We start from the raw sequence: 958,908 nt of genomic DNA, 5'->3' as shown, positions 1-958,908 counted from the left end.
CTCAGTAGCAAGCAATACGTTCTCAGCCAAGGATCTACCAGGGAGGAACGCAGATTGAGCCGGCGATATGACAACAGAGAGCAGCTTCTGTAGTCTGTTTGTTAGGAGTTTGGCTATGACTTTGTATAGAGTGTTTAGGCGGGAGATAGGTCTAAAGTCAGCAGTGGTCGAGGCATTCAGTGTCTTGGGGATAAGGACTAAAGTAGTGGCGTTCCATTGCTTTAGTAGCTTGCCTGATGTAAAAAATTTCACAACTGCCTAAGTAACTTCAGCTCCTAAGGCACTCCAAGATTCTCGAAAAAATTCTTTAGAGAAGCCGTCCGGACCACAAGTTTTGTTTCTCGGAAGCGAGAAGAATCTTTAATTTCTTCATTTGTAAACAAGCGTTCCAGCTCCCTGATTTGTTCTTGAGAACATCGATAAGTTAAGAGAAGGTTCATGTCATCCTGCTCGAGCATAGACGGCCCAATCTCTGCACCAAGAAGGGATTTGAAATACTCTGCACAGTGTTCCACAATGTCGTCTTGCGAGTCGATCTCTACCCCATTTACGTCATAGAGGGAGCATATCGTATTGATGGATTTCCTGGTGTCAGCCATGCGGTGGAAGTAGCTGGTATTACTGTCCCCTTCTGCAAACCATAAAACTCTGGATCTCTGGAGGAAGAAGCTTTCCTCTGCAGCTTATAAGATCTGCCATTTGCGCTGAGCTTCAAGCTCCTGAACCGCATTTGAGATGGAAGGGTCAGCAAGTGTAAGGGATTGGTAGCTCAACAACAAGTCATGAGCCTCCTTGGTTCGCTTTTCCAGGTCAGAGTAGTTGCTCCTGCTAAATTCTTTTATTGGCTTTTTAACGGACTTCAGCTTTTTAGAAATTCTAAACATAGCCGAGCCCAATACATTGAGAGATTACCACTTATCTCTGACTATGTTCAGAAACTCCAGGTTTTTAAGAAGAAAGTTGAAGAACTTGAATGGCTTTTTACCTCGATTAGGGACCTCCTCCAAAACGACCGCACAAGAAGCATGATCAGAGAGATCTGGTTCACCAAATATGCCAAACGATGAAGGGAACTGGAGTCTCCAGCTGTCATTTACCATGATACGATCAAGCTTTTTTGCCACTGACCTAGATGAACACTTGTTCCACCAGGTGAAGACGTTCCCCTTATATACCAGATCAGACCGTTCTGCATCTATGAGGCAGCTTCGAAAATTTCTGGTTCTTCTGTCAATGTTTAGTGAAGCCAGCTGCGAATGCTCTTGAGGATGAAGGGTTTGATTAAAGTCGCCAAGAACCAACCATGGACGATCACCCACAAACTGAGAAGTACCCAACACAACTAAGTCAGACCATAACTCATTACATTTATCCTCCTCGTAGCTGCATGGATCACTGAGACAACTATCCAACACTGTGAACCAGGCAATAACACCTCGCACGTAATCATTTGTTACGTTTTAGCAACAACCACCACCTAAACAGTAGGATCCCACACCACCCAAATTTTTCCAAGTTCCGAGAAAGCATAAATCGAATCAAAAGACCAACCAGGAAGAAGCGCATATATAAACTTCTGATCCTTGGGTTGTTTAACATGAGTCTCTATAAGACCTCCAAAAAATGGGCTTATTAGCCTTATACCATTTATTAAATCCACTCCGATGGATAGATATATTAAATCTCCGCACATTCCAACAAAAATTTCCCTTTGTACACATATTAGAGAGAATGGTTGAGGCCTTTGCCTCTTAGTAGTTTATGTTTGTGCTTCACTTTGATATTAATTTTAAAATACCACGCTTTAAGTTTTGTTTCGAAAAACCATAAATTTTTTATTTTCTAAAAATAACACAAACACAAGAAAATGATTTTTAAGGTCGTAGAATTTTATTTATTTATACTAGATAGTACACAAAACCAAGATAGTACATTAAACTTAGTTGGTACACCAAACTCAAAAGGTACACCAAACTTAAATGGTACAAAAAATAGCATTATTTGACACATTACAATATTTTAAATTAACTTTTAAATTTACTTTTTAGGTTTGAATTCCATATTTAACATTTAGAATATAGTTTTGAAGCGAAAGAATTTAGTATTTAGAGTGTAGGGTTTAATTTTGAAAATTTAAATTGATGGTACACTAAACCCAAATGTAAACTAAAACTCAATCGTACACCCAATAACACACCAATCCTCTTCGATCAAGGATTTCGAAACCCTAGCAGATATCGAGATCCAACAGCTCTGCTCATCTCTTAGGTAAAAATTCTCGCCCCGATCTAACTTATTCTTAGAGAGTTTACACTTTTAGAGTTGGAGAACATTATCGCATAGCCCATACAACTATCTCGAAACGGTGAAGATGTGTAATTTTAGAGTCTTCTTCTTCTCTCTCTCTCTCTCTACTTTATCTGATTTTGATTTCCCAATTTTAAAGATTTTCCCAAATTTTTAATATTTGGGTATCTTCGTTAGGTTTATAAGAAAGTCGTCTGGAATGATGAAGAAGGCGACGCAGGAGGAAGCTGTGGCGGAAACAGCGGTGTTTTGGGACGTCTTGACGTGTCCGGTGCCCCCTGAATATGATGCTCGTCTGGTCGCTCCCTGCATTAAACGGTATTTGAAGAATTTAGGCTACTCTGGTCCTCTCACCATCATTGCCATTGGCCTACTAGCAGAGGTCTCTGAAGAAGTCCTGCAAGCGGTCTATTCCACTGGAATCGTTCTTAACAACGTCCCCTTGGGTTAGTTATCTTCTCTTCCTCTTTCCTTGACGATGAATAGAGAGAGTCTTAATCTTTTAAGTTTTTTTTTTTTCTGGTTGAAACAGGAGGTTCCGAAGGCATTTTGGGAACTATGTATGAGTGGACCAGAAGTTTTCCACCTCCAGCTAATATGATGCTCATATCCTCCCATGCGTCTATCTTCCCTCATGTCCTTAGAAAGCCTCTTTATTCTGGATACAATATTTTTGAGCTGTGTCCATATGATTCTCCTAATCCTGAATCCCTCTGGAAAGACTTCCTTCTGAAAGGTGCAGTACTGTGTGTGTGTTTGTCCTTTCTCTCACTCTGTGCTTGTATTATTTACAAGCAAATCTCTTGGTTCAACCTATATCTACTTTATTTTTATTCCCCCACAGATTCAAGCGCACTGAAGGAGGATATGTGCCATGGAACGTATGAAACACCCTCCTGGCTTTGCTCACTATGCTATGATTATTTCTGCGAAGGATTTGAAGATTTCACCACCCATATCTCTAGTGAAGAACATGAACTGATGGTAATTAAGCATATCCTAGTCATACCAAACAGATTTCTCGTATCAAAACGTTTTCTAGCACTTTCTTTAGTTTTGTTTGCCCAATTTTTTAACCAATGTTAGTTATCTTGAACTATGAAGGCTACCTGGGTCGACAACCACGCTGTGGCTGCAACAACGGTCTTTTGGGACATCACGAGTTGTCCTGTTCCCGCTGGCTGTGATCCTCATCGGGTCGGTCCGACTATCAGACAGCATTTGGCGGACTTAGGCTACTCTGGTCCTATCACCATCAATGCCTTTGGCCTACTAACTGACATCCCTTATGATGTCCTGCGAGCGGTCTCTTCCTCTGGAATCGTTCTTAATCACGTCTCCTACGGTTAGTATCTCCTCATCCTTTTGCCTTCCTACCTACAGTAATGTCTTGATGAATAGACAGTCGACATACTCAAGTCTTTTGTTTCTCAAACAGATTCCGATGACACAATGCACGTTATGTTTCTGTGGACCTTTGGCAATAAACCTCCATCTAATATGATGGTCATATGCCCCTATTCACCATTCTTAGGCGATATTATTGACTTTCTACAAAAGTTTGGATACAACATTATTCAGCCGTTTCCATGCCATGCTCCTTATTCAGAGTCCCTCTGGCAAAGATTTATTCTAGAAGGTGTGTGTTTCTCTCCTCTCACTGTGTTATTGTAATATCCAGCATATATCTCTGTTGCTGAATTAGCTACTCTTTTTTTTTCCCCCACAGATTCAGGGGAATTTGAGGAAACGGGCGAACATGCCTCTTGGGTTTGCTCAGTATGCGATGATATTTCTGGCCAAGGCTTTGAAAATTTCATTAAGCATCTTAAAAGTCGAGAACATAAACTGGAGGTACTTAAGAATTCCATCCTAACCAGATGACTTACTTGTTGTATTAATTTATTTTGTCATTGTCAAACTGTTTTTGAGTCTAACAAGCTCTTGCCACAAGTAGTTTCTTTTCTCAGTTGTAGTATACAAACCTAAATTTGACCCCATGTTATTTTTTCGACTGGATGCATGTGCATATGATTTTCAAGCAGATGAACGAGGATGCAGTTGAATCCGCAGATGAGGCTCCCCTTGATTCTCTTTCGGGTTATGCTTCCACCATGGTGAGTGAGGAATCAATCACACTGCTTGAAAACATCTTACCGCAAGTAGTTTCCTTTTTTTTTTTTTTTGCCTAAATGTGACCCTGTGTGGATTTGGTTTTTAGGACAAGACATCTTCGCATGCTGGGCATAATATCAACCATGTTGGGAAAAACATGGTTGTAGCCGGAGCTGTGGTCCCTTGCTTATCTGTACAAGAAGCAACGGAAGGCAAGTTTTGATATCTGAAAACGTTAAGATTTCTTCTTTCGAATTTTTGGGTTTAATTGTTGATAACTAATAATGACATTGACACATTGTAGGAAAAATATTACAAGCAAACTGAGGACAAACGGAAGACGTGAAGAAGAATAAAACATGATTTGTTCTACTCCTAGCGGCAAATTAGCTAACTACTGTAATAATAATTATGCTTACTTAAAATTCTCGTTTTATTGATTAATATATATGGAGATCCGATATTGTTAACCAGAGTATTTTTCAAATTATCAATAATTTGACATCGATAAGTAGAACAGTAAAGTTTTGAATGTTTGATTGTATTGCCGGCAATACTAGAGCTCCTCCCACAATAACAGGAAAATAAAATTAAACAACAGAGATTTGGTTTGCTGATCACTTTTGTCTTGTTGAAGCTGTGTAAAATAAAATGTAAATCAAATTTCATATCTGTGCATAAACACAAGATGACTTGTCTCGTTCTGTACAAGCGGTGTCATGGATAGATAACTCATTGTATCTCTCGATTGTTTCGATCTCATTGTCCCAACACGTAGCTCGGTTTACAGGCCCCGATTTTCTCTAACCAAAGATTTCTTCTAAGAAAAAAGTACTCGCTGTTTAACATATTCCTTGTCAAATCTTGCCAATTTTTACGCCAATGTTGAGTTGATTCCGTAACTGATGCTTCTTCTTTCTTTGAAACTATACCAATGATTTCAGACATTACCTTTAAGTCAGTCTCGGATTTGTGTTGTACGGAATGTGCAAGAGACGATATCAGTAAGGCACTGCCTAGAAGAGGAAAGGTAGCAAGGAACTCACTTGGAGCCGCCATTCTTGGATTTGATACTGCAGATGATGATAGATTGGATCTCAAAAAAGTATCTGGAAAAGGATCAGAGGTTAATGAACACGATATTCCCGAAATTAAAGTGGTTTCTAATCACAGTATGATTCCTTATGATCAGTTCTCTAGAGACAGGAAGTTTTTGAATCTTGAAGCTGAGGCAAAGGATGTTCTTGGTGCATTGTTGGCTAAGTTACATGTACAGGTCAAATTGATTACCTCCAAACGCGGTGTTCTGCAGCCGACGGAAGAGATTTATGTGAAATTAGCAAAGGCATTTCTGGAAAGTGGAAAGATGAAAGAGTTAGCAGAGTTTCTGTTAAAGGCAGAACATGAAGACTCCCCTGTTTCTAGTGATAACTCGATGCTGGTGAATGTTATCAACGCTTGTATTTCCCTAGGAATGTTGGATCAGGCGCATGATCTACTAGATGAGATGCGTATGGCTGGGATAAGAACCGGTTCTTCGAACTAGGGAAGTGACATCACTCCTTAGAGATGCTCAAAAGGCAGGGATTCAATTAGACTCAAGCTGTTATGAAGCTTTAATCCAGTCTCAAGTGATTCAGAACGATACTCATGGAGCTCTCAATGTGTTCAAGGAAATGAAAGAGGCGAAGATACCGAGAGGCGGCAATCAGCAGTTCGAGAAGCTCTTAAAGGGATGTGAAGCAAAACGCAGAGGCGGGACTTATGTCCAAACTCTTGAGAGAAATCAGAGAAGGGCAGAGTTTGGATGCTGGTGTTCATGATTGGAACAATGTGATCCATTTCTTTAGCAAGAAAGGTTTGATGCAAGATGCAGAGAAGGCGTTAACGAGGATGAGAAGTCTTGGGCATTCGCCAAATGCTCAAACTTTTCATTCTATGGTCACAGGGTATGCAGCCATAGGGAGTAAATACACAGAGGTCACTGAGCTATGGGGAGAAATGAAGTCCATAGCCGCAGCTACTTCATTGATGAGGTTTGATCAAGAGTTGCTCGATGCGGTGCTCTACACGTTTGTTAGAGGCGGATTTTTCTCGCGGGCTAATGAAGTTGTGGAGATGATGGAGAAAAGGAATATGTTTGTTGATAAGTACAATTATCGGATGCTCTTCTTGAAGTATCACAAGACTGCTTATAAAGGCAAAGCTCCAAATGTTCAGAGCGAGTCTCAGCTCAAGAAGAGAGAAGCTGGTTTAGTATTCAAGAAATGGCTCGGGCTATCTTGATTATGAATGTAAACACCATTTTGTATATTTATAACTTACCATCATCTAGAGCTGCAAAGATCTATACAGAGGCAGCTTAAACATTGATAAAGCTTTGGATTTATTTATCTTTTGTAAGATTTTGGTTTACATACACACCCAAACGCTTATTAGTTCAGGTTTCCAGTAAGCCAGTAGAAGAGTTTTCATCAATCGCAAATCATGTTATTTATCCTGCAAAGATTGTGAAACTGGTGGAGTTGGTTGTAATTCTCAAAGGATGATATGAATGTGTAAAGGAGAAAAAAGTTAGTACTAAGTTACAGCTAACCTTTGATCCTGAATAGAGCACTGCCATCTGAAACCTGTTGGCCTGCTTTAACTTTGAGGCCCTGTATGCTTCCAGAGGATGGGGCTTTCACAACGTGCTGAACCACCAAGTAGGAAAAGAATAAAACGATAATTACTTTACTGTTTCTTATATTTATGGTATATACATGGTTGCGGGGTATATGAAGAGGTTTGTATACTAACCTCCATCTTCATTGCCTCCAGGACTAATACAGGTTGACCTTGATCTACTTTAGCTTCGTTTTCGACAAGGACCTTGACTACTAATCCGGCCATGGGGGCCACAATGGTTCCTGGAGGGTGTGATGATGTTTCGGAGCTGGTTCTGTGTTGAACACCTTCTTCATCTTCAGAGAATTTGATTCCTACCTTCTGCTTGAATTGATGGTGTTCTGCACCATGCCATATATGGATGTGTTTATAACCCTCCTGTTACCAAAACACATCATAAGCAGCAATTACGAGAGAGACAGAAAGGGCATGAGATAAAGTTGTGACTCTATGAGGAGTTGGTTGAACATGATGCTAATGATTTACCTTCAAGTATGTGGCTAGACTAACGTTCATGCTCAATCCGGCAGCTTCAACTCTAAAATCGCACTTTCCTGCTCGAGTTACCCGGACTTCTAAACTTGGAGAATCATTGTCTTCCTGTTTCGTGGAATATTGTCAAACCATCAGAATCCCAACTATAGATTATGACTCATAAATTTAATGTATATAAGACAGCAATGGGGTTCAGCACGTTTTCTTTTCCAAAAAGAATTTAAAGTGAGTTAAAAACCTGAATGAGATAGCTTCCATCTTTTTGATATATTACACCGAGTGATACTAGGTTAGAACCAGCTCCCTCGTATTCATTATTCCACTCGAGCTCAATGGTTTGTTTGGCTTCATGATGGACCCTAAAAGGAGGATGAGAATACCATATCGATGGAAGTTTCCCTGGATGAGTTTACACATAATAAATTAAAGCATGCTCAGGAGTCACGTAACTGGTGAAGAAGAAACTAGACTCATGTGAACTGACCATGATTACTTTCATTCCAAGCAGAATGCTCGATTGCGGGGACACAAGCAGCCACCAATGCTGCACTATGCTTAACTGCTTTGTATGCCACTTCTGCTGCAGCTTGATTGCTTTCATCAGCAAACAGATCACTTCTATGGTGCTCAATAAAATGAGTTTCGACATTTCCCACTGCAAACTCCTTATGACTAGCAAGTTTTTGAAGGAAATTAATGTTTGTAGGTACACCTGCTACCTGCCAACAAAGATACCATGTAATTACTGAACTATTGTGGTAGCTAAGAAGCGATGTGCAAGATAAATAATCTCTTAAGAAAAATGGAACCATAAGGCGTTGACAAATTATAGTTGTGCTGAAGTATAACTAGCCACTGCAGAGAGCACCAAAATATTTTTACGGGGTCTAAGGGAATGTACCTGAAAGTTAGACAAGCAATCCTTCAGTTTCACTAGAGCTTCGCCACGATTACCTCCCCAGACAACAAGCTTTGCAATCATAGGATCATAGTGCATGCTAACAGTGTCTCCTTGCTCAACTCCAGTTTCAACCCGAACTGTTAGAGGCAAATTCCAAGATGAAAGAGTTTAACAAGAGGACAGAAACATTTGTATACACAATTTTGTACTTCACCTGATGGTGAGACTGCAACAGGGCGATAATGATTGAGGACCCCAGTTGCAGGAAGAAATCCTTTTGGAACATTTTCAGCATATATCCTGGCCTCAAAGGCATGACCTGCCAAGAGAATACATATGCGAATCAAAATAAAGAATTAATAGATATACTTTCACGAAACTGTTGTGCAGATTTTTTTACGCCACAAGTAGTATCTTGAACAATCATTGATTCAATACAGAATAACAGGTGAGAGTAAACCAAAAAAAACATGTTCCATTTATTTCTAGAAGGAAGAGCGATACCTGACAGTGGCATCTCGGATTGGCTTATGGGGAGAGGTTCCCCATTGGCAACCCGAATTTGCCATTCCACAAGATCTTGACCAACAATCATCTCAGTTACAGGATGTTCAACCTAAGAAGGATTTATCAGTGTTCCTTTGGATAGCCAAATGTTTATTGAGTTAAATTTAATGAACATACAGATTAAAGAAGCACCTGTAGACGGGTGTTCATTTCCATAAAATAAAATTGATCAGACTCTGTGTCAACAATAAACTCCACCGTCCCAGCGTTGTAATATCCAACTGCCTTTAAATATCAGAAGGTAACAGAATATAAGCGCTTCTTGTGGAAGTTGAAGTGAAAGATAGATTAGCAAGAAGAGGTTTCAAAAGACTACACATCAAGGAGAGGTTTCAAAAGACTACACATCAAAAAGACTCATGATCAAATATTAGTAATGCACAACATAAAATAAATAAAAGAGAGACACATGGGCCATACAGTCTACTACTATGAATGAATGCGATATACAGAACAGAGTAATGAAACGTTTTTTACTAAGATTTCTTGCTAAAAACCATTAAATCTGTAAAGATGAAAGCAGAATTTGAAGGAATACCCGTGCAGCAGAGACAGCAGCTTGGCCTAAGTTTGCGCGGAAGTTTTCAGATATATTAGGCTGCACCAGCAGAGTGACAATCAGAACCACATCAATTTATGCTGGAAAAGATATAAATATAATAGGAAAGAAATACAGTCATTACCGCAGGAGCTTCTTCGATAATCTTTTGGTGTCTTCTTTGCACACTGCAATCCCTTTCGTATAGATGAAGAACATTTCCATGTTTGTCACCAAATATCTAAAAGCAGTGGAACACCGAATGAAACTTAATTAAGATGCTATGAATAGTGAAAGAGCCAGAAACAGTTACTGTAAGCCAACAAAATACAACTTGATCCATATATAACTTAAACAGGACAAGGCAGTAGTAATAGAAGTTGATGTTTTAAACCAAAGTTATACACAATAACAATAAATTGGTTTCAATGCGCCATAAAAGAAGATATAATAACAATTATCGATATTTTTCCTGGATATCATGGCAATGAGCAATATATTCATGGCTATTATATAAGATAAGAAACAGAATATGGAATTTCACGACGAACTACCTGGACTTCTATATGCCTTGGTCGAGTGATGTATTTCTCAAGAAGAATAGTGTTAACGCCAAAAGAAGCAGCAGCTTCACGTTGTGCCCCTAAAAACGAGTCAGCAAAATCCTTCCCACTTTGCACTATCCTCATTCCCTAAAAACAAAAGCTTTACTTAACTTCAAAACCAATATGTTAAAAAGGGTATCAAACTTATTGGCCAATATTACTGTATTTCCGCCACTTACAAAAAACAATAAACCATTCTTCCAGAGTACTTTGACTATTATAACAAGCCTTGTATTGGACAAAATCGATGTCGTAATTCATAACATACCTTGCCCCCACCTCCATGTGTTGGCTTGATTATAATAGGGTATCCAATCTTTTCAGCTTCTGACTTCATATGATCAATATCTTGCTCATGGCCATGATATCCAGGCACGAGAGGAACTCCGGCAGCTCCCATTATCCTCTTGGATGCACTGAATTAAATACCCCATGAGGGACACGTCGTCACAAATTATTCAAAGACAAAAAAAAAAAAAACAGCTGGCGCAAAGAAAGAAGCATGTAGTAATAATAGGAAGGCTGTAACGATTGGTACCTCTTATCACCCATGTCTCTAATTGCAGATGCTGGAGGTCCAATGAATGTTAAACCTGAATCTTCACAGAGTTGAGCAAAGTCCGAACTTTCTGATAAGAACCCATATCCAGGGTGTATCGCCTAGTCATAATTCAAAAGACGACATCAGAACTATACAAGACAACGATTTTTTTATCACGCATAAAAAAAAAGTAACACTTTCAACTTCAAGTTCCAATTTTTAGAAATTTGGTTCTCCTATTCAACTAACTTTGGAACTAAAATAATAGACTAACCAAAAAATCACACCTGCGCACCAGTCCGAGCCGCTGCCTCCATGATAGTCGCACCACTGAGGTAGCTGAGCCGAGCCGAGGGCGGGCCAATCCGTACCGCTTCGTCGGCAGACTTCACATGGAGTGAATCTCTATCAGCGTCACTGTAAACAGCAACGGTCTGAATCCCTAAACGCTTCGCCGTTCTCATGATCCGGCAAGCAATCTCGCCTCTGTTCGCCACCAGAATCTTCTCGATACACCGCTCGTTAGGCTTAATCAAAGCTCCTCCTCCAAAAGATGCGGAGCCGGATATATATCTAACGAGAATCGAGTAACTTTTCCGGCGAACATTACGGCGAAGTGCCCACACCGTCATCATCGACATTGATCTCGATTTCGAAACTCTTCCGAGTGGAGAAGAAAAAAAAAACACAAGTGTGACTCAGCAACTACACGTTGGTTGTGTCGCGTGTGTTTTGTAGTGCGAAGATAAAAAACGATATAGCGAGGGGCTTTTTGGTCATTTTGGTAAAAACTAATCAAGATGAATAGTGACGTGGCACACTTTATCATGGTTGGTCGTCTAAATGGATATGCGTCTGATGTGCCGCTTGCGTTGCGTCTTTACCCTATCGCTACAATCATGGGCTTACTTATAGGCTTCCATATTTTCTAATGAGCCTATTGTTCTCGAAGCATAGGCATAAGGCTTTGTTTCAATTATGGGCTTACAGGCTTCGATTTTTTTATTGTTTTTGGGCATTTTGAAATATTATTAATTTTGAATTATCGATATAAATAGCATTGATGTTGTGTGTTTTTTAATTTCACTTCAGAGTTTAATATAGGATCAACTTTGATAATGTGAAACGCATATGGAGGGATAATTATAAATGATTCCTGAACAAATAAATATAATGTACTTACTGCTACTAATATTTGGGGGAGCTGGAACAATTAAAGTGTGTTGTAGTTAGGTAGGTGGCTGTTGAGTGTTGACTCATCTAATTCATTTATTTTTGTTTTGCAGACTTCCTCTAGAACCGACAATAACAATAACATTAAGAGCAAGTGCAATGGCGTATACACGGGCCGTCCCCCGTTATTTTTGGATTTAAATTTAAATCAAAAAGGCCCATAATCGAAGGAACGCTTCTTATTTTAGGACGTTTTTCATCCGTCAACTTCGCCACGTGTTCAACTGTGATTGGTTGTAGATTATCTCTAGGTTTTCCGAAAAACATTTCTTTGGACAAAAATTTCTTTCACTTCTTTATTTTCTCTCGACGGCGACGAGAGAGGCGATAGACATCCTCGTCGAATTCACGAAGCGATTCCGTTTCTTCTCACCAGAATTTCTTACCGAAGCCGATCTGCTGTTTCTCCCGAGGCCGGTCCGATCTTATCAACGTCTCGAAGCTTTCCTGGCGGTCCGATTTTCACTTATCTCCCGACGCGATCTTCTCTTCTCTCCCGAACCGATCTTCTCTTCTCTCCCGAAGCGATCTTCTCTTTTCTCCCGACGCTAATTAAGGTATGTCTTCTTATCTCTGATTATCGAATTAGGGTATTCCAATTAGGGTTTTCGAATTAGGGATTTCGAATTAGGGTTTTCGAATTAGGGTTTTCTAATTAGGGATTTCGAATTAGGGATTTCGAATTAGGGATTTCGAATTAGGGATTTCGAATTAGGGATTTCGAATTAGGGTTTTCGAATTAGGGTTTTCGAATTAGGGTTTTCGAATTAGGGGTTTCGAATTAGGGGTATCTATTGGTGTCTAGTTTCAATTGTTCTGTTTTTTCATGTGTAAAGATCGATTTATCTATTTATAAAGATCGATTTGTGCTTGTCTAAAGGTCAATTCGTTTCTTGATAACATGAGTATAATTAATGTTTTATTTTCTGTGTCGTTTGCTGTTGATAGTATACGAAATCGTATATTTGCAAAAATTGGTTTTAACATTGATTTGGTTAAAACATTGGTTTTTAAATTGACAAACTCTATTTTGTTTTGTTTTTTTGTCTTAATTGATAAAGAATTTTAGGATAAAGGACATTTGGTAGTTGTAATATTTTAGGTAAAACATTAATGTGTACTTCTAATAAATTGTGATTGTTGTGTAGTTGATTGTCTTTAATTTTGGTTTGGTATGTTCATAGTTTGTTGTTTTATTTGGTAGTTGTATCAAGTACTTGTCTTAAATTTTGATTAGACATTGGTTGTTAGGTCTTTATGTTTAGTTACTTATTGCAAGTTAACTTTTAAGCTATTAAACCCCAACCATCTTCTTCCTATTTCCATCAGAAATCTATTTCACTTAGTAACCCCTTCTCACTTTTACTCGCTTAACTTCTCTTCTATACTCGCTTAACTTCTCTTCTATACTTGCTTAACTTCTCATTCCTTCTCTTCTCTACTCGCTTCTTCATATGGATTCAACGAATCCCTTCTTTCAGTCTTCTTCTTACTTAAACTTGCTTAACAGTCAAGAAGAAGGTGGTTTAAATGATAACTTTCATTGGGAAAGTTATCCACCTTCTGGACAGAGCTCCCAACCTTCTCCTCGCAGCTCCCAACCTTCATCTCAAAGCTCCCAACCTTCTGAGGCGCCAACTCTTTCGCAAGAAACACCATTGGAGCGCAAGGAGAGAAAGACATGGACACCTGCTGATGATGAAGTCTTGATCTCCGCATGGCTCAACACTTCCAAAGATCCCATCGTTGCAAATCAACAAAAGGGAGGAAGCTTCTGGCAAAGGATTCAAAAATACTATGCTGACACTCCTCATGCTAGAAATGGTGGTGAACAGATGTTGACGACACATTGCAAGCAGCGTTGGCACAAGATAAATGACCAAACTAACAAGTTCTGTGCGGCATTCGCAGCTGCGGAGAGACTGAACAGCTCTGGTCATTCTGAAAATGATATCTTAAAGCATGCGCATGATATCTACTTCGATGCCCATAAGAAGAGATTTAACCTTGAACATGCTTGGTTTCGGTTAAGGTTTGAGCAGAAATGGCTCACACTAAACACCATTAACACGCCCCCATCCCAGCCTGCAACAAAGAGGAAACAAGCTGCCGAAGGTTCACAATCATCAAGCTGCAATGTTGAGGAGTATGAGAAAAGGCCAGAAGGGATTAAGGCTGCGAAGGCGAAGAGGAACAATGCTCAGTCCACAAACGTGAAGACTCTTGCTGAGTATAAGAGCATGTGGGATGTCAAGAAAGAGGAATTGGCTGAAAAGGAGAAACTGCAGAAGCTGGCCATCCTAGATACTCTCTTAGCCAAAAAAGAACCTTTAAATGCTAGTGAAGAAGTTATTATGAAGAAGATAGTGTCCCAGTATTTCTGATATTAGAGCATGTGTTTGTTGTTTGTTTTCTATGGTCATTCTAGTTACTCGGCTTATGTATTTCCTGTTTGTTTGATTTGTATTTCATGTTTTAATATTTCGTGTTGGATTTGTATTTCATGTTTTAGTATTTTCTGTTTGATTTGTATTTGCTGTTTGAAACTAAATCAATATAAGTATATTTCAATTGCTAGTAACTCGCCTATTTTAACTAAATCAGTAACTTAATCAGATTGTTAGTTCTTTAAAACAATTGTTGTACTAAATCTAATGTGCTTCTTCTTGTCTATGTTCAGGTTAAGTAAGAAATGGGACACGACTATAGCTACTTTCAGCCTGACTCATCCGATCTGGCTGATAAGCACTCAGAGGACACTGCGGAGAGAGAGCTAGATGCTTTCATTCGTATGGATGAAGCAGAGTCGAGGGTATACCCCCCTCAGCCTGAGGTGGAGCATGGATTCCCGAAGGAATGCTACTGTGGTGCGCAGCCTATTCTGTCGAACTGCTACAATAGAAGGTATGTGATATTAATGTAGTTTTGCTATTCTATCAGTCAATTTAGTTTCGCTATATATGCTAACTCTTTTACATATTGTAGGTTCTTTACATGTCCAAATGTCGATGATGGAGAGATGCATATTCACAAGTGGTGGGATGTGGCTGTAGTGGAGGAGTTGAGGGACAATGATAGAAGATATGAAGTGATGGTTGAGAAGGTAGATTACTTAACTTTGTTCAATGAATATGAATCAGAGATCAATGAGAAGATGGTTATGTTAGAGAATGTAGTTAACGAGATACGTAATGAAAATAGGTTTAGATATATAACTGATTTGCTGGTTGTTTGTGTCATGGTTATTTTCGCATGTATTTTGTTCATGTCTACTTATTAAATGAGACTTTGTAATAACTCACGGGTACTTGTTGTTTTCCTATGTATGTTGTTTTGTTTTCCTATCTCACGGGTACTTGTTGTTTTTTTAGCTATGTACTTTGTTTTGTTTTGTTATCCCACGGGAAACTTGTTGTTTTGTTTTGTTCAGACTCACGGGTTACAAAATAATGCAACTCACGGACACTAGTCTTTTCTTCCTATATATGATAACTCGTAACTCTCACCAAACAAGACCAAATCAAGAAAACATTCTCAAGAACCACCTTCTTCTATACAAAACATTCTCAACAAAACATTCTCAACAAAACATTCTCAAGCAAAATACTCATACCAAACACGATCAAACCAACAACATATTGGCAGTTATTTCTTCCTCTATATTCCTTTCTCTTCCTTTCTCTTCCTTTCTCTTTAATATAATTTACATCTTCCTTTCTTTTCCTTTCTCTTCAAATGGGATCATCTTCAAATCATTATCACTATCAAGCCGATGATAATCATTATCACTACCAAGCAGATGACAGTGATAATTTTGAGGGCTATTTAGAAAACATTTATGATGTTTCGCACATTATTCCAGAACCAAACCAGCCACACGATAGGATTTATATCGAGCGAAACCGGGAAGAAGGCCACAATAATCTTTGGAATGATTATTTTAGTGACACTCCAACATATCCAGAATATTTATTCCGGCGACGGTTTCGCATGCACAAGCCATTGTTCATGCGAATTGTGCAACGTCTCTCTACCGAAATCGAATATTTCCGCCAAACCCAAGATGCAACTGGACGGGCTGGTCTTTCACCTATACAAAAATGTACTGCAGCAATTCGTCAATTGGCATATGGTACTTCTTCTGACAGTATTGACGAGTATGTACGAATTGGTGCTTCGACAGCTCGGAAATGTTTGCACGAGTTTACCGCCGGCATCATCCAAGTGTTTGGAGATGAATATCTAAGACGTCCTACACAGGAGGATCTACATAGACTACTCTATCAGAATGAACAGCGTGGATTTCCCGGGATGATTGGTAGCATTGATTGTATGCATTGGGGGTGGAAGAATTGTCCCACGGCTTGGAAAGGCATGTATTCACGATCAACCGGAAAACCTACAATTGTGTTGGAAGCGGTAGCTTCGTATGACCTATGGATATGGCATGCCTTTTTTGGAGCTCCAGGTACTATGAACGATCTTAATATTCTTGATCGTTCTAATGTTTTTGATGACATAATAACCGGTAAAGCTCCCGAAGTCCACTACGTTGTCAACGGAAGGGAGTACAATTTGCCGTACTATCTCACCGATGGTATTTATCCAAATTGGGCCACTTTTATTCAATCTATCCGACTTCCACAAGGTATGAAAAATTCTCTCTTTTCTAAAAAACAAGAAGCTGTTCGGAAAGATGTTGAGCGTGCCTTTGGAGTCTTGCAAGCTAGATTCGCCGTTATTAAAAATCCGTCTCGCTTATGGAATAAATACAAAATGGCAAATGTTATAAGATCATGCATAATACTCCATAATATGATTGTCGAAGATGAACGACATACATACAGTTACAGAAACATTGTTTCTGAATTTCAACACGGAGAACATGTCGATCAAACATATACTGTTGGTGCTCCCGGTGTCGGTTCAAATATCAGCACTACGATTACTCGTCAAACAAGACTTCGGGATAAACAAGCCCATGACCAACTAAAACATGATTTGATTGAGCATATTTGGACTAACTTCGGACATCTTCCAAATAATGAAGATTAATTTTCAAATTTCTATGAGTTGAATAAAATGTTTGTTTTTCTTTTGATGTTTTATGTTTTATGTTTTCTATTTTTAATATCTTAATAGTATGTTTTTGTTTTAGAAATTTAAATAATTAATGTTTTCAATTTTAAAAATATTATTATTTTATTTGGGGGACTTAAAAGAAGTAGACACCAATGCTCATATTAATAATAAGAACCTTCCTAAATATTACTATTATAATTGAGGGACCAATATTGAAGGACTACCGATGCCCATGGTCTAAGAAAATAAACACACACACACACACCTTTTTTTATTAAATTCAATATTGGCAACCGAACATGTATATTATTCTAATAAACTCGAGGGACACAATTGATTTGAAGTCACGCTGTTGATTTATTAGTTATACAAGTAATGAATCGTAACTCACTCGAAACGTTATGTAAACATATATAATAAAACCGTTTTGTGATGCTTAAAAGTCAGACTCAGACACCCTAATTGTGTTCCAATAGGTAGATCATATATTTGTCCGTTTCTTCAAATCTTCGGTTGCGTCTGGTTTGGTAACAAAAAGAAAAAGGATGACATAAGTTGTATCAAAGAAGTAATGCAATACCAAACACCAAAAAGCATGCATATGTCAAGTCATGATTTACATAATTCTTGTAAATTTAAATTAGTGTTGACCTTCTCTCATATTTCAATCTTGTGATAATTTATCAGAAAGCTGAATGATGATTCGATGGGGTAACTCAAACAATACAGTACACATTAATTAACGGTAAGCCAACATATGTTGTACTACTTTGTATATATACTGATTTTTTTTACATAAAAAAAAAAAAAAAAAAGAAGTCATGATGAACAACGTAACTCCGACTCAACAAACTGTAATAGCAACTTTAGATGATTGAAAAAGTTGGACACGCAAGATCGCAATAGGTCGAATCTAAAAAATCCAACGTGGACAAAGAACAAAGGATGACGAAAGTGGACCGAGACCTCACCGTCCAAGACATCCTGTCTTTGTCACTTATCTCTTGTCAGCGTCCCCTACCATTATTTCGTATTGGAATACTGTATGAAATACTCCTGTAATTTGTTGGATAAATCGATTTAAATAAATTATTATGAGTAAAATTATATTGAAATTTAAGATTTATTTGTGTAAAATAAAATATATAAATAAAGCTTATTTTTTTATTCAAATTTTCTTTTATTTTATGTAAAATATGTTTAATCTGTGAAATATTTGAATTTGAAAAAAAAATTAAAGTGGTGTAGAAAGTTTTGATGTTTTTGGTGTTTCTAAAAATTAAATTCACATATTTTGTGTTTCACATTATTGTTTTCATCACTATACTATTAAATAGATAAAGCAATATTTTTTAGACTAATTAATTTAATTTAAACAAATGATAAGTTTAAAAATGCAATGAAAACAATGTATAAAAGTGGTAATAAATAAATTAGTTTTATTATTATTTGTGAAATGTAATTTACTTCTAATAATTAAATATGTTATGAAATTAATAATTAATTATATTTCTAGATTTTAATTGTTGTTTAAATCTTTCATTTTTATAAACTAACATAAAAGAATCTTGTCTTATATATATATATATATAAATAATAATAAGATGTAAGAGCATTTATTAATAAGGCACATGAACTATATAAACATGATAGATTAATTTTTTTTAGACTGCTTATCTATTAATATATATAGAGGATTATTTTCAATAAAAAATCTTAAAATCGTTTTAGTTTTTGAACATACTGACAATACAATTATGATCGATATTTCAAATAAATGAAATAAAAGAAAAAGGTTCAGCAAAATAAATCCATCTTACTTTTTTTTTTCTTTGTTGTTAAAAAGTCCATCTTACTTTGAACCTTCTTGAAGAAAAAATTAATACATTGACAAACAAATAATAATAATTTAAATATAGAAAAAATAACTGCAGAATTGATATAAAATATTACTATTCATAATATTATTTTAAATGGGGGAAATGGGAAGTATCAGATTCAGATCGAATCTCTTATTTTTCTCATGGGCATAAGACATGAATAAAGAAATCAAATACACTACTAAAAATCTAAAAAATCACACGAGATGGTCAAGATTTTAATAATATACATTGGGATAAAAATCATTTATATTTGGAGTTTTGGACATGAAAGTCGCATTAGTTTTAATTTTTAAATATTTAATAGCCGATCCATGGTGGCAGGGAAGGCGATCCCAAGGAGGCAAAGTCACGCAACAGTGCACTAAAATAATGTACCAAAAACATTTTTGAGAACTGTACTTGAGGGTAACTTCGTCATTACATAGCTTTTCTCTCTCTCTCTCTCTCTCTCTCAAAGTCCACCTTACCTAAACCAAAATTCCTTCTTCACAACGTAAAAAGTAGAAACCAGAGCTCTTCTGAAACGCCTGAAAGAGAGAGAAAAAGAGATCTAGAGGAAGAAGATGATGAGATGAGAAGGCGAAGAAGAAGAAGAAGAAGAAGAAGAAGAAGTGAAAGCGGAAAAGCTGATCCGAAGATCTCTCTTGTATAAGTATTATTTTTTTGGTTTGGTCCGGTAAGGCTCACAATCTCTTTGCTTTTACAGTACTGTTAGATTCGCTTGGGTAGCTAGATTGCTTTACTTCTCATAGCTAATTTCAGTTTCAGCTAATTAAGTGCGTTACTGTAATCGCTGATTTGTGTAAGATCATGTGGTTTCACTTGCCCTTATGATTCTGGGTGTGTGTGTGTGATCGTCTTAATTCATTTCCTCGTTTCTCGAGAGCATACAAAACCGTCTTTTTTATGCTGATTCAAAACAAATTTCATCTGTAACGAATTGTTTGATGTGTATCTGAAAACTACCGATTTGATTTGGCCAGTGAATTTAATTTTTTTTTTTTTTTTTTTTTGTCTCGATTGTGGTCTTCATTGACTTGGTAATTCGTTTCTATTGTTTTCTTCTGTATTTGTCTTTTTTTTTTTTTTTATATGATTGATTGATCAATACACTTGTTTCATTATTGTGGAAGCTTAACTAACCCTTGTTGCCATTTTTACATTTTTCTTCTTCTCTAGTTTTAGGAAATTTTACAGAGGACGAAGTATCCTGGTCTACTTGGGCATTGAGAGTGACTTCATATCCTGGTTCTAGAGTGATTTAATTATCCACTTGTTCTTTGGTAACTTTGCTGGGGAAAATGACTGCTGTTGTGAATGGTAACTCTAAACGCTATTCTTGGTGGTGGGATAGTCACATTAGCCCCAAGAACTCCAAATGGCTTCAGGAGAATCTCACAGGTATATTTGACTTTCTTGTTTTAACGTGCCCCAGGGGAAGAGGATCGTTTCTTTCTTTTTATTATATGATGTACCAAACCACAAATTTCTTTTGTCTGCGATTTACTGATCACATGTTTCTATTGTAGATATGGATAGTAAAGTCAAGCAAATGATTAAGGTTATTGAAGAAGATGCAGACTCCTTTGCTAGGCGAGCAGAAATGTATTACAAAAAGCGGCCTGAACTTATGAAATTGGTTGAGGAGTTTTATAGAGCATATCGTGCATTAGCTGAAAGATACGATCACGCAACCGGTGTTATTCGTCATGCTCAGCAGACTATGGCAGAAGCTTTCCCGAACCAAGATCCCATGATGTTTGGTGAGGAGTCACCTCTTGGCTCTTCCATCGATGAGTTTGATCCACAAACCCCTGAGAATTATCCACCTATCCGAGCTCCTGTTTACCCCGATGATTTGCGGAAAGGTGCTTTCGGGAACTCTTTCTCTCATATGAGTACAGTAAAGCGCAATATAGCCTTCATGGAAGACCCTCAGTCTGTGAGTAACGGGAAAGGTTTTAAAACTGGAAAGGCAAGGAAAGGATTGAATTTCAATGATGTTGATGGAAAAGAAATAAATGCTAAGGTTCTTTCAGAATCTGAACGCGCCAGCAAAGCTGAGGCTGAAATTGTTGCTTTAAAAGATGCTCTTTCTAAAGTGCAGGCTGAAAAGGAAGCTAGCTTAGCCCAGTTTGATCAGAATTTGGAGAGACTGTCTAATTTGGAGTCTGAGGTATCTCGTGCACAAGAGGACTCTAAGGGGCTTATCGAACGAGCCACAAGAGCCGAAGCTGAGGTTGAAACGCTCAGAGAATCCCTCAGCAAAGTAGAGGTTGAAAAGGGGACCACCCTTCTTCAGTATCAGAAATGTCTGCAAAACATAGCTGATTTGGAGCATCGCATTTCTCTAGCGCAGAAGGAGGCTGGAGAAGTAGATGAGCGAGCCACCAGAGCCGAATCTGAAACTCTAGCATTGAAGCATAGCCTTGTTAGATCCGAAACTGAAAAGGAAGCTGCTCTTGTTCAATATCAACAATGCTTGGAGACCATATCTAACCTGGAGGAGAGGTTGCACAAGGCTGAGGAAGATGCAAGTTCAACCAATCAGCGGGTTGAAAATGCTGAGGGTGAAGTTGACAGCTTGAAGCGTAAGATTTCCAAATTAATTGAAGAAAACGAAGCTTATGAACTCCAGTACCAACAGTGCCTGGACACAATTGCAGATTTAAAGCTTAAGCTGTTTCATGCTCAAGAAGAAACTCAAAGGCTTAGCCGTGAAATAGAGGATGGAGTTGCTAAGTTGAAATTTGCAGAGGAAAAATGTGTTGTGCTTGAGAGATCAAATCAAAATCTGCATTCTGAGCTGGATGGTTTATTGGAGAAACTGGGGAGTCAAAGTAATGAGCTCACGGAGAAGCAGAAAGAGATGGGAAGATTGTGGACTTCTGTACAAGAAGAACACTTGCGTTTCATGGAAGCTGAGACCGCCTTTCAAACCCTGCAACAATTGCACTCTCAGTCTCAGGAGGAGCTAAGCACTTTGGCATTGGAACTGCAAAGCAGGTCTCAAATCCTGAAAGATATGGAGGCCCGTAACCATGGTTTACAGGAGGAAGTCCAGGAAGCCAAAGACGAGAACAAAAGTCTCAGTGAGCTCAATCTTTCCTCGGCTGCATCAATTAAAAGTTTGCAGGAAGAGGTCTCAAGGCTAAGGGAGACAATACAGAAACTTGAAGCAGAAGTTGAACTGAGAGTGGACCAGAGAAATGCTTTACAGCAAGAAATATACTGTCTTAAAGAGGAATTAAGTCAGATTGGGACGAAACACCAGTCCATTGTAGAACAGGTGGAGCTGGTTGGTTTACATCCAGAAGGCTTTGGGTCTTCTGTCAAGGAGTTGCAGGACGAGAACTCAAAGTTAAAAGAAATTAATGAAAAAGAAAGTATCGAAAAGACGGCCTTGCTTGAGAAGTTAGAAATGATGGATAAACTTGTTCAGAAAAACTTTCTTCTGGAGAACTCCATTTCTGATTTGAATTCTGAGCTGGAAACAATTAGAGGAAAGCTAAAGACATTGGAGGAAGTTTGTATGTCACTCGCAGAAGAGAAGTCAGGCCTTCATTCTGAGAAGGACATGTTGATTACCCGTCTGCAGAGTGCTACAGAAAACAGCAAGAAACTCTCCGAGGAAAACAGGTTACTGGATAATTCTCTCACTAAGGCCAATGAAGAACTTGAAGAACTCAAGTCAAAATTGAAAAGCCTGGAAGACTCATGCCACCTGCTGAATGACGACAAGTCCAGTTTAACTAGTGAACGAGAAAGCTTACTCTCTGAAATGGATATTATGAGAAAAAGAATTGAAGATCTGGAGAAAGTACAGGCAGATTTAAAAGTGAAAGTTCTGGAATTAGTGACCGAGAGAGAGTTATCCCTTCAGAAAATTGAAGAGTTAGGGGTGTCTTTAGATGGCAAAGACCGTGAGTATACTAGTTTTGTGGAGTTCTCCGAGAGTCGGATGAATGGCATGGAATCAAAGATCCGTCACCTTCAAGATGAAAATCAATGCCGGGAGAGAGAATATCAAATGGAGCTGGATCGAGCTCATGATGCTCACATTGAGATTATCGTTCTGCATAAATGTTTGCAGGAGTGGCTTGAGAAGAGTTCCTCTCTGATTGCTGAGAATCAGAATCTTAAAGAGGCTTCTAAACTGTTAGAGAAGCTAGTCTCCGAACTAGAGGAGGAAAATATTGGGAAACAAGTGCAGATTGACTCCTCGATTAACTGCATTAAAATACTGAGAACGGGGATCTACCAGGTATTGATGAAGCTTGAAATAATTCCAGGTATAGATTCCGGTGACGAGAACTCGCGAGACGAGAAACATATGCGTGACATTTTGGAAAGACTTGATGACATGCAAACTATGCTTTTGAAGATTCGGGATGAAAACCAGCACTCTGCCATTGAGAACCTCGTCCTTGTTGAGTTTCTTCGGCAACTTAAATCAGAAGCTGTAGGTATTGAAACAAAGAAGAAAATCCTTGAGGAAGAACTAAAATCTCAGTGTCAGCAGCTCTCATTTTCGCGGGATGAGACGCAGAAACTGATCTTTACCAACAGAGAATTGAGCACAAAAGTTAATCAAGGAGTCAACAGAGAAGAAGTCTTGAAGGTGGAAATTGAGAGTTTGCACAAGCAATTGTTGCAATTTCGAGATGACTACACAATTTTGCAGGGAGAGAATTACAAGACTCTAGACGAGAAAAGATACTTGAAAAATTCAACATTGCGGTTGGAGGAGGAGAAACATAAACTAGAAGAGGATATCTCTTTACTTCTTTCTGAAACTATCTATCAAAGCAATCTCATTCTTGTTTTGGAGGATGTCGTTTTGGAAAAACTTGCAGGAGCGGTGAAACTAAACGAGGATCTGGACAGACTCAGTTTTGTTAAGCATAAGCTCGAGGAAGAGGTAATGGACGTTGGTGATAAGTTAAAATCTGCAGAAATTGAAAACTTGCAGCTTGAAGGTTTGCTAGAGAAATCGGATGCCGAACTTCTCTCTGCCAGATCAGCCAATGATCAGTTGGAACATGAAATTGCTAGTGTGAAGGATCAGTTGGGTCAAAAGGAGAAAGAGCTTTTAGAAGCAATGGTGATGATATCTATTGTGCAAAACGAAAAATCTGAGTTATCCAAGGCAGTGGAGGGTCTAGAATGTAGATACAAGGATGCTAAAGCGATAGAAGAAGAAAAAGATATACAGGTCTTGAAACTTCGTGGAGATTACGATGAGCAGGTGAAGAAGAATAGTCTTTCCAATGAAGCTAATCTGAAATTGGAAGCTGATTTGATGAATAAACTCATGGAGCTCGAAGAAATCAAAGTGGAGAAGGAAAAGCTAAACCAGGAGCTTTCTTCAGAAAGGAATGAGATTGAAAAATGGGAGTCTCAATCTGCAACATTGTTTGGAGATTTGCAGATTTCAGCTGTTCATGAAACATTGCTTAAAGGGTTGAACCATGAGCTGGCTGAAGCCTGTATGAACCTTGAAAGCAGAAGCACGTTAAAAGACATGGAGATTGACCAGCTTAAAGGAAGAGTGAAAAACTTAGAGGATGCGAACAAAGAACAGAACGATTTTATGTGCAAATACGCCCAAGCTATCTTCCTGTTGAAGGAAAGCATAGAATCCCTGGAAAAACATGCCATGCCTCACGAATTCGAGAATGAACTAGCCACCGTAAGTTTTCTTAGCACGAATTTGCTTCTAATAATCATATACTTGTTAGGTGACCTTTATGAAGTTTTAGATAGCTTTACCCTTGGTCTAAGTAATCTTGCTCAGTTAATTTCAACTTTTTCTTGCCGGAAAGTAACCAATCTTTTGTGGGTATCTCTTACCAGGACACTGCTTCAACATTGGATAACAACGATAAATTCTTAGAGTTGCAAGAAATGCGTTTGAGAATCAAAGCTATTGAGGAGTCAGTAACCAAAAAGCTTGCAATGGAAGAATTGAAGTCTTCTTCTGCCCGAAGAAGCAGAAGGAGAAGTGGAAACCTACGGAAGCAGAACCGCGACATCTATTTCGAGGAAAGCGAGATGATCACAAAAGATATCGTTCTTGATCAGGTTTCTGATTGCTCATCATATGGGATAAGTAAGAGAGACATTTTGAAGGTAGAAGATGAGCACAGTTTAGAGGTAAAGCCACATAATCCTCAGAAAGGTAAATCGTTGTCTGAGGAGTCATTGGTTGTGGACAAACTAGAGGTCTCTGATAGATTCACAGATCCAAACAAAGAAGCAAACAAGAGGAAAGTTCTCGAGAGACTTGGTTCAGATTTACAGAAGCTCGCAAATCTTCATGTTGCTGTTGAAGATTTAAAAAGCAAAGTGGAGACAGAGGAGAAAGGCGAGAAAGGAAAAGAAAACGAGTATGACACGATCAAGGGACATATCAATGATGCTGAAGAAGCATTAGAGAAACTTTTAAGCATCAACAGGAAGCTGGTGACGAAAGTCCAAAACGGATTTGAGAGATCAGATGGAAGTAAATCATCAATGGATCTTGATGAGAATGAGAGTAGTAGAAGGAAGAGGATATCAGAACAGGCGAGAAGAGGATCAGAGAAGATTGGTAGGTTACAGTTGGAGATACAGAGATTACAGTTTCTATTACTGAAATTGGAAGGAGATAGAGAGAATCGAGCAAAAGCAAAGATATCGGATAGCAAAACGAGGATTCTTCTTCGGGACTATATCTACAGTGGAGTGAGAGGTGAGCGACGAAAAAGAATGAAAAACAGGATACTTTGTGGGTGCGTGCAGCCGCCTCCATCTCCGTGATTGTTAGAACTGTTGTTTCAAGTAATCTAAATAATATAATATTCATGTGAATGGAATCGAATTGAAGTTTGATGTGGAAAGAGAAACACTTCTGCTAATATCTCTTTTTGCGTTTTTGTAGAGTTTGAAAGAAATTTGTTTGTTGGAAATGATTAAGAAGTTTGTTCTGCGTCTGCGTTTCAGATGCAGACATAGCTGTGTTGTGTTAAAACAACAGAATATGGTCTTTACGCGCAAGTTCCAATACTAATCCATTACTAAAACAGGTTACCTTGCCGTGAGAATACTGAAAAAAGAGGAGTCGTGTTAACAAATAATATCAAAGATTTACATATTCTAAGGACATGATAATAACACTGATCGAGACTTAAAAAGAAGAGTATAGACGCTTCATTCGGCAGCTCTGAAAATGGTAAGGAGAGCCAAGAAGAGGTTGATAATATCCAAGTAGAGCGAAACCGCAGCCCAGATGTACTCATCGTAACTGTAAAGTTTGATGAGATTGTCTGTGTCGTAAACTATGTACCCACAGAATATTATCGCAGCCAAACAACCATAGATCATCACTGAGAGCCGACCCAGCGGAAAGAATATCTGCACAAAATAAAAAAACATAACCAAAAAAACCCAAGATCAGGCTGAGTTTTCAGTTCTTGCAGCATTCCAATGTTAAAACTTAAAGAAGCCAACGTAAGAGAAAAGAAGTGTTTTTGCTTTACCTGAATAAGGGCAAAGACCATGAGAACGATGAGAGCACCAAATAAGAATGGACCGAGGAAATTGAAGTCATATCCTTTCTTCGCCGCCCAAAAGGTGTACAAGGTTAAGGAAAGCAGCACTACTGTCGTTAAAATCGCTGCTTCAAGAATCACTTTTCCTGTTCCAGCAACAAAGTTCCAAAATTTAATGAATAAATTGAATTTTGAAACTATATACACTGTTTTACTACTAAGGGGTTTATCCAATGTAGTATAAAGACAAATCAATGGTTTCTATGGAAACATTAAGCTATCAGTGAACCAATTATTGAGTATGAGGAAAGTCAAAACCAGCCCATATGTGTTGGAGATACAGGCTATTATAGAAGCGTGTGGTGTGGTTTAAAGCAACTAATATAAGTCGCTTGAAAGACAAGAAAGGAATACGGAGGAGAAGTAGAGTGTGTCACAAGGAAAGTCTTACCACTGGTGAAAGCACACGTTAATCCCACGGCGAAAGCCAAAGTCACCGTGAAGATCCCTAGAAGCAAGTAATTCACCGGATGTTTCTGGTGGTAATAGTACAGAGGACACATTACTGCAACCAAACAGAACAATAACAAATTAAACCAAAACCCTAAAATAAAATATAAAAAAACATCGAATTGAATTTAGATTTTTTTTGATTCTTTGGTTACCTAAAAGAGGTGTGATGATTAGGACAATCCAGAGAGCAAGACCGGCACTAGTGGTGGCGAAGAACACGGCAATCGGACGGACGAAAACCACCGTGGCGGCGACGGCGATGGTTGCTAAAAGCTGGAAAACGATTATGGAATATACCTTACGGATGAAACCCCATCGGAGTTCAGGGCTCTCGAGCATCGTCGGATAAAGAGTTCTCTCACCGCCACTAGCGCCGGTCTCCACGTCATCTTTCCGGTAAGGAAGATTCCACTTATGCATTCTGTAAAAGTGTAATCGAAACAATGGATTCTTGATCAAACGAACGCGGGAATATTCGAATCCTGGAAGGAACCGGGAAGAACACGATGATCTAGGAATTAACACGTTTCGGAATTTGTTTTTCCTTTTTGGTTCGATCGTAACGTTTTTTTTCCCGAGAAATTTTGAGATTTCGAGGCTGAGAAAAAATTAGGATTTTAGAAGTTATAAAAGCAGTTAAAGAGAAGAAAAGAGTAAAGGCGAACGTTCTTGAAGGCACCAGGTTTTGACACGTGGCGTACGATGATGAGACGTTAAAGTTTTCTTAACCGTGTGAAAGAGGCTCTAAAAGTCTCTAGATGGCTCTTTAAGTTAAGATGAGAGTTTTTAGGGTTGCAACTTGCAATATATCAGTAGTAATACACATATGGTTTATATAGTTAACCTAATTCCCTTAATTAGATAGATAGATATATATAGAGAGATACATATTTACATATATCTCCTCTTGATTTTCTATAGGCTCCAAAGGGTCCTTAAGTTAGTGATTCGTATTATTATCTCTGATTTACACTGCAAGAACAAAATTCTGAGTTCTCCATATATATAGTCCAAAAAGAAGTTTCGTACGTGATACAGTTTTTTTCTTCTGTATTATTTCACAATTATGATTGACGCGTTTCTGATGAGTTTTTGTTTGATCATCATCCATCTGTTGAATCAAACTCTCCTCAACAACGAGGAAGCATCCTCGATAACACTTTATTCCTCTTATGGAGTCATTCGGTGATCTAGTTAACCATTCCACCGTATATGCATTTCTCCACCAGAGCGATTACGTCTAACTTTTAATAATCAATTGACAACGTAACTTTTATTTATTTTCATGAATACTCAAGAAACTGCAAATTTTTAATGGATATGGAAGAGGTAGGTAGAGTAAGTATGTAATATATTTTGTAGCGTTTTCAATAACCAATAATAGTAATAATCCCAGTCGAGCAAATCGAAATTTATATTTTTCTTTAACGAGGTTTAGCCGATGGTACTATTAACAAAATTACGAAGGGCCTAACAACTAAAGCAGAAGAATCGTTAACCTCCGCATCCTCCGCCATGTCCACCACAACCACCGCCGTGATTACCGGAGGAGACATGACGACATTGACCGCAGTGATCCCCGGAGGAGATAGCCGCTACTAAATCATGAAGCCACCGTCTTTACTTCTTCTCGCGTCATCGCTAGTAGTGGTGACAGTGACTGTTCGCTTCTTCTCATCCTCCTGCAGACAGATGCAACAAGATATCGTACCACTAATAACAGCCAAACTGAAGAGGGCTATCCTATCAAGACAATAACAAGATCCTCCATTATTGCTTCGACGTTGTGTTGGAATTTGGCAAATTCAATTTGCTCTGAGAGCTTGTTAACAAAATGTATATTTTAATTACCATTAAAATTTACTTTCTGTCTATATATGAGGTGTGTGATATTATATATCTTACTTAGCATATGCAATTTGTGATGTATTTTGTTATATATTTGGACGCGTTTCACATCAATTAGTGTGACACCTTATCTTTTATAATTGTGAAATTGATCATGACATGTGTTTAAATATATATGCCCAATATTAACACTATTGTATATTTGTGATACACCAAACAGCTTTTAGAATAGTAAATGATCAGTTAAAATTTTACAATTTTGACATCATGCTATTAACCTACCAAATCATGAAAAATTGATTATTTAACCTGCTAGTTCATCAAACACTTGTGTTACCGTCCCATTACATTTAGAGCTTTTGTGGGCCTAATTTGATAAACTAGGTTTTAACAAAATAAAGGAAGTGATCATTTGGGCTTTTAACCTCACATGTCCGATGCTGTTACTTGTATTTGAATTTTAGTCGTAACTCGAGAGAGTTTACACCAGCGAGGTAATTATATATTAATTTTCCGACCAATATTTTGTCTGCTTTTTGTCGGCCGTTGTTATTTTTTTTCCTGCTAGTATCGCCACACACAATTTTCCTTGTATATTGCTGGAATCAGAAACATGAAAATCTATTAATCATTGTTGGAAAAATTGTTTTCGACGCAACATGAAAAATAGAGAGATCAGATAATTTTCACAAATGTTTGACCAAGTTCTATATATCTTTGTTTTCTGCAAATATATGGTTTCTTTGTCACCAAATTTTCTACTTTTGTTTGATGACTACTGTATTTACCACACCACTGCTAGTATTTATTGTTCGTTTAATAATATACATAGGTGACTTCTACACTAATGTATGTTTTTAAATACCTAAACCCACAATTTTCTCTCGATCGATGTCATACGTTATATATCTACGTTTCGTTTATATTTGAACTAGTATAATATAATAGCTGCAAATACACACTTATATAGAGCAAATTAAACTAGATCAAATTAAATACTCTTTTTAATTTTGAAAATTTCCAAGTTAGATAGTTGTCTATTCAAAACATTGCTCTCCACGACCTAACCAACAACAGTGATATATTTTCCCTTAGTTTTCTTGTAATATTGACATGAAATATGAAGCATGTTTAAATGTCTTAGATATGTTGCTTTAGTATTGGCTACATGTTCTAACATTGATTTTTCAGGTCTGTATTGATTTTTCTTTTGAAATTTAACAATTAGTGTATTATTATTTTTTGGTCCCAGAGCGTTTGTTTAATCTTACAAAGAGGGGATCACGTCTCGCAATCGCTCAGAAAGGCCTATACGAGCACGTAGCATCCTCGTAGGCTCTACTTCCGATTGAGTTAGTAGACTATATTGGTCTTTGACCACTCATTAGTCCTTCTCTTTCTCATTATTTATGATTCAGGTCTCATTATTTTTTTTTTAATCCACACCCATTTTTGAGGTTCATTTTCTGATACTACCAAAATAAAAATATAATGTCTGATCAATAAGTTAATCCATGGTCCAGATTTTCAAATCTTAGACATATATAAAAAGGTATTTGAAAGAAAATTGATTAACACTTTTGGGATAAAGTAAAAGGATAAAAGTTAACTTTAAAAGATGAGTTAAGACTTATTGTAGTCCATAAAGAGTTGTTTAACTCTGTTTTGAAAAATATCCTAATGTATATATCTAAACATCTTTATTTTGACAATTTGTAATTTTGTATATATATATAGACATATAGTCATACAATTATATTATATATATAAAAAGATAGAAAAGAACGAGTCAACCTTTGTTACTTTCACGAATGAAATGTCAAACGTGTTCAAGTGTGCGTAGTTTATAATTCTTGTATCACATTTGTCTGCGCCATTTCTTTGGTCTACAGAATTTAGTTGGTAGTTGCAACGCAAGACTATTTTTGGGGGGGGTCAAAATAGTGAACGAAATATTAAAAGTGGGTGCAAAATAATAAAAAATCAAAAATACGAGGGCTTATAAAGTAACAAAACTGGACAATATCGTGTTTTTTAGAGAGAGAAAGTGAGACGACGACTTGAGCGAGAAACAAGGCGCGGACGGAGAGAGACGCCGTCAACTCAAAAGAACACAAAAGGAAACAAAAAACAAAAAAGAGAAAGGAGATTTTTGATTAAATCTGTTAATTTAAATTTTAATTAAGAGAACCAAAAAAACAAAATCGCGTTTTTTTTTTTTTTTTTTTTTTTTGTGTTGTCGTCTAAATTGGTTTTTGTTCATTCTCGTGGAGGAAAAAAAAAAGGATTTTTGAAGTGTTTGTGGAGGGCTCTAGGGGTTAAAAAAAAAAGTTCACGATTTGAAAATTTTGGATCTTAGATCTTTCTTCTTGCTACGAAACCCTAATTTGATGCATTGTATCAGCTCAATTTGATCTTTTAAAAAAAAGAGTTTTTTTTTTTGGTTTGTTTGTTTGTTTGGGTTCTTCTTTGTTTCTTTAATTCGAACTCTCCTCATTTTAAGGATTGTTTTTGCTTTTTGTTTTCTTCTGGTGAGAACGGTGATGAGAGTTTTGGTTTGATCGCATTTTTTTTTGGGGTTGTTGTTGTAATTCTGATCGACGACTCGGATCTGGGTGGGTCGTGTTTTCGTGACCGAGTCAGGGTCTGGTCTGGTGAGGTCGTCGGATGAAAGTTTCTGGGATTCGAAAAGGACAACGATGAAATGGGCAACATTGCTTAAGGACATCAAGGAGAAGGTTGGATTAGCTCAATCCTCTGACGCCGACCCCTTCGCCGTTAACCTAACTACTCCGCCGTCTTCTTCCTCTCCTCCTTCTTCCACTTACAACCCCTCCTCCTCTTCTCAATATGTCTTCAACTCTTCTCCTTCGAGGTACACTCTTCTCTTCTCGTTTTGCTTGAATCTAGGTTGTGGTTTTTTAATCCGATTGTTGCTAGTTATAGTTTCCTGACTTTGCTTTTCTGTGTGTTTGGGGACCAGAGTTTCCATTGTTTGTTTCTCTTTTAGGTTGCTTTATAAGTGATCAATTTCAACTAAGTCTCTTTTAGATTGCTTTATTGCAACATCTGTGGTTCTAGTTATTTGTGATAGGATGTTTTGGAAGACTGATTGATAAAGGCTGCTGCTTCTTTCATGTAAACTCATTTTGTTTTACATGTTTAATTGAAACGCAAATATATAGTCTGAGAAGCTGTCAGCTGCTACACTTTGGTATTGGATTCTGTAATTCTGTTGACTGATCTCTGTTGGTGTAAAACAATTGTTGATCCTCTCTCTACTCCTCTCAAAAAGCAGGGATAACCATGAGTTGGAACTGGACTTCAAGAGATTATGGGAAGAGTTCCGTTCATCAAGCTCTGAAAAGGTTCTTACTTTGATAATCCATACTCTTGTATACGCTTTAGTCATTTTCGCGGAATCTCTTCTTGTATTTTCTATATTGGATGGGCATACAAAAGACCTGCAATTTATCAGTGCTAATCGTCCATATGTCATGCAGGAGAAGGAGGCCTCCTTGAATCTGACCGTGGATACATTTTGTAGATTAGTGAAGCGGCACGCAAATGTAGATCAGTTAGTTACTATGTAAGCTGTTTCTAGTCTTTTCCCCTTTTTGGTTGGATATACTTTGAAGTAGGGTTTGTTGTTTCCGAGTGTCTCCCAGTCTTCTCATGATGTGAATTTTTATATGTTTCTCAACCTGTATGTTCTTTCCCTGTCTAGCGAGTCTTCTTCCGTACCTCATATTCTATTTTTGTAGGTCAGATATGGTATAATCACCAATATTGAGAGATTAATTTTAATTGCAGGTTAGTAGAAACACATATATTCTCTTTTGTCATTGGGAGAGCATTTGTGACAGATATTGAAAAGTTGAAGATCGGTAGCAAGACAAGGTCACTGGATGTAGAGAAAGTATTAAAGTTCTTTTCAGATGTCACCAAGGTTCGCCCTTTCTTTCTGAATATTGTGCATCTTGACATGTCACCCTCTCTTCTCTATTTTTTAATCCATGATTTCTTCCTACAGGAGGGATTTAGTCCTGGTGCAAACCTCTTAACAGCTGTTGAAGTACTTGTATCTGGGGTACTTTTTTGACTTTAACATGTCTTCCAGTTTACACACTCCATCGAAGATTGCAAAGCTCTATTTCTCGTCGTCCATGATGCTTACTCTTTTATGGTTTTATGCCTTATGTATTGTGTTGCCTCCTTAACGCAACCTCTTATGTTTTCTTTTCAGCCTATCGACAAACAATCACTACTGGATTCTGGGATATTCTCTTGTCTAATACACGTTCTCAGTGCACTTCTAGCATATGATGAATTAGGTAAAAGTAAAATAACTGCTGATTTGGAAGAGGTATCAGCGGAAAAAGATGCTGGATACAGAGTTCTACATACTAGACGACTTGAGGTTCTGTTTCAATAGTTACATTCCAAATCTTAATAATACTATATATGTTTTTCGACATTGTTTTGAGCTGGATATTGACAACCAAATTTATACTACACAATTCCTTGATCAGTTTAATAAATACTTTGTGTCCCTTCATTCTTATAGGTGGAGGGTAGTGTTGTCCATATCATGAAAGCATTAGCAAGCAATCCTTCTGCTGCTCAAAGTTTGATCGAAGATGACTCTCTTGAGTCGCTTTTCAATATGGTTGCCAATGGCTCCGTTACAGTTTTCTCTCAATATAAAGAAGGTCTAGTTCCCCTTCACAACATACAGCTTCACAGACATGCAATGCAGGTATTTTTCGCACATCTGTTTTAGAGTATCATGCTAGACCGAAATTATTTGTGAACGGCTTTCTAGATACACGATTGAAACTGGATTTAATAATCTGAAATTTATAGTTTCATTTGACACCCTTTCGTGTCTCTTCCAGATCCTTGGACTTCTACTTGTCAATGACAATGGGAGCACAGCAAGATACATACGCAAGCACCATCTGGTATGCCAGTGAACTATGCAGACTGCTTGTGTGTAGTATATTGATTATCATGCATGCTTATAAGCTGACCTTGGGGTTGTTCTTTCTTTCTAATGTTGAAACTATGTGAGATTTTTTTTGGTGGTAAAGAACTTGGTTAGCAGGAACTTATGTTGATTTCAGGATAAAAGCAGATGATAATTACATGTTGTATGCATAATTTTTGTTTCTTCAGAAGCTTAGTGTTGCAAAGTGATAAGTGCAACAAACCATTGAGGTTTTTTGAGTTCTCGTGCAGATTAAGGTGCTCTTGATGGCTGTCAAAGATTTTGATCCAAATTGTGGTGACTCTGCCTACACTATGGGCATTGTGGATTTGTTACTTGAATGTGTGGAACTATCGTACAGACCTGGTAAATATGATCTACAGAGCTCTATATATGTTATGTACGTATGAAGAAAATGCAACGTGATTGTAGAACATTCAGCAGTCACATGTTTATATATGGGCATGTAAGCGGAAGCTGTTCTGATTATGGCTACTAATCTTTTTCAAATTTGACTTTGTAGAGGCTGGTGGTGTTAGGCTGAGGGAGGACATACGTAATGCACACGGTTACCACTTTCTTGTTCAGTTTGCCCTGATTCTATCTTCCTTGCCAAAAAATCCGATTTTGGTGTCTAGTCGTTCATCTATGAATCAAGATAGTGGTTCAGATGGCTCTGAAGTGGTTCCTGATGGAGAAAATACGAGCAGTAGGGAAAATGCTGATATTTCTTCACAAAACTTTGCTCCATCGTTGTCAAGATTGCTTGATGTTCTAGTCACCCTGGCTCAGACTGGTCCAGCTGAGCCATCTGTAGGGAGGGCCTCACGGTCATCCCAAACAAAGCCAACTGGGCATAACAGAAGTCGAACTTCATCTGTTGACAGCATATATGACGAGACATGGGAACAGGGAAGTGGTAAAGTTAAAGACCTGGAAGCTGTCCAAATGCTGCAAGATATCTTCCTGAAGGCTGAGAATAAGGATCTTCAGGCAGAAGTATTGAATAGAATGTTTAAGATATTCTCGAGCCACGTGGAAAACTACAGATTGTGTCAGGAATTAAGAACCGTTCCGTTACTTGTCCTCAACATGGCTGGTTTTCCTTCCTCGCTGCAAGATATAATACTCAAAATTCTGGAATATGCTGTCACAGTTGTGAATTCTGTTCCAGAGCAAGAATTGTTGTCACTTTGTTGCTTATTGCAACAGCCAATTACATCTCAGTTGAAGCACACCATACTTTCTTTCTTTGTGAAGCTCATATCTTTTGATCAACAATATAAGAAAGTCCTACGTGAAGTTGGTGTTTTGGAAGTCTTACAGGATGATTTAAAGCAGCACAAGCTTCTTATGGGTCCAGAACAGTATAGTGGAGTGCCTAATCATTCTGATTGGAAGCCTAGCTCAGGTAGCTTCAAAATGCACTTAGATACTAAAGATGCCATTATTTCATCACCAAAGTTGATGGAATCTGGGTCAGGAAAGTTACCTGTATTTGAAGTTGACAACACTATTACTGTTGGTTGGGATTGTATGATCGCTTTGTTAAAGAAAGCTGAGGCTAATCAGGCATCTTTTCGTGCGGCCAATGGTGTGGCGATTATTCTTCCTTTCTTGATATCTGATGCCCATCGAACAGGCGTTTTGAGGATCTTATCATGTCTAATCACAGAAGACTCTAAACAGGTAACCTCTTTTTCTTGAATCAACTATGCAACAGTCAGTTTTATTGCAAAGTAGATGTGTTAGGTTACATTAATGCCAGTACGGGTATTTCCTTTGCGTAATTGGGGAACATAATTAATTTTCTTGCTTACTCTCCAACCAGGTCCATCATGACGAATTAGGAGCTGTTGTCGATTTGTTGAAAAGTGGAATGGTCACTGGTATTTCTGGCCATCAATACAAGCTTCACGATGATGCCAAATGTGATACAATGGGTGCTCTATGGCGTATTGTTGGTGTCAATGGCTCTGCCCAAAGAGTCTTCGGCGAAGCCACTGGTTTCTCTCTTTTATTGACGACCCTTCATACTTTTCAAGGAAAAAGAGAGCACATGGATGAGTCTGATTTAATGGTTTACATCAAATTGTTCAAATATCTATTTCGCCTTATGACAGCTGCAGTCTGTGAGAACGCTGTTAATAGGATGAAACTGCACGCTGTTATAACGTCTCAGACATTTTATGAACTTTTGGTGGAGTCTGGATTGCTGTGTGTTGAGTTGGAAAGGCAGGTTATACAGCTATTGTTAGAACTTGCACTTGAAGTGGTTCTTCCACCATTTTTAACATCAGAGTCAACAGCCCTTGCTACTATACCGGAGAGCGAAAAAGCAACGTTTATTGTATCAACCCCATCGGGCCAGTTCAATCCTGACAAGGAGAGAATTTACAATCCAGGTGCTGTCAGAGTTCTAATCCGTTCATTGTTGCTTTTTAGTCCAAAAATGCAGCTAGAACTTTTGAAACTTCTGGAAAGTCTTGCACGTGCCAGTCCATTCAATCAGGAAAACCTCACATCAATTGGTAAGAACCATGCCTCACTGCTCCTCTGGGGTTTATTCTTTAATCAATTTTATGATCCCTATCGCTGTTAGTTTTTCCCTTTTATTCTCTCTTAACCCATCTCTATCTTGTCATGACTTATAATTTAATAGGTTGCGTTGAACTTTTGTTGGAGATCATTTACCCCTTTCTTGCCGGTTCATCTCCATTTCTTTCTTATGCTTTGAAGATTGTGGAAATTCTTGGAGCGTACAGGTAAAGAACGTCCTGCATTATTTCTAAATTTAATATATATTTCCAACGTTACTGTTTTTGTTTTTCTAAAAAAGTTTTTGTGTGTGTAGATTGTCCCCATCCGAGCTCCGAATGCTGTTTAGATATGTTTTGCAAATGAGGATAATGAATTCAGGTCATGCAATAGTTGGCATGATGGAAAAGCTAATTCTCATGGAAGACACAGCCTTGGAACATCTATCTCTGGCTCCTTTTGTAGAAATGGATATGAGCAAAACTGGGCATGCTTCTGTCCAGGTGTCACTGGGAGAAAGATCTTGGCCTCCTGCCGCTGGTTATTCATTTGTTTGTTGGTTCCAGTTTCGTAATTTTTTAACAACCCAAGGAAAAGAATCAGAAGCCTCCAAAGTTGGCGGTTCATCAAAGACGTATCTTTCAAGTGCACAGCAACACGAACAAAACATCTTCCGGATGTTTTCTGTTGGTGCTGTAAGCAATGAAAGTCCATTCTATGCAGAACTTTACTTTCAGGAGGATGGTGTTCTGACCCTTGCCACTAGCAATTCACATTATTTGTCGTTTTCTGGATTGGAAATTGAGGAGGGCAGGTGGCATCACCTTGCTGTTGTTCATAGTAAACCAAATGCTCTTGCTGGACTCTTCCAGGCTAGTGTTGCATATGTCTATCTTGATGGAAAACTAAGGCACACGGGTAAATTGGGGTACTCTCCTTCGCCTGTTGGAAAATCTTTGCAAGTAACAGTTGGAACTCCAGCTACTTGTGCTAGAGTTTGTGATCTGACATGGAAAACACGCTCATGTTATCTTTTTGAGGAGGTGCTCACATCAGGTTGCATTGGTTTCATGTACATTCTTGGTAGAGGGTACAAAGGTCTTTACCAGGATGCAGACCTCTTACGCTTTGTGCCTAATCAGGCTTGTGGTGGGGGCAGCATGGCTATCCTGGACTCATTAGACACTGACATGACCTCATCATCGAATGGACAAAAGTTTGATGGAAACAATAGACAAGGAGACTCTAAGGCAGATGGCAGTGGAATTGTCTGGGATCTTGAGAGATTAGGAAATCTTGCCTTTCAGTTACCTGGCAAAAAACTGATTTTTGCATTTGATGGAACATGCTCGGAGTTCATCCGTGCGTCTGGAAATTTTTCTCTCCTCAATCTGGTTGACCCATTATCGGCAGCTGCTTCTCCAATTGGAGGTATATAGTGGTTTTAACATTCTTGTTCCTATTTTACATTTTCATCTGAATGTATTTCATAATTTGATTCATTCTTGTTTTTCAAATGGTTCAGGAATACCACGTTTTGGGCGTCTGATGGGAAATGTATCTATCTGCAGACAAAGTGTGATCGGTGATACTATCCGCCCTGTGGGAGGAATGGCTGTTGTTCTAGCGCTTGTTGAGGCTGCCGAATCTAGAGATATGCTACATATGGCTCTTTCAATGCTTTCCTGTGCGCTTCATCAAAACCCTCAGAATGTGAAAGATATGCAAATCATCAGGGGATATCATTTACTAGCTCTGTTTTTGCGTCCCAAAATGACTCTGTTTGATATGCAGTCTTTGGAGATCTTTTTCCAAATTGCTGCATGCGAAGCTTTGTTTTCAGAGCCAAAAAAGTTGGAGGCTGGACAGAGTAATATTAGTATGCCACCTACAGAGACTATATTCGAGAACAGCTACGAGGATCTTGGTCTTTCGAGATTCCGGTACGATAGTTCCTCAGTTGGGTCTCATGGGGATATGGATGACTTTTCTGTTCCCAAGGATTCATTTAGCCATCTCTCTGAGCTAGAAACAGACATGCCTGTTGAAACTTCAAACTGCATTGTCTTATCCAACGCCGATATGGTTGAACATGTCCTCCTGGACTGGACCCTTTGGGTAACATCCCCTGTTTCCATCCAGATTGCTTTACTTGGTTTCCTGGAAAATTTGGTTTCAATGCATTGGTACAGGAATCACAATCTTACGATTCTGCGCAGAATCAATCTGGTAGAACATTTGTTAGTGACACTTCAGAGAGGTGATGTGGAAGTTCCGGTCCTAGAGAAGTTAGTTGTTCTGCTTGGATGCATCTTAGAAGATGGATTTCTGACTTCTGAACTTGAAAATGTGGTTAGGTTTGTGATTATGACATTTAATCCCCCTGAAGTGAAGTCACGAAGCTCAGTATTGCGCGAATCAATGGGAAAGCATGTAATTGTGAGAAACATGCTTTTGGAAATGCTCATTGATCTTCAGGTAACCATTAAAGCAGAGGAACTTCTAGAGCTGTGGCATAAGATAGTCTCGTCAAAATTAATAACATACTTCCTCGATGAAGCTGTGCACCCTACTAGTATGAGGTGGATCATGACCCTTCTCGGTGTCTGTCTTGCTTCTTCTCCGAACTTTTCCCTTAAATTTCGAACAAGTGGAGGTTATCAGGGGCTGATGCGGGTACTTCAAAACTTTTATGATTCCCCAGACATATATTACATATTGTTCTGCTTGATCTTTGGGAAACCTGTTTATCCAAGACTACCGGAGGTTCGAATGTTAGACTTTCATGCTCTAGTGCCAAATGATGGAAGCCATGTGGAGTTAAAGTTTATAGATCTGTTGGATTCGGTGGTGGCAATGGCTAAATCTACTTATGATAGGTTGATCATGCAATCAATGCTCGCCCACCAGTCTGGAAATCTTTCTCAGGTGAGTGCTAGTCTTGTGGCAGAGCTTATAGAGGGGGCAGAGATGACTGGGGAGCTTCAAGGGGAAGCTTTAATGCACAAAACGTACGCAGCACGTTTGATGGGCGGCGAAGCATCAGCTCCTGCTGCTGCGACGTCTGTTCTCCGTTTCATGGTTGACCTTGCAAAGATGTGCCCTCAATTTTCTGCTGTTTGCAGACGTGCAGAATTTGTTGAAAATTGTGCCGATCTTTACTTTTCCTGTGTCAGGTTGGTATTACAGACATACTGAAATTTTTTTTAACCTCCTACCAAATATTGATGATATTCTTAGGTTTTGGGATTTTTCTGCATAGATTTTATCTTCGTTGAATAGACTATATGTGAACAGTATTTTGTTTTATTTATCATGACGTGCTCAATGTCGGAGGGTATTTTCATTTTGGATTTATTGTGACCATCAAGATGTTTCTTTTCATAACCTGTGCCTAAAGGCTATTTTGTGATGTAGGGCTGGTTATGCTGTGAAGATGGCGAAACAGCTCTCTGTGAAGGCAGAAGAGAAGCATATAAATGATGGCGACGACAGCGGCTCACAAGGAACTCTTTCTAGCTTGCCACATGACCAGGATCAGTCTACTAAAACCTCAATCAGTGCTGGAAGCTTCCCTCAAGGGCAGGTCAGTCTTAGTTCAGAAGACATGTCTTTACCTGCAAATTATGTGGTTAATGATAAGATGGAGAACATTTTTACACCACCACCACAGGACTCAAGTAGATTATTTCAAGGTGTTGAAGATGTTAAAAAACAAGATGATAGTCATGTCGGCCCTGTATCAGCTTCCAGTGAAAGGGACTTTCAAGATTTTAAAGGTAATCCAAGTCAAGTTCAGGCAACAGATTCTCAGAGCTCTGCATCTTTCCCTATGATCGAGTCTCCCCTTTTATCTGAAAAATCAAGTCTTAAAGTCTCATTCACTCCATCACCATCACCGGTTGTTGCACTTGCATCCTGGCTAGGCTCTAACTATAACGAATCTAAAAGTTCTACCTTTGGTTCGCCTTCTCTTGAATCGTATGTCTCTGTTAATGAAGTTGATGCATCTTCAGAGCGAAAGCCAGGCACCCAAGGATCTTCAGCTGCCAATGCATTCTTCACAGTTAGTCCAAAACTTCTCCTTGAAACAGATGAAACAGGGTATGGTGGCGGGCCTTGTTCTGCTGGAGCGAGTGCCGTGTTAGATTTTATGGCAGAGGCACTGGCTGACTTAGTGACTGAACAGATTAAAGCAGTCCCTATTCTGGAAAGCGTATTGGAAATGGTTCCTTTCTATGTTGATCCTGAAAGTGTGCTGGTCTTTCAAGGCTTATGCCTTAGCAGGGTCATGAACTATCTTGAAAGGCGTCTCTTGCGTGATGATGAAGAGGACGAGAAAAAACTGGACAAGGCCAAATGGTCTGCGAATTTGGATGCATTTTGCTGGATGATAGTGGATCGTGTTTATATGGGTGCATTTTCTCAACCCACTGGTGTTCTTAGGGCTCTAGAGTTCTTGCTATCGATGCTCCAATTAGCTAACAAAGATGGTAGGGTTGAAGAAGTCACTCCTTCAGGGAAAGGTCTGTTATCCCTTGGAAGAGCAACGAGGCAACTTGATGCTTATGTGCACTCAATCTTGAAAAACACAAATAGAATGGTATTATATTGTTTTCTGCCATCGTTCTTGATAACTATCGGAGAGGAGGGCCTACTATCCCAACTGGGTTTGCTTGTTGAATCTAAGAAGAGGCCATCTCCAAATCCAGCTACTGATGAATCTGGGATTGACATCTCAACAGTTTTGCAGTTGTTGGTGGCAAACAGGAGAATCATATTCTGCCCAAGCAACCTTGACACTGATTTGAATTGCTGTTTGTGTGTGAATTTAATCTCCCTGCTCATTGACCAGAGAAAGAGTGTGCAAAATATGTCACTTGATATTGTCAAATATTTGCTAGTACACCGAAGATCTGCGCTTGAGGATTTGCTTGTCACTAAACCAAACCAAGGACAAAATTTTGATGTTCTACATGGAGGTTTTGATAAGTTGTTGACTGGAAATCTACCTGAATTCTTTAAGTGGCTTGAAAGCTCCGATAAGATTATTAACAAAGTACTGGAGCAGTGTGCTGCAATTATGTGGGTACAGTACATAGCTGGCTCGGCAAAATTTCCCGGTGTCAGGATAAAGGGCATGGAAGGTCGTCGGAAGAGAGAGATGGGAAGAAAATCACGAGATATGTCGAAGTTAGACCTAAAACATTGGGATCAGTTGAATGAACGGAGATATGCGCTAGAAGTATTGCGTGATGCCATGTCTACTGAGCTTAGAGTAGTTCGGCAAAACAAATATGGTTGGATACTTCATGCTGAGAGTGAGTGGCAAACTCATCTCCAGCAGCTTGTACATGAGCGTGGGATATTCCCAATGCGCAAATCCAAAGGGGCTGAAGATCCCGAATGGCAGCTCTGTCCTATTGAAGGTCCATACAGAATGCGCAAAAAGCTTGAACGATGTAAGCTAAAGATTGATAGCATCCAGAATGTTCTTGACGGAAAGTTGGAACTTGGGGAAATTGAGCTTCCCAAAGCCAAAAATGAAGATGGACCAGTTATTTCTGACACAGATTCCGAACCAGCTTTCCTGCTCAGTGAACTTTATGATGAGTCATTTTTGAAAGAGTCTGATGATTTTAAAGATGTCTCTTCCGCCAGAAATGGATGGAATGATGATAGAGCTAGCAGTACAAACGAAGCAAGTCTTCATTCTGCTCATGATTTTGGTGGAAAATCTAGTACAGCTTCTGTGCCCGTAACAGACAACACACATGTGAAATCTGAGAATGGCTCTCCAAGACATTCATCTTCTGCTAAAATGGATGAAACTAATGGCCCAGAGGAAAAATCTGAGAAGGAACTGAACGATGATGGTGAGTATTTGATTAGACCATATCTGGAGCATCTTGAAAAGATTAGGTTCAGATACAATTGTGAGAGAGTTGTTGATCTCGACAAGCATGACGGAATCTTCTTAATAGGGGAATTCTGTCTCTATGTGATAGAAAACTTTTATATTGACGAAGATGGGTGTATTTGTGAGAAGGAATGCGAAGATGAGTTATCCGTTATTGATCAAGCATTGGGTGTGAAAAAAGACGTCTCTGGAAGCTCGGATTTCCATTCCAAGTCTAGCACATCATGGACTACAACAGTGAAAACAGGGGCAGTTGGTGGAAGAGCATGGGCATATGGTGGTGGTGCTTGGGGAAAAGAAAAAATGTGCATGACTGGTAACTTGCCGCATCCTTGGCGTATGTGGAAGCTTAATAATGTTCATGAAATTTTGAAACGTGATTACCAGCTCCGTCCGGTTGCTATCGAGATATTTAGCATGGATGGATGTAATGATCTCCTCGTGTTCCACAAGAAAGAGAGGGAAGAAGTTTTCAAAAATCTGGTTGCCATGAATCTTCCAAGGAACAGCATGTACGGTATCATCGTTCTTTTCATCTTGTTTCTTTTTTCCTCTCCACTGGATTGAACATAATGCTTTTGTTTCTTTTTTACATGTTATAGCTGTTTATATTTGTCTAGTAAAATGAATAAAATTGTCAATTTACTTGCATGAGTTAGCATGGGTGGGTCTCTTTTTCAAAGCTTAGTTTGACTATTAAGACTTCTATTCTTTGTTAGTTAGTTTGCTAGAATCCTTGGATTGTCTTCAGTTTCTTGACCGTAGTACTCATGTGGCTAGTTATTATAGATGAGATTTTCTGTCTTCATTGATCTGCAGAAGTGTAATTTTTTATTTTTTATTTTTTCCTAGGCTCGACACAACCATTTCAGGATCAGCTAAACAGGAAAGTAACGAGGGAAGCCGCCTTTTCAAATTAATGGCGAAGTCTTTCTCGAAAAGATGGCAAAATGGAGAAATCAGCAATTTCCAATACCTAATGCATCTCAATACCTTAGCAGGACGTGGATACAGTGATCTAACACAGTATCCTGTATTTCCATGGGTTCTAGCAGATTATGATAGCGAGAGCCTTGATTTGTCAGATCCCAAAACATTCCGCAAGCTTCACAAACCAATGGGTTGCCAGACACCTGAAGGAGAAGAAGAATTTAGAAAACGGTTCGTGATGTGCATTTAACCTTTGTATAGTGCATGTTTCCCTTGTTTTCTTTGCCATACGTCAATAATTTCTTGTTAACTAGCTACGGTTTTATGATAGCATAGTTGTATTTAATCTTTGCTTATTATGCATTCTTTTTCTTCTGCTTGATTGCAGATATGAGAGCTGGGATGATCCCGAGGTTCCAAAATTTCATTATGGTTCTCACTATTCAAGTGCGGGAATTGTTCTGTTTTACCTTATTCGCCTCCCGCCATTCAGTGCTGAAAATCAGAAGCTGCAGGGCGGTCAGTTTGATCATGCTGATAGACTCTTTAATAGTATTAAAGATACTTGGCTAAGTGCAGCAGGAAAGGGAAATACTTCAGACGTTAAAGAACTAATTCCTGAATTCTTCTACATGCCTGAGTTTTTGGAAAATAGATTCAGCCTTGATTTGGGTGAAAAACAATCAGGAGAGAAGGTTTGTGTCAGTTCAAGGTCTTTCCATTGTGTTTGATTGCTCCTTTCATGTTGAGTTTATATACTTATATTTCCTGCATAATTTCAGGTTGGTGATGTCTTTTTACCTCCATGGGCTAGAGGTAGTGTACGTGAGTTCATCCTCAAACACAGAGAAGCGTTGGAGTCAGATTATGTCTCAGAGAATTTGCATCATTGGATAGATCTCATCTTTGGGTACAAACAGAGAGGAAAGGTACATTACACTATATTTTCCTTTTGCTGCTAGTCAAGTAGAATGCAGAAATCAAATTATTGTTATGTTATTCACTTTCTTGTACCTGTTCTGAAATATTTATTCTCAGGCTGCAGAAGAAGCTGTGAATGTTTTCTATCATTACACATACGAGGGAAATGTTGATATTGATGCAGTTACCGACCCTGCAATGAAAGCTTCCATACTAGCGCAGATTAATCATTTTGGGCAAACTCCGAAGCAACTATTCCCGAAAGCTCATGTCAAAAGAAGGACAGACAGGAAAATTCCTCTTCACCCTCTGAAACACTCGATGCATCTAGTTCCTCACGAAACACGTAAATGCTCATCTTCTATAAGCCAGATAATTACTTTCCACGACAAGGTTCTCGTTGCCGGAGCCAACTGTTTCTTGAAACCTAGGGGATATACAAAATACATAACATGGGGCTTCCCAGACAGGAGTTTGAGATTTATGAGCTATGATCAGGACAAACTGCTATCAACCCATGAAAATCTCCATGAAAGCAACCAGATCCAGTGTGCTGGTGTTAGTCACGATGGGCGCATTGTGGTCACTGGAGCAGAGGATGGTTTAGTGTGCGTGTGGAGAGTAAGCAAGGATGGTCCCCGTGGTTCCCGGCGTTTACGATTAGAGAAAGCCCTATGTGCCCACACAGCTAAAGTTACATGTCTACGTGTAAGCCAACCGTACATGATGATTGCAAGCGGGTCAGATGACTGTACAGTCATCATATGGGATCTCAGTTCATTGAGTTTTGTGAGGCAGCTTCCTGACTTCCCAGTTCCCATTTCAGCAATCTACATAAACGACCTTACTGGGGAAATTGCAACCGCGGCTGGAACTGTCCTTGCGGTTTGGAGCATCAACGGTGATTGCCTTGCTGTGGCTAACACCTCACAGTTACCATCTGATTCGGTATTATCAGTAACAGGCTCAACATCTTCCGACTGGCTTGAAACAAGCTGGTATGTAACTGGTCATCAGAGTGGAGCAGTTAAAGTATGGCGGATGATACATTGTACTGATCCGGTGAGTGCCGAGAGCAAAACAAGTAGTAGCAACAGAACAGGAGGTCTGAATTTGGGTGATCAAGTGCCAGAGTACAAGTTGATTCTACACAAGGTGTTGAAATTCCATAAGCAACCGGTCACCGCTCTCTATCTCACGAGCGACCTAAAGCAGTTACTAAGCGGTGATTCAGCAGGACAGTTGCTTTCATGGACATTACCAGATGAGACATTAAGAGCTTCATTGAAACAGGCTTCATTGAAACAAGCTTCATTGAAACAGGCTTCATTGAAACAAGCTTCATTGAAACAGGCTTCATAGTTTTAGAATCTAAAGCAGAGACCAGTCATTCCCCTTTTGGTTTCTTTGGCTAGAACCGAAAGAGCTGGCCAGAGAACTTAAACCACATAGGAGAAAGCAAGACCAAAGTCTGAACAAAGGGTTGGCTCTGGTGGTGCGTCACTTATACATCACTGGCTTGCAGGTTAGGAGAAAGAGAGCATAGCGAGCCACTCTCAACTCTGTTTTGCTGGTGAGTTTTCAAGTTTGAGAAGGAGAAGGAGAGAAGGTTTTGTTTGAGAATTTGTGTAAATAGATGGGAAGATTACAAGCTTTACAGGGGAGTGTGTGTACTGTGTACAGTATGGTATTTTTTTGCGGCCGTTTTTTTTTTGTTTCTTTTTGAAAACTCATTGAAAATAGCAGAAGCTGGGCATATTAGTATTTACAGCCCCATCTGTATCTGTATCTGTATCTGTATTTTCTCAGATGCAATCCTTGCATTGTTTTAATATTTTGTAACCTTTTGTATTCTTCATGTCTTGCATCAATGTCAATGGAAAGTTTTCTTATTTGGTTCTAAGTGTGGGAGAGAGATGGTCTCTTAGATTTAATATTTTGTATGTTATCTAAGTAGATCAACAAGAAATAAAAGACAATAAAAGAAAAAAAAAGACTTTTTTTGTTTTTCTCTGTTTTTATTTGCTTGTCAGCTGCTTTGAATAAGATATTTTATTCAAATAAATTGCAAAACATGAAATATATTTCTTAAAAATTAAAATATAACAACTCATCACTAAAATTCTTCATTATTCACAATTTTTTTTTTTTATATCAATACGATATTCATGTTTTTGTAAATAATAATGATTACTATATAACTAATTCAAATTAATATATAAATGATGATATATTTTCACGAAAAAGGAAGATAATATACCATTTTAAACACTTTTACCATTCAGCCTTTGAAAAGATCTATACGTCATAAATTGAAAAGAAACAAAATAACAAAAAAAAAAAAAGACAAAAGGCCAAAGAAAGCTTTAGAAAAAAAGTACAAAATTTATGTTACCATTCGAGGTTTAATTTCAAAAAAAGAAGAAGAGTATTTTCTAAATATTTGTTTCATTGTTTTCTCTTTTTACCCTTTCTTTGAAAGGACTGTCTTTTCTCTTTTGAATTAAAAGAGAAAGAAATTTTTGTATTAAAGGTAAAGATAAAGACAAAAAAAAAACAAAACAAAGATACAGAGTCATTCAAGGCCATATATATACTTTGGAGACGTCAATTCTTGGCCTTAGAAAAAAAAAAAGAACCTGCAACAAGTTTCTCTGCCCATAACTCTTCTTTTACAACAAGACCAAATGATGAACACTAAGCTATCACTTTCTCATACCAAGATTCTCACCTTCACGGGTCGGTTCAACGATACCCGCACTCGAAGTGGCTTAGACAGACGCTCAATCGTTTCCCCAACTCTCAGTTCAAAGCCCATCTACTCCGGCGAACTCAAGGCTACAAAAGAGACAGCAGTAACCGAGCCGTCGAATACGAAGAATGCGAGTAATATTGAGGACAGCTTCTTCTCGAAAATTGCAATTAATTATCTCTCAAAGAATCTTCAAGACGCAGCAGGTTTGTATCCCACATCTATTTCTTTGAACCTATGCTAATTCACTTCATATATACTTGTTGAGGAAGAAATCTGAAAAAAAAATCTTCAGGGATGAGTAGTAGTAGTACCAAGAGTACCGATTATGATAGGTTAGTAGATACGGCCACTAGGGTTGCGCGTAACTTTGACACCAAGCAACAACATGAGCTTGTTCTTAGCTCTTTGGACAGAGCATTACCAGCAGAGATAAGCTCCTTGGTAAGTTTTCTTAAGGATTTAATTAGATCAAGCTGCAGCAAACTATGAACATATTACAATCACACCAACTTATCTGGTTAAAATTTACAGATCAAAGTGCTTTTCCCACCTTCAAAACTCTCGAGGGAGCTCTTTGCGCTGTTCACCACAATATCTTTCGCTTGGCTTGTTGGACCTTCAGAGGTAAGATACTTGTTTTTGAGTTGAAATTAATAGAAAATTATCATGAGTTTTTAATTCGAGAACTTCATTGCCAAGGTGAGGGAGACTGAGGTTAATGGAAGAAAAGAGAAGAGTGTTGTGTTCATAAAGAAGTGCAGGTTAACTATAAGCTCTCTCTATCTGGTCCCCCATCTGATCATTAAACTTCAGACAAATATCAAAATCATTCTTTCATAAACAATCATTACATTACAGAAACTACAAATTAAACAATAATTTCACTTGTTGAGATCAATCACTCATATCATGCATGTCACTGAATGTTGTTTATTTTGTAGGTTTCTTGAGCAGTCAAATTGTGTTGGTATGTGCACTCATATTTGTAAAATTCCATCCCAAATATTCATGAAAAATTCACTTGGAATGCCTATCTACATGGAGCCAGGTACTACGCTGAATCTATTTCTCTTCTAGTTTATAATCACTGAAACAGGCGTAAATAAAACAGTTGAATCTCAAACTTAATTATATATTGTGAAAATATTAGCCTGCACTTCTCAACTTGTGGAGGCTTAATGTGATCTTTCGGGGTCCCATTGATTCACCACTAAGGACACCATTAACTACAAGTAGACCCTTAATGATGTGTGATCATTCTTTCTAAGAAGTCAACCATTTGACTTAACACACAAGCAATCATTTTTATTTTTTTCAAACAGAGACAAATGTGACATCACTAATTAACATTTGTATTGAGTTTTGCAGATTTTAATGATCTTAGCTGTAAGATGATGTTTGGCCGGGAGCCTCCGGAGATCCAAGATGATCCTGTTATGAAACAACCATGCTTTGAATTCTGTAAGCATTGAAACCTTTTGTGATTGACAAGATAACTTCTTAAACAAGATATTTGAGAATCTTTATTAATAATGATTATCTGTTTTTGCAGGCAAATCAAACAAAAGCTATGGTGTGAAGCATTAGAGCTTGTTCCAGAGAGATTAGATTTAATTGTGATGTCAAAAAATATTGAAGGTTTTTCTTTTAAAGTTAAACCAGATATTACAATTACAGAAGCCATTAGTAAATAAATGTATTTGCAAAAAGATCAAAGCCATTTGTAGATCTATGAGACCAAACTGATTGGTAGACAAAACAAAAAGCTGACACAACTTAAGAAGAGCTCCATCTACGGCTCACAATCAGTATTGAGGTGTGTAAGAGTAAGGTTGGTTTTGGTTTTGGTTTTGGTTTTGCCTTAGATTCATGTGTCCTTGTCTTCCATCTCTAGAGTATTGGTCCCACATCATCTGTTCTTCCATCAACATCCTCTGTTTCTTCTCCATATCATTCATTTGCACGTATGGTGGCGGCGCAACCTCCAATGACGCTGCAAATGGATCCATGGGAACCGGACTGCTATTGTTTGCGCTGTTTCCATTTGCCGTTGCGGGTGCTGGAAGTGCCAGCATAGTCGCTGTAACCGATAGAAAATTCATGTCAAATCATCAATAAGGCAAACGAAAACAGAGCAAAGTTCTAAGAAACTTCAAAAAACTGAGAAAAGTTCTAAGAAACTGAGAAAACAGAGAAAAGTAATGTTTCTTTAAAACCTGCTGGTCTTCCTGCAGAACCGAACGCCATACTGCTTGCGCTTCCGCTGGCTCCATAAGCCGTCGATGTTTTCACGGCTGTGTTTACAGCGCCATGCTGATACATTCCGTTAAGCAACAACATATCAAAGCCTCCTCCGAGTTCCGACTTTTGTGCGGACAAGTTTGTTGCTGTTTGCACCAAAGCTGTTTCCCAATCGGCCGAATCATCCTTAAACGCTTCCCATCCTGGACCAGAATCTGAACCTGAACCACTCGCGTATGGCCCGTCAAATAAAGCCAATGCCAAGCTATCTCCAGCTTCTGCTCCTTCACCGCCGTTTGTATTCCCAAGATCTAGCAAATCACCCATCGTCTCTTCTTGTTTCTTCTCTATTACCACTTCTTCCTTTGCTTCTTCCTCGGGTTTTTCCTCTTCTTCTTCTTTTGGTGGAGGTTCGGGCAAGGCCTTGATTGCATTCATATCTTCTTGCTCTTCATTAACTTCATCTGTTCTCGCATCACCTTCTTCTTCATCAGCCTCAGATTTAGTAGATTTTGTGTTCTTGGTCTGTTCTAAAGCAGATTTGTCTCTTATAAACTCATCCATGAGGTCAAGCTTCTTCTGTGTGATCTTCTCTACCTCTGGATACTCAGAAGACCGTGCGATCCCCATGTTCTTGCACCAAGAGTAGAACTGATCAAGCTCTTCGAACTGTTTAGAAACCCGGCAGAAAATGTCATAGACCTTGATGGAATCAGAAATATCTAACTCCATAAATCGGTCGATTAAAATCCCCATTATCTCTGTTACATCGTAATATATCTGAAAACTCTCCTTCACTATTGGATAGAGAGCCACAATTACAACTCTGTTGTTCCTCGCGTTACCTATCCAAAAATGTTTTTTTTGTTCACACATAACTTTTTACCCAAGAAAATAAACACAGAGAGAGAGAGAGGAACCGTGAGACGCAAGTAGTATATGTACCTGTTGGACGACAAGCCAAGAAACGGTCAAGAAGTTGCTGCAAATGTTGAATTCTGATGAAAATCTGCTCTGTTTTCATCTCGGCGATAGGTTGTGACCTGACCACGATAGCCGTGGAGAGATCAGGCGCGGCTTGATCTTTCTCATCTCCATCGGTTTCTCCTCCAATGCAGTAAACTCCACGCTTCCCGTGTCTCGCTTGCATCCTCAAAAATCGAAAATTAAAAAAAAAATCTTAATCTGGTTAAACCAAAACGGCGTCACAAATACCTGTTTAAAATACATATTCAACTTGAAACCCGGATCTCGAGCACTCGTACCTGAAATCAAGCCTTTCGTCGAGGTACAAGGCGTAAGTCCTTACGAAAGCAGAGTAATCCCAAGAATTAGACCTAGAAACATCCCTGAAATCAGACATGTTGAGAAGCCTGGTACCACGGCGAGTGGCGAAGAAGATCTCTTGCTCGTAGGCTTGATCTCCTTCTCCTAAAAGGCGTTGGATCAAAATCAAGGTTTTGAGAGCAACGGTCCAGCATTTGGTTTTGTTAAGGCGTCTCGAAAGCGTGTTAACGCAAGCGTTGATGTAATTGCGTGAGTAAGAAGTTAGGCTAAGGATCTCTCTTATGTATTTCTCTTCGGCAGGGAACTCTTCGTGACGAGTCGCTTTGACGATGGCAACGTCTAGTTCCGATAAAGAAGCGCTTCGACCGTTGACTTTGGCAAGACCGACGCTGGTTTGGTCCTTAACGGCTCCTATGGCTCGTTTAAGTTTACTCGAACCCATTTTATTACTACGATTAATGTATTTAAAGGAAATTAAAGAAAAGAAAAGAAAAGACAAAGACTTGAAGAGAGAAAAGGGAAGAACGAGGGTTGTTTTATTTGTTTACGTTTCCTCGTCGTTTCCTTTTTTCTCCTCTGTTTTTTTTTTTTTTTTTTTTATGTTTTGTTTTTGTGTTCTTCTTCTGCTTCTTGTGTTTTGTTTTGTTTCGTCAATGTAGTTTCTTTGGTGTTCGTCGATTTTGCACCATTTAAGTCGCCGAAGTTGTCGGAGACATTTGCCGGTCAGAAATACCGCCACGTGGCTGGCTTTCTCTTCTAAATTTTTTTTTATTTGTGGGGTCAACTGAAATGTAGTTTCGTATTTACCATTAATGGGAAACGGAAGAGGAGAGATTTGATTAACAATAGTACTAATGTTGAGTTTAGCCAACAACAAACAATATTTTTAATGAAAAATACAAACTCCTAATTCTGATAGACAACAGACAGAAGAAGATGGATAAAACTGAGTATGGGAGATTGGGAGTGTTTCAGCAGCACTTAAAAGGAGAAGCAGCAAGTGGGTAATATTATATCATATGTCAATAACTCAGACGTGTCATTCTCATAGTGGATAAAGAGATAACTTTACACCATGGGTGCTAAATTTTTGGAAAAACGACAAATGGTGTATTATTATTTTTTCTACCACTAACGAGAAGATGATGACGAACCCGACAATTACGTGAAATTTTCCCATTACCAAATTTATAATATAACAAAACATTTTATTGTATTTTTTTAATTTCCAACTTTTCTACTTAAAAAGAGTTTGGTATTTTCTATTAGGAGCTTTTTCTTAAACTGATGTGAATAAGTTAAACAAAGTCAAAACCAAAAAGCCCACTTAAAAAAAAAAAAAAAAAAGCCCACTTCAAGTTTCTGGAAGGTTTAAACAAAGAATAAGGGCAAAAACGAAAATAGCTATAAAGTAAGGTCCTTTTTCTCAAACAAATAATTTAAAAAAAAAAAATGAAAAAAAGGAAAGAGAGAGAGAGCATAAAGTGAGAGTCTTTTTTTGTCATATCCTTTCTCGTCTGTGTCTCTTCGTCCTCATTAGCTTAAGCATCATTCATCAATATCATTCATTCTCCTTCTTCACCTAACACAAACTCCTCTCAAAAAGATTCCCCCATGGAAACTTGTTCTTCCACCTCTCTCTAATTATTATATTAACTCGCTATCTTCTTTTTTTTTTTTTTTTTTTTTAACTCACCCTCTCCCTACCACTGAGTCGTTTCCATGGCTAACAACAACAACCCACATGATAACATCTCCGATCCATCTCCCACCGACGATTTCTTCGAGCAGATCCTCGGTCTTTCCAACTTCTCCGCTTCTTCTGGTTCTGGTCTTTCTGGAATTGGCGGAGGATTAAGCGCACCTCCGATGATGCTTCAGCTCGGTGGTTCAGCAGGGGACGAAGGGAATCATCATAATCACAACATGGGTGCCATTGGAGGAGGACCTGGACCTGTTGGGTTTCATAATCATATGTTTCCCTTGGGATTAAGCCTCGATCAAGGGAAAGGACATGGCTTTCTTAAACCTGAAGGTCTTCTTCCTTCTGGGAAACGTTTCCAAGACGATGTTATTGATAACCGATGTTCCTCTATCAAACCTGTAAGCTTCTCTCTTCTTGAACTCTTCACCCTTTTTTATTTTTATTTGTTCTGTGTCTGTTTGTGCTTGTGGTTTTCGATGAAAAATCTTTAGGGTTTCAAAAAAGTTACGTTTTTGAGGAAACCCAGATGAGAAAGGTTGAATTTTGCCAAAGGATTAGGTCTAAATTTGATAGTTTTTGGCTCAGATTGGTGAGATTTTTCTGATTTTCGTTTGTTTGTGAAGAAAACCCAAGTTGAAGATTTTGAGAGGTTTCTTAACTAAAATTAACTTTTTTGTAAGCAACTTTAGCATAAAAGAGTCTTCTTTTATGTCAAAATTAGATTGTCCGAAATTATTTTCTCTTGTGGATACTTTTGACAAAGCTGAAGTGATATTTTCACCTGCTCTTATCTTGTGAAAAGTGATTTTAAGCTTCTTTTTTAATGTTATTGCTTCCTTTTTTTTTGTCTGTTTTGTTGAAAGGTTTACCATGGGCAGCCAATGTCACAGCCAGCTCCACCAATGCCGCATCAGCAATCTACAATTCGACCGAGAGTTAGAGCTAGGCGAGGTCAGGCCACTGATCCACATAGCATTGCTGAGAGGGTAATATTTTTGATACACTTTATAATCTTCTGTTCTGTTCTGTTCTGTTCTTCCGTTTATGTCTAATGTTTGATCAAAGCCTCAGCTATTGCTATTAGTTGAGATAGTTTGGCTTTATCTTTGCTTACGGAAACTTTACCTGAATGAATAATATTTGCTTTGCAACAGCTGCGTAGGGAAAGAATAGCAGAACGGATCAGGGCGTTGCAGGAACTTGTACCTACTGTTAACAAGGTTGGTATCCTTTGCCTAAAGCTTCAGCTGTATGAATTTTTCAAGGGTTTTGTTCTCATATCGCAAAGATAGCTTGAAAAAGAGCTCAAAGCTAATCAGAATACTGGCGTTCTCAATGAGTGAGAAGCTTTGTAAATGGCAAATAGAGAAACTGGGCTAGTCACAAACTTTGGAATTGTGAATAATAAAGATTTCTGTTGCGTTTGCTTTCTTTATGCAGACAGATAGGGCTGCTATGATCGATGAGATTGTCGATTATGTTAAGTTTCTCAGGCTCCAAGTTAAGGTAAAACCCCAGTCGTTTTTCAGTTTCAGTAAAATGCTATCATTGAAAGAGAGATTATTTAAAACATCTAGAAGGATTTGGTGGTATAAATACTTGGTCCCCACCACCACCTACTCTATTCAACCAAAATTCTAATCTGAATTAAAGATTAATAATTGTTTAATTCAATAGTAATAAAGAGTAATCAAAGAGCACATGATTGGGTGTTTTTTTGGCATTAGTCTCTTTCACTTAATGCTTGCTTCTCTCCCATGGAGAATCATTACAATTGAGGACTACGATAATAAAGCTAATGAGAACATTGAAGAATATTATGCAATGATGGGCTTTGATAATACTTTTCCTTGATAAGCTTTATCTCTGGTCAACTGTGGCAGGTATTGAGCATGAGTCGTCTTGGTGGAGCCGGTGCTGTCGCACCACTAGTCACTGAAATGCCATTGTCGTCATCAATTGAGGTTAGACTAAAGAGAGAGAGAGAGAGATAGACTTAAAAGAGAGAGAATAAAACAAGAGAACTTTTGGTAATGGGTTTGATTCACTGACTTCTGGTTTAAAAACTTTTCTTCAGGACGAGACGCAGGCCGTGTGGGAAAAATGGTCAAACGATGGGACAGAGCGGCAAGTGGCTAAGCTGATGGAAGAAAACGTTGGAGCAGCGATGCAGCTATTGCAATCAAAGGCTCTTTGCATTATGCCAATCTCGTTGGCAATGGCGATTTACCATTCTCAGCCACCAGACACATCTTCTTCAATCGTCAAACCAGAGATGAATCCTCCACCATAGATTTTGTTTATGGGACAGCATCCAACGTTCCTCAGCTGAAGATTGACATTTTGCTCCTTTTCCCACTATCTAGACTTTTGTGACTGATGAAAGGTAAGTAAAAAGACATTGGAGGTGGAATCTAAGTAGGATTTGTGCAGTAAAGAAGAATGGGAAGTGTCAAAAGAAGAAAAAGGCTCTCTCGCTTGCTTGGCCTAATATTCTATCAATTTGATGAAAGTAACTCTTTTTGTTTTAAAGACTTTAGTGGGAGTTTGAGGAGGAAAACGCTTTGAGGGTAAGGGTAGTAAAGTAGCTCTGTAGTAGTAGTAATGAAAGGTGTGGGATCGCTTTGAATTATTATGTAAAAAAAGGAAAGAAAAAAGTGTTCGTTGTATTTTGATTTTTCCCTTCTTCTTCTTGCACTAATTTGGACAAGATCATTTAATTTGTTCAAAATGATATGGTTAATATAGTTGACTGGACTGGCCAGTTAATTATTAAAAACATGATTTGCCTATTAGGAGTGTAAAAGAAAACACAATGTACGAACAAAATCCGGGTACATTGCAAGAACATTGGAAATAAATAGTAATACACACACAGTTTAATGCAAAGAAAATTGCTTATTAAAAAGATTTCCAATGCAGGAAAATGACTGTCTTTACCCAAACCATCTTCATGCAAGAAAGCAGATTCAAAAGTTAATAGATCTGATCAGTAAATCAGCATTCGACTTCGACTTTATTATCAGCTCTGCATTGGGTCGGTCGTTATAATCAACCTGCCATCAAAATGTTAAAAAAAAAAAAAAAAAATGTAGCTACTACTACATTGAACAACCATTGAGAAACCATATAACTGAATATTTGCAGAGTAGAGTCAGAGAGCTTTTACCCTCCATTTAGCAACATCTGGTGGTTTACCTGTAGTACGCAACGGAGAAACATATTAAACAAATCAAGGATTCTCTAAGGTCATTGCGAGTCTTTTAGAAATGAAAAGGACTTCTTACTACATACCAGTTGAGATATGCCGGTTTTCAACTCGTTGCATTGCTGTATCCAGATTGACATCGATGAACCTTTCAAATGAAGATGGAAGATATTATAATTGGTAATATTGAGATCTAAAACTTAAGTAAACACACTTTTCATACCACTTATCATCAAACATATCCGAGATGTCTTTCCAAGATCCTTCTTCTAACAAGATGTAGTTTCCTTCTACAATAACCACTTTATGCCTGTAAAAAGAGGACACGAAGAAAAACTGATCGTCTCGGCAAGAGGTATACAAAACCATTATATGATACTATTGAATAAGGATTCAACCGGTTTAGGAAGCTACTTACTGGAGGCTAACAAAGATATCTTCTTCAACTGGATCTCCAACTCCATGATCAAATGATGGTACATAAACTGAGCCCTAGAGAGCTTGAAAACTAATCAGAGTCTAATGCAAGTGTTGTAACTCCAAGATTCTAAGGTCAACAAGAAATCTTGTAACAATCTCTTTACCTCGTTTCTCAGCTTCTTTAAACAGTTAAGCAATAGTGCAGGATCAAAAGTCCATGGAGCTGGTTAATGGATAAAGGGGTCAGACCAATTTTGAACACTTTGAAACCTTACGTAGAAGGTAACTCTAACAGATCTCACCTCCTCTTCTCGCATGGGCTTCTTTGGGATCCTAGAGAGACATTAAAAAAGTCTGGTTAAAAACAAAGAGAAGGAGGGAGAGAGAACTATTTAAAATAAAATCAAATAAAGCTCAACCTCCATAGCATCAAGTTGCGAACGATACAAATGGAACCCATCCATGGGAAGTACAATAGCAACATCGGGAGGATTAACCTCAGCATCAAAAGAAGAAGCTTTCTGAGGCCATAGCCTATTTACACGACGTACTACTTCATTTGCTAATGTGCTTTTTCCAGCACCAGGAGGACCAGCCAAACCGACCAAACGTCTACACGAGCCAACACACACATCACATAGTGGATAAGAGAGTTATCTACATACTAACTAGGGTGCAGCGAAAAGAACAGTTTGGAATAAGAGAGTTTCCAACAGTAGCAACAAAAAAACCTTACTTAACATTTGGGCTGAACATTGATGCTGATGTAGGGACAAGTCGTTCTGCCAACTTATCATATATCTCATCCATACAACTTCAAAGGAGAAGAAAAGTGTCTCAATACTTTTGTAGAAGCAATGAGCAGAGAGACTAGTAGATTGATAAATTATACACAATATACAGGTAGTCTAGAAATCAGCTGATCAATGAGGGATTTACCTTCCATCGACAACAGTAACATCTCTCTTTTGACTGCAAGTAAGGATCTGCAAGAGTCGATTTTTAATTCACAGAAGATGATTAATTAAGCAAATCGCAAGAGACTCAAATATTTAAAAATCAAAACTTGTTTAATTTAGAGAAAACCAAACACACCAGATTACGAGGGTTTTTTCTTGTCCGTAAGCTCAATTGAACATGAAAAAGAGATTGGTCCCATGAGTGAGCTTTGAATCCTCTGAAACGAGACGATCCTGCAAATATGAATCGAGAACAATGGAAGCGGGGGGTAGTAAGCTCTTAATCGAAATCCTCCTGATACGGAAACAAACAAAATAGAATCAAGAAACGAAGAACAAAACCTGGAACAGAGGAGGAGTTTGAACTACAGTGGAGTCTGCTGGGTACAGTGGAGAAAGAAGAAACCTCCATATTGATTTGATGAAACAGATTAATAATTATCACTCTAATAGCCCTAAAGAGTTCTTTTTCTTTTTTTTGTTGAGATGCAAAATTTCTATGAATTACACAAAGCTGATTCGAATCAAAAAGTTTGGATTTTTGTTTTTGTGTAATCCGAGCGAAGCGGTGAGTCGGTGACTGCCTTCTTCTTCGAGGACGAATACGAAAGAGTGTGTTTTTGCAGTTGCAGAGGATAATAATAATAATAACAAAATTAATATTTTACTTATGTAATAGCCACGTCATCCTCCAAAACGCCGTTGACCACCTGACTCAAAAATAAGCTTGCTAGCGGCCCACTGGGCCAGGATCTGGACAGCTAGAAACTATAGACACTTACCATCATACACCCGTCACAACTCACAAGTCACATAAACTACAGACGCAACAAAAGAACTAACTCGTAGAATCTATATATTACATGATCAAAACTTCTTTTTTATGTGCTTGAGATGTCTACCTCATTTGGCTAAACCGCATTCTACACTGGCTCTGGTCTAGTAGTAATATCATTGTTTAATAGTAATAATGAAATATATGTATACTAAATGCAATTAAATATGTGTGAGAAAAAATTATATGAAACTGCACTGTTTGTTGTAATGTGTCTTGTAATTGTAATAGTACTCATTTCACTAATAGAGGGTTTTCATCATGGTACATAATTTAGTGACTTCTTTTTTGTAAGAATCCGGTTACAAAAAATACGAGTGATGTGTTGATTAATTAGATTTATGGATTAAGACCGATCTAATAAAGCCAACATTCATGTGTGACCTCATGTAAAATAAGCGGCCCTTCGAGTTTCCATATAGCCAATTTACTTTATATACCACAAGGGATCTTGAAATATATATACGAATGAACTAGGGAATTGAAGAAAGAAAAAAAGAAAAGAGATTTTATATTATTCATCCATGCAAAAGCATCGAATTCAAATATGAATAAATGTGCAAACTCATATATGTGAGAGAGATACGTGGCCTATCATGTTCTTGCCTTCTTGGAATCTAAAATAGCTTACCGGTGGTGCTTTACATTTTCCCCGCATATACGCATAATTTCTCTGGATATTATTTGATACATTATTTTAAAAAAAAAAACTGAGATAAATAAAATTAGGAATTAATTAATTTTCGGAAATTAAAAGCAAGTTGGGTCCATTTGTAATCTATCTTCTTCATGTCGAATATGTTCTCGGTAGTAGTATTTGATCGAACGAGACCTTCTCTACCGACGACACGTTCCTCACCATCTGGTTTGGACTTTTTCACGTTTCCATATTATTTTAAAATTTCATCCATTTCTGCTGCTACTCTAAAATAATATTTTGTTCTCTTGTCTCATGAAAACAAAGGGAAAGGTGCATATATATATATATATATATATATATTAGCTCACTTTATTAGGGTTCAAATAGTTTTTGGTTTCTAATATCGTCTCTAGCTATTGCCAAAAAAAAAAAAAAAAGTTGTCTATCAAGAAAATTGATGAGTACGTAACTACCACACTTAGCCTAGTAAGTTATTTAATTATTTCGTAACTCTCCCAATAAGTATAATTTCTTGATGATTCAAAGTCCTAAGTTCTTATACGTTTAATTTGGATGATCGTGCGAAATAAAGTCTAAAATCTTCAAGTACATGTATATGAAAGTTATGAACCAAACCATTTTTAAGGCAAAGTACAGTATGAAGTTATGAATCAAACCATTTTCAAGGCAAAGTTCATACGGGAGATACATGTGAACGATAGAATCATTAAAATACATCAACCAGTTGTAGCAAGTACATATGAATCATTTTCCTTTTGTATTAATACTCAACAGAATATATGTTGTGATTGATAACAGTATAACATAGTGGAACGATGAGGTTGTAAATTAGTTGATCATGCATAACTATAAAAAAACACGTGAAATGAACTTCTTTATAAATCGCATTATAGATCACTTAAATATGTGATACAAGTTTCTCCATCATTATTTCTAACGTTGTAGTTTAATTAGTTGGGCGTATTAGAGCACATTTTAAGGGAAATATCAATATTCATGATCATCACGGTTTTGAGTAAACTACATTAATCAAATTCAAGTTTTCAATATCGAAATAATTACACGTTAATGGGCATATATTAACGTATATATATATAAGATTAACCATATCATTATGGATTGTGATTGTTCGGAGAGTATATAGATTGGTTCTCTTTTCTTGTCGGTCGAATGATCCGAACGTACAGAGGGGGCATCTTCCTCGTGATCTCCTCCAGCTTGTACGACCTAAACGACAATGGCTCTTTCATGGTATATAATTGCTATTATTATTCCATTTAACACACATATATATATATATATATATAGATATATATGAATTTGAAAATCGAAAACGAGATAGAATCTTTGTTGATTGTGGTTCTCTTTCTGATAGGCTCTCCAATGTTCTTCTACTTTTCTCTTGTTCTGTCATTTCAATAATTTATTTTGCAAAATTGCCCCCACAAAAAAATGAAAGAGAACTATTGAACTTTATTTCTATAAACCCCCAATGTTTCTTCAATATGCGTATCACCCCCGCGGAAACTTCTATTGAATTTAGGGTTTTGATAAACAGACTTCTAACTGAAAATAAGTTTATAAAATTATATTAATTCTAACTTTTCAATTTACCCTAAATGAAATATTAGATAATTAGGTACCAATCTGAACAACATCAAAAGTATAAAGCAGTAATTAACAAAAAAATATAGGGTTTGATAAACAAATCATGTAAAATTTGAGGGGCTGTTATTTTTATTTTTCCAAAACTAAGTTCATCTATAAATACCAAAGACTTTGCTTGATCCAGACTCAAACCAAATTTCCCCATTACTTACACCAATACACAGAGAGTTACTTACACTACTAATACACAAGCACACATTCAGACAATTTCAATGGAGAAGATATCAAATTTGTTAGAAGACAAGCCAGTGGTGATATTCAGCAAGACATCGTGCTGTATGAGTCACACGATCAAGTCGCTTATATCTGGATACGGTGCGAATCCAACGGTGTACGAGCTAGATGAGATGTCTAATGGAGCAGAAGTCGAAAGAGCACTAGCCGAGCTTGGATGCAAACCGACCGTGCCAGCTGTGTTTATAGGACAACAGCTCGTCGGTGGTGCAAATCAGCTTATGTCTCTTCAAGTCAGGAACCAACTAGGCTCGTTGCTCCGAAGAGCTGGAGCCATATGGATTTAAGACTTTTAATGTCTTAATTTCGAGATGCATATATAGCTATATATATATCTTCTAGTATAGATCAGTGACTGAAACGTATATGTGTTTATGCTTCAAACACTACGAGATGATCAATGTTTGAAGCATATATATTAATATATATAGGTGTAAGTTCAGGAAGAAAAAGAATAAAAAAGCAGTTTGATACAGTTTCGCTTTTGTGTTTTGAATGCAATCGCAATTGTTTAGTTAGGAATAAAATCGTATTTGCATCATATGTATTTACCTAATTACCTGAGGACGTTATATATATAAAAGTGTTATATCAGTTTTTATTGCCTTGTGTTATGGTGCATTTCTTATAAAATTATAACATTCAAGAAAAAATAACAAAATAACATTTCTTAGGTATCTACAATTTCAAGTCATACAAAGTCAGTAGGAAATGTGATGTAGAGTAGCGGTTGATCATGTATGATAGCAAATCTGTTAAGTCTGTTAGCAAAGCTTGAAAATATTGAAATTTAAAAAACAAAACTCTACCTCCTCTCCAACACGATCAAACTATGGACACAAGCAGTCTTGCCAACAACTTCAATAATATGATCAAAATCAGCTAAACAGAACCCAAACGAAAAGCCGCCTCCTTCAACAAAATGGATACCATCATCATCTCCCTCATAATCTCCTCCCTCAGCATGGGTAAATGAGCATCAAATTCTTGGTACATGCATGCCACACTAATAGTTCCAGTCCATGGTAACTTTCTTAAATCTCTACTGGTTTTCTCCGAGTCACGATAAACCAATACAGTGACAAAACCTTTCTTCCGTTGAGATTCGATGAAATGTCTTCCCACACATGATGGGACATCGTAAATAGACTATCCCAAAAAGAAAAAAAAAAGAATTGAACAACATTAGAACAGATGAAATACAGAGGCGTATTATACTTTTAATACATATGGGATCTATTGAGCTCATGATTCGTCCCAAGGATGTTACCATCAACATTGGAAAAGTTGCTCCTATTCCAGTATGTTCATTCCCTGGTGAAAGTTGGAAAGCAATTGTATATGAGTACAAACTTGCATGCTTGACTTGGTGGATGGATCCCATAAGGCCAAGGAAGATCAGGTTTGCAACTTGGAAAGCATCTAGTGGTGAAGGACACAAGAATGAGCATATAAGCAGATGAGCAGATGGAATCTAGCTATTTACCTTTGTATGAGTTTTTATCTAAAACAATATCTGATCTCTTTCAGTTTTTTTGGTTCTCTTTTTAGATTCCTATGGATACCTATAATGAAATTATTCTATGAGAGAATGCAGTCTTTTGCTTCTGTTTTGAGAGATACCGAAAAACTATGCTTTGTTCTGTTTTGAGACAATCATATTTCAGAATTTTGATATATGAGATTAAATGTGGCATGCTTTGTTTTCTTTTGCGTAAAAGAACAACATTAGAACAAAGCTAAGCTGTTATTAAACTTCAAAAATATTGGAATTTAACTAACATTAGCCAATATTAAAGACAAATTTGGTGCAAAAATATCATTTAGAATATTAAATCTAGATATATCTTCTTTTAGAAAGTAATGAAAGCCATTTTCCATAATAAAAATTTAATAATAATAACAGCAAAAAGTATAGATTAAGATGCAAGGCTTGGTATTATCATAGATAATCAACATTATCATAAATAATCAATGTTATCAACATTATGTTAGCTACAACATTATTGGCTAACATAATACAAAAATGGGATGTAAATTAGAGGAACCTTTAATTAGTTCAATGCTCACCTAAACATTAATTAGGTAAAGTGTGTATTTATATATTTACGGAAGATGTGAATGAACTTTGACTTCTCTATTATATTTTGATTTTATTCCCCTAACCTTTTTTATTATGTTTATGGACTGGTGTTTTCCAGATCAAACGACGGCGTCGTATTTTGCCAGAGTAGCGTCGTATTATTTCAGTAGTAACGGCATCATATTATTGCCAGAATACAACGGCCTATTGCAAGAGTCTGCGTCGTTTATCGCAAGAGTACACCACATCGTATTTAATACCTGAAGCACAACGGCGTCGTATAGTGCATACTCTTGCAGCATGCACAATTTTTTACATAGCAAAGACCAGAAGAAAACACCAATCGGTCCATCTCTCACATTTCACAAAAACAACTATAAAAACACTCATTCTTTAATTATAAAGTATTAAAGCTATACAAAAACACATGCAGTCACAAATCAAACTCCCCAACATAAAAAGAAACACTCATTCTTTAAAAATCAAGAAACAGAGTGTCGTCTTTTTCTCTGAAACAAGAAACGACTCTCAGAACTTGCCTTGCCACTGAAGGAAGGTTTAAGACTACTGAAACTGAAGAGAGAATTGAGTTTACTTATCTTCTTAGCAAATGACTTGAAAAGCTTAGTCCCTGGGTTAGATTTCACGAGTTCTTGCTTAATCGAGATGTGATCTTTCTCTAGATCCGTTAATCTCATCCTCATCCTCGCAACCTCAAGCTTTAGCTCTCTGTTTTCTCTCCTCACCGACGCATAATTATCTCTTGGAGATATCGCTCCACTTCCTTGCGTTTCAAGCAAAACATACAAACAAACAAAAAACGTTTTAGACTTGCATTAGATGGGTGTTTACTAGAAGAGGTCTGACAATAGGGGTAAAAAGGTAATTTACCTGCTCCACTTCCTGACCGTTGAGGAAACTGATGACAGTTACTGCTGAATAGAAACTGAGTAGGACCAATGCTACTGCTCATTGCGTTTCTAAGTCTGATCTGCTCAAAGTACAACACTTGTACGGCCATTTGCACAGGTAATCTCTCGTTCTGAGCCGCGTGGCTACAAGCTTCTTGTGATAGTTTCTGTGAATCTATCGTCTTACAGAGACGATAACGCTCCGAATCCTTTATATTTGGATGAACCTGTCACACCAAAAAAAACAACAACCTTATATGAGTACTTCTGGCAATTTCAAAGAACGAAACAAAGATTGATGATTTTCTTACTTTGAGGTAAATGTCAACGGCTCGATAGAGTCCATCACTGATGATACGAGCATGATCTGGTAAGAGTTCTGCTAAAGCTATAAACTTTGAAGTTGTGAGATTTGGATCCATTGCTATCTCTGCTAGATAGTTATCCATTAGCTTCGATACTTTTAGGATTGAACTCTGTTTTGGAGACCCGGGACTGTCGAAATCGTAGATCATCTCTGTTTCGTCTCTAAATTGACGATGATGATGTTGTTCTTCTTCGTCATCGTCTTCATCGAGGTTCAAGAATATAGAAAAGATTCTCAAGATAGAATCAATGTCGTACATGGTGCTGTTGATTCCGTTGGGATTTATCGGAATCAAGACATCTTCGAGGATGGCTTGGTCCAACTGCAGACCGATCCTTCGTTCTAAATCTGATCTACACGATCCTGAGGAAGCGGATGATGATGTTGCGATGACCATTTTGAGAAGACTTGAAAGGAACGCCATTGGAACAGAGCTTCTTCTTCCTTGTGTTGGAAGCAACCTCACTATTGTTTCCACAATCAATCGCTGTTTCTTCTTACATTCCACATCAAGAACCCTGTCTTTCTCCAGTTTCGGATCGCGAACCATTAGCCCTTGAAGAGACTTATTCGTGTAACTTATTAGAATCTTGCTGATCACGTCTTGTCTTAACCCTTTGGACTTAACCGCAGAGACAACTGTCTGGAAGAAATCAAGATTCAGAATAGCTAGTGATTTCCCCCACCAGTCTAACGGAGTTTCTGGTTCGATATTTGTACCTGAAAACGTATAATCGAGCTTTAAAAGACCAGAGGTTAGCTGTTCCTTGCAGGCATTGTTGGCAATAGCTATGATTAACCGATTCACCAAGTTGAGATCTTCAGAGACTGGGATTAGGGTTTCGCAATGATGTAGAACGATGATGGAATTAGAAATACTCGGGAAGATTGTCTCTTTCAAGAAATGTTCTGTTTTAGTAGCGAGATTATCCTCTGAGAAATCCTCTGTCATCTCAAGATAATGAGATGCACAACGAAGCTTAGCTATGTTAAGAAGGTTGATTTCAATGTTGATTCCATAACAAAACTTAGCTGCGAGCTCAAAAGCCTCAGATCCTCCCGGAGCATTCGAGAGACAAATATTACAGATTTTTGGATCCGCTAGAAGCTTTCGGATTTTTCCACTCCGAGACACAAGAGGAAACTGAGAAAATGAAAACAACAAGTAACAGTTGAAAAAAAACTTCAACACAACTCAAGAACAGAGGATGCTCTGTTTTTAAGGTTCTTGTGTTTGCTTTTTTACCTTATGAAGACAGAAACTGGAAGATCCAACTTGAACTGTAAGATCACTAGAGACATCGGAGATCGGCCTGCAAAAACAGATAAAAATCCATTAAGGTTCCGAGATTTTTATATAACCAAAAGGATTTCTGAAACATATGAATGAAGGGATCTGTGTGGACTTGAATTTGACGATCATATAAGAAGTGCTTCTATATTCCATGACTCCAACGCTAAGATTCTAGGATAACGAAACAGTGAAATTTATCGCCAAAAATAGTGTATTCTTTTCCTGGTTTTGAAAACATTTTTCAGATTCACAAAGGGACCTTTAAGGTTTTGTCTACATCAAACTTTTTCAAGTGAAGACAGAACCAGATGACTTGTTAATGTACGGATATGTTCCACATAGATACAAAAGAAGATGAAGAAATTATTGGTTTTGATGAACAGTAGTATAAATAAAAATAACTTGTGGCTACAGATTCACATCACACATAAGATTGAATCTTTAGCTGAAATTTCATCAGAAAGAACAAATGTTTAATTCTTTTTCTCTGACAGTTTTAATCATCGAATCTGCGTCGAGAAAACAAATACTATATGAATGCAGACGACACAAGAAGAACCATTTTCAGTAACATACTTTGTTTTTTTTTTGGTAACAATAATTACAAAAGTGTTTTTTTTGGAACAGAGACTATAAGTGTTACCATTCAGAGGCATGCCTGATACTTGAATTGAGACGAAACCCTCTCTTTCCTGTGAAAGCTGGCTTCAATTCTCCGACTGTAACAAGTCCCATTTTCTCTCCTCTCTCTCTCTTTCTTTCTCTTCGTCACAAGGAACAACAACAAGGAGAAGAGCTCTTGCAGTTGTAATACTGCAGTGAATGTACGTAGTTAATGATGCAAACAAAAAGAAAAGGTAGAGAAAAGGGTTTTTGATTTAATCGGGTTAATTAATTCTACTAATTGCGTGTAAAGCTGGGGAAGATCATTATTAAGCGAGTGAAAATCAAATGCATGTAATGTATAAAAACATATTAGTTTCTGCTAGGGATCCTTTGAGGCATTCCCATCCATTATTATGGGCTAAGGTTTCTTCTATCTTTCTGATGTTGATCCTATGGTAATCGTAATGATTATGTCCACTCTTGTTTGCTCAGAATTCTATTATAACAAAAAAATTAAGATGATCATTAATCTGATTTTGCTATATACACTCTATTACTCTGTCTGTCTTTTAATTATATAAGGGTTTTATAATGTAAAGTTTCATAAATATAAGAAATAAAAGGAAATATCTGTGTCATGTGAATAATTTGATGAGACCAAGCTTTAAGATCACTCCATGCTTTTAATTTTGGAAAATGTATTGTTTGTGTGTGTGGTCCAAACAAATTAGGGACTAACCTTTGCTTTGGTTAGAAAAAAATAAAAAATAAAGGAGAATGAACGCTGTAGTAGTGATTACACCGATTGAGATAGTATAATTTAGCTTTAAAGGCTGTTAATGTAATGATGTTAGGCTGATCAAAATTCTCGAGCCCCTCGAAAACCTATAATTTTATATACTCCATATTTTATGGTAATTATTATGATAAACTCTAACACTTCATGATGGATCAGGTTATCACTATCTATTTTTTAGTTGTTCCTTTGATTGTGTAAGGTTGACCAATAACTAAATTACTGCTATCATACACCAAACGAACATCAGGGTAAGTACATAAATTAAGGCATTGTTAATTTTGTTTCGGGGAGTTTCGAGTTTTGTTCATTCTTAATCAAAGATTAGGATAATCAGGTTATTGTAATACGAAAGAAATAAAGAAAACGTTGGTTTTTCATCAGAATTAATATTTTTCCTTTTGGTATATATATATATATATTTTTTCTCTGGAATTTCAGATTAAATAATATACAATTATTTGCTGAACCGAGAAGTTTAACACTCCATCAATGAAATTTTTATATTTTCTCCTTTCTATATATAAAATTAATATTTTTGTCATAAAAATTAGGAACAAAAAAAAAAAAAAAAAATCGTTATCATCATCTGATCCTCTTCCTCGGTTAGCGTACTGTGAATACAATACAGTCTTTGTAAATTGAATCACTTCCAGTGCAAACTTGAAGCTAATCTAATGAAAAATTAGGGTTTTTTTTTTGGTCCTATTCTATCTTTGCGTCTTATTTGGGAATTCGATTAGATTCCGCTGGAATAATGGTGGAGAGACGGAGTCCTCTGGTTCTATCATCCACCAGAACTACACTCTGTTCAGTGCTCAATTCGTTGCAACCCGTCTCTTCCGATGGCGAACGAGTTCTGCTGAGTCACGACGGGGTTGTTTCGGGTGGATCCGTTAGGTTGTCTGCGGGGATTCTCCGGTGCCACGATGATTCGAAATTGGATACTTTGGATGACTCTTCATTGGTGGGACTCTCCACTCAACTGCTCAAGAGACTATCTATCAACTCTGGTTCTTTGGTAAGTCCCTTTTTTTTTGAAAATAAAAAATCTTGTTCTCCTTTTTTTTTGTAGGATTGTGGTTAACATTGAGTGATTATAAATGTTAGGTTGTTGTCAAGAACATTGAGATAGGCATTCACCGGGTTGCACAAGTTGTTGTGCTTGATCCTCCCAACAAGCTTGAAGATGCATCTCTCACTAGAATACCTGTTTCGGGCTCTCTTCATACGATGCTTGTCTTTCCCACTTATGATTTGATGGGACACCAGTTATTATTAGATCAAGAGGTTGCTTACTTGTCCCCAATGTTAGCTTTTAATCTTAGTTTGCACATATCTTGCTTGAAATCCTTTGTTCATCGAGGAAACGAGGTCTTAGAGAAGTATTTTGAAGCTAAGTTTGACGAGGAGTTAATTGAAAAATCTGCGTCCGAAGATGAGTCAAAGATTGGTTTGGATTTGGAACCTGTGTCCGAAGTTCCAGGCTATGCATCACATCTGAGAGTTTCTTTTGTTAAAATCCCAGAGTGTGGTTCCATTCAATCCCTGAAAGTCAATTCGTCGTTTGAAGCTGAAGAGCGACAAGGGTTAATAGATTCCGCATTGCATAAGTATTTTGGAACTGATAGACATCTGTCGAGAGGCGATATATTTCGCGTTTACATTGACTGGAACTGTGGTTCAAGTATATGTATTCCATGTAGTCAAAGGTTGTGCTCAGAAGGCGATGACTTTATATATTTCAAGGTAATATATTATGTTTTTTGTTTGGCTAGAAAAAGGCTCATTTTTGCCAGACCTTATTGAAACTTTAGTTACTCTGCGCAGGTCGTTGCGATGGAACCTTCTAATGAGAGGTTTCTTCGAGTCAATCATTCCCATACCGCCCTTGTCCTTGGAGGAACTGTCTCTTCTGGTCTTCCACCAGACTTGCTGGTTTCTAGATCAAAGGTTCCTATGCCCTTACAAGACGACATAGTAAATATTTTGGCATCGGTGCTTTCGCCACCTCTCTGTCCATCAGCACTCGCCTCAAAACTCAGGGTTGCTGTTTTATTGCATGGTCTTCCAGGTACATATGCTTCTATTTCATTAACAATATTCTTCACCTTCATATCTCTAGTTAAGTTTTAAACTTTATCTGGAGAACAATGTTAAGGAAAGACTAGGAAGAGACTTGTTTTTGTGTTCCCATTTACGGTGATTTGAGAGATCCAAAAATTTGTACATAAATGAATCAGGTGCTAATAGCTTTTTTTATCTAATGCTTGTTTAAGGATGCGGGAAGAAAACTGTTGTTAACTATGTTGCTAGGAGGCTGGGGCTGCATGTAGTCGAATATAGTTGTCACAGTTTATTAGCATCTTCTGAGAGGAAAACATCTGCTGCGTTGGCCCAGACTTTTAATATGGCAAGAAGGTAAAAGGGCTTGTATTTTTTTTGTCTTCTTTCAGATATTCCTTATTTGTACTACGCACATGGACATGCTACTTTATATGCTCTGCATTCAGTGAAAATTACTATAACTTCATAATATTGTAAACATATTTATCAACAGCTTGGTGAATGCCTTGTTTTCATTGTCACAGATATTCACCAACGATACTTCTGCTCCGGCATTTTGATGTGTTTAAAAATCTGGGCTCTCAGGATGGCTCAATGGGTGATCGAGTTGGCGTGTCCTCTGAGATTGCATCAGTTATTAGGGAACTCACTGAGCCAGTTTCTAATAGTGAATACAGTTCCATGGAAGAACATTCAGATATCAATATTGTAAGATTTGCATTTCTTTCCTTGGTTCTCCACTGCATGGTGAATATTTTATTCACCAGCAATATTGATTTCAAAAATCCATCCTCTCTTGATGCCTTATCTGTATATCTGCTAATGCAGTCTGTAGAAGTTGGGAAGTTTAGGGGACATCAAGTGCTTTTGATCGCATCTGCTGAAAGTACTGAGGGTCTCTCTCCAACAATCAGGCGTTGTTTCAGTCATGAAATACGTATGGGTTCTTTGAATGACGAACAGAGATCAGAGATGCTGTCTCAGTCACTCCAAGGTGTTTCTCAACTCCTTAATGTATGTGAGTACATTGTTCCATAATTCAAGTATTTGTGTTTTGATATAGATACCAAACAAATCCAATTATTTCGTCTATTTTCAAACTATAATTAACAACTCCAGGCTTGATGCTTAGATATTTTCACATTGTAGACCAGCTCAGACGATTTTTTGAAAGGAATGGTGGGACAGACTTCTGGCTTCGTTCCTCGGGACTTGCGTGCTCTTGTAGCTGATGCTGGTGCCAACTTATTCATCAGTCAAGAGTCCGAGACCAAGAAAATTAATTACCTGTCAGATAATCTTAGTGGAGTTGATGTAATAGACAAGGCAAGCCAATTAGGTAACAGCAGTGAGAGATTAACAGGTGAGGAAGACTTTACTAAAGCTTTGGACAGATCAAAGAAGAGAAATGCATCAGCCCTTGGTGCTCCTAAGGTAACATAAGCATCGGGTTTTTTTGCTGTGGTGTTTCTCGTTTCCTTTCCTATTTATGAGACAGCTTTGCATAATCAGTACTGGAGATGCATATAACTTTTATTTCTATTCTTAGGTTCCAAATGTGAAATGGGATGATGTTGGTGGGCTTGAGGATGTGAAGACATCGATATTGGACACAGTTCAATTACCTCTCCTGCATAAAGATTTATTTTCTTCTGGATTGCGTAAACGTTCTGGTGTGCTTCTCTATGGCCCTCCAGGAACAGGGAAAGTAAGTAATCCGTTTTTGTTTTGTGACTTTTAACGTCTGTTAATAGTCTGTTTCTGGCAGTTATATCTGTGGTTTTTTTAATTGAAATTTATAGACTTTACTGGCAAAAGCTGTGGCGACAGAGTGCTCCTTAAATTTCCTCAGTGTAAAAGGTCCAGAATTGATCAACATGTATATTGGAGAGTCGGAGAAAAATGTTCGAGATATATTCGAAAAGGTAATTTATTTTTCTTCTTCCCTACTAGAAACCTATTAAATCTATGGGCCTGATTTCTAAAGTAATGTGTTTTCTTCAATTGCAGGCGAGGTCAGCCCGGCCTTGTGTGATCTTCTTTGATGAGCTTGATTCTCTTGCTCCAGCTCGAGGTGCTTCTGGTGATTCTGGAGGAGTCATGGATCGAGTGGTCTCTCAGATGCTTGCAGAGATCGACGGACTCAGCGATTCATCCCAGGATCTGTTTATCATAGGGGCAAGCAACAGACCTGACTTGATTGATCCAGCTCTTTTACGACCTGGCAGATTCGACAAACTTCTATATGTTGGAGTCAATGCTGATGCATCTTACAGGGAAAGGTTACGCATCTAAACAATCAAAAGCATGATTTTATTTTTCCAGTGACAAAAAAACAAGAAGCTCCCTGATTCTTGTTTTGACAGGGTCCTTAAAGCACTTACTCGGAAATTTAAGTTAAGCGAAGATGTATCTCTTTATTCAGTAGCAAAGAAGTGTCCCGCTACATTCACTGGTGCTGATATGTATGCATTGTGTGCTGATGCTTGGTTTCAGGCAGCTAAGCGAAAGGTGAGAGAGAGAGAGAGAGAGAGAGAGAGAGAGAGAGAGAGAGAGAGAGAGAGGGTTACCACTTTTAAGACTATATATGTCTCTAATATTCTGTGTAAAAGTTTATTTAAATCACGTTCTATCTGCATACTTGGCAAATGCAGGTCTCAAAATCAGATTCAGGGGATTTTCCTCCAGAAGATGAGCCAGATTCAGTTGTTGTAGAGTATGTAGATTTTATAAAGGTAAAAACCTCCATCTACTTCAAAGAGTTGCCATTTTCATGGTTGGGTAGAAATGTTATTTTGGTTTGATTCGGTTTAGTCAGTGGAAAGTTCTATACCGAAATAGAATCAAAAGTTTTTGTTTGGTTTGGTTCGAAGCAAAACACAGGAGTCGGATTAAAAATGCAAAGTATATCAAAGCTGTGGTATTTACTTTCCTGAGAGATCTCAGGTTTCATGTGTTATAATGATTCGCACTCTTGTTTTTTCTGTAGGCAATGGATCAGCTCTCGCCATCGCTCTCCGTAGCTGAGCTTAAGAAGTATGAGATGCTTCGAGATCAATTTGAAGGCCGTTCGAGTTAAACCCCTCTCAGTAAGAACAGAATCAAATGACATTACGACCCAAACTAGCATACAAATTACCGAGCTGCTGAAATCTATTTGCCTTTGAATATAACAGTCAGCTTTGTTATTACACATGTCTATTGAGTTTGATATCTATGTCGACATGAAAAAAGAGATTAAGTGCAAAACTAATAATAAGACAAATCTACAAAACGTGTTGTCACCAACAAAACAAAAAAAAAAAAAGACAAGCAAACCGTGACATCATCACGTGGAGAGCTGGTCCGAAATCAATTTGAGTTTTTTTTTTTCTTTTAGGAAATTAATTTTGTTGGGTAAAAAAAAAATGTTTGTTGTTAATTTGCTGTTTGGTTCGAGAAAATAGAGACAAGAAGAAGAGAATGAGGAGGAGGAGGAATCAAAAAAACGGAATTTTGAATTTTACAACGTGAGGTATAATAAATCTCCGCTTCGATCTCCTTCTCTCAGAGCTCCTCTTCTCTTAGCTCTATTCCAAATTTGCTCCAATCTTGCGTCTTAGCTTTTTGGTAATCTGAATCCGTTCTGGAGCATTTCCATAGGCTGCTTTGTTCAAGTCTCTATGCTGTAATTTGGGTATTATTTAAGAGTTTGCTTTGATCTCGATCTGGGTTTTGTCTGAGAAATCTCGGAAGAGATTATTATTATTAGCTTCTTCGATTGATAGATAGGATATGAGATAGGTGGGGGGGGGGTGGGAGGGTTTTAGATGATTTCGGTGAGCAGCAGCGATGCTAGAAGCGAATTAGGGTTAGGGTTTGCTGGATTAGGTGAAGATATAATGGAAGATAGCGACTTTGAGGAAGAAAGCACACATTCTTATGTTTCTTGCGTTGACCCAGATGTTGCTCTCTCTTATATTGTAAGCCCTCCTTCTTCCAACCATGTTGTTTTCTTCTCACTACTACTTAGAATCCTCTTTTTATTTATAAAAAAAAGTTTCCGTTTTTTTTAGGATGAGAAACTCGAAAACGTGTTGGGACATTTTCAGAAAGATTTTGAAGGTGGAGTCTCTGCTGAAAATTTGGGTAAGTTTCTTTCTTGTTTGTTTGTATAATAAACATGTGTGTTGTTTTCTTAAGTTTTTACCTTTGAGGCGTCTCTCTCATATTTATGAATTGAAATGTTTTGTAGGTGCAAAGTTTGGTGGCTATGGTTCGTTTTTGTCTATGTACCAGAGATCTCCTGTTTGTTCACGTCCTAAGACTCTACCAGAAGTTCAACAAAACCAAGTGGTAAGATCACTGAACAACTCAGAACTCCCATAAAGCTTTTTATGTCAATTTTTCTGCTGCTTAAAGTGCAATTTATTTTATAGGTGGGTCGATCTAATTGCTCAGCTTCATCGGTTGTACCTCAAGTATCAGTATCCGGATCCGCTTCAAAGGCTCCTGCTTCCGATGTTTTGGTCAAATTTAAAAAGTTCGTCAATTCAAGTAATATAGGGACACCTGATAGTAAACATATATCTGACACAAAAACGTCTTGTTCTGCTTCATCAAATCATAAGACTCTCAGACTTCGTATCAAAGTGGGTTCAAGTGACCTCTCATCACTGAAGAACGTTTCAACCTTTAGTAAAGAAGGCCTCAATATGCCACCATCAGGAGGATCAAGGGTGAATTACCTCTCAGAAGTTGAAGAAGACTTACTGAATGGGATTTGCCATTCGCCCACTAAAATTCTTATGGTGATTTTTTTTCTTCTATTTCTGTTTCTGCTTAGAAAGTTGAGCAATGATGAAATATTACTTTGACATATTACTTTGTTTGTAGGCAATGGTGTCATTCCCTTTGCATAAAGATCAGCTGTTATCACCTCTCTCTGATGATCTTCTTCTGTTGGGAAAGAGAGAAAAGATTACGAAAGATGCTAGATATAGTTCTGTCAACAAGTCAGACTCAAAAAGTACACAGGATGTTATGGGTGTTTCGGATTCACAAAAGCGTGCTGGTAAGTTTTCTATTGGGAAGAAGCAGAAAAAGGAGAGGGTAAAGTATATGCCACCGTCAAACAAGCTTGATAGAAATCATATTGTATCCAATACTGAAAAAGAGGCTGACAAAGATTTCTGTGAGGAGCTTGTTTCCAAGACTATGAAGCTTCCGCTTTTGTCCTGTCTGTCACCGTCATATATCCACCCGGTAAAAGAGATTGACAAAGTATCAGATTATAATGTGGAGGGTACATCAAGAGGAACGAACAACATTGACCAAGATGCATCGTTGATGGATTCAAAGCCTGATCTAGAAGATAATATAGTGGCATTTTCAGATCGAAGTGTTAAGGGAACTGAAAGTATTAACGCAAGAAAAGACGCGTACCTGAAAAACGGCGAACCCCTAAACTCATTGGAAAGTAAATCCAAGCGGGAGAAAGCTCCAAGTATTGAACATGCAGATTATTCTTCGGTGGTTAAGGGTAGTCAGAGCGAGACAAGGAATGAATTAAAGTCAAAACTGCCTAAAGCACAGAAGTCACAAAAAAGTTCAAGCTCCATCGTTGCCATGAGTAGTTTGAGAGGCGAGGATGCTGCTGTTAATATAATTAAGAAGAATGTACCAGATATATTGCAGGAAGATATTGGAGGATGCAAACACGTGAATAAGGGACTCTCTGGTTTTTCTAAAGAATCAAAAGAAGAAAAACAAAGTAGCCCAGTACCTAAAGCTGAGAAAGAAAAGCTTTCAGCAGAAAATGCATCGGAGGAGAATTTCAACAGCGTTAAAAATGATGAAGAGGGATGTGACCATCTAAATTTGCTATGTGAACCAGATTTGAAACGCCCTATTAAGTTGCGTGATTTGAATGAAGACAGGCACAACACTAAGCAGAGTGTTAGACAGGAAGTGAAAAATAAGCATTCTGTTGAAGGTATTATTCGTGAAAGATATTGATTTTCCTTTTAATATATACTTTGTGTACTATCTGATGTGCTTGATGAATACACATGTAGGAGGAATGGAAAATATGGGAATGGAATCTGAAAAGGAACTTTCTGGGACTTCCAAGAAACCGAAGACTAGAAGATCACGATTTTCCGCTGTTGATCAACCTGAATCCAAGAATTCCAACAAAATTCTGGACGTTTTAGCTAATAACAATACTACGATTGCTCAAGCCTCAGCTGAAAGTATCAAGGATAATGCTAAGGCTTCCTCGCATGGCGAACGTGATGACAGAAAGAGGAAACTGAAGGAAACTAAAGAAAGTGGAGAATGTATGAGAATTAGAGAAGCTACAGTAATGGTGTCAAGTGGTGAGAACGTTAGAAAGAAAAAGAGGCTAAAGGGTTCAAGTTGTGATGAAAAGGAGTTGCCTTTTAGTAGTGAAAGTTGTGATAAGGACAGAAGAGTTAGTCAGGAAAATGGGAGAGATAGTGCTTCTCATCTACCTTTTACAACGTCCTCTCCGAGTTTATGTAAGGATTTGGGCTCCGAAATTATCAAAAATAGTGTCCACGAAGCCAAAGGTTCACTAGTTGAATCAGTTGCCCCTTCAGCCTTGAGGGTGTTAGACTCACGTGAGCTTAAATCAGGAAGAATTTCAGAAAGTGATAAATACCATGATACTGACTGTAATGCTGGTGATACGTTAAAAAGATGCCGAGATGGTGAAGCTTATAGCACTATCGATAAACAAGGGACAACAAAGAAGCCTGCAGAAAATTCCAAGGATAGAGAGAGAGCATACGGTGGGAATTGTTCTATTGAAAACTTTAAACCAAAGAAGTCAGGGAGAATTTCTGGTGAAAATTGCATACAGGGTGACTCTCAGCAAAAGAGTAGGGAAGGGGGCTCATCTACACCTTCGAAAGATAATAAATGGGGTACGGTGAATGAAGTGCAAGATCTTGGCACTGCTGTTAAAATAAAAACAAAAGAAAGCAGGAGCAAGAAAAGACCTGCTAAAGGGGTTTCTATGGAAAGTAACATAGAAGACTCTAGGGAATATCAAGATCCTAATACTAAGCTAGATAGAAGTGGTAGTCTATTTCCTTCTCCACAGAAACCTGATACAGCAAAAACTTCTCGTGGGAGAAGCAACCACTTGGAAGTGACCACTGAGAAATTAGAGAATAAATCAGCTTCACCAGCTGGCACAGATCAAGTTGAAGTCTTGGGTCACGGTAGTGAGACATCAAATACAAAGAAACAGATACTGCGAAATGAGAATCACAGTGTGACCCACAATGAAGGTTCGCGAAACCAAAAGCAAAATGGAAGTAGGCATAAGGATCATGTTGGCTTAAGCCCTTTGAAAAAGGAATCCACAAGTCAAGCTGTGTCCAACTCAATCAAAGAGGCTACAGACTTGAAACACATGGCTGATCGTCTTAAGGTTTGCATATTTATGGGAAATGTTGCAGTGGTTATGTATGTTGTTGCACCCCGGGCTTAACATTGACAGTAACCTTTTGCAGAATGCTGGGTCCAATCACGAGAGCACAGGTGTTTACTTTCAGGCAGCGCTTAAGTTTCTTCATGGTGCCTCCCTTTTGGAGTCTTCTGGCACTGCCAGATCCAGGGATATCTATGGCAGCACAGCAAAACTATGCGCGTAAGTTTGGCATTCAACAAGATCTTAATTTGTACTTTCTTCCACTCGATTTGTTGTGCACCACTTGGAAGTGAGATAGCTGCATCCTTCTGTTAGTCAACGCAATTAAGTCCCCCAATTTACTATTTAGAGGGAGCCTTTCACTGTTATGGTACTTCTTCATGTTGCCCTCTAATTTTCGCACAGCTGCTGCATAGCCTATAGATATTTCTAGCATGTCAAGACGTTTTAGTGAAGCCTGTCCTGATGTAAGAATTTTATAATGTTTATGCAACAGGTTCTGTGCTCATGAATACGAGAAAAATAAAGATATGGGGGCAGCTGCTCTGGCTTATAAATGTATGGAAGTAGCTTATTTAAGGATAACTTATACTTCCCATGGTAACATAGGCAGATGCAGATATGAGTTGCAAGCAGCTTTGCAAGTGATTCCTTCAGGTATTTATTATAAGATTCTTGGATGGCCTTTTTTCTGTGAATTCATCTAAAAACATCCTAGTATTTTTGTACTTGCCGTATTTACAACGAATGGGCTATATACTGTATGTAAACTATATGCGGAAAAGCCACTAACCACTTGGGCTGCATTTAGTGGTTGAAAAACAAGTTTCGCAGAACAAATCTTCAAGTAGATGGGTGGCTCGTTTGTTGTTTTGTGAAAAAAAAAAATTAAAACTTCTATTAGTAGATTAAGACCGATACAAGATTGTATTGACGAATAAAGATGGTGTTCCTATTTGTTGTAGCTTGTAAGCATGATCATGATGAATGATTTTTTCATCTTGTTTGGGTTTCAAACAGGCGAGTCTCCGTCCTTTGCTTCTGATGGTGAAAATTCAAACCATACATTGGCAGCAGAAAAGGTTGCTTTGTCGAACACTGTGAGATCATCTCCTAGCGTAACTGGAAATCATGTTATCTCTTCAGGAAACAATTCCTCATTGTCACAGCTTTTGGCATTTGTAAGTGCAGCTATGTTACTCTTGTGATTTGATGAGGTGCCGTAAAATAGTTTGTACTTAAAGTTTATGTTTACAAAAGCTGTTCTAGTGCTGGATTTAAACGACTAAATAATTCCAGTCTAAGTAGTCTATGAAAATATCAACAGGTTTTTTAGCAACGTATTGAGATAATTGCTTGCTTGAGCAACATGAATAGAAATCATCTTCAAACCTAGCATCATTTTATCACCATGACATTGGTCACCAAAAACAGTGGTTGGAGTGTAGATGATCCATCATTTACTCGTTTTTTCCTCTTGTGAAAGTTGTGCCATTGATCTGAATCGTGCGGTTGAATTGAATTGTTTTGGTCTTGCAGTCGCAACATGTAAACGCTGCTATGGATGCCTCGAGAAAAGCGCAGATCGCATTTGCAGCTGCAAAGGGAAAATCCAAAAACAGTAATGATGATGGAATAACATCCATCAAAAGAGCTCTTGACTTCAATTTTCAGGACATGGAGAAACTGTTGCATGTGGTGAGGCTTGCGATGGAATCCATAAACCGGTGATTATGGAATTATACAATCTCAGTTTTTCAATACTCCCACACATGCCATTCTCAGGGAGAAAGAAAGGAAAGCGACCTTGGAAGATACAAAGGCCTATAGATAAACATGTTTGTTCTCGCTCAAGTGTATAGTGGTTAGGACCTCGATTTGTGAGACTTGCTCAAGATTAAAAGACTAAAGTTACCATCTCGTGTTTTGTGTGTATAATTAATTGTACATAAAAAATATAAGAGAGCATTAGGAAGAGGTTCCAAGGACAGTGAAACTAACTAAAATGACTCAATCAAAGCTTTGTGGCAGTTGTGTTTTGAAAGAGGGGGAATTTGTTTTTTTAGCTTCTCCATTTTAGATCTGCCAATTATTATGAAAATATATTAAAATAATCAAAGCTTCCAACCCTATAAAATCACCCACAAAGTAAATATGGCGACACAATATTGTCAGGAAAACGAAGGTGAAGAGAAATTTGTTCTTTTTCCAATGATCCGACAAAAAGAATGGAAGGTCATTTACAAAACCGAAAACCAAAAAAAGAAGAAAAGAATAACACCCCTTTGTTTTTTTTTTAAAACTCATTGTGACTAAGCTAGATACTTAAAAGTGTTGGGGTTTTCGCTATCCCTTTCCAAATAATCTCTGGTGATCAAGTCTTCAATTCGTTTCTTTATCATCTTAATATCAGGCTGCACGGGAAAAAAAAAAACACCATTATGTGAGTATCCTTAAAATCTGTGTTGTATAATAATAATAAATCCATCAAGAGTTGTTTTTCGTTTGTTTGTTTTTTACCTTGAACATTTTGCTAAGATGCTCGACACATTCCGACACCAACTGTTGATGCCCCAACACTTTTCTGCTCTTCATTATCCTAACCAGAGCCGCATCAATTGCATAGCGTCTATCTTTATCAACATCCTCAACAACTTTCTTACGCTCATCCATTGGTGGAAGGGGAACCTGTTTGAGAAAAAAAGAAGAAGATCATTAGTCTTTTCCATGCCGAAAACATATGAAAATAAACACACGTACTCTCCATAGAATAATAATAATATTTACCCTAATTCTCCGCATCTTATCAGTGAAGTTGGAATTGAATTGAAAGGTATCGGTTTTCGAGATGCTCCTAGACATTGGTTCCTTAATAAGAATCTTGTACTTTAGGCATGAAAGTGAATGAAGCAGCCTGGCAAGATCTTCATGGCTGAGGTTAACCTGCTCCAAGATCTCAGTGTAGCTTAATCTATCTGCGTCGTTAAAGAGCAATAGCACAGCAGCCTAAACGGAAAAAGAAAAATATATGAGTAAGCAATGTACAAACAAACAAAAAACATATATCATCATGTAGAAAACAAACCAGAAACAAATAGAAGATACCTGGTAGGTGGTAACGATCAACTCGTGTGGTCTTTTATCGAATCTTCCGAGGATATGACAAGTTCCCAGAGAGAAAATCCATGAAAGTCTCCTGTTTTTGGTGTCTGTTGCATAATAGGCCTTAAAAGCTTCAATACAGTTGACCTGGAACCACACAAAAAAAAAAAAAAAAAAAAAAAAAAAGAGAAAATCATCAGAGCTGAGATTATCTTTCCTAACTTTCTTGTTTCAAAACACCCTGGAAATAAATAAAAAAGACTTAATTAGTTACCATTTCACTGGGTAGATTTAGGTCGGATGTTTGTAACTTGGCCAAAAACCAGTAGTAAGAACAGTAACAGTAAAATCAATCCCCAGATTTGGCTTGTCGGATTGATATTCCACAAATCCGATTTGATTATCTCTTGCCAATGTCATATCCGTCACCTATATGACACAGAAAAAAAAAAAAAAAAAAAAAAAAAACACTTTATTAGTAACCTTCGTTACTGCTAGACAACCCTTTAAAAAAAAAAAAGGAAATATAAACTCATCTAACTGACCATGCCCTCCATCTTAGAAGTAAACTGCCCACCGAGTTGTTCTTTCAACTTCGTAAGTATACTTCTTTCGTGATCCTCATTAGCACTGCGATCAAATAAGAGCCGTTTGGCTTGTTTCTTCCTGCAAAAGCATAAAAGCTCATTAATCCCATTCCAATTTATTTATACTATCCTAAATGCCATCTCATCAACATATATATATATATATATATATATAATCGGTGTAAATTCAGAGAAAGACAAAATTATGTACCTGTAAAACTCGGCGAAAAGATCCTTGTCGCTTATATAAAAGAGCAAGTTAACCACCTGTAATAATAAAATTATAACTTGAGCACCAAAAAGGATAAGTGACATTGAAGGCATTAGCAATATGAAGGAAAACGAAATTACTTTCTCAAGCGTTTCTTCAACTGCTTCATCACTAAGCTTCTCAGTTCCTCCTCCTTTCTTCAGGACATTATCGCAATACGTTGCAAGTATTTCGGCACTGGACACTCCAGCCACTGTTTTGTTACAGAAGACTTCAAATGCCTCTTTCAATGCCTACAAGTGAAAATTTGGACATTATTAAATAAAAATGTTGTCGACTAAGATAGACATATTAAATAAAATATTGTGAACGCACTCAGACCTTATGGAAGAGGGTGTGTTTCTGAAAACACTCATCGACATAGACCATGTATTTATCATGTAGCTCAATTAATTTTATGATAAGCACCTGAAGCCATTAAAAAAAAAAAAAAAGTGAATCTCTAAACTCTAAACTGAAAAGATTGTTGCTCCTATATAATCAGGTTAGCATAACTACCTGGTCCTGCACCTGCACGCCACTAGCACTTTCAGCCTGGGGAATAAAAATTATCAGCAATCACAAAGGGAGTTGAGTAACATCACAGAGTTGCCAGGGTAAAAATGAGCAAAGAAAATAAACCTGATCAGCAACTGCGTCGGAAGCTTGTTTGATTAGGGCATTTCCCTCTGCAGTAACATGCTGTATACACACATTTTCAGTTAAAACTATGCTTAGCAATTAGAAGGAATGATTTGGAAACAAACAGCGAAATGAGGTAACTTGTAATGCCAAAATAAAGGGAATAAAATGAAAACCTGCTTAAATAAGTCTGCAACAGGGTCCAACCCTTGCGGGATTAAATGATAAAGCCTGTACATCCTGGCGAGATCATCCATCTGCAAGTATACCGCAATGCTCCGTCAAACAGAGAATTTTTTTGATGAGAACTGCTAAAGAATTGAAGAACCCACAAAAGCTGCTTACCTTGTTATCTCTTAGCAAGGCACGGCACCCTGAGTGCTCGTTTTCTATAAGCCTTTTAGAAACCACAACCAACAATTCATTTTGTACTTTCTGCATCCAAAAACGAAAACAAACATAATTGTAACAACCAGCTCAAAAATGCTGTCAGGAATATCAGCTATGAGCCTACAGAAGAATATATCATCACCAACCTCAATTAGTTTGGGCTCTGTGGATGAATGAAGGTAGTGACTGACTCTCTCCTTCTCCTTTTTTAGACACTCTTCAGACTGAAAATATAGAATTGCTGACGTTAGTAAACATAATCCCCTGAAACTGAAAGAAAGCACAGACCCAAAAATGATATCCGGAGACATGCCTTTAGCATGTAATCAGGACAAGAATCCTCCTCGATCCAGCTTGAGGCCTTGCAAGAATAGTAAGATGCGGTATCTTGAAGCATGAAACTTTCAAAGTCGTCTTCGTATTTATCCATCTCTCCCAGTCCATTCCCAACATAGACCTGTACTACGTTTTTCAGCAGTGCTCTATCAATCTGTTCGCCGTCACGTTCTTTACGAATCTGGAAATATATACAAATTGGTGTTAGATAGAGAAACCAGTATATACTTATAATAAACCAGAGTTATACAATTTAGTTTCACTACAGATGCTATGCTATACTTACAAGTGCTAGTACAGCGTCTTTGGCAATGGAGTGGCCCTCTTGATAAACCAGGTCGCGGAAGGATGTCAAGCCAACAAGATTCAGTGATGGAAGATTTCTCCTAGCAGTGAAGTAACGGTCAAGGTAGAAGAAGAAGCGGGATAACCATCTAACCAGAACTTTATGATTATCCCATCTGAGAACAAACTCTCTAAGCATATATTCGTCATGCTTCGTCCTTATACAAGGCAACACCTAGCCACAACATAACATAAAAAGAAGATTACAGTTTGCTCAAGTTAAAACGAAAAAACATTAAAGAATTGGTGTATTCCACAATTAAAACACTCACTGTTTCCGTATTATAAACGTTAATAACATCAGCATATTTATCATAAAGCTGCTGAGAGAACTCGTTAGGAACCTTCTGGATGCACATATCGTAGATAGTCCTGTGAATTAATCGCATTCACATACTGTGGTAAAGTATCCGCAACTCTTGTAAAAAGATATAAACAATTCATTATAATAATTAAAACAAGACATACGTGTATATACCGATGTATTCTTCCCCCGAAAAGTTCTCAGGACATCCTTCGAGAATCCTTTTTACCTTTGAAACACCAGTTTCCATTAAGGACCATCCATGCTCCAGCTCAATTACAGGCATCATTATGAGACAAACTCTTTGCAAAGCTCCCTTGATCAACAAAGATTCTAGCTACTACAACAGAGTAAGACAGGAATACACATCAACAACATATATCAATACTCTTATAAGGGAAAACCACACAAACTAAAATATCCATGTCCGGAAAGAATCAGAACATTGAGAATTTGACAAACGAAAATCAAAGATAAACAAAAGTAGAAGAGAAGAAGACGTAACCCTAACTCAATCAGAATCGATAGACAAAAAGTACAAGAGAAGACAAGCGTAACCCTAACCCGATCAGAATCGACAGACAAAAATTACAAGAGAAGACGGCGTAACCCTAACTCGATCAAGCATAAACGCGTAACAGAAACAGAAGAAATCGAACGAAAGAGTAAAGAGACGAGTTACGAAATCGAGATCGGAGATATATAGAGTAATTGTGCGATTCGTAAACCCTAAGATCGTCACGTACCAGAAGATTCCGAAGAGTATCGAATCCGAATTCACCGGGATTTGATAGAGCTGTGAGAATCGAGTAGTTCGCGTCTTTATGAGAGAAAGCCTAGCTAGAAGGAGAGCATCTCATGATTTTATTTATATAGAGTTTGCCAAGGGCGGTGAACTTACAATTTTATTTTCTTTTTTATTTTCTTTAAAAAAATAGTATTTTTTTCCTTTTTTTTTTTTTTTTTTTGTTAAAGTAATAAAAGAAAAGTCAAGAAAACACTTACTAAGTAAACATTTTTAAGGAAATAAAAATCTGGAAATAAATATACAGAAAAGGTTAAATACATGTATCTTTTAACAGATGTCTTTACATTTTACTTATTTGGAATTATATAGTACAGTATATGAGTTTTTCTTTCCTTGTGATAAAGACAAGAAAGAAAGTTCTAGATTTTTAAATGATTCAATTCTTTATTATTAAATTATTAATATGAGATTATGAAATTTATGAGAGTTTAGGAAAAGTAAATTATGATATATTTTTTTACTATTTTGTAATTCATTATTGATTTGGAATTATATATCAGTTTAGTTTTTTTTTTTTTTTGACAAATATCAGTTTAGTTTGTGTTGAGTTTTTTGTTTTTTGTTTTCTCTTGTGATAATGATAAGAAGGATATTTTAAGAGTTTAAAATAATTATTTTTTTATTATAAAATTCTGAATACTTATAATTTATTTTGTCAACGAAATTTTTCTGAGATTATGGGATTTAGAGAAGATTAATACGCCTAACAAAACCTTCTTACTATAAATTCTAGGACAATTTTATCCCTATCAAACGAGCTTATATATGAACTGAAGAAACTGAACCCTTAAATTGACGACCAAAAAACAGGAAAATAAAATGAAACTTGTGTAAAATTATTAGACTTTGATGAACAACAACAACTAGAAGAAAAAGTTTTAAAACTAATCGCTGTAATGATTTCAACGTTTTATACTTTTATTCCCCCATTATGTGACGTATTATTAACTCCACTAGCCTCTCTACAAAGTACAAACAGATTCAACTCAGAATGGCATTTGAGACGAATAATAAAATATGGAAAATTACAATTCCCAGTTCCAGAAATATACAGAGAAACCATAAAATTACACCAACATTTTCAATTCAGTCTTTTTTTGGTTAGCCGGATATTTTGTACCGAATCCAAGATTATGGTACACCTTTTTACGCCAATAATTTCCCAAACAAAAAATCTGGTGCATGGCCATGGACCAATATCCCCTCCGATCGAGATCATTGGTACCATAATTTACAAAATTTAGTTCTCGACATCTGAGAGTGTCTATGAATCAATCAACCTCGAATCCTATCGAACATGGGATGGTCCAGCAATTCTCTAGCGGAAGGGCGACGAATAGGATCACGATCCATCATTGTCTGTTTCAAAAACATGTTAAATTTTTTCACTTAACTGCTGCGTTATAATGCTCGGGACTGCCATGGAAACACAGAAGTAGGAAAGCAACTTACGTACCTTAAGCAGTGTCTGTAACTGTAACGAATGGCCAGGAAGGAGAGGAAGTTTGCCTTCTTTGATATTAAGGGACTGGTTTCTTGATTCTGTAAGAGGAGATCCTCTAATCAGCTCATATACCGTGACACCTAAAGAGAAGATATCGACCTTGTCAAGGTGCTCATAGTCTTCGTTTAGTATTTCTTGAGGCATGTAACGTGCATCTCCTTCTTCTACTGGTAAGGTTTTGTCCAATCGCGTGGCACAACCAAAGTCACCGAGCTTGCAAACACCGTTCTTGATGTATATGTTGTCTGGTTTTACATCTAAATGAGCTATTCCTTTCTCATGAATAAACTGTAATGCTTTAGCTATCTGTAAGAGACATAGTACAATGATATGTGGATAAGAATTCTCAGTTATTAAGCTTCTCTCTATATACTTGATTTTACATGAAAGTTAAGTAAGTGTTTACCTGATGCATTATCACCAAGATTTCTCTTTCTGAGACCTTAAGAGAAGATTTCTTGGACAAGCTGTGATCACAGAGTTCCAGCTGAATGTACAATTGTTCATTTTCAAACCACGAGTTGTAGTATCCTACTACATTTTCATGAAACCCTACAAACAAAATATGATAGAAACGGCTTAAGGCTACACTGATCTTAGCTTGCAATCAGGGACGAAACGAGAGACTGTACTGATTACTGACCTAGAGCAGCAAGAGCTTGGACTTCCATCATAGCTTTACGTCTGCAAAAACTCGATAATGGTTACTTGAACAAAATGGTCCAAACAAGATGAACTATTTTTTTAAGCAGATATGTGTCTTTCTCTTACTAAGAAAACTACAGAAAATATATACCTCTCTGAATCTAGATGCAACTTTCTTGTGCTGTGTTTCACAGCATATAGGCAACCATCAATTCTCTTCAAAACCTTAAATACACGACTGAAATTTCCAACACCAATTTGCTGGAGAAACCAAATCAAATTACGTAAGAAGAAGCAACATAATTCCAAGTTAAAAGACCACCTTTCGCTTACCTGAATTTCATGAAAGTCCGTGAGATATCTTGACAAGCCATCCCCAGTTATACTTGCAGGGAGAAAACCTGCATAACAGCAGTATATTTTACTGAAGAAGCGTTTCAGGAAATTCTTGAGTAAGAAATCTAGGGACAAGAAACTTACTTGCACATTTTGATCTCTGATATCCGAAAGGATCAGTAGCAGACTCAGACTGATTCATCACATACGGATTCTTGAGGCAAGGGGGAGGCATAGCCCGACACCGCAGAGCAACTGCGGTCTTTGAAACATATCCAGTCCTCTCTGTTTGATTAGCTTGGAGTTTATCCATCATGACCTCATCTGTGTCAGTATCATCATTCTCTTGTTCATCTACTCTATTTTTAGAAGAACAGGTAGAATTCGAAGGATTCAATGTGAAACTTTCTGCAATTAACACAGATTTTATTATCTGAGTTATAGAAAAAGAACACCTCACCAAAACATCAAATTACTAGATAACAACACTGTGAATCTCAAAGCAAAAAAGACTTGAATGTTGGATAGTTGTTTAAAACAGGAGGTCAAACATAACTCAAGTAAGAATTGTATCACAAAACACTCTTCTGAAACCTATATACCTTCGTCCCATGTAAAGGCCTTATTTATATTCATGCTAAAAAACACAATTAAGGATTAACTTCAAACTCTCTGAATCGACAGTGGCTACTCATTCTAGATAAAGATATCTTTGGAACAAACAGTAAAAGAAAAGCTTACCCTGGCGACATCTTTTGCTTTTAACTGTATTTAGTTTAACAGGAGACCTAGGACAAGGAGAATGATCCTACAAACAAAAATGAAAAAAAGAGAGAGAAACTTTAAATTTGAGACATTGGTGAAACAAAAATCAAAGAAAAAAGTCAAGAGCTTTCTCTCAATTTCACCTGGCTGATCTCTAAACCACTCATCAAGTTCTGATTGTCCGGTGTTATATAATCAGGTGTGCTGCAAAATAAATCACAAAACGAATCATTAGTAGCTGAGATTTCACAAATCAAAAGGCAATCATCTTCTAAACCAAACATAAATCTATCGAAACTGCTAAATAGATTTTTTTTTTTTTTTTTCAGATCTTGAAAAATTGTAATACTAACCAATCCCAAAGATGCTACTCTACCCAGAAGATAACGCGATAGATCTCAACTTATTAGATATATAAATATAAAGCTAAGATTTTACCAGAAGAAGTCTTGGCTAAGAATAAAGTCCTTCTCTGGGCAATTGGTATCAGCATCAGCCGAACCCAACTGATTCCGAAGCTCCGACGAGTCCGCCGATGACGGAACATTCGACGGCGGAAGATTTTCGAAAGAAATCTTCGACAACTGACCAAAGTGAAGAAGAGAGTGTCGCTCCAATGTCCCTTCCATCTTACGAACCTTCTTCGTTCTTCTCGTTCCTAGGGTTTTACTCTTCGCCAACAGTGTTCTTCCTCCTTTCTTCTCGAACATGACGATGAAATTAATTTTATTTTTGGGTAAAAGAAAAAAATAAGTGAAATAAATAATTAGATTCAAAATTTGCGCGCTCGAGTCTTTTAGTGTTTCGAGCTAAAATTTGGAAGTAGTCATCTGCATCGACGACTACGGTACACTTCGTATGTAATTGATTTAGGACCGTTCGATCTTATGGATACTAGTGTTTTGTTACAGATAAAGTAGAGAGGTGCAGTGGATCTTCTGTAGAGCGTGTCATGTAAGCTTTGGTGTGTCTTTAATAATAATATTTTTTTCTATAATAGCACTAGCACTTTGGCCTTTGGGTATGATGCAGTGTATGTAAATAAATATTCAACTTTTTAAAGAAATAATCAATGTTTTAAATGTATTTCCAAATAGTAGTATTTTTATGTTAATTAATTTTAAAAAGTTGTATTTATTTATTGGTCAACCAATTAAAAAATTATCATATACTTCAAAGACAACAAAAAAAAGATATTAACTCTCCTTGTGATTAAAGAAGACCAATAATTTATATATTAATATTTACATTATGTCAATGAAAAGTAAATATATTTTCATATTCTAGCCATGGGGCTAGAATGTGAAACTGATGAATTATTAGGTTAATTTCTGATTAACTACAAACTGTGGGGGTATCAAAAACAAATTCTAAAAAGTTTATTGCATTGGGTCCATCAAAGCCCAATTCAGTAAAACAAACTGATAAAGTGATAAAGTAAACACATACTTCTCTCGGCAACGCCACCAGCGAGATTTTGAATGCTGACGGCGAATGTGGCGGCGAAGTAACTTACCGGTGACTATCTCGTATCCCATGTGAATTGTTTGCTTTCTTATTTCTTCTTCTAGGAATTTTTTTTTATTTGTTTATCCATGTTGGATTTTCAGGGGAATTTAGATTCCGATCAAAGCATATCAGGTAAGGATTGCTTTCTGTTCATATGAAAAATTTCGCTTTCGAATCTTATGTGTTTTTTTTTTTTTTTTTTTTTTTGTGTCTAAAGAGTGATTCTCAAGTTGTTGTTTGGTCTTTTAGAGGAAGAAGACGAAGAAGAGCACATCAATGTTAGTTCGAAAGAAATTGACATGTGGCCAAGTGAGAATGCCAAGGAAGAGGTATAATGTTCAATCTCTAACTGTTGATTCGTTAACCTCTTGTGTTAAGCTGTCTATGAACTCTCGAGAATTTGTCTTTTGAAGATGGCATGATGAGAGGTTATCTTCATCATAATCTCCTTAATGAGTTTCTTAGGTTGTATTGAGTATTGACACACTGTTTTGCTCTTACTTGAGAAATAACATGGGAACTTTTGATTTTGGTGATTTTTTATCAATAGAATGGTTGTGGGATTGAGTAGTTTTTGAGTAGGAGCTATAGGGAATTTTATTGTAGTTTTTGACCATAGCTTGGCTTCAATATTTTAGGGGGGATTACTACTTCAAACAAAGCTCGAAAAACTCATAGGTAATATGTATATCCAGTTTGTGGTCAGCATCTTATAAATTACATTTAGGGAAGTGTTTTCACAAAGAACTTCTGTGGTGTTTCCAGGTTGTGGTGAACAAAACAATTATGCTAGGAAAACCGGTGTTGTATCTCTGGAAGCAACTGTGAGTCCGTTTTAAAATTCTTTTGTGCAGCTTCTTGCTCCTAAGAAAAATGGATTCAAATTGTGATGGGAGATTTTTATTCTTTAGATACGGAAGATATCATCCTCTCTTGAGGATGACGACGTTGATGTTCCTGATTCCCCTGAGGAGAGTTATCTTGCTTCTTCCATAAGAGCATGCGTACCTGCTCAGAAAAATGGTTCAGATGATGAGGTTACCATCTAATCTTCAACTTCTTTGGGTTCTTTTCATGACTTCCGAATCTGAAGTCTATTTGTGCATCTTGAAAAGTTCTTTATTTTTCGTAATGATGATTATTGTTGCCTTCAGATTCAACATGACGACGAACAAGTGGCAACGTGGTCCACTATAAGTAAAGAAACCAAGTCACTAATCCATTTGAATGGTAACGCTCCAGTCTCATCATCCCATCTATCTGGATTCAGAGCCAAGAGAAGTAGTAAAGGTACTGTTTCATTCAAAACTCTGGTATCTTTACCGTAGAAGTTAAAGAATGGGCACCACGAATTAAAACTTTAAGAAACAGATCGTGTGTGCATAAACTTCTGAAATTTCTGAGTTAGGTTTCTAATGTCTCCACAGTTATCAAAGATCATCTGAGGCCAAAATTTTCGTTTCACTCACATACTCCTGGAGAAACGTCATCCAAGATAAGTGATATGGCTGAAAATTTTGAGCCTACTGCTTATCAGGCCATAGAAGAGGATCCAATTGCTGAATGTCCCAACGGTTTTGATGAAGCATCAGAAAGCAGACAAGGTATTTCTGTTGCTGCGTCAAGAGAGGTTCTGCATGGGTTCACTGAGGTTGCTATACCAAAGCTTTTAGACATTCCTCCACATAAGATTAGACTGATCAAAAGAACCTCTAAACTGGTAGTTTTGCTTATTCAGTGGATTAGCAATTGATTTGCTACTTTGCTCAGTTCTTTGTTTCATTTGTTGGCCTTCTTTCTGTTCCAGTACAGCAGACATGAAAGAAAATCTCATAAGGAAAGCTCATCGAACATTCAAGATAGTGATACTGATGACGAGCTACCTGGACCCATGGATTGTGGATCATCAAGCGATGATGAGGTTTTGCTTTCTTCCTTTCTCGTGATTTGGGTAATTTTCATCTCCTCAGCCCACAATCAAATCCAAATAATAGTGTTTTGTTGCATAGCCTAGTTATCAAACCCCAGTGCCAAACATTTCCAACCAGAAGAAACAATTTGTTGGAGACCGGTTTGATGAAGCAATAAAAGCTTCCTCTTTTAGCAAGGAAGGTCTCTTGTTCGGTTCACCTAAATTATCAGGGTAATAACTCTCAACACCTTCTAGGCACCACGCTTAAAACCACACAAATGACTTAACATCAAAACCTGTTTCTTGCATCAATTTACAGTGGCTCTAGTCTATATGGGAAGCTACAACAGATAATGAAACAAGAAAAAGAGACGGAAATGGAAATCACGAAGAAATTGCAGGGGGGAATTGGACAACCAGGTAAACCTGCTTTGTAACCCCCATATAAACAAATCTAGTTCGTACTTGCGTATATCTCATTTCCCATTTCCCTACTCAGATGCGTCAAGTTATGTTGATGTAAAAATCATGTCAAGACACTTGGAGGGAAAGCTTGTTATTGACCTTTCTGGGGTTTCTCCCTCCATCTCTTTTTCACACATCAAATTAAACAGCTTCTTTGAATATCTATCAATCAGATTATAGGCACTAATTGAGTCATTTGTGTTTGTAGGACTCCCTATTGCTCAAGAACACACAAGCCCTTGCGGCCAAGGAGACAGAAACAAGAGTTCTCTTTAGTACAAAAGTTTGTGCGGATGTTGATATCGAAATAGGGAATTGTATCCGACATCTATTAACATCTGTTAGATTAACCTGTTTGAATAAAACGACGTTTGAACTCGAAATCCCAAATTACTTCGATCTCTAATCCCTAATTTCACAAACCCAAAAAAATATCCAAACCACTTCAGTCTCTAATCCCTAATTCTCTAAATAAACATGAAACTCTGTTTTCGATTTGATGCCGAAAATAAAAAACAAGGGTGTGATTACGTTTGTAGGAGAAAGAGTTGAAGATCCACCGCGAGACAAATCCACAGTGGGAAGATCTCGAAAACAGGGTTTTGTGTTTATTTAGAGAATTAGGGATTAGAGAGTGAAGTGATTTGGGGATTTTTTTTGGTTTGTGAAATTAGGGATTAGAGATCGAAGTAATTTGGGGATTTAGAGTTCAAGCATCGTTTTATTCTAATGGTTTTATCTAACAGATGTTAACGGTGTTAACGGAGCTTAGTTGCTCTGTTACCCAATTTTGCGAGATGTGTATTTTGGCGTTTTTAGAAAAGTTTGATGTTTAATTAGAATTGGCAACACAAATAGATGATTTAAATGACCTTAGGGAATGTTCAAGATTTAATTGGCGTTTTTGGGTAAGTTTATGATTTAATTGACATTTTTCCCAATGAAAAAATGTAGAAAATTATAATTTTTTAAAATCAGAGGTTGATTTTTGGAGTGAGATATCATGTTTTCTTTTGTGGTTTTTAAAGGCGTAATTAAATTTTTGTATATATATACACATCTTAGAGAGTCTCTAGTTTGACGAAAACAAAAATCACACATCTTCATGACCTTTTCTTCTTGTTCCAAGCCAGCAAGTTAGGCTAGGCATGATGCTCTCGACCCGACGGGAAAATAGATACAGCATCGTAATACTGTGTTTGTTACCCTTGCGAGTAGAATGAATACACTGTACCCTATGTATATATAGTTAGAAAAGGAAACAAATTAAGAGATATATATAAACAAATTATATATATATTAGCCGACGTTATTGAAAAAGAAACCTTGGCCTCTGGCATCCAATTTTGGGAAAAGATTAAGGGTATATATTTATAATATCTATTAAGTTTATTCCTAATAAAAATTATATACTTTTATAAATTAAATAAGAAGATGGGCTTATACTTTATATGTTACAAGTTTAAAACTTAAATATATAGGCTAATCTACAATCTGGTTTTAAACATGAGCTTATACCATGTTAATTAATTAATTAATTAAAAAGAAATCAGACAAACTAGTCAAACAGTAAGAATTACAATAGATTTTTGCCAGCTTTCTTTTCGTCGTTAATCCTAATTTTTTGATTCTAATGTAAATTGTAAAATAATACAGTGGCTAACTTTTCTGTCAACGTTTTTTTTCATCAAATTGTTTTTGTCAAAGTGTCAAAGTAAAATCAATTAATGGTTTAATTTCTATTTCTATTTACTTTGTTTTGGTTAGATGTTTTTCACCCCAATATTTTTTAGAATCGCAAGTAAATCGTAATTGGTAATCTTATTATTAATAGAAAGTTTGGTTAAGAACTATTTGTTTCAATTTGTTTGTTTGTTTTATTTACTTTTATTATAATGATAATGGGGTTTATTTTTGTAGACATTTTTGTTTTGGTTAAACCCAACCATTTTATTTTTCATCGCTTGTGGTATTCGTTAACCTTCGCACGACAATATATATATATCTTAATAATAAATTTCCTTATTAATGTGACCGTTGTGAATATAGATTTCCATTTTTTCCTTTTAAACCTCTAAATTTTAATTAGCTCTAAACAGAGCTGTTTAACGAATTAATGGTTCAGCATTCTTCCTTGCTTGAGAGAGAAAGAAGACATCAAAACTCTCTCTTTTCTTTTTTCTCGCTGCCTCTTCATTCTTCAAAACCCTAAACCAAAAAATAAAATCTAACTTTCATTATCATATATAATAACCATTAACCAAAGCAAAAAAAAAAAAAAAAAACAACATCTGTTTTCTCTCTTCTCAACCTAAAAAAGAGGCTATGCCAATTTCATACGAAGAGACTCGCTGATGATCCATGCAGACGTTGAAATAAGCCGATCATCGAAGCGGGGAGGATTAGAGTCACCTGAGAGATCCGGAACATTCGGAAACGTTGCCTCCACCGACTCCTGCTTCGAAGGATGCTGTGGTTGATGACGCCTAAGAGACCAGCCACTCTAATTTCTAAGTAAGTTAGCGTACGTGGAAGCTTCTACGAGTCTTTCTCTCCCCTTTCTTTAATTAAACCCTAGATTCGATTCCCTGCTTCTGCTTTGATTGCTTTTGTTTATTATCAACTTACAGTAATTAGGGTTTTGTTATAGGTATACGGAAGGAAGATATAGCCGCGCAAGATCCAGATCATCTGCTCTCCTCCGATCCATCCATTGATGTAAGCCTATTCCTCAATTGCTTCTTTTTTTTTTGCTTTGTTTTGTTGTTGATATGGTTTTCCGTTTTGATTGTCTTTTGTTGATTCGATTGCTCAATTGCTTCTGCTTTTTTTTTTTTTTTTGGTTCATATTGAAGGTTTGCATGAAAGGATTTTTTACAGTTTTGGGAAACAGAGAGAATTACACAGTCTCTCGCTGATGATTTGCTTTCACCAAATTAGTAGAAGAGCCTTCGATAATGTAAGTTTCTAATTTTGATGTATGATCTAATAATCTATCTCTAACTACCCTAATTAATCAATGTTGATATCTTTCAATTCGATTGAGTTTTTTTTTTTTTTTGTGTGTGTGTTTAACGTACGTGATTAATCATCTTCTTTTCTTTTTATCAGCTTACAAGTTAAGATGATCTTTCTGAAAGCATTCTCGGAGCCCAACAATAATGAAGAGTATATATATTTCTCTACCTGAATCATGAGGATTTAGTTTATGTTGAACTGAGTGAACGTTTCCATCTGTCTGCAGTTTGGAAATCTTCCATATGGTTTTATTAGTGCTAGCTAACACAAAATATCATCTCTTAGGATTCTTCACTCAACGACGTGGAAAGCGAAAGCGGCAAGGAATAAAGTCACCCCGTGTTTCTTCAATCACGCACGACTAATGATTCTGTTAATCAGATGAAAATATCAATGTCTCGTATATATCACAAAGCAGAGGAAGGTATTGCTTTCTTTAATTTCCCTTTTCTCTATTTTTTTTAACCTTTTTAATTATTGATTTTTTTCCAAACAAAAAAAGAAAGTTTTTTTCTCGTCTCGTTCTCAGATTTTTAAATTAAATTTAAAGAATACTATATTTAAGTAATTGTTTTTAAAATATTTTTTTTTTTAAAAGTTTTCAAACTTGAGTGTTACATTTAAATGGGTTGAAAACAAACTGGATTCTGCATCCCGTCCCATCCTACGGGTCTGTAAGTTTGGTGTTGTGAGTTCAACATATTTATACGTATTTTATTATAAATCGTTTTAAAAAAATTGTTTTTAAACTTAAGTAAGTTATGGTAGGCAAAAAAAGAATATTTAGAACCTAAATACTTAGAATGATAAAATAAAATAAAAATCTTGTTGCAATAAAATTGTTTTTTCCCAATAATAAATTTGAATATGAAATTGTTGTTTAGTGTAATAACAACTATAACTGTAATGATAATACAAAAATAACAACTATTACTGTAATGATAATACAATAATTGTTGAATACAAGGAGATTTTTGTTTAATAAACAAAAAAATTAGATACTTAGTTTATGTTGTACCACAGGAACAAATTATCTCTTGATTCCCAAGGAAGGTGGACTCTTTACGTGCGTCCCAGGGAAAAAAATATATCAAAATGTTCCTCTTTTGTATTGCAAAAGAAAAGGCATATAACTTTGGTGTATATATTTGGGTTTATCGAGGAGCTTTACATGCAAAAACAAGTCTATCATCTATATATACATGGATTGCTTACACATAGTGTTCAAGTTATTGCCAAACTGGAAGCGTGAGGCAGAAGTAAAAAAGCTCGGTAAGATTAATAGTATTATAGGTTTTGATTTTCAGTAATATCTTCCTAGATTGACTTCAAGTAAGAATAGAACAGGATGCGTGGTTTCACATTATTCTGATTTTTGTTTTCCAAATTCTTCATTGCAGGTTACAAGGTTCATGGCGATCCTTTCTCAACCAACACAAGGCGTGTCCTCGCTGTTCTCCATGAGAAAGGACTCTCTTACGAACCCATTACCGTCAAATTGCAAACCGGTGAACACAAAAGTGAACATTTCCTCGCTCTCAACGTAAGTACTTATATCACATAATTGAAATATCGTTATTTCAAGGTGAGACTACACAACTGTAGAGTGTAGATAGATTACTTGTCACTCAAATCTAGGTTATATGCTCCAGTTCCACTATGCCTATATATATCGATCATGTTCTGAAGTTTTAATCCTTGTATAGATCGAATGATCAACACATAAATGAATTTGTTATATAGCAAGGTTTTGATTCTCGCCTAGGGCTTAACTTTTACCACTGGTGTTATTGATGCAGCCATTTGGTCAAGTCCCCGTTTTTGAAGATAGAAATGTTAAGCTGTCCGGTGAATTTAGTCTTACACACTAATCAACAACAACCTGACCAAATTTTTTTGTATTTAGCTAATAGATTTTGAGTTTTTCCTTCTAGAGTCTCGGGCCATCACACAATACATCGCATATGTTCATAGCCCAAGAGGCACACAGCTTTTGAATCTTCAAAGCCACGAGACAATGGCAATACTGACAATGTGTATGGAAATCGAAGCTCATCAGTTTGATCCACCCGCATCGAAACTCACTTGGGAACAAGTCATTAAGCCTCTCTACGGTCTAGAGACTGACCATACGGTTGTCAAAGAGAACGAGGCTAATCTAGAGAAGGTTCTAAATGTCTACGAGAAACGACTCCAAGAATCTAGATTCTTGGCTTGTAATAGCTTTACTTTGGTTGATCTCCATCACCTACCAAATATACAATACCTTTTGGGAACTCCAACGAAAAGATTGTTCGAAAATCGACCTAAAGTCCATAAGTGGGTGGATGAGATTACGAGTAGAGAGGCTTGGAAGATGGCTTGCGATCAAGAGAAATCTTGGTTTAATAAGCAGAGGAGGAACTAAATAAAAGCAGAAGTGAAATTTGTGTGTCAGTGTGTTTGGGTCCTTTGTAAGCTTGTGCTACGCAGTTGAATCTTTGTTAAGATGCTTCATTGCTTTGTGTTTGGTTTGTAAATATGTTTGATGTAGTATATAAATAAAGAACAAAAAAGCATCGTTTATGAGAGAATATGGATTTGAAATTAAAATACACACAACAAACCAAAAGATAAACATGCACTTTTTCATAATTAAACTTTTGCAAATTTCGGTGAACAAATTCTCAAATTCATGTTTAAATGGTAATATCTCTTTTGGTCTCCTATTAGAGAAATCGATCGTACTTAGTAGAATAATTAGTAACCATTGGTTAGTTACTTTATATAATTTAGCCACCAATTTGATTCAACATGATTGATATTTTATTGACCCCTAGTTTGGATACTGTCGAAAGTGTGAAAGGGAGATTATTAGCTTCATTTAATGTTTTTTTTTTTTTTTTGCATAATCTTTCATCCTTCTAGAGAGTGAAATATTTCGTGAGACATCGACGACAAATCTTCCACCCAACGATCCAAATAATCTGAACATCCAACGATCAACGTGAACTCAAACTTTGACTAGTAGATGAATGAATGACTACTCTTGTGGTCGTTATCATGTGGTGGTTGTTTTTTTCTCTCATTATAATGTTTTTATAATTCATATGAACGTCATACTAAACTTGAACCAATAGAAACGGCGAATCATACACTACTCAGCTTGACTTTTTAAATAATCCTCTTTAACAAATTCAGAGTATTCAAGCTTGGTGGCGCCGAGGATTTCGTTTTGTTTTTGTTTATTCACTAAGTTACTCTGTTTCGGTTGTATAAATAAACTCCCCCGTTCGTTGATTTATTTTCATCAAACATAAAGATCTCTCTACTACTACTCTAATACATCTCTAACAACACCAAAAACAGCATTTAACATGTCAGGAATCAAAGTTTTCGGCCACCCTGCTTCCACAGCCACGAGAAGAGTTCTCATCGCCTTGCACGAGAAGAATCTCGACTTTGAGTTCGTTCATATCGAGCTCAAAGATGGTGAACACAAGAAAGAGCCTTTCATCCTCCGCAACGTGAGTACATATTATACTGTCAGGAATTTAGATGCTGTACTACTGAGTCTTGGTCTGAACTTCTTGAATATTGTTTTTGCAGCCTTTTGGCAAAGTTCCAGCCTTTGAAGATGGAGACTTCAAGCTTTTTGGTAAATCAGCAAAACATTTAAACTTTAGTAGACCTAATCTATTTTAGGAACTTGGTTCGGTTATGGTTATTCAATTTTGGTTAAGTCTCTCAAATTATGTTTTTGATTATTGCAATTAAAGAAACCGTCTGAAACATCTCTTACCTTCTTTTTTTTGGTTGGGCAGAATCAAGAGCAATTACTCAATACATAGCACATAATTTCGCAGACAAAGGAAACAACCTTCTCTCAGCCGGCAAGGACATGGCGATCGTAGCCATGGGAATAGAAATCGAATCGCATGAGTTTGACCCAGTTGGCTCAAAGCTTGTGTGGGAGCAAGTCCTCAAGCCGTTGTACGGTATGACCACAGACAAAGCCGTCGTTGAAGAAGAGGAGGCTAAGTTAGCCAAAGTCCTCGATGTTTACGAATACAGGCTTGGTGGGTCTAAGTATTTGGCTGCTGATCACTTTACTTTGGTCGATCTTCACACCATCCCTGTGATTCAATACTTGCTTGGTACTCCAAGTAAGAAATTCTTCGACGAGCGTACACATGTCAGTGCTTGGGTTGCTGACATCACTTCTAGGCCTTCCGCTCAGAAGGTTCTCTAAGTGAAATCCAACTGTTAATCAGCAGGGATTAATAAAAGTGGCGATGACCTGATTGCCCAATTCTCATAAACTCTGTGTTTCTTTTTGTGTGTGTTTTCCCTTTTCGTGTGTACTCTGTTTTTCTTTGCTACCGAGTGATTGGTTTGAATGTAACCTTCAATATTCAATAAAAGAGTCTTTAATGAATAAAAAAAAATATCTTCGTTATCTTAAAATTAAGCTACTAATTTAGTAGTGTTGATCTCATTCTTGAATATTGACTTTTTTATTCTTCCAATTCTTGAAAGTTGACTTGAGACTTCCTTTTTTTTGCATTGTAAAGGTAGAAATAGACCGTTGACTTTTAAATATGAAGGTGTATTTTAAAGCTTCATATTCAGACAAAGACACTTCTGCTACTCATCAAGTTACTAATCCCATTCGTTAATCGATTCCAAACCTTCTGTGATGATGGCAAGCTTCAGTCAAATGACAAAGAAAGGAAAGCAGACCTCCGAACGCGCTGCACAGTCCACGATGTTAATTATCTTTTTGGCGTAACTGGCACCAGTAAAAAAGTTCATAGATAATAATATTGAAAGAGGTTGGAAGTTGAATATACTTTTCCGGAATAAAACAGAGCAACATATACAAAACTAAGCGTTTGTACAAAGTTAGGGTTTTTTTTTCTTTTTTTAGAAGCGTATAATAAGAAAATTGAATGGCTGTGGTTACAGCTCCGTCGCTAAACCGCCACTTACTCCCTTACTCCGCCGCGTCTCGAACCCTAATTCGATGGCTACCCTTTTCAATTCTCGCCGGAATTGGGATTTCCATCTCCTTGTTTTCGCTTCCTCTGCTTCTCCGTCTCCGTCGTAAAACTGCTGGGTACAAGATTTATCGGTACCCTTACTCCACATACATACAAGGCGTGTCCTCGCCGTTCTCCACGAGCGAACGAGAAAGGTCTCTCTTACGATCCCATCACCGTCGAGTCCAAAGCCGCTGACTATTAGAAGCCACGTTTAACGTTTTCGCCTCTCTACTTGGATTACTTGTTCTTTACAAATTTAGGTCTTAACTAGAGTTTCTGTCTAAACTCTTTATTAATTTAGAGATGAATTATCACCTACTAATTAGTTAGTTACTTGTATATCAAGTTTGTTACATCTTAGGTCTTTTAGTTTAACAGTGTGTTTATTGAATTATTGATGTAACCATTTGGTCAATCCCAGTATTCATACACTTACGACTAATTAATCTGATTGAGTTTGATCCACTCGCATCAATATTCAATACTGATCTGGGAGCAATCCATTAAGCGAATGAAACCAAATAAGGCGAAGCTAAAAGAAAGTTCTAGATAAACGACTCAAAAAAGTATAGCTTATTGGCTAGTAATAGCTTCACATTGGCTGATCTTCTCGACTCAACGATCCAATTTGATCTAACGAGCCACATGAACCCAACAACGTCAGTCAAACTTTGCTTAGTAGATACAAGACTTTTCTTGTGGTCTTTATCACGCAATGGATAATATTTTTCCTCATATTGTATTTTATTATTATTTATACTATGGCTCTGTCAAAGTTTTAAACCAATAGAAACAGCGAATCATACATTACTCAGCTTGACTTTGAATAATCCTCTTCTTTACAAATTAAGAGTATTCAAGCTTGGTGGCGCCGAGCTATGTTTTTTGTTTTTGTTTATTCACTAAGTTACTCTATTCTAGCTGTATAAATACACTGCCCCATCTGTCTATTTCTTTCATCAACCACAAAGATCTCTCTACTCTTACTTTAAATACATCTCTAAGAACACAAAAAACAGCGCATACACTAATGGCAGGAATCAAAGTTTTCGGTCACCCAGCTTCCACAGCCACGAGAAGAGTTCTCATCGCCCTACACGAGAAGAATCTCGACTTTGAGTTCGTTCATATCGAGCTTAAAGATGGTGAACACAAGAAAGAGCCTTTCATCCATCGCAACGTGAGTAACATACTGTATACTATTGTCATAACAAAAAGATTGTTTCTTTTATAAGATGCTGAAAATCTTGAATATTGTTTTTGCAGCCTTTTGGCAAAGTTCCAGCCTTTGAAGATGGAGACTTCAAGCTTTTTGGTAAATCAGCAAAACACTTTAACTTTAGGCCTTATCTAAATATCTATTACGAACTTGGTTCGGTTATGGTTATCCATGTTGAAATCAGTGTTTTAGAGGTTTTAACCAAATTAATTTCGGTTCGGTTATGGTTATTCAATCTTGGTTAAATCTTTCAAATTATGTTTTTTGATTCTTGCGTTTAAAGAAACCGTCTGAAACACTCAAAATGTTTTTTTCTTGCGCAGAATCAAGAGCAATTACTCAATACATAGCACATAATTTCGCAGACAAAGGAACCGACCTTCTCACAGCTGGCAAGGGCATGGCGTTCATAGCCATGGGAATAGAAATCGAAAAAAATGAGTTTGACCCAGTTGGTTCAAAGCTTGTTTGGGAGCAAGTCCTCAAGCCGTTGTACGGTATGACCACAGACAAAGCCGTTGTTGAAGAAGAAGAGGCTAAGTTAGCCAAAGTCCTCGATGTTTACGAACACAGGCTTGGTGAGTCTAAGTATTTGGCTGCTGACCACTTCACTTTGGTCGATCTTCACATCATCCCTGTGATTCAGTACTTGCTTGGTACTCCAACTAAGAAACTCTTCGACGAGCGTACACATGTCAGTGCTTGGGTTGCTGACATCACTTCTAGGCCTTCTGCTCAGAAGGTTCTCTAAATGAGTCAAACTTTTAACCACAAGGTCGAATAAACATGGCGATAAGCTCATTGCCCAAATTCTCATAAACTCTCTTTTTTACTTTTGTGTGTGTTTCCTCTGTTTTTATTTTCGTGTGTACTCTGTTTTGCTCTGCTACGGAGTGATTGGTTTGAATGTAACCTTCAATAAAAGAGTCTTTGATGAATAATAAAAAAGTAATTTGTTATCTTAAAGTTAAGCTACTATATTTAGTGTTGGTCTCATTCGTAGTGTTGACTTTTATACTTCCAATTCTTGAAAGTTGACTTGAGACTGCAATTTTGTCAAGTAAGAATTTTACTGTTGACTTTAAATGCTTCTTAATCTATTGAAGGGCTTAGTTTTCAAATTAGTTAGAGTTTTAAGTTCCATATTGAGACAATAACACATTTTATAAGAATATTACTACACCAACTCCAAACTAGTTCTGCTTCTCATCAATCACTAATCTTAAGACAAACTCCAAATAGTTCTGCTACTTATTAATCACTAATATTCTTCGCTTTCTTAAATCGATTCCAAACCTTATGTGACAATGTCAAGCTTCAAAGTCAACAATCTTTTTTTTTTTTTTTTGATTTTGGGGTGTAATTTGCACCCAAAAAAAAAAGTTGATGGATAATATTCGAAGAAGCTGGAATTAGTTATTATTTCCCGAAATAAAACATAGAGAAAACAAAATAAAGGAAGCGTTTTTAGGATAAAAGTTTGGGGTTTTTTTTCTTTTCTGGGAAGCGCAGAAGAAAATTGAATGGCTGTGGCTACAGCTCCGTCGCTAAACCGCCATTTCCTACGCCGCGTCTCGAACCCTTACTCGAGAGTGAAGAAACGAAGACCATGGCTAACTCCAGGAGACTCTACCCTTTTTTATTCTCGCCGGAATTGGGATTCCCATCTCCTTGTTTTCGCCTCCTCTTCTTCTCCGTCTCCGTCGTCTTCGCCTTCATCTCCAAATTCTCCGACGGATGATCTCACTGCTGAGTCGTGCGTCAACACTGGTCTTGATCTCTTTAAGAGAGGACGGGTAAGTTCTAAATTCGAATTGTGTGTTCTTAGGGTGCATATGTTTCAGTCGCTTTCGTGTGTTCTATGGCTTGACCTTGTATGATTTTGTGATATGGGTATACCTTAATTTAATGAAAGTTAGTTACTTTATGTTGAGGAATAACCTAAGTTTAGACAATACTGTATGTTGGATACTTTCTTTCAGGTCAAAGATGGTCTTGTTAAGTTTGAGACGGCACTGAGTTTGAATCCAAATTCTATCGAGTCACAAGCTGCTTACTATAACAAAGCGTGTTGTCATGCTTACCTGTAAGAACCTCTAACCATGTACCGATGGAAACTACCTTATAATCAATGATTTGGAAGATCCTGATGAGATTCTTTTCTCTTTTGTTTCATCCCTATTGTTTATCTTCTTGAGGTAGGGGTGAAGGAAAAAAAGCTGCTGATTGTTTGAGAATTGCGTTGAGAGATTATAACCTAAAGTTTGCCACGATTCTTAACGATCCTGACTTAGCATCCTTTCGTGCATTACCCGAGTTTAAGGAGCTGCAAGAAGAGGTCTTGTACTCTCTCTCTTTTTGTATATCTTGTTCTTATCCCAAGAAGAATTTTCTCATTGGCAAAAAAGCTTCTTCCGATTGTTTCAGACTAGGTTAGGCGGGGAAGATATTGGCAATAGTTTCCGGAGAGATCTAAAACTTATAAGTGAAGTACGAGCACCGTTTCGTGGTGTTAGAAAGTTCTTTTATTTTGCATTTGCAGCAGCAGCAGGTATCTCAACGTTCTTTACCGTACCAAGACTGATTCAGGCATTTAAAGGCGGTGATGGTGCTCCAGATCTTCTGGAAACTACGGGAAATGCTGCAATTAACATTGGCGGTGAGTCATAAACACAACTTGAATCTTAAAATCCATTTTTTTTGCTCTGTTATGTGAGTAAGCTTTCGGAACAGCAATGTACAGGTATTGTTGTTCTGGTTTCATTATTCCTTTGGGAAAACAAGAAAGAGGAAGAACAAATGGTTCAAATAAATCGAGACGAAACTCTTTCCCGGCTGCCTCTACGTCTGTCAACCAACCGAGTTGTTGAACTTGTGCAGCTAAGGGATACAGTTCGACCGGTGAGTCTTTTATCTCTCTTTGCTGCCTTTAAGTGTTAATCAGCCTTCGAGTTTCTGAATCGGTTAGGTGATTGACACTGTTGTTAGGTTATTCTGGCGGGGAAAAAAGAGACTGTTACACTCGCGATGCAAAAAGCAGATAGGTTCAGAACTGAGCTCCTAAGAAGAGGTGTTCTCTTGGTTCCTGTGGTATTCGGTGAACGTAAAACACCGGTAACCGGAAAAAAAGGCTTTGGGGCTTCTTCAAAGGCAGCTACATCTCTTCCTTCAATTGGGGTAACGAAAAGATTTTGTGTTGGAACAAAAACAAACAAATATTCAACTTCATTCTCATTGTGGTATAGCAATGAATTTTCTTTACTTAATAGGAAGATTTTGATTCACGGGCTCAATCAGTAGTAGCACAATCGAAGCTGAAAGGTGAAATCAGGTTCAAGGCCGAGACTGTTTCGCCTGGTGAATGGGAAAGGTCGAAACTTTCCTCATCGCCTATTTGCTGATCAAAGTTTGATAGAAAAGAGTGGAAAACTTTGTTTTTGAGTATTAAAGGTCGTCTCTGGTTTTGTTTGGTTCAGGTGGATAAGAGATCAACAGACATCTGAAGGAGTTGACCCAGGTGATGATGTGTACATTATACTGCGGTTAGATGGTCGAGTCCGCAGATCGGGTAGAGTAAGTTTTATCTAAAACCCTAACCTCTCTTGGTTTCTCATGTTCAAAAATGGTTCCTTCAGGGTTCTTGAATGATGAATACTTTTGGTTATTGGTCGATATATATATGCATTGGTTTTGATGCGGTTTTGTGGATCTTAGATGTAAGAAAGAAAAAAAAAACTCTTCTTTTTCAGGGGATGCCGGACTGGGCAGAGATATCGCAGGAGTTGCCGCCGATGGATGACATGCTCAGTAAGTTAGAAAGATGAAGCTTTCTTACGTATCGTATCTTCCTAAAAGTAAAAAACCTAGAAGAGACTAGCGAGAGCTCGTAGGAGAAGAAAAGGCCTGTACTTTTTGTTGGTGTTCACAAGTCCACATGAGATTGATACTTGTATTTATATATGTGAACAACAGTTTCTACATATTTTAAAAAGAAACTATTTTGTATCATTTCGGTAACTTCTCTCTTAATTGAGTCACTGATGAACGAATTACATGTAGGTTTAAGCTTAAACCTATTGATTTTCTTTTTGTTTTAATGATCTTTTTATGCACGAGCGGGTCCATTTGAACTAAAGATGTCATATGATACGTATGAAACGCGTTGATTCGGTGAGACAGAAAAATTGGGATATATGAATTGCAATTATAATTTTTTTACTTCTATCAACAATTTATATTATTAAAGGTTCGGTAAACCAAACCGGAGGAAATTACACTAATAATTTTCTAATGCATGATTTATTTAGAAAGTGCCAGTCTAATTCTCGATTATTTTAGTTAAAAATGGGGGTTAGGTTTTTTCTTTGTTTTTGTTGGGATAACGATGTCCCAACTCGTTTTTATGGTTGTTGAGAAGGGAAAACGAATCAAGGTTTTCGTCGGTTCAATATTCGTATTTTATTTCTTTACAAAGCGAACCATGATGACTTTGAATACATATACGTATTTAGAATTCAGTTGTTAAATAGTTGGTGCTTAATACTAAGTAGACTCTTCGTTATAGTAGACATAGTATAAAAAAAAACTAAATGATCTTGTTTGACTTATGATCGATGTTTAGTGAATGATAATAACAAAAATCAGATAGTGAATACTCAATTATCTAAAAGAGAAGTAAGAGTAATTGTGCATCCAAATATGAATGAAGAAAACAATTATGCCCCTTTATGTCATCTAGATTCAGTGCTTTCAGATCATTAAAAAAAAAATGTTGATTATGAAAGATTATGAAAAGTCAAATGGATAATGAGAAAAGATTTGAACTCTCAAATATATCAAATCGTTTTGGCTCAATTGGTGTCGGACTGTCGGTTTTAACAAATATTCAACCACTCCCAACAATTCTCCATTACTTAATCATAATCTGCACAATCTTTTCTAATTTCATTGTCAAGTGGCATTTCTGCTAATATCGCCAAATACCTAAATAATAATATTATTTTCAAATACTTATATTTCATCTACACAAAGTTATTTCTCCAAATCGAACCTCGTTGAAAAAAGAAAAAAAAACGTTACTAGCATTTCGATTAAAAAACATTTTCCTCATTCTATGCTTTCTTTCTTAAAAAAAACCTTATATAATAAGAAGACAAAAAGAAAAAAGAAAGCTTCAACCACTAACAAAAACCAAAAACTGAGTCCACGCCACCATGTATATATAAGCATTAACTTAAGCAAGAATGAGATAACACAATAGAAGAATCCCAAAAAACGAAGAAAGACCAAAAAAATGGCCAAATCTTTTACCCTTATGATACTCATCTTCTTCATCGTGATGATAATCTCTTCACCTCCGATCCAAGCCGGCTTCACCAATGACCTCGACGGTCTAGAGTGGGCAACGAGCGGAGTCCATGGCTCAGGCTGTCACGGTTCAATAGCAGAGTGTATCGGGGCAGAGGAAGAAGAAATGGATTCAGAGATCAATAGAAGAATATTAGCGACCACAAAATACATAAGCTATCAGTCGTTGAGACGGAACAGCGTGCCTTGTTCTAGAAGAGGTGCGTCTTATTACAATTGTCAGAACGGAGCTCAAGCTAATCCTTACAGTCGTGGTTGCAGCGCAATTGCTCGTTGCAGGAGTTAAAACTCTACAAAACAATGATACAAAAACTATATATCTTCTTGATTTATATGTTTTCTTTAATTTATCCTCATAGGTTGTATTTTGGATTTGAATGTGAATAATGCTGGGTTTTATAGGATCCATGAAGTGTTTTTAATATTTAATATAATCTTTAAAAATATTCATGTCTTCGCAAAATATTATATCAAAGATTTGTATACTAGTAAAGACCTATGCTTTAATCAAACCGGGTTGATTTGTATATGCCTTGAAGTGTTTGATTCGAATTAAATCTTCCAATATTCATTCGTGCATGTCTCTCTTTCTGTATAATAGTTTAGACCTATGTTTTTATCAAACCGGTTTCGTTTGTACGTATAACCTCACCAGTAAAGTCAAACCGGTTTAACATGATTAAGCACACAAGTGACCAACTCTCAACCTAACCCCTTAACAACAACTCTCAACTCTCGGCGCGTTTGCTGGAATTATATACGTTGGCGAATTTGTTTTTTAAAATCAGTATTTACATATACTGTATATTGGTTTTGAACCAAATCAAAATTAACCATTATTGAGTTGAACCGAACCTATCGTAAGAAATTGGTTTCATCCATGATAGCAATGTTTTTTTGTTTTCTTCAAAGGTTTCAGAAATTGAAAAATGGTTAAATGTGAATCCATTATTATTTATGGACTTGGGAACCTGAAAGAAACAAGAAAACCAACATAAGAGTGTTTAAGTTAAACAAAGGAACGCGTGATACGTTTCTGAAACTGGTTCACCAAATTCCCCAACATTTCTAAATATTAATCCATGCCAGACATTATTTATTAAAACAACCCAAGAATTTGGTTCTTCTTGTCTACGTAATAGTTTGTTTGTTTTGTCAATCATTTGCTATCTACAAAGAGATACATTTTTTTTTTTTTGGAAATCCAGCTTTTATAACGAGGAGAAAATTATCTTAATAATAAAATATAGTTGAACTGTCCGTAAGGACCATAACCAACATCAGTTAAATAAATATTTATTTTCTAGCAAATTGAATTGCATAGACTGATAGACGCTATAAAACTAGTGTTTTCGGAATCATCAGAACAATCGCTTTCGTCAGTTAACATTGTTACATGTATTCATCGCAGCAACATTCTATTTCCACATTTTCAGTCACCATTATAATTCCTTTTCTTATGACTTGTTGGATTTGAATGGGCCGAGTCTTAAAGGGAAACCACACTAATTATGAGCAACTCATTACTCTAGTGGAGATGGTCTTAGACTCTATCTATCTATCAAATCATAGAAATAAATCGCGGAAAACACGTTTAAAAGGGGTTATTGGTTCTATGATTTTAGTGGATTTGTAAATCCAAACAAAAATCATGTGTTATTCAATCATAAATTTTAAAATACTTATCAAATTTATGTGTTATTGGTTCTATGATTTACAAATACTTGTTAAAATCCCATGTTATTCATTTAATGATTTGTTTTTAGATTTCAAAATCCACATTATGTTTTTAATGTATTTTAATGGATTTGAAAGTGTAAAATAGAAGAATTCAAATCCAAGGATAAAACATGTTATTTCAAAATCTATGTGTTTTGATTTTTAGAATTTACAATTCCATATGGATTTAGAAATCACCTAAATAATGGAAATAAGAACATATGAATTTTGAAATAATATGTTTTATCCTTGGATTTGAATTCTTCTATTTTACACTTTCAAATTCATTCAAATCTATTCAAATCCATTTAAAACATAATTTGGATTTAGAAATCCAAAAACAAATCAATAAATAAATAACATGAGATTTTAACAAGTATTTGTAAATCATATAACCAATAACACATAATTTTGATAAGTATTTTAAAATCAATGATTGAATAACACATGATTTTTGTTTAGATTTCCAAATCCATTAAAATCATAGAACCAATAACCCTACCTAAGTTTTATTCCACTAGAAAAGACCCCACTTAGAATTTCAATAAGTATGTCCGAAAATTTGCCAAAGGCAGTGACGGAGGACCAAAGTAGCCTTTCTTCCCCAAGAACATTGCAATACAAGGACGAACCAGGCGATGATCAAAGCCATCAGAAACAAGGCACACAAAAGATTCATGTTACAGCCCGAGTCTCCTCCGGCGTATCCTTTTTCATCATTATTCAAGACGATTCTTGTAAAATAATCTAACGAAGAAAGCACAATTCAAAGTGAGAGAGAGATATTACTCTTGAGACCTACTTCGCTCAATCAAGGGATTAGAATAATCTCTTGTTTTGATGAATTTAATTGAATCAACACAATGAAGGATTGAGAAAAATCTCTTTTTGTTAATGAACAAAAGCTGCACCAAAATCTTAAAACCCCAAATGTTGGAACACGTCACATGGGTTTTGTCCACCTACATTTACATATCCATTCTTGCTAAGCATCTGACGTGGCACATTTTCAGTCACCATTTATAATTCCTTTTCTTATGACTTGTTGGATTAGAATGGGCCGGGTCTGATACGTTTTGCTTATAGAAATGGATATGATAGATTATAGAACTGGAATTACAAAAGAAACTGAGGATTTTGTTAATGGAGCTCCTCCCACTCCCCCTAAAAGACCTCACCAAATACTCGATAACCCTCTCTCACTCTCTCAGACCTTATATATAGACATAGACTTAAGAAAATAACCTAAACCAACCATGGTTAACTCTCATAACAAACCATGGTTAAGTTAAACTTAAGTAAATATTATTATTCATTTTCACTGCTTCTATCAATACTCCTACCTTTGAAAACAACCTTGTCCTCAAGGTTGAGATGAGAAAACTACTTAGCCAATCCCTTTTTTTGAGCTTCCATGAACATTCAAAATCTGGCAGCACTTCCCACTTTACCAACAACTCTTCATGCTCTGTTCTCAGATTGTCTCTGATTCTTGATTCACTTGATCTCAAGAAATCAATTCCCACCCTTTGAATATCAAGTGGCACCAGAAGTTTCGTCACAGAATGTCCCTTACTTTGAAGCTTGCATCCCATAACCACTCCAAATTCAGTTATTGATACATCCATGTTCAGCAGTAGAAGTCTCTCTTGATATTCTTCCTTGTGATTGTTCTTAAAACTCTCCAAGTTAAGAAACCTTTCTTTCTTATTATGTTTCTCTCTGAAGATCCAGAACAAATGACCAAATATAGTCTTCAAGTCCTTTATAGTCCTGTCCAGCTTCTTGGTTACTTGCTCTTCGTCTCTCCTAGACACATAATTCTTTACTTTTCCCACATACGACATAATCATCTTCATCATCCAGTTCTTAGCCTTTCCAGACATTCCCACGCTCCAAACAATATGTCGTATAAGTACAAATGCGTGTAGATGACGGGAACTATTCAGCAAAGCATCCTCTTTTTGAAGCCTACTGCACATTAGGTATACATCTCCAGCAAAATCATATCTGCTTGTAACTCTTAACAGAAACATCATCTCACACACATAGTTTCTGTTCTTCACCTCCTTTGTTTTCTTCGTCCTCCTGTGATTGATCTCTGTTGATTTAGGAGGTTTCCTCCTTCACTTCAATCTGAAGATCTGGTCAACAATCACTCTCATTTTAAGAACGTCTCTACCTTCTTCTTGTGTTTTTGTCCAAACTTGTGTCTCCTGCTGCTAGTCCCAAACATCTTCTCATTGGCTGTTTCGACTCCCATTATCATCACATCACTGACCACTTGCTGAAACTGGCTGCCCCCCCCCGCTAAAAACGTTATAACACTCCTTATCGGCCATATTTTATCAGCCACTTTGTCATTGCTCATGTTTCTCACGTGACTAAAGCATTTTAGCCCATGTGATTCTCTCACTGTCCAAGTTTTATGACCTTTGCACTTGTTCTTCCTCAGATGTCGAAGTAGCTTCTCTATGTGCAGCACTCTGAACCTGTATTTGAGCTTAGTGAGCTTGTTGTAGAATCTCATCTTTTCCCTCTTAAGTTGATCATTGAAATCCCTCTTGTGAAGAGAATCGAGTTGTGCATTCTTCCTAGTTGTTTTTTACTTTCTCTTTGAACTTTGTTCCTTGGTTCCACTTTTTGGAGGATGTCTTCTTCCTTGTGATTCTACTTTTACTCCGCAGTCTATCATCATGCACTTGGAAACAGTCTACTTTGTTCCCAATCTGTGACTTCTTCTTCTTTACCTTAGTTTCCCACAACAACAGCCTATCAATCCCAACGCAACAACACCTCACTCTTTTACATCCTTCCATTCCCCTCTTGCTTTGTGTTTTGAAGTTCCTCTTCATGTTAGACTGAAATTTGAGTTGGTCATTGTTCTTTGGTTTGAACTTGCACCTCCTAAACTTACCACATTTCATATTTTCCCTTTTTCTCACTCCTTGACCTTTCCATGGTCTCTCATCAACCAGTAAATGTGTACCTTTGTTCAATTTGGCTTTTAATTTTGCCTCTTCCCTCCTCGTTTTACCTCTATTGATCTTCTTCTGTATTTGAGTAGGCATAGGTTTCATCTTTTCAGCTTTGTATTTAAACCCCTTCGCCTTTGTGAACTTCTTCTGATATCTCCTATTCTCTCTTTTAGTCATTTTCTCGAATGTCTGGTAGGCATTCTCACACATTAACTTCTTTGGCATCCACAAAAATTTTGAGCGCATTCCATAGAGTTGCAGAGATGAGCAGAACTGACTTCCCGAATTTCTTCTCCTCTTGACTTTGTTTCTGTCTATATTATGCTTCGGGTTGGTCCTATTCCATCTGGGAGAAACATCTTTGCGCCTCCTCTTTTTTTTTCCTCCTCTTGGTCATTTTATCAAACACTTGGCATGCATCCTTAATCATCTTTAAATCAGTCTGATTTTCCTCACCTTGCTGGCGTGATCCATCTCTTAGAGTACTATCAACCTCAAACGCAGACTCCTCCTCTTGTTCATCTTTCCTCTTTGTCAATAGCTTCGCAAAATTTGTATCTCCTTTGAGTTTGAAACCACCTTTAAACCCATCAATCTTTGAAAGTGCTTTCCATCTCTTCCTTTTTTTGTTCTTCGAGTTCACTTTTCTTCCCAAAGGCATTTGATCGAACACTTGGCAGACAGGTTCACTGTTCTCAATATCTGACATTTTTGGCACACCTGTTTGTTCTTTTTGGAAGAGATTATCCAATGATACAAACACATCTTCTTCTTCTGCTATTCTTTGACATATCACCACTTCTGCTGCTGCAATATTCTCCTTCTCTTCAGCACTTGGTTTTTCAAAACACTCCTCAGTCTCTAGGAGATATTTCTCTAGCTTGTCCAAACAGCTCGTCAATCTGCTCATCTTAGAGTCAAATTCATCACTCTGCGTTAGATCAGCCACAACTCTCTCTTTTCCTTTGCTGAATCGTTGAAGCAGACCGATCTTGATCTCATTCCAGCTGGTAAACGCAGCATGTGACTCCTGGAACCACAATAGAGCAACACCTTCCATAAATCCATATGCAAAAGAAATCTTCGTCTCTTCCGTGAATCCATGGTCCGTGATGTAATCTTCAACCCATGAAATCTACATCGCTGGATCTTCTTCGCCGTAGTAAACAGGAACCTCCACATAACCATCAATACCTCCCATTGGATCGAACTGCTCTGATACCAATTTGATATGTTTTGCTTATAGAAATGGATATGATAGATTATAGAACTGGAATTACAAAAGAAACTGAGGATTTTGTTAATGGAGCTCCTTTCACTCCCCCTAAAAGACCTCACCAAATACTCGATAACCCTCTCTCACTCTCTCAGACTTTATATATAGACATAAACTTAAGAAAATAACCTAAACCAACCATGGTTAACTCTCACAACAAACCATGGTTAAGTTAAACTTAAGTAAATATTATTATGCATTTTCACTGCTTCTATCAGGGTGTTAAAAGGAAACCACACTAATGGGCCTTTACCTGTTGCAATTTTTTGTTGTGCGTCTATCTATGGTTGCGATTTAATTATAGGATGATGATTAGTAGTTTGATTGATTACACGGAAGTAGACTTACCTAGCTCATAAAATGGCGGGATCATCGATACACGTGCTTAATAGTACAACATTCGGTTCTGTCCTGTGGGAGTTTGTTGGTTATATAATTATTATTACTATAGTTGACGATATTACAGATTTAGCCACCGCTCTATAATCAAAAAAACATGAGATTTTTAGTTACCAGTAGGTTACCACACACTTGTGTCAGCTGTCCGGGGTGGTGTGATTAGATTATAAAAGAAAAACGCAAGAATAATGTGGAGCTGTAACAATGTTGCTGTTACTTACAAATGCAATAAAAACGCATGTCGTCAAGTTGTCAACATGCAAATGCAAACCTCTCAAAAGATTTGACGAGAAAAGAAAAAACAAAGAAAACAAGTAGCCTCCTGGCACAGAATATTATAATGCTTCTCTCTCTCTCTCTCTCTCTCTCTCTCTCTCTCTCTCTCTCTCACTCATAGTAAAATTTAAATATTGACCGTTGGATGTTTTTTTGATTATTTTAAAGAGAATCTATTTTATCTAAAGCCAAATTTAGTCAAAAGCTCAAGTGGGAGCTGATTTTTGTATTTAATTATTATTACATCTGTCGTTTTTAATTAAATACGATACGAGAGAGAGTAAATAAATATACTTATCCTTAAAGTTAAAAAAATGGAAACCTGTTAATTTGCTTTTAGAAATATATGACCAAACAAAAAAGGAAAATGGTAAAAAGTTAAATATGTCCAGATACGGCCCCACACTTTATATAAATAAATAAATTAGAAGAAAAAGAAGAGAAAGTTTTTTTTTTTTTTTTTTTTTTTTAAGTTAAAAATTTATTTCAATTCCATTCCTCTCTTTCTCTGGAAGCGTCTCTTCTCTTCTTCTTTGGATCAAGCGGCGGAGACGGCGGCGTTGAATACGAACGAACGAACGAACGAACGAGATATGGTTGAGACGAGACGCAGCTCTTCTGCTTCCAAGCGCTTTTCTTCTTCTTCTTCTTCTCCCGACACCACTACTTCTTCCTCCTCACGTCCTTCCAAACGATCCAAGGTTAAGATCGAACACACCCTTCTTCTCAATACCTTTCTATTGGGATGAGGCGAGGCGAGGGTTGGGTCAATTCTCGATTTTAAATCTGGGGGCTTTTTTTTTTTAATTTCGTTTTCGATTTTGTGTTTTTGTTTTTCTGGTTTGGTTTAGGCTGCGGCGGAACCGGCAGCATCTTCGTCGGCGAGTGAGGTGCCGATTGAAAACCGAGGGCCGGTTTCGGATCCTGGATCGGAATCTGGAGAGGCGGAACTGAGAACTCCTGATCCGCAGACTCATGATGCGGAAAGGCCACTTACTACCACCGATGTGCCGGCCATGGAGACCGACACAATCCCTGAAGTTGAAGCCTTGGTGGCGCCTTCCACCCCTGCAGGTTCGCATCTTTGCATGTTTTCTCTCCTTTTGCCTTGCATGACATAAAATGTTTTCTCTTTTTTGCTCATATCTATCTTTTGGTTGTGTAGGTGAAGTGGTGGTGGAACCTGAGAAATCTAAATCTTCTAAGAAGCGGATTGCTAAGGCTCCTTGGGCCAAGCTGATTTCTCAGTATTCTCAGGTCTGTTGATTTTGCCTCTCTTTACTTTGTATGATTGTTTACATGTTGCGCAATTTGCGAGCCTAGTGTGGGTTTTTAGCTGTCTGTGATTAGGGAATTTAGTAAAGATCGTGTCTTTCGGTTTATTGGGTCGAGTTTGGTCTGCTGCCATGGACATATCTGTTGGTATTATGGGTCACTGCGGAGCAGTTTTTGACAATGTACTGTATTTGATGAACTTGGCCGTTTGTGTATCTCTTTTAGAAGAGGAAGCTTCTGTGTGTTTTGCTGTTGATATGTTAGTCAATGGTTAATAAGTAGCGGATTAGTAAGAATTATGAACTAGCTAGTCTGTCGTGGGATTTTTCAGTTTCCTGTGACTACTACTACTAACATGTAGTTTCTGACTGCCCTTTAATCACAATTTCAGAACCCTCATATTTTCATCAGAGGCTCTGTGTTTACTGTTGGACGGCGAGGATGCGATTTATGTATAAGAGATCATTCTATGCCCACCGTTCTATGTGAAATTAAGCAGTATGAGGTAAGGACACTATCTGATTGGTCTTCTACTAGCTCAAGGGACAGGAAGCCTTTTTACTTATTATGTTTTTTTTTGCAGCACGGAGGTCCATTAGTTGCATCGTTGGAGATAAGAGGGAATAGTCTACTTGTTCAGGTCAATGGCAAGATTTACCAAAGGAGTTCTTGTGTTAATCTGCGGGGTGGCGATGAAGTTGTCTTCAGCACTCCTGGGAAACATGCTTATGTATCCTTTTATAAGTGATCTAGAAAGTTATCCACGTTCCATAATTAGGGATTATATATTTTTTTTTTTTGCTTTTTATATATCTATCTATGAGGTTCGTATTATCTCTATTTTTTCTTGACTAGTGTTCAGATATTTCAGCCTCTTAAAGATGAAAATCTAGCTACTCCAGACAGAGCTTCTTCATTGAGCTTTTTTGAAACACAGACTGCCCCTCTGAAAGGGCTTCATATTGAGACGAGAGCAGGAGACTCTTCACCAGTTGATGGGGCCTCTTTATTGGCGTCCATATCAAATTTGCATAATGTACCTTTTCTACCACCTACATCTAAAAGTGTCAAAAGGCAGCAAAATTCAGAGGTTCCTGTGCTACCTTCTAGCTGCAATGATTGTATCCTGGATGTTGACATGAACGATGATGATATTAATGATGATCATGCTGCTATTGCTTCAACGGAGAAAACTGCTGCTTCGACCTCTTGTGCTGCGAACGATGACCAGAATGCAGATGGAAATGGAATGGATCCTTTTCAAGAAGCTGAAGGTGGAAACATTCCTGGTCCTCGTTTTGAAATTCGACCTATTTTGAGCTTACTTGGGGATCCTTCTGAATTTGATTTAAGAGGTAGCGTTTCCAAAATATTGGTGGATGATCGAAGAGAATTGAGGCAAGCGCCGAAAGATTATGACCGTCCATCAGCTTTGGTATCAGCTAGACGTCAAGCACATAAGGATACTCTGCGGACAGGGGTGCTCAATCCTCAGGACATACAAGTTTCTTTTGAGGACTTCCCATATTTCTTAAGGTCAGTAGTGCTCTTAATTTCTATAATGCTTTGCTATGGCAAGATGGAAAACATGTATTGTGGTGTTTCAAGTTTGGATAAATAACTTTCTGAATTTTCACAGTGACATAACTAAGGATATTTTGAGAACATCAACATATGTCCATATGAAGTGTGAAAGCAAGTATGTAAAGTATGGATCAGACTTTTCAACGTCGTGCCCCCGCATCTTGCTCTCTGGACCAGCTGGTATGAGGAAAACTCTGAACAAAGTTGTTTTGTTTATAAATCTTTGGTTCTTCATTTTCCTAACAAAATTCACATCTGGGATATTTGAAGGCTCTGAGATATATCAGGAAATGTTGGTAAAAGCGCTTGCTAAAAGTTTTGGGGCCAAATTAATGATTGTTGACTCTCTCTTGTTACCTGGGGTAAAACTTTCATTCTTTTTCTTTTTCTTACGGAGTGTTTTTGTGCATATTCATAACAGATTTTTGTGTCTGTTAACATCGTGAGCATATTTGTAATAAATCGGCACTCTTGACTATTGGTTTCAAATGTTTAGAAGCTATATGTCCTGGCAATCTGTTTTATTGGGATATAATAGTACTGGTAGCATTGATTCTCTACTGTTTCTGGATGGTTTCAGGGTTCTAAAGCCAAGGAAGCAGATTTTACCAAAGAAAGTTCTAGGCGTGAAAAAATTTCGGTGCTTGCTAAACGAGCTGTACAGGTTGCACAAGCTGCTGTTTTGCAGCATAAGAAACCAACTTCAAGTGTTGAGGCTAATATTACAGGTGGATCAACACTGAGTTCTCAGGCTATTCCGAGGCAAGAAGTGTCAACTGCACCCTCGAAAAGTTACGCCTTCAAAGCAGGTATGGTTGCTTATGTCTTATTTTTCAGTTTTGTTGTTGTGCCTCTTTTTATGTTACTGAACAAGCGTTTCTGTAATTCTTAGGTGATCGAGTAAAGTTTGTAGGTCCTTTAACTACTTTACTTGCTTCTCTCCAAGCTCCACTTAGGTATTGTTCGTTGTTTTTATTTTATTATTTTGTTTTGAGGACTTTTCTTCTGATGTAGATTGTTATCAAAACTCTTTTCTTTTTCATGCTATTCTTTCTAGGGGACCGGCATTCGGTTTCCATGGAAAAGTACTACTTGCGTTTGAAGACAATGGATCTTCAAAGATCGGGGTTAGATTTGATAAGTCGGTACCAGATGGCAATGATCTTGGTGGTCTATGTGAAGACGACCATGGTTTTTTTTGTACTGGTAATTCCCGTGCTAATAAGTAATGTCTACAGATTTTCATTTAAAAAGTTAAATGTAGTAATGATATTCTTTCTTTGTATGCAGCGAGTTCACTTCGTTTAGAAAGTTCTTCCAGTGACGATGCTGATAGACTTGCCATCAATGAAATCTTTGAGGTAGTTCTTATCACTTTTGGCTGCCTCTCTATATAATATGAACATTATTTCATAGTTCTTGTAAACTACAGAGAACCTTTAACCCCTCTTGAATGATATTGTAGGTGGCTTTTAATGAAATTGAAAGAGGATCATTGATATTGTTCCTGAAAGACATTGAGAAATCTGTGTCGGGGAACAGTGATGTGTATATAACTTTGAAGAGCAAGCTGGAGAATTTACCTGAGAATATTGTTGTTATAGCCTCACAAACCCAGTTGGACAGCCGAAAGGAAAAAGTAGGATTTCTATTCAATCTCTCTTTCTTAAGCTTTTTTAATCTTCTTAAGTTTCTCTCAAAATGGTTAATTTGATTGTTTGATATATATCATTTGCAGTCCCACCCTGGAGGTTTCTTGTTCACAAAGTTCGGCAGCAACCAGACAGCATTGCTGGATCTTGCGTTTCCGGTATGACAACCCGACTCATCTCTAATAATTTCCATTTTGTTAAGACTGCAAAGCATGTAATCTTTTTTCTGACTTTTAACTTGTAATTGACGATGCAGCTTATACACGTATGCAAAAATTACATACTCTCTCTCTCTCTCTCTCTCTCTTTGATGTGTTGGAAGTGATTTTTCATGGCATCTGCAGGATAACTTTGGTGGTAAACTGCAGGACAGGAACAAAGAAATGCCTAAATCAGTGAAACAGATTACGAGGCTATTTCCTAACAAAGTGACCATCCAGTTACCTGAGGTTTGAGCCTTTTTTGCCCCTTTTAGTTGTCTAAAGCCATTTGTTTCTTTTATATTTCATTATCTTCTTGTTCTTATAACAAAATAGGATGAAGCTTTACTGGTGGACTGGAAGGATAAACTTGAACGTGACGCAGAGATCCTGAAGGCTAAAGCTAATATCACCAGCATCCGTGCAGTAAGCATCTTTCAATGAAGTCTCGTGTCTATCTAAATGTTCCTGGGTTTTTTTTTAGTGTGTGCGTTTCCTTATGTTCTGCTCATGGTTGTTGCAGGTCCTTAGTAAAAACAATCTTGTCTGCCCTGACCTTGAAACCTTGTGCATCAAAGATCAAACCTTTCCTTCTGATAGTAGGCATCTTTAACCTTTTCCTTCTGTCTTTCGTCCTTGACAATCCGATTATTTGTCTAACCAAAAACCCTATGATTAATAGGTGTGGAGAAAGTTGTTGGCTGGGCTTATGGCCATCATCTTATGAACTGCTCAGATCCTACAGTCAAAGACAACAAGCTTATCATCTCGGCAGAAAGGTGATCCTTCGATAGAAACTCTGAAATATAGATCATGAGGATTGCGGTTGTGATATTTTCTTGCAAATAACCGTTTGGCGTTTGTTGCAGCATCACATATAGCCTGCAGATGTTGCATGAGATTCAAAACGAAAACAAGAGCACAAAGAAATCTCTCAAAGTAATATTCATAAATCTGATGCTACTTTGCCTCCCAAATAACTTTTGGATATTTAACAATTACTATATTAATATAGGATGTTGTTACTGAGAATGAATTCGAGAAAAAACTCCTATCAGACGTCATTCCTCCAAGTGATATCGGTGTATCTTTTAATGATATCGGGGCTTTGGAAAATGTTAAAGACACCTTGAAGGAGTTGGTGATGCTTCCTCTTCAAAGACCCGAATTGTTTGGCAAGGGCCAGCTTACAAAGGTATGTTTATCGCTACTAGTTTTCAAATATCTGTTTCACTCCATCTCTGCAAAGTGGAAATTGCAGTATAACTGTTTTTTTAATGCAGCCTACTAAGGGTATACTGTTGTTTGGACCGCCTGGTACGGGGAAGACAATGCTGGCAAAGGCAGTAGCAACCGAGGCTGGTGCAAACTTCATCAATATATCAATGTCCAGCATTACCTCAAAGGTATTTATTACTTGAAACGGTCACCTGACTCTGTAATGTTTCCTATTGAGATTAGACTTGACATCTAGATTTCTTGCAGTGGTTTGGCGAGGGAGAGAAGTATGTTAAAGCTGTTTTCTCATTAGCAAGTAAGATAGCTCCAAGCGTCATTTTTGTCGATGAGGTATGTTGCATGACGTTAAGAACAGCTCTCCTCCGCATTACATTATCTTTTTCCTTCTGAAAATATTCTGAATGGGAACGAAATTATTCAGGTTGATAGCATGTTAGGAAGACGTGAGAATCCAGGAGAACATGAAGCTATGCGTAAGATGAAGAACGAATTCATGATAAACTGGGACGGCTTACGCACAAAGGATAAAGAAAGAGTTTTAGTACTGGCTGCTACCAACAGACCATTCGACCTTGACGAAGCAGTTATTAGACGGCTTCCCCGAAGGTAGTAAACCGTCAGTTATTCTCTGTATTATGTGTCTTTTGTCATCATCTTTGAAGAATCGCTTAGAGTAGATCTTCTGTGCAGGTTGATGGTTAATCTCTCTGATTCAGCAAACAGATCAAAGATCTTGAGCGTAATTTTGGCGAAAGAAGAGATGGCACAAGACGTAAATTTAGAAGCTATAGCAAATATGACAGATGGGTACTCAGGGAGTGACTTAAAGGTCTGTAATTTCCTCCATCCAAAGCAGAAAGTTGAAAATCCGTTTTCATAAAAACCCACATTCTAAAACAATTGTTTTGGTTTGCAGAATCTTTGTGTGACGGCGGCACATCTTCCTATCCGAGAGATTCTGGAAAAAGAAAAGAAGGTATGGCTCTGTTTAAAAATGGTAAAGGGTTATGATGATGTGTGGTTTTTTGATTAATAAAAGTCATGGGGGTTTGTTGACTCGCAGGAGAGGAGTGTGGCTGAAGCGGAAAACCGACCAATGCCTAAGTTATATAGCAGTACAGACATAAGACCCTTGACGATGAATGACTTCAAGGCCGCACATGATCAGGTTTGAGAAACTGAAACACACAAGAAATCATAGTTTGAGTCCACAGGTTTTTGGGATTTTAAATGGTATTTGTTGTTGTAGGTATGTGCGAGTGTGTCGTCTGATTCATCGAACATGAACGAGCTTCAGCAGTGGAACGAGCTGTATGGAGAAGGAGGGTCGAGGAAGAAGACATCACTGAGCTACTTCATGTAAAAAGAGAGAAAGAGAAAACAGAGAGAGATCGTGTTTTCATCTGTTTATGAATAATGTTTATACATCTCTCTTTTGATCTTTAGTTCTTAAGTTTATATAGAATTTATGTACAGAGAGAGAGTCCCTCTTGAATTGTCTAATATGGGGTTTTGTTGGTTCTCGATTCTTTTCTTCCATCTCCAAAAATATTCAGAAACATCATTAATACAGATGAGATGTACAATATCTATTTTACATTTACCTGATGCTATTGCTATATGTGATGATGCCTATACATTTAGCCTTACACATTTAGATCCCGTTAGATAGCCCATAAGTTTCGTAAAGTGAAAAGTTGAAAGAAACCCTACAAGGCTACAACCCCTCTTCTTTCCTGGGCGATATTAATAGAGGTTGGTCTCACATTGCTTATCTGTTGTTCAATTGTATAAGATTTACTCTCTTACGTAGGTTGGTCTCAGATTGCTTATCTTTGTCTCTCACTTAAATCAGATGGGAAACCATGGGAATAGAAACGCTCCACAAGCATATACCTATGCTCCCAGTCCCATGGACATAGTTATGAGTGTGGCAACATGGATAGGATCATGAAATCTTTCAATTTCTTATTTTACTATATTCAAAGTATTTGTATTCCTATATCCATGTTGCCACACTCATAACTATGTCCTTGAGAGCTTGCATGGGTCCCATTGATATCACAACAGTTATTGCTCATGATGGTCGGCTTACACGAGCTATCCGAGAAAGACTAAATGACCTGGCAAGTGGGGTGACTTTGTACAGTTGCGACAATGGTAAGAAAAATAATAATTGTTTTTTTGTTCACGACGGTTATCGCTCGTTTGTTTTTCTTGTTTTTTTTTTGGTGTCATGTTGATATGGGAGACAATGGAGTCTTTGAAGACTCTCTATGTACCAAGGTCCAGCTTAGTTTCTGCTGGCCATCGTTTGTGGTTGCTGAAAAGGGAACAGAATATTGATTGTCACCAAAACAAAAATAATAATAAATAATAATTAGAAATGAAGTTTAATTTGGTCAAAAATGTGCATACGATAGTAACTTTTATACACTAACGCGCTCATATCTTGTTATCATATTAGCATATCTCATATCTCATAAAATTTTATATCATAATTTAAATAAAGATATGAATTTTCATGAGATATGTGATAGGCTGATGACAAAATATGGATGCGTTAGTGTATAAAAGTTACCAAAGATAGTAACTTACGTCTACACTTTTTTTGATTGATCAAGTTAAACTTCATTTCTAATTATTATTTATTTAAATTAAGACTTTGCTGAACAGTATATAAAAATAATAATAATCATAAATTGTTAGAAAAAAATAAATAATAATAATAAATCCCTTTTTTTGGTTCCCATTAAAAGAAGCTACTAGAGTCGATTTTGGTTCCTATTCAAAACTATACTTATTCCTTTGTGGAAAATTTGCAAAATAAAGTCCGAGGTTTCATATTTCACCTAAAAACACCCCCAAAATATCTTGTTTCATATCTTTTTTTGGGAGCCATGAACCGTTTTATTTACTTGTTTCATTTAATATCTTCAGAAAACTTTCTTGGACTCATAAATACATGTCATCAACCACTTAATAGTCTAATACCAAAATTAATGAAGAAAATGATAAGATTGCTGCTGTAACTGGAACAATATTTGTACAATACGTTTGAATAAGACGCCAGCGTTTCACATTATATCAAGAATAAGGTTCTCTCTTAACAAGTTGATTGATCGAGTTTTTTTTTTGTTTTTTTGTTTTTTTGTTTTTATGGGTTGCGATTGAATACAAATGTTTAAAAAAAAAAAAAAGTCGACCTTTTATTGTGACGTTGACCAAAATTTTCTTTTCTTAATAGCAAGCAAAAAAAATATCTCAACGTCAATACAGCTGACAAAATGAGATTGAGACGTGGCCGGCCCTGTTCTTTTTTTTTTTTTTTTCTTTTTTCTTTTCTAAAGTTATAAAAATCTCATCTTTGAAAAGTCAACGTTTTGGTTGCTTCGGTGGTGACGTGTACCGTACCCCATATATTTGATTCATTCAGCTCTGCGGTGATTGAATGAATGAGAATGAACCTTCAAGACCCCCCCCCCCCCAAATAAAAAACATTTAACAAAAATATCAGAAACAAATTCGCTCTTCTTCTTCTTCTTCTTGTAGACGATGTCGTCAGCCATGGATGTTATGCTTCACTCTTCAAGCTTTCTCCTCCCTTCCGACGAAACTCCGGGGGGGAAGAGATACGCTCTCGTTGTTCTTAACCAGAATTTACCACGGTTCACTCCTCTTCTCTGGGAACATGGTACCTTCTTCTCTCTTCCTTGTTATATGCGCGAATTAGGGTTCTTTTTTGTTGATTTGTTGTTTGGATTTTTTTTTTTTTTTTTTTTTTGTAATAGTACAGCAAAAGTTCGTCTCTGTGCTGATGGCGGCGCTAATCGCATCTACGACGAATTACCTCTCTTCTTCCCTCATGAAGACGCTTCCTCCATTCGTCACAGGTTCCCCGTTCTCCTTCAAAAGCTTTTGTAACTCTTTTGCCATATACAGATTTTCTTAATTTTGAGCTCGAGATTTTCTTCTGTACCTTAATTGTGTTCATAGCTTCACCTTCTTCTTCAGTTCATAGATTAGATTTCTCTAGAAACTTTAAAAAAACTTGGTCTTTAATAAAGACAAGAAGACTGTTCTGAGATTTTTGTATTGGGAATGTATTTATTTAGGTATAAGCCGGATGTTATCAAGGGAGATATGGATTCTATTCGTCCTGATGTCCTCGACTTTTATCTCACCTTGGTAAGCCAATAGATTCACACCTTGTTTTGTTTAGATCTAATCTAACATTGGCTTCTCTGCTTTTGTTTCTCTTCTTCTTCTACTTTTTTTTTTTTTTTTTTTTTTGTGCCTGCCTGCCTTCCTTTTTCAGGGAACCAAGGTCATAGATGAATCTCATGATCAGGATACCACAGATCTTGATAAATGCATTCTGTATATCCGTGACTCTGCTTCCAATCAAGAGACTTCTAGAGTATGTTCATCTATTCAATTACAAAAGCTGCTCTCTGCGCTTTCTGTTTTGTCCTTCTTCATAAATTATATATACAAAGATTGATTTCCTCTGCCAGTTCCAGATTCTTGCCACTGGAGCACTCGGGGGAAGGTTTGATCATGAAGCCGGTAATCTCAACGTCTTGTATCGATATCCAGACACAAGGATTGTCCTTTTATCTGATGATTGCCTCATCCAACTCCTCCCAAAGACTCATCTACATGAAATACACATTCACTCTTCTCTTGAAGGTCCTCACTGTGGTCTCATCCCTATTGGTACTCCATCTGCCAAAACCACTACTTCTGGGCTTAAATGGGATCTCAGTAAGTATATAACATTTTTTCTTTTTGCATCTTCATCGGCATCACCAGATCGATCTAACTATTGTTTGTATCTGTTTGTTATGATCGTCTTTAAAGGCAACACTGAGATGAGATTTGGTGGGTTGATAAGTACATCAAACTTGGTTAAAGAAGAGAAGATCACAGTCGAATCGGATTCGGATCTTCTCTGGACTATATCTATCAAGAAAACTGGACTTCCGGTAGAAAGCAATACACCTTAGGCGCTCGCTGTAAAAAAGAAGACACTTTAGTATTATTACGCATCAATGATATTATTCCTGGTGCATCGAAGAACTTCAACATTATTATTTGTTGTTTTTGATTTCACTGTTCGAGCCAGTAATACTTGGCTGTACCACTACTGTCGTTATTTGAACATTATTAGATGCTTTTTTATATGAGATTTATTTCTTTGGTTTTGTCATTTTCATGTGGGACTTCTTTGATTTTTATCGTAGTCATAACTCAGAAAAGGTGATTGGGTGTTGGTAAAACGCACGTAGACACACACAGAGAGAGTCTCGTATAAGAACGATTCCACCACTGCAATTTTAATAACCAAAACTCTTTTCCTCTTTGCTTCTTAAAACACAAAACAGATATCTCAGGCAATGAGTTTGATTCTTCACCTTTTGACAATTAAACTCATCATACATATTCCCTCTCGATCACCTTTTGAGCAAATAAAGATGATGTTCTTGTTGTAAACAGTAAAAAACGGTTTTTGGGGAATAAACACAAAACAGATATCTCAGGCTACTTTTGTAGCTTCCTTTATACAAAAGTTCGGCTGTAACCCTATCCTCCCATGTTCATTCCGCTCTATACTTGCGGAACTTGAGCAACTTGAAGAACTTACCGAATTTATGAAAGGTGTGTGTGTTTGTCCTCTCTCACTGTCTTGTTGGATGATATAACCAATCTGTTGCTTTGATCAACTGCCTACTTTTTTTTTTCCTCAACAGGTGCACGTGTGTCAGAAACGGCTGAATTTGGGTTTTGGGAATGCTTAGTATGCGGCCGTAGTTCTATTGGCCAACCCTCTTTCATCAAACATCTATCTGATGCACACCATCATGAAAAGATGGTAATTTCTGGCATTTTGTCATTGTCCCAACTGTTTTTTTTAGTCTTAAAACCCTCTTTTACCACAAGTAGTCACTTCCTTGTTTTGACCCCCTTGTTTTGTTGTTCAAGCAGATGTTAACTACGAAGAATAGGACGCTCCCTCGTCCAAGTGTAGATCCAGACGTTCATGCAAGACGAATTGGTCTTCTTGTGACACGACACTGGTCTACTGGGACATCAATTCGTGTCCGGTTCCCCCTGGCTGTGATGCTAGTCTGGTCGCTCCGTGCATCAAACGGTTCTTGACCGAAGAAGCCTACTCTGGTCCTCTCTCCATCATTGCCATTGGAAGACTAACAGAAGTCCCTAATGACATCTTGAGGAAAGTCTTTTCCAGTGGAATCAGTCTTCACAACGTCCCCTACGGTATCTTCTCTCATCCTTATGATATTTTCTTTGATGAATAGATGAATAGAGTCTTAAAACTTTAGTCTGTTTTGTGAAACAGGGCCCTCAGACACTGAGGATCTTATTCATTCCATTCATCATTCCAGTAATTTGATGGTGATATCAAATTCGAGAATATTTGGTTGTATGCGAGACTTTATTCAATCCAGTTTCAACCTACTCCATCCGTTTCCAAATGGATCTCTTCTTCAGCGTTTTTTTCAGTCAGGTGTGTGTCTGTTAACACATTTTTTCTGTCCTCCGTGTTGAGTGTTGTTGAAATCTACTCTTTAACTTTTTTTTTTTTTTTCTTTCCACAGACTCAGGGGAACTCGAGGAGGATAACAGCGGTGAATATCCCTTCTCGTGCAGTGAACAGCCCTTCTCGATTTGCTCAGTATGCAGCTACAAGACTTATTTTCATTGGGCTGAAAGGTTTACCATTGATTCCGCCTTTGAAAGGTTCACCATGCATCTGGATAGTACATCCCATCAACAGAAGGTAATTAATCATGGCACGAACTTGTTTATTTTTGTCATTGTCTTTAACTATTTTTTGTCATTGTCTTACCACAAGTAGTTTACCTTACTCTCTTCTTCTCATTTTGTTTGCCTAAAAATGACCCCATGTTGTCTTTTTTTTTTCTCATTGGATGTGCAATCAGTTGTCGGCACTGCCTACTATAAGTAGGCAACTCCAATACATGAGTGCACCAACTTCCTGAGAAAAACATGGAGGCAGTAACATCGGTCTTTTGGGACATCAGGACGTGTCCGGTTCCACCTGGCTGTGATCATCGTCGGGTCGGTCCGTGTATTAAACGGTTTTTGGGGAATAAAGGCTACTCTGGTCCTCTCACCATCACTGCCATTGGGTCACTAACAGACTTCCCTCGTGACTTTCTGGAAGAAGTCTATTCCAGTGGAGTCTCTCTACATAAAGCTTTCGGCGGTTAGTATCTTCTCATCGTTGTGCCTTTCTTAATAATAATAATGGATGTATGTTTTCCTTGTTGAATAGAGTGTCTCAAGTCTTTATTTTCTGAAACAGAAAGAGCGTTTGTAGACACTTTGGATGGACTTATTATTGATTTTACCTTCAAGAATGAACCTCCAGCTAATATAATGGTCATATCCGACGGAAAATACTTCACTTCTAAGTATGCTTTCGAGCTAGAATCGACTGGATACACTATTATGCCATCTAATACTCTGCCAGGTTTGTGCCTACAATCTCTAACTGTTTACTTTCCACAGATTCAAGGGCACTTGAGTATAATTTTTATTTATTTTCCATTGATTCAGAAGTTGAGGATGATAGATGCATTGATGATAAGTGCATTGATGAAACGAGTGAGTCTGCCTTCTGGATTTGCTCAGTATGCGGCATGGATACACCTTCCCAAGGCTTTCAAAACTTCACCAATCATGTTCATAGTAGGCAACATCAACATGAGGTAATATAGCAAACTTGTATTAATACATTTTGTCATTGCTCTTTTGTTTGCCTAATTCTGACCTCTCCTGCTCTCCTGCACTTATGTAGTGGAGGGAATGGGTTGCCTTTGAATCATTTGGTCGAGAATAAGAAGAAGTGAAGAAGGCCCGTTTTTCAAGTCTCGTTTCCTTAAGAAGAACTTAATTATGCTTATTTTCTCGTTTTTTGTTTGTTGGTATTAATACTTTTAAGTAAAAGAGAAACTCATGGAATGGCTAAATGAACTTATAGAAAAAAAAAAAAAAAATGGTTACGTTTCATGCAATCAATCACTGAAAGTGCATGCACCACTAAGTCGGGGCTGTAGTATTCAAGAAAGTCACTTAAGTCTCTTTCTCGTTCGTTTCTCATAGTAGTGTAGAAGCGAAGCGGAAGATTTAATAAAAACAACCTAAACTCACTCTTTTTGCTCTGAGATTTCTTTTGCGAATTTGGGCCGGCGTCGATGGAGCCACGCTCCCACAAGAATGCGATTCTTCCGGTTACTAGTAGTAGCGGAGGTAATCTTATGTTTCTTTTTCTTCCACAGTTGAGTTTGAATCTAGGGCGATAAGGAAGAATGCAGAAGTCGACAGAAGAGAGTCTCCTTTACACTCTATTAAGTGGAATCGTATCATATTAAGGCCTCTTTAAATATCTGAAAATATTGAGATTTCTAAATTTTAGTTTTGTTTGCGTAAATTTGACCCCATGTTACTTGGGGAAGTCTGAAATAGTAAAGTTATTTCATTTTTTTTTTTATTAAGAAAATCATTGTTTTAAGAACAAGAAAAAAAAAAAACTCAAAACATTAATCTATTAGGATAAGTGGGAATACTTAATTGTTCTCGCTTTGTCAAGAAACTTAATTGTTCTTGCTTTCTGAAAACCATGATGTTAATCGCTTCTAGCTACACCTCATGTATGCTATGTCAGTCTATTAATGGTTTTTTACATTACACATGTGAGAGGTCAATGCTCATGATTACATACCAAAATCCTACACCTACTTCTAGAGGACAAATGTTGGTTTAACAAATAGTAATATACTTGTGCTTATATTATTCTAATGCAATCTAGAGTTTGCGGTTGTCTTTATGCAATCATTGCAAAATGTTGATCGTGCTGTAATTTGTGTTTGCGTTTTAGAGTTATGTGATTGCGTAATTTCACTTCCCACATATAGTTTGGATTGGAAAATTGTAAATCTAGAAGTTTAGAAAAAGGTTTTGTTACATGCTTTTTAATAGGGGCAATTGGATTCATACAACTGATACAAGAGCATTGATACCAAAACTATAAGTTTGGTTTAAGTATTGAATTTGGGCCCAAAAAGAGTAGTAAAAGTAAAAAAGGCTTTAATTGCTTTTTTTCCTGTCCAAAAACATAGCCGTTGGATTCTATATGATTCACCTAACTTTCTGTACACTAGCACGCATACGATAACCACTCGATGTTCTTCTTCTATAACATAATCTATCTGAAGAAACTAAAGAACAGAGAGAGAGAGAGAGAGAGGCTCTCTTCTTCGATCAAAAGAAAAAATCTTTGCGTCGTCATCATCGTTGTTACTCTTTAGGGTTTTCACACGAGTTCCTTCTGCTTCCTGTTTTATATTATGAGGTAAAAACAAGTCTGCGTCTTTTTATATAATTCTGGTCGATTTGGGGATACGGTTTTTTCTTAGTTTCCTGTAAGTTGGGAACAAAAAAAACATTTGGGGGGTTTTAGATTCAGACCTAAGATTTATGGTGTCGGCTCAGTAACTTCTTTGCGTTTACCAATGTCGCTTGTGAAAACCTTATGGAGAAATAAGAGATTTTTTGTGGAGGGGGTTTGGGATCTGTGCTTTAAAGGTTTAAAGTTACTGTTTTTCGTTAACCTGAGAATGCAGAATCATTGGGATTATGCCAAGTGTTCTCCTTTTATACCATCTTCTTACTGTTATAAGCTGTGTGAATTTGCAGTCATCATCCAGAAGTGAAGTGGGCTGAGAGAGCCGATAAGGTTTTTTTAACTGTGCAATTGAATGATGCTAAGGATGCAGATGTTAAGCTTGATCCTGAGGGGTCTTTAATTTCTCTGCTAAAGCTGGATCTGATAACCAGCTTTATGAGCTTAAGCTTGAACTTAATGATAAGGTCAATGTAGAGGTGAGGTGAACAGACTTTGTAAGGTCTCCTCGTTTTTTGTTTCTTCTTATTTAGTTTCTAATTGTCTCCCTCTTCTTTTGATCAGGAAAGCAAAATCAACATTGGATTAAGAAGCATATTCTGCATCTTGGAGAAAGCAGAACCTAAATGGTGGAATAAGCTATTACGTGGAGGGAAACCGCCTCACTATGTTAAAGTTGATTGGGACAAGTGGGTTGATGAGTAGGCCTGGACATAAAAACTGTATCCGAATACCCAACTCGGAACCCGACCCGAAAAACCGGGTTTGGGTTGGGTACGGGTTTGTCTATAAAATCCTATTGGGTTCTATTTTCTAATACCCGTGGGTTCGGATTAGGATCGGTTAATACCCGGTACCCATTTGGGTACCCATTAAACCCGAACATATAAACATATTTATAATAATTATCATTAATATAATGCAATCACCCCAAAATTATGATTATAATTTTGAATATTTCATTTAGTTTTATACCTAAATATTAAAAATAATCAAAATATCTAAAATATTTTGTTATGTAAGTTAAAATTTAACTAAATTTATTTAATTTAATTATATTTTTTTGGTTATCCGGTAGTTCGGGTACTAATCGGGTTCTAAAATTTGTAACCCAAACTGACCTGAACCCGATAGTACCCAAACCGAACCGAACCTATATATCTAAAAATACCCAATGGATTCTATTTTTCTAAACCCGTTTACCCGAACCCGAATGGGTAATACCCGAATCCGAACGGGTTACCCGAATGTCCAGCCCTATTGATGAGGATGAAGATACCCCCACTGGTTAGCACTTTCTTGACCACACCTAGTCATCTTCACTCTCTGCACTTGCATAATTCTGTAGGCATTGTTAATTTTGGTTTCTTCTACTCCTTTTTTCTATAGGTCCTGAAGATATATGGATATGGCTGGAATGGGTGGAATGGCTGGAATGGGCGGAATGGATTTCTCGGTTTGCTTTTTAGCTTACACTGTCAAGTAACTTTTGTTTCGTGTGCTTAAAAGATTTGAGGACTAAATATTTATCTTCTTCTTGTAGAACTTTGGTGGAATGGGAGGCATGGGTGGGATGGGTGGTATGGAAGGCCTCCAAGGGATTGGTGGAATGGGAGGAATGGGTGGTATGGAAGAATTTGAAGATAGTGATGATGAAGGTGAGATCTTTTTCAATACCCTTTTATTTGTTTAACGCTTTGATGAGATCATTCTTGATGCAGTGATATGGTTTTCGCGGTGTTATGTCCTGTAATCAATCAATTAGAAGTTTAGAACTCTGAGCAACGAAATGATTTTTGTATATTACAGGAGAAGAAGCCAAATCTGGAGAGAAAAAGGAGGAAACTCAAGCTCCTGCCCATGCGACAGAAGAGGCGAAAACCGAAGAGCAAACAGCTGTGAAGAGTGACAAATGAAGAAACTGTCCTTCTAAACCATTTGGTATGACTAACCGAGAAGAGTCTTTATGAATATTATTACGGAATGGTTCCATCTTTAAAATCAATCCCCTTCGCTTACTTTTATTTTTTTTTGGATTGTTGAGTTCTTATATGGTTTGATCTTCTTTTTTTTTTTGGTCAACTTAAAAATGTTCTTTTGAACATGCAATTGTTTGGTTGTTGTGATGACATAAGAGTTTGTGAGAAGAAGCTCTACTTTGCAAGTTTGTTGAACTCCACAACTTATCAGTAGTCTATAAGCTTAAGATCGGACACAAACGGAGTTTAAGAATTACCTATACAGAATTGGATAGTACCTACGAACCATATACGAGCTCCCCTTATGAACCAAGTTTACATAGTTTTTCAACTGGTTACAGTGTATCTTTTGCTAGGAGTGCGAATATGAATCTTTTCTTTTAACTTACTACTATTCACTGTAAGTCTAATGGTAAGGAACATCTTATTTTCTCATTAAAATATAATTTTTTAGTAGTGAGGGAAAAAAGGTTAAACAATAAAACGACATCGTTTTTGCAAAACCCTTGTTAAGTAAAACCCTTCCGCCTCTCTCTCTCTCTCTCTCTCTCTCTCTTTTGCTTCCTTCCTTCCTTCTTCATCGCAAAAACAAAAATCGGCGAGAGACAGAGATGGCGAGGTCGAGAAGAAAGTACAGGAACTCTAGGGCTAAAGTTCGCGTAGCTCTTCCGAAGAAGAACCCTAATATCTTCAAGCCAGCTTTCAACTTCCCACCCAAGCTCCGCGCTCTCATGGGGGACGATGTCCCCGAATGGGACGACCAAGCTAGTGTTATCCAGAACTACAGATCCTTCGGCGTCATCTCTAACCCTAATTTGCTTCGTTCTCGCACCGACCACATGATCCAGGATCCTTCCCTCAACATTCCTCCACCTCCAGAACCATCCACCGATGACCCTACCGCTAAGGAGTTCGAGCCCATCGATTCCGGAAGCGAACTCGAGGAGGACGGTACGTTGTTTAATTCCATTTTAGCTTCTAGCTGGAGACTAGTCTCTTGCTTAAGTCGGTATTGAGAATAATTTGATAATTAGGGTTTAGAGTGACAAATTAAACTGAGAGCAAATTAGGGTTTAGAGTGACAAATTTGGGGGAAAGTGATTAGCTTTTGGATTCTTCACATCTGGTGGTTGTTAATAGCAGTTATTAGCTCTTGTAGAAGTCGGCATTGAGAATAATTTGAAATTTGGGGTTTAGAGTGACAAATTTGGGGGAAAGTGATTAGCTTTTGGATTCTGCACATCTTCATAGATATCTGGTTGTTAAAAGCAGTTTTACACAGTTGGATGCGAGTTTCCATTTTTTGGGTAACTAATTTGTCCAAATGCTTTGTTCTGAGGTGTGTAGATCTGAAGACAGCTTTGGGGAAGCAAAGAAGAGATGGAAAGAGTGCTCCTTTACAGCCGCTTACGACTATGCAACGCACTCATATAAGACGTTTGGTTGAGAAACATGGAGATGACTTTGAGGTTTGATCTATTATTAGTCTACCAAATTTTTTTACTTTGTTTGATTCTCTTTTTCTTTCTAACATCTATTTGTTGGAACAGGGCATGTTCCGAGACAGAAAGCTAAACTCTATGCAGCATTCGATTGGGACACTACGAAAGCTATGCACAAGATATCAGATGTACAAGGATAAGAACCCTATTTTAGTTCCATGATGATGAGATCTTTGTATTGTCTGCTCATTTTTGTTATAAACTTACAACAACACAACAACCGTTTGAACTTTATAATCGTTGGGAACCTTTTTTATGGTATGAAAATCATATGCAAACTATATTATAGACAACGCTTAAGAGTTTCATTTTTCACTAACAAATCGTCTCATCCTCTGTGTAAGCAAACACATACTCACAGAGGAAAACATTGAGTCTTTCAAAAGCTTATGATCAAAACCAAGAATCTTCCAGATATTTCACAATCAACATTGAGTCTTTCAAAATACTATATATCAAAGCCAAGAATCTTCAAAATATAGCCAGTTATATTATTATATTCCAGTGAAGCTTCGGCATTGGTAATCCCAGTACTCCTTGGCCTGCTGCAACCTTTCTGCTCTCTCTGTTTTACGCCGTTCTTCCCAATACTCTCTGCAGCTGCAATTTCATGTTTTAAAAATTGTAATTTAGTCTATCTCCTTTTAGTTTTCTCCCCAGATACCCTCAAATCTGGTTTTTAAAGACTATAAGAAGATTGGTTGTATATGCATTAACCTTCGCTTAAGTAAGATATTGAGCTCATCCAAATGCACAGCACCTTTATAAACCCCATCCTGATATCAAATGGACGAAGAAACAGGGATAAAGAGCATGAAACAAGGAAGACTAAGTTGTAATTAGCAGTGGAGAATGGGTCTAATAACCTCACGGCAAAGCGGGCATTTTTCAGTTAGCTCTGCGGTTTTCAAGCCATCAATTACGTTTACTGATGCAGCAGAGCAAGCACACATGTAGCAATATATGTGACCACATGTTAGAGCTATCGGATCAAACACCGTGTCCTGTTTTCGCCATCAATTGTAAAATAAGTCAGTTCAAGACTTATTCCTAGCATTACGTAAGTATCTTTCAGTCACATGCTAGAAAAAGACTTAGTCTTTGAAACAGAATCTTCAAGAGGAGAGTGGAACAGCACCTAGACACGACAAAATTAAGACTTTATCCCTATAGGCTGAAACTATCTTGTATAATTCAGAATACTAATAAGTCAACTAACAGGTTTATTGACATTGAGATTCTATCGAGTCGTTTAAAGTTTTGCTTACCAGGCATATTGAACAAGTCAAGTCAATGTCAACTTTTACGGAATCAGAGAGCTCGCAGGAGAGTAAAGGCTTCCCATCATCGAACGTCAAAGAGCAACCATCAAACAGAGCATGAACAGGAGGATGAGGAGAAGCCACAGAAGCAGCTCCAGATTCCTTCTTAGATTCTTTCAGATTGATGTGAAACGCCATAAGCTCACAGAGCCATGGTGATTGAAGAATCTCGATTCGCATTTTCTGGACTTGTGTCTTAAACAATTGTCCTTGCCTAGACTCATGAATCTGTAAGGACAAAAAAAAGATGCAAACATATATATAAATTGAATAAAAAGTGTTCAAAATTGGGATACGTAAACCAAACCTTGTCATATTTCTTGAGGATTTTTCTAATGGCGACGGCATTGATGAGAGCGTAATTAACCAAGTCTTTGCCCTCTTGAATCAAACCAAGATGGCTCTTTTTACGACCATTGCCTTTGAACCAAGTAAGACACTTTGTGAAAGCAGAAGCTAAATGTAGCTCAAGAAGCTTCTGAGCATTCTCGTTGAACCATCCTACTACGTCTTCCATCTCCTTGAGAAGCTCCGGGAAAAAATTCCCATCACAAACTAGAAAAAGAAAAAAAAGAAAAACAAATCCACCAAATAAACAAACACTCTCTGTTTTCAAAAACCTCTGTCAGGGGAATTATGTCGAACAGTACCTGTGCATCCACGAGGACAATTGTGGTCATCATGTTGTTGTTGTTGTTGTTGTTGATCAATAAAAGCCATATTGGAAGAAGGACGACCATCATGGTTTCTTCTGCATTTCTTGAGAACCTTCTTGAGTTTCTTGAACCCAACACCGGGAAGATTCTTCTTCTGCTTCTGTACTTGCATGTACTCTTCATACTTCTTACAAAACTTCATCTTTCTCACAATCGCAGAAGAATCACTTTATAAAGGATTTAAAATTTTAGATGACCATCAACAAAATTCAATTCAAAAAAAAAAAAAAACAGGATTTTATCAAGAAAACAAAATAAAATTTTGATCTCTCCTCGTCGTTCTTATCTATCTCTCTCTCTTGCGTCTCGTGATGGATTTTATTATTATGTATTGAATTGAAACAGAAGAAGAGAGACGTATTAATGATTAAAAACGAAGGGTGAAGAGAGATGAGGTCGGCGGAAAAAAAACACAAGTTGTGAATTTAAATGAAATTTTAGGGAAAAAAAAAAAGGTCAAAACGTTAGATGAAATTTTTGGGGAACATATCTTTCTTCCTTTTTTTTTAAAAAAAAGGTGAAGTTTGTGTATATTAAAACTTTCAGTGCAAAGATTGACCCATTTTGGTTGATTCATCAATTTCACTGACTTCTTTATTTATTTATTTTTGTTTTTGAAGGAGTTGTATAAATAGTATTTGACATTTAAGGCAGATTCTTTACTAAAAAATATTTGAAGATTTGTTTTTTATAAATTTAATGAGCACATTTGTTGCACATCATACACTAATGCCACGTGGATTCGAAAATCTGGATTGGTAATTAACTCATCATTGGTCATACTTTTTTAAAAATTGTAATTGATTTGTAACAGTATTTAAATATATATATATATATATATATATATATTTATGTGAAAGATCTATGTATAGTGTAGATTGATGTATACTTTATCTTTTTAAGAAAATATCATTATGCTAGAATTATTTAGTTTAGTGTTATATTATTAACATTACAAGAAAATTCACCTTGTGGATTCTTAAGTTATGGTTATTTAGTAAAAAAAAAAAAATCAGTGAAACTTTTACTACCATGATAGAAAGATAAGCTGAGGAAAACAAATAATAAATCCATGATATTTTAAATTATGCTGGAATTATTTAGATTAGTATCATATAGATAAAATTACAAGAAAAGCTGAAGGAAACCAATAATAAATTCGTGATATTTTAAGATGATTCTAACTATTAATTTTTTCAACAAAAAAAAAAAAAGATAAAGATGCCACCACATGAAGGGCCCTTTGTGGGGTCAAAATTATAAACTTTTAGAAACAGTAATTAAGAATACAATACAGTTTCTTTCTTCTTAGAAGTTTTTAATCTTGATTTTGGATTTAGCCACCAAAAAACTTTGCTTTTTTATCAGTTTCAAAGCCGCGCATTTTTTCTATCTTATTTAGCTTTACGACCCCCTTTCTTATATATTATATATATGTATCATGATTTTGCACTAATCATATTTTCTTCACCAATCACCGCCACTGACCTCTTTTCTCTACTTTAATTGATTACATTCTTTGTCTCATTCTTCTTATATTACTTGGTTTGCTTCGGATTTTTGTTCTCACGTTTAGTAAGTGAACTCTACGCAATTTTATTCCTCCGAGAATGTGATTCTTTTTTTTTATCTTACAAACAAACAAAAAACATTAGAGGGATATAGCTCTTTTAATTTGCTTTTGAAAAGTTTCAAAGAAGATGCTCAAGTGGCGAAGAAAATTTATCTCGAAACTTTCTTTAATCTACTTTATCTTTATTTCAATGGTGTAAAATAGTGATGCATGTACTAAACCCTAGCAGTTTTTTTTTTCCTTTTTTAAATAATTTAGTTGAAAGCTTTATGAATTGAATTTTTTACTTTATAATGAGGTAATGTGATAGACATATAATGTCATTATTTTTCATCTGGTAGGTTTGAACGCTTCTATTCATTATTTACTTTTGGGATATCAAAATATATCGACAAATTTTAAAGTGGCACACCATTCGTTTTGTCTGCTCTAAGTGGTCATTTGTTTTATTCAATTCGACTGGCTGTGATCATTTCTAGCCCTAGTGGCCAGTGCGATTGAAGTTTTCATAAGGTAAAAACAAAATTAATTACAAGTTAGTCAAAGATTTTCCGTATTGCACGGTTAGTAACATTGGCATACAATCATTTCGTAAATTCCAACTCATATACGTACAGTGTGTAATAATCAAGTAAATAAAATTTGATGCCATTAGTATTTGACAATCGTCTCTTGCGTGATTGAAATGCAAACGACGACACTTGAGGAATATATTAAGGACGGCTTTTATACGAAAGTGTCATGTCTTGCTTCGTACGCAATATTATAAACCTAGGTCAAACACGCTAAATCCAGCTTTAATGCTAATCCGAATATATCGATAGAGTATAGAAAGAACACAGAAGTATCATGACCATTGAACTTCGAATATTATTGGACTAGTCCATCACCTTCAATCAAAGAGAAATTGTAACAATATACATACCAACACCAATTTTTAGAGAGAGATTTATTGTAAAAACTATGATCAAGATGAAGCATGCGATGGCTGGTGCAGTGTTCCCGTGAGGAAGGAAGAGTACCAGTGAGCAGAGAGTTTAGGGGTCCTCTTAAGATTAGGATCCTTGAAGTCCACGTAATACAATCCATAGCTCTTCTCGTACCCACCAAATAGCTCAAACACATCCATCAATGACCACTGAAAATACCCTTTTACGTTCGATCCTTTCCTGCAATGAGATCATCTTTATACTTAGAATCTGACTGGCCGGCACAATCATTATATTGAATGAGACTTGTCCTACTTTAATTTTACTCTTACCTAAGTGAATGAAGAACTGCTTCAATGTATGAGCTCAGATACTTAATCCTCGTTGTGTCCTCAAGTGATGAGTTGTGACGAGTCACCTGACCTGTAAATGAAAAATCAATCACCAGAGAGAGAGAGAACGTTTCAAACACATGAAGAATCAAACTAAAATCTGAGAGACAAATAGAGAGAGAGAGACCATTCTCTAAGATATAGACGGGAGGGTTTTCATAAGATTCTTTGATATACAAAAGTATTTGTTGCAGACTCCATGGTGTGTTTGCATGCTGAAAGAAGTAAAATCATCAAAAATTAATCTTGTCTCTTTTAAGTGATCACATTGTATGTAACTTATATCTACATACAAACCTCAATCTCGAAGGTTGTGTTTCCAAACACTGCAACCGCAAATTGGAGAAACCAGAGTGAGCCAGATTTTTAGCTTTAATATATCAGACAGTATCTATGTAACTTACGGGTCAGTTCCGCAGCCAAGTCTGTGATGAAATTCTGGAGATTTGGTTTCAGAGAGGAAGAGTTGTCCTTGACGTAAATTGTCATGTAATTTATCACTCCTACGAAATCGAACGCGCCCTTAATCTGTTCTGACTCCTCCTTTGTAAAAGCTGGCAATCGAGACCCAACGTTGGTCTTCATCGTCTCAGGATAATCGCCAAACACCAGCGGATGTAAAATCCTTACAATAACCGAATCAAGAATATCAACAAATCAAAATATAGAACATGTATGTAAGTAACATCCTTGAATTGGATTCTTTAGACTTACCAACCAATATAGAAGTCATTCACTCTAGCTGTTGCCTGCTTATCCTCTACAGAGTTAGTTAAAGGGACAACACCGTATGCGTATACGCTAATGCCTACTGATCCATGTTGCTTGTACTGTGTAATGAATGAAGAGGAGATACTAGCTGAGCTAAAGACAATGCAATGCATATGAGAGACAGGAAGAGGGAAGAAGAACCTTGTACTGTTTCTTGTATAAGTTTGTAGCAGAAGCATGTGCTAGCAAAATATTGTGTACGGCAATGTAAGGTTCAATGGAAGAGTTTCCATTGGAACAATTAAGTCCAAATGGAGGAGAGCATCGAGCAGGCGGTGTTATACCGGCGTCATACCCTCCAAGGGCAAACACATTGACCTCATTTATAGTAGTCCAATGTGACACTCTATCTCCAAACTCCTTGAAGCAAGTATTTGCATAAGCTGTGAAGTCTCTCCTACAATCATTACAAGAAGATTTATGGAATCAGTTTAATATTACTAGTCAAAAAGAAGAACTTAGAAGAACGGAGAAGAATCATACACGCTTTCTTGGCTAAGCCAGCCTCCATATTCATCTTCTAAGGCCTGTGGAAGATCAAAGTGGTGCAATGTAACGTGTGGCTGAATTCCTGCTTAGCCAAATCACCAGGATACATCATTAAAAGCTGATCCAAGAAGGATTCTTTTGGTACCATTTATACTAATAAGAAAGGCTCAGGGTACAAATTTAACCATGAGTGATCAATTCATCTATAAGATTGTTGTAGTATTGTAGCCCCTTGGGATTGACTGGTCCTCTTCCACCTGAAATAAATCCAACTGCTTAAAGCTTTCATATTGAGAATGCTTCGATTAAATTCTCAATCAATATGCGGAGAGCCATACTTGGTAAAAGCCTTGACCATGATATGGAAAATTTATAAGCCTCCAATCCTATGTCTGCCATGAGCTTCACATCTTCCTGCAAACATCAAGCAATGTTAATGCCTGATTTGGTCAATCGATACAGAGATTTACTATATCAAGTTTCCATCTGTCACATGGAACGCACACAGAGAGATATGTAATAATAATTACTGTAGATGATAAAAATCAGGGACCTTGTATTTGTGATATTGGTCACACGCAACATCTGCAGCTGCTACTCCATAGTGTCCTACAATGAAACTATGATCAAGCAAAGAAACCATTCAGTTGGTTAAACTATGATCAAGCAAAGAAACCAAACCGGCATGAGCAAAAACATCCCAAATGCTAGGAGTTCTCCCATCTTCGTTAGCAGCTCCTTCCACCTGTTGTAAATCATATGGACAAAACACTGTTTTATCTTTTCGTTTATAATGCGAGCATGAAGGTGAAAATGTAATGTAAAAAGCAGCATAGATTCAGTAAAAGGTATAAAGAACCTGATAAGCTGATGTGCCAGACCCAAAGACAAAGTCTGGTGGGAAGTCATTTCTGCTGTATTGGAGGGACGAGACTGCGGTAAAACCCAAAGCCAACAGAGGAAGGACCATGAGACTATTGTTCAACAGATTCATCTCTCTCTCTCTCTGGTATCGTCACCAAACAGAGCAAAAACTTTTAGCAAGTACAATAATGAACGGTGAACACATGTGATGTATATCTTTTTAGAGTAGAGAAATTTAGTTGGAACACGAAATTTCACTGTCTGGACTCTGTGTCTACAGTGAGTCCAGTCCGTTTGACAGGTTTGATGAAGAAGTGAAGTGCAAAAAGTCCAATAAAAAGAAGATACGTTGCAGACATGATGTGTGTGGCTTTAAAGCTTTTGTTTGTTTCCTTCGTTTTGGTCTCTTTTGTTTGGAACCACAAGTTACTAGAATCTTACCGGCCCCGGATTGGGTCTAATTAAACAAGACGTCGTTGCTAATTATATAACGATAAATCAGAAGAAGAAAAATAGAGGATATCTTCAATAAAAACATCATTCCCCAAAGTAATGGATCCTGAATATGTATAATGGCAATTACGAAACAGCATTTCCAAAACTTGTCTCATCTTTCTTCAGTCACTCACTAATAAGCGTTAAGATATGATCCACTTCAAAAAGAAAAACATAATTTTTTCCCCCAAGCAAGAAGATGCTTCTCTTCTCTGTTTCTTCACCTGATTATCTCATATATTACCTGCAAACAAGAGCTCAGGTTTAGATTTACGCACTAGACATCAAAACTAGATTAGCAATGTTCATTTCTAAGAGAGAATATGTACCTCGATGGACTCCTAGTGTTGTTGATAGGGCTCTTGGCAGGGCTTGGCTTGCTGGGGCTTTTGCTTGCTTCCTTCTGAACCTGCGATACAGAAAGCTATTATTAAGATTACAAACAATGTAAAACCAAACATAATGTCATCATTAAAGAGGGTCACGATTTGGATCTTGTTACTCACAGGAGGTAGGGGAGATCTTGATCTTGAACGAGATCTGCAAAAGTCCAAGCAAACAAACCAAGATTCAATAATCCAAACATATCATTCTGTTTGGTAACGTTCACCAAGGTCCTTGATGCCTCTTTTATCTTACAGAGATCAAGAATTTGCAACAAAGAAAGACGTAACTTAAACCAATCGACACTGCTACTTAGGTAAAACAAAGGAGATTTTTCAAAACCATGTGGCAAAACAATTTTGTAGCAAAGTGTGCCATGGACGGAAATACTGTGATCCATCTAGCAGCAACGGAAATTAGTGAATACTACATAAGAAAGCCAAATAGAGCAAAGCCTCTAATCCAAAGTTTCCCATACCTCTGAGTCGAAATACTTGTGAACAACCAAGAATTTCCATCCAGATGTTATTAGTTTCCATTTTCTAATCGATTGTATGTAAATCCATATCTATGAAACAAAACCATTTTCTACTCAGGAAAGCAAAGAGCAGACTAAAAATGCAACGTTAATCTCGCAAAGCTCAATAATGGCTACCGTCTCAAAACATCATATGCTCAATCAACAAGAACTTTGGAGTCATCAACAATGACTTTTCAAATCAGATTTTTCTTAACTTCACAGAAAAATCTACTGACTAAGAAATGCTACCTGATGCATTTTGAAAAAAAGTATAAAATCATTACCTTCTTGGAGACAGTGACCTTGACTTTGAGCGGGGGCCAGGAGATCTTGAGGTAGATTTTCCAGGCGACCTACGTGAAGACTTTGCCTTTGGACTCCTGCTCCTACTCCTGCTTCGGCTCAAGCTCCGCCCACGGCTGCGACTACGACTACGACTCCGACTCCTAGAATATGATCTTCCCCGGCTAGGGCTCCTAGAATCCTTCCTCGAATCATATTCTCTAACCTAAATAGATAGGGAAAACTGAATTTAAACCGCAAAAATGAAAAGATCACAAATTTCACAAGAAACACAGCTTCAACGAACCCGAACATATCCATGAGAAAACGCGTTTCGAAACTCAGTGTCATCGAGCTTTTTCACCTGGGGAAATTGAAGGGTAGGAACTCATTAGTAATATAGGATAACTATAACAAATTCTCAACCACCGAACAGACACAGGTTAAATATCTCACCGCATACTTCATGTCCTCATAGCAGGTGTAATCCACAACTCCAGTTGTACCTACAAAATAAGATTGTCCAAGATTTAAATCTTTCAACTCGATTTAGAGTCACAAGATCAGATGAGCACACTTACCTCTACCATCACGGTACACTTGTGAGAAACAAACATCACCTCCTTTGCGCATGTGATCCTACAGGAAAAGTGATTCGTGTTGGAATTCAGAAACCTTTAAAGATATTAGGGAAAATAAGAAGTTTATCTACCAGTGTGTACTCACCTTGAGATCTTGCCAAGAAGCAGATGAAGGCAAGCCTGTCACCAGAACTATATTGTGGAAACAAAACCAAATTAGAGATTATTTCAACAAGTGTGGACAAAAAATAATGCAAGTTAAATGACTACTTAGTACTTACCACGAAACTCTGATCTCCTAGATGGCCCACGACTACCACCATCGCCACGGCCATCACCGCGGCCACGACCACCACCACGGCCACCATCATTGAAACTACCCCGAGAATCATCTGTTGAACGCCTCCCACCATGAGCTAGTTCCACCTAAAAAAAGCCAACATTAATTTAAGTTAGATTGAAAACCAATCTGACATTCCTCAAAGGTAAACAATTTCTTCAATATGATAGATAACTAACCCGTAAGCGATGGCCATCAAAGTCATAGCCATCCCGACCATGAATAGCATCTTCAGCATCCCGAGCATCATCAAACTAGACAGGTTGTAGAAGCAGATTCAAGCATCAATAATCGAATCATCTCAAAGAAAAAGTAAAACATGTTATTGTAGGAATAAAGGTTGCTGAATTGGTAGGTAAGCTGACCTCAACGAAGGCATAGCCAGGAGGCCTTGGCGGGACCTTCAAATCAATTTGAACAACTGGTCCATACTGCAACAACAATGGAAGAGCAAATGTTACGGAGACTTCCTCCACAAAAGTTGGGTGTGAGAAGAAAAAACAAAGGTTCATAACGTAAAGACCGAAACTTTACCTTACTGAACAAATCTTCAACCTCTCTCTCGCGGATATCTCCAGGAAGGTTTCCGACATACACAGTTCTACTCGAACGGCTGCTCATTCTTCCTATACCAAATCAAAACACACAACTTCAAGACAAGATTCGGACAAGACACAAAACCTAAGTGAGAAAATCCGAAGCAGAGAAGGGGTGGAGATATTTCACCTTTTGGTCGATTTTGAGATCGCAGCCTCCTAAATTTGGGAATTAGGGTTTCAGAGGTGGCGGATAGGTTTTAATACTACTGATACAACCAGTGAACAGAGCGGGTCACGTGCGTCACGTGCAGTGACGTTGTTGAAAAGAAAAGAAACAATTCAATCCAAAAACAAAGGGAGCAACTTTAACATTCACTATCATCTCTCTCTCTCTTACAAAATCTTACAGCTTTAAGTTTTAAGCGTTTGAAAGATCCGATCTTTTTTCACACGATCAGGATTTTGGCGGTTAGTAATACTGTTATCTCTCCGTTGATCAGAAAAAAAAGTTCTTAAAGCTTTATATGTCTCCAAAACATCTGGAACTGTCACAAAGCTCCGTCGAGTCTTGCACCTTACATCTTCTCCCATGGCGGCCGTTTCAAACCACCGCTGTTTCCAAAACCCTGGATTCATCAACAGAGCCGCCAGACGACACTCACTCCACTCCCAAACGCCCTTGTCTCTCCGACCGATCCACCGCTTTCTCCATCGAAGCTTTTAGCCGTCTCTCGATAGCGGACGAGGACAGTGGAGTGAAATCGAGTTACACGAGAGGAGGTTTCAGGCCTGTGGAGAGGAAACGGCGTCGTCGTGGGTCGAGATCGGTTTCTGGTCGAAGTAGTGATCGGAGCGGGACTCTTCGGTGCTGCTCTGTCAATGCTCAAGTGACCACTTGCTCTGAATTTCAATTCGCTGTTGGTGGTACTACTGATTCTAGTGGTGAGTTGTTCTGTGAAGCGAATTGGTTCTCCGATGTGAGTGAGGCGGCGCGTAATTCACGGAGAGATCGAGATTTTGGAGAAAAAGAAGGAGGATTTGGATTAGGGTTTGGGATTGGGGTCGTTGAATCAATGGGTAACGAATCCGGTTACGGCAGCGAACCTGGTTATAGAGGTGATGCTGAAATCGGTTATGGTGATGAGTTTGATGAGGAAGAAGAAGACTCTAAACCCTTGTTTTGGGGAGGTATAATACTCTATTTTCCATCAATTCTGATCATTGATCGAGTTTGAAAATTTTGATTGGATCCTATAGAGTCTGAAGTTGGAACCTTTGAGAAAGATAGTCTGATCTTATTTTGACAGTGGGTGTTGGCTTTTGAACTGGCAGCAGAACTGATTTGCATCTTTTGATTCGAATCTTAGGACTCGAGTACTTTGAATTGTGTGCTTGATGCTTCTAAGTCTATATAGTTCCGAGTAATGTCATTTTCCGACAGTCCTCTTAAGTATATGTTTCAGCCAAAGATTCTTACTTTCAAGGTACATTTTAGTTGCGAAACCAAGTTACAAACTTGCTAGACCACTAACTAGTGTTGGTTTATTATTGAAAAGTCTTTGCCTTGAGATGGGTATGTCTTTGCTCTGTGAGAAATATGAATTAGATGTTTGTTGTTTGTTTGTTAAAGCAGATACAGAATCAAGCAAGGAGATTTGTGCTGGCGAGAAAAAGTTCTCGGACAAAAAGTCTCACTATAGATGCCGCCGAGGCAGAAGGAATGATTACAACAAAGCTGTTTATTTCATGACTCATGACATTTCTTTACTTCATCTTCAACCTCAGAGATTTGATCAAAATAATGGCGCTTCTTCAGGTGAGGGATGTCGAACCAGAGTGAGATGAAAACTACTTTGGAGTCTGCAAAGCGAAATTAGCAAAGCCTTGATAAGTTGTATATATAATTTTGTATACTAAGACAATAAACCAAGGTTGATGTAGTTTCCTCCACACCTTTAAATGCTGAGAAACTACTCCAGGGAAGCAACAAATTGTAATGTGATTTTGTAAAGATACTCGTTTGTTTCAACGCGAACCATAAAGTACGGTTAGTTCTATATCCCTATCAGATTTGGGGTATACGGTTTAAGAACCGGTAATTCCTGATCAAACCGAGATTAGCCAAGTTATTAGTAGCCCAAGGATTGGGCCTTAAGTCCATTGGGCTAAGAGTAAACAAAACCCTAGGCTACTCTTGTGGGTCGTTTATATATTCCATCCCTAAAACCTCGCCGCGGGAAGAATCTCATCCTTTTAAGTGAGGGTTTTGTTTTGATTCAATCTCTGTAGGAAGATGACTCGAGGAGTAGCGGTGAAGTCGAGTGGAGCTGGTGCTAAGAAGAAAGGAGTGTCGTTCGTGATTGACTGCTCCAAACCAGTTGATGATACGATCATGGAGATCGCCACGCTTGAGAAGTTTCTTCAGGAACGTATCAAGGACGGAGGTAAAGCCGGTGCTCTTGGTAACTCCGTTTCCATTATTCGAGACAAGGGAAAGATCACCGTCAACGCAGATTTCAACTTCTCTAAACGGTACACTTCTCTTTTCTTCTTTCTCACGCTTCCATAAACCCTAAATTGCTCTTTAAATAGCAAAAAAATATAGAATATGGGTTTTGAAATGCTTAAAACATGTTTTGTATGGATCAGGTACTTGAAGTATCTAACGAAGAAGTATTTGCAGAAGTATAATCTCCGTGATTGGCTCCGTGTGATTGCATCTAACAAAGACAAAAATGTTTATGAGGTACGTTACTTCAGTATTGACGACGAGCCAGCTAGTGACGAAGAGGATTAAGCTCCACCTTCTTCGTCCCTTTTTAGTTACAATTAGTCTATATTGGTTATTTATTCCTACCAAATTTTTATGTGTGGCATTGGTGTATTTGGGAATGAATTGATGGTTAAGATTGACACAAGAATGACTAAATTCATTTTCGAAATTTCTGAAAGAAAAGAATGAGGAATGGAATGGCCGACTCTTTTTTTGGGGCCGTGTTGGTTCGGCAGAATTGAGTGGTGGCGACTCGACTTAGGAGTAAACAAATATCTGCATTTTTTTTTTTTTTTGATCTTATGCTTACAACATTAATTTCTTTTAAAACCATTATGAATATATACATATGCTAATTATATTTTAGTTTTATTGTTGGAAAAACATTTTATAAAAGTTAAAAGTTGGTATTGGGTAAAAATTATAGTACAGTAAAATTTTGTTTATAATTAGATTAGTTAATTATACATTCATTTAATTTAATCGATATAATTACGTAAAATAACAGTTTTAATTTACAAGTTACAACTATAAAAACCCTCTAAACCCAATTATTTTTTATTTAAAAAGAAACAGAAAGAACAAAAAAAAAAAAAAAAACAATAATTTTGGGTGAAACTGTGAAAGCCTAATAAGTTGGCGCAGCCTCTAAGCTCTTCACCCTCTATAAAAACCCTACTCTCCTCGCTCTTCCTTCTCATCCTACAAAGCAGTTTGACATCAGTTAAGAGCATAGAGGAGAACCAAGCCTCTTCGATCTCGTTGATATCTCTTCTTCTTCTGCGGCTTCGAACAAGAACCTGAGAAACCTCTCTTTTGTTCTCTGTTCTCGTTAAACCCTTAAAACCACACAATGGCTCGTTCTCTCTCCAACGCTAAGATCCTCTCTGTCTTCGTTTCCGAAAAGCTCTCAAACGCTGTTTTCAGGTAAAAAAAAAACTCCTTTCATCTCATTAAAATGTAGTGGTATTGGGCGTATTGCTCTGTTTTCTCTACTCGCCTTTAACGAAACGGTGACGTTTATTGGGATCAATTCAGACGAGGGTTCGCCGTCGCAGCCAAAACGGCGTCAGAGGGGAGCGTTTCGAGCAGTGAAAACGCTTCTTCTGCCGTGATGAAGAACAAAGTTGTGGAAGCCTCAAGCGAGAAGGCGCCATGGGTTCCAGACCCTAAAACCGGTTATTACAGACCAGAAACCGTTTCTGAAGAGATCGACCCGGCTGAGCTACGAGCTGTTCTCTTGAACAACAAGCAATAATTATTTTTTAAAACCGTTTTTATTTTGATTAATGCTCTGTTTAATGAGGAGATTAAGGAAAATATGTAGGTTATGATCCTTTGCGGTGAACCCAAATTTATTCCGTTGCTATTTGTGTAATAATCGTATCGTTTGTTTGATACTTTTGATCTATATCATTAATTTATGAAACTTTTTAAGGCTTAAAAATAAATAAATAAAAGAAAAGGTTTTACTATGACTCAAAGTCAACCAAAAGAAAATACACTAACAAAATCTAATAGGTATAAAACGGTATGGTAAAATCTAATAGGTGTAAAATGGTATGGTACCATATAAACTTTTGTCAGTATGGTCTATTTAGACCCGAGAGGTGCAAACACACTAACAAACGTGTTTACTCAACTCAAACATACATGTGCTTGGTAAAAAACGTTAGAATCACAAAACCGGTTTCATGACCTATTTCAAAACGTCTATTGCACATCTTCGACTAATAGCACCACGAACAATATATCAAGATTAGGAAACTTTAATATCCTTTTTGATCATATTTTTCTCTAATTTTTAGATTTTCAAATGTGGTTTTGGCAAATAAGCTTCAAAATACTGACGTGAAATCATGTATGAACAATCGTTAATTCAATAATATTTAGAAAGGAAAAAAAAGATGTCATCTTTAGATATTTTTCTCACACTAACAAATCAAAGCCATAGACAATGCAACCACGTGGCAAGTCATGTTGTAGTAGGGTTAATGTTGATCGTAGAAATAAGTCGAGTTTAATACAAACAATAGAAAAATAAGAAGCCGAGAAGCTCTTAACTTGTGAGCCTCAGAAATTTAGCTTTAAGCCTTTATGGTATGAAGACCACATAACTTCCGTGTTAATGGTTGAGACTCGAGAAGAAGTGGCTCATTCTAAATCCCAAAGGCCAACATGCAAATCAAAAAGACATAAGAAATGTTTGTAGCCTCACGTTCTTAATTAAATGGCGCTTCTTAAGCTAAATATAGATTTTTTTATAACTTTCAGCACAATGTAGATCTTTATCTGATATTAGCAAATACATGTTTACCAATTTTCAAATTCGGGTGGATCATCAAACATATACATGGAAAAAAGTAGAGTCGCAAAGTCAAGGGCCAGTCCTACTCTTTTGGGGGTTTTATACAGTTCTTTGTTTTATATGGTGTACAATATTTATGTATCTGAAAATCTTTTATTAGAACTAGCATACATTCACACAATTATATCCAGAATAAAGATATGTTCCAAAAGTTGAATCTGTTATCCAAGTCAAGTCAAGATCTGGTTGAACTGAGATCATCTGAATACCAAGTATGCAAGTTTTCAACGAATCAAATTTTTTTATCTCATCTGAGAAACAATCATGACACTGGAACAACAACAACAACAACAACAACAAAAAAAAAGGAAGAAACTATCTTCCTACGTGTTCATCTTCAAAATACTGTTCCCAATAACCAGAATGTGAGCTTACACAAAAGATTGGCCAACCACTGTAGCCTAGTTTACATCTAAACTTGTGTTCATGTTCAAGTTTGATTCCTGGTACCTTCAGTGGAGGATATTGTCCACTTTAGTTTTATCAAGTCTTTGATGAGAAAGATAAGACCATGTTGGTGGGCAGAGAATCTCGAGCCATGACTCAAAACAAAACTAAATCTAATCACAAACTAACACAGATCATGGAGTTCAAAAACCCAACGATCTCAAAACCATCTTCTTATTGAAGTAACATTTATTATCATCACTAGGCTACAATCTACTTCCAAAGAGCCCTATCATGATGGACCAAAGATCTAACATTTAACACAACACATTCGTAGGATGAAACACAAAAACCATTGATCAGCCAAAACGAAAACCAAATTGTCTCAATGTGTGCCAATTATATAAGAATAATAAAAATGTCTCCACCCTTTTATTCCAGATCGGTTCATAAATACAATTCATCGGTTTGATCCTAATAATAAGAGATACAAACAAAGCATTGACTGAAAACAAAGAAGCCAGACCAAATTCAATGATTGGAGAAAAAAAGAACCAAAAAAGTCTGAACCTTTAAACGGAAGAAACAAAAGGGTTTCTTCCCAAATTCTCCTTAATCGAATCACAATCAAACCCACATCCACACTGCGGCGACTCGTAAAACTCATCGATCGCAAAGTTCGCCGATGTAATCCCTACGGAGAACTCGAGTTCGTCACCGTTCCTGACAACCTCAACGATATTAAGCCACAAGAATAGAACTTTGACCTTCACGCCGGTAAGATTGGTGAGCTTGTTCTCCGATATGTATCCAGAGATTGTAGATTTGTAATCCAACTGGTACGAGCCTTGAAGAGCGAAACTGCACGATTTGTTGAAATACGCGTGAAATTTGCCAGTGGATTCATCCAGGTCATATGATACGACTCCTTTAGGAAGGATTCCGACGGGAAAGTTGAAGCTTTGGAGGACAGAATACGCCGTCGGCAAATCGTCATCTGTAGCGGCGGCGATGAATGGCGAATGAAGGCAGAGAAAGAAGAGGAACGAGACGATCGAAATCGGAAGCAGATTCATGTCGATGGAAACCCCAAAATTATGAAATTTTAGGAGTCCGTAGCCAAATAAAACAGTGATTTAGGTTTTAGGTTTATTATCCCTCCCGTTCGGATTTCGTTTCCCGTCACTTTCTCGGAGAGATTGAGATTTTCTCTGGGAAAGACGTGAGAGACTTTTGTAGCTATCTCATCATGCGACCATCTACACGACACCGTTTCACCTAACTATTGGACACGTCATCAGTTGAGCACATGAGGTGTTTGTTCTTTTGGAATTTGGGTTTTTGTAAGTATAATCCAACTAGTATTAACCCCGTACTTCGCACGGGAAAAAGCTTATTCATATGAATCAAAGTGCATTTTATAATCCAACAAAAAAAATAAAAAATGTTGAGACCATCTGTGAAAAAGTGATATGCAATTAAAATATACTTTAACCCACGATTACATACAAAGAACATTTTTTGTTTTTTGTCAAACACATACAAAGAACATAGGGATGAATTATCCATAAAGTGAGCTTAGGAGAGAAAGTGACTGGTCGAAAATGGAAGGGGCGAAGAAGTAAGCTACATAAAGCTTTATTGGCAATATTTCTGTATTTCATCAAACTTAAACATAAACACCTAAGTAATCACAACATCGATATAATGATGCTGGTGCATATAGAAAAATCAGAGAACAATATAGAGAAAATACAAAAGGTTCATCATGATCATGTGTTATCCGCTGCATCCACTGCAAAAGCCAATAAAAAGAAACGTTTAAAAAAGAGAATGGACAATTACTGTAAGTGTGGAATAAGATTTTAAAGGTAAATGAACGGGTCTTTACATGCCCAAAAATTAAATTGACCCTTACTACTAAGATAAAGATTTTTATGCTTGCAAAATAAAAAACCAAGATAAGTGAATATGAGTTTACCAATTTCTATTCTAGTTGTCATAGTTAGGGAACTGCTAACTTCCATAACCTATACTTAGAGACGGAATCAAGGGGTTACTAATAACCTAACTGATGTTTGAGATAACGGTTGAATAACAATAATAAATTCAAAAGTTCTGCGATAAATACCTTGCAGATTTATAAATATTTCTTTGAAAACAACATTTGTCATTGTCTCACGTTTACCCACTTGTTGATAATGAGAATCTTCAATCTTCGTCTCTTAACTCTTTTTCCTGGACATAGATAATAACATGTTAAACATTAATCAGTTTAAGATAATCAACCATCTAATTATACCCATAATTGAAAAACAGAAATATGAGATAATCGATGAAGAAAGAGGAGATAGTAAACTGACAAAAAAAAGGAGATCGTAAAATTGAATCTTCAGAATGAAGAAAGTACCTGATTGTCGAGAGTAATCGATGTGAAAAGATGAGAAAACCATCGAAAGATTTTATAGATACAGATAGTAGAGATTTTGGCGGAGAAGAAGTGGAAGAGGTGCAGTGCCGGCTTCAATGGGGGACAACCGGTGCGACTGCCCCCGGGTCCACCAAATTAGGCGGCACAAAAAAAATTTCTGTTCTTAATATGTATCAAGTTTTTTTTTTTAAGTATAAGCTGATGAAAAAAAAACATGTATGAGAGAATCCAAGATTGATGAGTTAATGGGCCAAAATCAAAATTAAATTATTGGGCCAAATTGGTTTTGTTATTTATAGGATTTACGGTGATTGGTGGAAATAAGGAATCGGTGATCTTTGTCTTTTATGTTTACGTACGAAGCTTTTCATCTTCACACCCCATTCACATGACCACAACACACAACTCTCTTTTTTCCAACAAGCGATCTCCATAGCCGACTAGCCGTTAAGCAGCAGACAACAAGTTTTTGAGTAATGTTCTATTTAATTCTTGCTCTGCTTTTTTCTAAACTAGTATTTTGTAATCTAATTTCTAAAATTGGAACTCGCTAATCACTAACAACTGTTTTTTTCAGGTTTATATTTGTTCATTTGTTCTTCTACCATTCATATAATCAGATTCATTCCCCAATAGCCCAGCCCCAAAATCCAGGTGCTATTCTTCTTTTTTCTTTGCATCTAGTTAAGATTGCATCATGCCAGGACAGAAACCAGGATGTCAGAAAAGAAAAAAAAGAAAACAAGATGAATTGTTTGTTCAATCACTAAGAGGCTCTTTAGATAAATTTGTGACAAGAGCAAGTGCTAATGAAAATTCAGAATCTGGTGGTGCTAATGAAAATTCAGAATCTGGTGGTGGTGGTATAAATAATCCCGATGATAGTAGTCACTTGAGTGAGCATGATAATGTGGTTAATGCATCTAATGTTGAAAGTTTAAATGTTTGTGAAAACCCAAATTCTCGTGTTGATATTTTTGATCCAAAGTATTGGGAAAACCTTGATAATAAAATGAGAGATGTGTTAGTTGAAAAAGGACCTCAAAGAGAATTGAGTCTTGTGTTTCCTTTAGATGCAAACAAGAGGCGTTTCTCATATAATTATTATTCTAGGAAGCTGCGTAATGGGGAAACTAGTGACAGAAATTGGTTGGTTTACTCCAAACATGTGAACAAGGTTTATTGCTTTTGTTGCAAATTGTTTAAATCTAGAAATTGTTCAAATATGCTTGCTTTAGCTAATGATGGTTATAATGACTGGAAGCATCTTAGTGAGAGACTTAAAGATCATGAGAAAAGTGTAGAGCATATGAATAACATGAAAACTTGGAAAGAGCTGAAAGTTAGATTTGAGAAGAATCTCACAATTGATAAACCACTACAGAAAGAAATTGTTAAAGAGAAAGAACGTTGGAGGTTTGTCTTAGCTAGAATAATTGCTGTTGTAAAATTTCTTGCTAAAAGAAATCTAGCTTTTCGTGAAAAAAATGAAAAACTTTACCAAGATAACAATGGTAATTTCTTAGGTGCTATTGAAATGATTGCAGAATTTGATTTGATAATCCAAGATCACATTAGACGCATTCATAGTCATGAAATTCATTGTCATTATCTTGGTCATAATATTCAAAATGAGTTTATCTCTCTTTTGGCTCATAATGTTCAGCTTTCCATCATTAAAACCATTAAAGAGTCTAGGTACTTTTCTGTCATTCTTGATTGCACACCGGATGTGAGCCATCAAGAGCAAATGACTTTGATAATTCGATGTGTGAAAATATCAAACAGAAAAGCAAGTGTAGAAGAGTACTTCTTAGAGTTTCTAAAGGTGGATGACACCACTGGTTTAGGTCTCTTTGATAAGTTACTAGATGCTTTAAAGTCTCTTACTCTTGAGTTTGAGAATATTAGAGGTCAAGGTTATGATAAAGGTTCTAACATGAAAGGAAAACATCAAGGTGTTCAAAAGCGATTACTTGATGTAAATCCAAAAAGCTTTGTATATGTCGTGTGCTTGTCATAGTCTGAATCTTGTGGTTAGTGATATGGCTCATTCATGTGTAAAAGCTATTTCTTTCTTTGGAATTGTGCAACGCATATATGCATTATTTTCTAGTTCTTCTAAGAGATGGAAAATTTTGCTTGATCATGTTCCTTGCTTTACTGTAAAATCTTTGTGTAACACACGTTGGGAGAGTCGAATTAAAAGTGTCAAAGCTATTAGGTTCCAAGCTCCACAAGTAAGATCAGCTTTATTGGAATTATATGAGTCTTGTGATGATGCTATGACAAAGAGTGATGCTGAAAGTTTGATCATGGCATTTGATAACTTTGAATTTATCCTTGGCATTGTTATTTGGTATGATATTTTGTTTGCCATTAACTCAGTGAGTAAGAATTTACAGTCTAAATCATTTTGCATTGATAATGCTTTAAAACAATTGCAAGGTGTGTGTTTGTTTTTTGAGAAGTATAGACATGAAGGGTTTAGTTCTAGTTTGAGTATAGCTCAAACTATTGCTCGTGATATGGATGTAGATCCTATATTTCCACAGAAGCGTCGTGTTTTCAGAAAAAAACAGTTTGATGAAATTGGTTTGGATGAGGAAATACAATCTAGTGAAGATGCATTTAGAGTCAATTACTTTTTGGTTGTGGTGGACATGGCAATCACTTCGGTGAAGACCAGATTTGATCAAATGAAAACTTTTGAAAGTGTTTTTGGTTTCTTATTTGATTCGAAAAAGTTAAAGACATTACATGATAGTGATTTACAAGAGCATTGCTGTAACTTATGCAAAACTTTTTCTCATGGTAACTCGTCGGATGTTGATTCAGATGATCTTTTTTCAGAATTGAGAGTGCTTCAAACGACTTTACCTGATGTGTCAATGGAACCTACTGAAGTTCTTGAGTTTGTTGAAGATATTGGTTGTTATCCAAATGTTTCAATTGCATATAGAATCATGTTAACTATACCGGTGACAGTCGCTTCAGCGGAGAGAAGCTTTTCAAAACTAAAATTATTGAAAAATTTTCTAAGATCTTCAATGTCTCAAGAAAGGTTGAATGATTTAGCTATTTTGTGCATCGAAAAGAACATATTGGAGAGCATTGATACTGAAACTATTATTCATGATTTTGTATCGACTAAAACTCGTAAAAATAGGATTTTATGATCCTTTATATCTTTCAAGAATGAGTATTGGCTTCTGTTTTTTTTTCAAGTGTGAAAGGATGTGAAAGTTTACATATATGGAGATGGAAAGGATAAAACAAGCTTACAAGGCCAGGTAGAAGCAGAGGAGAGCACAAAGTTACAAGAAAAGCAAGGAAAGGAGAGCACACTCGAAATTTTTTTTTTTTTTGTGACTGTTTATTTACATCTGTTGGAGGAAAAATTGCAAAATGACATTGTTGTTGCTTTCTTTTTGTAAACGTTCTTTTATCTTTTGCTATCCTTTTGTGAACAACTTTTTTTTTATGTGTAATAGATGTTCTGTTCTGTTTTTTGCCCTGGGGTCTCTATAATGCTCAAGCCGGCACTGAAAAAGTGGAGATCGTGGGTGATGACAAAGAAAAATGTTTAAAGAATTTTTTTTCTTAATGATAATAATTGAAAATGATAATCATGTTGTAAACTAGAGAATTTAGGAAGTGAAATCTCTTAGTCTTATTGATTAATGTCGAGCATACAAGTATATATAATAGGAGTACAAGGGCTAAAGCCCATAAAGCAATCGAGTACATAACATAGGCCATGGGCCGTAAAGCAATGGCCGATGGGCCGTACATGCGCGGACCGGTATATGGGCCGAATGGCCATGTCCTAACGGACTGTGAGCGGGCCGGTCTATAGAGTCCACTAAGTGTTTTACAACACTCCCCCTTGGACGAGATGACCGTGCCATGTTGGATGGGATCGCTGCAATGTGCTTAGGGGATGCTGCCTCATTAAAACCTTACCAGGAAAACCCAATGGGACAAAACCTTGGTGAAGGAAAAAGAGTACAGCACACATTGCTCCCCCTGATCCAAACATCACTCCAAGTCCTGAAGTCTCCGCATCCCAATCTTGTGCGTGAGCTTCCTGAACGTCGATGTCGGCAATGCTTTGGTGAAGAGATCGGCTGAGTTGTCGCATGACTGTACTTGCACCACTTGAACTTCTCCGGCCTTTTGTAGTTCATGTGTGAAGAAGAACTTCGGCAGTATATGCTTCGTCCGATCTCCCTTGATGTATCCTTCCTTGAGCTGGGCGATGCAAGCCGTATTGTCCTCGTAGATGACGGTTGCTCCCTTGCTGTCTTCTAAGCCGCTATCCGTCCGTATATGCTGAGTCATTGACCGCAACCAAACACACTCACGGCTGGCTTCATGGATGGCTAGGATCTCCGCGTGATTTGACGATGTGGCCACAAGAGTCTGCTTCAACGAACGCCAAGAGACCGCCGTACCGCCGTGTGTAAACACATAACCTGTTTGTGACTTACCATTGTGTGGATCGGATAGGTAACCTGCATCAGCAAAACCAACTAGACCTTCATGGTTAAGGTTAGTATAATATAAACCAAAATCAACCGTCCCTCGCAGGTACCTTAGGACGTGTTTAATACCATTCCAGTGCCGTATAGTTGGACAAGAACTATATCTTGCTAGGAGGTTCACGACAAAGCATATGTCCGGCCTAGTGTGGCTGGCCAGGAACATTAACGCTCCAATAGCACTGAGGTAAGGCACTTCAGGTCCAAGAATTTCTTCATTGGCCTTCTTAGGAGCAAATGGATCTTTATCCAAGTCTAAGCTTCTAACAACCATCGGGCTAGTCAATGGGTGAGCTTGCTCCATATTAAATCTCTTGAGTACTTTTTCTGTATATGCCTTTTGATGCACAAGGATTCCATTATTTACGTACTCAAGGTGCAATCCCAAACAGAATTTTGTTTTGCCTAGGTCTTTCATCTCAAATTCTTTCTTGAGGTATTCGACAGTTTGGGCGATTTCCCCAGAGGTACCGAGGATGTTTAAATCATCCACGTAGACTGCTATTATCACAAATCCTTTGTTTGCAAACTTCTTTATGAATATACATGGACTGATTGGGTCGTTCTTATAGCCTTTCTTGGCTAAATAATCACTTAGTCGGTTATACCACATTCGACCACTTTGTTTCAGTCCATAAAGCGATTTGTCTAGCCTTATGCAGTATTGGTCTCGAGTACCATTTGAACATTTATGTTCTATACCCTCTGGTAATCTCATATATATCTCATTATCCAGTGGACCATATAAATAGGCGGTTACAACATCCATTAACCGTAAATCCAAATTTTCTTTTATGGCCAGACTTATTAGATATCTAAAAGTCGTTGCATCCATCACAGGGGAGTATGTCTCCTCATAATCTATGCCGGGTTTTTGAGAGAATCCTTGTGCTACAAGCCGTGCTTTGTATCTCACTATCTCATTTTTCTCATTTCTCTTTCTTACAAAGACCCATTTGTGTCCAACTGGTTTAATGGTAGGTGTCGTCCTTAAGATCGGACCAAACACACTTCTCTTCTTTAAAGAGTTTAACTCCACATCAATGGCTTCTTTCCATTTAGGCCAATCTTTACTTTGAGTACACTCTAATATGGATGTGGGTTCTAGATCCTCATTTATCTCAAGTGCTACCTTGTTTATAAATATTTCATCAATGTCGACATTTTTCCGGTTCCATTTTATTCCAGACATTATGTAATTGATTGATACTTCATTGTTATCAATTCCTTCAGGTTCTTGAAGTTCAGCGTCCTGAACTTCACCTGGTACATTAATTATTTCCGCGGCCATGTCTGGTTTTTCGGTAATTCCCTGAACCTCGGTCTGTTTTGCACCTTTAGACTTTCGAGGATTTTTATCTTTGGAACCTAACGGTCTACCTCGTTTCAAACGTGGTTTAGACTCTGTAGCAACTTGTTTATTGTGTTCCTTTTGAACATCAATACGTACTGGTGCATTGCAAGCTGGTATGTACGATTTTGTTACTCTTTTTGGGTCAGCAAAGGAATCTGGCAATTGATTAGCTAGTTGTTGTAAATGTATAATCTTTTGAACCTCTGCATCACATGCTAGAGTTCGAGGATCTTGCCAATTTAAGGATGTTTGATTCCATTTTAATTCTTTGACCAGCTTGCCGGTCTCACCACCTATAGTAGGGAATTCGGACTCAACGAATTGACAGTCCGCGTATCTGGCCTTAAATAGATCTCCTGTCAATGGCTCAAGATACTTTATTATGGTGGGAGACTCATATCCTACATATATTCCCATCCTCCTTTGAGGTCCCATCTTAGTTCTCTGTGGTGGAGCAACGGGTGTATAAACGGCACAACCGAATGTTTTGAGATGGGATAAGTCTGGCTCTTGACCCGATAATAATTGGGATGGTGAATATATGTGTTCACTAGATGGCCTGATGCGTATGAGTTCTGCTGCATGTAAGACCGCGTGTCCCCAAGCCGACACAGGAAGCTTCGATCTCATTAACAATGGTCGAGCTATTAATTGTATACGTTTAATGAAGGATTCAGCTAATCCGTTTTGTGTATGGACATGTGCCACAGGATGTTCCACACTCACCCCCATGGACATACAATAATCATTAAACGCTTGGGATGTAAATTCACCAGTATTATCTAGACGTATCGTCTTTAGTGGAAAGTCTGGAAAGTGTACTCTTAATCTTATGATTTGAGCCAACAGCCTAGCAAATGCTAGGTTCCTTGTGGATAACAAGCAAACGTGAGACCATCTGGTTGATGCATCAATCATAACCATAAAATATCTAAACGACCCACATGGTGGGTGTATTGGTCCACATATATCACCTTGTATCCTTTCCAGAAAATGCAAAGTCTCTTTTGTGACTTTTACTGGTGATGGTCTTGTAATGAGTTTCCCTTGTGCACATGCTACACAAGTGAGATTTTTAGGGAAAACTCTTTTCTCTTTAAGGTTGTGCCCTTTTGAACTCTTAATTACTTTACGCATCATGTTCGAACCCGGGTGGCCTAACCGGTCATGCCATAGAGTGAATTTTTCAGTGAACATTTTGTGCTTAGCCATGTTAGCTTCTATCATGTTTATCTTAGCATGGTATAAACCAGTGGCTAGTGCGGGTATAGTCTCTCGGACCTTCTTTTGGCCGTTTACATTTTCAGTAGTGTATAGGAATTCTTTAGTTCCTTCACCCTTGGTTTCAACATGATAGCCATTTAATCTTATATCTTTAAAGCTCAATAAGTTTCTCTTAGAGCTTGGTGAGTATAGGGCATCACTTAGTTCAATATGTGTGCCGTTAGGCAACAAAATGTGAGCCTGGCCGTAGCCTTCTATCATGTTGGCTATACCCGCAATTGTACTAACATTTGCACTTTTCATTTTGAGATCTATGAAATATCTTTTGTCTCTTAGTATAGTGTGGCTGGATCCACTGTCCACCACTAGTTCACTCATGTCCTTGGCCATTTCTATAAATAGGACATAATTTTGTATTTTAATAGGACAATAATAAAATAAAAGAACCATTGCATTTAAATTAAATAATCATCCAATACAATAAAGGAAAATAAATCATAAAAGCATTGAAATTAAACCGCTTTAAAACGAAAATCAATCATCATCTTGTAGGCAATCGGAAGTCTCTAGCAAGTCGTCATTCTCATGATCGAAGTCTCCTTCATCATCGATGTACGCATAGTTGGCTTCCGGATTTTTCTTTAGAACTTCTTGGTATGCATCAATGAGGTGTTTGGGAGTTCTACAAGTCTTGGACCAGTGGTTTGACATACCACATTTGTCGCAGACCGATTTAACCTTGGTACGTGGTTTAAAGGACGTACGGCCCTTACCACCACGTCCGCGGCCTCTTCGGCTGGCCTGTCCGCCATGGCCGCCACGGCCACCACGTCCTCTGCCACCACGGCCTTGGCCGTAGTGTCTTTCTCTGTGGACATAGTTGGTCTCATGGGGCGCTTTTGGCTCCTTAGACTCCATTGTAGTTTTCTTTCCCAAATCAACCTTATTTGCTTCCGGTAATGGGGCTGTACCGGGAGGTCTCATAGCACTGTTCATCAGCAGCAACTCATCATTCTGCTCAGCTAGCAGTAAACATTCAATGAGTGCCCCATAATCGGCAAAGCCTTGATGTCGATACTGTTGCTGAAGAACTCTATTGTTAGGGCTGAAAGTAGACAAAGTCTTTTCTATCAGTTCCCTTTCAGTCACCTCTTTTTCACATAACCTAAGGAGTGAGACAATCCTAAAAAGCTCAGAGTTATACTCCTCCACGGATTTGTAATCCTGGATCCTTAGGTTCTTCCAATCAAACTCGGCCTTTGGAAGGAGCACCGTCTTTTGGTGCCCGTAACGGCGTTTAAGCTGTGTCCAAAGGACGAGTGGATTGTCTATGAAGAGGTACTGGCTCTTGAGACTCTCCGCAATGTGATGGTGCATATGTTGGAGACACTTGTTCTTTTTCTTGTCAGTGCTCTCAACTTCCTCATCAATGCAACCAGCTAGGCCATTGGACCTTAGGTGGATTTCGGTGTCTTTGACCCATTCCAAGTAGTTCTTTCCAGAAGCTTGCAAGATGGGATAGTCTAGGCTTTTAAGATTCGCCATCTGCATATAATGTAGACAACCGATAGTTAGCATGCGGTATTTGAGACCGAATCATGCAACAAACATTTATTCAGGTCATGCGGTATTTGAGACCGAAACATGCCTTGGACCATGCGGTATTTGAGACCGAAACATGTCCTTGGACCATGCGGTATTTGAGACCGAAACATGTCCTTGGGCCATGCGGTATTTGAGACCGAAAACATGCCCTAGGCCATGCGGTATTTGAGACCGAAACATGCCCTTGCCTATAATGGATTTCGTATGGTTTAAAATCATGCATGCAAAGACAACAAAATCAAATATGTATGCATGCAACAATTTCCTTATTTGTAGATAGGATTTCCTTTTTCTTAAATTTCCTTTTCTTTCTAGGATTTAGTAAATATTGTTTTAAGGGGATTTAGATAATTACACTAATTGATTAGGAACTTATCCTAACCATAACTTTAATTTCCGATTTCATGCTTTAAAGTTTATAGAAACTTAACAATAGTTTTAGTTCAATCGGAATTTTCAACCCTTAACTCAAGCTTATCAAATTCGGTTTTGAGTTTTAACAATCCTAGAACATGATTCATGCAGCCGAAATTTACATGAACAATTTATGCTTGAATAGATCCTATCTTTATACATGATCCATTTTTCAATATGATGCATGGATGATCCAGTTTTGATATCCTAGAACATGTTTAAACAACAAAATATTTCTAGGTTCTTATGCATCACAACAAGCAGCAAACAACCAAATTCCATTCATAATATAATTGGTTTTAATTCTCAAAGAATCTAACAACCTAAACGCCAACAGGTTTTAAGTTTTAGGTTTTAGAGATCTTAAACTTTGTTGGTTGTGTACTTGTTTGTCTTAGGGTTCTGTATGTTTAAGTCCAAATTTGGATCATAGGGTTTTAAGAGGGTTCGGCCATATTTTACCTTTCACCGATTTGGATCTGACTGGATATGAACCGGGAGCTAACAGACCTCGGTTTTAATCTCTCCCTCGCTCACGGACTACGAACAGAACCACGTACTAGATCACGAACGGAACCGCGAACTGGATCACGAACAGAAATCGCGGACAGAACAACGGACAGCTTCCGCGGACAGAACAACGAACTGCTTCCGCAGATCACGAACAGCTTCCCACGAACCGCTTGGTACTTCTCTCGTCCGGAATCACGAATCACGAACAGATGAACTCACCCCCGAACTCGGACCACAAATCTCGATCAAGCTGCCGATAGAAGCTTGATCACGAGCTTAAGGTATGCTCGTGAACAAGGAGATCCTCGGACAGAAAAAGGGTTTGATCTCGGATGGGAGCAAGAACGAAGATAGTTTAGGGTTTGTGGAAGAGAGAAGAAGATCGGCGGCTGCTTTAGGGTTTGGAAAGCGGCGGCTGTTTTTTAGGTTTTAGGGTTAGAGGCTATCGTGCTGATAACGTGTTGTAAACTAGAGAATTTAGGAAGTGAAATCTCTTAGTCTTATTGATTAATGTCGAGCATACAAGTATATATAATAGGAGTACAAGGGCTAAAGCCCATAAAGCAATCGAGTACATAACATAGGCCATGGGCCGTAAAGCAATGGCCGATGGGCCGTACATGCGCGGACCGGTATATGGGCCGAATGGCCATGTCCTAACGGACTGTGAGCGGGCCGGTCTATAGAGTCCACTAAGTGTTTTACAACAAATCATTATTTTTCTCGCTCACCATCACTTTTTTTTATTTTTATCTAAAATTAATTTGGTTTTGCTGATATGTCACATTTTTATTGGTGCAGTGACTTGTGCTTTATAGGATAAAGGATAACAAACACAAAATTTCTTAACCAACAAAACCTAATTAATTATTTTTACAACTCATATAACACAAACTAATATATAAAGAAATTGAAGACTCAATCAAAAGTTGAATTAACAAAGTTTTTATTTTACTGAAACATGCTTTTTTAAAAAAAAAAAAACAACAGTTTGTAGTTTATTAATGGGTATGCACATTAGCTTCGAGGCCTATGTTTATTTTATTGACTCATAACAGTTTTAGGACCCATGGGGCTTCAAGAAGAAGAGACAAGCCCATTATAACAATTATACCCACAACCACACTGTGGACTGTCCACGAAATACTTGGCCGAGAACTCCTCAGAAGCAGCACCAACGGAGAACTCGACTTCGTCGCCGTCATGAGACACCTCAGAGATGTTGAGCCAAAAGAAAAACACTTTGACGCTTACGCCCATCAACCTCATGACCCGTCCTCTTGATATGATGCCGGAGATTGTGGATTTGTATTTGACCTTGTACGACTCTATAGCGAACTGACACGTGCTATTGAAATGGACTTTGAATACCCCGGTTTTTCGGTTTAGCTGGTAGTCTCGTACGCCTTCCGGTAAGATTCCTCGTGGTAAGGTGTAGTTTTGGAGAACCTCGTAAACACTTGGCTTCTTTTGGCCGGACACGGATAAAGAAGTAGAGAGAATGAGGATGGAGAAGATCCAAATGGACATTTTTTGTGTTCACTTATAGTTCCTTTAAATCTCTATGGTTTAGTTTTGGATTTGTGTCTGATCTAATTGTTGAACTTGTTTTGAATCTGTTAATTATAGTAGTAGTTGGTTTTGGGAAGTCTTTGTGTGTTTACTGTTTAGATACAAAAGTAGTTAAGGTTCAGGGACGTTGTGATCTGACCGTCAATGGGAAAATGAACGGCCTAATGGTCACGTGTTATAGTGTGAGCAAACGACGTCGTTATCATTAAATTCGTATTTTGTGTTGCAAAAAATGTTTACGGTTACATAACCAGCTTTACATTTCCTTCGCGTTGAGCTTGGTTTTCGGCTTATAAAACTTACAATAAAAAATAATACAATTTCTTCAAATTAGATTAATAAAAGAAAATAAATTAAGAGCAAATCACAAAATTACTAAGAAATTAAACCGCTGGTGTAAGGCACTCCGGTCTTCCAAATCCAATCATCTTCAAGGAATAGACCGGTGATCGTGAAATTAGCTGCCTCAGTCGAATTAATCACGTGATAACCAGGCCATGTAACCCGGTTTGTAGTGTTTGAACCCGGTCCGGTATTGTTATACTCAGCATAGTACAACGTACTTAAAGCGAAATCGCCGTTCCACTCTCTCCAACCAACCGGTTCAACGAACCCGTCAATGTACGATTGCATGTAAACCGTCCTTGAATACTCTTTCCACGGTCGACCCAAATATGTTTTAACCGTATAGTTACTCGAAACAAGATCATCCGCGGGTTTAATCGTACAGTTTTGGATTGACGTACCGGTGTTTTGATTCGGATCGGACCGGCCTTGCGCTGTGATGGCGTTGAACTGGTTTGGCATTGGTTTTCTCGGGTATAGATTACAGTTCTGAAACACAACTGCCGCGTTTCCGAATATGAAATCGACCGTTCCATAGACATCGCATTCTCTATAGAACTGTCTTAGGGAATGCGTGTAGAGAGTATCTTGATAAGCCTCGAAACTACAACTATAGAAGATTGAGAAATCTGCACCGCTCCGTAACGCAACCGCCTGGTGTTTCTCTGGTCCGGCAGTGTTTCGGAATGTGATGTTCACCGCGACGAAGTTAGGTGCTGTCACAGCTGAAATATATATAAAAAAGTCATGTGCACGATTTGTTATTATCGATTGTATCCAAAATATTCATTTTATTTAATGGCTGCATCATCCAACTATCTACTTTTTAAAAATAAACATAATGGTTAGTACGCTCAGTATATTATTAAAGCATCTTGTCCCCTTGTTCACCGCTTTCAATTTTAATCTTTTTGACCTATAGTTGAAAATGCAATAATTAAAGGCAACTATATTCACGTACTCGATATATATAGTATTAAATATCATTGGAAATTTAATTTTAAGATCTCGAGACACTATGATTAATAACATGTGATTGTGTGACGTACCAAATGTGGCGGAGTTGAAAGTGGTCCAACCGTCGACGACGCTTCTGTTTCCGGTGACCACCGTTTGATTGATTCCGTCGCCGATTATCATCATGTACCTTTTGTTCTTAGCGATGGAGATGTACTCTTCGTATATTCCCGCCGTCACGTAGATTAAGAAGAAACCGGCGCTTCCGTCGGTGTTATTTGGCGCCGACGCTATAGCCGCCGTGATGTTGGTGAAGTTCCCGGTTCCGTCTTGGTTCACGGTGACGATATCGCTTATCAAAACCATGCTTCCGTCGTCTCCATCGTCGCCGTCCGCGAGTTTTCTCCTGCTGAGCGACTCGTAAACGGCTTTTGTTTTCTCTGCCATCTTCAACGGTAGAGCTCCGTTACGGAACAGACGGGCCGGCTTAGTGTGAGTGGATGATCCGGATCTCGGATGAGCCCAAGCAAACCCGGCCCGTTTCTTCTTCTTCGGAACCCATCCTTTGGTGAAGAGAGCGAGCGAGACGCCTAAGAGCTTCGTGTCGTTAACGAGAGGCAAAGCGACACCATTCCTTACAGTCCACGTGGCGGAAGAAGAAGCCGCGGTGGTGAGTCCCTCGAGACACGTCTGCTCGTTAGTCAACGCCGCGGAGAGAAGAGTCTGGACGTCGTCGGCTCTCGAAAACGGTAGCGTTTTGAAGGAGGATCTTGCCGACGTGTCGTTAACGGTTTCAAACGACGTCAAGAGATAATCCATCGTTAGCCCGGCGAGAAAACGGCAGTCTTGGAGGGCTCTGATAACGGCAGGTTGAGATATATGAGCGTTGCGTTTGATGTATTTGTCGACGGTGCGAATGAATTTTCGCGACTGGGATAGCGATTTGCGGATAGAGAAGCGGCCGTATTGTTGAACATTGCCTTGGCTATGTGGGAAAACAGATTTGCAGTATTTTGGATCCGGAGTCGTTTTACAGATTGTCGAAGAGTTGGATAGAGTTTGAGAAGAAACGAGGAGAAGTGATTGGGAAAAGAATGATAGTGTGATGAGAAAGAGAATTGGAGATTCCATCGGAAATTTTTATGTGTATAAAAAACTTTAGGTTAAGTGGTTTTATATAGTATAAGTAGGTTGATGATGAATGAGGATGAGGTACGTAGGTCCATTCTTTAAATATTACAGTATATTTTTGTGTATGAAAACTATGATATTGTGTGCGATTATTTGCCTGAGTCAACTCGTTTGGGGGTCTTAAAAACGCGTAGGTTGTTAAGAGTTAGTGATATAATAAATTAATAATCATCCGATACTCTGTCTGTTTATATATATTCAAAGATGCCTAGCTGTTATTGCAGAACCATATCTTCGTTCGATCTTTAAAAATACTTACCATTCATGTATATATATAGTGGTTACCACCCTCGTTTTTTCAAAGAACAATGTGTTATTACTGTGTTTTAGAAATAACCGTTTCCTTTCTTCTATATATACAAATTTTGATTGACATTATAACTACTTTTTAAGAAAATTAACCATTAATTGATCAAAATATGTAACTGTATCTGGGGCAGGTTTATTTGTAAGATTGACTTAATTATTAGGTGCTAATTTATCGTTTATCTTTGTTGCAATGTATACGTTGACAATTTGTTCAATAATTTATCATCTTTTAATAGTATTTTTTATGGAACTAAATTAGCATGCCCGATAAAAGCATATCGATCGTTGGTTCCAAGTCCCAACCTAACAAGATACTAGTATTAGTATAGTACTACCACTCGTTTTAAAATACTACTACAAACTCCAAAGTGTTAGGTTATCTCCAACGGGGGTTTTAGGGAAGAGTTTTAGTGGAAAAGTAGAAAAAAAAAAATCAAAAAGGAAAAAAAAGAAGAAGGGCTCCTCAAAGATCGTCCATCTTGGCTCCGTGATTGTCAATGTGTGGATACTCTAAGTGTGATGGAAGCTATGTGGTGAGTTCTTGGATCTGTTTGTATTCTGTCAGCTACAGGAGCTGTTTGTTTCATGAGACCAAACTCTTGCGGTGGGTAAACGCAAGCTCCAAGCTCGTCAATCTGTACATTGGTTCCTTGACACAACTTCAGTAGTTTCTCAAGAGAGTCCACAAACTCACCGTTATCCTTTGGATTCTCCAGCTTGATCATGCCTGTGATAGCACGGCTAAGCTCTTAATCAATAAGCAAAAGAAGATAGAGTCTTCTTACCGTATAGTGAGACAGAACCCTGCAAAAATCTGAAGCTGGAATCGACAATTTGTTTCACAGAGGATTGTATGGATGAAGAAAGTGTAGTCCCAGTACCAGCCATGCTTCCATGACAATGCAGCAAAAAAACCTTGAAGAGCGTTGAAGTATGACTCCATAGCATCCTTCAGTGCTTCAGCTTGTGGAGGTTCTCCAGTTCATAGCATTCCCGCTATTAATGGAATTGTGTCTAATGTGATGCTTCGGCAATCTGTATTCTCTCAGCTACAGGAGATGTGTCTAATGTGATGCTTTGTCAATCCACCAGTCCTAGTGGAATTGTTAAGTTTGAGGTATAACTACTCATTTCCGTTGTGCATTACTTGATGATTTGAGCTCTGTTGTTATCGAAGGGAGCTGGGAATTTAATCTTGTATTGGATGTGTTTGTTGTTGCAGGGCCGATATGAAGGGAGCTGCTTTTTTTTTATGTTCATCTGTTTAAATAAAGAGTTCATGAGGAAATTCTCTTTTTTGATTCAATGGTGTGTGACTTTTGTTCTCTGTGCTAAGGTTTTGTTCTTCCTCTTAACTCTTCTTTTTACTCTCTGTTTTTCCTAATTACATGTGATTTATTTGTTGTTTTTTTTTTTCTTTTTTTGGTTTATGTGTGTGGAGAAGGATCCTACAATGGCTCAATGATGGCTTTGACTGATCGTTGTCACTGCATACTCTTCTCTTGGGTACGTCTTCAAGCTTTCTCACGGGTTTTGTTAACATGTGATCATTTTTTGTTTTGGTTTTCATAGTTGTTTCATTGCTAACAGGTGATGCCTTTTTGTCTTTGTTGTTGGTTTCACGATCTATCATTACCTACTTATCATTTTGTTAAGTTGTTGTCTTCGTTTAATTTTTGCACAACAGACAAAGGCAAAAAAGCTGTGAGGGATTGACAAGAAAGGTAAAGTGCTCTTCTTCTCTTTTCTATTTTTTTCGTTATGATTGATGCATGTGACTATGGAAGAGGTACAACATAACATTGTGGGATATTTTTTTTTTTTTTTTTTGGTAAAAGGTTAAATTTTGTACCAAATTTTCTGTTTTTCTGTACAAAAGAAAATAAGAAGCTAGAAAGGAAAGCTAATACAATGGAAATAAAGAGCTAGAAGGGAATTTGGGGAGTCAGTCGATTCTGGCAGCGAGATAAGGCGGTTGCGAATAGTTCGATCCACCTTGGCTTGAAGCGTTGCGGAAGGGGTGGCGACATTGGTGAAGACTCTGGCATTGCGTTCCCGCCACAGAAGGTAGCAAGCGACTTGCAGGACAAGCTTGAGGAGAATAGACAGCTGGGCTTGAGGAGGTTGCCGAGTTTGAGAGATCCAGGTGGACACTGCAGCTAGATCAGTAGGTGGGGAGGGCGAAATCCGTGAAGCAAAAGCCTCCCAAACCTCCTTAGAATACGCACAAGAGAAAAACAGATGTTCATGACTTTCTATCCTAGACGAACAGAGGACACAGTCCGGAGGTATATTCATCCCCCAAGCTAGTAGTCTGTCTCTAGTGGGTAGCCTGCGTTGAAAAGCCAGCCATGTGATAAACGAATATCTCGGAACCGCTGCTTTGAACCAGACCGTCTTACACCAAGGCACTTGCGCAGAGGAAGATCGAAGTAATTCCCAAGTTGCCTTAGAAGAGAATGTGGTTGCGTATGTGTTGGCTGATCGTTTCCAGAGATAGACATCATCCCCTTTGTCATCCTCAGGAGGAGAGATGGTCGTAAGAGTGGCCATAAAATCTTGCTGGGAGACTGATCTAGCAGCAGGTAACCTCCAATCTCCATTCTGAACCGCAGCGACAACTCTTGCACTCAGCTGTATTCTGAGCTGTCGGGGTCCATTCCTCCCAATGAAATCAACTAATGGGCCATGTGCACACCAAGTGTCATGCCAGAAAGATGCCGTTCGTCCATTACCAAGTTCACAACGCATGAGATCCTTGAGAAAGTGTCTGTGTTTTAGCATGTCCCTTACCGTTCTAGGGAGTCTTTGAGAGTCTTCCATGATCCAGAAACTTTTCCGGTGGAAGACGTTGCAATGCAACCAAGCAACCCACAGCGAGCCCGCCTTTGCAAAGAAGTTCCACAACAGTTTCAACTGGAACACGACCTGGAAGTCCTGCAATCTCCTGATGCCTAACCCTCCTTCCGCCTTTGGTTTACAGACATCATCCCACGCCACTCTCGCACCCCGTGCAGACTCAGTCTTATTTTTCTAGAGGAAACCAGCACAATGGGAATCCACCTTCTCGTAGAACTTTTTGGGTAGGGCGAAGACAGAGCTCCAGAAATTCACCATGCCGTAGATCACAGAAGAAATGAGTCTGATCTTACCGGAGAAGGATAAGCTTTTGATAGTCCACGTATGCAGCTTCGATGTTATCCTCTCCAATAAAGGCTGCAGAGTTGCAAAGGAGATCCTCGCGGGGTTGAGTGGCAATCCTAGATACCGAGTGGGAAACGACCCCACTTTAATGCCTGTCAAAGCACTTAAAACATCGACTTGAATCTCCGAGTAGCCCCCAAAGAAGATTTCGGACTTAGCAGGATTCATGTCTAGACCACTAAGTGCCCTGAAGTGGCGCATAACACCAGCAATCCCCGTCAAAGAGTGCCGAGCACCATCCGTGAATACTAATAGGTCATCTGCAAACAGAAGGTGGGTTACCAGGGGTGAGGAACATCGAGGGTGCAACCTGAATGTGCCTGCAGCGGCTGCAACTTCAAGAAGCCTCGATAAGACTTCCATGACCATGATGAAGAAGTAAGGTGAGATGGAGTCACCTTGACGTAAACCCTTTGCCGCTGAGAAAAACCCTGCCAATTCTCCATTAATTGCTATAGAGAACCTTGGCGAAGAAATACATTCTCGAATCCAAGAACAGAACAGAGGAGGAAAAACCTGAGCTTCAAGAACCTTTAACACAAAATCCCAACAGACAATATCAAAGGCTTTCCGGATGTCGACCTTCACCATACAGCTCTTTGGACAACTTGTCTTTTGGTAGTCCCTTACTAGTTCTGAGGCCAGAAGTACATTTTCTCCCAAACTTCGACCTTTCAAGAACGCCGCTTGGTTTGGACTGATGCATTCCAGAAGAACAGGCTTCATTCTGTTGGCGATTACTTTAGATATGACCTTGTAGATCAAATTACAGCAACTAATAGGTCTGAAATCACTCAGCCTGCTTGCCTCAGGAATTTTCGGAATAAGTGCGATGATGGTACAGTTGAGATCTTTGAGCAACCGACCATTACGAAAGAATTCTTGGACTGCAGATATTACCGTGGCTCCTATTATGTCCCATGAAGCTCGAAAGAACTCCACCGGAAACCCATCTGGGCCTGGGCTCTTGTTTAGGGGCATTGCGAACACCACTGCCTTTATTTATTCAGGAGAGACGACCTTCTGTAGGTCCTGAACCTAAGCCTCCGAGCATCGAAAAGGTAATATCCCTCTAAGCTCATCCACTGAGACTGGCGAGACTGGGAGCTCAGTGTTCCCCAGAATACCCTTGAAATAATTTGCTGCATAAGCTTTGATGGCAGAGATATCCGTGATCCTTGTTCCATCCTGATCACACAAGAAGTGAATGTGGTTTCTCGCTGCCCGTTGTGAAACTGACTTGTGAAAGAATGCGGTGTTCCTGTCCCCTAGATGTAGCCACAGTATTCTGGATTTTTAGCGATAGAACTTCTCCTCAGCAGAAATCAGCGTGTGCCAAAGAGTTCGAGCTTCATGCTCCTCCCTAGCAGCTTGAACATCCGAGTTTGATAACAACTGTCTTTGGAGATTTGCAACCTTATCCGCTTGATTCTTAACTCTCAGACTGATGTCACTGTAGTGTCGTTTGTTAAGGAGCCGAAGAACCATCTTTAACTTTCGCACAGCCCTAACAAGTTTGAACTGACAAGTTCCCTGAATTTGAAGTGGATCCCAAGCTTGAGATACTGAGTCTTTGAACTGCGGGTGCTCAATGACATGCTGAAAGAACTTAAAGGGCTTACGAATAGACCTTCGCAAAGCGGGTAGATGGAATAAGCAGGCAGCATGATCAGATTGTAGTGGCTCCAGGAACTCTGCATATGATTCCGGATAAGAGTCTGCCCACGCCTGATTGATGAAAGCATGGTCGATCTTCTTTGAGGTGGGGTTGTCTTCCTGATGGTTCCACCACGTGAAAGGAACCCCTTTGGCTTGCGCCTCAAAGAGCTCAGCTTCCTGAATGGCAAGATTGAAGTCCTCTATGCCTGATGAGTCCACGTCCTGAATAAGATGGTGAGAGTGCTGAGAGGTTTGCAGGATTTGATTGATGTCCCCCACCACTGCCCAAGGAACACGACTGACTGGAGTGTTTGCATTAAGCCAAGATAAATCATCCCAAAGAGGTAGACGCGCTTCTAGCAGATTAAAGCCATAGGCAAAAGATACTGTAATATTTAGACTAAACGACTGAATAAAGAAGCCGCAAGTAATAAGTTGTGAGGAGACATGATACACAACCATAGATACTGAGGGGTCCCAACATACCACGATCCTAGCTGTACTGTGGTGGTCGAAGTTACCAAAAAAATTCCACCCCTGAGGGACTGCTCTAGCAACCCTTCCCGCATTAGCCGATAAAATATGCGTTTCCAAAAATGCTCCAAAAAGTGGCCTATGGATTAAAATCCAATCCTTTGTAAAGTCCTGACGTCTGGTACTATTCAGACCTCTTATATTCCACACAAAAAACATCGATACTTATTAATGTGAAGTTGTTGTGACCTTGCGGCCACTCTTCCTACGACTAACCAGGATAAAGGGTGCTTCAGTTTCTGCTTCTGTCGGACGATCAGGTGACGGCTCAGCTGACCTGACAGAGACGGTCTTCTCCATATTCTCATTCACCTCATTCCTAGGGTCCGACTTATGCTCCTCACCAGCAGAGATAACCAGATCCTCCCTAATCTCTTTAGTCTTGTCCAGCGTCAGTACCTTGTCTCCCAAATCAGGAACTGGCGCAAGATCTGGGCCTGATTTCTGTTCTGGAACTACACCATCAGAGTCTCCTTGGACCATTTCCTCACTCTGTGACGCGACAATCGAAGAGGAAAGGCCACTCTCCTTAACCTTCCACACAAGATGAGGTGGTTTTACATTCGAGGAACTCTTAGACAAACGTCCAAGTGATCGTCCTTGCCTTGAGCGACGATGTAACCTAGGTCTACTCCGCGACCGCAACCTGTTCCTTCTCCGCATTAGCGAGACAATGGTAGCTGTCATCTTGGGACATCGAGTTGTGTCGTGACCGTACGCTCGACACTCAGTGCAACGAGGAGGAAGCCATGGATAAGAGACATCCACTTCCACCTCCCGACCATCAGAGAAACCCGAAATTACCTTTGATGGGAGATCCTTAGTGAGGTCAACTCTAACAAGCACCTTGGCCACTTCAAAATTTTCCTTGCGTTCTGTTTCAGGTGCTAACGCTACAGGCTTACCAACTGCAGTGGCTAGCCTACTGAGACTTTGCCTGTTAAACAACAGATACGGGACTCCGCGGAATTCAACAGCAATAGTCGCTGACGTAATAGGGGGAGATTGAGGTGTAAATTCTGGCGACCAAGGAGAAACAAACATTGGGTGCCCCGCGATATTCCAGACATTGCGGCCCAACAAGATTGCTCTAGTCCGAGGATTTGTAACTCGCAACAGGAAGGCTCCATTCCCTATATTGTGCACGAATATGCGAGGACCAGTCCAATATCTGGAGGGTTACCATGAAATTGAGCAAAGACAAAGTCTTTGAATTCTTCTCTGGCAGCTTCTAGATTGTCGTCTGGAATTAGAACAAATGGAACACCAGTGATGTGCACTGTAGGAGATCCCAACTCCTCAAGCTGGGAAGAGTCACCAAACAAATTAGTCCAACGCTTTCCTGGAGTGGAGGAAGTTGGAACAGAGGATACCGCCTGACTAGGAAGCACATGAGGAGAACCAGCGATACCCGGTGATACGTTGCCGGAAGCAGGAGCCTCAACAGCAGCAAGGGAAGGACCAGCTGATACAGGAGGATTGCTCAGATCCAGAGCCGAGGACGAAGCGCCAAGGAGGATGGGATCTGAAGACGAAGGATCCGCAGGGATAGGAGATGGAGAAGAGATCTCTGAAGATTCCAGAGCTTCACCAGCAGCGGTCACGACAGAAGAAATCTCCACGGGGGAGGGGGGAGGGCGAGATTTGGATTTTGGGTGGGAAGGAATCGTCGAGACCATGCGAGCAAACTGAGAAGTACCTGAGAGAGTTGTCCCAGATCGCGAAGAGCCCTTTTTCTTCTTCTTCGTATTTCTTGCCATCGTATTATTCTCATCTACCGGCGTGAGGCCGGTAAACGGCGGCGATTAGGGTTACGAAGCCAATCGCCTTTTTGTCGCTAAGAGGAGACTTTTCCTTTTTGTCTTTGTTTTAATTACGTCTTCGTCGGCTTGTGGGATATTATTACTTCTTGATTATAATGCAGGAAAAGGGTGTGTGTTTACTTACGACGCTGTTGGATCATATGTATGAGGGAGTTGGATACGGTGCTCAAGGTTCTGGCTCCACACTCATCATGCATTTCTTGGACAACCAGCTCAAGTCTCTCTTCTTCTGCTACCTAAACAGGTTTGTCTTCATTTCGTGCTTTGGCTTTACGCACGAGATCCGCTGCGTGAACATGTGATGATATTCGTTGCTGTATATTCAATATTCCCTGATGCTCTCTTTGTTTGAGGTTGGTGTGCCGGTTTATACAGCAAGGACTGATGTAAAAAACCTGCAGATTTGTAGCTAATAAGTAAGTTTGTGTTCTTTTCTTCTTTGATTAATTCTGTCACAGAAAGTTTTCTTCTTTGTTTTAACGTTTCCTATGTTTAAAATTTTATGAAATATAATAATTTTATAAACATATATCTCAAATGCAATACTTTCATATTCTAGTTTAAAGTTTTTTTATTTAAAAAAAAAATTCAAATTAAGAGACTCAAAATTAAAATCCACCATTAGAGGGGAAACTTTTTATTAAAATTCTCAAAGTTCTTATTCTATTAAAATTACATAGTATATTAATTAACAATTTTAAAAAGCCCTAAAATATATCTTCCCATTGGGGTTGCCCTTAGTATTATAGTATTTATTTTTAAAACGGTCCTATGTATTCATACGTACCTGTATTAATTGCCAACGATCTAACGTAAATAGAATTTCACCTGTTTATTAAAATGACTGATGCAAATGAGTCGACGTAAATTAATGAAATTGTAACCGTTGAGCTTTGATGAGCTCATCACTGTCCGCCTTTTTAATTAATTAGTTCTACATAATTTATTTAACTATGACCAGTATAACTTAATTGTGATTTCATATCGAAACTTAAGTTAATTAAAGTACTAGGAGTAGTATAATAATATGTTGTCAGATATATGGCGACGTTGAAATTAATCGTCATGGAACAGAGTTTCAATGGCAGAACGGTCCGAAAACGATAGATTCTTCTGGCGTAGATTTGTAAATCATAAATATGTGGTCGTTGCGTTTCCTTAATTCCAGGTTTCTATCAAATCTTCACAGTTAACACAAACCTAAATTTGTAGGCATATAACTTATTATGGGCTACCGGCCCAACTATTATATTGGACATGAATCCAATCAATGGACTTTCCCAAACTTTTGTGACCAAAGTTCATCTCATTTGTTCTTTAGGATATTAAAAATAAATCATGAATCTTGTCGAATCCGGTGGAAGAGTGATTGTTCGATGATTCCCACGCTTGCAGGAAATACGTAAAGCACATTTTTTAGGGTATAAATAAAACTTTTTTGTTCTGGGCTTATGGCCCTTTAAATGTCGGCGCGGCGACGGCTCTGTTATATAAAGCCCATATCCAAGAAGCCGAATCAAGCGTACGGACAATTACAACTTGTGCAAATATTACAGAAAACTCCTCAATTTAGTTTATGTGTCACGTTATCCACCCGAATTTATTCTTAATTTGGACACAATGCCCACAACTCGCTATTACTGTTTTGATCATTAGTCATTACCACGTAAAATTGACTGGACGATTTATTGATATTTTTTTCTTCTACGTTTTACCATATTTTGATGAAAACTTAAATGTTCCCACTGGATTCGGTATGGGTGAAATGAATGATTACAAAACTTTTACGATTTCGAGATTATGTTAACAATGAGCAAGCAAGATTTTACAAGATCCTTCTTTGTTACACTTACAAAGCCAAGCGAACAACGTGCGAAAAATGTAAATTAACAATGTATGTTTTAATTAGAAAATGACTAAAAACTAATTAACCGGTTTAGCTAGCTCAGCTGAGAGAGAAAAAGTGGAAAGTGAGGACTGAGGAGAGATAAAAACCAAATCTTTTCTCTATATAAAAAGGCTAACGTCCTCTGGTCACATAGCAGCAAGCTTCTTCTTCTGCACACTGTGTATTGATTGGCTAACCAGAGGTCCAGAGCTCTCTCTCTCTCTCTCTCTATCTAGGGTAATGGCTCTCCATCTCTCTGCTTCGTCACTCATCTTCCTTGTCTCTTTCTTCTTGCTTCTCTCCAATGGTTTCTCATCCTCTTCCTCTCGCCGTAGCATCCACCATCGTCGCCACCTCCACAACCACAATTACAAAGACGCTCTCGCAAAGTCTATTCTCTTCTTCGAAGGTCAAAGATCTGGAAAGCTTCCTCCAAAACAGAGGATGACTTGGAGGAGTAACTCTGGTCTCTCTGACGGCTCTGCTCTCAACGTAAATGAACCTTCTTTCTCTTGCTTTTCTGGTGCTTTAATGTACAATGTGAAATGGATTTGCTACATAGTTTTCCATGATTGGTAGCAAAATAGGTTGAAACTCCCCAGAAATATCAAAAGATTCAACCTTTTATGGGGGTTTGATGTTTAGAACTGTATAAAAAAAAATCTCTGTAGCTCTGCTTTCGATGTATAGGTTAAATATCCTCACAAAACAATCAAAAGATTCCACCTTTTTTATGGGTTTGATGCATATTTGAAACCCTAATTTTTGGTATTGCGGTTTTTAGTTCAAAGCGTCTGTCTCTGTCAAAATCATCAAAGTAACAATCTTTATTAGTATATATAACAGAGGTAATGCATATGTCGTCAGACCTGAGTTTTTGTTGGGTTTTGTATGTTTAGTACTCTTCATCTTTATGTGTTTGATTAACAATTTAACATATACAGAAAAGAACACTAATAATTGCTAAATTGTAGGTGGATTTGGTGGGAGGATACTACGATGCAGGGGACAATATGAAGTTTGGTTTTCCAATGGCATTCACAACCACAATGCTCTCATGGAGTTTAATTGAGTTTGGTGGTCTCATGAAATCTGAGTTACCAAACGCTAAAGACGCAGTTCGTTGGGCCACTGACTTTCTCCTCAAAGCCACATCGCATCCTGATACTATTTATGTTCAGGTTCCGTTCTTAACTCAAAGAAAGAAAATCAAAACTTTGGGAAACAGAGTGGTTTAACGTAAGCGTTTTGATAGGTTGGTGATCCTAACATGGACCATGCTTGTTGGGAGAGGCCAGAAGACATGGATACACCAAGAAGTGTGTTTAAAGTCGACAAGAACAATCCTGGTTCTGATATAGCCGGTGAAACCGCTGCCGCTCTTGCCGCTGCGTCGATTGTTTTCCGGAAACGTGACCCTTCTTACTCCAATATCCTCCTCCATCGAGCCATTACGGTAAATAAACTAAAAAGCAAGCATATTTTAATTATGTCATTTCTTTTCAAGTTAGGTTTTGTTAATTAGGTGAAATAATTTTCTTCCAATCAATAATCATGTGGCCTTTGCCATGTCAATCTCGAGCATTAATTATAAATTTTGCTTCTGTGGGTTTTTAAGGTTTTTGCATTTGCGGACAAATACAGAGGACCCTACAGTGCAGGTCTGGCTCCAGAAGTTTGTCCATTCTACTGTTCTTACTCTGGATATCAGGTTTTAAATGTTGCTTTACATTAATTGGCTCTAAATTAAATTTAAAATCGTCACAAAAAAAAACTGAAATAACATTGATGATGTTATTTGGTGTCTTCAGGATGAATTGTTATGGGGAGCTGCTTGGTTACACAAAGCAACAAATAACCCAACATATCTCAATTACATCAAAGCTAATGGTCAAATCCTTGGAGCTGATGAGTTTGATAACATGTTTAGCTGGGATAATAAGCACGTTGGTGCTAGGATTCTTCTCTCCAAGGTGTGAAACCCTAATCAAAAGATTCATAATTGTAGTCCATTGGTTCTTTAAGCTATAGTTTTTTATGAAACACCTTTGTGTTATTTTTGTTTATCAAGGAGTTTCTGATTAAGAAAGTGAAGTCACTTGGAGAATACAAAGAGCATGCTGATAGTTTCATTTGCTCTGTTCTACCAGGAGCCTCCTCTTCCCAATACACCCCAGGTTCTTTTTTGTTTTTCAATTTTGATTTTGATTTTTTTTTTATAGATCTTACTGAAGTTTGAAGCAAATGAAATTACAAAGATGTATGTGTAATGTATAGGTGGGCTATTGTTCAAGTTGGGTGAGAGCAACATGCAATACGTGACGTCTACATCGTTCTTGCTCTTAACCTATGCCAAATACTTAACATCTGCTCGTACCGTTGCTTATTGCGGTGGTTCCGTCGTCACCCCTGCCCGCCTCCGCTCCATAGCCAAGAAACAGGTTCTATTTATAGTAAAATACTAAACTTCTTAACCATCCGAGTGACCGAGTCCAAATCGATCCAAATTTTTATACTGTTAATCGAGTATTGATTGATTCATGTGATTATGTGGCAGGTAGATTATTTACTCGGTGACAACCCGTTGAAGATGTCATACATGGTTGGTTATGGCCCGAAATATCCACGTCGGATTCACCACCGTGGCTCATCTCTCCCATCCGTTGCAGCCCACCCGAGCAAGATCCAATGCCACGACGGATTCTCCATGTTTATCTCCCAATCTCCTAACCCCAACGTTCTAGTCGGTGCAGTCGTTGGTGGTCCAGACCAAAACGACCAATTCCCTGATGAAAGGTCCGACTACGGACGGTCCGAGCCAGCCACTTACATTAACGCCCCGCTTGTTGGAGCTTTGGCTTATCTTGCTCGCTCCTAAGTCCAAACTCTTCTAATCAAGAATAAATCGTTAGTTTAACTGTTGGTTTAATTACAATGTTAATTAGTAGTCATGATTATTATAAACGATCCTCTACGACTGAACGATGTGTTAGATGATGATGTCTTTTCAATGTGATCAGATTTTTATTTTTCTTATTATAATCACGCTAGTTGTCAAATAAGCTCAAAGCAACACACAACAAATATATATGTGAAAAAAAAAAAAAAAATTCCTGTCAAATTTTTAGAAAATAATAAATAATGTCGAAGGATGATGAATTTTTATGGGAAACGAGCAAATTGACCAGAGAGAGAGAGATGGGTCAATTTAAGCTGTCATAGTCTCTGTTATGACAGATCTAATTTCGCGTTTACGTAATTTATTTTTTGATGAATAGATGAAACAATTGTGTTTCATAATCTACAGAATTGTTACTGATATTAGTTAATCGCATAATAAGTAACCTAAATCATGATTCCGAAAGAATGTAATTATTAATATCACTTTATTTATAGTAGTGTTTATAAGATAGATTACATACTAGTACTAATTTATTTGTGCAGTTCCGAACATTGCCAATCAACAACAGCCAAAACAATATATATATATATATAGATAATAGATACACATTTATTTAAAAAAAACAATATTTCACATATATATATATACAAATTTTCTTAGTACAAAACATAATTTAGAGGAAGAAACAATTTGTACCAAAATGATTACAATTTTAGATCATTCTCAACCACTTCCGTTTTTCTTATACATCTTATTATATAACTTACCATGAAACTGGATATCGTTACCACCTAAGATAGGAGGGTCAAACATCCGCAAAAGAAGATGGTATCACACAATCTACGAAGACGGTATCACCTCAAACCGTTAGTTTTCTTTTTAAAAAGATTCATATGTAAAAATAGCAATCAAACTAATCCTATAAAAACATCATGAATCCTCCACTGACCTAATCACTTTTAAATTTGTTTACACTTTTTTAAAAGAACATAAAAAAACCAAAAAAAAATAAAGATATTATCACCATGGCTAACGCAAGAAGGTTGGTCGTCAAGGCAAACAATACTACTGTAGGTTCATTGATTCTGATGGCCTTGGTGTTTGGTTCTTGCGTGGCTAATGGTGAATATCTCGGCGGCCGCCGTGGCCTTGCCGCTAATTCCGGTAACCCCACGGTCTATGATATTACTAAGTTTGGAGCTGTAGGAGATGGTGCCACCAATTCTTTCAAGGTAAAAATTTCTTAAATTTTGAAAAACTAGTTTTGAGTTTTTTTCCATCTATTTTTTTTAATCTGGTTATTAATAAAATACAATGTAACATTCTAACGATTCATCCATTAACATGCATGCAGGCGTTTTTGAACACATGGATCCAAGTGTGTAATAGTCCTGTACCAGCAACGCTACTAGTTCCTAAAGGGGATTTTTTGGCTGGTCCAGTTATTTTCGCCGGTCCATGTAAGAGCAAAGTGACCGTCGATGTTCAAGGAACGGTCATCGCTACAACGAGCGGATACGCGACTCCTGAATGGATCTTATTCGAGCGTGTCGACAACGTGCTCCTCACCGGAACTGGTACATTCCACGGTAAAGGTGAAGATGTATGGAAAGCAGATGGATGTGGCAAAAAGGTCCAATGCAATCTTCCTCCAACGGTAAGAATAAATTACTATAGATATATATCATTGACGTTATACATTGGTAATAATATATCATACGTTTGCATGTACACATGTAGTCTCTCAAATTCAGGAACATGAAAAATGTTGAAATCAGTGGCATAACCTCGGTGAATGCAAAAGCCTTCCACATGTTCTTAGTCAAAACTGAAAATGTTAAGGTCCACAACATTAAGCTTATCGCCCCTGCTGAAAGTCCCAACACGGATGGTATCCATTTGAGCAATGCAGACCACGTTTCCATCCTCGATAGTACAATAGCAACTGGAGATGATTGTGTCTCAGTGGGCCGTGGCTGCAACAACGTAACCGTGGAACGTGTGGTTTGCGGTCCAGGACACGGTTTAAGTATCGGTAGTCTTGGTAAGTACAAGCACGAAGAAGACGTGAGCGGAATCCACGTTAACAACTGCACAATGATAGAGACAGACAATGGACTTAGGATCAAGACCTGGGGTGGTTCAGATCCAAGCAAAGTTGTTGACGTTAAGTTTGAAAATATCATCATGCAAAGTGTTAAGAACCCAATCATCATTGATCAAAACTACGGTTCAAGAGGCGGCGTAAGTATATATATAATTGAAATAACCCAAGCTAAAATTTATGATATTCCCTTGAAATATTCATTCATCTTACAATAATCTGTGTGCGTGTCTTGTAGGATTCACGAGTAGAGATAACTGATGTGTTGTTCAAGAACATAAGAGGAACAACAATTACACATGATATTGTTCAGCTAATGTGTAGCAAATCAGTGCCATGCAAAGGAGTCAACGTTGTTGATGTGAACTTGGGCTACGTCGGCAAGCCAGGAGGAGAGAAAAAATCGTCTTCTGGCGGTTTAGTCGGAGCTTTTTGCGACAACGCCAATGTTATCTTCGGTGGAAAACTTAGCTTTCCTATGTGTCCCAAATAAGTTTTTTGATATAAAAAAAATTATTAATTAAAAAAAAAAAACTCAAAAAGTTTCCACAAACATTATTTGCTTTGTTTGTGAGTTACGTTAGTTCGGGAATTTATCAACAAAAATTAATCATCGGACCTTTGATAATGTTTTCCCTGATTTGTTTTTGTTTTTGAAGTTTCTTGGATTGTATAATAAACAGATCCTTCAGCTGGGTTGGTTGTTGCTAAAGCGTTTTAGTTGTTAGGAATTTGGTCTATGAGAATTAGTGTATACATCCATCGAACATAAATAAAATTGTTCTATTTAAAGGCATTCAACAGAATATATATAAAAAAAAAATTATCAACTAGTTGAATTACATTAAGCTCTCTTTCTTTCTATAAAATAGACTTTTTCTTTTTTTTTTTGCTTAAATTAGTTGTGAAAATTGAAAAGAAATAATTATTACTTGGAGGTTAACTTCAATAGTAACAAGCCATGCTATTGAGATATTGATTTCTCCATCTCACGAAGCTAATAATGTGACTAATCTTCGATGATTCACACACACCAATCATTTTTTTGGTGGATTGTAAAGGTACGAAGAATCTCTCCACCTCCATACATTCATATATAACCATCAAAGGATTGATTAGTAGTAATGAGAAAATAAAATATAGTAATATATAGAACCATCAAAAGATTAGTAATGAGAAAATAAAATATAGTTTTTACATTGAGAATACAAAATATCGAACACAAATCTTTGGCTAAAAACATCACAAGGTATAGTATTTAAGTATTTAACCATACCAACAACGACGGTCAAAATCGTAGCCAAGTAGATTATCTCATTTTTTTTTTGTTCATTTCATTTTCATACAAGTGGAAGACAGTTGACAAAAAAAAAAAAAAAAAAAAAAAACTTGGAAGACACTACAAAAAAAAAAAAAACTTATTGGGCTACAACTTAACAAGCCATTTGTTTTATAATGGGCTTTTCTAAAAACGCCTGATTTTGATTAAAGCCCAATGGATTGCGCGAGAAAAAGGAGAAACCCTAGAAAATTTGGAGGTATATAAATTGTTTTGGTCTTGGTCGACAAGCAGTTCTCCGCCACACCAGTCTCCAGAGAGAAGGGGAGAAGCAAAAATGGTTTCGCTTAAGCTCCAGAAGCGGCTCGCCGCATCAGTGATGAAGTGCGGGAAGGGCAAAGTTTGGCTCGATCCGAATGAAAGCTCCGACATCTCCATGGCCAATTCCCGTATGTTCTTCTCTTTTTTTTGGTCTTCTTGTTTCTGGCTTCGTTACTAGGATTTGTCTTTGCCCTTTGTTTATCTGCGATGTTAGGAGATGATTGACATACTTTGGCTTTTGATCTGTTATCTTCTGTCTTTGTTGAATCACTGTGTTCATTTCCGATCTGTAAATTTAAGGCTAGGTATAGGTTTTATAGAGTTGCATTTGGTTGTGTTAATATGGCTTTTGAATCATCTAGTTCTTTCTAACGTGACTCAAAGCAGAGACGTCTAGTCTCTAATTGATAGCTGATCTGTCTTCTTATAGACTATGGTTTTGTATGATGTTCCATTTGAAAGATTGTTACAAATATGTAGATCAACAGAGTGGATTCTAAGAGGCTGTTGCTTGTTTTTTAAATATTTTGTAGGCCAAAACATCAGGAAGCTTGTGAAGGATGGTTTCATCATCAGGAAACCAACCAAGATCCACTCTCGCTCCAGAGCTCGCCGTATGAAGATTGCCAAGATGAAGGGTCGTCACTCTGGATATGGTATGTTCTTCAAAACTGAGTCTTCTTCTGTTTGTCTGCGAGCTTATGATTATACTTTACATTGTTTGATTGTGACTTTTGTCTCTGGTTGTGGATGATTGAATAGGTAAGAGAAAGGGTACCCGTGAAGCTAGGTTGCCAACAAAGGTACTGTGGATGCGTAGGATGCGTGTTCTCAGGCGTCTGTTGAAGAAGTACAGAGAGTCCAAGAAGATTGACAAGCACATGTACCATGACATGTACATGCGTGTTAAGGGTAATGTCTTCAAGAACAAGCGTGTCTTGATGGAGAGTATCCACAAGTCGAAGGCTGAGAAGGCCAGGGAGAAGACTTTGTCTGATCAGTTTGAGGCTAAGAGGGCGAAGAACAAGGCCAGCCGAGAAAGGAAGCATGCTAGGAGAGAGGAGCGTTTAGCTAAGGTCAGAACTTTAAATAACTTGCCACTTCAAAAGATGTTCTTGATTATGGTTACGGATTCTTAAATTTGTGTTTTGTATTTTGTTTGCTATAGGGTCCTGGAGGAGATGTTGCTCCTGTAGCTGCTGCACCAGCACCTGCTGCTACACCTGCTCAAACTGCAGAGTAAGTCTAATCTCTAGGGAAATGTAAATTGAGGTTTGACAGTCGATTATATCTTATCTAATACATGTGTGGGTTTTGCTTGTGTAGGGTACCAAAGAAAAAGTCAAAGAAGTGAAGAGGATATATAGTGTGAAGCTATATCGATCATCAGCAGTTCACGGACTAGACTTGAAGAAGTTTTTGAATGTTTTTTCGAAATGGGTTTGTGGAATAACTTTTATTTTCGCAAGGAACATAACTTATGTCGGTTTTTGTTATGCTTTCAGATTTTTAGTTTACAGTATTTTATGAGACCTACTTTGCAAAAACTTGCTTTTTTGGATTCTTATCTTTAGCTCATTTTACAAGTAACAAATACATCCGTAACACCATTTGTCTAATTGATGATATCAACATAACATTTTTATCTAAACGACGAGTGGAACGTTTTAAACCATATTTATAACCTTTTTGAGTTTCTGTAAGCATGTTGGCAACAACGATTTGGTTTTTGCCTTTTTGGTGCCAACGATTTGGACCATATCTTTGGGGACTATCAAACTCATATATTTGGAGAATTTTGCAACCATGTTTCAAGTGTTTTGGGACGAACAGAGACAACTAGTGGGGTTTTACTATTGGTACACGGACAAAATTCTGAAGTTATGAAGCAGGGGTAAGTTAATCAACTTTGTAGAAGATAGGGTTTCGTAACAGTGAGACGAAACTGCATAAACTTGTACGTCGTATGTACAATTTTTTATAAATAAAGAAAATGGTTTCAAAAAGTTGAAGCGCCCACCGTGGGGCTCGAACCCACGACCACAAGGTTAAGAGCCTTGCGCTCTACCAACTGAGCTAGACGGGCTTTGTTAACGATAGCACACTCTCGCTGTATTCATACTTCAAAGCACATCCCAAACCTAACTAAAAGCAGGCTTTAACTTTTGCAAGTAGTGTGCTGTGGGATAAAGATTCTTGTGAATAGACAAACTAAAAGCTCATCAGCTTATATTATAAACTATAAGCTTGTGTAATGTCTGAAATAAGATGCATACATAAATAGGGCTCAATACAATTACAACAATGCCAACCACCTGCCTTTTAGCCATTGGAGACTTCACATCTTTATTCTTCTATTCAACTCAGAAGAAGTCACATCCATCATCAAACATGGCTGATGATAATAGTCCCTGTACAAACTGACACTTCTTTGCCTTCTCCAATTGTTCACTATCCAATAAAGGAGACGACGATTTCCCCTCTTTTGCTGCTGACGAATCCTTAATCAAATTCTTGTCTTCTACACTCGAACCAGGCTGCACAAGCTTGGTCTGATTTGGCAGTGGAGTGTTGTTGATGAATGATAAAAACTTATCGGAAACAACGGATTTAGAGGTATGATGCTGATTCATAAATGGCGGAAACTCATCATGAGGAGATTGAAAATATTTATCCGAGGAATATGGATCTTCCCTGTACGACATTTCCTTCTGTTCACTGTAAAGTTCTCGGTCAAGGACATTCAAATAAATCACATTCATCACAGAGACAGAAAATAAAAAGGTTTTGAAAAGAGATAAAAAAGGATATCTTCAAGACATCTCTATGATGTGTTGTTATATGATTCACCATATGCATCTTCACCCTTTTGCTACAAACCGGACATGTCTAGAAAAAAAAACACAAAACCACAACGAATTGTAAGATTTAACCAAATGACAATTCACAGAACTGGGAAAAAATGTTCCATCACACAATGAAACTATTCGGTTCTCACATTCGTGAAACCAATCCAATACTTAAAAAGGAGAGCTATTTCAACTTAGAAGGGGACATATTTCTCAACTGAAGCTACTGCAATCGAAATCTCGAAAGCATCAATTAAAACAGTCCTACTTAACTCAAGTCCAAGTCCAAGTTCATGTTTCACTTTAAAACAATTGGCAATATCAATCAGAATCATCTAAACAAGTCCTAATGAAATCGAGTATTGAAGGGCCATCTTTGAGAAACCAATGAATCAATAACTAAACTGTTTAAAATTACTTCAAGTGAAGCTTCAGGGTAAAATGGAAAGAGCAGGAGGTGAATTCACATACCCCATTGTTATCTTCCTGATAATGTTCGTCGTCGATGTGGCGACACAACTCAACCAAATCATAATCATCTGAGCAAAACGGGCACGGGTAATCCACTGCTATATCTCCATCTTCATCAAACTCTTCCAAATCTAGATAAGGACCTGCGAATTTTTCACAACTCAGAATCAATCAAGAGAGAAAAGTCTTCTCATCTAAAACCAAACGTAAAGCTAAGATTTTTTTTTTTTTTAATTTCAAAGAGACCATACAGATGGATAACCCAATTCAATCAAAGAGCAATAGAAAAACCCAATTCAAACCCATCTTAAATCATAAACCCTAAAACGATGAAAGTTTGAAAATTGAAGGGATTTGGATAATAAAAAAAACCTGATTGATACTTAGCAGCAGTTTCTGATCGATAGCTTCTGGAAGAACCAGATGAGCTAACGCACCACATATCGTCTTCCATATCTGATGGTTCTGTCTGAATCTCACACAAATTGGAGTTTTATAATAAACAAGCCTTCAATTGATTATAGATTAAAAATTGCGAGACCTCCTCCTCGTCGCCGTCGTCGCGTCAGCTAAATAAATACCCCAATTTTGAGATAGAAGAACATGTCAAGAAACTACTTACTCCCCCAAAGGCGAGACCTTTATTTTATTTTTTTTCTATTAATCTACTAGTCCGAGCGATACTTAATGGACAAGAATACTTCGGCTGTGCTAAGCTTTACATTACTAATATACCCTCCCATTGCACGCGGCCTCTTTCTCAACTACCCCAGGGCGGTTTCTGTCTTTTTCCGTGTAAGGATGTTATTATTGCATTGCTCCCCAAGTAAATAGCAGTATAAAGGCCTGATTTGAACTGAACCTGGGCTTATTAAAAAGGCCTAATTTGAAAAGCCCATATGAAATCAGAGAAACTTTTGAGATTCTCTGTATATCAGAAAAAGAAAGAAATATCCCAAATATTTTTTCAGACAAATCCGCGTTGAGATACAACAAATTTGAGCGAGTTTTTTCACTTTCTTTTTTGGGGTCAGTTACCTTTGTCGCTGCGACGTGAGACGAACCGTGGAACAGAATCGAGCCGCGCCATTGTAGTCCCAAGAAGAACTCTCTTCTTAAGATGGGAAGCCCTAACGACGGCGCCGCCACCGAGACGGATCTTACAACCGATTTCATCGGAGACACACGAAGGGACTCTGGTTCGGATACAGAGTCAAACAACGATTGCGACGGAGACGACTTGCCTCTTCTTATTCTTCCTCCTCCTCCTGGTCAATTCAAAGAAGGAGAGCGAGTCTTAGCCAACCACAGTGATTGCTTCTATGAAGCCAAGGTAGTGACAATTTTTTTTTTTTTTAATTATAGAATGTTGTGTTGTCTGCTTGTGCTTTACTTTTGATCTTTTTTGGTTTTTGTTTTTTTTTCGGGTTCTTAAAATTGAATATAGAGACGAGGAATGGAAGTATTTTGTACATTACATTGTAAGTTGCAGAATCGATAAAGTTTGGATATTTATTAATTTGTCAATAAAAACGAATTTTTTTGTGTCTCTCGTTTTGAAGATGGATTTATTTTGGCAGGGTTGGAACAAAAGGTTAGTAGAGAGAGGTTTTATCTCTCCTCCAATATAGTTACGGCCTTCTTATTACATTTGTGTCGATCCGTCTGATTACATGCCGGTGTTGGTAAACTATTTGTATATTAGGGAATTCAGATTACTTATTATTGAATTCGAGTGTTTACCAAGTTCTTGAATGTTCTTTGATGATTTTGAAGGTCTGATTACTTTGTATCATCTTCTTATACAATGGTAGTTGGGACGAATGGATAAGTCTGGACTTTCTGTTGAAGCATACAGATGAGAATATTGAGAAACAGAAGGAACAGGGTATGAAGCAAGGAATCAAGACTGCTACGGCTTGGAAAGTCACAAAGATGAAACCTAGAAGCCCTAATGGTCAGTCTCACCTTCTTCTTTCTTTATTTATCTTTGCGTATTTCTTTTCTCGGTGAACTTCTTTCTTGCCTATTATTCAGAGTTTTTATCAGGGAAGGGACTCTCTTTTGGTCTTGCTTGTTTTATTCATTGTCAACCAAATAGGAGATGTAGAGATTAGACTAGATATATACATCATTTGGTGTTATTTTGTTAATTATGATGTATAATGAGGCCAGGTTTTGTGACTGCATTTGAATATTATATGTCAGCTATATTCTCTGTCCAACATTTTTTCGTAACTTTTGCAGTTGCTAGAGGAAGAAAGCGGAAGCAAGATTCGGTTGACACGGTAATATCTCCATTTGCTTAATCTTCCATCTTCCAAATATCCAGGTTTTTCTTTTAACCGGAGATTCTTACTTAAATCTTGCTTTTTGCTGAATACAGGAGAAGAATGTGGTTCCTTCTGACAACCTTTTAAGTTTCCATATCCCACCAGCATTAAGGAGACAACTAATTGACGACTATGAATTTGTTACTCAGATGCACAAGGTACTCATAATTAATGTGCTAATATGTAAGTGAAGAACACCCTACACTATCTGTCTATCTGCCTGTTTTTCTTCACTTCATTTCACAGAAGGTCCCTTCTGTGTGTTTTAAAACGCAATCGACCATAGTCTTTTGATTATTGAACCCGCATGAATATGTTTGTTGTGGTTTTCATATGCTGTTCTTAAGGTCCATATAATAAGGAATTGATTGTAGTCATTTTTGGGAATTGTCTGATCAGCTTGTGCAACTTCCACGTTCTCCGAATGTTGATGACATCTTGAAGAAGTACGTTGACACCCAAATTAAGAAACATGGCAGGTAAGTAAGCTCTCTGTGGGCTCTATAGTTTCTTATGTTGTCAGTTTGCAAAAGTTTTAACTTGTTGATCTCCTTTGTTGCTGTTCTCATATACTTAAGAGAGTATAAATCACCTGTAGATGCTCCATTTGATAGTGGCCGAATAAGAGTATTACAAGGTTCTGATATATATAGTACTTTCTTTGGTGAATATTTATAGGGTAACTGATTCGGTAGAGGAAATTCTGAAAGGTCTGCGTTGCTACTTTGACAAAGCTTTACCGGTGATGTTGCTTTACAACAATGAACGGAAGCAATACGAGGAAACCGTAACAGCGGATGTTTCTCCCTCAAACGTGTACGGAGCAGAGCATTTGTTACGACTCTTCGGTAAGGCCAGGCCATTTCTTTGTATATCTATAAACAACAATTTATATGCTGAATGATCATCTGCTATATCAGCATTTTATCGTGTGTGGGTTTTTATCTCTTATATCAAACCTGTGGAAATATATACACCAAGGCAAATTATGTCTCTTCTTTTGCCTTGGTATCAAAACCATAATGAATTTGAGGTTTTGCAGTAAAATTGCCGGAGTTGCTAATCCATGTGAATATGGCAGAAGAGACATTGAAGGAGTTGCAGGACAACCTTGCTGATATTCTCAGGTCTATTCTTTGTCTCCTACTCAACGGTTATTAATTGACGCTTTTACAAGTGTGTAAAGACAAAGAATTTAAAAAACTTAAAAATGATTTACTACGCAGGTTCTTGAGGAAGAAGCAGAGCTTGTTTTTTGTATCCGCATACAAAGCAGTGGAAGAAATGGAGAAGAAGGAAGATTAAAAGATGAGGTGCGTTATGACGGACGTGTCATTGTTGTTGTAAGTACTCTATGTACAGCGAATTTTCTTGTTTCTAGTATATTTTATGTAGTGAGAGCTAAAATCGAACTAGTATTATTATTATTAGGTTCGGTTTGGATTATGAAAAAGTAATTAACGTCGTTATCGTCGTGTCTGTGTCGGCTTTCTAAATCCACGATACCATTGTATTATGAAGATTTGGCTATAAAAAAAAAACCATTAGTCTGTCAATGATTTTTTTTTTTCTGTTACTTTATTTAAGAATTATAATCATAGGTAATTTTGATTTTAAATTTTGTTACAGAGTTGTATCACAAGAGCCAGGAATGATGATCTACTCTAGTAGTATATATACGATGCAAATTAGGTGTACCAATGAGTTCAGAATCATTAAATCACATGAAATAAAAATCATATATTATAATACATATACGCTTCTACTCGTACAAATGATTTGATCATAGTACAAAAGAAATACTATTTTGTATCAATGAGTTCGAAATTATCAAATCACATGGTATGAAAAGCATATAATAATAATATGTTTTAATCATCTCCAATATAAATTTATTTGACCGTTACGGAAAGGGAGAGAGATGATAATAAACGCTCTTTAATTTGACTTTTTGTTCTTCTTTATAGATCGTCCCGGTCCCACATAAATCTTTCAAACTTACCGTTTAGAATAGATAATGACCGTCCGATCTCACCGTTGCAACGTGAAGAAAATCAACGGTTCAGATCTTTCGACCGTTTATAGCAACTCTCTTTCTCCTTTATATCTCTCCTTTATCATCTCTGTCTCTCTCTAGATTTTGAAAACTACAATGCTCTGCTTTCAACAACAACTAGCTTCAGCTTCAGCTTCTTCTTCTTCTTCCATAGATTCAAAATCTTGAATTCAATTTTAGATCTACTCTTTTTTTTTCCTTCTAAATCTTTGATTTTTTTTTTTGTCTTCTCATCGTGCTTTCAAAAAAAAGATGGTGAAAGCAGCTGCTTCGTCTCAGTCACCTTCTCCGGTGACTATAACGGTGACACCATGTAAAGGATCCGGTGACAGAAGCTTAGGTTTGACGAGTCCTATCCCACGCGCCTCCGTCATCAACAACCAAAACTCTCCACTAAGCTCAAGAGCCACGCGTCGCACCTCCGTCAGCGGCGGGAATCGGAGATCCAGCGGTGGCGAAGGAAGATACTGTTCGATGTCCGTCGAAGATCTAACGGCTGACACCACGACGACTAATTCAGAGTGCGTTCTCAGCTACACTGTTCATATCCCACCTACGCCGGATCATCAGACGGTGTTCGCTTCGCAGGAGAGCGGCGGTATGGGTGAAGAAGAGGAAGAGATGCTCAAAGGGAATTCGAATCACAAAAGCTTCCTCTCTGGTACGATTTTTACCGGCGGGTTTAAATCCGTGACAAGTGGCCATGTTATCGATTGCTCTATGGATCGAGCTGATCCGGAGAAAAAATCAGGTCAGATCTGTTGGTTAAAAGGCTGTGATGAGAAAGTTGTTCATGGGAGATGTGAGTGTGGTTTCAAGATCTGTAGAGATTGTTACTTTGATTGTATCACAAGCGGTGGAGGCAATTGTCCTGGATGTAAAGAGCCTTACAGGGACGTCAACGACGATGTTGACACTGAGGAAGAAGAAGATGAAGAAGATGAGGCTAAACCGCTTCCTCAGATGGGTGATTCAAAGCTTGACAAGAGGCTTTCCGTTGTCAAGTCGTTTAAAGCGCAGAATCAAGCTGGTGACTTTGATCACACTCGTTGGTTGTTTGAGACTAAAGGAACTTATGGCTATGGGAACGCTGTTTGGCCTAAAGATGGGTATGGAATCGGGTCTGGTGGTAATGGAAACGGGTATGAAACGCCGCCGGAGTTTGGTGAGAGAAGCAAGAGACCTCTTACTAGGAAAGTCAGCGTCTCTGCTGCTATTATCAGTCCTTACAGGTGAGAGAAATGTTTCTAATTTAGTGTATGTTTTTGTTGGATTATGTTCTGTTTTTTTATTTGCTAAAGTTTTGATTCTTTTTATTGTGTGTAACGAAACAGATTACTCATTGTGCTGCGTCTGGTGGCTCTTGGTTTGTTCCTGACATGGAGGATTCGTCACCCAAACAGAGAGGCAATGTGGTTGTGGGGAATGTCAACAACCTGTGAGCTTTGGTTTGCCTTGTCCTGGCTTTTGGATCAGCTTCCAAAACTCTGTCCGGTTAACAGATTAACTGATTTAGGTGTTCTTAAGGAACGCTTTGAATCTCCTAACCTCAGGAACCCCAAAGGAAGATCTGATCTGCCGGGTATAGATGTGTTTGTCTCAACTGCAGACCCTGAGAAAGAACCGCCTCTGGTCACAGCCAACACCATCCTCTCGATCCTAGCTGTTGATTACCCTGTGGAGAAGCTTGCTTGCTACTTATCAGACGATGGAGGAGCTTTGCTAACATTTGAAGCCTTGGCTCAAACAGCTAGCTTTGCCAGCACATGGGTGCCGTTCTGCAGGAAACACAATATAGAGCCAAGGAACCCTGAGGCCTACTTTGGCCAGAAGCGTAACTTCCTCAAGAACAAAGTGAGGCTGGATTTTGTGAGGGAAAGGAGGAGAGTGAAGAGAGAATATGATGAGTTTAAGGTCAGAATCAACTCATTGCCTGAGGCGATAAGAAGGAGGTCTGATGCTTATAATGTGCATGAAGAGCTCAGAGCTAAGAAGAAACAGATGGAGATGATGATGGGAAGCAATCCTGAAGAAACTGTTAAAGTTCCAAAGGCCACTTGGATGTCTGATGGTTCTCACTGGCCAGGGACTTGGTCCTCTGGAGAATCTGATAATTCCCGAGGAGACCACGCTGGGATCATCCAGGTAACTTCTTTTCTCAAGATTATTTGCTAGTTGTCTAATGTATTCTTGAGGTTTGTATTGAAAAGTGTGTTCTAATATTTGGTGTACTGCTGCAGGCAATGTTAGCTCCTCCGAATGCAGAACCAGTTTATGGAGCAGAAGCAGATGCTGAGAACTTAATTGATACAACAGACGTTGATATCAGGCTGCCAATGCTAGTCTATGTTTCAAGAGAGAAGAGACCGGGTTATGATCACAACAAGAAAGCAGGAGCCATGAATGCTTTGGTTAGAACCAGCGCAATTATGTCTAATGGCCCATTCATCCTCAATCTTGATTGTGACCACTACATCTACAACTCCGTGGCCTTGAGAGAAGGAATGTGCTTCATGCTTGATCGTGGTGGCGACAGAATCTGCTATGTTCAGTTCCCTCAGAGGTTCGAAGGTATTGACCCAAATGATCGTTATGCAAACCACAACACTGTCTTCTTTGATGTTAGTATGAGAGCTTTGGATGGACTTCAAGGTCCAATGTATGTGGGAACTGGCTGCATCTTCCGAAGAACAGCTCTATACGGATTTAGCCCGCCAAGAGCATCTGAACATCACGGCTGGCTTGGAAGAAGAAAGGTGAAGATATCGCTGAGGAAACCGAAAGCCATGAGGAAGAAAGTTGATGAAGTTTCTTTGCCTATAAATGGAGAATACAACGAAGAAGAGAACGATGATGGAGATATTGAATCTCTGCTTCTCCCAAAGAGATTTGGTAACTCAAACTCTTTCGTTGCTTCAATCCCGGTTGCTGAATACCAAGGGAGACTCTTACAAGACTTGCAAGGCAAAGGCAAAAACAGTAGACCAGCTGGCTCACTTGCTGTCCCACGTGAACCGCTTGATGCAGCCACAGTAGCCGAAGCAATCAGTGTGATTTCTTGCTTCTACGAGGACAAAACAGAGTGGGGCAAAAGAGTTGGATGGATCTATGGTTCAGTGACTGAAGACGTAGTCACGGGATATCGAATGCACAACAGAGGATGGAGATCAATCTACTGCGTGACCAAAAGAGACGCTTTCCGTGGAACAGCTCCGATCAATCTAACGGATAGACTTCACCAGGTTCTGAGATGGGCAACAGGATCTGTTGAGATCTTTTTCTCAAGGAACAACGCTATTTTCGCAACCAGAAGGATGAAGTTCTTGCAGAGAGTGGCTTACTTCAATGTCGGAATGTATCCATTCACATCTCTGTTCCTCATCGTCTACTGCATCCTCCCTGCAGTTTCGCTCTTCTCGGGTCAATTCATAGTGCAATCACTCGACATAACGTTCTTGATCTTCCTCCTCGCGATAACACTCACGCTGTGTATGTTATCACTCCTTGAGATCAAATGGTCAGGCATAACTCTCCACGAATGGTGGAGAAACGAGCAGTTCTGGGTTATAGGAGGCACAAGCGCACACCCTGCAGCTGTTCTTCAAGGGCTTCTCAAGGTGATTGCAGGAGTCGATGTATCTTTTACCTTGACTTCCAAGTCATCTACACCAGAAGATGGAGACGACGAGTATGCAGATCTGTATGTTGTGAAATGGAGCTTTCTGATGGTTCCTCCATTGACGATCATGATGGTGAACATGATTGCGATTGCGGTGGGGCTAGCGAGGACTCTGTACAGCCCATTCCCGCAATGGAGCAAGCTTGTTGGAGGAGTGTTCTTCAGCTTCTGGGTGCTTTGTCATCTGTATCCGTTTGCTAAAGGATTGATGGGAAGAAGAGGCAGAGTTCCGACGATAGTGTTTGTGTGGTCAGGTTTGTTGTCGATTATTGTGTCTTTGCTTTGGGTTTATATCAACCCTCCTTCAGGGAAGCAAGACTATATGCAGTTTCAATTCCCTTGATTCTTTAGGTTAATCTTTGTTTGTGGTACAAGGCATGAAAGTTCTTCTTTCTAGGCTTCATGTTTGTAATCAGATACTCTATTATAATTACGATTTTTCTCAAGTATAAAGAGACTCTTTCTTACTTAATTCACTTACAGTCGGTGGTAATCCTCGGTTTAGCCCTCAAAACCGACTACTACAAGTAACAACAATCTGAAAAGGTACATGTATTTTGCCCAAAAAGATTCGATCAAAACGATTGCGGACTTGTTCCTCGGCAGATAGATACGCTCCTCCATCTTTGAGTCTCTGCGTTTAAGATTCGATAACAAACCTACCTGCTTTGTATAAAATCAATATAAAATAACAAAAACGCTTTAACTTGTGAGCTATGTTTGAATAACCCTAACTATATTTTTATTTAATTTCTTCTTCCCACAAGAACATATTCGTACAGTACTCTTATAAAGAAGTTCACTCTTCTAAAATCGTATCTCCACTCTTGTTGAACTCTCTGAAGCAACACTACAACTATAGTTGCTGTTCCGGCAAGGTCTTCAACAAAATTGTTTTCAGTTGAAAACCAATCGGTCTGGACCACCAAATGAAACTCAGCTAATCTTCGGTTTAGTCCTCATTTTTTGGCTGTTTAGAACAAACAAAACCCAACTTAAGATGAGATTTGTGATTCTGAACAATGCTATTAGGAGGAATCAGCATATGCAAGCAACAAGTCCATAACTTTTTAAAAAAGCGATTTGATCCCACAAAAGTAAACTTTCAGAAAGTGACTAGCGAGTTACAGATTTACATTTGTTACAAAAGCTGATGATAATACATCAGATTCTTTGAAACAAAACAGTGACCAAGAAGTAGCTTATGTGCATACAGAAACTAGGTAAAGATTCGAGATCCTTTAGAGTTGCTCAAGTAAGTTCATATGTGCATATCTCTGGTCTCTACAAGCTAAAAAAAGCACTAAGAAACTACCAAAAAATAAAGGCTAAACAATCGCTGGATCAGTGTGCTCATGGTGTTTCACAATGCATCAGGTCCTGTAAGGACCAAGAAATGTGCCCTACCACTAACCCAACTCCCCACTATTACAATCTCCACCAATTGGACAACAACGGAGTATTAAGTATAATAAAGCTTCCATCTTTCTGTTTATGTAAACGCTATGAGTGCCAAAGAAAAAGCTAACCCAGCAGAGGTAAAAACTTCACATATGCTAGAACGAGTAAAAAAGCCAACCCCACAACAAAAAATGAAACTTACAGTTCAACTTCAACCATTGATGAACAACAAACACAGACAATAAGCAAAACTACACTGCAGTTGAACCAAGTTTTGTGTACATAGGTTACCTGTGAATGCGAAAACTGGGGGGAACTCGAAATTGGGCGTCAATGGGAGTGTTTATACAAATCATAAGGTGCCCACAATGTGTCTAAAGGACATGGAAGCTTGGAATCAAGCCTTAGCCATGGCTTACCACTACCTGACCAATGAAGCAAACTCACAGGACCAGCATGCAAATCACGGCAGCTACCTCTAACATTATCACCACCGAGCCCATGTTGATTCCACCGATGTGAGATGGGAGCAACGTGACCAGCAAAAACCAGAAGAAACGGAGGAAGAGAACCAAGCTCATAGATCCTCTCCATCTTCTGAATCTCCATCCATCTCTCAATCCGTTTCGTGTAACTAAATCGTCTCCATTTCTTGAGATCAATCACCATGACACCAGTATTGAAGTAGCAAGGGTTCCTCCCTTTGAACGTCCCGTTAAACCTCTGATCAGACCAGAAACCTCCGGTGAAGTATTTAGTGAAATTGGCGTGACAATACTCCGGAGCTCCGATAGTTCTCGGGCCTAGACTCGTTTTCCAAAGCTTCACAATGTCATCGACGACGATGAGATCCGAATCCAAGTAGATGACCCGCTTGACGCAAGGCTCGAGCAGATCCGCCAAGTAGTTTCTGGCGTAATTGAGCGGTTGCTCTAGGGCTTGCCTCACGGAGGACGAGATCAAGGACTGTACGGTCTCAGGGGCAAAATAGTAAATCTTGAGATTGTTCAATTTGGGGAAAGTGGAGCGGATGAGAGATTCTAGGGTTTGAATCTCGGAGGAGGAGACGAGGAAGTGGAAGAAGACGCTCTGAGGACACATCGAGTGTTGGAGGATTGAATTGACGGCAGCGATTGAGCCGCGGAGGTAATCGATGTCGAGAGTGATGGCCACGTGGACGAGATTAGGGTTGCAGACGCCGGAATCTTCGCCGGAAGATCTGCATTGGTCGGCGTTACGAAAAATCGGGGATTCTCTAAAGGAGGAGGAGGAGTGATGTCGGGATTTGAATTCGCCGGAATCGGGATGCGACGAGGATCGGATAGCTGCGGCGGGGGAAAAGGATCGGAGCGAAGGAGAGAGAAGAATCATGGCTAATGCGGCGGAGAAGACGGCGGAGAATCTCGTAATCCAATGCATGGCGAGAATGCAGAAGAAAGAAGAAAGAACGATACGAACAAATCAGAGAAGAAGAACCTTCTTCGCCTTCATGACCTTCATGGTGGAGAGATTGAAAGAGGAGGCGTAGGATAAGATGAAGAACACAAAACTGAGAGGCACATATCGCATGTCAATGCTACTCTGCGCCTTCTCTTCTCCTCTGCTAATTACTCGTTTGCTCGACTGCGCTTGTCTGTTTTTATTTTTCAGAAGAGATTATTATATTGAGGAACAAGATGATGAAGAAGTGATTAATTTTTTAATTGCCAACAAAAATTACACAAACAGAGAGGGTGAGAGAGAGAGGATAGTGTAATATATTCGTATTTATAGTGGTTGAAATCATCTTTATTTAGTTATTTAAAAGTGTTACTATAAAAAATATATAATAATAATTAAATGTGGATTAATTTAAGCAAAGTGGGATACGTGAAAGTAAAGATGTATAATTAAATTCATTGTGAAGAGCAAATGTCAGTGTCGTCTTTGAGGGCTGGTGGGTGATGATTCTATTTCTAGGTACTGTATGTATATGTACTTTCACTTTCTCTTACTTACCAGTTTATAATGTAATGATGTTTAGATCTCTTTTGACATGGCGCATGTTTTACGTACTATGTTAGACAAAAAAAATTGTATAGAGAGAGAAGCTTCAGCGAAACGTCGACCCAACCTAACCAACACCGACCATATTATCGTGCCCGATAAATTTTCTTAGATGATACCTAATACCTTCTTTTTGTTGGTTTAATATAATAATGCTATTTTACAGGGTCAGAAAAAAATGCTTTTTTATATATATATATAAAATACTATAACTAACGTTTAGCTAAACTCGAGAGAGCCTCTTTTATCGTTGTTGATTAAAAGGTGTTTCTCTATTCGTAATCTTACTTTAATTAAAATGAACTAATGACGATTCTCTTGCCTTGGGAGTTGGGAATGAGGTCCCGCGATGAGTAAACTAGTACGGGAAAAACTAGACCTTTTAATACGGCGTTGGTAAGACTGACACAGTCACACCACACTTGACCATTTCGAATCTTATTTTGCTGCTTCAAGAGACAAGAATCTAACACGTACGTACGTGCACTATGGTGGTATGAATGAATGAACGATGACGAGAGAACCTCGCGTCTTCTTTTTCGTCACTTTCTTCTTTTACTTTTTCGGTTTATCTGTCACTTTCCAGCTGTAATTAACCCGGTCCATTAATCATCTCTCTGTCATGTGTCTTTAACTCAAATCCAATACACATAATTACTATTTGAATCAACATAGTAATCATCCGTACCCTTTTTTTTTACCAAAGTTTTACTTTTTTTTTGTTTCTCAATGTAAAAAATGCATGGTTATAAATTGTTTTCGTAATTCAAAATCTGATTTTTCCTAACATATACGACGATGTTGCTTGTTTAACTACAGTAACTAGCAAACAAACTTAGAGCTTCTCCACTGGGAGTTACTCTCAATGTTTCTCTCTAAATTTGGCCCCAAAATGTGAATAAATAATCCATATTTCGGTCCAACAGGCTGAGAATCGATTCTTGGTGAAGCACTTTGAGCAATCCATGAAAAATGATATGTGGCGTTTTGCGATTGGATGATAGGTAAATATAAAAGCAATTTTTTTTTCACCATTTTCTTCCTTCTTTTTTCTTTCTTTTCCCCGAAATTCTCTCTCTCGACCTACACAGCGACTCGAGGGCGATGTAAACCCTAAACCGGAAAATCAGTGGATTCACCTCGAATCCTTTGATTTTTCCGGCTAAAAATGGTGGGTTTTTGGTTGATGAAGGCGACGGCCACTCCGATCGGCTTAACCCGGAAGATTTCGCTTTTCACGACACGACGACCTACCTCCTTCTGCGACAACGACAGCGGCGGTTTCCTCACGAGGTCCACCGGGAGACGAATCAGACAGAGAAGGTTTGTCGTCTCATCTCTTACTTATTGAATGTTGTTAATCTTTTGGTTTCGTTTAAATTCGATTTGTTTGTGTTAGGATTTGTCGTTTCAATTGGTTTTGAGATTTGTTCTGATGGCTGTAAAGTGAACCGTCTGTTTAGTAGTATAGGATGAACCGTCTTTTGTTCTATTAGATTACTTTTTAGGTACTTAATAATTTACTTGGTTGTTTTTGTATTGCTTTGTTGTTTTGATGCAGATCGTCGTCACAATCCAGTCACTGGAGTAGCTTCGTTGCGGTGGTGTGTGACATTCTTCTACGGTATGATTTGTATAACTTGTTGTTGTAGATTCTATGATGATGGATGATGCTATGGTGTGTGACATTCTTCTACGGTATCGCTGACATTCTTTTCTAATGTCTACTAGGGTCTCTGCTACTAAGTGTGATGCACAAGGCTGGCCATGTGGTTTATTCCATGTACTTCCTCCTCTTTCCCTTTTGTATATGTCTGCTATTTTAAGTTTTGGACTCTGCCACATCAGGGACTTTTCAAACATGATTTGGGAGTTTCAAAGAGAAAACACATTGATAAATTTAAATGTCAGTCTCTCTCTTTTATGTAGATCGTTGATATTTTCTCGTGTATCATCTGTTTAGAGGTAAGGTTACATCATCTACATGTCAGTCTCTATATGTGTTTTGTTCTCATCTATGGTAGGTGATTAGTATTCACTTAGTTGTAAGTAACGAGCAGCGACTAAATAGCTTCTGGAAGAGGGTCGCAGCCTAATACAAAGCAAATGGTGGAGCATCCGACTCAAACGGTCGAGGGGCTAGTCAATGTAAGGCTAGGTGGAACAAGATAAACCATCAAGTTAACAAGTTTGTTGGATGTTACACACAAGCGAGTAGTAGAAGGAAGAGTGGAGAATCATAAGACGATGTGATCATTGTGGCGCATGAGATTTACAAGAATGACATTAAGAAGCCATTTATTCTAGAGCATTGCTGGAGGGAACTGAAGCATTATCAGAAATAGATCACGGAGGAATGTACTTACAAGAGGACGAAGCTTGCTTCAGACGGAGCATACTCATCGACTTCGACCAATGATGGAGTTGAGGCGAGGCCTCCGGGAGTTAAGGCATCTAAGAAAAAAGGGAAGAAACCGGCAGTGATTGAAGTAGAGGATAGGTCTGCGGGTAAGTTAGATAGGATCATAGCAATGAAGGATCAAGAACAAGCGGCTAAGGAGAGACACACCAAAATGAGATTGCTAGACATCCTGATTAACAAGGGTGAACAACTAACACCTGCTGAAGCTATAATTAGGGACAAACTCGTTGACCAAATGTTGACAAACATCTAGGTTTCATTTCTCTTCACTTGTTGTGTTTAAATCTTGTTGTGTTTTGTTTAATTTGTGTTCTCAATGTTCGAATAGTTTTGTGCTTAACTGTTGTGACCTTTTCCTTTCGTTTCAACATTTGGTCAACATTTGGTCCTAGAGGGCCGAGCTACGAGAGTTACATACATTGTCAATGGACGGCAATACAAAATGGCTTACTACCTCATTGACGGTATCTATCCCAAATGGGCAACTTTCATCCAATCCATTACACTTCCACATGGCCGAAAAGCAAAACTTTTTGCTCATTATCAAGAAGCATGCCGGAAAGATGTAGAGCGTGCATTTGGAGTCTTGCAAGCTCGATTTGCAATCGTGAAGAATCCCGCACTTTTTTGGGATAAAAGAAAAATAGGGAAAATAATGAGAGCATGTATCATATTGCATAACATGATAGTCGAAGACGAGCGACATGACTACAATTTCTACTATCCAACAGAGTTCTATCATGGAGAAGGAAGCGGAACTTCTCATGTCGATTTAGCGTATTCTATAGATATGGCAACAAATCTAAATAACATGATGAGCAATCGAAATGACGTTCAAGATACAAAAATGCATGATCGTTTGAAAAAAGACTTGATTGAACATATCTGGCAAAAATTTGGTGCAACCCAACAATAAATCTTATTCCAAATTTTGTAAAATATGTTTAATATTTTTAATTTTGTATCTTATGTTTAATATTCCGAATTTTGTAAAATATGTTTAATATTCCGAATTCTGTAAAATTTTATTGTTTTCTGTTTAATGTAATATAAATAATATAAATATTTTTTTATACATGATAGATTAGTAAAATTTTATAATTAATTAATAAAAATTTAAAAAATATATTATTTTAATGAAAAGTAACCTTCATTTGGAAGGATAAATTTTGGTTAAGTTCTAAGTGAATTACTTTAATTATTTTAGTATTAATTATATGATTAATTAATCCTTGAGTAATCCTCTCAAGTTGCTGGAGTAATGATGCTCTTATAGAGTAAGATATGTATAACAATGTTTACATTTTCTGATCGTCGACATTGGTTTCAACAAGTTCATAAATGATGTCTACAATTTAACCACATATCTATCTCATTGATATCCACTAGGTTACAAGTTCGTACAACTGTCTTTGTCGTTTTTTTATTTAATTTGTCAAATCAAAGTAAACACTAATAGCATTGAAATTTCGTTATTTTCTTGTATATTTGCGTTTTGCCTTGCAATTTGTCAAATTAAAGTAACTGGCACTTTTAAAAACGATTAAGACAGTAAAAAAAATAAAGTGATGGCACAACTATAATATCCGAGTTAAACAATATGTATGTTCACTACTACTTGATACTCAGTGAGAAGAAAAACATTTGCAAACATTATTAAGATGTTTCTTCTTTGACTTTCTTTTTTGTTATTTTCAAAAGAGAAAAATTGTATAGAGTTGACTTTTATTGTAAATGCAAACAAAACACACATGCATGATATATGGGTTTGAAACAATCGAATCCTTAGATCAAAAGACAAACTAGAATTCTAGAAAGTTCAGTTTTACACTTTTACAATCTCACTATTGTTTTATATCGTCCTGCTAAATTTCGTAATACCAGAAATCAAATTCCTTTATGAGTGTAAGAATTTATAACGAAGAGACACAACGAATAGAGCTAAAAAGACAGCTACAAAGATTATTGAAACAGAGAAGAAACTAGAAAGGCGAGAAGAGCAATTATTAAGCTGATGGGAGCAGAGATCTCTGGCATAGCTGCTGCGGCGGTGATAATGATCGGTGGTCTAGGCTTGTTAGGAACGCATTCATTGCAAACCGGCGGCAACGGCGGTGGAAGCGGTAACGGGCAGTGATTACATGGTGGTGGCGGTGAAGGAGGGGGAGGAGAAGGCGGCGGCGGGGAAGGAGATGGGGGTGTGGGAGAAGGTGGCGGCGGACAGAAAATCTCTATCGGCGGTAGAGGTGGAGGAAGCGGCGGAGGACAGAGAAATTCTAGTGGCGGCGGCGGTGGGGGTGAGGGCAACGGAGGAGGCGGCTGATCACATGGATTCTCGCATTCTAAACACATTGCACATTCAATCTCTGGTTTCTCTGTTATACTCAACGCAACAGGTTGTGATGATATCAAAAACAGAGAGATGAAACAGAGGAACAACTCCATTCTTAAGATGAAGAGAGAAAAATTCTCAAATGGTGGAAGAAGTAAGATGAATGTTCATGCTTTTTAAAGAACTTGACTTTTTTTCTGAAGAACCTTCAAAAGCTAAAAACTTTGGAATCTGATACCATTTAAAATTTTTACAGCTTTGAATTGAAGAACAAAGCTCTTTTTTGGACCATCTCATATCTGTAATCCACAATGTTCGAACAGATTCTCTTGGTTTGGGGGCTTAAAGGGTTTGTTCACTTTCGTAAGGAACCCAAAATGTCTCAATGCAGCTAATTCAAACAAGTTTTATTTAGACACTTGTAACAATTATTGCGTCTTTAGTTTAAAACCACTCGCCTCTCATTTCCCTTAAGATTCTAGAATGAGGAAACGTTTCAGGATCGCCACGTTCAGCGTTGCGTTTGAATATCATTGTTGCTTTCATCAAAGATTCTTCCGCCGTGTCAAGCTGCTCCGGTAACCATCCGATCACGTCTTTACCAGCAGGGTACGCCGTTCCATCAGTGGCTTGCGTTATAGGTTTACGAGTATCGGCGAATTCAATCTCCGATAAGGGAGAAGCTTTGTGGTGCTTGTAATACTCTTGGTCGGTCTCTGTCTCATCTTCCCTCCGTCTCTGCTCCTCCGCTTCACCTTCGTCTCTAGGGAACGGCGAATCGTCTAAACCAGCACAGCTCACGGAATCAAGCGACGGCGGTGAGGCGGTTGTGTTTTTTCGTCTCTGTTGGAAATGGGGTTCAGACGGGTGACCGACGGGAGTACTCTCTAGCTTGTGCGCGGTGGCGCGTGGTGATTTTGGCGGTACAAGCGGTTGCTCTTCTAGACTCGGTCGTGGAGTGTCGTCCACGATTTCTTCGGCCGCTGTCTTAGGGTTTGCAACATCATCCATACCCTGCAACACAAGCAAGCACCAAAACATTTTCACATCCGGATTAATTAATTTTTAACATCATCTGTACTTATAAATTTATTTAAAAAGATATATATATATATATTAAACCAATGAATAATAGTAAAAGATAAACTTTAATCAAAGAAATATATACCTCGGGGTCTCTCGGATAAATAGCTGGATCAGCTCCATCGTTACCAGAATGGATCTCTGGATCAGCGGTGCGGCCAGACGTTGAAGATCCAAATGCTAAACGCCTTTGAGCGATTGGTCGAACACGGGAACGCGCCGCTGTAGCAAACGCTACTAATCGGGATTGCATCATCATCAACCTTTCTGCGTTTTCTAGCTGATTAGGGAAGTTTGTAGTGGCGAATTTTTTTATCTTATAGTTTAGACGTTTGGTTTTCAAAGTGTGAGACTCGTGTTAACACGTGTCAATGTCATGCCTCGTCGGTAGTGACGTGGCGGATTTAGAATGACTAGAAAAGCTTAGAAGCTGCTCGGTGTCCCTAGATTTGTCAATCTACTACTCTTCTATTCCAGAAAGCAAATCCCATGGAGTACTTTAACTTTGCATTAAGCTTCAGGGAAAAATGATAAAAAGCCTCAAATAAATTTAATTGTGAATTTGTGATATGCTATTGGAATTGTAAAACGACTCTCTATCTAATTATTATCAAAAACAAAAAAAAAGACAAGTCTATTTTTCACTTCTCATGCATTTATGAAAAATCAATTTTGATCTATTAAAATAGCATTACAACGCTTCACCAAACTCGATATTTGCAATTTAATTCGCAACATTAAAATCTGTCACGCATTAATACAGGCTACTATTACAGTGATGTAAATAAGAAAGATAGACAATGGCTTCTGCATAAAGATAATCTGCAAGTCTTTTTTTAGCAGAAGAGCAAAAAAAAAAAATGAACACAATAGAATAGAGATAATAACACTTTAATTTCCGTCACAAATGCGACAAAAAAATATCCAATCTTTTAAAATTCAAAACGTAACCAAAGAAATGAAACACCCTACAAATTTCAAAACGACCACGTGAGTCCAGAAGCAACTCAGAATAACTTTGATTCTCTCTACTACATAAACCTTCAACCAAAGTTGAAACCACCTGTAGGAGCATGACCACCCTGGTTTCCGAATTGGAAACCGGAAGACTGCTGATAAGTCTGAGGAGCATCCGCACCGCCAGTTTCACCCTCGTCGTCTTCAGCCCAATACGACTCGAGGATTTTCACAGCTTTCTCGTAAATGTCAGTATTATCGTGACTCTGAAGATTCTCAATCTTCTCCAGACCTCCTGCCTCATCAATCATCTGCGCATAGACTGTAAGACTTTGTAGAATAAAGAAGAGAATCAAGAGATTGATGAGAGATATCGGTAGACAAAGAGAATGAGGAAGAAGAAAAGATTAGGTTATTGTTCCATAAGAAATCATATTACAATGTAGGCTAAAGCCTATATATATCAAGGGAAAATTAGGGCTACACCCTCTACCAACCGATCGTATAAGTGATAGGGACAAGGAGAGAGATAGAACTAATCCCAACGGTGATAGTGACCCGTCCTAGTCTCCTTAAACACAACATAACCCGTGACTCCACTTGTTCCTCCTCTCTAACGGCTACAAGCGACATTCTAGATCCTTCTCATGGGCCTAAGGAGAGCAGGCCTCCTCATTGTCTTTACACACTTACATGACTCGGCCTTATTGCTTGGTTGTACGGACGGCCCCATAATTGTACGGACGGCCATGGCTGCCTTAGGCTTATTCTCTTGATCAATACTCCCCCTCAAGCTTAGCCGAGTGAAATGGCTAAGCTTGGAACCCGTGAAGCAGCACCTCATTAAAAACCTTGACTTAGAAAACCTCATGGGACAAAACCAAGTCAAGGGAAAAAGAGTGTGCTGTCCACGGATTAGGGAAGCTTGATCATGGCCGTGTAATGTCTACAAGTCCAAGTTTGCTGTAGATGTGATCACAAACCTTGGAGCTTGCAGACTTGGTGAAGATGTCAGCTAGCTGATCTTGACTCCTTGTGTGGCATGGTAACACCACTCCTTCTTCAATCTTCTCTCTCACCTTGTGGCAATCGCTTTCTATGTGCTTGGTCCTCTCATGAAAGACTGAGTTTGTGGCAATGTGGATAGCCGCTTCATTGTCGCAGTGCATGGTCATGGGCTGCTTTGTCTCGATGCCTAAGTCCTTGAGTAGGCCCTTCAGCCATGTCATCTCGTTAGTGAGCTTCCTCATAGCTCTATACTCGGCCTCGGCGCTAGAGCATGAAACCACCTTTTGTTTCTTAGACCTCCATGTAACCAAGTTGCCTCCAACAAACGTGCAGTACCCAGTGGTGGATCTCCTATCCAGCGTGTCGCCATTGTAATCCGCATCACAATAGCCAACGATTTCGGTGTTGTCATTCTTGCCCATCCAAATACCTTGACCCGGACTGCCCTTGAGATAGCTTAGGATCCTTTCGACTTGACTCCATTGGTACTTGCTTGGTGCCTTCATATGTTGGCTAACCTGATTCACAGCATAGGATATGTCAGGTCGTGTGATAGTAAGGTATATCAGCTTACCTACAAGCCGGCGGTAGCGTGTGACGTCTAAGAATGGCTCGTCCATTGGTTCCTTAGGTCGGCCTTCTTTTGCCCGTAAGCTCTCCCCCTTTCGCTTGAGCTGGTAATCTTCATCAAGGGGCGTAGCAACCGGAGACACACCAAGCTTGCCAGTCTCCTCTAACAAGTCAAGAGTATACTTGCGTTGTGAGAGGAAGAGTCCTTCCGGTGAGCGACAAATCTCAATACCAAGAAAGTATTTGAGTTCCCCAAGGTCCTTGATGTCAAATACCGACTTGAGAGAGTCCTTGGTGTCCTGAATGGCCGCCTTATCATCACCAGTCACGATGATGTCGTCGACGTATATGAGCACCACCACCCAACCAATAGAGGTGCGACGCGTGAAGAGAGTATGATCAGCCTCCGATCGCGTAAAACCATCAGTCTTGAGAGTGGAGCTTAGTTTGTGGTACCACGCTCGTGGGGACTGCTTAAGGCCATAGATGGCCTTACGTAGCCTCAAGACTTTTCCGGGTGTAACCATGTCTTCAAGGCCGGGAGGAGGCGTCATGTACACTTCTTCATCAAGTTCACCTTGAAGGAAGGCGTTCTTCACATCCATCTGCCATAAGTCCCATGAGAGGTTGACAGCAAGAGACAGCACAACCCGAACCGTATGGAGCTTGGCCACGGGTGCAAAGGTGTCCGTGTAGTCCGCGCCATAGGTTTGGGTGAAGCCACGGGCCACTAACCTGGCTTTATGCCGTTCAATGTCACCATTGCTCAAATACTTTATGGTAAACACCCATTTGGAGCTAACTGCCCGCTTGCCTTGAGGAAGATCCGATTCGTCCCACGTATGATTCCGGATCATGGCGCCAGTTTCATCCTTGACCGCATCTAACCAACCTTGATGTTCCTTGGCTTCATCATATGTCTGCGGGATCCAATTGGCGTCCACTTGGCCGAAGAAAGCTTGGTGATCAGCAGGTAACAGCTCAAGGGAACAAACGGACTGAATGGGATGAGCGACAGCTTGGCTGTTGTAATAGACACGCTTGTTCTTCCAAGTGGAGGGATCCGATCGAGGTCTGGTGCTCCGACGCAGGACTGGTGCCGGAAGTGGATCCACGCTAGGCAACACGGTGGACGTACCGTCCGTAGGAGCCGTCTCCGTGTTTTCCTCGGTAGAGGCCGCCGCCGGAGCATGCGTGTCCGTTGTAGGGCCAGGGACGAGAACACCGGTTATGGGTAGGCCAGACTCGAGAGATTCACCATCTTGGGCTGAACCATTGTCATTTGCATCTCCTTGGTCAGACCCACCATCGGTAGAAATTTGACTTAGTGTTGGCCGCACGGCACCCGTTGGTGGAGATGGGTTGCCAAGGTGATCAAGAAGGAACCGTAGACTCGAAGCTCGGTCATTAGGTGAGTGAGAGAGATCTTTAAGGCTGTTCCAATCCCTCTTGTCATGGTAGCCCACATGTTCTAGAAACCGGACATCTCGAGAGACATATAGTCGACTTGTGGCCGGATCATAACATTTGTACCCCTTTTGTGTGGTGGAGTAGCCAATGAACATACACTTTGTACTTTTGGCATCCAGCTTACTCCTTTGTTCTCCTGGTACTAACACAAAACAAATACAGCCGAAAACTCGTAAGTGATCAAGAGATGGTTTAAATTTGTTTAGTACTTCAAATGGAGATAAGTCATGAAGAACTCTAGTTGGTGTTCGGTTGATTAGGTAGCATGCAGTCATCACGGCATCACCCCAATATCGTTTAGGAACACTCGAATGGAACATGATTGCCCGCGCCACTTCCATGAGGTGCCGGTTCTTCCTCTCGGCCACACCATTTTGTTGTGGCGTGTAGGGACAACTAGTTTGATGAAGAATGCCATGCTTGGAGAGATGTTCTTTGAACTTGCAACTTGTGTATTCCCCCCCATTATCAGACCTAAGTACCTTAAGTTTAGCATTGAAGTGATTAGTCACATAATTTTGAAAATTGATAAAGGCATCAAATACTCTATCTTTAGATGGCAACAAGGTAATCCAAGTGTATTTTGATTTTTCATCAATAAAAGTCACAAAATACTTGTTATTATCTCTAGATAGGCATGGTGATGTCCAAACATCTGAGTGAACTAAATCAAAACAATTCTCATAAATAGTAGTTGACTTAGGAAAGATAGACTTGCAATGTTTTCCAAGAATACAAGGTTCACAAGTAGAATTATCAAAAGAAATATTAGGAAACATCAACCCTAAAGCACGTGAATGTGGGTGGCCTAGCCTAGCATGCCACACCATATTCGAATCAACAACAAAACAAGACTTAGTAGAGGATAAATTTGGATCGGTTTTCTCTAGGACATAGAGATCTCCACTCCCTTGCCCTTCTCCAAGAACCTTTCCAGTCTCAATATCCTGAAAATAAACATTGTTAGGACCAAAGATTGCATAACAATTCAAATCATTTGTGGTCCTCTTAACCGATAGTAAATTGGAGGTAAAGGTAGGCATAAAGAAAGCTTTTGAGGTTTTATCAAATAGTTTCAAGTCCCCTATTCCCTTTACTGGTATTTGTTCTCTATTTGCAATAACAACATTTCCTAAGGCCGGTTTTATGTTGTCAATTAAACTAGGGTTACTAATCATATGATGTGAGGCTCCCGAGTCAATAACAAGCGATTTGCTAGGCCTAGAAGTAAAGAAAGAGATACCAGACTCCTTGAGTGAAGCAATGGAGCGGATGAGAGCCTCAAGGTCTGACTTCCTCACCACATCTCCGTAGGCTGCGGTCATGGCCACCTCATCTCCCTGCTTTGATGATCCGGCTCCTTTATCGCTAACCGCTTCCTTTGAGAGGTTGGCTTTGAACTTGGCCGGCTTGAGATGAGGATGGAGAACCCAGCACTTGTCTTTCAGATGACCCCGCTTCTTGCAGTGGTCGCACACCAACAACTTCCTCTCCTCTTGCTTGTACATTCCTTTGTTGGCCGAAGCAAGCTCCCCCTTACCGCTAAACAAATCAAGGGATCCTTGCTCTTTCTGAATTTGGGAGCAAATATCTTCAAAGGAGGGGAGCTTCTCTGCCCTTAGGATGTGCTTCAAGAGGTCGTTGAAGGACGGGTTCAAGGTAAGTAGGAGTCCGAAGACTTTGTCTTGCTCCTTTCTTTCGTTTAGCACACTTGCCTCAAGTGTACTTGGCCGCAACATGTCAAGCTCGGACCATAGTGCACGGAACTTACCAAGATGCTTAGTGAACTCCACATCATCTTGGTTAAGATCATTTATGGCCTTCTTGACCTCAAAGACTCTAGTCATGTTAGAGACATTACCATACACGCCTTTAAGTGTTTCCCACAGTTCCTTGGCCGTCTCGCAATATGAGTAGGCCTCAAGGATAGGCGTGTCCAGAGAGTTTTGGAGAACAGATAGGACAACTTGGTCTTCTTGGAACCATTTGGCCTTCCTCTCGCTCTCTTCCTCCGCTTCCGCCTCGGAAGCGTCCTCTCCTTTGGGGTTTTTCTTTGGGACATAGTCGGACTCGACATGACTCCAAAGGCCACGACCTCCAAGGGCGGTTCTTGTGGTTCTTGTCCACAGCAAGTAGTTTGTCCCCTTTAGGACAACCGGTGAAACAATGGGCTTGGCGTTTTCCATGGTCGGATTTCTATGGACCGATGGGTAAAGCTTTTACCCGGAGAATAAAAGAGATGCGAGTAAGAAGAAACGAAGATAAGGAGACTAGAGTGTAGAAATGAGTAGGAGAATAAGATTAGACTGTAGAGAATCGAAGAACTTGCTCTGATACCATGTAAGACTTTGTAGAATAAAGAAGAGAATCAAGAGATTGATGAGAGATATCGGTAGACAAAGAGAATGAGGAAGAAGAAAAGATTAGGTTATTGTTCCATAAGAAATCATATTACAATGTAGGCTAAAGCCTATATATATCAAGGGAAAATTAGGGCTACACCCTCTACCAACCGATCGTATAAGTGATAGGGACAAGGAGAGAGATAGAACTAATCCCAACGGTGATAGTGACCCGTCCTAGTCTCCTTAAACACAACATAACCCGTGACTCCACTTGTTCCTCCTCTCTAACGGCTACAAGCGACATTCTAGATCCTTCTCATGGGCCTAAGGAGAGCAGGCCTCCTCATTGTCTTTACACACTTACATGACTCGGCCTTATTGCTTGGTTGTACGGACGGCCCCATAATTGTACGGACGGCCATGGCTGCCTTAGGCTTATTCTCTTGATCAATATAGACATTATCTTCAACTGCGTCGGCTTCACCAACTTTCAGAATGTTCTCTAGACCTTCCAAAGTCACTGTGACGACCCTTGGATCAGGACAGGTCAGGAGATCACACAGCGGTTTAATGCAGCCTTGGCTCACGAGAAACCTGCAACGAATTACAGAGTCAAATTACATGAATCGTCGTTTACAACTAACCAGAAGAAAAAACTGAGCTTTGTTGTGCTTTTTTTCTTCTTACTTGATTTGGTCAAGATTGCCACCAGAAGTTGCATTAGAAATTGCCCAGACAGCTTAATTTTTAATTTCGAACTGACCGTTCTGAAGCAAGTTAATCAGAGGCTGAATAATGCCTGCTTGAAACACTTCCTGCACAACAAAAAGTTTCAGTGTTAAATACAAATGAGAAAAGGGCTTCTGGTTTTATACAAATAGATCCAGGTTTTCGACATTGTTAGTTGTTATAATGTTAAGTAACTCACTTGAATTTGACTTGAGTTCCCAGCTGTAATGTTAGAGATAGTCCAGCAAGTTTCCTTCGTGATGCTCTTCTTGTATGTGTTTTTCAATATGTTTAACAGACCAGGAAGCGCATGACTGTCTATAACCGCCTGTAATGGAGATAACAGAGATGATTTACTAAGTAAACACCAAACCTATAGGACACATTTTGTGTATAACAAATAAGGTAGACAATTAGGGATAGTATTAGTACCTGAGTCTGCATATCATCTCCGGTAACAATATTACCAATGGTACGGAGAGCTGGAACCAGAACTGAGGGCGACGGATGACTAAACAAGACACAGATGACAAGATCAGATTAAGATATATATATATATATATATATATATATGTGAATCAAGAATATGTAACTGGTTGCTAAAAGAAATATACTTACGCTAAGAGCAGAACAAGGGGAGGGATGACACCACATCTGTGAGAACTTCTTCGTCGGTTGAATGCAAAAGGCGCTCAAGAACTGGTAAAGCTGGTGTTGTCTGCTCAACAAATGCAATGCAACAATATCAGATCAAATAAAACATATCCAATTGGTGTGTACATGGCAGATAGTTATATGAAAGGAAACCTGCTCAAGTGCTGGTTGCGGCTTCCCTCTGCAGAAATTTGATAATGTCCATGTAGCATTCCTCAGCAAGGAGAGCTTTGAATGCTCGTTGAATTGAGCCAGAAGAGACATCATGGCATCGCAACCGAGGACATAATCACGGAATTTTGGCGAGTCACCAGCGACGTTTCCTAATGCCCAGACAGCCTGTAATCAGGAGAAAGCAAAGTAGTCAGAATGGTAAAACAGTCCGAATAGAGTCATCAAACAATATGATCTAACAGCTTCTTAGCCAAAACATTATACAATAATCAAAACCTAAACTTATACCTGTTCCCGGACTTCCTCACTGGGAGAGCTGAGAAGCTTGATGAAAGAAGGGACAGCACCACTTTCGATAATGACCTTAGTGTCATCAGACGTCCCTGAAGCAATATTGGTGAGCGCCCAAGCTGCCTCAAACTATAATAGAACAAAGAGAGAAAAATCCAATCAAGAAAATAACAAGAATAAATAAAAAAAAACACAAAGCTACACATATATAAATAAGCAGGCTCACCTGAAGCTGAGTGAAGTCATCCCTGGAAAGAAATTGCACAAGGCGAGGAACAACACCAGATTGAATAACTTCAGTGATTGGAGGACTTCGCTCTACAAAAACAAGAATCAACCACAATAAGCAAAAACAACCAAAACGAACTAAACAACCATATGAAGAAGAAGAAGAAGAAATCACAAACCAATTGAAAGCAATCTCCTTAAGCCAGCAGTCGCCGCCAGTTGTGCGTCTCTATCTTCTGAGCTTACTCCGATAACCAACTGTTGTAAGTTCTCCAACTGCAAATTGAAAAGAACCAAGCATCTCTAAGCAATTCAGTTTCTCAAATTAGGGTTTCTCTATACCTCAAAATTCAGTACTCCTCCTGATCTAATTATGAATCTACCTACCTAGATCTTAAACTAGGTTCGCAATCAGATTCAAATCCCTAATCTAAAACCATCTGAATCGGCACAAAAAATAGTAGTAGAAGAAGACGAAGAACATACTCTCGTTTCAGTAGGAAGAGAAGTGGGGAAGCCCTGGCCAAGCTGTGACGCCAAGGGAGCAGTAAAGCCTTCACGCCTCTTCTTCTGCAAGTTCTCCTCTCTCTTGTTCTTCCTAATCTCCACCATGTTATCCTCCCTTCTCCGACGACCTTCATCGGCGTCAACAGATACCTTGTACCTGTTCCTACGAACCTCGGTCTTCGCGCTCGGTCTATAAGACATGGTACCTTAATCGAATCAAATACTAGATTCTGAAGGAATCGTGTATAGAGACGAACAACGATTCGATCGAGCCTTTTTGATTTTTTTTTTTTTTTGTCAGGAGTCAGAGAGGAAGAGGAAGAAGTAGAGGAGAATCAGGGTTTTTGGGGAGTGTTTTTATACATAAAGTGACGCCGGGACTAGAGGTGGAGGCTACGGGTTCAAGGGCGGCAAAGACAATAATGGGCTTGGGCTTTAGTATTATTCACGATATTGCCATAGCTTTTTGAATTTGAAATCACAACGTCTACAAAAGGTATCGCGGGATTTGTTTAATTAATGATACTGGATTTACTGACCTGTCTCTTTTGACTTTTAATAATTTTAAGAGGCTTTATCAAATGAAGTAGCCCAATAGCGGCCCATGTTTTCTCACTAGGCCGTGGAAATATACGTAGTTGCGGTGTTAAGTTACGTAACGTAACCCCGAGTGAGAAATGATTTGGTTAATTGATGATATTCTCTATACTTATAGTAAGGGTTACAAATGAAGGAGAATCCAATTGAAAAGAAACTTGAAGTAGCAAAAGTTGTACGACTTAAAGAGAAAATTCCATTTTAAGAGAATGTTTCAATGTCAAGCAATGCTCCTTTTTTTTTTTTTTTTTTTCATGGTGTTAATTTTTGGTTAGTCCTTTAAGTATTTGCAAAAATTATTAGTAGACAGTAGTTGTAATTCAACCCAAAATCTCCTCATTAATTAGGCTGGATTGCAATTTTAAATTTATAGTATAATACTTTATGCAAAAAATAATAATAGTATAATTCAAGTCTTTGACATTGAGTGTGTGTAACTCTTCTAGAATGATGTTCACCGATCTTATGATGAAGAAAAATTAGAAAAAAAAAATTATATATATATTTGAAAGGTGAAAGGTTAAACTTGAAGTGTACGAAACAAAAAAAAGGGATGACCTAGAGTTGTTTATCACCGATCACAATTTAGTTTCTTCAAACTAAAGCTTCACATTACTTGTCGTTTGGTAAATCAAATCTTCACCCATTTCTCTTTTACTTTGTACACAAACACATATAAATATTTGTGGCCAGTGTTGCCTTCTCCATCTTCTTTGTGTATATATGAAAAGAAAAAAAGAAAAACCAACTTTTTTCTCTTGTTATCTACATAAAGCTTAGGCAGCAATGAAAACCGGAGATAACCGGGAATGGAACAAGGATAGTTATGATCATGAGGAAAAGGTGGAGGAGAAATCGAACGATTCGAATGGGAAATATCAGTTTGGAAGAGTTATTGCCTTTAGAGCATTGTCCGGTACAGCCAACGGCCTCCGGTTTGGAAGTCGCAAGGTAAGAACCGGTAACGTCAAATCCGATGTTCCGAGCCGGCTTAGCAGAGTTTCTTTAGCTCAAGAAGAATAATTAGGATTCAGTTATGCAATCTTTAATCTGTGTTTTTGTCTCTTGACTTAAATGGTATAAATAACACAGTAGCAAATAACAAAAGTACATAAATAGACCACAAGAATGCTCTTCAACATATTTAATCATTTTCTAAAGCATCTTACACCCAATTTCATAACAAACATAAGCGTCGATGGACAAGAACTTAATCACCTCTTCATCAAGAACTTCATTAGCCAAGTCTGTCGGACAAATCTTCCTCTCTGGTTTCCACGAGCCAAACCCCAACAAGTCACAAGCCATACCCTTCAGGCTAAGCCGCCTTGATCTCTCACCATAACTAAAAGGAAAATTTACCTTCACCAAATCACGAACATCAGCTTTCTTAACAACTCTATTTAGCCAGCCGAGCTTAGTGACCGTTTCGGCAATACCTATTCCTATAAAAACAAATTTTTCATCGAGAAATAGATCACTAATGCATTCGCCGAGGTTGGTGTTTTGATTCGTATGAAGTAGTTGGAGAATGAGGCATTTGGTTTTGATGCATAGTTGAAGAGTCGAGGTTTTTGCATCATCTTGAGGATTGGTCTTAGAATTTAAAGAGATGATCACCGTTGGCTCCTCTTGGTAGGCTAATCGTATGGCGAGGATCCAATTCTTGGCTACGGAAACTTCATTTGTCACTGTAGTTTCTATGAGTTTTTCACTAAATGGAATAAAATGTGTAATCGTTACCATCACTCGCTATGATATTTCACTTATCTCTATTCGTCCATGTTCATCGGTATATATGGCTGGAAAAATCAAATTATTCAATTTTCAAAAAGAATTCAATTCAATGTATGGGTCAAATGTGCTGATAATATTACCAAGTTTCGATATGAGCTTATTAAACACACAAAGAAAATAATATTTTGTGAGACTTTAATTAATATATAGCACAAAATTAAATATCCCTCACAAACACACATACATTTATTTCATTTCCTATTTTTCATTAACTGAAATACAATCACAAATTACAAAACAAAAATGAAGAAAAAATTTATAGGAATTTCATTAAATTATAGTAATACCAAAAAACAAAACCGACCAAGAGAAACCTGAAGATTGATCCTTCGTCTGACCAAATTAATGAATCGATATTCTCACGTACGTAAACCCATCTCCATGCACGATGATGACGTCAAATCATATACGATAAGGCCATAACTAGATCATCAGTTCATCATTATCCCCTTGGCTTTGCAACGATCAGTGTAAAGCTGATTTTGCATCTTCATTTGCTCATAGAACCTCACGATGAACTCCTCAGCTTTCTCATTTATCATATCATCTCCTCCTTCCACATCACTATAGCATTCATCTTCCTCGTCGATATCATCATCATAAGGATACTCCAAATCACGTAAGGACATGGCTGATCCATATCCCGAGATTCCTGATGACGATGAAGATGAAGCCGCCGTGAAAACCTCGATAGTTTCCGATAAACGGTCCCCGGATTCATCAACGTCATCAACACCAACACCGTCTTCTCCTCCGGTCTCCGTGCAGGCCGGAAGAGGAGGAGGAGCCGGAGGGAGAACGATCGTATTAATGAAATTGGACGACGGCATTATCGTGATTTCGGAACGGACTTTACGTACGGACTCGACAATTCGACGCCAAAACCTGGTGTTGAAGGTCTTTCTCCTCCGGCGACGACGGAGCATGTACATGACGACGGAGAACATGTGCATCCCTCGTGATACCTTTTTCGTCTTCATGGTCGGAGTCTTGTTTATTTTCTCTAGCTCTAATTGTAAATCACCATTCTGCTTTTGTGTTGAAACTTGATCATCATCATTCTGATATTTTGTTTCCATGAGGAAAATAATAGAACCAAAATATCAGAAAGATGAAGAAAACAAAAAAAATCTTCTCCCGGATTAACAGGGAGAGAGACTTTTTGTTTCTTCTAAGAAAGATTCCGAGGAGGAGCTTTAGTTTGTGTGCAACGGATCTTCTATTTATGTGTTGTGTATAGTGTGGGTGTAAATGATAGTTTTTGAAGTATAGAGGTTGAATAATAAGATGTCAAATTGGCAAGGGGGTTTAAGGGAAGTAGGAACTTTATAACGAAAACTAGAAAACAGTGCGCTTTTTCTGCCGTCGTTATGGGAACAAATAAAATCAAGAAAAGAAAAAACAGCCTAAAAACTTGACTAATTTTATAAATTATTGCTGTAGTTAACTTAATAAAGAAACAAAAAATATATATGTATGGTTCTAATAAATAAAAAAAGAAGGTTCTAATCAAAATTGGCAAGTTTAGTCAACTAAAATTTTGTTGCAACGTAATCAATAAAATACAGATTAATTCCTAGCTAAGGCTTTGTATTAACTCTTCAACTGAATGCGACTACGAACCCACAGCCGTAAGGACATTATTCAAAACAACAATACTATATTGTATGTGTTTTATCCTCATAAACAGGTAGGTTTGTTTTAGTTTTTGGTTTAAGTTGAAAAGCTTAACTATATAGTTATACCAATAAACGTATAAAATTAACAGAATAACTCAATTTGGTTGAGAAATATATGACGCAATTATTAAGAAAAAAAGACAAACGTCCTTGAATGAATGATTGAAAGTTTGATTAAAAAGGAAGGAACCCCTAGGTTACTTGCACGAATAATCTGCCACAAAACATGGTTCCATGCTTTGCACTACGTCCCAACATGTTCGTAAGTATTACACGTAAAAGATGCAGTGTACATCGACCATATGTGGTTTCATATTTGTAAACGTTTTGGTCAATATAAATTTGTATATCTACTTTGATTTATTGGAGGCGGTGATCAGAGATATAAAAAAATATGAAGAGTTTGAATATTGACGTTTTTATCTTAACTAGCTAACGTGGCAATAATTTATAATTGAACTAAATCAAACCGGATTTATTTAGTATGAACCGAATTAAAATCTGTATTTGAATCTATTCAATGCCCATGTACTGTATGTTTTTCCACCAAAATTTTCCATGTTAATGATTTTTAACAAAATCAATGATTTTAAACCAAAAAAAAAAAAGATATATGTTAAGACACGGTTGCGTAGAAAACAAATAAAACAGCAGGACAGCCGTAAGGACATTATTTAACGGCAGAGCGTAACTAAACCAATCAAACTTGTTGAGCTTCTCCCTTACGCTTATTATACAATTGTCTCTCTGATTATTTCTACAATTATAATTATTTGATTACAACGAAGTTTCCATTTGTACGTACGTAAATCTCTATTATACTTTTGTACCATTATTATTAATCAACTCCAATCATCTAACTTTTGTTCGTTAATAATGGTTGAACTTCATAATTAAGTATTTGACCAGATCATATTTTTACCTACGTAGACAAATGAAACAACGATGATCGAATTTAGTTGTTTTCTTTGTGCATTGAAGTTTGTAAGATTCATACAATATTTGTTTGCAATTATGTGATATCTCCTTATTTTAGTTCTAACTAATCACTTACGATCTAATAAACCCTATAACCTTTTAATTACTAACAAAAATACATCTTCTAGACTCACACCTAAATTAAGTTCTTTAACAATAGCTTCAGTTATCCTAGTATGATGAGTGTCGTTTTAGCTTCTTCTACAATAAGGCCAGTAGTTGCGAACACTCATACAATTTGTGCCTACAATTTTTGTGCATTGAAGGTTGTAAGATTCATACAATTTTTGTTGTCATGTGATCCTTATTAATTTCAGTTCTAACTAATCGCTTAGTACTTTCTAATAAATCCTATAACCTTTTAATTACTAAAAGAGCTTTGACTAACTTTAAGACGGTGATAATCATAACATTAACATATTTGTGGATTATAGTATTGAGAAAGAAAGGCACATGGTCTGGAAAAAAATATAACACATTGTTTGTAATTTTGTGGAATTTATGTCTCCTAAAATGTGTCTCCCCGTCGAAATTAATACCAGAACAAGAGTAGGTTTATAAAAAAGGTATTAATATTTTGCAGAAAAATTGTTGTAACTAATTGACATTTACTACACTAAAATATAAAATCTGTTTGAGAAAGAAAATAAAAAACACATTTTGTAGAAATAAAATTGGTTCCACTTAATTCGTTTAAATTTCTTATAACTTGAAATGTCCTTCTGTAGTTGTGATGAAAGACGATTAATTTATATTAGTGAGAAAAAAAACTAAAATCAAACAAATAAAATGATACAAAAAGGAAAATGTAAATTAAGAAACAAACAAAACGGCTAAACAGCTCAGATCTTGCCCGCGTACAGCCCACGTATAGAATCCACTCATCCAGTTTAATATGAAAATAACGTTTAATTTGATCCTTAAACGAACTTATTTTATTGAATAACTTATACGTCAATCTCTCTCTCCGCGTCAACCAAACTGCAAAAAGCTACTTACTTGTGTATATATATATATACATACACACAGAACTGTCCACAACCTCATTCATCACCTGAAGAACCAAATCAGCAAACAAAAAACACACAACAATCAACAAGTGAAGTCAGATCTTAATAAACCAAATCCATGGGGGAATCAAAGAAGAAAAGCAGATCAGTAGCAACACAGAGAGCTTGGAGTCTTGTGAGAATGGCTCTTCTATGGGGGAGAAAAGGTGGAATCTTCAAGAGATGGCACATGTTTGAACTCCGTAACTTGTTCTCCAAGCATCTCAAAGCGCTAGCTCATCATAACAGCGTTAACAACGACCGGTATATCTCTCGTTACGGCGAGAAACAGCTCTCTTTTGACGAGACGCCAATCTTTAACGTTAAGATGCATCGTCCTGCATCCATGAGGTTCCTCTTACCTTGCATTGCTCCTCCCGTTGATTTTGACTATGACTTCGAATTGGACCGTCAAAATGATACCGATGATGCTGGATCATACGGCTACTACGATGAGTCATGCTATGAGAAATCTGACCCTGCGGCTAAGGATCATCAAGAGGAGGAGGAAGAAGAGAAGGGTGTTGATGTGAGAGCAGAGGAGTTCATTGCTAACTTCTATGAACAGATGAAGTTGCAGAGGCAAATCTCGTATTTGCAATACAAAGAACACAACGACCTTGTATGATGATGGTCAAAAGCGTCTCAAGTGTTACTTCAATTTTTTTGTTTGTTATCAATATGTATCCCACAATTTTACAATCAATTCTATAATATAATTTTGGCCTATGAACAAATAAAAATGATTTGTCGTTTGATCTAGAATGTGGATAGAGAGACCTTTCTAAACTTTTTCACAAATCTGAAAAGAGATAGGCACATAAAATTACTGGGTTCACTCACATCGGGCTTTATGTTCCACTTCCACTATTTTGTTGACTTCATTGGCGTTTATTATAGGAGAGATCAACCACCATTCAAGCCTCAAGGGTTTGTTGTTTCATGTAAAAATACTCGCTCAATTAGGAAAAATGAAATGTATCTAAATTTCAATTCCACTTTGTTTTTTACAGTCTTGAGATTCAAATACTAATCACTAAGATCTTTAACTCCAAAAGGACACCTACAAACAAGCTTACTTGTGACTTGTGAGTGAGAAAGAAAGATCAATCAACTAGCTCCTTTTCGTCAACATCAAAAGCTTTACGAGCTTGTTTGAGCTCTTCTTGCATCGCCAACAGTTATCTACACCGGTTCAGTTTTGGCAAATCCTGCATAAAACCGGATCAAGGACACAATCATTATATATAGAATACAAAACCACATAACCCGTCTCAGTCTTTGATTGTATTACTTTACAAAGAATTACCTTGCGGATAAGATACAAGAAGTCATCAACAAGAAGTCTTCCTCGCTTTGAACCAATTTCTTGAGCCTTATGTGTCTGACATATTAAAACATCACTAGTTAGCTTTTTTCTATCTGCTTGTAATGTAAAACATGAATCATCACAGAAAAGAAAAAAGCTCACTACCAAATCTGTGACATACTCCACAACAATGTCTTCTACAAGCGCCACAGTCTCTGGAAGTGGCTAAAGAAGACAGAGGAAGTTTAGATTAGTTTCAGGCTTCAGAACAGTCATAGACTCTTACTTATTACTTCTATGTAGTAGCCTTACGTTTTGCTCATCGCCAAATCCATACATCATATGCTGCACTGAAAAAATCATATCAAAGCAAAACCCAAAATGAGCAGAAACACACAAAACGAAGAATATATCTATGGGTTCTTAAGCTAAAGAGTGTGTTTAAGAAGAATCACATTACATTCTTTCTGAAAGAGGGTTTTGCGTTTTTCCTGTGGCTGAGAAGTTCCCGCAGCTTTGGATTTAGATGATGACGCCGCCGCCGTTGCTGGTGTGTTACTCATCTTCTTCTTCTTTTTCTTCCGATAATCAAATTCCAATGAAATAACAGAAAAATTGGTGAAAATCTCCTTAACCGAGAAAATCCAATTGAGTCGAATACTAATTATTACTAACCCTAGAGTTCGGAGCGTAGAAAAGAAAACTCCGAATTCTACCGAAATAAAAACCCAGAGAGTTCCCAGAAAGTTGTATTCCGGTACCGTAAAACAGCCAACGGAGTGAAATCGAACAAGTTACAAGGTTCTTTATCCAAACCAAATATTGATAAGGAATGAAAACTGAAAAGTGCAAAAAGTGAGAGCAGAGAGCTCACCGGAGATGGATCGACGGGAGTAGCTTCGTTCGGCGATTTCAAAATCGGCGATTAAGATGAAATCGAAGAAACGGGGAGAGTGATGATCTCTCTCTCTCTCTCTCTACTGAGCACTCTTTCTTTTCTATACGAAGCGTTTGGGCTTATTAATAATTAGGCCCATTCATATTATTAATCCAGCCCATTATCTAAACAATAAATGTATAATCCAGCCCATTTTTATTTGCAATACAAAGAACACAACGACCTTGTATGATGATGATCAAAAGCGTCTCAACTGTTACTTCAATTTTTTTTTTGTTTGTTATCAATATGTAACCCACAATTTTACAATCAATCCAATAATATAATTTTGGCCTATGAACAAATAAAAATGATTTGTCGTTTGATCTAGAATATGTGGATAGAGAGACCTTTCCTTGCTCTTTAGTCCGTTGCTAAACTTTTTCACAAATTTGAAAAGAGGTGGCAAATAAAAATATTGGGTTCACTGTTACATCGAGCTTTATGTTCCACTTCCACTATTTTATTGACTTCATTGGCGTTTTTATAGGAATCCTGGGTTGCTCCAAATAAAAAAAGAATATTAAATATATATTCGATTAACCCACAATAGCAATATAACTCAACCGTTATATGAATCTACGATAACTGTTATAATACTTAAAGAATTCTAAACACGATGCCATTTTCATAGTTGTCGAATAGATCTAAGTGATCTGAAGTATGTATCATGATATCCCATTCCAAGGGTAAAAGTTGTGCATTAGTGTTCATCGCATCATTGGATATCAAGCAAAATCAACGACTGGATTCACACCAATGGCGATCTTCAAGCATTGAATTGGGATTTGAGGCTTCACACTTCCACGATCTTGAACAATTACGAAGGAATTGTGCCTCCCTTCCTTGCTCCACTCACAAGTGGTATGTATGTTGTCTTTAGTGATGCATTAACAAATATAAAATATATCTTTATAATGAATATATCTATATTTTGTTAATTATTAAAAGGCCATAAATTATTCTATAAAACAGTTTTATTTTATTTTTGTTAATTATTTACACAACGACCTTGTATGATGGATCAAAAGCGTCTAAGTGTTACTTCAATTTTTTTTTTGTTTGTTATCAATATGTAACCCACAATTTTACAATCAATCCATAATATAATTTTGGCCTATGAACTAATAAAAATGATATGTCGTTTGATCTAGAAAATGTGGATAGAGAGACCTTCCCTTGCTCTTTAGTTCAAGGTTTATTGGGTTCACTGTTACATCGGGCATTATGTTCCACTTCCACTATTTTGAGACTTCATTGGCGTGTTTATTATAGGAAGCCTGAGTTGCTACACAATTTCGTTATCCCAAGAGATCAACCACCATTCGAGTTTTTGTTGTTGCATGTAAAAATACTCGCTCAATTAGTAAAAATGAAATGTATCTAAATTTCAATGCCACTTTGTTTTTTACAGTCTTGAGATTCAAAAACTAATCACTAAAATCTTAACTCCAGAAGGTCACCTACAAACAAGCTTACTTTGTGACTTGTGAGTGAGAAAGAAAGATCAATCAACTAGCTCCTTTACGAGCTTGTTTGAGCTCTTCTTGCATCGCCAACAGTTCTCTACACCGGTTCAGTTTAGGCAAATCCCGCATACAACAGGGTCAAGGACACAATCATTATATATAGAATACAAAACCACGTAACCCGTCTCAGTCTTTGATTTGTATACTTTTACAAAGACTTACCTTGCGGATAAGATACAAGAAGTCATCAACAAGAAGCCTTCCTCGCTTTGAACCAATTTCCTGAGCCTTATGTGTCTTGACATAAGAGCACTCCAAAATACATGTTAGGACATTGAACCTAATCTTGTGACTTCTTTTTTGCCAATACAAAAGAAAGCGTCATGTTCTTCTACACGATGTGGTTATGCGAACAGTAACTTGATATAGTCTTCACTCAGTTTTGGTACAGCGCCTTCATCAGAGTCACCCACCGTACTGTAACAAAGCAAATAATATGTCTCATAAATTAATTTTTCAAAAATAGCTTCTTACGGTTGACATTAAGAAGAAACCAGCAAATCTGAGAATCGTTTGTTTAATAACCTTTCAAACAATTCTTCTTTCTTCTTTTGAAGCGTCAGTATCCTTTCCTCTACTGTTTTCTCCATTATGAATCTTACGACCCTCTTAAAACTTTTCACAAATCAAAACATATGTATCCAAACCAATTCTTCTTCTTTCTTCCCCACCAAACAATTATATACAAGAGATACTGAAGGAGAACTCAAGTATAACCTGATAGGCTTGTACTGTCCGATCCTATGTATCCTGTCCTGTGCTTGCCTCTCAGCAGCTGGGTTCCACCACGGGTCCATCATGAACACCCGAATGTGAATAAAAAACACACACATGTTTTAATAGCAACTGTTGTAAGTTGTTGTTAGCCTACAACACTTACATGCGAAGCGGCTGTTAGATTTAGAGCAACCCCTCCAGTTTTCAATCCCGTTAAGAAAACTCTGCAGTGTGTGTCTTCTTTAAATTTATTGACTGCAGCATCTCTAGTTGCCCTGGACAAGCCTCCCACCACTTTAACATAGCTAGCACCAGACTGTGTTGTACACAATGACTCCACTTTTTTTTATTCAATGTCTCATTAAAAATTAAAGAGAATGTTAAAGGAGCACATGGTAGTAGCATGCTGTAGTTGGTTGCGCTTGAAATTATCAGGTCCAAGAATGATGTGAACTGGCTGAAAACTATTGCTTTGGCAGACCCATCTCTTTCAACCATGAATCTGATTTCTTCTCTCTGCATACATATATATATATATATATATATATATATTATGATCACCATAAGAGCTCCACTCTCCAAATAAACTTTAAACGGTACTATACATGGGAGAGACAGAGGCTATAGATCTTAAAGAGCATATACCAAAGCCTCAATCTTTGTACTTGTCTGAAAACAGTCGAGGTTTATCCGATTTAAAATGCTAGAGGCTCTAAATCCTTTAAGCTCTGTCTTGCTTGCCTGATGTTCTGTGTCAGCTTTGGGTGTCCAATCAACATCCACACTCACTAGTTTTGAGCATGTCGGGCAGGTGACTTTTCTCAGGGACGTAGATGAACCAAGCAAACAAGAGTTACAGAACACATGTGCACAAGAAGTCACTTTCAAAGTAAAAGAACCAAAGACATATTAACCGAACAAGTTAGGTCCAACAATAGTAATCTGATGATTCTTTAACAAAAGTGTAAAATGATAGCAGCTGTTTCCAGAAGATACAGTTACTGAGAAACCAGAGTCAAGATATTATGAAAGAGCAACAATATATCGACTTGGAACACTTACAAAGTAGTCCTTGGCTGGGTAATGGCAGAGACCGCATTCTTGCTCATTTGAACTAGAATGCACCACAAGGTATGGATGATTAACAGCTTGAAAAAATTGCAAAAAAATTCATCGCAAATCTACATACATATATCATCCAAAACATGCACATGCACTGGCTGGTAAATTGAACCAACAAAACTATAAATGCCACTCACTTGTCTCAGACGGGTAAGAAGACCAAATATATTTGCATAGTTATTCATCAATGTCCCAGCCTGAACATACCTGCAAAAACAAATGTCCATGTCAGATTTTAATAGTAAAATTCTGTTACGCAAAGCAAGGAGCAGAAACCAGTGCAAATCGATAGAACAGAGGTAACTTACGTATTACATTTTGCCTGGCTGTCTTTGTATAGTGATTCATAGTAATCGGCTTCTGCTGAATCTAGTGCATCCCGCCTCAGAGAGATCTAAAAGAAGCCAAATTTATACGTAGAGATCAAGCTCGAAAGCAACTACAAGCTTCATTTACATCAGACAAGCGAGAGAAAGGAACATACGATTCTAGGAGGAAGAGCAAGGTCAGCTGCCCGGCCTAATTTAGTACGTCTTAGAAAGATGTCCTTTAGAACTTTGTGTTTAAGCAATATATTGGCTCTCTTTCCCCGTTCAGACCTTCCATATTCTTTTATTGGTTTGGCCACAATCTTAGCAAAATATAAAAACCAGAAGAACAATGATGATCCTGCTCTAAATTTTTTCTAATATAAAAATAGTGGCACCTCAAAGTTACCTTTCTCCACCAACAGACATGTTGAACTGCATAATGAGGACAGCTGGGACAGCTTTCATTCGCACTGCAGTCACCGCCAAAGGCAAGGAACAGAGGAAATCAGACAGCAGAAATTGTTATGAACTATGAAATAGAACTACGGGAAAAATTGAGAGTGGTAAGATGTTACCTGTGATCAAGAACTTGACAGTCACATTTCTTGCAAAAGATATATGAGTAAGGGTAAACTCGAAGGAAGCGAATCTGGGGAAATAAAAAATGGGCACATCAGAAATGTTGAGATATCATTACGTGCTATAGAAAAACTTGAGGAAAGAGTAACTAACCAGGGAGTAAAGCTCTCCAAATATGATTCTGGAGAGGGGTACCACTCAGAGCCCATCTGTAAGTAGCCTCCAAAGCAAAAACAGTTTTTGCAGTGTGACTAAGGGCGTTTTTGATACCATGAGCCTGATATGAAGAAGTGGGAATTAAACCTAACCCCTGAAGGATAGAAGATTCACAAAAAAAAAAACAACTTTGTAGAGAGCTTCCCCCGCTGTGGGTTGCTGTATGTATCTCACTCACAGTCACGTTCCTTACATGCTTGTATTTGAAAGGAAAACAAGAACAGCCAGCAGGTCTTGGTACTGACCTTATCCAAAGTGATACGATTCCACTTAATAGAGTGTTAAGGAGACTCTCTTCTGTCGACTCCTGCATTCTTCCTTATCTCCCTAGATTCAAACTCAACTGTGGAAGAAAAAGAAACATAAGATTACCTCCGCTACTAGTAACCGGAAGAATCGCATTCTTGTGGGAGCGTGGCTCCATCGACGCCGGCCCAAATTCGCAAAAAAAATCTCAGAGCAAAAAGAGTGAGTTTAGTTCTTTTTTTTAATTAAATCTTCCGCTTCGCTTCTACAGTACTATGAGAAACGAACGAGAAAGAGACTTAAAGTGACTTTCTTGAATACTACAGCCCCGACTTAGTGGTGCACTTTCAGTGATTGATTGCATGAAACGTAACCATTTTGTTTTTTTTTGTTCTATAAAATAATTTAGCCATTCCATGAGTTTCTCTTTTACTTAAAGTAGTGTAATACAAACAAACAAACAAACGAGACTTGAAAATAAGCATATAAGTCTGTTGACAAAAAAAAAAGCATATAAGTTTTACTTATTTAAACAAACACCATGGTTCTTCACTTCTTCTTATACTCGCCTTCGCCCACTGCATAAGTGCCACTTCTCCCACTACATAAGTGCAGGAGAGGTCAGAATTAGGCAAACAAAAGAGCAATGACAAAATACTACATAAGTGCAGGAGAGGTCAGAATTAGGCAAACAAAAGAGCAATGACAAAATGTAATAATACAATGTTCGTCCGGTTTGCTTTATTACCTGCAGTGAATGTGGCCTACTCAATACATGACGGCTGAAATTTAGAAAACCTTGGTAACGTTTACCCATGTCGCATATTGAGCAAATCCAGAAGGCAGACTCACTCATTTCATCAATGCACTCATCATCCTCAAGTGCCCCTGAATCTGTGAAAAATAAATAAAAGTATCCAGTTAGAGATTGTAGCAAGTAATGCTATTTCTTTCAACATTACTGTGAAAACACAAACCTGGCAGAGAAAAAATGCTTTCAAGAGAATCACATCGAAGAATGTTGTATCCACTCAATTCTAGCCCGAAAGCATACTTAGAAGTGAAGTATTTTCCGTCCGATATGACCATTATATTAGCTGGAGGTTCATTCTTTAAGGTAAAACCAGTAATAAGTCCATCCAAAGTCTCTGAAAACGCTCTATCTGTTTCAGAAAATAAAGACTTGAGACACTCTATTCAACAAGGAAAACATCCATCCGTTACTATTACTAAGAAAGGCAAAAAGATGAGAAGATACTAACCGCCAAAAGCGTTATTTAGAGAGACTCCACCGGAATAGACTCCTTCCAGAATGTAAAGAGGGACGTCATCTGTTAGTACGCCAATGGCAGTGATGGTGAGAGGACCAGAGTAGCCTTGATTCCCCAAAAACCGTTTAATACACAGACCGAACCGACGAGGATCACAGCCACGTGGAACCGGACACGTCCTGGGGTCCCAAAAGACCGATGTTACAGCCTCCAGGTTTTTCTCAAGAGGTTCATTTATTGGTGCACTCAAGTATTGGAGTCGCCTACTAATAGGCAACAGTGCCGACAACTGATTGCACATCCAATGAAGACAACACAACACAAAATGAGAGAAAGATAGGAAGGTAAACTACTTGTGTGGTAAGACAATGACAAAAATAAACAATTCCGTACAGTTAGGCCATGATTAATTACCTTCTGTTGATGGGATGTACTATCCAGATGCATGGTGAACCTTTCAAAGGCGGAATCAATGGTAAACCTTTCAGCCCAATGAAAATAAGTCTTGTAGCCGCATACTGAGCAAATCGAGAAGGGCTGTTCACAGAAGGGATATTCACCGTTGTTATCCTCCTCGAGTTCCCCTGAGTCTGAGTCTGAGTCTGCGGAAAGAAAAAAAAAAAAGAAAAAGTTAAAGAGTAGATTTCAACAACACTCAACACAGAGGACAGAAAAAATGTGTTGACAGACACACACCTGACTGAAAAAAGCTCTGAAGAAGAGATCCATTTGGAAACGGATGGAGTAGGTTGAAACTGGATTGAATAAAGTCTCGCATACAACCAAATATTCTCGAATTTGATATCACCATCAAATTACTGGAATGATGAATGGAATGATGAAGAATAAGATCCTCAGTGTCTGAGGGCCCTGTTTCACAAAACAGACTAAAGTTTTAAGACTCTCTATTCATCTACTTCACAAACTAAAGTCTTTAAGACTCTTTCTATTCATCTATTCATCAAGGAAAATATCATAAGGATGAGAAAAGATACCGTAGGGGACGTTGTGAAGACTGATTCCACTGGAAAAGACTTTCCTCAAGATGTCATTAGGGACTTCTGTTAGTCTTCCAATGGCAATGATGGAGAGAGGACCAGAGCAGCCTTCTTCGGTCAAGAACCGTTTGATGCACGGAGCGACCAGACTAGCATCACAGCCAGGGGGAACCGGACACGAATTGATGTCCCAGTAGACCAGTGTCGTGTCACAAGAAGACCAAATTCGTCTTGCATGAACGTCTGGATCTACACTTTGACGAGGAAGCATCCTATTCGTAGCTCTCTTCCTAGCAAACATTTGCTTGAACAACAAGCAGGGGTCAAAACAAGGAAGTGACTACTTGTGGTAAAAGAGGGTGTTAAGACTAAAAAAACAGTTGGGACAATGACAAAATGCCAGCATTTACCATCTTTTCTTTATGGTGTTCATCAGATAGATGTTTGATGAAAGAGCGTTGGCCTAAAGAATCACGGTCGCATACTAAGCAATGCCAATACCCAAATTCAGCCGTTTCTGACACACGTGCCCGTGAACCTGTTGAAAAAAAAAAGTAAGGCAGTTGATCAAAGCAACAAATGCTTGGTTATATCATCCGACAAGACAGTGAGAACAGTGAGAGAGGACAAACACACACCTTTCATAAGTTCTTCAAGTTGTTCAAGTTCCGCAAGTATAGAGCGAAATGGTCATGGCAGGATAGGGTTACAGCCGAACATTTGTAGAAAGGAAGCTAAATCAGGGCAGGCTTTTGGATCGGATATGACCATAAAATTGGCTGGAAGTAGATTTTTCTCAACAATGCCTATTAAATTACCACCTGTTTGAGAAAAGAAAAAAAAAAAAAAAAAAAAAACTAAAGACATGAGACTCTATCTATTTATCAAATCATCCATTAAAACGAATAAGGATGAGAGAATAACCGCGGGGAACAATTGTAAGTTTTATTCCACTGGAAGAGACCCCACTCAGAGTTTCAATAGGGACGTCCGAAAGTTCGCCAAAGGCAGTGACGTTGAGAAGACCAAGGTAACCTTTCTTCTCCAAGAACATTGACATACACGGACGGACCAGGCGAGGATCAAAGCCATCGGGAACAGGGCACATCTTGATGTCCCAAAAGACCCGTGTTACAGCCCAAGCCTCTTCCGGCGTAGCCTTCTTCATCATTATTCAAGACGACTCTTGTAAACTACTTTAACGAAGAAAGCACAATTCAGAGTCCGAGAGAGAGAGAGGAAGACGGCTGTAATCGTTTTGGAGCAGTGTTGGAGAAATTATTATTAACCTGAGAGAAGAGATATTACTCTTGAGACCTACTTCGCTCAATCAAGAGATTAGAATAATCTCTTGTTTTGATGAATGTAATCGAATCAACACAAGGAAGGATTGAGACAAAATCTCTTTTTGTTGATGATCTGCCCCAAAACCTTAAAACCCCAAGAACACTTATAGTTTCTAGCCTAGGTCACAACCGAACCGACATAAGAGAAGATAAAATAAAAAAGACTTTAAACACCCAATTAAAGAAGTCTTTAAAAAAAACAATTAACTGAATAATAATTAGATATATCCTCATTTCTCACATAAATTAAATATCATATATTAAAAATAATTAATTTCACTAAAATTTATATTCTATTTGAAGGCAAAATTTCACTAAAATTTATTTACAGATATACAAGTTAAAGTTATATTGATTTTTTAAAAACAATATAAGTAAAATATTCTTAAAAGACTATAAAACAAATCAATTAATATAAAGTTAATAAAAATAAAGAATAACATAATCATATAAAAACAAAATGATAATTTTAATGTTAGTATTATTACTATAATAATTTAAATAACAAGCTTTAAATAGTTATTATAATTGATTATAAAAAAGTATATTACTTATGAGTTATCTCCAACTCATTAAATAAAACTTAATTCCCAATAAATATAGATTTATATATTCATAAATAAATATAAAAATAATAACAAATTAGGGGATATCATGATGTGTAATAATATATCATGATGTGTAATAATAAGCTAATATAAAAATAAGCTAATTAATCTCAACATTTAGTGTGATTATTCATTAAAAATATAAATATTGATAACCGAATAGGAATATACGTTCTAATTGCATATTCATCTATGTGCTATTAAAAAGGAATGAGACAATAACTCTTATCATTATAAATAAACTTAGTACTAAAAAAAAATCATAATATATTAAATGAGTGATTATTAGATTATGCAAAATTCTTATAGTTGCTCGATAAACTATAAATATAAATTTGATTTATAAAACACACAAATATATATATATATATATATATATATTGCCATAAATTGTAACATTTTATAAATATTTTCTTTATCACGTTCACATATTATACGGGAGAAATGTATTCTTACATGAATACGTTGATTTTGAAATTTCATTAATTTTTTCATAATGGTTTTTTTGGTAATAATTCGTCATTTATAGAAATTATTAACAAACCAAATAACTCAAAAGATTTAAATAGCCTAATCAAAAACATTAAATCAATAAATTAGATTATCTTCATAAAATTTAGTTTAAAATCTGATTGTTACTAACATATAATAAAATTAAATAATTGAACTACCGAGTAATATAGTATATGTTGTTATGGTTACATGAGAAACATGCAAAATTGTTATGACATTCAAAATTGTTATGATTATAAAATAAAACATAAGAATATATGAATTTGTTTTTTAAACCACACAAAATACATGTTTTAATAAATAGTAACATTTTATCAATATTTTCTCTATGATAAAACCTCTTAGATATTCAAAGATGTCACGGGTGAAACATATCATTTATACGAAAAAACGCATTTTTGAATATATAAATAAAAAATTTTAGTTACTTATGTTTGACAGAAATATATATTGGTTTTAAAATAATAATTTTACTTATAACAATTTTCTTTAAATCAATTTATCCTGCATATAGTGCATGTTATTACATAGTCCCTATGTATTAATAGAGAAGCATGTGTCGTGCTCACATAGCTCTTATGTCTTTTTTTAATAAACTAGGTATCAACCTGCACTATGTGCTGAATAAATATATATGAATAAAATTAGAGTTATGTGTAAATTTATTTTCTAGGATCTAAAATTTGTTTAAAAATATATATATCTATAAACCGTGAAAATATTTTTAAATTAAACTATTATGTATCAACTAAATATATCTATACCCCGCTCTCTCGTTAATCTATGCAAGATTTTTTATTTATTTTGTGTAAGAATATGTTTCACCCAGTGAAATATTATACCAATGTATTAAATAACTCAATTCCCTATAATAATGATTATTGTGATAATTTTATATTGGAAACTTTAAATATGTGAATAGTAATCAATTTTTTAATACGTGAATGATTTCCGGTTTTGAAAACGTTTTAGATCTAATGATTTTATATTTTAATAATTAAATATGTTATAAAATGATTTAAAATAAATTTTAAATTTGAATGATTGAAATTTTTAATTAATTGTAAAGGAATATTTCTTAATCATTCAAAAGCAATTATGTGTAAATACTAAATATTATTGGTGTTATGAGCTCTCTAACGACAACACATCAGCATTTTTTTATAATGCTTCTCTATTAATATATAGGAAATACTCTTACATCTCATTATCATTTACATAAATATGTCATTGACAAATATAAGGCAATGTTCTTTTTTATTTGTTTTAAAAAATCAAAGATTTAATCAGCAATTAAAATCCAGAAATGTATTTAATTATCAATTTTATAACATATTTAATTATTAGAAGTAAATTACATTTCACAAACAATAAAAAAAATTATTAATTTATTTACCACTTTTATACATTTTTCTCATTGCATTTTTTAAATTTAGGATTAGTTTAAATTAAACCGATTAGTCTAAAAAATATTGTTTTATTTATTTAATGGTATAGTGATGTAGATAATAATATGAAACATAAAATATGTGAATTTGAGAAAGACAAAACTATATCATAACTTTCTACACCAACTTAAAATCTTTTCCAAATTCAAATATTTTATGGTGATTTACAAAAAAAATAAACGCAGATTTGAATAAATGAAAAATAAACTTTACTTACATATTTTGTTTACACAAATAATCTTAAATCTTAAATAATAATTTTACTATAATATTTTATTTAAACCGATTTATCCGCACATAGTGCGGGTTAGTACCTTGGGAGGAAGATAGATACTATACTAGATAGGGTTGAGAATGGGCTTCGTAGTAATGGACTGGGCCAACAGTTTTGTATGAATCGGCGGCACCAATCTACCATATATTTTCAGGGAATATCAAAGAGTACATATATGTAGTTGATGACTATTAGACTATAAAGTCAAGATCCGTCATCAATATAAATTTTGAAGCAGTAAGTATTTCCGAGCAATGCACCCCACAACTACAGATTATGAAAAATAAGAGTGGATGAGAGAATACCTTTTTGCACTCTCTCTCAGTCTGAGGCATCGACCACTCGAACTTAGGCATCCACCAACTCTCCAATCATCAAAGTCCCCCTCAATTCCACAGCTCTTTCCGCAAAAACAAGAACCTCTTACTACTACACATTCCACTTCAAAAATTACAATCGAAACACATCCACATCACAATCCCTAGAGTTCAGACAAGTCAATGTGACAAACCAAAAGAAAATCGAAAACCCCCAAAAACGCATTTACCATGTTTTGAGTTTTGTCAATGTAAACTTGCTCCAGCGTATCGAGATTCTGAGAATCAGGCGATGTGTGACGCAAATCGCTTCCGGCGACAAAGATACGCTGCATCATTACCATAGATACTATTAGTGTGGGAATTGGCACCCCGACATACCGGTCTAAACCATAAATCAAACCGGTTATTTAAACCCGGGGATTTAACATCGAGTTGAGTTCAACCCTTAAACTAGAGTCTAACAAGATCTTTCAGGTTCAGTCCAGGTGTGACAACCGTCTTGCGGATCCTACTAGTCCACCGCTAGCCGCTCCAACGGATCCCAAATTGGCCCTGCAGGGTATCGATTATAACTTTTTACTGTGGACATCCAAATCCATCAGTAGGTTATTGGTGCGCCAGACATTCTTAGACATCCAAATCCACCAGTAGTTTATTGGTGCACCAGGCGTTTTTCGAACTCTGGTTTTCACCCTTTAACAACATTCTTATAGGACAAGCTGTCACCGTGTATTTGGAACGTATCATTATTCATTCATGTGTCTCATGACTAATACTAACAATATTAATAACATCGTTGATCAGAAAGAGCAAGAAAAACAAAGAAGAAGAAGAACTGAAGAAAGACTAATAAGTTTCGTGTAACGAAGAAGTTGGAGATTTCTTCCATTCAGTTTTTGGAAGTAAGCTCGCGAAGAAGCAACCAACAAGACATGCAAGGCACACAACAGTAGAAGACAAGGCGCCACGTGTTTCATTGGATAGATAGAGAGCCCAAAATGTTGGAACAGGTCACATGGGTTTGTCCACTTACATTTACATATCCATTCTTGCTAAGCATCTGACGTGGCAGTTTTGTCCCCACGTGGACATTCTACGAAACTTCCACATCTACAACTTTTTATAAATTTATAAAAAAAATTGACTTTATAACTTACAAATATTTTCTGTTATTGCTGGTATATCAATAAACAAATAAAAGTGAATAAAATAAAATATATTCTGCAAATAAACTTATAAGATTACGCGTATATTATATAGTTTCCATCAATAAAGTAGTAGCATTATACATTTGGTCATATGTATTGAATTTAATATTAGCACTTTAATAAATAAAAAAATACTAATAAAAATTGGAAATTCCTTAATCTAAGTCGGCAAAATCTTCTGAACGTAACTCAGAAGACTAAACCCATATCTCAGTAGGTCCCACATTGGGCAACACGTCTTAAACCGGATAACTCACACGTATGCTCCACCTAAAACGACACCGTTCCCACATTCCCTGTGGGATTTTCATTTTTATATAATTTCTTTCTTTAAACTATTTCTCTTCTGATTTGATTTGAATTTTTTTTCTGCAAAAGAAAAAAAAACAAATATCAAGGAAGGAAAGCAAAAGTTCTTTTTTTTTTAAAAGTCTTGTTTTTGCTACTATATAATTATTAAAAAAATAGAAAAAACGAAAATATAGCTTAAAAAGATCTCTCTCACACACACAAGTTTCGTCTTCGGCGATCTGTTCGGCTGATAAACCAATTTTTTTAATTTGCTTTTCTTCTTCACCTTTCTAAAAATTTCTCAATTCTAAATCTTTCTGTGGGTATAATTCATCACATTCCAAATTCTAAGATCGTTAATTAGTCTAACTTGTGAATAAGAATCCCAAAAAGGAACAATTTTTTTTTTTAATTAACCAAAAAAAAAAACACAATGGACAGTTTGTGTTTGAACAGCGGTTTACACGGCGTAATTCCAGCGATCACGGCGGTTGGAAACGGTGTAAACGGTGGAGGAGTTGTTGGAGTCCGAGCTACCGCAACGGTACCATCTCAAAAAAGAGGACCTTTTGGTTTCTCATTCAAGTACCCATTGACGCCCTTCTGGTCACGCGGCGGTGGTGGTGGAATTGCTTCGAGGAGACGAAGCGGGTTGTGTTTGGACGACGCCGTTTTGGTTGATTCTTGCGATTCGAGGAAGCCTATCGCTGAAGAAAGGGCTGTGGTGGAGACCGACAGACGAAATGGCAGCTGGGTTTTGAAGATCTTGGATGTACAATCTATGTGGAAAGATAATAGAGACGATGATGACGACGAAGAAGATGAAGGTGAAGGTGAAGGTGAAGCTGAAGACGAAGACGAAGAGGAGGAGGTGGTTGAATCAGACGACGCCGTATTATCTGAAGATGATGGTGTATGCGATGTATGTTCGGTTTTGGAAGATGATGATGATGATGACAAGTTTCAGCTTGATAGAGAATCTTTCTCCAAATTGCTTAGGAGGGTTACGTTACCCGAATCAAAACTCTATGCTCAGATGTCTTATTTAGGGAACTTGGCTTATTCTATTTCTAAAATCAAGGTACCATTTTTATATCCTTCCTTTTCACAAAAAGAGACAATGTTGCATTCTGAGTTTTTGGTTAATTTGTGGCATTTGCTTTGCAGACTGTGAATCTTTCGAAATATTACGGTCTGAGATTTGTAACTTCATCAGCTGAGAAAACAGAATCCGCGTTAAAAGCTGTGGGGAATGGTGAAGTTTCAGGTGAGACTAAGCCAAATGAGGAGGTAGAAGAAGAAGTTGAAGAATTTGAAGAAGAGAAGGACAAAGGACCTCGCAAGATTAGTGCTTCTGCTGCTTATGAGATTGTTGCATCAGCTGCTTCTTACCTTCACTCTCGTACCAACAACATACGTCCTTTCAGTTCTTCATCTAAAGCTGAGAATACGGACAACCATAATGAGAAGTTGGCGAATATGGAGTCATCATCAGATGTTGCTTATTCTGTTACTTCCGTTGTTGCTGCTGAGGAAGAGGTGAAGCAAGCTGTTGCAGACGATTTGAAATCAACTATTTCGTCTCCTTGTGACTGGTTTATATGTGATGATGATCAGAGTCACACTAGATTCGTTGTGATTCAGGTAAGAAGAATAAGGAAAGCTGATTTATTTTTTGAGATTTCTTTCTCTTAATGAGTTGATGATGAGAATTATGAAATTGCTTGTAGGGGTCTGAATCTCTAGCTTCTTGGCAAGCAAACTTACTCTTTGAGCCTATTGAATTCGAGGTAGTTTTACTTCCTTACACTCCCAACAATCTTGGAAACAAAAATGTTGGATTTAGAAGTTAAGGGCCTTGTTTTTTGACCTATTAGGGACTTGGTGCGATAGTTCACAGAGGAATATACGAAGCTGCAAAAGGAATGTATGAACAAATGCTACCTGAAGTTAAAGCACATATCAAAACCCACGGGAGCAGTGCTAAATTCCGTTTCACCGGACATTCATTAGGCGGAAGCTTATCGCTATTATTAAACCTCATGTTATTGGTTCGAGGTGAAGTACCTGCTTCTTGTTTACTCCCGGTTATAACATTTGGTGCGCCGTTTGTTCTATGTGGAGGTGACCATCTTCTTAAAAAACTCGGATTGCCTAAAAGCCATGTTCAAGCTATTGTAATGCACCGTGATATTGTCCCGAGAGCTTTTTCTTGTAACTATCCGTACCATGTCGCCGAGCTTCTCAAAGCTGTTAATGGAAACTTCCGTAGCCATCCTTGTCTTAACAAACAGGTATGACAGCTACAATTCAATCAATAGATGAATGTAGCTAGCTATGTTGCAGAACTCTTGTAGTTAAAAACGACATATTGTTTTGCAGAGTATGTTGTATTCTCCGATGGGCGAGCTTCTGATACTTCAACCGGATGAGACATTCTCTCCAGGACACGAACTTCTTCCTCCTGGAAACGGTTTATATCTTCTAACTGGTGATTATGAATCCCCTGATAATGAAGACACTGAGGAAAAGCAACGGTTGGTAGCTGCGCAGACAGTTTTCTTGAACACGCCGCATCCTCTTGACATTCTCAGCGACAGATCAGCTTATGGTTCCAGCGGAACAATCCAAAGAGACCACGATATGAACTCGTATCTGAAATCGGTTAGGAGCGTGATAAGAAAAGAAGTGAACCAGATAAGGAGGGAGAAGAGGGAGCATCGCAGGAGTCTGTGGTGGCCGATTCTGGTGGCTAGAGAAAGCGGGAGCTCAGGGATTGCGATCAGTAACGGACAAATCAACAGTCAGGATTTCTCAGGGATGATGAAGACAGGAAGAAAGTCGTTGCAGAGATTTAGCCGCTTTGTGGCGTCTCAACACATGCCTTTGATTGTTGTTCTGTTGTTTCCGGTTAAGTTGTTGTGCCTTGGAGCTTTCAACGTCTTTAGTTTCCGTTGAAAAAGTTTGATTTGGCGGGTTTAAAAAGGTCGTTTGCTTATACCGGTTCAGACCGAATTTTGGTTTGACCGGTTAAGATAATTCTTTATACATACATAATATATATCTTGTTTGTTTGTTGGGGCCATTGGAGGCTTTTTCCAGTTAGATACATTGGTTTCACGTTAAAAGGTTGTGGAAAAGGAACAAAATGGACCAATATATTTTAATATCTGTAATATAATTTTCAAAAAAAGTATGTGTAAAACAAGTGGGAAGTACCAATCTGGTTACACTCTTTTAGTCAACAATTATATAATTCACATTCATACTTGAGATTTTGTTTTCTTGTTAACCACTGATGCTAATTAATTTTGTAATTTGAAGACTTATTTCAATCCAACATCAATTACTTTCCTATTACGAAGATATTTTGTGTGGAAAAGCTGTCTAATCTTAGACATGATTTGTGGGGAAAATTGAAGAAAACAAACTTGTTTCTTTTTGACAGCAAATAAATGAATTATTTTAATTTTCCGATATATTATTTAATTATGTTTTACGAAAAGAGAAAACTAGTTGGGAGAGTTGTCAAGAAAGTGGCCCAATGGAGGAGTTTGATGTTTATCCAATCGAACAAGACACGTTACCACCAATCACACGCAGCGTAACTATACGACCATGAATATATTTTAGCTGGAGCCTCATAAGTCATAACCCAACGCGCATGTTATGAAACGTGAAGTCTATTAATATCCCTCTCAATTCTTCTATCATTAATTTTATTTTGGCATCTATAAACCCTAATTTTGAATAAGAGCGTCTTTTGTTAAGTTTTTCCATTCTCTTTTGATGGTAGCTTTTATACAATTTCCTCAAAGACCCGAATGGGAAAATGTAGCTGGTGTTATGGTCGGACAATGGTTGTTCTGATCTGGTGGTATGACCTTATATGCAACTCAATTAAATGCTTTGATGTTTTTTTAGGCGAGGCTTTCTGCAACTGTTAGCTTCATTAACGTGGTTGTCTTTATTTGAACATATTGATGATACAGTGTACCTTTTGTAATGTCATATCTGAAATAGATATCGAACAAGATTCGTCCTTTACATTTGCCAGTTTTCATATTGACTATTGAGTGTCTTCGATTAAAGGTTTTTTTTTAACTTTTTCCTTATTCCACCTGAAAAGATAGTTACGATAGCTTTGACTTTTTCCTAACCACCAAATTAGGTGAAAATCTAAATGTTGACCTTTTACTTGGGTAGTTTCAACTTACGACCCCTTTTGTAAATTTTTCTAACAAAATTGAGGTCTTGAAGTAAAGGTAATTTCGTTTTGAGAAAAAACAAATTATGATTAATCAAGTCATATGCGCTTTCGACGATGGCAAATTTTGTCTCGGTTTTGTCATAGTTAATGAGTCGGTTACTCTGTTAGATTCAGTAATTACTCGATACGCTCATAAAAAACGAGTTTAACCATTTTTATGTCACTCTCACTAAAATGTGATCAAAATCTCATAGAGAGAGACAGAAAAAAAATATATATATTGTTCAGTGTCAAAAGTAAAATTAATTACTCTTTTACGTAGAGAAGCAAAAAAAAAAGAGAGACAAATCTCTAAAATCCTATGACATAACTAAACCGAAATTGGTTGTCTTAAACCGGCACGGGCAATCAAACTCCCAACCGCCGCCATATCTCTACAAAACACTCCTTTAACCACGTTTAAATTGTTGCTACTCTTCCTCTCAACCTCCATTGCCGCTTTGTTATCATCATCTGTAGACGTTTCAACCGGTTGATTTTTTATTGCAATCTCTTCGACCGCCACAGCTTCTACCATCGAAATGTCATTCATTACGGCGTGGTATCCCTTCTGAATCAATCTATAGAGTAACAAAGTTGACATTCTAGCTCGGTTCTTAACCGAAGCTAATTCTTCATCATCGGTTAAATCAAACCGGTCTATGAAGGCTACTGTTCTCTCCGGTTTATGTCTTAGGTTCAACAACAAATAAGCCCGGTTCAGCTCAGATTTCGAGCACCCACGTTCGATGCCCATCAAAGAGTAATAATCCACATTACCGATTTCTCCGTTTGTAATTTTCTCCTTCATTTGTTTGATTTTAGAGGTCAATTCACATAATTTCCCCGGGATTTCTCTGTACCGGACATTGTGCCGTCTCCAAACCGGACCGGTTAATGACCGGTCACGTAAAATTGAATTGTAGAGAAGTTTCAGATGTTCAAGATCGTGAAGCGAGTCGGGGAAACACCGTATTGATCGGAACAAATCGGCTCTGGTTTCTAATGCTTCGAGGCGCGACGGATCTAAGGCTAGGGTTATGTTGCAATCGGAAATGGAATCTGCGATTCGGTCGGCGGATTTGTAGGCTGAGGCGCGACGGATTAAGCAATCGGCGAGGAAGCTCTGCGGCGCGCCGCGACGGCTGTCAACGATCTTAGAGAAATGGCGGATGGATTCAGAGTAGAGACCGGCGTCTAACGCAGCGAGCGCCGCCGTGCGACGACGAAGGAGTAGTTTGGTCTGGGAGAGTAATTGCGATACGATCTCGGACTCCGTGATTGGTTGCGGATGAGATTCGGAGGTGAAAAGGGTGAAGCTATCGTCGGACCAGCTGATGCTTTCTCGGCGGAGCTCCGCCGTGGCAAGACGTTTACCGTTTTGGAGTAGGATCATCGCGTCTTCCATTAGACCTAGGTGGTAACAAGCTTGGCCCAAAACCACGTATCTGCCAACAGAGAAGAGAAGATCCGAATAAGTCCGGGTCCGGTTAAATCATATCCGGGTCAGAATAATAGGGAAAAAGGTGAAATACCTCCATTGCCCTTGTTCGTCGGGATTATTACTTAACCCTGCCATGACTTTCTTCTTCAAGTATGAATAAGAGAAACACTTAAACGACGACGAGTCATGACTCGGAAGAAGAAGCCTGAGAGAGGAGCTCTCCGACGAAGAGACGACGACGCTGCTGCTAAAGTCTTCGCGATCGATTCTAAGACTTGGGATGTAATCGTGAAGCAAATCAGCGACGTCTTTGAAACGAAGAAGGTAGAGAAGCGATCTTGCTTTGAGTTCCAGAGCGAGTTCGTGGCGAGGAGAGAGAGAAAGCGTTGAGTTTAAGAGGCTTAGAGCTGATACGACATCGTTTGGATCCTGGCTCGTTAATAAGCTCTTCGCTTCCTTCATGTACTTGTCCACTTTCTGAAAAAAACATTTAGACACAATGAAGATAGATAGATACATTTCAATATACTTGATTGAAGAGAAAAAAAACATAGAAGAGTATATTACCTTTCTGTTACGCATCCACCAAGGATGGATCGCCATTGCAGCAGTTTCGTGGTTCTCGAGTTCGTCATAAAAAAAAAGGTAACGAGAAGACGAAATCTCTGTTTTTTCGTGAATTAAAAAGTGATGAGAGATACAGGTGGAAACAGTAAAGACGAGAGTGAGAGAGTTGAAAATCATGTGAAGTCAAGTAGTCTTAAATACGAGAGAACAGTGGAAGATAAAAAAAAAAGAAGCTGGTATGACCTATTTACCCCCTAAAAGGTTCATATCTAAATCTGACTTCTTTCGAGTGTGGACAATGTATTGACCATTAGAGTGTTTGCAAAAATCAACTTACGTCTGGAAGAAACGAAGAAGGATTTGACAAATCTGACAGTATCGTAACGTTATTATGTAAGGAGAAATTAAAACGTAAGTCTTGTCTCGGAAGCCAAAAGACTTATGTTTTCTACTGTTTCTCTTTATTGCCACGTCGTAGAGTAGCTAGCGTTGCTTGTTTTTTGTTTGATTGTTTTGTTAAAAACTCTTTAAACTAATGCACTTTGCTTTTGGATTTACCAAATGTCTCTCAATGAATGCACATGTGTATGTTGACAAAAACACAAGCCACATGTTTATTTTTATTCTTATGTTTTAGATTTCTTTCATCATACTCCAAGCAGATTAATTGGCTATCTTTAGACTTAAGTAGCGAAAGGTATCCTCATACTTGTGTATTTTTACAGAATCTGCAATACATAGATCTCAGTATTCATTTTTTTTTTTTTTTTTTTTAGAAAAAGAAAGATAAATCTTAGTTGATTATTTATGTGTACAAACATACATAGCATGCATGCACATTAAGGATTGGTGTTCAAATAGAGTAATCAGTAATGTAAGAGGATCATAAAGAATTATATACGGACATATAGATAGTAAAATTAGAGAATATATTATTTTCACCAAGTTCCACATATTCCATTTGTTTTCACTATGTTACACATATTCCATAAACTAGTTGGAAATTTTCTTCTAAATTTGTTTTTGTGCTTTAAATTTTCAATGTGCGCAAAATTAAGTAACTCTCCCACTAAATCTCAAAACAATCTTTATTTTTAAGAATATCAGCAGCCATACAATTCAATTTCAAATACATTTTTTGAATCATAAGCACCAGATTTCTTATCTTTTTTTTTTTTACCTTACAGACTATCCTCACATCAATCGACGTGTTACAACAATCCAATTTGTTTCTTTAGAAACATACAGATCTCTTAAAAATACTATTTTGGTAACAACAATAAAAGAGAAGAAAAAAAAACAGAGTCAAGACTTGATGACTCCAAGAGTAGAAGCTTGAAGCGACACCGTATGCCTCTCATCTCCAATATGAATCCCATGATCACCGATCGGAATCCTTCGGTTCCCGGCTCGGTCCACTACACTTAAATACTTACACACGTGTATATTCACCTGCACACGCTTCTTCTCCCCAACCGCCACGTGTACCCTCTCGAAAGCAACCAGCTGTTTCTTCGGAGCCCACTCTCCACCTGGCGGAGCCGAGAACACTAGCATGGTGTGCGTCCCATCCCTCGACCCAACGTTTGTAACATCAACGTGGACTCCGAGAGAGAGACGGTCGCACCTAGCGTGCGTGACACGGACTGACTTCCCTGAAACGGTGCTGTTTCTACCGCGAACAGCTATAGCAATCACTTTAGGCGCGTCCGCTATGCTGTGAGTAAAGCGCGTGTAACTCAAACCGTGTCCGAACGGGTACACAACCGGGCCGTCGTAAAACCGATAAGTCCGACCCGGAATCCGTTTCGAGTGGACCGGTCGCATCGACATTTCCGTCATTGGTAAATTCGTTAAATAATCTTGCGGGTACCACGTCATCGGAAGCTTTCCTCCGGGATTAGCACTGCCGAATAAAATATCGGCGATTGCGGTTCCTCCTTCCTGACCCGGATACCCGGCCCAAACAATAGCTGAAATCCTCCGATCCTTTTCTGCGAAAGATATATCGATAGGCCCACCAGACATCAATACTAATATAACTGGGCCTTTAGAGGCCTTTGCAACTCGAGAGATGAGCTCTCGTTGTTTCCCAGGCAAAAGCAAACTGTTTCTGTCCTTAAACTCAGCTTCAATAGACTGATCCAAACCCATCACAAGAACCGTCGCATCAGCTCCACGAGCTGCTTCATCTGCGGCATTGAACAATCTATCGTCCATGCAATGTACATCCGCACAACCCTTTTGGTGAATCGTTCGTGCATAACCGGTTATTCCTTGTACCGGACTGGTATATCCACAAGCAATCCCTGCGTAGTTACCAATCATTGTGACTGTAGCGTCGGAATTAGGTCCGATTACGGCGACGGTTCGGTGGCGGTGCTGCGAGAGAGGTAGAGATGAGCCACGATTCTTGAGTAGGACGATTCCTTGATGAGCTGCTTCAAGAGCTAGTCCCTTGTGAACCGGTGTACACACGTGTGCTGGTCCAAGGTGCCCATATGGTTGACCCACAATATCGCCGTCGAACATGCCTAGTCTCATTTGGACTGTTAGGGTGTTGACTAAAGCATTGTCGACGTCTGACTCACGCAACAAGTTTTTCTTCACCGCATCGATTGTATGGGCTCCTAGAAACGGCCCACAATCCAAATCCAAACCTACAAAAATACACAAGATTAAGTTAGTTTAAGATAATTGCAATTAATAACACTATGAATACCTAAATATATAATTTTAAATCAAGTCATACTTAAAATTAAAATCAACAATTAATTAATATACCAGCTTTGATGGAATCAGCGGCAGCTTCTTCAGGAGTACCAGTGTAATGTTGTGTGTCGTATAGAACACCAACAGAGTCACAATCTGACACGATGTATCTGTAGCAAAACAATAATTGAAATAAATGGTCAAACGATCTTCTAAGGAAAGTTTGACCATTAGTAGGAAAGTTTTTAGCTGACGTGATGTGATCTTACCCGTTAAGACCCCATTGGTTGCGTATGGTCTTCTTTAGTAGATTAGGATCAGCACATGTCGGAACTCCGTTAACTTGATTGTAAGAACACATAATGCTCGCAACGTTACCTTCTTTCACACACATACGGAACGGTACGTCGAACGTGTCCTCTATGTCTTGCTTGCTTACCTATCGAAAACCCAAACAGGTGAGAACAAATAAATAAATTGAAGCGAGACAAAATGGAAAAAACAAAAAAAAAAACTAACCTTAGCGTTGAAATGGAATCTATCGACGCCGTTCCAGTTATCAAGATCGTAAGCGGTGAAATGTTTGCAACAAGCAGCGACTTTTAACCGGCTACGGTCGTTACCCTGTAAACCTCTGACGTAGCTGGCAGCGTATTTACCGGCTACGACTGGATCTTCACCGGGAGTTTCCTGTCCACGTCCCCAGCGTGGATCCCGCAATATGTTAACGTTTGGGCTCCAATAAGTAAGCCCACCAACACCACCGTTATACATGGCCCTGGCCTCATTCGACACAACCTGCGCATCATCATCATCATCCCACAGGGGGCGTAATTTAGAGTCGTCCGCGTATTTATTAATAATGATAACATGCGCTCTGACTCATGTTGCAAGTTGATGCCTCGTTTTTAGCGAAAAAGCGTACCATAATTTCATTTTTCTTGATTAGAAATAATGTTATTATTTTTGTTTCTATATAGTATCCTAGTGATCTAAAATTATTTAGAATCAGAGGCATAAAAACAAAACCAAAAGAAGAAGAATACCTCAAAGCAAGTTACTTTAAATAATCTTAATTCTTTTTATTTTATTGTTAAAGCAACTTTAAATAGCGTTCGGCTAATAATAAGAGATTCGTGCGTACGTTATTTTTGCATGGAGTACCCGACAAATGAGAACACGAGAAATGTCAAAAATATCACTATACTGTTTACCAAATAAGTATAACCAAAATTTTAGTAATATTCCACTGAAAATACTTTACATATAAATCGCACCATCTATTAATAATTAAATACATTCAATTATTCTAATATGAACTGTATGTTTTTTTTTTTTTTGACAAACATATGAACTGTATGTAACATTATTACTTACGTCATTTTAGTAGTTAGATCGAGAAAAAGAAAAGGTTAAAATTTGGGTGTTTTTAATTTAATGGATAAAAGAGAGAGAGAGAGAGGGGGGGGGAAAAAAACTGACCCGTCCGATAGATTCCCACAAAGAGGCATTGAAAGAAGCAACGGTGGTGATGACTTGAGGGAAACTGGTGGCTGCTGGGTATACCCCACCGAACTTAGTACCGGGACCTACATTTGAAACGCCGTGTAAAGCCTCCGACCACCACTCGTAACCTTTGATTCCTAGCCGTGGAATCGCCGCCGCAGTGTTCCCTAGCAAGCTCACTTTCTCGGGCAACGTAAGCCGTCCGATCAAATCTTTTACTCTCTCCTGTATCGGAACTGATAGCTGGCAGAACCTCAGTGTAGCTGTTGCTGCGTCTTTCGTATCGCAAGCAAACGTTTCCCGGCTGTGGACGCAAACGCTGCTGCTGCTTATCAAGAAAATGAGAACTGCAGCGGCCAAGAACGCCATTTTGTGGAGAATCATTTCTCCTCTTACCGAATAGGTTTGAGAGGAAAATGAAAATGTGATGAAAGGATTTGTGAGAGTGAAGCTTGTGTGTTCCGTTTATATATAGAGAGGCAATGATAAATAGTATGATAATGATAATGAGTAGCTCTTTCTTCGTGATTTTTTTTTACGCTACCAAGGAAAAATCATTATTATAAATTATAAATAAAATACTTATGATTTCGAAACCAAACATATCTAGATCTAAAGAAAAGGTTTCATATTATATTTATTTTTAAAAAATAGAATTTTACATTTAATTATAGGGGGGGGGGGGAAGACAAGTTGAGAGATATGTTTGATGAGTGAATAACCTGCCATTTTGGATATGTAATGGTTAGAAAGTGTTGGAAGACAGTTGTCATAGTGTGGGTCCCGATTCCTTTCAGATTTTTTTTTAATTTTGTGTGCAGTTAAATTGATTTGATTCTCAATTCAGATTTTATTACTGTAATCATAGTATTAATTGTAATTAACATAACTTCGTATTTAAATGTTGGTTTTTCTCGTAACAAAAGAAAAAAAATGTTGATTTATATCTGAAGCAATCTTTTTTTTTTTTTTGTGCAATGACTCCCACTTGCAGGTAAACGAATTAACTTGGCTTGTACGAGATGTCACCATTCTAAATTCCCTAACGATCTTTTTATTTTCTTCACTTTTTTTTTTTTGCCCTTTTACATGTGGCCAGTGAAGTGGAATTCCACGAATTATTTCTTACATAGATATAGATATTCGAATATTTTATATGCGAGTAATACTTTGTACTATATCGTATTGTTTGGGCAGAGTAAAGGGATGTGGAACAAATTTTGTGGGTAGTCAATTTATATAGTAATATATTCAATGTAGATCGAATCTTTTTCTGGTTGAGTATTAATGTTTTAGTCAATATAGTAATATATTCAATGTAGATCGAATCTTTTTCTGGTTGAGTATTAATGTTTTAGTCAATAGTATATGTTTAGTTACTCGAGTAAGCATTAATAAGTAAATTTGGTTTTAACCGTAGTTTAGTTTGGATTTACCTTATAGCTAGATGTGCTAATCCATTTTATATGGTTTGTATCAGTAGTATTACCATGTCATATATATTATGGTAGTGAACTAGTGATTAGTAAAAAAAAATAGATAATGTAGCGTCATGGGATGGGAACGTATATTTTAAAAAGTTTTAAAAAACGAAACCGTGAAAATCGATAGGCAGGGAAAAAACCGTGAGAATAGGAAAGATAATTTAAATTTTATTCCAGCGACTAAGAAAGAGGTCACGAAGAAGAATGCAAAGTAATAAATTGTGGAATATGAGTATGGGCATGTGTGTCTGGAACAGACATCAACTTGTGCTCTTGTTACTTCAGTGTCTCAAATCTCACACCCCATTGGTTCATATCTTCGGTGTTCATTATGAAACTAATTCTACTAAAGTAATAACCCATTGGTTATTGCGAGAGCCTAGGAACCAACACCTAATCAGCAGTAAGACTTCCAAAACATTTTTTTTGTTCACTTGTATATTCAAATTAAACGTTAGGCTACTCTCTCAAATTAAGAAGTCATTGTAGTACTTAGAGGTCAAATTCCACAAGTACTCTAGATTACATAATAAATTGTAGAGTTTTATAATTAAGCTAAACAAGATTATTTAAATTAAAAAGGCAATGCAAAATTTTAAATAAAAGCTGTGAAAATTCAATGGATCAAAAAGTTAGGCCTAGGAAATTTCTCAGGAAATTATAAAATATGAAATCAATCAATAAATTAAGATTCAAGCAATTAAAATCAGATCTAGAACTCTAAACACTTTTGTAAAATAAATCAGTTCTCACTGCAAATATTATCTAAATTTAAAACCAGAAATTTCAAATCTCTTTGCAAAATTCAAGGTAATAAATCAGCTTTAAAAACAAATTTAGATTGTTCACAAAATTATTAAATCAAATCTCTTTGCAAGAAATAATTTTGCTCATCAAAAGATTTTATCAGGAAAATCAATTATATTCTCATATCAATTTATTTTCCCTAATATAATAATTCTAGGTGATCAATCAAAAACTATTATGAAGAACAACTAAAGATGAATATCATAAAAAATTAAGAACCCTAAAAATTTCAAATCTAATAAATCATAAAATCCTATAAAAAAACCCTAAATCTAACAAGCAAACTACTCAGACATCATTAATAAATAACAATTCATTCTGAATAACATGCAATAGATATTAAAAAGTCGAAGGTAGTTCAAGAATTCTTCTCTACAAAGCAGTTTAGATCTCTTTTCTCTCCCAAAAGCTCTCAATATCTCTCTCTCAAAAATTTGCTAGAAAATAACTTTCGGGTTTTAAAAACCTAAAAATACTATTTGTATGTCCTAAAACACATCAGGGACTTGTGTTGTAAATATGGAAAACTTCGGGAAACTTTGTAAAACTTCCAAATTTGTGATTCTTCATCGGCTGAACATGGTGTCCATCGATGCTAAGCAGTATCGATCGACACTCACTCTCTGTTCTGACTCCAAGTTGATTTCCTTCGGTTTAAATGCTCCAAAATGATCCAAATTGCTCCACTTTGCTCCTTATGTGCCAAAGTTCTAGATAACCTGTAAAGATTCAAAAACAATCTAGAAAACAAATCAAAAGACTCCTTATATCATGGTTAAAAACCACAAAAACGATGATATATATATCAACTTGTAAACTTAAAAACAAAATCCCACGTACTATAAAACTTAATTAGCACTATATATAATTTATAGGTTGAAGTTTTTAGGGGAGAGAAAAAATGGAAGGAAAAGCCTCATTGATCATAAGAAGATATGAAAGTAGTCATTAAATGGAATATTAGGGTACCGAAAAGACGAGTCCCGACCAATGTCATGCACAAAGTAGTAAACTTTAATTCTAACCCATCTGTTTTTTGTGTCCCACCAAAAACCATATAGTCTCTTGTTTCTTTGTACTAGCTCTGATTAATTCTTGAGCTATATCAAAGAATCGTAATCCCGAATAATAATGTGAAAGATGTGACTCGTGTTGGTCTTGCCACCACCAAACCTCACAACCCATCTAATCAAATCCCTATCACATTTGCTTTATAATGAAATCAACATCAAAGAGCTTTCAAGAACGCAAAGTAGTGAGATCAAGATAGAAAGGAGAGTTGCAATGGTTGATGAGAAAGTGACTGTTCATGAAGTTGAGACAAGAGACGCTTACAGAGTTGCTTACGTGATCCATTTCTTGTTGGGTGCTGGTAGTTTAATACCATGGAACGCTTTGATCACAGCCGTTGATTACTTTGGCTACTTGTATCCTGACAAGCATGTAGAGAAGACTTTCACCGTGGCTTACATGAGTTGCTCGGTCCTTGTTCTGGTTTTGATGATGACTTGGAACACAAGGTTGAGCTTTAGAGTGAGGATGAACTTGGGGTTTTTCATGTTCATCATCTCCATGATGGTTTCGCCTATCCTAGATTGGGTTTGGAAAGGTGAAAAGGATGAGAATGTTTCTTACATAATAATGGTTGGATCAGTCGCACTATGTGGTTTAGCTGATGGATTGGTCGGCGGAAGTTTGATTGGTTCAGCCGGAAAGCTTCCTAGACAATACATGCAAGCAATTTTCGCCGGCACTGCCTCTTCAGGTAAAACCGCTTTTGATAACAATTGAAATTAAAATACACTAGTTACCTCTTATGTTAAACGTTAGTCCTGTACAAATCAGCATAATCAGCAAAGCCCTAAGAATTCTCTGTTTTTGCTAGGCATCATCATCTCTGTCCTTAGGATTACGACTAAAGCTTCGCTGCCACAGACACCGCAAGGAATGCGAACTAGTGCTCATTCCTATTTCATAGTCAGCTCTACCATACTATTAAGCTGCGTTATTTGTTGTAACGTGCTCCACAAGTTACCAATAATGCAACAACACCTCAAGTTTCATCAACCTTTGCATTCGACTCTGACAATATGGATGGTGGGGAGGAAGATTAAGTGGCCAGCTTCGGGTATTCTAATAATCTACACCGTTACTTTATCAATATTTCCAGGATTTTTAGCTGAGAATTTGAAGTCCCATCTTCTCCAAAGTTGGTATCCAATCTTGCTCATCACAGTGTACAACATCTCGGATTTCGTAGGCAAGTCACTCACCGCACTCTATCTATGGCAGAGTATAAAGTCCGCTACATGGGCTTGTATCGTTAGGCTTCTCTTTTATCCTCTCTTCTCTGCATGTTTACGTGGACCGCAATGGCTTAGAACAGAAGTGCCAGTGGTTGTTCTGACGTTCATGCTTGGCCTCACCAACGGCTACCTCACTAGCGTGCTCATGATCATGGCTCCCAAAACGGTTCATGCATCGGAAGCAGAACTTGCAGCCGTCTTCATGGTTGTTTTCCTAGGATTAGGTCTTGTTTGTGGCTCAGTTCTTGGCTGGGTCTGGCTCATCTGATTTTTTTAATTGTATGAATCAAAATTATTTAACAAAAAAGTCGAGCATATGACACTAGCACATGACTGTCACAATCTTTTTTTATATATTTGACTACTTTTATACTTTGTGACTAAAAGAAAGAAATTACTATATTACCTACCTCAGTATTTTCCCCCATAAATAATTTACCGACTATGATTTTATTTTACTATATTTTATTAAATACTACTCAAGAAGACGACGGTGTTCTAAATTTACAAAATCAATCAAATATTATTATACTAATATAAACACAAAGGGGAAAAAAGGAATCAAAAGTCCACTTGCGGTGAATCGTACCTTACCTTGTCTTGATTGGTGGAACTTTATTATTCGTGTCTCCCGTGTGAAATGTTTTCTACTTCCATTAAAAAAAATTCTTCTAGTATTATACTCCCTCCGTTTCATAATATAGGATGTTTAGAGAAGTTTTTTATTTCATAATATAAGATGTTTTCAAATTTCAACGTAATTTTTAGATTAGTTTAATATTTTATATTATGCAGTCTTGTTTGTGATTGGTTAAACTTTTTTAAAGCGTTCATTTCTTAATCTACGTGCTTTACTCAAAACATCTTATATTTTGAAACGGAGGGAGTATCATTAAGCGTTAATAATTTGATGTATATAGTTTTATATTATCTTGTTGGATTATAAACTTACAGATTTATCTTAGTTAAGATTTATACTACGTTGCATCAAATTATTTTGTTTCAGGAGATTAATAATAGTTTTGTTTTTATATGTAATATGTACTTTAAAAATATATATTATTATTATTCTGATGATATGGATAACAAGTGTACACCCATTTCTTTTGAACCAGAGATACCTTGCATATGTTTAACCTCTTCTGCAACAATAAGGTACACATATAACGAAAAAGGTGTATATAAATGTTATGATTTTTTTTTTTATATATAAAAACAGTATAATAATGAAATATAAGGAGTATAATTGGTTGGTTGTGAATAAAGCAAAGTGTTGATAACAATGGAGGATCGGAGGGACTAATAATGAATTTGGTTTGGGTCCTTTTGCTTGAGATAGATATAAAGGATGCGGCAGTTATAACGTTAAAACGTTATCCACCACCACCATCATACACTCATATGATGTTGACATTAACAGATAAGATCTTCATTCATTTCATGAACTTATATTATTATTAATTCCCATCATTTTATCTAACAGAAAAAGTACTTTAAATCACTTCAACCTTTCAATAGATATACGAATTCAACATTTCAACAGAATTCATTTATTTTGCTGTTATCTTATACAAAATTGCTGTGAAAACTTAATCAAAGTGAACCAACTAGTAAATAAGAAGTTTTTAATTAGTTCCATTTTGATACGAATGTCTAAACTCAATAATTCATTAAAAAGTTATGTTTCGTATTTCGTATATAAAATAAATAAAAGCAAAAGAAAAAGATGACACAGAGAGAATGGGCATTCTTATCCAAATTACACTTGCATCATCGACTGAGGGGGATAAGGAATGAAATTGTCATTTCTTTTTGTTTCTTATACACAAATTTGATGTAGAGATTGTTCATGTAAGTGGACCAACCAGAAAGCCAAAAAAGAAGATATACCATTATAAAAATAACATTTTCCCATAATATGTTCAAATGTCTATTTCAAAATTTTCATGATACGAAACATCATCAATGGAACAGCCAAACAAGTGTACGTATAGGCACATTTCTTGTGAGCCAGAAATACCTTTCATGTTTATCCTCTTCAAGAATAATAGTATGGGTTAGTTATACTACTAAAACTGGAATATTGTTTATTTATATTTATTATTGGAAGAGACTAGAATAATAGGGAAGGATATTAATTGGAATGCTTGTGAAGAAGGCAAAGCCGCCGGAGAGTGTTGAAAACAAAGCAGAAGTAAAAGATATCTTCAACGGGAATGAAAACATTCTCTGCCATCCATTAACTTGACCATGTGAAATTTAAAGATCAGAGATTCTACTCTGCTCGAACTGTGGGAATACTAGATTAAAGTCTGATCGGGTTTACGCTATTTAGGTCATTCCCTTCGGATGAAAGTTAGTTAAACAGAATTCTTATGACTTAGTTTGTAAATGCGTGTTATCTTGTTTATGAGATCCAGGTTAAACTTATTAGCATGGAAAGATTTCAAACCAAATAAGTTCATTTTCCGATTGATCGAATCGCGAATAATAAACATATGAATATGATTGTGTTAGCTTTTGATGTCGTATGCCGAGAACAGAAACAGTACTTTTAGTTGTGGTCCACTAAATTATACTCAATCTTTGTTGTCATCTTTTTCTAGAAAGATGATCCGGTCCAGTTGGAACGGCCCATTGCGTTGCTATAGTTGACTTCGTGGAGGAACTCGTACGGAATTGTATTTCGTGACCCCCAAACTGAAATCTCTCCTATGTTTGTTGAGTGCTCGTACAAAAATTACACATAGTAACATTTTTATTTATTTTAAACACACTAAACAAGAAACGACGTCGTATCTTAAAGATCAGATCATCCGCTGATGAAATTACAAAGAACCTGATGAAATATATTCAGAGTACGAATCTAAACAAACCAACAGGTAACAAGGTTGAAAGTAAACAAGACAGAACAGCTAAAAAAGTACGAGAAGCAAAATGCGAGAAACAGAGGAAGGAGAAGGATTCTATAGACTTGCCGATGGCGCCTGTCTATTTGATGTATTGAGAGAGCCACTTGAAGCCTTCACCATAACCCATTTTTCGAACAATGCTGCACATAAACACCTCCAACGGTCTCACATTCGAATCAGTAAGATTCACTTTGCCTTTACCGGTGGTGAAATTGGAGAGACCAAGGTGGAACCGAAGCTCGTCCTCAGATGCAGCGTAAGGAATATCGATTTTGTTCCCTAGGATGAGGAATGGGACAGTGGCTAAGGATTCGTCAGAGAGGAGTGCATCAAGCTCCTTTTTTGATTCTGCAAATCTCTCTTTGTCATAAGCATCCACTAAGTAGACCACAGCATCAACCTGAGAAAACCCTCAAGAAGAATCAATACCCCTACCTAATGAAAACTTCGATTCGAAAACGACAACGCATAGATGAAACTAAAAGCAGAGATGTAGGTGGTCCAATGAGTGTGCAACTCTACTCTATATTCCTCTCGTGAAATAATCTTTAAAGAAGAAGGCTTCTAAAGGTTCTTTCTTAGTGCATATAGATTGGAGAATAAGATGATAATAACCTTAGCATAGTAATCTTTCCACACTCTTCGTGCGATTTGATGACCACCCAAGTCAAAAGCCTTGAATTTGATTTTGCCAATGCTAAGTTCTTCAGAGGTTGGATGCTGAGTTGGTTGATGCTGCACTAATCTCTGTTTAAACAAACCAACTCCAAAAAGATCAGCTCAAATCACCTCAAATCAGCTCAAATCACCCAATTTTTTTTGTTTTTGATAAACACAATCATAAAGTCATTCATATCAGGAAACAAAATTGAAATCAAAGTAAACATCTACAAATACAAAAAAAAAAGAAGTAAACCCTGATTTGGATTTGAGTGAATACGGAAGCAAATCTAATTTCTATATACAAAGTTAGACACTTTTGAAGAACTGATTCAACACCCAGATTCCAATCAACTACGAAATTGAAGATCTAATTTGGTGACGAATCGAACAACAAAAGGAAATCGCAAAACGAATTGGATCGATTCGATAGCTGAAACGAGAAACAGAGGAAGAAGGCGAGAGAGAAGCGAACCTCGTCTTTCAACATGTGAAGCAAGGTGGTTTTACCAGCGTTATCGAGACCTAGAAACAAGATCTTGGCTTCTTTTTGCCATAGACCTAGCGAAGCTAGTACGCCGTAGAACCAATCTACCAAGAACATCGCCTCACGATCTTCCTAAACCCCAGATCCGAGACGCGATCGTCGTTATCAACCTTTTCTTCGAATTTTTTTTTTAGCTTCGGAGATGAGCAAAAAAACCAAAGAAGAAAAACTTGTGAGGAGGATCTCACTCTTGAGTCTGAGAGGGGAGTACTAATGAAAACAGCATGCAGTGTACAGATTCTGAAGGCTGTTGTAACAAACGGCATGCAGTGTATAGATTCCTGAAATAGGTCAGATAACGAAAAAGGCCCATGAAAACGGCGCCGTGTGAGGCCACGCACTCACTTTCAGTTCAGGCTTTTGTAAATGGGTCCATTAGAGAGGAGATATTTTGCTTAGCAAGTGGAGATGGTCTCTATCGTTTTCTACAATTCACACACTATGATACCATAGGTTAGCTAGATTATAATTCGAATGGTATAATTGTGTGCAAGTAGTCAAACCAACCCAAAAAAAAAGAAAGAGTTAAAATCTTGGTTTGATTGGTGATCAGCAACCGAGTTGTTGGAATTAAATTTGGTTCATTGGTTGTTAACTTGATTTGAACTAACTATTATTGAAATGGGATTCAACTTTGAAAGAGGTAAATGTTCTGATAAGAAACGTGGGAGTCGAATGCTTATGATGATATTTTCGTGAAATTTATACGAAAGATATATTTATAGGACTAGTTTTTTTTTTTTTTTGTTGTCAGTGTATTTTCTAGTACAAATAATTACTGTAACTTCGTGTATTTTTTTTTGTCACCATTAATGGGAGAGGATTAATATGTCGACCATCAATATTGTTTTTGTTTTTTTGCGTTTGTGGATGTTAATAATAATAATAATCAGCCGAAAAAAAACTCAAACGTAGTAGATAAGATCGGAACCAAATAAGATAAGCCTAAAATGTCTGCGTCCAACTCCAAGTGTACTTTGAGAGTGGGGGGGGGGGGGGGGGGGGGGGGGAAATAAAAAAGCTAAGGAATTTTCTTATGTGTATGGCATTCTTTATCTCAACGTGTGCTAAAAAGTTTATGCATTAACCATCCATCATCGATGTTTATATTTTTTGCTTATATACAACTAACTAGACTTCACATAACAACGAGTACTGTTCACATAATAACTAATTTTGGGAAGAAATATACAACTTCATTTCGCAAAGATCAAGAAAACATGTAGTATAAAATCTCGAAAAATTGAAAACTTTCTTCAAGAAAAGAATGACCAAGAAATAAGAAAAACAACATTTCTTGAACAAACAACTAAATAGTTAAAACATAATTATATAGTGGTGGAGAATTGGATTATATCTAAAATATTCGTATGGGTTTGTCGCTGTCGTACTTATATGTAAACATGCATTATGACTGTTTAGAGTCTTAATATATTTAATTGTCTAAATACATAACATATACAGATATACTTACTATATTTATATTGTGCTATCCAATGGAGGAGTATTATACTAAACAAAAGATAGATGACAAAGAATACAGCGTTTGCTTTGACCTGTGTGATCTCGTAACTAGTAGTATACAAACCTTTCTATATATCGATCCACTGTTCCAGCTTTCACAAAGCTCACAGTGTAGTTTTTGAAAAACAGAACGCTCTCTATTTTCAGAAAAATTCTTCCATTCAACCCCTTTTTTTAATTCATCTTTTATTAATTAACCAATCAAAATTTACCATGTAATTTAATTAAAGAAATTATAGGCTTTTGTAGATACATCTTTACAAAAACACCCAATAATTATTGTTATATCTATAAAGCAATTACAAATAAATCAATATAATTTAATAAGTAATAAAAAGTGTTATTACAGATTAATAAAATAATTTTTATAATCTAGGACCATTAACAAAACAAATTAAAGAATATCTATTTTATTTTCCATCTAAAACAAACAGAGAAAAGGGTAAAATTGTCAATTCGATGTTGTTCGCTTACGAACTCCTTTTAAGTTTTAAAGTTGGACTTTTTCTCTTTACATATATGTTCGTTTTCGTCAGAGGCAGAGGAAAACAACAAAAACAAAAAACAGAGCAAAGCCTTTTTTTTTGAAAAGCAGAGCTTTTTAGAACGGAGAGATCGGAACGATCGAGAAGGAGATGGGTGATGTAGTTTTGTTAATAGATGAAACTTATTCGAAACCGAGTTCAACTCGGTGTAGAATCTGTCACGAAGAAGAAGCTGAGAGCTACTTTGAAGCTCCTTGTTCTTGCTCAGGGACCATCAAGGTATCTTCGTAATCAAGATTTGTATTTTTTATATATAAATTATATTAACTTGATTCTATTAAATTTTCAAATATGAAAAAAGAACTTGCATATTGATTCTTTTTTAAAATTCAGTTCGCTCACAGAGATTGCATACAACGATGGTGCGATGAGAAAGGAAACACAATTTGTGAAATTTGTCTCCAGGTTTGTTTTCTAACAATCATAGTCTATTTATATCTTCTTTTCTTTTTTCGGGGTAATTTTGGGGTTATTTATGCTTATGTGATGTTACGATTATAATTTGTTTTCAATCTATCATCTCACAAAATTTTGAATTTACGTAATTGTTTTCTTCTTCTTCTTCTTTCTTTCTAAGTTTTCATCTAGTTTTCTTGAATAACAACGATACGTGTTATCCTACGTGTCCTGTAATCTTTTTTTTTTTTTTTTTTTTTTTTGGCAAAATTAGAAAACGGAAAGATATTCGATTTTCGTAAAAGATCGTAATCAATGAGCCAATGCCACGGTGTTTAAATTTTCATAACTTTTTTTCGAGTTGTATTTATAATTATTTATATTACAATGGATTTACAACAAAGAGTTAGAAACAAAAATGGAAACTGGATCCATCGAATTATGGGACCCCTACCGAACTTGGAGGACGTACTTTTCTGTTTCTGGCTGTGTATTATTATTTTTTTTTTTTTTTTTTTTTTTTATTTTATTTTTTTTTTTTTTTTTTTATTTTTTTTTTTTTTAAAAAAGAAGTCGTGGTATATCCAGGTTTATACTCCTGAAATATAACAAATTTATTTATTACTAGTGCTTTTCTTCGCCATGCATATATTATTATCTCATTATTAATCACTTTTAATACAAATATTATCAAAACAGAATCCAAATAATACACTAGCTGTCTTCAAAACCATGTCGATTGATCGAAGCAGCAACAGTCACAATCGGGTAATTAATTTTCTTTAAAACAACGATATTTAAGGTTTTAGTTCTACTTTGGAAATTGAAAACTTGTTCCGAATTACTCCAGCTGTCTTTTTTTCCTCCAATTATTTAAATACTTACACATTTTATAATTATTATTATGATTCTAACAATAACAACAATAGTCCAAAACAAATTGAAGAAAAAAATATATTTTTTAATTCATGAACAGAGATGGTTTACATATAGCGAGGAGAGGAAGAAGAAGAAATAGAAGAAGATTAGTGAGCAGAGCAGGATCAGCAGACTTTCAAGAATGCAACTCTGGTGCTGATAGAGGCGCCTCTTGTTGTACATACTTGGCTCTCCTCGTTGTAAGTTCTCTATATCGATCCCCTTTTTTTTTTTCAAAACATACGTAATATAGTTATTAGTATAAGCATTTATGTATAATAATATTATTAGATGTTTTTTATACACTAAATATTAAATAACTTAGTTAAATATAATTAAGGCATTGATGCGATGAAACACGAATCTTTGGTTTACGTGAGGTCCAAATCAGAAAATGGCAACCACTTCTATCGAATCGACATTTAAGGTTCGCATGATTGGTAACCACTAATAATAATCATTATGTCCACTTGATTACCAATCGTTTGGAAATTTATAACAAAGTTATTGAATCAATTAATTGCTAACAAAAACGGGTACTTGTATTATCATTTAATAATTTGCTTGTTTAAGTAGGAGTATCTTTGAATCAATAAGTGAACAACAACAATCTATAACAAATTTTGAACACTCGTTGAGATGGTTCAAGTTCAGCGGTGCTAACTGCTACGAATACCAGAGCTACAAAGAACACTAGATTAGAAATTTAGAATGATGGTTACGGATTCATTAGAAAAGCTAGGCACTTAGGTTCGGTGAGTTTGGCTGGTCGGGTTACTTAGGTTTGGTGAGTTCGGTTTGGTCGGGTTTACTTAGGTTTGGTGAGATTGGTTTGGTCGACCAAAAAACCTAACGAAAAGAAAAAGGGTTCTTCTTTTGGAACCAAAAGAATGTCTCTGTTTACTACATTCAGAAATGGTTCATAGTTATAAGTGGGTGACATATCCCCATTTACATGACGTCTTTTCAAAGCTTTAACCCATATTCAAGCCATGCCCAAATTGAACCAGACCAATTTTATCTGGACAAATTATCATATCATATAATACCCATATCCTTATGTTACATCTTTTACGGCGTGACTCTTATTTTTGTTGGAACTAATTTGATATTTCTATTCTTTTTATGTAGTTTTCGGTGGTGTTGTTGATAAAGCATGCATTTGATGTGGTTTATGGAACCGACGAGTATCCTTTCACAATTTTCACGGTAAATTTCTCTTTCTTTTCTAACTAAGAATTTTTATTTCTAAAGATACAAAAAAAATGATTTACTATTATTTAGTTTTATATGTTTTTAAAAGTAAGATGAATGGTGAAAATAATGGCAGGTATTAACATTGAAGGCCATTGGCATACTATTGCCGATGCTCGTTATCATTCGAACTATCACAGCTATTCAGAGGAGTCTCCGATATGAATATCTCGTAAGCTCCCCAAACATGGACTGTTGAGTCTTATATTTCTTGTTTCTCTTTCTTTAATTAACGATTCACTCCATTTTTACATTCTACAATTCACATATAAAATTTTAAGTTACAACTCTGTGTATCTCTATATGTATACTTATAATGTTCGTTGGTCATTCTTTTTGATAGGAATCTGAGGAAGATACATTAAGCTCTGACGAAGAAGATAATGGTTTGGAAGAGGAAGAGCAACAACAACATTTGGCTTGATTTAGTAGTTTCTCTTGTTCAAACCTTGTTTCAGAAAATATGAATATAGGAATTTGTAATCATTAGCAAATGTATATTATGTTATATATATTTTTAATCAAAATATCCAAACACAAATTAGAGGAGAAAACAGTTCACCATTATCTTATAAATGGTTAAGTAAACTTGAAAGGGAAATTGAAAGATCTTACAAACAAAGATCTTATAATGTTTCGGCCCAGTGGGAGTAAATTTGAGTAGCCCAATTAGGTTTTTTAAATTAGAGGACAGGTGGAGAGATGGACGGTCAGGATCTAATGACGATGGAAAAGACGACAGTCCCCTTGGATGAAAAAGAAGATTAAAAAAAGTTAAAGTGTGGCTGCTGGGATTCGAGCCCAGGTCTCCACGGCCACAACGTGGAATTCTTACCACTAAACTACAGCCACTTTGTTGTTGATTCTTACATGTTGTGTATAATAATATCGTAAACAGCCGTGTGTTGATCTGAGTTACAATAAAAAGCCCTACGTCTCCTATGTGTTTTTTTTTTGGAGAGGTCCAGTAAATTCCATGGCGGTTTAGATATTTGGGTTTTATATGGGCTTTGGTTTGTAAGCAAACCCATTATGTAATGACTATAGTTAAATGAAAAAGGAAAAACGTTATAATTTCCTTTTATTTGTCCTAATCCTAATCTTAATCCTAAACATAAACAAATCTGTGTTGTTGTTTATAAATACTGCTCTAGGTCTCAACATCTCTTTAAACACTGAGACTCTTCTTCTTCTTCTTTCACTCTCTTCACCGAACCAAAAAAAAAAAAATTAGGAGAGATACCTTTTCGCTCTCTTTCTAATGGCGTAAGATTGTTTTTTTTGATTCCTCCTTTCTCTATTTTTTGAAGAACGAAGAAGATTCAAAGCAGAGCAGAGCAGAGCTAGGGTTTATGATTGAAGACCCAGAATTAGGGTTCTCTTTGTCTTCTAATTGATGAATGAATTAGCAAGCAGGATATGGTTTCCATGGCGTTTCTTCTTCTTCTTCTTCTTCTTCTTCTCCAGCTTTCTCTCATCTGATTTGATCGACCAACTAAAGTCTAAAGGTAATACAAATTCTAGGGTTTAGTTTTAAGTTATGTTAAGACCTCATTCTCTTGTCTTCTCTTGCCTTGTCTTGTCTTCTAACTCTGTGAGTATCTCGGTTGATGAATTTGTAGGAAGATATTGGTGGCAAGTGATGATCGGAGGAGCCGGATGATGGCGTTTCTTCTTCTGATTTGACCGACCGCCAAGTACAGGTTTCATAAATCCTAGGGTTTTTTGGTTTTAATCTAATTCTGGTATATGTTGTGCAGGTCAGAGAGATGGATTGAAGAATGACGAAGAAGAATACTCAAGTCTGCTTTATCTCAAAGAGATGGATTGGAGAGTGAAGAAGAAGAAGAAGACTGCTTAAGGTGAGTTAACTCTGTTCTTCTCTGATTCTTGCTTCTTTTTACTTGGATTTTCAGTTTTTTTACTAACTAATACTAACCAGCACACGCATACATCTTCAGTGATCCCAATGGATGTTATAAGAAGACACTCTGAATTTTTAGGTTTGTGTTACTTGCTTTTAGATGAAGTTGGTATTTTATAATATTTGGTCTCACTTCACTTCTTCTGAATTTTTTTTTTTGCTTTACTCAGGCAATTCGTTCCATTGCTCACAGTTACTCAATACTTCCCATCCATAAGTGAAACTGAGACTTTTTGGTTTTGTTGTTGCTGCTTCTATACATGATGAAGATATATATGGTGCACTTCCTTCCCATTGATGTTAAGGATGATGCTGAATTATGGACCCAAAGGATGGCAACAAAATCCTCTTCTTCTTTATTGGTCTGTAAGTCATCCCAAAGTTTTATCCTTTTCTTTATTTTTCTTCTGTTTCAAGTTTATCTATCTCCCTTAACCATTACTCTCTTTTTGTTTTGAACAACAAGGTGCTACTCAAGTGTGTGTGAGTGATTATGACCTTAACCATGGAATACTCCTCTTCTTGCTTTGTAAGCTCTCTTAAATTCCTCAATCTTTTTTTTTTTTTTGTCCTGTTTCAAGTTCATCCAATATTTCTATATTTTTTTATGTTGTTGAACAACAAGGTGCTACTGAAGTTGGAACTCGACAAGGCACTAGAATTCAGCGCACCACCCTTTGAACTAAAAGGTACTTGTCATTGCCTCATGCCAACAATTCTCATCCACAGGTAATAAACTCTTGAAACTCTCTGATTCCTTTAACTCTTCTCTTTTCTTTATTTGGCGTGTGAATGTTTTTTACTTTTGAAATAAGAGTCTAGCTTTTGTTTGTATATGGTGATTTTAAATAATGGGTTTGTTTGTTTCTTTGGGTGAAACAGATGTGTGCTCGAGTGTTCCTACCAGATTTTTGGAGGATGAAGTAGATTCAGAACAAAAACGGTTGATGGAGAGGGTTTTTAAGGTAACAACATCAAACTAAATTTTGAAGGTAATATAAGCCTTTCTTCCCTTGTCCGCTTTAATAAAAGTGAGTCGAATTTGCTTTTTGATGGGTTTGTGTGTTTCTTTCTTTTGGTGAATGTTTTCGCTTTACTCAGGCAAGTGGTTCCATGGCGTTTCTTCTTCTTCAACTTTCTCTCATCTGGTTTGATCGACCAACTAAAGGTAATACAAATTCTATGGTTTACTTTTAAGTTATGCTCAGACCTCATTCACTTGTCTTGTCTTGTCTTGTCTTCTAACTCTTTGAGTATCTCGGTTGATGAATTTTCAGGAAGATATTGGTGCCAAACGATGATCGGAGGAGCCGGATGATGGCGTTTCTTCTTCTGATTTGACCGACCGCCAAGTACAGGTTTCATAAATCCTAAGGTTTTTTTTTGTTTTTTTTTTTGTTTTTTGGTTTTAATTTAATTCTGGTATATGTTGTGCAGGTCAGAGAGATGGATTGAAGAATGAAGAAGAAGAATACTCAAGTCTGCTTTATCTCAGAGAGATGGACTGAACAGTGAAGAAGAAGAAGACTTAAGCAGACTGCTTAAGGCAAGTTAACTCTGTTCTTCTCTCTTTCTTGCTTCTTTTCACTTGGATTTTCAGTTTTTTACTAACTAATACTAACCAGCATACACATACATCTTCAGTGATCCTAATGGAAGCTATAAGAAGACACTCTGAATTCTGAGGTTTGTGTTACTTGCTCTTAGATGAATTTGGTGTTTGATAATATTTGGTCTCACTTCACTTCTTCTGATTCTTGGATGCCTCTTTTTTCTTTTTCTTTTTGCAGTTACTGTACGTGGGCTTCCATCATCTGCCCCATGGCAACATTTGTATATGGTGATCTTAAATAATGGGTTTGTTTGTTTTTTCTTTCTGATATGAAATCCATTTTTTTTCAGGATCATTTGCGGAGAGCTGGTGATGTCTGCTTTATATTGCTGAGGTCACTCGAGACAGGTTCTGAGTCTTCCTCCTTTGTCCATTTCAAATTCTCCCCATCCTTAAGTTGTGAGTCTAATTCCGCCCCTTTCAAGTTTATACTTCGTTACACACACAATAGAGAAACTAACTGATATTTTTTTCTTATGGTTTTTTGTTGTTGCTTCTTCCTTCTCTAGATGTTGCAGTCTTACACAACAATGGTCAAATCGTATTCTGGAGATTGAATTGGCGTTTGTTTCAGGATGCCAGAGCGACGACCACAAATCTATGATACTGTTAATCTTCTGGAGAGTGTTGGGGTGATATTTGTTTCTCCACTTTTTTAAAATTACTTTGAGTCTCTCTTGTTTATGTTTGCTTAGTAACGAATTTGTCTCCTTTAGGTTTTAATAAGAGGAGCCAAGAATCAGTATACCTACTGCTGGTCAGAGATGGATTGAAGAATGAAGAAGAAGACTCGTACTGCTTAAGTAAGTTAACTCTGTTCTTCTCTCTTTGTTGCATCTTTTGATTTTATTGGCTCACAGAATAATTCAACTCGATAGGTCCCCAAGCTTTGTGAAGTATTTGGGGCCTCCTATTCTAACTGAGCCTGCGGAAGGTACTATTTACTTTATCATTCTTGTGCTACCAGATTTCTGATTTTTCTTAGGTTTTATGAATATCTTGTAATTGTTACAGGTCAAGAACCATCTGTGGCCTAACGTTGATGCTCATAGCGGAGTGCTGCCGAACTATTATCGTTTAACCGAAAACAAGGTACAAAACTGCATTGTTATCACTTAAGTGTTAAACCCTCGGCCTTGTTTTGCTGAATCTTGGTCATAATTAATTGACTGAACTTTGTTTCAGATACAAATACTACACTACTTTTTGGCTGTCTCAAGGAGTCTCTTCATCTGCTCACATATACTACACTGCTTTTTGGCTGTCTCAAGGAGTCTCTTCATCTGCTCACAGGTACATACACAGACATACTTTGGCGCTATTGACAATTCTTGTTGAATAAACCCACACTCATCTTTGTGATGTTGTTTTCTCTTTCTTGTTTCAGCAGATATAGAACCGGGCTCTTCGATTGCCACAAGAGCGGCCAAAGAGTGTAAACATGGAGAGGTTACATGTCCTCCAAAAGGTGAAACTTTTACATTTTGCAATTCTTGGCGCTTTTTTTTTTTTTTTTAATACATTTTCTCATATAATTTGGTCTCATTCTTCACTTCACCATCGTTGTTGCTTGTTAGCAATAGATTGAAAATCCAGGATTGGGTCTAACTCCCTTTATCTTGTGTTTTAGGATTATCCGGTTCTTTGGTGTGGGTTTTATGGGTCTTTGGCAACTTCTCGTCCTACGCGTGGGGAATCACAGGTGATGGTTATTCAGCTTTTGCTTTTTCTCAGGCTGGTAACGTTTTCCCCCCTTTAATATTTTATTTGGTCATACTTTCTTTTTAACTGGCTCACAAATTATTTAACTCGATAGGTCCTCAAGCTTTATGAAGTGGTTGGTGCCTCCTATTCTAACTGAGCCTGGAAAGGTACTATTTACATTATCATTCATGTGCTACCACATTTCTGTTTTTCTTTGCTCTTATGAATCTTGTAATCGCTGTTACAGGTCAAGAACCACCCGTGGCCTAACGTTGATGCTCATAGCGGAGTGTTGCTGAACTATTATCGTCTTACCGAAAGCAAGGTACAAAATCACATCGCTATCACTTAAGTGTGATTCGTTTAAGATCAGAAGATAAAGGAGTTATCTTGGTGGAAATATTTGGAATTTAGGATCTTCTTTATTAGTTTGCTGCTTCATAACTTTCTGGTTTGTGTCTCATTACGCATATCACTTATTGTTTGATCTATCTGAAATGCTATCCATCTTGATGCAGGTAATTGTTAAATCCAACCTGTTTTTCGTCAGATCAGTGCTTCAGGTTTTGGTTTTACAGAACCTTGTGTCGACATGGGCTACTATAACAATGTAAGTGTCTTTTTTAGCTCTACAACTCTTATGTTCAAAATTGTTGTTCCATCGTTCTTAGTTTTTGAAGCATGATACTGTTGCAGGTCTTTGATGAATGCAACGACCAAACTGATATCGGTAATTGCAAAGGATTTGGATTAAGCCTTATGTTCATGAGTCTTCGCATTCTTAGTTTTAAAGCTGCAATTATTAAGTCTATTGCTTCTCTATATCAGGTGGAGATCTACGCGATGGATAGGGAAGTCATTCTCCAAGTAAGTTCATCTCTATATTATACTATAATCTAACACTTACATCTGTATAATCTTGGTTTGACCTTACTATTTTAATTGATTTTTCAGTGTTGGTCTCGCGTGTTCTCTTCTGCGACTGCAACGATGACGACGACGACTCTCTTGAAGTCTTTGCCGCCGTGGAGTCTGGTAAGAGTGAAAACCAACCCCGACTTTGACAGCAATACGTTCTGCGTCAAGACGTAGATCCGTTTCTCCCTTTTGTGTTGTTGTTTCATATGTGTAAATGCTTGGTTTCTAATGGTCTTCTTTGCTTTTTCTCTCAGGTTGCTTTGTCATTATGTTGTCAAAGGATCACAACAACAAGCAGCAATATGGACTGGGTAAGTTTCCACTCATGAGACGCGCTTATTTATGTCTGGTTACTTTTTTTATTTTTATCTCTTGTCTCTCGCTAACTTTGATGTGCATGTTTTTTGTTGTTGCATCAGCCTCAAGGATTGTCAAATTTGCTCAGATACTACCAGAGAAAGGCATCACTGGACCATTTGTGGTTTCAGGTATGGAGATGCACATTTGTTGTTTGTTCTGTGTAGCCTAGGTTTTCCCTGCTCATTCTCACAAGGCGTGTTGGTTTTTTTTTTCTCACTCTCAGGATGCTTGCCATGATCTCACTTTGATCATTTTGATGGTTGTTGCAGTAGCGTCTTTAGCACTTGGGATAAAAAACAGAGGTTTGTAATGAAATCAGTTTAGTTAGATCTTGCTCTTTCCACTTTCACAAGTGTACCGTCAACTGAAATTTAACCTTTGTCTTACATAATCTTCGACAGGGTATCAAAGAAGGATGGTATGATGGAGGAAGCATTGCATTTGTAGTGATTGTTTTGGTTGTTGTCAGTTGTCACGGGTAATTTTAACTTGTTTCACTTAAATATGAGCATTTTTGATATTTACTCTTGGTGTTGTTCTGATGCTTTGTTCTCCTCTGCAGCTGTCAGTGATTACAAATAGCCTCTCCAGCCTCAGAACGTGAATGATTAAAAGTGGAACATACATCTATAGGTAATAGATTTGTACCAATGTAATTTTTCCTCTTCCCTCCTCAGTTACACTATACATGTGTTGATTGCTGCACAGGTGACAAGAGGTGGAAGATGAGTGGAAATTCTATTTATGATATTTTGGTGCGTGATGTCATACCTCTCAGCATTTGAAATCAGGTGGGTCATCTGTTCTCTCGGTATCATCTTGTGTTTTTTTTTCATACCACCGTGTGTCTAATCGAAGTTAAAATTTATCTTTAGGTTCCGACGGATGGAGTGCTACCTTGATGAGTCTAGCATGACTGGAGAGAGCAAAATCGTATGTTTTCTTGTTTCCGATCACAGTGAAATTGTTGGCTAAATCACTTCGATTGTTGTTGAAGGGATATCTCAAAACACCACTGGTAGTATTTTTTTCTCAGAGGTAAGTATTAAGCTTTTATATCTTTTGAATGAAGTTCAAGATTTTCTAGATAAGTTCTTTAACATTGCTCATGGGATTTTATTTGCTGACAGGGCGGGCGGTAGTGGATTAGAGTTGTCTGATTCACCAACAGAAAAGGCCATTCTTGGCTGGGAAATCAAGGTTTAATATTTATTTGAGTTTTATTGTTTTCAAATTCCAAAGCAGTTTTACACTTAGGAGTGGAAGAATGATTCGTATGTTTCCTCTTCTTCAGCTGTGGATGAATTTTCGAGATTCTATGCTTCATGCTTTTCAGTTTAACTTAGAGAAGAAGTGTGGTGGTGTTGCTATAAAAAACGGTAAATATCTGCTTCTACATTGTAGATACTAAAATTATTTTTGGATGTATGATAGATAAGAAAAATCATAATCTCGAGAAAAAGTGAGAAAATCCTATCAACAAAGTGAAGACCTCAAATACCGACTATACTGACATAAGGATTATATAACCCAATATTAATTTTGACATTTGTATACATTACATGTCGTACTTGTTTAATATGTGATTTTGCGCTATATGAAGACTAATATTTGTGGGAAAAAAAAAATTAAAGTTCAATGCAAACCTTGTTTTCTATTGAAATACAAAAGGAAAAATTTGAGAGTGTAAGACACATATGACAAACAAACAATCTTAAAAAAAAAAAAAAAAAAAAAAAAAAAAAAAAAAAAAAATCTTAAGTTTTGGTTTAATTAGTAACACAAAATAGCGTTACATTATTCATTGATATTATGAGAGTTACGTACGACTAGATGAACGGATATCCTTAGACCTTTTGGAAACACCAGTCTTTTTAGGGTTTCGACCACGAGACCAATCCGCATGTTCTGGTCCATAGCAATAGTCGAAGAAAAGCTCCTCACCTTCTTCGATAGCCTTCTCCGCGTATATACCGATCCTCTGGTCTCCTCGCACAATCATCAACTGCACACAAAACCATAAACTCTCGTGTCATAATAATTGAGTTTGTCCTTGGAATGTTTTGGAGATATATGATTCTATATAAGGACCAATCCGCAACTAAGTAAATTTGATACATGATTTAGAGAAACCAACATAAGTATTGGAATGTTAGTATATGTTCAAGATAAAGTACAATGAATTGGTACCTTGGCGTAGCAGTTAGGTTTTGCTGAGTGATTGAGAAATTTAAACTTGTTACCTTTACGGCGAGCATCGATTTCGAGCTGTAAAATGTTACTTTGATGAGAATAAATGTGTAACTCGCGAATAGTAAACATTCAAGGTAAAACGATCAGAGACTAAAGTTAATTACCTGATCATTCAAGGTAAAGAGGTAGGACGAACCAGTCCGATCTTCTAGTCTCCCACGCTCATTTGCTTCATCATGAGTGATAAGTTCGCCCGTATATTCTCCGAGAAACTCATTCTTTTTAAGTGAGTGCTGACAAATCAAACCAAATCACACAATTAATGGTATGAAACACTAAAAACAAACAAAGAAAAGAGTTATCAATGCACCAATAACTATTAAACTTTGGCTTTGCTTACCCGTGTAAATGCACCCCATCCTTGAACATCAGACCTTGCAAGGAGAATCTAGTGAATAAGAAAAGAAATGACAATTAAATGTAATTCATATAATCAGAAATGACAAACTTATTAAATTGTTTGATAAGAACGTCCGCAACCGATAATCGGTGGAGGCCATAGTATTCAAGCTTGGTTTGCTACAAGCTCCTATTAAGTATGCTGTCTGTAATAATTTTTAAGCAAAGCTCTGCTCTAGCTATGTAAAACATTTATTTCTTTTGAATATAATTTAACATTTATTCAAAAAAAAAGTAATTCATATTATCAGTTTAAAATTTCGGTACGTATTTGACGTTGATGGTTTACCTTCTTGTTTCTGCTAAGAAGGAATTGCATGTTCTTGCATTGCATTTGCTCTAATGTCTCATCTCCACAGCTATATTATAAAGTAAAAAATAAAATTTAGACTTTAGGTTCGACCTTTAATCATCAAATTTTGTAAAGAAATATCGAAGTGAAAGTGTTACCCAAACGAACAATTCCGACAAAGATCTGGATCACATTCACGACTAGCAGCGAAGCAAGGACATTGTCGGTTTACGCATTGACCGATTGCACAACGACATCCTCCAAAACGATTGTTACAATCCTTCGGGCACCTGAATAAAAAATATTGTATTGAGTTTATCAATCAGAGTTTTCTGAAAATTCAACATCAGATAGACTAGTCCGAATTATTTAAATCTTATGGAGAATTCTAATTTAACATTATTAGGCCTCAAGAACGTTTTAAACTTTACGAGTAAAAAAAGAATGACATACCCGCAATATTTTTCGCAACAATTTTCATTAGTTAAACAAATGCATTGATCTCCACATGTTGACTCGCAACTGCATGGTGTGTACTGCTTATATAACTTAGCTTCTCCATTGGCTGTTTTTTTCAAAGCAGGTGGACAACGAGCATATTTTCGTTGTCTGACCTTTTTGCGGACAAACCTAGTACTTCTTCGAGATACTTTTTTGTTAACCTGTAATGAAACCATCAATATATATATATATATATATATATATATATATATGAAACTTGAATAAAGTGTTTCTAACATCCATGTCATGAGGATTACGACAATATAGTTTATTTTACCTGCTTGTTTTTTTTTGTAGGTCTGTAATGATCTAGTAACATAGTAGATTGATCTTGTTCACTCATGTATTTGTAAACCTCTTGGCACGTTTTATACCCCCGAAGTAAGTTAAATGCAATAAGACAACTGCGGAAAAGCATGATCATCAAGGGATACATACACGTTATAAGTATATATATACCACGATACATGAAACACCATTTTTAAAATGTTTTTACCTGTTTCTCCCAAAGACTTCAACTCCTTTCAAGTAAAGATCCTTCTCCTCAGACGTCCACATAGTCATCTCTGTAATATCTGTTGTTACTTCATAAGTATCATTCACTTCAGCATCTTCATTTACTGTGTTGTTATATGAGACCATATTCTTCCCTCTCTCGTTTGATGTAGAATTATCATTATCCACCACATGATCATTAGCTTCTACCTATTATATATGTTAAACCATTAATAAACATAGTTAAGAAATAAAAAAAGTACTAAGATCAGAGAGAGAGATCAGAGAGAGACCATGAGGTAACAATGCTCATAGCATTGTCCATTATCATCTTCATTCTCGGACAAATTAGATATACCTTGTCCCTGACAAGCCAAAGCAATCTAATTGAGTTAATAACAACTTAAGCTTAATTATAAGGCTTATTATGCAACTTAAAGTTTGATTATAAATAAATTCAAGCTTACAGATTTAATCCCAGGCTGATACTTCTCATGCATATGACAATCAAATATCTGTAAAATGAATTAATAAAAATATAATAAAAGTATGTATCTATAATCTTCTCTTTTCTTTTTTCTGTGACAAAAAAAAAAGAAGAAGGAAAGAGTCAAAGTTACCAAGCAACGACGGCAGAAACGCCTATAAGCAGCATCCTGAAAAGTAATAACAATTCCTTTGGAAAGCAAATCAGAAGTCTCTTCAACATTTCCATCATTCTTAAGCTTGAGCTCATTGTATCTTTCCTACATTATTTAGTTTTGAAAAGAGAGCAACCAATAAAAAAGCAGGAAAACTATTTATCGATGTATATATGAAGATTCGATTTGGTTATTACCGATATATCGGAAACTTCCACTTCAAGAAACTTGGCGAGAGCACTCAGCACGTCCTGATCATCGAAACCATATTGCTGCCCAATCGTCCTGAAAATTTCTTGAACAGTTTACTAGATATGGACGGACTACACTTGAGTGCATATATGAGTTTATAATCAAGAACAGATGTAATGCAAAAACTAACCATATGAACAGGTCTACATCCTCGGAAAATATGAATATTTCTTTCTTGGTTTCTTCCTCATCATCTTCTGCTTCATGTTCTTCGTCTTCCTCGCTGCTCAATTCTACTGCCTCACCATCCACGTAGTAGAATTGTCTCTTACCAAACACAGAATCATTCTCAGCCATCAGCTGGCTACTGCAGTGTTACATTAAAGACATGCATATATTTATACAATATGAGTGATAAATATAGTATATGATGGATCTTTAGTAGGAAACAAAAACAAACATGCCTATTCGTGAAGACCCATGTTACGGATCGTGGTAGCTGCTCAATAACTGGAAGCTTGACACTGTGTAATGTAATATCTTCATCAAGAACATAACGCTCGTCATATTTGCAATCATAATTCCAATAGCCACTGAAATGATGAAGTGGTTCTAGCATTCTCGAAAGAAGCAGATTGTTATCTCTTCCTCCATTATTATTCTCTGCTTCGGACCGTTTTGAGGCAAGGTTTTGATGGTGGAAAGCATGAGCATTCACACTCCGTTTGCATATCAGCTCGAATGAATCCTGTTAATCAATTAATAGGTAAGTGATTTTTCAAAATTACAGAAACTTTTGATTCTGAATGTTTGACAAATATATATGCATCAATCTTGGCTTCTTATATATACAGACCCTAACCCCAAAAAAATGTGAAGTCCTACGCAATTTTCTACAAAATATGTTTTATTTATTTAAAGGTTTTAATGTTTTTTTTTTTTTTAAGAAAGAAAAAAATACATATATGTTCATGATTTATGTGAACATCTCTTTGCAATCCTATAATTATCAGATTAAGTCTCTCATCTCCTTAATTTCACCCCAGAAAAAAAGAGAGAACATAGTAGATATTGAAGCAACAAAAAGTCTCTTACATTGATATGCATAAATCTCTTCTTTTCGATTTGCTCTCTGATCTGATTTATCTCGGGTGGCAAATCCTCATCACCACCTTCATGGCTTTCCTAGATTAAATCAACAATAAAACTTTTTTAAAGCAGTATGAAACCACGAAAATTATGTAAAACAAAAAGAAACGATCGAGAAGCAGTAGGACTTATACACCCCACACATCAAATGTAAATAACAAAAATTCTGCTGGTTCTCACTACTCAGAAAAATTTTATGGATCATGGGAAGAATAACATAAATCTTAAATGTTATAGAACTTATCATGATTTCACAACCTAGTCAATAACGATGTAGTCAATAGTACTCACCTTCTCCATTAACCTCCTCGCCTCTTGTTGTTTTCTCGTCTTCTCCGTTGTTGTTGCAAAGGATTATGTATATGGAGGCTTTCAATTAAATAAGGAGTCCACAAAAAAAAATGGAAAGAAAAAAGGGAAAATCTATAATCTAGAAGAAACGTATGCGTATATGGAACCTCATGCTTTAAAAGGAAGAAAATATGAAAATATGAGGAACATTTTAATTTTGAAACATATACTATATATACCTGTGGATGTTGGCTTGCCTATTAAATAACGTTTTGACATCTCAAGTTTGAATTCAAATACTTTATCTTAAAAAGAAAAAAAAACTCATAATTATGTGATAAATTGGTTTAATTAAACTACCATTGAAAAATTGTTGATACATATATTAAAATGTCGGAATGTCTGGTAAATTAATTACTTATATTGTGTATTCATAGTATGATTTTTGTTGTTGTTTACGCAGAAGAAAAAAACTGTAAATCGTTGAAAACATTATGGATAAATATATACGTTATATATATATATATATGTGTATAATTAAACGTAAATTTTATGATTCTGATATTTTTACTACTTATAATCAACGTTAATTTAATTTTCCAGTTTTTCTTTTAAAAGGACTATAAACGTGTTATACATGTAGAAAAAATACATTTAAATTTATGTCCTATGGTTATTTTTGGATGAAGTGTTTTTTTTTTTCTATTCTACATTCCCTTATTTTTCTGACATATACATCGCTAGAAAGAAAATTTTAAAATTAAATGAAAAAGTCTCAAAAATATTAATAATTGAGTTTTGAGTTTGATATCTCAAATCCCTTACACATTATTATCATTACACATATCAACAACAACAAACGATACACAGCCTTTTCTCGACCTCCTGATGGTCAAAATTAACATATTGACAAAAAACAAAAACCCTTTGAAGATCTTAACCAAACCAATTCCAACACAGATGAAATACATCCACCAGTTTACAAAATCGAGACCTCCCAAACGAATCAGAAGGTTTCGTTTAACCTCTGCAACGACCACCAAACTTTCAACCTCATCTCTTAGCCTCCACCACCACATTGTACCAAAAGTCACCGCCACGACGGCTCTCTCCGACCATCTCTCATCCTCCACGTAAACCCCGAAAACAGTGTCGTCAACCACCGGCTTAACCACGACTCTGAACCACATCAGCATCACTTCGTGTAGGCCCAAAAAGAACATAACCCTAACCAAAACCCACCTTTCTTGAGAAGCAAGAGAAAAGCTTGTGTCTGTATTTATAGACATGGTCGTGCTCATGGTTGCTTCTATTCCAAAGGCAACACAAGCTTGGACGATGAAGAGAACGATCCAGCAAATGTATAGATGGGCATGGAGAACAGAGCACTCTGGTTTTCCGGAGAGATTGTGGATTAAAGTGGAGACGATGATAAGAGATAAGATTGTGTATAAGACTCCGACATCGACCTGGTGAAGAAGGGAGAATACGCCGGAGACGGTGACTGGAGCTGAGAAAGAGGAGAGAGAGAGACGTGAAAGGAAGAGGAAAGAGAGAGGGACGAGGAGACTAAGAAGGCTAATAGAGATCATTTGAAATGGTCGAAGCAGTGAGCAGCTGCTTCTCTGGTTCTTCTGTGTTTCTTCATGTTCCATCTTAATCCGCCAAGAAGTAGTAGAAGAAGAAGAAACAAATGGGAAGAGACTGTTGCTTGAATGAGAAGAAACAGAGGGTGTAAGAAAGATCTATATAAAGCTTTAGGAAAGTGTGTTTGGCAGCCACGTCTATGGTCGTCTAACTACAAAATGTCCTCTTTTCTTATTCCTTTATATTTTAAATCTATGCATATAACTAATTCTCTTTTATTTGTTTATCGATGAACGCAGCTAAACTGAACGCAGCTAAACTGAACGATTCTTGTAATGAAGATAACGTTAATATTTAAGTTAAAATTGTATTTGATAGTAATGGTTACTACAAGTTGCTAATAAATTATATCCAAAATAGTTTCTTTGACCACAAATGCATCCGACGGACCCAACATATCTTAGTGTTCGACCATTAACATGGTGGATAAAGCTCCTCCCATATCTTTTTTTTTGACAAACTTAAGCTTTCATTTAATCAAATCAAAGCAAGTACAAGAGGTGATTCAAAGATCTCAAAGTTTAAAAGGTTAACAAGGTTACAAAGATGGGAAGACCCAAAAAGCATAGAAGAGTAGATACGATACATCGATTAGATCTTACATTAAACATTTCCTGATTTCTTTTTTGAAAGAAAAGGATGATTAAAAAATCCCAAGATCTTGAATGACAGGTAATAACTCAATAGAAAAGTTAGTTATAAATCCTAGTGTTAAAGCTTTGACAAACTCAGGATTAAGACTAGTGGAGTTGTAACTTTCAGATTGAAAACGAAAGTCAAAAATAAAAATTGCATTAGTTGGTACTCACCTTCTAATTCATTACCGATCTAAAAAGCTTTACGGTGCAATGACAACAAAACAAACGGTGGAAAGAGGCGGTAACTTTTTCTTTTGTTTTTCACATCCTAATTTTACCACTAAAAGAGTCATCAATAGCCTTATTATGAAGCGACTACAAAGCTTGGTGTGACCACCAGATTCAGTAAAATAGGCTAATGATTCGATTTAGAGTGGATAAAATCATTGCTAAGCTTAGAAGATCACTGTCGTTCAATCAAACAGCAGAGCAAGAAACTTTACTTTGTTCTTTCATGTATGTATCAACTACTGATTTTGATCCCAGACAAATCTGATTTTCCTTCTAGAATAGAAACATATTTCATGGAAAATCTGAGTTCATAAAACCCCCAAAAAGAAAAAAGAGCAAGCGCTAAGCTGAACCACTACCTTCAGGCGATTAAGCAGCTGCAAGTGGCTGGAGAGCTTTAAGAGGATTCATGATAACACCGTCGATAAGTCCATACTCTTTTGCTTCCTTAGCACTCATGAAGAAATCACGGTCTGTGTCCTGGTTTATCTTCTCCAGGCTTTGACCAGTGTGATACGCGAGATATCCGTTTAGGTTCGCCTTGTGATGCAGCATCTCATTTGCCTGGTCTCAGAGCATGTTAACTTGGATGGTTAGATTTAAAAAATGAATCAAAATCTAGTCTCTGTAACAACTTAAGACGATGTGACTGGGATGCACTCGTAAAGGCAAGGATGAATGACCTGAATGTCGATGTCGGTTTGGCCACCTTGAGCTCCACCAAGCGGCTGATGGATCATTATCCTTGAGTTTGGTAGACTGTATCTTTTCCCTGCAGTTTCAACGATTGAAGTTAAGCTCACATCAAGACATTACCTAAAAGACTGCACTATGAACCAAAGGGATTAAGAGACTACCTTTGGTTCCAGCACTCAGCAGAAAAGCTCCCATACTGTTCATAAAAAAACCAACACAGATGAAAGGAGGGCATTAGAATCCATATAACTCCACATTTACCAAGGACCATAAGAAAACCAAGAGATAATGAGAATTAAAGGATGGTGAAAGTTTCACCTAGCAGCTAGACCGACACAAACAGTGGAGACATCAGGCCGGATATGCCTCATAGTATCGAAGATAGCCATTCCTGAGGAAAGTGAGAACAATGAAAACCGGAAAAAGAGATGAAACACTTAATAAGATCACAGGGAAAAAAAGTAAGCTGATAAAAGTTGTAATTACCAGCTGTAACTGATCCACCAGGAGAATTAACATACATGACAATATCCTGTTCAACAATAAGCACTATCAGAATCCTAAAGCAAAAACATCTGAATAAAGTAACAAGACATGAAATTGAATTCTACTACAATATCGAACCTTAGTAGGATCAACAGCATCAAGGTACAGAAGCTGAGCTACAATAATGTTTGCCATATCATCATCCACAGCACCACCACAGCGAATAATCCTCTAAACGATCAAAACAAAAGAAACCATTCATTGACAAGAAAGCTAAGCTGGAAACTTTAAATAACAAATCAAGAGGAGAGAGTTTTATCAGTTTTACATATTGGAAGAGCTGACTAATGATACTCTGGAAACGCTCTTGCACCATAGGAGGAGGTCCTTGTCCTTGAGCATACACAGGAAAATACGGTGACGAAGGAACTTGTAAATCATCTCTGCAAAGTAAACATAGTTCCATCCATCAAAAAGAGAGTTTCAAAATCACGGTTTAAAGAACATCGTCAAACTCACCTCATGGACCAAACTCCTTGAGGAGAGGGAGTCTCCGGTGTCCAGAGATTACCGGAATATACAGCTTTCGGAGTTGAATTCTTCCTATCGCTAACTAACTTCTTCGTCTTCCTACAAACAAAACTCGTTCAGTTCCCTTAAAATTAACCTAAAGAAGATTCCGAGAGAAAAAAGTGAGAGAAACCTTGAACGAAGGGGCTCGAAAGGGAGAGAAAGCTTGGGAGAATCGAAAGAGGAGCCATTGGGACTAGCGGAGACGAATCCAGCTGTAAATCTGAGAGAAGAAGCCGATGTAGAGACGCAAGCATGAGCCATTTCTTTTTTTGTTATCGATTTGAGGGGGATGCAATTTGAAAACCCTAACTCCGTTCACCGGCGAGGAACCTTCCGGCTCTTCTCTTATCCTTCTGCAAATTTGGGGATTTCTTTTTTGCTTCTTCGAAGTGTGACTAAACTGACTAATTGGTGCTGATGATATCTGAGTAGGTGTTATCGGGTCGGGTTTAGTTCAGGATGGGGCGGGTCAATTTTAGGTCCGATAATATTACACGCTAACGCCTTTCTGTACTTACAAAACGCGATTGTTACGTTTTTGTTTGTTAAACAAGATTATGTGTTAATGGGCTTTGTGGAGACCATTACTGGCCCATAAAGCTTCCTAATTGTTTTTTTAGTTTAGACGGTTTTCGAGTCCAGTGATTAGCCAGTAAAATCATGAGTTGGAATTATTTGGACTCCACCATAATGTAATCTTCTGTGTTGCAAATTAACTTGTCTATCTCTGAAATATATTTTTACTAACAAGATGATAAGATGGTGGATTATTAGATTGTAGACTTTGGAGCATTGTATATCTTTGATATTTATAGTTAAGAGTTACATGTAGATCATCTGAGAAATAGACATTGCTACAAAGCTTCTTAAGAAAAGCATCAACATTAGCCATCGGCGACTCAAGCTCCGGCGAGTCAGTAAAAGCGTCCGAGCAAGTCACCATATCTGCGATCGCAGCACTCACCACAATCTCTAGCCGTCCAAATTCTCCATCATCGACGGCTACGGAAGTATCTTTAAGATCATCGAGGAGCGACTCGTAGTTGTCGAATGTCGACACACAAGTCCAAGACATCCGCCACGTCACGCGGCGTTGACAGGTCAGCGATGAGACGCTTGGCTAAGTCTAGCGTGGTGTTAGCTTTCTCGTAGTAGAGCGCACTCATCTCCATCCCAAGGACGTCGATGGGTTTTGGCTCGAATTTGCGGAAGTCACGTAGGAGTGGGAGGATTGAGACGACGCATTCGGCGGCGTAGTCGGTGCCGGATCAGATGGAGTCAATGGAGGGTGGCACGTGGAGGGAGGAGATGTTGAGGTTAGAGAGATCCGGGAGGTTTTTAAAGGCGTTTTTGAAGTCCGTTAGGTCTAAAATGCTCCAATGCGTCGTGAAAGCAGAGTAATCGGTCTCAGTGGCTTCGTCTACGCCGCCGTCATTTGTGGTGGCTACGGTAGAAGAAGGAGAAGCGGAGGGGACATCAGAGGAGAAGATACGAGCTGAGGAGGAAGGAAATGAGAGGAGAGAAAACAAAGCAAGAGAGAAACAGAGCAATGGTGGTGACTTCTTCATCTTCTAGTATGAAGAATGAAGATTTTAGATATATATATTTTGTTTTTGTTTATAAACACTAATTTTTGTTATTTAATTTATAGAAAATTTTCAGTTTTTATTGTAACACCGAACTAGCTCATGGATGGTTTGCGTTGCCACTTAATGTTGTTACTTGTTAAAATATTTCATCATTATGGATGGTAATTAAAATAACTATATATAGATCATTCATATTTTATTAGAGATGGTTCATTGAGTCAAAAGTATGATTATTTTGGAATCTTGCTATATTAGTTTCGACTTCTTCATTCAAGTATGATTATTTTGGAATCTTATTTTATATATGGCCGCTAAAAAACAGAGAATACAATAGCTTTTTTTATTCTGCTTATGACGATCGATTATATTATATATCCAATATCAATCCATATCTCCAAGTCTGGATGTGATTAGCTAATAACCACTATCTTCTTTCGCACGTGACAAATCTTTTTAGGGTTATCCATGATAACAACTTTCCTATAATTTCCAAGTTTGGATGTGATTAGCCACTATCTTCTTCGCGTGACAAATCTTTTAGCCTTTTAGAGTTATGGATGCATTCATGCATGCTAACTGTCCTATAATATTGGAATATCAAATTCCTTTGTAATATTGGAAAAGGAAGAAAGAATATCAATTAAAATTCAGAAAAATAATTTATCAAAACAAAATAAAATAAAAGAAACTATAAGGGTGGAAATGACGTTGCCATATATGTATATATATACTAGATAAAGTTACAAGGGTTTCAAAACTTCGATTGTATTGTGGATTCCTTAGAGGTGACGACAACTACGATCAAAGTTAGGTTTCTTGGAGATCGATTTACTATGGCAGATCCCAGGGACCTCAAGTTCTTTCCATCAGACATGACGTTGGCGGACCATTATCTACGCAGGAGAATAGATACAGACAAGGAAGGTTTTATAAAAGACATCAAACTTTACGAAGACCATCCATGGCTTCTTCCGCACGTCAACAACAATCTGTTCAATGAGAAGGAGTTTTTCTACAATGTAAAGAGGACACTCAAAGCTCGTAAAACACCTAATCGTAAGGTGCTGGGGCGAGGAGGCATCACCATAGGGACTTGGAAGAGCAACGGCAGCAAGGAGGACATCGTCGACCGTAACAAGGTTGTGATCGGACACAAAACAGAACTCTCGTACTACAAACATGGAGACCTCACCGCCACCGGTTGGTGTATGACAGAGTATTGGCTAGCGAGTAAGAATATTGAGTTTCAAGAAACTGTCTTATGTTATATCCGTGGGAAGAAGAAGCAAGTCAAAAACGTGTCCTCGTACGCGAGTAGTAATAGGGTTTCCGCACCTCGTGAAGACATGATTACTATGGTAGATCCTAGCCATCTCAAGTTCTTTCCAACGGACTTGAAGCTGGTGGAGCATTATCTATGCAACAGATTAATCACGGGCAAAGACGGCTTCATTACAGATATAAAACTTTACGAAGACGAACCATGGCGTCTTCCGCACGTCAAAAACGATCAGTTCATTGATAGGGGCTGGTTCTACTTTTGTTGAGAGAACATGCGAATCTGGTAACAAAATTATACGTACGGTATCCGGACGAGGAGGCAGCGGAGGCGGGACTTGGAATAAGTCAGGCTTGAAGACGGCTATCTTGGACGCTAACGATGTTGTGATCGGATATAAACAGGAATACTCGTACTACAGACATGTAAGAGGACAGCCAAAGAAAAAGGGAGAGGCCACCGGTTGGTGTATGACGGAGTATTGGCTAGGGAGTGATGAGAACGCTGCTGAAGTTGTCTTGTGTAATATCCGTGTGAAGAAAGACGTGGATGACCAATTTCAGTTACAGACTACTGAGACCAATAACAACATCGTTGAACATCCACCACTAGACAACAATACGGTCTCAAACGCTCTTGTCACCGGAGATGGAGGAGAGGGGTATGATACGGAGACTGGACAACAAACCATGGACGCTGATGATTATAATTTCATGTTTGATACTGAGCTCCTTGACTTCATTGATCAACAACAACCACTGATGCTTCCTCAAGACTCAATCCCTCCTCTTGGAGGTCAAGATTTAAGATCCACAAAGGACCAAATGGAGGAATATGCGAAAGAGCTGGAAAATATACTGGATAAAGACGAAGAAGATGATGATGATGATATGGTTAAACAACAACAACAATATCCACATATTCCTCTTCCTATGGAAAGCGTCACTCAACAACGAGAACAAGAGAGGATGATTGATAGCACTTTTGGTTTCATTGATCAACAACAACCACTGATGCTTCCTCAAGGCTCTCCTCTTGGAGGTCAAGATTTAAGATCTACAGTGGATCAACACATGGACGAATATGCGAAAGAGCTGGAAAATATACTGGATAAAGACGAAGATGATGAGTATGATAGGGTCACACAACAACAACAACATCCACATATTCCTCTTCCTCTTCAAGTTCAAGATTCAGGGAACCCGCTGGTAATCACGGAAGATGAATGTGTTGGCCGCCAAGATATCTTAAACCTTGATCAACACATGGAGGACTATGCGGAAGAGCTGGAAAATCTATTGGATAAAGACGAAGAAGAAGAAGATGTTGATAGTGCCAGTCAACAACAACACCCACATATTCCTCTCCCTCCTCAAGTTCAAGATTCAGGGAATCCGCTGGTAATCATGGAAGATGAATGTGTTGACCAAGATATAATGTTTAACCTGGAAAGCGTCACTCAACAACAAGAACAAGAGAAGATCGTTGATACTTTAGGTGAGATGGATTGCGCAAGATATGAGATGCAGGGCTACCTCTACTTTCAAGATTCATATTTAGCAGGAATTCAAGAGATGTCTCCATGGGACAACATGCTGACCAACACCAATCCTTTTGGGCTAGTATTCAATACTCATGGATACGAGATGCAAGAGCCACCTGTCACGAATGGAGTCAATAAAAAATCGTTGGGCTGTGTTGCAAATTGTGCAATGCAAGAGCAGAGGAGAAAAAGAAGAAAGCAATGTTGAGTACTCATTAGTTATCGTAGGTTTTTGTTTTTTTAAAGCGTGGTGTTGGTGACGATAAGCTTAGTGTATTTTTTGGGATAGTTGGTCTCCACATTGGAGATCTTTTTAACTCGTTAATGTCAGTTTGCATTTTTGCATACGTATTTACAAACGAGAGATGATCGACTAACGAAGAAAAAAAGAATGAGAGAGTAAATTTATCCGAAGACTAGGGTCTTAATTACAACAAGTGAGTGAACGTTACACAAAGAGAAGATTTTATCTGTTACAAAGTCAAATACGTCGTTCAACATCTTAGTCGGTTGAAGAAAAGAGACTAATCTCGTCAAAGTCGAAATCCATTCATTACAAACTTTAGAACGAAAAAGAAAATACAAATAACAACAACAAAAATAACAAAACAAGAATAAATAAGTACACATTATCTAGTTTTGGCTCATAAACCAAACATATATCAATCATCAAAACGTATATATATCGCAATTAGAAGCAGTCATGTGAAGCTGAACTAGCGAAGCATAAACCCCACCGTCGATTTTGATCAACGTCTCGTGGGTACCTTTCTCAGCGATCACACCGTTCTTAACGACGGCGATGACGTCAGCGTTTTTAATTGTCGATAACCGGTGAGCCACCACGACCGTGGTTCGGTTCACCATCACTCGGTCTAGCGCATCTTGAACCACTCGCTCTGATTCCGCATCAAGAGCGCTCGTTGCTTCGTCCAAAAGCAATATCTTTGGCTCTTTCACGATGGCGCGTGCTATAGCCACCCGCTGTTTCTGTCCTCCTGATAACTGAATCCCTCTCTCTCCCACTACTGTGTCATAACCCTAAAAAATTGTATTGCTTGCGCTGTAAGTAAATTTCGAAAAAAGCAGAGTTCTTATATATATAGATCTGTTTTTTGTTCCCCTTACCTGTTGTAAGCTAGAGATGAATTTGTGTGCATTGGCGAGTTCTGCAGCGGCTATGATCTCAGACTCGGTTGCAGCATCTTCGCTTCCCTTGCCATAAGCAATGTTGGCTCTAATCGTGTCGTTGAACAAAACAGGTTCTTGTCCCACAAGTCCCATTTGTTGTCTCAACCATTTCAGTTGCAGCTTCTTGAGCTCAACTCCGTCTAGGGTTATATGACCGGAATCCGGATCGTAAAATCTTTGCAAGAGCGAGATCACCGTAGATTTCCCCGATCCGCTTTCTCCTACCAAAGCAACCGTCTGAAAGAAAAACAAAAAGAGACAGCGGATGAGTGTGAACCTTATAAATTCCTAAGAGATAGTTAGGGTTTTGTCCAAAAAAATTGTTTTACCTTTCCTGCACGAATGGTTAAGCAAAGATCGCTAAAGATTTGAATGTCTGCTCTTGCTGGATACGTGAAGCTTAAGTGACTAAGCTCAATATCTCCCTTAATATTCCCCAACACTGTCCCTGACTCATCGCTCGAGTCTATCTTTGATTTCCTATCGATGATTGCAAAGATCGAAGCAGCTGCAACCTTGGCTTTGCTAGAATCTGGAGCGAGAGAACTCGACTGAGAGATCCCAACAGCTGCCATAGATAAACCAAAGAACACCTGCAAGGTCCAGCTCAAGATACAATCCATTCTTCTTCATTACTAGATCACAAAGATTTTCAAACATATTTAAGCAATGATTAGGAAAACACATTACCTGGAAAACATCATTGAAAGTAGTCTTGCCGTCTTCAACCAGTTTAGCCCCCGCGTAGAAGCTTGTCGCATAGACACAAAACAGAAGGAAGAAGGAAAATCCAGTCCCTAATCCGCTGATGAAACCTTGTTTTATTCCGTCTTTGATTGGACCTTCGCATTGCTTCTTGTACATCTGCATCACTTTCTCCTCTGCGCAGAAGGACGCAACTGTTCTTATACTCCCCACCGCATCATTCGCTAGCTGACTGGCCTCCTCGTACTGTGACTGCAAAGTTATTCAAAAGCAGAGTAAGTTTCTTGATCCACAAGGAAAAAAAAACAGATGACTTTAGAAAACCGAAATCAACCAAAAACAGAGGACTTTTAGAAAACCGAAATCAACCAAACAGAGGAGTTTTACAGAACTGAACCCATTGATGTACAAACCTTTGCGTCCGCGCTGAATCCTTTCATGAACTTGACTTGAACGAAACCATTTATACCAATAAGAGGAAGCATCACCAAGATTATAAGCGCCAATTCCCAACTCGCAGTGAAAGCAATAATTAATCCAGCCGCAGCAGATGCAGCGTTTTGAACCGCTAGAGCCAATGCATCTCCAACTAGAGCCCTAATTAAAGCTGCATCAGCTGATAGTCTTGCCCCCAGCTTACCACTTGAGTTCTGTGGCTCATCGAACCAGCTAACTTCCATGTGAACCGCTCTCTCAAAACACATTGATCGAATTCTCCGAATCAGTTTTCCTCCAGCTACTGCAAACAAATACATTTGAGTCGGTGAGACGATCAACGAAGTTACTCCAAGAGCTACAAAAGTGATCGCCCAGAATCTTGAATCTTTCTTTAATTCGTCAGCTGGTTTGAAGAACGCTTCGATGACTTTTGAAATCAGAATCCCAAAAACCGGGAAAATCGTGCCATTGATTGCTGCTGCTACGGTTCCTAGAAGGAGAACCGGGATCTCAGGTTTGTTTAGAGCTGCTATTCTGGTGAGTGATACTTTTGGGAGTGGTTCTTGGCCAACTCGTTGGCTACTGCTACCAAGGTTATTTCCAACAGACAAGGTTGCACTACTAAAAACAGATTCCTCTACCGAAGATATGTCTGATGGTTTTGCATCTTGACCCTTGTTTATCTCTTGTAACCGAATGAGCTGCGAATAAGCTCCCTCAGCATCTTTTAACAACTCAGAATGCGAACCCTTTTCCACCATTCTGCCGCGGTGAATTACCGCAATCATATCCGCATTTCTGACCGTGCTTAACCTATGTGCGACAATTACCGTAGTCCGGTTAACCATAACTCTATCTAAAGCCTCTTGAACCACTCTTTCGGATTCTGCATCGAGGGCGCTTGTTGCTTCATCCAGAAGCAAAATCCGTGGATCTTTTAGAATAGCTCTCGCAATCGCTATCCTCTGTTTCTGTCCTCCTGAGAGCTGTGTCCCGTGCTCTCCTACCATTGTATCCAAACCCTGAGGTAACTTATCAATAAAATTTGCCGCATTGGCTAGCTCGGTCGCTGCTTTAATCTCTTGAAGCGTTGCATTTTCTTTCCCGTAGGCGATATTCTCCATGATGCTCGACGAAAACAGAACCGGTTCTTGGCTGACCAATCCGATTTTGCTTCTGATCCATTTCAACTGAAACTCCTTCAGATTAACTCCATCAATGAGCACTTCGCCAGCTTTCGGATCATAAAACCTCTCAATCAAACTAATCACCGTAGATTTGCCACTTCCACTTTCTCCTACTAATGCTGCTTTTGCACCGCTTGGGATAAACAGAGAGAATCCGTTGAATATATCCTCGTCAGGCCTCGCCGGGTAACTGAAATGCACATCTTTAAGTTCAATGTCTCCTCGGATATCTCCAAGAACCTTTCCATTCACGTCGTAAGCATCAATCAGAGGCTTTCTTTTGATCGTCTCAAACATCTTATATGCTGCAGCTTGACCCGCGGCAAATGCGGTTACACATGGAGATGTTTGCCCAAGCGACCTAAACAAGACAAAAACAGAACGTGACCGTTAGGAATCTCACATATATAAGTGAAAAGACATTATATATATGGAAGTGATTGTCTAGACAGCTTACCTTGAACCCACAACCACAGTGATGATCACGTTGATCACATCGCCACCAGTATACCCTTTTTCGAGTATCATCTTCCCACCAAACCAAATAGCCAAAGCATAGGTGCTGAAATACACAAAGAACATTATTCCAAATCCTAAACCGGTTGAGAAACCTTGTTGAACGCTTGAATTATACGCCGATGTTATGAACTTCTTGTAACTGTTAATAGCTTGTTTCTCTCCCGTAAAAGAAGCAACCTTTAAACAACCACAAAACAAACAAAAAAAAGTTAAGCAACAAATCTCAGTAAATGATAGTTTTGTATCTTAGAAAGTTGAGTTTTACCGTCCGGATAGACCCTATTCAACAACAGTTGCTGCTTTTGCATAAGCGGCTTGTGCCCGAGAAGAAGTTCGAGTGACTATAAGTGCCATGGCTGCACCAGCCATTGCATTAAGAGGAATTGAAGTTAACATAATCAATGTTAGTAACCATCCTTTGAGGAAAGCTAAAACAAATCCGCCCACGAAAGTAGAGATCAGCTGAATAAACTTCCCAACCTGCAAGATTCAAGAACAGTAACACACTTTTAAATGAATATACTCATTACAGCCTGAAACCACAATATCCAAGTTTCTCTAGTAGTTGTATATTAATCACCTTCTCACCCATGGCATCTTGTATAAGAACAGTATCTCCAGACATTCTACCAATAACCTCTCCTGTGTTTGTTTCCACATCGAAAAATCCAATGTCTTGTCTTAAAATTGTTTTCAGATATGTACTTCTTATCCTCGCCGCTTGTCTCTCTCCAGTTATCATCCAACAACAAGCCACCTCTACAATAACAAAAAACACCAAATAATCACCTCCCTAATTCACTAATCCTTATGTAATATGCAAAGGAGAAACCAAAAACACAAAACTTTTCTTCCTCTACAATAACAAAAAACACCAAATAATCACCTCCCTAATTCACTAATCCTTATGTAAAACTGCAAAGCAAAGGAGAACTTACGAAGAAACGCAGCTCCTAGTGTTCCAAGTGCAAGGTAGACGAATTTAAGACAAACCTATAAAAAGAAACATAATCAGTAAAATGTGATCCAAAGAATAGTATAAAATAAAGTCAAACATGACCATTACTAACCTTTGAGACAACATCGACAATGTATTTTTTATTCTGATTCTGTCCAAAGGAATCAATGAGATCACCAAACAACAGTGTAATGAGAGGTAAAGAAACACCATTCCCAATAGCTCCGAGTGAGCCACAGATCATCAAGAAGACATCAAACGAATCTGCAAACGCAAATAGCTTGTAGAAAGGAACTGTCTTGGTCTTCTCATCGTTTTTTACTTTCTTAGTAGTCTCTTCTTCTTTTTCTCCTTTAGGACTTTTCGAAGTTGAAGGTTCACGTGAAACAGAGTCCATTTGCCGGCGCTGACACGAATCAAATAGTTTTTGAGAAATCTGATGATACCTAGATCGAGATCAACGGGTATATATATAATCAAAAAGATCTATAAATTTACGAACTTTATTATTCTTCTTTAACAATTTTTTTTCCTTCTAAACCCCAAACGAAAAATTTGAAGAATGTAAGGAAACATTTTAACTGAATCCTACTAATAGAGAAATCTTAGAGTTTGCTAATGTAAATCCAAAAGAAATAACCAACTTGGGGATAAAGATTCGTCCTTTTTTATAATTGCAATCTAAAGAGTTCGCAGAAATTAGTAGTAGCAATGAAACAGAGTCTGCTAAGTAAGGGGAAAAAGAAGAAAGTCACATGCTTTGGGCTCAATCCGCAAAACCCAAATCAGAGATTAAAAAAGAGAAAGAAGTTGAAAGAGAACAGACCTGAGAGGTGCGGTGAGAAGCCAAGATAAATTGCTTGAGAAGCAAGGAGAGTGGCTGTGATTGATGGAGGAGAGTGGTATTTGTGCGGATAGAGAGACGGCTATAAAGACGTTTAGTACGCACATGGTTCCAATATGTCTCCATCCAACACGTTTGTGTTTAAAACAGTTCATACTCCAAAAAAAAAAAAAGAACTTGTGAACCATCTGCCTACAAAATCAAGATGCTATGTGTGCGGTTTATAATAAACGATGGATAATAATTGATATTCTTTTTTCTGTGTGGTAGAGAGCATCTCCAATGGTTGGATCCATATTTTGGGATCCAACAATATTTATAACTGAAAAAATGCAAAGTTAAAAGTTAGAAACTGGAGAAAGTTTATTAGTTTTGACATAGTCCAATGGGAGGGGTCGAAAATAGGAGGATCCAAAAATTCAAATTTTAAAAAACTTGTGTAAACATAAAAGTGAGAATGCTTAACACACAAGGCAAAATTTGTAGTCCCTTGCAACTTCAGCTGATAATTTGTAGTCCCTTGCAACTTCAAATCCCTGTCACAAAACATTTCTATCAGAACTTTTCAGCAAGTGAGAAGAGTTAGTTTCCAATCTGCATATATATATATATATATATATATATATATGTATTTTAGCACAGACCAGAAATGCTTCATTGCTAAAAGATTCGCCCTTTAACATACACATCCACATCCAATCTGCAGAAGTGAATTTGTTTCTTCATCAAGCATATAATCAAACCGGTGTAAACTCAAACGAATAAAGATCCAGAACCGAAGAATCATAGATTAACATTCAACCAGAGATAAAAATGTAAAGACCTCTTTCTTGTTTCTCTCTAGAATCTTGGAGTGAATGTCGAGAAGTCTTAGAAGTGAAGATGTCGGCTTTTTTCGTTGTACAACACAGAAAACATGAATAAATTAAAGGTCAATACATGTTTAGATGATATATAACACAAAGCTGATAGAGTCCGAGACAATCAAAATGTTGTACATATAGCATCAGCAAGGGACATCAATGAACAATCAAGCTGTTGAGATTTGATCTCAGAGGATTCTTAAAAATAGCAATCAAAGACTTCCTCCCAAGGGACATCACTCCTTCTAACTGAACGTGCTGGGGCTGAAGTTAGAGTATTATATATACATAGAAACAGATGATGATCGACCTAACACTTTGATTCCAAGAGTAAAAGCTCCCAATTAGACTACATTGTGCAGAGTTTATGAGACCATTATATTATCACAGATACAGAGAAACGCAAGTACCTTGACTAGGTGAAGCAATGACACAACAAACTCTTCCATAAATGCTCAGTTCTTGCGGAAGAAAATTTCTGGATTCGAATCAAAAATCGGAACTTTTCATCAGAGAACATCATCACAAACGTTGATTTCAGGAATATGGTGAAGTGTTTATTAATCTAAGTTCACCTCGAAAAATCCTCCGAATCAAAACCAATCAAGCCCTAAAAAAACAATCAAACAAAATCCAAATTTCAGAATCAAATAAAATTGACTAGAAAGCGATAGTAAAATCATAGACGAGACCTTTCAAAGCGAGGGAGATACGGACGCGATGAGCACACGAGCTTCTCCAGTAAGAGTAGAGCTTCAACTTCTCTGCGCCGGAATTCGCCTGATCAAATCGGAAAAGCCAAAAAAATATATATATATATATACGACGTTTTTTTTTTTTTTTTTTTTTTTGTCATACACATATCCTAACCAACAATAAATTGACACGTAACGTCACTCGAGGGGATCTAATAAAAGCTCCAAAATTAAACCCGGTTACATTGTTTTTTCTCTATTGATTTATTTTTTAGATACTTATTTGTTGGACACTTGAGTTAAACCCCCCATTGGAGATGGTCTATAGTTTAGTATTTAATTTTAATTTTGACAGTCAAATTTATCAACTACATTATTATATATAAATTAAATTATGTAATTAAATACAACACACATTTTCTACTTATTAATATTTATCTTACTATGTATAAATTATGTTAATATTTGTATTAATTAAATACAATACACATTTTATTTGTTGTATTTATTAACATTTTCTATTATTATATTATTACACTAAACAATTTTAATTATAAAACATAATATTAATATTAGTACTGCAAAGAAATATATGTTCAAGAATAAGGTAAAGTAATATTATAAAATTGAGGAAAAGAGACTAATCTCGTCAAAGTCGAAATCCATTCATTTATAAATACAAAATTTAGAAAGAGAAAGAAAATAAAAATAAATAGTGACAGCTTCATAAACTAGTAGTATACAACAACAACAACAACAGAAAAAATACTACATGTTACGGAAAACAAAACAAAAATAAATACAAAACCTTTAGTACATTAACATATAGCCTAATTTCGACTAAAGCCAACACTCTGAAATTTTTAGCTCTCATAAACCAAAAAAAAATAATATATCTCAATTAGAAGAAGTCATGTGAAGCTGAACTAGCGAAGCATAAACCCCACCGTCGATTTTGATCAACGTCTCGTGGGTACCTTTCTCAGCGATCACACCGTTCTTAACGACGGCGATGACGTCAGCGTTTTTAATTGTCGATAACCGGTGAGCCACCACGACCGTGGTTCGGTTCACCATCACTCGGTCTAGCGCATCTTGAACCACTCGCTCTGATTCCGCGTCAAGAGCGCTCGTTGCTTCGTCCAAAAGCAATATCTTCGGCTCCTTCACGATGGCGCGTGCTATAGCCACGCGCTGCTTCTGTCCTCCTGATAACTGAATCCCTCTCTCTCCCACCACAGTGTCGTAACCCTAAACAATTGTACAGCTTGCGTTATAAGTAAATTTCGAAAAAAACGGAGTTCTTATATATATATAGATTCTGTTTTTTTCCCCTTACCTGTTGTATGCTAGAGATAAATTTGTGTGCATTGGCGAGTTCTGCAGCGGCTATGATTTCAGACTCGGTTGCAGCGTCTTCGCTTCCTTTGCCATAAGCAATGTTGGCTCTAATCGTGTCGTTGAACAAGACAGGTTCTTGTCCCACAAGTCCCATTTGTTGTCTCAACCACTTCAATTGCAGCTTCTTCAGCTCAACTCCGTCTAGGGTTATATGACCGGAATCCGGATCGTAAAATCTTTGCAAGAGCGAGATCACCGTAGATTTCCCCGACCCGCTTTCTCCTACCAAAGCAACCGTCTGAAAGAAAAACACAAAAGAGACAGAAGTTGATCAGAAACAGAAACTTATACATTCCAAAGTGATAGTTAGGGTTTAGTCCAAAAATCTGCTTACCTTTCCTGCACGAATGGTTAAGCAAAGATCGCGAAAGATTTGAATGTCTGGTCTTGCCGGATAAGTGAAACTTAAGTGACGAAGCTCAATATCTCCCTTAACATTCTCCAACACTGTCCCTGACTCATCGCTCGAGTCTATCTTTGATTTCCTATCGATGATTGCAAAGATAGACGCAGCTGCAACTTTAGCTTTGCTAGAATCTGGAGCGAAAGAACTCGACTGGGAGACCCCAATCGCTGCCATAGTTAACGCAAAGAACACCTGCAAGATCCAATCAATCCTTCTTCATTACTAGATCACAAAGATTTTTCAAACATATTTAAGCAATGATTAGGAAAATACATTACCTGGAAAACATCATTGAAAGTTGTTTTGCCGTCTTCAACCAATCTAGCCCCCGCGTAGAAGCTTGTGGCGTAGACACAAAACAGAATGAAGAAGGAGAATCCAAACCCTAATCCGCTTATGAAACCTTGTTTTATTCCGTCTTTGATCGGACCTTCACATTGCTTCTTATACATCTGCATCACTTTCTCCTCCGCGCAGAAAGACGCAACTGTTCTTATGCTCCCCACCGCATCATTCGCTACCTGACTTGCCTCCTCGTACTTTGACTGCATGCAAAGTTATACAAAACCAGAGTGAGTTTCTTGATCTACAAGAAAAAAACAGAGGACTTTCGAACAGGGTAGTTTTACAAAACCGAAATCAACCAAAAAAGAGATGGAACCGAACTGACTGATGTACAAACATACCTTTGCGTCGGCGCTGAATCCTTTCATGAACTTGACTTGAACGTAACCATTTATACCAATAAGAGGAAGCATCACTAAGATTATAAGCGCCAATTCCCAACACGCTGTGAACGCAATAATCAATCCAGACGCAGCAGATGCAACATTTTGAACCGCTAGAGACAATGCATCTCCAACTAGAGCCCTAATCAAAGCTGCATCAGCTGATAGTCTTGCCCCCATCGTACCACTCGAGTTCTGCGGCTCATCGAACCAGCCAACTTCCATGTGAACCGCTCTCTCAAAACACATAGATCGAATCCTCCGAATCAGTTTTCCACCAGCTACTGCAAACAGATACATTTGAGTCGGTGAGACGATCAACGAAGTTACTCCAAGAGCTACAAATATGATCGCCCAGAATCTTGAATCTTTCTTTAACTCGTCAGCTGGTTTGAAGAACGCTTCAATGACTCTTGAAATTAGAATCCCAAAAAGCGGGAAAATTGCGCCATTAATAGCCGCTGCTACGGTTCCTAGAAGGAGAACCGGGATCTCAGGTTTGTTTAGAGCTGCTATTCTGGTGAGTGATACTTTTGGGAGCGGTTCTTTACTCGCTGTTCCAGCTTCCTCTTGGCCAACTCGTTGGCTACTGCTACCAAGGTCTACTCCTGCGGATAAACCAAGAACATTCAAAGAACGATGACGGCTGCTATTTCCAACAGAAGAGGTTCCACCACTAATAACAGATCCCTCTATTGATTTTTTCAAATTCGAATTCCGGAAAGAAGATCCTGAAGATATGTCTGATGGTTTTGCATCTTGACCCTTGTTTATCTCTTGTAACCTGATGAGCTGCGAGTAAGCTCCCTCTGAATCTTTTAACAACTCAGAATGCGAACCCTTTTCCACCATTCTGCCGCGGTGAATTACCGCAATCATATCCGCATTTCTGACCGTGCTTAACCTATGTGCGACAATTACCGTAGTCCGGTTAACCATAACTCTATCTAAAGCCTCTTGAACCACTCTTTCGGATTCTGCATCGAGGGCGCTTGTTGCTTCATCCAGAAGCAAAATCCGTGGATCTTTGAGAATAGCTCTCGCAATCGCTATCCTCTGTTTCTGTCCTCCCGAGAGCTGTGTCCCGTGCTCTCCTACCATTGTATCCAACCCCTGAGGCAACTTATCAATAAACTTTGCCGCATTTGCTAGCTCGGTTGCTGCTTTAATCTCTTGAAGCGTAGCATTGTCTTTCCCGTAGGCGATATTCTCCATGATGCTCGATGAAAACAGAACCGGTTCTTGGCTGACCAATCCGATTTTGCTTCTGATCCATTTCAACTGAAACTCCTTAAGATTAACTCCATCAATGAGTACTTCGCCGGCTTTCGGATCATAAAACCTCTCAATCAAACTAATCACGGTTGATTTGCCACTTCCACTTTCTCCCACTAATGCTGCTGTTGCACCGCTTGGGATAAACAGAGAGAATCCGTTGAATATATCCTCGTCAGGCCTCGCCGGGTAACTGAAATGCACATCTTTAAGTTCAATGTCTCCTCGTATATCTTCAAGAACCTTTCCATTTACGTCATAAGCATCAATCAAAGGCTTTCTTTTGATCGTCTCAAACATCTTATATGCTGCAGCTTGACCCGCGGCAAATGCGGTTACACATGGAGATGTTTGTCCAAGCGACCTAAACAAGAAAAAACAGAACATGACTGTTAGGAATCTCACATTCACATATATAAGTAAAAAATACATGATCTAATATATATCGAAGTGGTTGTCAAGGCGGCTTACATTGAACCCGCAACAACAATGATGATCACGTTGATCACAGAGCCACCGGTATACCCTTTTTCGATTATCATCTTCCCGCCAAACCAAATAGCCAACGCATAGCTGCTGAAAAACACAAAGAACATTACTCCAAGTCCTAAACCGGTTGAGAAACCTTGTTGAACGCTTGACTTGTAGGCCGATGTTATGAACTTTTTGTAGCTGTTAACAGCTTGCTTCTCTCCCGTAAAAGAAGCAACCTTCAAACCAAAAAAAAACAAAAAAATATTAAGCAACAAATCTCAGTTAAAGATTTCTTTGTAGCTTAGGAAGAGTTGAGTTTTTACCGTCCGGATAGAACCGATTGTCTGTTCAACAACAGTGGCTGCTTTTGCATAAGCGGCTTGTCCCCGAGAAGAAGCTCGAGTGACAATAAGGGCCATGGATGCACCAGCCATGGCAAGAAGAGGAATTGAAGTTAACATAACCAATGTTAGTAACCATCCTTTAATGAAAGCTAAAACAAATCCGCCCACGAAAGTAGATACTAGCTGAATGAACTTCCCAACCTGCAATATTAAAAAAAAGTAACAAACTTTCTTAAATGAATCCAGTCATTACATATATATATAAGCCTGAAACCACAATATCCAAGTTTCTCTAGTAGTTGTATTACCTTCTCACCCATGGCATCTTGTATAAGAACAGTATCTCCAGACATTCTACCAACAACCTCTCCTGTGTTTGTTTCGACATCGAAAAATCCAATGTCTTGTCTTAGAATTGTTTTCAGATATGCACTTCTTATCCTCACAGCTTGTCTCTCTCCCGTGATCATCCAACAAGCCACCTCTACAATAAACAAAAGCACCAAAACTTTTATAGTAAAACTGCAAAGGAGAAACCAAAAACACAAAACTTTTTTTCCTTATTTCACTAATCCTAATGTAAAACTGCAAAGGAGAAACCAAAACACACACAAAACTTTTCTTCCTTAAGGAAGAAACACGGAGGCTATGACTTACGAAGAAACGCAGCTCCTAGAGTTCCAAGTCCAAGGTAGACGAATTTAAGACAAACCTACAAAAAGAAACAACTTTTAGTAAAATGTGATCCAAAAGAATATGAACTTTTTTATATATATATATTTTGTTTACCAACATTAGTTACCTTTGAGACAACATCAACAATGTCTTTGTTATTCTGATTTTTTCCAAAGGAGTCAATGAGATCACCAAACAACAATGTCATGAGAGGTAAGCAAACACCGTTCCCAATAGCTCCGATGGAGCCGCAGACCATCAAGAAGACATCAAAGGAATCTGCAAACGCGAATAGCTTGTAGAAAGGAACAGTCTTGGTCTTCTCATCGGTTTTTTCTTTCTTAGTCTCTTCTTCTTCTCCTTCTTTAGGACTTTTCGAAGTCGAAGGTTCGTGTGAAACAGAGTCCCGTTCTCCGGCGCCGTCACGGTCCATTCTCCGGCGCTGACACGAATCAAAAAAGTTTTTTAAGGAATCTGATGATACCCAGATCGAGATCAACGGGTATAAATATTTCAAAAGAAGTGTAAAGTTACGAACTTTCAGCTTAATTCCTAAAACCCAGAAAAAGACGAAAAATTGAAGAATTTAAGAAAACATTAAAATTAAATCCCAATAGAGTTTGCTAATGTAAATCCAAAAAAGCAACCCACTTGGTTGAATAAAGATTCGCCCTTTTTTAAGTTTCAATCTAAAAGAGTTCCCAGAAATTAGCACCAATGAAACAGAGTCTGCTGTTAAGGAGGAAAAAAAAAGTCACATGCTTTTTGGCTTAACCCGTAAAATCAGAGAACGAATTAAAAAAACGCAAAAGAAACACAAATCAGAGATTAAGAAAAAGAGAGAAAGAAGTTGAAAGAGAACAGACCTGAAAGATGATGTGTGCTGAAAAGCGAGAAAAGATTTGATACTTTGGGGGAATAAGACAGACGTGAGCGAAGCTGTGTTTGTTGTCTTGAAACTTGTTTAATCTTTTCTTGTTGAATTCTAAATAGTTTTGATTGTCAAAAAAAAAAATAGTTTATTCAACTTTTTAGATTCCAATTTTTGTATTCTGCAGAAAATATATGAGGAAATTGCCATTTTTATATGCAGCTCTAGTTTTGGGTTTTGCCAAAATTGCTTGAGAAGCAAGGAGAGTGGGGGGGAGGGGGGGGGGAATAAACTATTGTGTTGGTCAAAAAGCATAATAATTATGTATTTTTGATGTGTTTACTACAAAAAAAAATTCTCAAATATTTTCTTCTTCCTTTTAGACAAACGGAGGAGAAAGTTCTCCTAGGTTAGATAAACTAAGCAAACAGAATTGTGTGGTTGGTTTATCTTTTTCCGAACAGTTAACATGATCATTTCAATATTAGGTAACATATCGTACTTTTAATATTCTATATAAGTATATAAAGAGAGTATGGTTAATATCTATATATATAATATATACTAGATTAGGAGAATTCAAATTGGATTTTAAAAAAATGAATTTTATGTGAAAAAAGAAGAAAATAATTTACTTATTTGATAAAGAGACTTTAATTTTTAAAAAAAAAATACGATGCTAATTTAGCTGACCAAAAACTTAACAGTAGTTTCAAAATTACTCTATCAAGGAATCACTTGCATCTTGAATTTTCTCGTCCGATTATTATTATAAAGTGTGCGCAATATTAAATAAATGGTAGATGAAGACAAATCCGTAAAAGATAATTTAAACAAATTTAACAGAGTGGGGAGAATTTTCACTTTACCGGAAGTTTGACTAACTTCCTTGGCAACTAAGCAAAAAAGTCAACTTTTTATATAGTATTGCAGTAAAACATAGTACTATTATTCACAAGTTAACATTCATTTTTCTTGGCCACTAAGGCTTTTTCGATACACTCAATTGTCATAAATGTATGTATGTATGTATGTTCACGCATTAAATTAGATTATACGATAATGAACGTGATTTATAATCATTCGTACGTTTTTATGTTGTCTTCAGTAATAAGGAACACATGATGGTCCAATTATTAACTAAAAATAAGTGATAATAATGTTCAAATGTTTCTAACCGAACCAACGTCATAACTAAAGTTAATTTCTATGCTAAGTACTCCTTATACGACAAGAACAAGTTGACTGAAGTAAAATTATAACTTAAGTATATATATTGATTTTTTGATCCACCAACTACAAAAACATTTATTACACATCAGAAATTCATATTCTAGCCAAATATGAAACGTTGCAACTTGTGTAGTAGGGGATGATTAGTGCCATAATTGGAATTATAAATTGTAAATCTCCAACACTTGAAAAACAAGTCGAAGCAATAAAAAGCGTCACTGCTTGCGTCATGATGAGAAGATTTTAGTTACCATCTTGAAATCGAAAACTAAATGTTTTTTTAATTATTATTATTATATATCCGTTGGGAGAATAAGAATAGTCATGAGGGTCCACTTAGCTTATCGCTAATTAATTCCCAATTCCCCGCGCGGCTTAGATCTTTGTGTCTACCTGTCAATTCGTACCGGAAGATTCTATTTGCATTAACTGTCTGTATGTTTAACACAAATCATTAATTACGAAAGACATCGTTTTACACAAGTCAGCCCTATGGACCTTCCACTTAGACTTGGACTTCGACATTTATATATTGGGCCATTGATGGGCCTTATTAATCAGCTGTATGAAAACGAGAATTACACACGTGGCTAATCTCGATTTCTATTTTCCTACGTGGCATATAGATTCAAAAACCCCCCAAAGATATATAGAAAAGCAACGTAAAGATCATGAACTAAAAACAATTTCATCAATCGTCAAAAACTTTTCCTTTCAAGAAGAAGAAGAAACAGAGCTTTTAATCAATGGAAGGCGAGATACTCCTCAATGAGAACCTTCTTCTCCGTCCCGTCGAAGCCTCACCAGCCGCTGTATCGAAATCGAAATGGACCATTCTTGTACTAGCGCTGATCCTCCTCTCTTTCTACTTAACCTTGGGGGTTTTCACATATTCTTGTTTTCGAGACCAGTTCTCTGGAACCGAGACTTATCTTTGGGTTGACGCCTTTTACTTCTCCGTCGTCACTTTGTGCACTGTCGGTTACGGCGACATTGTCCCGTCAACTCCCACGACCAAGATCTTGACCATCGTTTTGGTATCAGTCGGCGTCGTGTGTCTCGATTTCTTGCTCAACCGCGTCGTGAACCACGTTCTCAGTCTTCAAGAAAACGCGATTCTTGATCGTATCAAGACTGGAAACAGAGCCATTAGAGATCACATCGCCGAAGATGGTAGGATAAGGCTAAAGTGGAAACTGTGTTTAGCGTTCTGCGTCGTCTTTCTCTGCGTCGCGACTGGAACTTGCTTCCTTCACGTTCTCGAGCGGTTGGATTGGTTGGATTCGGTTTACTTGTCGGTTATCTCGGTTACGACGGTTGGTTATGGAGATAAAGCGTTTAAGACGATTGAAGGAAGGGTCTTCGCAGTGTTTTGGCTTCTTCTTTCAGCTATTGCAATGGCTAGTTTGTTTGTTTACTTGGCTGAGATGAAAATCGATCGTACTGCTGTCATGAAATTACCCACCAGGTGAAGATTCTGTTTACTCCAGTCATTAGGTTAGAGTCTTATATTTTTGAGTACTGACTTGTGTTTTGGTGTTGTGATTAGTGAATCAGAGTTTGTCGTGTCCAAGCTTAGAGAAAGTGGGAAGGTTAGTGAGGATGACATACTGCAGATCCTAAACGAGTTCGAGAATCGTGAAAAAGTGCCATCAAGCGGATTGTGACAGTTTGTGAAAGATAACAACATCGTCCTGCCTCTTGCCTAGTAACTAACTGATGAAAGTATATAGATGTAAATGATTGGTTCTTTGTTTTTGTTTTTTAGGATCAAATATTCAAATGTATAAAAGAATCATGATAATGATGATGATACTCTGTTTTGGCCTATAAAGAAGAAAAGGTTACTTGATCATATGGTGTCTTTACTACTTACTCTTTGAAGTCAAACTAGTGGGTAACAAACCTCAAGTTTAATCGCTACTGGTGTTCTTTTCTATACATCTGTGTGCACTTTTTTTGGCAGTTGGTTAAAGCTAACTATTTGAACATAATTTACTTAGTTCATGACTCACATCACAAGAAACTTAGTTCATATTAACTTTTCTTATATAATATTACAATCACAAGATGACAACTCATATGAACTATGTATAATCAATATACGAATCGATCACACGAAACTTACTGCAACCCATGACATAACAACGAACACCCAATTCAAATAGCTCAAATACAAAGTATACATAAACCAAACACACAAAACAGAGAGAAAGAAAAAAGGAGAGCAGAGAATTGGTTTGCCGGATGAAAATAGAGTAAAAGTTAAGCTTGAGGTTTGTCCCACTTGAGTGGCTTGACTACTTCCCAGGTGAAGTCAGGGTCGTCCCTTCCGAAGTGTCCGTAAGCCGCAGTTTTCAAGAACCTCCCGTTTCCTCCTCTCTTCAGGTCAAGGCTAATCGTCATCATACCCGGTCTGAAATCGAAGCTCTCCTTCACAATCTTGAGTATCTCTTTGTCTGGAATCAACCCAGTCTTGTAAGTGTCAACAAAGACAGACAATGGCTCAGGGACTCCAATGGCGTATGAGACTTGAACAAGTGCCCTACGAGCCATTCCGTTAGCCACAACGCTCTTAGCTGCTTGTCTCACAATGTAGGCTCCGCTTCTGTCGACCTTGGTTGGGTCTTTCCCTGAGAAAGCACCACCTCCGTGAGCTCCCCATCCACCGTAAGTGTCTATGATGATCTTGCGCCCTGTGAGACCAGCGTCTCCATGAGGCCCACCAATGACGAATCTGCCTGATGGGTTTAAGTGGAATATGGTTTTCTCGTCTAGGTACTTCTCTGGGATGACTGGCTTGATGACATGTTCCTTAAGGTCACGTGCGATTTCGTCGTTGGTAACAGTTTCATCGTGTTGGGTAGAGATGAGGACTGTGTGCACACGGATTGGGACCATGGCACCGTTATCGTCGTAGTACTCAACACTGACTTGGGTTTTACCATCGGGTCTTAGCCAGGCGCAAGTACCGTTCTTTCTGACTTCGGTTAGGCGAGCACCGAGCTTGGTGGCGAGAACATGAGTAAGCGGCATTAACTCAGGGGTTTCATCAGTGGCATAACCAAACATGTGGCCTTGGTCACCGGCACCAATATCTTCCGGACGTTTGGTGAAGTGACCGTGAACTCCTTGGGCAATGTCAGGGCTCTGTTGTTCGATGTTCACAAGGACTTTGCATTTGTCAGCATCAAGACCGACATCATCAGAGACAAACCCAATGGCGCGGCAGGTGTCACGGACGATCTTCTCGTAGTCAACTTTGGCCTTGGTGGTGATCTCGCCAAAGACCATGACCATGTTGGTCTTGGAGCAAGTCTCACAAGCAACTTTGCTGTCAGGGTCTTGTTCAAGGCAGGCATCGAGGACGGCATCAGAGATCTGGTCACAGAGCTTGTCAGGGTGTCCCTCGTTCACAGACTCGGATGTGAATAGGAAGGTCTCCATTTTTGCTACAAAATAAATCAAATGAAACTTAGACACAGCCCACAGTAGAATCATGAAAGAAGCAATGAAGCATGATCCTATCTTAAAAGCAGAAGCATAAATATCACAAATCATGCTATAACACACTCTCATATACAAATTGTATAATACAATCTACTCAAAGGGAAAAGATTTGAAAATTTCGAATGAAATCGAAACAGATCCAATTACATAGATACTCCTAATTCATCATGGATTTAACAATCGTCAAATCAAAAACAATGCTCACTTCGTACTCACAACAAGCAAAAGAGAAAAGGATGGAGAGAGAAATGAGAAGCGAAGATGACGACGAACAAGATACCTGAGTTCGATGAGAGATTTGATTTACGAGAATACAGATCTCTCGAAGATAAGAAACTCTTCTTCAGATCTCTCTCGCTCGCTCAACCTTTTATTGGGTTATTATTGATGAATAGAACAAGTGTTAAAAGAGAAGGACTCGCTGCTTATTTATTTATAGGGTGACTGGTCTCTACCGGTTTTCACATGGTTAAGCATCCTGCTTTGGACTTTAAAAAAGGCTTTTTGACCTACCATTATTTACTGTTTTTTTTTTTTTTGTTGGCGTTACTTTTCAAGTGTTCCTGACTCATGCGACGACCCTTTTGGTCCGACCTGTAATAACGTGAACCAAACAAAATTGGGTTTGCATTTCTGAGAAAAATATTTGTGTTTGTCACTGGGGAAACACACACAACAAAACTGCTGAATTTTTTAAATAAAAAAAACATACATTTGAGTCCATTGACCCGTTCGAAATTGTTGAACCGGAAGAGGTTTACAAAGCAAAAATCATATTAAGATAAACCAGTTTTTTTCTTTTTTCTTTTTTTTTGGTACACGGTGGGATAAGGATAACGTTTTCAATGCAACTAACAAATAAACAAATACTAGTAGTAGTAATATTTAATTACGTAATAACAAAACAAAAAGGCATTACTTACTACTCACACACGTGAAAATGGATGGACACCCATTTTCATGCTTTACAAAGGTTTGTGGTAGGTGAGAATTTTAGACTTTTTTTTAATTGCGGTTCTTGTTCTTGTTGACTCAACAAAAACATTGTGGTTCTTGGTGAGATAAATTGGTGATCGTTGGATTGATATTTTTTTTTTTAATTTTGTGTTTGATTGACGGCTAACTAATGAAAATATAACTTTGAGGTTTGGTGAATGATTATGACATTACCTCACCCACACAATCATTTTCTCAACCGTATCCTAATTTCTGCAGTAAAATTTACCCTTCAAAAAGAACAATTAAACCTCTATATGTTTTTTTTAAAAGATGAAATCTTAAAGAAGGTTAATCACTATGTTGTCAACGATTTTAATTAGTTTAGAAAATTCGAAGGTGTGTGAAAGAGGTGACATATTCGAAGCATGCAAAATCCATGCTCCTCCGTATTTTGACTAATAGTTTTCGATTTAATTTTAATTAAATAAACTTGTGTCATGGTTTCGGTGATACGGTCTACATCAGCAAATGGGGCACGCTAACACTATAAATGGGCTCATATTTTAAAAGATAATAAGGATCTAATGGGCTTAATATAAAAAGGGCTCATATTCAAAAGAAAAGAAGGATCCAATGGGCTTAGACAAAAAATCAGGAAAAATATTTTTGAATGCGGTGAGCGTGGATCGAACACGCGACCTTCAGATCTTCAGTCTGACGCTCTCCCGACTGAGCTATCCCCGCATTTGTTTATTATCATCCTAAACTAGTTAATATACGTGTATTAGTTTGATTATATTAGCAAAGATTGTGTACGGACGACGAGTAAAACAGAGCAAAATCTCTGACACCAAATTTTTCAGATTTTTCCTTTTTTTGTGGCTGGTGAAGGTTTGAAAGTCTTATCCTTCACAGACAGACAAGAAGCAAAACTGAGAAAAGCTTCGATGTCTGTAGTATCAACTAACATGAACACGATTAGTCACTTGTCCTCCACAACTTGTAAACTCCCAAATCTCCAATCACCCATTCGCTTCGATCGTAAACCCTTTTCATATCCTCTCATTCCTCTGCTTCCAAAAACCCTAAATGGCTTCTCTTACTCTTCATCCGTTAGTCGCAGATCCAGATTCATTATTCCTAAGCGGCGATGACTCTCTGTTTCAATGGAGTGGCAAGACTGCTCGTAAATAAATAAAAACTCTCTCTTTTTTTTTTTTTTTTTTGTTAATTCTCTCTTCTCTGCTTTGAAATTGGAATTGAATCTGATATCAATCTTTGTTTTGGGGGTTTGCAAAATTATTTGAAACAGAGTGAAGATGGAAGTAGATGTTCCTGTCTCCGTAGCGTATAATTTCTATTTGGATCGTGAATCTTTTCCTAAATGGATGCCTTTTATTTCATCCGTAGAGGTTAGATTTTGATTTTATCTTGTAAAGTTTTGATCTTGAGATATGAGTAGAGGTTCTTGCTTGCTTTTTAGATTATAACTTGGTTTAGTGTCGTTCTCTGCTGTGTTAGGTGTTAAAAGACAAGCCTGATCTTTCACGCTGGTCACTCAAGTACAATGCTTTTGGTCAAGACATTAAGTATTCTTGGCTTGCTCGGAATCTACAGGCAAGAATATATGAAATGTTTTCATTACACAATGCTCTTAACTATTGGTGTGTTAAACTGTTGGCTTTTGGTTTTTGTTTTTGCTTGTTGCAGCCTACTCTTAATCAGAAGATTCATTGGAGATCTCTTGAAGGTCTTCCTAATAAGTAATCAAAGAGATTCAGATATATTCAACTTTTGTTTTTCTCTTCTCTCTTATCTAAATTGAGCCTAACATTTGAATTTTAATCGATGCAGAGGCAGTGTTCGGTTCTTCCCTAAAGGTCCTTCATCGTGCATCGTAGAAGTAAAGAACACTCCATTCTTGATTACGCATCATCTGTCTACATCCATATACTTACTACTAGAATAACTCTCTCTCATGCGTTTTGTGCTTTATCTTGTAGCTAACTGTATCATATGAAGTCCCTGCGCTATTAACCCCCGTGGCATCGGTGAGTAACTTCTTACCTTAAAATCTCTATGTGACAGCTTAATGTTATATATAGACTGTTTTTTTTTCTTATTACCTTATAATTTTTCTGAATTCAGGCGCTACGGCCTTTTATAGAAAGATTGCTTAGAGGTGGACTTGAAAGATTTGCAACCATGGCCAGAACCATGTAAACAAGGTCAGTTTATGTTCTTAATCTATTGAACAAGTTAGGAACCTGAAAAAAGTTCATTAGCTGAAAAAAACCCAACACTTTTGCATTTGCAGGAATCTTTATGCATCTTTCTCTTGGTACATACATATATGATCTGGAAACTCTATCAAATCTCATGATTAGGGAGCTTCTCTACTGTGACTTTTGTATGACTAAAGTAACAATCTTTCTTTCTCTAATAATTACACAAATTCTTGTTTAGGTCACCAAGAAAAAAAGAGAAACTCCAAAAAAACAAACCATATACGTATAATGGCTTTGATTGAGTAAAACAGAACAAAAAAACAAACAAGAAACAAAGTCACGGGCAAAGAGAGCTTTTCTCGTTACAAAATTTCAGCTTACTTGTCTAAACACGACAACACACTTTGCGTGGAGTGTACTAACATTAAAGATAATGGTCCTTGACAAGTCTCTGTTACTCATTTGTCTCTTTGGAAAAACAAAATTACCTCTTAAATCTATGAATACTCATTTTTGATTAACTCTAAATCTATTCCTCTCAAGAGCAATCAAAGAAATGTCATCAATAGCTTCTGGTACAGCTCCAACAACCAAACCCGCCGTTTGTTTCAGAAAAACAATCAAGTCTGCAACTTTGTCAGTACAGTTTCATCGATCTTCTTCTTCTTCTTCTTCTTTGCCAATGTTATCATCATTATCTTGTTTCTCATCAGCTAACTCTACAAAACTACTAAACTCTAATGGTGGTTCCGTAGTTTCTTCTTCTCCTAAACCCCTCAGACCCGTTATGCAATGGGAAGACGTCACGTAAATTTCTTCAGACAACGAAACTATACCATAAAAGTTTATATATATCATCATCACTATGTTTCATACTTTTTAGAGAGGTTCTTTGGTGTGGATTGAGCAGGGTAAAGATGGTAGTGGATGCACCAGCTGCCGTGGCTTACAAGTTATACGCAGATCGTGAATTGTTCCCAAAGTGGATGCCCTTTGTGTCATCTGTTGAGGTATTTTGCAACTCAACTCTGAAAACAGATCCCTTAGAAGATATGTTTATTGCTCACAAATCTTTTGCTCGTCCCTAGGCTATGGAAGATAGACCAGAGCTATCGCGTTACTTGGTAAAACTCGAGTCTTTTGGACAAAATATTGAGTATCATTTTCTCGCAAAAAATTTACAGGTAAATTTTTTATTATATATCAAATCAACCAATAAGATTATTTTCTTGTTTGTTGCTCAAAGAACTAAATAAGATTTAATTGAATCTCTTATTCTCTCAACACAGCCAATTCCAGATCGAAAGCTGCATTGGAGATCTATCGAAGGCTTTAAAAATAGGTATATAGTCTAGAAATTTAATTTATAATTCATAACAATAATTTCAAGAAATTTGATTTGTAATTCGTAGCAATAATTATAATTCGAAAACAGAGGCAGTGTTCGATTTTTCCCGAGAGGTCCTTCCTCCTGCTTAGTAGAGGTTAGATATATACATTGTCATTATGTTTCTCGTTTTCACTACATACTGTATATGTTAAAGTTTAATTGTTTTTTGGGTTAAATTTATCCACTTTCTTTTTTCACAGATGAATTTTTCATTTGAAGTTCCAAATGCTTTTGCTCCAGTTGCATTTGTAAGCCTATACTACATATTGTGTATCACGAATCATTTGAGCCTGTTAATATTGTTTGTTTATGTTTTTTTAGGTCTCTGTATTTGTTTATATATGTTTTTAAAAAATTCAGGCAATGAAAACGTTTATGGAGAAGCTTATTCGTGGAGGATTGGAACATTTTGCTACCTTCGTGAAGACCATTTAATTAAGGCAAAAGAATCAAGAAATCGTTACCAGGAAACTTACTTCCTTTGCTTTAGGCAAATAAATGATTTTTTTTTTTGGTTTTGGATTATGAAACGTTCAAACCATGTAATGTAATGCTGTTCATCATATTAATTTACTGAAATCTAAAGTCAATGTTTTTCTAGAAGATCATAACGATTGCTCGTGACAAGACTATTATTTGTTAACTTTGAGTTGATTGTATGAATGCATTCTTATAATAGAAGTTTAGAAATCCGTTTAAGGGGTTTTTATCAGATTTATCAAATAAAATCATTTGAACTAATTCAGTTTGGTTCCGTTAGATGTTTTTATTTTAGGTTTTTTTCGATTTTGAAAATAATAAAACTACATAAACCGAATTAGAGTTCAACATAAAAAAATTAGTTTGGCTTGGTTTTTCGATTAGATGCCCACCCTTACGATTATTTATAATTAGTATAGTATAATTTTTTTAGTCAACTAATTACTAGAATTAATCATTTGTACGTTGAACTGTTATTCTCTTTTACACTTTGTTGCAAGTTGTGTAGTAACCAAGAAGGAAGAAAAAAAACTGAGTTGCCTGTTTAACAATTTTAGTTAGATTCGATCGATCATAGTTTGCTAATGGGCTTGGCCCACGAGTAAACGACAAATTATGTTTACTTCCACTCCGTTCTGTTTGGTCTTATCCCGTCCCCAATCTTTTATTCGTTTTCGCACAGCTTTTTGAGGTGTACGGTCTTAAGAAAAACCGTTAAAGATTTCGCCAACGATAAAATAAATTCTAGAAAAGGGCCTTAATAGAGAGATAGAGAGAGTCTATGTGTGTGTCTCCTCAACTCTCAAAGCCATTGAGAGAAGTGGGAGATACAGTAAATGGGTGGGTAAAAATCATGCGGATGTCACACACTTGTGACTCCTTTAATCATTTCGAATTTAGCCGACATCTCCACTCCTACCTCTACCTCTACTGTGTGTGTGTATATGATATGTAACGGATCTTTTTTCTTTGTCTCTGTGTGTATATAACTATATGTAATCTTTAAAGGAAATTTTTTTAAAAAAAATTGCCAAAAACAAAATAATAATGTAAGAGCAGCCAGCCTCTACTTTTAAAAACTTGCAAAAATATTATCCATCTAACTAAAAAACCGTTAATTCGACACCTAAAGTTAACAATGATAATTGTTTTGACGGATATATTAAAAACACAATCATTTTTATTTAAAGCAAAAACGGCAATACACATTTCAATGTACCATATAAAATACACTTTATAATATCCACATGATAATTTTGATGATTTCATAATTTTCTTTCAATATGATGTCAGAAAAAAAAAATTGCCGCCTATAAGTAATAAAAACACTGTATTATGGCCACCACTTTAACTTAATATCAGTTTTATTTCGATTGAGCAGTGTTTTTCAAGTATAAACTTCGCAAACAAAACTCAACATTTAAAGTTTTCTGCTAAGCAATTTGCTTTATATAGATAAAACAATCATCAATAATATTATTGGTCAACCCCAATGAATTGGAAACACTTCTACGTAATTTATCACCTCTCTTTTTCAGAACTAGCTAGGTATACATTATAACTTAAAGATGACAATTGTTCGATAAATTAGAAGATGGAGCAAAGTATGGACTACGGAGACGTGCACTGGAAATGAAGCAAAGTGTATATCTACCAAATCCTCTAGATTGGGGTTGGGGGCCTTGGGGCAAAAGTTTGAAGACCCGATATCTTCTATTCACACTAAAATACACATGTGTATCACAAAACCACGATGATATACCCACATGTATATGTGTCTATGTATTCTTGTAAAGAAGCATGCAATATCTTCCATACTCTTAAAGTAGCCATAGACATTTAGAGTCTTATAGGTATCCTTAAGCACTTAACATAGCCTCTTGCCCTATATGGACCAACTTGTTCATATCAATCTCCATTTTAGATTGTGACTTTACCTTCCACTTTCAACACTATTCCACAGATGTGACAAAAATACATACTATTCCACAAATATATTATAACATATGTATATGCTCATTTTATCAAGAAAATCAATCGTAATATTAGTGTAGTTAAAAAATTTGAACTACATAATATTCTTAAGTAAATGGATAGATTTCACTTTCTTTTATATCTTGTGTAGACTATAAATAAATACTCAAATAGTTCAATGGATAATAAAACATGTATAAGTTTTACAATATATTATATTTGGATATTACAGAAATCAAATATTTATATTTATACACAATTAGTTATGATGTTTATAAAGTATCCGTACTTAAGCCTATGGAATTGTTTTAGCAATTAATATGAGCTTTAGTATGTCGTATTAGAGCCGCCATTTTGTGTGGAGGATGAGGTCACAAACTGCACGTATAATTCATTATGTTTCTTGTTGAAAAAAAAAATACATTTCATTATGCTCTTATATGATATTGTTAGGGCGACTTGACTGAATGTCCTAAAAAATGAAAAATTAGGTAAATGAGGTTGGTTCATAAAAATATTGGTTAAATAAAATTATAGGTCCATTTAAAATTACGAAAGTTAATATGATGAAGAGAAGAATGAGCGTTTGTATTCAAAATTATGCATCTTCGTAATAGATGACATCATCAATCATTAGTTTTTGTTCTTTGTAATAACATACTATTGTTTTACAGAATAATATTTTGTTTCGATGATCAATGAATAATTTGTTAAAACGACCAAAGGCCATTCTTGTTTTTTTACCCCAGCATTAATATAGACTTGTAGTTTTTGCAAAAATTATGTGCTACAAATATTACTATATTGTTTTTTTTTTGGAAAAGGAAAAAAAAAAATGATGAGGTGCATGAGAGACCAAACATTATTGGTTTCCACCGAAAAGTGTAAAGATGGGCGGTGAAATCCTCAAATACGATCAAACAATACTCAATAGTGTCTTCTGTTTATACAAATCACAATAATGGTTGGTCGGTTATACAAATTTATATTTTATTTTCCTTGACATGCCAATAAATTTATCCATGTATTTAACAATTCATGTGTTCAATACCTTTTCTACAAGAAAAGAAAAAAAAAAATACATGAGAAAGGATTGGGCCACTAAAGAAGCCGAAAGAAGTTAGATATAACCCACTCGTGGACATTCTCTTCTTGTTTTCATTGTTTTTCCAACCAAAAAAAAAAGCGAAACTGATATATACTTTTTTATTGTTAGAAGAGATGTATTTCGTATCCCTAGTGGAGAATAATTCTTTTTACATGTTATATGTTTCGTCGTGTATTGAATAAACTGTCCGGAATACAATATATATACATATCCACCAGAAAAGTCTTTCAAAGTGGGGATAAATTAAACAAAAGCGGATAAAATGTATAGTTGAATCCTATTTTTAAGGTGTGCATTTTTTTTTTTTTTAAACGTTAAGGTGTATGGAAGTACTTACTTACATGCATACAGAAAAAAAAACTTATTTTATCAAGCATAATAAGAAATTAATTCGAGTTTAATAATAAATTATAATTTACTAATTAATAAATGTGCAACTCATGACTTTATTTGAGATTTATATTACTATAGAATGTTGGAAGATTGTTAATAATCCCGGTGAAGAGTCTAGTCTCATCGATAATCTCCGTTTAGAATATACAAACTGTAAGATTGTGAATACCACCCGGTTCCATACTAGATAACGTATTGACTATGGTCTATGGCGATTGGCGAGTACATACATATTGACTATGCCACTATGGTATAAGGTGTAGGTTTCAGAGATGTAAAACCCCTTAAAATAAATAGCAAACTTTAAAGCCAAAATGTTGCCAATCAAACTTAAACTATCATATAATCACTCACAAGACCCTTAATATATATACAAAGAAGAAGTAATGATAGTCAAAATTACAATAAGTCACAACCATAGTAACAGTCCTAATCAATACCCCCAAAATCCCCGGTAAACTTTAGGGTATCAATACACCACTTGTTAAAAATTGATATTTTATTTTGTAAAGAAAAAAAAAACATTTCAGAATCGGTTTCCACTTCCTATAAGCTCACGACCTTGCAGCAGTATATATAAAGGAACAAGACTTGTCTGCTTTTGCTGCATTAACATTTCCAAGAAGCTTTCTACTACTAAGTGAGTGCGACTTCTATTCTTTACACACTTTTATCTCCAAACACTCACCTCAAAGTCACCACCAAAAGAACACATTTTCAAGCCTAGAAAAATGTTAACTTCTACGTATAATCGCAATCAAATCCTCTGTTTCATCACACTTTTTCTCACACTAATCTCTTTAACCGAATCTCGATACCATCACCACAAAGACAAACACAAACGCAATAACCATAACCACCACTCCTCAAAACCACAGCCGCCGCCTCCTTCATCCATCTCTCAGCCTCCTACTCCTCCCCCGGGCCCCCCTGATACACCGGCACCCTCACTGCCACCTTCGCCTTCCGACGAGCCTGAAGAAGACAACAACGGAATCTACAACGTGAGGAAGTTCGGTGCGGTCGGAGACGGTGAAACCGACGACACTGAAGCATTCAAAACTGCGTGGGACTCGGCTTGCAACAACGAGAACAACACGGATTCAGTGTTGCTTGTCCCTTACGGCTATACATTCATGATTCAATCAACCATTTTCACCGGTCCTTGCCGCTCTTACCAATTCTTCCAAGTAATATTTCTCTACAACATTGAAACTCGAAGGTTTCATTTTTCTACATAATTAATAGGCTTTTTGTTTTTAATATAACTTTCTTTTTTAATCTATTGTTAGGTGGATGGGACCATCGTAACACCAGACGGACCAGAGTCGTGGCCGAGCAATGTGAGTAAGAGACAGTGGCTTGTCTTCTATAGAGTCGACGGAATGGCTTTGAAAGGCGCCGGAGTTATCGACGGCCGGGGACAAAAATGGTGGGATCTTCCCTGTAAACCTCACCGGGTAACTTAAAAACTAATTAAAATATTTTTAGTCTTATTAATTTAAAATATTTTAGTACTCATTAATACCGAGAGAACACGTGTATGAATATTTTTCCAATCAAATCACCATGTTAATTCCTTTTATAACTTTATTTCAAAAGTAATCTTAAGTTTTCTTTTCAAAATGATTAATCAACATAAATAAAACTCCTCAATAAAAATTATATATTTAAGAATAAAAATTATATACTAAAGATTTTTCGATACAAAACTTATTTTGCTATATTTTTCTATACAGACTGTCAATAAATCAGCAATTGTTGCCGGCCCTTGCGACAGCCCCATTGTAAGTTCGACGTAAAATTTACAACCCAATTTAATCATTTCCTTATAGAAGTTTGTTAAATAATGAATTGAACTGCGCGCATGCAGGCTTTGAGGTTCTTTATGAGCTCGAATCTACGGGTGGAAGGTCTACAGATAAAAAACAGCCCGCAGTTTCATTTCAGATTCGACGGATGTCAAGGAGTTCACGTCGACTCCCTTCACATCACTGCTCCGCCGTTAAGCCCCAACACCGACGGCATCCACATCGAGAACTCAAACTCCGTTACCATATACAACTCCATCATCTCCAATGGTATACACATGTTCTATATATCAAAAAAGTTTTTAAAATTGTTAGCCGCTGAAACAAAAAAAAACAAAAAAAAAAGAAGGATTTTCCGTGGTTTTTGATCGAAGTCGGTTAACAAAACCGATAATTAGCGGTTTAACCGGCTTTTAATATACTTAACGTGCCTTTATTAAGAAAAAGTAGAAAACACACAAAAGTTGGGAATGATTAAATTCATATCTGAATAATTAAGTTCATTGTTCTATTTTGCAGGAGATGATTGTGTATCGATTGGCTCCGGATCCTACGATGTTGATATACGGAATCTCACTTGTGGACCCGGTGGCCATGGAATTAGGTTGATTATCTCTCTTTTTAATCATGATTAACTAATTTTAAGAACATCTGTTACCACATAGATCCCAATTAATAACTAACTATAAATTATCAACTTCTTTATATATATCAGCATCGGAAGTTTGGGCAATCACAACTCACACGCATGCGTCTCAAACATAACGGTTAGAGACTCAATCATAAAATACTCCGACAATGGAGTTCGGATCAAGACATGGCAAGGTGGGTCCGGTTCGGTCTCAGGCGTGACGTTCAACAACATCCACGTGGACTCAGTCCGTAACCCAATCATCATTGACCAATACTACTGCATGACCAAAGATTGTGCTAACAAAACATCTGCCGTTTTTGTATCTGATATTGCATACCAAGGCATCCGAGGAACTTACGACATTCGAAGTCCTCCGATGCATTTTGGATGCAGTGATGCAGTTCCATGCACAAATCTAACTCTTTCCGACATCGAATTGCTTCCAGCCAAAGGCGATATCGTTTTCGATCCGTTTTGTTGGAATGCTTATGGAATTGCCGAAGAGCTTTCGATTCCTCCGGTTTGGTGTCTCATGTCCGATCCTCCCACGGCGTTGCAAGGAGCTCTTGTTGACAAGTGTGGTTCATCGTGATTTGCAATTCATCTAATCGTAAAGATTCAGAATAATTGAGTTAGACAATATATTCTAAACCTTTTTACGAGATTTTAGAGAGAAAAATGTACATAAATCATCATAGGAAACACTACTCCTTGATGATTTTTCGTTGAGGAGTGGTACGTTTTATTTGCCTCTCCTAGTATTTTAAAAAGGAACTCTATGATCATGTTCAATTTTCATATGATGATTCTCTAGTGTTGTTTTACTAAGGATGGAAAAATTAATACTAAGACTGCATGCGTGTGTTTATTTTTTGTCAATTTTTTTAAAAAAATAAAAGACTCTGTTTAGCTTCAATGTTATATGTCACTTGTGGATATAGCTTGCCTTCTTCTATCTTTGTTTAATATTAATGTTATATGTTCGTGTGTTTCTCATGTATTTCTCTATTAAATTTTGATCAAACAGATGTTAATAAACATAAAAGAGAGGGAAAGAAGTAATACATATTCATGTAAAATAGAACCTTTAAATTTTAAATCGGTGGTAGAATGATAATTTTTTTCTCTATTTAGTTAACATTAAATCTTTAAGCTAATTGTTTGGTAGCAATTATATATCGTGGAAATACTAGTGGATTGATTATTTGAGTAGAAAGTAGAAGAGAATATTCCAACTTTTGGAAGGTGTCTTTGTCTCTTTAGTAGGTCGAGAACTAATATATAACTGTTTTAATGCTTAGATATTATATTAAATTCGATGAAAAGTAAACTATATAAAAAGCACTTAAACATATGTTCATTATCTCTCGACGTGTAGCTGTCTTAGTCAAGAATATATATATTTGGTTAATCATTTATCAAATAATCGAAATAACAGACTAATAGTACTTTGGAAATTAAATGATTTTAACTTAGCTATTTTCTCCTTTTCAATCAGAAATTTAGAAGTTTTCATTTTGGTCGATTATTATTATTGAAAGCTACGAACTATTTTTTTAATATACAATTATTGTAAATAGTAAACACACATGTTTTAAGTGGGAAATTAACAGGGAAAACAATTTTCAGTCACGTAGTGTTGAAAATATTTTAATAATTGTAAAGTACTAAAGTTTGTGTTCATTTGATTTTAATCTCACAAAGCACGTAATGCACTATGTTTTGTATGAAAGATGATTAATTGAGGCATTATTGTTGTTTAACCATAATTTGTAAACTAATATAGCATAATCATATAGTATAGATAGTTATTTAATCTTGGTGGAAAAAGATGTTAATTTATTTTCAGTAATTGGAATTTATGAAGCAAATAAAATGTTTCAAGACAACAAGATGGACCAAATAGAACGAAATAGGAAACAATTTCTTCTTTTGGCCAAACAATTTCCATTTTTAACCAAAACTGTTTTCATCAATCCCAACGTATTATTTTCTTTTGAAGATTAATAATTTAGTGTCGAGTTCCTTTTTTACTTTTGGACGTCTTAAGTTTGATATCTTATGATCAACTTGTTTAAAGTTTACCTGGTTCACCTCTGCACGCGCAACCACTAAAGCACATATATCTTCAATTACACATAAATATAAATGTATGCATGCATATATAGTCATAGAATGCATTAATTGTTAGAGCTGGTGATCTCATCTTAATTATATTTTGATCCGGAAAATCTTAGGAGACTTCAATTATTACAGGATCGAAATTGTAATATGAACCCAGCACACATAGTGAAATTAAGATTTTATAATTAAGAAAACTATAATGTAATAATGAATTATGTGTTTGTGGTAATATTTCAATAAAGTATTATATAAATTTAAGTAATCAAAAACTATACCATTTTCACTCAGTACGCACGTACTTGGTATGTTAGGCATAAGGATGTAATTTCTAATTATGGAAATCAATCACGCGTATGTGTCTATATATAAAAACTTATACTGACACAACTTACAAGGTGTATATATATGCAATTATACAACAGAAGAACTATTTTACTTTCTTTTTTGAGGTTAAGGATAACTGGAAAAGCTTACAATGCCACTCGAAGATTCTAAGGGTTTTCTGGTCAGAAGGATTCTAAGTTCCGATTCTCGTTTTTGTAAATGTATATTATCTTGCATTAAAATATCAAGTTTCTAACAAATGGAGAAGTTTGGTGGGTCGCAATTGGAATGTTAGACATACCCACCTCCGATTCTCCCTTTTTCAGTGTGACCACGTAATCCAAATTTAACGTATTTAACCTTTAATCTAGATATGTATACTCATAAATATACAAGCAATCAGTAAATATGTATATAATAGTATACAGTATTAGTACTAACCCATTTGCCGTAAAAAACAAGAAAAAGTATTAGTACTAACCCACTAAACCAAAGAGCTTGATACGTAAAGGAAATCTACGTACATACATATATAGGAGAGCTTGATATATACATCAGAATTATTCGATAATTAATGGAAGTGCGCTTGCTTAATAAAAAAAGTTATATCAGTTATATATCATCAAAACGTTACTAAAAATGACCAATCATAGTAACAAATACGTAAATGAAATAAGAAAGTGGACATAAAACATAGTCTAGTTATCTTGGTAAGCTTATCATATCAACTATGAAGATTCTCCTTCTCGCTTGTCTTCATCGTCACTCTATATATATTATCATTATCTAGGACTCTATGCCCATCACACTCATACCCTCACATTAGGCCATTCCCATTTATTAGGCGAACCGTATCATATTTGATCTTTCCCTCCTTAAATTATCAATGAGTCTTCCTAAATAATTTATTTTGGCAGTTTTCTGGTCTAGAAGTCTATAGAGAATCGACAAAAATTTCTATTGGTAATTTTTGTCATTGTGGCTGAGTTTAGATTCTCCGATAAGTTATCACTTACCAGTCAGGATTTACTTTATTTACTCTCTAACCGTATAACATTACAGCCAAAATTTTAATCACTTCTTCTATAGTTGCATTGCTGTTAAATATATTCATTAATTGGATTAAAAATAACCTCAATAATTCCAATGTTTCTGGCTCTGGCCGGCTTACATTTAGCTTTTAATATAGGTTTATTCTACCAATTTTAACTAGCTAGGTCTTGCAATGCATAAAAGTTGAAATCTCTTAATTATGCTTTTTACAGCTCTTAAACTCTCCACTTTACATGCATGCATGCACTATATATAATGCGTGTTTTGTGTTACGAGAAGAGAATACTTACACAAAAGTGAATTAAGGATGCAAAAAGCAAGAAGAGAGCACAAAGGATGTCGTAGATCCAAAAAGCCTTGTTTATAACAGTCACTCTAACAATGTCGCAGTAAAATAAAAAGGTGACTCTTCTCAGCCACTCCTTCCACCTTTTTTTTTTTTTGGGCTCATTCTTGACTTTCAGGCTTTCAGCTTTTGTGCAAGTTTGTCTGCCTCAATTAGTATTTTACCCATTTTTTTTAGGTTTTTTAAATATTTAAAATTCTCTTTTGTTTATACAATATTCTTTTAGAATATGAATATGCAATCTTCTTATGTAGATTTCATTATCAAGCTTAGATTGGTAAAAATTGATTTAAAATGCAAATGTGAAATGATACTTCTTACGAAAAGAAAAAAATATAAAAATGAATAGTAATTATGTGAAACATAGAAAAGGGTACTTTTACAGGGAAGGGGAACCAAACTTAACATGTGCTTAATTAACAGAGTAACAGACCAACAGCATGCATCTCCATGCACTTACTTTAAACTTCTCAGTTAATTAATAGATTTACGAGTGTACGTACGAGTATCGTTTTGTGCCAGAGGTTTATAAATGTTTGAATATATAAGTGCTACAGTATAGAAAAGCAGAATCTCCTACAAATCTTTTTGCAAAAAAACCAAAGAACATCAGGTTATACATTCTTTTCAGATACTTATACATATGTAGAGTATCCAGTCAGGTTATTCATTTTTTTTTTTTTTGTCGTCTTCAGGTTATTCATTTTAAGAAAGTAAAAGGAATATTATTTTTCCCCATAAAAGGAAGCGTTTTAACAAATTCAAGCAAGCAAGCATTAAACCCATTGGGCCTATATTTAAACCCTGACGCTGAGTAGACCATCAGGCTTTTTTCTCTATGACAATAATATTCGTGATTAAACCCGTTGGGTCTATATTTTCCGATTTTTTCTTTCCGATGATATGCAGACTATGCAGTTATATTGACATCCTGATTGCCAAAGAAAAGAAAGAATCGACCTCCTAAAGGCTAAAAAACATATGCATGTGGGAGAATAGGGCTTTTCCTTGTTTATGTCGAAAATAGTTCGTTTTGTCAACTGTATCGATAATGGATTTTTTGGTGCATCCAAAATATAAAAAAGAATAAAGTCTTAAGGTTGTCCTAAAAAAAAAAAACTAGAGAGAGCTGCAAAACAAAATAGCAAAACTAATAAAACAACCCATGCTATAAAATTACAAATCTACAAACTTTGACCAAATATATATATAATTAATTGTGGAAGAACAAATAATCTTTTTTTTTTTTTTTTTTAATACCATCAATAGAGATCATTCAATTACCGTTCATCTAAAAGAACAAAAATAGTTCAACGGCAATTATTATTCCAAGTAAATTTCGCAAATTAATTTACACTTGTACTAATTGTTAGTACAAGTGGCCGACAACATGAGATTTTATAAGATTTAAAATCTCATCATTCAAAAATATAATACTCGTAAGCAGAGTACGTTTATATATATAAAACTCACTCTCCAATCTCCATCATTAGATTTAGAAACATGCTTGGGAAAACAAATCTAACGGTTCAAAATAAAAAGATACTGTACACTCAGATCTCCTAGAATATCTCTCGGAGACCAACCACGAGTAAAGTAAACGCATCAAGTCAAGTATTTGATGATTGAGTCTTTTTTAATTTCAAAAGCAATTACATTCCCAAGTAGAGAGAGAGAGAGAGAGAGAGTGTGTGTGTTGTATAGATCACGTCACTACAATGACGTAATCTCGTAACTGCTTCTATGTACTCGTCTTTGTCATCCAAACCCATCACCTGACGCAATTGTAACTGTTCGTATCTTCTTTTACTCTTTTACCCCAACGAGTCCAAAAGAAATACATTTGTAAATTTCCAAAAATCAAAGGACTAAAGAGGTGGTGTTTTCGTCTTTTCATAAGAAGTTTCGTGACGACTAAAATTTTCTCCTTTAAAAGAAAGTCATCAAACGAATAGGAATATTTGCCTTCTTCACTCTCTCCTCCAAAACAAAAAAAAAAATCAATCTCACTTTGTAAATGTATCCCAAACAACAAGTTAAGCTATATAATTACTCCCTAGAGACCATGAACAAGGACGATAATGTAGAGAGAAAAGAGACGATGATGACGATCGATGATAGAGGAAGAGAAGACGAAGATGAAGAAGATAAGAAGATTGATACCTTCTTTAGGCTTATCAAAAACTATCAAGAAGCACGAAAACGTAGACGAGAAGAGTTAGCTGAAAATTCTAGCGTCGGTAGGAAGAAATCTAACGGCGGAGAGAGGTCCCGTATAGTAGTTCCGGCGTTTCAGCCGGAGGATTTCTCTCAGTGTCGTACGGATTTGAAGCCATTGATGACTGTTTCGGATCACAAGGAAGAAGATACAAAGGTGAAACAAGAAGAAGAAGAAGAAGCAGAAAAGCTAAAACAAGACAAGGCTTTAGATCTTAATCTTACATTGTAGTAAACTAATCTATTGTTAATTTTTTTATTTTAATGTTTCACTTAGTGTTTGTGATTAATAAATCTCTCATTTGACTAAACTCAGACATGTGTCGAATTAAATCAACCTTGAGACGAATAAGCTGAAACGCAAAGAATCATGAACTAGAACATCCTGTCTGATCTACTCAAGATGTTGTATAATTACATTCTCTAGATCAAATCTCTACCAATAATAAATTACGAAATTTATGCCAAACAAATTAATTATATATTCTTGGATGTGAAAATTCCGGAGACCCGTAATTAGAGCAAATTTGTTCAACTTTTGTAAAGTATCTCTACCTTTTACTTATATCAATACTTAAGAGCTTTTTACTGACCGGAATTGGTATCTGGTCGAACATAACAAGATTGTTATAACAAATAATACTCTACTAATTGCATAAACAATATGAAGGACAACTAATGATGTTCAAAGTCAACTGGTTGACTTTTATTATGATTGATTCTTAGACGGACTACGCACACAACTCTTAACTCTTAAGCTTTCACCCATTTGACTTTGAAACTCTCTCTTAAGGCCTCTCCCTGTGATTTCCAAAGCCAATCAAAGTCAACTTCGTTGCCACTTTCCGGTTTTTTTTTTTCCAAGAGAAATGGGGATGACTCTAGGAAAGCCATTTTCAGGTTTTTTCCAACAAATCGAACCGAGAATAGTGTTGTTTGGTCTTGACGGTACCGGAAAGTCATCAATAGTGCACAAACTCAAAACCGGAGAAACCCTTACCACAAACATTCGAACAATTGGTAAGTAAAGCAATCAACCCATTGTTCTATATATGACTTCTCCTAAATCATGGATCATTGTTTCTAGGATTAGAGGTGGAAAGCATAAAATACAGAGACTCAACCTTAAGCTTTTGGGAAGAGGGTGGCCAACTGCGTTACAAGGTAAGAGAAAGTTGTTTAAGTTAAGAAATATGAAAGATCATACCTGATTAATGGGTTATTGAAAACAACACTTCAGATGATTCCATTATGGAAACATTGCATCCAAGAAGTAGCAGGACTTGTGTTTGTAGTCGATAGCACAGACAGAGATCGAATCGAAGAGGCAAAATATTTTCTTAACATGGTGATTGATGAGGTAAGTAACATACAAACCTGTCTTGTAAACATTGACCAAGTCACATAATCTGATGCTTGAATGTCATAAATAACAGATACAAGGGAATGTGCCGGACAGTGTGGCTGTTCTTGTATATGGAAACAAGCATGACGTTCCTGGTGCTATGTCTGCTTCAGAGATCACAAACAAGCTTGATCTTGCTTCTCTTCGTAACAAAAACTGGCAGAGAAACTGGTAAGAAGATACGAAAACCTTTCAAGACTCTAATTCTTCGAAGAGGGTTAATTTCTTCTAATGATCTGTGTGTTTTGTCAGGCTTACACAGAGCTCATGTGCACTCTCTGGTGAAGGTTTACATGAAGGACTCGACTGGCTCTTGAAAAATGCTGGAAGAATGTAAGTTTTGTTATTGCGGAATCGCTGTACCGAATATAGCCATCTTCTGTTTCAAGTTATTAACCTTGTCGTGCTGATTCGCAAGCTCCATCAACAACTTGATCCTTTTAAAGGAAACATTACTCGGTCTATGACCTTTCTCAACCATCTCAAGCAAACACTTCTCAGCTTCTTCGACTTTAGCCAAATCACAAAGCAGATCCAGAAGCACATCCGAGACCAAACTATATGAACCAAAGCCTTTTACCACCATATCTTACCACAACCGCATCGCCATATCAACTTCCTCGTGTCTCTTAAACATCTTAATCAAGAACATACAAGATTGTGTATTCGGCAAACACCCATTTCCCAACATTCTCTCATAGAGCTCCCAAGACCGTCCCAAATCTACAAATATACACTACTAATTGTTGCATAAACAATATGAATCGGACAACTAATGATATTCAAAGTCAACTGGTTGACTTTTTATGATTGATTCTTGGGATCTTGAATCAGACGGACTACACAACTCTTAACTCTTAAGCTTTCAACCATTTGACTTTGAAACTCTCTCTTAAGGCCTCTCCCTGCGATTTCCAAAGCCAAACAAAGTCAACTTCGTTGCCAAAAAAAACAAAGAGAAATGGGGATGACTCTGGGAAAGCCATTTTCAGGTTTTTTCCAAGAAACCGAACAGAGAATAGTGTTGTTTGGTCTTGAAGGTACCGGAAAATCATCAATCATGCACAAACTCAAAACCGGAGAAACCCTTACAACAAACATGCCAACCATTGGTAAGTAAAGCAATCAATTCAACCCATTGTTCTATATGAGTTCTCTATAAAATGGATTGTTGTTTCTCTAGGATTTGAGGTGGAAAGCATAAATTACAAAGATTCAACCTTGAGCTTTTGGGAAGTGGGCGGCCAACAGCGTTACAAGGTAACAGAAAGTTGTTAATTTTAGAAATGTGAAGATCATACCTGATTAATGGGTTAACTGAAAACAACACTTCAGATGATTCCATTATGGAAACATTACTTCCACGAAGCAGCAGGGCTTGTGCTTGTAGTCGATAGCACAGACAGAGATCGAATCGAAGAGGCAAAATATTTTCTTAACATGGTGATTGATGAGGTAAGTAACATACAACAAACCTGTCTTGTAAACATTGACCAAGTCACATAATCTGATACTTGAATGTCATAAATAACAGATACAAGGTAGTGTGCCGGACAGTGTGGCTATTCTTGTATATGGAAACAAGCATGACGTTCCTGGTGCTATGTCTGCTTCTGAGATCACAAACAAGCTTGATCTCGCTTCTCTTCGTAAGAAAATCTGGCAGAGAAACTGGTAAGAAGATACGAAAACCTTTCAAGACTCTAATTCTTCGAAGAGGATTGATTTCTTCTAATGATCTGTGTGTTTTGTCAGGCATACTCAGAGCTCAAGTGCACTCTCTGGTGACGGTTTACATGAAGGACTCGACTGGCTCTTGAAAAATGCGGGAAGAATGTAAGATATGTTATTGCGGAATCGCTGTACCGAATATAGCCATCTTTTGTTTCAAGTTATTAACCTTGTCGTGCTTATTCGCAAGCTCCATCAACAACTTGATCCTTTTAAAGGAAACATTACTCGGTCTATGACCTTTCTCAACCATCTCAAGCAAACACTTCTCAGCTTCTTCGACTTTAGCCAAATCACAAAGCAAATCCAAAAGCACATCCGAAACCAAAGTATATGAACCAAAGCCTTTTACCACCATATCTTCCCACAACCGCATCGCCATATCCACTTTCTCGTGTCTCTTAAACATCTTAATCAAGAACATACAAGATTGTGTATTCGGCAAACAACCATTTCCCAACATTCTCTCATAGAGCTCCCAAGACCGTCCCAAATCATTTGCCAACGACAAAACACGAAAAAACAGATTATAAGTAGTTGCGTTCGGAGACAAACCCTTCTTCACCATCTCATCCACCAACTTATCTGCATCCCCAAGCCTCCTCGCTATGCAAAAGTTCCTAATAGCAGCATTATAAGCCGCAACATCAGGATAACATCCATACTCCTTCATTTCATTTAAAACCTCTCTAGCTTTATCAGGCTGACCGATTAACCCAAGACCACCTATGATAGTTGTGTAAGTAATAACATCAGGAGTCTCATCCTCCTCCCGCATCTTATCCATCACCTTATAAGCTTTCTCCATCTCTCTATCCTTGCAATACACATCAATCAAAGAGTTATACGTAACCACATCAGGCTTTAGCCCTTTTCCCTTCATTTCCTCAAAGAAAGCCTCAGCTTCGTCCGATGACTTCCAACCAGATAAAAGTATGTTAAACGTATGCAAATCAGGCTGAAACTGATTCTTCAAGCTATGATACACATTCCTAGCATCAGTCATAGTCTTCTCTTGGCAAAGAGTTCTCAAGAGAGCATTGAAACAAGCCGTGTCGAAGAAATCAGGAACCAATCTCTTAAACTTCCAGAAAGACTCAACAGTTTGTCTAACGGAACACAACTTAGCAACTCTACCTAAAACCACTTGCATAGTCCTCGGCGACATCAAAGATCGATCCTTTCGCTTAGTCTCAGTCAAAATCTCCCAAATTTGATCGAACTGTCGACTTCTACCGAGGATATAGAGCATTGTGTCTAGAGAAAACGATGAATTACAAAACCCTCTTTTAGCATCAGCGTACCTGTAAAACTCTAGGGTTCGCAGAGGGTTCCCATGGCTAAACCTTACCCTTTTCAAAACCTTATCGATTAAGTCCTTGGACAAGTGGATTCCACTCGAGCTCAACGATTCCTTCAAATCTCCTTGCAGATTTGATCCATTGATCATCTGGTAAACAGTTTCGGCGTCGTCATCGTCTTTTTCTACTACGGTGAGCTTCTCTCTATCTGAAGATAGTGCCACGCCCACGCTGTGAAGAAACGATACAGAGACACGGAGATTGGAAACTTGAGAAGATAAGGAGGGCTTGAGGAGCATCATCATCATCTTCAACAAACGAGTCTCTTGGATATATATATATATCGTCTACAATGATCTGAGCTTTGGTTCCAAATCAGACAAAGAAAACGAAGCTTCTCTGTATGAACCACATTGATTGAACTAGACTAGACTTGTTTTAGGTTAAAGTGAAGAGAGAGAGAGATAGAGACCGCCGTTATTTTTACCAAAATCAGGATTTGGTGACTTAAACCAAATTAAACCGGGATATCACCAATATCAGGAGGATTTGGTGATTTAAACCAAATTAAACCGGGTTCTTCGTTTTCCTTTAGCCTCAATACAATAAGGAATCACATTCGCGAGTATGATTAAAATCCAGGCACATACTTTGGCCAAACACATATATCAATACTCAATATATATTAACTTGATGTGTTCGATCAATAGTAGACACTTCAAAATCCACAAACACTGCATTATTCAATAAAGTAGTAGACATACAACAAAATTTCCATCGTTGTAGAGTTGAGAAACTCGAGCTAGACACAAAAGCTCCACAGAAGAGAAAATAAATCGAGCTAGAAAAAACAGAAACCAGAGTTTCTAGCAAATTCAAAGTACCAACATTCCACTTCTTTGTTTCTGTTCCGTGGGTTCTGAACAAATAATAACCAACAATTTTCCCAAAATGGAAATTGATTATTGAATCTATCTAAGGGAGACTGTGTCACAAGTTCATTAGTTCTCTTTAAAAAATGGACACTTCTTATTTGGTTTCTTGAAGTGGAACTACAGAGCTGCTATTGTTGACCGTATCTGTAGTATTTTCCTCTGACACTTTGAAGAAAGTGTAAGACAATATCAAGTTGTTGATTCCGTCCATTCTTGGATCAGTCTCAAACTCAGGATCAATGTAGAAGAAGACCTGCGAAACCAAGTACTAACAGGTTTTAATGGATTCTTGATTTTATTTGAGGAAAATATCACATAGAACCAAGAACAAAAGAGTAGTCACCGGCATGTCGATTTGCTCCCCAGGAAGGAGTCGCTGCTCCTCAAAGCAAAAACATTGTATCTTGTTGAAATAAACTCCTGCCTGGAGAAACCAATTTTAGATTTTGAGAATCGATCAACATATATGTTTCAAGGGAAGTTGATAGGGCACAGGTGAGGTTCTAATATATACATACCTTCATGGGAGTGACATTATATGTTGAGACTCCGGTTATTGGAGATGAACTTTTGTTTTCAGCAGTGTAAAAAGCGAGCGCACTTTCTCCTGGCTTTACTCTAACCTATAACAAAGTACCAAAACCAAAAACATCCCTTAGACAAAAATCACAACATTCTTTTTTTTATATATAATGAAGTCAAAACATTCTTCTTCACATATAAAGTCTAAACCTCTCTTTGAGTTGGAGTGAATTTCCATTGCATCCCATCTGCAACATCAGCATTGAACTGCACTACAATCTCCCTGTTTACGGGTCCAAACATGGTAAAGTAACAAGTTCATCATAAAAACATATAAAGAAGAAGATTATGATTATATATGAATGGTGTTAAGAGACAGAGGAATACACACCTTTCAGTGACGGTACCAGATTCTGAGTGCCTAGCAATCTTCTCCTCAACAGTCTATAGATACAATACAAGGCCAAAACAAAACAACTGAGAAAGAGATAATACAACGAAATGAAACCTCAGAGGAGAAATGGAGAAACAAAAATGTATATATACCTCTTTGCGTTGAACAGTACCTCCATATCCAGTAGCTTGGCAGAATGTTCTATACAACGGAACAGCAGCGTAAGTTAACCCCACCATACCAAAGACAAGAGCAGTGAGGTAATAGAGCATTTTCTGTGATTTGGTTTCTGTGGGAGAGTGAGTAGAATACTGGCGATGGACACCGAGTAACATCGAGTTAGCAGTAGCAGAGTGTGAATTCAAGCTTCCCCAAAACACTCTCTTGCTTCGGAGATTATGCTCATTGCCTTTAAAACCTCCATGAGTGTAATAACGAGAGCATAAAACAGTCCTACATCAACAATTAAGAAACCCCATCAGCATGCATTTCTCACAAACTCCAGGATAGAAATAGAACTTTCTTTCAGGAATTTTAACAAACAGTTCATGTGCGTGCATATCAAGGTGTAATCTTTTTTACCTCGAAGGCTGCGATGCTCGATGAAGGTTCTCTAAATATGAAGAAATCCGAGTTCCTCTACAAGCCTTCGACCAAGACATGGCCGAAGATCAATTCTTTTTCAATCGATCGACACAATTAGATACACCACCCACACAAAAACACTATCTGCACAAGAAACACGAACCCACAAAGCATTAATTGAATGAAACTTGCAATTAATTTCAACGGCAAAATCAAACCCATTTTTTTATTTCCTTCCTCAAACCTCCGGCGTCATCAATAACCGGAGAAAACAAATCAACACGAGGCCATTGCCGTCGATCGTAACCGAATCAGAGACAAACAACGTAGCCATGATCGATTAAACAGTGTTGTAACCTAACAGAGAGGAAGAACGCGAAGGGGGAAATAAGAGAGTAGAAGACTAGCCGGTGAAACGAACGCGTTCTTGTGTCGTCGGCGGGAGAGAGATCAACCACGTCACTCGAAAACAAAACAACAACAACAACAAAAAAACACACTTTTGTTCTGTGGATAAAAAAAAAAAGTCAACAAGTCAAACAACGACTTGTCTTGTTGTCTGGTAAAAAATACAAGTCGGTTCTTTAAAAAAAATGTATTCACATGAGCTCGTCTTTATGTAAAGCCCATATTATCATTTCAAATGGCCCAATAAGGTCCGACTTATTTAACACTTCATACGTAATTTACCAATTCTGGATTAGTATGCATGATGTCACTAAAGATTACAAATATTTTCCAGATCTCTAATATTAATGACGAAAATATTTCATTTACTATTGTGTTAGATTTCTCTACTAAAAATCTTCACATTATTTACACACAAAACGTCAATTATATATAGACTTACACACATTTTCATAAATTTGGTGGTCACTTTTTCCGCACGTACAAGCAGCCTAGAAACTTTGTTACAACATGGCGGAGAGAACTCGCCGTTCGAATGATGTTGTCGTCACAATCCTCATGGCCATCGTGATCCTCGCATCTTCGATCATAATCAACGCCGCAGATTCTTCAACCGACGATTCCATTAAGTGCACACCTTGTCTCCAAAAACTGTCCCCTCCGCTACCACCCCCGTCACCACCACCACAGACAAAAGTAGTTATCGACTGCCCACCATCGCCTCTGCTTCCACCGCCTCCGCCTACTTACAGATACACATATCCGCCGGGAGACTTGTACCCCATTGACCGTGACTTTGGATCGGGGGCTGCAGGAAAAAGCTTCAAGGTGGTGAAGCTGGTCTTTTTTGGAGCTATGGTTTTTATGATTCTTTGATCAGAAATTATTCATTTTGTGGTTTTTGAAATTTCATAGGGTTTCCGCATAAAGATTTTTTTTTTATAACTTTGAACGGATTTTGCCATTTTGGTATGTTCTAGCTACATATATATAATATATCTCTTTAGTTATTAGATTGTCAGATTTGTGTGCTACACAAAAATTCTAGTTACGGATTTGTCCGCTGAACCATTTTATACCTTTTATTTTTTTGTTTCGCCGTCTAAATCACTTCAAGTACATACCTATGAAACCAATTTTGTATATAACGAATGTTAATTTGTGAAAGTATGGTATTAGTAAAATGATTGTGTGTTGTGGAGAGTACAAGTCCATTGCGATCTGACGCGCTTCATATTATGGTCCAGATTTTGACCGATCAGAAACTCAAACTTTTTTTTAGTGAAATGTCGTTTATTGATTCTGTGTGATGCTTGACGGCGTTGACGCGTATATGGACAAGAAAGAAAACACCAGTTATGGAAATGTTCTCTTGATTTTGCTTTGGCAAATTATATATACAACCTATATTCATTCTTTCACATGTGAATTAACGACTAAAACTCAATATTTTTTTTTCCTATTTTTTCATCTAAAAGTATACATTTCACATGGTCAATGACTTCAGGCCCAAGATTGCCTAAGTAAATTCTGTGGTCACCACCAAGTTCACCGCTCGACATTTTAGCGAGGATTCACGGATTGAGGAGTGCCAAGATAACTATTCTTCAACTCTCTTCTGGGTAGACAATTACCCGTAAGTTCAGGAAAATCTTGGTTATCAAAACGAAAGAGTGGCAGATGAGCTTCGATGAGGGTCTTCAAATGGACGTCCACTTTAAAGCTTTCAGGACAGGATGCGTAAGATGTTCTTGTTTGAAAACGAGACAAGTTTTTAAACCCAACCTTTTGTAGACTTTCAATCGAAGAAGTGTAACCACCATCTTGGCAAATTATCACTAACACACCTTCGGATTTCCTTGATTTATGATATTTAATCCGTTTATCATCACTAACACATCTTGGCAAATCATCACTAACAACTGCTGATAAACTGCTAATTTTAATATCATTTTCAATTAAGATATGACTACTTTGCAGTAAAATTAAATTTGTTAAAAGTTTAACTGGAAAAAAAATCGAACTAAAAATGCACACGCCAGTAGCCGATTTTGGATAAAGAATGTTATTTTGTGAGGTATGATATTAGTAATAATATAATATGATGGTGTGTTGTGGAGCGTACAAGTCCATTGCGGTCTGACGCGTTTCATATTATGGTCTAGATTTTGACCGATCAGAAACTTAAAACTTTTCTTTAATGAAAAGTCGGTTTATTGATTCTATGTGATGCTTGACGGCGGCGTTGACGCTCATATGGTCAAAAAGTAAACACTAGTTATGGAAATGTTCTCTTGATTTTTCTTTGGCAAATTATATAATCTATATTCATTCTTCTTTCACATGTGAACTGAAGACCAAAACTCAATATTTTTTTCCCTATCTTTTCATCTAAAAGTATACATTTGACATGGACAGAATATTTTTTGTATAACAAAGCAACAATTTTTTTTTCTTTTTTAAAGAACCAAAAAAATCTAACATTTTAATTACTGGTGTATTATGTAATTTATGAAGTCTTGAAAAACTCTAGACGAGGAACACCTAAACGGAGAGAGTATGTTGCTTTCTTGTAGTCACCCCATGTGAACGAATTATACCGCCGTGGATTTTCTGACGACACCATTTTTGGCAACGGTGATATTTTTGCCTCTAACGGTGGGGCTGCAAAGTACATCGCCGACATACGAGGCTTCTTTGCTGTGTTTGCTAATACCCTGTGCCTCACGCTAGTGAATCTCCCATTCGTCAATGCCTATATATCGATTCAGAGAGATAAATTCATTAATTAATTGATTATGAAACATATTTTGTGTGTCTTTAATTACGAAAAAGAATGTGTTTATCATGATAGAAGTATACCTGAAGGCAGTCACCGACCAATACAAAGAAGCATGTAGGGTCAGATTGGATTGGGATCCACAAGCCGTCACGTGAGCAAATCTCAAGTCCATCTACGTCGTTGGATCGTAACACCGTCAAGATCTGAGGGTCAGAATGCTCTCCGAAACCTATTTGGCTAACGCCTCTCAACGCGTACGGTGCAGGTGGATAGTGATTTACCCGCAAGATCGAATCGCTACGAACGTCTCTGATTAGCTCGCTCACTTCACTAGACCTCTGTCCCCATAATTTCTCGACCGTCAGATCAATGATCTCACATGCCAAGTCTTTAACCGCGCGTATGTAATCGTTCGTCGCCGAGCTATAAAAGAGAAAAACAACACGTGGAAATTACTAACACAAGTCAACAATTGACAGAGAGACATATCGTATATTGTTTTGATTGATTTTTGAATTATTACTACAAATATCAAAAAACAGAAAAAAGAAAAGACATGAGATTATGTTCAGAGGAATGTTCGAAAGTGAGGGACCCCATGATTCTTTTTTACAAGTTGTCATTTTAATTAAAAAAAAAAAACGAGTCAAAGATTGATTCAATATATATTGACGTTTCGAATTTTGATTCTTTGACGTCTCAAAGTGTTTTCTGTGTTCATGCGCAATCTTCCACTAATTGACCAGGTCTATTCAACTATTGTTTATTATATTATTTTCTAATACATAAATAATGTACGTAGTTTGCCAAAATAAAAAATAATAATAATAATATAATAATAATGTACGTCTGTGCTTAATCTGGATTTTTCAAAATAATTGTGACTACTATTAACATGGAGCCCATGAATGATAGATATTTATTTTATAGTTCGATTCCCACCTTGATATTAATAAAATATACATTTGAAATGGTAGCTTTAAGTCACCAAATTAAGGGGGAAAAAAAGAAAAGATTTTGATTAATCAACCATGTCGCAGTCAAGGTTGCAAAAGCATTTTCAAATGGCTGGCATCCTTCCTAATTGTAAACATACCCTACAATATACTATGAACGATGAACAAAATCCAACTGTTATATAAGTATTATTGATTACAACAAACTATCAGGTGAACCGGCATTAGGTTGGTATGATTATTAAATTTTGTACCACTAATTTTTTAAAATAAACGAAAAACAAACAATATGGGCAAACTTTAGTGGCAATAAAGGAACAAGACTGATAATAATAATTAAAAAGCCGTGTCTTCTGGTCATTATCCATTATTCGACATTGCAACTCTCTCTCTCTCTCTTTTTAGGTATTTCACAAGTCACATTGTCACACAATCCACATCAATTTCAGTTGGGTCAACTTTCATACACTCACACAGAGATGCAATATTTATAATAAATTTATTTTGTAGACGCAACAAAAAAGATTGCTCAGTTCCACATACACATATCTATGGTTTGTTAAATTTCTCTAATGCACTTTTATGTCATTTGAGTTTTATTCAATACGCATCAGATCCGAATTTTCTCACATGTGAAGCTAAGTTATTGTGCATACGTTTATCAACACTCTCATAGTATCATACAATCCGTTTAGCTGTTTGAAATATTAGCGTATAATTCGTTTATATAATTTTTATATCAACCCATTATATTATTCGCGTGTACAAATGTTTTGATTTTTGACATAACATTTAAATAATATAGGTCCAAAAGACCAATTATATACACAAAAAATATGTCAAGGAAAAATCTTTAATAGAGCTTTTATAAATTTAAAGTAGCTAGATGATAGTAATAAGTAATAACTAATAATAAAGTAGGTTCGAGAAACAATAAATACACAGACACAAATATGTTAAAGAAGAAGCAAAATTTGTAATATATGTATAAGTACGTACCTGAACTTGAAGGGATCATCATAGGAGATAGTCTCAGATTTATCAGCGACAGCTGTCGGGTTTGCGTGGAGAAGAAGGTACTCAAGCTCACCTAAATCGCCGTTAAACCCGATGTTCTTGCATCCGTAACCGAACGGACTCGCCGGACCTGCTCTTAGCTTATCCGATTCCGGTTTGTTAAAGAACTCTTCTCCTTCATGCTCGAATCTCGTTATGATCTCCGGTTTAACTCCGTGGTTTATCAACTTGAAAAACCCGTTATCTTCGCAGGCCTTTACGACCTCCTCCGATAGTTTTGATCGGTCGTTTAAAGAGAAATCGATCACCGGAAAGTTATATTCCGGCGAGGATCTCGTCTTCTTTCCGGTGGTTCGTGGCGGTGTTGAAGATGGCAAGACCATGTCTTCTCTTTTCAATGAAAAATAACAGAGTTTTTTTTTTTTTTTTATTATTATTATTATTAGTAAGGAATGAAATCAGGAGGTTTTGAATCTGATTATGAATGAAGAGTGAGTTATGAGTATTATATATAGTGTATGGGAAGAGAAGAAAGGTTGAATTTGGATAAAATAAAATATTTTCATTAAAAAGTCTTTTTCGAATTCAGTTTTATAATGCTACGGTTTCCATACGGTTGACAAATGGGGAATATTAAAGTAATCGTCTCATCATACATACTGTGTATCGCGTAAGGTGGGCATGTCATCAATGGGGCCGGTCGAGTTTTTTTTAAACAAAATTATTGCCACGATAGATGAAACTTGTCTCTTAATTAAACTATATACATTTTTTATCTCTATCAAAAAAAAAGAAAAAAACTTTTTGTGAAATGGGTTTAAGTTATGCATTTATCACCCTAACCCTTTTTTTTTTCTTTTTCTAAATGTATTATGTTTTTGTCAACATTCTTTCGCAACCTTGTAACTATTAAAATCGGGTAGTTTGAAATTTGGTGGTAGGAAATTAAGTAGTAGTAGAGATGTTGATGTTCAATTCTTAAAATAATTTAAAGATTGCGCACTTATTGCCTAAAACACCGTGTTTGGTTAGTCATAAGACTTGCGTATATTTAATATATCGTTTTCGTTCTCTAACACTACGATATATGATTGGGGACATATATATTAAATACTACAATAGAAGTTGATCAATTATTGGTGTGACTGTTGTCAATAGAAGGAGTCCGGTGTTAGATGTTAATAAGTTTGACAAAAAAAAAAATGACTTGTCCTTTATTTATATATACGACTAATCTATAAAAATCATAAGAACTCACGAACCAAAATAAAAATCCGAAGAACTAATTAAGAAAACTGGGTTTGACTAACTTAAACTAAAAGACGAGAGTTTTGTTTAGGGGTTGACAAACATAATAATTCTCTTTTTTTTTTTTTTTTTAATTAGAATGGAGAGGAATCAGCCTATAGAATTAGGCTAAACATCAATGACGAAAGATATTGTTAATCAATTGTGTAACCAACACAAAATGTAGAACATTTCAAGATTTGTCTTTCGATATGATAGATATATATATTTAAATAATAATACTTGTACAATATATTTTCTGATGGAGAGGGAAAAAAAAAAGGAAATGCTAGAAGAGATACGTGGAAAAAAGGTAACAAAGAGGTAGGAAAAGGTGAGGGGATGGGGCAGGTGTAAGGCTCATATGTTGGCACGTAGTGGACATGGTCAACCATGACGGCTCCTATTAGCCGTCCGATTAACTAAAACACTCTTTGTCGTTGCCCATATTCTTTCAATTATTATTATTCATTCTCCTCAACTCTCTCTCATTATTATGCTAACAATACCTAGTAGTAGTAGTACTATTATTTTATTGTAAAAACCACCTTTTTGGTTCGTTGTTTCCTTTTTCTTTAAAATTTATTTTGCTTCGGATACTTATATCTCAAAGCTGAATCTAGCAGTCCGTGAATTTTTTCTCTTCTAAAATTGGACATGTTTATTTTTGAAACATAACAGATTAAAAATCTCATGTTGTTAGTTTTTAAGATGCTTGTAAACTTTTTTTTTGGGTTTAGTATAATTTTATGAATATGAGAGTAGTTATTTGTTGATAAATATATTTTGGATGCTATAACATTTTCGATTTTACTACTTCCAATCAAGCTTTTATACAAACACATTATAAAAGCTTATTTGTGTTTGCGGTATACCTTTTTCTCTTATTCTTTCAATATAAAAAAATTACAATGCATAATTAATCAATATTTTTAATTAATTATTTGTCCCCCGAATGTCAAATGAACTAGCTAGTGGCGTAATACAAGACTACGCAAGTTATCTATCTAACAAATCAATTGTTTTACATGAGTTGTTTTGATGTTAGTTAGGTTCACAGTTACTCAAATTGGAAAACCACATTCGAACAACATTTTTTTATATAACATCTGAACAACAAACTTAACGAGAGAAATAGATACATTCGATTCATTTCAATTCCTTTAAATATTCAAGAAATAATTATAGAAAAGCAGTATGGGTGATGAAGTTGACTAGAGACAGGATGGATCAATGGAACATGCCATCTGACATATTCGCCGACATTATCCCCATGAATGAAACATACATATCGGTTATATCAAACCTAACTCTCTCATTTTTAAATTTGGTGACCATTTGCTAAACATTTCTCTGTTAGTTTATTATTTTTATACGTCTCCTCATTTTATATACACATATCTTTTGATCAATTATGAGTTCTCCGAGACATCCAATCTGAGATTTATGGTTTCTAGCTTTTTCATTTATCTCTGTTTTCTATTTTATTTTATTCATATTCATGTTTAACGTATCGGCATTGTTATACTAATATCGATAGCGATAAAAAAAAATACCAATTTCGATCGATAGAATATTTTTGGTATTTAGATCATATGAATATTTAACTATGCTAGTGAAGTCTTAAGAGTTTAAATGATTATTTTCCGTCTACATAGTTTAAGATGAACCTGCATGCATTAATCAAATGATTCTTTTAACCGTAATTTGGGCAACTGTCGGAACATGAAATATAATTACGTGAGTAATGCAGTGTATTCAATAAAAATATCCAAAGTTTTGTCATTAAATTAATAAATTTGTGGCATGCAAAGAGCCGGCGACAGAAACTACAAAAAGCAAATGGGAGGGCACATGCGTGGGAATGGGATGAGCACAACAACGGCCGTTGGAATCTCTTTGGTCGTTGAAACGCTTTTTAATTCCTTGCTTCTTAAAAGATCAAAATTACTTATTTTATTTTATGTTTTATTATTTTTTATATCAACTTTGTTACATGAAGACATATAGTCAACACTATGTGTCCGACATAGTGTCATGAAATTAATGTGGGAAGAATAGAATAAGATCATGATATGATTGCCAATACAAGACTTGAAACGTATATATATATACACTTTATGTAAATATGAAATATTTGGAGTCTCGTAGGTAATTATTTCCTAAATTAACATTATTCACTACAACTCGTAACCACTAAATGGATCAAAGAGTGCAAATTTATTAATAAAATATGAGGTACATTGTACGTAAGATGATATTTAAGCTACTTAGTTGAATAAAAATGGTTAATTAACAAATAATTCTATGTATTCTTGTAAAAAGGTTGGCTAGTGGAAAAACTCTATAGATATTCTAAATGTTACTATCTTTTTTTTTGAATTAAAAGATATTTGAAAATTACATAATGTTGAAATTAATGAAGGCACAAGTTGATACTAATTTTAGAAATGAGCACACATCATACATGTGTACAACCATGATATAGAAGAGGAGAAAATGATCGACTAACTAACTTGACCATCTCAAGTCTCAACCATAATGCAGATAATCATTCGAAGTTAAAAATCATTAAAACCATATTTAACATGTGATAATTAATATTAGGTCCATACGTAAAAATCGTAGATTCGTTTCGAAGTGATAACTTAAATTCTCTGTGATTTATGTATGTGAAATTTGTTTTCTTGATAACGATGTCACTTCCTTGATCCTCCGTCTTTTCTCCTTCTGTTCAAAGTTACCAAACTGTCGCTAATCAACAGAAGCAGTGATTACTATTTGATTAGTTTTATTACCAAAACAAGAAGAGGGTGAATGAACCCGAAGAGCAGCTCTTTCGGTCTTCTACAACAGGTTTCGATTTCTTCAGTTCGTTTATTACCTGTTAAGCTCGTTCCATCTTGATTGTGATTTTTGGTTTCTGTTCATTCGAATTTCAATCGCTCCAAGTTTGTCTGGCTAATTCTAGCTTTTGATCGATCTTCTAAAAACCCGTTTGATACCTTTTTTTTTATATAGTTGGACAGCAAAATTATTTGTCTTTTAATTATTTACTCTTGTTTTTGTTATTACCCCCTTATTTAATCATTGTGTAAATGTAGGTACCCCCATACCTGAGAGCAGATGCCAAGACTTCTTGAAACACCAAAAGAGCACGGTGTGGTACCTTAGTAACTTTCCTTTTGGCATACATGGATCAGAGAGACCACGATAGAGCTTCCCTGCAGAAATAAATATAAAAACAGAACAAAATGTCTGAGAGGCTCCTCCTATCTATCACTGCCACGTACGTTGTAGTCAAGCATCTGCAAAGAGAGGCACCAAATCAGCAGAAACGAAATGATCAAGGATTCTGATTCAAATTTTAAATGGAAGTGATTCGAAGGAATATTACTCATTCAAGCCATTGGCAGGAGTCGTGAGTGAATTCAAATGAAGGATCTTGAAGCAGGTCAGAGCAATACTCGTTTCCCTGCAGTTAGTGAAGACAGTCAACACATGAAAAAACACCTATTACAAGAGAGGAATGTGAGACCACATTTGGGTATCAGAATGGTTGTTAAGAATGTCACCTGTGACTTACCTTTTCACATTTTTCAAACGATTGCCTTTGGCTTGAGACTGATTTTGTGGCCAAAGTGCAATGGATTCATCATCAGACAACTTTTCATCTTTTCTCCATATCTTAACTCAGCATTCAGACCATCAAGGGTATCAAGGAAAAATCAGTAAAGAGTTAAACAAAACACACACAATAAATATTATTAATTCAGAAAATAGATATTTTGGTGTTGCAAAAGATTTACAAAATATCTAGGTGATTTGATGTGATTCCAAAGTTACACTGAGAGAGAGAGAGAGAGAGAGAGAGAGAGATAAATGAAGTAAATAGTAATTCAGTAGTACCTTTTTGTTCATAGGGCTACAAGGGTCCTTGGTTCGGTAAAGTGAGGCCTCCAATTATTATTCTGCAGGAAAACAGAGGCATATCAGATGGCATGAAATCAAGTGTTCTATGCATACAAGCAACTTTTCTGGGGGTGAAAAGAAGCATAATACTTGATTAGAAACTTACGGTGAAGCTATTGAAGATGGTTTATGCATGTTGGTTAGCCCTTTTCACTGCTTGAAGATTAAATTCCTGAAAGAGTAACAAATGAGATCTTTACAGATTAATTAAACAGTTTCATTAAGCTATGAGTATGTTATGAAGTCTGGTTAATCCCAGATGAAGGGTATTTACCTGAAAAGTCTAGCAGATGTATGTGGTGTACTTCTTTGTGGTGGAGGCAAAGCTGGATCTGTCGAGATCTGTACTAAATCACAGAACGTATTACGTTTCATTGAAGTTCAACATGGTGTCTAGTCTTTATGATGATCTCCCTGCAGTCAGTGAGACAAACAACACATGAAATTAAAAAAATCCATCAATCAAGGGAGTTCGCAAGCCTTGTATATATAGGTGTTGTATAGTTGTTGGTGGAACATTTAAGATCCTATTTTCTCAGACGTGTCATACTTTCAACGTAATCTTATAGATAAGTAGAGGACATACCTTATGCTCTTCTCCGACAGAGAGATTCCATAGTCCACCAGCAGCTTCGTCAGCCACATGTCAGTTGATTGACTTTGCCAAACCAGCTAGAATTCTGATTCTTCCTTCTTCAACAACAAACTTTGCACTAGCCTTAAAAATCAGATAAAGAACAAATGTTAGTGTGACCAGTCAAAAGTATCAAAATCACTTAGTCTGTTTGAATTGTAAAAATAATTTCAAGAAGCCTTAAAAAGTCTCATAATCAGAAAAAAAATCAAACTGATTAGTGAATAGTGGAAGTTGAATAAGATAACTCACCTGCACAACTCTTTGGCATGACGCAAATAAAAGCTAAAAAATTATATGATCACACACGAGAAAACACAAAACGAAGAAGAAGATATTTACCAGGTCGGTAGAGCTCTGCATCTGAGGCCATCTAACTGACTTGATGAGCAAAGATTGTTCCCCCTGGTTACATAAATCAGATCACCAATCTATTAGCATCAAACACGAGAGACCAAGCGTAAACAAAAAACAAAAAACAAAAATCCAAGCAAGATTTCAAATACCAAAATAGACATGTTCATCATTTCATTTAAAATAAAGGGTTAAAACGCTAACCTGCTGTTCCGGAATTAACTCCTGCAGATGCGACTTCAGGTCCTGCATTGCCACCCATAAATACAAAATGAGCAAAAGATCCCAAGCAGCGGGTACAATATAATAACAAAAAAGTAAATACCATTCTCTCCATCATTATTGGACTAGAAATAAATCAAACTTGCAAATGAAGAAGGTTAGTTGAAATGAGCTTGAGACGCAAATAAAAGCTAAAAACTAGATGATCACACAGGAAAAATGCAAAAAAAAAAAAGAGAATAATTACCAGGTGCGTAGAGAGCTCTGCATCTGAAGCCATCTAACCGGATTGTTGCCTCCTGGTTAGCATCTAACACGAGACAAGCCCAATGACAATCACCAGAGAAACTAGCTATTCACCTTCACCTACCTGAATCAGTACAGCAAAATCACTTAGTCTGTTTGAATTGTAAAAATAATTTCGAGAAGCCATAAAAAGCACAGTGACAGCAAAAGCATACACCATTTTGAAGTCAAAGAGAAGCATACCTGAAATGAATTTTCTACCTCTCGCTGGTCTCCGGATACCAGTGAACAAATCTCTTCGTCTTGCCGGTAATATAACCATCTCCAACAAAGCTTGTTTAGCTCCATCAAGTACAGCTGCAATAATTAAACAGAGACCCTAATAGACATTAGAAAAGAAAGAAAAAAAAAAGAAAAAGCAAATCAGCGATATCGACCATAGCATCATCCATCCATCATCATAGAATCTACAACAACACAAGGACAAGTTATATAAATCATACCGTAGAAGAATGTCACACACCACCGCACCTTACCTGATTCTAGACGAGAAGATAAAGTTCAATTCAACAAAGCAATCCTAGTGCCTGCCCTGGACTGTGACGACGATCTGCATCAAAACAACAAAGCAATACAAAAACAACCAAGTAAATCATAATAGCATTAGCAACCAGAATCTACAAACAACAACACAAGGACAAGTAAGTAAAATCAAACCGTAGGAAGAGCCGAGGAGCCTCCATGATTCACTTCCAACACACCACCTGCAAGACGAATAATAAACTTAATTACTTAGTGGGAACCAAAACCAAAATATATCAATTCAAACCTCCTGTACAGTAATACCATTGCCTCGAGGATCTGCATCAAAGGACAAAGCTTAAAACAAACTCTCCTCTCGTCTAGGAAAGAATTTGTGGAGCATCTCTCATCTGAATGTGTGTGTACACGGCAAAAACATCTAGGAACACACAAGAAACAGAGTATTAAAAATAGCCAATATTAAGGTAACCTGAAAGATAAACTCAGCAGAGATCATAATGTTAAACCTGAAAGTTAAACTCCCACAATGTTTTCTCTTTGAACATCCCAAACAGTCAGTAATCCAGGTGCCTCCTCGATCTGCAACAAAAGAGAGACTGAGATGTTAATTCACGTACATATAGGGGAAAAAAAAAGTAAAAGATGTATTAAGACTTAAGAGGAAGAACAAAACCCATGAAGACGTAGAGCACAGAGAAGAAGGAGTCCATCAAAGCCATCACTGATCGATCAAAGCATCATCCAATACCTGAAATAATCCAAAACCTGAAAAGGAAAACAGAACAATTAAAAAAACAAACCCTAAGAAAAAAAAAGCAACTGTATCGATTCAAAGAAAGACACCAGAGACTAGTTCGTGTCCATCAAAGCCATCATCATTGACTGATAAAATCAAACCCTAAAAAATCCAATGATCGATTAAAAAAAAACAACATCAGAAACTAGTTTTTAAGAATTTCACCACCAACGAAACGAACGAGTGAAGATGCTGTACTAGAGAGTCAGAGGAACAAAACCCCTGAAGACGTGGCACAGAGAAGAAACGTTTCCATCAAATCCATCGACTGATAAAAGCATCATCCTTAAAACCCCTGCCCTGAAAACGAACAGAACAACAAGTTAGAAATCAAACCCTAGAAAAAAAAATAAGCAAGTTTGAAAATCAAATAGATCATAGATTGAAATAAAAACATCAGAAACTAGTTTTAGAAGAATCCTGGTCCACCACCAACCAACCAACGAAACGAGAGAGCTTGCGGAGCGGAGAGACTTTTACACTCGCTACAGAGAGGAACGAGAACGAAGATAGAAAAAGATGGTGAGGAAGATGTGAGAATGAGATAGAGCGTTATTATATTTATAGACGGTCTAGATCTAATCCTATTCATGTTTTGACGACTAAGATTAAGTCGGTAGTCAAACCAAGTTTGACTCTTTTGTCCAGCTGGCAATATTTCCTTTTTCTTTATAGACGATCGCGATCTAAAACATTCATGTTTTAATATGGTCATCAGCATTAAACCTACAATTTCCTTTTCTTTTGTTTCGTTAATTTTTTTATGAGACCGTTAGAGATGAGACCGTTAAGAGAGATTATTCATGTTAAGCAAGTAATCAATGACCAATATATATATATATCAAAATTGGGCAAAAAAAAAAAAAATGAAAACCTTAGATTAATGAATCTAACGGTTCAAAAATAGAAAAGGAAATAATAGCTAGGTTAAAAATCACGACCGACATTTACATTCTCTATAAATATAACGCTCCACTACTTATAATCACATCTCTCATCTTCTATCTTTTTTTTTTGTTTTTTCGTTTTTGGTTCACCTTCGTTACTTGAAAAGTGGCCTGGTGTGGTATTCTTCTAATCCCGACGGGTCCATGACTCCATGATGTTGTTTTCAACTCGATCATTCATCGCTCGTTCCTACTTGTCAAATTTTCTAGGATTTGGTCTTTTTTTTTTGTTTTGTTCTTCTTGCAGGTCTTTTGGAAACGAATATATGATGATCCGCTCCCTTCGCTTCTGAATTCTCACTCCTCCTACGGCTTGGTTTATAATTCTCACCCCGTCGTCTGTTTTTGTTTCCTTACGTTTCTTTTTTTTCTTTGTCTTGCCGGTGTTTGTGGAGGAGGGTCATACGATTGATGGCTTCTAGGGTTTGTTTTCTAAATTACATCAAGTTGCTTTTTTCATAATGAAATTGTTCATGTGATTTACTTGTTGCTCTGTTATTTCAGGTTATGGTTGATGCTTTTATCAATGAGGGTGATGTCTCAAGGAGACAAGGACACGCTTCGATTCTTTCTCTGTGCTAAGGTTTTGTTCTTCCTCTTAACTCTTCTTTTACACTCTGATTCTGGGGTTTTTTAAATTCTTTTGTCGTTTATGTGTTTCTTTTATTGATATTCATCTTTAACTATCAGCATTGTAAAATTATGTTTTCAAAAATACTAATATTAATGTCGATAAAAGTACACCAATTTCGATCGTATATTAGCGAGGCTGGGATCATGACAATACACGCGTGTCGTCTCGTCTTACAGAGTTTAAATAATTATCCTCAGAGTTTATATCAGTGTGCATTTGATTTTTTTTTAAAACGTAATTTGGGCTACTGTCGGAATATGAAATATGATTACGTGAGCAATGCTGGGTATTCAATAGATATCTTAGGTTTGTCATTGAACTAATAAGCTTGTGGCATGCAAAGAGCCGGCGACAGAAACTACGTACAAAAGATCAAAATTACTTTTTGTTTTCTTTTATTTTAATTAATAAATAATACTATGTTACTAATATCATTTAGACATGAGCACACATATGTATATATAACAATAATATAGTCGAGAAGAAAACGATCGACTACCTTGACCATCTCAATTATATTGTCTGGCAGATAATGACTCGACGTGAGTAAATCTTTACATGTGCGAAGTAATATGGAGTCCATGCATAAAACCGCAGGTTATATTTTATAATTATAACTTGAATTCTATGCTATTTATGTGTGTGAAATTTGTTTTTCTTGACAATGATGCATCATACTTCATACATATGTGAAAGCTCTATGACATCGAAACTAATGGTAGCTAGATAGTTAGTTGGTGAGCACGTCGGATGAGATTCGGTAATGCATTTTTTTTTTTTTTTTTGTCAATTCTTCTCGTTATTTGTCTATTCAGTAGAAAATTTTGAAAGTGAAGTTCTTTCGTTTTCTTTGCCTACTTTTTTTTCTTAATTATAATTTTAATAAATTAGCTAGCATAGACAATGGTTTACTAAGAAGAGTTCCAGTCAAGACGTAGCACCACAATCCTTTTTGGATTTTTTCTTCTTAGGATTAAGAGGATACCAAACAGTGTCAAGAGATTGATTCTTATAGTTTTTGATCACTGATCTCTAAATAGCGGTTTTAATTGGCAAGAAGTCGGTTAGGTTTTTCAATTCAGAGTGGTCCATCACCACATATCCGCATAATTATCATATAATAAAAATAATCGTTGGTCACTCCGATCCTGAATTGTAGTTATGATAACTCACGACGAAAAGAAAAGGCAAAAAAAAAACTGTTTGAGGTTTTTCAATTCAGCATCTTGGTGAACTTTTAAAATAAAAACTATATTAGTCATGATATATTTGGACCAAGTTGATTATATATAAGCCATAACCCCGATTTTGTTTTCCTCTTTTCCCTTTTGTGCGGCTAATGAACAAACTCGGATTTATTGAAAACCCCAAGTTTTAAATCACTAAAATCCCTACATTTCAACTACTACTCACAATTTTTGTCAAACCAAATCTGAGTTATTATATATATAAATCCATAAATGATAAAATAATTTTTTAATCAGCACTATTTAATTATTATTCAAAATTGTTTAAAATATTCTTCCTCCAGTAAATATTTTTTTTTAATTCGCCGCTTAATGAAATTAACTAATCAATTAATCGAAGAAGCATTAAACAGAGTTAGGTGGGAAGATGCTTAGGGTTGTTGACAAACAAAACTCTCAACCCCACAATCATCGGCATGAGCCCCACTCTTTATATCTCGAAATTCATCGTAACTTTAAACTCCCTTTTTCCAATAATCTTTTCACAATTATCTAATCACGAAAACAAAGAATAATACTCTCTCTTTTAAAATATACAATGTTTTAATACTTTTAAAAAGTTTAATCAATCATATACATACAAGACTGTATAATATAAAATATAAAATTAATCTAAAAATTGTATTGAAAATTGAAAACATCTTATATTATAAAACAAAAATATTTTTCTAAACATTCTATATTATGAAACGGAGAAAGTAGTAGTTATAACTTAATTTACAACTAATTAAATAATCATTTCGTCTATAAGTCGTTGTTATCCAAGGCTACGTTACGTCCTCAGTTTATCCTAAGATCGTTGTCATTGTAACTCGTACTATTTGATTATTTTATAACATTTTTTTTTCGTAAATATCACTAATAATGAAAGTTGAGGCTTTACAAAAAGAAAACCTACAGATAAATAACATTAATATATGACAATAGCTTCTAATACTTTTTATAATTGTTGTCTTTTAACTGTTTAACTCTTTCAGATGACGCTTACCATAAATAGTATTTTGTATAAAAATACTGATATGTACCCTACAAATGTAAATGCATTTTGAAAATGCTTATAAATACAGTAACACCAAGATACATGCTTTTGATCAAGTATATAGTTGTAAAAATGCATGTAATTTATTTTGGAGTTTTGACTATGAATGTACGGCCAGACCGTTGTAGATATCAATGATGCATGTACATGTCTATTGGTCACACAAAAAGATAATTACATATATATATATATAATAGTTACAGTATTGAAAAAAAACTTAAAAGAAAGTAAATTAAGCATATCGGTCACACAAAAAGATCCTAATTAAGAATGAAAAAAACTACCCAGATTATTTTTTGTTGACAACTCCATTATTACCGGCCAAGATCAAGTACTTATCTCTTCTCGTGAGGTTGGTGCACTCGAACCCCAACGCATTCCCTATCGTATGTTGCACGTGATTAGCCACCTCGAACTTAGCTTTTCCATTATCAGGTTCTCGACACGTGGACTTGTGGCCACCAGAGATAGGGTCAAGCAATTGAACGGTGTAGGAAGGGAAAGGATTGAGAAGGAAGAAAATGGGATCAAAGGCCTTAAGACCACTAGCCGTCGTGCCATAAAAGAAACTCACATGCGAGTCAATAGCAACTGGTACGATGACGTCACTAACCTCGGAGAAAAGTGGACTAAACCGAAGCAAGTAAGGCTCTCTACACGTAGTTCCTTCCGGACAAACCACGAGATCTCCTTGGCTCAACAATCTCTCCATGGCTTGACCATCCGTGACTCGGTCACGAGTCATTCTAACGGTCTTGATCGGAGCTAGAAGCTCAGATAATCTACTTAGGCTATAAGTAACGGCTTTGATGTTTTTCTTTCTTAGAGCGTATGAAATGTAAAGTGGGTCTAGTAACGTTCTATGGTTACACACAAAGAGACAACCTTTGTTTCGGTCGGAAGAAACTAGGCCGTCCTGGTTGCTGACGGTGAGCGTAAGGTGGATACCGCAAAAGGCCAGAAAAGGATTGGCTACAGAGTAAGGCAGGTTTAGGCCAACGACGATTCTTGCAGCGGCTAAGACGGCGGCGTATGGGGCCCACATGAATAATATGAGTGTGTTTAATGGTGTTGGCTTGATGGCTAAGCGACCATCGTGGAAGATCAGTGGTTTAGGGTATTGATCTCGTGGTAAACTTTCCCAGCTTTTCTTATCTGAATTTCTGACAAAGTAAATCTCCTGATTATGAGAAAGGAAAAAAATAATTAGAGAAGAACTATGTATATCAGTTGAAGTGGAACTATATCGTAATTATAAAAAAACTACTTATTAAATAAACTACTTATGAAAAAAAGGATTAGAGAAGATCAACATTTATCAGTTGAAGTGGACCTATCGTAATTATAAAAAAGAAACTACTTATTAAATAAGTCATGGTATGTATTATATACAACTATATAAGTCATAGTCTATGCATGGTTTGCTATTAATTGCATCAGAGCTTAAAATTTCATTTCTAAAATTTCAAATAGCATTTACTTGCTATAATAGTTTGATTTGTGATATATTGTACTAGATTACAACAATTCATAGTCAATGGTTTTGGAATTAATTACATCACATATAACTTATTGCTTTTTTTCCAAACAAATCAATGCATCTTTCTATTGGTTCAAATAAAGAGCCACATTTAAGACCAAAGAAATTCTATATTGAGTATATAAAACGTAGACTAAAAAAAAAACTTCAAACTATTTAATTTACTATCGAGATTCCATGTGCCGGAATTTTTCTGTAGTTTTTTTTGTAAACAGAAAAGTAACATAACAGCATCTCGTATGCAATCTCTATTTTTTTCCTCTATAAATAGAGTAAAATATAGCAATTTATTTTAGAGGTAAATTTACTTCAACCCATCTTTATTTTCATCTCTAAAATAGAGATTGCTATATTTTCTTCTATTTATAGAGGAAAAAAATAGAGTTCCTCTAAATATAGAGAAAAAAAATAGCAATCTCTATTTCAGAGATGAGAATAGAGATAGATTGAAGCAAAAAAACTTTTATTATAGAGTTTCTCTTAAGAAAAAATAGGAAAAACCATTGTATAGCCTAAGGATTTGTCTCTATTTGTCGGTCCAGAAAAATACAGTTACGTCTTTTGACAAGAGTAAGACCATCACAATTGTTGGGTCCAAAACCTCAATAACCAAAAATATTCATATAAAAGGAAAAAAACCTACTAGAGCACTTTAGATTATTTATTTATTTATATGTCTCAAAAATATAATAATTTACCTGGCAAAATTGAGAGAATAAAGATCTGTGACTTGACGAGTGAAAGGAAGTGATGCCAATAACATGACCACTACTTTCTCTCTCTTCTTGAACCAATTTATCAAAAGCAAGCTCACGTTTCTGCTTAGCTTCCATGATGCCTAAGTAGTAACCACCGGCCATTTTCATCTCTCTCCCGACCACAACTTCAATCTCCAAGTTATCTTTCAAGAACCCATCAATCATAACTTGTGGCAAATCACTCACACCAATTCTCTTCCCCCCTCTTTTTAGAACCTCGAACATCTCGAACCCAACATCTTCTAGAAAATACTTGGGCAAAACTGATTTTCCGGCTCGGAAGCTTTCCTTTTTAACCCCGAAAAAGCTCACCATCACCATCGTCTTCAAACCCATCTCGTAGCTCATCAAGCATATAAATGGATACAGAATGAAGAGGAAAAGTGACCTTATCACTCCTCCTGCTTCAAAAGCTACGACCATGAAGTAAGGGAACAAGGAGTTTGATTTGAGTAGAGCTCCTTCGACGTTAAAGACCAAAGTGTGAGGTGATAAGTCGTGAGCTTGGTGGAGGCCGTGAGAAGGGCATTTTTGGTATTTTTGTTTAGGGTTACGATGACACCAACGACGGAGAATGAAAAACCGGTACAAGAAGATGACAAGACCTCGAAGAGTCGAGATCTTATTATTACCGGACATGGTTTTTGATTCTTTTGACCTCTCTTTTTCTCTGATTACTATATTATATAGATGTTGCTGGTTTCTAGACTCTGCATGTTGAGGGAAACGTAAGTGCCCTGACATATATATAACGAGACCATTGCGTAAATACCCTTGGAACGAGATTAATATTTACGAGGAGTGCCATTGATGATGGTTCATAATTCTTCTTTCCCGTACAGCTTGCATGATTACAATTAATGATCTGAATGTTTGAAATCTGAAAAGTACGCTTACGCGTTGATATTTTGTTTGGTTCGATCTATTCTACTAGTACTAGATAATATGAGTGCGTCTCTCGCAAAGTAGCAAATATGTGACGACTAAAGGCATTTATATAGTTCAATTAATGTCGGCTTCTTTTTTTCTCCTTTCTTTTTTTGTTCGGTTATATGAATTTCAGTATCCAAAACCAAATAATCCAATTACGGTTTGTTAACTTGAATCTCTTTGTCACACGGATGAAGAAAGGGCCTAACAGATATTATACGTATGACGTACGTGGATATAAGAATATGACTATTCGATTCAAATATTGTGAATAAACTAACATTAATTCTCAATCATACAAGTCTTTTTGTAGTAGACTTTTGGTCTTCGTACGTTTAGTTTCCAATAACTCGGTTGCTGATCGATAGTGATAGAGCCACTTGATTAACGTCATTCATCATTTGAAAAATATTGTATTTCCCATTTTTTAATTAATGAAAGCCCTTTAACAAACTACAAAAAAGAAAAATCAAAGATAAAGTTATATATATACAATCCATGTTGACTATATCTCACTGCCAGAGATCCGTTTAATGTTGCGAATTGGTCTCTTCAATTTGTTAATTTAAATAAAATAGTTAAAAAAATCCACGTTAACTTTCGAATTACACAGAGTTTTGTTATTTCAAAACTCTAAAGATTAACAAGACATGAAAAATACTTTTCATTAAACGTCCTAAAAAGTGGAATTTTCTTTCAGTGGTTTGCGACAAAGAAGACATGTCTAAATAAAACGTAGAAAATATGTATTAATCATGGATTAATGTTATGTCTAAAAATTTTCAAACATTACATGATGTGCGACGTAAACCTAATATATACTATATGCACGCTCCAAAATAAGCATAACCAAGGAAGCGACTAGATGTATATAATATATGTTCACATTAAAGTTTCGGTCTTGATGACAAAATAAATGTAAATCGTTTCAAACTTGAATGCGAAAGTTCTCCGATTGGGTTTTACTTTTCTTCTGTTTGTTTTTATCGAGTCGCAATAGATTTTGGACCGAGACTTAAACTTTGTTGAGATTTGAGAAAATGAAATGAAGGTTTGATTTCTGTTATCATAGAGTATTCTACAATAGTAAATGGAATTGGAAGCGTAACAGTGAAGTAGTTAGTAATTCTAATTAGTTAAGTCTAACCTTGACTTACTTTTTTTTTGTGGGCTAAATTGTAAATCAAGGAATACACGATGCAAAACTTTTAAGTATAGCTACATGAGCAATGAAAATGCTACTGGGTCTATCTGTTTTTTTTTTTTTTTTTTTTTTTAACACATACCATTTTATATATAAAGCCCGCGAAGAATAAACATCCCTACTCCGAAGTTACAACGAGGCTTAACAAACCTACAAGAGATAATACAACATTATCCAGCTGCCACACTAAGGTTGAAATAAACGAAACCAAGTGATCAAAAGAGATTCTTCATGAAGGCCAATCCGTTGCGATCTAGTTAGCGGGTCAAGACGGCAGCGGATGATGTTCATGATGTCGGCAATGATGGATGCTGGAGACCGGGAGGAGGCATTATGAAGTCTGGCGTTTCTTTCTTTCCAGAGCAAGTAAACTGAGGCTTGAAAGGCGAGTCTAAGAATCAATGCGACATTTTTATCTCTACAAGGATTCTTCAGCCATCTAACCCCATCCTCAAACATAATTGGAGGGGTTACATGGGCCTTAGTTGTGAATGACCACCAGACATCCGCAGAGTAAGTGCAGTCGAAGAAGAGGTGTTGTCTTGATTCGTCATGACCACTACAGAGGAGACAAGAAGCTGGAACATGAAAACCCCAACTGATCATTCTGTCCCGCGTGAGCAACCTATCCGTAGCTGCCATCCAGACAATGAAGGCGTGTTTCGGGATTCTGTCCTTGAACCAAACTCCCTTCCACCAATTCACTCTGTTCTCAGGCGGATTTAAGTGGTGCCAAGTTTTTGATGTGGAGAACTCTCCCGCCGGTTGGGAGTCACTTATCTTCCAGAGATACTCATCATCTGCTGAGTCATCCTCATATCCGAGAATTGTAGACTCAGGCAAAGAGTTCTTAAGTACTTGAATGGTCCTACTTCTGCTTCTACTTCGAGCTATCCACCACTCTCCATTCCTATGAGCGTCTGCAACCACTGCAGTAATAGGTAAACCTGAAACTCTGGGGCCTTCCGGGCCTATCAACTCAATCAGTGGACCGAAGCCTGTCCAATTGTCTAACGAGAAGCTGCAGGTAATACCGGAGTTGACTTTACAGACTATAAACCGTCGAGCGATCGGTCTCAGGTTGCATATACTTTTCCAGATCCAACTGCCCGAGGAGGATTGGTCCAAAGTCCAAAAGTTCAGCCTTCCGATCAAGTGTCTTCTCACCCAAGAGACCCACAGTGAGCCTCCAGCAGCAAATATAAGCCAAATCAATTTCAAAATTAGAACCTTATTCCAAGGAACTAATCTCCTTAAGCCAAGCCCGCCACTCTCCTTGGGGGTGCAAATTGATTCCCAACTTACTCTCGCTCCTCTTGCAGAGTCGGTGACGCCCTTCCAGAGAAAGGCACAACACATTTGCTCAATCTCTTCCAAACACTGCACTGGTAGGACGAACACTGAGGCCCAAAAAGTTATTGTGGAGTATATAACTGATTTGATAAGCTGCAAACGCCCTGCATAGGATAGCTTTTTGACCGTCCAGGCAGTGAACCTGGCTCTGATCTTATCGAGAAGTGGGTGATAGTCTTGTCTTCTTAACCTTCGTGAGGTAAGTGGCACTCCTAGGTATTTCACGGGAAATGAATTCTGCTTCAAACCTAGCCTGGAAGACATGTCTTGAATGAGTTGATTGTTGCCACCATCAAGAAAAAGAGCTGTTTTCTCTCTGTTAATTCCCAGACCCGATACAGTTTTAAAGTCATCTAGAATCTCAAGAATTCCCTGCGCCAACTCCTCTCTACCATCAAAGAATATCAGGACATCATCCGCAAAACTCAAATGAGTGATCATAGGGGCATGACAACTTGGGTGTAGGCCAAACCTATTTGTCATAGCCCAATAGTCTAGTTTTTTGGACAGAATATCCATTGCCAGGACAAATAGGAGAGAACTGATAGGATCTCCTTGTCGAAGCCCTTTTTTCCCCTGAAAGAAGCCTACTAACTCACCATTGATAGCTACACTGTAACTCGGAGAGGTGAAGCATTCCCGAAGCCAATGAATGAACATGTCGGGCATGTCCATCGCTGTTAGGATGTTGAGCAGGAACTCCCAATTCAGATTGTCAAATGCCTTAGTGATGTCTATCTTAAGGCAACCTCGAGAAACATTTCCCGGAGCATGAAACCCATTCACCAACTCAGATGCCAATAGAACATTCTCACAAAGCAACCTACCCTTCACAAATCCTACCTGGTTGCCTTGTACTGTATCTGATATGAATAACTGAAGCTTGCTCTTTAATAACCTGACAATGACCTTATACACAGTCGTATAGCAAGAGACAGGTCTGAAGAGAGTGAGTTTGTCAGCCCATGGTAATTTGGGGATTAGAGTGATCGCAGTTGCATTCCAATATCTCGGTAAGTGACCAGACGTGAAGAAGGATTTAATGGCTTGCACCGTATCCTCTCCCACAATCTCCCATGCCTCTATAAAGAATTCTACAGGGAATCCATCCGGGCCTGGGGCCTTATTTCTTGGCATTCTCAACAGAGTTTCCTTTATATGAAGCTCCGTAGGGACCGAAACTAACTCCGTAGCCAGGTCCTGTTGGCATCTAAACGAATGGGTCTCCCTGATCTCTTCTATCTACATCGGGTTGATACCTGAACTCTCTGTTCCCAACAAGTTATGATAGTAAGACATGTCTATCTGATTGTTATTCCAAGTTGTGCGGTGTTGTCCGTGACCATTGCCCGTGGGACGTGGATCTCCCTCATTATAATTTACTACTTTTTTTGGTTTTATTTAATATATACATGATAAGTTACTTATTTTAGAAACTTTTAGTCAAATACGCAAATTGTCAATTCTTTTTCCTGTTCCAATAAAAAGTATGACAATCAAGACTCTTGTCACCGTAGCATCTATATTAAGAATATCAACTATACAAAGGACATATAGCGTGTCGCTAGTGAATTACTCTGCGGGATGGTAAAAGTTTTGAGTTTAGTTTTAATTTTTCTTTTCTTTACTAACTCTCATTCTGAAGAGATAGAATGATTTGTTGATTACTATGTCTTGCAGGTCAACACTTAGCAGATAGCCAGTCATAAAATTCGGTTTCTCATTAAAAAGAAATTTATATACGAATAGAGTAATAATGGCTTTTACATATAGAATTTATTCAAGTGTAGGGTTTGAAAATTGAAATGTAGACCATAAACGTTGCAGAATCCAATTGGCATGCAAGTCATTTTCAGAATTTTTCGAACTGAACAAAAATATACTATTTTACATATTTTCTAAGCTCAATAACAAGTTTTTCCATCATGTTTCCTTCATTAAATACCCCAATCACGTAATTACTACGATACTCACAATTACTTTTTCTTTTCAAAATAATTGAATAAACTGACCCGGTTAGTGAAAGTGATGATTCATCATCATTGTTTGAAACGGAGTCGTTTTACATATATATTTAGCCTATACAAAAGCTGTGACCAGAGAGAGAACAAAACTTGAACAAAAAGAGTTTTAACAGTTTGAAGCAAAGACCAGACAGAGAACTCATCTAGTAACTAACGTCTCTCGAGACTTCTTCTTCCGCACCCGATATTCGCTTCCTCGTATACCTTAAGTTACACAGATTCGAATCAGCAGTTGTTCATATTATCAGTAGTTGTTTTTAGAGAGTGACTTCTTCGATTCAACAATGAGACTGAATTATATAGAAGAAATTGTTGTTGTTGTTCTTCTTAATTACCTGAATGAGGTGGTCGGGCTGGGATCAGTTTGCTCAACGGGAGCAAATTCATTGTAGAACTGAACTGATATCAATTGGTTGGTAGGCGAAACAATAGGTGCAGGTGATTTGTCTGAACTCAAACTCGAATTTCCAGGGAAGAAGCCTGCAACACGAAAATAAGAGTTGTTTCTAAGACATTTTTGGTCTTCCATGTGGAGTAACACAGAACATACTCTGTTTATCTAAGAAATCTGATGATCAAGGACTAATTAGTTAGTCTTTCAGTCAAACCAAAAGTCTCTTAACAAAAAACGAATCTAAACCATAGACCAATTGGTTACATATGAATCCACACCATAGAGAATCTTACGACCGTATCTTCAGAAAACAAATTCATTTTCAAGACCAAAGTAGCATTTTTTGGATTCATTAAGAGTTGAAAGGGGAAAGAAAACAAGCTAATGTTCACAACGAGACTAAAAAAAGTACCTTGGAAGACTAGAAAGGCGAAGAAGAGAACCGTTACTATCATCGAGAAAATGTTAATGCACTGAGATGATGATGATGATGAAGACTTGGCTGCTTTCATTTTTTTAAGGGAATTTTTCATCCGTTCAATCCTTGCCCGCTTTCTCATAGCAAGCTCTGCTATTTCCCTCATGAACTTATGGTCACTTGCACTCAAGGAAGGGCCTTTTGGCGGTCTGGGAGGCTTTGAAGCTTTTCTAGACTTCTTAAACTTTCCATTATCGCATTTGTTCTCTGAAAGATCCAGACTTTGACTGCTTGTGCCTACCCTGTTTTCGTCTCCCATTAATGGATAGATCAGATCATCAGCAATGTTTTCAGATGCAGCGAAATTCACCCGTTCAGTCCAGACCCCATTGCCTGAAACAGTAGCTAATGTGGATTCTTGTGTAACAACATCAGATCGACCAGCTTCAATGTCTACATCAAGATCTTGCTCTCGTGAAAACACTTGATCCATCCTACACTAATTATCTTCTCAGCTGCCAACTTAAAAGCCTACAACAACCTTATCTGACTTTCGAAACTCGCAACTTCCTTAATCGTCCTAGAACATGAAACAAACGAGAGATTATTAAGTATACTAATCACCCTTCAAACACATAAAAGAGTAATGCTAATATTGGTTCACCTAAACCACTAACTCGGAAGACAAAAGTAACTGATTTTGCTTAACCCACCTTTGAATCAATCACACGAACACTCTTTTACATAGGGATTCAGAACTGATAGATTGAATCTATACATTCGTTTTCCCAAATCATCTAACAAGGAGACAGAGCAAAAACAAAGAGGTGAATCGAGAACAGTGACTCTCAGAGACAATGCAGCACTAATTCTCGACGAAAAGACCTATGCTAAATCAAAAGATTACAGACTTAAGAAAGAGGCAAATCTGCAATAAACCCCAAAAAAATACACAAATCACAGAAAGAAAGAAAGAAAGAAAAAAAAAATTAAATCTTTCGGAGCGAGTGTCAAAAAACCACTAAAATAAATTTACTTGGGATTTGGAAGACAAAAAAAAAAAGAATTTGCGGATGCGCGACACTGGAAGTACTCACCTCAAATTAGGGTTCTTCAGCAGGGTGAAATTTGTGAAAAGACTTCTCTTTTTTCTTCTTCTTCTTTGTTGCGTATCTGAGATGATCTTTTGTGTTAGTATATAAACAAAACAGAAAAGCTAAAGAATGTTTTGTTTTTTTGGATTTTGTTATGTCGCCGAACGGATTGACAAAGAACGTTGCGACTAGATACAGACGTGCCAGCTTGCTTGTTTACCGAATCTCTCTAATTTACGCCGTTTTGTTTTTCTTTTTTATACAAAAATAAAAGTGATTTCAGATTCGCTTATTTGGATAAAATCGAGTTCTCAAATATCCGTTTTCCAATTGTTGAAAATAATCGGATAACTATTTCTTTCTATCAGATTTGTAAGATATTAATTATTTAACACAGTTATTTTCCTTTCTAAATCAAAATAACTAACCAGTATTTGTTTCTTTAAACTGTAAATAGGATTTTTTGTTTCTTTAAAAAAAAAATTATATATTTTCCAAACTTAGTTGCTGGCACACTGGCACTAACAAATTAACAAGTCATGGACCACACCACAGTCACCAAATAAATTTATTTTCTTTTTGGAAGTAGTCGGTTATTGGATTTGGATAAACAAATATATTATTCCTTGACAATATTTTTTTTTTAAAAAGTTGATAATTTTATTTTGATAAATATGGAACACTAAAAAATATATATATATAATCCTTCCAATTAGATCTTTCCATGTGTATGTATGTATGTATCAATGTATGTATAACCCACACATTATCAGAGAGACAAAAAAGAGCTATGGTTTGTTTCCTGAAACAAGAAGCTTTGAACTTCAAACGAGACATAAGCTTTAAACACACATTGTTCAAATAATAACAGTTATTACCAAATTACTACATGTTAGTTAATTCAAGGACAAACTGTTTCAAGCAAGCCTTGGATCTCCTCGGTTACTTCGATCTGGTGTCGAGACAATCTCTCTCGCATATCAGGACAAGTTTTCTCTGCTGCTGCATAAGTCTTTATAAGAAAGGTTGCAGTTTCAGAGTCGAGAGGTCTCCACTTCGACAAAATCCTGCAGAATTCTTCTGCTCCTTGAACATCTTTAACTTTCTCAAAGTGAAGATAAAACAAGCTGACCAGCTCTGAGCTCCAGCTCCACTCGTCTTTGTTCTCTGCGGAATCAGAAACCGCTGCTTCCAAATGCATCATAGCCAAATCCGCTTTACCCTTCTCCAACAGGTGGATCATCAGAAGCTGTCTCGATTTGGAGAATGGTCCTTTAGACTTTTTCATGGCACCATCAAGAATTTGCTCTGCTTCTTCATACATATTCATTTTTAGATACGTGTTAATCGCGATGTTAGCCAGCCTCATATCGTAAGCCCAGCATTTTGATTCCCACTCTGTGAAAATCTTCTTAATCCCATCTATGTCGCCGAGTTTACTCATTGCTTGTAACATGACAAGATAGCTCAAGTTGTTGACCTCAGGGCGAGCCTTCTTCAGCGATTCCCAAACTCTATACACCTCAGGAGCTTTCGAGATTCCAGCGTACAAACTAATGAGAAAATGGTAGGAATCACGGTTGTTAGGATTCATCTTCTCCTCCATAGATTTCAGTGAAGATTCCGCCTTCTCGTAAAGACCAGCTTTAGTGTAGATTGCAGCCAGGTTAGAGAAAGTATTCCAAGTGGTTTTAGCTTCACTGTCTTTGCCCATTTCATCTATAACCTTCTCTAATCCATCCAAGTCATTCAAACTTCCACAGCTCTGCATCCATATAGAGTAAGTGACGCCAGAAGGAGATATATCCCTCTGTTTCATCGCATCAACCAACACAGGTACCTTCTCAGGATGACCCAACCGCATGTACATAGACATCAAGTTGTTGAACGGTAACGAGTTGTTAACAAACTTGAGCTCATCCATTTTCTCAAAATGAGCTTTCGCTTTCTCTTCCTCAAGTTCCACACAGTAACAGTTCATGAGCGCCCCATAAGTCGACTGATGAATCTTTGCAGAAGTATCTAAGTTGTTTAAGTAGCTCTCAGCTGCTTCTAACCCTTTAGTCTTTCCAATTAGATCCAAACGAATTGCATGATCAGAGACAGATAATGTCATCTTCCTCTTCTCCATCCAATCAAAGATCTGAAATTTTATCATTAACAACGACTCCAATTAAACCATAAAAACTAGTGAACTCATCACAAACATAAAAATGTCATCTTTAATCTTCATCCATTCGAAACAATCGAGTTCATCCCTAATCAAAAACCCTAAGACTAGTGAAATTACAAAACTTTTGAATCTAAACGTAATTAGGAAAAGGGGAAACATGAAACAGACCTCAAGAGCATGTTGATGTCGACGGAACTTGCGAAGGTCCTTAGCGCAGCGAAAGAGATCGTCTTTTCTGACAGTAATACCCTCCATGATGAACTGATTTAACGTATCTGCCACTGACCCTCCCGTCACATTAAGCTTCGAAAGTTTCTTGTAGAGCTCTCGTTGCCTTGACGCTGCCGTCAGAGCAGGAACAGAGGCTTCGACGCCATTCGCCGCCGCCGGAGCAAAAACAGAGGCTTCGGCCCCAGACGAAGACGCCGGAGAAACGGCCGTTGAACAGAATCTCTTGCCGATGCGAGAACCGGAAGCAATCAGATTACGGAAATTCATTGTTGTTAAAAAGGATCGATCAAAATCTATTTCTTCTCTAAACCTATCGAGGAGGACTCAAGGAGTGTGACAATGGTAGGGTTTAAGGCAAGAACTTTTATGTCGTTTAATGAACTTGAAAACGGCGTGTAGTTTACAACTTGTTGTCGTTTTCTTTGTTTTTACTATAAAACAATACGTAGTTTACTTTGTTTAATTAGTCTCTCTTAACTAGGATTATTATTTTTAAACACGTCATACATAATAACTCTGTAGACACTATCACACTAATCGACATGAGATGGATAAATCCACAATACAAATGAATGGCGATGTTTTAGAAGGCTTTAAAATATTTGTTTGATACTTTATTTGTAACTAATCTTCTTCGAAATATGAGATTTTTTCTAAGAAGTTTTAAACATGAATGTATAGTAACCTGAACACACATGATCATGGGTAGACTGGTTGATCAGGGAAGAAAATATAAAGGAACATAATTCTAGTTTATATATTTTCCAATGAGAAATTAGAAAAGGAAAAAAAGAACGAGTTTATTGACTAGAACATTTCTGTTAAGCACAGGTTGCTTGCATATTTTCTAATTTTGTTTATCTTTTCTATATAATCAAAAAGCATTTTTTGTCTTGGCTCTTCAAAAATCAAAAAGAACATACAAATATGTTGTTTATATATTATCGATTAGTTAGCCGCCGAACGAGAAACTTTTGTGTAGATTCTACATGTATAAATAAAAATACCAATGAGACTTTGAAAATTCATTCATCCCGAACAAAAGAGAGAGGAGATTTTCCATACCAAGAATGGGTCTTCAAATATTAAAACTTAAAATCGGTCTTTTTCATTAACACCGTCGACCGAATAAAAAATCGTCATCCACACTGATTTTGATCTTATTTCTAATTCACATTACCAAGTAGTACACACTATCTATATCATTCAATGATTATATTGACAAATTGGTTTCATTTTCTTAGAACCATTATTTTGTTACTTCTTTTGTTGTGTTTCTACTTGTCTTCCCTTTTTGTTATTGTTGTTTTGATATTTAATTAAGGTGTAAGCGATATATGAAAATATTATACATAAAAAAACTATAGGAAAACTATCACTTAACGTGAAAGAAGCATTGTTTAATGAATGAAACACATGCATGAGATGAGAGCATGTATAATAAACGAACCTTCAGAACGATGACAAAAAGTCCACTCTTACAAAGTTGAAGTCAACGCATTGACCATTTACACATCTATATAACAAACACCACAAACTCGTCTTAATTCGTACACCAAAACCACCAAGATCCCTCTAAAAATGGCTCAACACTCTTTTCTTCTCGTATGCTTCTACCTCTCAATCTCCTCGATACTATCTTTTGGCCAAACTGAAGCCAGCTCAATCGAGAGTTTGGTTCCAACATCTCTCTACGACTCAATATTCATCCACAAGGACAATACCGCTTGTCCCGCAAATGGTTTCTACACTTACGAATCCTTTGTGCAGGCGACGAGGCGGTTTCCGAGATTCGGGGGCGTAGGAAGCCCCGAGACGCGGCGGCTCGAAGTGGCTGCGTTTTTGGCTCAGATTTCACACGAGACTACCGGAGGATGGACAACGGCACCAGACGGACCGTACGCTTGGGGGTTGTGCTTTAAAGAAGAAGTGAGTCCACAAAGTATTTATTGCGACTCTTCTAATACGCAATGGCCGTGTTTCCCTAACAAGACTTATAAAGGCAGAGGTCCAATTCAACTATCCTGGTAGGTTCATATAAGTATTTCATAATTGCACATTTTGAGCATAAGAGAACTAGGTATATTATGATTAAGGTATTCGATTTGTATACACACCAAAGCAACGACTACATCAAACGAGCTATTTCCCCCTAAGAACTATCATATCTTGCTGTATGGAACCCGAACTACGGACACGAGCTATATATCCCTGTCAACTATTCTTGACACCTATTTCTCCCCAAATCGAAAGTTTTACACTTATATCACCCCGAATTAAAAGTTCGAGATGTAATTACACCTAATCTTGGGTTTGTCATGGTTTACTATTTGCTTAACCGTCTAACGAAAAGCCTAAACCAATTTAGACCCGATTAAACCTATTTTGACCCAAATTTATCGAGATAACCAATTAACCATAATTTGACCCGATTGTTTTCGATTTTTAGTGGTTTTGACCCGATTAAACATTGTTTGAAACCCAAAATCATCGATAGAACCCTAAATTGAGAAATCCCCAAAAAGAGAAATACCCTAAATTGAGAAATCCCCAAAAAGAGAAATCCGAGTTCAATCGATTTGATGGCGTTAATCGAAAGAGATCCCGGCGGCCCAACGCCTGATTACGACGAAGAAGGTGAAGATAGAGACCAATTTCACATCGAGCAGATGATTGAGGAGTTTGTCGATGAACCTCCAATCCGCCACGATGTGTACCCGGAGAGTGAAGACGACGGTGACAATGGTCCGGTAAGAGGTCGTACGAATATGAGGCGTGGTAATGGGGAGTTGTTCTACAAGCAGGCGTTTTTCAATGGGGTGGCTTTCAAGGAGGCGGTTCTCGATTATGTTCTCAAAACTGGGAGAAATCTGAAGCAGTACAGGTATGATAAAGCGAAAATAGGGTTTAAATGATGAGGATGGATCTAAATGTGAGTGGAAGGTTTATGCGTCAATTCTGTCAAATGATAAGATGTGGAGGATCAATAGGTTCATCGATAAGCATAGCTGTATTCCAAATGGAGAGTGTGAGATGTTAACAGTGCCGCATATAGCTAGGTTGTTTGTTGATAAGATTAGGGATGATCCTGAGTTCTTCATGCCAAGGAAGATTGAAGAAATTGTAAAGGCAGATTGGAAGATCAGTATCACTAGGCCTCAGTGTCAAGCTGCTAGGAAGACAGCTTTAAAGTGGATTGAGAGGGAGTATGATGAGCAGTTCCATAGATTAAGAGATTATGCAGCTGAGATTATGGAAGCAAACCCGAATTCACATGTTGAGGTCGAATGTATTACGGATGATGATGGTAAAGACATGTTCAACAGGTTCTATATTTGTTTTGACAACATAAGAAGAACATGGATGGCGACTTGTAGGCCGATCATAGGAATTGATGGTTGCTTTTTGAAGAATAAGATTAAGGGTCAGCTATTGGTAGCTTTAGGCAGAGATGCAAACAATGGTATATATCCAATAGCATGGGGAGTTGTCAAGGTTGAGAACTATGAAAATTGGTTATGGTTTGCTAAGTTGTTGAAAGAAGACTTGAAAAAGGCTCATGGAAATAAAACCCGACTGAAGCCACTGCTTTGGAATTTGGCATGGTCTTACAATGAGTCAGAGTATAGGCAGCATTTGGAGAGGATCTTTGCTTACGATTCTCGCGTGTACAGTGATGTAATGAGGATAAATCCAAAGAGTTGGTGTAGGGCATTCCACAAGGTTGGTAATTACTGCGAAGATGTCGACAATAACTCGACAGAGTCTTTTAACAGCTCCATCAACAAGGCAAGAGAGAAGCCTTTTGTTGCCATGTTAGAGACAATAAGACGACTGGCCATGGTGCGAATTGCAAAGAGGTCTGCCATATCTAATTCTCACACAGGTAAAATTCATCTTATCCTTATGTATTATTTGTTGTGTTTATAGATTCTCATGTTTTTCGCAAATGTTTGCAGGGATCTGTACTCCATATGTTGTTAAGTTTCTTGCGGCTGAGCACAAAGCAGCATCTACGGCTAAGGTATCAACAAGCACAAATGGGACCTTCGAAGTCAAAGTCAGTGGAGACACTCACCGTGTTTGTCTAAAGAAGATGACTTGTACGTGTCAGAAGTGGCAAATATGTGGCATCCCATGTGAGCATGCATATGGTCTCATCATTGATAAGAAGCTAACGGCTGAGAACTACGTCTGCCAGTGGTTCCGAACAGCTATATGGAGGAGAAACTATGAAGAAGGCCTAACTCCACAAAGAAGTGCAAAGTTTTGGCCTTGTACAAATGGGAATAAGGTGTATGCAGAACCACCTGAGGAAAAACAGACCAAGGCTGACAAGAAAAGGAAGAAGGGTGTCAATGAGTCACCTACTAAGAAGCAACCAAAACAGAAAAAAAGAATAATGCATTGTGGCATTTGTGGGGAAGCTAACCATAACTCTAGATTCCATAAGTCTGAATTTGCTCAGGTATGATATATTGCTTTGTTGTTTTCAGTTTCTAACTTTTCTTTTGATTACTAACTCTAATGCCATGTTTTTTCAGCCTTCTCGACAGCCTACTCAACCTGAACCAAGTCAAGGATCACTCACTCAAGCTTGATCAAGAACCTACTTATTACTAGGGTGCTAATTTTGTGGTTGCCTAGATACATATTTTCGACCACATGAACTCTTTTCTTCCCCTAGGTCGCTTAGTGTCTTTTGTCTCCAATGGTGAATTTTGTGGTTGCTCATGTTGTATTTTCGACCACATATACTCTTGCCTTTCCTAACTCTTTTGTATGATCTATTTCGTTTCAAATGATGATCGTTTATGACAATTAATTTCTGGTCTTTCGATGATCGTTTATAACACAACAAATGTAGCTTCATCTTTGACACAAAAGGTTTCATTGTCTTAAATCATTGACAAACAAACAAACATGACCATACACCATTTGTTCAACCAACTACTTTGCTTAGTACAATCATGACCATACAGACTAACAATACAACACTCATCATCTTCTTATTCCATGATTTGGCTTCACCTAAACCATCTTCAACCTTCTCCAAGACCTCCTTCTCCATCTTCTCATAAACCAGAGTATCAAACTCCAACCTCTCTGTCCTAAGCTCTTTCAATTGTTGCTCAAGTCCAGCATTCTTCATAGCCAATGCATCTACCTCATTCAGCAAAGCTTCATCGACCCACTTGAACACATGTTCATCGTTCCGAAGCTACCATTACCCCATTATTAGAACCACCCAAAATCATGAGACAAGAGGATAAAAGCATAAATTTTACCTTATTTGTTGCAGCAAAACTACAATGGTAGTATCTCCGGTAAGGATTCGGATCAGATTTCGAGATCAAAGCTACAACAGCTTCCCCGCACCAACAACTCTTTGGCACACCGAACACTCTTCCTCTCGCACGAGAACTGGATGATTCGGTCGAATTGCTCATTCTGAATCTCGAATTTGGTAATGGAACCCAGAAAAGAAGAAAGAAGAAGAACAATCCGAAAACGATTTTAGGGTTCGTGATTTTTGAAAATTGGGGATTTGTGGGTTCATGGGTCTTAACAGGGTAAGGAATCGGGTCTTCAATGGTTCAATTTTCGGTTTATATGGTTTGGTATTGGGTTCAAAAGCTAAACCAACACAATTTAAATTCGGGGTGATATAAGTGTAAAACTTTCGATTTGGGGAGAAATAGGTGTCAAGAATAGTTGACAGGGATATATAGCTCGTGTCCGTAGTTCGGGTTCCATACAGCAAGATATGATAGTTCTTGGGGGGAAATAGCTCGTTTCCCCGTCTAACATCATAATTGTTTAAATTTTTTTTTTGCGATAATAGGAACTACAATTACGGACCGGCCGGTCGAGCCTTAGGATTCGACGGTCTAAGGAATCCAGAAACGGTGTCAACTAATTCAGTGATAGCTTTCCAAACAGCACTTTGGTTTTGGATGACGCCGCAGAGTCCCAAACCGTCGTGCCATGACGTCATGATCGGGAGATACCGACCTACGGAGGCAGATTTAGCTGCTAACCGTATCGGCGGTTTTGGTTTAACCACAAACATAATAAACGGTGGTTTAAAGTGCGGGATTCCTGGAGACGGGCGGGTTAATGACCGGATCGGGTATTTTCAAAGATATGCTGGGCTATTTAAAATAACAACTGGGCCTAATTTGGACTGTGAAAATCAAAGGCCCTTTGCTTAAATAATTAATTTGGTTGACCCAAATATTACTTTAGTATACAACAAAAAGTCAACAACTATCTATGTCAGCTCTCACACATGGAGACATGAAGGTGTTTTTATTTTCTATAATGTATATTTCTGTGGGTTGTCTTTTGATTTAATGTGATTTGATGGTTTTGATTTCAACTACTACCTAAAATAAATTAATTGAGACAAAGTTATTCCCATGGTATTCTTCATGATTGTTATTTTATCTCACACCTTTAATCTCATTTTCAACAAACAACCACTATGTTGGTTATACTTTTACATACTATATTTGAAGGTATGAGCACTTTTTTGTTTGTTTCTGGCTTCAGAAATATTAAGCATAAGAAAGATTAATATATGAAACTCCATCAAATTAAATAGATGGTATATCAAAGATAATTCAAAACTATTTCTGAATATTAAATCTAATGGTTTATGTTTGATAAGAAAAAGTTTAAACCGAGGAGAAGAATCATACGCCAGGTGGAAGAGCTAGTTTTTGGGGCGAGATATAAATGCGACACAAAAGTCAGACAAAAACCACTTGCTTGCCATTGCCACCCAAAGATTTAAGAGTCCCACTGGATTCTCTCCTTCGTTAGATTTTAAAAACACACACAACATCGGTCCACAATATCCAGGCCCACTTCTTTTGTTTCTCTCTCTATATATATAAACACGTATTTAGAATAATCAGATGACAAGACAAACTCCTCATCAAAACCCTAAAACAAAGAGAGAGACACAGCTTCCTCAGAGTTGATCATCATCATCAATGGCGTCAATTGTTCTTCTACTCACACAAATCCTTCACCCTGCAAACCCTGAATTCCCTTCTTCTTCCTCCATGCTTCTCACGTCATCATATTCTACCTCTAGGTCCTCTACCTATTACACACATGAACAGAAATCTCCAAGAGCCACAAGATTCGACAGTGTCAAGATCTCACCTCTTCACGAAGATCCTCAAGATTCAAGAGTTATGATCGATTTGTTCTAGACTTCCTTAACCCATCTCTCTCTCTCTCATGCTTTTTGTATTATTCTCCCCAACTTTTGGCCACGAATTGTAGTAAGACTTATGAGAAAATCAATGAAACCTTTACAAGCTTAAACTGTTGTCAAATTCAAAACAGCAATCTAAGTATCTCTATTTGGTTTTCATTCTATTCTTGTTACTTGTAAGCGTACCTCGACATGAAATTGTTGAATTGGCTTGCAACTTGCAAGCACCTCCATACCAATGCTACACCAGCAACATAATTGCCACCCAAGAACATCCCATCATGACCCAATGATGAAAGAGACGCTTTCTCTGCGGCTACCAAATCAAATGTTACCTATCAGAAACTGAGGAATGGCTTGAGGCCACACTATTGCTTCAAGTACAACTAGATCAGTAGAATTTGGCTTTATCAGCATCATAGCCACTGCTTCCACTAACTCACCTTCTGACTGCAAAGAGACCAAAAGATGTCAACTTTACTATTTGTTCCTGTCGAAATTGTGAATTCGTTCGTAGTCTCAAGAAACTTACTTATTAGTTTATTACCTTTGATAGGATCCCCGTGTTGGTAGCTCCGTTCAATAGCAAGACTTTTCCAGGTGGTGCCCGATTACGAAAAAGCAAAGAATTGTCTATTATTCCTGGATAAGTGTATAGAACAGATGAACAATGACGTTACTTTTTTTTTTTTAACATAGGTAATATAGTCCTCCTAATCAGGAACATAACTATCTTAAGTATCACCTCGAAGTCTTCCTTGTGTGCGTAGGTGAAATTGGCCAAACCCTTTTAGATAACCATCTATCAAGCATTCGTTTCGGATTTGCCTCTTTCGGGAATGAGACAGATACTCTTCAACTGGCGGATAGTACATTCTGAGAGCGCTTCAAAACTACCCCCTACACTCATCAATCAACACTTGTGACTCTGTACAGAGAACAGAACATCCCCTCTGGAATTTCACAAGTCAAATTGTATCCTCCGCTGTCCAGCTTAGTAGTACTTGAGAGCTTCCAAGACACCTAAACTTTGCTTCCCAACCTGCCCAAATATTAAAAAAAAAAAACAAGATAATGCAAGTGTTTACAAAGTCTTTGCGTTGTTCTCCTTGAAAAGGGTGAGAGAGGAAAAGAAAACAGATTCATTCGTCAACATCTAATCCTAATCATAATACTGTATACCTTGTAGCGCCAACATTGTGAGAGTATCAGATTGGTGTTTCTGAAAACACACAACTGTTTCGCCATTTGGATTTGGCAGGCGCCCGCAGTATCAGATTGGTGTTCAAATGCCAAGATAGAGCAACCCCAATCTGAATTCTCTAATGCTGAACAACTCAAAGACCGATTAAGTCGTTCGGCTTTGACGGAGCCGGCCTCAATTTCCCATTCCACAACACAAACCTCTGCAAAAATGAGGATCTCCCAAGACTTAGCTCATCCTTTCAAGTTTTCAAACCACACATTCCACAAATTCGCTTAACCAAAAGACACAGCATCCGATTCCCACCAAAACTCCTCTCCTATTAAACTGTAAACACTATACTATCAGATACAACTCTCAATTGTTCCGCAGGTAACTTCATGAATACTACTTGTGAGCTTTCAGAATCAAATCTAGAACATCGAATTGCACTACAATGTGAACAACTAAGAGAGTCGAAAAAATTGAAGGAATATAGACCGTACCACCACGACTGCGTTGCCGCCGACCGGAGAACGGAGAAGGGAGAAGTGAGATATTTTCCATGGCGATCGCTACCGTAAGGAGAGAAGCAAGCCAGAGGTTCTCAGATGAAATTAAAAAAAAACACAACGTCCTGAGTCCTACTGCGTCCAAAGATCCATTATTGTACTTATATGGGCCAGCTGAAAAGCCCATTAAATATGTTGGGTTAAAATATCATGTTCTCTATTTGGTTATGTTTGCAAGTTATCATCATTTGTCAAAGAAGTTCATAATTTGTATGTACATGATGCATTTTAACTTTAACATAAACTTAAAAAAAAAAAACTCATAAAATTTGTACAAAAACATAAAGAACATCTGACATAAATATCTTTTGACTCATCTATTTTTATAAGAATGTTAATTCCTATGATTTGTTCTTAGTGTTAGTTTGTTAGAAAATGGGCATATAGTACTTTTGTAACTAATTTTATTTGATAATTCGTTATTTAAAATATGTGAAAAAATCATACAACATAAAGCACACCAAATTAATAATACGACTTCCACAATGTCTATTTTTTTTCTTTTTTTTTTGCAAATGATCCCTTCCAGATTATTAAATAGCAAAATCACCCACCCTTCCTATAATATATAATCTAAAATGTTAATGTGATAATTTCCAACATTTTATTTTTTACATAAATATCTGATCTCTAAAAAAACAAAATTGTGGATAATGAGTTGGGCAGCAGATCAATGGATGTTGGAATTAGTGTACTATGAAAAAAATGAATAATGGATCAGCCATTACATTCACAAACAGTACTTGGTATAGTTCAGTTCCAGTTCCAACCATAATGATGGGAACAAACAATAGCATAGAATCAATCATGCTAACGTTTTTTTTTTTTTCCATTTATTAATCGAAACAGTGTAAGTAAGTAAGTCGATTGGAACGTATATTCCGAAAGGTCTTTGTCGTTTATGGGAGAAGGAAACATGGAGTGGCTGTGGTTTTGCTTCGTCGCTCGCTAAGACACCAACAAAAAACGGAAAGTACCGAGTGTCAGACATAGCAGCATGTCCATCACGAGGGATCACGTGAACGACACGCATTTTCTTCTCTCTTTTTAGGATTTTTTCAGGCCCATCTTTTTTTTATTCAACGCCTACGTACATTTATAAAAAAAAAAAGGTTACATGTAATCATGTATAACATTCTTTAAACCTAATCATAATATTTTTTTGTACTCAACTATTTTTCACAAATTACCCGAATTAAAATTTGAATCTTTTTTTTTTCTATTTTAAGAAACCAGGTAACAAGCCTATTCAAAATATGTTGTAATTGAATTGAATTGAATGTCAAAAAAAATATATACTGTTATGCTGTAATAATTGGAGTTTTTCATTAAGGAAATAACGTGGACCATCGCACCTGCTAGGTGTATGTATGGTTGATGCCGACTTGACTCTAAAATTCCAATAAATGTGTCGTGGGGTTACAGAAAACAAAAAGCTTATTCGTTTATAGTATTGGCTTTGGGTCTACAACCCACGTGGGATTTCTCGACAAAACCCTAAATGATTTTTTTTCCAGGAACCCATTAGTAGTAGTCATGAATCGTATTCTCTCAGCAGCTGGAATAATCGTTCGTTGTTGTTTTTTTTTTTTTTTTTTGAAAAAAATCGTTCGTTGTTGTTGAAAAGCAAAAAAATTGTGATCAGCGTACTTAACTAAATTTTGAATTTTATGTGTTCGCTTAAGCAAACTAGACATTAAATATCAATATGTAATAGACACATCTTATTCTATAATAAAAAAATACATCAGAGACGACTGGACATCGATTGATCTATATATATATATATATATAATACAAATAGCAAGTATAAAACGACGACTATCCAAGGATAAAGGATAAGATTACAGGAAAAATAATTAACGGATAGAAATGGTCCTACCCGTTATGCACTACAGTTCTTTGGTGGAGAGATGTAATTCAAAATGTCACTCAAATCTCAATAAATATATATATATATATATATATATATATATATGGCTTTCCGAAGAGTAGTTAATCAAGATCATGTATGTATGCAATTATGCGTGCAATGTATACGTTATTATTTATTGTCGATGTATACTTGCATGCCTAGATATTTTGGATTTTTTTTTTTTGCGTAATGTCATCAAAATAAATCTTATGAAATAGTTTCCGATAATTATGAAGAGAAAACCATTAATAGGCCAAGTAATATAAATTAAACAGAGTAATATTTCATTTGAAAATTGTGAATATGAAAATTATTCCATTGTTGTCGGTCGGTGTACGTAAAATAATTAAAATATTTATTTTTCTTCTCCAAAACAAAAGCACCACCCGAATCATGAAGCGTGGCAAAATATAAGTGGGTCACTAATGTAGCTGACAACTATACCATCTGCCTCATCCGGTCGTTCCTCCTATATTATAAACGAATGAGGATTCCATTTTCTCGGACAAATCTGAATAAAAACAAATTTCTCGAATTCTTTCATCTCCGGTTCTTCTTTTAACGAACATGTAAGTATAGTTAAACAGGAAGTTTCTGGGTGTACGTAGGTTTCTCTTGTCCTATCGATAATTTATAAATCTCGTAAACCCTAGCTAATAATTTACTACTTTGTTTCTTTTTCCTTTTGCAGGTTGAATCACGACGTCGGATCACTTGCTGTGAAAGATCAGGGTATGGCAAAAAGAGCAAGAAGCGATGAAGATCGTCTTATCGACGGTCTAAAATGGAGCTACGGTTACTTTGATCATGATCATATTCAACTTGTTCCAGAGATTCGTAAAGAAGAAGAAAAGCCGAAGGAGGATTTGTTGGTTGTTGTCCCTGATGAACATTCTGAAACTGATGATCATCATCATATTGAAGATTTTTCAGATGGTTCATATGATCGATGTTATTTGAGAAACAAACATGAGAACCCAAAAAAACGCCGTATCCAGATCTCAAGTGATGTAAGTCGATTATAAATATATATATATATATATATATATTGGTTTCCATCTGTTACCTTATGTATTATACATGATTTCTGACCGGTTCCTTAATTTTTTTTTCCTCTAAAAATTTGTTTAGGAAGAATCAGAGGACTTTACAAGAGAGGTTCCCTCAGTTACACGAAAAGGTTCCAAGAGAAGAAGAAGAGACGAGATGTGTGATAAGATGCGTACGCTACAGCAACTTGTACCTAATTGTTACAAGGTTGGTGTACATATATATATATATATATATGTAATTATGTATTATGCCAAACACACACACACACATATATGTATTATGTGGATGTATATATATATAGTTCAATATTTTTTAGGAACCTTGCTGTAAGTTTCGGTTCCTGATAACCGGTGGTGTTTTTTCGGTTTTCAGGCGGACAAAGTTTCGGTTCTCGATAAGACCATAGAGTATATGAAAAACCTTCAGCTTCAACTTCAGGTGTATATCGTAACTAATACTATTCAGTATATTTTCTTCACCCTTTATTCAATATTCTATGTATGCTTGTTCATATATATATTTGAATTGTTAAGGCTTGAGATTTTTGGGGAATTCATAAATTCTGATTTTTTTTGGTTGATCGTTCTTGTTATTTGATCTAACTCGCCAACTTATGATATTTGTTACAGTATTGTTATAATAATAGTTATATAAAGGAAGTTTTAATTTAGTAAAGTTTAGAGAAGTTCTCTCAACTTTTTAGCCACTGCGTTACTGTTCCACTAGGCAAACATTTTTTTGCCGTCAAGACATATTATCAATTAGAATATTAAAAGATGTATATTTGCTATATATATTTATATTCAGAAACTGAACTCTAATCAAAGTTAATGTTGTAATTGCAGGTGATGTCAATAATGGGAATGAATCCTTATTTCCCTCCTGCGACATTTAACTTCGGAATGCAAAACCACCTGTTCACTGCGATGGCTCTGGCTCAGGGCCAAAATCAGGCGAATCAAACCGCGTCGACACCGTTAATTCAAGCTTTAAATTGGCCGTTACCACCGTTTACTAATCTTTATTCCCACACTCATCAAACCAGCAGTCTCCCTTTCTTACAACAGCATCGGCAGCTTCTTCTTCTCAATGTCTTTGTGGTTTGGTTCCTTGTTTCCCAAGTCCCTGGGATTTTTCTTCCCGTACGACGGGACTATGATATGTAAGTAGCTCGACAAAAGTTATGTGCAATGAATGTTGATTAAGATAAAATGAAATTCCAAAATATCAGATAATAGTTCCCTCGTAGTGTTTTTATTTGATTAGAGTTGAAAACGAAAACCCATTGAACGTAGGAACAAGGGAAATAAGAGCCTTTTCCTGAACTCTAAGTAGGTAGTGTTTCAAATGGTATTGGTTACATCTCAAATTCTCAATGATATATATCTTCAGCATCTCAAGTTCAGGCCCACTGGATAATAATGTTCTATGCGGAAAGTGACAATAACTTACCTCTGCACACTACATCTACATGTTACTTAGAGCATTTTCATCCCACATACTTGATAGGGGGTCAGAAAAATTAAAAAAAAATAAAAAAAAAAAAATAGAAAAAGGTGGAGAGATAAGATAATAGTGTCTCTGCCCAAATCAAATAAGACACTGGGTCTCTTGCTGTTTTCTTTTCATTGGTTGGATAAATTAAAAAATAATTAAATAATTAAATTAAATTAAAATAGTATTAATTCATTCTTTTGACAACCAAATGGATGGATGACCGGTGGGATTGCCCTTAGAAGCTATAGCTAGGGTGTGGCTCTCGCTCTGTCAACTTAGGGTGTACGAGAAAAGAAGAAACGGGGAACGTGACTTCGAGGATAAAATTAACCACTTGCTTAGCTTACACATCGATGATTTATTTGCGTTTAGCGTATAGTATTATAGCTCACCCGTTAGCTTGAAATATTTAGAAAAATCCATTGTTAGTTTGTATACGTAAATACGAAACTCCAACATAAGCAAACAAATTTTGTGTGCCAAGTTTGCATTTTTCCAAAATAAATTATTGGAAAAACTGAAACTTTTTCTACTTGGGAATTATACATTTTTTTTTTTATAGACATAAATCACAGAAAAAAAATCTACACACATATATATTCGTTATTTTACCAAATATATGTTTTAACAAGACTTAGCTTTAGTGAAAAACAATGTCAGAAAGGCATCGTTTTACCTACTAATTAGCTGTGACGTACATTTCTTAGTTTGGTCAAGACAAATGAAATGTTCGGATATTTTGTCAAGCAAATGTCTTGTCGATCAAAACTGGTCTATGATTCTATAAGTAAAAAAAAACTTCGAGCCTCTTTTCTCATCACCAAATAAAATTCATATTTTCCTTAATATTTATATTGGAGTCATGATGATTTCAAGAATTTCTATTATCGTCGTGTTATCTTATATTATCACTTCAACTAGTGCATATGATCCTGATGCTCTTCAAGATCTCTGCGTTGCCGATAAATCTCACGGTAGAAATTACCTCTGTTAATTTAATTTATCCTAATGTCTATTTATAATTAGGGTCATCTCAATCTCTATGAAACTCTTGTCTAATTTTTTTTTTTTAAGAAACAGCGGTAAGTTGAAATTAGAGATTTTGCGGACTTACATATTACACTAATACTTTCAAGTTGACTGTCTCAAGATAATATAATAATACATAACATGAACCGCTCGATGTGCCCATCGCAGGAACCAAACTGAATGGATTTCCATGCAAGGAAACGTCAAACATCACGGCGTCAGACTTCTTCTTCGCCGGAATCTCAAAACCCGCCGTCATAAACTCCACCTCCGGCTCCGCTGTGACGGGAGCCAATGTGGAGAAGATCCCAGGCCTCAACACTCTCTCGGTGTCCTTAGCGCGTATAGACTATGCGCCGGGCGGTTTAAACCCACCTCACACTCACCCACGAGCCACAGAAGTTGTCTACGTCCTCGAAGGAGAGCTCGAAGTTGGGTTTATTACGACGGCGAATAAGCTTTTCTCTAAAACCATAAAGATTGGTGAAGTTTTCGTTTTTCCAAGAGGGCTCGTGCATTTTCAGAAGAATAACGGGAAATCTCCAGCGTCGGTTTTGTCGGCGTTTAATAGTCAGTTGCCGGGGACGGTTTCCGTTGCGGCGGCGCTTTTTGCGACGGAGCCTGCGTTGCCGGAAGATGTGTTGACTAAGACTTTTCAGGTGGGAACTAAGATGGTTGATAAGATTAAGGAAAGGCTAGCCACTAAAAAATAATCTAAAACGACGATATTGTAATTAACGGTTTCATGATGAGAAACCTAGATTTGTTTTTACTGATGTTATTATGGTAACTAAGACAAAATAATACTGCAGCGACTATATCTTATCATTGTGAGTTATATTGTTTTACAAAACTACAATTCACTTAAAATAAATAAATCCAAATATTTTATTTTTAGTGTACGTGTAATTTTAATTTAGACAGGCTGCTTGCTTGTAAACCAAGTGTTCGTCCTTGAGCTTGGACTAGGTTGATGAAACACTTCTAAACTAGAACCGGATCCGCGTTACAGCGCAGGAGAATATTTACGGATATTGACAGTTCTTAACGGATATTGACAGTTCTTAACGGATTGAAATATGTAACATTTTATTAACTATAGTGCAGATAAATCATATTTGTGTTAGATCACATATATAATTTATTTGGTTATAATTTGTATTTGAAGGAAGGAAACACATATATGAAAAGAATAAAATGAGTATGTGTAATTTTATATTTGGAATAGTTGAGAAGAGTATTAAATTTATAATATAAAAATTTAAAAGTAAATATTCGAATATTGAAAATATTTGATTAAGTATATTAGTTTCTAAGTCTAAATTACTATAATAGTAAGAATATTTTGTCATATTATATTTTTGATAATATAAGTAAGGTATTAAATATAAGTAAACTATGTGGGTTTTGTATTACAAAATTAATCTAAACGAAGGTACACAGTATAAATGCAGCTAATATATTCGCATATATCATAAGAAATTTAAACAAATGCCCATAAAAAAGTAAAGCTTTTACATGGCTCTCTATTAATCTACTTACATATATGCATCTCTTCTTCTATAGTGTTCTATTAAATATGTCTCGACTCTTCTCCATGTTTATTTATTTCTCTATATGTGGCAGCTCAATAGATGATGCATCTTTGTGGAAGATACCCACCAAACCCGAATTAGAAACATACATGTTGAACATTCTTGAGCACATACTTAATCACTGAAAAGATCAGTAGATTAATAGTACATATTTAAGTCATAGTAATAAATAATACTTATTTATTTCTTGAGCACATACAAATATATATGTAAAAAAAAAGATCAGTATATTATATAAACAATATATCAAACTGAAAAGTCAATGTAAAGGTCACAAAAAACATAGAATTGGATAATAAGAAGCTGAAGACTCATTGTTAGTATCTTGGCAATCTCATTTTGAGTCCTTTACTCTCCACACTTGAGATACTTTATAACTTGCATTTGCAATCATTAGTTCTATTTGACACATGTGAACCAAAAAAACTAATATAAGAAACAGAGCATCGAAGGTAATCTTAATTACGTAAAAATAAAAATGAATCAACCATTTAATAAGTTTTCTAGACATTCCAGTTACTGCAAATTGAGATGAAAAAATCAAAGATATATAAAGAAATAAAGAGATACAATCTTAAATCTCTTTAATTAGAGAAATAAAGAGATATACCACATATCTCAATGTATGGCTTCGTTGCCGATGTGTTTTCTCTAGTCAAGTTTTATTCCAAACAAAATAACCTCAAAAGATTTAAAGAAAACAAATCAGAAAGTTAAACAACATGAAAAACAAATCATAAAAGCTTTGAAACATGAGTGCTAGAGTTTATGTGGATATGTGAATAATTTAGTTAGATTATCTATTATCTATTTATAGGCTAAGAAGGGTCGGCTAAATTGTGATACAATTTAGGTTTAATAAGATCAGATTTTTTAAAGATTTTTTTGAAAATTGAAATTAAGGCAATGATAATATATGTGTATTAACTGTTTAGATTGTTTTTTTGGGTAGAAACTGTTTAAAATGTATTGATGAGATGCACAATATCTTACCGAATTAAATATGTTTATATATGTAAAATTTAAAATTTAAATGTATGATTGTAAGGTAACGAATTGAAAGTATTGCCTAAAATATAGGTTAGTTATGTAATTATTATTCTTATAATTAATTTCGTAATTATTGTTTCCAAAAATATAGAATTTTCGACTAACAGTTTTCGGAGACCTTTTTTAAATGCTAAATGCTAATTATAAAAGAAAATTTTAAACATCCGAATTTGAATTTTGACGTATTTCACATACCTAATTTATATTTGCTCCACAATATTTGGTGTTTAGGATTTCATTAGTTGTTTATTTCTTATTCTAGCGGATTATTTTTTCCTTGTCACGTGAATAATTAAGTTTATTTGTAATATAATTCATGTAATTAGACCTGTCCTAGTGGTAATGCCCTGATTGTCGTACCGTTACTTTTTTTTCGTCGGTTCGACGCTGAATCGTTACTTTTTTTTATGTAAATTAATTATAAAATAGCTATTATCTTCTCTTTTTTTTTTTTTACAAACACAATAAATCGCTATTATCTTCTTCTTTTAAGATATGATTTCTGCAAAAATCACAATATCGAACATCAACCCATCACTTGATCTTGTCACGATTTTGAAGTAATTTTGTTTACTATAATATATCATCCAGCAATGAACAATTTTTTATAAGTTACAAACAAAAACAATATATCGTTTTTTATTTTTTCCCCTCGACATCATCACCGTTCCCGGTGAGTCACCACCGACAATCACTTTCTCTGATGTCGTTATTGGTACAGTGAAATACCGTGACTCATGAGGAAAAAACTTGAATTCTCCGTGAAATTTTGAGATTTTGTTCAGTTTAAAAAATTTTCTCAAAAAAAAAAATATTTGATGATCCATTTGTCAATGACGCGGATCTTTCTGATCCAGATCCAATATTCTCAATCTTGGATTATTTCTCTAGAATTATCGGGAATTAACCCGATAGAAATATCTGACTTAATAATTTCGGGTTATTTTAAAAATAAAACCCCACCTATTAGTTTTAGTTGTCTTATTTAACCTTAATGAATTGTTCTCTAGTAAATGACGCCCGAAGCATTTTCGTCCGAATGAGAAATTATTAAATCAGATATCTCTTTTACTAGGATTGAACAAAAACTAATATGGGACTGAAAAAATTGTATAATGGGCTAACTAAAAGGGCCCATTTAAAACGATACGTTTCGCTGGTGATTTTAGCCGACGGAGAGTCAGATCAATCTAAAAGCCTAGAGTGAGTTCGTCGTCGTCGTCGTTTTCAAGCACCATTAGCTCTTTCAGGAATCCGATAGATTCTTATTGCGATGCCGCCGAAGAGAAACTTCAGGAAGCGTAGCTTCGAGGAAGAAGAAGATAATGATGTAAACAAAGCTGCGAATTTAGATGAAGAAGAGAAGCGTAGGTCAGTCCTAAATTGAAAAATTCACCACTTTTAGGGTTTTAATTCTTTTTTTTTTCGTTTCTTCAATTAGTTTGATGGGTTGTTAAAAAGGTTCGATCTTTGGTTGATCTGCAGATTGGCGTTGGAGGAGGTGAAGTTTTTGCAGAAGCAGAGAGAGAGAAAATTAGGGATCCCAGCTTTATCTTCAACGGCGGCGCAATATAGCATCGGAAAAGTGAAACCAGTGGAGAAAGCCGAAGCTGAAGGAGAGAAAGAGGAGCTTGTGTTGCAAGATACTTTTGCTCAAGAGACTGCTGTTTTGATTGAAGATCCCAACATGTAAGCAAATCTCTCTCTATACAAAAAAATTAACCTAATTTTCGATTGAGTTAGAGTGAGCTGTCTTTGCAAGTGTTATAAGAGTTGTTTTGATTCTTTAGGGTAAAGTACATTGAACAAGAATTGGCTAAGAAGAGGGGGAAAAATATTGATGATGCGGAGGAGGTTGAGAACGAGTTGAAGCGAGTGGAAGATGAGTTATATAAGATACCTGATCATCTTAAAGTAAGTTGCTTTGCCTAATGTAACACATTGGTTGTTTTTAGTGTTTTATGTGTTACAGGGGATTACGAATGTTGTTACTAAACACCTTCTTTCTCAGGTTAAGAAGCGTAGCTCGGAAGAGAGCTCAACACAGTGGACTACAGGAATAGCAGAAGTCCAACTCCCAATCGAGTATGAATACACTTTCATTGATTTGATGATAAAGTTTTGAGTGTTTAAAAGACTAATGGTTTGTTTTTTTGGGTGGATGGTATAGATATAAGCTGAAGAACATTGAAGAGACAGAAGCTGCCAAGAAGCTTTTGCAAGAGAAGAGGCTTATGGATCGGCAAAAATCAGAGTTTAGCATTCCATCTAGTTATAGTGCGGATTATTTCCAACGTGGGAAAGATTATGCTGAGAAGCTTAGAAAAGGTATTGATTTGTGAATCTCCTTCTCTTTTATATTTGTTAGTCCATGTGTGTGTGGATTCTAATATTGATCGATATAAATTTTAATACGCAGAACATCCTGAGCTATACAAAGACAGAGGTTCTCAAGCTGATGGTGAAGGAGCTAAACCGTCTACTACTAGTACTAACAATAATGCTGATTCAGGGAAAAGCAGACAAGCAGCAACTGACCAAATCATGTTGGAACGATTTCGCAAGAGAGAGCGTAACCGTGTAATGAGGAGATAAAAAGTAAAACTATATATTTGCAGACTTCATCCTTGACCGGGTAACACTTTTGGATGCTAGATGTATGTTGTATTGGAATTCTGTAACATTTCATTCAAAAAAACAAGATTTTAGATTTCATTTACATTGTCCATAGAAAAGTGTGCTTTCAAAAGTTTAAGTTGCTCTTAAAGCTTTGACCAAACTGCCAATTCGAAGGAACTACATTGAGTGCTGTCTTGATTTTGCCATTACTGGTTTGGATTTTGAATGAGAGACTTTGGCCATTAAGGTAAGTAAGGCTTTGCCAATTAGATCCCCAGTTTCTTGACATTGATTCCCATTTGCTGCTTTTAGAGCCTTTGATCCATACTTGGGAAATTTCACCTGCTCCTCCTACATTTGAGATGAGGACAAGCTCAAAGTAATCTCTACCGTTCATTGTGAATCTCATACCTCCGCTTCTTCTACATCCGACCCTACAAGATAATCATCCCCAACGAACCTTTATATTAGAGAAAGTAATGTAGGATGTAGTTATAGTAACCAAACTGAAATTTGATCGGTTTTGTTAGGTTTATGCCAGATAAATTCAGTAAATCTGAATTTTGTTGCTACCTTCTATAGAGAACAGGGACTATTCCGGCTCTGTACTTAGCAATGGTCTCAAACGCAGGCTGAGCCATGTCGAAATGAGGCCTGGGAGGGTTACACCAACCTCCATTATCATTTGGTAAAGCATAATTTGGAGGACAGAAGTTTGTAGCTGTAATTGTTATCCATTTGCCTTTAAGACACCATTGTGGCACTTTGGCCGCATCACAGACCATTTGGTAACAACCGCCACAAGATTTGCCGTCGTTGAACAATGCAGTGCTTAAGGCTGCCGTGTTTGTCCCGTAACCATCGGTGTAGAGGTTGCCGTAACCACATGCTCCACCTGAAATTCAGACCAGGAAAAAAAAGGATACTATAGGTTATGTATCTACGACCGAGTTGCATTTTAATCTAACCGAAATAACCGATTTCGAACCAAAAACTATTGATGGGTGATTTCTTGTAATTAAAGAAAACTTGGTGCTTTGAGGGGTTTTTCTTTGGGTAAGAAGAAAGAAACCCTAAAGCCCAAGAAACCACTTACCCATTGTACCAGAAGCATCACTTCCGCCGTAGAAGGTTGCATGAGCTTGCATCCAGCCTGCAGAAACTGAGCTGATCATACTCGTGCAGAACATCGCAAGGAGAAAGATAATAGTAGAGAAAATCCTCGTCATGTTTTGTTCAGCTCGTGTTTGCTTTAATTACTTGATGGAATAAGTGTTTTGATGAATATTAGATAGGCGACGATGTGAGTATTTATAGTGAAACGGCACAAAAAAAACTTGTTTCTAATTTAATAAGTTGAGTATTCTTTTTGTCTATCAACTTATGTGACTGGAATAACGTGAAAAAAACGAAATGATACGGCGTTGATAAAACGATATTTGATAACCATTGTTAATACGGGATAGTCTATAACTGATCATACAGTCACATGTCAACTGTTCTTAAATTGCGGAGAAGATTTCTGAAATAGATTTTGATAAGTTCTCCTCTTTTCACTCGCAAATGCCGTGGTACGTAAGAGGACAGTTGACAGTTGATTAAATAAAATTTTAAATTATTTGAAATTATTTTCTTTATTTAGACAGTCTTATTTGATTAAACCAAAACAAATGGACGGATTACAAAATTCATAATTACACATTCTACATTTTCTCATTCGTCAACATGGCTAATGGCACATGTGTACGGCTGCAGTACTCTTTTCAACATATCCACCAAGAAACATAACATTGATGCCAATGTTCATTAACAGAAAATACTAATGATTTATTGAACCAAAATATCAGTAATGATTTTACTACTAATAGATTTCATATAATCATTATCCAATTCCATGTCTCGAAACACCCTTGTAGCTATACGTGGTAGAATGAGTTTGTAGATTTCTGCCACAGATCATTTTTGTTAATCAAATAGTTGGAACTATCAGTTGAACTTTCGAAGATTTTCAATATTGGACAAGACTGTCATGCAATAAAGAAAATGAGTCTAATTCTTCTGTACGTAACTTAACATTATCTGTCATGCAATAATCATTAAGGTCCCTAATATGATGGCATATCTAGAGGTACGTTCTCGTTCTTATATCACATGGCTTCATTTGATAAAAGTCTCACATGAACCCAGCCGCCCGATCGACTAATTAATATTAGGATGAAATTTTTTTTGTTTCTTACGGTCAAAAATGAAGATTATACAGATACAAATTTGTCCCCAAAAAAAACATATAAAAATTAAAAAAAATCTCTGTACGTATAAACTTTAGAAGACAAATGAACAAAAAAAAAAAATACTGATTTAAACCAAATCTGATAGCCTGTCTGTTTATGTTTTATCAGTTTCTTAAGCTAACAAATTTAAATTCGTATACTGATTAAATATATGGATTAACAATAAAAGAGCCTGTACAATCGTAAACTTAGCACACAAAATATAAAGGCTTATCAAAGGGCCCAATAACGATAAAACAAAACTTGAGAACAAGAATGGTCCAAGTTAGAAGATCTCATTTCACATTGTGTACACCAAACTATTTCTTTCTAATGTTCTTAAACATTATCACAAATTTTCTAGTTATTTGGCAGATAAGTTTAAATATCCATTATATAATAAAACGAAAAATATAAAACAGAAGTACACAACATTGTTTTGTAAATTGTATAATTTTAATAAGTTGGTTACAAATAGGTTATAGATTAAGTTTTGTATTATTTGTATAGTCTGGATTTATTGTTTCCAAAAATATTAAAGAGAGTAATTTAAATAATCATTTCATATCATCTAACTTACCATATTAATTTTTTTTATTAAACTATTAATTAAGTAAAATCTTTTGATATCTAATTTAACATATTAATTAGTTAATTAACATTATATTTCACCTCTCATTTTTATATATGAGTCTTTTTTGTGAAACAAATAAATTATCATATTATTTATTATAATTAAAAAATAGTTTTATTTCCGGATATACCATAACTTGAATTTTTAAAAACAAATATAAATGATTCAATCTATAAAATATTCAAATTTTATTAATATTATTCTTTAAAAATAATATCTATTAAATTATTTTTTTTGCTGAGTAACGAGTCAAAATTTGAATATTTAAATTCAATTTCATACTTTTTGTTGAATTTTATTATTTTATACAATATAATAAACTTTAAATAATTTATTTTGAAATATTTTTAAAATATTGAAACTTGATATTAAAATTAGAAACTATAAACACTCCAAATTGGTTTATTATAGCAATATCAATAATATGTCACTATAATATGAAAGAATTTCAAAAAACCAAGTATATTAAAAAAACAATATAACAATATATTAAATGACTCATAATATTATAACTCGCTTTTTAAAAACAAATTCATAAAATTATGTCTTATAATGGCATCTAATACAACATATTAAAATAGAAAATATAAAACAAATTTTACAAAATAAAATTCAACCAGTGTTATAGCACGTGTACTTAACTAGAATCATTAACAATATAAAACTTATAAAATAAGTGTCTTTTTTAAGTCATCATATTTAGCATATGATTTTATTGCATAATATTTTATCCAAAAAAACATTTAAAAACAATCATATCAATTATATTTTATATAAAAATTACAATATAAATAAAATAAATTTCAATTCGTACTCTAGTTGAAATTAATACAACATATTAATATAAAATATGGGGTTTAATCTAGTTCTTTATTTAAAGGCTAAAACATAATGGACCCCCAATGTCTTTGATATCTATATTTAAAATCAATTTTGGAGCTTTACAAAATCCATATGAAGTTTCTCTTTTTCAATTATTATTTCTGTTGAGAATTTAAATTTAATAATTCATCTCACATAATTGAGTGATCGACATAAAAATTATCTTACATCTGTACTAGCTTAAGTATGATAGCTCCACCCCACACGCGTGTCATGCTATTATTCAAATCAAAATAATTAGCGTGATCGTTTCGTATCATTTTATTCAACCCATAAATCATATTATTTTAATTTTGCATCGCATATGTTATACAAACCGAAAATTTATGTTTCCTTATGATGACTTGTTGGAAAATATGATATTTGCTTAACACTTCACCTCAACCAAAAAAATATTATATGTATTTCTTAAACAAAGGTTAGATAGATGTAACAATTTGGATACCTTTTTCCAATGGAAAAGTGAAAAACTATTACTTTTTAATTTTATTTTAAGCCAAACATAAAAGGTAAAATTAATTTAAAATAAATTATGCTAGTTTGAAAAATAATAGTTTCCTTAACCCCATATATAATATGAGTTTAAAAAATGATTTTAATAAACGTTGAAATAAAAAACAATAAACTTTTTATAAATCTATTTCACGCGTTCCGTGTCATATATATACTTTTCAAATAAGCTTAGGCAACATAGTGACAAAAAATATATAGTGTTTAAATACGTAGGCACTAAGCCATCTGTAATGTATATATAACACACAAACACACACAAATGTCTTTAAAGTTTCATGTTGTGTCATACTCTTTCTTTTAAGTCGGCAATTTTTTTTCACAATGTTGAACATCTTGCCGTTTTTCTTCCTCCTTCTTCCGTTACTCATCGGAAACAACCGCATTTGCGTCGCCGTGAAGACAGGCTTCGTGGGGAGAAACGGCACGCAGTTCGTACTGAACGGAGAACAAGTCTACTTAAACGGCTTCAATGCTTATTGGATGATGACCACTGCGGCCGACACGGCGTCTAGAGGAAGAACCACTGTCACGACGGCGCTCCGACAAGCCTCCGTCGTGGGAATGAACGTCGCTAGGATTTGGGGTTTCAACGAAGGAGATTACATTCCTCTTCAGATCTCTCCTGGCTTCTATAGTGAAGACGTTTTCAAGGTAATTAACACGCATGCATACACATAGGCATACACACCAATTTTTTCTTATATGATTTGATCGTTAGCTTATTTATTGTTTTGATAAATTTCCTATTTCACATATTCTTATTTTTTCCCTTTTTTGCATTTGTTTGAATCACTCTCTAATCGCTAATACACGGAGTTATAAATTAACGATTGACTAGTAATTGTAATTATGGTCGTCATATTTGTATAATAATCCTTTCGATGACCATTGCCTGATTGAATCCATATATTGAAGAATTCAAATTTCAAATATGACTTCCCGACAAACGAACTTCAAACTTTTTTGTTCTTTCTTGAAATAAAAGATTGTCGCGTCCTTTTCATTACGCTAATAGTATGTATAAAGTAAAATAACCGCAAAAAAGACAAAAACGCATAGATAGAATTTAATATTGTTAATCATATTTAATATGTAATAATTAGAAGCATAAAGTTGGTACCAGATAGCTAGTAGTATATACCTTATTTGTTGACCTATTAAAGGAACCTTAACATGATTGATGATTGATTAACAACAATATATTAACAACAAATTATTGCGTTTTGTGAATACTACTGATACAAGGTTTTGGTGTCAGCAGGGGCTAGACTTTGTGGTCTATGAAGCTGGAAGGTTTAATATTAAATTGATAATCAGTTTAGTCAATAATTACGAAGATTATGGAGGGAGAAAAAAGTACGTGGAATGGGCCGGTTTGAACGAACCGGATGAATTCTACACAAACTCAGCTGTCAAGCAATTCTACAAGAACCACGTGAAGGTAAACTATAGACATTTAATCTCATCATTTTGAGTAGAGATAAGTATCAGTGAAATATAAATCGAGATCATCATATGTAACACGGCACGTTACAGGCCAAAAAGATTTTAGAGTATATGGGTACACGTTAACGCGAGATAACCGACGACGGTTTTGAAATGTCAAAAGTTAGGTTTTAATCAATTAAAAATAATCAACAAATATGACAAATGTACCAAATCCAAAAAATTACTAACTTATTTTTGACAAATGTCCCTCAAATTAAATATCTTTTTTTTTTTGTAAGGATCAGACTAGAATTTTGTATATTTGTACCGACCTACGGTTTGACAAAATAATGAAACAGGCCATGTTGACGAGGAAAAACACAATCACTGGTCGAATGTACAAAGACGACCCAACCATCTTCTCATGGGAACTCATCAATGAACCTCGCTGCAACGATTCTACTGGTTCTACTATTCTTCAGGTTCATCTCTCTCGCTCTCTCCTCTGTATAATTGTATTGACATGTACTATGTATTACGTACTTAAACGGTGCCGTTTTCTTGTGTGTGTGCAGAATTGGGTGAAGGAAATGGCTAGTTTTGTTAAGTCAATAGACTCGAACCACTTACTGGAAATAGGGCTTGAAGGGTTTTACGGAGAGTCTAAACCGGAAAGAACGGGTTACAACCCTGGCAGTACGGTCTCAACCGGTACAGATTTCATCTCCAATAACCAAATTCCGGATATCGATTTCACCACTATCCATATCTACCCGGATTCTTGGTAAGTCATCAGTCTCTATTCACGGGATCAAAATTGGGTTTTTGTGTGTTTCTGGTTCTTCTCTTTATAACACAGTCTCTGTTTCACCATCTGTTCCTACCAAATCAAGATCAGGCTACCATTACAGAGCGTAAGAACTGGAGAACAAGATACATTTGTGGACAGATGGATCGCAGCACACATCGAAGATTGTGAAAGTATCATCAAGAAGCCTTTACTAATAACAGAGTTTGGGAAATCTTCAAAGTATCCTGGTTTCAGCTTAGAGAAACGGAACAAGTTTTTCAAGCGAGTCTACGATGTCATCTACGACAGCGCAAGAACCGGCGGTTCGTGCACTGGTGGAGTTTTCTGGCAACTTACGACCAATAGAACCGGTCTGTTAGGTGATGGGTACGAGGTTTTTATGCAAGAAGGTCCTAATACTACTGCTCAGCTTATCGCAGAGCAATCTAGTAAACTGAGAAACCTCAAGTATCCACCATTGGTCACACATAGTGCAGAATGAAACAGTATAGATACAAGACAGTAAAAATTTAGAATGTACAAAAAAGGACACATGTAAAATTGAATATGAACAAAAGCTAAAAGCTATATATACTTTATTTTAGGGTTTAAAAGTCGTTTAATTATTTCATTAGCAACAACAACAACAGTGGGAAATTATATATTACAGAGAAGAGACACAACATCTTGTTTAAAATGAGGAAACAAGAAGATCATCTGAAGTGGTAATACCTTTAAATACGTTCCTGTCTGAAGGCAAACCGGCTACAACACCATGTTCGATGCCGCATTCGTTTGTTCCTCTCCTGATCTTGAAGTAACCATCCTGAAATTTTCACATATTATATCTCAGGTTCTGTATTTTCTCTGGAATTCGAATGTTGCTACTTGGACGGTCAAAAGTAAAAAAATAAAATGATTGAAGAGGAGAAAAACTTACATCACCCCAGCTTCGGTTCCATTGATTTGCAAGCAACTGCAACCAATTCAAAAGAACAAAAATATTATGAACTTTCCAGCCACAAAATTGAAGTCCAATGTGTTATATAGTGGATTTCATACCCAATAATCTTCGCCGTCATCAGAAGTTCCCCAGCCAATAAGTTTAACAGCATGACCTCCAATGTTAGCACCAGTTATGTGCTTGTACACTCCAGATTTGTAATGCGCAAAGTCCTGAAGAACAACAAAAGATCCATGAAAATTGTGGATTTTGATAATATAATAATATGCTTGATCAATCTAAAACCTAGTATTTACCTCGTAAACGGTAAAGGCAACCTCAACAGGTCCGTTTTTGTAAACTTCTGCCATAATGTCTTCAGGGTGAGATCTGACCTTGTACGCGCTAACACCATAGTGTTTTGATTCACGCCAAAGCTGGTTTCCGCTAGCACATTTCCTCACACATTTTGGTGTAGGGTAAGCGGGTTCACATCCAGGGTGAGAACAACCAGTATTGTCAAAGTATGGATCACACTGAAGAATGAAGAACATTGCAAAAGCTCTAAATATTTTAACCCACTTAGCCATTAACATATGTTATTTGCGGCTAAAATGAGAATTTACCTCTTCGGTTACTACACCATGGTGCTTAAAGTACCGCCATGCAGCAATTGGGTATCCACCATTACAACCTTGACCGCAAAGGAATCCACAACATGCTAAGAGATCGTTGACAGATAAAGAAATGTTCTGCATCAAAGCAACTAATATTAAATCTTTCGAAATGAGAGACACCAACAATCATCAATCTTGGGTTCATGGAGCAATCTGCGTTACCATGTTATATTTGATGCAGAACCTGTCGGAGAGTGATTCAACAGCACCAAACGCCCAGCAAGAACCACAGTGACCCTAACCAAACAAAAAAACTAGGATGTAATCATCGATCTGAGTAACAAATCGTTCTGTATAAAAGAAACTCGAATGATGTGTACCTGATCTTTAGTGAGAAAATCGAGGATAGGATTTGACACAAAACATAAGAAGAGTCAGTAAATCCATTGGATAGAAGACAGAGATAATGGAGATCTAAGAGATTTAAAAACCGACCTAAGATCCTTCCAATAGTGGTGCACTGAGACCAAGCGGTTCTAGCATCAAATTCTTTTGGAAGCTTCAAAGATAAATCATGGCTTACAATAGGTACACCCAAAAATTCAGTCTTTGGTGTGGGTTTAACACCAAGGAGGCGCTTAAACTCTGCAACCTACACATAGATACACAAAAGCACATGTCTTATTAAGGAACAGTTTATAACCATTTACATCTCTACACACACACACAAAAAAAAAAAAGAGTATATAAAGAAATCTCTGTAAGATAATAACAATAAAAACTCACGGTGGCGTTTGCAAAGCGATCATTCAAAGCAGCTTTCCAACCAGCTTTTGGATTACCATTGACTTCATTGACAATCTCATTCTGCAAAAAAACAAAAAACTCATCATCAATTCAACGATAAGGCAAATCTAAAAATAGACGATCAGCCATGAATTAGGTGGAATCAAAATCAGAACCTGAAGAATCCGTGAGGAAAGCTTCTGCTTAGAAAGATTCTCTGCTGCAATACCCTGAGATTAAGACAATAAAAAAAACCAGCTTTAAAAAATCAAAACTTTAAACAAATATAAAACCATAAAGTATGTATTCGATTCACATAAGTATAGATCAGAACTAGATGAAAGCAATAACATCCATAAACATCGATCCTTGTAAGCAATTTTTATGAAGGTTTTTAAAGTACCTGAAGGTTGAAGGATGAAATTATAATCCCTAAAAGCAAGAAAACAGAGGCCAAGTGAAGTCTGATACAATTCTCAGCCATGAATCTAATCTCTCTCTCTCTCTCTCTCTCTCTCTCTCTCAATCCCCTCGATAAATTCCAAAACTGAAACAAATGATTTGCCAGAGAGAGTTTTGGAAAAAAAAGGTATCTCTCTCTCTAAATGGACGTTTTCTTTCGAGATAGAGAGAAGAAGCTTTATCTTCAAGAATCAAGAGAGAGAGAGAATGACAGATCAATATTACTTCAAGTAGAAGATCCTGACCGTTGATTTGTTCCACTTACTTGATTATTAATCATTGTTTAAAAATTTAAAATGATTTAATTAACCTGACTATGATGTTTGAAACGTGGAAACATTTTAATGGGCCTATGGTCTTTTAAGGTAGTCATTGCATAAATATAGGCCCAATTGGATAGTCATAATATGGCCCAAACTAATTGGATAGTCATACTTGATTAATCTGATCTCAAGGGGTTACTTTAGGCGGCTTTAATTACAAAAAAAAAATCAAATTACACAGTAACAGTAGTTAATTAATTAAGCCTCTCTACCTGAAGCATCGAAAAGCCATAGAAACCTCTAGAAAGGAGCAGAGAATCTTCGAAGGCGATGGAGTACGTCTCATCTACAGGCGAACGAATATGGTTTCTTCAACCCTAAGTTGCTAATTTCATTTGTCTTTAGAGCTGCTGGTAAGCTCGTCTTTTAACGCTTCGGATCAATTTCTCTGTAATTGTGAATTTGAAATTTGTTCCGGTAGGGTTTTAAACTCACCGGAGGCGATTAGTGCCGAGATCGATTGTGTAGAGCTGATCTGATCTGGGAGATTGTCTCTGTAATTATGAATTGTTGATGATGAGTCTTTAACGTTTTGTATCTAGGTATCCTGCGTTTGGTACTGAGCTTGTGGTTAGGGATTTGAAGTATTTTGTGTTATGAGGATAGTGAATCAAACACTGCGGAAGAGGACTAGTGGTGGAGAGGTGCTAGACTCGGAAGATGACTCTGATGATTACGACATTGCAGAAGCAAACTGTGAGTTAGCTATGGTAGAAGGTCAGCTCTGTAACATACCATACGAGCTCTATGATCTACACGATTTAACGAAGATACTGTCTGTTGAGACATGGAACTCATCTTTGACTGAAGAAGAAAGATTCTTCCTCTCATGTTTTCTGCCAGATATGGATCAACAGACATTCAGTCTGACGATGCAGGAGCTTCTTGGAGGCGCTAATTTGTATTTTGGGATTCCAGAGGATAGGTTTTACAAAGATTTGAGAGGAGGATTGTTTGCTCCAAAGGTAGCTTGTTGCAAAGAAGGGGTTATGTTCTTCAAGAGGAGAAAGTATTACTACTCTTTGAAGTTCTATCATGAAAAGCTGATCAAGACATTCACGGAGATGCAAAGGTTGTGGGTTCAGTATGGAAAGAAACTGGGCAGTAACGCAAGACTCCTTCTTTGTTCAGAACAAACGCAAACCGATAGTCTCAAGCTACTGGACCTTAATAGAGTTCCATCTGGGGAAATGGAAAGTGCTTCCTGTAGATTCAAAACTCCCAAAGTAGTGAAACCTGTGGAAAGAAGTAGAACGAAAAGTTTAACCTTCCCTTGCATTGGCAGCTCCAAGAACAGTCTCAAGATAAAGATAACTGAGAAAGGAATATTCCAGTACCAAGGTTCCATCTTAAATTCTGCTGGCTGTCATCATCAGACTTTACCAAAGGGTCTTCTCAAAGTAGTCCCTAAATCTTCTTCTGCCATTCTCAGGGAACCCTATGTAGTAGCTCCAGGAAACAGTCTCCTGCAAATCCATGAAACCGGTTCAAAGAATATTAGATTTGCAGCGTCTCCTTATTTAGGTACGAGATTTGAGAAACCACCCTACGGAAGGATCGCCTGTTCTATCGCACAACTCCCAAAATGCTCACTGAATCACCAAGACCCTTTCTTAACCTATTTGGAAACTACACAAAGCTCAATTGACAAGGTAGAACCGGTGTTGCATAATCCAACACAAACTATCCCCAGAGGTCTTGGTGCTTCAAATTACTCCATCACAGAACATAATCTGGCTCTAAAGCAAGAAGAATATGTCCGTTACCACCTGAAGTCTCCTGGTTTAAAGCTGAGCACTGTTGACAGAGGCTATGAAACAGCCGACACCAAAACCAAGAGGATTTTTTCTGGTAATAACTTTCAGAGGGAAGCCAAGGTCCTGAGGAAACCGCTGCATGTTCTGAGGGAAGACAATCATGCTCAAGAAACCGACAATGACCATTTGTTTTCCTTGACGTACAAACGTAAAAAGGTTGAGAGAATCAGCATCGCTTGAACTTCCACTTTATGCTAACCCACGTAATGTACTCTTCCATTGCTCCGAGATTCATGAAAAAAATATGAACTGTAATGCATATTGGTGACTGGATTTGGATTTGGACTTGGGTTGGGGCTAAGATTGTTTCTTTTCGTAAGAGTTAGGCACTAAAGGAAGTATTGGTGAAATAAAGGAGTAAAGTGTAATAACCAATAACTAGTCGCAACTAAATAAACAAGAGAGTTCCGATAAGGTCACCCATGCCTTTGTTTTATTTTCTCTCCGGAACAACGCTTTGAGAGCTTCTTCCAAAAACCTCAAAACCACAAAGCTCATACAACGGTACGCTCCTCCAAAGCTTATCGCTTTCAGCCGTTTATTGTATCATCGTCATCTCTAGGGTTTTAGCGCTGTAAACCAAATACAAAACTCATAAAATTTTACTTATTTTGGAGAAAGGGTTTTGGAGTGATGGGGTCTCTCGTTCGTGAGTGGCTCGGGTTTCAGCAATTTCCAGTGGCTACCCAAGAAAAGCTGATCGAATTCTTCGGCAAATTGAAGCAAAAGGTTTGTTTTTTTGGTCCCTCCTGTTTCTTTGATGTTGAGTCGGTTTCTCGGATTCTCCGTTGTGATTAATAAGGATGATGGGGGATTTTTTTTTTTTTTTTGTAATTGCAGGATATGAACTCTATGACAGTTCTTGTTCTGGGTAAAGGCGGTGTCGGGAAATCATCCACCGTCAATTCTCTTATCGGCGAACAAGTCGTCCGTGTCAGTCCTTTCCAGGTATGTAAATTTAGTTTCCTTAAGCTTGAATTTGACCTTTATTTTAATTTATGTGGATTAAGTAAGTATATTGATGGTTTTGTAGGCTGAAGGTTTGAGACCAGTGATGTGTTCAAGAACAATGGGAGGGTTCACTATCAACATTATTGACACCCCTGGACTTGTGGAAGCTGGATATGTCAATCACCAAGCCCTCGAGTTAATCAAAGGGTCCGTATTTGAATCCCTCCTTCATTATATTGATTGGTTTGAGTGACTTTTTGTGTTTGACTAGCTCTCCATTGATGTTATTAGATCTGCTTGTTGCGTATATCTCATATGTTCGTGATTAATTAAGCTACGTAAATATGTGCTTAAAATGTTTTTTTGTAAGGTTTCTGCTGAAATTGTGTACTATGAGTATTGAAATTGTGTACTATGAGTATTGAGTAATATAATTAATACTGTTTAGGCTTTACTCAATGGGGCTTATTGTTCTGCTGAAGCTGTGTGTGTGTGGAAGTCTTAGGAGTTATGACAGTTGTGTGTGTCGAAGTTCATATGACAGTTTTTTTTACTCAATGGGGTTTATTGTCCTGCTGAAATTGTGTATTATGCCTAATACTGTTTAGGCTCAACTCAATGGGGTTTATTGTTCTGCTAAAGCTGTGTGTGTGTGTGTGTGGAAGTCTTATGATAGTTGTGTGTGTTTCTCGGATTTTGGGCAGGTTTCTTGTGAATAGAACCATAGATGTCTTGCTCTATGTTGATCGTTTGGATGTGTATAGAGTCGATGAGCTAGATAAGCAAGTTGTTAAAGCAATCACCCAAACCTTTGGAAAAGAGATATGGTGCAAAACCTTGCTTGTTCTGACTCATGCTCAATTTTCACCTCCCGATGAACTTTCCTACGAAACTTTTTCCTCCAAGAGATCAGATTCTCTCCTCAAAACTATCCGTGCTGGTTCTAAGATGCGAAAACAAGAATTTGAGGTATGGTTATACCCATCTCCGACAATAGTTTTGCCAATGTTTGATTCATTGTAGCAAAAATCAGTTACATTCTTCTCTACTGGCTTGTAGGATTCTGCAATCGCGGTAGTCTATGCAGAGAACAGCGGAAGATGCAGTAAGAACGATAACGACGAAAAGGTTTGAGTTTTTGGAATCTCTGATTTGATCCGACTTGTGGGGGACTTTTGAAAGTTGCTTACCTGCTCTTGGTTTGGTTTAGGCTCTTCCTAATGGTGAAGCGTGGATCCCGAACTTGGTGAAGGCAATAACTGATGTAGCAACAAACCAGAGGAAAGCAATTCGTGTAGACAAGAAGATGGTAGATGGATCTTACTCTGATGATAGAGGAAAGAAACTCATCCCTCTTATCATCGGCGCTCAGGTAAGAAAGAGTGACACAATTTGGTGAATTTGTCTTGTTCGAATTTGGTAAACAAGTGAAATCCGTTTTTTTGTACTTGTCAGTACTTCATCGTTAAGATGATTCAAGGAGCAATCAGAAATGACATCAAGACAAGTGGAAAGCCACTTTAAGAGCGAGTGAAGAACATGTTGTGTTGTGACCAAATTGGAAGGAGAAGAAGAGTTTTTCTTTTTTTTCATTGTGTTTTTAAAGACTTTTATCTGCAACATTTTTCTAGTTTCCGGCTTTTTATCTTTTCTGTAATCTATGGAGATTTGCCCAAAGAAAATATTACCATGTGTTTTTGGTTAAATGAAATGGATGTTTCCCAGAAAAAGGAATACATTATTCTGTAATTCTGTAGGTTATCTGATAAGAGAGATAGATTGTTCTAGTTTTATGTTCAATATAATGCTCTGTTCTCAAGGTTTATCACTTCATCATCACATCATCAAACTTTTACATTTTACAATTACATTTACATCCTCTTCTCTTTGGTAACCCCTTCTTACTCTGTTTCAGACTAAGGAAACAACTCAACACACTTGCGTGATTACATAAGCTGCACAGAAGGACAGAACCAAACACAAAAACTCTCTAAACATGATTGATTGGCTCTAAACAATCGCCAAAACTCTTTTGCTCTTTGCTTCTTCTCAGCATATAATCCTCAAACCCAAAACGACGACCACAAAAAAAAAAAAACAACGTTGTGCTGACTACTGAGAACATAGCAGATTCTAACGCCTCCATAAACAAGCATGAAACACGTTGCTTCCCTCGGAGCCATGGAGTTGTAAATTATTCAGTGGTTAGAATCAAGATTGAGGGTTAATTGGGCCACTAGACATGATTGGTGTGCTGATAGTGGTACTAATTAACCAAAGCAATTCTTGTTGTGAACGCCAGGCCGCTTATATCTATGTTACAGAGAGAGAACAGAGAAGGTACGTTTAATAGATCGTCCCGGTCCTACATAATCTTTCATATAACTGTTTAGATTAAGTTAATGACCGTCCAATCTCACAGTTGTTGCAACGTGACGAAATTAAACGGTCCAGATCTCTTGACCTTTCCAGAAACAACTTTTTCCATTTATTTTATTTATCACTAAAATAAGAAAGGGAAATAAAGTACCCGTCTTTACTTACATATAGCAAAATGGATGCTTAATTTTAAGATCATTTGTATCCACTCATTGCATCATTATTTACTGGATACTAGTAACATATTTTATTTTATATAGTTAAGCACAACTTCAAGTTTTGTGAATAAAATATGTTGGAATCTAAATATTATATATAGTTGGATTGTTTATCTTCTTACCGCTCGAGTATTCGATCTTTTCTGTACTTCTTCAGTCATATGTAAATAATAAAATTACTGTACATAGAAACGGTGAAATCAATAGCAGCACAGGAAAGAAAAAAAAAAGTGCAATATATTTGAAAACAAAAATTAGAAAGCGATATAGCATTACATCTACAAAACGTGTAAGGTACGTCATTTTTTTCATAAGTAGTACGTACGTTCCTACACTAAAAAAAAAACAAAAGGAGACGAAGTGAGAGAGAGAGAGAGAGAGACCAATTTTCTATGTCAGGAAACCCAGGATGGAGACAGAAGAAGATTTAAATCAAAGAATGCGTTCAGTTGAGTTGGCTGTCAAAGAAGCTCTCTCTGCACGAGGCGATAAGCAATTTACTGACCCAGTTATTATGATTTCTTCATCTTTTTGGTTTTTGTTTTATTTATTTACAGTTGTAACTGTCCTTTTTTTTTTTTTTGAATTCGCAATCCCTTTTTATTTATTTTGTTATCGTATAAAGAATTGTATTTTTTTCACATAAAGAAATTGTTATCACAGGAAACAAAGTAGCATACTTTACTTTAGTATCGTTTTGAATAATAGTATGTTTAAAGGAAAACAAGGTCCCAAACAAATATGTTTAAACGGCATGCTTATGTAGTTTTGTTGTTTTATCGCAAAAACCTAAACAGTAAACACGATTTTCTTTAACAATATTATAATAGTAAAGAAGAAACGCGTTTTCCTTAATTTCCCAATTACAGCTTTAAAAACCATGAAATAATACAAGGTACAGAACCTTTTCCGGTGAAGATGATTTTAAGAAATTGTTTCTCCTTTTCTTCACTCCTTCTAGTCCTTCATATAAATTTAAACCAACATTTCATAACAAATGTCAGTGATCTTAAATGATCTTATCTCGGATTCTTCACTACATTCCCACTAACATAAATTGTTTTCCTCGGAAAAGTCAGTCTAATCAACTTTTTTAATTCCTATTAGATTAGTGTTTAGTTAACTTCATTTACTAAAATGATCTATATTTATTTCATGAACTAATATTAGATATGTGAAAGATACTAACAAACTGTCATTTGGTTAATAAAATTTACTCCAACGCCTAAAATCATGGTGGTCTTTGAGTCAGAGTTTAACAATTGGCTCACTTCATACCATAAAGGATAATTGATAAATATTTTAATGCAAACTTGAACCAAAAATGTAATTGGTTGACAGCATCGTAACTTTACTATTTTACTTTATTATATTGATCAATATTTGAATGCAAACTTGAACACGCTGTCGCTGTGGTTGATTAATAAATTTTAAACGTAGTATTTAAATTTACTAAACTGATCAATTATTTATAAATTCATATGTGATCGTTTCAAAATGCTGAAGTTAAGATTTACATAAGAGACTAATCAAATTACAATCTATATATCAAATTTAGTAACTACATATGTTGGTTTTTGAAATCGGAAAGTATTGTGCGGGTGAATCCAAATAAAGCGCAGGCTTAAGTTACTATATTTGGTAACCTGGTACACCACGCCCCATAAAGCAACCTAAGATAAATATACGAAACTTCTAACTTTTTTCTAAATTATGAGTTGTCATTCTGATGGGGTGTCACGGGGGTTTATTGATCGAAGTTCCCTCTATATAGATTGCTCTCTCTCATCATTTTTTTTTCATAAATCTTAAACTTTCTTCTCTCGCTTCTCCTTTTCTTAACAAAAAAAAAAAAAAAAAAAAAAACCTTCTTCTCTGGTTTACTGGTTTCAGGTTATGGGTTCAGCACAAAGTACCCCTAACCCACAAGCGTCACAATTGAATGCTGAAGCGCCCATCACAGTTTGGTGGGACGTCGAAAATTGCTTGCCACCTTCTGAGATTGATGTTCATAGTATCGGTTGGCGCATAAGGAGATCGCTGAGAAACTTAGGCTACCAAGGTGCCGTGGAAATCATAGGCGTTATCGCAAATGACACTAAGCTTCCTGAGAAGGTGCTGGCTAGACTAAAACTACCAACCAGCGGAGTGCATATTCACGATTGTGAGAACGGTTAGTGAAGTTGCAGTTTTGATAATTGTTTGAAAGGTTTCATTTACCCTGATATGAGAATTTGTTTTTTTGTTTCTTCAGAGACCGGAGAGAAACAAGTGAGTGATGCTGAGATCAAGGCAAGAATGGGCGCTTGGAGAGACTTGAATATACATCCTCGCAATGCCATGATTATCTCTGGAGATGGTGATTTCCTGGATTCATCTCAGAGTCTCCGTGATAATGGTTATAACCTGAAGTTGGCTTATCGCCCAGGAGCTACGGCAGAAGAAGTGCTCGAGTCTGCACCACCCACTAACTGGACATGGAGAAAGTTGCTTGGGCTGAGAGATAAGCCATTAAAGAAAAAGAAACCTCGATCTCCTCCCCCAACATCTCCAGATCGCGAAAGATCTCCATCTCCAGAAGCCAAAAGATTCAAAGGGAATCGGTTCGCTGTTCTTCTCGGCTGCAAGTAATTAAGGGGAGCTAAGTAATCGTGTTTAGGGGTTTTTATGTAATAAATTTCGAATTTCTGGCTGTGTTAATTTCCTAAATGGGCTTGACCCAAAAACTTATGGTTTGGGCTATGTTGGGCCTGTATTTAATGTTGTGCTTTTATGATGATAATAATAATAATAATAACTAGTAGCAGTGTTATCCATCATTCTTCTTCTATCTAAATTGTGTGGTGTAGCAAAAAGAAAAAAAAAAAAGAAAAACCATTGGTTCACGTAAAACTGGATGTATGTAAGTTATAAATATTTTAATTAACCTTTAATAAATATCAAAAGAGAGAAAGAAATGCCTTAAACAAAACAAGAAAAGAAAACGAAAGCAATGCCCCAAATGCAAAGGCTAAAGCCATCATCAGAATCAAAGCAGCAGGAGCACAACAAGAAGGTGGCTCAGCTTAAATCTACGGTCTTTAGGGATAGTGTATGTTGAGGTAGATTATTAAAGTTTTAATGTTGGGCTTTGACTATTTACTACTACTAGTCATATATATCGAGGAAAAGAGGATCGACGTTTTAGATCTTGTCGAAGAACCAATCAATTCACATATTTACGACCCCAACATAACTTTTTGCTAAAAAAGTTGAAACTGTGCCTTGGTTGAAAAAGTAAGAAGGGCGCGTGTAATTCAAAGCTTCCACGTGGCCAAAATTCACATATTTTTACGACCCCCCAACATTACTTTTTTTACTTCGCCTTTTTGTAAACAATGATGTATGTCACGTCCCTAATAAGCCAATTCAATGTTGAATTTTATACCTATATTGTTAGATAGTACTTAGATATTTTTAAAAACTTGTAAGAATTTTACTAAATAACACTTCCTACTTCTGGTAGCAACTAGTCTATCACAACGGGAAGGTATCTCACTTGCGTGGTACCATTAACAAAAAAAAAAGTTAAGAGTGTAGTACAAAATATTCTCAATGGGTAGTTTTTTTTGGACAACCCTCAATGGGTAGTTAATAGTAGAGTTTTGAGGACAAAATATTCTCAATTGAGAACCTATGAAATCCCACGAGAAACTCACAACTCAAATTTTTTTTATTAGCATTTAATTTTGATATACTTCTCATCGATGGAGGTGTTGTAATTGCGATAATCATTTAAAAAATTTGCTCATGCATGGCAATTCTTTTCCCCTATTATTTCTGTTAAGAGCTTCCTAATATGGATAAACTTTTTTTTTAAGGAAAACTATCATTTAAAACTTTACTTTTGCTTCCAGCTTTGATTGTATTTTATGTAATCCTTAAATTTTTGGGAAAATTGGAAAAAAAGATCTTTTTAAAAACCTTTGCCTTGGTTGAAGCTCTTAATATAGCCATAGCCTTACTTGAAAGTTGAAACTGTGCCTTGGTTGTAAAGAACGGTGCGTGTACTTAAAACGCTTGCACGTGGCCCAATCAGTTCACATATTTAGATTTGGTCGTTGGATGGTGTTTGGTAGCATATCATGGCCCACTACTACAAGTTCACTGTTCCATATTTGCAACTTGGTTATCCAATTGCAAGGCGCACACACACGTCTTTTACCATGCCAACTAAACTTTTACTTATGCCTTTGTCATTCGTTACTAAAAAAGTATAAACGTATCTAATACTAAGATTTAGCAAAAAATTACTTTATACTGTGATTAAACTCTATTTTCTTATTAAAATGATGTTGGTTATTAAAAATGATCCTAATCCATTTCCCATTCTGAGTTCATAATTTGGATTGTTTTATATATATATATTTTTTATAGGTTTTCTTGCAAGCTACACATATAGTTTGTAAGGTGTGTGTGTGTAATATGACATCATATGGTTGACTCCCTTTCATTCTCTGGTTTTAGATGCTTGAGCTGCAGGCTAAAGTGGATAATGAAACTCTATCTGAATTTTGAATCCTATCTTCAATGTTGTTGATTAATTTAGATAACTCCTTTGAATAGTAAGATTCTTTGATTCTGATTATGTCCTATACTTTTGATTAGGAGTAGAAAAGACGCCTATGGTAAAACTGCTTAAGATCCTTCAAAATATGTGCGAGTGAGATGAGATCCTTCAAAATAATGTATCGCTTTCCAGAAAAAGGAAAAACTGCTTAAGTCCTAATTAATTTGTGCGTATCTAAAGCCCTTTTTTTTCTTTTTCATTTGTGTTGAAGTTTTAAAATCTACAAACTTAACTAGTATAGCCGATTGGGATCACCCGCGCCGTGTTTGGATTAAGCCTTTACGTGAGAGATTCTCTATAGAATCTGCAATAACTCTGGCGCTCGACTTGGTGTACCCGCCTGGAAAAATAATCATCACATCACTCAATTTTCTCCATTGAAAACTAGCTACGTGATATATAATGTCGCACCTGAAGTCAGCATCACAATAGGAATCTCTCTATCCCCTGCAAATCTGAAGACTTTCTCGTCACTACAAGTTATCCCATCAGGGCTTATCTGCCACAAGAGAGTGAGTCACATTGAAATTCCGGGATTGAAACTATATTCTGCTGCAAATATAAATCCGCAGTATTAATAAAAGTACCTTTAGAAGCCCCAGACGGTCTCCATCTAAGATATCAGTCCCAGCATTGTAAACTACCAACTCTGGTTGGAATTTTCGCCAAGCAACCTGAGAGTAGGTCATAGGTTCTCTCTTAAGAATTGCGTAAGACCACATGGTGTGATAGTTACGGATTAATCATGTTCAGAGGAACCAAGTTTCTAACTTTCAGCTACAGTTTTACATTCCATGATCCTGATCTAACGTCGCCACATATGTAATGTAAATTGGCAGGAAACAAGAGATTAAGCATACCTCAAGGGCTTCATCAAGTTTTTTCAAATACTCTTTGCTGGTAGTCCCACTCTGTCAAGGAATGTATATATTATTATAAATGACACAAAACAGTCAAAATTTTGATTCCAGGTGATAAAGAGGATAGGAGGCTTACCACCACCTCAACCTTGTGATCGATTAGTCTCATAGCTCTAGTATCCTGTAAGAGAAAAAACAGAGCAGGTTGATACAAGCGTTGAAAGGAAGGAAGCATAGATTTTTGTTTTAATTTAAAAAATGACTTCCAAAGAGGGCAACAAAGGCTTACAAAAGGGTATATATCAGGATTGTACATGTCGAGAATGTAAACGCGACCTACAGACAAAGCAGTAAGTAGGGTTATCCCCACAATGAACAACCATTAAGACAAAAACATGATAAAATAAGAAAAAGTTTTAACTCTCATACTATCATTGCCGAGATCTGTTTCGTGGCCATTCCCTTGATGAGCATCAAGATCGACTATCATAACCCTGTTTGAGTTTGACAAGGTTAAAAGAGAGAGAAAAAAAGGGGGTTGTTGTTGGGGATGATCTGTTTACATATCAAGGTGGTTTCTGATGGAAGCAAACGGGAAACAAGTTACCTAGATATCCTTAGACGAAGAAAAGCAAAGTGAACACAGAGAGAGATATCAGCGAAAGCACAAAATCCGCCGCCTCTCTTGGCAGAAGAATGATGAAAACCTCCTCCAATGTTAATTGCCCACCCACGTTCTGTTGCGAGTTTGGCTGCCAGAATCGTCCCACCAACCTGTGGCTCCAACACCACAACCCATTGCACCAGAAATATAAAGGAATTGTAACAAAAGAAAAGAGTAGAGCAGGAATGGGAAGAGGTAAAAAAAGGTTCTGCATACCTGCTTTAGGAATGGGAGAAGAAGTTTCTGCTGCACAAGATAGTTTGGAAAAGAAGCAACTGCGGGAACCTAAACAACAACAACAACATGGTTGTGGTATAGTTTTAGTTCAAAGGAGAAAAAAAACTGACATTCCCTGGTAATGTTCGGTCACCTCCACACCTCGATAATCTTAGCGACAGTGGCACTGCATTTCAAGCTGTTTAAGTAGGCCTTGGAATGAACCTGGGAATAAAACAAACATACATCCCATATGCACAGAGAGGTAAATAAAGAGAAACCAATCATAAAGAAAGAGGACACAAAACAATTCCAAGCAAAGAAGGTGGAGGGATGTACCACTAGAAGATCATGCTTTTTAGCTTTTAGAGGCTCAACGATTGATTTCTCCTCCAAAAGGGATTCCACGAAGACGGTCGACAAAAGGGGGGAAAAGAGAGAAGAGAGATTTTTTGGTTTTTTCGATTTTGCTTTTAAGAGTTTCTCTTGTGGATTTCAATTTCTATGCCTATGGTTTGGGTCTGTAAATATCTCACAAGTTGAAGGTTTTTATGTCTTTTACCCTTTTTTATTATTAAAAATAAATAATAACGTCAATATTTTCTAAAAGAGATGGCGGCACATTAGAGATTGATTCCTACTAGATAGGGTTGAAAATGTGCTTCGTTTTACAGTTTATATGACTTGGCCTTCTATCAGGTAACGGGATTCCACGAAGCTTCCTATTGGCATATAAAGAGATACTTTAATTTGTTTATGTTGCAACATAAATGACGTTTTAACCTATTTAATTAATCAGATGCTCAATTTATATATTATCGGAATGGGCAAACGGATGTAAACTGTACTACTAATAAAGAGAGACATCAAAAACATGTTTAAGAAAAACAAATGTAAATATTTCTTTGTGTTGGGACTAGAGTGGCACGTGATGAAACCATCTTTTAAAAATCTCCGCCTAGTACTGATTACGTCCCGTAAAATCGCTACACCCACCCTCTCCGCCTCAATTAATCACTAATCTCCACCTAGCATTCATTATTCGATTATACCGTCTAATCCGATTAATTTCCGCATAATTTTGTATATACCGATTATTTTTGGAGCTAAATATAAATCAAATATATATATTTCTGTTATTTAGACATTTAAATTAAGAGTTTATAATGTTTTATAATAACTAATGTACAAACTTTTAATTACAATCATTATTTTTTTCTTAATATTACGTTTTCTGTTTTTACCGTAATTTTAAAGACAATACTATAGCTTTATATTTTATTTGATATTTTTCTTTTCACATAAACATAATTATACATATATTTAGTACTATATATTTTTAATTTACTATTAATTTAATAAAATAACCAAAAAACTAGTTTCCGATTAATTTGCGTTTAATCTCCGATTTTCTTGCTAGGCGCTAGGCCCACCCCAACTGCCCAACTAACCCCTAGCGATTTCTAAAACATGGGATGAAACTATCAATGTCACTACTATACGATAGAGAGATCTTTGATTAAAAGCAAAATTTGCAACTTGCTATAAACCTCCTCCTTTCCCCTTCCTTTTTCTGATTATTCTCTCAAGGTAAGCGAAATTGTGTTATGTTAATTATGTCTTATCTTGTTTTGTAACCTCCTACTTTCCCCTTCCTTTCCAAAGATCCGTACAAGTAAATTATAGGGTTGGGCAAAATAACCGGTATCCAAATAACCGACCTAACCGAACCGAAAAAAATCAAACCAAAATCGAACCGAAATTCCTCAAATAACCGAATGGTTAGTAAAATACTATATCTAAACTAACTGAAACCGAACTGAACCGAACCGACAATTAAATGGTTAACCGAAATGTCTGAATATTTAGAAGATACCAAAATTAATATACTTAATATTATGCAAAACTATAAAATAAACTTAAAATATTAATTATTTCTACATTCAAAACAATTAAATACTTTAAATAATCAATATAGCTAAATGTTATTATTTTGAATTTATAAGATTAAATACTATTTTGTAAAATCAGATCAATATTTTTCCCCCTTTTTGTACTTCTGTAATGTATTATTGGTTAATTTTGGTTATATTCGGTTACTTTTGGTTATATTAGTTTTGTTTGGTTAATTTCAACATAATTTATGTTAGTTATGGTTACCTCTTCAACTAACCGAACCAAAACCGAACCGATAGAAATCAAACCGAACCGAATCAAAATTTTTAAAATATCCAAATGGTTATTATATTACTATATCCAAACTAACCAAAACCGAATACAACCGAACCGAAACCGAACGGTTAACCGAATGCCTATGCCTACAAGTAAGTATATGTTATGTCTTATCTTGTTTTGTAACTATTTCCATAAATGTATCGTATGTGTGACAAGAAGTGTTTTTAGAGAAAACAAAGATATAACAATCGGCTGTCAATGTTTTATCTTGTTTTGCAACTTTTCCAACTTGGACGTACGTGTGGTTCCTTTTTATACAAAAGGTGAATATATTTTGTGATAAGAAGTGGTCAAATTAGGTGTAAAATTTGAACTTATCGTACGACTAACGCAAATGATCAAATTTAATTTGACGTAGCAGCAATCAACCTCGATCGACTCTTGTAGTCCTACTCGCCTCTTTGTTCTTCAACATCATCCTCCTATATAATAAACACATCATCCAAGTTACGTTTTCATATGATGAAGAGCAGCCAATCAATTGACTGCTCTAAGTTCAACATCTGATGAATTCTGTGGTGATGAAGAGCAGCCAATCAAAGGCACGTTTTCATATCTGTAAAAATTTTCCTTGGGAGTTAGTTAGTTTTCAACAGAAAGAAATAAATCTGATTTTACATTTGCGTTGCATGAATTTGATTTGCTGACTTCGGTTGTGTCTAAAATTTTCCAGAGAATGTTGGACATGACGAAGAAGAAGCAGAAGAAGAAGTTGGCTCAAAAAGTTCTAGAGAAATTGGGGATGAGGGAAAGACTTCTAAACTTGTAGGCAAAGAAGCAAGCTGGAATTAGCATCTCGGAGGAGGGCACTTTTTGTTTTTTTTTTGTCAAAGAAGAAGAAAACATATCCGGCATCTGGTTTCTTCTAACTTTTAACGGCTTAATTTTGGGGTGGTTATATACTAAGCTGAGATGCGATATATAATAACCAGATAGTATGGTATGTTTTGCTAAATCATTTAGGTTTGGATATGTTAATCTTTTGATGGGTAATGTTTTTATTTATCTGTTTAATTTACTGCTAGAAATATATCAACGGAGAAAAAGTAAAAATGTTCTTTTTAAAAATGATTATATAATTTGCCACATAAATGTTCTAGGCAAATAAATTGAACTAGGGAAAGTTGGAACGGCGTCCCAAACGTACAAAAAAACTTAAACATAAACCGTCTAAAATGTGAAACCTTCTGACCACCACAGAGGTTTCTCGCGTTGACTTGTCAACCAAGTCAAACGACGACGTTATCATATCTCGTCCAAACGGCGCCGTGTTGCCATGAATCTTTCAAATGATGTTGTTTTACGATTTTGTGGCAAAACCCAAATTACCCAAAGGTGTGGTTAGTATTTTCTTTTTAACTTTTATGGTTTTATTATATATATATTTTTTTATATAGGGGTGTTATTTTATTTTATTTTGGAAACAACATAATCTCTAAACTCATCTGCTTATATTCCTTAAATAAACACACTCTTCTTCTTCACCAAATATAAAAAAGAAAAAAAAACAAAAAACAAACAATGAGAAAAAGTGTAACAGAGCATTCTAATGGCGTTTTGTTCAAAAAAAAAATAAAAAGAAAAGCATTCTAATGGCGTATTGATTCTCCTCTCTCCATCTGAGAGACTGAGACTATCTCTCTCTCGTATTCGTATTGATGCTGATTTTTGAAGAGCAAAGAAGATTCAGAGCAGAATTAGGGTTTTTATGATTGATGACCCCCCAAACAACAACGAACGACATCGTCAATGGGAATGGTATAAAAAAAATCGTCTTCTTCCCAATCGTTTCATGTTAGATTTGCCGTTTCTTCTTCTGGTTTGTTGTAACAACATCTAGTCTCTCATCTGATTTCGGTCGTGCAAGTAAAGGTATACAAAATTCTAGGGTTTTCAGTACTTTAGGGGTTTCCTATCCACTTTGGCTATTAGAACTACAAATATGTTAGTACGATTGATGGTTCTTCTTCTTATTCTCTGTTTGCAGGTCTTGGGAGATGCTTTGAACAATCAAAAAAAATCTGATTCTATTGTGATTGATAGGTCCGTGTTTGACTTAACACAATACGCCGCCAACACAAGTGAGTTTTTTCTCTTCTTTTTTTTTTTTTTTGGTTCGTTTGCTCTGTGTTCTGATATTAAGTCCCAGTTTTGTAGCAATTTGATTTCAGTATTCACTCATAGGAAGTGTTCCTCTTGCAGGAGGAGGGAGGGGGATTAAGGACACTTTTCACCGTCTCCATATATCAACGAGAATGCTAATTAAAGTAAGTCACGAATTTGGATTTGCTCTCGTTTGATCTACTTGGTTTGTTTTGTCTTCATGCTCCTAATGCTTAAATCTCCATACGTTCAAGGATCTGATGAGGATGGTGACCAAGAGTCTCCTCTTATTTTTGGGTGAGATTTGTTTCGCCACTTTATTTTTTAATTTCTTTACAATATACTTTTGTTGTCATGTTTGCTTAGTAACGAGTTTGGTCTACTTTTACATCTTCTCATGTAACTTGGTCTCATTGCTCACTTCACCATCGTTGTTGTTGCTTGTTATCAATAAATAGATTGACAATCCTCGATTGGTCTAACTTTCTTTATCTTGTGTTTTAGGATTTTCCGGCTCTTTGGTGGTGTGTAGGTTTTACGGGATCTTTGGCAACTTCTCTCGTCCAAACCCTGGGGGAGCTCACAGGTGCTGTTTGATTTTTCAGGCTGCTAACGTTTTTCCCCGTTACTATTTATTGTTTTGGTCATACTTTTCTTCTTCTTTTCTTCTTCTTTCTGGCTCACAGATTAAATTTCTTTAAATCTCTCTTGTTCTTATGTTTGCTTAGTAACGAGATTGTCTCTAATTTTAGTTTTTAACAACCAGAGCCATGAATCAGTATACCTGCTGCTGGTCAGAGATGGATTGAAGAATGAAAAGAAAAAGACTCGTACTGCTTAAGGTAAAGTTAACTTTGTTCCTCTCTCTTTTTTGCTTCTTCTCACTTTGATTTTCAGATTTACTTAACTAATAATACTAACCAGCATGCATACACCGACATCTTCAGTGATCCTATAAGCCCACTCTGAATTCTGAGGTTTGTGTTACTTGCTCTTAGATGAAGTTGGTATTCATAATTTTTTTTTGTCTCACTTCCCTTCACTTCTTCTGATTCTTGGATGCCACTTTTTTCTTTTTGCAGTCACTGTACGTGGGCTCCCATCATCTGCTCCATGACAACATTTGAAGGTCTGATTGACAACTAATGTCTTGTTGCAACATTTTGTTTTCTACTCCCTTGTCTTGTTTTTTCTCTTTCTGATATGAATTCCATTTTTTTGCAGCATCATATGCGGAGAGCTGGTGATGTCTTCTTTAATTTGCTGAGGTCACTCGAGACAGTTTCTGAGTCTTCCTCCTCCTTTGTCCACTTCAAATTTTCCCCATCCATATGTTGTGAGTCTAATTCCCCCCCTTCTGAATTGGCGTTTGTTACAGGAGTCAAGAGAGAAGACCACAAATCTATGATACTTTTAACCTTCTGGATAGTGTTGGGGTGAGATTTGTTTCTCCACTTTTTTAAATTACTTTAAATCTCTCTTGTTTATGTTTTCTTAGTAACGAGTTTGTCTACTTTTTAGGTTTTAACAAGAGGAGCCGAGAATCAGTTTACCTGCTGCTGGTCAGAGATAGATTGAAGAATGAAGAAGAAGACTCGTACTGCTTAAGGTAAGTTAACTCTGTTCTTCTCTCTTTTTTGCTTCTTTTATTTTTACTGGCTCACAGAATAATTCAACTCCATAGGTCCCCAAGCTTTATGAAGTGTTTGGTGCCTCCTATTCTAACTGAGCCTGGGAAAGGTACTGTTCTACATTATCATTCTTGTGCTACCAGATATCTGATTTTTTCTTTGGTTTTATGAATCTTTTAATTGTTACAGGTCAAGAACCACCTGTGGCCTAACGTTGATTCTCATAGCGGAGTGCTGCCGAACTATTATCTTCTAGCCGAAAAAAAGGGTACAAAACTGCATTGTTATCACTCAAGTGTTTAACCCTGGGCCTTGTTTTGCTGAATCTTGTTACAATTAATTGACTGAACTTTGTTTCAGATAGATACTACACTGCTTTTTGGCTGTCTCAAGGAGTCTCTTCAACATACACAGACATACTTTGGCGCTATTAACAATTCTCCTCTCTAAACCACCGGAGGTTTGCCTTTTTTTTTTTTTTTTTTTCCACATCTTCTCATATAATTTGGTCTCATTCCTCACTTCACCATCGTTGTTGCTTGTTAGCAATAGATTGAAAATCCTGGATTGGGTCTAATTCCCTTTATCTTGTGTTGTAGGATTATCCGGTTCTTTGGTGTGGGTTTTATGGGTCTTTGGCAACCCATGGTGTCGTCGACTACACCAATTTTCATGACATGAATTTAACAGTCAGCGTTTTTCTTGTCTCAGTGAGCTGTGCGTATTATTCTGTAGTATTGATGTTGTTGCACTCCACCTACATGCTTGTGGGTCTCTCATTCCGTTGGGTGTAGGGTTTAAAGAGTGAGGGTTGATGGAGAAGTATTCATTGATATTACATCCACTGCTTTTCTTTTCTCTAATCCATTCTTGTTCTATTTTTTAGGGTGACGATATTTACATGGCAAAGATGCTACGCTTTAGGTGAGCAAGATCTTAAAAAAAAAATGGATGTAACTCTGCTACATTATTTTGTCTCCTGAGGTCATTTGTCGCCAGGCCACTATAGATATAGGTAATATTTTGAGTTTCTTTTAACTTCCACTCGTTCTCCATTGGTCTTTTATATAGGTTGATGTCTGGAAAACTAACCATGCATAGAAGAAGCTAAAGATGATATTGTTATTTTCAGGAACCATTGGACATGTTGCTCATGGAAAGTCCACTGTTGTGAAAGCTATATCTGGTGTGCAGGTATATAATGACTATGCTTTCCCCTTTTTCACAGTTGAATAAGCACGAGTATTAATTTGAATCTATGCTATATATTTTAGTCACCAGAGGCGCATCCATTGGACTCGCATACATCCATAGACCATGAGGTCCTTACTGCTGCACTTTCAATGAATAGGTGAGGTATATGACCAATGTTCTTGACAATCTCTCTCTTACTGGATGATTGCAGAGTGCTTGCCTCTTTTGTCAAACCTTAGTAATTTTTTTTTTTTTTCGCTATTTTGTTTATAAATATTGACGACTCTCACTATCCTCTGGAGAACACAAATTTATATCACAGACTCTTCAATTCAGTGAGCGAAGAGAGAGTGAGCGACGAGAGAGAGAGATAGATTCTTTCTAGTGGCGGCGACATGAAGAACAAGTCAAGAGGAGGTAAATCGTTTCGTGTTCTTTTTTCTTAAACCCTATGATTCTATTTTGATTCTTTTTGGTGTGAACGTTTTTTTGCTTTTTGAATTTAAGAGTCTGGCATTTGTTTGTATAACAATATGAGAATCTTAATTTTGTTTCAATTTTGGGTGAAACGAAACGCAAACAGGTGTTGTGTGTTCGATTTTGGACGATGATGATTCACACTTAAGACTTTTTTCGGAGGATGAAGTTGTGACACCAAACACGGTGTCCGGCCGGCGTGGTCTTACACTACACTAAAAAAAAAACACCAAACTGTTCGATTCAAAAAGGTATAAACCTTAGGTCTTTTGTCTTGTCAGGCGGCGCTCTTGTTATAGTTTCTTTTTCTTTTTTTCTCTCTTCTAATGTGTTAATTCTTATCACTGCAGGGAAACGATTGTTTAACACGAATCTATGTATTCCCCATTCTGATTCATTAAATTCAAAGCCAAAACAACAAGGCCACGAGAGAGAGAGAGCCAAAAAAAACAAGTCAGTGGTATCTCTTTCTAAACCCCTATATATGTATCGATTCTGTTTTTTTTTTTGTTTCTTTCTACTATTACAGAGGTGGTGTGTGTAAATGTTTTACTTTTGAAACCAGAGTTCTGTTTTTGTTTTTGTTTTTGTTTTGTTTATGGGATCTTAATTAATCAATTGCTTTGTTGTTTCTTTTGAGGTGGTGAAATGAAACAGGTGTGTGTGTGTGTGTTCCAACCATGACGATGTTGACTCAGATATATACGATGCACTTCCTTCCTCCCATTGATGTTAAGGATTGATGCTGAATTATGGACCCAAAGGATGGCAACAAAATCCTTTTCTTCTTATTGGTCTGTAAGTCATCCGAAAGTTTTATCCTTTTCTTTCTTTTCTTCTTGTTTCAAGTTTATCTATCTCCCTTAACCAATGCTCTCTTTTTGTTTTTGTTTTGAACAACAAGGTGCTACTCAAGTGTGTGTGAGGGATTATGACCTTAAACCATGGAATACTCCTCTTCTTGCTTTGTAACTGATCTTAAATTCCTCTATCTTTTTCTTTTCTTTGTCCTGTTTCAAGTTCATCCTTGACTGCCCAATGATTCTATTTTTTTTTTTATGTTGTTGAACAACAAGGTGCTACTGAAGTTGGAACTCGACAAGGCACTAGAATTTAACGCACCATCCTATGAACTAAAAGGTACTTGTCATTGCCTCATGCCAAGAAATCCCATCCACAGGTATAATAAACAGTTGAAACTCTCTGATTCCTTTAACATAACTTAACAGGTGTGAATGTTTTTTACTTTTGAAATAAGAGTCTAGCTTTTGTTTGTATATGGTGATCTGAAATCATGGGTTTGTTTGTTTCTTTTGGGTGAAACAGATGTGTGTCCGTGTGTTCCAGCCAGATTTTTTTGGAGGATGAAGTAGATTCAGTCTAAACGGTTGATGGAGAGCGTTCTTAAGGTAACAACATCAAACTAATTTTTGAAGGTAATATAAGCCTTTCTTCCCTTGTCCGCTTCCATAAAATTGAGTCGAATTTGCTTTTTGATGGGTCTGTGTGTTTCTTTCTTTTGGTGAATGTTTTCGCTTTACTCATGGCGTTTCTTCTTCTTCAACTTTCTCTCATCTGGTTTACTTTTAAGTTATGTTAATACCTCCTCTCTTGTCTTGTCTTCTAACTCTTTGAGTATCTCGGTTGATGAATTTGCAGGAAGACATTGGTGCCAAGTGATGGTCGGAGGAGCCTGATGATGGCGTTTTCTTCTTCTGATTTGATCGACCGCCAAGTACAGGTTGTTTGGTTTTAATCTAATTCTGGTATATGTTGTGCAGGTCAGAGAGATGCATTGAAGAGTGAAGAAGAAGAAGACGTAAGCAGACTGCTGAAGGTAAGTTAACTCTGTTCTGCTCTCTTTCTTGCTTCTTTTCACTTGGATTTTCAGTTTTTTACTAACTAATACCAACCAGCATACACAGAAGAAGTTGGTATTCATAATATTTGGTCTCACTTCACTTCACTTCTTCTGATTCTTGGATGCCTCTTTTTTTTTTTTGCAGTTACTGTACGTGGGCTCCCATCATCTCCTCCATTGCAAGATTTGAAGGTCTGATTGACAACGAATGTTTTGCTGCAGCATTTTGTTTTCTACTATAACAATGTAAGTGTCGTTTGTTTTCTATTTTAGCTCTACAACTCTTATGTTCAAAATTGTTGTTCCATCGTTCTTTGTTTTATAAGCATGATACTGTTGCAGGTCTTTGATGGATGCAACGACCAAACTGATATCGGTAACTACAAAGGATTAAGATTGGGATTAAGCCTTATGTTCATGAGTCTTCACGTTCTTAGTTTCAAAGCTGCTTTTTTTTTTAAGTCTATTGCTTCTCTATATCAGGTGGAGATCTACACGATGGAAGGGATTACAATCTTGGTCTTGAAGTCATCGCCGCTGTGGAGTCCGGTAAGAGTGAAAACGAACCCTTACTCTGTCAGCAATACGTTCTTCGTCCCTGCTAACAGTGGAGAGTAAGACCTAGATCCGTTTCTCCCTTGTGTGTTGTTGTTTTGTATGTGAATGCTTGGTTTCTAATGGTCTTCTTTGCTTTTTTTCTCTCAGGTTGGTGAGAACCCAACTGCGTCTGGCTAGGGAGATTTTGGAATTACTCCTGAACAGCTTTGTCATAATGTGGTCAAAGGATCACAACAACAAGCAGCAATATGGACTGGGTAAGTTTCCACTCATGAGACGTGCTTATATATGTCTGGTTACTTTTTTTTTAATCTCTCGTCTCTTGCTAACTTTGGCGTGCATGTTTTTCGTTGTTGCATCAGCCTCAAGGATTGTCAAATTTGCTCAGATACTACCAGAGAAAGGCATCACTGGACCATTTATGGTTTCAGGTATGGAGATGCACATTTGTTATTTGTTCTGTGTTGGTTTTTTTTTTTCATCGCAGAGGTTTCTCTCAGGGTGCTTGCCATGATCTCACTTTGATCATTTTGATGGTTGTTGCAGTAGCGTCTTAGCACTTGGGATAAAAAAAACAGAGGTTTGTAATGAAATTAGTTTAGTTAGATCTTGCTCGTTCCACTTTCGTAAGTGTACCGTCAACTGCAATTTAACCTTTGTCTTACATAATCTTCGACATGGTATCAAAGACGATTTGTATGATGGAGGAAGCATTGCATTTGCAGTGATTATCTTGGTTGTTGTCGCAGGTAATTTTAACTTGTTTCACTGAAATATGAGAATTTTTGATATTTACTCTTGGTGTTGTTCTGATGCTTTGTTCTCCTCTGCAGCTGTCAGTGACTACAAATAGCCTCTCCAGAACCTGAATGATTAAAAGTGAAACATACATCTGGAGGTAATAGATTTGCACCAATGTAATTTTTCCTCTCTCAATACTCTTTTTTCTTGTTCCCTCCTTAGTTACACTACACATGTGTTGATTGCTGCACAGGTGACAAGAGGTGGAAGACGAGTTATGACATTGTGGTGGGTGATTTCATACCTCTCAACACTGAAGTTCTGTTATGACCGGCTCCAGTCTCTCATGCTAACCCTTGAAATTACAGATACAGATGAGTTTTTGCCAATCCAGACAGTGTGCGATTTTGCAACTCTTGTTGGGACATATGACGAGAGAATGCCCCATATTCCAGATCCTATATTGCAGGTAAACATGGTGTTTCACTTTGGTTTCAAAGATACTATGACTCAGATGTAAATGCTACTGTTTGAATAATTGAGAAATGTATCTGAAACATATAGTCTTTTGTATCTTAGCTGAACTGTCATGATGCGTCTCTGGCGATCAAACCAGTGTTTGATCGTTTCCAATCAGTCGTGATTACATCAGGCACCTTGAGCGCAATTGATCTTTATCCCCGTCTTCTTAGTTTCACTCCTGTTGTTAGTCGAAGCTTTAAGATGTCAATGACACGAGACTGCATCTGCCCTGTGGTTCTAACTCGGGGAAGGTAAGTTCTACTCAAATGAATGATTACCTTTTCAATTTCTGGTTTTATATTTTCACAGTGCGTGATTAGTGAGAGATGATTAGATGGAAACGGGAAAAATTTCAGGATATTACTAGCAAGATTGGAGTATCTGCGTGATACATTTCAAATAAAGGAAGGTGATTTCCCAACTTTCGATGCACTGGTACGATTCTTACTTATGATCTTATTATATTTTGTTTCTACTCTTTACCTGTTTGTGACCGTTGATAACTCCTTTTGTTGTCTTTAATAGAGAGGCAAGCAGCTCAATGTGTAGGGCGAGTAATCCGGTCAAAGGCTGATTATGGGATGATGATATTTGCAGACAAAAGGTATATGCATTGCATAAAGTTTCTCTCTCTGAGTCTGGTCATTTAGGTTCCTTCTCTTTACCAAATGTGATTCTTTCTATACTCTATCTAGTATATTAAGTGTATGCGGAGAATAGAAGATTGTTTCACAGTTCACACTGTTCCTTGAGAATGTGAAGAAATGCTTAGGACAGAAGAGAGACAGATATACTTATGTTTGGTTTAAGGAAAATGTGGTGGGGGGGGGGGGGGGGGGGGGGTGTTTTTGTTTTTGATAGTTTCTAAGGAAAATGGCTCAACCGTATGATAAGACGGGTACAATGGGAAGGGAAACTCTGTTAACACAAGAAGATTTGGAGAAGATGGCTGAGTCTGGTGTGCAATACATGGCTTATTAGTAAACCGGTTCGTTTTGGTCGAGGTCTTCTTATCTTCATAGCAAAACTTATCACTAAAGCTCATAAAAGGAAAATGGATGCTTAATTTTAAGATCATTAATATCCACTCACTGCATCATTATTTACTGGATACTAGTAACATATTTTATTTTATATAGTTAAGCACAACTTCAAGTTTTGTGAATAAAATATGTTGGAATCTAAATATTTTATGTAGTTGGATTGTTTATCTTTTTACCGCTCGAGTATTCGATCTTTTCTGTACTTCTTCAGTCATATGTAAATAATAAAATTACTGTACATAGAAACGGTGAAATCAATAGCAGCACAGGAAAGAAAAAAAAGTGCAATGTATTTGAAAACAAAAATTAGAAAGCGATATAGCATTACATCTACAAAACGTGTAAGGTACGTCATTTTTTTCATAAGGAAATGTCCGCAGATTTTGATCAAGGACACCATAGTCTCTACCTCTCCCATATAGAAAATCAAGGTTGCTATATAGGGAAGATGAGGGAAACACCATAGGGTGGGTAGGGATTGTCGATAAAGCCCACACTTGACGTGCTGGGGGGCATTCAAATAGCATGTGATTTATAGTTTCCTCCACTCCTCCACACCTAGGACATTCTTTATTCCTACCAATATGGCGATAATACAAACGTTGGCATGTTGCCAAACACCCAGTCACACATTGCCACACAAAATGCTTTAGCTTCCGTGATGTTTTTAACTTCTATACTTGCGCCTTGAGTGTCATAACACTAGGCCCCTGAAGAGGGAGGCCGCAAGTAGGGCGAGAGATAGCTCTCGCGGCTTCGTATCCAGATTTAATGGTATAATTCCCAGACTTCGTCAAGGTCCATGAATATCCGTCCCTCGAGGCGTTCAAGCTCGGTTTAATTCCCAGAATAAGGGTAATATCTTTCGGGGGAAAGAATTCCTGAAGACGCTCTATTTTCCACTTTTTGTGTTAAAATCAATCAAGGTATTAACACAAATCAGAGGATTTCTTTCGTTAGACAACCCTTGTGGAGGTCGCGCTGGCGCATCTGGAATCCATGGTTCAGTCCAGATGCAAGTGTTGAATCCCGAGCTTATAGTCTTACGAATCCCATAAGAAAGAACATGTTTTGCCGCCAACATGCTCCTCCAACCATATGATGGTCGAGTTGGCACTTGTATCTCTAATGGGCTACAATATCGAAAGTATCTCCCCTTAAGGACTCGACTAAGGAGGGAATCTGGGTATCTGAGAAGCCTCCATAGTTGCTTTGCCAAAAGGGCAAGATTCAAATCTTCTAATGTTCGGAAGCCTAGCCCGCCTTCTGATTGTTTGGCACACATTTGCTCCCATGAGAGCCAGTGTAATCCTTTACTATCTGCTTTGTTGCTCCACCAGAAATCGGCAATGGCACTAGTTAATTTAGAGCAGATAGCTTTTGGTAAGAGAAAACACGACATTACATATGTCGGAATTGCTTGCGCCACTGACTTAATCAGGATTTCCTTGCCTCCCTTGGATAAGGACTTTGAGGTCCATAAATTAACCCTCTTATGGAGCTTATCTCTCACAAATGCAAAGACTTGTGCCTTTGACCCATGGATCTTCTCAGGAAGATCCAGGTAAGTGCCCATGCCTCCTTCTTGTGATATCCCAATAATTGATTTAATTTCTTGTCGTACATGGGTCGGGACCTCGGTTCCAAACATGATGGAAGATTTGGAGAAGTTAATTTCTTGTCTGGATGCCTCGCCATATGAGCGGATTATATCAATAATTTCCTTGCATTGCTGGGTATCAGGTTTGCAGAAGAATAAACTGTCATCTGCAAACAATAAATGGGAGATCCGTGGGCTTGCGTTCGAGATATGAAGTCCCTGAATCTTCCCCTCCTTTTCTGCAGTCTTAATTTGAGCGATTAGCGCCTCGGTACAGAGTATGAATAAATATGGGGAGATTGGGTCTCCTTGACGAATCCCCCATGTAGGCCTAATTCGTCCCTTGGGATCCCCATTGATCAGAATGCGATAGGAGACTGAAGTAATGCATTGCATTATCCATTCTACCCATTTTTGATCAAATCCCATTTTTTCCATCAAAGCTCTTAGGAAATTCCATTCCACCCTATCATACGCTTTACTCATGTCCGTCTTAATTGCCGTAAATTTTTTCCGGTTGGCTTGGTTGGATCGGATGGCATGGAAGTTTTCTTGAGCGATGAGGATATTATCTGTGATTAATCTTCCTGCCGCAAACGCAGATTGGGTCTCAGATATAAGTTCTGGCAAAAACCTCTTGAGTCGTAAGCTCAAGATTTTTGAGATCACCTTATAACTTACGTTATAGAGACTAATAGGACGAAATTTGGACATTTCGCGAGGTCGATCTCCTTTCGGGATTAAACAAATATTTGTTTCATTTAGCTTGCCATCAAAAATCCCAAAGCTAAAGAAATTCTTCACCATTTTAGTGAGATCGCTTTTATTGTATCCCAAAATTTTTGGAAAAACAAAGCAGTCATCCCATCCGGACATGGAGCCTTTCCCGGGTTCAGGAAGAACAACGCTCTTTTGACCTCTTCTTATGAGATTTCTCTCGTTAAATACTCGTTCATGGCGGGTGTGACCAAGGTAGGTACATCCTTGATGGCCAATGTAGGGTCGCTCGCATTCGAGGATGAAAAGAGATTGTCAAAATACTCCACTGCAATTTTTTATATTCCTTCTTCCGTATCAACCCAGACTCCAAGTTGATTAAGGATGCTAGTTATCTTGTTCCGTGCCCTTCTTTGCTTAGTGGAAGCATGAAATTTTTTTGTATTTTGGTCTCCTTCTGCAAGCCAAAGCTCTCTGCTTTTTTGGTACCAATACGCTTCATCTTCTCTATAAGCCGCACAAAGCTGCCATTTTAGGTCGAGGAGAGTTTCCGATGATATTTGATCATCGTCGTAAGACTCATCTAATTTTTCTTGGAGTTCCTTAATCCTTTTTTCTGAGTTTGTTTGATTACTTTTCTTCCCATTGGAGATAGCTCGTTTACAATTTTGGATTTTCTTTAGGATGGATTGTTCAATAGAGTCGTTGTCCACTCCTTCTAGTCCTTCATATTTCAGAATAGTCATCTTTTTTTTTTTGTCAACAGAAAAGTCATCTTCTTCTTCCTACATTACTATAATTTTTTTGAAATATATAAATTTAAACAACATTTCATAACAAATGTCAGTGATCTAAAATGATCTTATCTCGGATTATTCACTACATTCCCTCTAACATAATTTGTTTTCCTCGGAAAAGTCAGTCCAGACAACTTTTAATTCCTATTAGATTAATGTTTAGTTAACTTCATTTACTGAAATGATCTATATTTATTTTGTGAACTAATATTAGAGATGTGAAATATACTAACAAACTGTCATTTGGTTAATAAAATATACTCCAACGCCTAAAATCATGGTGGTCATTGAGGCAGAGCTTAACAATTTGCTCACTCCATACCATAAAGGATAACTGATAAATATTTTGATGCAAACTTGAACAAAATGTAATTGGTTGACAACATCGTAAATTTACTATTTTACTTTATTATATTGATCAATATTTGAATGCAAACTTGAGCACGCTGTCGCTGTGGTTTGATTAATAAATCTTAAACATACTATTTAAATTTACTAAATTGATCAATATTTATAAATTCATATGTGATCGTTTCGAAATGCTGAAGTTAAGATTTACATAAGAGACTAATCAAATTACAATCTATATATCAAATTTAGTAACTATATATGTTGATTTTTGAAATAGAAATTTTTGTGCGGGTGAATCCAAAAAAGCGAAGGCTTAATTAAGTTACTATACTCTTTCTGTCCCTCAGATTGATGTTTGAGAGATTTCACACAAATTAAGAAATAATGATTATTAATTTTAAATACAATATTGTTTTACTACTAAAAAAAGTATTATATATTTATAAACCAATGACTATTGAGATTTTTAAATTTTCTTAATGATCACTTCTTGAAGTTTACAAAAGTTTTATACTCCCTATGTATCATAATAGATGATTTTCTAGAAAAAAATTTTGTATCACAAAGATTGATTTTCTATAAATTTTACTAATTAATGCTAAAAAATAGTAATTTTCAAGAATCATTAATTGAGAATTCAAATTTTGATGAGTTACTATTGATTGATAGTTATGAAAATATATTTTTATAAATAAAAAAACATTTATAGCTAAACATTCAGTGTTTTTCTTAATTTGTGTGAAACTCTTAGAAAATCATCTATTGTGTGATACATAGGGAATATTAATAAACTAAAAGTCGTGATGGGTGTCACGGGGTCGTTCACAAACATTTCCCTATATATAACTTGATTGCTCTCTTTTTCATAAACAACCAAAATCTTTTTAAAAAATGGGTTCTGGGCATAGCAACGCAAGAGCATCTGAGTTGAACGCTTACGCTCCCATAACCGTGTGGTGGGATGTGGAGAACTGTCAACCTCCTTTTGGGATCGATGCTAAAGAAATTGGTGAGCGCATAACACGTTCCTTGAGAGCTTTAGGTTATTTAGGTCCGATACAAATTGTACAGTTATTATTATTTCTTCTATCTTTTTGGTGTGATGGGAAAGAGATGCTCAACAAATCAAATGCTTATTAACGGTAGGTTTACAAAATTCTTAAGGAAAACAAACTTAATCATATATATAGCATAACACAAACCAATAAAAAACGATTATAACATGACAAGACAATATATCTTATAACATGACACAAACCAATAAAAAATGATTATGTACAAAATTATCACAATAACTTAACTTTACAATAAATTATGTGTTCAAACATTCATATGATCATGTACTTTGTAGATATGACAAATTACTTCGCACCATATAGGGTATATATAAACAATCTTCATTTGAGGCCAAAAGTTATTAATTTGATTATTAATGTTCTTTCATAACCTTACTATTGTTACATTTTTTTATTATTTATTTTTTTGTTACAAAAGTGAGGAAGTAACAATCGGAACCAATCAATCAATTAAACCAACAACAAAAAAATTACGTCAGTAAATAGCAAGGAAATGGCGAGATAGAGATTTTGTTGGGAAATATAAAGGTGTGTTTATATTTTTGTTTGCATTTCCAAATTTAAAACGCATGGAAGCAGCGCCGTTTCAAAAGGTCTGAGATCGTTAGCCCACACATTTAGAGCCCATTAGGCAAGCTCATAAGTGTGGGATATATAAAGAAGTGGTAAAGTTGAGATAAATCCTAAAGCTAGCAATGCCACTTTCTTTTACAAAGGAGGTTTGTTCTCTCTCAAATTACTACTTGGTATATGATATGTATGATTGTAGAAGAAGGTTCTCTCCTTCGTTCTTATTCTAGTTAGTTTAAGAAGACGTAACTTGGATCTTATAATGTTTATAGGAGGATTGTTGGATAATTCCAACTTGAGGAAGAAGGTATCTCTTTGGAAGTTAGATGCTGATTGGTTCTCCCGCTACCTCTTGCAAACGCTGCGTTTGCGGCTGGTAACAGTTGCTAGAGATTGGTACCAATCACACAAACCGCTCCCATTCGCTCCAAAACGATTCCAACCGCTTCAAACCACTGAATTCCAAAAGCTGTTTCCCGCAAGCGTTTGCGATTGCGGGCGATTGCGGTTAGAATTTTTTTTTTCTTTTTTTTTTAAACATGAAACAAATCAATGATAATGAAATATTTTTTAATATATTTTTTACCAAACTATTTTATTCATTAAGGATGGGAGAAAATGAAGTACGGATACGATTGAGAATATTAAAAAATAAACAATTGGAAGAAAATAAGATTTCACTTAACAATAACCTAGAAAAGTTGATGTAAATTTAATGGCACATCGCATGTAAGTTCAAAAAGATCTAAATAAATATAACATTTCATTAGAAATTTAAGAAAATAAGATTATTTGTGAAAAATATAAAAACAAATCACCAGCGACTCTTTTCAACTCTCGTGTGATCATTTCTACCGATGCAACTACTGCTCCACGGAACTTATTGAGTGTGTGAGATTTAAGAAAGAAGATCTAAAACATATGTTTTGTCATTTATCAAATTACTTGATTAAAGTTTTGGTAAAAGTCAAATGCATAAAGTAATAAGTATTTTCAATATGAAATTTATTTGTTTTTTGAATAATTATTTTAGTACTTTTTAATGAATTTTAATTATAAATCAAGTTTAATAATTTTTTGGTGTTTTAAAACATTTATATAATTATATTTTACATTTATTATATTTTACCGCTATTGCACCCGCTGGTCAACCAGTCGTCAAACTTCCGCAAACGCACCCATTTTAAAACGCTAAACCAGTCATTCAAAACGCTAAATAACGCTTGAAATCGCAACCATCCGTTTTCGTAATCTCCCACAAATGCAGCGTTTGATCCCGTCACACCTTTAGTTGCTAAAAGAAATAGAATAGAAAAAAGGAAAAGTTCCTTAAAATGAGTAGTATAGATAATGTTACTTCTAATAGGTTTAGTAAAAGCTTAACCCTATAAATATAAGTGTCTCTCCATAAGACTTGTTCTTATTTTTCAAGTTTTTAAATTCTTAGAAGGATGTCGAAGACGTCGGTGTGGATTGATCTCGACACGTGTCCGATTACCGATAGATGTGTAGCTGGTCAGGTCCGTCAGCGGGTAGAATCGGCTTTGGATACGATTGGTAGCTCTGGTCCTCTGACCATTAATGTCTTGGGCACCTTGGAGGACACTACGCTTGATGTCCTGCAAGCGTTATCTTCCACTGGAATCGTTGTTCACTACATCCCACGAGGTTGGTTAATATTCTCATCTCTCTATATATATTAATTAATTAGGGTTTTATGTCCTGCGAGAGGGTGTTTAACACTGAAATTTTCTACAACAGGTACAGGAACAGGAGGTAGCGGGAAAATTTTGTCGGTTTTGCTTGCTTGGGCACGGGCTAATCCACCCCCGGCAAAGATTCTGTTTGTATCTCTCTCCCTCAATGTGAACGACAGTTCCAGATCATTGTCGTATCTACAAGAACGAGGCTATCACATTCTGGTTGGGTATGGGGATACTCCCAAACCTCCTCCAGGCCTGTTCACTTCTGCCACTTGGAAATGGCAAAGCTTGTTGGAAGGAGTTTCCATCCCCTGAATCCCCTCTGGCCTGTTTTCCCTATCGATTCAGGGGAAGTGATGAGAAGTGCAAGTGCTGTGTGTGATTCTGCACCAGCAGGTTTCTTCATTTGCAGGCTTTGTTATGATTCCACATCATCCTCTAAGTATTTTGTCTGCCAAAACCTTGAAGATTTCACCACGCATCTCACCAGTGAAAAACATAACTGAGAGTAAGCCCTCTCTCTCTCTTCTTTCTTTGCTTGCTTGTATCATCATCATTACATTTTCTTTTTGCCACTAACATCCTCGTCTCTCTTAAATTTTGATCCCAAGCAGTACTTTAAGCATCATCAAATTGTGGACGATGAGGAGGATGAGGACTATGAGGACGAAGACTCCTTGGCCGTAGGTGAAGGGCATGGTGGTCAAAGCAGGCCTTAGATCTTTCCTTTTGATTAAGGCTGCTACTGCCATGGTGAAAGCCAAAGCAACTACCATGATGAAGAGTCAATCAAAGGTTTCAATTTCTGTTAAAATTTCTTTGATGGCTTAGTTGCTTTTAGTCACTCCTGTATCTTTCCTTTTGATTAAGGCTGCTACTGTCATGGTGAAAGCCAAAGCAACTACCATGATGAAGAGTCAATCAAAGGTTTCAATTTCTGTTAAAATTTCTTTGATGGCTTAGTTGCTTTTAGTCACTCCTGTATCTTTTCTTTTGAGGTCTAAGAAACAAGACAGTATATATAGACCAATTTATTTGATGCATAATCAACATTGATTTTTTTCCAATGTTAGGAAAAGTGCTATAAAAACCAAGAAAGACTGTTTTATGTTGGATACTAATTATTCTCATGAACCGATAATTTTGAACCTTAGCCGAACTGTATGTAATCCGGATTGAACACCACTAACAATTTTCGACCAAAAAACCATATCTATCCTTTTATTTAGAAATGTCGTCACGTGTCTGATGTCTTCTTACTCGACCTCCGACTGACCAAACAACAAACTTGTGTAATTACATAAACGCATATCAACACAAGAACAGAACCATACACAAAAGCTATAAACAATACAGGCTCTTCAACAGGTGACATAACAGCCAAATACACACAATCTCGTATAAGAATAACCCATGCCAATCCTTCCACTGCCATTTTAATCACCGTAACTTTTTTCCTCTTTGCTTCTTCTCTGCATAACTTGCATATAATCCTCAAACACAGAACACCAACCACCAAGAACGTTGTACTAGACCATCCCCGGTAAGACACGATGTTCCCTCCCACTATCAATGGCTCTTTCCTGCAGACACAAGACTTGCAAACTCCAGAGAACGTAGAAGTGACCAGAGCATCGTATCCTGTATAGTAGGGAAGAATCACAGCGTCTAAGTAAAGGCTGGCGTGGAGAATCCCAGAGACAGTAGAGGCTCCAAAGAAGACAAAACTTGCTTCTTTTTCGATGTTGTTCTCGAATATAAGCACCGAGAGTTGAACGAGCTGCAGGATTGCAGGTCCGAAGATGGAAATTGGGAAAAGGGTATTGATCCTTTGACCTTTTGCAAGGATCAAGATGATCAAAGGGAAAGAGATTGGACCAGAAGGAACTAAGTACCTTTTTGCTTTATCATCATCATCACCACCATCATCATAATCACCATCTTCTCTTCTGCTTCTTCTTGATATTACCTTCCTTAACATAGCTATTAGCGCCGTCAAGTAAGAAACCGTGACGAAGAAGAAAACTAGAACATCAATGATTTGAGGGTAGTCGCCGGCGTAGAGGCTGTCGCAGAAGTAGTGGAAAGGGCAGTTGATAGGATCAAGTGTGTCTTCGAATTGCCACTTGGTGCATTTGAAAAAAGTTTGCTTTCGAACCGAATCCATTTCCCATTCTGTGTTCATAATTTTGGGGTTGTTTTCTCTTATTTGTTGTTTGGTTTCCTTGCAAGCTACACATAAATTTTTTATAAGGTGTATGTGTGTGTAACATCATATGGTTGATTCCCTTTCATTGTCTAGTTTTGGATGCTTGAGCTGCAGGCTAAAGTGGATAATGAAACTCTATCTGAAATTTGAATCCTATCTTCAATTTGGTTTATTAATTTAATTCACTCTTTGAGTGAAGTTAAATGTGCTTACATACTTTACTTGATTAATAATGATGATTGTGCCCAGATTTGATTCTTTGTATAGAGAGAGGAGTAGAGAATTTGTGAGAGAAGCCTTTATCTGTAAGCGAAGTTAAAATGTTGGTTGAAAAGCTATGGTTAGCTCGGAAGTCGGGACAGAGGATTTTAGATTTGTTACTGTACGAACGCTCTTCAGTTATATAATCTCCAAGTAGAGAATTAGAAGATTAATTGTGAAATTTATTTACTAAAGAAAATCAAATTTGGCTTTTGTATGTAAGCTTTTTTAAACAGATACAAAAGGACATTTCAAATGTAATATACTAATATGTGAGCAATGTATTAAAAGGTAAAATAAATAACGTATATTTATAGCCTTGTTTGGGTCAATGTTCTCAAAATGTGCATTATGATAGCGTATGATATTAAAATAAAATAAGAAAACAATAATTGGCGTATGATAGAAAATAAAAGTAAATTTTTTTTTTGTTAAGAACTCACCGTATTTGTTAACGCGTTGACATTGGACAAAAGAAGCTATAAGATAATTATTAAATACAACGTGGTTAAGCAGCAATTTGATATGATAAACGAAAAAAATTGCTGTAAAAAGATAGTACTAATATAATTGGTGTGGTACGAATACGAACCGTGTGATACAGTGATGTGATGAGCACACCGACATAATAATAATAATAATAATAATAATAATAATAATAATAATAATAATAGCCGCATAGACGCGGTTCTCTTCTCCAATCACTAATTTAATTTCCCTCTCACTTTCTTACCAAAACCAGCAATAATAGCTATCGTTGTACTAAACTTTTTTTTATGAATGGTCGGTCAGATACTAAAATACTAGTAATAAAACCTTTGAATCATTCAATCTAACCCATTAATACAACAACTAAAGAAACTTCTATATGTGGCCAACAAATAGACTCAGGAGTTATGATGAAAATTACATAGTCATTGTGGTTGAAATTACATGGACCTTACGATGGTCTTTTTTTCATTAACTAAGAAAACTTTTTTTTTTTTTTTTTTTTTTTTGGTGTGGTGTGTAGAAGAAGACAATTAATTGTATTTACGAAAGAAATAAAATATCACGTAAAGGCATATCCCATTTTTTTTTAAAAATTTTAATTACATGAATAAATAAATAAAATATCAATACTGCCAAAAAGAGAGAGACGGATAAATAAAAGGAAATCAGAAAAGATCTCTCTCTCTCTCTTTGTGTGGGGAATTCGAAAGCTCAAATGCAAAGCCATCATCAACAAAATCGAAGCACAACAACAACGAGAACAAGGCTCAGCTTCTTCTTTCTACGGTCTCGATTCATCCCTTCCTTCTCTTCTCCACTCTCCTTCTTCTTCGTCCTCGCTGCCGTCCCTCTTCCGATCTACTTTTCCGGTTTACTCTCCAGAATCAACAAACCGGCTTCACTTATGGTGTGTGCGCGTCCCTCCCTCCTCTTCCGAGACTTCACTTTTTGAATTTTTTTTTTTTCCTTTCTTTCTTAGAATTGATGATGATTCGCCGATTGTGTTTTTTGCAGAGACTCAACTCCAACTTAGCTTCTTCAATGGTGGAATCGAACATATCTTGTACCACCTTCAATATACTGGCTCCCATTTATAAACGCGTTGATCAGCAGGTTTGTTCTCTCCTCTTCTGCTTTCTCGTTTCAGCGACATTGGGTTGATTGATTGATTGATTGTGTTTGTTGGTTATTTATTTAAAGAATCAGAGTATTCGAGAGAGCGATTTCCACGAGCTTTGGTTAGCTCGTAACCAGCGGATTTTAGATTTGTTACTCCATAAACGCTCTTCAGTTATCTGTCTCCAGGTACACACTTTTGCTTCTTGTGACTTATTATAAACTCATCATATTTGACTTTTTTTTAGCTTCAGCTGTGAGACTCTTTAGCTATTGTTTGACTCTGTTCATTCATAGGAAGTTTGGGTTGGGAATGAGGAATTAGTCAACATGTATCACGACCAGCTTGCTACTTCAGGCTACACTATTTTTCAGTTGGCTAGAACCAATGGTCGTGGTGATGGTATGATTCTTTCATTTTATTTACTACTTCTTTTGATTGAAAATGGCTTTAGCTCTAGGTAGGAGAGTAGAAGGATGGCCATGTCTTTGTGTTTATTGCTTAATTGTTCTAGGGGTCTCTCTGTCCAGAATCTTTAGAAACTTCAGAGGCTTAATGTTTCTGCTTGATATGCTTCAGTTAACAGTGTCGGATGGTTCAAATCTATACACTTTCATGTCTTGGAAAATGGTAGATTAGGGGGAGACGAGAAGGGCAAGTTTATAATCTTTCTGGTGTCAGAGGTTGCTTGTTGGTGTTTATGTGATCTCAACGTCGTTTGTTTGTAGGATGCCGTATAAAGCGGCAATACTTTCAATGACTGTTTTATGGATGGAGTAGATATATGAACTGAAATCCAAAGACAATGCTATCTATAGGTCTGGACTCCTCTATCTGATCGCATGGCGATCAAAGATAGGATTCTTTGCCTTTGATGTCTCATTTGTGGACTTGAATATCTTTCTTACAGGTCTTTTAACTGCCATCCATAAGGACCACTTTAAAGTTGTAAATTACCGAGAGCTGCTCTTTAACGATTTTGGAGACCGTGTTGCTCAGCTCTTACATGTCAAATCAGTTGTTCCCTTTCCGCTTAATGGCAAGCAAGACATTCAACAAGAAGTCATTATAGTGAACACTCATCTGTTGTTTCCTCATGATTCTAGCTTGTCTGTTGTAAGGTTGCATCAGGTTTGTCATCCTTCCCATCATTTTGCATTTTGTGACCCCGTTCCCCTTAGATCTTGTAATCCTAGGTTAATTTCAATATACACCTGCTTCTCTTAACAGGTTTACAAAATTCTTGAATATTTGGAAGCTTACCAAAAGGAATATAAACTTAATCACATGCCCATTATTCTCTGCGGGTAAGTTTTGGATCTTTAAGAGTCTTGAAATTGTGTCCCTCCACCAGTAAAATGTGTAATCACAGACTTTTGAATTATGCTTATCTCAGTGACTGGAATGGAAGCAAACGCGGGCATGTCTACAAATTCTTGAGATCTCAAGGGTTCATATCATCATACGATGATGCTCACCAGTATACAGACAGTGATGCTCATAGGGTAAACATCTCTTACAAACCTTTTTTATATTCTCCAGCCTTATTTTATTACGCTCATCTAGTAAAAACACACATCCTTATCCAGTCTGTCTTCCATTTTTATCTTCAGTGGGTTAGCCACAGAAACCACAGGGGAAATATATGCGGAGTTGATTTCATATGGCTCTGTAACCCTAGCGATTCAAGAAAACCTTTGAGAACAAGTTGGGTGGAAGCTGTTTTCAGCATTATCAAGGTGAGATCTTCATAAAACTGAGATATTAAAGTTTACCTCATTCTTTCCAAATTTACCTTCTTCGTGTCCATTTTGTTTATTTCTGATTTCTCTTGATGGTTCATCCAGTATCAACTTCACAAAGCTTCCATAGCCGAGGGCGATGCCTTTGCTTTTCTTGGGGCAAATAATCATAGTGATTCACTAACCTACTCTGACTTTTGCCAAGCACTCCAAAAGGTATATACATTTTCTTCAGGAAAAGAGTGAGCCTAGAGAAACTTTAGTTGTCCATAAATGCTGCCAAAAAAAACTTAAATTTGCAAATTCTGATTGGAATTCGACACTTTTGAAAATTCTTTGTGATCATCTAGAGATTTCACTTTATCGTAACAGTAGGATAAGGATCAAATGAGTTCTTCCAGATTTTTACAATTTCTTTCAACGACGAATGGACTTTTATGCTGACGTCAAGATTTTGATATTGTGTGGTAGGTAAATCTAACGGGTATTCCACATGGACTTAGCTTCGAAGAGACAAAAGAGCTATGGGTTAGAGCTGATCTTGATGGAAATGGTGTCTTCGACTATGAAGAACTCAAGGTAAACTAAACTAAACCAATTGGTGCAAAATTGAAATCACAAACCGGTGTTATATGTCAATCAAGACTCTGATGTGTGTGTTATATGTACTATCAGAAAATTTGGAACACGACGATGGTGAACAAACCTGGAAACTGCAGAGAGAGTACGATGGAGAGTAAGAAAGAAGAAGGAGAAGAAGAAGAAGAAGCAATCGGATTGAGAGTAAAGAAAGCGGTTTTGTTTCCGCAAGAAGCAGAGAAAGGACTATGGCCGGAGAACTACAATATCTCGGATCATGCTTGTCTGACCGTACAATTCTCTCCGGTCAAAATGCTATGTAGCTAAGTTTTGTTTATTACCGGCTCTTTGTGAAAAAAAATGTAAAGAAGCAATGAGAGTGAGAATTGCACTGAGAGAAGATTACAAACCAAAACCTTTGTGTTTTGTATAGTTTATTTTTTGTAATTGCATCACTGTGTCTGATAAAAATTAAAGGTCTAGTTGTTTTTTTTTAATGTATCGATTTTTAGTGGACTAGAAAGAATTTCCAAATTAGGAGCCAATAAGAGAGTTAATAGGAGGGTATCAAATATATTTAAAAGAAATAATTGACTCGTTATAACACTTGAAATTTGGCTGTTATGTAAAAGAAAACACTTAATTAATAGAAGGTACGTACCTTGAGAGAAGAAGAAGAAGATCTGAAACAAAAGACTTTTGGTCTTCGCTTTTGGAAAATAAAAAGAAAATTGGAAAGGGGCTGACTTTGTCTGGTTGGTGGTGGACCTCGTCTGGTTGGTGACTATAAAGATAGAGGAGTGTTATCCATGTAGTTCCATAACTCGCTCGTCTTCGGTTCCTTCCTTCTTCAGAAACTGTATGTTTTCACTCTATTCGATAAAAAAAAAAAATCCTCTTTTGCTGAACAATTTGTTTATACTACATATTACCATGAAAGTGGTCAAGTTTTGTTGTATTTGATTATCCCAATAAACCGTCTTTTGACTTCGATATTTAATTGCCCTTTTTCTTGCTTTTTTTTTTTTCTTTCTTTTCCAACAGAGTCGTCGATTCTAACCGGAATCGTCAACGTCCTCAGATTTTATCAGGAGATCTTATTGTTTCTGATCTAATTTACAAGATCCATGCTTTTGAATCATTGATTAGAGATACTCAAAAAAAAAAAAAAAAATGGCAATGGCACCAGTAGTTAAGCTGGTTTTAGGTTCATTAGCCTTTGCCATTTTCTGGGTATTAGCAGTATTCCCATCTGTACCATTACTACCAATCGGTCGAACCGCCGGTTCTCTGTTCGGTGCAATGCTAATGGTTATCTTCCAAGTGATAACCCCTGAACAAGCTTACGCTGCCATCGATCTCCCCATCCTTGGCCTTCTCTTTGGTACTATGGTTGTTAGTATATACCTTGAGAGAGCTGACATGTTCAAGTACTTAGGCACATTGCTCTCTTGGAAAAGCAGAGGACCTAAAGACTTGCTATGTCGAGTCTGTCTTGTTTCCGCGGTTTCAAGCGCTCTTTTCACTAATGATACTTCTTGTGTGGTTTTGACCGAGTTTGTGTTGAAGATCGCTAGGCAAAAGAACCTCCCTCCTCACCCTTTTTTGCTCGCTTTGGCCACGAGTGCCAATATTGGTTCTTCCGCTACTCCCATTGGGAATCCTCAGAATCTTGTTATCGCTGTTCAAAGCAAGATACCCTTTGGGGAGTTTCTTTTTGGTGTTTTTTTCCTGATATGATTGTTGGTATTACCGTCAATGCTTTGCTTCTTCTCGGTATGTATTGGCGGGTGTTGTCTGATCATAAAGAGGACGAAGAGAAAGCAGGAGATGTTGCTGATTCTGAAGTTGTCTCTGTTGCTGAAGAAGATGTCACATCTCATAGGTTTTCGCCTGCTACGTTTCCACCACCAGCTACATCCGAAGACTCGAACTTGAGAGTTGATGCTGTTGATACGCTCAGAAACAGAGCTGGTTCGGCTGGTGAGAGTGATCTTATAAGCCGTGATTCAAACGCGTCAAGAGAACTACAAACCGACGCAGAGTCTCAAGGAGAGAGCAATAACAGCAACAGTATGTTCAGAACCAAGAAATGGAGAAGAGTTTTATGGAAGTCAAGTGTTTATTTAATCACGTTAGGGATGCTAGTGTCTATGCTTATGGGTTTAAACATGTCGTGGGCTGCAATTACCGCGGCTCTAGCTCTCGTTGTTCTTGATTTCAAAGATGCAAGGCCTTCTCTCGAGAAGGTAAAAAACCAAACTCTTTCAAAGATACAATTTTAAAGTTGTAACCTTTTTTGTTGTGATTCGTAGGTGTCGTATTCGCTTTTGATCTTCTTCTGCGGGATGTTCATAACCGTTGATGGATTCAACAAAACTGGTATCCCGACCGCTCTATGGGACCTAATGGAGCCATATGCCAAAATCGATCAAGCCAAAGGAACCGCGGTTCTAGCAGTTGTGATTCTTGTCCTCTCCAATGTAGCCTCTAATGTGCCTACCGGTAACCTCACTATCCTTAAAGGCAAACATGCTATGTTGGCTCCATTTCTTGATTTGAAAGGAACCGTAGGACCATTGCGAATGAATGATTCTTTTTTGTCTTTTAAATGTGTGCAGTGCTTTTGCTGGGAGCAAGAGTGGCGGCATCAGCAATGGGGAGGGAAGAGGAGAAGAAGGCTTGGTTGTTGCTTGCGTGGGTGAGCACGGTGGCTGGGAACTTGACGTTGCTTGGTTCAGCTGCAAACCTGATAGTGTGTGAGCAAGCTCGCAGAGCAGGGAGCCATGGATACACTCTCACTTTCACAAAACACTTCAAGTTCGGTTTACCTTCAACACTCATCGTCACTGCCATTGGTCTCCTCTTAATCAGGTAAAATCATAGCTCACTCTGCATATATGCTTTATTTTCTCCTTGTGGAGGAATTTCATTCATTTCAAGAATCAGTCTTCATGTGTTCTCTTCCACACGTTTGTAATTTAATGTTCATAGTATCCATATTTGTATCATTGATAAACAAAGCTATATATACTAAAACTATAACTAGCTGAAAACGTGATTCTACTACTTTTCATTTTTCATAATATTAATCAAGTTTTGGCGTTATTGTTTTGTTTTATTTTTAAGTGACCAGAGCTATATACTAAAACTATAACTAGGTCTAGCTGTAATTAAAACGATTAAAATCGAACTTAAACTACGAAATATCATTAATCTAGTATGAAACCAGTGCTTTAATTTCTCGTTTAGTTATGATGATTCAACGGAAACTATAATAAATTAATTTTTGTTACTTGACCATTAGATTATTCCACTGTTGGCTGTTGCACAATTCATATATTGAAGTAGCATACAAATCAAGTTCTATTTCTATATCACTTCGATACTGGACATTGATATGTTATATATGTTATACTTCAAATCATGTTTTAACAAAATATGTTAAATTTGCTTCGTCTTTCCTGAATTTGAGTTTCGGGATTTGATATTATTGTTTGTTTTGGTTTGACCTAAGTCTTCTTCTAACAAACGTTTCTTCTTTCTTCGTTGATTTAGTTTTCTGTAAGCGATTGGTTATAGGGGTTTCTCGTGATTGGTCTTTTATGACTTAATATGATGGCTAATTTCTGGAAGCTAATTCCTTAAATTCTATGATGTCGGTTACATGCTAGCTAGCTTAAAAAATAATAATTGACCTGGGTAAATGTTCCCCCTGAGTCCGCCACTTTCGACGAAGTTTCTTGTAGACAAGACAAATACTATGTGGTGTTTTTTGCAGTCAAATCTAAGCTTCGAGCTTCTTTTTGACATAAATAACTGATTAACAACGACGTTAACTACTTTTCATTATTCATAATATACTTATCAAGAGTTACAAAGTGAAGAAATTTTGTGGGGGACTATTTTTATTATTCAAGAATAAGTTTGGTATGGACATAAATGATTCCAGAATGGATAAATCTACGTACTTCAAAATCAAAGCCAACTCTAACGTAAATGTTATATACAAATGTTGTTTTTTTTACGGCCATATTAGTAGCCAAAAAAAAAAAAAAAAGACAAATTATATCATTAAGACATTATTAATCTCTTGACGATGACTTTTCTCTAAATTCGACTCCCCAATAAGACAAACTGTCATTGACGTTTATTTTATATGCTGGTAGGTAATAACCGGCGACATAGTTACACTCCAAGAAGAAGAAAAGACTAGCAAGTCTCTATATTAGTCAGACACGAACCTTAGCTTCTACGCTTTATTAAAAAAAAAAAAAAATCGAATAAACTGTGTCCTGTATATTTAAACACTTCAGCGTACTTCTTTCTACTTACAGAAAGCTCTCTTCTAAGTTCTCTGAATCTTAACATTCGAATCTTAAAATAATTCGAAAAAACCTGTCCTCTTCTCTTTTCTTGTTTTTTTTTGTTCTCTTTTCTGTTTACCTTAATCGGTTACTGGTCTGAAAGTTATGTCCCTCTCGAAATTGGCTAATACGATCGGTTTCAGGTTCTGTCTGACCGAAGAGGAGATCATCGACTATTACCTCCGGATCAAAAATCTGGAAAGTAACACGAGCCATGTCGATGAAGTCATTAGCACAGTCAATATCTGTAGCTCCGATCCTTGGCATTTACCTTGTAAGTCTCTCTCTCAAAAATCACAACTCCTCCCCCCCCCCAAAAAAAAATTGTTGTATTTCTAAAACATTTTTGTCTTTTTCTTTCTCCCAGCCATGGCGACTACCATAGTTGAAACGACCGATCTGGTTTGGTATTTCTTTGGTCGTATAGAGAACAAATACAACACAGGTGATCGACAGAACAGAAAAACACATACCGGGTTTTGGAAGAAAACCGGAGAGACAGTGGATATCAAGCGAAAGAGCGGCAATCGCGAAAAGATTGGTGAAAAAAGGGTTTTGATGTTTTACTTGAAAGGTGGATTGAACTCCAAATGGGTTATGCACGAGTATCACGCTACCTTCTTCTCTCCTCCTAACCAGGTTCCCAATCTTAATTTTAGGCTTCTTTTGTTACTGTTGTTGTTGTTGCTCTTGCTTCAACAGAGTATTTGATTTGATTTTTTTTTTACAGATGATGACATATACACTCTGTAAAGTAGAATTTAAGGGTGAAATGAGAGAAATTGAGAAAAGTCGCTCTTTATACCCAGCTCCGATGAGTAATGATAATATTGGTGGTTTGATGATTAAGGTTGGTCAATCCTCAAAACTTTATTAGTTTTCTATTCACATCTTCAAAATTATTATTTCATATACTAGTAGTAGTCATGGAGAATCTTCTGACAATTTATGACTTGTCTTCTTCCCTTTCTCAGAATCCATGTCAGATTACTGGATCTCCTCTAGATTTGGTTGCAACGGACTGGGCTATGGGTAATATATTAAATCCTGATTTCGTAGGCTTATTAGCGGCTGATGATGATAACGAACAGAGTAAGGCTGTTTACATGGAAAAATATAACAGACCTAAAAAGCCATCGATCGGTGTTATCTCTGATCATAGTAGTGACTCTGATTGGATTTCTCCAACAAAAGTAAGCAAAAATTTTATTGGTATATTTGCAAAATAGTATATTTTCAAAATTTGTTTGGATTTTTAATATATTTACTATTATAGATGGCAATGACATGAAATTGTAAATACTCATGTGTTTAGATGGCAAAATTGGTTAAGAATAAACTGCAGTAGTGAAATGTGTGGCTTTTGCCAATTATAAATAGTGACATATACTACTTTACTAATTATGTTTGAAAATGTACTAAATTGCAATTTTCTCAAATTTTATTATGTTACCTAATAATCTCCTCTGTTTTCAGCAACGCCGGCTTAAACATATTATATGTCTATCTTGTTTTTGTAACTTTTCCAAATTGTAGCGTGTTCCATTATATATACATGTAAAAGGTGAATTCGTGGTACACATATAGACCAGTTGCTATTGTAGCGTGTTCCATTATTATCTTGTCATTACAAAAGAAAGCAAAGAATAAATATCCAATCAAGATACTTAGTTTTAGTAATGACAAGAGTGTTTTTTTTTTGGACTATTAATTAGTAGTACTTAGTTGTCTACATCATAAGTGTACCACGTGCATATGTTGTCATGTTGTTTGTTTAAGTCCCAAACCCCCTGCCCTCAATTACGCTAATCATAATTTTATTAAGTAGGCGCCTAAAACACTTTGGACGTCGTAAATTGATAATTTTTTACCTTTATACAAAAAAAAAAAAAAATCGGGTGAAATAAATCCAATAGAGTAAAATGTGAATTAAAGAAACCAATAATTTCTGAACCGTGCATGAACTCAATGCGTTCGGGTCATAAAAATGACGCGTTAAATAAATAAAGATAACGACATGTTAAATCCATCCAGCTTTTGTGATTAATTCGCATCATTAGAGTTCACACTTCCTTTTTTTTTTATAAAAAATCTTTAAATTTTAAAGAATCTCAGCAAAAGTCAAAGAAGGGCACAGTATGCTGTTTTTTCTTATATATCAAAACTGCATATATTTAGTAACTTTTCATAATGAATAAAAAAGTCAACTGAATATCCTTTTTGTGATTCTTGTTAATTAAGAAGAGAATTAGGAGAATATGAAAGGGAAAAGAAAAGAAGAAAAGAAGAAAAGTGTGCACGTGAGCTTGGGAATCATGGATTCTGTGGTGTGTTTGTTTTCATCCCAGATGACGTCGCACAAGTTGACGTCACTCGATCCCGTCACTGTCTTTATATAATTAAGCTTTAACTTATGATAAATAAATAAATAAAAACACAACTTCGTCCTTCCTACCGCAGAACAGCGACAATGGTGAATCCGGTGGGATTCAGATTCCGTCCTTACCTCCGTCCTATTGTATTCGAATATTGTATTCGTGATTTTGTTTGTTACTTTGTGCTTTTATAGCTGCTGCTTTTGATGTCTTGTGTTTTGTTTTCGGATGTGTTCGTGTGGTGTGTTTTGTTCGTGATTTTGTTACTTGTTTTGCATATAGCGTATTCGCTATTATGCAGCATTTGTCGCTACGTTGACCCCTATTCATACATCTAACACACACACGCACACAATAACCCTACATATTCATACATCAACACGACAACACGCATACAATAGCCCTATACATACATCTAATACACACATAAACTCTATACATCATTCATTCTCATTTAAATCCTAACATACAATACTTAGAGATTTAGTCTCCTGCACCAATTAAGATGGACGATGAAAGGCATAGACGAATTCACACACGAATCAAGCTTCTTTCGTTTCACTGCCATCTGCAAAAATGGATCGAATAATTATTAATTTCCGTTACAACTTTTCTCTACAAATAAACCAAAAAATAGAACAACATTTCAGTTCAGACATCATTTTAATAAACCCAACAATTATGTTAAATTTTATTTTAATAAAAAAAAAAACTTAACAATCGTTCGTTCTACTATCATATAATATATGTACTTTTTAAGGCAGTGAAACAGAGAGGAGACTATATCGAAACCAATTAAAAGTACTTTTCTACTATCATGCATACTATCATTTATGAAGACAACAACATTTCAAGCCCCTCATTCTTATGAACATTTTTACTAAACACCCAAATATATATATATATATATATACACGAAGAGCTGGATTCAAAACATGGTCATTTGAAATGTTTCCAAAACTAATTATTAACCAAGCTGAATACTATATAGTTTAACAGAGAAAATAAAAACGTTCGGACCAGAGTCTTACCTTTAATTGAAGGGTGATGCTGCCTCTATGTGTTGTCTTTGAGGGTGTGAGAACTGAGAACCATAATTTTGACTTGAAAACGTAAGTGGAAGAACATATTCGGACATGGAAAGAAAAAAAAAACAGAGTTTTAGTCGTTTTTAAGAGTTAGTGTTTTGAACTTTGAAGGAGAAGAGGAGAGAAGCTAATATTTATAGATTTCATTCATAACGGTAATAATTGTTTATAAAAATAAATTATTATATTCATAACGGTAACAATTGTTTCCAACGTTCATATTTTTTTTAATCTGCTATCCAACGTTCGACTGTCAAATCTTAAGTGACATATTAATTGGAAAATAAAAATTGTAACAAATGTATAATCTTACGGGCATTAGAGACGGGCCAACCCTGCTGCATAGCATAGCATAGCTAACGCTAGCGCGTGAAGAGATAAACTTAATTCGTTTTTTATTATTATTTTGAACGCCAATAAACTTTAATTGTTTCTAAACGGTCATAATGTATTTACTTTATATTTCAGTGAATTAATAATGGTTCAGACACTTGTTACCCAATGACTCAAATTGGGCCGCATAATGGGCCTAATAAAGGTCTGTAACTACATAGCTGCATGTTTCTAATTCATGGATTGAAAGATTTGGTCAGGTCAGTCGAGGATCAAATTGAAAGATAAGTCTTGGTATTTTATTCAGCCGTAAGGTAAACAAATACGACAGAGGTGAGCAACAGGTACTCTGTTTTTTGTTTGGGTTTTTTTTTTTGTAAATTTTTTCAAGCATTATTTAGTCTGTTAGATGATGAGAGGTTTAATTTGAGCCCTAGTGTAGTGTGTGATATGTCGGCCAAATTAGTTATTTCTCATAGAGGTTGTGGGCCGAGTAAATATGAATGGGCTTGTTTTTATGAAGCCCAACAAGAAAATGCTTCTCCGCTTTCTCGCTTGATCTCTCCTACCTCGGTCTTCTTTTCGTATTCAATTAAAGTCATCAATCAATCTTCCTCGTCGATTTTGCCACGCCGAACGAAGCAGCTACTCCCCCCTCCGCCTATACTACATCTCCGGTGAGCTCTCCGCCCCCCTCACTTTTCCCCCTTTTTCCTTAAATCAATATTTGTGTAACTAAACCTAATTAGTTCGATTTTACTTCGTCGGCTGTATTACGCTACCGGAAGTCTAGTTAGTTAGAAGGGTTTTTTTTTTTTTTTTTAATCTATTTTGTTGAATTTAAACTGTTTTTTTTTGTTTGTTTGAACAATGCTAGATTAGAAAATTCTCGCAGTGATTTTTTAGTCTAGTTACGCTACCGGAAGTCTCGTAGTCGAATTCGAGATCCAACCAAGCCTGCTTGCTTATCTCTCACGTAAAAAATCTCGCTCCTGATCTCATTACTTCTTAGAAAATTCATCGGAAACCATTACCACCTGTGTTCCTCTCTCTCTCTCTTGGCCGTGTCAATCTATCTCTCTGACTCTCTGAATAGTGCTTTGATGTTTGATTTCCGTTCTAGTTTAAAAGACCTTACAGCTGCGATTTGCTTTCCCAACTAACTAACTTAGTTTTGTTAATTTTGATTTTCTTCGTTCGTTACCAGAAATAATGATGAAGAAGGCTACCCAGCAGGAGGCTGTGGCTGTAACATGGGTCTTTTGGGACATCAAGATGTGCCCGGTTCCCGCTGGCTTTCATCCTCGTCTCGTCCGTCCGAGTATTAAACGGTTATTGGAGAAGAATGGCTACGGTGGTCCTCTCACCATCACTGCCTACGGAAAACTAGCTAACGTCCCTATTGACATGCTCAGAGAAGTCTTTTCCAGTGGAATCGATCTTAAACTTGTCCCCTACGGTTAGTATCTTCTTATCCTTATAGAGCCTTTCTACAGTCAGTCATTGATTTGATAGATATTGATTTGATAGATAGAGAGTCTCATGTCTTTTCTCTTTCTCAAACAGGTACCATAGACATTTTTGATCTAATGGATACCTCTCACGAGACAAATCCACCTCCAGCTAATTTTATCTTCATATCCTATGGGAAAGCTTGCTGTGGTCTCTCTGAGGTTCTGGAAATGGATGGCTACAACCCTCTCCAGCCGTTTCCAATTGATTCTCTCGAAAGCTTACTTATGGAAGCCACAAGTATGTGTGTGTTTGTCCTCTCTCTCTCTCTCTCAATTTCTTGTTGGACTGATCAACTGCCTACTTTTTTTTCTTACTTTTTCTTTTTTTTAATTTCTCCACAGATTCAGGGGCACTTGATGCGGAAACACTTGAATCTGCCTTCTGGGATTGCTGTGTGTGCTCCTGCGATCCTCCTAGCCAATGCTTTGAAAGTTTCGTCACGCATCTATCTGATGAAGACCATCTTGAAGAGCTGGTAATCAAGCAGAGCATTGTTATCCATACTTTTTTTTTTATTCAAACACCCTGTACGTAGTCGTCACTTCCTAGTTTTGACCCTTTGTTGTTCAAGCAGATGTTGGTTACGAGAACACCACCTCCTACTGCACTCGAGGATTTTCCACTGGTTCCACTTGAAAATCCACCCTTTAGTAGATGCCATCAAGATAAGGTAATCAGGAATCATGTCCAAACTGGACAGACTTTTTCATTTTGTCATTTATTTAACTACCAAGTAGTTTACGTTTCTCACTTTTTCTAGTTTTGTTTGCCTAAAAATGACCCCAACTTGTCGTCTTTTTATTCTTTTTTTTTTTCCTGACTGAATGTGCCTTTTGGTTTTCAATCAGTTGTCGAAGCTGCCGACCATAAGTGTGCCACTCCAACACTTAAGTGCACCACTAAGTGAGGCTCCCCAGATAAACCTGGAGGCTGTAACATTGGTTTTTTGGGACATCAAGATGTGTCCGGTTCCACGTGGCTGTCATCCTCGTCGGGTCGGTCCGTGTATTAAACTGTTTCTTAAGAATAAAGGCTACTCTGGTCCTCTCACCATCACTGCCATTGGCGTACTAAAAGACGTCCCTAATGACGTGTTGGAAGGAGTCTATTCCGGTGGAGTCTCTCTTAATAACATTTGCACTGGTTAGGATTGTCTCATCTCTGCGCCTTTCTTTCTTATTAATGGATTGATTATGATTAGAGAGTCTCAAGTCTTTAGTTTCTGAAACAGGGTTTTCTGGCACTGTGGCTCGTCTGATTTGTGATTTTACCAGTAGCAATCCACCTCCAGCTAATATAATGGTCATTTCCGACGCAAAATCCTTCACTGATTCTTCCCGCCTAGAATCAAGGGGATACAACATTCTTCGATGTGATTCTCTTGAAAGCTTTTTTCTGGCAGGTTTGTGTCTTTGTACTGAAAGAAATAGTACTAACTGGCTACAAGTTTTTGGTCAACTAAACTGGCTTACTTTTATTCCACAGATTCAGGGGCACTTGACGATGATAAATGCAGTGAGTCTGCCTTCTGGATTTGCTCATTATGCCACATGGATCTTGGTGGCCAAGGCTTTGATAATTACACCACTCATGTTAATAGTAGGCGACATCAACGGGAGGTAATCAAGCATCCTACCCAAACAGAATGGACTTGTATTAGTAAATACATTTTTGTGAGCATGTAGTTTTTGTTTGCGTAATTTCTGAACCCCCTCTTGCACTTATGTAGTTGTTGTTGGACGACTTGCCTTCGAATCAACGTTTTACTCGTGCGGAACCTCCCAGACCAATTTTCACTCGTACGGAAACAAAGGCAAGTTATAATATCTAATAACGACGTTGAGATTTGTAATCGTTAGGGATTTTGGGTATTTCTTACTGAACCTGTAAATAAATATTGTAGAAAAAGTGTGCCAAGAAGTGTGGACGTGAAGAAGAAGAGGTATAGCCGAAGGTTGGTTTAATTAGTATGCTTATTTTCAAGTCTCTTTTTTCCTTTTTTTTTTTTTTCCGAAGATTGGACGGATTTAGCTTAAAGGTTGCATTTAAATATTGTGATTTGTGAGCACTGGCTCGCGCTCTGATGTTATCTCGTTAGATCTTATCTTTCGTTCTAAACACCCCTTTCTCTCATTAACAAATACATTAATATGAAATATAGTGCTAAGAAAATGGTCGGAAACATCTACGTAATTAGTGGGTAATGGGAGGACCAATACATGTACACTCATGTCTCTGTAATATTATAAATAATAATTAGATAGATAGTTTTGTTTGTGTATATTATCCTCTTTGTTTTGGAAAGGATAGAATTTGTCTCTGCCTGCGTTGAGAAAAGTGGAGAGAATTCACCATGGCAAAGGCTTTGAAGGACGATCCTGTTTATGTTGCAGTCAGCCAAGACGTTGGTGAAAGTAGATCGGCTTTGTTATGGGCTTTGAGGACTCCACCTTCTTCACGTTCGCCAGCTGATTTCCATGACCCCTTCATGTAAATCTCATAAGTTCAATTCTCCTTTTCACGCTAATATACGTCACTATATGTCAATCTTCGATTAGAATTTTCAAAACTACAACTTCTGAATACCACTTTCCCCTCTTTTTATATTAAAAACTAAAAGATCAGAAGGTAACCAGATTTTTGTGGGAGGAGATATATTTAATGCATGAATCAAAAGATTGGCAAAAAGCATCAATGTAGTATACCATCATTCCAAAACCGAAGTACGCAGTCGCATAGAAACCTTTTGAATGGCCTTTTAATTAATAATTTGCATCACAATTTAATTAACTCAACTAACCCTTTTTTATATTCACCAATATATCACTTCAAAAATTTTAAATTCGCTAAAATTGCAACAAATCATTATAAATAACGAAAAATTTATTTTTCTTTTTTCTATTTGCAGCTTAATATAAAATGGGTGGGCATGCCAATTCCTTTATCTGGCTACGGGATTCCACGAAGCATCCTATTGGCATATAGAGATACTTTTTTTGTTTCTTCAGCCGTAAGGTAAACAAATACGACAGAGGTGAGCAACATGTACTCACTGTTTTTTTGTTTGGGGTTTTTTGTGTAACTTTTTTCAAGCATTATTAGTCTGTTAGATGATAAGAGGTTTAATTTGAGCCCTAGTGTAGTGTGATATGTCGGCCAAATTAGTTATTTCTCATAGAGGTTGTGGGCCGAGTAAATATGAATGGGCTTGTTTTTATGAAGCCCAAAAATAAAAGTATCCCGTATATAAAAAAAAGTAGGCAAGGAGGGGGGATTTGTAAAGTTTTGTACTGCTCCGCTTTGTCTCTTGTTCTCTCCTCCGTCTTCTTTTCGTATTCATCAATCTTCCTCGTCGATTTTGCCACGCCGAACGAAGCAGCTACTCCCCCCCCCGCCTATACATCTCCGGTAAGCTCTCCGCTCTCACTTTTTCCCTTTTTCCCTAATCAATATTTGTGTTTGTATAAAGAAACCTTAGTTGATTTTACTCCGCTGGCTGTTTTACCCTATCTGATATTTGGCTGTTTTTTCTTCGTTAGGGTATTTTACAAGAGTAATAAATATGACGAAGGAGATGAAGGATATGAAGGAGATGAAGGATATGAAGGATAAGCAGGATATGCAGGATATGCAGGATATGAAGTAGATGAAGTATATGGAGGAGATGAAGGAGATGAAGGAGATGAAGAAGAAGATGAAGAAGATGAAGAAGATGAAGAAGATGAACGAGATGAAGGAGATGAAGAAGATAGAGATGGATATGCAGGAGAGAAGGATGGATATGAAGGAGATGATGAAGGGGATAAAGAGGGCTACGCAGGAGCAGGCTGGGGCTGTAACATGGGTCTATTGGGACATCAAGATGTGCCCGGTTCCCGATGGCTTTCACCCTCGTCTTGTCCGTCCGAGTATTAAGCGGTTATTGGAGAAGAATGGCTACCGTGGTCCTCTCAACGTCACTGCCTTTGGCAAACTAGCGGACGTCCCTATTGAAACCCTGAGAGAGGTTTTTTCCAGTGGAATCAATCTTCAACTTCTCCCCCACGGTTAAATATCTTCTCTCATCCTTATAGAGCCTTTCTACAGTAAATTAATGGATGATCTGCTGATAGATAGAGTCTCATGTCTTTAGTTTTTTTTTTTTTTTTTTTTTTCTTTCTCAAACAGGTAACATGTTAGAATACATTGATGTGTCATATCCAGATCGAGCTAATATTATGGTCATATCCGATCCAAATGCCTACCCTAATTCAACTCTCGGTCTACAATCACTCGGCAAAATCCCTATCCAGCCATTTCCATATCAATCTCTTTCCACCTTACTTATGAAATGTGTGTGTGTGTTTGTCCTCTCTCTGTGTTGTTGTTGTTGAATTAAAAATAACCAACAAATTAAATGAAGTTGTTGCTTTGATCAACTGGCTACTCTAATTTCTTTTTTCTCAACAGATTCAGGGGTAGTTGGGGAGGAAACGGCTGAATCTGCCTTGTGGGATTGCTTAGTATGTGCCCGTGATCCTCCTGGCCAAAGCTTTGCAACTTTCATCTCGCATCTATCTGATGAAGAACATCATGAACTGCTGGTAATCATGCATTGTACATTTTGTCGTCATTGTCCCAACTGTTTTTTTTTTTTTTTTTAGTCGAACACCCTCTGTTACCACAAGTAGTCACTTCCTTGTTTTGACCCCCCCCCTTTGTTCATTTGTTGTTCAAGCAGATTAGGAGTTTATATGCTCCACGTGTTGTTACTCCCATGGTGAGGATGCTACCCAAGTCTGTTTTAATATCTAAATTTTTTCTAGTTTTGTTTGACCCCCATATTGTCTTTTCTCAACTGCAGAAACATGTAAATCCAGCCTTTCTTACAAGAGAAAGTTTGGGGCCTGTGACAATGGTCTATTGGGACATCAATTCGTGTCCGGTTCCCCCTGGCTGTGATGCCAGTCTGGTCGGTCCGTGCATCAAGCGGTTCTTGAAGAAAGAAGGCTGCTCTGGTCCTCTCTCCATCACTGCCATTGGAAGACTAACAGAAGTCCCTAATGACATTCTGGAAGGAGTCTATTCCAGTGGAATCGCTCTTAATAACATTTTCTACGGTTAGGATCTTCTCATCTTTGCACCTTTCTTGGTAATGGATGTTTTACTTGTTGAATAGAGAGTCTCAAGTCTTCTGTTTCTGAAACAGGGTTTTTTGACACTTTGTATAGTCTTCTTTATGGGTTTATGAATAGTAATCCACCTCCAGCTAATTTTATGGTCATATCCGATGCAAAATCCTTGGGCACACCCGATGCAAATTCCTTCGCTTCTACGATTGCTTCCTGGCTAAAATCGAGGGGATACAACGTTCTTCAGCCGGTTCCATGCGATTCTCTTAGCTTGTTTCTCTTGAGGATGATAAGTGCGTTGATGAAACGAGTGAGTCTGCCTTCTGGATTTGCTCAGTATGCGACGAGGATCTACCTTACCAAGGCTTTGAAAATTTCACCACTCATGTTACTAGTAGGCGACATAAACGCGAGGTAATAATAAAGCATCCTAGCATATATTTTGTCATTGTTCACAAGTTTAATTTTGACCCCCCCTCTCCTGCCCTTATGTAGTTGTTGGACTATTTGCCAGCGGTTCATCGTTTTACTAGACGTGAAGAAGAAGAAGAATAATAAAGCGAAACTCGTATGATTTGAAGGCCCATGGTGTGGGTTTAACTAGTATGATTATTTTCAAGTCTCTTTTTCCCCTTTTTTTTTTTTCAATTAAATAAAAGCGAAACTCGTGTAATGGCAAAAGTAACTTAAAGAACAAGTAAACAAAATGGTTTAGTTTTATGCAGTTACTAACGGAAAATTGTTTTTTTAAAAAAAAAGAAGATTTCTTTCGTAAAATCAGTTAGAAGATTAACGAGTGACTTAGTGAATCTAAAGTCCCAAAATCGAAACACTAAAGAGTATTATCCTTACCCGGTTTCTTCACAACCTCGAAGTAGCAGAAACAAAAATCTGAGTCAGTTTGTAGAGGACGAGCTTGAGCTTCTCCATGAGAATGCGTAGCGACGATTTTGACTAACCAAGCTTCAGGGCAATGCATCAGTTTGTAGAGAACGAGCTTGAGCTCCAATGTTGCGAAGGCTACAATATGTTTAAAATTTAGGTTAAAGTGTAAACAATTTTATTAATTTAGTTCATATTTTATAAAAATTAGGGTAAAAACAAAAGAAAAAAAAAAATTTGGGTTAAATGGTACAAATGCACTCCTTGCACTGGGTCAGCGCCTTCGTAATTTTTTTACTAGTATAAACGTATCTACTAAGATTTAGCAAAAAAAATTACTTTATACTATGATTAATTTTGATTATCCTCTATTTTATCTTTTAAAATATGATGTCTGTTTTTTTTTAATCTACGGCTTTTACAAAGTTTCCTCTATATATAAATTAAAACGTCAATGTTAACTGGAGACCCTTTCTGGATTTTTCCAAAAAATGAGCCATCAAATTTAACAAACGGAAACATGTTTAAGATAATAAATAAATATAGTAATATGAATATCATACTACGTGCTGGGAGTGGGAGTAACAACTGTCACATGATAAGTGTAATATGAATAACCACTTTTGTATCTCTCCGATAGAGAGCTAATGGGTTCTTAGTTTTTTAGTATGTATCCATTCGTTTGTTTTGGTATAACATTTAACCATTAAAACCAAAAAAAAAAGAAAAAGAAAGAGTAATATACGTCACTATGTCAATCTTTTGATTAGAATTTTCAAAAAAAAATGAATACCATTTTCCCCTCTTTTTATATTAAAACAAAAAAGATTGGCGAAAGCAATGTATATATTCTTTATGAACGCGATATATACTTATGTTCACTAAACTTGCTACGTATTTAGCATCACAATTTTAACTCAACTAACCCTTCTAAATACACAAATACATCATATCACTTCAAAAATTCTAATTCGCTATAATTGCAATAAATCATCGTAAAAAAAAATGCTCATCAAGATATTCGTTTACTTTAGGGATACAGTATGTCTATGGTTCTCGTTTTTTTAATATATATATAAAAAAACAAAATTCTTAAAGAGATCAGAAGGTAAGTGATAAAAATTCCTCATCATGAGATCGTTTTTTTCTTTTTTGCAGTTTAATATTAACTTTGAATGGGCATGCCAATTCTTCTTTTCCTATATATTATCTGGTTACGGCTTCTACGAAGCTTCCTAATCGCATATAGAGATACCTTTTTGTATCTGTTTCAACATAAATGACGTTTAACTTTTAATCAGATACCATCGGAATGGGCCAACGAATGTAATAAAGGGAAAACATCAAACATGTTCATGAAATAAATGTAATTTCTTCAGAGTTGCGTGTTGGGGGTAACTACTAGTGGCACGTGATGGAAACTATCACGTAACTACTATTCTATATGCCCTTCTTTTTGATTAAAAGCAAAATTGCAACTTTGCTAATCCTCTATTTTCCCTTCCTTTTCTGGTTAATACTATATAGTATTAGTTTTTTCTTAAAAGTCACAAGGTACGAGAGAATTTGTTGGGGAATATTTTTCTTATTCCTCAATATCTCCGGAATCCGAACAAATTCTCTCCGGAAGCTGACTTATACAGATATTGTGTATGTCTCGTATAAATATTCTTGTAGCGTAGATGGTTAAGTAGTTCTTACACACAGCATAGTTCGAGCCCTCTATTTTGCAGTTTGTTGGTATAAAATTTGTTTACAAAACGACAAAGTTTCAAAATATGTTCAAAAAAGACACACGGTGAAGGAGTTTTCGCTCAGCTTGATCGTCGCATCCGAAACACCTGTTCTGCAAGACTAGTATTCCAAAGCTTCAAGACATGCTTCTGCTGTGGTTTCGGACCTCCACCATCGCCCCACCACCTAGCTAACTTTTTTTTTTCTTTTTATGTATTGTTCTAGTACCGGGATTGTTCACCCCGGCGTTATACCTGTTGCTGCAGGCACCACTCGATCTATGTAATTGTTAAACTATTAAGTCGTATAATACCAGAAATTTTAAGAAAAAAAAATATAGGAGGGTTATTTAGCGGGTTACTTTTTAGTTCGGGGTGTTGACTTGCATTTTTCCGAATTTAAAGGGTAAACTTGCAAAAAATAATTGTTTGGAGGATTTTTTTTTTGCACAAAACCCTATAAATAATGAAACCCTTTATTCGTCTTCCTCCTTGGATTTAACTTGCAGTTGCAAAAAGAACAGCAACAATGGCGAAAGCTCTCTCCTACATATTTTGATCTTTTTCTCTTCTTTTTATATCCCTTTTTATGTCTTCGTTTATGATCGCTGCTGGAGAAATGGAGACTCCGGTGGGTTTAAGATTCTGTCCGACCGACGAGGAGATCGTCGATGATTACCTCCGGCCAAAAAATCTGGAAACTGACACGAGCCGTGTAGATCAAGTCATTAGTACTGTCACTATCTGTAGCTTCGATCCTTGGGAGTTACCTTGTAAGTCCCATCTCACGAGTTACCCTCTCAGTACAGTACTGACTGTTATATCAAATCAAATCATCAGCTAGTTTCTGATTTTGAGATTTTTGTTTGTTTGGTCAGGTCAGTCCAGGATCAAATTGAAAGATAAGTCTTGGTGTTTCTTCAGCCGTAAGGTAAACAAATACGACAGAGGTGAGCAACAGATCAGAAAAACGAAATCTGGGTATTGGAAGATAACTGGTAAACCAAAGTCTATCATACGCAACCGTGTTAAGATCGGTGCGAGAAGGGTTTTGATGTTTTACTTGAGTAAGGAACTCGGTGGCTCCAAATCCGATTGGGTTATGCACGAGTACCACCTTCTCTCCCCTGTTCAGGTACTCTGTTTTTTTTTTTTTTTTTTGGGGTTTTATTTTGTAACTTTTTTGAGCTGCGATGGTGATTTGATTTGAATCTGTACAGTAATGATTTTGTGTAACTGTTACAGATGATGATGACATACACCATCTGTAAAGTAACGTTTAAGGGTGAAGAGAACGAGGTTTCTTCTCCCTCTGCTGGTAGTGAAATTGAGCAGAGTCGCTCTTTAATCCCTTTACATCTTGTGAACAATTCTGGAGGATCTGAGGTGGGTCAATCTCGATACCTTTCTCTGTTTCTCTTCTTTTATGTCTGACAACGACCGACTCTTATTTGTGTTCTTCTCCTTTTTTTCAGGATTCAAGTCAGTTTGGTTTGCAGGAAGAGGCTCATCAACTCGATGATGCAGCAATTATAGCTAGTAAAGAGGAGGAATGGAAAACATGGTTGAATGATAATGATGGTGAGGAGAGGAATATCATGTTTTTGCAGGACAATCGCAACGATTACAGACCTCCACAGTCATTGACTGGTGTCTTCACTGACGATAGCAGTGATGATAATGATTCTGATTTTCTATCTCCAGCCACCGTAAGCAATGTTTTACCTTGAGAATCCTCTGTTTTCATATTTCATCTCATAAAAGCTAAATTTTGGTTGATATATATGACAGAATTCTATTGGAACTTCGAGCACTTGTGATGATAGTTTTGGTAGCTCAAATCATCGCATAGACCAAATCAAAGACCTGCAAGAGCCTCCTAATTCGACAGTCGAGTTAGTGTCACCACTAACTCAAGAGGTGAGCTTTATTATCTCTCTTTCACTGAGGCTAACAATCCTTAATGCTACTTTGTGCCATTCATTACTCACAAACGTTTTGGTTTCTTTGATATGATGGTTCAAGGTGAGCCAAGCTCTCAGAACTAATGTTGATACAAATGAGATGAAGAAGAAGATGAATCCTTGTGATGATGCACGTGGGACTGAGATTGGAGAGCATAAATTGGGTCAAGAGATGATCAAGAAGAACAAAAGAACTGGTAACTTCTTTCTCAGGATGGTACAAAAATTCGTCAAGAAAATTCGCCTATGTTCTCCTATCTCAAGAACATGATGTTAAATAAATGAGATCACAAACATCAAACATGAAACACCTTTTGTTCTTCTAATCTTGTTTTGTAACTTTTTTTCATACTGTATGTGTGCTGTGTCCTAATATATAAAAATGGTGTGTTATTTTGTGATAAGAAGTGGTAGAGAAGACAAAGATTTACCAATTGACCGACAATGTCTTATCTTGTTTTGCAACTTTTCCATCCTGGACGTGTGTTCCATTTTTTTATATAGTAAAAGGTAAATATTTGTGATAAGAAGTAGTCAGTTAACTCCGAGTTGTAAAATTTGAATTTATCGTGCAGCTAACCCAAATGGTCAAATTTTATTTGACGTAGCAGCAATTAACGTCGACTCTTCTTAGTTCCTACTCCTACCTAAACCCCACAAAAGATTTCGTTCAACAAAAGAAAACAAGAATAGATATATCATATATGCTTCAATTTAGTTATTATGTCAAGAGTCTCTTTTTGGACTTTTTTTTCAACATTATCATACATATATGTGTACACGTGCATGTTGTCATCGTTGACATCGTTGATCTTTTTGAATTCATTTTCGTTTTTTTTTTAAGGTAGACATACAGTAGTAGACTACTACTACTAGTAGTAACCTGAGCGAAAGATAACATTTAGAGCCCATTAGATAGCCCATTAAGTGGCGGATATACGTAAATGTAAAAAGTTGAGAGAAACCCTAGAAGAAGCTCTCGACTGACTTGCGAGAGAAGAGAAGTTGCGTCTTTGTTTGCCTGGCCGAGGTTTGGTCACAAATTGCTATTATCTGATGTATGATTGATTTGTACAAAAAACGTAACTTGGATCTTTGTGATGTGTTTATTATATAGGATGATGTTGAAGAACAAAGAGGCGACTCCGACGTCGGTGTGGATTGATGTCAACAACTGTCCGATTCCGGATGGTTATGATGTTGGTCAGATCCGTCCGCGCATAGAAGCAGTGTTGGTGGAGAAGATTGGCTGCTCATGTCCTCTCACCATCAATGTCATGGGCGAATTGGAAGGCATCACTGATGAAGACCTGCGAGAGTTGTCTTCGACTGGAGTCGTTGTTCAATTCGTCCCACGAGGTTATTTAATTTTCTCATCTCTTTCTACAACCAACGAAAAGTGGAAATTAATTATTAGGGTTGTCTTCGACTGGAATCGTCTCTCAACTCTTGTCTGAATGTATATCCTTCAGGTACTGGGACAGGTAGCGGGAAAGTTTTGTCTCATATGCTTAATTGGTCACATGCTAATCCACCACCGGGGAAGATTATGTTCATATCGGATTCTGACAATATCTATAACGTCTCCCGCGGCATTTCCTACCTGCACAATCGTGGATTCGACATTTTGCTGGTGTATGGAGATACTGTTAAACCTGTTCCAGGCCTCTCCACTGCTTCCATTTGGGAATGACAAAGTTTACTTTGCCCTCCTGCTCGTCTTGAAGAAGAAATGGATGGGGAGACAAAAAGACAGCAGCCTGAAGAAGAAATGGATGGGGAGACAAAAAGACAGCAGCCTCCCCTGCAGTGTGAAACCGGTGATTCTGCCTCTTTTGTTTGCACACTCTGTTGTCATTACACAAGCTTTAAGTATTTTAAATGCCAACTCCTTGAAGATTTCACCACGCATCTCAACTCTGAAGAACATAAACGCAGAGTAAGCACATTGTTTTTTTTTTTTTTTTGGGTAGTCTTTTAAGTTGTTTACCTTTCTTTCTTTCGTCCGTCTCACCCCATGATGTTACTCGTTCGTTTGCAGTACTTTAACCTTACTTACTTTCCCCCCGGCCCCGGAGGTGACTACTCTTCAAAGGCAAGTTTCTCTCAAAGTATCTTCTTAATGATAATTAAATAGACAAAAAAAATCTTTGATTTTAGTAGTAACCTTTGGTTGTCTCTAAAACATTGTAGAGAAAGTCGAAGCCTAAGGTGGTCAAAGCCGGGCTTAAATGTTTCCATCTGATGAATTCTGTGGTGATGAAGAGCAGCCACTCAAAGGCACGTTTTCATATCTGTAAAAAATTTCCTTGGGAGTTTTCAACAGAAAGAGATAAATCTGATTTACATTTGCGTTGCATGAATTTGATTTGCTGACTTCGGTTGTCTCTAAAATTTTCTAGAGAAAGTTGGACATGACGAAGAAGAAGAAGAGGAAGATGAAGAAGTAGATGGCCGAAGATGTTTATATAAAAAACTTTACAACTTAAAAAAAGTTCAAAGCCAACGAGAAAAGAGTATCAGAGACTTCGGTTATGTATGCTTAATGAATCTGTTTATGATGGTAAATTTAATGGCAGCGAAGTCAAATTATTTGTAAAAATTGAATTTATCATACAGCTAACCCAGATGGTCAAATTTAATCTGACGTAGCAGCAATCAACCTCGACTCAACAAAAGAAAACAAGAATAAAAAATTATAAAATCAAGATGCTTCAAATAAGTCTAATATCTCTTTTGGACTCTTTTTGATCAACATCATCATATATGTGTGCACACGTGCATGTTGTCATTGTTGATGTTTACGTCTAAAGCCCATTTTAGCCTAAATTGCCTAATGATAACCAATAATATTTGGTTCAGAGTTGTTGATACGTAGAAAAAAAAAACAGAGTGTGCATTGGTCTAAGTTTGAGAGGTGTTTTTGTGTTGCAGGAGAAGTTTCACTGCCAGGTAGTAAAGCGGCGGAGGAGGAAAATGGTCCGATCCTAATTCTATTTGCCTTATTTGATTCTTACTTTAGTGAGAATCATAATTCGGGATTGCCAATGAAGGTTATATAGACAACCTCTCTAAGGCAAATATGTTCCCTGCAGTATGTCAATAGATGCTTGAATACTTTCCAAGATCAGTCTTCTTCCACTAATAGATGCTTGAATAATTTTCTGTGATTCATGTTAACTGTTTAGTAAATCTCAGTTTTACTAAACTCTGTTATGATTGAAATTAAGTATTTTTCGTTTCAGAGATCATTTTTAAAAAGCGTGACAAATGGCGAAGAAGTAAGTAAGGATCTGCGATGTCTCTTGATGTTTTTCTGTGTCGACAATGGCTCCTCCACTTATAGATATAGAGAAAGAAGTTGAGATCGTTAAGCACATGTAAATCTCTTATTGAGTTGTCACCGATACATTCTTGAGGATTGGCGTAGAAATAATCTTCTTCCTTTTGATCATACGTAGTTATAAACTTTTCTATGTGTTGGTTCTCCCATCCTTTGTCTTTGATGGGTTTCTTTGACAGCTATTGCAAAAGTGACGATGAAAGGTACCTATTCTTCATCTCTTCCACTCTTGTCAAGTCAAACAGAAGATAATATGTGGTTTTGAGCGTCAAATAGAGGGGAAGAGAGAAGAAGTACGTAATAGTAGATCGTCCCGGTCCCACATAATATTTAAAACTTACCGTTTAGGTTAAGTTAATGACCCGATCTCTCTCAGTTGTTGTAACGTGATGAAATTAAACGGTCCAGATCTCTTGACCGTTCCAGAGGTAAACTTTTTCCATTTATTTTATTTATTCAACTTACAACACATAACAAATCCAAAATGGTGAATATGGTTAGCAATGTACTTGCTTAATAAATATATCTAACTTTTTGACGTCGTCAACTTATCTTATATATTTGTTGTATCTTATTTGGAATTAAAGAATTTTCGTATGTTACCAAAAAAAAGGATTATATATCGTTTTTAAAATTGCTTATATATTATTATTAAAAAAAGAAAGAATGCTAAAAACCCTATTTTGGTTTGGAATTTTCGTATGTTGTGGAATTTTTTTAATAAAACTGACAATTAGGACTCGATCAATCAGTGTAATAATAAATTGGTTTGGCTATAATAATAATGAATCAGTTTTATTCAAGAATTTTTGTGCATTGAGACTGATGTTCATCTTAACCGCCATCATAGTACCATTAGGATACAGAGTTGGTTGAGGTAAAGAACCATAAGGTTCATAGCCCTCATGTGGCTGTGGAGACCACCACCGTTCCATGCAATAACAAAGATTATAAGGTATGATTTCGCTCATAATCACTATCAAGTTTTATAAGTAGAGCTTTGAGAAATTGAGAACACATGAGACTTAGGGCAAACCTAAGCTGTTATTAAACTTTGAAAATATTGGAATTTAACTAACATTAGCCAACATTAAAGACCAAATTTGGTGCAACAATATAACTTAGAAAATTGAATTTAGTAATGAAAGTCATTTTCCATAATGAAAATCTAATGATAGTAACAGCAAAAAGTATAGATTAAGATGAAAGGCTTGGTATTATCATAGATAACCAACATTATCATAAATAATCTAACGTTATCAACATTATGTTATCTACAACGACACATCTCTATTATACAAAAATGGGATGTAAATTAGAGGAACCTTTAATTAGTTCAATACTCACATAAACATTAGGTAAAGTGTGTATTTATATATATATATATATATATATATATATATACATATATGATGTGAATGAAAATTCAAAAGAAGAAGAAAAGGATCATGAATGTAGCCTAGGTTCCGTCATTTGGAGATACGAAATCAAAACTCCTTTAAGATTTTGTAATTATAATGTTATTTTTTTTGGTGCCACATCTATATATCTCTATGCCATTGCCATGCATATCATCTGTCTAAATGCATGAATTAAATTTGGAAATAGGTACGAAAATGCCAGCAAGGCAAGAAGAAAGCAATAATTTTCTAGGGATGTTAGAATTTTCTTCTAATTACCTACTGCCTACTTTGTATATTCTAATTAATGGTGGAAGTTTATATAAAGTTGTTGTCATTTGCTCGGTTTGGAAAATGGCTCGATCGATCGTTTTGAGTTCGTAGACACAACACAATATACATAATTGCAACCATTAGCGAGAAGCTCACAAACAACATGGTCTAAATTAAAAAAAAAAAAGCTTACAACAATTCGCCATAAAAAGAAAACAAAAATCTTAACAAGATTAAAGATAAGCACCCTCAATAATGTTTTCTAAAAAGGAATAAGATGAAAATAGTAAGCGTGTTCACACGGCATAATTAAGGAAGCCACAAGGCAGATTCGAGTTGATCACCTTTGTTTTTTGCTTTGGGACCCATCACCTTCCTTAATAAGCTTTTCCATTTTTATTTTTTAAATATATTTTCTTTTTCTTATACTACTACAGTATAGGGGATGCTGTTTAATATAATCGACGGTTCACCCAAACCGATTCAATCCAAAATCCAAATCCTAAAACCGATTATATAAAATTAATTCTTAATTCCTCTTCTTTAATCGATAAATGCAGTACTACAGTATGTTAGTTGGTTTAAATCCGATTTCTGTTTGCTTACATTGATTAATCAGTAATTTTCAAAATTGTTAAGACCGGAACCATATACCAATTGAACCGAAGATCCATATAAATTTAATTAAAATAAAATAAAAACAAATATTTGTCGGGGGTTATTTAAACGCCTTGCTTTCACTGTCTTCCTCCCTCCAAATTAAATATATACCAAACAAAAACAAAACAAATATATAATCGGAAAAATACACAGAACGATCTCGGCGGCAAAGCACTTTAGTCTTTTACCATCGAAATCGGTGGGTTTTGATTCCTTTTTGAGAATAATGGAGGATAAAGTTGGGTTCGGATTCCGTCCGAATGACGAGGAGCTCGTCAGAGACTTCGGTTATGTATGCTTAATGAATCTGTTTATGATGGTAAATTTAATGGTCACCGAAGTCAAATTAGTTGTCGTAATAAAAAATTGAATCTATATATACATTTTTCAAGTACATTTAGCAAATAAATACTGAAATTACCATTTATTTACAAGACTGTCGTTGTTATTAATTATTAATTTGTTTTTTATTTAATTAATTAATATTAAATTTCTATTTTTGAAAACAAGATTTTCTTTTCTAAATAAATTTTCAAAACAATGGAAGCCACTCTCTTTAACATTAAGTATTAAATTTATAACTAATTTGATTAATATGAAATTTCCAATTTTACAAAATAATATTTTAATTTTTTCATACATAAATTTCCTAAACAATCGGCCTACTCAATAAACGAATTGATTTTCAATCAAGGATCATGCCGAGATTTTGATCTCAACGCATTGATCTCAACATATTTAAAACTAAATTTTACTTTAACGGGTTTGTATGATGAGTTTTTGTGGATTAACAATCTTTGAACATGCTGTCTGACCCGCCTAACATAGCGGATTTGGACTATAAAACCAACACTAAAACTATTAGTTTATCTCATATATACTGTAGAGTTTTAATCATCGTTTTGAAAATTAACTTATAAATTATTTAGTACATGAACTACAAATGGTTATACATACTATAACACATTCTTAATATTCCAAAAGAAAAAAAATTAAATACACATAAAAGTATACACTAACATATTATATAGGCATATACCTCTGTTTAATTCTAGAGAACAAAACAAATCTAGAATTTTATATTCTATCTAACAACAAATTTAATGTAATTAAGTTATTAATTTTATAAAAAATAATAAGAAGAAAAAAAATTCTAAATAAAATTCTAAATTAATTAGAAAAAAGTTAATTGATTGAGAATTTAAAAACTAAATAAATTAAAAATTATTATTTAAAATACAATAATTTGAAATCCTAGTGTATCATACAGCTAAAGTAACCCAAATGGTCTAATTTAATTTGACGTAGCAGCAATCAACCTCGACTCTTGTAGGAACAAGAATAAATAATCATAAAATCAAGAGGGTTCAAATAAGTCTAATATCTCTTTTGGACTCTTTTTAATCAACAATCATCATATATGTGTACACGTGCATGTTGTCATTGTTGATGTTTAAGTCTAAACCCCATTAGCCTAAATTGCCTAATGATAACCTTTATTTTTTACCACCTCCAAGGCTCCAACTTTGGTTGTTCAGACTTCAGAGTTGTTGATGCGTAGAAAAAAAACAGAGTGTGAATTGGTCTAAGTTTGAGAGGTGTTTTTGTGTTGCAGGAGAAGTTTCACTGCCAAGTAGTAAAGCGGCGGAGGAGGATGAGGAAGATATATTGGATTGGAGCCTTTACCTTGTTGATGTTGTCACTTTCTCTCTCGAACCATTTCTGTCTAAGAAGGTATTAGGAAAATGGTCCGATCCTAATTCTATTTGCCTTATTTGGTTATACATGTTCTTACTTTAGTGAGAATCATAATTCGGGATTGCCAATAAATATATCTATCTTTTTGACGTCGTCAACTTCTCTTATATATTTGTTATATCTTATTTGGAATTAAAGAATTTTCGTAAGTTGTTTAGCAAAAAAAAAGAATTTTCGTAAGTTACCAAAACAAATATATATATATATATATATCGTTATAAAAATTGACTATATATTATTGAAAACGGGTTTTTGGAAAGAAAATGGATTCAACACACCAATCATTGGTAAGTGGAAAGATAGGTTACATGGAAACGGAAACGAAAATGCCGAAACGAAACATTTCGGAAACGGGAAACAATTTTTTCAAAAATTAAGTAATGGAAACGTGTGGAAAACATATATATATATATATATATATATATATATATATATATATATACATAGATATAATAAATCTCCAAACATAAAAATCATATTAAAAAATCTGAAACAACACAAATTCAAAACATAAATATTAAATAGTTTAATTAAAAATAAAAACTTAAAAAAATAAACATTCAAAATCAAATTTTTTGACCAGCATCGCCATATATTTAGGGATTTTAACTTTTAAGCTACTAATTATTTTATATTTTTTATCATTATATGTATCAAGAATTCTTATATTTTCAATTTATTTATTTATTAAATTTTGAAATTATAAAAAAGAGTTTTCATCGCGTTTCCAAAACGGAAACGGAGTTTCCATCGTGTTTCCAAACAGAAATTTTTAGGAATCATGTTTTTGTGACTTGTTTCCGAGTTTCCACGAGTTTTTGTTTCCGAAACGTTTCGGAAACAAGAAACGCACTTCAAAAAGAGTTTTCATGCAACATAGGTGGAAAGATACCAATGGCGTTAAGATTGGCGAGAAGAAAGTTTTGGTTTTTCAGTCTTATGAAAATCCCAATGGATCCAAATCCGATGGGGTAATGCACGTGTATCAACCTACGTTTTTGCCTCTCGAACAGGTAAATTATCCATATGGCTAAGTTGATACACTTCTAGTCTCCTATATATGTGGTATTTGATATTTTTTTTGTTTCTTTCTCAAGTGTGGATTTGACCGTATGTTTTCAAAGTGTTCTTGTGAGATATCTTTTGGGTTTTGAAAACGTTACCTTAATTTGGACAGAGAACATATGTTGTGTGCAAAGTAGAGTTAATCTAAATCTCAGAGAAAACGTTGGATTTCTTATTGATAGGTAAAGAGTATATATAGATACAAGAGACTTGATGTACAAGTAGAGAATATTGACTAAAGATATACTCAAGAAGATATGGAACATATCCTTTTCCGTAACACTCCCTTTCAAGGTGGAGTGTGTAAATTTAGAACACCCAACTTGGACCATAGATACTTGAACTGATCACAGCCGAGAGCCTTAGTAAAGATATCAGCTGGCTGTTCTTTAGTAGGAATGTGAGTAGTAGAAATGGTACCGGCAGTAATCTCATCACGAATAAAATGACAATCACTTTCAATATGCTTGGTTCGTTCATGAAAGACAGAATTTGCTGCGATTTGAAGAGCTGCTTGACTATCACTGAATAAACGCATGGGCTGAGTATGATCGACGCCAAGAAACTGCAAAATCTCCTTTAGCCACAAGAGCTCCGTACAAGTCATAGCCATGGCACGATACTCTGGCTCAGCCGATGAAAGAGACACACGACTTTGCTTCTTTGTCTTCCATTGAAGTGGTGAATCACCAAGCATAACAATGTAACCAGTAAGAGACCGCCAAGTAGAAGGACATTTGTTGTAATCGGAATCACAATAGGCATTCACTTGGAGCGAAGCGGTGGAAGAAAGAACGACACCTTGACCAGGAGAGGACTTTAAGTAACGAACCACACGTTGTGCCGCATCCAAATGATCGACAAGAGGAATCTGCATGAACTGAGCAAGAATGTTCACAACGTAACTCAGTTCATGACGCGTATGAGTCAGATAGACAAGACGTCCAACAAGACGTCGATATTGTGCCGGGTCTGAGTACGGTTCACTCGTGGAATTCAACAGCGTATGATTTTGCTCCATAAGAGTATCAAACGGAGACGAGCCGGAAAGACCACACTCATCAATGATATCAAGACAATATTTCCGCTGAGATAAGAATATGCCATCAGGTCCATGATACACAGAGTTTTAAACCCTATTTTCCTACTGCAAGTGCACAGCAAAGAAGTAGTACTTAGGGGTCGAATCCCACGAAGACCAAGTTTTACTCTATGGTTCTATTGGTTCAATTTCAAGCTAAGACAATTCAAAGTTGGTTTTTTGGTAACAATTTAAGCGATTAAAAACGGTATAAAAAGGCAATAAACAAAACACTAGATCAGGGGTGATTCTCGGGAATTTCAGAGATAGCAACTAAACAACTATTCAGGGCATAGATTAAGTACCAGTCTAGAACTCAAACATAAATATAAACTGATCCACTGTCGTGGCATCAATAACTCTATCTGATCGATTCTGTGCGGAAACGCGGAGCACCTGCTCAGACATCCGGAGCACATGCTCGGCGGTCCATAAACCCTAAACTGTCGTTTGAGCCCAGAATCGCAGACAAGCATTAAAGAACAGGAATGATAAGTTCACAAATCACCTACACATCAACTTTCGCAGGTCTAGGATAATTTGCCCACTAATGTCTTTTCTAGCAACCTATTACACTTTTGATGAATAGATAAACCTAGAATCATAGATTGGGTGATCAAATCAACCTAAGCATTAAGTCTAACAATAGTGAAGACAATCAATTATATAAAGCCCTATTTGTGTTCTGTTGCTAACCCATGAAACCCCTTTGAAACCCCTAATCTAGCAAAGAAATCTACTCAGACATAGAGAAATGAATCATAGCAAAAGATGAGAAATTCAATGACATAAAAATAAAAAGGGTTCAGAGAATCCTTCACAAGGTAGCCGCTCTTCTCCCTCTCTCAAAAACGTCGCTCAAAAAACCAAAAAGAAAGAGTATATTTTTCTCCTTAAATAGCATACAAGTAGAGAAAAATAAGGAAAGAATCCAAATCAAATCTCCCTATTAAAAATCGATCTCCTCTCTCTTTCTCTCACAAAGGATCGCCTAAAATAAGGGGAATTAGGCAGGGAATTGGCGCCTAGATGCTTGCCACGTGTCGTCATGAATCCGTAGAGTTGGGAGCATGTGCTCGGAAATCGGGAGCATGTGCTCCTGGGTCTAAAATCAGCTTTTCTGCTCCAATTCAACTCCTTTCTGCTCTGATTGCTCCTGCTGTTCCAATCCTTGCTTTTAGCTTCCTAGCCTCTTATTATAACCTGAAAAGGACTCAAACAACTACAAAACTATCAAATAAACAGGGTCAAAGTGAGTCAAAACCGTAACATATCAACTCCCCCGGACTTAGATCTTTGTTTGTCCTCAAACAAACTCAAACCAAGAACCAAGAGAGCCAAGGTGGGAACTCGCAAAAATCTCAGAAACCGTGAGTAGACCATGACCTGCAGACCACATGTGTTAGAACAAGCTATACCAAAAACTTCTCCAGCAAACATCTCCAAAACCAGAACCATAATTGACAATCAAACCCAGAAAAAGATCACTTTCCAGACAAAGACTCTTTACATTCAATTAAAATTGGCGTGAGCTTCTCATTAAGGGCATTAAGCTAGTGAAATCGAGGCTTGGTAGATAAAAGGCTGTTTTAATGGTGGAGCTATAGAGTGTTTAGGGGTTACCATTACTTCGAAAGAGATGCAGGATATCGCACAAAATGGTAAGGGAGAGTGGACTCATTGATGTCCACAACCTCTAATCGCTCTCCTCTTCTTATCTTCCCAAACTCAGCCTCTCTTTTCTCCTCAGGTTACAACGCATGCTCGGGGGTGTGTAACACTAGCTCTGGTCCCTTTCCATCATCCTTAAACGTTTTTTTTTTTTTTTTTTTTTTTTTTTTTTGTTTTTTTTTGATGAGACATATGAAGGATGATGGGGGATCTTCTTCTGATATTGCCCCAGGAGCATGCGAACCGTATCCTAGGCTCTCTCTCTGCTCAAAACAACTCGCGGACTCGGATTTATATAATTTCGGAGCAGGTGCTCGCTGGGTTGGAGCACGTGCTCTGTCCGTCCGGCTTTTTCCTCTTTGGTTCTCCAGCAAGAGCGAGTTAGAGATTATGTCAGTCCTGCTCTCCCCGACCGTTTTGCACATAGCTGCACAGAATGAGAAAACAAAAATACAAGTGCAAGTGGTTTGAAAATAGGTTAGGCTCGGGGTGGGTAATAACTTAAAATGAGCTAGCTATTCAGGATCAGCAAGATTGGCAAAATGAATAAGAAGTCCTGAATATGTGACACGTTCCCTATCCTAATGCCCAAAACGAGAAGAATTTAAATCCGGTTAGGTTCCAATAAAGTAGAGTCTAAGTCTTTCCGGTGAAACCTTAATGGGATGAAACTTTTCTGGCCAGGAGAAGGGTCCGAATGTGAAGAGGTATTAGCTCGTCTCTGTACTCTTAGTTCTGCAACAATGGTCACTAGGAAACGGTCAAACTCACAAATGGTTAAAAACATCACAGATTTCGGTCCTAATTCCCACAAGTTTTGGTTCGACTCACATGACAAACCGACTCAATAAAAAGAAAAATGAAGAAAACAAGGGTCATAGGTGACCCTCCCCCGGACTTACTTCATACCGTCTCCGGTGTGAAAATAAGCCAAAGAGAGACCTAGACAAGAAGAAAAATAAAGATAGCAACAAAAATGAAAAGAAAATAAGGCGGATAGAACAATGATGGTGTGTGTAACCGTGATCAGGCGTCGGAATTGTCTGGGCTCTCGCTCTCCGAACGGGCAAGGCGGCGCCTCCGACGTGGTGGATAATAAAGCAATCTAGTCTAAAAAATCACTGAAATCGGTCTGGGCCTGGTGGGCATGGGCCTGAAATTCATTAAACTTACCTCGCCCAATCGCTCTTCTCTTTTTCTTCTTTTGTTTTTAGTTTGCCGAGCATGTGCATCGGGTTGCTCGCGTCCTGCGAGCATGTGCTCCGCATCTTTTTTTCTTTTTTTCTCAGTTTGCCGAGCATGTGCATCGGGTTGCTCGCGTCCTGCGAGCATGTGCTCCGCATCTTCTTCCAACATTCCTTCTGCCTTTGTCAAGGCAACCTCCAACGGGTCGAGAGTGAGAACTTCATCGGTAACCTCATGTGCAACCTCTGAACCATCATCAACCACGAAAGTCTGACCATCTATCATAGGTTTCTTGAGCAGCTTATTCATCTCAAACCTTGCAATCATATCCCCCAGCTGGAGATCGATCGCTCCCCCTTGCACATCTATAATCGCACCAGCTGTGCATAAGAATGATCTACCTAAGATCAGGGGGTCACGTGGTTCTTCTTCAAGTTCCAGAACCACAAAGTCTGCTGGTATAAGCGTGTCCCCTATCTGGACATGTAAATCCTCCAACACTCCTATGGGGCGCTTGGTGGATCTATCCGCGAATACTAACGAAATCCGTGTAGACTTGAACTTCGTGTATCCCAGCCTTTTAGCCACTGAATATGGCATAAGGTTCACACTAGAACCTAGATCACATAGGGAGTTTGCAAAAATCGTTTTACCGATTCTCACGGATAAGACAAATCGCCCGGGATCATCTCTCTTCTTTAGCACTTTGTTTTGCAGCACAGCACTGCACTCTCTTGAAACCATCATCACGTTCTCTTTCTCTGACACTCTCCCAGAAACCAACCCTTTCACATATCTCTTCAAAGCAGGTATCATCTGAACAGCTTCAGCTAGGGGTAGTTTTACCGTCAATTCACTCAACATCTCCTTGCACTTTGCATCCTCCAAATCCTTGCGAGATTTCGTAGGAGGAACAGGGTAAGGAACTCTAGGGGTGTACACGCGTGCAGGAGGTACCTCAGTTGGAACGGTCTGATCGGGAGTCGGGAGCACGTGCTCGCTGGATGGGAGCACATGCTCGCCGGATGCTTCGGCTTCTTTTTGACTCAACGGTGGAGTCTCAGCAGCATGTTGAGGAAGGTATTCTTCAGCAATACCCTTGCCCTTGTCAATCCTAGCGGATGGTGCTTCTCTAGGGGGTAACTTCTTTTCTCCCCTTAGCTCAATCGCATAGACATACTCGTTCCGTGGGTTTGCTTCCCCTTTTCCGGGCAGAGTCCCAAGAGTTCTTTTCACGGCTTCAGCAGTCTGTGCAACCTGAACATCAAGCTTCTTCACATGTGACATTACTGCCTCATACTTCCCATTAAGGTCATTGTACATGATATCGACCTTAGCGTTGATTTCCACTGAAGCTTTTTGTTGATTCACCAAGAGTTGTTGCATCATGTTTTTCAGCTCATCCTGAGAGCTGCTAGCAGATGAAGGTCCCAACTGCTGGTTAGTGTAAGGCAGTGCTTGCTGAGCGCTTGTATATGCTTGCTGGTTCCCCCCTTGGAAACGGTTTTGAGTGGGCACAAACTGTTTGCCTTGGAAGTTGTTTGAGAAGGTTTCCTGATAACCCATCTGATTCTGAGCTCCTTGATGCGTATACACCTGATCCTGAGGGTTCTCCACGTTGGTGCTTCTATAGGACAAATTTGGATGGCTTCTGTAGTTTGGGTTGAAACCCCTATTCTGCACAAAACCTTGCCCACTCACATAATTAACCTCCATCGTGTCATCCTCTCCATCACAAATCTCCTGAGCTAGCGGCATGTCTCCGGTCTCATCGACAAAATGGACAGTTTTCTGGCTCCCCTTCAGAAGAAGGTTCACCTTGGCTGTCAACTCATCAATCTTTTGCGTATCGACACTGTTGACCTTCACGGACCTGTCATACTCAGGGGCCTTGTTGCTGGAGCTTGCAGCTAGGCTCTCAATCAACTGATATGCTCCTTCCTTAGACTTTGTCATAAAATCCCCATTGCTGGCCGAGTTGAGAACGTTTCTGTAGTCCCAGTTAACTCCATCATAGAAAATGCCCAGGATCTGTTCATCACTGAATCCATGGTGCGGACACTCTCTACGGTACTCTTTGTACCTCTCCCAAGCCTCGCAGAAGGCTTCTCCAGTGTGCTGTTGGAACGATGAAATCTTGTTCCTGAGGGCAGCGGTCTTAGCCTTGGTGTAGAAATGGTCCAGAAACGCAGACCTACACAGTTCCCATGATGTCAGAGACCCAGGTGGCAATGACTTCAACCAACGTGAAGCTCTATCCGCAAGAGAGAAGGGAAAGAGCTTGCACTTCAGAAAGCCAGGCGGTATCCCATTTGAACCAGTGGTGCTACATATCTCCTCAAAATTCTCGATGTGGTCCATCGGAATCTCAGCTGGGAGACCGGGAAATAGGTGCTGCTTCACTAGAGAGATCATCTGTGGCTTGATCTCAAAATCTTGGTTCGGGATGGTGGGAGGAACAATCGCCGCTCGGTTGGTGTAGGACACATGCGGGTTGTCCTTGTCCCCAATGGACGGTTGCGGCAGCGCGGCTCTTTCGTGTTGAGCACGGAGCAACTGCCCCAACTGTTGTCGAAGTTGCTGGAACTCGGCAGCCATATCCTCATTGTTTCTGTTGTCACCCATGTTGACGGATTGAAACTTTCTGTTCTTGCGGTTTGTTCTTTCTGCCAAAGAGAGCTCTGCGGCTGACAAAGCAACTAGTTCTTCGGTGTTGTTTCTTCTTGTAGATCTTCTTGACATGCACCTGAAACACACGCAAAGAAGAAGCAGAAAGACAAATCAGTAAGGTCTTAGTCTAGTAATTTTGCCGAAAACCAAAGGCAAAATTTTGGTCCCCGGCAACGGCGCCAAAAACTTGATACACAGAGTTTTAAACCCTATTTTCCTACTGCAAGTGCACAGCAAAGAAGTAGTACTTAGGGGTCGAATCCCACGAAGACCAAGTTTTACTCTATGGTTCTATTGGTTCAATTTCAAGCTAAGACAATTCAAAGTTGGTTTTTTGGTAACAATTTAAGCGATTAAAAACAGTATAAAAAGGCAATAAACAAAACACTAGATCAGGGGTGATTCTCGGGAATTTCAGAGATAGCAACTAAACAACTATTCAGGGCATAGATTAAGTACCAGTCTAGAACTCAAACATAAATATAAACTGATCCACTGTCGTGGCATCAATAACTCTATCTGATCGATTCTGTGCGGAAACGCGGAGCACATGCTCAGACATCCGGAGCACATGCTCGGCGGTCCATAAACCCTAAATTGTCGTTTGAGCCCAGAATCGCAGACAAGCATTAAAGAACAGGAATGATAAGTTCACAAATCACCTACACATCAACTTTCGCAGGTCTAGGATAATTTGCCCACTAATGTCTTTTCTAGCAACCTATTACACTTTTGATGAATAGATAAACCTAGAATCATAGATTGGATGATCAAATCAACCTAAGCATTAAGTCTAACAATAGTGAAGACAATCAATTATATAAAGCCCTATTTGTGTTCTGTTGCTAACCCATGAAACCCCTAATCTAGCAAAGAAATCTACTCAGACATAGAGAAATGAATCAGAGCAAAAGATGAGAAATTCAATGACATAAAAATAAAAAGGGTTCAGAGAATCCTTCACAAGGTAGCCGCTCTTCTCCCTCTCTCAAAAACGTCGCTCAAAAAACCAAAAAGAAAGAGTATATTTTTCTCCTAAAAACCCTAGGTTAAATAGCATACAAGTAGAGAAAAATAAGGAAAGAATCCAAATCAAATCTCCCTATTAAAAATCGATCTCCTCCCTCTTTCTCTCACAAAGGATCGCCTAAAATAAGGGGAATTAGGCAGGGAATCGGCGCCTAGATGCTTGCCACGTGTCGTCATGAATCCGTAGAGTTGGGAGCATGTGCTCGGAAATCGGGAGCATGTGCTCCTGGGTCTAAAATCAGCTTTTCTGCTCCAATTCAACTCCTTTCTGCTCCGATTGCTCCTGCTGTTCCAATCCTTGCTTTTAGCTTCCTAGCCTCTTATTATAACCTGAAAAGGACTCAAACAACTACAAAACTATCAAATAAACAGGGTCAAAGTGAGTCAAAACCGTAACATATCAGTCCACGAGCAACCTCAATGCCAAGAAAGTACTTTAACACGCCGAGATCCTTCATCTTGAAACAGCGACACAAATAAGCTTTAAATGATTGTAGAACTGTAGAATCAACACCACAAACAATTAAGTCATCAACATAAACAAGAACATGCAGAACAACAACACCACGTTGATAAGTAAACAAAGAGTTGTATTTGTGAGAACGAACGAAATCATAGTCTAGGAGGGCTGTAGATAACTTAGAAAACCAGCAACGAGGAGCCTGCCGAAGACCATAGATAGACGTTTTTAGTTTACATACAAGAAACAGATCAACTGGGAGAAAACCCGGAGGTGGTTTCATGTAGATATCCTCGTCAAGGTCGCCATGTAAAAAGGCATTGTGAACATCCATCTGATGGAGTTCCCAATTTTTACCTGAAGCAACACCAAGTAAGGTACGAACCGTTTGTAGTTTAGGAACTGGAGCAAATATTTCTGAAAAATCAACACCCTCTTTTTGATGATTCCCGAGAGCCACTAACCGCACCTTATACCGTTCAAGTGTACCATCGGAATTGAACTTAAGCCGATACACCCATTTAGAGCTAAGAGCTTTGATGCCAGGAGGAAGACGTTCAAGCGTCCAAGTCTCGTTAAGTTCTAAAGCGTTGATCTCTTTGCGCATAACATCACGCCATTCTAATATTTGAACAGCTTGCTTATAAGTAACAGGTTCATCAACCATAGTCACGGCGGCAAGAAACTTTTGATGAGCAGAGCTAAAGTTGTCACAGGAGGCATAATGTGCTATAGGATAGAAACAAGTACCTGAAGATGCCGGAGAAGACGTAGGCTTGAGAGAGATGAGGGTTTCAGCGTGACATGCAGAGTACGTGACATACGGTTTAAGCAGAGTAGACGGCAACTTCGTTCGATGACCACAACCAAGCGGTTCAGTACCAACATCAAAGTCATCAGAAAACTCATCAAAGACAGCAGTTCCGGAGGTGGAATAACATCATTACCAAGAGCCGGAGTAGAGTCAACAGCTGTAGTAGTATCAGCGAGTGTAGGAGTGAGAGGTGTGGGGAGACTCCCCCTGTTTTCGAGAGTCTCAGGTGTAGTGTCGTCAACTGATTCATTCGGTGAGACAAGCGGTAGTGGTATAACCGGAGATGCAACAGGCTGATCGGAGACAGTAGACGAACTAGACGGAAAAATATCTTCGTTAAAGATAACATCACGAGAAACAAAAATATCTTGAGTCTCCATGTCATAAACACGCCAACCCTTTTGATTATGAGGATAACCGAGAAAAATACATTTTCGTCCACGTTCTTGAAATTTATCACGACGAGAGGAATGTCGTTTGGCAAAGCACAGACAACCAAATACACGAATCTGTGCATAAGACGGAGGAGTAGAATGAAGAAGCTCATGTGGAGTCTTGCCTTGCAGAAGCGGAGTAGGAGTGCGATTGATTAAATGCGCAGCCGTGAGGACACTCTCGCCCCAAAACTCAATGGGTAGGTTAGCTTGAAAGAGCAAAGAACGTGCTATGTTGAGAATATGGCGATGTTTGCGCTCAACTCTCCCATTTTGTTGTGGGGTGTAAACACAAGAAGTTTGATGGAGAATGCCATGGTCTTTAAAGAAATGTCGAAGACCGAGAAACTCACTCCTATTGTCACTACGGTTAACTTTGATCTTTTTGCCAAATTGTTGATGAGCCATGGCGACAAACTTTTTGAGGTGAATAGAAACTTCGCTTTTGGCCAGAAGAAGATAGGTCCACACGGCTCGAGAGTAGTCATCCACAATAGTAAAAAAGTAATGTGCTCCACTCGTAGAAGCAATTTTATATGGTCCCCAGATATCACAGTGTATCAAAGAAAAAGATGCATCCGCTTTATTAATACTTTCGGGAAAAACCGACCGTGTTTGTTTAGCTTGAATACAAACTTCGCAAAAATCATTATTAGCACTACTAAGGTGTGCAGAATCCGGTAAAGTAGATAAAAAACTAGATAAGATCTTCGCAGATGGATGCCCCAAACATTCATGCCAAAGAGTTCTTGTGGATTTCTTGACATTGTTAGCTCGAGCCGAAACTGCTCCACGAAAGTAATAAACCCCATCTCTCTCTTCACCTGCGCCAATCAGCATCTTCGAAGTGCGGTCCTGTATAACACATAATGAATCAGTGAATATAGTGTAGCAAGACATCTCACGACAAAGTCTAGCGATAGAGATGAGAGTGCAAGAGAGATCAGGAACATAAAGAACATGATTGAGTTTGACGTGATCTCCAAGAATCATCGTCCCTTCTTTAGTAGCAAAAGTGTGTTTTCTATTGGGAAGAACAACAATACTTCGAGGAATGTCATGCACATCCACAAGAAGATCAACATCACTTGTCATATGATGAGAGGCTCCAGAATCAAGTAAGAACTCAACACAAGAATGCTTACCGGAGAGCTTATCGGAACTGGAGGTTTGGTCTGTTTTTAACAAGTTCACAATAGCAGACCAAGTTGCTTTACTAACACCAGGTAAGTCAGGGAGTTCAGCTTCAGTAACAGCTTGAGCATTATTAGCACGATAGGTAGTAGGAGAGGAACGCCCACGACCGCGTCCTCTGAAAGAGCCACGACCTCTACCCCTTGTAGAATCTGATCGTGAGCCTCCTCTAGTATCACCATGTTTCTCGATCCACCAATCAGGCAAGCCGTGGAGTTCAAAGCATGTATCCACCGAGTGATTGGTACGTCCGCAGTGAGTACAAGGTCCTTGAGTAAGGCGTGTAGCAGATGCAATGGCATTGACACAAGCTTTCACAGCAAAGCCGACAGCATCAATACGGTCTTCTTTAGATCGAGCAACAATGAGATGACGTTCTTCAACAATAACTTCAGAATAGACATGATCAAGAGTCATGTCAGTGTCGCGGTTAAGACGGCTAAGAATATTGGTTCGAATAGTACCAAACCGAGAGGCATCGAGACCCATAAGAAATTGATGAATACGCTCAAGGTCGCGACGGGCTTGCTGCTTGAGACGTTGAGGACAAGATGACGAATTGCAACAACAATCAATAAAAGGCTCAAAGTCGTCAAGATCATCCCACATCACCTTTAGTTGGCCGAAGTAATCAGCAACAGTTTGACCATCTTGAGCACAGCGAGCAATAGAAGACTTGATTTGGTAAACCCGAGAAGCGTTCCCGATAGAGTAACGAACACGCAAATTATCCCATAGAACTTTTGCATTGTCAATAAACGAGATCACCTTCTGTACTTGAGGATCTAAACTTGCATAGAGCCAGCCGCATAACATCGAGTTGACTTGAACCCACCGTTGGTAATCGGTTGAATCAGCAGAAGGTTTGAGAAGAGAACCATCGACAAGACCAAGTTTATGCTTAGCGGCAAGATTTTTACGTGCAATCTTAGCTCACTTCTCATAGTTTTCACCATTAAGGAGAAATGGAGTAAGAACATGATGCGGCTGATCATTAGAGGAGAGATAGTAAAGAGAAGATGAGATCAATTCCTTAGTAGTAGTAGTAGAAAGAGCCGATGTCGAAGACATCATGTAAGTAGTAGAAAAATTAAGATTAGAAAGCCGGGTTCCTTGAAAGAAACGACGGAAAGAAGAAAAAAAAAATTAGGAATTTAGGTTTTGGAACCTTGCTCTGATACCATGTAAATGTCAGAGAAAACGTTGGATTTCTTATTGATAGGTAAAGAGTATATATAGATACAAGAGACTTGATGTACAAGTAGAGAATATTGACTAAAGATATACACAAGAAGATATGGAACATATCCTTTTCCGTAACAGTTAAAAAGTGAAGACAAGGATATTCATTCGTTCTGGGGACTCTTGATAGTGGAATTGAGCTTAATCACCCTTCAATCCCTTGTATACCAACCAAAATGGAACTTGGAGTACTACGTGATTGTGAAGTGGGTTGAACTTTAATTAGTTGTTTCTCGTATGATGTCAAATTCGTAAGCAATAAATAAAGAGAGCTCTTCTCACACGGCTGAGATAATTTATAGTAATTTGATAAGCAAAATTTATTAGTAGTTCATAATTGTATGTATATGACATATTCGTTACGTTATGCATGTGATATGACGGATTTGTAGAACTTACGCCTGAATTTTACTCTTGTCGATCTAATCATAAATATGCAATATGGATTAATTTTTTTTTAATGTTATTATGGTTGAAAGTTCAGTATATGATTAGCTAATGAGTGTATAGGATTTGGTTACAATTTGCTTGACCATTAAATTCATAACAATCATTTTACGAATTAAAAATTCCGCTCTATTTATGTAAATTTAGCAAAGTTTTAAATTCCGGTCAGTACGGTTCGATTTGATCGTATACCGACTTGAAATTAATAACCGGTTCTTACGTATCATATAAGCTAAACTACACCAAAATAATGTAAAGTGATGCCACACCCAAAGTAAAATAAAATATATTAATCTTACAAATTGTAAAAGCTAATATGATACGTAAACTGAAGAAGAATATAACTTTGCTTTCCATATATTGAAATATATGAATTTCAATGTCTCATTTAGATGAGGATTAAGATTCAATGTTATAAATCGGAGCCCATGAATTGATCCACCATCATTAACTCCACCTCCACCGTCATCACCTCCACCGTCACCCTTCCACCATTACCATCTGGTGGAGGAATCGTGGGAGGAATGATACAATTAAGAAGATAATGCCGATAAACAGCGGTTGTGTAACGAGTCGTAATCTTCTTGGTCCAAGGTAATCGCTATAGTCCCTATTGGTTGTATCATGTGTTCTATGAATCAAGATCGTACAAATCTATTAGGACTCGATCTATTCTCTATGTGAAGGCTTTTGATGACGTCCACATAGTCTTTGTCATGCGCAAAAAGGCATAACAAACCTATCCTATTGTTAGCCATGATCCTATCTCTCCAACATTCGATATGCTCAATAATCCTATCATTTGCTACCTAAGTGACAATTTTGGGTTTGGCAAAGCAAGATCTATATCATCTACATCGTCAGAGAAATTTTTATTAAACGTCAGAGAAATTCTTATTAAGCGTCAAATAAATACCAAATTTAAACATTTAAAGAATCCTAATAACTTAAGAGAAGTAATACTATTAGAGCAAAGCTAAGCTGTTATTAAACTTTAAAAATATTGGAATTTAACTAATATTAGCCAACATTAAAGACCAAATCTGGTGCAAAAATATTTTTTAGAAAATTGAATCTAAATATATCTTCTTTTAGAAAATAATGAAAGTCATTTTCCATAATGAAAATTTAATGATAATAACAGCAAAAAATATAGATTAAGATGCAAGATTTGGTATTATCATAGATAATCAACATTATCATAAATAATCAATGTTATTAACATTATGTTATCTACAATGTCACATTTAGATTATACAAAAATGGGATGTAAATTAGAGGAACCTTTAATTAGTTCAATGCTCACATAAAGATTAGGTAGAGTGTGTATTTATATATTTACGGAAGGTGTGAATGAACTTTGATTTCTCTATTATATTTTGATTTTATTCCCCTAATCTTTTTGATTATGTTTATGAGTAAAGTCTTTTCTTACAAGGAAAGTCCCCTTTTTTATTTGAAAGCACGTATATTATAATTATGTATATTGTGTTGTATATTCTAATTAATACATAAATATAATATACGTGCTTTCAAATATTATAATTATAAGAGTCGAGTCATTAATATTTGTGTTGTAATTATAATCAATATACTAATGAGAACTCGACTCTTATAATTATGTATATTGTGTTGTATATTCTAATTAATGGTGGATGTTTATATAAAGTTGTTGTCATTTGTTCGGTTTGGAAAATGGCTCGATCGATCGTTTTGAGTTCGTAGACACAACACAATATACATAGTTGCAACCATTAGCGAGAAGCTTACAACAATTCACCATTCGAAGAAAAAAAAAAATCTTAACAAGATTAAAGATAAGCACCTTCAATAATGTTTTCTAGAAAGGAATAAGATGAAAATAGTAAGCGTGTTCACACGGCATAATTAAGGAAGCCACAAGGCAGATTCGAGTTGATCACCTTTGTTTTTTGCTTTGGGACCCATTCTTACCGCCCATCACCTTCCTTAATAAGCCTTTCCATTTTTATTTTATTTTTAAATATATTTTCTTCTTCTTATATACAATGCAAATTACTACTACTGTACATAGGGGATGTTGTTTAATATAATCGACGGTTCACCCAAACCGATTGAATACAAAATCCAAATCCTAAAACCGATTATATAAAATTAATTCTTAATTCCTTTTCCTTAATTGATAAATGCAGTACTACAGTATATTATTTGGTTTAAATCTGATTTCTGTTTGCTTACATTGATTAATCAGTAATTTTCAATTAAGAGTTGACGATAATAACCGGTACTGTGTAAACCAGAACCATATACCAATTGAACCGAAGATCCATATTAAATTTAATAATAAATACAAAAAAGAATATTTGTCGGGGGTTATTTAAACGCCTTGCTTTCACTGTCTTCCTCCCTCCAAATTAATAATATATACCAAACAACAACAAAACAAATATATAATCGGAGAAATACACAGAGCGATCTCGGCGGCGAAGCTCTTTAGTCTTTTACCATCGAAATCGGAGGTTACTGCTTCCTTTTTGTGAACAATGGAGGATAAAGTTGGGTTCGGATTCCGTCCCAACGACGAGGAGCTCGTCGGTCACTATCTCCGTAACAAAATTGAAGGAAACAGCAGCCACGTTGAAGTAGCCATTAGCGAAGTCAACATCTGTAGCTACGATCCTTGGGACTTGCGTTGTAAGTTTCCAATTTTCCTCCTAATTGTTTCATTCATATATATGCTCGCGTGAATTGATCTATTTGAGTGGAGGGGTTTGTTCTGATTTAGGGTTTTGTTTGGTTTGTAAAAACACAGTCCAATCAAAGTACAAATCGAGAGATGCTATGTGGTATTTCTTCTCTTGTAGAGTAAACAAGTATGGGAATGGGAATCGACAGAGCAGGACGACGGTTTCTGGCAAGTGGAAGCTTACCGGAGAATCTGTGGAAGTCAAGGACCAATGGGGGATTGCTAGCGGCGTTCGTGGTAAGATTGGTCATAAAAGGGTTTTGGTCTTCCTCGATGCAAGATTCCCTGACAAAACCAAATCCGACTGGGTTATCCACGAGTTTCACTACGACCTCTTGCCTGAACATAAGGTTCGTCATTTGAGATCTTGTCTATGTCTACCCCTCACTCATCTATGTGTTATGTATCATCCCTCGTGACGTATGTTGACTTAAATTTCAGCTCTTTTGGTCATGGTTTGAAATTTAGGACATTTTAGGTTTCTGGGATTATGAGTTTTGTGTAAATAGGCTGAGCTAAGAACTCATCAATGTTATTATGATTAGAAATTATGCAGTGTTACCAGTAACAGGTTGAGGTTATCTAGTTTTAGGATTAGCTTTTGACAGAAGTCTTATCAATGTTTTTTACTGACGAACTTTTGTGCTTACATTTGGAAATTTTACAGAGGACCTATGTCATCTGCAGACTTGAATACAAGGGTGATGACCCGGACATTCTCTCTGCTTATGCAATAGATCCTACTCCAGCTTTTGCCCCCAATATGGCTAATAGTGAAGGTTCTGTGGTGAGTCAATGTCCTAACTACTTTTTTTCTCTCTTAGCTCTGAAGTAAGTAGACCAAAAAAATAAGCTTGTGTCTAACTGTTGATTTTGTTTCAGGTAAACCAATCACGTCAAGGAAACTCAGAATCTTACAACACTTACTCTGAGTATGATTCAGCAAATCGTGGCCAGCAGTTCAACATGCAGCAATCAGTTCAAGGGAATTCAGGATACTACAACCCTTTCCCTGAGTATGATTTAGCAAATAACGGTCAGTGGTTGAGTGACTATTTCAACCTGCAACAACAAGTTCCTTACTCGGCCCCATATGATGAAAACTCCGAGCTCATTCGGAACTTTGTGATTGAAGAAACTCGTGAAAGGACATCTATGCAAGAGCATTACAGTGATCACCAGCCCAAAAAACCTGTGACTGGGGTTTTGGGTGATGATAGCAGTGATAATGACTCAATGGTAAGCACTTGGACCACTTATATATTCAGAAACTATAATATCGCTTCTGTTTCTCACACATCGACTTTTGGCTTTTTAACAGACTTTTGGAGACACTTCGAGCTCGACTGATAGTGGTTGTAGTTCGAATGAGTCTTACTATACTCCTCTAGATGATGATGTTCCATCATTGAACACTGTCGTTGAGCCTTTGCACAATTATGAGGCGCAAGAGCAACCAAAGCAGTTGAAATTACCGTGTCAGAGCAAAGAAAAGGTTTCAACACTCTCACTGAGAAACCTGACTTTGATACAAAATATGAAACCAACATATAGTCTAAATTATGAGATATGGGTGTGCTTGCAGGTGATAAATACGCAGAAAAGCGAATGCGAGTGGAAAATGGCTGAAGACTCGATCAAGAAACCTCCATCCACCAACACGGTGAAGCAGAGTTGGATTGTTTTGGAGAAGAGGGGTCAAAGGAATGCACAGTGGAACTATCTCATAAACATGATCGTAGGCGTCTTATTGTTCATCTCCATCATTGGTTCGATGATTCTTGTTGGTTAGAGAGGTCAAATCCGATTCTTGCTCACAGTTTTTTATTTCTTGTCTGTGTGCTTTTTCTTTTGGTTTCTTTGCTCTGTTTTCTCGCTCAGGAAAAGTCTGAAGTTGTGTGTTTTACATAAGTATGTGTAAAGAAGAGAAAAAGGGGGAAAAAAAAAGAAAATGCAGAAAGTCTAATGTAAAGAAAGGGGTAGAAGTGTATGTTAATAATTAGTGAATCGTTTTGTGATGTAGTTCTTATTCTTTGTATAAAAGTGATCAAATAATTCTGCAAAGAAAGGGATATATATACATGAGAGGTTGTGCAAAGGATGTTTGGCTCAAAGATTCATAGAACACATCGAGAAAGTGTAACGAAGGGCGCAATGAAAAAAGCAACTAGTGCTATGACGTGTCAGCGAGTTTTGTAATAGCAACTAATTCATGTACCGAAGAACCAAAGTCGTCTGACCGGATGACAAGCAAGATACAATAGGATTGTTTGAAACTAATTAAAATAGCTTACCTTATGTATTTTTACGGTTTTGTTTACTAATTACATTGTTGTAGAGTATGTTGTCTCTCTGTACATATAATTCTTGGGTAGTCATGAAGCTAATCATGGCCTAATCTTGTTATCATTTAACCCGTCAACAATCTTTAAAGATGGTAGATTTTTTTTATATCTCAGAAACCTACGACCTATTTTACCCATCTTAAAGGATTTTATGTTTGTACATATAACAATGGTTGAATGAGATATTACACATATTCTTTACATATCAAAGACACATGACAGTGTAGAACATTTTTCAGTAAGCATGGTCAAAGATTGCAGCTTATTACATAAGCAGAAAGATTACAATTACAATTACAATTGCGGACTTATTACATAAGCGGAAAGATTCCAGCTTCTCGCCATTTCAATTCTTGTGGGGCACACATGTCCACCGTCCAATTCTTGTAAGGCTTAGCTTCCCAAATAAGCCTACTTTTTTAATTTTTTTTCGATTCTCTCTCATAGCTTTTTAACCAAAACCGATTCTATTAATAAAACTCAAACCAAAGGATCCGATTTAAGGTTCATGGGTTCAAGAAGAAAGTAATCGAAAAGGAGAAAAAATCAAGAGATATTTGGTAAAATCATACATTTTTCAAACATGATTAGTAAACACATATATTCACTATTTACAATTGGAAAAAAAATATATTCACCATTGTTCAGCTATTTCCACATCCATTTTTGCCATTAAAGATTCTACTTAATTACATCCAATACCATTGTTTCCCATTTTCTTCTTTTTCTTGATTTTTCAAATAATTGTTAATATAAATTTTTTTTTTTAGAAAACTTTTTAAATACAAAAATCTATGTTTTTTTCTTTACAATTTGGTATAAATTTTAATTAATAATTTTTAAATAAATTATTTAAATATTTTGTATTCGTACACGTTTTTAAGTGTACAAATGTCTATACACCTTATTAAGTGTACAAATGTCTGTACACATTAATAATATGTACATATGTAATTTTTACAAAATCATTGGGATACATATATCTGAAAACCTAATAATTAAACAAATTACCAATTTTAGATTCGTACACCTAATTAAGTGTACAGATATCTGTACACACTATTATGTGAACAGATGAAATTTGTTTAATTCTTAGGATTTTGAATATTTGTACATATGCTTGTACTGCAATATTTTTATACAAATTACATTTGTAAAGTTAATAATGTGTACATACATATGTATATATACTAATGTGTATAGACATCTGTACACATACTAAAGGTGTACGGATACAAAATATTTATATAATATATTTAAAAATTATTAAATAAAATTCATATCATATTGTAAAGAAAAAAATGTATTTTTTTGTATCTAAGAAGTTTTCTAAAAATAGATTATATTAACAATTATTTGAATAATTATGATTGGAGGAAAAAAACTTTATTTCTTATCCACGTTCATACCCATTTTTGTAATTTTCTTACCAAAACTATGTCCCACCATTTCTTCCTATCTCACAAAATCTCTATTACACAACACCCTATTTTTCCAATTTTAAATAGTGAATGTATTAGTTTTCTAACAAACCCAAAAATCAAAATAACAAAACAGTGAAATTCAAAACCAAACCAAACAGAACCGAAGAATATCCATTATTTAACTTTAAAATATATAAATTTAGTAGTATAAAATACTGATAAAAAATAAAAATAAAAATATTTCTGGGCTTATTTAAACTCTGTTCTTTCTTCACTCAGCTCATCAGTTCATGTTCATCTCTCCTCTAATATAAATCAACCAAAATCAGAAAACTACTATTTGAAACATTTGGAGAAATAGGTAGAGATGGATGATTTTGTGGGGTTTGGATTCCGCCCGAGGGACGATGAGCTCGTCGGTTACTATCTCTATCACAAAATTCAGGGCAACACTCGTCTTGTAGAATGGGCCATTAACGAGGTCAACATCTATGATTTCGATCCTTGGAAGTTGCGCTGTAAGTTATACTACTATTACGGTTTTCGAATTTTAATTATTTGTTGCCTCCGTGCGTGATCGAGAGAGAGAGAGAGAGAGAGAGAGAGAGACGTTGGGGTTTCTTGAATCTTGATTATGGTTTGGGGTGTGTTGTGTTGTATTCTGTTTCTGTAACAGTGCAATCGAAGATCGAATCGACGGATCGTATGTGCTACTTCTTCTCTCGTAGGGAAAACAAGTACGCCAGAGGGAATCGACAGAACAGGAAAACGCCTTCTGGAAGATGGAAACTTACTGGAGAGCATACTGATGTCAAGGATCAGTTTAAGACTTGGCCTTTGTCTGCAACTGGAGACGACAACAAGACTGGAACTGGAGACGACAAGAAGACTGGAACTGGAGAGGACAACAAGATTGGTCATAAAAGGGTTTTACAGTTCCGTCTGGATAATGGCATCGTCGATCCTAATTGGGTTATTCACGAGTATTATCACGATACCATCTTGCCTGAACATCTGGTATATATATATATTTGGTTTTTTTTATCCCATACTATTTTTACAATTCTGATCTTTGATATTTCATAACTTAGCTTTTGATGAAAGTAATTTAATATATGCAGCGAATTTTGAAATGTTTTTAACTGATGAACTTTGTATATGTGATGTGCTGCTGCTTACCTCTTGAAATTTTTACAGAGGACGACCTATGTGATCTGCAGACTTGAGTATAAGGGTAAAGACAAGAACATTTTATCTGCTAAATCTAAACCAACAGACCCCTCTTTTGTCCCTGACATGATGACTAATAGTGCTGGTTCTGTGGTGAGTCTATCTAAGACTGTATGTCCATTTTGTTTGTTTTCTCTCAACTTAAAGATCTTAGCATACCACCCCCCACCCCCCCCCCCCCCCCCCCCCCAAGAAAAAAAAACTGATTTGTTGTATTTCTTCCTAAACTGTTTTATCTTCTTTTATTTTTCAGGTCAACCAGTCAGGATATTACAACACTTATTCTGAGTACGATTCAACAAATCATCATGACCAGCAGTTTAATGAATATTTAAACATGCTAGATCAGGTTCCTCAATCCGTCTCATATGACGGTGGTCAACAGATGATTTTGGATGATGAGGTTTATCCATACGTTGGGTTATTGCTAAATGAGAATTGCAATGTTTGCATCCCCAAAAAACCTGTCACAGGGTATTTTACCGATGATAGCTGTGGTAGTGACACTGACTCTATGGTAAGCAAGCAGTAAGCAGTTTTACACGATGGATATCTATATGATTGCTTTCTGTTTCTCACACGTCTACTTTTAATAGATTGGCAGCGACAATTCGAGTGTAATTGAACCTTACCATCCTCCTATAGATGATACTCCATCACTGAACACTACTAAGCCTTTGCACAGTTCTGAGGCACAAGAGCAACCAGAGTTGCATTTGCAAGGACAAGAAAAGGTGCTATTATGAAACTCGAATTGGCTAGTCTGATACAATCTAATCATAATATTATATCAAATTCTAGTTACATTACATATTAATTTTTGGACTGTGGACACGGTTGCAGGTGATAAGTAGGCACGTAAGCAATCCTGAGTTGGAAATGGCTGAAGACTCAACAATCAAGAACACTCCATCCACCAAAACGGTGAAGCAGGAATGGATTGTTTTTGAGGACATAAGCCAAAGGAAATCCCAGTGGATCTATCTCAAGAACATGATCATTGGATTCTTATTGTTTATCTCCATCATTGGCTGGATCATTGGGGTTTAACAGGTCGTATCCGGTTCATACTCACATTGCGTCAAGAATCTAATAACGGAGAGGGCACGGTGAAAAACAAATTGTAATATATCACAGTATTACAATTTGTTTATTTTATTTGCAAAATTTCATATCATTCTAAATTTTCTTTTTTAAAAATGATGTAACAAATCATCATCCACTGATTTCAATGTTAATATCTATACCAAAGGATGAGGATTTAAGTTTCAAAAGAGCCTTTTGTGTTTTTTTTTTTTTTTTTTTTTTTTTTCTGAAACAAAGGACACCAATAAGACTTCCACATGTGAAAACTAGACGGACCCAATCCCAAGTTTTAACGTATCCCAAGTAGATTGGCCAGTTTAGATTATTTAGTCGTTGTTGTTGTTGTCGACTTGTCGTAGACAGCTACGAGGCACTTCGACGTGTCCCCATAGGATTGTATCCGTACACTTGACCCAATTTTATCCGAGCTGGGAGAGGGCTGGCTTCACTAACTTCCCAAGCCTTGCAACGCAAAACAAAATAACAAATATATTTTCAGGTAAAGAAAACATCGTACAAGTACTTTAAGAACTAGTCGGTGGAAAATTCTGTCGAATATTCGAATAAAGATTAGTTATTATTGGTCGTTTGATTTCTTCGACGTTTTATGTCATCCAGAAACTCTCATCGAATTGCTCTATATCACATTGATCAAATTTATTTCATTTCTTAATTACTTAGCTGGTAACGTTTGTATGGGCCTGAGAATTTTTGATAGACTTAAATATTCTTACTATGGCCCAATTCAATTCTTGATGTCAATAATATTTAGTTAGTTATACAATTCGAATGGTCATCAAAAAAATGCAGAAGACTTTTAATCATGTAAAAGGTTTCTCTTTTCTTCAAAACAAAATGACTATAGTGGAAGATGATGGGATCATACGATTCTGAATAATGAAGACAGATACATCAGAGATCCAAACTGTGTTAAGAATGTTGTCGGCTCAAAGATCTGACCCACCAAGAATCTAACCGAGTGCGCGATTAAGCATACGGCTATGCATCTGGTGGCCGTTGATTCAGTCATCACTGGTTTTAACACAACTTGCAATATGAGATTCCAAAACAACAAGAAGAAAAAACAGTCTAGATCAATCAATTTTCAGTAAGAATATTTTGACGGTCTGACCTTTAAGAGCCATGGAGTTTGATGTTAAGATAAGTATATCAACAATGAAGATCACTGACATTGGGAACTCCCATACCTGTAATTATTAAAGATTCCCATTTTGAGCAAAGGAACACAATACCAAGTTTTGGTATTTCGATATCAGGACTTAAAAGTGAAAGGTAAAGCTACAACATACCAACATAGCAAGCAGAAAGATCTTGAAGTAACTCGAGATCAATATCCCCAACACAATCTCTCTTCTTCTGCAGATTTACATACTTCGATATTCAGGGGACAAAAGTCTGAAATCTGTGAAAAAAACTCAAAATAAAGAACTAATAAGAAGTATAATCACCTAGAAACTTCATTTAGCAAACTCTTTGCCGCAATGGCAAAAGAGAAGACAAATGCAGCGTTTGCAGATAAAACACCGATTAGAACCTGTAACATGAGAAAACATTATAGTATCCTTTCAAAACTATCTCAATAATGACCTAAACATATAGATTTCAGAGCAAAAAATATCCAATTCAGTCCATTAAAAGATAGTAAACAAGAAATCTAACCTTTATACATATAAGAACCGAGCTCTCAGAAAAGCTTGATTTCTCATCAATTCTTCTCAGGAACAAGCTTCTGTCTTTGATGAGTTTAAGGCTTTTCAAATGCGTTTGGCTGCAGATGAATCTCACTAACTACATATCTCCTAGCAACTTAGATAATAACAGATTATGAAACATAAGGACACAAGAGTCTAGAAGAAGACACGCAAATACCAGCTTCCACAACAGATGCTGCAAAAACAAAAAACAAAAAGTTTTTAGTACCAATTTCAAGATCAGAAAACTAGATTTAGACACGAAACTGCCAAGTAATCATAGCAAATGTTTGAAATCAAGAAACTTGAATTGAAAAAGGTTTTACCTGAATATTGACAGTTTCTGGATTGATTGCATTGTAGAGGACGTGTCTATACACCTTTGGTCTGTGAAGGATTAAATCAATGAAAATAATCTGCACAAAAGAATCAATTAAATTCAAAATTTGGAAAGAAAACAAAAGAACACCAAAAATGGAAACTTTCAAGTGATTGATTGAAACAGACCATGCGTTCACACTCGATGTACTCGTCTGCTACTTCCTTGCAGCTTCCCTAAATAAACAACAATACATATGTTCTTAGAAAAGGTAAGATTCAAAGATGGAAACTTTTAGAAATTACCATAAACATATAAAAACAAGACAAAACAAGATCGAAAACCCTAATTGGGTTGTGTGTGTTAAAAGCTTACGCATTTCATGATACGAATGTTACCAGGAGAGTATTGAATGAACAATGACTTAACCCTAAACCCACATCCCACGCATCGGTATTCACTCGCCATGGCTCTCTCTTTCTCCCTCGGAGAAGACGAATAAGGGAGCAATGGGAGTTCGGGTCCGGGTCCGGTTCCAGAACCGGGTTTAGGTCTTGAAACCTGAGTAGGCCTGTTAACGGGCCTAATTTTGTTCAGTCTTAAAATTTAACTGTCAGGCCCAATCTTGCTTTAAGCATGCATGGTATTCGGACCCCAAAAGGAAGTGTAATAATTAGCTTATACGTTACAGTTTGTAGATGGTTCAATTTGCATAAAACTCCTGTTCAATGACGTAGCGTTTTGAAATGCGTAGATCTCATATATTAAAATCAATTAAACACATTAAATCTCAACTTTAAAGAGCTAGATATACTTTTCACTTTGTAGTTTAAATATCATATGAATTAGACTCATCTATGTAATCATCAATGTATTCAAAAGTCTAGCTAGATTAGTAATTAGAATTAACCAGACCTACTAAAAAAGTCTAGTGCTTCGCTAATCTTATTACCGTCATGTTATTTTCTGATGGATAAGTTTTGTAAGAAAGAAAATTGTCTCTTCTTGCTCTTTGTAATCAGCATGGCGAAAGATTTGGAACGATCAACAGACACAAAAATGGAACGATCAATTAAAAGTTAAAGTGAATAGTTAATTGTATTACTTTAAATTGAAAATGTATTAGAAAGGGAAGAACCAATTAACCCCAATACGAAGTTTCCTTTTCATCATCAATCATGCCTATAAAAACCCTAACCGGCCTACATATTTGCAGTCTCTTTTAGGTCAGGAATCTAATATGAGAATGAATTATTTAACTAACAATAATTGGAGCATGTCATTTATTCTCTTTATTCTTACACAAACTGATCATTTAGATATGTTACAATATTGTCTGCTTTTGTCATCTTAATAATTTTGTATTCCATCCGTACTGTTCACTAATACTTCCCTTTTTATCTCATTATATCTTCTTTAATATGCATTCTTTTTGAATATAAAAACACATTTTATACTCTTTTGACAGCCTTTTGAGACATCTACACATTGAATATTAGCTACTTGTAGACTATTTGGAATTAATACGTATTTATGTATTCCATTTATTGTATCATCCCTTGGCAAATTTGTTTAAACATATTACCTTTGTAACTTTGTTCCCTATATTGAAGATATGCGGGCTACATATGTAATTCACATATATACATGTGTATGCTTACATGATCTAGTCTCCATGTCTATCTTATCTAATTAATTACTCTTTGATGTTCGTTGTATATGGAGTGCTCATATACACACGCTTAACCCTCTTCATGATCTTCAATTTATATGGGGTACTTATTATAGTGGCAGGCTCAAACATTTATCCTAGCTATTATAGGATAATTTGATCACAAATAATACCCCGCGCCACTCATACTTATCGGAAGACATACAAATTTGCCATGTCAAATCGAACTAGCAGCTAAAAAGAAAAAGGAAAAAAAAAACACATCTAGTGAAATTACGACTCTCTTAGTTACATGGAATAATGTGCACAAAAAGGCTATATATATGTGTGTATGTGTGTGTTGTATATATATAGCGTGTATCCTGAAAAATAATTAAAACCCACAAATGGTTTGGATAAAATATCTAAAGGTGTGGAGTATGTCTATACAATAGTAGAGAAATCAAATCTGCCATTCTGCCAATGACTTTCTCCATTTTGATCTTGCATGCAAGAATTTATAACTCGACACGATACTCTATATATACATGGACTATAGAATATATAGTAATTCTTCCAAGAATCTCTCTTCTTATTTACCTGAAAATGATATTCCCTAAGGACTGCATTCCAAAGTTCCACGTAAACTATTATAACACATCTATTTAATTATACATGTACATGTCTAAACTGCATGTGTGTATATAGGGTGGGTATATATGTAGTGATTCAGAGGCATACGTATATATATAGTAGTAATTGACAAATGATTTAAAATCTAACATTCTAAAAGAACTCATGGGGTTGAGGAGATCTATTGAGATGCCTAATTTGGTAAAAATCACTTCAATTCACAATCCAAACCAAACAAAGATATTGACCAAAGGTTGAAAACAAAACAAGAATAGAGAATTAGTAAAATGAGAAATTAAATGAACCTGTGATCATAAAAAGTCAAACAATGTGAAAACATATCATACCTTTTGTTCTTTTTAATATTTATAAATTGAATTACTATATGGATGGATATCAGTCCTTCTTCCATAGCTAGCTTCTCTTTATTTTCTCTGCCCATAACCTGCAAAAATCTCTTTAACCGAGCAAAATTACAAGAGTAACCAAACAAACAATATAGGACCATTAGAGAGAGAAAAAAGAGAGGCTTTTTTTGGACCTGCCCATTAGCTTAGAATGTACCATGAAACACTTTGTCAGTGTAGGGAGATAGGCACAGAGAGTACAATTCATGAAATTTATAAGCTTTTTTCCAACTCAATCAATTATGCATCTCAAATTCTATTTAAAATTGAAAAAAATAAAGAAAGCAAGATGAACACTGTTTTATTGATGGCTATATAAGCTAGAAGTCTAGGGTAGAGGCAGTTTCACCTAGTGTGCAAATGTTAAGATTAATATATAATTTATGAATATGATATGAGTAAATAATGAATTACAACGAATATTATGGATATAAATTAGCTAAAAAAAGTTGAGACATGTGAACATGTTATTTTATGTAAATCATATTCATATATAATTTTATATACAAATACGAGTTCAACATGGTGACAAAAGCCTAGTGATGAACATCAAGAAACATGTCGAAAAAACAAAACTCATAACCAAAAAAATTAAACAAACGAAGAAGATCGTTTTTTCTTCCTCTTACTGCTAGAATCTAACGAAGAAGACTGACTAATGAAATAATATAAAGAGGAATTAAGAAGAAGAAAGATGGAACTTCTCATGGATTGAAATTGAGAGAAAATGAAGACTTCCCTTTCTTAGCAAATTGATCATCATCACCACCATCACCATCATCACCATCATCATCATGGTCAGTAGATAAATTTAGTCGTAGAGCTGAAGAAGAAGAAGAAGATGCACCAATTTCCCCACGTGGCACCACCCAAGACTCTTCTTGTTGGCTATAGTCATTACCACATTCCATATTCACCCCAAAGAGCCTTAGTCTCTTTCCCGCTGTAGAAGGAGGCGGAGGTAACATCACTGGCGTTAATCTCCCGGGAACCACAGGGACTGACTCTATAACCAACGGCTCTGATCCAACAATGTTCCTCTGATCCAACGGTGATCCCGTGTAGTAACACCTTCCAGCTAAATTTCCATAAGTACCATACCCTACAAACTCTTGACGCTGGTTGTTGTTATTGTAATAAGAACGTTGGTGGTTTCCTATGTTCAAGCTCCGGTGAATCGGGACGGCGTTATACTCCGGCAATGGAAGATATCTGTTGGAATATTGAGAAGTGGTCAGGAAATTGAAATTGAAACCGAAATCACCAAACTGGTGTGCCTGGACGAGGCTCATGTCTGGTCTGTGCCTCCAATCTATGTAAAGCTTCGATCTTTCGGACTCATCTCCGATGCCTCGTTGGAAAGAGACGATGTCTCCCGCGTCGAGCTTTTTCTCTTTGACGAAACGGCTCCATCCTTTGGTCATCACGTAGCTCTGGCTAGAGTTCCAATACGAGTAACGGAATCTCCACATCTTGCCGTTTCTGTCTTGGAAGTTCAACAGCGTGCCGTTTTGGTTGTTTGATGAGTCTAGTGGGAAATACCTCTCCGCGTGTTGTTTAGGGATCACCAGCCTGTTGAGTTTTCCGACGTCGCTTGGTGTTACCACTTTGTCGAACATGTGTTCTTTCTCCGGAGGCGGAAGCATCATCATTGGAAGGTTGTTTCCGGTGCCGGAGCTGCTGCTTGCTCCGATGTTGGAGGTTAATTCTTGGTCTCTGTCTTGTTCTTGGTCGGAACTTGTTGTTGCTGTCGGCGCTAGGGATAGATCCATGAGGAATTATCTGATTTTCTTTTGGGGAAAATCTTGATTTATGAGACGGTTCTTGGACTAAATCTTTAGATGTGTCTTTAGACTCTCTCTTAGTGAGTCGTCTTGATGCAATTTAAACCTTTCTCTTGTTCTTGAATCGGTGAATTGTTGCGGCCGCTTTTCAAAGACATTGACGATGATGATGAATCAACTCGAGATCTTCAACATACAATAGATAGATAAATATTAAAGAGAGCAAATTAACAAAACGAAAATCTAGCCACAAATATATATAAAAAAAGGGTAGATGGATTAATGAAAAAAAAATTCAAAGAATATATTAAAAGAAGGGAATAAAAAAAAAATTAAAGTTCTGATGTGGTCTCACCTTATAATATAAGTGAGTGAGAGAGAGAGAGAGATTTTGATATTGAAGTTTTCTTTCTCTACTTGGTTCGATTGGTTCTTTGGTTTTCTCCTTTGACCATGAAAATTTAGGAGAAATATGAAAACCCTAGAATCGGAAAGCAAACTATATATGCATATATAAAATATAGAGAGAACTATCTTCTGTTTGACTAACACACGAAATCAAGGAAAGAGAAAGATCAAAGCAAATCAGGACTTGGAACTCAAATTGGGTTCTTGCCAAACAAGAGGATCTTTCTCTTTCTCTTTATGAGGATGAAGAAAAAAATGGTGGCTTGAGATTCTTGATAGAGTTTCAAGTCTTAGAGAGAGAGAGAGAGAGAGTGAGATTGGTACCGAGTAATGCGTAGGGGCCCATGAATGATATGGTTCGGGTCATGTGAGCTTCTTGTCCTTTTCATTAGGCTTCGAATTAGCTCTTTGTATTGAAATTTCAAATCTTTGTATACATGTGTATGTAGTTGTCGACGGGTGTTTGAGATTCCGTTGATCCTTTTTTTGGTATTAGAATGAGTATACGTGTCTATTTCCTTTTTGTTAACTAAAGCAATGTTATTTTTGTATTTATCTAATTTTGTTTTTCTTACCAATTATTGTTGGTTAGCACTAATTATAACAATTTGAATTTATATCGTATACAGTTTTTGTTAGTTAGTACGTGACTCAGGTAATATATATATTTACACGTACAGTATTTATCAGAAAAGAAATGCACATTTTCCATATATAGAATATTATCTATTACAAAACAATATAAAATATATGCATGCACGCAATTTATCACATTAAATTAAATATAATCCTTACCTACTACTATTCAAGTTTTTTTTTAAGTTTTTTTTTTTTTAAAGTACTATTCCAGTTGTTGGCATGCCATGATTACTTAAAAATGTGTACATACATATGATGTAACATTCTGGACCGTCTCTGGCTATAAAGCCTTATTATATCCTTCGACTCATATCTAAGTTTGTGGATCTGATCCTCGTCGAGTCGATTCGTTAGTCCGAGAATTTGAAGAAAATTAGCTATTGAAACCTACGTACTTTAGTGTTTATGTTATTATTCGAACGGTATTGGAACTCAAATTTTTACTAAACAAAATGGGAACAAGTTTAAATGTGAAGGTTTCTGAAAATGCGACGAGAAAATCATTTATGTGATATGAGAAGCTAATTTTTTATTTTTTATTTATAAAAAAATTCACTTATTCTTTTATAATAACGCTGATTTAAACATTAGTACATAATTTAATCATGATTTATGTTTTGGGTTGTTCCTAATTGCGTTTATCTGTTTTCACATTTGGTTTATCAGATCGATCGAGTCACATGGGTTAACAGTATAATACTGTTATAAGAACGATTAAATAATGAAGATTTGATAATCTCGATGAAAGAAAAACACATTAGTTGCGCATAATTACCCATTTTTTTGTTGTGTACAGTTAAATATATGTAGTTATTTACAGATCACTTGGGGAAGTAGGTTTGGTTATGATGTGTCCATGTTTTTTGTGGTCCAAAATTATCTACATATACATCAATCACAACAAAACAAAACGAAAATAAGCAAATGCAAGTGTATAAGTTTTTTTTTGTTTTTTATATCTATACAAGTATATATATGTTCATTCATGTATATGCATGTGTGTATGTTTAATACACATCTATGTAAAATATTTCAGATCACGATGTCTTATACGATGTTTGTTTCAGGCTCATCATTAAAAGAAAAACATCTAAGTTATAAAATTGATCTAAATATAATTTTTCTCAGATATATATATCTATCTAAATCAAAATTGTATAGCAAGAGTCATTATAATGACCAAAATATTATTTTATTATTTTATTCACATGTGTCATAATCATCAACAATTCAACATCCGTAACCAGAGCGTTTGATGTTTTGAGACAACAAGAAAATGTCTAAATCTGCCACACCTGGTCAAATATTTCCCAGTAATTAAACAGCTTAATCGTTTATTTATATTAGAAGTATAATAGTATTATATATGTCATCAGTACATAAGTCAAATTAAAGTTATGACTCAATTGATAAGCACGTGCAGACGAATATGTAATAAGTAGGTGTACTTTAAATTCGTTTCAAAACTCGACCGATCAGTTGAACAAAAAAAAAAAAAAAAAAAAAAAACTCGACCTGGATCTTGTATTTGACGAATCGTCAATTATTATTACAAATTATCAACATTTCAAGTAAAACTAATCACTTACGTCTATAACAGTTGAACTGTATATGTGTTCAGTCCGGCTATGTAGTACTGATTCAAGTCTTTTCTGTTAAAAGAATAAAGTCATTAACCAGATTTATTTTTCTGTTACCGAGAGATTAATTAGAGTCTGTAAATATAATGTATACACAATTATCAATTATTATAAAGTATGGCTCGAAAAAAGTTGGCCTGCAGCCCTCGTTCTTTAATTTAATAAAGGCAAAGCTCAAATCAAATAAGTATAATATAATTTTACTATTTACCGAGCTGCACCAGCTTAAATACAAAGGGGACCTCTCTACCTATATACAGTATATATAATATCTCGTTGGCCTCATCTATTTTATTGAAAAACAAATCCCCTTATAGTTTATGCTTAAGGAATATTTCCCATTCTAATCTAATTGACCGACTCTATATATCTCTAGCTTCTGTTTTTTTTTTTTGATCATAGAAATATTGGATATCCAGATTTCTTTAAAATATGTATTCGTATCTAAATATAGATACTTTCATACCCAGATTCCATATTATCCCAAAAACCCTAGAGATTCCAGTTCTTCAGAGTTTATCATGTTGCATCCCAAATTCTATCGGAGAACCATGCATCTCCCATATACAATGTCAATTTGTAATCTCTAGCGCTTTAAAACCATTAACTGATTGTAAGTATCTTAGACATGGACCATATGGTATAACTATGAGGTGCATATGGTGTATATATGTAAGATTTGAATAAAATGGTTAAAGTAGGGGTTGGATTTAAAGGGAAGCAAACATAAATGAGAAGGTGAAGTGTTACGATTTTACAACAGTAAACTTGGAAGCGAGTAAGGACCACTTCTCACTACTCTCTCTCTCTAGAGTTTGTCCAAAACAGCCTCACATTTTTTGCATCCCCACACTTCTCGATCTCTTTCACACCTATTTTCTTTATTGATTATTAATATTTTTTTTTTATATATATATTGTTCTGTGTGTGTGTATTTTTCTTTATCAACTTGGAGGAGCTCGGCCCCTTGGGAATTTTTTTTTTTCAATTTAAACTTTTCCACACAACGTATTTCCAATATATAGCCATAGAGATATGCTAAGAATTTGGTTGTCTTTTAAAGCTGATCTACAGAAAAAAATTAAGGTATATGTGAATATGTTATGTAGTTTGTGCTTTATTGTCACAAGTACTCAACCGAGATTCATCACGTACAATGTCTTAAAAGTGCCATATTTTACGTTTTGGTTTCCAAAATTATCCTCAATCCAAATTTCCTAAAGTGTATGTTTAGCAAGGGTTCTTAAAAGTTCAGAATGAAGGAAACACAAAATTTGGGAAGACTTTACTAAACTTTTAGAGAGTATTCACCAAAGATTATGGTATAAAATCAAGATTGTAGTATTATTCTTGACAAAAAATCTGTTGTTGTGAAATTTTATGATATTTAGTTATCCAGTTAAAATGGGTTATGAATGTATGAAACTTGAAAGGTTTGAGATTATATATATAAGCAAACTTATGATATATCAACAGAAAAATGATTAAAATCTATAAATGAATCAAAGTAATGTACAATGTAATTAATTAGTCTAATTCTCTGGTGGAATCCAGTGGAATCTATTATGTAGTTTATTTGTCAATAGTTGCTAATTTTGATTAAATATATATTAAGTGAGTGTGCAGTACGTAATACAAAGTCGTATAACACACACATTGGTAATTAAGGATAAATCAAAATCCTCAATAAACTTGACATTAGATCATACTAAAGATATGCATAATGATCATATAATGTAAGTATGGTAACATTTAATATAGAAATGTGTGCGTGTGGATTTGCATATATAGTGTATTTTTTCATATATAGTGTATTAATATGTTATGTGTGTATAGAGAGAAGGTCGTTATCAGTAGGTGCAAAATAGAGTCCATTTGCATGGAGCAGGTTTATGTGATGTTGATGATGGTAACAACTGTCATGTGTGCCCCAAAGTCTAGGAGTCTTAATTAGTTTACATAATATGCATAATTATAATCACCACAAACGAATACATAGATTGAAAGAATTAGTAGGTCCAAATATAATATGGGCAAAAACTAGAAAGTGCATATACATTATATAGTGTATGAGTATAATTAGAAATTATCTAATAGCTAGGTCACAAAAAGTCTTGTTATCAAGCTTCAAACAATTTGTTCAGACCTCTTTAAAGTTATTTTCATCAAACCCAAAAAAAAAAAAACTATATACGTAGTATATATAGAGAATACTGAATATAACACTAACGTTATTTAGCTAAACTGAATATAGTGTAGATCCAAAGGTCAGAAGTTTATGTTTAAGGAAATCGGAAAGATATTAAGGGAAGTCCAAATTTTATAATTAACTTTCTATTTGAAATTTATAATTAAATATCTATTTCAGAACGTAAGATTATTTTGTATGTATTATTACTCTTTGGAATTACGGTTTGTATATACCTTATATAATGATCGTGTTTATATAGCCGCTATAGTACACACACACATATATATGTATTAATAAATACTTACAGGCGATTGTACCGTGTACGTATACATATGTAAAGATGCATGTAGCTAGGAGTTATATATATAGAAAGATCAGCACTGGTTTTGATGATCGTTATAGAAAAACTTGTTTACACACGATTCCAGCTTACATTTTTCTATCATTATAGCTACGTAGTACGTACTATATATGTGCAACGAACTCAAGAGATTTGTAGTGGTCAGAGAAAAAGGAAAACAGCTCCAGTCAAAGTCGTTGGGCGTTTTTTTCTTTTTAATTTCCGTGATAAATTGAATATCATTTCAGTAAGTGTTGAAATTAGTTTATTTTGGTAAATTAATGAGTAAAATAGTTGAGTCAATATATAGTTTTTTTTGTCAATATATAGTTTGTGTTAAGAGTTCCATTCGATATATTTAAAAGAAGTCGCATGCACTAGAAATCAAGAATGAAATGACCGATACGGTCCATGGATATGAATGATCAAAGCACGTTTCAAAGAGGAATAAACGAAACGAGACAAGTGTTGGTAGGGTATGTTCACATAAACCCTAATTACGAAGCTCTCCTTTGCCCGATGAGTCGATTACTATTTCAAACATTATCATTCTAAAGGTAATAAACCGTACGAACTCGAGAATTTGTTTTTCGTGATATCGAATAATTTTTTCAAATGAAAAAAACATATATATATATATATATTTTAAATGTATAGAAATAGAAATATGACGTGGTAAATAGAGCAATGGACAAAATCATACAATATATATTAAAAAAAAATGAATGTAGATGGATAGAGTCGTCCCACACTTAAGGTTGGTCCACAATGAATACCGTTGGAGGCTTCGCAGGCTTTTGTTCTGTCCTTGTCTCTTCTCTCTCACTTCTCCTTTTGTTTGTTATGTTCATCAATCCTAATTCTTAAACTAAATCATATGTTATTAAATAATTTTGGCAGCTACAAAACCAAACTTGCGTAGTCCTAAAAATTCATTAACTGATACATAAAAAATATATATATACTCAATATCTTTTGTTAATAAAAAATTGTAATTTTTTAATTTTCTTTATTGCATGAAGATGATGAAATTGCGTGAGTTAACGAGAGAAAGAGCGGGTACAAGGTCATCTCTCTCCTCTAAACCTAATTTTCTCTCGCCTCTCTTCTCTAAAAACTCAAAAGCCGCCGTATCTGGTCTTTGGCCAACGTCCGGTGGTTTTATAGCCCCGGCGTTGTGCTTTCTTTATGGCTTTCTTCCTTCTGTTGTAGTGTTTTTGTCGGCTGTGTAGTTCTCAAACGGTTTTTGACTTCTCTCGACGAGATCGGAAGTGGAGCTACTCTGGGTTCCAGTTGTAGATATGTTGATGATTTTGAAGATGTTGTTGTCTTGTTCGATCTACTTGTGTATTGGTTTTGTATTGCCAGCGATTCATCATCTTTTTGCCGTGTTCTCAAGAGTCTCGCTCTACCTTTGAAGTAACAGATCTGGTCCATCGTGTTAGTCGGTGGTGTTCGTCAGAGTTGTCTCTTCAGAGGGGGTGGTGCGGTCGATTCTTTTGTCCGGTAATCAAGCTCAATCTCATCAAATTAAGCTAGTTTGGTATATCCCCGACTTGTTTGATGTTGGCCTTAGTTTTTGTGTTTCTGCTTATTCTACTGGTTTGTTAGGTCAGCTAGTTTAGCTTTCGATCTCTCGAGGGAGTTACGGCCGGGTCTGTTGTTTGGTTTAGGATAGCTTTCGTTTACCTTTTTATTGGTTCGTTGAATCCTTAAACCAAGTTTCCTTTCACCGCCATTAGTCTCGAAAATAAATAGGTTTGTTATGTGGTCTGTTCCATATCAGTTCTTGTAAGGCTAAACTCTTGTGGCAAGTGTCCATTTGTGGGGAGGCATAGTTCTAGTCTTCTAGATGTAGATTTTCGGTTCAAGATTAGGTGGTTAGGAATTAGATTCGCGTTTTTTGCTTATTTGGTTTGAGGTATTCGTTTTTAGACGGGTTAAATCTTTGCGGTGGCCTCTATCCTTGGATCTCTTCCATTTGCGTTTGCAAGTCCTTTCGACATTGACTCTTGAATACTTAGTCCCACGACTAATATTCTCTTCCGACTTCTCCAATGATTTTGAGAGCTTTTCTTTTGGCTTTAGTTTTTATATTGTGTTCTCGTGTATCAGATTTAAGTTTACGGGGATATTTTTGTTTTCTGCCGGTTTTAGGATTTTAAAAAAGCATTTCACCCTGTATTTTATCTTGGTATAATATAATAAAAATGTTCTAGTGAAAAAAAAAACAAGAGAAAGAGCGAATGAATTGTGTATATGCGTGGGGGATGTCGTCATTAAATTGTAATTTGGCATTTAATGAAAAAAGAGTGAAAGGTGCTTGACATACACGCGCCGTAGTTTCTTACCGGGAAAAGGATTGGTATAGTACAGTATTGATGTTAACTAGACCGGGCCCGGTTTAGGATGGGCGGCGGCCGAACCGACCACCTGGCTTACACTTCTTCGTATTCTGTATGGTGATTCTGGTTCTGGATGGATGGATACTGCAAAATCTAATAATCGGATCTTTTTGGATTTGGATTTTCAGTTAATAATCGGGTGGGGCTCTCTGTTAAAGTAACGTCGCAGGCCACTTAAGTCGGTCACTGGTGGAAAACGTGAACCCTGTGATGCCTCTTAATTTTACTTCAACGGAGTCTGGTTTCGTTGGATCTCTCTCTCTCTCTCTGCGAGCCGTCCAAAAAAGGTCAATTTTGTGGGTTCACGTATCTTACTAGCTCACAAAGAAATACGGCGCTATTTAATTTACCAATAAAACCAAAAAAAAAAGACTTTATTATACCATAAGGTTTGTAATTCATTTTTTTTTTAAATATATATACTTGTAAAATTTATGGCAGAATTTTCCTTTGATTGGTGTGGATGTGGTTTCAAATCTTCCGTAATACACCTTACCTACTCATGTGTGTTGGATATACAATCGCCTGCGTATGTTGACAAAAAGAATACTTAACAGTACAGAATCGATTTGTATTATCATAATATATAGAGCATTATTAATAATGTGTTATAAAGGTGGGAAATTCTGGTATTTGGGTCTTCTTATTTGGTAGGCGTCAGGCCCATTCTCAAATTTGCTTGCTCACTAATGTACCGCTTGCTGATGCGGTAAATATTGGGCTTTGCTTCGGATTTGAATTGGCCGTACCCCATTTTTGCTTATTCGACACTATCTTTACATTGCATTACCGGCGTTTGTCCCACGGGGTTCAAAAACTGAAGTCACTTGGATTCCCTTGCTAGAACAGACCGTTTGTTGGATTAAAAATATTGATAAAGATAAGTAATTAGTTTATTTATATAATAAGGTTAAAAACACATATAAATAAATATTTTAAACACTTTGTATTTGACATGGCACCATGTTTATATTTTATTTTCTATTGTGTTGTATATATAAAGAGATATGTGCGTGGAGAATAACAAAAAAATCAATAAAGAAGGATGAGATGAAAAGAAACAAAAAGATGACAGGAAATAACGAATTGGTCCTTCAATTATGGACGAAAAAGGTCGAATAATTGTTATTTTTTCTTTCCAAAATGCACCTTTGAGAATCTTAAGATTCAATCATATAGATCAGTATGTATTAGGTACATGTCCCCAATAAGAAAATCAAATACTATCAAGAAAAGTAGTAAACGTGAATCGTAAGCTAGTCAATTGTGTGAAGATGCATTAGTCATAATATTATTCGATCGACTTTAGATCTCACTTTCCATGCAGATTTTTGCAATTATCTGGAATAAGAACAAAATAATATCTTAGATTCTTCGGCCTGACTCTCTATCTTTTTCGCATATGCTCAATGCTTCGCGTTTCTCTTTGAATTCTTTGGTTATTTGGTCAGCTATAACTAAACGAGAAACAGAACCAAGATCGAATTCCGTTCCGATTCAAAATATCGTAGAATAATTATACTTTTCTCTCTTTCTAGTATTGGTCTATTTTACAAAACTAACATATAGTAACAGTAATTATATAACGTGTTAAAATATCTTTAGTTGAAGAAGATGAAAGTAATCCTTAGACAAAATTAAAGTGATCTCTTATTGGAGGACTAGAGAGCAGAATCTCTTATTGGAACAGAGCAATGGAAGACTAGAGAGCAGAATCTCTTATTGGAGGTGGACCAAGTATCAGAAAACGGAACTTCTTGTTAAAAAAAAAAAAGGAATCTGAGAGAGAATCGCCTAGTCGCCTCCGTTTACCGGCCTCACGATGGTAAATGAGAATTTTCCGATGGCTAAGGTTAAATCCAAAAAGAAAAAGAAGCATTCCTTCCGTACTGGCTCCTCAGTTCCAGGTATTTCGCAATTTGCTCGTATGTCAGCAGTGGTAGGACATCCGCCTAAACCCAGTAAGTCAGATCCGCCTCTTGTACTTGCCGATCTGGGTATCTCGGATCCTTCCCCCCGGAAGGAGGTTCTCCGGTGAGGTCCCCACCCTCTCTTCCGGCTATTTCCTCCCTAGATCTGGTTCAGGAATCATCTTCCTCGGCTGCCGCGCCGCGTAGTTTCTCCTGCTGAGACTTCTCCTTCGTCGGACGCTGGTCAATCTCTACCTGCTGGTGCTTCTCCGGTCCCCGCCGGATCCCCTTCCGCAATTAGTCCGCATGAATCCTCTCCTTCGGTAGATAAACGGTGGACTAGCCTCTTCGGAGCCTCCTCTCAACTTGAAGAAGTTGGTTCTCCTACTCAACACATCTCGGGTGCTCCGTTTGTTCTCATTCCTGACGACAACATTGAAGCTGTGAAGGAAGAGTTTAAAGATTTCATATTTGCTCAGTTCCATGGCAATCCACCGGACATGGGTCGAGTAATAGGAGTGGTAAATGCTCTATGGGCTAGATCTGGTCCGCGTATCTTTGTTCACAAGATTGGGCATGGTACCTTCCTGCTCCGGGTTACTAACTCCAGGGCGATTCTATTAAGTCGTAACGTTTGGAACATTGCAGGTTATCCCATGTTCGTCTCTCCGTGGTCCCCTGAATTCACCCCGGAGACTCCTCCTATAACCTCCGCGTCCATCACTGCGGAACTCAGAGGTGTGCCTTACTTGTTATTTAACAAGCAGAGTCTCAGTCGCCTAACCACTGCTATTGGTAAGCCAATTGCAGTAGTCTCTGAAACAAAGAGAAAGGAAACATTTGAGGTGGTAAAGGTTCTCGTCCGAGTTGACTTGACCAAGGATCTCCCCTCATAGATCATCACAGGGTTCTCCAATGGCCGGGAAGTGGAAATAGATGTGACTTATCCTTGGCTCCCCCCACGTTGCGCAGAGTGCAGAGCGTATGGGCATGAAACCTCTCGATGTCCCTCCAAGGTAGCAGCTTCTACCTACCCAAGGAGGAGGACCCAGAGATCATGTAGTCGATCTAGAACTCAAAGACGATCTCGCCAAGGTAGGTCTAAGGAGAGATTGCATAAGGGGCCCCCTCGAATGGTTTGGAGAGTGAAGGAGAGGAATAACACTCTACAGTATGTCCTGGGTGAGACTGTGGAGGCGGCTAATGACAGGATGGAGGTTGTAGTGGAGAGAATCTCTGGAAGTGGAACGGAATCTATGGCTGAGAACACATCAGAGGAACTGGAGGCAGAGCAACCAAAGAACCTCGCAAGTCCTAAGTCTTCAGCGATGGTAGCAGCTGTACCTCCAGATGGTTTGAACGCTACTGTGGAGGGTTCCAGCATAATTGGGGCAGGTCAGTCGCCCAATGACATGATCCTCTCTGAGAATTTGCTCGCCTCAAATCTTGAGACTCGAGAAGATGTGTTGGACGATCATGAAGCTCCCTTTATCCTGGTATCACGCAGGAAGAGTAGGAAGTGTGGCCGTAAGGTCACCTCATCACATTAATACTTATTAGTATGTTTTTTGTGTGGAATATTAGAGATCTGAATAGTACCAGACGTCAGGATTTTACAAAGCAATGGATTAATCTCCATAAGCCACGTTTTGGAGCGTTTTTGGAAACGCATATACGGCATGTAAACGCAGGACGAGTTGTTAGAGCACTCCCTGCTGGTTGGAAATTTTTTGGTAATTTTGATCAGCACAACACGGCTAGGATTGTTGTTTGCTGGGACCCAACAATATCTATGGTAGTCTATCAGGTTTCTTCTCAGTTAATCACTTGCGGCTTCTCTTCCAGGCGCTAAGTCTAAACATCACGGTCTCTTTTGCTTACAGATTCAATGTGATGGAGGATTGCATACCACTATGGACGGAGCTATGCTGGCTGAATTCGAACACCCCTGTCAATAGATTCCCCTGGGCGGTGGATGGCGACTTTAACCAAATTCTGAGGACTTCTCAACACTCAGAGTACTTGACTCAGGAGGTAGACATCAGCGGAATAGATGACTTCACTCTAGCATTGCAAGAATCAGATTTGTTAGAGGTGCAAGCAAAAGGTCTTCCCTTCACCTGGTGGAACAATCGGGAAGACACCCCTTCTGCAAAAAAAATTGACCATGCCTTTATTAATCAAACCTGGGCTGCCTCCTTTCCAGACTCATACGCGGAATATTTGGAACCTCTACAATCAGATCATGCAGCTTGTCTCTTTCATCTCCCCTCTCGAAGGAGTGTGGTGAGGAAATCCTTCAAGTTCTTCCAACATGTAATAGATCATCCGCAGTTCAAGGAGTCAATCTCGCAAAGTTGGGACCCTCTTGCCATTCAAGGTTCTTGTCAATACAAGCTTGTAAGGTCGATGCGGAAACTTAAAATGATTCTGAGGCTTCTGAACAAGCAACACTTCAGTGATATCAGTAGGAGAGCTCAGAGTCAAGCAGTTCTAGTTGTTGAGCTTCAAAGAAGGGTTCTCTTTACTCCTGATGCTCAAGCAGTTAGGGAGGAGCATGAAGCTAGAACACTGTGGCAAACACTTCTTACCGCAGAGGAGAAATTCTATCGCCAAAAGTCGCGAATCCTTTAGTTCAGTCTGGGAGACAAGAACACGACCTTCTTTCACATGTCAGTGACACAAAGGGCTGCACGAAACCATATCCATTTCTTATGTGATCAGTCTGGTCGAAGGATTGCAGACATATCAGAGATAAAAAGTTATGCAGCTGCATACTTTGAAGATATTCTGGGTAAAACCGATATGCCTCTATCTCCAATCTCAGTTACTGAACTATGGGACCTCCTTCCATTCAGATGCTCAGATTCTCAAGTCCAAGCTCTTCAGAAAGGAGTAACCATAGAAGAGATAAAGGCAGTGGTGTTTGCTATGCCGTTAGATAAGAGTCCAGGCCCGAATGGTTTCTCGGTGGAGTTTTTTCGTGCATCTTGGGACATTGTTGGTGACACGGTGGTGGAAGCAGTCCAAGAGTTTTTTCGCAATGGTCGCCTCCTTCAGGATCTCAATTGCACTATCATTGCTTTGATTCCTAAGGTTCCGGAAGCCTGCCAGCTAAGTGATTTTCGACCTATAAGCTGCCGCAACTTGATTTACAAAGTCATCTCTAAGATCATAGCCAACATAATGAAACCCATCCTTCTTGAGTGCATCAGTCCGAACCAAGCAGCTTTTCTTAAAGGTAGAAGTTTGGGAGAGAATGTCCTACTTGCTTCGGAGTTGATCAAGGAATATCAAAAAGCCAGTTGTCCAAAGACCTGTATGGTCAAGGTTGATATTAGGAAAACTTTTGATACTGTGTGTTGGGACTTGGTTCTCAAGACTCTTGAAGCTCTCAACTTCCCTCCACTATTCCGCAGTTGGATTCAAGAATGTATTTCTTCTCCGCGGTTCTTTGTGGCCATAAATGGTGATTTGACAGGCTACTTCTCTGGAAAGAAAGGCCTCAGGCAAGGCGATTCTATCTCTCCATTCCTTTTCATCCTTGTCATGGAGGTGCTATCGAAGCTTCTGGAGTTATCGACTTCAGCAGGTAGCATACAACTGCATCCTTATTGCTCTTCTCCTCAAGTGACACACCTCCTCTTTGCAGATGACCTTTTGGTATTCACTGATGGTTCTTGGCACTCTCTATATGGCGTTAGAGAGGTAATGTCCCAATTCAAACAGCTAAGTGGGTTGGATATGAACCCAGCAAAATCAGAAATTTTCTTTGGGGGCTATTCTGACGTTGAGATCGATGAACTGAGTGAGTTCTCTGGCATTAGGGTTGGTTCGTTCCCAACTAGATATTTGGGACTGCCTCTTAACCCAGCTAGGATTTCATTCGCCACCTTGCAACCGTTTCTTGAGAAAATCACTTCCAAGCTGCACTCCTGGACGGTTAAGTCTCTGTCTTTTGCCGGAAGAATCAGACTTGTATCCGCAGTAATATATGGAATGGTTAACTTTTGGAGTTCTGTGTTTAACTTGCCGAAGCGGTTTTATGAGAAGGTCGACTCTTTGTGTGCTGCTTTTTTATGGAAAACAAGATCGGTTCAGCACAGGGAGCTCGAGTTGCATGGCAGGATGTGTGCAGGCCTAAGGAGGAAGGTGGTCTAGGCATCAGAAGATTGCAAGACTTTCAGATTATCTTTCAACTTAAGTTAATCTGGAACTTTTTCGCAAGTTCAGGTTCATTATGAGTGGCCTGACTTAAAGGAAATGTTTTCCACAGGAAGAGTTACTGGCTGATGGAGGATAACCAATGGCTCTCTCGAACTGTGAAATGTATGCTGCATCTCAAGCCTCGACTAAAGGAGTTCATGCGCTGTGAGGTTGGAAATGGATGCACTGCTTCGTTCTGGTATGATAACTGGTGCGAGCTTGGTCCTTTGGCTGACTTTATAGAAGGAAATGGACTGAGACAATTGCGGATAAAGAAAAATGCTGTAGTTCTAGAGGCGGTAAGGAATGGAGAATGGAGGATGCCGGCTGCAAGATCTGACTCTCAACAATCATTCATGGCAACTCTCACATTTATCTCTCCTCCAAACGATGAAAAAGGGGCCGACCTGTATCTCTGGAAAAGGTTGTCAAGGACCTTCGGTCAAAAGTTCTCTTCCAAATAAACTTGGGAGCAACTAAGGTCTCATTCTCCAGGGGTACCATGGAGTAAGGTAGTTTGGTTTAAGGAGACAGTGCCGCGTTACTCGTTTATAACGTGGCTTGCGTTTCTGGGAAGGCTTGCGTTTCTGGGAAGGCTTCCTACCAAAGACAGGCTAAGGAACTGGGGGATCAATGTTCCTCCACGTTGTGTGCTCTGTTCGAATGGGATTGAAAGTCATGAACATCTTTTCTTTCAGTGTGCTTACTCCTCGGAGGTTTGGAGTACGTTTGCAGGCAGGATCATCTTATCGCCTCCAACGACATTAAGTTCTATCTCCATTAGGATCCTTCAAGTGGAGCAACAGCAACAACAACCGCACCCCAACGCTGCCACCATCGTCAAACTCGTCCTCCAAGTCACTTGTTATCTCCTTTGGCATGAAAGGAATGCTAGGCTATTCTCCAACGTCTCGTCTCCTCCATCAGTGGTTCAAGCCGGAGTGGATTGTACAATCTTTGATCGTCTACTGTCCCTCCCTGGAGCTACGGCTTCTTCTTCGTCCTTGTTAGCTTCTTATTTTGATTGTATAAACTTTCCATTCTAGTTTCTTTTTTTCCATTTTGTACAGAAAAAACAGAAAATTTGATATAAATTTTAACTTTTTACCAAAAAAAAAAAAAAATTAAAATGATCACTGATTTTAAACTATTTGGGGGAAATGTTTGGACTCTGGACTTTGGACTTTGGAGTGTCGGATACTCGGATGCTTACAAAGAATCCAAATACATATAGATGGAGTATTTGCTAAAAAGATCTAGATTGTTTTATTAATGTTTATCGGAGTGCAAACGGTCTATCTAAATATACAAATGATTAAAATAAAAACGCATCACTACTTTTAAAAGAGTCGGATACGTATTTATTTGGCCGTCGTCATCAATCTGCTAACACATTACTATTAAAGGTAAAAATGTCTAAACTTTTAAATGGTGGAGGAGGCGTTAATAGTTCTACTTTATTACGTCCTATATTGTACCATTCATACATTAATAGATTTCATGGGCGTTAATGTCTTAAAATTGACTTTAACTCCCAATGGACATTATCTCTTGAAGATTTTTTTTTTTTAAAGTTTAGAGCAATAAACCAACAGTCAATGCTAGTTTTTAAAGTAGCGTTACGAACATTACTACAGCTATTTACCGCTCATATCCATTATTTTCGACGAGCAATTCATATTATAAAATCACTAATTTGTTTTTATTTTATTTATAAAAGTTGTAGAAAAAAAATAATTGTGTGTTTATGATGCTTGTTGTTACAGTTTTAAAATTGAGAGAAGAAGTTGCACGAGTCGGGTCAACAGAATGACAGAACAAAAGCATGAGAAAGAACCGACCAATCACTAAGACCTTTCCACTTGTCAGTTTATCATTGGTGCATCGAACAATTACACTTTTCTGAAAACAGTAAAAAGCTTGGAATGATCTTGACCGTCCCGTACGAATCAATCTAACTAGTGTAGTAGTGTAACTCCGGTCGGCGTAACCGCTAGTTAATTTAGTCAAACCTTTGTGTACGTGTTTCCATATGAAAACATCAAATATCGTTTTAATTTTAGTTTAATGTTATTTATGTTTTCAGTTTATCTTTACTAGTACTATTTTAATATATTGTAATATACTTTCCCGTTTCACAAAACTATTAATTTAAGATAGAATTTTATTTTTACAAAAAATATATTTTTATCTCTATTATTTTAATTTATTAATAAAAAAATGAAATATATTTAGCCTATCTGTAAAGAGTAAAATAAAAAATTTTAATGACTTTTTTAATATGTGTGAATATGTTGGAATTCTTAATTTTGAATTTCATTTTTTTTTGATTAAAAAAATTATAATAACCGTGTGGAATTCACAGGTTGGTTGGTTTGGAGTAAATAAACTAATAAATACTATTAAATAATGAATTTGGTGTTTTTCACAAATTCAGGGAAAATTATTTACCTTTTTCTGCTTTAATGGCAAGTTTCCTTTTTCTGTAATATTGCAAACAAAAGGAAAGAAATATTTTAACAGAGAAGAGAGCAAGTGACCAGAAAGAAAGAGAGAGAGAGAGAGAGAGAGAGAGAGAGAGAGAGAGAGAGAGAGAGAGGAAGACGAAGAGAGAAACAGAACAGAGTAGGGATCGATAGACCGTGGAATCGTCGAATCACATAACACTTTGCAAAAGCTTGGAAAAGGGTTTTTTTTTTTTTTTTTTTTAATTCTTCTTCTTATTCTTATTTATTTACCAGAGAAACCAAATCTTTGGTTAGGGTTTTGCTTGCTCTTCTTCGTGACCCCTTTTAACCTGCAAACAAATTCATATAAAATTGGCGTGTTTCGTACGGTCTATCTAACCCTAATCTGTCATAAAACACTCTTCTTCTCTCACCCCCTTCTCTGGGTTTCTTCAGTTCTCGTGCTTTTGTTCTGTTTCTTCTCTTGAGTGAGCCTTTTTTTTTTAATGTTCTTAATTTGATTTGTTGATTTATTACCTGAATTATGGTAATGGAGGATGAGCGTAGGGAAGACATAACAAAGCCTTCTTACTGGCTAGATGCCTGCGAGGACATCTCCTGTGATCTTATCGATGATCTTGTCTCTGATTTTGATCCTTCCTCTGTTGCTGTCAATGAATCCACCGATGACAACGGCGTCATCAGTGATTTTTTCGGTGGAATCGATCACATTCTAGATAGTATCAAGAACGGTGGAGGCTTACCAGACAATGGCGTTTCTGAGACCAATTCTCACATCAAAGAGGTTAGTGTAACTCCTCAGTTGATTCCTGGGGAGGTTGCTTTATCTGTTAAGGAGAACGGGTTGCAAAAGAATGGCGGTAAGAGAGACCAAGAAGTGTCCAAAGAGGAAGAAGGAGAGAAGGATTGGAAGAGAGCTAGAGTTTGTAGTTACCAGAGTGAAAGGAGTAGTAACCTTTCAGGTAGAGGACAGGCTAATTCTAGGGACAAAGATAGGTTTATGAATAGGAAACGTACTCGTAATTGGGACGAGGCGGTTCACAATAATAAGAAAAGAGATTGTTACAGTCACAGAAGAGATGGTAGAGATAGAGAAGTTAGAGGTTATTGGGAGAGGGATAAAGATGGTTCCAATGAGTTGGTTTATCGGTCAGGGACTTGGGAAGCTGATCACGAAAGAGATGTTAAGAAAGGGAGTGGTGGAACCCGAGAGTGTAATGTGAAGGCAGAGGAGAATAAGAGTAAGCCTGAAGAACGTAAAGAGAAGGTTGTGGAAGAGCAAGCAAGGAGATACCAGTTGGATGTGCTTGAACAAGCTAAAGCGAAAAACACAATTGCTTTCCTTGAGACTGGTGCTGGAAAGACACTTATCGCAATTCTTCTTATCAAGAGTGTTCATAAGGATTTAATGAGCCGGAATAGAAAAATGCTCTCGGTCTTCTTGGTTCCTAAAGTGCCTTTGGTCTATCAGGTACCTATATAACTTACATGTTTTGTCTTTTCTTTTTTTAAAATTGCTTACCTTTTGGGTTTGGTTTGTTGATTTATCTTACATTTTCAGCAAGCAGAAGTGATTCGTAATCAAACTAGTTTTCAAGTTGGACATTATTGTGGTGAGATGGGACAAGATTTCTGGGATGCTCGAAGGTGGCAGCGAGAGTTCGAGTCTAAGCAGGTTGCTTTTGATGCTTCGTTTTCCTCACGGGTTTTGGATCGTTTTATTTATCTGTTCTCGAAGTTTACAGTTTTTTTGTTTTTCTTCTGTGCAGGTTCTAGTAATGACAGCACAAATTCTATTGAATATACTGAGGCATAGCATCATTAGAATGGAGACAATTGATCTTCTTATTCTCGACGAGTGTCACCATGCTGTCAAGAAACATCCATACTCATTAGTGATGTCTGAGTTTTACCACACAACCCCTAAGGACAAAAGACCTGCCATCTTTGGAATGACTGCTTCGCCCGTTAATCTAAAGGGTACTTATGGTTTCTTGTTCTAAGCGGATCTTGCTTGCTAATGTTCTTGAAACTGACTTCTTTTGTTTACATAGGTGTTTCAAGCCAAGTAGATTGTGCGATAAAGATACGCAACCTCGAGACCAAGTTGGATTCTACTGTTTGTACAATCAAAGACCGAAAAGAATTAGAGAAGCATGTGCCTATGCCTTCAGAGATTGTTGTTGAGTATGACAAAGCTGCGACTATGTGGTCTCTTCACGAGACAATAAAGCAAATGATTGCAGCCGTGGAAGAAGCAGCACAAGCAAGTTCAAGGAAAAGCAAGTGGCAGTTTATGGGGGCTAGGGATGCTGGAGCAAAGGATGAATTGAGACAAGTTTATGGCGTGTCTGAAAGAACGGAGAGCGATGGAGCTGCCAATTTGATTCATAAGCTTAGAGCTATAAATTATACTCTTGCTGAATTGGGTCAATGGTGTGCTTACAAGGTAAAAAAATGGATAACATTGATGATTGAACTGGTTTTGTTATATATTCATATGATATTAACTTTTTGTTTTTTCTTTCAAGGTGGCACAATCATTCTTGACTGCTCTGCAAAGTGACGAGAGGGTGAACTTCCAAGTGGACGTCAAGTTTCAAGAATCATACCTCAACGAGGTGGTGTCACTGTTACAATGTGAGCTTCTGGAAGGCGCTGCTGCTGAAAAGGTCGCAGCTGAAGTTAGCAAACCAGAAAATGGTAATGCACATGACGAGATCGAGGAAGGAGAGCTCCCTGCTGATCATGGTAAGTCGCAACCACATTATTTGTACATATCTATTTACTATTTACCGTTCTGAGAAACCGTATATTAACAATGCTCTATGGTTTTAGTTGTCTCGGGTGGGGAGCACGTTGATAAAGTAATAGGTGCCGCAGTGGCTGATGGGAAAGTTACTCCAAAAGTTCAATCATTGATCAAACTACTCCTTAAGTATCAGCACACAGCTGATTTTCGTGCTATTGTTTTTGTTGAGAGGGTGGTTGCTGCTTTGGTTCTTCCAAAGGTTAGGATTAAAGTGAAAGTAACAATGTGATCTTAAGTACATATGTCCTGTCTCTATCTCTGATCTTGGAAATTTTCAGGTTTTTGCTGAGCTGCCTTCACTTGGTTTTATACGGTGTGCCAGCATGATTGGGCACAATAACAGCCAGGAAATGAAATCATCCCAAATGCAGGATACAATTTCCAAATTCCGAGATGGCCATGTATGAAAGATTTGTCTTTTGGGTAATTTGTTTTTGTATTTAAGCCTTTAGTCTTTTTACATATGTCTCTTTCTCTCTTTCTGTTGTGATAGGTGACACTATTAGTCGCCACAAGCGTTGCTGAGGAAGGACTCGATATTAGGCAATGCAACGTTGTTATGCGTTTCGACCTTGCAAAGACAGTGCTGGCATACATTCAGTCTCGTGGTCGGGCAAGAAAGCCTGGATCAGACTACATACTCATGGTTGAGAGGTACATTAAAAAGCTTTAGGAATTACATTTGTTTTCTTAACATCTGATCAATAAATCAATCTCTTATATATATATGTCAACTTGTGTTACTTGCAGGGGAAATGTGTCTCACGCAGCATTCTTAAGGAATGCTAGGAACAGTGAGGAGACACTGCGAAAAGAAGCTATAGAAAGGACTGATCTCAGTCATCTCAAAGATACATCAAGGTTAATCTCCATTGATGCTGTGCCGGGTACAGTTTATAAGGTGGAGACAACTGGTGCCATGGTTAGCTTGAATTCTGCTGTTGGTCTTGTACATTTCTACTGCTCTCAGCTTCCTGGAGACAGGTAAGTTCACTGATAACTTTTTATCGTTCTAAAGATCTTTTTTCTTCCTGTATGAGACGATGGATTGCTTCTCTCTTGTGTCTCAGGTATGCGATTCTTCGTCCTGAGTTTAGCATGGAGAAACATGAAAAGCCTGGAGGCCACACAGAGTATTCATGTAGGCTTCAGCTTCCTTGCAATGCACCATTTGAAATACTCGAGGGTCCTGTTTGCAGTTCAATGCGTCTTGCACAACAGGTGGACTTCTTGTTTACTGTTCATTATCTTATTCGTTTATATCATGTGTCTTGAATTTTTGTGTGTTTGATATGTAGGCTGTATGTCTAGCTGCATGCAAGAAACTGCATGAGATGGGTGCATTTACCGATATGCTATTGCCGGACAAGGGAAGTGGCCACGACGTTGAGAAGGCTGACCAAGATGATGAACGTGAGCCTGTTCCTGGGACTGCTAGACATAGAGAGTTCTATCCTGAAGGTGTTGCGGATGTACTTAAGGTAAAATGAGCACTAACCTATGAACAATTGACTAAATGTGCTTTTACTGAAAATGTGGTTTCAAAACTTGACTGTTTCTCTACCATGTGTACAGGGAGAATGGATTTTGTCGGGAAAGGAAATTTGTGAGAGCTCAAAGCGATTCCATTTATACATGTACAATGTGACATGTGTAGATCTTGGCTCTTCAAAAGATCCATTCCTAACCGAAGTTTCAGAGTTCGCGATTCTTTTTGGCAATGAGCTGGATGCAGAGGTTCTTGTTACTCTCTCAATGGATTTGAGCTTTAGAATTCGGAGATGTTACAATAGTTTCCCTTGCCTTTTATCTAAAGATTTGTTTATTTGTGTCAGGTATTATCGATGTCTATGGATCTTTATGTTGCTCGGGCCATGATCACTAAAGCATCTCTTGCTTTCAAGGGATCGCTTGATATTACAGAAAACCAGGTTAGACTGAACAAACAACTTATATTTCCCCTCAGTCACATATATGTTTGCTTTATCTTATATTGGTGGCATTTCTTGTGCAGCTATCATCTCTGAAAAAGTTTCATGTGAGATTAATGAGTATCGTGTTGGACGTTGATGTTGAACCCTCAACGACACCATGGGATCCTGCAAAGGCCTACTTGTTTGTTCCTGTTTCTGACAATACGTCTATGGAACCCATAAAAGGGATCAACTGGGAATTGGTTGAAAAGATTACCAAAACCACTGTGTGGGACAACCCACTACAGAGAGCTCGTCCGGATGTATATCTCGGGACTAATGAAAGAACTCTTGGTGGTGACAGAAGGGAATATGGGTTTGGTAAACTTCGTAACAACATTGACTTTGGTCAGAAATCTCACCCAACTTATGGTATTAGAGGAGCTGTTGCATCCTTCGATGTTGTGAGAGCTTCTGGATTGTTACCTGTAAGAGATACTTTTGAGAAGGAAGTAGAAGATGATCTACCAAAAGGAAAACTGATGATGGCTGATGGGTGCATGGTTGCAGAAGATCTTGTTGGGAAAATAGTGACAGCCGCACATTCCGGGAAGCGGTTTTACGTTGATTCAATTTGTTATGACATGAGTGCAGAAACATCATTCCCAAGGAAGGAGGGATATCTTGGTCCCTTAGAGTACAACACATATGCTGACTATTACAAGCAAAAGTATGAATTTTTGATTCTTCCAATGCTTTTTCTAAGTTTCGTTAGAGAAGCAAGCACTCTACTAATAACTTTTCTGTAATCACGAGGACTTACATGGCCTCAGTTCACCTCAAGGTGTTGTGCAAGAAGGAGAAGCAAAGCCTGTCTATGTATTACGAGATATCCACTTGTATTGCTAGGATATATGTACAAGATCGGCTTTTCTTCTTCTTCTTGCACAACCTGAGGTATCTGAGGCTATACAAGTCTTCTTCTATAATGTTGTTTATTAGGTATGGAGTTGATTTGAATTGCAAGCAACAACCTTTGATCAAAGGACGTGGTGTTTCATATTGCAAGAACCTCCTTTCTCCTCGGTTTGAACAGTCAGGTACTACTATTAAGATTTTAATATGTCTTCAACATTTATTGATTAACCGGTAGATTAACACGTGTTTGTTTGATTCTGTAATTTAAGGTGAATCAGAGACGATCCTTGATAAAACATATTACGTGTTTCTTCCACCTGAAATATGCGTTGTGCATCCACTTTCGGGTTCACTTGTCCGAGGTGCTCAGAGGTTGCCCTCTATAATGAGAAGAGTTGAGAGCATTTTGCTCGCTGTTCAACTCAAAAATTTGATTAGCTATCCTATTCCCACATCAAAGGTGCGTAGTTAGAGTCTTTTGTTTGTCTTTCTTGTTCTGTTTTGTTGAAACTAGTCTAATCTGATTTGGTACATATATGTGTAGATACTGGAAGCCTTGACTGCCGCCTCATGCCAGGAAACGTTCTGCTACGAGAGAGCTGAGCTTTTAGGAGATGCGTATCTAAAATGGGTTGTTAGTCGTTTTCTGTTTCTCAAGTATCCACAAAAGCACGAGGGTCAGCTTACAAGGATGAGACAACAAATGGTTAGTAACATGGTTCTTTATCAGTTTGCTCTAGTCAAAGGGCTTCAGTCATATATCCAGGCGGATCGTTTCGCCCCGTCTAGGTGGTCTGCTCCTGGTGTGCCTCCAGTTTTCGACGAGGACACAAAAGAATCTTCCTTTTTTGATGAAGAGCAGAAACCTGTTAACAGCGATGTGTTTGAAGATGGAGAGATGGAAGATGGTGAACTAGAGGGTGACATGAGTTCGTACCGAGTCTTGTCTAGCAAAACGTTAGCTGATGTTGTTGAAGCTTTGATCGGTGTTTATTACGTGGAAGGTGGTAAGATTGCAGCAAATCATTTGATGAAATGGATTGGGATCCATGTGGAGGATGAACCTGAAGAAGTCGAAGGAACTATTAAACCTGCTAATGTTCCAGAGAGTATACTCAAGAGTATAGACTTTGTTGGTCTCGAGAGAGCTCTTAAATTTGAGTTTAAAGAGAAAGGTCTTCTCGTTGAAGCTATAACACATGCTTCAAGACCATCTTCAGGTGTTTCGTGTTACCAGAGATTGGAATTTGTTGGTGATGCTGTCTTAGATCATCTTATTACAAGACACCTCTTTTTCACATACACAAGCCTTCCTCCTGGTCGGTTAACAGATCTTCGTGCTGCAGCGGTTAACAACGAAAATTTCGCTCGTGTTGCCGTTAAACATAAACTCCATTTGTACCTTCGTCATGGTTCTAGCGCCCTTGAGAAACAGGTAAACAAATCTTTAAAAGCAAAACTATTTTGTTCCCAAAAATATTAACAAAATATATGACTGTTTGGTTTGTTTGTTTTTTTTACTTTTTCAGATTCGGGATTTTGTGAAGGAAGTTCAAACCGAGTCATCGAAACCGGGGTTTAACTCTTTTGGTTTGGGAGACTGTAAAGCCCCAAAGGTTCTTGGAGATATTGTCGAATCTATTGCAGGTGCTATTTTTCTTGATAGTGGAAAAGATACAACCGCAGCTTGGAAGGTTAGTTATTTTGGTTTAAAAATCTCTTGTAAATTCTAGTTACTAGCGTTTTTTACTAACATTTTTTTATCTTTTATTCCAGGTTTTTCAACCTTTGCTTCAGCCCATGGTGACACCAGAGACCCTTCCTATGCATCCAGTTCGAGAGCTACAAGAGCGGTGCCAGCAACAAGCGGAAGGATTAGAATACAAAGCAAGTCGAAGTGGTAACACAGCGACTGTGGAAGTGTTCATCGACGGCGTTCAAATCGGAGTGGCACAAAACCCGCAGAAGAAAATGGCTCAAAAGCTAGCGGCGAGGAATGCACTTGCAGCCTTGAAAGAGAAAGAAATAGCGGAATCAAAGGAGAAGCGTGTGAACGGGAATACAGGAGAGAATCAAGTTGAGAATGAGAACGGGAACAAGAAGAATGGGAATCAGACGTTTACGAGACAAACATTGAATGATATTTGCTTGAGGAAGAATTGGCCAATGCCTTCTTACAGGTAAAGAGTTTTAATCAATGAGTGAACTTTTGCAATTGCAGTGATTTTGTTTGGGGTTGTATTGAGCTTATTTGGGGTTTGTGGTGAAATTTCGTAGATGTTTGAAAGAAGGAGGACCAGCGCACGCAAAGAGGTTTACTTTTGCGGTGAGGGTGAATACAAGCGATAGAGGATGGACTGATGAATGTATTGGAGAGCCAATGCCGAGTGTTAAGAAGGCTAAAGATTCTGCCGCAGTTCTCCTACTTGAGCTTCTAAATAAAAGTTATCCTTGATCTTTATTTTTTACTTGGTATTAAATTTAAGAATAGTGACATGTCTATTTATGCAATAATAATATTCCAAAAAAGTCATTATGGACATGATTATGGGATTTTGAATTTTTAAAGTATAAAAACCTTTGACTTCTACTAGAATTAGTGAATTTTGGCTAGTGGTTTTAGTATTACAAATCAATTGATCTGTTATTCCATTTAATTGGGTATAGAATTCTTCTAACAGGTTAAACCAAAACCGAGCCAAAATTTCAAATGCCAAGATCTCTTTATAACAATAGTATGAGTTCACAAGGACAAATGATATGTCTAATAGAAAAATGCAGAGAAAGGTATCAATTAGGATCATATGCTTCTTATTATCAATGAAAAGCAACAGAAACAAAGATGGTGGCAGGATTGTTCACAGGAAAGCTTCAACGCCTCAGGGTATGGAGAATGTATTCAGCATAGAGGTCCCTGTAATGGTTGCTTTAATGTTACATTGAGTAAGAAAGCTATAAGAAAGTTTGGCTCTTGATGGAGAAAGAGAGACTTACATTGAGTACTGGATAGCTCCTATCGCATCCCCAGAAGGGAGAAAATCATTCACTGCAACTTCCTTGTTCTCGTTTTTCTTGTCTGTAAGAGATTATAAGTTAAAGGGAAAACCTAATACTTCTAGTGTAATCGAAATAAAGAGGAACAATAAAGAAGGATACAGTCTTCAAAGAAACGACGGATTTCAGAGAGACGGTGAGGAGGAAGTTCTTTGATGTCAGTGTAATGCTTGTACTCAGGATCATCAACACAAACAGCAATGATCTTGTCATCTTTTTCACCCTAAAAGTACCGAGAAAACAAAAAAAAAAGAATCGTTTAAACTGACTTAAAGGAATGGAGTAAGAGAGAAAAAAGCAGAGCCAAGTTAGTGGCTTACCTGGTCAATCATAGGCATTAATCCAATGGCTCTGGCACGCAGGAAACAACCGGGAAGGACAGGTTCCTATACAAAGATAATAAATTTGTTTATTGAAATATAAAATGTTCGGTGTATCATATAAGAAAAAAAGGAAAAGAATTAAATACCTGCATGATGACTAATACATCAATTGGGTCATTGTCTTCACACAATGTGCGAGGAACAAAACCGTAGTTGTGAGGGTACACAACTGATGAGTACAGAATACGATCAACCTGAATGAAAGATAATGCAAAGATGTTATTGACTTTGCGGTAAGAAAACCATTGATATATAAGAAAATAATGATTGATCTCTTGATATATAACCTAACCTTGATAAGTCCTGTCTTTTTGTCAAGTTCATATTTGACCTTGCTTCCTTTTGTGATCTCCACAACCTAATCTCAAAACAGTAAATGATTCAAGAATCCATCTCATAACAAGATTCTCAAACCAGTAGAAGAAACTTACCACGTTGAAAATCTGGGGAGCTCCAGGTCCTACATATGAATATTATGAATTTAGTCCCAAAATACAAAACACAAAAGCATGCAAAATTTTTTTTTTTTAATTAGATATGATTTTGTTTTACCAATCTCAAGATCATGCCATGGATGTGCAGCTACAGAACGTCTTGACAAGGATGAAAGAATCCTCTCGTTAAGACGAGGAGCAGGTCGCTGCAGCTTCTGGTCTTCATTCCCTTCTTCACTCATCTGTTTTGAAAACGTTATGAATCAAAAACCCTAAATTGGTGGCAGAGAGAGAGAGAGAAAGAGAAGAGTATCAATCGAATCACAAAAAATACCAAATTTATTGCAGAATCAGACCCCACAAGAGAAAAAACAATCTTTAGAGCAGATTATTTAAGAACGATAATACCAAAATTAAGATATACGTTTCTATTGATATAACGTATCGATAACTAAAAGATCTACGCCAAATCTGTTCTACTTTTTTTTTTTCCTCTTTATAAAGTCGATGGATGATTGAGATTTGAAGCAATACCCAGTAGATTAAAACATCGAAAAGCATCCAACTTTGACGATCTTTAGGAGAAAAAAAAAAACGTACCTTTGGATCGGAACAGCCGATGTTTTTGATATCGCAAGGATGAAGAAACTTTGGGAGAGGAAAGAAAAGGAGTGACGAGCGTTGGTCTATTGGTAATTAAGCGTTTTAGGTAAGGTGTATATATTGAGAGTGACCAGCGGCGATATATTTACGGATCAAAACTTCTATACAACTCGTATCACTCATTATTAAATAATGGGGAGAAATATTTTCTTTATTAATTTTTCCTTTGAGAAAGATTTTCAATTAATTTTTGCGATTTGTTTATAATCACAAACGAATATAGAAAAATAGAATAAAATATCCTTTATAGCATTTTCGCTAATAAATTCTACAAAAAATAGGATACTTTCTTGCATTTTAATTCCGAAATAAATATATACATATTATTGATTCATCAGTAAGATAAACTAAGAGATTGCAGTGCATTATGTTATAGTGTGTGACACATGAGCCTTTAGGCTTGTTAGTTAAGCTTGTAACAGTGGAATGTTGTATGTAAGGCCGAGTAGAGTGGATAAAATCTTAAGCCCACCCGAGCATCTTTAGGCCTATTGGCGTTTGGGCAATGAGCGCCTTCAAGTTTAAATCAAACAACAGAGAGAATCATTATGGAAAAAAAAAAAGTAACACAAAAGACAAAAAAAACATTCAAAGTTGAAACTTTTGTACAATCCATCTTTATCATTCTAAACTATTTATGATTCCATCATCAATATCCACAATTAAGAAAGAAAAAAAAAGACATGAATCCATTGCGTGAATGGTTAATTAACAGTAGTAGTAGCAGCAGACATATAGACCAGAAGTAGCATACACAACAAACAGAGACAAGACATAATACATGGGGTGGTGATATGGTACAGAACCTGACATGACCAAAGAAATGTTCTCATGGATCTAAAGAGGAAGAAATAACAGTCTCTTTCTTTCATAAAGATTGTAGAAGCAATTACTAACACTAGATATTGGTAAAAAGGTGGATGTTGTTTTTTCTTACCTCAAAGTCTGTCATGTAGAAGCTTCTCCTTCCAATCGAAGCCTTTTGCAGACTTTTTCATCACTTTGATTGTTTGTGTTCCCAACTTGGCTCTCTGTCAGTTCCATCGAACATCTCTTGTATGGTTTAAACCCTGTTTGTCTCGTTTTTAGACTGTTGCCAGGTCCAACACCGATCATTACTACTCTTTCTTGGTCTGCATCACAAGAACCTTGAACTTTGAAATTAGGAGGGGCCAATGGCATTGACGTGTCACTTTGTTTCCCATTCACATTCTCTGCCAATAGAGGAGGTGAAAAGCTTTGAGGTAATCTTTCTCTTGCAAAGAGAGCCTGAAACGCTATACGACCCTGAAAAGATTTTTGTGGATGCATAGTGTTAATTCCCAAAACAAAAATCTGCAATATGCCATCAATCATTGGGTTTCTCATTTTACCTCTTCGGAGACTTCCTTCCACGAATCAGTAGCTTGGTTGTTGTTGTTGTCTCTCAATTTAATCTTACGGTTATTTAACTCATTTACATCTGGTTGATTTTCATCTGTCTCCTTCACTTTCCCGTTATCTTTCTCCATTTTATCTAATGCATCTGTTTCCACATCACTCCCTGAAGGTGTGTTTGAGCCACACGATGAGCGATCCACCAGATTTTTCTTCTTGGTAACGTTTGAATCATGCACAGCAGCAGTTACAATAACTTCCTCAATCTTATCACCATTAGTTTTTGAGACAGCGTTTATCTTGGTTACTCCGGTCTCCTCTGAATCATCAGATGATGAAGCTGGAGATTTCGAAGCCAAGTTTTGATCTTGCAGAGCTGTGTTTTGTTTTTCAAGAAGTGGTTTAGCATTTTCAACGGTATCCATCTCAGTCATCGCTGGAGTTGGAACAGCATCGGTTGGTAATGGAACACATGTGACTGGAGCTGGAGCACATACAGGTAGCAGTCCATGAGAAGCCCACCAAGCAGTTGCAGCAGCTACTGTAGCAGCAGCAATGGCAGCTATACTTGGAGGAGAAGAGCTCACCGGGGTTGATGAATCTCCAGAATTCCCAGCACTCGCATAAGGCCAAACGGAAGCAGCAAATGTAGCTGCAGCATGAGCTGCAGAGTTCTGTAGGAGAGTTGACATAATAAGATTGGAGAAGGTAGATGACATCTGGGGAAACGAACGGTAATCATCCTGTGAATGACAAGCTGGAAACGCTTGATGACAAGTTGTAGTAGTAGAAGCTTGACGATTTCCGTGCCCGTGAATTTCTTCTCTCATAGGATGAAACATGAAGTCTTGAGATGGCATACCTGAGGGATGATTTTGAGGACCTTTTGCGATATTCCCGTTTACAATATCTGCGTGGAAATGCCAAGGGTAGTTCTGCAGGCTGTGCACAGTACCATCGTTACCATCTTTGTCTTTATTCTTCTTTGGAACATCTTGAACCGCATTGTCCACGGTTGAGTTCTTACTTGTTTCAATATCGGCGTTTCCCTGCTCAAAATCAGAATGGAACAAGTTATTTTTCTTGTCACGCAATTGAACTCTAAATACAGCATTCATCAGAATTTTAGACTACAATTTTATACCTTTCTTGGAGTTACTTTCTTTGGTAAGGGATACTTGTTCATAGTTGAAACCCCCGAGCAACTATCATCTTGATTTTCTTTTTCAGTTGATGTTTTCTAATCAGAAAAAAACATAAAGAAGATTATCACAAGAAGAGACAACAAAATGATAGAATGATGAAGAGAGAAGGGATTAAGGAATAAACCTCTGGAAACGGCATTTTTTCCAAATCCAAGAAGGCGTGATTATTACACTGTGACGAAGAGGCAGACGAAACAAGTTTTGCATCTTTTGCTGATGATACTTGTGAGGAAAATGTACCGTTATTCCCAGGTTTGCGAGGATAAGGAGTGTTGGGTTTTCGTTTAGGACGAGGAGGTGGAATTTCTATGTCCAGAGCTTGACACACAGGAATACCTTTAGTTTCAGCCTCTTTCTCCAACTGAAAGTGAACCAATAACTGTGAGATTTTCCCAAACCGGAGATGGGAAAATGCAGCTCAGATGTAAAAATCATGAGACTCATGAAATTGACCATAGCACGAGGTTGGAAAAAAGTCTTATACTGACACGAATGTTTCGGGGTAGAGATGATAGAGTTACTTCATGTCCTGTCCTATATGGCAAGGAGGTTTGGTTGGCTATAAAAGAATCCATGCAATCCCATTATTTCATAGACTTAAGTGAATATGGGTCAATTGTCTCATGCAAATGCAATGCCAGTTATGTTACTTTGGACCTATCTTATAGTATCAGAGAATAGAGTTCTCTTTAATCTAACAGACCACTTGGACAATTCGTGAACTCGATCAGTTAAAGAGCAAATGACAAGGTAAAACCAAATGTTTCTATAGAGCCTGCTGCAATCCTCAGAACCAACCAACTCTACTTATCAACACACGCCAAATATCTAGTTGAAGCAATGAGTAAGAAAAAACGAGAACCTTGAATCATCTTTTTTTTTCAGACAGAACACAGACGGTGATAGGCAACCTCTAAACATCGATATGGGGACTGGAGAAGTTATATTAACACAATACCAACCATTGGTGCCTTCACTCTAATTGAACACAAGTTAATGAACATGTTTAAAAAACGATTTAAAGAGCTCATCAGCTCTAACCTTAGTGAAGAACTTTTGTGCATGACTTCTGATCTGAACAGCAGTCTTTGTCCCAATATGTTCTGCAATCAAAATCAAAAGGAAAGAGAAAAGAAAAAGAGAAGAGAAGAATCTCCAAATCAAGAGGAGATAAAACAATGAAAAGAAAAACTCCTAAACAAAGTCTCTCACATCAAAACTAAGCATGCAAAAAAGCTAATTTGGTTCCGACCTTCAATTCGTTGCCAAGCCCTTCCATACAGCCTCAAGGCTTCTAAAAACCTCTCATGTTCATCCTCTGTCCATCGTTCTCGCTGCTTTGTTATTGTATATGGCTTTCTTGCCTAAACAATCAAAAACCAAATCTTGTTCACAAAACAAGAATCCAAAATCTCAAACAAACAAAAAAAACACCAATCTCAAGCATAAAACTAATGAAGGACCTTAGTTACTAATTCTTCTCCACCAGATGTATTAGTAGTATCCATAACAGGATCTTTGCAGCGATTCGCTGCTTCAAATCCTCTCTAACAAGTAAAGTATAACAAAGAAACCATCTTTGATCTCCCAACACATGAAAGTTTCCAAATTGCAGCAAAGCCGTTATGATAACCTCTTTAGAATCTAGAGCAACTACAAAAAAAAGAAAAAAAAAAAAAGGAAAGTATATATTTTTTTTTATCCACACAAACTGAGAGAGATTTAGAAATTTCAAAAAGAGAAATCTTTTGCAAACTCAATTGTTTAGAGAAGCCTCACCGAAACGAATCCATGGCAGCCAAAACCTTTACAAGCATCACAAATCTTCATATCAGTATTTAATCACTAGATTTGTATGTATCATTATGTTAACTTTAATTACAGAGGAGATCTTCTTATTTATCTTAAGATGTAAAAGAGAAACCCTAGAAAACTGATAATAATAATGTTAAAAAAGCTATACCCTTGAGAATAGCCATGGAGGAGTCAAGTATACAAACTAGATCATCTCACCGGAGAAGTCATCGTTCCCGGAAACAGTTCAAATCGAGAAACAAAATTAAAACAAACCCTAAAAATCAATGAAAACGTAGAAAGGGAGAGAGAGAAGAAGAAGAAGAAGAAGAAGAAGAAGAAGAAGGAACTAGGAAGACTGTTTTAGGCTGAAGAAGACTACTGAAAGAAAGAAGAAGAAGAAGAAGAAGAAGCCAGAAGCCAGAAGCAATCTCAGCCACAACAATTTTTCCCCTAATTTTTGTATTTTAACGTGTTTTTTAATAATTTGAGGCTAAAACAGCACCAAGGGTATAATGGGGAAAAACAGAAGTCATCGGAGATCGACACGTGGTGAGAATGTAGTGGCTGACTAACTGCACTTTTTGGTATCTCTCAAGTTGCTTCTCTATGAGCCAGAAACCCCTTCCTTCCCCACCTTAGGTTAATTTCTCAAAAAGTGACTTCTTTGCTTACGTGTCAACGGTTTCTTCCCGGTTATTTGGTAGCAGCAAGTGGGTACGGCGCCAGCTGCGTTGCTGTTCTAACCGATACGTGTCGGTTATATAAAGACATTGCACCTTATATGGACCGTTATATATATGGGCTTCTTACATTTATACTATTTCTATGGGCCTCCAATGTAGCCTTTTTCCATTTTTTCCATTTTTAATATTTTTAGTAAAAATAACGATATCCCTTTGTTTTTAAACCTTGACCACAAACAAAATACTCGCGGATGCAGTATTTCACAATTGGTGTGATTTTAATGGTCTATTGGGCTTCTCATGGCCCTAATCTACGCTTCATTTTTTAATGACTCGATTAGTAACAAACTAACCGTAATTAAACAAGATCTGCCTGCTTTTGAATTCCAAATGCATACGATACGACCCTGTTTTAAAAATTCCCGCCTAGCACCGATTACGTTCCGTAAAATCGCTAGGCCCACCTTTTCTGCTTTGATTAATGACTAATCCCCGCCTAACATCGACATACCCGTATAAATTAAGAGTTTATGATCTTTTATAATAATTAATGTACACAATTTTAATGAAAATCATTAAATTTTCTTTGAAATTATGTTTTATATGTTTACCGTAATTTTAAAGACAATACTATAGTTTTATATTTTATTTGATATTTGTTTTTAACATAAACAGAATTATTCATATATTTTATAATATATATTTGTATTTTATTATTAATTTAATAAAATAACCCTAAAACAAGTCTCGATTAATCTCCGATTTTTTCGCTAGGCACTAGGCCTAGCCCAACCGCCCGACTAGCGCCTAGCGATTTCTAAAACAAAGAATACAACCATAATAACCCAAAGAACATTAAATAAATAGAGATGTTTTATGAAAGACACAAGAAAAATGGTTAAAAACTCATAACCATCATTATCATTATTAAAACTATTTTACAACTCTCTACGTTGATGTTTTGGGTTCCATACTTCCAATAAGGATATTTTATCTCAGTCTCTCCTTAAACATTAACTAGAATATATAATATAGAAGGATTTAGAAGATCTTTATGATCAAAGAAGATATTATAAATATATTATAGAAATTTGTGTATATCTTATATGATTCTATAAGTTAGATATTTATGTTAATTCATTTCCAATATAAATATGTATCTCTATGTACATTTATTCTTATGAGATTCAATATATTATTTCCTAAACACTAAGGTGTTCTTCTCTCATCAATCTCTATCATGGTATTAGAGCAGGTTTGCTTCAGAGTTTTTGATCTAACGATCAAACTCTCTCTCTTATTTTCTTCAAGCCATTGAGCTTCTTTTTAATTTATTCTTATGTTAAGCCAAGTGCTTCTGCAATTCAAGTTCATCATGAACCTCTGAATCTAAGCTATCAAACTTCTTTTTTTTTGTTCAGATCTATCATCATTGATCTCTCACTCTAAGCCAAAGTGTTTCATCTTTTTATTCTAAAAAAAAAAAATGTTTTTCTCATTCAAGCTTCTTATAAGCCTCTGAATCAAGCCATAGTGCTTCTTTAAATTATTAAAAAAAAATAACTATCTTATTTCCCAGTTTCAAGCCATCGATGCTTCTTCAAAATTTTCTTTGTTAAATTTCAATTCAGAAAAAAAAAACTGCTTTTATCGTTTTTCTCAAGCTATAGTGCTTCTTTCTATTTAATTTTCCAAAAAAAAAGAAGGAAAAAGAACATCAGATCTCCTTCTCTAACCATCCTTGATGTCGGCCACCTCAACATCACACACCTCATCACCGGATCGACCAACACTTCAACTTATCAATCTCAAACTGTTATTTCCGTTTCGCTTCATCACCCCTTGAGCTTGAGGGGACGTATAGAAGGATCTAAAAGATCTTTATGATCAAAGAAGATATTATAAATATAGTATAGAGATTTATGTATATCTTATATGATTCTATAAGTTAGATATTTATGTTAATTCATTTCCTTTATAAATATGAATCTCTATGTACATTTATTATTTATTTTCATGAGAGTCAATATACTATTTCCTAAACACTAAGGTGGTCTTCTCTCATCAATCTCTATCATATAGTAACACTTATTTGGACAATAACAACGATATCATTATATTAAACGGGCGACTTAGAGACGTTTTCATTATTGATATTTTTAGCTTCGTCATCCATCCGGGAAGACAGTGTTGTCGATGATTCCGTTTCTTTGTTCTTACCCCACAAGAACATGTAGAGACCCGTTATTGTCACTAGTGATCCAATCACACTACAGTACAAAGGTTTTAAAATTGTAATTATGAGTACACATTTACGATATATAACCTATATATATAAAAACGAAATTAATTTGATAGAGATGATCGAAGAACATACCTTCCGATGTATGAAGGAGTGTGTAAAATCAGGAAATCAAACAGAGTGGCCGAAATGAGAGTAATTGGGAAAAATGCCGATGCGAAAACAGCTCCCAATTTCTTTATTCCCCATGTTGTTGCTACCGTCGACATTGCTTGTCCGACCACACCCTATAATACGTGTATATATATTGTTAAGTATCATGTATTATATTATTATCCAAGAGGTGTATTTGTAAAAATTTAGTGGTTATTGAGAGACAATTCATATCTGAAAACAATTAAATGATTAATTATCAAGAAAGCAATTAAATGATTAATGGCAATGGCGCCAAAAAAATATATTAGAGAAACATATGATAGCATCAACTTACCGTAATAGATAACCCCTGTTCCTCCCAAATTTTTAAAGTTCTTGCATAATAAGCTTATAAATTTAACTTTTAAAAATATGTTTAGATTTATGAAGATATGATACTTACAGCGTATATAATGACCATGATCACAAATCTATCATCGATGATCCAATCATTAGCGTCTCTCTTCTTATAAAGGCTCAAGAGAGCACATTGAAACGCCGCAAATATTGACATGAGACAAGTGCTTGAGTATTTGCAAGGGTACTTAATGCTTAAATTCCCTTGAAATAGCATCCATAAAGATAGCAAGACGGTTCCTATGGTTAAGTAAAGACATCCAAGAAGCCAATTATTGTCTTCTTGAGCGTTGTTGTTTGTGTGGGGAGCCTCTCGGTGAGTGTGAGAATTTGATATTTGAGGCCCTTTGTAAAATGTTAAGAACAGAGCTCCACTAATACATATTAAAGTTCCAATCACCTTCAACATTCCTGCTTTGGTCTTTAAAACCTTTAGTTTTTCAATCCTATACAACAAAAAAAGAGTAAGTTTTAAAATAATTTATTTTAAAGTCATAACGTAAGGTAAAAAATTTAAAAAAAATTACGTTACAAAATAAAATAAAAATAAACTTAAATTGACATATATAATATCTAATAATATACATGCAGGCATATATAGATAACAAAAAAGTATATAAAACAATTAAATTTCGAAGCTCAAACTAATAGATAATATATTATGTTTGATTTAACAAATTAACAATTAGTTTTCGCATCATTTGTTTATCAAAGTTTATAAAAATGCAACGTATTCAATAAAAAGGACCTTTTGTCAGGAAAAGGTATAAAAAGGGGCTCAGTTGGATGAAGTTACGTATACTTTAGGTAATGTAAATGGAAATTTAGTCATATTGCATAAGAATTAATCAAAATATTGGTAATGCTTTCGTTGGTGCCTTAATACAGGGTATAACAATTATTATTATTATTATTGAATGATGTATTGTTATCATTGAATGATAAATTGAAGTTAGATGGTTCCATCTTTACCTGAAAATAAGGGCCAAAGCGAAGGTGATTGCAGGCAACATGCTTACCAAAGCACACGAAACAGTTGCGGACGTGTACGACAGACCAAGCAAAAAGAAAAATTGCATCAAACTCGCCCTGCCAATTTAAACCCCAAAATATATATTAAAATAATAATAATTTTGAGCTTTTGATTATTTATTATATGGACCTTGAAACTTGTAAGAATACCTGAAATTTTTAACGTGATTATTTGATTAAAATAACGTGATTTTTTTATTATTTGATTAAAATTTTTAACTCTTTTTTTGATTAACTTGATTATTTGATTAAAATAACGTGATTTTTTTTTTCATAAAATTTCTGATATTATATACTTATATTATGAGTACTTGGTTACAAATAAAGAGTTAAGGTGCCGCAACAACAGCTAATATCCGGGATGAACAAGTCCGGTACAAGAACATAGATAAATTACAGATTAAACATAGATACGTAGTCGATACGTAGTTGATGCTACAAAATATCAAACAGTTGATCATTATTTTTCGTATTAAATGGTAAGCCACTTAAATATTGGTGACACTTACTTAAGCGTGCTAGTTGGTTGTAAGTCCTTAAGTGTCACATTACTAGTTAGACTAGACTAAACGTTTTAAGTGGAAGTATATATTTTGCATTAGGTGACTTCTTTCTCATTAAACTCAGCTACCACTGTTCACATCTCTCTAACTCTAACTCTCAGTTGTCAAAACTCAAAACCACCTCCTTGAGCTTTTTCGCACCTCGTCACTTAAGAGTTGCTTCTCTCCGCTGCATGTAAGCCTTTCAAGTTACTTCTCGTTTTTTGCTTAAATTAAAGCACCAGAAATTATTCATATTGGGATTCCTCTTGGCTTCTAGAGCAAAAATTGATTTTGCTAAGAATATAAATACAAGATGAGGATAGCAGTCTTGGATCAATAACGATCCTTGTTGGTCAATGCTAGTATATAATCAACGACGAGGTCAATGTTGATCAACCTTTTTTTTTGGGATAAATTTATGGCGATCACAAAAACACCAGATCTAATAGTAAACTAGATTCCTCATGGACATGCATGATTATAACTTTATATAGTTGCTTGGAATGTTGTAGATCAGACTCAGAGGAACCCAAAGGTAAACTTTCTAGCAACTCGTAGGCTGAGTAAATGCTGGTTGACTAGCGTTCTGATGAGTTTCTTAAGATTACTGTATGGATATGACAAAAGTTAAGGTTTTCCGTACGAAACATAGGATGCTCACAGGGCCGTGCCTAAGAAAAAAGGTATTTGGCTCAGCTCCAAAATATATAGTTTTTTTTTTTACCCTCAATTATGGAAAACATGGTGTATTATTATAGTTTTGGAAGTTTTATTACTTCCTAAACAATACGACTCCTTTCAATATATATAGATATAATTTTCTAAAATATACATAATAGAAAGCAATATCCTAAATTGTGAAGGAATCGAGTAAGATTGTGAAACAGAAAGACGAAAGATTATGAAAAATTGGTGAAAGAATTTATTGAAACAAAAGGAAAACCGATTATGTTTTAGTTTTTTATTTTTTTTTAAAGTAATTTCTATAATTTCAAATTTTTAATATTTATTTTATCCTAGTTTTGAATTTTTAATATTTATTTATCTTTTTAAAGTATTAAAATAATCTCTAATTTTAAGCTCACTTTAAGTCCCGATAAACATGAGCACGGCACTGGATGCTCATACAGTGGCCAATTCAAATCTCAAAATCAGTTCTGAATAAAATTTTCAGTGTTATTCCGATGCTATACTGAAACATATTCGAGAACTATGTTAATTTCTTGAAAACTCCTAAAATCAACATGAACTTTTTTACATAATTTAAGAGTTCTTTTTCCATTTAGTTAGCAATAATCTATTGGAAAGTGAATAAAGTACATAAAAATCGCCTTGTTAACATGCATTGCATGCTGGAAGGAGGAATTGACAACGTTCGTTAAATATTATTATCCAATTACGTTTCAGCTTTTTTACATAAATAGAAATAAAAGTGTTATTAAAGGAATAGAGGTTATGAATTCTATCACGGCAATTCATACACAGTTGTTATTTTTTTTTCTAAAAATAAAAAATATAGTTTCATATTTCTCTTCTTTTTTTGACACAGTTTTATCTTGTTTTGAAACGAATATTTTAACACCAATGTGCGATATGACCATTAATCATAGAGTGATCAGTAGATTATTCGGTTGAATTATAATGATGTTTCTACCTGCACATTTAACTTTTAATCCAATTTATTTTTAGCGGTAAATGCACTAAATACTTTTTTTACCGCGTTCTTTTTTTGTAAATCACGATGGCCCCCTAGCAGGGCCGGCCCGAAGGTCTACGAAGCCTAAAGCAGAACCGGAAAATGATGCCCTTAATCCCAATTAATTTTTCTTAATCCCAACTAATTTTTTTTCTAAACTTTAAAAATGAAATTTCGGTATAAAATAATACACCAAAAACACAAGCAATCCACGAAACAACACATCATCAAGTAGACAAATAGTTAGTGTAGTGAGCAATCTACAGAGATTATATAGAAAATTTAGTATAATCACTTTGATCTTTGAATTACATTTAAGTTTTAAATTGTAGCAAATTAGAATATTTCAAGTAAGAATTGTCTGAGAATCTGTGAATCCACCATATGCTAAGTTTGACCGACGTTTTGCTTACAAAGTTTTTTTCTTTTTGAAGAAGAAAGAAAAAAACTTAAGAAAACAGAGAAAACGTAGGATTGTAGAAGAAAAAGAAAACATACATGGGGGAGAAAGCAGAGATTGACAATAATATTGGAAGAAGAAGAGGAACGACCAAAAAGAAAGACGGGGATTTTTTTATTCACTAGTTCAATTGCTGATTTAATTATTATTTAGTTCATTAGTATAATTAATATAAGGAAATGTAGATAAAAATATTATTTTGGATTAGACAAAATAGGGAAAAAGATCGGTTATATTTAACGTGAGGCTGGTTTGAACCCAGTATAAGTGACTGAAAATCAAACAAAAGAAACCACTACACCAAAGGAACATTTAAAATTTGTTGCCTCTAAAATATTTAAAATATTTGGCGCCTAAAGCCGTTGCTTCATGAGCTTTAGGTCAGGGCCGGCACTGCCCCTAGCTATACTAAAGCCATATATAATCATCATCTAGCTAGCTGACCCCCTATATATATTTTAATTTTAACACGTGGGTGATCAAATCTAAAAGAAGAAACATTTCTATTTTTATCAAGATTGATCGCAATCTATTGAGTTGAGATTGAGCATGACAAATCTTTTCTGACACGAAAAACAAAAAAGAGAGGACATGACGAAAGGAGTTCATATTGCTATCTGAGTTCGAGTGCATGAGTGGTCGTGGAAGTGGAACTCAAAGCAAAAAAATTATTTCGTATAAAAAAAAAAAAAAATTCTATCAGCATATTACCCACTAGAAAAGTAAATATATTTGGAGGGAGCAGAAAAGCAATCGAAAGTAACGAGACAGGAATAACGTTTGATTAAAAAAAGTGGTGAACCCTTCTGGTTTGCACTATCATAATATATTAATATTTAAAGTTAATAGTAATAATAATATTATTAATTATATTATCCCAATTGTATTGGAGGATCGAACTGTCCGGAACTAATGATTAAGAAGAAGAAAAAGAAGAAGCAGGACGATGGTTTTGAATATTGAAATAGAAAGATGCCAGTGAAAAAACAGAAACATAGGTAATGCAGAACGAAAACAATTATAGTATGTTGTGAAAGTGGCAAAACGAATCATTTGAATAAAAGAAGAAAGATAGTGTACTCCTGGCTCCTGCTCCTGCCCTGTATTGTTTATCAATAAGATACTTTTTAACTTTTCGACAAAAGATACTTTTTACTTTATCAATAATGGTTCACGTCTTCACGACATGATTCCGGTTTAATCCACTCTTCAGGGGGTTTTTGGTGGTCAACAAAGTAGGTTTGAGCTTCGGTTTTCGATTTGGGCCAAGAATTTAGTACATCTTTAATCATGGGCCTCAACAAATCTAAAACCCAAATACTTTTGTGTCCTTTTTAAAAAATCTCTGGTTCTTCTTGCCTTTGTCAAAGCAAGTCAAGGATCCTAAATCCTCATTTGGGGCTCCGAATCGGGTCTTCGGAGTTAAGTCTTAAAGAGAGATCCTACAACATGAAGGTACTAGGATTGCACACCGGTGTTTGGCAAGATGTTCGACTGATGTCGTTGTTCCAAACTCTTATTTGGAAATTCGAGGAAGCAAGTAGTAATGTGGTTAAACTTGCGATGCATTACATCTGAGAGACTCTTGACAGTTACCTTTCATTTGTAGAGTAGTGGGTAAAGAGAATCATACAGAGGATTATATTATATATAATGGGTGATAAACAAAATCGAGATGGATATAATATGTAAAGGTTACTTCTTGAGACCTCGTTGAAGATATCAAAAGACAATACACCAAAAACAGAACAGTTGGTTCACGCATCGCTCTTTTCAACACCTTGTCTGACAATGATTCTGCGACCTTCGTATTCCTGCAAAGAGAGATTGTGTTAAAAGGAAGGAAACCAGAGAGCAGAGGTTTTTTATTTATTTATTTCAAGATCCTTATATGGATAACGAACTTAACTGTTTCATTCAATGATAGAGCCGCGTCACGTTCTTCGCTGTTTGTGAAAGAAAGAAAGGCAAAGACTCGGTTTTTACCAGTCTTACGGTCATGTAACACTCTCGTGCTTACGATTGTCCCAAACTTGCTAAAGTGTTGTCTCAAACCATCAGGCTGTGTGAACCAAGGGAGATTTCCGACATAGACTTTGTATTGGCTTTCGTAAGTGAGAATCTTCTTTGGGGTTGAATTCAAGACTTGAGGGTTTCTTTTGGCTCCTGGATTCATGTCAACAGAATACCTAACCCGCATTTCCCTACCGCCTACTTCCTTCATTGCAAGAAACCAAAAGCACTCTCAACTTTAAAAAGCAAGCTCAATGAAGAAGCAAAAAGAGAGTTTTTTTTCATGGTTTCTAAAGAGATGTTACTTTTGAATCAAGAGAAGCAACGGCGATTTTGGCAGAGTTTATAGAACCCATTGTAACGTATCCACTTCCGCGGCTCTCTCCCGTCTGAGGATTTCGCGATACCTGCCAGATCATATCAAACCTCTCTCACTTATAATCATCATATACTCAAAAAAGAGTTAAAAACAAGTATTTTTAAGTTTGATTCTGTCTTGATGGAAAGATAAAAAAAAAAAGCTAATGACTTTTAGATCACAATGTGGATATTATTGATCTTCTATTTGAATTAAGTTCAAAAAAGAGTAAAAAAGTTTGAAATTTCTTAAAGGCATTGTAGGATCAACAAAAATCTGGATAAGAGAATCATGAACTAATCACAGCCACACAGTCAAAACATAAACTGGTGAGGAGGACAAAGATGTTTGATTAAACAAAATTATACCTCTACGGAGATAACAGTTCCAAAAGGCTGAAACATCTCAAGAAGCTGAGCAATGTCATAGCTTTTTGGGATATTACACACGTATAGCTCGCAAGGTCTCGGTTTCTTAACTGGTGCGTCTGCTGCTTCGGAGACGACATCAGTTTCTCCTTGTACTACTGGTTTCGTTTCATCTACAACTGATAATTCTGAAGAAGAGACCTTATTAGGTTGCAGTGGTTGTTGGGCTACAAAGGGACGACGAGAAAGAGAAGAGAGGTGAAAAGAATTGGAAGAAGGGAACTGATGAGGTTTCAGGGATTCTAAGTAAAAAGAAGAAGAAGAAGAAGAAGAAGAAGAAGAAGAAGAGATTAGGGTTTTGTATTTGGGAATGGCATTGTGAGACGTTCGAGAAGAAGAAGAAGATAAGGGAATTGCGAAGCAGCAGGAGGAGGCCGCCATTATCGAAACCAGAGAGAGAGTCAAAATAAAATTTATAATTTGACTTTGGAACAATAAAAAAAAAATAAAAACAAAAACAAAAATAGAAATCGAAATTACGACGAGAAATCGGGTCGATTCGGGTCTTTCTTCTAACCCGTTAAAATCCGGGTTATGTTACATACACGACCAATACTTGGGTTCACTTCTCACTATAACGATTAACGATAACGACTAATTACTTCGACGACCCATGAAAAAGTGTTAACTTTTTTTAATTATTAAAATAATTTATAATTATAATTATTAATAAGTATTAGTGAATATATTTTATAAAATTATTAAAAATAAAATAAATAAAAATATATAAATAATTAAATAATTTTAATATACACAAAAGTTAACTAAACTTCTTTGTTACATTGCAAATTAAAAAAAATTAACTATATGCATTCTATAATATTTATAATCTTATCATAGATCTATGCTTATTTCATTTCAAATAATAATAAAATAATAATAATTTTGGCAAAAAAATAACTAATTAAAAAAAGTTATCAAATAAAATTAAAACAGCAAAAATCATTATCAAATTTTTTTTGATATATCAATTAAATAATAATAATAATAATAATTTTTTGTATTATATAACTATATTTTCGTTTTTTTAATAAAAAAATAGCTAACTCAACTTACCGCATCTTTTAAGTCATGAAAATTTCCATGATGTTGAATAATGTTTTGAGTTAATAATTTTACAAAGGACATAACTCAAAATTGTACATCAACCATACCACATTGTAACTCAGACTCAATTTCAAAAAATTTAGTTTTGTTCTTGATTGGTAATATTTTTGAATTTTTTTTGAGTTAAATATATAATTCAACTTAACTCAATAATAACTCGTATTACCAATGAGAGCCAAAATAACTCGTCATGGTTGGAGGTACGAAGAAACAGTACATTCAGAGACAACTAGGTAGAACGGAATTGCATAGAGAACAAATAAAAAAGGCAGATTTAACCATTTCGTGTTAGCTTACTCTGAACCACTCTATAGTTATCCTTTTCTAGTTTGAACCATTCCTATAAAAGGATTAATTGTAGCGTCGTAATCAATGATAATGTTGATTATCTATGATAATATCAAGCCTTACATCTTAATCTTTACGTTTTGCTGTTGTTATCATTAAATTTTCATTATAGAAAATGGCTTTCATTACTTATATATCTAGATTCAAATTTCTAAATGATATTTTTGTATTTGGTCTTTAATGTTGGCTTGTGTTAGCCCGATTCAGTTTGTGGTTAGTTGGATCTCCACTATTGTCATTAAATATAGATTGTTGATTTATTTCTAATCTTAATCCTCATCTAATGAGACATTGAAATTTATTAATTAACCGAGTAATAATGACAACTCACTTTTCATTAATTAACCCAAAAAAATACTTCATTTTTTTTGATACCGAGTAATATTTTGGCTGTTATCTCTCATGGTGAAGAGCCCATCTTCTTTTAAAAGTGGTTGTGTTTGGTTCTGTGTTCCTGTTTATCTGCGTTTATGTAATCACACAAGATATGATTCTAATTTAATTTTGTTAAACTCAACGAACAATATGAAGAACCTTGTGATAATTTTAGTAACTCCCAACAAAACATACCAAAAAAAGTTCAAATGATTCAAACTGATTCTCTGTGAAATTTAACTTAATGAGATATATAGAAACATTAAACAGAAGCCAATGACAGGAGTAGTAGACAGGTTGTGGTTTAAACATGTCTTCTCAGACTTGAGCTGTGCCTTCAGTAAACTTGGGGTCCTCGCATCTGTACCGTCCATCAGGTCCAATTCCAAACCCTTTTGGATCAGCAAACACATTCTCTAGCAACTGGCTGCGACCGGGCTGTGGACTCGCATCTGCAAACTCAACTGCTTCTTCCACTAACTCATCTATCTTCTTCTCTATCGACTTTAACTCCGCTTCCTTCACAAGCTTGTTCTCTATCAAATACTTCTTCAGTGCTGCTATCGGGTCTCTAGCCGCGTATTTGGCTTTCTCAGCTGCCCAAAAAAAAGATTGTAACGAAATTCAAATGTAACCGATCAAAAATGCTTTAAACTTTTAAGGGTTTGTTCAATTCTAAGATAAATACACTACTACAAGCCTCAAGAAGCAGTGAAGAAGTAGAAGGAAGGAGAGATTTTTTTACCAGCATCACGGAGCTCATCTGGATCAGCCAAAGAGTGTCCTCTGAATCTGTAAGTCTCACATTCTACCAAGGTTGGACCTTCTCCTCTTCTAGCTCTAGTGACTGCCTCTTTAGCAACTTCCCTCACCTTCAACACATCCATACCGTCAACATGAACACCAGGCATCCCAAAAGCAGGACCTTTCTTCCAAATCTCGGGGTCAGAAGTGGCTCTCAAGTGAGACATCCCAATCGCCCACAAGTTATTCTCCACAACAAAGATAATAGGCAATTTCCAGAGAGCAGCCATGTTCAGACACTCGTAGAACTGTCCGTTATTACAAGTCCCGTCACCGAAAAACGCAACAGTGACGTCTTCACAGTCCTGTTTCAAGACATCCCTTCTGTACTTTGAGCTAAACGCAGCACCAGTGGCGACGGGAATCCCTTCACCAATAAAAGCAAATCCACCAAGCATGTTGTGTTCTTTAGAGAACATGTGCATGGATCCACCTTGACCTCTGCAGCAACCGGTGACCTTCCCGAAGAGCTCACTCATCACAGCACGAGCAGAGACACCTTTGCTGAGAGCGTGAACATGGTCACGGTAAGTGCTGACGACGGAATCAGACTTGGTCAAGAGCTTGATGAAGCCGGTGGATACAGCTTCTTGGCCATTGTACAAGTGAACAAAACCAAACATCTTTCCTCTGTAATACATTTGAGCACACATGTCTTCGAATGATCTACCTAGTATCATGTCTTCATACAAGACCAATCCTTCCTCTTTGGTTATCAACTATAGAAATTTAAACAAAAATCATAAATTTTCATCAACTCCTTAATCAATTTAACAAATTCAAGGCACATAGAAATATATAAAGCTTCCAACTTTAAGTCCTAGAATGAACAACTCTGTCACATATTTCGATAGATACTAGCAAGGATCAGTAGAATGAACACGAATCTGGTAATTACGTATACAATTTACTCCACCTAGTAACAAAGTATAAGTCTTTAGAATAATACCAGGCTATTGATGGATTTCTTCTCCTTGACAACTTCCTGGACACCGACGACGGGAGGAGAACGACGTGTGGCGTGAGCGTGATTGAGCCTACGAGAAGAATGGAGGGTTAGGGAACGGGTGGATCCGAGGAAAGAAGAATGAGGAGCCAATCGGATCGGGAGCACGAGACGATTCTCTTGAGATCCATGGAGAGGGAGGGTGGCAGTGAGCTTGGTTGGAGCGAAAGCCGTCGCCATTATCGAAGAATGAAGAGACCAATGAGATCAGAAAATTTTATAATTTTAGGGGGGATTCAAGTGGGAGAGGGCGGAGAGAACAAGAGAGATGAGAGAGTTTGTGGGAACTTTGCAAGAGTTAGACAAAAACAAGAGGCAGAGAGGAGAAGGGCTTTCTCTTCTACACTCGCATTTGGATTTTGGACCCACCCAACTCTTATTTTTTCGATAATACCAATGTTTCAGTTCTACTACTTTAAAATCACACAATCCTAACTAAACAACTCAACACAAATCACTTTTCTTCTTAAATTTGATTTTTGTTAACAAAGATCTTACCAGAATTATTAGCACATGCTTTTTAATTTTAACATTGTACATTACATATTTCAGGAATGATTTTCTCAAAAATTATAAATAAAAAACTTGATTAGGATTATTATTATGAGTGCTAAGAAAATAAATGGAATTACGAAAAATATGGTAAACTATTCTCATCACCAATAGTTTGCAGGTAGAGTTATAGATGCAACTACTTGTGACTTTAAAACAAGGAAATTGAATTAAACCATGGGCATATGAATAAAATAATAATAATTTATTAAAAAATATGAATAAAATAATAGTTGTATAATTCTAAACTTTTACTTTAGTTCTCCTCCTATTGTCTAACTTTGGTTCCTACTGGTAACCCATCGAGAAATAAAAAGAACGAAAAGGAACAGGAATAAAAGAGAACAAATAAGAAAAAAATTATTTAAAAAAAAAGGAACGAAAAGGAATGGGTGCAGAGAAAAAACAGAACAAATGGTATGGCAAATGGTAATCAAAAAAACAGAACAAGCAAAAAAATAAAAATAAAAAAATTTAATCAAAAACAAGCATCAAACCCACGTACGAACATGATATACGAACATAAACATGAATTGCTGGAAATTTTGGTAACCCGTGATACTAATATGATAATTATAAAAAATAATCAACTATAGACGTTGAGAACTACGTCTTTTTACATATCATATTTGCTCAGCAATTTAATCTCGTTTCTTCAGCTGCTGGTTCATCATCCACTTTATCATCTTCATCAATTTTTTGATTTTGATGCATCCTCTTGTGTTTCTGGTATTACTACATCATCCGTGTTTGCCAAAGCAGATTTTGTCTCCTGGAGATGTGCCCCAAAAGTAAATGGAGAGTAACATTCATCTTGATCGACATCATGTTGACCATATATATGGTCCAACAAATCTTTGAAGGGCAAAGGCTTGTTCTTCAAAACCCGAACAAATTTATCTTTATTTCCAAATTCCTGTCAATGATTCAAAACATATTAGAATAAAATTTTCTATTTATATAAAAATATTATAAATGATAACAAAGAGACTTATAGCAACTCGATCATTCCACCACGATGTTGACATAATTATTTGTCCAGTGGACGGATCAACAACAACACCCGTACGTTCCATCATTTGCCTATTAATTTGTCAAAGCTTATGCAAGTACTCGATTTTGCTCTTTATCTCACTATCCCAAACAAGCTTCTCTCCGGTCAACTCAAATAATTTGTTTTCAACTCTTTTTCTACCAGCAACATTCGGCATTTTACTCGAGTGGTCATTTGATTTTAGCTCCGTAATAACGAGTTCAAGCATAATTTGACAATGTCTTTCCTTCCACACATACTATAATATATACATACTCAGTAATCATGTTTCGTTTAAATACATTCATCCTATATGCATTGAAATTTAATAAATAATTATATGCAAAACATATATACCTTTTCTTCGGTATCGATCCCTGATGCAGTGGTTGATTTGCCTTTGTTTCTTGAAAGACCTCCACGCCGTGATGATCCACTAGTCTCTTGGGAACATGCCATAATCCAAGTTTTTTCTAAAGATCAAAATCAAATACATAAATTAATAAAACCAAACACAAGAATGTAAGCAAAACAGAAAAAAAAAAAAACAAAAGAAGTCATGCTAAAAAATATTGTATGATTATTTTTTTCACCTGTACGTCTCTCGATCGTAGGGTTTTTTTTCTATACGATGGCTTTTTGTGCTGAAGACTATTTATAGTTGTATTTTATAAGACTTAAATTATTAAACAGTTCATGAGATAATTATGAGATAGATCAACATGAGTTTGAATTTGATATTGGATATGTACAAATTGTTTAAAATATAAGTTGTGAAACTAGTTGAATCAAAAGATATAAATTTAGAAGAGTTTAACGTTATCATGTACCTTCTTTTATCGTGAGGTCTTCCTTTGAACGTTATCATCAATTTTTTTTACAATTTATTATATTTTGCATGAATTATTTTTTTAAAAAATAATAATTAATTTGTTTTTCTGTTTGTTCTACTAACAAATTGAAGAGGAACAAATTTATTCTGTGATTCCTAAAAACAAAAGAACTTATAAGAATAGTGTGGGATCTATGTTTCAGAATTTGGAAGATATGTTACTTGTAAATAGTAACAAAAATGATGAACAAAGAGGAACAACACATTCCTGTCCATTCTTTTTCAAAAAAACTGAGCCTTTACCTTTCAATTTAATTAATTAATTATCCCATATCAACATTTGGAACTTATGCCAATAGACATACCAATGTACAACTGCAGAAGAAAGAAAAGAAACGCAGATACGTAACAGGCCAAACAACAACATAAATGTTCAAACATGTTTCTCAACCCACATGCCTTGTCAAAGAGAGGGTCTAAACCACTCGGCAACCATAGCAACGGCAATGGCCTAAAAAGCCTATCACATAGTGATTGTTCTATAACCGAAGTTAAGTGACTATTTAGTACATTTTATTAGACCCGAAGTTAAGCCTATCAATGATATATTCTTTCATTGTTTGACGTTTATTAGTCTAGACTACCTATATATATCTCGAACGGTTTCAAAGAAGAAAAGTAAGCAAAATCCTGAGTAATGGAAGCTTGAGTTATCCAACATATGATCCGAAAACGAAGATCAATAGATCTTTTAAACAAAACCAAAAGAGTAACTACGAAGATCAGTAGACCTTTAAACGACAAAATATAGTCTTAAATCGATAAAAGCAAACTAACGAAGTAGGAGAAAACAAGTAAATGTGCTTAATCGAACAAGCCGAAACCCAAATCTTCGTCACTCTCTTCTGCTGGTTCCTCCTACAAGAATAAATTTTACAAAATTAGATATAAAAAATGACCACAACAAACACTCTTCGTTAGGCTAAAGAAAAAGTGACTATATCTTATTATTCCATTTACCTTCTTCTTCTCCTCAGCGGCAGGAGCGGCAGCTGCAGCACCACCACCAGCAGCTGGAGCAGCAGCTGCAACTGGTGCACCGCCTCCACCACCAGCACCAACGTTCATTATGAGATCAGTCACGTTACGTTTCTCAGCCATCTTGGCGAACAACATTGGCCAGTACGACTCAACATTAACACCAGCAGATTTGACCAAAGTAGCGATTTTGTCAGCCTATCAATGACGTAAACAAACAGAAGCAAAGATCTTCATCCAATTCAACACACCAAAACAAACATAACTCAAACAGAAACAAAAACACTACTTGTTCAATTCTTGACTCTACCAATCAATCATCAAACTTTAAATACTTAACACCTCAAATAAAAAAGAAAACTTAGACTATCAACAACAGATAACGGATCTAGAGAAAAAAATATTAAGATTTTTGAGTATTAAGTCACCAGAAAGAGGTCCTAATCATTAAACTTCATTACCAATACAGTGAGACCAGTTCAGATATAGAACAAAAGAGGGAAAGAAGGATACCGTGATAGCAATACCCTCGTCCTCGAGAATCATAACAGCGTAGCTGCAAGCAAGCTCTCCCACTGTCGACATTTTTTTTGTTTCCTGAAACGAACAGCAAAGTATTAGTCGCCTTATTATTCACAAATCGGAATCCAAAAAATCGAAACGTTAGATCTATTCAAAAACCAAAAACAACAACACAAACGATTATGACATAACAGAGAGAGTAAAACGTTAACAAAGATCTATGATAGAAGGAAATGGAGAGTCGTCGAGTACCTTAGAGTACGATCGAAAATGCTTTCGCAACGCGGCTCGAGAGACGAAACAAACTTTGGCTAGGGTTTTGACAAAGAGACGGGAGACTCTTATAAAGCTATCCAACCAAGTAAATGGGCCATTAAAATAAAGGCCCATTTATAATTATTATAGACAGACAGTTGGAGATTATTGGGCTTTCTTAAAGTTAGGCCTTTATTACCTTTTGTGTATATTAATTGGCATTTAGTCAAATAACAAAAAGAATTCAATATGAAAGTCATTAGAAGAAATTTATAGATTAACGAGCTAATTTTGAAAAACAACGTGCAATCTCTCTCCGTCTCTCTCCGTAGCTACGCATATTACCCCGCACGGTATATGTCATCAATCAACATCGACGGACCCATAACGAATATATTCATGTTAATATCGATGCAAACAAAATAATATAATAGATAGAATTATTAAAAAAAAAGAAAATAAGACTATCCTTATTGGTGATCCTTATTTGTTTTTAAGGAAATTTCTTAATTAAAAAAATTAATTATTAATAAAACAAAATGTAAGAACTAAAAGAAACGTTTCTAATTTTAAGAGCAAAATAAACGTTTCTTCGAAGATAGGTGACGCAACGAAGACAGGTGACGCAATATTAATGGGTTGATAGGTGAAATGAGATTAATGGAGTAAATTTTTTTTGGCCTTTCTCTTTCATTTTCGAGTTTTCTCTTCTATCTATCTCTCTCGACAAAATCATTGAGTTCCTTCTTTCTTCTCTTCCAATTGATTCCCACATCTGATTCTCCATGGATTTGCCGTCGATTTGGTTCCGGTGAAGCATACGGCATTTGATTCCGGTGAAGATCGATCTGTCGATTTGGTGTCGGTAGTTATAGGTAAATGCTCTTGCATGTCGAGTAATTGTTGATTGTTTCTATGAAAAATGACTCAATCCTAATTTATTTATGTATTTTGTTTGTATGCCGGTTTTATTTGTGAATTAGAAGAGTTTCATCAATTGTATGTTTTGTATGTTTCTAAATGAAAAAGTGAGAAATGATGCATATGATCCGATTAGTCAGAGTGTTGAACTCTGTATTTGGTTAGATGGTTGGTTGATTCTGAGATTTTGTGTTTGTTTTATGAGTGTTATGAGTTGATCTATGTAATAGTCCGAGTGCTTTATTAGTGTTATGAGTTATAGTTTCATTGTTTGGGATATGTATCGGACTTTGTATGGTTGTATTGATTCTTGTTTCTATTCAAACTCTGTAAACCAGCCTCTGTGGTTCATAATCATTCTGTGTACTTCACTCTATCGTAATTTTTTTTAGAACCTTGTTCATAGTCGGATTGAGTTGGTTGTTGGTTGGTTGTTGTTGGTTATTGTGTCTTTAATGGATGTCTTTACACAGTTGGTATTAAGACCCATGTACTTGTATTTATGCTTTAATGGATGTCTTTACACAGTTAGTTTCATTACTAAAACCATTTCTTGTTTCTTGTTTTCTGAGTTTCTTTTAGTTGAGCTCAAGCAAGTCACAGTTAAGGAGACAAGGAAACAACATTTCAACCAACCGAAAGAGGTAAATATACACGTAACTGGTTACAAACCAATTGATTGCTTTGTTTGTTTGGTAGTATCTATTTTGGGGTAGTGAGTTATAGTATGATTGTTTATTTGTGCTCCTATGTGTACTTCTTTGTGACTAGGTTGTCATATTCTTAATTGGTGGTTGTTCTGTCATTAATGGAAATGACTAGGTTGTGTATTCATTGTTGTTTGGTGTCGAAAATTAATTGTAACTCCAATATACTTCACCTTATAAACTAAGTTTTTCTTGATCTTTAAACCACAAACCCGAATATCTTCCAACCAAAAACCGTTCTTCTTTTCTTTCTATATTCTTCCAAATCCCATTTGCTACTATGGAGTCTGACCATGATCTAAATCATTCCACAAATTTTATGGGACTTATGAATAGTCAGCAGGGGGTGGCTATCCTCAAACCATTTCTTTTGATTCCCTCTACCCAAATATACCTACTCTTTCGTCCTCAGTTCCTCTCTTTAGTTCCCAAGTCAGTTCCGCGGCTTCCCCAAGTGAAGACACAACTGCAAGTCGTAGGGAAAGAAGGAAATGGACACCTTCTGATGACCGGATTCTCATTAGCGGCTGGATAAACACCAACAAGGATGTTGTGAAAGGCAATTATCAGAAGGGCAGAACCTTCTGGAAAAGGGTTGCTGATTATTTTTCAGAAAGTCTACTTTCTGATGGCAATGAGAAGATAGGGCCAATTCAGTGTAAACAGAGATGGGCTAAGATTGGTGATACGGTCGGAAAGTTTTGTGGAACGTATGCTGCTGCGGTGTGGGCTAAAACTAGTGGGCAGAATGAGGATGATATAATGAAGATAGCGTATGATATGTACTATAACATTTATCAGAAAAAATTCGTTCTTGAGCATTGTTGGTTAGAGTTACGCTATGACCAGAAATGGTGTGAGAGTGTTAATGGTAAAGCACCTGAAGTAAGCAACAAGAAAAGACTCTTTGATGATCCTGCACAATCTTCAGCTTCTCAGACTGGCGGTAACATAGATGAGCCGACAAACACAAGGCCTACTGGTAGAGTCGCTAGTAAGACCAAACAGAGGAAGACTCATGCAGAAGCGAAGGAAGGGAAGGCTTTGAAGGAGTACCAAAACATGTGGGAAATAAAGAAGGAATAATTGCTTCTGAAAGAGAGATTGTCAAAAATGCAAATTCTTGACAGTTTGCTGGCCAAAAATGGACCTCTTACTCAGAAAGAAGAAGGTATGAAAGAGAAGTTGCTTGACTTAGTGGATGATTAGGTTTAGGACAAATCTGGTCGAGAAGTGTCCTGTTTGAGTCTGTTGAGTCTTGTTGAGTCTTGTTTGAGTCTGTTGAGTCTTGTTTGAGTCTTGTTGTCGGTCATGTTATGTACTGTTCATCTGATGCTTTTGTTATAAGTTGATGTGTAAACGAATTTCTAATTATAAGTTGATGTGTTTATCTACTTCTGTGTACTTCTTTCTTTTAAAATTTCTGATTATAAGTTTTAAACGAATGTCTAATTATAAGTTGTTTGTCTTATGCTTTTGTTAACAGAACAAGGAACACATGGGGCTCCATAGCTATAGCCAGCCGTCATCATCTGAATGTAATGGTTATCTGGTTGACGAACAATCTAGCCAGCCATCCGAGTCAAGTGCTTACAACTATGCAGAGAGTGAACCTGAGTTGGGATTCCCTAAGAAGTGTTATTGTGGTGCTGAACCTATCATTGACACATGTTACTCGAGGAATGATCCATGAAGAAAGTTCTTCTCTTGTGGGAACAGAGACGATGGGGAGTGCCATATATGGAAGTGGTGGGATGTTGTAGTGATGGAGGAGATGAGAGCAAGTGAAACAAACTATAGCAAGGTTGCATCAAAGGTAGATACTCTTACTCACTATGAAACTGAGCTGAACGAGATCAAACACCTGAAGAATGAAACTGAAGAGAAGATCAACAAGCTAAAGAAGCTTGTTGCTGAGTTGAATACGAAGAACAAAGGGTTTACATTAAGTTTGGAATTGGTTCTTGGTGTCTTATTATGTTTAGTTGCTATATTAGGTCTGATTATGTTTAAGTAGGGTAGTTTATTTAGCTTCAAAGGCACTATGGTGTTGTGTAATATGTTTGAGACTGGTTTCGTTCAATAACCATCGGCTATAATGACTACATTTTTTCTTACTCGGTATTGTATATATCGATCATTGCCTATTGTTGTTCACATGTTCACATATCACATGATATTGTTTTTTTCCTACACAAGAATACAACAAAGATCACAAGATATATGAGAACAAATAACTAACACAAAAATACAACATATATAAACACAACAAAGTCTCACGGGAAATGTAACAAAAGAATCACAAGATACACATTGTCATCTATATATAGAACATCTCTTCAACTCATTCAAGTCATTCAAAATTTACTTCTCAAAATTCTTACTCAAGTCATTTAAATTTTTTTTTTCAATGGGTTCTTCTTCTCATTCACATTTTAATTGTGCAAGGGATGATGATCCAAATTTTGAGTCCCATTTTGCAGAAATGTTTGATAACCATGATATTCATGGAGAAGCGTTTGAGAAAAAAAAAACGGGAATTCATTGAAAGAAATCGGGAAGAAGGCCACAACCGTTTGTGGAATGATTATTTCAGTGAATCTCCGACATACCCTCCCTATATATTCCGACGACATTTTAGAATGAACAAGCCATTATTCTTGCGTATTGTCGACCGTCTTACTGCAGAAGATCCTTACTTCTGACAAAGAAAAGATGCCACAGGAAGGCTTGGCCTTTCTCCGATCCAAAAATGTACTGCAGCAATTAGGCTACTAGCATATGGTGGCGGGTGTGATACGGTGGACGAATATGTCCGACTTGGTGAAACAGCTGCTCGTTTATGTTTGCAACATTTTGTCAGTGGAGTTATCAATTTATTTGGCGATGAATATCTAAGAAGATCCACACCAGAGGATCTTCAAAGATTACTATATGTTGCAGAAGAACATGGATTTCCCGGGATGGTTGGAAGCATCGACTGTATGCATTGGTTTGGAAGAATTGCCCAACAGCTTGGAAAGGCATGTATACACGAGGATCCGGCAAACCAACAATTGTTTTAGAGGCGGTCGCGTCATATGATCTCTGGATATGACACGCCTTTTTTGGATCTCCAGGTACTTTTAACGATATTAATGTTCTTGATCGATCTCCCGTTTTTGATGATATACTTTATGGTCAAGCTCCACAAGTTACCTACTACGTTAACGGCAGATAGTACAATTTGACTTACTATCTGACAGACGGTATTTATCCGAAATGGGCAACTTTTATTCAATCCATACCACTACTACAGAGTCCAAAAGCATCTTTATTTACTGAACGCCAAGAAAGTGCCCGAAAAGATGTTGAGCGTGCTTTCGGTGTCCTGCAAGCTAGATTCGCCGTAATTAAAAATCCATATCTTTTATGGGATAAAGACAAAGTGGGATTGATTATGAGGGCATGTATCATACTCCACAATATGATCGTTGAAAATGAACGAGATGGATACACTCAAGCTGATTTCCCACAAAGAGATGATGTGGATCTTTCATATTCTATCGATATGGCTTCAAATATCAGCAATGTGCTGAATGGTCAAACAATAATTCATGATAGAGAAGCGCATCACCAATTGAAACATGATTTAGTTGAACATTTATGGACTAAATTTGGAGATTAGATATGTTTCATGTTTAATTAAATATGTTTCTATGTTTTATTTTATGTTGTGTATTATATTTTTATTTTTTAATGTTTTGTGTTTTAATTTTAAATGTTGTATGTTATTTTATGTTTTTATTATTAAAATATGTTTCTATAATGTATAAAATAATTTTGAATATTTTAAATTATTAATTATTATTTTACTATATTTATTATTAAGAAACACTTTAATTTGGTTCTATCAATAATCAACAAAATTTTCCTCTTCTCTAAACAAAGTTTCTTTTTCCCTTTTTATTATTAAAAATTGCGTTAATAAACAACTAAGGATAGGCTAACACAGTCATCGGTGCGTGGTTGCAGTAAAAGAGGTGGTCAGAGCAAGTTCTTACACAAGCAAGCAACCAAAGATTATCTGTACTTGCTGTCTCTCTCTCTCTCTCTCCTTATTTCTTGCAAAAATCTAAAAGTAAATCTCAACTTCACGGAACACCCAAACACACACAAAGACAATGGTGTGTTGTTGTTAATAATAGAGCAGTGACAGAGTGATCTTTCATCTTCCCACACCAAAAAGTAAAAAAAAAAAGCCATGGGGAAAAAGAGCGGCTCTTCTTCTTGGCTTACCGCCGTGAAGCGAGCTTTCCGATCTCCGACCAAGAAAGAACATAATAACGAAGTCGAAGATGATGAGGAAAAGGTTCGTTCTTTCTTTCTAGATCTTGTTATTCGCTCGCTTCCGTTATAAAGTTTGAGACACTTTTTATTATTATTTTTATAACAAAACTATCTGTTTTGCTCTGTTTTTTCAACAGAAGAGAGAGAAGAGACGGTGGTTATTTAGAAAACCGGCGACTCAGGATCCTCCGTTGATGCCGTCCGGTATCTCTCCGCCGCCACCACCGCAAGAATCAGTTAACGTAAACTCGCAAACCTCCCCGGAGACAGCACCGAGTAACGCAACGACGACGACGCCATCGAACGCCGGAAAACCCTCCTCTGCCGTTTCCTCCGTCGCCACGTCAGCATCTAAGGTGGTCGCACCGAGGCGAGCTTATTACGCAAGAGAAAATTACGCTGCTGTTGTTATCCAAACTTCTTTCAGAGGATATTTGGTGAGCAATTTAATTAACAACATTATTGAGTTATAGACCACTTTATAGTGACAATGATGTGTCACATAAGATTTAATAACATAAACATTGTATATCCTATACAAGATCTAACAGTAAAAGATTTGAGATTTTTACTAGTTTTTTTTTTTTTTATCCAAGCTGTTTTGTTCTTTCTAATATGGTGGTGTATGGTTTAGGCAAGAAGAGCATTACGAGCATTAAAAGGGTTAGTGAAGCTACAAGCATTGGTAAGGGGTCATAATGTGAGAAAGCAAGCCAAAATGACTTTGAGGTGTATGCAAGCTCTGGTTCGAGTCCAGTCTCGTGTACTTGACCAACGCAAACGCTTGTCTCATGACGGTAGTCGCAAATCCGCCTTCAGCGACTCCCACACTGGTTTTGAATCTCGTTATCTTCAAGATATTTCAGATCGACAATCCATGGTTAGTAATTACTATAGCCTTCTAGGCCTTGCCTAGACTATAGCATAATTAATTGAGGTTTTATAGTTATAGTCTTATATATAGACAGGTTTTGCTTTATATGTAGTTACAAATATGGTTAAGCAGTTTTAACCATTCCTGTCTGATTTAGGCGTTCACGTTGGTTCTGTAAAATATGTGTGCCTTGATTGTTTGTTTACGTTTTGCATCAGGTGACTAATGTCTTTTGGATTTTAATTTGATTATGTATTTGTTGCAGTCAAGAGAAGGAAGCAACGTTGCGGAAGATTGGGATGACAGACCACACACGATAGACGAAGTGAAAGCGATGCTACAACGGAGACGGGACACAGCGTTGAGACAGGAGAAGACTAATTTGTCTCAGGCTTTCTCTCAACAGGTAAAATTACTAAACCGGCCAAAGGAAAAGCTTAATTTGAGCTTGTTGATAAGACCGTTTCGTTTCAATGGAAGATGTGGAGAGCGGTTGGTAACCAATCCGCGGGAGGAGACCACGAGGCAGAACTCGAGGAGGAAAGACCAAAATGGCTGGACCGGTGGATGGCTACAAGACCGTGGGATAAACGACCTAGTAGTAGAGCTTCGGTTGACCAAAGGATTTCAGTTAAAACCGTTGAGATCGATACTTCACAGCCTTACTCAAGAGCAAGAACGGGAAGCCCGAGTCGTAGCCAAAGACCTAGTTCCCCATCAAGGACTAGCCACCATTACCAATCCCGCAATAATTTCCCAGCCACTCCATCTCCGGCTAAGTCTAGACCAATACATATTCGGTCAGCTAGTCCGCGGTGCCAGAGAGACCCGAAGGAAGACGGGGACCAAGCAACTTATAGTTATACATCAAACACACCAAGCTTGAGGTCTAATTATAGTTTCACAGCTAGGAGTGGATGTAGCATTAGTACCACAATGGTTAATAATGCATCATTGTTGCCTAATTACATGGCAAGTACGGAGTCAGCTAAGGCCAGGATACGGTCTCAGAGCGCACCGAAGCAGCGACCCTCGACTCCTGAGAGGGACCGTGCGGGTTCGGTCAAGAAACGGCTCTCGTATCCGATCCCTCCACCACCGGAGTATGAGGACAATATTAGCTTGAGGAGCCCAAGCTTTAAGAGTGTGGCTGGTTCACATTTTGGTGGACTGTTAGACCAACAATCGAATTACTCTTCATGTTGCACCGAGTCTAATGGTGTTGAGATCCCTCCAGCGTCTACGTCTACTAGTGACTTTAGGAATTGGCTTAGATGATTTGTTAGGAATTGGCTTAGATGATTTGTTTGGTCAACGGTCACGATCTTAGTTCTCTTTTATTTAATTATTTTACCTTCAGCAGAAAGAAAAAAAAAACATTTATAATGTGTCGTTGAGGTTGAGTTGTCCTTGGAAGAAAAGTTTATTTAACCGATTGATTTGTAACTTTGAAGATTTCTGAAATGTTAAATGATCTAAATTTATTATTAGTGGATTTTAAAAAAAAATGTTTATTTGCATTCTAAAAGCATATTGCAATCACCAAATCGTTTAAAGAGAAAAAAACAAAAACAGTGACATCTAGAAATATTTCTGTTTCTTATAAATGAATGGCTTGTAGATCTTTTTTTTTTTTGGCCTTTTGCAGGCTTAAAAATTGGATAAAAAGTTTGAATCTTCCACTTTGGCTCCAGAATTTACGTTTTTGGTGATTTTGATAATGTGAGACTCTTAAACCTTTTGAGAATGAGCTAAAAAGGCAAAAAAGCTGCAACTTTGCTACTTGAAACACGAGAAGAGGACATCACCCATGTGACATGATTCCCCAACATCACTAGTCTTGTCTTTTGACGTTTTACACACAATTCTTTATCACTTTCACCTCTGATATCACAAACATGCTTAGATTCCCCAAAATATATATGGTTTTTTTTTCTTTCTGAAATGTGAAATAATATACATAATGTTAACCTGTAAAAACAAAAAGCCTAATTAACAAGTTTACTAGTAGATGTATGTTGGAGCAAATAAAACACAAATGTTTCTGAAGGTGACACTCTAAAACGGCATGCATTTAGAGTCTGCGGAAACAGAATGGCGGGGATTGCAAGTTCTGGATTTATGGCCCATATTTATATAGGCTTTCAACGATAAATGGACCTAAACTTACGGGGATTAAAGTGTAAGGTAAGACTTGAAAGGGTGCGTCATAGATGATCTCACCACGCGAAGAGGTAATGATCTTCTCTTACACGGCCCAATGGGCCTTAAAGTGATCTACGAAGCACTGTACAACAAAAGTACTTTCAACCGTGGCAAGGTGAAGTAATCAGCCTCCTGGAAAAAGTGGAAAACGTGTTTCATTTAATGTGTTGAAAGGTCTAGTGCATTGAAGACTAGTAAAGACACTGATTAAACTGACATGGCTTTTTATAAAATTTATGTTTTTTTTTGCTTTTTTGCTTTTCTAGTTGTTATATGTTGGCAGCAAACCAGTAATGCAGATGATGGTACAACCACCTCGACCTAGACGAGTTGTTGACCGAACTAATGGTTCAAGACGACCGTACATTGTTATTAACTTATTATCATGGATCAAGACTTTGAAGAACTTTGTCCAAAAAAAAAAGACTTTGGAGAACTAAGATAACTTTTGTAATGGAACTGTTTGTTATAATATAATTCTTTGATTCTCTTATTGACTCTCTTCGTTACTTTTACAAAGCTGGAAAAATATTTATATATATGCGGTCGAAATAACATTATATAGAAATAGAATGGTTAAACCTTAAGAAAATGGAAAATTAAAATAGTGGTCAATAATTTTTCCAAATTGTTGTCATGAATCAATCTTCACGAAGAAAAAAAGTAGTTAAATAAAGTGTAATTAATTGGAGCCAGCGTCGTTTTTGCTATTGTGCAAGTTATATGTGATCCTATGGAGTTATGGGTGTGTGTGAACACATAGATAGTGTGGATTAGAATTCTGTTTGACTAGAGATAAGTTTTCAAATTTCTGGTTTACCAAAAGTATCAAAAAACCAACTAACGTATACCAAACACACATCCATAAATTAATTAAATTATGTATTTTCAGTCGACAACTTACATTTAAAAAAAAAATGAAAAAAACAATCAAGAAGAACACAATTACATATATATATATATATAATAATTATCCGGTTCAACCGTTTATTGTACAACTTTAACCGGATAATCATCAATCGAACCAGCCCACGCGTTACCAGTCATCTCCTCCGTCGAGACCGCTCGTAACGCTTTCCAAACCGCACTATTACACTTAAAACCCGACCCAAACGCAATCTGCCAAAGTCGATCACCGGCTTTAACCCTGCCCTTAGCTTCGGTATAAGCCATCTCATACCAAAGTGAGCTACTCGAAGTGTTACCAAACCGGTGCAAAGTCATTCTAGAAGGTTCCATGTGCCAATCTTTGAGATCAAGATTCTTCTGCACTTCGTCAAGAACCGCTCTACCGCCTGCGTGAATACAGAAATGCTCGAAAGCTAGCTTGAAATCAGGAATATACGGCTTCACTTTCAGTTTGAACATCTTCCTTTTGACCAACGAAATCAAGAACATCAACTGTTCCGACAACGGAAGAACCATCGGTCCTAAAGTTGTGATGTTTGTCTTTAGAGCGTCTCCCGCGACAGACATGAGCTCTCGAGCTAAAGAGACACCGATTGTTCCTCTCTCGTCTTCCTTCTGGTACACGCAATTGTAGTTCTTGTCGTCTGATCCTTTATGTGTTCGAACGACGTTGACCAGCGAGTACTTTGACTTCTTCCGGTCTTGTCGGCGGTTAGAGAGGAGAATCGCGGCTCCGCCCATCCGGAAGATGCAATTGCAGAGAAGCATTGACCGGTCATTTCCAAAGTACCAATTTAGGGTTATGTTTTCCGTGCTCACCACGACAGCGTAGGAATTAGGGTTTGCTTTGAGTAGATTGTTGGCGAGATCGATTGAGATTAATCCGGCGGAGCAACCCATTCCTCCGAGGTTGTAGCTTTTGATGTCTTCTCTCATCTTGTAATGGTTCACGATCATGGCCGATAGAGACGGCGTCGGATTGAATAAGCTGCAGTTTACAATCAAGATTCCGACTTCTGCCGGTTTAATTCCGGTTTTCTCGAAGAGGGAATCTAAGGCTCCGAACATAACGGCTTCAGCTTCGGCACGTGCCTCCGACATATTCAGCTTCGGCGGTTTTGAGGTAATGCCACGTGGCAGATAAGTCTCGTCTCCTAAACCGGCCCGGCTCGAGATTCTTTGCTGGAACTCAACCGTGTCTTCTGTGAAGGATCCGTTTTCCTCCGTCATCGTCAAGAACGAATCCACAGATATTTTCCGCTCCTCTTCCGGTTTGTAGCAGGAGAAGTCAACTAGATAAATCGGTTTAGACCGGTTAGCCACGTAGAGGGTCAAAACGAAACAGAGGAAAACCAAGCAGGCCAGTCTCGTCGCCCCGTCGAGTTGAACCGCCTGGTTAGACCAAAGCTCGGAAAGCGTATCCAACGTTAAACCGGCTAGCTGAACCAGCACGGTTCCGGCTAAGGGAAGAATGATAAGAAAGAAGAGAATGGTGGTGAGGTTGCAAGAGTTGTGAAGTCCAAGCTTCACGTATTTGAGCTTAACGGACGTTAACAAATCCGGCAAACGTCTACGGATTCTTATAACGGCCGATGATGAATCTCGAAACGCCATCTCCGCCGTTAATCTCTCTCGATCCATTTCTATACTATTTGTTCTCTCCATGATCAGTACAGCTTTGGGTCGAAATATTTTAAACTGGAACCAAAGGTTGAAGGACAATAATGTTAATGATTAAACGCTACACAAATTTGGAGAAAGAGAAAGAGAGAGAGAAAACGAGAATGGAAATTCTAAAACAGGTGAATTAGGAGGATTTTGGTGAAATTAGGGCAAGTAGGGATGGAGAGATATATAGAGTTGCTATTAAGTGCGAGAAAGAGAGATAAGATATAAAAATAAAAGAAAAGATGGAACAATATTCAAATTTAATGGTGGGTGGTTCCGAGATACTACTATTAGCTCAACTACTTACATGGGACCTTGATATTAAATTAACTAGTCAGATTATTTTTGTCATGTTTTGTTCACACGAACAATGCAAGTTATAAATGGAGTAACATTTTCACAAAAAAGTCTAGCAAATTCCAGCTGAATCTCATAAGTCATATGGTAGATCATAAGTTGGGGTTTCATACATCAAATTTAGGCATCTAACTTTCTATTATTGTTTATAACCTAATTTGTTATTCAGAGACAAGTCTACTACTATAATTTCTCATTAACCCATAACTTTCTATTATTGTTTAACCTTCATTAGCATAGCAATTAGCAAGCGTATATGTGTATACAAAATCGAGTGAGAGAAATTTCGGGGATGATCAATCGAATTTATATAATCTGATACAATATTTTTGTAGTATATTGGAAATTAAAAGGAAGAAACGTGTTCGAGAAACGTTTCTTTCATTCAATGAGAAGCGTTTGCTGTCCAATTTGCAATTACAGTGGTAGACGAAAGCGTGTCCCCAATAATCCAAGTTTGTTATTTTTTTATATAAGAATGTATCCCTCATGGATACAAACTCCTTATTATGGGCCATGGTAATTTCATAATGAGTTATATACTATTATTACCTACCAATATTAGCACATTTCGATTTATTTAATTTTTCATTATATATAATTATATTATATAATTATATATATACCATCCATATTAGCTGTTCCAATATTGTTGTCATTATCAATTTATCAGTATAATCTTGCTGTCTTCATTAAGACGTTGATGTAACAAATTATTTACCATATTTCTTTACAAAATAAAATTATAAAGAAGTCATTAATGCTGGGTTTGTATATTTATTTTCAAGTATTCTGTTATATATACATTATAAAATTGATTGTGTCAAGATGTCAAAAAATGGACCTCAGAATCTCAGATGGGGGTAGTTGTAGTCTTGTAGCTTTATCAAATGATCGGATTTTAGGTCTAAAGTGGACTCAAAAGCAAATAGTGTCTGTAAATATTTCTAGTATCATAACGTAGCCAATCATTTATAATTAATATCTTTGGATCTTTGCTTATTTTGCATCTTCTTTCCATTTTGATAGAACTTTTAATATATGCAAAAACAAACCAACAAAAAAAAACATTCCGTATATTTCGTGCGCTGTAGTGTGAAAAACTGAAAATCATTTCAACCAGCAACATATTAGCGTAAGAATACCAAATCTACATTGTTATCTTACTATCTTGACATATTTAAAAAATAATTAAAACAGGTACCAAAAAGAATACTTTTTCTCTAAAGAATGTTCCAAGCTATCGATTATTACAAAGACAAAAAAAAAACACAGTAACTCGATACATATTAGGAAATTACAGAGAAAAATACAACATCCAACGACGTCGTTTCGATTAATCGTGATACACGAAACACATGTTTCGACAGTACGTACCAACTCTCCAACTTCAATATAAGAACGATCCAGGTCATTATCATATGCTAATAATACATATTTTTAGCTTTATGTGTATGCATGTACAGTATAATGACCATATGTAAACAGTGGAGAACTAATTAATACACAGATCAAATCTAAGTATTAATTTGTAAAAAAAAAAAGGGGTAATGATGATATTGAATGGTGGACTGGTGCCCATGTGTGGACTTAAACCAACAATTAATGTTGGTCGGCTTAATACCAACTAACTAGAAACCAGTCCGTCATCAATGTATGAATGTATGTACACATATTTTCACAACTATACAGTAATCTAAAAAAGGACTAATAATTTAAATGGTTGCAACATAAATAAACGATATAGACCCTGTATTAAAAATCCCCGCCTAGATTATACTCTGCAAAATCGCTAGGTCCATCATCTCCACCTCGATTAATGATTAATCCCCGCCTAGCATCGATTATCCAATTATGCCCATCTAATTTGATTATAATCTGTCTAATCCGATTATTTCCCGCTTAATTATGTATTTACCGATTATTTTTAAAGCTAAATATATATATTTTGTTATTTAGACATTTAAATTAAGAGTTTATGATGTTTTACAATAACTAATGTACAAAATTTTAATGAAAAATCATAAAATGTTCTTTTAAAATTATGTTTTTATTTTTATGTGTGTTTACGGTAATTTTAAAGGCAATATTATAGTTTTATATTTTATTTGATATTTTTTTTAACATGAACAGAATTATTCATATATTTAATACTATATATTTAAATTTTATTATTAATTTAATAATATAACCCTAAAACTAGTCTCCGATTAATTTCCTTTTAATCCCCGATTTTCTTTTTAGGCGCTAGGTCCACCCTAACCGCCCGACTAGCACCTAACGATTTCTAGAAGATGACTTAAAACTATCGATAAAAGGGTTTATTTTGGCCGTGTAATATCATATGCATAGTACTGTAGTACTTAGTACGCTGAATGACAAACAGATGGGTAGGCTTTAACTCCTATAAAAAAAATGAATTACTCCTTAAATTAACTTTTTAATTAATATTTTATTTTTAACGATTAAAGTAGATGATACAGTGTTTGTTTGAAAACCATTTAAATGGATAATACTGAATCACAGTACTAATCTATTACACAACACGACGAAAATGTTAACTGATTTTCTTTTTATATCGACTATTATAGATTTAGATATTGTGCTAAATTGCTAATACGCAACCAATTTATCTGCTACACATGCTTCTGTTGCCAAATCATAGTCATCTGTTTTGAAAAATTTATGGATTTAGCAACAAAGTAGCGACAAATTTTAAGGTCTTTTATTCGCCACAATTTATTTCCAAGTTTTCATCATTGACAAGGACAATTTATAGTCTTATCATTGGCTATATACAACATTTTTTGTTGTGTGTGTAATATACATCTATAAAACATAAAAATTAACTTTTGGAATTGCAGTTTCTTAACCAATCCATTATTCAAAAAACAATCTAGATTCACACTTTGTCCGTTGTTTTCCAGTTAATTCATTTTGTTGCCTGTCTTAATTATGTTATCATTGTATTCCATATCGGTATTGTCATTGTGAAGTGTGAATCGTTGCCACTTGCCAAAACGGTAGCCTTAAAGTGACAATATTGTTTCAACTATACTCGATTAGCGCAACGATCCCTTTCATTTTTTGGATGTTTGACTAATTTAACTGTTTGACTTGGACGTTTGAGTCAACCATAAAATAAAAGTAACCGAGTTTTGAGGAAGATCGCATATGGCTAAGGCTAACCCCTATGGATATATAATATACCTCCATATAAGCCCACTTCTATTAAGTTTGGCTTTTTGTTAGCAATATATTCCATTTTTTTTTTTTTTTCAATATATTCCAAATTTGCCAACTCCAGATTTTACTATTCATTATACAAGTTCAACTTTAATTTTTTTAAAAATCTGAATTGATAAACAACTTGTTATTATATCTTATCGCTTATGTTCTTCAGAGGCTGCATCAGTATTCCAGACTACATCCTTTAATCCAGATGAGAAGTTTTTGTAGAACTGCAAAACATAATTTCAAACATAAACCAATGATTCGAGATGTTAACCGGATCTGAACCGGATAAAGATTGAACTGAAACATTATTACCTTATGAAACTCGAGGGTATCGCCGCCGGTTTTCCTAAGCTCTACCACATGCAACGATGGCGCAACTTCAAACACCTATTAAACCGATGACCAAACCAAAACAGTTAGATAAACAACAGTATTCATCAAACCGGAGTGTTGTTATCACCAAAACTATCTTTCTTCTTACCTCTGTAGCTACGGAGAGCTGACCTTTACGACCACTTTTGTCTCCTTTCATTTTTATCTGCGATTTTATCAAACAATGTTTTATAACGTTGGAGCCACAAAGACATAATTTGACACAGAGAAAATCAAGAAGACGAACAAAACCTTGTAGTTGTCTTTACGGACATTGAAGCCTAATGGCTTTGCTGTTTCTTCCATTTTCGACATTATCTCACTCGCAGATCGTTGAGACGTAAACCGTGTCTCTTTCTTCACAAGTTGCTGCAACAACAACAAATAAAAGAACAGCTTTAGTTAGACTACCCCATATATGCTTATGATATTAGACAATCGAAACATATAGTAAGTAGAAAAAGAGTTCGTACGGCTTGCTTCTCAAACAAGTTCTCAAGACTGAACTCTCTTGAGCTAGAGATAAGTTCGAAAGCGTTCATGGATACCGGTTTCTCCTTCTTCTCTGTCACAAGACATTCCTATAGTAGCAGAACAACAGAGTAATATAAGTTACTTTACTTTAAATGAACTACAGAGAATATTGGGAAAATGGCGGTTGTTTTTTTTTACCTTGGAGTTACTGAAAGCAGCGTCAACATCATCTATGGTTATGTCCTCATCATCTTGATCAAATGATGGCGGTTTGTATCCTTGCTTGAACCATTCATCTTCTAGTAACTCTGCAATACTTATTCTCTGCAATATAGAAACAAAGAAAAAACAAAGTATTGTTAAGCTCTTGCGCATTTAAGACCATTTGATCTTAAAGTTGACAGCATCTCAAGTCACAAATTCACAACTATGCATTCATGTAAGAGGCGCTTACGGTTACAGGGCTGGGTTCGAGAATACGCTTAATGACTCTCTTGGCACCTGGAGAGAACCATGGTGGGCAGCTAAACTCAGCCTTGCATATCTGAAGTACACCAAAGATGAGATTAAAAAAGTACTGAGGAAAAGTAAGTAAGAAGAAGCAGAGGAAGAGAAAATTTACACGTTTGTATAATGTCATGAGATTTGGCTCATCAAAAGGCAAGTAACCAGCCATGAGCACATATAGAATTACACCACAAGACCAGATATCTGCTGCTGCTCCATCATAGCCTTTGTCCGACAAAACCTGCCCACAAATCCAACAAAAATGCCCTAGAAATTAGAGCCTACATATGATTCTATATTTGGAGCGTCTACAGAACACTATATACTCTGCTTTTTTAGTTCTGAAAGTAAGTGTATACCTCAGGAGCAACGTAGTTAGGTGTTCCACAAGCTGTATGAAGCAAACCATCTTCCTGCATTCAAAAAGAATAATGGTTAGAACACTTGATTCAAACTGATATCTAGGTTATTTCAGTACAAATTAATTGCCAAGTTTCAATGATGTCCACTTGAAAAATCAAAAGGCATTACCCGAACTTGCCGTGAGAACGCGCTCAACCCAAAATCAGAGACTTTTAAAACACCATTTGCATCAAGGATCAGATTCTCAGGCTGCAGCAAGCAACATATCACATAGCATATGAAACTTGAACAGGGTGAATGAATATCATAAGGCAGGAGCTAAGAAGAAGGTACAGAAGAAACAAAAACAAAGACCTTGAGATCTCTGTGGTAGACCCCTCGACTGTGGCAGTAATCCACAGCATTGACAAGCTGCTGAAAGTATCTCCGAGCTTCATCCTCCTTAAGTCTTCCTTGTTGCGCCTATGTATGATACAAATCCAAGAATAACATTAGTAAAGAACAGATGAATAAACAGACAACATCTTGACCCTATATATTTGTGAAGATAAATAAAAAAGAAAGTAGGAAACTCTAAGTTTTAGTCATTAGAACTGATCTTATATATACAGGGACATCTTGCTAGAACTGTCAATTTGTTACAAAAATTTTCAAAGAACAGTGTTTGGAGTCTTACGATTTTATCAAATAGTTCACCTCCATTGACAAGCTCAAGAACGATATAGATCTTCGTTTTGCTAGCCATAACCTATATCCACACAAACAGAACATAGAGGTGTCGTCTTAAGATTCAAAACTAATATTAGCATTTAAGGATTTTTTTTTTTAAAAAAAAAAAAAAAAAAAAAAAACAAGAAGAAGAAGTGATAAGCTTCTTCAATATATATATACCTCAATGATTTCAACAACATTTGGATGTTTAATAAGTTTCATCGTCGATATTTCTCTTTTAAGCTGCACAACAACAACAATAACAACAAGAAAAAGGAAACTGCCATTATATATATGCTCTAATTAAATCTTCAAGATCTTGCTCATAACAAAAACTAAATCTTCTTCAGATGCGAGCCAGTTTCATCAAAACAAAATCTAGTCTAGTTTAAACAAAATCCATCGCAGACAACAGTCAAATAAATTCGATTTTTTTTATAGTAGTATTTTATTTATTAAACTCTAGTCAATCATTAATCAACCTAACACTGTACTAATAGTATAACGTAAACACCTACCTAGGACATTGTAGGTCCCTAATCACGAAACTAAACTGTTCTTTAATTATAATTATTAAAAAATAAAAATAAAAAATCCGTACGTGAATTTCGTTACGTATTAAAGCAACACACGAACGAACCTGTTCAACCATTTTGTGACGGAAGACCTTATCTCGGTCGAGGATTTTGATAGCGGCTAAATCACCGGTGACGGTGTTCTTGGCGTATTTGACTTTAGCGAAGCTTCCTTCTCCAAGAGTTCGTCCCATCTCATAGTTCCCAACTCGCGTCCTACTAGCCGGCGCCGTCGCCTTCCTTCTGCTCCCGCTCATTATATATATATATATATATATATCACCGCCCGAGTAAACCACCAAAAAAAAAGAATCCGATGAACGAATGAAAATCTCTGGAAAAAAAATGTGATCCTCTTCTTCTTCTAGTGGCTGAATGTAAGGCGAACGAGAGAGGAAGTGGACGAGCCAGAGATTTAATAGGAGCGTCTGTGATTCACGCGCTTCTTCTCGCCACGTGTACCCCTTATATAAAATATATTATTTTCATGTTCCGCGTCCATCCCGTGTATAGTATATGTTGAATCGTACTTATTATAAATGTACGTTCATTCTCCTATCAATTCATATAAATTCCACATATTTTGTGTGTCTCTGTGTTGTGTGTGGTAAATATATATCTAGAAACCCCAATCTTGTTTTAGTTCGGTTCTTCTCTACTCATGCTCAAAGTTAAATGTTTGAAGTTGGAAACTATCTATATGATAATTAAATCTATATGATTAATCTCCCCCTTATTGTTTGGTTTATCATACAAAAAATATGTAACGGTTCTAGACTTTGATTATAAAGACAAAAAAAAAAATAAGACAACTGAAATAGTTGAACTTTCCATGTGAGTAAAGGTAATCTGTGTGACCCCCACATCACATATATCCTTCCTGATGATAAACTCAAATGACACAGAATGTGATAATGTTTTTCTTTTTCTTCTTTCCTTTTTTTTCTCTCTCTCTTAATTTCTTATTTCTTTTATATATTATAATGTTTTTGATAAATTATAGAATACAGCCAAAACATGCAGAAAATAAAAATGTGGCTGACAGTGAGTTAGTGAGTTACTACTAATAATAATTTTTTTTTTGAAATATTATTGTTACGAACAAAAGAAAAAAGAAAAATGCAATAATGCAAACTGAACCACTCAATTCAATAATTGAGAGTCTGTTTTAAATATTTTTCTTTTAAGTTAGAGTACAATAATATCACGTCACCATCATATGATAGCAATTTCATTATGTTATCAACTTGAACTTCTTCATTCCAGATTTTGTTTGCTTTCTTTCTTATATATATATATATATTTTTTTTGATTTTCTTATAACTTTTTCGGTTTGGATCCGTTTGAAGTACATGTACTTATTGATTCAGATAAGACAATAGTATTATTAATGTATAGCCCATTAAAGCTTAAATGGCCCATTAACATTGTTAACCTCTTTAGGGCCTAACAAAAATAACACTGTATTGTTTTTGCAACTAAATTTGCGAAGACAAATATAATCAAATTTGATACTTAAAAGCATTATTTGTATGACATTCTATATTGATGATAGATTCGATTTTTTTTTTTGTCAAGACAATAATTCTTCTTTTTTATGCTTCCACCTCATTCGTTGAAAAATCTTAAACAGAAAATGGTAAGGGACCTAATTGTTTCCTCACATAGTTTGCTTTCAGGGTTCATTATTTGTCATATGAGTAATGAAGTTAGATATATTTATACGTATAAATAAGTAGAGTCGGGTCAGATTGTGTTTCTTATTTATCTTTATATATGTCAATAAAAATTGATACAAGCATATAATGTCTTTCAGATTCAATCGTGAATTTGTACAAATACGTAACTCTGCTTCGCACCACACGGCACCGTTGGTGCCTTGCCTAATCCCTTCCCCACGTTTCTCTTCGCCTCGTAACAGAAATGATAATTTTAGAGTACTCTAAAAATTAGAAAATATTCCATATAACTATATAAGTATATACTTCGCTAGAAACCCGATACATACCAAATTAAACCGGGTCTAATCTTGAAATTATAGTTTCTAACCAACCTGCATGAATAGAAACCGGACTGCATATATATAGAGTTACTCATACACTCAAAAGATAATATTTAATCTACAATATCTTTTCTTTCACTTCGCCAAATTTCCCAGCAAAGAAAGTAATAAAAAGCCTGAAATTGAATCATCACTACTATTTGTTTCGATTCTCTAGCAGTCTTGCTAATGAGCCACGAAAGCAACATGAATTTGAATACGAATATGAAGACGAAGACGAAGACGAAGAAGGAGAGGAAGGGAACGTCTTCAATGGTGTTCTTATATTTGATGACTGTGAATATATGTGGAGGATTGTTTCTAAGTTACTGGCTTTACAAATACCATCCCACAAATTCTCATCTTTGGATGGTTCCTCTTGGACTCATCTTATTCATCACTCCCGCGTTTCTCTCTCTCGCCGTTTTGATCTCCGATCTCTGCGACGACGATGATGACCAAGTCAATCTCCACCTGAACCAAATCTCGGTCATAATATAGAAGTTTTGATTTTTTTCGTTGTCAGTTATTTGGTATTAATATGATCTAATATTAATTAACTGACTCCGTAGAAAAAGGTAGACTATATTTGCGTGGTTTTATGGTTTAAGTTCATAAATTTTCCACCTTAATTTGCGAAACATTTGATACTTGTACGACAAGTTATCTTACAAGTTATAGTTATTAAGACTCTACAGTGTAACAGATGTTATCTTTGTTGACTTTATTAGGAAGATTTTTAAGAAAGGCATTGAACTTAGTGATAATCATGTTAAATTTAGTCAATACATCAATCAGTTGTAATTTTGATACTGCCTTTGGTCTGTAGAACTACAAGTCAATTAAGAAGAGAGTATTTGTTCAGTTTGGAGTTGTTATGTTGCCTGTTGAGTTTGATTGCTTCGAGTAGAGAAGAGATTCAAAAGATTCTAAGAAATGGTGACAGGTTTGTAGAATGCCACAAGGATGAACTGAGGCAAAAACAACAACAGATTGCCACTCGTAAGCCCTCATATTACAAAATTCTGAAACCTGTTTGTAAATCTTCATAGTCTGCCTCCCCTGTTCTGTTTAAAGAAGACACATTCTCACACAAAAGCTGTAGAGAGACACAAACAGAGTGGGCCAGCTACTTACAAAAGACACATTCTCTTCTCTTAACATCAATATAAGGGGATATGAAACGACATTGTCGTCTATATCTCAATACAAGTTTACTAGACTGCTAAAAGGCAGGACAATTGTTACCAAAAAGATCTACATGCATCAAAGTCTCATAGTTTCTTTACACTACTTCAAAAGGTTACTAGCATTTGTCTTAACGTTTGCTATCACTGCCTCATTTAATACTTCTATAGCGAAAGGAGTTACTAATCACATACGTACCATCTTTCTCCACTTGTCCTTAAGATCGGACGAGCTACGATTCACGTGGAATACACCTTCTCCCATCTCCAGAATCTTCTTCCATGGCATGTTTTTCTTGATTATTTTTGAATATTTTTCCACTCCCACCTATCCAAAATAAACATATACTAAGAATTTAAAGCTAAAAGTAGATTGTAAGACAAGTGGAGGTAGAGTGGTGGTGGTTTTTTACCATCAACATCTTTTCTTCTTCGACTGTCCAAAGAACCCTTTTTGGCTGATCATTAACAACAACAGAAGCTTCTCCGCAAGCTTTCTCCATATCAATGAACTGATCAGCTGATTCGTCTAAATGGAGATTTAGAGCCTTAAGCTGCTCGACAGCTTTGCGTATCTGATGGAGGTTCTCATGTAGTTGCATTGGTAGTGTTTTATCAGAGCCATCCTCTAGTTGAACGTTTTCTCTCGCCATGGCTATAACTCCACTCTTCAGCTCAGTATCGGACATGTGAGCTGAAGAGTGTTCATGTGCCTTTGCAGCTGCAACAGCCATGGAACTAGTCGCTTGATATTTCAACCAACAATAGGGACAGTATGAGGATGCAGCAGGATCTTCTTCACAATCAAGCTCAGCACATTTCATGTGAACAGCGAGAGGACAGTCCTTCCCAGAACAAGGCACTACAGAATCGTCTGCAAGATCGCATAGTATACAAGCAGTAGACAGCTCAGAGCTTGTGCAAATCTCATAATTCCAAAAGTTGCCCTTCTTGGGAGGCACATGAACATAAGGGAAGATGTTTAGAGCAGATTCGAAGTCATCATCACAGTAAACGTTACAATGTTCATTGAGCTTCTCGCTGACAGAGCCAATTTCTTCAACAGTTTCACCTACCTGAGAGTGAACAGACACAACGGAGTATGAATGAATAAGAGAACGTTGAGGCAAAGTCACACAAAACAAGTCACAGAAGTTAGCAAAACAGACAAATCAGGCTCATCGAAGAGCAATTAAGACCGAATCGAGCTCGAATTCTACATGAAACCAAAGCTATAAGCAAATTTGACTAACATCTAGGGCTGGATTCGAAATTTTTTGAAGCTAGAATGAAATTTTAAGGGTTGTAAAGGAGGCGCTTACGGAATGAGGACTGTCGAGGAGAACGATACTAACTTCGTCAAGCTGTGGTTGATTTTTCTCGACTATGATGATCTCATCTTCGAGACTACCTTCGCCAAGCTGGGGATGATTCTTCTCGACTCTGATCTCATCTTCGATATCTCTCACCATCTTTTTTTTTTTTTTTTTTTTTTTTTTGCTTTCCGATCCGGATCGAAAAATTTGAAAAAACTCAAAAGGGAGAAGAAAAAGAAGTTACTGTGTGTTTCCGTTAGGGGGGGGGGGACACTGTATGAAGTGACTGTGTCTGTGTGTGTCACGTCAGTCTCTTGCAGGTTTCGAAATTTCTAATTTAGGCGAAGAAAGAAGACTCTGTTGTAATGTTAGAATTAGCAAGGCCCAAACTTCTTCGGTGGCTCATGGGCCTTATAATCTTACGGCCCAATATGTGTGATTAAAGAAGGAATGCAAAACCTTCTAATTTGCTTAAAAGGTTTTGGTAATATCAGTTTCCTTCTTCTGATAATAATAAATTGGAGGCATTTTTTTTTGGGAACTGATAAAATCGGAGAGAGAGGTGCGTCGACATCCAGGTGAAATCCAAGTAATTAAATTTGCAGGATTTATCATTCTCTTTAACTACTTTTGTTGAAATCTTCATTTGCAATTTCCGTTTGGTTTAAAAAACTTCGAAAGGTTCTTCGGGGGAAACACGGAATTAGGGTTTAGGTTATTTGGTTGGGGGTAAAGAAGAAAGAAGAAGAAGGAAGAAGGAAGGAAGATGCAGCAGTCTCCGCAAATGTTTCCGATGGTTCCTTCCATTCCTCCTACTAACAACATCACTACCGAACAGATCCAAAAGGTTCCTTCTTTCTTCTCTCTTTCACTCTGCGCTTCCCTCTCTTCAATTGTTTTCACACTCGCCTTTTTTTTCTTCTTTTCTTTCAAATGAGTTCAAGTAATAGTCATTTGGCAGTAATTTGGTGTTTTATCTTTGAATCTCTTGTTATTATTACTCAGATAGGAATCTCACAAGTGTGTTTGTTTACTCTGCTTCGTGTTGATGTTTCTGTTTATTGATGCGAAGAGACAATTTTAGGACTAGGAGATTAGATGCTTGATGGGTTTTTTTTAAAAAAATTTGGACTTTATGTTAATTTGGTGCAAGGCACTTATAATTCGATTTTTCAAGTTTCGACATTGATTGGTGGGTTTTACCGTTTGCTGTTTTATACCTTCTTGTATAGTTAAGTGGCTTGATGTCTTCAAATGTTTGTGGTTAGATGATAGGCTGCATCATCATTTACTTATCCTTCTCTTTAATATCTTTCATGTGCTTAAAACACAGTACCTTGATGAGAACAAGAAGCTGATAATGGCGATCATGGAAAATCAGAATCTCGGAAAACTTGCAGAATGTGCCCAGTAAGTGTCCCCTTTTGTGTCAATTAGTTTATAGCCTCCATCTCCCATCTCCTAAATAGTTATGGAATCTGAGAATTAATATTTATAATGGTGAGATTCTATAGACATCATCACTTTGCTCCACTATACTTTCAGGTACCAAGCTCTTCTCCAGAAGAACTTGATGTATCTTGCTGCAATTGCTGATGCTCAACCCCCACCACCTACACCAGGAGCTGCACCAACACCAGCTATGGCTGCCCAGGTTCGTTTTGTGATGATTAAATTAGATCAATCAATATGTATCGAATTCTGAACATATCGGGGTTACTTACTTATGGGTATGATTGCTGTGTTAGATGACAACACCGCATCCTGGGATGCAACCACCTGGCTACTTCATGCAACATCCACAAGCTTCAGGAATGGGTCAACAAGCATCACCCGCAGGGATTTTCCCTCCAAGAGGTCCTTTACAGTTTGGTATCCCACACCAGCTTCAGGATCCGCTACAGCATCAGATACATCAACAAGCTATGCAGGGACACATGGGGATTAGACCAATGGGTATGAACAACAACGGGATGCAGCATGCGATGCAACAACCAGAGACCAGTCTTGGAGGAAGCGGTAACAAGTCTTTTGCATTTGAACAATACTTAGTTCATTAATTGCGACTTATATATCCTTGGATGATGAGTTGTGTTCATTTTTTTTTTTTTCTACTGCAGTGGGGCTTAGAGGTGGCAAGCAAGATGGAGCAGATGGACAAGGAAAAGATGATGGCAAGTGAAAGGATCAAAAAGAAAGCTTTGTTTTGTTGATATTTAGGACTTCTGAGTCTCCTCATAAGGGTTTTGCAATAGCTTATTTGAGTTTTTAACAGAAGATAGACTGTGGAATAGTTCCGCAAACCGTGTTGTAATGTATTGTTATCTAGTAGTACAAGCAAGCTCGGATTGGTTTAGAAACATCTGTCATTCATCTTATTCTGAAAATGAAAGCATTGAACTTTGTTTCTCTCATTCTGGGCGCGACTTGACGATGAAATTCTGACGGCTAATGGGATTCATAACGACGGGAGGACCAGCGGTTCTTGGCCACGCTTGAAACTTCTCATCCGTGGCTGCCCACCATTCTTTGTTAGATACAGTTCCTGGAGTAGACCCTGAGGGTTTCACCAGAAGATTACCATTAAGATTGTCCCTAAGTTAACTCACAACACACAAAGGAAAAAAAAAAAAAGAAATCTGGAGCAAAACATACCTCCAAAGATCTTATTATCAGAGATAACTTTGTCAAAGATGTATGAGATTCCGAAAGAGCCGATAAGAGCACCGATTATGTACTTGGTTTTACCTCCTGATGATGTTGCCATTTTCTTCTAAACCTGAAAGTATTACTGTCACAACCATTCTTCCAAACTCAACAACACTCCACATATGTATGTAACCCACACAGAAGACAAAGATATGTAATGATTCAATTATAAAAGACAAAAATCACATTTTCAATTGCATAATTAACTACAGATCGCCAGAGAAAACTCAGCTATGTTAGGGGAACCGAAGCTTTACTCAGCTATATTCCAGAGCTTCTATTAAAAAAGAAAAGGGCAAAAATCATTCTAGTTGCATCAGAATTCAGAAGTTACCTTTGCTGATTAAGCTTGAAACACTTGACTGGAGTTGAGGAAAAATTTGACGGTGGAAATTGATCGTTCAACTCTATCGTCCTTATCTTCAAAAAAGAAATTTCCATTAAATGGACAAAAGACAAACTTCTCGGTAATTACTAAAATAGGCACAGCTTTGGGAGAACTCGTTATCGGCTTGCTCATGGAAAAGACCGAAACGGGCACATATGACACATAAGATTAGGCGATCTCGCCGTATGCCACATGCATACACACCACACCAGTTTAATTCTTGCCGAATTAAGATTTTCGAAACTCGGTTTCTATATTCTTTCGAATATTATATAGTGCTGGCAGGCTCGGCCCATCCATAAGGCAAGTGAAGCATTCGTCTTAGGCCACATATTAAAACCAAAATAATAAAGATTTTTCATGGTCTACTGGTAATAATACAGACGTAGGGAATTTCAACATCGCTCACAAAGGTTCGATTCCCATGAGTGTTTGGGTCATTAATCATTTTGTTTTATTTTTTCCTTTATTTTATACAACATTTATTGGATAATAAGTATGTAAATACATGTAAATACAGTATACTATACTTGTATAGTTAGAGTATATGGTATACAGTTAGTTATACTTGTATAGAGTATAAATACTCTTGTAGATACACTTTCATGAGAAATATCAATTTATTTAGTTTGTTCTCTTGTTATGGTATCAGAGCGAACAATACTCTAACAAACTAATTAAGCTTCCGCCATTGTTTCTCATTCATCTTCCTCGTTGAGCTGAACCTAGACTCGATTCAGTGATCATGAGCTGTTCAATCTCATGAGCTTTACTCGAATCCATTGTTTCTTTTTGTTTTGCTGTGATTTCGTTTCTCTTGTTCACAACCTTCATCGTCTTCTTCGTGATTCTGATTTCCTCTTTTCTTTGACCTAGATCTCTTGTTTTCTTTTTTAATTCTTCAATTCGACATAGAACCTCTTCAACCTACTCAATTTTATCTTCAGAAATGGGATCCAAAGCTCAAAATTGTCCAGTGACACAAGAAACCGTTCCTCACCACTCCAATCAATACGAGAATCCGTACTTCTTGCACGCGGCAGATCACGCCGGACTCATCCTTGTCTACGATCGTCTCTCTACTGGTTATGAGTTTCATTCTTGGCGTCACTCAGTTCGTATGGCGCTCAATGTTCGAAATAAACTCGGTTTCATAGACGGTACTATTTCAAAACCTGCTGATACTCATCGTGATGCTGGATCTTGGTCTAGGTGCAATGATATGGTAGCAACTTGGTTAATGAATTCTGTTTCTAAAAAGATTAGCCAAAGTTTGTTGTTCATGCCTACTGCTGAAGCGATCTGGAAAGATTTGTTATCTCGTTTCAAGCAAGATGATGCTCCCAAGGTTTATGAAATAGAACAGCGATTGAGTACTATACAACATGGTTCTCTTGATGTTACTACTTACTATACGGAACTGGTTACTTTGTGGGAGGAACACAAAATTATGTGGAATTACCTGTTTGTACATGTGGGAGGTGTGAGTGCAATGTTGCTTTGTTGTGGGAGAAGTTACAGCAACGGTGCAAGGTCACTAAGTTTTTGATGAGACTTAATGAAAAGTATGAAGCTACTCGGAGACACATTTTGTTGCTTAAGCCTCTCCCTACTGTTGTTGATGCGTTTAATATGGTAACACAGGATGAGAGACACGTGACAATCAAACCAGTCACGAAGCTCGAGAATGTTGTCTTTCAAAGCATTGGTCGTTCTGATGCGGTTACTACTGGCTATTATGGTGGTTCATCTGATATTGCATCCAATGCAAATCTTGGTGGTTATACTGGTCTTTCGGATAATACAGCCTATGCTGCTGTGAACTATCGACCTAGTCAACGTCCATACTGCACTCATTGTAATCGGTCTGGACATACCATACATAAGTGCTATAAGTTGAATGGTTATCCTCCAGGCCACAAGTTTGGACCAAGGCCATCTGCTCAGCAATACTCGATACCATGTAGTCAGGTCAACTCAGGGACTTGTCCTCAATTTCCCACTCAGTCCCAGTTGCAACAGTCTTCGTAACCGCAGAGCTCGTATGCAAGACCTGGTGTGTTGGCTAATGCAATGTTTAATGGCAATGGAGCATCTAATCCTCCTTTTCTTTACATGCCACCACCAGCAATGAATGCTATTAATCTCGACCTTAGTCAATTCAGTGATGATCAAATACATTCTCTGATCCATCAACTCAACAATCATATTCAACTTCCGGAGCAATCATCTCCAAATCTAACTGCTACGATAACTGAGAATGGAGCCATGGCACCAACGTCCTCATCCGGTACTGTTTCTTTTGAATTTCCATCTTCCAGTTTACGATATGAGAATCATTCCTTTACTTTCCAACACCATTCTCTTACCTCTTTATATTATGTTCTTCCTAATGGTGCTTGGATAATTGATACTGGAGCCACTAGTCATGTTTGTTTTGATTTGGCTTTGTTTAGTAAAATCTATCTTGTTTCAGGGGTCACGGTCTCACTCCCTAATGGCACTAGAGTGCCTATAACTCATACTCAAACTGTGCATATTTCAAATAATCTTGTTTTGCATGATGTCTTACATGTTTCTACTTTTAAGTTCAATCTTCTGAGTGTGAGTTCTTTACTTAAGCATAATCAATGTTCTGCACATTTTTACTCGGATAATTGTTTTCTTCAAGATCTTTCTCAGGACTTGACGATTGGTAGAGGCGTCTTGATTCATAGTCTTTATATCTTGGAGACTGAAGTCCTTTCTGCGCATTTCTCTGGATCCTCTCTTGTCGATGGAGACCTTTGGCATCAACGCCTAGGACATCCATCACCTGCCAAGTTACAACATATGTCGGGTATTTTACCAATGTCCAAATCTAGTTCTCTACATTGTCCTGTGTGTCCTTTAGCAAACAGAAAATATTACCTTTTGTGTCTAGAAATCATTTGTCTTCTTCACCATTTGATCTTGTCCATTTAGATATATGGGGTCCGTTTTCTATAGAGTCTGTCGAAGGTTATAAGTATTTTCTTACAATTATTGATGATTGTACAAGAGTTACATGGCTTTACATGTTAAGGAATAAAAGTGATGTTTCTACTGTCTTTCCTGATTTCATTAAGCATGTTAAGATACAACATAATGCTTATATCAAAGCCATTCATAGTGACAATGCTCCTGAATTAACATTTACTGATCTTATTAAGACTCATGGCATGATGCATCAATTCTCTTGTGCTTATACACCTGAACAGAACTCTGTTGTTGAACGTAAGCATCTACACTTACTCAATGTTGCCCGTGCATTGTTGTTTCAATCAAATGTCCCTTTGGCTTATTGGTCTGATTGTGTCTTGACTACTGTTTTTCTTATTAATAGAACTCCTTCTTTGTTGTTAGAAAAAATGTCTCCATATGAAAAATTGTATAAAAAGAAACCTGAATATGATTTCTTACGGTCTTTTGGTTCTCTTTGTTATGTGTTTACTCTGGTTAAAGGTCGAAACAAGTTCACTCCTAGGGCTATTCCTTGTGTCTTCTTAGGATATCCTTCCGGTTATAAAGGTTACAAAGTCTTGAATTTAGATACTCATGTTGTTTCTATTTCTCGAAATGTTGTTTTCCATGAACATATTTTCCCTTTCAAAAACATAGAATCTTCATCTTCTTCGCCTGATTTGTTTGATAACACCATATTACCTTTGTCTACACCTGTTGCATTAGATCAGTCTGATATTGCATCTTATCCTGTTTATGATGGTAATGCTTTAGCATCCAATTCAAATGCACATTCTACTGCATCACACTCTATTGCCTCTCCTTCATCGTCATCTCGAGAGACTGTGACAGCTGATGCAAGACAGGTTTTGCCGATCATCACGAAATCAAAACGACAGGTGAAGGCTCCAGGTTACTTATCTGATTACCATTGCAATCTTATTCAAGATTCTCATTCTTTTTCCACTACTACTCTTCCACATCTTTCTACTTTTTCTGATTCTACTTCATCTTCTTCCCCTTTACCTCTTTTTCCTCTTTCTTCTGTTCTTACATATTCGAAACTGAAGCCTTCCTATCAAACTTTTGTTCTTTCTTGTTCACTTGAAACAGAACCTCAAAATTTCCATCAAGCCATGGCCCATCATCACTTTCCAAAAGCTATGGATGTTGAGATCACTGCTCTTGAGTTGCTTCGTACATGGTCTGTTGAATCTTTACCCCCAGGTAAGCATGTGATTGGGTGTAAATGGGTTTACACTATCAAATATAACCCAGATGGTTCGATAGACAGATATAAAGCTCGTTTGGTGGCTAAAGGTTACACGCAGCAAGAGGGCATTGATTATATTGAAACTTTTTCCCCTGTTGCTAAACTTACCAGTTGAAGCTTGTTCTTGGTCTTGCAGCTAAACATAGTTGGAGATTAACCCAGATGGACGTTACTAATGCTTTCTTGCATGGTACTTTGGATGAGGAGATTTACATGAGCCTACCTCAAGGTTATACTCCTGCGAATGGTGCTCCTCTACCTCCAAATGCAGTTTGCAGGCTTCATAAATCGTTGTATGGTCTTAAGTAAGCGTCCAAACAATGGTACCATTGCTTCTCCACTGTCCTACTCAATGAAGAATTTGAACAAGCACCGGGGAACAACACCTTATTTGTAAAGTACCTGGGGACAACACCTCATTTGTCTCTAAGTGACCGTTCTTATATAATTTTTCTTCTCTATTTTTTTGTTAATCACCTTTTTATCTTTAATTTTTATTTAGAAATGATGATAATTGAAAGGAACAAAAAATGATGAAAATAAAAACACTAACTAATTTTGTTGACAACAAAATGGAAACCGATAAAAAAAAATGTAAAACTATTTAAACTAATATTATATGTACTTGAATTAGTTGAACTTTTTACTAAAATAATATATAAATTAAAAATAGTGCAAAAATAATTTTAAAAATTTAATACATATTTAAAATTATAAAATCATCTTATTATAAAATATGCTTTAGGCCATAAGTTCTAGGACCGTCCCTGAGTGCTGCAAATGACTTGTGCAACTACGACATGATTGTTACTTAAATTGTCGATTATTCAGGTCCTGGTTTTGATGATACCTTATAATTTCGTAAAATACACTCAAGAGTTCGAGATTTGTAATTTGCGTAAAATGACTTCAACTTAGAGCAGTTTTATTTAATTAAATAGGTCTAGGGGAGTGTGATAAGTCATGAAACAACAAAATTAACTAGGTCAAGAATAAAAAGCTAAACATTTTGATTGTAATTGACTACATCACATGTGACTTTCTAGACACGTAAAGTCAAATACTAAAATTAATAAATTGAAGATCACACGACCTGAGCAATCGCTTATCCGATTGTATTTAAACGTCTTAACAAACTGACCCGCCAAATAAATAATAATTAATTCGTTTTCTATAAAGTTAATTACAAACATTAATATTCATCCTTCATCCTTTTTTTTTTTACTTCATTCTTTCTCACCAAAACATGATCATGAAGGATGATCGTCGTCTTCTTCCTCACAAACGCGATGGTCTCCAGTTCTTGAAAACGAAGACTGCGTACGTTATCTTCATATTGCTATCATACGCTTTTGGTTATTTCTCCGCCTACTACAACCGTCAGCCGCCGCAGCAGCCACCACCTTCTACGGCGGAAGTGAGAACCGTAAAGACGACAAAACCTCAAGATTGTTCGATCGACAACTTCCGGGTGACTACTCGATGCGGCGATCCTGTTCCGCCTGAACGAATCCGACGTACGGTGATAGACCGGATCTTTAACGGGACTTCACCGTACTCTGAATTCCCGCCACCGCACGCAGCTAAACTCCTCCGGCGAAAAAGAATCAAAGGCTGGGGATCGTACGGAGCCGTGTTCGAGAATCTGATCCGCCGAGTCAAACCTAAGACGATCGTCGAAATCGGGAGCTTCCTCGGCGCGTCGGCGATACACATGGCGAATCTCACGCGCCGCCTTGGGCTCGAGGAGACTCAGATACTCTGCGTCGACGACTTCCGTGGCTGGCCAGGGTTTCGCGACCGGTTCAAGGACGTGGCGTTGGTAAACGGTGACGTTTTGCTTATGTACCAGTTTATGCAAAACGTGGTTAGCTCGGAGTTTTCCGGTTCGATATTGCCGGTTCCTTTCTCGACCGGTTCTGCTTTGGAGAAGATGTGTGAGTGGGGAGTGACGGCGGATCTAGTGGAGATAGACGCAGGTCACGATTTCAATTCCGCTTGGGCAGATATAAACCGGGCGGTTAGGATACTCCGACCCGGCGGAGTTATATTTGGTCACGATTATTTCACGGCGGCGGATAATAGAGGAGTTAGGAGAGCTGTGAATTTGTTCGCAGAGATTAACCGGTTAAAGGTCAAAACCGATGGTCAACATTGGGTTATTGACTCCGTGTCTCCGTCAAAATTAACCTGACAATAACAATTAATGGATTTGAACTTTTGATTGTATAATAAGAAAATGTATGTGACTGGTCAGTTGAAAAAATCCATCCTTTTTTTTTTTCCTTACTTCAAGTTGATGAAAGTTTCACAATTCGTATGATTTTGGTATATAATCCGTAGTCTCCACTCCACCTATTATCTTTCGCATACAAATTGTTTGTTAAATAAAATCATCTATTCATGCCTATGTTTTCTTGTAGGTCTTCTTATTACTTGCCTCTCCGTATGATCGCAGCAGTCTCAAAGCCCAAAAAAAGTTTTACAGTCCATCAAAAATTGATAAGCCCATGAAGAAAGTTATCTCACTATTGACCATTTCTATAGAAATTCCATCATCCTATTGGTCTGGTCGATTTCCATCCCATATTAATTTTTTTTTTCAACAAAAGAACCCATATTAATTTTCTTTTTTTAAATTTTCAAATCTTAAAAATTAATATATTTCAGAAATTCATATATTATTAAGTGAGAATTTTTTTTCTCTTTAATATCAAATTTACAAAACTGTATGAAAGCTAGTTTATAAAATCATGTCATTTGACTTTAATGGATAGAGATTTCACGAATTTGAATATATAGCTGATTATAACCTACATCATCTTTTTCGGTTTTGATTGTTCTATACAAATTATAAATTTCCAACAACTAATTGTTGGCCAAAAGAAAAATATCAAAACTTTTATAAGACCATCTCCATTGTATATCTCTATTTTTTCCTCTAAAATAGAATAACTCAAAAATAGAGCATTGTTTTGCTTCAATGTATTACTCTATTTGCAACTCTAAAATAGAGTTAATGTAAAAAAATAGAGCTGAAAATAGAGTTGCTCTATATATAGAACAATCCTATCATTTTCTCTATTTTAAAGTAAAATATAGTAGGATTGGAGCAAATGTTACTTTATAATAGAGATTTGACTCTAAAATAGAGTGGGGTTGGAGATGTCCTAAAGCACAAACTGAATCCAAAAACTTTAATACGTCCCATCAATTATAATCCCTACTCCATAATCCTAGTCAAAAAGTAGATTTATCTTGGTGGTCTGTCTATCATTTCTGTTCATAATGGCTGTAAATACCACAACATAATGTATATAATTAAAGAAATGTTCATCCTTCCTTTTCATTAAGTTAAAAGGAGGAGATGAATGCCTATTTATTTATATTCGAATAACAAACAGAAATTAAGAATCTGTGAGAAAAATCAATTAATACAGCCGATAAGATCTCTCGAAATTTCACTACATAATTTGTTCGATCATGAATACAAAAAAAAAGAAAGAAAAAAGAATACAAAAAAGGGATTTCATAAACCCTTCAAAAAAAAAATATTGTGTAAAACCAGCGATCAATTTAGATCTTTGAGAGTGTATTCTTCAATCCCTCGAAATATTCATCTGAAATATCTTATAAGAAGGTTTCGTTACTTTCAAAATACAGATGTACATCTATATATATATATATATATATAAAGATATCTACGAAACAAAAGGTTAAAAAAACACATAAACGGATCCGCGAATGTGTGAATCTATTCTTACGAAGCCATGCATAAATAAATCAAAGCATTTGCGAATTTAAAATTAAGATCAGACAAATTAATAGATATTGTGATTACCGCAAGCACTCTAACGAAAAAGGTAACAGTATGATCTGGCGATCACTGATCAGAGGCAATAACATGTTGGGGGGGATGAAGCCTGGTCCGAGGATACTCTCTATACATATATATATATATATGATCACTTGTATCAACATACATGTATATATCTTATACGTGTGTCTGTATATATAATATCCTCGATCCAGACAACATTCCCCTCAACCGAAAGAGCTTAATTCTCATGATGATATTAGCAGATTCACATTTTGTTGTTGAAAAGGAGGGAGGGGAGAGAGAGAGAGAGAGGGGTGGGTGAATGGTGATGATGGTGTTATGATGAGGGAATGATGAGTGGCGGAGAAGAAGATGATGGGCTTTTAATAAGACACAACAGAAACAGCTCGTCATTCCTAAACCCTAGCTATTTAAAAAAAACAAAAACAAATAAAAAGGAAAAAAAATATTTTAAATATCAATGCAGTTAATGCATAGATTTTTGAATGATGTGACACGTCACAAGTTAAGAAAATAATTTGACTTTGATTCAGTAATCAGTATTGTGGTTTGTAACTAATCCACGTACTGTATGTTTAAAACTTGGCAAGAAATAATTTGACTTTTGATTCAGTACAACGATTACTAATATCTACATGAGCCAATACAATATAAAATAAATTTTGCTTGTTCAACCGGCGTACCAACTGACTACTTAAAAAGTACTAGTATCGATGATGAGATCACGAGTTCAATGGAAATGAGATTGAAATCAACTTAATTAATTATATTGTGGTCTAATAAGATAAAGACTATCCATCTTCACCCGTAACGTTTTTTTTTGTGAGCCAAAAAAGAAAAACTCAATTTGTTTCTCTAGATATATATATATATATATATATATATTATAATTATATTTATATATGTGCATATATAGACGAGAGTGTATTATTGAATTGCGAAATAAAGAAGGCAAGAGAAGTTAGTCAGAAGAGTGGTTGGGTAAATTGAGGATGACCAGTTAGGAAACAAAATATTTTCAATTTAATTTCGCATCGCTTTTTAGGTATCCTACCAACTTCTTTAATTTTCTCTCAAATTATCAAAATATTGATGGCTCTAAACTTCTACTTCTTCTATATACAGCATATATGAAGCTACAGTATACATTAATTTCGAGTTTTTATTTTATGTCTACAGATTTGTGATTAGTTGATCCCTTTAGCTTTAGAAAACATCAAACAACATGGTAATTTTAATACATTATGATTTTAATTTCTCGTTCAGACAAAGGATTTATATTTATGACCGTTACTTTATGCGAAGAAAAACTGAAAATAATTATGCAGTCGAATATAATAAGTATAGATAAATAGGATTAAGCTAGTTGGACGTTTTCGTGGAGCTGTTTACAACGTGAAGCCATGTCGTTGTTTCTTTATGGCGTGGGGAATTTTTTTCAATTAAAAGGTTATTGTATTCTCCAGTTTGATTAATGCAATAAACATTAATTGTCTTTTTTATATATACTCACATTCATCGATCAAAGCATGAAACATATGAGCAATTTAATTATATATGACAATAAAGCATATAAAATATTGGTACAATGACAAACGGAGAAGACGATGCGCTCTGCTTGCTCTGGATTGGACTTTCTTCTTGCGTTACTCTCGTCTCGTTTGCGTCATTCATTGACATGCCAACATTGACAATATTTAGTAGACGATGTCGAAAATAAAAAAATAAAAAAATAACTGTTTAGTAAATTTATGGTTATTTAAGTAGTATATATGGATAATTTATTTATATATAGGAATACAGGTCTGGCAACTACACCAACGTAGCATTGTAATTAGGAACGTAATAAATATAAAGGACTGTCAAGTTCTTAGGCATGTTTGTCTCGTAGCTCTTCGCCATTAATAACTACTATAAGTCTATAATGGCATCCATTTTAATATTTTAAAAATATACTTGCAATTTTCAAGATTATTATTTTGATATAATTATCCTAAGTGTATAGTGTATACTACTAGTTTATTTTATTGAATAATTTTTAAAAAATTTAAAGATCAGGATTAATTCCTTGTTCTCGACTCTGCATTTTTTGTTGTTGGAATGATTTTACAGTTTTTGCATATACTTCTTTTCTATTAAAGTCGGTCCTTCCCCAAAAGAATACTGGCCGTTGAAGGTTTACAATATACAATTTTAGTAAATAAAGAAATCATTTTTGCTTCTAATATCACGTTACATTTTTCTGTTTTTTTAGTGTGAATATATAGGAGAATGAAATAAGATAATATGGATAAACAGTACATGAATATTATCAATAGCATACTATAGCAAATTATAGCATATAGACTCACCATGACACCATGTATATTTCACATCATGGGAAATTGTATTTTGATTTGACTTTTCGATACTTCTTATAAATTTGACTGAACCAGTTTGACCAACAGATGTATGATGTAAATGTTTTTTTTTTTGTTATAATTTGTACAAAAGTCATTACTGCCTCCTTCGTGATCAAGACCGCGAGATTTATCTTTTCTTGGGTCTTCAAAATTAAAATTTAGACTTCTCGCTTTTATTGCGATTTAAATATTAGTAACTTTTAAAGACATAAAAATCGATATAATTCAGCCATGTATAATTCTACACAGTGAAATATCCCCCTCAAACATGACATAAAGTAATAAGGGAGTACAAAGGAGACTAGTGCAAATAGTTTTGCATGTTAATTTGTTTCATGTTATTAGTGCATCATTAATGGGAGAACTTTTTTTGTGTTCTTAGATTAAATATATAGTGAAAATAATGTTAGATCAGTTGTTAAGATCATAGGCAAAAAAAATGGGAGAACTAATTATGGTGTTCTTAGAAATAATATATTGTGATTATATTTGAAATAATATATTGGTTCAACTCAAAGAATGCATCTTCCATTTACTAGTAGTGGGGAGCTAGAACGGGCACAGTTTCACCATGGTGGTGAGGAATGGACTCGGAGACATTTAGTCATGTATAGATAACAACATTTTCGTGGAACCCAGTTTTAACAAGACTTACATAGTGGATAATATTAAACACTTCATACCAAGTTTTATAAAGAAGACTTGTCTAGTTATTGTATGTATATGTACAAACTTGACTTGAGACTCAATTCCATTTGCGTGTTGTCCCAGACTCGGTGGTTGCAAAGACAAAGAGTGTTTACTCGGTGATTAACATTTCTCCTTCACCCATCATTCCTTGAAGCTTCCCTCTCTGAGAAAAAAAACAAAAACTACTGTTATTATAGGTATCACCAAATTCCTACAATCCAGCCTGAAATCACTTATGGGAGTTGGCTGGATTAAAAGGATCTAAGGAAATAACCATTCCAGAAACCAGACAGCATCTCACATTTATAAACAAACAGCAACTCAAATTTATCAGCTACCTGTAAAGCTATCAACATTCAATACAAACTAACAAGAGAACAAAACTAACAACTCAAAACGATCTACAACCCCGAAAACAGCAATGTGAAAGCATGGTTTCATGTTCCTTCTCTCAAACCTTAACTAGATCATTTTCAAACCCCATATCAAGTTTAGCCCTTTTGTGTTTGTATTTCAGGAAAGCTACCATGTTGTTCCTCAATAAATGTGTAAACTACATTAACCCATAGATCCACGCCCCTAAAGATATGAAGAAACAGGCTACCATGTTGTTTCCGCTGCTACCCTCTGCAATATCGGAACTTCTCGGGGGGCTTCCGCGAAGAACACTGCGGTGAAGATTGCTACCAGAGACTACGGTTACATAGATTATTCCCCCGACGGCTGTTTTGTGAAGTTCGGTTGCAGGTAACGAGAAACATCCCCGGCGTGGCTCTACCATCTTCTTGTTCAACGTTTCTGTTAGGATTTTGACCTGAAAATGGACTTTTGTAACTGAAACTATTCATGACGGTAAAAAAAAATTGTACTGGAGATATGAAAGTGGGAAACGAACCAGCCAAGAGGAGACGCCGGGAAGCTCTGTTGCGGGAAGAGACTGGCCACCACCACCACCGAAAGCAACTCCGATTCTAACTTCAGGGTTTGATACAAAGGAATAGAGCAATGCTTTTCCTTCAAGAATTGGTCTGATCAGAATCTGCAAGAAGATACAGTAAATAAACCAAGAAGAAGGCTATGTGTCCCAAGTGAAATCTAATCGCATAATTTTCTATACCACCAGAGAAGGAAAACACAAAAGGTAAAACATCAAAATCCAACCATTTATTCAAATCTTTGCAACTTAACTATCAAAGTAATCAAACCTGTTCCCCCGTTAATGAACCAACAAGTTCCATGGAGTCCCAGCAAAGGAGGGCATGAGCCAAGAGAAAACTCCAACAATTGTATATTTTCCTATCGAAAACCGATACAAATTAGCATCACTGTGTCCAATTTTTATTAGCAGGAGGTGTCATGGAAAAGGGAGAGATTGCTTACTATTAGTCTTGACCTTCGTTGTCTCAGTCGTTTCTGCGATCAAAAGTTCATGTTTTATTGTCTTTAAATGACCCAAGGAATCATGTACAGCTCGAGTATATGGGCAGAAACAAATTTTGCATAAGAAAGAGCAGAGCTAAGAATAAAAGCTCACTCACCTCTACCATGGAAGCAAATCTGAGAGAAAGTTTCTTGTTCATGAAGTTTAGCCAAATTTCAGAGAGCAACTTGTTAAGCCGTTGACAATGTTCCAAAGGAGTTATCGTCTGTAGAAAGCAACAACGCGGGACTCTTATAACATCGAGCGATATAAAGATAAGAAGAAGATTGAGATGAAGATACGGTAAAGGTAAAGGGCCATACTTTGTTGGTGACTATTCCAGCAAATGCATCCAGATATCGCCTACCACTCTCATCAAACAAGTATTGCATCTTGCCTTCACCGATGTTAAGCTGCAGGACAACAACAAGATATAATCAGTATTATCATATCCAATTAGGTCACAACATGGATCATGAAGCTGAAGAAAACTGCAATCAAGATCAAATCTATTGTTATGGTTTGAACTCTAATAACTATGGCTAGTGTCAAACTGATCAAATCCCCACAAATATTCTACTATTAGAACAAACAGAACCCTAACAAATTGATCATAAATTATGCTACAGTTTTATGAATTCGAAAACCCCCAAATCAGAAACATCCGATTGCGTAGTGATCACAATCACGATCGGTCAAAAACCAACAAAATCAAAATTTCAATTCGATATCAGCAGAAGAATACATCAAATTCAACGAGATGATGAACGTACAGGCGTTTGGTAGAAGTGGAAAAGAGAAGGTCCGAGAAACTTCTTCCGTTTCTGGAAAACTTCATCGGCGGAAGGACTGTTATACAGACGCGGCTGGTGATCGAACGGCGGAATCTGCAGCGTCGAAGTGGAGAAATCAGCACGGAGTAAGGAAAGCGCACGGCGATGATGAACACCGGAAGAACTCGTGAGATTTTCAATTGCCGGAAAACTGACCTTCGACGGCGAAGGGAAGAAATGAAAATTTTTCTTTCTTTCCAAAACATCTCGACCAATGACGTGAAGCCACGACACATGAGAACTAAGCTTGGATCAGTTCTCATTTAAGATCAGAAAATTTGATCTAAGCCCACTATTCACTTTTTTATTGATTTTTTTGGGCTTAGAACACACCATGTGTTCCCCGTTAATGATGGCCTTAAGGTATAACATCTTTCACTGTTATTTGTTTCATTGTCCATTGTACCACATTTGAATTTGGACTTTTAAAACTAAAATTGTTAAATATGATACTATATTTCAAATTGTATCACCCTTAGCCTTTCTCGATTGAAAGTTTCATTGTTATCTAGCTAATTCGTTGTCTTTTATACCATATTTGCAAGTTTGTTATCATTATGTGTTGTCTTTGCTCGTTTGAATTTCGTATTTAGCTTTTATACTCGTGTTTGGTCGCCACCATTGAGTTAGAATCGTGAGCATATATTACCGACGATAAGCCAGAGGAAGGTGGGGATGCCGTCAGTGAAGTCAATTTATGTAAGTTGGTCTGATGTATATTGCTGTCGTCTCTTCTGTTTTATGATTGGTTCTCATGTAAATAGGCCATTGACAATATAAGAAATGGGCTTAACCCATATCGATACTCTAATATCATTACCGACCCAACTAATGTTGCGTAATGGAGAGTTTAATATCATAACTGATCCAACTAGGCCTTTCATATTTTCACACAGCACCAACATGGAGAGTTTAATCCTTTCAACAAAAAAATTAAGGGATTCTGAATCACACAATCAATTTTCAATACACTGAAATTTTCAAGAGCATGCATTTCCAATTTATCGAATATATGTAAGAACACTGATACATTGGTCAACAAGTAAATAAAAAATAATATGTTTTAACTTTTCATAAGTCCATCACACAAGTTAGTGACATCATGTTAATAAACAGTCAGAAACCAGTCAGAAACACTAACCGAGTCGAACACTCCACGACGATACAGATTGATATAATGCAAAAGCTTTAATCTAATACTTCATTATATGATATAAAATCGTTATGTCGCTTGACCGACTTCTTCATAAGAAATTTCGCAGCAAATTAAGGATGTCCAAACAATTTGGAGTAATATATAATTAGTTTTGGAGAATGTTATTCCGTTAATCGTTTCAACACGCGATATATATATATATATATATATATATATATATATATATATATATATATATATAGTAATTTAAGTGGAATGATTCCTAGGATAATAGTTAATTGATTTTAAAGATAACTAGAGTTAAGTAATTTACATATTTCCAACATTTTTGGACTTTCTTATACCTATTTTTACATTAAAATATTTTTTATCTCTATTAAATATAGTGAGATAATTTATATAACTTGTATGACAAACATTTGAACAAAAATAAATAAATAATTGTTCCAGACATATCACTCGAGCCGAAACCATCACTAATTTACCGCTGAGATCATCATATAGCATATCAATTAAGCACATCACGCGCATGGTTATAGTTTACCATGTTTTTTTTTAATAATTGATTGATAATATATTCATGAAACATACGATATATTTATTTTACATAAGACAGATACATTCATATTTTGATCTTTTAATCAATAATAGGCGAATATACTTCGCTCTATAGGATACATATATATTTTTTTTACTTGAAGGTTTATTTAAATATACATCATTTTAATTACCAATAATGAAACATCCATGCACTGACCAAACCCAAGCTTACATCATCGTACGCCTCGGGTTTACGTTAACGGTAAGAGGACAAGCCATCTCGCACGAGAGCCTCAAAACCTCCGAGAAGTCTAGAGGGTTAGCCTCGACGCTAGGAAGCCACTCAAACTCATGCAAGAGCGTTGCAACCCAAAACGACACTGTCGCAAGTCCTAAATTCTTTCCAGGGCAAACCCTCTTGCCCGACCCGAACGGTGCCAGCCTCAGATCCGACCCGAAAACAGAGAATTCAGCTTCACCCTCTTTAGCCACGAACCTCTCAGGTTTAAACTCTAAAGGATTCTCCCACACGTGCGGGTCACGTGCTATAGCCCACATGTTAACCATGGCGGTGGTCCCAGCTGGAACGTGATATCCGTCTACGGTGGTGTCTGTTATAGAGAGGCGTGCCCACGAAAGAAGTGGCCCCGGTGGGTGCAGCCTCAACACTTCTTTGATCATAGCCGTTAGATACGTTAGAGATGGAAGGTCGGACTCATCAACGGTTCTGGACCTGCCAACGACTCGGTCAAGCTCTTCATGGACCGTTGATTGAACGTTGGGATGCATCACAATCCTCGCTAGCACCCACTCGATCAGAACTGCCACAGTGTCCGTTCCCCTAAATATCATTTCCTAACGGACCAACAAAAAAAATGTTATAGAGAAATTTCATAACACAATCCTTCAAATATTGAGCTTCTAAAAAAACACTTAAAATAAATTAAATAAGTAGTTTTATGGATTGAATAATTAATGATTGATAGAAAATACTCACCCAAAGAACAGCAACCATGTCGGATTCTGATAATTTTTCGGAACCTTGAAGAGAATGTAACACGTCAAGAAAGTTACCCGTGGCAGCACGGTGTTCATGAATGATTCGGCTCAATAACAGGCTCACTTTCGGTACGAGCTTGGAGCACCTAAACCGGATTTGTTGGAAATCTAAACCAGCTAACCAAGGAAGATGGTCGGTCCAATTTAGCGTACCGAGAAGATCGTATCCTTCTTCCACCAAAGCCTTTAAGCATTCCGATTCGACGTTATCATGAGACTCCAACTCATACTCTCTTCCAAAAACCAACCCCATCATGTTACACAGCGACGCTGTTTTGAGCAAATCCCGCACTACAAACGCGGATTTAGCGTTACGTGCAAACGCATTCACCATCTGAGTCACGATCACTCGTCTCTGTTCCTCCGAGCGTTTGATTTGCTTTGGGTTGAAAAGATGGTTCGAGCCTAACCGACGCAGAGTACGCCAGTAAGTACCATTGGGAGCAAATCCCATGGCTCGGTTAAACATCAAACCGTAAGCGGTTTCGTCAACTGGCCGGTCTGCAAAAACCGAACTGTTAAGTATTTCCTTTGCCACATCAGGATGACACGTCACCACCACCTTAGTATCACCGAGACTAAACGCCATGAGCCGCTTGGCGTTACTTATCTCAGCAACTGACGCTATGCGCTGATGAGCCACGTGGCTTGACCTTAGGCTCATGCTTCCCACAAGTGGATATCCTCTAGGACCGGGAATGAGATTCTTGGATTTTCGATTATAGCCGAGAGAGATAAACCGGCGAGTGAAGAAGTATTTTCCCCAAGCCGGTCCACCCGGGATAGACCAAAATAGGATGGTTAACGTAAACCAAGTGATAGCTACGGAGACAAGGAGGGAAGCGAAATGTTCTTGCATGAAAATATTGAATTTTGATGCAAGAGCAAATACCCACAAATTTTCAATTTCGGTTCTCATATTCAGAGAAAACATTATGGATAGGATAAAATGTTATTTTGTTTTTGTGTGTGACTTTTTTTCCGTTTAAAGGTTGTGATATAAGTTTGGGTCTTTGTGAGGCTTTAAATAGACGTACAAGATATGAAGATCTTAGCCAATTGCAAAACAGAGAATACTTGACATTTTAAATATTTATTTCAAAGTTATTTGTTGGTGCTCATGGGCATATGCTAACAGCCCAATATTCGCTCGTGGTCATCTATATGTATATGTCATGACATGTTTGGTACACTCAAATTACTATATGCCTTTATATAGAACTTTGATTTAAATAAACACGAAGTATTGAAGATTCTAATTACATCTGTCTCATCTGTTTCAATTCTCATTAAAATAGTCTATGAATATTACTATCGTCTTATGTTATGGTCCTCTTTTTATTATTATTATTAGTTTTCTATTTCTTATACCTTTCTAAGCAAACGCATACGTAAGCAATTTCCATGTATAATAGTATGGTTTATATATGATGATTTTTATATCGTAATGAGTATATATGCATCTTAGTAAAGTAATTTTCATATCTAAACGTAGTGCTTAATTAACAAAACAATATAAAATACTATGTATACGGAATTACTATTATTTTCAAAGATGCCATTTTCTGATGAGTCTCGTAGCAAGTTGTGAATGTGCGACTTTTCTTCTGCAAATTGCTCCCCATTTGACTTTTCCTTTTGCTAGTCAACGACCTTTTCCTTTCACTTATCTACTTTTATGTATAGTTTTTTTTTTTGGTTTTAATGTTAAGATTTCATTCCAAATAAGAGTTACAAGCTAAGCTACTGTTACAAAAGGTACCCATCATCATAGGAACAAGAGACAGAAACTATTTACATCAAAACGATACATGAGAGAAGTAAACAAGTAGGAGAGAAGATTGCAAGGTTGGGCCCGTGAAGGAGAGGAGTCTATCCCGCATGGAGCGATCAATGGCGAGCCGTAGTGCAGAGGAGGTAGAGGAGACAGTGGCGAAGATCCTAGAATTGCGTTCCTTCCAGACATGATACACCACCGAGGATAACAGGAGCTTGAGGATGGCGGCTATATGTATAGTTTCCAGACTTTAGATATGTTTTTTCCACCCAACAATATAATTTTAGATTAGATAGAAGAAAATTTAACATGTAATTTTCGTCGTAAATAACACATAGCTACTACTACTATCAAGGCTAACTCTGACTTTTTTAATGGCCTCGAGCTCCCAGATAAAATATTTATAGAAAAGATCGTCAAAATCTTTCTATTTAAGAAAATAACTTAATAACACGACCACCAAATTTCAATATAAACAATATTCTAACCCAGAATCCAAACCTCTTCTTATACTCAAAACTGGTCTTAGTTACTGTTTTCATTTATCTATGACTAAAAACAGCTAAGATAATTAGTCTTAACTTTGATAATATGTATCGTTTTTTTGAAATATATAAAAATTCCGAAGAACTGACTAATTTGCATTGTTGTTGCAAGAATCTTTCTTTTGCTAATAGACATTAAACTAATCAGTAACTTTACACACAACTAATGCAGAGGTATCAGCATACAATGTAAATATTGATGTGCTATGTGTTATATATTTGATTTTATAATAAAAACCCATTTTTTAGGTCATGAGAGAATAAGCGAATTTCTGATTGGAGCACTTCAAATTATTCGGTTGCATGCAAAAAAAAAAAAAATAGAATCATATCTTCCGTTGGATTTGGATTATATTCCAGATTCTAACGTGACACTCACAGTTGATGTCACGAAAATTATTATGAAAATATCTGCTTATATTGTGAACGTAAAGTAATTCTGATACAAATCATAACACTTGTTATCTTAGACAAATCATAACACATAGTGATTGTGATCCCATATTTACCACTAGCTAGAACAAGTAAAAAGAACATTACATCGGAACACAGTTTTGTTTCATTGATCCCTAAAACGGTCCATTAACATATTTTTGACAAGTATATCATTTATTCATTTTTTTCTGCTACAGTCTTTTCGTCGCCAACCTAACCATAAGGTTGGACAGGAATGGTTCCAAATTTTTGATTGAATAGATCTCCTTAGGATTTGACAGTACAAAAGAATCTGAATTTGTATACATGAGAATGTCAAAGACGACAGAGAGATTACGAATGAGACACATGAGTAGAGCTTTTGACAATGATAAGCACCAACCACCTGTAATATGGAAAAAGGCCAAATAATCGTATATGGGCTTAAAATAAAGCCCAATAATTGGCTCTATAATGTTCTTGATTTTATGGCCCATTAATCAAAACTCAACACGAGCACGACGAAGCTTGTTCCTTGTTGATCTTGCTAACCTCAAGATCCGAACCAGAGATCACATCAATCCTCGAACCGTGAAGCTTCACGGTGGCTGCACCGTCAGATTCTAGTCCTTTTCTTGACACAGCAACGCGGCTGAAAATCTCCTCGAGTAAACGGAAAAAAGCGTCGTCGACGTTTCCGCCGCTTAGTGCCGAGACTTCCGAGAAAAAAAGCCGTTGGGTCTCGGCGAGTTCGACGGCGTCCTCCGTTGGAACGGCACGTTTATCATCGGCGAGATCGGCTTTGTTTCCAACGAGCATGATGACGGCGGAATCGTCGGCGTGAGCACGTAATTCCTCAACCCAACGTGCCACGTGGTCGAATGAGAAGCGTTTGGTAATGTCGTAAACCACCATCGCACCTAACGCGCCTCTGTAATACGCGCTCGTCACTGCTCTGTATCTGATCGCCGGAAAACGCCATAAATAATTAAAAAAACAAATATTTTTTTTTCAGTTGAATAAAATTATACCTAAACAAAAACACGCATTGCAGACCAAATCAAGAAAACAAACGACTATTCAAATCCATAAAATTATAAATATCTTGATCGAAACGAAGTTCAACTTTAGGTAGTATTATAACATTTAATTTGTATCCAAATCTGAGATTAAGCTATAAATAATGGTGTCAGTGTTAAATATTTATGGATAGACAATATATTAAATGAAAGTTTTGTATGGGTTACCCGAGAATACAATATTTGACTTATGCAGGAAAGTTTTCGGGGAGTTATTGTATTCGCAAAAATAGACAAAAGCAAAAATATAGAAAAGAAATATGACACTGTATTAACCAAATCAAGAACACCCACACCATTGGTTATTCAAATCCATATGCCATTCTTATTTTTTTTTAAAAACATATAGTATTAAACAATTATGTATAGTTCAGACAGAAAATCAAATCAGCCATATCGACAATTATCGTGATCCAAGAAAACGAAACTCTACATTAATAAGTTGAATCCAAAAGTGAGATTCAGCTTCGATAAAATATATAAAGAATGATCAATGTGTGTAATAGAGTAAAGATATTAATACCTTTCTTGACCGGCGGTGTCCCAGATCTGAGCTTTAACGAGTTTGCCCTGAAGAGTGATGGTCCTTGTCTGAAACTCGACACCAATGGTTGATTTTGAATCATAACAGAACTCGTTCTGTGTAAAACGTGAGAGGAGCTGCGTTTTCCCGACGGCAGAATCTCCAATGACCACCAACTTGAACACGTAATCGATCTTTTCCGGCAGCGTCGGTCTCTTGACGTGTTTGTTATTCTCCGGCGACTCTCCGCTCATCTCTTCGTTCATTATTGCGTTGATGAATGAACCACGCAACAACAAACAAAAGAAAAAACTATAAAGTCTCTTTCGAGTAAAGTGGGAGTGAGTGAAACAGAGAGTAAGAGGGACAAAATGGTTTTTGAGTTATTTTTGTTTTTATGGTGGAGTACGAATAAACCGAACCGAATTTAAAATAATCAGAACCAAAATCCAATTCGGTAGACTGGTTAGAGATTCAAAATGTTACAAGAACAACAAATCATAACCAAACGAAACCGTAATTAAATCAAAACCAATCCTTCGAAATTTTGGTTTGGTTTTTAGTCGTCAACATGACCCAAACCGAGATTAATTTTAAATGTCCTAAAGTGTTGTTATAACGAAGACAGCAACAATGCTCTGGGCATTATTATAATTCGCTTTTATGTGATTTCTAAATGAATATATATATAGAATACTTATAGAGCTGTGAGCATGGACCGACACAATTTAAAACGTAATTATTTTGCTAAATCAATTGATTGATTCAACATGAAACCTACAATTTGTCTGGAGACCACCTAAAAAAGCTTTTATATGCTCCATGAATTGTTGTTGGTTGTTGTCTACTTCGACCTCATGTATGAATTTATTGCTTTTTTTTTTCTTCTTTCTTTTCTTATTGTTGCTGGAAATTAGAAATTAAATTTATTGGTTGTAGTATATGAGAATGATAAATCAATTATATAAACCATAGTTTGACCTATTTTAAAATATATGAAAAGTAATTCATAATCGATTATTGATTGATTGGACATTTTATGTACAATTGGATATGCAACTCTTTTTGAGCAAAAAAAGAAAGAAAGATATGCAACTCTTAAGTATAATTTGTCAATTATTTGTAAAATTTTAAATTGTTGTAATACACTTCGTTTATAACCACAAATTCACCATCGATCGTTAAAGTAATCTTATTAGAGTTTTAAGTGTTTTAGGTAATTTAGTTTTTTTCAGCATAAAACATTATATATGATATTATTTTAAAAAGTGATGTAAAAATATATGTTAATAAATATAAATAACAAAAATTAAAAATATATACTTATTTAATTTATATCAACAACATAAAAAATTTATAACTAAAATTTAAATAAACTTAATTAAAAATTAGAAAAAGGTAAAGTTCTAATCGTTACTACCAAGAGCGTTACTACCAAAAGCGTTTCCACCAGCAGCAAAATATTGGCGGTAATGGTCCATCATGGTTACATAATCTATCCTTGCGCTAAAGGGCAAAGTTCGCAGGAGCACGTGATGGTTACATAATCTATCCTTGCGCTAAAGGGCAAAGTTCGCAGGAGCACGTGAGTAGATGTACCACTGGGGTGAATAATAACTATTGGGAAATGCTTGTCCATGAGATTTAAAGAGTAAATCACAATAACCATTATCCCCTTCCAGCAATACCAGAACTCCCATTGCACCAATATCTTTGTGACCCTCAATCCAAGCGGAAATATATTTTATGATTACTTCATCTTCAGCTTGAGACTTTCTGCTACCGGCTTCTTCAACTATGACTCTTTCAGCTAACAGTCTCTTCACGACGGTTTGGGTGATCCGCCTCTCCTCTTTGATCCCTACGATTGGAATGATCCTCTTGATAGTACTGCAGAACGAATTTCTTCTGAGAAGATAGATAATGCTTGCAAAGAAGAATATGACATCGATATTGTTGTGTAGTTTTAGGTCTTCGTAATCTCAAGCGATAATTAAAAGAAGCTTCAAATGGGGAAAAAGTAAATAATATGAAATGAAAAACAAATAACCTGAAAAGGAAATGAACAATTCGAAACGAAAATCTCAAAAGAAAATAAAAAATATGAAATGAAAACGAACATTACAAACAAAAAACTTCAAAAATAAAAGAACAATACGAAACGAAAAACAAATAGATCGGCGCGTGAATTAGATCCTTCCGGCGCGTGAATTTCAATCGCCCCCAAAAAACTCTCTCTCGACTCAAACCTAGAACTCCGGCAATCTCAATTTCGGCGACGCCGCTACGACGCGAAGTCGTCGCCAACTACTCTCCTGTTTCTCACAGGCAAGCTTCCTCTCGTCCCTCGTCAAATGGGCCGGCGCATGAAGTTTGTTTCAGATTCATCTTCCATCGACATCGCCGCTCCAGATCCTCGATGGCCGTATCTGCATAGGTGGAGGCAGAATTCTTCTTTATCTACGGCGAATCATCTTCCTTTGTCATCGATGCAACCTTCAACTCTTGGACCAGTGCCGAAAATTGTTAGGTCTGCTTCACTCGACATCTTTACTTAATCTTCTCCGTCAGATTCAAACTCATCTGTCTCAGACGAGCCAATCAAACCAGTGGTGATTACTAGTCAGATAGCTGCTGTGGCTATCGACTTGTCGCCGAAAGAGTCTCAGTCTCATCATCCAGACTCTGCTTTGCCGCCATTTCAAGAACCCGTTAAAGGACCTGCGGAGCCATTGGCGGTTTCTTCTCCTTCTTCGTCGCCTCGACAAGGAGCTTGGGCTAAGCCTTTAATGATGCTTTCTCATCCAGAAACATCATTGATCTCTTCTGAGAATGCAGCCATTACTCCACCAAAGTATTGGCCGTCTTTGAAGGAAACTCAAGTCCAAAGTAAAGGGCTGCTAGGAAATGAGAAGCATGCTCGCTCTTTTAAGAATGTGTTGCAGGGCTCGCAAACTATGGTGGACAGAATGGAGGATGATCTCAGGTTTCCATGGGCGGCTAAGATGAATCCAGCTTCACGCAATCTCTACAGAGCAGTGGAGCCAGAATACTTACCGGATGGGACTCCTAAGGTTACTATACCGCAACATGTTCTATTAAAGGGACTAGAGAATCAGAAAGAGTACATAATAGGGCAGTTCTATAGATGCTTGCCTCCACCTGGTGGTCTAATATATGTTATCTTCAACAAGTTATGGGGAAGGAAATGCAGAATCACAATTAGGAAATTAGGAGATTCAAACTATCTCTTTCACATTCCGGATGAATCAACTAGGTCTTGGGTTCTTCAGAGGGGTCTTTGGCATGTTGATGATTGTTTGATGTTTGTAGCTTCTTGGACTCCACACGCATCTTTAGCTATCCCTGAGATCAAAACAATTCCTGTCTGGGTGACTCTAAAAAACATACCCAACATTCTCTACTCAATTCCTGGTATAAGTCATATAGCCTCTGGATTAGGTGCACCAATAGCAACCCATAAACCTATACTAGATCCATTTTTGATGGGTCAGGCCAAGATTTTGGTAGAGGTTGAGCTGAGCAAAGCCTTTCCAACTAAGATTGCTGCTGGTGATATAAATGGGTTTATTTCTATGGTGGAGGTAAAGTATGCTTGGTTACCCACTAATTGTAAGAATTGTGGGCAGTTGGGTCATAAAGAAAAGCGTTGCTTACAGTCTACATCAGTTCCTCAAGTGAATGTAGCTACAATTATTGAGTCATTTGTTGATGTGGTTGAAGGGCTTGTTAGTGAAAATGCTCCAAGTTTCGTTCCAGTTGTTACTCATGAGATTACTGCTCCTATTCAGATCTCAAGCATTGATGTACCAATTACTAATGGTTCTCTCTTAACAGCGGGAGATTCAATCACAACTTCACCAACTATTGTAGAAGAGCACATATTGTCAACAACTGTCTCAGTCACTGAGAATGTTTGTATTTCTAAAACTGGTCCAACAACTCCGTTATCCATTAAGTCTCCTATTCAAGAAACTGCTCATATCTCTTCAGTTATATCTCATGCTACTTTCCAAGGGGGAAGTAGTAAACAAGCTGAGATTAAATTTGGGTACAATCAGTTTGCCTCATTGAGTTCTACCGAAGGAGAAGAAGATTTGTCGGAATCAGAATCGGATAACGAAACTGAGCCGATGGATCTAATGACTCCTACAGGTAAAAGAATTCTTCGAGAAAGACCGGTTAAACCATCAGCAAAAGTTAAAGAAACTCTTAGTTATAGAGGTCGTGGGAGACTAGGTGGTCGTGGCTAGTGGTTTACATTATCTTATGCTTAAGTCAATCGAAGCGGTTCATTCGATTGTATGTATGCATCTTTTGCATCCCGTTTTCTAGCACTTAAGTATTTTTGTAATCTGTATGACTTATGTTATGGTTCTTCTTAGTAAAAACGGTTTTTAGAAAAAAAAAAAAAAAAAAAAAAACAAATAGATCAAAGGATATAATCTGTAAAATAGACGACTTTATTTATTATAATAATTGATCTGTAATGTGATCATTTTAATACTGTAATATCTTTCGCATGAATTGGGCCTTTTTTAGCCAGACGAGATAACAACCTTAATAAATAAGCCCAATAAAAAGAGAGACTTTCGTCCCCTTATTCTGTGTAACGGCGACACACAGTCTTGAGAGCAAAAGCGGCGGCTAGGCGACGGTGGTTTTTTTTTTTCTTTTACCGGAGGTAATTCAGAAAACAAAGTATTCGAAAACACCCTTTATATCTTTCTCAATGAATCTATCAGTGTTGTAGTTTTGCGAATTGATTTTTAAGACTTTTTTTTACAGAGAATTGATCGGTGAGAAAGATGGAGTTTTGTCCGACGTGTGGGAACTTGCTGCGTTACGAGGGTGGTGGCAATTCCAGATTCTTCTGTTCCACTTGTCCATACGTCGCCTACATCGAAAGACAGGTTTTTTATTTTTCTTCTTCTTCCTTTAACCTTTTTTCCCCAAGAAAAAAAAAAAAAAAACCCTTTTTAAAAATATATCAGTTCTTCTTGTCTTTGGAATTTTTTGTCAGGTGGAGATAAAGAAGAAGCAACTTCTGGTTAAGAAAGCCATTGAACCTGTTGTGTCTAAAGAAGATATACCGACAGAAGCCGAAACCGAAGGTATTCCGCGTCTCTTGTTGTCTTCTTATTCTGATTCTAGGACATGCTCTGCTACACTAGTTAATTAAAACATGGTAATAAGATTTAGGGCTTAAGAATGTAACAGCGTCGGTCGGTTGTGACTTGACTTCCAGAAGGGGGTTCAGGGCGTTGGTTTAAGAATTACACTTGCTATTGCTATCTAGACTAGAGTCTCTTGTTTCCGTATGTTTCTCATTGCGGATTTGGTTTGTTGATCAGCTCCATGCCCAAGGTGCGGCCACGACAAGGCATACTTCAAATCAATGCAGATTCGTTCAGCTGATGAGCCAGAATCAAGATTTTATAGATGCTTGAAGTGCGAGTTCACTTGGCGTGAAGAATGATAATGATGATCATTATTCCACCTCTGTGCTTATTTTATTTTTTACTTATGCTATCTTCTTTGAGTCTGTTTTATTTACCTCATTGGCAATGTTGAAGATCCTCTTTCCTGTAATTTAAAGCAATCGGATATTACATACATTTCGACTGTGAAAAGTTTTGATCTTTTTGGAAGTAGAAAGATTTGAGAGAATATTCATTTGGTTTGTGTTTCCAGATCCACACGACAACGTATTGATTGCATTTAGTCTTTGACTTTGACCCGATCCGTCTGGTCTGTTATAAAACTTCGTCTTCTTCCTCTGTCCACTAAACCTCCAGATTTCATTTTTTTCATAATGTCTTCTGGATTCTCGAAAACTAAGCAGAGGAAAAAAGCTGACTTAGCCACGCTTTTGCGCAAGTCATGGTACCATTTAAGGCTTTCGGTGCGCCATCCCACTAGGGTCCCGACTTGGGATGCGATCGTTCTCACGGCGGCCAGTCCTGAACAGGCTGAGCTGTACGAGTGGCAGCTCCGGCGAGCGAAACGGATGGGACGAATAGCTAGCTCCACTGTTACTTTGGCTGTTCCTGATCCAGATGGCAAGCGGATCGGGTCTGGTGCTGCCACTCTTAACGCCATTCATGCTCTCGCTCTCCATTATGAGAAATTAGGTTTCAATCCTGGTCCCGAGGTAAATTCTGCTTTCTCAATGATTAGTAGTAGTTCTGGAAGGTTTAGCATTGTGCAATAAACTCTCTTTGTTTCTCAATTTTCTGTTTGTTTGATTTGTCGGTTATGTTGATGTTCATCAGGTGGAAGCTGCAAATGGTACTTGTCCTACGGAGTCCTCTCCAAAGTCTTGGGTTAGATTCCTCTCTGAAAAGCATGTACTGATGCTTCATGCTGGAGGTGATTCCAAAAGGGTTCCATGGGCAAATCCTATGGGGAAAGTGTTCCTCCCACTTCCTTATCTTGCAGCTGATGATGCTGATGGTCCTGTTCCTCTCCTTTTTGATCATATACTGGCAATAGCTTCTTGTGCAAGACAGGCTTTCAGAGATGAAGGTAAATTTCCATACTTTAAAGTGACATATTCAAATGTTCTCTCGTTCCCCATCATGCATTTTGGCGTTTAAGCTAAATAAAACAGAGAAAAGTGTGTGTTTTGTCGTGTAATATTTATTACCTATTTTTAAGGGTTGTCTGGAGGCTGATCTTAACCTTTTCAACATATGCAGGTGGTTTATTCATTATGACTGGAGATGTCCTCCCTTGTTTTGATGCATTTAAAATGACTCTCCCTGAAGACGCAGCTTCCATTGTTACTGTGCCTATCACTCTTGATATTGCTTCCAATCATGGTGTCATTGTCACATCCAAATCTGAGTCCCGTGCTGAAGGCTGTATTGTCAGTTTAGTAAATGATCTTCTGCAGAAGCCTACAGTAGAGGAGCTTGTCAAGAAAGATGCAATCTTACATGATGGACGGACGCTTCTTGACACTGGGATAATATCTGCAAGGGGGAGAGCATGGTTGGACCTGGTCGCTCTTGGATGCTCATCCCAACCCATGATCTCAGAGCTTCTAGGCAGTAAAAAGGAGGTAGCTTTCTCATATTTATGCTGCTTGTTCATTAAAAGACCTTGTCCTTGGAAATGTATTGGCTTCTTACAGATATGTGGTAATGGAATGGTATCTGGCAGATGAGTTTGTATGAAGATTTGGTGGCTGCATGGGTTCCTTCAAGACATGATTGGCTGCGAACCAGGCCTTTGGGTGAACTTCTTATCAACAGTCTGGGGAGGCAAAAGATTTACAGCTACTGCACTTGTATGTTTGTACTGATCCCAAGACTAGCTAAACTGAGAAATTTTTTGATTGCATTGGGTTACTTTTCTAATTCCTTTGTATCATCTTGTGTCAGATGATTTGCAGTTTTTGCATTTTGGCACATCAAGTGAAGTACTGGATCACTTAAGCGGAGATGCTTCAGGAATTGTAGGTCGAAGACACCTATGTTCCATCCCTGCAACTACGGTTTCAGATATTGCAGCGTCTTCTGTTATATTGTCTAGTGAAATTGCACCTGGTGTCTCCATTGGTGAAGATTCACTTATCTATGATTCAACAGTTTCTGGTGCCGTACAGATTGGCTCACAGTCCATAGTTGTGGGTATTCACATCCCAAGCGAAGATCTTGGAACTCCAGAGAGTTTCAGGTTCATGCTTCCGGATAGGCATTGTCTTTGGGAGGTCCCGCTGGTGGGACATAAGGAGAGAGTAATTGTGTATTGTGGTCTCCATGATAATCCAAAGAACTCAATATATAAAGATGGAACCTTTTGTGGTAAACCTTTGGAGAAAGTACTGTTTGATCTTGGCATTGAGGAAAACGATCTCTGGAACTCGTATGCTGAACAAGACAGATGTTTGTGGAATGCAAAGTTGTTCCCGATCCTCACTTATAGTGAAATGCTGAAGTTGGCGTCGTGGTTGATGGGTTTAGATGATAGTAGAAACAAGGAGAAGATTACCTTGTGGAGAAGCTCACAACGTGTAAGCTTAGAAGAGTTGCACGGCTCAATAAACTTTCCTGAGATGTGCAATGGTTCCAGCAATCATCAAGCTGATCTTGCGGCTGGAATCGCTAAGGCATGTATGAACTATGGTATGCTTGGGCGAAATTTTTCTCAGTTGTGCCATGAGATTTTACAGAAAGAGTCATTAGGACTGGAGATATGCAAGAATTTTCTGGATCAATGTCCCAAATTTCAGGAGCAAAACTCCAAAATTCTTCCAAAGAGTCGGGCATATCAGGTAGAAGTTGATCTTCTTCGAGCATGTGGGGATGAGGCAAAAGCTATAGACTTGGAACATAAAGTCTGGGGAGCAGTTGCAGAAGAGACTGCTTCAGCTGTGAGATATGGTTTTAAAGGTAAAACCTTGCTTTGCAATACTTTTCTTTGACAGATAAACCTGGATTAACTCTTTTATTTGTTCTCCAGAGCATCTGTTGGAATCAAGCGGCAAGCCCCATACCGAGAATCATATTTCAAATCTGGATCGAGTTTTTCAACCAAGAAGGACAAAAGTTGAACTACCAGTTCGAGTAGATTTTGTAGGAGGTTGGAGTGATACACCTCCATGGAGTTTAGAGCGTGCAGGTTGTGTCCTGAACATGGCTATAACCTTGGAAGGTTCACTTCCAATTGGCACAATCATTGAAACAACAAATCAGGCTGGAATCTCAATCCAAGACGATGCTGGAAACGAGCTACACATCGAGGATCCGATAAGCATCAAGACACCATTTGAAATCAATGATCCATTCAGGCTTGTTAAATCTGCTCTCTTGGTAACCGGCATTGTCGAAGAAAACTTTGGCAAGTCCACAGGATTAGCAATAAATACATGGGCCAATGTACCTCGTGGCAGTGGACTAGGAACCTCTAGCATTCTAGCTGCAGCGGTTGTGAAAGGACTTCTTCAAATATCCGATGGAGATGAGAGCAATGAAAACGTTGCAAGGCTCGTCTTGGTTCTGGAGCAACTCATGGGTACTGGAGGTGGCTGGCAAGATCAGATCGGTGGGTTATACCCAGGAGTAAAATTCACTTCAAGTTTTCCAGGAATTCCTCTGCGTCTTCAAGTCGTTCCTTTACTCGCCTCACCACAGCTAATCACAGAGTTGGAGCAACGTCTCCTCATTGTTTTCACCGGTCAAGTAAGTGACAACAACAACTGAGAGGAAAAAGAGTATTATTATGTTAGCTACAAAAAAAATCATGCAGTTACAACAGTCTCATTCATTCATGACTTTATTGAAACAGGTCAGGCTTGCTCACCAGGTCCTACACAAAGTTGTAACAAGGTATCTGCAAAGAGATAATCTCTTGATTTCAAGCATCAAGCGGTTGACCGAACTGGCAAAATCAGGGAGAGAAGCGTTAATGAACTGTGAAGTGGATGAGCTAGGGGAGATAATGTCAGAAGCATGGAGGTTGCATCAAGAGCTCGATCCGTATTGCAGCAATGAGTTTGTGGATAAGCTTTTCGCGTTTTCACAACCTTATAGCTCAGGTTTCAAGCTTGTAGGTGCAGGTGGTGGAGGATTCTCTCTTATATTGGCTAAGGACATAGAAAAAGCAAAGGAGTTAAGAGAGAGACTGGAACAACATCCAGAGTTTGATGTCAAAATTTACAATTGGACCATCTGTAATTAATATTATCAGTGTCATCTTTGTTTCCTTTGTGTTGTAACGCCTTGTTATTGATTTGTTTTTTTGGTTGAACCGTTCGAAAAGAAATAAAGAAAATTATACGTTAAAGATGTTTTATTAGATAAAGTTGGATGCTTTCAGAAACGAAATCGAATTTGACAGACAAATAAAGCAGAAGAATCCGAGGGAAGCCTAAACGACGTCGTCGCTGCTACAAAATCCTTTGCTTGACCAGCTTGACCAAAGTCGTTCGCTTCTTGGCTTCTTTTGCTTTTGGGTTGGTTACTTCATAGTTCAACCACCAAGTTATGAAATGACCACATTACCCTCGCCTGGAATCAAGGTCAAAAGGCCCCGGATAATTAGCGATTCGTCATCGATATACTTTGGTCACCTCGTTGGTCTCGCATTTGGATTTTGAGATAACTAACGCCGTTAAAAGACTTCCGTAACGGATTAGTTCAACAGCTCCAGTTCCTTCGTCCAATCAAATCACAGATGCTCACTCCAAGAAAACGTTACTTTACCTATAATCTCGCTGACGTCAGATCCCCATGGAGTCATCATCATCATCATCAATATCAATATCATCTTCATCTGATGATATCTGTTCGATATTTCCTGATTGCGGTTTCAGACAACCAGACAGTGGAGTAGTCCTTTCTTGCTTAGACTGTTTCCTCAAGAACGGCTCACTCTACTGCTTCGAATATGGAGTCAGCCCACCGGTTTTTCTCACCAAAGTCCGCGGAGGCACATGCACAACCGCGCAATCTGATCCGACTGATTCAGTCATCCACAGGGCAATGTACCTTCTACAAAACGGATTTGGCAACTACGACATTTTCAGGAACAACTGCAAGGATTTCGCGCTCTACTGCAAAACCGGTTTGCTAATAATGGATAAGCTCGGTGTAGGGAGAAGTGGTCAAGCTTCTTCAATCGTTGGTGCTCCTTTGGCTGCAATTCTCTCTTCTCCTTTCAAATTGCTGATTCCAAATCCAATTGGTGTAGCAACAGTTACTGCTGGAATGTATTGTATGAGTCGTTATGCTACTGACATTGGGGTTAGAAGCGATGTCATTAAGGTTTCAGTTGAGGATTTGGCTCTCAACCTTGACTTGAAGACCATTGAGCAAGTCGAAGAAGAAGAAGAAGATTCTGATACCGACTATGTTAGGTGACAAATATCACTTTGCCTCACACATCTCTTCTACGATATAGATAGAAAAAAATCTGTTAAAATCCTCAGCTTGTTGTGTTTCTTTTTCAAATGTTGTTTGTGTATTAGCAAAGAAGACTAATGAAGTGCAAATTCTAAAACGTTTGAAAAGAAAATGTTTTTTTTTTTTTTTTTTAACGTCTATTTGCATTTAGTTCGAAGAAGAGTTTACAAAGTTACAGATAAATGATCCACATAAAGATACACTTATAATCACTAAATAAGGAACAATACAACAAAACAAGTGAATTTAACGATGCTTCTTATCTAGAAGAACTTACTCGCTAGCAGATAATCAAATCTGCTATTTTCCTTTTTCGTGCTTGAACCCAAGTCGTTGCGATTCATGTCTATCATCCAACTATGAAAATATTAAATTCGCTTCGCAATCGTTGAAAACACCAACCGGCAGAACAATTTGCAGATGATCATTCGTCGGAATCAAACTCTACCGAAGAGATATAAAATAAAAACAACTATTATATATAAATTTTATATATATATATATATATAGATCTGTGATATATGCATGATTGTCTTCCTCTGCCTTTAAAAATATCTGGGAGACAATAGCCATGGCACCACTTGAAGATCTGCTATAAGTTTTACACCCATAGTCACCAAAATGGATGCTTGAGATGATGAGGATAGACCTTGCCTTCCATGAACACTCCTTTTTATGGAAGAAGACTTGGAACACAATTTAAATCTTACAAAAACTAGATCTATAAAGGAATAAGATAAATTAAAAAGATGGTAAACGAAAAAAAGGAGTACGTCCGACGCCGGAGCCGACGTCGGCCGAAGCCATGGTGTTGATTAATCGCCTCTAGCGTCGCTTGTTGGGGGAGAGAAAAACGGTTATTGTTAAGATTTTTGGTCTTTGTTAATTACTTCGTTAATATCTAGATTGTGGTAATGACTTGAAAAAGAAAATGTTTGTAATGAAAGACTTATTAGCAAAGACTAATCAAAGTGCAAATTCTATAAAACGTTTGTTAAGTGAGAACATCAAAAACGCAACCGTTTTGGCAAGCGTATGTAAATTAAATATCTCAAATCCAATAATTAATTAATTCCACTGTAGATGCTAAAAAGGAGTCGTCTTTCACGGGGCACACATAACTAAAACCAAAACAATCAAAATCCTTCTTCTCGGGCGAAAGAGAGAATTTTGTGAATCTGGGTTTCCATTTCAGGTGTTAATATAAGATTTTGATCGATACCCATCTCTAAAGAAGACGAGACTTGATCTGATCCGATCCGATCCGGGCGATTAGGTTTGTAGGGGGCGGAAAAAAATGGCGAATCTGTATGTGAAAGCTGTGCCACCGCCGGATATGAACAGGAATACGGAATGGTTCATGTATCCAGGAGTTTGGACTACTTACATGCTTATTCTCTTCTTCGGTTGGCTCGTTGTTCTCTCTGTCTCTGGTTGTTCACCTGGAATGGCTTGGACTGTTGTTAATCTCGCTCACTTCGTTGTAAGTCTTCTTCTTCTCCTACCTTTTTCATGGTTCGATGATTGTTTTATGACCTTCACTTACAATTGTGACTTTGATTTTAGATGATCGATTGATTTGTTGAATTGTTTCCTTTTTTTTCTTTTTTTTTTTCTCGATTTCCTGAGATCTGGGTTTGAATCTAGTTATGAGTTTGTTAATTTGTTGAACAGAAACCTTTGAATTGATCTCTTGGGCTATCAGCAATTCCCTAGTGCATTAGGGTTCATAATCAGAGCTGTGTATTGATCAGTATCGTTATCATTAGGTTTTGAGTTTTGGATCTTGATCAGTTTTGGTATCAGCAATTTTTAGTTGATCAGTATCAGCGGTGTTGAGTTGATCAGGCATTTTGGGGTGACTTGTATTGGCATTGTGCTTGATCAAAACACCAAACTTAGTCGAATCTTGAGTGTTACTCTTTGGAAATTTTTGAGTAGCATTTGTGGTTGTGGATATTTGTTGTTGTCAGGTAACGTATCACTGCTTTCACTGGATGAAGGGAACTCCTTTTGCAGATGACCAAGGAATCTACAATGGTTTAACTTGGTGGGAACAAATGGACAACGGTCAACAACTTACCCGCAACCGCAAATTTCTCACTGTAGTTCCTGTTGTCCTGTAAGTCTCAAATGCTTGTTCCTTCATATCTCAACATTCTTGTCTGTTTCCAATCTACAATTTCTTAGCACTTGTTTCTCTTTTGTTGCATATATACTTGTATCTCATATGTTGTAAAACTCCAAATTCGCACTATCTAAAACGGACTTATTCTAGAGGACTCGGGATACCCGATAATGTATCTAAACAAGAGCTGCATTTATCTCGTTGAACTTGAGCTCTTTATCTGTGTGTCTTTATTTTTTTTGACTTTATATTAAAAAATTTGTTGGCATATGGTTTTTTGTTTGGGTTTCTTAATTGATAGTTTGAATATGAAATCAGGTACTTGATAGCATCGCATACAACAGATTACAGACACCCATGGCTGTTCCTCAACACACTAGCTGTGATGATCCTGGTTGTTGCCAAGTTCCCCAACATGCACAAGGTACGCATCTTTGGCATCAATGGTGAGAATAAGTAAGTTTCCTTTTGCGGTAAAGAGAACACCAGGAAGAAGAAAAAAACCAAACATATATATGTATAAAAATGTTCATATGAGTTGGTTTTAAATCGAGAGTTCATGCTTTTTGTTGGATATTTGTAAGTAACTAATTTTGAAGCTTTGATCTTGTTCCTTTTAATATAAACACGAAATTCATAAATCTCTCTCCTTCTATCTCCCCACTTTCACTTCCAGGTTCCAACAACGTTACATATCATGTAATGTAATCTCGGTTAGGTAATAAACAAGTTATAGGCTTTCATGTTAGTAGTACCTGAGCCTAATAATAATATCAATATGGGGGCATGTTGTGTGACTCATGAGTTTATCATCATAACGAGAGCGAGGATGTGTTTTGAACTTTTGATAGAGCTAAACAATGATACAAGATCTCAAATAGCTAGTTAATGACACGTGCCATAGTGGAAGTCCACCTGTATGGATAGTATATGTCATGGTGTAGTACGTATACAACATATAGTTTAAAGTTTAAACCCCTCGTTTAATTTGTATAAAGCACTGGAAGAAAAAGTGATTTTTGTTTTGAAAGATTTTCGTGTTGATACCGTAGTCTAGTAGTTCAAGTCTGCACTCCTAGATTCTTGCACCCTTGTTCGACCTTCGACAAACTTTTTCTTTACAATTTCGCTTTAATGAAATACAAATATAATCTCGTTTTCTTCCTCATGTCTGCACTCCTTGATTGTGCCGCCTCTCAAATTTCGTTCATCTTTTTGAATTGCTGTTCTTGTGGTTTCAGAACTAATATGATAAATTTACAAAATAAAATCATTTTTCTAACTTAAAAATTATATAATTTGATGTTCCAAATTTTAGCCGTCAAACGTCTATCCGCCGGTTAAATGGCCGCTGAGGCCGAGTTTCAGAACACCGACAAAAAGATATTGTAAAATTATGTATTACTAAAGGTGGTGACATGTTTGAAATTCTGAGTAACTATTATCAAAAAAAAAAAAAAAAAAAAAAAAAAAAAAAGAGAGAGAGTAAAGCGCAATAGGGTATTATCTCTTGTTATTACGACGACAAGTGTAGAGCGTAAAGGATACAAACCATAACAAAGGAGGTATACCGAAAATGAGAGCAATGGTGTGAGAAATAGAATAGAGGAAGAGAATGAGAAGAATTACGCCAGCTAAATGACCACCATTCATGACGCCACCTTCAAAGGGACGTTCGGGGATGTTATTCTTGAATATGTGGATCCATATAGCCACACCAATAATGGTAGTTACGCAGTAGCAGGCCACGAAATACTCGACCATATGGTCTTTATGTGAAACTAATGGAATCTTGTAATGTCTAATATACAAGAAGGTTGCAACATTGAAGCCTATCAAAAGCACGTGCATGACCATGTCGTATATTACGTATCCGTTTTGCCTGCATACCCATACACCGATCAGAGTATTATTTAATGTCTAGTAATTTTTTTGATAAAATTTAATTTCTAATAATAATAAAAGGCAGAGTAAAGAAAGCTCGTTGTTGAGACTCACCACCATGGACGCCGTCGGATCGGAGATTCATCGATGGTAGCAGGATTCATGGCTTCGTTTCTTGGTGTTCTCACCTTAGTAAACATATATATATATATATATATATATTGATGTTGACCATATTCATGGCGGTATCTAAGGGTTAGATAATGTCATATATTAACGAAATCTTTTATATTCTTATCTAATTAATTATATCCCCTATATTATTTAACGTTTTTGTTTATTTTCCTATATATAAAATTTGGATTCTTCAATTTATTGACTTATTGTGATCGACTATTGATTCTATTAACTGATTAGATTATGTAGATCCTTCAAACAACAAAAAGTTTGATTAAATTACGATTTATTCTGTGAATAAGTGACTCAAATACAGAGAGTATGAGAAAGACTCTAAAGGAAGTAGAAGTTTCTAGACTAGCTCTCACTCCATTGGCACGTGTGGAGCACGTGTGTGGGTTTAGTCACCAACTTAAGGGGTAGAAGAGAGAGAGATCGATTGGGTTGGTGAGTGTTTTAACACGGTCGGTCGATGGAGCTTTCAACCACTGTACGGATATGATGGCCCTAAATTATATATTAAGCTTGAGTTCCGAGACGGGCCTGCTCATAGTTCTTTCACGGAATCGATCGACGAGTTCTAATATAGATTAGGTTTCAACATATTTGAAATAAGATTTTAATCCTTGACTATGGTTTTCTTGTTTCTAAAGAATATCAGTAAAAAACACATCAGCTGAAACTCATAGATTCAAACGGAAGGTTCTCAGCTGAACCAGAGAAAGGTTTCTTTTTGTCTCATCTTCCTCGGACCACACACGAAATCGAACCCTTTGAAGTTTAAAACTACTAGGTGCTCTGCTTTCACACAATGAACAGAGTCAGAACTTAGGAAACTAAAGCATATATAATATGGCCATGAATTGTATGCAAGAGATGTTCAACGTCAGGTGCAGTAAGAGGTGTTAAATTCTTGGAGGCAACGACGGGAAAGTTGAATCTTTCAATAAGACCAAGTCCATGCAGTAATGATCAAGCTAGCCACTGGTTGCTGCTATTTTGCTTGAGACTGAAGTTAGGACTTTCTGGTTTTCACGATTACCTTTCCTTTTTAATGGATTGTTGGAGAAAAAGGTTTAGTCGAATGTGAGCTGGACAATGATATTAATGAACTGACGTACATGTTGTTTAATATTTCTGCTGTCATAAACTACGAATGATTACTTAATTAGTAAACTTATAGTGTCACTCGCCTCTCCCTTATGCTCACAGCCATTCCTGCCGCTGCTCTTACCGGAGACCATGATGCGGCTTGAATGAGACAAAGAAATGTATTTTTTTCATGCTTACCATTGTATATAAGCAGAGGGTCTCTGTTTTTGCTACTTTTGATTGGTTTCATTATCTCACGGGCCCTAAAATCTGAAATGAAGAGAAACCCTAGCCTCCATTGGTCACACATGTGGAATCAAATTGCTTTGTTTTTGTATATAGAAAAACAGAAGACAGAGTATCTCTGGTTTTCTCTGTCCTGAAAAGAAAAGAAATGACCTGAGTTGTGATTATTATGTAACATAAATATTATAGAATCAAGTACATTTCATCTACAGAAACACACATATATCTCTGTTTTCCAATCTACATCATTGGCTCATACAGTATGCTAAATTCTCAAATTCATTCACACAACCTAAAAAAACCGGACTTGTTCCAGAGAACTCGGGATACCCGATAATGTGTCTAAACAAGAGCTGCATTTATCTAGTTGAAAAGCAGAGTGTCTCTGTTTTGCTACTTTTGATTGGTTTCAGTATCTCACGGACCCTAATAATATCATCATGAGTTACGTATCATCATAAGGCGAGCGAGGATGTGTTTTGATTGAGCGCAATAATAATGATCCAGTGTACAACGAAGAGCTAAAATTACTCTAACCTTCCAATTAAGTCTACATTATTTTCTAAAAAAACTTTTTTTTAAAAAAAATTCTTTAAATTTTCATATTATATAAGATAATATTTTTAAAAATTTACTGATACAAAAATATAATATAATGACGGTAACTTAAAAGGTGGTGGCAAGACTCCTTTTGAGTTGGCTAATTACGTTCAGAAGGTGATCGGTGGAGTTTTGGGATTCGAATGCACTGAACTTACAAGGAAGGATAAGTATCTGTTGCTTGGAGGCAACGGCGAGAAGGTTGAGTCTATCAATAAGACCAAGTCCATGGAGTAGAATAGTTACCTGGTAATAATATATATGCTTGGGAATGATGTTAGGTCTTTCTGGTTTTAGAAAGATAACTTTGTTTAAATGGATTGTTTGATGGGAAAATTCTAGCTAGTTGGATATGCACTGGATACTGAATTCCACTTGAATCAACGCACACGTACGTGTAGTTTACTATCATTACCCATAGAGTATACTTATATGGATGTTTTAAGTATAGTAATCTTACGTACTTGATGATAATAGAGAGTTTGTGCTCATCGGATTAAAGCATTTAACTTCTTAAGTTTTTACCAAGCATTTATAGATACACAAACTCTTTTTGCTTTGTATAATGTATGTCCAATGTATTTATAAACTCAGACCTTAATTTTGGTCCTTAATTAATAAAGTCATTGGAAGGAAAAAAAAAATATACACAAACTCTTTTTTTTTTTTTTAATACAAATAAATGTGGATAGTAAAGCTAGTTTGATTTATGTTTTGTGCTGACTGATAGATTATTGTAAAAACTTCATAGTAAAAGAAATTACAAACATAGAAGAAAAAGCATGCGGTTTGTGGTGTGGGTAAAGCAAATGGAACATAAAACATAAGAGTATAAAACAAGATAAATAAAAGCTTCCCCTCATGTCATTAATATCCGAGACCATTACAATGGAAAAATTGATCAAAAACCATAAACTAAGTGAATAGAAACCAAATGCATGAAAGAAAATAACATTAAACATAAAATAGCAACATATATTGAACACAAAACAATTAAAGAGGAAAGAGAAAACTAAGGGACATGAGGAAACTACCATTAAGTTCATGCATCAGGGACTGAGGGGGCTAGCTTGGCTTGCTTTGCAGCGGTCTTCCACGATTTTCAGAACAGCAAGGGTATTTTGATCCTCCGGATTGATGACCACCAGAAGCAAAGCAAGGTAGTTGAGGTTTCGTTGGGCTTCATCGTCTCCGGCGGGTGCGTCCTTGAGATTATTGAGCATGGCCGCCAAACTTTCGTGAGGTTTTGGTGCAGGGAAATCCCCAAGGCGCCACTTTACGAAGGCATCGACCGCCATAACAACAAACACCATGCCAGACCCCACCATGAAATAAATGCTTATACGTTCAAACATGGAATAGAAGAGTGCCCATAAGGCTACATACAAGCATACAATAGCAAGTTCGTCAAATATTCGCACATCTTTCCACCTGGGCCTGAACTCAGCATCAAGGCAGGACAGTGTTGCGAAAATGATGCCTGCCCACCCAGCAGCACGACGGGCCTCGGTGAACTTATCAGCGGCAATGTACGTATCTGGCTTCACAGATTTCCCAGCAGCGTCGATGTACGTACCTGGCTTCATATTGAAGTAGAGCAAGACCACCGTGAGTAGACGAAAGCCAAGTTCCTTTGACAAAGTGGACATCATCGTGTATTCCGAATGCGTATAAACACGAAGCCATGATGTAAAGCCCAACTTCATCTTCTTTCTTCTTTGAAGTATCAGAAAACAAAGAAAAAAAAAGAAAAAAAACCAAGCTAGCTCGAAACTGAAACAATGGAAAGTGACTGTATTTTGTTGATATTTTCTTTTCCGCACTCATTTGCTCGAGACGATGGGTCTTTTTATAACGACCGTCGAACCATCTGGAAGGTTTTCTATTTTCATTTTTCATTTTTTTTATAAAAGATAAATATAGCATCTTTAAAATAAATGTAACATTAATACAATTTTATTCAGATTTGGCGCCACTCGATGCTTTTGCTTTTGGCCAGCTGGGTTTACTGCCTCACAGTGACACCAACGGCATTGTTACGTTGTACATTTTCAGTCGTTTACAGGGAAAGGAAATGGTCTGTGTTCAAGGTCCTTTTGTCTTATTTGCTCTTTTAGCCTGTTGAGACAAAGCTATATTTTAATTAAAACTATTTGTTGCTTCAAATCTGAGCACTCTTCATCTTGCTGCTTCCCACTGTTTTCACTATTTGATGAAAATAGAAAATCGGTCAAAGCAATGTTTGTTTTTTAATTCCTTCGAATTCTGAAAGTAACATTTGTTGTTTAGGATATATATAGTATATGCGAAATTCATTTTTCTTGCTTTATTCAACTGTTTTTTCAACCAAAAAGAAAAAAAAAAACAAAATTAACTTTGAAATTGTGCCATACAATATTACTTGTGATGATACCCTTTGATGCATATATTTATAGAAACAAATTCAGAACACCTTTATCTTTTGCAGTCACATTGTTATATATTTAGCATCTTCAAAATAATTATAATATATCTTCAATTCAAATTGTTTATAGGTTTGGCACCCTATGTTTTGGAAACCAAACATTTTGCTTAGTCAGATTCCAACGTAACTGTAGTTTCAAATTCAATCTCTCGTAGTCGTAGAGTATCCAAATTACAATTACTTATTATCACTTAACTTGTGTCTTTTTTTTTTTGCGTTTAAGATATATATCGATCACATGTAAGCTAGATACCAACAACTAGCATTGTTCTGGTATTGTTTAATGCTTCTCAAAGATATACATTCTATCAACTAACTTATATATGCATGATCAGTCTAGATCCTCCTGGAGTATATACTCCAATGTCAAACTATTTAGTAATGTTTACAATCATTTCTGTTTTCTGCTTTTCTTTTCTTTTAATTTCCTATCAAAAAAAAAAAAAAAATTGTATTTTGACATGACCAAAGGACTACGTGTTGGTGTTGGGCTTAGTGCTTTGTGTGTCCGAATTACAAGCCTATGTAATCATCATGAATCATTTTTGAATTCATTACTGTGGTATTTTTTTTTTTTTCTATTAAACGATACCTTTACACCCCTATACACATTATTGTGACTTGATAAAATGTAACGTGCTAGTTTTTTTTTTTCTAATCTCGCTTTGAAGATTATACAACAAATTTCCCCAAAATGAATATATATCATTAGTTAGTTTTAGAAACGCATGCAAAATTACTATTTTTTTTTTTGTTAAAAAGGCATTCAATTAAAGCATAAGGAAAGAACAAATAAAGTTTTACAGGGCCACAAGCCCAGTGAAATTGAAAAATACAGAAGCCCAACTGGAAAGAATAAAAGTAGATCAAATGCCAAACCACAACTTGAACCAATAGTTGTAATTGAATCAAGAAAACGGTTGAGATAGCCAACCACCCCAACCCAACTTCAATTATTGCCACCCCATATCTGATCGGTGGAAAGTTTGATTTTCTCAGATCGCAGCAGAATTATGTTTTTGGCGATTAAGGTCTCATCTTCGCCGAGCCAGAGAACCAGAGATGAAGAAGGTCAAGAGAGAGCGTCGGGTTCGTATCACGAAAGCTTGAGGCTCTGTTCCGGACGATGTTGTCAATCTGGTGAAGTAGGAGATCAGAGGATTTGTAGTTGTTTCGATGAAGCCGATGATTTCTCTCCGTCCATAGCGTGTAGATTGTAGCTTGCCAGGCGAGAAGGAGGAGTTTCTTTAAGACCCGAGGTCCCCTGAATGATGAGAGACTCTGAAGCGTCACGGACCACGATCTAGAAGGGGTGAATAAACATCGTCCCGCGACATTGCTCCACACCGACCAACTAAACGAACAGTCAAAGAAAAGATGGTCACAAATCTTCGGTTCGGCAGCACATAGTATGCAACACGAATCAACCTGCAAGACCCAGTTTAACATTATATCACGTGTTGGGCATCTATTCAACGCAAAAACCAAGTCAGGAACTTATGCTTTGGGATTCCTCCAGAGATCCACACAATACTATGCCAAGGTACAATCGGTAACTTCTCCTTAAGAGCAGAACAAATATTTCCAGTAGTGTGAGAATCTTTGAGATGATCATCGATCCACCAGCAGTAGGGTAATAGTTGAGAGCTCAATATGCACATTAACCAGTGTATATGATCTTGCAAGTGGAATCCTCCAGGCCCCACGTCTCCATAAGTCAGCTAGTCGAGCTCCACGAGGGATGCATATTTGATAAAGTCCGACGCCTAAATGATAAGTCTCCATTCTTCCCAGGTTACTCCAATGGTCTGTCCAGAACTGACAACTAGTTCCATCTCCCACTTTCACCTTTATCCATGGATAAACTGAATCTCTGATCTTTAGAAGCTTGTTTGTTAACCAAGAATATTTGCTGTTAGGTTTTAGAGTCCAGAATTTGCTGAGGTTATCCGATAGGACAGCTGCTCTAAACCAAGCGACCTAAACCGATCCTGACCTAAAGAAAAGAAGCCAGATGAGTTTTGCCATACAGGCTTTGTTCCAGGTAAGCAAGTCGCAAATCCCCAACCCTCCTTCACTTTTCTCTGCTGTGATTGTTTGTCCATGCGACTCTTGCTGAATGGTGACCCTCTGTAGTGCCTTTCCAAAGGAAAGCACTGGATAGTGAGTTTAAAATCCTAATGCACTTTTTTGGCAGGACAAACTAGAGCACCAGAAATTAGAAATACCAGCAATGACCGAATTTAGCATTTGGAGCCGGCCAGCAAAAGAGAGAGTCTTTATGGACCAAGCATTAAGACGACTCTTTACCTTTTGTAGCAACGGAGCACAATCCAATAAGGTGAGTTTCTTAGTGCATAGAGGTAATCCTAAATATCTGACTAGCAGTTACCCGTGACTAATGCCAGAGATTGTATGGATATGATCTATCTCAGATTGGGAGAGGCCTCAGGTAAAGAAACTAGTCTTTGGCAAACTGATAGCTAGACCAGAGACTGCTTCAAATTCTCTCAAGACTTTGCACTGAAGAGGCGGATCCATCAGTAAAAATCAACAAATCGGTATTTCCATCATGCATAATGATATCATTACCAAAATCGGTATATTTTCATTTTTTTGTTTTAGACTGTCCTTTTTAATATTATTTTCATTTATAAAAACAATATCGTTTTAACCATTAATACACACTTCTTGACACTATTGTAAAAATAATTATATGACTTCTTTTTTTATCAGAAGTATTTTTATCATGTCTTTCTCTTTCATATTTAATTTTATTTTTCTAAATAATTAGTTGTTTCTTTAATGTTACAAAAGGCTCGAGCTAAATATTTGGAAAACTCCCAAAGCTTTCACTAAATATATCATATGATTTTTTGTAAGGAGAAAAAGTATCATTTTTATTGTTCACTTGTTTTTCTTTTGTTTTTCTGATATAATTTCAGAAAAATTAAATAATGTACTAAAAAAAATTAGGATTCTATTTCTCCAGTTCAAAAGAGTTAGTCTTACTTTTTATCGTCAAATATTTGATGTCTGTTTTTAAACCACTATTCTCTATATAGTGTACCACCTTCATGGCTGGTAGACCTTACACCATTTAATAAAAGTCTCAGTTGTTAAAAAAGAAAAAACCACTATTTACTTTAACAAACAATTAATTTTAATTATTTGAGATGAAAAAACAATTTTTTTTTCGCTAATGGATCTATAAAGAACACGTGGCCGAGAACAAGATCTCAAATAACTACTTAATGACACGTGTCAAATTAAAGCCCACCTGGATGGATATTATATGCCATGGTGTACAATATAGTTTAAACCCGTCGTTTAATTTGTATAAAGCACTTAAGCACTGGAATAAAAGCGATTCTCTATTCTCTAACAAAAAATAAACAAGTAACCCCTTGGCAAGTAACGTGATAAACTGATTATAAATTTGTTGATTTAACCCAAAAAACATGGTGTTCCTCGCAAAATTAAAGCCGACAAAAGGAAAGAATGACAAATTAAAGATGGAATAATGATTTTTATTTAATTTTTCCCTGAGGAAAAAAAATATGAAAACACCTTATCCTTTAAATCAAGGGGGGGGGGGGGTCCATGTCATAACGACCGTCGATTGTCTCTAAAGTTAACACGTGTTGCCAATCGAGGTGTTTCAGATGCTTACCAAGCCAAACAAGTTAATGAAACTGTGTCGTTTAGCGTCCCTAACTCGGAAGCTTTTTTACGGAAGAAACTGTAAAATTCGTTCCATGGGGCCAGAGTGCGAACCAAGAAAGAAAGAAAAGCAGAAAAGCCAAAAATCTTCGGTTGCAAGATCGCTTCGTTTTATTATAGAGAGATTCATGGAATCTTTTTGCTACTAAAAAAATGGTATCTTTAGTTTTATTACTCCGTTTTCTTCTGATCTATAATCTTACTGGTCTCTGCTCTGTTTTGGTGGTCTGATTTTACATAAAAGTCTCTGTTTCTTCTAGTTCTGATCGATCTCGTCGATCAGCGATGATAATTTATGGTTTTGTTTCATGGGTCAACTTCTGATTTTGGTATTTCTGATAAAGTTGGTAAATTTACTCGATTCCAGTGCCAAATCGTACGCATCATCTTTTATTTTTTTGTTCTGCTCTGCAGTACGTTTCAATTGCTCTGAAACTTCAGTTTTGTTTCTTTTTTTGTATTTGGTTATGAAATTTACCTTCTTCTCATGTCTTGATCTGTAGAAACTTTCCTAAATATTTATTTAATGTTGAATGGGTTTTGTTTTTTGATTTAATGACTGATTCTTTTGTAAAGAAGATGCTTTGATCCCAAGACTTGCGTGTACTGTTTAATTAAATTCCTTAAGTCACTCGCTTTTATATGAGTCAATCATTTGCTTAGAAGCAATCTCGGGAGTAGCAAACAAAGAAAATTAGCTCTTTTTCCCATTTGTTTTATGTTTCAATTGCGGGATCTATGGGGGAACTAGGAAGGAACACCGTTTAGTTTTGATTCAGGACCACAAAAAAACTGTCTTTTGATTTTTTGTGTGTGTGTGTTTTCCCCTTTTCTCTTAACTTTTTTAGGCTTCTTGTGTCTTAACATTGATGTAGTAATGGGAGCAGCTGAAGCAAGAGCATTGTGGCAAAGAACAGCGAGTCGTTGCTTTGCTGTTCATGAAGATGCTAAAATGGCTCCGAGGTTAGCTTGTTGCCAACATTCTTCGTCCGAAAAAAACAGCTTTTCTTCAGCAAGTTTTGGAGATTCCTCTGATTTCTCTTCTGATACCAAATGGTGGCTCAAGGGATCAACTGAATTTGATGAGGAGATTACAAACTCCTTTTTTGAAGATACCACCAAATGCAAGAAATTGCAACAATTTGTCGACTTGATCGGGATACGAGAAGAAGAAAAGGAAGAAGACTACAGCTTAACTGGCAAGAAAGCTAACGCTACAACTCCTTGGTGGAGAAGCACGACTGATAAAGATGAATTAGCTCTCTTGGTGGCGTCTAAATCGATTGATCATAATATCCAGAATTGTGATCTTCCTCCACCTCAGAAACTCCACAAGAGTATTCACTGCACGAGTGGCGATAAAGGGTTTAAAACAGCGGTAAGATCTCCATGGAAACAAGGAGGTTGGAGCGATCGGTTTGAGAGATCTTTGAGTTACAATAGTAGCACAGAGAGCAAGAACACGAGTCCGATGTCTTCTCCTAGAAGTGATGATCTAAGCAAAGCTCAGCTTTTAGAAGCGTTAAGGCACTCTCAAACCAGAGCAAGAGAAGCAGAGAAGGCGGCCAGAGAAGCTTGTGCTGAGAAAGACCGTGTAATAACAATCTTGCTGAGACAAGCGAGTCAGATGTTGGCTTATAAGCAATGGTTAAAGCTTCTTGAAATGGAAGCTCTTTATCTGCAGATGAAGAAGGAGGATGAGGTAGAAGAACAGATCAAAGGAATGAATCTGAAGAAGAGGAAACAGAGAAGGGAAAAGAATAAAAAGGGTGAGATTGGGAGATATATGATGGCCTTTGCATTAGGTTTTAGTCTCATTGGTGCTGGTTTGCTCCTAGGTTGGACTGCTGGATGGTTTTTTACCTTGTAGAATCTTGAAAATGTCTTTTGTTTGATCACTCACTGATCTTTCCAAGAGTTTTAGGGTTTATAACTTCTTCACTTGGGCTCTAAATTTGTGTGTATGTTGTCTTAGTGTGATATTTCTGTTATAGTTCATCTGTATAAAAGCTATTTTGGTTAGGATCTATCTGCTTTGAGAGTGTTTGTAATCAAAAGATACATTCAAATATTATTTTCTATATGTGGACAATATTTAACCCAATTCGCTAATCTAAGGCCCAAATGTCCTGGAAACAATTTTGAGACCCAAACATTCTTTTTAGTATATTGATTGCTAGGGGATGTTTCAAACTTGCAGGATTTGTTGTTTTAACTTTTATTCTTTTAACCATGTTGCACGCTGCATAGAAGAGGAGTTAACGGTTATTATCAGCTTTGGTTCAAGTTTACTCTTTCTTAGCTTAACCAAAACAAATATTTTTATTTTTTTGCCAACATTGGTTATGCAGTAATGTATACGGGTTTAAATTTGACATATCCTCATCATCTAATGTACTAAATTTCATATCTCTGTTTGTTCATTGTTGTTATTTTTAACAAACAAACAAAAAAAAGAATATATCTTTGTTCGTGATCATGTAGAATATAGATGGTAATTATTATTTCTCCTTTTTTTTTTAGGGTCAAATTTGATATTATTTCTCCGTATTGATTCTGAATGATAGTTGTAAGATGCTTTATTGAATTCGCAGGAGAAACATATATTGTCGATGATCATTGCGTACTACAAACATAAAAAGTTCAAAGTACATAGCAAAAATTTCCCGAATTATAATAAACCAATATTCGATTTCCTTGGATGCTATGATCGAGCTTCAATGATTTAAAACCAATGATTTACTATAATCAGCAGCTACATAAAAAAAAAATCAATTAAGCAAAAAATCCCACTAAAGCTTAGAGGTAGTATTTAGTAAAGTTGCACCCATACATATAATTAATTACTTATCAAGATCGTACAAACCTGATAACTAATTTAAGAAACAGGTATCTCTAATTATTAATCACACGTAAAACGATAAACTAGAAACAAAAAAACAAAAAATATACATATGCATTAAATTAACGTAGCCAACACAATAACGATACAACGTACACGTATAACGAATACGACACAATCGATAGCAACACTCACAGACACGCCATGAACTGACACTGATACAAGTCTCCGTCTACAAGCCACGTGGCATCATCTCCGGCAACAAAAGGCTCCGGCGACCAGCCACCCCCGGTCATCATGAGCTCCGGCAGCTCAATGCCTTCCCAGAAATCATCTGCGTCTGCCACGTCGTCGACATCTACCATTTCGATGATCTTGACGGCGTTGGCTGCTTTGGCCGCCGCGACTTGGATATCTCTGGCCGTACACGTGGACGGTCGAGGTAGATCGTCGATTTCGTCGGGGAAGTTAAGCTGAGCTTTCCGACCTTTGAGACAAAACGCCGCCACGTCGTAGGCTTTAGCCGCCATCTCCGGCACCGGGAAAGATCCGAGCCAAATCCGAGATTTTTTGCGGGGCTCTCTGATCTCAGAAACCCATTTTCCCCATCGACGTTTGCGAACTCCGTGGTACACTGGATGCCTCGTCGTCGAGCTGGTTGCTCTACCGCCTCCTCCGCCACAAGATTTAACGGCGGACGCGGTGGCGGATTGTTCGTTGTTGGCAAGTGGTGGTGGTGGTGGTGATAGCTTCATTCTCTGTTGTGACATTAAAAGAGTTTGTTATGTGTTTAAGTCACACTGTTATCTCTACATTTATAATCTCATCCAATCCCATTTTCTAACCAAAAAAGCGTTACTGCTCCATATTCGAATTTACCTATATGCCCCCAACATACATTTTGATTTTTTACTTTATCAAAATCTATTTTATAGTATCACTTAATAAAAAATTTCAATAAAGAAAAAAAAAAAAAAAAAAGGAAAATGTTGAATAGTAAATCAGCGAGGATTGTTACGATAAGCAACTGGGTCAAAATAAACCAGTGATAATACACCTATTAATGTAAATAACAAAGAAATATTTGTTACTAAAATAAACACTGCGCAAATCTAAGATCATGGGGTTAATTGATGTCCACGATGATAAAAGTTTTAATGTCAAATTAAACTAAAAAAGTTTATATGTCAAATCTTTGTCTCCCAGCAATCGGGAGTGGTGGGGAAATGTTTTCAATAGCTCTCATGTACTGCTGACGTCCTGTCCTATAGTTTGAGCACTTTTTCAACAAATTGTTAAAAAGTATGTCGATGGCAAGAAAAAGATAGTAATTAATTACCCTGTTATAATGTCTTATTGCTAAATTTAGTTGTCGATGGCAAGCAAAAGAGTAATTAACTTAAAGTCTATAAGAGTTTTTTTTTTAAGTATAGTATGCCAGTATATTAATTAGTAGTTTAGTACCTCCTGATCATATCTTAACATTTCACAGTCAACATTTCGAGGTGAACATGCGTATACACTATATATACACGTTGCATATAAAGAAAAACCCTGAATATTTAACTCCAAAAATTAACTTTGGCCAAAAGATGACACTGGAAAATTATAGATGTGATTATCTTAATTTATTATTTTAATGAAATCACTTTATTAGGTTTAATTTTTGTGTGCATGCATGCCATGATCGTGAAAATGTATCTACAAAGATCCCTTTTTCTTTCCTAATTATTAACTTATTAATTTGTCTTATTTCATATACTTGGGCAACGCAGGTCCACAGAGGTTGCTTTTTTAAAATAGCATTGATTATTTCTTGAAGGGACCATATATAGTCTAAACTCTAGTCTATACCACTCAGAAATCTACACTACTCAAAAAGTTATCTTTTATGATTTTGCTACTAAAATCACCGTTTCAAAGAATAAAAACTCTCCATGACAGTAAAGGATTGTTACAAGAAAAAAGACAACTAGCTGAAGTTATTCTTAAGAAAGGAAACAAAAAAAAAACAAATTTAAGATATCACAAGAAAATCACGTCTTCGTAACGGTGATTTATGATTTAACATCAAAAGGGGGACTTGATAAAAATCACCTGAAGTCTATGGTTTCCACATTGTAACCCATCACGTCACTACAAATTAACAAGGACATATCGAAAATTTACTCCAAGTAATAGTGCGAACAAAATATGATTTAAAAATTAACATTCCTAATAAGGGAAATAGCTAGCAAGAGGAGTTACAAAACTCTCTTTCATCTTACATCAGATCATTTACGACTTTATATAATTACTAGAGATATCAGTTTTGTCTTCGGTTGCGTTGTCGTAACAATGTAAACACTTGTTCGTTTTTCAAACAGTAAGTAACTGAAATTATAACAGTATATGTGTGTGTGTGTGTGGGTGACGTCTTTTGTTTTTGGATTAAGCTTCAAGTTTTTGTTCTGTCATACGATGAGCATTAAGTTTTTGGTCGGTGCTTTTTGGCCTTTTCGTGAGTGTTTTTTTAATATATGTAAAGAAGTCCCTTATTTTTGGTTGTTAACAAAAAAGGTGACGATTTTTGTAGACGTTACAAACACGGAGTTCATTTTTAAAATGAATATATCAACATCTAAATATAGACGCCAAAATGCATGGGATAAAGCTTTTGTTACAACTTACAACTCTCAAACTAGAGTCTACAATCACATATGAAAGACATTTATTGTATCCTCTTTAACACTACTACAATTTAGCTGTCAGTTTATCAGTGTATTATCGAAAATGTATGGGGCAGTAGCGAAAAAGGCTAATAATAATAACGATGATCGCAGCCCATATACGGCCCAATAAATAATATTAGTTTTTCATGAAAACCCGAACCGACATGTAAACAGCGGCCCATTTAGAAATTGGGAGGGAGGAGCCCACGTCTCTCGATTAAAAGGGATAGTTTAAACACGTGAATCACGCGGTCCCCACACTTTAGCTGTGTGTTTCTCACACCGCCATATATTTTATACCCACTCGTGACTCCATCCATTTTTCCCAAAAACATTATTATTATTATTTTTATTTGCATATACTAGAATTTCATGAGCCGTATTTTTAATAATTTGATGATAATGTTTGTTTCTTTTTGAAAGTGATGATAATCTTAAAAGTGAAAACGATATAAATCAATTTTGTTGTGCAGTGGCAGTGGGAAGGGAACCAAAAATTAAAATAAAATGATACGTTCTCTATCAAAATTAATACGTTACAGAGAAGAAAGAAAAAGAAAGTGGCAGGCGCATTTTTGAATTATAAATAAATAAATAAATAAATAAAAAAGGAAGAAGAAATCCAATAAAAATTAAATGCATCTCACGTTCTTCTCATTCTTCTGGTCATCTCTCCTCGATCCACGTGAATATCACGTGCTTTTCACGCCCTCCTCCTCCTCTCTCTATCCAGTTGGCTGGCGTGTGTTGTATAACTGTGTCCCAAAAAAAAAAAAAAACAAATACTAGCATCAAATTCCTACTCTATTTTAGTGTAACACAAATTAATTCCGTTTTTTTTTATATGTCTACAAAAAATATAATTGGTAAAATAAAAACATGGAAAACTATGTAAACATATACTCATAAGCCAACATTTTTAAAGCTTTTAAGTAACAACTAGTATTATTAACACAACAACAAAATCAGTTTATTTTATCCTCTCCTCTACTAACGTGAACGTGAATGGTTGATTTGGTCAAAGTTTCCGGTGCTTGACCATCGGACTTGGCATACTTTTGATATTTTTATTCCTGAAACCATCCAAATTTTATTAAATCTGAAAGCAGATTACTAATTTTGGGTTAGGTTATCCCTTTTGTTTATTTTCCATATACTATATAATTAATCCTTAGTATATATATATGTGCTGTACATAAGAAGAATCTAATCAACCCCATTAGATCTACACCACCAGCTGAGATAGATCTGATACACACAACTTTATAATTAATCAAAACCATATATGTTAGTATGAATATATGTATCGTCAATTATTGACAAAAAAAAAAAACATAAACATATTTTAAGGTTTAGAACATCGTCGTGTATCAAAGACAAAAGACAAAACTATTAGCCGGACCAACTTGACCAGACCCGGTTGAAGTTAACACAACTCTCTCTAAACTGTAGTTAAAATAGTAGCCTAGTAGGTTAACCATGGTTAAATTGAAAGTCTTGTGTTTTGTGTTTTTTGTTTTTTGGGGTTTTTAAAAAAAAAATAAAAAATAAAAAATAAAAAAGGGCACGAAGAACATGCGTCGGACTTTTCTCTCTCTTCCTTGAATTCATTCAATTGGCCACGGCGACAAAAGAGGGAGCCCGATTGAGAGAAGAGAGCAAACAAAACTGAATCCAAAACACAATTTGTTTTTTTTTTTCCCTGCACTCTCTTCGATTCTTAGGGTTCTTTTTCGGGTAATTTAGGTGATTTGTTTGTTCATTTTGGGTTGGAGAGAGATATACAAATTTGTTTTTTTTTTTTTTTTTTGGGTCGGATTGTTTTGTGAGTCAAAAGAAAAATCTGAAATTTGAGGAGATTATTATCTTCGGTGGAGGAAATCTGAAATCTGAAATCTGAAAGAAAAATCTGGTTTTTGTATCTTTTTACTGGTAAATATATATACTAAATTTTCATTTCTCAATTCTGTGAAGATTTTTTTTAAAAAAGAAAAAAATCAAAATTTGTTGTTATGTTATAAAATAGGGGCAAGATCTGAGATCTCTGGTGGGTGGTGTTCCATGCAAAGCTGTTGCTGCTATAGTCGGCCGTAATTTCGCATCTGGGGAGGGGGTCACTTCTAAACCCTAGAATTTGACCCAAAGCATATAAAGATCTGGGGTTTCTTCAAAAAAGCCTCTCCTTTTCTTGTTTTGTTTTGGATCCAAAGAAGCAGAGGAGATGAATAATATTGGTGGCGTAGTGTGGAACGAAGATGATAAAGCGATAATTGCTTCGTTGCTTGGGAAACGAGCTCTCGATTACTTGCTTTCCAATTCTGTTCCAAACGCTAATCTCTTGATGACTGTTGGCAGCGACGATAATCTTCAGAACAAGCTCTCTGATCTCGTTGAGAGACCCAACTCTTGCAACTTCTCTTGGAACTACGCCATTTTCTGGCAGATTTCTCGGTCTAAGTCCGGCGACTTGGTTCTCTGTTGGGGCGATGGATCTTGCAGAGAGCCTAAACAAGGTGAGAAGTCAGACATCGTTAGGATTCTTAGTATGGGTAGAGAAGAGGAAACCTACCAGACCATGAGGAAGAGGGTTTTGCAAAAGCTTCATGCTATGTTTGGTGAATCTGAGGAAGATAACTGTGCTTTAGGATTAGATAGAGTTACTGACACTGAGATGTTTCTTCTTTCTTCCATGTACTTCTCTTTCCCTCGTGGTGAAGGTGGTCCTGGCAACTGTTTCGCCTCTGGTAAACCGCTTTGGTTATCCGATGTCGTCAACTCGGGTTCTGATTACTGTGTTAGATCCTTTCTTGCTAAATCTGCTGGCATTCAGACCATTGTTTTGGTTCCTACTGATATTGGTGTTGTTGAGTTAGGCTCCACTTCATGTTTGCCTGAGAGCGAAGAGTCTATGTTGTCTATAAGATCACTCTTTTCTAGTACTTTGCCTCCGGTTAGGACTCTGCCGGCTGTTGCTTTACCCGTTGTTGTAGCTGAAAAGATTGATGATAACAGAACAGTTACTGCTTCGAAGATCTTCGGGAAGGATCTGCACAGTTCGGGGTTTCTTCATCAGCATCACCAACAACAGCCACAGCAACAACAACAACAACATAGACAGTTCAGAGAGAAACTCACGGTTAGAAAAATGGATGATAGAGCTCCCAAGAGATTAGATGCTTATCCGAATAATAATGGGAATAGGTTTATGTTTGCAAACCCAGGCAGCAACAACAACAACAACACTCTTATTAGTCCTACATGGGTGCAACCGGAGAGCTACATGAGGGCGAACAGTGTGAAGGAAGTTCCAAGCAAAGATGATTTCAAGTTTCTACCTTTGCAGCAAGCATCGCAGAGGCTGCTTCCTCCTGCTCAAATGCAGATTGATTTCTCTGCTGCGAGTTCAAGGGCTTCCGAGAATAATTCAGATGGAGAAGGAGGCCCAGAATGGGCTGACACGGTGGGTGCTGATGAATCTGGTAACAACAGACCAAGAAAACGCGGAAGGAGACCTGCCAATGGAAGAGCTGAAGCTTTGAACCATGTCGAAGCAGAGAGGCAGCGCCGTGAGAAGCTAAACCAGAGGTTTTACGCTCTGAGATCCGTCGTTCCCAACATTTCCAAGATGGACAAAGCATCGTTGTTGGGAGACGCCGTTTCTTACATAAACGAGCTTCACGCCAAGCTTAAAGTCATGGAAGCAGAGAGAGAGAGGTTAGGGTATAGCTCTAATCCACCAATCAGCTTGGATTCGGATATTAATGTTCAAACCTCAGGTGAAGATGTCACAGTGAGAATAAACTGTCCGTTGGAGTCTCATCCGGCTTCTAGAATCTTCCATGCATTTGAAGAGAGTAAAGTAGAAGTGGTTAACTCGAACCTGGAAGTTTCTCAGGACACAGTGTTGCATACGTTTGTGGTCAAATCTGAACAGTTAACGAAAGAAAAGCTGCTCTCAGCGTTGTCTAGAGAACAGTCAAGTTCTGTTCAGTCAAGGACATCATCAGGTAGATAGCCTTTTCAGAGACAGAAGAAGGTGGAAGTGAGTTTTTAATCAAGAACCGGTTTTGAATGGTTCTTTTTTTCTTCTAGGTTTCTTTGTTTTTGCTTCTTTTTTTGGTTATATACCTGTAAGAATCCTCCAAACTAGGATTTTAGAAGTTTTATTGACAAAAGTAGACAAGGTTGGAAGAAAAAGATAATGTTTAGAGTTATATCAGTTAAAGTCGTAGACCGATTCTGATAGTTTCTATGTGTTGGATTAATAGCTCAGTGTTAATCGGCAAGGATTCGTTTTAGTGTTTCATAGTTCATACTTACAGCTACCGTGTACGCCTGGAGGAAAAAAAAACAAAAGTGTAAACAAGAGCAACAGTAGGAAAACATGTAACAAAATAACAAACTAAAAAAGGTTCCACCGAGACTTGAACTCGGGTTACTAGATTCAGAGTCTAGTGTCCTAACCGCTAGACCATGGAACCATTTGCTACTACGACTTCCGTTATAATATTTATTCTATGCTAACCGGCTTGTCGATTATTTACTTCTTCGCGTATTAAAATTAAATTATTTGTGTACAGCTTTAGATGTACACATTTTGTATCTATGCTCAGTTTTATAATTTACATTATTTTTTTACTCGAAATGTGATGTTTCTTTCCAGATTTCCTAAGCTAACTCTATCCTAATAAACCGACTAAAAGAACATGAACAAAGCATGTAACTCGTAAATGTGTCACACAAAGAGAGAGATACATGGTTAGATTGTATTATTATTATTATCTGTTGAGTGATATAATTAATAGTTCTAACCAAAACCTAGCTACTAGTCTTCTCGTATGTATTATATATTGACACAACAAAGACCATTTGGGAATAATGAAAAGATCTGTTTGAACATAGAAAATAAGATTAGATGATTTTGGTGTTGGCCTCCCTCTTCGCTGTTCTCATTCTTAATCTCCTTCTATGGAAATGGCTCAAGGCTTCAGCAAGTAAATCCCATAGGCTTCCTCCAGGGCCACCAAGGTTGCCGATATTGGGTAACCTACTCCAATTGGGCCCTTTACCTCACAGGGACTTGGCTAATCTCTGTGATAAGTACGGTCCATTAGTCTACCTCCGGCTCGGGAATATTGATGCCATCACAACGAACGATCCCGATACCATCCGAGAGATTCTCTTACGACAGGACGATGTTTTTGCATCTAGGCCAAAAACACTCGCCGCAGTCCACCTAGCTTATGGATGCGGGGACGTCGCATTAGCGCCAATGGGTCCGCATTGGAAAAGAATGAGGAGGATATGCATGGAACACCTACTTACAACCAAAAGGCTTGAATCTTTTACTGCCCAACGGGCCGAGGAAGCTCGGTATCTTATACGAGATGTCTTCGAACGAGCGGAATTCGGAAAGCCAATAAACCTAAGGGAAGTATTGGGTGCTTTCTCTATGAACAATGTGACTCGGATGCTACTAGGGAAACAATTTTTTGGACCTGGATCTCTAGTAAGTCCAAAAGAAGCACAAGAGTTTATGCACATAACTCATAAATTGTTTTGGCTGTTGGGTGTTATTTACTTAGGAGACTACTTGCCGTTTTGGAGATGGGTTGATCCGTCCGGGTGCGAGAAAGAGATGAGGGACGTGGAGAAGCGTGTAGACAAGTTTCATACCAAGATCATCGACGAGCACAGAAGGGCAAAACGAGAAAATGAAGATAATAACGGAGAAATAGATTTTGTTCACGTTTTGTTGTCTCTACCTGGTGAGAACGGAAAAGAACACATGGACGACGTTGAAATTAAAGCTCTAATTCAGGTATTATTTAGTTCCGTTATGTTAATAAATTGCATGACGACGTTGAAAATATGATTGATGTATTATGTTTTTAAACTAAAGTATTATTATTGTAAATTGAATAGGACATGATAGCGGCTGCGACGGACACGTCAGCAGTCACAAACGAATGGGCAATGGCCGAAGTCATCAAGCAACCACGAGTAATGCGTAAGATTCAAGAAGAGCTTGACACTATCGTAGGATCAAACCGAATGGTCGACGAATCAGATCTAGTCCATTTAAACTACCTACGCTGTGTGGTACGAGAGACGTTCCGAATGCATCCGGCCGGACCGTTTTTAATCCCTCACGAGTCCGTCAGACCAACAACGATCAACGGCTATTACATCCCAGCAAAGACACGTGTCTTCATCAATACACATGGATTGGGCCGAAACACAAAGTTATGGGACGACGTGGAGGACTTTAGGCCCGAACGACATTGGCCTGTTGACGGTAGCGGACGAGTTGAGATAAGCCACGGACCGGATTTTAAGATATTGCCGTTTAGTGCTGGTAAGAGGAAGTGCCCCGGAGCTCCGTTAGGTGTGACAATGGTGCTAATGGCATTGGCTCGGCTCTTTCATTGCTTTGATTGGTCTTCACCGGAATTTATTGATACGGTGGAAGTTTACGGCATGACTATGCCTAAGGCTAAACCATTATGGGCCATTGCTAAACCACGATTGGCACCTCATTTGTACACATAGTAGTAGTACAATATTGATTTAAACCGAATAGTACTAGTAAGAATTAATAAATTTCGGTTATTGAATTATAAACCAAACCAGTTTTAAGAGAACGGTTTGTTGGGTTTAATTTTCCCGGTTTAGCAGAACCCTACTTTTAACTACCTTGCTTCTTCAGTTCTTCAATCTCTTTGACTTGAGGCAAAAAAAAAAAAACATGTTTTCGACACTCCGTCGCGCCGTGTTTCTCCGTCGATATCCGGCCGTGATTTCTCCGGTGAAAAAGGCATTCAGCAGTAAAATTTACGATGAAATCGATCCGCTAATCATGAATATAGATGAGCTGAATCAGGTTTTTCTCACTCTCTGTTGTCTGTTATTTTGGCCTCTGTGTGCATCTGTAGCCAACTACACCAATCAAACCTTTTGAATCGTGTTGAGGAACTAAGCAAATTCAGTCTGATTAATGGTTTAGAGTTGATGGTGTTTCCGATGATTGAATTGTGAGAGAAATTGATGCTAAGTGTCAAACTCAGTGATCTTGATTTTACGATTCTACTTAAAAAAGCTCTCAATGATTTTGGTGTTTCAGGAAATGAAGTCAATCTTTGGAGAAGAACCATCTCCCGATGGGTTTTCTGGTCCTGCCACAATGGATTTCTCTGAGTTGAAATCGAAAGCTGAATCTTTGAAGTCGACAAACCCGGAGAGTTCTGATCTTTTATCCCATATTGAGTATCAGAAATCGAGCAAAGAACAACCTGCACAAGTGGCTAGTGATTTGTCTAAGCTAACCCATGTTGGGATCTCAGGGGAAGCTCAGATGGTTGATGTATCTTCCAAGGACAATACTAAGAGAACTGCATTGGCTTCCTGTAAAGTTGTTCTTGGCAAAAGAGTTTTCGATTTGGTCTTAGCGAATCAAATGGGGAAAGGAGATGTTCTTGGAGTGGCGAAGATCGCTGGCATTAATGGAGCAAAACAAACTAGTAGCTTAATCCCATTGTGTCATAACATTGCTCTTACGCATGTTCGTGTAGACCTAAGACTAAACCCTGAGGATTTTAGTGTTGACATTGAAGGAGAAGCTTCTTGCACTGGAAAGACCGGAGTTGAGATGGAAGCTATGACTGCTGTCTCAGTTGCTGGTTTAACGGTTTATGATATGTGTAAGGCTGCGTCGAAAGATATCAGTATTACGGATGTGAGACTCGAGCGTAAAACTGGTGGAAAGAGTGGATATTGGTCTAGAGGGGAGTGAACACAATGAACATTTGTCTCCGTAGATATGAGAGGTTAGCTTTCTTTATAATGGAAGGATTTGCTGTTCTCTAATTTATTTGGTTGCTTGAGGTGATTAATCATATATAGAAAGATGGAAACTTCTGAATCTTGAATAGTCAATTAGGCATAATTCACGTTGGTACTGTGAGAGAAGCTGTAGTTAAGTTCTTTTGACTTGCTCAAAGTATATTGCTAGTGATGTTTAAGTTTGAGTTTTATCAATGTGTTTTTGTGATCCGATTTGATTTGGTTGCTTGGGTGATAAATCGTTTGTAGAAAAATAGAAACTTTTGAATCTCGATTAGTCAATTAAGGGGTAGTTCACACTGACTGTGAAAGACACTATAGTTTAAGTTTGGCTTTTCTGAAAGAAAATGGTGGAATATTACCTAGTGTTGCTGATTGTAAAGAACGCATTGAACAACCAAGTTTGTTCTTAATCTACAGGGTTTTTTTTATATCTTTCTTTTCACAGTTGTTCTTGTAATGGGTTCTAGTAAGAACACACATAGCAATCTCTCATGAAACTTGTTGTAGTTAAGATCATTACAACACAAATAAAAGGATCAGATAACATAATGTAAAGGTATATAGGTTATCATGTCGCATATTGAATCTTTTTGTATGCACATGGGTAATGTTACGAGCCTTGTAATGATGATTGAGCACTTAAAATAAAGCAGAGAAAGCTAGAAAGTGTGCTGTCTATGCTGGCCAAAGTCTCTTTTTTTTTTTTTCCTTTCTCTCTTTCTTGTAGTGGCTTTAGCTTTCTTGTCTCCTTTAATCAAATATGTTTCTCTTCTCCATTTCCAGATCTCTCCTCTGAGTTCTTCTTACCAATGCTAATCTTCATTTAGACTGGAACTACGTGTAACACTATGGCTTGTCCGGGCAAGTAAAGCCGGCTGCGAAAATATCAGGTCAAGTACGGACTTCTTTGTAAGTTTGGTACTTTGGTAATAGAGCAATTTGATGTGCAATATGAGAATTTCACCTAAACCCTATGTGAAACAATTTATGAAGACTTTTTAAGTCAATGCTTGCAACTGTGAAGACTTAAAAGTCATCAGTATTCACTGTACAGTCTTATTCATATTTGTGTCCACATTCTTTAGACAGTTGCGATAGATTGGTTCACAGCATTTAATTGGTGGTCTCACACATACCAATATCACAAGATTTAGTACTCTTCCCCCTTTTTATAAATTTTCTTTTGTAAAAGAAGAGGATTATATTCGTGGTTATGATGTAGTAATATATAGTAGTATGATGTAAACATATCGAAGCATTGAATATGAAAATTCCGAATCTTGGATGTCATTATTTCGAATTCTTGTGGGCGAGTAAATGAAAAGAGGGTTTGATGATATCGACAATCTAACAAGATTGTGAGATCTAAAGGTCGTGACGATATAGTACTAAGATAATAATGTCTTGGCAAATTACACCATCATGCCAAGTTTGTATACATAAATTAGTTTTTACTATCATTTGACAGTCGTACTAGATTTATCTTTCGTGAGTACATTTGCATGTATTTGTTAACTTTAGCGAAAATGTGCCACCAATCGTGGGGAAATTATTGGGCATCATTAGTAAAGAGTTTTTACTAAAAACTATACACATATAATATCAACTGAGCTTTTCAGTTTTTTACAAATAAGTTAAATTATTACTTAAATAAGCGTTGATTATTTCATGACGACAAAAAGAAAAGAAGCTACCACTAAAGATATTTTTCTTTAGTGTGTGTTTGTTTTGTTATCCACCGAATCTAAAATGTCGCTTTTGGATTTTCACAATCTTATGATAAAAATATCTACTCATATTTTTTTATTATTCCAAATAAAAGTAGAATTAAAACATTTAATGCTTCTTCTTTTTTAATTTTTGTGTTTTTCAAGAAGACTAGAGTGCAACTGTGCAATTATATAAACAGAGACGACCACTCTCACTTCCCATTTTCCCGAGAAAACGCCAGAAAAGAAAAAAAAAAATGGTAGGAAGAAGAAGAGCTTTACTCTTTACTCTCTGTTTCTTGTTCGTCTCTCTTCCTTCATTGTCTTCTTCTTCCCTTCCAGCATTTCAAACTCTAGTCCCCAATTCTCATTCTCTCCCTTCTGCTTCTCCCGTCTCATTCCAACCAGACTCAGAGTCTCTGCTTGGATCCGAATTTGAATCCGGATCCGACGACTCCGAGTCTTCTTCCATCACTCTAAACCTCGACCACATCGACGCTCTCTCCTCAAACAAAACACCACAAGAGCTCTTCAGCTCCCGCCTCCAACGCGACTCCCGGCGCGTGAGATCAATCGCCACACTCGCCGCTCGAGTCCCCAGAAGAAACGTGACTCACGCGCCGAGACCCGGCGGATTCAGCAGCTCTGTGGTCTCTGGTCTCTCTCAAGGAAGCGGCGAATACTTCACGCGCCTCGGTGTCGGAACTCCGGCGAGATATGTCTACATGGTGCTCGACACCGGAAGTGACATCGTCTGGCTCCAATGCGCTCCTTGCCGGAGATGCTACTCTCAGTCCGACCCGATATTCGACCCGAGAAAGTCCCGGACTTATTCAACCATTCCCTGTTCTTCACCTCACTGCCGGCGTTTAGACTCCGCCGGATGCAACACCCGTCGTAAGACTTGCCTCTACCAAGTCTCGTACGGCGATGGTTCTTTCACCGTCGGCGATTTCTCCACCGAAACCTTGACTTTCCGGCGAAATCGCGTAAAAGGCGTTGCTCTCGGATGTGGCCACGAAAACGAAGGTCTCTTCGTCGGAGCAGCCGGTTTATTAGGACTCGGCAAAGGGAAATTATCGTTCCCCGGTCAAACCGGTCACCGGTTTAATCAGAAATTTTCCTACTGTTTAGTCGACAGATCCGCTTCTTCGAAACCTTCTTCAGTCGTATTCGGAAACGCCGCCGTTTCAAGAACCGCGAGGTTCACGCCGCTTTTGTCAAACCCAAAGCTCGACACTTTCTACTACGTCGAGCTTTTGGGAATCAGCGTCGGAGGGACACGTGTCCCCGGCGTAGCGGCTTCGCTTTTTAAACTTGACCAGATCGGTAACGGTGGGGTTATCATCGATTCGGGTACGTCTGTGACCCGGTTGATCCGACCCGCTTATATCGCAATGAGAGACGCGTTCCGGGTCGGAGCTAGGACCTTGAAAAGAGCTCCGGATTTCTCGCTCTTCGACACGTGTTTCGATCTATCCAATATGAACGAGGTTAAAGTCCCTACGGTGGTTTTACATTTCCGTGGAGCTGACGTGTCACTTCCGGCGACGAATTATCTGATTCCGGTTGATACTAACGGCAAGTTCTGTTTCGCGTTTGCGGGTACGATGGGTGGACTATCCATCATTGGGAATATCCAGCAACAGGGTTTCCGGGTCGTATACGACTTAGCGACTTCCCGGGTCGGGTTTGCTCCACGAGGATGCGCTTAAGTAAATCATGACCCGACCGGAGCCCGGTACGGATAATGTACTTTTGTTTTCGCTATTTAATGCTTTACTAGTAGACTTGTGTTTTTTTTTTTTTTTTAAATCGGACAAGTGAATCTTTAAGCGGTGGAGTTGAATACGTGTTGATAGAAGCTTCACGTGTTGTCGGCTGTATTATTAGTATCGTCTTTATATAATTTTCATCTGTCATCAAAAAGAGAGCGTGTATGATTCTTTTGAATTATAGCTAAAAACTCTTAAAATTTACTTTTTTCTTTAGTTTTACGGTACCCAACAAATGACAAGTGTGGAAGTTAGTTTAGAGATCAAGATTATTATAACCATTGCTATAGTACTACTACGAGAGATCTTTATCTGAGGAAGGTGGAGTACGTCCAACATATAAATTAATATTTTTGTATTAAACGTTTGGTAAAGTACTATGAACGTATACACACCATATTTGATTATATTATTATAGTATAAATTGTTACATAAGAAAATGTGTTGTGCTTAATCAGACAAAAAGGAAGATTTAGCGCGAAGTTAGAGATAGTGGTTCGGTATTTGTAGTGTGTTAATTACTATTTTTTTACTTGTTTATTTTCTACTACTTTATTGGTTGTTGTAATGCATGTTACTCCTTCCTTTTGAGTTTACAACCCTCTAAGCTCAACCAGTATGTTTTGCATAGTTGGCTAAAATACATGTATTAGCAGAAAACTGAAAACAACATCGACTTCAATTAACACAGGAGGTTAATGAAAAGATGTTACAAAAGTATTTAAACTACATCATCTTAACGTAACCACTGTATTTTCCACTCCCTTATAAAAAACTCCCCCAAATAGAATAGTTCCCAAATCGACACACAAAACGTCACGAAAAGACCATGGGAAAGCCATCGAGAGTATCTCAGGCGATCTTCCTCCTAGTCATCCTTGTGTTGACCACCGGAGAGACGTGGAGGCGAAACCATGGTGGAAGAAAATCGGAGATGCTGTCGGACGAGTAGGAGAAGCGGTGGGGAATTACAAAGCAGGGGAGATGGGATTGTCTTTAAAAGGAGGAGAGTGTGTGAGAGAAATTATGTCTGTGACTACGAATATCTTCAGTGAATGGTGTATAGCTAAAAATGATCCAAGAGCTCCCATGTATAAAAAGATTGAGCATATACCATCTGATGTGACAATCAACTCCATCTTGAAGAAGCCTATTGATTCTATCAAGTTTCATTATCCCAATTTCTTGGCAGCTTGGAACGCTAACAGGATAGCTAGGGGTAAGCTGACAGGTGAATTCCTTGATTAGTCTTGGTTGTTTTTGTCTATTTTTTTTAGATGTACAAATTCGGTATTTTTCGATTGATAACAATGAATTTAAATAAACTACACACACATCTCTACTAATATTATTTAAGCAATGTTCTGAACAAATAACTCTACTCTCCTGTGGTATATTACACAAAATGGCACTATATTTAATCTATACTAATAAAAAGTAGAAGCTATATGCTCCTAACAGGCTTTAATATAGGATCTAAAACTTCCAATTGTGATTAGACATGTTACTAATTAACATTTTTTTAAATTTGCAGAATTTTCTATATTAAGAATTATTTTAAACATACTATCAGGATTTGACATGTCATTCATTAATATTTTTTAAATTTACAGAATTTTTTAGAAAAAGGAAAATTTTAAATTTATAGAAATAAAAGAACTATGTACAATATCCCACATCCGCTAAAATTTTTTTAGACAATGATTCAGAACCATTATAAATAAGATTAATATGCTTTCAACAACGAATGAGCAGAATAGCTTGATTTATCAGGCGTCCCAGTTTAATAGTTTTATTCGGTTTGATCCAGTTTTTTATTTGATCAAACTAAAATTTTAAAAAGTTTCAAAAAATATATTAGAATATTTCAAATTTTTAAAAGTTTCAATATTTATAATATTGAAACTTTTAAAAGTTCTTAGCTTTTAAAAAAGTTTTTAAATAATATAATTTTTAAATTTTAAAAGTAAAATATTATAAATATTGAAACTTTTTAAAAGGTTCAAATTTTATATTTCAAAACCTTTTAAAATTTTAAAATATTATAAATATTGATGTAATACATAAATTATCTTATTTATCTACGTTTGTGCTTTTTATTTCTTATGAGTTGTAAAATATATTTTTGTGTATGATTTTATAGATGAGTTGATATTATTTCATTAATTTTTTATTTTTATCTTATTTTTTATTTTTATGAGAAAAAAATAATTTTGTTCTTGGAGTTTGATGGGTTAACAAGTTGTGTGATAGTCTAAGAAAATGTTTTTCAGTGGAAGAATATGAAGAAGTTGACGAGGAAGAAGAATAAAAAAGTATAACAAAGAACCAGACGGTAAAAATAACGATGACAATTACCACAAAATTTGATAATGAAAATGACAAGAAAGAATATGAAGAATAAGAAAACATGGAATAAAAAACACGAAAACATAGGTCATAGCGATCAATTAAATATGAAAACGAGTTAAATTCATAATGATAAAATTGTTCCGTTTTTCTGGTGGTCAAAAAAATTGTTTAGGATATGTGAGATCATCAGTTTGATTCGCCTCACCTCGACGTCGAGTTAAATTAATGATTTTTTTTATCAGATTTGATTTTATAACACAACTGATATTTATATTTTTAAAAAATGTGTATCTGAAATTTAATTTTTTCCTTAATACTAATTTCAATTTTTTTATAAAATAATATTTTATTACTGTTATCAATTATATATAATTTTCATCAAAATATATCAAGTAAACCCATGTGTAGCGTGGATTCAAAACCTAGTAATAAAATATAATAACATCATTTTAATATTAATTTGTTGTATTTTATAATTAAATACCATAATATTTTTTTCGTATTTGTTAAAAATGTTAAGTGATATGCGTGTATATTTTTTAAATGTTAAGTGATATAAGTGTACAATTTATTTAAGGATATTAAAATCCAAATATCTTATTTCAATTTGATATTAGTTGGATTGTTGGACATATATAATATAGACATAGTTATTTTGGAACAGAAAACACGTTATGTCTCGTCTGGTACCATCCCGTCCCATATATTCTCTTCCCATATACAGCGAACCGATTGAAATCTCAGATTTTTTTTTTCCAACTGATCATAGCACTATCAAATCAAATTTCTGGCGTTTTATGGAATTCTCGAATCTCTTTAATACGCTCTTTCAATTTTAACACAAAAAAAAAAAAGAAAAAAAAAATCTTTGCATTGGTATTAGAGAGACCAAAATCCAGAAGAGAGGCCAAAGAAAAAACTAGGTTTGATGATGTCTTTGTACAATGAACGGTTGAGATGTTTCGCTAAAAATGAATGGCTGAGATTATAACATGAACCGGGTCAAATTACCAGATTAAATGACCCGCGTATTTATCCGAGTGTGTAATGCTTAAATGGTCGTTTTAACCTTGGTGAGATTTTTTTTTTTTTTGCCTTGCTTCCAAATTTCCAATGGCACTGATTTGTAATCATATATATAAAAACAACATTTTAGTCTTTTTTTTATTGATCCATCTAGCAATGCAACTTAAAAAAAACAATTACATTAAAATATAAATTAAAAAATATTTAATTTTGACATGTAACTCACATTTAAATATAAAACTGAAATCATATAAATTATGGATTAATTTTATTTCTTCACTCAATTGTATTAAAACAAAACAATAATTAGAATTGTAACTCCCATTTTTCTAAATGTAATTTTCCATCACTTCTTTTCCTATAAATATCCATTCTCTTAGTCTTTCATTATTTCATTCTCTCATCCTCTTCCATTATATCTCAAATCTTTTTTTTTGTTGTTGTTGTTGTATGGGTTAAAAAAAATTAATTCAAATATCATTGTAAAAGCTTAATTTTAAATTTCAATTTTAGAGTTTGTATGATATGTATAGTACATTATTTTTTATGTTTTAAAAGATTTATCTCTATTATTTATTTTAGATTATCATCTTATAAGTTATTATTTTTCATTCTTTTCTACAATATTCACCACACAATAAGGTCATGAAGTTGAAATGATCCATATTTAATTATCTATTATGTACGCTGGTTATCTCACATATTCATTTATCATTTTAAATAATTTATAAAGATCAATATAATTATCCATTTCTAAAGTCTATTTTGTTTTGTAAAGTCTCTCAACTCTATTTATAAAGTATATTTTGTTTTGTGATCCAATAGATAAATATGTAGAGATCAATATAATATTTATTTTATTTATGACTTGAAGTTTTTGAAAACAAAAATAACTTAATTAAAAAATTTGGTCTTTGTGATTTAATCAAAATGAAAAATGATCCCAAAAAGAAATCATATTTAACTAGAAGTGAAATATAAAAGATAAATATAATTTTAAAATATCATTTAACTAAATTCTTGAAAGATGAAACCATTAGTATGAAATCTAGCATTATAAATTAAATTGATGAGTGAAAAAAAAAAAGATAGAAGTTATCCTTGGGGTTTTAAAAAATCTTTAGATTGAAGTTCATATAATTTTATAAGAAAACTTATTTAGCTTGTCACTTCAAAAGTAATATTTTCAATTTGAAATATTATGTGTGAGTGTTGAGTTTATATCAACAAAACAACCAAATCATATGAATTTGGATTGAGCCACTTGGTATTCCTTTTCTTTTAAGTTAAAACAAATTAAAAATATTTATTTATAATTAAGTCACTTTTAAAGGCATGTAACTCCATTTAACTCAAGTGTAACTCCTACCCAATAATTCTACATTAATTTACTCCTCCTACTAATTTATTTATTTTTCAATAGAAAATGTTTTTGGTTAAATTTTAATATTTTTTTTAATTATTTTGGTTAATCACATATATATATATATATATATATATATCTATATATTGCTTTAAACTTTGAAATGATGAATATTTTATACACAATAATTTTATATGTAGTTACTAAATTTTACAATGACATTAAGAAAAACTCTTTAAATCAATAATTAACCTCTATAAAACATGATAAACATAGATTCATTCATATTTAGAAAATGTTTAATTTTTTATATTAATATAGCTTATCAATTTGTAATAATTTTTTAGTATTTGTTAATTTTTGTTCTATAGAAACATTTATATATTTTAAATTTTGTATAATTAATAAATCATACCAAAAAAATGTTGACACAAGTATAGGGTTTAACTTGCACATCATTTCTACATGAAATTTTAAAATTCATATTGTAGTAGAAAAAACAAAAATCTTTCTTTGATATTATTGTTAAAAATAGAATTAAAAAATAATATTTTATTTTAACAAAATTAAAAAGTAATATTTTATTTTATAAAAATTAAAAAATAATATTTTATTTTAACAAAATTTCAGAAATATAATAAAAACTATTATACATGGTTGCACAAGGCTGATTCATATAAATAGGCCCAGTTTCAATCCTACCTAGCCTCCCTTTTCATATATATATATACGGACCATATTTAAATTGTTCTTCATTCGGAGCCCTAGCCCGTCGTAGTCGAATTCGAGATCCAACCAAGCCTCCCTTATCTCTCGCAGGTAAATTATCTCGCTCCTGACCATTACTGCCGTGTAACCGTGTTCCTCTCTCGGTCGTTTAACCGTGTCAATCTATCTATCTGTCTCTCTGAATTGTGCTTTCGGTTCTAGATGAAAAGACCTTACTACGATTTGCTTTCCCAACTAACTAATTTTGCAAAAAAAAATTAATTTTCTTCGTTAGGATAGTTTACAAAGAGTCTTCTTGAATAAATATGATGAAGAAGGCTACGCCGGAGGAGGCTGGGGCTTTAACAAAGGTCTTCTGGGACATCAAGATGTGTCCGGTTCCCGATGGTTATAATTCTCGTATGGTCCGTCCGTGTATTAAGCGGTTTTTGGAGAATAATGGCTACTATGGTCCTCTCACCGTCACTGCCTATGGCAAACTAGGCGACGTCCCTATTGACATGCTCAGAGGAGTCTTTGCCAGTGGAATCGATCTTAACCTTCTCCCCTACGGTTAAATATCTTGTCTCATCCTTCCTTATAGATGATGATCCTTTCTACACTACAGTAATGGATGATTTTTTTTTTTGTCTCATATGTCTTTTGTTTTTCTCTTTCTCAAACAGGTAGTCAACAGATTGTGGATATAATTGATCTTTTCGACGAGAGAAATCCACCTCCAGCTAATTTTATGGTCATATCCGACCCAAAAGTCTGCCCTGATTTAACTCGTGTTCTACGAAGAGTGCGCTACAACCCCATCCAGCCATTTCCATATCATTCTTTTGAAAGCTTATTATTTATGGAAGAAGGTGTGTGTATTTTTCCTCTCTCACTCATTTATTGTTAAAAATGAAACAACCAACCTAATGAATCTGTTTCTGTTGCTCATCAACTTGGCTACCTTTTTTTTTCTTCTTTTCTACACGGATTCAGGGGCACTTGTTGAGGAAACACGTTACCCTGCCTTCTGGCGTTGCTCAGTATGCTCCCGCCATGGCCAATGCTTTGAAAGTTTCGTCACGCATCTATCTGATGAAGAACATCTTGAAGAGCTGGTAATCAAGCAGCACTGTTATCAATACATTTTCTCTCATTGTCTTACTGTTTTTTTTAAGTCAAACACCCTCTCTTACCACAAGTAGTCACATCCTGGTTTAGTTTTGACCCCCTTGGTTCATTTGTTGTTCAAGCAGATCCTGGCTAACAATAGGAGGCCTCCTCATTCACCGATTCTTAATCCCATGGTGAGGATGCTACCAAAGTCATGTTTTAATTTCTTATTTTTTTTTTTTTATATAGTTTTGTTTGCCTGAGTTTGACCCCATGTTTTCTTTTCTCAGCTGGAGGAACATTCTCGGGATAATCTGACACGGTGCAATGTGGAGACTGTTCGACTTATAAATGCACCCGTAACACGAGGTCGGTATCCTCTTACAGACTGGAAGGCTGTAAAGTCGTCGGGTGAGACATTGGTCTTTTGGGACATCAATTCGTGTCCGGTTCCCCCTGGATGTGACGCTAGTCTGGTTGGTCCGCACATCAAACGGTTCTTGAAGAGAGAAGGCTGCTCTGGTCCTCTCTCCATCACTGCCATTGGAGTACTAACAGACGTTCCTAATGACATCCTGAGTAAAGTCTGTTCCACTGGAATCAGTCTTTATAACGTCCCCTACGGTTAGTATCTTCTCGTCCTTATGACCTTTCAGCAGTAATGGATATTTTCCTTGATGAAAACACAGAGTCTCAACTCTTTAGTTTTTGAAACAGGTCCGTCAGACACCGAGGATCTCATTTATGACATTTCCTATACGAGTGGACCTCCACTTAACATTATGGTCATATCCGATGCCAAAATCTTCGCTTGTCTGCCTCGCTCTCTAAAATTGAGATTCAACCTACTGAGGCCATTTCCAATTAAATCTCTTGAGTTATTTTCTTGGTCAGGTGTGTGTTTTGTCCTCTCCTAGTGTTGTTGAAATAACCAGCAAATCTACTCTTCAACTGGCTACTTTTATTTTTGTTTTTTTCCTACAGACTCGGTGGAACTTGAGGATTTTAAGTGCAGTGATTCTCCCCGTTCGTTTTGCTCAGTATGCGACAGGGAATTTCGTCGCCAGAATATTTTCATCAAGCATTTGTCTAAACCATTCCATCAACAGAAGGTAATAAGGGACTTGTTCATTTTTTCGTTGTCTTATCTTCTTAGTTCCCCCCTCCTCGCTTCTCACTTCTTTTTAGCTTTCATTGCCTAAGTTTGACCCCATGTTGTTTTTTTCTAGTTGTCGAAGCTGTTGCCTTTAAGTCATGAACTTCAAAGCTTGAGTGCACCACTAGGTGATCCTGTTAAGCAAAACCCGGAGGCTGTAACATCGGTCTTTTGGGACATAAAGACGTATCCGGTTCCACGTGACTGTGATCCTCGTCGGGTCGGTCCATGTATTAAACAGTTCTTGAAGAAAAAAGGCTACTCTGGTCCTCTCACCATCACTGCCATTGGCGTACTAACAGACGTCCCTAATGACATTCTGGAAGGAGTCTATTCCAGTGGAGTCTCTCTTAATAACATTTGCAGCGGTTAGGATCTTCTCATCTTTGCGCCTTTCTCATGAATGGATGTTTTAATAACTTTAGTTTCTGAAACAGGGTTTTCTGGCACTTTGGATCGTCTGATTTGTGAGTTTACCGTTAGGAATTCACCTCCAGCTAATATAATGGTCATATCCGACGCAAAATCCTTTGCTTCTGATTATGCTTTCCAGCTAGAATCGAGGGGATACAACATTCTTCAGCCGCGTTCATGGAATTTTCTTGAAAGGTTTTTTCTGGATGCTGAAACGAGTGACTCTGCCTTCTGGACTTGCTCAGTATGCGACTATCGTCTTCGTGGCCAAGGGTTTGAAAATTTTACCACTCATGTTACTAGTAGGCGACATGAACGGAAGGTATATTAGTATAGAAGGCCTGGCTAACAGATCCTGGCTACCAAAGTCATGTTTTCATTTCTTAATTTTTTATATAGTTTTGTTTGCCTGAGTTTGACCCCATATTTTCTTTTCTCAACTGGAGGAACATTCTCGGGATAATCTACCCATAAAAATAGCAAATCAAAAATGACCTATTAAACTGAAATCGTATGTATCATTACAATAACAAATCATTTTCAAATCATTTTCTTTAAAAAAACGACATGCAATTTCAGTTTTCACATGTTCGGAAAATCCCATCAAAATAGAGTTTTTTCAACCATAACAGATACCTGAACAGAAGAATCACAATTTCAGTTTTCACCTGTTCGAAAACTCCCACCAAAATATAGAGTTCTTCAACCACAACACATACCTGAACAGAACAATCACAATACAATCAGAAAATAAGTTATAAGGTCAAACGACTAAGATTCTCATTTCAAAATTACTATGATATGAAATTTTCAATCCTGCAAATACACAACTAACATATCTCACTTATGGTATATAACAATTTAAGAACCTTCTCTCAAACAATGATACATTGATCATATAGTTCTTGGAATATATCGTAAAAGATCTTCTTAGTCGAATGATCCTTTTTTGATGATAAGATCAAACTTTTATTTCTGCAAGTTAAACCTAACATATTTGCTACTTCATTATCTATATAAACAGCCCATTAGCAACTTTCTACAAACCATCAACACAAATACGCAAACAGCTATCCTATTTTTAGAAGCAAAAGAGATACTCAAGATGAATGGTCTTATAGCAATGACTTATCTTGCTAATGTCAAGCCGTACAAAAGCACTTGGCGGGTTCAGGTTAAAGTCTTACATGCGTGGAAGCAGTACACTTCCTAATTTGGAGAAACATTGGAGATGGTGTTAGCTGACCATAGGGTAAGTTGTTATTTTTGTGTATTTTTACGCTACTATATTCAATAAAAAGTAAACAGCTTATAATCAATGTTTACACTGTTAATACTTTTTTAAATAACTATCATAACCAGGGTGCTAAGATTCATGTTTCCATCAAGAAAGGACTTGTGAGTAAGTTCGAGAGGCAGGTTACAAAAGGTGAGTGGAAGGTCATTGAAAATTTTGGACTAACCCAAGTCAGAGGCCAACTCAAGGTTACTAACCAACCCTTTAAGATGGGCTTCATGAACAACATTCATCTAACCCCGTGTGTTGTCATCTCTGATGATGTGTACCTCACATTGTCCGACTTTCAAAACATCATTGTTGGGGATCTTAATCCCTTACACTGAAAGAATTTGTTGTTATCGCAGTGAGCAGATATCGTGTTTAGGTTTTCTGATTCTGCGATTGAAGAAAAAAAAAATAATCGTTAAAGGTTTTCGACTGTGGGCGGTGTACTGGGCCGTTTACATTGGACCTTGGACAATGTTAATTGTAGTGTATTCTCTAACTTGATAATTTGCTTAATGGATCATGGGTGGGCCAATAAAAATTCTACAAACACAATGAAAACATATAATTATTCACTTTTAAATTACATTCCTAATTTAAGTAATAGAGGTGTTCTACTTTGAGTTAAAAATTTGGTTATGATGACAATAATACTACTTAAACCCTTACACTTAATTACATTACATGCTAATTCTAATTTATATATAGTCCAACATATGTAATTTATCTCTATATTTTTAAAATAAACCAATTAGTATTATAATATGATTCAAATTACAATATACAACACTATATTATATAAAATCCCAAATAATTATAATTATATAATTCAACAAAAAAATATATATTTTTCCTAGCGAATCATTATCTAGTATATATATAAAAGCACAACTATCCTATTGTTCAAATACTAATGATCTACGTTGTTCAAAAGATTTGTGTGATCTAATGATCTAATGATCTCATATACAGAGAGATTTGTGTGATCTCAAAAGTACACGCAATTACCGTACACCTTAACTTTAAGCATTGCCTAAATGTGGTGTTGCTAAACATTTTTTTCTAAAAAAAATAAAACCTCAGTTCCGATAATCAATATACACCGTGCGTTGACTTTCCATTGTTGACTCATACTCCAAAGATATTTTTACATACAACGTTCATCAATAGAAACGATTAACTACCTATTTATTTGTTTCCTATCACAAATTTGCATTCGAGAGTTGAATTACTTTTTTTCACCTACAATATTTGTGTGTGTGTAAATGGAGCTCCGTAAACGGAAATTACGAGCTCCGTTACACAACATATTCGCCGTAACGTTATTCCTCCTTCAGCTATGGGCCGCAACGGCCGACATTAATCACAGCGAGTCTTCCACGCAATCTTCTGTTACCTCTCCGTCAACGACGGGCACTGGGGTTCTGTCTTCATCACGGTTGTTCACCGGGGGACCATTGACGTTCAGGTCTAGGTGGATGAGAAGAAGACGACATCGTAACAAGGTCAACAGAGCTAGCAGAGAGTTTCTATTAGCACATAACCTCGTACGAGCGAGCGTCGGGGAACCGCAGCTTGAATGGGACGGGAGATTAGCGGCTTACGCGCGCTCGTGGGCCAACCAACGCGTGGGAGACTGTAGGCTTGTTCACTCTAACGGTCCGTATGGAGAAAACATTTTCTGGGCCGCGCAGAATAATTGGAGGCCCGCACAAGTCGTTAAAGTATGGGCCGATGAGGATCAATTCTATAACGTGAACGCTAACACGTGTGAGCCGCATCACATGTGTGGGCATTACACGCAGATCGTGTGGAAAGATAGTACCAAGGTTGGGTGCGCAACAGTGGATTGCTCAAACGGCGGCGTTTACGCCATTTGTGTGTATAACCCACCGGGAAATTACGAAGGTGAAAATCCGTTTGGAAGCTATACAACTCCGATTGGTCTTCTCCGGGACGATCCACCGGCGGTGATCGGAGGGATGGCTTGAGAGCGGAGGACATGGCGGTTGCATAATTCCATGTTTTAGTTATATTTAATTCTTTCTTTTTCCACAACATTTTTGTTGGAATAAACTTACAAGCTCTACACCTTGTTGGGTTTATTCTGTGGAACGATCATCTAATAAATATTAAACAAGTTTATAGTTTCGACATTTCAGATAGTAAGTAAACCGTTACGAAACTGATGTAATAATCAATGACAAAATACGTAAAGTAAAACAAGTGAAACTAGCGTAACGTTCAAACATGGAGAACCAAAAAAAAATTATGTCCAAAATTTCCTACGTTTTTAACTTTTATTGGCTGAATTAAAAATGAAAAACCCCAGAAAAAAATGATACATCACCTCACTTCTTTGGTAAACAAAAGAATAGCTTGGCCTTCTCTCTCTCCTGCACAATCTTTCCGCGGTTAAAATCCATTTCAAGGCTATCACAAGCCTCAGCTTCCCATGCCTGATAACAAAATTACCTGCGAATTTTTAGACATCAACAAGCTACAACACATGATGATTTTAAAGATTCAGTTTTAAGAGTTAAGAAGCTAACCTTTATACTGTCCCAAAGATACAGCAAAAGATCAGAGAGATCTGTGAGTTATGCATTTCATCGAATTGGCTCTCTGGAGAGAGTTTCAGGCTACAGACCTTGGAGCCTCGCTGTCTCTGATAACTCTGCTATAACCAAGCTTGAACGGTTGAGAATCATAAGGTTTAAGCAAACTTATTGGCATTCTCAGTGTCTGTTTCCTGCTTCTCCTCCCTCTTAACAAAATGCTAAAAGTTTTCTCACCATCCTCGGCTTTTCGGTTTCCATTCTCCATTTCACTGCGAGCCACTGCATTGCTCACATGGTTAACAGGATCCATAACTTCGTCCGCAATAGCCACATCTCGCTTGCCTTCTTCTTCTTCTTCTTCCTTTTTTGTGCCTTCTTCTACTCCTGAAGTGTCAATATCAGTTGGCAGAATCACAGTTGGCTCTAACACGGTTGCAGCTATTGGCTCGGTGATCATGTGCGGAGGGGGAAACTCAACAGGATGGCATCCAGGCCAAACCGTTCTTGGTACAAAATCCGACACATTGAGCTGCCACGGGAACTGATTGGGATGAAAAGGGCCACTTGTTACAGGGTAAGTACTTGTGGGGACTGACTGAGTGTATGGAGGTGGGTAAACAAAGGACATTGGCTGCATCAAGTTTGGAGTTGACGGAGGTGAAGGGTAAGGAGGAGGAGGTCCGTGATGGAGAGTCATGTTCACTGGCCATGACGGTCCAATGTTCATTCCTATTGGAGTAGGACGTATTATACTTGGAGGTGATGATGGGTTGAATGGAGCAGCTGAAGCAGATAGCTTCTTGTTAGGTAACAATATCCGTGAGGGGTCGCTTGAGTCTGTAGCAGATATTAACAGTTTTTCCTTCAAATCTTCGGTATCAGCAGCTAACTGATCTGCCATTTCTTGCTCTGCGGTTGAATGAATTATATCTGTAACACCTTCTTCGTTTATCAATTCATTTTCAACTTGTTCCTCCGCATGAATGCCACCACCAGATTCTTCGTTTTCATTCAAAATGGTTCCTTCAACTATCACTTCAGATGGTAGTAACTCTACTTTGATCTCTTCTTCGCCTTGAGTTTTGGTAGATTCCATGTTTGCAGAGATTTCAGCTTTAACCTCTTCCTGTAATCCTGTTCTCTCCAACTCATCACCCTCTTGCTTATCTGAAGCTTCATTTTGTGGAGCCCAGACTTGATACTTGGCAATGGAACCAGGTGGTGCCAATGCTACTTCCTTGTATGATGGAGATTTTCCAAGACTTACAACAGAGTTTTTCGTGTGGTAGGCTTCACTTTGCACAGTACTAGACTGAGTAGCTGGCACAACAGAAGAAGCATCTGTCTTTAACCCATCTTCTTCTGAGGTTTCACCAGCAGTCTTAGTATTACCAGAAGACGGCTGCATTGATTTAACCCGATACGCCAAGGTTTTGACTATCTTCCTCCCAAATTTGGTGCCTTGAGCTGTCAAATTAGGAGAATGATGATCCGCATAGCTAGCATATGACGCTGTTCGCTTCTTGAGAATGTAGTATTTGCCGTTCTGCTGAGTAGCATTCTGGAAAAGAGGATTATCAATATCAGCTTCAACATTCTTCTTCTGATATGTATATACTTTCCCGATGGATGCTCGTCGCTGCTTCATCCTGCGACCATATGATCCAGCAGATCTCGGTCTTTGCACTGGTTGCCATCCATCTTCACTACCATCAGGGTGCTGTGGCTCGGTTGAAACTTCACTAGATGTAATTGGATCACTGTTATCCATAATAGCCTCCTCAATGACTGGAGGAGAAGGTGGTTCTTCAACTGGTGCAAGAACTGTCTCGTGATTTTCCTCGCTTGATTTACCTTCTTCTGATCCAGTTTCTTCTGTCTCTTCCTCTGACATCTCCTTTTGTTTTTCTCTCGGAATATCTGCTAAAGGTTCAGAAACATTGCTCTGCTTGGATTTTTCCTTGAGCTACAAAAAACACAAGTCCAACCTTCTAAGTATTTTTAACCATTAAAAGTCAATGAAATAAATATCATACATACCTTCATAATATAGTTCTTCCTCTTTGCTGCCACACTCTCTTTCCCTTTGGCGTTATGGCTTGGGTTGATATAGTCGAGTAGATCGGATACACTGCAAAATATTATCAACCTAAGGATCAGGCCAAGGAGTACACTTGATTGACACATTCCAACAACATAAAAAACTTATAAACAACAACTAAGGAGATATCAAAGGAACTTGTTTGACCTTAGGTGCCCTTTGCTGGCTATAGATGCGTCTGGCTTAGGAGTTCCATTTCGTGCAGCTTCTTGTTGTTCAAAAGCCTTGGATTCAAAGTATTCTAGCCAAGCAGCAGCATCCTGAAGTATATAATCAATTGTCATATATAAAGAAAGCATACAAATGTCAGAAAGATGACTGATCTGGCTGAGGATATCATGCTAATATATACCTGAGTACGTAAATCATCTGGCCCAAGCTTTGCTCGGAGGATTCTTAAGGTTGTTTGCTCATGCTGAACACTTAAATGGTATGCCTCCATCAACGAGAGTGCAATTGCTATGGCATGGTAACTTGCAGCAGTCTATAATTTTACATAATTAGCAGCAACATATTAGCAAAATCAAATCAAATTTCTTACAAAGTGATGTTCCCAAAATCACAGAGAGCATCGGGATAAGAACCTGGATGTGATCAGGACCAAGCAACCTTTGATTACACTTGAGAGCTTTGTGAAGGTACCTCAAGGCAACATGTACATTTCCTAGACCTTCCTCCATCATGGCTACATTGATGTATGTAGCAGCAGTGTTTGGATGAGATGGACCGCATGTGAGATGTAAGAGATACAACGCACGCTTAACATACCTAATCAAAAATACCCAAGTTTTTAGATGGTAGAAAGAGACATCAAACATTTAAACCATAAAACCTCGCAGTTCTGTTAAAATGAAGATTAAAAAACTTACTTAAGAGCCAGCTCTGTATGCTGAAGCCTATAATAGAAGACAGCAAGATCACCATAACTCTTCATCGTATCTGGATGATCAAGTCCAAGTTCCCTCTCATTGATATCTAAAGCCTTTTGCTGATATATCGTAGCCTGTTTTAACAAAACCTTTTAGTTTTGCAATTGTCATAAAAAGAAATATATCACAACCTAACAATATATATACAGACCTGATTAAAGTCACCAGTGTGATATAGAACTACAGCAAGTAAACTGTAAGCTCCGGCTGTCATTCTGTGATAGGGACCGCAAACTGCTACAAGTTTAGCAAGAGCCTAAAAACAAAAGAGACAAAACAACAAAACCAAATCATGACGATGTCTAGAAAAGGAAAAACTACTGTGAATAAAAGAGCTGAGGAGTAGAAAAATCTTTTTTTCTGGACAATGTACCTTTGTTCCGTACGTAACCGCATCTTCAAGCTTTCCTTTATCTAAAGCTGTTTTAGATGACTCCAGAAGTTGCCTTCCGTCAGCAGATGAACATGCTGCTTGCTGCAAAGATTTAGAATAGAAAGTCTGATCAATAACAATGGCTGCCTAACATACTAGAACGAATCCAGATTCTGATAGAAAATATTCCAAATATCTTTTATGTTGTCCATTACCTTATGCACTGGGACCAGACTGACCACATCTGTTTTCCGAAACGGTGCTGGAGAATCCATGTCAAAGTCCCTTGGAATCAACTCAATACCAACCTGAAAAATAAAATTTTAAGCCACAATTCCACTAATCTATATAGTATAGTAAATAGCAACAAGTTTATAACTCAATCAAATTTTCTGGTTAGAGCATCCATAAATTACCTTATGGCATAATCCACGGAGAATGGCAAACTTCCGTAGATCCTTGTAACTGAAGGCATTAAGATCATAATCATATCGCTTCTTCAAGAATTTCTCCAACCACCGGAAGATCAGAGGATGTACATTCCAAGTGTTCTGTGGTGGTGCTGCAGTATTTTCAGGAATCCCAAGCATCATGTTCAAAGCAGCAGCTACTTTTATAGCTATATTGTCAGTGTCAGTAGCAATGGCAGAAATCACCGCCTGGAGGATATGTTTAAGGGCTCTTACAATCATCTCATGAACACACAGTGATTGTACATGTGACAACTTATCTGAAAGCTTCACCTGTTGTAAACATAAAAAAAGATATTGATAATTAAAAAACAACAACAACAAACTTGAATAGATTCTAAGAACTATGAGGTTAAAAAAGCCAACTTACAACATATCCTAAGGAACGCATCCGAAGACCTCTTGTGTGCATAAAATCAGTTAGAGTCCGACCATCGACTGGGGAGAGCTCCAACGAACCAAAATCTGCAACCTATATTAAGTGATAAAAAAAAATTATTATTTGTTAATATCTTAATATAACCAATAGAAAACACAACAACAAAATTTATACGCAGTTACCAGTTTCGGAATAGCAACTTCAGTATAATAGTTCTGTGCCAAGTCGACAAGTTCTTGCAAAGACTGTGAAACAAAAAATTCTTTGTTAGCACACAATAAGTAAATAAAAATAGAGCAAAAGCTGGAGTTGTAGTGTAAAACCTTGTGATGAAGTCCAGTATCTGACTCTTTTAGGCGAGTGAAGGCTGCATCAGACAACAAATTCTTCAAGACGAGTACATTTTCTTGAGCATTCTTCTCGGCATCGGATTGCAAAGATGCAGTTGCTGCAGAATTATCAGTCTCTGAAGAAACCCCATCAACCTGAGATGATACTGCAGTCTGCGTCGTCTTAGGGCTGCTTACATCTGTTTTCTTTTTGCTGCTATTGAGGGACTTAAGCGGTTTCCCAAGCCCTTCAACCTTCAATTCATTCTTGGATTTTTCACTGTTTTGTTTTTTGTCCTTTTCCGTATTCTTTTGGTCTTGTAAATGCTGTATCCAACAAGCACCAAGCTCCCATCTCATGATACTCTCCCTGTCTATATCCTCTTCTTCAAGCTTTACAATACTTTCTTCCACCATTTTACTTACAAATTCCCGTGAAGATGTGAGCTCATCATCTTGTTGATGAGGTGTTTTCTTGTTCTGCTCAGAAGAGGATTTATGGAGAAGGAATCTCAAACTGTAAAGCAACATATAAAAATATTACACCGTAAGCGAGACTATAAACTTAGACAAAGGATGAATGTTTTTCATGAGATTATAATCTTAAGTGACAAAGGATGAATGTTTTTCATTAAGTCTCACCTGTTAATGTTTAGAGCATTAGCACCACCTTCAGGCTGTTCAAGGAGGTCAACAATTTGAGAAGGTGGGCTTAACTCCTCACTCTCCTTCTCTATTTTCACAACAGCAATGTAACCGCAATATTTAAGACTTATAGTCCCTAAAGTAGCAACGTCCTGCACAACAAAAAAAATTGTAAGACCACAGTTAAACAACACAGATGAGAGGAAACAAAAAAAATTATACAAGGAAAGAGTGGAGAGTTGTAAGAAAACACTGACATGGGCAGCAGTATTTTCATCAGCAGTAAGTCCCTTGAGAAGGTTCCGTTCCATCAGCTTCTTTTTATCCAGACCAGTGGCTTGAATTCCATCAATTTTTGTATCCACTTTACTACTTGCATTTGAAGTATCCCTTGTAACCGTAACACTCAAGTCTCCAGTTGTCTCGGAATATAGAACGTCAGAGTCTTCTTGAGCCAGCACTGGCTCAGTCATTACTTTCTGAACAGCTTTGATGGCTCTGAAAGTCGCGACATCGACAAAGAGGTTGTGAAGAAGAAACACTTTTCTGTCTCTGACTTGTCTCTCCTCTGCTGTCTTGCAAGGCATAGAGGCAATAAAGGCAAACTCGTTGGACCACGGAACCAAATCGTAGGTGCCATCTCTCCCTTGACCACCACCATCCCCTCCCCATCTCTCATCCTCGACAGGGAGAGGCGGGAACGCTGCTGGTGACTGAGCCGCAGTAGGCGGGATGAGCCATGTGTTAGCTCTAAACCCATATGGAAGATTTCCAAACTGCAGACGAGATGAAACACTTAATAAATAAAGCCAATTCAACATCCAGTAAATCCTCATTTAGGTAGAGAAAAAATATACCTTGTTGCGCTCCGAAAATGCTTTCAGAAGATCACTGTAAGCCTAAACATGATAAAAAAAAAAAAAAAAAAGATAAGATCATCAATCACATTCAACACGAAACTCAACAGCAAAATATGAATATAATCGAAGGCTCTACTAATTTGTCTAAGCAAGTATTGGGAAACAAAACTTACATTATCGAAGGCTCTACTAATTTGTCTAAGCAAGTCAACAAGACTGTGACATATAATTCTCTGTTTCCCAATACTGTAAAATCCTTTCCTGCAACCTTCAATATGAACGAGCTTCCCATTACAAAGCTTCACCTGAGAGAAAGAAAAAACAAAACGCAAACGATATCAAACCAAAAAGCAGATTGCCACATTCAATTGAGAGCAATAGATAGAAATTTTAATCTTACATCGATGGAGAGAAGATGATCTTCCGCAGATATATCTTCGGTGTCCCGCTTAGTCACAAGGCGTATATCTATAAAACCCTAATTACTGTAAGTTGGGACAAAATCAATCAAAGCAGGGGATCGAATCTAGGGTTTTAAAGGGGAGAGAAAGATACAATCATACATTGAAGAGGAGGAGTGAGGTGAGCGAGAGAGAAAAACTCGTAGAAGCTTCCAAGCTTAGGGAAAGAGTGGCTGGTCTCTCCGGCGTCATCAATCACCGCATCCTTGGACGCAGGAGACGGCGGAGGCGACGTTTCCGAATGTTTGGAATTCTTTCCACCTCCCTTGACCTGAGAACTTTTCACGGATTCGGATTTCTCCGGCGATGGACCAAAGCAAGTAGTGCAGGCGACGATGTCAAGCAGTCGTCTGATGTGAGCCACTGCTGTTCCTTCGTTATAATCCTCTGCCACAAAGAATAAATAGGAAACTTCTTCTTTAAGCAAAAGGAAACTTTTATTAAAAAAAATAAAAAGGAAATCACAACGGTCATCAGTGAAACGGCATCGTTTTAGGTTTATAATTAGTTCCGTTACGGCAGCACTTTAACGGCGTCTAATTGAAGCGTGAAAGAGAGAGCTTTTTACCTTCCGTTAACGTGAGAAGACACGGTTTAAGCGCCGAAACATCCACTGTGTCTTTTAACTGCGATCCTCTGACCTGTAAAGATAAACGTGAATTTGATTTAACTATTTTACCACAGTCGTTTTTTTTTTAATGACCTACTTTATGCTATGAGATGAAAAAAAAGAAGAAGCCTTAATCGGGTAACATATCTCTATGGATAGAAAAGGAAATAATAAAAGTCAGACTAGCAAATTCTTAGGCACAATGACACTAGTTAGTAGTCATTTTCCTTTACTTTTTTTTTGATCACTTGGGATCCTAATCAAACGTTCCCCAATAAATATGAATATCTTTGAACCATCAAACGTTAACTTGTAACGAACAATAATAATTAATAACAACCAAAACTATGGAACTAGGAAAATTCTATTAAACAAAAAAAAAAGGATTATGAGAAACGATAATTATTTACCTCATGGGAGAGTGAATAATTGGTGATGTGGCAAGTATCGAAGTTAACCGATAAAAGCCGCCGAACATCTATGATCCTGTCCGTTGATATGCCCTGTTTCCATACATACGTATTTTTAGTATTCTGTTAATTATATTCATCATGTGAAACCTTTGGCTACAATACAAGATATATTATTGCTTCATATTCCGAGTAACTAAATATGAATATAGTAGATAAACATGTTTTCTGACGACAAAAATAAAAATAAAAGTGGATACACATGTTTTCTATATAAACATTTCACTTTCTTTGTAACGTCTACGTAATTTTTATTGACCAAAATTATGAGGAAAAATTGAATTATTTTAACAACCGATCGAATTTGTGTGTTACACACTCTTTTGTATTTTTCTACACGTTCAAATAATGATAAATATCATGAAAATAATTCTAAGTCAAATTGAAAATGATTTTTCGAAATATTTTTAAAGACAAAAATAAGTTTTAGCGTAAAATATCAATTTTAATGGTACGTGTAAATACCTTATCCCAAAAACGCCAGTACAAAAAAAAAAAAAAATCGATTATGCACTAGATTAAGATAACGTTTCATGAATTGTTATTAGTTTGAATTATACAATACCGAAACTAATGTTATATAAATTAGTTAATTGCATAAGAATATTAAAACAAAAATATATAAAAGGGATTATAACAAATTTCGCAGAAAAAATCGCACCAACAAAAAAAACAGTTGTTAACACGCAAGAAATATGAAAATTTTACATAATTCGAAAATGATGTGAGAAAACAAAAACAAAACACACAAACCTTGAGAATAGCCTCCGTTTCATCGGGAAGGTTTACAATGACATCCACGATAACCGGGAGAACTGCACATAAACCGTAAACCACATGATTCATATCATCAGAAATTTTCAATTATCAAAGGAAGCTAATTAGTGATTAACAACTAATTTTTTTTAATTTATTGAAATTCATTCATACATAGATTAATAATATATTTCATCATTATTGGTACCTTTCTCTTCCTTCTTCTTCTTGTCTCCTTTAGTCTTTCCACGGTTGTTCTTGGGAGCCATTTCTCTCAAGCTTTTTTTTTTTTATAACTTTTCTTTTATTGAAATAAACAAACAAAAGCTGAAAAACAAATTCAAATGGTTAACTACAATAATCTCATTGTTGGTCAATACAAATGTACAATTTACAGAGCTTATAACCCACTCAAACCTCCCAAAGAACCCATAGACTATATAAATATGCAACAAAGTACAAAATCTTATCCAAACAATGAGATTAAGGAAAACATATTGTAATATCGGATAATTACCGAGTGAGTGGGGGGAGCTAAGTTGTATTAAGCAACCAGGAGGATAAAATATGAAATTGGAAAAAGGAGAAGTATAATAATAATGATGATGATAAAAGAGTTAACAAGAGAGTTTAGTGGTTCGAAGAAAAAGCTGAAACTGGAGAAAACGGTGTGAGAGAGAAGAGAGAAGAGAGCAGTGCGTGTGTGAGTGATAAGGAAGGAAGGGCGGAGATTCACTAGTCAGATGGCTAGAATGGCTTTTTATGCACGTCCATGGCATTTTCCCCGTAATTATCTTCTCATTCTATGGGCTTTTTCGTCTTTTCTCTCTCGATTGAAAATTTCCTTCAGGAATGATTTCTTGCCTTGTTAAGGCCTTTAAGCCTTTAATGGGCCTAGGAGGGATTGTCTCATTTTCCATACGCTTTTTGGATTATTTCTATTTGTGCCCCCCTTCTATTTATATAGACTACAACAAGTTCGTGCTAATCTAATAGACTAATACTATAGTCGGAGCCAGTATCGAAAAGATTTGATTTTATCTGTATGTAACTATGTATGCAGTAAAAATGTGATTTATTTTTAACCAAATTTTTCAAAACATTCGGTGGTAATTTCTTGACATAAAAGTCCAGTTAAAAGAGTCTTAGGAAATGAGAAATCACATTCGTAGGTTAGGTGTATGGCTCACCAAAAATACGTATGTTTGATTTATGAGCTTGTCGTTTAGATATTTATGTATGTTTGCATATAGATAAATACAGCTAGTAATTCAAACACAATCACAAGTTGGTACATATATATAAAGTTGGATAATTAGTTTATCACAGTTATCAGTAAGGAAAAATATAATTTCTTGATTTATGAAAGAAAAAGAAAAGAAAAGAAAAAAAATATTTTTTTTTGAAAAATATGATGTATGAAGAAAGCGCAGACGAAGTTGTCGTCCAGTAATGTTGGCAAAGGGAGAGGACCGAGAGGTCACAAGTGGACGGAAGAAACAAAGAGGCGGGACCATTGTTCTACATATGGGTCCAACGTATCACAACCGCACTCTTTCTTAACCTGCCTCCTACAATCAGACGGTCCTAGATGGTCCACGTAATTAAAGCTGCCTCCTCCCATTATATCCTCTATAATCCACCACTAGTTACCAAAAAAAAAAAAAAAAAAAAATCGAAATGTGGCCAATTTGTCGAGAAACTCTGTTATTCTTTCTTTCCCCCAACTCCCAAAAAATATACGTATTTATCTTTTCACTCGTCAATTTTTTGCAATATACAGTATGATCCTATATTGTATATTCTGTAACTGTCACTCATTAAAAAGGAAAACTTATTCGGGATTTTTAGTTTGAAAGTCGAAACTAGATGACTATAATTTGTTTGATCATTGAACTAATAAACATATCAATTTTAATCGGCTTGTTGAACAAAAAAGAAGATGAAGTGATGAAGTAATAAATCTTTCAACAATCGACGACGACAAAGGAAAGAAGTCGGTCGTGGGTTCTGTTTTTTGGTTCACTTAATGTAAACGTGGTTTTTAAAACGTGATTATTGGTTTATTAATTCTTATCACAATTTAGGGACAATTTAGGGGTGTATGGAAACAATGATTTTGGAGGATTTTATGTGATTTAAAAAATTTGGAATTTTGATATATTTTAGGAAAGTTGATATGATTTATAGTAAAATTCTTTCAAATCCCACCTAAAACCATGAAATTTGGATTTCTGTATTTTTAACTAAATAAATCTTTTCAAATCCTTCAGAATCCTTAAAACTTAAGACTTTTTAAAATCTATGATTGAATAACATAAGATTTGTAACTTTTACACAAATCACCTAAAATGTCAAGTTAAATAACCTAGAATCGCTATGTTGCAATTAGAAGAGAATGTGTAGTAGTTTGTAATGTTAACAAATTTATACATTTATTTGGTTCAAACCAGCATTATTTACATAGCGCTGCATACTACCTTATTCAAAAAAAAAATAGTAACATAATGCTTTTTTTTTCGTTACACATGAAAAAGGAAAAAAGAACTCAAGGGTCAGTTGTATGACTGGCGGTGAAGTCAGGTTCGGTGGGTTTCTGAGGTAACAAAGGAAGAGTGTAGCGAGGAGGAAGGTTGGAATAATTGTGCCTCAGATTATGAAGCGCGTTTGACGCGAAACGCGACGCGTAAAGAGCGGCTCCAAGGCTCAAGGACGAAGACGCCGTTGCACCATCGCCTTCTCTAGCCAGCGCGTCTCGGAGACGCTCTTCTTCATCGCGTAATGATTTGGCTAACTTCTTCCGACAGTATCTCCGCCACGCTGCTTGTATAAAAGATACGCTCCATGTTCTCCATTGCACCGAATAAAACCTGTAATTAAACCAAATTAAGATCTTCGTCTCAGAAACAGAACATAACCAAAAAATGATGATGGGAGAGAAAGCAAACCTGAAAGTATGTTGGAGCTGCTTGCTATGGAGGCGTCTGAACTGTGAAGCGACAGACTTGAGATCCTCAGCCATTAGAGCAAAGGCTTCAACTTCGGTGAGAGCTTGAACTGTTCTCGTCGAGATGGGAAAGTGAGAAGAAGATTGTGGGTCTAATGCCCAGGGAAGAAGATCTTCTCCGCAGAAATCACTTGCCTTGAGGTCCACGGCATTGAAGACCCCAGTTCTTCCTCCATTAGTGGTAGCACTTATAAGCCTTCCTCTCATCACGAACATCATCTCCCCTACAGGATCTCCTTCACGGATCACGTAACTGTTCTCTGTGTAGAGCACAGGTTTTAGCCTATCGCAAACCGCGTCAAGTAATTGTTCATCCATTATCTCAAACAAAGGCACCTAACGAAACCAATCATATAATTATTAGGATTCTGAGGGTTGCACTAAGATTCTTGGTTCGGTTGATATTTAATGGAGGAAAAAGAGAGAAAGCTCATTTACTTACTTTCTTGAGAAGATCGAGGCAAAGATGGCGTTTAATATCTCTTCTTAGGTCTTTAGGGAGGTTACGAAGAAGGTTTTCTTCTTCAACTCCTCTTGTCTCTTGCCATCTATATTGTTCATATCTTCTGATACGTTTTCTCAGGTCTTCAGGTAACATTCTATGAGACATCCACTGCTCTGCATCTCTCTTTCTCACCCTCATTTCTTCCTCTCGAACTGTTGTTGATTCCAAGTATTTCTGCATCAGCAAAACAGAACTTACATGAGTTTCCTGAATAATTTTATGGTTATTCAACTAGTCAAAGAGGCCATTACCTGCATATTGCCGATAAGTAGCGCAAATAAGACTAGTCCAGATATGCAGATTGATATAGCAAAGACGATTTCACCAACGAATTTGCTTGTTTGAAGGTTTTGTCCCAATGCACTGAAACAACAAAAGCAGTTAGTGAGAATCTTTGAGTTCTGATAGAGTTTCAGATACATAAGCTCGATATGCAACTAGTTAGTTTTGTGTGTGTGTTTTGTCAAACCTTAGATTTCGCAGTCCCCACCAAAAGCAGTAGAAAAATTTCTTCCAGAAATCATGTGATTCAACAACCCCACTCTTAAGAGCATCAGTGAAGATGCCAAAGTTGAAGATGGTTGAGTTCGTTATATCACCAGGGTCGAGAAAAGGGCAAGAGGTGGTCAGGTAATCGTTTGCAGCATTACCATTACCGTGACAGTACAGAGAACTTAAACTACAACCGTTTTTTTTCTCGCACGCCTCTTGCCAGCATCTGTCTTCTCGTTCTACTGAGATTAAGTACCATAAAGCTCCAAATACCTGAATAAGTAAGTTTGCCATATGAACTTGATCAACCTTGAAAATGCATTTACATCTTTAAAGAATCAGTTATCTGATGATCCAGAACTTACATGACTGGCTAACATATAGAGAGAGAGGTTCCAAGCAGCTCCAGCCCATGCTGTTTCAGTAACAATGCCAGATGTTCTGGTCACCTCCGTGTAAAGCGGATACAAACGGAGAATCCGAGGAACATATTGAACGATTATGACAGACATAAGGTAGTCTTTTGTGAGCAAAGAGTCAGGCTCTTTGACGCTTGGAATAACAGCTAAGACCACTATCTGCAAGATTAAAAACAAAAAAAAACAGAGGATTCAGCCATATTCAAAAACATTTCATCATGAACACTTAAATAAAAAACAATCAATTAGTCATTATTACCTGTGGGAGAGGAAGGATAGAAAGTACATCAATGATGAAGTAAGATGAGAGATACTTCAAGGCTATTGCCTTAGCATCATCCACCAGTTCACCTCTGCCAAAAACTCTAGAAGAAGGAGCGATGTAAGCTGTCCTGAACTGAAACACAATGTGAATAAAGTAAAAGGCATCAATGAGTGTACGAAGAAAACTCGCAGCTATCTCCAACTTTGAGTCCATAGTAAGACAGTGCCTCGTGCCATCGACAATGGGAATGTAGAAAAACAGCGGATCAATCGCCAAAGCAAGAACACAAGCAAAGAGAAATATTTTGTTCCAGTTCTGCAAAAACGAATCTTGTGGGTTAATGATGTTCTTCTTAGTGGTACCAGATGTTTCCTTCTGGACCTTGTTGTGGTCAGGATCCTTATGTGGAAGAGAACTTAATGGCTTCTTGAATATTTTGAAATTTCCTGAACCTTTCTCAATTCCCCACTTTACATTCTTCAGAACTCTGTCTAAAGAAGGTCTAGCTTTTCTTCCGTAACCATACTCAGAGGCTATTGACCTCTCTTCATCTTTAAACCTTAACAAAATCATAAAAAAAAAAACCATCTGATAAATCCTTTAAGATACTACAAATTCATATTCATCTATAGAACCATTTCTAGGGGATGATGGATGCTATGTAGGTATGAGACAAGATTATTGCAAGTTACCAACCTGACACGATTATCATGGCTGAATGCCATCATCAGCAGCCAAACCCTTGGATATTTTGGCTTACAGTGTGACGAATCCTAACATTTATTGAATCAAAAAAAAATTAAATCATACGAATACTTCTCCATGATTACGTACAAAATTGATAATCACCAAAATCAATTATAAAATAGCAAGTAGACACCTAACAGTTTCTTTATATAATAGTATATTTCTTCAAAGGTAAAAAAATTAGGAACTAGAGAATCAGTCAATTTCTACCTAACATGATTACCAAATCCTTTAATTCCTAACCATCTCTGCTCAATAATTGTAAAGTCATACATCGAAGATATAAGAAAAAACTAAAGCTTCGAGATAAATTGACATCTAGACCAAACAAGTTATGAACAAATTAAGCCGTAAGAAAACAGTGATTCTTACACAGAATTAATTATCTAATCAGTGAGAAACAAGCAAAAACCAAACATGAGGAGACGTACCTCGAAAGAAGTAACTGAGGAGGGCGATATATAGATTAAGATTCCGGCTATGAAGTGGAAATCGAAAGTTTAAGGAAGTAGGTCAACGGCGTTTACTTCTTCTTCGTCTTCTTCGTGAAGCTATCCTCCTCGCTACTGGTCCCGTCGCTTAAAACTTAAAAGCAAGAAGACCCATATGAGCGGTTATGTGTAGTTTTTTTTTTTTTGAGACAACGACAAAAGAGAGGGAAATAGGAATAAAGTATATGCAATTAAAGTCTTTGTTCAATTCCAAAACTCGAAAGACGAAGACTTGGTCAAAAGTCAAGGGATGAGGCGAAAATAAGGTTTAGGCCCACTAGGAATATTGAGCCCATTTAAAAGATCTAAAGCCCAAATTGAACTTAACCGCCTCATCGTAATATCGATTATTTATTTGTTCTCTCTTCACATTGAATTTCCTTTTTTTTTTTGATTTAACTGAGAAAACGCGAACGGCGTTGTTGTTCGTTCATCTTCCCGGCGTAGTTCACCACCGGCGACAATTGCTAAGGTTTCTGAAGGTAACATACTCTTCCTTCTCTTATATATTCATATATGTTCGATTTCGTCTTCGTTCTTTTCTTGTTTTCGTCTGTGTTCTTCGAGCTTTTCACTCCAATTTCAGTTTAAGGGTTTTCTAGATTTCAACTTTTTATTTTATTTTTGTAGGGTTCCGTGTTAACATCGAATGTGTTCGAACTGTGAGTTCTTTATATTTCTTGGATTGCTCTTTCCGAAGTTACTGTTTCCGAATTTTTTGGATTTGTCTTTCTAAGCATCGAGTGTGTTCCGTTTAAGCTAGGGTTTCTTCAATTTGTTGTACTGATTGATTGATTATATTCTTGAGCTTGATTGAGCATATGAATTTGGAATTAATTTTCTCCATGGGTTCCTACGGGTGTTACAATGTCTCTTATTTGCTAAAGAAGATCGAATCTGGATTAATTTTGATGAATCAATAAGAACAACAAACTTATGAGTTTTCAGATTATGGCCTTAATTACTAATTGTCAGGATTGTCTTGTATTATGCAGGCAAGCAACCAATTTCAAGTGGGTGATTGTGTGTGTGCTTACATTATCTAAAATCAAACCATGTCAGATTCTGGTGAACCCAAACCGTCTCAGCAAGAAGACGAATCTCAACCTCAACCTCAACCCCAACCTGCTGGGCAAGAATCTCAGTCTCAACAAGGTTACTTCTACTTTCTTTTCTTACTTTTTCGTTGTTGTTAGCTAGAAATTGTCATATAGGGATCAAGAGAGACATACACTAATCAATTTTTATCCTTGTTCTGTTTCAGTGTGCACTTTCTTCAAGAAGCCAACTAAAGCTAAGAACATTAGGAAAAGAACTGTTGACGCAGATGAGGAAGACGGAGATTCCAAAAGCCATACTTCTATATTACAAAATCTAAAGAAAGTTGCGAAACCCGACAGCAAGCTATTCTTTTCCTCTGGACCATCTAAGAGCTCTACTACAACGAGTGAAGCTCCTGAGAAACCCGTCTTTCACTACGATTCATCCAAGGAAATCCAGGTTCAAAACGACAGTAGGGCAACAGCAACCCTTGAAACCGAAACCGACTTCAATCAAGACGCACGAGCTATCCGTGAGCGAGTTCTCAAAAAAGCAGACGAATCATTGAAAGGGAATAAGAAAAAGGCTTCAGATGAGAAGCTGTACACCGGAATTCATGGATATACAGATCACAAAGCTGGGTTTAGAAGAGAACAAACAATCTCGAGCGAGAAAGCTGGAGGCTCACACGGGCCACTGAGAGCTTCTGCTCACATCAGAGTGTCGGCTAGATTCGATTACCAGCCAGATATATGCAAGGATTACAAGGAAACCGGATACTGTGGATATGGAGATTCGTGTAAGTTCTTGCATGACCGTGGGGATTATAAACCGGGATGGCAGATAGAGAAAGAATGGGAAGAGGCAGAGAAAGTTAGGAAGAGGAATAAAGCTATGGGAGTTGAGGATGAAGATGATGAGGCTGGCAACGATAGCGACGAAGACGACGATGCACTTCCCTTTGCTTGCTTCATTTGCAGGGAGCCTTTCGTTGATCCAGTTGTCACCAAATGCAAGCATTACTTCTGCGAGCATTGTGCTTTAAAGGTATCATCAATCACAATTATGATGATGGCTCTGTTCTTTTTTGTTTTTTGGTTTGTGAAACTAAAGAGATTGTGTTTATGTAATGATGCAGCATCACACGAAGAACAAGAAGTGCTTTGTGTGTAACCAACCAACAATGGGGATTTTCAATGCAGCACATGAGATCAAGAAGAGAATGGCTGAAGAACGTAGTAAAGCTTAAGCTTGAAGGATTGTGAAGTTTTTTCATAAGCCGAAGCTCTTTTTGTTTGATGTACTCATTTAGCCCATATTGTGATGGTCTTTAAATATTGGGCCTTGTTTGGCTCATCTAAATTTAAGTTTGGTTCTTTAGTCAATTGGTTGAAAGTTGAAACAGTCAAAGTTAGATTAAACCAGTACAATGAATGTTTCAGTGTGACTCTGATGACATGATAAACTCGTAACTTTTTTACTTCCAGCATTATCATAAGAATCTCTTTTTCCAACATTATTTTGTGTAGTCCTGGGCAAATAACCGGAACCGAACGGACCGAACCGAAACCGAACCGAAATTTCGGTTCCGGTTCGAGTATGGTTAGTAGATAATAACCGATTGGATAGTGTTTTAATTACCCATGGATATCGGTTATTAACCGAACCGAACCGATATCCATTCGGTTATCCGAATCAAACCGAACTCATATAAAAATTATGTTTTAGCCATGAATCGAACTTGAGTCTCCTGCAAACTTGACCGTGCAAAGTGGCCACTGCACCACGTTGAAGTTTTGACATTCTAATACATGTTAAAATATATAACGTAATAAAATGAAACTAAAAAACCACACCAATATCATATATATTTAGACCAAAATACCAAAATATTTTAAATAAACCAAATATTTGGAAGGTTTTAGATATATTTGTTAAATTATAATCAAGTTTTATTTAAATAATATTTTTTAAAAAATATATTACACTGTTTTGGATACCCGGAACCGAACCGAAAATAACCGAAACCGAACCAAACCCAAACCGAAATAGTAAATTAACCGAATGGATCCTAAACCTCTATATCCGAACTACCCGAAACCGAATGGATATATCCGGAACCGAACCGAATACCCGAACGCCCAGGACTAATTTTGTGGTTCTTTTTAACGTTATCTTTTTTATTTCACTTCCCCTCGGTTTTTAAATGGTTTCTGTAAATTCGAACAGATTTCAGAATCTATTGGCCGGCAACAAAGTTATCCAAGTAAGCAAAAAGTAGATTTACACGTGTCACTTTCACAAGATATGCCACAATAAGTGAACATGGAAATGTCTGATTATAAACCAATAGGAAGATGACACGTATACGGAGTTTTCTCTAATTTGACCATATTTAGCTGTATTGTCGCTGTCGCTAAAAAGGGGTCGCCGTTTCTATTATCTTGGAGCAGTTTGTATTTACGTTAAAGTCATCTTTTGCGTTAAGTTTGCATGCCTATAGTGCCAAAGGCGATCCTATCCGATAAGTTTTTTTGGGTAAATTTTTATCTGATAAGATTACTGTAATTATCATCAACCACCACTCTTTTAAGTCCTATATTTATCACAACATATAAAAAAACATTATTTAGAGCAGAAAACTTTCTATATAAGCTAAAACCCTCTTTTTATCGCCTCGTCATCAATTTGAGATAATTAATGAGATTTGTAATTTAAGCATAAATAATATTCAAATTGAACAAGAGAACCTCCGGTTATAATTATATGTGTTGGTTAAAATGGTTACAAGATCGAAAGATTGTTCTTTCTGAAAACCTTAAACCATAATTATATGTTTGAAGATAATGTAATCATTTAACTAGAGTTATCTAAGACGTGATTATGTTTTTTTGGTTTGATAAAAAAGAAAGTGAAGATGAGTCTTTTGAGAAAAAAGAAAAGTACAATTCACGAATTATAATAATTATATGCATTAATGCATAGATTGCTGGTTAGGAAGCGTAATTAGCGTTGTTGATGATAGTTTCAAAATTATATAGAGTTCCACCATCAATAGCAAAAGCTCGTTGGTTTCACAAAGATTGGATGAGGGAGGAGTAGCAACTTTGGACTTCTGGAGATGAATCGAAAATATCGCATTATGGTTTACTGTAGATTTTTTTTTTTTTTTTTTTTTTTTTTTATATGGTGTCTCATGTTTCCTTCTTATGAGGGTATGCAGCTTCACTACAATACAATTTAACAAAATACTAATGGTTTTAGATTCGGTATGATAGGGACTTTGTCTCAATATATATAACATAATAGATGTCAGATTCAAGTTCTTGTTTCATGATTTTAGGTTGTGGATGTCTTGTAGCAATCTTCTTCTTCTTCTTGAGAAGGGCTTCGCATCGCTTCCTAGAAGGGGAAATACACCTTAATTACGTGTCGTACATAACTACATGGAACCAGTCACGGGCTTATAGGATGAGACTATTTGATGACCAATCCTAGCTAATTAGCTATAAGATGCTATGGTATTAGACATTTAGCATGATATAATTAATGTTTTAACAACTAAATTATAAGGTAAACAAACAAGAAGAACTATATTTAATGGTACAACACATATGGGACCCTATGCATGGAGAATCACTCAATCAGACCAAACGAAACCTATCACACTCAATATGTGAAGACCAACTTATGTAGAATATATCTAAGCATATGCTGTGACCAGCAGCATACCAAACAATAGATACGAACGAATTCATGAGAAAATCATAGGTATGATATGATAAAAATAAACATTTTCATCCGTGGAATTTAATTAGCATCAATCAGTTAAAAAATGAATTAGCTATAAGGTCTAAAAACTTTATTTTTAATGAACAAAATATCTATGAAGTTAGAAACGATCTTACCTCACCAAAACAAATACTTTATTTTTCTAAGCACTTGTGTTTGTTTCTATTCGGATTAGGTCCCAAAAACGTCGTCATACAGAACATTTTGCTTAAACCTTTTGTTGTTTTTATTGTTACATTAAAAAAAACGAAAACCACTAGTGTTTGGTTGTTATTTTTTTTTCTTGGTTTAAAAAGTGTTTAAATGTGTGAAGGAGAAGAAGCTTAAGAAAGAAAAAATAGTTAATTAGGCACACAATAAAATTAAAAAAAAAAAAAAAAAAAAAAAGTAATTACGTCGGTGGGTTCATTGATTATTGGAAGATAACAAAAATTAAATTAGAAAAAGTTAATTTTGTTACTGCAGACGCATCTTTTTTGTTTGTTTTTTTACTTTTGCTGTCTTCTATTTATTTATTTACTTTCACAGATTCCCTCTGAGAGACACAGAGAGACCAGAGAGGGAGATAGAGAGATAGAGGAGATTCTGATCGGAGAAGAGAGAGAGAGAGAGAGAGAGAGAGACATGGAAGACGGCACGGCGATGTACGGAGATCTCGAGACGGTGGAGTATGTACGGACGCAACACAAACATCACTGCAGAGAGAACCAGTGTACCTCTGCTCTTGTCAAACACATCAAAGCTCCTCTTCATCTCGTAATCCTCTCTCTCTATCCCTTTTTTTTCATATGTCTAGTAATCTCTCAACATTGATCTTAATTCCGTCAATTTCAGATTTTTGATCGATTTAGGGTTTTTTTTTTTTGTTTTCTCCCCCAAATCTCCAGGTTTGGTCACTGGTGCGTAGATTTGATCAGCCGCAGAAATACAAACCATTTGTGAGCAGATGTACTGTGATCGGTGATCCTGAAATCGGCAGCCTCAGAGAAGTCAATGTCAAATCTGGTCTTCCTGCGACTACAAGCACCGAGAGGTTAGAGCTTCTCGATGATGAAGAACACATCCTCGGTATCAGAATCATTGGTGGTGATCACAGACTCAAGGTATATATCATCATCACTTAGGTTTTGTCTTGTCTTGTGTGTGTTTTTTTTGGAATGAGAATTATTAAATGATCTTTTCTTCTTTCTCTCAGAATTACTCATCGATAGTGACAGTTCATCCAGAGATGATAGAGGGAAGAGCAGGGACAATGGTGATTGAATCCTTTGTTGTTGATGTTCCTGAAGGTAACACCAAGGATGAGACTTGCTACTTCGTTGAAGCTCTCATCAGATGTAACCTCAAGTCATTAGCTGATGTTTCTGAAAGATTGGCTTCTCAAGACATTATCATCTAATCTCTCTCACATCTTCATCATGTTCCAGTATGTGATATAATATTCTTCAGGATCTTTTTGCTTTTGCTATATATATTATCAGGAATGATCAACTTGTTAAAAAGATATATATTTTTCCAATGGTGAAGTTTTTTTTTATTGTAAGATGTCTTCTGCTGGTCTCTGGTTGTTTTAATGACCGTTGCTTTATTTGTAGATATTTTTGTAAGAAAAACAAGATGTACATAGATTATATATGATGTTTTGTTTATATATGATGTATATATATAGTTTACAAAAAGGTATGGTATGGAGAATGTGTTATTGGAAGGTGTATGCGTAAACAAGCTAAGCTAACCAACTTGTAAGAGACTGTTTCTAATAGAACAGAACCAATAGATGTCTTGCTCTATGTTCGATCGTTTGGATGTGTATAGAGTTGATTAAGCTTTGGAAAAGATACATGGTGCTCTATGTTCTGACTCATGCTCAATTTTGCCCTCCGGATGAACTTTCCTGGGAAGAGATCAGCTTCTCTACTCAAAGGTTTATCGTGCTGGGTCTAAGATGCTAAAACAAGAGTTTGAGGTGTGGTTGGTTATATCCGTCTCGGAGAATAGTTTTTAGTACCAACGTTTTGGTTCATTGTAGCAAGAATCAGTTTCATCCTTGTACTGGTTTTGTAGGATCTGCAATGGCGGTAGTCTGTCTATGCAGAGGACAGCGGAAGATGCAGCAAGAACAAAAAGGACGAAAAGGTTTTCGAATCTCTGATTTGATCCGACTTGGAGACTCTGTTAAAAGTTGCTCACCTGCTCTTGGTTTAGGCTTTTCCAAACTTGGTTAAGGCAATAACTGATGTAGCAACAAACCAGAGGTAAGCAATTCATGAGGACAAGAAGATGGCAGATGGATCTTACTATGATGACAAAACGTTTTTCATATTGTCTGTAATTTATGGAGATTTGTTCAAAGAAAAGATATCGAATATATAGAGAGATTAGATTGGTCTAGTTATGTTCCATATATTATTGCTCTGTTCAAGTTTTATCAGTACTTCGTCCACCCAAAAAACGTATCATTTACATATTTATATTTACTTCATCTTGTCTCTCATAACCCCTTTTTTATTTTCCAAATGTCACGTCTGAGGTCTTCTTTACTCTGTTTCAGACTAAGGAAACAGCATACTGTGATGACATAAACACAGAAGAACAGAACCGAAACACACACGAAAAACTCTAAACAAGATGAGCTCTTCATTCTTCAACAGGAGACATAACCGTCAAGTAGACAAAGTCTTTCGTATATTAACAATCCTCAATTTTATAATCACCAAAACTCTATTTTCCTCTTTTGTTTCTTCTCTGCATATAATACTCGAACAAGGACCACCAAAAACGCTGTACTGAGAACAGAGCAGATTCTATCACCTCCACAAGCAAGCTAAAGCATGGTAACCTAATGTCACTGTCTGGTTAGATCATGAATCAAAGTTGGCATGATCTGCAGCTTCTGTTCTGCTCCATTTAAAAGGAGCCGACATCGTCTCCACCATTCTAATAGTTTCTTGAGAATTTCCATAAGAGATCGCCCCGGTCCCACATAAATCTTTCAATTATGACCGTTTAGATTAAGTTAATGACCGTCCGATCTCTCACACAGTTGTTGCAACTTGCAACTCACAACTTGTTGGAATTAAACGGTCCAGATCTCTTGACCGTTCGTAGAGGTGTTAAAATTTTTGAATTGGTGTAATGGTTAAAAAAACACAAAAGGGGTAAATAAGGAATGACTGTAGACGGAAACCTCTCTGTGAAGTAGCAGTTTTTTTAGACGACTGCAAATAATAATTTTCTTCTGACTCTCTCTCTTCTCTTCTTCTTGACTTGAGAGTTGAGAGTTGAGAGTCTCTCTAAAAAAAAGAAGATTCGATTTTTAACATTCAAAAAAATTGGAGGGGGTCAAGCGGGAAAACCAAAAAATCCTTCAAATAATTTCGTGTGGAGCGAGCGGGAGAAAGAGACACACACAAATTCCTCTCGTCAGGTGAGTTCCCCTCCGAATCCACATTACTCTCTCTCTCTATCTATTTCTGGGGATTATATACCCTAATTGTTCGATTTGGTCTCAGGCAGTAGTTGATGGCGAGAACCAAGCATAACGCTAACAGGTCCCAACCTCGTAATCCAACTGGTAGTACCTTTTTTTTAAATTCTCTTTCTAGTATTACTTTTCGATTTAGGGGTTTTGGTTCAACTTATCTGGCTGTTAACCCTAGATTTTGATTTCGCATCTGTAGATGCTGCTTCACTTTCTCAGGCGGCTGGTCCCAGTGCTGCGGTATATGTCATCTTTATTTCTCTTTTTAGGGTTTTTCGATTTTCAGATTCCAGAAATTTATCCTTTTAGATTATTTGTCGAATTTTTGTTGTAATCGATCGAAATTTGCAGACACCGCCAACAAGAGCCGGAGATGGTGAAGAAGATGCTGCTACTCAACCTAGTTAGTTTTTTTTCCCCCCTATTTTCTCATATCTCTCTCTCTCTCTCTCTCTCTCTCTCTCTCTCTTGTTTGTTTGGTGTGTGAAGTTTTTTTTATTAATCCTTCCTTTTGGTAACACTTTGCAGCAACGCCTGCTGCAGCTTCACCTGCTACAAAAGTGAGATGTTTTTTTTGGCCCTTTTGGTTACTTCAACTTTGATTTCAGTTGTGCTCATCTTTTTTTTTTTTCTCATTTTTGTGTGTTTTTTTTGGTCTGGGAAGAAAGGGGCTAAGAGAACCAAATATGGTAGTAGGCCACAAGGTTAGTCATATATATATATCACTCAGAAATTAGAGTTGAAGGACTTGTCTTTCTATTTGTGTTTACTCTACTAAGTACTAACCTCCTTCTTGTTCTTCTAGGCTCACAAAAAAAGAAGGCTTACCGTTTCAAGCCAGGAACCGTTGCTCTGAGAGAGATTCGCCATTATCAGAAGAGCACTAGCCTTCTTATTCCTGCTGCTGCTTTTATCAGACAAGTTGAGTTTTTTTTTTTTTTTTTCTCTCTTTCTCTTTGCTTTACTAGTCTATGCCCTCGTTTTAGCATTTATACAATCTGAGATTATCCACACAAAATTGCAAACGAACTTTGGTTGGTTATTTATAAATTGTGGCACTTGTTTCTTGTTTTCTCAACATGGATCCTGTCTCACGATCAGTGCAGTGAACATAGCATTTTTGAGCAACTCTCCATTTAAGAAACTTGTAATCTAGTTTGTCTTTGAGAGGTTACTGGCTCATAGACCCACCCAGAACCATATGTTTCTGTTACTACAATACTTTTAACCTGAATTGCCAAATGCTGATTTTTTGTGTTCCAATCATACTAATTAATTTACATTGCTTTTTACCAGGTGAGAAGTATAACCAATGCGGTGGCCCCTCCTCATATCTCTCGTTGGACTGCTGAAGCTCTTGTGGCTCTTCAAGAGGTGCCAAATCCTTTACATGAATGTAGTAGATGCAGTATATAGAGAGAGCCACAGATAATGTCATTTTCCCTTGATAAGTAGTAATCATTCTGATTGTGAATTTGTGGCTGGGCAGGCGGCAGAAGATTACTTGATTGGTTTGTTCTCAGATTCAATGCTCTGTGCTATCCATGCAAGACGTGTTACTCTAAGTAAGTACTCCTAAATAAGACAATTTTGCAGTCTAAATTTAGAAAATCACAGTCATACATACTTGTGCATTCCGTTGAACCATTACTTGCTGAAAAATCATATCTAATATTTGTCATTCTCATATCAGTGAGAAGAGACTTTGAGCTTGCACGCCGGATTGGAGGAAAAGGCAGACCCTGGTGATAGAAACGAAACTCACCCACTAGCACTACTCGCATCTCTATCATTGTTAGTGAGGATCGAATAGTTAACAACAAATGTGTCGTAGTAGGTTGTATAAGATTATTCACTACTTATGTCTCTTGGTGCTTGTCCTTTTCTCGACTTGATGATCTGACCAAAAAAAAACCTTCTTTTGAAACATAACTGGAAATCTGAGTTTGGTTCGATTCAATATCTATCTAGGTTGTAAAACTTGTTTCTCTATGTGTGTTTCTTGTTTGCTTTTTACCTTTTAAGTTCCAACTTGCAAATAGTTGATGTATACATATAACTCGAAGTCTCGAAGCCTCGGTGACGGCTCAGTCTTAGACAGGGCTGTATTTGAGAAAAAGTAATTTAAAGAGGATGATTCGAAAGAACATGTGTTGAGGGAGGGCTTAAAAAGCAATACAGTATATCTCTGGCTAATGGATTCCCCCAGCTACAACTTTTAAAAGCATATTTAGAAAGCTTGAGATATCCTTAGCACTTCAAATTTTATAATCATTATTTTAGTGATTATTCGCATAAACCATTTGTTAAGATCATAATGTTGTCATAAAGAAAGTTATAAGAGTATTGTGTTTCATTACCGTCTGATAATGTAAACTTTTTAAAAGCTCGAATGTTTTCGGAATTTGGTAGTATTTATTTCAATGTCAACTCTTTTTATTACTAGTAAACTGTTTTTTTCTTTTTCTTTTTCTACATCTTTAATGATCTCTGTGTACATTCGTCAAAATTCATTGCAAACTGAAACAAGTGTAAAATTTATCGAGGTTAACTTTTATAAATGTAAAACAATGGATGCGCCCATGAATCATGCAATGGTCCCAACAATTTAATCTTATGGTTTTCTTCATTCGCTAAAAAGCTCAAAAAATGTAACAAAATTAAGGGAACTTATTATTAAAAAACGCAAAAAAAAAAAAGAAAAAAAAAAAAAGGAAGCGTCGAGCGAAGAAGACTCTCATCAAGAAGGCGTCATGAATCATGCGATGGTCCCAACAAATTAAAATGAAATTAAAAAATCCACGTGTCATGTTCAGTTGCAACTGCATAGTTTGTTCAGTAATCAGAGTAGTACGTTGCTCTCTCAACCTTTTTTTTTTTTTTTTTATAAAAAATAAGGTAGAGATAAATACAATAAATCGAACAAAATAACAAAAAAAAAAAAGAAGCTGTGTAGTAAAATTTGCGATGTGAGAATTAATTGGGGAATATCCACGAGTCGACGTTTAAAAATTCATTTTTATATTCAACCCTAACAAACTTTCAACTCTTCTTTTGATAGTTCTAACAATATATTTCATTAAATTGAGAATTTAATTCATATGAAAGTTGTATAATAGCCGATTGAAATCCATAATAAATGTTAGTGATTATCCTAATGCTTTGTCTATAGTTTATCATGTCTATATAACTACCATCGCTAATATTATTGACGATTTTCTTACATAGTACTGTACTTTTAATTTGAAAGTTTCCGTGGTTAAATGAAGTCTATATAGCTGCCTGAATACACGTGTGCATAAACCCACTAACACATCGGTAACTTAGTTGATTAATCTCAACTAAATCATGATTTAATTTATTTTTATGCAGTGTGTATAGATTAAATATCAAGTCAAGTCAAAGGCAAGTAGTAGTATCGTTTTTAAAGGAAAAAAATAGCAATTAGGGAAGAACATGACGGAGTAAATGATGTAATGAAACATGTTTCTTATTGGTTCTTAAATTAGCGAAATCCCTCAAGCCATTATACTGGCATAGTATATATTACTCTGTCACCCATCATAAGTTGCAAATTGATTAATAAGAATGATATATTTAAGATTCTTAATCTTCTTGAGTTAAATCCGATTTTAAGGAAAATAAAAAGTACGGTAATACAAACATCATACCTGATTCCTTAATGTGGAAACCGACCAAACCGGTCGTTAAAAAATTTCCACTATAAATAGAGAAGAGGCTTTCATGTCCTTCCCTTAAAATCCACCCACCCCTCTCTCTCTCTCTCTCTCTCTCTATACCTTAAACCGTACTAAACCGTATCGATTGATAAAATTGCAAGGTACGATCGTAAATCTTGGTAAAGTAATTTTGAGATAGATGGAAACGCAGCGTAAGTCGAAGCATCGCAAGACCAATCCAGCCATTGGTGCCTCTTCTTCTGATCAAGGTATTAACTTTTCTCAGCTAATTAATTAACTCATCATGATCTCTTCTATAATACGGAACCGTTTTTTCCAGTTAATTTTTTTGTATATATGTTCTTTATCTGTGATTTAACTTGATGACGTGGAACAGAAGTGAGCAGTCTTGAGTGGGAAGAAATAGCAATGGCTCAAGAAGAAGAGGATTTGATCTGCAGGATGTTCAAGCTTGTCGGTGAAAGGTTTTTATTTCTTTCTTTCTCTTTTTTCTTTTCTAAATTATCTTCTTAGTTAATCTTTCCATGTCTGATTATTTATCATAGGTGAATTAAAGATTAGTGTTTTTTTTTTGTTTGTTTAATTTGTCTGTAAATTAAGGTGGGATTTAATAGCTGGGAGGATTCCAGGAAAAACAGCAGAAGAGATCGAGAGGTTTTGGGTGATGAAGAATCATCGAAGATCTTTATTACGTTGATCGCCAACTCTAAAATCATTTTTCTGATATTTGAAAAAAAAAAATGAAATCTATACATAATATATATCCTTTAATATTCGTTGGTGATTCCGCAGTTTTGTTCGTGAATTTGAAGTAGTAGTTGTATTTCTCGTGTTTTCATCTTGTGTGTACCTTTGTTATTTGATTAAAAAAAACCATGACCCGAACCTTTAATTATTTGAAGTTATAATTGTAATCAACCATTAAAAAAAAAGGGACTCAATATCAATTATCTAATAAGTTAAAGTTGTAAAGATAAATTTGTGCCCATACTTGGTGCACTGAGGCATACGAAAGATTGTTGGGCCTTAACAAAAAAAAATCCCATATAAAATCGTTCAATATATTGTATGTGTATACAAAACATTACAAGTGCATACAAACATTTATTATCATATTAAATAACTATTTAAAGATAACCTGATCTGGTAAACAGATGAAAGGAGGTTACCTTCTCAATCTTCTATTTGTAGCATTTGTACGAAAATCATATTGTTTCTGACAAGGTAAAAAAAAAAAAAACAGTTTATTCTATATGTTGGTGTGACTCCTTAAAGCGTAATGCATATTTTTGAAGCATTTTGATATGGTCCATACGGAGAATGTAAGTTTAATGGAACGTCTCTTGGTTGATTTCTAGCTGGTGGGCTTTCCACTTTAACAAAAGTTCACTAAATGACTTGGTGGAGAAGCCATCATCTCCCAAAACTCTAACAAGTCCTTCCTTCAACTCTTTCATTTTATTCCCTATGGCTTTACCTTCTTCTCCTTCCATCAGTTCCTTCACCACTCTCACCACTTCTTCCCTCCGTACAATCCCATCTTCACCCGCAAGCACTCTTAGAGCCGCTCCAACGCCCTCCGCGAGTAGCAATGCATTCATCTTTTGCTCCGCGAATAAAGGCCATGCTATGAGTGGTACACCGTTTACGATGCTTTCCAGGATCGAGTTCCATCCACAATGTGTTACAAACCCACATGTGGATGGATGAGCCAGGATTTGAATCTGTGGAGCCCATGACCGAACCACTAGACCTTTTTCTTTGGTTCGGTCTAAGAACCCAAGTGGTAAAAACGTAAATGGGTCGGTTTGGCTGTGTGGATTGAGATACGACGAACTAGCTATTCCACTTGGACTTCGTATGACCCAAATAAACCGTTTTTCACTGTCCGCTAAACCAAGAGCAAGCTCATTGAACTGCTCTAACGTAAGTGTTCCACCGCTTCCAAATGATATATATAGAACTGAGCCGAATGGTTGGTTGTCTAGCCAATTCAAACACTCGGACTCGTCTTTCAAGTTAACATCAGATGAACTTGTGTTAACCAGCGGCCCAATCGGGTAAACCGGTGGTTTATCAGGACCCGGTTCTTGTAAAGCCTTTATAGCGTTTGGCTCTAGATCGAAGAAGGAATTGACTAGAACCCCTTTAGCTTCTCTCAATCTCTTGGCGCTGTGGAGAAGCCATTTGTATGCGTCGTCGTTTCGATCTTGAGCCGGATCGACCAAATCCTTACCGGTTATGGGGACACAGCCGGGAAATTTAACCGGTTCGGTTAAGTACCTAAATTCACACGACACCGTTTCGTCTAGTTTAGGCAAGTGAAGACAAAAAGACAAGAAGTTGGCAGTAGTTGCATAGAAAACGTATGGTGACATGTGGAACTCAACGGCCACGTCGAACGCATCCGCACCAAATAGATCGACGATGAGGACCGCCGGGAGACGTTTCCTCGCTGATAAAGAGTCGAAAAGCTCCCTTAGCGCTGGATTGGAACGAGTCATGGTGAGCATGATCCGAGTTTCGATTCGTGCCGTCGAGGGAACATCGGAAAGATCGGCGGGAGGGAGAAATACGGTGGCTATGGAGGAAGGGAGAGAGTTGAGAACGGATCTTTGTGCCTTAGACGGAGAAGATTCACCGGAGAGGATCAATGTGACGGTGAATAAGTGGTGCTCAACGAGTCGCTTTGCTAACTCGACGAATGGGATGAGGTGACCCATTCCCGGACTCGGTATGATTGCTATATGTGGAGTGTGTGCTTCCGCCATTAAAAGCAAGATTCAAGATTGTGAAATTATAGGATTTTTCTTTCTTCTTGATTTCTTGTTTTCTTGAGAAATATTTATGCTCACTCCTTTCATCTATATATGGTACGTACGTATATAGTCTCTTTATAGATCATGCTCGTGGTTATAGCTACAAGTTCTTTGGGAATTTCCTTCTTTTTTGGTTCTCTCTTTTTTTTTTTGTTCGTTTTGTGTGGACGCTATTAAGGTTGGTCAGTTAAAGTTTTGGTACGATAAGTCGATAACGATACTACGATTGGAAGATGAAAAATTAAAATACTGGGCCTCTATAACAATTTATAAAAGCTATAACAATTTATTTTCTTTTGTGAAACAAGAGATGACAAAGAAAAATTACGGAACCTTTTTGAGAAAATAGTGATCAGTTTCTACTTTTTATGAGTTTTAAGTTTTTATTTTCCAAACACATGAGAACAAATTTAGAAACAAAAAATACAGTTTTTTTTTCCTTTTTTTGATAAGCAAATTATGGTAAATTTGGCTACATGCATGGCATTAGTAGGTCAAGATCAAGTGTTAGTTTTTTTTTCCGTTTTGTCTACGAGAGTACGAGTACCTGGAGAATGGAAGTCTCGCCTCTTTTATCTTGGGTTAGTTAAGTTGTCTTCTTAAAGCTGTGTTAGTGGAATGTGTCTTTTTAAGTAGTATACAATTTGAATAATTTGAATGTGTTTTTTTTGTTGTTGTTGTTTTGTAGACAAAACAAAAGGCTGTAAACTGAGTTGGCAAACGAGAATCAAAATCATAAACGGGATTGCTTGAGGAATTATGTATATTATGTATCTTCATCAAGACGCCCGATTGAAAATAGTTCATAGGGATCTAAAACCTAGCAATGTTGTTTAAATAATTATTTATCTTTAAATAAATTTTATGAGTTTTGCTTTCTTACCAGTTAAATTGCATTTTCAATGCAAAATAACTATACTTTTTTGTATAATATTGCATAACTTTTGCCAATAGTGGAAAACGGATTAAATGATATGAAATCATAAGTTTAACGTGATTTCGTCCCATTGATCAAGAACGGCAACATACCCTCGGCTGATCAGGAAGTAAAACGTCCCATTGATCGAATCTTTAAATATATATACCACATTAGAATGTACATTGTCTTATGTTATATCTTAAAGTCGTATAAAGTAATGTATTGTATAAAATATTTCTTTTATATTGAAATAGTTTTTCATGAGTTTTACTTTTTTCCAGTTGAATTGTACTTTTAATACAAAATAACTATACTTTTTTTGCATAATTTTTGCATTAGTTTTACATAATATTTGCATAACTAATACTTCTTAGGGAATTTAATTTTTGTAAAACGACACGGCGTTTCTATATATCCCACATCAAAAAAAACGAACAAACTAATTACAACAAAGCAATAATAATAAATAGCACGTGAAGTGGAGGGTACTTTCGTCTTTTGACAACCGTCATATGTGCCGTTCCCGGTTAAGCATCAGTTCCACCATAAGATCATTCCATGAATCAATCGGACCGGGTAAGCACCAGTGAAGACAATCGTTTTGAATATGATTCACCTCGTTGCTCTTCACCCCATCGAAAGGATTAGGATACCGGTACGGTCCGGGATGTCCATCTGGCCGGAGAAGCGACATTGAAGTTGTGTCAAGTAATCCAATGTTGGCTTGTTGTTGTAATGTCGTCGTTTTATGAAACTCTTCCAGCTCGATATCACGCATCGACACATCCTCGGTCTTCATCTCTCCTTGGCTGTCCGTAATCGGCATCGTTCGGTTACAGAAACCACCAGTGTTCCACTCCCCATTCTCGAAATGATCAGGAGTCGTTGTCCTGAACAGAACCTGAGCTTTATGGGTTGGTTCGGCGACGAAGTCTAGAACCAAACGTAGCGCTTTCCTGTACGAGTAGAGGTAACCGAGCTCGGTGAGATTGTTCTTCCCTTGGCAGTAATGGCATCCGGATAAAGTGTTGTTTTCATGGAAGATTGAAGTTTTGAGGAACCATTTGCCGCCGGAGATGACAACGTAGTCGAAATTGGTGTACTGATCAGTCCAAGTGTGGTCTAACATGTCGAGGTGGAGTTGAATGTCAGAGAAGGAAACACCATCGAGGTTCTCAAAGGTTTCAGCTTTAAGAAGGAAAGGAGACCAAATGACTGAGAGTGTGAAGTTGTGAGAAGGGAATCTCCAAATCTTTGATCTGTATTCCTTGTCATGGTATATTTCCTCTACTTCTTCTACCTTTTTTCTTGCAATATCGAACTTGACATCAACAAAGAATCCAACTGGAGAATCATCAAATCAGTAGATATGAAATTGGTACCTGAGAGAGAATGCAGATGAGGGACTGAACATGGTTACGAGAGATGGAATCACCGATAAAAGCCCACCATTTGTTCCTCATCTGTTGGAGGAATTGCTCAGGATTAAACCTTGGGAGATCGCAGTCGCGTGGTTGCCATCTCCACATAAGGTAATTCACATCAGGGCGTCCGTTTCTCAAGCAATTCTGGTGATCTTGGATATGACGGCAAGTGACATTGGTGTAGACTGGCCCTGATGGGTCTGGTACCCACTTTCCAGTAAAGATATCACACTTGCTGCTAACTATCAGTGGTTTCCACAAAGACAATTAATCAAACACACTTGGTGAACAAAGAATCTCTTTTTGGCTAAATTTAGGGTTTTTGATACGATTGGATGAGAAAACAAAGAAAAAAAATACCCAATTTCATCGACGTTGCTTGGATCTTACTCAATTGAATCTGGGACTAATTAATGACTGATGATTGAAAAAAGAATATATCTTTACCATTTTGAGAAGCAATGGTGGTTGCAGTGATGTTTCCTGGGGGGGCTGGAGCTTGAGCTAAGGAAGTGAGACCGGAAGGAGATTCCGGCGGGGCTTGAACTTGGGTAACCGGAGGGACGGTGGAGTCAGTGACGATAAAACGGTAAGCGAGACCGATCAAGAGGGAGAAAGCGACGAATTTGAGGAAGATTTGATTGCGTTGGTGAGAAGAAGAAGAACCAAAGAAAGGGTTTCCTTCAATCTTCATGTTCTTAGACAACAACCTTATTGAATCCATTCTAATGATTATTGGTAGATCACTCTGTTTTTTTTTTTTTTTTTTTTTTTGGGGATGTTTTCTGATAATAATAATTGAGCTTTCTTGGTTGGCGTTGAAAGCGATGAACTTCTTTGTAATGATAAAAGACAGAGCGGACTCTGTTTTTCTTTTTCTTTTTTTCCTTCTTTCAAAACTATACACTCTTTAGGTCTTATTAATTAAAACCATGAAATAATTTAATTATCTCGAGTTTCTTTGTTTGTTTGTTTGTGCATTTGCTTGTAAGAGATTTGATGTCGGTCGTGGCTTAATTAAAGAGATTTGTGGTCAGAGATTCAGAACAAAGAAAACTCTAATGATTAGGCCTCCTTAATTGTTTTTTAAGTTACAAATTGTAAAGCGAATCGTATGTTTTGTCTCTTTAAGCAATGATTAAGCCATCCATAGTAGGAGCATCAATTATTTACAGTAACTAGAAAAAAATGCATAGAACCATGGCATAACTACTTTTCTAAGACGTTAAAATATTGAGTAAAGTAATCTTTACTTGTAATGAACATTATTATGTGATTCAGTTTTGTATTTTGTACTGTCTAATCGATTTTTTTTTTTTTTTAGAAAGTATATAAAATAACACAGATTTGAAGGAAAGTACAAAACTGTGAAACGAAAATCTGATAAGAATAGATGTCACTTCGGAATGGTCCTACTCCTACAGTATTCATTGATTTATGAGCAAATGATAGATAGAGACCTCTCTCCTTTTTTTTCCAACTAAAGTCTAAACTCTAAAGAATAAAGATAGAGAGATCTCGCACAGCCTTGCACCTAAAAACTCCTTGTGTGTGTGTGCTAGTATATAAGTTATTATCTAGTTTATGCTTACAAATTTGTCTTTAAATAATCAATATACGGGTTGTACTCGTTAACTTTCATGAGACTTTTTTGTTTTTAAACTTCGTATCAACATTATCTAGAATTTTTTTATAATAAATTTAAGAAATAATTAAACTACGCATTGTACACCACTACCACGACAACGAGGCCCATACTCAGTAAATTATTCAATGGGCTTGAATCTCGGCTACGTGGACCCGTCTTACTTGAAGTTGATTTTGTAATTCTCTGTCTCTCTGTTTTTTCTTGAAAACGGTCAGGTACAGCCTGGAACAGATCTATATCTTCCGTCATATTTTCCAAAAGATTATCCACAATAAAAAATGATCAATTTACATCAACCAGATCACAAAAAAAAGAAGTGAAAGAATTCCACATGGTTATCTTTAACTTCAACACCAAAACAAAAACAAAGATGGAACGATATAGAAACAGAACTGAACACAAGTTATGGGTTAGCATATATATAAGCAATGATGTGTTATATATATATATATATCACAAGCACAAAATTTACACTGTAATCGAAGATTGGCACCATAGAGTCTGAATCAAGCTGATGAAGAAGCTTCATGACACTAATGATCTTGGAACTCTCATGCCAAATCCATGCTTAACCTTGTCAATCCTGTTTCAGTTTTCAATAAATGAGTTAATAATATATCCCATAATCAACTAAAAGTTTTGATCTAAGACTTTAAAACAAAAACTTGTTGTGCCTTACGTTGGAGCTAATCTGCCAAGACTCTTAAGTTCTTCACCAGAGTCTCCATCAAGAACTCTTCCTGATATATCAACAATGTAAGCACGGTTCTTGCTTCGAGGAAGACCTCTCCCTGAAAGTAACTCAAGATCTCTTTCGTGAAGTTCTCTTCCGTTTACAAACACGCTCGTGTTTCCTGCACCGCAGTTATCTGGCATTGGACGACTAAACTCTTCGATGAATGGCTGCATCGACAAAATAAATCTTCATCAAACACCAATACAACAAAAAGTCACAAGAAACAGAGAAACCGGAAACTGAAAGTAAAATCAATGGAAGATTAGTGAAGAATGTTCTTACTGGAATTATACCGAGACACGGGTTTCCCATCACTCCCCAGAACCCAGCACGATAATCATACCTAATCAGATTCATAACATAAAGATGATCTTTTCAGCAACTGATCAAACCTTTGTCCTAAGTAAATCAAATTGTGACCAAAACATACCAGTACTTGCCAGCTTGAACTGGTCCAGCTTGTTTCTCAGCACTGATAACGAGATCTTCCGGTATCAGATGACCATTCACCCAAACCTCTAACTGCTCGTTGTCTTGGTCGTTAGAGATGATTTTATCTGAGAAACCGTACTCACTACTCTGTTTTCTGTTTCTTGGTCTGCTCTCTTCTTTGCTGGTTTTTGTGATACTTGAATCTTCAGACACCCCCGTGTTATTATAGTACTCATTATAAGAAACATCTGTCTCGGTAGCTACTGATTCTGGTTTCAGTGAGTCTTGTTTCGCGTAGGATTCTTGCTTATTGTACCCTAACTGGGCCATTCCGTAAGTGATTGCAGCTCGGTTTACATTAGAATACTCAAAGAGCTCAAGAAGATTAGAATTTTCAGGAGGAGGTGGAGGAGGAACTTTAGCGCCTTGTGCTCTGCGGCGAACAGACTTGACAACCTCTCTCTGGGGTTCACTAGAAATGCTTGCTCTTTCTTCATCGTCTGAGTGTTCACTACGCGATACAGCATGGACAACTTTCATTTCCTGGTGTATTCTTGGTTCCTCATCCTTAACTGGATAATTATCTACCGCTGCGGTTGGTGCACTTCTATCATCAAGGGGAGAAGAGGAGAAAACAAGCTTGTTATCAACAACTTTGAAACTGATAACCTCAGAACAAGCACCACATAGCAGCTTTTGTTGCCTATCCTGACCAAGAAGCTTCTTCTTAGGCAAATAGAGAAGCTCAAAGCAATTGTGACAAGCAATAAAAGGCGCACCGCCAGCTAAAGGATGGCAACGACGAGAATCAGTATCTGAGACAGCTTTCTGGACATAACCACGAGCAAAGGCAGCAGCAGCACCAAAATCAGAATCAATTTCACTAGGCCACCTCGTGTGATGAACACCAGCATGTGGACTAAAAGCAGCCATATTGTCATTGTGGTGGTGCACAACAGGGCTATATGGGACATCACCGTCACCGTACCTACTAGGTGTAGCAGGAAAGAATCTAGGATCCTGTAACTGAGGGTCAAAAAGATCAGGACCAATATCTACATACTGACCTTGAGGAGGAGGATATGGAGGACGAGGCAGCATCTGATTCGGGTGATGAGGATAAAAGTTTTGAGGTTTCCTATGGATTGGGAATGCATAAGGGTCTATATAAGGCGACGGTGGAACATGACTCGTGGTAGGAGGATACATTATTCCATAAGATGGATATGGATGGTAGTAAGAAGGATGGAAACCCATTGGTGGTGGTGGCTGATCAACCACAACATTAGCATTGACATTAGAATTAGTATTAGCTCCACCACGGAGAAGATGATCTTTAATAGAATCAAGCTTTCTGAGAAGCTCGGCTTGTTGTTGATCTGTGTAGTGAATTGGTTTGTTTGTGGGGGTCTTAGAAGAAGAAGAATCAGAATCAGTCTCTTCCTTGACGAGTCTCTGAGACCTCCCAGGTCGTGAATTCGAATCGTCTCGGCGATTTCTCATCGGGCTCGAAGAAGAATCATTGAGCTCCTCCTCTTTAAACTCTCTGTCTTCGTCAGGTCTTGTTGAAACAGCATCTGCTCCGAAATTGTCACCGCTTGTCCTCATCGGAGTTTGTCTTTCTTCTCCGACGAAGACTAAGCTTCTCTAGGGTTTATCTAATGGAATCAGTAATTCAACGGGAAAGATTAGACAACCAAAAGAGGAAAAATCAAACGTATACCTTGGAAGAAGAAGAGCGTTTCCGGAGACAGGATTAGGTTGAAAGGGGAGTTTTTTTTTTTTTTTTTGGGGTAAATTGGTTCTCCGGTGAGAATGAATTCACAACAAAGCCTTTCTTTCTTTTTTAATTTAATAGTAGTAAAAATTTAGAAAGAGTCCTTTTGAAAATTTCAAGAGTGTTCCTTCCCTTTAAATAAATAATCAAAAAGAGTTTGAACTAGTGGAAAGCTTAAAGGAGGAATAAAAAAAACTGTTGCTTTCTCTTGCACTTTGCTTCGTTTTCCGGGGAATCTTAATCTACTCTCTACTACTACTGGTACTCTGGGAAATAGAAAAAGAAGAAGATCGGCGATGGAGTTTGAATATATATATACGTTCGGAGGGAGAGAGCTTTAAGGATAGAAGAAGAAGAAGAAGAAGAAGAAGAAGACGGACTTTTAGCAATTTTTAAGATTCGGTATTCAGAATTTTATTATAATTTCAGACATATAAGATAATCTAGAAACCAACCAACTACAAGGATTATTAATTTAAGGGATAGAGGTCTTTTACCAGGTCAAGTTGACCAAGAGATAGAAGGCCAGCCAAAAAAACAAAAAAAAAACAAAATGTTTTAGTCATTTCGAAAATCTGAGAATCGAACCCACCATCTCACACTCCTCCACCCAACCCTATAAAAGATTTTTGACAAAAACAGGACTGAGAAATAGATAACTACAATCGGACCGCAAGCACATGCTCTGTGCATTGTTCATTATTTGATACATCATAAAAATCATATGAAATTAAGATTTTCATATTGACAACCATATCTCATGTACACTACTAGCAAATAACAACTACAAATTTGTGCAATTCAAAAAAATAGAATTCTTATCAAAAAAACTAAAATACATGAGAAAAAAAATAGAAAATGAAAGATCTTACGCTTGAAAAACACAACATTATTGTGATTCTTATTTACACCACATTATTAATAACATCAAATTGTCAAGTTATCCCAAAACCCAAAGTCTCTCCCAGCATCAAGTAATCCGCTCTTTGTTGACACCTAGTCCAGTCTTGAACTGCTTCCAAAACCGTCATTTTTTATGTGACTGCTTGCAAGCTCTTTGAAGTGGTGAAGTCTTTCGATCTTTTGGTTGGTAAGCAACTGATGCATATCCCTACTGAAGAGAGTCATTGCATCTCTCCACAGAAACACTAGCCAAGAGTTTGTCAGGAAAGTTTATTTTGATGAATATGAAAGCCTTAAAAATTCTCAAATTATTTTAATTTGGACGTTTAATACCTAATAGTTTTCGGTTGGAACAAAAATATCTAATGTATTAAATTAACGTTAAATAAAATTTTATTAAATTACGGCCATAAAACCGTAATGGTCGTCGACGTCTGTTAAGTAAATAAATAAATAAAATATTCTTAAACATATCTAAATAAATAAAATCTTCCTAAACATATCTAAATACAATATTAGTTCTTGATTTTGTGTACTCTTGTGTTTTTTTAGCAATACACAAGAGTATACTCTTGAACACATTGACGATGGAGGATTTACTTTGTCAAATTAAGTAGATGGTGTGTGCCATGGTCCCAAGACGTGCTCATAACTTGAATTGTATTCTAATCCTAAAAGCTCACTACTTTTTTTTGTTTGTTGATGAGTTTCATAAATCAACTCTTAATTAAATAGTCGATTTATTTGTCAAACAATATTCAAATTCTCTGTGTTACATACATCATCACAAAAGTTTAGAAATGTATTTTAGTTGTTGGATTTTTTTTTTAATATATAATACTAGGGTGACAATGACAGATGTTACAGGAAACGAGCTGTAAATTATTTGTCTGTATACAAACTCCACTTGCTTTCAAGCATCGGTGAATTTTGTAGGGTATATTATTAATAAAATTATAAAACGTACTTAAAACGAAGATACATACTCCATGTTGATTTCGAACCGTTAACCTAAAAAGAAGAAAACGTTGTTTTACATCAAAGAAGACGACCTAATTTTTTTTCGTGTGTGTAATTTAATTATGTATATGGTTAGTTAATTATCAGAAAATTATGTCATTTTATAGAAAAAAAAAAAGTAAATATAAATAGAAAAATATAAGAACCCATTAAAAACGAGGGACTTTCTGGTAATCTCACAAATCATTGACACAAAGCGTCGGAGGATGTGACGGTCGGTATCCGCGGCGGTTTGGACTTTGGACGATCGTTTATCCGGCGGAGGTATCGAAATTGGCGAGGCTCCGATTCCGAACCACCGAACGACCCCATCCTCAGCATCTGCAAGTCTCCCTAGTCGCTGGTGGAGAGTATGAATGAATCTTCCCTCGATTTTTTTTTTTTTTTTAATTTTCTTTAATTGGAGAAAACGAAGGTTTTGATAGATCGAGAGAGAGAGAGAGAGTGTGTGTGATTCTATAATACGCCTTGAGTAGATGACGAATTCGGAATTCCACTGTCATTGTTCCCTTCTTTATGATGTTCTGGAATCAAAATTCCAAACCCTTAGTTGAATAATGTGAAGTGATGCTGTTCGCTTTTATTATGTAACATGCATCCTTTAATTCTCTTTTTGTGAATTGGCACATGATAGAAAACACTGATCAGGCCTAGTATAATTTGCTTCTTATGATTGTTTACCTTAAGATGATATATTGTAGCAACTGAATCTCTACAAGGAAGGGTCTCACCAGCCTGAAGTAACTATATAAGGCCTGCCTATCTGTAGGAATTTCCCATAGATTATTTATCGTTTTGGAGCACTTAGTACATTGTTCTTTTGATTTATACAGCATGTATGTATGTTGAACTTTTGTGTGTTTTGTCCTGCAGACTATGAAAGCTCAGAGTCTGAGGCATGACCAGAGTTTGATCTTCGTATCTTTGGGCTTATCAGTATCAGTTGACTCTCTGAGTTTGTTCTCATGCTTTGCCCACATGGGCTTAGTGGGGGATGCCGTGATTTCCCTCTCGGAGTTCCTGAACACAAAATCCAAAACGGCGAGTTGAATTTTTATTCCTTTTGTAGATATAGTAACAAGGTTCACATGTATGGGAGAGCCTCTGTGATAATCTCACCTGGGTTTTTTATTGGTTTCAGGCCAGACGCTCTTTCACCAGTTTTGAAACATGCTTCTTCTTGCTCATCATACCTACATCATTTGAAATTGACAATCTTCTTTCCTTCTCCTGCTCATCTGATCCAGTTCCACCCTCGTCCTCGCTACACGAAGCCCATTCACTGCCCGATTCAGATGTCTCCATGTTGTTTTTCTTACTAGTTCTTGCTCGTTCCACAACTCTATATGCAAACATTTGAAAAGGAACTTGTGAAACTTGAGTTATCTCTGTTGTTTCCCATGAAAGCTTATGCGATAGTTTTGTCTCGATCTCGCAGTAATCCACAGGAGAAGCATTAATGGGCGGGTCTTGTTGGCTACTACTATGACATTCCTGGTTCAAGGCTAGGAACCGTTTGATGTACCGGAGAATTCTGCTTATAGATGAAAATGTTGGACGCTGATTTGGATCAGCATGCCAGCATCGTTTTGTCAGGTTTGTAATCAATCTAGGTGAATGAAATGGAAAAAGCGGTCTCTCCCCTGCCCTAATGTTTCTACTCATCTTATCTCCTTGCAGGTGGCTATCTTCAAATGGCACTTTACCTGTCAGAAGCTCAAAGCAAACCATCCCGAAGCTATACACATCAGATTTATCAGTATACTTGAGGCTTCCTGCAGCTCCGCTCTGTTCTTGCTCCTCTAGAACTTCCGGGGAATACCATATGAATGGAAAATTCTCATTTTGACCTGTCAAAGAAGCACTTTTACTAGAGAACCCTTTGACAGAATTCAACCCGAACCCAAAAATCTTCCCGTGCAGATGATGATACCCATCTCCGTATTGGTTACTTCTTCTTGGTTTGACAAGAATGTTTGATGGATTCAACTCTCCGTGATATATTTTCTTCGAGTGGAGATATTCCATACCCAAAGCTATCTGAAGCATGAGATCAACCGCTACAGGGAGGGAGAGAGTGTTCTTTTTCCTCGGACCACATATCTCTTTGATGTGTGTACCTAGTGTTTTACTCATCAGTTCTGTGACCAAGAAACACTCCTTCTTCTCCTCATCTGTGAATCCGCAGAGGTAATATACAATGTTTGGGTGTGAAAGAGATAGCAGTTGAGTGACTTGAGGGAGCAAAGCATCGATATCCCCAAAGAAATGCCTAAGCGCAAAGCTCTCGCCTAACCAGGTAATCTCCTTGTACTGACATCCACTCCCTAATCTTTTCTTCACTTGGTAATCTTTCGCGCTGACCAGAAGAGAAGACGGAAACAGCTTGGGACACTCGTTTCCATCTCCCAGTTTCTTGAAAAGGAAATCAGCCATCTTCCGGTCGTGTTTGCTTGAACCGGGCTGCTTTTTCTCCTGAAGCTCCTTGATTAAAATCCAGCGGTCCTCTGTCCAAGCACTCTCGAACCGGTTGCAGGATTCCTCGGTAACCAAATACTCTCTCCCGAACTTCCAGGTAAACATCTGAGAGTCATTCCATTGCTTCATATACTTGTTAGAATGCACCAACTTCTTCTTGCTCATTTCTTCTTCATCCCACCCTGAAACCTCACCCGCTGTCTCAATAGCCTCGATGATGATCGGTAGACAAGAGAGCAAGTTATGTATGTGAAGCTCTGTGCAATCTCTATTGCAATGCAGCACAATAGCCTTAGCCCAAAACCCAATTTTAGGCTCTAAAGACATTCTAACATAAGCCTCCCCTTCTGTTAACACCAATAGAAGCTCCCTTAAGGGCTGTTCTAGAATCTTCCATTTAGTGTTCTTCTCTTTGAAGCGTAGATTAGATCGCATGGATTCGGAAATTGAATCGTAGGCTGCGGTGAAGAGGTCGAGTAGTAGACCGCATTGACGTTGGTTGATTTGAATGTTGTCTTTGAACACCATTAACGCTTTAATGCTTCCTAATACCTCTCCTATCTCTCGAAATTGCTCCATTTTCCCACCACTTCAACTTTACCCAGAGCGTTTGGAATTTGAATTATAATTTATTATACTCATACAACTCCTCTCGAGGTTGTAGACACAGATCGTATTACAGGAATTGATTGATTTTTTTCTAAGAATTTTTTCCTAGTTGAGATGTTCGAACACATACGGTATTTTTGGCAAATTGTAATTTGGTGGATTTACTTAATTTGGTTTCTAACAAACGCGCATAATAGCGTTCTCTTGCCCCAAACATTATAATTAATATTTATTTCTCTCCCCTTCGTTTCTCTTTTTTTTTTTTTTTGTTTGGTTGTTGTTCCACGCGTTACTGAACGACAAATGAATTTTATCGTATGTTTGAAACAAATGCGGTTGTATGCAACGCTACTCGTTTAAAAGACTGCGTCTCCTCCCTACAATGATCATCATGTAATATCCCTTGTCCCAAAATAGCAGAATTCACCATTTTAATTAGTTACGTAAATGATCAATTAACCGATTGAAATTTTACTACTCATGTTTCTTTCTTTTTTTGGCATAGATTTTATTTGTAATCAGAGATCAGAAGTATACGTTTATAGCATTGATCACCTTAATCTATGTCTTATAATTTTCACAATGTCAACGTAGAAGTATGGCTCAACAATTTGTTAATTGAAACTTAATTGATACATTGAAGAGAAATTTGGAACTTTACTTTTACGAAAAAAAAAACAATTTCGAACTTTAGATGTCAAAGACATAACACAAATTATTAATTAACAATGATCATATATTCATATGCATGAGTGTATGTATATTAATGTGTTACAATAAGAAAAATGGCTGCATCAGTATTTTACAAGTTAAACGTAATAGTTCATACAAATTCCTTGTATAACTCTATGGTTTTGATTTGAGAGGCACAGCTAGTCAAAAAGACACCCTTGCATCATGACCGCAATATGATCCTGCAATAGCAATCCAATCAAATGGCTTCCTCAGTGATTTATCTAAAGTTGGGGAAAAGTATTTGATTAAGTAGTCGTAACGTACCATTTAAGCATTTTGATGGTGCACTTGGCCATTTGCGAGTCAAGCGTCTGTAACCTAACGCCTCCACATCTGATGCTAACTCCCACAGTAACAATCTTGCGACTGCCCACACCCAATCCAACCTTAGTCTTAGCTGTCACCCTCACCAACAGCTTCTTACTTTTCAGCTCTGTCCGTAGCCTCTTCGCCGTCGGATCATCCACCTGTCGTTTCCTCACCCTCGTCGGGACAATCACAGCCGTCCGATTCCCTGGCTTCTCAACAAAGCCTTTGACTTCCGTTGACCCAAGGTTAGTCTCGAAGTCTTTCTCTCCGAGAATCACAGCCACGTCAGCATCTCCGTAGTAAAACCTCAGCTTTCCGTTAGGGTTTCTGAAATCGAGCACCGCCGTTGTATCCGCCGTCAGAAACGACCAACCGTCGTCCGATGTTGCGCTGGAAAAGTTGAAGTTGCTGACTTTGAAAGAGGCGAGGCGGACCACGGGGAGTTTCGGGCTGTACCAGAGGAAGAAAACAGCGACGGCGATGAGGATGAGGAGGAGAATGACGGCGACGAAGATAAAAACGCAGCAGCAGAAAAAGCGGAAGAAACTACAGCGTCGTTTCTTCTCATCAGGGTAGAGTGAAGCCGGATGGATAGGTCTGGGAAGGCGACGTGGAAGCGTTGTTGTTCCAGGTGGTGGATTCTGTTGATCACCGAACCCTGGTGGTTTCTGGAATGCTGGTCTTAACGGTTTCTCCGCCGCTATTTCTTCATCGCCGGCGATGGTTGGCTGCTTTTGCTCCATGTTACCCCTAACTAGTACACTAGGTTGAAATTATATGAGAAATTGTTGACAAAAATATATATATATCTTGATTCTACGTACGAACCAGCTGAAACAACAAAATATTAAGTCATATGCAAACCGTTTCAGCGTTTTACCTTCCAAATTGATTAGTTTTCGTGGAAGTGTGTGTGTTGCAAGAACTATATGGATCGGTTGTTGGTTTATAAGATAGTGACCACCATGTATAAAAAGTATACAGCTAGCTCGTTATATTTGACCTTTTCTAATTATTTATAAGCAATTCTAAGTACAAAATGTATCTGTTTTTGTAGACAAACGGCATGCAACAATATATAAATTGATGACGATTATAAGCATGTGGATATTATATATCGAGAAGAAAAAAAATAAATATGTTTTTCTTTTACAGATTCCGATCGGTAAAATTGAAAACCGTAAAGCCTTTTATTGGGTGAGAGAGATAATATTGTTGTCAGTAACGTTCTTTTCCTTTGTCTCTATATAACAACAACAAAAAAAGAATCCCATGAATTTGGACATTGAATACTAACATAACATGACAAGATAATCATATATAGTCTATGGAAATACTTGCAGGGGACTCTAAACATGAAAACTACAAAATGATAGATGTTTTCGCTCGCCGGTAAGTGAACGATAATATTTCATGATTTCATCGCAGTCACGTTCTAATAATATACGTGAGTGAGGGAAGCACGTTGACAATTTCTGCTTAACCACGTGTCGACGACTTTGAAGGTATGTCAAATCAGCGGTCCGGATTTCGTCAAATACCGTAAGAGCTTTTTTGTTGGGCCGTTATATGCTAATAGGCCTTAAAGTGTTATTAAATAAACAAAATAAATTAATATATGGTAACGGAAAATGAAACAGAACGCGGGAGTTGGTTGGTTTGGTTGCCCTCATTGAAAGAAACAGAGGGGAATATGAGTTGGATCATCGAGCGGCGAACTTCGTCGCCCATTTTTGGCAAAATTTTTTTTTTTAAAAACCTCATTTGGTTCCCTTTTTCTTTTGTTATTGTTTACGTCTCAACAGAACAAAAGAAAACCAAATCACTTTTTTTTTTTCTCAAAATTTCTCATTGCCTTTGACAATCCAACGCACTCTTAATTCTTGTTCTCCCCCTCTCTCTTTTCCCCAGCTCCTCAAACAGGTACATACCAATCTCTTTAAATTTTTTTCCTTACCAGATCTTCTGGAGAACTTCATGGTTTATATGAATTAGATCAATATGATCATTTTGTCTTGGTATGATCAAATTATTCGGCATTTCTCTATTATTTGTCTGGATTTTCGATTTCTAGGGTTTTGAACCAACCCAATTTTTAGGGTTCTCTGTCTTGTACGTTGTTACGTTATTTCCGATATAGGGGTTCGAATTCTCTGCGGATTTTTTTTTTATGTCAATTTCGTATTGAAACATTTGTGGGATTAATTTCATTGAAAGGGATGTGGGCTGATTAGATGAGAAGATATCAGGAGAGTGCTTGTAGCGGAAGAAATGTTTACAAGGGAGATAACATCAAAGGACGTGAAAGCCACTGAGAAAAACAAGATTCGGTACTCTTCCAAGCACATCAAACATCTTCCCTCCGGAACCATTACTGAGTTTCAATGGAAAGATTACTGCCCCTTGGGTTTCAGGTTTCTCTCTTTCTCTTTTAAATAACTGGTCTAGGTTTAGAGAGGTATATATGTGTATTCATTCATTTCCCTCTCTTCTCTACTTTGTTTGATCTGCAGACTAATACAAGAACTTGAGGATATTAACCATGATGAATACATGACCTCTATCTGCAATGATGAGACTTTACGCAAGCTTTCTACTGGCAAAGTTGGTAACATGTTTCTTCTCTCTAAAGATGACCGTTTCCTCATCAAGATTCTCCGCAAATCCGAAATCAAGGTTATACTAGAGATGTTGCCTGGTTACTTCCGTCATATTCATAAATACAGGTCCACCTTGTTGTCCAAGAATTATGGAGCTCACTCTGTCAAGCCTGTTGGAGGTGACAAGGTATATATACGACGACTCTACCGGATTAATTCCCACATGCATGTAGTGGAAATCATTATAATGTTTGGCTTACAAAACACTTGTTTTCTCTGGTGAGCAGACATATTTTGTCGTCATGTCAAACATACTTCAGTCGGATGTTTTTATGAACAAGGTCTATGATCTTAAGGGTTCATCACAAGGTCGAACTAACAAGAAGATCAAAGTCAGAGATAAAACCATCTTGAAGGATATTGACCTTGATTTTTGTTTCTACGTGGATTCCTTGGCCAGACACCGCCTCATTAAGTGTGTTTTCTCTGTTCTTGATATCTTAATTGGTTCTTGTCTCAGAGAATGATTTAGATGCTCAAAAAAAAATTTCCATCGCGCAGGCAAGCAAAGCTAGATTGTGAACTTTTGGAAGATGAAGGCATAATGGATTATAGCTTAATGCTTGGTTTACAAGTAAAAGGCTCGTGTCAAGGTGAGTTAAGCATCTCACCGTCTCTCCATTCTTATTAGTTGTAGCTTATAATATCAAATCCCTCATTAGCATGTCCCTTCAGGTTTAATTGATGGATTAAGCCCGGTATACGACAGCTTCTCATCACGAGGTAAATCTCTCCCTAGCATTCTTCTCATGTTTACTGTAATTCATCAAGAAAGAATATATGAAATGGTACATACACTTTGCTAGCAGGCTCTGTTGACAGCAATAGCTCTAAGTTTATGAAGACAGCTTCAAACTCTCCAGATAGATCGTCTACTATGTATTCATGCACTCCGAGCAGAGGTGATTTTAAAACAGTGCCTTGAATGATCTTCAATCTTAAAACTACATTACTATGTGCTAATAATATTAGAAATTCTTATTTTCATCCATACAGATTCAATTGATAGTGAGAACTCAGTAACTATACAGTCAGTAGCAAGTATAATCCCGAGTCCAGCTCCAACCAACACTTCTGAATCTCCAAAAGGAAGCATTGTCTCCAAAACAAGTTTGACCAACATTTTCCATAATAGGTAACCAATCTTGAGAATTCCTTTTCCTTGTGTTCAAATCCAAATTGCCAGAAAGCAGAACTAAGGGTTAATGAAAAAAATGGGCTTTCTTGCAGCTCAAGCACTAACTTCGGGATGAAGATACCGGGGCGAGCAAGAAGGGTTGAGAGAGGAGAATCAGGGAGTGTTGTGCGGAAGAACAGTAAGGAAGGAGGAGAGGAATGGTACGATGTGATATTGTATCTCGGGATTATAGACATTTTCCAAGACTATGGTGTGAGAAAACGCATTGAACATTGTTACAAGTCTATTCAACACAGCTCTAAGACAATCTCAGCTGTGCATCCCAAGATCTACTCTTCTCGTTTCCAAGACTTTGTCTCTCAGATCTTCTTAGCAGACAAAGATCCTTCACACTGATACTATAACTTCCATGTCTTAACATTTCTACTTATATTCACTATTTGTATAGCTTAGCCAAAGTTTGTTTGTTTGTGAAGCAAAAGCAACCTCCAATTTTCTTTTTCTTTTATAACTTTGGCCTAGGTCCAAGGCTCATTTTCAATTATTAATTTATTTTAAATAAAAACACCACATATTCACAAGTAACATTATATGTAAAATAAAAAAAATAAATAGATTAGTTAAAAACATTTTGTGAAATCAAAAACATTTATTTAAAAACCAAAACAATTTATTTAAAATAATATTTGAAAAAAAACCTAAAAACAATTTAGCTAATTTTTTGGTTTTTTTTTTCTACATCACACTCACAAACTTCTCCACTGCATTAATTTTTCTGTTTCCCGCCACAAACGTTTCTTCTTTAAAGTATATACGTACGTGCCTTGCGGTCTATGTCGTCTATCTCTGTCTCTCTCTGTCTCTCTGTGCCTAGCTCCAGACTCGTACACGTCCTTCGCTGACCACACGTACGAGCTAAAGGAGCCAGACTACGTTCCCTCTTTTATGCTTTGCTTTTAACTATACTATTTAAAGATTTGAAAGGCAAACTGAAAATTCTTATAAATAAGTAGATTAATGGCTGGATGCACTAGGGTATAATCCGTCTCGATATCCGAAATCTCTCAGCTATTTCTTGATGAATTATGTGTAGTAGAACCAGTAAATAGAATAATAAACCTATACCTTTTAATTTTATATGCAAACGGTACTGAATATTCTCAGAATCCCACCCAAACCGAGTATAGATCTATCGAACCGGATATTCTAATTTCATCCAAACTTGAGCGGAGGAGGATACGGTATCGTTTTGATGCCCTCGCCATCTACAAAATGAGTGATAGTAAAGATGGGCCACACTAAAGAAGTCCATGATAAAATAACAAAGGCCCAATAACTGAAATTTTCAAACTTTAGTTTTTTTTTTTTTTTTTTCAAACTTTAGTCTTGAGCAGAAAAGAAAACGACAAAAACCTTCGGTACCGGCAAATGACGTTAAAACTGAGAAATAAGACACGCTCCACCATGAAAAACAAATTCAAACTCTCCAGTCAACATTACAGCTGTCGTTTCTAGATAAGGTTGGCTTGTTCTGGATTATTCCAAGGGTTCTATATAAGATCCCCTTGTAATAGTTATAAAGAAGAAGAGCCTCTAAGTAACCATCGAGAGAAAACCCTAAGAATAAGAACGGAAATTGTTGAAACTTTTGGAGTTATTATAATGTCCATCATTGAGACCATCATTGTAAGCTCTTGGACTTATTATAAGCTCTTGCACAAGAACTTTTGGAGTTATTATAAGCTCTTGCACAAATACCATCATTGAGATTTGGCCAGCTAATAACCAATTAGCTGGCCAAATCTCAATGATGGTCCAACAACAATATGCTGGTGTGCTATTACCAAGACAAAGTTATGTGTGTCGTCGTCTTGTTTAAGAGTTTGTTCTTTGTTTTTTTTTGTACGTTTTTCAAAATTATCATTTTTTTTTGTTTTTAATATGCAGGATGATGTATTTGTCAGTGTTGTGGCGTCAATTCACTTTGCAGTTTTGGATGTCACGGATAAGAACAACGCAAAGAAGGCATTATATGTCCACAATGACAGAAAGAGCTTAATTGAGGCCCATTCGTTTGATGGTTAGTGCGTCGTGATTTTATTATCATCACATCTGTTACTACTTTGAATGTCTCTAAACCTAATTAAATTATTCTTAATTTCTAGCTATCAAAACCGCGGTCTCCAGTCACACTTTTGTGGAACTGTTTGAGAAGAAAGATGACTTGGCTGTTACCGTTAACGAGAAGCTCGACCAGGTTTTTAGCTTCTTCTTTTTTCATTTTAATTAGGAGGAATGATTGTATATATCGTATCCTTATTTTTAATTTTCACTGCTTAATTGTTATTTTAATTATTTCAGAGTATCTCAGCTGATTTCGGTTTCGGCAACTTCAAAACGCTCATTATCGATATCGCTGCCGAGGAACATGACAAACGTCTCATCAGCATTACACGCGCAGGTAATTATATCATCACTTATTTTCTTTTGTAGGTCGGAGTAGACTTTTTCTTTCTTATTTTTTTTTACGATCGAGTTATATAGTCATTTTCTAATATAATTTTTTTTTCAACTTTTGTAGCTCCCAAGATAGCATAGGCGTTGACAGGAGCAAACACGAAGGAGGTGATGGATTTCTTGCTAGCTACCGGAGCTTGGCTACACATGGGAAAACAAAATGAAAGCTTGGCTAAAAGTCGATGATACTTGAAGGAGGTTATGGAGATCTTGCTAGCTACCGGAGCGGCTACACATGGGAAAGAGTAGCTCCTTCAAGTATCATCGACTTTTCCAAGATTTCATTTTGTTTTTGTTTGGACTTATTTTGCCGTAGTTAAGGTGGTCTGCTTTTTCCTTGTAACGGAGTTTCCCTACTTTCAATAATTAAGCTTGCACCATTATATTCAAAAAAATAATTATAATTAAGCTTGCAACATCTAGCTAGTACTTTGTTTGTCCCTGAATTATTTACACATGAACCAAAATTTGTGGACTAAATATCAAATTGTCATATTTTATTCTCTAATGCCGATCGAACAAATTAAATAGTCGAGATTCATAAGCCAAAAATAATAATGATTTCTTAACCTAAAAAAGGTGTAAAGGATACGTAGTTATGTTAAAATTAAATTAATACAATATTTAATTTACGTACATTAGAAAGGGAAAATAAAATATTGTTGAGTGTTTGCTTTGACTCTAGCTAATCTCTAGTCTTTACCTTTTTAGCAGTATAGCTAGCTGCAGCGCATAGTGAGTGTTGTTTAATATCCGTTAGTTATTTACCCTTTATATGTCAACTTCTTTTTAGTTAAGAGGTTTCTAATTCTACGTGCACACTTCATATCTCCCTTACTTGGGACTTTGGGATACTAAGCCCACATTGGGGAACACGAAATCCCGGACTACCGAAACATAATTTGTTATTGTGATCCATACCAAACGAATCCCCATTCATATGCAAAAATGTTATTTTATATTAGTTTAATAACAATATATATTATATATATGAAACGATATTTGAATAACTTATGCGAGAAAGGAAAGAAGACCGTTTAAGTGGTCAAGATGTGTCATAAGATTGTTTCGACTGTAACTAAAATCTCTTCTTTCGGAGTTGTCACTTCGAATAGTTTCCTAATTTTTGGTCGCATGAAGAACCAATTTTCGATAAAATAATCAAGGAATTATCGAGATAATGTACTAAACTAATACACGAATAGCTCGTATGTGGGGAAAAGTCGGTAGATTTTTTCCTCAATATACCCCCGCAAGTCAGTTTTCTTAAACCCCTGCTAATTGATGTCCAACTTGAATTCCATATTTCATATACGTTTTAAAACAAAATATAGAGAAAAAAGAGTTTTACGTTAATTACATTGGAGGAAAAAAATATATTAGATTGAGAAATTAAAAGAACGAAGATACGTGGACGGGGGTGGCTTGAACGAGCGGAGGTTGGCAATTAGGGCTACAGAAATTTTAAAAAGGTGATAAGCAAATGACGATCTTGCCATTACGCACCTTCTTTATTTATCTTGTCTCTTTGTATGTTCAAGATTTAAAACTTAAGATATAATTTATGAAAAGAAACAAATACATATAGTACGTAGTACACAACGGTATAGTTTGTTTTTTCTTTTAAATATAGTTTTGTGTGGCTAGTTAATTAATTTAGAAATTTTTTTTTTTTTGGTTGAAAATTAATTTAGAAATATTGGGATAGGCAAATAGTACGTAGTACACGACGAACTTTAATAAAGGAAAACTTATAAGCCACAATAGACAAAAACATAATATATATAGAAATGTCTTTTGTGTCATATGGATGAAAGAGACATAAAGGTTTACCTTCTTCGTGCAAAGAAAACTGTCTCATAGAGCATAATATATATAGTACAATTCTCAGTGTAATTTAATTAATTAGAGTACGTAGTCGAATTAAGATTAGAGGTGAAAAGGATTTGTATTAAGCTATATAAGGATTAAGGAGGAATTACAATCGATTTTATATCTATATTTTATTTCTTAATTACATTTATATATCAAGAGAAAATTACATTTACATTATTTCTTAAACACATCTATAATGCACAAGACGATGTAGATAGGCCAGAGATATATGTAAGGCTCGTCACTAGGGGAGAAGTGGATATTGTTGTGTCTCATGTACAAAATCGATGCAAGACCAAAGGCAATGATGAAGAAATTCATGTAAAAGTCGTAATATATGATCCTGTTTCCATCATCATGCACCAAACATATTACACGGTTAGAATATTTGTATAATATTAATGAAATCCAAAAGTGAGATGAAAAGGTAACTAAAAACCATTAATAGATTGTTTATTTGAACTCACCACCAATTAGAACATCGAGACTCAACGGTGTGATAGAACTGGCCATTGCTTTTATTCTTACGAGGACGACCCGATCGGCTCAAACAACAACTATATAGCTGTCCTCATGCATATATATACAGATCCTAGCTATTTCGAGTCTGAGTGGGTTTTAGAAAAGAAAAGAAAAAAATATTCTAGTTAAAACGTGAAAATATGACCAAAATAAAAAGGGTGAAACTTCAATTTTCTATTTGCATTATCTAGTAGTAGGGTGAAACTCATTTTGATATTGTAAAATCACATTTTCCCGCCAAAACAGTAAAAACATGTTTTCCCGTCAAAACCATAAAAACGTGTTTTCCTGTCAAAACCGTAAAAATGTGTTTTTCCGCCAAAACCAAAAAATATATGTTTCCTGCCAAAACCGTAAAAAAATTGTTTTCCCGCCAAACAAAATTAAATTGTCTTTTATATCAAAATATTTTTTTTTCTCAAAATCTTGTTTTTCCGCAAAAAATACAAATTGTCTTTTGTTATAAAAATGTTTTACCGCCGAAATTACAAAGCCACCAAATTGCAAATTATCACTAAAATTATATACTTAAATGGGTTTAATATGTTAAATGGGGTAATGTATGTTTAAATGGGTATGGTTATATGGGTTTCAAATATATATTTAAATATATAGATTTAAATGGGTTTATACTTTAATGGGGTGGGTTTAAATGGGATGGGTTTAAATGGAGTGGGTTTACCATTTTAACATCCTAGTAATATAATTCGATATTAATCAATTACCGAAATTTTCCAACATCCGCTCACGTGTATAATCATGCCTCTAACCTAATATATAGAAAACTAAGGGAAATAAAAGAAAGATTAGGATAATCTTCCTTCTCCTATTTGAATTAGAAGTATTTTTACTTCCAGTAGCATATATAATAAAAACACTTTCTCTACTTTTTACATCTCTCACGTTCTAAGATCTATTTAATTGCCTTTAACACTACGTACAAATTTAAAAGGTTTCACTCCTCCATCACTGCAATGGGTTTTCCTTCTTCCGGCGTGCTCTACCCCCCAGGCGACAAGTTCAGCCTCATCGGTAAGCCCCATCCAGCCGGCACACCCCATCCAGCGGGTACGTCCCATCTAGCGGGTACGCTCCATCCAGCCGGCACGCTCCACCCCGCCGGCACTCTCCATCGAGAGACGGACCAATGAAATTGGGGGTCCAATAAGAATTTTGAATTTTTTTATATAATTTTCATAATATCCAATTTTTTTTTTTTTTAAATCTCTTTACACCAAAATTTTATTTTAAAAAAATAATAACAACTTAAATCTTTTTAAAAATAATTGTTTTAATTTTTTGTTAAAAAATGTATTCATCAAACTTTATTTTAATGTTATATCTCTATATTTTTTTGCTGAATTTATACACATATAATGAACCCAAAAAAAAAGTAGGGCCCTTTGAAGTTGGGGGCCCCATTCAAATGTTTCAAAAAACTATGCTCAAGTCCGGCTCTGCATTCAGCCGGAACACTCCATCCAGCCGGAACGCTCCACTCCACCGGCACGCTCCATCTAGTCGGCACACTCCACCCCGCCGGCACGCTCCATCCAGCCGAGACGTTCTACCCCACCGGCACGCTCCATCCCACCGGCAAGCTCCATCCCACCTTTGGCCCTTCCGGCGGCTCACGTTCCCGCCGGAATTTTCTTCACTTTCTATTTGGAAAAAAGAAACCGAAGAAAGAGTCTCTAGGGATTATATGGTATTAAAGCATAATTTATCTACGGTTTTTCCCTTCTAGGAGTCTGCAGGATTATGTTTGGTCCGTAAGTTTATTCACAAATTTGCTTCTATCTGGTTTAGAAAATTAGGTCAACTTTTTTTTTTTACTTTTTTACCATTATACTTTTTCTTTACATGTGTATGCATGCAACTTTATGGATGCTTTATTATATTCATATAATTATATAAATGGTTTAATAAATTGATGAAAGTCTATATTTTTTTTCTGAATTTGTTGGATAACAAAAGTCTTTTTTTTTTTTTTCTAAATCATTTTTCTCGAGCCATTAAAATTAAAATAAATAAATAGAATTGTAATTTTGCTTCAACTACAATTCAACATAACATAAAAGTAACCTCCAAAAGTTGCTTCCAAAAATTGCATGCTTTACTTTAAACATGCATGAGAGAAAGAAAGCTCTGCGGATAAGGAATTAAACCCGGTTAACCAGACTAAACAAGACCAAAAGGAAAAAAACAAAGAAAAAAAACTCGGAACTCAACAGATCATTCGGTTTTCATATCAAATTCACCAAATTGAATTAAGATTTCCCTTGCATTTAGTTTGTTTTTTATGCAATTACGAAATTTAAATGGAAAAAAAAATAACAATAACTGAAATCATAAAACATTTATTGATTTTTTTTTTTCACATGATAGGATCACAAAAGAACATTTATTGATTATATATAGGCAAACCCATTCGTTACATGCATTATCATCGTCTCATAGTCATAGGTTAAGTAGATCAAAAAGATCAGAAGAAATCTTTGAAAGTAGGAAGCTTGATTTCGCCCTTGCTGGAAATAGGGATAGTAAACTCGCCCACAACAGGGAGGTCAATTATGAGACCTATTTGAAGCTCGTAGTCAATGTCCCAGTCCACACCAACGTCTCGAGCCAGGTTGAAGAGTATACTATACGGCACCACCATTGGAATATCAAGAGCTGTCATGTCCTTAGCTTTCAGAGAACCTGGGTCCGGTATCTTCCCCTTTCCGATCTCCCTATCATATTGTATCATTGCATTTGCATATAATTATACATCTCTATAATAATAATAATAATAATAATTCAACAATACCATAATATGGAATCAATCAATTAAACTAAGATGCCTAAGATTTTTTATTTTAATATGTACACTAGTTCTAACAATATGTAACGAACAAGCAAAGACAAACCGCACGACTTGCATATGTAAACCGAACCGAAATTTATTTGTAATCTAGCCGGTTTTTGTTTTCACAACTCAAACAAATCAAAATCAAACCGAACCGAACAATCTCAACAAAAAAGACATTCGTTCGGAGCATAACCGAACGAAACGAAAGATGGAAATAACAGAGCATAACAGAACCAAACCAAGTGACCATCTGTTAACTACATATATGATTACTAAAGATTTTATATTGGTAATTTGTAATGGATCATGGATGAAAAAAAAAAAGAATCAAACGACGGAGTTAGAAAGCGTGTTTTACCGGCCAGCGCTGTGGAGAGTGAAACTGATCTCACAGATCGGAATCGAATGACTGTAAGGATTGGTGACGGAAACTTTGGCCAAGTACTCAATGGACTCGCGGTTCACGTCTTTAAGATCAACGTCAGTAACGGAACCCTCCGGTTTAGGGATCGTGGTGAGTTTATCAGCCACGAAGTCCTTGGCTTTATCTAGCAAGCTCGCCATATAAATGATTCTTCTTGATAGATCTTTTTTTTTTTTTTTTTGCTTTTGAGTTTTGTGATGTAAGTGTGTAAGATAGTATGAAGTTTTTCTTGGACTATATATAAACGGATGGGATTACGATGTTTTATTAAGTCGGTACAAAGTGAATGGATTACATTTTATAATGGGTTTCTTGTGTACGTGTGAGATCTTTCGACGAGTGAGAGTGAAAGCGTGGATAATACGTGTCTTGTGCTTGGTAATACATGACAACAATTATTAATGTTCTTAAATAGGAAAATTAACTATCAGTCTGACGAAAGTATATATTATTATTTATGAAAATAGATATTTTGTTTGAAGTTATAGTTGAACTCGATAGAGATAGATTTTTTAGTCATGGGATAGTAGTTATTATGTCGACGATACTTAGAATGACAAAAAAAAATTGGAAAGTATTTATCCGAAAGAGGAGAAGTGGGAAAGTATTGTTGCGTAAGGAATAAGATGCGCAAGAGATTAATGGACCGACCATGTCCGCTCATATGCACGTCGGTGGAGCGTAGTATTAATCCCATGTATCGCGGTTCTCTGTATGCACAATACGCTTATGACACGTATCGGGATGATTTTTCTGTTTGATATATTTAAGGCCCTTTTTAGTTAGCGTGTCTCTCCATTTACAAATATATTTCATAACAATGGGCTTAAAGCCCAGGAAAAGATTTGTAACTGGACATTTAACAGAGTAAGTACGTCCCGATGTTGTTATTCCTTTTTCCTAACAATTTCTTATTTGACAGTGTTTGAGTCGCGCAGGCGTGACACGTGTTAAGGAATTATTAGTGGAAGAAGCGTGTCCAAATTAGTCGACAGCTGCTGAGGAATGATGAGTCAGCATCTAATCCCTCTCTATGTGGAGAAGTCAAACCTCAAGCCCCCCCCCCCCCTTCTCGCATGTTTGTGAATAAGTTTGACTTATTGACCATTCAAAGAAGATGCTTCACTTTTTTATTTTATTGACACAAACAAATTACTAGTAGTATAATTTAAAATCTCCCACAAACGAAACATATTCACACTATGTCACTCTTTGATTAGTACTCATCGAATTCCACAATTGCAATGGCGGAGTATAAGCTTTGTTGCTAAATATCATGAATTGTTTAACCCTTTTGCTTTGTAAATTTTGTAAACCAATTTACTAATATTTATTGGCATCTATAATTAGGAGAAAAACAAGTTTCAGTTTGAACGCGTACGTGTGCATAGATCAAAAATATATTTTAAACTAAAACACTCCGATCCACAACCTAAATTTTTATATAATATTAGAAAATGTTTTATTATTATCTAATTAAGTATTTAAAAGTAATTGAAACATTTGGAATGATATATTACCAAATCAAAACTGCCGAAAGCACATATGTCGGTGTTGGTAGTTGTCGGGCCAATTAGTATAGAAATACCAACGCTGTGTTCGGTGTTTCTAGTACAAATTATTTCTTCTACTCTATATTTTCTTTTACTATTCGTACTCTACTGTATATTTCTTCTTTCACGTTTTAATATTTACTTCTGATCTTTTAAGCAAATTAAGTTTATTAGATGTTTACAACAAAAATAAAATTCTTAGATATAGTTAGATGATATTTACACAAAGCTAAAATGTTGATAAATTTGATAAGAAAATATAATATGACTGTCTTGCTTGTTTCCACGAGAGATCCGTAGAATCTTTAATTTTAAAAAAAAAATAAAAAAAAAAAAGATTCGTAGGATCACAAAAACAATGGGTTCGTGGTTTTTGTTTGAAAAGTGTAGATGTAACAACTCCAAATATGGCAAAAGTTGATATCTCCTAGTTTATATCATTGGGATTTTATGTCCCCCTCTAATTAGGTTTTCCAGCAATGCGTGCTTATAGAATATTGTTTTGAGACTTTAGTAGCTATAGTCCGACATTAATATAAGTAGAGCCAAAATCAGATTTTAATATCTTTAGTCCAAGCCATAAAAGCAAGGTTAAAAAAAGACCTTGGTTTTTTCAAAGAAAACGATTAGAAAAAGGAGGTTTTTGACTTCGAAAACTATCAAGTATTAACAGGGTTTAGTCACGTGGTCGTCGCACGAGAATTTGCGGCGTGAAGTGCAAGTTAATCAGTGCATGTGGTTGATTTGACCAAACCGTCCGAACCTAACAATATTTGTATTTGTATTGTATCATAATTATAGTTATTATTCATATAAGATAACAGCACTATAACTACAAATATCACATATATGGTAGCTCAAATTAACGCAATCTACCAACATTTGTTCTGGTTCTACAACCCTTAAATTACTTTTCATCAAACAGAAATTTTGAAATCATATTCCACAACAGTCAAATGAAAACCATTAGTAATTTATCGAGGTGATTAAATTTAAATTTCTGTACGCCAGTCAAATTTTGGAATTATTTGGTGGAAGTTTATACATGTGCATATATAACATTACCAAAATGTTTTATTAAACCAATATAGAATGTAACAAATTGGTCTCTTCTTTTGAATAATCTTATACATTTTTCTGTCATAACTTTCTTCCTGATTATTTGTATTCTATCAAATATTCTCCTCTACGTACAGCCCTAACCTTTTTTTTTTTTTTGCATGACTTCGTAGTTAAAGGTCAACCTTTTTCTTCAGAAGCTGCTTAGAAATAGCCTTTGGGTTCAAATACGTTTACACATAGTTTCCCCACCAGTAATGGATTTTAGTAATGCAACGGAAATCAATACGAAACTATTGGAGTAAGACCAATATATCTACCGCCATCTACCAAATTCGAAATACTATTATCTTTAATACAATGGATATTGATGCTAGCAAAAAACACAACCACCTTAATTTATCGCAACAAAAATTACGTTTTGAAATATATTGTTTTGGGTGGAGAAAATTCCTTGGTTTGCTTGTTCCTTTTCGGTTGTTTCATCAAATCCTAACTCTCTTTTCTTGGGACCCCACATCAGCTTTATGTTGTCTGTCCCCTCCATGTTTCTATTTCACCTCCTATATAAAACCAAACACTCATACGTTAATATTAGTACATACCACAAAAACTTGTCATAAGAACAATATTGATACCCCAAAAACAAAAAAAAAACTAGCTACAAAAGAAGTGAATATTCAAACAGTAAATGGGTCTTCCAGGGAGTAATAGCGGTGCGGTTCTTTCGAAAATAGCTACAAACAATCAACACGGCGAGAACTCTGAGTACTTCGATGGATGGAAAGCATATGACAAAGATCCTTTTCATCTTTCTCATAATCCCCATGGTATTATCCAAATGGGTCTTGCAGAGAATCAGGTATATATTCTAGAATAATTCAATATAATATTGCATATATGTTGTTTTGCAATTTCATCCGTGTATTAGCTAGCTAGCGTGAACACGTATATACAACATCAAATATATATAACACATTTTTTTCTAAACATTTTACAGCTTTGCTTAGATTTAATAAAAGATTGGATCAAAGAGAACCCAGAAGCTTCTATTTGCACTCTTGAAGGTGTTCATCAGTTTAGCGACATCGCCAATTTCCAAGACTATCACGGCCTTAAAAAGTTCAGACAGGTATAAATCACTCATTTAATCTAGATATCTTGTAATCAGGTTCAGGTTTACGTTAATATACGCACTACGGAAGTAATACGCAGATTTAGATTATAGTATAAATATTGATCTAAAATGACATGACCAGTACAAATCAGTTTAACCAGTATGGACACTTCTAGCTACATAGTAAGTTAACATCTACATATATCAGAAGAAATGGAATGAATAAGAAAACAAATTTAATTAGTCGTGCTACATTTTGGAATTTTTTTTTAACTTATAAATTTATCCCGGATGGAAATTTTGGTATTGAAGGCAATTGCACATTTCATGGGAAAAGCTAGAGGTGGAAGAGCGACGTTTGATCCAGAGAGGGTGGTTATGAGTGGCGGTGCCACCGGAGCAAATGAGACAATTATGTTCTGCCTCGCCGATCCCGGCGACGTCTTCCTCATTCCCTCTCCTTACTATGCCGCGTAAGCATTTTCATATTTTCTCATAATCACATTTAAAAAAAATAGTAATATGATAATGGATAATGGTTAGGAGAAATTTCATTAATGTTGCTTTCACATACTTTGTTGGGTTAACAAATTCTAAATCGAAATGAGTTAATATATTAGTATAAATTGACTCTTTCGCCAACTTTATCACACGTGTAAGTATATCAAATTATCAAATTCAATTGCGGTTTAGATTCGTTCAACGAGTGGCTCATACGTGTGGTAATTAATTATTTAATCCTTTTTGCAGATTTGATAGAGACTTGAGGTGGCGTACAGGTGTCGAGATAATCCCGGTTCCTTGTTCAAGCTCCAACAATTTCAGATTAACCGTTGAGGCCGTGGGATGGGCTTATAAAAAAGCCCAAGAGGCCGATAAAAAAGTCAAAGGCCTGATTTTGACCAATCCATCAAACCCGCTCGGTACGATGTTGGATAAGGACACACTCAAGGATCTAGTCCGGTTCGTCACGAAGAAGAACATTCACCTAGTCGTCGACGAGGTCTACGCCGCCACAGTCTTCAGCGGAGATGATTTCGTTAGCGTTGCTGAGGTGGTCAACGACGTGGACAGCTATGAAGTCAACGTTGACTTGATTCACATTGTTTATAGTCTTTCTAAAGACATGGGACTCCCTGGTTTTAGAGTCGGTATAGTCTATTCTTACAACGACTCCGTCGTTTCTTGTGCCAGGAAAATGTCGAGTTTCGGGCTAGTTTCGTCTCAGACACAACTCATGCTCGCTTCGATGTTGTCAGATGAACGGTTTGTGGAGAATTTCCTTATGGAAAACTCGAAAAGGTTAGGGATAAGGCATGAAGTTTTTACCACAGGGCTCAAGAAAGCAGATATTACTTGCTTGACAAGCAGCGGAGGTTTATTTGTGTGGATGGATTTGAGACATCTATTGAGAGATCGTAACTCGTTTGAATCTGAGATTGAGCTTTGGCGTATAATCATCCACAAAGTTAAGCTCAATGTATCTCCAGGCTCTTCCTTCCATTGCACGGAACCTGGATGGTTTAGGGTTTGCTTTGCCAACATGGACGATGATACTCTCCATGTGGCGCTTCGGCGGATCCAAGATTTCGTGTCTAAGAACAGCAACAACAAGATCGTTGAGAAAGCAACGGACAAGGATCAAGTAATCCAGAACAACAATGCTAAAAAGCAGAAATGGAGGCAGAGCAATCTCCGATTAAGTTTCCGAAGACTATATGAGGATGGCCTCTCGTCTCCAGGGATAATGTCACCACATTCACCTCTTCTCCGAGCATGAAATCATAATAACGCCTGAGAGATCGGATCAACTCGTCCTCCTCTCACTCCAAGTGTTAATTCATCTTTAATTAGTAAGTGAAATGTTTTTTTTTCTTTGTTGTAAGATTGGGAATAATTCCACTTCGATGGCGATGCTAGGGTTGTTTTTGACTGCCAGATTTTTCTCCTGGGGTCAAATGGTAACTTTTAAGATTTGTGTGTTTAATTCTGTTCTTTTTCCCCCGCTTAGGATTTAATCGATAGATTCTCCTAGTGGTGCTGGTGTGTAGCAACTTAACCTTTTGGGATCTCTTATTTATCTTTTTGTGTGTAATAAAATGAAACGTTATCTTTTGATGATAATTTATAATTGAATCACTAGTGTGTTTATTAGTTGGGGAGGTTGATATCTATCTACGTAATGGAGAATTTGTTAAGCTAAATTATTCGATTATTCTAGAACCACATTTTGTTGTTCGCCCAATACGTCACACGTGCATGCCACCGTGCCTATCATTTTCTGAAATAATAATATGGATTAAACCGAACATTCTACAGAGATATGGTTAATTTATTCATTTTTTTTTTGGAATTTGCCTTAATAATATGGTGGGTGATGAAAAAGTCATCAGCATTTTAGCTGCACCAAATATGATAAAATTCATATTATTAAATTATACAAAATGACAAATTTGCTCAGAATAATTAACTACGTAAGATGACATCTCCATCAATTGAATTATTCATGGGTCGTCAGCTATTTTTTTGTGTGCACCCATGAAACGTCAGCTATGTTTCCCTTTTTCCTTTGTTAATGTCAGCTGGAATGAAATATATAATAAATTTAGCCTTTTTTTTTGTTACAGATCTCAGCCTTATAAATATATTAAGCTGATGAAACCATACATATGTTTGTTTAATCTTGTTAGGTGATTAAGTGGTAAATAAAGATAAGGCGTGCTTTGGGCCGCCTCTTGGATGATATTGATACTAAACACACCAACAAGAAAGGATTATATAAGACAAAAATCAAATTTGATATTTGGGAAAAAACGGTTTGATCCCTTTCATACTGATTAATATGTATCTGGATAGTTAAGTAGATATGTAGATATCTGTCTATTTATAATGATCGACATCGTCGTCGTCATCATCACTCACCACCGACTCATGATCATATTCAACAGTGTCTTACGAAACATGATGGAGTAATATTTTTATTTGTTTGGTAGGAATACTGACAAATAGGCAAGCCCTTTCAGTTTTTGGTAGTGAAGTAATCTTTTTTAGCATTCACGGGAATGTATATTGTTTCGACCCAAATAATATATATCGCAAAAATATTACAGAAATTAGAAATTGTGAACAGATAATGTGTTACAAAAGTTTTTAATTTGAATATTCACATGCTCTTTTTAGGTGCCTACCAACCAAAATGTTTTTGACATTTGCATATGTGATCTATGACGTTTACAATGAACTTGGTTACGTGAATACTATGTATTCAATTTTTGAAAATATAGTCAATTTTTCTGTGTCGAAAAATGAAGAACTTTTATATGTGGCGGAGATAATTCTTAAGTTGTTTGTTTCTAGAATATGATTATTTCTAAAAAGTAATAATTTAGAACTTCACTTTATGTTATTATCCCCTTAAATTAATTATTATATGAAGTTTTTTTGTCGAAGTTTTTTTGAACTCTATATTTAAACTTCATATTTTGTGAAAAGAGAAAGAAAAAAACTAGAACCATTAAATTAAATTAATTACGAACTATAAAACAAATTTCTAAAAGTGACTTATCAGATGATCACGAAAGGCCATGCCCTTTCGCTTCGTGCAAAACAGAAGTAAAAATAAGTTATCAAATTTACAGCTAAGTGTTAATAACATTCTTAACCTAAAGTAACACCCACATACGTACATTTAAACATACAGTTTCCTGCAATAGAATAACTTTGTAAAATTAAAATCACAAGATCGAAGATGACAAAATTACGGAATAGCAAAATCGTTATATTACATAGATATATACAGTAACACTTAAATATTCGAGAGATTTAGTCCCTAAAATATGTGCATAGAATTTGTTACATTATAAACCCTTGAGAAATATTAACGTCGACAAAGAAACGTGTATCACAAACAATATTAACTCAAGGACATCTGAAGATAATTAAGTATTAACAAACAAATTCAAATACTAACGTACATATATAACACCATTATATACAGAAAGTTCCCTTCAAAGTAAAACAAAAAAAAAAAAAATTCTAGTACTATCGACGATATATACAGAAAACATATCATCGAAATCAATTTAAGGAAATTAAGCTTCCTCGCATTATCGAGGACAGAAAAAACATATCCGATGATCCAACCGAATCAATATATCCTGTTTCTTATTCTTCATCCTCACTATAGATCGGTTCATCATTTTCCCCCAAATTATATAATATAGTATATGTTTTCAACATATAACGCAAGCATTAGGGTTTTCTTCGATGCTTTGAGCGTAGTAATATGTTGTTAGGTGAGGATTATATGCTTTATACGCCTTTACAAGTTCCAACACATGCTGCTCCGGTGGCGGCACAACCGGTTGTGGTTGGGGTTGTGGTTGCGGTTGATCTTTCTTCTCTCCCTCCTTCTTATCGCCGCCTTCTTTCTTCTCTTCTTCCTTCTTTGGCGCTTCTCCTTCCTTTTTCGCTTCTTCTTTGGGAGCTTCTCCTTCTTTTTTCGCCGGCTCGCCACCACCTTCCTTCTTCGGCTCCTCTTTCTTCTCCTTTTCCGGCTCTTTCGCAGGTCCTACTAGTACAATATCCGTCAAGGGCCAATACTTTCTTAGCCTACTTACTACATTCACCGGATCCACGGTTCCGATCACAGTCAATTTCTTCCCCTTCATGTCCATTGCAATCGAATCAATTCCTAGAACAACAAAAAAAAAAAAAAAACAAGATGAAATTTCTAACCATTTTGGTAGACAGACACTCGAGTTTTTGCCCTATTCATATAAGTTGCAACATTTTACAAGCAATATATACCAATAAGGAGTTTAAAACACTTTTGACTCAAACAAACAAAAACAAATCTTTGACAGCATATGAGATGGGCACATATTTCAAAGAAGCTATAGTGGCCTAGATTTGATTTTATTCCAAAGAAATAAAATAAATGAATTTCACAAATAATTGAAATATGGCGCAACATTTTACCGTATTGTCACTATTGAAAAAGAAAGACACTTCTGTCAGAGCAGCTCGTGATTGTTCATCAACAATAAAGCAATTTAAAAACATGTTTACCTCAGTTAACACCTTCCTTACCTACCAAATCGGAGACTAAACCGGACAGAAAAACCATTAATCCACGCGAGAACTAAACAGAGATCTCTGTCCCTGTTTCTAATGTGTAGTTGTAAGTTTGTAACCAACATTATACAAGATTAGTGATGATTACCTGGGAGAGTAGAAACCGTTTTAAGGGCCTTTTGTTTTGCCTTATCATCATGCAAATCCAGGTTTAACACCATTTTCTGCAAAATAATTACAAAGTACAAACAGATTTTAGTGAAATTAATTTACAAGTGATACATGTGATCGCAAAGATGATCTAATCTTCTCTTCTTCCTATTGTTTTTTATTTATCTCCGGAATTTGTAGATCATGCAACTAAAAACAAAACAATTGGATCACCAAGAACATAATAAAAACATGGATTTTTGCAGGTTTCACAGAAGATACTAAAAAAAATTACGGATATGTTCTTAACGTTAAAACCAGAAATAAAACAAAATTACTGATACGTTATGTTTACAGAGAGAGTGACATGCATGCGTAATTGCGTATGAGTAGTGTGAACATAGTAGAGAAGCAGACTTTTGCAAAACAGAGCCATGTGCATCATTCAATATAAGATTTTTGAATTGATTTTGTAAATAATAGTAAGTGAAAAAAGCTGTATTTCACAGATAAGATTCCCCCAAGGGAAAAAGAAAGAGATGTATGTTGCAATAAGAGCAGAGTAAGTTTTAAGAAAGTGAGATTGTTTCTGTTCTTGGACTCCAAAAAGAAGTAGATCGCACCTAATAAACACACACATCTACTTGTTTCAAAAATAAAGGAATAGATTCATTCAGAGGTTCATTAGTAAAGAATATACATAGAGAGAAAAAAGTGCTTGTTACATTCAGATGCAAGATGAAAAAAAAACAAATCCAAGCCAATTTTTTTCTTATAGAAATACGAATCCTAGCTAGGAATCAAATCTTGAAAACGTGTAGAGTGTTAGAGAGAAAGAGAGAGAGAGAGATGGACCTTCATTGCTCTCTGTTTTTTAGGTTAACTTTCTAAAGAATATGCCGAGAGAGAGAGATGTAAGAAAAGAAAAGAATGATTTTGTCTCTTGAGTTATAAGAGAGAGAGAGAGAGAGAGAGAGAGAGAGAGAGAGAGTTGAGAACGAAGGAAGAATGAAAACTTTAGAAGACGATAAGAGAGAGATTGGACAGACACACACACACTGGTCGTATAATTATTTTTATAAAGAAAGGCCCAAATCCTGACAAGTACTGGTTGATATATTAGAGAGAGATGCATGCAGAGCCAGAAGAAGAGAGAGTCTCTCAATCTCAATGAATGAATGAATGAATGGTGTGGTACGAGAGAGGGACGAAGAGATCTACTATATCTTTTTTTTCTTTCTTTCTTGGTTTCATTTCATTGACGCGCGTGTTATGTTAACATGCACACGCGTGAGGTAAATAAGAGCGCGTGAGTCTCTCTCAGCTGAGCGTCGTTGCATTGCATTGCTGCTTTCCGTCCTTTGGTTCTTGTTGTTTCCTTTTTTCTGACTCTTTTTGATTTTTCTTTCTCACCTTATCCACGTCATTTTTTCTATTCTTAATGATTTCCTACTTTAAGATAAAATATATATCAAAACTTATTATGTTTTTTCTGGGGACATAATTCCTAATAATAAGTTTCATATACTCGGGGAGTATCACAAGATTTGTCATTTTTATACAATGGTGCCGAGAGAGACATATTACAAGATCTTAGGTATGTGCGGTTTGGAGTCAAGTAAGTAACCCACCTACTTCGAATTATCCAAATCTGTTGAATACAAGTATTTTGTAATTATTTGTTTTATTTAATCTTCATTATGTTAGGGACAACTCAATTAATTATTTTTTAGTATATTATGAGCTATCTTTTAAGTTAATTAAAAATTTTATACTAGTATTGTAATTCTAATTAAAAAAAATTATTAGAAAACCAAATTTTTTTACTCGAAATGAACAAATATATCTTTTTTTTGGGTTAAAGTATAAGGAGAGCAAAAAAAGAAAAAAAAAATATTAAAGAAGATAATGTGGTCACTCAAAAATGCCAATATTTCCTTTTTATTCCATTATATGATTTGAATTGTTCTAAAGTTTTATGTATATGAAATTTGATCTAATAACTGAGTCCTGGCTAAGCTATCCCACCATCACCAGTTTGCCAATTCTACACGAATTCGATTCTCCAAATAAAGACAAAACCCCAAAAAAATACAAATACATAAAGAAAATATATACATTTGTAATGGGAAACAGCTATATATTTCCACGTGTTTGCCCACGTAGATTTTTTTTTTTTTTTAATTTTCTCTAATAAATAAAATATTTGTTACGTCCACGAATTATACAAGTGGAGCAGCTTTTTTGTATACATGTCACTACTATGTTTTGGATTGTGTTTGGCTTGCGCGTGAACCACACACAACGCTGCGACTGCGAGTATACGACGAAACGAGACGTGACGAGATTTGTAGTATTCTGGGCCACTTAGAGTGGAATCTCAGGCCCACTTCTCTCATGTTTATATTTTTATTATATACTTTTTATTCTACAAAATTTTCAAAATTTGTATATATTAGTTTTCTTTTGAAAAGGCGGCTTAATATATAGTCAATTCTTAGCCATCCCTTGGTCTTACCATCCTCAGCGTCTGATCTAGACCGTTGATTCCTACTTTGACTAAATTAACCCAAGAGGAAAGTAACACAATTGACCTAAACGACTCTTTAATTATTTGGCTAACTTTGACAAAAAAAACACTCTGCTTTATAGTTTGACCAAAATTGAAAATGGTATTATTGATGGTTTGAATACTAGTTACAGCAGCTGCTAGTTATGGGTTTGCTTGTTTTTGACATTAATTAGAAGAGTCTTATCTTGTTATTTTTTTTTACTAGTTTTAAGTTAACTGAAAGAAAAAATAAATCTCATCTTAACCATTAGAAATATGTCGTGCTACAGAAATACTATAACAGACAGTGTTTCTGTATGTATGTGGTGGATATACGTACAATCAGGGATCGTATAGTTATCTTAACTATTTGAGATGAGCATTATATAATTGCAGACTATACAAATTAAGGATTAACAAAGTATATATTATAGTATCAGTTGATTAACTTCTGCGTATTATAAAAATCCAACGTCAGCGTAAAATACGATTACGAATTAATTAAGTGTTAACTAAAAATTACGAAATGTATTACTAAACTTTTACAAGGAGATCTAAAATACGGTCAAAATCATACTACTACTACTACTACTACTACTAAGCTACTACATGATGCAATTAAAATCAACTTAAAGTAAACCTCCGACACGGATCTTCAGTTGCGGACATACACATGAGTTGCAAAATTGTTATTTAAAAATAAACGATAATTAAAATTATGATGTCAGATTAATCTTATTAGTATGATTAGATTCGTCTACTTACTTACCTAATTGGATGGTGAAATGACAAAACCCCAATCTTTTCGGTGTAAACAAAAAAAGAGAAGGAAGAAGAAAAAAAACATTATAGCCGGCCTATAAATAATGTATATCCAAAGTTGGTCCAATTCATCCGACAAGATCTCCGATCCAACGGTGAGGAATCCCTTATAATTTTTCTTTTGAAAACAATACATAGATTAGATAGATCAAAAGGGACGTCTACTAAAAGAATATAAATGGTTATGATTAAAAATAATAATTGCCGTACGGTCAATGACCCGAATGAGTAAAATGAATTTTGCTTTATCGTGAATCATTCTTTACTAAATATACTGTAAAAAGTTTCTCGGGTTTAATCGCTGTCGGTTTCAGAAAATAAAATAAACAAAGCTATATATCCATTAACTTGTGGATAGTACGTTTGGTGAGACAGTATCATCATCATTCATTGTAATATATCATCACTTCACTTATACACTCAATGCATGATGAGTGCATCCATCTCTTCTTCTTCTTCTTCTTCTTCTTCTTCTTCTTCTTCTTCTTCTTCTTCTTTTGGGTGGTAAAATAGATATGGTGATATTATAGTCCATGCAATTTTCAATGATCATACAGGTAAACATTAAACAATACAGGGCTTATTGGGCTGATCTTAGTAAACGAGGTGTGTATCTTGTAAACATGGTCATAATTTTAGGATACACATGAATAAAAAAACTCAGACTTCCACCACATAATAATGTTTTTCAAAACTTGTGTAGTTTGCATTTTTTTTTTTAAGTTGGTGTAAGATAATTTATATTAAGCCCAGTCCAAAAATTGATCTAAGCCCACTTAAGAGACCGAGAGGATATATTGTGGCCCAGTCTTGAAAGGAAAAAAAAAAGGCACACGTGCGAGTCACACACGAGGAGGGTATTGTTGTATCTTGTCGGTTTCTTCTTACCTTTGACCCCTCCGTAATTTACTCGGCGTCAAACTTATTTGTAAGAATTTGACTTTTTATTTTTACCTTCCAAGATATCTGAAACCCCCAAAAACCTAAACCAACAAAACAAACAAACAAACAAGAAAAAAAATAAAAAATAAAGAGTTGCTGTTCGATTCCTTCAAACTCATTCATCATCATCTCTTTGTTTCTTCTCCTCCTCAATCCTTCCAAATTTTTCATCAATTCAGATTGCGAATTTGGTTTTTTTTTTCTTGAATCAAATCTGTTCTATAGATGATTTCGAAAGATCATCTTCATCAGGATCCTTTTGGCTCCACTACCACCACCAAATCGTACCACATGAATACATCCTCCGTATCGCCGCCGCCGTCTTCGGCATCTTCGATTGCGTTGTCACAATCATCTTGGCTTGAGGTTCGTTTGTTCTACGTCCGTATCGCTCCCTATGTTGTTGAGAACGTCCCTGACTTTCTCACCCTCCGTCACCCTCCCCGTGAAACCGGCGCTTCCCTTGAGGTTAACGGCGTTCGGGTTCCTTCTTCCCAGACGGCGTCTCTTAAACTCCGCCGTGATAGAGTCGACCGTGAAACCTCTGAGGTGACTTACGTTAGCACTGAGACCGTGCGCGTTACCGGATGCGTTGATGTCGAGGTTTACGATAACGACGATATGGTCTTGTGTGGGAACCTTGATAGGATCGAAGGTGCGTGGAATAACGGAACTGTGAGTGATCCCAAGACTGGATGGGGTATGGATTGTTACATAGCTATGGGCAACGGACACGGCTCGGGTCCTTCTTCTTCTTCTTCTGCGTTTTTCCACCCAAAGCGTGGTGTTTCGTCTCCGTCGGTGGAGGTTTATATAGCTGGTTGTTGTGGCGGTGTTCCAGTTATTTTGACCAAGACGATTCAGGCTAGTCCAAGGAGGAAGGTGGCTAGACACGTCACCCTCGACGCTATCCCTGAGGATGAGGAAGTTGGCAAAGAGCAAGACATTGCTACCATTGGTAACGATTTGGCCCGGCAAAGCAAAGTACAGGTATGATTCGGATTTCTCAATTCTCTTTTTGACGATTGTCTGTGATTCGGATTTAGAACTCTCTGATTGATGATTGTACCAAGCCCGCAAGTGACTATTCTTAACTTAAGATTTGGGATTTTAAAAGGTTACTTCTTTGGTCCTGTATGCATTTTGTAGTTGATATTTGGTTATTATTATCACTCGCAATTTTCTGGTAAACTTAGCTTTTGATTGAGTGTTTTCTATGACTCTACTGCTGATTCTGAAAATTTAGACTGTTGATGTTACAAAGTCTTATCTCTGCTTCTTCTTGAGTGTTTTCTTGTGTAATCTACAGCTGTATTTGAAACTTTTGGAATGTTGTCTGATCAGCAGTTGAAATATAGTAATATGTCAAGAGACAATTCTTTGATATCTCCAGAGTTGTTAACATGGATTATCATCTCTGTTTGCATATAATGGCGTGAAAAGCTCCCACTTTTTTGGTTCTTAATCTTGTTTGTCGTTTGGTTTATGCAGATCATGGAATCAGAAGCTGATGATTACGATGAGTCTGAAATGAAAATGGCACAGAGGTACTACCCAGAAGGGATGTATGTTGACGAGGATGGTCAACTCTCATGGTTTAATGCAGGTGTCAGAGTTGGAGTTGGGATAGGCCTTGGGATGTGCCTTGGTGTAGGCATTGGAGTTGGATTACTCATGCGTTCGTATCAAGCAACAACGAGTAATCTTCGTAGGAGGTTTCTCTGATCATCATCACTTACCACCATCAACTAAAAACCCCACTTAGACACGTGGAGATCCTAAGAAGAATCATGACATAGTAAAGATAGAATTTTGGTAGATAGAGATGTATAGAGCTTTTGGTTTTCAGCGGTTTGTTTCCCCTCTTTTGCGTATATATAATCGGCTCTGTTCATATACTTTTAGTAGCACACGAGCGAGTTCCAATCTTCCCTTAGTCATGTGTTTTTTTTCTTTTTCTTTCTCTTTCTCAAGTCTGTGTCTATGTCGTTGCTCTTGTGTAGAAAGAGATTTCGTGTTCTTGTTGTTGTTAACTCTGGAGTTTGTCCTTTGGTGTGGCATAGGGAGTGTACATGTTTCACCTGTAACTTGGTTTGCGTTTTGTCAGTCAATGGCATCATAATTAAATAAAAACTTTACGGAAACGCAGTCGTTTTATCTTCACGCTAACGGTGTCGTATTAGGGCGAGCATCAGCATCGGAAGTTTGGACCAAATAAATATGCCTTTCAATTTGTTTAAAATTGCACTTGAAGCTCTTAACTTATGATAGATGCAATTTAGCCCCTTAGATTTATCAGAGTTACAAAATTGAACCCTAAATCAATTATGTTCCCAAAATCAAAATTTCACTCCTCGAGAGTAGGGAGAAGAAGAAGAAGGAGATGAGCAAGATCCGTTCGTCTGCGACAATGCCACATCGCGACCAGCCGTCACCGGCGTCGCCTCACGTCGTCACACTCAACTGTATCGAAGATTGTGCGCTTGAGCAGGACTCCCTGGCCGGCGTTGCTGGTGTCGAATACGTCCCTCTCAGTCGCATCGCCGATGGTAAGATCGAGTCCGCCACCGCAGTTCTCCTCCATTCCCTCGCATACCTTCCACGTGCAGCTCAACGCCGACTCCGTCCTCACCAGCTCATTCTGTGCCTTGGCTCTGCTGATCGCGCTGTCGATTCCACACTCGCCGCCGACCTAGGTCTCCGACTTGTCCATGTAGATACTTCCCGAGCCGAGGAAATCGCAGATACAGTCATGGCGCTTATCCTTGGACTCCTTCGACGGACGCATTTACTCTCTCGCCACGCGCTTTCTGCATCTGGATGGCTCGGATCGCTTCAGCCGCTTTGCCGAGGAATGAGACGGTGTCGTGGTATGGTTTTGGGTATAGTTGGCAGATCTGTATCCGCTCGATATTTGGCTAGCAGAAGCTTGGCCTTCAAGATGAGTGTGCTCTACTTTGATGTCCCAGAGGTACGTATCTTCGCAATGTCGATGGAGATGCCAATAGAGAGTGTTGTTATTAGGATGATACTCTTTGTTTCTTTATAATGAATATAATTGTGGAACGGTTTAGAGGTGTTTCGCTCCTACATGCCTAATCTGCATATTACGAATATGCTATTCATTCAAGTTCCTCTCGCTTGGATTGTTGTCAATAGTTTGTGTTTGCATTTGTCCAGGGAGATGAAGAGCGAATCAGGCCCTCGAGATTCCCACGTGCAGCGCGAAGAATGGATACATTAAATGATCTACTAGCAGCAAGTGATGTCATTTCGCTTCACTGTGCATTAACAAATGACACGGTTCAGATCCTCAATGCAGAGTGTTTGCAGCATATAAAACCTGGTATGAGTTTTCTTCTCTGGTAGTCAAACTGATGTTCGGTTCTCCTTGTTATGTATATTGAAGATGGTGGACTTTCTGCTTTCTCTCATTCCCTTTAGTTCCGGTTGATTTTATATGATAGGGGCTTTTCTTGTAAATACTGGAAGCTGCCAGCTGTTGGATGATTGTGCTGTGAAACAACTTCTAATTGATGGCACTATAGCTGGCTGCGCCCTTGACGGTGCTGAAGGTCCACAATGGATGGAAGCATGGGTATCAATTTCTTTTTCGTTGACTCAACTTCGTATTTGTGCCTGCCTATTCTCTTGTTGCATCATCTTCTCTCTTTATGTTGTTTACCCTGCATTATTACATCTTGTTTTAATTGCAGGTGAAGGAAATGCCAAATGTGTTAATACTACCTCGCAGTGCAGACTACAGTGAGGAAGTATGGATGGAAATAAGGGAGAAGGCCATCTCTATCTTGCATTCGTTCTTCTTAGATGGTGTAATACCAAGTAACACCGTTTCTGATGAGGAAGTTGAGGAAAGTGAAGCAAGTGAAGAAGAAGAAGAACAATCACCCATCAAACATGAGAAATTAGCAATAGTGGAATCGACCAGTAGGCAACCGGGAGAAAGTACTCTCACCAGCGCTGAGGTCGTTCGTAGAGAGTCTAGTGAATTAAAGGAATCTCTGAGCCCTGGTCAGCAACACGTTTCTCAAAATACTGCAGTAAGACGTAGCAGATCCGGTAAGAAAGCCAAAAAGAGACATTCACAGCAAAAATACATGCAAAAAGCGGAGGGTTCCTCAGGGTTACATGAAGAAAGTACTTCGCGAAGAGACGATATTGCTATGAGTGACACGGAAGAAGTATTGAGTTCCAGTTCTAGATGTGCTTCTCCTGAAGATTCCAGAAATAGGAAAACACCTCTTGAGGCAATGCAAGAGTCTTCCCCAAATCAGCTTGTAATGTCAAGTAAGAAGTTCATTGGAAAGTCGAGTGAGCTTCTGAAAGATGGATATGTAGTAGCCTTGTATGCAAAAGATCTCTCGGGCCTCCATGTTTCCAGGCAAAGAACGAAAAACGGTGGTTGGTTCCTCGATACGTTGTCCAATGTATCCAAACGGGATCCTGCTGCACAATTCATTATTGCATACAGAAACAAGGTAAACCTTTCTCTCTCTCTTCCTTTTCCTTAATCATACTTGCCATGCCTTGTTAAAAGTGGTTGGGTGAAGAGCATGTGCCTCTTGTTGCTCCATGAGCAAAGCCCATTTACAAAAAAGCTAAAATATTCTTATGAATGGCTAATTGATTTTGGTGCATGAACTTGCTTTCCAGGACACTGTTGGTCTGAGATCATTTGCTGCTGGTGGGAAGTTACTGCAGGTACCTCTTACATTACAGAGTGTTACTTCCATTGATCACTCGAAAGTGCTCTTGTGGAAACTAAAAGTGGTTGTGTGTGTGCAGATCAATCGAAGGATGGAGTTTGTGTTTGCTAGCCATAGTTTTGACGTGTGGGAGAGTTGGAGTCTAGAAGGTTCTCTGGACGAATGCCGGCTTGTTAACTGCAGGAATTCCTCGGTAAGTCTCTGACCTAGTACAAAAACGCCCGAAAAGGAAAAACCCCAATTCTTGGGAAAAAGGACTGATTTGTGTAAATGTTAAAACAATGTTGCAGGCGGTGTTGGACGTGCGTGTGGAGATATTGGCAATGGTAGGAGATGATGGTATCACACGTTGGATTGATTAGAAAAAGAAATAGGGTCTCTCCAGTTGTGAGTTTCTCTCTTTTCTTTCTTTTAGTTACTTTTTTACATTCTTAGGATTCACAGACCAAAACAAGCACCCATTTTTGTGTGTTCCTTCCAAAAACGGTGTCGTGTGTTGTCTAGTTGGTATCAACCAACTTATCTCTGTAATCATTGTTTATTCTCTCAGTTTGTAGAAACATCTGATGAGCTTGTCTAAGAGAGAGAATTTTGTTGTTTGTTTTTGGGTCTGGTCGTGATGAACTAAGAGAGACTTGTGTGGTTTGGTTAGTATTTTTGAAATAGATTTGTGTGTTTGCTGCGTCGTCTGTGTTCCCGAAACCATCTTTACGGAATCAAAACCAGCTCTGTATGTCACAAATATTATTACTGCCTGGTTACGATCGTTATCCACGTGGCTCGTCATCTGCCGTGGATTAAAAATTTATGCGTGGCGTCAAAGTCCACATGGCCTCTAGTTGTTAGTCCCACGCTCTGAACCAGAGCAACCGGCTCCTTACACGTGTTCGGCTTAAATCAATTTAATATCTCAAATTACGCTTGTACCCTTGTCTGCTTCTCCAAGCCGGCGGCATATAACAGCATCAGCTCCTCTGTTTCAAACAGTTATATGGTGACGATAGTAAAATCCTAGTGAAGCTCATTGTTATCCCTACGAATATGAATTTAGCTGGTTTCAACACTCTTACCCACACCCAAACGGCAACGACGATACCAGTGACCGCAAGGAAAAATATGATGTCGTTTTCTGAGGATCCGACGAAGAAGATTAGAAAGCCGTACACAATCACCAAGTCTAGGGAGAACTGGACGGAGCAAGAACACGACAAGTTCGTTGAAGCTCTCCATTTGTATGCTTTAACGGATTCTACCTCCCTCTCTGCCTTCTTTTATCTGACTAAAATCCCATATGAAATCTTTTATCTGATCATTCCTGTCAATTTTGATTACAGATTTGACCGGGATTGGAAGAAGATCGAGGCCTTTGTTGGATCCAAAACGGTGATCCAGGTAATTCAAGATTCGATTTATACGATTTGAGTTGTCTCTGTACTGTAACTACATTGATGAAACAGTAGTTTCTTGAACTCTCTGTTCTGCGTTGGATTATGATGATTGATGCAGTATTATTGGTTTGGTAGATACGAAGCCACGCACAAAAATACTTTCTCAAAGTTCAGAAGAATGGGACTAACGAACATCTCCCACCTCCTCGACCAAAGAGGAAAGCCAATCATCCTTATCCACAGAAGGCTCCTAAATCTGGTAAACTTTCATCTCTCTCCTACTTTACCTTTTTGTTGTTGTCTTTCTAGTCGTCTCAAGTCTTTTATCTCAACCTCTCTCATGCTTGTGTTTTTGCTGCAGTTGCTCTTACATCGTCCAACGCATTGCTTCAGCATGACTACTTATACAACACTAATTCACGGCCAGTGATTAGTAGCACTCCTAAGCATGGATTAGTGCGTTGCACGCCAAATTCAGTGATTAAAGGTACTCTATGTTGCTTGTTTTTTTGCTGTGGATTGGTGTTAGTAACCTGAAGCTATGTTTGTTTGTTAAGTTGATAATAATGTGGGGTAACGAATTTGGGATTGTAGAGGAACTGGGAGTCACAGAGAACTGTTGCAGTACTAGTACTAGTAGAGATAAGCAGAGAACTCGAACCCTTACAGAGAAAAATGACCAAGAAAGTTGTGGGAAGCCACATAGAGGTAAACGATTCTTACTTTGCACATATCTAACACAAGATTCGCTCTTTTCGATGTATACTTACTGACTATGACTTTGTTTGTTTGTTTGGTGTTGTTGTTTTTTCAACACAGTGATGCCTAATTTCGCTGAAGTTTACAGCTTCATAGGAAGTGTATTTGATCCTAAAACAACAGGTCATGTCCAAAGATTAAAGCAAATGGATCCAATAAACCTAGAAACGGTATGTTAATCACAAACTCTCTGCTCGGGAACTTGTCTGGAATCGAAAAGTTTCGTTAAGACTGTTTTTGTTCATTAGGTCCTCTTACTGATGAGAAATTTGTCTGTAAACCTGAGGAGTCCTGAGTTTGAAGAACAAGTAAGTGTTAATCATTTTTGACTCTTGAGAACTGCGATTGAGAAGTAACAAATTTTCGTATGAGCTTACGGTATGATTGCTATGTTTTATGCAGCGGAAGTTGATATCATCATACAACGCCAAATAGAGATTTAAGTAGAATGAGAAGAAAGAGAAGAGACCATTACTCTATCCAGTGGTATTAGGCTCAGTGTCTAGAGTCTCATGTCGAGCTCACATTACCTGAGACTATATGACTAGACCAAAAGATTGAGGCGGTTGTACATAAAAGTCACATCATAGTAGACATATCATAAAAGTCCGTGTAGAAAGGCAGACACTAGCGTTTGTTTTTGTAATATTCAATTGTTACTTTAGTTTTTTTATACGGAATGGACTACGGCATTACTGGTTTCATCCCTACTTGAAGACTACGGACGGAAGACCAGCTGAAGCTTGGTGGTTATTTATTTAAGGGGATAGCTGATCGAATAGGTTACGTGCCTGAACATGTATGTTTATATGCTAAAACACATACTTCAACATAGTATAAGTAATTCCCACACACAAGGAAAAAGTTTTTGGTACTCCACATAACTCATTACTTTTCTATATTAGGTAAAATAAAAAAACTTCATATAAACTTCATATAAACTTCATATAAACTTCATATAAACTTCATATAAAGTTTTTTTTTCATATAAAGTTGTAGAAGAGAAAAAAGTTTTTTTTTTTAATATAGCTCACTCTTACTCCATTAAAATATCGAAACTACAAAACGAGAGGGGATAACAAACCACCATCGACCGAAGGAAGACTTTATATGAAGTCATGCAACATCGGGAGGTCGGTCCAACAACGACAAATGAAAAAATAATGCTGAGATATTAAATTAAAAAGACACGACACACTCTATTGGAGACTTAAAAAGTCTGACAACGAGAGAGAAAATAAAATTAATAGTAAACCACAAATTAATAATTAATTTATTATTAATTAACGACACATTAGTAGTTACGGTTCACTGCACGGTTTACTGCAATTGTACCAATATATTCGACACGGTGAAATCGCAGATCAACGACAAATGAATGATCTACGATTTCACCGTGTGGAATATACTACTAATGTGTATGTAAACCACAAATTAAGATTATTGGTACAATTGCAGTGAACCGTACCCTTATCATAACCAGACCACCCCCAAGTCCCAACGGCTATCGAGATCGTGGTATTTACCCAAAAACTCCTCGAAACTTTTTCAAAAAGACTTGTTTAATTTCCACTTTCCTAAAAGGGTAATCTCGACATTTAATAGTAACCTTCTCTCACCGTCACCCACTGAGACAGGAAACTCAAAAAGACAGCTCATTCAATACAGATCACTCCAATCAAAACCCTTCTTTCTTTTTAATTCCTTCCTTTTTTTTTTGATTTATCTATTTGTTGTTGTGTTAATAGTACGAATCTTTAGATTGGTTGTTCTTCCTCGATTCAACACTTGATGCGGTGAAGCACATGTTTTGGCCGGAAAGTTTTTTTTAGTTATCTCCGGCACATGTAATGCGAAGTAACCGGAAGAATCTATAAACTAAAAAAAGTGAAAGTAGTAGTACGATGTCGGTGTACGATGCTGCTTTCCTCAATACTGAGCTTTCGAAACCGACATCGATCTTTGGTCTCCGGCTATGGGTTGTCATCGGAATCTTACTCGGATCTCTTATTGTCATTGCTCTCTTCCTTCTCTCCCTCTGTCTAACTTCTCGCCGGAAGAATCGAAAGCCGCGTCACGATTTCGCTTCCGCCGCAGTAGCCACGCCGCCGATTTCCAAGGAGATCAAGGAGATTGTTCCGGCGCAGACGCAGCCTGTTCCGGCGGAGATCCAGGTCGATATAGGGAAGATCGAGCATCGAGTGGTGTTTTCAGATCGAGTGTCGAGTGGTGAGAGTAGAGGAACGGCTAGTGCTAGCGAAACGGCGTCGTATTCCGGCAGTGGGAATTGTGGGCCGGAGGTTTCGCATCTTGGATGGGGGAGATGGTATACTCTCAGAGAGCTTGAAGCGGCCACGAATGGGCTTTGTGAAGAGAATGTTATCGGAGAAGGTGGTTATGGGATTGTCTACCGTGGCGTTTTAACTGATGGAACCAAAGTCGCCGTCAAGAACTTGCTTAACAATAGGTACTGTTTCGATTTTTGATTCTAAAGATCCATCCTTTACGTATTTTTAGATAAGGGTTTTAGGGTTTCATCATAAAGTTTGATTCTGTATTACTCGTTTCTAGATTGGGGTTTTTGGTATTACCAATTGTGGATTTTGCAATGTTGCGTAATTAGGGAATTTTATTTGTAGTCTGCCTCTGTATTGAAGTTTGTGTCTGATTCTATACTTTATCCTGTAATGTGCTTAGATCCATTGAGGTAAGATGCCTCTGGATTTTTTTTTTATATGTAGAGAGCAGAGGTAGGTATGAGGGTTTAAGAGTGATCGCAATCAGAGTCCTTCTCTTATTTAACTGCAATGTTGTGGTCCTGATCAAGAGTTGTTATTATTGAATTTTGATGTAATGTATAGATTATGTCAGGGTCACATGTGTGTAACGTCTTTACTAATAATAGACTATGCTTGTGGATTTTGATCTTTATGATCTGTAAGATTTGTTGTTGGTGTTGTCCTTTAATTGCTAGGGGTCAAGCAGAGAAGGAATTCAAAGTAGAAGTGGAAGTAATTGGGCGTGTACGGCACAAGAATCTCGTTAGGCTTTTAGGGTATTGCGTCGAAGGTGCATACAGGTAAACTACCCCTGTTGGTGTTTTGCTTTCCGGTATTACAAAAAGCAATGTTGTGATCTAATGTCGGGTTCTTTGCTACAGGATGCTCGTGTATGACTTTGTCGATAATGGTAACTTGGAGCAATGGATTCACGGTGATGTTGGCGATGTCAGCCCTCTAACTTGGGATATCCGTATGAATGTTATACTCGGGATGGCAAAAGGGTATTAATCCTAGAATAGCTTTTGATTTGTGTCCTCTATGTTTATAAGCTACATATAGTTGTATGTAAAACCTTTGTTATATCTGCAGATTGGCGTATCTACACGAGGGTCTTGAACCAAAGGTTGTTCATAGAGATATAAAATCAAGCAACATCTTGCTTGATCGCCAATGGAATGCAAAGGTTTCGGATTTTGGACTTGCTAAGCTCTTGGGTTCCGAGAGCAGTTATGTTACTACCCGTGTGATGGGAACTTTCGGGTAAACTCTTAAACTCATTCACTCTCTCCTCCCCATACAAGCTGTAGGAATCTTTGGAAATAACTTTAACTTGGTGGGGTTTATTTGTTTAGTTATGTAGCACCAGAATATGCTTGCACCGGAATGTTAAACGAGAAGAGTGATATCTACAGCTTGGGAATATTAATCATGGAGTTAATCACAGGAAGAAACCCGGTTGATTATAGTCGCCCTCAAGGAGAGGTATTTAGCTATTCATGGCTGCACCGGAACATTAAACCCTGCTTGATCGACTTCATCTATGCTTTTGTTAATTTGTTTATGATGTGTTTTTGTGGTTTTAGACGAATCTAGTGGATTGGCTGAAATCAATGGTAGGGAACCGAAGATCAGAAGAAGTAGTTGATCCGAAAATACCCGAACCACCATCCTCAAAGGCTCTTAAACGAGTGTTGCTCGTAGCTTTGCGTTGCGTAGATCCTGATGCAAACAAGAGACCTAAAATGGGTCATATCATACACATGCTTGAAGCTGAAGATCTACTCTTTCGAGATGTATATATACAAGTCATTTTTTCCCTTTTCATTTTTTACATCTCTTTACGAGTTTGAAAGATGTCTGACTGAAGCTTGGATGATATATTCGCAGGAACGACGAACGACAAGGGACCATGGAAGCCGCGAGAGACAAGAGACAGCTGTGGTTGCTGCGGCGGGTAGTGAAAGTGGTGAGAGCGCTTCACGGCAACATCAGCAAAAGCTGAGGTGAAAAAAGAGTCAACTAAGGTTAAGTGACTTTCCATTTCACACGGCCATTATATTTCAATTTTTTTCCCGGTATATTATTGTCTCACTTACCTAATATTTTCATTCTTTGGCTCTTCGAGTCTTCTTTTGGCCTTACGGAATTAACTTTCTTCTTCTTTGTAACCCTTTTGTCAACGAACGATCACATTCACATGTCATTATAAGTTATTTATATGTAATGTAATGTTTGGACTTTGGACCCGACCTCGAAGCTATGTTCGGCCCCTAGCATAATAAGCAGGGGATTGGTCGATGGATTGAACTTATCGCTTTAGAACCGGTATGGGGCAAAATGGACCCACAAAAGGACTCTTTAAGCTCACGTGATTGATTGTGTTTCCACACAAATAATCTAAAATTATCTCCACCATGGATAGAACAAGTTGTGATTATCATCAATCTTGAAATTTTCCAAGTTGCAAGAATTTGAAAGCAGCAGGGTCGAATATTAAATTTACAATCAAAGTTGGATAACTTGCTTGTCTTCAAAACACAATATAAGTACACACTTGTCATCGACCGACGACCGGATTCTCTTCTCGTGTAGGAGGAAAACGTAAACTTAGAGGCAACTACTTTTCTATATGAAAAAAAAAGTTACGAAAAATAACATTACTAAATCACTGATATACATTTCTCCAAAGTCATTCCGTTTTGTAATACTTTGCTATTTCTTGAAGAAAACTAAACCACCCCAACAAAGCTTTTTTTGTGGGAGGAGAAAGAGTAAAATATGTGTATGTATTGCGTACACAAACGTCGATATATATATATACATGCACCATCTGATAATTGACAACAATAAATATTAATAAATTTTTCGTCACTAACGAAAAAAATAGTAATGTTTATAGCACATTATATATACCTTGTTTGATTAAAACATATATGTACAGTAACAGTACTAGCATTAAATCATAAATCTAACAGCAGAGTTATGTAACGTCTACGTGACATGAGAGATATTTTCATTTGGTTTTAAGATGATGTCACTTACAAAAAACATGTATATCTATCTTTTCCAATGGGATACTTAGCTAGTAATTAATTACTTTTTGGAAAAGAAAAGTCAGTATAGAAAATCATTTGATTAAAAGAAAATACCCACTAGAGCCTACCTATACTAAAAATAATTGAATGATTGAGAGAATACAAAACTAAACGATCAGCAAATTCTGAGCCGTTAGATCCGCTGGCTAGAATTGACTTTTTCCTCTGGTGTACAGTAACTAAAACAAAATAACAAGTAGGCCCGAATTGACCAAACACATCGTAGCCGTACACGCATTGATCTGTCATTTGAGTGTTTCCGTCACAGCCCCGTAACTGGAACCTAGTCTCCTATCATCCCACACATTCGTCCGTCCGTCTACCACCAAAATCAACGTCAATAAAAACCTAATTTAATATTTTATTATTATATTTATCAATTTTTAGTTTGCTTTTGTTTGGTGTTATCTGTAGAAAAATAAGGCAACTTTGTGTTTGGTCCATATATGAATGAATACATGAACAACGCGTTTCAGTAAAACCTATCTATCTATCTTTCCTGGAAATTTCTGTATCCGCAAAAAAGTATAGTCTTTTGATTTGTCGGTAAGAACAAACACTGATCCTTGTCGCACTTTTCTTGTACTATTAATTAAGATTTGTATCTCTCTGACACGTCTCTTTTGATTCCCTTTTTTTTTTTTTTCTTCTTCTTCTTTTAATTCTCTCCGTCTCTTCAGAAACTTCTATCAGGCGAATTCGAGTTTCATAGTTTTGGAGTTACCGGTGTAGTTTTTGTCCAGCGATTCCATCTCTTTAGGTGAGCTTTATTTACTTATTTATTAGTCTGTTTGCCTTCATAGTTTTGTCTGCGCTTCATGTTGTGTCTGTGATTATCTTGTGTTTGGATTTGATGTCTTTCATCTCTTTCCTATGTGAATTTCGACATGGGTTAATCGGATTCTTGATTTTAAGATCTGGGTTTTGCTTTATATACCCGTAAGTTGGAGATAGTTGTAGCTTCTTAAGGTTGAATCTTGGATCTATTTGATTTGAAAGATTTTTAGATCTTGGAACAATTAAATTATTATTGGTTGACTTTTTTTTGTATGAGTTCTAAATTTTAACTGAAGAACATGATTTGATGTTGCTTGTGTTTCTTTGTTTTTTTTTTTTAAGATCTGTTGAGAAGAGATGGACCATACTTTGATAATCCAAAAGACGAGAGAAAGTGTTTTTAAAGAACATTTGATCTTTGTATTTGGATCTAGTAGTAGTATGGATCCTGAATACAATCAAAGTAATGATCTTTTTGTATTTGGATCTTGTAGTAGTATGAATCCAGAATATATTCAAAGGAATTTTCTTTTTTTGTTTTATGGTATGTGACAATTGATATGCTATCTTTCTTCTTCTTTCTTCTGTTTTTTTTTGTTTTCAGTTGAAACTTTACAAAAATGGCTCGTCCACAAGACCTTCCACGGGGTTTCTTCCCTTTTGGAAACCCGTTCAAGAATCTATCTTCAAAGAACTCGGTACTGCCCTCAAAGCTTCTCTCACTCTTGAACAATTTTGAGACGAACTTAGCATCCTCTGTTAGAAACCTTGTCCCTAAGGAAAAGACCCAAATCCTTACTGTTTCATGGATGAAACTAGCCATGGAATCTCTTTGCGAGACACATAACAGTATCAAGACCCTTATAACCGATCTTGAGCTTCCTGTATCAGATTGGGAGGATAAGTGGGTTGATGTCTATCTTGACATCAGTGTGAAGCTTCTTGATCTCTGCAATGCCTTTAGTTCTGAGCTAACCCGTCTCAACCAAGGCCATCTTCTGCTCCAGTTTGCTTTGCATAACTTAGAGGCAAACTCTCCTCAGAATCTGTCGAAAGCCCAATCATCACTAGACAGCTGGAAGAAACATATTGGTTCCAAGAACCCGAGAATCGAAAACTGCCGTGCAATCATGAGCAGTCTTGTTCAAACCTTGAACCTCCCCAAGGTGAAAAACTCGGCCAAAGGAAAAGTCTTGATGCGGGCTCTATACGGTGTGAAGGTTAAGACCTTATACATCAGTGGTGTATTTGCTGCAGCGTTCTCAGGTTCATCGCAGATTCTGATGTACCTTACAGTCTCAAACGAGCTTCCATGGGCACAACCCTTCATGGAAATGCAGAACACCATGAACGCAGAAATCAAGAACATTTTCTTATCAGAGGGGCTAACGGTTCTGAAAGAGCTCGAGGCAGTTGATTCAGGTGTTCAGAAGCTTTACCCTGCGATCCAACAAGGGTCAGTAGATCCCATTTCGCTGCAACCGTTGAAGGACTCGGTCACAGCATTATCGGATGGGCTAGATCTTGTTTCGAAAGAAGTGGATTGTTTCTTCAAGATTCTGTTATCGGGGCGAGACACATTACTGGAGAACCTCAGGTCGATGGGCGCATCAACCATGTTGGCAACATCACCAAGAAAGGCTGCCGGAAAAAAGTTCTGATAAACTGTGATTGTTGTGTGTACAGATGGTCTAACCTCAAGTGTTCCATCTTGGTATTGGATGTATTGTCATTAGGGGTTTGTGATATTGTAGTCGTTTGTATGAGATGCTTTGAAGAAAGTACTATTTGTATAAGTAAAGGTATTATAAAACTTATCTATAAAACTCTATAATATGCACATCTTGAAGCCATCCAGATCCAAACATATATTAACTCCTATTATAACCATAAGTTAGGTCAGAATCGTATGGTGAAAATTTCGATGAGAGTGCTAAATACGTTTTTTTGGTTTGAATTATCCGGTTCGGTTAGGTTTGATATCTTTTCTTTTTGGATTTGAGTAGTCCGGTTAAAAAGCACATTGACTTATAGACCAAAATCAAGTCGTCGTCGTCCTCCTCAAAAGAAAAAGCAATGGCGTGAGTTGATTTTCACTCACGGGTCATACGAGAAAACTCGTCTTCTTCTTCTTCTTCCTCTCAATTTCTCATCAAAGGATTCACACTTTCACACGTTTTTTTCTTGTTCCTCTTTTTAAACCCCACAAACAAACAACCCTCAACACGCTATAATCTTTTCTTCCAACTCCTCTTTTTTCTACTTATTCCCGCGTTATTTATAGTATAGCTCTTTGTTTTGATCTCATTACCTCAATTCAGTATCTGTTGGAAGAAAGAGAGAGATATGTCGACGGAGGCATACTTCGGTGATGACAGCAACAGAGGGGTGAGTATCATTGGTGGTCGTTATGTTCAGTATAATGTGTATGGCAATCTCTTCGAAGTTTCTAAAAAGTATGTTCCTCCTCTTCGTCCTATCGGCAGAGGCGCTTCTGGCATCGTCTGGTCAGTCTTTTTCTTTTTATATGTCTTGAGTTTGAAGGATCGATCATTTCTTGATCTCTATGTATAATTTTCTGAATTAGTGCTGCATGGAATTCGGAGACGGGTGAGGAAGTGGCGATCAAGAAGATTGGTAATGCATTTGGCAACATCATCGACGCTAAGAGAACTTTGAGAGAGATTAAGCTTCTTAAGCATATGGATCATGACAATGTAAGCTTTGTATTATCCTCCAAACGTTTTTTTTTCTTGTAGATGATGATGATCTGGTTGCGGAGTGATGATATTTCATCTCACAGGTCATTGCCATTAAAGACATAATACGACCACCGCAGCGAGACAACTTCAATGATGTTCACATTGTCTTTGAGTTAATGGACACTGGTCTTCATCACATTATTCGCTCAAACCAACCGTTGACCGATGATCATTCACGGGTACACACATAAACCTCTCTGCATGTGTTATTCTCTTTTGTTCGAACGCTCTCAGGTTTATTTATTATCGTAGATTCCATTTTTGTGCAGTTCTTCCTGTATCAGTTGTTGCGAGGACTCAAGTATGTGCATTCAGCCAATGCGTTGCATCGTGATTTAAAACCGAGTAACTTGCTCCTGAATGCAAACTGTGACCTCAAGATTGGGGATTTTGGACTCGCGAGGACTAATTCAGAGACAAACTTCATGACAGAATATGTTGTTACACGTTGGTACCGAGCTCCAGAGTTGCTCCTCAATTGCTCAGAGTACACTGCAGCTATCGATATTTGGTCTGTTGGTTGTATACTCGGTGAAACGATGACCAGGGAGCCATTGTTTCCGGGCAGCGATTATATTCAGCAGCTTAGACTCATCACTGAGGTAATTTTTTACTTTCATCACTTGTAACTTGTAAGGACCACAAAAAGGAAACTTTCATAATCAATATTGAACCATCTTGTTACTCTGTTTGTTCTGTTTTTCTTATTTGAAGATCCATAAACAAACTCATATTTGGTATATCTTTTTCAATACACAGCTTATAGATAGGTTCACCAGATGATTCAAGCCTAGGTTTCTTAAGAAACGACAACGCTAGACGATACGTAAGACAGCTTCCACAGTATCCAAGACAAAACTTTGCCGCTAGATTCCCAAACATGTCGGTTAATGCAGTTGATTTGCTGCAGAAAATGCTCGTCTTTGACCCAAGCAAACGGATTACAGGTAAAGAAGGAAAGCCTTTACATGTTTCTTTCTCTTTAGATGATTGCGTTTCGTGATAGTTTTGAGTCTTTTTTGCTGAGTTGCAGTTGACGAAGCTCTGTGCCACCCATACTTAGCGCCGTTTCATGACATGAACGAGGAACCTGTATGCGTGAGGCCGTTCCATTTCGATTTCGAGCAACCTTCGTTGACAGAAGAGAATATCAAGGAGCTTATATATCGTGAATCAGTCAAGTTCAACCCTCAAGATTCTTAGTCCGAGGAATCTTGAAATGAAACACACAACAACTTTACTTTCTCTGTATGTTTCATTAAATTGCTGATATAGTAAAGCATGTAATGTTTTTTTAAATTTAATTTCAGCTCTTATTACGAATAAACTACCTTTTTTTCCTCTCTAACATATCATCACGATTCCTACCAGAAACATATCATCACGACTGAAAAAAAAAAAAAAAAACATATCACACTGTCACGAATATGAAGTAGGTTATGGTATGGCTAAAACAAGGGAGTAGGTTAATGGGTTTACCTAAAGATATGTGGTATATTTTTTTTCTCTTTAATTTAAAATTTACTCGTGAACAGTTGAATGTACCTTACCTAACTTATCGGTTTATTATGGAAAGTCATACTATTAACAGTTAGAAACATAATTAAAATCAAGTATAATCAAACATAACAAAATAAAATCAAGTCTTACCAAAACAAATCAAAAAAAAAAAATCAAGTAATTACCAAAAAAAAAGCATTGATCATTCGAATATAGTAGATTTGACCGGTACTAATCGATAGAGTCAAATATTTTCATGCCATTTCTATATTTGTAAGTAAATAGATAATTACATTCCTATAATCTAATCAAATTTTATTCTTATTCTCTTAATAAGAAAAGATAAAAAATAATGGTTGACACGAATAAGGACTCAATCACGACGAAATATCAAAATCGTTTCATCTTTTTATAGAGTCTCCTCTCTGAAACCTCTCTCCCTCAGTGTGACTCATCACCACCACAACGACAAAATAAAAACAAAAACCAAATAAAACGGCGTAGTTTTGGTAAAGGCTTCTTCGTCGTTGTTCTCATTCGCCGGAAAAAGTTTTTGTTTTTTTTTTCCGCCATGGGAGACGAGAAGAAAGATCAAAAGCTTTCTTCTTACTTGAAAGCTAAAACCTTTACACATTTTTCATTCTATTGGCTAACGTCGAAGCTAATCTTGTTAACCCTAGCCATTCTTTTCTCTGTTCAGTTCGTTTTCTACCCTCTCAATTTAATCTCCTCTTCTTATCAACCAGTCGGATCTCTCATCAAATTCTCTGTTTCACCAGTCGGATCCGGATCCAAACCCGTTCCAAACCCGGAACAGACTGATCTCAAGCACGTCGTTTTCGGAATCGCCGCGTCTGCGAAGCTCTGGAAACACCGTAGAGACTACGTGAAGCTCTGGTGGAAACCAAACGGTGAGATGAACGGCGTCGTTTGGCTAGACAAGCACATTGCCCAAAACGACAACGTCTCGGCCACGTTGCCACCGATCAAAATCTCCTCCGACACGTCGAGATTCAAGTATAAGTACCCGAATGGTCTCCGGTCGGCGATCAGAATCACGAGAATCGTCTCGGAGACGGTGAGGCTTTTGAACGGAACAGAGTCTGAGAAAAACGTGAGGTGGATTGTGATGGGAGACGACGACACTGTGTTTTTCCCGGAAAATCTCGTCAAGGTTTTGAGAAAGTACGATCACAAACAGTTCTATTACATCGGAAGCCCGTCGGAGAGTCATATACAGAACCTCAAGTTCTCTTACGGGATGGCTTACGGAGGAGGAGGGTTCGCTATTAGCTACCCGTTGGCTAAAGCGTTGGAGAAAATGCAAGATCGTTGTATTCAGAGATATTCGGAGTTGTACGGCTCCGATGATCGGATTCATGCTTGTATGTCGGAGCTCGGTGTTCCTCTTACCAAAGAAGTTGGCTTTCACCAGGTTAGTCCCTCTCTGTTTTTGTTTTGTTTTTTTCTCCTTAAAATTAATAAATAAAAGTTAATACGGGCTTAACTCTAGTATTTTTTTTTTTTTCTTGTTAATTTCCATTGGTGTGTTTGGTCGCAAATATAAATTTATTCATTTTCACATTTGATTTTTTTTTAATTTCCAATCCAAAATCACATCTTCTGTTTTTACTTTTAAGGTACAAGATCTTAGGTAGGTTTTGTTTAGGAAACGTAATAACTTCAAAATGCATTTATTATTTTTAGGCAAAATCTTTTAACTAAAACTGCCAGATTTTCATTAAAGATTCATATTTTTTATCAATTGCGAAAGCTGTTACTATCTACAAATTCATATATACTTTTTGTGAGTTTTAATTCTGATTTTATTTATTTTTGTCGATTTTTTGTTAAGACCTTTATAAATACCACATCACCATAACATAAAATAAAAACATTTTTATAGTGTAGTTTTTAGTAAAATGTATAATATATTTGTGGCGATAATCGCGGCACTCACATAGATCTTAGGCACACATAAGTCATTGCGAGCACTAAAGCGTAATAACTCTCAAGTCAATTAATGTCGTTGGTAGTTACATACGTGTTCATCTTACATTCCTCCGTGCGTTTACATTATTATTCCATTTTAGAAAAAAAATATTGTTTTTTGCTTTGATTTACATTACTCTTTTGTTGTTCCTATGATAGATCTAGGAACATCTAAACCGAAATCTTCTTTCTAATCAAACGATAAAATATCAAATTTATATCGATTTTTGGAATCTCTGTCCCCCCCACTATTTTCTCGATCTTCACTTATCGTTAATAACGTTGATTAGAAAAATTATTATTAAAATATTATTGTGATTCACATTATTGTTTTGATTTGTGTTGTGTATAACAAACAGATTGATTTATACGGGAAGCTTCTGGGCCTGTTATCAGCCCATCCACTGGCTCCTCTAGTATCGATCCACCATCTGGACTTAGTGGATCCAGTATTCCCAAACATGGGGCGAGTCAACGCCATGCAACGTTTCATGGTCTCAGCAAAACTCGATTCAGCGAGCCTCGCGCAGCAGTCAATCTGCTACGACAAGGCGCGCCGATGGACCGTGTCTGTCTCTTGGGGATACACAGTTCAGATCATACGTGGCGTGTTGTCAGCTAAAGAGATGTTGATACCCACGCGCACATTCATCGATTGGTACAAGCGCGCGGAGGAGAAAAGCTATGCTTTCAACACTCGTCCTTTCAGCAAGAACGCGTGTCAGCGTCCGCGTGTGTATTACCTCTCAAACGCGCTTCCTGATTTGGCGTTACACAGAACAGCTAGCGAGTACGTGAGGTGGTATGACATGTGGGATCCTGAATGTGACTGGCATATGTCGGATCCTTCGGAAATCGAACGGGTCATTGTTTATAAGAAACCCGACCCGGATAGATGGAATAGAGATAGGGTTAGTTTTCTTACCTTTACTTGATTTTGAAATTTACTCTTTTTGTTTTATGAAGATGCAAAATTAACCTTATTCTGTGGCTGGTGTAAATTAAATATTTCAGGCTCCTAGAAGAGATTGTTGTAGAGTACTGCCTACGAAGAAGAACGGGACGATGGTGATCGATGTAGGAGCTTGTAAAGATGATGAAATTGTTGAATTCCCTGTGAAGTAGAGACAGTACGTAATCTCCTTTTATTTTATTTTTTAGTTTTATCTCATCTTAACAAATCTCTTATATGAGTTTTCACTTCACACATGTCACATGGCATAGAGAAAAGACAACATTTTTGAAGTCTCGAATTTTATGTAGATGTATATCTTCTTACTTAATAATAATCTCTTTGGTTACCATTTTTATATGTGGGAATCACCGTCATTTAACAACTAATGGGTTTTTTTTAATCCAAAAATATATTATGGATTGTGGGCTTGGCCCACTAATATAGACACAATTTAAAAAGAGACAGTGAGAGAAAGAGCTGGGAAATGACGCGTTGACTCAGTCTCAAACTCGGCCAAACCCAAAGCCAATGAAAGTCATATTAAACTTATTGATTCGTCTGATCACATTCCTAGTTTGCGATAATGGCGATTCGCATTGGGGGTTTCCTTCTCCTTTTCTCTGCTTTCTTCGCTTTCTCCGTCGCTATCTCCTTCTCTCCGGCCGACGAGTACCTCGTAGATTGTGGCTCAGTCGTTGACTCCACCGTCGACAACCGCCGCTTCATCGGCGATGATTCGCCGTCCAACGTAATCCTTTTCTCATCAGAAGGATCCATCATCACTCTTCAATCGGAAAACCCAGCTCCGAACCTTCTTCCTCAGATCTACAAGACGGCAAGGGTTTTCACGCGACAAGCCAAATACGAATTCAACGTCGCCGACAAAGGGACTCTCATGGTACGTCTCCATTTCCATCGCTTCAATTCCTCCAGAATCGATTTCAGTGATGCCCAATTCCACGTCACGGTTAACGGATATGTCGTGCTTAGTAATTTTAGTGGCCATGATGATGACGACGACGACGACTCGCCAGCTAGTTCTGGTCCTAGGGTTAGGGAATTCTTGATTTGGGTCGATGTTGGAAAAGTCGTTATCAGGTTTGTTCCTAGTAAAGATTCCAACTTTGCATTCGTTAATGCTATTGAAGTTATTTCTGCACCTAAAGATTTGATAGCAGACGTAGCAACCTCTGTATCCAATGATGGAACTGAGCAATTCAGTGGCTTAGTTAGACAAGCATTGGAAGTTGTTTACAGAGTCAATGTTGGTGGAAAAAAAGTTACTCCTTTTAATGACACTTTGTGGAGAACTTGGGTTCCTGATGAGACATTCCTCAAAGTCGCTGATGCTTCTCAGAAAGTTTACTTCTCTGGTAGGATCAAGTATAGGCTTGGAGGGGCAACTCGTGAGGTTGGTCCTGATAATGTTTATAACACTGCCCGTGTGGTGAAGAGCAACAGTGGCAGCGTTTCTCGGGTTAATATGACATGGGAGCTTCCAGTGAGCAGTGGCTACAAGTATCTAATCCGGTTGCATTTCTGCGATATAGCTAGTATGTCAATTGGTATGCTATACTTCAACATCTACATCAATGGGAATTTGGCGTATCAAGATTTGGATATCTCAGATGCCACGAATTACGTCTTGGCTTCCCCGTATTACATAGATTTTGTGGTGGATGATGAGTCTTCTGCTTCTTCTTCTTCTTCTTCTTCTTCTTCGGGTTTGATAAGCGTTAGTGTTGGGCCATCTAGTAAGAGTGTTGAACACGCAGTTGATGCCATCTTGAACGGAATTGAGATCATGAAGATGAATAACACAATGGGAAGTCTTGATGGGTTTGTTTCCACGGAAATGATACTTAACCGTTGTCCCAACAGAAGAAACCTTAGCTTGTTTATGTCAATGGTGGCGTTCATGTGTATCTTGCTGAGTGTTTACATTGTGATTCAAAGGAGGAAAGCTAAGGACGGATTCGGCTGGTTAAGGTTATCAGATAATGCACCAGAAGATAACAATTCGAAAACCGCAGATCGAGTTGGATCGGAGTTTGCCGTGAAGCTTTGACAAGTTAAAGCTAATAACTTATTGTCGCGTATTTTCTTCTCGGGTACTACGTTTCAGTTAAGTATCCTCTCTGATTATATTTGTTTTGTTTCATAAGCGTGTTAATGTAATTGTTATATATAGAGAAAGATACGTGGTGTGTATATCTCTGGTGAGACTTGGAGATTGTTGATATATGTATTGAGTTCTTTACACTTCAATCCTCTTTCCCCTTGTTTGGTGTCTCTCCGAGGAATTGATCTCTTTCTGTTTGTATTTATGGGTGGGATTAATTGACTTATAATTCTTAGAAACTTGTTGGAATCGAACCGAAACCAGCCTAGACCAATCAAATCGAAAGGACCCAATTATTATTAATTTCTTTTTTAGGACCCAATTATTTACCTTTAGTATTTAGTTTTTCATATATGGACGGTGGTTTGTGGTTTTGGTGTATATTATATTCATTCACTTAAAAAAACTTTTAGATGTAAATTCGATGCTGAAAGGAATACAAACTGATCGAATAAAACAAGAAAAGAAGTAGTATAAACATAGAAAGTCAAAACATAAGTGTGATGTATGTAATGATGAGGAGAAAGAAAGAATGTGAATTGGGAATGGGCCTGAATCATCTTTTCCTCGTTGGCTTTAAAATTGACATATTTTGTAGACACGCGTGAGATTCGTGGACGGAGGAGACTGTGACACTCGTAAGTCGACATATGCCGCGTGTCTTTTACGCACGTACGTACGCTCGCTCGCGAGCCGACGATCCTACCAAAACCGAACACGGACCAGATTCTTTACAACCATCCAATTTGGGATATATCACATCTTTTTTAGCCCCTCCCCACTTCTAGCCACTTTTCTCTTTTAATAATTATTGCGTCATTAATAGGAAGATTATTAGGTCTCTTGAATAATGGATTTCAACTAAATTCTTACAGGATTTGTTGTTGTTGTTGTTTTGTATGATATGTAAAAATGGTGTTATTCAATATTTTATCTTATATTAGACATAGACATAGACATATACACACAACTAATACTTGATAGTTTAATATTATGTTTTAGAATGTATTTGGACATGTTTTAACAGATCAAGTAACCTAACAGAATATATAATTATCAAACAAGCTAGGAGCAACAAAAGGTAGCATGATCCTTGGCCACTTCCTTAAGTCAACAAATATTTTAATGATCCTACAGGCTCTATCTAAACTTTAAAATCCTACTTTCTCATATACTAAATTGTTTGACGTTATGAGTACACACACAAGAAGATCTAGACTGATCATGCATATATAAATTTTTGTAAAAGTATTAATCAGTACTATATATAGTTGAATATCTTATGACTTATGAGTATTTTTTTAAACACAAGGAATTAATTTAGGTGATAAAATAAAAATAGTTCGATCATGCATGTCTTTATAGTGCGCTAATGCAATTTTGTTACCGTTGCTCAATACAAATTTAAAGCTAATAGTTCGAATCCAACTAAAAAAAGTTTGGTTTGGCGATATTGTTACCATATTACGTACTGTCATTATTTTATATAAATATAATTAACGTACTTTGTACATATATATACCGTATATTCAAACATTGATATACGTTTCTAACCATATCGTATATTCGTTTTTTACGTCATCTCGCCAAGAAAAACAACAAATAGATTTAAAATAATGAAAGAAAACAAAAAACAAGATCCATGGGGAGGAGTCACATGCATGGAGCATGCAACTAGCTTACTTCATCCAATTCCCACTCAAAATTTTCTCTTTATATATACACTTACCCTACCACTCCTTCTCTCAAAACAAGCTAGCTCGATCCTTCTCACTAAAGCGATCGTATCTCTTAAGATCTTTTGATAGAGATAATCTGAGAGAGGAGAGAGAAGATGGAGATCAGCAAAAGCAATAATGGTGGTTCGAACCCATCTGCAGGAGAAGAGTTTAAGGATATGGTCAAGGGAGTGACTAAGTTCCTAATGATGGTGATTTTCCTTGGAATTATCTTGCTTTGGATCATGATGCCAACACTAACCTATCGAAACAAGTGGTTGCCTCTTATGCGTATTAAGTTTGGAACATCAACTTATTTTGGTTCCTCAGGTACGTAATTGTATGATCAATATTTTCCAATATTTAACTGAATCTCTTTTTTTTTTTTTTATGAACTTTAAATAAAATTTGATTCCCTAGCATAAAAAACACCTAGCTAGCTAATACATTTTTTTCAGTAAAAACTACTAATTATATATAAAAGATAAACGAAGCTCTCTTCGTCTATTTTTCCCGGCAAAAGGAAATGAATTTTCATATAACTTTTTTTTTCCTTGGTTTGTACGGCAGGGACGACACTTTTCATGTATATGTTTCCAATGATGGTCGTAGCTTGTTTGGGATGTGTCTATCTTCACTTTAAGAAACGAAAGTCATACCATATCGATAGGTAAACAATTAATCAGTTAACTTTGTGTATAAATTCCATCACTTTTCTTTTATTGCAACTTGTTTCTCTTAATCGAAATAAAGGGAGACGAAGGGAGGAGTGTGGAGTGCACTGAGAAAGCCAATGTTAGTGAAGGGACCATTAGGGATAGTCTCAGTGACTGAGATCACCTTCTTGGCGATGTTTGTGGCTCTTCTTCTTTGGAGCTTTATCATTTATTTGCGCAATAGCTTCGCCACTATCACTCCTCAATCACTCGCCGCACATGGCGAATCTTTGTAAGCAATTCTTTCTATATGTTCTTTGTAATTCAATAGTTTCAATAAATGAATGAAGAGAAGTATACAACTTGGTTAGTAAATGTTTGCAATAATAAATAGTTAAAATTTTGATGAATTATATCTAAGGTGGCAAGCGAAGCTGGAATCAGCGGCGCTAAGGTTGGGGCTGATCGGAAACATATGTTTAGCGTTCTTGTTCTTACCGGTGGCTCGTGGATCATCGTTGTTACCAGCCGTGGGATTAACCTCGGAGTCAAGCATCAAATACCATATTTGGCTCGGACATATGGTCATGGTCCTTTTCACGGTTCATGGTCTTTGTTACATCATTTACTGGGCCTCTATGCATGAAATCTCCCAGGTACTCTGTTTATTACTAAAATTTAATATAAAGCGGTAGGTTCATACTACTACGGTACTACTTATATATGGAACATATTAGATTTTGGCTAGGCCTAAATAAATTCCCACCAAAAAGTCAACGACTCAAAAAAAAAAGTGAATTAAGAATTGTCAACCTCACACTGAATGGAGCAGCTTCCATACGACGCAGTATTCCGGTCAAAATTTGGGTCTTCACATGGCATAAATGTGTAGATAACGCAATTAATTTTGCTGATCCAAAAACAGAATTTAATTGAATCACGCATTTTAAGGTGGTAATTATTTGGATAACTGGTCCTTGTTTTTTTTGTTTTTAATAAAGAAAGCATTTACTAACAATACTCCTTACTCCAGTAAATTAATGTGATAACTCAAATATATTTTCGATTTTTTTTTATAACTAAATGGAATCGAATTTTCCTCTTTTTTTTTTTTTAAGTCTAAAGCGGTATAGTAAAATATAATCTGACGTGGAATATATAACGAATGGCAGATGATCATGTGGGATACGAAAGATATCTCGAATTTAGCGGGAGAGATATCTCTGGTGGCTGGACTAATGATGTGGGTAACCACGTATCCGAACATAAGGAGGAGATTCTTCGAGGTCTTCTTCTATACTCACTATCTCTACATCGTCTTCATGCTCTTCTTCGTCCTCCACGTCGGCATAAGCTTCTCCTTCATCGCTCTCCCTGGTTTCTACATCTTCTTAGTCGATCGTTTCCTTAGGTTCCTTCAGTCACGTGAGAATGTCCGCTTGCTCTCTGCTCGGATTCTTCCTTCCGACACCATCGAGCTCACTTTCTCCAAAAACTCTAGTGAGTTCTTTCATTTAAATTTGTTCAATTCGATGAGTGTGATCACTAGATTAGTTTATCATCAACAAGAGTTTACCCTTTTTGGATGTTATCCAGTTGTAACTAATTTTTTATTATACAGAATTGGCTTATAGCCCGACGAGCATATTGTTTGTGAACATACCGAGCATTTCGAAACTGCAATGGCATCCATTTACTATAACTTCGAGTAGCCAACTCGAACCAGAGAAGCTAAGTGTTGTGATCAAGACCGAAGGCAAATGGTCAACTAAGCTTCACCAGAAGCTTTCTTCTTCTGATCAGATTGACCGACTTGCTGTTTCCGTGGAGGGTCCTTACGGCCCTGCTTCCACCAATTTCTTAAGGTGAGTTATATATTATTCACGTTCTCACATAACTTGATATTCCACTTTTAGGGTATTGGAAACTTGATTGACTTGCATTTCAAGTAACATTGATTTCATAAGTTTTCTTTTTGACATTCTAGGCATGAAGCTTTGGTTATGGTGTGCGGAGGAAGCGGGATAACTCCCTTTATCTCTATTATTCGTGATTTGATCGCCACAAGCCAAAAACAAACATGCAAAATCCCCAAAATAACTCTGATTTGTGCGTTTAAGAAGTCTTCAGAAATCTCCATGCTCGATCTTCTCTTGCCATTATCCGGTCTCGAGACTGAACTATCCTCCGACATAAACATCAAAATCGAAGCCTATATAACCCGAGAGAAAGAAGCAGGAACCGAAACAACAACTGGCAAAATCAAAACTCTCTGGTTCAAACCAAGTCTTTCAGATCAATCCATCTCATCAATCCTAGGACCAAACTCATGGCTTTGGCTAGGTGGGATTCTCTCATCTTCGTTCTTGATATTCATGATAATTATTGGTATCATCAATAGATATTACATTTACCCGATCGACCACAACACGAACAAGATCTATTCATTGACTTCAAAAACCATCATATATTTCGTGGTCATCTCCGTGTGCATCATGGCGACTTCTAGTGCAGCTATGTTGTGGAACAAGAAGAAGTACGGTAACGTTGAAAATAAACAGGTCCAGAACGTCGATGTTCCATCTCCAACATCTTCTCCTACCTCTTCGGGTTACAATTCCGTGAGAGAAATCGAAAGTACGCCACAGGAGTCGCTCGTGCAACGCACCAATCTTCATTTCGGAGAAAGACCTAATCTCAAGAGTAATATATACATAACCCTCTTTCACCTTCTCTACCTCTTTATTATACATATAACTACAAGTATTGTTATTCTAAACATGTTCTTTTGTTGGTTTTAATTTGTGTGAGCAGAACTTCTACTTGACGTGGAAGGTTCGAGTGTGGGAGTTTTTGTGTGTGGTCCGAAGAAGATGAGACAAAAGGTTGCGGAGATATGTTCCTCTGGTTTGACTGAGAATCTTCATTTTGAATCTATCAGTTTCAGCTGGTGATTGCGTATATAACTATGTTTTACCATGTGTTGTTGAATTTGCTTGAGTTGCAAATCAATAAGGTGGGCCTTGCGATTTGACCTATATTTAATTTGTGTGCTTGTTACCATTTTTCTGTTTTTTTTTTTTTTTTATCCCTTTCTAGGAATATAGTTAGTGTGCAAAAAGACCCCCTTAAAGTTTGGCAATATCCTTTTGTTTGTAATCCTTATGTAACGAAGCATATAGGTCTTGTAAATTGTAAATGTCGAAATATAATAAACTCGTTTTGGGTCATAAGATATGTATTTACCTATACATATTTGTGAGTTAACACTATTTTAAAACTGTGATTTTATCCTATTAAATTTCAGATTTTCTCATTTTAAATGTTTTATTTAAGATCAGTCTTACAAATAAAAAGTCACTTTTCTCGAAACTACTTGGGTTATACACACATACTTGTTAAAAACTTTAAAATAAATTAATATTTGGATATATGTGTAACTCACGCGTCAATGCTATCTGAATGCCTAATTATTGGTTAAAAGGATGAAGAAGAAGTTACGTGAACATAAGAAAAACAAACCGTTTCAATTGACATATCACTAATTAACATAATAAAAATAAAAAGCTAGTTTTAAAGAAAAAAGCTAATAAAAAAATTATTTTATCCAAAAAAAACATTAACTTACGTACTGAAAATTCATGGCTTAATATGTGAAACAAAATAACAAAACTGACTCCAACTAATTAATGTAAAATTCATGAATTTACGTGGGATTTTCCGGATATTCAAAACTCACTACGAAGAATAAAATCATTGACTAAAAAGAAAATAGGAAATATATCTCTACGAATATATATTATTTAGATTACCTTTCGTGACTAAAGGACACGTGAAGATTTGTGTCTCAACACACATCGGCGAAGCAAAGACAGACTCCGGAAGACCTGAACCATAAAGCTCAACGATCTGCTTTCCATTATTTGATAAATACAAGCCCCTAATTATAGAATGGCGTTGACATTAGAAACATGACACACGCTACTTGAGCTCTTCCACGAGTTCAACTTTCTTTCTTTTTTTAATCGATTTTCATATTTTTTGAACATCTACAAACGAGTAGCCTATTTTTTTTTTTTTCAACATTTGGGGTTCTTCCTAATTCGTTTTACCAGAACACTTTTTCTTCTATTATTTTTTAAAATAATAAATCACTTCAAAAGTTACTTAAATGTCATTTTTTATACAAAAGTAATAATATATATTCAAAAGTAATAATATATATTTATATGCTTAATTATTGGATTTTCATTACTGCATTTGTTATAAAATAATAATTAGCATTGGTCTAAATTAATAACACAGACATGTAATTAACAAAAAAACATACTATATATATGGACTCTGTAAAATTCATTGCAATCTCTATTTTGCTTTGTTTTTTCTTCTTATTTCTTGGAATCTCATCTCTTGTGCCATACGATTAGGAGAAATGAATAAAAAAGTGATTGAGAAGGTGATTAAACTCTTAACGGTGGTGATTTTAATGGGAACTACGTTTATTTGGATTATGATGCCAACTTCGACCTATAAGAAAATCTTGTTACTCTCCATTCGTGCCAAGCTCGGTAAATCGATTTACTATGGGAAACCAGGTAAGCCACTCGATATATAATCTTTTTTTATATATACGAATATATGATCAATTACATATGATGAATTCTTTCTTTTATTAGGAGTGAACCTTTTGCTTTACATGTTCCCCATGATTCTACTGGCTTTTCTGGGATGTATCTACCTTCACTTGAAGAAACAAACGACGGTTAACCAATTAAATACGTAATCAAACGCCTTAAGCTAGCTACCAACTGATTGCTCTATGATTAATAGCTTTTAAAATTTTAATTAATTTTAGATTCTTTCTTTTTCGTAAATGTTAAAGCGGAGCGGAGAGAAGAGAGACAAGTTTGGTGTATTGAGAAGACCAATGTTAGTGAAGGGACCATTAGGAATAGTGACAGTGACTGAGGTTATGTTTTTGACAATGTTCATGGCTCATATTCTTTGGAGCTTAACCAATTACATTTACAACACCTTTGTCACTATCACTTCTGAATCAGCAGCACTTGACGAAGAGATCCTGTAAGTTTTATTTATAGATGAATTTTTGTGCATGAACATAAATATTTTTTTGTATATAGCAAAAATATTCATATATAATGATCATATTTGCAGGGCATTTTTTTTATATATGATGAGAATATATAAATCAACTTTTCTGTTTTCACTAAACTACATTATATAGTTGTGCGTCTTAAAATAAGAAGTGACGTATAGTTTTCTCAATCACTCAAAACAATTTGACCTTTTTATAATTTTTTTTTTGTAAAATAACATTGACATGTACTATTAGTTAAGCTATTATATTTGACTTGGCCTTTTGTATTTAATTTGGTTTTGTGGCAAAACTGAAAAGATGGCAAGCGAGACTGGAGTTAATAGCAGTACGGGTAGGTATAGTAGGGGACATATGCTTGGCGTTCTTGTTCTATCCAGTGGCTCGTGGCTCATCGTTGCTGGCTGCAGTGGGGATTACGTCCGAGTCAAGCATCAAGTACCACATATGGCTGGGACACTTGACCATGATCATATTCACCAGCCACGGTCTCTGTTACTTAATCTATTGGATATCCAGAAATCAAATCTCCAAGGTTAGTTAGTATCTTTTTTGGTACGTTATTCATCATTGATATTGTTCTATTATATATGTTACATTAATTAATGCCCTTAAACGTTCGTGGAAATAGATGTTGGAGTGGGACCGGACCGGTGTCTCGAATTTAGCCGGAGCGATATCTCTGGTTGCTGGACTTATGATGTGGGTAACCACGTATCCAAAGATAAGGAGGAGATTCTTCGAAGTCTTCTTCTATACTCATTATCTCTACATCGTTTTCATGCTCTTCTACGTCTTCCACGTCGGCATCTCTCATGCACTGATCCCTTTTCCCGGTTTCTACATCTTCATCGTCGATCGTTTTTTGAGATCTCTCCAGTCGCGTAACAATGTCAAGCTAGTCTCTGCTCGTGTTCTTCCCTGTGACGTCGTTGAGCTCAATTTCTCCAAAAACCCTAGTGAGTTTAACTACTGATCATGATTCCTCTGTTTTTTCCCTTCTTCAATCGATCATAATTCAGTAAATTATATGCTAAAATTGATTGAACAGTGTTGATGTATAGCCCAACAAGTACAATGTTCGTGAACATACCGAGTATTTCGAAGCTTCAGTGGCATCCATTTACGATAACTTCTAGTAGCAAACTCGAACCAGAGACGTTAAGTGTTATGATCAAGAGCCAAGGAAAATGGTCCACTAAGCTTTACGAGATGCTTTCTTCATCATCTTCTTCTGATCAGATAGACCGACTCGCTGTTTCAGTCGAGGGACCCTACGGCCCTAATTCCACTGATTTCCTAAGGTAATTCACTTTAATCCAAAACAGACAAGTTCAACATTCAGTTTCTTACGTCACAAGTAACTTTTAATGCTCTGTCTTTTGTCTTTGCATGTTCGAGAACAGACATGAATCTCTGGTGATGGTGAGTGGAGGCAGTGGCATTACACCGTTTATCTCCATAATCCGCGACCTATTCTACATGAGTTTAACGCACAGATGTAAAACCCCCAAAATGACCCTCATCTGCGCGTTCAAAAACTCTTCAGAGCTCTCCGTGCTCGACCTTATTCTACCAACCACTGGTCTCACCACCGACATCACCTCGTTTGTGGACATCCAGATTAAAGCCTTCGTCACCCGTGAGGAGGAAATATCAGCAAGAGAATCAACTCATCACAATAGGAATACAATCAAAACCCTACGCTTCAAACCAAACGTATCAGACAAACCCATCTCACCAATCCTCGGGCAAAACTCTTGGCTCTGTCTTGCCACCATCTTCTCTTCTTCATTCATAATCTTTATTGTCATCATCGCAATTATCACGAGATATCACATCGACCAAGCCTCGGAAAAGTACACTTCGGCTCATAAGTCGCTCATTTACCTTCTTACAATCTCCATTAGCGTGGTGGCTACTTGTACGGCTGCTATGTTGTGGAGCAAAAAAAGGTCTTATACGAAAAATGACCAATACGTCGGCGATTTCTCTCTGTTGATTATGGAGAGCTCACCGCAGCAATTGCTGTCGCAATCCACCGACATTCATTATGGACAGAGGCCTAATCTTAACAGTAAGTCTATTTCAGATCATACTGCTGTAAATGATTATTTGTCTGTGAGTTCTAACTCTGTTTATTGTGTGAAATAGAGCTTCTAGTTGGTTTAAAGGGTTTGAACGTGGGAGTTCTTGTGTGTGGTCCAAAGAAGATGAGGCAAGAGGTAGCAAAGATATGTTCTTTGGGTTCCGCTGAGAATCTTCAGTTTGAATCTATTAGTTTTAGCTTGTGAATTTTTAAATTCAGATGTCGCTAACAATTAGAAGGCCACAAGCTAAAAAAAAAAAAAAACCTAATTTATACCCAAAAACAAAAATAATTAGTCTTTTTGCAAGATCCGAGAATCGAACCCGCCACAAAGCACTCCTCCACCCAACCCTTAAACCAGTAGAACTATAAGATATTTTTGACAAATGCAGGGCTGAGAAACAAATAACTAGAGGCGAACCGCAAGCACATGCTTTGTGCATTTTTTGTAATTTGATACATCATAAAAATCATATATGAAAGTCATCCCTTAATAACCAGCATATAGATATTTATCTTCTATTTTTTTGGTGAGCCGATCTTATCTTCTATGACGAGAATAACAAGAATTAATGATTTTCTCTGTCGTAAGTGAATGATTAACCTGATTAATATGATTAATCATATACTTATGAAATTAAGATTTTCATATTGTAAACCATATCTCATGTACACTAGCAGCAAATAACAACTACAAATTTGTGCAATTCTAAAAAATATAATTTATTTCATTTTTGAAAAAAATTATCAAAAAACTAAAAGTTGGCATCTCTTTGCATGGTGGATTTGGCGGCAGTCTCATAGCTGGAATTAGTGCCAACAAGCAAAGAATATAGAGCATAAATTGCAATTAGTTTGGACTCTGAAATTGCAGATGCAAAGCCTGAGTAAAAGCATGCTGACATTTTTTTTGCTGCTAGAACTAATTGCAGATGCAATACCTGGTTATGATTAATATGATTAATATGCAAGGCCTGAATAGAAGCATGCTGACATAGAAGATAAGATTGGTTCAGGCCTTGCATCTGTAAAAGCTTTGTTCCGATATCTCTCACCTACCTACAAATTATAGGTGTAAAAACAAGTTTTTGAACTAAACAAAAAACGAATTTAACCAAATCAAAATCGTACGGATAGATTTGATAGATAAAAGTTAAAACCTTGAGTATTAATCCAAATAAACCAAATCCACTTCAACTAAATTTAACCAGACCGAAATAAATTTCCAAAATAAATCAATATTCTTTAACCAAGTAAACCAAAAAAGACAAGCACCACTTGTAGGTATTTAAAAAAAAAAAAAAAAAAACTTGTAGGCTTATAGCTGTACCTAGAAATTAGAACGTTAAACCTATCTCACTAGCAAACTGAACATGCATGTGTTTTAAGTGTTAAACTTTATCCCCTAACTTCTAAATTTAATAACAGACGACTTTTGTTTTACATCTTCGTCTTCCCCACCATTTTTTTTGGTGCCCTATGTTCTCAACTAATCTCTTTTAATTCACCACACAGCTTCATCAAACATAGTGAAGCTTTTTTTTTTTTTTTTTTGTCGGCCAACGTTTTTATTAAAAAGCCCAAAGACAGATACAGAAGGGTCTAGCCCATTAGAAGATTACAACAAAAGTAAACAAACAGACTAAATTAAATTACAAGATAATGATAATAAGCATTATTGATTTAGTGATATACACGTGGATGAAACATGAAGTGAAGACGTGTTCTTCTCCTATCCACGCTTTATGACCTTGAGTGCGGCTGTCAATTTGCTGGACACCGCCAAACTCCGATGAGCCTCCATCTATCAGCTATCGGCGATGAAATCCTCTTCCCTTCTGCCGATCTCAAATCCAAAATTAAAGCATCAAAATCTACCGGTTCCAAAGTTTGAAACAGCTTCAAAATTTCTCTAAAGAACACCAATTCCATGGAAGCTCCATCACCGACTACATCCAGATATTGATGTAGTACTTGTCTTTGCTCCTAAGATATGAGCAACATGAAAGTGACGAAGATGTTACTATTCTTGATCAGTTTGGGAAATCGGAGAAAATTTAGAAGAAAATCGTAACAGCGTATTGCCTATGGTTCAAGAGGATCTCACGGGCCGGCCCAACTGTATTGGATGGTTAAAGCTAAAATTTTTTTTTTGCCCATTAACAAACATTTAATAAAAAATATTAACAAAATCAGGCATATCATGACTTAAACTCGGATCACTTAAATAGAAACGGTGTACATAAAACCACTGTACCACTGCAACATCCATGATATGATGCCCCGTATATTGGTAATAAATATTGGCGCCTAAAGCCCTTGTTTTACAAGTTTTAGGTCAGGACCAGCACTGTCACGGTGACTTAAGGGTCCCCGTATCTGGCCCCTATTGGGTAGTCTTCCTAGTCTCATAGAGCAACGTGACAGAATGCATGACTGGATCACCGAGAACCTCTGTGCGTGCGGCGGCACTTATCAGACTTGTATCTTCGTCGTGCCTTTCTTGGCTAGGAAGCAAGGTCTCGTGACCGTCACTTGTGACTTTAAGAATCTCGTACACATGCTCATTGCTCAAGACCCAGTTCGATAACTACCCTAAAGGTCCTACATGGTAATCCGTCTTCCATGATCTTCTCAGTCAAGGCATTTTCAGCTCCGACGGTGACACCTGGTACCAAACCGCTCGGTTTAATATTATAACAGAATTGACTCAAATGCATTGGCTAACCCTTGTCCGGTTTACTAATACTTACAAGGACGTTGCGGCAAGCCAAGCCATGGGTAGGTGGGTAAACCGAGGAATTAAGCTCCGGTTCTGTCCAATCCTTGAAACGGCTCAAGCCAAATCAGAACCAGTTGATCTCCAAGACTTAATACTACGGCTCACATTCGACAACATTTGCGGATTGGCGTTTGGTAAGGACACACACACGAACCTGTGCACCGGGGCTCCCCGAGAACGACTTTGCCTCGGCATTCGACCGTGCCGCTCCAACGGTTTAGCATACCCGAGTTCATGCGGAAGCTGAAGAAATGGCTAGGGCTTGGATTAGAAGTCAGCGTGAGCCGAAGCTTTGGAGCTGTTATAAATACACGTAAGCAGGAACTGATGAGTCAGCAAGAGAGTGGAACCCACCAGAGACACGACGATCTCCTCTCCCGTTTCATGATGAAGAAAACAGGACACATTTCTTCAACACGTGCCGCTTAACTTTATCCTAATTGGACGTGACACGTCATCAGTTGCGCTGAGCTGGTTCTTCTGACTTATCACTACGCATAAAAAAAAAACACTAATTCATACCCAAAAACAAAAATTTTAAGTCTTCTGATCGGATAGACCGACTCGCTGTTTTAGTCGAGGGACCCTACGGCCCTAATTCCACTGATTTCCTAAGGTAATTCACTTTAATCCAAAACAGACAAAAGTTCAACATTCAGTTTCTTACGTCACAAGTAACTTTTAATGCTCTGTTTTTTTCTTTGCATGTTCGAGAACAGACATGAATCTCTTGTGATGGTGAGTGGAGGCAGTGGCACATTGCACCGTTTATCTCCATAATCCGCGACCTAATCTACATGAGTTCAACGCACAAATGTAAAACCCCCAAAATGACCCTCATCTGCGCGTTCAAAAACTCCTCAGAGCTCTCCATGCTCGACCTTATTCTACCAACCACTGGTCTCACCACCGACATCACCTCGTTTGTAGACATCCAGATCAAAGCCTTCGTCACCCGAGAGAAGGAAATATCAGCGAGAGAATCAATTCATCATAATAGGAATACTATCAAAACCCTACGCTCAAACCAAACGTATCAGACAAACCCATCTCACCAACCCTCGGGCCAAACTCTTGGCTCTATCTTGCCTTTATCCTCTCTTCTTCGTTCATAATCTTTATTGTCATCATCGCAATCATCACGAAATATCACTTCAATCGAAGCTCGGAAAAGTACACTTCGACTCATAAGTCGCTCATTTACCTTCTTACAATCTCCATTAGCGTGGTGGCTACTTGTACGGCTGCTAGGTTGTGGAGCAAAAAAAGGTATTATACGAAAAATGACCATTACGTCAAAGATTTCTCTCTGTTGATTATGGAGAGCTCGCCGCAGCAATTGCTATCGCAATCTAACTCTGTTTATTGTGTGAAACAGAGCTCCTAGTTGGTTTAAAGGGTTCGAGCGTGGGAGTTCTTGTGTGTGGTCCGAAGAAGATGAGGCAAGAGGTAGCAAAGATATGTTCTTTGGGTTCGGCTGAGAATCTTCAGTTTGAATCTATTAGTTTTAGCTTGTGAATTTTTAAATTCAGATGTCGCTAACAATTAGAAGGCCACTAGCCAAAACCAAAAAAAAGACCTAATTTAACCCAAAAATAAAAATATTTAGCCTTTTTGCAAGTTCTGAGAATCGAACCCGCCACCTAGAACCATAAGAGATTTTTGACAAAAACGGGGCTGAGAACAAATAAGTATAAGCGAACCGCAAGCACATGCTTTGTGCATTGTTTATAATTTGATACATCATAAAAATCATATATATATATATATATATGAAAGTCATCCCTTAATAACTAGCATGTAGATCTTATATTCTATTTTTTTGGTGAGCCAATCTTATCTTCTATGACAAGAATAACAAGAATTAATGATTTTCACTGTCGTAAGTGAATGATTAACATGATTAATATGGTAATCATATACTTATGAAATTAAGATTTTCATATTGAAAACCATATCTTATGTACACTAGCAACTAACAACTTCAAATTTGTGAAATTCTAAAAATTATAATTCATTTTATTTTTGAAAAAACTTATCAAAAAACTGAATGATCAAACATGATTAATCATATACTTATGAAATTAAGATTTTCATATTGAAAACCATATCTCATGTACACTAGCAAATAACAACTACAAATTTGTGAAATTCTAAAAATTATAATTCATTTCATTTTTGAAAAAAACTTATCAAAAAAATGAATGATTAACATGATTAATCATATACTTATGAAATCAAGATTTGTATATTGAAAACCATATCTCATGTACACTAGCAAATAACAACTACAAATTTGTGCAATTCCAAAAAATTTAATTCATTTCATTTTTGAAAAAACTTATCAAAAAACTGAAGGGATTATAACAATGGTAATCACACTAACCTCTTGTTGTTGTCATGTTGTTAGGAAAATTGGAAAAATCTTTTCCCTTTCATAGTCGTCGATGCTTCAATGGTGTCCGGTGTTGCTCCTAATGTCAAAGAAGTTACAGAATCTGTGAACAAAAGTAATCACACACAACGTTATTATATATGTTTTTATTTATACAAATCTATATTTAACTGACATATCAATGCGGAGATCCAAGGTCTTTGTCCTTTTCTTGGCGTGAAGGAGTTGGTATTCACTCGGAGCTGCTATCGTCTAAAGAAGAATGGAGCATGGACAGTGGTTGATGCAACAAATCCTGTCTGTTCCGTCGATAACCCTTGCCAGCGGCAGCTTCCTTACATCCGGAGCTGCCTTGTGGTTCCCTCTCCCAACGATGTAGCTAAACTCTCAAACGTAATATGAATTGACATGTTCCAATTTACATTTTTGAAAAAACTTATCAAAAACCTAAATAATTAACATGATTAATCATATACTTATATATGAAATTAATATTTTCAATTTTTCATATTGAAAACCATATCTTATGTACACTAGCAAATAACAACTACAATTTTGTGCAATTCTAAAAATATAATTCATTTCCTTTTTGAAAAAACTTATCAAAATAACTAAATGATTAACATGATTAATCATATACTTATGAAATTAAGATTTTCAATTTTTCATATTGAAAACCATATCTTATGTACACTAGCAAATAACAACTACAAATTTGTACAATTCTAAAAATATAATTCATTTCCTTTTTGAAAAAACTTATCAAAAAACTGAAATACATTAGAAAAAAAATAGAGAATGAAAGATCTTAGGCTTGAAAAACACAACATTATTGTGGTTCTTATTTAAACCACATTATTAATAACATCAAATCGTCAACTGTTAATCCAAAGGAGGTTTTCACTTCAAATTGGTCAAGTCCATTTATTACACCCCTCAATGCCACCTCTTTTGTTGGATATAGCATCCACTCGCTCGATAACAGCTCCTCCTCTCTCACAGTCACTAGTGTGCAGCTGCCCTCCGAGAACGAACCTGATTGGAGGGAAAAGGTAAACCATAAGATCAATAGTAACTTCGGAGATATCGGTTGACTAACTTCTGACCTAGTTTCATTGTCTGCTCTTATAGCTCTGAACTTTTGAGTCTCACTTGTAACTCTTTGTCTCAGTTTGGTTATGGCTACTTATTAGTAGTGGTTATGGCTACCAATCAAATCAGTAAAGTTTATTATACCTACCTACAGAAAATGCCATACCTGTCCAATAAATTGTCATCCAAAAAACCTTTAATTCCAGATTTGGTAGTATGATCCCCCTGAAGATATACAACTACAAGAAAGAAGCAAATAGAATAAGAGATTCACCGCATTTCAGGCCATATGAAACACTAGACCCAACAGGCCAACACCAACACCAACACATGGTCCTTGACTCCTTGGTCTCTAAGATCATTAAGATCAATGCAGTTCTGCAGATAGATAGAATTCGTGGCAGAGTATATTGGACTTTATTTATCTGTCTGTTATGTTTGTAAATCTAACACGATATTTGTAGACAGTTCACTAATCAATCCTAGTCATTAGTTAAGACAACGGAAAATCGCAAGTTGTTGATTCAAATGTAATTTCATTATCCAGCTCATGTTCAACAATCCATTAAAAACAAAAAAAGGGGTAATTGTGTAAAACCAGAGAAAGACCTAGCTTCAGTCTCAAGCAAAATAGCAGTGCAACAAGTATTTAGCTGGATTATTATATTACAGCATGGACTTGGTCTTATTGATAGACTCAACCTTCCCGTCGTTGCCTCCAAGCAACAGATACTTATCCTTCCTTGTAAGTTCAGTGCATTCGAATCCCAAAACTCCACCTATCACCTTCTGAACGTAATTAGCCACCTCAAAAGGAGTCTTGCCACCACCGTTTACCGTCATTGCTTCGGGCAAACGGTCCAAAAAAGTGGCCTCGTAGCTAGGTCGAGGGTTCATGAAGAAGAAGTACGGATCCCAGAATTTCACACCTCTCACTGTCGTCCCGTTGAACATCCCTTGCTTGCAGTTCATGGCCACAGGCACGATCCGGTCGCTCAGCTCTGCGAATAGAGCACTGAATCTTAGTAGATATGGTTCTCTACACGTTGTGCCTTCAGGACAGATCACCAAATCACCTGTTGAAAAAAATAAAATAAAGAGTTACTATTAATGATAGTGTGATGATAGGAATTTTGATGTGTGTAGAATAAGAGAGAAATATCTCTTTTCTGATTCTGTAAATGCAATGTATATATGATTCCAAGGTGATGCTCTCTTTTCTGATTTTTCTATATACGAAACCACAGGTATTTGATTCAATATGTGTGACCAATGGAGCCTAGCTAGGTTCTCTCTTCATTTCATATTTTAGGGTCCATGAGATAGTGAAACCAATCAGTAAGTAGCAAAACAGAGACACTCTGCTTTTCTACAATGATAAAAGAGAGCAATATAGCGTAGAACATACCTTTCTCTAGGAGTTGTCTCATGCGGGCTGCATCAGCTACACGGTCTCGGGTCAGAGCAACGGCAGGAATGGGTGAGAGCATCAGGGAGAGGCGAGAGACACTATAAGTGACACATGTGATCTTACGGCCGAGAGCAATGGCAACGATTATGGGGTCAAGGGCGGTACGGTGGTTAAGGACGTAGAGGTTTCCAGGTTTGCCAGGGGAAGGAGGTGGAGGACGGTTGCCACGGATCGTTAGGTGAATGCCGAGGATCTCGTAGGTGTAGCGGACAAAGCGTTCAGGTAAAGGGAGGTTGAAGTAGACGCGGAAGATCGAGAGCATGAAGCCAAAAGGAAGCCAAAGGTAGATGACTATTGCGTTTAGCGGCGTCGGGCGTTGGACTAGACGGCCATCGTGGAAGATGATGCGGCTCTTCAGACGCTCTATGGGAACTGTTGTGGCTGATTTGGTCTCGTGCACCATGTAACCTTCCTGTTAAGATATTTTATTAAATCATTTATCCTAATTCACACGATTATAGAAATTACATGTTGAGATATGGATGGATTGATTGATTCATTAAATGGACCGTCCAACTTATGTGGGATGTTAGTTGGTGATAGGTTGGAAGCATTTATGAAAACAAGTCTACTTGTAGTATTATTCTATACTATATTATCTACTTTTTGTCACTGGCTGTCAGTGAATTCACATATGCATATATTATGTGATCCTAAAACATCATATCTTATCCTAATTTCTAAGTTCTAGATTTTTCATGCGTTAACAATACACTACACATACAAATTAAAGTAAATAAATCATGTGAAGACTGTATCACTATATTTTCCCATAGATAATGTGTGAAACTTCTCCACCTCCATTTATAGGGTCCTACTGCATTTATTTGTCTTTAAATACATCAGTTTATGCTCTTTACTTAATTAATAACCACCTAAACCATGTTTTAAAGATTCAAGAAAACGTAAAATCAAAGCATTTGGATCAAACCAGAGAGAGAAAGAGATAGAGATGATACCTTGCAGATGGACATGAAATCGTGATCGGAGGTCCGGTCACCGAGGCCAAGATCCGGTGATTGTTCGCCGAACTCTTTCAAGATTGCTAATCTCTTCAAATCAGCAACAAGAACACCAGGCTTCTTCACAAACCCTGTGGCTTTCATCGTCTTGGGGTTAACTTCAATCTCTGTTCCCAAAACTTTATCTGCTCCCAAATAATCCTTGATGAATGGCTCAACCATCACTATGGGATTCGCAGTAACCACAACTTTCCTCTTACACTTATCAAACACCTCAAAACTGTCCTTCCTCACATCCGCCGCGTAAAACCTAAAAGAAAAAATCAAAACCCCTAAAGTCAAATCTAGAGATTCCAAACAAAGTAGCGAATGAATGAATCAAAGATCTGGAGATGGTACGTACCGTGGAAGAACGGCGCGAGAGACGAGTTCGATGTTCTTGATCTTGATACCGGCGAAGGAGATGTAGATGAGGATTTGGATTCCGAGAGATTCGGAGACGAAGAGATAAGCGATGATGACGATGGGGAGAGATAGAAGAAGGATCAAACCACGGAAGAGACTACCAGCTTCGATGGCGACGAGCATGAAGTAAGGGAAGGAGCTTCTTGATAGAAGCAGAGTCCCGTCAAGATCCGCCGCGATCGAATCATACTCTCCACTTTTACACTCACTTATCGGCGGAAAACTTCGGCTTTTCTTCGCCGGAGACATTTTTTCTCTTGCGGCGACTCTTTCTCTCCCTATCACTCGATAATGGCGGCTTAGTAGTAAAGAGACTAAAGAGAGAGAGAACAGAGGAATTTGGGAAGAAAGAGAGGGAAGCTCTTTGGGGTTTTAAATGCGCTTTGTTTCCCCAGTCGCTCAACTGACAAAAAAAACAATTAACTTATCACTCCAATTAATATTCTCGTTTTACGAATTTGTCCTCAAACTTTCTATCATAACAAAATTAACCATCATTTTAAAACTTATCTCTATGAAAATATTAAATTCCACATCACATTCACGACAAAAGGTTTCAATTTTACACCTCTTTTCTGATATATTACATTTAATATGAGTGATTTATTCAATATATTTAATTTAAAATAGAAAGATTAATTTATTAGTATTTATTAGATGATGAAATTTGGTGAATAGATCAATGTTTTACATAAATATATTTTTGGTCACGCGGTTTGGTTATTTTTTGTTGTGTTGATTGACATGAAAGAAAAGTAGCTTAGTAGCTCACCTAAAATGGAAGGCTGTATAATTAATTAGAATAGTTGGGGGGGGGGGGGGGGGGGACTATGTGTGTATATGTATAGTGTATATATACGTGAAACATTAAAGTTGACGGCCGCCTGACCAAGTTAATATAGCTGAAAATGACTTTGATTTGTGTAAGTATAATAATTCGGATTGCGTTTAATTATGATTGCAAGATTTTACGTTTTAAGGTAACGTCGACATTAGAGTTCTATTCTAATTGACTTAGTTTTAAATAAAGTCTTTCTTTTTTAATAATCAGTTACATATGATTTTGGTTTTTTGGGGGTTTCTTGTATCTCATGGTCAATGATATATAAATAAAACGGGTAAATAAATGGTTGGGAGTTGGACAGGCCTTGAGCCATGCATTCATCATACTTAATGATAGGAATGTAAAACAGTTGTTATGGGTTTCGTAAGTTACGCTATACGCACACATACGAGCTTGAGAAATACCGGTATGCACGCAATTACTATGGTTTATATAGATTTTTTTTTATTCCAAGCAGATAACAGTAGTTTAATCACATAACATACACTTTAAAGATAGAAAGTAGAAACTAACAAAAAAAAAAAAAAGTGAGTCAGTGGGTAATCCACTGTTGACGAGTTTCTTTCTAGCAAAAAGACCGTAAAAATAAAAATAGTACGAATGTTTTCTCTCAACTTTGGTTGGCTATCTATCGTACCAAACTAAGAAAAGCTTTGGAGTGGATTGATATAAAAAAGATGGTAGCATCCAGAAAAGGGCACATTAGCAAAAATGCAAAATGTTGCTGAGTGCAAAAGAAGACCAATGCAGATGGGCTAATTGTAGATGGGCTAAATTAATCTTGGTTAAGCCGATGACCCGAGAAGCCGGAACCCATATTTTACGTTTGGTCTTATTCAAACCGTAATAGAAATTGGAAAAACTTTAAACTAATTTTGAAAATTTTCTTAAACCAGACATATACTTCCCATCAACGATTAAACCAGATAATCATCTCAAATAACCGAGAACGAAGACAAAGACAAATCCATTTGAATAAACAAACATATATGACCAGATCTCAAATATTATCAAGCTCAATCGATACAAAGTACAAACCAAGATAAATAATAATAGAGAAAGCAACAGTGAAATTTGAAAGAAACAAAATCAGCTTCTGGTCTTGAAAGGAATGGCTCTGATGACAAGTTGGTGGTAAAGAGCCGCAAGAGCTGCTCCAATGAATGGTCCAACCCAGAAGATCCACTGCAAACAGCAAACCAACCAACAACAAAATCAGAATCAACCAAAAAAAGCTCTGGCAAAAGACAGATCAATATGTCTGCATTGTATGTAATGAAATAGGATGTGAGGGTGAGACTCACGTGGTCGTCCCAAGAGTGGTCCTTGTTGTAGATGATTGCAGCTCCAAGACTCCTAGCTGGGTTGATCCCTGTTCCGGTGATTGGAATCGTCGCCAAGTGAACCAAGAACACTGCGAATCCTATTGGTAGTGGAGCCAAAATCTGCAAACCCCAAATCAATAAGATTACCAAATCTTTCTTTCTCAAAACATCAATCAAATTAAGATTTTGGGTAGGAACTCGAAAGTTACCGGAACGTGGGAGTCACGCGCGCTTCTCTTGGCGTCAGTGGCGGAGAAGACGGTGTAGACAAGGACGAAGGTTCCGATGATCTCGGCGCCGAGGCCAGATCCCTTGGTGTAACCGTGAGCGACGGTGTTGGCTCCGCCGCCGAAGGTCTGGTAAGGATTAGGCTGGAAGCCTTTGACAACTCCAGCGCCGCAGATGGCTCCGAGACATTGCATCACGATGTAGAAGACAGCTCTCGTCAACGACAGTTTACGAGCTAAGAACAGACCGAACGTCACCGCTGGGTTTATGTGCCCACCTGAAATAGTCACACAAAATTTGAATCATCAACAACTCTCTCAATTCGAAAAACAGAGCTACTACTACTAGCCACTAGGTCTAAATTGCATGCATCAAAAGAGAAGACCAATTATATTGAGTAGTATTAGATAACTAGAAAGAAGGGTATGAATGGGTTTTTACCGGAGATTCCAGCGGTACAGTAGACGAGGGCAAAGATCATGCCACCGAAAGCCCAAGCGATGCCTTGGATCCCAACAGAGGCACACATGTTTGGAGCTCTCTTCACTCCCATCACTGTCAACACCGTGATGTAAAGAAACAGGAAAGTGGCTATGAACTCGGCTATCCCGGCTCTGTAGAAGGACCAAGAACTCAGCTCGCCTGGCTCGAACAGTGGCGCTGGAGGTGGCTCCTTGTAGTCTTTGTCCGTCTGAGCCGACGTCCCTATGGGTTGCCTCTCTGGGAACTTGTTCGCTCCCACTCGAACATCCTCTTCTTTCCCTTCCATCTCTCTCTTTCTCTAGAAACGTTAAACGTTTGTTAGCTTCTTTGTCTTTGTGCAATGAGTATAGTGAGTGGCTCACAAGGAGAAAGAGTGGTTTTATAGAGAAGATAGAGAGAGGTAGTAGAGAAAAAAGCAAAGCCTAATAACGTCGTCTCGAAAATAGTGAGAAAGAAGAGGGAATCAATAATGGATAACGATGATCTTGGTTAATAATACTAACTAATACTACTATTGTAATAAAAACTTGATTGAAGGTTTCTTTTTTAATCATGTAACAAACCCACGCTAATAATTTTCTTGGCTACTTGTATTATTATACTCCGAAGCTTCAATACACATAGCCATGTTTGAGCTACTTTATTTCTTTATTAGTTATAGAATATTTTTGTCTGTACAATTAGTTTTTTTTTTCATATCTCTACGACTCTACCAAGTAAGCAAAATTTGTAATGGGTGTTTTTCCTTATATAATGAGCTATACGATCATATCCTAACCGTACGTAAATTGTAATTATGAATCAAAATCCTTATTTTAATAAATAGTAAGTAATCATGGAGATTGGTTGTGCGATTTGTCCTATCTCTTGCGGTCTTGCCAACAAAGCATAAAGGGTCTCTGTTGGTTATAGGTGGCACATGCCTAAAGGACGAGGCTCAACAGTTAAAAACTTTTTAAAACTGTGCAACTTAATAATGTATTTTTTTTTTTTTTTTTTGCCGAAACACTGTAAAAAATGATTTAACTTTTTGACTAGCCGACGAATAAAAAAAATATTACTATTTCCGACCGTTGGAGAAAAAGAAAAAGGAGAAGAAGTGTGTGGAAAGCGACCTTCTTTATTATGAAAAAGTTGCATACGAGAATATTGTGCCCGGGCCTATAAACTACTCCCTCTGGCTAACATAAGATTACATATATTAAAAAACAATTTTAAATTTTATTTGTAAATTCATTTATAATTACTTTTTGGTGGATAGAGAAACTATAGACTAATAGACAAAGTAGTATAATTGTTTTAGTTTTTTACTCTACAATATCAATGTTTGAGAAACACAAATACATCTTAAAACATCAATTTATTAGAAACAGAGAAAATATTTTTATAAAGGTTATTATTACCTTGTTATAGTATTTGAGTAGTGTGACAAGATAGTATGATTGTCAATTTTGAGGTCGAACGCAAAACAAACCATATATATTATTATAAATTGGAGATTAGTTTCAAATTTTGCGGGGGGCATTGAACAGCTCAATCTTTGCTTTTCTTTTCTGTGATAACATGTTCGTTTCCCTACTTACTTGCTTACTTTTTTCTTCTCAATCCATTCAACCAACCAAAACAAATAAATTTCCAAACTTATGTTATCCATTGACCATTCAGAACTATGTCGTCTCTGAAAAACAATATTCTCAAATTTCGATTTTTTGTTGTTGTGTGGTTATTAATTATAACCGAAACAATACAGTAATTTACAAAATATTAACTCTATTGTGGATAATATTTTGTAAATTACTGTATTGTTTCGGTTAGAATTAATAACCACACAAAAGGAAACAAATTATCCGAACCTAAACAATGATTAATAGACAAAAATAATCCGAACCTGAACTAGCTATGAATATGATTAAGAAAAACACCTTTAGCCTTTAGTGGTGGTGATGTGGCTGTGACGTTGCCGTTTTCTCGAAAAAGCAACCACACATCACCAAGTCGTTCAGCTGCCCAACCAGCAGGATTACGACACGTGACAGAAGCAGCAAATATGTGCTGGTTTTTCATCTTCTATTGGGGCGGCCCCGACCAAAACCCTTAATTTATATGATATGATATAATGCGTGGACCGTATAAAAGAAATGCTTATGAACTTTGATTAGGTTGATGTATTTTAAAAATTTTTTTTACTGAATTTGTGTGTTTGTGTTAGCTGTATTCGTGGTTGGTACATGCAATCAAAAAAATATTTTGCAACGAAGCAGATCTGTTCATTGCTGCTGCTACATGTGGAAAGATATTTGAAAAAGATACGAATTAGTCTGCAAAATCGATTAGTGTAATTGTTTTATATTCTACACACAACTGGAGACAAGCTTCTGCCATGGGCTCTAGTAAAACTGTATGTAAAGGGGCCTATGAATCGTCCAGCACCATTAAAACAAGTCTCTTTACTAAGGTAGTTGCTCACACAATTGAAAGTGGGCCTTCATTTAGGCCCATTATGACTGGAGCGTGAGATCGTCTTCTTCCCGTAGAGTCCCGACAAAAGAGCTGGGATGAGTCAATAAATGAGTCGGAATTGTAAGGAAGAGTAGGGTTGGTAGGTGAGTGTCGCCATTGAAGGGGAGAGCAACCCAACTTTGCATTGAATGATACTTAATCTTTGCCCTCAGCTGTCTTCATTTATGATCTCTATCCCAACCGCTTTCTTCTCTCCACCAATTTCAAGATCTAGTCCTCCTCGTTCACCGGAGAAACGTAATGGATAAGAAAGAGTGCAAACAAGAAGCAGCGGCAACAGCTGAGAAAGACAACAATGGTCCGTTGATCGAAGATGAGATCGAAAGGAGCAAGGTCGGAATCATGAGAGCTCTTTGCGACCGACAAGATCCCGCAACTAAGGTCCCTTTTCGATTTCCTGTCAAGAAAAAGTCAATTATATGTCTCTTTTGATTTGATAGAATCTTTAACGATATGTCTTCTTGTCTGAATTTGCTCAGGAGGTGGATGATCTGATGATAAGGCGGTTTCTGAGGGCGCGTGACCTCGACATTGAAAAGGCTTCAACGCTGTTTCTCAAGTACCTGACTTGGAAGAGAAGCATGCTCCCAAAAGGACACATACCTGAATCCGAGATTGCGAATGATCTCTCGCACAAGAAGGTGTGTATGCAGGGTCATGACAAGTCGGGTCGACCTATCGTTGTTGCCATTGGGAACAGACACAACCCTTCCAAAGGTAACCCTGAGGAGTTCAAGCGTTTTGTTGTCTACACTCTCGAGAAGATATCCGCTAGGTGAATATATACCTTTATCCCTTGATTGATTCGTCAGTTGTAAGTTAGTGGGGGATTTATGCTAATGATAATGCACTTTTTGTTTGTTTGTTAATATGTTCATGTTAGAATGCCGAGAGGTAAAGAGAAATTTGTAACCATTGGAGATCTGCAAGGATGGGGATATTCTAATTGTGACATCCGCGGCTACCTTGCTGCTCTTTCCACTTTGCAGGTAAAAATCTTATAACTTCCTTTGCCTATCATATATATATATTTTTTTTTGTGAAACAAACATTAAGTAATTTTTTTTAGCATCGATCATAAATATTGCTAATAATCCACTTAGCTCCAAAAAATTAGAATACTACAATCTGGCTCCTAACCAAGAAACCTTATTAGATTTGTTATTTACTAGGTTAAGGAGTTGGTGATCAGATTAAAGGTCTTTTTGTTATTTAATAGGTTTTTAAAAGGTCATTTTGTTATTTTTGGAGTAAGTGATTTGGTTAAAGGTCTTTTTGTTATTTTGGTCCTTTTTTTTTGGCCACACTCGGTTCCTTCTTTTAACTTTATACTCTTTTATGGATTTTTTTTAATAAAGAATTTACATGATTGTAATCGGGACTATTTTAGCAAAATATGAGGAACCCCCACATCTCCTATATACTATGGAAAGCTACATTATAATTTCACAAAATAAAATATAAATAAAACCTTGTGTTTCCAGGATTGTTACCCAGAGAGACTAGGGAAACTATACATAGTTCATGCTCCCTACATATTCATGACTGCATGGAAGGTCATTTACCCATTTATCGACGCCAACACCAAGAAAAAGGTAACAAAATTAACCTCTTATCGTTTAAACTTTTGTTGGGAGAGATTTATTTTGTTATACTGTTGCTGGTTTTTTCCCTGACAGATTGTTTTCGTGGAGAACAAGAAACTCACTCCAACTTTGCTTGAAGACATAGACGAAAGCCAACTCCCCGACATCTACGGAGGCAAATTGCCACTTGTTCCTATTCAGGAGACCTAATTATATAGGTTACCACCACGGCCCACCTCTATAAATCCCAATTTATTACCATTCTTTTTCATTTGAATAAAATGAAAAAAATATACATATTGAGAGCTGCCTAATGCCAACATTATATCGTCAAAAAGCTAAAGATATAAAATATCGTAAACAAACTTTAGATTTCAATGTAATTTCATATTTGATCTACTTTAAACCTCAGTGGATCTTATTGTGATATTATATCCATTTAGCCATTTTACTGTGGCAACTATAAAATATCAGTATAGTTGCTTTTGCTCTTTCCTGCCAATCTAATACAAATTTGTTCGACTAAAATGCTAACCGAAACAAGAAAAGAATATATATGTAACCGATTTACTTTTACAATTTATAAAGGCTGGCACATGAATCACATTAAACACGTTGAGATAATAATCCATAAAACAAAGTAACTTTTTCACTCTTACAAGAAAAGAAAAATCACTCATCGATCCACTTACACAAGCTGGTCTGTTCACTCATGGATCCACATGCTTGGGCGATGAACAAGCAAAGAAGCTCCATGATCTTTGGATTTGGCTTTGGTCTCTCTGAGATAGGCCCTAGTGATCTCCACGCTTAGATTAGGGTTCCTCTGCACAAATGTCTCGTATTTCATGGGAACAACCACTTCTTCCATATGTTTTACAATATGATTGATCGCTGCTTCTTTCAAGAGCGTATCACAAGGAATACTGGCGAGCTCTAAGGTGTCTAGGACGTTCCTGGAGCTCAGGGAAGCAATGAAATGGTTTCTGCAAACCTCTTGAAGATATGAAATGTCGTATTTATCGGCAGCCAAATAGAGGGCTCTGTATTGATTGTATGGAGCTCTTCGTGGGTCAAATCCGGGAGAGTGATAGATTCCTCGGAGGAGGTTTTGCATTCATCAGAATCTAACATGTTCCTGAAGACCTTTGATCTTGCCGCCTACAGGAAGAAAACAAAGATATATCTAAGGGATGTTGTTACTTGATCCAAGCGTAAATTTTTTTTAATCAGTCCATGCAAGTAAATAGATAGTAAATTTTTTTACAAAAATTGCCTAAAAACTGCAAATGAGCTTTCAGAAAACTTTGAAATATGGTAAACAAAAACTAATGTGAAGGAACTCAACAATCACTGAGATCCAGGAATTTGAGAAGAGATGATGTGAATGCTAAACTAGATATCCATCATTTTATCATGATCCAATTTTACCATATGTGTTAAGAATAAGTGTCACTGTCTTGAGACTAGAAATAGCAGATATATAAATCGTTTTGGAATCTCTCTCTCTATCTCAGTGCAGAGATGTGAGAAAAAAAGGAAAAAAAACAGATACCAGAACGGCTTTGTGAGTAGGTATGGGTGAGCCATGCTGACCAGGCTTAACAAGAACATCAGTGTGGATTTGCTCCTTGAATGTAACAACAAGACCACCGAGAAAAGCTGCCTTATCCGCTGCTTCTTCTGCCATTGATTTTTATGTTTTAATTCAGCCTGTCACCACCAATCAAGAGCTAAAGTATTACAAAAGCCAAATTCGTGGAGACAAGACAAAGATTGAATTACCAAGATCAAAACTTAACATGCCTGGATTGTGTCTATTGCAATTAAAAAAAAAAAAAGTTGAGATTAATCTAAAAATCGTAAAGAGTTTTGCAGAGAGGACTATCCAACAAGGCAAGCATCGTCTTTCAAATCTTTAAGAAGTTAAAGTTTCCGCAATTTCACAACTCAAAAATTCAAATCAAAGCCGGTGAAAATCCCTATTACTTACTCTCCGACCAAAAAAAAAAACAGATAACAAAAAGTAGCAACGGCGGCGATTCCAGTTTCCAAGGGGATTCAGACAACAACAGATAAAGGAAACGAGAATGATGATCTTACTGAGAGTAGCGAGAGATCGTCTTAATTCACTCAAATTAGGTATAAGAAGTACTCTGTACTCTCCCTTCAGTACGATGATCGGACCGGAGCAGATACTCTCTTTTTTTTTCAACTTTTAAAAGTGTGACTCTTTTTTTTTTTTTTTCTTCTTGACTTTTACTTTGATGAATAATGATGACTTTCGTCGTCGTTTTTGGTCAATTAATATATGTTTCTTTTAGATTGTATATGGGTTATTTAAAAATTCAATCAATTCGGAAAAGCAAAAGTTTAGTTAACTAGATGATACTATCATATTCGTTGAAAATATCTTAACAAACACTTATCTCAGATTTAGAATATCATAACAGTTTTGTAAGATTATTACGCAATAATTATTCTTTTTTTTTTTTGTGTAATAATTACGCAATAAATATCAAATCAATTGTTTTTTTTTTTTGTAAGATTTAGAAATATTAATCAATTAATTGTACATTAGTTACTACTAACTTACATAGTCTAGAAATTAAGTAATAGTTATATTTTCTTGCTACAATAATAACATCCTCTATAAAACTTATGACCTCTTACAAAAAAAATAACAATTGATAATACTTAGTACAGTGTAACCTAACCTATTGGATATGTATATTTTATAAAAAGAAAATATGATCAAATAACCCCAATCTATCTATCTATCAGAAAACCGTATGAAAGTAATTAAAGAAGGTTAAAACGAGTTCAAGGCACATGTTATGGCTCTCCTGCTTGCTCAGTTGTGTAAAAAGCGTACACAGACATATATATATATATATATATATAGACCTAAGAAGGGGTGTGTGTATTAACAATAAAAAACCATCTGATTTTATCTGTTCTCATCTGTCTGATACATTGGTTGTTGTTTAAGACGACGATTGAGGTTGCAGCCTAACGTGAGGGCATGGCCTCTCTGGTTCCCCTGTTGTCCATAGCGTCTTCAGGTCACCTCTCTTGTGACCCAACACGAACAAAGTTCCTGACAGACATTTCCCCCCAACCATTCTCAGATTCATACACTTTCAAATAGCTGCTTTTTTTGGTTCCAAAACATCTCTATTTTATGGGTGCTTACCGAGTATGAATGGCACAATGTAAAGCAAAGCCGGTTGCCCATGTCCGTCCATCAAGTTTAGAGCTATGTATGTTATGAGAAGACCTATGATGATTGTCAAGAATAATACTATTAGAAAAACCCTTTTAGTAGATTCTGGATTTTCTTCTTCGTTTTGTCGCTACTGAAGGGATCATACCTAGACCATAAGCAGACATTGTCCCAAGGAAATACCCTGACTTAAGCCTCTTGTTCGCCAACCAGTCGTATCTGCAGAGTGGAGCACGGTTTGATCAGATTTAACATTAGACTAAAGTACTGATCATAGTAGGTTTCTTTTATTACTGAAAATGATAAGATGGATCAACTGAAAACACATCCCTACAGTATCTATTCTTATTCTAAACAAGATCTTGTCTCCAGTTGTCTACCTATTGCATTTGATTCATTCACACTCACCTATTTACTAGACTTTCTGACTTTGTACTGCCTTATGTCATGAGGTCCATACCCTACTTATGGTGCAACAATAGCAACTCTTGAACATTGTCATGATATTTCTATCTACAGGTTCTTCAAAAAAACGCAAAACCACATTAAACAGGCACAAAGCATTACATGAAAGTTAAACTGAACCAGAATGTCAGGTTATAAGATTTTTTTTCACACTTCAAGCGATATTTTTTCATTAAATATCTGTCTGAAATGATGCACAAATGCGGACTATAGAGGTATATCAAGCAAGACCCCAATGTGTGCAATCATGTTTCTGATAAACCTATCTTGCATTTTGCTGAGGACCTCTATTGGTTTGTTGTCCTGATTTACATCGATATCCGCATTTGCGCATCATTTCAATCTATTGTATGCCTCTAGTGACACAGTTTAGCTGAGATCTTGATATAGTAATAAGACGAAAGGGAATTGTAACAGTACAAACCTCAGTGCAAAAGTTACAAGCAGTCCAGGTAATATAATATCACCAAATCCAATGATGCTGTAGCCACCCCAGGGATCAAACATACGTGGGATCTTTAGTAGCATAGGGATTCCATCCTCTCCGCTTCTGTCACCACGGGCTACCTATAGGTGGGAAAATGGGAAAAGACGACAATTTCTCGAAAATATCAGTGTGGAGCAGACAGAAAAGTAAAAAAAGAAAATGCAAGAGGAACTTACCACAATCATCACGCTTTCACGGAACCACCATTTCGAAACAAAAACCCAGAAGATGTCATACATGAAGGCACAGCTGAGAAGAACAAACCCAACCTGTTAACATTAAAGTTCAATGAGTCATCATAACTAATGCTGTTATTAAAGATTGTTCTTTCTATACATTGGCAGAAAGGATTGTGTCCATCTACCGGCAGCAAGCAAGTTTTCAGTCTTCAATTCAGTGTTTCAGATTGTTGAATTTTCAACATTTTAAAGCTTATTTATTAGGTGCCAACTTCGTAAGCACATAGTCATAATTTACACACTGGAAAAGTGATGTTCAAACACAAAGCTGGTACTAGATGGCTACAGGTGTTGTCAACATGTGAGAGATTTGGTGCCGTCACAAGGAAATGGCTATCACCTTAAGATTTGGTACGCGGACAATTTGAAGAACTGTGATTATCAGTGAGATTCCCTGTCAGCAAGACAAGCAAAATTAAGCTGTTACCTTCTGTTATCTGTTAGACTAGGGTATGTGTATGGTAGTCTTGTATGGAATTTAAACAGTAGTAGGTGGCATAGAAAAACATGGATTCAAACAAAAAGAGTATTGTCGTGCTTACAAGTATATCTTGGCCTATCCAAGCAAAAGAGTATTGTCGTTTAACTGCCCAAATTACAGCAAATGTTATGCAAAAGGGACAAACAGCCAGCGTCAAGTATGAGACAGCACCCAGGAAAGGAACTTTGACATATGATTCTCCAAAGCGGCGGAAACATCTGAAACTATAATAAATCCAACGTCAGTATCAGATATCTTTTTTTCTTTTTTAACTTCTAAAGAGAGAAGAAGCAGGCACATATGAAACTTTTTCTACAAACAATGCAGAGTTAAAGAACAAATATTCGAGTGAATAGTCCTATCATTTCATAGTCAACCAAAAAAACAATTCATTGTTTCTCTCTGATTCTTTATTACATGGCAAAACAAGCCCTAAAATCCAGACAATGCAGAACGTAGGAAGTTTGAAAAAAGATCAACCCACGAGAATAAATAATGAACCACTATTTGCGGTTAGGAGTGTTTCTTATACTATTCAACTCATTAGGGGATGTCGTACATCTCAATGTTTCCTGCTCTTTTAAAAGCAAAAGGAGGTGAAAACATGCTCCTGACGGCGAAATGTAAATGAGAAGAAGAAATAAACATACCATGAGAGTAAAGCGACCAAACAGGTTTGCAGCCCCTGATAGTACCAACGAAACTTTCAGTATCAGTAACAGGATGATTCAATTAGGTATTTCTATGATTTCAATTGGTCACAAGATAAACGCTCTGACCTCTACGCCACCTATGCAAAATAGTACCACCAACACTTCTATAAACCAGAATGACATAAGCTTGTAGAGCATGATCAGGAAACAAGAAGCAACCACTACAAACAAAATTGCTGATATCACGGTGACCTCAACAACACCTCTAGAGCTGGTGGTTGATAACTGTAGAAGTTCATCTGATCCGTCCTGCAGTTTAAGATCAATAACAAATGAATTGAGGGCACTTTTCTTTGGCTGTCAAAGGTTCGAACATGATGGATGTCCACAATATAAAGTTGTACGAAATTCTGAGGCAGCAAGCACCTTTAACAGCTTGTCTTGCTCAATAGCTTCTTCCCTGACAGTCCAGGCAGACCAATAAGAAGCACACAAAATGGTACCGACAGCCATAAGCCATAGAAAGACCTCAGCCACATCAACTGCTGGACGTTTCGGCGAGTAGAGCTGCAGAGTAACTGAACAAATATAGTCAACACCCACTTACAGAAAAGGAGAGAGCGAGAGATATGCCAAAATACAAGAAGCACAATCTCTGGTGAAGAACAATTGGATTCATATGAAGAATTACCTGTGTTGTTACTCTTGACTATGTTCTCCAGACTTCTACCAGCATCAACGGGTAACATAACAACAGGAATAGTTATATCTAAAACATTTTCGCCCTTCTCGCAGACCATCTTGAAAAGATCTGCAAAACAACAGTCAACCTTGCCAAACTCAAGAAGATAACTAGAATTCTGTCTGTTTGATTGGGAAATAAGTACTATCACCTGTTCACAGTCTATGTATGTAAAAGTAAAACTACAAGAATAGGAATAATTTTTAACAGACAAAAGGCTTGAGTGAAGTTACCTGTACTGTTATTTATAATAAGGATGGCCGAGGCACCAGCTGCTTCAGCTATCTTAGTTTTGGTGGTAAAACTGCATTTACCACGGTGAACAAGAATGACCTCTCCTGTAAGCTACGAAAAGAAAATGAAACTGGAATTACACACACAGGTGAAACAAGAAGAAAGACGAGTAGTACATAATGACAAGACGAAAAGTAAAAAATAATGGCAACCTTATTTTTGGGGGTGCTGCAGCAATCAGGAGGGTCAGCAATAGCAAGTTTGATGAGGGTAGCATGTTTCTCCTTAGATTCCAAGGTTGGGCCAAACCTAGCACCTACACCAACATACTCCATGTATTCCGTCCCATTCACTCGAGTTGGGACTTTCACCTGTCCATGAAATTGCGTTGGAGTCAAGTAGGATGGCTCCATAGGCTAAATGCAAAACGGTAAGAGTTCTAGATCTATATCCAAATTTTTCTTGACACACCAAAATAGCTCCTTAATTAACAAGAAGCTTGCAACATTTTTAAAAGACTAAAAAACAATGAATAAGGAGAGCTCTCATGGGTATAGCTACTCTCGCTGTTCTGACTTCTGAATGACATCAAATCTCAAATCCAAAAGTTGACTCTAAAGAAAGCGTCTGTAAAACTCCCCCAAAATTTCACTGTATGCAGCTGGCAATAACAGATATAGGAACAGGAGGACACCGAGATTACATAAAGAATGAAAGCAATCGACACAGAGACTTACAAAAATCCATTAACAATACAAAAAAACCTAAAGTAATTCGAAATACCAGAAAGTCACCAAGAGATAGATAGATAGATATAGCTTCAAAGGGGACGAGCTAAAAATAAAGACAGATCAAAGTGAAGTGAATGAATGATCCTCTTACCAGTACGAAATTGTTGTTGCAACCAGGTCTCTGAGGGAGGGAATCGTCGTGGTGAACTATGTCTCCAGCAGAAACCAAACTAGCACTGTACAGCAACAACCCGAAAACAAACGAGAAACAGCTCAGAGTTTTCCATAAGATCATAATTGGCTCCACAGAATCGTAAAAGGAGGAAGAAGAAGAAGATGAAGACGAAGGAGAGAAGTAAAAGAAGAAGATAAAAAAAAAAGATTTAGAGAGGAAAGATAGATAGAGAAAATAAAAAATGGAGGAAGGTACAAGGAACAAGATGAGAGAGAGAGGGAAAAAAAAAAAAAAAAACTCTCGTGGGAGAGAGAGAGAGAGAGAGATGAGAAAAGGTGGGTGTCGTTTTAGACACAAGTAAAGCTTAAAACGCTGGTTTTGACTTTTTTTTTTTCTTTTGGTGCGACTCTCTCGTCCTTTGGCGCGTGGGACGCGTGTTTGATGTATTGGTGTGTTTATGGATTTTTTTTTTAATTTATTTTATTTTATTTTGGGGACGCCTTACTATTTATAATATTATATTATTTTGTATTTGTCGAACTCTTTGTCCGTACGATTTTTTTTTTCTTTTTTTTTCTAGTATTTAAAAAATCAAACTGTTATCTGCTGATAGTGATTAATAATAGAACGGAACTAGCGTGTCGAACAAAAACATGTGGAGTAATTAATGCAAATGACACAAAACTAACATCAACCCCCCTTATCGTACTTTATCACCTTTTTTTTTGTGAAAATTTGTCTAACACTTTTTTTTTCCAGCGTTCTATGAATTTTTTGATTAAATATACAATTCACTTATTGTCAGTTAGTGAAGAACTGATTATATATGATGATACCTATCTCACACACAAAGACAAATTTTCAGATATTAAAATTTTTATAGACATATGGGACGGTTGCAGTGCGTCTCATACATCATATTCATATATATATATATATATGCCATGAAACTATTATAAAGTATTTGATGATGCCATGTTGATATATGTTATGATTACTGATGATTTCAGGTTGACAATAATGTTAATATACATTATATAAAAAAAAAAAAAGTGGGTCTAATTTGATTAACATCATTACATTAACCTATACCGGTTATCAAAATAATGCATCTGCACACTAAACTGGCATGTGCGTGTGGAACATTTTATAGACAAGCTGCGCGTGGAACATGCATGCGATTTGTACTTCAAATCCACCGATCACCGGCTACCCCCTAATTTAAAATTAATTTAATTGTAATTATTTTTGAGTTATTACAAATTTTAAAAATTGAATCCGTATGAACCGTACCGACAAGACGGCATGTTACAGTAGTAAAAAAAACCATTAGATAATCTCTCAAAATCTAATGTGGTCGACCTCATACTATGATCAAACTGTCTTGGCCAATCATAGTCTCCCACGATGAAAAGGATCCCCTTTTGGTCATTTTGTCCACGCGTCGCGCTTTTGCTCTGATTATCACGTGCGCAAAACTCGTGGGCCCTTTGTTGGGCCATCTTTGGTAACACAGGCCCGTAGAAAGGGACGTGTTAATTAAGACAACGCCAAAAAGTAACACTACAGGGCGTTTTCCGAAAGTGTTGACGGCAGACAGGTTTCTCGAGACAGAGCAAAACAGCAAGCATTTTTATGAATGGGTTTTGCACTTAATAAAACAGACGGTTTATATATGAACTTCAAGTCTTTTTCCACTCCACTCACAAAAAGTAAAGATTTTTAAGTAAACACAGACAATATACTCGAGATTCATAACACAAAGCAGAGATTCGATTCTCAAGAGTTTCGTTGGAGCCACTCTTGAATGGCGGAACGAAGGGCGTGGTTAGGGACTAGGTTGTTGTGGGCAAGCCTAAGGTTCGTCATTGGTGATGTCTCATGACCATTGTCTAGCCATTCTCTCAAGGATTCAGCTTCATAGGTGAAGCCATCGGCCGCAACACGAGGCTCTCGCATTACTTCCTGTAAAAAACAAAACGAGCATTGGCTTCTACACATAAATCAAACTCGAAATTGTCTAAAAATCAATCAGAGATTAAACCAAACCCAGCCAAGTGTGTACTTAGATCAGTTCTACACATATTGAAGAGCAATAATGCAGATTGATAACAGAAATAACAGACATGTTGGGTTTTTCAGGGCTATCCGTTTGTTTGGGATTCAGTTTCTGTTTAAATGCTCCAGTATGAACAACGAACTACATGGGTCCTGGTCAACGTACCTGTGAGATAGGACAGATAAAATATGAGGGAGGCTGGCGTGTAACGGATTCCTCAACAGAGAATCCAGAAGAAATTCCATGGCGACGCGTGTAACTCTGAAGAAGCAATAGAATCTCCGAGCAGACTGAGCTGGCTGCGTCTTTCTCAGCCGCGACCTTGCTGAGTTCTTCCTCTGTTCCTTTTCTACGTCTTGCTTCTTCTTCATATAACCTCATGAAGTTTTGTCCTACAGAGCAAGCTTCTTCCTTCTCCTTCTTCACTTTCTCTAGCTCCTCTCTTCTTCTCTTTCCCATCTCCTCTGTTTCTTTCCTCTGCCTCACCTGTCAAAAACACTTTTTTAATATGATGATTAATTAACTTCTAGTTTCTAAAATTAAATCTAAGATCGATCACCTCGTCTTCATATAGCTGCATCAAGTTCTTGCTTATCAAGCACGCTTCTTCCTTCTCCTTCTTTATCTTCTCGAGCTCTTCCTCTTGTCTCTTTATAGAATCCTCCATCTCTTTCCTCTGTCTCAGCTGCTCATTGTACAGCTGCATACCTAATTTGTAAAAACATTCAGCGAAATCTCTAATTGTCTGAAAGAAAACATTCTATTCTGTTTCTGACAGTACCGTCCTGAACAATGACTCGCACTTCTTCAATCTCCTTCTTAGTTTTCTCGTGTTCTTCTTTCTCTTTTCCCAACATATCTTCAGCTTCAACTCTGCGTCTCAGTTCCTCATTGTATAGCTTCCTTCCATTCAGAATGATGATAAGTGCATCGTCCCTCTCTTGCTTAGTCTTCTCCACCATTTTCCTCTGTTTTGCTAAGGCGTCTTTACTTTCTTTTCGTAGCCTCACCTCTTCATTGTACATGGCCTCGTACTCTCTTGCCTATAAAGTAAAGGTAAGCAAGTCTAAGCAAAAACACATTTTTCAATGTCTGAGATTATGGATTTGTGCAAGGATTTTTACACTTCGAATGGCCTCAACTGCAGTATTTTCAGCTTTAAACCGCCTGACACATTCTTCGTACGCTTCTCTTTTCGATTCCTCAACTTCCATAAGTGCTTGCTTAAGCTGTCTATACAGTTGATCATTCCTGTCGCTTTCCTGCAACATAACATGGAGCTTTCAGTCACTTAGTGATAGACACAGAAACAACACAATTAATGTTTACGTCACTTAGTGATAGACACAGAAACAACACAAGATATATTGGGTTTACGTCTTTTGCATAGGTCATTTGTTTATATATCTCAACTAACAATACCAACAGTGTATAGACCGTACAGATTGATCTTCTGATGCAGTTGGCTCTAACATGTCTCTGTCTCTCCTTGTGTCAATGTAAGCTACAATTGCAGAGACCAATTCTGCAGAGCATTTCGGTGAAGCAGAGGAATAACGTTTCGGTTTCAATTGTCCAGCTTCGGCTTCTGTTTCATCCACATGGTCTTCAAGAGTGGCTTCCCTGAGTATTTAATATATAGAGACAATCAGGTAATTTCCTCAAAGACAAGCCACAGGAACATATTAGTAAAGAGAGTTTTCAAAACTCTCACTTTGTGTAGATGAGATGTCCATCACACATAAACATAACCTCGCATGAGCTAGGCGCGTGTTGGTAGACATACTTAGCTTTTCTGGATTTGAGTTCGAACATCTTCCTGCCATTTTCAGCAAGTCAATACGAGTGAAGGTTTTGGTGAGATTTAAAGTTTTCGCAGATTTCCTATACGTACTCTGTGTAATGATGATCTGATGCAGCTCCCATGACGAGCTTCTTGATTTTGCTCTCATGGATGAGTTCTAATATCCCTTGCTTCACATCGTTCATCTCTATACATGATATGTAAATATCGTCCTCATTCACCTGTGATCATAATGAATCCAACATCGGGTATCAATTTTTGCATAACAATCATCTTAATTAGAAATCAAGAAACAGGGGAAACACAACCATCCATCTCAACGCAAGAACTAACATAATTTAACAATATAAGAGTGCAACAGATCAATACCCCTTCTTGTTGACAAAGATCAAAATAATCATGTAATGTCTCGTACATGATAGCCTCCAATTCTTCAAGTTTGCGAGCTAACATATCAAAAGCAACACAAATCATCTGAATCATCTTTATAGCCTTTAAACAAACATTAACAATTGGCAATTGATCTTTCGTCAATTGCGGCTTGAAATAATGACGATTACCAGCAGGAGAAGCAGTTTTTGGCTGATAAACATGGAGAATGCAGACTTTCTTGGCGCCAAAGTTCTTTAAAGCCCAAAGCAGAGTTGATCTGCTCTCCCTGACATCATTCTTCACTGCAACATGAACAACATCACTGCCCATGGCCATGAGTTCCGCCATTGATGATGTCCTTTCTTTCGTCTTTGTTTCCTCCTTAAGAAAATGAAAACAGAGAAACCAAGAAGAATCTAACAGAAAGAAAACAACAGTGGTTAGTGGTGACCCTCAATGTTCTTTTTGTTGACCGTTTCAGGTTTTGTAAAGTGGACACAGTAAAGTCAACGGGTGGCAATCAAAACAGAAGTCAGTGCACAAAAATACTAAAACAAGAAACGGCACTACAAGATTTTTCCCCTGTGAATAAAGGAATTTTTATTAAATTTTTCATAACACATTCAATGAATCACACAACACAATCAGCATCATATGTATCCTAAGACGAATCATAGAAATATGGGTGCCGTTGCACCCAGTCTCTAATGGCTGAACGAAGAACAAGATTCGGGGTGAGATTGTCATTCTCGAGCAGAAGGTTTGTCATCGGTGATTTTTCACCTCCGTGACGGAGCCACCTTTTGAATTCCTCTGCTTCATAGGTGTGACCATCGGCTGCAACATGAGGATTATGCATAATCTCCTACATAAACGAGCAATGGCAATGAATAATCACTAGACAGCAAACCAGCAAATATTAGATGGAAGACTAGTTTTAAACAACATGAATGGTTTAGTGTAAGAGTAAGCTTAGAACACTAATGTTTTGATATATTGAGCAGAAGCCAAGTCAATATCTGAATAACAGATACGCTTTCTAGATGGAGCCATGGAGGATTTGAGTACTGACCTTTGAAATGGGACATAGGAAACATTGGGGAGGCTCGTCGGAAAGAGACCACTGCAACGGGGATGATGGTGAATGTGATGATGAGACGGCCTTATCCAGGTTTAGATGTATCAAAAGCTCTTCACATGTTTTTATAGCTTCGTCTCGCTCTTTCTGGATCAATTCTAACAGACGACAATCAGTATAATGCTGTTCTTCGTGTTCCTTTTGGACCCTTTTCATATCTTCAATTTCTGCTTTCGCTCTGTTTAGTTCCACCTCCGCTTCTCTCCTGCGAATTACTTCTTCACTGTACAGTTTCTGAGTGACACCAAAGGAACTTGAGAGAGTTTCCTCCCTTTCACACCTCATCTTATCGCGTTGCTCCTTTTCTCTCTTTAGTTCCTCAATTTCTAATATCCGTCTCTGCTCCTCGTAGTACATCGTCTCAACCCCACTAGCCTGTTTAAAAGAACCAAGACAATTGAACAATTGAGAATCGCCTACACTGGAAGATGTGAAACACCAGCACAAGAATCTAACATGGTAAACTTGAAATTAAGCTCGGGGTTAAGACACGTGGCGCAGGAAATATACAAATTTGAGCTAACAAGGAGACGTGTTGGATCCTAGAATTTTTCAGTTCTCACAATTCCATTTCTTTATATCTTCTCCAAGGCTTTCAAGAGGTTTTACGCAATTTGCAAGGTTCCAAACTCATAAAATGCTATATGCTGACCAAAGAGTGGGATTTACGTACTGATCGTTCTTCAGATGACGATAGGGGATGTGGCTCACTGACACGTTCAGCTCTTCCTGCTGCCTCATATGGTATCAGAGCAGAATCAAGGCTATGAAGGCTGCTTGAGGATTCAGAGTAGGAGTATGATGAACCCGCAAGTTCAAACCGTCCCTCCCTAATAAACAAAGGGAAATTTCAATAAACCTTACAATTTATTTCAAAACATGTAGAAGTAAAATCCTCAATCTCACCTCGTTTGGATGTTGTTGCCATTACATACAAGCCATATTTTACAGCAATCAGGTGCGTGTCGAATCACATACTCAGCTATTGTAGATGTGATATGAGTCATGCCCCTGCATCATTAAAGAAAGATACGTAATTAGAGTAAACATCTACGTATTATTCACACTGCGTTGTTCTGGAGACGCAGAACAATTCTGAAGATATACGTACTCGGAGTAATGGGAATCAGCAGTTGCTCCCAGGATAAGCTTTTTGATATTGTTTTGACAGATAAGTTCCACAATCCATTCCCCCACATTATTTGCTGAAAGATATGACATATCCACATCTTGTTCAATAACCTGCAATATATAGACAATTCTATAATATTCCAGATGAATGCATTGTAAACTTCCTCTCAACTCTTATATATTCTAATGGAAATTGTTGTTGTAAGAAAAATGAATGAACCACGCGAATAAGTTTTCAGATTCAACTTGTTTCCTTGTTGTGACAGGCTACTGTATTAATCAGTTGGGAGCACTCACTCCTTCATCTATGCAGATATCATGGTACTTGAGAAGGCTCTCACTTATACTTGCTTGTTCCGACTCCTGGATTGCATGGATCTCACTTTGTTCAAGCCCAGTTGCTGGAATGCACAAACAATGAAACAAAAGAACAAACAAGATAAGGAAAAGAAAAGAAGGAAAACTCACATAGCAGCATGTATAAGTTCATTCAAGAACGTAAGATTGATCTTCCTCATTAACCAGGAAAATCATCGAGTGGCTTGGTATATAATCATCGCAAACACATAAAACACAAATACAGACACCGATCTACAACCATTTATATCCCAAACCTTACTTCCTACGAACACGAATGTTAAGAAACATAAAGAATCTTTCGAATCACCAAGATATAAACTTGATCACCAATGAAAATAAGAAACAGAAGAATGATAAAAGAAACACGAATTGGAATCCGCTGGAACCATTTGCATCATTTTTATCAACATAATCATCAGAGATGCTTGATAAGTGTAACCAAACCAGAGAAATATAATAACAAATAATATGACATGTTCGATAAATACAGTAGTACTAACCAAAGTTTCTTGGCACGAAATGATAATAGAAAAAGGAGAATTGAACATAGGAGGAGGTATACATGAAGGGGTCATGGAAATCAGCTGGTGAACGTGAAGAAGGTGGAGCTTCTTGACACGGAGAGTCCTCAAAGCCCATAACAAAGTGGATTTACTTTCAACAACGTCTTGGCTGACTGCAACATAAACGGGATCGTCATTCAAAGCCTTTGCCATGGTTGATTCTCTCTCTCAAACTTTAATTTTCTCTATATTGATTGATTTGATTACGCAGGCAGAGGACAAAATTCTATCTTTTCCAAAACAAAGAGGATAATACAAACAAACGAAAACTATCTTTTTGTTATTAATAAATATTACAGAGACATCATGAGTGTGTATATGTATTGGTCCTCCCATTTACCAACTAATTACGAAGATGTTTCCGACCATTTTCTTATTAGTAAATTAGACTTAGTATATTTCGTAGTAACGTATTTGTTTATGAGAGAAAGAAAGATAAGATCTAAAGAGTCAAAGAGATTAACATCAGAGCGAGTATCCGTGACTTTCTCTTTAGATGTATGTCTACACTTACTAGTACTACTACTACATTCGCAAGGCAAGACCATTTCTTACCGTAAAAAGACAAATTTCCAACAATTATTTTTAAAAACTAAATTCAAAGGATACATTCATCAAAAAGACATTCTCGATTATAGTATTAAAATTAAATGTCAACTCAGAGAATTAAAAAATATATATATATATATATATTTTTTTTTAATAAGATAAGAATCCGAAATCGAAGGCAAGATAAATTTAGGGTTAGTGACGAGGAAAGCTTTGACGAAGTAACGGAGAAAATTAGGGGGAAAAAAAGGAGAAATGTGTAGAGAGCTTTTGGCTTGCTACTAGTGAGAAATATGATTTGTTACCTCTGTTTATAAATCCAAACTTTATGACCGACGAGGCGACGACCAGTTAAAAATTAGATTAGCCTGACGAAGAAGAAGTCGAGAACAATGGAAAAAGCAGAAAGAAAAAGAACTATATATATATATAGTTCCAACGCTGCAGGGTTCGAATCCTAACCAACGTTATAGGACACATATACTCATGTGGAGGAAGACATGGACTTGATGAGTCTGCTTCACTCCCATTGCTTTTGGACTTCACATTCACATGTTCTTTCCTTATCCTTACTTTCTTTGCGTTAATTATACTATAAACCTTAAATTAAAGTTTTACCGTAAATGATTACTCCATAACGTACGTGAATATCATACAAAAGAGTAATTAATGGGCCATCGGTTACAGAGGACGTGCAATTACAAAAGTCATTACAACTAATGGGCCACGTTATCGGCCCATGTAAAACCAACAATAAAGTATCATCGTCGGTTACATCCGAAAAGAGTGAAAAGATTTAAACGATCCGATTGCCGATTGCGGATATATACAGGTTCCATCGTTCTCTCTGGCGTCTCAGATTCGATAAGAAGCGAGAGAGGTGGGTCATCTAACCTTCCGTCCATATTGATTTATTAAGACCTAAGTTTTCCAAATTTTAAATTTGAGTTGATTTTTTTTTTTTTTTTAAGGTTTTAATGTCCTGCATGAAGGCAGCGGCGAAGGCAGAAGCGGAGGCGGTGGCAGAGGCAGGGGCGGAGTCAGGGGCGGAGGCGGTGGCAGAGGCAGGGGCGGTGGCAGAGGCGGTGGCAGAGGCAGGGGCGGAGGCAGGGGCGGAGGCAGAGGCAGAGGCAGGGGCAGAGGCGGAGGCAGAGGCAGGGGCAGGGGCGGAGGGTGTTGCACCAACTCAGGTCTGGTGGGACATAAACAGGTGTCCGCTTCCCGATGACGTTGATGTAGGTCGGTTCCGTCCGTGTATAAAACGGGCGTTGGAGGAGAAATTAGGCTACGCTGGTCCTCTCACCATCACTGCCATTGGCATACTAACAGACGTCCCTCCCAACTTCTTGAAAGAAGTCTATTCCTCTGGAATCGGTATTTATCACGTCCCCCGTGGTTAGTAATCCTTTACCCACTTATGTCTTTCAACATCCAAATTGAATTGGTTACATAGTGTTTCTCTTTTTTTTTTTTGAAGTCTTTTTAAGTTTCTGAAACAGATATCGTTGACATTACGGCAACTATGCTTTATTGGATCTGGGCGAATCCACCTCCGGCTAATGTAATGCTCATATCTACTAGGGCAAATTTCTCCCGTACTCTTGACGTGCTACATGAGTATGAATACAACATTGTTCGGTCACTATCTCCAGAAGCCCCCTCCGCTTCCACTTCCACTTCCATCTGGGAATGCTTACTGGCAAGTTTACTGGCAGGTAGGTATATGTCTTCTCTCTCACAACAGTACCGTCTTTAGATATAATTACATGTTTCTGAATTATTTCTTTTAAAGATGATGATATGGAATCATCAGGGGGACTAGAAGACAGGAGTAGTGAAACGGGTGAATCTGCCTTGCGTTGTGAGCAATGCGGTGTTACTCTCCAAGGCATTGAAAATTTCACCACCCACCTCAAGAGTGGAGAACATTTACATAATGTAAGCATCCTTCCTAGCCAAAAATAGAGAATACTTGTTGTGTTAATATATTTATCCTTGTGAGAAATGTTTTTTTTTAGTATGCCTCTTTTAAAAATGCTTCTCTTACCTTTAAAACCTTTTAGAAGGTTTCGAATGTATTTCTTGATGCTCGATTCCAGTGTATTTTAAAAGTTTTTACACCTTGTTATAAGATTTTATAAGTAACTTTTTTATTAAGTTACGCCGAAGAGAGAGAGAGTATTTTTGAAAAGTGGTACGGTAAAGTGAAACTCCCGTATAATTATTATCTTTCGCCTTAATTTATTTCATCACATGTTTTATCTTTTTTCCACGAGCAGGCGCGATATTACCGGAAGAAAGGCTAAGTAAAGAAGTAGAAAAGAGGTAGAAGACAACCATCTGCCATGGGAGTTTTTCATCCAGTTTGTAAGCAATAATAAAAATAATAAAAAGGTGGAGAGAGATGAGAGAAACGATTATCATATGAGAACATATGAGAACCTCTCTACATGTCACTATTTTATTGATTTTGTTTTACTCTTTATAATTTTAATTTAAAACCAAAAATTAAATTATATTGAAATAATATATCTGAGAAATTTGTATAGTTTCTAGTTTCTACTGATGCATATGCTCTAAGAGTCGATGGGATGCTAATGTTTTGTCTTAAGACATTGTACTCCTTGTCAGTCCTTATCCACTCCTTCTCTACTAGCTCTTTACTTTGGTTTTGGTTGTATAAACAATGTATAGAAAAAACCACTCCCTAATGACTATACGAAGATAATGGTTTTTAATCACGACTATAATTAGGGTGCTTCTCCAGCCACTCCCTAATGACTATACGAAGAGTGTGATTTGGAATGAGTTTGTGATTCTCAAGGGGCTCGCCTGTCTTCGGCGACTTCTTTTTCCCTCCTGTTGTCCTTAGATACTCTCTGAATGTCTCTGCCTCGTATGTGAATCCATCAGCTGCCACATGCGGATCTCCCATTATCTCCTACATCACATTTGACCCCCCAAAAAAAAATCGAATATGCGTTTAGTTAACAAAGCTTATTGTGGATTATATATAGTTCCAACGCTGCAGGGTTCGAATCCTAACCAACGTTATAGGACACATATACTCATGTGGAGGAAGACATGGACTTGATGAGTCTGCTTCACTCCCATTGCTTTTCGACTTCACATTCACAGGTTCTTTCCTTATCCTTACTTTCTTTGCTGCTTCCTCGTTTTCCAGTATCCAACCCTGTTTCACATGATTCTCAATTCTCCATCTTTACACTAAAGTGGATGTTTTATTTAGGCTTTTATTCAGTCTTTGTACTTACTGGTTGTTGTTCTTTAGGTGACTCGGCTTCATCTTCATCCCTTCTTCTTCCTTTGCTTGGTTTCTCCGCTGAAGTTGAGAATTCTGAGAATGATTCTGATGGATTCCCAAGGTCGAAACTTCCTTCTCTGTTTTACACATTAAAACTCTTATGTTAAGCTCTACACTTCTTAATATAAACACACACAAGTATATTCCTCAAGCTTACCTTGTCTCGATGAGTTTCCCCTTGCAGATGAACCACATGTTACAGCTCTGAGGTGCATGTTGAAGCACATACTCTGCTTTTCTTGATGTGATACCCATTCCCCTGCATTATCAAACAAGAGGTTAGCGTGTTTGCTTTACCCACTCGTCTTTCTAGTTTCCATTACATGGACTGATTCATTAGAAAAATCTTCTTTTAAAAAAAAAAAAATATCCATGTTCTGGATCTTTGAGTTATTGATTTGGTTTCCGAGCTATCCTTGCCTGGAGTAGTGAGGATCAGCTGCTGCTCCCACAACGAGCTTCTTGATATTGTTTTCATAGATGAGTTCCACAATACCTTCACCCACATCATATCTTGAGATCACTGATATGTCCACATCTTCTTCCTTAACCTGCATCAGCGTAGAATTATTTATGTTAAGCTATATCTAAACAAATAAAACCTATTGACGATACATAGATTAGTCATACTGCCTCATCTCTGGTGTTGATTTTTTTCTGCTTGGATTAACACTGTTATCGCTACACGAGTATATCAGAATCAAAAAGAGAACTCACCCTATTTTTTATGCAGATATCACGGTACTTGTAAAGGCTACGGTATGAAGTCTTGAGTTCTAAATCTTGGATTGCATCGATCTCCCCTTGTGTAAGACCACTTGCTGAAAATACACAAACAAAAAGACCAGTTTAAAACAGAGTAAAAATCATGATGTGTGACTTAACTACTACATATGGGTAGAGCCGTATACGCCCAAAAGTCTAATTCGTTATAGAAGTAGGTAGAATAAATTTGGTCTAATTTGTTTTTGTTGTAATTTGAAGTTTAAAAAGTTAGGATGTTGATTGTTTCATGACTTTATTAAATTACTTCTATGTTTAATTATACTATAAATATTTTGGCATCATATGTATTATGTTCTAGGGAATTTGATATCAGCACATCTTTGTTTCAAAGTCTCTAGAAATACGTTGGTAAGAAGAAAAAAAATATGTTTTATGTATCTGCAGAAATATGTTTTGTTTACAGACGTATTTTTCAGATGTGTATATATTATCCGTATAAAAATCAGCACCATCCAGAATCTCATCTAATATTTGTAACAAAATATATCATATATATTATCTAAAACAAGCTTGATTGACGTTACACAATCCCTAATCAAAGTTTCTCGACAGCCCCAAGAAAATAAAATAAAAACTGCAAAACCTAACGTAGAGAGAACGTATAAAAAATACTTACAAGAAGTGGTCAAGGAAAATGGAAGATGAACGTGAAGAAGGAAAATCTTGTTGACTTGAAGAGTCTTCAAAGCCCATAACAAAGTTGATTTACTTTCTCGAACATCTTGATTCACCGCAACATAATATCGTCTCCCATGGTTTCTTTCTTATATACTATTTAGGGTTTGTTTGTTTGTTTCTTTGATTCTTAGTTCTTATGAAGGAAGGAAGGTGTGTGAGAAAGGAAATCGCTATTAGTAATGCATGATAGTATATATAGTGCGAGGAGAGAGGGACTTCTCAAGGTATATAAGAGTATCTATCTCTTTTTTTCTATCCCTTTGCAAGAAAATTGCAAGGTGGTTTCGGACTATTTACGTGTTAATTTCTCGGTCAATGGCTTTGGGTCAGATTATTTAAATCAAGCGAGAGCAGTTGAGAACACTTTACACTTATATCTTAAGTCTCCGGGAATCCTAGTGTAGATGGATAATTGGGGTCCTTCACACGGTCTTGGACATTAAGTTTCTGTGATTAAATGTCGGAAATAAATGTTTTTATGCGGAGAAATTTCGTTGACACTTCTACTACTTATACATCAAGTTTGTTTTATAAATTGTTGACCTCACTGCCGGTTTTAAATCTAATAAATAAGAGGCCAGAATGTTCTAGAATCGACAAGTCAAGGTGACTAAAGAAATTTAACTAGTCAATTTTTATGTTTTTTTCCAACTGGAAAAAGTTGGGGCATAAATTACTGGATTGATGTTGTAAAACTTATTTGTTTTACTATAAGTTTTTTTTTGGGTTATTAGTATATGTAATACAGTCGTAAACTGAATATGGAAATATCAAAGAATATGCAGTATTTTTGGTTGTTAACGTTTTTGTAATGCATTTAGTGTGTGGTGTGTGTGTGTACAAACATCACTTGGCATGTCACATCCAGTACAACAAAATAGTGATTGGCATGGCAGCGTTCAATTTTAAGTTTTTGTTATTTTAGGCATGTCACTTTCGAATTTGTTGTTACATACGTTTTTTTTTTTTTTTATACAAGTCTTTGAGATGGGCCGTTTATACACAGTCCATGGGCTTCATCACCTCTAAAATCGTCTCTTTTACCACAACACCAACAACAACTAGGGTTGGGCACGGGACGAGTACCTTTGAATTTTCTTATATCCTTTACCCGATCCGACTCTAACGGGTAACAGAAAAAATTTACTCGTACTCGATCCTTAAATAACGAGTATCCAGAAAAACGGGTATCCGAAAAAAAATAGTTGACCCTTTAAATACCCGACCCTTTACCCTTACCTGGATAAATGAATATCCGATAAAAAAATTGTCAATAATCGTAATAATAATTTCATATTCCAAAATCCGAAAAAGAAAAATCATAAATGTATGCAACATATAGGTCCAAAAATTAGAAAATTACAAACTTAAAAAACAAAAATAAAATATTAATTCAATTGGGCATCGTATATATCATTCCAGTTGGACTAAGTTGAACTTAGGTTTTAACTTTAACTCTATTATATATTTATAAATTAATAATAAATAATAATAATACAAAATATTAAAGGGTATTTATGGGTCGGGTAACAAAACGGGTAAAGGGACGAGTAACGGGACAGGTATTGAAAACTAAACTAATACCCTATACTCGTCCCTTACTCACGGGTAATAAAATTATAATACCTTTTACTCGACTTTAAAGCTGCGAGTACCTTTTTTCGGGACGGGTACGAGCCGAGTAACGGGTCGAATACGGGACGGGTACGAGCCGAGTAACGGGTCGAATACGGGTAACTGGTATTAGTGCCCAGATCAAACAACAACAACAAAAAAAGAAAAAAATATATATATATTTTCCTCAACACACACTCTCTCTCTCTCTCTAGACTCCATCGATCTTTTTAAAATTCAAAATTGGGTTCGAGTTCTCTCTCTCTCTCTCTCTCTCTCTCTCTCTCTAGCTTAAAGTTCATAATCGATTGATCACACTATCGTGAAATTTTGAACAAGAGCTGCGTCCTCGTCTGCTCTATGATGAAGATGAATATGAACAAAGCCTGCGATCTGAAATCGATATCTGTTTTTCCTCCTATTTTAAGGTTCGATTTCGCTTCTATCTCTTCTCTTTCTCTTCCACGCGAACAATTTCACATCAGCGAACTTTGATTTGATCGATTTTCATGGTTTAGGGTTTTTAAAATTTATTCTGGGATTATCCGCTATTGTTGTTTCGGATCTGATTTGTGACTGGAGACGAGGTTAATTGATTTGGCTACTGATTACGTTTTCTCTTTGGAATTGTATCTGCCTGTGTTGGTTGCGTATCATCATCTATATAGTAGGAGATCAGCTGAACCACAAGCATCTCAGCAGCTTCGATCACAGCAGTCACAGCAGTCCTTCTCTCAGGGACCTTCGTCTCAGCGTGGTTGTGGCTTTTCTCAGATGACTCAGACTTCTTTCGAAGACCTCAACGATCAGGTTTAGCTACTTAACCTAAACTTCCTTCATGTGACGACTACTTGAGTTATCTCCAATGTTAATTAAATTGATTACACTTTTGTGCTGCTACAGAGATTTAGTTCTCAGGAACGAGACTATTCTTTGAAGAAGGTCAGTTGCTTACCCCCAATCAATCATAATCATAGACGAGATGATAGTCAGTTGGCAGCATCGAGACCTTCCAGCGGTCTTACTAGAAGGTGGAGTTCTGCTTCAGTTGGTGAGTCTAATAAATGTAAGTTTGGCCTCTTTCTGAATTCAAAAAAACTAGCGTGGGATTATGTTCTCTGGGGTGGCTTGGCTCCTAATTTGATCCAACTTTTCTTCATTTGTCACTTTGCAGCTCAGATCAGTGAAGAACTTGAGCAACGGTTCGGGATGATGGAAACTTCTTTGAGCAGGTTTGGAATGATGTTAGATTCAATTCAGTGTGACATCATGCAGGCCAACAGAGGAACTAAAGAAGTATTTCTCGAAAGTGAGTTCTATGATTGTCTCATTTTATGTACACAAATATTTGAATGTGCCAAATTTGCTCTGTTCTCAAAGTATATAGTAACCACACATAGGCTACAACCAGACTAGGGGGTTTAGGATAGTGTATTCCCTTGGATTCTCATTGGTTTAGCCAAACAGGATTTGTTAGCTGGGCCGTTAAAAGCTGATCTTACTCCTTTAGGAACGTGATATTGACAAGAGCAATTTTACAGATTGACATTGTTTGCTCCAATAGATTTATCAGTTTGTTGAAGACCATTTCACTTGACCGTTTGATCACACCATGAAGAATGACTCTTAATTTCTCAATACTCCATGTGAAGGTCTAAATAGATACTTAGCTAGATTTATGGTTTCTTCTGTTTATTGCAGCTGAACGCTTACAGCAAAAGTTGATTCTCCAAGACACTTCACTACAGCAGCTGGTAAAAGCAAATATTTGCATTTTTTACTTGTTTCTTTATCGACCTTGTGCAAATGGATTAACTTATTAAAATACATAAATAATTGGCAAGCAGATGAAGGATCAAGCAGATGCTAAAGCTAGTCTTGTTGGAGGTGTTAAATCTATTTTAGAGGAATTCAGCAAAGATCCCAATCAGGAGAAGCTACAGAATATCTCTCTGATGCTAACAGCTATCCCAGAGCAAGTAGAATCCGCTATGCAGAGAATACAAAGGGAAATCTGTCACACGTTCACCAGAGAGATTCAGGTAACAACATCAGTGTTGTAAAGAAAAATGAGTATGCATTTTTATAAATCTTAGCAGAGCCTGTGAGTCATATCGGATTGTCATAAATCTTCAGACTTGTGAACATGTAATGCTTTAATTCTCACTACCAACACTCTTATAGGTCTTGGCTAGTTTGAAGATGTCTGAGCCAAGGGTTCAGGTTCCAACAGCCCCACAAGTGCAGGTCGTTTCTCGTTCTTTCCATGTCTATGCTCTATTAGCTATAAATTTCAGCAATTAATGTAACCTTTATTAAACCTCAGGCTAAGGAAAACCTGCCTGAGCAGCGCGGTCCAGCAGCCAAGGTAACTCTAAATTCTCGACCTTTTAGAATTAAATTAAAACACATGTATGCTTTGAATCCTACCACCAAAATCTCTTGTAGGTTTTAGGGAGCTTAAAGATGCCTGAGGCAAGAGTTCAGGTTCCAACAGCACCACAAGTGAGAGTCTTTTGCTTTCCATGTCATTGCTATCTAGGTTGAAAATTCCAGCAATTAATGTGGCTTTTGTTAAACAACAGGCTAAGGAAAACTTGCCAGATCAGCGCGGCCCAGCAATCAAGGTAATAAACTCTATTACAGTAAACATTTCCACTCTTCGAAATTCCATTTTGTTTATATGCTCAGCTGTCACTAACACATGAAAAATAAATTGCAGAGCAATTCCTATTGTAATACTACACTGAAAACAAAACAACCGCAGCTTCCCAGAAAGTAAGTCAAACAAGCTATATGCTACTTGTACCCTTTTTTATGCCAAAAATAGTTACAACCATGCTCATCTTGCATTCACAGTCCATCTAACGCACCAGCCAGAGCTGTGAAAACATATTTATCCCCAGAGATACAAGTGGGATCTTGGAAGACGGTGAAACCAAAACAGAGTATGTTCAAGAAAAGAGCAGCAGGAAAGTCAGTAAAATCAGAAGGCACTGGAACGCAGGTATTGGGCTGGATTTTTTCATTGGTCAGCTATCATAGAACAAGCGTTTTAACTTGCTCAAAATCTAAGCAATGTGCAATTTATTTCATGCAGTTTGAACAATGCAGTGTTATCATAGATTCAGATGAAGATATCGATGGAGGCTTTTCATGCTTGATCGACGGGAACACCAAAGGTATGAAAATTCCTTAACATGATCCTTCTCGAACCAATGGAGAACTCGTAATTCTATCTTGTGGTAGATTAAAGTAACAAGATGTCCACATGTTAAAGTAAAGAGCTGTGTTTTGGAACTATGTATGATTACTTCAGGAGCTAAATTCGAATGGGACGCAGAGAAGGAAACTGAAAGAATTCTGAGGACAGCAAGGAGGACAAAGAGGAAGTTCGGTAACCCTATCATTATTAACTGAAATCGAGGTAAGTTAGGAGTAATAGCTACGCTCCTCTGTTTCGATATCTAAAGGCTTAAGATGATATTAATTGGATAGATTTTCACAGCTGTGACTCTAAAATTTTATTGAATTCTCAGTATAGCACAATCTTTATCAGTATGGTATTATTTTGTAAAAATTTAGTGCTTTTATATCTCATAAAATTTATTGAGTTCTATTTCTTAGATTTTACTGTTATAAGTTATGATGACATGAGGGGGGGGGGGGGGGAATATGACATGGAAACAGATAACTGAATCATATTTAAAAGCATGTTCTTTACAGTAATAATCACTATGTTTAAGGATTTTCTCATTCAAAATTTCAAAAGTAATTTGTTTCAATAAATTGGACCAGAAAGGTATGACCAGGTTCATCAAATAAGTAATTAAGAAAAATATCCAACAAAAATTTAGGATAGCCAATTTGTATCTTTTGAATTAAAAAATCAAATAAATACATTACACAAATATGGTGCTTTTTAATTAAAAATCAAAGAAATATGTATATTTAAAATAAAAAGTTACTTGATTTCATCATTATCCAATCTAAACTAGATTCTTCTTACCAATGTTAGATTATTTCCAACTTCTTCTTTTTTCACTCTAATACAAAGAATCATATATTATTTCTTTTTTGGAATTTTGAATAGATTACTTGAGATCAGATTGATACTAAAGTTTGAAATACTTTCAACCAAATTTGATTATAAAACAAGAATCAATAATACGTTATCCTGCTAGAATATTAAATAGGTAAAAGAAAATGTTAAAAAACGGTAGATTTTGTATTTAGATTTGTTCTATAAAGTATAAACAATAACGTTGGATACAATGATCAAATCAGTTTTCTTGCTGAAGAATTTCCTCTGTTTCTTAGTAAACTAAAGTCTCATCGTTAAAAAGTTTTGGGTTTTAAATATTTTGTTGGGTATTTTAGTTAAAAGATATGCAACAAGCTTTCACATCTCTGTTACTTTCTGTTACTTTCTTAAAAAAGATCTGAGATTGTAAAGCTATATAAATCATAAGAGTGTTGCATATCGGAACTGGTTCTTCAGTGCCAATATCTGAAATGTCAATGGAAAGCAGCCATGTGAAAGAAAAGCTTTGCTCGAAAAGACAAAGAGAGATCATTATCATTTAGGCTGGATATATGGTTTTCTCAGGAGGAGGAAGAAGAGGTCAGCACAAGAAGAGGAACACAGCATATCTGAAGACGATTCTCGTTTGATGATAAGACACAAAGCCAAGATTTTGCATTTGTTTCTCTCCGAGATCATGAGGAAGCTGAAACATGCAATCAGAAAAGAGAAACGGCGGCAAGACCACCACAGATTGCTGGAGAAGAAGAAAAGCTTTCAGAAGAGTTTGTCAACCAAAGATCATTTCTTTCTCGAGCGCATGACTTCGAAATGTCGGCAGAGATCTCATCATCAACGAGAAACATCTCTCTGACAAAGAAGCAGTGTTTAAGTACGTAAAAGAATACAGTTTATATATACTGGTTGCAAAAAAAAAAAAATATATATATATATATATATATATTACAATTAGTAATAAATTCAAAAATCAAAAAAGTAAGCGGCGTCAGCGTATTTAAATTAAATTTACATTATAAAGTAAACAAAATAAAACTTATAACATTTATAAATGACCCCTAAAATATTAAAAGATAAGATGTCAAGTTTTGTTTATTAGCACATTCTCATTAAATCGAAACGGTTAAACAAAAGGACAAAAACATAAAAAGCCAAAGTTAAAAGCAATTCCGGTTTAAATACTATTTTGGTTCAGTTCGTCTCGACCGGTTTAGTGGAAGGCATGTAAACCACAAAAGAGGCTCCCGTTATGTTTTTCTCTTTATAATTAGTTTTTTTCCCTCTTCTCTCTCTTCTCTCTCTCTCTCCCTCAGAGAGCTTTGCTTCGCTTCCTCACCAAGCTACATCTTCGTTTTTTCCCTCTTCTCTCTCTTCTCTCTCTCACGCTCTCTCTCTCTCTCTCTCTCTCTCTCTCTCTCTCTCGCTCCCTCAGAGAGCTTTGGTTCGCTTCCTCACCAAGCTACATCTACGTTTCGAATCAGAGAACCAGGGGACACAGAGAGATACTCAAATTTCTCGGTATGTTATGGTATCTCCATCGATTTTGATTTCCGATGTTGATTTGCGTGATTGAATGTTGATTTGATTTCCGATTAGGGTTTCTTGAATATGTGATGCGACTTGTTCTTCTTTTCCTCTGTCACGTCTTCGTCATTTGTTAGGGTTCTTGGTTTTTCCATGGAGTAATCGCTTAGGGTTAAATTGGGCGTAATCTTTATCTTCAATTTTGGCGGAAAATATCCCAACCCTTAGATTCTCAATTCTAATCTGACTATTGTAGATTTTTACATCATATTTGTGTTAGTTTTTTAGATATCGCTCTGTTCTTAGTTTTTGAGTTTACATTTTGTTATTAAAAGTCTAAAAGATTTCACTTTTTACTCTCATAGGGTACTTTGGGATCTGAAATGGCACGTATTACTGTCCGCTGGGACATGGAGAGCGTAAAGTTTGATAACGGGTTTGATCCCCTTAGATCTCGTGAGGCCATAGAATCAGGCTTGAGAAATCATGGTTTTAGTGGAGAGATAGTTTCTATAAAAGCCTATGCTGAGAAGGAATCGTTTCCCCAAGAAATTATCAACAGGCTAGAGTTATCAGGTGTCGAGTTTGAATGTGTAGTTCGTGAAGACGGAAGAGTGTATGAAAAGGATTCACAAGTTGCGGATGAGAGAATTGTACAGGAGCTCTACGAATGGGCAAAACAGTCGCAGCCTCCGGAAGTAATGGTGGTGATGAGCTGCGACTCAAGATTCTTAGATATTCTCCTTGAATTTGAAGAACAAGGCTTTGAAACCTGTATTGTCTACGCTACGGGAAATATTACTAAGACAAAAGTGCAAAACGCACCAATACAGAAGCTTAGGTGGGTCGAAGACATTCTTGATAAAGCTCCGTATGTGAATCCCTTAAACTATGGGTTGGCAATGGCAAAGTGGGGGAGGAAGATGAAGAAGAAGAACAATGGCAAAGTGGGGGAGGAGGCCTGTCAAAAAACAAATTTGGGGGATATCGTGGAGTTAACGATTCAGGTTACGACACGTCACGGAGCTTTTAGAGTAAACGGGTGGTCAGATCTTCTTCTTCGCCTCGGGGTGGGTCATGTAGTGTGCTTGCTGAATGAATAAACGGGCCCATATGAAGGCCCACATAAGCCTATAGATTTGGTAAGTTTACCAGTAAGTTAGTTGAATCGCGGGGATAGGATCGGATCGGATCGGATCGGATCGTTTCTCTCCCGCCCACTCGCGCGGATAACGCTATTCAATTTTCGCTATTCGCTCGCTCTCATACTCCCTAACAATTCATACATTTAAGTTATTATCATTTTCACAGCATAATCTCGACTTGTTGTTTTTCTCTTATAGATAAAGATTATGGTTTAATCACGACTATAATTAGGGTGCTTCTCCAGCCAGTCCCTAATGACTATACGAAGAGTGTGATTTGGAATGAGTTTGTGATTCTCAAGGGGCTCGCCTGTCTTTGGCGACTTCTTTTTCCCTCCTGTTGTCCTTAGATACTCTCTGAATGTCTCTGCCTCGTATGTGAATCCATCAGCTGCCACATGCGGATCTCCCATTATCTCCTACATCACATTTGACCCCCCAAAAAAAAATCGAATATGCGTTTAGTTAACAAAGCTTATTGTGGAGTATATATAGTTCCAACGCTGCAGGGTTCGAATCCTAACCAACGTTATAGGACACATATACTCATGTGGAGGAAGACATGGACTTGATGAGTCTGCTTCACTCCCATTGCTTTTGGACTTCACATTCACATGTTCTTTCCTTATCCTTACTTTCTTTGCTGCTTCCTCGTTGGGAGCACTCACTCCTTCATCTATGCAGATATCATGGTACTTGAGGACCTGGCTTTTGACAGGTCTAGAGTATTTGTATAGCGAGTTGCGAATCCTTCACAGATATGTTAAGCCAACAAATATCCTACTAGACGAAAACTTTGAAGCAAAATTAGCAGATTTCGGGCTGTCTAGATCCTCCCCAACCAACCCTGACATACAAGAGTCAAATAAGATTTATGTCAAGCCTGGAAGAAATCCATACCTGCATGACACGTAAGAAACCATCTCATAACTTTTAATGGACTCAAAGGTGTTATATAGTACTGAGTCACTTGATGATAATACAGGTACTTTAACTCAAACCGTTTAACCAAACAGAGCGACATTTATAGCTTTGGAATTGTTCTGTTGGAGTTGATAACCAATCAGCCTGTCATTGACAGCAACCGTGAAAGTCCTCACATTTCCAAGTGGGTTGATTTAGAGGTCGAAAAAGGCAGTACTAGAGGGCGAATATGTTTTCAGATTCAACTTGTTTCCTTATTGTGACAGCTACATGTATAATATATATATATATATATATACACGTACAAAATCTTCAAAATGCAAATAAGAAAAACCATATGCTGTTTTGGTGGCCAGACGAAACAGCACGCAGTGCAGGCTCTCATCATAGAAACAAGAAAGCTTGCATCTCGGTTCACGCATGCTTAGACTGGCTAGATGAAAACTCCCTGAGAAGTAATTCAACTTCTTCAACAACACCAAGCTTCTTAAACCACCGAGCCAACACAGCAGAAGCTTCTTTCTCAACCATTATAGAGTCTTTCTCAAGCTCAACCAAGAACCCTAATGCTTCATTTAGCTTTTCTTCCTTCTCATATGCAGCCAATACAAGAGCCACGCACTTATCAGTAGCTTTGATTCCCGCTATGCTCATATTCTCAAATGCCAAACGCGCATTCTGGCTCTGTCCCAAGACACTGTATGCGTTAATGAGCAGTCCGCATAGCTTTACATCAGGAGTGATCCCGGCGATTTGAACAGCATCAAAAACCCGCTTGGCTCCTTGTGCGTCTCCACCCATAGAGTAGGCTCTCAACAGTGCCTTGTAAACCTCTCTTCCCGCACAGATTTCTTGGGAATCCATATCTCTGAGTAAGGCGTCTCCTTTCTCGGGCGCACCAGCTCTAATGTAGGCCATAATCATGGAACCATAGGATCGATAATCTAGTGGTTCCCCAAGCAATTTGATGTCGTTGAAGGTATCTTCAGCCAGTTTATGATAGCCTGCCTTGCTGTACAACTGAACCATAGCAGTAAGGGTAACCTGATCAATGAGAAAGCCTCGGTTTTTCATGGCAAGAAGAGTTCTTTCAGCTTCTTCCACTTGGTTAAGTTTCCCATAGTAATGGATGATCTTCGTATAGTCACGGGCATTCGCTTCAAAGGAATCTTCAAGCAGCGAAAATTCAGCCACCTACAGTAACAAGATTGAGTGATTCAAAAACTTAACACAGACAATGAAAACAGATATAAAAGTCAAAACCAACAAGACAAGAACAGGAGTAGGGAAGGAGGAAAGAGAAAAAAGTACATTGATATAGAAGGGAGAGTCAAGATTCTTCAACTCTTTAAGAAGAGAAAGCCAGTCAGCTCTGATGGGGCTCATCCTCCTGACCCAAGCAGCCAACAAATCACAAAAGCTCCCCTTTTCGCTGGAGAAGCATATAATCTGCCTCATAAGCGCTTGGCAACGTTTTGACATCTTGATAGGAATCCGAGTAATTGCCTCATCTTGTTCATCTGTCAGATTCAGAATGGGATTAAACCGAGGGGTTCGTTGTTCTGTATCCTCCTCCTTGTCTACTACTACCACAACCTCGCCAAGGGCGGCACTACTACATTTGCAACTAATTTGACGAGGAGATTCTACAAGTAATGGGATCCGATGCCTATGGCTTGCAATAACAACTAATGGACATTTCAAGCCGAAGCTCAACAACACTACTGCGTCGCAGCTATACATTCCCATTATAGAAATCGAAGAACCTCTGTACCTCAGAAAAGTAAAGGCTGCTTCCGCCTTAGGATCATAGATAGAAATACTACAGAATTGAGCTTCTCTGATTACTTAAACAGCTATTTAACCGGACAGAGAAAAGCAAAGCTCATAGACAGAGAGACGACGGCGAGTTGGGTGGATAAATTATAGATTAGACCGGTGGAGAAGAAGAGAGGATGATGTCTGCTCTGCTCTCACCCCACAAAGCGCTGCTGCTTCAATATGGGCCTTATTGATATTGGGCCCTCATTAGAATTATGGCCCGGTATTTGTATGGGCCTTATTGTAATAAATGAATAGTGGCCCTAACATCTAAATGATTATCCACTAATGCGTTTACAGATAGTTCAAGACATTCCTTATCATTTTTTTCCAAAATTTTGAAAACCTTTTGATTTTCCAATAGCGTTTGTTAAAAATGAGGTAATTATATTATTTCTATGAATGAATATCCCACTAATGCATTTACTAAAAAAAGTCAATAAAGGTAATCTCTTTTCAAATATTAATAGCACTATTTGTTTCTATGAATGGTGTATACTTGATTCCTTAACATGATCCTTCTCGAACCAATGGAGAACTCATATATAATTCTATCTTGTGGTAGATAAAAGTAACAAGATGTTCACATGTTAAATTACAAAGCTGTGTTTTGAAACTATGTATGATCACTTCAGGAGCTAAATTCGAATGGGACGCAGAGAAGGAAACTGAAAGAATTCTGAGGACAGCAAGGAGGACAAAGAGGAAGTTCGGTAACCCCATAATTATTAACTGAAATCGAGGTAGTAAGAGCTACGCTCCTCTGTTTCTATATCTAAAGGCTAAAGCATGATTAAGATGATATTAATTGGATAGATTTTCACAGCTGTGACTCTATAATACAGTATAGCACAATCTTTATCAGTATGGTATTATATTGTAAAATTTAGTGAGTTTATATCTCATAAAATTTAGTGACTTCTATTTCTTAAACTTTAATGTTATAAGTTATGATGACATGAGGGGGAAAAAAATATGACATGGAAACAGATAATTGGATCATATTTAAAAGCATGTTCTTTATAGTAATAAATTATCACTATGTTTAAAGATTTTCTCATTCAAAATTTCACAACTATTTTTTTTTCAATAAATTGGACCAGAAAGGTATGACCAGGTTCATCAAATAAGTAATTAAGAAAAAAATATCCAACAAAAAGTTAGGATAGCCAATATGGATCTTTTCAATTAAAAAATCAAATAAATACATTAGACAAATATGGTGCTTTTTTAATTAAAAATCAAAGAAATCTGTATATTTAAAATAAGGAGTTACTTGATTTCATCATTATCCAATCTAAACTAGATTCTTCTTACCAATGTTAGATTATCTCCAAGTTTTTTTTTTTTTTTTTTTTTTTTCACTCTAATACAAAGAATCATAAATTATTTCTTTTTTTTTTGGAGTTTTGAATACTAAAGTTTGAAATACTTTCAACAAAATTTGATTATAATACAAGAATCAATAATACGTTATCCTGCTAGAATATTAAATAGGTAGAAGAAAATGTTAAATAACAGTAGATTTTGTATTTAGATTTGTTCTATAAACAATAACGATGGATACAATGATCAAATCAGTTTCTTGCTGAAGAATTTACTCTGTTTCTTAGTAAACTAAAGTCTCATCGTCAAAAAGTTTTGGGTTTTAAATATTTTGTTGGGTTTGTTTTTTAAAAGATCTGAGATTGTAAAGCTTTAAAAATCATAAGAGTGTTGCATATCGGAACTGGTTTTCAGTGCCAATATCTGAAATGTCAATGGAAAGCAGCCATGTGGAAGAAAAGCTTTGCTCGAAAAGACAAGAGAGAGATCATCATCATTTAGGCTGGATATCTGGTCTTCTCAGGAGGAGGAAGAAGAGGTCAGCACAAGAAGATGAACGTAGCATATCTGAAGGCGATTCTCGTTTGATGATAAGACACAAAGCCAAGATTTTGCATTTGTTTCTCTCTGACATCATGAGGAAGCTGAAACATGCAATCAGAAAAGAGAAACCGCGGCACGACCACCGCAGATTGCTGGAAACGAAGAAAAGCTTTCAGAAGAGTTTGTCAACCAAAGATCATTTCTTTCTCGAGCGCATGACTTCGATATCTCGACAGAGATCTCATCATCAAGAACACTACGACAACGAGAAACATCTCTCTGAGATGGTAGGAAATCAAAGTAGGATCGTATTATCCCTTCCCGAGGATTCGTCTCCTTTCAGCAGCCCAGGAAGAGTATGGGACAAGAATTCAACCGTGCTATCGAGATCTTCTACTTCAGACGATTTCATGAACTCTGAAACAGTTGCAGGTAGTTTACATTTTCTCCCATTTTTTAGAGATACAATACGTTATTATTTTTATCCAATGATTCTTTGCGACTCTGCTGCAGATGATTCCTTAACTATCAAAGAGATAGACTCTGCTTCACCGATAGAAGGAGATGAGATTGTTGATGAGATGTCAAAAGTTGAAGCTCATGGTGGAAAGAATGAGGGTGGAATCTTGGAAGAGGCAAGTTCATTTTTGATTCTCTGCAAATTTTGATCATGACAGAGAAGAAGTACTACTATAAACTTATTTGGTTGCTTTTGTTTCCTTCTAACAGACACTGTCTCATCCCTCTGTGGCCTCATCACCATCCCAGCCGCTATTCACTGAATATGAAATAAATCCAGCAAGAGGTATAGAAAGAAGATCCAATTAATGCTTACTGGGCTTATTTTCTAGAACTCTTCAAGAGGTATGCACTAACATTGACTCATCTTTGACAATACTCAGGTGAAGCAAAGATACAAGAAGAGAACCGTGGTATGGATGACAAAGAAGCAGTGTTTAAGTACGTAAAAGAGGTGTTGGATGCAATAGACTCAAATTGGGAAGAGCTGTATCTGATAACAGAACTCTCTGACCAGCTTCTTTGTCCGGCATTAATCAGCAACATACCATTATATCCAAACAAGCTTTGTGTAGACCATGACCTCCTCTTCGACAGCATCAACGAAGTTATCTTCGAATTCTGCAGGGTTCCTCAATGGGTTTCCTTTGTTGAACCCAGAACCCTAGCCTTGCCCGCCTCTAGCGTGGAAAGCATTGTTAGCGAGGTACAAGAAAAGGTTTATTGTCGTCTCTTGCCAATGCAACTCCCTCGGTTGTTGGACGAAAGAGTTAGAGAAGACATGGACAAACCCAGGAGCTGGTTAGACACCAGATGGGAGGTTGAGTGGATTGGCTTTGAGATTAGCGAGTTGATACTAAATGAACTAGTGGAAGAAGTCATGGTTGACTACTTGACTTGAAGAGAAGATGATCACAGCATATAAAGATATGTTGGTTTTACCTAATTTAGTAATTTACAATGGAGCTGCTAGAGGGAGACAAAGAAGAAATTCAAAGTATGTAATTATAATTCCTCTTCTCCTCTCACTGTTTTGTCTACATAAAGAACATCATCAATCCAAGCAACTATGTTAAAAGCTAAACCTTCAAGAACTCTAGAATAACTTTCTAACACAGCTTTTCCAACATCCTGCAGCAAACCACAAATATAAATATATCAAAAATTGTTTTTTTAATCACAAAGATCAATGATTTGAATTAAGCCACTTTTGTTTGTGTGTTCTTACCTTGTTGTAATGGATCTTGCATATATCCAATGATGTCTGAGACAACTCCGGGTACCGTTGTTTCAAACAGAAAAGCAAAGACTCTGCTCTCTCCGCCAAAGCATAGTTCTTGTCTGATCTCTCTGTATTTGACATTACATCTTTCACCATGTTCCACGAAGACTTGGAATTGTTGAGACAAGCTTTGCGTCTCCATGTGTACATTGAAGCTTCTACTCTATCTGCCAACTGAAGGGCTTCATATTCTGATCCAATCTTGAGACCATCTAGCAGCTTTTCTGGTGAAAACCTCCCTGAACTCGTCATCTGTCGATACATTGAGTCTCCTGTGCTCGCTTTTCCGCTCTGCAAAATGCAAAAAAAACAAAACAAAATAAGAATTCAAAATGCTAACTCCTAGTGTGCAAAAATGAACATTAATTTGTTGTTATATACACACCTTTGGAAGATTTGCCATGTAAGAAGCTGGGATATCCATTTCACCAAGGATGCTGCTATTGATTGCCATAGCAGCTTTATGGATTTGATTAGTGCTCTCTCTCTTGCTCTTAAGTTGTTTCCTTGCTTTCTCTGACAAACCTTCTGATGGAACCAGAGGGATCGGTAGCCACCATTTCTCTTCTTTCCTCTGTACAATCACTTTCCTGAATGATCCAGTTGCAGAACGCGTTGTTGACTTCATTGACAAGCTTCCTTCTTCTGCATACCAAAACTCTGTCTTTTGAAAACTATTCAATGCTTCCTGCAAACAAAACAAAACAAAAAGAAACAATGACCTTATTAATTAACCGATAAAAGCTTATACAACTAATCTTCATGTATAAGGAGGGTTCAGAGCAACTACCATAAGCATGGAATCTAGTTTTCTGAGTGCAGGCAAATTAATGTAGATATCTGCTCTTGGTCTACTCTCCATTACCTGACAACAAACAATAAGAAAACCGCAAGAACTTATTAGAAATATATTTCAGTTTTTATACTTATTTCTTCTATAAGGCAGATCTTGTTTACCTCAACAGTGGCTCCATTGCTTAGGTTCTGTGACTTTGGGATAAACTCGAAAATATAGTCACATACAGAGAGAAGGCAATTCATTTCTCTCTTCCACATTGCCTTCTTCTCTATCTCCAGTGGCTCTAATCTTAGATTCTGTCCAAAAACAGTAGCTGCAAATAATCTCGGAATCACACAATTAGTTACAGTTTCTATAGATGGCTTAGTTTAAAAGTAAAAGAAAAAACAGTGAGGCTTTTAGTTACCATAAAGATTGGTAATAGCGTTTGAGATTGTAACTGCGGTGCAAACGCCTTTGCCGCTTCCAGACATATCTTCCCCAAGCAGAAGCTTCGAGAATCTTTCCTTCATCGTCTCCAATTCTGCACAAAACCGACAACAGTTTCAAGATTCTGACACAAGTGGGCAGAGAGAGAGAGAGAGAGAGACGGAGAAATACAAAACCTGGCCCTGAAATTTCTTGGACCGCAAGATTCTCCTCAGGCTCGTTCTGATTCTTTTTCGTTTCAATAAAGGCAGATAGAAAATTTGAGCTCGTAGACTTGGATTCGGTAAGGACAGGGACAGGCCAATCACTAGGAGAGACATCACTGCAGAAGCTGCTGGTTTCATCAATTTGGTCTGAAAAGCCTCCCGAGGTTTCAGAACATGTTCGATGATAAGCAAAAGAATCTGTGCTCATCGTCGAGTAAACCGGAGTTTCAGATGCTGATTGATCATTTGGATCGATGGATCCAACATCGTCGTTTTCTTCAGGGTTTGAATAATTCTCCATACTCTCAAAGATTTGTTTTTTTTTTTTGGAAAATTCCTCTGCTTTTGTTGATCTTCTCTAGTGTTTTTAAGAGAAAGAAAATAAGAAAAAAATAGTAAGAAAAATGTAATAATGGAAGCTTAATTAGAACTTTCGTTTATGATTTATGATGAGGAAAAAAAACTTGAGAGAATATGAATTCTTGGATAGTGAAATTTCGAGGACCAGCTAACAGATTAAAGTAAGAACAAACTAGCAACAAGTATAAAATTTATCACGACCAAAAAAAAAAAAAAAGGCAAAAGCAGAGAGACGTTAAGGCGTGCCAAAATCAAAAAGCAAAACAAAAAGAAAGAAAAAAAAATATTAATATATCACAACAATATTTATCGAAATTATCACGAAGATTTTCTTTTATTTATATATATATATATATATAATCTTTCGCTTATATATCCGTCAGATAATGAGATAAAAAAATTAAATTTAAAAATGTAATTAAAGAAGAAGAAAAAAAAAAGCAACGGTCTTTATTTGATTTACCCTTTAAAGCTTTTGCAGATTTGCTTTCAAATTTGAATATTTTATAACGTTTATGAAACCTCTCTCTTTCCGCTTGAACTCTTTTTTTTTTTCTATCCAATATAGAATATTACCGGCCACCGGCAAAGAAAAAAAGGACTTGGAAGTTGGAACAATGTCGATCGTCCGATGTGGAAGAAGATGACTAATCGGTTGTGATCGTACGCACCGTAGAGTAGTTTGTGGTGCCGATAAAAGACGACTTGTGCGGTTGTGCCTCTTACACAAACAATGGAAATGTAGTTGCTAATCTGTATAAGATATGTTTTTCAATATGAAAAATGTTAGTTTCGTAACTATATGATTAATCCCATTAATCATTCACTTTTTCTGATAGAAACAATAAAAAATATCATCATTTATTCTTGTTATCCCCGTCAGACACTGTTAACGATGATCTATCTTACTGATCAATCCAGATAAATATCCTGTATTTGCTCAACGAATTAAAGTCAATTATTTAAAACATAACCAAATACTCAGAATTAGTAACGATCGTAATTATTTCCAAATGTGAGAAAATAAATATATATTTTTTTGTTCTATCGAATTGTATGTTTTTTTTTCACTTGTTGACTTTGCTCAAATGTATGGTCGGTTTAGGAACACACCATGGCATATATACTTTTGAAATTTTAATTGTGTCAACGCTTCATGAATAAATTATAACTTTTTTTTTTGTGCAAACCAATAATAAATTAGAACTATTATGAAATTAGCACATGGTCGGAGGTTAGCTTTGGACCCATGTAGCTTACACGATCTACTCAAACCTACTAATCCGTCAGAATAAATGTAATTATTATACATCAATTTTATGACAAATACATCATATTTCTATACTATATATAGCACATGATCAGCAAATGTAAGGATGAGAGATTGTATTTTGCATGGTTCATGACACAGACGTGCGTACCATTATAAGATGAACTAGATTCCGACCGTGCTATAGCACAAGTTTGAAATTCTTTTTACTTATATTATAATTATAGAATAAAATATAATTTATATAATTATTTTTAAAAGTTTTTGATAAATCATTATCCAATAAAATCATATGCTAAATATAATGACTTTAAAAAATACCTATTTTGGAAGTTATATATTGTTAATTTTGTAATTTTGTGTATGAGAAATGGTTATGTTTATTGTTTGTTTTTATTTTAATTTTTGAACATGTTTGGCGAAAGTTTTTTAATATGACACGTGCTTAGGTAAGATTTTATTTTCAGTTGCACAATAAGATCTCGGAAATCACGATTAAGTGTGATAAATTACCAAGATTTTATTCTTTTTTACGCCTAAGAATATATTTTTATGTTTAACAGTATATATTTTGTAATAATACACTGAATACTAAAGATTTTATTTAGAAAATTGTATAATCATTGGAATATTCTCTTTAAGAATTTTTCAAAAAAAAAAATATTCTCTTATAGAAGATTCTTTGTGATATTCTTAAGTGTATTCATATAGTCCATATATTGACCAATTAATCTAGAACGTTTTAACCGACCTATATTTAATATATAACCTATTTTGTAACCAACTTATAAAAATTATATAGTCTACAAAAAAAATTGTGTATTTCCGTTTTATTATATAGGGATATCTAAAATCATGCATTGTACACAAATTCAAAATATTGTTTATATCCGTCCAGTGCTCAGAAAATACCTTTTAAATAATATTACATTGGCAAATTCTTACTCTTTATATATAGCAAATCAACCATAATCTACTATAACAATAATAATAATAAATTATGTTAGATTTTACCATTTATTGTGGAATAAAAATACTACGTTGTCTTCATTTTTCACCAACGATTTAGCTTTCACATGCTATTCTCTTCAGCTCCCGTTTGATCATTCCAACTGAGGTAACCGCATCACCACGAAACTATTAAGAACCAAAAACATAAACCCAAAGGTACTGTGTTATTCAAGAAAGCACAAAAATTAAACCTACAAAGAAGATTTGTTTTCGCATATACCTTTGCTTTTAAGATTTAATATGAGCACTCCATCGTGACTGTGAGACTCAATCGAGAAAGCATCCATGTTGAGATTACTCACAGCTTCCATGATATCTGCAACTATGTAATCTCGATAGAGACATCTTACTTCGATAAAGACTTCGCTTTCTTTGAGCTTAACTCTCACGTGTGCCGTCTCATCTCTCACCATTCCTTGCTTTGTTTCTGATGTCTCTTCGATCAATTCAGAAAGCATGTTCTCCTTCATCGTTGGCTTTATTTGTCCGATACGAGATTCTAACTCTTTAACTCGTGCTTCAAGTTGCTGCAAATACTTTATCGTGTTGTTCAAAACTGATGCTTTGTCTACCTAAATTCAAAAACAGAGTTTTATGTCAGATGATTTGGGGATGATTGTTATTGTTCGAGAAAATATTGAAAATGCTTACTTACCTCGTTAGCTGTGGGAACCATAGATTTGAGAACACTGAACTTCTCGTTCTCTTCACTTTTATCTGAAGGATCATCATCATCGCACTCCATTGAAACACGCTGATTCAGACCAGTTGTTTCTGCCTGAAACATTTTCTTCTCATCTGCAGAGTGCATCAGAGGGACATCATGCAATATCTTCCACAACACGTTATTCTGCTTCTGATGATAATTTGGGTTTGAAGTAACTGACTGAGACTTCCAACGCAAGAAACTATAGCCAAAATCAGATGAAGCAAGATCTTTCTTCTTTGGTCTATTCGTAGCAAACCTCAGAACGGTAGATAATGTTTTCTTGTATTGCAAGCCTTCATCAGGTTTAGACCAAAACTGAAGGTTCCCATCTTTTAGGTTTACGAGTTTCGAGTTTCCTTCGCTGATATAAATCTCCGAGCAATCGGGATTTGAAGTTTCCAACAAGCATTCTTTGATATGTTGAATCAGATTAGGATCTTCTGCAATTTTTTTTTTTCATTTAACATAAAAAGCACATATATGAGTTGATGGTGTAGGTAAAATAGAGTGTATTAAATCTGAAGCAAAAGTTATTTGAGAAATTCAAAACGCGCGCTACCAAATCTGTGACGCCAAGCTCAATCACGCCGCCTAAGTAAGGGAAACACACAACGGTCTGTAGAAGACAAAAAGATTAGTGCAAATTAATCTCCAAAATTTTGTAATTTTGTAATTTATACAATTAGTTAAGAAGTACTTAGTTCTGATTATAGCCTAAAGTACCTGAATGGATGCGCTCTAATTAATTCCATTGGAGCGTCACATGAAAAATAAATGGAACGAAGAGACGAGTGAGAGTTGGATATTATAGGATACTGCAGTGAGAAAAGTTTGTAGAGTCATACTCTTGCCAGCAAAGATCGAGTGAAGTGCTTGGTCTCTGCCTGTTGTGCGTTGCAAAGCCATATGGTATCATCCGTCGCCAAAGCTTTACCCGGTAAACTAATATATATATATTGTGCTCAACAAAGCATTAGGTTACGGTACTATAACTTAAGATTCAGCAAAAAAAGCTAAATGATATTGGCAAACAAAAAAATTTAACAATAAGTTATTTAAAATAGAGTTATTAAATAGTGCTACTATTCTTCTTAAAATTACTATCGCTTTTGTTTTATACATATCCTATTAAATATGGTTTTTTTTTTTTTTTGACATCTCTTTAAGTCTTTTTCTATATCCCAACAATATTTGGCCCCTTTTTTTTTTGAGGCCAGGGTAAGTCTAAAGTACTTTATGATATACTGAAAAAGGTTTTATATATAATGCAGTGGCCTAGTACAAACTCTATATTCGAATATAGCATGACATATCTTAATACATAGGTAAAACCCACTAGCTAGTCTGTTATCGTTTGGTATAAATTTTCTTTATATATCTGTATCCAAATATATTCAATTTCCATTTATATCAAGGTTGTCATGACCCACTGATAGGCTAGCTAGCAACAAAGAATAATTACTTGATGTGAAATGCATTCAAGTTAGAGACTTAATTACAGGGAGAGAGAGATCGAACCACTGGGCAGGTACGAAGAGTAGGACATGCAAACCAAGTAATACCATTCTTCATCAGAGAGATCATCTGGTGAGAGCATTACATTACTACTTGACGTCTTATCATCATTATCTCGACCATGACCATGGGTTGTAGTAATTTTAGTGTCTCCTTCGAGCATACATAAATAGAGATTCCTGAGCTGCGTGCTTCTCTGCAACCCACACGTAGAATCAGCTTCATAGCTCTTATTCTTCCTCTTTCTTATATCACCATTATAATATCCTTCTTCCCATTTCAAAACCCTAATCACATCATGACATTAACAAAAGACAATGAAAACCCATATATGTCATCTGAATAAGAAAGAAACGCATGTAATTCCGTGCATACAACTAAGATGAACAGAGCAATGCCTAAATTTGACAAACTACGATGAGATCAAGTTGTAAAATCTGTGTGTGTTAATTTGTTCATATTACCAAGAATTATAAGGAGGCAAAAATAACACATTAATAAAAGTTATTTACCCATGTTGTGTTTGTGAAGATGACCAGAAGATTGCGTAGTTCCATTGCAAGCTTTTTACAGCAACTACGAGTTGTTTTCTTAACCTGATGTTCCTAATAGCTTCTTTACCATCCGCCATTGTCGAAGACATAGATGGTCTTATAGTTTAAACTGCAAATATCCAGATGGATCCTAAACTTTAAAAACGAACTTAAAAAGTAGATAAAAAAGGTAAACCAAGAAGTCTGTATTAAAGTTTTGTACCTTCTTATAATGGCCTTGCTTCTTACTATTCTCAGCTTAACCCAGTGGAGATATATATATAGACTAGAGAGTGTGTATTTAAAGTTGATTTATTAGGTTCATACAGGAAGAAAGAGATGGAGAGATTAGAATTGGGGTCAACATCTTGGTTTCTTGGGTAATTAATAATATACTTGAAATAATGTCTACATTAGCTAAGAGATTATTTTTTTAGCAAAGGTGGATCTAGATTGGACAGAGGAAGACGCAGAAGCGTACCGAGAGGCGGTGGCTTCGGGCTGGGATCCATCCGCTTTAGATATGGAGGAAGATGATTTGCTGGGCAAAGAACCTCAAGAACTTGGAGCCAAAATCAAGGAAGTGATCCCTACGGAGCTCACAAAGGAAGACGAGGATAATCGAAGTCGTCCCCCTCTTCCATTAAGTGATGTGGGCCGGGCTAAAGGAAAAAATAAAAAGAAGGTAAACAAGAAAAGAGAGCCCAAAGAAAAGGCCCATAATGGTGGTTTCGTGGACAACCAAGGTGCAGCATCTAGGAAACTACTGAACCTTCGTTTCTCTCCTAAGTGCCAAAGCTCTAATCTGGTCCCGACGAAAACCAGAAAACCCAGAAATGGATCCACCTCCTCAGGAGGTGAGAATTTAAAGAACCAACAACAAGAACAAGTGCTAAAAGGAAGTACTAGCAATTTCACCGGTGCGGAGGAGGATGGAGATCCGCCCACCATCATATCATGACAGAACTTATTTGGGGGAGAAAAGGGATGGTAAGTCTATATCAATACCATCGACTAGAAGTACTTTTATATCTAGGTTCGTACTCACTCCTAAAGCCAGGGCTCCCATCGTCTATGTGGCTCAATCCATTTCCGGTCTTGCAATATCATGATCTCCCTAGATATTTCTGGAGGAACATATTTGTAAGCCGAGAACCTTTAGTCATTATCTTTGACATTCCAGTTAAGAGTAATCGAGACATTCCGATGCTGAAATTTACGATGTGTGGTTACATGTGGAAACTAAGGACGCTAGTAAAGCGAATTTCAGCCATTTCTCATTGTTTATCTTCTGGGTCATTGGCGTTTGCTCTCCACTCAGAAAAATCAATATTGGAAGTACGTCGAAACCTTTTTCAAGTGTTTTCTCAGGTTCATAAAGAGTTGGGCAATACAATATCCTCCCTAAGTGTTATTTCAAGTTCTTATCCTTCAAGACTCTCGTCTTGTCCAACGTGTTACCACCCTTTTCAGGGACTTTTGGTGCACGTACGGAATCCAAATACCGAGTTCGTTCTTTTGCAACGTCAACGGGTATCAAAATGGCTGACTATGTGGCAGTGGTTGGTTATCCTTCACTACGAGCGGCCTCCCTCTGTGGGGCAACTCTTTATCTTCAGTACTTAGTTGTCCCATTCTTTTATCTTCTCAATGTTATGGTTTCAAGCCAAGCCTTAGAACTTGTTTGTTGTATGGTTTAAGATTATTGATTGTAGTTTATTTTATCCTCATGTGTAAGTTTATTAGTGTATTTGGCTCTTCTTCAAAAGAAGGTTGTAAACCTTTAATCTAATATAACGGAGTTCTTGAGGAAAAAAAAAAAAGAATTTGCTTTAGGCAGCTTTAAAATTAGCGGTGGAGGGTATGAAATGAACTATACCAAAGAGTATCTCTCTATTCAAAAAAGTTCTTAAAGATCACAACAACAACAACAATAAAGTAATAAACACGTATGAGAGATGCATGATGATTTATTGCGTGTTCGAATATGTCAACATCTGGTAGTGTGGCTCCATCGATAATGTCCCTAGACTAATATCCACAAAACACAATCATATATGTGTGTGTTAAAATTTTGGTTTTACTGTCGAGGTTCCAACCATTTTTCGTAGTTTCGTCATCGATAAATTAATCATCACATGGAAAGTGGAAACAACCATTACTCTTCTTATTTATACGGTGGAATTTTTTTTGAAGGATAGGTTTCTTCAGCTCTTCTTCCATTGATTTTACAACGTATTAGATATATATATATATATATCATTGGCTAAATTCATGTTAAAGAGGTATTATTGGTAATTAATTCCTTTTTCGAAAAAATAAACATGCCTATATATGCCCTGAGGCTGATGAGATGATTTAAAACATTACATCGGCCAAGATAACATTATCAGCAAAATATTCGAGTAGCAAAACATGAGTACTACTAGGTAGATATAAAATGACAAAAAATAATAGTATACAACATGTTTTTTGTTGACCAGAAGAAATTGAGTTATTGTGAAAGTGTTCACTAGTCACAGTAAATAATATTTTCATTTTTATCACGTGACGGAAAACAAAATCGAACCGAGTCCACGTATCATACATACACATAAACCGGAAGGCAGATGATAAATTACCAAATTTTATCTTCTTCTTCTTCTTCTACACCAGTCACCAGCAAGCAACCGGGGGGGGGGGGGGGGGGGGGAGATTTCTTCCGAATCCGCCGCCATGAACACCGAATCAGGTAAGAAGAGTTGTATTATTAAATTTTGGAGGAGTGAGATAGATAGAGAGATACTCCGGGATCCAAAGTTGGGCTAATCCAAAGTCTGTTGTTATTTGATTGCAGTTGTGGAGTTCCTTGGGAACGTCCCTTTACTTCAGAAATTGCCGAGTTCTTCTCTCAGGAAAATCGCTAAAGTTGTTTTGTTGAAACGTTACGGTCTGTCTTTTTTTCCCTTTGTTGTTTCTCTCTTTTGAATTCTCGCAAATACGATTCGTAATTTTATTGAAGCTCTATCTGCTTAATTGGCTTTTCACGGTTTAGAAACGAGATTCAAGTTATGAGCAGAGCCTGTAGCAATAATTAGCCATTCTCTCTATAAAATATAATTGCAGGAAAAGGGGATTATGTGGTTCGTGAAGATCAAACTTGGGATGGATGTTACTTTATCTTTGAAGGAGAGGTTTTATGTTTCTCTCATCATCATCTTTCCCTTTTCAATGAATATATATATATATATATATATATGTATCTTTCTTTTTTTTTTTTTTTATCTTTTAACTTTGCTTTCTTTTGATTCTTGTTTTTTTTTTGGGGCAGGCTCAGGTTTCCGGACCAGCCGAGGAAGATAACCGTTCCGAATTTCTCTTGAAACAATATGATTACTTTGGCCTTGGTGAGATGTTGACATTCATTCTTCCACTTTGATTGAACCTTTCGTTTTTGGTGATAGTATTATTCAGCTTCCATCTCTCTTTCTTTTTTTTTTTTTTTCCTACAGGTATTTCTGGGAACGTTCATTCAGCAGACATTGTTGCTATGTCCCAGGTGCTTCTGGCTTCCTTGAGACTTACCTGACTTTTCATACATCCCTTCTGTCTGTGTCCTTGAGCTGACGCTTCCTTTTTTCCCATTCCATTGCAGCTTACTTGCTTGGTGTTGCCGCGTGATCATTGTCCTTTGCTTGAGACTAACTCAATCTGGCAATCCGATACCACTGTTGACAAATGCTCTTTAGTCGAACGCATTTTGCATCTCGACCCTTTAGAAGTACGGTCATCCCACTTCTGCTCTTCTTTTCTTCTTCTTCTCACTTTTCTTATGCTTTCTGTCTATTTATCTATTAAAATACCCTTCTTTTATATAATTCTTTCTAGTCCAAGCATCGTTCTTGTCGGTTTATCACATTTTTTTGTATTGCTGGGGAATGATATGTGGTTGATCCCCTCTTACTCTATGTGCTTCTCTCTTGTAGTTGAATATCTTCAGGGGGATCACACTACCTGATGCTCCCAAATTTGGAAAGGTTTTCGGAGGACAATTTGTCGGACAGGTGTGCCATTTTCTCTAGGAAGGTTACATTATGTCTCTATAAAACCTTGCTGATCTGATTTGCGTGCATATATGTAGCTTGTTATGTGTCATTTTCAGGCAGTGATAACCATAAACGCTACTAAGTCACTTCTTTCCAACATTTTTTACAGGCACTTGCTGCGGCATCAAAAACTGTTGATTTCCTGAAGATAGTCCACAGTTTACACTCCTATTTTCTTCTCGTTGGAGATATTGATAGTATGAACCTAATTTTCACTGTGCCCCTTTGCCAGCCACCGTTGATGCTTTTCTTCCCTTTTGGCTGCTATTTTATTCATCTAGTTTGTTGCTCCTGCAGTCCCCATTATTTATCAAGTGCACCGCATACGTGATGGGAACAACTTTGCCACCCGAAGAGTAGATGCAGTACAGAAAGGAAATATCATATTCATCTTGGTTGCATCATTTCAGGTTTTCCATTTTATTCCTATCAAGATAGTTCATGAATCTCTACGTCAATCTGCCACCAAGAGAGGATTGCCTTTCAAAAACTGTGTAAACTGCTTTTGAAATTGTCTCTTTCATTAATTTCATAGAAAGAGCAACAAGGATTTGATCATCAGGAGTCAACCATACCCTCCGTGCCGGATCCTGATACGGTATCATTTCTTCAGATCTAAGGCTTTCAATAAATTGTAAGCGTTTTCTTTATCACCATTATCTGCTGCAGCTTCTATCTCTGGAGGAGTTGCGTGAACGTCGTATAACTGATCCTCATTTACCTAGGTAAGTGATAGTGTTTTCCAATGTATGAAAAGTTGAAAACTTGTTTCAGAAGCTCAAGTTGAACCAATCTCCCAATTGTTTCTTTCTTTTCAGGAGTTACCGGAATAAAGTTGCCACTGCAAACTTTGTTCCATGGCCTATAGAGATTCGATTTTGTGAGCCCAGCAATTCAACAAATCAGACGAAGTCTCCTCCGAGGTAACAACTCACTTAAATAAATCGTTTATATCCGTATACTCGTATATTTCCACCAGGAGAGGAAGCAGAACTGATAAATTGTATGACTCATGTGATTACACATGAAACTCATCACTTACCACATTTGAGTATTTCTTTAAAAAAATAAATAATTATTCTTACAAATTCTTCTGGCAGATTGAACTATTGGTTTAGAGCAAAGGGAAAGCTTTCTGATGACCAGGCTTTGCACCGGTAAGTACCTCCATCTATGTAAATCAGGGTAGCCATCTAAAATTCGATATTACTCATTTGGTAACAGCCCTTTTGACTTTTAAACCAATAATGATTGGAGACAAGTGAATCAGTGGTGTTTTAGATTTAGTATCCCCAATCGATAAATTGGAGTATGGTTGAGACTCTTAGAAGGCCCAATTTTCTTAATAGCATTGAAAACTGATGGTATGCCGTTCTTTCTGAAATTCGATTTATCATTCTTAAGCAAACTAGCAAGCCATGTTGTCATGCAGATGTGTCGTTGCATTTGCCTCGGATTTAATATTTTCTGGTGTCGGTTTGAACCCTCACCGCAGAAAGGGCCTGAGATCTGCTGCACTTAGCCTGGACCATGCGTAAGTTTTTATTCTCTCTGGATGGTGTTTGAGTTTCGTGTGTTTGTTTTTAATTTTTAATTTACATTGAGACATTATTCCGGCAGGGATCGTCCAAATAAAAGTTTTCAGCAGGTAATTTTTACTCACTTTTCTTCATGTGTTTTGCAGGATGTGGTTTCACCGACCTCTAAGAGCTGATGACTGGTTGCTATTTGTGGTAGTTTTTTCTATCCTTGTTTCTCCGTGAACATTACAGAGCTCTTTTTTTAGTGGAAGAAAGAAAAACAACATAGAAATCAAATACATGTTTTAATGAAGTACGCCAAATGGAGTCTTATAGTATTGTACCAGTAGGTTGAGTTTTGCTAAGCGAGACATGTTATTAGTTATACATATTAGTGTTATAAAATTCTAAGAAGTCTTTATTGTTATGTAAGAAAAGGTTTTTACCATTGCGCCATTGCCTGGGGATCGAATATGGATTTTTTTAATAAACCAACGGGAGGAGTAACCACTATAATTCAGTGACTTAAACTTGTTTAGAGTTGTTTATAACTTGTTTGCTGTTTGAGGGTCAGCCACTTACAACACAACGATGATGCCGCTTGCAGATTGTCAGTCCTACCGCTCATGAGACCCGTGGATTTGTCACTGGTGAAATGTTCAACAGAAAAGGAGAGGTACTCTCTACTCTTTTGCCTCCTCTTGATATGTATATATATATATATATATACATATTTGGACGCGATAGATGATAAAAGTTAGCATATATATTTTCAAAACTGCTAAGGTTTCAAATTGGATATATAAATAAATCTTTGAATTCATTCTGGTTATGTTTTGAATATGTGAAACAGCTGGTTGTATCGTTAACGCAAGAGGCTCTATTAAGAGAGGCTAGACCTCCAAAACCCTCGGTCACGTCAAAGCTCTGAATGGCCCACCGTCGTAAGCTAATATATAATAACAAACAGTTTATGATTACGAGTACGACGCTGCGAACAAGAACCGTCTTATTGGTATTTGTTAGACAAACTCAAGTCATTCCCTTGGAATGGTATTGTTTGATTCCGGCACTCTCACCTTCATCATCATATATCTATCTCAATATATATTGTTATATTGTTAATGTCAATTGCATGAATTAGAGAACCAAACCCAAATCAAAGCTTCATCAGTGTAAGAAACTTGGAACCTTTTAAATCAATTGACATCAGTTATCTCTTTGCAACAAAGGAAATAGAAAAAGTCACCGTCGAAAAAATGGAGACTACTAGTGACCACTTTCCCACCGTTTAACGAATCGGCGGATATGAAAAAATGAAAAGAGCCTTTTGCAAAAAGACAAAAATAGGGCAGGAAAAGTGGGACCACAGATCCACCGACCGGAAACGAAGAATCCATAAGGAGGGGTTCGGTCGAGTCGGACCGGTCGGATTTGGATTTTTACGAACAAGGGAGTGGACCCCCCGAGACGACAGACGTAAGCAGTGACAACATCGACTAATGGCCACGTCAGCAACTGACTTCTCTATGCGAAACGTGTATCGGCAGCGTCATCCACCCACGTGTGTTCTAGAAGCTCTTCTCTCTACCCTTACATGTCGACACGTGTCCTATCCCTCTCCTTATATATTTGACTTTTCTCTCTTTTTTTGCAGAGTTTCAGACGCCAAGTTTCTCAGAGAGATATACAAGATTAGGATCAGGACCATATCCCCCCAACCACCATCGTCCTAATCTTATTTCGTAGTTACTACTTACTACTAGTGGCTATCAATAATAGGCCAAGACTGATTAAGAAAAGAAGAAGAAGAAGAAGAAGAAGAAGAGAGAGGGTAAGGTAATCAATCGAATATGTCAGCAGAATTAGAGCTGCCTCCAGGGTTCCGATTTCACCCAACCGACGAAGAGCTCGTCATGCACTACCTCTGCCGCAAATGTGCTTCTCAGTCCATAGCCGTTCCTATCATCGCTGAGATCGATCTCTACAAATACGATCCATGGGAGCTTCCTGGTATATTGATTATTAAATTCTCTTTCTCTTTTTAAATCTGAGGATTTTTTTTCTTTCCTGCTAAGAAAATTATATATAAAAAAAAAAAAAAAAACTAAACTAAAAGAAGATCAAATTGACAGGTTTAGCCTTGTACGGCGAGAAGGAATGGTATTTCTTCTCTCCCAGAGATAGAAAATATCCCAACGGTTCGCGTCCTAACCGGTCTGCCGGTTCTGGTTACTGGAAAGCCACCGGTGCTGATAAACCCATCGGTCTTCCTAAACCGGTCGGGATTAAGAAAGCTCTTGTTTTCTACGCCGGCAAAGCTCCCAAGGGAGAGAAAACCAACTGGATTATGCACGAGTACCGTCTCGCCGACGTTGACCGCTCCGTTCGCAAGAAGAAGAACAGCCTCCGGGTAATCTATCTATCTCTTTGTCTCTCTCTCTCTCTCTCTCTCTGTATTTGATTTGATTTACTGATCCGACGGACGGTGTTGTTGATTTCTTTCTGCCAGCTGGACGATTGGGTTCTTTGCCGGATTTACAACAAAAAAGGAGCTATCGAGAGGCGAGTACCACCGCCGACCCCGGTTGTTTACGGCGGAGTCACCGACGAAATCGTGGAGGAGAAGCCGAAGGTGACGGAGATGGGGATGCCTCCGCCGCCGCAACAGACGAGTGAGTTCGCGTATTTCGACACGTCGGATTCGGTGCCGAAGCTGCATACGACGGAGTCGAGTTGCTCGGAGCAGGTGGTGTCGCCGGAGTTCACGAGCGAGGTTCAGAGCGAGCCCAAGTGGAACGATTGGTCGGCGGCTGTAAGTAATAATAACACCCTTGATTTTGGGTTTAATTACATTGATGCCACCGTGGATAACGCCTTTGGAGGAGGAGGAGGAGGAGGAGGGAGTAATCAGATGTTTCCGCTACAGGATATGTTCATGTACATGCACAAGCCTTGTTAAGTTCCTTTCTTTTGCCTGCCCCCGAAACGAAACGCCAAAACGCTCCGTTTGTTTTCTGCGTTTTTAATGGCAACACGAGACCGTTTGTATGGTGGTCAATGAGTGTGCCAATTCGGAGGTGCTGCTGCCATTAGATTTGTTGTTGTTGTTGTTTTATATAAGACCGTCAAGATTTCAGGTAATTCTTGATCGGACGGTGGTCGTTGTTGTTCGATGTTGGTCTGTGTATCTACTGTTAGGAAGAAAAAAAACTCCACTGGTCATAAAAGTCAAAAAGCTATCAATTTAATATTTTCTTTCTGCTTAATCAATCATCCACATGATTTTGTTGATCTAACCGTCCGTACGGATGTTTTTAATACTAGTACACACACAATAGTCACACATAGAGCTGGACCATACTTTATTGAAAAAGGGGACTTTGACATATTCGATTCCTTGAACGGAACTGATTCCGATGATCGGGTGGAATTGGTTTGGTTTTTAAACAAAGATAAAATCCAGATGATCTACTTACTAGTGTTATATTTTATTAACATAACTCAAAAGTCTTGCAAGTGTAACGGATGAGACCAACTGGAGCACACGAGAAAGTAGATGAACCTCTTTGTTAGCCAGAAAACGAGGGACACTGGAAACTAGACTCAAATCATGGTCAGAGCTACATCGTACTTGTTCATTGTCAGTCACTTGTCCTTTGATGGAAAGATGAATTCTTTCACGGAATCTTGGGCTGACAATATCCTCTCTCTGATCTGCAAAATACGAAAAATGCCATCTCTTGTGTAAGAATCAGAGAGTCAATTAGCAACAACATAATCCCACATATATAAGCACAAAGAAGCATAAGCAAATGATTTTTTTTTTTTTTTTTTTGCTGTTTAAGAGAAAAATGAGCATTCAACAATTGAGACTAAACACAGAGCAATAGAAGCAGAGTCAGAAGTCACACTAGTCAAGAGCAGATCCAGACAAAGCTGAGCATAAAGATCAAAATTGACTTCTCACTTTGATCAGAAACTGTTTCTGGCTTGGAGATCTGCCATCCATCCTATATATATCTTATCCAAAAGTTTTCTTAGAAACTAATCATCACCGAGTATCAAACTTCACAACCCTAGCAAGAAGCAACTATAAAGAGACAAGCGTACTCCATCCTTCCTAGTGATTGTAACGAGGAGAGAGGGACAGACAAAATCAGCAACTATCTCTGCTGCGGATCCGATCAGACTTGATGATGGAAACAAAAAAAAAAAAAAAAAAAAAAAAAAAAGAGAGGAAGCAATCGGAGGAACTCACAGGATCAAGAGCGTTAGGTTCGGGACCATAATCAGCGGTTAAGAGGAAGTAGGATACAACAGCAGTCGCCACCACTGTCGTTACCTTCACCACCTTGTCTATTTGGGGATTCATCATCGAGTGTGAGAGAATAAACCAGAAAGCAAAATTTCCAATCTCAGTATGTTAATGTTCTTTTGCTCGGTAAAACGACACGTATTCCCGTATATTGTGAGTTTGTAACTGTAAGACTTCATGTCGTTATTATTTTTCATACACACTTCAAATATGGATGGGCCTAGAGAGAGAGGTAAGGCCCAAACATTTCACGGCGTCGTTTTTTCTTTAAAGATCCCCGGCTGGCCTTGATGGAGATCTCTTTTTCGGCGGTTGAAAACCTTTGAAAAAATTGAATATGGAGAAATCGACCTCGCCGGCGACTCAACTCACTGAACCTCCTCCTCCTCCTCCTGCTACTTCATCTCTTCCAGCACAGGTTTCTCCGCTTCCTACTACATCTGCAGATCAGAGATCAGCCGAGTTTCCTTCTCCGACGTTTACTCCCGGGGCCACGGCTCAGCCTCCGTCGACGGTTACCACGGATCCGTCGCCTAGGGGAAGAAAGCGAGCGCTGGAGACGAATCTTCGGATCGAAAACTCCAACTACTACAAGATGCGTCTCCTTCTCAAAGATCTTCGCCCTCACGTTCTCGAGGTTCCCTTGTTTTAACTCCTTTAGATGAAATTGTGATTGACAATTTCATTTCTTTATTATGTTTGGAAATAAAAGAAGATAAACTGAGATTTTTTTTTGTTTGGCTGCTACAGGTTTTACGAACTCCAGACTTCAGGAACTCTAAGGCAGCTTTCGAGATTCAAGAAAGTGAGAGAGAAGCTCATATTCATACTTTTTGTTTTTGTTATCCCAATTTTCACTTTTAACACACAAAGTCCCAACTTGTTTCATTCTGAAAAATTATGCTGTTTGCAGAGATGAAGCACATGCTTCAACTGTACCAAGAGATGATTGGAGGATCACCCAAACCTGAGAAAACTGCTAAGACCGAGTCTTTATCCAACGGAAAGGCCATTAGTGAAACACCTCAACCTACTTCTACTAGTACTGCACTGAGATCATCTGAGACGAGTTATGCCCAAACCGAGAAGCTCAACACTCTTGGAGATGGCGACAAGGTGGTTGGAGGGTCGGCATTTGGCTGGAACTTCATTACCGGAGGAGGCACAGACCCTGTTTACTGTGGTATGTCAAAGGAAGACTACAGAAGCTCTCACCCAATTCTCCAACCCGAGGCAGAAGAGGTTGAGCTGCACAAGACATTATAAGCTTTGTTTTGCTTTCTGCATCTGTTTGTTAATGGAGTTTGTATAATATTCTCTTGGTGTCCATACATCCCAAGGTCTCTTATGTATCAACTGAAAACAATGGATTAGCTTCTGCCTTGATGAAGGTTTGAAATAGTATAATGCTTAACCAACACCTAAACCTTCTTAGCTTCAAATGAGACAACAAATTACCTTTCGATTGTTTCCCTTCATTGAATGATAGCTTCTTCATCTTTTACAAAACCCAATGTCTTTAGTTCTGTGTGGAAGCTGAAATCTTTTTGGCTTCAAGGTTGGATCCTTCAGTAAGTGCGATCTGAGATTCCTTCTCCATCCCCAGAACAGCAAGAGCAACAGACTGCAGATACAATGCAACGTACCACACAGGAGAAATGCCTTGAGCCTTCATTGCATCATCTAAAGCTTCTTTCGCCATGTTACTCATCAGGTAACTTAGACTGCGCCGCACAAAGACTGTTGCAGAGCTCATTCCCAAATCAAGAAACTGAGAGAAATTTTATAGATATGGACATTGTCAACCAAGGAGGAAGGTCTTGTTACTGTTTCAAGTGCGGAAGAAGGACAGACCTGCGTGTAAAATTCAATGGCTTCACTAAAATCTTTCCTTCTGAATGCAATGTCGCCTTTTTTCTTCGAGTTTATAGCCTCTTGCATCTGCTCCGTCCACAGAAACGAAAGCTGCAGTTAAACATGTCACATAGAACCATGAGGAAACCTTCATGTGATGGGAACCATAAGGGCTCTAACTTCTAAGTGGGTTTAAAAGTTGATATAGGCATAAAACCTGATGACTTACATCTTCATCGTCTTTGTATCCAATTTTATCCAAGAACTCGAGCATAGCAGTCAGGTCTTGTCTCGAACAAGCCTCAGCAAAAGGGGACGGAGGTAACGCAAAAGTACCACTCTGAGGCATACCCATTAGAACATAAGACGGAACCTCTGTGTCTTTCTGGAGAGATATCAGCGCATTGACTAACGATTTTATGTTTGGTCGCTCACGAGTTTCATGCTGAAGACATCGAGATGCCAGGCGTATTAACTCCATGCCATCACTGTCGGAAAGTTGTCCCTCCAAGCAGGAATCAGTTAGAGTCTGAAGGTCTCTGTGTCGAATCAAATCAAGGGCCTAAACACATAGCAGAAGGCTGAAATAATAAGTAAAGATAAATCAAGAAATGATTAAAGTAAAATAGTAATACCATGGACACTTACATGGCTAGGAGGAATATGCTTTCCGGTGAGAAGATCAAGCAGAAGAGTGCCAAAGCTGTAGATTACACTCTCTGCTGTGATTCTCCCTGTATCAACACACATTTAAATCTCAAGTTGTTGGGAAAGTATGACCTACGAGAGAGGGGGAAATGAAGTTCACCAGTTCGTAGATACTCAGGAGGGGTGAAAGCAAGATTCGTGGTATAGCTTTTCCCATCCCGACGATTCTTCATTAACCCAAAGGTTGAAAGTCTTGGATTGCATTCCTTATAAAAAGATCCATAAAAGCGTCAGTGGAGGATGATAGCATGAAACAAAACATGGTCTCTAAAAAAAATGTCTTTAGTTTATTATGGAATGTACCTCGTCAAACAAAACTCTGTAAGCATTGAAATCATGATATAGCGCGTGTCCTTTGTTACTACAGTATTCAAGAGCTTCTGAAATGTATAAGACAACCCTTAGTCGCATCGTCCATTTCATTGGCTGTATTTCCCCTGGTGGTAGATATAAAAAGTGGTAATGTAAATACTAAGACAAACAATCTTAAAAGAGCATTAAAAGAGAACTGATCAAAATGCAAATTTTCTTGTACAGTGGAAAAGGTGTTTGGCTAGTGTCTCATTAGGCATAAACTCAGCCACAAGTAATCTCTCACCGCCGTCACAACAATAGCCGAGTAAATTGGCCATTCTTTTGCTGCGTAGCTGACCAACCGATATTGCTTCTTCCTGGAAACAGACACAACCAAAGTTAATAGAGATATGAGACTTGAGAGATTGGCAATTAAGATAAACTAGAGGATAAATGTAAAATACCAGGAAATGGCGTGGATCAGGCCAGGAAGTTCCAGAAAAGCGCTTGATGGCAATCTTCTTATGAGTCACCAGTTTCCCTTGATAGACAACATTTGGAGCTGTTTCTCCATGTTCAGATACAACATTCTCCAAAGCGAAACCAGAGGTGGCGATCTTAAGCTCTTCTAGTGTGTATTCACTAAAAGACGGAACATCTGTTACCTCACTCTCAATCTCTGCGTTTTCTGTAAATTACGTAAAAAGGATTAAAGAAAACAGGGCATAAAGCCAATAAAGAAATAGTCCGGGAGAGCCAAACAGAGACGTCACCAACATATGGAGCTTCAAGAGCAGCAGTCTTGTGAGATGAATTCCAACAACATGTAACAATCTTTGAGCTTTGACCTCCCATCCCATCGATGTTCTGTTTCCGTTATAAGACAACAATGGGCAATGCCAATAAACAAGCAGGATTTTTCCCAATCTTCTTAATTACAGAGAGAGATATCAAACTTACAAATTTGGTATAAAGAAACAGGTCGTACCTTGTCAACTCGCAACCATTCTGGTGAGCCAGCTAGCTCGGCCAGTGACAGTGAGACCGGCAGTATTAATTTGGTTCAAACTAAAAGAAAGAAGCAAAACACAACTGAACAAAAAGCAGAAACCCTTTTTTATCCCTCCATCCAAGACGCACTTTCCGGTGTTCGTATAGTTGGGATCCTTACAATTTCAAATCCACGAACTACCATATAATAAATTTCTCGATTTTAATAAGAGGATATATATATAAAAATGTGGATACTCCCAGAAAAAAAGAGATAGTATCTCAATCAAACCGATGCGGAAGTAGCCCAAGCAAACCGGCAAGTGTCGATACTCCTCGATACCCAGAGGAGAGTATACACCAACATCATCTAACCTAATCTAATCTAATCTAATCCTTACATAACCATATTTTGAGTTTTCTTCTCGTTGAAGAATAGACAATGTACCGACAAGTCGGATAAATATTATGGTTGAATAGGCAAGTGGTCTATTTTTCCGAGGGATAAGCCCATGGGCTTTTGATTGGGCTCTCAACAGGCTAACCTAATTTTTTTGTATTCTGCCGCCGATAAACCAAAATAATTTCTACAATGTTGTCAAGTGACATCGATGCAACATTTGTTTATTTTTCGGCCAAACCCTTTTTTTTTTACCTTGCTATATTGATAATAGCTGCAATTTCTCATAGTGCAAAACCCCTTTTGAGAAATATAATGAACTCGTTGACAAAAATATTGTTTTCCCGCTAAATTTTATAAATTAGCAAAGTCTACGACCAACCAAATTGTGAGGAAAGAAAAAGTCAAAAAAATTTAATAAAAAGAAAGAAAACATGTACATCATGAAACCTCCTCAACTCCCCAATGATGCCCGGAACAAAAACGAACTTCACCACATGTGCTTTACATACACACACATATGTACATGTGAATTATGATGTGTAGCGTGAATATAATATATAGACTTCCTCTAATATTTCTAATGAAGTAAAATATGGCTACAACGTGACAGCATCAAAGTCTTCTTGGTTTTAAGACGTGACCAGCCTAACGACCCAACCAAACCTACTTGTCTATTCCTTCTTCCCACCCTCTAAAACCACCCCCCTACCTTCTCTACTTTCAGATCATCAAGCCCTCAATTTCCAGCAGAAAACATGGTATGTTCCTACATCTCATTTTTTTTTTTTTTATATATATGGTATCACCAATCAATCAATCAATCATGTAATATGTTGTGATCATATTAGTTCACTATGCGTGTGTTCGATTGTGCAGGCTAACTCAGCTTCTGGGATGCATGTAAGCGATGAGTGCAAGCTCAAATTCTTGGAGTTGAAAGCAAAGAGAAATTATAGGTACATTATTTTCAAAATCGATGAGAAGGCTCAGCAAGTTATGATAGACAAGCTTGGGAATCCAGAAGAAACTTACGACGATTTCACCGGATCTATTCCAGAGGACGAGTGCCGATATGCTGTCTATGACTTTGATTTCACCACTCCTGAGAATTGCCAGAAGAGCAAGATCTTTTTCATCGCATGGTACAACTCCTTTCCCCTGTTTTTTCTTTTCTTTTCTTCTAATGATTTGGAAACATAGACTTTGTGATAACTGAGAGTCTGAGACATCGACTTGCTTCAGGTCACCTGATACATCAAGAGTGAGGAGTAAGATGTTGTATGCAAGCTCCAAGGACAGATTCAAGAGGGAAATGGATGGGATTCAAGTTGAATTGCAAGCAACAGATCCTAGCGAGATGAGCCTCGACATCATCAAGGGACGAGTCAATCTCTGAATGGAACTTATAAACTAATTCCATCTTCATTCGTTTCACTCAAATTCATACTATCTGCTTTTGCTTTCTTTGGGTTTTCCGTTTTACATTGTTCACTCTTTGTATTTTCTGTGATTCATGGTCTCAACTCTTTTTTTATTGGAACGTAATCATCATAATAATAGTTAATTACTTTGCTTCCCTAAACAAAGCTGTCAAATTTAGCAACTTGTAAACTAATGAACTAATTATGCAAAGAAGGTAGGTTGATAGAGAGAGAGAGAGAGAGAGAGAGAGAGAGAGAGAGAGAGCAAATAGGAAGACATACCTCAAGACTAATCTATCAGAAATCTTCGTAATTCAAGGGTTTTCTTAGCCAGTTGTTGAATGGATATTTTCCTTTAAAAATCTTCGACATCAAAGAATATTCCGTAGCTTTGTCCTGCATAGAATTAGAACAAACAAAAAAACGTAAATCATCTCACAATAAACCAGAGAAAAGTATCGCAATCTTGTGGAATGCATGTCAAACACTCGCTATGGTTCATACACTTTAGTATGCAAGTAGTGCCAGTGGAAGCATGTTAAATCAAAATGAAGCAGCAGAAAATAATCAGTATCACATGCACCTTCAGTTCTCGATAAGATCTTATTGACTTAGAAGATTCATTTTCGTGTCCGTGAGCTTCTTTCAAGAATAGTTCAAGTAACCGCTGTCTAGAAAGAAAAGAAACAGATGACTTTGGTATCAACTAGAAATAAGCAAGGTCGTGCTTGGATAACAAGGCTCCTCTTCTTACTTGCATATACATGATTGAGTAGACGGATACAGAGCTCCCTTAGCTGAGGTGCCTTGCTTTCTACCGGTTGTTCCAAGAATAACTTCGTGTAACCCAGAATGGTTCCAACACAAGGAATACCTAAGTGACAAAAAATACATCGTCACCTAATAAGTAACAAGAAAGAAAAGAAAAACATGTCATGTGATTAAGGGTTGAGAGCATTGAAAACTAACCCGCATGTTATGGTAGCTTGAGCAGTTTCTGAATGCTGAAATTCTGATGGTGGTACTGGAGCTACAAAAAACAGTGGCTGAAAAGGAATTAGCACAATATATGCAAGTAACTGCTGCAATTTACATGATACTCTGGTATAAAGAAGCTAATGAAACCTTGTTTAAACGGAAGGAAGTTAGAAGCTCATCCGATAATGGAAGGATCCTCTCATACAAAGACCTTTGCAAGTGATCAGCCAAAGAAAAACTATTAGGAAAGTGCAGAGATTGTCCAACGGTGATGGTAGAAATATACACAGGCTGAAGGACTTGGGAAAGCAGTGCCCCTAAAGTAAGAACACACAAAGAGAGAGAAAAATGCCCATAAGAAAATATAGAATGACAAAAGAAGTTCTCTGTCAAACGTCAAGCATAGACCCACAAGAATTAAAAAAATTGACCAAATATCATATGACATATATGCTTGATGCAATTAAAAGTCCGTAAGAGGTTGCAAAAACATTAACAGACTAGAGAAGAAACCTTGAACTCCAAGAACATTCCATCGAGCTATCTTATCCGAACAGCTAACAGAGAGTGTGGTTTCACCACGACCAGGCTTTCTTTGCACCATATCTGCTACTTGTGAGCCATTACCTGAAATGGAGACATCCAAAGTAAATTGACAACAACATCAGTCTAATCCGCTATCTTCCAGCTGCTATATAAGAGAAGGCAAGCAGGGAGAACAAATTCTTGCAACAGTGAGGCAGGAGAGTTCAATACCTTTGTTGCTATTACCAAACTCTGGAACATGAGAATGCCCAGACGAGGTTTCGTCATCTACTTGTGTTGATGGAATACTTTTCAGGGCATACAAGGGTGAACTAGTAGAAGCATAACCACCTATAGATAGATATCAACAAAAAAAAAAAATGGTCAGTGCCAGAAGACATTATTGAAACACGAGAAGAAGAAAAAAAAAAAAACGAATAAGAAGCTGATGATTACATTACATGGCAATTGAGAAATGTACAAATGCAAGTGGCACCCAGATTTGAGCTTATAATAACTCACTTCTCCAGGAGAGCATGGGTCTGCTGACTCTAGTATCGAGCTTGTTACGCTACCATCATATCTCTGGCGCTTGGCATCATCATTATTATAACATGTCCTCCTCTGATCGGGGGAAGTCAGTTGCTGGATCCGCTGAATCTCGGAATAGAAGAACCTCATGAGAGCTCTTCTGGCGACAACTTCGGCATGAGAATCGTTAACAATGTCTCCACGGGGACTCAACAGCGACCGACTTACGCACTTGGTCCCAGTTCCCAACGCTATTACTTCCGGGTCTGCACACAAACCCTAAATTAGCTCAAAATCGAAACAGCAGAAGGAAACCAAAGTATAAAGCAAAAATAGTCCAAGAGAGAGACCTTTGGATTGGGAAGAGACAAGGAAAGCGCATAGGACGGTGACTTCACGTCCCTGAGGTTTTCCCTTCTTCGGCAGAGAGATGTATGCCGACACAACCTTTTCTGCTACTATCTCTCCCCAATCGCTGCAGAATCCTTCTCCTTCCATTGCCTACTTACTACCAAGTAACAAACTGCTGTAGTCCCTCTGATTCTATTTCTTCTTCTACTCGAAACGGATCCTAATTATTTTGGCAAAACCTTTTCAATTATAGAAAAGAAGGGACCTGTGTGAAAAATAATTTTTAAGTTTAGGGACCGTTTTAGTAAATTACTATTTAAAGTTAAGTTCTTCACTTTCTTTAATTTAATGGTGGTGGTGGTGGTCGGATAAGGGCAAGCCCATCAAAGGATTTAACAAGTATCTTAAGAGTTCCTAAAGTATTTTTATAGATTAAATTTAATTTTTTTTTGTGTAATTAGATCGATGGTTACATAAGATATTTTAGATGAGTTTAGAAACTTGGCTGTGTCAGTTTCTGATTGGATGAGTAAAAAATAAAAATTTATTTTTTTGTTACCCGATTTTCTCTCTCGTCTCTCTCGTCTCTCTCGTTTATTTCGAAGTCGATAGGTTCTCCACAAAGAAGAAGCAAAGAATTGAAGGTGATTCTCAATTGGAAAGGGGATTTCACCGTCGGCTCATCTCCACCGTTCTGGGCTCATCAATCCGGGAGTCTTTTGGTTGACCCAACCGGATTTTCTAGTGGCTAAATCTCCAAAGGGGTGGTTCAATGATGCTATGTAAGTTTTTTTTTTCTTGGCCATAATCTTATTGATTTCATTTGCAGATAGACATGCATGAGAGTTTTATGGATGTGAGAAGAAATTAGGGTTATAGGAATTGGAATCGATTTTAGCAAAATTACATGATAGGTGTTTGAGAATTTGAAATCTGATCATCATCGGTTTAGTATTTTCAGTGACTACTTTTGTCAAATAATTTTTTTTTTCTCTCTGCAAAAGTAAAGAGAAGCTTTCTTATGTTAAGCTTCAGATCTGACATCTGTTTCTACGAGTAACGGTTGACGGTTCTGTATCTTTTGTGGTTCCTCTGTGGTTTATAATAAGCAGCCATTGTCACAAGCTCAGCTCTCTGTTTATAAGCAGCCATTTTAACCTATTCTTCTACAAGTATCTGTTTTTAAGATATCTGATTTTTGATGTTTGGAGGGTTCGTGAATTGAATGGCTTTTAAAGTTTTGTTTTATTTTGGTATGGAGCAGAAAATATGGGTCTCTAAATGTTTTATTTTTGGTTGCAGATCAAAGCAGAGAAAGGTTCAAAATCATTGAAAGAGAAGCTTGCTGCTGTGACGCCTCTTGTTGAGGACTTGAGATTGCAAAAAGATGAAAGAATGGCTGCTCTTGGAGTCTTAAACATCCATTCACCGGTTTGTATAATAAGCTAGTCCTCTACTACTTTATATTAGAACTGAAAGCAAGTTTCCATCTTTTTAAAATGTTTAATTTTTTGGTTGCAGATCAAAGCAGAGAAGGTGGTCTTATTTGCGCAATGCCAAACATTTGCAGATGAGTTATCTTACTCAACTCTTGACTGTTTATTTATTCATTGATTACGTTGATGGTTTTGGTTGCTGGTCTGAGCGTATTTAGTAACGAATCAGTTTGATTGAAAAAGATAATTATTCATTGATGTCTCTTTCTCTTTCTTAGTCTTTCGGATATTTGCATCATGAATTTGCATCATTCAATTGACAAGAATTGTTTGGTAAATGTCACTCTTAAACACTCAATGGTTTGTAACTTGTCATTGTTTGCTTGTATTGTCACATTTAAACATACATTGTTGGTTGTTGTCACAGTAATACACTTATTGTCTAGTGTTAGGTTATACTTAATGCTTGGTAGTTGTCATTGATTGCTTGTTATGTCACATTTAAAAACCAAATACACTTACACCTCACTTCTAGTTATATATTAAGTGTTGGCTGAACCTAAACATATACCTTTCTTTCTCCTTTACATACCTAACCAGATAATCAATCCTTCATGATTGCTATGTCTCCTTCCATTAGGATTGCCGACAAGAAGAAGAAGAATACAAGAAGTTGTTGGTCACGGACAAGAAGCTTTTGGGCAGGGACAACAAGCAACGAGTCACGGACCTGCATCTTTTTCTCACGGACAAGAAGCAACGAGTTCACGGACATGCATCTTTTTCTCAAGGACAGCAAGCAACGAGTTCACGGACCTGCATAGTTGGTCACGAACGAGAGTGTCATGCCTTTGTAACACCACAAGGTCATCAATATATAAGACCATCTTCGTAGACACATTACGGTCAAGCTTTTTCATCTTTGTACCCACAATATCAAGCTTTTTCATATTTGTACCCACAATATTAAGTTTTTTCATCTTCCAAAAATACATATTCTTCTTCTTGTACAATATTATTCTCCCAGTTTATCAAACTCTTCTTCTATTTTTTTTTTTAAATGACATCTTCTTCTAATAACATTGAAGAAAAGATGGATGAGTATTTTGATCAAACACTCAACAATTATTTTGATCAAGCAATCCAGAATCGTTTTGATCAAGCAATGAATCCGTTGGAACCCAAGAAGAAGAAACGAGTCCACATTGAAAGAAAACGTGAAGAAGGTCACCAACGCTTATGGGATGACTATTTCCGTGAAGATGCAACATATCCTCAAATATTTCGTCGCCGTTTTAGAATGAACAAACCCTTGTTCATGCGTATTGTCGAACGACTCTCAACAGAAGTTCCATACTTTGAACAAAGAAGAAATGGTCACAGAAGGCTAGGTCTCTCTGCAATACAAAAGTGTACAACAGCAATTCGTATGATGGCATATGGTTCTGCAGCGGAAGCGTTTGACGAATACCTCCGTCTTGCTGAAAGCACTGCTATGTTATGTTTGGAAAAGTTTGTTGAAGGAATAGTTCATTTATTTAGAGATGAGTATCTACGCAGACCCACACCAGAAGATCTTCAGCGACTACTCGATATTGGAGAGATACGCGGATTTCTCGGGATGATAGGAAGCATAGATTGTATGCATTGGGAGTGGAAGAATTGTCCGACTGCATGGAAAGGTCAATATACACGTGAATCTGGAAAACCAACAATTGTTCTAGAGGCTGTAGCTTCACAAGACCTCTGGATATGGCACACATTTTTTGGAGCTCCAGGTACATTAAACGATATCAATATTCTCGATCGCTCACCAGTTTTTGATGACATATTACAAGGTGTAGCTCCCAAAGTAAAATACTTTGTCAACGGACGACAATATCATATGGCTTACTATCTCACCGATGGTATTTATCCAAAATGAGCTACTTTTGTCAAATCAATTTCAATGCCACAAGATCCGAAAGCATCGTTATTTGCTACATACCAAGAAGTTGTACGTAAAGATGTCGAGCGTGCTTTTGGAGTCTTGCAAGCTCGATTTGCCATAGTCAAAAACCCAGCTCTTATGTTAGATAAGGTAAAAAATGGAAACATAATGAGAGCATGTATCATATTGCACAACATGATTGTAGAAGATGAACGTGATGGGTATACTCGGTATGATGAGGCCACATTTGCACAAGTAGAATCAAACCGAACTTCAGAAGTGGATTTCACGTATTCTACAGACATCCCTTCAAATCTCAGAAATATGATGAGTGATACGATAACCATTCAAAATGAAGTTTGTGACAAGAAAATACATGATCGACTGCAAGCGGATTTGGTTGAGCATATATGAGAAAAGTTTGGCAAAAATCAATATTAAAATTAATCATTTCGTAATCTATTTTTTAATATGCTTTATGTAATGTTTGTTTAAACTTTTATTGAATGCAATATTTTTAAGTTTTTTAAAAGTATACAAGTCTTATGAATTTAAACAAAATAACATAATAATTTACAATAAAAATATATATATACTTTTTTAAAAACCTCAAATTTAATAACTTTCAATGGACCGATGAAATATCTAAGTTTTTTAAAAAGTTTTTAATTTCATTTTTTTCCAAAATTAAGAATAAGATATGTTTTAAGATAGTTTTGTTAAATCCTTTGATGTGGATGCCGTAAGCATAATAAAAACTCCAAGGGACTCACTCACTCCTCCCACTCGCTTCCTTTGACGTCTTTCCCAAAATTCAAATTCCTCAATCTGTGATCATCGACGTCGGGAATTCAAAGCAATCCGTGAGAGATCCAATTGCATGATCTCTCCACTTCCTCGTGTTTTAGGGACCTCTACTCTCTCTCTCTCTCTCTCTCTCTCTCTCTCTCTCTCATGGACGGTAAAGAGAATCTCAGCGATTGTGTGATTAAGTTGGTAAGATTTTTCATTGAATGTTATTTCAACTTTTGAGAATCATCCGGTTCTTGGTGGTTATGAATTTTTTTTAAAATTTTCAGAGGGAGAACCCGAAGAGGCGAAAGGAGACGGTTAACGTCGGATGTGGTGCTGGATTCGGCGGCGATAGGCCATTGGCGGCTCTCAAACTGCTTCAGAGAGTTGAATACCTTAACTATCTTGTCCTTGAGTGCTTAGCCGAGCGAACTTTGGCTGATCGCTGGCTCTCTATGTCATCTGGCGGTGACGGTTTCGACCCTCGTGGCATGTTTTTGAGTTTATTTCTTCATTTTTTTTTTGGTTGAAAATTATTAGTCATCATCGAGTTGCTAGAATTGGTTTGTAGGAATGTTTCATCACTTCAGCCATGTTTTCCTCCTGCTATACAGTTTCAGAGTGGATGCATTTGTTACTACCTTTGGCTGTGGAGAAAGGCACTTGTATAATCACTAATATGGGTGCAAGTAAGAGCTTATACTCTATATAATGGTGGCCCTTTTTCTGATTGATGATCTGAAATCTCGTGTTTTGTCCTTATGTAGTTGATCCCTCAGGGGCTCAGAAGAAAGTTCTCCAGGTAGCCAGTGAACTAGGGCTCACAGTATCCGTGGCTGTGGCTCATGAGGTGCATTTTGATACAGGTTATTGGAAGCTACTTTCATTTCATCCCTGGGAGATATATTTTTAGTGTTCTGCGTATTATAAGTGTGTCTAACCATTGTCTTTTGAATCTTATTTAGGCTCTGAATCATCTTCTTGCGGTCAATATTGCTCTGCCGGGGTAGGATTCTGTTTCTCTTACTCCTGATGTATGTATCAAATGGGGTATTATCAGCTTGTGACTGCTATTTTGATAGACGAAAAGATGCGTACGCATGGTTATGTGTACATTGAAGCACTATAGGTTATATGTTACAAGAGTAGAGAGTTTCAGATTACCATGTTTTATTTAGCTCCTCCTAGTCCTTGTGGTTGTCCTGAAATTTTGATTCTCCTTGTTGAAGGGTACTAGCACTTATCTTGGAGCAGCTCCTATTGTTGAATGTCTGGAGAAGTACCAACCAGACGTGATAATTACTTCAAGAGTGGCTGATGCTGCCTTGTTTTTAGCACCAATGGTGAGGACTTATTATCCGTCCAATTATCTGGTATTTGACAGCCAGGACGATTTTCTTGTTGGACTAGATAACCACTCGGAATTGCATATCTCAGTTTTATAATCATCGTTTGTCTCCCTTTGGCTTGAATTCGTATCAAGAGGCGTTTCTGTTCGTGATTTAATCTGATCATTTCCTTGTTGTATGGTTAGGTCTATGAACTAGGCTGGAATTGGAATGACTTGGAGTTGCTAGCTCAGGGAACTCTTGCTGGCCACCTTCTAGAATGCGGATGTCAGCTCACTGGTGGATACTTCATGCATCCAGGTGCGTTTTAAGCTTACTGGCTCCGGGAAGAAATAATGGACTGCTGTTTTTCATTTTCAGTATGGTCATTTCGTTCTTCAATGTTCTTTAGGTGACCATTATAGAGACTTGGCTTTCCCTATCCTCCAGGATGTGTCACTTCCTTACGCAGAAATTGGCCATGACGGAAAAGTATGTGTATCAAAGCCTGAAGGTACTGGTGGAATTTTAAATACCAGTACTTGCGCCGAGCAACTTCTGTATGAAATTGCTGATCCTAGTGCCTACATCACACCTGATGTGGTAAGTTAGCGGTACAAAAGCTAGAAGAAACAACTGTAACAACAACGGAAACAGTTGATTTGAAAACCTTCATTGCAGGTGATTGATGTTCGAGACGTTTCTTTCCTTCCCCTTTCAGACTGCAAAATACAATGCAGTGGAGCAAAACCATCTGCTAACACTGCTGTGCCTGAGAAACTTTTGCGGTTGATTCCAAAGGTTTTATCCATAGAAAATGTTGGTATTATTAGATTGATACTAAAGAACAACATATTTTGAGTTCTATAATTCGTTCTTTTTTTGCAGGAGTGTGGTTGGAAAGGATGGGGAGAGATATCTTATGGAGGACATGGATCTATTCAGCGTGCTAAAGCTTCAGAGTTTCTGGTGTGCCTTTGGTTAAAATGTCTATGATGTAGTAGCATTATTAAGCACTAGTTTTGCTTGAAATGACTCCTTGTTATGCCTGGAGTGGATTTTTCATTTCTCATAAACTGTATACATACTTTACTCTGCCTTTTTTTCAGGTTCGATCTTGGATGGAAGAAACCATTCCTGGTGTTAACCACTGCATTCTTTCTTATGTGATTGGGCTTGATAGCTTGAAGGCGACAAGCAACGACGCTGAATCATCTTGGCAGTCATGTGGAGATATTAGATTACGTATGGATGGTCTATTCAAACAGAAAGAACATGCAGTCCACTTAACGAAAGAGTTTACTGCTTTATATACAAATGGACCAGCTGGTGGTGGTGGAATTAGGTAATTCCTTATTGTAGCATTACAGTAGTACCAGATCCTGATGGTTTCAGATATCTTATGGACTTGACAGGATGCTTAATTAATGACAAGTTAGAGCATGTTCTGTCTTTATCTCTGATTATTCAGACTGATCATCTTTACTTTGTAAATCTCAATGTACCGAAACTTGATATTTGTTAAAATAGAGCATATGAGATTCTGGAAGGTCTTTTTGGTTTGACTTGACTATATGTAATTATTTGCAATCATGCAGTACGGGACACAAGATAGAGATTATTCTTGAAAAGCTTTTGGTATGTCGTCTCTATCATGAAGTTTTAACTAATATAGCCTTGCATAAATCAATATTTTTTGGCTTCTGATGTTACATGTTTGATTATCTAGGTCAGCCGTGAATCTGTAATCTGGAAAACTGGACTTCAGCACACCAACACATCAAAGTCAGTGACCCCTGAAAATGATTATCCAGTTGCTCAAGAGAAAATCCAAAAGGTTAGTGAGAAAGTACTTGCCCAAACCGGTTAGTTCCTTTGTTGACAGCTATCTTATCCTACGCTAAGTGCTAAGACAAATTAGATAATCGCAATGATCAAACTGAATCCAGTTCCTTGGTGAATCAATCTGTTGTGTATGGAGATTCTGTACGTATCTGTGTTCAAAACTAGAGGATGAAAATGTGAAACATAACACCTTGGTATTGCTTCCATTTGTAGATCCCTAAGGAAAATCAAAATAACCAACCAATGAAAGGTGATCAGTGGACGGGTTTATCGGGAATTCATCACTCTCCTGCTCCATCTGGCCGAAAGATCCCACTCTACTCTGTTGCTCATAGCCGGGCAGGTGATAAAGGAAACGACATAAACTTCTCACTAATCCCACACTATTCCCCTGATATCGATCGTCTGAAACTCATCATTACTCCTCAATGGGTAAAACATGTGATGTCAGTTCTGTTATCAACCTCTTCGTTTCTCGAAATCGATGCAAAACCAATCGATGAAAATGTGTCAGTAGAGATATATGATCTTAAAGGCGTTCATGCTTTGAATGTTGTCGTACGGAACATATTAGATGGTGGAGTCAACTGTTCCAGGAGAATCGATCGACACGGAAAGACAATCTCAGATCTCATCTTGTGTCAACAAGTTGTGTTGTAAGACTACTTTACTTTACATATCAGGTTTTTCTATTCAAACATTGTGTCGTGTGGTAATGTTAACTAAAAGAGAGACTTGAACTACACTATAATTCTTAAGATATTGGAAAAAGAGAAAATCGACTTAGTGGTGCTTCACTATCTATTTCATTAAAATTGCATCAACTTACAACTGGGTATCTTGATAGATACGCATACAGATGTATTAAAAGCATTTTTATTTTATTGAAGAAGAATATTATATTTGTATAATATTAGGTTGTTATATTCTTTTGCAGGACTTGACATGGGTTGCACCACCTCAAGACAGTTGGCTTAAAGTAACATCCCTTAATGGGTTGAAATTGTCAGAAACCAGAACCCTTCTTTTGCTCAACTCCAATCACGTTGCCACCCAATTATATCTCGTTGGTTTTGCAAAATCAAATAAGAGAGAGAGAAAAAAGAAAAACTTGCTCCGTTACAGCCTCACAATTGCAACAAGGTTTCGTATAAAAGAGGACAGAAATTTCGCAGGTTCCTCCTTTGTCTGAGGTAAAGGTTTCCTTCTTTAACTAATTCCTCAGATGACCTCTTGATTTGATTAAAATAATTTCTAGCCTGTTTCATTCAGGATCTTGGAGAAGGAAACAACAGCAAAAAAAAATCAAAAACAAAAAAACAAAAAAATGTCTTTCACAGGAACTCTCGACAAATGCAATGCTTGCGATAAGACAGTGTATGTGGTGGACATGTTGTCCATTGAAGGGATGCCTTACCACAAGTCTTGCTTCAGGTGCACCCATTGCAAAGGAACCCTTGTGGTATGTTGCATTATTCTTATACAGGGGATCATTGAGTTCCCAATTTTCATGTTCAGTTTTCCTATGATCATATTATTAAATCAAAGATTCCAAACATGGAAACAATATTTATGCGTTGATGGCAGATGAGCAACTATTCCTCCATGGACGGAGTCTTGTACTGCAAGACTCATTTTGAGCAATTGTTCAAGGAGTCCGGCAATTTCAGCAAAAACTTTCAACCAGGTTCATATTATATAATATATCTCCAACTTCGAACCTCTCTTATCTTTCTCCATTCAAATCATCATGATCGTAACAAGTTTCTTTCTTTTATCAGGAAAAACTGAGAAGCCTGAGCTGGTACGTTCATCATTTATGTGTACAATGATCATTCTATATGATAATTAAGCGTATCAATCTTTCATTCTGTAATGATTGGACGAATAAATAGGATCTGAGAAATTGACTGCATTGATAATTTCAACATTACAGACTAGGACTCCCAGCAAGATATCTTCCATCTTCTGTGGAACACAAGACAAGTGTGCCGCTTGCGAAAAAACTGTTTACCCTCTTGAAAAGGTTAGTATTTGCATTATCTTATAGCTTCTTCCTTATACAAATATTTACCATCAAGTCCCTAACTTGTAGATTTGTAGATTTAAGCAAAATTGCAACGAACTGGTATTGTAGAAACACAAAATTTTATGTGCTCTATTAGTCGGCATTTCAGTTTTGGGGGGTTTTTTTTTTCCATGTCCTTAGATTTATTCGGTTCATATGATTTATTACTAGATTAGATCAAACGGGCAAAAACAAAATTGTTTTTTTTTTTGGTCTGTTTAGTTTACTATGGATTCGATATCAGAACCTTATGTTGGTTGTTGGTTCCAGAAAATGTTGAATTGATGGGTTAATTGCTGCTAACAGGTACAAATGGAAGGAGAATGCTTCCATAAGACATGTTTCCGGTGCGCTCACGGTGGCTGTACGCTCACTCATTCCTCTTACGCCTCCTTAGACAGCGTTCTGTATTGTCGGCATCACTTTAACCAACTCTTTATGGAGAAAGGAAACTACGCCCACGTGCTCCAAGCGGCGAACCACCGTCGCACAGCCTCAGGCAACACTCTTCCTCCAGAGGCTACGGAAGATATCGCAGTGGAGACCAAGGAAGAAAACGGCGATTCACAGTCTTGAATATATATATATATATATATATATATCTTGTTGACTGAGTGTTATTGCGTGATTTGATTTTTATTTGTAATGAGTTGTTTCCATAATCAAGAGTCCAGACATGATTTTTTCTTCTTCTTTTGATTCGTTGGTTATTTATCACAATAATCACATTAAATATTACGGTCGAGAAAAGCAACAAATATGATTTTTTGACAGAGTGATCAATGATATGCTTGCATACTGATGGATGGTCATGGTCTATAATCGAATATGCGATATCCATGTATGCATGGTAGGATTTGAATGTTTGTTCTCTGTTTTCTTATCATCATCTATTCGGTTCAAAGTAAAATGCGTTATACCGGATAAAATTAAACCAAGTGGTTATCGGGTGATGTGGATCATTCATTTATTTTAGGGGAAGCGCAGGGTGTTTTCGTAAATATATCGGGGAAAATAGTCCTTACCAAAAATACCATGAAACGAGGATGATGATGTCTGGTTGGCGAGAAACTCTTATCAGTTTTTTGACTGGGAAAAAAATTTGAAAAATAATCTCTGATTCAAAGACGAGCTCGCGCCATCTGTTGGTACTCTCAGTTCTCAATGATTGGTTAGTCTCTCTCTCTCTCTCTTTCTCTCTTTCTCGCTTGTCGTTGTCGCCGTATTTTTTTTTATTTCAAGTCTGAATTGTGTATGATGTGGCTTCCTGGAATTTTCGATTTTTTTGTTGTTTTGCTCCAGAGACAGGTGTTTAGTATATATTAAGGTTCGAGGAACCAAGTAAAGGTCTAGTTTTTGAATTAATTCGACATGGAATTTGCGTCTACTGTTCCACGGCCGATTCTATCTCATGGTGCGAGTTACTACCACTACTGCTTTTCAAATCCCAAAGGAATCAGGATTCCCAAAGTGCACTCGTCGTGTCTTCGATTGAATTTGAATCCGGGTTGTTCTTTCTCTACAAGGTTTTATAGTCATAATTTGCATTCTTGCCAAAAAAAATCATTACTTGGCACTCGCCTCCGAGGTTTTGGGTTTAGGTTAAGTTGTCAGGGCAATGATTCTCTAGATAGTGATGATCGAACTGGGGAATCTTCCGAAAGTAATGAAACTACAGATTTGAATGAAGATATAGACGCGAGTTTGGAGGAGCTCAAGGAGCTACTACACACGGCAATTAAAGAATTGGAAGTTGCTAGACTTAATAGTACCATGTTTGAGGAAAAGGCTCAGAGATTCTCAGAAAGAGCCATTGCACTCAAGGATGAAGCCGCTACTGCTTGGCATCACGTTAACAAAACCCTTGATGTCATTCGTGATACCGTCGATGAGGAATCTCTTGCTAAAGAAGCCCTTCATAAGGCTACTATGGCCTTATCTCTTGCTGAAGCTAAGCTTCAGGTCATAGTGGAATCACTTGAATCAGCTGCTGCAGGGAATGATACTCCACAAGCGTCTCAAGAGACTGACGAGAGAACAGATGATGTCAAGGATAAAGAAGGTGCCCTTTTAGCTGCTAAGGATGATATCAAAGAATGCCAAGTGAATTTAGCAAATTGTGAGGCCCAACTGAATTCTCTGCAAAGCAAAAAAGACGAGCTGCAGAAGCAAGTGGACAAGTTGAGTGACTTCGCCGAGACAATACAGATCAATGCCTTGAAAGCCGAGGAGGATGTCGCTAATATTATGAAACTGGCTGAGCAAGCTGTAGCATTTGAGCTCGAGGCTACTCAACGCGTTAATGATGCAGAGATCGCTTTGCAGAGAGCAGAAAAGTCTCTCTCCATTTCTCAGACCCCAGAGGAAACTCAGACCCAACTCTCGGATGAAGAAGCTCCTGTCAAGGATGAGGAAGTACTCTCAAATAATATTGAAGATGTAAGCCATCAGTTTTCAAAAGAATCACCTAAAGATGAAGATTTTTTAGCGGTACAGAACACATCTGATCTTGTACCAGATATAGCTGGTCAGAAGACTCAAAAACTAACTCAGCCTTATGAGTCAAGCGATCATGAGAATGGAAAGCCAAATATAGAGTCTTCTAAAGTGGTTGAAGCAGATTTTGAAAAGTCAAAAATTAATGTTCAGACGAAAAAACAGGAGAAAGACATGCCAAAAGAGGGTTCCTCTCTTAATTCTCCCAAGGCATCCTTTAATAAATCCTCCCGTTTCTTTTCTGCATCTTTCTTCTCTTCCAATCCAGATGGGACCGCCACAGTGTTCGCGAGTCTGGTTGATTCTGTCAAAAAGCAATGGCCCAAACTAGTTCTTGGGTTTGCACTTCTTGGAGCAGGGTCAGTTTGAAAACTTACTCTTACTTTCGTCAATTTTTGAAGGATCATTTTAGTACTTCAAGTTTAGTCTTTTTGTTGATATGATCTTCTTATTCGTTCCAGACTGACATTATACTCCAATGGAGTAGGGGGAAACAATCAGCTGCTTCAACAGCCAGATGTTATCAGCACTAGTACGGAAAACGGCTCTTCCAGTACGAAGCCATTGATCCGGCAAGTGCAAAAAATTCCCAAGAGAATTAAAAAACTACTTCAGATGCTCCCTCACCAGGAGGTATTAATGATTGTTCTTTGGTTTTTTTCAGAGTGAACATTATTTGGAATGTACTTTGCAGGCTGAAACTTTCTACCATTATTAGGTCAATGAGGAAGAAGCTTCCCTTTTTGATTTTTTGTGGTTACTGCTGGCAAGCGTCATATTTGTGCCTTTATTTCAGAAGATTCCTGGAGGTAAGTAGGATTCTTTTTTGGTTTTGTTATTTCTATCCATTGCATCACTATTTGTTTTCCCTTTCCCTCAAACTTTTACGATTTCCATGTTCTCATCAGTCAAAAGAGATTTTCAGTTCTGGTCTCGCAATCATGTTGCATAGAGATTTATGTGCCATCTTGATGGCTTCATCTGCTGCAATGTATAGGCAGCCCTGTTCTTGGGTATTTGGCAGCTGGAATTCTGATTGGTCCATATGGTCTTTCGATAATCCGTAATGTGCACGGGACCAGGGCCATCGCAGAATTTGGAGTTGTTTTCTTGCTGTTCAACATTGGCCTTGAGGTACTTTTTTTTATATAAGTTTTATGTATCCTTTTGCTTTCAAATTGTGTTTGCTCGAAAAGCCATATTTGTTTTGTTTTGATTTGACAGCTATCTGTTGAAAGACTGAGTTCCATGAAGAAATATGTTTTTGGATTAGGCTCCGCTCAGGTGATATGTAGATCTGCGTATATCATTCCACATCATATATTTCAACTACTACAATACGTACATGCTTAACTTGTACTAATATTGTTGAAATCTAGGTTCTATTGACAGCAGCTGTAGTTGGATTGATTGCCCATTATGTTGCTGGTCAAGCTGGTCCAGCGGCAATAGTGATTGGAAATGGCCTGGCACTGTCCTCCACTGCTGTTGTCCTTCAGGTGACCTTTTTGGTTGTATTCACATAGGGGTCTTAATGAAAGAAAGTCTGTAACAGCCCTTTCATGTTTTTTATGCAATGACGCTATGGTTGAACAGAAACAATATACCTGGTTTTCAGGTTCTACAAGAACGAGGTGAGAGTACATCCAGACATGGAAGGGCTTCATTTTCCGTCTTGCTTTTCCAGGTCGGTTCAGTACAGAGTTAATTCTGTACTTGTATAACGACAACTATGCTGGGGCATTTCTCATCAGTTTGTTGTTTCTCTTCACAGGATCTAGCTGTAGTTGTTTTACTGATTCTCATCCCACTTATATCACCTAATTCATCGAAAGGAGGGGTAAGCTCATCTCTAGGGTTTCTTTTTCTTGGGTACGGCTTCTTTTTCTGCTCGATGCCATGTGTTGGCAATTGTCTAAGAAGGTTTGATCATTTCGTTGCTCTCTTAAGAAGAAACGTTGTGGTCATCTGTTGCTATTGCTGGTTGAAATTGCTACTATGCGAGATTAACTTAAGGAAGTCTAGTAAGTATCAGTGCTAGCAAAATGCTAAGTTGCTAACTGCTGTTTACAGATTGGATTTCAAGCCATTGCTGAAGCTCTTGGGCTTGCTGCAGTCAAAGCAGCAGTTGCTATTACTGCCATAATTGCTGGTGGCCGTCTTGTAAGGCTCAGATGCTTTTAACTTTTGAGATCCCGGATATTAAAATAAGTTAATTACCACCGAACTTGTTAGGTGATTGTTTTAGATTTGCTACAAAAGGAAGAGGCACGTTTTCATGAACTACTGTGCTGTCACTGCTACTTCCAGTACTCAATTCATCTGTTTCAATAGAGTTTTAATCTATGGCATTTTGTTTTATACAGCTTCTTCGACCAATCTACAAGCAAATTGCAGAAAACAGAAACGCTGAGATATTCTCTGCCAACACGCTTCTTGTTATTCTTGGGACTAGTTTATTGACAGCTAGGGTATGACCGTGATCTTGTTGGTATTGGACTATTTTACTGACATGCTATTCGTTTCCGTCACTTAATTTTTCCGCTTCTGTAAATCAGGCTGGACTTTCCATGGCACTAGGAGCGTTTTTGGCTGGTCTACTTCTTGCAGAGACAGAATTTTCCTTACAAGTAGAATCAGATATTGCTCCATATCGTGGTCTTTTACTGGGACTCTTCTTCATGACGGTAACATAACTTTCCTTATGACTGTATCCATATTTTGGAAAGAATCACGAATTATAGATGGTGAAAAGTAAGACTTACTTGTGTTTTAGTAAGATCCTGATATTAGTAATCAACTGTAAGCACAGGTATAAAAACTAACAAAAAGAGTTCCACTCATTTCAGGTTGGCATGTCTATTGATCCGAAATTACTTCTCTCTAATTTCCCTGTGATAGTGGGAACTTTGGGACTCTTGATAGTGGGAAAGACTATGTTAGTCGTGATTATGGGCAAATTGTTCGGCATTTCAATAATATCTGCAATTCGGGTAGGGCTACTTCTGGCCCCGGGGGGAGAATTTGCATTTGTTGCTTTCGGAGAAGCTGTCAATCAGGTTTGTTATCTACATGATTATAAAAGCAGCAATGTTCTTCAAAACTTAATGGTTTTCAACTACCTTTTATCCCTCCCTATAGGCCCTAATATGTGGTTGGTTCTTCCAGGGTATAATGTCTCCCCAGTTATCTTCGTTGCTGTTTCTTGTCGTGGGAATCTCAATGGCTATCACACCTTGGTTAGCTGCTGGTGGCCAGTTAATTGCATCTCGGTTTGAGTTGCATGATGTTCGAAGTTTGTTGCCGGTTGAGAGTGAGGTAGGAATCATGATGTTTCGTTTATAGCATATATAACTCTGTCAGGAAATAATCCATCAATCCTGGTACCACCTGAATTCAGTGAAGCTCACACGTTCTCTAATTGAGAAATTCATTACAAGACCGACTGATGAGTATTTTTTCTTGTCTGATTTTATTTGCAGACGGATGATTTGCAAGATCACATAATTATTTGCGGATTTGGTCGAGTTGGGCAGGTTTAATATACTATGTGAACTTCTTTAGTTTATGCTCGTATATGAGAACATCTCTCTAGATAGTCTGCTTCAAAGGATAGCTCGTAGTATCTAACCTCATGACCATTTTTTGTTTGTAACTTGTAGATAATCGCTCAGCTTCTCTCAGAAAGACTTATCCCATTTGTTGCCCTCGATGTCAGCAGGTAACCTTATTCATTGCCTCTATTGGCAGATAATCTTTGTGGGCTAAAGTAGGTTTCAATGTTTTGTTCTCGTATCAATCTGGAGATGTGGGGTGGGGACTATCAGTAATTTCCGCACACACACGCTGACATTACATTTCAATCTCTGCTTTATAAGTCTAGTTTGCACCAGCCAGTTTCACATATCTCTTTCTCACATTCTGTGCTTGCCTGAAAACCTTTAAATCTACAGTGATAGAGTGACTATCGGGCGTTCCTTGGATCTTCCTGTTTATTTCGGAGACGCTGGTAGTAGAGAGGTACACACACACAAAAATGAATAGAGAAAAAGACACACTAGACAATTACAGATTATACAAGCATATGAATATATTACTTCACTTGTGCAAAAAAAAAAAAAAAAAAAAACAGGTACTCCACAAAATTGGAGCAGAGAGAGCATGCGCTGCTGTGGTTGCCTTAGACGCACCAGGAGCAAACTACAGATGTGTGTGGGCTTTGAGCAAGTATTACCCCAATGTCAAAACCTTTGTCCGTGCACACGATGTAGTTCATGGTCTTAATCTAGAAAAAGCCGGTGCTACTGCGGTAAACCCTTCACTCTCTTCTAGCTAGACAATAGATACACACTTGTTATCAATGGTACACTAATAATATATGTCGATCACAAAAAACTGTTAGGTTGTCCCAGAGACTCTGGAGCCTAGTCTACAGTTGGCAGCTGCTGTTCTTGCTCAGGTAAAAACATAAATGATTTCTTTTAAGTTTTAACCAAAGAATAAAACAAACAGTGCATGATCGATCATCGATCCTTTTTGGGGTTAAAAACCTTCTCAGGCCAAATTACCGACATCGGAAATTGCAAACACAATAAACGAGTTCAGAACCCGTCACTTGTCTGAGCTGACAGAGGTGAGTTTTGTTGTCAATGATCATCTATTTTTTATATCAGAGTCTGGTTTGATCTGATTGATTTTGTATTGGGGATACGGTGTAATGATAATGACAGCTAAGTGAAGCAAGCGGAAGCTCTCTGGGCTATGGTTTCTCGAGGGCTAGTAAGCCTAAACCTCAACCGTCGGATGCGTCTGATGAAAACCAGATAATCGAAGGCGGCACACTGGCGATCTAATGACCTTATTGTTTTTTATCATTCTGGTGGGAACAAACAAGAACGTCTTAAACCTTGCTGGTAGTTTCGTTTCGTTTCGTTCATGGAAAAAGGGTATATATGTCCATTCTTTAACCATCACCAACTTGGGTTGCAGTGTACAGTTAAGTGATGGATCCATCATTTATTTGTTTAAGGACTACATACACATTCATGAATGTAATTGAATTACTATATACAAAACGTCATGAATGTAAAAATAATCTTCCAATATCTCTAACAAGTTAAGTTAATTAACTCAAAACACTTTATTAAAAGAAAGAAAACGTCGTTCTCAATTGGTGAACTGAGAAAGAAATGAATAGAGCTCCCTTTGACTTTTTTCTGTCATTTCTCTCATCAATTCAATGGCGGACACAAGGTTCGTGCTTCCTCTCTCTCTCTCTCTAACCTCGGCTTGAAAACTTTATGGGGTCAGATTTTGATTCTTCTTTTTGTTGTGTTCATCAGAGTTGCAGTTGTTACTGGTTCGAACAAAGGGATAGGGTTAGAGATTTGCAGGCAACTAGCTAAAAATGGGATAACTGTGATTCTCACTGCGAGAGATGAGAAAAAGGGTCTTGCTGCTGTCGAAAAGCTCATGACAGAGAAGAATGTTTTTTCTGATCAATCCATCTCCTTTCACCTACTTGATGTCTCCATTCCAGACACCATCGCTTCTCTTGCTCTTTTTCTGAAGACCCGCTTCCGCAAACTCGATATTCTGGTTTCACTTCTTCTCTTCAATCTTTGTCCTATCCCTATGGTTCAATCTGTTTTTTTTATTACATCTTGTAATATTATTGGCTGCAACCAGTTTCACTCTCAGATCTTTGTTAGTTGCCAAGATCACAATATTCTTAATTAAGAGGAAGATCTAATCCTCTTTTTAGGGATTGAGATACTTGATCTTCAGCAACTTCTTGTTTCTTGCCATTAGGATACATAATCTTGAAAGGGTCTTGTTTGGTATGTCTCCAGGTTAATAATGCCGGAGTTGGAGGCGCCAATGTTAATGTCCATGTTCTCAAAGCTCAGATTGCTGAGGTACACTTTGATTTTTTTTTTAGTGAAGAATTGCACATGCTTGATACCTAAGGTCTTCTTAACATATAATTTAATTAGTACTGCAGGCTGGTGCACCTACTGATATTTCCAAGATAATGAGCGATACATATGATATAGTCGAGGAGTGTGTTACAACAAACTACTACGGCGTCAAACGAATGTGTGAGGCTATGATTCCTCTGCTTCAGTCTTCTGCTTCCCCAAGAATCGTCACCATCGCTTCTACCATGGGAAAGTTAGAGGTACCATCTTCTATAAACTTACATAATAGGCAGAGGGATGTTGATTCATGAGTAGAGATATATTAGGAGTGATTTTTGTATATATGCTTTACTACAGAATGTGTCAAATGAGTGGGCAAAAGGAGTGCTGAGTGATGCTGAGAATCTAACAGAAGAGAAAATAGATGAAGTGATGGATGAGTATCTCAAGGATTACAGACAAGGCTCATTACAAGACAAAGGTTGGCCAACAGTAATGTCTGGGTACATACTATCAAAAGCAGCAGTGATGGCATTGACACGAGTGTTGGCTAAGCGAAACAAATCAATGATCATCAACAGTGTTTGTCCTGGTTTCGTAAAGACAGATATCAATTTCAACACTGGGATTTTAAGCGTTGAGGAAGGTGCAGCGAGTCCAGTGAAACTGGCTTTGGTCCCTAATGGAGACCCATCTGGTCTCTTCTATGATCGGGCCAATGTCTCCAACTTTTGACTTTTGTCAACATCCTTCCTTCCTCGTGTGTTGGGTCTTTGTATATCGTTGTTGTATTGTGTACCCCATCAAAGTGTAGTAGGAAATAAAGTGAACCAGATTTGTAGTTTTCACAAGTAATACACTATGAAGCCAAGCATGATCGGATTGTAACAAGTTACAACAACGCAGATTCTCTTAGTAATTAATATTGCGGCCTAAAGCGTTTTTTTAACGCAATTGTTATTGGGCTGAAAGGAAGGCCCAGTAAGCTCAAGTGAGTAATATACTATATAAATGCCCTAATTAAGTCAGTCAGTAAAAGTCCAGGAAGAAAAAAAAGTGTAGTAAGCCGTACGATGAAGCCGGAAACAAAGAGAACAAGACGGCGGAACGATGAGGAAAAGGGTGGTGCATCTGCGTTCAACCTCGGGTCTCTGAAGAAAGCGATCGAGGCCATAGATGTAGCCCGCAAGGAAAATACAATGAACCTATCGTCGTTGTCTGTGGCGTTATCCGCAGCGAGCCGTGAGATGAAGCAAACGGGCAAGTCTCATCAGTGTAAGAGAGTAATAGGAAACAGAGGGGGAGAGAAGAAGAAGAAGAAGAAGAAGAAGGAGAAGGTAGCGATCGGAACAAAGCCGAAAACGAAGGCAAAACTAGTAAGGTGGCTTTCAAACTTGGATAAATCGGTAAAAGTGCTATCATCATCAGTGCAGCCGACGAGACTAGTATCATTGCAGCTGCAGCATTGTGAATTGAACACAGATTTCACCATGAATCACTGCCTTGAATCCTTTAGATAAAACATTTTACGTCCTATTATAGCTAGCTAGCGTTTTATTTGAGGGGCGGGGGTTTATCTTTCTTCCACTCTTTTGCCTTGTATCAGTCTTATTTATTTAATTTGCTCAATGAAATGGTGGAGATGATGCATCAACAAAGTTTTATTTTCTTCGACGATAGTAGCAGAGTTTATTACTACTATCATGCATCAACAGATTTTCTCAGAATCAGGACGAAGCTTCCTTGGATTTTGACACAATTACCCTACGAATATACTATTAGTGTGGGGTTCCGCAATGTTGATTTTTATTATTCTACGGAGGGACTGCAAACGTTTATCATCATGCTATACCACAACATCTAACACAAACAAAACGTATCAATCAAGACAAATTTAACAGCAAGTCTTAAAAAACAGGGGAAACACAAATTACCAGACTATATATATGGAACATCTGGACATGCCTGAAACTAGCTACAATACTTTTTCTATCTTTCCCTTTTCTCAGACCGTCTTGGACTTGGCATGTGACGGCAATAACTGCACAAAGCGATAGAATTTTATGGTTATAAGTCATTGAACTGATCCCGAAGCAAGATTGCAACACACATAGCAAAATGTTTTCCTGAAAAAAATACCTGGTAGCAAGAGATAAGAGAGGAGGCGAATCCGAATGCGCCTGTGACTCGTGGAGTGACTTTCTTCGGAGCCAGTTGAAGCAATCCAAAAGCAACAACTACATCCATCCCTGCTTTCACCAGAGCCAACGAACTCTCCTTTGATTTCTCTAGTTTCGCACTATACTGCTCGTTCTGCATAAATATCTTATATCCATAATCAGTAAAATTTCTTCTTCACTCCAATAAAGAAAGAGAATCATGGCTTGAGGAATCTTACCTGATGTTTATCCTTATTCCCTATCTCCTTTTCTAACTTCTTAATTGATGCTGACAGCCTACCAAGCTCCCCAACCTAAACATCTCGAAAAGTTACTAGCCATTATTTACTGCATTTGAACCAGAGATGATTAACAATACAGTGGCAGTGAACAAACCTCAACCAAGGATGTGCAGACCGATGAGCCCATCCAACAGAAGAGGGATATACGTCCAAGAAGCTCAGCGCGTTCTTTGTCCTGTAATAACAGCAGATTCGGAACAGAAACAGAGAAAACCTCAGTTTAACCTGAGAAAATAAGTCTCTTATAATGCAGACTTCCTTGATCAGAAAAAAATAAAAATAATGGAGACTTGTCCCCACCTTGTAAATCCCAGTCCTGCCAAGCCAGACAATTTGATCGAGGAACAAGAATGTAGAGAGCAACGCGTTTTTAGACTGCCAAAATCAGAACATGAATCAGATCAATCAATTTAGTTGGAAAAAGAAACAAGCTCTGAAAGCAAGCAAGCAACAACATTACCTTTCCGAGCAGAAGAAGCGGGAGTGGAGTCCCTTTGGGAACAGGACTAATGAGAGCATGAAGATCATTCACAAACTGCACCCACCACATGAACAACACCACTTAGAGCTTATTCCTAAAGAATGAGAATTCCTATACCCTCTTCCAAATAATCTTAACAGGTAAAAAAACTTAGAGATTTCAATCTCAAAAGTCAAAACCATTTCATTAGAATTACAATGAAACCACCACAAAGCAATAGCACAGAACCGTTTTTTCCTCTTAAGAGTCTGATTTCCAGAATAAAAAGGACTCAAAGCTCTGAAACTTAGCTGAGATACAATCCAACCATGGAATAGAGATACATCTAGTTACTTATCAGCTCTCGTTATAGTTAGCTCATAAACTTGAGACTGATTTGAGGTAAAAAGTGTGAAGTGAACTTTGATAAAAAAAAAAAAAGAAGAAGAAGAAGAAGAAAGGGAAAAAGCAAAACCTTGAAGAGACGGAAAACTTTCCTAGCCAAGCTGGTGGACTTGTCGACAGATTGAGCAGTGCCAGGTTGACCATCACTCAAGAACTTAGAACCATATTGAATAGCTCGACAAATCTTGTCTCTCGCCTCAGCTTTGTTCAAATACACAACAACCAGACCAAGCTCAGCTCTCGTGCTCTCAAGGGTACTCATCTTCTCTCTCACCCTTTAAGATCAAATTTGATATCCTTTGTGGGGTTAATAACCAAGAAAAGTCAAAACAAAAAAGAATACTACAAGAATCGAACCAAAGAAACCAGATTTATGCATCACTCCACAACAAAATCGAGCAAAAGATTCCTACGAATTTTTCAGAGAAAACCCTAAAAATTTCTACCGAGGAGTGACACCAGAGAAATTATCCCTTAACCCCCAAAAGTGATAAATAAAATCAGCCTTTTGCAAACAACAGATTCATTGTAAATTATCGTAAAGACAAAACAAAATACATACAGGAGAGGAGACAATTCGAGCTCCAAAGCATTTTTTTTCTTTTACCTTAAGCGAATGAATATATATATATATATTCTCGTACAAAAGTATGAAGAAGAATACAGAAAAAAAAAAAAAAAAAAAAAAAAAGACCTTTCTTATATGATAAGAGAGAGAGCTATGTGAGAAGAAGATGTAGTGAAGCCGCCAGTGGCCAAGACGAACGAACGCACCGTTGACCCTTTCTAATTTCTATCTATCTCCCCCCCTTAGCAACAAAATTACTATAAAATCTCTCTCTTTTTGTTTCGAAATTTTTTTTTTTTCTTTTTTCGTATTTATTTACAGTTTCTATAGCAAAAAGGTTTTTAATTTCTTACGATTTTGTGCCAATAATAATATCTCCATCTCTTTAAAGTTTAAACTCTCAATTTTGTAAATTATAAATATCTACTAAGGAATTAAAACTAGTTGACTAGGTTGACTTGTAATTTATGGGCCTGTATATAATATAAAGCCCATATGAACAGCTACTGAGAAACAACAGCCCAAAATACTAACGGGTGGTTAGTTATATATATATATATATATATAAACTTACATCAAACCACACCATAAGCGGTTGGTTTTTACTTTTTAACTAACGGTGGTGAAAGAAGAAGCTTCTGAGCTTTCCTCTTTCGAGCTTCTCGAGAAGCTTATCGGCGCCGATTACTTCCATCTCCGACAGCTTTTTCAGATACCCTATTGCTCCGTACGACACCATCATTCTCTTACTCTTCTCGCTTCCCGACAACCCCAACAGCCCCGCCACTGCGTACTTCTTCGCCGTGTTTCCTGGGTTTGCATCCAACAGCATCACTAGGTTCGTCACGCTCTTCCCGTCTTTCTTCAGTTCCCTCCGAATCCTTCCTTCCGTCACCAATCCCGCTATCGCCTGAGCCGCCGCTTCTCTACATCCGTTTGATTTCGATTCCAGAAGCTTCACTATCACCGCCACGCACCCCGATTCTCCCACTAGCCTTTTCGTCTCCGGCGAACACGCGAAACGGCATAGAGCCGACGCTGCTGCTTCTTGCGCTCCTAAAGATCCCGAATTTAGCACGTGTGTCAGTCGTGGCAGCAGATTCAGAGCCACCCACATCTCTGAATTCACAGACGGGATCAGATTTCTCAGCGCTGTCACCGCCGGTTCTTGCGGCAGCGGACCGTCTAGGTATGCCAAGAGACTCGGAACTCCTCCGTCTGTAACGATGGCTTCGCGTAGAGCTTCGCTCGCTGCAGTGAGATTCTGCAAACACTCCGCCATGTGTTCTCTTGATCCTAACAGTATCCCGTGGTTTAGGAGATCTATCGCGACTCTAACCATTCCTTCTTCTCCAAGTAACTGTCTCAGCTCTGAGACTGCTGAGATGTTCTTCAAAGCAGCTGCAGACGCAGCTTGCGACACAGAATCCCCTGTTTTACAGAGATCGATCAGCGGCGTGATTCCCCCGTGTCCTGCGATTTCCCTCGCGTTTTCCTCTGCCATGGACAGCCTCTGGATCGCAATTGCAGCTTTTTCTTTGGTTTCAAGACTTCCTGATTCGATTAGCCTCACTAGAGGAGGCAATACACCTTCGGAGATAAGCCACTCGTCGCAGTGTCCTGATTCCGCTAATACGCTGATTAGATTCACAGCTTTCTCTCTGATTCTTGTCGAAGTTGCTGTTAGCAGTTGGACTAAGGCTGCTACGTTGGCTCGTCCGATCAAAGGCATAACCATCTTTTCATCCTCTTGCATTGCACGGAGGAGGTTCTCCAGAGCATTGTGTTTTGATTCCAAGTGACCGATCTGAAGCCTCGCTAGAAGTTCTTTTAAACTGGAAATTTTGGGTGTTTCCAATGAACTTGAGATGTATAGAGGTAGTGTGGCTTCACCGAGAACACCGGTCTTGATCAAAACCATACAGTCTCTTAGATTCAAATCCAGTTTTCCAGATAAAGCGTCGAGATCGCTCTGCATACGCAGCTTCCCTTCGTACTTGTCAGTTGAACACAACTCTGCAAGCTCTATCACTTCGTTGAGCGTCTTAGCCACAGACTGTAACTGCTCGTTGCAGAGCTTGTTCTTGGAGAAACAAGGGTGGCTTGAGAGGTCAGATAGACAAGCTGGAATCTGATCAATCTTTGAGATTATGGTCTTCCATCGTCCTGCAAAATTATTAACCGTTTTGGCCTCGCTGAGCACTGATGGTATTAGTGAATGGACGCGCGATAGCCATTCTTCTGCTGATTGTTTATCCATGACCATCTGGTTAACTTGCTGCTCTTCTGCCATGGCTCCAAACTTTCCCATGGTTCCCAATTCTGCTATTGTTCCCATTGCAAAAGAAAAAGAACAGCTTCTTAGGCTATTTGAACATTCATTCTCTCTTCTTGATCTGTGTTTGATTAAGTGCTAATGATACTCCTGAAGAGAGAAAACAAAAAAAAAAAAAAAAAACTTTACAACCTTATAACTATGTCTGAGCCATGTTTTTCCTCGTTTATGGGGCAAAAAAAATACAACTTTACCTCATCTGAAATTGGACTGTATCGACTCCAACTGCAGTTGAAGATGAAGAGAACAATCAAAACTTTGATTGAGTTTTCACATGTTCAGTGAGAGAAACATAAAGGAAGGCAAAACCTTACCCTGTCTCTTTGTTCCTTTAACTGCACTTGAATCCAATTTTTCCCTGAGTTCTTCACAGACAATTCCAGATTCTAATTATCTGCACTTGGAGAATAAGAAATCTCAAAACTTAAATGGAACACAAGAGTAGAAGAAGACACAAAAAGTAAAGGAAAAAAAGACAACAATATTAGTTTAGATGAAAACAACATGTACCAGAATCACAGAAAAGCCATTGCTTAACAAAAGAAAGAAGTATCCCCACGACATATCATTTCGAGTGGTTTCTAGATGCATATTCATTAAATGCTTCTCACTAATACATATTATCATATCTATGAATAATAATAATAACACATCAAATCAAACTCATTCACAGCCACGAAATAAACTCTCACTTTCCATGAACCATCCATCATTGTCAATGCAATACTCGTAAAGGTTAGGTTCGTGATTGGAGAAAAATTCCTTAAAAAAGGGGAAGCACAAGCTGTAAAATTGTGTGTGGATCAGAAGGATTAAATGTGTTGATAGTAACAGAAAGGGAAAATATCTGGCAGAGGATCAAAGTAAACTTGCAGACTTTTCTTTAAAGACAAGTCAAATGGGAAGTAGTATCTGTATCTCTCAATTCATTAGACACAAGTTGTAAGTTGTAAGGACCAATGTTATGTTTGATAGAAACTAAGTGATCCTACTACTTACAAATGAATGATGTTGAACATAGCTCAAAACTTGGTATCAATATTTTAAGGGATGAGATGATGATCTAATAAGAGAAGGAATTTTTTTTTACCTTCAATTTAGTAGTTGACTTGAGTGTGAAAAGAGTTGCGTCAAGCCAAAAACTTGATCTGTGTGAGAAATTTAAAGAGATTCAGTAAGTATACAAACATGTAGAGAGAGGTTAAGCAAGATTTCCAGAAAATTATGCAGAGTATGATCTTTAGGGGGAACCACACTGAGTTTTTTTTATAAAAACAAAATAAAGTAAACTTGAGATAGTTAATCTAATTGAACAGAAATGAGATTGGATATTCTTGAACTATAGAGAAAATAATAAACTGGTCACTGTCAACGGATGATAAAGAAAAATTGAATAACCAAATGATATAAGGTTTGAGATCACAAGCTTAAGCTCTCCTTTTTTTTATTTTTATTTTTTTTACTTGTGGATGCAAAAAATATCAACCGCAGAGAAAGAACCAACCTTTTAAGATTCAGAATCTTGAAAGCAAAAAAAAAATCTCCTCTTTTGTTTACGAAAAACAAGAAAAGATTTAAACAGCTTTTTTTCAATTTGATTTTCTTTATACCCAGAAAGCAGAAAGAATAAAAGGCTGAGGGATGAGAATCAAATCAGAAATTATAACTTTTATATATATATATATATGTGTGTGTGTGTGTTCTCTTGAGAAAGAAGTAGAAAAATTAACCTGAGACTAAAAATCAGAAACTACAGCTCAGGCTGAGAGAATTTTAAAATTCTGGGAAAACTAAACATGATGATGTTAGGGTGAGACGACAATACAAACGATAAGACAAGAGAAGATATATATATATATATATATATATATAATTTCGATCCCAAAGAAAGAAACTTACCCCAAGTTTTTTATTTTTGTTGTGTAATGAAAGAGAGAAGCTAAACAAAAGCGGAGCTGTTGAAGTTGAAATGAAAGAGATCTTGCAAAGAATACAAAGACAAGCTGCTGCTCCTGCTGCTGACTTCTCTCTCTTCTTCTAAAACTAGCTCCCAAACGATACAAATTAAAAAAAAAAAAAAAAAAAAACACCTGCTCCTCTCTCTCTCTCTCTCTTTCTCTTGCTCAGATAAAATATTTGAAAAAAAATTCAAATCTCAACGCGATTTAGAGAGAGAGAAGAAAGGAAGATATTTGAAAAAAAAGAAATAGAGGGGACAGAGTACAAAACTAAAGACAAACTTCGATCATCAACTCAAGTCTAATTCTTTAATAGTTCCCTTTCTTTTACTTCAAAAATTCGTACTTTTTTTTATTTTTTTTTCCGTATTTCTTGAAATAGTTGACAAAAATATACAGAAATACTACTATTTATTTAAGAAAAATAAATAAAAGATAGAAAAAAAATTTGGAAAGAAAAAAAAAAAAAGACTACAAAAGAGAGAGATCTGTCACTGAGATTCCCCTCCCAAGAAAAGAGACGATCGACTTCTCTCTCTCTCTCCCTCTCTTATTAAAAGCAAGCAGTAGTAATTAGCTTTCTTTGGGATCAGACGGCTGTGATTCCATCTTTATAATTTCGATTTTTTTGACCGTTGTTGTTAGATTTAGATCTCTCTCTCTCTCTCTCGTACTCTCTCTAGTCTTCTTTTTGTTGTAGTAGTCTTGTAGAATCAACAATAACCGTTCCATCGTGGCTGACTATATTAGTGCCCACATCGGTCGCCCATTGGAAATTTTGAAATTCTAACAAGGAACTGTCGCCAATTTACAATAGTATGCTTCTAACTTACAGTGATATTACAAGACCACCATAGACATTTGCATGTGTGACTCGCGTGACCACCCAACCTTCTTTTTTTTTTTTTTTTTTTTGGAGGCCCACTTTCTTCTCCTATAATAAAATGAACACATTGATTTGTTTCTTTTCTCTCTGGAACAACTAATTTGAATGTACCCCTAATTATTAAATTACTAGTAGTTTTTTTTCAAGAGTTGCTAGTAAGTACTTTGGCTGGCATACAAAAAAAAACATAACAGTTAAATTATTTGAAAATGTTGTTGTTTCACGCACGTGACAATGATTCATTTATTCTCGTCGTATGTGACCAGATAAACCTTACAAAAACTTTGTGATTACTATAATACGTTACACAACTAAACCAACTGTATTAATTATAATATGTATGTAATTCATCAGAATTTATAATGTTTGTAAAAACTCTTGGATCGCCAAAAGTAACAGAATTGTACTACTACTATCTTTGAGGAGAATCATAAATACGTGTGTGAATATGCTCTTTAATAATTTTACATGTTTATCGGTACATTCAATAATAATCATAATAATCATCTCTTTTAGTAGTAGTAATTTATTTGGCCATGTGGATGGATGTCGTGTCTCTCTTTTTCACTCACTCACTACTCATCATTATTTAATTAAAGATGAGACATTTAATGCATATATATTTTATATATACTCACTCTCACACACACACACAAACAAACACAAAGTACACTTTATTGTTCGTTGTAAAGAAAAGAAGAAAGTGTACTGTGTACATGCAATGTGAATGATTAGATAAATCCATACACATATTCATAGCCTCGGAGTTATTACGAGACCATCTAGTCAGTAGTAATAGTACTTGAAATACCATATGGTTTTATGATTATGTTATAAGCAAAGTATCCATGTCAATTGTCAACAAGGAATACAAACCTCGAGTAATATTAGTAGTAGTTAGAAGTAGTCTTCTTAAAGCCCAATTTAAGAATTAAAGGCCCATAAGAAAGCACAAATTAGTAGTAGAGGTCTTTTTAAAGCCCAATTTAAGAATTAAAAGCCCAAAAAGAAATCACAAAAAACACAACATATTATTGTTGATTGAGTTACACATTTGTCAGTCTCTTCCGCTGTCCTCCCTTCCGGGTTGAGAGAAATAGACAGCGAGACTGTAAGAACATGGCGAGTGTAGAGCAAGTAGCTGAGCTAATATCGTCGCTGGAGCAAGCGACTTTAATGGCGCAGCAAATCGGAACCACTTCTGAACAGAACCAGCTCCTCCAAATCTCCTCTTCTCTCCGCATAGCCCACCAACGCCTCTCCGTCTTCCTAGCCGATAAATCTCTCTCCTCCGTCGAGCCAATGCAACTCGGAGAAGAAGAGAATGAGCTGGCGGCGGAAGAGGAGAGGGATTCGGCGGTGGAGAAGGTTGGGGAGAAGATGAGAGAGTGTTTCATCAGGAACAAGAGAGTCAAGCGGCCACTGTCTCCGTCGTCGGCCGTGGTGGAAACTTCAGCTACGGAAGAGAGGACTGGCCGTGATTATGGGTTTGATTTCGACCCACACGCCGCCAAGTTGAGAGCTTTGGATCTTATCTACCAGTTTCATGGATGATGATCAACTCTCTGTAGATTGTAGCTTTTTATTTATTTCTCTCCCGTAGAAAAGACTAAAACTTTTGTGATTGTAAATAAAGACTACTGTTTTGGTATTACAACAAATCTACAATTTACATTACAAAGATGATCATCATACACAAAACATTCTACGTCTGTGTTTTACTAACTTCCGGTTTCCTAATTGTATAAAAGATTGGTCATATTCGTCTTTCTCGATTATGTGGTGTCATCTGCATCAATGGCGTCTCTTCCTCATATGTCGCCTGTCATTGTTCTGTTTTCAGATGACGCCAACAAACCATGGATACTTATGGTCATTCTCGGTTTGGTCTTATTCCCTGGCGATTACATTATGCAACTTGACAAAGTCATCCAAGGTAAGCTCTTCAGGCCTTGACTGCAATGTAGTTGAAGGAAGGAAAATTTATGATGGTTTCGAGTATATTGATGCCAGTTTAAAAGCTTGTATTAATTGATATATCTAAGATCAACTGCTGCTCGAGGCTCATAAGTCATCAGAGAGACTACTCACAGTGACTGGAAGACCAGCAACTCCAAGAGCTTTCTCGATCTCAGGTGATGACGATATATGCTGGAGGGACTTTCTCAACATTTTTCTCTTCCAATTGAATGCAGAATTCACCTGTTGTGGAATTTGATTCAGATGTTTTGATGTTAATAATTTAAGTAGTAGTTTGAAAAGAGTTTTAGCCTACCAAAGAGAAGAAACTTTTGGTGGAGGAAACATCAGGATAGTCCCTCGGATGCTTCAGCTTGAATGTTACAACAGCAGCGTCAACCTGTACAGAGCACAAAAACGAGAAGCAGTCATTTTTCTGTAATGGTTGCTATAGTTAGTTATGATGAAAGTTTGGAGATTCAAAACCTTGGGCTGAGGGAAGAAGTTTTCCCTAGGAACTCTGAAATTGTATTCCGGTTCTTGAAACAAACAAAAGAAAGTTAAAAAGTTTCTCAGCAGCAACTACATTGACGATTTGCAACATTTGGAAGAGTTGAAATGGCGAAGATCATGGAACAAACAAGTACCTGAATAGAAGTTGATCAAAATGTTGATGGGTCGGTATTCAGATGTTCGCAAAGCTGGTTCTACCAATCGCAAAGCTGCCTCGTCCTAAGATTTGGCATATAAAAAAAAACTTGTCACAAAGAATATAGCATTTGGAATAATCATTAGAAACGAGGAGAAGTTCTTCTGTTTAACCTGGAGTAAGAGAACAACTTTTGAGAAGATATCACCCATAGGAAGTAAAAGCTTGACAACATCAGTACTTATATTGAAAGGTAAGTTGGAAACGACCTGCACTCGTATACAATTCTATTCCGTGTAAACAATTATTATATCAAGATCAAAGTGACCACAAAAGAGAATCTGTATTACCTTTGCAAGAGAAGGATCTGTATCTAACAAGCTTCTACTCTCTAAAACGGAGAGCATGTGAGAGCGGATGTGAGACTTGACGAAATCCTCTTGCAAAACCTATAGAAGAACCCCATTTGATCAGATATTCAAACAGAAGCATCCAGGAGATGAAAACCAAACAACACACAAGATGATAGGTACCGTGAACTTGTCAGAAGCTGCAAAACGTTCGCTGACCAAAGCCACCATATGAGGATCCTAAAGATGAAGTTGCAAAAAATCAGAAGCAACAGTTTCCTATGATAGCATAGCATATGGGGGAGGTTCTGTAGTAACAAACCTTTTCGATGGCAAGAACTGTAGCGCCTAAATTGATAAGGACATTGGTTAAAGATCCAGTCCCAGGACCAATCTCTAACACGAAATCTCCTTCTTTCACATCAGCCGCAGAGGCTAGCTGGTCGTTGATATCAGAATTCAACATGTAATGCTGTGACACAAACACAAACACTCTGGTTAAACAAGGTGTTCGACCATTTGTCTCAACAAAACAATAGCAGAGATGTAATAGAATTGAGAGAACCTGGCCGAGGGATTTTCTTGGAAAGCGACCACGAGAATTGAGAGATTTGAGGGTTGAGTGGTAATCATCTGGGCTGCTCTTGGCGCGTGTCAGGAACATAGCCGAGCCCCGCCGTGAGATATCCCCCGACAGAAGCTGTGACGAGGAATTGTCTCTCCATGACGGCGAGAGAGAGTTGCAGTTAGGGAGTGTTGATGTTGTTATTACCACAATCATAATTTCCGATAAGACCCAAACCAACCCTTTTGCTCTCCGATAAAAATCAGTTCTGAATATGCGCCGTTCTTTTTGGCAATCCGAAGAAAAACAAAAGTAACGATATTTGTAGTTTCTGTACAAACAATAGCATCTGGTGCTGTGGTGTAGTGGTTATCACGTTTGCCTTACACGCAAAAGGTCTCCAGTTCGATCCTGGGCAGCATCATTTTTTTTTTATTATTTTCTTTTTAGAAGAAAAAAAACGGACACACCAAAAAAACCTCGCTGCACTAAAATCTTGTCTTTTTTAAATGCCAAATTCTTTCATATACAGACCTAAAAATCGGGTTTACTAACTCAGAATCAAGAATGTTCTAACCAAACAAAAGACGACGCCTTACAGACTTTGAAAGGTTACTATTACTACTAGTGGAAGTTGCCTGACTCTTCTTTTCTGCTGAAGAAGAAGCTCTTAAGCTCCCTCCTGCGTCTATACTTTTTTGAGCTGCTGCTGCTGCTTTCGTTGATCGGTAGAAATCAGTGATACTTCTTTGCACACCCGTTGTTGTTGTTGCTCTTGGTGTTGCTGTTTCTTCCGAAACATTCTTCTTTGTCAACTCTCGTAGTTTCTGACAGAAGTTGAACAATAAACCAGTCAAGGCCAAGGGAACAAAAGGACAACCCACAGAGAAAGAGAGAGAGAGCCAACTTATTATTACCTTTTCACGTAGAAATTGCTCTGTTTCATCAGGGAAAGCAGACTGAACAAGTCCTATGCATTCATCAGTTAGCAAGAAGCAGTCACCATTATCATCTTGCACCTGAGGTTCATTTAAACCATCTAACGGATCACCAGACTCTTCATCTTCGACCAGTTCTTCTTCCAGTATAACAATTTCTCGCTCACCGTGAGTAAAACCACTTGTAGATATGGGTTTTCTCCACCTTATCACAAAGAACTGATGCCCATATGTAGTCTTTGTGCACTTGATTGAATGGAATTCATATTTGTCACATAACAAAGGGTTTTCTGTCTTGTTTCTTGCCCGTTCTCTTAGATAAATGGTCGACAACATTGGGAGCAACATTTTTCTAACATAAGACGGATCCCAATGCAGTTTGAAAACCATGAAATCCACTAGCATTTCAGTATCAGGAGCTCCCCAAGACAATGAAGAGCCATCTTCTGCTTCAGAGGTACTTAACAGATTAGGCTTCAAAACAAAGATCATGTAATACGAACATGAAGTTATAAAGTCATTACATTACATACCTGTGAAACCATCGGATAGATACAGTTCAATAATGCCTTTGTTGGGAAATTCTGGCCCTTGAGCAATCTTATCACAGACTTTGATCCACCAATCCTCGGTTTTCTTCTGTTCCTTTAAATCTCGATCCATGGAACATAAGGAGCATTCACATCTAAACCCCAATGGTTTTTTAATGCAGCCACTATCACAAACGCAATGCTCGCAAGAGGACTTAAAATGAGTTCTCTTGCTGCCCAGGTGTCCACAACGGGAACAGTGAGAAGATCTTTTTTTCATCTCTGAGAGGGATTCTTCACCATCATCCACAGGTTTGGTTCCACCAAGAACTGCAGGTTTCAACCCTTTTCCCATGTCCTGCAACCTGCAAGAAAATATCTCATCACATTCAAGAAATGACCAGTCACCAAAAAGGCAGAAACAGAAACCTTATATATTATTATACCTTTCAAAAATCTCGTCTTCAGAAAACTCACGAACAATGCGAAGTGCTTTCTCCACGCCGATCCCAAGAACACCGCCTGAATCATAGTCGTTTCCAACCAAAAGAGAAATGGCTATCAAGTGCTTTCGTTTCAGACCAAGGCCAGACTCGATATCTGACATATGGTAGCATTCAAATGGTTCCTGCACATAAAGAAACTAAGATGGTAAAGAGGCCATTCACAAGTGAGTCAGGCTAATAATACTCAGTTACAAAGGAAGACTTACTCTTGAATTAGGCTTGATGTCTTTGATGACACACTTAGCACCAAAGAGGAAAGCATCATTATCAGGAGTAATGCAAGCATCCACATAACCTTCACAGTTTAACTGAGCACAGAGAGCTTCAGCCTCACCTTTAGCTTTCAGCACAGGAATACCGAGCAATTCGAGTAGCGCCTAGAGAAGAACCAAAATATCATAAGAAATTATGTGAAACAAAACTAAGCCATCGAAGGTTTAATTACAAATAAATCCAACTTACCAAACATTCCCTAACCCATTCACAAAACAGTTTGTTTCTCTCCACGGAGACGCCTTCTTTGATTGCAGGTAAATTCGAAGAATCAATTCCAGAAGACCGGAAAAACCTGGAGATTCTTGCCTGAGATTTCAAAGGTGATGGTGTTCCATCAACCACAAAAACCGGGTACGCTCCAAACTGCAAAACCCTAAACCGCATTATGATCATCTCGACAGAAGAAACCTTAAAATTCGAAACCTAGAATTCGAAATCCCCATAATTCACAGAAGAGAAAGAAAAAGAACCCTTTTTTTTAGCTAAGCCAAAAAAGGGATTTTTTTTTATTATATGTATATATAAGGAGACGAAATTGGGAAATTAAAGAAGGAGAGAGAGGAGCAGGAATTCGAAGAAAAATGGAACCTTGGAGAAGAGGTTGATAGTGCGGAAGAAAGTGAGGCGGAGGTGAGGCTTAAGGGCAAAACCCTTAAGAGCGGTTTCATGCTGAACGATCCAGAAGGAGAGATCAACAGCGACGCGTTTGTTAGTGAGAAAATCAAAGCCTTGTTGCCGACCATAAGGTCTAAGCAAATCCCAGAACTTCCCTCCCACACCCATCAAGCGGAGCGGAAGAAGACCACGAAACCCCAATCGCCGGGCGAGCAAAAGGGGATTGAATTGAATTCTCTCAATTTTTTCTTACCGTTATGGAGTGTGTTGGACCCCCTTTGTGTTTTTTGTGCCTAATCTATATAAGGCATCATAGCATCACATCACCCGCCACGGTTATAGGCCCAATTATTATGAGCCCATTAAAACCCAAAACAAAATCTAATAGCGCCCACCGTGGGGTTCGAACCCACGACCACAAGGTTAAGAGCCTTGCGCTCTACCAACTGAGCTAGACGGGCTTTGTTGTTACATTCTAACTTCTAAATTTAATTGATCGATAGCATTTTTAATTGTTTTGCAGAAATTACAATAAATTATACGTATACCTAAATTACATCCTGCTATATTAATTGAGAAGTACGAAACTAACCTTAAAATGTGTAAAAAATTACATTCAATTACCATTAGAAAAACTTAATTAAGATTAATTAATTAATTAAATAAATATAATTAATTGAAAATGAAAATTGTGGACACATAAAATAAAATAAATTGTAGAAAAAAAATCCATTAGAATCAAAACTCATTCGTACTTCAAAAAACAATTAACAGCTAAGATTTTAAAAATCTAATCGAATAAAATCTAAATTTCATTACATGCAAATGTTTTATTGACAGGTTTTCAATAAACATTTTTAAAATACAAAAATTTTAATATAAGCAAACCAAATTTTTAATCACAAATCTTTATAAATAAGATAATTAAAAAATTTCATCAAACAAAAAGTTCAGCCCGTGGTTTTCCGCGGGTTAGTAGTACGTAGTATATTAGTAAATCCAAATGTTCAACAGTTCAAGTATGTATACGTAAATCTTGGTGTACATTATTATTAAGATCTTGCTAAGACGAGGTCAAAGCACTAATTATATGGTGTGTGTTGTTATCCTTTTATTTTATTTTTATTTTTAAAAAGAGAGAGAGAGGTTATTGAAGAATTAAATGGCAAGATACGATGAATATATCTCTGACTTTCGTAGGAGTGATGAGGAAAGTAGAAAACAATGGAAGTAGTTTAGCTTACGTGTGTTTCCAACTTGGCTTCAAAGCCAAGACAAATTTTGGAGATTCTGATGATCAGTGAAATGCGAACAAGCAATGATTTGAACTATAGGTACGTAATATAGAGACAGAGGTCAGAGAGAATAAAAACTTAAGATCGATCGATATGAGTAATATTAATAAGTCACGCCCCAATTATTGTTGCGTTGTCCCCTCATTTATGTCACCTAACTGGCGGTGGAAGCTGCATCCTCCGTCCTTCTAAACTACCACCTGTTTTCTTTACTTTTTTCTATATATGATCGATCAATATTTTTTGTAAGTAATTTCATCTGAGATAATGTGAATTAATCATGTGAAATTGAATCGATTGCAAAACGAGTGAACGCAAGTTACAAAATCTGCACAAAATGATGGGTCCAGCAGAAGCATGCAGAATCACCCCCCAATTCTAAGGCTAGACTTATTCCTTACGCTTCACTCTCTGTTAGACAAGTATTCTAATTTATCATCCCATCAAAGCTTTTGTAATTTGCTCATTTTTATTGGTAAAATAATATAAATGAACCCACGGTCACGACTCCAAAAAAAGCAACATTAAGTGCCAGACGGGACCGCACAAGAACCACACAATAGCGACAGTTACAAACATCACATAATATTTACCTTTATTTTTTAAAAAAAAATATTACTCTTTCTTTCTAGTCACATTTTCCTCAGCTCACAGCTCACAGTATTCACACGTCACCTACATCTTTCTTTTATGTGTTATATACCCCGAAATATGAGTCCTAAGAATCATAGGTTGTTGTTGTTGTTACATCGCTTTCTTTTAATGCTCTTCTTGTTTCCCTCTAACGACGACAACCGTCCGATGATGTTCTTCAGATCATTAATTTTCTTCTTTCTCATCATCTTCTTCTTCTTCTTCACATCAAATGCTTCCTCCCTCAAACAAACCTACGTGATCCACACTGCAACAACCACTACCAAACACGTCGTTACTTCGCTTTTGGATTCACTCCAAACAGAGACTATTCACGACGACGATGATTTCTCTATCCCCGAGATTCACTATATTTACGAAAACGCCATGTCCGGCTTCTCCGCGACTCTCACCGACGACCAGCTCGAGACCGTGAAGAACACAAAAGGGTTTATCTCGGCTTATCCAGACGAGCTCTTATCTCTACACACGACATATTCTCACGAGTTTCTAGGTCTTGAATATGGGATCGGACTTTGGAACGAGACGAGCCTATCTTCGGACGTCATCATCGGCCTTGTGGACACAGGGATCTCGCCGGAGCACGTGAGCTTCCGAGACACGCACATGACTCCTGTCCCGTCTAGATGGAGAGGTTCGTGCGACCATGGCACAAACTTCTCTTCATCATCGTGTAACAAGAAGATCATCGGGGCTAGCGCGTTTTACAAAGGCTACGAATCCATCGTTGGAAAAATCAACGAAACCACTGATTTCAGGTTAGACGGTTAATGATGATAGCACATTGGTAATTTATCCCCTAAAAGCTAACGGGAACAATGTAAAGAAAATATTCGAATTTGAATATCATGCATATATAACCAAAAAAAAATGAAAAAATATTTAGTTAAAAATGTTGATCACTAGCTCCATAACGTTATAACCGAACATCGTTTGGATAACATAAAATTACCTTCCTCTAAACAATTGATGAGAATGGACAAAATTAGTGAATGCATCTTTCATTAGAAGTCCAATGAGACAATGATCTAGTAACTAAGAGTCTTTCATTCAGTACTGCTTTCATAAAATTAATTTATCCGAAAATCTAAGCTATATGTATTATATTATTTAGTAAATTAACGAATTGTTTCTGATCGAGATCCATACGATAAAAGTACCTTGAACAACTCTTTGGTCAATAATATATACATGGTGGTTCTCATTAAAAGTATGATCCGTATAACAAAAAAGAAGCGTGACAAGTAATTGGTTGCATATATATATAGGTCGGCTCGAGACGCACAAGGACATGGGACGCATACAGCCTCGACTGCTGCCGGAGACATGGTCCCGAAAGCGAGTTATTTCGGGCAAGGCAGAGGTTTGGCTACGGGGATGAGGTTTACTTCGAGGATTGCTGCATACAAAGCTTGTTGGGCACTAGGATGTGCCAACACCGACGTAATCGCAGCCATTGACAAAGCCATTTCAGACGGTGTGGATGTGATCTCTCTGTCGCTAGGTGGGTCGTCACGACCGTTTTATGTCGACCCAATTGCGATCGCTGGGTTTGGCGCGATGCAGAAGAACATTTTCGTTTCTTGTTCTGCGGGTAATTCAGGTCCAAGTGCATCCACAGTGAGTAATGGAGCTCCGTGGTTGATGACCGTCGCCGCGAGTTACACGGACCGAACTTTTCCGGCGATTGTCCTGATCGGGAACCGTAAAAGGATAGTTGGATCATCCTTGTACAAAGGGAAAAGCTTAAAGAATATGTCTTTAGCGTTTAACACAACAGCCGGAGGAGGCAGAAGGGGAGGAGCCGAGTACTGCGTTCGGGACTCGCTCAAGAGAGAACTCGTCGAGGGTAAAATCGTCATTTGCTTAAGAGGAGCCAGCGGCAGAACGGCCAAAGGAGAAGAGGTGAAACGGAGCGGAGGAGCAGCGATGCTTCTGGTGAGCACAGAGGCCGAAGGAGAGGAGCTTCTAGCTGATCCTCACGTTTTACCGGCGGTCTCAATTGGTGCTTCCGACGGTAAAACCTTGCTGAGCTATCTCTCCGGCGCAGCGAACGCCACCGCGTCTCTTCGATTCAGAGGAACCGCGTACGGTGCAACCGCTCCGATCGTGGCCGCGTTCTCATCAAGAGGACCTAGCGTCGCCGGGCCGGAAATTTCTAAACCGGACATAGCGGCTCCCGGTTTGAACATCCTCGCCGGTTGGTCGCCGTTCTCGGGCCCTAGCCTCCTCAGATCCGATCCAAGACGGGTCCAATTCAATATCATCTCTGGAACCTCCATGGCTTGTCCACACGTCAGCGGAATCGCCGCTCTAATCAAGTCCGTCCACGGGGACTGGTCACCAGCGATGATAAAATCGGCAATCATGACGACGGCGAGGATCACCGACAACAGGAACCGACCGATCGGAGATATGGGGGTGGGGCGTGATTCGGCGGCCACGGCGTTTGCGCTTGGAGCGGGACAGGTGGAGCCAACGAGAGCGGTAGATCCGGGGCTTGTATACGACACATCCACCGTCGATTATCTCAACTACTTGTGCAGCTTGAATTACACGAGCGAGAGGATACTCTTGTTCTCCGGCACGAGATACACGTGTCCTACTACTGGCGGCGTCGTTTTGAGCCCCGGCGATTTGAACTATCCCTCGTTCGCGGTCAACTTCGTCAATGGCGGCGCCACAACGGCCAGATATAAGAGGGCTGTGACGAACGTTGGGTCACCTGCTTGTGAGTATATGGCCCACGTTGAGGAACCCAGAGGTGTGAAGGTGAGAGTGGAGCCGCAAGTTCTCAAGTTTCAGAAGGTGAGAGAGAGGTTGAGTTATACGGTCACGTTTGTTCCAGAAGCTTCGACGAATTCGTCATCTTCTTCCTTTGGAGCTTTGGTTTGGATATGTGACAAGTACAAGGTCAGAAGCCCTATCGCCGTGACGTGGGAATAAGTTTCGTTTCTATTTTTATTTATAACTACTATTGTTATACCGATGAAGACCAAACTTATTGAACACAACAACTTGTAAGGTTTTGTAAGTAAATCAAAATTCATCTTTTAGAACACCCGCATCTTACTACTGTATTTTTTTTTTTGGTAGGATCTTACTACTGTATTTGTTTTATCATGGAAACATTGTTTTTTCTGTTAAAAAGACCAGTCTCTACATACAGTAATTAAGACCCCTCAAGTTAATTATGTCACACAACAGACCCATCAGCTTTAATTATAAAATGCACCTAGTCTAAAACAAAATGATTTATGTATTGGTAAAGAGTACTAGAGTCTATCTGCATGATTGATAATATGATTATTACAACTGAAAATAAATCCAATGCAACACAAAACGTAAAAGATGATTCTGTTTGATCCTGGTCCCTATAAAGAGTCGGCCAGATGAAGAACTTAAAAGAGAGAAAAAGATGCAGTTTTTAACTTTCCACCTATAAAATTGTTCAAATCATAATCAACAAGTAACCCAAATGAAAACCCAGATCTACAAGACCGCCCATGTAGAAAGCAAATCAGTTCCGAGAGAATCTGGTGAAGAAAGAAACTTACCATCATAGGGAAGAACAAACCCTTTTCTTTAGCCACTCTTGATCCGTTCAAGTTCTTCTTCAGCTGTTTTCAACTGCAAACGCAATGTGTGTACTTTCCGCTCCAGATCTTCTACATTGCTTCTGCTAGTCGGAGGATGGTACGGCGTCAAGAACTTATGTGAAAACGCCTTTAACGCTTCAACCCCTGTCACCTGTGATCCAGACATCCATATTCTTAGTAGGCAAATTATATTAGTCTTCGGTTTGGTTTTAAGTGTGTTCCTTCTCATCTTATAATAAATGTCATGCCTTCTTACCTCTTCAGGAAGCAGAGGAAGTTTTGTGATATTGAAATCATCGTATAGCATATAAAATTGATCAAGATACTTCTGTTGCATCCTCATCCTTGCTCTGAGCAACTTGGATTCCACATCTACATAAGAGACATGTGAGAACAATTGTTAAATTTGCATATAAAACAAGTTCGATACGAGACGAAAGACACAACTGCTAAAAAAATAGGCACCTTCGTCGTCGTATAGTACTTGGTTGATGATAATGTTATGTGTGTCGATCTCAAACTTGGCGAGTTCCTGAACAAGTCTCTCTGTTTCGTAGAGAGACAAGAACTCGGGAATGCAGACACAAACAAACGTTGTCATATCCTGCGTAAAAGAGCCACACGTGTCAATTTCGATCTTAAAAAGCAGAGTTTGTCAAATATGTATCAGACTTTTCACTAACGCTGATGAATGCTATCAAATTATATGCTACAGAGCAATGTCATGCATCTAAAACTAAAAATTCACGACCAGAGTTAAGAAAACAGTCAATAAGAACTGAAAATAGCAAAGAAGTTGAGAAAATGTTACCGGGTCTTTGAATTGCCGATTTACTTGCTCAATCACTTCTTTCAAGCCCTCAAGTCTTCCCAACAGAGCATCCTCTCCAAACTCATCTTCTATGCCAAACATACGGCTCATCTGCATTAGCAACAAGTTCCATGACAAATCAGCAAAAGAAGAAACCAAAGAGCAATATCAATGGACAAGCAAACTGAAATTCACAAGCTTATAGACATGCCTGAGTCATCAAGCCACCAAATCTACTCTTCAATGACATCAACTTGGAAAGTCCCTTTTCTAGTGTGGCTGGAAACTGTAACAGGCGGAGAGTATGTCCAGTTGGAGCAGTGTCAAACACAATAGTTGCATAGTCCATTGTTTGCACCAACCTAAGGAATAGAAACATGTCAGTGATAATACATCGTTAATGCGAGACAGACAACTGTTAGAAGAACCAAATAGCTAGCTTGGAGTGTAATAAATTACTTCAACATCTCAGCAAAACTCATGGCCTCATCGATTCCAGGAATCGCATTAGCCAAATCAGAGAATAAACCATCCATGCCTTCTGGACCAGCCATGTCATCAGTTTCAACGGTAGGATCCACCTCCTGAGAAAAGCAAACACAAGAGTCACTCACTATCAAGAGGTAAGGAGTGTGTGTGGGTAACATAGAAACAGACACACCCTTTAAGAAGATTAGCCATGAACTCATCATCAAGCCTGTCTATTAGAGGCGATCTAGAACCACCAGAAAAAAACAGCAGTTTTATAAAACCTCTGCTTGAATTGACATTGAATTTGGCAAAACCAGCCTCGAATTTTACTATCTATCTATAAATTTATCCAAACAAAGCTCTCTATTTTAGCCAGAAAGAAGCCATACCAAGAGAATACAAATTGGTCGTATATCCAAATTCCAAAACCTAATTCCCCAAAATCAGAGTGGGCATATGCAAATTCCGAACCTCAACACTGTTGGGGATCAATCTCAATCAATCATAAAAATTGATCCAACGATCGAGCGAATTCAGATAAGAAGAACACGCAGATTGAGATTGAAATTTGAATGAGAGAACCCTAATTCCACATAAGATCATATAACTCCACCACGATCTAGAAGAGGAAAAAAAGAAAAGAGAATAGGAGAAAAGCTTTTACCATGGCAAAGAGATTAGAGAAACCTTGAACCAAAGTGGGGGATTTAGTGAAGCGCTGCTGAAACGCATCACTAAGATTGTGAGCAGGGTCGGTGGAGATGATGAGAACGGAGGATCGAACACTGGCGAGACAAATTGCGAGAATCGAACTGCAAGTCGTCTTCCCGACACCTCCTTTACCTCCGACGAAAACCCATTTTAGTGACTCTTGTTCTAGAATGTTCCGTACTGTTGCCTCCGGCATATCCGCCGCCATTGTTAAAATTATTGATTGCTTCGTCCTTCTTCTCTCCGTCCGCCGCTACCAATCTAATTAAATAGAGAGAGCTGCTGCTGACTTGTTCGGCGTTGTTGTTTGGTATATGCAATTGCAATTGCGATGCAAGACGAGACTTAACCTCCCCGGTTCACTTTATTGGTTTTCGGTTTTGTTGATATCTCATCTTTGGTTCAATTTATTTTAGACACTAAAAATTAATCGGTTTACAGAGAACCATCATCCACCAAACCCAATTACTGTACATTAAATCCGATCCCCATTTTAAGAAACAAACTCAACCTCTTTCTTAGCAAAAGAAGATGCTCGTCTGCATTCAGTCGGTCGGTAATATAGAATCCTTCTGTGATATTTGGCGTATGCAAGAGTATGTTTAACTGCGAGAGAGAGACTTAACTCCCGGTTCAATTTGTTGGTTTGGTTTCAAATTCCGTTTATTCGGTTTTAACTTGATGGTTTATTTACTTATAGTTATAGCAGAGATTTGTTTGCATTACACATATATGACATAGTATCTTTGAAGTTATTCGTAAAGCGAGTTGTAAGTAACGCCGGTTGCAACAATGGAAAAGATGCAAATTAGAAACGAGGGAAGCAAAGTAACATTCAAGAGCCACTTCTCCGGTAAGTATCCTGAAACTGTTATGGTCCCATCCGCTATGACCCGAGCAAGCGTACCAGCTTCTGTTGATAGTAAACCTCCGTTGAATGTTCCTCGAGACAGCCTCGATGACATTACCCTCGATAAGAGCGATAAGTTCACGCCTTCAAGCACTTCTGCGGATACAAAAGTGATGAATGCAGAGGCGACGTACTGAGGAACCGAGTACGGCACAATGATGTGGAAGCTGAGGAGAATGCCAATGCACAACATCATCTCTGATGCTAGCAGTGTAAGAAAATAATTATTTCTTACCTATAGTTAGTAGCTTATTTGATTGGGTTTGTTATATTTTGTTTTTTAATCATTTGGGAACTAAAAGGACAGATGTTAAGCTACATGTGAAGCTTATGCTTATAAGGACAAGTATTAAGCTACATGTCATGCTAAAACTTATAAGAGAACAAGTGTGAAGTTGCATGTTGTGTTTGAAGCAATGCTAGACACTTATTCTCACACTTGTCACCACTGTCTTCATCTCTACTATGATGGATGGTTGAGATTAAATTAGAAGACAAAACCCTTATGAGGAATAAGATCCTCTTCCCTCCTATAAATAGATGGTTTGCTCCATCACAAATCATCACAAGAACAAAAACAACACATAAAGAAAAGAGTTTATAGGAAAGGGGAGAGAAACCTTATCTTCCACCTAAAGATCATCTAAGAGTTTATTTTCAAGTCTTCAAGCCAAGCCATTGAAGAAGAAGAAACCATTTAATGAAGCATCATTTCTACAATGAGTGGAGGTATTACTTTAACCCTCTTTATGATTCTATTATGTAATTAATATAGATGTTTAAGATCTTGGGGTTCATGTTAAAAGAATGTTTAACATGTGGTAGCAGAGCTTATGGTTATGAATATCTAATTAATCCATTAAGAATAAAAGATTTATGGGTTAAAGAACTGAAAATTAAAGCTTTAAGTTATGATGTTTGTACACTTGAATTTTTGTTTGATTTAAGTTTCAAGTTACAATATGTGTTTAAATTAATATATATAAGTGATAAAAGATTAGTTTATCTTAATGTGCATAATTAAGAAATTGATATCACTATAATGGTTTTATCTTATAATGATTTGCACATAGAAAACCAAAATATTTTAATTTTGATATGTTTATGTATTAATTAGCTACCCACAGGTAGGCTATTGACATAAAACATGATCAATATTTATTAGAGTGTTTGTATATGAGTTAATTACATATATCCACAGATAGCTTAATTAATCTGATACATCATTCAAGAAAAATTTTCTGAAAGCTATGACATTAGGATATATTATAATGACTACCCACAGGAGCATTATAATTTGAAGTCATATGCATTCAATAATTTTTGTTAATGTGTTGTTTAAATTTTGAGCCTCAATTAAAGCTTGTTATATCTCTAAATCGCAGCATCATTTCCTGCTAATTTGCCATCTATGGTCTCTACTGTTCCGATCCTCACTGGAACCAACTTCTCATAATGGAAAGAGAAAGTTGAGTTCACATTAGGAGTACTAGATATGGATTTGGCACTTCGTGAAGAATAGCCAGATCCCTTAACTATAAATAGTACTGAGGAAGAAAAGGCTCTCCATAAAGCTTGGGAGAAAGCAAACAGATTAAGCATGATGTTTTTAAAAATGACCATAACTAGCAATATTAAAACTTCCCTTCCAGATGCAGATAAAGCTATAGATTATCTAGCAGCTATAGAAGAACGGTTTAAGACTGCAGACAAATCCCTTGCAGGGAAACTTATGGCAGATCTTACAACCATTAAGTATGATGGGACAAGGTCTATGCATGAAAATTGCATTGAAATGATCAACCTTGCGGCTAAACTAAAGAATTTAGGGATGAGTGTGGACGATTCATTTCTTGTCCAATTTATCCTAAATTCACTACCTCCTCAGTATGGACCCTTTCAGATCAATTATAATGCAACTGATGAAAGGTGGACATCTAATGAATTGACTAATAAACTAGTCCAAGAGGAGGCTAGACTTGGTCGTGAAGGAATTAAAGTTTCTCATCATGTTCAAGGAGCTGGACCTAAAGTTGGGTTTGGGCATAAAAAGAGCCATCAAAGAGCACAACCCACAATGAACGATTCCGATCAAGTTAATCTGAAGAAAAAGGCAAAGAAAGATTACAGGTGCAACTTTTGTAAAAAGGTTGGACACTTTCAGAAAGATTGCCCTAAAAGAAGAGAATGGTTCGAAAAGAAAGGTAATCCTATGGGTTCCGTAAGCTTTTTCGAATCTAATTTTACTTATGTTTCTTCCAAAACTTTGTGGATTGATAGCGGTGCTAATGTACATGTAACGAATTTCGTACAAGGATTCCTTACGATCCAGACCATAAATTCAAGTGAAAACTACTTACTGATGGGAAATCGAGACAAGGCACCAGTTGAAGCTGTTGGCACCTATTGTCTCATTTTAGATGGTGGATTTTGTCTAGATTTATATCAGACTCTTTATGTTTCATCTATTTCCCGTAATTTAGTTTCTGTAAGCAAACTTGATTTGGCTGGTTTTAAATCTATTCAAGGAGATGATTGTTTTAATATATTTTTGAACTCTAAACGAATTGGTTCTGGAATATTAGTTGATGGTCTTTATATGTTAAAACTGGCTGATCAACCTTATGAGACACATCTCTCCTTGTATTCTGAAAGTAGACTTAAAAATAAAACATGTACTGATGACTCATATTTCTTGTGGCATAAAAGATTAGGACATATTTCTTATGAAAGAACTAAAAGATTGGTAAAAGATGGAGTCATACCGAATCTTGATTTTACCAATAAGAAAATGTGTATAGATTGCATTAAAGGAAGCAAACTAAACACACTAAGAAAGGAGCCACAAGAAGTACACAGCTTCTTGAAATCATACATACAGATATTTGTGGACCATTTGACGTTCCAACTTTTGGAGGTGAAAAGTACTTCATCACTTTTATTGATGATTATTCACGTTATTGTTATCTCTATTTATTGCATGAAAAATCTCAATCTGTGGATGCTGTACAAGCATTCATTAATGAAGTTGAGAGGCAATTAGATAGAAAGGTGAAAATCATAAAGTCTGATAGAGGTGGTGAATTTTATGGCAGATATAATGAAACAGGACAACATCCTGGACCATTTGCCATACTCCTTCAAAAATTAGGAATTGTTGCACAGTACACAACGCCTGGTTCTCCATGGCAGAATGGTGTAGCTGAAAGGCGTAATCGTACTTATATGGAAATGGTTAGATCTATGATGAGTCATGCTAACCTACCTATATCCTTGTGGATGGACGCATTACATACTGCGGTCTATATTTTGAATAGGGTACCTAGCAAAGCAGTTTCAAAGACCCCTTTTGAACTGTGGAAAAGCTGGAAACCTAGTCTGTCACACCTCCAAGTTTGGGGGTGTCCAGCTGAAGTAAGAATATAAAATCCACATGAAAAGAAATTAGACTTCATAACGATCAGTGGTTTCTTTATAGGTTACCCTGAGAAGTCTAAAGGATATAGATTTTATTGTCCATCCCATAGTACGAGAATAATAGAAACCAATAATGCCAGATTTTTTGAGAATGGTGAGATTAGTGGGAGTGATAAAGTTCATGATATAACTATTCAGGAAACTAGGGTTGATATTCCATTACCCTTAGTTTTGAATGTTGGGATTCCTATCATTGTTGAACCGTTAAACAATGAGGAAACCCCATTTAATGATCACATACTCCATGATGAAAATCTTGCCAATAATGATCATGAAGCACAAGAGGAACCAGCATTAAGAAGATCAAATTGTACGAGGAGATCTGCTATTTCAGATGACTTTGTGATTTATCAAATATAATCTGGAGAAGAAAACATTAAAGATCCGGTTTCTTATTCACAAGTCATGAAGGATGTTAATTCTGAGAAATGGATTGATGCCAGTAGAGATGAAATAGACTCGATGGTTAAGAATGAAGTTTGGGACATCGTTCCATTGCCTGATGGACACAAAGCAGTCGGGTGTAAGTGGATCTTTAAGACCAAACTCGACTGTAATGGCAATGTAGAACGATATAAAGCCAGATTGGTAACCAAAGGGTTTAGTCAAAAGGAAGGCATTAATTATAGTGAGACTTTTTCACCTGTGTCTAGAAAAGACTCTATCAGAATTATCATGGCGTTAGTAGCTCAGTATGATCTCGAGTTACATCAAATGGATGTGAAAACTGCCTTTCTTAATGGAGACTTGCAAGAAGAAGTCTATATGCGCCAACCTGAAAGCTTCATAATCGAAGGTCAGGAAGATATGGTTTGCAAATTGAAGAAATCAATATATGGACTGAAACAAGCTTCGAGGCAATGGTATCTAAAGTTTGATGAAACCATCACGAAATTCGGTTTCAAAGAAAACATTGTGGATCCATGTATATACCTCAAGATCAGTGGGAGTAAATTCATATTTTTGGTATTGTATGTTGATGACATCTTATTAGCCAGTAATGATCTTGGTCTACTACATGAGACTAAGAGTTATCTCTCTAAGAACTTTGATATGAAAGATATGGATGAGACATCCTATGTGATAGGAATTGAAATATTCCGTGATAGATCACTAGGAATTTTAGGATTGTCTCAGAAAGCATATATTGATAAAGTTCTTGAGAGATTTGGCATGATGATGTGTTCTTCTAATAATGTTCCTATGCAAAAGGGTGACAAGCTTAATCTTAAGCAATGTCCGCAGAATGAAATGGAACATAATGAAATGCAAAAGTACCCTTATGCATCTCTTGTGGGAAGTTTGATGTACGCACAGGTCTGCACTCGACCTGATATTAGTCATGCAGTCGGAATGTTGGATAGATTTCAGAGTAACCCAGGACTTGCTCATTGGAAAGCTGCGAAGAAAGTTTTGAGATACCTAAAGGGAACAAGAAACTAGATGTTGACATATCGAAAATCAACACATCCACAGATGGTTGGATTTTCATACTCAGATTTTGGTGGATGTGAAGATTCTAGGCATTGTACTCTCGGATATGTGTATCTCCTTGGTGGAGGTGCCATTTCATGGAAAAGCCAGAAGTCAGAGTTGATTTATACATCCACCATGGAAGCTGAGTATGTAGCATGTTATGAGGCTTCTATTCAAGGAACATGGTTGCGGAATTTCGTGTCAGAGTTTGGGGTTTTGAATTTTGTTTACAAACCTCTAACTCTTTACTGTGACAATCAAGCCGCAATCTTCTTCTCTAAGCATGATAGGATATCTAAAGGAGCCAAGCATATGGAACTCAAAAAATCTATCATTAAAGCAAGATGTTAAAAGAGAAAAGTTTGTCATTGAACACATAGGCACTGAGCTAATGGTCGCAGACATATTTACGAAAGCATTACCTCCAAAGACATTTATGAAGCATGCAGAAAGTATGGGTATGGAGGATAGCACTTAATTATGTTGTCTGATAATGTTTTAGCCTATGTTTGACATTTATAAGAGCTCTCTTATGACTTTTACATCTTCTATTATGTTTCCAACGTGTGCACACATTAATGTTTGTTGGAATTATTGATAACAGAATGTGCCTTAAAAGACATCAAAGAGACCATTAAAGATAACTCCTACTTATAGAATAATGTTTATGGTCTAGCTATGAAAAGTAGTCAATGTAGTAGTACATGGAAGGAATCATGTTGCAAAATGATGTGTGACCGCCATGACTCTCATTGGTTACAAGTTTAGCTAATACACTTATGAAAGACCAAATGAAAAATATAACATATTATGCCGGCCTTATGATTCCCGAGTAAAACCATTATACTAACGACCAAGTGGGAGAATGTAAGAAAATAATTATTTCTTACCCATGTATGTGGTCTTATAGTTAGTAGGTTATTTAATTGGGTTTGTTATATTTTGTTTTTTAATCATTTGGGAACTAAAAGGACAGGTGTTAAGCTATATGTGAAGCTTATGCTTATAAGGACAAGTATTAAGCTACATGTCATGCTAAAGCTTATAAGAGAACAAGTGTGAAGTTGCATGTTGTGTTTGAAGCAATGCTAGACACTTGTTCTCACACTTGTCACCACTGTCTTCATCTCTACTATGATGGATGGTTGAGATTAAATTAGAAGACAAAACCCTTATGAGGAATAAGATCCTCTTCCCTCCTATAAATAGATGGTTTGCTCCATCACAAATCATCACAAGAACAAAAACAACACATAAAGAAAAGAGTTTATAGGAAAGGGGAGAGAAAACTTATCTTCCACCTAAAGATCAACTAAGAGTTTATTTTCAAGTCTTCAAGCCAAGCCATTGAAGAAGAAGAAACCATTCAAGAAAGCATCATTTCTACAATGAGTGGAGGTATTACTTTAACCCTCTTTATGATTCTATTATGTGATTAATATAGATGCTTAAGATCTTGGGGTTTATGTTAAAAGAATGTTTAACAAGCAGAACCTGCCTGCAAGTTATAAGTCTTTGCAACATGAAACCTTATGGTATGCAGACACTACTTTTTTTGTAGATTGTAACTAATGAATTAGAATCAGATTGTGAAGTGGTTCGTTCTACCTTTCTTCAAACATGTTGCTGAAGTGGTGTCCGACTATAACGTTAACTGGAAGCACCGTTAGGCCGAGGCAAGCAAGAAAGATTGCAACTGCGTTGGTTTGCCAGGCAAAGTAATAACTAGTGATGACGCTGCTTTCAGCTACCAAGATCTCCATCGCATATTTGAGCATGAAGTAGACAAATAGCTGAACCTGGAGATCCACCATTGTGTTCTTTGTTCAACATATGGCTAGCTATTGGTTAAATTAGAAAATTAAACTTAGACTCAACTCATATTATACTTTTACTGAAGGTGAAAGCAACCGGTATGCTGACATAATTGAATTTACTGGCTTTCGGTCCTCTTCACAATTCTCATCTTCATAAATTGTCTTTTGTTTAGCTTCACATGGAGCAAAGGCGCCACAATATTTTCATCCAAAGTACCTAAACTTGAAGTTGAAGTCCCTGCATATATATATATATACATGCAAAGTCAGAGGGAACACTTAATTTAACATATCGAAAAGTCTGATTACCTTGCTTTGGCACAACATCCTCTCTCTCAGGTTCTTTAAAGTATATCCATAACAAGAGCAAGAATACCAGCCACGCCGACGCCATGAACCAACCCGGTAATGTATTCTCGTTGAAGGTGAGATTGCAAATCTTGAAGTTAGTTTGAAATAAGCAGGCAAGCGCTGGACCACATGCCATTCCTAGCGCACTTGCACTAACAAATCCAGCAGAAGCCTTCATTCTAAGCTTGAGTGGCACACAATCACTTATATAACGCCTATTTATTACCCTTGCAGAGCCTAACTTGAGGTCATATACTGTACATATCAATCACTGTGTTAACATAGGCAGAGTAGTAAATAAGTTAGTATTGCTTGAAACTTACCCACAGAAGAGGCGACCGGGCAGAAGAAGTACAATAGAGTTCATATCATAGGCCAAGGCGTAAAATGTGTTGCCAACGATAAGAACAATGCTGCTAAACAAAAGCGGCTTAAAATAAGATCTGTTTGACCATGCACTGAAATAGATTGAAGAAAACAGTTGAGCAACTGCCATGGAGCCAATCACCACAACGCAAACAGTTGCTGCGGCTCCAAGGCTAAGAGAGTAACTATCCGCCGTAGGGACTACGATGTAGGTGTTGACCATATACAAAAAAGCGTTAACCAAATTCAGGAACAGGGACAGAAAATGAAAATTTTCTTGAGCAACAGGATCTTGTAGAAAAGGCGAGTCTTCTGATATGATTAACGCATGTTTCCCGAGGAACTCTAGAAAGCTTGTCGAGTTTGATAGCTTCCTGACAGCAGCATTGATAGAAACAACCATAGCACCCTGCAGTACATGTATTCTTAAATTACTAGTCACAACAAATAACTTGTTGTCAGCTGCAGAAAGACAAAAACTGACTATACCTGGGAAGAGATGTTTTGTATGATAACCGGGTTAGACAAAACAGATTGGTCATATATTGAAGTATGGATCCCTTGGTGGTCCTGAAGTGCTGCAAGATTGCGAGAAACATACCCAGCAACAGCTCCAACACCCTGCATATATATATTGCAAGGGGTTCATTCAGTTTAGGTGTCATACTACTTATAGAAGAAAAAAAGAAGAAAGTGAGGTAAAGACAGGACATGTTACCACTGATAAGAACCTGAATACTCCTTTATTGATATGAACAGAATCAATTACAAACTGTAACCGAGAGGTATCTAGTCGCAGCTAGATAACAACCTCCTCTCTCCAAGAAGTCTCATACGACTATCTTTTTACAACAAACAACATAACAACCTAATTCTCCTTTCTCTGTTTATATACAAAATCTCCTTTCTTTTTACTCGCACGTGTCTTTATTCTTCCACACGTGCTGCAGCTACCTTGTTATTCCTCCTGGTATAAACCTGAAGAGACTTATCAATACCCCCTCCATCGAAATGAAGCTTGTCCTCAAGCGCTAGAGTAGGGAACTGTCTTTTCAACTCACGAACCACCTCCCATGTATTTTCATGCGCGGGTAATCCTCTCCAATTGACTAAAGCTTCTAACACTCCTTTATCATTGTATCTAGTTTCCAAGACCTTCTCTGGTTCAATGACCAACTCCTCTGCATCATTAAACGTCTCTGGTAATGGCATTATTTGATGATGCTCGCCCAGAACTCTCTTGAGTTGAGAAACGTGAAAAACTGTGTGTATCTTGGAGCCATCTGGAAGTTTCAGTCTATAGGCTGCCTTACCAATCCTCTCCATTATCTCAAATGGTCCATAATACTTTGCTGCAAGCTTTTGGCATGCCCTTTTTGCCACTGTTTGCTGCCTATATGGACATAGTTTAAGGAACACCCAACTCCCAACATCATACTCAACATCCCTGCGGTGTTTATCAGCGTTGTTCTTCATTAACTGTTGGGCATGAATCAAATGATTCTTGATTTGTGCCAACATTAAATCTCTGTTCTTCAACATCTCTTCCAACTCAAACACCTTAGTAGATTGCTCTTCGAATCTCATTATTGGAGGAGGGTCTCGTCCATACAACACTCTAAAGGGGGTTGCTTTCAAAGACGTGTGATACGACGAGTTGTACCATAACTCCGCCCAAGACAAATATTGATGTCAAGTCTTTGGATGAGCTGAAGCTAAGCATCTGAGATACGTTTCCAAACATCTATTCAAGACCTCCGTTTGTCCATCTGTTTGTGGGTGAAACGCTGTGCTGTGCTTGAGTTTTGTGCCTGATAACTTGAAACAATCTTTCCAAAATGCACTCAAGAAAGTACTTCCTCGATCAGAAACAATGGAGGCTGGATAACCATGTAGCTTTACAACCTCCTTAATGAACAACTTCGCTACATCTGATGCTTCAAACGGGTGCTTCAAACTCAGAAAATGACCGTATTTGCTCAATCTATCCACCACTTCCAGAATCACATTTCTTCCTTGTGATTTAGGTAACCCTTCTACAAAATCCATTGAGATGTCTTCCCACACTTGGTTTGGTACAGGTAAGGGTTGTAATAAACCTGCTGGAGATAGAGTGGAGTATTTATGTCTTTGAAAAATCTCACACTCCGAAACAAATTTCTGTATATCCAATAGCAGACCTTCCCAGTGGAACGACTGTTGAACCCTTTTAGTTGTCTTTAACACTCCTGAATGCCCTCCTACCACTCCCGAGTAACATTCCTCTAGTATCAATGGAATAGAGTTCGAGTTCTTGGGTATTACTAGCCAGTTTTTGAACCACAAACGCCCATCCCTCACTGTATATTTCTTCAAAACACTCTGATCCGATAAGCAACTTCTTATTTCTTTCTGAATATACTCATCCTTATCAATCTCTTCGTATATATCCTGAAGTTGTAAAGCTGTTGGTATTGTGAGAGCCATTAACAGATGAGCAAACAATGAACCGTGACCTTGAGTCATTCTCGATAACCCGTCTGCTGCTTTATTCTCCACTCCCGGTTTATACAAAATCTCAAAGTCATAGTTCAGCAACTTAATAAGCCATTTCTGATAATCCATTGTGATTTCTCGTTGCTCCAACAGAAATTTCAAGCTTTTTTGATCTGTGTGTACCACAAAATGTCTTCCAAACAGATAATGCTTCCATTTCTGAATCGATAAAACTATAGCCATCAACTCCCTTTCATAAACTGGTTTCAACTGTTCTTTGGCACTTAGACCGTGGCTAAAGTAAGCAATCGGACGCTTGTTCTGCATTAACACTGCACCTAAGCCGAATCCTGAAGCATCAGCCTCAACAATGAACACTTCATCAAAATTGGGTAGAGATAGCACCGGTGCTGTTGACATGGCCTGTTTTAATGTGTCAAAAGCTGTTTGAGCTTCACCACTCCATTCAAAATTGTCCTTCTTAAGCAAATCCGTGAGTGGTCTTGCTATTACACCATATCCTCTTATGAATCTTCTGTAGTATCCGGTAAGACCAAGAAAGCCTCTCAATTCTTTAACAGTTGTAGGGGTGATCCATCGAGCCATTGCTTGAGTTTTGACAGGGTCAGTCGAAACACCATCTTTGGATATAATGTGACCTAAGTAGTCTATTTGCTTCTGACCAAAAGAACACTTCTTCTTATTTGCAAATAGTCTATGCTTCTCCAAAATCTTCATTACAACCCGCAAGTGCTCCTGATGTTCTATCAAATTTTTGCTATACACGAATATATCATCAAAGAATACAAGAATGAATCTCCTCAAGAATGGTCTGAAAATTTCATTCATAAGAGCTGGAAAAGTTGCAAGAGCGTTTGTCAGGCCAAACGGCATTACCAAGAACTCGTAATGTCCATCATGAGTTCTGAAAGCTGTCTTTTCTACATCCTCTTCCTTCATCCTTATTTGATGGTATCCAGCCCTAAGATCCAATTTAGAGAAAATTGTCGCTCCATTCAACTCATCTAATAACTGATCTATCATTGGAATTGGAAATTTATCTGGCACCGTTGCTCTATTCAGTGCTCTGTAGTCCACACAGAATCGCCAATTGTTGTCTTTCTTCTTCACTAGCAAAACTGGGCTTGAAAAAGGACTTTGGCTAGTTCTTATGATGCCAGCCTCTAACATCTCTTGTACCATCTTCTCCATCACTTCTTTCTGGGCATGTGGGTATCTATATGGTCGAACACTAACCGCTGTAGTTCCAGGAGCCAAAATGATCGAGTGTTCTCTTTCTCTCAACAGTGGTAGGGAAGTGGGAACCTCAAACACACCATCAAACTCTGCTAACACTGCTTGAATACCCTTCTCTATAGGTTCCAATACTGGTTGTATATCTTGTTGGTTGCATAGATCAAGTGCTACACCCTTCGATTTAGCTTCCAAACCAGTAGATAATGATTTCAATGACATTTTGGAGATTAACAAGTCAGATTCTCCTTTTAAAGACACCATCTTCCCTTTGTATAAGAAGGACATTTCATTCTTCTCCCAATTCACTCTGCAATCTCCTAAGGTTCTCAACCAATAGACTCCAAGAATCACATCTATCTGACCCAGTTCAAGAACTATGAAATCAGTTGTGAATTCCAGATTCTGGGCAGAGAATGTCACTTTTTCACACACTCCCAACCCATCCACCATAATGCCATTACCCAGTTTGACATTTAAATTTGGGTCTTCTCTACATCTAAGTCTCAGCTTCTTCACTGCAAGTGGTGATATGAAATTGTGAGTTGCCCCACTGTCTAGCATTATGACTATACTTTCTTTGCCCACCGATCCACTTACTTTAGTTGTTGAAGGGCCAGATATCCCTCTGAAAGATGAGAACGATAGGGACATGCATTCACCAACGGGTTCCTCCACTAACTCCAATTCATTGTTACCATCCAACACCTCTACTTCATAACCATTGAATATAGTCATTATTCTTAACTCCTTGTTAGGGCATTTGTGCTCTCTTGACCAAGGACCATCACACTTAAAACAGATCCCTTTTCTTCTCTTCTCATCTAACTCAGCATTTGTGTTGTGTCTTCTTGGTCTCTGTTCTGTTCTATTTGCTGGTTTCTCAATATTTTGAATTGTCTCTATGGCTACGGTCTTCATCTTCCAGCCATTAGGATTGTAATGAGTGTTACTCTTAACGTCAGAACAGAATGTCTCTCGATTCTCCTTATTTGCTAACATCAGCTCTTTCTTCACCACATTTCGCATGATACTGGATTCCATGGCTCTTGCTTCAGCTACCATTTCAGGTAAGTTTCGAGGTTTCTGCATATGCACCAGTTCTTGCATTTCTTGGGATAAACCATTGAGAAAAATTCCTTCAAGCTTCTGTTCATCCAATCCTGTTACTTGTGACGAGAGGTCTTCAAATCTTTGAATATAATCTGCTATAGTTCCCGTTTGCTTGATGCAAAATAAGCTCTGGCTTGGTCCACGCAACTTAAGATTGCCAAATCTCAACATCAAGCTTGACTTAAACTGTGACCAGCTCTCAAATTGTCGTGTGTTCACAACCCAGTTGTACCAACTCAACGCTTCTCCACTCAAACTCACTGATATCAATGCCAACTTCTCCTCATCGTTGTATCCACCAATTCGAAAAAATCTCTCCACCCGAGCAACCCAACCGTAAATGCCAGATACATCAAAGATTGGCATTTCCACATTCTTGATCAAGTTTTCTCTAAGTCCTGTCCTAATGTTGCTAAGGCATGGTTCCGAGTTCAAGGAACATACCTGATTGCGAAGATCTTGTGTTTGTAAATGCATCGATTGACTCGTACTTCCCACCTCACGAGTTGTTGCGATTCCTGGTAACGAGTTGAGCACCAAATCTAATTTCCTCGTCAATTCTTCCAACTTCTGGTCTCGCGATCGCATTTCGTTGCCCAAAGATTCCATCTTTGAATTCGATTCGAGATTCGAATTTGGTCTCCGATTTACGCATCTCACCTAATTGATCGTAGACGTCAGCTAGGGATTCTTCGCGCTGCTCTGCCTCTGATAATTCGCGAACCGGCGATAGTCCGATCTCCATCACCATCGTTATACTCGTCTTCTCCGATGACTGTAAAATCCTCAATCTCCGATGAAACTTCTCACCGCGGCGTTAGATTCAACCCAGATTCACCGCACCAATTGATAAGAACCTGAATACTCCTTTATTGATATGAACAGAATCAATTACAAACTGTAACCGAGAGGTATCTAGTCGCAGCTAGATAACAACCTCCTCTCTCCAAGAAGTCTCATACGACTATCTTTTTACAACAAACAACATAACAGCCTAATTCTCCTTTCTCTGTTTATATACAAAATCTCCTTTCTTTTTACTCGCACGTGTCTTTATTCTTCCACACGTGCTGCAGCTACCTTGTTATTCTTCCTGGTATAAACCTGAAGAGGCTTATCAACCACTTGCTTGAAGACTTGTTGTAGCTGAGAATAAGGGTGATTTGGACGAGTTCTGACGTAGTAGTCTGTGAATTTGTAGTCAAAATGCTTATCAATTTTCTTCAGGATCTTACGGATACCAATGGCGTTCATCTCAAGGAAACAGAGTAGCCGCAGCAGATCATGTCCTACTTGTCTGTATCCTTCTTCAAGCTCACATACGTTGTTTTGCTGAAAAACTGCATTGCGTTGTTGTCCAAGAGATGATAATCTGTGTCCGAGCAGTCCTTGTTGTTTCAGAAGAAACAAGACAACCTTTTCAATTTAATTAACCAAAAAAAAAAAAACCCAATAATTCAGGCATAAGTCAACTAGGCAAGAGTACTTTTTGTATGGAACATTCAAGTAGATGAATGACATGAAAAAAACCTTTTGGGGGGGGGGGGGGGGGGGGGAAATAAGTTCCTTCTCAATGAGAAATATTTCTAAGGTTCTCCTATATATATGTGTTACCTGATTATCCATAATTCTAGAGAAACCCTTGAGCACAGAACTATGATCTTGGGTACCAACATCATCATCAACTTGCGGATTAAATTGGTTAACCTTCTTCTTTATAAACTTGTAGTCGATATAATATCTGCAGAAACAGAGACGCATTTTAGGCATGCATTTATGTAAAATAAAATTAATATTCAAATGGTAAACAAAATATTACTCTTTCCATTCTTGAATCTGGCTTTCTTTCAACCTCTTCCCAAAGGCAACCATCTTACCGGAGCTTTGACTACAAAAGATTTTACCTACGACATAATCAAATTAGGAATCAAGTAAAGGAACTAAACTACGACATAATCGAACAGTTATGTCGAACAGTTACCTACGACATAATCGAACAGTTAAATAAGTAACCCAGACGTGGAAAGCTAGAGAGAAAGGAACTAAGGAAGATAATCTGAATTGTTTCTTTACTTGCGTGGAACTCGTACCTCATCATACCATGTCATTCAAAATTGGTTAAACGGCAGAACTTATATAATTACAAATGCATGAGTTTCAACGGTTAAAAAAATCGTTACCGTATATAATCGATGGTAAACTTGCGTGACCGACCGTATCGAAACAATATTTTCTTACTATCGCATTATGAAATTAGTGTGAGTATTTCTCTCATCTAAGTAAGTATCTAATGCTTTGGAAATTCATATTCCTAGTACAAATATCAATATATATATATAGGTCAAGGTCAGTGTGGCTTTGCACAGCCACCCACGTGATTTTTCCAGTTTAGTTGAAAAAGGGACCGTTTTAGCACCTACTGGCTACTGTATGTAATTATGTATATCTTAAAAAAAATAATATACTACTAAACACCAACGACATGCATTTCCACAATTTATCATATATAAAGAGAAAAATTCTGGGGATATTCCAAGCAATAGGTTAAGGTAGAGCAACACGTATATATATTGATGAGTAAACCAAATGTGGCGTTTAGTGAGAACTTGGTAAGCACGTGAATCAGTGCTTAACGAGTCGGCAGTATTCACATTCGCATCCCAATGTTATTGGAGCGAACAAAATAAACAAACGATCGTGTATATTCATATTAAACAAAACTAAAGCACCTTTTGTGTTAACTAGTATGAATGTAGCAAACTATATATTTATTTAGGTAAGGTATATTCCTAGAATAACCCATTCTCGGCTTAACCTAATCTTTCAACATTTCCTACATCTCTACAAACCGTTACATTAATAACTAAATAAAATAATTTCACAAAAAAAAAAAAAAAAAAAAGGAAAAGAAAAAAAGAAGAAGGTGCAAGTGCAACAAGCCCAGTGGGTGTGGGGTGGATACAAAAGCCCACAGAGACAGAAGTCAGCAACGACGTCGTTTTGCTGTTAGTCCCTAACAAGAACGGTTGAGAAAAAGAAAAATAAACCCTCTGCCCGGCGGTTTGACCGTTCCCTTAAACCCGTCTCCCGGCGTGTTGATCTTCGCCGGAAGATATGGCGATTTCAGAAGAAAAAGCCAAACTCGAAAGGTTCCTAGAATGGCTTCAGGTTAGAGATCCCCTCCCCACCCCTGTTTTCTGAGTGTTATTTTCAGTCGTTTTTGTATGTCTCATCGATCGATCTTTGTTTGATTTTGAATTTTTAGGTGAATGGAGCTGAATTAAGAGGATGCAACATCAAATATTCTGACTCCCGAAAAGGATTTGGCATATTCGCCTCAAGCTCCTCCACTCAAGCTTCCGATGGTACTATCTCTATCTATTAGTTGTTTATCTCATTTGGCTATATATATGGAACATTGAGTTAATCGCTTCTGTATACTCCTCTGAGTTCAGCTTTTTGGTGAAATTTCAGATGTCTTACTTGTTGTGCCGCTTGGTTTGGCCATTACCCCTATGAGAGTTCTTCAGGACCCTCTCCTCGGCCCAGAGTGTCAGCAAATGTTCCAACAAGGACAAGTCGATGACCGGTTTCTCATGATTTTGTTCCTCACTCTCGAGCGTCTCCGAATCAATTCTTCCTGGAAGCCGTAAGTTTGTATCTCTTAACCACAAAAGTTGTTTAAGGGATTCATCTCTACTGTCTATATAAAAAGAATATGATATACATTATAGGTATCTTGATATGCTTCCTACTCGATTTGGCAATCCTCTTTGGTTTTCTGATGTTGACATCCTTGAGCTCAAGGGCACAAACTTGTATCACGCAACCGAGTTACAGGTGTCAATCTTTTTAACATTTTAATTTCCCCTATATCATCATACAAATAGATTGCTGCCACATTTTCTCCTTTCACTGTTCTTGACCATCGTGATTTCATTTTTCGTTTCATCTACCTACCTTTTCAGAAGAAGAAGTTGATGTCGCTTTACCATGAGAAGGTGGAGCCCCTGGTTAAAAAGCTTCTTATTTTGGATGGTGATTCCCAAAGGTTTACATACCTCACATATTTACTTACGCCTACTGTTATAATATTCTTGTGCTCGAGCCAATCATATTTTGTTTTGTCTTTTGGTGCAGCGAGGTCTCCTTTGAACACTTCCTCTGGTATGTTGGCTACTGGTGTGGTGTTATCTCTTTTTTGTAGAACCAGAGTTTTGTGTGCTGAGTGATCTTGAGACCTTTTCCATTACGCCAGGGCAAATTCTGTATTCTGGAGTCGTGCCTTGAACATTCCTCTTCCACATTCTTTCGTGTTTCCACAAAGCCAGGAAGATGTCGGGGAAGACCCATCAACAAGTCATACCCCTGAAACGGACCCAGTTAGTTCTAATGGGGAAAAAGGCAAGTCATTTAAAGTCAGTTTGCTGAATTCTGTGTGAAATGCCCTTTTATCCTTCTCTCCTGTAATTAAAACATCAAGAGTTTCTTCATTTTCTGATGGGTAGATATTCAGGCTCAAGTCCCTGGCGCTACATCTCTCGGTCCCGGCGATACTGTGTGGGTTGAGGGGCTTGTTCCTGGCATTGACTTTTGCAACCATGGTATGCCAATATTTTTTATTATAAAGAAACTTAAAAAGAGGCTCTTTACTCTGTTGCATAATGTTGATATGGTTAATGAGTATATATCCTAGTAAATTTGTTATGATATACTATAGTTATGGCTGTATAGATTTGAAGCCTGCGGCGACTTGGGAAGTTGATGGGACCGGATTGGTATCTAGTGTTCCTTTCTCCATGTACCTTCTCTCGGGTTAGTTAAAAATTTGATTGTGTTACCTCTCACTTTCTACAAGTATCTATCAAACTATCGAACAATCCATTTACTCACTTCTTTTAGTTATGTAATGTGGAAAACTGAGTGCCACAATTCTGTAAATTGAATAGTTGCACAACAGTGTATCCCAAACAAGGAGGTCTCGATCAGCTATGGTAACAAAGGGAATGAGGTAAGACCTTTTGCAGTTCCTGGCAGCTTCAATGAAAAATTAATTTGAGTGGTCCTGTTCCAGTCAAATATCTGTTCCAGTCAAATATTTTGTTTTGTTTGATTGATTATCTTGTATTACGATTTAATAGGTTTTCGAGTGGTGGACATGTGTATTTGCAAATTATCACATCTAAGCCTTTGTTGGAATGATGTCCCTTCTTGTTGTATGCAGGAGCTTCTTTACCTGTATGGATTTGTGATAGAGAATAATCCAGATGATTATCTCATGGTAATATTTGCTTCCCTTTTGAAGAGTTCCTTAATTTTCAACCGGTACTGTATTTGTGAGGATGTTGACGAAAACATAACTTTCCAAGAGCAAGAAGACACTCGTCAATTGTGTTTTTTCACGTCTGTTGTTAGGAATGACCTTGGATTTATTCTAGGTTCATTATCCTGTTGAGGCGATTCCGAGTATTCCTTTTTCTGATTCCAAAGGGCAGCTTCTTGAAGCTCAGGTTAGCATTGTACATTTTATTTTGATTTGATAATGTACCTGTCGAACTCTGGAAATTCTCGTAATGCAGAAAGCTCAACTCCGGTGTCTCCTGCCAAAATCGGTCTTAAATCATGGGTTCTTCCCACAAACCACATCAAAAATTAGAGAAAGTGATGAGAAGGAAACAGTGAGATCCTGTAGTTTCAGTTGGTCTGGGCAGCGTAAGATGCCCTCATATATGAACAAACTAGTTTTCCCAGAAGATTTTATGACTGGCTTAAGGACCATTACCATGCAAGAAGAAGAGATTTACAAGGTCTCAGCTATGCTTGAAGAGGTATGATTACCCTTTTTCTTTCTTCTGACATCTTTTCAACATAAATACATATCCTACACGAAAGATCCATTGCTGAAAGTAGTGAGTTGGGAAAGGAAGACAGAATCTGATAAGCATCCACAGTTTGTATTTCACCCGATATTGAGACACAATTATTATTTTCGAGAAAGCTAGTAGAGTCGAGACCAGACGAGCAACCTTCTGAAACTGAGGTCAGGATGGCCATATGGGAAGCATGCGGGGATTCTGGAGCTTTGCAGTTACTTATGGATCTCCTTAATGCAAAGTATGCAATTAAATTTGTTACCCGTGACATGATATTAAGAGCTAAGTAAGATGTTTTTTCAGCAGGATCAGAAGAAAGTTACAGTCCTCAATGCGTTTTGTTTTCTTCTTGACAGGATGATGAAGCTGGAAGAGAATTCGGGCACTGACGAAGAAGATGCTAGGCTCCTTGAGGAGGCATGCGATGAAGAGCCGAGGTACAATGTCCAAAATATCTGGACATGGTTTAGATTTGGATAGAATGTTTTTGAAATTTGTTGTGAAAGTAGGGACTGGGATGGGAGAAGGATGAGCAGAAACAAGTGGTCAAGTGTAGTGTACCGTAGAGGACAGAAGCAGCTCACAAGACTGTTCTTGAAGGAGGCAGAGCATGCCCTTCATTTAGCACTCTCCTCCTCTGACCACCATTAAATGACTATATCTCACTAGTATATATAGAAGAAGGGTTTGTGACTGACTCATTATAATAAAAAGCCTTTTTATTATTGTAATCCGAATATACTACATTGTATGTGGTCTAAACGGGCATTTTAGAAACAAATTTGTGGCCCAATCAATGATGTCGTGCCTTCTTGATACTGCTTGCTTCTTGTTTTTCTAGTTTTTCAAACCTTTTTTTCTCCTCTTTACACTCAAAACTTTGGTGGAAATTATATTGTCGTTGAACTGCTTTGAATGTTAAGTGACGCCATCCGTCTTTCTGCAGCGGCTGCTCTCTTTTCCCTCTGGGCTGCCATTGCTCTCCTCACTTCCTCCTATTACAAGAAGATTTACCCAAAAGACAAAGCAAATGTTGACGTGGTCTTAAAATATCAGAAATTATACGAATTGGGGGTTTGTGAAGCTAACCACTTTAGAGATCGGCTTCTCTTTCTCAGCCTGCGCAGCTTCTGCCTACAAACACAAGGAGGGTTAGATAAAAAGTTAACTGTCTCTCTCTTATCTCTACTAATCCGAGTTTTGGTTGGAATAAGACACTGGTTAAAACGTTACTTGAGCCTTCTTTTCTCGGGCTCTGCGTAGTTTCTTCAACTCTTTTGCTCTTGCTTTCTGCTTGGCGTCTTTTTCTGCCTGAACAAGAATCACCGTCACAAATCAAGTTAGTCAGATGGTGGATTCAGAATCCCATCTGAAAAATCATATATATCAAATCATGCGAGAATACATGCATCATCTACATCACAATTTAATATAGTATTTGGCAGACATTGGACCCTAACACACGACCACAAATATCCATAAACTCCGGGATAGAGCTCAACCTAAGAACGCAGTGCGTAAAGAAAGGACTAAGGAGTTCTGCACTAGTCCTATTTTGCCTCATGCGTAATCCTTAAACCAAACTTTTGACGCCAAAAAATAACAAATCGATGCAAAGTACCTGCTTGGCAGCTTGAGATTCCTCCATCTCTTTGGTGAGCGGGCTGGGTACTTTAGCATCATGCCAATTCCACTTTTCAAGGTTTGATGCCATAAACCGTCTGAAAGTGTTTCTCACTTCCTTCTCATTTGCAAGCATGTACGGCGTTCTGCCTCTTTCATCCTTAGCACAAGGATCCATACCCTCCTCCAATAACTCCAGAACTTTTTCAAAATCACCAGATTTAGCAGCTTCATGCAAGGGAGTTGATGTACCAGTAACTCCATCTCCGAGATCCTCTTCTATACGATTTGGTTCCTCTAAGATTACGTTAGTAGAAGAAGTTTCATTGGGCTCTTCATTTCTTGAGGTTTCGCCAGGATCCTCATAATGGGTATGCACCAATGTACTGGCTTTGGTGTCTTCTGGTTGATTAATAAAAATCTCCTCAGTTACATATGCAATCTGAGTCAACTGATTATATATACGCTGTGATTCCTTGAAGGTTGGCCGCCGGATAGTAAATGGAACGTTTCGTACAGCACAGTTTTGGCTGCTAAAGTAAGGTTTGCCTCCATTGAAAAGTAATGGCCTACTGCTTGAGGGAGCATGAACAAAAACACAAGCAGCACCATCAAAATAAGGCTTCCAGCTAGCAAGCAGCTCTTGAATATCCTAACAATATAGAGAAAAATGATTTAAAATTTACTCTAAAAGGCTAGGTATCATATTTATAGAGGTTACAAAATATATTTTTTTAATGTTTCCCTTCCTATGATCCTGATCCCGGTTGACAACCCTCCTGAAGGCGGCCAATATTTCCACCCTTCAAGAGACCTAAATCATGTTTACAAAACTATACACCACACTTCCGAGTTCAGAATTGCCTTTACAAAACGAGCAGAGCCGCAGATAAAACTATATACGGGACTCTTATGTGTTCTTTTTTAAGTGAGCTCACTTAAAATTGGCTTTTAGAAAAATCGTAAACTGAAGACCATGTCAAGAGAAAACAGTAACAGGAGCAAGTTGGCAAAGAAAGTTCGAAGAGATAAATAACAAACTCATCTCTTACGCCCCCTTTTCCCATTATAGAACCCGCAACAAAAGGGGCTTAGAAATATTGGTGGTAAAAATAATCAAACCTTTTTTAAAGCAAGTGCAGAGACGAACCTTTTTTAAAGCAAGTTCGTTGTAACGACGAAGTGAGGCTCCCGCAGAGTGTATACTCCTCCCGCTTCCATCTTTTGTGGACTGCTTTTTACCGGCCTTGGCTCTTACAACATACCTATACATGGGAAAGGGAATAAGAGAACACACCAATACTCTATAATGTTTCAAGACCAACGGATATTAGTTTCCAGTAATCATAGGTAAAAACAGAATCTCGATTCTGAACTGAATAAGGATCAACAAGCAGGGAAAAAAACACATGAAAATAGAGAAAAAATGCAAAAGAGACAGTACCTGTGGAAAGTCTTATGAGCCACAACGGACTTTCCATTAAAGACAGTACCGGCAAAGTGGCCACCACTAGCAAGCAACACGACAGACATTTGCCTGTGATCCGTATTCTCTGGAATCAAATTTCTCAACCTCTCAGTGACTTCAATCTCGCCCAAGCCCCTTCCAAAATCATCGAGAGAAGAAGATCCAGTGTCATTCACCATCTCAGCCTCGTCCATGATTAAGCTTCTCCAGATGGAAACTTTGTCACCAGTTTGAAGACGAATAAAAAGCTTCTTTTTATCAATACCCTTTTGAGGATCAAAGTGGAGTGTGTGTCTAGTCTCAGCTTCGTCTTCTGATCCTGATATACTAGAGACATCGTAGTCTTGGACAGACTCAGACGTCAACTCATCAACATCTTCTTCTCTCAAAATAGGCTTGCCAGCAACACTCAGCTTGATCTATACAATCACAGCAACAACAAAAAATTAAGGCATGGTAAAACGAAATAGAAAGACTTTTATATATTCTTAAGGAGTAACCATCATAGTAGTACTAGTAGTGGGAGAAAGAGAGATAGATAAATAATTACGTTAAGGCGATGAAGATCGGATTTGAAGTGGGAGCGTTGATCTTGAAGAGAAGAGAAGTCAATTTTACAAGTATTACAGGTCCATCTATCCAGAATCACGCCGTCCTTCTTCTTCTTCTTCTCCTCCTCCGCGGGTGGTACTGGTATTAACCACGTCGACGATTGAGTCTCCAAAGGATTTGACAACCGACACGAGTCAAAGAAATCGGCCGGCAAATCAAATATCGATCGAGGCTGTTTGATTTCAGCGTTTCCAATCTCAGTGGCCGTGGCAGCGGCGGCGCCGGTGGTCGCCATTAGAAGAGATAGATACACAATACAATATTTGGATTTGAAAGAGCTAAACCAACATACTACAGAGTATCAAGATAAAACGTCGCCGTTTAAAAATCTTGTTTAATGGATCCAAAATCTGGCCCATAAAAGGCCCAACACGATAAGGCGGCGACGTTGCTAGTTTTAGTATAGAGAGATGTCTCTGGAAGGAAGGGGAAGCGCCAAAAGCATCGACGCGACTAAAGAGGAAGTGGGAAAAGAAGCCTCAGCTAGTTTTCCGAGCATCAATCAATGGTGAGAGACGTCGTCGATCAATCGTTCGTTCTATTTATGTTTTTTTTGAATTTGTTTTGGGCGATAATTGTATGTATAATATAATGTGCAGTCAGTAACATTGCACACGAATCTGGGTGATATAAAGTGCGAGATCTTCTGCGACGAGGTTCCCAAGAGTGCTGAGGTTAGTTCTTCACATCTCTCTCTCTCTCTCTCTCTCTCGGTTTTTGATTGCTTATTATTATCTCTGATGGATTGTTTCTGCTCCTTTGTCTTGCAACTTATATATTCAAAATCGATTGAAATTAGGGTTTAGGGTTGAATCTTATGATGATAATAGGATGATAGGGAGGGGAATTTGCTTATTTAATTTGGTTACAATATCTTTCGATGCAGAACTTTTTGGCGTTATGTGCAAGTGGGTACTACGATGGTACCATATTTCATAGAAATATCAAAGGGTTCATGATTCAAGGAGGTGACCCTAATGGCACCGGCAAAGGAGGTACTAGCATCTGGGGCAAGAAATTCAATGATGAGATCCGTGACTCCCTTAAGGTAATCTATCGATCTATCTATCTATCTTACAAGAGAAGAGAAGAGAGGGTTACTTACTTACTTACTATCCTCCTGATCTGTTTCTTGACCTGCTGCTGGTTATTATTGCAGCACAATGCAAGAGGTATGCTCTCAATGGCAAACAGTGGACCAAACACCAACGGAAGCCAGTTCTTTATCACCTACGCTAAACAACCACATCTCAATGGATCGTACACCATCTTTGGCAAAGTCATTCATGGCTTCGAAGTCCTTGACATTATGGAAAAGGTTAGTTAACCAACCTCTTTTTTTACCTTCCCAAAAAATACTTGATTGAACTCTTATCTTCCTTACTAGCAACTGTTAAAGTTTTCTTGATGTGAATTTGTTTTACACAAGATAAAGAATACTAACTCTCTAATGATATTGCAGACACAAACAGGGCCAAGAGATAGGCCGCTTGCTGAGATAAGGCTAAACCGTGTGACGATCCACGCCAATCCACTTGCTGGTTAAAAAAGGGTCAAAAATAAAGCTTCTACTGTTGTTGGTTAAGTCTTTCATTTTGTATCCTCTCGGTAAAGCAAGCTGATGATGAGACATGAACACGCTCACAAGTTAAAACCAAAACCTCTGTTTCACATGTCAAAAAGTTAGTTTTATTACTAACAGTTGTTACTAGTAGTGTCCTTTTGATCTGAAAGGGGTTTTTCTTTTTGTTTGTCTAGTTTAGTTTTTAAAGTACAGTCTCAATCAATTGACACACTGTCTGTCTCTCTCACCAAGTGCGTAAATTTGACAGCTAAATCCGTCGTCTGTCATGACTGGAGTTTCAAAGTAAAAAAAACGTTGAAGTTAGATAGGATTCTGCGTGGGCCACCAATTTCCAAAATTATTTTTTAAAAATGGGCTCAGCCAAAACTGGACACAGATCCAATACAAACGAATAACCTGTGAGAAGGAAGGGTAATTCAGCAGCCTTCCTTATTAAACAGAGAAAGCAAGCATCATGATCTAATGGGGAGGAGTACACTAAACCCACCAAACCGACCCGTTCGGCGCAATTAAAGCGAGCCAAAAAGAAAAAAAAGGAAGGAACCTGGAAAAGGGTAAAAAGGTAAAAAAAAACAGTGGACTCTTTTTGAGAAAAGTGGGAGCCACTGAAAAACCCAACGACTGTCTCTGTCTTTCTTTCTTCCCATTCAAAATGCGGACGCGTGTGGGCCCCGCCAACCTCCTCCTCCTCCATAACTCACTGGCACTGCTGTGTTTTTTTTTCTTCTAATTATTTTAATAATTAAATAATAGTAATAATAAAAAAATTGAAGAGACGAAATTGAGGCAAAAAAAAAAAAAAAAAAACAGTCCACAACTCTTTTCTTGTAATTTTCGGTGGGGTTTTCTTCTTCTTCTTCTTTGTTCGCCTCTATTCTCCTTTTTTTTTTTTTTTTTTTTATGTTTTGAATTTTAATTCTTCTGTTCGCATAAATAAATAAACTCAGTCGGCTCTGTAGAGAAGACGGAGAAGAAGACTGTTGTTAGGCTAGCATATATATATATATAGATAAGAGAGGAGGGGATGGCTATGGCTTCATCTTCATCGAGAAATGGTGCGGTTAGAGGAGGATCCATGAGACCCGTCTCAGGCTCCAGCAATCTCAGATCGTCTTCTTTCAAATCCAGGATTCCTTCCTCCTCCGCCCCCCGTCGCAACTCCACCTCTTCTGCTTCTCTCGCAGACAATGGAGGTCCCCTCCTCCTTTCTCTCTCTCTCTCTCTCTCTCTTTTTGTGGTTGTTGTAGTAATTAATTACCTACTTACTGAGATGCGATTTCAATTTGCAAGTTTCACTCTCATCTCCTAGCTTTGTGGTTAGTGAAGATTAAGCAACTCTCTCTCTGTGTTTCCAAATCGACTTACTTGGATGATTGATTTGATTAATGGATGTTGTTTAATTGCCCTTTATACTGGACGATTTTGTCGATCTCTATCAGCTAAATCATCTTCTTCTTTTTTAATTTTGCTTCAGTGCCTGGGAGAGTTCGAGTCGCTGTTAGATTACGACCTCGTAATGCTGATGAGTCCGTCGCAGATGCTGATTTTGCTGATTGTGTTGAGCTGCAACCTGAGGTGTTTCTCTTCTCTTCTTCTTCCCTTTTGGGTTGGTGTTTTCTTCCTTCTACTCTCTCTCACTGTTTTGTCTCCATATCTCCAGCTTAAAAGGTTGAAACTCAGGAAAAACAATTGGGATACTGAAACCTATGAGTTTGATGACGTGCTTACCGAAGCTGCTTCACAGAAACGCGTCTACCAAGTTGTTGCCAAGCCTGTTGTTGAGGTCTCTTTCCTTTTCTCTCCCCCCACCCCTTTTTTTTTTTTTTTTTTTTGTTTATTCATCTGAATTTACTTTGATTACCCCCACTACTTTGTAGAGTGTTCTTGAGGGTTACAATGGAACTGTCATGGCCTATGGTCAGACCGGTACTGGCAAAACTTTTACCCTTGGAAGATTAGGAGACGAAGATACTGCTGCTCGTGGTATCATGGTTCGTTCCATGGAAGATATCATTGCTGGCACTTCCCTTGACACTGACTCTGTCTCTGTCTCTTATTTACAGGTTTTCTTTCTTTTCTTACATTGTTTGTTTCCTCACTTACTACTACTTTGCATTAGACACTAACTCTCTCTCTATCTCCAGCTTTATATGGAGACCATCCAAGATCTCCTAGACCCATCTAATGACAATATTGCTATTGTCGAAGACCCCAAAACTGGAGATGTCTCCTTGCCTGGGGCAACCCATGTAGAGATCAGGAACCAACAAAATTTCCTTGAGCTCCTCCAGCTAGGGGAAACACATAGGGTTGCAGCCAATACAAAATTGAATACTGAATCTTCTCGAAGTCATGCAATTCTCATGGTAATTCACTTCTGTTTATCCTTCCCAACTTTTGAGACATTATATTTTGATATACCGTTACGTTCATCTCTATTGTTATCTTGAGTTGATGCATGATCAATAATAGTTCAGGTACATGTCAAGAGGTCGGTGGTAGAAAACGAGGATCCGGTCTCAACTGAAACGGAGAACTCATCTCACTTTCTCAGACCATCAAAACCATTGGTTAGGAGAAGCAAGCTTGTTCTAGTTGATCTTGCTGGTTCTGAACGTGTTCACAAGTCTGGTATAAACCTCTAATAATCAATTGACATAGCTTGTCAAAGCTCTTTGTACTCAGCAGATTCACTCATTTCTTCGTTTTCCCTCAATGAAAGACAGTATCAGTTACTAACACATTTCCTACTTTTCCTATGATGCTCTGTAAGATTCCACCTTTTGGGTGTACTCATTATCACCTTCTTTCTTGCTATGCAGGCAGCGAAGGGCACATGCTGGAGGAAGCTAAATCCATTAATCTTTCACTTAGTGCTTTAGGAAAATGCATAAATGCAATAGCTGAGAATAGCCCTCATGTTCCACTTCGCGATTCAAAACTTACTCGCTTGTTGAGAGATTCATTTGGTGGTTAGTTATCTTATTGCTCATATCCTAAGTCCTGGTGTCTTGAATTCTGAATTCCTAATAACTGGACTTTTCAGAATTATCAGCCGCTTATACAGATGTTTTTTGCATTTTAGGCACAGCAAGAACATCCCTAATTGTGACCATTGGTCCCTCTCCACGCCATAGAGGGGAGACAACAAGTACTATATTATTTGGTCAAAGGGTGCGCTATCACTATCTTTACCCAACACGTAATGTAGAAGTCTTTTTGAAAATATTCAAAACCATAAGTGTTTTAATTTTTGGGCAGGCAATGAAGGTAGAGAATATGTTAAAGATAAAGGAAGAATTTGATTACAAAAGTTTATCCAAGAAACTTGAGGTCCAACTTGATAAGGTGATTGCTGAAAATGAAAGGCAGCTGAAAGCATTTGATGACGATGTGGAGAGAATAAATCGACAAGCACAAAATCGTATATCAGAAGTTGAAAAAAACTTTGCTGAGGCCTTAGAGGTTAGCATACACCCAAAAGAATTCGAAAAAATAAAATAAAAAACGGTTTCATATCCGTGTTTTGTTTCAGTACCTGAAATCGGATATTTGTTTTCTAATATTCTATTTACAGAAGGAGAAACTAAAGTGTCAAATGGAGTATATGGAGTCAGTTAAAAAGCTTGAAGAAAAGCTGATATCGAGCCAGCGGAACCATGAGAATGGTAAACGCAATGGAGAGGTACTAGCCCACAGAACTCTTATTTTCTTTTCAGGTGATGGGAGTGTACGAATCTTTAACCTGTAAAAATTAACCTGCAGGTCAACGGGGTTGTTACAGCTAGTGAATTCACCAGGTTAAAAGAATCACTTGAGAACGAAATGAGGTTAAGGAAGGCAGCTGAAGAGGAAGTTAGCAAAATAAAAAGCCATTCAACGCTGAAGACAAAATCAGGGGTACCCAGTCTTTAACTTCTTTTTCGCTCTTTCTATCTCTCTCCCCCTCTCAAATGATTTAACATCTTAGATAATATTTAACCAAGCTCTCTGGCGTTTTAGGAAGGCGAAGATGCTGGAATATCAAGACTACAAAAACTGCTGGAGGATGAGGCTATTCAGAAAAAGAAACTTGAAGAAGAGGTCACTATATTACGAAGTCAACTTGTGCAACTTACTTTTGAAGCTGACCAGGTACAAAATTTACGAATTTAGTGGGTGTGAAGGTCTCTCCTTTAATTGCTGTAAAGCAACTGTCTTTTACATCAAATAAAGGATTAGTCTTTATCGTTTTCACTCATTGAATATACCTTGTAACACTTGGAAAATTGTACAAGCACGGTTAGAGTTTCTTTGATCTTACTATAATCACTATGAGGCACATATTCGCAACCACCTGCTCTTGTACTTGATAACAACTGTATCTTGGTAATGATTTTGGTTCAACCTTGAGTTTACCTGACAGTTGAGTCTTATTCTTCTAGATGAGACGATGCTTGGACAGCGGTGCCCCAGGGAATTCATTTTCTGGCACGGACTCATTACCCTCACGGCATTCCCAAGCAAGAGAATCTCTGAACGGACAGAAGGCACCGTTTGCTACACTATGTGAGCAAGGTAATAGGAATTTCTTCTAAAATGTTTGCGCCGGAATGTGTACAACCGCCTTTGTGGTTCTTCTAACTTTCTATCCTCCTTGAAACAGTGGGACTTCAAAAGATTTTGCAATTGCTTGAGTCAGATGATGCAAACATAAGAATTCATGCTGTGAAAGTTGTGGCGAATCTTGCAGCTGAAGGTAACTTTTGCTCACTCACATACATATATGATCATCTCTTGAGGTTCATATTTTTGTTGTCGCTATAAGGTATCACAGTTCCCCTATTTTCTTTGGGTTTGATAAGCAGAGGCAAATCAAGAAAAGATAGTTGAAGCTGGAGGGCTTACATCATTGTTGATGCTTCTGAGAAGCTACGAAGATGAAACTGTCCGAAGAGTCGCCGCTGGTGCGATTGCCAATCTCGCAATGAATGGTAAATGCTTATGGATACTGAATAATATTTGGAGGTTAAACAGACGGTGAAAGCAGAAACAGACTAGTTAAATGGCTTGTGGTCACTTAGTGTGGCAATATGTGCTCATGTGTTTTAGTTTTGTTTGTGTGGTAACAGAAGTGAGTCAACAACTGATAGTGGACCAAGGTGGAATCAGCTTGCTATCTCTAACAGCTGCAGATGCAGAGGATCCACAGACTTTACGCATGGTTGCTGGAGCTATTGCTAATCTCTGTGGCAATGGTAAAATAACATATTCAACTGTCATTTTCTTTTGAACGAAGAAACCGACCAATTTCTGAGATGTCTTTTATGTCTGGCAGACAAACTTCAAGCAAGACTATGGTCGGATGGTGGAATAAAAGCGTTGTTAGGAATGGTTAGATGCGGACATCCGGATGTTCTTGCGCAGGTGGCTCGTGGAATTGCAAACTTTGCAAAGTGCGAGTCCCGAGCAACCACTCAAGGTAAAAAGCCGTTCTAGTTTTCCATCAAGGTCACCTAGTGTGTAGAGACATTTCTTGTTTTGGTGGGTTAATTTGAAGAGTGTATGAAGGTGTTAAGAGTGGAAGATCACTACTAATAGAAGACGGAGCTCTTCCATGGATTGTACAACATGCTAACGATGAAGCTGCGCCAATCAGGCGGCACATAGAGCTAGCTTTATGTCATTTGGCCCAGCATGGTTAGTGCGATCCTTGGCTTTTCTTTGTGGTCCTTGTGGTTCATCATATTCATTGGTGTTTTTGGGTATTGTTTGGTGGGGGCAGAGGTGAATGCGAAGGAGATGATAAGCGGAGGAGCGTTGTGGGAGTTGGTGAGAATATCAAAGGAATGTTCAAGAGAAGACATTCGAAGTTTGGCTCATCGTACTCTCTCTTCCAGTCCCGTCTTCCGTTCTGAGATCCGTCGCCTCGGCATCCAGTTTTGACTTTGTTCTAAGTTTGTAACATAATTATCGAGATTCACACATGACGCACCCATCATCATCTGTATTCTTTCTATTTATTTTATTTTATCTATGTTAGTACTCAACTTTTCGTTCACTTTTGATTGTAAAAAACGCCTTACTAAATCACGTTTTATGATTCATCCAACCTCGAAATAAAAAGAAAGATTAGTAGAAGACTTATTATGAAACAATGTGTCAAAAACACAGACTGTCTAATATTTTACAATTTACATTATAAGAAAAGAAACACCTCGTGAACGCTACCTTCTTCCCATGGCTACCACCGATCAGGCAAACGTAAATTTTTGTGACAAAAAAAAAAAAAAAAAAGAAACCTCAAAAGAGAAGAACCAATCAGAATTATGATTAAAATCGAGGGAGCAAATGAAGAGAGAGAGAGAGAGATCAGCAGCAAGAGCGGAGGAGAACAGGTCCCATTGATGTCTGAAGCATATCACTAAGGGCAACTTGTACTTCCCCTGACCCATGTTCACAACTTATCAACGTCGCTATCAACGGAAACAACTCCGGCAAGTTCTTCTTAAACAGTGACTCTCCCATGTTTCCCAGTGTCTGGATTGCAGCGACCACTAGTGGAGCCCGCGCGGTTAGCTCTTTCCTTTTTCCTGTCCCTGAGGGAACCACCCATCTAGACGACTGCTCCTTTGCACACGAGATATCTATGTAGAACTCTAACACCTCTCTGCAGAGGCTTATGAGGTGGGTTTCTATTTTAGCCTCGTCGTAACCCACAGGCTGGTCTGAGATGATGTTGTCTAAGAAGGTCATACATGTTTGGAAAGATTCGTTCTCCAGGCGCAGCAGAGGAGCTTCTTGGGATTCAGGGGACGACCCCAGCTCCTGGAGCTTGGAACGTAAGAGTGGATCGGCATTGATTGTGTGAGCGTTGGATGCAATACCATGCATAGCGTCGAAGAGCATCAACATGTGATTGGCTGTGAGAGACGTACGGTACATGTCGTAAATATCTGTTACCGCCTGCAAATAAAGAACAAGTGCACAAACATACACATATACTGATGAGATCGATTATGTGTGAATATATCCATGCTTCATCACCAGAGACTTGAGACTTACTGACCTGAATCACAAAAATCTGAATTGAAGCTTTGGATTTGGCATCTGCGACGGCAGCATGAAGCTGCCTGTTTCTTCTTCTCAGTGCGTCGTTGGAATTATCATTTGTTTCGTCCCCATTGCTTACATCCTCCGTCATATCTTCACTGGTAACATATGAGAAGTCAGGGGATGTAGCATCCGCTGCTTCTTTGATACATGACACAACCTCGAGCCATTGTTCGTCTGAGAATTGATGACCGACATCTCTCATCAGACGGACAAGCGCAGCAATACCCGCACCAGCAAGACTTTGGTGAGGACGTTTTATCAAGCTTACGAATAACATCAGTACCTTCTTAAGGAGAGGATTAACTGTCTTGTAGAAATTTACAAAGAGGTCTACAACTAGCTGTAGAGCCAACGAGCATGTCTCATAAAGCCAAGACTCTTGGTCAACTTCACCATTGTAACCTATCTGATCTGCTGAATCCTCACCAGATGGGTCAACGTCATGCCGCACATAGTCGAATATCCGAAATAAAACAGACTCAAAAACCCGTTCCCATAAAGACAGGCTGAAATGGTCACCATGGTTCCGCAGAGTATCAAACAGGACTTTCAATGCAACCTTCCTAATTTCTGCTCTTGGGTCGAAACTAAGTTCAGATAAACCTGCACGTAAAAGAAAGCCAAAAATGTCATTGTGATGCTTATGTTGATTTTAAAAAGTAAGATTATTGTGACAACAAGTGCGAAAATGTGGCTTACCGGCTAATAACGGAAACCAAGAATACAAATGTTCGTCACTTTCTAGAAATTTTCCACTATCTTGTTTTCCACTTTTTCCACCTGGAGGAGATGATGGAGGGTTCCTTCTTAATGATGAACCAACAGAGCCTTCAGCAAGTTTTCTTGCGCAATATTGAAGGAAAGCAATAGCTTGGAGACTAATATCTTTCTCAAATTTACTATTGGTGAACGCAACAAGGCAATTCACACAGTCTGTGAAGGTGGTCGTCTCTGTCTCTGTGATGTGTGGGAAGTAGTCTCGGATAATCTTCTCAACCATTTCAAAAGACAGGAACACAATATTTTTATGTGCATCATGTGCCGCTGTAGTGAAAATCTGCAAGAGCAAACAGATTTCAGTAAGTATATCTGTCATCAACAACTGAGAGAGACATCAACATAAACGGGAGTTTGATGGATCAAATACCATGAACATACTCTTCCATCCCGACTTGACATTGTCAACACGGGATAAAACCATCTGTGAGACACATCGTATAATCAATTCCCTGATCTCAACAGCACCACTTTTGCGCATGACAACAACAAAAGGTTTCATAAACTCATTTTGGAAGTTATAATTCGCCAACTCTTCCCGCTCTAAGAACTTCATAGACAGCTGGCGCAAAGAATCCATTGCAAAAATTGCAATAGAGAGGTTATCAGAACAGCCAATAGTCACAAAGAAATCCGATAGCACATGCCAGATGCTCGACCAGACGAGTCTTATGCGGTTCATGTTATAGTGCCTGCCATTAACCCCAATAGAGTATAAATAAGAGAGAGTTTGAGCAAAACACAACAGTATTGTAAATAAAAGATTGATACTTACGCTATTTCCACAATCTTTGTTAGGCTGAAGACCCGTGGATCAGATGGAGATCGTAACTCATCCATGGAAACTTTGCAGAGGGATTTAACAAAGTCAATTATGGCTTCACTGTTCAATCTTTGACTACGAGTAAATATCCGACTCATGTCACCAACTTGTTCTAGCAAGTTCAGATTAGATATCAGGTTGTTCATCTGTTCAGTTGTCACTGTATTAGAAGCCTTGCCAGCAACACCGGAACCATCGTAGGAACCCCTTATCACAGCAGATGCAGCATACTGATGTTTTCCAGGTGCTCTTTCTTTAACTGCAGGTGCGGAATTTGGCTTAGCCAGTGGAGAGTTTCCTGACTCCGTTTGCGGAAATGCAAAGAAAGTGGCATCAGGAGGCGCTCCTTCCCCCAAGAGATGAAGATGCTCAAACCGTGAAACACAAGTCAATATATGCTCCCAAGCATCTTGTAGATAGTTACCTTCTTCCTCCGCCAGTTTTACTATTGCCTATCAGTATACAGACAAAACAAACTTAATCAATCGAAGCCATTTCTTATCATCCATTGGTGTTTTCAAGATTAACCATGTTTGGATGTGATGCAAGTTAACCCAACTCACTTCGAAAGAAACAGCTAATTCAATTATCATTTCCTAGAAATGAGAAAAGTGCCAAAAAAAACATGAAATTATTTTTTCCCCAAGATTTTCAGACGCAAAATTGTCAATGCTAGTCCAGCATAGAATGAAACATAAGACTAAATGAGATTCCCCCTATCTCGTTTTGTACCTTGAATATAAAGGTAGGAAGTTGAGAAACAAAAATACAAACCTTAATTGCTTCAATGTTTTTTTGCTTGATATCAGCAGGAGAGTGGAGGGAAGTAAATTTTGCTAGCGAAGTCACAAAGGCATCTCTGTGCGTTTTTAAGGACATTACAGAAGTGACATGGATGGCATGGTGGAAACCCTCCAGACATAATGTTGTAATGACTGCATCATCACTTTGGTCAAGTGGAACACTGAAAGCTGCCAACATAGGAGCCCAACACACCTCAACCATAAATCTGAGTATAACCACATCCGAGGCTGCATAATAAACTGACCTACAGTGGAAAACAAAAATTAGAAACCACGACATACACTTTTTCAGGTACTTCCACATATAAAAATCATAGCTAAATAGCAAAATAGAAATAACAATAAGACCAGAAGCCAGCAGTAATGACCTGACCAACCACTAACTCCCAAAGAATTGACTATCAGAACATAAGTTTGAAGATGCCCAAAAGAGGAAAAAAATGAAAACAGAACCAACATGGGTGAAGCAGACCACCGCACAAGAGTGTGCAAAATAAAAATGCACAATAGAGGAAGCTTCTTACTCAGATTTGCGAGCTTTTTCTTTAAACCTCTCTTGCATATGCCTAATAAGATCATCACTGGTCTCCATGTACATATCATCACCACGCCTAGGAACAACAATATTTAAGATAGTATCTAAGCCAAGTAATCTACTTGGGTTTGTCGGCTGCTTCTGTTGCGGACCCAAACCATCGTCCTTCATCTTTATCTCATTTCTAGATATCCTTTCATACAATGCACGTAGATATTCCTCAGGCAAATCTTTTCCATCATCTATACCACGATTATTTCTAATAAAACCATCAGCTGTCATCTGCAAGTTGTAATTGAAAAATTAATAATGAGTTAACTTGTTTGAACATTACACAAGCTTTAAAACAAGCTTGGAGTAGGATATCCCTCAAGAGGGATTTAAATATGTACCTTGCTCTTCACCATAGGGTTATGTGCATCCGTGTTGAGCAATATGACAGAGTAAGCGAGGACATATGCCGTATCAGCGCTAGAAAAAGCCTTTGGATTACATTTACAGTAACGCTCAGCAAACTTTTCCATGATACGATCAATTTTCTGGGCTTCCCCTGGCAGCCTAAATCCCCGGAGAAAGGCTCGAATTGCCTCATCAAATTCCATGCCTTGAAATTCGAAAGAATCCACATATGCATGCATCACTTTAAGAGATAGGTCCTCCCTTTCCCCCAAATAATCCCCTACCAAAGTCTTGTTTAACCCGGATGCATCTTTGAGAAAAGCTGCTATTTCCTCTGGTGAGTCCCCCACCTTGTTTGCCTTGATTAGAAATTCAATGCCTTTCTTAGGTTTCTGGTTGAAAATAGAAATACCTTCCTGCCATCAATAAAACCAAATCAGGTTTTAGCTGACAGGCTGAGGCAAAAGTCAATGAGCGCCGAATGAAACTTTAGGTAACTTAATACTTTTACCTGAAGTTCGAGCTTGTAAGCTCGGCGTTGCTCTATTGCTAAGGCATCAGAAGTCCCACTGGAAAATTCAGACTGGGATTCTGATCTTTCAAAACCCCCATGGCCTCCATCCCCCTTACCATTTTCCACCGGATGACTTCCTTCTTCAAGATTTCTATCATCAATTTCTAGCAATTTTGCAGAATAAGGATCCGGAAGACGCAACTGCTTATTCACCCATACTCCCATAGACCTTAAAACAGCAACTAAGCATTTCATGGCTTCAAGCTTCATGGCTGCTTCCTGAGGTGGCAACAAGGTAGTGACTGTACCAGGAGGCACTCCTTGAGCAGTCTTAAGGAGACCATTCACCATCCTAAAAACAAGGTATAGAAAACAAACACGGAAATAAATGTCATAGATAGTTCACACTAATACAACAAAAAAAAAATAAACAGATTCAGGACATAAAGACATAGATAAGCCAAAAATACCACATCAATTCATACCTCTCAAATATATTGGATGAGTTGACATCACAATCATAGTTGATAAAGATATCTACCAAAATCTGTGAATCAATGCAGAGCTTGTCCAGGAACCGAAGCACTATCATCTTCTGTTGAAAATCAGGTTGAGCAACATTCTCTAACACTCTTAGAACAATCATAGGGAAGAACACCCCAATCTCTGCCTTCAGCCCAGCACGAAATCTTGAAACCAAGCTAAGTAAAATCGAGCAGGAAAGCTGGAAAATGATCATAAGATTTGAAGCACTGTTCTTCAGCAAGGAGAGACACAGATACTGCTTGATGGCGCCTAAGAACCTGTTTCATAATGAATTGATACTAGATTTTCAGAAAATAACACCAACAACTAAATAACATTCTGCGCAAAGCAACTATCAAGAAGATGGAGAAGATAAACTAGCAATCTCCGATGTTGAAAGCTTAGGAAAAAAAAGGCTGAAACTAGAGATAGCATAACAAACTACCTAATGTGGCTTATAAAAATGCAGGAAGATAAGCGAAGCAAACCTATCGCTGGTTCTAAAGACAGCACCAGCATTCTCGAGGAGAATCTTCAATAGCTCGAGAGCCACAATCTTCCCTCTCATCAACTCAGGATCTTCCTTTGGAGGCGTCTTCATGGACAGCTTGCAAAGTGCCCTGAAAACCAAGAAGGCGTCTCTTCTCAGCTTATTCCCAATCTGAACCTCAGAATCATCGTCTTTCTCCACTTCCCCATCGGCCAGCTCCCCTTTTCTTCCTTCGAGAGCCGACTTATACATGCTGATCTCCCAGTACTTGGCATCCAACATATCCTTATCAGTAGAATCCAACAGATCCGTCGGGTTCGCAGTCCCGGGCAAAGAAGACTCGAAGGCTCCGTCATGGCCGCCGAAGGTGCCCTTGGCGTTAGCTGAATTGAAGACTCCGTCGATATCCTGCATAATTTTGGTGATGAAACCTTGAACGGACTGCGTGGTGGATGGGTCAGATTCAGATTTGTCCATGGGCTCCATAAGCTCGGCGACGACGATGGGCTGAATGGGGACAGTAGACGAATCGGCCTCCATTCTTCTGAAGACGATAACAGACATCTGGACGAGCGAGGCCTTAGCGGTGGCCTGATTAACGACGTTTCTGCTACCCAAGTAGATGCCATAACAAGTCCTGACGATCTGCAGCAGAGAGTCTCCATGGATCCTGAGGGAAATAGAAGTAACCGCAGTTAAGAGCGTCTTGAGGAGGAGTAACTCGAGTCCTTCATCGTCGAGCTCGTGACACTTGCAGATGGTTTCGATGAGCTTGGAAAGGAGTAGCGCCTCAGGTCCGCCGGTGGGATCGGCCTCACCGCGAACATAGCCATGGGCAATAAGCTTCTGGATGCAATCGACGGCCGGATCGACAATCTTGAGAACGGCGGTGGAGGAGGCGTTAATGAGAGGGCTGAGGATGATCTCGGACTCGGCGAGAGAGTACTCGGCGGCTCCTCCGTCGTGAAGGGGGCCAGGAAGGGAAGACCCAGAATCAGAGTCGGCGAGAGGAGAAGAATTATCAGGAGATCTGAGGCGCTCGATGACGGATTTGCACTCGTGAGCGAGCTTGGAGTGCTTACGCCAGGAGGCGTTCTTAATGACCTTGTCCAGAGCTGGGATCACTACTCGAGCTAAGCGGGAATCGACTTCCGTAGAAGCCATTACGAATCACACTCCCAACCCCGCTAATTCCTCCTCAGATCTATCGCCTCCTTCTGAGTATGTATGTATGTATGTAGCCACTAGCCAGCAAGAGAGAGAAGAACAAAGTCTGTTTCGATCGAACCAAAAGCAAACGTCTTATCAGGGCTGGCGGTGAGTCGTATCGTCTCGTCGACTCAGTGAACATCTACCAAGAAAGAAAGAAAGAAAGGGGAAGAAGGAAGAAGGAGACGAGGCCAAAAAAACAAAAAAAAAAAAAAAAATGAGAGCTTCAGTGAAGCAGATTTGGATCGCCGTCCTCTCCGTAAATGACTAAAATATCCTTCAACAGTGGCGCTATGTTTGTTTCCTTCTTTTTACTTAAAGTAGTGAATTGGAGGGCCAAATTGGTACTTTGAAAATGACGAAATCTATTATATCTCTCTGTTGACCGCCCCGGTGGACTCCCCGGTACTCTGTCGGATACTACTTGGTATGAAACCGAAAAATAATCAAAAATATAATTGAATCCGAATTTTACACTAATAATAATGGATCTTAAATCACTCTACCCGAAGGATTTTACTTGTGTGTGTGCAGCTCTGTTGAAGTTATAGGGAGTGTGATTCAAGAAGAGAAGGAAAAATATATATCTTATGTTCCAAGGAATAATACAGAGCCTAAGAGAAGATAGGGGTATATATGAATGGTAACTATACAATATGAAGATTTCTATGTGTCACAAGAAGCTGTTTCACTTACATTAAGTTTTCATGTTATTCGTTACTACTACTAAATAACTTAACCACATGTCTTTAACAAAAAAACGTAACCACATGTATAAATAAGAGACTCAAGTATACCATTCACACAGGACACACATAGTGCTATAAGTATTTGAAAAGAGATTACTTTTTTTTTTCCACAAAGAAAAAAAAAAAGACCTTTACTGACTCTTTTAGCAAAAGAGATTACCTATCATTTGTGTTTGTTCATTTTTTTATGTTTGCTTTTCAGTTCATCTTAATAAAATGGGAGGGACGGAAGAAAAGGAAAATATAAATCTTAAATTTGCCGTAACAATACATTAAGCCAAAAAAAAAAAGATTAAAATAGTGAATCAAAAATAAAAGTTTGTATCCAGTCTAATTTAGATTTCAACAGTTTTATATCCGATATTGATTATTTTATACTTTACTATTTTAATATATAATGAATACTTATATTCATAAAAAGTTAAAATATCACCAGAATTATAAGATGAAAAGAATTTGGCTTAACAATAATATAAATTTTAATTATCATTAACATGGTTTTTTTTGTCAACCAAACTATTAACAGGGTGTTAAACAGGTAATTTCATCATTTTATTATTTGGCTAATATTATCAATATTAGAATAGTAGATGTATTCATATATCTAATTAAATAAATTAAATTAGGATCATGTAAAAACAAATTAATTCTTGCGGTAAACTCCAGGCTAAATCCTACAATTAATGATCAAATACAAATATATAATCTTACAATAAACAAAAAAAATTAACAAATAACTATACCTTCAAATGTCAAATATTTAGTTAAAAAAATAGTCTCACATAGCTGCAAAAAAAAAAAATAGTCTTGCACTATACTACAGTTTACACTAATAATGGATCCTAAACTTTTCTACCCAAAGGGTTTAGGGTCTATATAACCTTTTCATTTCAGGAATAGGGTTACTATTTATTTAGGGGTTAGGATTTTGGGTTACTATTCATTTAGGGGTTATGGTATAAGGTTAACATTCATTTAGGGGTTAGGGTATAGGGTTACCATTCATTTAGAATTACTATTTATATAAAGTATAAGGTTACCATTCATTTGGGAATTATAGTATAGGGTTACCATTCACTTAGGGTTTAGGTTATAAGGTTACCATTCATTTAGGGTATAATGTTACCATTCATTTAGGGGTTAGGGTACAGTGTTACCATTCATTTAGGATTTAGGGTTACTATTTATATAAGGTATAAGGTTACCACTCATTTGGGAATTATAGTATAGGGTTACCATTCACTTAGGGTTTAGGTTATAAGGTTACCATTCATTTAGGGTATAGGGTATAGGATTACTTTTCATTTAGGGTTTAGGGTTACCATTCATCTAGGGGTTAGGGTTACTATTCATTGATGGGTTAGGGTTACTATTCATTTAGGGGTTAGGGTTACTATTCAATTAGGAATTAAGATTACTATTCATTTAGGGTTAGGGTTACTATTCATTACGGTTTAGGGGTTAGGGTTACTATTCATTTAGGAATTAGGGTTACTATTCATTTAGGGGGTTAGTGTTACTATTCATTTAGGGTTAGGGTTACCATTCATTTAGGGGTTAGGGTCACTATTCATTTAGGGTATAGGGTTACTATTCATTAAGGGTTTAGGGGTTAGGTTATTCTTCATTTAGGGGTTAGGGTTACTATTTATTTAGGGGTTAGGGTTACTATTCATTTAGGGTTAGGGTTACTATTCATCTAAGGGTTAGGGTTCCTATTCATTTAGGGTTAGGGTTACTATTCATTTGGGGTTAGAGTCACTATTCCTTTAGGGTTAGGGTTACCATTCATTTAGCGGTTAGGGTCACTATTCATTTAGGGTATAGGGTTCCTATTCATTTGGGGGTTAGGGTTACTATTTATTTAGGGGTTGGGTCACTATTCATTTAGGGGTTAGGGTTACTATTCATTTAGGGCATAGGGTTACTATTCATTTAGGGTATAGGGTTACTATTCATTTAGGGTTTAGGGTTACTATTCATTTAGGGGTTAGGGTTACTATATATTTAAGGTTTAGGGGTTAGGGTTACTATTCATTTAGGGGTTAGGGTTATTATTCATTTAGGGTTTAGGGGTTAGGGTTACTATTCATTTGGGGGTTAGGGGTTACTATTCATTTAGGGGTTGGGTCACTATTCATTTAGGGTTTAGGGTTTAGGGTTACTTTTTATTTAGGGTATAAGGTTACTATTCATTTCGGGGTTAGGCTTACTATTCATTTAGGGGTTAGTGTTACTATTCATTTAGGGTATAGGGTTACTATTCATTTAGAGTTTAGGGTTACTATTGATTTAGGGTATAGAGTTACTATTCATTTAGGATATCGAGTTACTATTCATTTAGGGTTTAGGGGTTAGGGTTACTATTCATTTAAGGGTTAGGGTTTCTATTCATTTAGGGTTTAGGGGTTAGGATTACTATTCATTTAAGGGTTTAGGATAACTATTCATTTAAGATTTTAGGTATAGGGTTTTTTATCATTTAGGATTACCTTTCTTTTAGGGGTTGGGTTACTATTTCTTTAGGATTACTATTCATTTAGTTTTAGAATATACAATATGGCCCATATAATGAATACTTATATTCATAAAATGTTAAAATATCACCAGAATTATAAGATGAAAAGAATTTGGCTTAACAATAATATAAATTTTAATTATCATTAACATGGTTTTTTTTTGTCAACCAAACTATTAACATGGTGTTAAACAGGTAATTTCATCATTTCATTATTTGGCTAATGTTATCAATATTAGAATAGTAGATGTATTCGTATATCTAATAAAATAAATTAAATTACGATCATGTAAAAACAAATTAATTCTTGCGGTAAACTCTGGGCTAAATCCTACAATTAATAATCAAATACAAATATATAATTTTACAATAAACAAAAAAAATTAACAAATAACTGTACCTTTAAATGTCAAATTTTTAGTTAAAAAAATAGTCTCACATAGCTGCAAAAAAGAAAATAGTCTTACACTATCCTACAGTTTACACTAATAATGGATCGTAACATTTTCTACCCAAAGGGTTTAGGGTCTATGTAACCTTTTCATTTAAGAAATAAGATTACTATTCATTTAGGTGTTAGGATTTCGGATTACTATTCATTTAGTAATTATGGTATAAGGTTACCATTCATTTAGGGGTTAGGGTATAGGGCTACCATTCATTTAGGATTCAGGGTTACTATTTATATAAGGTATAAGGTTACCATTCATTTGGGAATTATAGTATAGGATTACCATTCACTTAGGGTTTAGGTTATAAGGTTACCATTCATTTAGGGTATAAGGTTACCATTCATTTAGGGGTTAGGGTATAGGGTTACCATTTATTTAGGATTTAGGGTTACTATTTATATAAGGTATAAGGTTACCATTCATTTGGGAATTATAGTATAGGGTTAACATTCACTTAGGGTTTAGGTTATAAGGTTACCATTCATTTAGGGTATAGGGTATAGGATTACTTTTCATTTAGGGGTTAGGGTTACTATTCATTGATGGGTTAGGGTTACTATTCATTGATGGGTTAGGGTATAGGGTTACTATTCAATTAGGAATTAAGGTTACTATTTATTTAGGGGTTAGAGTTACTATTCATTACGATTTAGGGATTAGGGATACTATTCATTTAAGAATTAGGGTTACTATTCATTAAGGGGGTTAGTGTTACTATTCATTTAGGGTTAGGGTTACCATTCATTTAGGGGTTAGGGTCACAATTCATTTAGGGTATAGGGTTACTATTCATTTAGTGTTTAGGGGTTAGGTTATTCTTCATTTAGAGGTTAGGGTTACTATTTATTTAGGGGTTAGGGTTACTATTTATTTAGGGGTTAGGGTTACTATTCATTTAGGGGCTAGATTCACTATACATTTAGGCTATAGGGTTACTATTCATTTAGGGGTTAGGGTTACTATTTATTTATTGGTTGGGTCACTATTCATTTAGGGTTAGGGTTACTATTCAGTTAGGGTATAGGGTTACTATTCGTTTAGGGTATAGGGTTCATATTCATTTAGGGTTTAGGGTTACTATTCATTTAGGGTATAAGGTTACTATTCATTCAGGGTTTAGGGTTACTATTCATTTAGGGGTTAGGGTTACTATTCATTTAGGGTTTATGGTTACTATTCATTTAGGGTCTAGGGTTAATATTCATTTAGGGTTTAGGGTTACCATTCATTTAGGGGTTAGGGTTACTATTTATTTAGGGTATAGGGTTACTATGCATTTAGGGTTTAGGGGTTAGGGTTACTATTCATTTAGGGTTTAGGGGTTAGGGTTAATATTCATTTAGGGTTTAGGTTTACTATTCATTTAGGGGTTAGGGTTACTAATCATTTAGGGGTTAGAGTTACTATTCATTTAGGGGTAATGGTTACTATTTATTTAGGGTTTAGGGTTACTATTCATTTAGGGGTTAGGGTTATTATTCATTTAGGGTTTAGGGGTTAGGGTTACTATTCATTTAGGGGTTGTGGTTACTTTTCATTTAGGGGTTTAGGATAACTATTCATTTAAGATTTTAGGTATAGAGTTTCTTGATGTGACAAAATAAAGAAAAGTAGTGAATATAATCTGATTTTACTCATATTTTTCAGGAAATTTTTTAACCTTTTTTTTCAAAACTCTCAACTATATTAATATTTTTTTATTATGAATTAGATAATGATTTTAGTTTTTTTTAAAGTTTTTAGAATAAATTTCATTTTTATAATTTATTACAAATTTTTAAATAATTTATGTTATTTTACGAGTATAATCTATTATCATAATGTAGTACTTTAACATTTTTAATTTAACTATGTTCATATATCTTATTATAAATTAAAAAATAATTTATTACTCTAATTTTTCATTTTCCAACTAAATTAATTAATTTAATTTTTTATTATTTATTAAAATTTATACTATTCAGCCGCTACAATGTTACCAATCAAACTAAATACTTAACCGCTCTCTTCAACCGTACCATATTTTCTATCTGCTATCATTAACCGCTCTCTTTTCAACCGCTCAAAATTTTCTAACCGCCTCGTTTAAACATTGTCACCAATCAGAGCCTACAAAAATGACATTATACCCCACTTACACATATATGTCACCTCATAGAAAATAAGTTTGTTTAGGAAGAAAAAAAAACAATTAAAAGTTGGTTACATTCCATGCCATTAGAAATCTTTGTAAAAAAATAGACTGCTTGTCCTTTTTATCCCAGCAAAAGTCTGCTCGTCTAAATGATTAATTCAAAGGTCTTAAAAGTAATTAAAATAAACACAACCTACTTCATGTCTTTGTGATTAAGAGTATTATTTTCATAAATCTCATTATGCATGTTTTTGTCTAGGAGATTTCAATACTTCCCAACAATAGCCTCGCATAAAACTCCCGTAGAGATAGCAAAATTCCGCCATATGTGATATATCAAAAGAAATGATGTGAAAAAATCTGTTACAACGGTAAATATATCGAGCCATATATACCAACGAGCAAATGAACATTATGCGGCCGACGCGGTGTAGCTTATGCCGTAAATAAATGCTGTTATGAAAAATGGTTCAACAAGATGGTGCTCAAAATCTTGAAGAAAGCTTACGATTAACTTAATGATAGCAACAAAAACCGAATCACGTCCAACGTCGTTACTGCGAATAACAGTTTCAATTACGAAGTAAAGTGGAACAAAGACCATGGCAAACCCGATCAGGAACAGGATAACTTGGTGACACAATTTCACGAATTTATGCCATTTCTCAATCTTGTTGTCGACATAGAAATAGTTATTAATAAATCAAGATCACTTTATTATTTATAAAAAGTTTAATTAACCAGTGGTGTTGTTCAAGATTGATTAGCAACTTACGCTTGGTTACGTGAGCGAATGATATTTGGGAGAGACAGTGGAGGCATAGCTGTGTTAAAATTGTTAATTGATAGTGATGTAATTAATAATCATATTGGAGTGATAGCTAGCTCTTTTGTTCTTTCAATTTGATCACAATTGCACACACATTGTACTTAACGGTGCACACACATTGTAACCTGGGTAAACTAATTAAATAGGTGTTTTTATGTTTACTTGCATAAAATTTCAGTAGCGCAGATGGTAAAATCTTCAGGAAGGACTTTCCCATACCTGAGTTCAAACCACCATTATGTCAAAAATTATTTTTTCAAATGTCATTGACCTACCTAAAATTTTTAATTAAAAAAGAGATATTTTGGGGATATTTTAATGACTAGAATCTTTCCGTTGCTATAACAATTTAAATTCAGTGGTGTATTCATCCCTTCTATTCTCTGTATCACGCATTCAGTATATTTGTTGTTTTTGATTGTATAACTTTAATTCAGATGATGATATATAATTATGTTTTAACTTTTATTTTACATGTGCATAACTTTTTTACCGTACAAGAGAGTAATATACTCGTATCATTATGTCATGAATTAGATTACAATACTTTTACTGCATGTATTTAAACTCTTCATCTAAAGGAAAAATACTCTAAATAAATACTTAATTGGAAATATAAATAGAAGACGCGTCTCTTTTCTTGATTGACAAAAATAATCCCTGCAATTATAATATCATTCTTTTATTAGTTATCTCCTAGCACTTCTAGAGTACTATCTCCTAACATGTGACATTTGACAACTCGATCATACATACATACACATGCGAGTTTACGTTAAACATTAAAATGTTTGAAAAAGTAGTAGTACGTGTTAGGAGATAACTAATAAAAGAATGATATTATAATTGCAGGGATTATTTTTGACCTCAAATATTTGAATACGAAACGTTATTCAAATATTTGACCTCGCTCAAAATATAAAAGTCACATGCTTAATTACTACATATTGGATATATGATTTTATATAAATTAATAAACTTCCTATTGTTGAGGTACTTTTTTTTTAAAGTTTCGGCAATATGATTCGGTGGCCCCTTTTTTTATTTTATTTTTTATTTTTGGTCCAACGTAATTCTTGGTTAAAAAAAACTCTCTTTTGGCCATTTCCTTTGCAAACCAAGACAGTATCAGGCTATCAGCACTCAGCAGGTCCACCATCTTTATAAATTTAACTTTTTTTTCCAACATATCCAAAACAGTTGCTCTCATAAAACTACAAATAGAAACCCCCCTGTTCCAATTCCCTAACAAGGAGAGAAATAAAAACAGCCTATAGAGGATTTTGTTATTCTTATTCTTATTCTTATTTTTTTTTTAAACAATTAAAATGGAAAGTATGAACTCATGAGTATATCTGTGTATAATAAAGTGTATGATTAAAAGTGGATTCTATGTACTAAAGTAATGAAAATAATATTGGAAAGTGATTATGCCGATCGAGAGACCCGCTCATCAAACTATAAAGAAATGTAACGATCGACGATGATGTACATTATGGAGATAAGATCGATCAAGGACGCAGAAGGGGCGGTTATAGATGTAGTCATGGCCACCGCTTGAGATGGAAGTTGAGAGATTTGGTGCAGAGGACGGGGTGGGCGTGGACGTACGTCGTTGATTGAATCAACCAAGAAAAACATCTAGTGACCAAGAAAAAGCTTACTAGCTTGATCCCACAAAAGCAGGACTTTATATAAACATTGGGATTGGCATTGTATACATAGAAAGCCAACATCACATTTTCTATAGTCGATGCATTTAGAAATAACGACGATTCACTACAAGATTACTATCTCATTCAGTAAGTACAAGTTTTGTTTTTTCGTGATCCAGAGGTATGCAATATCCATTCCCTATAACTGCATTCTCTGTTTTGACAGAGCTCATCATATGAAAGTTTAAGCTAAAAACCTCCTCCCAAAAGAAAAGACAAGTTACCTTAAGAAGACCAGTAGTAGCTGCAAAAAAAAATCATATCAACCAAATACAAAATAATAAATAATGGAAGAGTAAGAGCAATTGTGTATATGAAACAAACATTCGTGTATGGAAAATTGAGTAATTTGTCCACCACTGACTTTACACATATCATCATGAGGGGATCAATGTTAAGAATTATGGGAAACCAAGGAAGAAATCTCTCGTATTGCTGTCACATGGAAAACATAACAAGTGTTTACCATCCTAATCTCGACCATAGATAGAAAAGTTAATTAGAACCAAAACATAACTCAATTCCACATGAAAGTAAAGTAAAAGTAATATATATATATATATATATATGAGTATATATGTAGGAAACAAAAAGTTCCCCTATTTGTTCCTAAACAACAACACTTTAACTTAGTTAAGTCTGTCCTCCAGGTCCTTGGTCCTCGTCGTCGTGAAACTCTTTGAGGAGATTGAGAATCTGAGCCTCCATCCTCCTAACACGGGCAAGCAACCGGTTGCAGGAATGAAGGTAACCCTTGACGTTGTCCTTTTGGCATTTGTCGATGTAGAGGTCCATGTCCCTGAGAATCTGCATCAGCTCATCAACCACCTGGGAGTACTCCATGACCCGAGCAGGGTCCCTCTCAAGAACCTCATCGAGCTCTCTCCTGGCAGTCTCCAACCACTCGGCGGACAGACGAATGCGGGCTTTCAAGGAGTCGTAGCTATCGGAGTCGTAAACGTCAAGGAGTTTGAGGACGGTACCTGGCTTGACTTTGTAAAAGTGAAGAGCTTTGAGGAGATAATGATGATTGCGGTGGAGGAGAGGGAGCTCTCTGATAGAACCTGGTTCCTCCAGTTGGAGCTGGAAATCATCAAGGGGAGAGGAGGTGATGATAGGAGGGTTAAGGTGCAGACGGAGGAAGAAGCAGGCGGAAGCAGCGACAGCGATCGAGGGAATGATGAAGTGGCCGCCTACGCCGCCGCCGAATCGGTGTTTAATAGGACGAGGAGATGCAGATGAAGACGAAGGAGAAGGAGAAGGGGGATCAGAAGAAGAAGAAGAAGAAGAAGAGGAAATGGAAGGAGAAGTGAAGGCGAAGAGGGAAACAGGGTTCTGAAGGTTGGAAGTAGTTCTTCTTCTGCTGTAATAATGGTGGTGAAGCTGAAAGCTGCTGCCGCTCTTGTGCTGCTGACAATAATAATACGCCTTTACAAGACTCCCCATTTCTTTTCTTTTCTTCGATTTGATTTGTTGTTATCTCGACAGATTCAAATTGCAGATTGATGATGAACCCTAAACCCCCAAATTTTGTTCTATTTTCTGATTTCGTTCCTTCATCCGATGATGATGATGCAATTCCGATGATTGATTTAAAAAAAAAAAAAAAAGAAGAATAAAAAGGAAATCTGATTAATGGGCTCATTAAGCCCACTGATAAATGATAATACCCCAAATGTAGGCCCTTTTAAAGCCCATTAAAGAAGGAAAGCTGCTGCTCCAATAAAAGGATCAAAGTTTCGTTGAAGGGAAGGGATGCTGCTGTAACTGTTGCTGCTAATTTAACAATGGAGAAATTTGGGGAAGCGACTAATAATAGAGTGAGTGCTTTGGTTTCGGTTGGTTGTCCCAAATTGTATGCTGAGCCATACAAAAAAACAATTTTTGCTCTCTATGATGATGGAAGAAAATGAAATCACGCACTGCGTGTCTCTGTCTCATTCATCTTCTACTGCTGGCTGAGAGAATTCCTATTCCTACTACTACGTTACTCTGTTTTTGATTGATTAACCAGAGCAATTCAATTATGTCCTTCTCCGATTCAGAGACATCATCCTCTCATGGCGCAGATTCCTACAAGTTCTTTCGTCAGATCAGCCGCGATCGTACGTTCACTTTCTTCGACTCCTTCCTTCCTTTTATTTTCTTCTTTTTTTCTTGGTGAGAATATTTTAGGCTAAAATTATTATTTATAAATGGGTGTGTGGTTTCAGGATTGCTACACGAAATGCTTGGATCTACCAAAACTGGGGACTCTAAAGCTTGGAAGGTCTCTCTCTCTTATACCCTTGTTTGTTTTTTTTTTGATACACACACACATATATATATATATATATATATGAAATGATGATTTTGAAATACTAACTAAGGAAGGAGAGGGGTTTGGTTGTGTCGGTGCTGCAGATACTAATAATGGATAGAGTTACGGTCAAAGTAATGTCTCAGTCTTGCAAGATGGCAGATATCACTGATCAAGGCATTTCCTGTAATATATATATATATACCAAATCCCTTCTCCTTTTTTTGTTTTTTTTTTTCCTTTATTGATTGATTACTTACTAACTTACTACTACTTCTCATCCTCCATCAGTGGTTGAAGAACTTTTTAAGAGAAGGGAACCAATGCCTGGCATGGACGCCATCTACTTTATGCAACCTTCCAAAGAGAAGTAACATACATTTTCCCCCTCTCATTCTGATTTATACATCTCTTTGACTCATCTTCCCCCGCTCTCTTGCAGCATTGTTATGTTTCTTTCCGACATGTCTGGCAGGGAGCCCTTGTACAGGAAGTAACAACAACAACAACATTCCTTTTTCCATCATCTTTTCTTCAACCAATTAATATATGTATATATATATCAATGTGATTTCTCTCTGTTTTCTTCAGGGCATTTATATTTTTCAGCTCCTCTATCCCCAAGGAATTGGTCAATCACATCAAAAGTGATTCAAGCGTGTTACCCCGCATTGGTGCATTAAGAGAGGTCACTAACAGATCCTATCCTATATATCATGATCATCCCTTCCTTCTTCCCTTTATTACTCCATGTACAGTACGTACCCCTAACATTTTCTTCTGCGCTCATCTTAATATTTTACTACTTCAATTTTCAGATGAACATGGAGTATTTCCCCATAGATAATCAGGTACGTACGTACTTTTCTTTACGCATAACCAAATTATGTTGCATTTCCTGAAGCTGCAAAAGTAGGCTACAGTTAGCTAGTTATTTCGCTGATTATAAATGATGATCTTACTTGTTACGATCAGGGATTTCTAACTGATCATGAGCAAGCATTGGAAACGCTCTATGCTGAAGATGCTGAGAATTCACGCCACTTTGATATCTGTTTGAATGTAATGGCTACTAGAATTGCTACCGTATTTGCTTCATTAAAGGTATTTACATTCATACATACATACATACATACATACATACGCGTCTTGTAGGATAATCTCTTCAATCTATCCTCCATATTTGTGTGTTTTAGGAACTACCCTTTGTTCGGTATCGAGCTGCTAAGTCCACGGCTTCGCGTGACTTGGTTCCTTCAAAGCTTGCTGCTGCTATTTGGGACTGTATCTCAAAATTTAAAGCCATTCCCAACTTTCCCCAGACCGAAACATGTGAGCTGCTCATTGTGGATAGATCTGTGGATCAGGTTCTTAAGGCTCATCTCTACTACAGATACCCCTTAACAGTCCATATTGTTAATTAATCTCTCTAACGAGTGTGAGGTCTAACTGTACTGTAGATCGCTCCAATCATACACGAATGGACCTATGATGCTATGTGTCATGATTTGCTTGACATGGATGGGAATAAACATGTCATTGAGGTAATTATTCTATCTATATTCACTTTCCTCTCTTTTTCCCTCCTTCTAACTTTTCTACCATATGCTACTTACTAGGTTCCCAGTAAAACTGGTGGGCCTCCAGAGAAAAAGGAGATAGTGCTTGAAGATCATGATCCAGTGTGGGTCGAGCTTCGGCACACACATATAGCAGATGTATAACACAACTGTAAACTTTGAATATATTTCACTGAATAGCTCACCCATGTTGGTTGATATACCATCATGTCTTTTGGTTTTAGGCTAGCGAGCGTTTGCATGAGAAAATGACCAACTTTGCTTCAAAGAACAAAGCCGCACAAATGAGATCAAAGTCAGTGTTACGAATTTATCTTTCCGTATTACTATACTTTTATACCATGGAAAGTTAAGTTTGATATATCTTGAAATTTGTTAGTTCCTTGTAAGTTATTCCACACAGACTTGCTTGATATGTATAGTTTAATTATGAACATCTTGGCCTAATGTGACCCAGGGACGGTAGCGAGTTGTCTACACGAGATCTGCAGAAAATAGTTCAGGCTTTGCCGCAATATGGAGAACAAGTTGACAAACTCTCCACTCATGTAGAGGTTTGTCTCACCATTTCAAATTTGAATATTGTGTGGTTCCGATCCTGACAGTTTGATTTTATAATAAAAACTTCAGCTAGCTGGAAAGATAAATAGAATAATCAGAGACACAGGACTTCGGGATCTAGGGCAGCTGGAACAAGATCTTGTTTTCGGAGACGCAGCTGCCAAGGACGTTATCAACTTTCTGAGGACAAATCAGGTGAATAAGCTTGAAGCATATATGCATAGACAAGAAACTACTACATATATAGCCGCATGCATTGATTTAGCCTATGGAATTACTTACACATATATTTACAATACAGGACACAAACCCGGAAAACAAATTACGGCTATTGATGATTTATGCAACAGTGTACCCCGAGAAGTTTGAAGGTGACAAGGGTGTAAAGCTAATGCAGGTATAGCTTTTAATTTGTGTGATAGCTAGAGATTTTGTGACGCATGGAACAGATTGCTAATAAATATAATGATATTATTAGCTTGCTAGATTATCTCCTGTGGATATGAAGGTTATAAGCAACATGCAGTTGATAGCTGGATCTCCAGAAAACAAGGCTAAATCCGGTAGTTTCTCCCTCAAGTTTGACGCTGGAAAGGTATAAGATTCAGTTTTGTTATATGGAAAAAGAAGAAGAAGACGGTTTTATGAGTACTCTTTTACATACTTGGTATAGACAAAACAAGCAAACAGGAAAGATCGATCTGGTGAAGAAGAAACATGGCAACTATTCCGGTTTTATCCCATGCTCGAGGTAGATAGATGAACACAGAACACCCCCCGGCTTATAAACTATATGTAATCATGAAGTGGCTGATCAGCTAAGCCTTTGTTAATTATGTTAATTGTTGCTATTGCAGGAGCTGCTTGAGAAACTCGTGAAAGGCGATCTATCTAAAAGCGACTATCTGTGTATGAACCAATCAAGTCATAAGGAGGAGAGTGAACCAAAAACAGGATCAGTCAGGAAGAGTTCTGCTCCTACAGCGGTTCCAGATCGAAAAGCCACCCCTCATTCTATGAGATCAAGAAGAACTGCAACATGGGCGCGTAATCAGACTTCTGACGATGGATACTCCAGGCACGCTCTCTGTTTTACATATTTTTGTAAATTTGTCCACTTTTGGTTGTTCTAAGAGTAGGGGGGGTATCTTTCTTCTCACTCAGTGACTCAGTGTTGAAAAGTGCTTCTACGGACTTCAAGAAGCTGGGCCAACGCATCTTTGTATTCATTATTGGTGGGGCAACTCGATCCGAGGTATACATTCAAACAAATCAGACCTGAGTAGTGAATGCTATATATGCTTCTTTTATCAAATCTTGTGTCAGAAACATTGGACAAAAAACAATTTGATGAGAATAAACTTTTTTGACAGCTCCGAGTTTGCCACAAGTTGACAAGCAGTTTGAGGAGAGAAGTGGTACTAGGCTCCACTAGTTTCGACGATCCCCCACAGTACATCACGGTAACACAAATATATAAACCCCATATCCCTTTTAACAATTGATGGTTGGCTAAAGGCAAAAATCATATCTAAAAGATTCTTCCAACTGTTTAAAATGTGGTCGCAGAAGCTGAAATTGCTGTCGGAAAAAGACATAGCAGGGGCTCCTGCTCAGCCCTTCAAACCACAATACTGGTGAATTTGACACGGCTTGCGTCTCAAAATGTTTTTAGTTGAAGACAAAAAAAAAAAAAAAAAGAAAGAAGAAAAGAAGCTAATATTGTTGCAATTGGAAGAAGAGTGGATAAGCAAACCAGCATATATATACACTTGTCCAGAGACAAGACTTGGGATCAGGTGAGTAGATACGTCAAGGAGAAGACTTTTTTTTGTTTTGTTATTGCATCTCTTTGAACCCCCCAAAGCCTCACCTTTTGCTTATTTTCTTTATTTTTTATTCTTCATTTCGATCCCCCTGTTATGACGACTTAATGGAAAAGATTGAAAAGAAGCTAGCTTCTAGTAATTTGTTTTAAACCTTTTTGGCTATTTATTGATTCAGTTCTGCTGTTAGTTATTTTTCAGTATCGATTTATATATATAGCTATCGTTGAGTTGGGAAAAGATTTGTCATAGTTTAATTCATTTAAAGCATCAGTAAGGATCATACAACATATATAAACCTCGAGATTTTTTTGGACAACAAAATAAAAAAATAATAAAAAAAAAGCAAAACATATGATAGAGCCGAAACTAATAAAAATCATTATCGATATAAATTGAGTGAATTTTTAAGAATCAGCTAAACCAAGGCTCTTCAGAGACATTATATTCTCGATGTGATTGGGAAAATAGTCATAGTTAAACATCTCCTTGAAGCCCGGACTCCCATAGTCATCACAGTAAGACCACTTGTGGTTAATTTCTTGGTAAGCAACTTGTCTTGTGCTGTTACTTTTGAGATCATGATACAAAGCACAAAACGGTTTCTTTTTATTTTTAGGCATATAAATAACTTCATGCGCATGAGTGACACCACTAAAATAGTGTTTGGAGGAGTGAATCATTTGATCATCATCATCAGTGGAAGGATCACGATTAAGAGGGTTTAAGTAGCTCAACGACCAATCTAATTTGCTTTTGGCATCTTCAAGAACCCATAATCTGTTGCTGCGACAACAAATCCAAGCTAACTTTCCTTGGTAGTTTATCAGAGCATATGTGATGACATATCTGTCAAGACGACCACATGCACCATCGGGTTTTTTGATTGTATCAAATGTTTCTGATCTGACATTAAAACTCATAATAAAATTACTAAGGATCTCATGAAAATAAAGAACTCCGTTGATGCATATTCCACCTTGGACAAGACTCTCACTATATATAACACCCGACTTGATGGAGTGTTTCAAGGGTATGTCGTCTTGGTCTTGGGAAATGCCAGAGGGAACTTTGATGACTCTCCACGATTCTTGAGCTCCCAACGTAAGAACTCTAATGTTTCCGCCCGGAGAATATTTATTACAAGACATAGCCAACACTTTATACTTTTGGTCGATGGGATCGTATCCGAGATAGCATAGTAGTGGGGAGTCGAAATGGAATTTAATTTCCGGTAATTTGACATGTTGTCTCAAGGACGGATTCCAAACGGTGATGGTATATATATTATTAGTAGAGAGCATCAAGCCGTTGATAGAGTTTAAAATTCTATAGGTGATGGGAAAGGGGAAGGGATGATCTCCACCGAAAGCACCTACAAGTTCGGAGGAGGTCAGCATATGATATTTTTCCACCGGAGTGTAACGGTTTTGGGGGTCCTGGTGATAGGGGAACGAGAAGAAGACCCGCTCCATCCCATCTTCTAAGACACGCAGAAGAGACGGCCGAGCAGACGAGTGGACATTGAAAGACTTGATGAAATGGGGAGTGGTGGTGATGGATGACCACAGTTTCGACATGCTACGAAACCTCACCACAGATTTTGCAGGCAATCTTGACAGTATTTCTATCTCTAAATCAACGGGAAGAATCGGTAAAGCTTTTCTCTTTTCCTTTTGCATTTCCATGGCAAAACCTCACCCCCAAAATTAAGCTTTCCCTTCTTTTTTTCTTTTTAATCTGTCTTTTTCTTTTTCTCCATTTCTATGATATGTATATATATATATATATATATATTGGATTTCTTGACAAAAACTTATCTACAAAAAAAAAAAAATTTTAATTTTCTAGATTTCTCTAATTTTATATTTTCTAGATTTTTACATTAACTTAAGCTCATCTAAGCATTGTTAGATTTCTTCTTATCAAGAATAAAATAAAGGAAAAACACTAGTATTTCTATTGTTACGGATACTTTTATGAAAACAAAATCCAAAAAATCTTCTAGGCTTTAATTACAGCATGAATTCATCTGAGGAAAACTATCCAACTACAATATCATCTTATTAAACTAGGATTGGAAGCAAAATGACCAAAAATCATTTAGATAGACTTTAAGTTATAGTCTCTATTTGATAGACCAAATTATTACAGATTAACTAGTTATTATGGATCTAAAACGTGGCACGAGATTACAAAATGAAGGCTGATTCACCGCACCCGGAGTAGAGAGTATATGATGATGATCTAGGCATCGGTAGTGGTAGGACCAGGATAAGCAGGAAGAGTCATGATCCGCTTGTCTACAACGGGACCTCCGACAGTGAAATGGTACAGACTCTGAAAGCTAGAGTCATTAATCCCGAGGATCTCATGAACCGGATCATCGAAATAGCACCCAATCCCGGTAGCTGAGATCCCCATTGCATGTGCTTCTAGGTACAAAACTTGGCCAACAACACCCGTCTCCCAGAAGAGTCGAGGATACATCCATGAGCCCTTCTCCCGCAGCGCCGGTTCAAACCGAGCTATCATGCCTAAGCTGAAGCATCCATCCCCTGCAATGTCCTGCCACCATGATACAACTTATTATATCATGCCTTAGTAAGGAAAGGATTACTGAAATCATCGGCGTACCTGATGACATGATAGTCCTTTGGCCAGCTTCTGGCAATCACCCTCGGTGAGCTTGTACAGAGGAAGATCACCGGGGCATCCATCCGGTTTCTTCCACTCAAAATCAGGCCTCGTAGCAGTCTTGAGATGGCTGAGATGATCCTCGTTTCTGACTAGGAAATACAAACCCTTTGGCAAACCCGAAACTCTGTGGACAAACAAGGCAAGATGAACCTCAGCAGTATCCCAAGGAAGAGCTCGAAACGGGAGTGCAAGTTGATCCCTTTGCCTTTGGGGCTGGACGGAGCCAGAAGGAAGGCAATGCAACAATAACTGGTAAAACGCAGACTTGTCTATAAAAGTAACAGCGTCCATATCAACAGCACTTCTTCTCTTCCTAACAACTTGCCTGGCCGTTAACTCGTGATATGAACCCTGGCTGAAGAGAGCGCTGCTGCTTCTGAAGGAAGAAGCATCAATAGAAGTGGTGGAGATGGATGGAGGCTTTTCTACAGCCTTGGCAGTCTTATAGATGATGTCCCAGCAAAAATGCTCTTTACTCAGCTCATTGGGCTTCCCAATCCAATCTAGACTAGTTGGGAAGTCTCTAATGGCAGAGCTAATCCCGAGGTAGTCTAAGTCGATGATGATATCTCTGCTAGTTCCGTTTGGGAAGACGAGGAGCAAGCAGTCAGGATGCTCGGACTCAACCTCAGGGAGCTTACCTTTGCCTTTGCCTTTGCCTTCAAAAGAGGGAAAGTGAGGGAGGCCCATAAGCCTCTTGAGATAAGAGAGGTCGAAGAGGCCAAGCTCCTCCTCCACCTAATCATCATCATCATCCGATTCTTCTCTCCGACCTTTTTCTTTTTTTTTTTTTTTTTTTCTGATGCAGCGAGGGGGAGACTTTCTTCTCTAAACCATCAAAACCAGAGGAGGATCATTGTACCGGCCCGGTTAAATTATGAACCGGCTTGACGGCTCTATCTGTAGTAGTGTTGTAATAAGAGCATTTTGATCTAAAAATATACTACTATAAGTTATATCACAAGAGTTATTTCATCCGTGATATGAATTTATTTATCTTTAAGTCAGTGTGATTTATTACTTCCAAATTATGTTTGTTCTTGATAGCTAAACAAGTACATAAATATATTGGGTTTAGAGCACAACTTATGGCTCGTTAAAACAGTAGTATAGCAAAAGGCGTAAAGAGTGTAATTCATATAAAATCCATACAAGTCTATATATATATATAAATTCATGCACTGACTTAATTAATTGTATGTAAAGATCATCATTATAAACGAATGAAAGTTAAAGAATATATATATATATATATATATATATGTAATTAGCAACTTAATGAATTAATTAATTTAGTCAGTCGTCAAGACCAGTCACCACTAGCGAGTTTTAACCATGAAGAAGATGAAGTAGCGTTTTGATTATTGCCACCACCACCATCTCTCTCGATCATCCCTACGCTCATGGCCGTTGGATCGACGGAGTACTCTTGGCAAGCTAAGTTGAGATCGAGAGATGGTTGATCTAAGGCCTGAGGTCTGCCGGCCGAATCGTGGAGTGACGACGTCGTCATACGAAGATAATTGGAAGGTGTCAGCCAATGGCATCTCTTGTGGCCTCCTAAGAGCATTCCCATTGGACATCCTCACGGGATATCTTTTATTTTTTAGTAATATAAACAAAAAAAAATAAAGTTTTAATCTGAATATTTTTCAGATCCGGCTCTCTGCGCAGATCAATTTAGATCCTCAGAGACACCATACGTGTTAGTATTATATTGGTTACGTTTTTTTTTCTTTCTCTTTTCTTCCTTTGCTTCTCATTCTCTTTCGATTCAATCAAAAACAAGAAAATCAAAACGATCGGAGTTCTGATCAGTTTCCAGAAACAATTGATCCAAAAACTAATTTTCTTTACCGGGAGGTTCCCGAAGATGGCGGAATCCGAATCTCAGATCTATCACGAACGACAAAGATTGCAATTTTGCCTTTTGCACTCCCTCAACAATCTATTTCAGGTGATTCGATCAAAATCTTAATTTCTGTTTCAAAATTTCACCCTGCGAAAATCACACCGATGATTAAAGAGTTTTTTTTGGTTCAGGACAAAGACGCATTCACGCGAGAAAGCTTGAACTCAATCGCAGAGAAGCTCGTGGAGGATGATCCAAACAAAGAAACATGGACGACACCTCTCTCTTTACTCCTCAAGCCTCACCACAACACGCTCACTGGCATGAGTGTTGATTGGCATGATAAGCGTAGTGGAGCTTCTTCGATTGATCTTAATGGTACAGAGACTTTGATGAGTATTGTGTTGAATGTTCCGGTTTAGCGGTACGGTGGACTTTGGAGAAGTAGGCATTGTGTTGTGGTTAGAACTTAGAGGTTTTGCTAGTGAATAACAATGCTTAAAGATCAACAAACGTGAGTTTCAATTTTTCTTACGTTTCTCTCTGTATGTTGTTGAATACCCATCAAGTGTGGAAATGTATCTAGTACATGTCTTGTAGTTTGAATTTTACTCCACTTTTAAACTTGAAACGCCAAGATTTGAAACACTTCCTCTGCTTTTTTCTACTTGGTAGCTGTTGATCCATGGTTGTAACCGATGAAGTTTCACAAATCAATTCACGGTGTTGACACCTATTCTTCACAAAAATAAACTCCTCTCTCTGAATTGAGTTCTGATCATCAGACAGATCATCCTTTACCACAAATTCTTGATGGTCTAACACTGAATTCACTTCCCTTAATTCACTGTTTTGCTTTGTCTCTGAAACAAAAATGATTTCCTGCGGACTAATCAATGTCGTGTCGGCAACCATAGATGTCTCCTTCATCAATGTACTAGATTCCATGGATAGAGCAACATCAATCATCTCTGGTAAGGACTGATGTTTGAGCATATAAACCAACTCCTGCATTTCAAGCTTTAAACCATTCAAGAAGATGCCTTGATCCTGAACTATTTAAGGATGTGCAATGGGAGGATAAAAACTAAAAACAATGGGATGAAGATCTAAACTTAGATTAATATTATTTTTAATGTTATTAAAAGTTAGAGACACTAATTTGAGGATGTGCAATGGGTTTGCTCTAAGGCCTGTCCCGATGAAAAGACGCGATGGCAGATGGTGCATTCGTGAGTGTTGCTGGATCTCTTTCTTGGGATATGAGCCGTCGATTTGTCTTCATCCTCCATCTCATCTTCCTCCTCGTCATCGTCTTCTTTGTATTCCTCTTCGTCTTCCTCTTCTTTATCTTGAGAGGCAAAACAGCCCTTCACTTTCTTGTGGCTTGCCCTGTGTCCACCCAATGCCTGATGCGACGTAAACAACTTCTTGCAAGCTTTGCATTGGAACACCTGAGCGGTTTTTTTGCTTTTTGACGGTTTTCCCCTTACCATGTCCATGTTTATGATGATGATCTCCTCCGTGCGCTTCCCCTGAGTTGGACAACAACACAAGACAGTTGGCAAGCTCTTCGTCTTCGTTTGCTGACAAGTTAAGATGCTTATGATGATGACTATCCGGCCTCTTCCATGGTCGACGTGTCGACATGTTGTCCTCATCGTGTTGTCCTCGACTGAACATGACGAAATAAATGCACGATGAGTTCATGGTTCGTCGATGTCTCTCTCTGCCAAAGTGTCTCTGCGTGAATTAAAAAGGAGAATGAGCCCTTGTTTTTAGTGGAAGTAATGGGTTTGGTGTCTTCTTGTTTCTGTGGTTCCAAGTAGCTGAGTCCTTTCTTTTATGACACGTGTTTGCAACTTTTCTGACTTTTTCCAACATTCCTAGTCACATGCATCTTGTATAGATGTGGTTTAATTTAACAATACTCATTTCATGCTTACAATAAGTTTATATATGTAACCAAATGTAAAATTACATATATATGTAAGTATTTTGTTTCGCCACAATTACTCAGGGAGAGGTGAGGCTGCGGATGAGAAGGCCTTCGAAGGTGATTCCAGGTCCGAATGCTAAGCCAAGTCCCCACTCTTGTGCGGCCTCGCCTTTCTTCTTCAGCTCATCTCTCATATACTCCATCACATACAGTATCGTGTTGCTGCTCACGTTCCTGTAATTCACCAACGCCCTTCTGCTGCTCTCCAGCTTCTCTCTCTCCAGCTTTAGTTTTGTCTCCAGACGGTTCAGAATCGCAGGTCCCCCTGGATGAACAGCCCAGAACATGTCATTGAACTCCATCGACTCATCACCAGCCTTTCCCATCAGCTTCTTGCAGAACTCCTCTATGTTCTCCTCTATCTTCTGCGGGAGGTCTCGTCCTACCTTGAAATTTATGCCTTCCTCTGACAACCTCCCGTCGATCACGTTCTGTGTCCCTGGCAAAAACTGCTGAACAGCATAGTGCAGCTCCATGAAAGGAGCTTCACACTCTTTCGGGTTAGCTCCGATGATCACAGCAGCTGCACCATCTCCAAACAGAGCAGCTCCAACTAGATCGTACGAACGAGCTTTGTTTGGTGGGCGAAACCCGAGAATGGTGGTTTCAGAGGTTGTGAGCAGAACACGGCTTCCCGGGTTGTTCTCAGCAATGTCTTTGGCCATGCAGAGGCCAGTCACACCTCCGTAGCATCCCAGAAAATAGAGCATCACTCTGTTCACGTCATTCCTCAGGCCTAGCTTCGCTGAGAGGTATAGGTCCCCACCAGGTAATCGGATCTCGCTCGAGGAGACGTAGACAATGTGAGTGATGTCTTCCACTGGCCTTCCCCATTGCTTGATGCAACCTAAATTGGCTTCCAATGCCATTTCCACAACCGCCTCGTTTGCAATTTCAAGCCTTTGCTTGATTGTTGGTGAACGTCCAATATGTCAGATTTGTGGTAAAACAGGACATCTTGCGTCTGATTGCTGGAATCGCTTTGATCACAATTATCAACGACCTAACGTAGCTCAAGTGTTTTCCTCCCTGCAAATCTCTGATGGTAATGACTGGGTCACTGATTCTGGAGCCACTGCTCATGTCACTTCCTCGACCAATAATCTGCAGTCTGCTTCAACTTACAATGGGAATGACACAGTTCAGGTTGGAGATGGCACTTTCATACCTATAACTCATTTTGGATCCGCTACCATTGCCTCTTCTGCAGGTAAGATCTCGCTACAAGACGTGTTGGTATGCCTAGATATGCAAAAATCTCTCATTTCTGTATCTAAATTGTGTGATGACTTGCCTTGTGGAGTTTGGTTTGATTCTAATAAGGTCTGTATTGTTGACATACCAACTCAGAAGGTGGTAGCAAAGGGTCCACGAAATAGAGGGTTATACACTTTGGAGAATCAAGAATTTGTGGCACTCTTTTCAAATCGACAATGTACAGCCTCTGAAGATACTTGGCACCATCGGCTTGGACATGCAAATTCTCAGGTTCTCCAACACCTCAAGAACAGCAAGGAAGTTAACATCAATAAGAGCAGAACAACCTCCATTTGTGAGCCTTGCCAGATGGGGAAGAATAGTAGATTACAGTTTTTTTGATTCGGATTCAAGAGTTTTTTGTCCCCTAGATCGAATTCATTGTGATCTTTGGGGACCCTCTCCAGTTGTATCTCGACAAGGGTTTAAATATTATGCAGTTTTTGTGGATGAATTCTCAAGATTTACTTGGTTCTATCCTATGAAAGCAAAGTATGAATTCATCTCTATATTCAAAATCATTGGTTGAAAACCAATTCAAGACTAGGATGAAAGCTTTTCAGAGTGATGGAGGAGGAGAGTTTACAAGCAATGCTCTTAAACAGTTTCTCTCAGAAAATGAGATAGTTCACAGAATATTTTGTCCCTACACTCCTCAGCAGAATGTAATTGCTGAAAGAAAACACAGACATCTAGTTGAGTTAGGCCTCACTATGTTGTTTCACAGTCACACTCCTCTACATCACTGGGTTGAGGCATTCTTCACAGCCAGCTTCATCACCAACCTTCTACCCTCGTCAACACTGAACAACTGCAGTCCATTTGAAGTTCTATTCAAAGAGAAACCTAACTATTCGATATTGAGAGTCTTCGGTTCAGCATGTTATCCTTGTCTTAGACCTATGGCAAATCACAAATTTGATCCAAGGTCTTTGCAGTGTGTTTTTCTGGGTTATCATACTCAATATAAAGGATATTGATGCCTATATCCTCCAACAGGAAAAGTTTACATCTCGAGACATGTTGTTTTTGATGAAAGTTGCTTCCCCTTTCAACAACAATACAACCATCTGCTTCCAACATATCAAACTCCCTTGCTTCAAGCTTGGCAAGCAGCATCACCACCTCAACAATCTGTTCATGCTCCGGTTCAGTCTCTGGTCTATCCATCATGAGGAAGTACACCAACAACAGGTTCAGAACCTGATGATATAACTACGAACATTGGTGAAACTGATAATTTGCCAAGTGAAAATGACGATTTGACAGGAGAAGACACTGAGAGTTCAGCTATTGAAGAAGAAATTCTTGAAAATCAAGAAGAAGAGCCACAAGAGATTAATGATCACCCTATGACTACTCGAGCAAAAGTAGGCATTCACAAACCGAATCCAAGATATGTCCTTACCTCATGATTTGTCCCTAAAGAACCAAAAAACATTACTGAAGCTCTAGCACATCCAGGCTGGAATGATGCAGCACATGACGAAATCACAACAATACACATGCTTCATACTTGGGACTTGACAGAGCCTACAGAGGATATGAACATCTTGGGTTGCAAATGGGTCTTTAAAACCAAACTTAGGCCTGATGGTTCTGTGGACAAGCTAAAAGCTCGACTAGTTGCAAAGGGCTTTGATCAGGAGGAAGGTCTAGATTATCTGGAGACATTCAGTCCAGTTGTAAGAACAACAACGATTCGCATGGTGCTTGATGTAGCGGTTGCTAAGGATTGGGACATCAAACAGCTTGATGTTTCTAATGCGTTTCTTCATGGAGAATTAAAAGAACATGTATTCATGCTCCAACCTCCCAGTTTCATTGATAAGGAGAGACCTTCTCATGTGTGTCGACTCACAAAAGCTCTATATGGCCTAAAACAGGCTCCGAGGGCCTGGTTTGATACTTTCAGCAAATATTTGATTGAATTTGGATTCACTTGCTGCAAATCTGATCCATCTCTGTTTACCTATCACAGAAATGGTAAGTCTCTGGTTCTGCTCTTATACGTTGATGACATGCTTCTTACAGGAAGTGATAACAGTCTAGTCGACACTCTGTTAGAATCTCTGAATAAAAGGTTCTCTATGAAAGATCTTGGAGCTCCCAGCTACTTCCTTGGTGTTGAAATCCAAAAGTGCAAGGACGGATTCTTTCTCCATCAAGCAGCTTATGCAAAAGACATTCTTTATCAGGCTGGTATGTCCGACTGCAATCCCATGCCAACACCACTGCCACAAAATCTTGACAAGATGAACTCTGAACTCTTTGTTGAGCCTACTTACTTTCGAAGTCTTGCGGGAAAGCTTCAATATCTCACAATCACAAGACCTAACATTCAGTTTGCAGTAAATTTTGTGTGTCAAAGAATGCATGAACCTACAATCTCTGACTTTGGTCTGCTCAAACGAATCTTGCGATACATTAAAGGTACGTTACAAATGGGCTTGTCCATAAAGAAGAGTTCTAATCTGTCTCTTTCAGCGTTTTGTGATAGTGATCACTCTGGTTGCAAGAAGACTCGTCGTTCCAAAACAGGATTCTGCATTCTTCTCGGTCCAAACCTGATCAGTTGGTCTGCTAGAAGGCAAGAAACAGTGTCGCATTCGTCTACTGAAGCAGAGTACAGGGCATTAACAGATACAGCTCACGAAATAACCTGGCTATCATTCCTACTGCGTGATCTCAGGATATCTCAACAGTTTCCAACCTTGCTCCAATGCGACAATCTCTCTGCAGTGTATCTCAGTACAAACCCTGCTCTTCACAAACGTTCAAAGCATTTCGACACTGACTTCCACTACATTCGAGAGCAAGTAGCATTGGGACACATTGAAACACAACACATACCAGCTCAGTTTCAACTCGCAGATATCTTTACAAAATCTTTGCCCAGGCGTGAGTTTGAGCATCTAAGACACAAACTTGGTGTTGGTGTTCCACCCACCACAAGTTTGAGGGAGAATATAAGTGATACATGTGAGCTGGGCCATAAGATAATCCAACAAGGAGGAAGCCCAATAAAAAAAAGCTGGTCAACACTCTCAAGTCATGCCAAAGACTGTACCTGCAAGTCCTCTACTACATAACCGATTTGGTGCACTGCAAGATAAGGATGAAGAGTAGTTGATCACAGCTGTCATGAGAGCTGATACAATGACTCATCTATTCTAGATTGTTCTCTTTGTTGTTATATAAGGCATTGTCCTCTTAGAGTGTAATCTCATCTTGAAATTATAATAAAGAATCAAGTTCTTCTAAAAGGTTTATATTTACTCTAGTGAATGCTATATATGCTTCTTTTATCAAATCTTGTGTCAACAACATTGGATAAAAAACAAGTGATGAGACTAAACTTTTTTGACAGCTCCGAGTTTGCCACAAGTTGACAAGCAGTTTGAGGAGAGAAGTGGTACTAGGCTCCACTAGTTTCGACGATCCCCCACAGTACATCACGGTAACATATATATATATATATATATATACCTTTTAACAGTTGATGATTGGCTAAAGGCAAAAATCATATCTAAGAGATTCTTCCAACTGTTTAAAATGTGGTCGCAGAAGCTGAAATTGCTGTCGGAAAAAGACATAGCAGGGGCTCCTGCTCAGCCCTTCAAACCACAATACTGGTGAATTTGACACGGATTACGTCTCAAAATACTTTTAGTTGAAGGAAAAAAAAAAAAAAAAAAACTAATATTGTTGCAATTGAAAGAAGAGTGGATAAGCAAACCAGCATATATACACTTGTCCAGAGACAAGACTTGGGATCAGGTGAGTAGATAGTTTAAGGAGAAGACTTTTTTTTTTGTTGTTATTGCATCTCTTTGAACCCCCAAAGCCTCACCTTTTGCTTATTTTCTTTATTTTTTATTCTTCATTTGGATCCCCTGTTATGTCGACTTAATGGAAAAGATTGAAGAAGCTAGCTTCTAGTAATTTGTTTTAAACCTTTTTTGGCTATTTATTGATTCAGTTCTGCTGTTAGTTATTTTTCAGTATCGATTTATATAGCTATCGTTGAGTTGGCAAAAGATTTGTCATAGTTTAATTCATTTAAAGCATCAGTAAGGATCATACAACATATATAACCCTTGAGATTTTTTTGGACAACAAAATAAAAAAGAAAAGCAAATACATATGATAGAGGCGAAACTAATAAAAATCATTATACATTTAAGAATCAGCTAAACCAAGGCTCTTCAGAGACATTATATTCTCGATGTGATTGGGAAAATAGTCATAGTTAAACATCTCCTTGAAGCCCGGACTCCCATAGTCATCACAGTAAGACCACTTGTGGTTAATTTCTTGGTAAGCAACTTGTCTTGTGCTGTTACTTTTGAGATCATGATACAAAGCACAAAACGGTTTCTTTTTATTTTTAGGCATATAAATAACTTCATGCGCATGAGTGACACCACTAAAATAGTGTTTGGAGGAGTGAATCATTTGATCATCATCATCAGTGGAAGGATCACGATTAAGAGGGTTTAAGTAGCTCAACGACCAATCTAATTTGCTTTTGGCTTCTTCAAGAACCCATAATCTGTTGCTGCGACAACAAATCCAAGCTAACTTTCCTTGGTAGTTTATCAGAGCATATGTGATGACATATCTGTCAAGACGACCACATGCACCATCGGGTTTTTTGATTGTATCAAATGTTTCTGATCTGACATTAAAACTCATAATAAAATTACTAAGGATCTCATGAAAATAAAGAACTCCGTTGATGCATATTCCACCTTGGACAAGACTCTCACTATATATAACACCCGACTTGATGGAGTGTTTCAAGGGTATGTCGTCTTGGTCTTGGGAAATGCCAGAGGGAACTTTGATGACTCTCCACGATTCTTGAGCTCCCAACGTAAGAACTCTAATGTTTCCGCCCGGAGAATATTTATTACAAGACATAGCCAACACTTTATACTTTTGGTCGATGGGATCGTATCCGAGATAGCATAGTAGTGGGGAGTCGAAATGGAATTTAATTTCCGGTAATTTGACATGTTGTCTCAAGGACGGATTCCAAACGGTGATGGTATATATATTATTAGTAGAGAGCATCAAGCCGTTGATAGAGTTTAAAATTCTATAGGTGATGGGAAAGGGGAAGGGATGATCTCCACCGAAAGCACCTACAAGTTCGGAGGAGGTCAGCATATGATATTTTTCCACCGGAGTGTAACGGTTTTGGGGGTCCTGGTGATAGGGGAACGAGAAGAAGACCCGCTCCATCCCATCTTCTAAGACACGCAGAAGAGACGGCCGAGCAGACGAGTGGACATTGAAAGACTTGATGAAATGGGGAGTGGTGGTGATGGATGACCACAGTTTCGACATGCTACGAAACCTCACCACAGATTTTGCAGGCAATCTTGACAGTATTTCTATCTCTAAATCAACGGGAAGAATCGGTAAAGCTTTTCTCTTTTCCTTTTGCATTTCCATGGCAAAACCTCACCCCCAAAATTAAGCTTTCCCTTCTTTTTTTCTTTTTAATCTGTCTTTTTCTTTTTCTCCATTTCTATGATATGTATATATATATATATATATATTGGATTTCTTGACAAAAACTTATCTACAAAAAAAAAAAAATTTTAATTTTCTAGATTTCTCTAATTTTATATTTTCTAGATTTTTACATTAACTTAAGCTCATCTAAGCATTGTTAGATTTCTTCTTATCAAGAATAAAATAAAGGAAAAACACTAGTATTTCTATTGTTACGGATACTTTTATGAAAACAAAATCCAAAAAATCTTCTAGGCTTTAATTACAGCATGAATTCATCTGAGGAAAACTATCCAACTACAATATCATCTTATTAAACTAGGATTGGAAGCAAAATGACCAAAAATCATTTAGATAGACTTTAAGTTATAGTCTCTATTTGATAGACCAAATTATTACAGATTAACTAGTTATTATGGATCTAAAACGTGGCACGAGATTACAAAATGAAGGCTGATTCACCGCACCCGGAGTAGAGAGTATATGATGATGATCTAGGCATCGGTAGTGGTAGGACCAGGATAAGCAGGAAGAGTCATGATCCGCTTGTCTACAACGGGACCTCCGACAGTGAAATGGTACAGACTCTGAAAGCTAGAGTCATTAATCCCGAGGATCTCATGAACCGGATCATCGAAATAGCACCCAATCCCGGTAGCTGAGATCCCCATTGCATGTGCTTCTAGGTACAAAACTTGGCCAACAACACCCGTCTCCCAGAAGAGTCGAGGATACATCCATGAGCCCTTCTCCCGCAGCGCCGGTTCAAACCGAGCTATCATGCCTAAGCTGAAGCATCCATCCCCTGCAATGTCCTGCCACCATGATACAACTTATTATATCATGCCTTAGTAAGGAAAGGATTACTGAAATCATCGGCGTACCTGATGACATGATAGTCCTTTGGCCAGCTTCTGGCAATCACCCTCGGTGAGCTTGTACAGAGGAAGATCACCGGGGCATCCATCCGGTTTCTTCCACTCAAAATCAGGCCTCGTAGCAGTCTTGAGATGGCTGAGATGATCCTCGTTTCTGACTAGGAAATACAAACCCTTTGGCAAACCCGAAACTCTGTGGACAAACAAGGCAAGATGAACCTCAGCAGTATCCCAAGGAAGAGCTCGAAACGGGAGTGCAAGTTGATCCCTTTGCCTTTGGGGCTGGACGGAGCCAGAAGGAAGGCAATGCAACAATAACTGGTAAAACGCAGACTTGTCTATAAAAGTAACAGCGTCCATATCAACAGCACTTCTTCTCTTCCTAACAACTTGCCTGGCCGTTAACTCGTGATATGAACCCTGGCTGAAGAGAGCGCTGCTGCTTCTGAAGGAAGAAGCATCAATAGAAGTGGTGGAGATGGATGGAGGCTTTTCTACAGCCTTGGCAGTCTTATAGATGATGTCCCAGCAAAAATGCTCTTTACTCAGCTCATTGGGCTTCCCAATCCAATCTAGACTAGTTGGGAAGTCTCTAATGGCAGAGCTAATCCCGAGGTAGTCTAAGTCGATGATGATATCTCTGCTAGTTCCGTTTGGGAAGACGAGGAGCAAGCAGTCAGGATGCTCGGACTCAACCTCAGGGAGCTTACCTTTGCCTTTGCCTTTGCCTTCAAAAGAGGGAAAGTGAGGGAGGCCCATAAGCCTCTTGAGATAAGAGAGGTCGAAGAGGCCAAGCTCCTCCTCCACCTAATCATCATCATCATCCGATTCTTCTCTCCGACCTTTTTCTTTTTTTTTTTTTTTTTTTCTGATGCAGCGAGGGGGAGACTTTCTTCTCTAAACCATCAAAACCAGAGGAGGATCATTGTACCGGCCCGGTTAAATTATGAACCGGCTTGACGGCTCTATCTGTAGTAGTGTTGTAATAAGAGCATTTTGATCTAAAAATATACTACTATAAGTTATATCACAAGAGTTATTTCATCCGTGATATGAATTTATTTATCTTTAAGTCAGTGTGATTTATTACTTCCAAATTATGTTTGTTCTTGATAGCTAAACAAGTACATAAATATATTGGGTTTAGAGCACAACTTATGGCTCGTTAAAACAGTAGTATAGCAAAAGGCGTAAAGAGTGTAATTCATATAAAATCCATACAAGTCTATATATATATATAAATTCATGCACTGACTTAATTAATTGTATGTAAAGATCATCATTATAAACGAATGAAAGTTAAAGAATATATATATATGTGATTAGCAACTTAATGAATTAATTTTAGTCAGTCGTCAAGACCAGTCACCACTTGCGAGTTTTAACCATGAAGATGAAGTAGCGTTGTGATTATTGCCACCACCACCACCATCTCTCTGGATCATCCCTACGCTCATGGCCGTTGGATCGACGGAGTACTCTTGGCAAGCTAAGTTGAGATCGAGAGATGGTTGATCTAAGGCCTGAGGTCTGCCGACCGAATCGTGGAGTGACGACGTCGTCATACGAAGATAATTGGAAGGTGTCAGCCAATGGCATCTCTTGTGCCCTCCTAAGGCCTGTCCCGATGAGAATACGCGATGGCAGATGGTGCATTCGTGAGAGTTGCTGGATCTCTTTCTTGGGATATGAGCCGTCGATTTGTCTTCATCCTCCATCTCTTCTTCCTCCTCTTCCTCCTCGTCATCGTCTTCTTTGTATTCCTCTTCGTCTTCCTCTTCTTTATCTTGAGAGGCAAAACAGCCCTTCACTTTCTTGTGGCTTGCCCTGTGTCCACCCAATGCCTGATGCGACGTAAACACCTTCTTGCAAGCTTTGCATTGGAACACCTGAGCGGTTTTTTGCTTTTTGACGGTTTTCCCCTTACCATGTCCATGTTTATGATGATGATCTCCTCCGTGCGCTTCCCCTGAGTTGGACAACAACACAAGACAGTTGGCAAGCTCTTCATCTTCGTTTGGTGACAAGTTAAGATGCTTATGATGGTGACTATCCGGCCTCTTCCATGGACGACGTGTCGACATGTTGTCCTCATCGTGTTGTCCTCGACTGAACATGACGAAATCAATGCACGATGAGTTCATGGTTCGTCGATGTCTCTCTCTGCCAAAGTGTCTCTGCGTGAATTAAAAAGGAGAATGAGCCCTTGTTTTTAGTGGAAGTAACGGGTTTGGTGTCTTCTTGTTTCTGTGGTTCCAAGTAGCTGAGTCCTTTCTTTTATGACACGTGTTTGCAACTTTTCTGACTTTTTCCAACATTCCTAGTCACATGCATCTTGTATAGATGTGGTTTAATTTAACAATACTCATTTCATGCTTACAATAAGTTTTATATATGTAACCAAATGTAAAATTACACATATATATGTATTTTGTTTCGCCACAATTACTCAGGGAGAGGTGAGGCTGCGGATGAGAAGGCCTTCGAAGGTGATTCCAGGTCCGAATGCTAAGCCAAGTCCCCACTCTTGTGCGGCCTCGCCTTTCTTCTTCAGCTCATCTCTCATATACTCCATCACATACAGTATCGTGTTGCTGCTCACGTTCCCGTAATTCACCAACGCCCTTCTGCTGCTCTCCAGCTTCTCTCTCTCCAGCTTTAGTTTTGTCTCCAGACCGTTCAGAATCGCAGGTCCCCCTGGATGAACAGCCCAGAACATGTCATTGAACTCCATCGACTCATCACCAGCCTTTCCCATCAGCTTCTTGCAGAACTCCTCTATGTTCTCCTCTATCTTCTGCGGGAGGTCTCGTCCTACCTTGAAATTTATGCCTTCCTCTGACAACCTCCCGTCGATCACGTTCTGTGTCCCTGGCAAGAACTGCTGAACAGCATAGTGCAGCTCCATGAAAGGAGCTTCACACTCTTTCGGGTTAGCTCCGATGATCACAGCAGCTGCACCATCTCCAAACAGAGCAGCTCCAACTAGATCGTACGGACGAGCTTTGTTTGGTGGGCGAAACCCGAGAATGGTGGTTTCAGAGGTTGTGAGCAGAACACGGCTTCCCGGGTTGTTCTCAGCAATGTCTTTGGCCACGCGGAGGCCAGTCACACCTCCGTAGCATCCCAGAAAATACAGCATCACTCTGTTCACGTCATTCCTCAGGCCTAGCTTCGCTGAGAGGTATAGGTCCCCACCAGGTAATCGGATCTCGCTCGAGGAGACGTAGACAATGTGAGTGATGTCTTCCACTGGCCTTCCCCATTCCTTGATGCAACCTAAACTGGCTTCCAATGCCATTCCCACAACCGCCTCGTTTGCAATTTCAAGTCTTTGCTTGATTGTTGGTGAACCCTCTGTTGTTAGCTCAGGGTATTTATCCAGTATTTCTCGGGACAATACAGTGTAGCGCGTCTTCACGGTAGTGGTTTTGCCTAAACAACAGCACAAAACAATAGCAACCTTTCGGCATTTCAAAAGAGAGTATAGCTGAGTGGAAAAAATATATATATAAAGAGACTGAGGGCTTACACAAGTGTTCCAGCTTTTCTTTGATAAAGGCGTCATCACATTTGGTGTCTCGTAGAAATCCTTCTACTAGATTCTCCTGAGGAACGACTTGGCTTGGGAAGGCTTTGCCCAGAGCAAGTACTGTTGCCTTCCCTGGATTAGCGACACGCCTTGTGGATAGCTTCTCAACACCAGTCATCCTAGAATTTGACATCTCTATTCAAGCGGAGAAAGAAAAGAAAAAAAACTCAAGTAGTTATCGAGAAGAAAGATGGTGGATGCAGAATATCAGCAAAAGCAAGGGATTATAAAGGAAGAGTAGATGGTTTTCTTGGGGAGAGTTTGGTGCTGAAGAGTGAGGATCATGGAAAGAGAGACCTGGTTATTTTATTAGGGTTTGGTTTGGTGATTCTTTGACCTTTTGTTGGTTAGAAATGCAAAAAACACCATGACACCTATTTTCCAGGGATAAACAATAAAAACCTAATCTGCGTAGGTAATAGGTACCATGAAGGTGAAAGTTAGGAACAGAGAGTTGCAACGTTCGTAGAGACCTGTAACAAAGAAGATGAATACAAACTTGTTAATTTGCTGAAGGGCAAGAATTTTACATATGCCAATGGATAATTTTAGACACAAAAATTGAAAACGGATATAAAGAGAAAGGTAACCTCTTTAACAGAAACCAGATGCACGGTCTTACCTCCAGTTCAAGAAGATTTAAGTGGATATGCTTTGTTCTAATCCAGGGCAATCATCTGATATACTCATTGTAACCATCCTCTTTGACACAAACTGTAGTTCTTCCCACTTTCCAACAGCCTCTAAGGAATTTCTCAGAATCACATGGCAGCTAAGCTGTTGGTGGTTTCCCAGTTCTACTAATTCATTGTATAAACTAAACGCTTCAGAGTGCCTCTTATGCTTACAGAGCCCTTCTATGACTGTGTTGCAGGTGTCAATATCTACCATTTGACTCTTTTCCAGACAAAACAGAACAAGTGTGTGCGCATCAACAAGTTTTCTGTTCTCGCATAGGAAATCAAGTAATTCGTCCAACTTAACCAAATACCCGTTATCATAAAGCAACCTAACAATCAGAAACGCCTTCTCCTTCTGAGCACTGCTAAAAAGCAATCTGACAGCTTCCGTTGAAAGATCAATGTTCTGTCGTATTTGTTTTTCCAACATTAGCGTTACCAAGCCGAAGGACTCGTTAGCAAATTTCCTTTTCACAAGTTCTGCAAGTACAGAATGGAAAGTGGTTGCAACCGGAAGATAAGAGCTCCTTAGCATCCTTTGCAGGGTATCGTGAGCAAGAAGAGCTTCACCTATCTTCAATAACCCATCAATCAATAACTCGTAGGTTTCAAGATCAGGTACAAATTCCCGCCTCAGCATTAGAACCAACAGCTCGTAAGCAGCCTTGAATTTACTTTCTCTGCAGTAACCCATGATCAAAGTCCTGTACGAGGGTGGATCTTGCGCTCCCCTTTTCATCAGCTGCCTGAAAACTTTCTCAGCTTGTTTTGTTTTTCCATTGGCACATAAGTATTCGAACATCGGGTTATAAGCAGCAGCAAGAGGCAGGCATCCATCCTTGCTTAACAGTACTTCCTTCTCAAATAACTCACTGAACAACGTCTCGGCTCTGTCAAATTCATTTCTCAGGCACAAAGTACGAATCAAAACACTATATGAAGCTGAATCAGGATGCAACTTGATATCCACCATTTCATGGAACACCTTCATCGCTGCATCCAGATGTCCAGCATCGCAGTGAACTTTGATCAAAATATTAAAAGTGCAGGCATCTGGAGTGAAAGTGGTAAATGCATCCCCTCCATTCAAAATGTCTTTGATTTCATCATACCTCTGAGCCTCCGAGAGCCCCTTGATCAGAGTATTGTAAGTAACAGCATTGGGTTTCAGCCCTCTACAGAGCATTTGACGAAACACAAGCAATGCTGCATCAATATCCTGCTTCATACAATACCCTCGCAGCAGGGTAGTGTAACTAACGATGTTGGGATGCACGTCCGTTGCTTTCTTCATCATTCCATTCAAAACATTATGCGCAATCTTGACCTTGCCGGCTCTGCATAACCCATCGATGATGGTGTTATATGTAACAACATCAGGATCGCAATGATACGGCACCATTTCCTTGAAAACCCTAAAGGCTTCGTCCACCATGGAATTCTTACAGAAGCCATTAATCAATATGTTGAAAGTAAAAGAGTCCGGGGTGACCCCGTAGGTACGACGCCGCATTTCGTCGAACAGGTCGTGGGCCATAGCAGTTCTGCCACGCTTAAGCAAAATAGAGAGAAGACTGTTGAAGGTGACCACGGAAGGCGAGATGCCCATCTTCTTCATGGTCTCGAACAGCTTCACTGACTCCTGGAAGAGCCCAGCGTTTCCGTAGCTCCTAATCAAGCTGTTAAAGTAGCGATCCTGGAGCTTAACGCAGCCATTAGACCTTTTCTCGATGGAGAACAAGAAATTGCGAGCGACATTGAGATTGCGAGCTCGACCTAAGAACTCTAACATGAGGAAAAAAGATTGGTCTTTGTGAGAGAAGCCCTTGCTGGAAACCCAGTCAAAGAACCGAAGACCATGGGAAGGGATCTTGATGAGACGCAGAGTTTGGAGAACGGTGGTTCTGGAGAGGGGTTCAGATGGATGAAGAGATGAGAGCCAAGACTCGAGTTCGTCGGACCACGCGTTAGAAGAGTTCACAGCACGCGCCAAGGACCTGGCGAGTTTTGATTTGGTAGACCCTCCTGCATTCGTGGATTTCGCTGGTTGAGAGTTGGAGACAAACAAAGCATGTACAAGTTTTTTAGGCACAGAAGAAACCATTGTTAGCCGCCAGCCAAATATGAAGAAACCATTGGTAGACCCTGCATTCGTGGGCGGCGACATCCCCCGCTTCTAAAACCTCCTGGTTCCCGGCCAAAGAAGAAGAAGACTATTCTTCTTCATTCTCTAACTAAAAGCCCAATCTAAATATGACCCAATGGGCTTATTTTTGCTCTTAAGGCCCAAACAGAGAGATACAGTTTCATACTAGTGTAGACCGTAGAGTAGTTAGTGTGCCTTAATTCTTCTTACTCTTAAGTCTCAAGTCTTAACTCTTAACTCTTAACTCTTAACTATCATCATATACGTACTTTATGGTAGTATTGTTTCATAAATAGATTGTTTGGCTTATCAAACAATCAGCATTTAGATTCATAAATAAATAAATAATCAAGATTTAGTTTCATAAATAGAGTGCTAAAACCCAAAGTAACTGCACCAACACGTGTATATCTATCTACAGTCGTTAGTTAGCTTTCCCTTTCATTGGTACATTTGAATTTAATTTTAAAGATGTAAAAAGAAATCTTATAAACAAACGATTTTTAATCCTTAAATTTTGAAATAAATGTGTATCTCGCATACATACAAAATGTTAAGCAGTAGTAGTGTAGTAATGTGTAATATGGGAAAGGAGGAGGTTGAGCGGGAGAATGGATGAGTGAGAAAGTGCAATAAGTAGTGTTTTTTTCTTTTTCTTTTTTTAAATCGTTTTGGGTTCACTTAAGAGAGATGTTGACAAGGCAACAAGTTTGGTGTAGCATGATCCTCCCTCTTTTTCTTTGCCTTTTTCTCTATTCTTATGCACATTCGTTCTTTATATACCCCCAACCCTTTTGTTCTTTTATTTTATTTTTTATAAATCAAGCCTTACTTACTTAACTTACCTTCTTTTTTTTTTTTTTACTGATAAGTCATAACAAAATTATTCTAGTATGAAACATAGAGTAGATTGAGAGTTGTTGGAGAGATTTGAGAGCTTCATTTAACTAGGAGTGAGTTAAGTAGTGTCCTTTTTTTTTGTTGGTGTGAGTGAATGCAATGTATCTTATATATATATATATATGATCAATGGTCTCCTTCACACTGGAATTTAAAAAAGCCTCCTAACTGCGTACTATATATTTCTATAGAAAAAAGAGAGAGAGATACACACACATGTAATATATACATATATATATCCCAAATCAAGAAAATATGAAAATAGAAAGTGTTTTTGTTGTATACAGTAGTAGTAGTAGTATTTGTTTAGGTTTTGGCGGTATAACAAAAAAAAAAGGAAAAAAAGAGAGAAAGGGAGGGAGGGAGGGGATAAGAGAGAGTCTGAGTCCGTACGATTAGGGGGTCAACGTCGATGGCAGCCTTTGAGCAACCTACAGGAAGGGGGGGAGGGGGCCTACTACACTCATCTCTCTCATTTTTTTTTTCCTAATTTTGTTGGTTTGGACTGACTCAATTCATCATTTTTTACCACACAACATTCACTAAGTCTCTTGGCTACGCTCACACTCACGCTACTCTCTCCCCTGTGCTCCCTGACACATGTACCGTCGAATCGTGGACCGTCGATTGATTTATCAGCTACAGCAGGCGTATAGTAGTAGCGCGTGAGATATTAGAGAGGCGAATGAATGAATGAATCAATCAATATTAATAAATAATAATAATAATTTTAATTGGGGTGTGTGAGAGAAAGAGAAAGAGAGAGAGAGAGAGCCAAAGCCAATACCATACGATCGGTCACTCTGTCTTCCTATAAACGATCAACCTTCTACTTGCCATCTATTTACCACTTGTGCCATCCTGTCTTTATAAACCCCAACACACACACACCTTTCTTTTCTTTCCTTTTTGGCGTTTTCCCCTTTCCTTTTTTTTTTTTTTTTTTTAATCCCTTCTTCTCATTTCTTCTACTCTATTCTATTAGTAGTTTTATTTATTTGTGCAACAACAACAGATATTTTTCTTTCTTCTTCTCTATTAAAAAAAACTCTACGTGTAACCATACAATTGATGAAAACGGATATTTATTTTTGTATCCAACAAAACAAAGTATGCTTAAAAAGGTATTTTATCAACAAAAAGAGAAGAAAAGAAAAAAAGAGTTGTATAATGAAAACAGAAAGGCCCAAGAACAGAATATGGGCCCACCGATATAATTAGAGCCGAACGAACAAACAAACAAACAAACGCGTTTTACTTCATCTCTCTCTCCCTTCCTATCCTTAACAACACACGTGAAATTACACACTACTCCTTTCCCTTTTTTTATTTGTTCTTTTTTTTTTCCATTACAAATTTCACTTCTGTTTCTTTTTTTTAATTACAGCACATAAAACCATTATTGTTAGTCCCCATTGTCAACGTTGCTAAATATTCTATTTTGTTTTTTTTTGTTTGTTTTTTTTTTAAATGGATTCAACTTTAACTGGAAAACAAAAAAATACAAAAAGAAAGCTTTTAGTGGTAAAAAAAGTTGATGATTGGTAAAATTGAGATCAGTAAAAAAACTGGCACAGACACTCACACACACTCTGCTTCCTCGACCCATGTGATGTGAGTTTTCTTTCTTCCCTTTCTCTTTCTCTCCTCCATCTTCACTTTTTTTTTTTTTTTTTTTAACAAGTATAGGACAAGACAGCTATATATTAATTATATCTCTTTTTCCTTTTCTTTCAATATCCACCCCTCTGTTATTTATTTCCTAGGAAATACAAATCTTTTTAAAATTTAACAGAAGAACCTTTTATATAGAGAGAGAGATAAAGAAGGATCGAGCTCCCCCTCCACCTACAAATAGAAAGTTAGGGTTTATTGGAAAGAAAGAAAGAAAGACTCTAATTCTAATAGAGGTGTAGTACGTCTCTTTGCTTTCAGACCATTAAAACCACTCCATAACCTATTCCGCACCGACATGTCTCCTCTCCCCTTCCTTTATAGCTTCTCTCTCTCTCTCTTTCTTTCACTACTACATTACTCTGATTTGATTATTATTTTTTTCATTTTTTTTTAAAAAAAATAAAAAAAAAAGAGAAAGAGAAGAGATCTTCCTCGGGATTGCAACATGTTGGACTACGAATGGGAGAATCCTTCCTCCATTGTTCTCTCCGGGGATGAAAGGAACCACCCGGACTCTGACCCGACCCGTGCCCTCTCCATTTTCGACCCCTCTAATTACAACGACCACCGTCACATCACCATTTCTCCTCCGCTACTCTCTTCGGCCTTCAGCTCTTCTAACCAACATCATCATCATCATCATCATCATCTTACAACAACCGCCGTCGTCTACGGCCAGAACAACAACAACAACAACAACCAGTTTCATCACCAGTACTCCTTTTACGACCCACGCAACACTTCTCCTTACGTCGCCTCCGATCCCATCTACCATCCCCACTCTTCCTCTCCGGCCTTGTACCCGTACGACCATACCGGACCTGCAGGATCCGGCGGCGGCGGCTCCGGTTCTTCCTACAACTTCCTCATCCCAAAGACCGAAGTCGATTTCACTTCAAACAGGATCGGGCTGAACCTGGGAGGGCGTACTTACTTCTCGGCGGCGGACGACGACTTCGTGAGCAGGCTGTACAGGCGGTCAAGACCGGGTGAGTCCGGGATGGGGAACTCGCTGCTGAGCACGCCACGGTGCCAAGCTGAGGGATGCAACGCGGATCTGAGCCACGCCAAGCACTACCACCGGAGGCACAAAGTGTGCGAATTCCACTCAAAAGCATCGACGGTAGTGGCCGCCGGACTAAGCCAGCGCTTTTGCCAGCAATGCAGCAGGTTTTGTTTGTGCTCCCTAAAGTTGCAACCTTTTTTGCTTTGACGATATTATCCATCATTTGAGTTTTAATTTCACCCGTACGTACACCTCCTCTCACCTTTTAGTATTATAGTATCATCCCTTCTCCATGGCCATGGGATGTGGGGGCATCTTCGTCCGTCCGTACAATCCATCCTATAATGCATGTTGTTCCCATCTACTACTTAGATTATTATACTTAAATAATAATAATTAATCAGCTTAATTACTCTTCTTCTTTCTTTAGATGATATGAGATCGATCATCACAATTCATAATTAGTTAGTTAATTAATCATTGAGAGAGTTCGTACGTGTGTGTGTCGGATCCCGATATATGTTATGTATGAATGGCTTTCTCGATTGTCCTTTTCAACCAAAATTGATCGATCTCTCTCTCTCTCTTTTTTTTTTTTTTTTTTCTGTTAGCCCTACCTAGCTTGCTATATATATATATATATATATATATATATATATATACTCATCCTTTATCATCTCAATTAATCTTTGATATATAAATATATATCTTATTATTATTACAGGTTCCATTTGCTGTCGGAATTCGACAACGGGAAACGTAGCTGCCGTAAGCGACTGGCTGACCATAACCGGCGCCGCCGTAAATGTCACCAGTCAGCCTCCGCCGCCCACGACTCTGCTGGCAAGCCAACTCCAAGTACTTTCTCTCTCTTATAAATTAAATTTTAAAAATCATCTCTCCCTCTCTCTAGCTAATAAATTAATTTTAACTTAACTAATGCGAATGATGATCTGCGTGCAGAGTCACCCAACGACTCGGGTATGAAATCGTCTCCGTCACCATCCAAGACGCCGACGACGATTTCATTGGAGTGTTTCAGACAAAGGCAGTTCCAAGCGACAGCTAATTCGTCCTCCACGTCAGCTTCTTCATCCTCCAATTCAATGTTTTTCTCAAGCGGATAGCTTTCAGTTTCCAACGAGATATTCTATCTGCTTAATTAATTAATGACAAGTTTAATGTAGTCGCACTGCTATCGTTTAAACTAGTCGATAATGTAATGCTTTTTTTTCTAATCTTCTTGTTTCTCTCCTTGTCGTACGTTTAAATTTTTTTTTACTTAATTAGTAGAGGTTTAAATAATTAACCAACAACTTGATCGAATCTTAGACTTCAAGATAGTCCCAGTCCCATACTAGTATATACTTATTAGTTACTCTTATCAATTAGTGTTTAATTAAAAAAAAAAAAGTTGCAAGTGTGAAATGAATAGAAGAATATTATTGCTGGTAAAAGAAAAGACCGGGGAGCGTACTGGTGCATGGTGGTTCGTTCATCGTTTATTCATTTCGGGGAACTGAATTATTTGACTCTGTCGTCATCTATATATGTCTGAATCTGAATCTGATGATGATGATGATGGTGCTGCCTCGAATTTTCCCTGAAAACTACAGGAAACCAATTTTTTAGAAAGTGACTGATCGATGACGGCCACGTGGTTTCCCCCTTTTTTTTTCCTTTCTTTCTTTTTACGATTATAACATCAGAAAAAAATTGGTTGAGAGAGAGGTCTCGTTGTCCCCCATTTTGAAGCTAAAAAATCATACTACTTATTTACAAAACTTTGTTAGATTTTAAATAAGCCACGTGATTTTGCATCCCCCACCACAGCTTTAATTTTCACTTTCATTGGTTGATAAATAAGTTAATGCTAGCTAGGCTATTATCCCCACAACAAACATAAGAGAAAAAAGGCCATCTTAATTCCAAGCAAAAAAATGTGGATCATCTAGTCTAGTACACTAGCGTATATTATTTAATTAGTTAATTATAATATGCTGATCAGCTAGCGTACTTGATTAACTAGTTAGTTTACTTGTAGTAGTACTACGTACAACATAACGCTTTTAATCAACTGTAACCTTGTGTAAAAATTCATGAAAAATGGGATACAGTTGTTTGGAAGAATGATTAAAAGCTTCGAGTGTTGCATTTGGCGTATACATTATGAGTCCTCCTCCTCATCCTCCTCCCTAATTAAATTTAAGCTAAGAGCTGCCAGGGTGTGGGACCTCGTTTACAAACGTGTCATATTTGGATTGGGTTGGACAAATTAAGTGGTTGCGCTTCGGGGTCTGCGAGCTAATTTTCAGCAGAGCGCCACACGTGATCATTTTCTGGCACTAACCGTCCGGTGTGGTGGCGGTGGTACTGGTGGGGATGAACCAAATAAAGCCCAACCATTAACACACTAGCTATTAATTATTATTATTATCCCTTCCTTAATTTCAACTTTTAGGACACGGAGGCAAACTAAATGCTGCTGATTTTTCGACGACTAGCTAGCTAGACTATTAGGGGTTCTGTTTATGGACGGACCCGCCTGTTGTCTTGCTTGTAGTGTATTTTAGAATTTCTGTAATATGATTATGTACACAACCTAATAAGTAAGTTTTGTAACTCTTTTACGTGAGTGACTTGGATCGGACTTTAATTTCCTGAATCATGCAATTTTATCTGACGACCCAACTTATGTATTTATTTTAGGATAATAACAATAAACAGACAAGAAAGAAAAATAATGATTACAACGATATACTCTATATTGTGTTGCTGTAAAGTCAAATTGCTTACGAACATTTTTAAAATAATGAGGAGGAGGAGGCTGAATCATTTTTTCATCCAAGGACTTTGGGAAGATCAGAGCATTCCAACGTATTGACTTAATTGTTTTTTTAAGGTTCAGGTTTTGATGAAACACAACTGCCTCGATTATATACGCACGTCACCACGTGTACAGTATATTTACTAGGACAATCACTTTTTTCATGTTGAATAAACCTTAAACCTAATCCTATTCCAGAGGATGATTAGACTTGAGTGGAAGATATCTTTCCGTGTTTGATAACATATATTTATTGGCCCTTTTAATAAATGAAACACCTAAACTTACTGTTACTCTCTTAGACATTGGGGTGCGTGCGTTATTAACTTGATTAATAATTTCAAAGTCAGGTATACATAATTTTTGGGACTTTTAGTACTACTTTACAAAATAATTTAAAACCGATGCAGGAAATCGAAATTGATTTATGGACCAGTATCAGAGTTGACGAGCCCAACAGATTCCTTTCGAGCCCACTATCATTTCAACCTCATCGCGTTTCCTAAAGATATATGTCTTCTGGTTTCCACTTAAAGAAATATGATCATTAAAAAAAAACGATTATGTTTTCTTTAAGAAAAAAAATGACTAACTATATAAAATATTCCTAGAAAGATGGCTAACTACATAAAATATAGGAGAATACATGGTTACACATTCCAAATATATTATTATATTTTTAACTACATGAAGTATATGTATTACATGGTCACATGCATGAACTATATGACGTTATGTGGTCAACACTATAGACATACAATTCGGTACACCGGTCGACTGACTCCGGCGAAGATCGGCGTTGACTCCGGCGAAGACCGACGTTGACTAAAAAAATTGTATTCTAAATATTTTTTAAAAAATTATATTAAATCATTAATAATTTTTCATGATTAAAAACATATTCAATTCAATATATTAATATTTTTATATATCTCTAATGTATTCATTCTTATAATTAGTTAATTTTTATTTTTAAAACATAAACTAATAGTTAAATAAAAATCATTGATAATTATTTTCAAGATGTAATATAAAGGTATTTGCAAAAATATTCTTATTTTATACCCTTTTGCAAACATACCCTCTATATTGTTTAGCTAAAATCAATTTGTTGTATGTTTATCTTTTATATATTAGAAGTAAATATTGTGAATTTATTTTGTTGTTGTATACATGTTATTAAGAGTATGCAAATTTTATAGTAAAAGTATCTAAAAGTTTATACAACATTTACTATGCAAACTATAAAGTAAAGAGTCATATACTCAATCTTTTGCATATTATTTTTATAATAAAAGTAGTTGAATTTGATTTTATGATTTTGTAGTATTTAAATAATCTTATTATCAAATATATATATATATATAGATATCTTGAAAATAATTATTAATGATTTATAATTAATAATTATTTTAGCTTTAAAAATAAAAATTAACTAATTATAAGAATGAATAATTTAGAGATATATAAAAATATTTAGATATTGAATTGAATATATTTTTTAATCATGAAAAACAAAAATGTTTATATATAATATTTCTTATTTTTGATTTTTAATAAAAAATTTAATATATTTTTTTGGTCAACACCGGAGTCAACGTCGGTCTTCGCCGAAGTCAGTCGACCGGTGTACCGGATTGTATGTTTATGGTGTTGACTACATAACGTCATATAGTTCATGCATGTAGTCATGTAATACATATACTTCGTGTAGTTGAGCATACAATAGCATACTGGATATATGTGACTATGTATTCTCCTATATTAGCCATTTTTTTTCCTTTTCTTTATTGAACGAAGAGCCACTCGTCGTGTAATCGTAAAAAATGCACGATCTGTATCACTCACTATTCAGCGATAGTGATTGTTTCCATACTAGTATATACTTGGAATGTTTTCATATGTAATACCACGACTAAAATGGTTGAAAAATAACCTTTATATATTTAGACAGGATTGGTACTTTTCGTAGTATGTATAAGAATAGAAATACTAGTAAAGAAATGAAAAGATCAAGAAGGATACATCATATATGTATGTATAAATTGGACCGACCTTGTTACATGTGCTAACTAGTACTTGGAGTTGGAGTAGTAGTCACTTATTTCCATTCTATAATGAATGTTTCTTCCCCACCATTCGTATTTATTTATATTCCATTTGTCCACACACAATAATCAAGTCTCGTACCAAATTCATATTGTCATTCACGTACCGGTCGATTATAGTGTATATAGTATTCACATATACACACACACACGGGCGCACGTGTGTATATGTATACATACACCCAACAATTAGGGTTCGCAGAATTGTCTTGAAAGGTGTATATGGTGTTTCATGACGAAACTTATAAAGAAAAAACTCACCTCTATCTACTGATTAATACTATCAGTACTACTTATGAACGTTACGTACGTCTATGGTAAGTTTTTTTTAAGTCAAAGTCAATGGTCGATGGTAAGTTTTACGAAAGGTTTTAAGGCAAGAAGAAGAAAAAAAGAGAGAGATAAAGTATAATGGAATTTACTACTAGTTATTAATAACTTTGCTGATTAAGAAAACACAAACTCACGCCAAACACACATTCATTTTATATACTATTTATTATATAGTAAATTTAAATACAGAAGAGTAAAGGATGAGAGAAAAGGTAGTGGGCTAAATAATTTAAAAGTCACACAGTCTCCAAAGATTATTATAATTAATTTAAATATTGTAATTATACCTTTTATTGTTTAGTTTGAAACTAACACATGACATCTTTGAGAAGCTTGTACCTTCGTGTCGCCGTCCTAGGCGACGGCGCTCCGCCTCCAGATCCGGCGACGCTCTTGGCCACTTGATCATGACGGTTATTGTTATGCTTAATCCGGCCGCGGGACGAATAGTCCGGTCTGTTTGTGAACTCATCATGTTCAAAATTATTTAAGGATGAAGAAGAAGACTTCTTTGAAGAAGAACCGCCATCATGTCTAGCAACGTTGCTCAGCTTCCGATCGTCGCTCCGACACCAGTCGCAAATCTCGGTAGGCTCAGTAAACTCACTGTAGTAGTTGCTGCAGTAACTATATATTCGAGAAACCCATTAATCAATTATATTAGCCGTGAATGGGCGCGGTCACTCGCGTTAACGCACAAAGATGGAGGAGATACGAGAGAGGAGGAGCTAGGAGTACTTACGAGTGTTGGAAGCGACTGCGGCAGTGACCGCAGCTGAAGAGCTTGTCGGGAAAACCTACGTCGCCGCACATGCAACACACTCTCTCCATGATCTTCACAATCTTTTCTTATATATTTTCTTTCCAAATTAATTAAATCCAGAGAGAAAGAGAGATAAAGATCGAAGGTTTTAATATATAATGAATTAGATGAAGGCGGTGATGTTAGACTATTTATATACTACTATATATTTAAACCCCACAAGCTATAGCAAAGCCTCTATATATATGTATTGCACATAATATATAGTATATGATACTTTATATATATGCGTGTTATTAAATGTACAGGTAGAGCAGAGAGCTTTGCGAGAGAGAGAGAGGCAACCTTAAAAAAGGGGAGGTTTTGTAAATGACAGCTTTGTCCTTCCATTGTGATTCTTTTTCATCCATACTGGACTCATCTCCTCGCCTACTATATAGAAAGCGCGTGTTAGAACAACATAGATGCAGCAATTAATATAATGCGTTTAGGTATCTTTGTTATTCGTATCATCAAATCCAAATTTTGAGGCTTTTCACTTTCAACTCATACATATAACATATATATCATCGATTTCACTGTTGACGTGACGAAACGTCTAGCTGGTGTGGGAGTGAGCCGAAGTGTGAACAAAACAGTGAGGCGACAATTCACAACAACACCGACAAAAAAAAGACTGCAAATTAAGTTGATCCAACTTAATTAGTGTTTTAGCACTGCTGATTTTTCCCATAAAGCGAATAAGGACGCTCGTGACATTATTACTTCTACGTTTTGTTGGGGTGGAGAGGTAGCCTAGCTAGCAGTAAATCATTGGATCCAATTCTTGTTTTTAAGTAACCCTCTAGCCTATGGCTAATGGCTCCATACGTCATTTCTGGTTTCCTTTTTTTTTTTTTTTTAGGTGGATATTATTGGCTAAACAAATTATAGTATTATGTTTAATTGTTTATGGATCGAGATGGATTTAATAATGAGTAGGGTTAGGTTAAATACAATTTGGTACACATTTATTGTTAGCTTTTAGTTTTACCATATTTATTGCGGTTTGTGTCTCTCTCAGTCTTTTTTTTTTATACAAAATTTAGAAAACAGTTATAATGTTACTATTACAGTATCTTAATGCGGGACGGGAAATAAACAATAAGAGCATTCCCATCCCACATACTGTGGGGATGAGTGTCAAAAAATAATAATAATATAAAATTAAAAGAAGGAGAGAGAAGCTTTAATTTTGAGATGGAGTGTCTCTGCAGAGACACAGATGAGAGAAAAAATGCCCACCTGGTGTATTCTTATTGGTGCTGAATAATAAATTAAATTAAGTTATAAAAATAATATATATCTATATAAAAAAAAACTTTGAGACATCCAAAACAAGTATGACCAATAATAGTGCTCTAAGGCAACTTTGATGAGACTCGACGACGTGCAGTGCAAGTCTTTGAGTTGATTACACGCAGGCTATCACATGAGAGTCGGAGGGAAGAAAAGATAAAAAGGCGATCTGATGATCTATCTTACCGGTGGTTTCCTAAGCTTAAACGGTCGGAGCGTGGTCCACGTGGCAGATTCCAAGCGACAGTTTTGGAGTTTGGTTGGCCATGTTAAACTGAAACACATCCATGCATGTATGCCCCCTCTCTCTCTCGTCCTCCCCGAATATTTCTATTTATATCTGGGGCTGTTTAAATAAAATAAAACCCATGTAGGCAATTTGGTGCCAATCCTTAGTTCGAATGTCAGGTTGTCATTAGGGCTGGGTACGGGATGGGTACTCTTGAATTTTCTCATACCCTTTACTTGACCCGACCCTAACGGGTAATAGAAAAAAATTACTCGTACTCGATCTGTAAATAACGGGTACCCGGAAAAAATAGTTGACCTTTTAAATACCCGACCCTTTATCCTTACCCGGAAAAATGAATATCCGATAAAAAAATTGTCAATAATCGCAATAATAATTTTATATTCCAAAATCCGAAAAGGAAAAATTCATAAATGTATACAACATATAGGTCAAAAAATTAGAAAATTACAAACTTAAAAAATAAAAATAAAATATTAATTTAATTGGGCGTCGTATATATCATTTCAGTTGGACTAAGTTGAACTTAGGCTTTAATTTTAACTCTATAATATATTTATAAATTAATAATAAATAATAATAATACAAAATATTAAAGGGTATTTATGGGTCGGGTAACAAAACGGGTAAAAGGACGAGTAACATGATGGGTATTGAAAACTAAACTAATACCCTATACTCGTCCCTTACTCACGAGTAATATAATTATAATACCCTTTACTCGACCCTGTAGCTGAGTAACGGGTCGAATACGGGTAACAGGTATTAGTGCTCAGGCCTAGTTGTCACCTAGTTTTTCTAATTAATCCTGTCTTTACAAACTACTGCAATATCATTGTGTACTTTGTTCATGTAATAATAAACCTATAAAAACATACATGTGGATAGAAGAAAGTGGACCTAAGTGAAGTGATCCTTGCCTTGTACTTGTTGTAGTGCGCCTCACATGATTTACTTTAGAGTTTAGTCCCATTTCCGAGAATGAGGAATTTATTTTTGTTCACCGTTTTCTAAATCTTTTTCATTAGTTACTCTCTTTCCAACCTTCAAATTTAACTCATATGTTGAGCTAAAAATGTCAAACTGTGATTCGGGATGAAGTTTCAAATATATACAGTGATTTAAAAAAAACGGAAATCATTTCGAGGTATATATATGTATTATATTAGCAGTCATGTAACTTGAAATTAAAGAAGAGACGTATATAAAATATAATATAACAGCAGATCGATGATATTGTTTTTGGATGGTCTGATATATAATCATTCGAGACAAGTGGAGAACCCTACCTCTCGATTACTTTTAGGTTTATATGTACTCTAGTTAAAAAATAATATATATTTTATTTTATAGCTAATAGAAAGGTGAGAATCGTTTCTTCCAAAAAAATTAAGGCAATCGTTCTCTCTCTTTTTCTTTCTTTTTTATATTATTTTATTAATTTTTAATAAAAAAATTATGGGAGAGTAACCACCATTAATGATGGTCTTGGTGTATGACGTGTAAATAAATAAATACGTAATTTAGCAGACCGTATATTGGGCCGTAAATACTTTAGAGGAGTCGGGTAATAGAAGGCCCATAAGGATATAAACGGGCTTATTCAGCAGCGGGCGGTGTTTCAACGTATATAGCTGGTTGGGAAAGGCCAAAAAAACACAAACCCAAACACAAAGGCAAAAAAAAAAAGCTTTGACGATTACGATCAATCAAATCTCTCTCTCTCTCTCTCTCTCAGCGGACGGATCTCCGAGAGCGTTCTCGTTAATCCCTAGCAGCTACTCTTTGGATCCCCCCACCCTCTTGAAACCCTAGAAGAGCCCTCTCCCCCTCCCCACCCGCTTGTTCCTGGCAATAAATTACCCTATCATTTCGGATCTCAGATTTTACCATGCTGATGATTCCTTCCAAGGTCGCCGGTCATACCCGGTTCTTGCTCCAGAGCCTTCATGATTCCGATGCCGACTCCATCGCCAAAGAGCTTTCTCAGGTACTTACTTATATATTCATTCTCTCTGATGTTTCCTAGCGCATATTTTTTTTTTTTATTTTTTTTTTTGTTTCTTCTGATTTTGTTGTTTTGTTTGCTTGTTCACTTTGTGATTTTGAACTCTTTTTTTATTTTATTTTGCAAATGCTAGTTGTTTGATTTTGGAGTGGAGACTAGTATTCCAGTTCTCAAGACCTGCTTAGATTGCTTCACCGTCCGGAAAAGCCAGCCAGATACGCTGTTACAGCTTGAGAAAGTAGTATCCTTAGTGTTTAAACGTGTGATGAAATTGCCGAATCTTGGAACCCTGCTCTCTCACGCCCTGAAAGATGTTGAGCTTACTCAGTCATTTCTGGATGATTTGACTGATACTTTGGAATTTTCAGTCTCTGACAAAATTGCCTTTGCTCTGGCCCTCACCGTTTTTGATAGATTGGATGCAAAGACAACTGGTAAAGCCTTTCTCACTCTCTTCTCTTCTCTTATCTCTTTTTCGCTCTTGTTTTTCTTACTCATGGCATTTTCTTCTTTCCCTTTTTTTGTAGGACGCAACTTTTTATTGGCCGAGATTGAGCAACTCTGTGCCAATACCGGCCAGATTGATTCATCTGAGCAAATTCAGAATGTTCTCTTGTTTCTCCAGAGTTCTGAGGATCTTTCCAGGCATTTGGATTCCTTCTTACAGATTTTGTCTTATGCTCAACCTAGTGATGATTTCTCTTTTGCTCTCACACCTATCCTCTCCGACGTTCATGAAGCTGATGTTTTCAGGTGAGTTGCTTCCATCTGTTTATCCCTTTTATTTTATTTTCTTTCTTTCTTATGTCCTGGATCTGTCTCTCAACTATTTTCCTGTTCTGCTGTAGGAGCATGGATTTTCACTGTGATTCTGTTGAAAACGAGTTTGATGCTATCTTAGCTGAAATCGATAAGGAAACAGGTGTTGGAGATCTCATGGGAGAATTAGGTTGTGGATTCACTGCTGATGCCCAACAATGCAAAGAGATCTTGTCTAGTTTTGCACCGTTAAGAGAGGCTACTGTCTCAAGAATTCTTGTCAATGTTGCTCGGACATGTGCTGATCTTGAAGATAATCACACCACCTTCTCAACATTCAGTTTAGCCCTTGGTTCCTGCATTCCATCTGAACTTCCCACGCCAAAGTCGTGGAATGTTGATATTCTAGTTGATACAATCAATCTGCTTGTGAGTTATCTGAAACACTATTACTTTGTCTAATCAAGGTCACTGATAGTTTCAGAAACTCAGTTTCGCCTTTGTATTTATCTCTTTTTGTTCGAGACTATCGTGCATTCTTTTATCGATGGATTTGTGAAGACGCATCTAGCTTATCTGTTAAGTGCTATCTGGTTCATGCTCTTATGATTTTATGGCAAATCAGGCTCCTGGCACAAGCTGGAGGAAAGTAATCGAGAATCTTGATCATGATGGATTTGACATCCCTAATATGGAGTCTTTCGCGTTTTTCATGCGGCTCTATAAAACCGCTTGCAAGGTGTGTTCTCATAATGGCTAATTTGTCTGTTTAAAAATATGTTTGCTTCATTTTGTTGTTTAAGGTTTAATCTGATTCTTGCAGGAGCCATTTCCACTTGATGCTGTATGTGCGTCTGTCTGGAAGAATATGGAAGGTCAATTATCCTTTCTTAAGCATGCAATATCTGCCCCACCAGAAGTTTTCACCTTTATGCATTCTCCAAGGAAGCTGGTGAGACACCACACATACTTGTTTAGAGATGCTCTTCCTTGATACTGTCACTATTCTGACCAGCTGTTTTCCAGGTATATAATGATAACATGCACAGCCATGAGCAACAGTTAGGACTATCCAATCATGCATGGCTGTCGCTGGATCTCTTGGATGTTCTATGCCAATTGGCCGAGAGAGGTCATGCTGTTTTGGTTAGTTCGTTGCTCCAGTATCCACTCACACATTGTCCTAGAACCTTGCTTCTTGGAATGACACACATCAAAGTAATTTTCCGTGACTGTTTTTTGGTGGTATATGCTCGTAATATCGCCTTTTTTGTTTGCTAAGTATGTCAATCCTGTTGATGCAGACTGCTTATAATCTCATCCAGCGAGAAGTGGTTTCTGCTATTTTTCCAGTCATAATAACGAATTCTCAGGAGAGTGGTTTTATCCTTAATATCTGGCATCAGAATGCAGAACTCTTTCTGTGGGGGATTTTAGGTGCCCAAAATCTTAAAGCAGACAGCATGCTCCGAATAATTGAAATCTGCCATGAGCTAAAGGTGAGATGTTGTATTGAAAATGCGTGACAGTGGCTCAATTGATCTCAGTATAATGTTCTTTTTTGTCTTTTCTTACAACAGCCTCACTGTGTCTCTATACTAATTAGGGATAATTTATTTATTTATTTCAGATTCTCCCTGTTGTCTTAGAATCAGTTCCAGTCTCGTTCAGTATCAGATTGGCAGTCCTTGCGTCATTGAGAGGTCTTTTGGACATTGAGAGCTGGTTGCCAAACTGCCTACATGTGTATAAGGACCTCTTTGCTGAGGTAACACATTTTTTCACAATCTAATTTCTAGTACTTCTAGTGTTTTTTTAAGAGATGAGAAGATGGTATCTACATTTAAAATTTATGTTTGTCATATATCAGGAGTGTCTCAAATTTGTCAAGAATGTGCATTTCAGCGACTCAGAGGATTTTACCGCCAAACATTTTCACCCTTCTGATCCGTTATCAGATCTTCATCTGGATGCAACAACTTCTCTTTTGAAAGTTAGTTAGTTTCCCTTTTGGTTTGGTTTCCGGCTCTTCTGTTATTTCATATCTACTGAGATTAAATTGTTCGAACATATATTGCAGGTTTTGAAAGCTCATGATAATGTGATTACTTCATCTCAACTGGTCGAGGAGATAGAAAAGGTCAATGCCGCAATTTTGGATTGTAATTCGAAACTGCAGAATGGCGAGGCTAAAGATTCATCAGCTTCCAATGCATATGGAGATGATGTTGAGGCAGAAGCAAACGCTTATTTCCATCAAATGTTTTCTAGTCAGTTGAGTGTTGATGCGATGGTTCAAATGCTTTCTCGATACAAGGACTCTTTAGTTCAAAGGTTTGATAATGAAAAACTTTTTAACATTTGGGAGAAACTCAATTTCTTTCTTCATACTTTCAGGCACATCATGCATAATGAATATAACGAGGTTGTTTTTTTGGCAGGGAAAAATTAATTTTTGAATGCATGATCGCTAATCTGTTTGAAGAATATCGTTTTTTCCCCAAGTATCCTGAGAGACAGCTGAAAATAGCCTCCATCCTCTTTGGTGAGTGGGTCTTTTAAGAAGATGTTTTTATCGAGATATGTATTGTTGTCATTACATTCTGTTAAATCTGAGAATCTGCTGTGGCTTGTACAAAATTTCAGGTTCTGTTATAAAGCACCAGCTTATAAGTTCCCTCACTCTGGGGATGGCCCTGCGTCTAGTCTTGGATTCTTTGCGTAAACCTGCAGATTCAAAAGTATGGATTCTTTTGTTATGTATTTCTGTCGCCCAGGTTTTTCTGTGAGAGATCTATCATTGTCTTTCTTTCCCAATTATGCAGATGTTTCTCTTTGGAAGCAAGGCTCTAGAACAGTTCGTGAACCGTCTGGTTGAATTGCCTCAATACTGCAACCATATTCTGCAAATATCGCATCTGCGTAGCACTCACCCTGAGTTAGTCACTGTTATTGAACAAGCACTTTCAAGGATATCATCTGGTAATTTAGAGTCCGATGCCTCTGTTTCACACTCTGCTCCCTCGCAGTTTTTCCCTGGAAATGGCGAGGTAGAAGTTTGATTTTAAATTTTCTTTTGATTAAATGTGCTAATTGTCTTGCTATTGTTTTATTTGTTTGCTTTCTATTTTAAAATCTCTTTATATGTACTTGTCCTGTCATTATTACAAGTTGATTCTGCAAATATCTTCATTTCGATCAATTTCAAACATGATTTCAGATTCACAAGGTATTTATTGAAAAGGAGAAAGAAAATTCCTTGATCCTTTTTCTTTCAAGTATCATACCTTTCAATTCTAGCCTCTTAAGCTTAATGTCAAACACTGTAAGCTTCTCGTTGTCTGAGTTGGCTCATAAAGTTTTTTTTTTTTTTTTTTGGCAGTTGAGTGGTTCTAGCACTGGCCAATCTGCATTACAGCATTCTTCTCCCATACAGCTTCAACAGCAAAATGAAGTGCATATTGATGACCGCAGCAATGTGCCTAGTGTGCCATCTAATGACGCAAGGCCACTTCTGCCATCGTTATCAACCACTTCGGCTGATATTTCTGTCATTCCAAGGGTGATGATTTTTCTTGTATTTTTCTTTTATGCCTATTTATGGGTGGAAGTGTCTCCATTTTTCACTTCACTAGCTGTTAATGCAGAATCCTGGCATTTCATCGTCTTCTTCAACCTCATCTGGTCTTGGTCGTCAAACTCGTGGAGCTACTTCGACAAGTAAACTCCTGTTAACTTAGTGTATAAATGTTTTTTGAAATATGATAGGTACTTTTCCTAATCAAGAGAAGAATTTTTCTTTCTAAAATTCGATTATCACAGGGTTTGGCTCTGCTTTGAACATAGAAACCTTGGTTGCAGCTGCTGAAAGAAGAGAAAACGCAATCGAGGTACTTCATTCAGATTTTTTTTTTGTTCTGGTTACATTGCATAATGAATTGTCGATATGCCAACTGTATACTTTTTAGTATGAATGACAAGAATAAGACTTCTTTTTTCCCAGACTCCACTGCAGAATGTTCAGGATAAAGTTTCTTTCATAATCAATAATCTCTCTATAGCAAACATTGAATCGAAAGGGAAAGAGTTTGCTGATATTTTACCTCAACAGTATTATCCTTGGTTTGCACAGTACATGGTTATGAAAAGGTACTGATAGTTGTTTTTTATGTTTGCAATTTATGTGTTGTTTCTGCGTCTTCTCTTCTTATTGTTTTTCCTTCATGTGCTCAATACCTCATAGAGCGAGCATCGAGCAAAATTTTCATGATCTGTACCTGAAGTTCTTGGATAAAGTTGATTCGAAGCTGTTATTTAAGGAGATACTTCAAAATACATATGAAAATTGCAAGGTTAGATTTTCTTCCACAAATGATTTTGCGTTGATGGGTGAACTTGTTTTTTAAGCAAACTTTAAATCCTTAATTTCTTTTGTTTGCAGGTTCTTTTGGGTTCAGAGCTTATAAAGTCAAGTTCTGAAGAGCGATCTCTTCTTAAAAATTTAGGCAGTTGGCTTGGAAAGTTGACCATTGGAAGGAATTATGTTTTAAGGGCGCGAGAAATAGATCCAAAATCCTTGATTGTGGAGGTATTTGCTGCTTTTTCCTTCATTTATCTCAATCCTTCGTATTAACACTGAAGATGTGAACTTTATATTCTTTTCCTTTTGCAGGCATATGAAAAAGGGTTGATGATTGCGGTCATTCCATTTACTTCAAAGGTTGGTGATCGTTAATCAGCGTTCTTACCTGTTCTAGGGTTGATGATTTGAGTTCTAAATTACTATCACTGCAGGTTCTGGAGCCATGCCAAAACAGTATTGCGTATCAGCCTCCCAATCCTTGGACGATGGCTATACTTGGGTTGCTCGCTGAGATTTATTCAATGCCAAACCTAAAAATGAATTTGAAGTTTGACATAGAGGTATCTGGTTTTAAGAAGTTTTTGGAAAGATGATTGTTCCTTTTCAGGATCACGAGTTGTTTGGCAGAAATATACATATGTATATCTATATATACATTTGTATTCAATGTTTTTTTTTTCATCTCGTCAGGTTTTATTCAAGAATCTTGGCGTTGATATAAAAGAAGTAGCGCCAACTTCCCTTCTAAAGGACCGGAAGAGAGAAATAGATGGGAATCCTGATTTTAGTAACAAAGATCTTATCTCTCAGCCGCAGATGATATCAGAGCCTAAAACAGTTTCTCCTCTTAAGCAAATAGACCTACCTCTTGATGTTGCAAATTCTCCGAATACAGACGTTCCCTCGAAGTTATTATCACAGGTTATTTTATGTTTTCTTTTCGTTATCGACTTGTAGTGTCGTTTATATATCAATGATATTTAGCCACTTGCTTTGGTTTTACTTTTCAGTATGTAGCCCCTCAACGTGTTTATCCTAATACTTTGATGGAAGAGGAAAAAGTGGCAACTCTAGGTTTGTCTGATCAGCTGCCGTCACCTCAAGGACTGTTCCAGTCAACTCCGTCCCCATTGTTTTCTATCAGTCAGGTATGTTTTTATTATAAATGTCGATGAAAGTTATTATATATATGCTTGTCTCTCAAACCCGTTCTACATTGAATGTCATGGCCAGCAGTTGTCAGCAGCACTTCCCAACATTGGAAATCATGTTGTTATTAATCAGAAGTTGAGCGGTTTTGGTATGCACTTTCCATTTCAGAGGTTTGTGACGGAAGGTCTCCCTACTGCTGAAATCATTATGTTTGTAGTGCAATGAAGGAATTTTCTTTCACACACTAATCTATCATCCATTTGCAGAGTGGTACCACTTGCCATGGACAGAGCTATCAAGGAGATTGTGTCTGGTATTGTGCAGCGAAGTGTTTGTATTGCATGCCAAACAACAAAAGAACTTGTGCTGAAGGTTGGCCAATCTAAAACTCATCATTTTTCTTTATTTCTACTCTACTTTTACGTTCCCTGTTTTTGATCTCGTGTCCCTCTAATACTTTTTTTTTTTAATCTCCAATCTAATTTCCATCGCTCTCCACTCCACAACTATAAATTATTTATTTCCCATTTTGTTCCATCTATTGTTGGTTTCTACAGCAGAAAATCTCCAGGGTTTTGATCTTATTTATATTTCGTATATTCTTTTCGACTCCAGGATTATGCTATGGAACCCGAAGAATCACGTATTTATAATGCAGCTCACTTGATGGTTGCGAGTTTAGCTGGGAGTTTGGCTCATGTGACATGCAAGGTTTTTGTCTACATCTCGTTTACCTTCATGCAATTATATTTCTGCCTTGTTACACTAAACCAACAAACTCTACTTTTCTTTCTGTTTTTTTTTTTGCATTCTTTGGTATATGTAGGAACCCTTGCGTACTTCAATATCCGGTCATCTACGGAATTCTCTCCAGGGTCTGAATATTGCAAATGAATCTCTTGAACAAATTGTGCAACTTGTCACCAATGACAATCTTGATTTGGGTTGTGCGGCTATTGAACATGCGGCTACAGATAAGGTTTTTGTTAGATAAATTATCCCGCTTTTTATTTCTTTTTCAACAGATTTAACTGGATTGGAGGCACTTCTGTTGAGGGATAATACCTTTTGTTACGAATTTATGATGGGACCTCAGTATAAGGTTTAGTGATAGTTTTATATCTCCGTCCCTACAGGCAATACAAACAATTGATGCGGATATTGCTCAGCAATTGTTGTTACGGAGAAAGCACAGAGATGGTGCTGGATCCTCCTTTTTTGATCCAAATATGCTATCGCAGAATTCCGGTAGTTTTATTCCCGAATCCCTCCGTCCAAAACCTGGACACCTCTCTCTGTCTCAGCAGCGAGTTTATGAGGTGCTGTTTTTAACAGGTAGTTGCCTCTGCTATGTTTTGTGTTTGTATGACTAAGCTTGTCATATGCATTTTCAGGACTTTGTTCAACATCCTTGGCAAAAGCAGTCGACCCAGACTTCACACGGTTTATCTGCTGCATCAAGCTCATCTAGCGATGTTGCACTTGGTAGTGGTTATGGTCCAGTATCAGGAAAAGTTGCTTCTGACTTTTTGTCTAGTGCTGGAAATGCTAGGATGGATATGGTCTCCCGGCCATCAGATATTTCTGTGGATGGTTTTGAATCTTCAGTCTCGCTTTTGAGGTGCTTTGTTGTTGCAGATTGATAAAACTCCATTCATTTAATTTTCCATATTTAACAGCTGATATGTTGACATTTCAATTTACCTGTGTGTTAAAGCTCACAAGTTGATCAAGCTGGTGACTCAGCCAGTCTTCAATTTGCTAAATCACTACCAACCTCAGAATTGAATCTGGTTGATCCCTCTGACGCTGTTATGAAAGTGAGATATACTGTGCGTTTCAACTTATGACTCACTTAGCTTTATATTGAATTACTAAATTGAGCTTCTTGTTTATACCTAAGGAAATTGGAACGTCACTGCAGACATTGACTTCAGCTGCTACCATGGAACGAGTTGGTGGAAATAATATTACACAGCCTTCTCTGTCCACGAGAGATGCACTGGATAAGTATCAGATTGTTACTCAGAAGGTTAGTAAAGTGGTTATTACGTGTTTTTCTTTCTGCATTTCTTTTGGCTGTTTAATATTTTAGTGACTGCTTATAACTGTTTCAGATGGAGGAACTAGTGGCTAATAATGCAGGAGATGATGAAATTCAGGTACTTAATTTTCTAGTGCCTAAGTAGTTATAGCGCAAAATCGTAAATCATTTACATGCACCGAGAATTGATGAAAGTTAATTAGACAAATGTTTTTGAATTTTTGGTGGTTGTTGCCATTCTGGTTTAATCCAATGAGTTCATAGCTAATGGAGGTTTCATTTATTTTCAGGCCGTAGTTTCTGAAGTTCCTGAAATTATCCTCAGATGTATAAGCAGAGATGAAGCCGCTTTTGCTGTCGCTCAAAAAGCTTTCAAGGCTCTTTATGAGAATGCATCAATTAACCTTCACGTCAGTGCTAACCTAGCAATACTTGTTGCTATTCGTGATGTTTGCAAGCGTGTCGTTAAAGAGCTCACTAGTTGGGTATGTCTACAACCTTTTCAAGATCTAATCATTCTTATTATTATTGTATATCACACTTCTCTTATCGGCATTAGTTCAGTTACTTCTCATATATTTGCCACTATTTTCTGCCATAAAACCGATCATATAAGCGCCAGATCGAGCTTATTTTCTGTAGTTGGAGCTACTGATAATATTCTTATTTCCTTTAGTTGGAGCTACTGATAATATTCCCTGAAATTATTGTTGATATGAGGTTTTGTTTCTTTGGCATTTCTTGATACAGGTAATTTATTCAGAGGAGGAGAGGAAGCTTAACAAAGACATTACTATTGGTCTTATTCAACGCGAGTTGCTCAGCCTAGCGGAGTACAATGTCCACATGGCGAAGCATCTTGATGGAGGGAGAAACAGTATGCTGACGGCATTATCCTTTATGTCCTTGTACATACATTTTTTATGGCAAGTGAACATGTCTAACTAGTTGTTTGCTGTGCAGAGAGCGCAACTGACTTTGCTATTTCTCTACTCCAATCCTTGGTCACTGAAGAGTCCAGTGTCATTTCAGAGCTCCACAGTCTTGTTGATGCGCTGGCAAAGGTTGCGATTTTATTATTTTTTTTAGTTTGCTTTTGCAATCACATAGTCTTGTTCTATTATCAATCATGCTTGTCATAAGAACAAGGCAAATTAATAGGTTTGAAAACATACAAATTGGGAGAAGCTTAGGTTGTATTGTTTCTATACTAAAACTGCACCATAACGCTAACTGACCTATATTGTGATTAGGTGCAAATATTTTTTTTTTATGTTGACATGTTTTGCATTTTTTTTAGGTGTAAATATAATGTTTTCGTTGTGAAATTTGGCATTATTATTTTTGTGATGTTGCAATTTTTTTATTGTTTTGGTTGTAGCTTGCCTCAAAATCCGGATCTCCTGAGTCGTTGCAACAGTTAATTGACATCATACGAAATCCAGTTACTAACTCAGCTGGCCTCTCTGATAGTGCAACCGGAAATGAGTACAATGATAGGCAAAAGGATGAAAAGGTTTCAGATGATTTCATTACCGAATGTTACGTGTAATGAGACTGGGTATTTTTTTTTGACATGTTAGCTCTTTTATTAGGTTGCGTGCAATACCACTTCTAACACAGATGTGAATACCAGCTTGGAATATGTGGAATCAGATCCTGCGGGCTTCCGGGATCGGGTAAATATTCCGCATTTTAGTTTTCATTACTTCATATGAACTACTTTTTGTTAATGGTTGATTGGGAATTTGCATGAATATAAATTTTCGCTACGAACAGAACGAATTTTCTGGTGAAGCTATTATCATACATAGTTTGTTGTGCGTGTAGTTTATCTTCTTCTTTTTGTTGGCAGGTGTCCACGCTTTTTGAAAGCTGGTATCAAATCTGCGAACTTCCGGGTGCAAATGAAACTGCTTGTTCACAATATGTCTTTCACTTGCATCAGACTGGATTACTCAAGGGAGATGATACGACAGAGAGTTTTTTCCGAACTCTTCTGGTGAGATAACCTTTTAAGACATTTTTGCCATCAGCATATTTTCAGTATCATGAGAGACCTCATTATTAACGTTGGCCTTCTTATCTTTAGGAAATTTCTGTTGCTCATTGTATATCTTCTGAAGATATAAGTTCTGGTGCTGTGCAATCTCCTCAGCAAGCTCAGAGTCCATCATTCCTCGCCATCGATATGTATGCAAAGCTTGTTTTTTCGATCTTGAAGGTAAAATGCTCATGAATTTCTATGGTGTGCCTTGTGGATTAAAAAATACCCAAAATACACTGCCTGCTAAGCTTTTTTTTTTTGGTTTGTTTGTTTCTTATGACAATCTGTTCAGTATTTCCCTGAGCAGGAGTCCAGCAGCAAGTTATTTCTTCTTTCGGAGGTAAGGGGACACATAAACCATAATTTTCTATTACGGGTGAAATCATCAAAAAGGTGAGTGGGTTTGATATTGATTACTGGTCTCAGATCATGGCTGTCACTGTGAGATGTATACAAAAGGACGCAGAAGATAAAAAGACATCACTCAATCCAAAACCATATTTTCGATTGTTCATCAACTGGCTGCTGGACTTATGTTCCTTGGATCCTGGGACTGATGGTGCAAACTTTCAGGTGCATTTTGTTTTAACTTAAAGTATCTGCTATTTTATTGGTATCACTAACATTCATCCTTTGTTGCAGGTTCTCACAGCTTTTGCCAACACATTCCACGCGTTGCAGCCTCTTAAGATTCCTGCTTTCAGGTTAGGATATACCTCCATTCCTTCTATTGAAAATGGAATCTCTCAGGAACTATGAGGGCAGTCAAATACATATGTTGTGAAATGTACCATGTGGTTGACATATGTGTCTTCTTTTATCTTTTATTTATTATGATTTGTTTTTTTTTTCCTATTTATTTCTGCTTCGCTGAGGATCTTTTAAAATTTTCAGCTTTGCATGGCTAGAGCTTGTCAGCCACAGAAGCTTCATGCCCAAATTACTTACAGTAAATGGCCAGAAGGGTTGGTCATATGTTCAACGCCTGCTGGTGGACTTGCTCCAGTTCCTTGAGCCATTTTTAAGAAATGCTGAACTCGGAGGACCAGTTTGTGCCTTTTTCTCTTCTGTTATATTGTTTCATTGAGCACTAAGGATGTAGTCGATGGTAACTTAAAGTGGTCTCTCTCTTGTTTGTTTATTAATTACGTAGGTTCATTTCCTATACAAAGGGACATTGAGAGTGTTGCTGGTGCTGCTTCATGACTTCCCAGAATTTCTCTGTGATTATCATTTTACTTTCTGTGATGTGATTCCTTCAAGTTGCATACAAATGCGGAATATTATTCTCAGTTCTTTTCCACGGAACATGAGGCTTCCAGATCCTTCTACTCCAAACTTAAAGGTTCGAGATGATAGTGGAGAGCCCAGCATGTTTAAATTCTATAGAAATTATATCCCTTGTAGGCTGATTTATCGTGTTCATTGCAGATTGATTTGTTGCCTGAGATTGTAGAAGCTCCCTGTATCCTTTCCGAGGTTGATGCTGCGCTAAAAGCAAAGCAAATGAAAAATGACGTGGATGAGTATCTTATGGTAATGGTTCCTCAGTTTACTTGTTTATTCTTTGGGGTTCGTGAGATTATTATATTTCGGATAATACTCATATAATTTTCTGCAGTCGAGGCAACAGAATTCAACTTTCCTTAGTGAGCTGAAACAGAAGTTACTTCTCTCGTCAAGCGAGGCTAGTTCAGCTGGAACCCATTACAGTGTACCATTGATCAACTCGCTTGTGCTATATACTGGAATGCAGGTATGGGTTTAACAACTATGGCTTTAAAAAAAAAGAAAGTCTAGTTTATTCAAATGTATGCGTTAATGAAATGTGCAATTGATCGACATTGCCATAACAGGCTATTCAGCAGCTACAGGCGGGTGAGACACAGGCTCAAAATGTTGTTGCCTTACAGATGTTTAAGTATTTAAGTATGGAACTTGATACGGAAGGACGTTATCTGTTCCTTAATGCCATTGCCAACCAGCTTCGATATCCCAACAACCACACACATTACTTTTCCTTCATCATGCTCTATCTCTTCTTCGAATCTGACCAGGTGAGGTTGCTTTGCTTGTTAAGAGCTGAGTGAATAAATTAGGGGGCTTGGTAATCTGATTTTGGCTTGAATGAAACAGGAGATCATACAGGAACAAATAACAAGAGTGCTGTTGGAAAGGCTCATTGTGAACCGGCCACATCCATGGGGCCTCCTAATCACATTCATTGAGCTCATCAAGAATCCAAGATATGGCTTCTGGAAACAGGCCTTCATTAGGTGTGCGCCTGAGATTGAGAAACTCTTTGAATCTGTAGCCAGATCCTGTGGTGGCCTCAAGCCTGTTGACGAGGGAATGGTCTCTGGTTGGGTCTCAGACAATTCTCATTAGCCCTGCCTTTAAACTTGTATATGTGTATGCGTATTTTGACTTTCTGTTGTAACAATATAGGAGAGATTTTAGGAGTCTAGTTTTTCCTTGATCATCAAAATTCATAAATTTTCCTGATTACAAGAAAAAGAATGGATTTTGCTGTCTTGCTCTTAAGGTGGCTTTCGAAATTTTGTTTTATCCATTCACCTCTTCTTGTTTGGAACAAGAACAAGGTATAACACTTAGGTCTACTACATTCACCTCTTCTTGTTTTATCCAATGAAATTATACTATATCTTATGACATGTAATAAACATATTTGAAAAGTAAATCATTAACAAAAATTATGAATTCAATAACTCTAAGTTGATATATAATCTTGTTTAATTTTTTGATTTACAACTTAATTCTATTTTATAAACCTAAACATAGTTTTATTGTAAAATCTAAAATAACACTTTTATTTATAGATTCAATCTGATATATTACACTTCATTTTACTATAAAATCTAACTTATAATCATCCTTTACAAACCTAGACCACCATAATCTAATTTAGGATGGGAGGGGGGTGGAGGTTTATTTAATCTAATATTTGTTTTCATGAAACTTTAAATGATTTTGATGATTTTAGGGAAGTTGATATGGTTTATTATAAAAGAATTTCAAAGCCCACCTAAAACTATGTGATTTGGATTTCTGTATTTTAATTAAAGAAATCTTCTCAAATCCTAGGGGGTGTATTGAGGATTTTATGGGATTTAGGAAATTTAGGATTTTACACACATATTAAGACAATAGATGGATATGATTAATTTATAATTTACTTTTTTTTCTTTATAATTTATTTCTTTTTATTTTTGGTCATCACATGTTTATGTAATGATTTTCTTTTCTGACATTTACTCTACTTTTCCACTTTTTGTTGTAAACTAGAGAATCGAAAGATGTAATTCTCTTGTTCTTATTGATTGAATAAACTCAAGGTTACACATATATATAGTAAAGTACATAACCGACTAGACATAAAACCTATGGCCGATGAGCCTTATTGTCTTGGACGGACACGGGCCATGTACGGGCCGTGTATGAGCTTGGTTATGGAGTCCATCCGTTAAGTGCTTTATAACACTCCCCCTTGGATGACATAACCATGCCGATGCTAAGGGATCGATGCAATACGCTGGGGGGTTGCTACCTCATTAAAACCTTACCAAGAAAACCCAATGGGACAAAACCATGGTGAAGGAAAAAGAGTACAGCACGCATTGCTCCCCCTGTTCTAAGCATCCCTAAAGTCCTGAAACTTCCGCATTCCAATCTGGTGCATGAGCTTCTTGAATGTTGTTGTCGGCAATGCTTTGGTGAAGAGATCGGCTGAGTTGTTGCATGATTGAACTTGCACCACTTAAACTTCTCCGGCCTTTTGTAGTTCATGTGTGAAGAAGAACTTGGGTAGTATGTGCTTCGTTCGATCTCCATTGATGTAACCTTCCTTGAGCTGTGCGATGCAGGCCGTATTGTCTTCATAGATTACGGTTGGCTCTTTGTCTTCGACCATACCACAATTCGCCCTAATATGTTGAGTCATCGACCTCAACCATACACTCTCTCGTCCGGCTTCATGAATTGCTAGGATCTCCGCATGGTTGGACGTAGTGACCACAATGCTTTGCTTCATAGAACGCCACGAGATCGCCGGACCATCGTGTGTAAACACATAGCCGGTTTGAGACCTAGAGTTGTGCGGATCCGATAAGTAATCTGCATCAGCAAAACCAACTAAACCTTCTTTGTTATAGTTAGTATAAAATAAACCAAAGTCTGTCGTTCCTTGTAGGTAACACAAAACATGTTTAACACCGTTCCAGTGCCTTTTAGTCGGACAAGAACTAAATCTTGCTAGGAGGTTCATGGCAAAACATATGTCCGGTCTAGTGTGGCTAGCCAAGAACATTAACGCTCCTATAGCACTGAGGTATGATACTTCAGGACCGAGAACCTCTTCATCGGTCTTCTTTGGACCAAATGGATCTTTATCCAAATAAAGGCTTCTCACAACCATTGGGTTGGTCAATGGGTGAGCTTGGTACATATTAAACCTCTTGAGTACCTTTTCTGTATATGCCATTTGATGCACAAGGATTCCATTACCAATGTACTCAAGCTGCAATCCCAAATAGAACTTAGTCTTGCCTATGTCTTTCATTTCAAATTCTTTCTTTAAATACTCTACTGTTTGGGCTATTTCACCAGAGGTTCCAAGGATGTTTAAATCATCCACATACACTGCTATTATTACAAACCCTTTGTTTGCAAACTTCTTTATAAATATATATGGACTGATTGGGTCATTCTTATAGCCTTCTTTAGCTAAATACTCACTTAATCGATTATACCACATTCGACCACTTTGTTTCAGTCCATAAAGGGATTTGTTCAGCCTTATGCAGTACTGTTCTCGAGAACCACTCTTATCTTTGAGCTCAAAACCCTCTGGTAATCTCATATAAATTTCATTATCCAGTGGACCATATAGGTATGCGATTACAACATCCATTAACCGCAAATCCAATTTTTCTCTTATAGCCAGACTTATTAAGTACCTAAATGTTGTTGTATCCATCACATGGGAGTATGTCTCCTCATAGTCTATTCTTGGTCTTTGAGAGAATCCTTATGCTACAAACCGTGCCTTATATCTCACGATTTCATTTTTCTCATTTCTCTTCCTTACAAAGACCCACTTATGTCCAACTGGTTTTATTTCAGGTGTTGTCCTTAAGATCGGACCAAACACACTTCTCTTCTTTAAAGAGTTTAACTCCACGTCAATGGCTTCTTTCCACTTTAGCCAATCTTTACTTTGAATGCACTCTAATATAGACATGGGTTCATGATCCTCATTTATTTCAAATGCTACCTTATATGCAAATACTTCATCAATGTCGACATCTTTACGGTTCCATTGTATTCCATACATGATATAATTGATTGAGATCTCATTATTATCAATACCTTCAGGACCTTGAGGTTCAGCGTCCGAAACCTCATTTGGTACCTTAGGATTTGCCGCGGCCATGTCTGCATTTTCCCTAACCTCGGTTTGATTTGCACCTTTCTTAGATTTCCGAGGGTTCTTATCTTTGGAACCTAACGGTCTACCTCGTTTTAAACGTGGCTTAGACTCTTTAGCAACTTGATTGTGTTCCTTTTGAACATCAATACGTACTGATGCATTACAAGCTGGTATGTACGATTTTGTTACTCTCTTTGGGTCAACAAAGGAATCTGGCAATTGAATAGCTAGCTTCTGCAAATGAATAATCTTTTGAACCTCTGCATCACATGCTAGAGTTCGAGGATCTTGCCAATTTAAGGATGTTTGATTCCATGTTAATTCTTTACCCAGCTTGCTAGTCTCACCCCCTAACATTGGGAATTCGAACTCAACGAAGTGACAATCCGCGTATCTGGCCTTAAATAAATCTCTTGTGGTCGGCTCAAGATACTTTATAATGGTGGGAGACTCATATCCAACATATATTCTCATCCTCCTTTGAGGTCCCATCTTAGTTCTCTGTGGTGGAGCAATTGGTACATAAACGGCACACCCGAATGTTTTGAGATGGAATATGTCTGGCTCATGACCCGTTAGTAGTTGGGATGGTGAATACTTATGTTCACTAGATGGCTTGATGCGTATAAGTTCTGCGGCATGTAAAACTGCGTGTCCCCAAGCCGACATAGGAAGCTTCGACCTCATTAGCAATGGTCGAGCAATTAGTTGTATTCGTTTAATGAAGGATTCAGCTAATCCGTTTTGTGTATGGACATGTGCCACAGGATGTTCCACACTCACCCCCATGGACATACAATATTCATTAAACGCTTGGGATGTAAATTCACCAGCATTGTCTAGACGTATAGTCTTAAGTGGAAAATCTGGAAAGTGTGCTCTTAGTCTTATAATTTGAGCCAACATCCTAGCAAATGCTAGGTTCCTTGTGGATAACAAGCAAACGTGTGACCATCTAGTTGATGCATCGATCATAACCAGAAAATATCTAAACGTCTCACAAGGTGGGTGTATTGGTCCACATATATCACCTTGTATCCTTTCCAGAAAATGCAAAGTTTCTTTATTTACTTTTGCTGGTGATGGCCTTATAATAAGTTTCCCTTGTGCACATGCTACACACGTGAGATTTTTAGGGATAACTTTTCTCTCTTTAAGAGTGTGCCCATTCGAATTCTTAATCAATTTACGCATCATGTTCGAACCCGGATGGCCAAACCGGTCATGCCATAGAGTGAACTGTTCATTGAACATTTTATTCTTTGCCAAGTTAGCTTCTATCATGTTAATCTTAGCATTGTATAAACCAGTGTCTAGTGCAGGTATAGTCTCTAGGACCTTCTTATGTCTATTCACGATTTCAGTAATGTATAGAAATTCTTTGCTCCCTTCACCCTTTGTTTCAACATGATAACCATTCAATCGAATGTCTTTAAAGCTCAATAAACTTCTCTTAGAGATGGGTGAGTACAAGACATCACTTAGTTCAATATGTGTGCCATTAGGTAATAATATGTGAGCTTGGCCGTAGCCTTCTATTAAGCTTGCTATACTCGCAATTGTACTAACATTGGCACTTTTCATTATGAGGTTTATGAAATATCTTGTCCTTTAATATTGTGTGGCTGGATCCACTGTCCACCACTAGTACACTCATATCCTCGGCCATTTCTATAATGACAATAATTTTGTTTTAAACTTTAATAAAACAAGCAAATATATATTGAAATAAAATCATTGAATTTAAACCAAAATAATTATCCAATACATAAACCGAAATAAAGCATAAAAGCTTAGAAATTAAACCAACACTAGAATTTAGAACTAGTTATCTTCTTTAAAACAATCGGAAGTCTCATAGTCTAGTGAATCATCATTCTCATGGTCGAAGTCATCTTCACCATCGAGATGCACATAGTTGGCTTCTAGATTCTTCTTCAGAGTCTCTTTATATGCATCAATGAGATGTTTAGGCGTTCTGCAATTCTTGGCCCATTGGTTAGACATACCACATCGGTGACAAACCAATTTAGCCTTGTTTTGTGGTTTAAAGGACCCACGACCCCTACCACCACGGCCACGGCCTCCACGGCCATAACCATCAAAGCGGCTAGCTTGGTACTGTCCACGACCACCACGTCCTCTGCCACCACGGCCACGACCATAGTGTCTTTCTCTGTGGACATAGTTGGTCTCCTTGGGCTCTTTAGGCTCTTTAGAATTTTGCTTTGCCATATCTACCTTGTGTGCTTCTAGTAATGGGGCTGTACCAGGAGGTCTCATAGCACTATTCATCAACAACAGCTCATTGTTCTGCTCAGCTAGCAGCAAACACGAGATTAGAGCCCCATAGGTTTTAAAACCTTTTTCGCGGTACTGTTGCTGAAGTAGTATGTTGTGAGTGCTGAAAGTAGACAATGTCTTCTCTAGCAGCTCTTTCTTGGTCACCTCAGTACCACACAACCTAAGGAGTGAGACAATCCTAAAAAGCTCTGAGTTATACTCATCCACGGATTTGTAGTCCTGGATACTTAGGTTTTTCCAATCGAATTGAGCCTTTGGTAGGAGCACCGTTTGTTGGTGTCCGTATCTGCGTTTAATACCGAACCATGCCTTGCCTTATAATTTTTTTTTCGGTTTTTGGTATGCATGGAAAACAAACAAATCTAAATAGAAACTAACATGCAACAATTTCCTTTTCTTAGAAAATTTAGAAATTTTCCTTTTTCTTAACTTTTCCTTTTCTAATTAGGATTTAGAAAAATTTTAGGGAACTAGACTTTCACTAGGTTCCGATTTTAATTATGATTTTAGGGTTCTTATGCAGCCGAAATTTACAGGAATAATCTATACCAAATTCGATTAATAATACCCTATGCAAATTCGATTCTATTTCAAGGATGCATGAAATTTTAGATTTGAAATATCCTAGAACAACCGGATTAATAATACTCTTATGAAACTCGAATTTAACAGTTTAGTTCTAGGGTTCTTATGCAACAAAAAATCAAGCAACAATAAACAATCAATCAATCCGGATTTTAAACTTGACATAGTTTGGTGCAATTCACAATCAATCTAACAATCCTAAACGACCGGTTTTAGAGTTTTATAGGATTTAGAGATCTTAAACTTTGTTAATTGTGTACTTGCATGTTTAGGGTTCAATAGTTTTAAGATCAGGTTCGATTATATGGTCCCATAAGTTTCGATTTTACCTTAACACCAAAGGAGTCTGACCGGTTTTGATCTGGGAGCTAAAGACCTCAGATTTTCCCTTGATCACGAACCACGAACCTCGATTTGGTACTGGACAACAAACCGATCATGAACAGGATAACGAACGACGCCCTTCTCTCGAACAGAAACCGAACCGCTCACGTACAAGACCACGAACCTCGAACTGGTTTTGGATAGTTATTTGATCACAAGCACAAGCTTGCTTGAACTGATCTCGAACAAGGACTAGTCACGAACAAGGGTTGATCTTGAGCTAGTATGGGAAGTATGGTTTGGGTAAGAACAAAGAAGAGAGGCAGCGGTTTAGGGGTTATAGGGTTTTACTCAGCTGGATCTTTAGGGCAATCGTGCTGATAACGTGTTGTAAACTAGGGAATCGAAAGATGTAATTCTCTTGTTCTTATTGATTGAATAAACTCGAGGTTACACATGTATATAGTAAAGTACATAACCGACTAGACATAAAACCTATGGCCGATGGGCCTTATTGTCTTGGACGGACACGGGCCATGTACGGGGCCGTGTATGGGCTTGGTTATGGAGTCCATCCGTTAAGTGGTTTATAACATTTTTTGAATATTAAAATATTTAGAACATCAATTTTTGAAAGACAACAAAAATTTTCTAAAACATCAAATTATGTGAGACAGAGAGAGTATGATTTGAGGTAAAATTCTTTTAAATCCCACCTAAAACCATGAGATTTGGATTTCTGTATTTTTAACTAGACAAATCCTCTCAAATCCTCCAGAATCCCTAAAACATATTAAAATCCAATTCAACAAACTGTTTTGAATAACAGTAGGTTTTAAAGTACATTTTTAAATTATCGTTTCAATAACAGTGAATTTCAGGAGACTTTTTAAAATCCATGATTGAATATCATAGGATTTGTAACTTTTACATAAATCATTTAAAATGTTAAGTTGAATACACCCCTTAAAAATTATTAAAATCAAAATCTACAAACTATTTTGAATAATAATAGATTTTAAAGTAGATTTTTAAATTATTAGTTTATGAAACTTTTTAAAATTTATGATTGAATAACAAATGATTTATACATTTTATACAATTCACTTAAAATGTGAAGTCGAATACTTAGAAAAAAGAACATGACGTACATATAATGAGCTGCCATGACGATCGCTAAATTCAGGCGACTCCTTTCTTTCATCAGGGACACTTTTGCTCGGAGGAGTAGACATGTTCCATCATAGTCTTTCTGTTTTTGTTTTGATTTTTGATTGCCGTTACCAAACGTTTTAATATGGGCTCATGTCACATTTTCTGTGCTTTTTCGTATATAAACAAATTTAGACTGAAAATAGATTTTATATGTATTTCTTACAAGTTAAAAAATGTCACAAAAATTATTATTTTTTGAAAGCAAAGTATTGGTAATAACATTTTTTAAATAAAAAATATTATACTGTTATTATGTATAGATCACTTGTAGTTATTATATTTTACATAACTTTTTAAGAAAAATATAAAATTTTATCATACAGAACTCACATTAAATTAATAACATATAATCTTTAAAATAATTATGAAAAAGAAAAAAAGAAAAAAATGATATACTCCAAAGTATATAGATTTTTTTTTTTTTTTTTTTTTTTTTTTTTTTTTTTTTTTAATTTTTTGGCTTCAAATTATAAAAAGTTTCACGAGGAAAATGAAAAGGGTAATTGGAGGAGTATTGCATCTGTGTCTGGGTTTGTTGAGAAAACTCAAGAAAAGATTACAACTTTGAAGAAGAAGAGCAGATCCAAATCCAACCCAGCTAGGTTTCCACCAGAGTTTTGGTCTTTACAGAGTTGAATCGAACTGGTAATTTTGTTGATTGTATTCTAGGGTTTGTTCGATCTTATTAAGGGAATCGGGGATAGTAAAATTTTTGTACCTTTGGGGAGGGAAACATGTACATCGAAGAATTGAAGGAGGAAGGCGACGAGATTCTTATCAGCCAAAGCAATCCAAAGGAATCGATAGGACTAAGAGGAGGGGTTGTGTCGAGTACAAGTAGTGATTTAGGTGTTTGGAATGCGAAACGTGCTCTCGTTGGAGCTGGCGGTCGCGCACTATTCTACCCGACGTTGATATACAACGTTCTTAGGAACATGGTTCAGTCAGAATTCCGATGGTGGGATCAGGTCGATGAGGTAAAAACAACACACATTGCATTGCATCATACCCACCCTTGTGCTGCTCTTTCATATGATTTGTGTTTCTGCCTTGTGGGGTTGTTAATGCTCTTTGTGTGTGTTATCACTCAGTATGTTTTGCTTGGTGCTGTGCCTTTCCCCACTCATGTTCCACTCCTCAAGGAACTTGGTGTATATGGCGTGATTACCCTCAACGAGCCTTTTGAGACTTTGGTTCCCTCATCTCTCTATCATGTATGTTCCCATTCAAAGCTTCTCATCATCCTTATCATGATGCCTTTCTGCTTCTCATTTCTTCCGCATCCTGAAACCTTGTAGGCTCATGGTATCAAACATCTTGTGATTCCAACTAGAGATTATCTCTTTGCTCCATCGATCACTGATATTTGCCAAGCTGTGAATTTTATTCACGGTAATTTTCATCATCTTCTGTTCTCTGGCTTAACAAAAACATTCAAACTTGTCTTGTATTATCACTCTCATTTTTACCTCTTACTATTTTGCAAGAGAATGCGTCAAGTGGCAAGACTACTTATGTTCACTGCAAGGCTGGTCGGGGACGCAGTACGACCATTGTTCTCTGTTACCTGGTTGCCAATCTATTCTCAACCATTTTCTTATGCTAGTTTGCTTCTTATTAAGGTATATTTTTTACTTTTATCCATTTTACCCGATAGGTTAAATACAGGGATATGACACCTGAGTGTGCTTATGAGTACATTCGGTCCATAAGGCCGCGGGTCTTACTTGCTTCTGCTCAGTGGAAGGTGCGCTTTCAATATCTGCCCCTCCTATAACATCTTTACAAAATAGTATGGTTGCTTTGTTTCTACAGCTGCTAAAAGCATATTATATTTTGAACGGCAGGCTGTTAAGGAGTTCTACAGTTCCAGAATGGCAAGGCAGGCAAAAGAAAGCAACCTGGTTGTGAAGCGAACAGGCTTAGGAAGTTCGGCTGAGAAACAGTTATTGTCAGTTTTTGATGATGGGTCGGTAGTGGTGGTAACTGAGTCAGATCTGGCTGGGTATGATGAGCCTCAAAACATAGGCGGTGATGCTTCATCCGTGGATGTGTTGCCAGAGCTGAGTTTGGCTTGCAAGGTCCACTATGCAAGCCAAGCTGCATTTGCCAGGATCTCTCGCTTATGGCTCAAATCACCAAGGAGACAAGTCCATGTTGATCAGTTGCAAAGTCTTGGTGTCAACATCAAAGTCTGTTAAAGAGGTGATACTCATTGCAAAGTGTTGGTGTCAACATCAAAGTCTGTTAAAGAGGTGATACTCATCTTACTCGTATCCATTATTCCATTGTACAAAACATTGAAATTTTATTCATTTACAATGGCAAAATGTGTTAAGATGACTCAAAACTTACCTAGAACGGTCTTATGTGTTTGATTCTGAGGCCCTATCCAGTATCCACTGTAAGCCTTGGTCCAACAGGAAAACACTCACAAAGCCCACAGCAGTTCCTTCAGTGTCGACACTCACACCATGTGCACCACTTAGTTAAGCTATGATTAGGGCTTTGGGGAAACGTAACTTCAAATAATATATGAGAAGAAAGTGGGCGTAGATAAATTCTCTTAGGGAGGTTTTCGCTTTTTAGTATAAAATTGAAGCTATGAATTAACTTAGTTCAGTTAGCAAGAAATGACAATAGAGCTTCTTCCGGGGGAATAAACAGCTAAAAGAAGCAAGATTCCTTGTCTTGTTTAATTTGTTCTACTTTAATAAGGCATTTCCAAGCAATTTCAAACATTTGAGTAAAACTCAATTATGGGACTCGGTTCTGTATTGGATTCACCAGCATCTGATGGGAGATGACTAGGCGACACTCAATTCTAAAAAGGATTACTAATCCTTAACTTTTCGAGGATTCCTTCAACAGTTCTTTCTCCCCCAATCAAGACGACACTGACATAATAAATCTGTCAGCTAGACTTCCCTTGCTTGACTCAGTCACTGTATTCTAGATTCCAACGTGTGACATCTTTCAGATTCATAAGACTTATATTGTAAAAAAGAAACACCAAATTTGTTAATTTGAACGGGAAATCTAGACAAAACAAGGGGTTGTGGTGAGATAGAGAGAGAACACATGATTCATACATGTTGAAAAATCCGCATAATCTACTCTCGGTAAATGAAATATCAGTCTACACCGTCCATTTGCTCCGTCTCGCACCTCTATCTTGTTACTGGATGCCGCCTCCTGTGTTCCAAAGATTATTGTGTGTGGGTTAGCATCTCATACTTGAACATGCTTAGTATCATAATAGCTCATATCTGATGGTTCATACCTTTTTGGTCGGATTCCATCTTCTTCGTAGTCCATCATTCCACTTGGTTCCCCAAACATGTCTTTATTTCCTCTGATGTCAACATCCCCCTGCCCACAACGTAAGTAAGACTACATCGACCATCGCCCTTTCCAATCACAATTCAGACACATCAAACTAAGTGGACCTTGTTTCATTTCATTCAACAATCAAGCAGAGCATTCCAATCTCTAACATATCACTAAAATTTGACGCAGCAGCCGTTCAAGATTTGCTTTCTTTGTTATTTATCAATAAAAAATGGATATCCAGCATGTAGTGACAAGACGAATTGTAAAAAAGAGTTGCCACAGCTGATTCACTAAATATTTCGAAACAGAACTTTTTGATCAATGATAGTACTGGACTTTCAAATCTCAGATACCTTGAAATTTAATAAAGTTTATCCTATCCCCCTTACATAGACCTAAACTGGTAATAAACCCACTATATTTCTCGGAAGATGAAACCATAATTAGTTTACATAATATACTTAGTAGTAGGGAAAAGTAAAGTCGTTATGCCTCCAAAACCGATCACTGACCTTCATGGACAGAGACTTCTTCACATCTTCCAGCCCTTCTTCTACTTCCTTACGGTGTTTTTTGTCCATCTCACTCATATTGTCTGCCCATTTGATCTTGTCTTGTATTGAAACAAGCAGATTCTCCGACGTGTTCATCCTGCACATCATTTTGCGCCAACACATTAACAGACTAAGGTTGTTACATAGAACTCAAGAGCAGTGGGAAGAAGAAAATAACCAGTTTGACAATGTGTGTAACATATTCCCTAATTGTCCTGGCCTTAGATCCCTACCAGCTGCAAACGGAACCTGCAAGTTTAAAGGTGACATGATGAGGATCAAAGAGACGATCATAAAAAGAGAAAAACAAAGCACAATGGTTGGTTATATATAGGAAAAAGGAGACAGAAAACACACCTCGAAGCATCTTTTCAATTGATCCAGTTTACCTCTAACAATACCCTGGAAAAATAGCACCAGTAAGTAGTCTGTGTGTGTGTGTGACAGCAATTAAAAAAAATAGAGATATACTCAGAAGTGGAGAAAAAAGGAAGAAAAACTCACAGCGTACATGCATTCATTGATAAGAAAGTCCTCGAGCTCACGGACATTGGTAACATCCAACTCTACCATTAGTGTATCATAGGGCAAAACCTTGTTAGACTCAGCAAGGGTAAGCACAGTGAGCTGCTTCAGCTTCAGAATTTGGTCAGGAGCCAACTGGGGAAAACGGGTAGCATTGCCTAGAGAGTGCAGATGAAACCGATTTTAAAAATTTTGAAAAGGAAAAAAAAAAAAAAAGAAAAAAAAGAGAGAGATGGATGAAAGGAATCAAACATTTGTAGTCAGCCCAGGTGCCATGGGCAAACAAGCGTAGTAAATCCAGGTACATCGAATTTGTACTTCCTTGAAGCTGCAACCAAGGGAAGAATAAGTAGGTAATCAGCAAAACACAGCTTTAAAAGCAAACAAGAATTCAAGAGAACAAACACAAATCCATCCATAGTAATTTCAGATCAGCAAAGAATTGAAGAGAGAACAAATACATATATATATATTCCTACGCCACAAAAAAAAAAAAAAAAAAAAGTTGAGCAAAGAACAAACACCAATTCATATCTAGTCTAGTATATATAAATATATAAAGCCAACAGAAAACTAAGCGTTTATATATAAATTTAATTGGTCAAAACAAGAAAAACCCTAACGGAGAAATTAAAAGCAGCAGCGTAGCGTAGCGTACCTCGGCAACAGTGGGTAGAGCCAAAATCTCGGAGAAGGCAAATAGACAAGGATGCGATGTAGCTTCGATGATGATTGGACAAAGAGCGTCGCCTTTGCAAGTAGAAGCTCGGTTAACCAGCTGATCGATGATCTCCGCCTGCTTCTGCTCGATATCCATCTTCGATTTCGCGATGCTTCCTTCCTTCCTTCCTTCCTTCCTTCCTTTAGGGTTTGTTTACTAGTAGGATCCCCCAACAACTCTCTCTTCTTCTCTCTCTCTGTGCCCCTTCCTTTTTAGTTTTTATACATGTGGTGCCGTCTCGTAGTCTCTCCTAATTCTTCTAGATTTTCTTCCTTTTTTTTTTTTTTTTCTTCTTCGTAAAATAATAAATAGCTCAAGATTTAACTATTCTCTCAACGTACTTACTGGGCCAAGGCCTTAAAGAAAGATTTCTAAACCGCGTTTAGATGAAGCCCATATGGTCCCAAACAGTCCCTCCTTGCGACTCACCGACGCCAATTGCCTAAAACAGCCAGCCTCCAGCAGCAGGAGCCGGAACCGGAGCTAGCTCTTCTTCCTTTGCGTTCGGAAGATATGGCAGAATCTCGCAGCAATAGAGCGGCCGTTCAGGCTACTAACGACGATGCATCCGCCAGTAAATTGTACGCTCTTTCTCATCCGACTTCCTTTTCTTTTCGCTAATTTAGGGTTTCTTCCTAGATTCTCTATGGTTTGGTTGCTGCTTGTTGTTATGGATCTCTGAGATTTGAATAAGAGGTTTGCTTTTTTTTTGTTTTTTTTTCATTTTAAATAAGGTCTTGTGTCAAAAAGGGATATATGAACGACGACTATGTTCACCTCTTTGTGAAAAGGCCTGTTCGAAGATCTCCCATCATTAATCGAGGTTACTCTCATTCCCATTAATATATGAGTGGCTATGTATCTTGTTTGTCTCACCCTAGTCCTTACCGGTGTTTTTTTTTTTTGTTTCCTAGGTTACTTTTCCCGTTGGGCTGCCTTCCGAAAGCTTCTCTCTCAGTTTCTAGAAAGTTCTTATCAAACAGCTCCAGCCAAGAAACAGATACTCTCACTCGGAGCTGGCTTTGATACTACGTTTTTTCAATTGCTGGTGTGTCTTTTTTTTTTTTTTTTTTTTTTAACGCTTTTCTTTTTAATTTGGTCACCAGAGCTTACCCAATTCTCCATTCGTCTTATTCATTTTGTAGGATGAGGGGAAAGGGCCCCATTTGTATGTAGAGTTGGATTTTAAGGAGGTACTCTTCATGAAATTCATTTTGTAGCTCATTTGATTTTACTCGATGAGTGCTCAGCTAAAGTATTCATCTGATATATTGAGTCTAATGCCAATTGGATTTCCTTCTTACGTTAGGTAACAAGTAAGAAGGCTTCTGTTATTCAAAACTCCAGCCAACTGAGGGACAAACTTGGAGCTAATGCATCTATTTCTATTGGTAAGAAAAGTGCCTCTTTTTTTTAATTTTTTTTCTTAATGTAAAAAAATTATGCATTTCAACTAGTGCAGTCCAATCTTGTTCTTTACCGTTGGCTTGTCGTTTTTAGTGCCTTACTTTAGTCATGTGTTTAACTCTGCAGAGGAAGGCCAAGTGCTCAGTGATCATTACAAGTTACTTCCAGTTGACCTGCGTGATATACCAAAATTAAGAGATGTTATATCCTTTGCAGATATGGATCCAAGGTACGCATGAATAAATTTATTTTCTTCCTCAACCCTTTCTTTTACTTGCGTTATAGATATATGGTAACAGATGCTGACTGCTGATAAACCTACTTGATCCCTAATATCATTATCAGTCTGCCGACATTTATTATTGCAGAATGTGTTTTGATTTATCTGGACCCCGTTTCAAGCCGTGCCATCGTCAATTGGGCCTCAAAAATGTTTACTACTGCAGTATTTTTCTTATATGAGCAGGTTTTCTGGCATATTGAGATTTTTTCTTTATCTGCATAATATTACAGATACGAATCTCACTGCTGATGTGTCTAACTTGTTGGGTTTCTGTTGGCAGATCCATCCAGATGATGCATTTGGACATCAAATGATTAGAAATTTGGAGGTACGAATTTTGTACTCTTGTTGCAGCGACTTCTATATGGTTAAAGCTTAACTTGTTGAGCTTTCTGCCAAACTATAGAGTCTAGTAAAATATTATGATATTGCCACCTGGGTACATTTTGTACTGATTAATTGCCTTTAGTTGAGCTTGTTTTGAAAGCTTAGCGGTGTTTTTGTGCTTCAGAGTCGGGGGTGTGCTCTCTTAAGCATTGATGCATCACCAACTTTACTTGCAAAGGAGAGATTGTTTCTTGACAACGGATGGCAGGTGTGTTTTTCCGTAAGAATATTACCATAATTTAATTCTTGCCTGAAATCTTGCATTGCCAAACAGTTTGACATGCAACGTTATATTTGTAAATGCAAATATGGAAGAAGTTGAGTGCAACGTCATCTAACAAAAAAACATGCTTGTTAAAATTCTATGCTAGGTCACAGTCGATTTCTTGTATAATTCTATCGATTGTGATGTGGCAATGGGTTATCATTGTGACATTATATTAAAATTCAAATCATTTCTGGTTTGAAATACCAACATGCAGTTGTCAGTCTTTCATTGTGGTCTTGATGGCTAGTTGTAGCTAAAAAAATATGATAAAAGCAGGGCCAACTTTCAAGTATAATATAAATGATACATATGGCCTCTCATATTTTTTCTCTCTGTTTTTTTTTTCCGTTGTATCAGAGGGCTGTTGCCTGGGACATGCTAAAAGTGTATGGTAGTTTTGTTGATACTCAAGAAAAACGCAGGTCAGTACTGTACTTATTGTTAAAATCATGTAACAGCGTTGTGTTATTCATACCTTGTCTCTGGTCTGAACTCTTTCGGAAAAGTTCACTCTGTCTAGACACAGCTAAGAAATGTTGTTGCCACGAGCTCTCTCTCTCTCTCTCTCTCTCTCTATCTCTCTTCAATTCATGACCTTTCACTTGAAAGCCTACTGCTCTTGGACTCTTATCTTAAATGAGCATGTCGTGTTTCTAGGATCGAGCGATTGGAGTTGTTTGACGAATTTGAAGAGTGGCACATGATGCAGGCAAGTCTGTCTTCACCTTTTATTAACTTGATTTCGCACTTATGTATGTATGTGGAGAGTAAAAAAAGACCTAAAGATGATTGGTGTGGAATACCAATGATTATATATTGTAAATGATGCATGTTGTTGATATGTGTTTGTGGATAAGCCAGTGGAGCATGCTATAACCGTTTTTGTTTTCAACAGGAACATTACTGCGTCGCATATGCTGTCAATGACGCAGTGGTACGTACATGAGACATGCTTAAGTATCTACAACTCATTGTTCTTTTTTAGAAGTTTAGTAAGATAGTAAGAAAATATGATGAGGTTAATAAAGAACATCCTGGAATCACAAAAATGCAGGGAATATTTGGAGATTTCGGTTTCACAAGAGAAGGGGGCAGTGAAAGTGAAAGCATGAGCATCTCATCAGCATCGTCACCCTGAAAAAGGAGGAGAGTTTTGTATTGCATGGGATCCCCGGAAATTGCTGCAACGGGTACATTAGTTTAAACCTATTTATTATCAGTTGGTGGAAAACTCGTGGTGGTGGGTAGAGGAATCTGATGGTGCTTTACCAAATTTGTTAGGAATGACGATGGCTTGGTTGGTTGTAGACGGAATGTGATTGATTGCACTTGCACACAGAGTCGAGTCCTAGAAAAGAGGCCTTTCTTTGGGTGTTGAGCAGATAAACAAAGGGGAAACACGAACTCTTGTCTGCATTGTTTGAAATAAGAAATGCTGCTATTTGATTGATGGACATGTGAGTTAGTAAGGCCCATTGGTCGCACTCTTTTACCCTTCGGGTTATGTGGGTTGGGCCTCCAAACGTGTCTTCTTGTTTTTAAATTTTTTACAGCAGTTTCAAAATGTCTTGTCTTGTGTGTACGTGTACAAGCAAAGAAAGAAGAAACCTCGGTCATGAAAACGCTCTCTGAAATATGTTTTTTTTATTTTATTTTATTTTGAACTTCTTTCGGTGGACCTGAAAAATGTAGTATAGATTTTTGCCAGAAAGACCAAAAAAAAAAAAAAAAAAGGTTTTTTGAAAAAAATACTGAAAAGACAGAGAGAGAGAGGAAAAAGACTAAAGTGTTGTTGGCGATGGGATGCACGGCCTCCAAGCTCGACGGTGAGGACGCTGTCCGTCGCTGCAAGGAGCGACGTCGTCTGATGAAGGACGCCGTCTACGCTCGCCACCATCTCGCCACCGCTCACTCTGACTACTGCCGCTCCCTTCGTCTCACCGGCTCTGCCCTCTCCTCTTTCGCCTCCGGCGAACCCCTCTCCGTCTCCGAGAACACTCCCGCTGTTTTTCTCCGCCCTTCCTCCAGCCACGACGCGCCACGTGCCCCTCCTTCCCCTTCCCCAAAGCCCGCTCCGCCGCCCATCCGCAGCAAGCAGACACGGAGGAGGACGACGAGGAGGCTTCCCCACATTCTCTCCGACTCCTCTGCGTCTGCCTCTCCTGCCACAACTTGTAGGTCTTTCTATCCCACTGCTCATCAGAACTCAACCTACTCTCGCTCTCCTTCTCAAGCTTCCTCCGTCTGGAACTGGGAGAATTTCTACCCTCCCTCTCCCCCCGACTCCGAGTTCTTCGAACGCAAAGCTCGCCACCATCCTCCTTCCGACTTCGACGCTGAAACTGAGATATCCGACCACACCCTGAGAGACGCCGCCGAGGAAGTTCACTGCAGCGAGTGGGGCGACGACCACGACCGTTTAACTGCCAACTCTTCTTCTTCCGATGGAGATGGGGAGCCCGATACTCACGCCTCCAGATCCGGTATTGAAGAGCAGGAGAAACAGCAGCAAGTCCCAACCGGCAAAGGCAACTCTGACAATGTTACCACTTCTTCCCACTGCTACCAGACCAAAATGGTGGTAAGGCACAAGAATTTGAAGGAGATACTTGACGCCGTTCATGAATACTTCGACAAGGCTGCCTCCGCTGGTGACCAGGTCTCCGCCATGCTTGAGATCGGCCGGGCTGAGCTCGACCGCAGCTTCAGCAACCTTAGGAGTAAGTTTACTTCCCACACTCTACTAAACTAGATGATGCATTGAAACCGTTTCATTCTCTCGCCTCCGTGGATGTGTTTGCATTGAAACCGTTTCATTCTCTCGCTCCGTGGATGTTTTTGCAGAGACGGTGTATCATTCAAGCAGTGTGTTCAGCAACTTGAGCGCAAGCTGGACCTCAAAACCCCCTTTGGCTGTCAAATACAAGCTCGACGCATCTACCCTGAATGATGATCAGGGCGGCCTCAGCAGCCTCTGCTCTACTCTAGACCGACTCCTCGCTTGGGAGAAGAAGCTTTATGAGGATGTCAAGGTACTTTCTTTTGGGTTGTTCGGTTTACCAACGGCAACACTTCTAATTAACAAACTTTTGTGGATGCAAAAATTAGGCAAGGGAAGGAGTGAAGATTGAGCACGAGAAGAAGTTGTCTGCGCTGCAGAGTCAGGAGTACAAAGGAGGTGATGAATCCAAGCTAAACAAGACTAAAACTTCTATAACCAGATTGCAATCACTCATCATTGTCACTTCAGAAGCTGTTTTAACCACGTCTAGTGCCATTCTTCGCCTCCGGGACATTGACCTTGTGCCTCAGCTTGTTGAACTCTGCCATGGGTCAGTCTTTTTTCTTTTCGTGGAAGTTGGTTTTTGTTTTTCATTGTTCCTTGAGGGCTTCGTAAACATATCAAAGCTCAGATAACAGTCTGATGCAAATTAGAGGTTGATTCATGTGACTAGAAGCCTTGGTCTAGGCTTGTTTATTTACTTGTGTGTCTCTAAATGCCATGTGTCGCTTGAAATGCAGATTAATGTACATGTGGAAGTCAATGCACGAGTACCACGAAATCCAGAACAACATCGTGCAACAAGTCCGTGGCCTGATGAACCAAACAGAGAAAGGTGAGTCAACATCAGAGGTACACCGGCAGGTGACAAGGGACTTAGAGTCAGCCGTATCCTTGTGGCATACAAGCTTCTGTCGCATCATCAAATACCAGAGAGAGTTCATCTGCTCTCTCCACGCCTGGTTCAAGCTGAGCCTGAGCAACGAAGAGCCAAAGAAACAGAGGCCAGAGTCGTTTGCCTTGTGTGAGGAATGGAAGCAGAGCCTGGAACGGGTGCCTGATACGGTGGCGTCAGAAGCCATAAAGAGCTTTGTAAACGTGGTACATGTCATATCAATAAAGCAGGCGGAAGAGGTGAAGATGAAAAAGCGCACGGAGAGTGCAGGAAAGGAGCTGGAGAAGAAGGCATCCTCACTTAGGAGCATAGAAAGGAAGTACTACCAGGCCTACTCGACGGTTGGGATAGGCCCCGGACCGGAGGCATTGGACGGACGGGATCCGCTGTCTGAGAAGAAATGTGAGCTGGCGGCGTGTCAGAGGCAGGTGGAAGATGAGGTGATGAGGCACGTGAAGGCAGTGGAGGTGACAAGAGCTATGACACTCAACAATCTTCAAACCGGCCTGCCCAATGTCTTCCAAGCCTTGACCAGCTTCTCATCTCTATTCACTGAATGTCTCCACACTGTATGTTCTCGTTCCTATTCCATCAACAACTGAACTCATGGTGATGTAAATTATTTATTTACCAAAGTACCACTCTGCTTCACTTTTGCATTACGTATTAACCCTTTTAAGAATCATCATCTTATATTATCATATGATAAAAAAAAGAAGAAGGAAAAACTGGAATAATCAAAATCAATCATCTTTCTCTCTTTCCCATTAACAGATATGGGCCACCAAAGGCATGGGCCGAGCCCAGAGGGGCCGATCGAATTTGACTTAATGGCAGTTGACGTTGACATCGTACGCCGCACCCAACGACCGCCAAAGCACTCTCTCTCTCTCTCTCTCTCACATGATCTTCTAACCAACAACAACACTTTCTCTCTCATGGCGATGCTTTCTTCTACTACTACTGCTTCCGTTTCGGGGATTCAGATTGACTCGTCTGCGTCTGCGTCTGCGGAGGTAGTCTCCGATCCCACACCATCGTCCCCCGAGGGATCTCGCTCTGGGGGCTCACCTGATCGCCATGATCCTTCCACGTCTTCTCCGAGCCCCAGCCGTGGTGGTGGTGACAATAATCAGGTATCAGATGAATTGAATTTTCCTCTTTTAAGATCTCAAGCTGATCTGTGATTTCTTTACTTGTATGTTCCAGTCTGAAGTCATGTCGAGGAGTGAAGAGTATCGCCAATTATTTCGGCTTCCAGCTGAGGAAGTAAGTGTTCCCTCTGCCTCTGTCGGTGTCTCATAAATTCTTCTTCTTCTGAATTGTATGATTCATGAGTGTGTGTGTGTGTGTCTGTGTAGGTCCTTGTTCAAGATTTCAACTGTGCTTGTCAAGAGAGTATTCTTCTCCAGGTACTTTAACTTATCTCTTTACGGAGTTTATGTTTGTCAGGAGAGGATTCTTCTTACTCTTACCATCTTTGGTTATGAGACCATCCTAGTTATTATATCCCTTGGGCTTCTCTTTCTTTCTGCAGGGTCATATGTACCTCTTCATCCATTATATCTGCTTCTACTCCAACATCTTTGGTTATGAGACCAAGGTACCATAGTGATATCTCTTCCCTTGCTCTCTCCACTGACTGCTTCTATTCAACATTGATCGCAACTCTTGTTGCAGAAAATTATTCCTTTTGCCGAAATTTCTTGTGTTAAACGAGCAAAGACTGCTGGTATTTTTCCCAATGCCATTGAGATTTTAGCTGGAGGGAAGAAGGTACCACGACTTCTCTCTGCCTCTTATTTCATTGTCTTTGTTGCCTCTGTCCTCATCTTAGAACCGCATTCTTTCCCAGTACTTCTTTGCATCCTTTCTTTCCCGTGATGAAGCTTTCAAGCTTATCCACGATGGATGGTTGGAATATGGTTGTGCTGTCAAACCAGAAGGTGATCTTCAGGTGACTGAACAGCAGCTGCCAAACGCACTGCTCTTTACTGCTTAAGGCGTGTTGCCAGCTTGTTTATTCTTTCCTTTTACTCATCTTTCTTGGCTTATCTTTTCAGGATTCTTTATCTGAGTCCAAAAACCAGGTAAATGATGGAGTTGTTAAAAGGGCACTCAGTTCCATGGATTTGGCAAATGAACTAGATATCCCATTGAGGTAATTTGACCGCTTCCACCATATTGTGTACCTGGTTCCTGTAACTTACTGCTTCACCGCTTACTATCTTTCCTTCACAGGGATGAAAATCTTCATCTTTCAGGCAGTTCCAGTCTTCCTGTCATTAATCAGAATGGTGTTTCACCTTCTTCTGTTCAGCGGTCTGCAGAACCAGTTGAAGATATTATGGCTTCTTCTTCAGCCAATACTTTCAACTGGAAGCCTGAAGATATAAACGCACCTAAATGTAGTTAAAGTCCCTTCCTCACTTTCTTTTTAGTTCTTTTTTTATGTTCTTGGTAATGTGGCAGATTATCATTTTCAAGTCAGCTGTTTAAGGGTGTGAATGCTAGTAATCCACACGGTAATCTTTTGGGTTCAGGTCAACCTGTTAAAAATGCAAACGTTTGGATTTCCTAGCTTTAGAATGAAGTGGTGGTTCCCTTAAAGTGGACAATCAATTTACGTCTTTCTAATTCTAGGTCTATGTCATTATGTGTCTAATCTTTTTGTTTGATATTTTTGGAACTTAAACTGTCTCTGTTTGAATTCAAATGGTCGATGGGGAAATATCTCATAATGGTTTTACTATATAAGGTCTATTGGGGTGTAGTAACTTAGCTTTATTTTCTGGCCTGTTTATGATATTTCACTAGTACCCAATTTGTCCCATCAAGCTTGTACTCAGTTTGGAGACCCTATATCCTGCTGAACCGATCAATTTAATTATACATACATGATCTCTCATCTATTATTTTTGGTTAATGTGATCTGTTTTCTTGTTCTCATTTGGATTCACCGCACAAGTTTTGTGTTTCTATGCAGTATCATCTGATTTTACAAAGGTAGCAGAGGCAAAGTTTTCGGTAATGTCTCTTTCTTTGTCTAATGGGATAGAGGAAATTGCGGAATCACTCCCTATGAAATTTACGAGAATATAAGCATTAACTGAATGCAGACTTTCGTATGTACGTAAATAGATTTTACTTGTGCGTTTGCAGATTCCAGTAGAAGAGTTCTTTAGATTGTTTTTTTCAGATGGTGCCGTCAGTTTTGTTGAATCTTTCCATAAAAATTGTGGAGACAAAGGTAGAGCTCTAAGTGATGGAATTGTTTCGTTGTTGTGGTTAGTTGTTTTTATATGTTCTCTCTGTCGGTGTTCTTTTATCCAGATGAGATTTTTGTACTTGCAGAGTTTAGGTGTACCTCTTGGCAGCCTCATGAAAAGCTTGGACACACCCGCAATGTCTCATTTCAACATCCGATAAAAATATATTTTGGTAAAATTTGTCTTTCTTATATATATACAGTATTAGGTTACGGTCAATATCAAATATGTGTATGCTTGACTGTCGGAGTTCGTTCGAAGGTGCAAAGTTTGGTGGTTGCCAGGAGTCACAGAAATTTCGGATGTACAGAGATAGGTATAGAAATTGTGTTGTTTTTTTTTTTAGATCCTCAAAGCAAAGTAAGTTTGCACTCATAGATGCTTATCCTATGTCGTCTGATATTACAATTTATTTTTGCCAGCCATCTGGTTATTGAGACATCACAGGAGATCAGCGATGTGCCTTACGCAGATTATTTTACTGTAGAGGTAGGAGAATATTTACACCGAAAGCTATCAGTAGTTTGCTAGGTGATGTGTGTTATAGGTGAAATTAGTTAACTTTGGCTGATTCTAGGGGGTTTGGGATGTGAAAAGAGATTGCAGAGACTCGATAGAAGGCTGTATACTGGATGTTTATCTCAATGTGGCCTTCTCTAAAAGAACAGTGTGGAAAGGTTTGTTAAGCTTAATTTACTCTTCCTTTGTCCTTCATTTTTTTCTCCTTCCTATCGAGTATGAAGCTTCTAGTTCATCAGTGTTTGCTTATAGATATGGAAATCTCTTAGCTTTTGAAATTGAGTTTCTTATATGGTTCTGAAATCTGGCTTGACATCTATGACTTTTTACAGGGAAAATAGTGCAGTCTACTTTGGAAGAGTGTAGAGAAGCTTATGCACATTGGATAAGAATGGTACTTTGTCAGCGGTCATTGAATCAACATCTTCTGTTTCAGTTTCTGTAGGAATTTAAACAAGTTTATTTTTCTTTTCTTTTTATTATTTTTGGAGGCACATGAACTGTTGAAGCAGAAGAAGCTGGAAAACCAAAAAGGTTAGTGTTGGAGACTGATGATTAACAGAAGCTTTTTCCTTGAAAAAAACTTGCTGACACCTTATTCTACAGGGAACAAGTTGATTGAGGATGGTGTACCGCTAGCAGCAAAGGAAGAAACAGTATCTGAATTTGAAGAGGAGAGGAAGGTGGAAATGGTGGGAGGAGGGGTAGTGAAAAAAAGCTTAAGTGAAGTGTGGGTGAATCTGACATCGTTTGTGACGAGACAAAGCGGGACAAGGCAGGTTATAGTAATAGCGTTTGCAGTGATCTTACTGATGCAGGTATGTGTGTTTTGGATAAATTAGTGGTGAATAAGAGAGAGAGAGAGAGAGAGAGAGAGAGAGAGAGAGAGAGAGAGAGAGAGAGAGAGAGAGAGAGAGAGAGAGAAGCTAATTGGTGGAAGTGTGGACAGGTGACGATAGTGGTGCTGCTGAAGAAAGGAGGAGGGGGGAAAGTAGAGTACCATGAGAGGTACGACGAGTACAGTGGACATGGGGCGAGTTTGGGGTGGCTGGAGAAGAGAATGCATTTCCTAAGGGAAGAGATGATGATGGTTGAGGATCGCTTGCAGAGGATGCGACAAGACCACGCCGCCTTGAAGGCCCAGTTCCACCATTTGGAAGGCCTCATCCGCGGCAACCAACACTAGATTTGTTTCACCCTATTCTATGTTTGTGCATTGCAGATGGATATGTATGTATGTATGTATGTATGTAATTTGGGATGTTACTTCGCAAAGTTTTTATAGCTACGCAAATGAATTTGATCAGAGACTCTGTTTGACGAACTGAATTTAATCAATTGTATTCGGCTGTGCATATTATTGTATTCGGATAACACCAGAGCATATGAATTCTGCATCACAGAGGCATGCAAAAGAAGCCTTTTCTTTTCTCATTCATGGCTTTGCAACCTAGCAACACGGAGACTACCTTCACACTAAGTGTTTTATAAGCAGTTTATGTATTCATAAACCATGGAGATTACATTTAAACTAAACCTCTACCAAAGATCGAACTCACACCGGTAACTCACTGCACTTTGGTTCCTTTTGTTTTCATTGATGAATGCATTTGTTATTAGGAAATGAGAGTCCATAGAACCCAAAAAGGTAGCAATGAAAAACCAATAATGGTGGAAAGAGTTAGTGCCAAGGACGAGGTAAAGAAAATAAGAAACGGGAAAAACAGAATAATAACCAACCCAAGAATCTTAATTACAGACTGCCACATTTAAGGGTATCTTGTGAAAGGACCAAGTACAAGTGAGCCTAGTCAAAGGGAAGGAACACTTTTCTAGAAGGATGGTATCAATTCAATCAAGTTGAGCAGCAGCCGTTCTTCTGGTCCACAGGCTGTCCTCTGATCTGCACTGTCGGCGGTCTTGCGTTGTTCCCCGCTGGTTGGCTTGCCATTCTGCATCCAAACCACGAATCAATTTCAATCATACGACACATTCAAATTGTAAATTGGTTATAGCTACAGACAAACTACACGAGAAGCTTCTTGAAATTTTCAATATGAACCGCTGCAAGGTCAACATCGGTCTGCTCAAAAAGTTTCAATTCATTTCCCTTTCCGAATGCATTTTTTAGTAACAGAGTCACTTTTTACTCAGCAAGCAGGCAGTGATCACTTGCTGAGATCAATATAAAAGGAGTGATGGCTTTGCAAAAGTTGAATCAGGTCTAATGGATCTTCTGAGCAATAGATAAATGATGTTAGGGTAAATACCTCTCTTTGATGGATGACGACATTGCCATGAAAGCCAGTTCCACATTTGTAGCATCTTTTGCACTAGTCTCCATGAAAGGAACTCCAATTTCATCGGCAAATGCCTACAAATGTTTAAAATATCACCAGGAAACCAATTATAGCCTTACAGTTGGATGAATATTTCAAAACCTTGAAAAGGAGAGAGTTGGTAAAAAGAGAAATGAGTATACCTTGGCTGTTTCATATGGAACGGCTCTGTTTTCAGCAAGATCACACTTGTTCCCAACCAGGAGTTTGTTCACATTGTCACTAGCATAACGATCAATTTCACTCAACCACTGCTTCACGTTATTGAAGCTTTCTAGATCTGTGACGTCGTAGACAATCTACCAGGTGGAACTAAGTTGTTAGTACATATACTAAAAGAGTGAAAACGTAAGAAACCAACAGAAGTAAGTAGCTTACAATGATTCCATGTGCTCCACGGTAGTAACTGCTAGTAATGGTCCTGAACCGCTCTTGACCAGCAGTGTCCCACTGAAAGATAGTGAAGGGGGGAAAATACATGGTCATGAGTTAATGAGAAGCAAGAAGAGCAACCTTGGACGGTGAGAGATGAGGAGATATGTAGCAGAGTTATAAAGTTAAACTAGTCTTGTTTAGCAAAAAATACACAAGAGTAGAAAGAGGGAAAAATAGAGATACATACGATTTGGAGCTTAATAGTCTTCCCATCTTGCTCCACGGTCCGAATTTTCTGAAGAAGAGATATAGAAGGTGAGATCAAAGCCTCCAAGTAGTTAAGTAAAAAAAAAAAAAAAAGAAGGGAAACAACTTACAAAATCGACTCCAATAGTGCTAATGTAGCTTTCTACGTAAGAATCATCCTGCAGCAGAAGAACAAACAAACATGAGTTATTCAAATCCTGATAAGAAGCAAAAATGTAGAAGAAGTTTGATCTCAGAGAAAAGAAAAATTACAGAAAATCTCAAGAGTAGACAAGACTTGCCAACGCCAGAATCCCCGATAAGGAGGAGCTTGAAAAGATAGTCGCTGCACAGAGACACAAAGAGCGACCACTAAATTACCAGTCCACTAACACAAAGAGATCAGACCGTGAGACTAATTATAATCATTCAAACCAACCAACCAACCATTGGATCAATCTCCAAACCCTAGATTTCTACATCGCAAGAGAATCATAATCATCATATATATATATATATATATATATGACAGCGCTGGGATTAAATTGAAGTATACGCGCCGATGGAGAAAGGAACTTACTACTCGGGATTCATGGTTTCGATCGGTGGGGAGGTTGAACTGACCGGCGATACAAATTCACAGATCTCTCCTTCGCTCTCTCTCTCTCTCTCTCTCTCGTTCGGACCCGAGAAGAAGACAGGAGTATTGGGCCTTCAAATAATAGTGAGCGGAGGCCCAATAACGTTAAAGAAAAACAAAAACTTCTTTAACAAGTTTAGGGTTGCAAATTGGGCCAGCCTCACTAAGGTTGATCCTTGCCTCTCTTCACAAGGTGGTGGGATTGTCTTTTTGTATATTTTCTTCTTCTTCTTCTTCTTCTTCTTCTTCAATACGACGATTAAGAAGGTTAGTCTTGGACTCGGGTCACATCTTCCGGTAGAAGCTTGAACGCAATGCAATATAGAAAGAATACCAAATTAATGCTGACTCAAACTCAAGAACAATAAAGGTAGGTAGTCGATAAATGGCTCACAATCCCACCCACCTTGAACGCAATTGTCTTCAATACGATTCACAAGGTGGGATTGTCTTTCCGATCCTCACTCTTAACAACAATAAACCATCCTAGTCCAATATGCATGGCTTCATCCTACTAGTAATTTCAGGAATGTTTAATTTCCCCGACCATCTTCCGTGGTTTAACTGTCAAACCAAATTAAAAAAAAAAAAAAAAACGAAAACATCTACTACAACGACAACTACAGTACTAGGTAGTTGAACTCAATTCTGTAAGTAAAAGCGTTTTCTTCCTCACCAATCATTTAACAACCACCACTTTGTACCTCATTTCATATCTTCCACCCGTACTTCTGCTTTTTGGCCTAAAACTCTTCTTAGTGTATACGGATTCGGAAACATCACACAAATTTCATGGTTCTTCAGGTAGGTTTGTAGGCTTGTATCCTTGTACAGGTACCAGACCAATTTATATCAAACTAGACAACAGAAAATAATCTTCCAATATCTAATAACCTTTGATTATTTTTAAGAAAATATAAAAACTCTGACAGTTATATGTTTATTTAGTTTTGTAGGACTCAATGGACCAGCTTGGGCAGTCAAAATGGAACTACATATATAGCTAGACAATCAGACAACATGAGCTGTAACGTAAGCACCATCATCTGATTAGGTGCGGACTTTCACACCCATCTTTTGTTTTCCCAATATCAATCGTTACTATTGCAAAATAATAGCACCATGAAAAATTCACAGCCCGATGTTTAGAAGAGCCAAACCATTGCCCACTCAGTACCAACGGTCATATAAAAATTCAAAGCAAAAGAAGCACAGGAATGGAACTCAGGGTTTTCAAACCAAACAACACATGAAACTCGCATTCACACTCATCAATGAACCAGAGACGTAGAAACAACCAAATTCCACTCACTAAGGCCCAACATATTCATCTGGTCTTGACATGATATCATACGTCTAAATAGGCTTGATCTTGAAATGCAGCGAGATGAGCGAAAAAACAAGACACTTCAAGTCCTGCAAGCATGAATGTTTCAGAAAGGAACATGTGAGCACAAATAATTACAGAAAAAAGTTGAGAACCATTTATAGAGAGAGAGAGAGAGAGAGAGAGCAACATCAGAAACAAACAATTAGTATAACCAGAGCAGACCACAGCCTATATGTTAAAGTTCGACAATGTGAATCAGGGAAAGAGGCAGAGTCCTAAATGTAGAAGAACATTCTTATAGAGAGAGTAGTAACGGGATTAGGCTAAGCAGGAGGAAAATAAGGGCTTACTTACTGTTTAATCCTAAAAGAAAGAAAAAAAGGGTTGGAAGAGAAAGAGAGGAGACCTGAACAAGATAGTAGAAGATGCGAAGTCCTTCAGGATCATTACTGCTCTGGACATCAACAAGAGATCCAATCTTAGATGTAGCAAAGCAGATATGCTCATTGCCCATGACGATCTCAAGCTCTTGCTTCCCAACACGGTCAGGTTCCGGCCAATTGTTATCATCTTCTTTCAGTATCTACTTTGCCAAAAAAAGAAAAACATATAAAAATTAACATCTACCTATGGTAATCGCATCAACAACTAAATCTATGGTAGTATTCTCCGCATCAACAACTAAATCTAATAATACTGGTAGTATTCTCTCCTCAGTGTAAGTTTCAAAAAACATTCCAATCGCAAGATGCCCTAAATTGACAATAAATAAAAAAAACCCTAATTGACAATATAGCGGAGGAGGCGTAGATCGAGCAAGACGCGGACAGTAAACGAAAAAAGGAAAACCATGAGAAAGCAAATCGGAAAACCTCGCTCTCGGAGACGATACGCTTGCATTCCTTGAGAACGGCGGGGGTGAGAAAGACCTCCTTCCGGATAATCGTATCGTTCTTGTAGTTAGAGTTATTGGCGTAACGGAGCTTGCCGTCTTCTCTAAACTCGAACTCCAGGAACTCGTGTCCAAATTTCCCTTTGTGCCCAACATAGTACCTCAGGTAGAATTCTTTCTCACCTTCCGCGGCCATGGCTTCTTCCTTCTCTCTCTCTCTCTCTCTCTCTCTCTCTCGAGGTTTCTCGTCTTTGCCTTTGCTCTTTTTATACCCCCACAAAAACACAACTGATTTTAATGGGCTTTTACACATGAGCCCATATATAAACCCCGACCCATTTAAAAGAAAAAGAAGGCCCATTTCTCTTTCTTTTCCTTGCTTCCCATCGGAAAGCTCGTTCGTTATTCCTTCCCTCATATACAGTACTAGTCCGGCTGCCTGATTTGGATATTCCCCACCCCGATGATGCCGACGAATTCGAGAATGGCCAAGAAGTTTCTTCAATCCTATGGTAATTTTCTTCAGTTCACCAGATGATCTCTTTCCTTTTTGTTTCTGAATTTTTTCTATTTAAAAAAAAGAGCAGGATATGATTTGATCCTGGGATCTGTTGCTGCAATTTATGTGATATTGGCACCATATACTAAGGTGGAAGAGAGCTTCAACGTACAGGTAGTAGGTTTTCTCTATTCATAATGTTTTTATTATTTTTTAGAGTCTCACTCTTTCGCCGATTCGCTTGCCTCTCTAGTCAATGCACGACATTCTCTACCATCGCCACCATTTGGACTCTGTCAGTGACCTCTCTCTCTCTCTCTACTTCTCCTGGAGCCTTACAGCATTTTTTTTATAACTCCAGACTGATCTAGATTTTTTTACTTCCGTCTCAGTATGACCATTTAGAGTTCCCCGGTGTTGTCCCTCGAACTTTTATTGGTAAGGGCTGTTGAATTACGCCCTCACTCATCAATTTAGTGTTGTTCTACTGGATGCTTTTTTTTTTTTTTTTTCTTTTTTCTTGCAGGAGCCTTCATAGTCTCTCTTTTTGCATCACCCCTTGTATCAGTTATCAGCTGGCTAGGTTTCCCCAAGTTTTATAGCCTTGTTGCAGGTTTCTCTCCCTGTTTCTCCCTTTCTTTCCCCGCTAAACCACTGTCCTCTTTTTAATTCACATCATCATAATTGACTTACAGCTCGTTTGGTGTTGGGCTGCATCATATTGTCCACACTAAGATTTTTCCGGATTCAGGTATGATATTTCTTTGCTCTCTTTCTTGTTTCCATGCTACACTTCCCTATTTTAATCTTTTTCCCTTCCCA

The 958,908-nt window shown here is 37.2% G+C and overlaps 211 protein-coding genes, 12 long non-coding RNA genes, 7 other non-coding genes and 29 pseudogenes across 533 annotated transcripts in view; 138 read left to right on the top strand and 121 right to left on the bottom strand.

The window, feature by feature from the left end:
• The first annotated feature begins 2,052 nt into the window (after positions 1-2,052).
• LOC104738805 (uncharacterized) lies at positions 2,053-4,895 on the top strand. Of its 3 annotated transcripts, none has more exons than XM_010459016.3 (10): positions 2,053-2,268; positions 2,485-2,753; positions 2,840-3,043; positions 3,152-3,291; positions 3,412-3,652; positions 3,746-3,946; positions 4,037-4,161; positions 4,353-4,424; positions 4,529-4,634; positions 4,727-4,895. In XM_010459016.3, the coding sequence occupies exons 2-10, from the start codon at positions 2,507-2,509 to the stop codon at positions 4,747-4,749; spliced, it is 1,359 nt and encodes a 452-aa protein (XP_010457318.2). In that variant the 5' UTR covers positions 2,053-2,268; positions 2,485-2,506; the 3' UTR covers positions 4,750-4,895. The 3 variants fall into 3 exon arrangements, with proteins under 3 accessions (XP_010457318.2, XP_087339094.1, XP_019091675.2); XM_087482968.1 differs by having other exon boundaries at positions 2,209-2,375; XM_019236130.2 differs by having other exon boundaries at positions 2,222-2,365.
• A 461-nt stretch (positions 4,896-5,356) lies between these two features.
• LOC104738806 (pentatricopeptide repeat-containing protein At1g03100, mitochondrial pseudogene) lies at positions 5,357-6,843 on the top strand (annotated as a pseudogene).
• Positions 6,682-11,533, bottom strand: LOC104738808 (methylcrotonoyl-CoA carboxylase subunit alpha, mitochondrial). 3 transcript variants are annotated; one of them, XM_010459018.3, is made up of 16 exons: positions 11,024-11,533; positions 10,734-10,855; positions 10,464-10,611; positions 10,145-10,282; positions 9,736-9,831; positions 9,591-9,650; positions 9,185-9,277; positions 8,990-9,101; positions 8,700-8,804; positions 8,486-8,622; positions 8,069-8,303; positions 7,823-7,983; positions 7,576-7,689; positions 7,222-7,467; positions 7,019-7,115; positions 6,682-6,921 (listed from the first exon to the last, which is right to left on the bottom strand). In XM_010459018.3, exons 1-16 carry the CDS (start codon positions 11,375-11,377, stop codon positions 6,917-6,919), a joined length of 2,223 nt encoding a protein of 740 aa, XP_010457320.1. In that variant the 5' UTR covers positions 11,378-11,533; the 3' UTR covers positions 6,682-6,916. The 3 variants fall into 3 exon arrangements, with proteins under 3 accessions (XP_010457320.1, XP_087339093.1, XP_010457321.1); XM_087482967.1 differs by having other exon boundaries at positions 11,011-11,465; XM_010459019.3 differs by lacking the exon at positions 6,682-6,921 and having other exon boundaries at positions 7,014-7,115; positions 11,024-11,483.
• A 524-nt stretch (positions 11,534-12,057) lies between these two features.
• On the top strand, positions 12,058-15,365 carry LOC104730757 (uncharacterized). Its single transcript, XM_019236349.2, has 3 exons — positions 12,058-12,526; positions 14,650-14,873; positions 14,955-15,365. Exons 2-3 carry the CDS (start codon positions 14,662-14,664, stop codon positions 15,247-15,249), a joined length of 507 nt encoding a protein of 168 aa, XP_019091894.2. The 5' UTR covers positions 12,058-12,526; positions 14,650-14,661; the 3' UTR covers positions 15,250-15,365.
• Positions 12,522-14,598, top strand: LOC147927725 (glutathione S-transferase T3-like). Its single transcript, XM_087483180.1, has one exon. The coding sequence runs from the start codon at positions 13,424-13,426 to the stop codon at positions 14,351-14,353; it is 930 nt and encodes a 309-aa protein (XP_087339306.1). The 5' UTR covers positions 12,522-13,423; the 3' UTR covers positions 14,354-14,598.
• A 3,844-nt stretch (positions 15,366-19,209) lies between the features above and the next one.
• On the top strand, positions 19,210-25,929 carry LOC104738804 (protein NETWORKED 1D). The gene is made up of 4 exons (XM_010459015.3): positions 19,210-19,610; positions 20,114-20,335; positions 20,464-24,626; positions 24,791-25,929. The coding sequence occupies exons 2-4, from the start codon at positions 20,236-20,238 to the stop codon at positions 25,733-25,735; spliced, it is 5,208 nt and encodes a 1,735-aa protein (XP_010457317.2). The 5' UTR covers positions 19,210-19,610; positions 20,114-20,235; the 3' UTR covers positions 25,736-25,929.
• Positions 25,930-25,989: 60 nt separating this feature from the next.
• Positions 25,990-27,953, bottom strand: LOC147927724 (protein LIFEGUARD 4-like). Its single transcript, XM_087485301.1, has 4 exons — positions 27,132-27,953; positions 26,918-27,031; positions 26,455-26,612; positions 25,990-26,329 (listed from the first exon to the last, which is right to left on the bottom strand). Exons 1-4 carry the CDS (start codon positions 27,397-27,399, stop codon positions 26,126-26,128), a joined length of 744 nt encoding a protein of 247 aa, XP_087341427.1. The 5' UTR covers positions 27,400-27,953; the 3' UTR covers positions 25,990-26,125.
• A 3,083-nt stretch (positions 27,954-31,036) lies between these two features.
• On the top strand, positions 31,037-46,018 carry LOC104738802 (protein SPIRRIG). 3 transcript variants are annotated; one of them, XM_087485300.1, is made up of 20 exons: positions 31,037-31,702; positions 32,126-32,195; positions 32,331-32,416; positions 32,641-32,776; positions 32,861-32,917; positions 33,074-33,247; positions 33,395-33,586; positions 33,726-33,791; positions 34,069-34,183; positions 34,341-35,506; positions 35,649-36,348; positions 36,480-36,582; positions 36,672-37,786; positions 37,881-39,531; positions 39,773-39,941; positions 40,029-42,787; positions 43,128-43,436; positions 43,594-43,900; positions 43,988-44,134; positions 44,244-46,018. In XM_087485300.1, the coding sequence occupies exons 1-20, from the start codon at positions 31,527-31,529 to the stop codon at positions 45,486-45,488; spliced, it is 10,743 nt and encodes a 3,580-aa protein (XP_087341426.1). In that variant the 5' UTR covers positions 31,037-31,526; the 3' UTR covers positions 45,489-46,018. The 3 variants fall into 3 exon arrangements, with proteins under 3 accessions (XP_087341426.1, XP_087341425.1, XP_087341424.1); XM_087485299.1 differs by having other exon boundaries at positions 39,773-42,787; positions 44,244-45,449; positions 45,480-45,717; XM_087485298.1 differs by having other exon boundaries at positions 39,773-42,787.
• Positions 46,019-46,629: 611 nt separating this feature from the next.
• On the bottom strand, positions 46,630-47,565 carry LOC147927723 (uncharacterized). Its single transcript, XR_015580404.1, has 2 exons — positions 47,432-47,565; positions 46,630-47,154 (listed from the first exon to the last, which is right to left on the bottom strand). It is a non-coding gene; the product is annotated as an uncharacterized LOC147927723 (long non-coding RNA).
• On the top strand, positions 46,814-48,590 carry LOC104738801 (beta-carotene isomerase D27, chloroplastic-like). The gene is made up of 7 exons (XM_010459012.2): positions 46,814-47,084; positions 47,174-47,322; positions 47,413-47,505; positions 47,581-47,642; positions 47,823-47,929; positions 48,250-48,342; positions 48,434-48,590. Exons 1-7 carry the CDS (start codon positions 46,814-46,816, stop codon positions 48,466-48,468), a joined length of 810 nt encoding a protein of 269 aa, XP_010457314.1. The 3' UTR covers positions 48,469-48,590.
• LOC104743129 (putative clathrin assembly protein At1g03050) lies at positions 48,512-51,363 on the bottom strand. Its single transcript, XM_010464241.2, has 4 exons — positions 50,388-51,363; positions 50,068-50,273; positions 49,098-49,967; positions 48,512-48,961 (listed from the first exon to the last, which is right to left on the bottom strand). Exons 1-4 carry the CDS (start codon positions 50,849-50,851, stop codon positions 48,687-48,689), a joined length of 1,815 nt encoding a protein of 604 aa, XP_010462543.2. The 5' UTR covers positions 50,852-51,363; the 3' UTR covers positions 48,512-48,686.
• A 482-nt stretch (positions 51,364-51,845) lies between these two features.
• LOC104738800 (transcription factor bHLH7) lies at positions 51,846-54,791 on the top strand. Its single transcript, XM_010459011.3, has 6 exons — positions 51,846-52,512; positions 52,978-53,100; positions 53,269-53,334; positions 53,555-53,620; positions 53,998-54,078; positions 54,192-54,791. The coding sequence occupies exons 1-6, from the start codon at positions 52,132-52,134 to the stop codon at positions 54,405-54,407; spliced, it is 933 nt and encodes a 310-aa protein (XP_010457313.3). The 5' UTR covers positions 51,846-52,131; the 3' UTR covers positions 54,408-54,791.
• Positions 54,792-54,883: 92 nt separating this feature from the next.
• Positions 54,884-57,394, bottom strand: LOC104738797 (putative uridine kinase C227.14). Its single transcript, XM_010459008.3, has 12 exons — positions 57,044-57,394; positions 56,838-56,935; positions 56,682-56,728; positions 56,479-56,556; positions 56,162-56,354; positions 56,045-56,075; positions 55,907-55,965; positions 55,741-55,814; positions 55,546-55,632; positions 55,409-55,470; positions 55,284-55,312; positions 54,884-55,170 (listed from the first exon to the last, which is right to left on the bottom strand). The coding sequence occupies exons 1-12, from the start codon at positions 57,111-57,113 to the stop codon at positions 55,084-55,086; spliced, it is 915 nt and encodes a 304-aa protein (XP_010457310.2). The 5' UTR covers positions 57,114-57,394; the 3' UTR covers positions 54,884-55,083.
• Positions 57,395-59,999: 2,605 nt separating this feature from the next.
• LOC104738795 (monothiol glutaredoxin-S1) lies at positions 60,000-60,703 on the top strand. Its single transcript, XM_010459007.2, has one exon. It carries the CDS (start codon positions 60,078-60,080, stop codon positions 60,384-60,386), a length of 309 nt encoding a protein of 102 aa, XP_010457309.1. The 5' UTR covers positions 60,000-60,077; the 3' UTR covers positions 60,387-60,703.
• A 1,809-nt stretch (positions 60,704-62,512) lies between these two features.
• Positions 62,513-65,578, bottom strand: LOC104738794 (BTB/POZ domain-containing protein At1g03010). Of its 2 annotated transcripts, none has more exons than XM_010459003.3 (5): positions 65,398-65,578; positions 64,707-64,773; positions 63,405-64,604; positions 63,074-63,320; positions 62,513-62,966 (listed from the first exon to the last, which is right to left on the bottom strand). In XM_010459003.3, the coding sequence occupies exons 1-5, from the start codon at positions 65,487-65,489 to the stop codon at positions 62,665-62,667; spliced, it is 1,908 nt and encodes a 635-aa protein (XP_010457305.2). In that variant the 5' UTR covers positions 65,490-65,578; the 3' UTR covers positions 62,513-62,664. The 2 variants fall into 2 exon arrangements, with proteins under 2 accessions (XP_010457305.2, XP_010457306.2); XM_010459004.2 differs by lacking the exon at positions 65,398-65,578 and adding an exon at positions 64,867-65,044.
• Positions 65,579-66,636: 1,058 nt separating this feature from the next.
• LOC104738793 (peroxisomal ATPase PEX6) lies at positions 66,637-71,472 on the top strand. The gene is made up of 13 exons (XM_087485296.1): positions 66,637-67,177; positions 67,267-67,905; positions 67,987-68,230; positions 68,436-68,577; positions 68,748-68,931; positions 69,052-69,237; positions 69,373-69,657; positions 69,773-69,931; positions 70,026-70,148; positions 70,234-70,505; positions 70,590-70,734; positions 70,878-70,958; positions 71,213-71,472. Exons 1-13 carry the CDS (start codon positions 66,914-66,916, stop codon positions 71,300-71,302), a joined length of 2,814 nt encoding a protein of 937 aa, XP_087341422.1. The 5' UTR covers positions 66,637-66,913; the 3' UTR covers positions 71,303-71,472.
• A 123-nt stretch (positions 71,473-71,595) lies between these two features.
• On the top strand, positions 71,596-77,708 carry LOC104743128 (uncharacterized). Of its 2 annotated transcripts, none has more exons than XM_087485294.1 (10): positions 71,596-72,185; positions 72,279-72,351; positions 72,458-72,558; positions 72,642-73,013; positions 73,099-74,197; positions 74,280-75,664; positions 75,747-75,883; positions 76,161-76,321; positions 76,685-76,845; positions 77,204-77,708. In XM_087485294.1, exons 1-10 carry the CDS (start codon positions 72,033-72,035, stop codon positions 77,393-77,395), a joined length of 3,834 nt encoding a protein of 1,277 aa, XP_087341420.1. In that variant the 5' UTR covers positions 71,596-72,032; the 3' UTR covers positions 77,396-77,708. The 2 variants fall into 2 exon arrangements, with proteins under 2 accessions (XP_087341420.1, XP_087341421.1); XM_087485295.1 differs by having other exon boundaries at positions 72,017-72,185; positions 72,466-72,558.
• Positions 77,709-77,738: 30 nt separating this feature from the next.
• On the bottom strand, positions 77,739-82,497 carry LOC104738791 (cullin-2-like; annotated as a pseudogene). Its single transcript, XR_015580403.1, has 19 exons — positions 82,367-82,497; positions 81,785-81,960; positions 81,589-81,688; positions 81,258-81,491; positions 80,949-81,152; positions 80,782-80,859; positions 80,591-80,680; positions 80,422-80,502; positions 80,246-80,305; positions 80,123-80,158; positions 79,946-80,032; positions 79,705-79,857; positions 79,565-79,620; positions 79,312-79,432; positions 79,041-79,195; positions 78,770-78,913; positions 78,452-78,670; positions 78,185-78,352; positions 77,739-78,078 (listed from the first exon to the last, which is right to left on the bottom strand). The product of XR_015580403.1 is annotated as a cullin-2-like (transcript).
• Positions 82,498-83,405: 908 nt separating this feature from the next.
• LOC104738790 (wee1-like protein kinase) lies at positions 83,406-86,440 on the bottom strand. 2 transcript variants are annotated; one of them, XM_010458998.3, is made up of 10 exons: positions 86,117-86,440; positions 85,822-85,882; positions 85,655-85,721; positions 85,058-85,321; positions 84,911-84,978; positions 84,729-84,838; positions 84,576-84,616; positions 84,339-84,484; positions 83,885-84,238; positions 83,406-83,787 (listed from the first exon to the last, which is right to left on the bottom strand). In XM_010458998.3, exons 1-10 carry the CDS (start codon positions 86,386-86,388, stop codon positions 83,704-83,706), a joined length of 1,467 nt encoding a protein of 488 aa, XP_010457300.1. In that variant the 5' UTR covers positions 86,389-86,440; the 3' UTR covers positions 83,406-83,703. The 2 variants fall into 2 exon arrangements, with proteins under 2 accessions (XP_010457300.1, XP_087341423.1); XM_087485297.1 differs by having other exon boundaries at positions 85,058-85,237; positions 86,117-86,431.
• Positions 86,441-87,091: 651 nt separating this feature from the next.
• On the top strand, positions 87,092-90,118 carry LOC104738788 (uncharacterized). Of its 16 annotated transcripts, none has more exons than XM_010458994.2 (13): positions 87,097-87,196; positions 87,289-87,319; positions 87,437-87,516; positions 87,826-87,865; positions 87,953-88,011; positions 88,099-88,224; positions 88,342-88,477; positions 88,615-88,907; positions 88,995-89,108; positions 89,197-89,330; positions 89,419-89,519; positions 89,599-89,672; positions 89,773-90,114. In XM_010458994.2, exons 1-13 carry the CDS (start codon positions 87,173-87,175, stop codon positions 89,968-89,970), a joined length of 1,410 nt encoding a protein of 469 aa, XP_010457296.2. In that variant the 5' UTR covers positions 87,097-87,172; the 3' UTR covers positions 89,971-90,114. The 16 variants fall into 16 exon arrangements, 7 of the variants coding, with proteins under 7 accessions (XP_087341419.1, XP_019090918.2, XP_010457296.2 ...); XM_010458996.2 differs by having other exon boundaries at positions 87,102-87,196; positions 88,615-88,838; positions 89,773-90,115; XR_015580400.1 differs by having other exon boundaries at positions 87,105-87,196; positions 88,615-88,791; positions 89,773-89,947.
• Positions 90,119-93,605: 3,487 nt separating this feature from the next.
• LOC104738787 (glutathione S-transferase F4) lies at positions 93,606-95,155 on the top strand. Of its 2 annotated transcripts, XM_010458991.3 has the most exons (4): positions 93,606-93,854; positions 93,983-94,125; positions 94,382-94,430; positions 94,517-95,155. In XM_010458991.3, exons 1-4 carry the CDS (start codon positions 93,785-93,787, stop codon positions 94,987-94,989), a joined length of 735 nt encoding a protein of 244 aa, XP_010457293.1. In that variant the 5' UTR covers positions 93,606-93,784; the 3' UTR covers positions 94,990-95,155. The 2 variants fall into 2 exon arrangements, with proteins under 2 accessions (XP_010457293.1, XP_010457294.1); XM_010458992.2 differs by lacking the exon at positions 94,382-94,430 and having other exon boundaries at positions 94,519-95,155.
• Positions 95,156-95,576: 421 nt separating this feature from the next.
• On the top strand, positions 95,577-97,009 carry LOC104738785 (glutathione S-transferase F6-like). Its single transcript, XM_010458990.3, has 3 exons — positions 95,577-96,088; positions 96,171-96,219; positions 96,386-97,009. The coding sequence occupies exons 1-3, from the start codon at positions 95,939-95,941 to the stop codon at positions 96,811-96,813; spliced, it is 627 nt and encodes a 208-aa protein (XP_010457292.2). The 5' UTR covers positions 95,577-95,938; the 3' UTR covers positions 96,814-97,009.
• Positions 97,010-98,391: 1,382 nt separating this feature from the next.
• Positions 98,392-99,791, top strand: LOC104738784 (glutathione S-transferase F6). The gene is made up of 3 exons (XM_010458989.3): positions 98,392-98,786; positions 98,873-98,921; positions 99,149-99,791. Exons 1-3 carry the CDS (start codon positions 98,637-98,639, stop codon positions 99,574-99,576), a joined length of 627 nt encoding a protein of 208 aa, XP_010457291.2. The 5' UTR covers positions 98,392-98,636; the 3' UTR covers positions 99,577-99,791.
• A 343-nt stretch (positions 99,792-100,134) lies between these two features.
• On the top strand, positions 100,135-102,833 carry LOC104738783 (protein LOW PSII ACCUMULATION 1, chloroplastic). 4 transcript variants are annotated; one of them, XM_087485290.1, is made up of 9 exons: positions 100,135-100,621; positions 100,808-100,911; positions 101,024-101,163; positions 101,253-101,484; positions 101,559-101,726; positions 101,814-102,002; positions 102,095-102,195; positions 102,302-102,398; positions 102,575-102,833. In XM_087485290.1, exons 4-9 carry the CDS (start codon positions 101,431-101,433, stop codon positions 102,647-102,649), a joined length of 684 nt encoding a protein of 227 aa, XP_087341416.1. In that variant the 5' UTR covers positions 100,135-100,621; positions 100,808-100,911; positions 101,024-101,163; positions 101,253-101,430; the 3' UTR covers positions 102,650-102,833. The 4 variants fall into 4 exon arrangements, with proteins under 4 accessions (XP_087341416.1, XP_010457290.1, XP_087341414.1 ...); XM_010458988.3 differs by having other exon boundaries at positions 100,138-100,621; positions 101,028-101,163; positions 101,569-101,726; XM_087485288.1 differs by having other exon boundaries at positions 100,228-100,621; positions 101,569-101,726.
• A 1,168-nt stretch (positions 102,834-104,001) lies between these two features.
• Positions 104,002-104,638, top strand: LOC104738782 (protein RALF-like 1 pseudogene; annotated as a pseudogene). The gene has a single exon (XR_015580392.1). The product of XR_015580392.1 is annotated as a protein RALF-like 1 pseudogene (transcript).
• Positions 104,639-111,249: 6,611 nt separating this feature from the next.
• LOC104738781 (uncharacterized) lies at positions 111,250-118,389 on the top strand. The gene is made up of 27 exons (XM_010458985.3): positions 111,250-111,541; positions 111,692-111,914; positions 112,006-112,097; positions 112,507-112,620; positions 112,699-112,845; positions 112,978-113,651; positions 113,755-113,879; positions 113,970-114,061; positions 114,280-114,508; positions 114,592-114,655; positions 114,757-114,905; positions 114,990-115,060; positions 115,165-115,338; positions 115,438-115,509; positions 115,696-115,800; positions 115,888-115,977; positions 116,075-116,150; positions 116,234-116,330; positions 116,421-116,490; positions 116,567-116,746; positions 116,835-116,957; positions 117,037-117,120; positions 117,212-117,396; positions 117,481-117,619; positions 117,707-117,766; positions 117,854-117,958; positions 118,040-118,389. Exons 1-27 carry the CDS (start codon positions 111,434-111,436, stop codon positions 118,151-118,153), a joined length of 3,762 nt encoding a protein of 1,253 aa, XP_010457287.2. The 5' UTR covers positions 111,250-111,433; the 3' UTR covers positions 118,154-118,389.
• A 1,701-nt stretch (positions 118,390-120,090) lies between these two features.
• LOC104738777 (thiamine pyrophosphokinase 1) lies at positions 120,091-122,002 on the top strand. 4 transcript variants are annotated; one of them, XM_010458981.3, is made up of 6 exons: positions 120,091-120,484; positions 120,587-120,683; positions 120,906-120,978; positions 121,109-121,210; positions 121,308-121,557; positions 121,654-122,002. In XM_010458981.3, exons 1-6 carry the CDS (start codon positions 120,346-120,348, stop codon positions 121,797-121,799), a joined length of 807 nt encoding a protein of 268 aa, XP_010457283.3. In that variant the 5' UTR covers positions 120,091-120,345; the 3' UTR covers positions 121,800-122,002. The 4 variants fall into 4 exon arrangements, with proteins under 4 accessions (XP_010457283.3, XP_087341410.1, XP_087341411.1 ...); XM_087485284.1 differs by having other exon boundaries at positions 120,194-120,484; positions 121,314-121,557; XM_087485285.1 differs by having other exon boundaries at positions 120,221-120,484; positions 120,582-120,683.
• A 340-nt stretch (positions 122,003-122,342) lies between these two features.
• LOC104738776 (uncharacterized) lies at positions 122,343-124,856 on the top strand. Of its 2 annotated transcripts, XM_087485287.1 has the most exons (9): positions 122,343-122,451; positions 122,544-122,665; positions 122,779-123,072; positions 123,155-123,322; positions 123,414-123,595; positions 123,759-124,045; positions 124,145-124,312; positions 124,399-124,550; positions 124,640-124,856. In XM_087485287.1, exons 6-9 carry the CDS (start codon positions 123,826-123,828, stop codon positions 124,679-124,681), a joined length of 582 nt encoding a protein of 193 aa, XP_087341413.1. In that variant the 5' UTR covers positions 122,343-122,451; positions 122,544-122,665; positions 122,779-123,072; positions 123,155-123,322; positions 123,414-123,595; positions 123,759-123,825; the 3' UTR covers positions 124,682-124,856. The 2 variants fall into 2 exon arrangements, with proteins under 2 accessions (XP_087341413.1, XP_010457282.1); XM_010458980.3 differs by lacking the exon at positions 122,343-122,451 and having other exon boundaries at positions 122,477-122,665.
• Positions 124,857-126,188: 1,332 nt separating this feature from the next.
• Positions 126,189-128,408, top strand: LOC104743125 (co-chaperone protein p23-1-like; annotated as a pseudogene). The gene is made up of 7 exons (XR_015580113.1): positions 126,189-126,193; positions 126,538-126,723; positions 126,809-126,946; positions 127,593-127,597; positions 127,643-127,700; positions 127,788-127,902; positions 128,054-128,408. The product of XR_015580113.1 is annotated as a co-chaperone protein p23-1-like (transcript).
• Positions 128,409-128,706: 298 nt separating this feature from the next.
• Positions 128,707-130,018, top strand: LOC104738774 (uncharacterized). Its single transcript, XM_010458978.3, has 3 exons — positions 128,707-129,174; positions 129,571-129,692; positions 129,774-130,018. Exons 1-3 carry the CDS (start codon positions 128,835-128,837, stop codon positions 129,885-129,887), a joined length of 576 nt encoding a protein of 191 aa, XP_010457280.1. The 5' UTR covers positions 128,707-128,834; the 3' UTR covers positions 129,888-130,018.
• A 76-nt stretch (positions 130,019-130,094) lies between these two features.
• LOC104738773 (E3 ubiquitin-protein ligase NLA) lies at positions 130,095-132,367 on the bottom strand. Of its 2 annotated transcripts, none has more exons than XM_087485283.1 (6): positions 131,698-132,367; positions 131,355-131,602; positions 130,994-131,275; positions 130,592-130,729; positions 130,443-130,501; positions 130,095-130,319 (listed from the first exon to the last, which is right to left on the bottom strand). In XM_087485283.1, the coding sequence occupies exons 1-6, from the start codon at positions 131,903-131,905 to the stop codon at positions 130,220-130,222; spliced, it is 1,035 nt and encodes a 344-aa protein (XP_087341409.1). In that variant the 5' UTR covers positions 131,906-132,367; the 3' UTR covers positions 130,095-130,219. The 2 variants fall into 2 exon arrangements, with proteins under 2 accessions (XP_087341409.1, XP_010457279.1); XM_010458977.2 differs by having other exon boundaries at positions 130,095-130,325; positions 131,698-132,363.
• Positions 132,368-134,186: 1,819 nt separating this feature from the next.
• On the bottom strand, positions 134,187-137,140 carry LOC104738772 (beta-glucosidase 11). The gene is made up of 13 exons (XM_087485282.1): positions 136,777-137,140; positions 136,599-136,662; positions 136,471-136,526; positions 136,256-136,331; positions 136,103-136,174; positions 135,912-135,999; positions 135,570-135,825; positions 135,372-135,487; positions 135,062-135,282; positions 134,955-134,983; positions 134,785-134,872; positions 134,598-134,688; positions 134,187-134,505 (listed from the first exon to the last, which is right to left on the bottom strand). Exons 1-13 carry the CDS (start codon positions 136,909-136,911, stop codon positions 134,304-134,306), a joined length of 1,494 nt encoding a protein of 497 aa, XP_087341408.1. The 5' UTR covers positions 136,912-137,140; the 3' UTR covers positions 134,187-134,303.
• A 146-nt stretch (positions 137,141-137,286) lies between these two features.
• Positions 137,287-140,289, bottom strand: LOC104738771 (serine/arginine-rich-splicing factor SR34). Of its 2 annotated transcripts, none has more exons than XM_010458973.3 (13): positions 140,110-140,289; positions 139,918-140,009; positions 139,749-139,814; positions 139,563-139,637; positions 139,325-139,469; positions 139,189-139,235; positions 139,044-139,101; positions 138,919-138,968; positions 138,770-138,826; positions 138,465-138,688; positions 137,783-137,816; positions 137,606-137,700; positions 137,287-137,520 (listed from the first exon to the last, which is right to left on the bottom strand). In XM_010458973.3, exons 2-13 carry the CDS (start codon positions 140,002-140,004, stop codon positions 137,517-137,519), a joined length of 942 nt encoding a protein of 313 aa, XP_010457275.1. In that variant the 5' UTR covers positions 140,005-140,009; positions 140,110-140,289; the 3' UTR covers positions 137,287-137,516. The 2 variants fall into 2 exon arrangements, with proteins under 2 accessions (XP_010457275.1, XP_010457276.1); XM_010458974.3 differs by having other exon boundaries at positions 137,606-137,685.
• LOC104738770 (uncharacterized) lies at positions 140,278-141,951 on the top strand. 2 transcript variants are annotated; one of them, XM_010458972.2, is made up of 2 exons: positions 140,278-141,110; positions 141,556-141,951. In XM_010458972.2, the coding sequence occupies exons 1-2, from the start codon at positions 140,447-140,449 to the stop codon at positions 141,765-141,767; spliced, it is 876 nt and encodes a 291-aa protein (XP_010457274.1). In that variant the 5' UTR covers positions 140,278-140,446; the 3' UTR covers positions 141,768-141,951. The 2 variants fall into 2 exon arrangements, 1 of the variants encoding a protein (XP_010457274.1); XR_015580391.1 differs by having other exon boundaries at positions 140,447-141,406.
• Positions 141,952-142,104: 153 nt separating this feature from the next.
• LOC104738769 (large ribosomal subunit protein eL22x-like) lies at positions 142,105-142,864 on the top strand. The gene is made up of 2 exons (XM_010458971.3): positions 142,105-142,454; positions 142,572-142,864. Exons 1-2 carry the CDS (start codon positions 142,216-142,218, stop codon positions 142,717-142,719), a joined length of 387 nt encoding a protein of 128 aa, XP_010457273.1. The 5' UTR covers positions 142,105-142,215; the 3' UTR covers positions 142,720-142,864.
• Positions 142,865-142,976: 112 nt separating this feature from the next.
• On the top strand, positions 142,977-144,124 carry LOC104738768 (late embryogenis abundant protein 2). Its single transcript, XM_010458970.3, has 2 exons — positions 142,977-143,622; positions 143,734-144,124. Exons 1-2 carry the CDS (start codon positions 143,549-143,551, stop codon positions 143,951-143,953), a joined length of 294 nt encoding a protein of 97 aa, XP_010457272.1. The 5' UTR covers positions 142,977-143,548; the 3' UTR covers positions 143,954-144,124.
• A 1,734-nt stretch (positions 144,125-145,858) lies between these two features.
• Positions 145,859-146,664, bottom strand: LOC104738767 (uncharacterized protein At5g01610). Its single transcript, XM_010458969.3, has one exon. The coding sequence runs from the start codon at positions 146,524-146,526 to the stop codon at positions 146,023-146,025; it is 504 nt and encodes a 167-aa protein (XP_010457271.2). The 5' UTR covers positions 146,527-146,664; the 3' UTR covers positions 145,859-146,022.
• Positions 146,665-146,910: 246 nt separating this feature from the next.
• Positions 146,911-148,076, bottom strand: LOC104738766 (uncharacterized). 2 transcript variants are annotated; one of them, XR_759832.3, is made up of 4 exons: positions 147,861-148,056; positions 147,582-147,688; positions 147,432-147,480; positions 146,911-147,245 (listed from the first exon to the last, which is right to left on the bottom strand). It is a non-coding gene; the product is annotated as an uncharacterized LOC104738766 (long non-coding RNA). The 2 variants fall into 2 exon arrangements; XR_759831.3 differs by lacking the exon at positions 147,432-147,480 and having other exon boundaries at positions 147,861-148,076.
• A 502-nt stretch (positions 148,077-148,578) lies between these two features.
• On the top strand, positions 148,579-149,904 carry LOC104743124 (uncharacterized). The gene has a single exon (XM_010464238.2). It carries the CDS (start codon positions 148,579-148,581, stop codon positions 149,902-149,904), a length of 1,326 nt encoding a protein of 441 aa, XP_010462540.2.
• A 22-nt stretch (positions 149,905-149,926) lies between these two features.
• On the top strand, positions 149,927-151,060 carry LOC147927722 (uncharacterized). The gene has a single exon (XM_087484628.1). It carries the CDS (start codon positions 149,927-149,929, stop codon positions 151,058-151,060), a length of 1,134 nt encoding a protein of 377 aa, XP_087340754.1.
• Positions 151,061-155,537: 4,477 nt separating this feature from the next.
• On the bottom strand, positions 155,538-156,548 carry LOC147927721 (uncharacterized). Its single transcript, XM_087484627.1, has 3 exons — positions 156,346-156,548; positions 155,975-156,168; positions 155,538-155,653 (listed from the first exon to the last, which is right to left on the bottom strand). The coding sequence occupies exons 1-3, from the start codon at positions 156,546-156,548 to the stop codon at positions 155,538-155,540; spliced, it is 513 nt and encodes a 170-aa protein (XP_087340753.1).
• Positions 156,549-158,457: 1,909 nt separating this feature from the next.
• Positions 158,458-159,144, bottom strand: LOC104738765 (uncharacterized protein At5g01610-like). Its single transcript, XM_010458967.2, has one exon. It carries the CDS (start codon positions 159,063-159,065, stop codon positions 158,613-158,615), a length of 453 nt encoding a protein of 150 aa, XP_010457269.1. The 5' UTR covers positions 159,066-159,144; the 3' UTR covers positions 158,458-158,612.
• A 135-nt stretch (positions 159,145-159,279) lies between these two features.
• LOC104738764 (putative pectinesterase/pectinesterase inhibitor 7) lies at positions 159,280-161,766 on the bottom strand. Its single transcript, XM_010458966.3, has 2 exons — positions 160,502-161,766; positions 159,280-160,177 (listed from the first exon to the last, which is right to left on the bottom strand). Exons 1-2 carry the CDS (start codon positions 161,538-161,540, stop codon positions 159,483-159,485), a joined length of 1,734 nt encoding a protein of 577 aa, XP_010457268.1. The 5' UTR covers positions 161,541-161,766; the 3' UTR covers positions 159,280-159,482.
• A 566-nt stretch (positions 161,767-162,332) lies between these two features.
• On the top strand, positions 162,333-163,730 carry LOC104738762 (uncharacterized). Its single transcript, XR_759829.3, has 4 exons — positions 162,333-163,026; positions 163,132-163,245; positions 163,354-163,415; positions 163,597-163,730. It is a non-coding gene; the product is annotated as an uncharacterized LOC104738762 (long non-coding RNA).
• A 7,341-nt stretch (positions 163,731-171,071) lies between these two features.
• LOC104743122 (endoglucanase 1) lies at positions 171,072-174,056 on the top strand. 2 transcript variants are annotated; one of them, XM_087485281.1, is made up of 9 exons: positions 171,118-171,254; positions 171,353-171,509; positions 171,992-172,198; positions 172,273-172,473; positions 172,636-172,728; positions 172,829-172,990; positions 173,089-173,194; positions 173,295-173,458; positions 173,575-174,056. In XM_087485281.1, exons 2-9 carry the CDS (start codon positions 171,462-171,464, stop codon positions 173,893-173,895), a joined length of 1,302 nt encoding a protein of 433 aa, XP_087341407.1. In that variant the 5' UTR covers positions 171,118-171,254; positions 171,353-171,461; the 3' UTR covers positions 173,896-174,056. The 2 variants fall into 2 exon arrangements, with proteins under 2 accessions (XP_087341406.1, XP_087341407.1); XM_087485280.1 differs by having other exon boundaries at positions 171,072-171,509.
• A 734-nt stretch (positions 174,057-174,790) lies between these two features.
• On the top strand, positions 174,791-176,735 carry LOC104738760 (exopolygalacturonase). Its single transcript, XM_010458964.3, has 4 exons — positions 174,791-175,151; positions 175,274-175,576; positions 175,660-176,163; positions 176,262-176,735. Exons 1-4 carry the CDS (start codon positions 174,945-174,947, stop codon positions 176,514-176,516), a joined length of 1,269 nt encoding a protein of 422 aa, XP_010457266.2. The 5' UTR covers positions 174,791-174,944; the 3' UTR covers positions 176,517-176,735.
• A 637-nt stretch (positions 176,736-177,372) lies between these two features.
• LOC104738759 (large ribosomal subunit protein eL19x) lies at positions 177,373-179,170 on the top strand. Its single transcript, XM_010458963.3, has 5 exons — positions 177,373-177,751; positions 178,157-178,279; positions 178,386-178,699; positions 178,792-178,862; positions 178,950-179,170. Exons 1-5 carry the CDS (start codon positions 177,640-177,642, stop codon positions 178,975-178,977), a joined length of 648 nt encoding a protein of 215 aa, XP_010457265.1. The 5' UTR covers positions 177,373-177,639; the 3' UTR covers positions 178,978-179,170.
• A 466-nt stretch (positions 179,171-179,636) lies between these two features.
• Positions 179,637-179,709, bottom strand: TRNAK-CUU (transfer RNA lysine (anticodon CUU)). Its single transcript has one exon. It is a non-coding gene; the product is annotated as a tRNA-Lys (tRNA).
• Positions 179,710-179,826: 117 nt separating this feature from the next.
• Positions 179,827-181,642, bottom strand: LOC104738758 (protein DEHYDRATION-INDUCED 19 homolog 2-like). The gene is made up of 4 exons (XM_010458962.3): positions 181,316-181,642; positions 180,944-181,086; positions 180,435-180,512; positions 179,827-180,343 (listed from the first exon to the last, which is right to left on the bottom strand). Exons 1-4 carry the CDS (start codon positions 181,395-181,397, stop codon positions 179,987-179,989), a joined length of 660 nt encoding a protein of 219 aa, XP_010457264.2. The 5' UTR covers positions 181,398-181,642; the 3' UTR covers positions 179,827-179,986.
• Positions 181,643-181,895: 253 nt separating this feature from the next.
• On the top strand, positions 181,896-184,832 carry LOC104738757 (protein MRG2-like). Of its 7 annotated transcripts, none has more exons than XM_087485275.1 (10): positions 181,913-182,276; positions 182,391-182,424; positions 182,524-182,537; positions 182,758-182,900; positions 183,191-183,231; positions 183,330-183,434; positions 183,676-183,755; positions 183,955-184,124; positions 184,319-184,403; positions 184,503-184,832. In XM_087485275.1, exons 1-10 carry the CDS (start codon positions 182,266-182,268, stop codon positions 184,579-184,581), a joined length of 762 nt encoding a protein of 253 aa, XP_087341401.1. In that variant the 5' UTR covers positions 181,913-182,265; the 3' UTR covers positions 184,582-184,832. The 7 variants fall into 7 exon arrangements, with proteins under 7 accessions (XP_087341402.1, XP_087341403.1, XP_087341401.1 ...); XM_010458961.3 differs by having other exon boundaries at positions 181,927-182,275; positions 182,370-182,424; XM_087485277.1 differs by lacking the exon at positions 182,524-182,537 and having other exon boundaries at positions 181,903-182,276; positions 182,391-182,445.
• Positions 184,833-185,401: 569 nt separating this feature from the next.
• LOC104760054 (cellulose synthase-like protein D5) lies at positions 185,402-189,464 on the top strand. The gene is made up of 3 exons (XM_087485273.1): positions 185,402-186,564; positions 186,667-187,477; positions 187,573-189,464. Exons 1-3 carry the CDS (start codon positions 185,585-185,587, stop codon positions 189,352-189,354), a joined length of 3,573 nt encoding a protein of 1,190 aa, XP_087341399.1. The 5' UTR covers positions 185,402-185,584; the 3' UTR covers positions 189,355-189,464.
• Positions 189,465-189,730: 266 nt separating this feature from the next.
• On the bottom strand, positions 189,731-192,260 carry LOC104738755 (putative galacturonosyltransferase-like 5 pseudogene; annotated as a pseudogene). Its single transcript, XR_015580390.1, has 2 exons — positions 190,704-192,260; positions 189,731-189,981 (listed from the first exon to the last, which is right to left on the bottom strand). The product of XR_015580390.1 is annotated as a putative galacturonosyltransferase-like 5 pseudogene (transcript).
• A 4,328-nt stretch (positions 192,261-196,588) lies between these two features.
• On the bottom strand, positions 196,589-197,414 carry LOC104743121 (uncharacterized). The gene has a single exon (XM_010464235.3). It carries the CDS (start codon positions 197,323-197,325, stop codon positions 196,843-196,845), a length of 483 nt encoding a protein of 160 aa, XP_010462537.1. The 5' UTR covers positions 197,326-197,414; the 3' UTR covers positions 196,589-196,842.
• Positions 197,415-197,598: 184 nt separating this feature from the next.
• On the bottom strand, positions 197,599-198,807 carry LOC104738753 (uncharacterized). The gene is made up of 2 exons (XM_010458953.3): positions 198,381-198,807; positions 197,599-198,226 (listed from the first exon to the last, which is right to left on the bottom strand). Exons 1-2 carry the CDS (start codon positions 198,552-198,554, stop codon positions 197,657-197,659), a joined length of 744 nt encoding a protein of 247 aa, XP_010457255.1. The 5' UTR covers positions 198,555-198,807; the 3' UTR covers positions 197,599-197,656.
• A 363-nt stretch (positions 198,808-199,170) lies between these two features.
• Positions 199,171-205,233, bottom strand: LOC147927720 (importin subunit alpha-6 pseudogene; annotated as a pseudogene). Its single transcript, XR_015579294.1, has 2 exons — positions 205,104-205,233; positions 199,171-199,575 (listed from the first exon to the last, which is right to left on the bottom strand). The product of XR_015579294.1 is annotated as an importin subunit alpha-6 pseudogene (transcript).
• Positions 205,234-205,328: 95 nt separating this feature from the next.
• Positions 205,329-207,562, bottom strand: LOC104738752 (importin subunit alpha-6-like; annotated as a pseudogene). The gene is made up of 9 exons (XR_015579293.1): positions 207,208-207,562; positions 206,901-206,997; positions 206,720-206,811; positions 206,491-206,622; positions 206,182-206,367; positions 205,993-206,092; positions 205,807-205,885; positions 205,574-205,702; positions 205,329-205,460 (listed from the first exon to the last, which is right to left on the bottom strand). The product of XR_015579293.1 is annotated as an importin subunit alpha-6-like (transcript).
• Positions 207,563-208,980: 1,418 nt separating this feature from the next.
• On the bottom strand, positions 208,981-209,571 carry LOC104743120 (uncharacterized). Its single transcript, XM_010464234.1, has one exon. The coding sequence runs from the start codon at positions 209,569-209,571 to the stop codon at positions 208,981-208,983; it is 591 nt and encodes a 196-aa protein (XP_010462536.1).
• Positions 209,572-209,735: 164 nt separating this feature from the next.
• Positions 209,736-210,917, bottom strand: LOC104738751 (uncharacterized). Its single transcript, XM_010458952.3, has one exon. The coding sequence runs from the start codon at positions 210,699-210,701 to the stop codon at positions 210,054-210,056; it is 648 nt and encodes a 215-aa protein (XP_010457254.1). The 5' UTR covers positions 210,702-210,917; the 3' UTR covers positions 209,736-210,053.
• A 2,391-nt stretch (positions 210,918-213,308) lies between these two features.
• On the top strand, positions 213,309-214,071 carry LOC104738750 (uncharacterized). Its single transcript, XM_010458951.3, has one exon. It carries the CDS (start codon positions 213,408-213,410, stop codon positions 213,954-213,956), a length of 549 nt encoding a protein of 182 aa, XP_010457253.1. The 5' UTR covers positions 213,309-213,407; the 3' UTR covers positions 213,957-214,071.
• A 219-nt stretch (positions 214,072-214,290) lies between these two features.
• LOC104738749 (transcription initiation factor TFIID subunit 13-like) lies at positions 214,291-215,630 on the bottom strand. 2 transcript variants are annotated; one of them, XM_019235892.2, is made up of 6 exons: positions 215,512-215,630; positions 215,098-215,215; positions 214,950-214,987; positions 214,803-214,862; positions 214,638-214,712; positions 214,291-214,539 (listed from the first exon to the last, which is right to left on the bottom strand). In XM_019235892.2, the coding sequence occupies exons 2-6, from the start codon at positions 215,198-215,200 to the stop codon at positions 214,510-214,512; spliced, it is 306 nt and encodes a 101-aa protein (XP_019091437.1). In that variant the 5' UTR covers positions 215,201-215,215; positions 215,512-215,630; the 3' UTR covers positions 214,291-214,509. The 2 variants fall into 2 exon arrangements, with proteins under 2 accessions (XP_019091437.1, XP_087341770.1); XM_087485644.1 differs by having other exon boundaries at positions 215,313-215,611.
• A 1,353-nt stretch (positions 215,631-216,983) lies between these two features.
• LOC147927719 (transcription initiation factor TFIID subunit 13 pseudogene) lies at positions 216,984-217,421 on the bottom strand (annotated as a pseudogene).
• LOC104743119 (ATP-dependent helicase rhp16-like) lies at positions 217,417-220,472 on the bottom strand (annotated as a pseudogene).
• A 176-nt stretch (positions 220,473-220,648) lies between these two features.
• Positions 220,649-224,048, bottom strand: LOC104738748 (uncharacterized). 3 transcript variants are annotated; one of them, XM_087483355.1, is made up of 11 exons: positions 223,853-223,996; positions 223,488-223,756; positions 223,202-223,384; positions 222,974-223,101; positions 222,561-222,853; positions 222,262-222,435; positions 221,980-222,167; positions 221,557-221,854; positions 221,272-221,457; positions 221,043-221,188; positions 220,649-220,895 (listed from the first exon to the last, which is right to left on the bottom strand). In XM_087483355.1, the coding sequence occupies exons 4-11, from the start codon at positions 222,994-222,996 to the stop codon at positions 220,854-220,856; spliced, it is 1,350 nt and encodes a 449-aa protein (XP_087339481.1). In that variant the 5' UTR covers positions 222,997-223,101; positions 223,202-223,384; positions 223,488-223,756; positions 223,853-223,996; the 3' UTR covers positions 220,649-220,853. The 3 variants fall into 3 exon arrangements, with proteins under 3 accessions (XP_087339481.1, XP_087339480.1, XP_010457252.1); XM_087483354.1 differs by having other exon boundaries at positions 223,488-224,048; XM_010458950.3 differs by having other exon boundaries at positions 222,561-222,867; positions 223,488-224,045.
• Positions 224,049-228,578: 4,530 nt separating this feature from the next.
• LOC104738747 (phospholipase A1 PLIP2, chloroplastic) lies at positions 228,579-231,656 on the top strand. The gene is made up of 5 exons (XM_010458949.3): positions 228,579-229,652; positions 229,739-230,215; positions 230,302-230,361; positions 230,449-230,865; positions 230,954-231,656. The coding sequence occupies exons 1-5, from the start codon at positions 229,005-229,007 to the stop codon at positions 231,527-231,529; spliced, it is 2,178 nt and encodes a 725-aa protein (XP_010457251.2). The 5' UTR covers positions 228,579-229,004; the 3' UTR covers positions 231,530-231,656.
• A 1,382-nt stretch (positions 231,657-233,038) lies between these two features.
• Positions 233,039-235,061, bottom strand: LOC104738746 (uncharacterized). Its single transcript, XM_010458946.3, has 3 exons — positions 234,832-235,061; positions 234,356-234,741; positions 233,039-234,268 (listed from the first exon to the last, which is right to left on the bottom strand). Exons 1-3 carry the CDS (start codon positions 235,006-235,008, stop codon positions 233,152-233,154), a joined length of 1,680 nt encoding a protein of 559 aa, XP_010457248.1. The 5' UTR covers positions 235,009-235,061; the 3' UTR covers positions 233,039-233,151.
• Positions 235,062-236,040: 979 nt separating this feature from the next.
• LOC104738745 (putative beta-D-xylosidase 2) lies at positions 236,041-239,773 on the bottom strand. The gene is made up of 5 exons (XM_010458945.3): positions 239,026-239,773; positions 238,063-238,341; positions 237,813-237,982; positions 237,616-237,713; positions 236,041-237,491 (listed from the first exon to the last, which is right to left on the bottom strand). The coding sequence occupies exons 1-5, from the start codon at positions 239,431-239,433 to the stop codon at positions 236,137-236,139; spliced, it is 2,310 nt and encodes a 769-aa protein (XP_010457247.1). The 5' UTR covers positions 239,434-239,773; the 3' UTR covers positions 236,041-236,136.
• Positions 239,774-242,426: 2,653 nt separating this feature from the next.
• LOC104738743 (equilibrative nucleotide transporter 8) lies at positions 242,427-244,018 on the top strand. Of its 2 annotated transcripts, XM_010458944.2 has the most exons (3): positions 242,497-243,105; positions 243,226-243,468; positions 243,601-244,018. In XM_010458944.2, exons 1-3 carry the CDS (start codon positions 242,625-242,627, stop codon positions 243,912-243,914), a joined length of 1,038 nt encoding a protein of 345 aa, XP_010457246.2. In that variant the 5' UTR covers positions 242,497-242,624; the 3' UTR covers positions 243,915-244,018. The 2 variants fall into 2 exon arrangements, with proteins under 2 accessions (XP_010457245.2, XP_010457246.2); XM_010458943.2 differs by having other exon boundaries at positions 242,427-243,105; positions 243,226-244,018.
• Positions 244,019-246,386: 2,368 nt separating this feature from the next.
• Positions 246,387-248,216, bottom strand: LOC104738742 (small COPII coat GTPase SAR1A). Its single transcript, XM_010458942.3, has 3 exons — positions 247,694-248,216; positions 247,174-247,305; positions 246,387-246,958 (listed from the first exon to the last, which is right to left on the bottom strand). Exons 1-3 carry the CDS (start codon positions 247,820-247,822, stop codon positions 246,638-246,640), a joined length of 582 nt encoding a protein of 193 aa, XP_010457244.1. The 5' UTR covers positions 247,823-248,216; the 3' UTR covers positions 246,387-246,637.
• Positions 248,217-249,802: 1,586 nt separating this feature from the next.
• On the top strand, positions 249,803-252,956 carry LOC104738741 (uncharacterized). 2 transcript variants are annotated; one of them, XR_015580389.1, is made up of 7 exons: positions 249,808-250,053; positions 250,168-250,239; positions 250,930-250,998; positions 251,207-251,348; positions 252,280-252,357; positions 252,479-252,574; positions 252,746-252,956. XR_015580389.1 is itself a non-coding variant. In XM_087485270.1 (6 exons), exons 1-6 carry the CDS (start codon positions 249,950-249,952, stop codon positions 252,824-252,826), a joined length of 573 nt encoding a protein of 190 aa, XP_087341396.1. In that variant the 5' UTR covers positions 249,803-249,949; the 3' UTR covers positions 252,827-252,956. The 2 variants fall into 2 exon arrangements, 1 of the variants encoding a protein (XP_087341396.1); XM_087485270.1 differs by lacking the exon at positions 250,930-250,998 and having other exon boundaries at positions 249,803-250,053.
• Positions 252,957-253,182: 226 nt separating this feature from the next.
• On the bottom strand, positions 253,183-253,254 carry TRNAH-GUG (transfer RNA histidin (anticodon GUG)). The gene has a single exon. It is a non-coding gene; the product is annotated as a tRNA-His (tRNA).
• Positions 253,255-253,512: 258 nt separating this feature from the next.
• Positions 253,513-260,382, top strand: LOC104738740 (uncharacterized). 50 transcript variants are annotated; one of them, XM_087485240.1, is made up of 36 exons: positions 253,529-253,910; positions 254,025-254,099; positions 254,163-254,264; positions 254,364-254,405; positions 254,596-254,692; positions 254,793-254,855; positions 254,952-255,055; positions 255,209-255,318; positions 255,428-255,494; positions 255,604-255,678; positions 255,764-255,872; positions 255,971-256,012; positions 256,117-256,166; positions 256,229-256,337; positions 256,448-256,570; positions 256,655-256,741; positions 256,817-256,872; positions 256,953-257,030; positions 257,124-257,231; positions 257,329-257,406; positions 257,569-257,672; positions 257,755-257,809; positions 257,890-257,967; positions 258,161-258,252; positions 258,339-258,372; positions 258,471-258,509; positions 258,597-258,677; positions 258,815-258,871; positions 258,980-259,048; positions 259,144-259,222; positions 259,322-259,398; positions 259,483-259,553; positions 259,629-259,711; positions 259,796-259,958; positions 260,051-260,120; positions 260,215-260,382. In XM_087485240.1, exons 20-31 carry the CDS (start codon positions 257,380-257,382, stop codon positions 259,342-259,344), a joined length of 738 nt encoding a protein of 245 aa, XP_087341366.1. In that variant the 5' UTR covers positions 253,529-253,910; positions 254,025-254,099; positions 254,163-254,264; positions 254,364-254,405; positions 254,596-254,692; positions 254,793-254,855; positions 254,952-255,055; positions 255,209-255,318; positions 255,428-255,494; positions 255,604-255,678; positions 255,764-255,872; positions 255,971-256,012; positions 256,117-256,166; positions 256,229-256,337; positions 256,448-256,570; positions 256,655-256,741; positions 256,817-256,872; positions 256,953-257,030; positions 257,124-257,231; positions 257,329-257,379; the 3' UTR covers positions 259,345-259,398; positions 259,483-259,553; positions 259,629-259,711; positions 259,796-259,958; positions 260,051-260,120; positions 260,215-260,382. The 50 variants fall into 50 exon arrangements, with proteins under 50 accessions (XP_087341360.1, XP_087341381.1, XP_087341384.1 ...); XM_087485230.1 differs by having other exon boundaries at positions 255,604-255,684; XM_087485267.1 differs by having other exon boundaries at positions 254,497-254,688; positions 255,209-255,291; positions 255,604-255,684; positions 257,569-257,676.
• A 244-nt stretch (positions 260,383-260,626) lies between these two features.
• On the bottom strand, positions 260,627-265,211 carry LOC104738739 (histone-lysine N-methyltransferase MEDEA-like). The gene is made up of 17 exons (XM_087485221.1): positions 265,134-265,211; positions 264,789-264,878; positions 264,158-264,441; positions 263,884-264,060; positions 263,699-263,786; positions 263,481-263,606; positions 263,328-263,375; positions 263,154-263,225; positions 262,862-263,070; positions 262,643-262,769; positions 262,318-262,526; positions 262,023-262,154; positions 261,862-261,931; positions 261,514-261,561; positions 261,278-261,406; positions 261,111-261,188; positions 260,627-260,925 (listed from the first exon to the last, which is right to left on the bottom strand). Exons 1-17 carry the CDS (start codon positions 265,140-265,142, stop codon positions 260,740-260,742), a joined length of 2,082 nt encoding a protein of 693 aa, XP_087341347.1. The 5' UTR covers positions 265,143-265,211; the 3' UTR covers positions 260,627-260,739.
• A 663-nt stretch (positions 265,212-265,874) lies between these two features.
• On the bottom strand, positions 265,875-266,863 carry LOC104738738 (uncharacterized). The gene has a single exon (XM_010458938.2). It carries the CDS (start codon positions 266,786-266,788, stop codon positions 265,955-265,957), a length of 834 nt encoding a protein of 277 aa, XP_010457240.2. The 5' UTR covers positions 266,789-266,863; the 3' UTR covers positions 265,875-265,954.
• Positions 266,864-267,785: 922 nt separating this feature from the next.
• Positions 267,786-269,919, bottom strand: LOC104738737 (ATP-dependent Clp protease proteolytic subunit 5, chloroplastic). The gene is made up of 9 exons (XM_010458936.3): positions 269,535-269,919; positions 269,351-269,461; positions 269,160-269,274; positions 268,970-269,062; positions 268,832-268,877; positions 268,664-268,736; positions 268,507-268,541; positions 268,333-268,421; positions 267,786-268,213 (listed from the first exon to the last, which is right to left on the bottom strand). The coding sequence occupies exons 1-9, from the start codon at positions 269,663-269,665 to the stop codon at positions 268,019-268,021; spliced, it is 888 nt and encodes a 295-aa protein (XP_010457238.1). The 5' UTR covers positions 269,666-269,919; the 3' UTR covers positions 267,786-268,018.
• A 307-nt stretch (positions 269,920-270,226) lies between these two features.
• LOC104743118 (uncharacterized) lies at positions 270,227-270,972 on the bottom strand (annotated as a pseudogene).
• An 854-nt stretch (positions 270,973-271,826) lies between these two features.
• Positions 271,827-272,540, top strand: LOC104743117 (NAC domain-containing protein 6-like). Its single transcript, XM_010464232.1, has one exon. It carries the CDS (start codon positions 271,827-271,829, stop codon positions 272,538-272,540), a length of 714 nt encoding a protein of 237 aa, XP_010462534.1.
• Positions 272,541-272,742: 202 nt separating this feature from the next.
• On the top strand, positions 272,743-274,023 carry LOC104743115 (uncharacterized). The gene is made up of 3 exons (XM_087484596.1): positions 272,743-272,933; positions 273,081-273,211; positions 273,314-274,023. The coding sequence occupies exons 1-3, from the start codon at positions 272,743-272,745 to the stop codon at positions 274,021-274,023; spliced, it is 1,032 nt and encodes a 343-aa protein (XP_087340722.1).
• Positions 274,024-274,303: 280 nt separating this feature from the next.
• LOC147927718 (ABC transporter B family member 11-like) lies at positions 274,304-281,327 on the bottom strand (annotated as a pseudogene). The gene is made up of 16 exons (XR_015579683.1): positions 281,213-281,327; positions 281,096-281,130; positions 280,931-280,998; positions 280,481-280,546; positions 280,302-280,357; positions 279,640-280,193; positions 278,926-279,259; positions 278,794-278,848; positions 278,436-278,614; positions 278,121-278,335; positions 277,794-278,032; positions 276,125-277,697; positions 275,697-275,963; positions 275,336-275,599; positions 274,944-275,243; positions 274,304-274,856 (listed from the first exon to the last, which is right to left on the bottom strand). The product of XR_015579683.1 is annotated as an ABC transporter B family member 11-like (transcript).
• Positions 281,328-281,861: 534 nt separating this feature from the next.
• Positions 281,862-287,774, bottom strand: LOC104738736 (ABC transporter B family member 11). Of its 2 annotated transcripts, XM_087483669.1 has the most exons (11): positions 287,385-287,774; positions 286,646-286,960; positions 286,501-286,555; positions 286,152-286,327; positions 285,823-286,044; positions 285,497-285,735; positions 283,709-285,389; positions 283,301-283,567; positions 282,951-283,214; positions 282,555-282,854; positions 281,862-282,466 (listed from the first exon to the last, which is right to left on the bottom strand). In XM_087483669.1, the coding sequence occupies exons 2-11, from the start codon at positions 286,949-286,951 to the stop codon at positions 282,113-282,115; spliced, it is 3,864 nt and encodes a 1,287-aa protein (XP_087339795.1). In that variant the 5' UTR covers positions 286,952-286,960; positions 287,385-287,774; the 3' UTR covers positions 281,862-282,112. The 2 variants fall into 2 exon arrangements, with proteins under 2 accessions (XP_087339795.1, XP_087339796.1); XM_087483670.1 differs by lacking the exon at positions 287,385-287,774 and having other exon boundaries at positions 286,646-287,335.
• A 1,594-nt stretch (positions 287,775-289,368) lies between these two features.
• Positions 289,369-290,477, top strand: LOC104743114 (two-pore potassium channel 4-like). The gene is made up of 2 exons (XM_010464230.2): positions 289,369-290,090; positions 290,172-290,477. The coding sequence occupies exons 1-2, from the start codon at positions 289,369-289,371 to the stop codon at positions 290,287-290,289; spliced, it is 840 nt and encodes a 279-aa protein (XP_010462532.1). The 3' UTR covers positions 290,290-290,477.
• Positions 290,478-290,638: 161 nt separating this feature from the next.
• On the bottom strand, positions 290,639-292,726 carry LOC104738733 (S-adenosylmethionine synthase 1). The gene is made up of 2 exons (XM_010458927.3): positions 292,413-292,726; positions 290,639-292,074 (listed from the first exon to the last, which is right to left on the bottom strand). Exon 2 carries the CDS (start codon positions 292,067-292,069, stop codon positions 290,888-290,890), a length of 1,182 nt encoding a protein of 393 aa, XP_010457229.2. The 5' UTR covers positions 292,070-292,074; positions 292,413-292,726; the 3' UTR covers positions 290,639-290,887.
• A 1,016-nt stretch (positions 292,727-293,742) lies between these two features.
• TRNAF-GAA (transfer RNA phenylalanine (anticodon GAA)) lies at positions 293,743-293,815 on the bottom strand. The gene has a single exon. It is a non-coding gene; the product is annotated as a tRNA-Phe (tRNA).
• A 59-nt stretch (positions 293,816-293,874) lies between these two features.
• Positions 293,875-295,574, top strand: LOC104738731 (uncharacterized). Its single transcript, XM_010458925.2, has 8 exons — positions 293,875-294,257; positions 294,384-294,483; positions 294,593-294,688; positions 294,782-294,834; positions 294,926-294,974; positions 295,075-295,122; positions 295,220-295,299; positions 295,389-295,574. The coding sequence occupies exons 1-7, from the start codon at positions 294,238-294,240 to the stop codon at positions 295,292-295,294; spliced, it is 441 nt and encodes a 146-aa protein (XP_010457227.2). The 5' UTR covers positions 293,875-294,237; the 3' UTR covers positions 295,295-295,299; positions 295,389-295,574.
• Positions 295,575-295,708: 134 nt separating this feature from the next.
• On the top strand, positions 295,709-297,292 carry LOC104738732 (uncharacterized). 3 transcript variants are annotated; one of them, XM_087485220.1, is made up of 8 exons: positions 295,800-295,935; positions 296,013-296,106; positions 296,210-296,309; positions 296,388-296,483; positions 296,589-296,641; positions 296,735-296,783; positions 296,890-296,937; positions 297,050-297,292. In XM_087485220.1, exons 2-8 carry the CDS (start codon positions 296,087-296,089, stop codon positions 297,122-297,124), a joined length of 441 nt encoding a protein of 146 aa, XP_087341346.1. In that variant the 5' UTR covers positions 295,800-295,935; positions 296,013-296,086; the 3' UTR covers positions 297,125-297,292. The 3 variants fall into 3 exon arrangements, with proteins under 3 accessions (XP_010457228.1, XP_087341345.1, XP_087341346.1); XM_010458926.2 differs by having other exon boundaries at positions 295,709-296,106; XM_087485219.1 differs by lacking the exon at positions 296,013-296,106 and having other exon boundaries at positions 295,726-295,935.
• Positions 297,293-301,145: 3,853 nt separating this feature from the next.
• On the top strand, positions 301,146-303,938 carry LOC104738729 (polygalacturonase At1g48100-like). Its single transcript, XM_010458923.3, has 6 exons — positions 301,146-301,834; positions 301,937-302,104; positions 302,384-302,431; positions 302,518-302,725; positions 302,975-303,059; positions 303,171-303,938. Exons 1-6 carry the CDS (start codon positions 301,376-301,378, stop codon positions 303,679-303,681), a joined length of 1,479 nt encoding a protein of 492 aa, XP_010457225.2. The 5' UTR covers positions 301,146-301,375; the 3' UTR covers positions 303,682-303,938.
• Positions 303,939-308,890: 4,952 nt separating this feature from the next.
• On the top strand, positions 308,891-309,464 carry LOC104738728 (protein NIM1-INTERACTING 1). The gene has a single exon (XM_010458922.2). It carries the CDS (start codon positions 308,954-308,956, stop codon positions 309,383-309,385), a length of 432 nt encoding a protein of 143 aa, XP_010457224.1. The 5' UTR covers positions 308,891-308,953; the 3' UTR covers positions 309,386-309,464.
• Positions 309,465-309,695: 231 nt separating this feature from the next.
• Positions 309,696-310,968, top strand: LOC104738725 (ADP-ribosylation factor 1-like). The gene is made up of 5 exons (XM_010458919.3): positions 309,696-310,173; positions 310,241-310,317; positions 310,394-310,513; positions 310,590-310,729; positions 310,811-310,968. The coding sequence occupies exons 1-5, from the start codon at positions 310,023-310,025 to the stop codon at positions 310,893-310,895; spliced, it is 573 nt and encodes a 190-aa protein (XP_010457221.2). The 5' UTR covers positions 309,696-310,022; the 3' UTR covers positions 310,896-310,968.
• Positions 310,969-311,430: 462 nt separating this feature from the next.
• Positions 311,431-312,538, top strand: LOC104738726 (ADP-ribosylation factor 1). The gene is made up of 5 exons (XM_010458920.3): positions 311,431-311,670; positions 311,742-311,818; positions 311,894-312,013; positions 312,093-312,232; positions 312,314-312,538. Exons 1-5 carry the CDS (start codon positions 311,520-311,522, stop codon positions 312,396-312,398), a joined length of 573 nt encoding a protein of 190 aa, XP_010457222.1. The 5' UTR covers positions 311,431-311,519; the 3' UTR covers positions 312,399-312,538.
• Positions 311,989-314,061, bottom strand: LOC104738727 (putative pentatricopeptide repeat-containing protein At1g02420 pseudogene; annotated as a pseudogene). The gene has a single exon (XR_015580388.1). The product of XR_015580388.1 is annotated as a putative pentatricopeptide repeat-containing protein At1g02420 pseudogene (transcript).
• Positions 314,062-314,314: 253 nt separating this feature from the next.
• Positions 314,315-316,583, bottom strand: LOC104738723 (cytochrome c oxidase assembly protein COX11, mitochondrial). 6 transcript variants are annotated; one of them, XR_015580247.1, is made up of 8 exons: positions 316,435-316,552; positions 316,024-316,170; positions 315,594-315,894; positions 315,439-315,491; positions 315,258-315,330; positions 315,044-315,143; positions 314,869-314,949; positions 314,315-314,778 (listed from the first exon to the last, which is right to left on the bottom strand). XR_015580247.1 is itself a non-coding variant. In XM_010458917.3 (8 exons), the coding sequence occupies exons 2-8, from the start codon at positions 316,101-316,103 to the stop codon at positions 314,620-314,622; spliced, it is 852 nt and encodes a 283-aa protein (XP_010457219.1). In that variant the 5' UTR covers positions 316,104-316,170; positions 316,384-316,583; the 3' UTR covers positions 314,315-314,619. The 6 variants fall into 6 exon arrangements, 3 of the variants coding, with proteins under 3 accessions (XP_010457219.1, XP_010457220.1, XP_010457217.1); XR_015580246.1 differs by having other exon boundaries at positions 316,384-316,523; XR_015580245.1 differs by having other exon boundaries at positions 316,271-316,505.
• Positions 316,584-316,908: 325 nt separating this feature from the next.
• On the top strand, positions 316,909-317,454 carry LOC109128843 (uncharacterized). Its single transcript, XM_019235956.2, has one exon. It carries the CDS (start codon positions 316,945-316,947, stop codon positions 317,308-317,310), a length of 366 nt encoding a protein of 121 aa, XP_019091501.1. The 5' UTR covers positions 316,909-316,944; the 3' UTR covers positions 317,311-317,454.
• Positions 317,455-318,732: 1,278 nt separating this feature from the next.
• LOC104738722 (gibberellin 2-beta-dioxygenase 6) lies at positions 318,733-321,799 on the bottom strand. Its single transcript, XM_087485217.1, has 3 exons — positions 321,172-321,799; positions 319,297-319,639; positions 318,733-319,189 (listed from the first exon to the last, which is right to left on the bottom strand). Exons 1-3 carry the CDS (start codon positions 321,570-321,572, stop codon positions 318,944-318,946), a joined length of 990 nt encoding a protein of 329 aa, XP_087341343.1. The 5' UTR covers positions 321,573-321,799; the 3' UTR covers positions 318,733-318,943.
• Positions 321,800-325,027: 3,228 nt separating this feature from the next.
• On the bottom strand, positions 325,028-329,778 carry LOC104738721 (uncharacterized). Of its 18 annotated transcripts, none has more exons than XR_015580377.1 (19): positions 329,409-329,778; positions 329,121-329,212; positions 328,954-329,026; positions 328,751-328,865; positions 328,622-328,668; positions 328,441-328,514; positions 328,148-328,261; positions 327,906-328,028; positions 327,641-327,682; positions 327,425-327,487; positions 327,035-327,166; positions 326,723-326,862; positions 326,555-326,620; positions 326,386-326,447; positions 326,063-326,163; positions 325,874-325,951; positions 325,593-325,784; positions 325,361-325,481; positions 325,028-325,230 (listed from the first exon to the last, which is right to left on the bottom strand). It is a non-coding gene; the product is annotated as an uncharacterized LOC104738721 (long non-coding RNA). The 18 variants fall into 18 exon arrangements; XR_015580378.1 differs by having other exon boundaries at positions 325,028-325,206; XR_759814.2 differs by having other exon boundaries at positions 325,028-325,784; positions 329,409-329,543; positions 329,639-329,778.
• Positions 329,779-333,264: 3,486 nt separating this feature from the next.
• Positions 333,265-336,341, bottom strand: LOC104738720 (putative glycerol-3-phosphate acyltransferase 2). Its single transcript, XM_010458911.3, has 2 exons — positions 335,349-336,341; positions 333,265-334,290 (listed from the first exon to the last, which is right to left on the bottom strand). Exons 1-2 carry the CDS (start codon positions 336,150-336,152, stop codon positions 333,400-333,402), a joined length of 1,695 nt encoding a protein of 564 aa, XP_010457213.1. The 5' UTR covers positions 336,153-336,341; the 3' UTR covers positions 333,265-333,399.
• A 4,534-nt stretch (positions 336,342-340,875) lies between these two features.
• Positions 340,876-343,112, bottom strand: LOC104738719 (uncharacterized). Of its 2 annotated transcripts, none has more exons than XM_010458910.3 (4): positions 342,829-343,112; positions 341,726-342,311; positions 341,255-341,399; positions 340,876-341,123 (listed from the first exon to the last, which is right to left on the bottom strand). In XM_010458910.3, the coding sequence occupies exons 2-4, from the start codon at positions 342,222-342,224 to the stop codon at positions 341,063-341,065; spliced, it is 705 nt and encodes a 234-aa protein (XP_010457212.2). In that variant the 5' UTR covers positions 342,225-342,311; positions 342,829-343,112; the 3' UTR covers positions 340,876-341,062. The 2 variants fall into 2 exon arrangements, with proteins under 2 accessions (XP_010457212.2, XP_019091534.2); XM_019235989.2 differs by having other exon boundaries at positions 342,445-342,902.
• A 507-nt stretch (positions 343,113-343,619) lies between these two features.
• Positions 343,620-345,573, bottom strand: LOC104738718 (pentatricopeptide repeat-containing protein At1g02370, mitochondrial-like). 2 transcript variants are annotated; one of them, XM_087483009.1, is made up of 3 exons: positions 345,167-345,557; positions 344,489-344,968; positions 343,620-344,189 (listed from the first exon to the last, which is right to left on the bottom strand). In XM_087483009.1, exons 1-3 carry the CDS (start codon positions 345,494-345,496, stop codon positions 344,181-344,183), a joined length of 819 nt encoding a protein of 272 aa, XP_087339135.1. In that variant the 5' UTR covers positions 345,497-345,557; the 3' UTR covers positions 343,620-344,180. The 2 variants fall into 2 exon arrangements, with proteins under 2 accessions (XP_087339135.1, XP_087339134.1); XM_087483008.1 differs by having other exon boundaries at positions 343,620-344,968; positions 345,167-345,573.
• A 1,187-nt stretch (positions 345,574-346,760) lies between these two features.
• LOC104738717 (chitinase 10-like) lies at positions 346,761-351,652 on the top strand. The gene is made up of 2 exons (XM_087482998.1): positions 346,761-347,256; positions 351,075-351,652. The coding sequence occupies exons 1-2, from the start codon at positions 346,811-346,813 to the stop codon at positions 351,442-351,444; spliced, it is 816 nt and encodes a 271-aa protein (XP_087339124.1). The 5' UTR covers positions 346,761-346,810; the 3' UTR covers positions 351,445-351,652.
• LOC147927717 (uncharacterized) lies at positions 346,780-350,050 on the top strand. Its single transcript, XM_087482997.1, has 3 exons — positions 346,780-349,115; positions 349,189-349,697; positions 349,774-350,050. Exons 1-3 carry the CDS (start codon positions 348,203-348,205, stop codon positions 349,828-349,830), a joined length of 1,479 nt encoding a protein of 492 aa, XP_087339123.1. The 5' UTR covers positions 346,780-348,202; the 3' UTR covers positions 349,831-350,050.
• A 332-nt stretch (positions 351,653-351,984) lies between the features above and the next one.
• LOC104738716 (protoporphyrinogen oxidase 1, chloroplastic-like) lies at positions 351,985-354,289 on the bottom strand. 7 transcript variants are annotated; one of them, XR_015581002.1, is made up of 6 exons: positions 354,150-354,289; positions 353,643-353,991; positions 353,206-353,502; positions 352,993-353,102; positions 352,647-352,910; positions 351,985-352,570 (listed from the first exon to the last, which is right to left on the bottom strand). XR_015581002.1 is itself a non-coding variant. In XM_087486618.1 (5 exons), the coding sequence occupies exons 3-5, from the start codon at positions 353,333-353,335 to the stop codon at positions 352,785-352,787; spliced, it is 351 nt and encodes a 116-aa protein (XP_087342744.1). In that variant the 5' UTR covers positions 353,336-353,502; positions 353,643-353,991; positions 354,150-354,289; the 3' UTR covers positions 351,985-352,784. The 7 variants fall into 7 exon arrangements, 2 of the variants coding, with proteins under 2 accessions (XP_087342744.1, XP_087342745.1); XR_015580999.1 differs by having other exon boundaries at positions 353,008-353,102; XR_015581003.1 differs by having other exon boundaries at positions 352,647-352,776; positions 353,008-353,102.
• Positions 354,290-356,535: 2,246 nt separating this feature from the next.
• On the top strand, positions 356,536-358,418 carry LOC109124830 (transcription factor HFR1-like; annotated as a pseudogene). The gene is made up of 5 exons (XR_015580374.1): positions 356,536-356,699; positions 356,822-357,140; positions 357,262-357,387; positions 357,556-357,621; positions 358,029-358,418. The product of XR_015580374.1 is annotated as a transcription factor HFR1-like (transcript).
• Positions 358,419-359,240: 822 nt separating this feature from the next.
• Positions 359,241-360,606, top strand: LOC104738714 (germin-like protein subfamily 2 member 2). The gene is made up of 2 exons (XM_010458904.3): positions 359,241-359,654; positions 359,878-360,606. Exons 1-2 carry the CDS (start codon positions 359,543-359,545, stop codon positions 360,420-360,422), a joined length of 657 nt encoding a protein of 218 aa, XP_010457206.1. The 5' UTR covers positions 359,241-359,542; the 3' UTR covers positions 360,423-360,606.
• A 2,827-nt stretch (positions 360,607-363,433) lies between these two features.
• LOC104738713 (protein COP1 SUPPRESSOR 2) lies at positions 363,434-365,069 on the top strand. Of its 2 annotated transcripts, none has more exons than XM_010458903.3 (6): positions 363,434-363,725; positions 363,840-364,043; positions 364,145-364,268; positions 364,366-364,439; positions 364,525-364,682; positions 364,774-365,069. In XM_010458903.3, the coding sequence occupies exons 1-6, from the start codon at positions 363,628-363,630 to the stop codon at positions 364,947-364,949; spliced, it is 834 nt and encodes a 277-aa protein (XP_010457205.1). In that variant the 5' UTR covers positions 363,434-363,627; the 3' UTR covers positions 364,950-365,069. The 2 variants fall into 2 exon arrangements, with proteins under 2 accessions (XP_010457205.1, XP_087341934.1); XM_087485808.1 differs by having other exon boundaries at positions 363,505-363,721.
• Positions 365,020-366,254, bottom strand: LOC104743112 (putative expansin-A17). Its single transcript, XM_010464228.3, has 3 exons — positions 366,070-366,254; positions 365,547-365,868; positions 365,020-365,407 (listed from the first exon to the last, which is right to left on the bottom strand). The coding sequence occupies exons 1-3, from the start codon at positions 366,200-366,202 to the stop codon at positions 365,098-365,100; spliced, it is 765 nt and encodes a 254-aa protein (XP_010462530.1). The 5' UTR covers positions 366,203-366,254; the 3' UTR covers positions 365,020-365,097.
• A 3,195-nt stretch (positions 366,255-369,449) lies between these two features.
• Positions 369,450-372,104, top strand: LOC104738711 (mannan endo-1,4-beta-mannosidase 1-like). 2 transcript variants are annotated; one of them, XM_010458901.3, is made up of 5 exons: positions 369,450-369,923; positions 370,534-370,713; positions 371,060-371,182; positions 371,276-371,484; positions 371,599-372,104. In XM_010458901.3, the coding sequence occupies exons 1-5, from the start codon at positions 369,594-369,596 to the stop codon at positions 371,990-371,992; spliced, it is 1,236 nt and encodes a 411-aa protein (XP_010457203.1). In that variant the 5' UTR covers positions 369,450-369,593; the 3' UTR covers positions 371,993-372,104. The 2 variants fall into 2 exon arrangements, with proteins under 2 accessions (XP_010457203.1, XP_087341337.1); XM_087485211.1 differs by having other exon boundaries at positions 369,501-369,923; positions 371,594-372,104.
• Positions 372,052-374,610, bottom strand: LOC104738712 (cathepsin B-like protease 2). Of its 2 annotated transcripts, none has more exons than XM_087485213.1 (10): positions 374,240-374,610; positions 374,013-374,066; positions 373,837-373,917; positions 373,542-373,702; positions 373,273-373,347; positions 373,060-373,185; positions 372,751-372,969; positions 372,553-372,666; positions 372,431-372,466; positions 372,052-372,316 (listed from the first exon to the last, which is right to left on the bottom strand). In XM_087485213.1, exons 5-10 carry the CDS (start codon positions 373,273-373,275, stop codon positions 372,182-372,184), a joined length of 633 nt encoding a protein of 210 aa, XP_087341339.1. In that variant the 5' UTR covers positions 373,276-373,347; positions 373,542-373,702; positions 373,837-373,917; positions 374,013-374,066; positions 374,240-374,610; the 3' UTR covers positions 372,052-372,181. The 2 variants fall into 2 exon arrangements, with proteins under 2 accessions (XP_087341339.1, XP_087341340.1); XM_087485214.1 differs by having other exon boundaries at positions 373,475-373,702; positions 374,240-374,507.
• A 607-nt stretch (positions 374,611-375,217) lies between these two features.
• Positions 375,218-376,852, top strand: LOC104738710 (uncharacterized). Its single transcript, XM_010458900.3, has one exon. The coding sequence runs from the start codon at positions 375,218-375,220 to the stop codon at positions 376,616-376,618; it is 1,401 nt and encodes a 466-aa protein (XP_010457202.1). The 3' UTR covers positions 376,619-376,852.
• On the top strand, positions 376,803-379,119 carry LOC104738709 (translocase of chloroplast 33, chloroplastic). Of its 2 annotated transcripts, none has more exons than XM_010458898.3 (8): positions 376,803-376,942; positions 377,060-377,167; positions 377,279-377,386; positions 377,472-377,596; positions 378,094-378,358; positions 378,449-378,517; positions 378,600-378,761; positions 378,845-379,119. In XM_010458898.3, exons 2-8 carry the CDS (start codon positions 377,072-377,074, stop codon positions 378,911-378,913), a joined length of 894 nt encoding a protein of 297 aa, XP_010457200.2. In that variant the 5' UTR covers positions 376,803-376,942; positions 377,060-377,071; the 3' UTR covers positions 378,914-379,119. The 2 variants fall into 2 exon arrangements, with proteins under 2 accessions (XP_010457200.2, XP_019091831.2); XM_019236286.2 differs by having other exon boundaries at positions 376,805-376,942; positions 377,056-377,167.
• Positions 379,120-381,816: 2,697 nt separating this feature from the next.
• On the top strand, positions 381,817-382,754 carry LOC104738708 (uncharacterized). Its single transcript, XM_010458897.3, has 2 exons — positions 381,817-382,159; positions 382,241-382,754. The coding sequence occupies exons 1-2, from the start codon at positions 381,883-381,885 to the stop codon at positions 382,615-382,617; spliced, it is 654 nt and encodes a 217-aa protein (XP_010457199.1). The 5' UTR covers positions 381,817-381,882; the 3' UTR covers positions 382,618-382,754.
• A 1,875-nt stretch (positions 382,755-384,629) lies between these two features.
• LOC104743111 (histone deacetylase 2-like) lies at positions 384,630-387,412 on the bottom strand (annotated as a pseudogene).
• A 2,562-nt stretch (positions 387,413-389,974) lies between these two features.
• Positions 389,975-398,433, top strand: LOC104738704 (uncharacterized). 50 transcript variants are annotated; one of them, XM_087485197.1, is made up of 40 exons: positions 389,975-390,328; positions 390,558-390,651; positions 390,773-390,837; positions 390,928-390,970; positions 391,178-391,259; positions 391,440-391,515; positions 391,621-391,650; positions 391,756-391,802; positions 391,898-391,941; positions 392,052-392,109; positions 392,195-392,282; positions 392,358-392,413; positions 392,494-392,572; positions 392,665-392,764; positions 392,904-393,108; positions 393,191-393,319; positions 393,437-393,498; positions 393,579-393,655; positions 393,821-393,915; positions 394,082-394,226; positions 394,326-394,428; positions 394,633-394,773; positions 394,880-394,943; positions 395,052-395,115; positions 395,302-395,411; positions 395,635-395,657; positions 395,757-395,812; positions 395,982-396,082; positions 396,179-396,212; positions 396,320-396,450; positions 396,542-396,651; positions 396,757-396,825; positions 396,941-396,974; positions 397,084-397,143; positions 397,228-397,292; positions 397,389-397,423; positions 397,504-397,604; positions 397,715-397,908; positions 398,014-398,092; positions 398,183-398,433. In XM_087485197.1, exons 28-33 carry the CDS (start codon positions 396,045-396,047, stop codon positions 396,949-396,951), a joined length of 393 nt encoding a protein of 130 aa, XP_087341323.1. In that variant the 5' UTR covers positions 389,975-390,328; positions 390,558-390,651; positions 390,773-390,837; positions 390,928-390,970; positions 391,178-391,259; positions 391,440-391,515; positions 391,621-391,650; positions 391,756-391,802; positions 391,898-391,941; positions 392,052-392,109; positions 392,195-392,282; positions 392,358-392,413; positions 392,494-392,572; positions 392,665-392,764; positions 392,904-393,108; positions 393,191-393,319; positions 393,437-393,498; positions 393,579-393,655; positions 393,821-393,915; positions 394,082-394,226; positions 394,326-394,428; positions 394,633-394,773; positions 394,880-394,943; positions 395,052-395,115; positions 395,302-395,411; positions 395,635-395,657; positions 395,757-395,812; positions 395,982-396,044; the 3' UTR covers positions 396,952-396,974; positions 397,084-397,143; positions 397,228-397,292; positions 397,389-397,423; positions 397,504-397,604; positions 397,715-397,908; positions 398,014-398,092; positions 398,183-398,433. The 50 variants fall into 50 exon arrangements, with proteins under 50 accessions (XP_087341323.1, XP_087341316.1, XP_087341302.1 ...); XM_087485190.1 differs by having other exon boundaries at positions 395,052-395,155; positions 395,302-395,384; XM_087485176.1 differs by having other exon boundaries at positions 395,052-395,155.
• Positions 398,434-405,572: 7,139 nt separating this feature from the next.
• On the top strand, positions 405,573-406,581 carry LOC109128800 (uncharacterized). Its single transcript, XR_002035111.2, has 2 exons — positions 405,573-406,022; positions 406,129-406,581. It is a non-coding gene; the product is annotated as an uncharacterized LOC109128800 (long non-coding RNA).
• A 125-nt stretch (positions 406,582-406,706) lies between these two features.
• LOC104738703 (uncharacterized) lies at positions 406,707-407,748 on the bottom strand. Of its 2 annotated transcripts, XM_087485155.1 has the most exons (2): positions 407,410-407,726; positions 406,707-407,155 (listed from the first exon to the last, which is right to left on the bottom strand). In XM_087485155.1, exons 1-2 carry the CDS (start codon positions 407,697-407,699, stop codon positions 407,044-407,046), a joined length of 402 nt encoding a protein of 133 aa, XP_087341281.1. In that variant the 5' UTR covers positions 407,700-407,726; the 3' UTR covers positions 406,707-407,043. The 2 variants fall into 2 exon arrangements, with proteins under 2 accessions (XP_087341281.1, XP_010457194.2); XM_010458892.2 differs by having other exon boundaries at positions 406,707-407,748.
• Positions 407,749-408,958: 1,210 nt separating this feature from the next.
• Positions 408,959-412,411, top strand: LOC104738700 (Calcium-binding endonuclease/exonuclease/phosphatase family). 4 transcript variants are annotated; one of them, XM_087485148.1, is made up of 12 exons: positions 409,118-409,383; positions 409,491-409,589; positions 409,677-409,781; positions 409,890-409,995; positions 410,322-410,411; positions 410,504-410,724; positions 410,824-410,900; positions 410,990-411,098; positions 411,207-411,332; positions 411,441-411,551; positions 411,807-411,914; positions 412,011-412,411. In XM_087485148.1, the coding sequence occupies exons 5-12, from the start codon at positions 410,399-410,401 to the stop codon at positions 412,239-412,241; spliced, it is 996 nt and encodes a 331-aa protein (XP_087341274.1). In that variant the 5' UTR covers positions 409,118-409,383; positions 409,491-409,589; positions 409,677-409,781; positions 409,890-409,995; positions 410,322-410,398; the 3' UTR covers positions 412,242-412,411. The 4 variants fall into 4 exon arrangements, with proteins under 4 accessions (XP_010457190.1, XP_010457191.1, XP_087341274.1 ...); XM_087485149.1 differs by having other exon boundaries at positions 409,144-409,383; positions 409,683-409,781; XM_010458888.3 differs by lacking the exon at positions 410,322-410,411 and having other exon boundaries at positions 408,959-409,383.
• Positions 412,412-412,964: 553 nt separating this feature from the next.
• Positions 412,965-415,022, top strand: LOC104738701 (Divalent ion symporter). Its single transcript, XM_087485146.1, is given in 4 exon segments — positions 412,965-413,639; positions 413,642-414,163; positions 414,230-414,419; positions 414,536-415,022. Coding segments are annotated over 4 exon segments (1,521 nt in total). The 5' UTR covers positions 412,965-413,087; the 3' UTR covers positions 414,793-415,022.
• Positions 415,023-416,170: 1,148 nt separating this feature from the next.
• On the top strand, positions 416,171-417,801 carry LOC104738702 (NAC domain-containing protein 5-like). Of its 2 annotated transcripts, XM_087485154.1 has the most exons (5): positions 416,171-416,555; positions 416,649-416,920; positions 417,012-417,131; positions 417,256-417,351; positions 417,558-417,801. In XM_087485154.1, the coding sequence occupies exons 1-5, from the start codon at positions 416,387-416,389 to the stop codon at positions 417,570-417,572; spliced, it is 672 nt and encodes a 223-aa protein (XP_087341280.1). In that variant the 5' UTR covers positions 416,171-416,386; the 3' UTR covers positions 417,573-417,801. The 2 variants fall into 2 exon arrangements, with proteins under 2 accessions (XP_087341280.1, XP_010457193.2); XM_010458891.2 differs by having other exon boundaries at positions 416,266-416,555; positions 417,256-417,593.
• A 1,203-nt stretch (positions 417,802-419,004) lies between these two features.
• On the bottom strand, positions 419,005-419,851 carry LOC104738699 (uncharacterized). The gene is made up of 2 exons (XR_759805.2): positions 419,688-419,851; positions 419,005-419,224 (listed from the first exon to the last, which is right to left on the bottom strand). It is a non-coding gene; the product is annotated as an uncharacterized LOC104738699 (long non-coding RNA).
• Positions 419,852-420,620: 769 nt separating this feature from the next.
• On the top strand, positions 420,621-424,280 carry LOC104738696 (uncharacterized). 3 transcript variants are annotated; one of them, XM_087485151.1, is made up of 11 exons: positions 420,621-420,754; positions 421,285-421,536; positions 421,644-421,829; positions 421,934-422,067; positions 422,167-422,262; positions 422,441-422,735; positions 422,824-422,994; positions 423,078-423,211; positions 423,322-423,405; positions 423,496-423,546; positions 423,986-424,280. In XM_087485151.1, exons 2-10 carry the CDS (start codon positions 421,290-421,292, stop codon positions 423,538-423,540), a joined length of 1,392 nt encoding a protein of 463 aa, XP_087341277.1. In that variant the 5' UTR covers positions 420,621-420,754; positions 421,285-421,289; the 3' UTR covers positions 423,541-423,546; positions 423,986-424,280. The 3 variants fall into 3 exon arrangements, with proteins under 3 accessions (XP_087341277.1, XP_019090891.2, XP_087341278.1); XM_087485152.1 differs by lacking the exon at positions 423,986-424,280 and adding an exon at positions 420,955-421,053 and having other exon boundaries at positions 420,655-420,754; positions 423,496-423,764; XM_019235346.2 differs by lacking the exon at positions 423,986-424,280 and having other exon boundaries at positions 423,496-423,764.
• A 220-nt stretch (positions 424,281-424,500) lies between these two features.
• On the top strand, positions 424,501-427,427 carry LOC104738695 (uncharacterized). The gene is made up of 8 exons (XM_087485150.1): positions 424,501-425,000; positions 425,132-425,638; positions 425,760-425,924; positions 426,042-426,175; positions 426,313-426,351; positions 426,436-426,691; positions 426,781-427,117; positions 427,199-427,427. Exons 2-8 carry the CDS (start codon positions 425,239-425,241, stop codon positions 427,275-427,277), a joined length of 1,410 nt encoding a protein of 469 aa, XP_087341276.1. The 5' UTR covers positions 424,501-425,000; positions 425,132-425,238; the 3' UTR covers positions 427,278-427,427.
• A 1,851-nt stretch (positions 427,428-429,278) lies between these two features.
• NAC003 (NAC domain containing protein 3) lies at positions 429,279-431,683 on the top strand. The gene is made up of 6 exons (XM_010458885.2): positions 429,279-430,091; positions 430,197-430,453; positions 430,564-430,704; positions 430,794-431,027; positions 431,110-431,238; positions 431,344-431,683. The coding sequence occupies exons 1-6, from the start codon at positions 429,908-429,910 to the stop codon at positions 431,551-431,553; spliced, it is 1,155 nt and encodes a 384-aa protein (XP_010457187.1). The 5' UTR covers positions 429,279-429,907; the 3' UTR covers positions 431,554-431,683.
• A 5,501-nt stretch (positions 431,684-437,184) lies between these two features.
• On the top strand, positions 437,185-439,870 carry LOC109128622 (NAC (No Apical Meristem) domain transcriptional regulator superfamily protein). The gene is made up of 5 exons (XM_087484595.1): positions 437,185-437,245; positions 438,574-438,692; positions 438,886-439,007; positions 439,597-439,729; positions 439,814-439,870. Exons 1-5 carry the CDS (start codon positions 437,185-437,187, stop codon positions 439,868-439,870), a joined length of 492 nt encoding a protein of 163 aa, XP_087340721.1.
• A 5,892-nt stretch (positions 439,871-445,762) lies between these two features.
• On the top strand, positions 445,763-445,869 carry LOC147927716 (small nucleolar RNA R71). Its single transcript, XR_015581131.1, has one exon. It is a non-coding gene; the product is annotated as a small nucleolar RNA R71 (small nucleolar RNA).
• Positions 445,870-454,391: 8,522 nt separating this feature from the next.
• LOC104738693 (NAC domain-containing protein 1) lies at positions 454,392-456,831 on the top strand. The gene is made up of 6 exons (XM_010458884.2): positions 454,392-454,681; positions 454,800-455,083; positions 455,401-455,520; positions 455,616-455,972; positions 456,055-456,228; positions 456,319-456,831. The coding sequence occupies exons 1-6, from the start codon at positions 454,531-454,533 to the stop codon at positions 456,523-456,525; spliced, it is 1,293 nt and encodes a 430-aa protein (XP_010457186.1). The 5' UTR covers positions 454,392-454,530; the 3' UTR covers positions 456,526-456,831.
• Positions 456,832-458,719: 1,888 nt separating this feature from the next.
• On the top strand, positions 458,720-461,006 carry LOC104738692 (NAC domain-containing protein 1). Its single transcript, XM_010458883.3, has 6 exons — positions 458,720-459,020; positions 459,179-459,519; positions 459,700-459,825; positions 459,986-460,249; positions 460,329-460,466; positions 460,576-461,006. Exons 1-6 carry the CDS (start codon positions 458,870-458,872, stop codon positions 460,780-460,782), a joined length of 1,227 nt encoding a protein of 408 aa, XP_010457185.2. The 5' UTR covers positions 458,720-458,869; the 3' UTR covers positions 460,783-461,006.
• A 602-nt stretch (positions 461,007-461,608) lies between these two features.
• On the bottom strand, positions 461,609-463,334 carry LOC104738691 (protein ARV 1-like). The gene is made up of 9 exons (XM_010458882.3): positions 463,225-463,334; positions 463,038-463,085; positions 462,857-462,946; positions 462,681-462,726; positions 462,499-462,572; positions 462,288-462,373; positions 462,129-462,195; positions 461,951-462,026; positions 461,609-461,850 (listed from the first exon to the last, which is right to left on the bottom strand). The coding sequence occupies exons 1-9, from the start codon at positions 463,315-463,317 to the stop codon at positions 461,699-461,701; spliced, it is 732 nt and encodes a 243-aa protein (XP_010457184.1). The 5' UTR covers positions 463,318-463,334; the 3' UTR covers positions 461,609-461,698.
• A 2,676-nt stretch (positions 463,335-466,010) lies between these two features.
• LOC104738690 (B3 domain-containing transcription factor NGA3 pseudogene) lies at positions 466,011-468,068 on the bottom strand (annotated as a pseudogene). The gene is made up of 2 exons (XR_015580373.1): positions 467,680-468,068; positions 466,011-467,510 (listed from the first exon to the last, which is right to left on the bottom strand). The product of XR_015580373.1 is annotated as a B3 domain-containing transcription factor NGA3 pseudogene (transcript).
• Positions 468,069-473,412: 5,344 nt separating this feature from the next.
• On the top strand, positions 473,413-475,401 carry LOC147927715 (uncharacterized). Its single transcript, XR_015579387.1, has 2 exons — positions 473,413-474,048; positions 475,076-475,401. It is a non-coding gene; the product is annotated as an uncharacterized LOC147927715 (long non-coding RNA).
• A 5,748-nt stretch (positions 475,402-481,149) lies between these two features.
• Positions 481,150-482,109, top strand: LOC147927714 (uncharacterized; annotated as a pseudogene).
• Positions 482,110-483,548: 1,439 nt separating this feature from the next.
• LOC104738689 (endoribonuclease Dicer homolog 1) lies at positions 483,549-491,770 on the top strand. Its single transcript, XM_087485141.1, has 20 exons — positions 483,549-485,002; positions 485,093-485,206; positions 485,301-485,511; positions 485,586-485,980; positions 486,063-486,282; positions 486,370-486,542; positions 486,622-486,744; positions 486,837-486,997; positions 487,094-487,327; positions 487,414-487,564; positions 487,642-487,824; positions 487,919-488,080; positions 488,179-488,274; positions 488,358-488,986; positions 489,259-489,356; positions 489,444-489,634; positions 489,719-490,609; positions 490,704-490,868; positions 490,951-491,354; positions 491,452-491,770. The coding sequence occupies exons 1-20, from the start codon at positions 484,055-484,057 to the stop codon at positions 491,627-491,629; spliced, it is 5,727 nt and encodes a 1,908-aa protein (XP_087341267.1). The 5' UTR covers positions 483,549-484,054; the 3' UTR covers positions 491,630-491,770.
• A 108-nt stretch (positions 491,771-491,878) lies between these two features.
• On the bottom strand, positions 491,879-493,893 carry LOC104738688 (soluble inorganic pyrophosphatase 1). 2 transcript variants are annotated; one of them, XM_010458878.3, is made up of 9 exons: positions 493,646-493,893; positions 493,164-493,317; positions 493,043-493,071; positions 492,904-492,969; positions 492,698-492,805; positions 492,549-492,614; positions 492,331-492,451; positions 492,169-492,250; positions 491,879-492,088 (listed from the first exon to the last, which is right to left on the bottom strand). In XM_010458878.3, the coding sequence occupies exons 2-9, from the start codon at positions 493,285-493,287 to the stop codon at positions 492,046-492,048; spliced, it is 639 nt and encodes a 212-aa protein (XP_010457180.1). In that variant the 5' UTR covers positions 493,288-493,317; positions 493,646-493,893; the 3' UTR covers positions 491,879-492,045. The 2 variants fall into 2 exon arrangements, with proteins under 2 accessions (XP_010457180.1, XP_010457179.1); XM_010458877.3 differs by having other exon boundaries at positions 493,164-493,287; positions 493,646-493,871.
• Positions 493,894-493,936: 43 nt separating this feature from the next.
• Positions 493,937-498,755, bottom strand: LOC104738686 (protein LHY). Of its 6 annotated transcripts, none has more exons than XM_010458875.3 (10): positions 498,254-498,755; positions 498,070-498,095; positions 497,754-497,943; positions 497,543-497,654; positions 497,332-497,393; positions 496,415-496,651; positions 496,230-496,325; positions 495,082-496,134; positions 494,646-494,995; positions 493,937-494,221 (listed from the first exon to the last, which is right to left on the bottom strand). In XM_010458875.3, exons 3-9 carry the CDS (start codon positions 497,796-497,798, stop codon positions 494,657-494,659), a joined length of 1,944 nt encoding a protein of 647 aa, XP_010457177.2. In that variant the 5' UTR covers positions 497,799-497,943; positions 498,070-498,095; positions 498,254-498,755; the 3' UTR covers positions 493,937-494,221; positions 494,646-494,656. The 6 variants fall into 6 exon arrangements, with proteins under 6 accessions (XP_010457177.2, XP_087341270.1, XP_010457178.2 ...); XM_010458876.3 differs by lacking the exon at positions 493,937-494,221 and adding an exon at positions 494,310-494,514; XM_010458874.3 differs by lacking the exon at positions 493,937-494,221 and having other exon boundaries at positions 494,310-494,995.
• Positions 498,756-500,725: 1,970 nt separating this feature from the next.
• On the bottom strand, positions 500,726-502,648 carry LOC104743109 (WAT1-related protein At1g01070-like). Its single transcript, XM_087485900.1, has 4 exons — positions 502,537-502,648; positions 501,611-502,010; positions 501,148-501,299; positions 500,726-501,040 (listed from the first exon to the last, which is right to left on the bottom strand). The coding sequence occupies exons 1-4, from the start codon at positions 502,641-502,643 to the stop codon at positions 500,890-500,892; spliced, it is 810 nt and encodes a 269-aa protein (XP_087342026.1). The 5' UTR covers positions 502,644-502,648; the 3' UTR covers positions 500,726-500,889.
• A 4,267-nt stretch (positions 502,649-506,915) lies between these two features.
• Positions 506,916-508,581, bottom strand: LOC104738685 (28 kDa ribonucleoprotein, chloroplastic). Its single transcript, XM_010458873.3, has 4 exons — positions 508,037-508,581; positions 507,616-507,717; positions 507,207-507,515; positions 506,916-507,111 (listed from the first exon to the last, which is right to left on the bottom strand). Exons 1-4 carry the CDS (start codon positions 508,475-508,477, stop codon positions 507,055-507,057), a joined length of 909 nt encoding a protein of 302 aa, XP_010457175.2. The 5' UTR covers positions 508,478-508,581; the 3' UTR covers positions 506,916-507,054.
• A 1,492-nt stretch (positions 508,582-510,073) lies between these two features.
• Positions 510,074-512,380, bottom strand: LOC104738684 (pyruvate dehydrogenase E1 component subunit alpha-3, chloroplastic). The gene is made up of 3 exons (XM_010458872.2): positions 511,680-512,380; positions 510,672-511,449; positions 510,074-510,522 (listed from the first exon to the last, which is right to left on the bottom strand). Exons 1-3 carry the CDS (start codon positions 511,914-511,916, stop codon positions 510,245-510,247), a joined length of 1,293 nt encoding a protein of 430 aa, XP_010457174.1. The 5' UTR covers positions 511,917-512,380; the 3' UTR covers positions 510,074-510,244.
• Positions 512,381-514,832: 2,452 nt separating this feature from the next.
• On the bottom strand, positions 514,833-516,087 carry LOC104738683 (large ribosomal subunit protein P1y). Its single transcript, XM_010458871.3, has 4 exons — positions 515,966-516,087; positions 515,705-515,788; positions 515,174-515,389; positions 514,833-515,071 (listed from the first exon to the last, which is right to left on the bottom strand). The coding sequence occupies exons 2-4, from the start codon at positions 515,774-515,776 to the stop codon at positions 515,018-515,020; spliced, it is 342 nt and encodes a 113-aa protein (XP_010457173.1). The 5' UTR covers positions 515,777-515,788; positions 515,966-516,087; the 3' UTR covers positions 514,833-515,017.
• Positions 516,088-516,612: 525 nt separating this feature from the next.
• LOC104738682 (uncharacterized) lies at positions 516,613-519,701 on the top strand. Its single transcript, XR_015581005.1, has 3 exons — positions 516,613-516,843; positions 517,472-517,533; positions 519,083-519,701. It is a non-coding gene; the product is annotated as an uncharacterized LOC104738682 (long non-coding RNA).
• Positions 519,702-521,568: 1,867 nt separating this feature from the next.
• On the top strand, positions 521,569-524,232 carry LOC104738681 (protein IQ-DOMAIN 18-like). The gene is made up of 5 exons (XM_010458870.3): positions 521,569-521,947; positions 522,063-522,362; positions 522,560-522,805; positions 523,065-523,205; positions 523,280-524,232. The coding sequence occupies exons 1-5, from the start codon at positions 521,840-521,842 to the stop codon at positions 524,075-524,077; spliced, it is 1,593 nt and encodes a 530-aa protein (XP_010457172.1). The 5' UTR covers positions 521,569-521,839; the 3' UTR covers positions 524,078-524,232.
• A 1,620-nt stretch (positions 524,233-525,852) lies between these two features.
• Positions 525,853-527,773, bottom strand: LOC104743107 (3-ketoacyl-CoA synthase 1 pseudogene; annotated as a pseudogene). Its single transcript, XR_015580372.1, has one exon. The product of XR_015580372.1 is annotated as a 3-ketoacyl-CoA synthase 1 pseudogene (transcript).
• A 3,155-nt stretch (positions 527,774-530,928) lies between these two features.
• Positions 530,929-534,929, bottom strand: LOC104738680 (CBL-interacting serine/threonine-protein kinase 9). The gene is made up of 14 exons (XM_087485137.1): positions 534,243-534,929; positions 533,783-533,845; positions 533,568-533,639; positions 533,246-533,353; positions 533,060-533,140; positions 532,888-532,941; positions 532,644-532,769; positions 532,476-532,565; positions 532,220-532,345; positions 532,021-532,128; positions 531,800-531,916; positions 531,657-531,713; positions 531,488-531,562; positions 530,929-531,399 (listed from the first exon to the last, which is right to left on the bottom strand). Exons 1-14 carry the CDS (start codon positions 534,432-534,434, stop codon positions 531,322-531,324), a joined length of 1,347 nt encoding a protein of 448 aa, XP_087341263.1. The 5' UTR covers positions 534,435-534,929; the 3' UTR covers positions 530,929-531,321.
• Positions 534,930-537,351: 2,422 nt separating this feature from the next.
• On the bottom strand, positions 537,352-539,060 carry LOC104743106 (uncharacterized). The gene is made up of 3 exons (XM_010464223.3): positions 538,728-539,060; positions 537,819-538,481; positions 537,352-537,733 (listed from the first exon to the last, which is right to left on the bottom strand). The coding sequence occupies exons 1-3, from the start codon at positions 538,875-538,877 to the stop codon at positions 537,593-537,595; spliced, it is 954 nt and encodes a 317-aa protein (XP_010462525.1). The 5' UTR covers positions 538,878-539,060; the 3' UTR covers positions 537,352-537,592.
• A 106-nt stretch (positions 539,061-539,166) lies between these two features.
• Positions 539,167-541,135, top strand: LOC104738677 (GRF1-interacting factor 2). 3 transcript variants are annotated; one of them, XM_010458862.3, is made up of 6 exons: positions 539,167-539,283; positions 539,403-539,568; positions 540,055-540,131; positions 540,267-540,375; positions 540,470-540,740; positions 540,842-541,135. In XM_010458862.3, exons 2-6 carry the CDS (start codon positions 539,488-539,490, stop codon positions 540,901-540,903), a joined length of 600 nt encoding a protein of 199 aa, XP_010457164.1. In that variant the 5' UTR covers positions 539,167-539,283; positions 539,403-539,487; the 3' UTR covers positions 540,904-541,135. The 3 variants fall into 3 exon arrangements, with proteins under 3 accessions (XP_010457164.1, XP_010457163.1, XP_010457161.1); XM_010458861.3 differs by having other exon boundaries at positions 539,191-539,299; XM_010458859.3 differs by having other exon boundaries at positions 539,191-539,310.
• LOC104738678 (uncharacterized) lies at positions 540,907-541,901 on the bottom strand. Of its 2 annotated transcripts, none has more exons than XM_010458866.3 (3): positions 541,765-541,901; positions 541,377-541,500; positions 540,907-541,278 (listed from the first exon to the last, which is right to left on the bottom strand). In XM_010458866.3, exons 2-3 carry the CDS (start codon positions 541,486-541,488, stop codon positions 541,133-541,135), a joined length of 258 nt encoding a protein of 85 aa, XP_010457168.1. In that variant the 5' UTR covers positions 541,489-541,500; positions 541,765-541,901; the 3' UTR covers positions 540,907-541,132. The 2 variants fall into 2 exon arrangements, with proteins under 2 accessions (XP_010457168.1, XP_010457169.1); XM_010458867.3 differs by having other exon boundaries at positions 541,377-541,512; positions 541,765-541,897.
• Positions 541,902-542,767: 866 nt separating this feature from the next.
• Positions 542,768-543,849, top strand: LOC147927713 (uncharacterized). Its single transcript, XM_087484593.1, has 2 exons — positions 542,768-543,241; positions 543,334-543,849. The coding sequence occupies exons 1-2, from the start codon at positions 542,768-542,770 to the stop codon at positions 543,847-543,849; spliced, it is 990 nt and encodes a 329-aa protein (XP_087340719.1).
• Positions 543,850-547,182: 3,333 nt separating this feature from the next.
• LOC104738676 (uncharacterized) lies at positions 547,183-548,362 on the top strand. Its single transcript, XM_010458857.3, has one exon. The coding sequence runs from the start codon at positions 547,320-547,322 to the stop codon at positions 548,265-548,267; it is 948 nt and encodes a 315-aa protein (XP_010457159.1). The 5' UTR covers positions 547,183-547,319; the 3' UTR covers positions 548,268-548,362.
• A 4,539-nt stretch (positions 548,363-552,901) lies between these two features.
• LOC147927712 (uncharacterized) lies at positions 552,902-554,156 on the bottom strand. The gene is made up of 4 exons (XM_087484592.1): positions 554,124-554,156; positions 553,902-554,045; positions 553,611-553,820; positions 552,902-553,169 (listed from the first exon to the last, which is right to left on the bottom strand). Exons 1-4 carry the CDS (start codon positions 554,154-554,156, stop codon positions 553,116-553,118), a joined length of 441 nt encoding a protein of 146 aa, XP_087340718.1. The 3' UTR covers positions 552,902-553,115.
• A 27-nt stretch (positions 554,157-554,183) lies between these two features.
• Positions 554,184-554,839, bottom strand: LOC147927711 (uncharacterized). Its single transcript, XR_015579674.1, has 4 exons — positions 554,750-554,839; positions 554,545-554,652; positions 554,387-554,419; positions 554,184-554,302 (listed from the first exon to the last, which is right to left on the bottom strand). It is a non-coding gene; the product is annotated as an uncharacterized LOC147927711 (long non-coding RNA).
• A 2,324-nt stretch (positions 554,840-557,163) lies between these two features.
• On the bottom strand, positions 557,164-559,082 carry LOC104738675 (cytochrome P450 78A6). The gene is made up of 2 exons (XM_010458856.3): positions 557,953-559,082; positions 557,164-557,810 (listed from the first exon to the last, which is right to left on the bottom strand). The coding sequence occupies exons 1-2, from the start codon at positions 558,946-558,948 to the stop codon at positions 557,184-557,186; spliced, it is 1,623 nt and encodes a 540-aa protein (XP_010457158.1). The 5' UTR covers positions 558,949-559,082; the 3' UTR covers positions 557,164-557,183.
• Positions 559,083-561,007: 1,925 nt separating this feature from the next.
• LOC104738673 (ras-related protein RABA3-like) lies at positions 561,008-563,019 on the bottom strand. Its single transcript, XM_010458855.2, has 2 exons — positions 562,353-563,019; positions 561,008-561,711 (listed from the first exon to the last, which is right to left on the bottom strand). The coding sequence occupies exons 1-2, from the start codon at positions 562,616-562,618 to the stop codon at positions 561,258-561,260; spliced, it is 720 nt and encodes a 239-aa protein (XP_010457157.1). The 5' UTR covers positions 562,619-563,019; the 3' UTR covers positions 561,008-561,257.
• Positions 563,020-564,425: 1,406 nt separating this feature from the next.
• Positions 564,426-566,885, top strand: LOC147927710 (uncharacterized). The gene has a single exon (XM_087484491.1). It carries the CDS (start codon positions 565,142-565,144, stop codon positions 566,624-566,626), a length of 1,485 nt encoding a protein of 494 aa, XP_087340617.1. The 5' UTR covers positions 564,426-565,141; the 3' UTR covers positions 566,627-566,885.
• Positions 566,886-566,902: 17 nt separating this feature from the next.
• On the top strand, positions 566,903-568,049 carry LOC104738671 (DNA-directed RNA polymerase III subunit RPC10). Of its 2 annotated transcripts, none has more exons than XM_010458852.2 (4): positions 566,903-567,057; positions 567,162-567,286; positions 567,397-567,487; positions 567,728-568,049. In XM_010458852.2, exons 2-4 carry the CDS (start codon positions 567,182-567,184, stop codon positions 567,850-567,852), a joined length of 321 nt encoding a protein of 106 aa, XP_010457154.1. In that variant the 5' UTR covers positions 566,903-567,057; positions 567,162-567,181; the 3' UTR covers positions 567,853-568,049. The 2 variants fall into 2 exon arrangements, with proteins under 2 accessions (XP_010457154.1, XP_087340618.1); XM_087484492.1 differs by having other exon boundaries at positions 566,968-567,074.
• LOC147927709 (uncharacterized) lies at positions 567,942-572,030 on the bottom strand. Its single transcript, XR_015580046.1, has 3 exons — positions 571,683-572,030; positions 569,315-571,578; positions 567,942-569,237 (listed from the first exon to the last, which is right to left on the bottom strand). It is a non-coding gene; the product is annotated as an uncharacterized LOC147927709 (long non-coding RNA).
• LOC104738672 (bifunctional fucokinase/GDP-fucose pyrophosphorylase) lies at positions 568,168-572,165 on the top strand. The gene is made up of 7 exons (XM_087484490.1): positions 568,168-568,527; positions 568,649-568,901; positions 569,075-569,439; positions 569,541-569,667; positions 569,762-570,772; positions 570,843-571,561; positions 571,668-572,165. The coding sequence occupies exons 1-7, from the start codon at positions 568,189-568,191 to the stop codon at positions 572,058-572,060; spliced, it is 3,207 nt and encodes a 1,068-aa protein (XP_087340616.1). The 5' UTR covers positions 568,168-568,188; the 3' UTR covers positions 572,061-572,165.
• Positions 572,166-572,475: 310 nt separating this feature from the next.
• On the top strand, positions 572,476-573,395 carry LOC147927708 (protein LEAD-SENSITIVE 1 pseudogene; annotated as a pseudogene). The gene has a single exon (XR_015580045.1). The product of XR_015580045.1 is annotated as a protein LEAD-SENSITIVE 1 pseudogene (transcript).
• Positions 573,396-574,234: 839 nt separating this feature from the next.
• On the top strand, positions 574,235-576,052 carry LOC104738669 (uncharacterized). Of its 2 annotated transcripts, XM_087484489.1 has the most exons (3): positions 574,235-574,766; positions 575,257-575,405; positions 575,730-576,052. In XM_087484489.1, exons 1-3 carry the CDS (start codon positions 574,581-574,583, stop codon positions 575,869-575,871), a joined length of 477 nt encoding a protein of 158 aa, XP_087340615.1. In that variant the 5' UTR covers positions 574,235-574,580; the 3' UTR covers positions 575,872-576,052. The 2 variants fall into 2 exon arrangements, with proteins under 2 accessions (XP_087340615.1, XP_010457152.1); XM_010458850.2 differs by lacking the exon at positions 575,730-576,052 and having other exon boundaries at positions 574,390-574,766; positions 575,257-575,409.
• An 862-nt stretch (positions 576,053-576,914) lies between these two features.
• LOC147927707 (uncharacterized) lies at positions 576,915-577,459 on the bottom strand. Its single transcript, XM_087484591.1, has 2 exons — positions 577,410-577,459; positions 576,915-577,293 (listed from the first exon to the last, which is right to left on the bottom strand). Exons 1-2 carry the CDS (start codon positions 577,457-577,459, stop codon positions 576,915-576,917), a joined length of 429 nt encoding a protein of 142 aa, XP_087340717.1.
• Positions 577,460-580,459: 3,000 nt separating this feature from the next.
• LOC147927706 (uncharacterized) lies at positions 580,460-581,062 on the bottom strand. The gene has a single exon (XM_087484590.1). It carries the CDS (start codon positions 581,060-581,062, stop codon positions 580,460-580,462), a length of 603 nt encoding a protein of 200 aa, XP_087340716.1.
• Positions 581,063-582,900: 1,838 nt separating this feature from the next.
• Positions 582,901-583,535, bottom strand: LOC147927705 (uncharacterized). The gene is made up of 2 exons (XM_087484588.1): positions 583,422-583,535; positions 582,901-583,302 (listed from the first exon to the last, which is right to left on the bottom strand). Exons 1-2 carry the CDS (start codon positions 583,533-583,535, stop codon positions 582,901-582,903), a joined length of 516 nt encoding a protein of 171 aa, XP_087340714.1.
• Positions 583,536-585,577: 2,042 nt separating this feature from the next.
• Positions 585,578-587,701, top strand: LOC104738668 (uncharacterized). 4 transcript variants are annotated; one of them, XM_010458845.3, is made up of 2 exons: positions 585,578-585,753; positions 586,473-587,701. In XM_010458845.3, exon 2 carries the CDS (start codon positions 586,475-586,477, stop codon positions 587,465-587,467), a length of 993 nt encoding a protein of 330 aa, XP_010457147.2. In that variant the 5' UTR covers positions 585,578-585,753; positions 586,473-586,474; the 3' UTR covers positions 587,468-587,701. The 4 variants fall into 4 exon arrangements, with proteins under 4 accessions (XP_010457147.2, XP_010457148.2, XP_010457146.2 ...); XM_010458846.3 differs by having other exon boundaries at positions 585,597-585,753; positions 586,446-587,701; XM_010458844.2 differs by having other exon boundaries at positions 585,693-585,944.
• A 707-nt stretch (positions 587,702-588,408) lies between these two features.
• On the bottom strand, positions 588,409-589,250 carry LOC104738667 (ethylene-responsive transcription factor ERF023 pseudogene; annotated as a pseudogene). The gene has a single exon (XR_015580371.1). The product of XR_015580371.1 is annotated as an ethylene-responsive transcription factor ERF023 pseudogene (transcript).
• A 3,379-nt stretch (positions 589,251-592,629) lies between these two features.
• LOC104738666 (transcription factor bHLH13) lies at positions 592,630-595,395 on the top strand. The gene is made up of 2 exons (XM_010458842.3): positions 592,630-593,082; positions 593,177-595,395. Exon 2 carries the CDS (start codon positions 593,372-593,374, stop codon positions 595,163-595,165), a length of 1,794 nt encoding a protein of 597 aa, XP_010457144.1. The 5' UTR covers positions 592,630-593,082; positions 593,177-593,371; the 3' UTR covers positions 595,166-595,395.
• A 164-nt stretch (positions 595,396-595,559) lies between these two features.
• On the bottom strand, positions 595,560-595,631 carry TRNAQ-CUG (transfer RNA glutamine (anticodon CUG)). The gene has a single exon. It is a non-coding gene; the product is annotated as a tRNA-Gln (tRNA).
• A 372-nt stretch (positions 595,632-596,003) lies between these two features.
• On the top strand, positions 596,004-597,811 carry LOC104738665 (cytochrome P450 703A2-like). The gene is made up of 2 exons (XM_010458841.3): positions 596,004-596,971; positions 597,076-597,811. The coding sequence occupies exons 1-2, from the start codon at positions 596,066-596,068 to the stop codon at positions 597,700-597,702; spliced, it is 1,533 nt and encodes a 510-aa protein (XP_010457143.1). The 5' UTR covers positions 596,004-596,065; the 3' UTR covers positions 597,703-597,811.
• A 64-nt stretch (positions 597,812-597,875) lies between these two features.
• Positions 597,876-600,083, top strand: LOC104738664 (cyclic pyranopterin monophosphate synthase). Its single transcript, XM_010458840.3, has 3 exons — positions 597,876-598,033; positions 598,274-598,976; positions 599,779-600,083. The coding sequence occupies exons 1-2, from the start codon at positions 597,899-597,901 to the stop codon at positions 598,940-598,942; spliced, it is 804 nt and encodes a 267-aa protein (XP_010457142.2). The 5' UTR covers positions 597,876-597,898; the 3' UTR covers positions 598,943-598,976; positions 599,779-600,083.
• A 632-nt stretch (positions 600,084-600,715) lies between these two features.
• Positions 600,716-602,633, top strand: LOC104738663 (aspartyl protease family protein 2). Its single transcript, XM_010458839.2, has one exon. The coding sequence runs from the start codon at positions 600,962-600,964 to the stop codon at positions 602,417-602,419; it is 1,458 nt and encodes a 485-aa protein (XP_010457141.2). The 5' UTR covers positions 600,716-600,961; the 3' UTR covers positions 602,420-602,633.
• A 675-nt stretch (positions 602,634-603,308) lies between these two features.
• On the top strand, positions 603,309-603,727 carry LOC104743105 (uncharacterized; annotated as a pseudogene).
• Positions 603,728-607,927: 4,200 nt separating this feature from the next.
• On the top strand, positions 607,928-611,173 carry LOC104743104 (uncharacterized). The gene is made up of 10 exons (XM_019235904.2): positions 607,928-608,039; positions 608,229-608,501; positions 608,615-608,800; positions 608,925-609,046; positions 609,185-609,235; positions 609,332-609,665; positions 609,759-609,935; positions 610,026-610,153; positions 610,271-610,565; positions 610,635-611,173. The coding sequence occupies exons 2-10, from the start codon at positions 608,255-608,257 to the stop codon at positions 610,940-610,942; spliced, it is 1,848 nt and encodes a 615-aa protein (XP_019091449.2). The 5' UTR covers positions 607,928-608,039; positions 608,229-608,254; the 3' UTR covers positions 610,943-611,173.
• A 1,901-nt stretch (positions 611,174-613,074) lies between these two features.
• LOC104738661 (pathogenesis-related protein 1A-like) lies at positions 613,075-614,052 on the top strand. Its single transcript, XM_010458836.3, has one exon. The coding sequence runs from the start codon at positions 613,162-613,164 to the stop codon at positions 613,885-613,887; it is 726 nt and encodes a 241-aa protein (XP_010457138.1). The 5' UTR covers positions 613,075-613,161; the 3' UTR covers positions 613,888-614,052.
• A 7-nt stretch (positions 614,053-614,059) lies between these two features.
• Positions 614,060-623,774, bottom strand: LOC104743103 (protein REDUCED CHLOROPLAST COVERAGE 1). Of its 4 annotated transcripts, none has more exons than XM_087485134.1 (25): positions 623,358-623,774; positions 623,049-623,167; positions 622,838-622,899; positions 622,025-622,117; positions 621,573-621,645; positions 621,107-621,391; positions 620,944-621,011; positions 620,717-620,848; positions 620,541-620,582; positions 619,941-620,459; positions 619,681-619,835; positions 619,033-619,555; positions 618,892-618,954; positions 618,701-618,802; positions 618,277-618,603; positions 618,076-618,168; positions 617,861-617,962; positions 617,639-617,743; positions 617,428-617,561; positions 617,143-617,326; positions 616,911-617,042; positions 616,706-616,818; positions 616,498-616,588; positions 614,449-616,423; positions 614,060-614,371 (listed from the first exon to the last, which is right to left on the bottom strand). In XM_087485134.1, the coding sequence occupies exons 2-24, from the start codon at positions 623,107-623,109 to the stop codon at positions 614,534-614,536; spliced, it is 5,349 nt and encodes a 1,782-aa protein (XP_087341260.1). In that variant the 5' UTR covers positions 623,110-623,167; positions 623,358-623,774; the 3' UTR covers positions 614,060-614,371; positions 614,449-614,533. The 4 variants fall into 4 exon arrangements, with proteins under 4 accessions (XP_087341260.1, XP_087341259.1, XP_087341262.1 ...); XM_087485133.1 differs by having other exon boundaries at positions 614,060-614,355; XM_087485136.1 differs by having other exon boundaries at positions 620,944-621,021; positions 623,358-623,574.
• A 1,472-nt stretch (positions 623,775-625,246) lies between these two features.
• Positions 625,247-628,975, bottom strand: LOC104743102 (putative cyclic nucleotide-gated ion channel 10). 2 transcript variants are annotated; one of them, XM_087485132.1, is made up of 9 exons: positions 628,707-628,975; positions 628,225-628,301; positions 627,523-628,087; positions 627,210-627,422; positions 626,822-627,117; positions 626,604-626,715; positions 626,290-626,526; positions 625,789-626,183; positions 625,247-625,710 (listed from the first exon to the last, which is right to left on the bottom strand). In XM_087485132.1, exons 2-9 carry the CDS (start codon positions 628,254-628,256, stop codon positions 625,389-625,391), a joined length of 2,172 nt encoding a protein of 723 aa, XP_087341258.1. In that variant the 5' UTR covers positions 628,257-628,301; positions 628,707-628,975; the 3' UTR covers positions 625,247-625,388. The 2 variants fall into 2 exon arrangements, with proteins under 2 accessions (XP_087341258.1, XP_087341257.1); XM_087485131.1 differs by having other exon boundaries at positions 628,648-628,709.
• LOC104738659 (zinc finger CCCH domain-containing protein 1) lies at positions 628,905-631,323 on the top strand. 2 transcript variants are annotated; one of them, XM_010458835.3, is made up of 5 exons: positions 629,135-629,248; positions 629,397-629,428; positions 629,762-629,921; positions 630,031-630,854; positions 630,946-631,323. In XM_010458835.3, the coding sequence occupies exons 3-5, from the start codon at positions 629,822-629,824 to the stop codon at positions 631,054-631,056; spliced, it is 1,035 nt and encodes a 344-aa protein (XP_010457137.1). In that variant the 5' UTR covers positions 629,135-629,248; positions 629,397-629,428; positions 629,762-629,821; the 3' UTR covers positions 631,057-631,323. The 2 variants fall into 2 exon arrangements, with proteins under 2 accessions (XP_010457136.1, XP_010457137.1); XM_010458834.3 differs by lacking the exon at positions 629,397-629,428 and having other exon boundaries at positions 628,905-629,248.
• Positions 631,324-633,695: 2,372 nt separating this feature from the next.
• On the top strand, positions 633,696-635,278 carry LOC104738658 (abscisic acid receptor PYL9). The gene is made up of 3 exons (XM_010458833.2): positions 633,696-634,355; positions 634,487-634,702; positions 634,795-635,278. Exons 1-3 carry the CDS (start codon positions 634,224-634,226, stop codon positions 634,996-634,998), a joined length of 552 nt encoding a protein of 183 aa, XP_010457135.2. The 5' UTR covers positions 633,696-634,223; the 3' UTR covers positions 634,999-635,278.
• A 151-nt stretch (positions 635,279-635,429) lies between these two features.
• Positions 635,430-636,407, top strand: LOC147927704 (uncharacterized). Its single transcript, XR_015580368.1, has 3 exons — positions 635,430-635,565; positions 635,664-635,854; positions 636,151-636,407. It is a non-coding gene; the product is annotated as an uncharacterized LOC147927704 (long non-coding RNA).
• Positions 636,408-636,695: 288 nt separating this feature from the next.
• LOC104738657 (histone H3-like centromeric protein CENH3) lies at positions 636,696-639,070 on the top strand. The gene is made up of 10 exons (XM_010458832.3): positions 636,696-637,026; positions 637,112-637,173; positions 637,280-637,320; positions 637,432-637,483; positions 637,609-637,640; positions 637,745-637,784; positions 637,886-638,001; positions 638,377-638,454; positions 638,570-638,645; positions 638,774-639,070. Exons 2-10 carry the CDS (start codon positions 637,122-637,124, stop codon positions 638,827-638,829), a joined length of 543 nt encoding a protein of 180 aa, XP_010457134.1. The 5' UTR covers positions 636,696-637,026; positions 637,112-637,121; the 3' UTR covers positions 638,830-639,070.
• A 1,582-nt stretch (positions 639,071-640,652) lies between these two features.
• On the top strand, positions 640,653-641,676 carry LOC104738656 (MYB-like transcription factor ETC1). 2 transcript variants are annotated; one of them, XM_010458831.3, is made up of 3 exons: positions 640,653-641,029; positions 641,158-641,245; positions 641,382-641,676. In XM_010458831.3, the coding sequence occupies exons 1-3, from the start codon at positions 640,960-640,962 to the stop codon at positions 641,476-641,478; spliced, it is 255 nt and encodes an 84-aa protein (XP_010457133.2). In that variant the 5' UTR covers positions 640,653-640,959; the 3' UTR covers positions 641,479-641,676. The 2 variants fall into 2 exon arrangements, with proteins under 2 accessions (XP_010457133.2, XP_087342681.1); XM_087486555.1 differs by having other exon boundaries at positions 640,658-641,029; positions 641,161-641,245.
• Positions 641,677-641,821: 145 nt separating this feature from the next.
• On the bottom strand, positions 641,822-643,775 carry LOC104738655 (UDP-glycosyltransferase 72B2). The gene has a single exon (XM_010458830.3). It carries the CDS (start codon positions 643,550-643,552, stop codon positions 642,110-642,112), a length of 1,443 nt encoding a protein of 480 aa, XP_010457132.1. The 5' UTR covers positions 643,553-643,775; the 3' UTR covers positions 641,822-642,109.
• A 1,036-nt stretch (positions 643,776-644,811) lies between these two features.
• LOC104738654 (protein trichome birefringence-like 25) lies at positions 644,812-646,978 on the bottom strand. 2 transcript variants are annotated; one of them, XM_010458829.3, is made up of 3 exons: positions 646,391-646,978; positions 645,902-646,185; positions 644,812-645,819 (listed from the first exon to the last, which is right to left on the bottom strand). In XM_010458829.3, the coding sequence occupies exons 1-3, from the start codon at positions 646,665-646,667 to the stop codon at positions 645,028-645,030; spliced, it is 1,353 nt and encodes a 450-aa protein (XP_010457131.1). In that variant the 5' UTR covers positions 646,668-646,978; the 3' UTR covers positions 644,812-645,027. The 2 variants fall into 2 exon arrangements, with proteins under 2 accessions (XP_010457131.1, XP_087341254.1); XM_087485128.1 differs by having other exon boundaries at positions 644,812-645,826; positions 646,391-646,901.
• An 863-nt stretch (positions 646,979-647,841) lies between these two features.
• Positions 647,842-651,129, bottom strand: LOC104738653 (uncharacterized). 2 transcript variants are annotated; one of them, XM_010458828.2, is made up of 5 exons: positions 650,483-651,129; positions 648,758-650,406; positions 648,610-648,670; positions 648,271-648,494; positions 647,842-648,174 (listed from the first exon to the last, which is right to left on the bottom strand). In XM_010458828.2, exons 2-5 carry the CDS (start codon positions 650,365-650,367, stop codon positions 648,117-648,119), a joined length of 1,953 nt encoding a protein of 650 aa, XP_010457130.1. In that variant the 5' UTR covers positions 650,368-650,406; positions 650,483-651,129; the 3' UTR covers positions 647,842-648,116. The 2 variants fall into 2 exon arrangements, with proteins under 2 accessions (XP_010457130.1, XP_010457128.1); XM_010458826.2 differs by having other exon boundaries at positions 648,758-650,998.
• Positions 651,130-653,332: 2,203 nt separating this feature from the next.
• LOC104743101 (uncharacterized) lies at positions 653,333-655,782 on the bottom strand (annotated as a pseudogene). The gene is made up of 2 exons (XR_015580366.1): positions 653,579-655,782; positions 653,333-653,479 (listed from the first exon to the last, which is right to left on the bottom strand). The product of XR_015580366.1 is annotated as an uncharacterized LOC104743101 (transcript).
• A 472-nt stretch (positions 655,783-656,254) lies between these two features.
• Positions 656,255-657,570, bottom strand: LOC104738652 (uncharacterized). Of its 2 annotated transcripts, none has more exons than XM_087485130.1 (3): positions 657,471-657,570; positions 656,546-657,344; positions 656,255-656,460 (listed from the first exon to the last, which is right to left on the bottom strand). In XM_087485130.1, exons 2-3 carry the CDS (start codon positions 657,331-657,333, stop codon positions 656,442-656,444), a joined length of 807 nt encoding a protein of 268 aa, XP_087341256.1. In that variant the 5' UTR covers positions 657,334-657,344; positions 657,471-657,570; the 3' UTR covers positions 656,255-656,441. The 2 variants fall into 2 exon arrangements, with proteins under 2 accessions (XP_087341256.1, XP_087341255.1); XM_087485129.1 differs by having other exon boundaries at positions 656,546-657,352; positions 657,471-657,537.
• Positions 657,571-658,209: 639 nt separating this feature from the next.
• On the top strand, positions 658,210-660,969 carry LOC104738651 (phosphatidylinositol 4-phosphate 5-kinase 10). Its single transcript, XM_010458822.3, has 9 exons — positions 658,210-658,513; positions 658,808-659,004; positions 659,104-659,377; positions 659,478-659,665; positions 659,752-659,843; positions 659,926-659,973; positions 660,060-660,152; positions 660,247-660,385; positions 660,481-660,969. The coding sequence occupies exons 2-9, from the start codon at positions 658,862-658,864 to the stop codon at positions 660,782-660,784; spliced, it is 1,281 nt and encodes a 426-aa protein (XP_010457124.1). The 5' UTR covers positions 658,210-658,513; positions 658,808-658,861; the 3' UTR covers positions 660,785-660,969.
• A 1,020-nt stretch (positions 660,970-661,989) lies between these two features.
• Positions 661,990-663,271, top strand: LOC104738650 (hypersensitive-induced reaction 1 protein-like). Its single transcript, XM_019235954.2, has 5 exons — positions 661,990-662,074; positions 662,336-662,468; positions 662,554-662,645; positions 662,750-662,849; positions 662,970-663,271. Exons 1-5 carry the CDS (start codon positions 662,051-662,053, stop codon positions 662,984-662,986), a joined length of 366 nt encoding a protein of 121 aa, XP_019091499.2. The 5' UTR covers positions 661,990-662,050; the 3' UTR covers positions 662,987-663,271.
• Positions 663,272-667,642: 4,371 nt separating this feature from the next.
• Positions 667,643-668,744, bottom strand: LOC104738649 (putative desiccation-related protein LEA14). The gene is made up of 2 exons (XM_010458819.3): positions 668,515-668,744; positions 667,643-668,037 (listed from the first exon to the last, which is right to left on the bottom strand). Exons 1-2 carry the CDS (start codon positions 668,718-668,720, stop codon positions 667,788-667,790), a joined length of 456 nt encoding a protein of 151 aa, XP_010457121.2. The 5' UTR covers positions 668,721-668,744; the 3' UTR covers positions 667,643-667,787.
• A 3,044-nt stretch (positions 668,745-671,788) lies between these two features.
• Positions 671,789-674,463, top strand: LOC104738648 (1-aminocyclopropane-1-carboxylate synthase 2-like). Its single transcript, XM_010458817.3, has 4 exons — positions 671,789-672,054; positions 672,193-672,324; positions 672,622-672,782; positions 673,060-674,463. Exons 1-4 carry the CDS (start codon positions 671,884-671,886, stop codon positions 674,087-674,089), a joined length of 1,494 nt encoding a protein of 497 aa, XP_010457119.1. The 5' UTR covers positions 671,789-671,883; the 3' UTR covers positions 674,090-674,463.
• Positions 674,464-676,236: 1,773 nt separating this feature from the next.
• LOC104738647 (heavy metal-associated isoprenylated plant protein 39) lies at positions 676,237-679,065 on the bottom strand. 2 transcript variants are annotated; one of them, XM_010458816.3, is made up of 3 exons: positions 678,391-679,065; positions 677,534-677,609; positions 676,237-677,002 (listed from the first exon to the last, which is right to left on the bottom strand). In XM_010458816.3, the coding sequence occupies exons 1-3, from the start codon at positions 678,394-678,396 to the stop codon at positions 676,542-676,544; spliced, it is 543 nt and encodes a 180-aa protein (XP_010457118.1). In that variant the 5' UTR covers positions 678,397-679,065; the 3' UTR covers positions 676,237-676,541. The 2 variants fall into 2 exon arrangements, with proteins under 2 accessions (XP_010457118.1, XP_087341253.1); XM_087485127.1 differs by having other exon boundaries at positions 677,401-677,609; positions 678,391-678,731.
• A 2,167-nt stretch (positions 679,066-681,232) lies between these two features.
• LOC104738646 (uncharacterized protein At1g01500) lies at positions 681,233-683,994 on the top strand. Its single transcript, XM_010458815.3, has 2 exons — positions 681,233-682,840; positions 683,342-683,994. Exons 1-2 carry the CDS (start codon positions 682,076-682,078, stop codon positions 683,573-683,575), a joined length of 999 nt encoding a protein of 332 aa, XP_010457117.1. The 5' UTR covers positions 681,233-682,075; the 3' UTR covers positions 683,576-683,994.
• A 100-nt stretch (positions 683,995-684,094) lies between these two features.
• LOC104738644 (C-terminal binding protein AN) lies at positions 684,095-687,263 on the top strand. Its single transcript, XM_010458814.3, has 7 exons — positions 684,095-684,821; positions 685,031-685,196; positions 685,318-685,448; positions 685,567-686,349; positions 686,525-686,572; positions 686,657-686,770; positions 686,868-687,263. Exons 1-7 carry the CDS (start codon positions 684,234-684,236, stop codon positions 686,937-686,939), a joined length of 1,902 nt encoding a protein of 633 aa, XP_010457116.2. The 5' UTR covers positions 684,095-684,233; the 3' UTR covers positions 686,940-687,263.
• A 131-nt stretch (positions 687,264-687,394) lies between these two features.
• LOC104738643 (protein REVEILLE 3-like) lies at positions 687,395-689,588 on the top strand. The gene is made up of 8 exons (XM_010458813.3): positions 687,395-687,809; positions 687,912-687,969; positions 688,101-688,224; positions 688,327-688,452; positions 688,560-688,673; positions 688,785-688,894; positions 688,973-689,032; positions 689,127-689,588. The coding sequence occupies exons 1-8, from the start codon at positions 687,619-687,621 to the stop codon at positions 689,157-689,159; spliced, it is 816 nt and encodes a 271-aa protein (XP_010457115.1). The 5' UTR covers positions 687,395-687,618; the 3' UTR covers positions 689,160-689,588.
• Positions 689,589-690,351: 763 nt separating this feature from the next.
• LOC104738642 (putative serine/threonine-protein kinase At1g01540) lies at positions 690,352-693,253 on the top strand. The gene is made up of 7 exons (XM_010458812.3): positions 690,352-691,191; positions 691,699-691,803; positions 691,885-692,007; positions 692,096-692,266; positions 692,359-692,488; positions 692,590-692,799; positions 692,894-693,253. Exons 1-7 carry the CDS (start codon positions 690,629-690,631, stop codon positions 693,011-693,013), a joined length of 1,422 nt encoding a protein of 473 aa, XP_010457114.1. The 5' UTR covers positions 690,352-690,628; the 3' UTR covers positions 693,014-693,253.
• A 2,245-nt stretch (positions 693,254-695,498) lies between these two features.
• Positions 695,499-696,731, top strand: LOC104738641 (protein BPS1, chloroplastic). Its single transcript, XM_010458811.3, has one exon. It carries the CDS (start codon positions 695,499-695,501, stop codon positions 696,537-696,539), a length of 1,041 nt encoding a protein of 346 aa, XP_010457113.1. The 3' UTR covers positions 696,540-696,731.
• A 38-nt stretch (positions 696,732-696,769) lies between these two features.
• On the top strand, positions 696,770-698,967 carry LOC104738640 (mitogen-activated protein kinase 11). Of its 2 annotated transcripts, none has more exons than XR_759802.3 (6): positions 696,770-697,385; positions 697,466-697,595; positions 697,682-697,819; positions 697,910-698,242; positions 698,400-698,587; positions 698,674-698,967. XR_759802.3 is itself a non-coding variant. In XM_087485125.1 (6 exons), exons 1-6 carry the CDS (start codon positions 697,225-697,227, stop codon positions 698,841-698,843), a joined length of 1,113 nt encoding a protein of 370 aa, XP_087341251.1. In that variant the 5' UTR covers positions 696,939-697,224; the 3' UTR covers positions 698,844-698,967. The 2 variants fall into 2 exon arrangements, 1 of the variants encoding a protein (XP_087341251.1); XM_087485125.1 differs by having other exon boundaries at positions 696,939-697,385; positions 698,407-698,587.
• Positions 698,968-699,471: 504 nt separating this feature from the next.
• Positions 699,472-704,355, top strand: LOC104738639 (uncharacterized). Its single transcript, XM_010458805.3, has 3 exons — positions 699,472-700,575; positions 701,492-702,043; positions 702,147-704,355. The coding sequence occupies exons 1-3, from the start codon at positions 699,712-699,714 to the stop codon at positions 702,255-702,257; spliced, it is 1,527 nt and encodes a 508-aa protein (XP_010457107.1). The 5' UTR covers positions 699,472-699,711; the 3' UTR covers positions 702,258-704,355.
• On the top strand, positions 702,187-704,355 carry LOC109128793 (putative receptor-like protein kinase At5g24010). The gene has a single exon (XM_019235782.2). The coding sequence runs from the start codon at positions 702,671-702,673 to the stop codon at positions 704,153-704,155; it is 1,485 nt and encodes a 494-aa protein (XP_019091327.1). The 5' UTR covers positions 702,187-702,670; the 3' UTR covers positions 704,156-704,355.
• A 1,478-nt stretch (positions 704,356-705,833) lies between these two features.
• Positions 705,834-709,813, top strand: LOC104738638 (ferric reduction oxidase 2). The gene is made up of 8 exons (XM_010458804.3): positions 705,834-706,257; positions 706,498-706,597; positions 706,681-706,875; positions 707,005-707,239; positions 707,756-708,083; positions 708,205-708,448; positions 708,571-709,286; positions 709,398-709,813. Exons 1-8 carry the CDS (start codon positions 706,044-706,046, stop codon positions 709,535-709,537), a joined length of 2,172 nt encoding a protein of 723 aa, XP_010457106.2. The 5' UTR covers positions 705,834-706,043; the 3' UTR covers positions 709,538-709,813.
• Positions 709,814-710,908: 1,095 nt separating this feature from the next.
• Positions 710,909-714,272, top strand: LOC104743100 (putative ferric reduction oxidase 1). The gene is made up of 8 exons (XM_087483116.1): positions 710,909-711,178; positions 711,260-711,362; positions 711,471-711,665; positions 712,000-712,234; positions 712,331-712,658; positions 712,751-713,003; positions 713,106-713,776; positions 713,854-714,272. Exons 1-8 carry the CDS (start codon positions 711,016-711,018, stop codon positions 713,991-713,993), a joined length of 2,088 nt encoding a protein of 695 aa, XP_087339242.1. The 5' UTR covers positions 710,909-711,015; the 3' UTR covers positions 713,994-714,272.
• Positions 714,273-715,580: 1,308 nt separating this feature from the next.
• LOC109128617 (cytochrome P450 86A4 pseudogene) lies at positions 715,581-717,054 on the top strand (annotated as a pseudogene).
• A 3,522-nt stretch (positions 717,055-720,576) lies between these two features.
• Positions 720,577-723,503, bottom strand: LOC104738637 (glycerol-3-phosphate 2-O-acyltransferase 4). The gene is made up of 4 exons (XM_010458803.3): positions 722,894-723,503; positions 722,488-722,800; positions 721,466-721,940; positions 720,577-721,133 (listed from the first exon to the last, which is right to left on the bottom strand). Exons 1-4 carry the CDS (start codon positions 723,202-723,204, stop codon positions 720,724-720,726), a joined length of 1,509 nt encoding a protein of 502 aa, XP_010457105.1. The 5' UTR covers positions 723,205-723,503; the 3' UTR covers positions 720,577-720,723.
• A 1,247-nt stretch (positions 723,504-724,750) lies between these two features.
• LOC104738636 (aquaporin PIP1-3) lies at positions 724,751-726,557 on the bottom strand. Its single transcript, XM_010458802.3, has 4 exons — positions 725,794-726,557; positions 725,334-725,629; positions 725,104-725,244; positions 724,751-724,984 (listed from the first exon to the last, which is right to left on the bottom strand). The coding sequence occupies exons 1-4, from the start codon at positions 726,119-726,121 to the stop codon at positions 724,889-724,891; spliced, it is 861 nt and encodes a 286-aa protein (XP_010457104.1). The 5' UTR covers positions 726,122-726,557; the 3' UTR covers positions 724,751-724,888.
• Positions 726,558-728,212: 1,655 nt separating this feature from the next.
• LOC104738634 (uncharacterized) lies at positions 728,213-730,432 on the top strand. The gene is made up of 5 exons (XM_010458800.3): positions 728,213-728,736; positions 728,835-729,130; positions 729,239-729,344; positions 729,840-729,950; positions 730,035-730,432. The coding sequence occupies exons 1-5, from the start codon at positions 728,596-728,598 to the stop codon at positions 730,149-730,151; spliced, it is 771 nt and encodes a 256-aa protein (XP_010457102.1). The 5' UTR covers positions 728,213-728,595; the 3' UTR covers positions 730,152-730,432.
• Positions 730,433-730,494: 62 nt separating this feature from the next.
• LOC104738633 (BTB/POZ domain-containing protein At1g01640-like) lies at positions 730,495-732,243 on the bottom strand (annotated as a pseudogene). The gene is made up of 3 exons (XR_759801.3): positions 732,045-732,243; positions 731,497-731,654; positions 730,495-731,102 (listed from the first exon to the last, which is right to left on the bottom strand). The product of XR_759801.3 is annotated as a BTB/POZ domain-containing protein At1g01640-like (transcript).
• A 517-nt stretch (positions 732,244-732,760) lies between these two features.
• LOC104738632 (signal peptide peptidase-like 4) lies at positions 732,761-737,735 on the bottom strand. Of its 4 annotated transcripts, none has more exons than XR_015580360.1 (15): positions 737,351-737,734; positions 736,681-736,839; positions 736,468-736,579; positions 736,184-736,303; positions 735,919-736,070; positions 735,619-735,801; positions 735,490-735,524; positions 734,901-735,063; positions 734,699-734,752; positions 734,296-734,388; positions 734,057-734,199; positions 733,576-733,689; positions 733,316-733,386; positions 733,138-733,221; positions 732,761-733,041 (listed from the first exon to the last, which is right to left on the bottom strand). XR_015580360.1 is itself a non-coding variant. In XM_087485123.1 (14 exons), exons 1-14 carry the CDS (start codon positions 737,492-737,494, stop codon positions 732,929-732,931), a joined length of 1,626 nt encoding a protein of 541 aa, XP_087341249.1. In that variant the 5' UTR covers positions 737,495-737,735; the 3' UTR covers positions 732,761-732,928. The 4 variants fall into 4 exon arrangements, 2 of the variants coding, with proteins under 2 accessions (XP_087341249.1, XP_087341250.1); XR_015580361.1 differs by having other exon boundaries at positions 733,576-733,680; XM_087485123.1 differs by lacking the exon at positions 733,576-733,689 and having other exon boundaries at positions 737,351-737,735.
• Positions 737,736-739,004: 1,269 nt separating this feature from the next.
• On the bottom strand, positions 739,005-742,047 carry LOC104738630 (putative U-box domain-containing protein 55). 2 transcript variants are annotated; one of them, XR_015580960.1, is made up of 10 exons: positions 741,798-742,047; positions 741,607-741,683; positions 741,328-741,458; positions 741,148-741,252; positions 740,876-741,056; positions 740,558-740,695; positions 740,215-740,476; positions 739,993-740,133; positions 739,599-739,919; positions 739,005-739,339 (listed from the first exon to the last, which is right to left on the bottom strand). XR_015580960.1 is itself a non-coding variant. In XM_087486566.1 (10 exons), exons 1-10 carry the CDS (start codon positions 741,955-741,957, stop codon positions 739,154-739,156), a joined length of 1,710 nt encoding a protein of 569 aa, XP_087342692.1. In that variant the 5' UTR covers positions 741,958-742,047; the 3' UTR covers positions 739,005-739,153. The 2 variants fall into 2 exon arrangements, 1 of the variants encoding a protein (XP_087342692.1); XM_087486566.1 differs by having other exon boundaries at positions 739,993-740,141.
• Positions 742,048-742,183: 136 nt separating this feature from the next.
• LOC147927703 (U-box domain-containing protein 56-like) lies at positions 742,184-745,921 on the bottom strand. 4 transcript variants are annotated; one of them, XM_087486569.1, is made up of 8 exons: positions 745,656-745,921; positions 744,739-744,914; positions 744,176-744,279; positions 743,859-743,989; positions 743,654-743,758; positions 743,421-743,577; positions 742,682-743,122; positions 742,184-742,474 (listed from the first exon to the last, which is right to left on the bottom strand). In XM_087486569.1, exons 2-8 carry the CDS (start codon positions 744,875-744,877, stop codon positions 742,271-742,273), a joined length of 1,281 nt encoding a protein of 426 aa, XP_087342695.1. In that variant the 5' UTR covers positions 744,878-744,914; positions 745,656-745,921; the 3' UTR covers positions 742,184-742,270. The 4 variants fall into 4 exon arrangements, with proteins under 4 accessions (XP_087342695.1, XP_087342696.1, XP_087342693.1 ...); XM_087486570.1 differs by having other exon boundaries at positions 744,801-744,914; positions 745,656-745,908; XM_087486567.1 differs by lacking the exon at positions 745,656-745,921 and having other exon boundaries at positions 744,801-745,048.
• A 177-nt stretch (positions 745,922-746,098) lies between these two features.
• LOC104738627 (uncharacterized) lies at positions 746,099-747,898 on the top strand. 2 transcript variants are annotated; one of them, XM_019235785.2, is made up of 5 exons: positions 746,099-746,230; positions 746,322-746,745; positions 746,850-747,065; positions 747,164-747,288; positions 747,630-747,898. In XM_019235785.2, exons 2-5 carry the CDS (start codon positions 746,328-746,330, stop codon positions 747,654-747,656), a joined length of 786 nt encoding a protein of 261 aa, XP_019091330.1. In that variant the 5' UTR covers positions 746,099-746,230; positions 746,322-746,327; the 3' UTR covers positions 747,657-747,898. The 2 variants fall into 2 exon arrangements, with proteins under 2 accessions (XP_019091330.1, XP_010457094.2); XM_010458792.3 differs by having other exon boundaries at positions 747,143-747,288.
• LOC104743097 (U-box domain-containing protein 54) lies at positions 747,839-750,339 on the bottom strand. Its single transcript, XM_010464216.2, has 7 exons — positions 750,078-750,339; positions 749,393-749,496; positions 749,096-749,226; positions 748,833-748,934; positions 748,626-748,752; positions 748,397-748,543; positions 747,839-748,291 (listed from the first exon to the last, which is right to left on the bottom strand). Exons 4-7 carry the CDS (start codon positions 748,928-748,930, stop codon positions 748,085-748,087), a joined length of 579 nt encoding a protein of 192 aa, XP_010462518.2. The 5' UTR covers positions 748,931-748,934; positions 749,096-749,226; positions 749,393-749,496; positions 750,078-750,339; the 3' UTR covers positions 747,839-748,084.
• Positions 750,340-751,912: 1,573 nt separating this feature from the next.
• Positions 751,913-756,718, top strand: LOC104738626 (putative recombination initiation defects 3). 3 transcript variants are annotated; one of them, XM_010458789.2, is made up of 15 exons: positions 751,913-752,181; positions 752,422-752,563; positions 752,657-752,819; positions 752,928-753,062; positions 753,455-753,507; positions 753,601-753,795; positions 753,938-754,000; positions 754,080-754,121; positions 754,202-754,258; positions 754,339-754,380; positions 754,476-754,531; positions 754,613-754,760; positions 754,854-754,935; positions 755,073-755,180; positions 756,363-756,718. In XM_010458789.2, exons 1-14 carry the CDS (start codon positions 752,114-752,116, stop codon positions 755,171-755,173), a joined length of 1,347 nt encoding a protein of 448 aa, XP_010457091.2. In that variant the 5' UTR covers positions 751,913-752,113; the 3' UTR covers positions 755,174-755,180; positions 756,363-756,718. The 3 variants fall into 3 exon arrangements, with proteins under 3 accessions (XP_010457091.2, XP_019091328.2, XP_010457092.2); XM_019235783.2 differs by lacking the exon at positions 756,363-756,718 and having other exon boundaries at positions 755,073-755,379; XM_010458790.3 differs by lacking the exon at positions 756,363-756,718 and having other exon boundaries at positions 751,959-752,181; positions 752,425-752,563; positions 755,073-755,379.
• A 2,424-nt stretch (positions 756,719-759,142) lies between these two features.
• Positions 759,143-759,651, top strand: LOC104738622 (putative LRR receptor-like serine/threonine-protein kinase At2g28960 pseudogene; annotated as a pseudogene).
• Positions 759,606-761,381, bottom strand: LOC104738623 (pentatricopeptide repeat-containing protein At1g01970). The gene is made up of 2 exons (XM_010458785.3): positions 760,700-761,381; positions 759,606-760,582 (listed from the first exon to the last, which is right to left on the bottom strand). The coding sequence occupies exons 1-2, from the start codon at positions 761,135-761,137 to the stop codon at positions 759,803-759,805; spliced, it is 1,218 nt and encodes a 405-aa protein (XP_010457087.2). The 5' UTR covers positions 761,138-761,381; the 3' UTR covers positions 759,606-759,802.
• A 1,191-nt stretch (positions 761,382-762,572) lies between these two features.
• On the top strand, positions 762,573-764,681 carry LOC104743074 (protein TRM32-like). Its single transcript, XM_087485118.1, has 4 exons — positions 762,573-763,510; positions 763,592-763,713; positions 763,808-763,883; positions 763,981-764,681. The coding sequence occupies exons 1-4, from the start codon at positions 762,964-762,966 to the stop codon at positions 764,496-764,498; spliced, it is 1,263 nt and encodes a 420-aa protein (XP_087341244.1). The 5' UTR covers positions 762,573-762,963; the 3' UTR covers positions 764,499-764,681.
• LOC104738625 (rop guanine nucleotide exchange factor 2) lies at positions 764,520-766,899 on the bottom strand. Its single transcript, XM_010458787.3, has 7 exons — positions 766,284-766,899; positions 766,085-766,201; positions 765,837-765,991; positions 765,670-765,744; positions 765,265-765,567; positions 764,826-765,170; positions 764,520-764,728 (listed from the first exon to the last, which is right to left on the bottom strand). The coding sequence occupies exons 1-7, from the start codon at positions 766,612-766,614 to the stop codon at positions 764,603-764,605; spliced, it is 1,452 nt and encodes a 483-aa protein (XP_010457089.1). The 5' UTR covers positions 766,615-766,899; the 3' UTR covers positions 764,520-764,602.
• A 1,982-nt stretch (positions 766,900-768,881) lies between these two features.
• On the bottom strand, positions 768,882-772,295 carry LOC104743096 (transcription factor MYC1-like; annotated as a pseudogene). The gene is made up of 10 exons (XR_015580358.1): positions 772,193-772,295; positions 771,935-771,997; positions 771,691-771,841; positions 771,182-771,465; positions 770,509-770,605; positions 770,387-770,401; positions 770,216-770,279; positions 769,610-770,103; positions 769,178-769,526; positions 768,882-769,082 (listed from the first exon to the last, which is right to left on the bottom strand). The product of XR_015580358.1 is annotated as a transcription factor MYC1-like (transcript).
• Positions 772,296-774,281: 1,986 nt separating this feature from the next.
• Positions 774,282-778,441, top strand: LOC104738620 (acyl-CoA hydrolase 2). 3 transcript variants are annotated; one of them, XM_087485116.1, is made up of 17 exons: positions 774,282-774,442; positions 774,548-774,640; positions 774,817-774,884; positions 775,022-775,097; positions 775,203-775,249; positions 775,346-775,471; positions 775,677-775,754; positions 775,906-775,993; positions 776,094-776,206; positions 776,332-776,394; positions 776,466-776,521; positions 776,615-776,719; positions 776,897-776,953; positions 777,229-777,330; positions 777,481-777,529; positions 777,924-777,992; positions 778,170-778,441. In XM_087485116.1, the coding sequence occupies exons 1-17, from the start codon at positions 774,427-774,429 to the stop codon at positions 778,245-778,247; spliced, it is 1,284 nt and encodes a 427-aa protein (XP_087341242.1). In that variant the 5' UTR covers positions 774,282-774,426; the 3' UTR covers positions 778,248-778,441. The 3 variants fall into 3 exon arrangements, 2 of the variants coding, with proteins under 2 accessions (XP_087341242.1, XP_087341243.1); XM_087485117.1 differs by having other exon boundaries at positions 774,301-774,442; positions 775,677-775,776; XR_015580355.1 differs by lacking the exon at positions 777,481-777,529 and having other exon boundaries at positions 774,301-774,442; positions 777,229-777,354; positions 777,891-777,992.
• A 107-nt stretch (positions 778,442-778,548) lies between these two features.
• LOC104758657 (NAC domain-containing protein 2) lies at positions 778,549-780,585 on the top strand. The gene is made up of 4 exons (XM_087485120.1): positions 778,549-778,880; positions 778,974-779,329; positions 779,452-779,729; positions 779,829-780,585. The coding sequence occupies exons 2-4, from the start codon at positions 779,170-779,172 to the stop codon at positions 780,276-780,278; spliced, it is 888 nt and encodes a 295-aa protein (XP_087341246.1). The 5' UTR covers positions 778,549-778,880; positions 778,974-779,169; the 3' UTR covers positions 780,279-780,585.
• Positions 780,586-780,666: 81 nt separating this feature from the next.
• On the bottom strand, positions 780,667-781,712 carry LOC147927702 (uncharacterized). Its single transcript, XM_087485121.1, has 2 exons — positions 781,578-781,712; positions 780,667-781,033 (listed from the first exon to the last, which is right to left on the bottom strand). The coding sequence occupies exons 1-2, from the start codon at positions 781,692-781,694 to the stop codon at positions 780,965-780,967; spliced, it is 186 nt and encodes a 61-aa protein (XP_087341247.1). The 5' UTR covers positions 781,695-781,712; the 3' UTR covers positions 780,667-780,964.
• A 129-nt stretch (positions 781,713-781,841) lies between these two features.
• On the top strand, positions 781,842-783,052 carry LOC104754333 (uncharacterized). Its single transcript, XM_010476497.3, has 3 exons — positions 781,842-782,271; positions 782,385-782,439; positions 782,548-783,052. The coding sequence occupies exons 1-3, from the start codon at positions 781,972-781,974 to the stop codon at positions 782,898-782,900; spliced, it is 708 nt and encodes a 235-aa protein (XP_010474799.2). The 5' UTR covers positions 781,842-781,971; the 3' UTR covers positions 782,901-783,052.
• LOC104738616 (serine/threonine-protein kinase BSK4) lies at positions 782,431-786,182 on the bottom strand. Of its 4 annotated transcripts, none has more exons than XR_759797.3 (11): positions 785,479-786,182; positions 785,264-785,357; positions 784,955-785,178; positions 784,732-784,867; positions 784,500-784,633; positions 784,297-784,402; positions 784,137-784,222; positions 783,718-784,050; positions 783,489-783,599; positions 783,093-783,405; positions 782,431-782,990 (listed from the first exon to the last, which is right to left on the bottom strand). XR_759797.3 is itself a non-coding variant. In XM_010458781.3 (10 exons), exons 2-10 carry the CDS (start codon positions 785,343-785,345, stop codon positions 783,154-783,156), a joined length of 1,464 nt encoding a protein of 487 aa, XP_010457083.2. In that variant the 5' UTR covers positions 785,346-785,357; positions 785,479-786,182; the 3' UTR covers positions 782,431-783,153. The 4 variants fall into 4 exon arrangements, 2 of the variants coding, with proteins under 2 accessions (XP_010457083.2, XP_087341241.1); XR_015580353.1 differs by having other exon boundaries at positions 783,093-783,374; XM_010458781.3 differs by having other exon boundaries at positions 782,431-783,405.
• A 329-nt stretch (positions 786,183-786,511) lies between these two features.
• LOC104738617 (actin-depolymerizing factor 10) lies at positions 786,512-787,469 on the top strand. Its single transcript, XM_010458783.3, has 3 exons — positions 786,512-786,641; positions 786,760-787,025; positions 787,126-787,469. The coding sequence occupies exons 1-3, from the start codon at positions 786,639-786,641 to the stop codon at positions 787,277-787,279; spliced, it is 423 nt and encodes a 140-aa protein (XP_010457085.1). The 5' UTR covers positions 786,512-786,638; the 3' UTR covers positions 787,280-787,469.
• A 358-nt stretch (positions 787,470-787,827) lies between these two features.
• Positions 787,828-789,929, bottom strand: LOC104738618 (tRNA-specific adenosine deaminase TAD1). 2 transcript variants are annotated; one of them, XM_010458784.2, is made up of 8 exons: positions 789,689-789,929; positions 789,269-789,604; positions 789,039-789,158; positions 788,796-788,909; positions 788,430-788,599; positions 788,274-788,350; positions 788,059-788,178; positions 787,828-787,975 (listed from the first exon to the last, which is right to left on the bottom strand). In XM_010458784.2, the coding sequence occupies exons 1-8, from the start codon at positions 789,834-789,836 to the stop codon at positions 787,843-787,845; spliced, it is 1,218 nt and encodes a 405-aa protein (XP_010457086.2). In that variant the 5' UTR covers positions 789,837-789,929; the 3' UTR covers positions 787,828-787,842. The 2 variants fall into 2 exon arrangements, with proteins under 2 accessions (XP_010457086.2, XP_087341245.1); XM_087485119.1 differs by lacking the exon at positions 787,828-787,975 and having other exon boundaries at positions 788,055-788,178.
• A 3,856-nt stretch (positions 789,930-793,785) lies between these two features.
• Positions 793,786-798,130, top strand: LOC104738614 (uncharacterized). 8 transcript variants are annotated; one of them, XM_087485106.1, is made up of 15 exons: positions 793,789-794,051; positions 794,135-794,336; positions 794,462-794,536; positions 794,615-794,713; positions 794,813-794,853; positions 795,077-795,190; positions 795,382-795,496; positions 795,588-795,778; positions 795,857-795,976; positions 796,064-796,144; positions 796,285-796,520; positions 796,774-796,813; positions 796,905-797,012; positions 797,234-797,676; positions 797,958-798,130. In XM_087485106.1, exons 1-15 carry the CDS (start codon positions 794,010-794,012, stop codon positions 797,962-797,964), a joined length of 1,914 nt encoding a protein of 637 aa, XP_087341232.1. In that variant the 5' UTR covers positions 793,789-794,009; the 3' UTR covers positions 797,965-798,130. The 8 variants fall into 8 exon arrangements, with proteins under 8 accessions (XP_010457080.2, XP_087341232.1, XP_087341231.1 ...); XM_087485105.1 differs by having other exon boundaries at positions 795,857-795,994; XM_087485110.1 differs by having other exon boundaries at positions 793,840-794,051; positions 794,813-794,881; positions 795,857-795,994.
• Positions 798,017-799,846, top strand: LOC104738615 (LIM domain-containing protein PLIM2b). 2 transcript variants are annotated; one of them, XM_019235219.2, is made up of 6 exons: positions 798,017-798,213; positions 798,293-798,482; positions 798,608-798,707; positions 798,802-798,824; positions 798,957-799,046; positions 799,395-799,846. In XM_019235219.2, the coding sequence occupies exons 2-6, from the start codon at positions 798,348-798,350 to the stop codon at positions 799,662-799,664; spliced, it is 618 nt and encodes a 205-aa protein (XP_019090764.1). In that variant the 5' UTR covers positions 798,017-798,213; positions 798,293-798,347; the 3' UTR covers positions 799,665-799,846. The 2 variants fall into 2 exon arrangements, with proteins under 2 accessions (XP_019090764.1, XP_010457082.1); XM_010458780.3 differs by lacking the exon at positions 798,017-798,213 and having other exon boundaries at positions 798,220-798,482.
• A 196-nt stretch (positions 799,847-800,042) lies between these two features.
• Positions 800,043-806,689, top strand: LOC104738613 (K(+) efflux antiporter 1, chloroplastic). 4 transcript variants are annotated; one of them, XM_087485103.1, is made up of 21 exons: positions 800,043-800,259; positions 800,391-801,943; positions 802,046-802,217; positions 802,303-802,393; positions 802,582-802,718; positions 802,809-802,868; positions 802,964-803,083; positions 803,203-803,271; positions 803,359-803,424; positions 803,658-803,747; positions 803,951-804,055; positions 804,143-804,271; positions 804,434-804,643; positions 804,753-804,902; positions 805,067-805,120; positions 805,247-805,305; positions 805,538-805,604; positions 805,717-805,893; positions 805,987-806,043; positions 806,143-806,217; positions 806,315-806,689. In XM_087485103.1, exons 2-21 carry the CDS (start codon positions 800,460-800,462, stop codon positions 806,435-806,437), a joined length of 3,495 nt encoding a protein of 1,164 aa, XP_087341229.1. In that variant the 5' UTR covers positions 800,043-800,259; positions 800,391-800,459; the 3' UTR covers positions 806,438-806,689. The 4 variants fall into 4 exon arrangements, 2 of the variants coding, with proteins under 2 accessions (XP_087341229.1, XP_087341230.1); XM_087485104.1 differs by having other exon boundaries at positions 800,085-800,259; positions 800,397-801,943; XR_015580350.1 differs by lacking the exons at positions 803,203-803,271; positions 803,359-803,424; positions 803,658-803,747; ... (9 more) ...; positions 806,143-806,217; positions 806,315-806,689 and having other exon boundaries at positions 800,067-800,259; positions 802,493-802,718.
• Positions 806,690-806,698: 9 nt separating this feature from the next.
• LOC104738611 ((+)-neomenthol dehydrogenase-like) lies at positions 806,699-808,406 on the top strand. 2 transcript variants are annotated; one of them, XM_010458775.2, is made up of 5 exons: positions 806,699-806,837; positions 806,927-807,182; positions 807,437-807,502; positions 807,589-807,765; positions 807,863-808,406. In XM_010458775.2, the coding sequence occupies exons 1-5, from the start codon at positions 806,824-806,826 to the stop codon at positions 808,238-808,240; spliced, it is 891 nt and encodes a 296-aa protein (XP_010457077.2). In that variant the 5' UTR covers positions 806,699-806,823; the 3' UTR covers positions 808,241-808,406. The 2 variants fall into 2 exon arrangements, with proteins under 2 accessions (XP_010457077.2, XP_087341239.1); XM_087485113.1 differs by lacking the exon at positions 806,699-806,837 and having other exon boundaries at positions 807,581-807,765.
• A 139-nt stretch (positions 808,407-808,545) lies between these two features.
• LOC147927701 (uncharacterized) lies at positions 808,546-809,182 on the top strand. The gene has a single exon (XM_087485102.1). It carries the CDS (start codon positions 808,579-808,581, stop codon positions 809,023-809,025), a length of 447 nt encoding a protein of 148 aa, XP_087341228.1. The 5' UTR covers positions 808,546-808,578; the 3' UTR covers positions 809,026-809,182.
• A 112-nt stretch (positions 809,183-809,294) lies between these two features.
• LOC104738610 (peroxisomal membrane protein 11C) lies at positions 809,295-811,801 on the bottom strand. Of its 3 annotated transcripts, none has more exons than XM_010458773.3 (8): positions 811,526-811,801; positions 810,902-811,106; positions 810,427-810,501; positions 810,267-810,341; positions 810,061-810,141; positions 809,904-809,978; positions 809,645-809,818; positions 809,295-809,546 (listed from the first exon to the last, which is right to left on the bottom strand). In XM_010458773.3, the coding sequence occupies exons 2-8, from the start codon at positions 811,091-811,093 to the stop codon at positions 809,511-809,513; spliced, it is 708 nt and encodes a 235-aa protein (XP_010457075.1). In that variant the 5' UTR covers positions 811,094-811,106; positions 811,526-811,801; the 3' UTR covers positions 809,295-809,510. The 3 variants fall into 3 exon arrangements, with proteins under 3 accessions (XP_010457075.1, XP_010457074.1, XP_010457076.1); XM_010458772.2 differs by having other exon boundaries at positions 811,394-811,597; XM_010458774.3 differs by having other exon boundaries at positions 811,439-811,593.
• A 2-nt stretch (positions 811,802-811,803) lies between these two features.
• On the bottom strand, positions 811,804-816,523 carry LOC104738608 (uncharacterized). 4 transcript variants are annotated; one of them, XM_010458770.3, is made up of 5 exons: positions 815,634-816,523; positions 814,825-814,882; positions 814,049-814,128; positions 813,929-813,959; positions 811,804-813,824 (listed from the first exon to the last, which is right to left on the bottom strand). In XM_010458770.3, exon 5 carries the CDS (start codon positions 813,735-813,737, stop codon positions 812,013-812,015), a length of 1,725 nt encoding a protein of 574 aa, XP_010457072.1. In that variant the 5' UTR covers positions 813,738-813,824; positions 813,929-813,959; positions 814,049-814,128; positions 814,825-814,882; positions 815,634-816,523; the 3' UTR covers positions 811,804-812,012. The 4 variants fall into 4 exon arrangements, with proteins under 4 accessions (XP_010457072.1, XP_087341225.1, XP_087341226.1 ...); XM_087485099.1 differs by having other exon boundaries at positions 815,239-815,821; XM_087485100.1 differs by lacking the exon at positions 815,634-816,523 and adding an exon at positions 815,465-815,571.
• A 1,174-nt stretch (positions 816,524-817,697) lies between these two features.
• Positions 817,698-818,259, top strand: LOC104738607 (uncharacterized). Its single transcript, XM_010458769.3, has one exon. The coding sequence runs from the start codon at positions 817,698-817,700 to the stop codon at positions 818,130-818,132; it is 435 nt and encodes a 144-aa protein (XP_010457071.1). The 3' UTR covers positions 818,133-818,259.
• LOC104738606 (ribosomal RNA small subunit methyltransferase, chloroplastic) lies at positions 818,184-820,512 on the bottom strand. Its single transcript, XM_010458768.3, has 10 exons — positions 820,102-820,512; positions 819,859-820,008; positions 819,720-819,776; positions 819,537-819,635; positions 819,360-819,455; positions 819,185-819,269; positions 819,024-819,076; positions 818,854-818,937; positions 818,670-818,780; positions 818,184-818,534 (listed from the first exon to the last, which is right to left on the bottom strand). The coding sequence occupies exons 1-10, from the start codon at positions 820,315-820,317 to the stop codon at positions 818,469-818,471; spliced, it is 1,017 nt and encodes a 338-aa protein (XP_010457070.2). The 5' UTR covers positions 820,318-820,512; the 3' UTR covers positions 818,184-818,468.
• TRNAV-UAC (transfer RNA valine (anticodon UAC)) lies at positions 820,453-820,525 on the top strand. Its single transcript has one exon. It is a non-coding gene; the product is annotated as a tRNA-Val (tRNA).
• A 60-nt stretch (positions 820,526-820,585) lies between these two features.
• Positions 820,586-823,265, bottom strand: LOC104738605 (flap endonuclease GEN-like 1). Its single transcript, XM_010458766.3, has 7 exons — positions 822,940-823,265; positions 822,538-822,714; positions 822,282-822,452; positions 822,016-822,197; positions 821,573-821,934; positions 821,019-821,485; positions 820,586-820,928 (listed from the first exon to the last, which is right to left on the bottom strand). The coding sequence occupies exons 1-7, from the start codon at positions 823,132-823,134 to the stop codon at positions 820,674-820,676; spliced, it is 1,809 nt and encodes a 602-aa protein (XP_010457068.2). The 5' UTR covers positions 823,135-823,265; the 3' UTR covers positions 820,586-820,673.
• Positions 823,266-823,354: 89 nt separating this feature from the next.
• On the bottom strand, positions 823,355-823,427 carry TRNAK-CUU (transfer RNA lysine (anticodon CUU)). The gene has a single exon. It is a non-coding gene; the product is annotated as a tRNA-Lys (tRNA).
• A 1,085-nt stretch (positions 823,428-824,512) lies between these two features.
• On the top strand, positions 824,513-828,065 carry LOC104754345 (subtilisin-like protease SBT1.1). Its single transcript, XM_010476515.3, has 2 exons — positions 824,513-825,673; positions 826,184-828,065. The coding sequence occupies exons 1-2, from the start codon at positions 824,952-824,954 to the stop codon at positions 827,859-827,861; spliced, it is 2,400 nt and encodes a 799-aa protein (XP_010474817.2). The 5' UTR covers positions 824,513-824,951; the 3' UTR covers positions 827,862-828,065.
• A 91-nt stretch (positions 828,066-828,156) lies between these two features.
• On the bottom strand, positions 828,157-830,863 carry LOC104754346 (ATPase GET3A-like). Of its 3 annotated transcripts, XM_087485097.1 has the most exons (8): positions 830,461-830,863; positions 829,785-829,909; positions 829,537-829,687; positions 829,326-829,436; positions 828,980-829,118; positions 828,771-828,886; positions 828,473-828,665; positions 828,157-828,354 (listed from the first exon to the last, which is right to left on the bottom strand). In XM_087485097.1, exons 1-7 carry the CDS (start codon positions 830,713-830,715, stop codon positions 828,501-828,503), a joined length of 1,062 nt encoding a protein of 353 aa, XP_087341223.1. In that variant the 5' UTR covers positions 830,716-830,863; the 3' UTR covers positions 828,157-828,354; positions 828,473-828,500. The 3 variants fall into 3 exon arrangements, with proteins under 3 accessions (XP_087341223.1, XP_010474818.2, XP_087341224.1); XM_010476516.3 differs by having other exon boundaries at positions 828,157-828,665; positions 830,461-830,842; XM_087485098.1 differs by lacking the exon at positions 829,785-829,909 and having other exon boundaries at positions 828,157-828,665; positions 830,461-830,678.
• Positions 830,864-831,259: 396 nt separating this feature from the next.
• Positions 831,260-846,024, bottom strand: LOC104743094 (SPX domain-containing membrane protein At4g22990-like; annotated as a pseudogene).
• Positions 846,025-846,611: 587 nt separating this feature from the next.
• On the top strand, positions 846,612-850,437 carry LOC104738600 (ribosomal lysine N-methyltransferase set10-like). 3 transcript variants are annotated; one of them, XR_015580346.1, is made up of 16 exons: positions 846,612-846,914; positions 847,012-847,111; positions 847,221-847,395; positions 847,481-847,586; positions 847,715-847,797; positions 847,887-847,913; positions 848,005-848,150; positions 848,255-848,350; positions 848,481-848,561; positions 848,649-848,757; positions 848,971-849,027; positions 849,185-849,256; positions 849,326-849,574; positions 849,745-849,860; positions 849,976-850,056; positions 850,129-850,437. XR_015580346.1 is itself a non-coding variant. In XM_010458757.3 (16 exons), the coding sequence occupies exons 1-16, from the start codon at positions 846,861-846,863 to the stop codon at positions 850,268-850,270; spliced, it is 1,647 nt and encodes a 548-aa protein (XP_010457059.2). In that variant the 5' UTR covers positions 846,612-846,860; the 3' UTR covers positions 850,271-850,437. The 3 variants fall into 3 exon arrangements, 2 of the variants coding, with proteins under 2 accessions (XP_010457059.2, XP_010457058.2); XM_010458757.3 differs by having other exon boundaries at positions 848,696-848,757; XM_010458756.3 differs by lacking the exons at positions 849,745-849,860; positions 849,976-850,056; positions 850,129-850,437 and having other exon boundaries at positions 848,696-848,757; positions 849,326-849,580.
• LOC104738601 (uncharacterized) lies at positions 850,321-853,651 on the bottom strand. 3 transcript variants are annotated; one of them, XR_015580345.1, is made up of 7 exons: positions 853,261-853,612; positions 852,687-853,129; positions 852,365-852,507; positions 851,241-851,894; positions 850,853-850,930; positions 850,709-850,753; positions 850,321-850,614 (listed from the first exon to the last, which is right to left on the bottom strand). XR_015580345.1 is itself a non-coding variant. In XM_010458758.3 (7 exons), the coding sequence occupies exons 1-7, from the start codon at positions 853,555-853,557 to the stop codon at positions 850,510-850,512; spliced, it is 1,737 nt and encodes a 578-aa protein (XP_010457060.2). In that variant the 5' UTR covers positions 853,558-853,651; the 3' UTR covers positions 850,321-850,509. The 3 variants fall into 3 exon arrangements, 2 of the variants coding, with proteins under 2 accessions (XP_010457060.2, XP_010457061.2); XM_010458758.3 differs by having other exon boundaries at positions 852,393-852,507; positions 853,261-853,651; XM_010458759.3 differs by having other exon boundaries at positions 850,709-850,749; positions 852,393-852,507.
• Positions 853,652-853,703: 52 nt separating this feature from the next.
• Positions 853,704-855,067, top strand: LOC104738599 (peptidyl-prolyl cis-trans isomerase CYP18-1). Its single transcript, XM_010458755.2, has 5 exons — positions 853,704-853,830; positions 853,922-853,996; positions 854,209-854,370; positions 854,482-854,640; positions 854,785-855,067. Exons 1-5 carry the CDS (start codon positions 853,828-853,830, stop codon positions 854,866-854,868), a joined length of 483 nt encoding a protein of 160 aa, XP_010457057.1. The 5' UTR covers positions 853,704-853,827; the 3' UTR covers positions 854,869-855,067.
• Positions 855,068-855,633: 566 nt separating this feature from the next.
• On the top strand, positions 855,634-860,993 carry LOC104758388 (kinesin-like protein KIN-UB). Of its 3 annotated transcripts, none has more exons than XM_087485093.1 (19): positions 855,634-856,100; positions 856,382-856,482; positions 856,568-856,690; positions 856,785-856,970; positions 857,052-857,273; positions 857,385-857,538; positions 857,730-857,879; positions 857,993-858,081; positions 858,169-858,372; positions 858,485-858,592; positions 858,673-858,807; positions 858,910-859,041; positions 859,332-859,464; positions 859,553-859,645; positions 859,755-859,880; positions 860,019-860,144; positions 860,225-860,368; positions 860,458-860,586; positions 860,672-860,993. In XM_087485093.1, the coding sequence occupies exons 1-19, from the start codon at positions 855,932-855,934 to the stop codon at positions 860,830-860,832; spliced, it is 2,685 nt and encodes an 894-aa protein (XP_087341219.1). In that variant the 5' UTR covers positions 855,634-855,931; the 3' UTR covers positions 860,833-860,993. The 3 variants fall into 3 exon arrangements, with proteins under 3 accessions (XP_087341219.1, XP_087341222.1, XP_087341220.1); XM_087485096.1 differs by having other exon boundaries at positions 855,691-856,100; positions 857,385-857,638; XM_087485094.1 differs by having other exon boundaries at positions 855,716-856,223.
• Positions 860,994-861,018: 25 nt separating this feature from the next.
• LOC104759045 (brefeldin A-inhibited guanine nucleotide-exchange protein 3) lies at positions 861,019-868,684 on the bottom strand. 3 transcript variants are annotated; one of them, XM_087485090.1, is made up of 11 exons: positions 866,867-868,684; positions 866,339-866,656; positions 865,851-866,205; positions 865,333-865,755; positions 864,930-865,222; positions 864,377-864,650; positions 863,555-864,054; positions 863,150-863,471; positions 862,702-863,059; positions 861,956-862,605; positions 861,019-861,852 (listed from the first exon to the last, which is right to left on the bottom strand). In XM_087485090.1, exons 1-11 carry the CDS (start codon positions 868,030-868,032, stop codon positions 861,259-861,261), a joined length of 5,253 nt encoding a protein of 1,750 aa, XP_087341216.1. In that variant the 5' UTR covers positions 868,033-868,684; the 3' UTR covers positions 861,019-861,258. The 3 variants fall into 3 exon arrangements, with proteins under 3 accessions (XP_087341216.1, XP_087341217.1, XP_087341218.1); XM_087485091.1 differs by having other exon boundaries at positions 866,824-868,308; XM_087485092.1 differs by having other exon boundaries at positions 864,377-864,645; positions 866,824-866,977.
• Positions 868,685-876,883: 8,199 nt separating this feature from the next.
• Positions 876,884-878,062, bottom strand: LOC104738597 (uncharacterized). The gene has a single exon (XM_087484586.1). The coding sequence runs from the start codon at positions 877,918-877,920 to the stop codon at positions 877,108-877,110; it is 813 nt and encodes a 270-aa protein (XP_087340712.1). The 5' UTR covers positions 877,921-878,062; the 3' UTR covers positions 876,884-877,107.
• Positions 878,063-878,221: 159 nt separating this feature from the next.
• On the top strand, positions 878,222-882,933 carry LOC104738596 (protein transport Sec1a). Of its 4 annotated transcripts, XM_087484582.1 has the most exons (22): positions 878,222-878,294; positions 878,520-878,579; positions 878,688-878,743; positions 878,878-878,959; positions 879,065-879,143; positions 879,216-879,266; positions 879,365-879,461; positions 879,592-879,624; positions 879,749-879,877; positions 879,970-880,140; positions 880,234-880,317; positions 880,393-880,491; positions 880,578-880,648; positions 880,811-880,907; positions 880,984-881,109; positions 881,216-881,311; positions 881,393-881,509; positions 881,588-881,665; positions 881,772-881,992; positions 882,079-882,169; positions 882,288-882,377; positions 882,484-882,933. In XM_087484582.1, the coding sequence occupies exons 3-22, from the start codon at positions 878,702-878,704 to the stop codon at positions 882,553-882,555; spliced, it is 1,926 nt and encodes a 641-aa protein (XP_087340708.1). In that variant the 5' UTR covers positions 878,222-878,294; positions 878,520-878,579; positions 878,688-878,701; the 3' UTR covers positions 882,556-882,933. The 4 variants fall into 4 exon arrangements, with proteins under 4 accessions (XP_087340708.1, XP_087340707.1, XP_087340709.1 ...); XM_087484581.1 differs by having other exon boundaries at positions 878,222-878,579; XM_087484584.1 differs by lacking the exon at positions 878,878-878,959 and having other exon boundaries at positions 878,233-878,294.
• Positions 882,934-883,147: 214 nt separating this feature from the next.
• Positions 883,148-884,428, bottom strand: LOC147927700 (putative F-box protein At4g21240). Its single transcript, XM_087484548.1, has one exon. The coding sequence runs from the start codon at positions 884,426-884,428 to the stop codon at positions 883,148-883,150; it is 1,281 nt and encodes a 426-aa protein (XP_087340674.1).
• Positions 884,429-884,829: 401 nt separating this feature from the next.
• On the bottom strand, positions 884,830-886,249 carry LOC147927699 (uncharacterized). The gene is made up of 2 exons (XM_087483383.1): positions 885,378-886,249; positions 884,830-885,308 (listed from the first exon to the last, which is right to left on the bottom strand). Exons 1-2 carry the CDS (start codon positions 886,128-886,130, stop codon positions 884,988-884,990), a joined length of 1,074 nt encoding a protein of 357 aa, XP_087339509.1. The 5' UTR covers positions 886,131-886,249; the 3' UTR covers positions 884,830-884,987.
• A 494-nt stretch (positions 886,250-886,743) lies between these two features.
• On the bottom strand, positions 886,744-889,192 carry LOC104738588 (uncharacterized; annotated as a pseudogene).
• Positions 889,193-889,293: 101 nt separating this feature from the next.
• On the bottom strand, positions 889,294-890,188 carry LOC104743089 (type III polyketide synthase A pseudogene; annotated as a pseudogene).
• Positions 890,189-893,776: 3,588 nt separating this feature from the next.
• Positions 893,777-894,504, top strand: LOC104738590 (uncharacterized). The gene is made up of 3 exons (XR_759792.2): positions 893,777-893,815; positions 893,919-894,008; positions 894,116-894,504. It is a non-coding gene; the product is annotated as an uncharacterized LOC104738590 (long non-coding RNA).
• A 70-nt stretch (positions 894,505-894,574) lies between these two features.
• On the bottom strand, positions 894,575-896,077 carry LOC109128620 (putative F-box protein At4g21240). Its single transcript, XM_019235391.2, has one exon. It carries the CDS (start codon positions 896,009-896,011, stop codon positions 894,731-894,733), a length of 1,281 nt encoding a protein of 426 aa, XP_019090936.2. The 5' UTR covers positions 896,012-896,077; the 3' UTR covers positions 894,575-894,730.
• A 333-nt stretch (positions 896,078-896,410) lies between these two features.
• Positions 896,411-897,830, bottom strand: LOC104738591 (uncharacterized). Its single transcript, XM_087484580.1, has 2 exons — positions 896,959-897,830; positions 896,411-896,889 (listed from the first exon to the last, which is right to left on the bottom strand). Exons 1-2 carry the CDS (start codon positions 897,709-897,711, stop codon positions 896,569-896,571), a joined length of 1,074 nt encoding a protein of 357 aa, XP_087340706.1. The 5' UTR covers positions 897,712-897,830; the 3' UTR covers positions 896,411-896,568.
• A 308-nt stretch (positions 897,831-898,138) lies between these two features.
• LOC104738592 (zinc finger protein ZAT5-like) lies at positions 898,139-899,122 on the bottom strand. The gene has a single exon (XM_087484579.1). The coding sequence runs from the start codon at positions 899,094-899,096 to the stop codon at positions 898,308-898,310; it is 789 nt and encodes a 262-aa protein (XP_087340705.1). The 5' UTR covers positions 899,097-899,122; the 3' UTR covers positions 898,139-898,307.
• Positions 899,123-899,287: 165 nt separating this feature from the next.
• Positions 899,288-900,677, bottom strand: LOC104738593 (type III polyketide synthase A-like). Its single transcript, XM_087484578.1, has 2 exons — positions 900,485-900,677; positions 899,288-900,387 (listed from the first exon to the last, which is right to left on the bottom strand). The coding sequence occupies exons 1-2, from the start codon at positions 900,675-900,677 to the stop codon at positions 899,402-899,404; spliced, it is 1,179 nt and encodes a 392-aa protein (XP_087340704.1). The 3' UTR covers positions 899,288-899,401.
• A 148-nt stretch (positions 900,678-900,825) lies between these two features.
• Positions 900,826-903,612, bottom strand: LOC147927698 (pentatricopeptide repeat-containing protein At1g02060, chloroplastic pseudogene; annotated as a pseudogene). Its single transcript, XR_015580102.1, has 2 exons — positions 901,167-903,612; positions 900,826-901,017 (listed from the first exon to the last, which is right to left on the bottom strand). The product of XR_015580102.1 is annotated as a pentatricopeptide repeat-containing protein At1g02060, chloroplastic pseudogene (transcript).
• Positions 903,613-905,929: 2,317 nt separating this feature from the next.
• LOC104773541 (squamosa promoter-binding-like protein 8) lies at positions 905,930-908,207 on the top strand. Its single transcript, XM_087486611.1, has 3 exons — positions 905,930-907,117; positions 907,678-907,811; positions 907,917-908,207. Exons 1-3 carry the CDS (start codon positions 906,393-906,395, stop codon positions 908,078-908,080), a joined length of 1,023 nt encoding a protein of 340 aa, XP_087342737.1. The 5' UTR covers positions 905,930-906,392; the 3' UTR covers positions 908,081-908,207.
• A 4,144-nt stretch (positions 908,208-912,351) lies between these two features.
• LOC104773521 (uncharacterized) lies at positions 912,352-913,351 on the bottom strand. The gene is made up of 2 exons (XM_010498145.3): positions 912,964-913,351; positions 912,352-912,848 (listed from the first exon to the last, which is right to left on the bottom strand). Exons 1-2 carry the CDS (start codon positions 913,050-913,052, stop codon positions 912,530-912,532), a joined length of 408 nt encoding a protein of 135 aa, XP_010496447.1. The 5' UTR covers positions 913,053-913,351; the 3' UTR covers positions 912,352-912,529.
• A 2,876-nt stretch (positions 913,352-916,227) lies between these two features.
• On the top strand, positions 916,228-929,503 carry LOC104773522 (uncharacterized). Of its 10 annotated transcripts, none has more exons than XM_087484577.1 (49): positions 916,228-916,562; positions 916,714-917,014; positions 917,108-917,333; positions 917,429-917,768; positions 917,965-918,078; positions 918,163-918,291; positions 918,366-918,557; positions 918,644-918,838; positions 918,970-919,107; positions 919,210-919,332; positions 919,420-919,673; positions 919,781-919,884; positions 919,986-920,080; positions 920,165-920,389; positions 920,722-920,901; positions 920,987-921,059; positions 921,162-921,229; positions 921,343-921,488; positions 921,583-921,691; positions 921,781-921,927; positions 922,012-922,059; positions 922,134-922,262; positions 922,393-922,623; positions 922,713-922,850; positions 922,939-923,024; positions 923,121-923,226; positions 923,470-923,565; positions 923,681-923,833; positions 923,991-924,173; positions 924,249-924,475; positions 924,572-924,674; positions 924,779-924,886; positions 924,972-925,016; positions 925,189-925,383; positions 925,649-925,775; positions 925,862-925,962; positions 926,280-926,414; positions 926,494-926,577; positions 926,754-926,900; positions 926,991-927,122; positions 927,253-927,285; positions 927,372-927,518; positions 927,588-927,649; positions 927,840-927,993; positions 928,099-928,290; positions 928,377-928,481; positions 928,567-928,701; positions 928,802-929,002; positions 929,082-929,503. In XM_087484577.1, the coding sequence occupies exons 1-49, from the start codon at positions 916,464-916,466 to the stop codon at positions 929,331-929,333; spliced, it is 7,113 nt and encodes a 2,370-aa protein (XP_087340703.1). In that variant the 5' UTR covers positions 916,228-916,463; the 3' UTR covers positions 929,334-929,503. The 10 variants fall into 10 exon arrangements, with proteins under 10 accessions (XP_087340703.1, XP_087340700.1, XP_087340698.1 ...); XM_087484574.1 differs by having other exon boundaries at positions 927,238-927,285; XM_087484572.1 differs by having other exon boundaries at positions 924,758-924,886.
• A 7,748-nt stretch (positions 929,504-937,251) lies between these two features.
• LOC104773524 (phosphatidylglycerophosphate phosphatase PTPMT2) lies at positions 937,252-939,172 on the top strand. Its single transcript, XM_087484563.1, has 6 exons — positions 937,252-937,799; positions 937,914-938,036; positions 938,121-938,214; positions 938,310-938,392; positions 938,480-938,569; positions 938,670-939,172. The coding sequence occupies exons 1-6, from the start codon at positions 937,557-937,559 to the stop codon at positions 939,021-939,023; spliced, it is 987 nt and encodes a 328-aa protein (XP_087340689.1). The 5' UTR covers positions 937,252-937,556; the 3' UTR covers positions 939,024-939,172.
• A 624-nt stretch (positions 939,173-939,796) lies between these two features.
• LOC104773525 (COP9 signalosome complex subunit 7-like) lies at positions 939,797-942,051 on the bottom strand. 2 transcript variants are annotated; one of them, XR_015580101.1, is made up of 8 exons: positions 941,893-942,051; positions 941,487-941,562; positions 941,214-941,392; positions 941,067-941,111; positions 940,888-940,958; positions 940,668-940,806; positions 940,106-940,177; positions 939,797-940,017 (listed from the first exon to the last, which is right to left on the bottom strand). XR_015580101.1 is itself a non-coding variant. In XM_087484565.1 (8 exons), exons 1-8 carry the CDS (start codon positions 942,049-942,051, stop codon positions 939,993-939,995), a joined length of 783 nt encoding a protein of 260 aa, XP_087340691.1. In that variant the 3' UTR covers positions 939,797-939,992. The 2 variants fall into 2 exon arrangements, 1 of the variants encoding a protein (XP_087340691.1); XM_087484565.1 differs by having other exon boundaries at positions 940,106-940,194.
• A 351-nt stretch (positions 942,052-942,402) lies between these two features.
• On the top strand, positions 942,403-945,968 carry LOC104758224 (leucine carboxyl methyltransferase 1 homolog). Its single transcript, XM_087484562.1, has 14 exons — positions 942,403-942,536; positions 942,690-942,778; positions 942,870-943,003; positions 943,101-943,148; positions 943,265-943,346; positions 943,489-943,591; positions 943,708-943,828; positions 943,926-943,973; positions 944,157-944,240; positions 944,658-944,722; positions 944,958-945,009; positions 945,196-945,234; positions 945,355-945,490; positions 945,582-945,968. Exons 1-13 carry the CDS (start codon positions 942,469-942,471, stop codon positions 945,436-945,438), a joined length of 1,017 nt encoding a protein of 338 aa, XP_087340688.1. The 5' UTR covers positions 942,403-942,468; the 3' UTR covers positions 945,439-945,490; positions 945,582-945,968.
• LOC104758214 (nitrate regulatory gene2 protein) lies at positions 945,871-948,659 on the top strand. Its single transcript, XM_087484549.1, has 4 exons — positions 945,871-947,020; positions 947,145-947,332; positions 947,409-947,632; positions 947,823-948,659. Exons 1-4 carry the CDS (start codon positions 946,099-946,101, stop codon positions 948,577-948,579), a joined length of 2,091 nt encoding a protein of 696 aa, XP_087340675.1. The 5' UTR covers positions 945,871-946,098; the 3' UTR covers positions 948,580-948,659.
• Positions 948,405-953,120, top strand: LOC104773528 (protein VASCULAR ASSOCIATED DEATH 1, chloroplastic-like). Its single transcript, XM_087484550.1, has 19 exons — positions 948,405-948,546; positions 948,752-949,113; positions 949,187-949,246; positions 949,339-949,389; positions 949,515-949,580; positions 949,658-949,753; positions 949,833-949,934; positions 950,041-950,138; positions 950,219-950,385; positions 950,964-951,004; positions 951,140-951,227; positions 951,332-951,418; positions 951,508-951,562; positions 951,669-951,735; positions 951,824-951,923; positions 952,098-952,159; positions 952,257-952,299; positions 952,372-952,583; positions 952,715-953,120. Exons 1-19 carry the CDS (start codon positions 948,534-948,536, stop codon positions 952,949-952,951), a joined length of 2,007 nt encoding a protein of 668 aa, XP_087340676.1. The 5' UTR covers positions 948,405-948,533; the 3' UTR covers positions 952,952-953,120.
• A 231-nt stretch (positions 953,121-953,351) lies between these two features.
• On the bottom strand, positions 953,352-956,146 carry LOC104773531 (ras-related protein RABD2a). The gene is made up of 9 exons (XM_010498167.2): positions 955,772-956,146; positions 955,306-955,669; positions 954,999-955,071; positions 954,857-954,904; positions 954,727-954,774; positions 954,483-954,554; positions 954,248-954,403; positions 954,036-954,139; positions 953,352-953,717 (listed from the first exon to the last, which is right to left on the bottom strand). The coding sequence occupies exons 2-9, from the start codon at positions 955,317-955,319 to the stop codon at positions 953,621-953,623; spliced, it is 612 nt and encodes a 203-aa protein (XP_010496469.1). The 5' UTR covers positions 955,320-955,669; positions 955,772-956,146; the 3' UTR covers positions 953,352-953,620.
• Positions 956,147-956,440: 294 nt separating this feature from the next.
• On the bottom strand, positions 956,441-957,878 carry LOC104773532 (protein mago nashi homolog). The gene is made up of 3 exons (XM_010498168.3): positions 957,568-957,878; positions 957,102-957,278; positions 956,441-956,781 (listed from the first exon to the last, which is right to left on the bottom strand). The coding sequence occupies exons 1-3, from the start codon at positions 957,781-957,783 to the stop codon at positions 956,722-956,724; spliced, it is 453 nt and encodes a 150-aa protein (XP_010496470.1). The 5' UTR covers positions 957,784-957,878; the 3' UTR covers positions 956,441-956,721.
• Positions 957,879-957,942: 64 nt separating this feature from the next.
• The window catches only part of LOC104773533 (dol-P-Man:Man(7)GlcNAc(2)-PP-Dol alpha-1,6-mannosyltransferase), a 5,738-nt gene continuing 4,772 nt past the window's right edge, over positions 957,943-958,908 (top strand). For 5 of the 16 annotated variants that reach the window (XR_015580088.1, XR_015580093.1, XR_015580098.1 and 2 more), the window contains exons 1-6: positions 957,943-958,099; positions 958,175-958,260; positions 958,340-958,381; positions 958,479-958,524; positions 958,613-958,699; positions 958,782-958,837. Coding sequence is in view for 4 of the 16 variants with exons in the window: in XM_087484555.1 (XP_087340681.1) it covers positions 958,051-958,099; positions 958,175-958,260; positions 958,340-958,381; positions 958,479-958,524; positions 958,613-958,699; positions 958,782-958,837 (366 nt within the window). In the remaining 12 variants the exon portion in view is untranslated. Of the gene's footprint in view, positions 958,100-958,169; positions 958,261-958,339; positions 958,382-958,478; positions 958,525-958,612; positions 958,700-958,781; positions 958,838-958,908 lie in introns of all 16 variants that reach the window. The other 11 variants (XR_015580091.1, XR_015580090.1, XR_015580094.1 and 8 more) reach the window with 5 other exon arrangements.

Source organism: Camelina sativa, chromosome 14, assembly GCF_030686135.1.
Source record: "Camelina sativa cultivar CO46 ecotype springtype chromosome 14, ASM3068613v1".
NCBI lineage: Eukaryota > Viridiplantae > Streptophyta > Magnoliopsida > Brassicales > Brassicaceae > Camelina > Camelina sativa.
Note: the sequence above shows the minus strand (reverse complement) of the source record. Positions and strands in the feature narration are given on the sequence as shown.

Coding starts and splice junctions, on each gene's coding strand:
- LOC104738711 (XM_010458901.3), top strand. CDS start 369,594: ATGTTGAACATCTTGCCGTTTTTCTTCCTCCTTCTTCCGTTACTCATC. Junction 370,714..371,059: donor TCTACAAGAACCACGTGAAG/GTAAACTATAGA, acceptor ATAATGAAACAG/GCCATGTTGACGAGGAAAAA. Junction 371,485..371,598: donor CATATCTACCCGGATTCTTG/GTAAGTCATCAG, acceptor AATCAAGATCAG/GCTACCATTACAGAGCGTAA.
- LOC104738702 (XM_010458891.2), top strand. CDS start 416,387: ATGTCCCTCTCGAAATTGGCTAATACGATCGGTTTCAGGTTCTGTCTG. Junction 416,556..416,648: donor CGATCCTTGGCATTTACCTT/GTAAGTCTCTCT, acceptor TCTTTCTCCCAG/CCATGGCGACTACCATAGTT. Junction 416,921..417,011: donor TCTTCTCTCCTCCTAACCAG/GTTCCCAATCTT, acceptor TTTTTTTTACAG/ATGATGACATATACACTCTG.
- LOC104738772 (XM_087485282.1), bottom strand. CDS start 136,911: ATGAATCTGTTGAACAATAGTCTCATGGTCCTTCCTCTGTTGGCTTTG. Junction 135,826..135,911: donor TGGCTTAGCCAAGAAAGCGT/GTATGATTCTTC, acceptor TAATGATTGTAG/GAGAGACTTCACAGCTTATG. Junction 135,488..135,569: donor TATACAAGAAACAGTACAAG/GTTCTTCTTCCC, acceptor TTCATTACACAG/TACAAGCAACATGGATCAGT.
- LOC104738723 (XM_010458917.3), bottom strand. CDS start 316,103: ATGTCTTGGTCGAAGGCTTGTAGAGGAACTCGGATTTCTTCATATTTA. Junction 315,331..315,438: donor TCTGGTACCGTCACTGAAAG/GTGTGTATTCCT, acceptor ACCCGTAAACAG/GGAGATTGTAGTGCAGTTCA. Junction 315,149..315,257: donor TCACTCCAACTCAAAGAGAG/GTTTAGACTTTA, acceptor ACTTTGTTATAG/GTTAGAGTAAAGCCAGGAGA.
- LOC104738652 (XM_087485130.1), bottom strand. CDS start 657,333: ATGGAGCAAAAGCAGCCAACCATCGCCGGCGATGAAGAAATAGCGGCG.
- LOC104738686 (XM_010458875.3), bottom strand. CDS start 497,798: ATGGATACTACTAATACATCTGGTGGAGAAGAATTAGTAACTAAG. Junction 496,135..496,229: donor AGAAAGTAACTCCAAGAAAG/GTATAAAATTGT, acceptor GATTTTGAGCAG/GGAAACGCCGATATTGAAAC. Junction 494,996..495,081: donor GGAAGGAAGTCTCCGAAGAG/GTAAAATGAGAA, acceptor AAATCTTTTCAG/GGTCGTATAGCGTTTCAGGC.
- LOC104738634 (XM_010458800.3), top strand. CDS start 728,596: ATGGATAAGAAAGAGTGCAAACAAGAAGCAGCGGCAACAGCTGAGAAA. Junction 729,131..729,238: donor CTCGAGAAGATATCCGCTAG/GTGAATATATAC, acceptor TGTTCATGTTAG/AATGCCGAGAGGTAAAGAGA. Junction 729,951..730,034: donor ACGCCAACACCAAGAAAAAG/GTAACAAAATTA, acceptor TTTCCCTGACAG/ATTGTTTTCGTGGAGAACAA.
- LOC104738643 (XM_010458813.3), top strand. CDS start 687,619: ATGAATTTAGCTGGTTTCAACACTCTTACCCACACCCAAACGGCAACG. Junction 687,970..688,100: donor GATCCAAAACGGTGATCCAG/GTAATTCAAGAT, acceptor TTGGTTTGGTAG/ATACGAAGCCACGCACAAAA. Junction 688,895..688,972: donor ATCCAATAAACCTAGAAACG/GTATGTTAATCA, acceptor TTTGTTCATTAG/GTCCTCTTACTGATGAGAAA.
- LOC104738610 (XM_010458773.3), bottom strand. CDS start 811,093: ATGAGTACCCTTGAGAGCACGAGAGCTGAGCTTGGTCTGGTTGTTGTG. Junction 810,502..810,901: donor AAGTTTTCCGTCTCTTCAAG/GTTTTGCTTTTT, acceptor TGGTGGGTGCAG/TTTGTGAATGATCTTCATGC. Junction 809,819..809,903: donor GGAATAAGGATAAACATCAG/GTAAGATTCCTC, acceptor ATATTTATGCAG/AACGAGCAGTATAGTGCGAA.
- LOC104738808 (XM_010459018.3), bottom strand. CDS start 11,377: ATGTCGATGATGACGGTGTGGGCACTTCGCCGTAATGTTCGCCGGAAA. Junction 10,283..10,463: donor CACATGGAGGTGGGGGCAAG/GTATGTTATGAA, acceptor TTTTGTTTTTAG/GGAATGAGGATAGTGCAAAG. Junction 7,984..8,068: donor TTGGAATGAAAGTAATCATG/GTCAGTTCACAT, acceptor AAACTCATCCAG/GGAAACTTCCATCGATATGG.
- LOC104738647 (XM_010458816.3), bottom strand. Junction 677,003..677,533: donor AACGGTTTCTACTCTCCCAG/GTAATCATCACT, acceptor TTGTTGTTCTAG/GAATTGATTCGATTGCAATG.
- LOC104738684 (XM_010458872.2), bottom strand. CDS start 511,916: ATGGCGACGGCTTTCGCTCCAACCAAGCTCACTGCCACCCTCCCTCTC. Junction 511,450..511,679: donor AGAAATCCATCAATAGCCTG/GTATTATTCTAA, acceptor AAATTTCTATAG/TTGATAACCAAAGAGGAAGG. Junction 510,523..510,671: donor AGATGAGCTCCGTGATGCTG/GTAAAAAAATCT, acceptor TTTTTTGGGCAG/CTGAGAAAGCCAAATACGCG.
- LOC104738685 (XM_010458873.3), bottom strand. CDS start 508,477: ATGGCGGCCTCCTCCTGCTGCTTCGCAATTCCCTTATCTTCTTCTTCT. Junction 507,718..508,036: donor GAACTGTTATCTCCGTAGAG/GTATAATTTTGT, acceptor ATGATCTGGCAG/GTATCGCGAAATCCTCAGAC. Junction 507,112..507,206: donor CTCTATCATTGAATGAAACA/GTTAAGTTCGTT, acceptor CTCTCTTTGCAG/GAATACGAAGGTCGCAGAAT.
- LOC104738703 (XM_010458892.2), bottom strand. CDS start 407,699: ATGAACACAGAATGGGAAATGGATTCGGTTCGAAAGCAAACTTTTTTC.
- LOC104738665 (XM_010458841.3), top strand. CDS start 596,066: ATGATTTTGGTGTTGGCCTCCCTCTTCGCTGTTCTCATTCTTAATCTC. Junction 596,972..597,075: donor AAATTAAAGCTCTAATTCAG/GTATTATTTAGT, acceptor TAAATTGAATAG/GACATGATAGCGGCTGCGAC.
- LOC104738765 (XM_010458967.2), bottom strand. CDS start 159,065: ATGTCCATTTGGATCTTCTCCATCCTCATTCTCTCTACTTCTTTATCC.
- LOC104738661 (XM_010458836.3), top strand. CDS start 613,162: ATGGAGCTCCGTAAACGGAAATTACGAGCTCCGTTACACAACATATTC.
- LOC104738750 (XM_010458951.3), top strand. CDS start 213,408: ATGGGGGAATCAAAGAAGAAAAGCAGATCAGTAGCAACACAGAGAGCT.
- LOC104738591 (XM_087484580.1), bottom strand. CDS start 897,711: ATGGGCCTCCCTCACTTTCCCTCTTTTGAAGGCAAAGGCAAAGGCAAA. Junction 896,890..896,958: donor AAGGACTATCATGTCATCAG/GTACGCCGATGA, acceptor TCATGGTGGCAG/GACATTGCAGGGGATGGATG.
- LOC104738663 (XM_010458839.2), top strand. CDS start 600,962: ATGGTAGGAAGAAGAAGAGCTTTACTCTTTACTCTCTGTTTCTTGTTC.
- LOC104738751 (XM_010458952.3), bottom strand. CDS start 210,701: ATGGAAACAAAATATCAGAATGATGATGATCAAGTTTCAACACAAAAG.
- LOC104738788 (XM_010458994.2), top strand. CDS start 87,173: ATGTGGCGGCGAAGTAACTTACCG. Junction 88,012..88,098: donor TTGTATCTCTGGAAGCAACT/GTGAGTCCGTTT, acceptor TTTATTCTTTAG/ATACGGAAGATATCATCCTC. Junction 89,520..89,598: donor GGGGGGAATTGGACAACCAG/GTAAACCTGCTT, acceptor TTCCCTACTCAG/ATGCGTCAAGTTATGTTGAT.
- LOC104738732 (XM_010458926.2), top strand. CDS start 295,856: ATGTCATCAATAGCTTCTGGTACAGCTCCAACAACCAAACCCGCCGTT. Junction 296,310..296,387: donor CCTTTGTGTCATCTGTTGAG/GTATTTTGCAAC, acceptor GCTCGTCCCTAG/GCTATGGAAGATAGACCAGA. Junction 296,642..296,734: donor ATCGAAGGCTTTAAAAATAG/GTATATAGTCTA, acceptor ATTCGAAAACAG/AGGCAGTGTTCGATTTTTCC.
- LOC104738614 (XM_087485105.1), top strand. CDS start 794,010: ATGGACGGTAAAGAGAATCTCAGCGATTGTGTGATTAAGTTG. Junction 794,537..794,614: donor AATCACTAATATGGGTGCAA/GTAAGAGCTTAT, acceptor GTCCTTATGTAG/TTGATCCCTCAGGGGCTCAG. Junction 794,854..795,076: donor GTCAATATTGCTCTGCCGGG/GTAGGATTCTGT, acceptor TCCTTGTTGAAG/GGTACTAGCACTTATCTTGG.
- LOC147927702 (XM_087485121.1), bottom strand. CDS start 781,694: ATGATGAATCCCCAAATAGACAAGGTGGTGAAGGTAACGACAGTGGTG. Junction 781,034..781,577: donor AACCTAACGCTCTTGATCCT/GTGAGTTCCTCC, acceptor CGTATTTTGCAG/ATCAGAGAGAGGATATTGTC.
- LOC104758657 (XM_087485120.1), top strand. CDS start 779,170: ATGTCAGCAGAATTAGAGCTGCCTCCAGGGTTCCGATTTCACCCAACC. Junction 779,330..779,451: donor CGATCCATGGGAGCTTCCTG/GTATATTGATTA, acceptor TCAAATTGACAG/GTTTAGCCTTGTACGGCGAG. Junction 779,730..779,828: donor AGAAGAAGAACAGCCTCCGG/GTAATCTATCTA, acceptor TCTTTCTGCCAG/CTGGACGATTGGGTTCTTTG.
- LOC104738646 (XM_010458815.3), top strand. CDS start 682,076: ATGATTTCGAAAGATCATCTTCATCAGGATCCTTTTGGCTCCACTACC. Junction 682,841..683,341: donor CCCGGCAAAGCAAAGTACAG/GTATGATTCGGA, acceptor TGGTTTATGCAG/ATCATGGAATCAGAAGCTGA.
- LOC104743114 (XM_010464230.2), top strand. CDS start 289,369: ATGGAAGGCGAGATACTCCTCAATGAGAACCTTCTTCTCCGTCCCGTC. Junction 290,091..290,171: donor GTCATGAAATTACCCACCAG/GTGAAGATTCTG, acceptor TGTTGTGATTAG/TGAATCAGAGTTTGTCGTGT.
- LOC104773541 (XM_087486611.1), top strand. CDS start 906,393: ATGTTGGACTACGAATGGGAGAATCCTTCCTCCATTGTTCTCTCCGGG. Junction 907,118..907,677: donor TTTTGCCAGCAATGCAGCAG/GTTTTGTTTGTG, acceptor TTATTATTACAG/GTTCCATTTGCTGTCGGAAT. Junction 907,812..907,916: donor TGCTGGCAAGCCAACTCCAA/GTACTTTCTCTC, acceptor ATCTGCGTGCAG/AGTCACCCAACGACTCGGGT.
- LOC104754346 (XM_087485097.1), bottom strand. CDS start 830,715: ATGGCGGCGGATATGCCGGAGGCAACAGTACGGAACATTCTAGAACAA. Junction 829,437..829,536: donor TTGGTGGCTTGATGACTCAG/GCATGTCTATAA, acceptor TTGCTAATGCAG/ATGAGCCGTATGTTTGGCAT. Junction 828,666..828,770: donor TTCCTCTGCTTCCTGAAGAG/GTAAGAAGGCAT, acceptor TCTGGATCACAG/GTGACAGGGGTTGAAGCGTT.
- LOC104738648 (XM_010458817.3), top strand. CDS start 671,884: ATGGGTCTTCCAGGGAGTAATAGCGGTGCGGTTCTTTCGAAAATAGCT. Junction 672,055..672,192: donor TGGGTCTTGCAGAGAATCAG/GTATATATTCTA, acceptor AACATTTTACAG/CTTTGCTTAGATTTAATAAA. Junction 672,325..672,621: donor GCCTTAAAAAGTTCAGACAG/GTATAAATCACT, acceptor TTGGTATTGAAG/GCAATTGCACATTTCATGGG.
- LOC104738630 (XM_087486566.1), bottom strand. CDS start 741,957: ATGGCGGAACTCATGGCCATGGGCAGTGATGTTGTTCATGTTGCAGTG. Junction 741,459..741,606: donor ATCTTTGTCAACAAGAAGGG/GTATTGATCTGT, acceptor TTATGATCACAG/GTGAATGAGGACGATATTTA. Junction 740,142..740,214: donor GCGAGTCATTGTTCAGGACG/GTACTGTCAGAA, acceptor TTTACAAATTAG/GTATGCAGCTGTACAATGAG.
- LOC104738605 (XM_010458766.3), bottom strand. CDS start 823,134: ATGGGTGTGGGAGGGAAGTTCTGGGATTTGCTTAGACCTTATGGTCGG. Junction 822,453..822,537: donor AATGGGTTAGGGAATGTTTG/GTAAGTTGGATT, acceptor GTTCTTCTCTAG/GCGCTACTCGAATTGCTCGG. Junction 820,929..821,018: donor AGCAATTTCTACGTGAAAAG/GTAATAATAAGT, acceptor AACTTCTGTCAG/AAACTACGAGAGTTGACAAA.
- LOC104738797 (XM_010459008.3), bottom strand. CDS start 57,113: ATGGAGGTTTCTTCTTTCTCCACTGTACCCAGCAGACTCCACTGTAGT. Junction 56,076..56,161: donor CGCAACTTGATGCTATGGAG/GTTGAGCTTTAT, acceptor ATGTCTCTCTAG/GATCCCAAAGAAGCCCATGC. Junction 55,633..55,740: donor GATATCTTTGTTAGCCTCCA/GTAAGTAGCTTC, acceptor CTCTTTTTACAG/GCATAAAGTGGTTATTGTAG.
- LOC104738802 (XM_087485298.1), top strand. CDS start 31,527: ATGAAATGGGCAACATTGCTTAAGGACATCAAGGAGAAGGTTGGATTA. Junction 33,587..33,725: donor TTCACAGACATGCAATGCAG/GTATTTTTCGCA, acceptor TGTCTCTTCCAG/ATCCTTGGACTTCTACTTGT. Junction 35,507..35,648: donor TCACAGAAGACTCTAAACAG/GTAACCTCTTTT, acceptor CTCTCCAACCAG/GTCCATCATGACGAATTAGG.
- LOC104738668 (XM_010458844.2), top strand. CDS start 585,893: ATGGTTTTGTTTCATGGGTCAACTTCTGATTTTGGTATTTCTGATAAA. Junction 585,945..586,472: donor TGGTATTTCTGATAAAGTTG/GTAAATTTACTC, acceptor ACATTGATGTAG/TAATGGGAGCAGCTGAAGCA.
- LOC104730757 (XM_019236349.2), top strand. CDS start 14,662: ATGGGACACGACTATAGCTACTTTCAGCCTGACTCATCCGATCTGGCT. Junction 14,874..14,954: donor TCGAACTGCTACAATAGAAG/GTATGTGATATT, acceptor TACATATTGTAG/GTTCTTTACATGTCCAAATG.
- LOC104738658 (XM_010458833.2), top strand. CDS start 634,224: ATGGAAGACGGCACGGCGATGTACGGAGATCTCGAGACGGTGGAGTAT. Junction 634,356..634,486: donor TCAAAGCTCCTCTTCATCTC/GTAATCCTCTCT, acceptor CCAAATCTCCAG/GTTTGGTCACTGGTGCGTAG. Junction 634,703..634,794: donor GTGGTGATCACAGACTCAAG/GTATATATCATC, acceptor TCTTTCTCTCAG/AATTACTCATCGATAGTGAC.
- LOC104738785 (XM_010458990.3), top strand. CDS start 95,939: ATGTCAGGAATCAAAGTTTTCGGCCACCCTGCTTCCACAGCCACGAGA. Junction 96,089..96,170: donor AGCCTTTCATCCTCCGCAAC/GTGAGTACATAT, acceptor TTGTTTTTGCAG/CCTTTTGGCAAAGTTCCAGC. Junction 96,220..96,385: donor TGGAGACTTCAAGCTTTTTG/GTAAATCAGCAA, acceptor TTGGTTGGGCAG/AATCAAGAGCAATTACTCAA.
- LOC104738615 (XM_019235219.2), top strand. CDS start 798,348: ATGTCTTTCACAGGAACTCTCGACAAATGCAATGCTTGCGATAAGACA. Junction 798,483..798,607: donor ATTGCAAAGGAACCCTTGTG/GTATGTTGCATT, acceptor CGTTGATGGCAG/ATGAGCAACTATTCCTCCAT. Junction 799,047..799,394: donor CTGTTTACCCTCTTGAAAAG/GTTAGTATTTGC, acceptor TGCTGCTAACAG/GTACAAATGGAAGGAGAATG.
- LOC104738692 (XM_010458883.3), top strand. CDS start 458,870: ATGGATGATTTTGTGGGGTTTGGATTCCGCCCGAGGGACGATGAGCTC. Junction 459,520..459,699: donor CCATCTTGCCTGAACATCTG/GTATATATATAT, acceptor AAATTTTTACAG/AGGACGACCTATGTGATCTG. Junction 460,467..460,575: donor ATTTGCAAGGACAAGAAAAG/GTGCTATTATGA, acceptor ACACGGTTGCAG/GTGATAAGTAGGCACGTAAG.
- LOC104738793 (XM_087485296.1), top strand. CDS start 66,914: ATGGTGGAGAGACGGAGTCCTCTGGTTCTATCATCCACCAGAACTACA. Junction 68,231..68,435: donor TTTATTGCATGGTCTTCCAG/GTACATATGCTT, acceptor TGCTTGTTTAAG/GATGCGGGAAGAAAACTGTT. Junction 68,932..69,051: donor AACATTCAGATATCAATATT/GTAAGATTTGCA, acceptor CTGCTAATGCAG/TCTGTAGAAGTTGGGAAGTT.
- LOC104743104 (XM_019235904.2), top strand. CDS start 608,255: ATGATGAAGAAGGCTACGCCGGAGGAGGCTGGGGCTTTAACAAAGGTC. Junction 609,047..609,184: donor AAGAACATCTTGAAGAGCTG/GTAATCAAGCAG, acceptor TTGTTCAAGCAG/ATCCTGGCTAACAATAGGAG. Junction 609,236..609,331: donor CACCGATTCTTAATCCCATG/GTGAGGATGCTA, acceptor TTCTTTTCTCAG/CTGGAGGAACATTCTCGGGA.
- LOC104743129 (XM_010464241.2), bottom strand. CDS start 50,851: ATGGGTTCGAGTAAACTTAAACGAGCCATAGGAGCCGTTAAGGACCAA. Junction 50,274..50,387: donor GACGAAAGGCTTGATTTCAG/GTACGAGTGCTC, acceptor TCGATTTTTGAG/GATGCAAGCGAGACACGGGA. Junction 49,968..50,067: donor CTTGGCTTGTCGTCCAACAG/GTACATATACTA, acceptor ATTTTTGGATAG/GTAACGCGAGGAACAACAGA.
- LOC104738757 (XM_010458961.3), top strand. CDS start 182,064: ATGGGAAGCCCTAACGACGGCGCCGCCACCGAGACGGATCTTACAACC. Junction 182,276..182,369: donor GATTGCTTCTATGAAGCCAA/GGTAGTGACAAT, acceptor GTTTTTTTTTCG/GGTTCTTAAAATTGAATATA. Junction 183,435..183,675: donor TTGTTACTCAGATGCACAAG/GTACTCATAATT, acceptor TTGTCTGATCAG/CTTGTGCAACTTCCACGTTC.
- LOC104743097 (XM_010464216.2), bottom strand. CDS start 748,930: ATGGGTATCACATCAAGAAAAGCAGAGTATGTGCTTCAACATGCACCT. Junction 748,544..748,625: donor CACCTAAAGAACAACAACCA/GTAAGTACAAAG, acceptor CATGTGAAACAG/GGTTGGATACTGGAAAACGA. Junction 748,292..748,396: donor ATATGTGTCCTATAACGTTG/GTTAGGATTCGA, acceptor AATGTGATGTAG/GAGATAATGGGAGATCCGCA.
- LOC104743102 (XM_087485132.1), bottom strand. CDS start 628,256: ATGATGGCATTCAGCCATGATAATCGTGTCAG. Junction 628,088..628,224: donor AGCCATGATAATCGTGTCAG/GTTGGTAACTTG, acceptor GATTTTGTTAAG/GTTTAAAGATGAAGAGAGGT. Junction 626,184..626,289: donor GCCTCGATCTTCTCAAGAAA/GTAAGTAAATGA, acceptor TGGTTTCGTTAG/GTGCCTTTGTTTGAGATAAT.
- LOC109128843 (XM_019235956.2), top strand. CDS start 316,945: ATGGCGGAGAGAACTCGCCGTTCGAATGATGTTGTCGTCACAATCCTC.
- LOC104738774 (XM_010458978.3), top strand. CDS start 128,835: ATGGCGAGGTCGAGAAGAAAGTACAGGAACTCTAGGGCTAAAGTTCGC. Junction 129,175..129,570: donor AAGCGAACTCGAGGAGGACG/GTACGTTGTTTA, acceptor TGAGGTGTGTAG/ATCTGAAGACAGCTTTGGGG. Junction 129,693..129,773: donor AACATGGAGATGACTTTGAG/GTTTGATCTATT, acceptor TTGTTGGAACAG/GGCATGTTCCGAGACAGAAA.
- LOC104759045 (XM_087485090.1), bottom strand. CDS start 868,032: ATGGCTTCTACGGAAGTCGATTCCCGCTTAGCTCGAGTAGTGATCCCA. Junction 865,756..865,850: donor CTTACAAGCTCGAACTTCAG/GTAAAAGTATTA, acceptor TATTGATGGCAG/GAAGGTATTTCTATTTTCAA. Junction 865,223..865,332: donor ACCCTATGGTGAAGAGCAAG/GTACATATTTAA, acceptor TACAACTTGCAG/ATGACAGCTGATGGTTTTAT.
- LOC104738704 (XM_087485203.1), top strand. CDS start 396,045: ATGTTTTGCTGCAGCATTTTGTTTTCTACTATAACAAT. Junction 396,083..396,178: donor TTGTTTTCTACTATAACAAT/GTAAGTGTCGTT, acceptor ATACTGTTGCAG/GTCTTTGATGGATGCAACGA. Junction 396,213..396,319: donor CAACGACCAAACTGATATCG/GTAACTACAAAG, acceptor TCTCTATATCAG/GTGGAGATCTACACGATGGA.
- LOC104743121 (XM_010464235.3), bottom strand. CDS start 197,325: ATGGAGTTGTTCCTCTGTTTCATCTCTCTGTTTTTGATATCATCACAA.
- LOC104738726 (XM_010458920.3), top strand. CDS start 311,520: ATGGGGATGACTCTGGGAAAGCCATTTTCAGGTTTTTTCCAAGAAACC. Junction 312,014..312,092: donor TTAACATGGTGATTGATGAG/GTAAGTAACATA, acceptor CATAAATAACAG/ATACAAGGTAGTGTGCCGGA. Junction 312,233..312,313: donor AAAATCTGGCAGAGAAACTG/GTAAGAAGATAC, acceptor GTGTTTTGTCAG/GCATACTCAGAGCTCAAGTG.
- LOC147927725 (XM_087483180.1), top strand. CDS start 13,424: ATGGATTCAACGAATCCCTTCTTTCAGTCTTCTTCTTACTTAAACTTG.
- LOC104738737 (XM_010458936.3), bottom strand. CDS start 269,665: ATGGCTCATGCTTGCGTCTCTACATCGGCTTCTTCTCTCAGATTTACA. Junction 269,275..269,350: donor CAAGGAGTTTGGTCCATGAG/GTGAGTTTGACG, acceptor TTTACTTTGCAG/AGATGATTTACAAGTTCCTT. Junction 268,542..268,663: donor TGTGTCGGTCTAGCTGCTAG/GTGAAACTTTCA, acceptor TTTTATGAACAG/TATGGGAGCTTTTCTGCTGA.
- LOC104738739 (XM_087485221.1), bottom strand. Junction 264,442..264,788: donor AGAGATTTATGCATATCAAT/GTAAGAGACTTT, acceptor ATTGATTAACAG/GATTCATTCGAGCTGATATG. Junction 263,787..263,883: donor GATGTAGACCTGTTCATATG/GTTAGTTTTTGC, acceptor AGAAATTTTCAG/GACGATTGGGCAGCAATATG.
- LOC104738689 (XM_087485141.1), top strand. CDS start 484,055: ATGGTAATGGAGGATGAGCGTAGGGAAGACATAACAAAGCCTTCTTAC. Junction 486,543..486,621: donor CTGCTTTGGTTCTTCCAAAG/GTTAGGATTAAA, acceptor GGAAATTTTCAG/GTTTTTGCTGAGCTGCCTTC. Junction 490,610..490,703: donor CTAGCGCCCTTGAGAAACAG/GTAAACAAATCT, acceptor TTACTTTTTCAG/ATTCGGGATTTTGTGAAGGA.
- LOC104738776 (XM_087485287.1), top strand. CDS start 123,826: ATGGAGGCAGTAACATCGGTCTTTTGGGACATCAGGACGTGTCCGGTT. Junction 124,046..124,144: donor TCTACATAAAGCTTTCGGCG/GTTAGTATCTTC, acceptor TTTCTGAAACAG/AAAGAGCGTTTGTAGACACT. Junction 124,313..124,398: donor GCCATCTAATACTCTGCCAG/GTTTGTGCCTAC, acceptor CCATTGATTCAG/AAGTTGAGGATGATAGATGC.
- LOC104738681 (XM_010458870.3), top strand. CDS start 521,840: ATGGGGAAAAAGAGCGGCTCTTCTTCTTGGCTTACCGCCGTGAAGCGA. Junction 521,948..522,062: donor TCGAAGATGATGAGGAAAAG/GTTCGTTCTTTC, acceptor TTTTTTCAACAG/AAGAGAGAGAAGAGACGGTG. Junction 522,363..522,559: donor CTTCTTTCAGAGGATATTTG/GTGAGCAATTTA, acceptor TGTATGGTTTAG/GCAAGAAGAGCATTACGAGC.
- LOC104773522 (XM_087484567.1), top strand. CDS start 916,464: ATGCTGATGATTCCTTCCAAGGTCGCCGGTCATACCCGGTTCTTGCTC. Junction 918,839..918,969: donor AAATCTGCCATGAGCTAAAG/GTGAGATGTTGT, acceptor TATTTATTTCAG/ATTCTCCCTGTTGTCTTAGA. Junction 926,578..926,753: donor CTGCGGGCTTCCGGGATCGG/GTAAATATTCCG, acceptor TTTTGTTGGCAG/GTGTCCACGCTTTTTGAAAG.
- LOC104738753 (XM_010458953.3), bottom strand. CDS start 198,554: ATGATGATGCAATCCCGATTAGTAGCGTTTGCTACAGCGGCGCGTTCC. Junction 198,227..198,380: donor TTTATCCGAGAGACCCCGAG/GTATATATTTCT, acceptor CTTGTGTTGCAG/GGTATGGATGATGTTGCAAA.
- LOC104738596 (XM_087484581.1), top strand. CDS start 878,501: ATGTCCTTCTCCGATTCAGAGACATCATCCTCTCATGGCGCAGATTCC. Junction 880,318..880,392: donor GGAATAAACATGTCATTGAG/GTAATTATTCTA, acceptor GCTACTTACTAG/GTTCCCAGTAAAACTGGTGG. Junction 881,510..881,587: donor TCAAGTTTGACGCTGGAAAG/GTATAAGATTCA, acceptor TACTTGGTATAG/ACAAAACAAGCAAACAGGAA.
- LOC104738592 (XM_087484579.1), bottom strand. CDS start 899,096: ATGAACTCATCGTGCATTGATTTCGTCATGTTCAGTCGAGGACAACAC.
- LOC104738719 (XM_010458910.3), bottom strand. CDS start 342,224: ATGGATCAAGTGTTTTCACGAGAGCAAGATCTTGATGTAGACATTGAA. Junction 341,400..341,725: donor CGCCTTTCTAGTCTTCCAAG/GTACTTTTTTTA, acceptor TTCGTGTTGCAG/GCTTCTTCCCTGGAAATTCG. Junction 341,124..341,254: donor AGCCCGACCACCTCATTCAG/GTAATTAAGAAG, acceptor GTGTAACTTAAG/GTATACGAGGAAGCGAATAT.
- LOC104738759 (XM_010458963.3), top strand. CDS start 177,640: ATGGTTTCGCTTAAGCTCCAGAAGCGGCTCGCCGCATCAGTGATGAAG. Junction 178,280..178,385: donor GGGTCGTCACTCTGGATATG/GTATGTTCTTCA, acceptor ATGATTGAATAG/GTAAGAGAAAGGGTACCCGT. Junction 178,700..178,791: donor GAGAGGAGCGTTTAGCTAAG/GTCAGAACTTTA, acceptor TGTTTGCTATAG/GGTCCTGGAGGAGATGTTGC.
- LOC104738626 (XM_010458789.2), top strand. CDS start 752,114: ATGATGAAGATGAATATGAACAAAGCCTGCGATCTGAAATCGATATCT. Junction 752,564..752,656: donor TCGAAGACCTCAACGATCAG/GTTTAGCTACTT, acceptor GTGCTGCTACAG/AGATTTAGTTCTCAGGAACG. Junction 754,259..754,338: donor AGGTTCCAACAGCACCACAA/GTGAGAGTCTTT, acceptor GTTAAACAACAG/GCTAAGGAAAACTTGCCAGA.
- LOC104743100 (XM_087483116.1), top strand. CDS start 711,016: ATGAATAAAAAAGTGATTGAGAAGGTGATTAAACTCTTAACGGTGGTG. Junction 711,666..711,999: donor GCACTTGACGAAGAGATCCT/GTAAGTTTTATT, acceptor AAAACTGAAAAG/ATGGCAAGCGAGACTGGAGT. Junction 712,235..712,330: donor CCAGAAATCAAATCTCCAAG/GTTAGTTAGTAT, acceptor TCGTGGAAATAG/ATGTTGGAGTGGGACCGGAC.
- LOC104738804 (XM_010459015.3), top strand. CDS start 20,236: ATGACTGCTGTTGTGAATGGTAACTCTAAACGCTATTCTTGGTGGTGG. Junction 20,336..20,463: donor GCTTCAGGAGAATCTCACAG/GTATATTTGACT, acceptor TTTCTATTGTAG/ATATGGATAGTAAAGTCAAG. Junction 24,627..24,790: donor TCGAGAATGAACTAGCCACC/GTAAGTTTTCTT, acceptor ATCTCTTACCAG/GACACTGCTTCAACATTGGA.
- LOC104738616 (XM_010458781.3), bottom strand. CDS start 785,345: ATGGGAGGTCAAAGCTCAAAGATTGTTACATGTTGTTGGAATTCATCT. Junction 784,868..784,954: donor CTGATCCACGCCATTTCCTG/GTATTTTACATT, acceptor GTCTGTTTCCAG/GAAGAAGCAATATCGGTTGG. Junction 783,600..783,717: donor GATACAAAGACGATGAAGAT/GTAAGTCATCAG, acceptor GTTTAACTGCAG/CTTTCGTTTCTGTGGACGGA.
- LOC104773525 (XM_087484565.1), bottom strand. CDS start 942,051: ATGGATATCGAGCAGAAGCAGGCGGAGATCATCGATCAGCTGGTTAAC. Junction 941,112..941,213: donor TCAATGAATGCATGTACGCT/GTGAGTTTTTCT, acceptor CTATTTTTCCAG/GGTATTGTTAGAGGTAAACT. Junction 940,959..941,066: donor AATTGAAAAGATGCTTCGAG/GTGTGTTTTCTG, acceptor TTAAACTTGCAG/GTTCCGTTTGCAGCTGGTAG.
- LOC147927700 (XM_087484548.1), bottom strand. CDS start 884,428: ATGGAAATGCAAAAGGAAAAGAGAAAAGCTTTACCGATTCTTCCCGTT.
- LOC104754345 (XM_010476515.3), top strand. CDS start 824,952: ATGTGTTATATACCCCGAAATATGAGTCCTAAGAATCATAGGTTGTTG. Junction 825,674..826,183: donor AACGAAACCACTGATTTCAG/GTTAGACGGTTA, acceptor ATATATATATAG/GTCGGCTCGAGACGCACAAG.
- LOC104738644 (XM_010458814.3), top strand. CDS start 684,234: ATGAGCAAGATCCGTTCGTCTGCGACAATGCCACATCGCGACCAGCCG. Junction 685,449..685,566: donor CACAATGGATGGAAGCATGG/GTATCAATTTCT, acceptor TTTTAATTGCAG/GTGAAGGAAATGCCAAATGT. Junction 686,771..686,867: donor TTAACTGCAGGAATTCCTCG/GTAAGTCTCTGA, acceptor ACAATGTTGCAG/GCGGTGTTGGACGTGCGTGT.
- LOC104738696 (XM_087485151.1), top strand. CDS start 421,290: ATGATGAAGAAGGCTACCCAGCAGGAGGCTGTGGCTGTAACATGGGTC. Junction 421,830..421,933: donor CTTACTTATGGAAGCCACAA/GTATGTGTGTGT, acceptor ATTTCTCCACAG/ATTCAGGGGCACTTGATGCG. Junction 422,068..422,166: donor AAGACCATCTTGAAGAGCTG/GTAATCAAGCAG, acceptor TTGTTCAAGCAG/ATGTTGGTTACGAGAACACC.
- LOC104738769 (XM_010458971.3), top strand. CDS start 142,216: ATGACTCGAGGAGTAGCGGTGAAGTCGAGTGGAGCTGGTGCTAAGAAG. Junction 142,455..142,571: donor GATTTCAACTTCTCTAAACG/GTACACTTCTCT, acceptor TGTATGGATCAG/GTACTTGAAGTATCTAACGA.
- LOC104738672 (XM_087484490.1), top strand. CDS start 568,189: ATGTCTTCTGGATTCTCGAAAACTAAGCAGAGGAAAAAAGCTGACTTA. Junction 568,528..568,648: donor GTTTCAATCCTGGTCCCGAG/GTAAATTCTGCT, acceptor GATGTTCATCAG/GTGGAAGCTGCAAATGGTAC. Junction 569,668..569,761: donor GATTTACAGCTACTGCACTT/GTATGTTTGTAC, acceptor ATCTTGTGTCAG/ATGATTTGCAGTTTTTGCAT.
- LOC104738770 (XM_010458972.2), top strand. CDS start 140,447: ATGTCTCCAAAACATCTGGAACTGTCACAAAGCTCCGTCGAGTCTTGC. Junction 141,111..141,555: donor TAAACCCTTGTTTTGGGGAG/GTATAATACTCT, acceptor TTGTTAAAGCAG/ATACAGAATCAAGCAAGGAG.
- LOC147927706 (XM_087484590.1), bottom strand. CDS start 581,062: ATGATGTCCACTTTGTCAAAGGAACTTGGCTTTCGTCTACTCACGGTG.
- LOC104738760 (XM_010458964.3), top strand. CDS start 174,945: ATGGCTAACGCAAGAAGGTTGGTCGTCAAGGCAAACAATACTACTGTA. Junction 175,152..175,273: donor GTGCCACCAATTCTTTCAAG/GTAAAAATTTCT, acceptor ACATGCATGCAG/GCGTTTTTGAACACATGGAT. Junction 175,577..175,659: donor AATGCAATCTTCCTCCAACG/GTAAGAATAAAT, acceptor GTACACATGTAG/TCTCTCAAATTCAGGAACAT.
- LOC104738738 (XM_010458938.2), bottom strand. CDS start 266,788: ATGGAACATGAAGAAACACAGAAGAACCAGAGAAGCAGCTGCTCACTG.
- LOC104743122 (XM_087485280.1), top strand. CDS start 171,258: ATGGCTCTCCATCTCTCTGCTTCGTCACTCATCTTCCTTGTCTCTTTC. Junction 172,199..172,272: donor CTGATACTATTTATGTTCAG/GTTCCGTTCTTA, acceptor GCGTTTTGATAG/GTTGGTGATCCTAACATGGA. Junction 172,991..173,088: donor CTAGGATTCTTCTCTCCAAG/GTGTGAAACCCT, acceptor TTGTTTATCAAG/GAGTTTCTGATTAAGAAAGT.
- LOC104738713 (XM_010458903.3), top strand. CDS start 363,628: ATGCCGCCGAAGAGAAACTTCAGGAAGCGTAGCTTCGAGGAAGAAGAA. Junction 363,726..363,839: donor GATGAAGAAGAGAAGCGTAG/GTCAGTCCTAAA, acceptor GTTGATCTGCAG/ATTGGCGTTGGAGGAGGTGA. Junction 364,269..364,365: donor AGATACCTGATCATCTTAAA/GTAAGTTGCTTT, acceptor CTTCTTTCTCAG/GTTAAGAAGCGTAGCTCGGA.
- LOC104738725 (XM_010458919.3), top strand. CDS start 310,023: ATGGGGATGACTCTAGGAAAGCCATTTTCAGGTTTTTTCCAACAAATC. Junction 310,174..310,240: donor CACAAACATTCGAACAATTG/GTAAGTAAAGCA, acceptor CATTGTTTCTAG/GATTAGAGGTGGAAAGCATA. Junction 310,318..310,393: donor GTGGCCAACTGCGTTACAAG/GTAAGAGAAAGT, acceptor ACAACACTTCAG/ATGATTCCATTATGGAAACA.
- LOC104738718 (XM_087483008.1), bottom strand. CDS start 345,496: ATGAATTTCCGTAATCTGATTGCTTCCGGTTCTCGCATCGGCAAGAGA. Junction 344,969..345,166: donor GACATCAACATGCTCTTGAG/GTCTGTTTCATG, acceptor ATAAAATTTCAG/ATCTTTGATTGGATGGAGAA.
- LOC104738691 (XM_010458882.3), bottom strand. CDS start 463,317: ATGGCGAGTGAATACCGATGCGTGGGATGTGGGTTTAGGGTTAAGTCA. Junction 463,086..463,224: donor ACATTCGTATCATGAAATGC/GTAAGCTTTTAA, acceptor TTGTTTATTTAG/GGAAGCTGCAAGGAAGTAGC. Junction 461,851..461,950: donor AAACTCCATGGCTCTTAAAG/GTCAGACCGTCA, acceptor TGTTAAAACCAG/TGATGACTGAATCAACGGCC.
- LOC147927724 (XM_087485301.1), bottom strand. CDS start 27,399: ATGCATAAGTGGAATCTTCCTTACCGGAAAGATGACGTGGAGACCGGC. Junction 27,032..27,131: donor AATCATCACACCTCTTTTAG/GTAACCAAAGAA, acceptor GTTTGGTTGCAG/TAATGTGTCCTCTGTACTAT. Junction 26,613..26,917: donor AACGTGTGCTTTCACCAGTG/GTAAGACTTTCC, acceptor TTGCTGGAACAG/GAAAAGTGATTCTTGAAGCA.
- LOC104738795 (XM_010459007.2), top strand. CDS start 60,078: ATGGAGAAGATATCAAATTTGTTAGAAGACAAGCCAGTGGTGATATTC.
- LOC104738747 (XM_010458949.3), top strand. CDS start 229,005: ATGGACAGTTTGTGTTTGAACAGCGGTTTACACGGCGTAATTCCAGCG. Junction 230,216..230,301: donor CTAGATTCGTTGTGATTCAG/GTAAGAAGAATA, acceptor AATTGCTTGTAG/GGGTCTGAATCTCTAGCTTC. Junction 230,362..230,448: donor TTGAGCCTATTGAATTCGAG/GTAGTTTTACTT, acceptor TTGACCTATTAG/GGACTTGGTGCGATAGTTCA.
- LOC104738746 (XM_010458946.3), bottom strand. CDS start 235,008: ATGATTTTCAACTCTCTCACTCTCGTCTTTACTGTTTCCACCTGTATC. Junction 234,742..234,831: donor GGTGGATGCGTAACAGAAAG/GTAATATACTCT, acceptor TGTTTTTTTCAG/AAAGTGGACAAGTACATGAA. Junction 234,269..234,355: donor GACGAACAAGGGCAATGGAG/GTATTTCACCTT, acceptor CTCTGTTGGCAG/ATACGTGGTTTTGGGCCAAG.
- LOC104773532 (XM_010498168.3), bottom strand. CDS start 957,783: ATGGCCGCGGAAGGTGAGAAAGAATTCTACCTGAGGTACTATGTTGGG. Junction 957,279..957,567: donor GTATCGTCTCCGAGAGCGAG/GTTTTCCGATTT, acceptor TTGGCAAAGTAG/ATACTGAAAGAAGATGATAA. Junction 956,782..957,101: donor TCTTCTACTATCTTGTTCAG/GTCTCCTCTCTT, acceptor TCATGCTTGCAG/GACTTGAAGTGTCTTGTTTT.
- LOC104738649 (XM_010458819.3), bottom strand. CDS start 668,720: ATGGCGAGCTTGCTAGATAAAGCCAAGGACTTCGTGGCTGATAAACTC. Junction 668,038..668,514: donor ACTCTCCACAGCGCTGGCCG/GTAAAACACGCT, acceptor ACAATATGATAG/GGAGATCGGAAAGGGGAAGA.
- LOC104738700 (XM_010458888.3), top strand. CDS start 409,192: ATGCAAAGCCATCATCAACAAAATCGAAGCACAACAACAACGAGAACA. Junction 409,996..410,503: donor AACCAATGGTCGTGGTGATG/GTATGATTCTTT, acceptor TCTTTCTTACAG/GTCTTTTAACTGCCATCCAT. Junction 410,901..410,989: donor ATGCCCATTATTCTCTGCGG/GTAAGTTTTGGA, acceptor TGCTTATCTCAG/TGACTGGAATGGAAGCAAAC.
- LOC104743103 (XM_087485134.1), bottom strand. CDS start 623,109: ATGGCTCCCAAGAACAACCGTGGAAAGACTAAAGGAGACAAGAAGAAG. Junction 617,744..617,860: donor CGGTTACGTACGGAACAAAG/GTACATTGTCCA, acceptor TTTTGTTTTTAG/GCTCTTGCTAAACTTGTAGC. Junction 616,589..616,705: donor GCCAGCAAAGGGCACCTAAG/GTCAAACAAGTT, acceptor AATATTTTGCAG/TGTATCCGATCTACTCGACT.
- LOC104738606 (XM_010458768.3), bottom strand. CDS start 820,317: ATGATTGTGGTAATAACAACATCAACACTCCCTAACTGCAACTCTCTC. Junction 820,009..820,101: donor CAAGAAAATCCCTCGGCCAG/GTTCTCTCAATT, acceptor TTTGTGTCACAG/CATTACATGTTGAATTCTGA. Junction 819,636..819,719: donor CAGCTTCTGACAAGTTCACG/GTACCTATCATC, acceptor GTTCTTCTATAG/GTTTTGCAAGAGGATTTCGT.
- LOC147927701 (XM_087485102.1), top strand. CDS start 808,579: ATGAAGCCGGAAACAAAGAGAACAAGACGGCGGAACGATGAGGAAAAG.
- LOC104738712 (XM_087485214.1), bottom strand. CDS start 374,320: ATGGCTGAGAATTGTATCAGACTTCACTTGGCCTCTGTTTTCTTGCTT. Junction 373,348..373,474: donor GATTTACTGACTCTTCTTAT/GTTTTGTGTCAA, acceptor TTGTTTGGTTAG/GGTCACTGTGGTTCTTGCTG. Junction 372,667..372,750: donor TTGCCTTTACCGTTTACGAG/GTAAATACTAGG, acceptor GTTGTTCTTCAG/GACTTTGCGCATTACAAATC.
- LOC147927713 (XM_087484593.1), top strand. CDS start 542,768: ATGGGATCCAAAGCTCAAAATTGTCCAGTGACACAAGAAACCGTTCCT. Junction 543,242..543,333: donor CTACTTACTATACGGAACTG/GTTACTTTGTGG, acceptor TTGTGGGAGAAG/TTACAGCAACGGTGCAAGGT.
- LOC104738607 (XM_010458769.3), top strand. CDS start 817,698: ATGGCGAGTGTAGAGCAAGTAGCTGAGCTAATATCGTCGCTGGAGCAA.
- LOC104738794 (XM_010459003.3), bottom strand. CDS start 65,489: ATGGGACTTGTTACAGTCGGAGAATTGAAGCCAGCTTTCACAGGAAAG. Junction 64,774..65,397: donor ATCAGGCATGCCTCTGAATG/GTAACACTTATA, acceptor CTGTTTTTGCAG/GCCGATCTCCGATGTCTCTA. Junction 64,605..64,706: donor CCAGTTTCTGTCTTCATAAG/GTAAAAAAGCAA, acceptor TCATTTTCTCAG/TTTCCTCTTGTGTCTCGGAG.
- LOC104738771 (XM_010458973.3), bottom strand. CDS start 140,004: ATGAGCAGCCGTTCGAGTAGAACTGTGTATGTCGGAAACCTTCCTGGA. Junction 139,638..139,748: donor CTGGCTATGCCTTCGTTGAG/GTCAGCTTACCT, acceptor CAACCTGTCTAG/TTTGATGATGCTCGGGATGC. Junction 138,827..138,918: donor ATGAGGACATGAAGTATGCG/GTGAGATATTTA, acceptor CAATTTCCCCAG/GTGAAAAAGCTCGATGACAC.
- LOC104743106 (XM_010464223.3), bottom strand. CDS start 538,877: ATGGTGAGAGATATCGAAGATGAGATCAGAGTCGAGAAGAATCATCCC. Junction 538,482..538,727: donor TCCTCGACAGTCCTCATTCC/GTAAGCGCCTCC, acceptor GTTCACTCTCAG/GTAGGTGAAACTGTTGAAGA. Junction 537,734..537,818: donor AAGAAGAAAAGATGTTGATG/GTAAAAAACCAC, acceptor TATTTTGGATAG/GTGGGAGTGGAAAAATATTC.
- LOC109128620 (XM_019235391.2), bottom strand. CDS start 896,011: ATGGAAATGCAAAAGGAAAAGAGAAAAGCTTTACCGATTCTTCCCGTT.
- LOC104738640 (XM_087485125.1), top strand. CDS start 697,225: ATGTCGACGGAGGCATACTTCGGTGATGACAGCAACAGAGGGGTGAGT. Junction 697,386..697,465: donor GGCGCTTCTGGCATCGTCTG/GTCAGTCTTTTT, acceptor TTTCTGAATTAG/TGCTGCATGGAATTCGGAGA. Junction 697,820..697,909: donor TGACCGATGATCATTCACGG/GTACACACATAA, acceptor ATTTTTGTGCAG/TTCTTCCTGTATCAGTTGTT.
- LOC147927721 (XM_087484627.1), bottom strand. CDS start 156,548: ATGGCGAATCTTAAAAGCCTAGACTATCCCATCTTGCAAGCTTCTGGA. Junction 156,169..156,345: donor GCGGAGAGTCTCAAGAGCCA/GTACCTCTTCAT, acceptor CTCACTCCTTAG/GTTATGTGAAAAAGAGGTGA. Junction 155,654..155,974: donor CAGTGCTATGAGACCTCCCG/GTACAGCCCCAT, acceptor ATGCATACCAAG/AAGTTCTAAAGAAAAATCCG.
- LOC104743074 (XM_087485118.1), top strand. CDS start 762,964: ATGTCAATGGAAAGCAGCCATGTGGAAGAAAAGCTTTGCTCGAAAAGA. Junction 763,511..763,591: donor GAACTCTGAAACAGTTGCAG/GTAGTTTACATT, acceptor ACTCTGCTGCAG/ATGATTCCTTAACTATCAAA. Junction 763,714..763,807: donor AGGGTGGAATCTTGGAAGAG/GCAAGTTCATTT, acceptor TCCTTCTAACAG/ACACTGTCTCATCCCTCTGT.
- LOC104738710 (XM_010458900.3), top strand. CDS start 375,218: ATGAGGATAGTGAATCAAACACTGCGGAAGAGGACTAGTGGTGGAGAG.
- LOC104738720 (XM_010458911.3), bottom strand. CDS start 336,152: ATGTCAGGGCACTTACGTTTCCCTCAACATGCAGAGTCTAGAAACCAG. Junction 334,291..335,348: donor TATTCTCTCAATTTTGCCAG/GTAAATTATTAT, acceptor TCTCATAATCAG/GAGATTTACTTTGTCAGAAA.
- LOC104773524 (XM_087484563.1), top strand. CDS start 937,557: ATGTACATCGAAGAATTGAAGGAGGAAGGCGACGAGATTCTTATCAGC. Junction 938,037..938,120: donor TTCCCTCATCTCTCTATCAT/GTATGTTCCCAT, acceptor GAAACCTTGTAG/GCTCATGGTATCAAACATCT. Junction 938,570..938,669: donor TTGCTTCTGCTCAGTGGAAG/GTGCGCTTTCAA, acceptor TTTGAACGGCAG/GCTGTTAAGGAGTTCTACAG.
- LOC104743120 (XM_010464234.1), bottom strand. CDS start 209,571: ATGGTAACGATTACACATTTTATTCCATTTAGTGAAAAACTCATAGAA.
- LOC147927699 (XM_087483383.1), bottom strand. CDS start 886,130: ATGGGCCTCCCTCACTTTCCCTCTTTTGAAGGCAAAGGCAAAGGCAAA. Junction 885,309..885,377: donor AAGGACTATCATGTCATCAG/GTACGCCGATGA, acceptor TCATGGTGGCAG/GACATTGCAGGGGATGGATG.
- LOC104738651 (XM_010458822.3), top strand. CDS start 658,862: ATGTTTACAAGGGAGATAACATCAAAGGACGTGAAAGCCACTGAGAAA. Junction 659,005..659,103: donor TACTGCCCCTTGGGTTTCAG/GTTTCTCTCTTT, acceptor TTTGATCTGCAG/ACTAATACAAGAACTTGAGG. Junction 659,974..660,059: donor CGACAGCTTCTCATCACGAG/GTAAATCTCTCC, acceptor CTTTGCTAGCAG/GCTCTGTTGACAGCAATAGC.
- LOC104738676 (XM_010458857.3), top strand. CDS start 547,320: ATGATCATGAAGGATGATCGTCGTCTTCTTCCTCACAAACGCGATGGT.
- LOC104743112 (XM_010464228.3), bottom strand. CDS start 366,202: ATGACGAGGATTTTCTCTACTATTATCTTTCTCCTTGCGATGTTCTGC. Junction 365,869..366,069: donor TGATGCTTCTGGTACAATGG/GTAAGTGGTTTC, acceptor TCTGAATTTCAG/GTGGAGCATGTGGTTACGGC. Junction 365,408..365,546: donor GTCCCTGTTCTCTATAGAAG/GTAGCAACAAAA, acceptor ATTATCTTGTAG/GGTCGGATGTAGAAGAAGCG.
- LOC104738666 (XM_010458842.3), top strand. CDS start 593,372: ATGAATAATATTGGTGGCGTAGTGTGGAACGAAGATGATAAAGCGATA.
- LOC104738642 (XM_010458812.3), top strand. CDS start 690,629: ATGTCGGTGTACGATGCTGCTTTCCTCAATACTGAGCTTTCGAAACCG. Junction 691,804..691,884: donor TGCGTCGAAGGTGCATACAG/GTAAACTACCCC, acceptor TCTTTGCTACAG/GATGCTCGTGTATGACTTTG. Junction 692,267..692,358: donor CGTGTGATGGGAACTTTCGG/GTAAACTCTTAA, acceptor TTATTTGTTTAG/TTATGTAGCACCAGAATATG.
- NAC003 (XM_010458885.2), top strand. CDS start 429,908: ATGTCTTCGTTTATGATCGCTGCTGGAGAAATGGAGACTCCGGTGGGT. Junction 430,454..430,563: donor ACCTTCTCTCCCCTGTTCAG/GTACTCTGTTTT, acceptor TAACTGTTACAG/ATGATGATGACATACACCAT. Junction 430,705..430,793: donor ACAATTCTGGAGGATCTGAG/GTGGGTCAATCT, acceptor CCTTTTTTTCAG/GATTCAAGTCAGTTTGGTTT.
- LOC104738655 (XM_010458830.3), bottom strand. CDS start 643,552: ATGGCGGAAGCACACACTCCACATATAGCAATCATACCGAGTCCGGGA.
- LOC104738729 (XM_010458923.3), top strand. CDS start 301,376: ATGTTAACTTCTACGTATAATCGCAATCAAATCCTCTGTTTCATCACA. Junction 301,835..301,936: donor GCTCTTACCAATTCTTCCAA/GTAATATTTCTC, acceptor ATCTATTGTTAG/GTGGATGGGACCATCGTAAC. Junction 303,060..303,170: donor CCCGGTGGCCATGGAATTAG/GTTGATTATCTC, acceptor TATATATATCAG/CATCGGAAGTTTGGGCAATC.
- LOC104738767 (XM_010458969.3), bottom strand. CDS start 146,526: ATGAATCTGCTTCCGATTTCGATCGTCTCGTTCCTCTTCTTTCTCTGC.
- LOC147927705 (XM_087484588.1), bottom strand. CDS start 583,535: ATGTGCATATTGAGCTCTCAACTATTACCCTACTGCTGGTGGATCGAT. Junction 583,303..583,421: donor TTAAGGAGAAGTTACCGATT/GTACCTTGGCAT, acceptor TGGGTCTTGCAG/GTTGATTCGTGTTGCATACT.
- LOC104738784 (XM_010458989.3), top strand. CDS start 98,637: ATGGCAGGAATCAAAGTTTTCGGTCACCCAGCTTCCACAGCCACGAGA. Junction 98,787..98,872: donor AGCCTTTCATCCATCGCAAC/GTGAGTAACATA, acceptor TTGTTTTTGCAG/CCTTTTGGCAAAGTTCCAGC. Junction 98,922..99,148: donor TGGAGACTTCAAGCTTTTTG/GTAAATCAGCAA, acceptor TTTCTTGCGCAG/AATCAAGAGCAATTACTCAA.
- LOC104738781 (XM_010458985.3), top strand. CDS start 111,434: ATGGTTGAGACGAGACGCAGCTCTTCTGCTTCCAAGCGCTTTTCTTCT. Junction 111,915..112,005: donor GGCGCCTTCCACCCCTGCAG/GTTCGCATCTTT, acceptor TTGGTTGTGTAG/GTGAAGTGGTGGTGGAACCT. Junction 113,880..113,969: donor CTTGCTCTCTGGACCAGCTG/GTATGAGGAAAA, acceptor GGATATTTGAAG/GCTCTGAGATATATCAGGAA.
- LOC104738601 (XM_010458758.3), bottom strand. CDS start 853,557: ATGGCGACCACCGGCGCCGCCGCTGCCACGGCCACTGAGATTGGAAAC. Junction 852,508..852,686: donor GCTCATAAGACTTTCCACAG/GTACTGTCTCTT, acceptor TCCCATGTATAG/GTATGTTGTAAGAGCCAAGG. Junction 850,615..850,708: donor AGAAGCCGATCTCTAAAGTG/GTTAGCTTCACA, acceptor TTCTTGTAATAG/GAGGAAGTGAGGAGAGCAAT.
- LOC104738632 (XM_087485123.1), bottom strand. CDS start 737,494: ATGATCTTATGGAAAACTCTGAGCTGTTTCTCGTTTGTTTTCGGGTTG. Junction 735,802..735,918: donor AGCAAGACAAGCTGTTAAAG/GTGCTTGCTGCC, acceptor CTTAAACTGCAG/GACGGATCAGATGAACTTCT. Junction 734,753..734,900: donor GGATAGGCCAAGATATACTT/GTAAGCACGACA, acceptor TCTTGCTGACAG/GGAATCTCACTGATAATCAC.
- LOC104738669 (XM_087484489.1), top strand. CDS start 574,581: ATGGCGAATCTGTATGTGAAAGCTGTGCCACCGCCGGATATGAACAGG. Junction 574,767..575,256: donor TTAATCTCGCTCACTTCGTT/GTAAGTCTTCTT, acceptor TGTTGTTGTCAG/GTAACGTATCACTGCTTTCA. Junction 575,406..575,729: donor ACTGTAGTTCCTGTTGTCCT/GTAAGTCTCAAA, acceptor ATATGAAATCAG/GTACTTGATAGCATCGCATA.
- LOC104738800 (XM_010459011.3), top strand. CDS start 52,132: ATGGCTAACAACAACAACCCACATGATAACATCTCCGATCCATCTCCC. Junction 53,101..53,268: donor CACATAGCATTGCTGAGAGG/GTAATATTTTTG, acceptor GCTTTGCAACAG/CTGCGTAGGGAAAGAATAGC. Junction 53,621..53,997: donor TTCTCAGGCTCCAAGTTAAG/GTAAAACCCCAG, acceptor CAACTGTGGCAG/GTATTGAGCATGAGTCGTCT.
- LOC104738783 (XM_010458988.3), top strand. CDS start 100,349: ATGGCTGTGGCTACAGCTCCGTCGCTAAACCGCCATTTCCTACGCCGC. Junction 100,622..100,807: donor ATCTCTTTAAGAGAGGACGG/GTAAGTTCTAAA, acceptor ACTTTCTTTCAG/GTCAAAGATGGTCTTGTTAA. Junction 102,196..102,301: donor TCGCCTGGTGAATGGGAAAG/GTCGAAACTTTC, acceptor TGTTTGGTTCAG/GTGGATAAGAGATCAACAGA.
- LOC104738656 (XM_010458831.3), top strand. CDS start 640,960: ATGGAAACGCAGCGTAAGTCGAAGCATCGCAAGACCAATCCAGCCATT. Junction 641,030..641,157: donor TGCCTCTTCTTCTGATCAAG/GTATTAACTTTT, acceptor GACGTGGAACAG/AAGTGAGCAGTCTTGAGTGG. Junction 641,246..641,381: donor TTCAAGCTTGTCGGTGAAAG/GTTTTTATTTCT, acceptor CTGTAAATTAAG/GTGGGATTTAATAGCTGGGA.
- LOC104743109 (XM_087485900.1), bottom strand. CDS start 502,643: ATGCAATTTTTCTTTTTGCTTGGTCTGTCGTACACGTCCGCAACTGTT. Junction 502,011..502,536: donor GCTTTGGCCCTTATTTTCAG/GTAAAGATGGAA, acceptor TTTGTTGTATAG/GATTGAAAAACTAAAGGTTT. Junction 501,041..501,147: donor ACTCCTTCATACATCGGAAG/GTATGTTCTTCG, acceptor TTTGTACTGTAG/TGTGATTGGATCACTAGTGA.
- LOC147927717 (XM_087482997.1), top strand. CDS start 348,203: ATGTGGAGGATCAATAGGTTCATCGATAAGCATAGCTGTATTCCAAAT. Junction 349,116..349,188: donor CATATCTAATTCTCACACAG/GTAAAATTCATC, acceptor AAATGTTTGCAG/GGATCTGTACTCCATATGTT. Junction 349,698..349,773: donor ATAAGTCTGAATTTGCTCAG/GTATGATATATT, acceptor ATGTTTTTTCAG/CCTTCTCGACAGCCTACTCA.
- LOC104738736 (XM_087483669.1), bottom strand. CDS start 286,951: ATGGACCGTGACGGCGCCGGAGAACGGGACTCTGTTTCACACGAACCT. Junction 283,568..283,708: donor GATTCAGCGCCGACGCAAAG/GTATGTTTGTAC, acceptor CTTTGCATGCAG/TCAAAGTACGAGGAGGCAAG. Junction 282,467..282,554: donor TTATCTCTAGCATACAACAG/GTAAGGGGAAAA, acceptor ACAATTGTTTAG/GGTTACGACACTGTGGTGGG.
- LOC104760054 (XM_087485273.1), top strand. CDS start 185,585: ATGGTGAAAGCAGCTGCTTCGTCTCAGTCACCTTCTCCGGTGACTATA. Junction 186,565..186,666: donor GCTATTATCAGTCCTTACAG/GTGAGAGAAATG, acceptor GTAACGAAACAG/ATTACTCATTGTGCTGCGTC. Junction 187,478..187,572: donor ACCACGCTGGGATCATCCAG/GTAACTTCTTTT, acceptor GTACTGCTGCAG/GCAATGTTAGCTCCTCCGAA.
- LOC104738627 (XM_010458792.3), top strand. CDS start 746,328: ATGTCCTGCATGAAGGCAGCGGCGAAGGCAGAAGCGGAGGCGGTGGCA. Junction 746,746..746,849: donor TATTTATCACGTCCCCCGTG/GTTAGTAATCCT, acceptor TTTCTGAAACAG/ATATCGTTGACATTACGGCA. Junction 747,066..747,142: donor ACTGGCAAGTTTACTGGCAG/GTAGGTATATGT, acceptor TTTCTTTTAAAG/ATGATGATATGGAATCATCA.
- LOC104738657 (XM_010458832.3), top strand. CDS start 637,122: ATGGCGAGAACCAAGCATAACGCTAACAGGTCCCAACCTCGTAATCCA. Junction 637,321..637,431: donor CGGCTGGTCCCAGTGCTGCG/GTATATGTCATC, acceptor CGAAATTTGCAG/ACACCGCCAACAAGAGCCGG. Junction 637,484..637,608: donor AGATGCTGCTACTCAACCTA/GTTAGTTTTTTT, acceptor AACACTTTGCAG/CAACGCCTGCTGCAGCTTCA.
- LOC104738637 (XM_010458803.3), bottom strand. CDS start 723,204: ATGTCTCCGGCGAAGAAAAGCCGAAGTTTTCCGCCGATAAGTGAGTGT. Junction 722,801..722,893: donor TCTCGCGCCGTTCTTCCACG/GTACGTACCATC, acceptor TTTTTCTTTTAG/GTTTTACGCGGCGGATGTGA. Junction 721,941..722,487: donor ATTTCATGTCCATCTGCAAG/GTATCATCTCTA, acceptor ATATCTTAACAG/GAAGGTTACATGGTGCACGA.
- LOC104738639 (XM_010458805.3), top strand. CDS start 699,712: ATGGGAGACGAGAAGAAAGATCAAAAGCTTTCTTCTTACTTGAAAGCT. Junction 700,576..701,491: donor AAGAAGTTGGCTTTCACCAG/GTTAGTCCCTCT, acceptor TATAACAAACAG/ATTGATTTATACGGGAAGCT. Junction 702,044..702,146: donor ATAGATGGAATAGAGATAGG/GTTAGTTTTCTT, acceptor TAAATATTTCAG/GCTCCTAGAAGAGATTGTTG.
- LOC104738618 (XM_010458784.2), bottom strand. CDS start 789,836: ATGGAAGGAGAAGGATTCTGCAGCGATTGGGGAGAGATAGTAGCAGAA. Junction 789,605..789,688: donor TGTCTCTTCCCAATCCAAAG/GTCTCTCTCTTG, acceptor GTTTGTGTGCAG/ACCCGGAAGTAATAGCGTTG. Junction 788,351..788,429: donor CTTCCTTCCGTTTAAACAAG/GTTTCATTAGCT, acceptor ATTCCTTTTCAG/CCACTGTTTTTTGTAGCTCC.
- LOC104738731 (XM_010458925.2), top strand. CDS start 294,238: ATGGAGTGGCAAGACTGCTC. Junction 294,835..294,925: donor CTTGAAGGTCTTCCTAATAA/GTAATCAAAGAG, acceptor TAATCGATGCAG/AGGCAGTGTTCGGTTCTTCC. Junction 295,123..295,219: donor TATTAACCCCCGTGGCATCG/GTGAGTAACTTC, acceptor TTCTGAATTCAG/GCGCTACGGCCTTTTATAGA.
- LOC104738673 (XM_010458855.2), bottom strand. CDS start 562,618: ATGAACGAAGAGATGAGCGGAGAGTCGCCGGAGAATAACAAACACGTC. Junction 561,712..562,352: donor GACACCGCCGGTCAAGAAAG/GTATTAATATCT, acceptor TCCGGCGATCAG/ATACAGAGCAGTGACGAGCG.
- LOC104743115 (XM_087484596.1), top strand. CDS start 272,743: ATGACGGAGTATTGGCTAGGGAGTGATGAGAACGCTGCTGAAGTTGTC. Junction 272,934..273,080: donor ACCGGAGATGGAGGAGAGGG/GTATGATACGGA, acceptor TCAAGATTTAAG/ATCCACAAAGGACCAAATGG. Junction 273,212..273,313: donor TATTCCTCTTCCTATGGAAA/GCGTCACTCAAC, acceptor CTCCTCTTGGAG/GTCAAGATTTAAGATCTACA.
- LOC104738659 (XM_010458834.3), top strand. CDS start 629,822: ATGTCAGATTCTGGTGAACCCAAACCGTCTCAGCAAGAAGACGAATCT. Junction 629,922..630,030: donor AGAATCTCAGTCTCAACAAG/GTTACTTCTACT, acceptor GTTCTGTTTCAG/TGTGCACTTTCTTCAAGAAG. Junction 630,855..630,945: donor GCGAGCATTGTGCTTTAAAG/GTATCATCAATC, acceptor GTAATGATGCAG/CATCACACGAAGAACAAGAA.
- LOC104738801 (XM_010459012.2), top strand. CDS start 46,814: ATGATGAACACTAAGCTATCACTTTCTCATACCAAGATTCTCACCTTC. Junction 47,323..47,412: donor CAGCAGAGATAAGCTCCTTG/GTAAGTTTTCTT, acceptor TAAAATTTACAG/ATCAAAGTGCTTTTCCCACC. Junction 47,506..47,580: donor GGCTTGTTGGACCTTCAGAG/GTAAGATACTTG, acceptor TTCATTGCCAAG/GTGAGGGAGACTGAGGTTAA.
- LOC104738693 (XM_010458884.2), top strand. CDS start 454,531: ATGGAGGATAAAGTTGGGTTCGGATTCCGTCCCAACGACGAGGAGCTC. Junction 454,682..454,799: donor CGATCCTTGGGACTTGCGTT/GTAAGTTTCCAA, acceptor GTAAAAACACAG/TCCAATCAAAGTACAAATCG. Junction 455,521..455,615: donor CTAATAGTGAAGGTTCTGTG/GTGAGTCAATGT, acceptor ATTTTGTTTCAG/GTAAACCAATCACGTCAAGG.
- LOC147927703 (XM_087486567.1), bottom strand. CDS start 744,954: ATGGCAAAGGCTTTGAATGACGATCCCGTTTATGTTGCAGTCAGCCAA. Junction 743,759..743,858: donor GCTGATTCCCATTACTCCGA/GTACGTATATCT, acceptor TTAATGATGCAG/GGGCATGACTCATATCACAT. Junction 743,123..743,420: donor CGTCATCTGAAGAACGATCA/GTACGTAAATCC, acceptor TCTTTTAAACAG/GCTAGTGGGGTTGAGACGAT.
- LOC104738599 (XM_010458755.2), top strand. Junction 853,997..854,208: donor AGGTTCCCAAGAGTGCTGAG/GTTAGTTCTTCA, acceptor CTTTCGATGCAG/AACTTTTTGGCGTTATGTGC. Junction 854,371..854,481: donor AGATCCGTGACTCCCTTAAG/GTAATCTATCGA, acceptor TTATTATTGCAG/CACAATGCAAGAGGTATGCT.
- LOC104738636 (XM_010458802.3), bottom strand. CDS start 726,121: ATGGAAGGGAAAGAAGAGGATGTTCGAGTGGGAGCGAACAAGTTCCCA. Junction 725,245..725,333: donor CGCGTGACTCCCACGTTCCG/GTAACTTTCGAG, acceptor TGGGGTTTGCAG/ATTTTGGCTCCACTACCAAT. Junction 724,985..725,103: donor ACCACTCTTGGGACGACCAC/GTGAGTCTCACC, acceptor TGCTGTTTGCAG/TGGATCTTCTGGGTTGGACC.
- LOC104738638 (XM_010458804.3), top strand. CDS start 706,044: ATGGAGATCAGCAAAAGCAATAATGGTGGTTCGAACCCATCTGCAGGA. Junction 706,258..706,497: donor AACTTATTTTGGTTCCTCAG/GTACGTAATTGT, acceptor TTTGTACGGCAG/GGACGACACTTTTCATGTAT. Junction 706,598..706,680: donor AAGTCATACCATATCGATAG/GTAAACAATTAA, acceptor ATCGAAATAAAG/GGAGACGAAGGGAGGAGTGT.
- LOC104738683 (XM_010458871.3), bottom strand. CDS start 515,776: ATGTCGACAGTGGGAGAGCTTGCTTGCAGCTACGCTGTTATGATTCTC. Junction 515,390..515,704: donor ACGAGGGTATTGCTATCACG/GTATCCTTCTTT, acceptor CGTCATTGATAG/GCTGACAAAATCGCTACTTT. Junction 515,072..515,173: donor CCGCTGAGGAGAAGAAGAAG/GTAAATGGAATA, acceptor TTATTCTTGTAG/GAGGAACCAGCAGAAGAGAG.
- LOC104738617 (XM_010458783.3), top strand. Junction 787,026..787,125: donor AAGATCTTTTTCATCGCATG/GTACAACTCCTT, acceptor GACTTGCTTCAG/GTCACCTGATACATCAAGAG.
- LOC104738623 (XM_010458785.3), bottom strand. CDS start 761,137: ATGGGAATGTATAGCTGCGACGCAGTAGTGTTGTTGAGCTTCGGCTTG. Junction 760,583..760,699: donor ACTCTCCCTTCTATATCAAT/GTACTTTTTTCT, acceptor TTGTTACTGTAG/GTGGCTGAATTTTCGCTGCT.
- LOC104738787 (XM_010458991.3), top strand. CDS start 93,785: ATGGATTGCTTACACATAGTGTTCAAGTTATTGCCAAACTGGAAGCGT. Junction 93,855..93,982: donor GGCAGAAGTAAAAAAGCTCG/GTAAGATTAATA, acceptor TCTTCATTGCAG/GTTACAAGGTTCATGGCGAT. Junction 94,126..94,381: donor AACATTTCCTCGCTCTCAAC/GTAAGTACTTAT, acceptor TTATTGATGCAG/CCATTTGGTCAAGTCCCCGT.
- LOC104738740 (XM_087485234.1), top strand. CDS start 257,380: ATGGAGAGGTTACATGTCCTCCAAAAG. Junction 257,673..257,754: donor CAGCTTTTGCTTTTTCTCAG/GCTGGTAACGTT, acceptor TTAACTCGATAG/GTCCTCAAGCTTTATGAAGT. Junction 258,678..258,814: donor CTTTGCCGCCGTGGAGTCTG/GTAAGAGTGAAA, acceptor TTTTTCTCTCAG/GTTGCTTTGTCATTATGTTG.
- LOC104738717 (XM_087482998.1), top strand. CDS start 346,811: ATGGCTCAACACTCTTTTCTTCTCGTATGCTTCTACCTCTCAATCTCC. Junction 347,257..351,074: donor GGTCCAATTCAACTATCCTG/GTAGGTTCATAT, acceptor TTGCGATAATAG/GAACTACAATTACGGACCGG.
- LOC104738671 (XM_010458852.2), top strand. CDS start 567,182: ATGGAGTTTTGTCCGACGTGTGGGAACTTGCTGCGTTACGAGGGTGGT. Junction 567,287..567,396: donor TCGCCTACATCGAAAGACAG/GTTTTTTATTTT, acceptor ATTTTTTGTCAG/GTGGAGATAAAGAAGAAGCA. Junction 567,488..567,727: donor GACAGAAGCCGAAACCGAAG/GTATTCCGCGTC, acceptor TTTGTTGATCAG/CTCCATGCCCAAGGTGCGGC.
- LOC104738641 (XM_010458811.3), top strand. CDS start 695,499: ATGGCTCGTCCACAAGACCTTCCACGGGGTTTCTTCCCTTTTGGAAAC.
- LOC104738678 (XM_010458866.3), bottom strand. CDS start 541,488: ATGGCAACATCATCAGGAGGTAAAACCAAGTACATAATCGGTGCTCTT. Junction 541,279..541,376: donor TGATAATAAGATCTTTGGAG/GTATGTTTTGCT, acceptor TGAAACCCTCAG/GGTCTACTCCAGGAACTGTA.
- LOC104738742 (XM_010458942.3), bottom strand. CDS start 247,822: ATGTTCTTGGTAGATTGGTTCTACGGCGTACTAGCTTCGCTAGGTCTA. Junction 247,306..247,693: donor TTCACATGTTGAAAGACGAG/GTTCGCTTCTCT, acceptor TTGTTTAAACAG/AGATTAGTGCAGCATCAACC. Junction 246,959..247,173: donor GGAAAGATTACTATGCTAAG/GTTATTATCATC, acceptor GGGTTTTCTCAG/GTTGATGCTGTGGTCTACTT.
- LOC104773528 (XM_087484550.1), top strand. Junction 949,390..949,514: donor AAGAGAGTATTCTTCTCCAG/GTACTTTAACTT, acceptor TTCTTTCTGCAG/GGTCATATGTACCTCTTCAT. Junction 952,160..952,256: donor ATGCACATTGGATAAGAATG/GTACTTTGTCAG, acceptor TTATTTTTGGAG/GCACATGAACTGTTGAAGCA.
- LOC104738695 (XM_087485150.1), top strand. CDS start 425,239: ATGAAGTATATGGAGGAGATGAAGGAGATGAAGGAGATGAAGAAGAAG. Junction 426,176..426,312: donor AAGAACATCATGAACTGCTG/GTAATCATGCAT, acceptor TTGTTCAAGCAG/ATTAGGAGTTTATATGCTCC. Junction 426,692..426,780: donor TCTTAATAACATTTTCTACG/GTTAGGATCTTC, acceptor TTTCTGAAACAG/GGTTTTTTGACACTTTGTAT.
- LOC104743117 (XM_010464232.1), top strand. CDS start 271,827: ATGGCAGATCCCAGGGACCTCAAGTTCTTTCCATCAGACATGACGTTG.
- LOC104738745 (XM_010458945.3), bottom strand. CDS start 239,433: ATGATTCTCCACAAAATGGCGTTCTTGGCCGCTGCAGTTCTCATTTTC. Junction 238,342..239,025: donor TGTGGGAATCTATCGGACGG/GTCAGTTTTTTT, acceptor GATGATGCGCAG/GTTGTGTCGAATGAGGCCAG. Junction 237,983..238,062: donor GATTCCATTTCAACGCTAAG/GTTAGTTTTTTT, acceptor GGTTTTCGATAG/GTAAGCAAGCAAGACATAGA.
- LOC104738805 (XM_010459016.3), top strand. CDS start 2,507: ATGATGAAGAAGGCGACGCAGGAGGAAGCTGTGGCGGAAACAGCGGTG. Junction 3,044..3,151: donor GAAAGACTTCCTTCTGAAAG/GTGCAGTACTGT, acceptor ATTCCCCCACAG/ATTCAAGCGCACTGAAGGAG. Junction 4,162..4,352: donor GTCGAGAACATAAACTGGAG/GTACTTAAGAAT, acceptor ATTTTCAAGCAG/ATGAACGAGGATGCAGTTGA.
- LOC104738688 (XM_010458878.3), bottom strand. CDS start 493,287: ATGAGTGAAGAAGGGAATGAAGACCAGAAGCTGCAGCGACCTGCTCCT. Junction 492,970..493,042: donor CTCCCCAGATTTTCAACGTG/GTAAGTTTCTTC, acceptor TTTTGAGATTAG/GTTGTGGAGATCACAAAAGG. Junction 492,089..492,168: donor GGAGCTATCCAGTACTCAAT/GTAAGTCTCTCT, acceptor CAACCATTACAG/GGACCTCTATGCTGAATACA.
- LOC104738653 (XM_010458828.2), bottom strand. CDS start 650,367: ATGAGGACAAGCGGTGACAATTTCGGAGCAGATGCTGTTTCAACAAGA. Junction 648,671..648,757: donor GTTCAAGCTGGCAAGTACTG/GTATGTTTTGGT, acceptor GAATCTGATTAG/GTATGATTATCGTGCTGGGT. Junction 648,175..648,270: donor CTTGGCAGATTAGCTCCAAC/GTAAGGCACAAC, acceptor AAACTGAAACAG/GATTGACAAGGTTAAGCATG.
- LOC147927722 (XM_087484628.1), top strand. CDS start 149,927: ATGGCTCATTCATGTGTAAAAGCTATTTCTTTCTTTGGAATTGTGCAA.
- LOC104738716 (XM_087486618.1), bottom strand. CDS start 353,335: ATGTACTATCCGCCAGTTGAAGAGTATCTGTCTCATTCCCGAAAGAGG. Junction 353,103..353,205: donor CACACAAGGAAGACTTCGAG/GTGATACTTAAG, acceptor ACACTTATCCAG/GAATAATAGACAATTCTTTG. Junction 352,911..353,007: donor ACACGGGGATCCTATCAAAG/GTAATAAACTAA, acceptor GTCTCTTTGCAG/TCAGAAGGTGAGTTAGTGGA.
- LOC104738708 (XM_010458897.3), top strand. CDS start 381,883: ATGGGTTCAGCACAAAGTACCCCTAACCCACAAGCGTCACAATTGAAT. Junction 382,160..382,240: donor TATTCACGATTGTGAGAACG/GTTAGTGAAGTT, acceptor TTGTTTCTTCAG/AGACCGGAGAGAAACAAGTG.
- LOC104738777 (XM_010458981.3), top strand. CDS start 120,346: ATGTCGTCAGCCATGGATGTTATGCTTCACTCTTCAAGCTTTCTCCTC. Junction 120,485..120,586: donor TCCTCTTCTCTGGGAACATG/GTACCTTCTTCT, acceptor GTAATAGTACAG/CAAAAGTTCGTCTCTGTGCT. Junction 121,558..121,653: donor TGGGCTTAAATGGGATCTCA/GTAAGTATATAA, acceptor TCGTCTTTAAAG/GCAACACTGAGATGAGATTT.
- LOC104738675 (XM_010458856.3), bottom strand. CDS start 558,948: ATGTTTTCTCTGAATATGAGAACCGAAATTGAAAATTTGTGGGTATTT. Junction 557,811..557,952: donor ACATGGTTGCTGTTCTTTGG/GTGAGTATTTTC, acceptor TTGGTCCGTTAG/GAAATGATATTTAGGGGAAC.
- LOC104743128 (XM_087485294.1), top strand. CDS start 72,033: ATGATTTCGGTGAGCAGCAGCGATGCTAGAAGCGAATTAGGGTTAGGG. Junction 75,884..76,160: donor AGCACAGCAAAACTATGCGC/GTAAGTTTGGCA, acceptor TTTATGCAACAG/GTTCTGTGCTCATGAATACG. Junction 76,322..76,684: donor TTTGCAAGTGATTCCTTCAG/GTATTTATTATA, acceptor GGTTTCAAACAG/GCGAGTCTCCGTCCTTTGCT.
- LOC104738768 (XM_010458970.3), top strand. CDS start 143,549: ATGGCTCGTTCTCTCTCCAACGCTAAGATCCTCTCTGTCTTCGTTTCC. Junction 143,623..143,733: donor CTCTCAAACGCTGTTTTCAG/GTAAAAAAAAAA, acceptor GGATCAATTCAG/ACGAGGGTTCGCCGTCGCAG.
- LOC104738620 (XM_087485116.1), top strand. Junction 774,885..775,021: donor ACTTTATCTTTGAAGGAGAG/GTTTTATGTTTC, acceptor TTTTTGGGGCAG/GCTCAGGTTTCCGGACCAGC. Junction 776,954..777,228: donor GATGACCAGGCTTTGCACCG/GTAAGTACCTCC, acceptor GTTGTCATGCAG/ATGTGTCGTTGCATTTGCCT.
- LOC104738714 (XM_010458904.3), top strand. CDS start 359,543: ATGATGATTTCAAGAATTTCTATTATCGTCGTGTTATCTTATATTATC. Junction 359,655..359,877: donor CGTTGCCGATAAATCTCACG/GTAGAAATTACC, acceptor TGCCCATCGCAG/GAACCAAACTGAATGGATTT.
- LOC104754333 (XM_010476497.3), top strand. CDS start 781,972: ATGGAGAAATCGACCTCGCCGGCGACTCAACTCACTGAACCTCCTCCT. Junction 782,272..782,384: donor TTCGCCCTCACGTTCTCGAG/GTTCCCTTGTTT, acceptor TGGCTGCTACAG/GTTTTACGAACTCCAGACTT. Junction 782,440..782,547: donor AGCTTTCGAGATTCAAGAAA/GTGAGAGAGAAG, acceptor TGCTGTTTGCAG/AGATGAAGCACATGCTTCAA.
- LOC104773521 (XM_010498145.3), bottom strand. CDS start 913,052: ATGGAGAGAGTGTGTTGCATGTGCGGCGACGTAGGTTTTCCCGACAAG. Junction 912,849..912,963: donor CGCAGTCGCTTCCAACACTC/GTAAGTACTCCT, acceptor TCGAATATATAG/TTACTGCAGCAACTACTACA.
- LOC104738773 (XM_010458977.2), bottom strand. CDS start 131,905: ATGAAGTTTTGTAAGAAGTATGAAGAGTACATGCAAGTACAGAAGCAG. Junction 131,603..131,697: donor TTGTCCTCGTGGATGCACAG/GTACTGTTCGAC, acceptor TTCTTTTTCTAG/TTTGTGATGGGAATTTTTTC. Junction 131,276..131,354: donor TCCTCAAGAAATATGACAAG/GTTTGGTTTACG, acceptor TTGTCCTTACAG/ATTCATGAGTCTAGGCAAGG.
- LOC104738625 (XM_010458787.3), bottom strand. CDS start 766,614: ATGGAGAATTATTCAAACCCTGAAGAAAACGACGATGTTGGATCCATC. Junction 765,745..765,836: donor GCAATGGAGCCACTGTTGAG/GTAAACAAGATC, acceptor GTTTGTTGTCAG/GTAATGGAGAGTAGACCAAG. Junction 765,171..765,264: donor ACATGGCAAATCTTCCAAAG/GTGTGTATATAA, acceptor TGCATTTTGCAG/AGCGGAAAAGCGAGCACAGG.
- LOC109128793 (XM_019235782.2), top strand. CDS start 702,671: ATGGCGATTCGCATTGGGGGTTTCCTTCTCCTTTTCTCTGCTTTCTTC.
- LOC104738650 (XM_019235954.2), top strand. CDS start 662,051: ATGTCCATCATTGAGACCATCATT. Junction 662,075..662,335: donor CCATCATTGAGACCATCATT/GTAAGCTCTTGG, acceptor TTTAATATGCAG/GATGATGTATTTGTCAGTGT. Junction 662,646..662,749: donor TTAACGAGAAGCTCGACCAG/GTTTTTAGCTTC, acceptor TAATTATTTCAG/AGTATCTCAGCTGATTTCGG.
- LOC104738748 (XM_010458950.3), bottom strand. Junction 222,436..222,560: donor TCTTCACAACGTCCCCTACG/GTATCTTTTCTC, acceptor TTTGTGAAACAG/GGCCCTCAGACACTGAGGAT. Junction 221,189..221,271: donor AAGCATTTTTTCTCTGCCAG/GTTTGTGTTTTC, acceptor TATTTTTCACAG/ATTCAGGGGCACTTGAGGAT.
- LOC104738600 (XM_010458757.3), top strand. CDS start 846,861: ATGGCGATTTCAGAAGAAAAAGCCAAACTCGAAAGGTTCCTAGAATGG. Junction 847,112..847,220: donor CTCCACTCAAGCTTCCGATG/GTACTATCTCTA, acceptor GTGAAATTTCAG/ATGTCTTACTTGTTGTGCCG. Junction 848,562..848,695: donor CTCCATGTACCTTCTCTCGG/GTTAGTTAAAAA, acceptor TAAATTGAATAG/TTGCACAACAGTGTATCCCA.
- LOC147927712 (XM_087484592.1), bottom strand. CDS start 554,156: ATGTTTTACCTTTTGTGTTTTCCTTCTCTGGTG. Junction 554,046..554,123: donor TGTGTTTTCCTTCTCTGGTG/GTATAGAAAATT, acceptor ATCTTCTTGCAG/ATTCTGATCAGACCAATTCT. Junction 553,170..553,610: donor GTAGCAGCGGAAACAACATG/GTAGCCTGTTTC, acceptor TTTTTTTCTCAG/AGAGGGAAGCTTCAAGGAAT.
- LOC147927707 (XM_087484591.1), bottom strand. CDS start 577,459: ATGAATCCTGCTACCATCGATGAATCTCCGATCCGACGGCGTCCATGG. Junction 577,294..577,409: donor ATCCGACGGCGTCCATGGTG/GTGAGTCTCAAC, acceptor ATGGGTATGCAG/GCAAAACGGATACGTAATAT.
- LOC104738664 (XM_010458840.3), top strand. CDS start 597,899: ATGTTTTCGACACTCCGTCGCGCCGTGTTTCTCCGTCGATATCCGGCC. Junction 598,034..598,273: donor ATATAGATGAGCTGAATCAG/GTTTTTCTCACT, acceptor TTGGTGTTTCAG/GAAATGAAGTCAATCTTTGG.
- LOC104738749 (XM_019235892.2), bottom strand. CDS start 215,200: ATGAGTAACACACCAGCAACGGCGGCGGCGTCATCATCTAAATCCAAA. Junction 214,988..215,097: donor AACCCTCTTTCAGAAAGAAT/GTAATGTGATTC, acceptor TGATTTTTTCAG/TGCAGCATATGATGTATGGA. Junction 214,713..214,802: donor TGGAGTATGTCACAGATTTG/GTAGTGAGCTTT, acceptor TTAATATGTCAG/ACACATAAGGCTCAAGAAAT.
- LOC104758388 (XM_087485093.1), top strand. CDS start 855,932: ATGGCTATGGCTTCATCTTCATCGAGAAATGGTGCGGTTAGAGGAGGA. Junction 858,082..858,168: donor CTATATTATTTGGTCAAAGG/GTGCGCTATCAC, acceptor ATTTTTGGGCAG/GCAATGAAGGTAGAGAATAT. Junction 859,465..859,552: donor TGCTACACTATGTGAGCAAG/GTAATAGGAATT, acceptor TCCTTGAAACAG/TGGGACTTCAAAAGATTTTG.
- LOC104738677 (XM_010458862.3), top strand. CDS start 539,488: ATGCAGCAGTCTCCGCAAATGTTTCCGATGGTTCCTTCCATTCCTCCT. Junction 540,132..540,266: donor AAACTTGCAGAATGTGCCCA/GTAAGTGTCCCC, acceptor CTATACTTTCAG/GTACCAAGCTCTTCTCCAGA. Junction 540,741..540,841: donor GACCAGTCTTGGAGGAAGCG/GTAACAAGTCTT, acceptor TTTCTACTGCAG/TGGGGCTTAGAGGTGGCAAG.
- LOC104738654 (XM_010458829.3), bottom strand. CDS start 646,667: ATGGATTCAATAAGGTTGTTGTCTAAGAACATGAAGATTGAAGGAAAC. Junction 646,186..646,390: donor CACCATTGCTTCTCAAAATG/GTAAAGATATAT, acceptor AACCACTGATAG/TTAGCAGCAAGTGTGATATC. Junction 645,820..645,901: donor TCATCTGCATTCTCTCTCAG/GTACCAATTTCA, acceptor GCAAGAAAAAAG/GTAGAAGAAGTAGAGGAAAT.
- LOC104738790 (XM_010458998.3), bottom strand. CDS start 86,388: ATGTTCGAGAAGAAAGGAGGAAGAACACTGTTGGCGAAGAGTAAAACC. Junction 85,722..85,821: donor GTGGTTTAGAGATCAGCCAG/GTGAAATTGAGA, acceptor TTTTGTTTGTAG/GATCATTCTCCTTGTCCTAG. Junction 84,839..84,910: donor CGGACTTTCATGAAATTCAG/GTAAGCGAAAGG, acceptor TGGTTTCTCCAG/CAAATTGGTGTTGGAAATTT.
- LOC147927710 (XM_087484491.1), top strand. CDS start 565,142: ATGATGCTTTCTCATCCAGAAACATCATTGATCTCTTCTGAGAATGCA.
- LOC104738722 (XM_087485217.1), bottom strand. CDS start 321,572: ATGGTCTTGCCATCTTCAACACCGCCACGAACCACCGGAAAGAAGACG. Junction 319,640..321,171: donor GATGATCCCTTCAAGTTCAG/GTACGTACTTAT, acceptor TCTCTTTTATAG/CTCGGCGACGAACGATTACA. Junction 319,190..319,296: donor TGGTCGGTGACTGCCTTCAG/GTATACTTCTAT, acceptor ATCGATATATAG/GCATTGACGAATGGGAGATT.
- LOC104738709 (XM_010458898.3), top strand. CDS start 377,072: ATGGGGTCTCTCGTTCGTGAGTGGCTCGGGTTTCAGCAATTTCCAGTG. Junction 377,168..377,278: donor TCGGCAAATTGAAGCAAAAG/GTTTGTTTTTTT, acceptor TTGTAATTGCAG/GATATGAACTCTATGACAGT. Junction 377,387..377,471: donor TCCGTGTCAGTCCTTTCCAG/GTATGTAAATTT, acceptor ATGGTTTTGTAG/GCTGAAGGTTTGAGACCAGT.
- LOC104738597 (XM_087484586.1), bottom strand. CDS start 877,920: ATGGGGAGTCTTGTAAAGGCGTATTATTATTGTCAGCAGCACAAGAGC.
- LOC109128622 (XM_087484595.1), top strand. CDS start 437,185: ATGGAGGATAAAGTTGGGTTCGGATTCCGTCCGAATGACGAGGAGCTC. Junction 437,246..438,573: donor GGAGCTCGTCAGAGACTTCG/GTTATGTATGCT, acceptor TTTGTGTTGCAG/GAGAAGTTTCACTGCCAAGT. Junction 439,008..439,596: donor AACACACCAATCATTGGTAA/GTGGAAAGATAG, acceptor CATGCAACATAG/GTGGAAAGATACCAATGGCG.
- LOC104738733 (XM_010458927.3), bottom strand. CDS start 292,069: ATGGAGACCTTCCTATTCACATCCGAGTCTGTGAACGAGGGACACCCT.
- LOC104738741 (XM_087485270.1), top strand. CDS start 249,950: ATGAAACTTATTCGAAACCGAGTTCAACTCGGTGTAGAATCTGTCACG. Junction 251,349..252,279: donor CATACTTGGCTCTCCTCGTT/GTAAGTTCTCTA, acceptor CTTTTTATGTAG/TTTTCGGTGGTGTTGTTGAT. Junction 252,575..252,745: donor GTCTCCGATATGAATATCTC/GTAAGCTCCCCA, acceptor TCTTTTTGATAG/GAATCTGAGGAAGATACATT.
- LOC104773531 (XM_010498167.2), bottom strand. Junction 954,555..954,726: donor AGACTATTAAGCTCCAAATC/GTATGTATCTCT, acceptor ACTATCTTTCAG/TGGGACACTGCTGGTCAAGA. Junction 954,140..954,247: donor TTCCATATGAAACAGCCAAG/GTATACTCATTT, acceptor AAACATTTGTAG/GCATTTGCCGATGAAATTGG.
- LOC104738611 (XM_010458775.2), top strand. Junction 807,183..807,436: donor TCCGCAAACTCGATATTCTG/GTTTCACTTCTT, acceptor GTATGTCTCCAG/GTTAATAATGCCGGAGTTGG. Junction 807,766..807,862: donor CTACCATGGGAAAGTTAGAG/GTACCATCTTCT, acceptor GCTTTACTACAG/AATGTGTCAAATGAGTGGGC.
- LOC104758214 (XM_087484549.1), top strand. CDS start 946,099: ATGGGATGCACGGCCTCCAAGCTCGACGGTGAGGACGCTGTCCGTCGC. Junction 947,021..947,144: donor CAGCTTCAGCAACCTTAGGA/GTAAGTTTACTT, acceptor ATGTTTTTGCAG/AGACGGTGTATCATTCAAGC. Junction 947,633..947,822: donor CTTGTTGAACTCTGCCATGG/GTCAGTCTTTTT, acceptor CTTGAAATGCAG/ATTAATGTACATGTGGAAGT.
- LOC104758224 (XM_087484562.1), top strand. CDS start 942,469: ATGGCAGAATCTCGCAGCAATAGAGCGGCCGTTCAGGCTACTAACGAC. Junction 943,347..943,488: donor TAATGCATCTATTTCTATTG/GTAAGAAAAGTG, acceptor TTAACTCTGCAG/AGGAAGGCCAAGTGCTCAGT. Junction 943,829..943,925: donor TATTTTTCTTATATGAGCAG/GTTTTCTGGCAT, acceptor TTCTGTTGGCAG/ATCCATCCAGATGATGCATT.
- LOC104738608 (XM_010458770.3), bottom strand. CDS start 813,737: ATGGGAACAATAGCAGAATTGGGAACCATGGGAAAGTTTGGAGCCATG.
- LOC104738728 (XM_010458922.2), top strand. CDS start 308,954: ATGTATCCCAAACAACAAGTTAAGCTATATAATTACTCCCTAGAGACC.
- LOC104743124 (XM_010464238.2), top strand. CDS start 148,579: ATGCCAGGACAGAAACCAGGATGTCAGAAAAGAAAAAAAAGAAAACAA.
- LOC104738613 (XM_087485103.1), top strand. CDS start 800,460: ATGGAATTTGCGTCTACTGTTCCACGGCCGATTCTATCTCATGGTGCG. Junction 802,869..802,963: donor TTGGATTAGGCTCCGCTCAG/GTGATATGTAGA, acceptor GTTGAAATCTAG/GTTCTATTGACAGCAGCTGT. Junction 806,218..806,314: donor ACTTGTCTGAGCTGACAGAG/GTGAGTTTTGTT, acceptor TGATAATGACAG/CTAAGTGAAGCAAGCGGAAG.
- LOC104738764 (XM_010458966.3), bottom strand. CDS start 161,540: ATGGAATCTCCAATTCTCTTTCTCATCACACTATCATTCTTTTCCCAA. Junction 160,178..160,501: donor TTTCAACTCCGCCACATTTG/GTACGTCACACA, acceptor TATATATTTCAG/CTGTGACAGCACCTAACTTC.
- LOC104738743 (XM_010458943.2), top strand. CDS start 242,625: ATGGTTGATGAGAAAGTGACTGTTCATGAAGTTGAGACAAGAGACGCT. Junction 243,106..243,225: donor CGCCGGCACTGCCTCTTCAG/GTAAAACCGCTT, acceptor TGTTTTTGCTAG/GCATCATCATCTCTGTCCTT.
- LOC104738680 (XM_087485137.1), bottom strand. CDS start 534,434: ATGAGCGGGAGCAGAAGGAAGGCGACGGCGCCGGCTAGTAGGACGCGA. Junction 532,566..532,643: donor TCATGACATTATACAAACGT/GTAAATTTTCTC, acceptor GGTGTACTTCAG/ATATGCAAGGCTGAGTTTAG. Junction 531,400..531,487: donor ATACCCTCGAGTTTCATAAG/GTAATAATGTTT, acceptor TATGTTTTGCAG/TTCTACAAAAACTTCTCATC.
- LOC104738593 (XM_087484578.1), bottom strand. CDS start 900,677: ATGTCAAATTCTAGGATGACTGGTGTTGAGAAGCTATCCACAAGGCGT. Junction 900,388..900,484: donor AGAAAAGCTGGAACACTTGT/GTAAGCCCTCAG, acceptor GCTGTTGTTTAG/GCAAAACCACTACCGTGAAG.
- LOC104738758 (XM_010458962.3), bottom strand. CDS start 181,397: ATGGAAGACGATATGTGGTGCGTTAGCTCATCTGGTTCTTCCAGAAGC. Junction 181,087..181,315: donor TGCTGCTAAGTATCAATCAG/GTTTTTTTTATT, acceptor AAAAATTCGCAG/GTCCTTATCTAGATTTGGAA. Junction 180,344..180,434: donor ATCATAGAGATGTCTTGAAG/ATATCCTTTTTT, acceptor CGAGAACTTTAC/AGTGAACAGAAGGAAATGTC.